At 33.9% G+C, this 1,005,359-nt stretch overlaps 12 protein-coding genes and 5 long non-coding RNA genes across 47 annotated transcripts; 7 read left to right on the forward strand and 10 right to left on the reverse strand.

Annotated features, from left to right (window-relative positions):
- Window positions 1-151,904: 151,904 nt before the first annotated feature.
- On the reverse strand, window positions 151,905-603,221 carry PMCA (plasma membrane calcium-transporting ATPase 3). 22 transcript variants are annotated; one of them, XM_074142746.1, is made up of 29 exons: window positions 602,652-603,221; window positions 531,512-531,542; window positions 450,027-450,046; window positions 344,144-344,196; window positions 299,167-299,345; window positions 292,376-292,596; window positions 288,653-288,757; window positions 285,848-286,030; window positions 283,799-283,990; window positions 281,440-281,663; window positions 279,521-279,656; window positions 278,441-278,575; window positions 277,648-277,683; window positions 276,794-277,018; window positions 275,190-275,392; window positions 274,714-274,820; window positions 273,240-273,375; window positions 266,030-266,271; window positions 265,795-265,957; window positions 265,591-265,692; window positions 264,758-264,937; window positions 264,412-264,606; window positions 263,995-264,201; window positions 262,991-263,189; window positions 262,696-262,907; window positions 261,633-261,784; window positions 259,769-259,904; window positions 216,269-216,337; window positions 151,905-162,880 (listed from the first exon to the last, which is right to left on the reverse strand). In XM_074142746.1, exons 8-29 carry the CDS (start codon window positions 286,002-286,004, stop codon window positions 162,671-162,673), a joined length of 3,618 nt encoding a protein of 1,205 aa, XP_073998847.1. In that variant the 5' UTR covers window positions 286,005-286,030; window positions 288,653-288,757; window positions 292,376-292,596; window positions 299,167-299,345; window positions 344,144-344,196; window positions 450,027-450,046; window positions 531,512-531,542; window positions 602,652-603,221; the 3' UTR covers window positions 151,905-162,670. The 22 variants fall into 22 exon arrangements, with proteins under 22 accessions (XP_073998847.1, XP_073998851.1, XP_073998848.1 ...); XM_074142750.1 differs by lacking the exon at window positions 292,376-292,596; XM_074142747.1 differs by lacking the exon at window positions 288,653-288,757.
- Window positions 266,612-277,418, forward strand: LOC141461611 (uncharacterized). The gene is made up of 3 exons (XR_012462981.1): window positions 266,612-266,913; window positions 277,101-277,170; window positions 277,246-277,418. It is a non-coding gene; the product is annotated as an uncharacterized lncRNA (long non-coding RNA).
- A 7,399-nt stretch (window positions 603,222-610,620) lies between the features above and the next one.
- On the reverse strand, window positions 610,621-619,782 carry LOC141461984 (lysoplasmalogenase TMEM86A). The gene is made up of 7 exons (XM_074143510.1): window positions 619,658-619,782; window positions 619,494-619,548; window positions 617,924-618,090; window positions 615,365-615,558; window positions 612,899-613,014; window positions 611,901-612,011; window positions 610,621-610,877 (listed from the first exon to the last, which is right to left on the reverse strand). The coding sequence occupies exons 2-7, from the start codon at window positions 619,503-619,505 to the stop codon at window positions 610,770-610,772; spliced, it is 708 nt and encodes a 235-aa protein (XP_073999611.1). The 5' UTR covers window positions 619,506-619,548; window positions 619,658-619,782; the 3' UTR covers window positions 610,621-610,769.
- Window positions 619,783-619,860: 78 nt separating this feature from the next.
- On the forward strand, window positions 619,861-632,092 carry Hat1 (histone acetyltransferase 1). Of its 4 annotated transcripts, XR_012463074.1 has the most exons (11): window positions 619,861-620,109; window positions 621,300-621,405; window positions 621,493-621,568; window positions 625,707-625,821; window positions 627,124-627,262; window positions 627,408-627,564; window positions 627,929-628,143; window positions 628,607-628,758; window positions 629,215-629,331; window positions 630,086-630,175; window positions 631,461-632,092. XR_012463074.1 is itself a non-coding variant. In XM_074143508.1 (10 exons), the coding sequence occupies exons 2-10, from the start codon at window positions 621,318-621,320 to the stop codon at window positions 631,638-631,640; spliced, it is 1,239 nt and encodes a 412-aa protein (XP_073999609.1). In that variant the 5' UTR covers window positions 619,861-620,176; window positions 621,300-621,317; the 3' UTR covers window positions 631,641-632,092. The 4 variants fall into 4 exon arrangements, 3 of the variants coding, with proteins under 3 accessions (XP_073999609.1, XP_073999608.1, XP_073999610.1); XM_074143508.1 differs by lacking the exon at window positions 630,086-630,175 and having other exon boundaries at window positions 619,861-620,176; XM_074143507.1 differs by lacking the exon at window positions 630,086-630,175 and having other exon boundaries at window positions 619,864-620,109.
- A 2,189-nt stretch (window positions 632,093-634,281) lies between these two features.
- Window positions 634,282-638,584, reverse strand: SsRbeta (signal sequence receptor beta). Its single transcript, XM_074143512.1, has 5 exons — window positions 638,413-638,584; window positions 638,075-638,207; window positions 636,451-636,681; window positions 635,757-635,840; window positions 634,282-634,471 (listed from the first exon to the last, which is right to left on the reverse strand). The coding sequence occupies exons 1-5, from the start codon at window positions 638,436-638,438 to the stop codon at window positions 634,352-634,354; spliced, it is 594 nt and encodes a 197-aa protein (XP_073999613.1). The 5' UTR covers window positions 638,439-638,584; the 3' UTR covers window positions 634,282-634,351.
- Window positions 638,585-641,376: 2,792 nt separating this feature from the next.
- On the reverse strand, window positions 641,377-659,846 carry LOC141461881 (carboxypeptidase D-like). Its single transcript, XM_074143308.1, has 24 exons — window positions 659,303-659,846; window positions 657,987-658,089; window positions 657,437-657,572; window positions 657,196-657,356; window positions 655,959-656,120; window positions 655,694-655,841; window positions 654,340-654,428; window positions 653,216-653,431; window positions 651,470-651,661; window positions 651,115-651,200; window positions 650,779-650,982; window positions 648,816-649,055; window positions 648,194-648,360; window positions 647,259-647,532; window positions 646,837-647,186; window positions 646,503-646,584; window positions 646,337-646,426; window positions 645,598-645,706; window positions 644,764-644,903; window positions 644,543-644,675; window positions 643,883-643,999; window positions 643,644-643,796; window positions 642,887-643,039; window positions 641,377-642,819 (listed from the first exon to the last, which is right to left on the reverse strand). Exons 1-24 carry the CDS (start codon window positions 659,708-659,710, stop codon window positions 642,695-642,697), a joined length of 4,038 nt encoding a protein of 1,345 aa, XP_073999409.1. The 5' UTR covers window positions 659,711-659,846; the 3' UTR covers window positions 641,377-642,694.
- Window positions 659,847-660,058: 212 nt separating this feature from the next.
- On the forward strand, window positions 660,059-665,443 carry LOC141461883 (sn-1-specific diacylglycerol lipase ABHD11-like). The gene is made up of 6 exons (XM_074143309.1): window positions 660,059-660,263; window positions 660,366-660,513; window positions 662,533-662,706; window positions 663,526-663,699; window positions 663,796-663,986; window positions 664,784-665,443. Exons 1-6 carry the CDS (start codon window positions 660,157-660,159, stop codon window positions 664,923-664,925), a joined length of 936 nt encoding a protein of 311 aa, XP_073999410.1. The 5' UTR covers window positions 660,059-660,156; the 3' UTR covers window positions 664,926-665,443.
- Window positions 665,444-668,943: 3,500 nt separating this feature from the next.
- Sras (Ras converting CAAX endopeptidase Sras) lies at window positions 668,944-672,373 on the reverse strand. Its single transcript, XM_074143310.1, has 6 exons — window positions 672,127-672,373; window positions 671,563-671,668; window positions 671,339-671,483; window positions 670,740-670,907; window positions 670,583-670,651; window positions 668,944-669,846 (listed from the first exon to the last, which is right to left on the reverse strand). The coding sequence occupies exons 1-6, from the start codon at window positions 672,237-672,239 to the stop codon at window positions 669,554-669,556; spliced, it is 894 nt and encodes a 297-aa protein (XP_073999411.1). The 5' UTR covers window positions 672,240-672,373; the 3' UTR covers window positions 668,944-669,553.
- A 2,056-nt stretch (window positions 672,374-674,429) lies between these two features.
- LOC141461837 (uncharacterized) lies at window positions 674,430-680,133 on the reverse strand. The gene is made up of 5 exons (XM_074143220.1): window positions 680,072-680,133; window positions 675,213-677,755; window positions 675,046-675,114; window positions 674,901-674,961; window positions 674,430-674,788 (listed from the first exon to the last, which is right to left on the reverse strand). Coding segments are annotated over exons 1-2 (540 nt in total). The 5' UTR covers window positions 680,074-680,133; the 3' UTR covers window positions 674,430-674,788; window positions 674,901-674,961; window positions 675,046-675,114; window positions 675,213-677,217.
- A 1,877-nt stretch (window positions 680,134-682,010) lies between these two features.
- LOC141461820 (uncharacterized) lies at window positions 682,011-693,263 on the reverse strand. 2 transcript variants are annotated; one of them, XR_012463031.1, is made up of 3 exons: window positions 693,221-693,263; window positions 691,548-691,731; window positions 682,011-682,453 (listed from the first exon to the last, which is right to left on the reverse strand). It is a non-coding gene; the product is annotated as an uncharacterized lncRNA (long non-coding RNA). The 2 variants fall into 2 exon arrangements; XR_012463032.1 differs by lacking the exon at window positions 693,221-693,263 and adding an exon at window positions 693,047-693,184.
- Window positions 691,184-693,053, forward strand: LOC141461821 (uncharacterized). Its single transcript, XR_012463033.1, has 4 exons — window positions 691,184-691,436; window positions 691,559-691,770; window positions 691,867-692,044; window positions 692,120-693,053. It is a non-coding gene; the product is annotated as an uncharacterized lncRNA (long non-coding RNA).
- Window positions 693,264-696,207: 2,944 nt separating the features above from the next.
- On the reverse strand, window positions 696,208-703,534 carry LOC141461833 (nuclear factor NF-kappa-B p105 subunit-like). Of its 3 annotated transcripts, none has more exons than XM_074143209.1 (6): window positions 703,417-703,534; window positions 701,835-701,957; window positions 700,219-700,465; window positions 699,076-699,242; window positions 698,109-698,271; window positions 696,208-696,666 (listed from the first exon to the last, which is right to left on the reverse strand). In XM_074143209.1, exons 3-6 carry the CDS (start codon window positions 700,422-700,424, stop codon window positions 696,360-696,362), a joined length of 843 nt encoding a protein of 280 aa, XP_073999310.1. In that variant the 5' UTR covers window positions 700,425-700,465; window positions 701,835-701,957; window positions 703,417-703,534; the 3' UTR covers window positions 696,208-696,359. The 3 variants fall into 3 exon arrangements, with proteins under 3 accessions (XP_073999310.1, XP_073999311.1, XP_073999308.1); XM_074143210.1 differs by lacking the exon at window positions 703,417-703,534 and adding an exon at window positions 702,027-702,168; XM_074143207.1 differs by lacking the exon at window positions 703,417-703,534 and having other exon boundaries at window positions 701,835-702,180.
- A 1,837-nt stretch (window positions 703,535-705,371) lies between these two features.
- Window positions 705,372-718,312, reverse strand: sstn (stepping stone). The gene is made up of 10 exons (XM_074142771.1): window positions 718,062-718,312; window positions 716,068-716,307; window positions 715,187-715,418; window positions 714,559-714,727; window positions 713,384-713,490; window positions 709,931-710,048; window positions 709,502-709,723; window positions 708,302-708,521; window positions 707,465-707,703; window positions 705,372-705,655 (listed from the first exon to the last, which is right to left on the reverse strand). Exons 2-10 carry the CDS (start codon window positions 716,287-716,289, stop codon window positions 705,535-705,537), a joined length of 1,650 nt encoding a protein of 549 aa, XP_073998872.1. The 5' UTR covers window positions 716,290-716,307; window positions 718,062-718,312; the 3' UTR covers window positions 705,372-705,534.
- Window positions 718,313-720,433: 2,121 nt separating this feature from the next.
- On the forward strand, window positions 720,434-731,725 carry LOC141462074 (uncharacterized). Its single transcript, XR_012463097.1, has 4 exons — window positions 720,434-729,435; window positions 729,715-729,893; window positions 729,999-730,518; window positions 730,614-731,725. It is a non-coding gene; the product is annotated as an uncharacterized lncRNA (long non-coding RNA).
- A 12,058-nt stretch (window positions 731,726-743,783) lies between these two features.
- LOC141462072 (uncharacterized) lies at window positions 743,784-794,430 on the reverse strand. 3 transcript variants are annotated; one of them, XM_074143670.1, is made up of 6 exons: window positions 793,752-794,430; window positions 753,891-754,100; window positions 752,340-752,484; window positions 746,189-746,403; window positions 745,687-745,930; window positions 743,785-745,571 (listed from the first exon to the last, which is right to left on the reverse strand). In XM_074143670.1, exons 3-5 carry the CDS (start codon window positions 752,420-752,422, stop codon window positions 745,914-745,916), a joined length of 315 nt encoding a protein of 104 aa, XP_073999771.1. In that variant the 5' UTR covers window positions 752,423-752,484; window positions 753,891-754,100; window positions 793,752-794,430; the 3' UTR covers window positions 743,785-745,571; window positions 745,687-745,913. The 3 variants fall into 3 exon arrangements, 1 of the variants encoding a protein (XP_073999771.1); XR_012463095.1 differs by having other exon boundaries at window positions 743,789-745,571; window positions 746,189-747,246; window positions 793,752-794,429; XR_012463096.1 differs by lacking the exon at window positions 746,189-746,403 and having other exon boundaries at window positions 743,784-745,571; window positions 793,752-794,429.
- On the forward strand, window positions 753,732-757,791 carry LOC141462075 (uncharacterized). Of its 2 annotated transcripts, none has more exons than XR_012463098.1 (4): window positions 753,732-753,857; window positions 754,364-754,612; window positions 754,765-754,837; window positions 757,584-757,791. It is a non-coding gene; the product is annotated as an uncharacterized lncRNA (long non-coding RNA). The 2 variants fall into 2 exon arrangements; XR_012463099.1 differs by having other exon boundaries at window positions 754,364-754,521.
- Window positions 794,431-850,062: 55,632 nt separating the features above from the next.
- On the forward strand, window positions 850,063-979,766 carry LOC141461742 (uncharacterized). The gene is made up of 6 exons (XM_074143036.1): window positions 850,063-850,187; window positions 877,383-877,765; window positions 975,792-976,031; window positions 977,517-977,789; window positions 978,140-978,348; window positions 979,360-979,766. Exons 2-5 carry the CDS (start codon window positions 877,406-877,408, stop codon window positions 978,170-978,172), a joined length of 906 nt encoding a protein of 301 aa, XP_073999137.1. The 5' UTR covers window positions 850,063-850,187; window positions 877,383-877,405; the 3' UTR covers window positions 978,173-978,348; window positions 979,360-979,766.
- The last annotated feature ends 25,593 nt before the right edge of the window (window positions 979,767-1,005,359 follow it).

The following is a 1,005,359-nucleotide window of genomic DNA, read 5'->3' on the forward strand; positions in this document are numbered from 1 at the left end:
TTTTTTTTTGAATAGCAATTTGAACCTTTGACTTTCTTATTTTAAGACAATCTACTTTAAAAATTGACTACTCGTCCATCTAAAAGAGTTTTCTGAATGAATTAAACAACTTGATAAAAAGACAACAAATTTTCCTGTCGCCACCGATAATTAACTTTTTGATCCAGGTGTTCTTATGATGACTCAACGTAATCCTGGTTAATCCGAATCCCGGTTAACCGAGGGCCGGTTAATCGAGATTTTACTGTAATTAGAATTAAGAATAATTGAACAATTATTTTTTCGCTGGGACTAGTTGTAGCTAACTAATGTAGCTCTAATTCATAATTAGAGCCCTCCTATTTCAAGTTATTTTTCCCCATTTTGCAGAATTTGATGGTGCAAATTTTACTAATGCGTAAAAGCGTAACCAGTACTACTGTCTTGCTAAATCATATTTAGTTGTGCGATTCTGTATATAAGATTATGTGTTAGCAGGGCCAGAGTATGTAATAAAAAAGGGGCAATTTTAGTATCAACCTTTAGTCAAAATATCAAATGGCCTGAACGACAAGTCCAGGCAAAAATGGCTAGGCACGGAACGTTTTAAAAACGTACAAACAATAAAACTATCAGTCAAAATTTGGTTTTCTCAATTTTTATTTTTCATTTCTCGCAGTAAATTTTAATATATCCAGTTCTATCACCCAGACCTCTTGCTTTGCATTCATAGAGAAAAGCGGAAGTGAATTTGGCCATTAATATTGCTGTAATTAAAAGTCATCAAAAGTGTTCATCACAATACTTCCTTTAAGGAAATGAAGTGTGTTTAGGATCATGATTTAGTGCGCCAGTTTTGGGGGCCCAGCTGAAGTAGAACTTAACTCCAATGAGCACAATAAAGTTACCAGTTTGTCAATGTTCCGGCCAAATCCAATGGTCAGAAAAACTTCAGTTGTCTCAGATCGGATCAAACTTATTATTTGTTGTGTACGAATGGACAGATAAGGCCCTAGCATAAGCTTCGGCACGTGGCCCGGCCAACGGAGGAAGCCAAGTCTATCGGTCCAGTTTTATCTCAAGTGCGCTCCAAGTGGAAAGTAGGGTTTGCTAACATATCTGTTGCGGTGGTATAGTGCTGAGATAGCGTTGTATTGAACCCTGGAGACTGACCTCAATAAATTGCTCTCCTCAACCGGCCAATATGTCAGCCACCACCGCAACATCCTCTATAATCTCATAATACCCGGGCGTCCCCCTTTATCTTTTCTAATAAAAATAAATTATCTAGCCCCAAATTAATATTCCCTTTCAAATTGTACGAGGGTCGTTTGAAAAGTCCGTGCAAAAATAAAAACTACTTAATTTTTTGGGGTAAACCTTTTTTATTTTTCAACATAGTCTCCTTTTAGGCTTATACACTTCGTCCAACGCTGCTCTAGTTTGTTGATCCCTTCCGAATAATAGGATTTGTCCAAGTCTGAAAAATAGCCATTCGTTTCTGCAATCACCTCCTCGTTTGAATAAAATCTTTTTCCCGCCAGCCATTTCTTCATATTGGGGAACAAATAGTAGTCCGAGGGAGCCAAGTCTGGAGAATAGGGGGGAAGTGAAACGAGTTGGAACCCTATTTCCATTAATTTTGCGACCACAACTGCTGAGGTGTGAGCTGGTGCGTTGTCGTGATGGAAAAGGACTTTTTTGTGGGCCAATCGTGGGCGTTTTTCTTGCAGCTCGGTTTTCAAACGGTCCAATAACGATGAATAATATGCACCTGTAATAGTTTTACCCTTTTCCAGATAGTCGATGAGGATTATTCCTTGCGAATCCCAAAAGACAGTCGCCATAATCTTTCTGGCCGAAGGAACGGTCTTCGCCTTTTTTGGCGCAGATTCCCCCTTGGTAACCCATTGTTTAGATTGTTCTTTGGTCTCAGGAGTGTAGTGATGTATCCATGTTTCATCCACAGTGACGAAACTACGCTTAAAGTCCTGCGGATTCTTCTGGAACAGCTGCAAACCGTCCTTGCAACACTTCACACGATTTCGTTTTTGGTCAAGCGTGAGCAATCGCGGCACCCATCTTGCGGATAGCTTTGTCATGTCCAAATGTTGATGCAAAATATTATGTACCCGTTCATTCGAGATGCCCACAGCACTAGCAATCTCACGCACCTTCACTCTTCTGTCATCCATCACCATATCATGGATTTTATTAATGATTTCTGGAGTAGTAACCTCAACAGGGCGTCCAGAACGTTCAGCGTCACTTGTGCCCATATGGCCACTCCGAAAATTTTGAAACCACTTATAAACTGTTCTAATCGAAGGTGCAGAGTCACCATAATGTTTATCAAGCTTCTCTTTAGTCTCCTGAGGCGTTTTGCCTATCATAAAGTAGTGTTTAATCAACACACGAAATTCTTTTTCGTCCATTTTTTGAAAATCACTCGACTTCCTCGATTCAAACGAATGCCAAACATAAAGAAATAGACCGATCTGGCTGAAACTTGGTGTGTGTTCTTCCAAGAGATGCTACTAACTAAACATAACCTCGATACGCGCCAGTGGTGCTATCTCTCTGACTTTGCACGGACTTTTCAAACGACCCTCGTATATGTCGCGGACAAAATATATCTCTAAACATGACATTTCTTTCTTTGCTAAGTATACCAACATTATTTTCAAAATGCGGAAATCAGAAAAACATTATCATTAAATGCAGTTGTTTTTTTGTTATAGTTCTTCGATAAAAGTAAAGTAAAATAATCGCCTATTACCTAGACCAAATAGTGTTTCTTGAATAAGAAAGATAGTATATTATTTACTTATTTTATTTTATAGACATAATTTATTTTTAGTTACGTCAATATCTGAGATTATTGGTACCCGCAGCTTTTTTTTCAGTGCGCTGCCGGCCTTCTGACAGTTTTCTCTCGTTGCAGACAACACTGAACATCACCTGTGACAGTGTTGTCTGTAAGAAGCTTCTGGGGAAAGAAAATCTAAGGGTCAGCAGCCGGGATTCGAACCCTGGATCACCGCTTTGAAATCCAGTTTACCTTCTCTTCACAGTAAATTTTTTACCATAGTGTAATGCTATGTTTAGTTGGCACGACTGTAAAAAGTTTATAAACTTATGAGCAAAAAATATTAAATTATGTAATTATATAATATTGAAAAGAGTTATTTACATGTCCCTATATTTACATTCATTGAGCTAATTAATAATTTATACCATGTGTACATATTAATGATAAACAAATTACCTAAACTTATCAAGCAAGTCTGTAAAATTAATACAATTGGAGGCCATTAATTAAAATATAATGAGTATTAAATCAATTTAGGTCGTATTGCGTAGATGACCTGCAGATAAGGTATATATTAGCCGGCGATTAGGCTAGCGTGTCCGGCTTTTGTAATCATAGGAGGACTCCCTAAACATGCGTTACTGAATAAGTGATTAATAATATTATCAAGATAACGGCCATGCAAACTTGGTAATAAAATATATCAATTGAAAATGGGATGTCCCCCAATAGTTTAGACTAAATCAACCTTTAGTAAAATTACCAGAGAAGATTGATTCTTCTACGATAAAAGGTAGCATAATCTCTTTAAACTTTTGAAACTGATTAGTAGATTTCAAATTGGGGGACAAAAAAGAGCCGTTTAAAGGATTCTGAAAATTAATTAAATTTCATAAAAAAGTGGGAAAACTCGGTTGCATTAATTGCATTTACAGTAGCCAGTGATTTAGTGATGACGTGTATTCACGTCAAACCAAATCTCTATTACGGTGCGTTCGACGTGTATACTCGTTGTGAAAAATATAAAATTGCCATTAACTATAAAAACTCGAAATTTTAATAAAATACAATAAGAATATTATTTGGTGGGATGTTTCCTTTATCTGACCAATAGAATTGCCAAGTATTTTATACGGAGGGAGGTGGTAGGAGTCAGCCAAATGATAAGTGGTTGGTACATGTTTGGTCTCCGCATTAGAGATTGGGGAATTAGGCACACACATAGAAGCTCTCAACCCTTGTGCAATGCCCGTTTTTACCTTTTAGATAGAGGTTCAGACTCTCAGTACGAGCATGATTTCATTTTGCACATAATTCAAAGCTCTTTTCTTCCTTGTAAAAGCTCTTGCGTCCTGAGTTAACTAGGAGCAATGCATAAAGTGAAGCGGTGCAAGATTTTGAAAGAGCACAGAATGTTCTGGTAATCTTAAGCCTCTAGACGTTGCAGTGACGTTGTAAACTTTTGGGTTGTTTTGCCCTTTGCGTTCGATGTGTATACACGTCATTGTCTGATTTTAATTCCGCACACTGTTGGGAGGTTTTTTTTAAAACTAAATTCCACGCTTAACTGGTTAAAGCACGTCAACAGCTGAGGTTATTGGCGCCCTGAGCTTTTTTCAGTTCACTGATGGCCTCTTGTTACAGTCAATAATTGCCATCATCGGAGCTGTAAGATGCTCCTAGAAAGAGAAAATCTAAGGGCCAGCAAGCTGGATTCGAATCCGCGATCTCCGCGTGGGAATACAATAGACCAGGGGTGGCCAACTTTTCTGTATATAAGATCTACTTTTTATCTTAAAAAAATTTGTCGCGATCGACTTGTTGTCATAGGCGTAGTCTATGAGGAAAGCAGGGGTGTGAAATGCATACTGTGTTTATAGACTGTTTCAGTATAAGGTGCATCCCAGCGAGGTATGGGTAGATAAGTAAAATATATTATTTTTTAAATCACTTGTTAAGTTTTCCGAGATATAGGCTCATGAAGAAAATAAATTTCCAGACCCAACTTTTGATAGCAGCGTTCCGGTACATGCGGGACCTAAAAAAATTCGATTTTTCGACAATTTTTCAAGATAGATTTTTACTAACTTAAAATGCAATTTAATTTTTTTATCAACTGCAATATATAAGTTGTTGTACTTAGTTGTTCGTAAATATGAAAAAGTTGTTATAAAAATGCACAGTATGGCTGATAATTTGATTTCAATATTTCACTTTCGAGTTTTTTGGGGTGGCTAGGAAAATTTATCATGAAAGAATAATATGAATTACTTTTTGCTAATCTATCAATAGCTCGCTGAGTACACCTCGTACTGAAATATAGATATACGGCTTATCTACCTACGTAAAACAACAACAATAATTATTTAAAGGGCCAAAAAACTCACATCCAGGGGGAATTAAAAGAACATGGATAATTATTAACAATATTTATTAATTCAAAGTAGCTACAGATAAAGACAGATTTAGAATTTACTTTGTTGCCTTAACATTAATGGGAAGACTGATTTTGCATGTCCTCTAACCAAGGAATTGGGTGTATATCCTAACAAAGATAATAATAATGAATCTTCAGTATGGGAATCAGTCAGGACAGAACGTTGTTGTTTAGTCTTCGTTAGTTTCAAGTATGAAAATGCCGATTCGCATAGGTTATGTACGATCCGAAATCAAGAATAGATATATTTGCTACATTTGATGATACTGGGTTATTTTTCTCGGTTGACATATTTCCCAGATATTTAGAATCCTAGAAATTTAAGACATTGGCAAATTCCCAGAATGCATTAAACTATTGCTAGAAAGTTTTGTCTTCTACAATCGCTTCAAAGTCCATGGTACAGCGGAATTCCACCCTAGACATTGCGAGCGTTCGACTATCGACCAAAACTGGCCTCGCGATCGACCAGTCCTTTCTCTAAGTTTTGTTTAATATTTTCTTTTGCTTTTTTTTTTGTTGTATTTGTTAATACTATTTGATCGTTAATTATATTAAGGGAAATATTGTAAAAAAGAGAGAAATATCATCCGACAATATCAATCAGTTATGGAATGCCAGAGTATCATGTTATATTGTAAATGTTTCTTCTTTGGTATCCGTAAAGTGTGTGTTCCGTGAGCTAAGTTCCATGTCGCAGGCCCCCCTGGTTAATATAACCTTTTAATATAAGAGGAGAGGTAAGTGATGTCGCCGACTAGTCATGTCGTGGGTACCAGTCGTTAGTTTATTACTGTTTGACTAAATCAGGAGCTACTGTATGTGTAGTAATATGTGTTGGTGTGTGTAAGTTTCAGACGGCCCGGTGGGAAAGAGGACAGGTTCTCCAGTCCGATATCACGATCTTTGACGACCTTTCATCGGGCCCCGTGTCACATCCGGCCAGGACAGGGTAATACTCCAATGGTTAGGGTAATACTCCGGTTATTAAGAGACGAGAAGTTGATTGCCATGGGGCACGCGACTGTCACCGCCACCCTGCGCGCAGAACGTTGCTCCTCTCAAACCCTTCCACAGTCGCAGATAAGGACCAAAATGGTAATAATAAATAACTTCTTAGCTAGGCCCTTTTCTTCAAACGCTTCTAAAATAAAATAATCGGATGGGAAAGACACAAATCAAATCCTAAGAAATCCTAAATTTTCTAATACCATCATTGGTGGTAGTACAACTAAAGATACAGCCTCTGGAATGAAAGCAGAAAAAGATCTGAACAATTCTGATGTAAATACTCAATCGACAAAGGCGCCACAGTAGCCGAGAGGTTAGAGGCGAGACCTGCAGAGCTAATATGCATTGTGGTACTGGGTTCAATTCCCCGGTCTCTAGGCCTTGGATTTTATTTAATGGTTAATAAAAAGAAATATACAGTAAAGTATGTTTGCTAGTCGCCTCCGTCCACAGCGACACCTAATTTGGTAGTTGGATGTAAAGCCCGCCTGAAAAAATAGGCATTACTTTATTTTACTGAATCGACTATTTTACAATTCCTCAAGCCGTTGACTAATGAAAACTTTTGAAATAATTACAAAATTTATAGGAAATTTAAAAGATCTTTTAGTAAAAAACTTGGAATAAAAGTTTAGATAATGAAAGTCTTTATCAATAAAATAAAAGCAATCACTATTAAACAATGGACAAAAGTCTGCCTTTCGAGAGCTATGTACATACAAGTGATTATATTAATACAATATGTGCTTGTAGTAATAAAATTTCAGTTTATTAAAAAGTTGCACAGAAAATATATTCTGGGGGAAAAATAAACCACAGGTGCCTATTTCCAGTAAGTTTGAAGTATTTAATTCAATAATGAGGGCAAATAGGTTGCTACGGGTGTTGGTCTAGTGGTCAAGACAATGGCTTTGTGTGCAGGAGGTCCCCGGATCGAATCCCGCATATGGCTACTTTTTATTTCTTAGAAATAATTGTTTATAGTAAAATTTAAGTTTCCGCTTCTATCCACGACACCTGGTAGTATGAAGTTATAAGCCCTGCCTGAAAAAAAAAATAGGCGATTACTTTACTTCTTACTTTAGTTTGTTATGGTGCACAGTCGTGGGGTTTCGAAAATCATGAGGAAGTTGAGAAAAATTAAATTTATTTCTTTATTAAAAAGTTATATTTACCCTAACTAACTAGGAATGCCCCTAAAATTATATCATCTATTTGGAGTTCGAAATTTTTTTCTGTTATTGCACTATTTCCTTCATTTAAATTATGTCAGAACTTACCAAATAATCGACTTCCCAAGATTCTGCCAGAAGAAGCAATAAGAAATTTACTTGCATAAAATAAAAACTGCAATTATTTTCAATATGTGGTTCATTCGTTTGTGGGAAAGCTGTGAATGATAAAGAAAAATATCCGTAAGTATTTGGAATCTAATTTTATAAAAACTGTAAATAGTTAGGCTCAAAATTCTAGTTTCTAGTTTAAAGATTTGAAAAGGAATTTAGGAACAAATCATTACATAAAAGACGAAAATAATTTTAACTTCATGAGATTTATATATTTGTTAACAATTTATTTAAATAAATACATATTCATATAAGAAAGTTAGACGTAACTAAACAAATGATAATTAATTCTCCAATAGCGCAATATTTTTTTAGAAACAAACCAAAATAGAACTTAGTTACAACAGAGATCAACTGCTAAATAGAAATGAAATAAAGCAAAATTTTTGCTTAAAATTAAAGACGGCAACAAGGAATTGTTTCATCTTATCTCTCTATAGGTCCAAGACTTCAGAAAGATAAACGCTGTATCCAACTACGTGTTGAGTTCATAGAGTCGTAGATCCTGGTATTTCTAGAATTTTCTTCAAATGTAATGAATGTCAGTAGAGGATACAAACTAAGAAGTGTAATTGAAGTTTCTGCTTATTCTTGTTTCGTAAAGCACCGCTCCACAAGCGTATCTATAATCAAAATCCATATTAAAATATCTCTTTAACAAAAATTTAAAAAGTTTAAAAAGTTAAGTATAACGGTTGATTAAACGCCAAAAGGTACAGAAATCAACACGTACGTAACATTAATAATTCAGCTCATAATTTCATCTACGAGGGTCGTTTGAAAAGTCCGTGCAAAGTCAGAGAGATAGCACCACTGGCGCGTATCGAGTTTATGTTTAGTTAGTAGCATCTCTTGGAAGAACACACACCAAGTTTCAGCCAGATCGGTCTATTTCTTTGTGTTTGGCATTCGTTTGAATCGAGGAAGTCGAGTGATTTTCAAAAAATGGACGAAAAAGAATTTCGTGTGTTGATTAAACACTACTTTATGAAAGGCAAAACGCCTCAGGAGACTAAAGAGAAGCTTGATAAACATTATGGTGACTCTGCACCTCCGATTAGAACAGTTTATTAGTGGTTTCAAAATTTTCGGAGTGGCCATATGGGCACAAGTGACGCTGAACGTTCTGGACGCCCTGTTGAGGTTACTACTCCAGAAATCATTGATAAAATCCATGACATGGTGATGGATGACAGAAGAGTGAAGGTGCGTGAGATTGCTAGTGCTGTGGGCATCTCGAATGAACGGGTACATAATATTTTGCATCAACATTTGGACATGACAAAGCTATCCGCAAGATGGGTGCCGCGATTGCTCACGCTTGACCAAAAACGAAATCGTGTGAAGTGTTGCAAGGACGGTTTGCAGCTGTTCCAGAAGAATCCGCAGGACTTTAAACGTCGTTTCGTCACTGTGGATAAAACATGGATACATCACTACACTCCTGAGACCAAAGAACAATCTAAACAATGGGTTACCAAGGGGGAATCTGCGCCAAAAAAGGCGAAGACCGTTCCTTCGGCCGGAAAGATTATGGCGACTGTCTTTTGGGATTCGCAAGGAATAATCCTCATCGACTATCTGGAAAAGGGTAAAACTATTACAGGTGCATATTATTCATCGTTATTGGACCGTTTGAAAACCGAGCTGCAAGAAAAACGCCCACGATTGGCCCACAAAAAAGTCCTTTTCCATCACGACAACGCACCAGCTCACACCTCAGCAGTTGTGGTCGCAAAATTAATGGAAATAGGGTTCCAACTCGTTTCACATCCCCCCTATTCTCCAGACTTGGCTCCCTCGGACTACTATTTGTTCCCCAATATGAAGAAATGGCTAGCGGGAAAAAGATTTTATTCAAACGAGGAGGTGATTGCAGAAACGAATGGCTTTTTTCAGACTTGGACAAATCCTATTATTCGGAAGGGATCAACAAACTACAGCAGCGTTGGACGAAGTGTATAAGCCTAAAAGGAGACTATGTTGAAAAATAAAAAAGGTTTACCCCAAAAAATTAAGTAGTTTTTATTTTTGCACGGACCTTTCAAACGACCCTCGTATTTGTCTTAAATAAGACTAAGAGAGCGCAAATTACATTTAATAACAAATAAACAACTACTTGCAATAATAATTCATTTTTAAATTATAAGGTGATATAGTTTAATAGGGTTCTAGTAAAGGAGTTTTATAATCAAGTAATTAGTAAACACTTAAACAATAATGCATTCCCTAAAAATATGCATTTCTTTATCTATTTTATATTACATACAGGGTGTACACGGAGGAGAAGTCGAAACTTTGGGAGGTGATTCAGCAGCTCAAATGCAACAAAAAATATTCTCTTCACTTTGGCCCGATTCTCAATAGTGTCCAAGATATTTGCATTTTTAACTTTTCTGTCGATATTCGCGTTTTCCGCCCATAAAAATGGCCATAACTTTTCTATCCTTTAATAAAACGCAGTAGTTGTCTACAAAATTGTTTGTGCAACTTATTTTAATGATATAATGGAGGTTTTTTTTTTTTTTTCATCAAAGTTAATTAATTAATAATAATTGAAAAATAAAATGGTTACATTCTTTTTTGTTCCTTCTCCAAAAATTGATTAGTTTTGAATTATTATTAATTAACTTTGATGGAAAAAAAACTCCATTATATCGTTAAAATATGTTGCACAAACAATTGTAGTCAAGAAACTAAAAATATGCCACAATTCTTTCCCACTTCCTTGTTTGAATAGTTCGAACGATTTTTGTAGCAATTTTAACTAGGCACCTGCCTATTGTACTTTTTCACTTCTGCGTTTTATTGCTACTTTATTTTTTACTTCCGTTTTATTAAATAATAATTGTGAAAAACTAAAATGGTTACTTTTCTTTTTGTTCCTTCTCCAAAAATTGACATTTGAGTAAATTAGTAGTGAAAAGTCGGTTACGCAAAATCCCAGTTTTCTGCATTTACACCCCTCTGTTCGGGCTAGGGTTTTATTTTTAAAAAAAAACAAAAATCCATATGGTCTTGAAGCTCAATAAATGCCCAACTTTTTCTGAAATTACGTGACTCCTTGATTCATTAATCATTGAAAAAAATGCAGTTGAAAATGTTAACAAAAAATCATCGGGAACGAATTTTTTGTAGACATTAAAGTAAACATTTTTATTGTTCATTAGAAACGTTTTGAGGCTCTGTATTAAGCATATTTGTAGGAAATTTAATGCTCTTTCGTTTGGAATAAGCAGATTTGTTGTAGGATAAAGGATAGAAAAGTTACGGCCATTTTTATGGTGAATATCGAAGGATAAAAATACAAATATCTTGGAAACTATTGAGAATCGGGCCAAAGTGAATAGAATATTTTTTGCCGCATTTGAACTGCTGAATCACCTCCAGAAGTTTCAATCCTGTATAGATAACATTGTGGGGAGAACACCTAGGTTAACAATGTAATTGAAGAAAACTACATAAACATTTAATATTAAAAAACTAGATTAATTATTAATTACATATTATTATTAATGCTTAACTGCTGCATAAAGTAAAGTACCAATCAGTTTAATTGAACAATGAACTAAAACCGTTGATTTTTACTTCCTTCTGCTGCGCTAAAATTGCACTTATGTTAAATAATAAAAAATAAAGTATATGCTTTAATTTTGATCGTACGAGTATACGCGCCTATGTGTGTCAATAATTTGTTCACATGCTGCCACATTATCGTGTAGCATCTAATTTAGAACTCCGCCTAGCTATTCTTTTTAACCCAATTAAGTAAATTTAGACATTTACATACCAGCGTAAACCCAAACTAGAAATTGTAAAACATGTACGTGCTATGTTTGTGCAAGTAGGAAACTAGCTGCTGTGATTACAGAGGTGTTTATTGGCCCAGGGATGATGAGTCAACAGCCTAGCTAGTTCTGCCTAACCAGCCCGCCGGCTAATTACAGCTGTAATATATGTGTTGCTAGGGTGGTTTGCTTGGATTTCAGTGTGCTGTTGTAAACATAACATCTATGCTTCAACCATACGCCACACTTACGGGAATTTCGACGTTCCATTTCCTGGTCTACTGTAGTAGCAATTAATATCATTGTGTCTAAATTTTCTAAATTTAGTCAAATTTTTTGTTGACTTCACACTTTAAAAGAACAATTTTCGAATGGAGTCACTCAAAATAGAAATCTATATCGTAAAGTGACACTTTAGCCAGCTAATTTTCTTTGTACTCCAAATTTTGGTTTATAAATTGGCTTGAGTATCGTGTTTTTATGTTATGTGTACACTCCAATTCAAAAACGAAAAAAAACAACCACTACAACCTTGTTACTCCTTAACAAAAACTTACAGTTTTAAAAGTTAAGTATAAGGGTTGATTAAACGCCAAAAGGTACACAAATCAGCAGTACCGAACATTTCATTAATACTTCATTGATATAATTTAAGTAATTTTACTGCATTAACTTTTCCTTCACATTTTTTAGAATTTATTAGATGTCACAGACCCTTATGCTGGCCAGTTCATTCATAATATTATTTTGTTACAATTATGATAAAATGTGTATTATATCTTTATATTTTTTATAACGTTTTCTTTTTAGCCTGTGATTAATAGTTTGATTATTATAGATAAATAGATATTACAGTCAATCTAAGTTAAATGGTGTGCTACTTGAGTAAATATTTTGTAGATGAAAATGGCCAGCATAAGGGTCTGTGACATCTAATAAATTCTAAAAAATGTGAAGGAAAAGCTAATGCAGTAAAATTACTTATATTATATCAATGAAGTATTAATGAAATGTTGGGTACTAGCTGATTTGTGTACCTTTTGGCGTTTAATCAACCCTTATACTTAACTTTTAAAACTGTAAGTTTTTGTTAAGGAGATTTTTGTACCTTTTGGATAGATTTTCCTTTTTGTCTATTTGCAAAGTTACATATCTGCTTTACAGATTTTTTTAAAATTTGGAATAAGCTATTCTATCATTATAACCTGAAAAAGTGTTAAGTCGGAGTTACTACCACTGGAGAGATCTTTTTAATAACGATTATAGTTGCGGTCCCCAAACCATCCTCAATAACAATTTTTTTGAGAAAGCGTTTTGAATAAAATAGGAAGGTATTTGTACGTAAATAGCAAAATTAAACTGCGATTTCAGTACTTCCTTTTAAGAAGAGCAAGAAAAATAAACTGCGATTACAGTACTTCTCCCTAAAAGGCAAAGATTTTGAATCGAACGACAATTCATTGATGTAAATCGGTTCACTCATTGATAATTTTAACGATTGCAGTACTTCCTCTTAGTAGGTGTAAGAGCATGATGGCACCTCACAGCCACGTAGAGGAGCTTTAATCACTTCTTCGTGCTAAATTTTATCAAAATCGGACTAAGCTTTGTTGAAATATTGGTAATAATAGTTTTAGAAAGGGCCTTATTTGGGTGGGGCAAACTCCCCTCCGTATGAGGCACGGCTCGAGACTTTTAAAGTGCAAATCTGTACAAAATTTCGATTCGAATGACACTTCATTCATGAAAATCGGTTCACGTGTCGATAATTTGAAACGATTGCTATACTTCCCCTTAACAAGTGTAAGAGCAGATCGTCGCTTTATTGTTACGTAGGGGAGCCCTAACTCTATCATCCTACAAAATTCTATCAAAATCGGGCCAAGATTTACAGAGTTATTAGTAATAATAATTTTGGATGGGGCCTTACATAAAGGGGGCTAACTCCTCTCCTATTCGATGTACAGCGCCGAGATTCCCAAAAGGCACATCTACATAAAATTCCAAATCGAATGACACCTCATTCATGAAAATCGGTTCACGCGTTTAGGCGCTACGTTGTTTACAAAAAAAGGTAACAACAACAAGAACAACAACAACAACCATTTTTGAAAATGCCGTTTTTGCTCATTTTCGGCAACTTTTTTCTCGAAACCTATTAGATCTGGATGGTTGCAAAAAAATTACAGTTATAAAGGAGGATTTGGAGTAAGATTTAAAGAAAATTTGGGAATTTTATCTTTTATAGAAAAATAGAAAAAAATTGTCAAAGTTGGGTGTTTTTCAACGTTACGCTTTTTCGTGCAGTTTTTGATGGTCAACCCTTATACAACTGTCCTACCGGACAGTTTTAATTTTAAATTAGAATCTAAGGAGTTGTTTTTAGATAAATTACGGCAAAAATCCAATTGGTAAAATGACGCATATGGTCAGCCAAATTTCGAAGTTTTGGTTAAAGAAATACGTTGCCAAGTTTCATCAAAAATTTTGATTTTATAATTTTTTTGTACGACTTTGTATTATTTAAATAGTAAATCAAAATTTTCTTAAATTGAGTTTGTTTATAATGCGGCCCGCAGCTATATGTGGAAATCTTAAAATGGCCCTTGATTTTGGACATGCCTGTTCTAAAGTGGTAAGTGCTAGAACAGGGATTAGCTATGCGGCTAGCGTATTGGATTCCCACGCGGAGGTCCCGGGTTCGAATTCCAGCTGCCAGGTCCTTAGATTTTCTCTTTCTAGGAGCTTCTTACAGCTTACTGTCTCCGGTGAGGGCGCCACGGTAGCCGAGCAGTTAGAGGCGAGACCTGTAAAGCTAATATGTATTGTGGTTCTGGGTTCGATTCCCGTTCTAGAGGCCTTAGTTTTTATTTAATGGTTAATAAAAGAAAATTCCAGTAATAGTTATTTATTTAACAAGTGTGGAAAGTAGTACTTTTCCTCACGCGAGGCAGGGTTTGCGAAGTTTTGGTTAAAGAAATACGTTGCCGAATGTGAGGAAAATACTTTACACTAGAGTTAAATATTATATTTTTTCTGCAACCATTAGATTTATTAACTAAAAAAATTAAAAATTTCATTTTTACAGTCTACAAAAAGTAATTTATTTATTATAAACATTTATTGTTATATTACAATTATTTACATTACTTACGTATTTACATTACTTATTACATTTTCTGCTGTTTCTTTTATTGATGGAGGAGTGTTTTCTAAACAGGAATCACTAGAATCCATTTTAAATTTTTATAAGGTAACACTATAACCTTTTTAACTGTTATAATTAAAAATATCTAATTATTTATTAAAGTATTATTTTTATTTCTATATTCCTTTCAATTTTTATTTTATTTTTTAATATTCGTTTTTTAATTATTTAAATAAAATAAATTTAAATAAGCTTATTAGAGTTTTACAGAAAATATTTATGTTAATAACAAAACTTCTTATATCAAGGAAGCACAATAAAGTTTTTCCACTCACTTGTGCGGAAAGTGAAACTAATGGGAATTTCCCCCCACTAGTGTGGGAAGTTGGGCATTACACAGCTGATTTTAATTGAGTAATGAGAACTTCCCTACATGGTTGCAGAAAAAGTATGTTTGCTAGTCGCCTCCGTCCACGACACCTAATTTGGTAGTTGGACGTTAAGCCCCGCCTGAAAAAAATAGGCGATTATACTTATACTGTCTCTGGTGATGGATAGTGTTATCTGTAACGAGAGAGCACTGATCAGGGGCCCGTGTACTGAAAAAAAAGCTCCGGGCGCCAATAACCTCAGATGTTTGACGCGCCTTAATAAATACAACGAAGTGATAAGAAATATATCACCACATAGTACGTAAAAGAGAACAACACAGTTAACTTTAGGACAGACACATCGAATTTAGCCAACTGCTACAATTTTATCATTAAAAAATAAATAGATATCCAGATTTTGTACATAATTATTGCTGGGTTTTGTTAAATTTACTTCAAATCTTTTGGTCATTTGTTATTTAGTTCATAAGGGTTATTTGGTTTTTCCTGTGTTTTGTTTTTAACAGTTTTTTGTATTAAAATAAATTTCCCAATATCTATTTTATTTACTCTTTTGTTGTAATTAGTCTATTGTATCTGTCCAATTGTCATTACCAAAATTCCCGTGTAAGTCCCGCTATATCTGTACTATATAAATACCTGCTTCTCCAGTTCTGGCTCTTAGTTTGTGTAACTCAACCAACTCGCATAGCCACGTAAGTTTTCAATAATTATAAAGAATTTATTGTATTTTACTGTTTATTTTTGTATTACTGATTTTTACTGATTTTCTATGCTACTGTTTCTGTAAATTGTTTTGTATTTGTAATATCCAGGCCCTGAAGAAGACAATATATTTGTCGAAACGTTGGCAAAAAGACGCGTTTGTTTTTAATTGGACCGATTCCTCGCCAATCTTGAATCCTTAGTTTAATATAAATGTTCGGAATTTTGTAAGTTAGGAGCTAGTAAGAGAAAGTTGTGTGAGTGTGCATTCAAAAATTATGTTTCTGTTCTTGAAACCTAAAAAACCTGAAAATTTGGAGAGTTTGCCACAATTGCAATCCGTGCTTGGAAAGCCTAAATATCTAGTAGGTCTAATTGCATACATTTAATTGTGTGGATATAGATTGTCATGTCTAGAGGGCGGTTATATCTACAGAGGGGACTGAGTGGAGGGCGCACCACAATAGAGGGAGTCTCTCAACCCCTCAACGGCAAACAGCGATAGCAGTATGCTTCAGAAGATTGTGTCACAGAAAGGAGCCCAGCGGTTTCCCCTAGTTTGTAGCTAACCTTTTAAACTACGTGAATGCGTGCGTATGAAGCAGATTCACTTCATTCATCTGGACCTTGTTTCCCAGCTTCCAGTTTCATCTCATCTACCAAACTGGCGTGACGCGCTTACAACACTGTATACTTCTTTAATTGCCCTTACTGTTTTATAGCAAAGAGAACGTACTTGTAATCTAGCGGATTTACCTTTTTGCGTTTTTTACTCGAAATCATTGTTTTAAGAGAACAGTTCTTTAAAATTGATCTCTTTTTGTGTGTATACACATCCAGCGTAGTTAAAAAACTTCTTACATCTCACTGTATCCGGTGATGGACAGTGTTGTCTGCAAAGAGAGTGCATTAAAAAAAGCTCCGGACGCCAATAAACTCAGATGTTGAAGCCTTTTAAATAAATAAAAAATACTATTGTTACGGCCCCACACTTCAATGAGAGGCACCACGGTAGCCGAGCGGTTATGAGGCGAGACTTGCGAAGCTAATATGTATTGTGTGGTACTGGGTTCAATTCCCCGATCTCTAGGCCTTGGATTTTATTTAATGGTTAATAAAAGAAATTTACAGTAAAGTATGTTTGCTAGTCGCCTCCTAACGACACCTAATTGGTAGTTGGACGTTAAGCCCTACCTGAAAAAATAGGCGATTACTTTACTTTACATTTCAATGATACTTTACAAGCCACAGCTCGAACTGAAATCAAACTTTTCTAATTAAGCTTTTATAAAAACCAAAGTGATTCTATTCACTTATATTCAGCTATGACAGTGTAGAAAATAAATGAAATATTGAAGAAGGCAATTATGATCACTCGAAATTCCGTTTAACTAACAATAAAGTTCGAATTTCGGCAACGCTTTGTAAGGTATTTGAACCTTACAATCTACTGAAACTGCGCACTAAGAAATCTAGGCTTTCCCTTCCACGAACAAGTTCCAGTTTAAACAAATGATTGTACTAAAATTATTAAGATAAAGATTTTTTAAAAAATTTAAGTCGCAACTGCTAAATACATAGACGCAACAAGCAAATAAGATGACGTATAAATGCATCATGAATGTGAAATAAAAAATAAAGTAAAAACAAAATCAAATAATAAATAAATAAGTAAATAAAATAAAATCTCAGGAATGGCTTGAATGAAGGCCATCCAACGATGACCATCATAAGTCGGTTAAAGTAAAATACCGAATGGATTGAATACGAAGGATGGCCTTGTTTATCTCTCGACCAGGTGATCGCAAGGCCGCCTCCAGTCTGCGAGCAGGATTTGACGGGAGGTTAGCGCAGGACAAGTTACTGATTAAGGGACTATGGTGTAGGTAAAGTTTGAAGTGGAATTTGATGTAGCGGGAACTGGGCAAGGTCAGAAACAAGATGGGATTCTCAAGTCCGGTGTGGATGGAGTATGGTTGTTCACGTAGAAGGGTGCGTCAGTGATGGTTCGAAGGAGGGTTTGAATCCTTTTTAAGTTGAAGGGAACCTTACATACATGGGGCTAACTCCCCCCCATTTGATATACAGCATCGAGACCCCCAAAAGACAATCTACATAGAATTCCGAATCGAATGACTCCTCATTCATGAAAATCGGTTTGCGCGTTTAGGCGCTACGCAGTTTACAAAAAAGGTAACAACAAGAAGAAGAACAACAACAACAATTCCTGAAAATGTTTCTCAAAATCTATATCATCTATGTTGTTGCAAAAAAAAAAAAAATTACAGTTATAAAGGAGGATTTACCCTATATTTTAAAGAAAATTTGGGAATTTTATCTTTTATAGAAAAAGAGAAAAAAAAATTACCAACGTTGGGTGTTTTTCAACGTTACAGCTTTTTCGTGCAGTTTTTTGACGATCAACCCTTATACGAGGGTCGTTTGAAAAGTGCGTGCAAAGTCAGAGAGATAGCACCACTGGCGCGTATCGAGGTTATGTTTAGTTAGTAGCATCTCTTGGAAGAACACACACCAAGTTTCAGCCAGATCGGTCTATTTCTTTGTGTTTGGCATTCGTTTGAATCGAGGTAGTCGAGTGATTTTCAAAAAATGGACGAAAAAGAATTTCGTGTGTTGATTAAACACTACTTTATGAAAGGCAAAACGCCTCAGGAGACTAAAGAGAAGCTTGATAAACATTATGGTGACTCTGCACCTTCGATTAGAACAGTTTATAAGTGGTTTCAAAATTTTCGGAGTGGCCATATGGGCACAAGTGACGCTGAACGTTCTGGACGCCCTGTTGAGGTTACTACTCCAGAAATCATTGATAAAATCCATGATATGGTGATGGATGGCAGAAGAGAAGGTGCGTGAGATTGCTAGTGCTGTGGGCATCTCGAATGAACGGGTACATAATATTTTGCATCAACATTTGGACATGACAAAGCTATCCGCAAGATGGGTGCCGCGATTGCTCACGCTTGACCAAAAACGAAATCGTGTAAGGACGGTTTGCAGCTGTTCCAGAAGAATCCGCAGGACTTTAAGCGTCGTTTCGTCACTGTGGATGAAACATGGATACATCACTACACTCCTGAGACCAAAGAACAATCTAAACAATGGGTTACCAAGGGGGAATCTGCGCCAAAAAAGGCGAAGACCGTTCCTTCGGCCGGAAAGATTATGGCGACTGTCTTTTGGGATTCGCAAGGAATAATCCTCATCGACTATCTGGAAAAGGGTAAAACTATTACAGGTGCATATTATTCATCGTTATTGGACCGTTTGAAAACCGAGCTGCAAGAAAAACGCCCACGATTGGCCCACAAAAAAGTCCTTTTCCATCACGACAACGCACCAGCTCACACCTCAGCAGTTGTGGTCGCAAAATTAATGGAAATAGGGTTCCAACTCGTTTCATATCCCCCCTATTCTCCAGACTTGGCTCCCTCGGACTACTATTTGTTCCCCAATATGAAGAAATGGCTGGCGGGAAAAAGATTTTATTCAAACGAGGAGGTGATTGCAGAAACGAATGGCTATTTTTCAGACTTTGACAAATCCTATTATTCGGAAGGGATCAACAAACTAGAGCAGCGTTGGACGAAGTGTATAAGCCTAAAAGGAGACTATGTTGAAAAATAAAAAAGGTTTACCCCAAAAAATTAAGTAGTTTTTATTTTTGCACGGACTTTTCAAACGACCCTCGTATATATTTATTTGATTTATATGACTCACGTCCTGTCTCAAATACAGTTGGGTAAAGCATAAATTAATACAATTATACACAAACATAGGCACACAAAAAACTGAAAGAAACACTTTGAATTATGTCATTAAAATAAGTTCAAAGGAATAGCTCATGGTATTTTTTAAGTCCTTGAAAATAAGTAAAAAGATAAATAAAGCCAAAATAATTAAAGAAGTCATAAAATATAAAACATAAATTAATTTTTTAACTTATTAACTGTTCTCTTAAAGTGAAACATTCATACAGATGAACAGAATGCAGTTTTCATTACGACTCTACTGCACTCAGTTAACACAAAAGGTAAACTGAAAGATGCTCTGTCCTTGTACTTTTCTCTGATGCTAAAATATACAGGACAAACCATGAATATACGGTACAAATCCTATTTTAGAACATTGCCGCATAAAAGGCAGTTACAGTTTAAATCTATTTTGTAAGTGGTATTTCTTAATTTTAATGAAAATGTATATTTATTAATAGTCCTAAGTTGAGCAAATAAACGTGTGTATGATATGGGTAATTGAGTGAGGAGATATTGTTGCGGAATCGAGCTATTGTTGTATAGCTGAGGGTAAAGAGTACTACAAGTGGAGCTATGTAATCTATCCAAATCCTGATTCACAAGAAAGTGTCTATATTTTTCCAAAGCAACTCCAAAAGTATTATGTAATAAAAAAATAAAAATAAATATACATATTTGGAGTAGGAATGTTACGTGTAGAATTCTAATTTGTGTTTGCTAGAACCTGCTAGAATCATTGTTCTAGCTAAGGAACGGATTTTTATGTATTTAAAAATGCCAAATATTTAATTAAAATATGTATTTATTTTCGTCAATTATGTGGAAAATATGTGATTTTCTTAAAATATTTTCTGGAATATTTAAGTAAAATGGAAATTTTTTTATGAAAATGGAATTTTTTTGGGGGGGGGCAAGTTATAATTATTTATACAAGAAAAGAACATTTTTACAATTTATAATAATTTATTAGGAACAAAATAATTTGTTTTTACAAGTTATAATGATTTATACAACAAAGAACATTTTTACTATTTATAAAAAGATGTGTTAAATTTTCAATTTTGAAAACTTCACTCTTCGAAATTGTTTGCAACCACATGAAATTTCAAATGTTGGAACGTAAAGTGACGACGATCTGGGCGTAAGATGGACTTGTGACGACTAAAAGATCGTTCAACCTCTACAGTCTCTTTCTTTCTGTTTTTATTCTCTATGTGCGATCCGGTGGCAATATGTTGGGTGACTTGGGAACGTTGAGAGCAAGAAACGCGCTTGTCACAAGCTGTGCAGTACAAAATGTCTCCATCACTTCGAAAAAGTTCTGCTGGAAACTCGCGAAGATATTTAGCAACCAGTTGTTTGTTTGAGGCCGATGTTCGTGGCATTTCACCCAAAAAAGAATACACTAAGTGACCGAACGAAATGAATTGGACACTTCAACGAACGAGCTGAAAGAACAGACAACGTCAGACAACTTCAAAGAACTAACAAGTGCCCGTCACTGTTTAGCACATTTTGTGTAAATTACAATAACCATTGTACCCACTGTGATTCACAGCCCTACAGTCTGTGGTTCACAGTTCCTGTCAACCACCTCCCAATTATGAAAATATGCCCAAAATGAAAAATATGAAAAAATATGTACATATTTTGATTAAATATGTAGAAATATTTATTTATTTTAATCAAATATGTATAAATATGCGATAACATCCAAATATGTGGAAATATGTGAAATAAAAGTAGACTCAAACGGCTTAAAAATAAAAAGTGTCAGTATGAATACTTCTAGTTGAAAAACGTCTGTAAATTGCCTAGAAAAAAATATGTAAATACATACGAATCCGTTCCCTAGTTCTAGCTTTTATAAGTAAATATTTGTCGAAGAAGGTATGTGTGTCGCTTCAGCTTTTAATCAGATGATTTTTAGAGTCGAACTGTGAAAAATTTAATAGCTGTTTCAAAAAAAAAAGAAGCTAAGTTGTACTCTTTTTGTAACAGATAAAAAGCTGTCTGAACTGTGGGTAAAAATGTTGTGCAAAAATTTGCATTTGGTAAGACAAATTGGTTAGGAGAGCAATTTCCTAAGAAGATGTTGTGACAATGGGTGGGCCGGACGTGGAATTGAAGGAAAGCGGAAGGTGTGAGGCAGCTCATTAAAGGCGCTATTGAAGTTTGTTTGAGGTTGTGGCAGAAATAAATGGAGCTACTTATAGGAGCGTCTTAAGACGGCTCGGCCCTCTACGAACACACAAAGCACCACTAAGACCTCGGCTGCTATTATACCACCGCTACTCCTCCGCATAGCCGTCCCTTCTCGCCAAGTCTTGGCGTTCATTCTTAATATCGCTTTCTTTTAATCTTCATCTGGCACCTTGTATTGTGTCTCTATTCACAGCTAAAACATCTTTTGTCTCTTACTGTTTTCCCTCGCATCTCCAAATACTTCTTCTTTTTTTTTTATCTGCAATTGCCCACGTGGGTGAATTTCTGTGGGCTGTTTGAACGCTCAGAATGAACTTCTTGTAGTGAAGTGGGTCCCCAGTTCTGTGTACAATGTGGGGGGGGCTCAATAAAATGCCACTTTTACACCAACTTGTCATCGTATTAATACAATACTGGTGTGACACACTGGCACGACAGTAAGTAAAGTAAAGTAATCGCCTATTTTTTCAGGCGGGGCTTAACGTCCAACTACCATTTACTAGGTGTCGTGAACGGAGGCGAATAGCAAACTTACTTTACTCTTTCTCATTAAACCATTAAATAAAATCCAAGGCCAAGACCGGGAATCGAACCCAGTACCACAATGCATATTAGCTTTACAGGTCTCGCCTCTTAACCTGCTCGGCTACCGTGGCGCCTACACTGGCACGACAGTATAGATAGTAAAATTCTATCTGCTAGTGTAAACCTTAGTTTTTATAAAATGGGTGCCTGCGACAACATTACCGTTAGAAGCAAGCATAAGAATATAGCCTATTCATATTAAAAATATGGACCGTTTATTTTGATAGTGATGTAAGTACATTTTCTCTTATTTCGAGAAAATTAAAGGTTAACATATCTGTTAATTATAAGATTTAGACAAATTATATGAAGTCTGGCAATGTTTCTACTGTTTTATCAATATGTAATTTGGTTATATAAATTTGTTTTAGGCGTATTTTACTAAACTGATGTATACTTACGGGCTGCAAATGGACTTACATCACTTTCAAAATTAGACAATTGTAAAAATCGTTTAGTTTCAATTTTGAAAAATCCAATAATATATATTTTCAAATAATAATATACTAATATATAATAATATTTCATGTTAATAAATAATAATATACTTCATATTAATCCAATTTTGTTTACAAATAATAATGTCACGACATAAAATAGAAGTAATATTTTTAATTTTAGACGCTAATTACATTGTTAAAATTACAAGATATTTATAGTATTTAATATAAAACAAATGTAAAATAACAGGCTACTGATCGGCAACCATCTGCTAAGCCGCCTACCTCTGTCAATTGGACTTACACCACTTTCATAATCAATGATTATGAAATTTCATTTACCGACCAATTTTAAATTCTACAAAACATGGGAATTTTTTAAGAAATTAAACACGGACTAGTTATACATAAAAAATTAACATAAAATTAAGCATGAATTACGTGATATCTCATTTTTTTCAAAAATGGACTTACACCAATTTCAAAATAAACGGTCCATATAACTTAATTTTTCTACACTTTTTTCGTCTTTTTGTTTTTATTAATTTCACAAAAACTTAAAATTATTTAAGAAACATAGGATTCAAGATTGGCGAGGAATCGGTCAAATAAAAAACAAACTCGTCTTCTTGCCAACGTTTCGACAAAATATATTGTCCTCTTCAGGGCCTGGATATTACAAATTTTTTAAATTTACTAATCATTTGATTCTTATGATATTTAAGTTCACAAGGTTTTTTGGTTTTTCCGACTTTTTCTATTAAAAAAAATTTTCCCAATATCTATTTTATTGTCAAAATTGAACATTGTGATTACTCTATTGTATCTGTCCCATTGTCATTACCAAAATTCCCGTGTAAGTCCCGCTATATCTGTACGAGGGTCGTTTGAAAAGTCCGTGCAAAGTCAGAGAGATAGCACTACTGACGTGTATCGAGGTTATGTTTAGTTAGTAGCATCTCTTGGAAGAACACACACCAAGTTTCAGCCAGATCGGTCTATTTCTTTGTGTTTGGCATTCGTTTGAATCGAGGAAGTCGAGTGATTTTCTCACGCTTGACCAAAAACGAAATCGTGTGAAGTGTTGCAAGGACGGTTTGCAGCTGTTCCAGAAGAATCCGCATGACTTTAAGCGTCGTTTCGTCACTGTGGATGAAACATGGATACATCACTACACTCCTGAGACCAAAAAACAATCTAAACAATGGGTTACCAAGGGGGAATCTGCGCCAAAAAAGGCGAAGACCGTTCCTTCGGCCGGAAAGATTATGGCGACTGTCTTTTGGGATTCGCAAGGAATAATCCTCATCGACTATCTGGAAAAGGGTAAAACTATTACAGGTGCATATTATTCATCGTTATTGGACCGTTTGAAAACCGAGCTGCAAGAAAAACGCCCACGATTGGCCCACAAAAAAGTCCTTTTCCATCACGACAACGCACCAGCTCACACCTCAGCAGTTGTGGTCGCAAAATTAATGGAAATAGGATTCCAACTCGTTTCACATCCCCCCTATTCTCCAGACTTGGCTCCCTCGGACTACTATTTGTTCCCCAATATGAAGAAATGGCTGGCGGGAAAAAGATTTTATTCAAACGAGGAGGTGATTGCAGAAACGAATGGCTATTTTTTAGACTTGGACAAATCCTATTATTCGGAAGGGATCAACAAACTAGAGCAGCGTTGGACGAAGTGTATAAGCCTAAAAGGAGACTATGTTGAAAAATAAAAAAGGTTTACCCAAAAAAATTAAGTAGTTTTTATTTTTGCACGGACTTTTCAAACGACCCTCGTATATACGTATATACCTGCTTCTCCATTTCTGGCTCTTAGTTTCTGTAACTCAACCAACCCGCATAGCCACGTAAGTTTCAATAATTATAAAGAATTTATTGTATTTTACTGTTTATTTTTATATTACTGTTTTTTGCCGATTTTCTGTGTTACTGAATTGCCTGTATTTGTGTATTTGTAATATCCAGGCCCTGATGAAGACAATATATTTGTCGAAACGTTGGCAAAAAGACGAGTTTGTTTTTTATTTGACCGATTCCTCGCTAACCTAGAATTCTAAGTTTAACAATTTACGGTCACGAAACCTATATATTCATTATTTAACAAATATTGTACGAACTTGCATTTTATAAACTTACCTTTTTCGCAACACATTTTATAAAATTTGTGCAATTGCATAAGCTTCCTAAATCGGCAAGACCTTAAAAAAAAAGTGAAGTGAATTTCTATGGTTTAATGTAGATTTAAATCTAATATTCATCAAACAAAATGGTAACTCAGTTTGGGTCTTATTTGAAACCTGTTTCCGGTTTTTTTTTTTAAAGTGGAGCTCGCATCTTAGCAGTTTCAATGCAAAATTAATTTATTATTTATTGGTACAACCGGAACTATTATATGCCTGCTTCTGTTTAGTTCAATACTTTTACTACCAACTACCAAAAACTGTAATGGATGCAAAATAAATGTTCGTTTACTGCTAGATGGTGTCTGAACCCAGATGGACACTGGATAGACCATATGCATGCTGAACTAGGACGAAAACGAGAGTTTCTACTTCTGTTTTTAAACGAAAGGTTTAACCCAGCCTTCATCGTACACGGTAATATTGGATTGGCAAGATTTTGAATTACTAAAACTGCCCGGTAGGGCAGTTGTATAAGGGTTGATCGTCAAAAAATGCACGAAAAAGCGTAACGTTGAAAAACACCAAACTTTGACAATTTTTTTTCTTTTTTTCTATAAAAGATAGAATTCCCAAATTTTCTTTATAATATAGGGCGAATCCTCGTTTATTAAAGTAATTTTTGGCAACAACCTAGAGTTAATAGATTTTGAGGAAAACACTGTCGAAAATGGGCAAAAAAGGCATTTTCAGAAAATTTTCTTGTTCTTGTTACCTATTTTTGTAAACAACGTAGCGCCTAAACGCGTGAACCGATTTTCATGAATGAGGTGTCATTCGATTTGGAATTTTATGTAAATGTGCCTTTTGGGAGTCTCAAAGCTGTACATGCAGTAGGAGAGGAGTTAGCCTTATTTAAGTATAATAAATACGCAATGTTGTAAAAGCGTACATGGAGGTCTTTGAATTCGCAAGTTTTGAATGCACTACTGAGTCTTGGGCTGTTAGAGTAGGTGCTGTTAGACTGCGATACCTAAAGTTGGGAATTACTCCAAGATTCACAACCAGTAGTCGGCCCTCAGATTTGTTTCTCTTCTCCTCATAAGAGCTTCTTACAGTTGGATGCCCGGTGATGGTTACTGGTGTCTGTAATCAAGCAGGCAGTGCACTGAAAAAGACTCCCCATAACCTTATCTGAAGAAGAAAGAAATCATACATTTGTTCGTAAGTGGATAGCCAAATTTAATTACCTAGCCCAGCGTTTCCCAACCTTTTTTGGCTCGCTTGGTAGTACCACATCATGCTAAATTCTACCACTTCGTAAAAATGATTGTATTTCGTGAAATTTGTTATTCTGGATGTGTTATTTTACTATTACTACCTCTATTTGTACAGAGATACAATGTATCTGTAACAAAGGAGTTCCAAGTTCATGTTCACTTTATAAACTTTGTAAAGTGTAAGATCTTAGTTTTAAAACTTTTTTTAAATAATTAAAAATTGCGTACATATTTTTCTCTTCAAAATTATTAATTAATTTACAAAGTTCTTCTCTAGGATTATTATATTTGTGCCCAAATCTTCTAAATTCATTTATTTTAAGCTTTCAACTACCTGTAAGTACCAATTAAATTTAATGTTGCTTGGATAGAGCTTACTCATTACAATCCAGTCTCTTTAAGCAGATCTTTACATAGTTCATCATTTAAGTTCTGTCACATGATAATTCTATTAAATTTTCTTTATCTTTTATCGATAATGATGTAGCTTTTCCTAAATTTTCTTAATAGAAGGGGTGTTTGAAATCCAATTATCATTTGTGTATTCGGGTTTTGGAAAATACTCCATGAAAGACAATTTTAATCCTGTTAAATGTGCTGTTATATCTTGAGACAGACTAACCTTATTACTGTACATATTAACAACTTTACTGTATAATATTAGTAATTAAGATAATTTTTATGTATTCTAAGTAAAAACGTTTCTATGATATTTTTATGCTTTAATTTTTTATGTCCGCCATTATTGATTATTTATCGCGTACCACCAACCAGCAACTCGCGTACCACCAGGTTGAGAAACGCTGTCCAAGAATATCCTAAAAATGACTAATTTCTGATGCGGCTGGCTTGTATTAAAATTGTACTGCTGAATGTGTAGACTATATGGGAAGCGAAGTTAAACGAGGGTTGCCTGTTTAAATGGCCGCATTGTACTGATTACAATGACCTCTGTTAGGACTTATTCTAGCGAGAGATATCCTTACTTCCGGGCAGCCAGCTTGTCAATGTCAACCGCACTCCGGCCACGGTCCCCTTGCCTCAATATGATCTGATTGCATCTTCTCAGTAGTGTAAACTAATATGTGATTTCTTTTATCTCTTACTCTTTCTCATCGATTTTACTTTCCCTTAATCCTGGAACAAAAAAGTATTGTAATCGAGTGAGTTGTCGCGGAAATACTCTTCTAAAATGAAATCCTGGTTCTTTTACATGGATCTGAATCCATAGATTGATGCCCAAAAGGCTTGCCTCATCCTTACCGGTCAAATCTCTTTTTTGTACAGCTGTCCACGAAGTATCCTTCCCATACACTGCAAAATTTAACCAGTACCTTTTGCGACAGAAGAACCTTTGTAATACAGAAGCATTGATGGTACAACTCCAGGTGCCACTTCTTATTACATACTCTGGCCCTGCTAACACATAATCTTATATACAGAATCGCACAACTAAATATGATTTAGCAAGACAGTAGTACTGGTTACGCTTTTACGCATTAGTAAAATTTGCACCATCAAATTCTGCAAAATGGGGAAAAATAACCTGTAATAGGAGGGCTCTAATTATGAATTAGAGCTACATTAGTTAGCTACAACTAGTCCCAGCGAAAAAATAATTGTTCAATTATTCTTAATTCTAATTACAGTAAAACCTCGATTAACTGGCCCTCGGTTAACCGGGATTTGGATTAACCAGGATCATGTTGAGTCATCATAAGAACACCTGGATCAAAAATTTAATTTTCGGTGGCAACAAGAAAATTTTTTGTCTTTTTATCAAGTTGTTTAATTCATTGAAAACTCTTTTAGATGGATCAGTAGTCAGTTTTAAAGTAGACTGTCTTAAAATAAGGAAGTCAAAGGTTAGAAATTGCACTTTAAACATTTTTACTTCTGATCTATCTGAAATATTTGAGAAAATGTTAGAAAATATTTTAAACAAATACTACTTTTATAACCGAAGGTTAATTTGCTTAGTTCCAAATATGGTTAATACGTAATTCAGATATAACGATTATCTGTTATTGGATTCAAAGGGTTGTTAAGGCTTATTCACATTTTTTTCTTTTTCAACAGTGTAGTTGTGTGTAAAATTGTAATTTGGAGTAAATACAAACTATATGAATTTTTGTTTATAAAAAAATTGTACTTGTTTAAAATATTTCCTAACATTTGTTCAAATATTTCAGAGAGTTTAGATGATTTTTTTTTTTTAAGTGCAATTTGTAACCTTTGACGTCCTTATTTTAACACAATCTTCTTTAAAAATTGACTACTGGTCCATCTAAAAGAGTTTTCAATGAATTAAACAACTTGATAACTAACACTGTTGAGTGCTCGTGAACACGTTTTCTTGCAAAACAAACGTAATGTCTCATACGAAGATAAAAGGAATCCTGGAAAATGATATACCGTTTGAAAGCCCATTAAACAAGGAAACTTTTACAAAAAGTGCCAGCACCTAGGTCTGATAATGATCACGTAAGGGCCTAATGAGTTTTTTTAAAAATTTCGATTATTTTTTTTTTTCCAGCATTCGGAGGAAGATTGAGGCTGTTTGGAGAATAACTTATGCTTCAAAATGGTATCAGTTTTTAGGAAATTCATCTGTCTTTCTTACCGTGTCATGAATCGAATTCGGACTAAAACTTTCTGAGTAATAACATTTTTATTGGAAAAAAGTAATGATTTTAGAAAAAAAAAATTAAAGTGACGTCACTCAAGAACAATGGAAAATATGAAGTTGGCCAATACGTCATTGAACTCCACTTTAGTTGTACTACACACAGTAGGCCTATGGACAATAATTACTGGTTCACCCTGTATACATAATAAGTAATTATGTAAGTAGATTGCAGTAAGAATCGTTGAAGCGTTCACAACAGATTCATTTTATTATTTATTTGTAAAATAAAATCCATATTTATTGTGGGGGAAGAAGCGATGTGGCTGGCAAGCCGGACAATTTTTGGTGGGATTCCTGCGTGATAAGAATGTCTAGGAGAGAGCGAAGGTCGGCTAACAAGGCAGTCCAGCTAATGGCCCGTGAACAGTGGGGCGGCTAGTTCCCCTCCGTCACGCAGGCTGCGACAATTTCTGTTTATTGGTTTAGATAAGATTCTTGTGTTACTTTGTCCAAGCTACTGGTACATATTTCACCCAGCCGCAATTCCAGGATTCTCATTCTTGCAAGTTTCTGACTGTCCACAGACATTACTGCCTACCACACACAAAACGTGGTCATCCCTCAATGTTTACTGCCCGCCATCCGCCAGCTCAACAAATCACTATGACAAATTGTTACTAATATTACCATTTTTCATTCCAGATATTGCATTGAAATAATTATAATTCCATTTGGAACTGCAATGTAAACAAGATTTATGGACAGGCTCTCGTTTTTATCGGGGATTTCCCCTTTTTTTTTACATTTTTCTCTGATCCTTCGCAAAAGAAAGCAGTGGCATAGCAGGTTGTTTGGGATTACCGCAATAAATGGCGGTAAAGTAAATACACTACCATTTCAATAAACATCGATTGGCCTTATTTAAGAATAAAACTTTGTTTGCTATTATAGTTTTTTAGAGGATTTATACCGACGAGGCATAACGTACAACTACCACTCAGTAATCGTGGTCGGGGGCTGAAGCACATACTTTACTATAAACAATTTTTTCTAACAAATAAAATGTAGTCATACACCACGGGATTCGAACTGGTGATCTTCCACACACAAAGCGACGCTCTTGACCACTAGACCAACACCCGCCCTATACGTTCTTTCATTAAATAAATCACAAAATCTGTTACGATCAATGCATTAAAATTAAAAAAGGATTTCATTCGATTACTTTTTTTGTATTTCTAGTTTTAAATGCGTTTCTTTTTTTTTATATAAACAATGAATCAAATAAATAATAATATAATAGTAAATGAGATTCACGTCAATCTTGGCACACAAATAATGAAATTTTCATGCGTGACATGGAAAGAAGAAATTAGAATCAGATAGAATTATGTAATACAGTACAGAAATGAATAACTAAATTGTAAGCTTAAAACAATATAAATTGTAAGCAAGAAGAAGCATTGAGTATTTGTTGAGTAAATATTAACAAATATGTTATTAAAGATTAACAAACAAAACAAATATAAATTTGAAGTTGCTTAAAACTAACTTATTGTTATTACAATTAAAATATTCTCACTTTCAGCTGATGGGACTGTTTTCATTTCTACATTCACAATATTTTTATCGCTAAGGGCATATTTGCCTTTTGTTTACACAATTATTGTTTATAAAAATGATTAGTTCGAAAATTCTAATTAAAGTATAAAAAGAGATCTATTAGATTAAACAGTACTTTAGTATTTGTTGGTTTAAATATTAGGTGACAAATTTTGTTTTTCATTAGAAGTTTAGTTTATTTTGTTTAAAATGTTTTATTTTTGTTCTACAATTTCTAAATGCGATTATTATACGTCAACTCTGCAAACGGTCAAGTAGTCCATGCAATTTGTGGTTGTAAAAATCTTTACATTGGAATAATAGCGTTTATTATTGTATTCTGCCCTCGCAAAGGGTGCCTATTCCATGCAGGTACTTCGGGAGCAGCGTTATCACGGGTTACCACAGTCGCTTAGTATACCATGTACCTTCTCACCAGAACAGTATACGAGCATTTACCATCGCATACACACCCTAGGTGGCCGGCCCCGAAAGGGGAACAAGTCTGATTACTCCCCAATTGGACGCTGAAGGCCAATCACCCACTTGCCTTTAAACCACCAGATTACGAAATCTCTGGATGAACCAAGAAAAACAGGACTGTCTAAACCAGTGATGGGCAACCTTTTTTTTTTTTAAGAGCAGGCCAAAAACTGAGAGGAAAAATTTTGGCGGGCTATAATAATTTTTGTATTTTAAAAAGTAAAATAAGTAAAGCATTTTTCTAATATAAAAATTAAACTAATGCGATGCAAGCTGCGAGTGTTTTGATCATTGTTCCGCCATAATTTGGTCCAAATTTGGGGACGTAGTTATTCTTAAGAGTGAACTGAGGTGGTTCATTCGTCAATCTATTTCTGGACACAGCTAAGTTTCTGCAAAGCTAATATGTATTTGTGGTACCTGGGTTCGATACCCCGGTCTTAGGCCTTGGATTTTATTTAATGGATGATAAAAGAAATTTACAGTAAAGTATGTTTGCTAGTCGCCTCCGTCCATGACACCTAATTTGGGTAGTTGGACGTAAAGCCTGCCTGAAAAAAATAGGACATTACCTTACTTTCTAAGTGTTATTATTTTAAAAAAAGTTGTTCACAAATATTTGTGATGTAATTGTTATTTCTAATTATTATTGTAAAATATTGGACGTGCCGGATTGAACCTTTCAATGGGCCGGAATTGGCCCACGAATTGGTAAACGTCTACTGGCTAATGATTTTAGAACTGCGAGATGGAATAGTGAAAAAGAGTAAAGTAATTGCCTATTTTTTCAGGCGGGGCTTTACGTCCATCTACCCAAATTAGGTGCCGTGGACGGAGGCGACTAGCAAACATACTTTATTATAAAGTACTCATATTAAACCATTAAATAAAATCCAAGGCCTAAGACCGGGGAATCGAACCCAGCACCACAATACACAATCTCCTCTGGTTAGAGCTATACGAGTATCGGTGACTGATATGTCTGACGATTATCGGGTGTGGTTAAGGGAAAGAATGTATGGTGAGGTGGAAGAGGAGGTGAACCGAGAATGGAGGAATAGATGGCGAGCTTCATCGAAGGGCAGAACCACATTCAGCTTCGTCCCTGACGCTGTCGGAGGTAGAAGACTGGTTCCTACGAATATGCCGTATGCGGTAGGACGACTGGTCACGGGGCATGGCATATTGCGCGCTAAAATGTTTGAAATTGGCATGGAAACAGATCCATATTGCGCGTGCGGAGAGCCGGAGGCGGCGGAGCACGTTATTTTGCGATTTGACCTATACGATGATTTGCGCTCTGTTATGTGGCGAAAGTTGGGGTTACCGTTCACCGTGGACGTTTTCCCCCTGTTATTAGAGAACACTTCTGCGTATTCGGCCTTCCGCGATTTTGCGCGGGCAGCCTTTGATAGGCGGATGGCCTCGGTAGTGGGCGGATGATGTTGATGTTTTTGAAGGATTGTTCTCGTGTGTGTGGGGTGTCTATGAGTGTGTGGTTGTATTTTATTTGTTTATTTATTTATTTATATTTGTTATTGTTAATTGTTGATATTTTATTCTTTTTTATCTTGTTTTTGGCGATTGTTTGGTTTTATTTGTTGTTTTGACGGGATTTGAGTGTTCTGCTGTGGGCCTTTAAATTTTTGAACCTTGTAACGGTTGAAGTGTGAGCGTGGGGCGGGTATGAGCTAGCGCTAGTGCAAAGGTCTCGCCTTTAACCGCTCGGCTATACCGTGGCGCCTGCGATATGAAATATTTTATCACTCTACACACCTAGAGCCCCGGGGATGTGCTCCTCGAGCAAATTAGAAAATATAGGACCGACATTACAGGCTATTCAGGAACGGAAATGGTTACAAACAGGCAAAAGAAGGAAACTTTGTATAACAGCTCCTTGGAGAAACAGCCCTCTTTGGGGGACTGTATCGTGCTAAGTAAGCGGCTAAAGCTAGGAAACATAATTTAAGCGAAGTTTTACGGGAATGATGAAGTTACATTTTGTCTATCGTGCTTTTTCTTACAATATTACGAGCTTTATAGGGTAATAGCAAAGTTTAAAATAATATTGATTGTAAAGTGATTCTAGGCTAGCTGTAATGTCACGCATCTCCCGGCAAAACAACAAATTTTAATATAATGAAGTTGAATTTATAACACTCAATTAACATTTTAGTACAAAATTTTATGTTTCCAATAAAATTTAATTATGTCAACTGAGTAAAAATATGGAAGTAAGTAAGTAAAGTTGAGCAAATTAGAGTTAATGTAGGCATGTGTGAAGCGAGCTACTGTAGGTGTAATTTCGTTACTCACTCCGTTTACAAGCAGATATACATATTTGCCTGCAAGCTCATCTACCAACCAAACATTTGCTATCAAACTAAGCCCACGTATTCCCTTTGACGAAAAGCAAATATTCACGCTTCCTAAACACCCGGCCGGTTCATGCACCCGCCTACAGTTCTTACCATGTTTGAAAAACAAATTTCGTTTTCAATGCAAAAAAAAAAATAAAGAAAAGGGAAATAGCATCAAGAACTCCATCTTTCCATTATTTTCCATAAGTAGCAATTATTACCACCTATCTACTTTTACAAATTGAGTTTATCTAGTACCAGAAATACGCGTATTATAATTCAAAAAGTATGTATAAAGTATATTGAACAAATTGTAGCTTTGTGAGTTGTATTCGTGAAGTGTATGACCCTTCTAACGTAGGATAATCTTTGAAAACTCAAACACTACTTTTACAAACTGAAGATAAAAACTCACAAATTTTCTGCGAACTCCAAATTTTTGATTTATAAAAAGAAGAAAGATTATTGCCAATTTGAGTCAGAAATTTTTGTATTATTATTTTGCCAAGGGACTAGGTCAACTTCAGGGCTGTGAAACAAATTTTACTGAAACAAATAATGTATATTATTTGGATTTAAAAAAAAACACAACAAAGTTTACAAAATACTTAATTATTTATATTTATAACATAAAAAGCGGAGGTCCCGGGTTCGAATCCCCCAACTGCTGGCCCCTTAGATTTTCTCTTCCCAAAGAGCTCCTTACAGCTCACTGTCAAGGTGATGGACAGTGTTGTTTGTAACTAGAGAACACTGTCCGGAGGATGGTATTGCACTGAAAAAAGTTCTGTGCGCCATTAACCTCAGATGTTGACGCGCACTTAAATCATTAAAAAATAAAATAATTATAATTATATACAAGGTAATACAGGAAAAAAGACCAAAATTATTTGGTAATTTCAGAAGATCTAGCAAGGAAGTATAGTACTAGCAAAGTGCCGCACAACTAACATTAAGTATTCCATACGCAAGTCTTTCTCTTTGAGTACAATAGCTCTTAAATTGAGCGATGTTAATGTTTCGGCGAAAAAATTGACTAACTTTAATTTATTTATTTTCTTTTTTTTTTAATGTCAGACAGTTTTTTGGAATGACGGACATATTTTTCTCCGTAACAAAAAATACGATGGGCATTTGAAAAAAGAAATTGGTTATATCAATGCATATTTCCCCAAAAGTGCCCTCAAATAGATTTTTTCCTATAAAATGTTTCAAATTAATAGGGTAAAGTCGGGTGAGATGGCCAATCTGTAGAGATGGCTAAAAGCCGAAATTTAACCGAAATGTCGTCCGACGGCGCTCACTTCTCCAGTGATGAACGTTCATGTCTGACTACAGTGACTTTATTTTGGTCTGCGTCAAAGCGTTATTAATTAACTCAGAGAATAAAAACATTATCGCCTCAACAAAAAATTTTATGATAGTTGCATATTGCGTGCTGCAGCGAATGTATGTGTCGAAATTTTAGTGTTGTTTTCAACATATTAGGAAACTACAGTATACATTAATGAATCCTAACCTCTAAAACTGTTAAAAATTAGGCGTTGTGTTTTGTTTATCATGATGGACAACTCTCCCTAGCATTCGGGACAGATGGCCATCAAACAGTAGGGATAGATGGCCAATTATTTTTACTTTTTTTCTGTTATAGTTTGGCTCAGTTTCCAATTCACTGCAGAAAAATGCCAACTCAGCACAAAAGAACCGTGGAAATTATACTGAAGAAAATTTGTGATCGTATTAACCCCTCACCCAAACTGTCGTCTATGCAAGAAAACGAGCCAAATCTGTTGCACACTTTATTAACTTCACCCGAGCACATTGCTGTTTTGTGAAAAACAGAGTTGCAAAGAAATCCAAACCAACAAGAAATACCATCCCCAAAGAGACAATTCTGAAAGAAAGGATTGTCCAAAAAAAGAAAAAGCTCACCTTTCCCAAGTTCTGATGAAGAGAATGAAACAGGAATCGAATTTGAAGAGGAAAGTGATGCCATTTCAGAAATCGATGAAACTGAATGTACAGGATATGGGGAAAGCTACAACAAGTCCAGAAAAAAAAGATTGCTTGGAATGCATAATATGCCGGAAGTGGTTCCACGAAAAATGCTCTTTTTTTGCGTACGCTTGCCCAAATTGTAGTAAAAGCGCATTTAAAAAGAAGAATAATAAGTAAATATTAAGTGACCATTCATTTTTTTCTGTTATTTTTAAGTTTTACTAGCGCAATTTCATTTACAATATGTGGCCATCTCTCCCAAGTTGCACTGGCCAACTCACCCAACCCAGTGGGGATAGATGGCCAATTGCTATTTTTTTTTTAAGAATAAAAAAATGTTTCTCTTAGCATTTTTTCTTAAATTATTTCCTTATCTTATGTTTGTGAGCATATAAAGTTACAAAAAATAATAATAAAGTAAGCCTAGCCCTAACCAAAATTTTGCAGGCACTCTCCAAATAAAATGGTGGCCATCTCACCCGACTTTACCCTATTAAAATGTTTCAAATTAATATATCTAATGTATGCACATCACTGTTAGCTTGCCAAATTATGTGTGAAAAATCGATTTTAGTAAAGTGAAGTTTGGATGCCCCAGTCTAAAAGCAAATATTCGGATGTCTCATGTTCCATCTAAAATAAATATCAAAGAATAAATTGTCTTTGATTTTTCACTAATCACCGAGTAATAAACCAGTTACTCGTGATTTTTTTCCGATAAAAATAACTTCAATTTTCTGAAATTTGACAGTAACATCTTTATTGCTTTAGCAGCAATGAGGGAACTGTAATAAGGAGCCAGACCTAAAGTTCAACGAATACACCATCACTTGGGTCCCGTAGAGTATAAAACGCTGGCCACAATTCCCTTCTCCATTTGGTCTAATGGTCTGTGTGACGCAGTAAATGCGATTCGGACGGTGACTGTTGCCGGCAGTTGACCGTTTGTCTCCTCGCTTCTCCATACTTATTTTATTTATTTTATTTTTTTTTTCTGTATTCCCATTCCTTTTTCATTCTGTAGCAAATAAAACACTACTAGCCGATCAATAATATAATTTGGCCTCTAAAAGAGATTGGCCACAATTTGTGGGCATATTACTTTCTGGCCCCAATCATGATCTGTAATGCTGGTTGTACAGAAACTTACGGATGTAAGTTTAAACCAATGACTACCTTTTTTTTACACTTGCCAGCTTTTAAAAGTTCACAAGTGCCATTCGATTTACCTAATGCCGATGACGTATTAACTTCCTCATACGAATATATTTCATGTACGAAAGAATTGTTAAACCAAAATCAGCTGTTACTGAACAAAAATCAATTTAAAAACATCAGATGTCAAGACTCAGCACGACTTCTCTTTTTTTAACTCAGTTTACGCAATTAAACTTTTTTGAAACTTACAATTTTTACTAAAAATTAAGTTGAGTTCAACATTATGCAAAGTAAAGTAATAGTGTTCAGTCGAACTCATCTTTTCTTGACGCCTTTTTTTTTTAAATTTCCCGCCATGCTTTTCCCGCATTTGGTTCCCGCCAAACTTCTGTAGCCTCGCATCTTGTAACCTTCATAGTGTTTTCACTTCTCTTCTTTCCAGGCTACAGTGCATCTCGTTCATCGGCAAGAAAAAGGAGCCACAACCGCCTTCCTGTATCCTTTACCATTACACTTCTTTTCAGCATCAGTTTTTCTCCATCTTCAACTGCAGAGTTATCTCGATGTCTTTTGTTTGCCCTCTTTATGGCCCTGGCCCTTCAGGCCTTGACCCCACTTGGTGTCCAACCGTGTCGAGGTGATGGGGCTTACGCACTAAGGGCACTAGAGATTAACCTTCTCTTGCCTACAAATAGCCTATTTTTTCAGGCATGTTTTACGTCCAACTACCAAATTAGGTGTCGTGGACGAAGGCGACTAGCAAACATACTTTACTGTAAATTTCTCATATTAAACCATTAAATAAAATTCAAGGCCTCCAGACAGGGAATTGAACCCAGTACAACAATACATATTAGCTTCGCAGGTTCTCTTCTCTAACCGCTCGGCTATCGTGGCGCCTATATGCAAGTTCACTTTAAAGCTATCATTTTCAAAAAAGTAAAAATATATAATAAATAATTAAAACCATAAAAAAAACACTAAAAACTACAAAAATCTTTTAATTGAAACTGCACTTTAGGCTAGCCATTTTTTTTTTTTTTTTTAATTTGGCAACTTTGGGTTTAATTTCTAGTCCTTATATTTCACTGAAATAAAACGTTAGAGAGTATCTAACCACGCCTTCCTCTCGTTAATTGAATTTTCTGGGCAAAATTTTGTAGATTTATTACTTATGGATCTACAAATATACAATTATTAAGATGCCACGGTAGCCGAGCGGTTAGAAGCGTGGCCCACAAAGCTAGGATTCTAGTTTTAATGGGTTCGCTTCCCGGTCTACAGGGCCTTAAATTTTATCTAATAAGTAAATATTAACAATTTATTTTAAAATATGTTTTGCTAGTCACCTCTGTCTAAGACACCTAATTTGGTAGTTTGACATAAAGCCTGCCTGCAAAAAATTGGTTCATTATTATTATTATTATTTTATGATTTAAGGCGCGTCAACATCTAAGGTTATTGGCGCCCGGAGCTGTTTTTCAGTGCACTGCCGGCCTCCGGACAGTGTTCTGTCCGACAACGCTGTCCATCACCCGGAAAGTGAGCTGTAAGAAGCTCCTAGGAACAGAAAATCTAAGGGTCAGCAGCTGGATTCGAACCCGGGACCTCCGCGTGGGAGTTCAGTACGCTAACCCCATAGCTAATCCCTTCCCTATATTATCATTATTATTATCATCATTTTAACAAATAAAATTTCAAGAAAGTGTATTTATATAAATTACGATAAAAGAAAACCGCCTTTTTCACACCAGGTTTTTGTTTTTCACCAGATTCTTGTAATTTATCTTAGTAAGATTTGGATATTCAGTTATCTAGTGTGTCACTGTCAGGCAGTATAGTATATTGCATGGCGCTGCGGGGGCACAGTCCAGGCTAGTCAATTTGGCCGGCCAAACTGCTGTCCCGAGCAGAGAACGGCTAATGGGCCGTGAACACATGCGGGCCCAGTGCATGGTCCGCCAGTAACACATCTATTAACTCATTCCACGTCGTCTGTAGTATATATAACTCTCTTGTGCGCTGGTCACAGCGCACAGGACACGCCAGTGTTATACAGCTTCGCAATTCCATCCGAGTTCTCTTGAACAAAAACTATGAGTGTATCCAACACTTTTAACACTGCAAACATATCAACCAGTCACAAACACAGTACTTCTCCTTTCTTTTATCAAGTTATGGATTTACAAATGTTCTTAAATTGTACACGTAAATAGTAAAGTAAAGTAATTGCCTATTTTTTCAGGCAGGCATTACGTCCAACTACCAATTTACAATAAAGAATTTTACAGTAAAGTACACGTAAACAGTTGGGCGCCACAGTAGCCGAGTGGTTAGAGGCGAGACCTGTAAAGCGAAGGTGTATTGTGGTACTGGGTTCGATTCCCCGGTCTTAGGTCTTGGATTTTATTTAATGGTTAATAAAAGAAATTTACAGTAAAATATGTTTGCTTGTCGCCTCCGTCCGCGACATCTAATTGGTAGTTGGATATTAAACCCCTCCTGAAAAAATAGGCGATTACTTTACTTTACTTTTCTCCTAAACAATTTTTACGAATATCCTCATCTTGGAGGAACTCCTGGTAAATGTTTTATGGAAGAGAAATCTAAATTTTTTTTTTTTCAATTTCTTCGACAAAAGTACAAAAGAGAGATTTCGTGTAAAACATCTGCTAAATTTTCGTTTTCAAATTAAGCCAAATACTCTGTCACACAAAAATAATTCAATGAAAGCGCCGAGCGATTAGAGGTGAGGTCCGCAAAGCTAAGATGTATTTTGTGGTATTGGGTTCGATTGGACAGGATATTTTTTATTTGGTTCTAAGCTATTTGTGTCTGTTCTACAGCGATTTTGAGGGAAAGGTCTTAGTCTAAAGTAAGTAAATGTACAGTAAGGTAATCGTCTATATGTTTTTTTCCAGCCGGGACTTAACGTCCAACTGCCAATTAGATATCGTGGACTATAAACAGTTTTTTCTAAAAAATAAAAAGTAGCCATATGCGGGATTCGAACTGGGGATCTCTGAGTTACAAAGCCAAGCTTATAACCACTAGACCAACACCCATCCTAGGTCTGTGACAATTTCTTCTTCTTCTTCTTCTTCTTCTTCTTCCCATGGTGCTACTGTCCTAACTACTCGTATAGTAGGAACTGGACCTTATTTAAAAGAGAGTGCCACTCTTCCCTATCTTCGGCTTTTTAGCGCCATTTTCTAGATTAGATTAGATTAGACTAGGGCGGCCTCAAGGCCTACGCCACTGCGACCCCTTTGGATCTATTGTGGCTTCCCTCATTCTAAAGATCCCTCTCCAGACCCGACCTTTTGATCAGACTCTTGGGTAACGCTCACAGGCCTTGGTTTTCACTCCCCGAGAAGTAACATCCTTAGACCAGGACAAGCCCCTCATACACTTTCACAACACGTGCAGTGCCGTTTCCTCCTCCTCTTCCTACCAGAACCTACAAAGGCTATCATCTGCTAGGCCCATGCGATGCATGTGTTTTCTGAGCCTGCTGTGGCCAGTTAATAGTCCTACAATCATCCTTATAGCCCCACGGCCTTGACGGATGCCATCTTCTAACACCCGCCTTTCGCAGATCACTTTCTTGCATCTTCCAACCATCTTATCCTGGAACGACCTCTACGTCTTGCGCCCCCCCGGGTGTCCATATAATACCGCCGGACGTGACAAATTCTTAAACCACAAAACTTTTGTAACGCATAGAAACTTCTGTTTCCTGCAGTTACTTTTCCTTTTATATTTCCAGCGGTGATGTCCACTATTTGCTGTCAGTACAGAGCCAAGGTATTTGAATTTGTCGCATGTGGAGAAGCTGTAATTGAGTATCTGAACTTGCCTTTGAAAATGTGAATATATATTTATTTTTTTAATTTTCTTTGTCCGTAATCCGGTGGTTGTTGGTGTTGGAGTGCTATTACGTCGTTATGGAACAAATTATGGTACAGTGGAGTCTCGGTTATCCGTCATAACCGGGACCGGACACGTGACGGATAGTCGAATAGACGGATAATGGGAAAAAACAGGAAAATTTCCAGATTCTTTTGTTTAACGTGTATAAAACTTTGTATTAACTGGTATACATATTTTATACGTTTATACGCTTAAGTCTTAAAGGTCAGCTATCTTTCATTATTCAATTCATTCTATTGTGTATTAAAATTAATGAATACATTGTCTGCGACATCTAATCGGTTTTGTGGGCGGCTTTGTTTGTGGTTGATCTTTTTAGGAAAAAAACCCACAAACTGTCGAATGATCGACACGAGTATGTACCTAAAAGACAAAGGAAAAAATCTCAAAAGAAAATACTGAGGACAGTGACGGAATTGGAATAGACGGATAAAAGGGTGACGGATAACCGAGACTCCATTGTATTTGATTTTAAATGTGCACTTAATGATTGCAACTAACGATCATATATACAAGGACAAACAACTTAACTAAACTGTACATAACGCATTCTAAATAATTTCATGCTGAATTAATAAAATTCATTTTATGCTTTAGAAAAACTGTGAACAAAATACTTTAGAAGCTAATTTGGACATATGGAATTGAAATATTTATAGAACAGAAAAAAAATTGCATTATGGGTAACCTAAGGGTCTTAGGTTGATATGCAATGATTACAAGTTAGTGAATGAAACTTCTAACCAGAAAAGCGAACTAAATTAGCATTATAAAGGTACAAAGAAGCTATAATTGTCGAGGTGCCATTCTAGTGCTTCTCACAGACTTATAAAGCATTGAAGACCGATTACCACCGCACATAAGGTGGGCAAACAGTACGGTGCTGGTTATTTATTGGAGCCGTTCTAGAAGTTAGTTAGCGCCGAAGTGTGGCAATATGAAGCGGTGCAGTTGGATTTGACATTACACTTATTGCTGGTTTGTGACCAGGAATGTGCGGCCAGTTTGCAACACAATGCACCGTCCTGTCCTGAAGACAATGGCCACTTGCCGGCACTTGGCACCTTCATCAAGCGTGCCGTCCACCTTCTTAACATACAATTAGAGACCGCACACACTAACAACCATAGCTATTGTATTAGCCGTCAAGGCACATTCAAACGCCAAGCGTGTCCTCTTTTCTCGCTAATAATTAGAAAGAAATCAGAGGTCGACACTTTAGAACTCCTAACTGGAGTATAGTCTATACACTCTCTCCTCAATTTATCCTTTCAAATAATACTATAGTTACGTGCATGGAGTTTTTGATTTAAGAAAGAAATCCAGAGTGAACTGGATTCACATAACTTTCTCTTACTGCTATTCTCAAAATTTTCTCCCAAATCCGAACGTTTTGAGTCACATTTAATTAACCAACATTATGCAATTCGTGAACATTGAATGAAATCAAATGTAACCTTACAGTATGGACGGAAGTATAACCTATCCAATACACCTCTTCGAGGTAACTCCTCTAAAAAAAAATCTAGGTGTACGCAAGCTTTATACAAAGTTAAACATCACAGTGCTTCAGATGTTGATGGGTCTTAAGTTAAAAACAAAATAAAAATTACAAACCAACGAAGAAACCCACCGTGTACGTTCAGCCATTCATACCCAAAAAACCTTGGTTCTATAGCTATAGTGAAAATAGAACTTTGTACAATACCATAAGCAGGTTAAGAAGGTTTAGAAACCATATTTCTTATGGTAGGTGAATTCCTTTCATAATGCCGACGCTGCATTCCTATTTCCTATCTTCCTATTTTTTGTGCAATTAATCAGAGATTTCTGCATCAATTTCTAAAATAACCACTATTCATGGTGTACCTTTCGAAAGGTGTTTGTATGTAGATGTTTTTCATGAGATTATATAAGTTTAAAAAGTGCACTACTCATTAAAAAAAGCATTAATTTTTGAGAAAAATAAAGTCAAAGTTTTGGGGAAAAAATTAGAAACTTGCTATTTCTTATGTTTGGGCCAAAAAAGTGAAATACTTGATACTATTATTTTGAAATATAAATTAGGTTAGGGCGCCACGGTACTGGGTGGTACTGGGTTCGATTCCCGGTCTAGAGGCCTTGGATTTTATTAAATGGTTAATTAAAGAAATTTAGCACTAAAGTATGTTTGCTATTCGCCTCTGTCCACGACACCTAATTAGTAGTTGGACGTTAAGCCCCGCCTGAAAAAATAGGCGATTACTTTACTTTACTTTTTTATAAATTAGGTTATTTAAAAGAAAATTTAACCTTCTTTCTAATGAGCTTATTGAAATTGCTTTAGCTTTAGTAGATTGAGAAATATAGACAACTGTTTGCTAAAAAGTGGTAATACGTTGAAAAAACATAAAATTAAAAATATCTATAGCCGAATCAAGCCATAGTTTATACAGATTTTTTTGGAGCAAATGATGACCCAGAATCATCTCCCGAAGTTTCGACCTCTTCTCGTTGTAAACCCTGTATAATGTTACCCCCATCGCTACCCCATAACTTATATAATTAATCGTTTAAATCGACATAATGTTTGGATGTTTGCTAAAGTACATACTTACTTTTACGGTGTTTCCTTCAATGAGTTCGCCTCAAGTCAACTGTTCTTTCCATAATATCGTATTATTCTGATCTCAACCTAGGAAATTTCTGCCCGTCATCTTCTCTTGTCACTGACGCGCAGATCTTCCTCTTTGTTTTCTTTATGGGGGTATCCAACTCGAAGCTTCTCAGGCCACTTGTCTGGGTCCATCCCCGAAGCAGCTCAACTTCCTTTCTGTTACTTTTTTGTTAAGTACATAAAGCCGTCCGTACCAAAGACACGTCAAAAGCCGTTTATAGATTGTTTTATCAATCAGTCCAGGACAAGCACGAGTTTACCTCCACATGGCCCAAGCGGTTCATGAAGATAAACTGGTAGAATGCCATGTTTCACAGAAACCAAACAAGCAAAAGATTAAGCAAGCGTAGTATGTAAGCAAAGCCAGAATATTGCAGCGGAGAAATGCTGCAATATTCTGGGTTAAAAGTGCAAATAATTTAATTAGAAGTAGTTTAGAGTGTGTCACAGTGTGTGATGCAATGGGCCGTGCAACAATATCGCTGTAAACATGCACATAATTTAGAGGCAAAGCAAGGGACCCATGGTGCAAGCTGCCAAACTCCCGCTCTTTCTCACCCGCCAAACTTGCTAGATTTGCCGCTCAGTTAATCTCGGCATATTGTTGCCAGATACGGACTAACCTCTTGGAAAATATCACACCACTTCCTCACCCTCCCGCAAGGCAGTCGGCGAGTAATTCCTTCCAAACCACCTAAACAGCGCGCGTTTAGAAAATCTGTGATTTATTCAAAGCCTCGTCACAATAAATGCTGTACAAGTAGTGGAACAGTAGAGTATTGTTAAAGTGTCTTCTAGACGTGGGCTATCTGGACGGATCGATACCTCTACTAGTCTGCCTTCAGCGCTCAGTAAGTTCATGTACGAGTGACTGCCACAAAACTAACTCCGCCAAACATAACGCTTCGCAAACTTTACATTAAATCAAACATCTAGATAAACTTTCTTTACGAATTTTGACAATAATTCACATAGAACATTCTGAAAAATCAGGGGCATTCCTGATCTGCTAGTTGTATTCAAATTTAGATTTTTTTATAAAAAAATATTTTATTGAAATTTGCGACTGCAACGATTGTTGCAACAAGCAAATGTGATATAATATAATGTCGTGAATGAAGATTGGAGAAGGCACCCAGTGGCGACACTCCATTAACATGAACAGATGCACTATACTGCTCTTATGAGGAGAGTAGATCGCTGTGGCCATCTTCTCTTCAATCTCCTTGGAGGATTATCTAGTAATGTGGAAGAAGATAAAGTGTTCAGTTAAAGGATTAGGATGAGAGCTGCTGTAAAGGAATGAAATTTTAAGAAACGAGTTTTAGTAAGGTCGTTTAATGAAAGGGATTTTGAGGTCATTATGGTTGGTGAGGTTAGACACATAGAACGAAGTTTTCGAAGTATTTTCGACTGTAAAGTCTGGGATGTATTAAGCATTGGAACGGTTTAGTCGATCCCCATACTTTGATGCCGTATGACCAAATAGGTCGCAGTAGCAGAAGCTATAAGAGTCTTTTGTTTTGTAGGCTGAGTTTAGATCGTTTGTCAAGTAGTCTGGCGACCAAGTTTTTGTAGCGTTGATTAGTTTCTTGTCTTTTCTAGTCTAGTATGGGGGATTCCATGTCAACCGTTTGTTTCTAGGTACAGTCCAAGGTAGCGTACTTTGTCCACAGTTGGTATAGAAGTTTAGTTCAAGATGATGGGAGGTAGGATTTTTGAATGTAGTAGAAGTTGTTAAAAGTAAAATATTTTTAGTTACATGAATTTTAAATATGAGCCTGCATTGACCGCTGTTGTAGATTTAGTTATTGATGAGATGACGCCACTCTGAGTGTATAGCCCGGTGTATAGCTTCGCTGAATGTGGTAATTTTGAAGTATGGTATGCACCCAGACTTGCGGCAGATTGATAGTCCAAACGATGGACTAGTTATATACCGGAGGAGGTGAAAGATAATGTTCCGAGTCGTACAGTTTTGCATGAATCTCTGGCCTACGCACTTTCTATGACGACATACTTAAGAAGTACTTAGCTCACCAGCTGACTGCTGGCTGATCTTCTGATGGAAGGCTACAGGAGACTCTTGCTGACCGGTTCGGGGTGCGAGCTAAGCTGTTCTGATATAAGAATACCTGATATAAGAATGCTTCACTTGACAAATCGATTAACTCCACTTTCTGAATTTTATTAAATTTTAATGTCTGAACACTTTATTGACTCCTAACTGTATAATAATCAAAACAAATTTCGTCTGATAATAAGTATTAACACTACTAAATGACAAACATTTTTTAGCCACTGAATAATGAATAATTTATTTCAGAAGCCAATCTGATTACCTCCATACTCTGATGTAAATTGTAATAAAAATTTAGTTAAATCACTTTATACAACGCAATTGGCGACTTCTTAAACATCTGTTAAACATGATTATTATAAACATTTAAGGACAAATCGACATGACGGGAGCTCAAGTACACATAACGAAGAAGACACAATTTATATTGCTGAAGAATCAATTTAAACTAAGTAATAATACTTGTAGTATTGGTAACAGAACAGTTATTATTCATTTTTGCTAAAATCTTTAATAAAAATGTATACAATGAAGTTTTCCTGTATCAAAAATATAAATTTAAGATTGAATTAGAATTAATCATTTTCTTTCACTTGTCATTAACTCCCTTAATCACGTAAATATTGTCGTAATAATAACGATATATTCCATCTTATACTTTTAATTTGTCGTTAGATAAAAGATACATCTGCAGCAATACAGTGTACATCGTTTATTTGAATCTATTGATTCACAGGAATTTTAAAAAGCAGTATATACTAGTTTCTCATTTTTCTCAACTTTTTGTTTTATGGAGTTGATCGATTTGGCAAGTGAAGCATTCATATTATTCATTTTGTTTAATTATTTTTACTTTTATTTGTACTGATAACTGAACAGTATTCAATCATTAATAATGATTTAATGGTGTGAAGTCCAAATATAACATTGAAATAGCACTTTAGAAAGAAATCCAACCAACCTAACTGAAGCGTATCTCTGCTCACAGGACATTGGCAGATCAGTGGGCACATGTAGGCAAGCCGGATCTGGGACTCATGATGGCATCTGCAGATTCTGGTGGAAAGATGGAGAAAATTCCAGTACAACTCTTTGACTGACTTACTACTTCACTATCTTAGACACTTGTGGAAATCCATCAGGTGTTTGGAAGAGAATATATCCTCCCAGGAACCGTCACAGATCCAGAGATCTTCTCTCTTTAACTGGAACTATAAAGAGGGTGGTCTAGGTACTCGAGGACACCTGTGTTCTTAAAGATCGCCGTGCGCTGTCGCAGCCTGAAAAAAAAGAAAAAAGAATTATCAATTTGTTTTGTAAATCGAACTAATGCCTTCGACTGGATTAGGAAGGATGTATCTAGAGCACCCAAAGGAAAAGGAATCAATTCAGGACATATTATAGTGGTCAATACTCATCATCCATTAGATTCGCGAACAATGTCCATTAGATGGCGTAATAATACGTCCCTTCCTCACAGATGAATAAAATAAGATATTGTCTGAAACCTGTTAACAAAAAAATGCATCTTTACTAATGCGACTTTATTAAAGAATGAGACAAAGATAATCTAATCACCAGGAATCCTGTAAAAACTCGACAATTTTATAGTAACCCAACACTTGTTGTTTATGAACAACTACAGAATGTAATCAACTAAACAAGAGTAATTGGCGTGTATTGGAAGCCCTTATAAGGGTCATTACGGATATAGACAGATATGAGGGCTGAACAAACAAAGTCACCCTAACTGACCGCTCGTAACATTTCTTCACAAGTGTAGGCTACCGCATTGCACGGCATCCAACCTGCATCTAGTGTCAGGCAAACACATTCTTATACTACAAGACTCATAGATGCACATTATCTTCAGGATGGTTGTTGACTTTGTACTTCTTCTACTTCTTACTAAAGTAGAGTTCCGCTACCGGTGTATTTCTGGTATCACATTTTTTAATGAAAAGTGGGCCGTGTTTTTTTGTAACAATTCATTAAACAGATTGTCTCTTTTCCAGTTAGTTACCTGACCGACATTTTAATAACCGTTAATGGAGGAGAAAACAAGGTTTGTATGGAAGGAGATGACATCAGGGAGTTGTCTTCCCCAACTACTGACTCCTGAACCTTCCTAGAGGGGAAAACTGCATTTAATTAGCATCCATCCAGTTTAATTTGATTTTTAGAATTGAATAACTTGGAGGAACATGACAGGGAAAGGTTTTGTTGGCCCAGCGAGTGGTGAACCCTGACTGGCACCTGCCTCTTCTCTTTCTAGGACATCCCAAGAGGACCTGGGAGAGTGGTTTCATTACCTAGAGGAACTATAAAAGATGAATGGTCTCATGAGTGGTAGGGTTCCTTAGATCTATTAATGGAGGGAACGCCGAGAAAAAGATGCAATACCACTGTCTTAATCAAATAAAATAGAAGTCCACAATAATAAAAAGAAAAATTGGGAAATGTAGGTACTGGTGTGTGAGATAAAAAATATACAGGGTGATTCATTCAAAATTCGGAAAAACCCATTATATAAACTATGTTTTTTTGTTTTGGTCTAGTTTTCAAATTTTCCACTCCCCGATGCTGTAACTTAATTTTTGGCGAAGTTACGGCCCAAAAAACTAATCTGGGTTTCATGAGGACCACTGGTTTTCACAGTGATTATGAAAACTACATAAAAAATTGTGAAAAATGACGTTGACCCCGTTTCGATATCCCTAATATTAGTTGAGATATTTAAGATCACAAAGTTACAATTTTATCTATTCGTGATCGATTTTCAATATTAATTTCCCACCAGAAATACACGTTTCAGGAGATTCTCTGACTGCAAAAAATATTATTTGTGACGCAAAGAACCAAAATAATAATAATTGAAGATTTTAAAAATGTAGTGTAATATAATGGTTGTGGGTGAATCAGAATAAATTTGTTTTATCATCAAATAAAAGCAATCATCAAATCATGTTGATGTACCCCGTATGCAAGACTTCTTGACTTATGATTACGGTAAGAATATCTTGGCCAGAGTGTTGGTCTAATGGTCAAGAGCGTGGCTTTGTAAGTGGGAGATCCCCAGTTCGAATCCCGAGTTTCCAGTCATTCTTATTACTTAATAAATCATAATCCCTTTTTTAAAAAAATAAATTGTAGTCATACACGGGATTCGAGCTGGTGATCTCCCACTTACAAAGCCACGCTCTTGACCACATAAGTGGTCCTTATGAAACCCCGATCAGTTTTTTTGGTCGTAACTCTGCCAAAAATGGAGATACAGCATCGGGGGTGGAAAATTTGAAAACTAGACCCAAAAAAACATATAGTTTACTTCATTGGTTTTTTCGGAATTTCGCTTTCCTAAAAAGTTATTAGCGATTGGTGCGTTTTGAAATGGATTACCCTGTAGTACATATATTAAGTTGTTGGGAAAGCCAAATAGTAATTTCAGAGGACCTTCACAAAACTATTAAAGAATAACGAGTAATTTCTTGTTAGAGAAGTTCCTACAGAAAATCGATTTTAGCAACACATTTAACCTCTATCCCCTTTAACAGTACACAAGAGTTAGGATCGTACTATAGAGAAGGACATTTAGAGGGATCTACACAATTATCTTCCCCCAGAAGTATCCTTAATCTAATTATCCAGGGAAAAAAAAATGTACCAAATAGAAGTTGAGGATCTACATTTGAACAATAGGTACACCAAGTTGGAGCAAAATCTTAGGCGCCATTTACAAGAAAACCCCAAAATACTGGAAAATCGATTCAATAAGTGGCACATCCAATTAATCGATCGATTATCTTTAAATACGAAAATTTAATCCCCATATTTGCTTATTATTATGCAGGTATTAAGACAAAATATACAGAAAAGCCACTTTAAATAATAAAATATCTACTTCTTTCGTATTGTTACAACAGCATTTTGTATGCTATAACATTGGCAACACTGATATGCCCATATATGAGCATATGCTGAATCCGAGTGGAGAAACTAAGCAATAATACTCCCAATTATTTAACCAAAATTATTTTATTTAAATGCTATTAGCCACGTTCCAAAAATTTACTGAAAATTATTTAAACTTAAAAAAATACTCCTAATTCGCCATTATTTTTTTAATTATTTTTTAAATGGCACCAATTTTTAAATATGACTTTCTATTTGCAATTTCCTCGTCGATTTGGTTGAAATTTGTTGAATGTTGATTGCAACCACACGTTTTTATTGCTTTTTGGTTTTGTAAGAAAGAAGAACAGTAACGTTTGTAAAGTTAAGTATCTCTTTTTCAATATTTCGTGAAAGTACCGACTATAGTTGTTCTCATCTGAAGAAAACTGAAACACAGAGAGAATTACTGTGAGAAAACACCGCAAACAAAACACAAAAATATGGAACGTGAAGAATGAAACACCTCCGCTAAATGGTTTTATATTCAGGTTACGGATAATATGATTAGTGCAAATAGTTAGAGATAAATACCTACCATTGTTCCCGAGGAGCATGTATAAACATGTTTCATCCTGTCTTTCCATTATCCAAAGTCTCAAGTTCAGCTAGACAAAACTCAAAGAAACGTATACGTACAGTGGATCAAAGAAGTATTGGCACTGAACTATCCAAAATTTATATGTTAATATATAGTTTTCGTGACCGCAAATTGTTAAACTTAGGATGAAAGATTTGCGAGAAATCGGTCAAATAAAACAACTCGTCTTTTTGCCCACGTTTCGACAAATATATTGTCCTCTTCAGGGCGTGGCTCTGCGGGTTGGTTGAGTTACAGAAAACTGATGTATTTATATGTTAAATATTTTTATTTCACAAAAGAGTTATAAAAATACATTTTTGACGGGAAAACAAATAAAATTTAGGTAATCTATCAAAAAAGTAAACCAAAAATAACTTTTGGGTTGTCAAAAAAGTATTGGCACACTTTTATTTATAATATATTTGTAAATTTAAAGTTTCAATTTGCTGGGTAACACTAATATTTTGTCATCATACCATTGGCAGCATTGATAGCTTGCAGTCTTCTTGACATCGACAATACAAGACTTTGAGTAATCTCTTGTCCAATTCTACGTCCTTCTTTTAACAAAACTTCTTTCAAATCATTTTTGGAAGAAATTTTATTCTTTCTTACTTGGAAGTCCAACAGACACCATAAGAGCTCTATTGGAGTGATATCCGGAGACTGTGGTGACGTTTTCAGTTGCCTGGGAACGTTGTACAGCAACCATTCTTGTGTTTTATATGCTGAATGCTTGGGGTCATTGTCTTGTTGGAAGATGAAAGTATCTATAATCCCCAGTTTTTCGGCGCAACTTTTTAAAATATGCCGCAAAATATCGACATATGCTTCGGCATTCATAATATTGTCAATGAAAGCTAAGTTTCCTACACCATTCCATGACATACACCCCCTATAAATATAAATTTTGGATTTTTTCAAAATGAAAACCCTGAAAAGTTTAGTGTGCCCAATACTTTTTTGACCCACTGTAAGTGTACGAGGTGTGTTCAAAAAGTAACGGGAATTTTCGTTTTTTGAAAAAAATATTTATTTATTCATCTACATTAATATTGTCGCCTTCAAAGTAGTCCCCTTCGCATACAATACACTTGTGCCAGCGCTTTTTCCAATCCTCGAAACACTTCTGAAACTCGATCTTTGTGATAGCTTTCAGCTCTTTCAGCGATTCGCTTTTAATGTCATCTATGCTTGTAAAACGATGGCCTTTTAATGTTCTCTTTATGTTTGGAAATATAAAAAAGTCACATGGAGCCATGTCTGGCGAATATGGAGGCTGGGGCATCGTTAAAGTTTTGTTTTTGGCCAAAAATTCACGAACAAGCAATGAAGTGTGAGCAGGTGCATTATCGTGGTGCAAAATCCATGAATTGTTTTGCCACAAATCCGGGCGTTTTTTTCGGATTGCTTCACGCAAACGGCGTTGAACTTGTAGGTAGTACTCCTTATTGATTGTTTGACCTTGTGGCAAGAATTCATGATGCACTATGCCATTAAAATCGAAGAACACAGTGAGCATAACCTTCACATTCGACCGCTCTTGTCGAGCCTTTTTCGGTCTTGGCGATCCAGAATGCCTCCACTGGGACGATTGAGCCTTAGTTTCGACATCATATCCGTAAACCCATGTTTCGTCACCTGTTATAACACGTTTCAGTAGATCCGCATCGTTGTCGACTTCATTGAGTGACTCTTGAGCAACTTCCATTCTCCGCTGTTTTTGTTCGAAATTCAACAATTTTGGAACAAATTTTGCTGCCACACGTTTCATACCCAAAACATCCGAAAAAATTTCATGGCATGAGCCAATTGATATGGCAACATCATCAGCGACTTCTCTGATTGTGATTCGGCGATCGTTCATAACCATTTCTTTCACTTTTTTCACGTTTTCATCGGTTGTTGATGTGCTTGGACGTCTAGGTCGTTCGTCATCTTCAACGTTTTCGCGGCCATCTTGGAAACGCTTATACCACTCGTAAATCCTTGTTTTACTCATAGCAGACTCACCATATGCCTTTATTAACATTTCACACACTTTATTTCATTTTTTACGCAAAATTTAATACAAATTCTTTGATCCATTTTTTTTAACAAACAAAAATCGCCAAGCTCGAAAAACACGTCTAACCTTAACGGCTGCCACTTAAGAAGTAAACAATGAATATTACTGAAAATTTTATCGTACTTCAGGGGCATGTGTACCAACATAATAAAAAAAAAAAAATTACAATCAGACTCTCCAAACCCGCGAAATTTAAAAATTCCCGTTACTTTTTGAACACACCTCGTATTAATAAAAGTAATAATATAATAAAAGTGCAATTACAAACAGGGAATGGATCACACAACATTTGGATTTTCAAAACGGATATTTTCAGTATGAACTCAAAATCCAGAATCTACACGATTACAGTAACATAAAAATTTAATAAATAAAAACACTGCGAAATTCTGATAAGCCATTCACTGAAGAGAGATGTAGACTGCAGATGACAAATAAAATCATCGCTGTTTTTAGGCAATTTACAATAATTATTACACCTGTTAATTTTATTTCGTAATACAAGGGCGGAACATAACAGGATGTGTGATCGTTATTCAAGTTTCCTTTACTGTCCCACCTCAACAATCAACTTCCGTTATCGTCCAAGACAGTAAACAGAATCAATTGTCTACAACAATAGCTATGTAACGTACAACACGTACAACATGTGTTTGATAATCTACTTAAACTTTCTGTTGTTGTAATTTACATTGTTATCTTTAAGACATTTCATTAAATTTAACTCCATCTTCGTTATGCATGAAGCTAAACGAATATAACCGATATGTAAGACGATATACTTATTAGCTTTTGTAAATTGTGTAAAATGAAGTGTTGCAATCTTGATAATTCTTTTATTTTTATTTTAAGTGCATTTGGAACTAAAATGCACCCCAAAAAAAGTGGCGCACTTTGAAAAAAGCGTTAATTTTTTGTTTTATCACATTTTGGGGAAAGATTATTAGTTTTAATTATTTTCATAACCTGTCAGGGAACAATTAATGGAATCAAGGTCCAAAGTTTCTTGTAAATAGAGAAGCAATTCTTCATTTAATCCCCTTCGGTCTTTTTGTGTAAACAACAACATGAACTTCACCTCAACAGAAAATAAATTTATTGACCTCTTCAGTTGCGTTTAGACTTTTTTCAAGCTGAAAGCATTGCAAACTCTCAATTACAGCAGAGCAAGTGGCCCGTATTATTGCATTAGTTGAGGATGGACGGAGTCAGCGGTACGCAGCACGAACGTTAGGGTTGCCTGAGACCACCGCCCGTAGAGCCATCCATCGTTACTGGGAGACAGGCCACTGCACTCGCAGGCAAGGTTCGGGTCGACCAAGAGCCACAGAAGCACTTGATGACCGATTTATTAGAATTCACTCTCTAAGAAATCGTACATCAACTGCTTCTGAAACAGCTCAAACACTGCTTACTGTTCGTGGAGTTTCAGTCTCAGTGCCGAAACCGTACGAAGAAGGTTCGCTGAAATGAATTTACGCTCTAGGAAGCAAGCCACAGGACCATTGCTCACCGTAGATCCTCGGAGAGCCCGTCTAGAGTTCGCTAGGAAACACCGCAACTGGTCTGAGGACGATTGGAGAAACGTTCTCTCTTTGGACGAGTCCCGTTTTGCTCTCTATGCATCTTATGAGTTTACCCAGTTTACCCAGACTACCGTTCGGAGGTGGTTCAGAGATGGTGTGGGCTGGGATTTCTATGGGGGCTTAGATTGAGCTCCACGTGTTCAACAGGGCAATCTTGAAGGCAGATTTGTATGTGAGGGAAATTTTGCAGCAATAAGTGATACCCTATCACCATTTATTGGGGAGAATTTTATTTTTATGCAAGATAATGTCCGACCACACACTGCCGCCAGTGTTGTTCAATATCTACAGGATACTAGCATTCGTGTTCTGAGATGACCAGCACGCAGCCCGGATTTAAACCCTATTGAACATCTTTGGGATGAGCTGGGTAGGCGATTAATATGGAGAAATAATCCTCCCAGGAGCTTAGAAGAGTAGCGAGGTGCTCTGGTGGAGATATGGGAGGAATTAACACAAGATTTCGTGAGAAATTTAATAAGGAGTATGCCGAGGAGATTGGATGCAGTAATGCGAGCAATACACGTTACTAAAATTCTTTTTCTCTTTTTTTAATCGGAAGAAATACATTTTTTTTTAAAAAACTCATTTTTTGCTGAGAAGTACTTTTTTGTTAAATTAAAGGTTTTCATTTCTTTTAAATCATTTTTTTATGTTATTTTAGCCCTCCCGTAACTTTATACTTCTTATATTTGCTAACTAAAATGAAATGTAGAATAAAAAAGTTACATTGAAGAAAAAATAACGCATTTTTAAAGTGCGCCACTTTTTTTGTGGAGCAGTGTATTATTCCCTCGCAAATCAAAAACGAAAAATCTCAAAAATATGTTTGATATTGCATTTTGGTACCACCAAATTTTGCTACAAGTAGTTCTAGGTCAAAAATCGTGTCAATAAATTTGCTCAATTCAATTTTACTAAATCGATGCTTCAATTTTGGTTAAATTTTTCAATAGCTTTTTTAAAAATTGATATGTTAATAGATAGTTAATATTCTGTATTTAGTGCATATACAGTCGAACCTCTCAATAACGGACACTGGCTGGGAAAAGCAAAGTGGCCGCTGTTTGGAGGTAGAAGGAGGTAGCCAAGTTTCATAATGAAAAAATATGGGTTTTTTTTCCAAACATCTATCAAGTTTTTCTTAATTATCCAAAATATTTATCAAAAAACTACATATTATTGACTTGATTAATAATTTTTATAATAATCATCACATTAATTCTTAACAATAATAATTTATGGTAAAATTATCATCATACTGTCATCTATTATTAGAAAAAATAGAACAAACCTTTCGGCAAGTTAACGATGGCTCGATTTGGTTTTTGCAAAATCTTCCAACACATTTATTTTCTCTTCTAGAGTTAACCACTTTCGTTTGAGAGACATATCGGAAAAAAAAATATTGTTCGTCCAAAATAATACTGAAAAATGATTAAAATGGTACAAGATGTATGGAGCTTATATAGGAAACTTTAGGAAAAACCCAGAAAAAAAACAAAAACTTGAGAGGGGATAATTATTTTGATCATCGCGTCAAACGAACTTTTATGATAATAAGGTGGTCGTTGATGGAAGGTGAAACATTTAATCCGTTTCCTAAAATCAATGTCCGCGGTCGCTATGTAGAGTGTCCGTTATACAGAGTTTCTTTAATATATAGAAAGTGTATAGGGGCAAAACGGGGAAATCCAAAAACTGTTCGTAAATGGAGGTGGCAGCTAGTGAGAGTGTCCTTTATGGGAGGCTCGACTGTATACGCATTACAGGGGTTCTGTGTTACATAATAGATAATTTACAAAAGCTGAAATGATAAAATAATAATTATAATATAAACGGAAAATGTAAAAATAATAAGAAAAATTTAAAACTGAAAACAACTTAAAAATAAAATTGAATAATAATAATAGCAATAAAAGAAATCCAATTGGTCCAAATGGCCTTTATTTTGAATGTTTAAGAGCCAATGAACGGCTTTATTGGCAGTAAACTCAGATAAATAACGTTTCCTGAATGGGCTATAATTAGGGCATTCTAGTAAACAGTGTTCTAAGGTTTCACATTTATTTAAATTGCAGACAATGCCGACAGACTGAGTGTCAATAGAGTGATAGCCCTCCCAGCTCTTTACCATATTCTTATTGTTCTGTCGCTAGACACTCACTCATACTTTACTACAAAGTACCCATATTAAGTAATAAATAAAATCCAAGGCCTAGACCGGGAATCGAACCCAGTACCATTAGCTTTACAGGCGTCGCTTCTAACCACTCGGCCACTGTGGCGCCTCGATATGCGTAGATCTACAACATTTATTTAAAAAAAAAAAAAATTGCCTGGTAAATTTGATTATGGGTCTTCTGAAAAAAGAATTAGGCTTTCCTCTAAAATAGTCTTTTTATAGTCCATTCTGTCTTGTCACTTGTATTAATCAAGATAGGAATCTAAAGAGAAGAAAGGTTGTAGCCAATCTCAGCTATTATTTTTTACTTATTTGTGACCAAGCTTTCAACCTAGAAACAAGGTCATTTTCAAGACTGTGGAGCTTATTCCACAAGAATAGTTCCATGAGTGGCAATCCAGTTCCTAACAATAGCTGGTTTCTTTCATTATACCAAGCGCGAATATTATGGCTACATTGCATATTCTGTGCATAGAAAGCAATTCGCAAGTTGTTTATGCAAATGTATATATGTAATGTGCAGAAATCATTTCTGTAAAAAAAATATGAAAGATAGAAAGTAATTACAGTCCTGAAGAGGAATTACAGTCCTTGGTCGAAAGCTTGGCACAAAAATATATACACAAAAAATAAATATGATTATTAAAATTGGATATAATATTTCTTACCTTTATTTATTACTGCATCTTGTACAAAAAAAAATAAATATATATAAACATCTTGCAAATGATTCTCTGTACACTGAAGATGCCATCACATTCACTAAGATGTAATGAAAGAAGCAATCCTATGCTTGGGAATAGTGGGCCAACCCATCTCTCACTTCTCTGAAGTTCCTGTGGAGTAAAAACAGAAAAAAAAATAAGTCAAACTATAGTGTGAAAGATATTTTGTTTCAAATGAAATTTTATTATTAATATGGAGCAAGAAAAACAATATTCTTTAAGAAAGACTATTGGTTAGACGTTTCGGTTAGCTCTGGTTATTAAGACTATTATATTAAGAGAGGTGTCCGAAACGTCTAACCAATAGGAACGTCTTCTTCAAGGAAATTGCGTTTTATTAATTAAGTTTTTAAAATGTGTAGTGGAACAGCGGCCAAAAATACAATAAATTCATCAATTATTAAATATTTAATATTTTTATTATTACTATGTAGATTATGTAAATGGTTTACTACTATTGTAATCAGTTAAAGCTGGATAAAACTGGACTGATTGATTGATTGATATTTAGGGAGAAGTATACCTTCATAAATTATACAATATTTTTTAAGAAAAGCATGCTGAATATTAGGTTTTATTTTAACATAATCTTTTAAATTTCTGACGTTTCTAATTATGAAACGTCACGGCGAAACTTCGAATGTAGAATAAAGGCTATGTTTACCTAATGATTACACTAGTTAGTTATGCTTGTAGATAAAGAATATAGATAAATATATGACAGTAAACTGAGAGTTGGCAAGTAGTAAACAAGTTTGCTATCTAATACATACGCCGTGTGAGCGAATGTGATGAATAATGAAGTGACTATAAGTGCATGACACACTAGTCATAAAATCGATGCAAACAGCGGACAAGCTGAGTAGTACAGCCAGCGCTATCTATGCACTTTACGATAGAACTAACATCAACAAAATATTCTTTTAAGATTTTTGTTTTTTTGTTTGTCTCTTTTTATGACAGTACAAATAAAATAATATGGAAGAAATGAACTAAATATCTAGAAAACATTACATTTAAAAGAGTGCTTTTTTATAGAGTCCAATGAGAAAATTAATAAACTCAATTTATGGTGAAATAAAATGAAAATAAAGAAAATAGTGACAAATTTTGTTTATTAACTCTAAAATTAAAAATTTATAAGTAACAAAAGCAAAATTAAATTTGTTAAATGTTAAATCGTTTATAACTTAATTCTCGGCAAAACGAAAAAGATAAAAACAAAAAATAAAAATACTAGATGAAATAAACCAAATTTTAATTTTATAAGCAAATTAACAATCAAGTTACTGTAATAAATATAGAAATTAATAATATCAGTTATATTTTATTTATATTATTTCTCAATTACCCATTAAAAAATAGAGGTAAATATAATATCATTGCCAGGTAAATATAATATAAAGTTCATTCTCTCTATATTTAATGAAAACCAAAAAACTATTTTAATTTTGAACTTGAAGTTGGCAAAAAAAAAGAAGACAAAAAATACAAAAATCTAATCTGAATTTTTAAGTATGTTTAATTCTTACTAATATTATCTAATTTATAAAACACCGAAATGGCACGTTATTGAAAAATCAACATCTATCTCCAAACAGAACTGTCCCAGAACTATTTTAGTAAAAAATATTATTTTAATAAAAGTTATAGAGATAATATATATTTTATATATTAACGATATTTACAGAAAATCAAGCAGTTTCTGACAAAACTCAGATTTAAAGAAATTTCTGTGACCACTGCAAAATCTATTTCATTTATTTTGAGGAATAATTATACAAAAATTCCTTAAATCTCAATAATCATTTTAAACTTTAATTCCTTTATCATTTAAATTCTAAATTCACCTGTGTTGAACAACTTTTAATGCTTTATACATTTTTTTTATGTTCTTGTTTTACAGACCCTAGATCAGATTATCAAGGTGGGCCTATGCCCCATGGCACCGCAACCAAAAGAGGCTTATTGTGCCATCCCCTTTGGATCTAGTAGACGAAAACTGCCCTACTGAAGAGGTTGAGGACTTTCCCTACTAGTTCTTTTTGCGCTACTCTCTTCTTTGGGCTCAAAGATCCAAAGGTTTCATAGCGCAATCGTACAGCCAGTGAGAGGCCGTTTCCTCCTCATCCTGACACAATCTGCACAACGGTTCCCCGAGCTAATAAGCCCTCACCTTGTAAAGATGACTATGCCCTATGGTGTACTGTGTAAATGTATTGGAGGTGTAACAGTATATGTTGCTCATGTTCATGTTGTTCAGGCTGCAGGGACGCCAAGTACCCTGAAGAAGTGGCTAATCCACTTCCCCCTACGGAGTTACAGACCCTAAATTAAAAATACAATACCTCAGGATGAGGAGGAAACGGCCTCTCACTGGCTGTACGATTGCGCTATGAATACAAATCTTGACATTTTTGCCATCTTTCCTGGCACAAACAGTTGTAGAAAATACAAATTAACGAACGAATGATAAAATAACACAAATACCATCATTTTAACCAGTGAAGGTTTCAATTGGTACAGGCTGGCTAGGTAACAATAACGTGACTTCCTATTGGCTCCACAAACCGCCTACATTTCCATCAAGAATTTGCCATTATGATTGGTCCATTTTCTATTGCCAATTATTTCTCATTAAAATACATCTTAAATTTTTTAAACAATTTTCTTCCTCTACCTATTTGGTAAATTATCAGAATATGTACACAAACACAAATAATAATAATAATAATAATTTTTTTTTTTAATGGAGGTTAGTGAAATGCTTTTTACGCACATACGTGCCGGACTCCAGCGAAGGCAGCCTACCGGCTAAAACACCTCCTCCGGCACCAGGCCTAGCCTGGATTCGCTTATGCAGCACTACATCAGGCTAGGCCCCTATTCTATTCCCAATCAAGGGGTCCTCTCGCCAAACTCAACCAGCTCCCTTTGTTTGGCAATCAGCACCTCCCTAATAAAGCGTGCCACACGTGCCCATCGCCGCCTACTAGTGAGCATAGTCGGTATTATCCCCGCAGGGGTAATATGCCCGACATTTTGCTCCAAGTCTCTCCTGAGACAGCCCCACCTCTCACACACAAAAAAGGTGTGGTGGGCATCGTCCAGCGCTCCCGGACAATAGCCGCAGTCACTACTGGTCCTCTTCCCCATCTTCCTTAAAAACTCACAGAAATACCCGTGCCCACTAAGGAATTGGGTAACGAAGTAATCTACTTCGCCAAAGGATCTCCCTATCCATGCACCAACATCTGTGATAAAGCTGGCCGTCCATCTACCTCTTGATTCCTCTTCCCAAGAAGATTGCCACTCCAACACCGTGTATGCACGCTCCTCCCTGGAGACCGCTACTTTATCAATTTCATGCCTTCTTGCGTACACTCTCCTTCTTTCATCGGCCAGGAGCGCAATTGGGATGACTCCCGCTATAACCAGGACCACTGGCTCCGAAACAGTCCGGTATGCCGAGGCTATCCGTAGGGCACCCAGCCTCTGCACCCTTGCCAGTCTCTTTCTATAAGCTTCCTTTCTGAGTGCCTCTGACCATATTTCAGCCCCATACAACAGGATTGAGTGAGCGACACTCATAAGCACCCTGCGCGTACTGGCTCTAGGACCTCCTACATTGCTCATAAGCCTTGTAAGTCTGGCGATATTCTCTCCTGCCTTATCCGCCGCCTCCTGCAAATGTCTCCCGAAGATCAACTTCGCACCAATTGTGATGCGCAAGTATTTCACGGCTTCCACCGAAACAACTTCTTCTTCGCCAACGTTCCACTAATAATAATAATAATAATAATAATAATCTTCATCATCAAAAATACACCATACATCGAGATTGTTCTTACATACATCGGTTGTGGGATAATAATGCAAATTGAAATGGAAAAGTAAGGGGATATTGTTTATTTTATTGTTAGAATCCGCCATTGTCTAAGATTATTTGCATATGGCTGACATTTAACAAAACAGAACTGGTTGTGCGGCATTCGAGTGTTTTCTCCGACTGCATTTCATCTTGTTATGTAGGTGTTTCTTTTAGGGGGTGTAACCTGGTGTGAACCCAAAATTTCTCAAGGTACTTACTGGTCTAACAACTTACCAGTTATGACTGGTGGCCTTTAATAAGAAGGAGAGACTTATATAATACTCCACTGGCTGACCCTGAGTACATTAAATTAGCTTAGAAGGGGCACCTTCTAAAGTAAATAAAAGAGGCGGTGCCTCAGAGAAGTGTCAAATAGAGCACGTCTTGTTGACACTGGTTGTCCCTGTAACTAAAAGCTCGGCTAAAGGGAAACTGGGCCCGGATAAAGGCTATTGTAGGAAAATACGTCAAGGCTAGCTGAATGCGAGTTCATTGTATTAAATAGTTGCTTTTCACACCACCAGCACAATGCAAATCATTCATTTGTTGAATTCATCTCAGAACAATCACCTAGAACACTCAAATAGCGTTCTTAGAACAATACACCGCACTCAAACGATCTTTCAATCTGATTTCATATAAAGTAAAAGGTTACATGCCTTCTTGTTTTTCAAATTTATGTAGTTAAAAACTCTTGAAACTTGTCCTTTGTTTCTATTATAATTATTGATACTAGGCGCCACGGTAGCCGAGCGGTTAGAGGCGAGACCTGTAAAGCTAATACTCGTATGTATTGTGGTACTGGGTTCGATTCCCCTGTCTTAGGGCCTTGGATTTTGTTTAATGGTTAATAAAAGAAATTTACAGTAAAGTATGTTTGCTAGTTGCCTCCGTCCACGACACCCTAATTTGTGGTAGTTGGACGTACAGCTCGCCTGAAAAAATAGGCGATTACTTTACTTTGATAATGGGCGGTTCCTGTTGACCCAAAAGCGTTGTAGCCAATTACTCCTTGAAACCTCCAGTACATTGGTTTCTTAACTGGGTTCAACGATCTAAACAGGAGATTCAGTCTTAAAGAGCGTCGAATCGTCAAAGCCCCTTTCTATGTTAAAAATCCACATAACTTTCATTTCCGAACCTATCCGCATCTTTTGTTACCTTCCACACTAATCTAATTCTAACCTTGTAGCTCAAGCCTTCAATGGTAATAACTGCGTCATTTCCTGATGGGATCAATCCAGATCCTGTTTCCTGAAGTATTCAGGCAATAGCTGGTGGCTGCTCTCGTCTCACCTCAGCGAATGTGAAGGCTGCATTGCAAATTCAGTGTAAGAAAGAAAACAACAAGAACATTTTTTGAAAAAGCCGTCATTTTTGGCAACTTTTTTCTCGAAACCTATTAGATCTGGGTTGTTGCAAAAAAATTACAGTCATAAAGGAGGGTTTGCCCTTTATTTTAAAGAAAATTTGGGAATTTTATCTTTTATAGAAAAAGAGAAAAAAATTGTCAAAGTTGGGTGTTTTTCAACGTTACGCTTTTTCGTGCAGTTTTTGATGATCAACCCTTATACAACTGTCCTACCGGACAGTTTTAATGAAGAATAATTCTATTATCCTGGGACTATTGTCCCCTAAGAATAAAAACATGTACAGTTGGAGGCCCTATTGGTTTGGCCTGTATTTACAATACGAGTATTTATTTACAAAAAATAAGTAAGTATTTACAAAAATAGGAATCAAAATTAAGGAAATAACTGCATTATTTTGGAGGAAGCTGAGTAGAAAGGAGATAATAGAAGGGATTTAAAGATGGAAAGGGTAGGAGCATGGTGGACAGATGAAGGTAAGGAGTTCCAGAGAGAGGTAGCGCCTATTAGGAAGGATTTGTCAAATGATGAAGACGGTATGAGGGAATATAGAGATCAGAGGGGCGAGATCTAGTATTAAGAGAATGGATCGTGCATTTGAGCTTGAAGAGTTGGAAAATATGGTCATTGAGATTGGATAACTTGGAAAAGGAATCAAGTCAAAAAATACTGGCGGCTGTAGATAGGGGAAAAGCCACTTCAACTCGTCGCAGTAGCGCGAAATGCGGGAGTGCGGGAGTCTCTAGGAATGCTGAAAATAAATCTTATGGAGGCGCTTGAGCTTAGCTTCGAGATCACCAGTGCTCTGAGAATAATTTGCAAAGTGTTACCAATTTCGCTCATAATTTACATTTTTTTTTTTAGCCGAGCTTTTGATCTACGAAATAGGTCATCTTCAAAGGTTGCAAAAAAAAAAAAAAAGTTTTACAAAACTATCTCCTGCACATTGCAATACAAACATTGCACATTGTTCTCAATGCACAGAATGTAGCCATTGTTGTAATTAAAGAAGCCCAGCTATTTGCCAGAACTCTCCAGGAGTTAGAATCTGCATTTTTCGTCATTAATAGATGACGCGACTATCTCCACTCACTGAACTGTTTCTTGTAAATATGTTCCAATGCCGTGAAGATGATCTACTAGGCTATAGGTCAAAAGCTTGGCAAACTATAAATAAAATATGTCAGAAATAGGCAATATGGAAATCGCTTTAGATTCTTAACATAATGATGCAAGTGGCAAGACAGTACAGAATATAAAAAGTGCATTTTAGTGTAAACCCTAATTACCCTCTCTTTTCAGGAAAAGCCGAAGCACCCTTTCGCCAAGAAATGCCCTTTATCTAAGAAAAATTTTAAAATAAAAACCCTAGTCCACGACCTCAATACCTTATCTTAGCTTTACTTGCCTAGACCCCTTTAATCGAGCCCCGTACCGCAATACATCTTAGCTTTGCGGGTCTAGCATCCTTTAGTTGAACGCCGTACTGCAATACAACTTAGCTTTGCGGGTCTAGCCTATCAAATAACCGCTCGCTTATGACCAGAAATTAAAAAGAACACTTTATGCCAAGTGTAAAAGATTTTTTTTCTTTATTATTTAATTCACAACTGCTTAATAACATACATAGACGCAACAAGCGAATACGATAACGTCTAAGTACGTAATAAATATGAAATATAAAAAACTATAATAAAGTTATAAGAAAAGTAAAAACAAAATAAAATAATTAATAAATAAGTGAATAAAATAAATCTCTGGAAGGGCTTTAATGAAGGCCATCCAACGATGACCACCATAAGTCGGTTACAGGAAAATACCGGAATGGATTGAATACGAAGGATCGCCTTGTTTATCTCTCGACCAGGTGATCGCAAGGCCGCCTCCAGTCGGCGAGGAGGATTTGACTGGGAGGTTAATGCAGGACAAGTTGCTGATTAAGGTATTATGATGTAGGTAAAGTTTGGAGTGGAATTTGATGTAGTGGGGACTGGACAAGGTCAGAAACAAGATGGGATTCACAGGTCCGGTGTGGATGGTACAGTTGTTCACGTAGAAGGGTGCATCAGTGATGGTTCGAAGAACACGATTAAACAAAATAGCACTTTAGCGATTGATTATTGCAATTGATTGGCTATTGACATTCGCACATTAAGGAAAAAAAAGGGATAGTTAGAGTTGGTCTATTACTGTCGTAATTTGGGATAACAAAGTTGAAGTCTTTAATTCGTCTTACAGCAGAATTCGTTAGCACAAATCACACACAGCTAATAACAAATAAATGATACTTGTAATTAGAATTCATTCGTTTTCAAACTTTAATTTAATGTAGTCCCTTTAATTTTAATGTAACTGATTTCGAGTAAATGGCATTTTCAAAAATATTTACTAACATGACTCGGCCAACTGTCTGCCATAAGTGTTGTGTATTTAAAGAATATGTATTATCTATTATATTGATAAATTAAATAAAGACTATTTCTACTTCTATTATAAAAGTTAAAATCTCAAATTTGGGTACTTATAAGATGTACTGCACTGAAATATTTTGGTGACATCTTAATTATTTAAATTCGGGCTTTTATTTAACTCTAGTTAGCCTACTTTTAATTTTCTATTTATTTATAACAAAATTTTTAACTTTAATTTTTGATATTTATAGTAATAAAAGTATTTATTTTTGGGAAATCTTCAAGAATGGGTATTGTTCTAAAAAATTATTCCTACCTCTACAAATTTTAAACGTAGGACACGACTGTAAAAGATGCACAATGTGACCTGCATGTTGCACGTAATATTGTTCCCCATTAAATAAATATGCATATATCTTCTTTATAACCAAAAATCTATGGTATTGATTTTTTAAACCATTACGTTTTTATGTTTTAAAAAATTCTTATCCTAAATTTTCACTATTACTTTGAGAAAAACTAAAGCGGGATATAAATACAAAATATTTTTGATAATTGAAATGAGGTGGCTCATACTTTTTACTATAACTAAGTCTATAACTATCTATAGTCTAAAACTATCTACAGTGACTCCCATTAATATTGGGACACCTTTTACAAAATGATTTAAAAGGAAAATGAAAACAACATATAAAAGTTTGGAATTTTTTTTTTAAATCGATGAAATTCCAAACTGTTAGGTAGCACTTTTTGAAAAAGTGTAAAATAAGGCTCTCAAAAATATTGGGACACCAGAAGTGCTAGAGTTTAAATGTTCAATATTTAAAATCTCCTACTATTTAATAATTGGTTGGTAATAATTTAATAATTGCTTTTTGACTTTCAATAGCCCTCTAACGATCAGGCATAGGTGAAACAAGTTTTTGGTTAATTCAGGTGGTGTTTTTTTCCTATTCTTCCAGGAAACATCGTTTTAATTCATTTTTGTTAGATATTATTCGTTTTTCTTAAAGCACTGGCTAAATATTGCCATAAATCTTCAATGGGATTAAGACCTGGAGACTGCGGAGAGGTTTGGAATACTTTTGGGCAATTATATAACAGTCACTGGCGTATCACCCAAGCCGTAGGTTTGGGGTCGTTCTCTTGGTAGAATTTAAAAGACCCTAAAATACCCAATTTTTGGGCATTTTTTCCAAATTATTTTTTAATATATTACTATAAACCATTTTGTCCATCACTCCATCAACAAACATTAATTCTCCAAATCCTGATGCGGACATCCAGCCCCAAACCATAACTGACCCACCTCCACCCGGTGTTGCAGCTTTAAAACCCTTTAAAGTTGGCTGTAAATTCTTCTTTTCGAGTTCAGCATTCGCTTTCCTCCAGCCCATATCCCTTCCATCTGGCTAAAAAATATTAAATTAGAGTATATCATTCCAAAAGTCACTATTTACATTGAAATATTTTTCGGCAAATTTCACTCTCTTAACACGATTTATGTTACTGACAAAAGGATTCTTCCAGGCTACTCTACCATGATAGTCGAGTTTTCTTAGCACTCTCCGAACTGTTTCTACTCCTTTTTTGCTCTCTGAACATGTCAAAAATTTCACATAGAAGTTTTGGAGCACTAAGTCGGTGATCTTTTTTAATTCTTTTAATATATAACTCTGCTCTCTCTCAGAGAGCAGTTGAGGACGGCCTTTTTGTGGGGTTGAAACAATTCTTTTTTCTTTTTGGTAACGCTGAATGATGTTCCACGCAGTAGATGTTTTAGGTCCGATCAGTTTTTCTGTCTCTCTAACACTTTTTATTGTCTTTGTGCAAAGAAATTATAATATTTCTTTGTTCAATCGTTGTATTTGTATTTTTGCGCGACATGTTACACCTGGCTTGATTTATATAAACTAATTTAATTATTAATTTCATATTGAATATATGCTTAAGGTATATATTTACAAATTGTATAGATATTCGGGCAAAACCTTGGACAAACTATAAATTATAATAGTGTCCCAATATTTATGAGAGGTAGAATTTGCACTTATTATTATATATATTTTTTTTAATCTACCAAAACATTTTTATGTACTTATTTAAATAGTTTTTATTTAATTAATAGTAATTATAAAATGAAATGAATTTATAAAAATTTGAATAAATGGGTGCCACTTTTAATTTTCGTCAATTTTGAACTTCTGTATGTACTGTCCCAATATTAATGGGAGTCACTGTATGCTTGGTAAAGAACAGGTAAGTTTCTTACCTTGCATACCATAGAATTGGATCCTATTTCTGGGCCATTGGTAGTTTGTTGTAAAATATTGCAAGAGCGCAGTCTCGTATTTTAGTGCATTAAATTGGTGCCCAAATTTTTGCATAGTAAAACAAAACCGAGCTTACCAATTGCTCAACAAAGATCGAATTTAGTACCAAATTAATCCGTCTGATCAACACATCTTTAAATGAGGCCAATGGAGCTACGCTTGATGAAGAATATGCTACAGCTAAGTAATTAAAGTATTCGCAACAGTTTACCGTTGTTATTAAAATTTAAAAAAGAATAAAATCTACTACCTCTTTTTTTTAAAAAAAACGATAGTTTAGCAAAGAAATCTAAATACATTTTTTCAGTATCTTACAAGTAAATCATTTATTTTTTTAAAAGTTTTTTAATAAATGAAAAAAGACGGAGATTCATTGCAAAAATCCAATAAGTTTCCGTCTTCAATTAAAGCCAAGAAATCTGTCATACGTAAACAATATAATTCTCTAAAATTTCGTTTACCAACTGATTCGCATACAATATAATCTAATGAAGCAAGAAAGTTGCGATATCTTTGAAAAATATCTTCATGGCTGTTTTCCTAATATAAGTACAGTACAAACCTCGATTAACCGGGACTGACCTCCGGCTATACCCATCTCGGAAAACTGAAATCCCGGTTAAACCGAATACACAGTATTACATAGTACATTTGTACGTTTAGCACCTAGTTTTCTTGACGGATTCCATTGCGTAAGTGAAATAAAAATTCGACAGAAAGGGGGCAAACGAAAGATGTTTTCTGTAGGACGGAACTGATTAACACTGAAGACTAGCTTGAGATTAGGCTGCTCTCTGGGAAGATTTTTTTTTTTTTTTTTTTTTTTTTTTTTTTTTTTTTTTTTTGCGCATCAACAGCTGAGGTCATTAGCGCCCGGAGCTTTTTCCAGTGCACTGTCGGCCTCCGGACAGTGTTCTCTCGTTACAGACAACACTGTCCATCACCGGACAGTGAGCTGTAAGAAGCTCCTAGGAAGAGAAAATCTAAGGGTCAGCTGCTGGATTCGAACCCGGGACCTCCGCGTGGGAGTCCAGTATGCTAACCTCATAGCTAATCCCTTCCCTTCTGGGAAGATTGAAATAATGCCCGTAATTATCCATAAAAATATTTACATATAACGGTGAAGTTGAAAAATCAACCATTTACGACACGTAAAACCCATGGTCTTTTGTAAGAGCGTGGTAAATCCCAAGAAATTCAGTACTAATTGCACCATATTTCGGGGTTTTTACAAACATAAATACATAATGACCCTTCAAGAAAATCAGGTATAAAAGAGTTGCTACCACGCCTACAATTATGTTACATCGGAAGACAAAAAATTTTCCTGTCGCCTCAGAAAATTAACTTTTATTTCGGCGCCGATCCAGGTGTTCTTATGATGACTCAACATGATCCCGGTTAATCCGAATCCCGATTAACCGAGAGCCGGTTAATCGAGGTTGTACTATATATTACTAATTATAAATTTTAATATTTATAATACATTAGGTATTAAGTAATGTTTCACCTTTTCTTTTTTTAAAAGTAGTAAGCCTTATTTTTATAAGACTATTTTTTAATCGTAATAATATTGCTACCATTTTGTGAATTCACGTATCAAACTCAAAAATCCGCAGAGCTGGATAATATCGTTTATTTTGATCCCTCTACTATGCAGATTAATCAACTTCTGATTGATGAAAAGCCAGAAATATAAAAACCAATACTTCGGCGGCTAAAATTAAAGAATTATTCTTAGATTAGTATTTCTCAGGTATACCAAAAGCTGAAGGAAGTCGCTGTTTTTCAATGTTAAAGTTGAAATGGATTACTTTGGCGAGTTATTTGAAACAGATGCTTATTACTGTTTAATTTTTCAAGATTTTTACCACGTTCTGGCACTATACACGTTGATCCAGAAACTCAAGAGGATTGAATACGCAGGTCTGGGAATTGATGAAGCGCTTTATCTCTCTGATAACTTGTAGTAACAACAACTTAACCGATTTCTCAATACTATCAAGCAATAATTCCAACCGTTGTGTGGAACTGCGCATGTGCTGGAAGCTGCGTAAAGCCGACAGCCTTTGGTTTAATCTTTGAACGTTAAGGCTTCGTTTACGTATACTCTTACGAACAAAAAGGAAACTCTAGAAAGCCCTACTAGCCCCAATCTGGACTTAAGGACTTGAACTGTACGGTACTGCTAAGCGCTCCAATCCTAACTGCACCCAATCCCTCAAATCTAAAATCATACCATCATTAACGCTCCTTTTTACGAAAGCAATCACACTATCCATAATGACCTAAAAATCTCTTTTTTCCTAGACCAGGGGTCGGCAACCTATTTTAAGTAGAGAGCCATTTCTCCTTAAATAATTTTAATAAATCTTACCAAGAGCCGCAAAGTTGATAATGTAAAAAACTCTGTAGATCATTTGTATTCGCAAATTATTATTTTACGATATTCAATAACATTTTAATGTTTTATATATTTATTTTCACATATTGCAAAGTAAATAAACTAATAAATAATAACAACGAATGAAAAGGTTGCAGTCTTACAATATAAATCAAGTACTTTATTTTAATATTGTATAATTCTATTCAATTTCGAACCTATCACATTTGAAATTATTTTTGAAAAAATACCTTTAATAAATGGAATTTTCATTCGTTTCAATAAAATTAAAATATACGATTTATTTTGGGCAGGCTGAAGAGCCACACAATTTGGCTAAAAAAAAAAAGCCGCATGCGGCTCGCGAGCCGCGGGTGGCCGACCCCTGTCCTAGACCTTTACCAAATCCTATTACACCAAATTTCATTCCAAAATTTCCCAACACTTCAATCCGCTCAAATACAACGTCCCAGTCTACTCTACCCTCGAATCCTTGCCGAAGACTTAAGCGTCGATGGCCTCGCGATCACCTGATCGCATGATAAAAAAAGGGTATCCTTCGAATTCACTTCAACGGCATCTTGTGTTTGTCGACTTATCGTTGGATGGCCCTCATTCACATCTTTCTAGCCATTTTTGTTTATGTATTGTACGAAATCATATTTACTTGTTACCAATAGACAATTTTAAATTAAATAATGACAGTTAAAACAAATAAAATATAATACAATAAGTTTTTTGTTAAAGCTATTTGCTAATTACTATGCTGAAATATAGGTAGTTATAAAAGGCTTACAAAAGCAATTGAAATTCCAAAAAAAATAATTTGGGTAGTCTGAGCCTAGGAGGCCATTTTTTATTGATTACTATCAGCTGTAAATCAGCTGGTGTATCTTTACTTGAAGTGGTAGTCCAGTACAATGATTGCAACAAACCTAGAATAGAAAGATATTGAACAAATAGGTAAACTTGAGTAATACATATCCTATCTTACATCTGTAACTATAGCTACTAGAACAGTTTGTAGCAATGTAACAATGCTAGCTGTATTATTTACTTTTGTTGTTAACAGCTGGGCACAATGATAACTTGCAACTAGGCATTAAATCTATTCAATGAAGGAATGTAATCTTGCCCTCAGGTTGTTCTAAACAAAAACTACAAACATACAAAACTATTCACAGTTAGTGGTGCGTTCAAACTAACAAAAGTAATTTTTTTTTTGTTATTTTATTGGAGAACCTTAAGTTTCTATTACTGGGAGCGCTTAGCAGTGATTCAGACCCACGAACAAAAGGCCTGGGGCTGCCTGAAACGCCGTCCTCATTCACCTCATAGACATGTTTTCTCTACTATTTCAACATTCACCAATCGTACAAATGGTATTTTTCAGCGGAAATATATGTTTAGAAATGTCTGTAGTCAGGGTAACTTAGTTTTTATAATAACTGTTATTGGCCATATTTCAACAGTTGCAAAGTAATTTTTACTTTTTTCTAACTAATATTCCAATGAAGTTGTAACACACAAATTTTCTTCAAAACTACGAACATTTCGAGCCATATTTGAGCCGTTAATTGCACAAGTCGATTAACTACATAAAACAAACCAAAAAATGGAGAAATGCTATGAAATTATGTTCATTTACAGTTATCATTCACCTCCTGTTCATGAATTTGAGTTGAATTATTGCAACGATTCATATTAGAGCACGGAGTTAATCAAAATGGCTTCTGAAATAAATTATTTATTATTTTAATGACCCAAAAATTGTTTTATCGTTTACTGGTATTAATCTTTATTATTTGGGGAAACTCAGAGAATAAAATCATTATCACCTCAACAAAACATTTTATGATAGTTGCATATTGCGGCTGCAGTGAATGTATGTGTCGAAATTTTAGTGTTGTTTTCTACATATTAGGAAAGTACAGTATACATTAATGAATCCTAACATCTAAAACTGTCAAAAAGTACGCGTTGAGTTATGTTTATCATGTTGGCCATCTCTCTCTAGCATTCGGGACAGATGGCCATCAAACAGTAGGGATAGATGGCCAATTATTTTTGTTATAGTTTAGGTCAGTTTCCAATTCACTGCAGAAAAATGCCAACACAGTATAAAAGACAGAACACTAACCGCGGAAATTTTACTGAAGAAAATTTGAGATCGAATTAACCCCACACCCAAAACTGTCGTCACTGCAAGAAAACGAACCAAGTATGTTACCACTTTATTAACTTCTCTCGAGCACATTGCTGTTGTGAAAAAACAGTGTTGCAAAGAAATCCAAACCAACAAGAAATACCATCCCCAAAGAGACAATTCTGCAAAGAAAGGATTGTCCAAAAAAGAAAACGCTCACCTTCCCCAAGTTCCGATGAAGAGGATGAAACAGGAATCGATTTTGAAGAGGAAATTGATGCCACTTTTGAAATCGATGAAACTGAATGTACAGGATATGGGGAAAGCTACAACAAGACCAGAAAAAAAGAAGATTGGTTGGGATGCATAATATGCCGGAAGTGATTCCACGAAAATTGCTCTTCTTCTGCATACGCTTGCCAAAATTGTAGTAAAAGCGCATTTAAAAAGAAGAATAATAAGTAAATATTAAGTAACCATTCATTTTTTTCTGTTATTTTTACGTTTTACTAGCGCAATTTCATTTACAATATGTGGCCATCTCTCCCAAGTTACATTGGCCAACTCACCCAACCCAGGGGGGATAGATGGCCAACTGCTATTTTTTTTTTTTTTAAGAATAAAAAAATGTTTCTCTTAGCATTTTTTCTGAAATTTTTACCTTATCTTATGTTTGTGAGCGTATGAGGTTTCCAAAAATACTAATAAAGTAAGCCTAGCCCTAACCAAAATTTTGCAGGCACCCTCCAAATAAAATGGTCGCCATCTAACCCGACTTTACCCTACTTAAAACGCACAAAGATACCATATTTGGTTGAAACAACTTTTTCTTACTAAGTCCTCAAAATGGGGGGGACCCAAAATATTGTAGTAATCCTGCAAATACAATGCATATTTGTTGGGATTGATATTAAACTGTGGCTGGACGTAACGATGACTAAAATTGATTGCCTTGATGGATATTTATCAATGAATTTGTTGTAGTAAAATTATCCAACATCTTTCGTTTTGATGATAAATGTTAATTAAATCATTAATTTCAAATTTCCATAACCAGTATGATCAATTACATTACAACACTTCATTGCGTAGTACAAAGGAAACTTTAGGTTGGGAAGGATAGAGAATACAGGGTAAAAGGTTGGAGAAAAACCTGCAGCTAGAAGAGAAAGTTAGAGAAGGTTGTGTTTAATTCTTTTGTGCCTATAGGGATTAGAAGGATCTGTAGGAGGCTATGTCGCGGCAGAGTCGCGGGATGACAGTCTAGGATGGAAAGGAGTTGCAGCAGACTGATTTTGGATATAGGAGTGTACCGGGGATTTTGTACGCAGACTTATGAAGTGAGTAGATTTTAATGAGTCGAGGAGAGTCTGTCGCTAAGTCTTAAGAAATTTGTTGTCCTGGAGTTTCTTGATGTTACTACTACAGATTAGACTCTAGGCGGAGCAGGGGTTGAGTAAAATCGTCCTGATGACCACTTTGTTAGAGGAGGAGTTAGTTCTGTACAGTCATCTCCGAGTCACGTTAGAGTAAAGGAAATAGTAATCTTGTAGTCCAGTTTGTTGTTCTGTAGGTGGCTACAGGAGGGAACAGATTTTAGTGCGTCGAGGAGAGTCTGTCGCAAGTCTGAGAAATTTGTCCTGTGTTGTCCTGGAGCAGGCGTAGAGTTACATCGGCCTGATGACCACTTTGTAGGGCAGGAGTAGGTCCTGTACAATCATCTTCGAGTCTCGTAAGAGTAAAGGAAATAGTAGTCTTGTAGTCCAGTTTGTTGTTCTGTAGGTGGCTACAGGAGGGCACAGATTTTAGTGCGTCAAGGAGAGTCTGTCGCAAGTCTGAGAAATTTGTCCTGTGTTATCCTGGAGCAGGCGTAGAGTTACATCGTCCTGATGACCACTTTGTAGAGGAGGAGTTGGTCCTGTACAGTCATCTTCGAGTCTCGGGAGAGTAAAGCAAATGGTAGTCTTTTAGTCCAGAGTTCACTTTATCCTGAACGGGAATAGAGAAGATATCGTACATAAGTTTGCTGACCAGAGTTAAGCCTGAGGTACTTGTCGGGATCAGACCACGAGATCAGAATACTGTTGTGTCTAACTTGTCTGCTGATAAAGGGTCTGCGTTTAGTAAAGACTATGGCGATAGTCTTCAAATATTTATTTTGATTTTCCATTTAGTACAGTATTTAGTCAGTTTGTCTATTGCTAAAGTAAGTCTGTTGGTGATAGTATAAAACAGTTTGAAAAAACCTCTACACTTTTATAAATTTCGACGTATACAATGGAAATAATTAAAACTGCTCTGGTGTAAAGCCAAATTGTCAACCTTAAGTTAGTTAATAATTTTGTAATACGCACATATTGTACATTTACATGGTTTACCATAACATACATAATATACACAATAACATACATAATAAATGTGCAAATATAATCTAAATAAACTTTAGCAGAATTAAATATTTATCTGAATATATAGATGCTTGTAATTAACCTATAGCTGGTCTCTTGGTGATAAATATGACTTTTTATTTTCATTATTGTACTAAGTAAAAATTTTCTAACCATCTTCAAATGACCTCTATCCTCGTCAATTAGGGTAATATTTCAGATATTTTAGGCTTTTTACCCAAATCATTTTTTGCTGTTTTACCTACGTATATGGCGTATAAGTTAAGGCCTCTTTATTATGTCAAAAATTGTGCAGATTTTGACACCTTTCGACTTATAGAGAAACCGGCGTCTTAAGCAATTTTTCTATAATTTAGAATTGCTAAGAAACATGATTTATTCCGTCATATACTTTTCAAAAGTAAGAATCTATTATTGCCAATTTCAGTCATTATTTTTAATTTTTTTCTATACAAGACACTACTAAGATCTATCTGGACCTACGGAGCTGTGGGGCTCTGTGAAACCTTCCAACATCCAAAGAATCCAATCCTTTCAATCTAAAGTCCTTCGGCATATCGTCAAACGCTCCTTATTATGTATACAATTTAACCCTCCATACAAGAACTCAATATCCCCTTTTTGTCAATGACCTAACACATTCTCGGCTTCCTTAATCTCCATAATAGCCTAACCATACATCCTAATCCCACAGCACAAGCCTTATCCACAACAACCCAGTCCTCCACAACCTTTTATCTCAATCCTAACCTTCCTTACCTTCAGAGAGTTCCAGCATTGGCTAGCCCCTCTCAACATGCCTCCTCGATTGTGGTGCTGGATCCACCAGGATTCAGTAACCAATCTGTGCTTAACTCGATATAGACCACATTTACATGTTGTAGATATGTAAACGTTGTAAATAAATAATAATATCAATTACTTTTTGCCAAGCTTTCGACCTAGGGATTAGGTCATCTTCAGGGCTTCGACTTGTTAACTTATTATAATTTGTATTACGTTCTTAACATTAAAGTTTTGTGTGATTTCTATCCTGACTGTTAATGTTCTAAGTTTTGCAAAAAGTAATAACAAAAATAAGACTAAGAATCTTTTTTCGTTTTGGATCAATGACTTAGTTTCCAAAATAATTAAAACGCGCTTATATTAAAAGTAACCCAAACAATACAACCACTGCCTCCTAAGTTCATCATCGGACGCAGTGAGTTGTAACAAGCTCCTAGGAAGAGAAAATTTAAGGACCTGAGCAGGTGGATTCCAACCCGGGACCTCCGCGTGGGAATCCAGTACGCTAAACCAAGTAACTAAGCGTTTCCCAACCTTTTTGGGCTAAATTAAGTGAAAATGTTCCCTGTTTTATTATATAAATATTAGGTTTGCAATATAAGCATTCTAATGAGCCCAAATCTTCTAAATTAATTTCTTTTAAGCATTCAACTACCTGTAAGTACCAATTAAATTTAATGTTACGTGGATAGGAGCTTACTCATTACAATCCAGTCTCTTTAAGCAGATTTTTTACACAGTTATCATTTAAGTTCTGTCACATGATAATTCTATTAAATTTTCTTTATCTTTTATCGATAATGATGTAGTTTTTCCTAAATTTTCTTTATACAAGGGGTTTGAAATGTAATTATCATTTGTGTTTTCGGGTTTTGGGAAAATACTCCATGAAAGACCTGTTAAATGTGCTATTGTATTTTCTCGTATATCTTGAGACAGACTAACGTTATTACTTGTACATATTAACAACTTTACTGTATAATATTATTAATTAAAATAATGTTAATGAACTATAGGAAAATACGTTTCTATGATATTTTTATGTCCACCATTACCATTTATTTTGTCCATTCAAAACATTAATTTCTCGGCTAGATTATTTATAACATTTTTTTTTGTAAAAAAATAAACTCTATTTTAATAAGTCTAATCACTTACATAGAATCAGGCAAATTGAATGTATTTACGACTGCAGCAAATAAGAAGTTATTTTTTTTGTTCTGTAAACTTTTGGTTTTGGCGCGTATAAGGTTTGGCGGGGATACGATGGTAAAGTGTTTGAGACTTCTCGCTTCAATTAGATCGCAAATTTGTTATTATAATTTGGAATTTGTTCTAAAATAGCTTGTGTTTTATGAGAATGCAGATAGATAAATTTACATGGTTGTTGTAAATGGATATGGAGCAAGTTGACTTTACAGATAGTAAAGGCAATAAATATATAAGCCGTAGAGTTGAACCCAGCATGTAGAAAGTATGGGGGCTTTTGTGTAGGTGCGAAGAGGATGTGTCATAGGCAGGTTGGGTGTGGAAGCGGACCTGATCAATACAGTTTGACCAGTGCTGGCCTGCATCCATGTCGCCATAGCGATCTCCCGCCGGTAACCATGGAGACCCGCGGAGGAGCAAGCCTCCGCTACCCCTCTCGGAGCATCCTCTCAGCCAACACCGACTGCTACTTAGCGCCACATACACCAACAATCCGTGTGAAGCCTCACACTACCTCACCTCTTCATCACTATACGCCAGCATTACCAGTTATAATTGGCAAGTTTTTTCAAGCTTAGGGTTTGTTCGTAGCGACCATGCAAACACAAAGGTGGCCGTTTACGTGTTCGCCTCTTTTTTTTGGCGGGGGGGGGGGGGGGTATTAGTCTGCATTGTCCTGGCAAAACTCTTCTATTATTATTTCTTTTTTGATGGCAGGAAGGGGCTTTAGAGGGAGAAGTTTCACCTGGATTAATGAATAGGATACGTTCCATGAAATTACTTCGTTACGTGAAACTTCCTTTTCAGAAGTTTCACGCAGCCAAAAGAGGGAGAAGCTGAAAAACTTTTTATTTAATATTCAGTAAACTTACATACAAAATGAAATCAAATTTTAACCAATCAAAGCTGAAACCTTAACGTAACTGTTCTGATCGTTCCAATAGTCTCCCAGCAATGTAGAAAAATACGAGGGTCGTTTGAAAAGTCCGTGCAAAAATAAAAACTACTTAATTTTTTGGGGTAAACCTTTTTTTTTTTTTCAACATAGTCTCCTTTTAGGCTTATACACTTCGTCCAACGCTGCTCTAGTTTGTTGATCCCTTCCGAATAATAGGATTTGTCCAAGTCTGAAAAATAGCCATTCGTTTCTGCAATCACCTCCTCGTTTGAATAAAATCCTTTTCCCGCCAGCCATTTCTTCATATTGGGGAACAAATAGTAGTCCGAGGGAGCCAAGTCTGGAGAATAGGGGGGATGTGAATCGAGTTGGAACCCTATTTCCATTAATTTTGCGACCACAACTGCTGATGGGTGAGCTGGTGCGTTGTCGTGATGGAAAAGAACTTTTTTGTGGGCCAATCGTGGGCGTTTTTCTTGCAGCTCGGTTTTCAAACGGTCCAATAACGATGAATAATATGCACCTGTAATAGTTTTACCCTTTTCCAGATAGTCGATGAGGATTATTCCTTGCGAATCCCAAAAGACAGTCGCCATAATCTTTCTGGCCGAAGGAACGCAGATTCCCCCTTGGTAACCCATTGTTTAGATTGTTTTTTGGTCTCAGGAGTGTAGTGATGTATCCATGTTTCATCCACAGTGACGAAACGACGCTTAAAGTCCTGCGGTTTCTTCTGGAACAGCTGCAAACCGTCCTTGCAACACTTCACACGATTTCGTTTTTGGTCAAGCGTGAGCAATCGCGGCACCCATCTTGCGGATAGCTTTGTCATGTCCAAATGTTGATGCAAAATATTATGTACCCGTTCATTCGAGATGCCCACAGCACTAGCAATCTCACGCACCTTCACTCTTCTGTCATCCATCACCATATCATGGATTTTATCAATGATTTCTGGAGTAGTAACCTCAACAGGGCGTCCAGAACGTTCAGCGTCACTTGTGCCCATATGGCCACTCCGAAAATTTTGAAACCACTTATAAACTGTTCTAATCGAAGGTGCCGAGTCACCATAATGTTTATCAAGCTTCTCTTTAGTCTCCTGAGGCGTTTTGCCTGTCATAAAGTAGTGTTTAATCAACACACGAAATTCTTTTTCGTCCATTTTTTGAAAATCACTCGACTTCCACGATTCAAACGAATGCCAAACACAAAGAAATAGACCGATCTGGCTGAAACTTGGTGTGTGTTCTTCCAAGAGATGCTACTAACTAAACATAACCTCGATACGCGCCAATAGTGCTATCTCTCTGACTTTGCACGGACTTTTCAAACGACCGTCGTACTTGGCTTTGTAATTAGAAGATACCCGGTTCGAATCCCGCGTTAAGCTACTTTTTATTTGTTGAAAAACAAAAAAAAAATGGTTGACAGTAAAGTATGTTTGCCGTATCCGCCTCCGTCCTAGGCAACTAATCCGGTAGTTGGACGTAAAGGACGCCTGAAAAAGAATAGGCAATTACTTTACCAATGTGGGATAGCAAATGTATGCTCAGTTCTGATGGGTAAATAACGCTTTTTGTACGAAAGAAATAGCAAATATGACAGCAGGGTAAAAAAGAGAAGATGCCTGTGTATTTTAGGTATTATACTTGATGAAACAAGGGAGTCTTTAAACTGCTTCCTCGATAAGATTTAACTGAAACGGAAATTCAATATTGCTGACAGTATAATTCGAACAGGAAATAAAAATTAATTTCGTTTTGAAAATATAAAGCTGGGGTTCATAATATAGAACTATGGTACACGTGCTAGGGTATTATTTAATTAGTAATATTATATGAAACGGAAATACATGGCCAGCTATATCTCAAGGGCTAAGCAATCAAAAGCAAGCAGTTCACTAACAACTTCCTGCTGATTGGCACCACCAATTATGTCACGTAATGCCAATTGAAATTGCACTCAGCTAGTTTTGTTCTGTATTTACCGCTAATTTTGAGGGGTAAGAGTGAATTCTCAACAAATATTGTCTCTCTTAATCTTAGTTTTAATTGGGATGGTTGTTTAGAGTTCAAAAAAAGTGGTTTTCAGAAATTGGTCTTTGAGTGATCTGATTGGAACAAAATATCTAGCAAAATAACTAAATTTTGATTGTTTACATCAAGCAGGTATTTTTGAATTAAATTTTGTTATTTAACAAACTTTTCGGGAAGGGATTAGCTAAAGGGTTAGCGTAATGGATTCCCACGCGAAAAACCCGGGTTCGAATCCCAGCTGCTGGGCCCTTAGATTTTTTTCCTCTTCCTAGGAGCTACTTACAGCTCACTGTCTCCTGTGATGGACAGTCCTGTAACTGTCCGGTGGGCGGGCAGTGCTCTGGAAAAAGCTACGGGCGCCAATAACCTCAGATGTTGACGCGCCTTAAATCATTAAAAATAAATAAATAACAAACATTTCTTAATTAGTTCCCCATTTTTACATTTTTTTTTTATCGATGTTTTAGACCAGTGGTTCCCAACCTGTGGTAAGCGAGTTGCTGGTTGGTGGTACGAGAAAAATAATCAATAATGGCGGACATTAAAAAAAAAATTAAATCATAAAAATATCGTAGAAACGTGTTTTCCTATAATAAACATTATTTTAATTAAGAAAATAATTTACAGTAAAATTGTTAATATGTACAAGTAATAACGTTAGTCTGTCTCAATGTACACGAGAAAATATTTAACAGGATTAAAATTGTCTTTCACGGAGTATTTTCCCAAAACCCGAAAACACAAATGATAACTGGATTTCAAACCCCTTGTATAAAGAAAATTTAGGAAAAACTACATCATTATCAATAAAAGATAAAGAAAATTTAATAGAATTATCATGTGACAGTACTTAAATGATAACTATGTACAAAAATCTGCTTAAAGAGACTGATTGTAACGAATAAGCTCTATCCAAGCAACATTAAATTTAATTGGTACTTACAGGTAGTTGAAATGCTTAAAAGAAATTAATTTAGAAGATTTGGGCACAAATATAATAATCCTAAAGAAGAACTTTGTAAATTAATTAATAATTTTGTAAGAGAAAAATATGTACGCAATTTTTAATTATTTAAAAAAAGTTTTAAAACTAAGATCTTACACTTTACGAAGTTTAGAAAGTGAACATGAACTTAGAACTCCTTTGTAACAGATACATTGTATCTCTCTGCAAATAAAGATAATAATAATAACACACTCGGAGGGAAGGGATTAGCTATGCGGTTAGCATACTGGACTCCCACGCGGAGGTCCCGGGTTCGAATCCAGCAGCTGACCCTTAGATTTTCTCTTCCTAGGGGCTTCTTACAGCTCACTGTCCGGTGATGGACAGTGTTGTCTGTAACGAGAGTACACTGTCCGGAGGCCGGCAGTGCACTGGAAAAAGCTCCGGGCGCTAATAACCTCAGCTGTTGATGCGCAAAAAAAAAAAAAAAAAAATAACACACTCGGAATAACAAATATCACGAAACACAATCATTTTTATGAAGTGGTACAATTTAGCATGATGTACTACTAAGTGGTACGTGAGCCAAAAAAAGTTTGGGAAACGCTGTTTTAGACGTTTAAATCTCTATCACCTATCTTCAAGCTTTTATTGCTAACTTTATCGTAATTTTTAGACTAAATTTTGTATTTCAATCATAAACCTCCATTTTTCTTTTTGATAATTTATTAAATAATAATAACTTGGATACCATGAGAAAGAAATATTATTTTTCAATAAATTATAAGAAATAACCAATACGTAAAATGTGGATTGTGGTTAAAATAAAAAAAAAATAGAGTGAAAATGAAAATACTTAAGAGCTGAGGATGGCTGATAGAGACTGAAATGTCCTAAAACAATAACAAATATATCATACATCAAAGTAAATGTATTATATAACAAAATTAATACTAAAAATCCAATTATTTCAGGAGGGAAAAAATGGAGCTGACATATCAAAGTCAGGCAGGCTTGATTTCAGGTAAAATGATTTTAAGAGAAAACACATTTTTTTAATTTTTTAAATACTTTTTGTAATGGAATAATAGATTTTTTCGAGGTTCTCGAAAATTTCCGCAACAGTCCTTTTTGGATTAAAACGATGTGTAGTTTATTTTTTTATTCTTCTAAAAATGATTCAAGTTTTGATAAGTTATTTTTTTAACTTTTCACGTAAATATTATGGCATTTTAGGCCAAAAAAATTGGTCATTCTCCAATAAAAGTTATATTTTCTCAATACATTATATTGCTTCATTTGAGACTAGCTTTATTCACTGGTAATGTAAATCTTGCTACTGGGTTTCCTAAATAAGTACCCTTCTCTCGGCCTTCATTTTGACAATTTCAGATGGTCATTAATTTTCTAATTCAAAATTAATTTGACAAAATGAAGTACTAACTTGGAAATATAAAGTTTAATTAGTATTATTAATAACAACGTTATCATTAGTAAAGTAATTTCCTATTTTTTCAGGCGAGCTTTATCTCCAACTACCAATTAAGTGTCGTGGACGGAGGCGACTAGCAAACATACTTTACTGTAAATTTCTTTTTATTAACCATTAAATAAAATCCAAGGCCTAAGGCCGGGGAATCGAACCCAGTACCACAAATACATATTAGCTTTACAGGTCTCGCCTCTTAACCCGCTCGGCTACCGTGGCGCCTACGTTATCATTATTAATGTTCGTAATGTGTGTACAAAGACTGAAGAGTCATTTTCGAAAACAAAAGAAAGCAAAAACTGAAAAATGTATTTAATTGGCACTTCCAGTCTTCAAATTGAATTTTACTTCTTTTTTTTTTTAATTCCTGTTATTCATATAAAGATAATGAGACCGTACAATACAATGAAATGGTACCCGTTACTGAGAACATAAATTCAGGTATAAAAAGTTTTAGGTAGCGGAGAGGGGCCACATTTGAACAGGGGGCTCCTTTGAACAGTTTTAATTTCTCGCCAAATATTTAAAACACTTATGATTGGTAATTTTCTCCGTATTTTGTGGTAGACCTGTTGTATAATTGACAGAGTTTCCCTTCGTTTTCATTGTTCGGTAAAGTCAGAATTGAGGTATGTTATATTTTGTAAGGTGGAAGTAAAATTTTTGTTGTAGCTATGGAAGTGTATTGTAAAGATTGTAGTGGACAAGGTGTAAGTATTGTTGAGTCCATATTAACATTTGGAATTCGTATTCTTAAATCTAGTATTTACAAAAAGTCTATTTGCTTGCAAAAAGTGTTGGATATTATATTTGCTTTTATGGAAGGAGAGGGGGCACATTTCAACATCACCAGTTAAAATGTGCCGCTCTACCGACCTGCAAGTTTGTGACTTTTTTTCTGTTTAATCGCAAAGATTAAAGATGGAAAGTGGTTCGAACCTACATTAAGAAGCGCAACTAACCGAATATTTTGTTCAAACTTCCTAAACCCATCACTTCGGGTGCAACATCCCGAATTGAGTCACTCTTGATTTTTGAACTAGATTTCAGTGGTTTAAAAGAGAAAGTAATGTAGTAGTGAGAGAAATAATTGATAGAAGGTAGATTCAGAGTAAAGTAATATCATTTCTTTCTATTTTATATTGTGTTCAAAGCTACCCCACCAGTGGGGCAGATATTAACATTTGACACAACATTTTTAAATTAAAAAAATATAGATATGTATGTAAAGTACCAACTGTTTATTGATATAGATCTGTTAAGAAGACTTGAAAGTTGTAGAAAACAAAATAAAAAGGTTCAATAATACGATTCTGGTGCACTCTGTAACAGAAAATGTAAATTCTGTTCAATTGTGCCTCCTCTCCACTACCTAGGGTAGACCGTCATGGGGTTGAATTTCCAAATTGTATAGAATTGGTTTAAATCGTTACGCTGCTTAAATTAGGTATAAAATGGGAAGTTAGTTGCCTTATTAACTCTCGTATTTATGTACGCTCTTTGTAAATGACATTAAAAATGAATTAATTAGAGAAATTAATATTAATGGTACACTAAATATTGGCATTGCACTTATAGTTACCAACTAGAACAGTATTTCAATTACATATTCAAGAAATATTTCCTAATAGTAGAACTTGTGGATTAATTTAGGCAAAAGTGGAAATCATGAAATATTAGCCGTAGAAAATCCATAAAAACCTGATGTGGACACTTACAATTTAAAAGTATCATTTTCAAAAATATAGCTAGAATTCAGAACAAAATTATTGAATGGAACGCACTTCGTGTCAGCTAATTCTTTCCAAATTTGGAAATTATATCACATATTTAATCCTTATTAACATTCAATAGTTTGATACTCGTACATATGTACATTACTCTGAAATGGATCTTCAGATCAATGCAAAACCTTCCTCCTCGAACAAAAACACACTTAATCTATTTATTTCCTTGAAAATGATATGATTAAAGCTTGTAGAATAACTTATGAGCAAAGAATTATATTGTGGTAAAATATAGTAGTAAAATATGACCTCCGTTTCTCTGATTTTGTTCAAAAATTGACAAATATCAAATTTGCACTTCCTGTGAATTACCATTTTTGAATTTTACTGAACACAAACACTATAGACAAACGGACACACACGTACATATAAACAAATTCGAAAAAGGAAAACTCAGAGGATCTAAAGAAAAATAGAAAATCTTAAGAAAAGATTTACTGTGAAAACCTGTATTAGAATTAGCGTAATTTTTGCAGTAAAAACTCCGAAGTTTGGTAAAATTAGCGTAATTGTTACAGTAAAAGCTCCGAAGTTTGGCAAAATTAAGCGTAATTGTTACAGTATAAGCTCCGAAGTTTGGCAAAGTTAAATAAAAAGACTAAAAATCAGGCAATAATTTAAGTATTTTACAGTCATGTTATAGTAAATAATCAGGAGTCTAAAGATAAATAAATGTAATAAATTCTTGAAAAGGATGATTTGTTTTGTCAAAACCCAATTCCCTTTTCTACAAAACCCAAAACAAAAAATTGGGTTTTGTTGAAAAGGGAATGGTATCATTAAGTTATAACTGGACTGAAGCGGAATTGCCAAGTTGCTAGCTTGTTCATGTAGTAGAAGCTTGATATTTTTGTTAATAAAGAATGCTAGCAGTAATTGTTCAGATGCTTGGAGAGATGGGTAGGCCGAAAGTGTATTGTAGATGTATCAGGCCGGGGTAGAGGCTGTGTAAAATGGCCGCGCGCGTGTATGTGAGGTGGCCATGTTGCGGCTGCAAGCTCGCCAGTGTGTATCGATCAGTGACAGCCCCACCACTGCAAGTATCGCACTCTTTACTGCACTCCCCGGCGGTGCACATAAACTATATGTCTCACCATAAGGAAGGACTTACAACTCACACTGATCATCCTATTCCAGACGAGTACCTCAGTGCAGTAGCCAGCAGCCACTATTACACTCAATTACTAACTCGAAACTAGTTTGAAATATGCCATACAACCAGATGGAGAATCTGTTAATCCTTCAACCACCAACCTCGATACACAATAAACTCCCTTTCTTGAAGTAATTTCTGCTTTGACGCTAAGATTTACGAGTCGTATTTCATGAACTTTTAGTCAATTAATTTTAAAGACAAACTTTTCAATATTGGGTCAAACATTAAAAAATACATATTTATTTTTAAGCAACAAAACTTTTTTTACTGAATTCTGTAAATGAAGTTCAATTTGTTCAATCATCAGAACGTTCTTTTAAAACTTTTAATCAACAAATCACCAGCCCTAGGTAAGCGTATCAACAAACATAATGTAGATTTCTATCTGACACAGAGATTAGTCGGAGAACGTACTTAAATAGAATTGACTGTTATAACAAAAAAATAGTAATAATAATAAAATATTTCCCAATTAAAGCTGCACCAATGAAATACGTCTTAAGCGTGCTTAAGATACGAACTCATTACCCTAGGAAAGTATGATTGCAAATTTATACAGATGGCTATGCAAATAGAGTTGGAAAAAATATGATTTGGGGCAAGGTTTGTTTGTGGAGGTATCTTCGAAAGGTAAGTAAGGCTGGAAACATAGTGGAGCGGCGAGCAAAGCGGCGATGATGGTGGCTTCAAATCAAAGAGAGTGACGAGCCAGCGAGCAAAGAGTCGCCAGCACATAGTGACGAGTTTAGTCGCGTTGTTCCTTTTGACGAAACAAGATGGAGGAACTATTTTTATATGAAAATTCTTCTTCGAAACTTTGGTATTTGCAGCAGCTTAGTAGTAGGAGCTGCAGTGTACATGATATAAATAAGTCTAGAAATGAACTTGGTGAACAACTCCCGCTTGTAAACAACTTCGGGAGCATCCTGGCAAGTTTCATGCGTATTTTCGAATGTCTACATTTGATTACATACTAGCCCAGTGTAACCCCATTAATCAAAATCAAATTTTGTTGTTTTTGAGTAATACAACTCACAACAAGAGTTAGGCACAATATAGAAAAATTAACTAAATACAAATCTGTGTAACCCCATTAATTCTAGCAGTTACTTTAAGGTAAGAAAATCAAAATAAATAAAAATAAAATAGAAATATATGCAGATAAAAAGAAATTAGTCAATTAAAAAAACACAATAATTTTATTAAATCACTACACCATGATTTGTCGTAAATTAATGTTGTTCATCTGAAAAACTGGAGTAGTACGACGCTACAGAAGAAGGATTGGAGAATTCGTTCTGATCAGAAGTAGTAGGACGTGAAAATGTAATTTAATTTTGCCTAGTATTTAGATGAAAGTTAGCATTAAGGGATTGAGAACCAAATTAAATGTTGCAAAAATTACCTGAATTCTCCATTAACTACTAATTGTTAATTAATTTTAACTATTAATTATTAATTGTTAAAAACTATTGTAGCTTAGCAAATATTATGTTCCCACAGAGGTTTCTTTAAACAAACTAAACCAATAAATGTATCAATATCCATAACCTTTGAGCAATAACCTTTAAAAATTGAGCGCGATGAGAGCGAAGAAATCAAACATGTCATAATGCTTTGCTCTACTCTCTATAGATAGCGTTGCTCTAAGCTCTATCTTCGCTTTGCGCGGTCCAATATGTTAACTTGTGTTTGATTTCGCCGCTTTGCTCGCCGCTCCACTGTGTTTCCAGCCTAAGACTGTGAGAAGAAGAAATAATAACTTAGACGCGAAGATTGAAGCCATACAGCAAGCTGTCGAGGTCATTGACTACCAACATTTTTGGAACCTTGTTAGGTGTACCTTGAATCCTTTTCTTTGTGATCAAGCCATTTCAGTTCTTGCACATTTGACGTACCTAATAATATAGATCTCCTGATATAATTCTTTTATTTGCCTGTTCAGGACAGATCTTCTAAAATTCCTATGCGAAAGACTAGACCAAAAATCATCCAAAGCACTTGTTATTTTCCACACCAAAAGGACTCTTTCCGTTCATTTGGTGAGGATTTTGTTTCACTTGCATATGGTAACAATCGGACAAGTTAAGGTTCACAAACGGGGCGTGTTTTCCAAGGTCCTTTTTGAAATAAAAGAAAATCAAGTTATATTCTGGACAACTTTATTTTTACATGAAGACCTGTAAATTTAATCTACTTTTCTACTGTTGTTCATTACTTTTGGTGACTGATTCATAGTTTCAATAGGATGAAAAAATAATTACCATTTCAGTCGTGATACATTTATTCTGCCGAGCTTTCTACCTAGGGACAAGGGTCATCTTCAGGGCTGTGGAACATATTTACAGATTGTTAACAATCATTCTATTAAAATGAATATGTATAATGTAACGAAATTTACACAAATTATTTACCTAGTTTACAAAGTAATATTTTTACATTACAGGGTTGGTGTATCTTCTGTGTTGTCTGTTCATGGACTGAGTGAGATCGGTCTGTGTGTGGTATGTGTTAGGTTGTGTGGAAGTCAGTGCTAGAAATGATTCAAAACAGACCCGAACAATTTAAACAACATATACGCCAACTTACTACAAAATACTTTACAATTGGCAACACTGATTCCATACAACCTAACACATATCACACACAGACCGATCACACTCAGTCCATGAACAGACCAGACAGAAGACACACCAACCCTGAAATGTAAAAGTATTACTTTCTAAACTAGGTAAATAATTGTAAATTTCGTTACATTATACATATTCATTTTTATAGAATCAATGTTAACAATCTGTAAATAGATTCCACAGCCCTGAAGATGACGCTAGTCCCTAGGTCGAAAGCTCCGCAGAATAAATAGTATCACGACTGAAATGGCAATTATTTTTTTCATCCTACTTTTCTATATAATAGCCACTAATATTAAGGTACTTATCGTATTTGTACAGCCAGCCTTTGAATCCCATCTTCATAGAAGTCTGTGCCACCTGATTTGACAATCACTGCAATTCGGCCGTTTTGACTATATCATCGTTGTCGTGGCGCATGGCCATCCAGATGCATCTTTAAATGCAGAAACAGGAGTAATAGTCACATAGTTTTCAGATAATTTAAGTGTTCGGTTACAATTTCAAGGAGAATACTTCTTGCGACTTGCGAAGGAAACTCATTCGATAACGATGAAATCGTAAAGAGTCTTTTTTATTTCACTTTTTCGTTAACTCTCTGCACCCCAAATCTTCAGTAATGGCTGAAGTTCGCCCAATTCGTGTTCCTCCACAGCATGAACATTCTTGCGACCATCTTTAAAAGCTCTAACCCCATTTCCATACCAATGTTTTCTTCATAAACTTCACTGAACTCACAATGCATTGATGCATTCTTGAATTTTATGTTGAACTAGGTAAATATAATGCTTTTATTTGAAATTTATATTTTGTGAAATTTGTTTTTTGCGAGTTAGGACAGTTCTAGTCACAAGGGACAAATCATTTTTTAGTCTCAAAGGATATTAAAACGTTTATTTCTAAAAAAAGAACACAATTTGCTAAAATTTGGCACGCTAGCAGTATTACTCTGAGTTTTTTTTTGGGCTAGAGGAAGGGATAACCAGTGACGCTACATATACTACTGAATAATGCTGTGTGTTCGTAGCATCGATAGGAAGCCGGTAGAGTTGGAGATTAAAGAGAACCCCCGAGGATCAAGTGGGGGGGTGACACGGCCGGGTTGATCAAAGAGCTACTACCCTTGGACATTACCTTCTGTCAAGTGCACGCCGCTTCTTGCTAGGCCCTGGCGATGGCCATATTAAACTACTACGAACAGCGGTCCGCTAGCACTTCTATATAACTTCCTGTACCAGTACACTAGCAATTCCCTTTAAATAAAACCTCTTAGTCGGATAGAAAACCCATTCGATCGTTGTCTCCTGAACAACTAATTCACAATCTCCTATCCTAAGTGATAGGATATAATATCGTCGAGCAGAATTATCAATTTTTAGTTTTAGGATTAAATTTATTACCAAAATTCTGTGCACCAAGAAAATCCAGAAGATGGGTGGATTTCCAGATAGGATTTTACTCGGAAATGGATCCCACTTTGGTACTTGCTCCCATTGGGTAAGGAGAGTCATTGAGGTCATGTCAGATTCTAGATTTAGATATTCCAAAATTTACTTCTTCTTTTTTTTGTATACATTTTCACTTTTTTGTGATATTCTCTAACTTTTCGTTAAATTTTGTATACTCTAAACTAATAGGTCGGCAATCTATTTTAGGTAGAGAGCCATTTCTCCTTAAATAATTTTAATAAATCTTACCAAGAGCCGCAAGGATGGTAGTGTAAACAACTCTGTAGATCATTTGTATTCACAAATTATTGTTTTAAGGTATTCAATAACATTTAAATGTTTTATATATTTATTTTCACATATTGCAAAGTAAATAAACAAATAAATAATAACTAAACCTGTGTTTAAATGAAAATGGCGGCAGTCCTATATATTACGTACTGTATTTTAATATAATTCTATTCAATTTCAAATCAAATCTCATTTAAAATTCTTTTTGGAAAAATATCTTTACTTTAATAAAATGAAATTTGCATTTGTTTCAATAAAATTGAAATGTACAATATATTTTGTAAAGGCTGAAGAGCCACAAAATTTGGATAAAAGAGCCGCATGCGGCTCGCGAGCCGCAGGAGTCCTGCTCTACGAGGGTCGTTTGAAAAGTCCGTGCAAAAATAAAAACTACTTAATTTTTTGGGGTAAACCTTTTTTATTTTTCAACATAGTCTCCTTTTAGGCTTATACACTTCGTCCAACGCTGCTCTAGTTTGTTGATCCCATCCGAATAATAGGATTTGTCCAAGTCTGAAAAATAGCCATTCGTTTCTGCAATCACCTTCTCGTTTGAATAAAATCTTTTTCCCGCCAGCCATTTCTTCATATTGGGGAAAAAATAGTAGTCCGAGGGAGCCAAGTCTGGAGAATAGGGGGGATGTGAAACGAGTTGGAACCCTAATTCCATTAATTTTGCGACCACAACTGCTGAGGTGTGAGCTGGTGCGTTGTCGTGATGGAAAAGGACTTTTTTGTGAGCCAATCGTGGGCGTTTTTCTTGCAGCTCGGTTTTCAAACGGTCCAATAACGATGAGTAATATGCACCTGTAATAGTTGTAACCTTTTCCAGATAGACGATGAGGATTATTCCTTGCGAATCTCAAAAGACAGTCGCCATAATCTTTCCGGCCGAAGGAAAGGTCTTCGCCTTTTTTTGGCGCAGATTCCCCCTTGGTAACCCATTGTTTATATTGTTCTTTGGTCTCAGGAGTGTAGTGATGTATCCATGTTTCATCCACAGTGACGAAACGACGCTTAAAGTCCTGCGGATTCTTCTGGAACAACTGCAAACCGTCCTTACACGATTTCGTTTTTGGTCAAGCGTGAGCAATCGCGGCACCCATCTTGCGGATAGCTTTGTCATATCCAAATGTTGATGCAAAATATTATGTACCCGTTCATTCGAGATGCCCACAGCACTAGCAATCTCACGCACCTTCACTATTCTGTCATCCATCACCATATCATGGATTTTATCAATGATTTCTGGAGTAGTAACCTCAACAGGGCGTCCAGAAGAACGTTCAGCGTCACTTGTGCCCATATGGCCACTCCGAAAATTTTGAAACCACTTATAAATTGTTCTAATCGAAGGTGCAGAGTCACCATAATGTTTATCAAGCTTCTCTTTAGTCTCCTGAGGCGTTTGGCCTTTCATAAAGTAGTGTTTAATCAACACACGAAATTCTTTTTTGTCCATTTTTTGAAAATCACTCGACTTCCTCGGTTCAAACGAATGCCAAACACAAAGAAATAGACCGATCTGGCTGAAACTTGGTGTGTGTTCTTCCAAGAGATGCTACTAACTAATCATAACCTCGATACGCGCCAGTAGTGCTATCTCTCTGACTTTGCACGGACTTTTCAAACGCCCCTCGTAAACTAAAGGTGTATAACCACTTTTCCGTCCGGGAAAAAAAGGGGTTGTTACGCTTTCCACTTAAAGAAATCCTTTCTGTACAATGTACGGTTTTACGTCGTAGGTATATGAACTAATCTACATTATAGATAAATATGACATTTAATAAATTCTAAAAAATATTAATGAAAATTAATGCAGCAAAATTACTTAAATGATTTCAATGAAGTATTAATGAAATGTTGGGTACTTTGCTGATTTGTATACTTTTTGGCGTTTAATCAACCCTTATACTTACCATTTTAAAACTGTTAAGTTTTTGTTAAGAAGATTATCAATTATAACTGAATGTATCGCTAAAATTCCGAATATAATTAAAATTCCTAATTGAATTATTCTCATTTTGTTTTTTAAATTTCCTTAACGATGGCTCTGATTTTCTGTAAATCATTATTCTTATTTCACTATACATGGGCTGCAGTAACATTTACTTCAGAACATTGTCTAAGACAATTCGAATGAAAGCAATACTTCAGAGAGATGGGTATAAATGTAGAGGTATACAAATATTGAGATAATGCAAAATTTCATTCAGTTCTAAACTGCAGAAAGCCCAACATTAGGATACAAAATTTAGGAGTTTGTGAAAGAACTAACATGAGAAAATTTCAACTTTATATATCTCCTATACTATAGCACTAGAATCATTGATATTGAGCTCAAATATAGAGACAGATGTTGTCTACAACTGGGCAAAATTTCATGCAGTTCGAGACTGTAGAAAGCCCAATATTAGGATACAAAATTTAGGAGTTTGTGAAAGAACTAACATGAGAAAATTTCAACTTTAAATATCTCCTATACTATAGCACTGGAATCATTGATATTGTGCTCAAATATAGAGACTGATGGTGCCTATAACTGGGCAAAATTTCATGCAGTTCGAGACTGTAGAAAGCCAAACATTAGGATACAAAATTTAGGAGTTTGTGAAAGAACTAACATGAGAAAATTTCAACTTTAAATATCTCCTATACTATAGCACTGGAATCATTGATATTGTGCTCAAATATAGAGACTGATGGTGCCTATAACTGGGCAAAATTTCATGCAGTTCGAGACTGTAGAAAGCCAAACATTAGGATACAAAATTTAGGAGTTTGTGAAAGAACTAACATGAGAAAATTTCAACTTTAAATATCTCCTATACTATAGTACTGGAATCATTGATATTGTGCTCAAATATAGAGACTGATGGTGCCTATAACTGGGCAAAATTTCATGCAGTTCGAGACTGTAGAAAGCCCAACATTAGGATACAAAATTTAGGAGTTTGTGAAAGTACTAACATGAGAAAATTTCAACTTTATATATCTCCTATAACTACTACAGCACTGGAATCATTGATATAGTGCTCAAATATAGAGACAGATAGTGCCTACAACTGTGCAAAATTTCATGCAGTTCGAGACTGTAGAAAGCCCAATATTAGGATACAAAATTTAGGAGTTTGTGAAGCAACTAAGAGGAGAAAAATTCAACATGATACTCGTATATCTCCTAAACAGGGTGGCCAACCCAAATGATCTTATGGATTACAAGCCTGTGGGTCGCTTGTAAAGTTAAATCTATTAGATTGTGCCACTATTTAAATTTTATGTTGAAATTTCAAATCAGAATGAAATATTGTCATTTTTGTTTCAATTATTATTATTATTCTTTCATATAAACATAGATATTATAATGACAATTATGAGATGGTCGAATAATATTTACTGCCCACTTCTAAATATGTATAAAAACAGAAGCAACGTAATGAAACAAAAACAGTATTAGATTTATTTGTTACAGAACACTACACTATAAATCAAAATATTGTTCAAAATTAACTTATTTGGTAAAATTACGATGAATTTGGAGGAGGGCCCTAAAATCATTCAAGCCGGGCTTTCAAAATATCAAAATTTAGAGTTACTACAATTTTTGTCCTCTTCACAGACACCGAGGCGCCGATGGCCTCGCGATCACCTGGTCGAGCAGATAAACAAGGCATCCTTCGTAATCAATCCATTTGGTATTTTACTTTAATCGACTTATGATGGTCAACATTGGATGGCCTTCATTCAAGTCATTTTGTTTCTATTTCATATCTACGAGATGTGGCTATTAAATGACGAGAATATTGCTGTAAAACATTTTATTTTAAATTTATACATATTTAGTTACTATCACCTTCAATATACACCCCTCCCCTATCCCTACAACGCTCCATGCGAATTTACCATTGTTCGAAACAGTGCTGGAAGTCTTTTTCCTGTGAGCTCCTGCATGACGCGTGCCGCTTTTTCTTTCACAGCTTGAACTGGACTGAAATCGTGTTCCTTTTAATGCAGATTTGACTTTTAGGGAACAGATAAAAGTCACATGGAGCCAGGTCTGGCGAATAAGGGCGAATGGCCTAAAACTGGGCGGATGTTGTACTTGGCTAGAAACGACTTGACACGACAATGCAGTGTGAGCTGGCGCCGGTTGTCTTGATGGAGAACTCCCATGTCTTGTTCTTCCACAAATCGGGTCGTTTTTTTCCTTACTCTTTCACGGAGTTGAGCAAGCACATCACGGTAGTAATGTTGATTAATTATAATCGATATTTTTATCCGTTTTGGACGTGGAAGGGCGACCCGGGTGGTCATCATCTCCGACGTCTTCTCGGCCATCTTGGAAACGCTTGAACAACTCAAAAACTCGCGCACGTGATTCATATTCATCACCATAAACTTCTTTTAATAACAGATAAGTTTCAGGTAACGGTTTTACCAAGTTTTATGATGTGAAATTTTCACGACAATTCGTTGCTCTACTACATGTGTAGTATCATGTTTTCGCGCAAAACGAAACTAACACCTCTTACACAAACGGACGGTTCCGGTCAGACAGATTTCTCTACAAATACGTGAGACGCTGCAATCGAAAGAGAAGGTGTTTTACGCTTATACGTTCGTCTTATTTGCTTGTTACGTCTATGTATTACGCAGTTGCGAATTGATCAATAAATAAGAATAAAATTTTAATGTTTAAAATTCTGCTGACGATACATCCTACAGCTCATACAAATATCACACTGGCCATTTTGTAAAAGCCATTTTGAGGGGAGAGTTTAGATATCTCATTTTCAAAACTTTGATACGTTCTTCGCGCTTATTCGTATAGTAAGAGAAATTATAGTAATAAAAAGAATAATAATAATGCGTAAAATAGTATTTGAAAACGAAAGCGCTTCAAGCAGAGTAATTATAAGTTGAATTTCATTCACTAAATTTCATTTTAGTATAATAATAGACCCATTATTTAATGTTTGAATGAAAAAAGTAATATCACTTTTGTGTTGTAATGATTATTATAGAAATATGATGGTGAAGTTGTAAGCGAGTGGAAAGAGGGACACATTACAGCGGTGATGCTTCAGTTGAGGAGACATTACGTCTATTTTGTAAGTAGGTAAGTTACTTAGTGTCTGCTCAACATAATAACATAGCCACTTGTAGTATGGGTCTGCCAGTTGGACTATTCACCGAGCCGGTACTTCAACGCCACTCAGATATCTGCCACATTCAACTAAATTGCTCTCATCATCTACATTTAGTTTCTTCAAGTTACCATTTATTGCTGTCTTCATTGCTGCACTGCTGAAAGCCACTCCTCTATATCAGCCCACTGTATCGCTTATTTTCTAAATACCTTCATTCTACTCTCCTCCGGATGAGTACTTGGGAATTAAATACATTTCCTTTTGGGATATAAATTATTACTGTTCATTATTTTTTGGTGACTGATTTCATTGTTTCAATAGAATGTAAAAAATACTGCCAATTTCAGTCATGGATATATTTTTATTATGCCGAGCTTTCTAATTAAGTGTTAAATTGTTATAAAATGGTGGAAAGATAAGCCACTACATGATAATTATGCCCAAGATCTCTTACAAGGGCCAGATGTTGACAAAGAATTGACGGAAGCCAGGTTAATGATTGGTGAATTTGTTTCGCTAGTTGATCGCTATCCAGAAGCAGGTAATACTATCTTAAAGCTGATTTATAAATAAAGCAATTTTGGAGGATACGTGCAAGAGATGCCATGCAAGGCTGGAAACCATTTACCCATATCATACAGGAAAATGCACGACTTTGTCCTCAACAGAATACCCAGAAACAATTAAATATGATTGTCCATCTGTAATTAACCGATAATTTTTGTATCATTATCAGGATTTCTTTGTTCTCAGGTTTGGAAGTTCAAATATAGGAGCTCTCCTCAAACCTTTGATAAACCAGCGAAGATCCTTAAGTTTCAGAAAGTCAAATAAACACTGCGTAAGCAGGGCAGTCTAAGATTAATGCTTCATAAAGCAGGAACCGGTCAGAAGCAATAGTCGCCACACAATGCTTAGCTTCAATAAGAGACACCCAGTCAATGGACTTGACGTCTTGAAGACGTCATCTACTATAACAGGGTCTAGCTGTGGAACTGCTAAGTAAGAGAAATCACCAGGAGACGATACTCCGTTTCACCTCATGCATTGTGCTTGCAAACGATTTCTCAGGTTTGGTGCTTGCTAGCCGAAGCCGTCTTTTGGGGATAGTGGTCTTCGCTGGCTCGCTTCTATTCTGGCGATGTTTTGAACAGGGGACACAGTACTTACTTCCTGATAGTGGCCCCGGTTACATGTTAGTTTAGAAGCTGTATGTGCGTTTTAAACCAGATTTTTGGATGACGAGAATGAGGACACGTATTCTTCTTTTTCGATAAGTATTTTGCAAATTTAGGACCTAAAACTGTAAGTTTACTAATTTAGCAGCGGGAAAGATGATATGCTTTTGTCCAGTCTTGATCTAGACAGAATGTGTGAGGTTCGATTTCAATGCTATAGGATGATTGAGGGATTACAATGAAGAGACGCTGCTAGTGAGAGAATTTAACAAAGTGCCCCAGCTGTAGGGTAGACCCAGATTGTCCTAAGTAAAGTCCCTAATGGGAATGCATGATCACAGATAGTGGCCCACTCAATTATAGAAGCATTGCGGCTTGTGTAAATCAATATCCCGTATCTTGCAACTGGAGATCATTAAATCTTTAGGAAGATCTGGGATTATTCTAGTATGAAGTAGACGCTAGAGAGCAGTTGACGGTTTTGTAATCAGATGGGGGGATAGTCTGGGAAGGGATGGGCAAGAGATAGAGCCGCTGGACAGCCTGCTACTGACGCACGCTCCCAAAGTTATGGAAGGCCCTGTTTGACACGCTGATTAAATAGAGTTCTACTGGGGTTGTGGAGCAGGGGCTCTCTGTAATGCAAGAGGATGGCGCCAAACTGGCTGGCTGTCGAGGGGTGCGGCGGCAATCCCGCACAGATCTCCATGGCAACCCATGGCCACGTCGGGATTGATTAGGCGGGGTGCGGTGACACTTGCTCTGATACGGCCCTATTGTCTGTCCCCTATACAGCTGCCATCAAAATACACTCTCTCTACAAATATAAATACAAATACAAGGCCATACTCTTTCACGCACACTCGTTCCATATTATTTTAGAAATTGTTACATCAACAGTTCCTAATTTTCATGCTTTTGATACTTCCACTTCCTGATTTTAGCGACTTCCGGTCGCTTCAAAAAGTCTAGTTGCTATTGCGAACAACAAGTGAGAAAGCAAATTGTTTCAAACAACAGTGATGTCTGTTAAGTTGCCTTTAGACAATTGCCACTAGTGGAGGCAGCAATTCAGTCTCTACAATGTGTTTAATATTAAGGACTCAATTAGCGAGGAATCGGTCCAGAACAAAAAACAAAAACAACTCTGTCTTTGGCCATCGTTTCAGCCAATTTATTGTCTTCTTCAGTGTTACGACTTTCGACGTGGATTATCAAGACAGCAGTGCATCGATCAACTTTTTGACTTTTAAAGCCCCATCCTTTGCCACTGTGAAACGCTGGTATAAGAATTCAATCGTGGTCGTCGTTCGTTCACCGACGAAAGTCGTGAAGGTCGTCCAAAATCAGTTGTTGTGTCAGAAAACATTGATGCTGTGCAAAAACTAATAATGCAAGATCGTCATGACATACTGTGAGATTGAGGCAACCTTAGGCATTAGTTCCACCAGCATATATAAATTATTGCATGATCATTTAGCCGTGAAAAAGGTTTGTTCTCGTTGGATCCCACATAATCTGACAAAATCTCAAAAAGATGCTCGTGTCGATTGGTGCAAACCAATGCTTAAGAAATACAATGGCGGTGCTTCAAAAGACGTGTAATAAGATTGACGAATCATGGATATATGCGTATGAGCCGGAAACTAAACAGCAGTCGGCTGTATGGGTGTTTCAAGATGAACCAAATTCAACAAAAGTTGTTCGCGCTCGAAGCACTTCGAAACAAATGGTCGCCTGTTTTTTTTTCGGAAAAACTGGTCATGTGGCAACAGTGCCTTTAGGGGAACGAAGAACGGGTCAATTCTGAATGGTACACAACCATTTGTTTGCCGGAAGTCTTCGATGAAATAAGGAAAACAAACAAGCGCCGTCGGATCATTCTTCATCAAGACAATGCCAGCTGTCACAGATCTCGTCCAACAACCGACTATTTGAGCAGTCAAAAAAATCTAATTAATGGGTCATCCGCCGTACAGTTCTGATTTGGCACCAAATGACTTCTTTTCGTTTCCGAACGTCAAGAATAAATTACGTGGAAAGTCGTAGTTTCGTCGGCAGAAGAAGCCGTTGATGCATTCAAAAACCATGTTTTGGAGGTGTCTCAAGCGGAATGGAAAAAATGCTTTGACAAGTGGTTCGAACGCATGCAGAAATGTATAGATCATAAAGGAGAATATTTTGAAAAACAATAAAGTCATTTTCAATGACAAATTACTGTTTTTTTATTATTAGGCTCAAAATATAAATAGTGCGCCTCTAAAGAGGGGTTAAATACGAGGGTCGTTTGAAAAGTCCGTGCAAAAATAAAAACTACTTAATTTTTTGGGGTAAACCTTTTTTATTTTTCAACATAGTCTCCTTTTAGGCTTATACACTTCGTCCAACGCTGCTCTAGTTTGTTGATCCCTTCCGAATAATAGGATTTGTCCAAGTCTGAAAAGTAGCCATTCGTTTCTGCAATCACCTCCTCGTTTGAATAAAATCTTTTTCCCGCCAGCCATTTCTTCATATTGGGGAACAAATAGTAGTCCGAGGGAGCCAAGTCTGGAGAATTGGGGGGATGTGAAACGAGTTGGAACCCTATTTCCATTAATTTTGCGACCACAACTGCTGAGGTGTGAGCTGGTGCGTTGTCGTGATGGAAAAGGACTTTTTTGTGGGTCAATCGTGGGCATTTTTCTTGCAGCTCGGTTTTCAAACGGTTCAATAACGATGAATAATATGCACCTGTAATAGTTTTACCCTTTGCCAGATAGTCGATGAGGATTATTCCTTGCGAATCCCAAAAGACAGTCGCCATAATCTTTCCGGCCGAAGGAACGGTCTTCGCCTTTTTTGGCGCAGATTCCCCCTTGGTAACCCATTGTTTAGATTGTTCTTTGGTCTCAGGAGTGTAGTGATGTATCCATGTTTCATCCACAGTGACGAAACGACGCTTAAAGTCCTGCGGATTCTTCTGGAACAGCTGCAAACCGTCCTTGCAACACTTCACACGATTTCGTTTTTGGTCAAGCGTGAGCAATCGCGGCACCCATCTTGCGGATAGCTTTGTCATATCCAAATGTTGATGCAAAATATTATGTACCCGTTCATTCGAGATGTCCACAGCACTAGCAATCTCACGCACCTTCACTCTTCTGTCATCCATCACCATATCATGGATTTTATCAATGATTTCTGGAGTAGTAACCTCAACAGGGCGTCCAGAACGTTCAGCGTCACTTGTGCCCATATGGCCACTCCGAAAATTTTGAAACCACTTATAAACTGTTCTAATCGAAGGTGCAGAGTCACCATAATGTTTATCAAGCTTCTCTTTAGTCTCCTGAGGCGTTTTGCTTTTCATAAAGTAGTGTTTAATCAACACACGAAATTCTTTTTCGTCCATTTTTTGAAAATCACTCGACTTCCTCGATTCAAACGAATGCCAAACACAAAGAAATAGACCGATCTGGCTGAAACTTGGTGTGTGTTCTACCAAGAGATGATAATAACTAAACATAACCTCGATACGCGCCAGTAGTGCTATCTCTCTGACTTTGCACGGACTTTTCAAACGACCCTCGTACATTTTTAAAATCGATTTTTTTAAACTTTTTTGTATTCGTATTTTAATACTTATTTCTGTGTCAAAAACACTAAAATTTGAATTTATTACGTAATTAAATCGTACGGATAAAGACTTGTTCAGTCAATATAAGTTGCTCATAAAATTTAACCACGACAAACACCCGAAGGGCGTGTCTGAACTGATGTCTGTGCACTCTTGGAAGCATTAGCATTTGATGGCAAATAACTGAGAATTACTTTGCAGACAAAAACCCTGTATATTAAAACTGTTCGTTCGGGTTGATCAACAAAAAAAAAGTGCAGGAAAAAGTTGTAACTTTGAAAGACATCTAACTTTGATAATTTTTTTTACTCTTTTTCTATAAAAGATTAAATTCCCAAATTTTCTTTGTAATGTAGGGCAAATCCTTCTTTATAACTGTATATTTTTTTGCAACAACCCAGATCTAATTCAACATCAATTGCTCATAAACATTAAACAGTTGAATAAAACAAATTTGAACTAATTTGTCAGCAACTTATTAGTGACCATTTCTCTGTATCAGTGCAATCATCCAAAAAAATATATTATTGCCAGCCAATTGGATAGATCCTTCATCCTATTCAAAGTGTAAACCGAAGAATTGAAACCATTAAGACCCAACTTGCCTTATTTTAGTAGAACAAAAACGTAAACGTCTGTCACAAGAGAATCTTATAGCTGTGAAGTTCCTCTATAAACACACAGGGCATTGTCAATGCACTAGTTAAACCCTTGCATACCTTTACCTTTGTAAAAAAGGTGAGAACTGAAAGTAATAATAGAATGACAGAAACAACTTCTTCTAATTAGTCTTCTAGGTGTTTGGATGGTAGTAATAATTTGTTTTAGAAAAGCATGTGTCTCTTATTTACTCTATTTGTTCAATATCTTGCTATTCTGGGATTGTTGTCAACATTGTCCTGGACTACCACTTCAAGTGAAGATACACCAGCGGGCACCAAACATTTTTAAGGCAGATTTACAACTAATAGTAATCAATAAAAAATGGCCTGCTAGGCTCAGACTACCCAAATTATTTTTTTTGGAATTTCAATTGCTTTTGTAAGCCTTTTATAACTACCTATACTTCAGCATAGTAAATAACAAATAGCTTTAACAAACAAAATACAAAATCATTTTGAACAACGCGCTCTACGGTTATTCTGATATTCGGAGGAATTCGTAAGGAAAAGGTTTACTGATTTAAAATTGAAGGTTCACCTCGGCTGCTGACTACTCAGATGAATCTTCACCTTCTTTTGGCTACAGTTTCGTTAATCCAACAGTAATTGGGTCAAAATTTGGATTTTCCTTTTTGCCAAGCCTTCGACCTAGGGACTAAGGTCACCTTCAGGGCTTTATACTTATTAAAAATTATAATTATATTTACCGATATGTACATAAACCGTTTAAATGATCAAAATTACTCTGTCAAATTCTGCCTTGACTATGTCCACTATGTAATGATGATTTAGATCAGCGATTCCCAACCTGGGTGGTACGCGAGTTGCTGGTTGGTGGTACGTGAAAAATAATCTATAATGGCGGACATTAAAATTATTTTAATTAATAATATTATACAGTAAAGTTGCTAATATGTACAAGTAATAACGTTAGTCTGTCTCAATGTACACGAGAAAATATTTAACAGGATTAAAATTGTCTTTCACGGAGTATTTTCCCAAAACCCGAAAACACAAATAATAACTGGATTTCAAACCCCTTGTATAAAGAAAATTTAGGAAAAACTACATCATTATCAATAAAAGATAAAGAAAATTTAATAGAATTATCATGTGACAGTACTTAAATGATAACTATGTACAAAAATCTGCTTAAAGAGACTGATTGTAACGAATAAGCTCTATCCAAGCAACATTAAATTTAATTGGTACTTACAGGTAGTTGAAATGCTTAAAAGAAATTAATTTAGAAGATTTGGGCACAAATATAATAATCCTGAAGAAGAACTTTGTAAATTAATTAATAATTTTGAAGAGAAAAATATGTAAGTAATTTTTAATTATTTAAAAAAACTTTTAAAACTAACAGATCTTACACTTTACAAAGTTTATAAAGTGAACATGAACTTGGAAACTCCTTTGTAACAGATACATTGTATCTCTGTACAAATGAAGATAATAATAATGAAATAACAGACTCGGAATAACAAATTTCACGAAATAGAAACATTTTTACGAAGTGGTACAATTTTTAGCATGATGTACTACCAAGTGGTATGCGAGCCAAAAAAGGTTGGGAAACGCTGATTTAGATAATAATTTACATCTACTCCTAACGGTGTCCGGAGTTCAGCCATTGCAGAAACAAGTACATCACTAAGTGTATTTCTCTCACCACCCTGTTTAGTGATAATAGTGATAAAATTACCGATCTATTGACTATAGATGATCCAATATCATGAAAAAGTCAATAATATCTTTCTATTTGTCACTAACAGTCTCAAATTTAGAAAAATAGCGCTTCAATGAAACCTCCTTGCTCACCTTATCTCATACCAGTTCTAAACTATATAATGTAGCCATAATAATAATTTAAAAAATAAATAAATAAAAAGAAGCTATTTTAGCAAAAATTCCTATTATTATTAGTTGTTATTTTATTTTAAATATACTGATTGGCAAAATTAGCGCACCACTCAGTTTTTGTTTAGTTAAAATTAAATAAATTATTTTCCGCTTTTGTTTTGGACGTACATCACTTGTCTAAAGCGATTTAGGGAGGCATTCAAGAAGAGATGTACAGCAGAGAGATACGATAGGTACATCCGGCACCTGGCTTTACGAAACAGGAGCATAACGTGAAATGAGATAAAAAGTCACATAAGGCAAGTCCGAAATGTTTCCATCTTCAGTAGGACTGTTAGAAGAAGACTTAATGAAAGTAACCTTAGAGCCAGACATCCTGCTTGTGGCTCTCTCCTTACCACAGTTCACAAAATGACCAGGCTTCAGTTTGCACGTGAACATGTGAATTGGACTTTAGACAACTGGAAGAGAGTTCTCTTTACAGATGAGGTGAGAATAGGCCTAAATTCTCCAGATGGCCGTAGTTACAAATGGCTTATTTTTTCAGCCAACAATATTTTGAAAGTCCAAAATTTGCACAAATTGGAAATCATAAAAAAAATAAGGGTGGTGCGTTAATTTTGTCCATCAGTGTAGATTAATTTCGTTTCTGCAATGAACCATTCAGTTGATTGTCTTTAGTTATAATTATAATTTTTTAGTTATGATTGTTTTTAGTTATCCTTCTACATCTTTTTCTAATTTTGATTTTTACTTATGTTCATAAGATTATTCTTTTTAGTTAATTAAACGATACCCAATACTTTTTCTTTACTTAATTTTAGTAATACAGTCGAAGCTCTCAATAACGGACACTGGCGGGGGAATGCAAAGTGGCCGCTATTTGGAGGTGGCCGTTAGAAGGAGGTAGGCAAGTTTCATAATGGAAAAATATGGGTTTTTTTTCCAAACATCTATCTAAAAATTGTTTATTATTAATAGATTTAAAAACGTACATAATTGCATAATTATTTAGCTATATGATATGCATCAAGTTTTTCTTAATTATCCAAAAAATTTATCAAAAAACTACATATTATTGACTTAATTAATAATTTCATTAATAATCATCACATTTATTCATAACAATAATAATTTATGGTAAAATTATCATCATACTATCATCTATTATTAGAAAAATAGAACAAACCTTTCGGCAAGTTGACGGTGGCTCGATTTGGTTTTTGCAAAATCTTCTAACACATTTATTTAACTCTTTTAGAGTTAACCACTTTCGTTTGAGAGACATATCGGAAAAAATAATATTGTTCGTCCAAAGTAATATTGAAAAATGATTAAAATGGTACAAGATGTATGGAGCTTATATAGAAAACTTTAGGAAAAACCAGAAAAAAACGAACTTTTTATAATTAGGTGGTCGTTGGTGGGAGGTGAAACATATAATCCGTTCCCCAAAATCAATGCCCGCGGTCGCTAGTGAGAGTGTTCGTTAGATGGAAGTTTTTTTATATAGAAAGTGTTTAGGGGTAAAACGGAGAAATCCAAAAACTGTCCGTAAATGGAGGTGGCCGCTAGTGAAAGTGTTTTTTATGGGAGGCTCGACTGTATATTATGCTACTTAATTATTGTTGTAATAGAACTACAATAAATTTTGTATCTATAAATTAGTAAGGTCAACCCTTGCTATGAGATCTGTAATCTCTTATAAGCAATAAAGATTTCATATTGTCTGATATTAATTACAGAAACTAATTACTGGTAATAATTATTAACAATTATAACAAGTATAAGCCCTGATTAGAGCCTCGTCCTTAGGCTGAAAGCTTGGCAAAAGTACTCTACGCTATTGACAACTATACTCTGTCATATAATATTCTGCAAGTCTTTATTATTCAAAAGTGACTAATTAGTTCGATGTGTTAGTTGGCAAGCTGGTAACAATACAATCTTTGGGGACCCGAAAACATGTATTTCAGCTAAGAACTCAATTTTGTCAAAAAAACAAGATGGACACGATTCCAGTACTAGGTGTAAAAGACAAATTGGAAGGGATTAATGAGGATAATGGAGGTAAGTAGGGACTGAAAGCTCATTCTAATAAATAGTAAATAGAAATGAATCTTTAGAAAAATTGCTCGCACAACAATGACCTAGGAAAGATGATGAGACGGAAGGTGTATTTGTATGTAGTTGACAACTAGTCGGCCACACTTGGAGAGCAAGATTATTCCATGTCAATGGAGACTGGTGATGCGTAAGTTGGCCTAATGTAGTGTGAGAGGTCTTACAGTATGAACTGTACAAAAGGACTATCCTATGGGATCTAGCCGAAATGACAAATCGCCATTTAAAGCTATTACTAGACTACTATTTGACATCGTCTCTATTCACCGAACTTAAGCTCCATATTCATACAATTGTTAGTACACCTTTGTTATAACTGACTTCAAATATATTTGTTAAATCTTGAGGATTATCTTGTACGTAGATGGAATCTTTGTTAAAAAACAAACGCCATTGTCTTGCAGTAAATACTTCCAGGAGAATGGACACTTGAAGGATTTAGCACTTGCACTAAGTGGAGAATTAAAATGAACTATGTCAAAACTAACATCTTAAATTCTTACTAAGCGAGGACGTCTCTACCTTTTTGACCAATAAACCACCTTGAAGTCCCTCAGCAGGACAATAAATTGTCCTTCTCTACCCTCATGAATGCCAGGTAAACTGACCACAACATTACTGTTCCTTTTCAAGCATATTAACTGTACATAACAAAACTCCACCTTTTACAAGGGTGGTCATCAGGCAGATTTTATTCTACGCCTGTACCAACTGATCCTGCAGTAAGTAGTAACTTTGGACAACTAAGAATAAATTCCTCAGACTAGCCACAAGAATCTTCTCGACATACTAGAATCTACTCCCTCCTGTAGCCACACCTACAAAACAACAAATTGGACTGCAAGAATACTATTTACTTTCCTGTCGTGAGACTCAAAGATGACAGAAGAAATTCCTCCTCTACAAAGTGGTCATTAGGCCGATGTTGCTCTTAGTCTGCTCCGCCTGGAGTCTGACCTGTAGTAGCAACATCAAGAAACTCCAGGACAACAGAGAACAAATTTCGTCAGACTTGCGACAGACTCTCTTCGACGCTCTAAAATCGACTTCCTCCATCAGATTGCTTCCATAATCCCCGTACACTCCTTTATCCAAAACTAACATCTCCTTTCCATTCTAGATTGTCATCCTAACTCACTCTGCCGTGAAAATAGCTACTTATTATAGTTTCATTCCGTAAAGACAAATATCCTACTTTAAACAATCTCTACTAGCTACAAAATTGTTGTTAATTAGAAAATCTTTACATTTATACTTTTATTTAGATGAAAATAAGTGATTAAACAGTTTATATTCCTGTTGGATCATGTATACTTATTATTTGACATTTAATTTTCAGTATATGAGCTGTTCACAGCACAACTTGATTAACTACGTAAAACAAAAAAGTGGAGAAATGCGACGAAATAATGTACGTTGTTTTTTATAATTCCGTTTATAATATAAATTCAAATAAATTTACCGTTATCATCCAGCGCCTGCTACTTGAATTTGAGTTGAATTATTGCTACGATTTACATTACAGTGAGGAGTTAATCAAAATGGCTTCTGAAATAAATTATTTATTAAACAATGGCCAAAAAATTTTTTGTCTTCTATTGGTGTTAATCTTTATTATTGGGGAAATTTATTATAAATACAAAAAAAAAAGCTATGGACTGAACCAAGTGTTTTGACACTTATTTAAGATATTTTCAAAAAAGTGGAGTTAATCGATTTGTGTAGTGAACGGTTCATATAAACAGTATTTAACCAAGATTTGACTGTACCAGTTGATTTAAAAAAAAAATTCGAGATCTGTTAATGAAATTTCGTAATTCGGGCGATATTATTCATAGCTACAGCTCCAAAAATTTGTAAAAATTGACTTGATTATTGCTTTGTCAAATCTTGATGCACAGAATTTGGTTTGGAGAAGAAGAATTCGGAGTTTTAAAAGCAAGTCAAGTTTGGGGCGTCCTCGGTTTCTAGTCCAAACTGTTTTAAGAGGAGCTGATCCATGAAAAAGCACTAGAAAACTTGCAGGCAGTTTAGAAGTGTCTGACCTTACCGTAAATAGACACTACCATGATGTTAGGAATAATATCTATAAGCTGTAGAAGTAACCCGCACTCGTTGACATCTCAGCTTTATAAGTTACAAGATTGACTTTATACCCATGATCTTAGACATGAATGCAGCTGGGTAACCGATACACCTCTCAAACCCAGCTGTAGTTTTCGTAATTGAATGACAAAACAATTTGTCTACATTTTAAATATTCACTATTATTACTACTTTTTTAAAGGAACACAAAAGGCAGATTAACAAAGCATCATTATTCCCCAGTACATACTCTGGAAACCACTGCTATAGATTACGTATGTCCATCTCTTGCAGAATTTCACTGGATTACTGTCACGATGATTCTATAAGTCGAAATGAATGGTGCACTCCCTTTTTAATCAAAGTAATTTCACAGTATCGGACATTCCTTGGTACAAACTCACAATTATACTTATCTTAATTTATATTAATATATTTAATATTATATTAAATTCTTAATATTTTTTGAAGAGAACTTGTCGGTGGTCTGTCAATTCTTAATTTCTTTTGTATCAGTGTTCTTTTTCTGTCCCTTTCTTCATGTTTTATCTGGACTTACCAGATTCGTGAAGACGTACGAAGTATAACTTATAAAGCTAGAGGTGCGCATAACTTTACTTAAAAATCCAAATTATTTTCGATATATAAAGCGAATTATCACTTTCTATGTTAAGTTGGTTACAGTTTTACAACCTAAACACAGCGGGTTATGCCTACCTTTCCTATGTCCCAAAAAAAGACAAGATTTGCGACCAAGATATTGATGGTGTAAAGAAGAAGTGCTGCATTTCTAGTTGGTCTTCGAACAGTAAGCTATCAATTTTGAACTCTATTCAGAGTATAAGTGGATAGTATTCGCGTATTCTGGCCCAAACAAATTTACTCGTTTTGAATCAACAGAAAACAATTTCAAACTATTGCAATAGGATAATGCTAGGCAAAAACACTTCGCGTAAAATTGCCTTAAAAAATTAATAAGTTAGATTTTTAACTTCTTCTTTACACTGCTCATAGCCCAGAACTCGCTCCTTTGGACTACCTACCAAATTAAGCCGTACACTGCACAAATCCGTTAACGCCATTTTTTGAAATATCTTAAATTTAAGTTCCAAAGCACTTGGTTCCGTCATAGCTTTTTATATTTATAATAAATTTCCCGTAAATAATAAGGATAAACACCATTTTGGCCATTAAATAATAAATAATTTATTTCAGAAGCCATTTTGATTAACTCCGTGCTCTAATATTGCAATAATTCAACTCAAATGCATGTAGCAGCCGCTGTACGATAACGGTAAAATTTATTTGAGTTAATATTGTAAACAGAATGATAAAAAAAAGCAATGTTCATTATTTCATCGCATTTCTCCATTTTCTTTTTTTTTTGTGTGTGTTTTTATGGAGTTAATCGAGTTTTGCAGTGAATCTTTTTTCATCGATAAACATTTTACTACGGAAGAAGAGGTAACAACAGATTGAACAAAGAACGTAGGTGGAATCAAAGAGGAATTGATGGCACACAAATCGGTTAATTGATTAATGAAAACGGAATTCAACTTAAAGAATACGTAAACTAGTAAGCCTTATTTTATGATGCTCATTACAGTAAAACAGTCTAAATTATGTTTATTATACTAGTAAACTATGTTCCCTAAATTTTAAATATAAGAAAAAAAACTTCAAACATCCGTTATGTATTACAGCAAACCGTAAAATAAAGAAGCAGTTTAATGTTGGCAGGAAGATAGTAACCTAACATACGAGTATGATCTGGTAATGTCTACTTACATAAACTAAATATGTAACTAAAACGGATTTTTTTGGATTCCAAAATAAACACACTTTTTAAAAACAAGTAATTATCAGAGTGATGAAATGAAAAATGTTTAGTATTTTCTGTAATTCTGTACTGTGGCACTTTCAGTTAGGTGACTTTGCAAAAAAAACTCTGTTAAGAAGTAAGAACACGATATCAAAAATTTAGACTGGTATATGCAGGGTGAGGATGCAGTAAGTAATGTCCATAGGCCTAGTGTGTGTAGTACATCTCAAGTGGACTTCAATGACTTATAGGCAAACTTCATTGAAAACTCTTTTAGATGGGCCAGTAGTCAATTTTTAAAGTAGGCTTTCTTAAAATAAGGAAGACACTTTAAACATTTACTTCTGAAATATTTGAGAAAATGTTAGAAAATATTTCAAGCAAGTGCTATTTTTATAATCCAAGGTTAATTTGCTTAGTTTCAAATAAGTTACAATTGAAAATTTGTAAAACCAAGTCTAACAGATCAGGAAAGTTTATTTATAAGATACCTAGTTGTATTGGTTAATTCCAGATTCCGATATAAGGATTATCTGTTAATGGGTTCAAAGGGTTGTTAAGGTTTATTCACATTCTTACCCTTTTCAACAGTGAAGTTATGTGTGAAATTGTAATTTGGAGTAAATACAAAACTACATGAATTTCTGTTTAAGTACTTGTTTAAAAATATTCCCTAATATTTTCTCAAATATTTCAGTGAGATCAGAAAGTGCACTTTGTAACCTTTGACTTCCTTATTTTAGGAAAGCCTACTTTAAAATTGACTACTGGTCCATCTAAAAGAGTTTTCAATGAATTAAACAACTTGATTAAACTAAACACTGTTGAGTGCTCGTGAACACGTTTTCTTGCAAAACAAAAACGTAATTTCTCATACAAAGATATAAAGAATCCTGGAAAATGATATACCGTTTGAAAGCTCATTAGACAAGGAAACTTTTTATAAAAAGTGCCAGTACCTAGGTCTGATAATGATCACATAAGGGCCTAATGAGCTTTCTTAAAAAATTTCGATTACTTTTTGTTTTTCCAGTATCCAGGAGGAAGATTGAGGCTGTTTAGAGAATAATTTATGCTTCAAAATGGTGTCAATTTTTAGGAAATTTATCTACCTTTCTAACCGTGTCATCAGAATCGAATTCGGACTAAAATTTTTTGAGTAATAACATTTTTATTGGGAAAAAGTAATGATTTTAGAGAAAAAAATTAAAGTGACGTCACTCAAGAACAGTGGGAAATATGAAGTTGGTCTTTGAACTCCACTTTAGATGTACTACACACAGTAGGCCTATGGACATTACTTACTGGTTCACCCTGTATAGTGCAAATGAAATTTAAAAAAGAAAAAAAAGGACAAACTATATTTACTTTCTATCGCTAGGTAATTAAAAGAATAACTTTAGCCTCTACATCTAATTGAATAATTGTCACATTATTATACTGTAGTGAGGAAAAACAATTTAATTACTAGCAAGTAATAAAGAAGTAGGCAATGATAGAAACAAGATATGATGAAACTTACAGCACTGTCTTCAGCTGGAAAGAATCAGAAGCACTGTGAAGACACTACTACGGAACTATTGGATTTACAAAAAGAAGAATTGTAAGCTGGTATTGAGTTGTAGACGGTATAATGGTGGGTACTTGGGCGAATACAATACAGAGTAGGTACAAAGGGAAGAGTAGCCTGTATAAAGAGGTAATGTTCTAAAAGGAATACAAGAGTCAAAACCTGTCAGTTGCATTACTAAACTACCTTAGTTAGCAAGGCAGCTGCAACCAAACATACCGCTAATCATTGGCAAACTGCGCTCTCAACGGGAGTTCTACAATTCAATGTTTTTGTGGGAAATCATCTATTTATTTGCATCCGCTGTCAGCTTAAATCAGGATGCAACCAAGTGCATTTTCTGTCGATAATACATCTAATACTAGGTACATGTGGGTTACGATAAAACTTCTTTTTTTTAAACAAATATTTCATACCTTTTCAGACCTCAATGGGTTTGCTCCCATTCTCATGTACACGGTTTTAAAGAGTATAAAAAATTATGAAAGAAACCGGAAATCGCAATTCGATATCTTCAAAATGGTGCTAGGCCATTTCAAAATCTGGTATTTAATAATCATATTTCAATTTTTTTAACTTGTTATCAAAGAGAAAGAAGAGCACGCGATAGGTCATTTTTATGTATTTTTTCATCCCCTTTCTACTGAAAATATTGCCAAGGCAGTAAAGCTAGTATTTTTCTTAATATCAGGGAAATAAGTCGTTTGATTTTCTAAGCAATAATCAAACGTTAAGAGCTTTAGATGAGGTGTTCTCAAGCATAGACAAAATGGCTAAAAAATAAGTTTACATCTGTTACAAACAAGAAGGTTGATGTTGAGTTCTCACTCATAGTTGGTCAGTACAAGAGGTTTAGTTTTTAATCTGTCAGGTGTCTGAAGGCGACTAGTTTATATTATGTTGAATAGGATGGTAGGAACTGTTGTGTATAGTGTCGGTGGACGTGGGCTTTTTGAATATTCCGAATTCTAAGTTGTTGTCTCTTACAGTAAGTGTGATTTCCAGAAAGTTAAGAGTTTTGTCGTTCTCATAATCCTGTGTGAAATTTATGTTAGGGCGGTGTCTGTTTGGTTAAGAAAATAATTTACATATGGCTACATCTAGTTTGGGTATGAGTAAAATAGAATTTGGCATGAAGAAGAAATGGCAGGGGAATAATTACAATCGTAAATCAGCCTAATTATTCTAGATATCCTAATATTTATTTATCATTAGATGTATTTAAAGTTCTCCACCGACGGTCTATGACCATGGTGATTGTCTTGTTTATTTGTAAATAAGTTAAATTTGTAATATTCAAGGTATAGTAATTCAATAAAGACTATTACTACTACTATATTTAAAGTTGTTCAAATCAAGAAACAAAAAGAAAAATCTACACAAAAGATTCAAAAATCTCCTCAACAAAAACTTACAGTTTTAAAAGTTAAGTATAAGGGTTGATTAAACGACAAGAGGAACACAAGTCAGCAAGTACTTTATCACTTTGGTAAACAAAGATTTGTCCTGGAACCAATCAACGTTCAATTAGTAAGAATACGGAAATTATAAATTAAGATCCAATAATAATAATACAAAAACAAGATCTAACTATGGTTAGCAAAAATAATTAAAGTTTAGGTTTGCTTTACCACTTTTGTAAACAAAGATTTGTCCTGGAACCAATTAACGTTCAATTAGTAAGAATACGGAAAATATAAATTAAGATCCAATAATAATAATACAGAAACAAGATCTAACTATGGTTAGCAAAAATAATTAAAGTTTAGGTTTGCTTTACCACTTTTGTAAACAAAGATTTGTCCTGGAACCAATTAATGCTCAATTAGTAAGAATACGGAAAATATAAACTAAGATCCAATAACATTTCATTAATACTTCATTGATATTATTTGAGTAATTTTACTGCATTAACTTTTCATTAATACTGTTTAGAATTTATTATGATGTCACAAACTGTAATGATGGCCATTTTCAAATACAAATTATTTGTTCAGAAAAGCGTAAGCTCCCATTTAATTTAGATTGATTGTAATAGAAGTAATCGAACTATTCATGCGTAGGTTTGGGATTATCAAATTACACATTTAATTCCTATTAATATGTCAATTAATTTTAAATAAAAAGTGCGAAAAAATGCACTGTGATATGAACGCCAAATTTCTGTAAAAAGTACTTGTAAGAAAATAAATTGCAGAAACGTTGGCAAACTAGATATTGGTTTGTTTCCCCTTGATCCAAGCGAACAAAATTCTAAAATGAAAAGAACAGAGGCTTTTGTAATAGGAATGCAGATATAGAAAGATGTCGGTATCCTTTGGCCGGGTAAGAGACAAGGCTTCAGCTTCATTGAATTGTTTGTCTGACTAGAGCTTAAACATCCTCGGCAAGCCTCTCCTGGTGGACCGTATTGTCTTCTCTCTGGGAGGCTTGCACAGAGTAGTGATCTCAGTTTCCTTTCATCTCCAAACATGGGGCGGCTACTACAGCACCAGTTCCTGTATCTGATATCTGACTTAGTGACAAAAAAAGACCTATTTCTACAAAAATATTATAGTCAAAGCTTTTATATGCATTATTATAAGAGCAAATCTAACAATTCGTACTTTTATTAATCATGACTTTACATTCATCATTATTATAATTTTAATAACATCTTAATTTATATGTTTTACATATGAATGAATGTTCAAATAGTAAGAATACGGAAAAAATAAACTAAGATCCAATAATAATAATACAGAAACAAGATCTAACTATGGTTAGCAAAAATAATTAAAGTTTAGGTTTGCTTTACCACTTTTGTAAACAAATATTTGTCCTGGAACCAATCAACGTTCAATTAGTAAGAATACGGAAAATATAAATTAAGATCCAATAATAATAATACAGAAACAAGATCTAACTATGGTTAGCAAAAATAATTAAAGTTTAGGTTTGCTTTACCACTTTTGTAAACAAAGATTTGTCCTGGAACCAATCCACGTTCAATTAGTAAGAATACGGAAAATATAAATTAAGATCCAATAATAATAATAAAGAAACAAGATCTAACTATGGTTAGCAAAAATAATTAAAGTTTAGGTTTGCTTTACCACTTTTGTAAACAAAGATTTTAATTTGCAGTTACGATAATATTAAACGATGAAATAATTTTTTGTTATACAAATAAATTGTAGTTTAAGTTAAGTTTCACCATTTTGTCTATAAAGATATGATTTCCACAAAGTCTTTGCAGAGATAGGACTTGTTTTTATTAATTAAACAAATATAATTTTATAAATTCTAAGAACCCGTAACGTCTCAAATCAAAAGAGCGATTGTTATGATGGGCAAGATAATAAGGTAAACGGTAGATTGTAAATGTTATTGAATCATCTCTTAGTAATAATAATCAATTTTTCTCAGAAAGTTTAACGATGAGAATTAGTCTGCCCGCATAAAATAAGAGGTGAAGCGTTCTAATTCTGATCTACGAGGGTCGTTTGAAAAGTCCGTGCAAAAATAAAAACTACTTAATTTTTTTGGGTAAACCTTTTTTATTTTTCAACATAGTCTCCTTTTAGGCTTATACACTTCGTCCAACGCTGCTCTAGTTTGTTGATCCCTTCCGAATAATAGGATTTGTCCAAGTCTGAAAAATAGCCTTTCGTTTCTGCAATCACCTCCTCGTTTGAATAAAATCTTTTTCCCGCCAGCCATTTCTTCATATTGGGTAGTCCGAGGGAGCCAAGTCTGGAGAATAGGGGGGATGTGAAACGAGTTGGAACCCTATTTCCATTAATTTTGCGACCACAACTGCTGAGTTGTGAGCTGGTGCGTTGTCGTGATGGAAAAGGACTTTTTTGTGGGCCAATCGTGGGCGTTTTTCTTGCAGCTCGGTTTTCAAACGGTCCAATAACGATGAATAATATGCACCTGTAATAGTTTTACCCTTTTCCAGATAGTCGATGAGGATTATTCCTTGCGAATCCCAAAAGACAGTCGCCATAATCTTTCCGGCCGAAGGAACGGTCTTCGCCTTTTTTGGCGCAGATTCCCCCTTGGTAACCCATTGTTTAGATTGTTCTTTGGTCTCAGGAGTGTAGTGATGTATCCATGTTTCATCCACAGTGACGAAACGACGCTTAAAGTCCTGCGGATTCTTCTGGAACAGCTGCAAACCGTTCTTGCAACACTTCACACGATTTTGTTTTTGGTCAAGCGTGAGCAATCGCGGCACCCATCTTGCGGATAGCTTTGTCATATCCAAATGTTGATGCAAAATATTATGTACCCGTTCATTCGAGATGCCCACAGCGCTAGCAATCTCACGCACCTTCACTCTTCTGTCATCCATCACCATATCATGGATTTTATCAATGATTTCTGGAGTAGTAACCTCAACAGGGCGTCCAGAACGTTCAGCGTCACTTGTGCCCATATGGCCACTTCGAAAATTTTGAAACCACTTATAAACTGTTCTAATCGAAGGTGCAGAGTCACCATAATGTTTATCAAGCTTCTCTTCAGTCTCCTGAGGCGTTTTGCCATTCATAAAGTAGTGTTTAATCAACACACGAAATTCTTTTTCGTTCATTTTTTGAAAATCACTCGACTTCCTCGATTCAAACGAATGCCAAACACAAAGAAATAGACCGATCTGGCTGAAACTTGGTGTGTGTTCTTCCAAGAGATGCTACTAACTAAACATAACCTCGATACGCGCCAGTAGTGCTATCTCTCTGACTTTGCACGGACTTTTCAAACGACCCTCGTATTAACTTGACGTGTCCTTTCGCTAGGTTGTTATAATATATTATTGAAACTTCTTTTATAAATCTATCAGTTTCTTTTTCCTTCTTTGTTTACGCTAAAATTGACTATTTTGGAGACTTGCAGTAGGAACTATTTAAAAAAAAAAAAATAGATGCATTTGCACCTATATTGGTTTGAAAAAAAAAATGAATAAAAAAAGGAAGTATGGGAAACTGCGGTTCGCTTGAAGGCAATCACAGCACAATGCGCTGGAAAAGCACACTACCGGCAGCGAAAGCGAGCGTTATCTCTCTTTTGTTGGCAAGCTGACTGACAAAGGGAGTGGCGACTCAACATGGCCGCCCACCACTTCCTAATTACTGGCTGCACTTTGTTCATTTCCTCTCCGCAATGTGCCCGGGCATCCTTCTGCTCACTGTATCGCCAGGATATAGCTAGTGTGTTTGTCTTCTCGCTTCACTACTCCTTGAACAAAGCGCCTCTAACATTTCTTCCTTCCACACTAACTACTAGCACCCATTATCTTGCTGCAGCTACTCGCTCATTCAGATAAAACATTCTAATCCTAGGATATACAGATCATTCTCTCACATTACTCAGTTCTTTTCATCTTCTTTTAAGTTGGTCCAGATTTTCGCAAAGATGGTGTCTCTTATGCACCATAATTTAAGTTTTCTTAAACTTCTTTTAGTCACTTATACACCAAAACAATTTCGTTTTTTTTTTTTTTTTAGCTTCGATAGTGTGGTTGCTTTTTAAAGTAAAAGAAGTAAAAATAAAAACCCTTTATTCCTCTCAGAAAATTTAACGATGAGAATTAGTCTGCCCGCATAAAATAGAGGTGAACAAGGATTTGTTCCGGAACCAATTAACACTCAATCAGTAAGAATACGGAAAATATAAGTAAATTAAGTTACTATAAAGATATGATTTCCACAAAGTCTTTGCAGAGATAGGACTTGTTTTTATTAATTAAACAAATATAATTTTATAAATTCTAAGAACCCGTAACGTCTCAAATCAAAAGAGCGATTGTTATGATGGGTAAGATAATAAGGTAAACGGTAGATTATTAATGTTATTGAATCATTTCTTAGTAATAATAATCAATTTTTCTCAGAAAGTTTAACGATGAGAATTAGTCTGGCCGCATAAAATAAGAGGTGAAGCGTTCTAATTCTGATCTATTAACTTGAAGTGTCGTTTCGCTAGGTTGTTATAATACATTAATGAAACTTCTTTTATAAATCTATCAGTTTCTTTTTCTTTCTTTGTTTGACATTTTTTGAGACTTGCAGGAAGAACTAAATAAACATATAAACAAAGATATGTTTATTTGTATATATACAAACTTATTAAACGCGTAATAAAAAACAAAATGGCCTTATGGCTTTCAGAAGACTCTATGCTATAAATTAATATTTCAAGCACAAAAAAAAATTGTACTTCAATTTAATTAATAAAAACATAGCAAAACAAAAAATAATTAACTTTTCTCTTTTTAATTTAACTAAATATTGGTTACTCTTTATTAAAAAAAACATAACATTATTTAAAGATCAATTACACGAAAATTTAATGAAAATGCTTTTATAAAAGAAAATTTATTTATGCCATCCTACAAAAGTTAATGAGGGCATCCCCGAATCTCCATTGATCAGATTAATAATATAAGACATCGCTTTCGGAAGGTAAAATCATCTGCGGAGAATTTGGCCGTACATTGGCAGAAAATGGTACAGATTATCAATTCTTTTTCCGAAGATGTACAGTGCAAAGAACATTATAACTTTTATACTTGAGACCTAAGTAGGTCGCCTCTAATTTTGAAAATCCATCTAATGTTAGATAAGGAGAGTTCATTGTTTACATCAGACACATTAAATCATACTGAAGTTTACTGCTTCAGGGGTATACAGTATAAATTCTTATTTCAGTTGTACATCGTTATAATATTCATTCTTTAAGGCTTCTATACAGTATACAGTATAAATACAGGAGTATACAGTATAAATTCTTATTTCAGTTGTACATCTTATAATATTCATTCTTTAAGGCTTCTATACAATATACAGTATAAATACAGGAGTCTACAGTATAAATTCTTATTTTCAGTTGTACATCGTTATAATATTCATTCTTTAAGGCTTCTATACAGTATACAGTATAAATACAGGAGTATACAGTAATAATAGTGTTTTATTTACATTAAATGATACACAGATTAAATAAAAGTGAAAAAAAATAAAAGAAATAACACTTTTCAGCATGGATAAAAAAATCCGTCTGCCGAGTTGCTACAACGAAAACAACAAAATAATTCATCCTCGGTACTAAGTTACAGCAAAATAATTTATGAAATTAACCAAAAAATAAATTAACCATTCATTGGAATTCCTCCATAATCAGTCTTCTATACAGTAAAGCTGCCTTTAAATATCTATACAAGTTGTCCCAATTTTTCCCATTAAGAAAAAGAATGACGTCTTCCTGTGTTAACTTTTTTCCTCCCAGATATTGCAATCTATAAGGGGCCAGGATGGGGCATATCCCAATAAAGTGGAAAATGTCTTCCATCTCATATAAATTGCACAGGGTACACTCTTGCCCAGACTCTGTACCAAAAGACCTGTAGTTAAGGTACAGCGATTCAGATCTGGCCTGCATGAGAAGTTGTGCCTCAGAAAATGTCCTGTTACGGACATAATCTACCCCGTATAGCAGTCTGGGATACAGTTTATGAAATTGTCCCATTCTAGCACGCGACACCATGTTCTCTTTCTCTTGTTGTTGCACTACCGAAATAAAAGTATCCAACGAGGTTTCCCCAGTTAGCAACTTTTCCATTTGGGAGTACGGTGTCTGCAACTGGGAGCCTATTTTTACACATTCTTCCCACCATAGAACTTTATTGGCAATTACTTGTTTGGCTATTATTTTGGGTAGTCTGTGGTCCGGGAGTTTGAGAACTTTCAAAATATATTTCAGATGTAATTTCAGCGTGAAAGTAAACATTGTATGTAATCCTGACTCTAAGTTAATGATATAATTTGATGTATTACCAGGTAGTCTGAATAACTTTTTTATAAAAAACCTCTGCAACTTCTCCAACGTGTCATATCGTTTATATCCCCAAATCTGAGCAGCATAGCACATTACTGTGCGCGCCGTCGCGTAAAACACTTTTAATTTTGGCTGGAAGGAGATTTTTGGGTTATTAAACAACTTATTCCAGTTGCAATTGATCGCAAATTTCGCCGTACTCAATTTTTCTTTTAAATGCAGATCAAACGTCAGGGATGGTGTTAAGTTGACACCCAGATATTTATAGTTACCAACAATTTCAATATCCACCCCCTCATAATTCCACTTTTCCAACTTGGAATGTCTACCTCCCCTCCCCCTACAAATCATTATTTTGGATTTGTCCAGGTTGACTACCAAACCCCACATTTTGCAGTAGTTGTTTAGTGCGTTGATCATATTCTGTAATACTACAGGGTCATCAGCCAGCAGCACAATATCATCGGCATATTTCAGCACGGGAACATTTATATTGCCAAAATGTATGCCACCTCCGATTTCCTGTCACAAATCATTAAGATAAATAGAGAAAAGGGTCGGAGAAAGTAGACATCCTTGTTTTACCCCTGACGATGAGGGAAAAAACTCGGAGATATTATCTCTACCCCAGACTGCCACCCGATTGCCTTCATACAACCTTCTGATAATATTAATAAACTTATTGGACAAGCCTAACATCGATAATTTATAAAACAACAAGTTTCTTGGCACCAAGTCAAAAGCTGACCTAAAATCCACAAAAAAAAGATAGACTTTTTTCTGCTTATCGATTTTAAGTTTCCACTGTACTATATTGACAAGATTGAAGACATTATCCACTGTGCCATATCCTGCTCTAAATCCTGCCTGAAATTCATTAATTATACTATGATTATCGAGCCAACAACACAATCTGTTCAAGAGTAGCCCAGAAAATAACTTTGCTTCAACATCTATGAAGGAAATAGCTCTATAATTTTTTACATCATTTAAATCACCCTTCTTATGTAATGGAAATGCAATGGCATCTTTAAAATTAGTAGGTACAACTCCAGAATCATAAATTTTATTAAAGAGTGCCAGTAATCTTAAAAGGAAATTTGATGAAGCATTTTTAAAAAATTCATATGGCACCCTATTCAAGCCTGGCGCTTTGCCACATTTAGCCTTATCCAGCACCAAATTCAATTCTTGCAAGGAAAACTTATTATCTAAAGTAACATCACACAAGTACGGTTCGGAGTATACAGTATAAATTCTTATTTCAGTTGTACATCGTTATAATATTCATTCTTTAAGGCTTCTATACAGTATACAGTATAAATACAGGAGTATACAGTATAAATTTTTATTTCAGTTGTACATCGTTATAATATTCATTCTTTAAGGCTTCTATACAATATACAGTATAAATACAGGAGTATACAGTATAAATTCTTATTTTCAGTTGTACATCGTTATAATATTCATTCTTTAAGGCTTCTATACAATATACAGTATAAATACAGGAGTATACAGTATAAATTCTTATTTTCAGTTGTACATCGTTATAATATTCATTCTTTAAGGCTTCTATACAATATACAGTATAAATACAGGAGTATACAGTATAAATTCTTATTTTCAGTTGTACATCGTTATAATATTCATTCTTTAAGGCTTCTATACAATATACAGTATAAATACAGGAGTATACAGTATAAATTCTTATTTTCAGTTGTACATCGTAATAATATTCATTTTTTAAGGTTTCTATAAGAATAACAAAACTACTTCTCTATAACTCACTAATTTTACAATATTCTACATTTAAGTTTGCATTTATATTAAGATTCTGAAAAACAGTTATTAATTTCTTTAAACCAGTACTTATAGTTTAGTTATTACCAACATTTTAGGATAAAACTATTGTGTAGTAATTGCAATACGTTCAATGCAGTTTAAAATTAAACAGAAAATTCAGTGGTAACTTGGTTTCTTAATTAATACATGCAGCGGCTGTATACATAGAGACTCTAAATTAATTTTAATTCAGTTTTTTAGCTTTTTAATAAATGGGACCACTCACACGACTGTCTCTTAATACTATTCTCAAGGTTATAACCAATTTTTTTTCCCTTACCAATACAGTTCGTACACTACGTTGAGAAATAACTTCACAGAGTGACCTACTGCGACGCCTAACCAGAGAAATTAAAAAAAATCTATGTCTATTTATTGTACTTACGAAGTTTACATAAAATCCTAGGATCCATTTTAGAAAAAGTGTAAAATCCATTGAATAAAATGATACTTTTCCGGAGTAGGATTTTTCCTTCAGATTCAATTAATTAATAACACATAGTCTAAACACTAGAAAATGTATTTTATGTTATATTCTAAAAATTTTGAAATTTATTACCACAAGGAAAACGTAATATTATTATGCAAGACAGTGCAATATACAAAAAACGCATTTAAAGAAAAGCCCAAAACATCCACCCCTAAGTGCTCATACTCGAATTTGGCGGGAAAATGTTTAAAAAAACGAAACAAAATCCAAAAAAAGAAGGTTATAGACATTTATCAATACAACTATAGCGCTAATAACCATAGCAAATGATGCGCCAAAAAATAAATAAACAAAAATTGCTATACCCAGTTCAAAGAAAATTGTTGGAGCCATTTTCGGGAAAATCTTTTAAAAAGTAGAGGGAAAAAATGCTTCAGTAAAGTGGTACATCCGGAAAACCTATTTTGACTGAAACTTATTATGGCATCCTTTGTTAGCAGCTAAGCGAAATATCAAAAAGTTGAACTTTAAATGCGATTTATCGTTTTTGAGTAGATGCACATTCATTGCAGGCGCCCTTATAGCCAAGCAGTTATGAGAGGCTAAACCCGCAAAACTCAGATGTATTGCTGGTTAGTGGTTTCGATTCTAGGTCTAGGTTTTGGATTTTATTTATTGATTTTATATGAGAAAATTTAAAGTAAAGTATGTTAGCTAGTCGCCTACGTCCGCGACCATTAATTTGGTGGAAGTAAGCCCCCGTCTGGGGGGGGGGGAATAAGTAAGCATTACTCGCCCCAACACATTTTTTGTGAAAACCACTTTTTCAAATTAGAATTTTATATTTTGAATTGAAATATAAAATTTCCAAAAACTGAATATTTTCTGTAAAAGCTTGATGTTCAAACTACGTCATAATCGAAATGCTTTCCCAGCTTCGTTAAGAAAGAGTTTTAGAAATGATAGTACCATTTCCTAAGTCGAATTAAATTTCAAATTCAAAATTACATATGCCAATTTCTAACTGTTGGGTGAGAATAAGTTTTTATTGTAAAATAATATATACTGGTTTAATGACAGTAAAATATTAAATTAAGTATTCAAATTAGTGAGGAATCGGTCCAAATAAAAACAGTTTTCTGTAACTCAACCAACCCGCATAGCCACGCCCTGAAAAAAGGCAATATATTTTGTCGAAACGTGGGCAAAAAGACGGAGTTGTTTTTATTTGGACCAATTCCTCGCCAATTTGAATCCTTAATTGGTAAAGTAAAGTAATCGCCACATTTTTTGCAGGCTTTCAATTATAAATTAGGAATTAATTATAAACTATGCATCATAGACGGGTGGCGGGTACACATACTTTACTACAAACATTTTTTTTATTACAAAATAAAAGTAGCTTAACGCGGGATTCGAACCGGGGATCTTCCACACATAAAGCCACGCTCTTAACCACTAGACCAACACTAGCCCCTACAAGTTTTCATAGTTAAATACAATAATAACTTATTTAAGAAATCCAATCAGTTCCATAAAAAACAATTATCATATTTCTGTATTTTACAGAAAATTAATCATTTACAATTCTTTAATTGTTACGCCAAAATTAATAAATTTTTAGAAGAACATACTAAAATATTTTTAAAAGTTTAAAGACGGAGTAGAGAAATAAATAAAAAATGATTAATTCCCGTATTGAAATCATATTATTCTGCTACATTCCTAAAGTAAATAATGTATGAAAAATAAAGTACGAGGGTCGTTTGAAAAGTCCGTGCAAAAATAAAAACTACTTAATTTTTTGGGGTAAACCTTTTTTATTTTTCAACATAGTCTCCTTTTAGGCTTATACACTTCGTCCAACGCTGCTCTAGTTTGTTGATCCCTTCCGAATAATAGGATTTGTCCAAGTCCGAAAAATAGCCATTCATTTCTGCAATCACCTCCTCGTTTGAAAAAAATCTTTTTCCCGCCAGCCATTTCTTCATATTGGGTAGTCCGAGGGAGCCAAGTCTGGAGAATAGGGGGGATGTGAAACGAGGTGGAACCCTATTTCCATTAATTTTGCGACCACAACTGCTGAGGTGTGAGCTGGTGCGTTGTCGTGATGGAAAAGGACTTTTTTGTGGGCCAATCGTGGGCGTTTTTCTTGCAGCTCGGTTTTCAAACGGTCCAATAACGATGAATAATATGCACCTGTAATAGTTTTACCCTTTTCCAGATAGCCGATGAGGATTATTCCTTGCGAATCCCAAAAGACAGTCGCCATAATCTTTCCGGCCGAAGGAACGGTCTTCGCCTTTTTTGGCGCAGATTCCCCCTTGGTAACCCATTGTTTATATTGTTCTTTGGTCACAGGAGTGTAGTGATGTATCCTTGTTTCATCCACAGTGACGAAACGACGCTTAAAGTCCTGCGGATTCTTCTGGAACAGCTGCAAACCGTCCTTGCAACACTTCACACGATTTCGTTTTTGGTCAAGCGTGAGCAATCGCGGCACCCATCTTGCGGATAGCTTTGTCATGTCCAAATGTTGATGCAAAATATTATGTACCCGTTCATTCGAGATGCCCACAGCACTAGCAATCTCACGCACCTTCACTCTTCTGTCATCCATCACCATATCATGGATTTTATCAATGATTTCTGGAGTAGTAACGTCAACAGGGCGTCCAGAACGTTCAGAGTCACTTGTGCCCATATGGCCACTCCGAAAATTTTGAAACCACTTATAAACTGTTCTAATCGAAAATACAGAGTCACCATAATGTTTATCAAGTTTCTCTTTAGTCTCCTGAGGCGTTTTGCCTTTCATAAAGTAGTGTTTAATCAACACACGAAATTCTTTTTCGTCCATTTTTTGAAAATCACTCGACTTCCTCGATTCAAACGAATGCCAAACACAAAGAAATAGACCGATCTGGCTGAAACTTGGTGTGTGTTCTTCCAAGAGATGCTACTAAACATAACCTCGATACGCGCAAGTGGTGCTATCTCTCTGACTTTGCACGGACTTTTCAAACGACCCTCGTATTTGTGTCGTCTACTTCGATAAATAATGGTTCCCGAACTGGAGCGGCCCATTATTTATTTAAATCAATGAACCCAGAGCCTTAGCCAAGCTGATTGCGCCCCTGAATACGGTTGATCTTGCTAACATTGAAGTGAAATTACATAATAGTTGCTTTGATAAAGAATTTAATATTAACTATTATCTGGTAAAGACACAGCGGACTGGACTACATAAGTCACAGAATTGTGGATGAGACTTCGTCTGTAGGTTATTTGATTTGTAAGTTTGTACTTTTAGTACTGGCGCTGAGGGTTTAAATAAGGTCTAGTAGACACGACCTTTTTGCTAACATAGGGTTACACCAGATTTTATTCCCTTGTAGACATGACTTGCTGAATTTTTTTCAATGCTCTACGTTTTTTTTTAGGATATTAAAAAATTCTATTATTATAACGTAATTTTTTTCTTAGTTTACTGTTATTTAATTACTTTTCTCGATAGGAAAGAGTTTAACACACTCAGAAATATGGTTAACGTACATGGATTCCCATGAGGAGGTCCTTGGTTCGAATCTGGCTTAGATTTTCTCTTCCTAGGAGTTCAAACGCCCAGTGGTGCACTGTAAAAAGCTTCTGACGCTAGTGACCTCTGCGCTTTAATATAAAAATAAAGTTTCCAAGAGTACTTCTCACTTTTGATAAACCAGGTAAGCTACTGGAAATATCGAGCAGCTAGATTGGAAAAAGACTTCTTCTTACCACAACAAACTAAGTGGAAGAATTGCCAGTCACTTTTGGATATACACGGAAATACACGTTTTTATGGTTTCCGAGTTCAAAACTCTATTCATATTGTTTGCCTACGTTCGTGAGATGAAATTCTTTTATCTGGAATTATCTACTTTACAGAATAAATTATACTTTTATGAGTTGTTCTTGAATATGGTTCCAATAATATTGTGTATGTACTTGTAAATCTAAAGCATTTATTTGATACATTTTTTAAAAAAAAGAATATTCGATTGAGGACACTTTTGAGGAAAAGGAGATAATCGAGTTTACATCGATGTTATGGGCCTTGATATATAAATAACATTATTGCACCTTATATAAGCTGCTAAAATCCGAGATTATCGAAAATGGAGTGATAAAAAAGCGGGAATTTTCTCGATTTAATTTTTATTTATTGAGATTTTCTCATCAACCGATCGAACTGAACTCTGGGTAATCAGTAACCAGTTTTGCTTGAAACTTTTCTCGCGAAAATTGATTAAAACTGGTCCGGTAGGACAAGTTGTATAAAGGGTTGATCGTCAAAAACTGCACGAAAAAGCTGTAACGTGAAAAACACCCAACTTTGACAATTTTTTTTCTCTTTTTCTATAAAAAGAGAAAATTTCCAAATTTTCTTTAAAATATAGGGAAAATCCACGTTTATGTAAGTGTATTTTATTTATTTTTATTTTTTTTGAACAGCGTAGATTAAGTAGATTTCGAGAAAAAAAGTTTCCAAAAAATGAGCAAAAACGGCATTTTCAAAAATTGTCCTTGTTCTGCTTCTTGCCTTTTTTGTAAACAATGTAGCGCCTAAAAGCGAGGACCGATTTTCATGAATGAGGTCTCATTTGATTTGGAATTTCAGGTAAATGAGCTTTTTTGGGGGGTCACAAAGCCTTTTTTTATAATATTAAGAAGTTATTATATTTTTTCTGAAGTTATTACTCTAAATTCCTATATTCTTCAGTTTTACAGCCTGAATATTGTTACCAATTTAAATATCTGTAATCTGAAGTAAATGTTTTTTTTAAAAAAAACAAATTCCTTTGAGGTATTTTTTTTACCACCCTCTGAAACTTCGTGCTCAGGGCGGCTGCCCGATTTGCTTAGCACTGGTCAGGGTACCTCAAAATATTTATATACTATCCAAATTCACTGCAGAATATCTGCCATACCTTTACCGATCAGTCAGAGAAACTACAAACTTACTTTATTCACTTTTTCGGCTCTCTAGATATTGTTCCTGTGACGATCCTTTGTCACTTACAAGTAGCTAACAAGCAACAACAATCCACAGACACTACGATTGGATCTATAACTTGGAATTACTCACAGAGATGTTGCTAACGAAATGTACATTGTTACAATGCTCCCTTCATACTTACGAACATTATATTGTGAAGATTTGTTTTGAAACAAAATTATTGAAGTGTAGCGTGTTTTTGTTTGATGGGGTGAAATGTAGCTTGTATGATGTGAAATGACATGCCAGCCAAGCGAGGCTCATGGAAGCCCCGAAACTCAGCTGTACTTACACATGAACAACGTACTAAGCTATCGCTTCCTTTACACACTACCTGGCCGCCTTCTTGTTACGGCGTATCTCTTTCAGAGGTTTGCCCACATGGAAAAAGAACTTTGATAGATCAAAATTAGTTTTTTTACCTATTTTTAAAAATAGCAGTACGCATGCAATTGTATACTACGCTTAAACCATTACGCGATACTTGGATGGGAATGCAAAATAGTCGCAGTCAAAATATTTTTACAGATAGAACAAATAATAATGCGTTTACTGGTTACAAAAACCACAAATCAACAGTATTCGGAGCTCTATTATTGATTACAATAATTGTTTTAATCATGGTACTATTTCCTGGGGCTTCATCCCAGATCCTGGTCTCATCAAGATGTCTTCTGCCAGTCGTCCATACATTTTACAGCCGCCATCCCAGTTGTGGATTCTAAAAACAATCTTTACATCTTGAATTAGTCTGTCATGCCATCGCAACCTAGACCTTCTAATTCTTTTACTTGTTTCTTTTACATCCATTTTCTCTTGTAGAAACTTCAAGTTCTTGTAGAGTAAATCATAGTTAAATAACTATACTATACAGAAAGCAAATCGCCACTGGCCCCGAAACATTTCGTGTTTTAAATGTTTTCTCATTTACTGATATACTGATATACGTACATCGAATCACTTCATTAAAAGATATGGCGTCTCTATCACAAAAAAAATTAACATTAAATTCCGATAAACGTGTGCAATACATAACCCATGCACATTTTGTTGATGAATAAAACTTCAAATATTAGAAGAAATAATATTTAATACAAGAAATGCGTTTTATTTTGATATTTTTTGGGCAGATTGAATTATTTTCAAACCACTTTTGTTCCAAGCATTTATGATTGTTTTAAGATCAAATTGCAATAAAAATGGCGCCTGCCACACAACACGGTTCAGGAATTGGTCATTTTGATACCTTTTCATTTTTTGCCTGTTCCTTTTAATCATCTGAAAAATCATGAAGCACTCAGTTATTTCCATTTGCTCTTGGTTCGTCGACCAAAGTGTATAGAATACACATTAGTTGTATCTTAAATCGATTTCATCTACTTTTGAAAACAAGTCGTCATCAAAAGGTCGTTGTACAGCCAACCAGAAGAGGCTCTTACAGGCTTCTGTCTCCAGACTTAAATTTTCGGAACCACCACCAGTTAGGACCACTGCTGTAAAGATCAACCATGGTTTCCGAAGATTTCGGATTCGTAAAAAACTAAAATCTATAACAATTTATATGTTAGCTGTAATCAAAAGAAGAGATTTTGCCTTAAATTAATTTTGAGATATTTTATTTTACTTTTCTTTATTCTTAAAATGTGTATTTTTAATATATTTAGAGCTATTTTTATGGTTACTCGTTTATCTTTTACTTATTTGTTTTCAAAAGGAGTGTATTTTTAATTCAGTTATTTATCTATTTATACTCATTTTCATTCTATTTCATTTATTTGTACTAAAAATGTATTAGATGCAAAACAAAAAACGAAAAACATGTACGAAGCTGACTCCCTGAAATATGTCAAATTGCATAAATACAGAATTATTATTAATATTGTTGTCCGTAGCATTCATGCTTTAACATCTTTGGGAACCATACTAACTTTTAGTTGGCTGCTGAAAATTGAAGTTAAAGGTTACTTGAAATATATCATTAACAGTAAAATTTATTTAAACTTTTGTGTGGGCTATAAATAATTTAAAGAAAATAATGCATTACTTTTCGGCCTTCTGTTATTAATTAATAATTTTTTTTATAAACTGCCTTAAAATAAGTTTTAAAAAAAGAATCGAAGGAACCATTTTAGAGAATAGCTCACAAAAATTGGAAAATCCATTGCCTCTTAAAATGGTATTTAGGACGATAATTTTCATGACTAAGTTACTGTCAGGTCTTACAGTGGTATAAAAAAACGTATCCTAAAGTTACAATATTTGTTTGTTACGAGGGGTTTTAGAGTGTAGATAAAAATGGTTGTTGCGTTGTCGAATTTTGGCAGAATTGGGGTAGAATTTTGGCAACTTATCCCCCCTTTTTGGGGGGGGGGGGAATTCTTCTCTTAATGGATTTATTACTGATTTGAAACTAAATATTGCTACAGGGGAAATTATGATGTCCCCATATCAGCTAAATTGGAAGTTTTTAACGCTGTTTCAAGAGCAGATTTTCTAACATTTTCTCAAATATTTCAGAGAAATCAGGATTTTTTTTTTTTTTTTTTTTAATATGCAATTTGTAACCTTTGACTTCCTTATTTTAAGACAGCCTACTTTAAAAATTGACTATTGGTCCATCTAAAAGAGTTTTCAATTATTTAAACAACTTGATAAACTAACACTGTTGAGGTGCTAGTGAACACCGTTTTCTTGCAAAAACAAACGTAATTTCTCATACGAAGATAAAAGGAATCCTGGAAAATGATATACCGTTTGAAAGCCCATTAAGCAAGGAAACTTTTATAAAAAGTGCCAGCACCTAGGTCTGATAATGATCAGATAAGGGCCTAATGAGTTTTCTTAAAAATTTCGATTAATTTTATTTTCTCAGTTTCCGGAGGAAGATTGAGGCTGTTTGGAGAATAATTTATCCTTCAAAATGCAGTCAATTTTTAGAAAATTTATCTGTCTTTCTAACTGTGTCCTCAGAATCGAATTCGGATTAAAACTTTCTGAGTAATAACATTTTTATTGAAAAAAAGCAATGATTTTAGAAAAAAAAATTAAAGTGACGTCACTCAAGAACAGTGGGAAATATGAAGTTGGTCTTTTAAGTCCACTTTAGATGTACTACACACAGTAGGCCTATGGACAATACTTACTGGTTCACCCTGTATATAAGGATTTGTCATTGAATTTACAAAATACGTATATAGCAGATGATAATAATTTTATTTAAATGAAAAATGTATTTAAGGACAGCTCTTAGGGTTGAATTTTAGAGTGTGGGAGAAATGAGCAAGAGCATTTGTGCAGTTTGTGCAGCAGTCTGGGTCAAGGTGGAGGACGTTTATCCACTATATTGCCGTTTGTCTAGTTTTAGGAGAGTTCAGAATTAAAATGTTTTGGGACAAAGCAGTTAAGTGAACCCCAAATTTCTTGAGTATCTGAATGGTAGGGATTGGATTCAGCCTAATATGTTTAGTATATGCTGTTTTATAAAAAGTAAAGTAAAGTAATCGCCTATTTTTTTCAGGCGGGGCTTAACGTCCAACTACCAAATTAGGAGTCGTGGACGGAAGCGACTATCAAACATACTTTACTATAAAGTTCTTTTATTTAACCATGAAATAAAATCCAAGGCCTAAGACCGGGAATCGAACCCAGTACCACAATACATATTAGCTTCACAGGTCTCGCCTCTAACCGCTCGGCTACCGTGGCGCCTAGCTGTTTTATAAATGCTTTTAAGAAGTTTATGGTTGAAGAATTTTAATTATTAGTTTTTTCTTTTAAATTCGTGTATTTTTGTTTTGTTTTATTTTTGGTTTTGTATCAAGTTGGAATTTTAGTCAGGTGCTTCTCTGCTGATGGACCAAGTCCATGCATTTGTGTTCTGTATTGTAATTTATCTTCATTGTATGTTTATTGTAAATGGAAAATATACACCTTATTATTATTATTACTATTATTATTATTATTATTATTATTATTATTATTATTATTATTATTGCTACAGGTGATAGATGTTTCTTGTATTTAATTTGTTTAGGGTGGTACAAAATTTCTCATGTACAATAATTTTTCCAGTTTTGTGTTTTTTTAAAAAAAATCAGTGTTAGAACCACTCACACTCTCACAAGAATTTACAGTGCGATGGTTTAGTGTTGCTCAGCCGATTTTTGATTGAATTAGACTGTGAGATATGCTTTAGGGTCTGCCCCGACGGTGTGATCACAAAGAGAGCATGTTCCTGTAATATGTATTGGTGCTCACACTGCGTGCATTCCTGAAGTATTTATGCACATTAGTTTAGGAGGCCCCAGCTGTCGCCTAGTAGGCATAGCATTTGGTATTTGTAATAGAGTAGTGAAAGAGGGAGATTGAAACAGCTTTTGCCCCCTCTTCAAAAAGATTTAATTTGTTGATGCCGAAGGGCGATCGCTCGGCGTGGATTAATTAAACGACTGTGGAGGGGCAACAAAGCTATTCAAATGGGCTCACAACCCAGGATAGGGGTGTATGCCTCGACCAGGGGTGGCACTGCATAGTGTGGGGTAACTCCTGCCGGATAAGGGTCCATGTCATTCTTTCTATCCCGCTTATACGCTTCCAACCTCTCACTTTTATGCGAGGGGTAGTTCTGATATACCCCCCAGCAATACCATCATGCCTAGGGGAGATTCGGCCATTTTGATTGACGTCATTCACTCTTGGGAGATATATATATATATATATATCTATAATAACTTGGCTGTCGCTCTTATCAGATATGTTTTTCGTAGCAGCCATAGAGAAAAATTAATTAGGAAGAGGGGTGGTGCTTGGTGACGCGGTACTGGGCCCCCTCTCCCAACAAGGGGCCGGCCATGGCCCCCTGAGTCCCTCAAACCGCCCCTTAATTAGTGGCACTCTCCTACACATCTGGCGTGATTCACGTCACTTTTCTCACTAGCACACTCCATACTTCTAACTTGGATTTTCAAATTACAAAAAAAAAAAAAAAAAAAATATTTTGTGACATGACTCCTTCTTGCACAATTAATTATAAGGTTTCTATAATAATCATCGAAGAAAGCTCAAAATTTAGATTGCGTAAGAATTCTTTTGGAAAGCCTATGCCACCGCAATCCTGTAAGGTCAATTGTGGCACCCTTTAAGATCAAATATAGTACAGTAAAAGCTCCTTATTCGCGCTTCCTTCATTCGCGTTTTCACTATTCGCGGATTAAAAAAATGCGACCCAATTCCTATATTCGCGGAAGTACACTATGATAATAAAAGGATTCCAATAGGTATCCAACCCAATATCCTTTGTAAATGCCGTCAAATGGACTAATAAAAAAAGTAAATTAGATCTTATTACAACTTTGCCTAAAGTATGTTGTTAAATGATATCGCCGAGGACTTTGACATAAGCCGCCTTCGCCGCGATCGGTGATTTTGAGAATGTAAATGCACAGAATGAAAGCAATTGTTCGTGATCCAGCAATAGAAGAAATGGAAGTGGCGTTGTCATTATGGATCGAAGACCGCAATCAAAAAAGGGTGCCCCTGAGTGGTCCAATGGTCCGGGAGAAGGCAAAGTATCTTTACGCTCATTTTAAAGGACCTGATGGTAGTTGTAGTGGCAAGTTCAAACTTTTACTGCAAACAAAAGCTTTTAAAAACTGCCAAGCAAGAGGAAATTACAAAATTCTTCAAACCATTGCCTAAGACTTAAGATAATTAATCAAAATGTTCAAAAACTTCAATTAAATTGATTTTTTTATATATTTGTTTTTTTTTATTTTGTCAGCTAGGAACGTATCCCCTATAATCCCATATAAATTACCATTCCGTATTCACGGTTTCTGTATTCGCGGCATATTTATGGAACATATACCCCGCGAATAAAGAGCTTTTACTGTATTTATATATACGAGGTGTGTTCAAAAAATAAGGTGAATTTTCATTTTTCTCAAAAAAGATTTATTTATTCATCGATTTTTATTTTATCTCCTTCAAAGTAGTCCCCCCCCCTCAGATATAATAGATTTGTGCCAGCGTTTTTTCCAATCCTCGAAACAGTTCTGATATGCACTTTTTGGTATGTCCTTGAGCTCTCTCAGCGATTCGGTTTTTATCTCCTCAATCGTCGCAAAACGCCGTCCTTTCATGGGTCTCTTCAATCTTGGGAACAGGAAAAAGTCGCAGGGCGCCAAATCTGGTGAGTACGGTGGCTGAGGCATGATAATGGTGTTGTTTTTTGCCAAATAATTTTTTCACAAGCAATGATGAGTGAGCAGGTGCATTATCGTGATGCAAAAGCCATGAATTGTTTTTCCACAATTCCGGGCGTTTTCTTCGTATTGCTTCACGCAAACGGCACATAACTTATAAGGTAATACTCCTTATTTACCGTACGACCTTGTGGTAAGAACTCCTGATGCACTACGCCACGGTAATCGAAGAAAACAATGAGCAAAACCTTGACATTTGATCGAACTTGGCATGCTTTTTTCGGTCTTGGCTCTCCTGGACTCTTCCATTGGGACGATTGTGCTTTGGTTTCGATGTCATAACCATATACCCATGATTCGTCACCAGTTATGACCCTTTTAAGCAAATCTGGATCGTCGTTGACGTCATTCAACAATTCCTGAGCGATGCTCATGCGACGGTTTTTTTGATCAAAATTCAGCAATTTTGGAACGAACTTCGCTGCCACACGCTTCATGCCCAAAATTTCCGAAAAAATTGCATGACATGTGCCAACCGATATGTCGACATCCTCAGCAACTTCTCTAATTGTGATTCGACGATTCTTCATAACAATTTTCTTTACTTTTTCAACATTTTCATCGGTTGTTGATGTGCTGGGGCGTCCAGGGCGAGCGTCGTCATTCACAGCTTCTCGACCTTCTGTGAAAAGCTTGTACCACTTGTAAACATTTTTTTGACTCAGAGTACTCTCACCGTACGCCACTCTCAACATTTCAAGTGTTTTTGAGCGCTTAATTCCATTTTTTACACAAAATTTGATGCAACTTCGTTGATCCATTTTTTTTGACAGAAGAAAATCGCCGAACTCGCAAAACACTTGTCTTATTTATGCCTCTCACAAACAAACTAAACATGCTATATAGCTACAACTTTGAACATATGTTCGAGACAAGTGTACCAACATAAAAAAAACAAACAATCGAAATTCGAATGTACGTAGCCCGCGAAATTTGAAAATTCACCTTATTTTTTGAACACACCTCGTATATAAAGTCGTCGTTCTTGATCGTATGGATTTAGGCGAAATCCATTTAAACGGATTTGCTATTTTACTCTACTCAATTTTCAAATTTTTACGAATTTCTTTCAAAATATACTCCAGTTACACATTACTTTTATTTGGAACCTAGGAAAAGTATGATCTTGAGCAGGGGTGGGCAACGTGCGGCCCGCGGGCCACTTGCGGCACTTTTAACATTTTCCTGCGGCCCGCGGCACAAAACGGCAAATAATAAAAATTTAAATCATAAAATATTTCAAATTTAATGTTAATAAAGTTTGGTAATTTTCGCTAGTACAATTATTGTCTCAGCGTTCAAATCTTATATTAGTAATCCGCGCTCATTCTTTGTATGATCACTCGACTTTTAGTACGCCATTTTTACACCGACACAAAGCGTGTTGTCGCCGTCGAAGCTACGGATTTTCGCTTCTTTTCTAGTTATTTATTTTATACTTACTTACTTCGATGGCTCTACAACTCGTGGTGGGTCCTGGCCTCCCCTATGAGCGTCCGCCAACCAGCTCTGTCCTGTGCTGCCGCCCTCCACTCAGAGACTCGCAACAGGCTCCCAGCGTCCGCCCTCACACCGTCTCCCCAACTCAGCCTCGGCCTACCAGCTCTCCGAGTTCGGAACAAGATCTCATCCAGAGTTTTCCTAGGTATCTCGGACTCGTCCATTCTTGCTAGGTGGCCCGCCCAGCTAAGACTACTTAATTTAACTATCTTTATCATATCTGCCTCCGCATATAGCTCGCTAGCTCTCTATTTTTTTTCGGATCCTCCAGACCTCTCCATCTTTGACTGGTCCAAATATCCTGCGGAGAATCTTTCTTTCGCAGATTAATAGCTCCCTCTCATCCTGTTTGCTTTATTGTCCAGGTCTGTGATGCATATGTTAATACTGGGCGTATAAGAGTCTTATACAGCCTGGATTTGGTCTGACGAGATAGGAGTTTGCTTCTCATATACTTAGCGAGTCCGAAATAGCACCTATTAGCTGCTGCTATTCCTTTCCGTATTTCAGCGGATGCGCCGTTAGATGAGCTTACTAAGGATCCGAGGTATGTAAACTCCTTCACCCTCGGTAATAAAACAATAACCATTTGCGGCCCTCGGTAATAAACCCTTATGTGGCCCTGTACAGAAAAAAGGTTGCCCACCCCTGTTCTAGAGGTTTCTAAAGTCCTTTCAAACCCATTTGGCACGCAAAATTTCATTTTGAAGGAAATTTATCGATTAAAAGTGCAATATTTTACTAAATCGATTTTCATATTTAACTACTTTTTTTCTTATCTAATTCCAATGATTTTGTATTCATTTGAATTGAAACATTTTCCCTAAAATTTTTATTTAGGTTATTTTTAGCAGGTTACTTATATGGGAGACGGGGGAGATAAATACCCCTTTAAAGTGCCGCTTCCGTATATTATACGGTTCTGAAGCTTGTACAATATTTATAGGTAAGAATTATCTATAATTTGCTAAACAGTCGCAAAAGGCATTCAATTGGACTAGCACTAACCGATCTTAAGCCCATAACATTGGTTTGATGCTTTTTATCATTTATGTCAATGGGGTCCTGACTACAAACTATGACGTCACATTTCCTATAATAAATTCTTTCCGTTATATTTTACACGTACATAAATATTTATTTATTTATAAGGCGTACTCATCAATTTATGCATTTCCATTAATAAACGTAATCGAATTTTTGAAAAATTACCACTATAGTTGATGGCAAAGTTTTGCTAAAAGCTGAAAATGTTAAAGGGGAGGTTGACTCTAATGAACTGAAGTGGGATGTTTCGCTTTAGATCCCTAATGCAGGCTTCCACATGCAGCCACTTGTCCATTTTAAATTAAAAAAGGGAGATTACATCCACTATCTAGCACGGGGAGTTAATTCCTCGGCTATATCAGTGCTGCACTCTCGGGAAATAGCTACAAATTATTGATGAGCATTTTGGCAAGTGATATGAGAGTATAAAGTTCACTTTGTTATTCTCCTGCCGATTTTGCGTACATAAAAACATTTGATGACATGCTTAACAGTTAAAAAAAAATAAAAAAAAATGAAACTTCTTTTTAAAACACTAATATGAAACATCGGATTTTAAAATTAATTTTTCGCTAGGAATAAATATTTTTAGGCCCACTTTGAAGGCAACAAATCTTCTGCGAAGCTTCAAAAAGACTTCTTGCTTCTGTTATTGCAATACTAATATTATCTGTTACAATCAAAAAAACTAAATCAAGTTCTTGGCATTTTCTGCGACTAATCAATTAATTATAAAGCAATTTTTTATTTATAAGTGCGGAAAACTGAACGAAGTTGTAGCATCTAATACGATTAGTAAACAATTGTGCTTGTACGATTGTAAACTATTATTTTTGGCCACATTTTCTGCGACTAATCAATTAATTACAAAGCAATTTTTTATTTATAAGTGCGGAAAACTGAACGAAGTTGTAGCATCTAATACGATTAGTAAACAATTGTGCTTGTACGATTGTAAACTATTATTTTTGGCCACATTTTCTGCGACTAATCAATTAATTATAAAGTAATTTTTTATTTATACTGCGGAAAATTAAACGAAGTTTTAGCATCTAATACGATTAGTAAAGTATTGTGCTTGGACTACGACATACTTGGCCACTAAGTGCCGAAAACAAGATCAAAGCTGATCAACTAAATCCAGGAATGAAATAATCTTGCTTTGTTTCTCTTTTACTTTGATAAGTATTAAAAATTAAGGCATTTATTCTTCAAAGTATAATCCATTGTCCATACTTCAACCCATTTTTATACAGAAATACTATAGAGTACTCTGGCCGAGTCTTTTATACTTGACTATCAGAACCAGTAAAAGCCTTACAATGCGCACAGTTAAAGCGCATACTCGTACATGGATAGCCTAACTGAAAATTTGAAGAAAAAATAATTTTTATTGTAAAATTTCGAATTTGTTATTAACCAGGTTTAATAATTAGGCGAACGATTAGTAGCAATAATTCTAGCTGCACCCTCCTCAAAGACGGCTAATTTAAAAGAGTTCCAATGTCTTTTTTTTTTTCTTTTTTTGAAATGTGCTTGATTGAAGTAGCGTATTTTGAATGCGGCAGTTATGAAATATGACCTGTATGAAAGGTTTTTTTTTTTATATATATTAGAAGAATGGACTAGAGTGGGACCGCCACAATGAGGAAGGTGTTCTGGAAAAGAGAGCCGACACACCTTGCCGGTGAATAGACAATAGGTTCATCGTAACAAAGCAGTCCACCTACAGCAAACGATCTGCCCCTCATAATGCGCACGCCAATCACCTATAATTGACAAGAATTATAGTGCAGTTCTGGTTGTCGAAGAATATGATCCAACTCACTAAGGCAACAAACCCATAATTGCCTCCGACAAGTATTTCCGACTTGAATTAGATTTCTATTATTGTTCCGGGCTAAATTCACAAAGAACTATGAATTCATAATGAATGATAGCCATATTTATAAAGAAAATACCTAGCAATTAGCTTGAAATTATTTTTTACAGAATAGTCATTTTCATTTCCCTCTCCACCCAAGTCGTTTAAAGCCCTTTCTCAAGAATGCATCAGACTCTATCAATGCAAGAAAAGGAAGAGATTAGCAAAGCTTATGGGAAAATTGCAAGAAATTCTGGTAGTAGAGGGAAAATGGGGGTTCTGGCGCACATAAATTGTGCCAGATCCAAACACCTCCAAATCTGACCGGGTAATCATCGAGTTCAACGAAGCTGAAAGCCATACCAATCAGCACCATTCTACCCTCACCTGTCATCGAATTTGACGAGGCTGAAATCCGCACCATCACAAAAAAAAGAGGAATCATTTTAAAAGATATAAAGATTTAAATGATTTAAATCGGTATAGATATACTCAGATCTCAGAACTGTTAAATAATAATTTTGTTCAGAATAATGTTTGAAATAAAAAGGTTTATGACAGAGAAGTTTAAAATAAACAGACTAAAGGGTTTTTTTAAGCGTATGCTTATTTTTTTAGAAAAATGAGTTTAAAAAAGCACTCACACAATACAAATAGGGTGAAGGGACCGGTAATTTAGAGCTTAAGAAAAAATTCGAGTTACGTTTAGAATATCTTCCGTTATTTTGGCTCCATCTGATGGTTGGTACAATTGTGCCGCTCCATTAGATTGTATTATGTATTCAGTAAATTCGATTATTATGTCAACCAAAAATTATTACTTTTTTTAAGTATTTCAATGACCCGGTGATTGACAAGGGGTGGGACCAGTGATTGACAACAAGTATAATCCTGAAACGACCTAAAAAATTCAAAACATTAAAATCACTGTTCCACTTAGATTTTTAACAAAAAAATCAGCCTTATTCATAATTAATAACAATCGGTTTATAAAGTGTAAGTGCACAAAATTTCATACGAATAATTTGTTGTTTACTGTGGGAGTTATAAGGGCCCCAATTCACAGCAAAACCATGACCCAAAAAAATTTCAACGCTCAATATCATCTCAACTAATGTATCTGTACTCAAGATAACTATAGCATAATACTCAGTAAAACCGAGTGTGTAAGTGCACAAAATTTCATACCAATATACTGTTGTTTACTGTGGGAGTTATAAGGGCCCCATTTCACAGCAAAACCATGACCCAAAAAAATTTCAACTCTCAAATCTTCTCAACTAATGTATCTGTACTCAAGATAACTATAGCATACTACTCAGTAAAACCGAGTGTGTAAGTGCACAAAATTTCATACGAATAATCTGTTGTTACTGTGGGAGTTATAAGGGCCCCATTTCACAGCAAAACCATGACCCAAAAAAATTTCAACTCTTAATATCATCTCAACTAATGTATCTGTACTCAAGATAACTATAGCATACTACTCAGTAAAACCGAGTGTGTAAGTGCACAAAATTTCATAGGAATAATCTGTTGTTTACTGTGGGATTTATAAGGGCCCCATTTCACAGCAAAACCATGACCCAAAAAAATTTCAACTCTCAATATCTTCTCAACTAATGTATCTGTACTCAAGATAACTATAGCATACTACTCAGTAAAACTGAGTGTGTAAGTGCACAAAATTTCATACGAATAATCTGTTGTTTACTGTGGGAGTTATAAGGGCCCCATTTCACAGCAAAACCATGACCCAAAAAAATTTCAACTCTCAATATCTTCTCAACTAATGTATCTGTACTCAAGATAACTATAGCATACTACTCAGTAAAACCGAGTGTGTAAGTGCACAAAATTTCATACGAATAATCTGTTATTTACTGTGGGAGTTATAAGGGCCCCATTTCACAGCAAAACCATGACCCAAAAAAATTTCAACTCTGAATATCTTCTCAACTAATGTATCTGTACTCAAGATAACTATAGCATACTACTCAGTAAAACCGAGTGTGTAAGTGCACAAAATTTCATACGAATAATCTGTTGTTTACTGTGGGAGTTATAAGGGTCCCATTTCACAGCAAAACCATGACCCAAAAAAATTTCAACTCTCAATATCCAATCAACTAATGTATCTGTACTCAAGATAACTATAGCATACTACTCAGTAAAACCGAGTGTGTAAGTGCACAAAATTTCATACGAATAATCTGTTGTTTACTGTGGGAGTTATAAGGGCCCCATTTCACAGCAAAACCATGACCCAAAAAAATTTCAACTCTCAATATCTTCTCAACTAATGTATCTGTACTCAAGATAACTATAGCATACTACTCAGTAAAACCGAGTGTGTAAGTGCACAAAATTTCATACGAATAATCTGTTGTTTACTGTGGGAGTTATAAGGGCCCTATTTCACAGCAAAACCATGACCCAAAAAAATTTCAACTCTCAATATCTTCTCAACTAATGTATCTGTACTCAAGATAACTATAGCATACTACTCAGTCAAACCGAGTGTGTAAGTGCACAAAATTTCATACGAATAATCTGTTATTTACTGTGGGAGTTATAAGGGCCCCATTTCACAGCAAAACCATGACCCAAAAAAATTTCAACTCTCAATATCCTATCAACTAATGTATCTGTGCTCAAGATAACTATAGCATACTACTCAGTAAAACCGAGTGTGTAAGTGCACAAAATTTCATACGAATAATCTGTTGTTTACTGTGGGAGTTATAAGGGCCCCATTTCACAGCAAAACCATGACCCAAAAAAATTTCAACTCTCAATATCTTCTCAACTAATGTATCTGTACTCAAGATAACTATAGCATACTACTCAGTAAAACCGAGTGTGTAAGTGCACAAAATTTCATACGAATAATCTGTTGTTTACTGTGGGAGTTATAAGGGCCCCATTTCACAGCAAAACCATGACCCAAAAAAATTTCAACTCTCAATATCTTCTCAACTAATGTATCTGTACTCAAGATAACTATAGCATACTACTCAGTAAAACCGAGTGTGTAAGTGCACAAAATTTCATACGAATAATCTGTTGTTTACTGTGGGAGTTATAAGGGCCCCATTTCACAGCAAAACCATGACCCAAAAAAATTTCAACTCTCAATATCTTCTCAACTAATGTATCTGTACTCAAGATAACTATAGCATACTACTCAGTAAAACCGAGTGTGTAAGTGCACAAAATTTCATACGAATAATTTGTTGTTTACTATGGGAGTTATAAGGGCCCCATTTCACAGCAAAACCATGACCCAAAAAAATTTCAACTCTCAATATCTTCTCAACTAATGTAGCTGTACTCAAGATAACTATAGCATACTACTCAGTAAAACCGAGTGTGTAAGTGCACAAAATTTCATACGAATAATCTGTTGTTACTGTGGGAGTTATAAGGGCCCCATTTCACAGCAAAACCATGACCCAAAAAAATTTCAACTCTCAAAATCTTCTCAACTAATGTATCTGTACTCAAGATAACTATAGCATACTACTCAGTAAAACCGAGTGTGTAAGTGCACAAAATTTCATACGAATAATCTGTTGTTACTGTGGGAGTTATAAGGGCCCCATTTCACAGCAAAACCATGACCCAAAAAAATTTCAACTCTTAATATCATCTCAACTAATGTATCTGTACTCAAGATAACTATAGCATACTACTCAGTAAAACCGTGTGTGTAAGTGCACAAAATTTCATAGGAATAATCTGTTGTTTACTGTGGGATTTATAAGGGCCCCATTTCACAGCAAAACCATGACCCAAAAAAATTTCAACTCTCAATATCTTCTCAACTAATGTATCTGTACTCAAGATAACTATAGCATACTACTCAGTAAAACCGAGTGTGTAAGTGCACAAAATTTCATACGAATAATCTGTTGTTACTGTGGGAGTTATAAGGGCCCCATTTCACAGCAAAACCATGACCCAAAAAAATTTAAACTCTGAATATCTTCTCAACTAATGTATCTGTACTCAAGATAACTATAGCATACTACTCAGTAAAACCGAGTGTGTAAGTGCACAAAATTTCATACGAATAATCTGTTGTTTACTGTGGGAGTTATAAGGGTCCCATTTCACAGCAAAACCATGACCCAAAAAAATTTCAACTCTCAATATCCAATCAACTAATGTATCTGTACTCAAGATAACTATAGCATACTACTCAGTAAAACCGAGTGTGTAAGTGCACAAAATTTCATACGAATAATCTGTTGTTTACTGTGGGAGTTATAAGGGCCCCATTTCACAGCAAAACCATGACCCAAAAAAATTTCAACACTCAATATCTTCTCAACTAATGTATCTGTACTCAAGATAACTATAGCATACTACTCAGTAAAACCGAGTGTGTAAGTGCACAAAATTTCATACGAATAATCTGTTGTTTACTGTGGGAGTTATAAGGGCCCTATTTCACAGCAAAACCATGACCCAAAAAAATTTCAACTCTCAATATCTTCTCAACTAATGTATCTGTACTCAAGATAACTATAGCATACTACTCAGTCAAACCGAGTGTGTAAGTGCACAAAATTTCATACGAATAATCTGTTATTTACTGTGGGAGTTATAAGGGCCCCATTTCACAACAAAACCATGACCCAAAAAAATTTCAACTCTCAATATCCTATCAACTAATGTATCTGTACTCAAGATAACTATAGCATACTACTCAGTAAAACCGAGTGTGTAAGTGCACAAAATTTCATACGAATAATCTGTTGTTTACTGTGGGAGTTATAAGGGCCCCATTTCACAGCAAAACCATGACCCAAAAAAATTTCAACTCTCAATATCTTCTCAACTAATGTATCTGTACTCAAGATAACTATAGCATACTACTCAGTAAAACCGAGTGTGTAAGTGCACAATATTTCATACGAATAATCTGTTGTTTACTGTGGGAGTTATAAGGGCCCCATTTCACAGCAAAACCATGACCCAAAAAAATTTCAACTCTCAATATCTTCTCAACTAATGTATCTGTACTCAAGATAACTATAGCATACTACTCAGTAAAACCGAGTGTGTAAGTGCACAAAATTTCATACGAATAATCTGTTGTTTACTGTGGGAGTTATAAGGGCCCCATTTCACAGCAAAACCATGACCCAAAAAAATTTCAACTCTCAATATCTTCTCAACTAATGTATCTGTACTCAAGATAACTATAGCATACTACTCAGTAAAACCGAGTGTGTAAGTGCACAAAATTTCATACGAATAATTTGTTGTTTACTGTGGGAGTTATAAGGGCCCCATTTCACAGCAAAACCATGACCCAAAAAAATTTCAACTCTCAATATCTTCTCAACTAATGTATCTGTACTCAAGAAAACTATAGCATACTACTCAGTAAAACCGAGTGTGTAAGTGCACAAAATTTCATACGAATAATTTGTTGTTTACTATGGGAGTTATAAGGGCCCCATTTCACAGCAAAACCATGACCCAAAAATATTTCAACTCTCAATATCTTCTCAACTAATATATCTGTACTCAAGATAACTATAGCATACTACTCAGTAAAACCGAGTGTGTAAGTGCACAAAATTTCATACGAATAATTTGTTGTTTACTGTGGGAGTTATAAGGGCCCCATTTCACAGCAAAACCATGACCCAAAAAAATTTCAACTCTCAATATCTTCTCAACTAATGTATCTGTACTCAAGATAACTATAGCATACTACTCAGTAAAACCGAGTGTGTAAGTGCACAAAATTTCATACGAATAATCTGTTATTTACTGTGGGAGTTATAAGGGCCCCATTTCACAGCAAAACCATGCCCCAAAAAAATTTCAACTCTCAATATCTTCTCAACTAATATATCTGTACTCAAGATAACTATAGCATACTACTCAGTAAAACCGAGTGTGTAAGTGCACAAAATTTCATACGAATAATTTGTTGTTTACTGTGGGAGTTATAAGGGCCCCATTTCACAGCAAAACCATGACCCAAAAAAACTTCAACTCTCAATATCTTCTCAACTAATGTATCTGTACTCAAGATAACTATTGCATACTACTCAGTAAAACCGAGTGTGTAAGTGCACAAAATTTCATACGAATAATCTGTTATTTACTGTGGGAGTTATAAGGGCCCCATTTCACAGCAAAACCATGACCCAAAAATATTTCAACTCTCAATATCCTATCAACTAATGTATCTGTACTCAAGATAACTATAGCATACTACTCAGTAAAACCGAGTGTGTAAGTGCACAAAATTTCATACGAATAATCTGTTGTTTACTGTGGGAGTTATAAGGGCCCCATTTCACAGCAAAACCATGACCCAAAAAAATTTCAACTCTCAATATCTTCTCAACTAATGTATCTGTACTCAAGATAACTATAGCATACTACTCAGTAAAACCGAGTGTGTAAGTGCACAAAATTTCATACGAATAATCTGTTATTTACTGTGGGAGTTATAAGGGCCCCATTTCACAGCAAAACCATGACCCAAAAAAATTTCAATTCTCAATATCCTATCAACTAATGTATCTGTACTCAAGATAACTATAGCATACTACTCAGTAAAACCGAGTGTGTAAGTGCACAAAATTTCATACGAATAATCTGTTGTTTACTGTGGGAGTTATAAGGGCCCCATTTCACAGCAAAACCATGACCCAAAAAAATTTCAACTCTCAATATCTTCTCAACTAATGTATCTGTACTCAAGATAACTATAGCATACTACTCAGTAAAACCGAGTGTGTAAGTGCACAAAATTTCATACGAATAATCTGTTGTTTACTGTGGGAGTTATAAGGGCCCCATTTCACAGCAAAACCATGACCCAAAAAAAATTCAACTCTCAATATCTTCTCAACTAATGGATCTATACTCAAGAAAACTATAGCATACTACTCAGTAAAACCGAGTGTGTAAGTGCACAAAATTTCATACGAATAATTTGTTGTTTACTGTGGGAGTTATAAAGGCCCCATTTCACAGCAAAACCATGACCCAAAAAAATTTCAACTCTCAATATCTTCTCAACTAATGTAGCTGTACTCAAGATAACTATAGCATACTACTCAGTAGAACCGAGTGTGTAAGTGCACAAAATTTCATACGAATAATCTGTTGTTTACTGTGGGAGTTATAAGGGCCCCATTTCACAGCAAAACCATGACCCAAAAAAATTTCAACTCTCAATATCTTCTCAACTAATGTATCTGTACTCAAGATAACTTTAGCATACTACTCAGTAAAACCGAGTGTGTAAGTGCACAAAATTTCATACGAATAATCTGTTATTTACTGTGGGAGTTATAAGGGCCCCATTTCACAGCAAAACCATGACCCAAAAATATTTCAACTCTCAATATCTTCTCAACTAATGTATCTGTACTCAAGATAACTATAGCATACTACTCAGTAAAACCGAGTGTGTAAGTGCACAAAATTTCATACGAATAATCTGTTGTTTACTGTGGGAGTTATAAGGGCCCCATTTCACAGCAAAACCATGACCCAAAAAAATTTCAACTCTCAATATCTTCTCAACTAATGTATCTGTACTCAAGATAACTATAGCATACTACTCAGTAAAACCGAGTGTGTAAGTGCACAAAATTTCATACGAATAATTTGTTGTTTACTGTGGGAGTTATAAGGGCCCCATTTCACAGCAAAACCATGACCCAATAAAATTTCAACTCTCAATATCTTCTCAACTAATGTATCTGTACTCAAGATAACTATAGCATACTACTCAGTAAAACCGAGTGTGTAAGTGCACAAAATTTCATACCAATATACTGTTGTTTACTGTGGGAGTTATAAGGGCCCCATTTCACAGCAAAACCATGACCCAAAAAAATTTCAACTCTCAATATCTTCTCAACTAATGTATCTGTACTCAAGATAACTATAGCATACTACTCAGTAAAACCGAGTGTGTAAGTGCACAAAATTTCATACGAATAATCTGTTGTTTACTGTGGGAGTTATAAGGGCCCCATTTCACAGCAAAACCATGACCCAAAAAAAATTCAACTCTCAATATCTTCTCAACTAATGGATCTATACTCAAGAAAACTATAGCATACTACTCAGTAAAACCGAGTGTGTAAGTGCACAAAATTTCATACGAATAATTTGTTGTTTACTGTGGGAGTTATAAAGGCCCCATTTCACAGCAAAACCATGACCCAAAAAAATTTCAACTCTCAATATCTTCTCAACTAATGTAGCTGTACTCAAGATAACTATAGCATACTACTCAGTAGAACCGAGTGTGTAAGTGCACAAAATTTCATACGAATAATCTGTTGTTTACTGTGGGAGTTATAAGGGCCCCATTTCACAGCAAAACCATGACCCAAAAAAATTTCAACTCTCAATATCTTCTCAACTAATGTATCTGTACTCAAGATAACTTTAGCATACTACTCAGTAAAACCGAGTGTGTAAGTGCACAAAATTTCATACGAATAATCTGTTATTTACTGTGGGAGTTATAAGGGCCCCATTTCACAGCAAAACCATGACCCAAAAATATTTCAACTCTCAATATCTTCTCAACTAATGTATCTGTACTCAAGATAACTATAGCATACTACTCAGTAAAACCGAGTGTGTAAGTGCACAAAATTTCATACGAATAATCTGTTGTTTACTGTGGGAGTTATAAGGGCCCCATTTCACAGCAAAACCATGACCCAAAAAAATTTCAACTCTCAATATCTTCTCAACTAATGTATCTGTACTCAAGATAACTATAGCATACTACTCAGTAAAACCGAGTGTGTAAGTGCACAAAATTTCATACGAATAATTTGTTGTTTACTGTGGGAGTTATAAGGGCCCCATTTCACAGCAAAACCATGACCCAATAAAATTTCAACTCTCAATATCTTCTCAACTAATGTATCTGTACTCAAGATAACTATAGCATACTACTCAGTAAAACCGAGTGTGTAAGTGCACAAAATTTCATACCAATATACTGTTGTTTACTGTGGGAGTTATAAGGGCCCCATTTCACAGCAAAACCATGACCCAAAAAAATTTCAACTCTCAATATCTTCTCAACTAATGTATCTGTACTCAAGATAACTATAGCATACTACTCAGTAAAACCGAGTGTGTAAGTGCACAAAATTTCATACGAATAATCTGTTGTTTACTGTGGGAGTTATAAGGGCCCCATTTCACAGCAAAACCATGACCCAAAAAAAATTCAACTCTCAATATCTTCTCAACTAATGGATCTATACTCAAGAAAACTATAGCATACTACTCAGTAAAACCGAGTGTGTAAGTGCACAAAATTTCATACGAATAATTTGTTGTTTACTGTGGGAGTTATAAAGGCCCCATTTCACAGCAAAACCATGACCCAAAAAAATTTCAACTCTCAATATCTTCTCAACTAATGTAGCTGTACTCAAGATAACTATAGCATACTACTCAGTAAAACCGATTGTGTATGAGCACAAAATTTCATACGAATAATCTGTTGTTTACTGTGGGAGTTATAAGGGCCCCATTTCACAGCAAAACCATGACCCAAAAAAATTTCCACTCTCAATATCTTCCCAACTAATGTATCTGTACTCAAGATAACTATAGCATACTACTCAGTAAAACCGTGTGTGTAAGTGCACAAAATTTCATACGAATAATTTGTTGTTTACTGTGGGAGTTATAAGAGCCCCATTTCACAGCAAAACCATGACCCTAAAAAATTTCAACTCTCAATATCTTGTGAACTAATGGATCTGTACTCAAGAAAACTATAGCATACTACTCAGTAAAGCAGAGTGTGTAAGAGCACAAAATTTCATACGAATAATCTGTTGTTTACTGTGGGAGTTATAAGGGCCCCATTTAACAGCAAAACCATGACCCAAAAAAATTTCAACTCTTAATATCATCTCAACTAATGTATCTGTACTCAAGATAACTATAGCATACTACTCAGTAAAACCGATTGTGTATGTGCACAAAATTTCATACGAATAATCTGTTGTTTACTGTGGGAGTTATAAGGGCACCATTTCACAGCAAAACCAGACCCAAAAAAATTTCAACTTTCAATATCTTCTCAACTAATGTATCTGTACTCAAGATAACTATAGCATACTACTCAGTAAAACCGAGTGTGTAAGTGCACAAAATTTCATACGAATAATCTGTTGTTTACTGTGGGAGTTATAAGGGCCCCATTTCACAGCAAAACCATGACCCAAAAAAATTTCAACTCTCAATATCTTCTCAACTAATGTATCTGTACTCAAGATAACTATAGCATACTACTCAGTAAAACCGAGTGTGTAAGTGCACAAAATTTCATACGAATAATCTGTTATTTACTGTGGGAGTTATAAGGGCCCCATTTCACAGCAAAACCATGACCCAAAAATATTTCAACTCTCAATATCCTATCAACTAATGTATCTGTACTCAAGATAACTATAGCATACTACTCAGTAAAACCGAGTGTGTAAGTGCACAATATTTCATACGAATAATCTGTTGTTTACTGTGGGAGTTATAAGGGCCCCATTTCACAGCAAAACCATGACCCAAAAAAATTTCAACTCTCAATATCTTCTCAACTAATGTATCTGTACTCAAGATAACTATAGCATACTACTCAGTAAAACCGAGTGTGTAAGAGCACAAAATTTCATACGAATAATCTGTTGTTTACTGTGGCAGTTATAAGGGCCCCATTTCACAGCAAAACCATGACCCAAAAAAATTTCAACTCTCAATATCATCTCAACTAATGTATCTGTACTCAAGATAACTATAGCATACTACTCAGTAAAACCGATTGTGTATGTGCACAAAATTTCATACGAATAATCTGTTGTTTACTGTGGGAGTTATAAGGGCCCCATTTCACAGCAAAACCATGACCCAAAAAAATTTCCACTCTCAATATCTTCCCAACTAATGTATCTGTACTCAAGATAACTATAGCATACTACTCAGTAAAACCGTGTGTGTAAGTGCACAAAATTTCATACGAATAATCTGTTGTTTACTGTGGGAGTTATAAGGGCCCCATTTCACAGCAAAACCATGACCCAAAAAAAATTCAACTCTCAATATCTTCTCAACTAATGGATCTATACTCAAGAAAACTATAGCATACTACTCAGTAAAACCGAGTGTGTAAGTGCACAAAATTTCATACGAATAATTTGTTGTTTACTGTGGGAGTTATAAAGGCCCCATTTCACAGCAAAACCATGACCCAAAAAAATTTCAACTCTCAATATCTTCTCAACTAATGTAGCTGTACTCAAGATAACTATAGCATACTACTCAGTAAAACCGATTGTGTATGAGCACAAAATTTCATACGAATAATCTGTTGTTTACTGTGGGAGTTATAAGGGCCCCATTTCACAGCAAAACCATGACCCAAAAAAATTTCCACTCTCAATATCTTCCCAACTAATGTATCTGTACTCAAGATAACTATAGCATACTACTCAGTAAAACCGTGTGTGTAAGTGCACAAAATTTCATACGAATAATTTGTTGTTTACTGTGGGAGTTATAAGAGCCCCATTTCACAGCAAAACCATGACCCAAAAAAATTTCAACTCTCAATATCTTGTGAACTAATGGATCTGTACTCAAGAAAACTGTAGCATACTACTCAGTAAAGCAGAGTGTGTAAGAGCACAAAATTTCATACGAATAATCTGTTATTTACTGTGGGAGTTATAAGGGCCCCATTTCACAGCAAAACCATGACCCAAAAATATTTCAACTCTCAATATCCTATCAACTAATGTATCTGTACTCAAGATAACTATAGCATACTACTCAGTAAAACCGAGTGTGTAAGTGCACAATATTTCATACGAATAATCTGTTGTTTACTGTGGGAGTTATAAGGGCCCCATTTCACAGCAAAACCATGACCCAAAAAAATTTCAACTCTCAATATCTTCTCAACTAATGTATCTGTACTCAAGATAACTATAGCATACTACTCAGTAAAACCGAGTGTGTAAGAGCACAAAATTTCATACGAATAATCTGTTGTTTACTGTGGCAGTTATAAGGGCCCCATTTCACAGCAAAACCATGACCCAAAAAAATTTCAACTCTCAATATCATCTCAACTAATGTATCTGTACTCAAGATAACTATAGCATACTACTCAGTAAAACCGATTGTGTATGTGCACAAAATTTCATACGAATAATCTGTTGTTTACTGTGGGAGTTATAAGGGCCCCATTTCACAGCAAAACCATGACCCAAAAAAATTTCCACTCTCAATATCTTCCCAACTAATGTATCTGTACTCAAGATAACTATAGCATACTACTCAGTAAAACCGTGTGTGTAAGTGCACAAAATTTCATACGAATAATCTGTTGTTTACTGTGGGAGTTATAAGGGCCCCATTTCACAGCAAAACCATGACCCAAAAAAAATTCAACTCTCAATATCTTCTCAACTAATGGATCTATACTCAAGAAAACTATAGCATACTACTCAGTAAAACCGAGTGTGTAAGTGCACAAAATTTCATACGAATAATTTGTTGTTTACTGTGGGAGTTATAAAGGCCCCATTTCACAGCAAAACCATGACCCAAAAAAATTTCAACTCTCAATATCTTCTCAACTAATGTAGCTGTACTCAAGATAACTATAGCATACTACTCAGTAAAACCGATTGTGTATGAGCACAAAATTTCATACGAATAATCTGTTGTTTACTGTGGGAGTTATAAGGGCCCCATTTCACAGCAAAACCATGACCCAAAAAAATTTCCACTCTCAATATCTTCCCAACTAATGTATCTGTACTCAAGATAACTATAGCATACTACTCAGTAAAACCGTGTGTGTAAGTGCACAAAATTTCATACGAATAATTTGTTGTTTACTGTGGGAGTTATAAGAGCCCCATTTCACAGCAAAACCATGACCCAAAAAAATTTCAACTCTCAATATCTTGTGAACTAATGGATCTGTACTCAAGAAAACTGTAGCATACTACTCAGTAAAGCAGAGTGTGTAAGAGCACAAAATTTCATACGAATAATCTGTTGTTTACTGTGGGAGTTATAAGGGCCCCATTTAACAGCAAAACCATGACCCAAAAAAATTTCAACTCTTAATATCATCTCAACTAATGTATCTGTACTCAAGATAACTATAGCATACTACTCAGTAAAACCGATTGTGTATGTGCACAAAATTTCATACGAATAATCTGTTGTTTACTGTGGGAGTTATAAGGGCCCCATTTCACAGCAAAACCAGACCCAAAAAAATTTCAACTTTCAATATCTTCTCAACTAATGTATCTGTACTCAAGATAACTATAGCATACTACTCAGTAAAACCGAGTGTGTAAGTGCACAAAATTTCATACGAATAATCTGTTGTTTACTGTGGGAGTTATAAGGGCCCCATTTCACAGCAAAACCATGACCCAAAAAAATTTCAACTCTCAATATCTTCTCAACTAATGTATCTGTACTCAAGATAACTATAGCATACTACTCAGTAAAACCGAGTGTGTAAGTGCACAAAATTTCATACGAATAATCTGTTATTTACTGTGGGAGTTATAAGGGCCCCATTTCACAGCAAAACCATGACCCAAAAATATTTCAACTCTCAATATCCTATCAACTAATGTATCTGTACTCAAGATAACTATAGCATACTACTCAGTAAAACCGAGTGTGTAAGTGCACAATATTTCATACGAATAATCTGTTGTTTACTGTGGGAGTTATAAGGGCCCCATTTCACAGCAAAACCATGACCCAAAAAAATTTCAACTCTCAATATCTTCTCAACTAATGTATCTGTACTCAAGATAACTATAGCATACTACTCAGTAAAACCGAGTGTGTAAGAGCACAAAATTTCATACGAATAATCTGTTGTTTACTGTGGCAGTTATAAGGGCCCCATTTCACAGCAAAACCATGACCCAAAAAAATTTCAACTCTCAATATCATCTCAACTAATGTATCTGTACTCAAGATAACTATAGCATACTACTCAGTAAAACCGATTGTGTATGTGCACAAAATTTCATACGAATAATCTGTTGTTTACTGTGGGAGTTATAAGGGCCCCATTTCACAGCAAAACCATGACTCAAAAAAATTTCAACTCTCAATATCTTCTCAACTAATGTATCTGTACTCAAGATAACTATAGCATACTACTCAGTAAAACCGTGTGTGTAAGTGCACAAAATTTCATACGAATAATTTGTTGTTTACTGTGGGAGTTATAAGGGCCCCATTTCACAGCAAAACCATGACCCAAAAAAATTTCAACTCTCAATATCTTCTCAACTAATGTATCTGTACTCAAGATAACTATAGCATACTAATCAGTAAAACCGAGTGTGTAAGTGCACAAAATTTCATACGAATAATCTGTTGTTTACAGTGGGAATTATAAGGGCCCAATTTCACAGTAAAACCATGACCCAAAAAAATTTCAACTCTCAATATCTTGTGAACTAATGGATCTGTACTCAAGAAAACTATAGCATATTACTCAGTAAAACAGAGTGTGTAAGAGCACAAAATTTCATACGAATAATCTGTTGTTTACAGTGGCAATTATAAGGGCCCCATTTCACAGCAAAACCATGACCCGAAAAAATTTCAACTCTCAATATCTTCTCATGTTATTGATCGGTACCCAAGGAAACTACAGCATATAACTTATAAATCAGTAAAGTGTAGTATGTATGTGAACAATATTTCATGTCAATAATGTGTTAAGTGCGGGAGGTAGTTGTAGGTCAAGGAACATCAATTAGTAAAGCTGCTAAAAAGCACCCAGTCGCTCGAGTTACCCTACTGTACAAAGTGAAAGGTAAATCTACAGTCATCTGACGAATGGAGCCATGTACAGTGCTCTCCTCTGCGAAAGAGGATATTTTTTAGTTTTGTGGATCACGTCCGTTGCCAGAGCTGGGTTTCCCATCACTAAAAGCTTTCTACTGATGCGTGTGTGGCAACTTATTAAAAAACTAGATATACCGAACCCTTTCAATAATAACCTATCAGGTAAATCTTGGTAGAAAGCATTCCGGAACCGTCATCCTATCATTGCAAGAAGGATAAGCGAACTGTTTCTTGAGCCAAAGTAACCAATAGTAGTTTGAACGTTTTGTATAATGAAGTTTCTCCATAATTGAATGACGCAGATGCCCTAGAAGGTTTGAACGAAATTAAAACTCTCCGGTAGGATAGTTGTATAAGGGTTGATCGTCAATAACTGCATGAAAAAGCGTAATGTTGAAAAATATTACATTATTTTGGTAGGCCAATTTAAAAACTGATTGTTATTAATTATGAATAAGACTGATTTTTTTTTGTAAAAAATCTAAGTGGAACAGTGATTTAGATATTTTGAATTTTTTAGGTCGTTTCAGGAAATATACTTGTTGTCAATCACTGGTCCCACCCCATGTCAAACACTGGTACCACCGAAAATTCGGTATGTCAATCACCGGGTCATTGAAATACTTTAAAAAAAGTAATAATTTTTGGTTGACATAAAAATCGAATTTACTGAATACATAATACAATCTAAAGGAGTGGTACAATTGTACCAACCAACACCTGGAGCCAAAATAACGGAAGATATTCTAAACGAAACTCGATTTTTTTCTTAAGCTCTAAATTACCGGTCCCTTCACCCTATTTGTTTTGTGTGAGTGCTTTTTTAAACTGATTTTTCGAAAAAAATAAGCATACGCTTAAAAAAACCCTTTAGTCTGTTGTTTATTTTTAACTTCTCTGTCATAAACCTATTTATTTATTTCAAACATTATTCTGAACAAAATTATTATTTCACAGTTCTGAGATCTGAGTATATCTATACCGATTTAAATCTTTATATCTTTTAAAATGATTCCTCTTTTTTTTTGTGATGGTGCGGATTTCAGCCTCGTCAAATTCGATGATAGGTGGGGGTAGAATGGTGCTGATGGGTATGGCTTAAAGCTTCGTTGAACTCGATGATTATCCGGTCAGATTTGGAGGTTTTTGGATCTGGTACAATTTAGGTGCGCCAGAACCGCCATTTTCTTTCTACTATTCTGGGTAAAAGTCTTGATTTATCAGCTTTTCACCCTAAGAAAAATGAATGGAGAATCATTATGGAATTAATTTGGACCTGGTATTTAATAATATAGATAAGCTCTTATCACATTTACTAACGATTAGTATTTTAATGAAATAATCACTAACCAGTTCTGTAAATTATGCTCAAGAAGTAGGAGTAGACCACTTATAATGCAACGATTCTTTAATTCAATTCTGTATGCCGATGATACAAGTCTCATAGCCTCAGAAAGATTTAAACAACTACCAAAAAGGAGAATAACATCGATAACAGCTTGCAAACGTCTTGGAACTGAGTGGACTAAGTTTTTAATTGATTGATTCTTTTCCAGATTCTTCGACTAAAAGATTTTTTAGGTGGTGTCTTCCAATGATTTGGTGTTTTCTAACGTTTTGATCCAGTATGTACCATATACGTATGTTCAATAATATTCAAGTCTGGCGACTGTGGAGGGGCAGCTGTCTCGGAACCACTCTTTAGTTTTACTAGCAGTGTGCTTAAGATGAACGGATGCTGGATTCCCAAAATTTGCTGCACTTGCTTTAAGGTTACGGAGCAAAATGTTCACCTAACCTTCTGCATTTAAAATTACCCACGATAGGTACATGATTTCCTACCCGCATCATAGGCAACACATCCTCAAACTATTTCATGTTCGCCTCTGTGTTTCACTGTAACTGAAACATTTTGTTTCTTCAGTTCCTTGTCCATTAGAACCAAACAAATTGAACTTGCTTTCGTCAGAGAACACTACATTTTCCCAAAAACAGATGGGCTTCTTTAGGTATTCTTTGGCAAAAGCATGTCGCTTTTTGCAGTTCGTTTAGCTGATGAAAGGTTTCTTTTTTGGCACTCTACCGTGAAGACCGTCAGAATGCAAAGCATTCCTTATTGTCCTTTCGCTTACGCTGATACCAGAAGTTGATTGCACCATATCAGCTAGAGCCTGTGCGCTTATCATTGGAATCTTAAGAGCTTCATGTTTTATTTTACTCTTCATTCTACCATTTAACTTCTTCCTACGGCCATTGCCTTTACTGTTTTCTGTTGTACCTCGTTCCTCATATCCCTTTATAACGTATTTTACAGAAGAGAAATTCAGCCCTGAGAAATCAGCAATTTCCCCGATATGACTTTTGTTCACTCCGTAGTAAAATACGCGGGTAATTTCGCGTGTGCCAACAAGTGTTAAGTAATTCCCATACTTTGATCATTATCACAACAGTTTAGAATATTGAGCGAAAGAAAATTATAACAACTAACTGGTGAAAGATCTTTGAAATTCTATAACAGTGTGTGCAAATACTTTTTTCCATATGTATGTTATTTTTAATTTTTGCTTCATTATGGTAGAAATTTTAGATTATGTTTACTTGGGGGTTTGGTAAGAAATTATACTTTTAATTTGTGAAGTTAACAGAAATGTATCACTTAAATTCAAAAATTTAAAGAAAAAATTGTTATGCAAATACTTTTTACCACCACTGTAGTTTGTTGTGCTATCTGTTGGTATATACCAAAACTGACTGGTGATCATTTTTAGAACTAATGAATCTTCAGCTTAATTGAAGTAAAATTTTTATGAAAATAGAAAAGTCTGGTCTTTGAAGACATCTTCAAATATTCTATATTAAACTAAAAAAAAAACTTTTAACCTGTCTTTCTAACTGTATTTTTTAAAGGAGATATATTGTAATAAAGTTTAGGAGTTTTACATTTCCTTCATATTTCAAACTGCTGTATCTTCTGTCCTATTGTTGCTATCTCTGCAAAAATGTAGGCATTTATAGTGCTCATTCACCTTTACCATTGAGCATAATTTCAGCATTTTAGCTGCATGCTTGATAGAGATGTAAGGTGATAAAGTTTGGGAGTTTTGCATTTCCTTCACATTTCTAATAGCTGTATCTCCTGTCCTAATGGTTCAATCTCTACAAAAACATAGGCAGTTTTAGTACTCATTCACCTTTACAATTGAGCATAGCTGCAGCATTCTAGCAGTATTTTAGAAGAAGATATAATATGATAAAGTTTAGGAGTTTTACATTTCCTTCATATTTCTGATAGCTGTATCTCCTGTCCTAATGGTTTAATCTCGACAAAAACATAGGCAGTTATAGTAGTCATTCACCTTTATTGCCTATATTATAAATAAAATATTTTTCAATATCTAAATAGCTATTATTAAAAATAAATAAGTGAGGTATGGGTTTGGATTGGCAGAAATAAAAACACGTACATTGTTAAACTTGTAATGGCAATTTCATTCTTCATCAATGATCACTACAAAAACAAAAAAATAACAATTAATTTTTTTTTTGTTTTCATGTTTTTAATAAGAAAATGTAATAAATTATTCTAATTTTATTTTATTTTTTTATTTATTTATATTTTTTATTTTGTTTTGAATAGTATAAAGTTGTGCAGTATGAGAACATAACGACTCTAAGTTAGTTGAATATAGGTAGTACAAGTGTTTACAAATTTATATATATATTTTTTTTTTTAGTTTTTTCTTTGTTTTGTTTTTGAACAGAACTAATGAAAAGAAATCAACATAGAGGTGCTTTTCAAATTTAAAACCAAAACATTTTGACTCCTTAAATTATTAAAAAAATAAAAATTATAACCATTTAAGTACATGAAAATTACAAAATAAATTACCTATCTGAACAACAAAAGTAACGTAATAAATTATAACAGGTGGCAGAAATAATACAAAATCTTTAATAACATTGTACCTAAGGCGTTTTTTTTTTGTTTTTTTTTAAATTTTATAATTTTTATTTTAAAATCTGTTGTCCATACTCGCTAAACAAACTAAACTACATCGAAATAAATTAGAGAATATCCCCACCATTGGCAATGGCACATTTTTATGAATTTTCTTTATTAGCTTACTAATATTTTAGGTACATACTAAAGTTTTCCTTTCATTTTGTGACTTCACAAGTTTACAATATATACAGTCATACAGGGCGTCATCTTTGTTACTTATCCCATACATATGTATATTTTGTTTTTGTCAAAAATGTTCAAGATTTACAGGATATATATATATTTTTAAAAAAATGTTAAAAATGGTCCTAGGCTGAGTTCGATTACACCTAAAATCATTTTTAATTTGATTCCAGCGATTTAATTGAACATGTTCAGCTCTTCTTAATGCAGTTTTCATTTATTTCCCAAATGAACTTTAAGCGAAACTCAATTAGGTATGATTATATTAGGAATAATAAAACAAATGTGGGGCGATGGGCCTTTCTCAAAACAAATAAGACAAATGAGGAAAGTAATTGTTCAGTTGTCAGCGCGTTAGGCTAGTTATGCTGGAGGTCTCAAGTTCAGATCCAGTCGCATTATCCTTAGATTTTCTCTTCTTAGGAGCCTCAACAACACACCGTCCGGTGATGGACTGTGTTGTCGGTAGCTGGCCAAAGTTTTACTGAGAAAACGCCCAAGACCGAGTAGACGCGCCTTTTAACAAAAGACATTAGTCATTAGACAAAATAACTGTAGTCATCAGTCAATCGTTAGTCTTGATCAATTATCATAAACAATTAGTAGTTATTAACAGCCATTATCTGAAAGCCATAGCGGGCTCTTGTTTTTATTAGCCTAATAAAATTATTGTTTTTTGTAGTTTGTAATAGTCTTTATTTTACTTTATAAATGTTCAAATTAAATGGAACTTCATCATGGTTTTCAGAGGGGAAAAAATAAAATTACAGTTTAATTGGTAATTTTGTTAAGACTGTTCGTGGTCATCGACTGCCCGAAGTAAGCGTTAAATTTTTTCATCAATTTATGATGGTATTGAGAACAATTTTAATACCGCAAACTAAACTTTCTCAAAACTAATTTTTACTATTAAAAGTCGTAGACCAAAAGTCTCGTTTCACAATGCCGGTAAAGTGTAAAGTCTCCAAGTCAAAAAAGACTATGAAAGATATTTATGACGTGTACTTCTTTCTTTAGGTTCGAAAGAAATGTGGAGAGGAGAGAAAATATGGGACTAAAAAATCTGTAAAAGAAGGTGTAATATTATTATATAAAACTGCGACATCTTACACAAATTATAATGCGAGGATGAATCATAAAGAAATTTCTATCAGACAAACCATTAGATAAAGTACATGATAAAAGGATAGTGTGTCCAAGGATCCCTGGCCCTGGAAAATTAGATTAGCGTAAAATTTAACTGGGTGCCGGGTCACGAAAATACAGGAGGTTGTCAAGCACGCTAAAAAAAGTGTGAAGCCTTTGAAAAAAACATCTGTATAGGATGGGACTAGCTGAAGAATCTCTTTGTAGAAAATATAGCTTGCGGAAAAACACTCCGTTCCACCTCCTTGGGGAATGCTGCATGATTTATTCATTCGAAATAAACGGGCTAAATATTCTTTATAAAAAATATAATTAAAAAAATCAACATAAAAAACAGAAACACAGACATGGAAAATGATAAAAAATAAAAATAATGCTTCAAATGCTTTCTAATAGTACCAAATGGGGCTGGGGTAAATTGCTCTTTACGAGGTCTACAATGAGGCCACTCAAAGTGGGCCTAAGTGCTATTGCCTTCCTACATAAAAAAAAAAAACTTGGTTCAAAATTAGATTAATAAGAAATAAAATAATCCATCTTGGTGCCCATAACTGGATGGTGGTAGTTCTGCATCGAGGCAGTCTAGATGAGATTCATAGAACCGAATTGTAGCGCATCATCAATTATGATGATTAGAGCTAAAGATAAATAAAAAAATAAATTTGAAAGTGCAAAAATGAGAAACTAATTCATGTTTTCGTAGTGATTAGTCTAGAAGTCGATCGCTAACTATAGAAAGGTACACAGAGAGCTGTTTACAGTTTCGACAAAAGCTTAGGAAATAAATGAAGACAAACATTGTAAAAAAACTAAATAAGTTATAGTGACATCCCTGAGATCAATTTAACATTCAAGTTGTACACCAATCCATCCCAAAAATACAATCGTTTATTATTATACAATATCTTAAATAAAACTTTTTTGGGCGATCTTTAAGACCCTTAGTTGTACGCCCTGCATGCGTATTTAGTAGTAATAATAATAAAACAAACAAATTAACAATTGATAAAACTATGAGTAATAGCCCTGGTCAGACGTCTCTGTCTGATCTCGATTTCTCCATTATCTTTCGTACAACATGACCAAGTGATGATAGTATTGCAGACTCTTTTAGTGACATATGCGTAAATGCACAGATTTTTCTTATTATATATATATATAATATATATATGTTTCAAATCTTTTATATAAATATACATATATATATATATATAATATATATTTATAAATATATTAAATATATATACATATAAATATATATATTTCACGTTTTAAACTATTGCATTAAAACATTTTGTTTAACATAGCATCAGGATAATAGCTCGATATTTGATTTAATTTCGTTAGTATAATAAATACCTAGTATTACGCATGGTCAAAACTATGAGTGTGTAATTAAAGAGACAACTACATGGGTTAATAACAGTTTTTTATTTTACTTTTTTAATATATATATTTTTTAAATTATTATTTATTTCTTGTTTTGTCAATGTATGTCGACTGAACACAATTTTTTTTTTTTTCTTGTTTTCCTTCTCTCTTTGTAATATACTTCTAATAGAGTAAAATTGTGTGGCATAACTAATGTATACTGCGGTAATAGTGTATGTACAAAATACATGGTGTGTCTTCGGCTTTGTTTTGTTTTTATTATTAATTTTTTTAACATTCAGGTAGAGGCTGTCGTTAAGAGAGATGCTTTCTTTAAACAATTTTATTAATTCTTAGAACGTTCAGGGTTCGGCCAGGATTCTCCAAGATTCACCAGTTAGTAAGTAATAAAGAAAATTTCAGTTTTTTAGTGTAAATATAATCTGTAAAACAAAATCCTAACAAAACTCTGCGTTCTGAAGTGATTCCGCCCGTTAAATGTAATAGGCACTCTAAATTCATATAAATTAACTACATATTCCAGGGTATTTTAATGAGAAACTTTCTGGCTGAAGCAATAAAGCGATTGGATTTTTTTTTTGAGCAGCTCGAATTGTGAATGATAATGTGAAATCTGTTGAAACATTAAACCGATACATTTTGTACGTTATGTGGATATGAAAATGACCTTTTTTTTCGCTATGCGAAGCAGGATGTAAGAAAGCCAATAGGCTTATTGGAGTAAGCCAATAGGAATAAGAAAGAATTATAATTCCTTATAAGGCTCATTAAAAAAAATTAAACAATTATTTCAAAAGATAATGTTTTATTTTTAAAGTCTACTAAAAGATTTCTCTTTAGTAAAACATTTAATTATTAAAAAACTAAAATTACTAATAAGTACTATTATTAAAGAACGGATGGAGTATGTCTCTAGCGAGTGCTTTTGAAATAACCAGCTGAGTAATAATTTCCCATATAAAACGTTATTACCTATTACCTCGAGTTGGTAGTAGCCTTTCAACGCAAAATTTGAAAGCAAAGTTAAGTGTCCAAATTGGACGTAACTTAAGGGCAATCCAATAATCGGTATGCACGTTCTATAAAAATAAAGAATGAAATTGTAACCACGGTAACAAAATTAAAGCAAAAATAAATAAAAATCGAGTGAGGAATGTGTAGAAAAACTGCTCTCACCCTTTGCAACCAAGTATAATTACATTTCGATTATGAACGTTTGGCAAAAACGAATACCAGTTGGTTTCGAATTAGCAGATAGTTTAACGAAAGAAAAATTCCACAATATCCAGTAGGGAACTGAAAAAAAATGAGCACCGAAGACTTGCTATGGTATCTTGAAACTTCAAAGGATCTAAGCACATCCAAGTGATCCTGCCAGCTATTTACTTAACAATGACGAAATTCTCAAAATGACGCCTCTATTTGATGATACTTGTACTTGGAGTTAGCCGGCCGAATTCAAGACACCAATAAAATAAGAATAACAAGAACTATTACGGTAGTAGTGTTTGCAGTTTTTTGTTTTTTCAACTGCGAGTTGTGAATCCTTCTATCTGATGACTACTGAATCGTCTATGGATCTCAAACCCTGAACTCCCAATTTCTTCGCCTGACCAACATCACAACCTCCTTCTCTATAAAATTAAGTATAATAAAATTAAGGTCCAAAATTCGCTTCTCCACATAACATGCGTAGAGTTATAAAATAAACAAAAATTATGAAAAGAACCCATTCTGTTTGCTTGAATATTTTAACTGCGAAAAAATAAAAATAAGTGAATCAGACACATCGCTCTAGCATCTCCCCCACCATACAGCCGACACCAACAAACGCCGAAGTCTTCACAATACAATAATTTAAAAAATCATACAATTCCCAACAATAAAAGCAAGATACATAAGGCACGTAATTCAGAGTGAACAAACCAACAGTTGTTTTATATATATATATATTTTTTTTATTTTATTTTTATTTTATAGGGACGACCTGCCACTTCAAGGCCAACAAGCATCTACGAGAAATTAAAAAACGCACACCATTACATATCTTTTTTTTTATTATTATTTTTTAAATATAAATTATATATAAGATGGTTCTCTTTCCATCACTTATTTTTTTTTTTAAATCTTTGAAATGCTTGTATTTGTATTTGTTTACTTTTCTTTATTTTGAATATGGCATTATTATATACACACCTGATAAATATACTGAGATTCATAATATAGATGGTGTCCCAATCAGTTGAGTTAAGGCCATACTCTCCTAATTTATGAAAAGTCTGCACACAGTTTGTCAAACAATTTATTGATCAAAAACCTCAAGCTTCAGATTTGAAAAAAAAAAAATTAAAAACTCAAACCTTACTACTATTCTACCATAAAACTTCACCGACTTTGACTTTTGTTTAAATAACTTTTTTACATTCGCTAGCTACATAGGAAAGCTTCTAGAGGTTGTGGGCGATATAGTCAAAGCTTCAAGAGCACGCGGGACACACAGATTTTGCATTCTCTATATAAAACCTAATTTTAAAGTTTTTTGTTCAATTCTGCAATTTTAAATTTTAACAGTACACGGTACAATCAAAAGTAAGAGCCGATTGGTTGTAAGAGCAAACAAAACAAATGAGAATGAAAATTTTATGGTTGAAAATACATACTTTTTTTTTTTTTAAGTTGGGATTTCGTTTAATTTTACTGTCATGAAACAGATTTTATTAACCACTCTGAAAAAAAGAAACGCCAGAGGATCAGCCAGTTCTTAAGTTATAGATTTCTAGTCTCTAGTTACGAGATCAGGACTTCAAGGTAAGTGGTCAAAAATACTTGTAAATTTTTGAATTGTTACCTTTGTCAGGAAATGTATAATCCTGAGGAGACAATGCCTGGCCTCAGCATTCCCTTATAACACATGTGCGGCACTTTAACCACAAGTTCTACTACCTGAAGAGGTGGGTCTCATTCAGTTCCATCTCATAGTTGAACAAACTGTTTCTTAATTATTCTACACAAGACAAAAAATAAAATAAAACAGTTAAGGCTTTCCGGTAACCAATCCTTGATACAGAGGAAAGAACAAGCGCCAGCTATACGAAGCCCGACCTTAGGTACCCGAAGGAAAATAGGAGTAAGACGTCTGATTTGGCCAATCTCCTCATTACCCGAAATTCCCATAAGAACATATTTAAAATAGAAGACAGTTCTTTTAGTCTCATAGAACATTTTAGTCAATTTGGAGCTGAAGATAGCTGGTACAGTTATCTGTACCTGATACACAGCCTGACTGTCCTTACAAGAACAAACCTCCATAAAGCTTGGCTTGAAAAACAGTAAACCATTGTCCAAGAAAACAATTGAAATTGGAATGGTTAAAATAAAATTTAAAGCCAAATGGATGCAGATTTTTTAAACACGTTCAGCATAAAAATGGAATGTTCTAGAAGCTTAGAAGAGCTATCTTCTTCAAACGAAATTTTCTTAGTCTGGATCAAAAGTGATAAATTTAGTGATCCTTTGGCCATTAGGTCACAGTTTCTCAGTTTCATCATGTTAGCAATTCCGATAAACTGATGGAAAAAAAATGGTTTTGAATCACATTCAGGCAATTTGTCATTATACCTTGAACGATATCTCACGGACCCACACGCACACCCTTTCTTAGATTTGCAAGATAGAAAAAGAACATCTACCCATCGATCCAGACGGTACAGATTATGTTCAGGACCAAAGCCTGCCTTTGCAAGCGCTTAGAGACAGCTCCCTTGTAGTAGTTATAGTCCTATTTGTTCAGAGACTAGCGTGAATATTTAAGTCGCGGGTCTTGATTCTTGTTCTAGGTCCCATTTTTGGTGTAGGACTGGACTTGTATATAGAATATATATCTAAGTTTTATGCATTTGTTAAAAACTTTAATTTGCAACTAAATCAAAGGCGTGTATGAACCGTGAATCCGCCCATAAACGTTTTGGAATTGTGGCGACTTTAAAGTTCGTCAATTAAGGGGAAGGAACAAGTTTTTTAGGATAAAGGAGAAGGCAACAGATCAAAAAGTAATTTCTCTCGTGAATCTGTCCGTCAATGTCTCAACACAAATTAGTGGGACAAGCCACTTACGATGGAGGCTAGGTCAAAGAAGGGATATATTAAATTACATCTCTATCTAGACTATCTAGACTCAGACTTCACATCTCCAATAATTGTTCTTAATCTACCAAAATAATATATTTCCACTGCCTAATTACCGATCTTTAAATTTGCATTACATTTCTTTAAATTTGCCCATACAGAAAGGCATTATCACTTATTTATTAATTAGACTACAGATTTGCCTGTCACTTTACAGCTTTTTTAACTTCATACGAACAGGTATATAAGTTGGATCAAATATAAACGAGCCATTTTGAGTTTGACGTCAGTTGAGTGCGCGACGTGTATATAGACTTTTAGGTCTCTTACAAAGGAAGAAGGAGAGCATCGTACAGTTGCATAACGAATCGTTACAAAGTATTCGAGAACAAGATCGTTAATTTAAAAAAAAAAAAATCATTTAAGGCGCGTCAATATCTGGAGTTATTGGCGCCCGGAGTGTTTTCTAGTGCACTGCCAGCCTTCGGACAGTGTTCTTTCGTTACAGACAACAATGTCTATCACCGGACAGTGAGCTGTAAGAAGTTCCCAAGAAGAGAAAATCTAAGGGCCAGCAGCTGGTTTCGAACCTGGGATCTCAGCGTGGAAATCCAATAATACGCTAATTCCTTCCCTGAGCGATCGTTAATGCTGTGGAATTTAGTTGCAGTTTACTCCCACAATACTGGGAAATATTTATTACCCCATTGGTGTGACAAGTTTATTGAAAGGACGAGAGCCTCTCTGCAGTTTTTATAGAAACCGAATTTCATACGAATGATTGCCAGGACAATTCCAAATCTCTCCCGAAGTTCTAAAAATGTTAAGCTCAGTTACGCGCCTATCGTATTTGATCATTGTTTAGTTTTGATGATCTTGCATTTTGATACAGTAGCGATAGATGTGGACATGTTTTTAACCTACTCTAATCTTTAGTTTTTTCAATCGTTACATCAATAACATACACATGAATCTTTTCCTGGAATGTGGGAGTTAAAAGGCGACACGTATAAGTGATATTAATATTTTCGTTCAAGAGAAATTTATTGCGACACGTTGTGAAATGGTGGGAGGGTTGCAGCTCTTTCTTTCGCTCAATAAGTGATGACTATTGAACGCAGCAAGGTGCAAAGTCATGGTTTCTTTTAGACACGCCTTCTCGGTGGACGTTAAAAGCCTCAAATACCTCGTGCACTCAAATGGCACCAAATTTGTAACTTATATGGTTTTATTTTAAATGGTAGAATCAGAGTGTGTTTTAGACTGCAGCACAATGTTAGACATTTTCATTTCAAGATTTTCGATCGAATAAATTGTTATACAACAAGATTTTCATCTTTAAGACAATTGTTATCTACAAGTGAGGAGCCACAGAATTCTACATGTTAGCCACTCATTAAGTCTAAATGGGACATCCTCTGTATATATTAATCTCTCTATATATATTATATATATTTATTTATATATAATTGTATTTTTTTATTTATATTATTTTTTTATTTTTTACTAAAAGCGGTTTTAGTGCATGGGCACAATAACTTTGAAGCACCAAAACAAGTTATGATTCCTTAAATATTTTTTGGGGGGAGGGGGGAGTCATCACCAACAAAAGAAAACAGTGGTTCAACAAGTTACAGTTCAGGTTGTGCCGTCCAACCATAATCAACAAGAAATACCTTTATAAATATTAGATCACAAGCCTCGCCTTTTATTTATTTATTTTTTAATATTTTTTTCAAATTATTAATAATAATATTATTATTTAAATTTAGATAACTAATACGAACAGTGACGAAGACCGTTTATATCATCCATTAATTTAACTTTATATTTAAAAAGGTTCAATTAAATAGAGTTAATTCTTAGTTTTTTTGTGAGTTAATAACCAATTAACGCCTTTTTTATCATTATTCTTATTATTATTTTATTACATGATTACATGCTATTCTTTTGCTTTGTTTTGATGTCTTAATATTTAAAAATGTCTTAAAAAGATCAAAAACAGTCCATAGCACAACAAAATGCTATCCGAATTTGAAGTAACTATAGAATATGAAAACACTTTTTTTTTCTTACTTTTGTTTCTTAAAATAATCTATCTATATATATATATATATATATGTAAATAAATAAATAAGTACATATACATATTAGATATATGTAAATAAATAAATAAGTACATATACATATTAATGTATCAAAGTTTAGGAAATGGGGAATTTCCCTGACATAGAAATTATTTTCTTTTTGGCTCTTAAGAATCTTTCATGAACCATTTTTTATTTTTATTTTACATTAAGTACTAGAATTTTTAAAAAAATGGAACATATTAATCGTGGAGTTAAGGTTCTGTTTCAGAACTTATTGCAATCTCAAAGAAGAATGCACATTGTATACGAGTAAGGAAATCTATGATCATAGATTATGATAGATCATAGATATCACAGGAAATCTATGACTGCAATTGATTTGGCCCATATTCCGTCAAGAACCTTAAGAGTAAGCCTCAAAAAGAGAAATAAAAACAAAGGTGATTAAAATCATACAATAGGAAGATCTAAATTCTTAAAGCTTGCTAATGATTGTGTGGCCAGTAAAGTTAGATTTCGATAAACTACGCTTTTTTTTCAATTTTTTTAATAATAATTTTTTTTTATGCATCTTTTAGAAGCTCTAGTTGAGATGATCGATTATTCATTCTTAAAAAAAAATAAAATAAAATAAAATAAAAACAAATTAACAAATGGTGTACAAATTATCAAACAATGCCAATTGACTAGGGGAAGACGTCATCATTTGAGTCACTTATTAAATACATATATTTTTTTTATTACGTTAAAAAAAAAAAAAATGACTGTGTGGGTTGTCTGCTCGTTTGAAGCGAATGTAACGCTCCGAAGAGTTAATATTATATATAATTTTAAAGGTGAAAAAGGCACGAAAAACATTGAGTCAAATAAAAAGGACAAATACACAACGAAAATATTAATATTAAAACAAATTACATTTTTTCTAAAAATATATATTTATATATTTTAATTGTAAATTTAAATTAGAGGGAGCTTCTCCGTACTTTACTAAGGTGCAGTTTAGTTATTGATTATAACAAAAATTTTAAACAAGTTAGTGAAGTTTGAGGTTTAAAACTCCATTTTCCTTTTTAATAGCGGCTTACAAATTAGTGGGGGAATATCTAAAGAAGATAAGTTGAGAGCCAAAAGTACTCGTACAGTGACATTTCTCATTATCGAGCCATAGAATTCCATATTTCTTTAAAATTTTCTTCTTCTTTTATTTAGTAATTAATTAATTAAAAAAGGGGGGAATCTTTCGAATGATTTCTTTCATCCTGTATATAATATCTATAGAGTGCAAAAACTAAACAGCTGTCTCCGTGTGCGAATGTGAAGATAGCCTTTCGACATCGATTTCTGGTATCATTAATTCATCAGCAACATTGTCTGCATACTCTATGGACGAAGTCTGCGACAGGCGTTTGCTAAGCGATGTCTGTTTTCTTAATACTTCGGCCAGTGACTCGCTGTACCTGGCGTCCAATCCTTGTCGAAATGCATTCACAACACGAATCTGAAAAATTAGATATATAAAAAAAAGAAAAACCATAAGAAAATTTTATAGAAATAAATAATTATTCAATAACCCACAACTGCTTATTTATACATAATACATCGAAAAAAAAACAAAACAAAAAAAACTAAAGAATTGCTGCATATTAAGCGGCCTCCACGTCAAAGCTTGTCCCAAACTTGTGATCCCTTCGCAAAGTACTGGCTGTGCAAACATGAGCCCTATTTGAACTTATATATTAGAGTATAACATGTATGGAGAGAGCAGGATTAGTTCAACACAAAGCATGTCCAGTTCTACTTATAATTAAAGTAAACTAAAATCATCTGCAAGCAACATTCCACAGCAAATTTCAGATGACCACAGTACATTACAGAAATGACTGAAACAATACCCAAGATCAGAACTTCAGCTCAAAATAAGCGAATAAATAATAAAATTAATCACAAAGAATTATAGAATATTTTTGAACAATAAAATCGAAGGAAACAAAATAGATAAAATTCTAATAATAAATATTGAAATAATAAGGAAAAGAAGGAAAGTGATTAGCTGAGTCGTTAGCGAATACTGGATTCCAACGCGGAGATCACGGGTTCAAATCCAGCTGCTGGTCTCTAGATCTTCTCTCCCTAGGAGCTTCTTAAAGCTCACTGTCCGGTGATGGACCAGCAGTGCGCTGAAAAAAGCTCCGGACGCCAAAAACCTCAGATGTTGACGCGCCTTAAACACACAAAAAAATAAATAAGGAAAAGAATTGAGATGAGTGATTCTGCGCAGGAGGAGTTATGTTCAAGTCAAGCCAGACCTGTCCTTAGGTTTCCTCTTTCTAAAAGTCCTCCATTTACACTGGTCATGAGGAGGAATTTCTCTGGTCAAAGTAAAGGATTAGTGGAGTTGGTAGCAGACGAAGCCTGACTGTGGTGTCGGTTTTGAGTCCAGCCAGAGCTATCCTATATGTTATCTAATTAGCATCCTGTTACCATTAGTCATGAAAAGAAGCTAGATGAGTTGGTTACAAGCAGTACTGGAACCCTGGAGATGCTCCGATGTTCCGGTGTGCTCTTAAATTTACTCTATTTAGCAGCCTGAACTGTTCATCGGTTACAGGAAGGGATACGCCAACGATCCACATCCACATGTGAACAATAAATGTTGCTGTGTGAAACACTCACACGACTTTTCATTACTGAAATTAACTATTTATAATTTCTCACCTATTGAATTTTTAATAAATGTTAGTTTGTTTAATTATTAATTAAGTTCTCTTTAATAAAACGATATTTTGAAGCCTCACAACACCATTTAAATTAATGTTTCCAGAGAAAAAGTTTCAAAAAAAAAGAGCAGACCTGCTTATGTTTAATTTAATGTTTTTTAATCGTGAATTTATCAAAAAATAGCATCAAAAATAATAATAAAACATTCAGTTAAATAGCAAATTTTGTAAACTTAAACTGATTTTCTTCAAACTCGATTTGTGATTTCACATTTTATATATATATATATATATATATATATATATATATATATATATATATATTAGTGGCAAATTTATAAAAGTTTAAATGGTCGTAGTAATAACATAAATAACCAGGTCTATAAATAACCATTGCAATAACCAGGACCCACATTCAGTATTGACCAGAGAAGGTTTTACAAAAAAATAAATAAAAAATAAATAAATAAATAATAATCATCATCATCCATAATAATAATAATAATAAGGAAAGGTAGGGAAGGGATTAGCTGTGCGGTTAGCGTACTGGACTCCCACGCGGAGGTCCCGGGTTCGAATCCAGCTGCTGACCCTTAGATTTTCTCTTCCTAGGCGCTACTTACAGCTCACTGTCCGGTAATGGACAGTGTTGTCTGTAACAACAGAACACTATCCGGAAGCCGGCAGTGCACTGAAAAAAGCTCCGGGCGCCAGTAATGTCAGACGTTGATGCGCCTTAAATAATTAAAATAAATAATTAAAATAAATAAATAAAATAAATAATAATAATAACCACCCAAGAATTCTGTCCCACTCAAAATGTGCAACAAATCGCTGCCAGAAAAGAACCCGAACCACCACAGGTGGATGCGGTCCCATTTTTAAGAAAAATCGTTGGGGCCATCTTTAGGAAAAAAAAATCGCGTGTTGAATTCGCAATTTTGGATAATTTGATTGCTTTAAGGGTTTCCACAAAGGTTTATGTCACTTATATCTGAAGCTGATGGAAAAAAAAAAATAGGAAAATCTATTAGAGAGGCCTTAATATGTCTTTCTACTGAAAGCACAATTTAACTCGAATGTTGATCGGGTCGACGGAGATAGGCACTGTTTCTCAACGCACTGAGAACTTAAGCTGTAGTTAAGATGAGAACTATGAATCCAGGAGTGAAAACTATTAAAACCGTCAGCCAGAAGTTAGAACAATGAAAAATGAATCATTTAGATAAATGTGAGCGAACAGAAATTAACAAAGTATATAACTTGTAGAAGATAATGTTAGTGAATTGTTTGCATTTCGGTTGAGGTTTATTTTACAAAATGTTAGCAATTTAGTGTACAGAGCTCTGTCAAATTAAAATTCTTTATATTGTCAAGGTTTCTACAAATATGATGTTTATAACCGCGACATTTGAACACACACATGCCCATTCAAAGAATACATCAGAATCATTAAAAGTAGTTTTTTAAAAACCAATTGTAGGGTAGGTATGACTTTTTGCACGGGTAAATAAATTGAGTTAATCCATCTTTGTACGGATGTTTACTGCATCACTGACCGAGATCATCCAGCATCAGTAATTAGATTAATCAGTTAGGTGTAACTTATGACTTCACTTATGTTTCCGTCTTGCAGTATACTGATTCTGATGAAAGTCGGAAAAAAGTCAGGGATACCATAAACGATGGATAAAATCAAATATATTATCTAGCACTGTGGATCTAACCAGATTTTAAATAAATTGATGTGCCTCCATACCCAACAGATTAGCATTTACTCGATGTTAGATGCCAATTCAGATTACGTGAAATAGATTGGACATCAGAAAGCTAACTTTTAATTCATCATTAATTCTCGGGCGATAATTTTTTGATAACTTTGTCAAACCAATATCTGTTATGTGCAAAAAGTATAACTTTCGAGCTATTGAATAAAAACGTTCTCCTGTAAAATTTTATATGAAGCAGATTTTTTAAAACTAATTTAAATTAAAGTTATATGTGTTATACGTTATTTTATTTGATTTTTAGATATTTAAATTTATTTATTATTACCAAACTGGAGTAATTTGAGCTCATAGAAGATTATAAATGTTCAATTATTGGCACATAGAAGGTAATATTGAACAAACATGTCTAATTTACATTAGTATTTTATTATTGTTGAATGAAAAACTGGCATTAATCAGACTAATACTTTAAACAATCATAAAATGGATGGTAGTCAAGCTCAATAAACGGTTTAAGTTCCTGTAACTGATTGAACTTAGATCGAGTTATTTCCAATGAGCCGTCCTACAATGTTGAAGGTTTAGGGATACTCTGGAGGAAGACGCCTTCGTTGAGGAAGTATTATATAATCATGTGGATGGCGAAGTTTGAAGCACATTTCCACTATTAGTCCTGTATAAAAATCCTCTGATATCATTCACAGTGGGATCACCCTTTTTTATCACTCTGATAGACTGAAAATTGGTGGTTAGATGCTCCGTAACCTTATTTGATTACGTTAGTTTTCTTAATTTTTATTCTGACAATATTCTGGCTGATGCACAGAGCAATCTTTTTATACGAAAATTTGGTTGGTAAATTAGTCAATAATAAACGTTAAACAATAATAAATTTAGAAGTGTCGTTGCCTGAATTTATTCTGTCCAGCCTTATTAACATATTAAGGCCTAGTCCTAGCACAGCTCGCCTGCGGGTTGAAGCGTTGAAGCTACGCTCTTTACTCTTGCCTAGAGGGAGAAGCTTTTTTTTCTTTTTTGTAAGGGCAAACTTCTTACGCTGCTGTTTTGCGTTAATTTCTGCCATTACACGTGGCTACTGAGTGGCGTCTAACACCGAAAAAACTGACGGGCATAGTGAAGTTCATCTATTTTTTTACTTTTTTGTTATTTATTTTATTGCTAAAATTGAAACGCATATCTGCCTGAGTAGAATATGAATGGTTACGTACGGGAAGTATATACTTTTGAGAATTATTTAAAGTGTGTGATGAGATTCATTTTATTTTTAATTTTTAGTATTTTTTTCCCCTTTACTTTCAAGTTCATTCGTAATTTTAGTTGTCTTTTATGCCACTACAAATACATCATATTTGTCGAAATGTAGATAATTAAACTTTGACTTTTAAAACGAAAGTTTTAATTTGGCCGAACCTCAAAATATTTAGAGTTGTCAAGCACCAAATCCTCTATCAGTACTCACAGTTACCCTATTACATTTAAACTACCATTAAACATCCACATTTTCAACGGAAATTCGTTAAACATTTCAAAATAATTATAAACGTAAGATCATGAGAAATATGAAGATAAAAGAAAGGAAGTTTTGTTTTGTTTAAGAGGCTCATTTGCAGACAGCAAGTATGAGACCAAGACACAATCTTTGCAAGATGTCAAGGTCTTTAAAGACGTCATTAATAACTTAATAAATATACAACTAATATTGAGTGAGTGACGCAGAGCCAGCCAGTTACAGCTTGATCTAAGAGTGCGTCGCCTCAGGACTTGCTAAAGCAAGTTGCCACGAGCGACCACTCAAAGCTCCTACAATTTATACAAACTTACGAGATACACTAAAATAAATAATAAATAAATGAAATCAAAATAATTGCATTACAATTAAATAATAAACAAAATAATAATAAATAAATGTAGCACAATTCCGCCATTCATAGCAATATTAACTCAGAATTAGACGCAAAAAAACATGCATTTTTGACAACATACCATTTTCTGCTCCTGGCTGATCCAATTCCAAAATGGTTAAGTACAGATAGGTGCTGCGTTCATTACTAGCATTTCAGTTATCACCTTATTACTTACATTACAGAATATTGCAAATACATCACTAATTTACTCTTACACAAAAAATATCCTATAAAATGTTGAATTACCTCATGTCTGCTCGCTTCCCATTTCACTGATCACAAAACAAAACAAAAAATAAATAAATAAAAAATAAACAAAAAATATAAATCACAAATTATCTGTCCCAAATCAGCTTGTAATCATCTCCCATTCTAGACAAGCTGTGCGCCTTTGAAACGATTGTTGAACAGAATCCAGATGGCGGTGTTAGCTGGCTTTTAACTGTATCTGGATTTTGAATTTTTTGTCATTTGCTTTCAAAAGGCTGAACGCATAAAGATGAAAGTCCGTTATACTCCAATTGAGGCTCTGTGTACTACCAAAAAGAAAAAAAAAATTAAAATAAGATCAAAGGTTAGGAAACTATATTAAATTCACTGAAACGAACTTGACCAATTGAATCTCCCATATAATGTTCTTCTCGTTGATTGGCCAGAATTTTATTTTGTTGAACTCCCATTTTAGTACCTATTTTTGCTCAAAAAAAAAAAAAAAAAAACAAAAGGAAAAAAATATTATATCTCAACTGACAATCCAAGGCACCAGGATAAATTTTTTAAATCTCTCCCCAGCTAAGCACCTGACTCCAGTGTGTGTTGATGAATACTGTGCACCTGATGGGAACAGCAAACCGCTGAACAAGTGCCATTTTGGTAGGCTTTCTAGGTTCTTGAGCTATGTAAGCATCAGTTAATGCATAAAACAATGAAGTCTTGCGCTACATAATGGAGGTTATCATCAATTTCACTCAGCCACATAGCGCATTTTGGACAGAAAAGATTCTAGACAAAAAGGACTATCAAATTATTTCTCACTCACATCCTGACATCCCACGCCAGTGGAATACTATCTAATTTTGTCCTGCAAAATATTCCAAATGGAAACAAATCTGCAAAAAATAAAAAAGACGGAAATTGGCAATAAAGTGGCAGATTTATTGCTTCAGAAAATATTCTTTTACCATTCGTAAAGTATTGTGCAAAGTTCTAGGTTTTCACCCCACCAAAAATTAACAGAAAAGAAATTAACCGAAAGCGCTCTGCCGCGACATAGCATAGAAGTTGCAAGTTCAGTCGGCATGCGGCGATTGCTGAGAACCACCTGTGTCTGAAGCTAACCAATAGGATTGAGAAAAACGATATTTCTGTTTGTTTTTCCTTGTGCTTTTTCGTAAGTCTTAGAAGAAGAAACTATATTTCCTTGGTCTTCAATTATGTGTAGAAATAAATTGTGAATTATTTTGTCTTTGCTCATAAGTTGTTTGTGTGTCTCTCTGCCTTTTATTCTTTAACCGTCTCTTTTACAAAAACGAAGGTTATAAAAATCTTGTACTTAGTAAAAATGTAAGATTAGAGAAAGTAATAATTTTGTTTGATAGAATATTTAATAAAGGGTGTAACGAACGTCTTTGCGTTTCTTAAGCAATTATTTCAAATTGATTATCGTTAGGAAAGCTATCATCTAAGTCATCTAAGGTTTCTATTTCAAGTTTGTCTTAATTAGTTTATATAATTTTAGTGTTCTGAATAGCTTATTTCATTTCGTTAAACCCTTTCCATTGTATAAAACAGCTTATATAAAAACAGTTATCAATAAATAAATAAAATAACTATTCAGCACAATTGGATAGGGCCAGCTGTTCTGGCCGATAAGTATTGCTATTTGATCAACAGATAATAATGCAAGACCACACACTTCGCGTCAGGCAATTTAATAAATTAATGAGATGTAGTTTAATCTTTTTTTGTTTACCCAGCTTATAGTCCAGAACTCACTCCTTCGGACTAACAACTTATTCCGATCAACAGCTCAATTTTTTGCGAGGTTGAAATTTCTAATAGGGGAAAAGGCGATGAATCATTGACACAAAGATGAGTGAAAGAATTATACTTTGAAGAATAAACTGGTAAGTTTAATTTTTGTTTTAATTTTTATTAACTTAAAGCAGCCACAAACGCAGACCTTTGTTACACCCCCAATGTTAGGCCAGATAAAGAAAGTGACTAACAAAAGAAACTGAAGGAGGTCCTTCTCTTCCAGGCGTTCATTTTTATCTACTTGCCACTCTTGGAAGAAATCCTGGTCCATTTTGACTTTACTTGGTAAATTTTACTTTAATACTTGCAACATTTCATGCAGACGAAAGGACGAACACTGAGTGAGGTGGACAAAAGAACACATTACTGTATCATAGTCTTTATACAGTCAATAGTGGGCACATTTATTTACATTAATTTGGTAAAATCAATTTGATTTAACTCGTTAAGTACATAGTTCAACATTCAGTTCGGAACAAGCTATATATTGGAAAATGATTTTGTTTTTTAACTATATATATTATATATATCCTCATTTAAAAAAAATGTATTTTATTTAATTTTTTCCTAACTTGTTTTTTAAAGATTAAAAAAAACGTATATTCTTTACGGTCATATCTTAGGAGATACGAACTTGCAACAACTTTGGGAAATAAGCCAAATTATTTTCTTGAAAACATTCTCAAAAATTCTCGCGAATTAAATCTGGTGGCTGCATCAATTTTAACAGCATTCTTTCCACTCACTAAAAATTAATAATAATACAAAATGCAATGTGCACCTTTTAAAAATAGAATGGGGCGGTAGCTTTTAGTTCGACTGAATTGCAGCTAGATTTTCTAATAATTTGCTGTAAATAAAGCGAATTATCCTTTAGTATTTTGTTACTTTAATTGAGGGAAAGATTTGAGAAATATTCAAAAGTCTACGGCTGCACGTTTACTCCTATGTATTTAGAATGGATGCAATTTCATTTACATGTGCCCGATCTATCCGAAAGGATAGGTTGCCACCAATTTCGAACCTAGGAGTGCTTCTGTTAGACCATAAATGAACAGAGAATTGAAAATAAGAAACAAAACAAAAAAATGATAGGTCACCCAAAGTTTCGGCATGCGTATGTGCTCTTGTTCATCAGAGACTCTGTCGTTATAAAATGGTGTGCAAAGTTATAAACTGTTGAGGTTATAATCAAAGAGCTGATTGTAATCCCAACAGTATTTACCTCCACCAGGAATAGCATGTAGGCAATGTAAGCAGTTTGTTGTTTTCGCTGGAAAACTAGATCAGCAACAATATTTGGCATAATACTCATCTAATTTAACAAAATTATAAAAGATAGTCTAACTATTGTATATAAAATGAATTTTTTTTTTTTTCTATGGGTTTGGTAAGCATTTTCACTTAGTATGCATTCTACTCGTCCATTCCATAGCCTAAACGCCATCCTCTTTACGTGCTTTATAGGCAGAAATGGCTATGCCTCTGGTTTCTAATCTCTTTGGATTTTGGTAGAAATCTAAGCGATTTACTACTGAAGTAGAGAAGAAAAGTTATCTTGCATCAAAACAGGGGCACCATATTTGTGTTTGTTATGATCTTATATTTGAATGGAACAAGAACCCTCCGTAACAATTACTAAGGAACTAACCCTCAACCTATCCTCAACGTATAAAAACCTTCGCATCAGCACAGAACTGCAGAAAAAGGCACTCATTCGTATCCAAACATTTGGCAATTGTAAAATAGAGGAAATAAAATATTGTCAACCCTTCTGGAACGATTTTCTAAAATAAAGGGATCCGTCCGCTAAGTCGAGGTTGGTCTGCACGATGAGAAAACGTTTGTTACCCCTAATCATCTTTCTTTTAAGCCATTTCCTTACTATTCACAACATTCACAAAATTCCCAAGCTCGTTATTTCTACTTTCCAGCCATTACAAAAATATCCGACAAATAGAAGGGTCTCGCTAATGACCACGACTACAGCAATCGATGCGTCGGTCAAAAAAATTGGAAGAAGCCTAACAAAAGAATGACATCATGTCTTGACTAAATTATGCCGTTCAACAGACATAAACAAAAGTCATGACTTTTTATCTGATAGACAGGAAATTCACTAAATTATTTTAAACAAAACCTATTATATTCACTGATGATGGTTAGGCTCACATAACCGAAAGCTCCGTAAAATTAAACAGCCACAACGAAAACTGAGTTACTTTGTTGTATTTTAACCACCCTACATGCAAAAACCATTTAGCGAGGGACGCTGAAACTACAAATTTCTTGAGACATTAACATGAATACTGGGCTTTTTTCTACAAGTGGCATAATATAGGAACTAAGTGGTAAGGTGATCAGAGTGTTGAAAAAATTGTAAAATAGCATTTTTAAATGTAACTTCTTGCTCTACAGACCGCAGGTAGGAAATTCTAAAATATAGTTTCAATCGTAAATAGATTTACATGTACACTCCCAGAACCGCTAGTAAGTGCTTATACTCAGCACTCGGTAGTGCTAGCAACTACCTGTTTTAAGAGGAAATTTAAAAGGAAAAACTAAAGCTGAATATCAGAAAGAGAAAGATTTGCTGTTTTAGTATCAGTTATAGTGATGGTACGGAATATGAAGTTATAATTCCTTAACGGAATATAAAGGTTCGGCTTGTTGTTATTCTTAGTATCAATGTTCATTCACACAGACACAAACGAACAGAGGAAACCTGTATGGACAAATGATGCAGTTAACAGCAAACACCAAGAGTTGGTTACTAGTGTTGGAATGACATCATTCAATCTAAGTGTAGTAAAAAAACAAACAAACAAAAGAAATGAAAAAACAATGAAGCCAACCAAATTGAAAGCTATCTGGCTAAAGATGGAGGAAAATGTTTAAACAATTTAAAAAGACTTTAACCAAAACCACCTTATGGCGCATTCAATCAAGCTCCAGCCGATGTATAATTGGTTAAAACGTTGTGGCTAATTTGTAGTAAACTTTCGCTATTATCAAGAATAATTAGAATAAATTAATTAATAATTAAAATAAATCCATAGCTTTTAAAAATTAATACAACTTGCTCTTTCTGCCATTGTTAGTTGTAAGTAAAAACGTTTTCTTGAGCCTGAATTTTGACACTTCCTAGGAGGAAAAGAACAAATTTTGTTAACTTAGAAGTCTGACATTCACTGTTCTCTGTAGACCAGTGTTGAACACTGTTAGCAGGTCGACTGGGCACTCTAACCACGACTTTTTTTATTTATTAAAATAACCTTAACTCATAGAGGAGTAAAGCTAAAGCACATTTAATTACTAATTAAAAAACATTAAATATCTCAAAAGGTGATGATGTAATTTGGCTTATTATTATTATCTCAAAAGGTGGTATCATTCGAGAGCATAAAATTACATGTATTTCATACTATTCAACATTTGGAATCACATCATCACTCATATTTGTTTTGGTTTTATTTTTAGTTTCCTTTTTTTTGGATTTTCATTAACAAGCCAACATTCATACTTTAAACATTCGCCAAATACTCATAAATCCCTGTGCGATTTTCACATTTATTTATGGCTACTTGAATGTAACTTTACATCATATAACGTGGTGAATACTTGGAAAACAAAGGGGTTGAATGGGTGAAAGATTAGAATTTTATGAAACTTTTTTCTCCCCTCTCCTTAATATAAGGGTTTCTAATATTCTTTTTGTACATTGGTAGACTGCTAATATTTTTTTAGAATTTATTATTTTATATTTGATAGAATAAAAGTTGATTAATCCCTCTAAACTGAGGTGTAACACATTTAAGGCCACACTTTTAAAATGACATCTTATACAACATTTAATGTCCTTTTGGTTGTTATAATTAAATTTGCTATAGCTCTAAGAAATAAGTTTACATCACTTTATTAAAAACAAAATCGTGAAGCATTTAAAAAAAATTATAAATTAATAGGTTTCTCAAAAACAATTAGTTGAACCTTTATTGTCGCAAATGATGTGTAAAATTTCCTTACCAATGGGCCTGTTCAATGAGATACACCCATTGCAGGAGTAGTAAGTTCAATTAAGTAACATAAAACCCAAAGAAGATCGTAAAAAACTGAAAAAATAATTTAAAAAAAAGTTTTGGTTAAGAGATTTGCACTTCAGAGTCACGCCTTTCTTCATGCTGGGAGTATTAGTAAAAAAAAAAAGTAAAGTAAATTACGTGAACAGTTAACAGGTGATAAATCCTTAAATTACGCTGTAATGAAATTTTAGAAGGAAGCAGTTAAAAATTTAAATAAACAAAAAATCTACAAATAAAATAATTATAAAATAATAAACAGTTACAAATAATAAACTGCTTTATAAACATCTCATAGTGAACTCTGTTGCAGGTTTAAAAATTACACAATTATTTATTTCGTTAAAAGCAATTTTTCATTGTGGCCTTTAGAATAGGGGAATCAAAGGCAAGGAACTTAATAAGTGACAAAAACCTATTTTCTAGTGTAACATTTTTTAATACATGGAAAATAAGAATTTAAAAATTAGAGCAGAAGTAAAGATTCATAAAAAAAATTCAAAGACTTAGGTATCATTTCAAGACTTAAAAATGGACTGGGAAAAGCAGCCTACTGTTTACGCAGCGGGCGAAACCTCAAAGAGGTTTCACAACACTTGGTTGGATCTGTTAAGCTCACGAGAAGCCTTCAATCACGATTATTATTAAGAAGTCTTACCGTCTTTTTTTTTTTAAATATTAATAATTCTATTTTTATTCGATTCTAAAGACCTCAATGTAAAGATTTAAAAACCTGTAATAAATTTCAGCTAGCAGTTATATTACATGTTTGATTCATCATCGCAAGTATGCCACTAAAATTGGAAACCTTAATGCTTGGGGTCTGACCGCAGCAACGAATGAGATCTATCATGTCGGCTTTTCACTTAGATTCGCAATGATTCATTAGGTTTGAAAAAAGACTCATTAGAGCTGTCTCAATACTTAAATTGGGCATATAGCAAAGATTTTATAAATCCTGCAAGAGAGGAAAATTAACTCAATTGCCCCTTTGATGTGTTTCAGTGACAGTGGGGTCCTTAATGATGCCCCAGAGCAAGGAATAGTAGGGCGTGATACGAGAACACCTTCGGAATATTACAGGTAGGTTTAGGTCATTCTAAAAACACGTTTAGTCTAGACAAGAGCAAGTTTTAGTTGAAATAGTGCTAAACAAACGATGTTTTAAAATCACAATAAAAACGGCAGAGTTTCCAATACTTTTGAAGATATATATATATATCCTCAATTTCTCTTTAAATCAGAAGTCATCGGTGGTACGTTTGTCAAGCGAGATAAATTTGTTCGCACAGAAGCTACATTAAAAAACAAAAATTATAATAATCATAAAGTAGGAGTTTGAATGGTCACTTAAAAATATAAAGATAACACTTCTTTTTTTTCTCCACTAATCATTAACCAAAATGTCAGATCTAGCATATAAATATCTAAACCAGAAGCTCGTACCTCCCAAGTGCTTAAAAAGTAAGAAATGGTCATCTTAAATAACAATTTTCAACATTTTTAACATACAATTCTTTAACTTTTAAATAAATTGGTTGCACCAATTATAAAACACCCTATCACAAATACAGATCTGATAACACAATTTAATATATCTCTAAAAAATTTAAATAACAAATTCTATATTTATATACTACATATATATATTATCAAAAAATAAAAACAATGAAAAATAAAAAAATAAAATCTTTGGTTTTTTTTTTAATTAGGACTTTTTACAAACTAACAACTAAAATTCTAAATTAAAATTACTTTATACAGAGCAAATAATCAAACTAGAAAATTGCTTACAAATAGAAAAATCATTGAAAATAAATGAAAAATGGTAAATAAATTGGTGTCATGCTCGTGACAGCGTGAACATCCTAGTTCTGACTAAATTTTTCTATTTTAGCAATAAGGCGAATAAGTTAGGCTTAAAAATATTCTGTCTTTACTGTTTTGCATTTTATATTAAATAATTTTTTTGTTTGTTTATGTTTAAATTGTACAACTAATATTCTAGAGCAAAGATTTACTGTTCGACCATAACGTAACAGCAGATATATTAAGCAAATTCAAAACAATGCGATTATGTATATCTTATAAGATCTGGATCGATGCAAAAAATTACTCATACAAACAAGGATATGCCCTTCGCTTTATAGGAAATTTGAGAATTTTTTAAATAAAAAAAGAGGAAAAAATTGTCCAAATTAGATTATTTTCAATGTAACGCTTTTTTGTGCAGTTTTTGACGTTCAACCCTTATACAACTGTCCTACTGGATAGTTTTAATTCTCGAGCAATTAGTTCCGCAATGAATAAAAATTCTTTATTTTTTTTTTGCAGATTTTTTTAATTGACACATATGATAAAAATAAGTTGAATTAAAAAAGAATAACCTTCAGAAAGCTGGACAATTCAATAATAAGTCGAAGATTAGAGCAATGGAAGCTCTAGTCAGAGCCGGCAACAAAATCAAACTAACAACGCCACGCAGGATGACTTTACCCCTCAGTGTAGGCCAGACGATCCACGCAGATATTGCTTCACCCACACCTCCTACTTAATATTAATTGACAACACGACTTAGAAGGTTTGCCATTAAGTGAATATGGGAGATAGACTACTGGTGATGCTGCATTCAAATGACCAGCCAGGCAAGAAAAAATTATAAATGACGATGTAATGAAGGTAAGTCTTAGAATTAAAAGAATCCAATACTACAAATATTACTTAGGAGCTCCTCTTCTCAACTAACTCTGGAAAACAACGGAGCCCAGCCAAGTCTCGCAGATAAGTGGCTATAATATGCTGCCGCGGAGATGTTGTTATCTTTTATAGAGCTGAGCAGCTTATCAAGGGCCTACTTAAATGTGATTCGTTTGCAATGAAAATGGAAATTTTGGTACTCAACAATGATCAATGAGCCAATTATATTTCTGAGTACCGTAAAAGCTTTAATTCTTTATTTTTTAAAACGCCACAATCAAATGGAACCTTCCTGGATTAATAAAGTCAAGTCAAGTAATGCTTATTTTTCCGGCGGACTTTTATGTCTAACTTTCGATCAGAGGCGGTCAGCAAACTTAGAATCAAACCCAGGACCGCAATACAAACCGCTGGCCATACTTTCCTAAATTATGAAAATTTCAAAAGAAATAAAATTAAGATAAAATTAAAGAAGAAGAAAGGTTTCAATACAATTTTTAAGAAGTACTTAATCGCATTGTTGTTGGTTTTCGATCATACCTCACACTGCACGCGCATGGCACTTATCCTAAATTACTGCTCGTCTTAACTACAAGTCTCTTCATTAAAACAGTAATTTTGGCTATTTCAAACTACAACAATTAAAAATCAAAGCGTAAATATATTAAGATTGAAACTAAGTTGACTATTCTTATATTTATTACCAGAAATATTAATCACAAATTATATCTTCATAACTTTTTTATTTCAACTGTTTCATAAGCTTCTGTGAGCACAAAGTCACATATGCAAAACAAAACCATTTAAATATAATCAAAACATGAAAATAGATTATATATGTCTCCCTTATATTTAAATTTATGTATACCTATTACCTTTTCCAACAATTGTCAACAATTATTTATGAAAGATTTAAAAAAAAAGAAAAGAATTAGTTTAAATTGTTTAGTTTTAATCTATTGGTAAATGGTGATACAAAAATGGTCGTGGCAGAAGCTGCATTAAATAACACGTTCACTGGGTTAAAGCTACCTTTGTCCCAATTAGGCAGCAGTACATCTAATTAATAAATGTTTCTCATGAAAAAAAGACTTTAAAAATTTGTCACTTAGTGGGATTCACTCCAAAAGATTTTATCTGTCATAGCATGCAAGCTGACATCTGATCAAATCACCGGAGCAGTTTTCAAAAATAATAATCAAAGTCATGGGCGAAATAAGCAAATGCTGCTACAAAGAATTATGATAAGCGTTTAAAACGTTAACGTTAAATTTTTAAACCATATTAAACAAGTTTAAGTTAAAGAAAAATTATTACCTCTTTACTGTAACTGTTCTGACATATCTGACGCAGTGAACGTGTTGGTATTTTTTACTATTAGAGTTGGAAGGTAGATAAGATATTTGTAAATCAACTAAAATCACTTCCAAGTTGATACTTTGAAGGGAACTCAAGAAAAATTTGGAATACAATATTTTGTGAATATTTAATAAATTTTGGAATTTTATAAAAACGTAAATGCCTTTATTATTTCAAAGTAGGCATAGTTGTTATAATTTGTTTGTTTCAAAAGTGAAATAATATAATAATAATAATAATAGTTTAAACAAAAATTTTAGAGCAATTTTAGTCGAATCTAGTTACACAAATTCAGGTACAGGGATAGATATTAATGAGCTGACTGTGAAGAAGTTGACCAGCTGACTCCCTGCTAATTCTATATACACTTCTCCTGCGAACAAAGTCCATTTAGAGAATTCAAACAAACTGAACACTTATTAATATTTATAAGGAATTGAAATCGTACTATCTTCATTTCTCATTTTGCACATTTCTTTTCTTTAGGACAAGCTAGAAACATAGAATTTACAAGTCCTTTCCTTTCCCTTTTTTTTTTTTTCAAGAATCAGAGAAAAATGTACGCAAGTACAATTCATTTTAACTCCATCATTAATGTATTACTGAGGATAGGTTAATTAAAAATCTTTGTTTACAAAAAAAGAAAAAAGAAAACTCCCTGAAAGTTTCGACGAATATGATGTCTTTATAATTTAATCAGTAATAAAAGAAACAAAAAAAAAAAATTAATAAAAAAAGGTAAAACGCAAAAAAAATAAATAAATATCTACATATGAGAACGATTTTTTTTAAATGAACTACTACACGAGTTTAGCATTGGTTGCAATAAGAAACTTGAAAAAACAATCCACCCTCGTGGACTGTTTTAAAATCAATAACCGAAATATTATAAATAAATGTTGGCTGAAATTAGAAAGACCTAGAAAGTTGGTTCCGAGTTGAAAAGAAATAACCGTTTGAGGTGTTTGAAAGGGCTGCAAAATAAATTAGGGTTGTTAATGAACGATGAAACATGAAACAAATGTATCTATATACATATATAGAGAAGAACGGAAAATTTTTTTTAGATTGAAGTCCATGAGAAATTAAGGCAGTTATCTGCTTCGATTCATCAACGGGTAGCGCTCCCGTAACTAAGAAAATGAAACCTCTATTGAAATTAAAGCCAGACTGGTTTCAGAAATCATTCAAGTAATAGTGCAAAGGTGCATTATTTTATTTATAAAACAAAACAACAAAATTATTAGATCTACGGAAACAAGTGATACTTATTTGAAACAAATTTACTAATAAAAGAAGCAGATTAAATGCTAAATATATGGAAAAAGTAAGGAATCAAAAGGATAGATATTTGGACCTTTCGGTGGAAATGGAAGGATAGAACGTTAAGCTCAGTCAAATGTTTGAATTACTGGATATGGAATAGTTGTAAATAACTGGGGAACGGATGCTGGGAGCAAACCATAATAAAGTAGTGTAATAGCTTTCAGGAGGGGTTTAACGTCCAACTACCAATTAAGTGTCGTGAACGGAGACAGAAGCACAAACTTTACAATTAACTTTTGTTCTAAAAAATATAAAATTCTTCCACTTACAAAGCCACAATGACCAACATCCACCCCAGAAAGCCATAGTTAACGACCCTCTTGTTAAAGATGATTAAGATGGAGATTTTGAGGAGAAGATTGTAGAAGGTTTGGAGGAGACCAAGTCTTTCAAGCTTCCTAGGAGATGTTGGGGGATCATTGATGTAAATGGGGCCACGAAGGCCCGTCAAGGAAAGGAAAAGATCATGGATTGTGACTTATGCTAACAAGGACCGAAGCGCCAAAGATTAGGAAAGAACCTGAGTAAGAAGAAACCTTATTAATAATTTAAGTTTTCTAGATTGCTTACGTATTTTTCGTAGATTAGATAGATAGATAGATTTTAGTCTGTTAACTATGACTGTGGAGAGGAGGGTGCAACAACTTAATAAGACATCAAATTTGTCGAAATTCTAGCAATAGGAAAATATTTAAAAACGGTAGTAGTTTTTATTTGACCACACCTCAATACATTAAAGAAGGTAATACAAAAAAAAAAAAAAATACTTTATAATCACTAACAAATTTATCAAATTTTTACAAATGAACAACGAGAAAATTAACTTAACAAACAAAAATGTGATTTAACAAACTTTGTGCAATTGACAAAACATTGTAACCTTTTTGGCACAGAGTACTGTTTCAAATACTACTTGAGATATTTCAGTACAAATGGGTCTGTTCCATTCATTAAAAAATCATTTCTGGCTCTATTTGTTCAAATTTGTTTTTTGAGGGGGGGACTGAAATTCGTTATCCAAAAGTGCAATTTTATAAATGATATTTTTATTTTGTTTTTCACGATTTTCATTAAACTTTCTTATGCCTTTTTTTTCTTAAATGTAAAAAAACTGACATTTTTGGGAGGATGTTCTCGATGTAAAGCAACTTTAAGCACCCACCTAATGTGCAACTTCAGTGTAATGCACTGCATAGTTTCTCTACTTGCAAAATGTTAAAAGTGTTAAGCATTATGGAATACCAAATTTTATATATATAAAAAAAAATCATTTCTCGTGAATACTACTTTGTTTCTATTATTATTTTATTTAAAAACTTCTTAAAAATGGCCTTAACCACTTTTATTAAATTTAGCATGCTAATTGCTTGTATTATACCAGTTTTACTTAAAATATTAAATTAGGAAATAAGGATTTTTTTGGGCGTTTAACGTGTTTAGGTGCAACAGAATAACTTGAAAATATACTTCTGAAATTGATAATGCAAGTTGGTGGGTTAAATTTTTCTTAAATTCAAGTTTAATTGATCGCAGAGCCAACCAGCTAATTATATGTAGGTAACCACATAAATTTAAGTAAAATTTAATATTAATAAAAACGTTCTCAGTCATAATTTTAGCGCGCAAAAATTGTCTAAACATTTAAACCGATTAAAAAGGTTTCTTTGAAAGTGTAAGGAGCCTTGAAAGGGTATCTCGCGCATTATTTTTTAAAGGAAAACCTTTCTCTTAAATTCTCTGTTTCCAAGTGCAAGTTTAGGAATTACAGCCAGGTAGGAAATAAAAATTAGATTTTAATTAATTTTTTGTATTATTTCTGTATTTAAAAGATCAAGGCCTTAATTAAAATCAAAAATTTAAAAGATATTTTAATAAATTTCATTAAAATAATTATTTCTTTTATTTCAGGTCAGCTTTACGTCCAACTTCCGATCAGGTGTTTTTTACGGAGAAGGAAAAGGTAACACATATTACTTAATTTTCAGTTAAATACGTTAACTGCGGCACGGAAATTTAGTACTTAGTCGTTTTGTGCGTTACAAAAGTTTTCGTCTTTTACAGCGATCTAGTTTTAACATAGGTAACTGACATTCAATAAAGGATCGTTTTGCTGTAACAGTAATACTTGGATTCGGCAGTTCATAAAGCAAAATAGAACAAAATTTCATTTTGATGCAATTAATAAAAAAAAATCAGGATAGAGAAGAAAATGCATTCAAAAATACATTGAATAATAATTGCACAAAATAAAATCATATTAACATAACATAATACAAAACCATTAAAAAAAAAGAGAGAAATAGAAAAAACATTATACTATGATTATTCATGAAATGCATCAAAACAATAGCCCGAGAAGCTGACAGTCTAATCAGTAGCTCGTTTTACGTCTAACTTTCTGATCAGAATTCCCACTACAGGACAGGGTTCTCTTCGATTCATTGTAGCCGCATATAAATAAATGTGCATCAGCTACGTAAAATACAAGTTGCATGAAAAATCGTACCGCAATGAACGCAATAAACATAACCCACTCAAAGGGGCTTGTAAGTAAATAAAGTGTGCCTAAGGTCGCACTTCTAACCGCTCGGTTACCATGGGCCTGAATCTCCCAAAGAATCTCTTTGATAACGTATATTGTGAGGAAAAAGTGAAAATGAAAACCTAAACAAAACTTTATGCCAAAATCTTTATCTTAGAAATTTTGTTGGAATATTGTTATTGATATATGAAAATTAATAATTCATTTACAAAAACAGTACCCTTTCGCTTGTATTTCTACTAGGCAATTTGAAAAATGTTATATGAGATTTTTCTTACAAAAATGTTCTTTGTGATAGCAGTCGGAGAATCACCATAGCTCAACCAGCACCCCCTTCCCCAAAATTACCCGCTACTGTGTAGGATATTGTCAAAAACGCATAGGCATATTTAATACGGAAAAAAAAATACATATATATTTAGTTCACGCTGTGAATAAACAGCAAATTTGAACGAGTGCTGTAATTGTTACTACCTAACAAAACATCATTTTATGTATGAATGGAAACAGTTGTGACTACAGACCCAGCTGTACTTGAACGGTAACTCTGAGCGCAATTACATGTCATTTATTTAATTATTATGAATTGCTTTAATAACATTCGCCAAAAAATAAAAATTAAAAAATAAATAAAAAAAAAATGCGGCCATAATTTAAAAAAAAATGATTTTTAACTCTGAAGCCATTACGATATAGTAAAATGGACAATTTTTTCTTGGACAATATTTCTTAATTTGTTAAGTAAAGGACGGTAGTTAGTATGAAATATGCTGCATCAGTAATAAGTTGCTACCTGTAACGGTCTATGACACAGAATTAGTTTGGAATATCCCTTGAATTTAGACAAGCAACGCAAGGTAGGTTTGCCACATAACTGGACATAAAAAAAAAAGTGAGCAAAGATTGTTGTTTTAGACCACAGATAGAGGAAAAAAACAAACACCCATTTTAAAACGTTCATCGCCTACGCTGAAGCAATCTAAAAAGAAGCCACTTTCACAGGTTATACCAAAGAACAAGATCAGATGCGTTATTTCGCTCCCTTCCCCCCAGAAATCAATATAAAACAAATGGTACTTGAATACATTAAATAGTACAAGAATTGACCTACCTTGGCTGTTGCCAAGTCACCTTCCATCAAGAACAATACTTTGCAGGAGATCAGCAGTAGAACCATGGCTGCTAGTTGATACTGTGGTTCACAAAAACATTGTTGACTTACGCTTTGTACGATTGTCAAAGTTGATACAAGAAAAAAATCAAATCCTTGTATTTGAAAAGAAAAAAAAAATGCATTGATAAACAAGAAAAGCATTAATGTTCTAGACCCTCACTCTTAGGTCCCACCCACTAATAATATGGGAAATCGATGGAGGTTTTTTTTTTTTTGTTTTTAGAAATCTCCAAAACTCATGAAATCTAAACTATTAATTCCATTCGGAGACAAAACTAATTTGATCCATATTCTTAGAAACTCCCAGGGAAATAGATTTTTCAAAAGGTTCTTCAAAATTTTAAGCACCCTTCTATGGTCTCAGTACCAGTAATAGTACCATCGCGCATTTAGCGCGAAAAGTAATATTTCCCTGTTCATCTTATTTCCGTAATTATGAATTGTGCGGTATATTTGATCATTAAATAATATTCATTATAATATTTCTAAACCAGTCTTCCAGCTGTAGGGCAAGTTCTCATAATGATTCTACTGTTTTGTCCCTAGGATCAGTTGCCCAACAAGCATAAATTTGGATCTTTTTCTTATTCTCGTAAGTTTGGCATCAGATTAACTGAAATCCCGAATGATCTTATATTAGATTTGAATCCAGGATGGAACCTGTATCCCAAGGTATAGCACCCAAAGGGACTTATTATATCATTACCCTGAATTTCTAGTAAGGAAAACCACTTTACAAGGTGTAGGGCGCTTACACTATTTACTTTTATTGAACAGACTATACTCTCCTAAAACTTTTATGGATTATTAGATTGGACTAGTACATTATGTGTATAGAGTACAAAGGTGACTCTATATAAACCTGCAATGTGACTGTCAGTGAAATCAGGGGTTGATGATCTACTGATATATTCTACTAAGAACGTAAGATTTCAGAAAATGAAATTGTGTTAATCATAAAAATTATCTGAAAGAAACATGAAAAAAATGGAGTCCACACAAAAAACTGCAGCAATTGATGCACTAACTCGGAGGTGCCACGAAATCAGAAACTAATACAGCAAGCATCTTAGGAAAAAAGAATCAAGAATCAACTGTCGATGTATTTATTTTAACAATAATATACAACTAACTCTTAGAAATTTAAATAATGGCCACATTTTTTTCTAATTTAGTTTTATATACCCACATAATATTAAAGTCCATGCAGATTTTTACAGAGGTATAGCCTCTTCGACATTCATATGTTAACCTTTTGCACTAAAGCCGCAAGACTCTGCGATGATAGCTACTCCAAGTTGTTTTTTATCAGAGATTTATTAATTGTATTTATTTTAATAGCATTTTCTAGTCACATTTAATTTTTTTCCCCCTCCAGTATATCATTTTTCTCTCACATTGAACCTTTCTTGAACCAACTTGTAACCACATATTTGAGCTATTTGAGCCAATTTACCCCAAAAATTTATCATTTCTCAAACACAATTCTTTTTTTTCACTTACTTCTTGACCAATTCTTTTTCTTCTATTTTTTATTACTGGTTGGTGGATATAGGTCTTTTTCTATTTGCTAAAAGTTTTGGGCACAGGTCAGTATCCTTATCAGACGCTAATATGGTATAGAGATACGAGAGAAATATGATCCATATTCTGTTGTTTAGGTTACAATCAGAGTTGCTCCAGCTTTTTGATTGAATTATGCAGCGTGGTTTTTCGTATATTTTGTTAGTAATTTGTTTCTGTTCGGCCTTTAATTAGGATAGGAATTTTGACAATGTTTTTTATTTTTAACAAATCTCTTTTGTTTTATTAATATTTCACCACCGAATGAGGACAAAGAACTGTGCCGAAACATTTTTGAAATAAAAAAGATGAGTTTTCAAGATTTAAACCCAACAAAATAGATTTTAAAAGATAAAAAGTTTGTCAATTGCTTATAACTAGGTACCAAGTTAATTCAAAAAAGATTCAAAGTTAAAATAAAATGGTTTTAAAGTGTAACCACTTTAGCCAAAAACAAATAAATTAATTATTCGGTTGAAAAATATTATAGAAGAAACAGGGCATATCTGGACAGCATATCAGTGCAAAGGGTTAAAATCCCAAAATAGATTAAATAAATATAACATTAATAATAAATTTTGTAACAAAGCGTTCTTGGTCCGAGGCACATTATATTTTAAAAATTACATCAACATTATAGAAGAAACATCCATGTCCATTCTCTTACTACTGTCACATTTTCTTCAAATTTAGATTCTTTTTACTATTGATGTCTATACTTAAACTAAATAAAGGAAATTTATTATCAAATAATAACCAAACCCAAAAGAAAGTGAATCTACTTTTTGGGAAAATACTAGAGTCGCATTTTCGGTTCACAGAAATAGTAAGTCCTGGCTTTTTTAAATAAATAGGAAAACCTTACGGCTATCTTATCTTAAAAGAACAGTCATTTCTAGCCTGGTCGATACAAATAGATAAACCCCTTGCAATTTTCCTCGTAGTTTTAATGTTTCTCCTTGATTTCTTTCATTCTAACCGATTTAGGATCTCTTTCTGCTGCTTAGATTAATTAAACAGTAGCTTGTAATCAGAAATTGGTTGAATTTTTCTAACCGTTTAACACTTTGTCTAGACAGCGCAGTGACAATCAGCTAATCCTTTTCTACAGTTTAAAGATCTCTCATTGATCGGAGTTGGTCTTCTGCCTTAACTCTCGATGAGATAAGCTTTGATTGTGAAGCATTGAGAGCTCAGATTCAGGCACGAAATGCTTACGTAATTCATACTCACATTCCCCACATAAAATGTACTTCCTTTAATAATGAATTACATTTTCCAGCTAAATAGATTATTATTGGAGCGTGGCAACTTAAAGCTTGAGTCTGAAGATAGGTTTTCTACCAAAGTGTTATTGTTATTCCCAAGTTATTTCCCACGTAAAAATAGAGAATTATTGTAATTTTCTCAGTCAAAAACGCTTTATTAGTGACTTAAGTTCGTGCAATGCCATTTCCAAAGTTTATTTCTATTTATTAAAAGATACCCCCAAACATCAACTTCGTTTTAGTATCTAACCTTACGTTTGGAATAAATAATAAAATACTTCTTAAATTCTCAATTTGGCTCCGTCCGACTATCATTTGTTCCGATCAATTAATTCCTGTGGGGCAAATGATCCCTCCCCCAAAATAGATAGTTCCACTTCAAGAATTATTTGCATCTGAATTTAAGGGCTGCTTTTGGCGTGGAATCCAATAGCTCATTGAAAGGTAGATGCCATATAGTGGACTATATCTTGAATATTAGAACTGATTTATTATTTTTATAAAACAATGAAATATGACAACTAATTTTTCTATTTATACTCGTAAATAATAAAAATTCAGCCTCAGAATTTCCGTTTTCTTTTAGCATAATTAATATTATTATAATTTATTTTAAACTATTGTATTACAGCTGTATACAATTACAGCTTATTTTGGCGCTAGCCACACATCAACTCCAAAATTCCACTCAAATTGAATTTTATTATTTAAATAACTCCGAGCTGATAATGATCCAAAATTTTTTAACAGTATGGCAAAACAGGGTCTACGAGATTTTTTGCCTTTTCCTTTTTTAATTGTAAAATTATTTCTGTGTGTGTATGTTAAAACTCACTCAAAGATGTATAAAAACATTGAAGTAATCGCGTTCATTGAATTGCACTAAAAAATAGAATACAGTTTCGTCCTAACTACAGTCTTGTCCATTACTTGATAACTATAGTTGTATCAGTCAATTAAAAACCACCAGTCTAATTCGCATGCGCTCTAAAAAAAATGAGACATTTTACTTTCTCCCTAAGGCTTACTGCATTCACTTCTAGTTGGTTTTTGAGTTAGTTTTCTGTTGTAACTTTTATAATTGTAATTTTTATTTAACTCTGTTTTGTTTACGGACTAATTAATTTCTGTAAAGCGATTTCAGTTTTTTTTTTATATCTTCGACAGATTTGCTAAAAGTATGATGAATTTTTCATATCCAGAAAGAGTAAAATAAGACTTGAAGGCTTTTTTTATACGAAGTAGTATTATTTCAATGAAATGGTGGGAATGACAATAATTAAAGAAGTTTAATAACGCGTAAAGTCGCTAGACATTCTCTAATACGACAGGTGCATGCTTAGAATAAGGACAAGCATTATCTTGTTAAAAGTTGGCGTCAGCATGATGGTTCTAAAAGAATATCAAAACTGGTCGTATTAACTCGTCGAAAAATCAATTCGGATAATGGCTTGAAGTGACCTATACTCAGTGCCTAAGACATTATAGACTATAACACCTGTTTTAACCCTCATGTTCCTCGAACGGCATCACAAAGTTGTGCCTTTCCAAAACCTTCTCGTGGCCAATCATTAATCGCCATAGACAAGACTGCGACTAAAGACAATGTGGTCTCATCAGTTAATTTACAGATGTCTTTCTTGGCCCCCGATTGCGAGCAGCTTAACTGCCGATATGTTCATCTGTTTTCATGATGACCACCAAGGGATGTAGTCCAAAAGATGCCCTTATATGCGCATGAATATCCTTTATATTAGATTAAAAAAGGAACAGGGGACCTATGCCCCACAGCACTGCAGCCAGAAGAGACTTATTGTACCTGTCTTTTAGATTAAGTCGTGTACCTAATGCACGCCAAAAACATCTATGAAGAACGAAACCTCTCCCTCACTCAAACTCATTTATTGGAGGCAATATTCGCGTTGATTACTTTTCCCAAATACGTCCATTGCCAGTACAATGCTTCCCTGAAACCAAGATTTCTATACTCAATTTTGCGGAAAGATAAATCGGTTCACGCAGTCAACCTTCTCTTCTTTCAAAGTTGGTGCTTTTGGTTTTGATAATGTTTGGCATAACAAAATCCAATGCTCTAGTTTCTCATAACATTCTACATAAAGACTCACATTTTATTATTAAACTTTACAAGTAACTAATTTGTTTGTTTACAAATATTAATTTTGTTTCATACTCTTCTTTAATTGTTGTCATCCGCCATAGAAATAATTTACTACTCATGTATATGCAAATGAACTGAGAAACTGAGGCACGTACTTTGAATACTGAAATTCACATACTACTGAAGATAAGTTCTGCCGTTTATATTGCGACTTGACAGCAACAGCTGGCACTATCTTATAGAGGAAGGGAAAAGAACTAACTTGCCTAATTTCCTTTTCAGAATAAGTTATTTAAGTAATCAGAACAGTGCAAAGACATGTGTCTAGGACGAAACTAAGCAATGCTTTGTAGACAAGTAAATATTTGTATTGTGTATCTTGATAGATTGCTTAAAAAATAAATAAATAAATAAAAATAATGTCGCAGAATCGCATTCAGACCTTTTTATTTAAGAATGGCAAGCGTGTTGCTCAAGCAAGCTTCATGTTGGCATGGCTTCATAGAAAGAAATGAAAGCAAGAGAAAGACACAAAGAAGAAAAAGCAAAAAAAAAAAAGGTAAGAAACTAGGAGACACTATCCTGCACTTACGGCTATTTAATCGGCGAAGAAGTAGTGTTTTGGATCGTTCATCAATAACCTTCCATGGACATATTTGTGCCAGAAATATGTGTCCAAAACTAAACCTCATGCTGTGAATAAATAGCTGGACATCACTGCCATAATATTTGCTAGCAGTTTTGATTACAGCGTACTTTTAAAGGTAAAAAAATAAAATATGATCCTATACTTATATTCGCACATAAAATCACAACCCCGGAAGCCTTTAGGAACTGATTCCTACTTCCAAGAGTAAGAGTAATTGCTGGAGAAAATAAAAACCAAATATCTGCTCATCACTCTCACTCTGATGGAAACCTCATAAAGATCAAGACCTATGAAGTAACCAAAAAAAAAACAACAACAAACAAACTAGAAAACCTCAATAAGCAACTTGTCCAACAGCTAATTACTAAGTAGTTTTGAAATAAAATCTACAGACAAAATAAATAGTTCACAATATTCCCAGTGGCGTAGCGCTCTATTTAGATTATAAGGCTTACACTACCCACAAAATACCTCGTAAAAAGATTATCATTGCTTTTATTAGTTTTTACAGCAATCATTCACCAGTGGAAATTGATGCTAGTAAGTGAGTGGCTCTACAAAGCTGGCCATCGACTACATTCAGAAAGAATCTTCGACAAGATAAGCACGAATAATCGATCTTAATCTTCGACAAGATAAGCACGAATAATCGATCTTAATCTTCGACAAGATAAGCACGAATCAATGTTAATCTTCGACAAAATAAGCACGAATCAATGTTAATCTTCGACAAAATAAGCACGAATCGATCTTAATCTTCGACAAGATAAGCACGAATCGATGTTAATCTTTGACAAGATAAACATGAATCGATGTTAATCTTCGACAAGATAAGCACGAATCGATGTTAATCTTCGACAAGATAAGCACGACTCGATGTTAATCTTCGACAAGATAAGCATGAATCGATGTTAATCTTTGACAAGATAAACATGAATCGATGTTAATCTTCGACAAGATAAGCACGAATCGATGTTAATCTTCGACAAGATAAGCACGACTCGATCTTAATCTTCGACAAGATAAGCACGAATCGATGTTAATCTTTGACAAGATAAACATGAATCGATGTTAATCTTCGACAAGATAAGCACGAATCGATCTTAATCTTCGGCAAGATAAGCACGAATCGATGTTAATCTTTGACAAGATAAACATGAATCGATGTTAATCTTCGACAAGATAAGCACGAATCGATGTTAATCTTCGACAAGATAAGCACGACTCGATGTTAATCTTCGACAAGATAAGCATGAATCGATATTTGAATTGAACGCAGTTATTTGGAATTTGATAAAATTTTATTAAATGCTACGCCATCTAGATGAGATTTATTGATGGAAGGATCGCTACATCAATCCTGTACAGTACAATGTACATATATTGATGCTGATTTGCTGCATTTGTGAATTGTGATGGAAATTACAGCTTAATTGAAAAAAGAAAATCAAAATTAAGAGATATTTGCATTGACTATCTTTGTTCACTTACCGGACAATTAAAACTAAAAGATCCACTAATTTTTCTTTAAGCTTGTTGGAAAACTTCACATTCATTTCCAAAAGCATTTTCTCACGTAATTCTTTAATGTAATTGCATGTATATTATTTCGGTGTGGCCATTTTACTTCATAATTATTGAATAGCTACCACGGTTATTGTATCTTTCGCTATCTACCATCAAAGTTCGCGACTGTCTACAAGTTGCCGTTCACTAGCGTGTATACACGAATTTATATTAAAAAGAAACCTGGTAGTTACTCAGTGTGAAGCGGTAATAGATCACGATCAGATTTCTCCATGGCGGCTATAATTAAGGGGAAAAAGATAAATGTTACATTAACTGGGAATAGTGATGTCTACTAGCCCGGACAATATACCGTATAAGAAGAAAGAACTGTAATTTGAGACTTATACAGTAGAATTAATCCATCATTAAGCTTTCCCAAAATCTATAAAATGAAAAATTTTATAAATTCTGTAACAGGAGATATTCATTGGTTTTTTTTCCCCCCTACATAATGAAAGTTGAAATTCCTTACATAACAGTTTCCTCAGCAGCAGCTGGTGTGGTTTAGTCCTTAGATCTTTTCACTATAATGTTACTTCTAAAGAAATAACATAAAAGTTGAGAATAATTGCAGTAGTAGTGGTAGTAATTTTCTATTTTTTGAGGCGGGGATTAAAGTCGTACCACTAATTAGGAATTGTGGACAGGGGCGGAAGATCATACTTTGCTATTATTATTATTTTTTAATTAATAAAAAATAGCTAAACGCGGGATTCGAACTGGAGATCTCCCACTTACAAATCTACACTTCATAACCAATAGACTAACCATCACCCCTGAGAATAATTATATTATTATTTATTTTAATAATGTTATTTATTTATTTTACTTTATAGATAAAAACAACATATATCTTTGAACTTTTGTTGAACTACTTGTACTTAGATCTACCGCTTTAGTTGGGAGATTTTTTTATTTTTAGCATTAATTTTAGAGGGAATTCTAAATAAGCTGACATTTTTGGCTGCTCTTAAAAATAATGTTTCACTACAATAAATCTACAAATATTGAAGCCAACCAACAATAAGTAAAAGAATACCAATTTTGAAGAAAATTTTCAAGTTAGAACCTTTAGCATTGCAAGAAAATCGTGAGAATATTTCACATTCGATTTATTTTATTATAATTTTTTTTTTTTTAAGAAACAAAAAAGAAAGCAATGCATAACGATCGCTGTTCGCAGCAAGGTTCGTGAAACAATATATAATACATAAAATAACATATATGGCAAATACAAAATAATCTTCGTTTAAAAAAACACAAATTACTAAACACAAATATAATACAGCGTAAAAGACCATTAAAGCGAGACTGCATGTGCTTCGCCACAAATCAGGGAGAATCATGCATTTAATTTTTCTTTTTTTCTGCAACCGTATAATAAATATGACTATTATTATTTATTCAGTAGAGGCTAAAGTTGTGTTTTAAATAAGTAGTGTCAGCTGTTACTTTATAGTGAATTTCAGTTAGTTTATTTATTGATTTTAGCTAAAGGGTGGGTCTTATTGGAGACATCTACGTTTAAAAAACAAAACAAAAATTATATAAACTGATTTTAACCTTTTTAAACACATTAAAGTACTTATTTAAGGTACAATATGTACTGTCTACATCATTTAGTATTTGTTGGTTAAATATTTTATTATATCTAATGGAATAAAATCGACTATTAAATGAAATAATTGTGTCAATAAATTCAGTCTACAATTACATAGCAGTAAAGCAAACTGCAAATTACTTTGATTAATAAAGATACCGGCTAAGGGCGCATTAAATCAACCAGCAGTTAATCAATTAAAAAATTATTGAAGTGTAAACATTTTTAAAGACAAAAAAAAGGAAGTATTAAGTAGTTAAACTGTAATTCTGTTAGTCTTTCAAGCAGCAGTCTTCTCCATTTTAATCTATACCCGATATCCAAAAAAAGTTCAAGGCACTACAGGCACAAGAATTGCCTTTTTTGGGGGAGGGGGGCGATCAGGCTACTGTAAAGGCTTTGGAAGGAAACGTCTTTGATCCATGATAGTTAATGTTAGTAAGAAATAGAAGAAAGAAATCTCAAAAACCAAAAAAAAACCTAGAAACTGAAGCAAATGGCAACGAAAAAATTGACAGGTTGGGCAAAATAGTGGACTTGGTGCAGCTTTAGCCCTAAAAAATTGTAAACCCTTGAATAGATTGGCATAGTTAAATAACTTCTTAATAATAATGAATTTTTAGTTTAAATTATCCCGAGTAGTAATCGCACCAATCTATCGTTTTTTAATTTATACTTATTTTAGGTAAGAACCAATTTTAGCGGTTGCAGAAAAAATCTCATATCTAATTTTTGATTAAAATATAAATTTTTACTCACTCGTCAAATAAATATTTTATTAAATTTGAACTTCGAAGTTAATTCTTATAGTTGAGAAGATATTATAAGATAAGATACTTTACATAGTTTTGACTTTTGTTTTGGTGTAACTTTGTAAAACTGCACTTTGCAGTAGAATGTAATACCGCATTTCGATAAACAATAAAAGTGTGCACCATGACTCAAGCAAATCCAGCATGTTTTTAAACAACCAACAGTTAAAAACTAAATAAAAAATAAAATAATATAAAGAAGCAGAGTTCACAGATCATGCGACACGTTGGCACAGAAATGAAGGAGAAGGCTTTCCACTTTTATAAACTGCTTAGCTACTAAATTCTCGCATCATCACAAGTTATCAAAAAATATATATATAAATTATTAAGTATTCCATTTCATTCGATTTTCTAACTCACAAATAAAATTCTAAATTCTTCTTTAATTACTAAAACTTGACTAATGGGCACTGTTGGTATAAGTTGCTTATTCTCCAATCAAAACATCAATTCATAAGAAAATTTTGATTGGTCTTAGGAAACAGTTGATGAATCTGTATTTTATCAATCCTCAAGAGGTTCCGTGAAGTAATCAGAGCTAGAACAGTAACAATTAAAACATTTTTTACTACTGTTTATGTGTTTCATTATTTAATTTCATTTTTGTAGAGGATAGAAGTAACATTTTGGGCACTTAAAAGTATTTGTAAGTGGTGCTAAAAGAGAAACTATTCATACAATGGCCTTGCATTCTTCTTGGAAGTAAAACGTCTGGTTGGGAAAAAAGAAATGCCAAAGTCCGGGTGAGATTCGGCAATACGCAGAACTTGGTAGTAGAAGCCCACAGATTAAAGTAGAAGTGGGCAGGACATGTTGCGCGATAAGAACCAATAGGCAGTTCTGAGTGGATTTCGAGATACTGGAACGGAAAAAAAATGAGGTTGACAGGTAAATCTGATAGGGAGCCGGAAATTACATTGAGAGCGTGTTGTGGGTGGTGCACCGTATCATGAGATGCAGAAAGCTTGGGATAAAGTGATAAAAAAGATTATTTGAGTTGTGTTAAGTAACCTGTGCAAGTATCTTATTAGTAACTTTGAATTGTGGTATCTATCATTTCGTTGCATTTTACATTTTATTTGGTTTTATTTCAATATTGTTTTTCTTTTTTTAGTTATGTTTGGATCAAATATGGGTATTTGGAATTACATAAAAGATAACTGGGATTTGTATCTATCGTACTTAATGGAGAGACTTTAATTCTGCAAAAAGGTATAAATAAAGCTTTTATTATTATTATTTTAAATTTCTTGCTACAATTCATTGAAATTGAATAAACTAGCCTCAAATAAACTTTGGGTACAATCAAATGAAGAGAGTATTCGATAATAACATATATTATTTTTTCAATATTGAAGATGATGCGATAATTTTGTATTTCAGTTTATTTTCATATTTTCAAACAATCTGACAAGGTGATGTAAAAAGGCATTTTAAAACAAATAATGCTACTTCCAAATTATATTATTATTCATTTTAAAATTAAGGACACCTGAAAGAACACATACAGACACTGCTTTGGAGGAGAAAACAAGACCCTGGCTATATAATATTTTCTTGTTTTTTTTTTTTATATATAATAAAGTAAAGAGCACAGAAATATAGAAGCAACAATTTTAAATTCAAATAATATAAAAAGCCTATTTTAGTTAGTCAGTTATGGTACTCACGAAGGGTTTAGGCATTATGACGGAGCGACTTTGCTATCTACAGATACAAGATGGTGAGCTGACGGCCACGTGTCCGCAACAAAGTTCTGCAATACTCAAAAGTTAGCGCTTCAAGCAATCTCAAAAGTAGAAAGTGTGTCATAAAGAAAATATCACAAGACAGATAATTTTAGTTTTACTTTTTTTTTCTAAATTTCTTCTTTATTTATAGTATATATAAATATATATAAATGAGAAAACGTTCATCATGCACAGAACCAACAACCGAATATACATACTACCTGTTTTCAGTCAAATTAAATACCTTTGTTACACTATCAAGGCATCGATTGTCAACAATCAACATAGAAAATTGTTTTTGTTCGTGGGAGATAAAGGTTAGATAATGCACTGGACTGTTATAAGCACGACTAGGTTTCGAGTTGCCTCATGGCACTTATTTTCTTATGGATCAAAGCCTTCACAGTAAGCTCGAGGATAATGTTGTCCGCAGGCCGACAGTAACAAAAAGCTCCTGGCGTCAATCACTATAGATATGGACGCGCCTTAATTAATAAAAGAATTCTAGACAAATCCACAATTTCTCTGATTGTAATTTTTACGCAATTACATTTTCTTGTAACAGTACATAATATGATATTGTAGAAGAAAGCATGATGTCGTAATTTCCATAGAACCCCACTAAAATCAACGTTCTCTGAAAAAAAAGAAGTTACAATTAAGGCCTAATATTCAAGTAAGTTAAAACCCATATTCACCTAGAAAAATAAAATATTAAAGACAATCTACACAAATAATTAATAAAAACCATTCAGTCATTCAGAACAACTGATATTCTAACGCTGTATTCTGACAACACATATGGATACCTACAAAACTTGATCTTGGTTTTAGGACCGAATTATGTGGTACTTTCAAAACACGTTTAACTTCACACGACTTCCTTAGAAACCCTTATTGAATCAAGTAAACGTATCAAGTTTAAAAAAATAATTGTTAGAATCATTTTTGAGGAAAGAAAAATAAATCGATTCAATAAAATGGATTGATCAACGTTGCTTAAAATATTATGGACTTCCTGAAACGTTTTGATGCATAATTAGTATACATAAGTTTGAATACAATTTTAGCAGCCATTTTCAGACAGTAGAACACGCAGAATAACTGAAATAACGTTATTAGGCTATATACTCTTTGGATTGCATGGCTCCTACTGATGTCAATGAATCTTTGAGAAGTATAAGCGATCTTTACATATTGCTTGCCACTAGATTCATCCACAGTCTTTTAGGCAGTAGCCGAAAATAATTCTATAGGAATGAACTTCAGAAGGACGCAATAAGATGTTAAAACAAAAAATAATAATAATCCCAACGTACAACAGTTTCTAGAAAAAGATTACCAAAAGTATAAGAGCATATTTCGATTTTTTGTTTTAGACTTTCATGAAATATTCCGTGTTCACGCGCACGAATTATGCGCCAAATTTTGTTTAAAATAATTTAGAGGACCTCAAATATTTCTGGTAAAATCTGAATTTGGAAAATTTGACGCGATCGCTATACTTCACCTTATTTTAGGGAGAGAGGATTGAATAGTTTGAAAATAGTAATAAATATGGTCGAACAAGGCTTTAAGTTCGTAGAGTAATGTTAGTTGGAATAGATATTATTAATAGGCAGATAATTTAGTTAAATTAGCTAAATGTGAGTTTAAAACGGAGAAAGATGTTCTGGTTGAAAACAGATACAGAATTATAAGACTTAGGTTTAGAGTGGTGTCAAAGAATTAAATGTGATTGAAAACAGGTATAAATTATTTTAAATTAGTTTAAATACGTTATATTAGAAGAAACCAGGTAAAATTGTCGGATAAAGGTTTAAGTTGCTTGAAAAAATGTATAAATTAGTGAACAATATATAGTTTGGTTTATTTTAATTTTTTTCTGCAACCTAGTAACAAATCAAAACTTGAGTGTCGTTAAATATACTTTAAATCATTAAAAAGAAACAAGAAAATTTACATGGAAAGTAATATTATATCCTCACTACCTTCAATAACTAGAATTTAAATTACATATTTAAATAGAATTCATTTGCGTTACGTAGCGTTACAGTTAGAGAAAATTTAACGCAAAGCTGATATAAACACAAATACTTTTCAGCTCAGTGGGGCGGAGATAAAAGTATGCAATTTTAATTCAATTAATTTTCGGTAACCGAAAATAAAAAAAATTTTGCTCTCACTAAGTGAACTGTGAAAATTTCTAGGCACAAACTTTACAAATTCTAGGTGGTCTATTTTTTGCTTGAAATTTATAAAAACAATTTTTTGCAATTGAACGCTTTTCGGATCAATACTCTATTCTTTTAATAACGATACGACCACCATCCATCAATTCTTATTTGAGTAAACTTACCTATCTATTTAATTCTATCTATTTAAATTCATAACAAAAAACCCATGATAAAAAGGTAATTTGGCCCAAATATATTTTCGTTTCAACATAAATAAAAATATTAAAAAAAAAAAAAATTAAAAAATATGCGTTACTCGTAAGTATTGCGAATGAATAAATGAATTTGAACAAGAATAGCCAACGTTATAACAAAACCGCCAGAATGAAAGAACAGTTTAAAACTTCGATCGTAATTAATGCAATCTAAAACTCGTGGTTTCGAAGAAGCGTAACGCAGATGAATGTCTCTTTTTGAAGGCATCCTCAGAAATTTCTTATTAAATCAATTAATTTGAAAATTACTTAAATAGGCAATAAAAATAACACTAATATAATTAAAAAAGATAAACAATAAAGTGCTGCAGAAAACTTTCCAAATTTATTAAAGAAACAGCAAAAGAAATTAATTCTTCGGTAATTCAAATTTTGAAAAACTAATTTGAATCCGGTTGCAGAAAAAAAAGAAGAATAAAAATTAATATTCATTGGATTAATCAAGCATTTTTTAAATATTTTTTTACACTCTAGTTCAGTTGATAGCATCGTTGCGTTCGTAAGAGCATTATGTAAACTGGAGTGTAAAAAAAAGAAGCATTATTTTGTCCACTGTTTGGTAAAAATAACCATTTATTTACTTATTCTTAATTCCCAAATCACTACGTACAAATAAAGAAAAAAAAGAAACTAAAATTAAATAAATTGTTGAATCTTACATGATGAAATCATTTGGAGAATTAACATAGCATGATATTATAGAATGATGCAACTAACAATCAAGGGATAATGACTTTTCCATGTAGATGTACAGTTTGAGAATGCTGGTGACATGGAATGAATTAGCACATGCTCCCATACGATACAATAATGTGTTCTGTATCAGGTCCACAAAAAATAAAGTTAAAAGTTAATTAAACTATTATTGTTTTCTTAAACTGCTTTTTGCTTTGTCCCAGAATATTTTCGCTAGTTTCTTATTTAGAGTTTACCTTCAAAAAAGTACAACCTGTAAATAGTCTCAAACTGGTTTTGCTATAATATTTTTCATGCTGGTGACGTTTTAACCATCAGTCGATCATCTTCTAAATTTATTTTTTATTCTAAAACATGAATTTATGTATTTGCATTTTTTAATAAATTGTAATGTATTTATTTTTTTTAAGCAGTTTTCTTTCCTACTCTATGTGCTATATCTGATTTTGGGGCTTTATATTTTAAAACAAAAATAAATGGCAAATTGAAATTGGTGTCCAAAATTGCTAATTAGGGTTGATGGCACTTACACATTAGGCAAGTTATCTAGACAACATTAAAAAAAAAAAAAAAACAAGGTGGCCCCTCACGATTTCGACTTAATACTTTTTATAAATTTCTTTTTCAAAACACAAAAGCAATACCAGACATATAGCACATGGGGTAGGAATAAAAACTGCTTGTCAAAAAATTATATCACAATGTACTAACAAAAAATAGAACAAACAAACGAAATTACGGTTTAGAATAAAAACTAAAGTTTGATGGACCAGCTGACGATTGAAACGTCACCAATAAGTGAAAACATTAACATTAGGTTGTATTTTTTGAAGGGAATCTCTAAGAAAGGATATATTCTTGTATAATGCACTTCTATCATAAGCTAATATGGTCGTCTAAACTTAAACAATCTCACAGGTGGGGTGCATCTACGTAAGTCGTGCGCTTTTTTTTGTTTTATTTCTCTTAATTCAGAGCCGAGTTTTTTAACTAAACATTTACCTAAAAATTCTTATTAATTTTTTTTTTTTTTTTTGCAGTTCATGCTGAAACTATCTCATGAAAAGATCTATGCACTATTTCTACAAAAGTTGCTCAAGTCCTGGATTGATTGAGTTTAGAAAGGGTAATATTTGCCAGGAAAACAGGTTTTTGCGTGAAGAGTGTACAGTTCTTCTGGCAACAGTTGTAGAAGCGGATCCTTTCAGTAACACCAGAAATTACCATCTGATTTTCCTACTGTAAAAAGCCACTTACGAACAGCTGGGCATGCTGTCCAAAGAAGAAGCTACCAAAGAATTTCAAATCAGCTTTGGTCCAATAAACATAAAAGTGGAAATTTAGTCTGCACATTCCTATGTGATTATCACATAAATAATAATTAACACTACAGATGAAAGGAGGTGGATTTATTTTGACTATCCAAATATAAATGATAGTCCCCTTTTGAAATAAATGTGGAAACCGCACATAGATTTAATGAGCGTCCATAATTTACGAATATTTTTAAAGATTTGACAGCTTATTTAATAGAAAATAAACACGAGATAGTGAAATCCAATTATTTTAAATATTTGACATTAGTTTAAATTTTAATCTCTCAAATATTACTATGATGCAATATTAATTAAGAATAATACAGTATTAATCTTTAAAAAAAAAAAAAAATCAATCTGTTATAGCTGTAACCCTCTAAAGTCCAACCAAATTAGATAAAAAAAAAGTGGTAAATATCGGAATGGAAGATAAGAAGCCATAAACATTGTATAAATCTTTGTTTTGGCATTTTATAAGTTAGCTCAAAAGACTCAATAGAATCTCTTATTCAGTACATAGAACGTTTCATAAAGTTACAAAAATATTATAATTAAGAATCCTTAGTTACTAATTAATGTATCTATATAATTAAAAATGTAAATGTTGGTTTGTTCAAAATCTTAAATCTTCGAAACTTCTTCACCAATTGTTTTGGAATTTGGAAACAACGTTGCATTTGAAAACGGGCGTGTTTTTATTTACCTATCATAAACTTAGTAAGTAAGGATTCTTAATAATTATAATATTTTTGAAACTTCATCAAACGTACAATGTACTGAATTACACAGTTGACCTAACGTTACTATACATACGGCTAAGCACCTCCCACTCTTCGCGCTCTATCTCAAGAACGGTTGATTGTATGGAAAATTGCATAGAACCAAATTTGTAGAGAATTTTATGCTCTACAACTTTGGCAATTTCTTTAAATGTCATTTAGAGCAAAGGAAACTAGATATTTACCAAAAACCGATTTTCGTAACCTTTGACCATTGATTCCAGATTCTATGAGACTTTTGAGCCAACTTATAAAATGCCAGAACAAAGATTTATACAAGTTTATGACTTATTATCTTCCATTCTGAGGTTTAATCCTAATTTGACTGGGCTACTCTCTAGGGGTTAAAACCATTTTAATGGAAACAAAAAGTCGCAAAATATTGTTGTAAAAACACCTCGTTTCCTACATCACGTCAGTTCTACCAAGCACCAAGAAGTCAAATTTCTGAACAAAAACCTCTAAAGATTGCGTGTTTTATTGCAGGGATATAATTATGGAATAATTATATTAATGATTCCAGCGGGAACAAGCACCAAGGTTATTAAATCGATTAGTATTACAGCCTTGAGAAATAGTTTATTATTTTTTAATCATTATTTTAAACAAAACACCAGAAAATACCATGGTGTTCATGGAAATACCACGTAGAGCTTGGGTGATCATCTATTAGATTTACTCGTCCAACATTTTTTTTTGGCCATACTTTTAGTGAAACTAAACCCCATCTTTGAGCGAACACATTCAAAGCCCTTCTGTTACCACATGCTATCATTGAATAACAATGCTTCAGGGTGCCTAGAAATGGGCTGAGCTTATATCAGGCTTATATCTTCAAGCTCTTTATTCTAGGAGGATGAATGTGACTACAGAAACGTTTCTAAGGATGAAACCAAATCTCTAATTTTTTTTTTTTTGCTAAATAATATGAAAGCAACGATTCACAAAAGTTTCACCTGTATAAGAAGATAACCTTCCGATTGAATCAAAACTTCTGTCTTTAAAAGCCTTCAAGGAATTTGATGCATGGCATGATCCTTCGAACTAGTACACACATCTAATGTCAAATTTGTGCGACACTTCGACTACAAAAAGCTCTCAGTGCGAAGAGTTTCTGGCATAATTTACGGTTATTATTACAGTAAAATAATGTTAGGTTCAAAGGAGAATTTTGCAGGATTAGACATGTGTATTTTTCTATTTTTCCTGAATGAAATATTTTTTTTTAATACCGGATAGATCTTACTTTTTTTTATGAAGCCTATTTTTTTATTTTTCTTAACCTTTATCATTTTTCAATTTTTTCAGAATAATCGCAACAAATCGAGGAAGCAATTAGAACGATTATCTCGATTGAGTTCAAACTGCTGAGACTGCTCAAACAAAAAAAAAAATAATAATAATAACGCTGTTCGAGGCAGCACTAGTAAAAAGCACACTGTACGTTAGTTCCGCAAATTTCAATCTGAAGATTTTTTATCTACAGTAACCGGAAAATTTCTTTAAGAACCGTCGTGAAAGCTGACCTGAAATCAAAACGATTCGGTAGATCGCAGGGCAACCACACTGCTGGTATAGATGGTTTAATACGCAATGGGAAATTGAAAACAAACTCGAGGGTAAGAATACGAACGATTGGTAAAGATTGTCATGTCTGAAGATTTGTTGTTTGCTTGTTCTGTTTTTTTTTTTTTTTTTTTTACTTTATTCGCCTAACAAAAACGAGCCATTTTTTGACCGAATCGAAACTTGAAAGACAAGTGGAAGCTATTCGATCATTTAGGACGGTTTAATAAGACGATTTGCCCTATTCCACTTCCTAATAACCAAAACATACACTCTCTTAAAACATGATTACGGTATATTAATCAGCGACTGCTATCAATCCACTATCCATTTTTTGAAAACCGGTGGGTCTATAAATCCATAGAGGTATTGTTAAAAAATCGTCAAAAATGTTCGAAAATTGTGCCAACACTCGGCATTGGTTGACACAAGGAGCACAATCTATTTACATGTTCACGCTCTTCCACGAGTTTAATTAATCACCGGCCAAAATTAAAAGAAAAATCAGTGTATTGTGCAACAAAGTAGGAGATCTGGAAGGTCCTACGACCCTGTTACCTAATAAGTAACGAGCAACTTTTTTTAACCCGAAAACAAAGAGTATTTTCTGACCAGCTTACAACAAACTTTGTAATTACCAAGAGATCTAGGCAGCCATTATTGTATAGCACGCAGAGCTTGTCAACATTAAAGGGATAAAACATCAATTCGGCAGACGGTTGCCAAAGTTCTAAAGAACAATATTTGTTCGGATTTTCTATTTATTGGTACTAATCTTTAAATTATTGGTTAATAAATTATTAATAATAGGTGAATCAATTATTGAGAATTTTTTTTTAATTTAACACCAGTTGAGGCTTCCATGATACGTGAGAAGAATCTGAAAGAAGAACACTTTTGGGATGTCCCGCTCTTGCAGCGTTCAGTGCTTGTCGAAGTGAGTAAAAGAGAAGTGCAGCTTGCAGTTCCATAAAGAAAAGAAAAAGTAATGTAATGCTAATTTTTTTTTCTATTTTCAGGAAGGCTTTATGCCCCCAAAGAACGATTAGGAGACCCAATAGGATGGGTAACACATTTTTTACTATAAATTCCCTGTATTTACACATTAACAAAATCAAATCCAGGACCGGGAATTGAAGCCAGATCCGTGGAGTCCAGGATTTTGCTCGTTAAAGCTGCTAAGATTTGTTGCCGTATTACTTCCCGAAGATATCGGGAAAAGAAATCCCAATGAAGTATTAGTAAGCTGAATTTGGGAAAGGATATGAAGATATTGATGAAAACAAAGCCCATACTAATCTACGTTCAGTATCCTGGAACTCCATTGACCAAAGTTGAAGCTTTACTAAATAACAATATGTAAAATTACTGAACTAAACGCCATAAATGATCTCAAATTTTTTAAATTTCACACTGGTCAATAAATTTTAAATAAGTTCTCCAAAAAAAAATATAATGCTAGCACGATTCTAAGGCGTGTTTTCAATACCCACATTCTTCCTAGTGAAATTATTACACACCAGTCCACGACACCTAATTGGTAGTTGGACGTTAAGCCCCGCCTGAAAAAATAGGCGATTACTTAACTTTACTATTACACACCAAATTCTGCACTCAAGGACAAAACTAATGCTTGCCAATTGAGAACAAAGTCGGCATGATATAAATTTTCCTATTTACGAAAAACTTGCGACTATGGGACTCACCTCTCTATTGATTACGACAGCTACAGAGCGGAGCAAGGTCGAGACATCTTTGCAATTGTCCAGAGACATGCGTCTCTTGCAAGACCAAAAAAAAAAGGAACCCCTAACGCGATCAACAGGAGCAAAATTTAAAAAAACTTTTTTCAATTTTTGTATATTAAATTTCACAAAATGAAAATATATATATATATATATAACCATTGAAATAATTAAACTTTGAATAGCATTTGGATAATAGACCCATCGAAGTAGGTAGGCACACCTGCTAATCAGAGTTCAGTTGTAAAAGTTGTCACTTTAATAGTTCTTATTCTAATGTGGAAAAGAACCCTCTCCCTTCAAAAACAGGAAATCCCTATTTTTTAGATGATTTCTTAGGAACTCTAAAGATAAATATGAAATTTGATTGGAGAAATTACAAAATATCAATTGTATTGGCCAACTTACAATACATGTTCAAAAAAAAAAAAAAATCACATTACCACTGGTAATATAATGTTTTTTAACAATAATGTAGTAAATGTTCAAGTTAAGCTGAAATTTAACCGTAGATGTGGGCTTGATTTGGCGATAGGAGAGCAACACACTTAAAAGTGTAGCTAATTCTGTTTTTCTTTTCTTTTTTTTTAAATCAAAATTAAAATAACAAATGAAATCAAATGAAACCAATGGAAATATTGAAATATCATTTTAAAAAAAATGTATGGCAATAATAAGGTATTCTTAAAACACAATGAGATATATATCAATAAATACACTAATATAAAGAATAAAAATAAATAAGAAACATAATAATATTTAAACAACCAATTCCTGATGTGCGCTTCAATTCGTGCAACTGAGGAAAAAAAGGAATAAATAATAATTAAAGCAATCCATGCAAAATCATTGACACCTACCTTCATCGCTCATTAAAATATAAATATATTTATATATTTAAAAATTTGGGGGAAAAAAAAAATTTTCTTGTGACATAAAAAAAAACAAACAAAAATTTGGGCCATTTCACAGTTATCTGGCGCACTATAACAAACGTCTGTTTTGAAAAAAAAAGATTCAGATCTTAACTTAGCCTAACTCTATAATAATATTAATCTATAATAATACTTATTGTTACAAATTTAAAATTAATTACAAAACTAATTATCTATCACATACTTTATAACAAATAACACGGTGATCAAAAATTGAATTTTACAAGCTGTTGATCAGACAGTCACAGTATGGGTATTGGTCACCATTTGCATTAAGTTTTTAAATGAATGAATAGGCTTTTTTTTCTTTTTTTTTTTTTTTTAATGTGTAAATTAATGATCAATAATTACCAGCTTGGTGTACACGAAGTAAGTGACAATTAACTATATTTCCTAATAATTTTTATTGTATCCAAGAACTTAGGGAAATGGGCTATTAGCACATTTTCATGCACCTGCAAGCAACACTTTCAATAATACAGCACTTTTGGGTATCTGATTTTTTTTTCAGTCTAAAACTGGGAAATTCCCTGAGAATCTTACAAAATAGTTAATTTTCGAAGTTGATCGAAAAGATTAACAAAAAAAATTTGATAAATTAAAATAATTGCGAGAGAAAAAAAAAACAAAAACAAAAAATGACAAGATCCTAGAACTAGATAAATGAAAAAGGGAGAAAAAGAGTGATTTTAAATTGATCAGCTGCCGGAGGGGGTCACCTTCAAAAACATATCCAGTTCGTATTACTTTGAGGTTATGTCTTTCTAAAGTCAATAGAAGAAAAGCTACACTCTCAACAGTAATCTTATCTTAAAGCTGAGCCACCTATCAATTATAAGTTGGGTCAAAAATAAACGTGTAATTTTACTTTCCAGTACACTTGGGAAAAGCAAAAGAATTCAGGATTTTATAGCAAGTAAGAAGGGGAGACTATAAGGGGAAGAGAGGACAACAATACTGCACACAATCAATATTCACGTGATCTAAAATTTAATGCTAATTTCTTTGCCCTGAATCACATGATTTGGGAATAAAGCTAAAACGTACAGTATTTAGGAGAAGTCTTTTAAAAGGGCGCATTCGATATGTCCATGCACAGCGCCACTGTTACAGAAAAATTAAAAAAACAAAAAAATACAGTACTCGTTAAGTCTGGTGGAAAGCTATCGATCAACGATTTGATAGCGATCAAACCTTGGAAAGAGTTGGGAATTACGGAAAATTACAAGAATCTAAGCGCGGGTGGATGGCTCATTTTACCAAATACGCCATGTCCCTTTTTTTCTCATTAATCGTTAAACAAATGCTCATTCGAAATTCCATCCAAGGAATTTACGAGTAAACAGCGACAAACCTCCAGCAGTATTAACGTTTACGGCGCGAGAAAGAGATTAAACAAACTGCAACCCTCCCAATGTACGCACCGTTGAGTTACAAGTAACTATTTCTCTTTTACCTTTCCTCATATTGTTCGAAATCCTATTGCACCCAACGTGCCTCAGTTTTTGTTCTTCTTTTTTTTTTTAAAAAAAAAAAAAAGCTCATAACTTTTTAAGCTATTTTGTGGATGCATGCGAAACCTTGAAAGATGATTGCACTGTGACCAATACCCAGTAAATTAGATAACAGTTGTACAGAGGCTTCTGTCAAAACAATACCAGAAGAAACCATTTGTCACTATGCTCACTATAAGCATACAACCAAAATTTGATGCTAAACTTTCAATCTTCCCCAACACAGAAGACGTGAAAACAGAAACATTTTATTACAAAGATATCTTATACAACTTAAAAGCTAAAAAGATTACAAAGTGACCATTCAAACATTTTGCGTATGCTTCTCTGCTGAAATAGTTAAAATTTGATGAAAAACAAAATAAATAAATAATAATGAAATAAAAAATAAAATATGAAACTGTTATAAAATAATAATAATTTCGTTTTTATAGGGCAACCAGGCTGATACCACAAGTTTTGCTCAAGTTAAGGACAGATTTGATACTAGTAACTGCTACCTTGCAAGAATACTTTAAAATAGCCCTGGCAGTTGTTCACCACTTATTAAAAGAGTTCTTGATCCCTGAACATTTGGTTAATAGTAGAAAGAGAGAGAGATTCTAACGCAATCTTTGCTACTTTAGTTCATTAAAATATCAAATAAATTAAATAAAAAAGTGGCACAATTAAACCTGATAAACTATTTTTAATTGGAAGGGTAAGCGTAGAGTTTTTCTGTCTATGTTCGTATCAGTGACCAATCCACAAAAATCATTCATAATCTTGGAGGTGCTAGGGTTTCTATGTGCAGCTGGCTGCCCATAGATTTATGCTCTTTCTTTCAACATCTACAATTAACTATGCAAAGATGGAACTGTTAAATATAACTAGAGAACACTGTCAGTTGGTCAGCAAAGTTGTCCGCTTTATTAAAATGTATAAATAACAGGGTTTTTTTCTACACACTGAGGTTGTCATCGGCCAGAGGAATGAATTTCTTAAATTAATATAATTGCTCTATATTATAGTAATTATTAATACTAAAAATTAAGCAATTCCAAAAATTGGCTGTAAAAGACCATAACGAGCGAATTGGTTTGTTGTAGCCCACTGTTGTTAGTATTGGTTTCTAATCATGTTTTTATTGATATCAATACTTTTTTTTCAAAACGTACAAAAATGTAACTATTATTTAATCGTAAATAAAAAGTAGAGACAAAAGTTGTACTATTAATAACTTGCGAATGAAAAAGAGTTACTTTATTTAACTAGTGAATCTGTAATTTTATTTAATGGTTTCAAACGTCGTTTTAAAATTTTAAATAATGTGTCAATGAGTGCGTGGCTTTCATAACTAGACTACTCAAATCAATCAAATATTTTTAATTAAACAGAAGATGCATTTTAAAATATATGTATAGTTTAATTCAAAATTGTAACGAGACAGTTGTCAATCGATCAATTATATTTATCGAACTCAAGTCAAATTTTCAAATACTCACAATATAAATATTGTATTTAAAGGATTAAGTGGTTAAACGAGCTCAAACATAAAAGGGTGGACTAAAATGATTTATCTGTGTTGTATGAGGACACAAAGCACAAATAAAGACTTTAGAAGAGTTCAAAAATGGAGGTGATCATCGAGTTAATCACAATATCAATTGAAATGCATTTACTTGTTATCTTTCATTTAAAAAAGTTTGTACAATTCAAGCTAAACTTTCATGCAATGTTTTATTTTGTTGTACTTGTATGGAAGTTTAAGAGTTACAATTAAATGGGAAATGAAAATTATTTCTTTTTTACATTATACTATCTGTGAAAGAAAAAAAAAAAGATAATTAAAAATGAAAATTGAACACATATTTTATCAAAATCTTGTGCCTTTCTTACTATTTTAAATGTTTATGAAAACAAATATAAATTTTAATCAAGAGATCATCTAACCATTCTATATTATAAGAATGCCCAAAGGTAATTCCGAAAAAGAAACAAAAAAAATCGTTCTTATTTCAGTCACTACAATTTACAAATATTATTCAGAGGCGGTGTCATTGAGAACGCAATATTTGTAGACACACTAAAGTAAACGATCGCGAAAAACCTTTGTCACTCAAAATAATGGTAACTAATCGTAGAACTAGTAACTTTTAGCCAATACTTTTTAATTTAATAAATGATAATTGATGTATACAGAGCAATAATCTTCATTACATTCCTCAAGGAGTTGATACCTCACTGTGGGTAGAAATGTCACTGTTACTATCTTAAAATATTTACTTACAAGGAGTCGCTAGTGCTCATTCATTTCTCTCTAATGACATCAAAATAACAAGGAATGGATTTTTTTTTATAGCGCGCTGGATTGGCATTTCAAAGGGTGTCGGATTTCAGTCTGGTCAGTGTTGCTTCTAAATTGTCTAGCATCCTCTAAAGCTCACTATCTAGAGGTTATGGACTGGGATGTCTGTAACTAACGAAGCGATTACTCCCCATTCAACGACTGAGGAGGTACGCTTCGGACATTAAACATCGACTAAAGAAGAAGAAGGAATTAAGTTTTATGCTCACGTTATTACTAAGTTCCGGTTCTTTTTTTTTAAAGACTTTATTCCTAAAAAAAAAAATCGGTTTTTCTAAAAAGTCTTGTCTGTAATATGTTGCTCATGATTTAGTTTGTAAGAACCGGCAATCATGGAACCTCAAACAATCCTAAAACGTGAAGAAATCGAAAAAGCACATAACCAAATTGGTGCTCCAATCGGCCAGCATTTCGAGCTTATAGTGCCTGCAATCATCCCATTAGAAAGAACAACTCTATTTAATTAATGAAACGCTAGCTTTTGTTTAAAATTAAGCCACCTTTCGCCAAAAGTGCCGATTCGAGAATCCTTCACGAATCAAATAATTGATGGGCGCAAGAAATTGGGCCTTTCAATTATTTGTTCACAAAAAAAATAAATGACAGATTTTGCATTGAGGATTGGAAGCTACTGAATTACAAACCCCCCCTCCCCTCAGATTGCCAGTGTACGCTGATTGTTCTTTAGTGCTATTAGAAGTCACCGAGATTCACGTTTTAGATGAATGGTGAGGTTAAACAAAAATGCCGCATTATTATTTAAGGCGCGTCAACATCTGAGGTTATTGGCGCTCGGAGCTATTTTTACGTGAACTGCAGTCCTCCTGAAAGTGTTCTCTCGTTACAGACAACACTGAGCATCACTAAGAAGCTCCTAGGAAGAGAAAATCTAATGGGCCAGCAGCTGATTCGAACCCGTGATCTCCGCGTTGGAATCTAGCATTCGCTAACCACTCAGCTAATCCCTTTCCTAATGCGGCTTTATTTAGGAACGATGCTCGAAACACCCAATCTGTCAGTAAAACTTTCACAATTTCTACACGTTGTGGAACCTTGAATTGTTTGACTACTTGTTACCAACAAACTAAAAACACGTGCAGCATTTGACTACGACAGCTGCATACAATGGCCGCCCTTTGCTGAAAACACAATCTCCATTTAAAACCGACATTTTAGAATATAACCTTTTAAAAACGAGGTATACTCTGTTGAAACATTGGATGAAAAATAAATTGATCTTTATTTTTATTTACAATTACTCACTCAAAAGCTTACAAACTTACTCATAAGGCCACCTTATTATCAAAATTAATGTAAAAAAAAAAAAAAAAATGAATACTCTATTGATTTAAATTAACATATGTTAAACACGATCAAACCGAAATTTAGTGCTTTCGAGGACAATAAAATCTGAAACAGTTTTACAAAAACATGCTCTAATCTGTATTATGAAAATAAATGCGATCTGAGAAGACAAAATAGAATTTCCAAAACAAAAACAAAAAGTAGAGAGCTTTTCTTTCGCAAAAAAAAACTATCTTTTGTTTATGAAAATTTGGCAAAAATATTTAACAAATTCGACAATGATAATGTTATAAATAATTAAACAAGAGAAAACTGTACTCATCTAGACTGGTGCAGCAGAAAGCTCAAAATTCTTAATGAAATTCTGATTAATTAAGATGAAGGACTGACACATCCCAGGGAAAGACAAGCGGCAGTCAATTAATAAATTTTCTGTTAATATTCAACAAAAGTAAAGTCATTCTGAAGTAGCTGTCAACACAAATTATCCTACTCAACCCTAGTGCTTTATGAACAGGGAAATTAAACTCGCCAAAGAACTACGGATGAACCCAGTACTTACTCTACAAAATGAACAACTACTTAGTCAAACAAGCAGAAATGGTAAAGCAACAACCAGCTACCTTACGCGAACAGAATATTTTCATATTAAAGTTGCGTAACAGGAGAATAAAAACGGGAAGACAGCGTCAAAACTTTCTTTTTTTTTTAAGCTTCTGTTTTAAGAAATGCGTAAGTTCTAAACGTGATTTTTTTAGAAAGTGAAGGAGTCTGCTATGTTCTGGAAAAACCAACATCATTTTAAAAGAGAGAAAAAAACATGTAAATTGTATAGAAAATAAATCAGAAAATTTAATAATTTTTTGGGGAATTCTTCTTGCTTAACCGGCAGCAACCAAACAACAAGCATTCGCCTTATCAGGTAGGTATTCGTTCTATTAAATAGTACAATTATTCTACTTAAAATTAACATGGATCTGATGTAAGCTATGTTTCAGAAGTAGTGCACATTAAATTCATAAATTTATCTCGTACATCATGAATAGGAAGCAAATTCGGGAGGAGGTTTTGGCAAATTTTTAGCTACCTTAGAGTGGAAGAAAAAGTAAGCTCCGTGACAATTTATATTATTAAAGGACCTTCAAATAACAAGCCTTTTTTTGGGGCCAGATGGCAATAAAAGGTTTTTCCCTAATAACTTCGGCGCAGTAAATTTAATAGATAAGTTTGTCACTGACTGCGTCATAGATTATCCCTAACCTTGGTCGACGCCTCTTTTGAAAAGACTTCTAAAGAAATTCATCGGATAGTATAATTTCATAGGTTACAGAAGATTTTTAATGGTGAACTCTTGAACAGTCGTCGAGTTTAAAAAGAATGAAGCGATAGCAGTAGATATACTCGTCTGATTCAATTCAAAGGGAAAGGGATTTCAGAGAAGATTACTCAGCTAGAATTGGAATGGGTTCGGCTAGACGGCTGAATAGGTTTCAGAGAGTCCCATTGACAAAATCTTCATAACCTCTAATGGGGGTTAACAAAGTTTGTTTAAAAGACTTCCAGTTTTAAAAGGTCATTTTGCAGCTAGCGTTGCGAGAGAAGGTTTGAATAATTATGTACACATTAACTGGATTGAACATATTACCCTTAAAAGTTCCCTTCATCACCTATAAAAACTATATAATGGATGTAAACTTGTCTTTCTGCATTAAAATCAATTGCAAAATAAAAGCGAGAGAAGATTATCATAGTAAAACATATAAACTAAAGATAAGTTAATAACTTTATAATTAATAGCTTTAAAATTAACTTTAATTAAGATTAAAAATCGCTTGATATGGAGAGAAAGTTCTAGGACGATTTCTTTTAGCTTTCAAATACTGTCTACTAAGATTTGGTAGATGGTGGTTAAAAATCGCCTAGTAAAATAGACGATTACTTGACTATTTCAGATAAACGCCTATTGCATATGCTGTTTCAAATTGTTTTTACTCTAAATCAATTTTAAAAAGACTTTTACCATACTGAACGTATATTGTCTACTAACATTTAGTAGAAATTCCAAGATTAAACACAGAACGTGCTGGTCCTTGGTTGTGCAAGAAAATTTAATCACATTGTCTGCAGTCGTTGTTTAAAAGGATTAGCCTTTATTCTTAGTCAGAAATTTTGGAACGAATGAATAAATAGTTCTGGCACCTATATAATATTTTTGAGTAATATATTTGAAATTTCAGTCTAAAATTCTAAGTTGGAGGAATATCAGTCCACAAGAAGTGCGTCTGTACAGAATGTCTTTTCCCGAGTTTTATGAAATATTTTAAAGAGGGTTCCATTTGGGCATAACGTTTGTGGGACTTATCTCTTTTGAATTTAAAATTCAATGAATATTAACTAAAATCAATGAACCAGATGGAGGAATTGTGACGTTTCAGTTTTTTAATCATGACTACTATCTTATAAGTGAATCAAGTGTTATTAAATTCAAATATCTTTTTAATACGATTTCGTAAATTCCAAAATAATTACATCATGATCAGATGAAAAGACGCGATGCCCTCTCTGCCCCTTTCGGATCCCTTCTGAATCACAAGTCTGTTGAGAGAGAATCGTTGTGGTGGAAGACCAAAATCAAATTTGCTTGGCGCAACAATATGCACAAATTGAGTAATACAATTTTTTTTTTTTGTCCCATTACAAAATTTGCAGACCTCTGAACTACCAATGAGGAGCTTTTCTTTTTTAATAAAATTATCTAATTAAAACTTAGCCTTCAATTTAGTAATGATACACCCTATGCAAGCTAAGAGAATCTCTATTTCTGAATTTTCAAGAAAAAAAGAGATAAAACTCGGCAGAAACGAAATATTTCGTCGTAAAAATTATCTAGCAATCACACAAGGAACCACAGATAGATTCATGTTTTCATTATTTAACAGATTAATATTATTGTTTAATATGGTTGCAAAATAAAAAATAGGAGAAAAATTTAAATATTGCATATGTGAGTGAAGGTTCTGGTTCTGCTATGCGTTCAAAAAATAAAAATAAAAACATTACTCCCTTTATGATATATAACCTATTAATTAGCCTACCCAGAAAAAAGAAATCTGAGATTATAGCTAGCTGGCTAGAAAAAGAGAAAGGATTAATTAATAGTATAATAATAATAATAATAATAAAAAGTACACAGAAATGAACAATATGTGGCTGAAATAAATATATATATAAATATTGATTCATGATTCAATAATAATGATAATCAGTATGAGGATGAGATAGGTGTAAGGTGCTGTCAGAAGGAGTACTGTCAGGCTGTGGTGTGGCACCTTCGCGTCTAGAACATACACTAGGTTTAAATAAATGTTATCACACACCAAAATAGAAACTAGCAAATACAAAAATAAAAAATAAACAAATAGAGAAACAAAACAAAAAACAATATAAATATGACAAGAAAAATCCAAAGTCAACTTATCTGTATATAACTAAAAATAAGATAAAACACTTGAATAAATAAATATATAATATATGAAGTTAGCGAACTGATCTGAGAGCGGCAGCCACTAAGTACTTGCTTGCGCTAAAGCTGGCAAATAAATTATATTCTTGCTAAAAGCACAAACAATGCAGTAGCCCTCATTGCTTCATCTCATTAATTTTGTATTATTATTTTTATATATAAAAAAAGTAAGTCACCCGAGGGTAGCTTGCGCTGAATTTGAATACCTCCACTAAATCACAAGATATTAATAAATAAATTAGGTATTAAATACATACACAATAATACACAACCACGTATTATTATATATGTATATTTATGTATTATCTACTGGCCAGAATATAAAAACATGCTTGATTTTTTGTTTTTGTTTTGAGCTTTCAATACCAGTCTGCTCAACTTCATCCTTTACTTAAAAAAAAAAAAAATATCCTTGAACGTTAAACGACGACCAAATATGGAGATGTTCCAGAATCAGCATATATTCATCTTTATAAAATGAAAAATAATAAGAAGAGATATTTATTAAACGGAACATACTGTAACTTAGACTGAAAAGTGACTGAAACTCAGCGCTGGAAAAATTGAAAATATTTAAATCATGTGACAAGAATATGGTGGTTTCTTTGGTGGCTGTCATCTATGTTTTTGTTCACCTGGCAATGATACTGCTAGCAAAGCAGATTGCTGTGTGTTTAATGAAGTAGTTTTTGATGAATGCTGGTTATAACTGTGAGTTCCCCCTAACATAGTGGTCTAGAACAAAACAAATCAAAATCTACTATTAAAAATATGCAATTTATTCACTCAAGGTTTGCTGTAGACCTCTGCAGACTCCTGACTCCTTCTGTGTCCTTCTTCAGAAACTGTTGAGGATGGTGATATAGGAGTTAATGAACACTCCGTTCATTTATGGAAAGGTTAACATTCCATGGATCATTCTATTCACCTTCGTGTCAATAGATATAGTTTTTGAAAGACACTGAAGAAGTTAAGAAACATTAAGTAAATAAAGTTAATATTTTTAATAAAAGCTTTTGTTTTACTTAAAGCTTGCGCTTTTAGTAATCCTTCAATTTCAACAAAGACAAAACTATAAATGATTTATTCGAAAAATTATTTTTATATTGGTCAGAAATGACTGTAAAACTAACTAATGGAAAATTTAGGCTTTGGAAACACTCACTGAAACAGAATTCACCCTATCTGAAGATATTAACGATCAGAGCCTCTCTACAGCACTGTCTTCCTCAGAAAAAAAAAACAACACAAGCCAATTATAGACTAAAAATCTATTCCCAAACTTCAAATTCACTGCATCCTTGAGTGGAACTGCCTAAGTTCTTAAACCATACACGAGCACTGACCAACTGTACATAATGATTACAACCAAGAGACTTAAAAGTGGTTCGTGAAAGACTAGATAGAATTACACTTTACTTTAGATACATCAGTCCAGTACGGACTCTGTCAACAAGTTTTAGATTGACGAAATTCCACAGAACTTATTCATGAAGTTGGATGTTTTGAAGGCGTTCATTCCTGTAGAGGTAGACAAAATATACACATGACCAGAGTCTTACCAACTTTCAGGTTCAATAAAAGGGAGGTAAGCGTCTAACTTTGGTCAAGTTCCTCGTCTCCATAAATAACCATTACTACCCTTACTAAAACAATAACCTTAGCAGAAGATCATTCATAGAAACTCCTGAAACATTTTACGAACAGTTTGAAAATAAAGTCACAATAATTCAGCGTAATATTACTGTTGGAATTTATGTCTTAGGTAAGGTAGCTTACCTAATGAAAAACTTAAAAATTGTTTGAAGCTAAAGCGCTAAAACAAAGAATTAGTTATTTTGGAACAATTAGAGGCATCGAAAAAAAGTACCACTGATTCTGGATCATCTTTGCCCAGCCTACACAAACAAAATATTAAAAAATAAAAATTCAAAAAAAAAAACGGTGCATCAGACAAGTAAAAAATTAAAACGTTACATTTAAAATACATCATAAATGGATGTAATAATTACAAGAGTAATTTGATTACAGACTAGATGTGCACATGATGTAGCATTATACTATAGTCTTGCAGCTGCAGCAAAGAACCAAACTTACTTGTCTTTCCTCCCAAACTACTTAAAATAAATTAATATAGGGCTGTAGAATCAGTTCTGTGGCGTAAGTGCCTTGGAATGCCAAATGTTTAGGACATGAAGTAAAGTAATGAGATGGGCGACATCTTGACAAGCCAGCAGCAACTCCTTTATAAGACCAGCAAACCCAAATGTAATTATTAAAATAATTCCTACCTTAAATAAATTTATATTGTGGATGTTCAAAAATGTAATATTCATCGCAAAAAGCTACTACATACGAAAAGTAAAATTATGAAAGAAAACAAATTTTTTTACATAACAATCAGTGCTTCATTCTTTTTAAACATTCTTGTATATACTTCGCTTCTTTCTTATTATATACTTCAACATAACTGTAAAATATGAAATACACAAACTACTAAACTTAAGGTCTTGTAGGTTATATGACTGTTAGCCAGCAACAGCAGGATCAAAAAAAGGGAAGGAAAATTTGTTGTATCCCACTCCCACAAACGGCCATCTCGGCCGCCCCAATGCATATAAGCAACTTGGATCTGATGTGACGACTCATGGAGGAACCTTTCCACATCCTGTAGTGTCGCACTTTTTTTTAGATAGGCAGCATCAATTTCACCATTCCCGCAAATAGGATAATAGTCCATTACATCGATCCTGTGCAGATGTTTTTTTATGTAGTCATATCCAATTTCAAACAAGATAGAATGCAAAGGCTCGGCAGGTCAGTTAACAACCAACTGTTGGAGCCCAACGTTCGCCTTCGAAAACTGGGATTTGCTCGGAGAGCCATCCTTGGCCACATCCTTTACCAGCGTGTTGAGGATATCTACTTACCAGGCCTTCAAAAATTCTCTTGAGCCAGCTATTCACAGCTGGCTCATTGCCTGAAATACCAGCAGAACTGTCTTGCTTCATTTCCCCTTCAAGGGTATTGTAGACAGACTGCATCCAAATTTACCATGAAAGAAAATGGTATGTTTAACATCAGATTTTGTTTTAAACATGAAAAAATCTTAGAATTAATATTTTGTGTTAGCAATGATCTAACATTCAGTCAAATAATTATTGCTGGCTATTTTATGTCTGGGGATTGAATTTAAAACAAAGATGTAAAGTTCTGCGAGCAAAATCCTGCCAAGTTAATTCTTTGCTTCAGCTAAAATTAATCAATAAATTTTAATACTGACTACGGCCTAAGGCGCTCATACAGGTTTACAAAAAATATCAAAATTTCTCAAATTTAAACAGACAAGAGTTACTCTCGGTGCTTCCTTTAACTTATACCTAAAAAAATTAGTATACTTCTTGAATACTGTCCACCTCGTCACTCACTCTTAGAATTAATAATAATATTCTTCAATAAATGTACTACTTAATAGAATAAAAATTAATAAAAATTAAATTAAGAAAAAATAAAATTGATTCGATATCAGCCAGATTTCTTTCCTGTGAGGCCAGCACGCTAAGCTGTCACTAGACAATAGAGCAGCATGCATCATCAAAGAAAATAAATTCATGTAATATATATGTAAATATTTATGTTTTTTGTTTTTTTTTGCTTTTTTTTAAATAATTTAAATCAAACACAAACAATCCAGCAACTGGGGAGCACACTAAGTCAAGAGGCTGTTAAGCAACAGTAAGTAAGAAACAGAAAACCAGTAAGTAGCAAACATCACACTTTTTTTGATCGGATTGGAATAGATTTCTTACAGCTTGGTCGGTAGAACTCTTGGAGTACGGGACTGGAATCAAGCGTTCCTGCAATTCTCCGCCTATCACCTTTACAGGGACCAACAGTTCCAGAGAAGGCAACATGGCAGTGTGTGTCAAGGTTGAGAATACATAAAAAACAAGAAGGAAAACAGGGTGCTTTAACTACATGAAACAAAATTTAAAGAATTTTTTTTTTTTCTGTATATAGAAAATAAATAAAATGAAATAAAAATAAAATGAAGAGAAAAGTAGGAGCATGATGCGTGCATGAGCCTGCACAAGCGCAGTGGAGGCCCTGCACGTCACACTCAGTAAAATTCCAATACAAAAATGCTTACACTCCCTACTTTTGTTACTTAACCTTTTGCAATCCAAGCCGATGCTAGTTAACTCCACTTTCCTTAGATTTGTAAATTACAATTTAAAAAAAAAATATTATACAGCACTTTTGAATCAAATTAAACTTTCCTTCCACGTTCTGCTCACACTGAAACCTCATTTCAACTAACTTGGAACCTCATTATGAACCTCTTTACTCGCAGATTGAACTTTATTTTAAATCAACTTGATACCTATTCAAGCAATCAATCAAAACAATTTGGACCAATCTTATATTAAATTATTCAACATACCTTATAACTCTATATATTTTCTAATTTCAACCACTTAAAAGTGATTGCTGTCATTGTTTATGTTGGTTTCTCAATACTACTTATTTTTCAAGGCGCTTCATTATATCAGATGATTGACACTCTGTACCTTCTTATTGCATTGTTGGACAGTGTTCTCCTATGACAGACAACAATGTCTATTACTGTCACTTAGCTGTGGAGACTCATATGCTTAGACCGAGAATTTCACGTGGATTCACCTCTGAGATAAGCTAATCCCTTTTAATTTTCTGAAGATGGTAATGTCTGTCAACAGATAAGTTTACCACACTGTATTTGTTTCTCTATCTAAAATTGATGTTCTTTTGTCTATACGTTAGTCCGCTCGTCTAGTATCTGGTGTGCCTACTTTAAGAAATTGTCTCAATTGCTTATAACGAGGTGCTAAGTTAATTTAAAGAAGGTTCATTAAGTGAAAAAATTAGTTCAAAGTGTAGTAATAACTCGGCTAAAAAAAAAATACATATTTAATTTGGATGGGAAAAGTTATAATTCGATTGAAAATTGCTACACATGTAAGAGCTAATTAACGTGTCAAAGCATTTCATCTGGACATAGGAGTGCAAAGGGTTAAACTATTGTACATTAAAATAATCTACAAAATAAAAACAATACCGCGTCATGCTTAAATAAAAGGCATTGAACTTGTTTATACAGAAAAGATATCCAATAAAAGTCACGATCATTGTGATCTGCTCATCATATAAATCTACTTAAAACTAATACATGGAAAGTTAGAGACAATTTTGGGCGGTGAGCCAGCTTCTGGCCAATCCCAAAGCTTACATGATCATCAGTATTTTTGAGATGAACACCATTTGCTTCATCCTTCTCTTCAACCTTACCTGTTTTCGATTTCTGTCCAAATTTACAGTTTGCTTCAGCATGTTCATTCAGATACTTTGAAAACTACTTTTAAAGTGTGCGTAATACACGGTAACACACTATACCAGACTGATCGTTTCAGTCAGTTTTAATGACACAATCACTCATCGCTTAATTATTCATCAATCACATAATCATTAAGAAATCTAAACGTCTTAAGAAAGATTTTTTTTTTTTTAGTCAACGTTTTCACAGTTTTTCAAGGTTTTATTCTAAAACATCGGTTCTTGAAGAAAGAATGTTGACAAATGGGCCTACTAGTGAAATAATGTAGTCAAGATATGTATTATGAACTCTGTCTAACCCGGGTGGGTCCAAAAAAATTATATTTAACCCGAGAAATGAAACTTTAAAAGAAGAGAGCATTAATGGGAATCCGTTTTGGTTAGAGCAATGTTGGGTTGAGTTTCTTTTAATATGGAGTTCGATTGTAGAATGTCAGCAAAAGAAAGGGCTTTGAAATGAGAAAGAGAGCGCGAGAAGATGAGTAAACACAGTGGCAGTAGAGAAAATAATAAGAAAATTCTGAAAACTATTGATGAAACACTAGGAAATAACAGAATTTGTCCTGCAAGAAAGCTGAAGAATAAATACTGGACAAATGTACAAATCAGAACGGAATGATTGGTGCAATGAAAAGTTGTAAAAAAAAAACCTCTGAAGATTAGAATTGAAGCGAGGTAAAGAACGCTGATTAGGAAGGCTTAAGAAAAGAAGGTAGCAAGAGCTCTCAGACAGAGATTGAAAATAATGAAAGAAAGAAGTTCTGGAATCTTCGAGTTAAGAAGCCTTAAGATAAGCGTGAAAAGATTAAATGACCCAAATAAGGGTCGTGTCAAAAAATTTAGTTTGTGACCCGGAGGATTGTCATCCCTGGAACCTTGCGGCAAGACGATAAACCTGTAGAGTTGGCAATGTAACCATTACCTGATCACTGAACAACGAGAGATCATGAAAGGTTATCATAAAATTAAGTATTTTGATTGTCATGTATCCGTTGCCTTAATATTTACCGTTAATTAACGCAAAGTCTGTTAAATGCCGACTGAAAAGACTGCAGCTGCTTTGAGTAAGAGCGATTGGTATCACAAAAAAATGTGGTATACAAAATTAATACTCAAAAAAGAAGTAAGCAAGGTCAACCAGAAAACAATTTATTTTATATTCAATCATTTCAAGATATGATTTTACTTCAGCAAACATACACGTTTTGAGGTTGCCAAAGCAGAATTGTTTGTTTTTAGAAAAAAAAAAATCGCAGAAAATTCAAATACTGAATTTCTTTTGTGTAACACCATTGGATGCGGCAGTAACTTGGCGATCAAAATCCCGTAACTAGGAGTACCGGCATTAAATGGCAGTGGCGATGGTTAGGATTCTCTCTAATGTATGATTAGACGTAATAATTATTAGTAACGTACGGTTTTTACAACACCTACAATGTTATGAAGAATTAAATAGGATTCGGAAATGCAGAGGATAAACAAAAAAATGTATAATCAGGGAATTGTAGTCAGAGAAAATCCTGTGAAGGAATGAACTGAGAAGAAGGCAGAAAATTAGCCGAAACTTTAGGGTAAGATAAAAAAAAAAATTAAATTAATTTAAACATTCTAGGTACGTATTTTGATTGAAACATAGGAATCGATTCGATCGAGGCTCCTAGAAATTTCACCGTCTGGCGATGTTTAAAAAAAAATTAATAATAATAATAGTGATATTAATAATATATTAAAAATTAAGTATTAAAATTACAACAAACATCTCAAATTTTAACCATTTTTTTGTTTTGTTTCCAGGGAAAAATTAATAATTCTAAGAAATTACACCATGATTGTATGTGCAAAAGCTAATAGCGTATTGGGTTGTCATGCCGAAGGTTAGGGGTTCGAATCCACGCATCGCTACTTTTTTTCTCCCCCTCCCTTAAAAGCCTCTACAACTCACAATCCGCTAATGGACAGTATAGTCGGTGACGAGAGAAAACTGTTCCTAAGCCAGTCCTGGTACCAGGCAACAAATATTCATACGATACATGCTGACGCGCCTTCAATTTAATATTGGTAACTAATAGCGTGTCAAAATACTTTTTACAGCGTACGAAGAATTTAAATATTTATTTATTTTTTGCACAGCTTACAAAAAAAAAAAAAATTAAAATAAAAGTAGAATTAGAAAGAGAAATGTGTAGCAAATGATGAGAGACCTTCACTGCTTGATCTTCTTGCCTATTGCAACTTCAAACAACCTAATCATAGGTTAAATATAAATCATGTATCTAGTGGGAATGCAAACACACTTTTTATTGATTTTTAGGTTTAAAGTTAAAAATTAAAAAATGTTATTTGTAAACCAAATAATACTAACAATATAAATTATAATTATATTTAAAAATTAGTAAACATTTAAACAATTGGAGAGAACAGCCCACAGAAATTGGTGCGCCGGAATGGCACGTCAGAGGCGCCAGATTCGAGACCACAGCTTCTTGATCCTAGAATTAATTCTTTCTCAACAGTTCACTGTCCGATGACAATGTTATCGTAAACGAAAGATCACTGACTACAGGCCGGCAATGTACCATATATTTAAATGTAATCGTATAGATTTCCGTCTGTGTGATATGTGGTAATATCTTGGTTGAGGTTCTTTGAGTCCAAAAAAGTAGTTTTTGTACATATCTAATAGTAACTCAAAAACCAAAAAACCGCAGAAAGTTCAAATTTGATATTTTATATTTAAGTACCAACTGATGAAGATGCTACAGTTACGTTTTCGTTTAAAATCGGTTAAGAAGTAGAACTTTTTTGTATAAATTTTTCAAATTTTCAAGATTTTTTTTCGAAAACGGTTCTTTAGATTTTCTTTAAACTTAGTGTGCTAATTGTATATATGTATATAGATTTATAACTCTGATTTAAAACATTTTTGCTGGAAAATTCTATTAAGGGTACTTTGGGGGTGAAATGGTGGTTAGACTTCTCTCAAAAGTGCTTTGTAATTAATTTAATTTATATTAAAATTAAACGAATTTGGGACTAACTTCCTAAATTTGGAGGAAAATAACGGTAGGCTGAAAATACTACTTTTAATAGGCTTCATATTTTTCATTCATTTTTATTTGTGGGACTTGCTCATCACGTTTTTTATGTTAATCTTTAGCGAAGTAACGAAAATTAGTAACCTTTTACTTCAATAAAATTAACGAAAATTTCCGTAAAAGAAGTATGTGTGTTTAAGCGACCTAAAGTTTAAAATTAAAAGGAAGGTTCCTGTCTGTGAAGATTTTTTTTTTTTTGCAATTTCTGTGCAGCACTAAAAATGTTTAAGGTATTTTGAGCAAAAAAGATGGAGCTTACATTGTTACTATGAAAAATAATTTTAATGAAAATAAAACTTTATTGTGACAAGAGTGAGAGAGGGTCAATTTACAATCTCTTATCAAACAAAAACAACATCGTACATATTAGTATTTGGGAATTTTCCCGCTTTTACTACCGGTGCTGTTGATGAAAAAAAGAATCAATGCAAGGTAGCAGAATTCTCTAGCGAGAAATAGAAGTAATTAGTTAACACTGTGGAAAAATATTTATGGATTTTGCCTACCAAAATTTATGGTTAATATGGTTAAAAAGAAATTAATGATTATGATACAAAAAATTATGTACTAACGGTGGAACCGTCTTTTTTTCCCACCTAGATATACACCAGTGAATAACAATCACGGGTAGAAAAGGCTTGGGAGTTAATTAATTCCAAATTATGCAGATGAGATCCCTAAAAAATAGAAACTAGAATTGAAAAAAAGAAGAAATATAAAAGTGTACAAGATAGTACAATAAAACGCAGCTAGCAACCTTAGAGTGGTTCGCGGGCACGTTTCTTCTATGTTGCTTTGTCTAATCATACAAATAAGAAAGACACCTACCAAAAAAAAACGAAAAATGATAGGGCTCAAAAAAAAAAAAGGCTTCACAGAACATGGGCATACGGTTTAAAAAGTTATTTGTAAGAGGGAAATCAATAAATAAGACAAAAAAGAAAACGAACATCAAAAACAACCATCAGTTTTCAAAATGCAAAAAAAAAAAAAAGCTGGTAAAGACAATGATGCACAATAAGTTTCATAGACACGTGAGACGTTGCATTTCATCATTCTGCCTTTGCAAACATACATCAGCTGGCATAAGGCAAACAAAAAAAAAAAAAAGAAGATTAAGTCACCAGGGGATAATAGCATCAGTACAACAAATAAAGAAATGAAAATACTCATCTATCTGCATAGAAATTAATGAACTAAGTAGTTCAGAATATTGTTAATAATTTTAATAAAAATCCCACCGAATATAAAAAAATTTAAAAACAGAGAGATTATCTAAAAAGTAATAATTGTTTTTATGAGTGTAAAACGGTTCATGATTGTAGTCTAGTCTAATTAATGAGGTTAAAATCAAAGTTTGTAATTTGTCATGCATTTTTATTTTAAATAATAAATGTTCCAATGTACGCTCTCTGTTACTAACTGTGGTCAGTCAACATACGATACAGCATGCTTATACCAGGTTCCTGTAGCGTTTTTTTTTTTTTTTGGCGTAGTTAGAAAAATTAATTAATTATCGTAAGATATGTTCATTTTGAAGCGTGGTTTGATGGTTAAATCTCTTGAAAATTTGTCTTTCTCTATTTGCCACACGTTTTGGCTGAACTAATGTAAGTTGCGTTACTTGGGAGAGCAGTATGGGTCCATGTTAATGTTACACTCTATATTGTTACAATCAGCTGAGAGCAGGCGGTTTTTACCGCTGCCTTCTTGATGCAATTTTATTATGTGGATATATATATGGTTGAAATTATTTGTGTATAAGGATACCTAAGGCCAATAAAGTATTTTTGCAAACTGGTCTCCTTTTCTATCTATCTTACAAACACACGCACTATGAATGAACATTAAGCTTTCCTGAATCCTACAAAGTCAAAGTTCTCTGCAAACAGAAAATCCAAAGACCACCCTTATCTTCGAATTAAATACTTCTAAAAATGATTTGGGGGGGGGGATGTTTCAATAAATTATCTCATAGATCTCCCTCGTGGAATGTGTATGCGAATATTCACCCATTCGCTGCCAAGCCTAAATTGTATAAAGTTATTCGCTTTGCCATTTCTATTTTGAGTGTTATTGTTTATCTAAGTTTTATTATTTCAAGATAAATACACATATTTTGTCATAAACCATAAATAATCATTTACATGTATAAAAATCAAACACGAGTATACTCTGGTTGGCAATGGGAATGCAACAGGACTCGATATCCTTTTTCTTATTTGCGCACGTTTAAGCAAAAAAACAAATGAATCACACAAATTGTAATGCTATTATACCAAATAATACCATTATTCCAAATAATAATACTAAACAAATCTTTATAATATAAAGTATAATATAATATAAAGAATATATTGAAAGTATCACGAGTATATTCGTGCTGGCAATGCGTAACACCCTGCCAACCACGAGTATATTCGTGGTTGGCAGCGAATGGGTTAACGAAAATAGTTGAAAATATTTTCGAGAAAATACCAAAACATTGAAAAGCCAATATTTTGAGCAATATGCTACTAACGACTTCTGGTGGTGCCTAAACCAAATAACAAATTTGAACTTTCTGTTAACTGAGTGTTTTTTGTGTAATCGATTTTGATAGCAACCCGACTTTAAACTACATAATATCAGCCCACTACATAAACCCAACAATTCTGCACACCATCACGTACATATTCTCAAAGCTTTGCTACAGTAGTTTATCCTAGAGTTTCCGACCCCAGGAGAAGGCTTAGACTAAGGGAAAACTGCTGTCTAAGAACAAGTATTCTCCGTGGAACTGGAACCACTAAACGGTTGGCTAATCTCACCGCATGAAGTCCCTAATACATAAAATTAAAAAGAAAAAGAAAAACAGAGATCCTCAACATTTGGCGACCTAACGACATGACACGGAAAGTTACTTAGAAGCTGGAACTTTAAATAGGCTAAAGAAAAAGACCGCTTCTCCCCTAGAAGTGTACTTCTGAAAAGAGATAAATCAATAGGTTTTACAAGAGAATATTACAAATGTAATAAACGGGAATACACTTTTAAAAAAAAAAATGTTTAATTAATGAAAACCGTAAAAGTTATGACCACGAAATTCTTGGCCAAATTCAATAAACAACACTAATGCTCAAATTGAAAATTATCATTAAAACTGTCCGGTAGGACAGTTGTATAAGGGTTGACCATCAAAAACTGCACGAAAAAGCGTAACGTTGAAAAACACCCAACTTTGACAATTTTTTTCTCTTTTTCTATAAAAGATAAAATTCCCAAATTTTCTTTAAATTATAGGGCAAACCCTCCTTTATGACTGTAATTTTTTTGCAACAACCCAGATCTAATAGGTTTCAAGAAAAAAGTTGCCGAAAATGAGCAAAAACGGCTTTTTCAAAAAATGTTCTTGTTCTTGTTCTTCTTGTTGTTCTTCTTCTTGTTACCTTTTTTGTAAACAAGTAGCGCCTAAACGCGTGAACCGATTTTCATGAATGAGGTGTCATTCGATTCGGAATTTTATGTAGATGTGCCTTTTGGTGGTCTCGACGCTGTACATCGAATGGGGGAGGAGTAAGCCCCCTTTATGTAAGGCCCCCTCCAAAATTATTATTACTAATTACTCTGTAAATCTTGGCCCGATTTTGTTAAAATTTGGTAGGATGATAGGGTTAGGGCTCCCCTACGTAACATTAAAGCGGCTATCAGCTCTTACACTTGTTAAGGGGAAGTATAGCAATCGTTGCAAATCGATGCAACACGTGAACCGATTTTCATGAATGAAGTGTCATTCGAATCGAAATTTCGTACAGATTTGCACTTTAAAAGTCTCGAGCCGTGCCTCATAAGGAGGGGAGTTTGCGCCACCCAAATAAGGCCCTTTCTAAAACTATTATTACCAATATTTCTATAACGCTTAGTCCGATTTTGATAAAATTCAGCTCGAATAAGTGGTTAAAGCTCCTCTACGTTGCTGATGCTCTTGCACCTACTAAGAGGAAGTACTGCAATCGTTTAAATTATCAAAGAGTGAACCGATTTAAATCAATGAATTGTCGTTCGATTAAAAAATCTTTGCCTCTTTGCCTTTTAGGGAGAAGTACTGTAATCGCAGTTTATTTTTCTTGCTCCTCTTAAAAGGAAGTATTGAAATCGCAGTTTAATTTTGCTATTTACGTACAAATACCTTCCTATTTTATTCAAAACGCTTTCTAAAAAAAATTGTTATTGAGGATGGTTTGGGGACCGCAACTATAATCATTCTTTAAAAAGATCTCTCCAGTGGTAGTTACGGTTCCGATTTAACACCTTATCAGGTTATAATGATAGAATAGCTTATTCCAAATTTTAAAAAAATCTGTAAAGCAGACGTAACTTTGCAAATAGACAAAAAGGAAAATCTATCCAAAAGGTACAAAAATCTCCTTAACAAAAACTTACAGTTTTAAAAGTTAAGTATAAGGGTTGATTAAACGCCAAAAGGTACACAAATCAGCAGTACCCAACATTTCATTAATACTTCATTGATATTATTTAAGCAATTTTACTGCATTAACTTTTCCTTCACATTTTTTAGAATTTATTAGATGTCACAGACCCTTATGCTGGCCAGTTCATTCATAATATTATTTTGTTACCATTATGATAAAATGTATATTATATCTTCGTAATTAAATAGGTACTTTATTTTAACTTTATTCCAAATTATTCTTCTGATTTATCTTTAATATGCCCTTTATTCTGAAGTTGTACATATACATGCATGTTAAAGTAGAAAAAGACTAAGTTAGAGTCGGCTACTGTTTAAATTTGAATCACGGAGTATTTAAAACAATATTTCAGTCTTGAATTCGTCTTACCGAAATATTCGTGAGCACAAATAACACACAGTTAATAACAAGTAGATTGTTCAACAATATTTACTCATTTCTCAATTGTAATTTAATTTAAAATTGTAAAATACTGGAATAATTAGCTGTCCTAAAAATATGCATATCTTTATTTTATATTACATATATATAACATTGTGGGAAGAACACCTAGATGGAGAATGTAATTGAAGAAAACTATATTATTTGCGATAAAGCCAGATTATTTATTACTTATTATTACAAACGTTTGACTACTACATAAAATAACAATTACTTTAATCGAAGAATGAACTTAAACCAACGATTTTTATTTAAAAATAAAAATAAATAAACAAAGTCATTGATGTATGTTGGTGTAAGCATTTTTTAAAAAACGTTTATGAATTTTTTAGCCTCATATTTTTTTTTTTTTATAACGTTTTCTTTTTAACCTGTGATTAATAGTTTGATTATTATAGATAAATAGATATTACAGTCAATCTAAGTTAAATGGTGTGCTACTTGAGTAAATATTTTGTAGATGAAAATGGCCAGCATAAGGGTCTGTGACATTTAATAAATTCTAAAAAATGTGAAGGAAAAGTTAATGCAGTAAAATTGCTTAAATAATATCAATGAAGTATTAATGAAATGTTGGGTACTGCTGATTTGTGTACCTTTTGGCGTTTAATCAACCCTTATACTTAACTTTTAAAACTGTAAGTTTTTGTTAAGGAGATAAACAAGATAGAACTGACAAATCACAAACACCCACGAACTTAACCTACTACGATCTGAATGTATAACACTTCATTTATTATTATTAATCACGATTAATAAAATATTCAACTGAAAATAATTGACCGTGGTGAATAAAAATTGTGAAAATCTTTAATTATTATCCCTTTTTGTCACTAATCTAGCTTCATTACCTTCCCAATTTCTAATGAAACCTTAATAGCTTTAATTACCTCGTCGAAAACACCAATCAAAATGAGAAAATATTGAACTTAAACAAATTCGAAAATTTAGAATATGAAATATCATACGTTAGGACAAAATGATATGAACTGCTAATACATATTCCAACTGCTTAAGTATTTCGAAAAAAAAAATGTAATCTTTAAAACGGAGAATGGCACTACAAAGAGTTAAGATACCTCAATTTTGCAGCGAAAGCCTCTCTGTGATTTGATTCTTTAAAAAAAAATTAATAAATAAAAAAAATAAAGATGAAAAAGAATAGGTTAGAAGAGATAAAGTAATGAATAGAAAGAAGAAAAAAGGCGACGCTTGAAGACTAACACAGATCTACAGGAGAATTCAAATACAAAAGAAATGTGAGTAATATTTAGCTAGTATGCTCTTTGTGTCTCTCGAAGAAAAAGGTTTGTGAAAAAGTTTGTGTTGTACATGTGGAAGTGGAACCTTGTTGACGTGGGGCAATTCGAGGTGATTCATGTTGAGCGAACTATCACGTCTGATTTTTTTTTTTTTTTTCAGCAGAATTGGAGAGGGTCCATGCTGTTTTTTGGCGTTCAGTCAACAGAGAAAAAAAATCCTCCTGCAGCATGACAATGCAAGCCCACTAACTTCGCGTAAGACTATCTCCAAAATTGATGGGCTGGATACAGAACTTCTTCCTTACAGCCCAGACCTCGCTCCTTCCACTATTCTGATTCAGAGGTGATTTTAGTAGGGAAGAAGAGCTGAATGAAGGTTGGACAGAAATCATTTCTCTAAAGAACATTCGAAATTAAAGAGAAATTGAATTACTTGCACAAGATGTGTTAAATGATTAATAAAAATTGATTATATTTAGAAGAATAAACACTAGGACTTATTCTTTAATACTCAGGAAAGTAAAACATCTCGTAATGAACGACATGTATACCTCAGCATGGGACTGTTATGCCATATAACAGGCAACATTTTTAACGTCGTGTTTTAAGAGGATTCACGTGAGGGAAAGCACATTATACACGGGAATCCACAGAACTTGCAACTAAATGCTTGTTATGGAAGTCTGTGGTTCGTGGGTAGACGCACTGGTGTGATCATAATCACACTAATGGGCTACCCAAAAAAATTAAATCTGTTTTCTCCATGAAATAATCTTACTTAATTCACCGTAACTGATGTCTTGAAAAAGTAGAACATAATAAAAGTGCGATCAACAATTAAATAATTTTTTATTCAACCATATTAACTGACTTCAAACAGTATACAAAGAGTTTTTATTATTCTGTAGAACAGTTTGTAGAGTTAATTTCATAAAATAAGTACATACTGTACTGAAAATTAAGCTGATTAGGAACAAGTAGAAATAAATATAGAGAAATTATGAGTACATGGGAGAATTATTAGTTTAACTAAAATACTGGCCAGAGAACTGGCAAGTGGCGCTTGCTGCGGCAACTCGCGCAAGTGCCACAATTTAAGTCAACAATGCTTATATGTATTAAAACATAATAATAATAATAATATATTTAAAAAACAAACAAACAAAAAATTATACATAACGAACAGAAGACAAACCAATTTCTGGTTAGTGCTTTAAGTATAATTCCAAAATCTTAATTCTTAATATTTCTTATATTTAAGTACAATTGCGTAGAAGTTTGTATAAATGTATTTCTTTGTGAATGACCGCTTGTTTTCCCGAAGAACCAAATAATTATATATTTAAAAAAAAAATGTAGTTAAAAAATTAAAGTATAAATTCCTAAATTCATCTACAAAAAAAGAGTCATCGTATAAAGAAACATTAACCCTCTGCACTGGAAGGGTCGTCGTTTAAATTGGACAAGTCAAAGTTACAAACTCACCTAATATTCATCTTACAAATATTTTTAGTAAATGAAGTGAAATTCGGAGTAGACCAATTGAAACTATGGTTGTGACGAACTAAACCCTAATCAACCCGAATCCAGCTTACTAAAGTTCATCTTCAAAGCAGCTAGAATACGTTTTAGAAATTAAATCAGCCGACGTATGGACCAAGCTTAGCTGTGTAAAAATATACATAAATGTAAAATATAAAAATTACAAAATGAATAAATCAATCAATAACACAAATACCAGAAATTTTGTGAACACATCTAAACGTCTAAAAAAAATTAAAATCAAAGCCCCTTAATTCATTTTAGCATGGTGCTGGACTTCAAAAATTGGGAGCACATGAGCCCATTCCTGCTGGAAAACTGAAAGATCAGATTAATTTAATGTTCTTTGCACAAGCGAAAGCAAAAACATGTCACCAGCAACCTAGCAAAGCAAGGAAATACCTCTCAGTTTAACATTAACGTACAAAACTATACTAGTTAGAACTTACCACTGCCACGAATTCCTATGATACTGACATTTTTCTTTAGTATTTCTATTTGATAGTAGTTGAAGTTTACATCCATACGATACAGCTTAGCTAACCACAGAATAATTTCCTTTCCGCTAGTCTACACCATTCAAATGGACAACATAGCCATACTCAACCCACGGTGAGCCAACAACAGATCTGCTACGCCTAGCTGCATCTGGTTTAATTTCTTTTTTTAATAACTTTGTTGGCATCTTGCGAGCTTAACATTTTATCCATCTAAACGAGAAACGTAGCTTTGGCTCGAAGTCAACAGTGAGTAAATTCTGCTGGCAGAGGACTACCGCCACTACTACTTGCCTGGCTTCTTTATGGAAGTCTTCGGAATGATTCACAAATACTGCATACTGGATTTTATTTTAAGTATATTGTTCAGCAAGCTGCAAATTTCCTTATACCTCAAGCCAGATTTTGCTGTGCAAAGGGTTAATATTTCACAATATATAAACAGAAAGAACTAGAATATAGTTCCTATATTATACCTCGCCAATTCCTTTTTGACTGAATGTATGTGTTGTTATTGAGAATCCTGAAATATCTGAACTTCTATCTCTGATCTTTGTTGTTCTTTATTTATTGTAAGTATAAAAAAAAAGTTTACAAAAAAAAATAATAATATACAATCGTAATACACCAAAAAATTTTAAAAAAACACAAACGAATTTTTCAAAATAGTATTTTGTACATTTAACACAGAATATATATTTTAATTTTGTTTTGAAATACATATTTAATTTGAAAACGGGCAAAAAATATAGTAACTGCAGAATAGACCTCTTTAAGTACTATATAAAATTTACAAATACGGAAATCCAAAACAATTTTTATTAAATTCACTACCTAATAAATACTAACAATTTTTAAAAGATTTCTTTAATTATTTTTGGTCAGTTTTTTAAAGACAGCTGATAGATTTGTGCACTCAGCTGACTAACAAACTTAATTTACCTCTCAGTATTTTAACATAAACAATAAATGGAATATTAATTAAACCCAAGATTCAGCCAGTCTTAACAAGAGGGATTTTAACTTGGGCAAATATTAAAATTATTTGAATTCAAGTTTGGATCCTCAATGCTGCCGAATGTCTCAGCTATTATCCGGTAATCAGATTTCTGTTTGTCATGAACTTACAAAAATGTCATTGTCATCACAACCTGTTGATCTTGTGGTTGAGAAGCTGGGCGCTGAAAAAAATAACTGAAGAACGGATGGGTTCTTCTCAAAAAGCTTCTTTGCTGATGCTGAGTTTAGAAAGATCCTCTTATGAAACAGGTGGAGCTACAAGCCAAAACACTTTCTCCTATGCAAGTGAAAGGGCTATTGGTGTGCCTATTATCGCAAACTACTAGGATAGTCCGCAATCCCCAAGGATAAGATCTGACAACACTTTCACAGCCGCTAAAATGGCAGATATTTCTATAAATCTAGAATCCAGTAGTGCCCACGGTACGCTCAAATAAAAAAACCGCCACAGAAAACCTTGCCCATTTGCGGGGTTAGAGACATGAAGCCAGTTCATCAAAAGAACAAAAATTTTAACCTATTTAATTGAAGCGTGTATTGATTAAGACAATACTTTTAAAAAAAAGAAGAAAAAAAAAAAGCTTTCTGTTAGAAGTTAATTATAAATCCAAGTTGGTAAGACAGGCACTAAACTGAATTCATTCTCAAAAATCTGCAGTTTCTATAAAGTAAAGTTAAACAAAACCATCAAGCCACCAACATAAAAACAAAAACAACAAATCAAACAAAAATAATGCAAATATTAAATAAAACAACAATAAATAATTTAATGAAACTTTCAAAAATGTAATTATTGTAAACAGACTACAAAATTAAATAAAACACAATTGAAATAAAGAGCAACTGTTCAAAACTTCTTCCTTAAAAGTTCAAATCCAAATTAAAAACAAAACAAAACAAAACAACAAAAAAGAGGGAGTTAATGAGGCATTTTAAATCACTAGAATCATAAAATTTTATAATTCAAAAACTAATTAGATCAACTAAGTTTAGTTTTGTTTTTCTTATTTAATCGTAACTTTTTAATTTCCAACGAAGTTTATAATATGTGAGACAAAGTTTACAGTTAATTAATTTGTTATAATTAGAGAATTATGCACAGCGTTTGAGGCATTACACAGGTACCATTGAAAGGTACACAGCACAGTAACCAATGTAGCAGGTAATGTAGCTGTGTGTTCTCATGTACCTAGCGGGTACAATCTTGTTTGCCACAGTAGTCTTAACGCTTCAAGTACATTAATTTCAACTTTAATTTGTTCTATAATTAAAAAATTTAAAAAAGTAGAAGTATTATTATAAATGTTAAATCCTACCTCAACAATGTATTGGTGCATTCAGTTTAATTCGTCAAATCAAGATCTTGCAGGAATTTTCTGTTAGCATTGGGGAAACAAAAAAATAAGATTCATTTTTTTTTCTTTACCCTGCTGCAGGGATCAACAAAGTGATTATATATGATCCCTGGGGGTCGATATAATATAATTAGGGGTCGATGAATATCAATGCTATTCAATTTCAAATTTATTAGCAACGCAGTATATAGGATTTCCGTTTGCAATGCCATTTTTAATTACAATATACATACTAAGTAAAGTTCAGCTGTCGCGACGTCATTTTACGCATAAGCTATGCTCCACCAGTGCCCTTTTGTTTTCCTCTTTCAATTCATCATGGTATTTTTTTGGGGCGGGTGAGAACAACGCGCTATCAGAGCAAAATCTGCACTAGTAATGGAAAGAACATGAAGAGTGCAGATTTTTAAAAAAATGAAGTGAACCATGCGGATTGTAGTGCGTAATAGAAATTTGGGGTCAAAGCAGACGTTTGTCAAAAAGCATACCTCCCAGTAAGCTCAGAAAAATGGAACTGAATATTCTGGCAGTATCTGGATAGCTATGGCAAACTTACTTCCCAGGAGGACAAGACCATTGACTATGATGGTGTTATTACTCTAAATAAAAATTAGCATAAAGCTTGTCAGTAGTTACTTACTAATAAATTGTGATGTAGGATTTAACAAACAATGTGGTGTCACTCATATTAATAAAGATCTTTCGATTCTTCAAACAAAACATATAGTACATAAATGATATACATGAAAAATAAGTGAAAAATTAATTTTAAAAAGTAGCTATTGCTACTTTTATTTAGTTATTTTTTTAGCTATTGCTAAAAGGAAATTACTTTAAGTTTTCCTGAGTGAGTATTCAAAACTAATTTAGCGTAACTTTACAACTTCCATATTCTCTTACAATTACAACCTCATTCACCTTCAAAATCATAATAATTAAATAAACTAATTTATTAGTTATAAACTAAACTGAAATAAATTTAAAATACAGAAATTAGGCCTGAATCCAGGTTGTGAGATAATCTGGTGCCTCTCTTATAAATAACATATTTAGAAACCTAATCCCATGATATTAATTAATGTTTGACTGGTTTTTAATCTTATTTAATATTTTTGAAAAGCAGCAGAAAGGCAAGGAAATGAAACGATAGAGTCAGCTAATCTCCGGGCAAGTTTTAAAACACCCACAATTTACAAATACCTATCCATTCAAATCTAGTTTAATAACGAAAATTTGATAGCCGCATAATTTCTGCCTTACTTCTTATAATTATTATTCTCTACTGCAAGCAGAACTTTTCTTGATTATTGTGTAGACCTCTATTTGAAAGGTTCTGGTGTTGTTTCCCATAAGTTCTAACAACTAGAGAGCTTGAAGAAGATCTGCATTCACCATTCAAATCGGGCATATCATCGAATAAAGGAAAATCCTGGTTTTTCGCCATCACTAAGCTTGATTGCTTAAATTTTGACCTTCTGATTCTTCTGTTCTTCGGATTTCTCCTGAAATTGCTTCGAAAGACTCCAATAACGGTGAGAAAGGCTATATTACAAACTACATAAAATATTATATACAGTTGCTAAAATAATTATTTGCAGAATTCGTAAGTTTACGCTACAAATATGTTACTTGAAAATCCATTTTGACCAAATAAATTCCGGCCGTGCACAGAAAAAGGCTCCGGGCGCCAATTATCTCAACAAAAAAATAAAATAAAATAAAAAATAAACAATGTTTTGTTAAAATGTATGCACACCGAATCGTGATTTAATGCCAAGTGTTGGACACTTGAGACTATTCATTACTTCATTTTTCTAAGAAAGAAAAACTGCGGCCCCGAACCGTTTGGCGACACCTAGCACAAAACTGCTTGCGGAGTCAATGGAATATGGCTCTAATGGAAGCACATTCATGTGGAAAAGTATGGTACTGGAGGGCCCTGAAAAGACCAGCATCTATTTTCAGCAGAACATAAGTTGAGCTAAGGAAGATAACTAGTCAAATGGCACTGCCTGATCTCATTTTGAGAAATGAGAAATAAATACGAACTGTATAGCGCCTGCCATTTACGAGCCAACCAGAAAAGCAAACCCTCCTCGCCTCTATTCAGGAGTTTGTGGATGATGCAGGCCCACTCGTGGCCTTAGTACAATATCTTTTCCCGGTTCAAGATCAGATTAGACTGCTTTAATTATATTATGGATTTCAAGCATTTTCTAGAATCTGCTTAAATATGCTACTTTAATGTAAATCAACTTTGTAACCTGTTAGAGAATCAGAAATATATTCTTGAACTCGATAACATACTATGTAACAAGTGTAACGATAGCTTCTAACAGGAATAGATAATCCCATATTCTCTAAGAAAGTAAGTAATTGTTCTTAAGAGAATTAGGCAAAAATTAATAAATCGCGAAATCAAACGAGCAATAAGTTTTTTTTACTGCTCTACCTCTAAAATAACATAAAACCCTCAATAACCTCGAAAACATGGAGTGGTGTAATTATGATTTGTTATTATATAAGCACTCCGTCCAAGGCAGAACTTATGCAACAATCTATTATTAAACTGGACAAGAATGTATTATTAACTTCCAAAATTCAAATCAAATTTCGCAAATTTTATTGTTCCTGGCAGTTCCATATAAATATAAATGACTAACTTCATATTATAGGGATGAGACAGCCAACCGCAGTAAATGTATTCCTCTGCGAGAAATTGGTTAAAAACTCCTCAGTAAAAATAAATAACTCAATTTAAGTAAAGCCTAATAAGACAATATTTTTTTCTTATTTCGCTGAAGAGATTAATGAATAAATTTTAAATTTCGTTTAAATTGCATAAGTTTTCAATAAACAATTCACAGTCCAGAGCAACAAGAGTATAATCAAACCACTAACAAAATTGAAACTATGAGTTTCTTTTTTTCCTCGGTTTTATTTACAGACATTTTTTGTTCCTTCTTGGTGCGCTTAACTTTAGTAAATTTTCATGTTGACTTTGGTTGTTTTTCAACATTATAATGGAAAGCTCTGCTTATAATAATTAAATATGTTACCATATGTTGTAGAGTACCTACCATTGAATGTTTGGTTCATCCGAGAAATGGAGAGAAATTATTGTCAATTTCATTTTGATATTACCTTACATTTACAACTGTTTTTATTTATATCCCTAACTGAAATAATTTCATTTTGTGGCCTCAATTGAGTGATATAAATATCATATTTAAAAAATACTACTTATAAAAGATAAAATTATGAAGTAGTTTGGTTACTCATTTTACTCAACAAATAATTAGATTTTTATTAATGCTTAATGTAAATTTATAGGTTATACTGCTGCTTGACAGCAGCACTATGATCTAGAGCAGGGGTGTCAAACTGGCGGCCCCTGAGATAATTTTTTTGTAGCCCACGATGTTCTGAAATAAAATGAAAATAGAAAAAATTGTTATGAAGAAAATAGCGTTTAGGGAAAATCCAGGCAATTCCATACCCACAATTTCCTAGTTAATCTTTTAACTATTGAAGACGAGTATACACGTGGACAATTAAAAAGTTGAAAAAGCACAAATTTGATGTTATTTTGGGAGTAGGTACTAGTGTGAACAACTATGAAATTAAATTAAACGGCATACGGATGAAGATAAACATCTTTCTGCCTTAATGAAGATAGTCTGTTCTCCGTATTTGAATCCAGATATTTGAAAACTAGTACGAGGAAAGCGCTGGAATGTTTCGGGGTAAAAAAAAAATAATTTGTTTCATGAATACATTAAATAAAAGAAATTATATAGTGTTTTAATTATCCTAACCATATTCCTGAATCCTCACTTCAGAATATAAATTTAACAAGATTTGTAAATGTGATGTGGTCCGCGTGAATCTTGCCTATTGCCCAAATGGCCCTTGTTTTATGAGTTTGACACCCCCGGTCTAGAATGAGGGAAGTCCTGTCTGGCATCATTTCCTCCTTCAACGTGGTTTTGTTAGTGGTCCAATCTGTAATTACACTTGCGACCTGCTCATTAGACTGTTTCATTTGATATTTCCATTAATTAAAAGAAAGTGGTGACGTTGTCACTGACAACTTTTATATCCTAAGAGATTTCTTCAAAGATTAACTTTTATCAGACTTTATTTAATAAACTAACACGTGATAAGTATCTGAACTACACGTTCTGAAAATAGATTCATTTCTGTCAATTAAATGACTAAAATTTAATAATTATATTTATGTATGTTTCTTTATTTGTATAATTTTAATAAAATTTACCCGTTCTTTAAATTAGTTAACACTATCACAGGTTTATTTTATTAATTAATAACAATTATTTATTCCTCAAAGAAATAACAGTCCGCTAATAGTTCCCTGTTTACAATGCCTAAAAAGTAAGTTTTTAAAAAAATCATGAAGGAAAATAATACCACGTAGGTGATTACAAGCGCCAACAACTTAATTTCCCAAGAACATTTTGAATGTGGTTCTGTCCTTTCCCGACTAAACTTGAGACTTGACTAAGTTTTTTAAAGCTGCTAAGTGGAGAATGAGCGAAAGCTTGGTTGCAGTATAAACTTTCTGCTCTGCAACCTTCCTAGGGTTTATTCAATCATCTTCAGGGCTAACCAATAAAATAAATAATAATAATCCGCTCAAATAATTATAAGAGCAAGAAAAGTATTTTACTTTGATTTTTTAATAGAAATATCCTTTTAATGGTTCCCAGCGCCACAAAAATAGTTTTTAGGAGCTGAATTACAAGGAAACTATTATCACACAAAGAAATTAAATTTTAGATATAAATTATTAAGTCACAGTTGGCAATAAAGTTGCGGGACAATACAGAATGCTCCGCGCTTAAAAGTAAAATCCAGAGGGGGCAAAATGTCGGGCTGATAGACTATTCTGGGGAAGATGGTCACATAATGGAGGGAGACGATAATGAGAAAGAAAAGTTAGCGGCTTTTTAGAGAATGGGTGAGAATAATTGTACCTAATTAAAGAGAACATAATACATAAAAGAAAAGAACTTTGGGCCTGAGAAGAAGGATAAGGATCGGAGAACGAGGTGGTCCTCAGGATCTGGTTTTGAATGATTAGACGTTAGAGATGGAGATGGTCGATTGATCGTCGCTTTTAGAATGAAACTTAGATGGTAAAGGAAGATCAACGGCTTCTTAAAGTCTGGATGAAGAATTATTACCAAAATCACGATCAAGAATGTCAGGAGATTCTACAGATTTTATAGAATCGAAATAATTTCAACGATAATTAATTTTTAATTCACAGGAAGTAGTCTGGCAGAGTAGCAAATGGATAATGTTACGGTAAAGGATTTTATCTGTAGCGCCTTCCAATCGCTAGCGTATCAAGTCACATTAACAATAAGTCAGATAGAAACAATTATTTTAGTAACTTTTTGGTTTAACAAAGTTTACTATTGTTTACTTAAGACAGTAAAAATATGTACAAGATGTGTGCGACCATCATGTCAACATTACTGAGTTACACCATTTCAGTGAACCAGAAGTTAGACCAAAGAGGAGAGTAGTACGGCATCTGCTGTTAGATTGCTTAGCTAGTAAAGTATTATTAAAAAATTCTTAAATTTAAAAATGAATTAGAATTAATTTGTTTTTTTTTAATTTTATTATTTTTCCCAAGGTAGGCTGCGCCAATACCAACCTATGTCACTTAACAAGCTAACAAGGTTAAATCATAATATTTTTAAAAATGGAAAATAAATAACGGAAAAATATTCGTAAGTTTTCGTTCTGGGTTAGACATCTGCGAGAAGTAAATCCATAATGGGTTTAAAGGTAGTTTATTAAGGGCTTCTAGTATTATTAATTAATCAATTATAATTTTTATTGCCAAAAGCAGGCAGAAAGATTTATCAACCGCTCAAGTTACTTCGGAAGTACTTCAATAAGGCCAAGCGGCCACCCAGATGCAAATGCATCATTGCAAGGACACGCAAACATGTAGTCTGTGCCGGTTTTATCAAGAAGAAGAGAAAACAAAGCACTATGACAGTGGTTTCTATGGTTGAGCATGTGCCATTTACAAGAATGAGTTCAAGCTTTACTCAGAGAGAATCTCCTGACATCTGTTTTCAATTAAACAGACTACTTAATCCTATAGGTATGGGATGTTTGCTTGCATCTTAAAAAGTAACTTATCTGGGAGATTCAGTTTAAGGTAAGAGTTATGGTTTTCAAAAGACGGTCTCCACTGAAAAAAGGATACCGCCCCTAAACTGACAGGGCAGAAGACACACGAACTTAAAAATGTGAAAATATTATATTATCAATAAGCCCTGAAAGATGACCTAGTCCCTAGGCCGAAAGCTCGAAAAAAAATGACTGAAAAGAATTAAGTTAAATAGGAAGATAAAATTCTGAATAACTTAACTTTCGCATCTCTCCTGGTCCTTTCTTCCAGTTACGAAAATATATTCTAAAAGTAAGTCGTAAACAGTCTACTTCCTGTATTTCAATTAAAAATATATCCTAAGATACGGACAAAACTTTCGTACGCAAATACTATACATGTACAGATAAACCGGAAGACACAAATATTTAATTAGTTATTTCGAATATAGGTTTGTTCCAACAGGCAGTTTATTATTTAGTTGCTAACTGATAGTGATTAACATTGCAACGCGCTATGGTTTCGGAAATCAGTTACAATACACTCTTTGTAGCAAGTATAATAAATGAAATGACCCGACTACCCTTGGCAAGGAAAGAAAAAAACAAAGGGAGGAGATTACTTTGAAAAAATTTGCCAGGACTGAGCGAGTTAGAGGTTTGCAATGTAAGTGACAACTTAAGAAAGAGTGAAAAACTGTATACTCGAGGGTACCAGAAGAAGCGGGACATACGACGTTAAGGCTTCTGCAGACTATTTGGCTGGTAACTAATTACATGTTGGAGAATGAATATATCCTGCACAGAACATTCAGATCCTAGGATTCCCGTTAAGGTTTGATCTCCATAATGAAATTATTTTTTACCAAGTTATTTGTTATGGCTATCACATACCAATGTTGGAACAAACCCCTGTATTACTTAGTTTAAATAATATTTTATACTTAAGAAAATGTAATTTAGGTTGTGTTAAGAGAAATCCATAATTATGTATTAAGAGTATTGTGCAGTAAGCTGCAGAAAGACCACGTATTCAATTTGCAGCCGAAGCTAATGTTGTATTGTGCAGGGCTGCCTCATCATTTCTTTACTCTCATTAAAAATATTATTCATGTTACAATATTTAGTTGTGACTCATAAGGCAGTAAATATTCCTTGCCTCCGCTGCTGCTGAATATTTCTGTTGTTCTGAGTAAGTGTGGATGGAGTGCTTGTCTGTGGTCCTAGATGCTTGTCTCGTGCGGGGCCCTGCGAAAACCCTCCTCATCTATGTAAGTCATATCCAACAGAGGCCGTGGACCGGCTGGCGTCGTCTGGCCACCCAGCCTTGTACCCGACCTCTGTGAATGCATACTTGCCAATGACCTGCGCTCTTCTAAATCTTCAAGAGTAGACTTGAAAGCACGGATTACCCTCAGCTGGAACAGCCAACACAGATAGTGGCGATACGAAGCGGAATGTTCAATCAAAGAGATTTTTATTTTTTTGTGAAAAGAAGATAGAGAAAAGTTCAACACCAGCACAAAGATAGTGAGTAGGTTAGTTCTGATCCTCAGACACCCAAACACCAATAAAGGAAGAATCAAAAGTGAACACCTTATACCACATCCAAGTGAATAAAGATTTATAATAATATATTTGGGGTGTTGCAAGAAGAGTATTCCATTGTCATCTGCTGTGGAAAGCCGCTATTAGCCAGCTCCAACAGTCTTATGCTTCGAGTGATTTTGTTTAGTGTTGACAAACAGACAATGGAACATAGCACCATTCCAAAACGTGTCAAATTCGGTAAAGTGTAAAACCAAAATGTGCGTTACAATCGCCCAGCATTCTGTGCATGACATAAAATTTATAGTATGTATAAGTTATTCAAGAACAAGTGTCCTTGTGTTCGTGACTGGCTCCACAATTCTGTATAATAATCGTTGATTTAATTCGTCACAGCATGCTTTGTTTTAATTCTGATCGTCAAAAATTGGTTCATGCAGGTTCGTGTAGGATTTTTTATAAAAATAGTTTTAAAGTTTTAGACTGCTGCACCTGCGATGGATAATATGTTGATTGCTGATCTATACGAATAAGAAGGCTGGAACACCGTTCTGTTGCTGAACTTTCACTATTTCTACGAATTAATGAATTGTGTTATGTTCCTTAATTATTACTTGTTACCACTAACTAAAAGCACATGTAACACAACTTCCACAGATGAACAAATATGGCCACCCTCTGCTGATAACACGGCACACTCTTCTTGCAGCTATTCCCTCATTATTTCGCTGACTTTGTCAACTTCAAAAGCCTTTACAATGTACAAAATGAATAAAAGAATGAAATAAGATAAGTACATAGTAGAACATTCAGGGCAAAATACGTTGAACGGGTGATGATAGCACAAGCAAATGAACAACTTCAAACGATCTGGTATGGAGGTGGCCCAACCTGATCCCATTAACCTCATACAAATTTATAGGGTTCTTTTTAAATGTAAGAGGCTCCTTAGAAAAGTGAGTGTGAGTGAGAATGGATAGAGGTCTTTTTCATTTATTGTCAAAAATTTAGGGCATGGATGTGTGTATTTATCAGTGCCTCTGAAATGATATGAAAGTGTGAAGATTATACTGTACATTAGATTATTATAAATAGATGATTGCAATGGCAACTTGTCGCTACTATAATAGTACCATTTTTTTTTTATAATTATTTGCGGCAAAATATTTGACTAAGTGTAAAATCTTTAATAATGAGTTCCCTTGTTTTTATTATGTTCCTTGCCTACATTTGTCAAGGTTGGTAGTGTGTTGGTAGTGTACGTGATTTATATGAGCATCAAGATATGCCAAGGCTATGTCCTGATTCCTGATTTGTATACCCTTCTCGAATTATCATTTTAGTGCAGCGAAATCGCCTAGTACTTGTGGATGTGCAGTTTATAGCAGATGAAGTTTATACATTAAATGGATGTTATGGGGAATCCTGTCTTTGATGTTAGGTTGTATTTTATTTCTTTGGGTAAAATGTGCGGCGAATGTTAAATTCTTGAAGTTTCTAGAAGACTTGACAGATTCCGATGGGTTTGCTACGTGAACCTTTCACGTACAGCCTAGCTTGGCGGTATTGTTTACTTGTTGATACTGGGTTATTGCAGAGATTTTGGTAATGAGACTTTGTGGCTGGCCATTACACCAATATACCTTTATATAACTGTACCACAGATAAAACACACTAATTGGCTGAAAAATCGATGTAAGGTTCACATACATTTGTACCGAAACATTTTGCAATCAAATAAAACGGATTTTTTAAAGATCTGAACCAATCCAACAAACAAATACATTTAAGAACTACTAACAAATTGATATTATCATCTATCTTACCTTACTTGTTAGTGGTTCTTACAACCTTGCTAACTTAAAAATTATACTTCAACCATGGAGAATAGTGAAGCGCAGTAATGAAAATGGGCATTTATCATCAGAGATCATTTGCCCCATTCTGTATCCCCTTAAAGCTTTTTCAGGATTCGTCCCTCTAACATGTTTTTTTTACAGCAATAATATACAAAGTCAGTCAAAATTCTGAACTCCATATGGATCATCACTGTTCAAAGCGGTTTAGCCTATCCTGCTCAAGATACAATCAGTGAATTCACTGTTAATCCAACAATTCTGAGAATAGACGCATATCCGCAAATTAGATGATGACAAAAAATAAAAATAATGAAGGGTATCATGATAAAGTTAAAAAGAACTAGTAAAAACACAACCCAAAATATGTTTGCAAGTAGGGACCATTTGGACCACACTTCTCCCCAGCTTTATTCTATAACAGACTGAATGTTTCACCCTGAATGTTTCACTATTTAAAAAAAAAAATTGTTACAGGTGCGGGAAAAAATATGCTTAATTCTTGATATTGATTTTAGTCTTAATTAGTATAAAACATAAATATAAATGTAGGTAAAATGAGCCGTCCACGACAGATCATCAACTTCTTCCATGAAGGTTTGTCATAGTAAAGGCTAATTTGACGGTAGGACAACTGTGAACGTGTTCCAACACTACCTCAAAGTAACTTCCTTCAGAAGGCTACCGGGTACTCAACAATACACAAGGAAACTAAATAATCACAAACTAAAGAAAATTAAACTTAGAAGGGATTGTGTTACTACAAAGAACCTGATGATCAGATAGGCACTGGGTCTTCAGTATATACTAAATAGAAAATATATTTAAATATCACTTCTTACCAGCTTGTTAGTAAAGTTGTGCATGAGAACAATGGTGAAGCAAATAAATCCTGTTTTTGGTTTCGTAGATTTGAAATAACTTATGTCAATGTTTACTCGGGCTAAATATCTACCGAAACTTCTTCAACAGTTGTTTTGAAAACTTCTCTGAAATACGTCAGCGTTATGGTTTAAACGTTTTTAAAGAAAGAAAATCCTTTAAGAATCGCATATGAGTAAGAATGCATCTCACAAATTTAAACTTACGAATGTCGAGACCAATATGTTATCTTACAAGTAAATGTAGGTAAAATGAGCCGTCCACGACAAACCAACTTCTTCTATGAAGACGTTAGGACAACTGTGAGCGTGTTCCTTCAAGTCCTCAAAGAAACTTTCTTCACTTATAGCGTTATAGCGTGTCAAATCTTGCCCCCAAAATCTTACTCCCCCCAGACGATTGGTGTTCGGAAAAAAATTATTATTTATTATTATAAAATTTATTATAATTATTATTATGATGCGTAGAATATACCACTTTTAAACATTCAAACTAGCCATAAGCAGAGGATAAGCATAACCTCGACCAGAAATAAATCACATATCAGTTCGAGAAAAAAGTCATGCTTTATGTTTGGTTGGAACTGTGAAGATGTTTCTGTTAAACTTAACATGTTTTCAAAGCTGTCCCATTTTTAACTTTGAACAGCTGAACAGAGTTTAATTTAAACATTTAAAGACAAACCTTGTCTTATTTAATTAGACCGAAATAAAGCTGTCTGTAAGGTGTTAATGCTGCCAGCACCCCAACGTTCGCCTTTCACTCATAGCAGTGTTTAATTTAAAGTACGTAAATAAAATTTTACGTTTTATTGAACACAAATTCATTAAAAGATGACCTTTTGAAAATTATGAAGAAAAGCAGTTAAAATGCTAAGAGTTAGTAGCCTCAAAACCAAAGCAGTAGCATGAAATCAAAGTAAAATTGAAATAAATGCAGAAAGTTGGTTGCAAGTGGTAGGAAAATAAAGAAATTAACATTTTTTTTATTTACTTTTAACTTAAATTGTTTTATGCACGCAAACTTCTTTAACAAGCTGGTAGTAAGATGGTCGAATATTTTCTACAAGATGACAGGTAATAGAAATAAGCTAGATCGGGTCACATTCACACATTCATTGTGTGATAATCCGCGACGGTTTATATAATGAAGAAAAGAAAATTGAAATGATTAAGTAAAAACTTGCAAATTTAACCAACCTACAGTTAAGTTTGTTTAACAATTAATGAATAAATAAATATAAATATATATATATTTAAATGTAAACTATCTTACAAAAAAAATCAATATTTAGTTAAAAATAAAGTACTTCCACAGAGCAAAATCAACCGTATTACTGCTTCAATATGCTTCGTGTAAGGGACTTAAACACACAAATATTCCCTTGACCATACCACTTGTGATAACAACCTTTTTCCAAATACTTAAATGTTTTAAGAATTAACAAAGAATGGCCGTTGAACTTTAGTAAACAGGAAAGAAAATGACTCAATAATATAAAAAATAATTTTTGTGATTTTATTAAATGATTCTACTTTAATTTTTGATGTAGAAATATGGATTTCTGCAGTTATCAGTCAAGAAAAACAGTCACTACGAGTAATGCTATTAAATTTTCATATTTAGTTGGTGCACCAAGGTTTTTTTTCCTTCTTTTTCTTCTTCTTCTTCTTCTTCTCCTTGTATGTAAATACATACGGTGCGTTAATGTCTAATATCAATGTCACTCAGAGCATTCCTTTTAAATTTATTATTCCCTTGTTTATTTATCATTTTTCTTTTTTAGCAATTTATCATTTATCTTCCTGTTTCATACACACTGATCATCACCGGACAGTGTAGGAAACTCCAAGAAGGAAAAAATCTAAGAACAGCGCCGACCAGACTTAAGCCTAGGACCTTCGACCACCCAGGTAATCGCTCCATTCTCAGAAATGCCAAGACCAGTACTGTTCTGGTTCTCTCTAACATTAGTAACGGTTGCCAGCACAATCGACAGATCAAAATCAAATTGCTTCACCCTTACATTTGGCTTAAAGATGCACGATGTTACTTTGACATTGACACAGTGCAGAATCCTTTCCTCGGCATGAGGAATTTTTAAGGCATTGTGAAGCTGGGAATGAGAAGGGATTGTCTGCAATAATACTCTAAATGTGTTTGCAAAGTTCTCATGTTTAAATTCTTAATAAATAACACTACTCTCCCATCTAACTGTGCGATCCAAATCCTCATAATGGAATTCACTAATACTTCAACTACTAATAACTACAAACAGGACAGAAGCATGACGTAGGTTCAAAGCGTTTGGTTTCTTAGATTATAGCTGTCCTACCGAGAGATTTTTTGTTTTGTTTTTAGCTGCACTCAAACATAAAATTGTTTTGCGACATGAAATGCAAATGATTAGTTAAAAAAAAAATTAAGAAATAGATTTTGTTTTGAGCTTAATTAAGTTCAGTTTAAACTAGTGTTGTTTCTTTCTTCGCAGATTAATATAAAAATTTTATACTCGAACATACCGATTCGTAAATTAATGTTACAGCTTTTACTTCCGAAGGAGGAGATCTTGCCGATATCAATCGCGTTCCAACTGTTTTTCGGCAACAAGGTATGTATCACCAGCAATAAGTTGAAACACTGATTGAAGGATCACCGTAGGGCCGAGATATTCCACGATATTTCTGGAGGTATAAAAAAGAACATCTTTATTTTTTACATAAAGAAAGGCCTCTGTCCAGGTTTATAGGCATCGACCTTCAAAGAAACATCAACACAAACTTAACTACTTCCTAAGGCTATTAAAGTGAAAGTATTACTAAGAATTTCACCTCTTTGAGGAATGCAAGAACCATTCTCGCAAACGATTCCGAATGTTTGGAGCCAGCAATGTGCCAAGGAAGTCGAAGATCTCACACTCACATCCCCTGTCTTTCTTGGATTATAAAAGACAGAATGAACTGTGCTCAGCAGACGTATTATGGCTTTGGTGATCTGGCTTCCTAAAAAGAAGCCCGATGGTATTAGCCATTTTGAATGGTTCTTATTTAAGAAAGAACTGAGATAATACCGGTAAGCACCCCAACAGTTACATGAACGTCACCATAAATTCTTGCCGTTCAATGGACCAATCGTTGCTAAACAAAAAAAAAATGGAGGACATTTTTTGGAACTGAAATGGCTTTCCCATACATAAACAAGGGAAATATTTCTTCCTAATGAGCAGTAGGACCCAAGCATGCTGTTTAAGCATTTAATATTGAATGTGTTTGTGTGTTTTTAAATTGCTAGTTTGTCCGAAATTACGCAGTCCAATGCAGCTTATCCCCGAACAGCGCAAATTCGACGATTCAATGTCTAGTTTACCCAACACATTAAATGCATGTTAGTACAACAGGCCCCACACACACACTCACATATATATATAAATGTATAATTGTTGTTATTTCTTCAAAATAATATAACAAAAAAATCATCCGAGAAACATGCATACACTAGTAGTTAGTAGCAACGGGTAAGGTTTGTATTATTTGGCAATACCAACTATAAACGGACAAAATACGTTATGAAATTATTTTCAACCTAACAATATTTGAAACATGCACCAGGTAGCATTTTTGATGGATGTGGAAAGCGTCACGGACACATATTACACTCTCTGGCAACGTCAAAACTTTCACACATTAGGTACTAGGTTTGATATGAGATGTAATTGAAAAATTAAGCGCAATCAAATTTCTTATTTAATTGTCTTACAGATTAATTATTATTTATTTTTTTAGTATATTCAATATTAACATTGTGATTAAGTAACAAATATAACGTTTGTACTAACAATTATAATGGTATATAAATATATATGCATGTATTCAGTTTTAATATCATATTTCTGTTAATCACACTTTTCACTTGTAACAAGTGCTTGGTTTTCGGCCACTACATTACACATGACTGACTACATTACAACATACAATACTTCACATTTATTTACTAAATCTTTTTTTAATCCACTCAACCATCTTATTTTTTTAACCGTTAAAAAAAATTCAAAAAGTAATCATCATAAAAGAATAACAGAACTAAAGGAGCAAACGCCGAAGGAATGTTACTTTGGTTAAATTAAGTAAAAAAAACAACAAAATAAACTAACTTGAACAATACATAAAGTAAAACAAAAAACAACAATATTAAAAATGCATATCGAAGGCCGACTTCAAAAATGGCCACTTTTAGGGCGTTTTACGTTTTAGAAGCGCTTTGCAAAGCCTTTTGTCTCAATGTGACAATTCTGCCAAGAAGAGAAAAATTAATACAACCTGTCCGACCCGAACAGTAGGTAAGATAACAATTTTGGATGTGCTACACTGAATTACATTGCTGCTAACATCTGACAGATTCTGATATTCTCCTCTATTGTACACATTTGATAAAGTTCAAGTAAGACTCGGTTTGATTTCTCCTTTCAAAATTTTGTGACATACACTAATCAGTAATCATAGGGCGTCAGAAATTTAGAAAGTGAAAAACAATCTGCAATATGAACTAGAAATCAGAACACTGACGAGAGGAAAGCAATCCAAACTCCATTCGGAAGTAAAGAGAAAAGGCAGGCGTTTGTAGCGTTTGAAATCATGAACATTGTATGCATAAATTATAATTGCATATACTGTCAATGAACTTGACTTGCACTGCACTAATGGATAGGCGGACTAATCTGAGGGGATGGTAATAAGAAATGCAACCTTATTTTAGATAAATCTCCATTAACTGGAAGATGGGTCTAGGTCCTTTTCAAGATGGCTTATAGAGGTTGTAAGGCTTGGAAAGAAGAAAAAAAGTAAAGTAAAGCAATGCTTATTTTTAAGGCGGGCTTTGCGTCCAACAACCAAGTTAGGTGTCGTGGAGGAGGCGTCAAGCAAGCATACTTTACTGTAAATTTCTCATATATACCATTATAAAATTCAAGGCCTAGAACGGGAACCGATCCCAGTATCAAAATACTTATTAGTTTAGTCAGAGAGTTTTGCTAGAGAGAAAGGGCTAGAGAGCTGATGATTTCTGCAACAACTTTTCTCCATCACGCTGGGCAACTAAAGCATCAAGAAGGTAAGAATGAGAGATAGAGAAGTAGCCGCTACACTGACGAGGAAGCGCGCAGAAATGCTATTACGGAACCTCTAGCAACACTTCTGTAAGATAAGCGATCGAAAAGAGTTCCATAAGGAGAAGTGCTAATCCAGTCGTTAAAATTACCTGGAAAAAAATCTGCTGCTGCTGGCAAAAGTCTGAGAATAAACTGGGTAAGCACTTAACAGGTCTCTTACAACACGGAACATTTAGATTCAGGAAAGTGCCTGAAACTAGGTAGTAAGTAGTGGTGGCTCCTGCACATTTCATTGGCAGGCAAATCCCATTTGATGAAGGACTGACAAAATCATTCGAAATAGTTCTAAGTGCCAGGTACTGAAACAAAAGCTATCTTATCTTAACTAGATCCTCGCCAGACTCTAGAGTTATTTGGGGAAAAGGCTAGGGTAAACACATCTATTTCATCAAGGCACTAATAAGGAATTCGAGACCTCATTTAATCACAAGGCACTGGGCCCATCTATTGCACGCTAGTGTGCTTGATGCTACGTGCTTCTAAGCGGTACACGTCCGGCTAAAAGTGATCAAGACTGAAGAAGACCTATTCTCTGATTTATACTAAACGCGCATACATGGAATTTCGCGCGAGTAACATTGCAAATTAGTAAACTAAACCTAAAAGAAAAACTAAAACAAAAAACATGTTAATTAAATGCAAATATTTTCAGATATCTTAGTGAATACAGCATCTATGCCATTTCGAATTAGTATCATTACAAAATGCCTTACTTTTGAGATTTTAAAGATAGAAAATTGGAATCTTTGTGTATTAGCATATCAGAACCACTTGAAAATGTGCGGGGCTCTGCCCAGCATGCTAGGTAGGCCATTTGTTTGGCCACCCTATATATATATTAATTAATAAAAATCTCGTTTATTTCACTGGGATATTCCCTAACTTCATTTGCCGAATCTGTTCGTATTAATTCATAGATTCTACCATAAGTCGTTATTTATTTAATTCAAAAGATTAGGGAAGACACTAAAATTCGCACTAACAGAACTTGGCCTTATAGTATTACTATTCAAATTGGTTTGGAAGATGAAAAAAATAAAATGATGCCAATAGATAAAGGGTAGTTTCTATTAAATCTAATTTGTATTTGTTTTTTTAGGTAATCTTAATTATTAATGTGGTTAAGCTGCTGGATACACCTTACAGGCTTGCTTTTATATTGGATGTGTTTACAGCGCTTTGATTTCCATAATTTCTTTTCTTGCCTTATCCTTCAAATGACACCTGCTTGCTTGGCGTTGAAAGCTCGGATCACTTTCAGCTGGAACATCCAACAGAACAAAGGAAGCAAAGGAACAGAGGAATGAAGCGAACATTAAACATTTTGTTACAACACATACTACTACACAGCGAGTTCAAAGAGACCAATAGACTCAAATCTTTACGCCCAGCTAACTCTTCATACAAAAGTTTAAAAATCCATCAACCTCCAAATAATAAAATGATTAACAATAGTATAGGTGAAAATATACAGGTAGCCAGATTAGGTGGACCGCTGTACAATTTTGATTATTCCTCCGGCCCTGATACTAATCACATGTAAGCTGATCTCAAACATGGATGATCCGTAAAGTTAATATGAAACAAAAAATGGAATCTACACTTTTTAAACTACATAAAATCTTTAGGTAATGCGTCCTTTTACCAACATGCTATACCACTTACTAGAAGTTGGCATCGTCAGAAACGAACCCTAGGATCGCCGGTATTTAAAATTTAAACTTTCAATAGAGAACCGAAAAACTGAAGAATTGAATACGCGTATATTTATGTTGTCTTATGACCGTTGATCTTTGAGGGCCCCGATTTCATGAATATAAATAAAGAAACATTCATCCAGTATAGTAAGAGCCAGTCATTTATCACGATGTCATGACACCTACAAAAGCGAAGTTCCTGATTATTTTCAAGAATATGACTTTTACGCAGATCGTATATCCTTCCAAAATCAGCCTATCCATTACGAGTGAAACAGTTTCAGATTAGGCCAAAGTTCAATTAAAAGCTGCAGAATCAAAGTAATTTCTTTTTTAATTTAAGCCTGGATGTACAGCTAATCAGGATTTCAATAAAGATTTGGGGGGCAACAGTACATATATAAGAAAAGATAGGCAATTATCAGCGCCGTTAAACTAGGCTGAAAGTTTCGGGTTTAAAGCCACGCTACCCTTAGATGTTTTCTTCCTAGGAACCTCAGTAGCTCACTGTTCTGTGGAGGCCGGCAGTATAGTAAGCAAGATCCTAATGTTCCTTAAAGATAACTCACCTTAAATAACTTTAATAGTAAAGACAGAACAGGTAGAGGTCCAAAGTGGATCATCTAATGGAAGTTGCCCACTGTTCTGGGTCACGCGCTCTGGTATGGTAGTGAAATGCCGAAATCTTGCTAATAAAGTTGCAGACAACTCTAATACATTCAGAAGCCAAGAATGCCTCTTTCGTACACTTCTTACAGATAGTAAATGTTAGATATGCCATACTAATTGTAGTATATTGATACAGGGTCTTATAACTATGCATGAATGAGAGCCAGAAGGTATAATCCTGCAGATACAATGGTGCAGTAACGTTTAATTGGACTTTTATTGGGTCAGCAAAGGAGAAAGAATGATTCAACATTGTTATTCATCAAGAAAGATGGTAGGAATCGCGACGTCTAGATTCCCGGGTGATGGTCACGGGATGACGTGCAACACGAGTGATTGAAGAACATCTAGGATTTTCCTGTAAAATATATCAATACTCAACGAGAATGAAGAAGGCTTGTTTTAGGTTAGCTACAGACCAAGATTTGAGATGGTGGTTAGACATACAACTAGAGGCAGGATAATTAGACAGGTTTAGGTTTAGATTTCTAGACGTTCTGTAGCTCTAGAAACTGTGGAAGTACGTAATAACAATTTTTAGTTAATGTAGGAAAATTGATAATTTTTGCTTAATATTATATTATTTGTTTGAGGAAGTCTAAATCCTACGCTAACCAACATTGCTCTGGAACGATGTTGCTGTCTCAGAAAAAACAATAACATAAACCGAGTCAACGACAAAAATCCAGACCTGGATTGAACTATTTAAGATCCACAGCAGTCTAAGAAACTTGAGGATTTCATCGGGCATTAACCTTAAGGAGCCATAATCTAAGAATTTTCTATGTTTTTCTGACCAAATAATACTATATTGAGAACTATATTTCTCTTTAAATTGCAGTGCCCAATAAGAGGTCCAAGTAGGGAGTCTAGAAATGTCCATGAACTCACAGAATCACCTTACTATAAGCTCTGTCTGGACCTCAACCTGCACTTAAAATTGCTGACAGTAATCTATCCATCACATTCATAGCAACTAATAAGACATATAATGGCTGGGACAAATGTAATGGCTGACCGCCAGTAACTTGCTAGAGATCTTGCGCTCTATTTAGAGTACACCTTCCCAAGATGTTTCTTCAATAAACAGTGTTTAGTTTCTAGGTGCATTGCTCTCTAACTTAAAAATTAATTACGTCAATTAACATATGTATTTATGAATACTCGAGAAAACAAGGTGCCTACATTGGATTTTCAGTTATAAAAACTAATAATCAGATGTGGACACTGGACCGGACTAAATACTTAAAACTCGTAACTAATCAAACTTTTTTTATGCACAATACGTGGGAAAAGTATTCAATTTTTCTAGCTGTGATTCAGAATAAACTGATAGTGGGGCAAGACATATGAAACTGTGAGGGGCAGCGAGAGGATTTTAGAGCTCAGGAAGGACAAGTCTAATTCATACTTTATGTGCACTAGCTCAACTTAGTACCTAGTCACAATACAACTTTTAAATACAGCTAATTAAATAATAATAATGAATTATAATGAGAGAAAAATTGTATATATTGCTAGAGTTATGAAGATTATTTTCTTAATCCTATTTAGGATGACAAGGATAGGTACATATTTCTGAGTGGTGATCTTCAGGAAAGACACAGACATCCCAAACTTTGAAAGTTTATTCGAGCTGTAAGTTAAGCGCTTTATAATAAGTTATGTAACCTGAGAGTTGTCTTTTCACTGCATCATATTGAAGGGAAGCGAAAATATTTAAAATTATTCTTAAATATTATTTGTAATTAAAGTTGTAAATTACCCTGCTACACAACTTAATCTTAAGGTAAATAGAAACTTACTAATATCTTTATACATCTTTAATGTTGGAGCTTATTTAGTAGCCAGAAGGAGAGCAATTATTCTAAACATTTTTCCGTAAATTCCAGCTCTTATAACATTAGAGGCGAAGCATAAAAAAGTTAGCATCGTTACAAACTCTTCGCATTCACTGCAACATGATGAAACTGTAATTCTAACGCCGTTTTCAAACATTACTCTCTTTATCCACACTGTTTTCTAATTTTCTAATTTTTTTTTTTTTTTTTTTTTTTTTTTTTTTTTTTTTTATGTTTTCTGCGAAGTTTTAGATTAATTGAATTATAAAATAACTTTTTTAATTACTTTTCAAATGCCTTATCTTCCAAATTTTTATTTAGATAATAATTTTTCTTATACTGGCCAAAGTTTTGCCAACAAACCTCTCTCTTCTTCTTTTAATAAAAATAGTTCACTCAATGCCTTGATCCATAAAATTATCAGTAATGATTAGAAAACGAAGTGGCTAGTGTTGGTGTAGTGATTAAGAAGTGAAAGATCCCCAGTTCGAATCCCGCGTATAGATACTTTTTACTTGTTAGGAAAAACGTTAACAGTAAATGAATTCCACCCCGTCCAAGATTCCTAATAGGTAGACGGACATTAAGCCCCGTTTGAAAAAATAAGCGTTTTCTTCACTTTTTTTACTTACTAAAAAAACGGAATTCGCGAAACTATTTTTGACGTTTTTGTCCCAATTAAAATCCATTCTCGTTCAACTAATTATTTTTGAACATTTTCGGTTAACGGCAAAGTTAAAAAGGATTGGTGTTCTAAAAATACCATCTAAAATTTTCTTTAAACTCAGATTTTAAGAAATATTGTTCATATTAATTCGGATTCTTATCTTTTGGCAGTTGACTACTGACTAAGAAAATGTGTTATAGAATCCAAGATAGATCTCAGAAATTGGTGGAAGGACTATCACACGGTGGCCCCAAAAAGAAGGAAGCTTTGAAGCAGCTTTGCAGAGTTAGGAGAGGTCACGCACGCTTCTCCATATTGAAGGAGGTCCACCTTCAAATATTTATTACTTAATTTTCTTCATTTCTTTGCTGAATTTTCGTCATCCTTTGTTCGTTATTTAATTTGAAAGATGCTTTTCGTTGTTTGCAAAATAAAGCTACTAATATATTCATGTGAAAAAATGGTTCTGAGACCAACCCTCTAAAATGTCAATTCTTCGCGCACAGAAGGCGAAAAAAAATTGTTCCATAAAAAAGTTTAAGAACATGGATTCACATGTCGCTTGTTCACGTTATATTTAGTGAAGCATCTCATCTCTGGAATTTGCATCACATAAAAAAATGTTTCCAGTAATAATGTACTATCCATTAACTTTTAAATAATAATTCGTATTATATCCATAATCAAATAGGAAGCAATTTTTTATTGTTCATTCGCAAGTTAACAAGATAATTTTTTTTTAAAGTCACAATACCTTCTGTTTTTAATCGAAAATTATTTCTTTTTTGTGTGAGGAAATTAATTTCCTACGGCAATTGTTGTAACTTCTCCGGATTACGGTTGTAATTTTATTTAATCATTAATAAGTAGTTACAAAAGTTGATATGCATGAAAAAATGCTAACCTTTAAAGTAACATACAATAAATAAATCATATTTTCGGGTCTTATTTTATGTACGAAACCTTTATTTAGTCATGACCAAAACACCTTTACTTCTCGTTTGCTATTTAAATGTTCTGCAATCAAAGTACAGGAAGAAAAAATTGTGAATGCTGACTTCTGATAGGTTTTTCAACCATAAGGATAATTTGCAAATATAGACAAAGAAAACGCAGCAATTAAAAATGGCCAGTAAGTGAAAAAAATAACGCTATGCAAATTGTACATTTGTCAGAAACAAGTAAATGTAAGCATTGGATGGCAGAGGCTGGACAGCTCTCTCAGAGACTAGAAAAATATAGGTTCGTAAATGAGGTCAAGCTTTTGCTTTCTTACGTTTTATTTAATTTATTTTTTGTTTTGTGTTTTGGTATGGTGGGCAACTGAAAATATTAATTTTGATCTCTTTTCTGGACAGATGGATAGCGTTTTTAAAACCCCTTTTAATTAATCTAATTTAATTAAAATTAACCAAAATAAAGCTACTCTGCAAAATGATAACTATACGATGGCCGTCCTAAAGCTAGCCGGTTAAGTAGAACTAATTCCTGTAGAGCTGGTAGGTAAGAAGTGCAGCCTCTGCACTATTGTGATAGCCCCAATTTTTACTGTTAGATTAGGAACCTTTCTCCCTTCTATTGCACTTTTCCTCAAAGCTAGGCACTTTAAAGATTAAGAAGCCATTCTAAAATTTGTGTAACAAGCTGGTACAATTATTATGTATTGTTTTTCTGTTAATTATTTGAAATTAATATAAAACAATAAAAAGAAATATTAGCCAACATGAACTTTACACTCCCTTTTTTGATCTGAGTTACTCGGAAATACATTATGTAAGTAAATACGCTGAAACACAGTAACACTTTTGCAATCAATCTATTCTTACGCGCGAGATCTTTTTGCAATTTAAAAATTAAAAGTTACCACATTTTAGATTAATTTTGTGAGGAAGAGAATGTAATTGTTGTATTGAGGTCTAGATGTAATGAAGAAATATAAATTGATTAAAAAAAAATAAAATTGTAGCCCTTACACGATATCAATATTGAAGCAATATATTGACATTGTACCCATCAATATAATATATAATATTTACTCAAAATCGTGTGGAAAATTTTATTTAAATAATCTATTACGAATACATCAATAAAATAATAACAAAAAACAACTATATTCTTCTAGCAGAAATTATTTTACTGTCAAGAGACATTGTTAAGAATTCTAAAGGAAAATGCGAGGGCGAGAGAGGTTGTTTCCACCTCTCGCTTAAGGGAGTCAGTTGTAGAAATTAAATTAGAAGGCATATTGATTTTGCACTACTAAGAAGACATTCTAGCTCAACATTTTTAGATCCTGTGTTGGCAACCACGAAACAGTATGCTGGCGCTGATATTGAGAAATAGAAATATACAATGTTGAGAAGCACTGGACGAGCGCGAAAGGATGCGGGGCTGGTCAAAATGTATGGTGAAGAAGGAAATGGTATTTGTATCACTGAGAGAGAGAGAGGATTTGTAATGACCAGTATTACAGCCTAACTGTTAAAATTTGCTTTATAAAATTAAAGTACTTATTTGAGGTTGGTCAATTATCAGTGGAGAAGGATGAAATGTTCAATGACAGGAATCTGATTGCATCAAGACCGGAAATTGATACAAAAAAAAAAGCCTAAATCAAGGCATCATCTTTTGAGAAATTGTCCCCTGTTAACAGTTCCAAAGCAGTTACATGATTTACTTATATGTAATGAGTGGATTCTCCATTCTAACAGAAATTCATTTTAGTCTCAGGATCCCAAAAGCTGATGTAAAGCATGATGGGTGACCAAATTATTTACTTTTACCCAGATGTGCGCACGCATACAGACGTGTGACGTTTAGTGACTTTAGAGTAAAGAAAACTCTTCAACAGATACCTGATACTTGCTAGCCTGCTGATCGATCTTTCTTTTAGGTTCTTCAAATCTTTTATTTCTGATAAAGTGATATTTAAAATCCATCGAGGATGATGTGCTGCCGAATGTACCAGAGAAAATAAGATAAATATGTCTTAAAATAACTTTTTACTTTCTTCTACAATTTTTCTTGAATAAAAATTAACCTGTTAACTGTATTGCACGAAAGTACAGAATGTAAAAACACAAACCTGAAGAGAGTTTACTGAATTTCAGTAAAGAGTCGTTTGATTTTAATTAAATGTCTGACGGTCCTAAACTTTTTAAATTTTTTATTTTTAATTCTTTTCAGACAACTTATCAAATTACTTGAAATGCATACAAGTAGCGTAGAATAAATGGTTACATATCTACATCAATGATTCCAAAATAAAGGTAAAGGAGCGGTTGGGGCAGGTTTTTTTAATCTTTTCGAACAATGATTAGCCTCGAGGAAGAAATAATAATTTTTGATACAAACAAGTTATCAACGTATGACATTCATCACTTCGGAAAAAAGAATAGAAAGAAATCTTTTTATCAGAAAGACTGGTTGAAATTATGCATAAAAAAATCAATAATGGTGAAATAAAAATTAATTGAAAAAAGGGAGACTATTCTCTGCCAATTAAATTCGAGAGACTTGCCACCTACATAAGAAAAAGTATTTGCCACCTTCGAGCTCAAAATTAAGGCTACAAGGGTACCAACTAGAGAAAGCCAAATGTAAGGCTTAGAAACAATTGCTGAGGGAAATGACAATTTATCTTGAAAAGAATTTTTCACCACTTTTAGATCAAGAACTTCCAACATCACTACCTACATCATAAAAGGCTTAGACCTAAAAAATATTCCTATTTGCTCGTGTGTAACATCGTCGCGAGGATTCATACTGCATATTTGAGATGTCTCAAATTTTATAATAAGTTCAAAAATGATTCTTTTATTTAAAAAATGGTACTAATGACATAGATAAAAATGGTTATTATGACAATAGTTATTGCTTCGTGGGTTAGGCTAACAGTATTTAATTTATTTGCGGTTATGTGCATTATTCATCGGTTTTTAAGATTATGCAACATGTTAGGCAGCTTTTTAGACCTGGTATCAAAATTTACGATTTAGTAATTGCTATTAAACGCTAATGGTTACAAAAGTGAATTATTAACTCTTAACGCAGCATATATGAAAATGATTTCTTCTGAACGCAATTCTTTTCAAGATCTTATTCAATTTTATTGATCAAATAAAACAGTTCTGGTCTTTTAGCTACCAAATAGAGCAAAAATATATGCCTATTGGGTCCTTCCGGACAAAATAATATAGGCAAAAGTTATTTTTCGGAAATTACCACCTGCGTAAAAGATCAAATTTACGTTGATAAGTTGAATATTTTGTATTTTTTGTTGTTTTCTTTTTTCATTGTAGTCCATAAAAAGTTACTTTGTTCTATATTTGACTTCATCTCCATCAATTCTAAATTTTTAAGAGGCGCCTAGAACTACATACACATACTAAAAAATTATAAACTAATTTTACAGTTAACAGGTTAAAAGAGAATACTCAGAGCAGAAATATGAAGAGTTTACAATGAAGCGAGTAAGATCATTTGAAAATTTATTATTATTATACAAGTGTCCTACCGAACAGTTTTGATTAGAAGATTAAGAAAATGTTGAATACCAAAGCAGAAAACTAATAAGAATTATTGCTAATGAATATATAGATTATATACTTGTATTATTTTGTTGTCTAAATCAATTTTAACTATCTACCTTTTTTTTTTTTTTCTTTGGATAATGAACGAAAATTTAGGCTCCAGAATAACTACAGTTCCGGTTTAGCTAAAATGTACAGGATTCTAATCGAACAAAGATTGTTGGAAACGTAACACAAAGAACATCAAAATAGAACAGAAAGTAGTAGATTTATGGTAGTAAACGTGTTAAGAAAGAAAAGAAACAATTACGAGTACATATTTTACTATTGCTTTGATTATTTGAACAACGATAAATAATTCCACTTGATATGCTGGACATCAAATACTTTCACCTATCTTAAGATTTAGACAATTCAAAACACTTCTGTATCTCATTCAATAAAACTTACAATCAGGAGTATTTCAAAGAATATATTAAGTAAAGGTGATATAAATAAAATGGGTATTTACTCAATGTCAAATTAATAAGCATGTACTTCCAATTAGTATATTTAAAAAACTTGAAAATGCTTTTGTCTTGTAAGTTCATACTCATAAAATTGAGGGGTTTAATGTGGTAGAATTTTTAATAAAAGTTTAATGGTTCTTTGCATAGCAGCATTTAAGAAGAGCCTAACTTAACATCATACTAAAAGTGATTTAAAACTTGCTAATATACTTCGAAAGTTGAAAGACTGCTTTGACTTAACTTGAATTAAATATGATGAATACATTTTTTTTATAATCGTTTAATTGTCTACTATTCATTCAAAGTACTCAGTAAAAAGTAAAATTATATTTTTTTAAAACATCTGAGTGACACTAAAAACCGGTCATAACATTTTCCCAAAAGTGGCAAGAATGCATTAAAAAAAATTAATCAAAAGTTTGCAAAGAATCATCATTCTAAATACAAAACATAAAGCTACAATTTGGTCACGCCACGTCACCCACCCACTTCCATCTAAACCTGCCATCATTAGCAATAAATCAAATTAAACAGGATTTTTTTAAAATAAAATAATAAACTAGACATTACTGTTGCTTTTGTTTTCAATTCATAAGTGCCTTTTTCCCCTGCAGCTACAATCTACTAATTTCTGTTGCAAAAGCTCAAGTGATAGGGATCATGTTACTTGATATATCGAGCAACTATAGAATGTTTTAAAAAAATCGGTGACCAGTGTTGAAAAAAAGAAATCTATTTTAATAGGATTTTTAATGGAATGACTCGTTGAACTCAATACTGAATTAGAGGGTAGGAAAAAGTTACTCTTTCCTTTAAGAGGTTGTGAGCTACTAAAAATTAGAAAGGCCTACAATAGCTACCCCTCTAATTCTACTTTACATATGAAATTATGTGATTTGTTTAGAAGCGATTATAAGAAAGAGGATATAGCAAAGCCTTCCCCAAGGTAAGTAAGAGCTCACATTTCTGAATGAGTACCTACTCAAGACGCCTGAATTACCTCTTTGACTACCAAATTGAGGTAAAATTTGCGATAAAAAGTATACACCTTCATTCTCATTTATATCACCTGTTTTATTTTAGAAATACTTTGTTGATTCTTGGGCACAATGATGGTAAGTTTTAGTTATAAAACGATGGGAGCGAGTATCTTAAACATAAATGAGATCAAAATAATAGAATCCAACCATCAAATTCCCTGTGCAAAAACAAAAATTAAGAAACTAAATAAATAATAATAATCACAAAATATATTTCTCAAAAAAAAAAAAATAAATAAAATTACAACTGAATAAGATTAGTAAATTCCCATAAAAATCATTAAATTTCCAAAATGATGAACATACCTAACAATACTGCCAGCTACATAACTCTTTAAAATAATAATAATTTAAGTTCGTTAAGTAAGATGCTAACTTGAGAAATTAGTCTGCGTGGATGTGTGTGTGTGTGCGTGTGTGAGAGAGAGAGAGTGTGACAGTGAGTGAGTGAGTGAGTGAGTGAGTGAGTGAGTGAGTGAGTGAGTGTGTGTGTGTGTGTGTGTGCATTCCCATGGTCTAATTGTTTATTTTCTGAGGAGGAAATACTTTCTTTTTTTTTTAATAACGCCTTATTAATATTTTTTCTCTAAAATATGTATTAATATTTCAAGAAAAAAATTGTAAAATTGAAAGAAGTATTTTGTGGTAAAAATATTAGAATTATTCCAACAGTTTTTCTCTTCCAAAAAATAAATAAATAAAAATAAAAATACCTTTTCCTAATTCAACAATTTTGGTAGGGCTTTCTTTCTATAAAAGGTAAAAATAAATGTATACCATGCAGATCAATTTGCTATTAAATAAAATAATGTAAGAATAGATAAAACTACGTTATTACTTAAAAAAAAAAAGTAAAGTAGAAGTTGCCCTAGCCTACATGATCAGTCAAAGTAGAAGCAATTTTCTCCCACATTACAATCATCTATATAACAAGAAATAAAACGACTATAGCCACTCAGAGAATGGTGTTAAATAAGCAGCATTGTAGTTCTTCAAATCTTCAAATTTAAACTACTATTTTTTATTAATTTTTTTTTTTTGTGATTAATAACAAAGCTTGAAGTTGTAGAAAGTGTCTATCCCCTAGATGGCAATGCAAGAATACATTCAACCAAATACCTTAATAAAAATAAATAAATAAACCTTTATACAAAAGAAATTTTTTCAGGTTCAGACTGTTCCAAATAGCATTTAACATGCAGTAAAAAAAGATTATCTTTATCTTTTTTTAATGACCATGCATCAATTTTGAATTTTTTATATATTATAAGATTATAACAAAATAAAAATTGCTTGAACGAGAATTAACACGAGAACGCGCGTTACTACTGCGGAACTCTGCCACGCAACAAGACTAGTCGCTGCCACGTCTAGCGCATAGTCCCAGCATAGAAATTAATCTCCTCACTCCTTATAGTACAAAATTTTAAATAAATCAAACTGACGCGATATTCTTGGCGGTCACGAAATGATTTATAGCTAGAAAGTGAAAAAATAAAAGTTTAAAACCAAAAACCACAATGAGTAAGAATGTAATGAGTGAATGTGTTTTAATGAACAGATCAGAATCTCAAAACTGGAAAAGCAAAATAAAAATTAATTAAAAAATAAATAAAAAATATTTAATAAAGGGTGGAGGAAAACGCAGTTCTACAAATTCTCATAAAGCAGGGGGTGGGAACAAGGTTTACCTGGGTCTGAAGGCGAGTCAAGCCTCTTATCCAGAGGATCTGTCCGGCTCTAGGCTTCTTGTCCGAGTCGGAATCAAACTTCTCCTCTCCAAGGTTAATGGCTTCTGTGTACTCTTCTGGATGCCCTCGGCCCCATCTACATCAAAATAACAAAAATTATGTGGTGAGAAAGAAACACTAATATTGCTACAAAAAAAAAAAAAAAGCACCTAGTGGTGCTACTCTAAACATTTGAGTTGCAAAACACATGCATTCTCATCAATCAAACAGACCATTTTACTTAGTATAACTAAAAAATTATTCATATAGGACTTAGGTTTACTTAAAAATAGGGCATATTTATAACTTTTAATGACCTCTGGTCTATATTTACTAAGACTTAGTTGTGAATTGATATCATTTTAATCCTTTACTTTTGATAAAAGTTTCTTTAAATATAATTCAATTTCTGATTGCTCAGTATTGTTTTTTCTTTCGTTTGTTTAACTATTCGTGGAACATTAAATTTTAGGGATTCAGATACATTATTCAAACTGTCCCGCAGCTGAAACAACCAGGAAAATTTGTGAAGTTCAAGGGGTAACTGAATAAATCATCTTCTCATGTTGGTTTCGAAAATTCAATAGTGGAGACCAGATTGGACTGGAAAGGCGAGTTTTTAGGAAGTCCTTCAGTGGTAAAGGTAGATTACTCTAACCAAAGCTAAGGAGTCTGTAATATTGCTCTTCAATCACGGACGTGCCCTCTAAGTAAAGAAGGTAAGGAGGTGGTGAACAAAAGAGATCAGCAGTCACATTTTTCTTTCTGGGGCAATAATATACATCTAACTTAACAGAGTTATACTCTTCATTATACAAAATTGCAAACGAATTTAATTTTTTTTGTATATTTGATGGGCATGATTTCCCACTGCTTTTCAAACTTAGTAAGCCTAGCACAAAATCAGTATGATTCACGTGCTGCTCACACTGCTTCCTACACGCCGTTCTTTTTGCTATCTGTTGAAGAGAATCTGCCATTGGTTTCTAATAACTCCCATTGTTTTTAAGATCTAAGCTTAAATAGAGAAGAGAAAAACCTTGCTTCACAACGATGTCACCACATTTTTTACAGCGTATTTGATTTACGTATTTTCTTCTATTTGAAGAGAAGACCAAACTTTTATATATATATATATATATATCTTTCTTTCTTTTTTTTATATGCATTATAAGCGAGACCTGCAAAGCTAATATGTATTGTGGCACTGGGTTCGATTTCCGGTCTAGGCCTTGGATTTTATTTAATATGAGAACTTTATAGTAAAGTAGTTGCTAATCGCCTCCGTCCAAGTCACCTAATTGGTAGTTGGACGTAAAGCCCACCTGAAAAAATAGGCATTAATTTTTTGTCTACTTTACATATATAGATATTTACTGCACCCGTCCAAGACAACTAATCGGTAAGTGGATGATAATCGTTAAGTTTCGCCAGAAAAAGTAGGCGATTACTTTGCTTTTATTATATAGGTATATAGTAAATTTTATTAATATGTGTAACGCTCTAATAGACTAAAAAACCTTTAAACAATAAACTCGATGACATAAAATGTTTAGGGTCGGTTTCATTCATACTCATTCCTTTTTTTTTTTTTTTTTTTTAGACAGTGACACCGCTTTTTCAGAATCAGGAGATAATTAGAAAAGATCGCGATCCTTTCTCTTACCAGTAGTAAGAGGAAGTGAAAATAGTTAGCAGAAATACCTATTGGTGAAATTATTATTATAAAATAGTTTTTTATTAATTGTTATCATGAATACAAAAACAATTAAATGGACATACTATTTGTAATATTCTGAAGTTTATACTACTATTTTGTACTTACGAAAGTATCTTTGGTAACTTGCGCGTAGGTATTGTTGTAACAACTTGGCCCCAAAGTAATGTGCCAAATCCGAAAAATAGGCACCACAGCCATTGGTCTAGCGAGAGTTCGTGCGTTGAAAATGCTTGACCGCCGAACTGGATGATCACCACCTGCAGTCAATAACAAATAAATAATAATTAATAAACGAGACACTTGGAAGTTTTGGACGTTTGCTGTATCTTGCTGTCGGGAATTCAAGCGATTCTCCTCTCTCTCACCCCCCCCCCATCCTCTCTGTGCTCTATTTATGGAGCTCTTTCTCTGGACCTCTAAACTAAGATAAAAGTTTTATATTTCTGAACTCCCTAGAGATGCTCACTTACCCAATCATACTATACATAGAGTTGTTTTTTCCTTGAATAGCGTCGCCAATATTTTATTGCAGTCTTGTATTCCACACTTTCAAATCCCAAAATGACCTTAAACCATTTTTACCTATAAGCTCTTGTCCTTTTGACTTTCCCAAAAGACAGCGGCATTCAAAAAACCTTCCTTACGCGTTTAAATTTCCGTGGCACTTCTTTGTCTGGTCCCTTCGCTTTCTGTTTTTAAAATCCAAATGTTCCATCACATCTTCCAACAGCCATGTATTGATAAATTCATTTATCAGAAAAAGTTAAAAAAGCGTTTTAAGACCTCTTTTGAGGCCTATTACTAAATCTATCAGCGCTACAAAAGGAAACTTCATTAGTGAGATACCAGACACCTTCATAAATTAGTACTCCAACTGCTGGGAACTAGAGCGCTGGAGTTTCGCAGCGAGAATTATTATTTCTACAGAGGTTACTTATAGTAATAAAAAATAATGCAGTTAAAGAAGAACTTGTAGTGGAAATTTGTATTAATAAAGTGCCATTAATCAAATCGATTTTTTTAGGGGTAGGGAATCCTACACTTACAAAGTTTCTTTAAAATGGCGGTCTCGAAAATGGTACCAACAGGGGACACAATAAATACACAGCACTCTCCAGAAAAACCACAAATATGATACACTAAATAACAGTGTCTTAATTATTCTCACCTGCGCCGCCATAGTACCAATCCATATTGAATAGAATATTGGATTGGTGAAGAATCCTTCGAAGATATTCCTCTGTCCATGTATCTTTCTCGCGTTGATCTCATTGAACAGCGTCATCATAACAAATGTATTAAAAATTATAGTAAAATGTTCTGTAGGACCCGCACCAAATTCTGCACCGCGTCCAGTAGGAATATCTAACATTATATCACCTGGTCACACAAAATAAAAGTAATATAAGGTGAAAACGAAGGAGATATTCAAAATATACTTCACAAACTGATGTCATACTCACCCACAAATAACAGTGAGAAAATGACGGTTAGTTGATAGATTCCTTGTCCGAGGATATTCTTCATCATAGTTCGCGAAATAAGAGGTTTGGTACGGCCGTAAGGTTTCCTTAAGAGTAGATCTGAAGTAGGCATTTCGGTCGCCAGAGCAAGTGAAGCTAGTGTGTCCATAATCAAGTTTACCCACAGCATTTGCACCGCCTGTCAAACACAATTGATGCACATTCATTCACGCTTAGTATTTGATGAGTAAATGATAAATTAACCCCTACAAAAAAAAAGGAAAGAAAAAAAGAAAAAAAAGACGTACTTCATAAAATGCTTAAATATTTGTTCGCAGTCCGAGGAAGTTTGTTTAGCCTCCAACAATTAAAAAAGTAACATTAGAAATGAGGATAACATAAAAACCAAAATTATTATTATTTGGCCTATTACCTCCATCCTTCCGCCTACTTCCTATAGAAGTGCTTATGAATTCTTGCCTTAATTACCTTAAATCTACGAAATTACTAAGATATTTCAGAAGTTGCTGATTCACGATATCTTAGGTTTTCAATCTCAATGAGCCTGTAAATGCAAAGCTCATCTGTCGATTACGATGATATCAAGTAACCTTAAAGTCTATGCTGCTTATTATGCAAACTACGTCCATCAACTTTTAAAAGAAATAGCTCGGGCCACTTACTTTTCATTACTTGCTTTTTCTTTGAAAACTTTCAGCGCTTTCAACTTAAAAAGATAGAAATACAAATGCTGAGCTCTCTAAGTTCGTATACAATAGTTTACACAACAATATTAAAAATACTTCATAAGATCTCACTAATTGAAATTTTGCACCTCGAATCTGATCGGTGTTCAGAGATAATTTTTAATATTATTTCATAAAAAGTGGTGTCAGTAATTTTAAATTCAAAATGAAAGTGCATTAAACAGTATACTTTAGTAAAATGTGTGGGTAAATCAGTATACTTTTAATAAGTTAAAAATTATAAAAAATTTCCAGAACCTTAAGCGGCGAGTCTTGTACTGCGCAGGCTCCTATAAACGCCACAATGACTGCCACAACGTTGACGGTCAGTTGGAACTGCAGGAACTTAGCGATTGAGTCATAAACATTACGACCCCACATCACAGCCTTGACTATAGAACTAAAGTTGTCATCTGTAAGTATAATGTCTGATGCTTCTTTAGCCACGTCCGTACCGGCAATACCCTTGCAACAAAAAAACAAAACAAAATTACATTCTATTTTGTAATATGGAGTATCGACAGTTTAGTAATATGATTTCAAACGAGAGATTAAGAAGAGCAATGTTAAAAAGGAGCATGACGTTTTAGTTTGAGCTAGATATACTTTCATTTCTGATAGTCACAATTGAAATCAAGTGATAAAAAAGAAACATAACAGCTACAAACTAATTACCATCGCAAAGCCAACGTCGGCTTTCTTCAGCGCGGGTCCGTCATTGGTACCATCGCCAGTAACGGCCACAACTTCCCTACTTTCTGTACACTTGGAATCAATGATTCCTTTAACCAATATGTACTTATCCGTTGGGGACGATCTCGCAAGTACTCGCAACTTTGGCCACACCTTATCCAGCAGATGCTGCTGTACCTGCAAGTAGAGTATACAATAAGAACAAGAACAAAAATAAAAAAGAAGATTGAACAATTTTTATGGATTATTAAGTTATAAAAGTTTTCAAAGATATGAAAATTTTTATGAATTATTAAGTATTCAGAGATAAGACTAATTTGTTACTTACATTTCCACTGGCATCCCGAATTCTCCTATTAAATTCCTTGCCTTCAAGTATTAGGTAATCATCACCTGGCTTCAAAATGCCACATTTTGATGCTATCGACCTTGCGGTATTAATATTGTCTCCAGTTACCATTCTTACTGTGATCCCAGCGCGCTGGCATTTTCTGATAGCATCTGGAACCTGAGAGTTTAAATTGAACGCTAATATCAGATTACACCAGCCATAGATCTTAAAAAACAACCCCAAAAATACAAAGATAAATCCATTTACGTCTTCTTTAATAGATTCTACCTTTCACTTATTGAAATAATCACTCAGATAAAGGAATAAAGCACGTCTTTCATCAATGTAGTGGCACATCAAAGAGTAGATTATATTCTGGATGTTCTTCAACTTGTTTTTTTGGTGAAAAATTTTTTTAATAGGAAGAAATTCGTTTACATTCACGGGTATTCACTAATTTTCACTTTCAAAAGGTCCGTTAGACAAATAAGTTTAAAGACTTCGAAAGCCTTTGGAAACACAAGCCAGCAGACGAAACCAATGAATAAGTGTGAATAAAATAAAAGAAGTGATATGGCTGAAAAAATCAACACACTGCTTCTAGCGTCAGTTTGCATTCTTAGATGCACAGGCAAAATGCTGACCTGCGAGTCAAAGGTTGTGAGTAAACATTTTGACTGGGTTTTCAAGCATAAATTCCTTCAAAACCGAAAGAAAACAGTCCAATTTTGGGAAAAGGTAACCTAGCTGTGAAGCTTAACTAATAACCTATCACCAAGCTAGATAACCCAGGATAATTAAGTGAAACTTTCAATAACTAGTCTTATTACCTCTGGTCTTACAGGATCTTCAATGCCAACCACGCACAAAGCTGTAAGATTATTTACTATATACTCTTCATCGTCCCAATTAGGTTCGCCGTCTATATGAACCTTTATAGAATAAAATGAATTATTAGAATATTTACAAATACAAATACATTCAAGTTACATTACTTACAACAGTATCAGAGCAAGACAAATGAAATCAATTACCTGGTTGATTTCCGCTTTTCCAGGTACAAAATCTCTGTAGGCAATGGAAATGGTCCTAAGTCCATCGCATGCCATTGGTTCTATTACGTTTCTTACAAGTCTATCCTGCATTTCACGGGTGAATTTCTCAAGATGGCCATCCCGCCCATAAATAAAAGCACATCTGTAAAACAAATTTATAAAATAATAAAATAACAAACAAACAAAAACTTGGTAACTAAAACTGTAAACTAACTTCTTGAGCACAATTTCTGAAGCGCCTTTGGTGAAGAGCCGGTAACCACCTCCTTGTCGTGGCACCACCGTAGACATGGACTTGCGGACTGAGTTGAACGTGTACACCCTAGTAAACATCTCCTCAGGCATGTCATCTCTGACAGTTTGATAACTCTTCTCCAAACCTAACACAAAACCTAACAGCGCACATTCGGTTTTGTTCCCTAACTGGGCAGGCAGTTCTGAGGGATCCTGTGCAGGCTGCAACAGAAAAATTTATGTAAGCAATTGCAAGTTTCAGCTTGTGAAATCTTCCACCAACGGGAACCAAGCTAGTATAAAACAGTAACCTTCCGTCAAGCAATTCAAAATATTATGCTGTGGTATGCTTACTTGAATTTTTTTCAACATTATATAATATTACAATATAATAATCATGATAATAACAATACAGACTATAGAACACTGTCCCAAGGTCGGCAGTGCACTGAAAAAAGCCAATGGTCTCAGATGCTGACGCGCCTTAAATTAAAAAAAAAAATCCGCTAGTTGTTTGAAGTAACAGGTGAGAAGGTTAAGTGATACAGAAGGTTACCGAGCATAAAAATAGTAACCGCTGAATGTTCAAGGCGTTTATAACACTTAAAGTGGCTATAAAGGTTTTGAACCAAAACCGTAACGATAAAGTTGTGGTGTTTGAACTGTTTTGTTTAGTAGTTTCATCCTCAAAATTTGAGGCACGTATTGATATTAACGAAATAGTAAGAAGACAAAGACTCATTCGAAGAAAGCTATTTCAGCATTGCGCAAATTAATAATTGAAGAAGACGGTGATCGTGGAAATAGAGAAAAGTCAAGAAATATTCCAGGTTTTCGTTTTAATGGAATTTCGATAAACAAAAGGTAATGTTTGACTATGTTAATAATATTAACTTCAACACATGTGAATTAACTTTAATTTGTGATGCTTTAACGATTGATTTTGTTCTGATAAATACGCATGCGATGGTCATCAATAAGGAAAAAAATATTCTAGAAAAACCGATAAGGAAAGAAAATATTCTAGAAATAAATTGACAAAAATAATCGTATTGATGGTTTAAACTTGGATAATTATGATTCGCACTTACGAAGTTTTTCTAGCCAAAAAATCGTTTTTTATTAACAGTTTTTACTTTTTATTAAAATTTATAATTTATTTAAAAGTTAATTATTTAAAATTATTAATACATATATAGCAGCTCCCCTCTGACCTTAATTATCCAGCTAGCTAATGAAGTTACCGTTTAAATCACCCCTAAAAACTAGTACTGGTTGAGGATTGTTTGACTATAGTTGAATCGGTTATTGCAGAAACAACACATGTTACAAAATCACGATTTTTCATGAAATGAAAAAATTGTACAGGATAAGCAAACATTAGTTCTTTCTGTCCTAAATGAAATATTTACGCGGCCGTTAAGACTGTTTAAACTACTGCAGATGTGTTATTTCTGCACTAAAATGTGCGTTAAGGCTCAAATTATGAAATAATGTAAAAAAACCTAAACTGGCCGAAATGTCACATGTGTTGTTTCTGCAATAACCGATTCAGTTGAATTGTACCTTTGACTATTTTGTGCAGAGGTATTTAACTTATTCTAATGTGTTTTGTTTCTGAAATGGATCTAATTTTTACCTTTCCATTCAATACGTCACTTGAAGAGATATAAAATGTCAAGCACCATTTCCCCAACTCTCAATAAATAACAATTTTTTGTAGATAATTTTCTTTAATGATAATATACAAGGCTACCTGTGAAACGGCAGGGATAGACATCTCCATATGTTAGGTACGTTAATGCACAATTAAACGGTATTCAGGGATTTGGGAAGGACATTGATATCCAAATACATTACAAAATCTGACGTCCCAATTAGCAAATCAAAAACCTTTTTAACAGAACCTCAACCTCATTGTTCCAAGTAAACCTATTCTGTGCTCCGTAACATACAATAGCCCTGCTGACAGCGTTGAACATCTTCAATTTTTTGTGAAAGGTACCTCTTGCTTTTTTTAGTATTCAACTATTAAATGAATACAGAGCATATTTTACTCTCGAAACCCTTTCCTTGAAATGTTAAACAGTCTCGATGTTAACGTCAGATTCTTAACAGAATACATTCTTTTTGTTTTAAAAATAATTATTATTTTAATTCTGACGATTTTTTTTTTTTTTTTGTATACAGAATGGTTAGGTGACTATTCACAAAACGTGACTCACGTATGCTCTCCGACCATTTCTCCTCACTCTTACTGCAAGTTTTTACAAATGATGGTCCCATTTCAGAATAATGTTAATAAGGGTAGAGTAGGGATTAGCTAAGTGGTTTGCGAATACTGGATTCCAACGCGGAGATCCCCGGTTCGAATCCAGCTGCTGGCCCTTAGATTTTCTGTTCTTAAGATCTTCTAATAGTTCACTGTTCGGCGTTGGAAGTGTTGTCTGTAACGAGAAAACACTGTCGGAGGCCGGTATTGCACTGAAAAAAGCTCTGGGCGCCAATAACCTCAGATGAAAGACACGCCTTAAAACAATTTGTTTTTTATAATTTTAAAATTTCAAGATATTTTAAAAGCTTAATATTTAATTCTTAATAGATAAATATTTCTTTCCTTACGAGTCTTCTAGCGATTGAGGATTGTCAACGGCGTTTCACATGCCATTTTCTGCAGTGCATGTCAAGCTCTGAATTTATTGGAGAACGACCGATACTGGGGTGTATGCATTAATGACGCGTGCAATACGTCACATCCAAGTTAAATTCGTACATTGTATGCAATCTTATTGAGCGCCTGCTCTCTTTCATCTCCAACAGAGTTATGGGAGAAATATAAATCGCACATGGCTGAAGATATGGTTCGTCGAATACGCAAGGAAAATTCAAATATACATGGATTTTACAGCAGAAATCTAAAACGAAGCATTGATAATGATTGAAGATTTGTGTTTGTTAGAAATCACGAACAAAGTTCTCAATTAATTGGGATGGGAATACCATCACCGAATCGTTGCGCTGCTGCTTCGCTGCGGACTGAGCCACAGCAACGCGTGGCCGGGTACAGTTAGTTTATATATGTATAATTTCATATTAAAAAAAAAATAATCACAAGTTAGATGTTTTACAATATTGCGCTTGTTCGTGCAGTTATTGACATATAAACTTTCGGATAGTCCTATCGAAGAACTGTCGGGTTCTTATTTTTCAATTTTTACCTTATCCAATCTTGTTCCCATCAACAACAATACGATCTGATCCAAATTGCAGCTCTCTCAGACAGCTGTCAGACAATAATAAAGTTTTGAAATTTCGCCCGGATGGTTATTTTACACCAATTTATTTATTTATGTTTTAGTTATTTAATTGGTGATACATGTGGCCACTACAATGGAAATTCAAGCTAGTTTTCATTAATTTAATTAGCATGCGCCCTTTCCCAATAGCAAATGATTTGATTTTGCTAAGTTAATCTACCAAATGTTGGCCATTTGATTAGTGTTATGCGATTTTTCATTAATATTGTTTGATAAACTTAAGTTTTATTATGTTTATTTTTTTAATTTAAATACGTCAAAATCTGAGGTTATTGGCCCGGATCTTTTTTCCAGCACACTTCAGGCCTCCAGAAAGCGTTTCACGCGTTACAGACAACACTGTCCACATCGGACAATGAGCCCGTAAGAATCTCCTAGGAAAAAAAAATTTAAGAGCCTATAGCTGGATTCGAACCCGCGTTCTTCACTGGTCGGAATCCAGTATACGCTAAACACTAAGCTAATCCCTTCCTTTCTTATACTATTTCTATTTTTACTGTCATATAAAAACTTTTTTGGAGAAACGAGGCATTCAAGACCAGCACAAATTCAACGTAAACGAGTATCTCTGAAAAAAGGTTGATAGAATGGCAATAATAGTAACTTTGTAAGAAAATGCAATTTATGCATTCAATCGTCAGATCAACCCTTACACAACTGCCCTGCCGGATAGTTTTGATACCTGTTTCAAGATCGGCTTTATTTATCCGACAGGAACAAAAACTCTTCAAGAAGAATATGCCGATTTTTGCAACAGTTTACATCAAGTTCATCAGAAGCAATTAAAGCACTATCATGATTTCCTATTCATGCGTCAACCGATAAATTGTTAGGATCCAGAAAGCGGTAAGGCTGCTGCGAAAAATTGTTTTAACCAAATCTGGTACTTAGTTTTCAAAACTGCGGATATATCTTTATTTAATGACAATTTTTCATAGCTGTTAAGGTAAACATCGCTTAAGTTATGCTGGAAGTAGACCAAAGAAAAAAAAAGAATGGCATACTTTTTCTTACAAATATACATACATTATTTACATATATTTTAAACACCCATGGAAGGTCGATGCTGATTACAAAAGTGGATGTGAAGAATTTGAGGAGACAGAAAGACTTTGGAGAAAAGGTTACAAACTCATTCAAGAATTCAATAATACTTGAACAAATATTATACTTTTTATTACTATTATTGAGATTTTTAAAACTGCACAGAAATAAATGCAAGTAAAACAGATGACATGTAATAGTCCATAAGTGCACATCCTGACATGACTGATATGAACGACGCCCATCCAGCGATGGTAGAATAATATGCCATTAGAAACAGTAGGCTCACGACTATCACACTACGTAGTGGACGTCTACATTCGTAGTTTATCGCGGGCACCAACGCTTCAGGCTTCGGAGAACGTGGAGGATGAGAGGACTTGAAGACTATTGAAGAACTGAAGGCATTGTGAAAGCAGAGAATGGTTGGGAGTAAAATTTTAAATATCGGGATTTAGTGATGACAGAGACGAAGAGAAATTTTAAGTAATTGTTATTAGTGTGGTAAGAGAGGTAAAAGAGAGCTTTGACTAAAGTACTTAGGATTTTGTATTGAAGGGATTGATGCGATAATGTTTCGAGTGTGAGCTGACCCGTATAGTTCTATTTCGTAAGTACATATTTTACGAGGGTCGTTTGAAAAGTCCGTGCAAAGTCAGAGAGATAGCACCACTGGCGCGTATCGAGGTTATGTTTAGTTAGTAGCAACTCTTGGAAAAACACACACCAAGTTTCAGCCAGATCGGTCTATTTCTTTGTGTTTGGCATTCGTTTGAATCGAGGAAGTCGAGTGATTTTCAAAAAATGGACGAAAAAGAATTTCGTGTGTTGATTAAACACTACTTTATGAAAGGCAAAACGCCTCAGGAGACTAAAGAGAAGCTTGATAAACATTATGGTGACTCTGCACCTTCGATTAGAACAGTTTATAAGTGGTTTCAAAATTTTCGGAGTGGCCATATGGGCACAAGTGACGCTGAACGTTCTGGACGCCCTGTTGAGGTTACTACTCCAGAAATCATTGATAAAATCCATGATATGGTGATGGATGACAGAAGAGTGAAGGTGCGTGAGATTGCTAGTGCTGTGGGCATCTCGAATGAACGGGTACATAATATTTTGCATCAACATTTGGACATGACAAAGCTATCCGCAAGGTGGGTGCCGCGATTGCTCACGCTTGACCAAAAATGAAATCGTGTAAGGACGGTTTGCAGCTGTTCCAGAAGAATCCGCAGGACTTTAAGCGTCGTTTCGACACTGTGGATGAAACATGGATACATCACTACACTCATGAGACCAAAGAACAATCTAAACAATGGGTTACCAAGGGGGAATCTGAGCCAAAAAAGGCGAAGACCGTTCCTTCGGCCGGAAAGATTATGGCGACTGTCTTTTGGGATTCGCAAGGAATAATCCTCATCGACTATCTGGAAAAGGGTAAAACTATTACAGGTTCATATTATTCATCGTTATTGGACCGTTTGAAAACCGAGCTGCAAGAAAAACGCCCACGATTGGCCCACAAAAAAGTCCTTTTCCATCACGACAACGCACCAGCTCACACCTCAGCAGTTGTGGTCGCAAAATTAATGGAAATAGGGTTCCAACTCGTTTCACATCCCCCTATTCTCCAGACTTGGCTCCCTCGGACTACTATTTGTTCCCCAATATGAAGAAATGGCTGGCGGGAAAAAGATTTTATTCAAACGAGGAGGTGATTGCAGAAACGAATGGCTATTTTTCAGACTTGGACAAATCCTATTATTCGGAAGGGATCAACAAACTAGAGCAGCGTTGGACGAAGTGTATAAGCCTAAAAGGAGACTATGTTGAAAAATAAAAAAGGTTTACCCCATAAAATTAAGTAGTTTTTATTTTTGCACGGACTTTTCAAACGATCCTCGTACAAGTTTATATTAAATTTGTTATACAACTCAGTTCGTTTTAGTACAGAATGGGGGTTCCAGGTTGGTCGTTTGACGAGGTGAAGTCCAGGGTTACAAGTAATTATAGAAAGGATGCTACTGTTGAAAAGGAGAGTTTTTCGGTAAACGTGAAGACTATGTGTTCTTATTTCTGATGATTAACACACACACACACACAAAACAGAAATAATTTGTTTTACATATCGTTGAATGTTCGTCGCTAACATTGTTTTGATTCTATAAAAATTACGTCCTAAATAAATACGTTTCAAAACGTGTGCGTTACCAAAATTACCCTATTTCTTAAAATTTATTTCTGCATAAATTTCTCTAAGAAAATGGTCGGGATAGGGAAGAGTAGTGTTCCACTTGTGAACGAAATTACTGTTGCGTGTACTACGTTTTAACTTTAAAGCGTTTGAGGGTCTACTTGCAATTGTAGGATTGAGCTGAAGTTTTGCACAGCTTGTTTAATTGTTTGTTGGACTAGGATGAGAGGCGGGAGCAGAAAAATGTTAACTTTCGAAAACATTAACTACGGTAAGTAACATCCTTAGTGCTAAGTAACATCTTAATGTACAGAATCTGGTTTAGTTTTCTGTTTAATTTCTTTCAAGTTGTTTCAATTTTTTTTCGACATTCACGAAGTCTGACCAGTCCAGTGTTGCAATCGCTTCAGCTAACATCTTTTATTGTGTGTGGTTCTGCCTCTGATTTGGTCTGATAAAGTTTTGTAAACAGCTTCCGAAAAGAAAGGAGTAGACGAATATACTTTCAAGTCCAGAAAAGCCTTTTAAATTTTGTACTGTGCATTGAAACTTGTAGCAACGCTTATTCAAGACCTACAACAAACTGCTAAACTTTCTCTTTTGTCACACAATTCAAACAAACTAGATCATACCATTATTCTGGTAGTGTAGGCTGAGTTGATGGAGATCGCATTCACTATCAGATTGCCAACATTTGCAGGAATTGAAGAGAATTTAGGAGTGGTTTTACTCAACACTTCACAGATGTAAGACTGAACCACTGTCATTCTGTAAAAATAATTAATGTTTAGAACTGTGATAGGTTAAAAGAAATTAAATAAATTACCAATTAGATAAATGTAAATCATGTACTATTTATACATTAATAAATACTCAGAAGGAAAAAACTTCGGAGGTTTGTACGTCTTGTACATACTACCTGCTGTAAGAGTTAAGCTTTATTAGAACTTTAGATTTACTGACAATTACTCTCTTCACTTTGGGCTTCCAAAAACTGAATGACTCAAATTTCAAATTTTTGAATTATTGTGGACTAGCAATGGAAGGCAATTTTGACTTACTTCAACAGTAATAAAAGCAACTATGACATGGAGGGTTTGATTGAAATTTAACGAATTAAGTAATGGAACATGATTTATGTAAACGTTTCATTTGTGATCATAGATCGACGGCAAATGCTGGAGTTTTGTGGAAAAAGGGTTATTGGAGTCCGCAGGATTTTCTAGTAATAAGTGTACTCAGAGCAGCGAATTAGGAAGTGTGCGTTTTGACCCTAAGTACAGCAGTTCAACAAGATTTTTGGATGAAAAAGATAAAAGGATTGTAACAAGAAAATATGGATTAGATTAAATTGAATGGTAACCTATTCTCTCTATCAACCAACATATCTCTAAAAATGATGAAAAAAAATGATGAAGAGATATTGCAGCGTATTATTCGCAAGCATGAGGGGAAAAGAGTTAAAACCTCTTATTCTGTAGAATGATTGCATGAAAAAGAAAGGAGAGATGTAGTTAGTTTAGATCAGGGAATGGGATTAAAAAGGCCAAAGAAGAGATTGCCTTAAAAAACTCATACTTGCATCTTACGGGACATTAACGTTTGGGTGTAATTCAACGAAAACTAAAGGCGTCTACAGGACAGGGGAAAACATACTCGTAAAATTACAAGGTCACGTTAAAAATGACCTAATGAGAGTGGAGCAACTCCCATGCTTGGGTTAGTAAGCAGAAGTATAAATTATTTTTAAAGAATAAGTATTTTAAATTTGAAATATTGAAAGTAAATTTTTGATAATCTTATTTTGTGTACAATTATGCGCATCTCTTTGTTTTTCCCTATATCAAAAGAATTTTATAAGCTTTAGATAATTCAGATACCTTCAAATAGTTAATTTTATTAGGGGAGTTAATTGAATAGTAAAATTAATGCATTCAATGTATTCATGGTTTAATGAGATGTTTATTGGCTCAACATTTATCTTCTAAATAATAATGCTAAAACATTAATGAACTAATTGTCATTTATTGTTTACACTAGAAATAAAAGTCCACTACGAATAGAAAACATTGGATCACAAATATATCAGTAAAACGGATATTTTACCGATTGGTAGTGAGTGTTCCAGTCTTGTCCGAACAGATGGCTGTAGCATTACCCATGGTTTCGCAAGCGTCCAGATGTCTTACCAGGTTATTATCTTTCATCATTTTCTGAAACACACGTTATTCAAACTACTTCCACAAATCTTATTTTCAATATCAAGAATTCTGCAATGTAACTAACACTCATGTGAAGCTTGTACTACATAAATGGGTTAGATCATTCAAGTCTATTATTTTTTGAAGCATAACAATAGAACGTAATACGTATGTTATGCGGTTTAACCTACAGTAATTTTGAATTATACCAGATTGTTTCGCTTGGTGGAACTTCAAAATATGTAATATTACACAATTGGAATTACGCCGCCCCCACGACGTCCGCTATACATTTCAAATAGTAAAAGAAAGAATTAACATTTGGGAAGCAGCAGCCTTTCCACTTACTAATTGACTTACAAGAGGTGATTATAGACATACCTTGACAGAATATGCAAGCGAGAGAGTGACAGCGAGAGGAAGACCCTCGGGCACGGCGACCACGAGTACTGTCACACCGATAATGAAGTGTTTAACGAACTCATTGATGTATGTATTGCTCCATGGTTTCTCATTAATGACGAAGGTCTTGAGACAGAATTGGATAACGAGAATAATAACTGTCAGCACGGCTATAGTTGAACCTGTTAACACATAATAATACTAATAATTATAAAAATTATGTAGGGAAGGGATTAACTCAATTGCCCACGAGATGAACTTGTAAGCCAGAGGTTCGGGGCGCAAGTCCAAGCATGCTGCTTTTAGATTTACTCCTCCAATGAGCTTCTTTGGCTCATTGTCCGTTGATAGACAATATTTTCAGTAACAAGAGAACAGTGTTTGGTGGCCGGACGTTCACAAAGAACTTCCCGGACGCAAAGACCTTAGATGTAGAAACGTCTTAAAAAATAAAATTATTGTACTTGTTTCGAATTACATGATTAAATAAGGAAGCAAAGCTTAATGTGCTGTAGTTTCAAACTATTACTACATTTTTTTAAACAATATCGGGGTTACCCAAAACTGGAGTAAAAACTTTCTTTGTATTTATTTATTCCATTATTTGACATAGAATTCAGAAAAAGGGCACATTCCTTTTCCATGAAAACTTCTCAAACAAAAATCGTCAGAGCACTATGCAAAAAATGGTGTAAGAAATGGAATCGCTTAGAATTAGAATCGATTTCTTAGTGTGCTTCCATCTGCTTAGCACATGTATCGTCTTTTTTATTAGGATAGTGGTAATAATTTGATTATTACTATTACATGTTTACTTATATATTACATTACTGTTATATATTGCTGTTGTTACTGTTATTATGATCGGGTTTATTTCAGTAACCTTGAACAAAATCTAAAATTTTTAATAAAATGTCAGAAACTATACTAAAATGCATAGTAATAAAACATATCTACCTTAATGATTTATGCTTAGTCTACAGTTACTATAATACTATGCAGACTCAATCGTCACCGGAATAGAAATGACAAGTGGCAACAATGAATTGTACAAACCAAAATATCTGCTGAGATTTACCATAAACAGTTATTAGATCTAAGCAGTTCGTCTAGTGCAAACACATAGCTACAATTTTTTGTTACATATTTAACTATCTTTATGATGGTCATAGATAAAACTGTAATAGGGAGGAGATCCCTCGACTAGCTATCACTTCTAGCCCTCTACTTTTAAAATATCATTCAACACATTTCAGAAATAAACTTCACTGAAAGAATGTTTATAATCAGCTACATTATCTTAGTGAATCATCAAATTCATTGATAAACCTCGTATTATGCATGATATCTAGTTTGTCTGTTTGAATTTCCCAGTTCGTGCGAGGACCTAATGGCAAATAATTGTATCTTATCCGGATGCAAAGACCATGACTTATACTTGTATTATTCTAATTGAAAGTACGCCTTTACAGTTGTGTAAATGACTTGAAAAGTAGAATAATCCTGAGATCGTTTAAACTAATAGTAAAGTTTATTTTTAAGAAATAAGAAATTATTTGTATTAGGTAGTAAAATACACTCACCGGCATAACCTATTTGAATGGCTAACTTTGTGAGTTTGGCTTGCAGAACAGACTTTTCTTTCTTGTGGCTATGATCATGTTCCGTAGACTCGGTTGCAGATTTCTTGGTGGCGCTATCAACCTGGGCACTCTCTAGTCGCGCGCCCCCACCTTGCGGCGCCACGCCAACTCCCACCACTCCGCCCATATGGCTGTTGCCGGTCACGCCGCCATCATCTTCAGTGCCTTAACAATTAAACACTTTGACATATCCAAAAGAAGCAATAAGGAGAACCACTTAAATACCATGCTAATTGATGTGTTTTAGCGATCTACCGGGAAGAAAAACTCCTAGAAAGGAGTCAGGATGAACCAAGCACAAGTAACATTATATATTTGTAAGTAACAGAGCACAATAAACATTGATTTGTAGACAATAAACTACTGTTAGAGAATCGCTTTAATTTTCACAGGAATTCGGAAAACTAGACTATTGTCTCCGTTACCACAACAGATTCGGCAAAATTGCTGTTACTTGGTCGTGAATTTGGCTGTGTAAACTAGTTCCAACAACTAGATAACCAAATGTATCCTGGTGGTTCACTTAAGCGTGCAGAAGACCAAATTATACAAAATAATAATAATTAATAAAGTAAAATGATCAACTTTCTCTCCATGCAATTTTTGTCTCTTGTTAAAAATGAATTTAAACTTCGTTCTCTTTCAGATTTCCTCATTATTCATAATCGCTGATTTAATCATCCTACAATTCCTAACGCTTGAAACTCCTTACCGAGAAATTTCAACCACAGCTTATTAGGGGATAGCTCTAAAACTTACTAACACGATTAAAATAAATAAATAAAAATCTTTACCTGTCAGACTTTTCTTTTTCCTGTTTTTCTTGGCTTCTGCGAAGGGCGTTACATGTAACAGAAAGTAGATTTATAACTAATTCATGAAAGTATTAATTTGGGAGGTGAGAACACCACCGTTCCCGTGTCCGGATTGTTTAGAAATATCTCAAAGCCCTGAAAAAGACTATAGATTCTATATTCGGGATCATTTGTTATTTATGGACCTAACCGTTTTATGACTCCATTAGAGGAGCTTGCAAACCAAGTACTAGAAGCAGGTTGGGTGTTTTATTAAGCAAATAGTTCTGAAATAACTATTCACTCTCAAAAAAAAAAAAAAAAAAAAAAATCACGAATTCTGCTTCCTTACAACCAGTCCAAAAATTAATTACAAAAACCAAATATCTCCATAATGAATTGGATAGTAAGCTATCATGTCAGTCACACTAACGAAGAAGTGAAAAGTCGCCTCCACTTGTTTAAACGTTTAAGCTGAACTAGTTGGAGAGCAATACAAGAGGTACTAACACCTATTGGACATACATAAGCCCCGTTGTAAAATACGGATGTGAAGCTTTTATACGCAGGAAACTTGATGTGGCCCAAAACAATACTCACTGTTTAGCCAAAAATAGCCGAGAAAATTCCTTCTACAAGGTTTAATTGCACTTAGTGCAGCAAGTTGAAAAAAAAAAAAATTATTAGTGTGTTTTCACGACTAAAATGCGACGAAATAAAAACACAAGACACAAATTTATAGCAAAACATTTGAAAATAGTGTGTTGCAATATAAATTTAATTTCACACATACCTTTTCGTTTTTTCTTGATCTCCTGCTCTTGTTCGTCGACCGCCGCCCCAAGAAGGGTAAAAATGATTCCTGCCTGCGAGTTCACTCCCACAGCAGTCACTACTATTTTTCCGCTACCTTCCATCACATGTGTGCCTGGAACAAACAATAAAGTTGTATCCATTTTTCTATGTAGCAGATACTTAAGAACATGTCCCACGAGCAGGATAGAGACAGTTCTCGACTTCAAACCAGCACGTTTTGAGATCGAGAGGTTGGCAAGGAAACCTCCTCAAAATAGAACCAAGCTAGGATTTATAACTCCACTCTCCTATTATATATCCATGCCCCCCTCCCGGAAAATGCTGCAGGTTTGTATTAACCTAAGGCAAGACAAGTTCACGGCTAATTCTCCACCCCTTTTACACGGATGTTTACGAGCTTAAAGATGTGTAACTCAAGAGATTAAAATAATCTTACTAACAGGCAGCCTGACAGGCAATAATAAGCTCACTAGTCATTAACTTTGAAATGGTATAGAAATAGCTCAGCAATTTTTACGGCCTGGGCGAAATTAATAAAACAGTCCTGCTTTGCGAGGTGATTTGACGTCTAACATACTTAGGTGGCCGATTTTCCAAGGCAAGGAAATGCGCCAGCAACTTCTTTGAAAGGAAGTTTAAGCGGTAAGAGCTAAGGCATCAGTCTTGATCAAAACAGACTGCGGATACATAGCTGATAGAGTGTCGTGCAGTGAAGGTTTAGCAGCCCATACGGAAGGAGTAGGGTGTACATGCCTTTCCCTGTTACAAGGATTTTTTTAGAGGTAAACTTCGAAGTTTATCCTATATTGAGACCACATCCTGGCACCTTAAGAGACAATAAAATAAAAAAAGAGACAACAAAATTCTTTTGGCCGCAAGCCATAAGGTTGCTGCCTAAATATAGAGATTATGCTTTTAGATGTCAATAACAAAGAAATTTAAGTTATAAATCTGTTTAAATTTTGCCCTAAATACTATTACCGTTCACTTTTATGCTGAAAACTGTAATAATTAAAGATATATGATTAACTAATGGTACAACGCATAACAATCGTACCTGAAAGCAGTATAGGATCAAATCCTTCGCCCTTCTTTATGTGATCAGATTCCCCTGTTAATGAAGATTCGTCCAATTTGAGGTCGTTACTCTGGATTAGAACACCATCGGCTGGCAGTAAATCTCCATATTTTACCTGGAATTCATTTCTAATTACAAACTGTTAAAAAGTATATTTTAATAATTTTCGTTATTGACAGCTAAAAATTAGAATTCGTTGTTTACAAAATTTTGTGTAGCAGAAACCACTTTGATTTAAAAGTAAAAAAGAAACACGCTGACTTTGAAACTTATTCTTCAAAACTAAAACCTTAAATTTCAGTCACTTTCACCCACGTTGCTGCAATCATTTCAATTCGGCCATTGTCAGAGTTCTTTAGTTTTGAAATGGCGAATTCCTCGCTTCTTAATCGTACAGCTTCATAATCTACCATGGCTTAAATTAATTTGATGAATAGTTCGTTATAGAATACAGCCAAGGGCATATTAGCATCATATTAATATTGTATTTATACAATAACATATTGTCATACTCATTAGTCAAATTTGTCAAAACTAGGTTACTATATGCCGCAGTGGTAGTGACCCGGATTTTTACTCAAAGGACACATTTTGATATCAACTTTTGAAGGTAGTATATTTCACGTCTTATTTAGCAATAACGGAGGAATAGGCATGGAGCCTCCAAACTAAAACAATGTGAAGGTCTTGCACCGTTTATGCATCCCAAAAATAATATTAAAAATAAATTAAACCAACCTTTAAAACAACGTAACATAATTGCTTGTTTATTAGCATCTTTCATTTAACACACACGCAACTTCTTATCTACAATTTTAAGGGCGAACGATAAGTGTAGGTGAAAATTTTAATCAACCTATACAAGAAGGATAGATATTAATTAGCAGGATTCTGAGAGAGGCCAAAATTTTAAGTAAGAAAAATCTATGAGAGTATCATAAACTTTTACTAAATCTTCTTACTATGACTCATAAGCCCTAAGATGACACTCTGGCTCTATAAAAGGGTAATTAGACCCTTGGTGTCGCACGGGGCAGTGGCATAATGGGCGAAAACCTTGCAGGAAGGTGGAGTCTGGACACTCAGCGGCATTCAAAGGCTGGCTTGCCTGAGTGCAACGGGTGCTATGAGGACATCTCCTACTGCGGCCTCGGAGGTTTTGTGAAATATTTGCCCCCATTGCACATATACATTCAAGGTGTTGCGAGGGCCGTTGTCTCTAGGCTTATGAGGGGACAAAATCCTATCAGCAATAGGCATGAAGGAGCGTATCCATGAACTATATGAGGAACTAGAGCTGGACCCTATTTTGTGTCTGCCTTCAGATGTTTGACCCCCAAATATAGCTTTGTCAAGCTTTTTAAAGCCCCCAGTTGTGGGGGGACTCAATCTGGTACACGGATGGCTCCAAGACAGAGGAGGGTGTAGGAGCAGGAGTGTACAGCGCTAAACTGAAATGTAGCTTTTCGGTTAGCCTAGGCTAACTAGCTACAGTCTTTCAGGTGGAGCTAGCTGCAATTAAGTTTCGTGCTAAGGATGTTACTTCTCGGGGAAGAAAAACCAAGGCATGAGAGCTTTACCCAGGAGCCGCTCTCCAGAATTAAGAGTCTGATTAAACGGACGGGTCTGGAGATTGAGCTTTAGAGTAGTGGGAGCCACTAGATCCACGGGATCGCGGTGGCATAGGCCTTCAAGGCCGCCCTGCTAGAATCTATACATCTACTATGACTCAACAAAATGAAGGATTACTTCAAGTAAATAAAAATATAAATTATACAAAACAAAAAATACATTATCTCTAACTTCATCAATCCAGCAATATTTCCATGCGCAGCAACTTGTTTATCAACTTTTACAATGAAATCAGGCTAGATATTTCAATAAAAATGGTAACATACCTGACAAATATCGCCCACTACTATGTCCGTAACAGATATTTGTTTAACTTCGCCTTGACGTATAACAGAAAACTTGTGTTCGCCCTCAATTCTATTCTGTAAACCTCGAAATTGGCGTTCTTTCGAATAGTCATTAAATGCCGTGACGATGACTACAACTATGACAGATAAGAGTATGGCCAGGCCTTCAATCCAGCCGTGCTTCGCCTCGTCGTCTTCTACAACTGGATCAATGATTACAGCAGTTAGTATTCAACAACTCATTAGGAATATCAAATTTTGTTAATACAATTCACCACACCAGTTTGTTAAATAAACATGAAATGTCCACTTCATTTACCGTAGATAAATAAAAGAATAAAATTTGTAAATGTGAAATGATAATAGAACAATCTTTAATTAATAGCAGAATGCTTACCTGGTGCTTCAGCTAGGAATTGCATAACAAACAAAATTCAATTTACTTTATGCTTTCACTTGAATTTTTAAATACTTACTTAAATATATTCAAAGATAAACAAAAATTATTCGTTCATCGTACTAACAGTAAGATGTTAACTACATTTGTAAAGGATAACAGATCGATCAAGGAAAACAAAATGACAATATATGTAGTTTGGTCCACAATGCTGGACAATATTGTTAATTTGATCCCTCACAGCAACCATCATTACAATTCTGTTACAGATTTTCATCGATCATCCGAGATGGAATCTTCAGTTGGCTGTTGAGAATTCAATTTCACTTATAATGGTTCTGTTATACATTAGACTTGCTGACTGTACGATTGAGATTAACATTTTTTATTTTAACATTTTTGTACAAATAGTAAATAGTGTGCATTACAGTGTTCTGTATAGGTAATATTAAAAAATAATAAAGTTGGAGTTGTATTTTTGCTCGAGGGGGTGTAGAATTTGAACTGGTACCACTTAAAAGCCTCGTTCATTAATTCAAAGAAATAAATCATTATTTCTACTATAATTCAGAACAATCCCAAATATAAATTTACTTAATGATTATTTTATCAACATTGAGCTTTTTTGCTACCGACACTACAAAATGTAGTTTTTCTACGATAAAATTGGTCAACGATGTACTGAGAAAGATCTAATAGTAATAAAAGAAAAATCGTTTGAATAACTATACTTAAATCATTTAACCAGTTGGCTGAGAAAAAAGTAACAAAAGTAAAGTTTAAAAATTTTGGATATATATGGTTTATGTGGATTTCTACATTATACGAACAAGAATATTAACATCTTAAGTATTACCATTAATTTTTTTTTTTTTTAAATTCCAAAAACCCCTTATAAAAAAACTAAAATGAGAAAATTAAGGAAAAAAAGTGAGAAAAATAATGTATTGTGAGTCTCGCATTTTAGTTTTTCCCAGACTTCAATTAAGCGAGAGGCGACCTAGACATTCATAACACAGGCCAACAATAAAAATTAATCAACAAGTTGCAGTAGAAATAAATTTTTTTTTTTTCCCTAAAGTGCTGACTTGAAAAAAGAGATTCGTTTTATTATAATCTTTTCGACTTACAAAACACTCAAACCGGATTAAGGGTAGAAAAAACAAATACATCAAAATTTGTTCGATGTAATAGTTAGCGGGATATTAGGATTGGTTAAGAAAATGAAAGAATTGTGAAAGAAATAAAGCCATTGGCTTTAAACGTGAGTACTGCATAAAACATACTTTTAAAAAAAGTATCTCCGTTTTGAATTTCAGGTATGAGCAGCCCTGGGAAGATTCGCATCAGACATCATATACAATGTATACTTTTGCACTACGCAAAATATGTATCATATGCTCAGTGAGAAAGTGGTATCCTACCAATTTCAAAAAGAAAAGGGTAATATGGTACAAGGATTCACAATCTTTGCAATCATGTAATGAACGAGTTCACAAAAAAGTCAAGGCCATAGAGTAGAAAGATGTTAAGAGGGCTTCGTAATTCACATGATGGCAGATTACTTTTGGTGTCAAATGTAGGACCTTCCCAGAGCTATTCATATTCTTTGCCCCATCTTTTGTGTGTTTTGGCTTTGGAGATCTGGCCTCTTTAGCGATGTTTTAAACATAAAATATTAAAGATGTTATACAAAAATTAAAATCATGTAAGAAACGAAAGTGTGGCTGAAGCTTTGTGAGATTATACATGCAAGGCTAATAATACAAAATTAATTCTAATTATTAATTTTATTAAATCGGCTAAGATTTTACTGGTTAACAAGAAATTTCGAAAAAGCAACTAACGCAAGTATCCAATGTTCGAACTGAAGGAAATAAACTGAGCCATATCAAAGTAATTTTAGTAAAAATTAAATTACAAAAATCTTTTGAGACTAACCCTTATCGTCAACTGGCCGGTAAAAGGAAAGCACTAATGATACTAGGGCAGCAATTTGAAGAATTATTAGTGTTACGTCTTGAAGAGCAGCCCACATGAGCTGAAGGAACGTTTTAGGAGGTTTAGGTGGTATTGTGTTGGAGCCAAAGGTTTCTCTCCTATGTTCAAGATCTGCTGCAGACCCACTCAAACCTTCAACAAGAAACAGATAATTGTTCTCTCTGAAACATGGCCACCTGGGTAATTTCATACAATGTACATTCACGGACGAACATATCGAACACTAATACTTTGCATTAAATTTAAACCTGAAACAGTACTATTATTCTTATATACATTAATAATGTTCTTTTAAAATTAGTTCCTTCGACGAATTGTGAGATTTGTGTTGTTAAGAAAATTTGTTAAATCAAAATGGTTTGAAAGTACCCTCAAATAGGTGCATCCTAGTGCCTCTAAGCAGGCCGCAGTCATTAATTATTAATTGCTTTGTTTGGCTGGGATGAAGGAGTGGCTAGCCCATACCTCCCTACTGGAAAAGGGGGTCATATAGCAGCAACAGTACCGCCTGATTTGAAACAGGGCTAAATTTCTTTTCTAATACAGCAGTAACACGCTTAGTCTTCTTAAACAGCGGAATTGAAGAAACCAAAATCATATTTACTGCCTGTAAAGTTCGTACGGACAATGTCGTGTAAGTAATGATTGCAGGCCGTGCACTACACCGCACTGCCAAGCATAATTTCTGATAATAAAAGAAAGGGCAAACTGTACCAAACTAATCTACAAAAAAAAACAACTTGTGCATAATCATAATAATCCTAACATTGTGGTTAGATTAGGCGATTATGTTCCAGAAGAAAAATGTAGTTGCCGATCTGTTCTGTTCAGGATTGGCCTTCTAACTTAGAGAGCATCTCCTAATCCTAAGTAAGAGAAAATCAGCATCCGGATTTCTTCTCGCCAAAAAGAACTCCATTGTCTACGAGCTCAGTAACAGTATGTTTTACGTCAGTTGAAGAGGCCTACCATACTTAACACGCCTCCCAGTCAGATCCCAAGACTGTTCTGTAGAGTTCATGTAAATATAATAGACTGGTATATTGCTAATAATAGAAGAAAAAAGGATCAAAATTTTTCTTTTTCAATGCACCAAATTGAACGCTGAATAAAGCTTGGTTTTATGTAATGTCAGTTTGGTACCCGGGCATGACAATGTTTCCTTCTCACACGTAACTGACTGCAATTGAAAATTTTTTAAAAAGCTTTTCGCCTGGGGAGACCATCCTACTTAGGTTGTGACCATCTTGTGACATAAAGTCTATCATGCTAGCAAATCGTCACATTCTATCGGTCGAGGTACTGGCCGCGGGTCAGAACACATACTAGGTCGAGTACTCCATCCATGCTTATTTAATCTGACCTTATCCACGTTTATAGCACATGACGATACGCGTAGAAAACAACTCTAATGAGCGCCCACAACGGTTCGGTCCTCATCTGCAAAAACTACGATAGGGGAAGAAAAAACAGATTTTTCCAGTCTGATTGCATTGCAATCGCTAGTTTGTGACATGACACCTCTGGCACTTTGAGAGAACAGAGGAGAAAATAAGCATATATGACTGGTGGGAAATCCAGTACGTTTAAAAAAAAGAGAGATTTCTCCTATAGGCACTACAAGAGATCGGTACATCCATCCAAGCCTCTTTTGGTTGGAGTACCTAGAACCCTCTCAGTTCTAATTTAATCTACTCTACTATAACTGTTATCTAGGACTAGTGATCAAGGTCCATTCTTTACTTTACTTTTCAATTAATTTACTTTTATTTCTCTTTTTTTCCCCCCTTGGCATCAGTTTGCACTATTAGCCAGAATCTTTTCTTAATTAGTTCTTAATTTCAATTAATTTACTTTTCAAAATATATAAATTAATAGGTGTCCGGTTTTTCCAACATGAGTTTATTAATCTGATCACTCTTCATAGATATGTGATTCATTAATAAAAGTAAATACATAAATAAAAGAACAGCAGTGGCACTTACTAACCTTCACTAGGCGACGTATAAAGTTTTTTACATAATTCTTGCACTCCACCCATTTCGTTAAGTCTAGCCACGCCTTCAAGGCCGCGATGCTCCATGAGCTCGCGGAGTTGCTTGAGCGTGACACCATACTGTGCCGGCCGGCCGTCTATTGTAGCCATCTCTCACCGCCCGACAGCTCCTCCTCCTGCAGTCAGAAAACATAATATTACATAATTAATTGAAACCGGTAAATTACCAAATGAAAAAATGGAAGTAAACCAATAATAAACATCTTAATACATGAAAAACTACAATATTGCCTCGAATTCATGTTTTAAAAAATATTTAGTTTAAAGTTGCTACAACTGCTACGCGAATTTCTCAGGAAATGCCGATGTTAGATCTAGACACACTTAGTAAGATGTACCAGATGTAACTTCCAGAAAGATAAGAAAATATAAGAGCATAATTTGACAGCCTCTTACAGTAAAATGTAATGGTCATATTCTCATTTCAAGTTTCAGAAGATATGACAGACCTTAATCTCCAGTAACTTGAATTAGAAGGTAATCGCCTTCCTTATAACAACCCATGTTAGTCCTACTTCTTACATCAATGGTTAGCTCGCTACTCCAGCGATCCAATATTAAATTAACTTTCCGTTCAGGTAGAATTTCTGGTAAATTATGACAACATAAAATAGCTAAATAACTTACTTTCGTTACTTACGTACTTACTTACTTAGGGTACTATTTAAAACTTTTTTTTGAACATATAAGAATATAGTTCAATGTTCGATTGCGTTTTGCTAAGAAAATTAATGAAAATTCACTTTAATTCTGTTTAGGAAGAAAAAATAATAAAATCTCACTATAATTCTGTTTGAGAAGAAATATTCCTTTTATCTGAAATGTAGTTTTTGCTTTTTCTCTATGTATGTAATTTTTTTTATTTGGTCCTTAAAAAAATGAGTTTTTTATACCCTAGCCAAACGTTTCAATACAGTGGGTTTCATTCTTCTTCGTAGTTATCAGCAGTTATACTCAGTTATCCACAATAGCGTTTCGTTGTGCGGTTCTCTTGATTTTGTCGTAGTATATTTATTTCTAAGTTATTCTTGCCTGTTCTGTAATTTATTGAATCAGACATCACTGTAATAATTATGAGTACAATAATGATTATGAGTCTTAAATACGTAATAAATTACGTTTATATTATATTTACTTGTAAGTCAATAGACTCCTTATGTTTTTAAACGCTCTAATTATAATTCTAGGAGAAGAGACTGCTTGCTTGAGTGTTGTCTCATTACGTCCAAAAGCTGTTGTTGTGTTTGGTTCAGAAAATGTGAGAGTTAAATATATATTAATCAGTTTGTTGAAAGGGTTCTTATCTTTGATTTGAGTTTGCATTCTCATTCTTTGCGTACGGCGAATATTCTGATATTACATACAGTTGCTTATTAGGGTTTTAACAACAATAGTCTGTTATAAGTTTTTTGTTTGTGTTTTTTTTTTTTATTGACCTCTGTACGCTATTTACTTAGCTGAGAGTGATATTTATCTTAATTCTGTACCTTGAACACAATATTATTTAAACATTTTTCAAATTCTGATCGTAAGGTCTCTTTAATGTTTGTTCAATAAGGCTACGAAATAATGAATTTATTGATATTAAGGCATTATTGCAAAAAGAGAAGTTCTGCAGCAGAAGCAAAAATGAACTGAAGAAGTAATGCTGAATAAAAAGTTTTCTCAACGTTAGTTTCAAAAATACAAGACAGGCTTCATCAGCTTGGAAAGAAAGACAGGTCCACGTACTTTATTAAAGATTTGAATACTCTAATCGAAACAGGAAGATTGCACAATGCAAAAGTACCAGACAATTATAATTTTTACTCAGGTATCCTAGCTGCTGTAGAGAAGCGTTTCACATCGATAAAAAAAAAGAAAATGTACACAAGTTCTTCATGAGCTGACTCAGCACAACAAGCTCAGCGTCGTTTAGAAACTGTGAAGGCTATTTCAAAATCCCTGAGTGGTTGTCTCATCAATCGAATTCTTATCGGCTGTGGCCGGGAATTAGGACATCGCCAATCTGTTCAGCCCATTGAAAGCATTATTGATACAGGAATGCTCAACTGATTTAGCAAAAAATTCTTTGACACATTTGAGCTGCTATCTCCTCCTGCGCTTTCGGACCCGATTTGGCACTATCAGTTTCATCGCTTGTTCCGATCAATGGTTCATTTTCTCCGGAGCCAAAGATTCAGTTATTAAGAGAAAGTCCCAGCAGCAGTTTAAGAATGTTTTGTAACCACAAAATGTTATCGGCATAGAATTCAATAGCTCGACAAAAGATTATGGTTAATTACTATAGAACATGATGGGCGGACATTTGTTTTTCTTTTTTTCTGACCCCAATAGTTTATTTGTAGGTTTGATAGACTTTTCAGTTAAGAAAACAATGCACTTGAAAATTGCAAGCATTATTTGCAAAGTTACGATTTATTACTTTATTTTAAACAGAAATATAAACACTCGCATTTTTTGAGTAATTAAAACTGAGCAATTGAGAATTGCAAATGATGTTGTCTAAGATGTTTTTTTAGCCAGCGATGATATAGAATGATCATACAATCCTTTTACCAATAACCAAATTTAAATGAATTAAAAATAAATTGAAATAATTCAGAGAGTAGTGTTAGGAAATGGGTCACGTTACTTTGGAACGTGATTTTTTAAATTTCTTAACCTTTTTATTTCCATTGTCTAATCGGACTTCAGTATTTTTGTATTATTTAGATTCAATAAATTCAGTAGCATACCTTACTTTACATGGGTAGGCTAAGGTTGTGGTAACTCTCAAATAGTTATTCAGTAAAACGTCTAATATGACATCTTTGACGCTCAGGCTCGCCCAGCCTTGGAACCTGTAGGAGGAAGAATTAAATTTAAGAACCTTAACTACATTTAGATGAATTCCTACTATAGTAACTAAACAAAAAAAAATGCAAATATCTTTCAGCTCCCTCTGCGATAAGATTTTTTTATGGCCACAATTATTTCAAATCATTCTCCTTTCATAATAGTTTTATGTTGAGGGGGAAAAGAAAGACTAAAAGGCCTACGGGAATTATTCAAGTGGTATTACATACACCATTCATGTACAGTGGTGCTCCTGCTTCAAGCGTGGGAGTGAATCAGTTTATAAAGATGAACGTTTAGAAAGACCTTCTTTATCAACTAACAATACCTATGTTGAAACAAGTTGATTTCCGCAAGTGAAAATCATCATCTAACGGACAGAGAGAGAACTTACAGAAGAAAATGCATTTAAATAGGTTCCCGCCAAAAATCTGACGAGGTTGCTTCGTCGTAGCAACTAACCATTTCTTTCCATGTTGTTAAACTGCATATTTTTTGTTTATTTATTTATTTTTTGTAAAAACCAAACGACTTTATTTTCACTCAGATTTGGCCCCTTCTGAATTTCGTTCACATGAAAACTCAAAACATCCACGAAAGGAAAATTATTTCAACCAATAGAAACTATTTTTTAGAAAAAAAAATCGCAACATAGAGAACAGAAAGCGATTCCAAGAAAGGACTGCTTTCTTCAGCAATGGAAACTGTACCTAATTCGCTATTCCCCAAATTACTCAGGAAGTTTATATATATATATATATATATATATATATAATAAAATAATAAACCGTAAACTAATTTTTCCCCTCATTTTCAAGTGCATTACTTCTAATGGGATGGAAGTTATAATTTTTTGTTGTCAAATTATGTATTACATATATGTATTGTACATATAAAAAAATAGTATAATTGCAAAATATTTCAATAAATACTAGGATTCTTTTAATAAAAATAAAAATACAATTCACATAGATGCAACATACATTTCTCCTTCTTTTTACCTACTATAAACTTACTTCTTCCTTCTCACTTTGTACATAGCAAGTGCCACGTTTATAAAATTTATATTATATTCTAACACTGACTCTCAATTGCTGAGTATGACACAGTTGATGAGATGTCAAATTTAGTTTCTTCCTCAACTCAAAAAATCTTGTGAAAGCCAGAGACTTGGTAAAAATATTTGCCGTCTGTTCTTCTGAATCAAAATGCACAAGTTCGATAGACCCGTGTTAGTCCGACTTACGTTTTCACTGTTTGTTGCTATGCTGATACATCTGCTACATTTATTATATTTATCATCACGAAACTTCACCTTTTCAACATTAGTATTAATTTCTTCTACTAGGCCCTTAATCCATACCAGGTCTTTGGTGGCTTCATATAAGGCTATGTTACTCTACCACAGCCGATGAAAATGCCACTGTCGTCTGTTTTTCTGAAAAGCTGTGTAATTCTAATATATTTTCAGATTTTAATTTCAAACCATGAAGATGCTTTCATAAAGATGTCTTCGTTCTTTAAGCCTTTCAAAAAGGCAGTATTTACGTCCATACAGTGTACTTTGAATTCTTTTTTTACAGCTAATGCCAAATTAATTCGGAAAGTTTCTAACTTATTTCTAATTTATTAGCCACTAGAGCATATGCTTCTTCAGATCATTAAACTTCTGAAAAAAGCTCAAGCCGCCAATGACCTCAGATATTCCCGCGCCTTAAATTAAACAAAAAACTAATAGTATTTAAGAAAATGTTGCCAAAATAAAAGTTACAACTGAAATACAATTCTGTAATATAGTATCAAATTCAATAAATAAATTTACAAATATGAGAAAGTAACGAAATAGCAAATAATTCGCAGAGTATTGAAATAAAAGCAATCCTATAATAAAACATGTTACTTGACTTTAAGACTATTCTGAGGTCCTTAAAATCGAAAAATCAAAACTGCTAGTAAAAGTCTTCTAAAAAGTAGCATCTTTAAAAAATGGAAAATATTCATTCATTCTCAATAATCGGGATTAAAAGCTTTTCCAGAGTGCTCATTTTATCTGCAATGTTTCACCGTCTTGAAAACGATTCAACCACTGGTAACAAAAAAAAAAAAAAGTTTTAATTCAAAAATTCCTATTTTCCCACTTTTAATCACTGTAACATTATTAACAGATATAAATTTGACTATTTGCAAGACAGTGACTATTTCCTCAAAATAATCAGTAAATGAGCAAATAGTTATAATAAGAATAATAATAAACAATAGAAGTTACTTTACTTTTTCTTTTTTTTTTTAGTACAGGTTTTAAACTGACTAGAATCGTCTTAGACGCCGAGTCATTCTCTAGGCTAACACAAAATAGTCTAACTGTTATGGATATCTGGACACCTAAAGTTTAAGATATAAAGTTTAAAACATTTATTCTAAAAATGGTTTGCTACTGACACCTTTCATTATTTATTTTTGTAAAATTATATCAGTTCAGTTTTTATTTATCAGAACAAAACAAGATTAAAGTGGTTGGTATTTGGAATATTAAAGCTGAGATAGTACTCAGCGTGACAAGTTTAAATGAAGTGGGAAGTTAGCTGGATGGACAGCGCTCTACACAATAGTACATATCATTAAGGATGAAGGTATATACTCAAAAGCACACTAGAATTCAGAAATTAATTCATTTAGAAACTATTCGCCCTTGTGCTGATTTGCAAATAATTTTTTTTTTTGGTCACTGATTAAAAAGCCTTTAGGTGGGTACAGTTTGCCTACCTAGACAACACCTATTTTGTTACACTGCTTACACCATAAATTCCCACCGTTCAACTTTCAATCACTATATTAGATGGGTACACTTTATTAGTATGTTTCCATAAAAAAAAAAAAAAAGAAAAAAGAAACGAATAAAATACTGTAAGAAATTTAACAGTGTTATATTAAAATTATAAATTAGCAATACCTGTTAATATGTTCTTTCTTAAATAAGAAAAACTCTTAATTTTTTAAATTATCTTGTAATTTTTCGTTCATAAATTGTGTCATGAACGTATAACATTTATAACTTTAAAAACGTATCTGTAGAAACATAAATGCAAATCATATGAAAATATATCAATACTGTAAGTTTACATTTTCATAAGAATTCCATTGCTTGAATTTCATTAAACATACTGTGTAATTCTCAAAACGTTTTGAAAAGTAGAAATAATCCTCTTATTTTATTAAGAGACTAAGGTTCTTGTTTGTTTAAGAAACAATATACTACAATAAATTAAATATGAATTAGATTAAATTAAGAAAATTTATTTATTAGCAATAACCTTAAAATATTTTTATTGGAGGTGCATCGATTTTTGTACACTAACACCCTAAAAATATTATTTTGGATCACGTGAAAGCTACGATGGATAGCGATAGTGATGAATATTTTTCTGAAAATACTTCTCTTAAATCAAAATTAGAACTAAAACTATCCGGTAGAACAGTTGTGAAGCAGTTGATGTAACAATGTAATAGCGGTAACCCTACAATTCTTATTAAAGTTACCTACTTTCGTTATGGAAATAATTACAAAGAAAATGAATATAAATCAATAAAAATACTTAATAAATAAATAAATAAAATAAATATACCTCTATAACCTGTAATTTGATTCTTATTTTGTTCACTTTTCTAAACTTCACAGTTCTTCAGCATTCTACAACTCAGCCTAACCATCAGCAAGTATCCTTTACGCCTTAGATTAAGAGTATTTAACTTCAAAAGTATTGAAACGATTGCAGAAAAATATTAATAATAAACACTTCTTCAAGAGTTTTCACATCCTCGTTCAGACGGTAAGAGTGGGCAACACCTGAAAGAGGGCCACACGTGAACAATAAATAACTATTATTATACTTCACTTCAATATTTTATAGATGGATGAACATCCGACACAAGTCAGAGTATGAAAATACAAAAGCATGCTATTGACAGGGAAGACAAAAGATTCAATCTCTTCATTTTAGATTCAAGAAGACGTTCTGGATTTTTGATTCGAAAACAGTGTTTTCTATTGCTCAAGTTATGACTTCTAAGTGAAATCAGTAAGAACTGCAGGATATATGCAAAAATCGTCATTCCAATTTAAATTTTAACATGGCCATGTCATGTTTATAGATATAAAATTCAGTCCAGGTGTTCAAGACAAGACGGGCATTCTTCGTGCACACAATTTCAGTCTTCCTGACATATAAAATTCCAGAACCAAAATTCTCGTTCAATATTTGAATGAATACGCCAAATGAATAAATAAAATTCAATTGCTGAAAGATCAGCAGACAATTTTTTTTGTTTTTTTTAAATGATTTAATCTGAGGTTATTGGCACCTGGAGCTTTTTTCAGTGCACTACCGGCCTCCAGAAAGTGTTCTGTCATTACAGACAACACTGTCCATCACCGGACAGTGGAGCTGTAAAAAGCTCCCAAAAAGAGAAAATCTAAGGGCCAGCAGCTGGATTCGAACCCGGGACATCCGCGTGGGAATCCAACACGCTAGCCGCATAGCTAATCCCTTCCTTAAGCAGACAGTTGAAGTGAGACTTAAGGTTGTGAAGGAAAGCCATTCTCTCTCTCTCTCGCTCAGTCATTTGTGATTTCAAGGAAATATGAAGTAAACATTCATAATGTACTAATTAATAACAAATCTGTTCAACTTATTTACAGTAAGCGAGCGTATGAATTTATATAAAGCATGATTTTCAAATATTAAATTAAAGTGTTAGGGATAGTGTGTAAATTGCTGAGCTGGTTGTCTGCTTGTTGTGGCAACCAAGTGTAAGTTAAGAGTAACCTTAACATATAAACGGCGGCATGAATGAGCCAAGTGGTTACTTACAGACATAGGGAACCGTTTAAAGGCTAAGTGTAATGAAGATTAATATTTTTTAAATTAGAATCTAACATGCTCGCACACTGACTTTTAATACAAATTGGCATTTAAAAAAATAATTTTTCCAAAAAAAAACTTTTTTGGTAATAATTTAATAAAAGACAAGGGTGATTTTATGCATAACCATGTGCTATACAAAATCAAATAAAAGAATTTTTATTTTCGTAGTTAATTGCGCCATTAAAAAGATGAAAATCTGTTCCCTTTATATTTTATTATATAGTATGCTACAAATTGGAAATCAATAATATTGACATTCGTTAGGTTTCCACTCGCTAGAGTTCTAAAAACTAATTCGAAAAGGGGTATTTTAGACTACGAAAAAATTGAAGTCATTTTGTATTCTCGCTAAAAGGTGAAAAAATTCACAAAAAAAGACCAGATTGGTGGCGAGACAACTCACGGTTCTCGCACCATGACGAGGCGTCCACACAATCAGATTTGTCAATTTATCAGTTTTGTGCCAAGAATCAGATGATTGTCATTCCGCAGCCTCCTTACTCTCCAGGCCTGGCTCTATATGACTATTTCATATTTCTGAAATTACATGCAGTGCTGGGAAGACTGCTTTGCGAAGTGGAAACCCTGCGGGGAAAAATGTATGAATAGAGGGAGTAATCGAAGGGCACGACGACCAATAATCTATAAAATTATTAATAAAATTTTAAAAAAGTTCAATTATTTCCTGAACAGACCTTGTAATTTTATGTCATCATTAAATGTGCAATTACTGTACATAAGCCAATAAAGTGTGTTTAAACGGAAAATGTAAAGCGATTTTATAGACATCCCGCTATACACAACAGAAGACTAATTAGGGTGTTTACGTCGTATTTACCGTCAAGTCATTCTTGAACTCAAAATCCATCTCATTCACATTCAGACATTCCCAATACTCTATTAAAAAAAAAAAACAAACAAACAAAAACAAAAAAAAAGCATGTTTATGTTATACCAAAGACTGATAGAGCAGATGCATTTAATTTATTAATTTTTTTCTTTCGGATTTATGCTAACATGATTTACACCTTACCATCAGAAGAGAGCAGTTCACTTTATTTTCTTTTTTTTATTTTGTATTTTTTTTTTATAATTAGTCACAGTTTTGCAAGTTTCATCGAAGTAACTAGACATGGTGGTGATTTAGTTATAATAAAGTAAGCTGATGATTCCACTTTAGGCTCTGCAATACAAATGCCTGAGTAATATAGCCAGCTGCCTTCGTCAAAACAAAAACAAAGTATAATGAAATAAAGTGGCTGCACCAATAAATTAATCGTTTCAACATTTGAACATAATTGAAACAATCTTGAAAAATTCCAAACAGAAAGATTCAATTCGGAATTACGATGCCGTAGGAATAAGAAGATCCGTGTAACGGAAGCGAGTAAGAGATTCCTATTCTTTCCCCCAACAAAAAAGTTAGGCACATTGGCGCTCTGTGATTAAGCAGATACAGACGAGATTCTCGTTTTAGTAATAAAATAATTGCCAAGACTTCCAGTCTTAATTTCAAGAAATATATCTTTGCCGGTAATTCACAATAACAAGAAATTTAAAGTTTCTCTAATTAGAACTTGATAAGTAGAGATTATGAGACCTCTGACGTTGGTAAAATCCGCCCTCTCAGCAAACCTTCTACTTGGTGGTTACATATTTTATTGTTTACTCTTATTGTATATTTGGATTTGGAAATTAAACAGTAATCAATTTAAGAGGAAGTTCTGAAGCTAGAGACCAAAGAGAAAATGAGATACTGAGTAATGTGGTTAAAAAGCTCAACAAAACTTTCTGTAACTTTTTTTTCTTCGGCTTAACAATTTATAAATTGTTCACATATTGTTCAATTGTATAAAAGGTTCATAGTCAAGAATTTTTCAACCAATAACCTGTTTTTTCAGTTGCCACCTTACAAAGCTAAACCTACCATTCCCTCTTCAAAATCTTCTGTCCTAACCACATAAAAGCCTGATATTTGAAGATGTTTAAGATTATTTAAATCTCACACAAAAGCCTGATAATAAACCTTTAAGTTGGTTCGAAACTTCCCACTCAAGTAAAAAAATATATACATGTACATATATCCGTGTGTTATACCACTTGACACTGAACTTTGGCTTTTGTTACTGGTATCATTCAAAATGACTTTTGGATCGCAATGGATTTGATTTAATAGCCACTACAGTTACAAATCTAAATTAACTCTAATAATTCTATACAATGTAGAAAATTACATTATAAAAGACTAACCTGACAAGCTAAAGTTAGCTGTTTGAGGTTGACGTCATTTAGCTCCACCCATGAGGTCTAAAACTATCTTGTTGAGCTATATAGTCTTACTTTTCTTAGTATATTTCTTGATTTTTATAATTTTTATTGTCTTTTACACAGATTTCAAATTTTTTGTTATAAGAAACCTAAATGTAAAGTAATTCATTTGGTAACTAACTATCACGAGTGGGAAACTGCTTTTATGAAAAACAAGTCATATTCTTGGCATTCTCTTAAGTTTATTCATTTTTTTTTTTTTTTTCACGGTAGTATTATTTCTATCAACGTTATTAGCCAGCACCTACAATGAGCCTTTCAGGTTTAAATGTACATAAAGAAATAAATTATTTCTTCTAATATTAATTTTAACATTTCCAATATTAAATTTAAGTGCTGCTGAACTAAACTTAGATTCGTTGAGTTGCTGAAATCGATTGAAATAAAACGCCTTATATGGTCATATAAAATATTTTACTTATCTCAAGCAAGACCTTCTTTTCATAACTTTAAAAATCAGCACATATAAAAGCCATAATAGTACCAATTAAATGAGGCATAATTGTTAAAGCAAAAAAAGACAATCTGTTTCTTTCCTTAATTTGTCTTTCGCCCACTAAACTCTCAATTTATCTCTTATGCTGGTAAAATAGCAAACTCGATAAATCGTAGAAATTGCAAATAGGTAGAATAACACTACAATAAATACGGTTAGAGTGTAGAGATCAAAGGCTAGGAGATACGATATCCTAGCTAAAGACAGGGTTTAATCGGACAGAAATATTACCTACTGCTATATAAGAGTGTAGGTAGCGGCAGCGAGATCTTTTCTGGGGCAAGAGAATTCTATACCACAAAAATGTTTCCTAGGTTTACGCCCTAAATGAAATGGATGTTATTGTAAAATAAGTCAAAAGTGTAGAAGTGTAAATAAGTCAGTATGACATCATTAATTATTTCAGCTGCAACAAATTAGGTAAAAAAAAAATAAAAATAAATAAAAAGTCTCCTAACCAAAAATTCAAAAGAAAGTCACTCCCACCTACATAATATACGTATACTAGGCGCCACGGTAGCCGAGCGGTTATAGGCGAGACCTGCAAAGCTAATATGCATTGTGGTACTGGGTTCGATTCCCGAACTTTACAGTAAAGTATGTTTGCTAGTCGCCTCCGTCCACGACACCTAATTGGTAGTTGGACGTTAAGCCCCGCCTGAAAAAATAGGCGATTACTTTACTTTTTTACTACTAATATACATATACTGTCGGCCAAAAGTTTAGGAGCTCCTAGAAAAAAATAATTGATAGACGTATTGTTTCAAAATGCCACGGCTGAAATAAAAAGTAATATTTCACACATTTTAAAGATGTAACCAGTACAATTTCTTATTTATTATTACTTTTCTTAAAGGCGCGTAACAATTAAGTTAAAATTTAAAAATCAGCAATAATTGTAAGTTTACTTTTTAAAATAGCAAAGCAACTATTGTATTAAACGGTTTAACATTCTAAGCAACCAATCCCTGAATAATTTCTTCGGAATAATCTTTTTTTTACACTTTTAACTTTAACTGCGAATGCGTTGTGAGTGTAGTTTTTTCATTTGATTACCGTCTATAAAATCTTTGTCCTGCTCTCAAGCAACACAAACGTAGAACTCATCAGATGAAAGCCGTTCTATTTAAAATAAGCATTCAGCATAGTAATCGTTACAATATGGACAAGCCAATAGTACAAACCGTATTATCACTATTGTGACAGACATCCACCCGCTGCATTGAGAAAATCAGATCAACAAAATTTTCCATGTGCCATGTTTTTTCCTTATTCTGAACAGTTTTTGGACAATTCTCTCTAATGACAAGTAGAAGTGGTTCAAGTAGAAGACGTAAACAGCTCACATATTTCAAAGAAATGCACGATATGTCTAGAGGTATCAAAATAAATAGGTAAAATTTGTGCTGACAATTGCTTGAGAACTTGAAAACCCTAGAGTCACATAAAAGTGTTTAAACTTTGGCAATTTTGCATCTTGGACCTAATGTGGCTCCCCTTTAAGCTCACAAGTAAAACATAAGACTTAATAAAGTTCTTTAAAATGTAGAATAACCAATAACAGAATCTCTTAAGCATTCTCTTGTGAATGTACGTCTCATAAACATGCTGGAATTAGTATTCCGAAATGAGCACTACCATGTAAGTAAGATAAACAATTTCCTTTAATTCAAGAATTTCTGACACTCAGCAATAATATGACCTGTTTTTTTAAATGATTTAAGGCACGTCAACATCTGAAGCTATTGGCGCCCGGAGCTTTTTTAGGATAATTTCTTCTACAATTTTTATTTTTTTTTCATTCATATACTGATTTATTGATCATTCAGGTATAGTAGCCAACTCGTCTGCCCACTCGTAATCTTTTGCTGGACGAGATGAACGAAAAAGACTCCATAATTGTGACGAGGATGTTAGGGGCACTTTTGTGTTTCTACCGAGGTCGGTTTTTGAAAGTATAAAAAGTAAAGTAATGCCAATTTTTTTCAGGCGGGCTTTACGTCTACCGGCGGGATGCACGGAGGCGATTATCAAACATACTTTACGACAAAATTCTCATATTAAACATTAAATAAAATCCAAGGCTTAGATAGGGAATCGAACCCAATACCACAATACATACTAGCTTTACAGGTCTCGTCTCTAACCGCTCGGCTACCGTGGCGCCAAGTTTTTGAAGGTATTGGAGCTCAAGAATATCTAAACGATATTATAACAAACCGGTGGGTTGTTCTAGAAGAGGATCTTATTATTTGTTACCAGGAAAGATGCAAGGAACCAAAATAAAGCTCATATCCTAAACACCCTTAATATTAACAATCTCTGCCCGGAGAATGAGGCCAAACCTCCTCCTAGAGCACAAAACTTCGCTTTCAAGAACTAAAATCCTTTTCTGTTAGGGATTATAAAAAGAAGGTTATGACGGAAAACCAAGCAATCCAAATAAAAATACGAAAGAAGCCCGAATTAAAAATAACATTGAAAAACAAAAATAAAACAAACCATACTTTGATAAATTTTGATTCTTTATTTTTCTTTTTAATAAATACCCGAAATCGTCGACCATTATTAATCCTTCTTTTAGGGAGGAAAAAACAACTATAATTTCAACTAGATAAGCTAGCGAGTCTTTAATAATGGTAATAGTCTTATTTAAAATAATAGTTACCTTTCAGAACCAATTGAAGTTTCTCTAGCATCAACTGATACGCGACAAATGATTAACGTTTTTTGATGTCATTCTCAATGTTTGAATGGAATGAATCCTCTCTTAAATTGTATTACACACGAAACCCAAATGCGATGTGTTATTTCTGAGGAGATTTCGGCAAGCAATTTTGTGGGTACCTGAAAAACAAAATGGGTAAAAAATGTTGCTTAAAGACCAAGTTATGTAAATAAGGAGTTTATTCTCTACACACCCCAATCAATATAATTGGAAACTGTTTGCTATAAATCGAAAAACAGAAAACCATTCACTTCAAGAACAAAAGCTCGTTTCTAATCCAAGTTTAGTCTAGTATTTAGTGTACTAAAATAAATTAAAATTAAAGATTTTTCCAACAATCTGACAAAACAATTTTAAGGTCAATTTAATAATTAATGAAGTACTTTTAAAAAAATAAAAATAAATAATAATTTTATAGAAGTATGAAATTCTGATAAAGTAAAATGAAGCTTTTTTTAGCTATTTCAAACAAACCTACTTTTTAAAATTGGAATTGTAGTAAAGTTGTTAAAACAAACATAAAATCGATGCAATGTTAGTTAGCTACAACATTTGCCAATAAACTGTTGTTTTGCTAAAAGAAGAGGTAAATATAGTTTACTTCTAAACTCAAATACACTATTTTGGAACTAATGGAATGACGTTAGTTCGCTATCAATTCTTTGTTCTAGACATTAATTTTATAAGGTAAATGGAATAACACTGGCAAAGTGCGGAGACAAAAAAAAAGAAACATTTTACTTAAAAGTTATATAAAACTAACTATTGACACGAATAAATTACACATTAATAATTACAAGGAAATCGATTACAAGGTTGGATAAATTATTAAATATAAGGAAAAATTCGTTTATGAATAGCTCAAAAAACAGATAAGGTTCTGTGAATGAACCGAGTGATAGAAAAATAAGACTTGGAAGTATGGAGTACTATCTAAATATTTACGAAATTAAGAATGGATTATAACACTTGCTACATCATAAAGAGTAGGTTTTTTGTACTAAACACCGCTGCAAAACTGCCAAGGTAAAGTGTAAGAATTGAATTTAAATCACACAGTACTTACTTACCATTAAATACAACCAAGATTAATAACAAATATGGAAACTTTAAAAGAATGTTGAATTCATGATGAAATAATACAGCTTGTGTTTGCTCACCTAATTAATGTGCATTTGTTTACTCTGTTATAGACGTTAGTATACGATAAAAACAGCACTCAAGTATTGTAACTATCAAAACATTTAACTGTCCTAATTTTTGTTTTAATTTCTCACAAAAAATACACTGACATCTCTAAACAAAATATGTGTACCTTTTTTAAAAGAAATAAACTGAAAGATTATCCGACTTCAATGTAATACTGTTAATTTTGGTTCGGTAAAATATTTTTCACTTCCAACAGTCATAACTAGAAAAGTAACCAATAATCTGTATCGTCTTCTGTGAATAACATTGTGAACTATAATACAAAAAACTGAAGTATAATAACGTACATAAGCAACGAGAAGCTGAACTATACTAGTGAACATTGGAGAAGTCTTGACTGCTTGACTGGCGAGGATATCGTTATAACCTTCCGCGCAGGTAACAGCATGAGTCAAAGCGTTCGTACGCGCCTCGCAGAGTTCTGTGTCATTCAGCACTGAGTAAAGCCACAAATTATTTATATTTCTACTTTTCAAAATCAAAAACTGTGATATATCTTAAATGAAGATTACTTCAGCTATACATGCTAACATAACAGTCCTAATGTACATTAGATATTCATGGGCGTATTCTCATGACCTTCCTTCTTTACCACTACTTATTTCAGGGTCATCTAAAAATGCTGCCTTTAAGAAAGTTGCAGAATGAATGCATGACTACACAGTATGACTGTGTCACAGCCTGTAAAAATCTGGTATGCAATAAACTCACAAGACTTTCTGTAACTACAAATTCCAAGCCTGAACTTAGAAATTTTCTTTCAATTACAAATTTTTACGAAATAGTTCGCTTTAATACAGGTTCATATTTATATAAAATGGTGATATTAATAGTCACAACTTCTTAGGGCCCCCTTAAGATTTATTTCCTTGAAAAGAATATCAAAAGAAAGCGAAGGTCTTTATCCAAATGGAAGTAACTGAAATCTGGTGTAAACATACTCTTATTTTGCTACTATTCTCATAGCTCAAAATTTCAAATTCTTTAAACTAGGAATATTTGGGTCATTCTTAATTCTAACCAACATTATATACTTCGTAAAACAATACATTACACTGAAGCTTCCCAGCAGGAAAGCCTACATTAAATCCTCCCTGAATACCGGTAAAGATTTTTTTTTACAAGAAATATTGTAAAAATGTTACACATTATATGTATGTAATGTACAAATAGATTTACAGAAAATTCTGGCAGCCATTTTCGAGAAACTTTCAAAAAAGTGAAAAAAAGTACTTTCAGTTGAGAAATTTTCTTAAAATTCAGAATTTACGGTGGATACATAAGCATAAGTACACATTAGTAACTTTTTTCTTTTTTTTTTGCACTTAATGGACCTTAAAACAATTTTAGAAAGAGAAAGTATGTTTTGAAAGGCGATTGTTACCATTTTGGGGGGGCACATCTTACTAATTGGATCATTACATTTAATTTCTTGAAATATTACGTATTATTATTTTTAATAAAAATAAAATGAATAAACTATTATGAACTAAGGAAAGCTTAATCAAGACAGTGATAGAGATAATGTACTAGCAATTGAAAATCGTGATTGTCACGAATAAAATCGAATCTGGTTACCTTAAAAATATTACAATCATATTTACATTTTCATGACTTTGGGAATACACTGAAAATATATGTATTGAGATGTTAAGCAAATGACCTTAGTAAATATTTATGTTAGAAGATTAGAAAGGAAATTTGAAATAAAATCTGTCGAAAATAAGAAATAAAATCTCACGAAAATAAGCAAAATCTCATACCGCACATTAACTTATTAAATTTTTATTTTAACTTGATATTTGTATTAAAAAGATAGTTACCACATACATTATACTTAATAACTATAGTAAAGTAATACAATATAACGTACTGAAAACGAAGAAAATAATTTTGATTTAATTTTTTATTATTTTTTAACGCATCATTTGAGTTCATTGGTTCCCGCAGCTTTTTCTTCTAGTACACTGCTGGCCTCCGGACCGTTACTATTCAAAATAAAACTGTAAGAAGTGCCAAGGAAGAGAAAATTTAGGTGCGGCCAAGTACCTTCAATTAATTCGGCATCTCTGTGTGGAGATATAGTAGGCTAACCACCAAGCCCGTCTCTTTTTTACGCTTATTAATTTTGCGATGGTACTGAATATTACACTTCTTTTTTTTTAGGAGGAAGTGTGCCACTTTCTTTACCTCCAAAAGTGCCCTTAAATGAATTTTCTTGGCATGTTTGGCGAACAGCCATACACCGGTTGAATTCTTTATTTATTTTTTTATCTGGCTGTAATTTAGGGCAACCTACACTATTATTAGACACGAAGAAATACTGTCAGCATAAATTCAATGTTCAGTGGAAGTTTGACAATTATTTGACAAAGAGAAAAGTCATGTGAGTAGTTTTGAAGCAGTTTATATTGTATTTATCAGGAATCTTATCAGAGCCGGATGCCCGCTTATCTTACAAGCAGTAGTCTATGAGTTACACATTTCTAAAAAAAAAAATAATAGTAAATAAAAAAAAAGCACTTAACGAGTGTAATTAAATACAAATTAATTTTATCATTTTATTATATTTTTTTACAACATTTTTACAATCACAAACAAACTTCATGAGAATACAAATTTTAAATAAAGAGAAAAAATGGCAAAGCGTTAAATATGGTTATAAGTAATTTTCTTATTGAATACACTATATACAAAAGAATATTTGGTTGAACCACACAGTTCGAGTCCGTAATATCCACATAGTTTAGAGAACTGAAGTGCATATTGTTGTTTCGTTTACTAGCGATACTTGCCATCTGTAGTCTTTAGTAAGCTTTCGAAAAGTTTGTATCGTTCGTTCTTCTCTTGTCTTTTGTGTAGAATAACGTGGTTTCCATGTGAAGCTGTTGCCAATGTAGAGACATGATACGTAGCAAACGACATCAACAGTAGTGAGATTTGTTGTTCTGATGAAGTTTAATTTTATTTATTTGGATTTTACTACTTTTTTTCTTTTTTACCAAGATTCTATTTCTGTTAAATGGCTCAGTAGAACGTTTATGGGAGAACCCAGCTATCAGGATGAAAGGAAACTGCCGCAAAATCAACTGCGAAGGAGTGAGAAGGGTGACTAATTGGAGTGGAAATGTTTTAGGTAAGGATGGATGACCCAAGAAAATTTGTAATTTGGATTTCTAGACTGGAAAGGAGATAGAACGAAGAAGTAAGGGAGGTAATGAAGGTGAGAAGTAACGTATTGATGCGTATAGAGGAGACGAGTTTGAGATGGTTTGGACATACGGTGAGGATAGAGAGGGGACAGATAGCGAGGAGAATGCTGGAATGGCAGAAGGAAAAGAGGGAGACCCAAGCTAACATGCTAAACAAGAGCCTACAAGGAAATGGTTTGCGAGAGGAGATTCAGATGGTTTGAACATATGGTGAGGATGGAGAGGAAACAGATAGCGAGGAGAATGCTGGAATGGCAGGTGGAGGGCAGAAGGAATAGAGGGAGACCCAAGCTAACATAGAGAGACTTGGTAAACAAGAGCCTACAAGGAAATGGTTTGCGAGGGGAGATTGAGATGGTTGGATATGTGGTGAGGATGGAAAGCATAGCGAGGATAATGCTGGAACGGCAGGTGGAGGGCAGAAGGAAAAGAGGGAGACCTAAGCTAACATGGAGGAAATTGCTAAACAAGAGCCTACAAGGAAATGGTTTGGGAGAGAAGATTCAGATGGTTTGGACATGTGGTGAGGATGGAGAGGAAACAGATAGCGAGGAGAATGCTGGAATGGCAGGTGGAGGGCAGAAGGAATAGAGGGAGACCCAAGCTAACATAGAGAGACTTGGTAAACAAGAGCCTACAAGGAAATGGTTTGCGAGGGGAGATTGAGATGGTTGGATATGTGGTGAGGATGGAAAGCATAGCGAGGATAATGCTGGAACGGCAGGTGGAGGGCAGAAGGAAAAGAGGGAGACCTAAGCTAACATGGAGGAAATTGCTAAACAAGAGCCTACAAGGAAATGGTTTGGGAGAGAAGATTCAGATGGTTTGGACATGTGGTGAGGATGGAGAGGGAACAGATATCGAGGAGAATGCTGGAATGGCAGGTGGAGGGCAGAAGGAAAAGAGAGAGACCCAAGCAAACATCGAGGGACTTGCTAAACAAGAGCCTACAAGGAAATGGTTTGCAAGAGGAGATTCAGATGGTTTGGACATGTGGTGAGGATGGAGAGGGAACAGATAGCGGGGAGAATGCTGGAATGGCAGGTGGAGGGCAGAAGGAAAAGAGAGAGACCCTAGCAAACATCGAGGGACTTGCTAAACAAGAGCCTACAAGGAAATGATTTGTGAGAATGATGGAAGGAATGTCTTAGTGAAAGTTCCGATTGAGGAAATCATCAGCTTTGAGGAAACTCCTTAACGAAGAAGTCAATAAAATGAAATTAGCATGTGTATTCCACCCGAGAATGACTGACTCTAGCTGTGGATATTTCAAGTTTACACGGCTAGGCTAGAGTGATCGATATATTAAGATTTATTAAAGGATTTGTAGGTTACTCTTAAGTACAACGATCAGTAAGTAGAGCAAACTCCTAAACTGGACCAAACAGTGTTAGAATTGATCCCTCTGTTAGGGTGATTGTCAAAAACTGACCCTGAGCCGCTTTCTCTAATTAGGTGCTCTCCATCACTCTTACAAACTGGATTTAGTTAGTGACAATTCCAGCCGACCTCGCCTCGTTATAGCAACAAAATTAAACATTTAATTCAAAATTATGCTTAGATACCATTAAAATTGACAAGCACAACGGATCTAATTTGTGGTGGAGGGGGCTAGAATTTGAATATATTGTTTAGTCGTCAAGAATCACTTTTTTTTCGAAATTTTTTAAAAGCCACAAGTTGTCTTGCCTATCGTTTTACTATCTTTCATTTTTTAATAAGAGCAAATATTATGACTTTTTTAAATCGTAAAATCTCCAATTAAATATCTCTGATTTACGTTCTCATATTTATATGATAAAATGTATGAATTTAATTGACCTTAACGTATGTATGTGGTTATAAAGGAGGATTTGCCCTCTATTATAAAGAAAATTTACGAATTTTATCTTCAATAGAAGAAGATTGTTAAAGTTGGGTGTTTTTCAGCGTAACGCTTTTTCGAGCACTTTTTGACCATCTCAACCCTTATGACAACTGCCCTAACCGACAGTTTTAATTACTTCAATAAAAACAAAACCAGTAATTTTTAAAACTAATTTTATTACATTTATAATAATAATAATAATAATAATAATAATAATAATAATAATAATACTTTATTTGAAAAGAAATTATAATACAAACATAAAAAATGAAGAAAAAGAAAAGTATTCTACGGCAATGGAAAACCGTCTGCCGGAGGTTGATATACATATATAAAATAACAATTACAAATTGCTTTATAAATTGACTAAATATTTAAAAACAAAAACTGCTAAAAGAGAATACAAAAGATGAGAAAAATAAATAAATAATAATACAAATAAAATAGAATAATAAGCAGAAAAAAGAAAAGAAAGATTCTCTTAAAATAAATTACCATTTTCTATAACAATAATATACTAAATATATGAACTTCTATGAATTACTAAACGAAGTACACTTAGTTAAAGCAAAAAGAACCTGTAAAGTGTAATACAAAGAAAGCTTAATCAAAATTAAATTCCATGATTAAATTGTGTCTATATTGCCAGGCGTGTCTCGCAAAATTTTATTACATTTAATTATACTTATATCAAAAATAATAAACGTAAGAAATAATGGGTTGGCAAATAAGTTCGTTCGGTTTTTATTTTGGTACAGATTCATTCCGATTTTCTTTTTTTATTCTCGGCGCAAGCGCACAACTCGACTGTTCATTTGAAAGGTTATGTTAGGCGTAACCTTTCTATGAATTTCGGTTTAACAAACATTACTACTGTGTTGGCTGCGTAGCTGTAAAGATGGAAGAAAATAAAGTGCATTTTCGTCATATTTTGCTCTATTACTTGAGAAAAGGGCAAACGAGCTGCAGAGGCTCATAAAAAGATATGTTGTGTATAGGGTGATAATGCCTTAACAGAACGCGTATGCCAAAAGTGGTTTGCCAAATTTCGTTCTGGAGATTTTGACATTAATGATGCGCCCCCCCGTTCCGGTCGCCCGACCGAGATAATTTCAGATGATGACAAGAGCGTAATCGATAAAGATCCACGACAATCGGTGAGAGAGATAGCAAGTGCACTTAATATATCCCATACTAGCGCCAAAAACCATTTGCGCCGGCTGGGATACGTTTCTCGGTTCAATGTTTGGGTACCGCATGAAGTAACCAAGGCCAACTTAGCCACTTGCATATCCATTTGCGATTCGCTGCGGAAACGTCAAGAAAATGACCCATTTTTAAGGCAGATGGTAACGGGGGATGAAAAATGGATCGTCTACGATAATGTAGTGCGTAAAAGATCATGAAAGCACTGCAGTGAGCGGCCGCAAACAAGCTCGAAGGCGGGATTACATCCGAAGAAGATTATGCTCTCTGTATGGGTGGGATTATAAAGGTATAATCAATTACGTGCTGTTACCGTCAGGCAAAACAATTGATTCAACCCTATACTGTTTGCAGTTAACTGAATTGGACCATGCAATCCGCACAAAACGTCCAGAATTGGCAAATCGCAAAGGTGTCGTCTCCTACCACGACAACGCCAAACCGCATGCGTCATTGACCACTCGGAATAAACTGCTGGGATGTTTTTTCTCATCCTCCGTATTCACCGAACCTGGCACCTTCTGATTATCATTTATTCTGATAGTTACTGAACTCCATGAACAGAAAAACTTTCGATAATGAGAAGACTGTCAAAAAACATTTTGATTGGTTTTTCGACATAAGCCAGACTTTCTACGAACGCTGTATAATGAAGTTGGTGGAAAGATGGCATGTAGTCATCAATAAGAATGGTCAATATACAATTGATTGAATTAACGTTAAAAAAAGAATTATTTATTCCATCCTCAAAAACCGAACCAACTTATTTGCCAACCCATTACTTTGCTTCAAAATATTTATTCAAGTTTTTTAACGTTACACTTTTTGACCAGAGAGATTAAATGATAAAAACATGTAACAAGTTTGATTCAAGAAGATTATTTTATTTGGTTTCTAGTTTTTGTTTTGTATTTAAAGCCCATTTGTTTTGTAATCTTGTCCATTATTTAGTCATAATATTATGCGAATAAACTGTTAAGCAAAGTATTGGCCAATTACATGTAAATTTCTTTGTGTTTGTTATTGGAAATGTCTTTTTTTATTATACAGTGTTTGTAATTCATTTTAAACTCATAACTTCTTTGCCTGTAATTTGGTTTTGTAAACAATGATTTTTTTTTCTAAGTTAATGTTAATGGTAGCGAATTACAAAGTTATGTTTCGATGTAACCATTTCTTTTAAAATTGATGATAAATTTTATTTTGTGAATTTTTATAGTACAAGTTTAAAATACGTTTAGCAAATTAACCTGATAAGCCTGAAATGTTGAAAATGTGGTTAGATTCGCATTGCTTGATAATATCTTCCATTTTATCCGTCGTAGAATGCATGTTTATTGTATCCCTGATCGGTTTCGGATTTCAGAGGTAGAATAATTTTTATATGGTCTCGATATTTCGACATTATTTATATTTCCGTCTCACATTACACCAGCAGACTGATTGAGGGAGGTTACATGGTATGTTTTATGTATTATTCAAAATGTTAATGAATAATAATTTTGCAAAAAAACTAATGTAATAAAAATTAATGAAATCTAGTATTTGTTTAATTGTTCTGTACGTTTAGCGTATATATAATGTTTTAGAATTGTAAAATTATGGTTGTATTTTACACGGAGGGGACACCCAAATTTAAGCAGAAAAACTAGAAATTGTACTCACTCCATTTGTATTGGGAAATAATAATTATTTTAACAAAAATATTATTCTAATCATTAAAAAAGCTTAAATAAGTACAATTGTACTTAATGAACTGTACGTAGCTCATCTTATTCAGTTCATGTGTTTTAAACTGCTCAGCAGCAAATAGAGGCTAGAAAAAAGCCTTGGTGCTTAGTTTTCCATTGTTCCCTATTGCGCTTTGACCGTCTAATTACCTTTAGCGCCGCTTTCTAATGTCAACAAACTCATTATTTGAAGTACCAATAAATATGGTTAGAATATTCCAAAATAAATTATTTTTAATTCTTGTTTATCCGAAAAATTTGAATGTTTTCTGAATTGGAACAAAATTCTATCCAGTTATCGGCACACTATCGACATGTTACCTTCGTTAAGAGCTAACTGTGTCCTGCTGTTTTACTAAGAAATGAAGAACATTTTTTATAAATATATTGACCTTCAAATAGTCGACTGGGAGTTTTCTTTCTGTAAAAACTTTGAATAGGTACGACAAATTTGTTCCTCATGAGCTTAGAAAGGAATTTGATGGTACTTTACTATCAGGTGCTTTATTGAACAATATACGAGTATGTAACAGGACACTTTTTCAGTAGATTATTCAAAATTTTGAAATATTTTTGGGGTGTTTTATCTTGTCAAACGTATTCTATTAAAAGCTAAAAGAACACAATGTTCCATTTATTTTTAAAGAATCTCTACTTTTCTACTCATTTAATTCGTAATTTTATTGTTTACTCAGTTTATTATTTTCATTTAATAATTATTAGGCCCACTTCAAATTCGAGACGGTTAACGAGTTTGGCTATCTAGGGTCCCTAGTTAGTAGTGAAAATCAAGAGAGCCTAGAAATTAAAGGAAGAGTTATGACCGCAAATAGGTGCTATTTTGGCCTAGTTAAGTACATAAAAGCTTATCTCCCGCAGCACGAAAATTCAAATGTACAAGACGTTGATCCGGCCAGTGCTTATATACGGCTCCGAAGCATGGACCATGTCAAAAGTAGATGAGCGGTCCTTGGCGGTATTCGAGCGGAAGGTTCTCCGTAGAATAGCCCTGTACGTGATCAGGAAAAACCGGGGAGGTATATGCTTTGTTCAAGGAGCCGGATATCGCCAAAATTATAAAACTCGGAAGACTGCGATGGGCAGGGCACGTGGCAAGGATAGGGGGATGAAGAAATACCAAAAAAAATTATGGATGGTAGCGAACAAGGTCCCCCCAGGAGGGTAGGCATATCAAGAACTCGATGGCAGGACTGTGTGGCAAGAGATGCTTTGGCAATGCTAGGATTCCGAAACTGGAGGGCGGCTGCGCAGCAAAGAGACGCCTGGAGGGCACGTCTTGAGGAGGCCAAGATTCTTCATGAGTTGTAGCGCCATTTAAGAAGAATTATTAGGCCATTAATCTTTAATCATTTATAAACTCAAGTTTTGGTGCAATTACTTATAAATTATTATTATATTAAGAATATTTATTTTCATATTATGCATTAATCACCTATTTCATACTTATCTATTATTTTTCTTGTATGTATATTTGTATTTTTTGTCAGCTCTTTGCTGGAGCACTTTGTATTCTCTAAGTAATAAATAAAAAAATACAAGAATTACTAACAAATGTCACACTTCCATAAAATTTACTCAATTTACTACAGAAAAAGAATCAAACAAGCAAATGCTCTTAGCTTAACTGTTAAATTTTTCGTGAGAAATGTTACAGAAAAAGTAGTGCCACATTATTTCATTATAATTAGTAAATTTTCTTGATGTCCACTTTACACGAGAACAGACAATCAAACTAACTTGAAACATTGCCCAATACCAACATACTCAGGTCGGCTACGTAATTATTTCTTCAATCAACCTCTAAGCCATAAAACAACAAATGTGCCAACAAAAATTTCATTTAATGAAACCTGAAACTCATATCTACCCAAAAGAATAACCACAAAATCTTAGACACTTAAAAACGAAAAATCAAACATTTAACAATTAACGCCTTCCACCCAAACTCATCAACTACGCCTTTAAAGCAAACAACTTCACCCCACAAGAACAACAAACTAATATAAACAATCGTACGACACTAATTTTTAATTATTAGGTTGGCAACAAGTTCCCCGTTTTTTAAAATTTTAAATTTAAACATTCCGCATGTCATTAAATGTTTTTTGGCATAATGTTTTAAATAATTCAAAAAGGGATGTTTTGTTCTACTAGAATCTATTTTTATTTTTATTTTTTGTTTGTTCGAGTTTAATTTATGTTAATTTTTAGATTATTAAAATGGAAGTTGAGAAAAAGGAACATTTTCGAGAACTCCTTCTTTTTGCTTGCTCATTATCGCTCAACTCATGGACGCAAGCAACGATTTCTTTATGGAATCGTTACTGGCGCGGAAAAATGGTGCCTGTACAGCGCAAGGAATGATTTAGCCCCTCCGGTAAAGAAGCGATACTGCGCGTGAAACAAGATGCTTAAAACGATGTTGTGCGTATATGGCGGGACTGGAAAGAGATTATCCACTACGAATTGCTTGAACGGAACCAAACAGTCAACGCGGAACTCATATGTTCAACAGAAGGAACGACTCCATCAAGAGAAAAGACCAAAATCGGCAGCATGGAGTTCTTTTGCTGCAAGACAATGTCTGCCCTCATATCGCTAATATGACCAAGGAAGCCATGGCTGGGAAGGGATGCCACAGACGCCGTATTCTCCCGATTTGGAACCAACGGATTTCCACCTCTTTCAAATGCTATGCACGGAGTTTCGTTCAATACTGATGCAGAATTGTGAACTTGGTTGGACGATTTTTTCGAGTCGAAACCGAGTGATTTCTACCTACAAGTTATTGAAAATCTTGTTGTACGTTAAGAAGAAGTGGTAATCAACAAGGAAGAACACATTATTGATTAATTAGTAGTTAATTTTTATAGCAAATTAAAATTTTAATTAATTTTTTAAAAAAACGCCGTGAACTTAGTTGCCAACCCATTACAAACCATCCCCAAAATTGTGCCTTACAAAACAAATTAAAAACATTAATACAAAAACTAGCAAATAATCTGGTGCAAACAAGACATTGTTCAGAAATTCTGAAGTACAACTAACCTTGGTGAGGTACATTTTTCTGAAAATATTCATAATAACAAGATTAAGACTAGTAATAGCACAGTCACGGGTATTCAATAAAAATAAATGCTCAATATATTTAGATAAGATGAAGCATGAATTCAATGAATCTGGTGAATTATGTTCACTTAGGGAATCAGATGATTTGATTCATTCTGTTGTGAAATGACCTGGATTTTTCTTTCAGTATTGTATTAATTTTGGTTTGATAAGTTTTTCTTCTATTCAATTTTTATTTTATTTTATGATTTAAGGCGTGTCACAACATCTGAGGTTATTGGCGTTGGAAGCTTTTTTTCAGTACACTGCCGGCCTCTGGACAGTGTTATACGAGGGTCGTTTGAAAAGTCCGTGCAAAAATAAAAACTACTTAATTTTTTGGGGTAAACCTTTTTTATTTTTCAACATAGTCTCCTTTTAGGCTTATACACTTCGTCCAACGCTGCTCTAGTTTGTTGATCCCTTCCGAATAATAGGATTTGTCCAAGTCTGAAAAATAGCCATTCGTTTCTGCAATCACCTCCTCGTTTGAATAAAATCTTTTTCCCGCCAGCCATTTCTTCATATTGGGGAACAAATAGTAGTCCGAGGGAGCCAAGTCTGGAGAATAGGGGAGATGTGAAACGAGTTGGAACCCTATTTCCATTAATTTTGCGACCACAACTGCTGAGGTGTGAGCTGGTGCGTTGTCGTGATGGAAAAGGACTTTTTTGTGGGCCAATCGAGGGCGTTTTTTTTGCAGCTCGGTTTTCAAACGGTCCAATAACGATGAATAATATGCACCTGTAATAGTTTTACCCTTTTCCAGATAGTCGATGAGGATTATTCCTTGCGAATCCCAAAAGACAGTCGCCATAATCTTTCCGGCCGAAGGAACGGTCTTCGCCTTTTTTAGCGCAGATTCCCCCTTGGTAACCCATTGTTTAGATTGTTCTTTGGTCTCAGGAGTGTAGTGATGTATCCATGTTTCATCCACAGTGACGAAACGACGCTTAAAGTCCTGCGGATTCTTCTGGAACAGCTGCAAACCGTCCTTGCAACACTTCACACGATTTCGTTTTTGGTCAAGCGTGAGCAATCGCGGCACCCATCTTGCGGATAGCTTTGTCATGTCCCAATGTTGATGCAAAATATTATGTACCCGTTCATTCGAGATGCCCACAGCACTAGCAATCTCACGCACCTTCACACTTCTGTCATCCATCACCATATCATGGATTTTATCAATGATTTCTGGAGTAGTAACCTCAACAGGGCGTCCAGAACGTTCAGCGTCACTTGTGCCCATATGGCCACTCCGAAAATTTTGAAACCACTAATAAACTGTTCTAATCGAAGGTGCAGAGTCACCATAATGTTTATCAAGCTTCTCTTTAGTCTCCTGAGGCGTTTTGCCTTTCATAAAGTAGTGTTTAATCAACACATGAAATTCTTTTTCGTCCATTTTTTGAAAATCACTCGACTTCCTCGATTCAAACGAATGCCAAACACAAAGAAATAGACAGATCTGGCTGAAACTTGGTGTGTGTTCTTCCAAGAGATGCTACTAACTAAACATAACCTCGATACGCGCCAGTAGTGCTATCTCTCTGACTTTGCACGGACTTTTCAAACGACCCTCGTATGTTTTGCAAATGGAAGTGTAGTAATCCAAAACGCTGTTTGGCAAGACGAGGGATGTTCTACTTGCAGTAATTATTTGCATTTACCGATGCCTATTGAATGTAAAATATCTAATAGCTTGTTTTTCTTAATTACATGAAATTCGGAATCGAATGACACCACATTTACTAACTAATATCATTTTGTTAATTTTTTATCGACAGTCTCCGGCGAAGAACCTATTGCAAGAATTCCGTTTTGAGAACCTGCTGCTCTGCCGATCTCCTAGTTCCCTTGAGATGCTTCAAGATTCTCTCAATAGATAACATTTCCCCAGTAATTACCATCAATAATTGGATAGATTAAGCTATAATTGAATTAAAACTATTGATATAAAGGGAACAGACTGTAATAGCTAATCCCTTCCCTAATTTTTATTATTTTAATTTTTTAAAGGTTATTATTATAATTATTATTTTCTAATTTCATTTCTATGTGAAACCATTTCTTATAATCAGTTTTATTTTGGGAATTCACCTTTGGTAAACTTCCTCTGGGTATCTGACAGTCAATGCAGTGTGAGCCGGCGCGCTGTCTTGATGGAGAACCCAGGACTTTTTCTTCCACAAATCGGGTCGTTTTTTCCTTTACTCTTTCACGGAGTTGAGCAAGCACCTCACGTTAGTAATGTTGATTAATTATAATCGATATTTTTATCCGTTTTGGACGTGGAAGGGCGACCCGGGTGGTCATCATCTCCGACGTCTTCTCGGGCCATCTTGGAAACGCTTGAACCACTCAAAAACTTGAGCACGTGATTAACATTCAACCGCCATTAATTTCTTTTAATAAAAGATAAGTTTCAGTAGCGGTTTTACCCAGTTTTGATGTGAAATTTCATGACAATTTGTTGCTCTACTACATGTGTAGTACATATCATGTTTTCGGCAAAACGAAACTAACACCTCTTACACAAACGGACGGTTCCGGTCAGACAGATTTCTCTTACAAACACGTGAGACATTGCAATCGAAAGAGAAGGCTTTACGCTGCACAGCTGTTGGTCGGTAGGATTTGGCTCACATGCATAGTTCTTCTGTAGCAGCATCAGTCTCGTTATTTAATAACCACACCTCGTGTATCAGATAAATTACGTTTTTTCACTTTTTTTTTGTGTGTGTGTTAGAGGATTATAAAACTGATATTTTCAGTGAAATCTTGGAATCAAAAATTTGAGACAATTTTTAATAATATTTCCTGCTAAGAGAAAATAAACATTTAAAGAGTGTGCCAACACTGTTATTACAAGAAAACACTAAACCGCCATGCACACACACACAAAAAAAAGAAAATATTATAACTCATTTACACAACAAAAACTGGAAATAATTTAAATTTAGATACAGATAATAACCATAAACCATAAAATAATTCTCCTCCTTACTAAGAAACAAGTAAAAACATGTATGGACAATTAGCATCACTGACAAGAAACAACTTAAATTAGAAGATTATTAAAAACTAAATGTTTTCAAAAAGTGACAATGACAGAAACATTCTGTGAGACTAATACATAGTTTCATACTAGTTACCAAAATTATCATTTAGATTCTAATATAGATATGTTAGCGATAATTTTACAATAGATAATATTAGTTGGATTATCAAGCTAAGAGGGGATCTAATTAATTTAAATTCAAAAGATATAGATTACTGTAAAAGATATAGAAGTAGAAAATGGAATATATTTCAAGGTAGGTTGTTCAGCAAACAAAGAAATTAAATTAAAATGTTAAAAGAAACAACAAAAATGGCCTTTGGGAAGAAGATTTTATAATATACGTAAATGGAAAATGCTGGGATGTTTGGTTAAAACATTATAAAGAAGTTTTAAAAAGTTTACGAATTAAATTAAGTAAATTAAAATTTACTAAATTTTAAAATGGTTATATTTATGATTTTCCTTTTCACTGAATGATTCTTAAAAATATAAAAATATGAGAATTGGAAATAGGACAGTTAGGTCCATTTTTATTTAATTTTTGAAAAGTCTCCTCTATGAAGCAACAGGTATTTATTATAAATAATAATAATAAGAATAATAATGCCTATTTATTCAGACGGGCTTTTACGTCCAAACTACCAAATTAGGTGTCGTGGACAGATTAGCTAACATACTTAACAACAAAAGTTTTCATATTAAACAGTAAATAAAATTCAACGGCCTAGACCGGGAATCGAACCCATTACCACAATATATATTAGCTTTGAAAGTCACGTCTCTTAACCCGCTCGGCTACCGTGGCCGTGGGTACCGTGTAATCTTATTTATTCCCTTTATACATATAAGATTTGTTGATTATAAAAGTGGAGATGCTACTCTTTTGGTATAAATATGAATAAAGATTGTGCATTGTACGCGTGTATAAGTTATAGCAACAACCTCCGCTGATGGTCTTTTACCTGGCGTCTCTTATTTATTATTTTTTTAAATTTATGATGCAAATTTTTATATAAGATATGTATCTTTAGTTTATTTTTTAAATATTTATTTGTACAGCAGTACTTTGTTTATTTTATATTTAAATTTTTTATGTTTGAATTTAAATGAAAAACTGTACCTACCAACTAGTTTTTATGATTTAAAGCACGTTAACATTTGAGGTGGTTAACCGGAGCTTTTTCCAGTGCACTGCCGGCATCCGGACAGTGTTCTCTCGTTACAGACAACACTGTCCATCACCGGACAGTGAGCTGTAAGAAGCTCCTAGGAAGAGAAAATCTAAGGGTCAGCTGCTGGATTCGAACCCGGGACCTCCGCGTGGGATTCCAGTATGCTAACCTCATAGCTAATCCCTTCCCTCCTTATAATTATTATTATTGTTAATATTACCATTATTACTGTTATTATTAAATACTTTTAATGTTAAAATGAACGTTTTGCAGTGGTTGTCAATTCAGGCGGTAGACATCCATGAGGATTGGATTCAAAAGCTGATTGTAGGATACGATAAGTGCCTTTATATTAGAGGCAATCACATAGAAAAGTAGACTATAGTCCAGGCTTTCATGTAAAAATAAAATTGTTAAGAAAAGTTTACTTGTTTTTCTTTCATTTCAAAACGGTACCTACTTATAAAACACCCCTCGTAAGTATAAGGCCCTGAAAGCTTAGCAAAAAATTGTAACAGACATTGGTAACATTTTTTCTTCTTTTTGGATTAATAATATTATTAAAGACAAGAGGCGGGTCCTGTTTCCCAAGACACCGCTATCAAGAGTATAATTGGACTAATCTAAAAAGTAAATCCATTCCTTCTAACTAGATTCAGGAGTTTTGCTCTGATATGATTCAAATATCTTACATACCGCAACCTTGCTGATAGCTACGCTGTCCAAACGGAATATATGGGTAGCTCCTTTTCCTCACATAGTGTGCGTAGAGGTTCCTTACTCTAGCCCACCTTGAAAAGGAGTTTTCTGAACCTGCCATGCCCTAAAATGAGGCCAGTTACTAGAATAATCTGATTCCTATAAAGCTTTAGAGTCTTCTAAGTTCTGATTTTTACACAGATCGGGGCATTATACTCATACTATGTTTAATAACTAGAACAACATTCAAGGATGTTTCGTGTTCAATCCAAAGCCATTGCTTAAGAGCTGTTCTCTCCGTAAGTACCAAGAGTAAAAGCTAGATAATTAAAAAAAAAGCAAAAAAAAACTTAAAGTCGCTATAATTTCTATTCATTTTTTAGATGAATCATTCACCTAAATGAATAAATATTGATCAATAATTCTAAATCTTTTTACCGACAAAGAGGGGTACATTCAAGGTCACTAAATTTAAATAGTTCCTTTTGCCTAATGAAGCAAGAGAAAGTTATATATGTATATATAATTCAGCTGCGCAAGGTCATATCCTACTTTAAATATCAACCTTAATGAATGTAAACTTTGATCATCATTTAAATCAGTCAACATGCGGATCCTGATGTTAAGTTAATCATCCATGATTAGTTAAACTTGTGTAGAACTATGAGGCTAGTAACCTCAAGCAATGAGATAGCAATAGCTTTCTTAGAATGCTTAGTTATAACCAAGCAAATAGTTCGCTGAAGATTTATGAATAATAAATGCCTATTTCTGTAGATAGATTATTTTCAATTCAATACTCCGAAGCCGTTGTATGCGGCGGTGTAAGTCCATCGATCTGGGACTCGTCACTAGGCCGGGCGGGTCACCGACATGCCAACCTGACGTTCCTCAATTAACTATTACTATATCTATTATTACTATCATAGTACTAAGAATTGAAAACATTTTTTTTTATCTGGAATGTTGAGGTAATACATTATTTTTTTATGGTTACATAAAACGATGGCCATGAATAATTTAATAAAAAATACAGAATTAGCAGTCAACGCCACATACAACTCATACCATAACGCTGACGATAATGGACGAAAAAATTAAAATTAATACAGATTCTGCATCAATTAATTACAAATCAGAAACCAATAACTTTATATAATCACACACAATTAAAGCAAAATGCAGAAAGCAATGACATCTGTATAATAACTATAACCACAACATAGTATAAAACCTATTTCAAAAACTTTAATTTCCACTGTAGCCAAACTCATCCACTAATGAGGGCCAACATGCCTAAACATTTAGCCAACAGAGAAAAGATGTCGTTTTTCAAGATCTACACCTATTTTTTCAATACATATAAGAATTAATGATATGATATTGATCGTTTGGTAACTTTTTGGTATACAGAATACGGAGTTTATTACTGTTTATATAAATATAATAATAATTCTGATATTAGGCCTCTAACCAATAATATATTTCCTGACTTTAACCTTGGTAGCCAATGCCTAGAAAATAATAATAATTATGATTATTTGATATTGATGTTTATTGTACGATAAATTGTTTCCATAATTGGCAGCAATGGATTATCTTGCTGTTGATTAGCTGCTATTATTGTCACTAGCCAGTTATAAACTAACTTATCTACATTTTATTTCAGTTTTAGTTATTTTCAACGGTAGTTTATACAAGCGATGATAATTTTACCGTTAATTTTAAGTATTATTAAACTATTGCCTTTTCACCCATGATAATTGCACGATTACGCGAAGTGCAAGGAAACCAGGCAAATTAATTATCTATTAAAAGTAAAAAATTAATCTACTTAAAATTTTCATTTTTATATTAGTCAGAGCAAGAAAGATGACTATAGTATTTTAGTCATCCTGATTTTGGTAAATTATGAGAACCTAAGAAAATTTCTTTCATTACTGGTCAATTATCACGAAGCTGTGACTCATTTTACGCGATAGTAATTATTATTTTTACTGATAATTTCATTTACAAAGCCAACAGCCAATCAGTTTGCCCTATCTCAGATGATTTCAACCAATCAGGCGCTTAATGCAACGACAATACAGTGTTGTCATAGTAATTCCATTAATCAGTTAATATACTAATGTTAGGTTATTCCTATTATGTCAGCTGTATTTTATAAGAAGTAATTTACTAAACATTTAATTTTATTTACTCAAAACAAAAAAAAAATAACTATAATGTAAGAAATACTTTATATTTTGAATACTATAGGTTACGTAACCATTATCAATTTAATAGGTACTTTACCTTTGTTCCAATATTTACTTACATTTAAGTGTTCCAAAAATTATCCAATTAAATACCATTCGTCTAATAATTTTTCTCCTATTATTTTAACAAGATTATAAATATTTGTCTTGTTTACCATGATGAAACGCACTCCTGCAATTCATCATGGTAAACAAGGCAGTTATCAACTCAAAATTACCAAAGAAAATGTATTACACGAATTGAAAAACTTGCTAATGCAGTACAGAAAACAAATAGTCACTAGCGATTGAAATTGGAACTTTTTTCAATAAATTAGTATAATAATGGGCGCCATTATTTAACGATTGCTGATAATTTTTATCATCTCTAATAAATGTAAAAATGGAAATACAATGTTTACGATTTGCAAAAGAATATGAAATTATGGATTATATAAACAAGATTCAAGAACAGTAAATTGGAGATATAAAATATGGCATTTCCAAGTATCAAAGTTCAAAATCAACAAAAAGAGAAACAAATTTACGAAGTAGAATTTTACATTAATATTTTTTGGGTTTGGGTAATTCGATAAAGGCTACCCAAATTTCATAATTAGATCAAAGACAGAGACAGTTAGTTTGTTAACAAACTAACAAATTCTCAAAATGTATCAAGATTTCACAGTTTAAGCAAACCAACCAAAAAAAAGTTGGAAAGTATTGAAAATAAACCAGAACTAGCCGATTTCAAAAATTACTAACGGAATCTAGTTTTAAGTAATTCAGATTTTAGATCAGCTTCAAATTTTTTCTGCCATAATTATATAATATACTAGAGCTGAACTAAAGATTTTGGGCTATAGAAAGACAGGATGGTACATGTTTGTTCATGCTCAGACCTGCAGGTAAATTATCTTTGATTGAGTTAGATACCATCAGTAACCCCGGAAAAATCTACATAGGTGGTATTTTCCATAAACACCCTTCATGTACCACATTTTTGTTTTAATGCGATGTTTTTCTACACGGTAAAACGCACGATTTGCCAGTATTTTGTTTTTGTCAATGAGAAAGGGCGAACAAGATGAGAGACGCATTTTTGGCTAATTTTTCAAAATATACTGTCCTTCATTCTTACAAACGCAAGAAGGAAAAACCAATATTAAAACTGTCCGGTAGGACAGTTGTATAAGGGTTGATCGTCAAAAAGTGCACGAAAAAGCGTAACGTTAAAAAACACCCAACTTTGACAATTTTTTTCTCTTTTTCTATAAAAGATAAAATTCCCAAATTTTCTTTAAAATATAGGGCAAACCCTCCTTTATAACTGTAATTTTTTTGCAACCCCCCAGACCTAATAGATTTCGAGAAAAAAGTTGCCGAAAATGAGCAAAAACGGCATTTTCAGAAATTGTTCTTCTTCTTCTTCTTCTTCTTCTTGTTACCTTTTTTGTAAACTACGTAGCGCCTAAACGCGAGAACCGATTTTCATGAATGAGGTGACATTCGATTCGGAATTTTATGTAGATGTGCCTTTTGGGGGTCTCGACGCTGTACACCGAATGGGAGAGGAGTTAGCCCCTTTTATGTAAGGCCCCCTTCAAAATTATTATTACTAATTACTCTGTAAATCTTAGCCCGATTTTGATAAAATTTGGTAGGATGATAGAGTTAGGGCTCCCCTACGTAACATTAAAGCGGCAATCTGCTCTTACACTAGTTAAGGGGAAGTATAGCAATCGTTTCAAATTATCGACAAGTGAACTGATTTTCATGAATGAAGTGTCATTCGAATCGAAATTTTGTACAGATTTGCACTTTAAAAGTCTCGTCGCTATGCCTCATATGGAGGGGAGTTTGCCCCACCCAAGTAAGGCCGTTTCTAAAACTATTATTACCAATATTTCTATAACGCTTTGTCCGATTTTGATAAAATTTAGCACGAAGAAGTGATTAAAGCTCCTCTATATGGCTGTGAAGTGCCATCATGCTCTTACACCTACTAAAAGGAAGTACTGCAATCGTTAAAATTATCAATGGGTGAAACTATTTACATTAATGAATTGTCGTTCGATTCAAAATCTTTGCCTCTTTGCCTTTTAGGGAGAAGTACTGTAATCGCCCGTTTATTTTTCTTACTTCTCTTAAAAGGAAGGTCTGAAATCGCAGTTTAAATTTGCTTTTTACGTACAAATACCTTCCTATTTTATATAAAAAGGCTTTCTCAAAAAAATTGTTATTGAGGATGGTTTGGGAACCGCAACTATAATCATTCTTTAAAAAGATCTCTCCAGTGGTAGTTACGGTTCCTACTTAACACCTTATCAGGTTATAATGATAGAATTGCTTATTCCAAATTTAAAAAAAAACAGTAAAGCAGATATGTAACTTAGCAAAATAGACAAAAATGAAAATCTATCCAAAAGGTACAAAAATCTCCTTAACAAAAACTTACAGTTTAAAAAGTTAAGTATAAGGGTTGGTTAAACGCCAAAAGGTACACAAATCAGCAAGTACCCAACATTTCATTCAAGCTTAGTTGATATAATTTAAGTAATTTTGCTGCATTAACTTTTCCTTCACATTTTTTAGAATTTATTAGATGTCACAGACCCTTATGCTGGCCATTTTCATCTACAAAATATTTGTTCAAGTAGCACTGTAGATTGACTTTAATATCTATTAATCTATAATAATCAAACTATTAATTACAGGTTAAAAAGAAAACGTTATAAAAAATAAAAAAAATTACGAGGCTACAAAATTTAAAAACTTTTTTAAAAAAATGCTTACACCAACATACATCAATGATTTCGATTATTTTATTTTTAATAAAAATCATCTGTTTAAGTTTATTCTTCGATTAAAGTAATTGTTATTTTATGAAGTAGTCAAACGTTTATAATAATAGGTAATAATTATCTGGCTCTATCGCAAATAATATAGTTTTCTTCAATCACACTCTCAATGTAGCTGTTCTTCTCACAATGTTGTATATATGTAATATAAAATAAATAAGATATGCATATTTTTAGGACAGCTAATTATTCCAGTATTTTACTGTAAGTAAAATTAAATTACAATTGAGAAATGAATAATTGTTGTTGAATAATCTACTTGTTATTAACTGTGTGTTATTTGTGCTCACGAATATTTCGGTAAGACGAATTCAAGTCTGAAATATTGTTTTAAATCCTACGTGATTCAAATTTAAACAGTAGCCGACTCTAACTTTGTCTTTTTCTACTTTAACATGCATGTATAAGATGTGACAACTTCAGAATAAAGGGCATATTAAAGATAAATCAGAAGAATAATTTGGAATAGAGTTAAAATAAAGTACCTATTTAAAAACGAAGATATAATATACATTTTATCATGATTATAACCAAATAATATTATGAACGAACTGGCCAGCATCTGTGGCATCTAATAAATTCTAAAAAATGTGAAGGAAAAGTTAATGCAGCAAAATTACTTAAATTATATCAACTAAGCTTGAATGAAATGTTGGGTACTTGCTGATTTGTGTACCTTTTGGCGTTTAATCAACCCTTATACTTAACTTTTTAAACTGTAAGTTTTTGTTAAGGAGTAATATTGTACAATAACAACGAATTCCATAAGGAAATTGTATAAATTATACTTATAAATAATATCTAGCGAGTATAGATTATATCTAGTATAATTTTAAAATGTGGCAATTTGAATTTAAATTGGTTCATTTATTTTTAAGTAAAATTAAATGCAGCCTAAACTACGAATTCTATATTACTAATAGTGGAAATAAGAAGACAGAATGGAAATCACTCAAGTGAGAGAAATGCTCAAGGGACACCAGTTGGGCTACAAAAGGATGCGACACATCTTCACGGCTAAACCCACAAACAAAAATGAAAATCTGTTCATAATCTACTTTTGCTTTATCACATTGAATTATTTTACGCGATAAAATCCATAACTTTAATGTGGATTTTTGGCAATGGCAGACATGTTCTTTCAGGTTTTTTTTTTTCGCCTGACTTCTGCTTCCATTCGTGAGTACTTGATCTACAAAAAAATACGTAATCTAAACCGAGATATAAGTAACAACTTTTCTATCAGACAAGCCGTTTGAGAATATTAATAAGATAAGGTCAATCTACTTGCTTTATCAAATTGAATTATTTTATGCGATAAAATCCATAACTTTAATGTAGATTAAAGCCAGATTTGCGAGTATTTACGCAGGATATTTATTTACAAAACATTAATGATACACTGGGCAACAATTCCCCCCCCCCCCATTATCTGTTGCACGAGGTTTTTGAACTTTTTCTATAAATTTCTGCATCGCTAATACCAAATCTGAAATCCGCTTTCTTTGGTGCATGCTCTAGTTTTAATGCAATTTTGATTTCTTTTTGTTTACAAGTTAATGGTTATGCATTGGTTTTTTAAATTGCGAGTTAATGGGCAACTACTATTGGGTTTAAAATAACCACAAGGCAATTTATGTTTTACAAACATCTCTTTTACATAATTGTGGTTGTTTTTAAATGCAAAAAAAAAAAAAATTGTTATCAGTTCAAAACACCCTCTTGTTTGGTTTTTACATTGAATCCTGGCTTATTCGGGTAACCGTCAATGTAAGCTTAGTCCCCTGACATACTCGAATTAAGTAGGCACAACTGTTTTGTAGTGGATACGACAAAGGTTTTGTTCCCCAGTGTAATTTACTATTCTTATTTCATTTCCTATAGCTAGAGAATTTTTTTTTGCATATTTACGTGTATGTTTGGCCACGTATCAAGCGGTACTTATCAGAGGTGATAATACTGGAAATTACCTTCCGCAACATTAGATATAACATGAGCGTTAAGATTCACTTTCTGAACAGTCATCTTGATAAGTTTCTAGCCAATTTTGGAGTTATTAGTGATGGAACAGGGAGAACGCTTTCATAAAGATCTGAAGACGATGAAAGAGCGTTATCAGGGGCGATGGGACAGAAATATGATGGTAGACTGTAGACTACTGCTGGGAGTATCAAACGAGATTTAACAACTATTTTGGTCTGAATAGAATTTAAATTAGTTTAGAGCAAATTTTATGATTAAAATAAGTGTTTTAATTTGTTCTATGTCCAAATTGTAGACAAATTCTGATGCAATCATATCTTGAGCAGGCATGTCCAAAATCAAGGGCCATTTTAAGATTTCCCCACATATAGCTGCGGGCCGCATTATAAACAAACTCAATTTAAGAAAATTTTGATTTACTATTTAAATAATACAAAGTCGTACAAAAAATATATAAAATCAAAATTTTTGATGAAACTTGGCAACGTATTCTTTAACCAAAACTTCGAAATTTGGTTTGAATTTCATTGGAAGTTCTGATTTTTTAAAATAGATTGAACATGTTGATCTGTTAATATTGATCTTTCATGCGTTTTATTATTTTTAAAACAATTGTTTACACAAAAATGTGCTTCCAAATATGGCTAAAACATGCTTAGTTAAAAATAAAATATTGGGAAATGGTTGATTGATAAATACGTTAGTTATAACTAAAATTTTGGTACTCCAACTTCGGTGAATTTTTGTTTTAAAACAGAATCGCACTGAATTTCGATGAGTTCTAATTGTAAAATTTCATGAACATTTTCAACATCAACTGAAAGAGTAGAAGTAAATATTTGAAATTGATTTTCACATTTATTAAAATCCAAAAATCTTCTTTAAAAATTCGGTAATTTTTGTAGTAATGATTGGCAGCATTCAGAACTTGTTTTACCCAAAGTAATAATTTGTATTTGACACACTGGCCAGTACTGGCCGCAGAGAGTAAGAAGCGAGTTAAGTCCACATCGAGTCATAAACCCGCAATGCTAGCTACTGCCCATTTTGTTGGACACTGCTGCCACTCTTTCGACAACGGCTGCAATGTGGACTACATGTAATTGTAAACATTAAGTTGTAACAATTAAATTTTATAATTTCCAAACATCATGAAGGGCCGCAGGTCTTAGACTAAACCATGCCTGTTTTAGAGTACTAGTTTATTTACTGCATTATAATAATTTATTATATTTCACAAAGATGATGCTCAACTAAATGTTGAAAATTTTACCATAAGATGGTAAACCTTAAAACTTGAATAGCAAAAAGAAAATGTTGTTTAAAGAGAAAAACTGTCAAATTTGAGATCAGCACACTCGAATTAAGTAAGAAAAAGTACATATTTTTGTGGATGCAACCAAAATTTTGTTCCCCAGGATGTTTCCACTGGAAAATCAATTTCGAAAATTTGAGACCAGCCACTTCCTAAAGGATCCTCTAGGTTTTCTTTCTCTTTCTCTAGGTTTAAAACCAGGGTGAAGAAATGCGGAAAATAGTTAAAGACTTTCTAGAAGGGTTAGAGAGATTTGAATGTAGATCAGGGTGGGTCTCCCACTTGGAAGTTAGTGGAGCGAAAGTTCGGCTTGATCACTCGACTGGAACACAGCACACCTCCCACAGTCCAGAAGCAACTCTTAACTTTACAGCAATGTGGAGCATGGAGGCGTCAGGGTCAAGTGACAAGTTTGATCAGCAAAGCTATCCATTCTGTTAAATAATATTGACCTTTTCTTAACCTTCTTCAATCATTATACTATTGCTGGAACATTGCTTTAATGTTTTTACCAAATGTGAACTAGCCATTTTTGTTCTGGAATTATGCTAATTACAAATTAAGGCACATTGAAGTAGAGAATCTCTTACAAAAATAAAAATAAAAAAATGGCCAAAATTTAGTTGGAAAAAACTTTCTTTTAACATTGGAAAACGCTGCAATAAATTGGTTAGAATAATGATGTTTTGTATAGGCGCCACGGTAGCCGAGTGGTTAAGATACTAGACCCGCAAAGCTGCAGATGTATTGTTGGTTTAGTGGGTTCGATTCCCCGGTGTCTAGGCCTTGGATTTTTATTTAATGGTTAATAAAAGGAATTTAACAGTAAAGTATGTTTGCTAGTCGCCTACATGCACGACACCTATTAGTTGAAAAACCTGCCTGAAAAAAAAATAGGCAATTGCTTCACTGATGATGTTACATTATGGATTCATCGCACGTTGGATCGGTTCTTACCAGGTCAATACAGGACTGTCTGAGTGCCCTGAAGGAAATTAGTGACCAAAATAAGGTCTTTCTGGTTGGGTACCTGGTCATTCAGGACATAAGGGGAAACGAAGCGGCAGATTTATTGGCCAGGGAAGGCTCTACGGGACACTTAGTTGGCCTGGAACCCTATTTTGAGGGCCTTCAAGTGTCTTAAGACTGCGGCCATTAAATTCTGGGTGCAAAGGTCTCAGAAGTGGTGGTTGGCCACCACTGGGCAGAGACAGGCGATGGAGTTCATCACGGGCCATTCGCCAATCTGACTGCAGAATTAATCCGTCAAGGCCGCGTGGGGCTATAAGGATAATTGTAGGACACGAAACACTTTATTAATTAGATATTTTCTGAGATTATGTTTTAAAAAAATTATTCAGACAGCATGATCGCTTTAAACTAAATATTATCTCTATAAATAAACATCAATAATGGGCTGTCATTTATAGTAAAGCAATTACTTAAAGCATATGATGACTCTATGAGGTTCTTGGACTGTTACAAGACAGGACAAACTAGTAGAAGCCGGAATCTTCAGCGCTAATCCGAAGTAAAATGTTTTAAGATAGAATAAGTTGCTATAAATCTGTGTAGCAATCAATATCAGTCAAGGTAGTGGTGCGATTGATAAGTATTGTCTAGATACAATGCCCTGAAGAAAAAAAAAAGAAGATGAGTAATGACACGTCAACCTGCCTGAATCGGATAGGTTAGTACAATGGGCGAATTCAGGAGGCCAGATTGAGGGGGGCAGCTGTAGCCCCCTAGCCCTAAACAAAATTTTACGATAAAAAAATAAAACAAAAGTAGCATGGAGAACTTACGAAAGAAATACATTTAAAAAAATGTACAACTAAAAATCTTTTTTTTTAAGGAAGTAAACAGAAAATTGATTCGTGTTATTTTCCATCGAATTCACCCCTGGGAAATTCACCCCCCCCCCAACAATAACACCCTGCACTGACTTATCTTCAGTGGGAGAGTGGCACAACTGTGACGTTACAGGCTTAAAACTTTCGCAGTTTATTTACATCAATCTAAAGAGTAAAATTAATTGAAACTGCACATAGATGTCACTAACACCATTCATCGTTGGATCGTTGGATTGCCGATGTAATGTTGTTTAGATAATTCTTTAATGTCGCTGTTTAACTTATTGAAGTTGATAAAAATAGAAATGAACTATTAACTTTTTGCTTTTAACAGAGAGAGAATCCAGAATATTTTCAATTAAATCGGTCAACTTATAATTTTATTTTAAAAAAGTAAACATTAAAGTAATGCCAATTTTTACAGGCAAGCTTTACGTCCGACTACCAAATTAGCCAACCGATTAATTGTAGTAAATTTATAAATAATTTATAAGATAGCCTTCGTGTAAGAACTATTCTTGAGCTATCGGTTCTTACCAGGTCAATACAGGGCTGGTATGGGAGACTGTCTGGGTGCCCTAAAAGAAATTAGTGACCAAAATAAGGTCTTTCTAGTCTGGGTATCTGGTCATTCAGGACATAAGGGGAAACGAAGCGGCAGATTTATTGGCCAGGGAAGGCTCTACGGGACACTTCGTTGGCCTGGAACCTTATTTTGAGGGCCTTCAAGTGCCTTAAGAGTGCGGCCATTAAACTATGGGTGCAGAGGAGGTCTCAGAATTGATGGTTGGCCACCACTGGGCAGAGGCAGGCAAACGAGTTCATTAGAGGCTATTCGCCAAGGCTGACTGCAGAATTAATCCGCCAAGGCCGCGTGGGGCTATAAGGATAATTGTAGGCCTATTAACTGGGCCACTGTAGGCTCAGGAAGAGGAGGAGGAAACGGCACTGCACTGTGTTGTATCAGTGTGAGGGGCTTGTCCTGGCTAAGGATGTTACTTATCGGGGAGGAAAAACCAAGGCCTGAGGAGCTTTACCCAAGAGTCGCTCTCCAGAATTAAGAGTCTAATTAATAGGACGGGTCTGAAGGGCGAGTTCTAGAGTGGGGGAGTCTCAATAAATCCAAAGGGGTCGCAATGGCGTAGGCTTTGGGCCGCCCTATTAGAATCTGTAGAACAATTCATTCTTACAGTTTGCATGGCCAAGTTATATCATGACAAAATAGTTTTCTATACGTATATTAAAATCAGTAACAAAGATATTATTAAATACTTAAACCCATGAAACACAATCAGTTACCATGAAGTTGTTTACAAGGTAGAATTGAATTTAGTGAAAGTCGTGGAGGCAGAAAAAGAGGCGTTGGAGGCGGCTAATAGACAATAGTTGAAGGTGACTAACGTTGAAAAAGAATGTGAATATTTTAGTTTGCCACTATAGGCTATTGAAGGCATTAGAAGCCAAAAAGAGTTGTTTTTATTTTTCTTTCAGCCATCAAACAATTTGGTTAATGTGCAAAAAATGAAAGCAATAAATTGTAAAATTAAAAAGTTTTAGAATAATATTTATTTTTAATTTTTTAATAAAAGAACTAAGAAAGAAATATGAAAGAATAATCTACTGTTGAAACTCAGTAATTTAATACGGACTCTTGGGACTCTAGAGCGGGCAAGGCGCATTGGTCTTTTATTTTTTATCGTTACTTTCAATAAAAATTACATTTCTCTGAGTTACGTATGCTAAAAAGCATTCGTTTTTTTTAATTAGCGCATTTTATGCTCTTATCAAGTATTTTTATTTTAAACTACACGGAAATAGCGTTAGTAAATTCGTATATTCGGTTGAAATATTGTAGCCAAAATTTTATTATTTGAAGCAACAATAGTGTCACAATGGAATAGCAAATTTGAGCTTTCTACCACATTTTGTATTTGATATATTTTGTTTTCAATAAATTTTTGAAAAATTGTAATACCTATTTTTTCTCTCTCTACAATTCTTGAAAGTATTTTATTTATTTACCCCCAAGTAAACCCCCCAAAAAATTTTGCAGATAGAAAAGAAAAATAACTAAAGCTAGCTTATGAAATGAAATAACTGCACATCCAACAAACCTAACCCTCTATAAGACTTTTCTTAAATCCATTTGGACTTACGGATCACAGCGGTGAGGCTCAACTAAATCCTTCAATATCTCCCGCTAGCCAATCCTTTCAATCAAAAATGCTCCTTCGTATTGTTAATGCTCCCAGTTAGGTCACTAACCTCATGGTTCATAAAGATCTGAGTTATCCCTCTTTGTCGCCGAATCTATCCATTCATCTTTCTTCAATTCCCCCCCCCCCAAATAAAAACAGCCTATCTATCCTGCCATCCAAATTCAACGGCTGGAAATCTTCCCTCAATAATCTCTCCTGATAACCCACCACGATGTCTATAACACCGTTCACCTTGTGACCTCTTACCCTAGATCTTTACCAGTCACTAAAATTCCCGAGAGTATCAGCACAGGCTCTGTGCCTCTACGGTTGCGTAGGTTGCAATCAATGGTCTTTTCTTCATTGTGTTGCTGTAATCTAGAACTGGACAGGCTGGATGTTAAAAGAGGTCTAAGGAGCCGTCTTGTACAGCAGTACATTGCAGTTAGAGCGGTGTGCTACTGTTAATTAAATGTTTCAGTCGAGTTCATGATAGTTGAAGTTTTCAGTTGAAGTGCAGTAACCAGGTGCATTAAGGATTACGCAAAGCAGCGCTATCCTTGATCCATTTGATTCCAGCAAATTCCCTGGTTGTTGAATTAAAACTGTCCGGTAACTCGCAAGTTAGTGTTTCTGGCGAGTGTTTTAGTCTAAATCCGATTGGATGCAGTAGTATTGTATTTTCAATTTTATTGTCGTATTATACTGACTGGCCGATAGCCATCAGAATTCAAATATTAGTCCATCATCAGGAGAAGATAAACCAGTTGTAGTAGAGTATTTGACATCAATTATTACGTTTACGTCTCGCACTACACTAGCTAGGAAGGTTTATAAGGTGATAAAGTTTTACGGTTTTACATTTCCTTCATATTACAGATAGCAGTATCTCCAGCCCTATTGGTGCAATCACTACAAAAACATAGGCAGTTATAGTACCCATTTACCTTTATAATTGAGCATAATTGCAGCTTTCTAGCTGTATGTTTGAAGGAGATATATGGTGATAAAGTTTTAGGGTTTTACATTTCCTTCATATTTCTGATAGCTGTATCTACTGTCCTAATGGTGCAATCGCTACAAAAACATAGGCAGTTAGAGTGCTCATTTACCTTTACAATTGAGGATAATTGCAGCTTTCTAGCTGTATGTTTGAAGGAGATATAAGGTGATAAACTTTTAGGGTTTTACATTTGCTTCATATTTCTTTCTGATAGCTCTATCTTCTGTCCTATTGCTGCAATCGCTACAAAAATATAGGCAGTTATAGTACCCATTCACCTTTATAGTTGAGCATAATTGTAGCTTTCTTGCTGTATGTTTGAAGGAGATATAAGGTGATAAAGTTTTACGGTTTTACATTTCCTTCATATTTCTGATAGCTGTATCTCCTGTGCTAATAGTGCAATCGCTACAAAAACATAGGCAGTTATAGTAATCATTTACCTTTACAATTGAGCATAATTGCAGCTTTCTAGCTATATGTTTGAAGGAGATATAAGGTGATAATGATTTAGGGTTTTACATTTCCTTCATATTTCTGATAGCTGTATCTCCTGTCCTATTGGTGCAATCGCTACAAAAACATAGGCATTTATAGTGCTCATTTACCTTTACAATTGAGCATAATTGCAGCTTTCTAGCTGTTGGCTCAACTGTTGACTGACAGTTCCATTTTCGTAATTCACTTTTATATTAGGCGAACTTGAAAGGATATTGTTAGAAATTTTGACATGATCGCAATACCTAGCGTAGTGAGAGAAAAACTCATTAATTTTAGGGAACACCCATTTTCCCAAAATCTGGCACATGCTAGGGAATATTGTTAATATTAAATACATATATATTTCTGTCTAAATAAATAATTGGGAAAAATTAAAAAAAAAAAAATTCTTCCCGGGTGATGGTTTAATTTGAAATGAACCAAACAGGCAAGAATGACTGGCGGCGAGGCTAGAGTCGTGAGTAAATATTTGCGGCGCTGAGCTGAAGTGGCTCTTGTTTGCCCTGCAGAGCACTTCACGGCATGTCTACTAAACTTGACTATCCTTCTCTTTCCTCGCGACCAGGGCTAAAGAGGTATATCTGAAAATGGCTGCTTCCTCTACTTTGCCCATGTGGACGGACATACGACCTCCATATAACGGGTTTCTAATTGAGTTCTCTTACATAGCAAACACTCCTTGGCGAGAACAGGCACACGGACTATTTCTTTGCGACAATTATGGTGAGCAAAATTTGCTCCATATTACACAGTAGGTTCAGCACATGTTAGAATATAGTCAAGTTCGTTCCCGAAAATGGCTATTGCTCGTCAGAAAATCTGGTTTAAATCTCACGACTCTTAACATAAATTTCTCTCAAACTCAGACCATTTGAGACACTTTAATACTTACTGGAGGATCAGGTAACCAAGGAGGATCTCCAACTCTTAGCAGATAGGAAAGCATTAAATATTTGGGTTCTATATGCTATAAGGATAGCTTTTCAAATAAAGATAAGGAATCCCGTGCCCAATGTGGAAGAAAAGCCATAGAACTGCTGAATTTTATACTATCCATCATGGACAGTGAAACCAGGACTCTTAACAAAATAGAAACAGATCCGAAAACTTAGAGCTGCCGAAATGAACTTCTGTTGAAGATCAGCGTGATGCTCAAAAGCACAACGGGTAAGGTCCGAAAGAATTGTTTTTCTTTGCCATATGCGGTCGTTTGTTTGCAATGTCGGCCTTCAAACGCTCCAATAACGCTATATAATATTCACTGTTGATGGTATTTCCCTTCTCAAGATAGTCGATGAATATTACACCATGCACATCCCAAAATACCGAGGCCATAACCTTTCCAGCCGATTGTTGTGCTTTCGGCCGCTTTGGACGAGCTTCACCAGTTACAGTCCACTCAGATGACGATCGTTTTGATTCCGGAGTGAAGTGATGGATCCATGTTTCATCCATTCTCACATATCGACGCAAAAATTCCGGTTTGTTACGTTTAAACATGGCCAAACACTGTTCAGAATCATTAACACGTTCTTGTTTTTGGTCAACAGTGAGCAAACGCGGCACCCACTTTGAACAGAGCTTTCTCATAGTCAAATACTCATGCAATATAAATCCAACACGTTCTTTTGATATCTTTACGATGTCAGCTAACCACGCAATTTCATTTTTCGATCATTCAAAACGATTTTGTGGATTTTTTTTATGTTTTCTGGTGTTATCGCCTCATTTGGACGTCCTGCATCATCGGTGTCTCTAAGACCACGTTTGAAGTCAGCAAACCAACGTTTTATTGCTGTTTCTGATGGAGCAGAGTCCCCATAACACTTTTCAAGCCATTGCTTCGCTTGAACGGTATTTTTTCCCATCAAGAAGCAGTGTAAAATTAAAACACGAAATTGTTTTTGATCCATTGTCTTGAAAATAACAAAAGTAGCGTCACTCTTAGCGCAATAGCTCACAAACTAATGAATAGAATATCATGAAATTTTAACAGCTGTCTTTTGAAGGTTAGTACTAACTGAAAAAGAGATGAATGCAATACAACTATGTGTTAGGCCCGGGACTTTTCAGCCCATGTGTTAAAATACGGTTCTTGGAAGTACAGTACGACATAATAGCTCGTATCTACCAAAGAACCTGGACCTTGGGACCGGACATACACTAAGAATGAAATGGATGTAGATAGATGGCCCAGAAGATGTGGAGGAGTTTCTCATCTCTAAATAGAATCAAAAGCAGACCTAGGAGGGACTGGCAGCAGTCTAGAAGGATAAGATCCAAGTAGGCAACCTTCGGACGAAGCCTGAGTAAAAGTGAAAAAAATATAAGTAACTCTTACTGACAGTATACAATTTTTAAACGTACAATATAATGAAATGTAACCTAATACGGAAGCCTACCTCGGATCAATACAAGTAAAGTAATCGCCTATTTTTTTTCAGGCGGGGCTTAACGTTTAACTACCAATTAGGTGCCGTGAACGGAGATGGGAGCTCATACTTTACAACTTTACTATAAACAATTTTTTTTCTATCAAATTAAAAAATAGCCACACGCGGGATTCGAACTGGGAATCTCTCACACACAAAGCCACGCTGAATTTTCAAAAAAAGAAATCAATTAAGAAATGTCGTACTCAAAGTCAAATTTCTTTCGAACTCAAAATTTTGGCAGTCCAGATAGATAAATAGATCAAAAAAGTCTTTATTATTGAAGCATTATTTACTTAAGGAGATGCAGTTTTCACATTGATTCTTAAAGACAAGCTATTTGTGATATCTCATCTGGGTGAGTTGTTCATGTATTTATTTTTAAAAAATGTTACCATTTAAAATGTTCTTTCTGGCTGAGAAAAAATTTAAAGAAAACATAAAAATAAAAACACAATAAAATGAAATTTAAACTTTAATGCAATCCAATAAAAATTGAAAAAAAGGTGCCTCCTCTGGCTCGCAAGCCAGGTTAGTCAGGAGGTTATCAACTGCTCTCTGTATCTGAGGAGGCACCTTTGAAGGCACAGTACATGCTTCTCAAGTTGAGTAAAGTGTATTATTTGATAAATTAAGGAATAAGTTTGATCCTTTACATGAAAGATATTGATCACTTAAATATGTGGCAGGAGGTTTCCAATGTTTTTGGTAATTAAACGCAACTCTCCCAAAATTATCAAATAATTATTAAACCTTCTCGTTTGTAACAGATGTAAAATTAATTTTTAGCCATTTTGTGTATGCTTGAGAACATCTAAAGCTCTTTAACATTTGATTTTTCTTAGAAAAATCACTCGAAAAACTACTTATTTCCCGATATTAAGAAAAATACTATCTTTACGGCCTTGGCAATATTTTTAGTAGAAATGGGATGAAAAAATACATAAAAATGACCTATCGCGTGCTCTTCTTTCTCTTTGATAACAAGTTAAAAAATTGAAATATGATTAATAAATACCGGATTTTGAAATGGCTTAATACCTCTTTAAAACTGTGTATACGAAAATGGGGGTCAACTACGAACCCTCACTTTTGGTCGCGCGTCAGCCGCGTATGCGGGCAGGAATCTAAAATCAAGTCAATATTCTGAAACTAGAGGTGACGGGCAACAAATTTTTCCTCTACCATTTGTTTGCTCAGATCAACCGTTTAAGCATGAAATGCATTTGAGCCGTCTTAAAATGAACACCGTGTATATTTTTTAAATATAATTTTAAGGCGCGTCAATATCTGAGGTTTTTAGCGCTGGCAGCTTTTTTTTTAGTGCACTGCCGGCCACTGGACAATGTTCTTTCGTTACAGTCAACACTGTCCATTACCGGAAAGTGAGCTGTAAGAAGCCCCTAGGAAGAGAAAATTTAAGGGGCCAGCAGCTGGATTCGAACCAGGGAGCTCCACGTGGGATACGCTAACCGCATAGCTAATCCTTTCCCTTATTATTATTATTATAAATGTTATCTATTGTTACAAAAGTACAACGGATTCTTATTTGTTTTTAATATCTTCTGTAAGGATGCGTGAAGACACTGTTCACAGGGGAATGTTCTCAGAAAACCTAATAGTAAGAGAAATCTGTACATAAAAATGGGGAAAAATTAGAAGCAAATTTAAATAAAACATAAGTTTTTTCAAAACGTTTCTAAATTACTGAAATTATTACAAACTATAGTATGAATGAAATGTTACGATACTTGCTGATTTGTGTACCTTTGGTCGTTTAATCAACCCTTATACTTAACTTTTTAAACTGTAAGTTTTTGATAAAGAGATTTATTATTATTATTATTACTATTATTATTATTATATAGGCGCCACGGTAGCCGAGCGGTTAGAGGCGAGACCTGCAAAGCTAATATGCATTGTGGTACTGGGTTCGATTCCCCGGTCTAGAGGCCTTGGATTTTATTTAATGGTTAATAAAAGAAATTTACAGTAAAGTATGTTTGCTATTCGCCTCCGTCCACGACACAATGCCAATGTAATAGTTCGAAAATGAAGTACATAGTTTTCCCGGATTTTTTAAATTTTTAATTTTTGTGGTTGAATGCTTTTTAATCACTCTTACTTCACTATTAAAAGGGTGTTTCTTTTTAATCGAAGATTTTTTTTCCATTTTTGAGTTATACACTGTCCATTTTAAAACAAGTAATTCATTTTGCATCGTACCAAAAAAAAATGAAAACGAAAATTAATTATATAGAGTGCAATTAGTAACTCAGTGCAATTTGTAACAACGATTTCTTCGTGTTCGAAACAGAGGAAGAGATCAACTCAAAATCAAAGACCTGGAAGAATTTCGCACTTACGAAAAATTAGAGAAAGTCAAAATTACAAGTTTAAGCACCCAGCTAATTTGAAACTGAGTGTGCCACGGTTTTGTGCTCATATTATTCGAACCAATTATAGCAGTAAACTGAGCTATAATAGAACGTAATTGCTGGTTTAGTAAAGTTAAAAGTAATTTATAATTAGTGTAATTGTGTAAAGTACACGAGAGCTATCGTGGAATCGAACTTATTATCTTGATTATATTTGGTAATGTAGGGGCGTGACCAGATGTAGGTCGGGGTCAGCATAGTTCGCCTTATGCTGGCACCAATCTGCTCACAATACTGACTCCGTTTCTAGCAAGACAATAGCGGACACTATGCTATACCGGCTTACCCTTACGCTGCAGTAAGTATCTATTGTAAGTGCACCCATAAATTGCCAACCATTTTTTAGTCGAAGCACTATTCTTAGGCAATATTTTCTTGTAGGCTTTTGTTCTGAGAAACCTTAGGCATCCCCTAAATCAGTGGTCGGCAAAGTGCGGCTCCAGAGCTGCATGTGGCTCTTTGGCTCCTTAAGTGCGGCTCTGGCACAAATATACACATCCACGGAAGGCGCAATAATATTTTTATTTTTAAAAAAACTTGGTAAGAAAAAAATTACATCTTATTTTGATAAATTAAAATTCTTCTATAAATCGAGAACATGTATAATTTTTTGTTTAAGTTAAAAGATAGATAGGTAATTAAAATTTTATATTGTTGTAAAAATACGTAACGAACATCGAGTTTAATTTTATTAGTTTTCGTAAACGTAAACACAAACCATGTACAAGCTACCGGCTGAAATTGTTCGTATGGTATAGCAGGTTTCAGGAATTTAAAAACAGCAGAGCAACTTTAGCATTTGTCAAAAATCCTCTTAATGCTACGGTAACCGAGTTGAAATTTTCTCCTTTTGAAATTGGTAGCTTTGAAATACAATTGCTGGATTTAAAAAACAAGGAGATATGGCGCTCTAAATTCGAACGTCTTTGTGCTGAATTGGAAATATTGGAGAAGAAAAAATATGATCTTAGTTTACAACAAAAGTGGTCTGCTTTGAATGACCTGGAGAAGGAAGACATGTTCATTTTCAACGTTTGGAATAGTATTCCTGACTCTTACGATCAGCTGAAAAAGCTCGCGTTTGCTGTTCTTTCCCTTTTCGGTTCTACATATATATGCGAACAATCTTTTTCAAGCATGAACATTATCAAGAGTAAACTGAGAAGTCGTCTTATTGATGAGAACTTGGAATCATGCCTTAAATTAAAAACAACAACATACAAACCTGACTTACTCAAACTTTCCAAGGAGATGCAAGCACATTGTTCGCATTAATAAATATTTATTAAGTATGAAATTTAGTATTATTTAGTGTACTACTTATTTAGTGTAATAAAAGTTTACTAAACAAGCAGATTTGGCTCCCAATTTTTTTTTAAATTGTTGTAATGTTCATATTTGGCTCTTTGGCTAATAAGTTTGCCGACCACTGCCTTAAATCAATACAATTGCACTCGTTATTGGGCATAGTGTGGAAGCAAGGTACATTGCACATAATCTGATGCATTATCACTTTAAAAAAATGTCTTACTTATTAAAACAGATTTTGCAATGTGTATATTTCTATCCATTTTGCAAAATTCCTACTATAAGTTTATAAAAAGCAAATCGTGCACATTTTTGGTTAACCATTTTTGTTTTGTTTTCAAATATCAAATAAAACGAGATATACTCGTAAGTCTCACACTCAAAATCAAAATTAAATTAAATAATTTAAAAAAAAAAAAACATAATCTATGTGCTTAATATTTTGTTTTCATTTAATGTCTTAAAAATAAAAGAAAATAATGCAAATCATTTTGTGTTTATTCATCCATTTATTTCTCTGCTTTTGATTTTTGCTGTGTATTTGAGAGGATCCAAAAAATTCAAACGCTGTATTCCAAAATGTTTCAGAAAATCACTAAGTAAAGTAGTGGCGATGTTTTTCAGGCGGGCTTTACGTCCAACTACCAAATTAGGTGTCGTGGACGGAGGCCACTAGCAAACATACTTAACTGTAAATTTCTTTTATTAACCATTAAATAAAATGCAAGGCCTAAAGACCGGGGAATCGAACCCAGTACCAACAATACATATTAGCTTTACAGGTCTCGCCTCTAACCGCTCGGCTATCGCGGCACCTCAAAGTGAATAGTCACTTTTAGAATAGAATAGTCTACTTTCTAATAATTTTATGAGAAACTTACGCATAACATATAAAATCTAACTGATAACCCTCTTTATGATTAAATTTAAAGGAATAATAGATATTGTAACCAGCATTTTAGGATATTTGTTGCATTTTTTAAAGTAACTAGGCATTAGATAAAATGGCAGGATTTCATACTATGCCGGTAAAGTATAGGTACAATTAATCCATATAACGAATGGTGTACGAGATGTACATGTTGTTGAACAATGTCGTAAAATTGTAATAATAATAACAAACCACAGATTTGATCAGGGTTATCATTTTAACAAATGTCGCTTTCTAGCAAGACTGCATAATGTGTTTACCACATTAGTTTCCAAGTTAAATGGCAAGAATATGAAAATATAAATCACGTTTCTTAGCATTTTTGTACTAATTAAAAATTGAATTAAAATGCTCTTCTTCTAGAAAGCAAAAGAAGAATTAACACCGCATTCTTTGGCTCGTATTAGAGTATTTGCAGGGTAAGATTGTCGGCCTAAGGCCCAACCCCAGGAACTATGGAGGACCTTGGATTTTGGAGGGTTTTTGAGGCGACCCCCTTGGGTTAGTGTATGTATGTGCCTTGGTTGTGCAAAAATATAGCATAAGTGCCCTTAATGTAAAGTGAAAGTGCATGGTGTACTGTGCTTTCAACTGCATGCAACAGCGACCCCCTGCGGGATTTCTGACGAAATGGGAAATGCAGTCATTCATAACACTTAATATATCACCAATACTTTTTTAAATAAAATGTAGTCATACGCGGGATCCGAACTGGGGATCTCCCACTTACAAAGCCACGCTCTTGACCACTAGACCAACATCCTGACAGAATATTCTTACCGTAATCATAGGTCAAGAAGTCTTGCATCAACATGAGGGGATTGATGATAAAACAAATTTATCCTGATTCACCCACAACATTACACTACATTTTTTTAAATCTTCAATTATCATTATTTTTTGGTCTTTGCGTCACAAATGAATAGATACAATGGTAACTTTGATCTTAAATATCTCGACAAGTATTAGGAATATCGAAACAGGGTCAACGTCATTTTTTACAATGTTTTATGTAGTTTTCATAATCATTGTCAAAACCAGTGGTGCTTATGTAACCGTGATCAGGTTTTTGGCCGTAACTCTGCCAAAAATGAAGATACAGCATTGTGGGCGGAAAATTTGAAAACTAGACCCAAAAAACATATAGTTTACTTCGTGGGTTTTTTCGAAATTCCGCTTTCCTAAACCGTTATTAGCGATTGATGCGTTCTAAATGGATCACCCTGTATATGAATACTTTTTACTCAGTTTTTTTATTCAAGAAAATATAAAATAAGTAACATTAATGGCATTGCCGTTTAGTTGCACAAATATTGCAGTAATTTGTGAATAACAGTAATTGCAGTTTTCACAACGTTTTTTTGTTTTAACCGATAAAAAATTGAAGATGCACTCTGGCTGTAGCCAGATTAAATAATCACGTTAAATTACTTAGCGTAATAATATGTTAATTAACTGAAATTATTATATACGAGGGTCGTTTGAAAAGTCCGTGCAAAAATAAAAACTACTTAATTTTTTGGGGTAAACCTTTTTTATTTTTCAATATAGTCTCCTTTTAGGCTTATACACTTCGTCCAACGCTGCTCTAGTTTGTTGATCCCTTCCGAATAATAGGATTTGTCTAAGTCTGAAAAATAGCCATTCGTTTCTGCAATCACCTCCTCGTTTGAATAAAATCTTTTTCCCGCCAGCCATTTCTTCATATTGGGGAACAAATAGTAGTCCGAGGGAGCCAAGTCTGGAGAATAGGGGGGATGTGAAACGAGTTGGAACCCTATTTCCATTAATTTTGCGACCACAACTGCTGAGGTGTGAGCTAGTGCGTTGTCGTGATGGAAAAGGACTTTTTTGTGGGCCAATCGTGGGCGTTTTTCTTGCAGCTCGGTTTTCAAACGGTCCAATAACGATGAATAATATGCACCTGTAATAGTTTTACCCTATGAAGATACAGCATCGGGAGTGGAAAATTTGAAAACTAGACCAAAAAAACATTTAAGGAGTTTAATTTTACGGATAAATATAATTATTGAACAGTAGTATTAGTCATTTTGCTGGCGTTGAAGGTTAAAAGACGTAACTAAAGGCCTAGTTGTCAAAATTCCAAACGTCCTTAGTACAGTAGTATATCTTACTTTGTTCGGGAGCAATTTATTGAACACATTACAAAAGTAGCTTTTTAAAAATATCAAGAATACAAGAGCCATTACGAAATCGATATTAAGTTGTGACCTACATCTGGCCGGTGGCGGGCCCAACAGCAGGCGATATATATCTCAACTGGGTCTGGCCTAGATCTGTCACCGTGTTAGAATGTCAGATGATTCAGTGTCGAGGACATTGCAAGCTCCCCAAAGTCGGCTACAATTAAATCCATTAGCTATTTTATCCGTATTTCTATAAAGTAACACATATTTTGTGTACAAAACTAGTAATTGTTATTATTAGTTTGTCTACTTAACCATACTTTTTTATTTTTTTACTTTATTTAGAATAGAAAATAAATTTATTATTCTGGGACAATTGTCCCCTAAGAATAAATACAGGTACAAATAGAGACCTTAACAGTTTGGCCTGTGATTAAACAGAAAATAAATAAATAAATAAGTATTTACAAAAAGTGAAAATAAAAATAACAGCAGAAATTAAGGAAATAAATTAAAACAATTAGAATGTCGGAGGAAGCTGAATAGAAAGGAGATAACTGAATAGACGGGATTTAAAGATAGAAAGGGTAGGAGCACGGCGGACAGATGAAGGCAAGGAGTTCCGGAGAGAGGTAGCGCGTATTAGGAAGGATTTGTCAAAGGATGAGGTACGGTGAGAGGGAATATAGAGATCAGATGAGCGAGATCTAGTGTTACGGGAATGGATGGAGGATTTAAACTTAAGGAGTTGGAAAAATATAGGATGGGCTTTGAGACTGGATGACTTGAAAAAGGAATGAAGCCAAAAAATACTGGCGACGAAAGACAGGAAAAAGCCACTTCAACTCATCGTAGCAGTGGCGAAATGCGGGAGTCTTTGGAAATGCTGAAAATAAATCTTATAAAGCAGTTCATGGAGGCGCTTGAGCTTAGCTTCGAGATCACCAGAAAGGCCGGCCATACACTAAGCAACCATAGTCGAAATGGGGGGAAATAAGAGAGGAAACTAGGAGTTGCTGGGTCCTTAATTGGTGACGGGAAACTATTAAACTGCTTCAGGATGTGGATGGAGCGGCGAGAGATTTGAGGGAAACATGGTTTTTCCAGGATAGGTTTTGGTCAAAAGTGATAACAAGGTTTTTCACAGTGGAACAATATTTTATTGGGATATTATGGAGGAAAAGATTAGGAAGAGGAGCCAATGATTTAAGGATTTATTTACACAAGTGCAATACATTTCTGCAATAAAGCTGATACAACATGATACATAGAATAAATACATGAATAGCATGAGGGGAGAATTCACCCATTGGTGAAACTCCTAAATAGTTCAACTATTGTGTACTGACACTTCTATTTTATTAAGAAGATCATGTGGCAACCGTCGTGGAGGATTTGCAATGCAGTAAGTTTAACTAAAGGGTTAGAATGTGAAGAAATTGAAGCTTGGAATTTAACTTAACGGGCATCTTGCAGCTTCAGAAACATAGAGAACAAGAAGATCTCGGTGCAAGGTAGAGTTTAATACAAAGTAAAGGAGCATTAGCGAATTGGACGGAGTGTTTTTTGATTGAATAGATTGGATTCTTGTAGATATTGGAAGCTTTGGCTGAGCCCCAAAGTTCCGTTCTGTAGGTCCAGGTTTGAGTATCATGGTATCCGACATTAGGCTCAGATATTTTGACCAACTGCAACTCTCTAGTGAGGAAGCATTGGCCAGCATGAATGGTCGTAACTGTTCTCATCTTTTAGTTACATCAAAGCAGCGTATGTTCATGCTCTAAACTACTTATAGTGTTTATTGTACGATTTGATCTCAATTTATGTAAGAATTTAGAACTATACAGTAGGTATTTTTATTTTATTAGTTCACCTCTCTTAATTCCGTAATACTTAATTAAATAATTTATTTTTATTTTCTGTTTCTTAAAGTATTATTGTGTTATCACATTTGTATTAATACTGTAGTAAAAAGTAGTAAAGTAATCGCCTATTTTTTCAGGCAGGCTTTATGTCCAACTACCAAATTAGGTGTCGTGGACGGAGGCCACTAGCAAACATACTTTACGGTAAATTTCTTTTATTAACCATTAAATAAAATCCAAGGCCTAAAGACCGGGAATCGAACCCAGTACCGCAATACATATTAGCTTTGTAAGCTTCGCCTATAACCGCTCGGCTACCGTGGCGTCTGACTACATCATAAAACATGTTTCCACATATTTTTAATCACATAATATTTATTTGATTCAGTTCTACTACAAATAAGCTCAAATTGTGGATATTCAAAAATTTAGAAATTTAATGTATTTAAAAAAAAAAAAACTAGCACATAAATATGAGATGAAATTGTGCAGAATTTTTGTTAGAAAATATAAAAAATAAAATCAATTGAAGATTTAATGGAAACATTAAATTTTCAAAAACAGTTTCTATGGAAACCAGTTAGTAATATTATTATGTTTATGTCAGCGAAGGTTTTGATATCTTTACCACCCAAAAATGTTGGTTAAATTTTTTAGTATGGGGTGTTGCTCACCCTCCCAAATATGCACAGCACACGGCCTCCGTCGAGTTGGTGGTATATAAGAGACAAAGAACTTCATAGAATATTTCAGCAAGCTTGCGCAAGTAAACGTAAAATCTTTATGTTCCCATTCGTAAGTACGTTGTAGTTATTCTACTTCGAACTTCGTCATTCTTGTCATAAGGCATAGATGAAATTAAATAATTATCAAAGGGTTGTTCATCAATGCTTTACTAACTGTATAATGGAGCATGCTAAGGATATTAGCATGAGTGCAAGCATCTACTTGCTAAGAGTAACTTATAGACAAAGAGATAGTGGAACTAGGACACAATCTGGAAGCACAAGGCGAAATATTTGCTCATTCCCTTCACCCAATTCCAGTAAAGAACTAAAAAAAAAAAAAAAATCCATTGGGATTCATTAATGTTCAAAATGTACGGATTTCAATTTGGAAGTTCAAAAGACAGTTACAATAGGTCTACACCCTAAAAGGCTCTCTTTACTTGAATGAACACGAAGTAGCCACACTCTACATTCTACAAAATTGAGCAGGTTATACTACCTCTTGACAAGAACAGCTGATGCTGTGATCTAGAAGGCAGGGTAGGACTGCCGTGTGATAATCCCCCTCAAGAGGGAATTTTTTTTATTTTTAGTGGTCAGACTATGTCTTTATTAGCAGAGAAATGCGAATTAAGGGGGTAGTTCGTCTATGATGCACATAAGAATCACATTCTAATCTACAGGGTGAACCAGTAAGTATTGTCCTAGTGTGTGTAGTACATCTAAAGTGGAGTTCAATGACGTATTGGCCAACTTCACTGCTCTTATTTGACGTCACTGTTACAAATTGCACTAAAAATAAAAAAAAAATTCTCTGAAATATTTGAGAAAATGTTAGGAAATATTTTAAACAAGTACTGTTTTTATAATCGAAGGTTAATTTGCTTTAGTTTCAAATATGGTACAATAGAAAATTTTGAAACCAATCCAACAGATAAGGGAAGACACCTAGTTGTACTGGTTAATACCTAATTCAGATATAAGGATTATATGTTAGTGGGTTCAAAGGGTTGTTAAGACTTATTCACATTTTTTTCTTTTTTAACAGTGTAGTTGTGTGTGAAATTGTAATTTGGAGTAAGTACAAATGAATTTTTGTTTATAAAAATAGTACTTGTTTAAAATATTTCCTAACATTTTCTCAAATATTTCAGAGAGATCAGAAGTAACTTTTTTTTAAAAAAAGAAGTGCAGTTTATAACCTTTGACTTCCTTATTTTAAGACAATCTACTTTAAAAATTGATTATTGGTCCATCTAAAAGAGTTTTCAATGAATTAAACAACTTGATAAACTAACACTGTTGGGTGCTGGTGAACACGTTTTCTTGCAAAACAAACGTAATTTCTCATACGAAGATAAAAGGAATCCTGGAAAATGATATACCGTTTGAAAGCCCATTAAACAAGGAAACTTTTACAAAAAAAGTGCCAGCACCTAGGTCTAATAATGATCACATAAGGGCGTAATGAGTTTTCTTAAAAATTTCGATTACTTTTTGTTTTTCCAGTATCCAAGAGGAAGATTGAGGCTGTTTGGAGAATAACTTATGCTTCGAAATGGTATCAATTTTTAGAAAATTTATCTGCCTTTCTAACCGTGTCATCAGAATCGAATTCGGACTAAAACTTTCTGAGTAATAACGTTTTTATTGCAAAAAAGTAATGTTTTTAGAAAAAAAATTAAGTGACGTCACTCAAGAACAGTGGAAAATATGAAGTTGGCCAATACGTCATTGAACTCCACTTTAGATGTAATACACACAGTAGGCCTATCGATGAAGTGCCGTTTTGGATGAGTTAGCTTTTAAAGTGAAAAACGGGTACTTACTTGTGTCCTTTAAGCCTTCTATCATCGGGTCATAGGAGCTTGCTCGGTCATTCCTGCAACAAGACAATGAATCTCATGAAGCTTTAGCTGTAGATAGATTGCACGCACCACTCTGTCCTTCAAAATTATTTAAAATTTAATTTTAGTAGTTTATTGTAGAAAAACAAGAAATTAGAATTTCAAGTTAGATAAAAACCAAAAAATTAACGCTTTACAAAGACATTTTCCAGAAAAATCGGATTTATTTTTTCCCCCAAAATTGAAATTTTTGAGTTGAAAATATTTCTGAGGAAAATAGAACACCTTCATCGATTATTATGTTTTAAATATACGAGGTGTGGCTATTAAATAACGAGACTATTGCTATAAAACATTTTATTTTAAATTTATACATATTTAGTTATTATCTCCTTCAATATACACCCCTCCCCTATCCCTACAACGCTCCATGCGAATTTACCATTGTTCGAAACAGTGCTGGAAGTCTTTTTCTATCAGCTCCTGCATGACGCGTGCCGCTTTTACTTTCACAGCTTCAACGGACTGAAATCGTGTTCCTTTTAATGCAGATTTGACTTTTATGGATCAAATAAAAGTTCAATGCAGCGTGAGCCGGCTAGTTGTTTTGATGGAGAACCCATGACTTGTTCTTCCATAAATCGGGTCGGTTTTTTCCTTACTCTTCCACGGAGTTAAACAAGCACCTCACGGTAGTAATGTTGATTAATTATAATCGATATTTTCAAGCCGTTTTAGACGTGGAAAGGCGACCCGGGCGGTCTTCATTACCGACGTCTTCTAGGCCATCTTGGTAACGCTTGAACCACTCAAAATCTTACGCACGTGATTAACATTCATCGCCATAAACTTCTTTTAATAAAAGATAAGTTTTAGTAGCGGTTTTATCAAGTTTTGATGTGAAATTTCACAATTCGTTGCTCTACTATATGTGTAGTAGTTTCATGTTTTCGGCAAAACGAAACTAACACCTCTTACACAAACGGACGGTTCCGGTCAGACAGATTTTTCTACAAACACGTGAGACGATGCAATCGAACGAGAAGGCTTTACGCTGCACAGCTGTACGGTCGTTAGGATTTGGTTCTTCTGCAGCAGCATCAGTCTCATTATTTAACGTTATTATTTTGAAAACATAGCACATTTCTCTGATTTGAGTCCAATAGCAGTAAGCCACTAGTTCTTCTTCGTCAGGATTGTAGTTTTGTCGAGAAAAATGTCTTTATATTTTGGTTTCACCTCATCCAGAATTAGAATTAACTATAAAGGCATCAACCCAACCAGTATTTTATAAAATAAAATTAAAAAAATAAAATAAAAGCTACAAATTATCTTCAAAATATTATTAACTGCACACCCTAAAGACACTAATTCACTCTCGTAAAACACAGAAATATACGAGTTTTTACTCTCGTAATTAAACAGGCACTTTGGATCACAAATGTACGCCATATCAGTAAAAACAAAAAAAAACGGTTTGCGTACAAAGCCTGAAATGACTGAAATCTTGTTAGGCTAATTTAGGAAGGTTGAAGGCATTTACTGTAACTTAGTACAGTAGTGAAAATGAATTGTCGCTGTGATCATATTCACCTCAAGCAACCAATTAAGTGTTAAAACAATCACTTATTTTACCAATAAATAACTTATCTATTAGTTAGAACCTAATATTTTTAATAAAAACCACCGTCACTCTTCACGCGTATGTCATGCAGGTTAACTTAAGTGGTAATCTTCTTAGAATTGCGGAACGTTGAAAATGCAGGGGAAAGTAACATGCAAATACAGTGGTACCTCGGTTTCTCGACCACAATTCGTTCCAGAAGTGCGGTCGAGAACCGAAACAATTTATCTCATGAGAAATAATGTAAACTATGTAGTTTATTTTGTTTCTTCAAACCCGATCTCTCCCTCCAAAGGAGTGCTTCAGGGCGAAACTTTAAGCCCTTTACTGTTCACTCTTTTTATCAGCGGGATAATGGAGCAGAAGGGATACGCATTAACAGCAGAATAGACCTGTTACTCCTCATGTATGCCGATGACATTGTCATTGCGGCATACTCATGGAAAGATGCCCAATCTAAACTTAAGTTGTTAGAAAAATACTGCCAATTAAATGACCTAACCGTAAACACCTCAAAAACCGTTATTGTTCCCTTTCAAAAATCGCCCCGTATAAAAGTAAAGACTCTGACATATTGCAACGTGCAACTCCAAGGCGCAAAATCATTTGTTTATTTAGGTGTCCCCGTTTCCAGTTCGGGCAAATTTAAAGTAGCGTCGGATCATTTTACCGTGAAAGGCCTTATTGCGATACCCAGGGTAATGCAGATGCTTTCTTACTATAAATCAGATGAATGGGGACCCAAGATACTTCTTTACAAATCGATTGTTTCTACTATACTGCTTTACTGTTCTGAGGTCTGGGCCCCTCATTATGTGGAAATTGTGGAGAGAGTACAGTTGAGGTTTTTTAAAACTTTACTGCGTCTCCCACAAAATACTCCGAATCATTTTGTGCGACTGGAGGCGGGCTGCATTAATTTAAGATCTCTTGTGTTCGACAGAATGCTGAATTACTGGTATAAGATTCTCACTATGTCGGATGACTGTTTACAGAGGGCGTGTTATTTAGAGCTCTTCAGACTGATTGATAACAGAGTTATACCTTTTAATTGGGTACGCTCGCTTAGAGACCAGCTAGTTACCATTGGAGCTCAGGATGTCTGGTTCTCACAAACCAGTTTTACTCTATAAGAAAATATGCTCAACTTAAAAGAACAGTTTAAAAACCATTGTTTAAGCAAAGATGTGAATGCCGCTATTCATTCTAATTTTAACAGTTATTTTAGAAATATTAGCACTTTTAATATCGGTGAAAATTACCTACTTTTTAAAGTTCACATCAATAAATTAAGACTGATTGCTCAAATTCGCCTGGCTAGCTGCAAGTTCCCTACATTGTCTATTAAAGGAAACAAATGTAAATTTTATCCTGAAAAGTGTTGTAATACCTGTTTCACTAACAGCTCAGATAGTCTATCACATTTTATTGTCAATTGTCCGTTTTTTAACTCAATTCGGGAAAAACTTATTAGTAAATATTTGAATGATACCAGTCCCCTGGAATCTCTATTAACTATCAAAACTATTGAACAAATTAACGATATCTACCATTTTTCGCTAAAGGCTATTGAGAAAAAAACCAAAGCAATTCAGATAGTTTTAGGTCAAGCTGACTGAACATTTGATCTAATAAACATTAACTGAACAGTGTTTGTAAGACGTTTCATAAATGTGTTATTTTTTGATACCACTACTAGCGAATTTTAAATTGCTCTTAGTCACTCATTACCATTAGTCCAACCGTTCAACTTTTACTCTACATCTCCACAATATTATTAAACTAGTATCGTCGTTTCATTATTTCGTGAATAGTCTCCTATTCTTGTTTATAAAGATCTTGTATTTTAAGTGACTTATTACTTTATTTTTCTTTTTCTATTTTATTATTATTTCTGTAATTTCACAAGGATAATCATTTATTTTGTACAACTATGTGTATATTGTCAGACTCCTCTGCAAAGAAGATGTATCTTCAAAAGCAAATAAAAATTAATTAATAAAAATAGTTTATTTTGTTTCTAAGCCCCAGAAATATGCCTAACTTTTACTGGCCTAATTTTTTATATTTTATATAAACAAGAAATAAGATCTAAAGGTGTAAATATAAAAACAACTCGGCTCATCTCGGGTGTTCGAGTTCCAAATGTTTGTTCGCATTTCAGGACAATATTTTCTCTAATTTCTTGGTCGAATACCTAATTTGTTCGAAAGTCAAGTCGTTCGAAAACCGAGGTATCACTGTATGTAAAATATTATGCAACTGGAATATTAGCGAGTAATTAGATAGACAATAAAACAAATACAAGTTGCATTTTTTGCAGTTACATGAAATATATTACTTTTTTCTGCAACCATGTGGGGAAGTTCTCATTACTCAATTAAAATCAGCTGTGTAATGCCCAACTTCCCACACTAGTGGGGAAAAATTCCCATTAGTGTCACTTTCCTCACTAGTGAGTGGAAAAACTTTATTGTGCTTCCTTGATATAAGAAGTTTTGTTATTAACATAAATATTTTCTGTAAAACTCTAATAAGCTTATTTAAATTTATTTTATTTAAATAATTAAAAAACGAATATTAAAAAATAAAATAAAAATTGAAAGGAATATAGAAATAAAAATAATATTTTAATAAATAATTAGATATTTTTAATTATAACAGTTAAAAAGGTTATAGTGTTACCTTATAGAAATTTAAAATGGATTCTAGTGATTCCTGTTTAGAAAACACTCCTCCATCAATAAAAGAAACAGCAGAAAATGTAATAAGTAATGTAAATACGTAAGTAATGTAAATAATTGTAATATAACAATAAATGTTTTTAATAAATAAATTACTTTTTGTAGACTGTAAAAATGAAATTTTTAATTTTTTTAGTTAATAAATCTAATGGTTGCAGAAAAAATATAATATTTAACTCGAGTGTCAAGTATTTTCCTCACACTCGGCAATTTGCACTTGCACTCGCCTCGCTTCGCTCACTCGTGCGTGCAAACCCTGCCTCGCGTGAGGAAAAGTACTACTTTCCACACTTGTTAAATAAATAACTATTATTGAATTACTATAATATATTTAAGGATCCACTGAAAACAAATTAATACTTGCAATTAAACAAAATAATAAATTTAAAGAAAAACATGGTGCTTGATGTCTCTCGCAAATTTTTGGAATATTTGGTCCAACGAACGAAAATGCATTTCTAGCTCTGAGTTTTTCGATTTCTTCGCGTTTCAATTATTTTTTATTTAGATCGATAAAACCTGATTCTAAAGCACAACCATAATTTTTTTTATTAACCGCAGAGTTAGCGGTATTTTCTTAATATTTTAATGGTTACCTACGATTTGAAGAATGAGTTATTAATTCGTCTTTCGATTTGCAGACAATTATCACCTTATGCTATTTTCTAAATGGTTTAGAAATGCTATAAGAAACCTGATTTATTTTATCTTATTTTTTCGTTTAACTTGAAGTAATTATGATAAAACTTATTGTGCAGTCCAGCTAGACAGCGATATTTGTTCCTAATCGTAAAAATGGAGTCAGACAGGTGACTAATACTTCTCTCAACTAGCGTATAAGCTATAAACATCTACTAACAAGCAAGCAAAGCGAATACCAATTGAATGGCTGAAAAAAATGTATAAAAAAAACTGTTAACGTGACGGCATAACGTCACCGACAGACGCATATGATCTATGATAACTGCGGTAGATTGCGTACTGTATGCTAGAAACTTAACCTTGTAAAAATTAGTCACCTATCCTGCCGTACCGATTTCGACGAAACATTACGCATGAATTCATCAGGACATAAGTAAAAATTCTGTAAAAGTGGTAACACACAAATCCATATAAACCTAACGATAGAGAGAGTTGAAAACTTTTTGGTGACAAGCAATTTTAAGGTTTTTTTTTAACAATAGGCCGTTTGTCTCAAAAAAACAATACCTTTACAATCTGTTAGATTATTAAAATATCCACTATATTCTAAGTTACGTCTTAAATTGTTAGGTTCTAGTTGAAAAACTTCGATAAGTGAAAATAAAAACTGAATATGCAAGTCGTTAGTAAAAGGTTTATATCTAAAAATGGTCAGCACCAAAATATTGTCAGTCCTGCTCTGTGCTGCCACTCTCCAGTAGGCGATATTCAATGACGACCCAGCATCACCTGCAACACCGTCCGCCCAGCGCAGCTTCGGCCTTACAACTCTCCTAACTCCATAGAGGTGCTCATCCGTCACCTTCTTCGGGATGTCCTCGTCCCTCATTCACTGAAGCCCAGCCCACTGAAGTCTAGCCAATTTCATGAATTTAACCACATCTATTTCTTTAAACATTACATTAAGCTCCTGATTCTTTCGAGACCTCCATTCCTGAAAATTCGCCGCAGTATTTTCCTTTCGAAGGTCCAAGTTTCAGAGCTGTATGTCAAGACTGGGCCGGATCAGGGTCTTGTACAATCACAGCTTCGCCTGCCTTGATTACAGGTGACTTCCCAGATGCTACCGAAGCCCAAAGTAGCTTCTGTTAGCCGCTACAATCCCTTCGCCTTATTTCAGCTGGCACGTCATTATCTTCGTTTCACATTTTCGAATGTGTAGCAGCCAATTATCACCTAACTTGTGGTTGGTGTACTCCGACCTGTTACAAGTACTTGGTCTTCTTCTCAAAGAGGGCGAGTCCCATCCTTCTAGCTGGGCCTGCCAAAGCTAGAAACGCTTCCTCCACGGTTCTGAATGATCTTCCTATTATGTCAATGTCTTCGGCATAGGCAAGTAGTTGAACAGATTTGTTAGATATGATGCCATCTGTTTGAATGCACGATTACACACGAAATTACGTTTGTTTTACAAGAAAACGTGTTCACGAGCACTCAACAGTGTTAGTTTATCAAGTTGTTTAATTCATTGAAAACTCTTTTAGATGGACCAGTAGTTAATTTTTAAAAGTAGTCTGTCTTAAAATAAGAAGGCAAAGGTTACAAATTACACTTTAAACATTAACTTCTGGTCTCTCTGAGTTATATTATTTCATCTGTTCCTCTTCAAATTGCTCTTAATTGCATTATTTATCTTTAAGTTCTTAGACGTTGCTGTAGAGACAAAAAAAGAGACACATTTCAACTCTAATTGTACCAAATTGGATTGGTGATAATGTTTTTGGGGGCTCATTTACATCATAATTAGGCTACTTCACTAATTCGCGGATTTATGCTGGGTGTTGCATTTTAAAAGAAATTGAGACAAAACAGCTTCATTAGGTCTGTCACAAATTATATTCCTGTAAATGCATGCAAATTATAACTAGATATTTTGGGGCATCAATGAATGGTTAACCTTAAGCAATTGTTTCGTACCATTTGCAATTTCTTTAAATCAGTCTAGCAAGTGGCTCACTAACATTTGAACTAAACTTCCATTACTTCAGCGATCGCTGTTAAAGTGTATTTCACATGAAACTTGGTGAAACCGCTAATGAAACTTATCTTTTATTAAAAGAAGTTTATGGCGATGAATGTTTATCACGTGCGCGAGTTTTTGAGTGGTTCAAGCGTTTCCAAGATGACCGGGAAGACGTCGGAGATGATGACTGCTCATCCACGTCCAAAACGGATGAAAATATCGATTAATCAACATTACTACCGTGAGGTGCTTGCTCAACTCCGTGAAAGAGTAAGGAAAAAAACGACCCGATTTGTGGAAGAACAAGTCACGGGGTTCTCCATCAAGACAACGCGCCAGCTCACACTGCATTGTCTGTCAAGACGTTTCTAGCCAAGTACAACATCCCAGTTTTAGGCCATCCACCCTTATTCGCCTGACCTGGCCCCATGTGACTTTTATCTGTTCCATAAAGTCAAATCTGCATTAAAAGGAACACGATTTGCCAGTCCGTTGAAGCTGTGACAGAAAAAGCGGCACACTTCATGCAGGAGCTCACAGAAAAAAGACTTCCAGCACTGTTTCGAACAATGGTAAATTCGCATGGAGCGTTTTAGGGATAGGGGAGGGGTGTATATTGAAGGTGATAATAACTAAATATGTTTAAATTTAAAATAAAATGTTTTACAGCAATAGTCTCGTTATTTAATAGCCACGCCTCGTACAACTACCTTATTACTGGAGGCCGCCCAAAAAATCCATAGCATCACGCATTCCTTTCACAAAGTTTACCAGGGGAATCATCTAGTTTGACAAATCTAAGTACTGTCAGATCCAAATAACCTTCTTTTTCAAAATTTTCTTTCGAACCAAAACAGCTTTAGCGAATACAAAAGCAGCAATGTGGAAAAGAACTCAAACCCAAGGTTTCATGCAGCAATATCACTTAAAAATATCGTTTCTAACAAAAATACTTAAGCTGCTATTTAACAGAATTATTTTTTCCAAGCAAACTTCTGCCTTACTGTTACACTTCAAATTTATACTACAGATTTTAAATAAAATTTAATGAGAATACATTAATGGAATTGTGCGTTGCTTTATCAGAACTTAATAGAATTCGAAACCTTACTTTGCTGTTTGCAACATTGCTTTGAAACACTTTTTGAAATTGATTTCTCTTCTTTATTCATTTATTGTGAGATAAGGGTGATAAGCCAAGCAACTAATCAGCTAAGAAAACCTTGCATTTAATAATAAAATCGTCGCATTTCTTAAAAAAACAAGATTAATATTCTAATCATGATAATACAAAAAACACTTAAATTAATAATTTTACACGTTTTAATCCGACTCATAACTGAAAAGATATCTAGATTAAGTGGTTTCGAAGCACCATTGAGTCCTTACAGAATTAGGATCCTTTGAATTTCCTACATGTAGTAAACCAACACAGAAATTTATTGATTGCTAGTTATTTGAAGTAAATATACAGGGTGACCAGAGTTATATGCTCCACCCACTTTTTTTTTTAACGGCGCGAAATTTCAAAAAAATAAAAAACACGTATTTAATCATTTTTAGTCTAGTTTATTTTCAGTGATTGACCCATTTTTTTAAACCCCTGTATCTCGAGATACAGCATCCAACTTTGTTTTTTCAAATGGAACGTTATAGTTTTCTTTGCATATTTTTTGTAGTATTTGAGCTCCTAAAAAAAACAAAAAAACATTTTTTGAAATCGGTTAGGTTTTTCAATAGTTATGGTAATTTAAAATATGAAAAATAAATTTCAGTTTATTGTCAAAATTACGTTATTTTTTTTAAAGAATCTATTCAAACTGGGCACAACCAACGGATAGGCAAGCCAAAACTCTGGACTCCCACGCTTTGCTTGTAGCAGCACTTATGGTGGCGAAGTCAAGATCTAGGCAGGCTAGAAGTATTCGACGTTTCAGATCATCAAATGAAGCCGCGGGATTAAGGTTACTGTACACTTTATTTTTTAGATATCCCCACAAAAAATAGTCCATTGGGGTTAAGTCAAGAGATCGAGGTGGCCATTGGATGGGATAATGAGTCCCTAAGCACTTTTCATGGAAATTTCTGTCCAGTTAACCTCGAACCACTCTCGCATTATGTGCCGGGCAACCATCTTGTTGAAAATACATATCTAGCCGACGTTGTAGAGGAACATCTGCAAGCAGAACTGGCAAAATATCTCTTTAAAAAAAAGTTAGATACCTTGCACCCAGTTAAGTTCTTTCTGTAGAAGTATGGGCCGATTAGTTGATTTCCTAAAACTCCACACCAAACGTTTGTAGAAAAAACAACCTGAACGTCGAATAACTGTAGCCTGCCTAGATCTTGACTTTGCCACCATAAGTGCTACTACAAGCAAAGCGTGGAAGTCCAGAGTTTTAGCTTGCCTATCCGTTGGTTGTGCCCAGTTTGAACAGATTCTTTTAAAAAAAATAACCTAATTTTGACAATAAACTGAAATTTGTTTTTAATATTTTAAATTACCATAACTTTTGAAAAACCTAACCGATTTCAAAAACTTTTTTGTGTTTTTTTTTAGGAGCTCAAATACTACAAAAATATGCACAAAAAAATATAACGTTCCATTTGAAAAACAAAAGTTGGATGCTGTATCTCGAGATACAAGGGTTTAAAAAAATGGGTCAATCACTGAAAATAAACTAGACTAAAAATGATTAAATACGTGTTTTTTATTTTTTCGAAATTTCCCGCCGTTTAAAAAAAAAGTGGATGGAGCATATAACTCTGGTCACTCTGTATGCTAGCTTTTTTTGAAAAAACTTTTGCTTCAATTCTTTCCAAGTGATTTTTTATACTTTTATAAGCCATTCACCAAACATTGTAGGGTACACTACGTATTAGAATTACTATTGAATAAAATAAGAATGGTTGGTGACTGCTGCATTTCGGGAGGAAAGGTCAAGTTCACCACAAGAAAATGCACTTTTTCTTTCATTCCATATAAATGAAGGTTTGTTTTTGGTCAGGAATCTGTTTTTACAGACTGAAAGTGTACACTCTCCTGAATAAGCGAATTAAATGATTTAATAATAAAACCGAAATAATAATAAACGAGTAAGTTCAGTTCGCTGGTAATGACTTCACTCTAAACAACTCCTATAAAAATACATAAGATCTTCATTAACAGAGAATAATATATGTGCTATAAAGAGATTAGAAGGAAAAATGGCCGTGGATAACACGGTTACATTGCTTAAACTTCTCTGTTAAAATCCACGGCCATAATAATAATAATCCTCCCACGCGGAGGTCCCAGGTTCGAATCCAGCTGCTGACCTCTTAGATTTTCTCTTCCTAGGAGCTTCTTACAGCTCACTGTCTCCGGTGATGGACAGTGTTGTCTGTAACGAGAGAACACTGTCCGGAGGCCGACAGTGCACTGGAAAAAGCTCCGGGCGCCAATAACCTCAGCTGTTGATGCGCCAAAAAAAAAAAAGAAAAAAAATAATAATAATACTAATAATAATGTGCTTTAATCATTAATTTTTTTAAAAATAAATTTATAAGTCACAATTTAATCAGAAACTTAAGCAACTAGTGCATGAATTTATCAACGGCAATATAAAGTAATGTAATCGCCTATTTAGGCGCCACAGTAGCCGAGCGGTTAGAGGTGAGACCTGTAAAGCTAATAAGTATTGTGGTACTGGGTTCGATTCCCGGTCTTAGGCCTTGGATTTTATTTAATGATTAATAAAAGAAATTTAGAGTAAAGTATGTTTGCTAGTGGCCTCCGTCCACGACACCTAATTTGGTAGTTGGACATAAAGCCTGCCTGAAAAAATAGGCAATTACTTTTTTTTTATCGCCTATTTTTTCAGGCGGGGCTTAAAGTCCAACTATCAATTAGGTATCGTGGACAGCGGCGGAAGCTCATACATTACTGTAAACAATTTTTTCTATCAAATAAAAAAGTAGCCATAGGCGGGATTCGAACTGGTGATCTCCTACACACAAAGCCACGCTCTTGACCACTAGACCAACATCCGCCCCACTACGACAATATGTATGTATACTACAGCAATCTATCTAAATGTATATAGTATACATGAAACCAAGTTAAATATAATATGTAGACAATCTTATGCTAGAGAGCCATCGTTTCTAACAAAGACGCTGAAGAGAACGTTGAATCAAGTTACAAGATTGAAGGAGGTGTAGATTATAGAACCAAGAGGATGACATAAGTTAGGCCATGTAAAAAGGAAGAATAATGGAAAAGCTGACAAGCTAGCTAGCAAAAGAAGGTCATCCAGGTGGGTAGTAGCACACAAGGAAAGTCACATTGTAAGATGGTAAGTCTAACAGTAATGCTTGACCTGACAGTATTGCTGGTGGCAAGGCGTTGACACTAAAAAGCGAAAGGAAAGAATGATGGTCCAAGATTGTTGAGAAAGCTCTAGTAGGTCTTTCTAGGGTCATAGTGCTAGAAAAAGAAGAAAAAGAAGTTGTTGCCATCCGTCGAGTGTATGGATTTTTTTGGTTGTCCAGCCATATGGCGTCTCAGGTTTTGCAATCCAGTTGTGGTATGGATTTTAGAGTACTCACATATCATCAGAAAAATATTCTTTCATTGAAACTGGTCAGGTAGGACATTTGTGTAAGGGTTGATCGTCAAAAAAGTGCACGAAAAAGCGTATCGTTGAAAAACACCCAACTTTGACAATTTTTTTCTCTTTTTCTATAAAAGATAAAATTCCCAAATTTTCTTTATAATGTAGGATGAATCCTCGTTTATAAGTGTAATTTTTTAAAAGTGCATCTTTACAACCCCTTAAATTCTTTGCACTGATGCTTAACCAAATCCTAATGAAATAAGTGTCCACTATAGAGACTTATATTTGTGAATATTTTAAGATTGTATCTCTGGTTTAAAAAAAAATAAATATAAATAATCATTCTCATAATCACTGCACATAAAGGAGCCACAATAGATCTTTTATGTCGCAGTGAATTTGGCTTGTAGTCACTCCTTTCATAATTTACAAGCCTCTATAATTAAATCCGTGTGCCAAATTTGGTAGGTTGCCGATCACTGGTCTAGATCTTAAACCTTGTACAGGTGCTAGAACCGTACAAAATGCTGAAACGACATTTTAAAATGGAACTAAATTTCAGTTGTCACTTAAAAATCTAGTGTCTTTTTTTGGTGAAGCAATTGAACATTTTTTATTCACTGAATAAATAGATGTGTTATTGTTATGTGAGTGTACTGAATATAAATCAAAGTTTAATATAGAAGAACTGGAACCATTTTTTGGGAAAACAAAAATGGCTAAAAAATGATGTCTAGTCAGTATAGTGACAGTTCAAGTCGAACGATGTTTTCTTTTTTTTCAAATTTGGAGAAAAAAATGCTTAGAAAATTTTCTCGTAATGTTATACGGAAATCGACGCACTACAATAAGCTGAAAGGTTACTTTGGTGAAACGATGGCCAAAATCCTATCCCCAAAAAGGGCCAATATAAATATAAAATATCGAGATGAAAATGTGGTTAGGTTGGCAGTGCTGGGTAATATCTTTAATTTTATCCGTCTTAGCATGCGTGTTTATTGCATCCCTGTACTGTTTAAGACTTCCATCCATTGTCAGAGGTAGATAATTGAGTTTGATGTAAAGATTTCGACTTCAATTTTATGTTTCCGTTTCGCACTACATTCATCGACTTAGTCCACGATCCCTTATGAAGGGGAAAAGTATAGCTCTTCTCTAAGAAATCATTTTATTCTCTGGAAAAGGTAACCTAATTTAAAACTAGAGGAGGTAACGTGTTAGATAAGATTATCGGGGTGGGACCTATGCCCCACAACACCACAGCCACTAGAGGCTTCTTGTGTCTTCCCCTTTTTTTGAGTCTAATAGTTGGAACCTCCCCTAATAAAAAGGTTGAGGACTTTCCCTACTAGTTCTTTTTGCGCTATCTCCTTTGGTCTTAAAGAACCAAAGGTTTCATAGCGCAATTGTACAGACAGTGAGAGGCCGTTTCCTCCTCATCCTGGACAACCAATCTGCACAACGGTTTTGAGCTAATAAACCCCTCTCCTTGTACAGATGACTAATGCCCTACTGTGTAAAATGTTCTGGAGGTGTAACAGTATATGTTGCTCATGTCCACTTTGTTAGGCTGGGATACCCGAAGGGATGCCAAATACCCTGAAGAAGTGGCTAATCCACTTTCCCCTAAGGGGAAGGTAACGTGTTAATTGCCAATGAGTTGCAGACATAATACTAATTTTTGCATTTTATTTTTAATGATAATTAGGTGCGTCAATATCTGAAGTTATTAGCGCCCGGGAGAGCTTTTTTTTTCAGTGCACTGCCGGCCTCCGGACAGTGTTTTCTCGTTTCTGTCCATTACCGAACAGTGGAGCTGTAAAAAGCTCCTGGAAAGAGAAAAATCTAAGAGGCCAGTAGCTGGACATAAGATTAATATTGTGCTGTTCTTTAATACCAAACCTACCGACAGTTATGCATAACTTTGACCAGTCAAATGACCGGACTTTAAAATTACTTAAATTTCTCATTATAGAATGAAGATACTAATTATTTAACAATGAAAAAGCGCAGTTTCTTTTGTTTAAAAATAAATCTCGTAGATTTTACTCTTGATTGTATCATTTTTTATAATTATAGGCTTCTCGATTGCACATTTCTCGCATACGTATTTTTTACATTTTAGACAGCATTTTTTAGACTTATTGCCTTTGCAGTATCTTATTTGGCTATTTTCCGACCACTTTTTCGTGTACTAATATTTGTCATGCTTTTACAATGGTAACACAAATTTTGCCTTTAAATTTCACTTCCGGTAATTTTGTTAAACAAAATGTGCATTCTTCGGTTTTGCGAACGTTTTAAAGCCAACAAATATTTTAAGTACAAATTTAAAGTAAATAAAGAATGAGTTATTTATAGTACAAGTGAGGATAGCTTACTTTTTATAACCTAGTTCAAATAATGCCTTACACGAGGATAGTTGGGTGTGAAATACATATCCTTAAATATTCAATGTTCTCTTTTTTCTGAAATCAAATCAATATTTCTGATGAAAAACCTCAAAGATAAAAGAGAAGACTACCCGCTTAAGGTTAGATATGATACTGAATTTAGAATATTGAACTTGATCTTTAGAACTGTAAACAATTAAAAACAGTACAATAAAGTAAAATTGCTAAGATATATTTTAAATTAATTTTTTACTAATAGTTACTTTATAAAAAAATTATTTCCTTGAGAACTACAATAAAAGGTAAGCTATCGCTTGTTGTGATGTGCAGCCGAATCGGATCATGGCCGCACGGATGTATGATTTAACTGGAACAGTATCATGCGGTGGGAAGTTGAACTTGTCAGATGTCAGGTGCTGAGATCTAGTGACCAATTTAATTACCACAGAGGTCAGCATAGTGATGCCTGTTGCAGGCAGTTAGGTGACATGAGTCCGAACTGAATCTCAAGCTACAAGGAGAAACAAGTGCTCTGAAAACAAAGCTGTATTTAATTAGTGTTGCATTAAACGAGTCCCTCTTTTTTGAATTCATTAAATTTGAATAAAATCGATGATTGGAACTGATTCGTAATTCTTCGATCACCGATCCATTCCAAGATCCATTCAAATATGTGATCTGCAACTTAATTAATGGATTTTTTGTTTTTGTTTAAATAGTTGTACGAAGTTCTGATTGGAGACTTGGAACAATAAATAAAATGTTTCAATTTCTAGACAGAAGACTCCAAGACGGAGGAGGGTGTGGGAGCAGGAGTGTACGGGATGAAGCCGAAATGTAGCTTTTCGGTTAGCCTAGGAAAACTAGCTACAGTTTTTCAGGCTGAGCTAGCTGCAATTAGGTTCTGTGTTGCCGAGATTAGTGGGCGAGGAATTATTGATTCTAAGGTCGTGATTTTCTAGGACAGCCAGGCGGCTCTACGAGCTATCAGTTCCTACCAGGTCAATTCAAGGCTGGTTTGGGACTGTCTGGGTGCTCTGAAAGAGATTAGTGACCAAAATAAGGTCTTTCTGGTTTGGGTACCTGGTCATTCAGGACATAAGGGAAACGAAGTGGCAGATTTATTGGCCCGGTAACGCTCTGCGGGACACTTCTTTGGCCCGGAGCCCTTTTTTGGGAGTTCCGAAGTGTGTTAAGTCTGCGGCCATTACCTTATTGGGTGCAGAGTAGGTCTCAGAATTGGTGGTGGGCCACCACTGGGCAGAGACAGGCGAAGGAGGTCATAACGGGCTATTCGCCAAAGCTGACTGCAGGTTTAATCCGTCAAGGCCGCGTGGGGCTATAAGGATAATTGTAGGCCTATTAACCGGCCACTGCAGGCTCAGGAAACACATGCATCGCATGGGCCTGGCAGATGGCTAGCCACTGTAGGTTCTGTCAGGAACAGGAGGAAACGGCACTGTACGTGTTGTGTCAATGTGAGGGGCTTGTCTGGCTAAGGATGTTACTTCTCGGGGAGGAAAAACCAAGGCCTGTGAGCTTTACCCAGAAGTCGCACTCAAGAATTAAGAGTCTGCTTAAACGGATGGGTCTGGAGGGCGAGCTATAGAGTGGGGTGAGTCATAATAGATCCAAAGGGGTCGCAGTGGCGTAGGCCTTGAGGCCGCCCTAGTTTAATTTATCTATCTATACAGAAATACTGAACATTTTTTTGTAAATACGAAACATTTTTGAAAATGATGTGTTTTCAAGATTTCTTAAAGAGAGATATTTTTTTAAATTAATTTTTGTGGTGAATGACGAAAGATGAAGATTCTATTAACCGCTAAATTATTATTTTAAATTAAAGGCAAGATCTTTTTCATCTGCAGAAAATGTTTACTTCTTTCAAAAAATTAAAAATATTTTGGTGAAGACTTAGCCTTAAATCCAAAAAAAGAGAAGCTACTACGTCACCAGTTTTTAAATCACGAATCAAGGTTGCAAGAATGCGTTGAAGTAAATCAATTTAAGCAAACTAATTGAAATGTTACTAAACTATCAGATCCATCTGTACAACTTCAGCGTCTGAGAGTTTAAAAATAAAGTGGCGATAAGGTAATCGGCATTTACTCGGTACAGACTCAAGTTATCGATTTCAAAAATAAAAATTTTATGGGAGAACACTGACTTTGTCAGTGTTATTATTATTATTATAATATTATAATTATTGTTACTATTTTATTATTATTATTGTTATTATTATAGATCTTAGCCTATTCCTTAGCGGGGACCTAGCCTCTAACCACTCTACAGGGTGATCTATTTAAAACGCACCAATCGCTAATAACTTTTTAGGAAAGCGGAAATCCGGAAAAGCCCACAAAGTAAACTATATGTTTTTTTTGGTATGGTTTTCAAATTTTCCACCCTCGCTGCTGTATCTTCATTTTTGGCGGAGTTACGGCTAAAAAACTGATCGGGTTTTCATCAGGACCACTGTTTTTGACAATGACTATAAAAACTACATAAAAAATTGTGAAAAATGACGTTCACCCCGTTTCGATATCCCTAATATTAGTTGAAATTTTTAAGATCAAAGTTACAATTTTATCTTATTCCTGATCGGTTTTCAATATTAATTTTCCACCAGAAATACACGTTTCGGGAGGTCCTCTGAGACTGGGTACGTGGCTTTGTAAGTCGGAGATCCCCAGTTCGAATCCCACTTATGCAGTCATTCATAATACTTAAAAAATCATAATACTTGTTTTAATAAAATGTTGACATACGCGGGATTCGAACTAGGGATCTTCCACTTACAAAGCCACGCTCTTGATCACTAGACCAGCACTCTGGCAAGATATTCTTACTGCAATCATAAGTGAAGAAGTCTTACGTACTGGGTACATTAACATGATGTGATGATTGCTTTTATTTGATGATAAAACAAATTTGTGAATCAGGATTCACCCACAACCATTACATTACACTACATTTTTTTAAAATCTTCAATTATTATTATTTTTGTTCTTTGCGTCACAAATAACATTTTTTGCAGTCAGAGGACCTCCTAAAACGTGTATTTCTGGTGGAAAATTAATATTGAAAACCGTTTTCGAATAGATAAAATTGTAACTTGGATCTTAACCCTCAAACCACAAGATGCGAGTCGGATCCGACCCGAGGCGAAAACAAATTTCCATTGTTCCCCCCACAATTAACTCTTAGCGATTAGACTCGGTATACCCTTTCTGTGAGTCCATAGGAAGAGGCCACACTGTTTCCGCCGATTCGGTAAGGGACTCTCCGCTCTCTAGGTTTGTATTTCTTTCAGTAAGTCAGATTCTGGGTCGGATCCAACCCGACCTTGGTATTAACGTTATACGTTTTGTCCTGCACAAGTGGAACAAAAATGAAGAAAGTTACTCTGGAGATGCACGTTCGACATTTCTCAAGAATCTTGCGTTTGCCTTGACGCTTCCTCTAGAAGAAAAAAGACTGAAAAACGAGCGTTTTCCAAAGGAATTACTCCTTACGATTGGAAAATATGTCCTACTTGTTCCCACTGATAATGGCGAACAATCAAATGATTTTTTCCTCAACAATGTCATAATTTTGTTACCACACCACTATTTTACTTTAATTTTCATTCCAGCTTTTTGTAAACTGTTTTGTTTTTATTGAGACAAAGTTCCTTTTTCGAGTTCATTTCTTCACTTATTAGTCCATTCTAAATAGACTAATGCCATAAAATTATACAATTTATTAAAAAAATTATACATTTTATATAGAAATAAATGTGTTATTTTGAGTTATATTTGAGTTTTTCACTGTAAGCAAGAAAATATAGTATCGGGTCGGATCCGACCCTACCTTAGTGTTCGTGTCAAGAAAATTCATCTTGTGGTTTAAGGGTTAAATATCTCGACTAATATTAGGGATATCGGCCACGGTAGCCGAGCGGTTAGGAAGCGAGACCTGCAAAGCTAATATGCATTGTGGTACATGGGTTCGATTCCCGGTCTAGAGGCCTTGGATTTTATTTAAATATTAATAAAAGAAATTTACAGTAAAGTATGTTTGCTAGTCGCCTCCGTCCTAAGATACCTAATTGGTAATTGGACGTAAAGCACGCCTGAAAAAATAGGCAATTACTTACTTTCTTACTAATGATAACTAAATGAACCAACTATTCCAAATTTTTTGATATTTGAGCCTAAAAATGGTTAAAAATACTCGCACTTAAAACAAACCAATTTGTAAAAACTCCAAATAGAAACTTTGCACGATTGCAATACTTTCTTTTTATATCAAGAAGAGAAACTAAAAAAAAAATGCTCTTTACTCGGAAATTGATGACAACCTCTCCTGAAATTTGAAAAGATATTTTACAGAATACTTTTTTTGGTAACTGAAAATTTAAAAATTAAGATACTAATTGCTAATATACGTATATTTACATCAAATATTTTTCAAATTATTTACTGTTTATTAGGTGCAACGTGTAGCCGAGTGTTTAAGTGACTAGACTTGCAATGGTAAGTTGTATTACATTGGTTAGTGGGTTCGATTTCCTGGTTTTATAGACCTTGGATTTTATTTTTATGGATAATATGAGTAATTTATAGCAAAGATATGTTAGCTAGTCGCCTACGTCCATGATACCTAATTAGTTGGGCGTAATGTCTGTCAGAAATAGTAGGCCTTACTTTTATTTTTATTTTTTACCATATCGAGTTTGTTGACCTAACAATTACTTCCTTAATTACAGTGATAACTTTTCTGTTGATAGCCATTATTTGAACCATTATCTGTTAGTTTTCTGAATTCTATTTCATTCCATGAAGAGTATTTTGGGGATAAATTCTTATAATTATTCTCACTATTAAATACCCCAATAAAATATTGTTCCTCTGTGAAAAACCTTGGTATCACTTTCGATCAAAACCTATCCTGGAAAAACCATGTTTCCCAAATCTCTCGTCATTCCATCCATATCCTTAAGCAGTTTAATAGTTCCCGTCACCTTTTTCCAATTAAGACCCGGCAACTCCTAGTTTCCTCTCTTATATTCCCCCATTTCGACTATGGTTGTTTAGTGTATGGCGGTCTTTCTGGTGATATTGAAGCTAAGCTTAAGCGCCTCATGAACTGCTTCATAAGATTTATTTTTAGCATTTCCAGAGACTCTCGCATTTCGCACTGCTACGATGAGTTGAAGTGGCTTTTTCCTGTCTATCGCCGCCAATATTTTTTGGCTTCTTTCCTTTTTCAAGTCATCCAGTCTCAAAGGCCTTCCTATATTTTTCAACTCCTTAAGTTTAAATCCTCCATCCATTCCCGTAACACTAGATCTCGCTCATCTGATCTCTATATTCCCTCTCACCGTACCTCATCCTTTGACAAGTCCTTCCTGATACGTGCTACCTCTCTCTGGAACTCCTTGCCTTCATCTGTCCGCCATGCTCCTACCCTATCCATCTTTAAATCCCGTCTATTCAGTTATCTCCTTTCTATTCAGCTTCCTCCGAAATTCTAATTGTTTTAATTTATTTCCTTAATTTCTGCTGTTTTATTATTTTATTTTTACTTTCATTTTCACTTATTATATTTTCACTTTTGTAAATACTTATTTATTTATTTATTTTCTGTTTAATCACAGGCCAAACTGTTAAGGCCTCTATTTGTTCCTGTATTTATTCTTAGGGGACAATTGTCCCAGAATAATAAATTTCTTTTCTATTCTATTCTATTTCTATTTCTATTATTATTATTGTCAACTATTGTCAACCTATAATTGAAAATATACTTTTTTTTGCATTGGCTTTCGCCGTACAGCCAGCATCGTCTAGGTGCTTATCACTAGAATACTCTCCATTCTTACTTATAAATACATTCGCTTCACACATTCATCCCTCTACTATAAACAACTATTTACATAAACTACAACTAATGGATGGATCAGTACACTATATTCCTGCCATCCTTATAGCTTAACCGAAATTAAAATCACCGTAATCCTTCTCTAATCATTTTCTTCCATTTATTCTAACCAGCTATAACTTTTAAATACACTCATACGCAAAGAAGTATTTCTTTGCTAGCTCTGCTACAGATTTAAGCACATACGTATATGTTGGTGGAGAATATTATGCCTTCGTAGCGAAATGGTGCTTCTGAATACTTGTATAAGTCGTCAAACATTCGTTTCCTTTCTACTACATAACGTGGGACATATCATTATTATATGTTTTCAAAATTCTCCTCCTCATTGCAATCTACGCAAAGAGGATAGAGGACCTTTTTGTTGATCCTGTGTAGATACGATCCGCACACCGCGTGGTTCGCTCTCAGCCTGCTTATTGTCGTAACAACCCATTTATTAGTGACAGTTCCCCTTAAACCATGGTTGTCTTGGTAACTGATTTGCCATAGTTTTATAGAATCTCCCTTTATTAGCATTACTGTAATCTGTCTGCCATTTTTGTAGTGCTGCTTTTGCAATATTGTACACTTGATATCGGTGTGTGGTAATTTATAATTAGCCATTTCCCCACTATTGGTGGCTTCCTTTGCAAGTTTATCAACAATTTCATTTCCTTTTATTGAAAATATTCAATTGTATTTAAATAAGAAATTAACCATGTACGATAAAATAATACGATAGTCGTATTAATACATAATAACAATAGTTTTAATATGACCTTACATACATCCTCTCCCATTACGTATACAGCTTTGAGACTCCCAAATGGCACATCTACATGAAATTCCGCATCGAATGACACGTCATTCATGAAAATCGGTCAGCGCGTTTAGGCGCTATGTTGTTTACAAAAAAGGTAACAAGAAGAAGACGAAGAAGATTTTCTGAAAATACCGCTTTTGCCCATTTTCAGCAACGTATTTCTCGAAATCTATTAGATCTGGGTTGTTGCAAAAAAATTACAGTTATAAAGGAGGATTTTCCCTATATTTTAAAGAAAATTTGGGAATTTTATTTTTTATAGAAAAAAGAGAAAACAAATTGCCAAAGCTGGGGTGTTTTTCAACGTTACAGCTTTTTCGTTCACTTTTTGACGATCAACCCTTATACAACTGTCCTACCAGACCAGTTTTAATTTGTGTGTATGATAATTGTAAAAATAAAAAAACTTACTGATTGAGTGCATCAAATAGTGATGCAGAAAGTTGTACTTTCTTTAATAATTTAAGCTAATTATTTAATGAATGCAGAAAATTAAAACTGTCCGGTAGGGCAGTTGCATAAGGGTTGACCGTTCAAAACTACACGAAAAAGAGTAATGTTGAAAAAACATCCAACTTTGATGATTTTTCTCTCGTTTCCAATAAAGATACATGCCTTCAGTAAACTTACTATTTCTTGATAAGGAATTTTGATTGCTAAGTTAAATTGGTGTCATCTGATACAATCCAAACGAAATTTGAAACTTCCATTAATATTTCTGCCTCACTTAAAGAAGCACAAAGCTCAAAATACTTCAGTTTTGGATCTACGGTAACTTCCTGGCCAAAAATTAGGCCAAAAAAAAAAACCCGAAGACCAAAGATGTGATATGTCTTAAAGTTCGTAAATTGTGGTTTAACACTAAACCTACCACGACCGGTCAATTGACCGTTTTTTTAAATTTTGTTTAAATTTTCTAATTACAGCGTCATCATACCACCATTAAACTTCACGACTTTTCCTAAAATATGTTTTTTAATATTCACGTCTTTTCCAAATATTTGATTTTTGAGAAAAATATGTAGTCCGTCTTAACTACCGCTATCGGTCATTTGACCGGCTGAATATTTTCATTTTATTTACTTATTTTAATACTTTATTTCATTCTTATTTTCTTTTTGTAACAGAATTCTCTCGAAAACTCAATTCGATAATGCATTTATCGAATTATTGTTTGCATGTGGTGCATATGAGGCCAAAAAATTGTACGATATTGCCCTTTTCTATGGAACAAAAATAGGGACGAGCATTCTTCTCAAACACTGTGAGCAGAAATGTATAGACGGAAATTGTGAGGTTTATTCGATTGGATCAAAGAAATAATCGCTTACAAACCGATAAATTTGCTTTGATTTCTAAATTTTGGAACAAATTCGTAGAGAACTGTCAAAACTGTTCTAACCAAGAGCATATATCTCTTCCAAGGACATTTGTTCCCAACAAAGTCAAGATGCAGATTTCCACAGTACATGCCCAAATAAACTGGACAAATATTTGGTATCAAATCTTGGCTAGCGTTCGATGCACTAAAAGGTTTTCCATTTTTGGGAAAAACTTGAAAGCAGAGAACCTTCAGTTCCGTTTGGGGAGTTGGTCGCTCTGAAATTAGTAGAAATGTACACAGCTCGTGGGAAGAAATATAACCGTGGAAAATCTCGGAGATGGCCTCAACAAATAGTTTTCAATATCCTAGACTTAGCCCCGGGATAAATGCATGGATTTTGTATAAAAAAAAAAACTACCGGAAGTGAAATTTCAAGGCAAAATTTGTGTTACCATTGCAAAAGCATGACAAATATTAGTACACGAACAAGTGGTCGGAAAATAGCCAAATAAGATACTGCAAAGGCAATAAGACTAAAAAATGCTGTCTAAACTGTAAAAAATACGTATGCGAGAAATGTGCAATCGAGAAGCCTATAATTATAAAAAATGATGCAATAAAGAGTAAAATCTACGAGATTTATTTTTAAACAAAAGAAACTGCGCTTTTTCATAGTTAAATAATTATTATCTTCATTCTAAAATAAGAAATTTAAGTGATTTTAAAGTGCGGTCATTTGACCGGTGACGGTAGCAATAGTTATGCATAAATGTCGGTAGGTTTAGTGTTAACATATAAGGTTTTTACCATTTTTATTTATAATTTTTTTCTCAGTAAAAATATTATTTTTGTGACGAGTTCTCAGTGTATATCAAATTTAGCCTTTAAGGTACTACGTCACAACAATTTTCGGTTTTACCAAATAGATAAATAGTTTTTTAATGTCATAACACAAAATTACAATGAAATTACACGAAATATAAATTAAGATACCTTTTTATGTAAATAAAGGAAATATATAATTTTTTAAAAGGAACGATAGTAAATGTCACGTTAGACTTCATTTGTCTGAATTCTTAACACGCAATTAATTTAATTACTATTATTAGTAAAATGTGGTAAAGTTTACGAGACAGGAAGAAAAGTTTACATATTACAACACCAAATTGTAACATCCTATTAAACACTAAAGTAACTTATTTATTATTGATGAAGAGTTTCACACACATTTTATTTACATGATGTTGCCTTTAGCTCTAGCGCCTAGAGATATTTATGTAAAGCGGACCAAAACTCGTTTACCATTTAGGTAATCTCCACGCTATTTCCAAACACAATTTCAGTGTATGGCTCTCTTAAACACTGTGGAACCAGTATGCGGTACACACCAATAGAATTTACTACATCCTTGCTTCGCTTTTTAGTTAGCAGGCAAGAGTACTAGTGCTGCACGAGAAACGAGACAAATCTCGGTCTCGGTCTCGGTCTCGGTACCAAGACTTGATACCACGAGACCGAGACGAGACTTGAGCAACCGAGACCGAGACCGAGATCGAGACATGATATATATCTCGTCGAGAAATCTCGGTCTCGTCTCGGTTTTTCAAATATTAATTTTTAGCTACAAAAATATAAAATTGTGTTCTTTATTAATAAATAATCATTACGGGTATTGAATTAATTATTAAAAGATACGATTTTATTATATATGTTCAATATTACTACATCTATTTGACTTCGAATTACATAAGTAAAGTAAGCAAAGTATTGCCCAAGCATTGATACATAAAAGAGCTTTTACTGAGTCAGAAGTTAGAGAAGATCTTCTATTGGTCATTATCATCGCAGCTTGCGAAAATAATCTTTCCGATGGCACTGAAGTTGCACAGATACTAAAAATATCTTTTGCCATTCTAGACAAATTTTTGAAGGAATTCTCAAGTGTTTTCCACCATTCTAAAATGTCAACGTCTACTGGTGCTTGGTCTAATTTGGTGTAATTAATTATTTCTGTCTTCCATGCTTCGGTGATATTTGCTGATTTTTGAGCAAGTGGTGCAAAAATATTGAATCGTCAAAAGGTGACATCAGATTCTTTATCTTCTCCAACAGCCATAACTAATGGAGCGGGAAGTTTCTTGGGAGGTGTATTTTTTATTTCACGAATCGACTTGTTATAGGAGGCAGATATGTTATTTGGGTCTTTCATTTGGCGCGTTTTTAACATCTTTTTGAAATTATATAAAGATATATAACATTAATAATAATATATGATGCATTGAAGTGTAAGTAGTTGTCTTCTTTTACACACATTTTCATTACCAATATATAAATTAAAATAATTATTAGAAAATAATAACATTTTTTGAAAAGATTATTAATAGCAAACCGCTTTTAATACTTAAACAAAAATTCAAAAAACCGAGACCGAGATATCTCGACGAGACCGAGACCGAGACCGAGACTTGAGCGACCGAGACCGAGACCGAGACTTGAGCGACCGAGACCGAGACCGAGACTGCATAAAGTCTCGCCTCGTCTCGGCCTCGTGCAGCACTAAAGAGTACAAATGTTATCTCCATTCTACCGGTCCAGAGGAGGTTTTGTGGTTAAGCGGCAATTCCCAATTCTGTTGGCTCCTGTAAGGAAACTATACCTCCAACTTTATAAGTCTAAATACGCGTAAATTAGGTGAACTTTTAAATTATTACTCAAGTAGTAAAAAGTTTTATTTCTACTGTGACTGATATCATCACTATTTTGCCATGAAATTGTCAAATTTTCTTTATTGAACTCTTAATTGATTAGAAGAAATAATCGATTTTAAATAACTATAAGCCCCCACACTAGACTTAAAAGACTGAACAGACGCTATCGACTACTTAAAATACTCTTAGACGACAGATCAAAACTCTCTCTGGACAACAAAAGACTAATTTATACTTCTATTTTGAAAAACCCATCTGGGCGTATGGAATAAAGCTGTAGGGTTCAACCAAACACTCGAATCTCCAAAGGATTCAATCTCTACAATCTAAAATACTTCGAACTATTGTACACGCTCCTTTTTATGTCTCCCAACCTGGACTATACACACTGACCTTCAACATTCCTTTTGTCACACAAGTTGCTAGTAAAACAAGATACAGAAAACTCCACTTCAACCTGCAATCTCATATAAATCCTCTAGCTAAAAATCTTTCTTCTAGAACTCTTCCTGATAACCTGGACAAGACGCCTTAAAAAGACAGTCTGGCCTCGTGAACTTCTCTCCAGCGAAGAGAGTGGCTAACCATCTAACAAATTTGGGAGTGTTACCACACTGGGTAACTTCTCCACTCCTATACTTCTGTTATTCAATGTTACTCTGTTATCACTGTTACTTATCGTATAATTACGCAGACATAATTACTCATGTATCGCCAGACTGATAGAACCGACTGGTTAATAAAGACAAACACATTCGCACAAATAACTACGAATTCAAACAACTTTCGTTTAGCATAAAAAAGATAAATTATTCAATACATACAAGAATAAATTATACACGTTAAATAAAAGATATGGTAAGCGAGCACGGTAGCGCGAGCGGTTATAGGCTAGACCCGCAAAGCAAAGATGTATTGTTGGTTTAGTAGGTTCGATTCCCCCGGTGTCTAGACCTTGAATTTTGTATTTAATGTTTAATGAGAGAACTTTATAGTAAATTATGTTTGCTAGTCGCCTCAGTCCACCGACATCTAATTGGTAGTTGGACGGTAAAGCCTGCCTGCCTGAAGAAATTACAACATTACTTTACTTAGAAGAAGTGGGATGGTCTAATTCGATATTCTAACCATACCATGCACACCCTAAACCTAATTCAACTTGAAACACAAGAATATTTGTTTGGTCATTTCTATCAGCTCGGCCAATACCCAAGGATCATTAGAAAATATTAAATCTTAAAAAGGGAAATAGGGACTCCAAATATTTGTACACTGTACGTATCTCTTTTTTGTTAGTGTTACGGGCAATCCATTAAAATGTGTCTAAAGTCTACTTCAGTATTGCACGCACCGACATTTGAATGAATGAAAATAAATCTATTATCCTGGGGCTATTGTCCCTTTAGAATAAAAACACGTAGAATTGGAGGCCCTACTGGTTTGGCCTGTATTTATATACAAAAAATAAGTAAGTATTTACAAAAATAAGAATTAAAATTAAGGAAATAAATGAATTCATTTCGGAGAAAGCTGAGTGGAAAGGAGATAATAGAAGGGATTTAAAGATGGATAGGGCAGGAGCATGGCGGACAGATGATGGTAAGGAGTTCCAGAGAGAGGTAGAGTATTAGGAAGGATTTGTCCTAGAAGAAGTACGGTGTGAGGGAATATAGAGATCAGAGATCTAGTATTGCGAGAATGGATCGAGGATTTGAACTTGAAGGGTTGGAAAATATGGTCTTTGAGACCGGATAACTTGGAAAAGGAATGAAGCCAAAAAAAATACTGGCGACGATAGACAGGGGAAAAGCCACTTCAATTCATCGTAGTAGTGCGAAAAATGCGAGTTTCTCTGAAAATGCTGAAAATAAATCTTATGAAGCAGTTCATGAGAGGCACTTTGAAGCTTAGCTTCAAGATCGCCAGAAAGACCAGGCCATACACTAAGCAACCATAGTCCGAAATGAGGGGGGGGGGGGAAACAAGAGAGGAAACTAGGAGTTGCTGGGTCCTTAATAAGGTGACGGGAACTATTAAACTGCTTCAGGATGTGGATGTAGCGGTGACAGATTTGGGGAAACATGGTTTTTCTAGGATAGGTTTTGGTCAAAAGTGATTCCAAGGGATATCATATCGTAGAGGAAAAGATTAGGAAGAGGAGCCAATGATTTAAGGAATGAGTAAATTTTGGAGTTGTTCTCGATTTCAATCAATCGACATTGACGGTATGATTCGATCTCAGTGTGCTTATTGTCTTAATTATACACTTACTCAGCTCCCCACCTCAAACCTTTGAACCATGGTTTGTTGTCTAGGTAAACTGTTAACCATCATTTTATAAAATTCATTTTTTTTTTTTGAGGAGGCTTTTTTTTTTTCAAAACTGAGACCAAACTTTTTTTAAACGTAGAATACTATTTGTTTATGACGTAAAGAATCGCCTTTACTTCAAAATAATTTTTTGCGGAAAAATTGGTACAAGGTCAGTGCTAGGGGAAACTGATAGCTCTAAAATTAAACCATATTTTCCTGGTATGCACTGGCGCAGCTAATGGCAATTTAACCAATCATATTTCCCTTATCCTGAACTATATTTTACAGTATATCGCACTATTTCTGTAGTTCTTCAATTGAGAAGAAATGAACATCTATAATAATCGTATACAAAAAATGGTGGCAAAAAATTGTAATGAAGTAAACAGAAATTCGTGTGAGTAGTCAAAGCATATAAGATTTTTTATTAGAGCAAAAGCACAATTAATGTACTCCTGTTTTAAGCAAAATTCTAACTTTTTTTAAAAAATTTTCTTCTTATTAATCATTGCGATCGTGTGAAATTTTCAAAATCTGGTTTTTAGAAAATTTTGTGTGTCTGTCTGTGTGTAAAATATATAAAGGGTGTAACTTGTGAAGCATGTAGTGTGCCTTCAAAGGTGCCTCCTCTGGCTCGCAAGCCAGGTTAGCCAGGAGGTTATCAACTGATCTCTATATCTGAGGAGACACCTTTGAAGGCACAGTACATGCTTTACAAGCTGCATAAAGTGCATTATTTGATAAATTAAGGAATAAGTTTGATCCTTTACATGAAAAGATATTGATCACTTAAATATGTGGCTAGAGGTTTCCAATGTATTTGGTAATTAAACGCAACTCTCCCAAAATTACCAAATAATTATTAAACCTTCTTGTTTTTTCATTCCCTTCAATACCCACATGACCCGGCACCCATTCCAACCGAACTTTGTTGTGCCGCGCCAGTAGTTCTAGGGCCTTCCTGCATTCCCAGACCAGGGAAGAGGTGATTCTGAAGGATACGAGAGCCTTCAGTGCAGCCTGGCTGTCCGAAAAGATGCGAATCTCCCTATTTCTAGGTTCCATCCGCAGGTTTTCCTCAGCACATATTTTAATAGCAAAAACCTCGGCCTGGAAGACTGTGGCGTATCTCCCAAGAGATCTCTCAATGAGTACCTCGGGTTTAACCCCATACACTCCAGACCCAGTCCCACAGTCCATCTTGGAGCCATCGGTAAACCAAATGCCTCCCTTCCGGTACTGATCCGTCCAGTTTACCCTCCATTCAGTCCTCGGTTTAATACACACCTGAAAAGGAGTCTCGAAACTGTATTTAGGACAGATACTGTCCCCTGCCATGTCAATAACCGGCCCAGGGTCGACCTTATCTGAAATAATCATATGGCCAATGCAGGAACTTATACGCCTCCATTGCCCATTGCTCGCCATTCTGTACGCACTGGCCCTTGCCTCCGCCTGAATAACATATTGAAGCGGAGCCAACCCCAGAAGTAGATCACCAGGGGTTCGGTTCGCGCGGCTCTCAGAGATTGGATCTGGAGGGAGCACGAAAAGAACTGGGTGATGTGTCCTGGGGTTAAACACAGCAAGACTTTGATGCCTTGGCTGTGTAAGCAAAGATCCAAAGAGACCCTGTGTTTGGGCAGAAATCAGATTACTCTGATTACAGGCCTATTCACGGGGCACGGTAGGTTCAAGAAGCATCTGCGCAAGGTGGGGCTTATCAGCTCGGAGCCGTTGTGCAGATTATGTCAGGAAGAGGAGGAAACGGCCTCTCACCTGTTGTTCGATTGCGTTGCAATCGAAAGTTTGCGCTATGAAACCTTTGGAACGTTGAGGCCGAAGGAGATAGTAGCGCAAAAACAACTAGTAGGGAAAGTCCTTGACCTCTTTAGGAGGGGAGGGTTCGCCTACTAGAACTAAGAAGGGACTGGCACAATAAGTCTTCTGTGGCTGCGGTGCCTTGGGGTATAGGTCCCGTCCCATCTACCATCTAATCTAATCTAAACCTTCTTGTTTGTATCAGATGTAAAATTAATTTTTAGCCATTTTGTTGTGTGCTTGAGAACATTTAAAGCTCTTAATATTTGATTTTTCTTAGAAAAAACACTCGGAAAAGCCACTTATTTCCCGATATTAAGAAAAATGCTAGCTTTACTGCCTTGGCAATATTTTCAGTAGAAAGGGGATGAAAAAATACATAAAAATGACCTATCGCGTGCTCTTCTTTCTCTTTGATAACAAGTTAAAAAATTGAAATATGATTAATAAATACCAGATTTTGAAATGGCCTAGCACCTTTAATTTTGGAAGATATCGAATTACGGTTTCCGGTTTCTTTCATAACTTTTTACACTCTTTAAAACTGTGTATATGAAAATGGGGGGTCAACCGCGAACCCTCACTTTTGGTCACGCGTCAGCCGCGTATGCAGGCAGGAATCTAAAATCAAGTCAAATATTCTGAAACTAGAGGTGACGGGCAACAAAATTTTTCCTCTACCATTTTTTCGCTCAGATCAACCATTTAAGCATGAAATGCATTTGAGCCGTCTTAAAATGAACACCCTGTAACTATATATTTGAAATTGAAAAATCACAAGTTAATAATTTTTTTTTTTTAATGTGGTTAGGTTGGCAGTGCTGGATAATAAAAATCTTTGATTTTGTCCGTCGTAGCACACATTTTCGGATTTTTATCCACTATCATAGGTCAATTAATGAGTTTAGTAAAGAAATTTTGACCACACTTACGTTACGATGTCGCGCATTACTCTTGCTCAAGTGTAGAATTTTGCCTTCAACTACATTTTCGTCTGAGACAACACTTGCTGGCTTGAATGATTAATAAACTTTTAATGACTTTTGATATCCAATGTTGATGTTATTTGTTATCATTATTGTTTTTAAAAGAAATAAATAGTTTAAATCAATAAAACTCATTAAAACAAACTCCAGGCTAACAAACAATTAGATTGAATTTAAATTTCTGTTTTATAAGAAAATATAGGAAACTCCCTTCCAAAAAAAAGAAACTGTTTTTAAATTTTGTCAACATAAAAACAAATAATGATAGGTGTCCTCCAGATTTCTGTTCAACTTGAAAACGCTGCGAATTGCGCGGGTGGCAAAAGTGATAATAAGCTGCACCTACTCGCGGCAGCCCACGAGTCTGTCATGTTCTAAAAACGGTGCAACAGATTACTCATTGTTGCTGAACTGACATCGTCATATTCAAAACACGTAACACTACCTAAATCATTGCTTTAAAAGGTGTTCCTAAAGTCATTACAATTACTATTGGCTACAGGAAATACTCTTGATTGTGTTAGATTTAATTTAAAAAAAAAATTCACTGAATACCTTCGATAGTTTGTGCGTGAGTAAATAAAATATTAAACAAAAACTAACCGTAGAATTCAGGTTTTTATTTTACAGTCGAACATTTTTAACCAAATCCTTATTTTAGACATTTTTGTGGGAATAAACGGACAGATATTCTGGCGAAATCTGCGACAATAAATACTACTCGTGAAGAAAGAATACAGCAAATATCTTTACAAGAAATCAGAAGAGCTCACCTTACGATTGAACATCGGAGAACTTCACTGATAGGAAGCTATCAGACAGAAGTTCTTTCCAAGTGGGTCAGATTGGCTTGAAAGTTGAAAGGCTGAAGACCAGATTATAAAGTAACCCAATTTATTGACTGGCCATTGGAAGTTAGGAGAGTATTTGACCCATTTTCGTCGCTTGGACTCGTCTAGTTGTCTCAATTGGACAGCAGACGGTCCGAACCTCTCTTGTTCTACTGCCCCGTTTCTGGTGTCAGCTAGATCTTCTAACTTTGTGTATAATAAGTCAACAATACGAGGGTCGTTTGAAAAGTCCGTGCAAAAATAAAAACTACTTAATTTTTTGGGGTAAACCTTTTTTATTTTTCAACATAGTCTCCTTTTATGCTTATACACTTCGTCCAACGCTGCTCTAGTTTGTTGATCCCTTCCGAATAATAGGATTTGTCCAAGTCTGAAAAATAGCCATTCGTTTCTGCAATCACCTCCTCGTTTGAATAAAATCTTTTTCCCGCCAGCCATTTCTTCATATTAGGGAACAAATAGTAGTCCGAGGGAGCCAAGACTGGAGAATAGGGGGGATGTGAAACGTGTTGGAACCCTATTTCCATTAATTTTGCGACCACAACTGCTGAGGTGTGAGCTGGTGCGTTGTCGTGATGGAAAAGGACTTTTTTCTGGGCCAATCGTGGGCGTTTTTCTTGCAGCTCGGTTTTCAAACGGTCCAATAACGATGAATAATATGCACCTGTAATAGTTTTACCCTTTTCCAGATAGTCGATGAGGATTATTCCTTGCGAATCCCAAAAGACAGTCGCCATAATCTTTCCGGCCGAAGGAACGGTCTTCGCCTTTTTTGGCGCAGATCTTTATGTTATTGATTTTTTTTAAATTTGTATTTCTGTTTTATTAAAGTATAAATAAATGTTTTGTCTTCGATTTCTATTTCCTATAACATGATATTAGTTAGCTTTTCCTTTTTATTTAATAGTTTTTAATGCTGGGTCAATATGACCCGAGGTGACGGCTTATGGCACTTCACATAAGGTGACGGCTCAAGGGTTAATAGAAGACTAGATTGGTTCCAACCAGTTATGATTTGAAAAGAATTGTAACCGATCTGTCCGTCCAGAATGAATCGTGCCACAAATCCGGTGAATTTTCCTGAGACAGTTTATCACGTATTTCCTCGATGGCCAGTTCTTGTCCAGCAAGATTATCAAAGAAGGTGGAAGAGTGACGTGATAATTGTGAAAAAAGCTGAGACTTAAAGATAAACGGCCATATAAATATTATAAGTACTCTCCTGTCCTAGTGTTGGGTGACAACCGAAGGAGATTGGTCCTTATGGGAAATTGGGATCTCATTGTCTCCATCGGCAGATATTCCTATGGCGCAACAAAACATGCAGCTTAGTTTACATCGTGGATATTGCAATGCTCGACACTTCTAATCTGACAACTATATACACTAAGAAGTGCTAAAATTACAGGGAATTCATCCATCGAATTGCCATTAAAAGGTAACAAGTAGAAAGAGTGGATGGTTATAGTGCTCGGAGCTCTCTCGAAGAAGATTTTGCACGAACTAAAGTTAGTCAGAGTACTCAGTATGCAGATGTAGTAAGCGACTATTTTGCGCATCTGCCACGTCATTCGATTAGACCTAGGAGTCTGTTACAAACCACTTTCAATACTTTAGGTCCACTATCATTAGCTGCAGGTCTTGGGAAATTGGAAAGTAAAGAATATTTTCGATAAAACAATAATAATGAGGTGATTCACAAAAATTGATAAGGTCAAAGAATGGCCGTGATTGTAAGGATGAATAAGGTCAAAGTATGGAAGAGATTGGCTATTCACTGTTAAGTATTCAATCATCTGGAACAGAGATAGGTCAACAAACAAGCGTGATTGAGATTTGGAATAGCTCTTGCTGGAATTTGATGTTTCATCAAAGCAATTCAAGATGGAACAAAGTATAGTACAACCTCGATTAATCGGCCCTCGATTAACCGGGATTCGGATTAACCGGGATCATGTTGAGCCAACATAAGAACACCTGGATCGGCGCCGAAAGAAAAGTTAATTTTCGGTGGCGACAGGAAAATTTTTTGTCTTCCTATGTAACATAATTGTAGGCGTGGCAGCAACTCTTTTATAACTGATTTTCTTGAAGGGTCATTATGTATGTATGTAAAAACCCAAAATATGGTGCAATTAGTACTGAACAAAGGATTGCCGTCTAAGATAGGAGTTGATCTCTGGGACGAAACAGTAATGTATTACTATGGGTATTCGGTTTAACCGGTATTTCAGTTTTCCGGGTTGGGTATAGCCGCAGGTCAGCCCGGTTAATCGAGGTTCTACTGTATTACATGAAGCATATAACTAAACAAAATCGTAATGACGGAGTTGCCAGGTTATTCCAAATTCTATTCAGCATATTTAATAAACGAGTCAGCTCGTAGGGTTTTGTCTCATCGGAAAGATATGTGTATTGCCACAATTATCAGGCAGCAAAAATTGCCCACCAATGTTTGGCTATTAAACTGAAATTAATTCAGTTCAGTACGCCTTGTAGCATCTACTTATCATCTATTATTGATATAGATAGATGCATGCTGAATTATGACGAACACGTCCATCTTTACTAACATAAATGATACAGTATTGTGTAATAAACAACCGTGCCTCGTTGTGGGTGAGCAAAACAAAAAACTACAGTTGCATAGAAAGAAATATTTATTGTGCAAAGAGAAATAAATGTAAAAGAGAAAATAAAACTTCCTTTTAAAAATTTGCTACGCGAGAATACAATTACAACAAGAGATAAGACTCTGCCAAGGCAAAGAAATAATACTGAACATTTGCTTGGTTCATGTTGGCAGTTTCGACATGGTACAAAAATATTAAGAACAATGGAATGCAAGACTTTTTAGAATAAAGTTTAAGGTCATTGAAGTCCTGTGCAGAAGCAAAAATGGCTGAAACAAAAAGTGGATAAAGGTTTTATGACAATATTATTTTATATTATAAACAGAAAGAAACTATTTTACCATCAAAATTCTAATTTGAATTCGACACATGGAATCCTAAGGTAAGACTTGAAACAGAAAGATTGTGGCCCTCCAGATGTAGACAAGTAAAGTAAATTAATGCCTATTTAGGACAGGCTGAGCCGGATTTAGATGAAAAGAGACCCTAGGCTATTCCACTTATGAGGCCCTTTCACCCCCATATTTTTAAGTTTGTAAATTACATAAGAGATAATAAAATACATCACTACTGTGATATAATATCAATAAGTTAAATGAAACATGTGTGTTATTGGTACTGTTTTTAGAATAGCGTAATTTTAATTTTGCTAACAATTTGAATGTAGGCCTCTCTTGATTGATCTTTAGGCCCTAGGCTGAAGCCTAGTTGACCTATAGGAAAATCCGGCCCTGAGGACAGGCTTTACGTCCAACAACCGATTAGTTGTCGTAGACGGAGGGCGATTAGCAAACATACTTTAAAGTTCTAATATTAAACATTAAAAAAAATCCAAGGCCTCTAGACCGGGAATAGAACCCATGTACCACACAATACATATTAGCTTTACAGGGTCTCGCCTCTAACCGCTCGGCTACCGTGGCACCTGGCACTCCAGATGTATATAATTGATAATTTTCCTCCAAAATGAAGAATGAATATTTAATTTTGTACTTATTTTTCAACCTAAGAACTAGGTCACATTCAGGGCTTATACTTATTAACAAATTTAATATTTTTTTACATTGCTAGCATCAAAATGTTAGCATTTCTTCTGTCTTGTCTTCTGTATAAGTACTCCATACTGTAGAGTAGCTATGCCCAACGTTAAAAGCTAGGCCAAAAATGAATGACTGAAATTGGTAATATTTCTATCATTAATAATTTTTGAAGAAATTTACTACACAATTTTTGTGGTACTGGGTTCGATTCCCGGTCTCCAGGTCTTGCATTTTATTTAATGGTTAATATGAGCAATTTACAGTAAAGTATGTTTGCTCCGTCCACGACACCTAATCGGTAGTTGGACGTTAAGCTCCGCCTGAAAAAATAGGCAATTACTTACTGAACATTTAACTCAAAGACAAAAACTTATCTATAATGGACAAAATAAATACTTACTTATTTTGAAAACTGTAGGTTGTTATGTAACCATTATTAATTTGAAATTGTGTTTTCAACTATATTTCACTCCCAAACATGTTACTAAGATTATTTTAGTTAACTTTATTATAAAAACAACGCGTTAATGCGTATTTCTGAGCGAAATATATACACATTAACGCGAGCAAATAAATATAGTTGGAGAACTACCCAGCATCAAATTGGTACAAAGGATTTTGTTTTTGGGTAGAATAGATGGAATTCGTTGGAATTTTGAGGTGAACCTTAAAGTTTTTTCTGTTCCATTTAAGACCCAGTGTTTTTTATTATTATTTTAAATTAACTTGAATTATTAAACTAATCGTTTGTTTTATAAATGTTAGTAGAACGCTATAAAAAATCTTATGTGAACACGATATTCTTTGACTATAATTCTCATGGTTACTATACCCACAAATATTCTTTAAACTCTAAATATTCTGTGATATAATTAATTCTTATTACTTTACAAAAAATCTGTCCACCCTTCTCCTAAAAGTTACACTAATTTTTAGGGAAAAACAATTAAGTAAAAGTTTTACATCTCTATACAAAAAATTTAGTATACTAATTTAAAAGAAAATTATAAGATCCGGTTTAGTCAAAATTAATTTAAAAACTGAAAATTTAAATGAATTATCAAATTTGATTGTGGTTTACAATATACAGGGTGATCCATTTAAAACGCTCCAATCGCAAATAACTTTTTAGGAAAGCGGAATTTCGAAAAAACGTACGAAGTAAACTATATGTTTTTTTTTTGGTCTAGTTTTCAAATTTTTCACCCCCGATGCTGTATCTTTATTTTTCACGGAGTTACGGCCAAAAACCCGATTAAGGTTTCATAAGGGAATGATTATGAAAACTAGATGAAAAACTGTGAAAAAGGACGTTGACCCCGTTTCGATATCCCAAATATTAGTTGAGATATTTAAGATCAAAGTTACAATTTTATCTATTCGTGATCGGTTTTCAATATTAATTTTCCACCAGAAATACACGTTTTAGGAGGTCCTCTGATTACAAAAAATGTTATTTGTGACGCAAAGAACAAAAATAATAAGAATTGGAGATTTTAAAACATGTAGTGTAATGTAATGGTTGTGGGTGAATCAGGGATAAATTGGTTTTATCATCAAATAAAAGCAATCTTCACATCATTTTAATGCATCCAGTAGGCAAGACTTCTTGACCTATGATTACGGTAAGAATCTCTTGCCAGGGTGTTGGTCTAGTGGTCAAGAGCGTGACTTTGTAAGTGGGAGATCCCCAGTTCGAATCTCGCGTATGCAGTCATTCTTATTACTTAAAGAATCATAATACTTTTTTTAATAAAGTGTAGTCATACGCGGGATTCGAATTGGGGATCTCCCACTTACAAAGCTACGCTCTTGACCACTAGACCAACACCCTGGCAAGATATTCTTACCGTAATCATAGGTCAAGAAGTCTTGCCTACTGGATATATTAAAATGATGTGAAGATTGCTTTTATTTGATGATAAAACAAATTTATCCTGATTCACCCACAACCATTACATTTCACTACATGTTTTAAAACCTTAAAATTATTATTTTTTCACTTTGTAACACCAATAACATTTTTTGCAGTCAGATGATCTCCCAAAACGTGTATTTCTGGTGGAAAATTAATATCGAAAACCGATCAGGAATAAGATAAAATTGTAACTTTGATCTTAAATATCTCCACTAATCTTAGGGATATCGAAACGGGGTCAACGTCATTTTTCACAGTTTTTTATGTAGTTTTCATAATCATTGTCTAAACCAATGGTCCTTAGGAAATCCCAAACGGTTTTTTGGCCGTAACTCCGCCAAAAATGAAGGTACACCATCGGGGATAAAAAATTTGGATACTAGACCCAAAAAAATATATAGTTTACTTGGTACGTTTTTTCGAAATTCCACTTTCCTAAAAAGTTATTAGCGATTGGTGCGTTTTAAATGGATCACCCTGTATAGATTTCAATTTGATCATTTATTTATTTTTTTTTAAGAACCATCTTTACAGACTTCGTGAACTACATAATGGATATTTTATTTTAACTTTATAAAAATCGCGAAAATTTTTACGATTAAAAGCACAGAACAAATAAATGAAAAGAAAACGTTCCTTTGCTTTGAAAAAAGCATAAAAGAAATAAGAATCAATGAAATTAATTAATGTGCAACAAATTATGCAACTAACTATTCTTATACTTTTTATAGTAAAACGGATAGTGAATTAAACTATCTATAGGTAAAAATAATGAAACTATGGAATATGAGAATAGTAATGACTAAACAAACAGTACTGTTTTTCTAAATGTGTTGTAAATTTTGTGTCACAGTGACCAGACCTACTATAAGTAATTATAGTTACTAATATCAATATTCGCCCTCTTTAAACTGGCTTAAAAAGAAAAAAGTAAACCAATAATTGGTTACAGAAAAATAGAATACGAAAACAGTATTATTAATTGAATCGTTCACTGCACAAATCGATTAACTCCACTTTTTAAAATATCTTAAATTTAAGTGTCAAAGCACTTTTGATTCAGTCATAACTTTTTATATTCATAATAAATTTCCCCAAATAATAAAGATGTAACACCATTACACGATAAAACATTTTTTGATCATTAAATAATGAACTTGTGTAAACTACTCCTCAGATACAGACAGCAGTTGATAACCTCCTGGCTAACCTGGCTTGCGAGCCAGAGGAGGCATCTTTGAAGGCACAGTACATGGCTTCACAAGTTGAGTAAAGTGCATTATTTGATAAATTAAGGAATAAGTTTGATCCTTTACATGAAAGATATTGATCACTTAAATATGTGGCAGGAGGTTTCCATTTTTTTTGGTAATTAAACGCAACTCTCCCAAAATTACCAAATAATTATTAAACCTTCTCGTTTGTAACAGATGTAAAATTATTTTTTAGCCATTTTTTTCTATGCTTGAGAACATCTTAAAGATCTTAACATTTGATTTTTCTCAGAAAAACACACGGAAAACGACTTATTTCCCGATATTAAGAAAAATACTAGCTTTACTGCCTTGGCAATATTTTCAGTAGAAAGGGGATTAAAAAATACATAAAAATGACCTATCGCGTGCTCTTCTTTCTCTTTGATAACAAGTTAAAAAATTGAAATATGATTAATAAATACCAGATTTTGAAATAGCCTAGCACCTTTAATTTTGAAGATATCGAATAGTTTACGGTTTCTTTCATAACTTTTTATATTCTTTATTACTGTGTATATGAAAATGGGGGGTCAACTGCAAACCCTCACTTTTGGTCGCGCGTCTGCCGCGTATGCGGGCAGGAATCTAAAATCAAGTCACATATTCTGAAACTAGAGGTGACGGGCAACAAATTTTTCCTCTACCATTTTTTGCTCAGATCAACCGTTTAAGCATGAAATGCATTTGAGCCGTCTTAAAATGAACACCCTGTATAATTGGAACTAAAAACTGTTGAACATGCCAGAAAATAGTTATCCGAAGATTTGTTTTAATAAACTCATGCAGTTGGGCTCTTTAACAGTCAAATATTGCCAAATTTAACTGGATCACACAACTGAAAACCATTTTTGCATAATTTAAGGTTTTTACTCAAACTTGGTTGGAACAGGATCCTACTATTTTAAAGAAGGCCATGGGTTAATTAATAGAGAAAATTGTCGTTATTTCAGGCTGATTATAAAAGAATGCAAAATTCTAGTTACTCAACACTATAAAATGAATTAATAGGCGACTTCCATACTTCATCGCCTTCAAACCTGTCATTAAATGTGCCCTTCAATAAAAGCAGATTAATTAGTGAGCTGAGAGTTAGTTCCTCATTTTTGCTAACATTTTATGTAAATAAGAATAAACACGTCATAGAGAGGAAGAGAGTGTGTCCTGTGTTACAAGGAAAAAGAAATCTTAAAGCACATTTTCTTAAACTGCCCTTTTTATAAATTCTACAGAGAAAAATATTTGAGTTTATATAAAGATTTACATGTGGCCTCTTTATTGAATATAAATAAAAATGATCACTTAGAACGCATATTTCAGTTTTTCAATAATTCATTTCAAAATTGAGGAATATATTATTAAATTTCCCCTTAATAGGTGTAAGAGCAGACCGTCGCTTTACGGTTACATAGGGGAGCCCTAAACCTTTCATCCTACCCAAATTTTCTCAAAATCGGGCCAAGATTTACAGAGTTATTACTTAGTAATTATAATTATGGAGGGGGCCTTACATACATGGGGCTAACTCCTCTCCCATTCGATGTTCAGCGTCGAAACCCCCCAAAAGGCGCAACTACATAAAATTACGAACCGAATGACACCCTTATTCATGAAAATCGGTTTGCGCGTTTAGGCGCTACCTAGTAGAGAAAAAAGGTAACAAGAAGAAGAAGAACAACAAGAAACTTCTTTTTTCTCAAAATCTATCAGATCTGGGTTGTTGCAAAAAAATTACAGTCATAAAGGAGGGTTTGCCCTATAATTTAAAGAAAATTTGGGAATTTTATCTTTTATAGAAAAAGAGAAAAAAATTGTCAAAGTTGGGTATTTTTCAGCGTTACGCTTTTTCGTGCAGTTTTTGACGATCAACCCTTATACAACTGTCCTACCGGACAGTTTTAATGATTAGTTTTGTTACTTTTAGTTAAAAGATGTTTGTCTCATCGGAGAGTTTGTTTTATTTTTTCTCTTCTATTGAACTGTAAATTTACATTTATGTATAGTAGTATTGAACTTTAACCTACTTAAATATTAAATCTGTCATGCTGAACTCAGCTATTATGTACATGCACTCAACAATTTCAATAATAAACTATTATTATACTTATTATAATTATATAATTGGAGCTACATTTAAAAAATGTCAAAAGAAATTTCATGTTACTAAAATACGTTTTCTGATTTTATGTTGAAAATAATGCTTTCCCTGGTATTTATTTCTGAAACGGATTATTGTCATTTGGAAAGAAATTTCTTAATACTAAAATATAAAACCACCCTCAAAATTGTTTGAAAAATAATTAGATGTATAAGTGACAAACTAGGTCTATACCACCTTAGTTTTTTTGATTTTTTATTAATAATATTGGCACATTATCATTTTTTATACAATGTCAGATTTAAGTAAAGTAGAATAGAAATAGAAAAGAAATTTATTATTCTGGGACAATTGTCCCCTAAGAATAAACACAGATACAAATAGAGGCCTTAATAGTTTGGCCTGTGATTATGCAGAAAATAAATAAATAAATATTTACAAAAAGTGAAAATATAATAAGTGAAAATGAAAGTAAAAATAAAATAATAAAACAGCAGAAATTAAGGAAATAAATTTAATCAATTAGAATTTCGGAGGAAGCTGGATAGAAAGTAGATAACTGAATAGACGGGATTTAAAGATGGATAGGGTAGGAGCATGGCGGACAGATGAAGGCAAGGAGTTCAAGAGAGAGGTAGCACGTATTAGGAAGGACTTGTCAAAGGATGAGGTACGGTGAGAGGGAATATAGAGATCAGATGAGCGAGATCTAGTGTTACGGGAATGGATGGAGGATTTAAACTTAAGGAGTTGAAAAATATAGGAAGGCCTTTGAGACTGGATGACTTGAAAAAGGAAAGAAGCCAAAAAATATTGGCGGCGATAGACAGGAAAAAGACACTTCAACTCATCGTAGCAGTGCGAAATGCGAGAGTCTCTGGAAATGCTGAAAATAAATCTTATGAAGCAGTTCATGAGGCGCTTAAGCTTAGCTTCGAGATCACCAGAAAGGCCGCCATACACTAAACAACCATAGTCGAAATGGGGGAATATAAGAGAGGAAACTAGGAGTTGCCGGGTCTTAATTGGAAAAAGGTGACGGGAACTATTAAACTGCTTAAGGATATGGATGGAACGACGAGAGATTTGGGAAACATGGTTTTTCCAGGATAGGTTTTGATCTAAAGTGATACCAAGGTTTTTCACAGAGGAACAATATTTTATTGGGGTATTGTAAAGGAAAAGATTAGGAAGAGGAGCCAATGATTTAAGGAGTGGGTTGGAGCCAATAACTATAGCTTTGGTCTTTTCTACATTCAGGGTAAGCTTATTGTTCGTGGCCCATGCTGAGATATTATTGAGGTCTTCTTGAAGTTTAAATACAGCTTCAAACAAATCCGACGGGGAAAAGGATAGGTAAATCTGAAAATCATCAGCATAGAGGTGATCCTGGGAATGAGAGATGGAAAGAGGAAGGTCATTGATGCAAATTGAGAAGAGGGTGGGAGATAGGGAAGAACCTTGAGGTACACCGCGTGACAAAGGAAAAGTGAAGAAGGATTACTATCCGGAGTGACAACGAATTGGGAACGATTAGACAGGAAGGATTGGAACCAAGTAAGTAAGTAAAGTAATCGCCTATTTTTTCAGGCGGGGCTTAACGTCCAACTACCAATTAGGTGCCGTGGACGGAGGCGACTAGCAAACATACTTTACTGTAAATTTCTTTTATTAACCATTAAATAAAATCTAAGGTCTATGGCCGCGGAATCGAACCCAGTACCACAATGCATATTAGCTTCGCAAGTCTCGCCTCTAACCGCTCGGCTACCGGTCTCGGCCTCAATGTCAGATTTATATATATTTTTGAATTGCATTATTGCACATGTATTGTTGATGCACTATAAAGTAAAAACTGATAACATAGCAATCACATACGTACAATTGATAAGTACTCGCGCAGGTGTACATTACAAGAGGAGAAACTACTCACTTCGAAAGCAAAATTCCGAGGCTACTGTCGTTTTGATTGCCTAGGAGGATTGTTGGGGATGGTCCGAAAGAGAGGTGGCGTACTCAAAGGATAAGAGTGAGATTACTAGGTTTTTTAAAAATTCTTTCTTATAGTCGGATCGGGCGACAAGGTTCAGAATGTAAACCGGGTAGTTAACGCCACGTTAGCCGAGCGGTTAGAGGCGTGACCTGCGAAGTTAATATGTATTATGGTACTGGATTCGATTCCCGGTCTCTAGGCCTTGGATTTTATTTAATGGTTAATACAAAGAAATTTACAGTAAAGTATGTTTGCTAGTCCACGTCACCAAATTGGTAGTTGGACGTTAAGCCCCGCCTGAAAAAATAGGCGATTACTTTACTTTACTTTTAGTAGCGTTTGAGGGTTAAAATTCAGTAGTTTCGGTGTACCACTTTTGGTCTCCATAATATGTTGTTGAACCATCATCTTCCTACTTGTTTCCAGTCCCGTAAAGTAAGGGAAAAATTGGAAACTGAAGACTTAAGTGGTGATGAAATGAGAAGATATATTCACTCGTTTGGTTATAAATGCAGCTTTAGATGATTTTATGCAAAAGAATTTGTTCAATGATTACTTATTCACTTCGCAGAAACCATTAACAATGAACAAATCAGTAAGAAAATACTTTATAAGTTAATAATATTTAAGAATCTTAGCAATAAAATTTGTTAAATACTAAGAATAGTTTGAATCATTGATGAAAAAATGATTCATTATTTCAATGATTCAATATGTGATTAGATATTTACAAATAAAGATTTTTAGTACATAGTCATTTATAGTAAAGACTATGAAATCATTTATTTAATACAATCAACAATAGTTGCAATCAAATACTTCGATTAAAACAAATTTTAACTCAATGCTCATTTTAAATTAATTATTTAAATGCACTTTTTAAACTTTGTTTCTTATTTAAAGTTTAAAATTAGGTTGAAAATTGTGGTAACCACATTAAAGAAATAAACATTTGTCTTGCATTAATCGAATATTTGATAAATCTTATGGTTTACTGCAGCTTTTGAGATATGCAACATGTATTTTTTATTTTTTTTAGCTTGTAGTGCAGCCGTAGAAGAGGTCGAACAAGAAGAACTCCAAACGTTCATACGAGAGAACCTCATCACGTAATTCGGGCTCATTCAATCAAATGTTTAATAACTAATAAGACATGAAATCCTTTCTACCATTTAATTCACTAAAAAAACATATCATTTAGATGAAGTAGTTGACAGTTTCACTTATAATGTAAGTACTCGTATTTGGCTAATTCTGTCGGAGGAGATGATTTACACTCCCTTTACAAACAGTTATTCCGGGATCAATTTACGATTTTTTGAAAATAGACATTGAAAATACAAAACAAAAATATATAGAAAATGAAAAAAGTCTGGTTACCTGGTAAAACCAAATAAAAATGTCTAGTTTAAGCGATTATTTAATGTTGATTTAATGGGTTCTAAGTAAAGTTGTTACGTCGCGTCTCTTTTTTAACAGAATCATCTTATTATATTTGAAGTGATGATGTAGGCTCTACAATATTTCTAAGCAAATTATCATATTTGTCTTACGAATCATTTTTAAAGCGTAAACTACTAGAATAAAGTTCTGATGAAATTATTTGAAGGTGTTGAAAAGAAAACAGAAATGGTGACAAAACAAAAGTTATAAAAATAATAACAATTATAATAGATCGGAGGGAAGGGATTAGCTATGCGGTTAGCATACTGGACTCCCACGCGGAGGTCCCGGGTTCGAATCCAGCAGCTGACCCTTAGATTTTCTCTTCCTAGGAGCTTCTTACAGCTCACTGTCCGGTGATGGACAGTGTTGTCTGTAACGAGAGAATACTGTCCGGAGGCCGGCAGTGCACTGGAAAAAGCTCCGGGCGCTAATAACCTCAGCTGTTGATGCGCAAAAAAAAAAAAAATAAAAAAATAAAAAAAAAATAATAATAATAATAATAATAATATAGTAATATCAATTGTACAAAAAAGTGAGAAATTTTATGATATGCTTAGATACCAACAGAAGATGCCACAATCAGTTTTTGTGTCAGAATCGATCAAGCGATAGTACCACCTTTACTAAATAGATTTTTCAGTTACTTTTAAAAATTTTCTCACAAACGGCTTCTACAAATTTTCTTTAACTTTACAAATAATTACAAATACGTAAACCTACCACTTATAGTATACTAGAAACACGTTTCCCATAAATACTGTAAAGGTTTCTTTTGTTAGCAAGGGGAGGATATACTTAGATTCCTTTTAAAGCATTAAGAATTAAATGTGAATCAAATTAATGCTTTAGAAAACCTGTAACGATGGAAATTATGTAATAGAAATGAGGTAAAAGACAGGTAAAATGTCCTGTTTATGATAGTATCAGAATAATTAGCTTTGTGAAACAAGAACTTGAATGAAAGAATGATTTTAGGCGCGTCAACAGCTGAGGTTAATGGCGCCCGGAGCTTTTTTCCAGTGCACTGCCGGCCTCCGGACAGTTTTCTCTTGTTAAAGACAACAAAGCTCCTAGGAAGAAAAAATCTAAGAGGCAGCAACTGCATTCAAACCCGAAATCTCCTCGTGGGAATCCAATACGCTAACCGCATAGCCCCTCCCTACTGTTTGATGATATTAGTTTTTAAAGTGGTGTTGAAAAATGGAGCCTTTTATGGGGTTCTGCAAAGATTGCTGGTATTGAGCCAGAGGATTTAAATTTAAAAGTTCTAATATATAAGAAGTTGCTTCAATGTTGATTTGTTTTTGTTGGTACACAGCACTAAACAACAACCCTGCTGATGGTATAAGAGGTTTCTGTACGTCTTTGTTTACTATTTACATTCTCATTCTATAAAGTTTGATCTATTTTAGATTGGTAATTTTATTTAAATAAAAACATTATCTATGCGCACACAAGGTTGTACAACATTTATTTCAAATATTTTGTCAGTATAAAATCTATTATTATTGGCACTTGTGGAATAAAGTTGGTAAAGCTTGCCTCTAATGTGTTCATTAAGTAAGATCATACTAATTTACCGGTACTACTGTAAGAACTGCGGTAAGCGAACCTCACATGAGAGTATTCACTTTTGATTTTTTTTTTAAAGGCGCGTCCACATCTGAGGTCATTAGCGCCCAGAGCTTTTTTTTCCACTAATCGCACTATACTATTCTATTCTTTCACTTCAAATATTTTCAGCCGATTCCTTTTCCAATTTTTGCATTTTTGTTATACAGGGTGAACCAGTAAGTATTGTCAATAGGCCTACTGCATGTAGTACATCTAAAGTGGAGTTCAATGACGTATTGGCCAAGTTCATATTTTCCTCTGTTCTTGAGTGACGTCACTTTAAAGTTTTTTTCTAAAATCATTACTTTTTTCCAATAAAAATGTTATTACTCAGAAAGTTTTAGTCCGAATCCGATTCTGATGACACGGTTAGAAAGACAGATAAATTTCCTAAAAATTGACACCATTTTGAAGCATAAATTATTCTCCAAACTGCCTTAATCTTCCACCGGAACATAGGAAAATAAAAGTAATCGAAAATAAAGTGTAAAGTATCCTTAATCCCGTGGCTTCAGTCGATGATCTGAAACGTCGAATAACTCTAGCCTGCCTAGATCTTGACTTCGCCACCATAAGTGCTGCTGCAAGCAAAGCGTGCGAGTCCAGAGTTTTGGCTTGCCTATCCGTTGGTTGTGCCCAGTTTGAATAGATTCTTTAAAAAAAATAACGTAATTTTGACAGTAAACTGAAATTTGTTTTTCATATTTTAAATACCCATAAATTTTGAAAAACCAAATCGATTTCAAAAAAAATTTTTTTGTTGTTTTTAGGAGCTCAAATACTACAAAAATATGCAACAAAAAAATATAACGTTCCATTTGAAAAACAAAAGTTGGATGCTGTATCTCGAGATACAGGGGTCTAAAAAAATGGGTCAATCACTGAAAATAAACTAGACTAAAAATGATTAAATACGTGTTTTTTATTTTTTCGAAATTTCCCGTCGTTTAAAAAAAAAGTGGGTGGAGCATATAACTCTGGTCACCCTGTATATCTGGAGTCCTATCCTTTCCTATCCGATGCTGATGTCTCTGAATTTTTTTTTTTTTTAAACATCGTTCCCAACGTTTAGGAGACATCCCCAGTATTTTTAATCGAAAACACCTTCAAAACAATGATATTCCACGTTAAAACTCCTGAATCCAGTCCTACTACTTAAAATTGTCTTTTGTATACATACAATATATACACATTTTTAAAAAATTGCATTTATTTTTTTACCAGAGATTAATAAAATTGAGCGTTGTCCAAAAAATGGTACCACACCGTACCAGCTGGTTAAACTTATTTTTTTTTTTGCTGATACAGCGGTTGATCCATAATGGCCCAATCCGAATTAAGCGCTAAATTAAAAAAAAAGTTTTCAAATTGTTGACCATCCTGATCCGAAAATCGCCAGCATCGTGAAACTGTGAATTCGCTTTCATTAAAAAAAAAAAAAGAAGCATTTCATTCTGAAGTTTACCAGATTTCCATCCAACCTTCAACTTATGAAAGGTGGCAGGTTTAACATCATTTTTTTTCTTACTCTCAAGAAAATCCCTACAAGAAAAACTCTTAATGGTATTAGGAAAACTGGGAATTAGAAAGCTCTACGTTTAAAATAAATCAGGTTGATTCTCATTAAGATAGACTCTGGACATCACGACGGCAATGTAATGGAGTTCTATTTAGTTTCTCATCACCAAAATCTTCAAGAATACGTGTAGATTCCTGCCATAAATTATAATAACTAGCATCGCTGACTGTATCTTAAAATAAATAATAATAAATGGGCTAATCAATTCTTGAGCGGTTCATGACCGCTCAAGACCGTCTCTCTGGTAAATCCACACATGTTCCTCTTAAAGTAATGGATTTACACACGCCCAGTAAGTTCAAGAGAACTTACCAAGTAATAATAATACATAATACAGACTTGTGACTTGAATCTCTTGTAGAAATTAAAATTATTAAAATAAGTAGAAAATAAAATAATTAGAGAGAAACATTTTAATGCAAATATTTGCAAAACAAAGGGTGCTGCCCAAATAGATCGGGTTGCTAGACACACAGCGTACCAATCAGTCAATCAAGATATACAGACAAAGTGGAAAAAAAAGAAAGAAGTCAACACCAATACTACACCATTGAGAGATCTTCAATTCGTCAGGCAAAAAAAGAAAAACGAAAATCGTTCCTAACACTAATACAATATGTCAACAAAATAATATAAAATAAAATAAACCAAACCAGCAATAGAAACATCCAAATCAGAATAACAACATATCATAATCATACAATACCAACAAATAAGCGGGCAGAACAATCAAACTCATGCCCCGTAGATGTGGTGGTGGATAATGCCAATCGAGTCCACAATGATAGACTCCGCCAAGGCCTCCAACTCCCTCAGATCAATCCCTAGCTCCTGAAGGAAGCTGAAAGTCAGCTTAGGGATGACACCTCGGGCACCGAACCAGAGACCCCGAACCCGAAACTCTCGGTCACCGAAGTCATGGAACCTCTCTTTCAAGAAGGGGACACAACTCTCATATATACCTTTTTTTTTCCAAGTCCACCTTCTCCGCCTGGTCCGGGTCATTGCTCTCGAATCTCACGGTCGGGTCGAGGACTAGGGCCGATCTGTCGCGGTCATGAAGGGCGACTATATCAGCATACCTCGTCGATCCCGCTGAGTCGATGCAATAAACTTCCTCAAAGCATGTGTATCCTTTTTCCCTCAGGAGCCGAATTAGCTCGTGCTTGACCTTATGGTGGCGCCGAGTGATAAGGAGGGAGTTAAAAGGGCATTTTCCCAGCACATGAGCTGGAGTTTCCGTCTCCCTGCCACACTTGCGGCAGAGGGTCCCAACTTCTCCCACCATTTGTCCACCGGCACCAGGAACACCACGAAGTGGTGCGTAGTTAGAATTCAATTTTATGGCGTTTATCCACTCCGAACCTGTCAATATTCGTTTATCGAAGAGGAATTTATTCAGTTTAGGCGCATCCCTAAAGTGTTGAGCCCCGATACCCTGCCACTTGCACCGAGTCCATTCCTCGAACGCATTCTCCCGCAATGTCTGCCTCAATTTTTTGACGCTCGTGTGGTGCTCCTGACTCATGTCCAACCTCTCAGCGCACTGACTCACCTCCGCCTCAAAGTCAAACACTGACTGGAATTGTGCATCCTGGACCGAGGACAACCGCTGAGCGATGGACCAATGTTGGAGTGGTGCCTCCCATTGACATCAATTATAATTATGCCAAATAATAATAATAATGTGAGACCTAAACTAACCATAGTCTAATCTAACCAATCGTTCTTGAATAATAAAGGTTTTTGACTAGAGAAAAAATTGACTTTCAGAAATATTTAGTACTACTGATAATATGATTTAATATTCAAAAATATATTTACATATATATTAATTTGTTTAATTTAAACAAAATAGTCGAATTTAGAGTAGATTCACACTAAAAGTTATAGTTAAACCTTGAAATCCAAGTCAAACTGTAACAAAAGAATTTTGTTTTTACTTGGTCTTGTGTAAATGTCCTGTGTTTGTTTTAAATTAATTCAATAACAAAAAGCACACATTTTTTTGGGCTTAAATTAAATGAAAGTACCCTTCAAAGCTGATAAGTAGTAAGTTAAAAGATAAGGTTTTGTGGTCTTGTTGGACATTGTCTAACTTATGAGTTACTTTAAACGACTCTAGATAGCACCACTGTCCACGGAGGCCCCTATAAAATAGCAAGTAGCATGCAAGGAAGACTTAGTTAATTTATAATTAACAATTTATTTTTTTTTTTAATTTCAGCGTTACAAGGTTTTGCAGGTCGATATATCCAGTAACTATCAAATTCAAACAATAATCATGAAACTAAAATTTAATGGATCTTCTGAGCCGAAAATGATGGCATTATTTTTCTATTAGAAATCAACTGAAATCCGTACTTTGTTTTTAAGGCATTTACTGCAGTAAATCAGTTTTCTTGAAAGTAAGCTGTTGTAAATAGCGAAGTTCGCGAAATATTCTTGTCTTCAATAGGGAAAATTCGTCGTGAAAAGCGGCCAAAAAAATTCAGCCTATTCAGTTTTGATATCATTCCCTAAATTATTTTATTACTACAATAAAACCTCCAGGAGCCTTTTCAATGCACTTCTGGCCTTTGTAAAGTGTTCTCTCACTATAGACGTCACATAATCAATGGACAGAAAACTGTAGAGGCTTTTACAAAAAGAAAATATAAGGATATCGAGGCTGGATTTGATCTTTTTCAGAGTGTTACGATATACGTATTCAAGTAATCCACACGTAAGATAAATTACTCGTATGTTACAAATAGACGGATTCAGATTAGAGTTAATTTCTTCAAGTCTTCTATATGCCAAGTCACTTCTAGCCCAATTTATGCTCGCAGAAACATTAATTTCGAGAATTCAGGAGTTTTTCCGAGTACTCTCTATCGGTAGACCACTTTTTTAGTTATGAGTGACTTCTAAAAATAGTCGAACGTAGACAACATAAAATCATCACCATTAAGACAGTGAAAATGTAAATTAATGTCATATTTTCACTTACTGCAAATCTTGAAAGTTTTAACTCACAAATTTTCTAACAAATTCCGGCAATTTGAGTCATATTTTAATCATTACCAACATTATACAGTTGGTAAAACTATACTTTACATTAAATTCAAACTCTACAAGAAAGCCTCAAATTAAAACTGTTCGGTAGGACAGTTCTATAAAAGTTGATCGTCAAAAACTGCACGAAAAAGCTGTTACGTTGAAAAACACCCCAACTTTGACAATTTTTTTCTCTTTTTCTATAAAAGATAAAATTCCCAAATTTTCTTTATAATATAGGGCAAATCCTCCTTTATAACTGTAATTTTTTTTGCAACCCCCCAGACCTAATAGATTTCGAGAAAAAAGAAGTTTCTTGTTGTTGTTGTTGGAAATATTCTTGTTACCTTTTTTCTCTACTAGGTAGCGCCTAAACGCTAGAACCGATTTTCATGAATAAGGTGTTATTCGATTCGAAATTTTATGTAGTTTTGCCTTTAGAGGGTCTCGACGCTGAACATTGAATGGGAGAGGAGTTAGCCCCCATGTATGTAAGGCCCCCTCCAAAATTATTATTACTAATAATTACTCTGTAAATGTTGGCCCGATTTTGATAAAATTTAGGATGAAAGGGTTACGGCTCCCCTACCTAACATTTAAGCGACCTTCTCCTCATACGCCTGATAAGTTTAAAAAAATATATATCACAACATTTTTAGAGAAAAAATTCGAATGCTATGAATTAGATCATTTTTGAAAAATTAGTGTTCACCTCTGCGTTTGAACAATTGGAAAGTAAATTGGAGTAAAGGTATGCGGAAAGAAGTTGGAAGACCTTCTAAACTGAAAGAAGATCGTAAAAGTGCAGCTACTGAACTATAGAAGTAGAGGAAATATTCTTTGTCGCCACGGTAGCCGAGCGGGTTAAGAGGCGAGACCTGCAAAGCTAATATGCATTGTGGTACTGGGTTCGATTACCGGTCTTAGGCATTGGATTTTATTTAATGGTTAAATGAGAAATAGTAAAGTACGTTTGCTAGTCGCCTCTGTCCGCGACAACTAGTAAATGGTAGTTGGACGTTAAGCCCCGCCTGAAAAAATAGGCGATTACTTTACTTACTTTACTGTATTCTTTGTCGAAACGTAAAATCATGCACAGATTTCTGAGATCCACACCATATCAAAACAAATAGGTTTTATTCTCTGAGCCCATCTGGTAATTCCAATACATGCAACGCTCTGAGTAAGAAGCATGACCCCTAGATAGGATAGAAATCAATCACCTTGGTCTGGATTACAACACGATCCGATTCACCCACAAACAATAAGTAGTTATTGCTACATTAGCAGCATCAAAAAAGAATGCAAAACTGTAAGAAGAGTAGGTCAGGACGAACTCTGTTCGCCGCAGGTACAAGTGAAGAGGAACATGGCCCACACGAAAGGAGTGTGTGGTGTATTGTCCACCGACTGGCTGACAAATCGCTGTAACTTCTAGATGAGTGGACTTCCTCTCTGTCAAACTCCTGCGGCTCCGATTTCTCTTACTGACAAATGAACGCCATTGTTCCAGCCTACAATGCCGAACACAGATAGTATAAATTTTATTTATTTATTTGCAACTTGTCTTGATGAAAAATTAAACAGAAAAAGAAGTAATAGTTTCTCAGCAGCCAAAACAGGGTTATGGATGTGATTGTAACAGTAGTTAGTCCCGTGGAACATAGCTTTTCCCTAAATTCGCCTCTATAGTGAGCAATTTGTAATTAGTAGTACAAAAAAACAATTGTAGTACAGAAGTACAATCGTTATACCATTCAAAGACGCCAAAAGCATAAACTACAGAGAAGTTGAGGAAAGAATTGGACATCTATCTGGCTCTTCGATCTGGAGAATCATTTGGACAAATATCGCTTTCTAGCAGGACTGCATATTATGTCTTTCAAGTTGAATGAAAACAATAGTAGACTCCAAATCATATTTCTTAGCATTTTTTTTTTTATTATAATTAAATATTGAATAAAGTGCTGTTCGTCTATAAAGCAAATGACAAATTAATACCGCATTCTTCAGATACAGGACTACATTTTTGAAAAAGAACTCGAAGGTTTTCTGAAAAGAAAAAGAAAAACAAGGTATGATTGTTCTGGAATTTGGTTTGTCAATATGAAATAATGTTGAAAACACATAAAACTTAGAGCAGAAAATGCAATTAGCATTGCAGTCCATTTTTCAAAAACATCAAGAAAATATTTCATCTTAAATTTCATAATTTATTTGATAATGGGAAAAAAATCTAATATATTTCATGTAACTGTAACAATGCAACTTGCGATTTGTTTTATTTTCTGTCTAATTACTCGCCAATATTGCAATACATAAAGGCGGCCACGGTAGCCGAGCGGTTAAGAGACGAGACTTGTGAAGCTAATATGTTTTGTGGTACTGGGTTCGATTCCCGGTCTAGGGGCCTTGGATTTTATTTAATGGTTAATAAAAGAAATTTACAGTAAAGTATGTTTGCTAGTCGCCTCCGTCCACGACACCTAATTGGTAGTTGGACGTTAAGACCCGTCTGAAAAAATAGGCAATTACTTTACTTTATTATCTTTAAATGTAGAATTTGATTTAAAAAGTTTGGATGTGTTATCAGGGAGGGGCTAAATCTGATCTCATTCATCCCTTTTTTTTGCAGGATAATAGTTACACAGGATTTTTTGCCACGACCAGAAATGAGGTAATTGTCAGTGGTTCGGAGGTTGGTAAAAGAAAAAAAGATATATCCTTCAATAATTTTTCCACATTTGGAGATTTCTAAAATATTCTCTTAATTCGTACAAATTTTACTACACCGAGAAAATAATGCTTTTCAACTAGTAAAGAAAACGGGACGAACATTCGATGAAATTTATGGATGAAAATGACATTTAACGCTTTGTCAGTGTAATCAAATAGAAATATTAAGAAATTTCCCATACTAAATATAAATTAGCCTATTTATAAAATAAATGAATTAACACTAAACCTACCACGACCGGTCAATTGACCGTTTTTTAAATTTTCTAATTACAGCGTCATCATACCGCCATTAAACTTCACGACTTTTCCTAAAATATGTATACTATTGTTTTTTTAATATTCACTTCTTTTCCTTATATTTGATTTTTGAGAAAAATTTGTAGTCCGTCTTAACTACCGCGACCGGTCATCTGACCGGCTGAATATTTTCATTTTATTTACTTTCTATTTAATATTTTATTTTATTTATTTATTTATTTTTGTAACAGAATTCTCTCGAAAACTCAATTTGATAATGCATTTATCGGATTATTGTTCGCATGTGGTGCATATGAGGCCAAAAATGTACGATATTGCCCTTTTCCATGGAACAAAAAATGGGGACGAGCATTCTTCTCAAACACTATCAGCAAAAATGTATAGACGGAAATTTTGAGGTTTATTCGATTGGATCAAAGAAATCATCGTTTACAAACCGATTTTGCTTTGATTTCTAAATTTTGGAACAAATTCGTAGAGAACAGTCAAAACTGTTCTAACCAAGAGCTTATATCTCTTCCAAGGACATTTGTTCCCAACTAAGTCAAGATGCAGATTTACTCAGTACATGCCAAATAAACCGGACAAATATTTGGTATCAAATCTTGGCTAGGGTTCGATGCAATAAAAGGCTTTCCATATTTGGAAAAACGTGAAAGCAGAGAACCTATAGTTTCGCTTGGGGAGTTTGTCGCTCTGAAATTAGCAGAAATGTATACAGCTCGTGGGAAGAAATATAACCGTGGAAAATCTCGGAGATGGTCTCAACCAATAGTTTTCAATATCCTAGACTTAAAATGAATGGATTTTGTACAAAAAAAAACTACCGGAAGTGAAATTTCAAGGCAAAATTTGTGTTACTATTGCAAAAGTATGACAAATATTAGTACACGAACAAGTGGTCGGAAAATAGCCAAATAAGATACTGCAAAGGCAATAAGACTAAAAAATGCTGTCTAAACTGTAAAAAAAATACGTATGCGAGAAATTTGCAATTGAGAAGCCTATAATTATAAAAAATGATACAATAAAGAGTAAAATCTACGAGATTTATTTTTAAACAAAAGAAACTACGCTTTTTCATTGTTAAATAATTATTATCTTCATTCTAAAATAAGAAACTTAAGTAATTTTAAAGTCCGGTCATTTTACCGGTCACGGTAGGAATAGTTATGCTTAAATGTCGGTAGGTTTAGTGATAAATAAGAACTTAAACTGAAAAAGAAAAAAACAATAAAATTTGTAAAACACACATTAGAAAGCAGAGGAACCAGAGCTTGTAAAGAGATCGACGACGGCGTAATGTAAGCAGCCCATGATGTAAGCATATTACTGTGCGAAGCATACGCTCTGAGGTGAAAGGCTTGGGCAAATTACGCTGCAACTCCATGCTTCATAACCACTATACCAACACCCTTCCACCATGAAGTAAAAACAAAAATTTAATTTTTTTACCTGAATAAGTTATTCTATGCGATTTCTGGATACTTCAAATGAATAAATAAACGAGGACTTTGAATTTATGTCATTTAAGGGGATATAGAGGTAATGCAGTCTTGGAGCATTTAATACCTGTGATGGAGCAGCTTCTGTATGTAGCCCCAGTCCAAATAATTTAGTAACAAAAATTAATCATTTAAAGAAAATGAATCGATAATTGTAATAATCGCCATAATCGAAAAACTTATCAGTTCTGGATAGAACATCGAGTATGTCTTCTACTGGAAAAAGCTGTTAGGATTTGTCGCGCTCAATTCAAAGGGATTGCCTAAGACGAGTTGTACACATACGAGGCGTGGCTATTAAATAACGAGACTATTGCTGTAAAACATTTTATTTTAAATTTAAACATATTTCGTTATTTATCACCTTCAATATACACCCCTCCCCTATCCCTACAACGCTCCATGCGAATTTACCATTGTTCGAAACAGTGCTAGAAGTCTTTTCCTTCTCTGAGCTCCTGCATGCCGCGTGCCGCTTTTTCTTTCACACCTTCAACGGACTGAAATCGTGTTCCTTTTAATGCAGATTTGACTTTGGGAGAACAGATAAAAGTCATATGGGGGATCAGGTCAGGCGAATAAGGGCGGATGGCCTAAAACTGGGATGTTGTGCTTTGGCTAGAAACGTCTTGACAGACAATGCAATTGTCTTGATGGAGAACCCGTGACTTGTTCTTCCACAAATCGGGTCGTTCTTTCCTTACTCTTTCTCCGGAGTTGAGCAAGCACCTCACGGTAGTAATGTTGATTAATTATAATCGATATTTTCAACCGTTTTGGACGTGGAAGGGCGATCCGGGCGGTCATCATCTCCGACGTCTTCTCGGCCCATCTTGGAAACGCTTGAACCACTCAAAAACTTGCGCACGTGATAAACATTCATCGCCATAAACTTCTTTTAATAAAAGATAAGTTTCAGTAGCGGTTTTACCAAGTTGTTTTGATGTGAAATTTCATGACAATTCGTTGTTCTACTACAACACTTATCATGTTTTCGGTAAAACGAAACTAAAACACCTCTTACACAAACGACGGTCCCGGTCAGACAGATTTTCTCTACAAAACACGTGAGACGCTGCAATCGAAAGAGAAGGCTTTACGCTGCACAGCTGTCCGGTCGTTAGGAATTTGCGCATGCCTAGTTCTTCTGTAGCAGCATCAGTCTCGTTATTTAATAGCCAAACCTCGTATTACCAAGGATAGGTTCTAGACCAGTAAATGAAGTGAGTGCTCCATTACTGGCCAGTTGATTAATAACTTTACTTCTTCTGATGCAGCCACCCCATTCAAGGAAGACCTTTCCATCTGCGGACAATGAAGAAGAAGCTGCTGAGGAACAGGAAAACTAAGGACCAGCAGCTGGATTCGAACAACGGATCTACGTTTTGGAATCCAGTAATCCCTTAGCTAATCCTATTAAAAGCTCTACTCTTACGTGTCATTTCAGTGTTTTTTACGCTTTTAACATATGTGAGCAAGAAATATCTAAGCAAAAAAAAAATGGACAATTTTTCTGAGATATTTTTTGGCAGTGAAAAAGTTTCATTTAAATCTAACCAAAAATTAGGTCAATCACTTTGGTTAGAAACAACTTTACATTAATTTTTTTTATTTTAAGCTGTGACATCACGCTCCGTTCAACAGTAATAGAATAATTTTGGGTTTAAAGGTAATTTTAATACTTAAATTTAATAAAGGAATTTTAAAGTACATGAAATTGAAGATATCTCTAAAGATCTTTAAAAAACTGTTAGTTTGTTTTGAGTTTAAATTGCCCAACATCAGTTTAAGTTCAATACAATATGAGAAGATATAAGACATAAAAATTTAAACCACTTATGGAATTCTTTTAATGAGACCAAAATGTTTGCAAATTTATCTTGTCTCATTTTTTGATGACTTAAGGCGCGTCAACATGTGAGGTTATTGGGGCTCGAAGTTTTTTGACGTGAATACGTCTTTAAATTTGCTATCATATGGAAGCAATCCAAAAAACCTAATGATAACAAAATCGGGGGACACAGTTTGGCATTATAGTTTCGAATCTATCGTCTACATCCAAAATTAAATTAGACCACTGGATAGCTAAAGGATCAAAGAATTCATTACGAAAAGCGAGGACTGTGACGCATCGCGCACGGTGGAGGGAGAAGCGCGGCCATTTTGAGATCATTTTGCTGTATATCGAGATTTGCAATTAGTATAACTTTTGACTCGGAGAAGCTACAAAGTTCGTTTAAGTTTTAATCGTCTCATTATATATAAAACATTAGTGTAAAATAGTGACAGTGAATATAATAAGGTGTTAGAATAAAAAAATATTATCAAAAATATATAATGTCGGCCTGTACGCGTCGAAAAGCCTAAACCAAATACTGAGATCGCATACGGTTGGAGATGGGTTCTCAAGAACAATCGAATGTTAATAATAAAACACCATATGACCGAGTCAAGCTGTGCCGGGAACGTAAAAGAATGAATGCGGCCGAGCGGATCAACGAGTGTCAGTACATTTGCAGCTGGGGCGGTTGAAATTATGCAAGTGGATGATGAAATCGTTTCTACATCGACAACGGACTGTATAGGCATAGATTGTGTTCGATCGTCGATTTGTTTCCTTGATTTCATCCTAAATACATAAATAAAAATATTTATATAAAAAATATAACCCGTTACGTAAACGTATTCACGTACTACACACGGCCGTGCCCATGACACAGCCACAGTCTTTTTCAGTGCACTGCCGGCCGCCGGACCGTGTTCTCTAGTTACTAACAACATTGTCCATCACCAGGACAGTGAGCTGTAAGAAGATCCTAGGAAGAAAAAAAATCTAAGGGGCCAGCAGCTGGATTTGAACCCGGGATCTCCGCGTGGGAATCCAATACGCTAACCGCATCCATTCCCGTCAAGAATTAAAATTGTTACAATTGCAGTATTGTGTCTCAGTCTAGACTTCATACAATTGAAAAACGATTTACATAATTATACTTGTAAACAAAGGACTTTTGTAATCAATTCTATAACAAATCTTTCTAGAATCACAAAACAGTTCAAATTGATCGTAGTTATTTATCTATGAAGTTAACTATGAAAAACTAATAGCGAGTTAACTACTAATAAATAACCAAATAAAATAATAAATTAATTTATAAGCAGTTTGAACAATAAAATAAAATAAAGCACCCACAAACTAAAGTAAAATACTTCTGCTATCCAATTTCTGGCTCAAGCTAGTATATCCAGAATTCAGCTGGGATTAGAGCAAATTTCCAGCCGTAAAGCAGATTTTTGAATTAAAAACTCAAAAACTTAATCTAGCTAGTATTTATTTCGGATCTAGTTATCGTCATATTACAAATTAAATCATCTTGTCGTGTAAACACACACTGCAATTGTAACAATTAAATTTTTTTCTTTCTACGTAGAGTTATTATCAAATGCTTACATTTAACCTAAGAAAATTTGATGGTGACGCTTGAATGAGAAAATGAACTAATTGGGTCAAAGTTAGCCTCAAAAAAAAAGTATTCTAACAGCAGTCTAGAGAGCACTGGCTGACAGAAGATCAGTCTAGTTTGGCACCAAGAGATTTTGTCGCTGAAGTTTTTTTTAACAAAAAGTCTAGCCTAAAATGAATTCTTCGCGAACCTCTGTGTAGTAAACTATTTGTAGAAGGCGAAAAAGGCTTATTTTGCTAGCTTATTTTTGCCAATCACGAGGTTGTAGTATAAGATATATTTGGCTTTCTTGCGGCCAGAGTAGGTCTTATCATCATAAAGATCCTTGACCTAGTAAAGGGAGGAGAATTTAGAACCTTTTAGACCATCTTGGGGGGATGATGATACAATAAGCTACACTGGCATTAAGCCTTAAGGAACAAAATCCAATTCTTGTAACTACAATGATATAATAATAATATTAATACGATAAGTTACGATATTACACCACACCAAAAGTAGGTAATTTATCGTGAGTATTTTTAGGGAATGGATTAGCTATGCGTTTAGCGTACTGGATTCCCACGCGGAAGTCTCGGGTTCGAATCCAGCTGCCTGGCCCTTAGATTTTTATCTTCCTAGGAGCTTCTTACAGCTGTTGTCAGTGTTGTCTGTAACTAGAGGTATGCCGGACAGTGCACTGAAAAAAAGCTCCAGGCGCCAGTAGCCTCAGATTGTTGACGCGCCTTAAATCATAAAATAAAATTTAAAAAAAAAAACTGCATTAGGAATAATTAGCTAGAAAAAGGTTCCTCACTAATAATAGTTCTTTACTAAATTGTTGATCACACTCTGCAATTGGTCTGGATAAGCCAAAACCTAGAGTAGATTTAGTTGAAATAAAATTTAAAAAAATATGTAAGGAGTCTACGAAAACTGTGTAATTGAAAATTATAGCATGCCAATTAAAAGTGGCACGCTTGTAATTCTTGGTTGCAATCCGATGCACTAGATAGGTTCTTTCCATTTCACTTACATGTATACTTGAACTAACAATCTGACGATCGATACGTCCTGTTATGAACACAAAGCGAAAGTAAAACTATAGGTTTAAACTACCTTGGCAGGTGTATTGTCGCTTAGTTCTTGTTGGAAAAGTTTAATGTAATTTGTGGTTAACGGTTAAACTGTGTGACAGCGAGCCGTCTGCAGTTGAACCTAACTAACTTGGCTCTACATGCCCAACTATATATACCACGTTCCGAGAGTAGAGGTGTTCTTCCTCAGTCTGGGATGGCCACTTTCAACTACCGAGAATTCATCTATTCATTCTACCATAACAATTTCTTTAAACACTTTTCAAATATTCATTGTTGATTTATTTTATATTATGCTTTTTAATATTATTTTCAATTCAGGCACCACGGTAGCCGAGTGGTTAGAAGCAAGGTCTGCAGAGTTAATATGTATTGTAGTAATAGGTTCGATTTCAGGTCTAAGACTTGGATTTTATTTAATGTTAAATATGAGAACATTATACATAGTCCGCATGAAATAATAGCCATTACTTCACTTTACTTTTAATATTGTTTTATTTAGTTTACCATTAGTTTTAAGGCGCGTCAACTTCTGCGATAATTTTCTGCACTCATTAAATATTTAGCTTAAATTATTAAAGAAAGTACAACTTTCTGCATCACTATTTGAGTGCACTCAATCAGTAGGTTTTTCATTTTTACAATTATCATACACACAAATTATTAAAACTGTCCGGTAGGACAATTGTATAAGGGTTGAACGTCAAAAAGTGCACGAAAAAGCTGTAACGTTCAAAAACACCCAACTTTGACAATTTTTTTCTCTTTTTCTATAAAAGATAAAATTCCCAAATTTTCTGTATAATATAGGGAAAATCCTCCTTTATAACTGTAATTTTTTTGCAACAACCCAGATCTAATAGATTTTTAGAAAAAGGTTGCCAAAAATGGGTTAAACTATAATGAAACTAAATTTTCAGCCTAGGAAATGCTTTCAAAACGCTCACTGTCTTTTCTCGTTATAATAAAAATTTTGAAAATAAATCTCTTTTAATGATTTTGAATCTCAATTCACGTGGAACCCGATACCAGCGACACGAACTTAACCTACTGAATGTGATCAAAAGACTACCTCGGCAAAACTATCCAAATTGACTACAGACGAACCAAAAGAATGTTACCACAATTTTGGCATATTGGAACTGTACGCGATATAGCTAAGATTAGATTAGATTAGACTAGGGCGGCCTCAAGGCCTACGCCACTGTGACCCCTTTGGATCTATTGTGACTCCCCTCACTCTAAAGCTCACCCTCCAGACCTGTCCTTTTGATCAAACTCTTAATTCTGGGAGAGCGACTCTTGAGTAAAGCTCACCGGCCTTGGTTTTTCCTCCCCGAGAAGTAACATCCTTAGCCACACGAGCCCCTCACACTGACACAACAAGTGCAGTGCCGTTTCCTCTTTTTCCTGACAGAACCTACAAAAGGCTAGCCATCCGCCAGGTCCATGCGATGCATGTGTTTTCTGAGCCTGTAGTGGCCAAGTTAATAGGCCTACAATTATCTTTATAGCCCCACGCGGCCTTGACGGATTAATTCTGCAGTCAGCCTAGGCGAATAGCCTTTAATAAACTCCTTCGCCTGTACGATATAGCTAAGCGCACCAATCTTAACCGCATCCAATTCCCCACAATCGAAAAACTGTTAATACGCACCATTCTATGTTAACTGACCTAAAAATCCCTTTTTGTCCTTGATCTAGAGCCAAATCCTGTTTACACCACATTTCATTCATATTATTTATAATTTTCAACTCCAGATTTTACTTCGAAGCGAAGTTGCCACTTAGAATCAAAACTTTTTTTCTAAAAATTTATTTTGAATTTAAATAAAATAAGTGTAGCTATCAATAAAACTGAAGGAAAACATTTATACACAGCACTATCACTTTAATTGCCATTGAAACAACTCCTGGCAACAATTCTATTGTAGAGTAGCAGTAACATCAAACTGATTTCCAGAAAATTCGACCGACAAGTTGTAGCAGTTCATCCCAGATCAGAGCAGAAATCCAAATTTTGTTTTCCACATTTTGTCTTTCAAAGATTTTAAAAAATTAAAAAGTAAAAAATTAAAAACTAGTGTGGTCAAATGGCCGTCGTTTAGTGCAGTGTTATCCAATAGTGAAATAAATGTTTGTCCTTTAATATTTCATCGTAAAGTTGTTTTTTAAATATCTTACCTATGATATTTGAATGTACAGGTAAACTTTAATGCTCAGTTCCATGTTATTTGTTTTTATTATGTCTAGTTGTTGCGAAATTAGAATCGGCAGCCTGGCTTTTTCCATCACCTTATGCTTAAATGGTAAGTTTCAATGGAATAAACTTATTTTCAGAAACATTTCTTTGAGAACTTGAAGGAAATGAGTTCTGATAATTCAGGCACCAAATTGCCTGAAGATGGGGAGGCTGCCAGTGAAACTAAAGTTGAGCCTGAGGACTCTCATCCAAGTGAAACTGTTCCCAAAGTGAGTCGTCTTCATTTGAGTGATGAGCAGCTAACGGAAATATCACTTGAAGAACTTCGTTCACATTGGCGGCAACAAGATAGTTACATCAATTTATTAGAATCTCGAAGCAGCACCTACGAAGGTAGATCACCTTGTGCACTACGTTATTTCATTGTGCTATATATTTTAAACAGGTTTTCTAAGCCATCTTTAATACAAGTGGGTACTCTTCTTTCTAACATATTTATAATTACAGTGATACATTTCATTCATAAACTTCTCTAACACTGCAATAACCTGTACCAAACTACTTTTCCCTCGAATTGCTCCCCGAAGACTGATGCATCGATGGGCTAGCGATCAGCTGTATAGTAGGGCTGTCCCACATTTTGTTTTTTGTTCTTGTATTTTTTTTTTCTTTTTTTTTTTGATACTGATTACCTCATAATAAATATTATTTTGCTTCAAATACATTATTTAAATACCCATCAACAGTACTTTCGGAAGAAGTAGATATGGGAGTTTAACAGTTTTAAAAAATTATGGGATTTTAATTATTCAATTGAAAATTATTATTAAACTAATAACCTGCAAATCAAATTCATTTAAAAATCATTTATTTAGTTAAAAAATACTATTATTTTAACTTCAACTCACTGTAATAAATAAGAAGTAATGTTGCAATGATGCCAGATTTTCAATATCGATAATTTTCTATATCGATTCTTTACTGAAAGTATCAATTTTTGTTTAGGTCTCCAGATAATGTAGTTAAATTATTACCCGCGTAATGTATGGATTTATCACCTAGTAAATATTAAAAAAGGGTTTTAATTTTCATTTTTAAGGAAATCGAAAGACCAAAAGTGTCCTTCTGTACTGTTTTTTGTTTTCAATATTTTTTTCAAAAATGTTTTTTTTAAAGTGATCATGTTTAATGATGAAGTAAACTATATACAGTAGAACCTCTCAATAACGGGCACTGGCGGGGGAAAGCGAAGTAGCCGCTGTTTGGAGGTGGTCGTTAGAAGGAGGTAGGCAAGTTTCATAATGAAAAAATATGTTGTTTTTTTTCCAAACATCTATTTAAAAATTGTTTATTATTAATAGATTTAAAAACGTACATAATTGCATAATTATTGCAGCTATATGATATGCATCAAGTTTTTCTTAATTATCCAAAAAATTTATCAAAAAAACTACATATTATTGACTTAATTAATAATTTTTATAATAATCATCACATTTATTCATAACAATAATAATTTATGGTAAAATTATCATCATACTATCATCTATTATTAGAAAAATAGAACAAACCTTTCGGCAAGTTGACGATGGCTCGATTTGGTTTTTGCAAAATCTTCCAAACACATTTATTTTCTCTACTATAGTTAACCACTTTCGTTTGAGAGACATATCGGAAAAAATAATATTGTTCGTCCAAAGTAATATTGAAAAATGATTAAAATGGGTACAAGATGTATGGAGCTTATATAGGAAACTTTAGGAAAAACCAGGAAAACAAAAACTTGAGAGGGGATAATTCTTTTGATCAGCTCGTCAAAACGAACTTTTAATAATAAGGTGGTCGTTGGTGGGTGGTGAAACATTTAATCCGTTCCCCAAAATCAATGTCCGCGGTCGCTATGTAGAGTGTCCGTTAGATGGAGGTTCTTTTATATAGAAAGTGTATAGGGGTAAAACAGGGAAATCCAAAAACTGTCCGTAAATGGAGGTGGTCGCTAGTAAGAGTGTCCTTTATGGGAGGCTCGACTGTATATTGTAGATTGTAGATTATATCAGACGGGCGGTTCCACCAAAAAAAGGGGGAAGGAACGCAGGCAATCCAAAATGGTTCCCATTGTTCCCCGCCCACCCCTCATCTCATGAGAGATACCGGGGCTTCAAAACCAACAAATCCGGCTAAAGATTGCCAGATGGCAATACAATAAACTAATAAAGTAGTAACAGGACACTAGGGACTCAATCGCCCAGTATACTGAATACACATAGAGAGTTCTGGTAAAGATTTACACAATCTCCTTAGGAAGGAATCTGTTTTCAGAATAAACGGGACACACCTTTACAAAGTGTCGCACAGTCTCATTGGACTCACCACAGCCAAAGCACATATTGGCGACTGGGTAAGGCCGCATTTAAAAAGATGATACGCTAAATTCGCATGTCCACTGAACACCTGAACCAACTGGCGGATCCGAGACCTTCTGAAGCCAACAACAGCCGTTTTAGACAGGCCAAGAATCTCAGACTGACGGCAGTCAGCTCGGGATCTCCACCGTTTCCGATGTTCCTTCAAAAATCCACTGCTCCACCTCTTTTCTAAAACGTCGATAGGATGCAGGGGATAATGGGCTGAGGAGTCATTGTAATCAATGTAGCTCCTTCCTTTGCTGTTTCTTCAGCAAGTTCGTTACCCGGAATGACCAGAGGACCAAACAGACCGAAACAGCATTCAAAGCTCCCAACAAATTGAGAGCAGCATGGCCAAGAATTGACCAAAATTTGGTTCTTAGAGAGGCCAAAGCATTAATTGCAGCATCGCTATCCGTGAAGAACCTAATATCAGTATCGGCAATCTCTACTGTTTTTTGTTAATTAATAGTTTTTTCAAAAAAGTTTTCTTTAAAGAGAAATTTTTTTTAGTGCACATAGTAAAATTAATTCCAAAAAAATTTAATTATCTCACCTTTATAAGTACGACAAGAGGAATTCCCGAAAGTATACCAAATTTACCTTCACCCCAATCATTTTACAAGAAAACCTGTATTTCCTGTATTTGGAATACTCAATTTTGGATATTTGACGAGATTGGTAATACTTAAGCTTCTAAGTGAAAGCTTTGACTAGAAAAAAAAAAGTGACAAAGTGGCTCAATTTCATATTGGAGGCGGTAGATGGAACGAAGGCTAGTCGTCATATAACCTCTGTGACAAGTGGTAATCCGATCATGCAGGAAATTAAAGCACTGATTATTAGATCACGTTTAATATGGGTAATTCATCTCAGTTTTGAAATTGACCATTTCTCACTAGAAATGTCACCGGCTGACAAGAATATTTAAAAAAAAATAATAATTTTCTCTTGCACCGCAGTTCACTTACCGAGGTGTGGCTATTAAATAACGAGACTATTGCTGTAAAACATTTTATTTTAAATTTATACAAATTTAGTTATTATCACCTTCAATATACACCCCTACCCTATCCCTACAACGCTCCATGCGAATTTAACATTGTTCGAAACAGTGCTGGAAGTCTTTTTCTGTGAGCTCCTGCATGACGCGTGCCGCTTTTTCTATCACAGCTCCAACGGACTGAAATCCGTGTTCCTTTTATTGCAGATTTGACTTTGGGGAACAGATAAAAGTCACATGGAGCCAGGTCAGGCGAATACGGCGGATGACCTAAAACAGGTTAGAAACTTCTTGACAGATAATGCAGTGGTGAGCCGGCGCGCTGTCTTGATGGAGAACCCATGACTTGTTCTTCCACAAATCGGGGCGTTTTTTCCTTACTCTTTCACGTAGTTGAGCAAGCAACTCACGATAGTAATGTTGGATTAATTATAATCGATATTTTCATCCGTTTTAGACGTGGAAGGGCGACCCGGGCGGTCATCATCTCCGACGTCTTCTCGGCCATCTTGTAAACGCTAGAACCACTCAAAAAACTCGCGCACATGATTAACATTCATCGCCATAAACTTCTTTTAATAAAAGATAAGTTTCAAGTAGCGGTTTTACCAAGTTTTGATGTGAAATTTCACGACAATTCGTTGCTCTACTACATGTGTAGTATCATGTTTTCGCGCTAAACGAAACTAACACCTCTTACACAAACGGACGGTTCCGGTCAGACAAATTTCTCTACAAAACACGTGAGATGCTGCAATCGAATGAGAAGGCTTTACACTGCACAGATGTCGGACGTTAGGATTTGACGCATGCATAGTTCTTCTGTAGCAGCATCAGTCTCGTTATTGAATAGCCACACCTCTTAATTAAATTATTTAAAAGGATCATTGACGTCACTATTATAGTTAAAACTATTAATTATAATTGTAGTGAAAAGAGGAACGGATTAGCTATGCGGTTAGCGTATTGGATTCCCCTTTCTTCTGTAATCCCTACAGTGTCAACTATCTGGTACTCCTTTAATCACCAATATCGTATTGTTCACTAGCTAGATGCTGTCATCTGTGATTGCAGTTTTAAACCGTCCTATATACGGATCATTAGTAAGAGTTATACAACCACGTTTAAATTCAGCCGCACTGTTACAAATGAAAGTGCATTCCTCTCTTATAAACCTTTACCAACTTTAGATCAATTACTGTAAGAGATTTACCATCGGATAACGGCACAAATTTTCAGTTAAATTATTTCAACGAAATACGTACATGAAATCGTGTCTACTTTAAAAAGCCATACACAGAAAACTATTCGAACACATCAAGTTGTCCAATCATGATCGTTAATTAATATAGTAAGTGCACTAACATAATAAGAACAAAATTTCATTAATTATAACGTCATTTCTGTTGATGTGTCAAAACTTTTTCATCTTTTTAACCTAAATTTAGAAGAAAACAAACTTTTTAAAAAGAGAAAATGAAAAAAAAACTGTAAAACCAATTCAGCAAACTTTTACTTCCGGTAGATCGATTACGATCATCGATTGTCGGTTCATATGGTGCCAGCTGAACCAAACATCAAATTTATTGTTGTCGAAAAAAATCGCTTTGAAGATTTGGGGCAGTGTTTTTTGTTTTTATAACTAATCAGGTATAATGTGTGTCAATAAATAGAGATAAATATTCATATATCTTACAGGACTTTGGCGGAGCTTATCTGCAAGAATTGTTAATTCCAGAACGCCTCAGAGATAATCACTGGGCCTCCCTGATGAATGTGGCATGAACAAAATGAATGTGCCAAAACTTAAAAGAAAATTACAACAAAATAGCACTGCTTGACTGAAATGATTGCAATGATTTCTAGACAAGCTCCTGGCCAAAAAAATACACTAGCAGGCATTTTGTCAAAGCAATAACTGGGGTTCTTCCAAAAAAAAGAGTAGAATTTAACTAAATTGGAAGCTATTGTTTAAGATTTGTAAGGAAAATTTGTAAAGTTGCAAGGCTTGGGTGGTAATTCAGGACACCACACTGAGTGGTTTGTTGACCAATAGCACACTAGGCTAGCTTATTGAGAGTAGTTTTATTTTTAATAAAATATGGGTTGTCTTATTAACCAGGTTAGCTTCATAAATGATTAGGTTACTCAATCAATCAATAGCCTGTGTTTACATAATTTCGTTTTTCGAAGAGCATCAATATAAGTCCATTTAAATATTCAACGGTAACAGTACAGTCAATAATTTGCACCATATCCAACAGCTCAAATCAATCTCATGCTTTTTTTTTTGTAATTAGTCCTATGGACAATAGCTATTATAAAAAGACTATAGTCATGATCTTTGACATGTCTAGTATCAGATTAGGAACAACTATGTCTTTGTCAATGCTCACCTTGGCATGAAACTGATCTGTCAGTACCCACTGTCTAGCACACGGCTCTTCTCTTCTAACCCATTGAATCAAAATTCCCCTCTTACCACAAAAAATCCTCCAAAAAAAAAAAAAGGTTTTCGTTCACCTAAACTAATGGAGGTTACATGATGCATGAGCCGTTCGCTGCACAACTCGATTAACTCCATAAAAACAAAAAAAGTGGAGAGATGCGATGATTGTTTCTTAAAATTCCTGCTTATATATTATTTATTTATTTATTTACAGCCTGTACATATACATATACATCAAGTAAATGTGATCTTCATTTAGTTATGCACAGATTGTAGGCTGAATCCTGGAGGATCCAGCGCCACAATCGGGAAGGCATGCTGAGAGGGGCCAGCCAATGCTGGAACTCTCTAGAGGTTGGGAAGTTTAGGAAATTGGTAAAAGGTCTCGGGGCCAACGTTGTGGAGGACTGTAGGGATGGGTAGTTGCGGATAAGGCTTGTGCTGTGGGGATTAGGATGTATGTTTAGGCTATTATGGAAATTAAGGAAGCCGAGAATGTGTTAGGTCATTGACAAAAAGGGATATTGAGGTCTTGTATGGAGGGTTAAATTGGATACATAATAAGGAGCGTTGAGGATATGCCGAAGGACTTTAGATTGAAAGGATTGGATTCTTTGGATGTTGGAAGGTTTCGCAGAGCCTGCACAGTTCAGCTCCGTAGGTCCAGATGGGTCTTAGTAATGTCTAGGGTCAGTCTATTCCGTACATTCATGGCTGATCTCCGCCCTAGCAGTCTTCGTAGTTGTCCGTATCGTCTATTGAGTTATTGTCTTTTCAGTCTACTGAGTGGGTTCCAGGTTAGTCTAGATACAGTCCCAGGTAGCGTACTTGTGTGGAGGTCGGTATTTCTTTGTTGTGTTTGAGTAGTGGGGAGACAAGCTTGTCTACGTAAGGTGAATGCAATCTGTTGGCATTTAGTCTTCGTTTAGTCTAATTTTCCATTTTTTGCACCAAGAGGAAATGAGATCAAGGTGTTCCTGGACAAATGAGGAGGCTTCAGAAGGATTTGGATTTGAGGATAATATTGCGGTATCGTCTACATAAGTTGTTATTAAGGTATGTGGGTGCGTGGGGATGTCCAGCAGTGTACACTACGTAGATATAGGACTGGGCCAAGGATGCTTCCTTGCGGGACGCCGGCTTGGATTCGCTAAGGATCAGAGAATTCAATGCCACATCTAACCTTGAAGTAGCGATCTATCAAATAGGATTGAAGGTTTTGGTAATAATGAGTGGGAAGGAATTGCTTCAGCTTGTATAACAGTCCTGGATGCCACACCCTGTCAAAAGCGTTTATAATATAAATTCAAATCAATTTAATGCTATCATTCAAGTGCTGATACATGAATTTGAGTTGAATTATTGCAACGATTCACATTAGAGCACTGGAGTTAATCAAAATGGCTTCTGAAATAAATTATTTATTATTTAATGGCCAAAAAAAGTTTTATCGTTTAATGTGATGTTAATCTTCATTATTAGGGGAAATTTATTATAAATATAAAAAGCTGACTGAACCAAGTGCTTTCATACTTAAATTTAAGATACTTAAAAAAAAAAATGGAGTTAATCGATTTGTGCAGTTAATGGCTCCACAAATGGGTACTATCCAAAATGGTAATGAATCATTAAAAACATTATGTCTGAAACCGGTATGGAGTCCCAAAAAAACGCGATTAACGTCGGATCAAATCAGCGTGATTATCCAGAACTCCGGACTTCAACACATTTCCCAAATTTTAAGTAGTTTCTTAAGCAACGGAGACAGAATTAGACGAAGATTCATATTCAAATTGAGTTTTATGCTTTTTATTAATAGCAAAAGCAAGGGAGAGCAACCTTTATTAATGAATTCATTTCGTAATGTGCTGTAATAAATTCTAGAACTTTTTAAGTAATTAAATAGAAGGGTCGGTCAAGCTTTAGGTCAGTCTGTTATGTCCTGAACAAGGATAATGAGGTCTCCCCTAGGAGAAGGAATTCGTGTGAAAAATAGGGACCGCTAGAACGGCACGCGATCAGAATACTGTGTGTTTGCAGATCAATACCGGGTGAACTGGGGGTTCATTCGCCCTTCGTCTCTCTTTGTCCTTATCAAATTCTGAACAAGAAGTAGGCCCAGAACTCGTCAAACATACTGTGTTTTACTATTGCTCAAGTTCGCTGATACAGGAAGGGTTAGGTTAGTTGTCGCGCTATGTGTCTGGCAAATTGCTGCACTGACATTGTGATAGGCTCAATAACATAGGCTTAGCTTCTATACTATCAGCTACACAACATTTTTAGGCTTAGCTTCTATACTATCAGCCACACCTCATCAGTGTTGAGTGGACATGCGAATTTAGCATATCATCTTTTTAAATGTGGCCTAATCCAGTCGCCAAATTGTGCTGGCTGTGGTGAGTCCGATGAAACTGTGAGGCACTTTGTTGAGGTGTGCCCAGTTTATTCTAAAACTAGATTCCTCGTCTTCGGAAGGTCAAATGTTTCCCTACCGGAGATTGTGGCATCTGGTAATCTTAATGAACTTTCAAGGTTTATTCAGTGCACTGGGCGATTGAGTCGTCAAGCTCCCTAGTGTCCTGTTGCTACTCTGTTAGGTTATTATATTAGCATCTGGTAATTTTTAGCCGGATTTGTTTTTAAACCCCGGTATCTCTTATGAGATGAGGGGTGGGCGGGGAACAATGGGCATCAGGATTGCCTGCGTTCCTTCCCCTTTTTCGGTGGAACCGCTCGTCTTAAACAATCTAATCTAATCAGCCACACAACATTTTTAGGCTTAGCTTCTATACTATCAGTCACACAACATTTTTAGGCTTAGCTTCTATACTATCAGTCACACAACATTTTTAGGCTTAGCTTCTATACTATCAGCCACACAACATTTTTAGGCTTAGCTTCTATACTATCAGCCACACAACATTTTTAGGCTTAGCTTCTATACTATCAGCCACACAACATTTTTAGGTTTAGCTTCTATACTATCAGATACACTTTTTTTCTATTCTACTTTCTTTTATTTTTCCTAAAGAATTGTAATCTTTCCGTTAGCAAAGAATTATTCATCAGGAACCGTCTTCAAAGTTCCCCTGAAACTTAAAAAGTAATTTTTGTTCAAATATGATATTTTGCTTGGGTGCTCTGTCTCAAAATTTTTCAACCAAAATTATTACTTTCCTGTTTGAATTTTTCATTTATATATTTTTTTTAAATATTTTCTCAAAAACGGATCAGCCTATTTTCTTTAAATTTAGCTTGCTAATTCTATGGATTTAGATCCAAAACTCTTATTTGGAACATTTTTCTTAGAAATTTATATTATAGACACTTTTGAGCCAAGTTGTGAATAGAAATCGTCTAACGTGCCATTTTGGTCGTTTTGTCAATAGTTTAAAAAACAATACTGAGCCCCAAATTCTGGAAGAAGGACTCGATGACTGCGGCCCATTGTTGGAAACCCGAGTGATCTGTATTTTTTATTGATATGCTAACTAGGGTGGTCTCCTTGTGGGTAGCAGTAGTGAGTTATCGTCCGTTTATTACGTACACTCACCACCCCCTCTCCACCATCCTGACGACATTTCAGCCGCCATTTTCATATCTACAGATTTATCGTTCTACCGTCCGTCCAGCTCTTCAGCTTTCCACCTTTTGTTTTAGCGCTTTTATTGCAAACTTTAGGCGCGTAAAACAAAACAAAAAGTTGGGTATATGGTAACAGAGTTATAAGAGATATGTCGACTGGTAAGGGGGTCAATCCACTGGTTTTAGCAGTGACCCTGGGGGACTGCCATATGGTCCTGAATCTTTCCTGCAACCACAATCTTCTTTCCAAATCAAATTAGAATTTAGAATTAGAAATTTTGTTTTGTTACAAAGAAAGTACTTCATAAAAATTAGACGCGACGATAGCCGAGCGGTTGGAGGCTAGGCCTGCAAAGCTAAGCAGTAAGGTAAACTGGGATTCATTCCCGGTGATCAGAAATGAAGGAATAATTAGTGAAGTGTGTTTGCTAGTCGCTACGACACCAAATTCGGCTGTCAGACAATACAAGCTCGCCTGAAAACTTTGGTTTTTACCTCGTAGAAATGAGTTCAGAAAATGATACAAGCGTCCGTGAATGATACAAACATAATATTGGCGAGACAAATTAATCAAGATTAGTGGTACAAGTCGGTAATGAGTGACGTCAAATTAATCAACTTGGTGAATCAATTAAAATAAAAGAGAATATTATTATTTATTTACTGTAATCTGTATAAAAACATATATACACCAGGCAAAGTGTGGATAGAGAGTAAAACTACAATAACATGATGCAAACGCTTCAAGACAAAGAAGATGCATAATGCAACTGTAACGGACATTAGAGAGAAATCAGCCAATGCTGACTGAACTGAAATTTTTTAAGTTTTAACCTAAAACAAAATAGAATCAGTCCCATAATTTTTTTTAAAAAAACTGAACTAATGAAACTGCAATAAATTAAATCTAGTTTAGATAATTAATGAATAGAAAACTGGGACAGACTCTGGTCGCTGAAAAACTAAATATGATGCCGAAGTACCTTTATGAGTTAGAAAGAGATAGTCATGTGAATTGCAAGGAGTTCACTCTGTACTCCTTGCTCTCCCACATAGTTTGGCGAGAGCTAATTTATAATTAGCAAGTGAGAGTTTTATCATCAGTAATTGGTGGGGATGTCGGACTTAAGGTCCAACTCCCCGTTACAAAAATTGGCCATAGTGCCTATCAAACATATATAACCCGAGATATTTGCTTCCGATTATTTAAGGACTGGACATACAATTGAAAATGTCGGGAAGCAACAAGATTTCATTTGAAAAGTTGGTTGAATATTACGCTTTTTTTCTTCAAAATAGATGTAAACATAGATTACTGATTGTATACTATTTAGAAAATTCAGTGTTTTCATTATTTAAAGCGTGAATATTTGTAATAATAGTAATATGTTTGAATGAAACAATCAACAACTCTAGAAGTTTCATTAGTTGGCCACCTGAATGCGCTAATGTAGTTCCTACAGTGCAGACCTTTATCAAACAATATTAAAACTATTATTTCCTGTATTTTTACAATACTTTTTCAAGAAATAGCAATATTTTATTTTGGTGTTCTCTTACAGCGAGTAAAATGTGGTATTGTAATAGTGTCAAAGTTTTTGAAAGAAATTTTTAACCGTAAATGCCCATTTTAAGTTTCAAAATGTGTGATAACAGGTAGCTCATTAGGCTGATATCGGTCGATAACTATTGCGGTCACCTTTAACGATAATCATATGTAAATCTAATCTCTTAATTAACATTTCTCTATTTGAGATTGCCTTTTTTATAATAACCAATTGCCTAATTTCCTATTTAATTTAATTTGAAATTTTCAACATTACGTTGTCGTCGTCTGCATCAGTTTAAGTGGGTATAATTTATATGTTTATCTATATTTAGATGTTAGACGGAATATGGTCGAAAGTTTGCCAGAATTTTTTTTTTTTTTTTTGCTATTATTAGAAGATATAATGTTCGTTGTTAGTGTCATCTTCAGGTGTCTTGATCTTTCGGGTCACCTAGAGAGAAAATACTTTTCTTGGTTAGTTTTAATTTTCTCGCATTTTTCCTAGCCACTTATTTTTGTTATGTTTACTACTTATAAACCGAGAATCAGAGTTTTATGGTAGAGTAGTCGTTTTGTTTCTCTCCTGAGACTAAAGTCTCAATAAATAAAACAATAACACTTGTATTTATGATATCGTTTGGAGGGGAATAACTTTGTTTTTTATATACTTATACTTATATCTCACACAAACTATAACAAAGAAATTTTTATCTTTTACCTTTTATTTAAAATGAATTGTTATTTTTAGTAATGTTATCTCTTTAGTTAATGAATTATTAGTAGTTAATGAATTATCTCTTATACTGTTTAAACTATTAGGGTTTAAATAGGTTGCCGAAATTAAATTTAAAAAATATATATACAGGGTGACCAGAGTTATATGCTCCACCCACTTTTTTTTTTTGAAACGGCGGGAAATTTCGAAAAAATAAAAAACACGTATTTAATCATTTTTAGTCTAGTTTATTTTCAGTGATTGACCCATTTTTTTAGACCCCTGTATCTCGAGATACAGCATCCAACTTTTGTTTTTCAAATGAAACGTTATATTTTTTGTTGCATATTTTTGTAGTATTTGAGCTCCTAAAAACAACAAAAAAAAAGTTTTTTGAAATCGGTTAGGTTTTTCTAAAGTTATGGTAATTTAAAATATGAAAAACAAACAGTTTACTGTCAAAATTACACTTATAGTGGCGAAGTCAAGATCTAGGCAGCCTAGAGTTATTCGACGTTTCAGATCATCTACTGAAGCCACGGGATTAAGGTTACTGTACACTTTATTTTTTGGATATCCCCACAAAAAATAGTCCATTTGGGTTAAGTCCGGAGATCGAGGTGGCCATTGGATGGGACAATGAGTCGCTAAGCACTTTTCATGGAAATTTCTGTCCAGGTAACCTCGAACAACTCTCGTCAACATCTGAGGTTATTGGCCGTCACATATTCCACAGAACTTCAAAAAAAATCAATATCATCTGGGAAATTTTAGTTTCAAGCCAAAGTGATAAATTTTAAGCACGTAAAGTTGAAGTTAAAATAAGATTCCAAAAACTGCACTTACAAAAAAAAAAAAATTAAAGTAAAAACAAACTTATTTGCATAAATAATGAGCTGGTTCCAAAATATGTTTATAAACGATAATAACTAGAATCGCCCACATATTTATCTTTAAATAACATAAATATTTAAGGTACACCACTGCCGGCTAAGATTGGGCATCTGGATTCATTCTGAAACAAATTTTTAAACAGAGTCTTTTCTTATAACCATTGTTTAAAGGTTACAGTCAGATTTTTTTTCTGGTGGTACTAAATCCAAATATAAAATTGCAGCATTCCTCGATTTTTTCAATTTTGATATATTTTATTTTAAAAAATAAAAGTAAAATCTACAGATATGGATCATTTTTTAAAAATAAATACTTTTCCGAACTCTGGGGTCCACAAATACGTCCAGTGAAAAATTTGGTTTTAAAAATTTATAATAAAAGAAAACTTTTTTTAAACTCTTTAAAAAAAAGTAAAAAAAAAGCTTTAGAAATGAAAAAAATTATTAGAAACAAAATAATTTCAATAAATTCCTAGACTATGACAATTTCAAACCTGTCTAGTGAGAAAAACATTTTAACTAATTCATTAGCAAAGAAACTAGTTGGTCTAGTGGTCAAGAGCTTAGCTTCGTAAGTGGGAGATCTCTGGTTCGAATCTCGTGTATGACTAATTTTTATTTGTTAGAAAAAAATTGATTATAGTAGAGTATGCGCTTTCGCTTCCATGCACGATACCTAATTGGGAGTTGGATGTTAAGGCTCGCCTGAGAAAATTACTTAAGAAATAGAATTAGCCTGAACATGCTCCATGATAAGCCCATTTTATTTGTAGAAAATTTCCTTCTTCAATCCCTTAATTACCATCATTAATAAATTTGCTAAACAAGATTCGGGGGAGTTAAGATTAAGATAGTAGATGGGACGGGACCTATGCCCCAAGGCACCGCAGCCACAGAAGACTTATTGTGCCAGTTCTGAACCCTCCCCTCCTAAAGAGGTCAAGGACTTTCCCTACTAGTTCTTTTTGCGGTACTATCTCCTTCGGCCTCAACGTTCCAAAGGTTTCATAGCGCAAACGTTCGATTGCAACGCAATCGAACAACAGGTGAGAGGCCGTTTCCTCCTCTTCCTGACATAATCTGCACAACGGCTCCGAGCTGATAAGCCCCACCCTGCGCAGATGCTTCTTGAACCTACCGTGCCCCGTGAATAGGCCTGTAATCAGAGTAATCTGATTTCTGCCCAAACACTGGGTCTCTTTGGATCTTTGCTTACACAGCCAAGGCATCAAGGTCTTGTTGTGTTTAACCCCAGGACACATCACCCAGTTCTTTTCGTGCTCCCTCCAGATCCAATCTCTGAGAGCCGCGCGAACCGAACCCCTGGTGATCCCCAGGACAGGCTCTGGACCGATGAAAGGAGTGTTAGCCCCATTCCTGGCCAGATAATCAGCTTTTTCATTCCCTTCAATACCCACATGACCCGGCACTCATTCCAACCGAACTTTGTTGTGCCGCGCCAGTAGTTCTAGGGCCTTCCTGCATTCCCAGACCAGGGAAGAGGTGATTCTGAAGGATACGAGAGCCTTCAGTGCAGCCTGGCTGTCCGAAAAGATGCGAATCTCCCTATTTCTAGGTTCCATCCGCAGGTTTTCCTCAGCGCATTTCGGGGGAGTTAATAGTTATTTATTTAACAAGTGTGGAAAGTAGTACTTTTCCTCACACGAGGCAGGGTTTGCACGCACGAGCGAGCGAAGCGATACTTTACACTCGAGTTAAATATTATATTTTTTCTGCAACCATTAGGGTTATTAACTAAAAAAAAAAACTAAACAGGAATCACTAGAATCCATTTTAAATTTCTATAAGGTAACACTATAACCATTTTAACTGTTATAATTAAAAATATCTAATTATTTATTAAAATATTATTTTTATTTCTATATTCCTTTCAATTTTTATTTTATTTTTTTAATATTCGTTTTTTAATTATTTAGATAAAATAAATTTAAATAAGCTTATTAAAGTTTTACAGAAAATGTTTAATAACAAAACTTCTTATATCAAGGAAGCACAATAAAGTTTTTGAAAGCGACACTAATGGGAATTTTTCCCCACTAGTGAGGTAAAGTTGGCCATTACACAGCTGATTTTAATTGAGTAATGAGAACATTCCTACATGGTTGCAGAAAAAAAGAATTTTTTGTTTGTGAAATAAATGAAAAAGTATCGCCTAGCAATGGGAGAGACGAGTTAAATGATTCTGGGAATCATTGAGGGAATAGATTAGCTCAGTTCTTAGCGTATTGGATTCCCACGCGGAGGTCCCGGGTTCGAATCCAACTGTTTAGCCATTAGATTTTTCTCTTCATAGGAGCTTCTTACAGGCTCCACTGTCCTGGTGATGGACAGTGTTGCTTATAACTAGAGATCTCTGTACGGAGGTAGGCAACCTTACAAGTTGACGCCATTAAAAATAAAAAAAATGTTTCCATTTATTTTTATTACTTAAGAATAATTGTTTTTACTCTAAACTTTGGGAATTTTGGAATTCGACTAGATTATTTCCTCTTACAGTGGTACAACCAAATAGAAATCTTTATTTTTTTCAATTATTTGAAGTTACGGAAAGAAGTAAAGAAGATATCTGAATGCGCTTGTAGGTGATACCCAGTTTGGCATTCGTCCAACTCCTGGGATGTATAGGTCGTGTTGAGGTGGCTAAATATAGCCAGTTTACAAGCAGTTCTAGGCAACTAGGCAGCCGTGGCTAGTCGCTGTTCCCCACCCTTTGCCATTCCTACAAAGAGATGTCTATCGCACACCCTAACTAAATGTAAAGAAAAAAAAAAAAAAGAAAAAAAAAAGAGTTAGATATAAATCAGTCACTAAATTCTTTCAAGTAGCCAGTTTTAGTAATCAGCGAATTAATGTTAGTTAAATAGGAATCTAATGTTTCCATTGATCTTTAGATAGCGGAACTATCGCATAACTGTATCAGATAAAAAGGTAGTTAGCCTTCTGTAAGGAATCCAAGGCACAAACCTCTATCTAGCACGAACAAAGAGAATCGACTACTTAGTATAATTTGAAAAGCGAAAACAAATTTAGTATAATACTCAAGACGATATTCTCTAGCCATAATTTAGATAATCAAATTTGCTTGAAACATAAAATTGGTTCTAAAAATTAGTTAACTTTAATATTTGTTGTTTTAAAAGAATCTTTTTTCCAAAGAAAACAATAAAAAAATGCTACAAACCACAAAAAGAAATGTATTTATTACACTTTAAAAATTTGAAGAAAGTTCAAAATTGAAGAGTTGGGTGCAAAAAGTAGTTATCTACATTTTTTTTCAGTAAATGTGTTTAGTGGCGCCCCCTATTGTATGTTCAATTCTACATCTTTTGGTGCATAAACGAGTCTGCATAAAGACTCGTTTATCATTACTTATTCTCTAACCTAGGTTAGATTTGGAGCAAAAATGAGTTTTCTACTGCAGATAACTTTCTTTTGCTCCAAACAGAAAAGATGACGCAATCAATCAAACAAATATTTTTATATTAGGTTTATTTAATGTTTATATTAGGTAGATATTATTATTTTTCTTTTTTTGATAGGCATAATAATATATCTTAACATTAGCTTCGACTAGACACAAAATGCCACTTAAAAGCTCAAAAACAAGAAATCTGTTGACTAAAGTACTTAATATGTACTCAAGTTTTACTGAAAATTATGATTTTTGGTGCAAAGAAGAGTTTTAGCTGCAAAATAACTTTTGCTTATAGCAAGCTTAAAAAATACCCTAGAAAGTTCAAATTGAGCCCCAAATGACCCCCATCACAATATATTAACTAATCCTTACAGCAGACACAACATAAGGAATACATCTTAAAGCATATTTAGTTTTTTGTCCCTACTAAAAATTTTAAAAAACTGTAGATAACTCCTTTTTGCACCAAGCTCTTCAATTCTGAAATATCAATTTTGTAAAGTGATATTTCTAGTTAGCTGATGTGCAAAAACTTCTTGTCCAGTTCGATGGCCTCATCAAAACCAAACATTTTGATCTATCCATGATTTTTCGCCTTTTTAAGTCATGCTGTCCATGTACTCCACACACAAAAACACCAATCAATTAATAAGGTCCAAATTTTGAGAAAATTTGACACCATTTCAAAATACTTTCTCTTATTTTTGGCGTATTAATGGTCATTAGCGCCCCTAAGCGAATTAAGGTTTCCCCTTCTTGTGTGACCACAAGCAAACTGGGTCGGCACGCGTAAAATCAACTTGGCTTTTACATCCACAAATTTCATCACTTACAGAACAGATTAGGACACAGGCAATTCTCGGCGCAAATAACACAATCAAACAACAATGGATAAAAAGCACACGTCGAGTCTTTAGGCAATGAACTGGCTGACACTCTGGCTATAGAAGCGACAACGCAAAATGGACTACGAGTACAAGACTTACTACCACAAAGCACCTAAAGTATATCTGTTAAACAAATTGAAAACGCTAGGGTGTCGAGAAATGGGGAAGAAGACTGAGGCCAAGTAGACCCAGAAGTTCATACAGACGGTACAAGACACGAAAACTAGGATATTTTAAAAATCAACTGACAAACTGACGCAAGAACTGAGAGGACATGGAAAGAACTAGACACTACTTGCACTGATTTCATATACTTATAATTGACGACAACAGCTGCCCTTGCTACAACACTACAGAGAACAGACTTGGAACCACCTAATATATGACTGTCCACTTCTAGACCGATACAGACTACATTTAATACAGCACGTTATGACAACAGGACACAACTGGTCCATCGCAACATCTTTACTTCTTACGAGAGACTATTTACCATCGTTAGACGAATTCATACACTCAATACCAATAGACATTTTTTGACTAGACTGAATGAAATTTTTGATGAACATTGTATTGTATATATTATGTATTAATATATTGTATAATATGTTAGTATTAGATATTGTATATATAATTCTGAATCATCATGTATTTTTAGTATATTTTTTAATTAATGATTGCAATTCATGGTTGGGGACAGCGTCTGTCCTAGATACAGTTTCGAGGCTCCGTTTCAGGTGATCCTCAGATCGAGGACTGAGTGGAGGGAAAACTGGACAGAACAGTGCCAGAAGGGAGCCATGTGGTTTACGAATGGCTCCAAGATGGCCTGTGGGACCGGAGCTGGAGTGTATGGGGCTAAAACCTAAGGTACTCATTGAGAGTGCTCTTGGGAGATATGCCACCTCTTGTCAGGCCGAGGTTTTTGCCATTAAAACTTGCGCTGGGGAAAATCTGCGAATGAATCTTAGCAATAGGGAGATTTGCATTTTTTCCGGACAGTCAAGCGGCACTGAAGGCCCTTACTTCCTTCAGAACTACCTCTTCCCTGGTCTGGGAATGTAGAAAGGTCCTAGTACTACTGGCTCGGCACAATAAAGTTCGGTTAGAATGGGTGCCAGGTCATGTGGGAATCAAGTGGGAATGAAACAGTCGATCAACTGGCCAGGAACGGAGCTAATACTCCATTCATTGGCCCGGGACCAGTCCTGGGGATCACCAAGGGTGCAGTTCGTGAGGCTCTCAGAGATTGGGATCTGGAGAGAACATGAAACGTACTGGGTGATGCTTCCTAGGGTCAATAGAATAGAATAGAATAATAGATATGACGGGACCTATGCCCCACGGTACCGCAGCCACAAAAATGCTACCAATTGTCAAGTATTTTGTAGTAAGCTGGCGTATATGTTGTTTAAATTGTTGGTGTCAGTTTTGAAATTTAGACTGTTTTCTGCCTTAGATATGTACATCATTTATAGCACTTTCCTTTTTTGTGTGTTGGTTTCTGATTTAAGTATCTTTGTGTTTGGGAAAATCGAAAGTGTGATGATTTTCTGTGCTGTGTAATCCATAGGTCGAAAACTCGGCATAATAAAGTTTATAATGAATGAAACTGGCATTAATTTTTCATCTAATTGAAAAATTATAATAGTGAGGGAAGGGATTAGCTATGCGGTTAGCGTATTGGATTCCCACGCTGAGATCCCGGTTTTGAATCCCCAGCTGCTGGCCCCTTAGATTTTTCTCTTCCTAGGAGCTTCTTACAGCTTACTGATCGGTGTTGATGGACAGTGTTGTCTGTAACGAGAGAATACTGTCCGGAGGCCGGCTAGTGCACTGAAAAAAAAAAGCTCCGGGCGCCAAAAACCACAGATGTTGATGCGCCTTAAATCATTTTAAAAAATAATAACAAATAGGGTGAGACCGCTTTGAATCATTACAATTTTGAAACAACAAATATAATTGGCCAGATTGCTTCAACATTTTTAATAAAAGCACTAAAGGTAAAGGTGCCATTTTGTAGCGTTCTGAAAAACTCCCAAAATGATAAAAGTTATTGCTTATTGCGTAAAAAGTTAACTATAATTTGAAATATTTTTGCGGGAAAAAAATTTCAATTAAGGCCATATTTCAACGGCAGAAATGATATCTAAAAGGCATTTTTATTTTAATGGAAGGACTTATCCATTAATTAAAAATTAATAAGGAAAAAATGTAACAAAAATTTAAAATTTGAATAACATCGGCTGAACGAAAGCGCCACTTTGCTGAAATACATTTGTATTTTTAAAATTCACGAAAGCATTAAAATCAACCACTGAACATAATATTTAAATGGAAAAACAATTTTTATAATGCAAAAAAAAAAAAAAAATCTTGTACAGAACCACTAATAATGTAACGTCGAAATGTTTGCGATTTCATAAAATATTAAAATGCTAAAATGAAGGTAAATCAATTAAATGTTTTTAAAACCATATTCAAATTTATTAGAGGCAAATTTCCTTACAGTTTAAATTATAAGCTTCAATAAAATTTAATAATAAATAGGAGTCTTTTTTTTTAAATTGTTGTTACATTTTGGTCCCAATTTATACTAAATTCAACAAGACACACATACGAGGGTCGTTTGAAAAGTCCGTGCAAAAATAAAAACTACTTAATTTTTTGGGGTAAACCTTTTTTATTTTTCAACATAGTCTCCTTTTAGGCTTATACACTTCGTCCAACGCTGCTCTAGTTTGTTGATCCCTTCCGAATAATAGGATTTGTCCAAGTCTGAAAAATAGCCATTCGTTTCTGCAATCACCTTCTCGTTTGAATAAAATCTTTTTCCCGCCAGCCATTTCTTCATATTGGGGAACAAATAGTAGTCCGAGGGAGCCAAGTCTGGAGAATAGGGGGGATGTGAAACGAGTTGGAACCCTATTTCCATTAATTTTGCGACCACAACTGCTGAGGTGTGAGCTGGTGCGTTGTCGTGATGGAAAAGGACTTTTTTGTGGGCCAATCGTGGGCGTTTTTCTTGCAGCTCGGTTTTCAAACGGTCCAATAACGATGAATAATATGCACCTGTAATAGTTTTACCCTTTTCCAGATAGTCGATGAGGATTACTCCTTGCGAATCCTAAAAGACGAAATTCCTTCTTTCCGGCCGAAGGAACGGTCTTCGCCTTTTTTGGCGCAGATTCCCCCTTGGTAACCCATTATTTAGATTGTTCTTTGGTCTCAGGAGTGTAGTGATGTATCCATGTTTCATCCACAGTGACGAAACGACGCTTAAAGTCCTGCAGATTCTTCTGGAACAGCTGCAAACCGTCCTTGCAACACTTCACACGATTTCGTTTTTGGGTCAAGCGTGAGCAATCGCGGCACCCATCTTGCGGATAGCTTTGTCATGTCCAAATGTTGATGCAAAATATTATGTACCCGTTCATTCGAGATGCCCACAGCACTAGCAATCTCACGCACCTTCACTCTTCTGTCATCCATCACCATATCATGGATTTTATCAATGATTTCTGGAGTAGTAACCTCAACAGGGCGTCCAGAACGTTCAGCGTCACTTGTGCCCATATGGCCACTCCGAAAATTTTGAAACCACTTATAAACTGTTCTAATCGAAGGTGCAGAGTCACCATAATGTTTATCAAGCTTCTCTTTAGTCTCCTCAGGCGTTTTGCCTTTCATAAAGTAGTGTTTAATCAACACACGAAATTCTTTTTCGTCCATTTTTTGAAAATCACTCGACTTCCTCGATTCAAACGAATGCCAAACACAAAGAAATAGACCGATCTGGCTGAAACTTGGTGTGTGTTCTTCCAAGAGATGCTACTAACTAAACATAACCTCGATACGCGCCAGTGGTGCTATCTCTCTGACTTTGCACGGACTTTTCAAACGACCCTCGTATACTCGTATATACCTGTTCTCCAGTTCTGGCTCTTAGTTTCTGTAACTCAACCAACCCGCATAGCCACGTAAGTTTCAATAATTATAAAGAATTTATTGTATTTTACTGTTTATTTTTATATTACTCTTTTTTTGCCGATTTTCTGTGTTACTGAATTGTTTGTATTTTGTATTTGTAATATCCAGGCCCTGATGAAGACAATATATTTGTCGAAACGTTGGCAAGAAGACGATTTGTTTTTTATTTGACCGATTCCTCGCAAATCTTGAATCCTAAGATTAATAATAGAAAAGTTTTTTAAACAATTTTTTTAAAAAAAAATACCTCATTATACCGGGAAGAGACAAATGGAGAAAATAATTAAAATAACAGTTATTTTCACAAAAATTAAATATTGAATTAATAAAAATTAATATAAAAATAGTGTTAATTAACATCAGAGGTTTTAAAAATATATGAAGCAAGCACGGTAATATTTGTTTACATATACAGGGTGTTCATTTTAAGACGGCTCAAATGCATTTCATGCTTAAACGTTTAATCTGAGCGAAAAAATGGTAGAGGAAAAATTTGTTGCCTGTCAGCTCTAGTTTCAGAATATGTGACTTGATGACAATGGTGCTTCCTCAGATACAGAGAGCAGTTGATAACCTCCTGGCTAACCTGGCTTGCGAGCCAGAGGAGGCACCTTTGAAGGCATAGTACATGCTTCACAAGTTGAGTAAAGTGCATTATTTGATAAATTAAGGATTAAGTTTGATCCTTTACATGAAAGATATTGATCACTAAAATATGTGGTAAGAGGTTTCCAATTTTTTTTGGTAATTAAACGCAACTCTCCCAAAATTACCAAATAATTATTAAACCTTCTTGTTTGTAACAGATGTAAAATTAATTTTTAGCCATTTTGTGTATGCTTGAGAACATCTAAAGCTTTAAATATTTGATTTTTCTTAGAAAAATCACTCGGAAAACGACTTATTTCCCGATATTAAGAAAAATTACTGCCTTGGCAATATTTTTAGTAGAAAGGGGATGAAAAATACATAAAAATAACCTATCATGTGCTCTCCTTTCTCTTTGATAACAAGTTCAAAAATTGAAATATGATTAATAAATACCAGATTTTGAAATAGCCTAGCACCTTTTAATTTTGAAGATATCGAATTGCGGTTTCCGGTTTCTTTCATAACTTTTTAAACTCTTTAAAAGTGTGTATAAGAAAATGGGGGTCAACTGCGAACCCTCACTTTTGGTCGCGCGTCAGCCGCGTATACGGGCAGGAATCTGAAATCAAGTCACATATTCTGAAACTAGAGATGACGGGCAACAAATTTTTCCTCTACCATTTTTTGCTCAGATTAACCGTTTAAGCATGAAATGCATTTGTGCCGTCTTAAAATGAACACCCTGTACGTATATCTCATTAGTTGACATTATTGCAATAGTTGCGCTTGCAATTAATACTGCAATACGGAAAGGACGACAAATATTTAAATGGCAGCAATAAAGCAGGTAAATAGTGTGCATTATTACTATCGAAAAGGTTATTGGGCTACGCTATTGCAACGTGAGGTGATTACTGGACAGAAACGACAAACTGCAATACTAGTGAAGGTAGATTAATACCTTGGTGATGCACTATGCGGCTTTGGTTTAATAGATTATGCAGTCAGCTAGGATAGTTTACCCAATACAAAGTAATATAACCGGGACTAGATAAATACATCTACAATTTACTTTAGCTCATATGACCTGTGAGTAAACAGTAAACCCGTCAATTGCTGGACTGTAATTAATGTTAGATACTCTATGCGTGTTGCTCTCAAATACCCACATTAAATCTGCTTTTTTTTATCGCAATTATTTAGAAAAAATATTTATATTACCTAAATTTTGGAAAGTTAATTCAATTTCAGATCATTGTTTTACTGAGTATTGATTGCTATTCAACACTTGATTAGTCAGCGCCTTCATTTTACACACTAAGTCAAATAATATCGTTGAAAATGTGATTATGTCAGCAGTGCTTTATTTTTTTTTACCGCTTTTGGAATTTCATGCGTCCACATACCCGAAACTAATAACCCTTACAACTACAGCGATATTTACGAACTAGTTTGTCCAGACTGATGCTGTTACAGAAGAACTATGCATGCCCCAAATCTTAACGACCGACAGCTGTGCAGCGTAAAGCCTTCTCTTTTGATTGCAGCGTGTCTCACGTGTTTGTAGAGAAATCTGTCTGAACCGGAACCGTCCGTTTGTGTAAGAGGAGTTAGTTTCGTAAAACATGAAACTACTACATATGTAGTAGAGCAACGAATAGTCGTGAAATTTCACGTCAAAACTTGATAAAACCGCTACTGAAACTTATCTTTTATTAAAAGAAGTTTAAGGCGATGAATTTTAATCACTTGCGTGAGTTTTTGAGTGGTTCAAACGTTACCAAGATGGCCCGAGAAGACGTCGGAGATGATGACCGCCCTGGTCGCCCATCCACGTCCAAAACGGATTAAAATATCGATTATAATTAATCAACATTACTACCGTGTGGTGCTTGCTCAACTCCGGAGAAAGAGTAAGGAAAAAACGACCCGATTTGTGGAAGAACAAGTCATGGGTTCTTCCATCAAGACAACGCGCCGGCTCACACTGCATTGTCTGTCAAGACGTTTCTAAACCAAGTACAACATCCCCTGTTTTAGGCCATCCACCCTTATTCGCCTGACCTGATCACCCATATGACTTTAGATCTGTTCCCCTAAAGTCAAATCTGCATTAAAAGGAACACGATTTTTCAGTCCGTTGAAGCTGTGAAAGAAAAAGCGGCACGCGTCATGCAAGGAGCTCACAGAAAAAGACTTCCAGCACTGTTTCGAACAGTGGTAAATTCCAATAGTCTCGTTATTTATTAGCCACACACAGAGTTGCATGCTTTTTACTGTTTAAAACTTTTCGTTCTAAGATTTCCCTTATTTAATTTGTTAAATGATTAGAATTACATATTCTTCAATATTTAACTTAAAAATAATTATTTTCCATTCATTACAAATGTAATAAAGATAATTCCGTGTTTTCTGTAAAATTCGAGCGCCCCACCCTGTATAAAGTACAATTCCAAATTTACAATTACTAAATTTTACATTTACGAGGGTCGTTTGAAAAGTCCGTGCAAAGTCAGAGAGATAGCACCACTGGCGCGTATCGAGGTTATGTTTAGTTAGTAGCATCTCTTGGAAGAACACACACCAAGTTTCAGCCAGATCGGTCTATTTCTTTGTGTTTGGCATTCGTTTGAATCGAGGAAGTCGAGTGATTTTCAAAAAATGGACGAAAAAGAATTTCGTGTGTTGATTAAACACTACTTTATGAAAGGCAAAACGCCTGAGGAGACTAAAGAGAAGCTTGATAAACATTATGGTGACTCTGCACCTTCGATTAGAACAGTTTATAAGTGGTTTCAAAATTTTCGGAGTGGCCATATGGGCACAAGTGACGCTGAACGTTCTGGACGCCCTGTTGAGGTTACTACTCCAGAAATCATTGATAAAATCCATGATATGGTGATGGATGACAGAAGAGTGAAGGTGCGTGAGATTGCTAGTGCTGTGGGCATCTCGAATGAACGGGTACATAATATTTTGCATCAACATTTGGACATGACAAAGCTATCCGCAAGATGGGTGCCGCGATTGCTCACGCTTGACCCAAAAACGAAATCGTGTAAGGACGGTTTGCAGCTGTTCCAGAAGAATCCACAGGACTTTAAGCGTCGTTTCGTCGCTGTGGATGAAACATGGATACATCACTACACTCCTGAGACCAAAGAACAATCTAAACAATGGGTTACCAAGGGGGAATCTGCGCCAAAAAAGGCGGAAAGATTATGGCGACTGTCTTTTGGGATTCGCAAGGAATAATCCTTATTGACTATCTGGAAAAGGGTAAAACTATTACAGGTGCATATTATTCATCGTTATTGGACCGTTTGAAAACCGAGCTGCAAGAAAAACGCCCACGATTGGCCCACAAAAAAGTCCTTTTCCATCACGACAACGCACCAGCTCACACCACAGCAGTTGTGGTCGCAAAATTAATGGAAATAGGGTTCCAACTCGTTTCACATCCCCCCTATTCTCCAGACTTGGCTCCCTCGGACTACTATTTGTTCCCCAATATGAAGAAATGGCTGGCGGGAAAAAGATTTTATTCAAACGAGGAGGTGATTGCAGAAACGAATGGCTATTTTTCAGACTTGGACAAATCCTATTATTCGGAAGGGATCAACAAACTAGAGCAGCGTTGGACGAAGTGTATAAGCCTAAAAGGAGACTATGTTGAAAAATAAAAAAGGTTTACCCCAAAAAATTAAGTAGTTTTTATTTTTGCACGGACTTTTCAAACGACCCTCGTATACTAAACTTACAGAAAATATAGAACAAAACTCGACTTATATTTGGACCAAATATGGTAATTACTTCCGACTGTGATTGGCTACATCCCAATTTACTCTTCTGGGAGACAAGTTCAAGAGTATGTATTTCTTCAGCACAGTACACGAGTTACTTTAGAATAATGGATCCTCTAAAGAGGATTTAGATCAGTTGACCTTGGAAGCTAAGCGGTTAGCTCTCTCTACGACCCATTTTTTCAGTGCCAATGCCTACTTAACCAAGAACCTGCCATAGACCATGTATTTCCAACAGCATCTAAGTTCTTTACTTATATTCTTCGAATGTTTCGCGAAGCCCTACGTTTTTGGCTTCATAAGACTCGATCAATCTAAGAAAGTTATAAATAAATTAATTGATGAACATAAAATTAGATAGTTTTATTTGTTATTTACAAACTAGTTATTTGTAGTCGTAAATGTTATTTACTTGTTAGTTGTTACAAGTACTGAGTACTTATTCCAAGGTTATGTTGTTAAATTTACATTTATTTGTAATGAGAACTAAATTTAACTTGTCGTTTAATTTGTCTTATTTTATTTAAAAAAACTGTTGAACTAATAATAACAATCTATTATTTTTGAATACTAGCCGAATGGTTAGAGATGTGGCCCGCCAAGTTATGATGTATTGTGGTACTGGGTTCGAGCCCCGGTTTCTAGGTCTTGGATTTTATTTGAAGATGGTTAATAAAAGATTTCATTGCAAAGTATATTAGCTAGTCGCTTTAGTCCACGATACCTAATCGGTAAGTTGCTGAAAAAATAGGCATTACTTCACTTTAAAAAAATAAATAAATAAATTATAAACTTACTTGTCCGCAGTAGACATTCAATAAAAGGTGAAGAACTATAAACAATTGCCTGAATCGGTAAGAAATTTTATAAAGAAACTAGGCAATAGATGAAATGCAACGCGTGCAAATACTACCACTTTCTTAGATTTCTTTTTAAAACAAAAAATGCATCTTGAAAATGAATTAATGTCAGTAAACTGCATACTAACATGAAGTCTTTGACTCAGTAAGTAACGCTAGTTATTTTGCGCAGAGGGAGTTTAAAAAAAAAAAATTAATTGTTGAATAAATGTGAACCATTTTGTACGTAATCAATTTAAGGTTTTTGACCGGAAATCGATCAAACGGAAGGACTCCGCTTTACGGAATCAATTCTCAGTTTTTTTTTGTAAAGACTTTTCGAAAAACTACTTCAACGTTTTTTTTCTCGGAACTAGAAGTACCAATTGAATATATGTAGAACTATAACTTTTATTTAAAACATTGGTAAGCCTGGAAAAGAAGCTAGGTTGGTAGCATGTAAAATGTTATTTTCCTGAACACTCAAAAGTTCCATCTCTTGTGTTAAGGCGAGTTAAAATATCAGGCTAAAATCGAATTAGATTTGTGCATTTGTACGTTTCAGGCATATAGTTTAAAAGAAAGAAGGCAAAGGCCTTATTCAAGTGGATAGAAGTCGCTGATAATTGAACAAAACTTGATTAACTAAGGAATTAATGAATCAAAAACAAAAAAACTTTGAATCTTAACTTAATTTAATTGCAATTATATGTTTCGAATTAAATTTAATTATGAAGTTTATTAAATCATTCTACGTCAAAGGGTTTTTTGACCTCGTGGAGGGGCTGTGATTACAGATCACGTAGAATCAGCGATTGGACAACAACAGAGATGAATATTTTTCAGGGATTGTTGCTGAAATCGAATTAATTGCAGAAAAATGTAGACAATTTTCTAAAAATATTTAACAGGTAAATATCAAAACGTTTCATGAGTGCTATAAAACAAAAAACAAAAAAATATAATTGAAAACTTACTAAATAGTTTTTCCAATAACTGAATAATGTCAACAGTGTGAGCTATGTTTCAATATTAAAAATTTAACTCGCTTTAAGTGCGTCAAAGTGTAGTGTAGGCAAATTTTATTAAATCAAAACTTTTATTCAAAGGTATGGAGAAGGGTACAAATTGTAGAAATATGTCAATAGATACTAATTCTGTCTTGAATCCAAGATATAACTTAAATATAAAGATATGTCAATAGATACTATTTCTGCCTTGAATCCAAGATATAACTTAAATATAAAGATACGTCAATAGATACTATTTCTGCCTTGAATCCAAGATATAACTTAAATATAAAGATATGTCAATAGATACTATTTCTGTCTTGAATCCAAGATATAACTTAAATATAAAGATACGTCAATAGATACTATTTCTGTCTTGAATCCAAGATATAACTTAAATATAAAGATACGTCAATAGATACTAATTCTGTCTTGAATCCAAGATATAACTTAAATTATAGAGATATGTCAATAGATACTATTTCTGTCTTGAATTCAAGATATAACTTAAATTATAGAGATATGTCAATAGATACTATTTCTGTCTTGAATTCAAGATTTAAATTATAGAGATATGTCAATAGATACTATTTCTGTCTTGAATTCAAGATATAACTTAAATTATAGAGATATGTCAATAGATACTATTTCTGTCTTGAATCCAAGATATAACTTAAATTATAGAGATATGTCAATAGATACTATTTCTGTCTTGAATCCAAGATATAACTTAAATATAAAGATACGTCAATAGATACTAATTATGTCTTGAATCCAAGATATAACTTAAATATAAAGATATGTCAATAGATATTATTTCTTTCTTAAATGCAAGCTATAACTTAAATTATAGAGATATGTCAATAGATACTATTTCTGTCTTGAATCCAAGATATAACTTAAATTATAGAGATATGTCAATAGATACTATTTCTGTCTTGAATCCAAGATATAACTTAAATTATAGAGATATGTCAATAGATACTATTTCTGTCTTGAATCCAAGATATAACTTAAATATAAAGATACGTCAATAGATACTAATTATGTCTTGAATCCAAGATATAACTTAAATATAAAGATATGTCAATAGATATTATTTCTTTCTTAAATGCAAGCTATAACTTAAATTATAGAGATATGTCAATAGATACTATTTCTGTCTTGAATCCAAGATATAACTTAAATTATAGAGATATGTCAATAGATATTATTTCTTTCTTAAATGCAAGCTATAACTTAAATTATAGAGATATGTCAATAGATACTATTTCTGTCTTGAATCCAAGATATAACTTAAATTATAGAGATATGTCAATAGATACTATTTCTGTCTTGAATTCAAGATATAACTTAAATTATAGAAATATTGTTGTATTTTGCTAAGAAGAATATTATGCTAAATTTCATATGTAATTCATAAAATTTAGAGTTAAGGTTATTTAACAAAAATGTTTTTAACTATTGCTCAAGGCTTTATGATAGTCAATCAATAGAATTAATATGCACCATATGTAACAAAAATAAGTTTAAAAATTTGCATTATTTATGTAATTCTCATGTTCTAGCTTTTGGCAATCTTAGAAGACAATGCACAGTTAATTTTTTAACTAATAAAAAGGTGGGTTTGGTTAAACTTTTTGCTAACTATATTCAGGTAGTTATTGTAATCACACATATTTAGGATTTTGAGTTACGTCCGTTTTGATATCCTCTTAGTCCGAAAAGTGTTTTTTTTTGTTTTTTTAAAATTGGTCTGTAAAGTGTGTTTGTCCACCTTAACTCAAATTTGATATTTAGTTTAGTTACTTACAGAGGATGCCACATTTTTTATTAAACACATTATGTAAATGTGAGTGTTGGAGGTATATTTGAAGGCGTGAAGAGCAAGAGGAAAGAAACTGCCCAGTGGTAGCACTCTCTACAGGATATGGATGATCTTCAGTTCTGAAAGAAGTCTCAGGAGCCACTAGAGATTCAGTAGAGGCGAAAGACTGTACAAATGGATTAAAGCAAGTAAAGAGAGAAGTATAAACTTGCGATACTTCATCTTGGCAGCTTGTTGTACGAATGGGATGTTGACGTCGTTATGAAGAGTAAGATTTGCCACGTAGAAAGAAGCGTCAACTATCTGCCGGAGTAGTTTTGATTTGAATGTCTATGCAGTCCCGTACGTTCGTAGGTTTAGCTGAACCCCACAGCTCTAATTAGACCCGTAAGTTCACAAAAGATTTGACGATAAAATACATAAATTTCAATTAAGGCGCCACGGTACCCGAGCGGTTAAAAGGCGAGACCTGTAAAGCTAATATGTATTGTGGGACTGGGTTCAATTCCCCGGTCTTAGGCCTTGGATTTTATATAATGGTTAATAAAAGAAATTTACAGTAAAGTATGTTTGCTAGTCGCCTCCGTTCACGATACTTAATTTGGTAGTTGGACGTAAAGCCTGCATGAAAAAATAGGCAATTACTTTACTTTATATAAATAAATAAGCTATTTATGGAGCTAAACAACAAAGTGCATACATTTAACAAACAATACAGTAGTAGAATCAATAAGCTAAAATCATCCGATAAGACTGAGCATTCTTCTTAAGAAGTAAAACGGGTTTACACTTTGTAAACTAAATTTAGCAAATTTATCCAAAAAAATGTAAAAGATACACAAGTTTTGAATCTCCGAAATGACAGCAAACTTCCAAAATAGCAAAAGCAGCAAACTCTTGCAGGCTACTCCACATTTTTACTTAAAAACTTTTACAAAATATAACCATTTTTACATTAAATTAACACCTTAACAAAAACTTACAATATAATTGGGTTGATTAAACTCCAAAAAGGTACACAATCAGCGGAGTACCAAATATTTAATTCGTGCTTCAGCCCGTAATTTCAGCTGTAATGGGTTCAGATGTGAGAGAGAGAGAGAGATGTTGGTTGTGGATGTTGATGGATAAATAACACTTTTAGTATCGGTATAAGACTTTATGTATTTATATGACTGACTGCCAAGGACTCTATACTTTACACTACAAGAACAAAACAGACTGACTGACGTGGCTAAACGATGTGTACAACTCAAGTGTAAGACTTTGAACAGAATTACAGAATCTCCGAATCACAGATCTCGAACTGAATATATAACTGAATATCAATGAATTGAATCTCTAACTGAATCTGTATTTGAATATGATTTGACTTTCCTCTTGTTCTTATATACCTTCGCCGAGCCTCCCTCAGTTGTAATGGGTTCAGATGTAAGAGAGAGAGAGAGATGTTGGTTGTGGATGTTGATGGATAAATAACACTTTTAGTATCGGTATAAGACTTTATGTATTTATATGACTGACTGCCAAGGACTCTATACTTTACACTACAAGAACAGAACAGACTGACTGACGTGGCTAAACGATGTGTACAACTCAAGTGTAAGACTTTGAACAGAATTACAGAATCTCCGAATCACAGATCTCGAACTGAATATATAACTGAATATCAATGAATTGAATCTCTAACTGAATCTGTATTTGAATATGATTTGACTTTCCTCTTGTTCTTATATACCTTCGCCGAGCCTCCCTTCTCTGTGTCCAAGGGGGCTGTCCCTTTCTCTCTGGCTAGAGTGGGTGAGTGGTGGGGTTTCACTACCCCTACGCTAGAGTGGATGAGTTGTGGGGGTTCACTACCCCTACACAGCCATTTAGCTTGTGTTTTTTATACAAATTTTATAACAATTGGTATCGCTTTTAGTAATTTTATTGCATGGCATTTTCATTCATAATAAATTTTTTACTTAAATTAACGATAAAATGATAAAAGTATGAGTTTCCGCCCCCCCCCCGTTCAAGACACCTAATTGGGTAGTTGGACGTTAAGCCCCGCCTTAAAAAAAAAATAGGCGATTACTTTATTTTATGAGGCACTTTCAGTCCAGGAATTTTACTTCTAATTAGATTTTAGCAACACATTTAACTTCCCCAAATAGTAAACCAAAGATAGGGACTGTAGATTTCAGAAAAATGGTGTATAAAAGAGGTGTTCTGCATACCAGCTTTCCCTGGCAAAAAAAATGTTATAAATAAAAAGTACAGATCTAAAAATGTGCAATAAGCACACCAAGTTGAAACGAAATGGTAGGAATCGTTCTCATAATCGCAAAATACTGAAAAAAAAATTATTTATTAAGTGGCATTTCTCCAGTCAGTCGATTTTATTATGAATTTGGAAATTTAATTCCAAATTTGATTCTAATTATTACTAATATTGTGGATGGTGAATCATAATAAGAGACAGAATTGTATGGGAATAAAGCGATAAAAAAAATAAATAATTTTGAGTCGTAAAAGTAAGAAATAAAATATTTATTAATCTATAAAAAGTATAATGTATTAGTTATTTCTGTTGTGAATTATGTAGATTTTCTATTGTTCCATATCGTACATTTTATGTTCTTTAATGTATTCTTCTAGTTTAATTGGTTTATTTATATTAATAGTTATTGAATCTATTCTTAAATTCTGTAACATTGTAATTCGAATTGTATAATTCGAATTTGTAAACCTCCAAAAAGGGAGGCTTTATTCCCCGTAAAAGGGTTAACATGAAATTTTACTATTATTACCGTTCATTATTTTTGGTGACTGAATCATAGTTTCAATAGGATGAAAAAAATAACTGCCAGTTTCAGTCATGATAAACTTTATTACGCCGATACTTTCGACCTAGAACAGACAAGACAGAAGACACAGCAACCCTCTAATGATGTAAAACAGTATATTGTAAATTAGCCCTGAAGATGGACCTCGGCATAATAAAGTTTGTTATGACTGAAACTGGCATTAAATTTTTCATCCTATTTATTATTATTATTATATTTATTTAGTCACACAAGTACGCTACCTAGGACTGTATTTAGACAGTCGACTAACCTGGAAACTACTCAGTAGACTGAAAAGGCAAGAACTAAATGGGCAATACGGACCATTACGAAGACTGCTATACAAGAGACAACTAAGACCCATCTGGACCTAGGAAGCTGAGCTGTAGGGCTCTGCGAAACCTTCCAACATCCAAAGAATCCTTTCAATCTAAAGTCCTTCGGCATATCGTCAACGCTCCTTATTATGTACCCAATTTAACCCTCCACATAGACCTCAATATCCCCTTTTTGTCAATGACCAAACACATTCTCGGCTTCCTTAATATCCATAATAGCCTAACCATACATCCTAATCCCAACAGCACAAGCCTTATCCACAACAACCCATCCTGACAGTAGTCCACGACGCCTGAAAAGACGTTGGCCCCGCGACCTTTTACCTATTTCCTAAACTTCCTTCCAACCTCTAGAGAGTTCCAGCATTGGCTGGCCCCTCTCAGCATGCTTTCCCGATTGTGGCGCTGGATCCTCCAGGATTCAGCCTACAATCTGTGCATAACTCAATTAAGCACACATTTATACTTGATGTATGGCTCAAATTCTGAGGTAATTGGCGCCCATAGCTTTTGCCAATGCACCGTCGGCCTCTAGATAGTGTTCGCTAGTTACAGACAACACTGAGTATCACTTGGACCTAGCTGGGGTTCAAACCCATGATCTCCGCGTTGGAATCTAGTATAACACTGAGCTAATCTCCACCTAATTATTATTAAAATTGTAAAAGTAGCAAGATAGTACCATAGACAAAAAGGTTTTTAGTAAAAACCCTACTACGAGGGTCGTTTGAAAAGTCCGTGCAAAGTCAGAGAGATAGCACCACTGGCGCGTATCGAGGTTATGTTTAGTTAGTAGCATCTCTTGGAAGAACACACACCAAGTTTCAGCCAGATCGGTCTATTTCTTTGTGTTTGGCATTCGTTTGAATCGAGGAAGTCGAGTGATTTTCAAAAAATGGACGAAAAAGAATTTCGTGTGTTGATTAAACACTACTTTATGAAAGGCAAAACGCCTCAGGAGACTAAAGAGAAGCTTGATAAACATTACAGTGACTCTGCACCTTCGATTAGAACAGTTTATAAGTGGTTTCAAAATTTTCGGAGTGGCCATATGGGCGCAAGTGACGCTGAACGTTCTGGACGCCCTGTTGAGGTTACTACTCCAGAAATCATTGATAAAATCCATGATATGGTGATGAATGACAGAAGAGTGAAGGTGCGTGAGATTGCTAGTGCTGTGGGCATCTCGAATGAACGGGTACATAATATTTTGCATCAACATTTTGGACATGACAAAGCTATCCGCAAGATGGGTGCCGCGATTGCTCACGCTTGACCAAAAACGAAATCGTGTAAGGACGGTTTGCAGCTGTTCCAGAAGAATCCACAGGACTTTAAGCGTCGTTTCGTCGCTGTGGATGAAACATGGATACATCACTACACTCCTGAGACCAAAGAACAATCTAAACAATGGGTTACCAAGGGGGAATCTGCGCCAAAAAAGGCGAAGACCGTTCCTTCGGCCGGAAAGATTATGGCGACTGTCTTTTGGGATTCGCAAGGAATAATCCTCATCGACTATCTGGAAAAGGGTAAAACTATTACAGGTGCATATTATTCATCGTTATTGGACCGTTTGAAAACCGAGCTGCAAGAAAAACGCCCACGATTGGCCCACAAAAAAGTCCTTTTCCATCACGACAACGCACCAGCTCACACCTCAGCAGTTGTGGTCGCAAAATTAATGGAAATAGGGTTCCAACTCGTTTCACATCCCCCCTATTCTCCAGACTTGGTCCCTCGGACTACTATTTGTTCCCCAATATGAAGAAATGGCTGGCGGGAAAAAGATTTTATTCAAACGAGAAGGTGATTGCAGAAACGAATGGCTATTTTTCAGACTTGGACAAATCCTATTATTCGGAAGGGATCAACAAACTAGAGCAGCGTTGGACGAAGTGTATAAGCCTAAAAGGAGACTATGTTGAAAAATAAAAAAGGTTTACCCCAAAAAATTAAGTAGTTTTTATTTTTGCACGGACTTTTCAAACGACCCTCGTATGTTGGTGACAATATGACTCTAAATCTAATATTAAAACAAAACAAAGAAGTATCCATTATTGTAATGAATATTGTTGAATAATGCATCAACATCTATCCTGATTTAAGCCTCAAAGATATTTTACGATGGCAGAAATGTTTGATTGAAAAAAAAAACGAAAATAATAAAAAAATTGAGAGCAGAGATTAAGTGGTTATGCCCGATAAAATATAGACGAACCTTTGGTCTAAAAACAAGAAATAAATAATAATAAAATACAGTGGAACCTCGCATAACGAGCACCTCTCTTAACGAGTAATTCGTATAACGAGTAAAACAAATTGATTCTTATAGCGAGCGATGTTTCGCATAACGATAGTTTTCTAATGACATTTCGCTGACTGCGCAGTTTTCACTGACTCATCGAAAACTGCGCATTCTTCGATTAGTCATTCCTGTTTACGCATATGCGTTTCATATTCTCCACGTATCTAATGCATTGATACAGTCGAAACCGAACTTCACCGAATGAGTGGTGTATAGGGGAAGTCCATATAGTGACATTTGTGTTTAAATATTATTGTGTTTATTTTGTTATCCCTCTAACAAAATGGCTTCGAAAAGAATTAAAATAACGTTAGAATTGAAACGTAAAATCATTGAGAAACGAGAAGATGGTGTAAGTGTGGCTGATCTAGCACGCACCTACAATCGATCAACATCAACGATTTGCACTATTCTCTAGAATAAAGACAAAATCAGACAGACAGATGCATCAAAGGGCGTTACAAGAATGTCTACGCAGCAGTTACGTATCCTTGATGATTTGGAAAGATTACTTCTCATTTGGATAAATGAAAAACAATTGCAAGGTGACACTATAACCGAACAAATAATCTGTGAGAAGGCAAAACGAATTTTCACTGATCTCCGTACGAAAACTCCAGGATCGTCAACAGACGAAGAAGAATTTAAAGCAAGCCGTGGGTGGTTTGAAAAATTCAAAAAAAGAAACGGCATTCACAGCGTTATGAGGCACGGTGAAGCAGCAAGTTCCGATAAGAAGGCAGCTGAGAACTACGTCAGCGACTTCAAAAAACTTTTGGTTTCCGAGGGTTACTTGCCACAACAAATTTTTAACTGTGACGAGACAGGTCTCTTTTGGAAGAAAATGCCCAAGCGAAGCTACATAACAGAAGAAGAAAAAGCATTACCCGGCCACAAGCCCATGAAAGATCGCCTCACGTTGCTGTTTTGTGCTAATGCAAGCGGTGACTTGAAAATTAAACCATTGCTGGTGTATCATTCGGAAACTCCACGAGCCTTTAAGAAATGCAACATCCACAAGAACAAACTAAATGTAATGTGGAAAGCCAATAACAAGGCTTGGGTGACACGTGACATTTTTGTTGAATGGATAAATGAAGTGTTTGGTCCTTCTGTGAAAAAATATTTATTGGAGATGAATCTGCCACTCCCATGCGTTGCTTGTACTGGACAATGCTCCCGCTCATCCTCCAAGTCTACAAAATGATCTTCTTGACGAATTTCAATTTATCAAAATTCAATATCTGCCTCCTAATACTAAACCGTTACTTCAGCCTATGGATCAACAAGTAATTTCCAACTTTAAGAAACTGTTCACCAAAGGTCTCTTCGAACATTGTTTTGAGGTGACTGAAGAGACAAACCTTACTTTGCGAGAATTTTGGAAATACCACTTCCATATTGTTACATCCCTCAAGATAATCGACAAGGCGTGGGACGGGGTTACCAAAAAAACTCTAATTTCTGCATGGAAGAAGCTCTGGCCTGAAATCCTCGTCGAATCTGGTTTTGAGGCGATTGAATCCGAACCTGTGGAATCTCTAGATAATGAAATTGTGTCTTTGGCCACGGATATGGGATTGTGACAGTTGATAAAGATGATATTGATGAGCTTGTAGCAAATCATAGTCAAGAGCTATCCACAGAGGAACTTGTTGAGTTGCAACACATTTCACAACAAGAATTGGTGGAAGAGAATTTATTAGACAAAGAGGAGAAAATATCAGAGGAACAACAATCTTCCAGCGCAATAAGAGAAATGTTGAAAGCATGGGAAACTGTTGCAACACACGTAGAAAACTATCACCCGAATAAGGCTGTGTCTATGCGATTTATAAATTTATTTAATGATAATGCTGTGTCACATTTTGAAGACATTTTAAAGCGACGGCAGAAACAAGGAACATTGGACAAATTTATAATTAAAAAGGATTAATTATAAATGTATTTATCTCAATTAATATACGAGGGTCGTTTGAAAAGTCCGTGCAAAAATAAAAACTACTTAATTTTTTGGGGTAAACCTTTTATATTTTTCAACATAGTCTCCTTTTAGGCTTATACACTTCGTCCAACGCTGCTCTAGTTTGTTGATCCCTTCCGAATAATAGGATTTGTCCAAGTCTGAAAAATAGCCATTCGTTTCTGCAATCACCTCCTCGATTGAATAAAATCTTTTTCCCGCCAGCCATTTCTTCATATTGGGGAACAAATAGTAGTCCGAGGGAGCCAAGTCTGGAGAATAGGGGGGGATGTGAAACGAGTTGGAACCCTATTTCCATTAATTTTGCGTCCACAACTGCTGAGGTGTGAGCTGTTGCGTTGTCGTGATGGAAAAGGACTTTTTTGTGGGCGTTTTTCTTGCAGCTCGGTTTTCAAACGGTCCAATAACGATGAATAATATGCACCTGTAATAGTTTTACCCTTTTCCAGATAGTCGATGAGGATTATTCCTTGCGAATCCCAAAAGACAGTCGCCATAATCTTTCCGGCCGAAGGACCGGTCTTCGCCTTTTTTGGCGCAGATTCCCCCTTGGTAACCCATTGTTTAGATTGTTCTTTGGCCTCAGGAGTATAGTGATGTGTCCATGTTTCATTCACAGTGACGAAACGACGCTTAAAGTCCTGCGGATTCTTCTGGAACAGCTGCAAACCGTCCTTGCAACACTTCACACGATTTCGTTTTTGGTCAAGCGTGAGCAATCGCGGCACCCATCTTGCGGATAGCTTTGTCATGTCCAAATGTTGATGCAAAATATTATGTACCCGTTCATTCGAGATGCCCACAGCACTAGCAATCTCACGCACTTTCACACTTCTGTCATCCATCACCATATCATGGATTTTATCAATGATTTCTGGAGTAGTAACCTCAACAGGGCGTCCAGAACGTTCAGCGTCACTTGTACCCATATGGCCACTCCGAAAATTTTGAAACCACTTATAAACTGTTCTAATCGAAGGTGCAGAGTCACCATAATGTTTATCAAGCTTCTCTTTAGTCTCCTGAGGCGTTTTGCTTTTCATAAAGTAGTGTTTAATCAACACACGAAATTCTTTTTCGTCCATTTTTTGAAAATCACTCGACTTCCTCGATTCAAACGAATGCCAAACACAAAGAAATAGACCGATCTGGCTGAAACTTGGTGTGTGTTCTTCCAAGAGATGCTACTAACTAAACATAACCTCGATACGCGCCAGTGGTGCTATCTCTCTGACTTTGCACGGACTTTTCAAACGACCCTCGTATGTAATTTATATTATATTACATCATATGTATATAATTTTTTCGAAATAAATGTTATAAAAAAAGTTTTATCAATATTTTTTTTGCATGGAACCAATTATCCCCTTTTATTTTAATTTACATATATGAAAAAAATTGTTTTGCTTAACGAGTATTTCGCGTAACGAGTAAGGTTCTGGAACGAATTATGCTCGTTAAGCGAGGTTCGACTGTATTCACAAATAAAGGATAGCTTGTATTAGAATTAAAAATTAATACGAACAAATACCTAATATACAAACTGGGAAAAAAAGTCTGGGATGAATAAAATATGGGAACAAAACTGAAACCTAAACAAACAACATTTTTATTTAAAAAAAAAACAAAAAACTAATGTTCGATTGGACAATCGAGCTTTTCACGCATCGATATCACAAGTAATGCGTACCACGAGCGCAGCAAGGTTGTGACAACTAATTCATCAAGTTTTCAATATTTATTTTTTCATATTTTGCTGGAGGACATTTGCTGTAATGTAAGGGTTACCTTAAGTTGTGTAGTGTGGTGACGATAATTATTCAAAAAAGTGACAGTTTATGATAATTATTATATTTATTTATTTGTTTTTTAAGATAAAACAGTGACGATTATCTGTTGGTGTTAGTAAATCATCCGAATATGATTTAAATTAGTGATTTCTTGTAAAAGAAATTGTGCTATAGAGCTGCCATTTTTTGGAGGGAACTTAAAAAGCTCTTAATGTTATTGTTACCACTAATTTGGAGCTTATTTTCACTTACATCAGGAAAAAAATTTACAGGCTGCATTGAAGACACAGCAATGGCTATTTCTGTGCTTTTTTTTCAAGACTGGAGGCTTAAATCATGTGGATATTTCCGGGATATGTGAGAATGTGGAGAAGAGGTTGGCCAAATTAGGCGCCTATCTTCCTTCTTCTAATCCCGAATCTGCTGTTGGCGAATACCTGAACTCAGCTCAGCATTCATAGTTATTGATGTTTTGCTGCATGGGTGGTTGGAAGTCTTTTTTCTAATCTTTCTGGACAACGTCTAAGTTGACGAGATAAGGAAGAACCGTATTCAAGAAAGAAACATACTGATCAAAAGAGTACAGAAAGTAAATAATAATCGAAGACTTGGAAGATTAAGAAATTTGAGAACGTGGTGTTTAAGGGACAAGTTCTATTGGAATTGGGAAGTAACTAACTCTTTTCGCAGTGGCGTTTTATAACATAGAACTTTTATAATATATTGAAGTTGACTAAACATTTTATGCAAATTCTTAATTAATAAGAAAAATCTAACGTCCTTAATTGTTGTAAGAGAAAGTTAAGTCTATCCGCAGAGTAAATTAAGCAGAAGCGAAAGAAGTGCAATCATTAGCGGCTACATCTGATTATTGGGCCGAATTAAGAAGGATCTCCCTATACATATGGTATTCTAAAAGGTTAATTTATGGATATTTGTTCTACTAAGTAGGTTTGGCCTTTTTTGGACTCCAGCCTTGTGTTTTAATATTTTTTCTAATAGACTAGCATTTTTTGTTCCTCGTTTTTTACGGAATCAAGTGTTGAAATAGTAACAATGTTAATAATGACGTGGCATCATTTTAGACTAAAAGTTTACGTTAGACACGTTTTATTGATACCAGCACCAATGGAAATGAGGTTTTTAGAAAGAGTTATTGAGAGCTATAATGCGAATATACCTTCACAATGATGCAAAAGCTTGCTAGTTGCATTGCAGTATATTCATCAATTTTGCCACTGTTAGGTGAATATGGATACTGCTATATGGATAAATACATCAACAGAGATGGAGCAGTTATGGATATGTATACAATAATAAAGACGTAGAATGAGATTGAATCATCAAATTTGAGTAGAAATCTTTGACATCAGATTATAAATTGCTTGGCTGATAAGTCGCAAACGATCGAGGACAAGATGTTGGAACGAGTTAGAAGAAGTTTGTTAGAATCCTTTTGCTGAAATCTGCGAAGGACAGGCATGATGGGGAAGATTGGAAGAGACCTTTGTCCTAGATATTGGCTTAGTGTGTTTATTATAATGTTATTTTTTTATTTATATAAACAACTTAAGTTTTTAATTTATTATAAATTAAAATAAATTATCATATTTTGCTGCAATCGTATCAAATAATTCAGATCACAAAACCCTGAACTTTTTTTTTTTTTTTTTTTTTTTTTGGCGCATCAACAGCTGAGGTCATTAGCGCCCGGAGCTTTTTCCAGTGCACTGCCGGCCTCCGGACAGTGTTCTCTCGTTACAGACAACACTGTCCATCACCGGACAGTGAGCTGTAAGAAGCTCCTAGGAAGAGAAAATCTAAGGGTCAGCTGCTGGATTCGAACCCGGGACCTCCGCGTGGGAGTCCAGTATGCTAACCTCATAGCTAATCCCTTCCCTAACCCTGAACTTGCAAAAGCCTATAAAGGCTGAAGTTTTAGTCAATTATAAATTTAGAATACTGATTTAATATGAGCTTATAAAGTGTATTAAATTTAAGTAATAAAATGAAAATTGTTGAAATATTAATTTGTAATTATATTTTAGTGACCGTAAACTATTAATATATAAGATTAAAGCTAGCGAGGATTCGGTCAAAATAGAAAAACAACAACTCAGTACTAACCATACCATCCTTGTTCGGCCCACTGACTTACAAATATATATGAAAAATATTATAAATAGAAAGTGGCAAAGTCAGTGGGATAATATTGACGAAAAACTTAAAGAATTTAAGCCATGTGTGCGAAATGCTAAAGTCGAGAACTACCCGCGGCATGAATCGGTAATTTTAACGAGGCTAAGGATTGGGCATACACGTGTGACACATGGGTACCTCCTTATTGCCGAAAGAAGGCCGAGGTGCCCTCGATGCCGAGAAAGGCTGACAGTGTCGCACGTGTTGGAAGGGTGTCAGGCACTGCGTAGCCAAAGAGAAAGAGCAGGCCTGCCACATGACCAGCGCGCAATTCTCCAAGAGGGTTCTCCTTATGTAAGGAGGCTATTTGATTTCTTAAAAAATATAAATTATTATGATAAAATTTAGGTATAGATTAGGTTAGTTTGTAGTTTAGTTCTTTTAAAGGGGAAAGGAATATCGAGTACTTTCCCCTTGTGTGAATGAGTAGTATATTGTTTTTAATAGCGTGAGTGTATTTATTGGCGTGAAAGTACAATATTTATTTGCGATATTGCTATTGATGTAAATGTATTTATAGGCGTGAATGTATTTATTAGCGTGAACGTATTTATTAGCATGAATGATTTTATCAGTGTACGTGTATTTATTGCGAGAATGTTGGTATGACTGTCAGATTTAGGCTTTTAATTCGGGGTTGAAAGAAATTTATAAAAGTATTTCAACCCCCCTTAGGTTTAAATTCATTTAGGATTAGGTCACTTTTAGAGTGTGCAGGAACATTTGTTAAAAGTACTGCACACTTGAGTTAGATTCTACGAAATAGCCTCCTTAGGATAGACTATATACATGAACTAGATTAAGTCGTTGTTACATATGTCATATACATATAAGTCTTACACACATGTTTATAATTGTTAAAGCAAAACCCAAAGTACTTTTAATTGCATGAATTTTAGAAAATGTCAACTTGTGAACATAAGGAATGGTACCATCGGCGAAACCGCATTCCCCCTCGTCGGCTAGACCGATGATGTAAGAGGGGAGCGCGGTCTGTTTCCGTTTGCCTAGGCTCCACCCTGCCTTGCTGAGCAAGATATGTGTGTGGCAGCCTGATAGGACAATAGGGTACCTTCCCAGCTCTAGTGGCCTTTGAATAAGAAAAGAAAATGTGTAGCAGGCGCTAATGGCCACAGACGTCGATGCGCCAGGAAAAAAAAAAACAACTCAGTCTTTACGCTAAAGTTTTCTCTGTAACTCACAATTAACTCACATAATAACGCCCTGAGGAAGACAATAATAAATTTGTGGAAACGTTGGCGTAAAGACCGAGTTACTGCTTCTTATATTGACCGAATCATCGCTAGCTTTTATAATTACGGTTGTTTTTATAACTAGAAAGATAGGAAATCTTACTGTTGATTAGTTCCTACTAATTACATTAGTAAGTTTTACGTAAGTTATCTATTGGTTTCCTACAATTGTTTTAATTTTAGGGGGACATTTTCAGATAAAAGTATTCATCATTACCACAATCATTAGGCTCTAGATGAAGTAAAAGCAGGACAGCTGAATTTAAGAAAAAATGGAACAGGCTATTCCAGTGTTTCCCAACCTTTTTTGTGTCATGCCCCACCTTAACCTTTATAAAATTTTCATGCCCCCCCATGTAACATATATAATTTTTAACATTAACAAATTGATTCGTTCACTTAAGAAACATAAATGATAGATTCTAGGAAGAAATCACTCTGAAATTGTTAACAAAACACAGTAAGTAAAGTTTCAATACATATAATGAAAAACTGAAATTCAAATTCCAAATAATTTTAATACAGATTTTTCTATATTAATTTATTATTTTAATTTAGTGAGATCCTTGCGCTTGATGCTTGCTGCACAGAGATTTTATATTAGGTTCCAATTTGGTTAGCTGCAGTCTCAAGTCTCCACGTTGTGTTATATCCAGCCGATTTCTTTTTTTTTACCAGTAAATCATTTACAGCACTAAATCCACATTCAGCTAAAAATGAAGATGGAAACGGTAGCAATAGTTTTCTTGCACATTTGGTTGAATTTAGGTATTTGATTTCTGTTTCCTCACAAAGCCATGCCATCGCTCCTTTTATATTAAATAAAGTTTTAACTGACTCATCATTTTGCAATTCTGCGAGTTCTTCTTGATACTGCATATTTGATATGCAGCGATGGGCCAATTAAGTGCCAACAACTGCGCTGTTTAGCGAGTTTTTAAAACGTCCGGGGTTCCCCGCGGCAGACTGCACGCTCCGCGGTGAACCCCGGACGAAGTTTACTTGACGACGCCAATCACCCAGTTGATATTTTGGTCTCGTCAAACGGAATTATACCTAATAATTATTTACCGCAATTATTTAAGAATTTGCTTTTTTTGTTAAATTTGGCACCGATATCTAGCATTGCATTTAAATGGCCCGGAGCGAAAGGGTTAAAGTCGTGTCGAGTCCATTTTCGAATTGCCCCCCTGGGGGGCGTGGGCCCCACGTTGGGAAACACCGGGCTATTCGATATACTTAGACGCCAAAATGCTCGACGTCGAAATTACTAAAACATATTGCACACATTTTTTACACACACTTAGACTGCATTTTAAATATATTAGGAAAATAGTAACAATGGGAAACCGTAGATATCCCCAAAATGCTGTCGAATGAATTGATTAAAAGAAACTTGTCTTGGGTTAAAAATTTGAAAATACTTCTCCAGAAATATGATCCCAATTTCAATTTAGCTAATTTTGATTTAGAATGTATAATTAATTTGAATTGTAGATTTAATAAAATTTGTGATAAATTGCAATATAATTTTAAAAACAGAATTTAGTTATTAATGCTAGAAACTCCTCTTCTGGAAGACTGTACAAGGAGCTGAGCTATGATTTATGGAGAAAATAAGTTTATGAACAATGAGTCCTCTCTAGATCCAGATCTCCTGGATTATAAAAGCGAGAGGCGAACTTATGTATCTTAATTATAGATTTTCTTAGAGATGATGATGAAGGTTCCCTCTGTTCTTTGCGCGATATGTCCTTGCCAGAGAATACTTTCTCGCAGAATGTCCTGCACTTAAAGAGTTTCGCAGTCGCTTTTTTGAAAAGGAGAGTCTCACAAAATAGCAGCCAATAACATATCTAAATGGTTATCTTAAATGGAAGCCAATTATAAATTTTTGTAAATACGCTTGGAATTTCCGTCACAATTACTTAATTCAATCAAATCCTAATAAATAATGGTAAAATACAATATATTCTGTAATATTTTTGTGATTTTAAATTATAATCAAAGTTTAAAGCTATTTTTTGTAATGTTTAAGTATATTATTGTAGACAACAATCCCACGGATGGTCTTTTGGACCCAGTGTATGTCTTTTATTTATTATGTTCAAGAATGAAATTACTTTTGTATTTATTGTTTTTTTCTAAAAATAAATGGCTTTATTATTATTATCGCACACATTTTTTCTTTATTTTTTAATTCGAAAAACGCTGTACAATTATTCTTAGATAACTTATGTTCGCATTTACTTTAAATTGAGGTTCATTTTTAGATTATAAGTGCTGAATTTGCGATAAGTAAGTTTATATCTTCTGTTTAGCTATAACATCGACGCTTTTAAATCATTTCTAAAACACAAATTACTGGTAATTGCCCTTAAACTAACTTGATGACTAGAGTTCGCCATATATTATCAAATCCACAGCGAGAACGATAATTTTTTGGGGTCCTTTATTTTTAAAATATGACACAATTTAGAAAGGTTATCGTCAGACGTTTCTAGAAAGAAAACTAACATCTTTCTGAATTTTTCCAAGAAATATTGGTAAATTTTCGATTGATTTTTACAAAGTAAGCCTTTTTTTGAGATTGTAAGCATAGATCGTTGGTTGAGTAGCCTTTAATAGCAGGCAAAATCGTTAGTTAGCCTCCATTAATTTCGGTCTAGCGTAAGGATTCCAAGTTAGTCGTTTATACGAGGGTCGTTTGAAAAGTCCGTGCAAAGTCAGAGAGATAGCACTACTGGCGCGTATCGAGGTTATGTTTAGTTAGTAGCATCTCTTGGAAGAACACACACCAAGTTTCAGCCAGATCGGTCTATTTCTTTGTGTTTGGCATTCGTTTGAATCGAGGAAGTCGAGTGATTTTCAAAAAATGGACGAAAAAGAATTTCGTGTGTTGATTAAACACTACTTTATGAAAGGCAAAACGCCTCAGGAGACTAAAGAGAAGCTTGATAAACATTATGGTGACTCTGCACCTTCGATTAGAACAGTTTATAAGTGGTTTCAAAATTTTCGGAGTGGCCATATGGGCACAAGTGACGCTGAACGTTCTGGACGCCCTGTTGAGGTTACTATTCCAGAAATCATTGATAAAATCCATGATATGGTGATGGATGACAGAACCAAAAAAGGATGGTTCTTTGACTAGTACCTGAAGATCCACGAGAAAATGGTTCCTGGAGAGAGTGGGAAATATAAAGGGTCATGATGATGAGAAATTTGTAAATCTAAGGCAAGCGATAGAGGCATATGTAGACGATTTACGAGAGATGAACACCTGGGAAGTATCAGGTGTTTTAGTAAGTTATGGAGTTCACTAAGGCTTTAGATAGCAGCCCCTGTTTTTTTTGAACGCTCTAAAAAACAAAAACAAAAAAAACTCAAGTTCAAAGAAAAAAAAAAGTGAACAACTCAAGTAATTTAGTGTAAGCCCCCCCCAAAAAAAAATTGTGAGTAATTTCCCTTGTAATTTGCTAATAAATTATGTGCATAGAAAAACAGAACATCAATTACCTTATAGAAGTGAAGTAACTTAAAATCCAGAGATGGGCAACTTACCAACTAGGCGCATAATTGATCTGCAACAGAAAAAAAGAAAAAAGTGTCACTAAAAATACAGAATTGCATAAACACTAGAAATTTAGAAATTGCATTTAGAGCAATAACAATATCACAAAGTCTTGTATGAAAATTTTTACAGCTTTTCACAACATTCTGCAACAATTACCATTCTAAATTTACCAATTTACTGATTATTGCCAATTTCAGTCATTATTTTATAGTTTTTGGCAAGCTTTCGACCTTGGCAGTAGGTCATCTTCAGGGCTTGTAGTAGAAAACAATTATAATAATGAGTTGGCAAATAAGTTCGTTCGGTTTTTATTTTGGCACAGATTCATTCCGATTTTCTTTTGTTATTTTCGGCGCAAGCGCATAGCTCGATTGTTCATTTGAAAGATTATGTTAAGCGTAACCTTACCATGAATTTCGGTTTAACAAACATTACTATTGTGCTTACTGAGTAGCTGTAAAGATGGAAGAAAATAAAGTACATTTTCGTCATATTTAGCTCTATCATTTTAGAAAAGGGCAAACGAGCTGCAGAGGCTCATAAAAAGATATGGTGATGATGCCCTAATAGAACGCGTATTCTAAAAGTGGTTTGCCAAATTCTGTTCTAGACATTTTGACATTAATGATGCGCCCCGCTCCGAGATTAATTCAGATGATGTCAAGAGCGTAATCGATAAAGATCGATGCGAATCGGTGAGAGAGATAGCAATAGCAGTTAACATATCCTATACGAGCTCCAAAAATCATTTGCGCCGGCTGGGATACGTTTCTCAGCTCAATGTATGGGTGCCGCATGAATTAACCGAGGCCAACTTAGCCAATCGCATATCCATTTGCGATTCGCTGCGGAAACGTCAAGAAAACGACCCATTTTTAAAGCGGATGGTAACGGGAGATGAAAAATGGATCGTCTACGATAATGTAGTGCGTAAAAGATCATGGAAGCACTGCTGTGAGCCGCCGCAAACAAGCTCGAAGGCGGAATTGCATCCGAAGAAGATCATGCTCTCCGTATAGTATGATTATAAAGGTGTCATCTATTACCGTCAGCTGTTACCGTCAGGCAAAACAATTGATTCAACCGCATACTGCTTGCAGTTAACCAAATTGGACCATGCAATCCGCACAAACCGTCCAGAATTGGCAAATCGCAAAGGTGTCGTCTCCCACCACGACAACGCCAAACCGCATGCGTCATTGACCACTCGGAATAAACTGCTGGGATGTTTTGCCTCATCCTCCGTATTCACCGAACCTGGCACCTTCTGATTATCATTTATTCTGATAGTTGCAGAACTCCATGAACGGAAAAATTTTCGATAAAGAGAAGACTGTGAAAAAACATTTTGATTGGTTTTTCGACGATAAGCCACAGACTTTCTACGAACGTGGTATAATGAAGTTGGTGGAAAGATGGCATGAGGTCCTCAATAAGAATGGTCAATATATAATTGATTAAAATTTATTCTGTGTATCAAAAAAATAGTTATTTATTCCCCGCTCGAAAACCGAACGAACTTATTTGCCAACCCATTATATTTTAGATTGTTACATCTAAGATAATTAAAAAAATGCAAAGCTTTTTACAACAGTCTGTAACAATTACGTTACAATTGCAGACATAATGTAGGCCAAGAATATTAAAAAAAAAAAGTCAATGTATTTTTTCGAATTTGAAAATGTTATACAGGTAGCAAGGCAGTGCAATTCACTGAAACTGCACTTTTGGGGAAGCCCTAATCAGTCCTCATTACCAAAAAAGTGTCATTAGTACAATTTTGCTTGATTAACGTTCCAAATAAGTTATAGATTTTCAGATATTCTATTAGCAAAGAATTATCTCAAAAAACGATTCCTAATATTTCTTTTCTGTTTTGTACAAAGGTAGGCCTATTACTTTTAAGTAAATCATTTTTACCCGGAAAAGTCTATTAGAGAAACATCTGTCTGTGAATAGTGAGGATAGGTAGATTCTCTCTAAAGTTCCATTTGTCTGTAATGTACGATCCTGTCTCTTGTGTACTACAAGTTAAGAAATGTAAAAATGTGTCGCTGAATTCGAGTATGAAGTTCACATTCTCGAAAATACATCTCCCACGAGATGGTACGATCACCGTGCGCCCTTACCGTACGGTAAGACCAAATCAAGCACTGAGAAGTTTGTCCCCTGGTACTCAGCGGGGCCGATCAGTGGTGCCCATAACTCTGTCCACAAATCTGCCCAGCTTGGGATCTAACACCAGGGGGCGAGGATTTAGGGAGGGTGTTCTGTAAAGTGTGTTTTTATTTTTGTATTGGTATTGGAGCTAGGGTTCCGGTGGAGTATGCTAGATCCATGCGGCTATACTCGTACACTAGCCGCCTCCGTGTAGTCCATTAGTCGCCTCTTACGACATCCTGGACGGGAGAAGGCCTATTCTGTGCCCCGGGCCTGCAGGGGCTATGTTCGTAAATTGACAAGAAATTTGTGAGTTAGGTAGGTGTGTCAGAATTTTGAGTATAGTTGAAAGAGAAACAAAGTCTGAGTGTGCACACGTTTTATTTTTGTATTCAGAGGAACTTAGAACTTAGTAAAAACATATACAGTCGGAGCCTCCCATAAAGGACACTCTCACTAGCGGCCACCTCTATTTACGGACAGTTTTTGGATTTCCCCGTTTTACCCCTATACACTTTCTGTATAAAAGAACCTCCGTCTAACGGACACTCTATATAGCGACCGCGGACATTGATTTTTGGGGAACGGATTAAATGTTTCACCTCCCACCAACGACCACCTTATTATTAAAAGTTCGTTTGACGCGGTGATCAAAATAATTATCCCCTCTCAAGTTTTTGTTTTTTCCTGGTTTTTCCTAAAGTTTCCTATATGAGCTCCATACGTCTTGTACCATTTTAATCATTTTTCAATATTACTTTGGACGAACAATATTATTTTTTCCGATATCTCTCTCAAACGAAAGTGGTTAACTCTAGAAGAGAAAATAAATGTGTTGGGAAGATTTTGCAAAAACCAAATCAAGCCATCGTCAACTTGCCCGAAAGGTTTGTTCTATTTTTCAAACCCGACACTGTGCGTAAATGTTTTTTTGACAACAGGATTTTCGTCTGACTTTGAAGAGCATTCATCAGGTGAAGATTCTGCTGAAACAAGAACTGCTGGATTTGCTGAACGCAAATTCACCTGTGATATAAGTGTTCAGGAATATTAGGATAAAATTCCAATTTGCAATTCCTCGACAGATGTGCAGGATTACATAGCTGAAAAATTAGCCGACGCTGAAGAAACCATTTCAGATGACGAAGCAGAAAGTGAATGTTAAGGAAATGATGATATAGACGAAAACATCCCAAAAAATTATAATCAAACTCTTGAAATGATCAGTTCGCTGAAAAAATTTATAAAACAAGAAAACTATATCACTTTTACTATACAGGGTGTTCAGCATAAGACTACGGTAACTTCGGGAGGCGATTCTGGGCAGCATCATTTGCAACAAAAAATTCCATATAAACTATGGCTCGATTCGGCTCCGTTTTATAGATATTTTTAATTTTATGTTTTTTCAAGGTGTTACTACTTTTTAGCAAAAAGTTGTCTATATTTCTCAAACTATTAAAGCTACAGCTATTTTAATAAGCTCATTAGAAAGAAGGTTAAATTTCCTTTTAAATAAGCTAATTTGTATTTCAAAATAATAATATTAAGTATTTTCCTTTGTGGCCCAAACATAAGAAATAGCAAGTTTCTAATTTTTTCCAAAAACTTTGACTTCATTTTTCTCAAAAACATTTTATATGAAAAAACCGTGCACTATTCAGGAAAAACATCTACATACGATCACCTTTCGAACGGTATACAATAATTGGGGTTATGTTAAAAATTGACGCAGAAATCTGTTATTAATTGCAAAAAAAGTAGCCTCAAAACAGCGTCGGCATTAAGAAAGCAATTCACCTGCCATAAGAATATAACTGATCAGAATCATCAAATCCAGTACGATTTTTTGCAAACGTGTAATTTAATAATTAATTAATTTAAGAACTATATTCAAAAATATAAAACTTACATTACAAATAATAAAATAAAATAAAAAGAAGAAAAATGAATATGATGTTAAATGAGCGTTAGGTGCCAATTTCAAAAGAAAGGATTTTCGTTTAACGAGTTTAGATCTGTGTGTTATTCTGTAGTTAATTAAAGAAATATACCAAATAATGAGAATAAATCATCATTTTGAACTACTCAATAATCTTTTGGAATTAACAGGTTGCGAAGAGCTAATGAATAAGCCGAACACAGGAGATTGTCGAGAGCTAATGAATAAGCCAAGAACTTATTACTCGCTCTGATCCCCAAATTAAATAATAGTGGATGGAATACTTCACCGGACCGCCAGTACACCTCCACGATCGTCTTAGCGTTCGGAACACCCTATCAGGAAAACATCTATAATATTCCCTCCACTATTCCAATCTACGAAATCGTAGTTGTATAACATATCGCGATATTCAATATTCGAATACGCTGGCATAATGATAGCAAAATGACAACTAAATATCTAATGAAAATGTAGACTTTAAACTATCTTTTCTTCTTGTGTATTTATTTGTTTTTATAAGCCGTATTAGGATAAAACATGTCAGTTTTTAACTTGGAGATTAGAGCGATAAGTAAGTTCTCGGCTTATTCATTAGCTCTTCACAACCTGTTAATTCCAAAAGTTTATTTGTAAATAAATAAATTATTAAATTACACATTTGCAAAAAATCGTACTGGATTTGATGATTCTGATCAGTTATATTCTTATGGTAGGTGAATTTCTTTCTTAATGCCGACGCTGTTTTGAGGCTATTTTTTTGCAATTAATAACAGATTTCTGCGTCAATTTTTAACATAACCCCGATTATTGTATACCGTTCGAAAGGTGATTGTATGTAGATGTTTTTCATGAATAGTGCACGGTTTTTTCATATAAAATGTTTTTGAGAAAAATGAAGTCAAAGTTTTTGGAAAAAATTAGAAACTTGCTATTTCTTATGTTTGGGCCACAAAGTAAAATACTTAATATAATTATTTTCGAATATAAATTAGTTTATTTAAAAGGAAATTTAACCTTCTTTCTAATGAGCTTATTAAAATAGCTGTAGCTTTAATAGTTTGAGAAATATAGACAACCTTTTGCTAAAAAGAAGTAACACCTTGAAAAAACATAAAATTAAAAATATCTATAAAACGGAGCCGAATCGACCCATAGTTTATATGGAATTTTTTGTTGCAAATGATGCCCAAAATCGCCTCCCGAAGTTACCGTAGTCTTATGCTGAACACCCTGTATAGTAAAAGTGCGTCTGTCCATTAAGTTTAGCAAAAATTTACCGTTCTTAAAGTAATAAAAAAAAGTTAAATCTGGATGTAAATTTATATTGCTATTTGTATTTATGATTTTTTGATGATAATTATCAGAGAAATGTTTTAAGTAAAATATTATTTTTAGTATGATGATAATTTTACCATAAATTATTATTGTTATAAATAAATGTGATGATTATTATAAAAATTATTAAATAAGTGAATAATAATGTAGTTTTTTGATAAATATTTTGGATAATTAAGAAACTTGCCTACTTCCTTTTAACCACCACCTCCAAATAGCGGCCACTTTGCTTTCCCCCGCCAGTGTCCGTTAGTGAGAGGTTCGACTATTGAGAGGTATTAAGGAATCTGATTCAATAAAACACTTTTTCTTGCTAGAATAAGAGAAATTGGACTTTCTCTTAATTCCAGAAAGAGCAAAACTCCTAGGAGTATTTTAAACTTTTTGTTATTGTTTCTATTTGATCAGAACTACTGGGACATGGTGTAAAAGCTCGTGGTGGATCTTACTAACTGATAGATAGATCATATGTGGCCATTGTAGCCACGTGCACTCTTATCTGGCCGCTGTCAAGCGAGTATTATTTTTTTTTGGGGGGGCCCCCGCATAGATATGAAATGTCAACGCCAGTTTCACCTTTCTATCTCCAACATCTCTGCCCTACTTAGGGTGTTTTTTGGTTTCTAACAAAGCGCTAATTTCTAGTTATTGTATACGTCCAGGTAATTACTGCCCAAATAAGTTGAACCCAATGACAATTTGCAAACAAAATTAATTAGTAGTCGATTAAGCTACAAAAATTTGGTGAAGATAGATCAAATTTCAATTTCAGTGTTTTGTGCACTACTGTTATATGTGATAAGTTCTCATTTTCAGAATAATGTTTACCATTTTTGGGTTACCGATTCATTAAACCACAAAGAGGAAAGATTATTGCCAATTTCAGTCATAATTTTGGATTAATTTTTGCCAAGCTTTCTAATCAGAGACTAGGTCATCTTTCTAAACACCTAAAACAGTCAGGACAGAAGACACACCAACCTTTGAAGTTAACAATTAAAAAAAAAATATGGAACAACCCTGAAGATGACCTAGTCCAGTGATGGGCCAACTACGACCCAGTGAAAGGTTCCATCCGGCCCGTAACGTATTTTATAATAATAATTAAAAATAGCAATTACACTCCCAATGTAAACATTCCAAGTTTTTAATACGAGTTGAAAAAATTGGGGTAATAAGAATGTAAGGGTAGTGAAACCCCACCACTCACCCACTCTAGCCAGAGAGAGAGAGACAGCCCCCTCGGCACACAGAGAAGGGAGGCTCGGTGAATTTATATAAGAACGAGAGGAAAGTCAAAAGGGATTCTGTTCAAAGTCTTGCACTTTAATTGTACACATCGTTTTAGCCACGTCAGTCAGTCTGTTCTGTTCTTGTAGTGTAAAGTATACAGTCCTTGGCAGTCAGTCAAATACATATATATGATGTAAGGGTAGTGAAACCCCACCACTCACCCACTCTAGCCAGAGAGAGAGAGAGACAGCCCCCTCGGCACACAGAGAAGGGAGGCTCGGTGAATGTATATAAGAACGAGAGGAAAGTCAAAAGGGATTCTGTTCAAAGTCTTGCACTTTAATTGTACACATCGTTTTAGCCACGTCAGTCAGTCTGTTCTGTTCTTGTAGTGTAAAGTATACAGTCCTTGGCAGTCAGTCAAATACATAAATAATATCTTATACCAATACAAGGTGTTATTTATCTACAACCAACATCTCCTCAAACACCATTACAAGAATTTGTGCAATGCTTGCATCTTCATATTATTTGTGAGCAGCTTTTTCCCAATAATGATACTTAGAAGAAGCTGTGCCAGAAATAGATTGACGAATGAACCACCTCAGTTCACTCTTATGAATGCCCCCATTGCACATATGCAGGGCGTTGCAAGTGCCGATGTCATTCGGCTTATGAAAGGACAAGCTCCTTTTACCACCAGGCATGGAGGAGCGTATCAAGAGTTATACGAGGAGCTGGTGGCCGATCCTATTTTGGGCCTGCCTTCGGATTTTATGACACCCAAATATCACTTCAGCAAGCCTTTCAAAGTCTGTATTGGAGACCGGGAGGCTTGGAGATGTGGACCCCCAGTGGTGGGAGATTCGATGTGGTACACGGATGGCTCCAAGACGGAGGAGGGTATGGGAGCAGGAGTGTACGAGCTGAAGCCGAAACGTAGCATTTTCGGTTAGCCTAGGAAAACTAGCTACAGTTTTTCAGGCTGAGCTAGCTGCAATTAGGTTCTGTGCTACCGAGATTAGTGGGCGAGGAATTATTGATTCTAAGGTCGTAATTTTCTCAGATAGTCAGGCTGCTCTACGAGCTATTAGTTCCTACCAGGTCAATTCAAGGCTGGTTTGGGACTGTCTGGGTGCCCTGAAGGAAATTAGTGACCAAAATAAAGTCTTTCTGGTTTGGGTACCTGGTCATTCAGGACATAAGGGAAACGAAACGGCAGATTTATTGGCCAGGGAAGGCATTGCGAGACACTTCGTTCGCTTCGGAGCCCTGTTTTGGGGTTTCGAAATGTGTTAAGTCTGCGGCCATTAACTTATGGGTGCAGAGTAGGGCTCAGGAGTGGTGGCTTGCCACCACTCGGCAGAGACAGGCGAAGGAGTTTATTAAAGGCTATTCGCCGAGGCTGACTGCAGAATTAATCCGCCAAGGCTGTGAGGCTAAAAGGATAATTGTGGGCCTATTAACTTGGCCACTGCAGGCTCAAAAAACACATGCATCGCATGGGCCTGGCAGATGGCTAGCCTTTTGTAGGTTCTGTCAGGAAGAGTAGGAAACGGCAGTGCACGTGTTGTGTCAGTGTGAGGGGCTTGTCCTGGCTAAGGATGTTACTTCTCGGGGAGGAAAAACCAAGGCCTGTGAGCTTTACTCAGGAGTCGCTCTCCAGAATTAAGAGTCTGATCAAACGGACAGGTCTGGAGGGCCAGCTCTAAAGTTGGGGAGCCACAATAGATCCAAAGGGGTCGCAGTGGCGTAGGCCTTGAGGCCGCCCTAATCTATTAACTCTTAAGAATAACCCCCAATGTGGACCAAATTATAACGGAACTATTATCAAAACACTAGCAGCTTCATATATCGCATTAGTTTAATTTTGAAATTATAAAAACTACTCAGTTACTGTATTTTTTTTTTAAATAAAAAAAATTATTATAGCCCGTAAAAATGTTTCCTAAATTCACCATTAGCTAGCTGAAACCGTATGATTAAATCGTACAGAAAACAAAAAAATAATTCAAACAAACGCAACGCTAATTCGCCCTTTTTTTACCCTTTACGGTTACCGAAACCTGTATAACTGAGCCTCACCATCATAAATCATTTGCTTTAACAAAAAATTAATAAAAAAATAAAAATACATCAGCTCACATGTGAAGGGAAGCACACATTAAAGAGATGATTGCAATTGAATAAAAACGAGACTATTTCAAAAACAAAGAACAATTACCAATCGTCCGCACAATTTACAATGGGCTACACAAAATGATACATCATTTGTGCAACCTGTTTCTGCCAGTTAAGCGTAAAAAGGTATACCAAGTTTCTAAGTTGCAGCAATACAAGTATACAGGGTGATCCATTTAAAACGCACCAATTGCTAATAACTTTTTAGAAAAGCGGAATTTCGAAAAAAAACCCACGAAGTAAACTATATGTTTTTTTGGTCTAGTTTTCAAATTTTCCACCCCCCGATGCTGTATCATCATTTTTGGCGGAGTTATGGCCCAAAAACCTGATCGGGGTTTCATTAAGGACCACTGGTTTTGACAATGATTATGAAAACTACGCAAAAAAAATTGTGAAAAATGACGTTGACCCCCATTTCGATATCCCTAATATTTGTCGAGATATTTAAAATCACAAAGTTACAATTTTATCTTATTGGTGGTCGGTTTTAAATATTAATTTTCCACCACAAATACACGTTTTTGGGAGGCCCTCTGACCGCCAAAAAATATTATTTTTGTGACGCAAAGAACAAAAATAATAATAATAATTGAAGATTTTAAAAAATGTATTGTAATGTAATGGTTGTGGGTGAATCAGGGATAAATTTGTTTTATCATCAAATAAAAGCAATCATCACATCATTTTAATGCACACAGTATGCAAGACTTCTTGACCCTATGATTACAGTAAGAATATCTTGCCAGGTCTAGTGATCAAGAGCGTAGCTTTGTAAGTGGGAGATCCCTAGTTCGAATCCCGCGTATGACTACATTTTATTTAAAAAAGTACAGTACAACCTGGATTAACCGGGCTGAATACCGGCTATACCCGCCCCGGAAAACTGAAATCCCGGTTAAACCGAATACACAGCATTACATAGTACATTTGTAAGTATGTATGTATTATACGGGAGCATAGGTAGACGACTCATCAGTAAGATGCCTATCTGAAAATATGTAAATTAAAAAGCCGTTTCGTCCCAGAGATCAACTCCAATCCCAAGAAATTCAGTACTAATTGCACCATATTTTGGGTTTTTACATACATACATACATAATGACCCTTCAAGAAAATCAGTTATAAAAGAGATGCTGCCACGCCTACAATTATGTTACATCGGAAGACAAAAAAAAATTTCCTGTCGCCATCGAAAATTAACTTTTGTTTCGGCGCCGATCCAGGTGTTCTTATGATGACTCAACATGATCCCGGTTAATCCGAGGGACGGTTAATCGAGGTTCTACTGTATTAGGATGTATTAAGTATTGTGAGTGACTGCATAGTAATTTATGACTCGAAGTATTTTAATAATCTGTACAAAAAATAGTTCCTGTATTTTTGTTCATTCTTTTTGGTGACTGATTCATAGTTTCAATAGGATGAAAAAATAATTGCCATTTCAGTCGAGTAAAATTTATTTTGCCGAGCTTTCGACCTAGAGACACCCAAACACAAAGAACTTAAATCAGAAACCAACACACAAAAAAGGAAAGTGCTAGAAATGATATACATATCTAAGCCAGAAAACAGTTTAAATTTCAAAACAGACACGAACAATTAATTACTAATAGTCTGTATTGACTAATAATTACACTGACTACGTAAAGTTCAGTCTTAGCTTAATATGTCCATAAGCAGCGCTGAAAATGAACATTTGTGAATCTAACTAACCTCAAATAATACAATAAAATGTCAGGTTATTTATTCTGTTAAGTGAAACTAGTAATTACCTCCCTATTTATTCAGCCTGATATGAAAACATTCTTTGTATTTGAGGCAAAGAATTATGTCACTAATTTTTAGGCTTACAATTGACCTTATTATGAACACGCACAGTAACTTTGGCTTTTAAACGTTGGCAAGGCCGGAGCGAAGACTCCAAGAGGCCTAATTAGTGTGAATGATTATTTAATTCTTATTTAAATATTTACAATTGCCGTACATTTTTTTTTTTTTTTTTAGCAGAGTTTTACAATAGGCTGTCTTTACTTTGTGATTAGAATCGCACGTCACGCGCCATAAACAATGCTCTCTTTCGGTTATGAGTATTTAAATTTAGTTGGCCAAGTTACGTAAACCACTTCTTATATTACTTATTGTGCACACTCCAAGTTAGGCTCTATTCGCCGCAATTATGAAGATGACAGTTTGTCAATAGCAATGTGGTAGCCAACTTAAAAATAAAAAAAAGAAACAATACTGAGTAAATACGAGTAATAGCTGCACCAGTCTACGAGATGGCCTTTCAGCCTCTATAAACGTAACGAGCAGTCCAAGATACACGCTTTCAGGAAACACAATTGCCAAAGCAGCGATTTAACCATCAAACTAATTCTTTAAAACATTCTATCTACTCTGATGGGCAACAAAACAAGTAACCACTCCCCAAACTACGTATTTGTATTCGTTCCCAATAATAATAATATTGTAGTCTTGATTAGAGAAGAGATTAGTACTGTGGTTAGCGAATACTGGATTCGAATGCGGAGATCATTGGTTCAAATCCAGCCTGCTGACCCTTAGATTTCCTCTTCCTCGAAGCTCCTACAATGTCCGGTTATAGATAATGTTGTCTGTAACTTTTGAGAACACTATCCCGAGGCCGACAGTGCACTGAAAATAAGCTCTCGAGCGCCATGATGCATAAGGTTGGAAGAATAGTTGGGGCTAGGACTCCAAGAATTGTCCAGGTTCTTTGTACTAAGAGACCACCCTACCAGTTATTATCCTAAGGTGCTGTTAAATTAGACAGACACTCGAGCACTTATACTAGAGTAAAACAGAAATCAATATCTTCATTACTAACTCATATCTTTAGAGTGTTCTAATTCTGTTGCAAGTTAGTTCGCAATAGCAGCAACAAACCCCTACTACAAACTTAACATTGTCTTCCAATTTTGTTAGTCCATAGACTCTGGAAGACACTAAAAGGTAAAGTGCATTAGGCTACGTTAATTGCAATAACTGGTGCACTTAACTTCTAATAAAGTGGGAATTTTATTATGTTTAACACATACAGCGCATATTATTTGTGAGTAGATTATGTTTAAGGTAACTGAAGAAAATGATAACGTAGCATACTGGGTTTCCATTAGGGTACCAAATTTACGCGCGCTTCAAAGGTCTTTGCGCTGGAACTAAATTTCTTTTTAACTTAGCTCTAAACAGGTCGGCCATATTACACTAATTTTTGGTTGATTTCATTTTTGTTCAATATTTCTTTATAAAATAGAATTAAAATCAATTTATGCCACACTTATCTCACTTACTGTACCTCCTTGGAACTTGCACCCAACCCAAATACCTCTTTGTTCTGGGTAGAGAAAAGTTTCTTGATTGCCTTTAATGAAATACCAATTAGGTCCACAAAAAACAAATGTGACCCGTTTTATTTTTATTAAAAAATTATTCACCAATTTCAGCCATTATTCAGCACAATGGCTGAAAACGGTATACAGTCGAGCCTCCCATAAAGGACTAGTGGCCACCTCTATTTACGGACAGTTTTTGGATTTACAAGTTTTACCCCTATACACTTTCTATATAAAAGAACCTCCGTCTAACGGTCACTCTACATAGCGACCGCGGACATTGATTTTGGGAAACAGATTATGTTTCACCTCCCACCAACGACCACCTTATTATTTAAAGTTCGTTTGACGCGGTGATCAAAATAATTATCCCCTCTCGAGTTTTTGTTTTTTTTTTTCCTGGTTTTTCCTAAAGTTTCCTATATAAGCTCCATACATCTTGTACCATTTTAATCATTTTTCAATATTACTTTGGACGAACAATATTATTTTTTTCCGATATGTCTCTCAAAAGAAAGTGGTTAACTCTAGAAGAGAAAATAAATGTTTTGGAAGATTTAGCAAAAATCAAATCGAGCCATCGTTAACTTGCCGAAAGGTTTGTTCTATTTTTCTAATAATAGATGATAGTATGATGATAATTTTACCATAAATTATTATTGTTATGAATAAATGTGATGATTATTATAAAAATTATTAATTAAGTCAATAATATGTAGTTTTTTGATAAATTTTTTGGATAATTAAGAAAACTTTGATGCATATCATATAGCTGCAATAATTATGCAATTATGTACGTTTTTAAATCTATTAATAATAAACAATTTTTAAATAGATGTTTGGAAAAAAAACAACATATTTTTTCATTATGAAACTTGCCAACCTCCTTCTAACGGCCACCTCCAAATAGCGGCCACTTTGCTTTCCCCAGCCAGTGTCCGTTATTGAGAGGTTCGACTATATATATATATATTTTTAATAGGATGAAAAAATAATTGCCATTTCAGTCGAGTAAAATTTATTTTGCCGAGCTTTCGACCTAGGGACTAGGTCATCTTCTGGGCTAGTTTAGAAAGTAATACTTTTACATTTCAGGGTTGGTGTGTCTTCTGTCTTGTCGGTTCATGGACTGAGTGTGTGGTTATATTTTTTAATTTAAGTCACCGGCGCCAAGAGCTGTTTTCAATTTTCACTGCCGGTCTCCGGACACTGTTCACCCGTTGCAGAGAATATGATCCATCACCAGAGAGTGAGATGTAAGAAGCTCTCTTGCGAGATAATCTAAAGGAAACGTTGTAATGTTCGGAAGAATTAAATATAGCTCTAATCCATGGATTTTGAAGAATATTTATAAGTTAGAATCTCGTGTTAGTAACGACTAGGGAACGGATTCGTATGTATTTACATATTTTTTTCTAGGCAATTTACAGACGTATTTCAACTAGAAGTATACATACTGACACTTTTTAAGCCGTTTGAGTCTACTTTTATTTCACATATTTCCACATATTTGGATGTTATCGCATATTTATACATATTTGATTAAAATAAATAAATATTTCTACATATTTAATCAAAATATGTACATATTTTTTCATATTTTTCATTTTGGGCATATTTTCATAATTGGGAGGTGGTTGACAGGAACTGTGAACCACAGACTGTAGGGCTGTGAATCACAGTGGGTACAATGGTTATTGTAATTTACACAGAATGCTGCTAAACAGTGACGGGCACTTGTTAGTTCTTTGAAGTTGTCTGACGTTGTCTGTTCTTTCAGCTCGTTCGTTGAAGTGTCCAATTCATTTCGTTCGGTCACTTAGTGTATTCTTTTTTGGGTGAAATGCCACGAACATCGGCCTCAAACAAACAACTGGTTGCTAAATATCTTCGCGAGTTTCCAGCAGAACTTTTTCGAAGTGATGGAGACATTTTGTACTGCACAGCTTGTGACAAGGGCGTTTCTTGCTCTCAACGTTCCCAAGTCACCCAACATATTGCCACCAGATCGCACATAGAGAATAAAAACAGAAATAAAGAGAGGACGTCCTATCAAGCCTTCCTTACATCTCCATCATCAAGTAAGTCTACTCTGAGTACAGATCTGTGTCGGGCTTTGGTTAGAGCAGATATCCCTTTCCACAAACTTAAAAATCCTCATTTCAAAGGATTCTTAGAGACCTATATTGGGAAAAAAATGCCTGACGAGAGCACTCTGCGGAAAAACTACCTGGAAGATATCTATAAAGATACACTAACCAAAATTCGAGAACATATCAAAGATGGACCGATTTGGGTGTCAATTGATGAAACCACTGACGTTGAGGGCAGGTATATTGCCAATGCAGTTATTGGAAAACTTGACAGTGATGCTGATGTTCTTTGTTGTATAAACCATTATAACTTGTAAAAACAAATTATTTTGTTCCTAATAAATTATTATAAATTGTAAAAATGTTCTTTTCTTGTATAAATAATTATAACTTGCCCCCCCCAAAAAAAATTCCATTTTCATAAAAAAAAATGTCCATTTTACTTAAATATTCCAGAAAATATTTTAAGAAAATCACATATTTTCCACATAATTGACGAAAATAAATGCATATTTTAATTAAATATTTGGCATTTTTAAATACATAAAAATCCGTTCCTTATTAATGACTAATGAGAGTTTAGACAGCAGACATTTTTGCTATCTTTAATTTCACATCACATAAAATGAATTTAAAATATTGTATTTTTGTTATTTTGATTTTTTCCAATTTATTGATTTTACACAAATGATTCTAATTCTTCCTTTATTATTTATTAACAAATGAAAAAATTCATTACAAAGCTTTTAAATTAAAACCATCCCCCAGGAGAGCTGTATAAGGGTTGATTAAAAAAAATTTAATTCCTCGGACAGAGCGATATTGTAAATTTGACGTCAAAATAATAAACAAAAGGAATGTTATGAAAATCATATTAAATTTTTCAAAAAAGAATGTTTTATTGAATTTTATTAAAACACTAATATTATTTATTAAATTCAATTTTATATATATTTTTTTAAATTAATTAAGTTTGCAATAAATCAAAGGTTTATCAGAATCTACTTCGCGCCCTGCCTACTTTATCATTTGCAGACAGGCGGATCGATCTAGAGCAGTGGTTCCCAAACTTTTTTGTTCCATGGACCCCTTTTAATAGTCAAAACTTGCCCATGGACCCCCAAGTGAAAAAGCTACATAAATGCATAGTATAAAAATAACAAATTTAAAAAAACATTTTGTGATGATGTTCATAATGGCTCTGAATCCAGGTTCTACCAAACAGGAGGACGGGAAAGCAGTCAACAACTTCTGTACAATAACCCATAATTTGTGGTATCCTTGTTCAAACATTGGTTCAAGTTCCTCATTTGTGGATATTTCAATAAGCTGCTCCTGTATTAGTATGGATTCATCTGTGTTTGGGATCTGAGTTTGTCCACGCGCAAAAGGGTTCAACACCCAATCGGGAATATCTAAGTGAAGAATACTCGTATCTTCAAATCTTTGGTTCAGGTCTGCCGTTAAGTGTTCGACAGTGAACAAGCAAATCTTCATCTCTATTTTGCAATTTCGAAAGATCTGGAAACTGAGAACATTCCCCTCTTCCCAAGTTTTGTTTTTACAGAAAACGTTTCGCAACAAACGCAGATATTACGCTTTTAGTTTTGATTAAATTTAATTGGTCACCTTGTTAGTTTCTAATTTCCATAATAATAAAAATGGATCACAGTTTTATTATTTTATATTGAACCTTGCGCGGACCCCCTGACGTTGTTCAGGGACCCCCAAATCAATTTGAATTTTCCACGGACCCCCTGAGTGATACCGGGGGACCCCTGGGGGTCCGTAGGGACCACTTTGGGAACCACTGATCTAGAGGGAAAATGATCCACGTTTATTTATTACTGGGATTTCATTTTTTTGTTCTCTCATTATTAATGGATAATAACAAGATTTTATTATTAAGCTGGATTCAATTCATTTAAAAGAATTGAATCAGGAAATGACATTTCGAATTCTTTTTTTTGACTAATAGTAGCTCCTTTTTTTATGCAGCATATTTTAAAAGCGCCCTTAATATAGTTGTTGCATATCAACCTTGCACTGTACGCAGATGACGTGGTTTTATACCAGTCATGAAGATTTCGACATTATACGAGGTGTGGCTATTAAATAACGAGACTGATGGCTACAGAAGAACTATGCATGTGCTAAATCTTAACGACCGGACAGCTGTGCAGCGTAAAACCTTCTCTTTCGATTGCAGCGTCTCGCGTGTGTGTAGAGAAATCTGTATGACCGGAACCGTCGTTTGTGTAAGAGGTGTTAGTTTCGTTTTGCCGAAAACATGATACTACAAATGTAGTAGAGCAACGAATTGTCGTGAAATTTCACATGATACTTGGTAAAACCGCTACTGAAACTTATCTTTTATTAAAAGAAGTTTATGGTGATGAATGTTAGTCACGTGCGCAAGTTTTTGAGTGGTTCAAGCGTTTCCAAGATGGCTTGAGAAGACGTCGGAGATGATGACCGCCCGGGTCGCCCTTCCACGTCCAAAACGGATGAAAATATCGATTAATTAATCAAAATTACTACCGTGAGGTGCTTGCTTAACTCTGTGAAAAGAGTAAAAAAAAAAAAAGACCCGATTTGTGGAAGAACAAGTCATGGGTTCTCCATCAAGATTAACTCGTATACTAACAGAATTACTTTAGCAATAGACGTAACTGACTAAATATTGCCACAAAGTGGACAATTAAAGCCATGACCAAACAAACGTCTTAATTCTGACTAAACGTTGACTCTTTATTCACAGACAAATTAGACACAAAAATATTTCGATCCTGTGGCCCAACCAAGTCAAGAAATTTGGCTTAACTCTGGACAACAAATTGATATTCTCTACTTAACTTCAGGACAAAGTCAATTCTGGAAAATTGACTATAAGACTATTTTTTCTCTTTACTATCAAGATACTCGAAGATGACTGTACAGGGCGAACTTCTCCTCTACTAAGGGCTCATCAGGACGTTGTTATTCAGCCTTGATTCCATGACTTGAAGAAATAACATTAAGCAATTCCAGGACAACACAGAACAAATTCTTCAAACTTGCGACTGATTCAAATAACCAAGCCTGAATGTTCGACAATTAAACCAAAGGCTGCTACTTCTTTCAGTCTCCTGCACATCCGCAGTTGTTCACTCCAGTTTTGTTTACTTATAGATAGTGTTGAGAATTTGAGGTAGGCCACCATCTCCGCTGAGAGATGTTAGAAGTATAAGAAGCGCTTAATCAACTGTAATTTTTGAAGGAAATTAAATGAAATTTAAATTCCCAATTAATGTTCAGCAAGTAAATTCGTTGATCAATTCCGGAAAAGCACATCACTCATTGATTTCTTGAAATTCTAAGCAATTTACTCATAATTTTAATCATGTAAAAGCATAAAAATTGGATAGCATTATGGTTTACATTTGAATTAAGTTATAAAACCAAATTATGCATGTTTTATCATGAATATTTGTATTATTGCAGTAACAAATCAGTATTTGACTGATAAGTGTTGTAATCATGAGCCTTTTACTGTTTTGTGCTAGTTGGATGTATTTATTTCCAGCCCGTTTAGATAATTTTTGTTTTATTTTCTATCTGTTTCAGTTATTTATTAAGTTCTTACGTGAATGTAAGACTGCGATCTATTTTCTTTGGGGTTATCCCACAAACAAAATAAACTTGTATTCTAGTATTAATTTTTGTGAGTTATAGTAATGTGAAAAATTAAAATTAATTCTTGCTGAATTATTACATTATTTTTGAGAACGAGGCTTTAATTGAAAATTTTTATAGAATCTCCATCTTTTCACTCGAACTAAATACAATGGTATTCACTTATCTACGTAAAATAAAAGCGATAATAGTAATACTAAATCTTAAATTACAAACAGAGTTGTCTGTAACCTCTGATGTTGTAGCGTTTGTATTAAAATAATAAATAATACTAATAAAATCGTTAAATAATTTTTTGAAAGAATAACTACTAACTGAATAACCATTTAGTAAAATGACCCGGTTGATTGAATTATGTTCAAATCAGGGTTCAAATTGTCGAGATAATTAAATTTTGAACCATTTTTGATAGCCGATTCTGTACAGTGCTAACCATATACAGTCGTACCTCTCAATAACGGACACTGGCGGGGGAAAGCAAAGTGGCCGCTGTTTGGAGGTGGCCGTTAGAAGGAGTTTGGCAAGTTTCATAATGAAAAATATGGGTTTTTTTTCCAAACATCTATTTAAAAATTGTTTATTATTAATAGATTTAAAAACGTACATAATTGCATAATTATTTAGCTATATGATATGCATCAAGTTTTTCTTAATTATCCAAAAAATTTATCAAAAAACTACATATTATTGACTTAATTAATAATTTTTATAATAATCATCACATTTATTCATAACAATAATAATTTATGGTAAAATTATCATCATACTATCATCTATTATTAGAAAAATAGAACAAACCTTTCGGCAAGTTAACGATGGCTCGATTTGATTTTTGCAAAATCTTCCAACACATTTATTTTCTCTTCTAGAGTTAACCACTTTCGTTTGAGAGAGACATATCGGAAAAAATAATATTGTTCGTCCAAAGTAATATTGAAAAATGATTAAAATGGTACAAGATGTATGGAGCTTATATAGGAAACTTTAGGAAAAACCCAGAAAAAAAACAAAAACTTGAGAGGGGATAATTATTTTGATCACCGCGTCAAAACGAACTTTTAATAATAAGATGGTCGTTGGTGGGAGGTGAGACATTTAATCCGTTCCCCAAAATCAATATCCGCGGTCGCTATGTAGAGTGACCTTTAGACGGAGGTTCTTTTATATAGAAAATGAATAGGGGTAAAACGGCGAAATCCAAAAACTGTCCGTAAATGGAGGTGGCCGCTAGTCCTTTATGGGAGGCTCGACTGTACTAATTTGTTGAAAAAAAAGACTTATTCGTGGTTAGAAGACCTTTAATTTTTTAATGCTTCTTTACCATTTAGATTTAAGTAGGATAAGGTAATCAAGGTGAAGCAAATTTTGGCTCAGCGGTGAATTTATATTTAATAAATGAGCGAAATTAATGTAAAGCATGATAGAGAAAGAACCACAATAATGTGGTGTCTGGCGGCAGGCCCGGAAGACGTGGCAAGTTGGATTATCTTGTCGCCGCAATATCCACGCTGAAGTACAGTTCCTCTTGGGGAAACACCTAAACTAAGTTACCAGCGGTACCACCTTTGTGTCCACTAATCTAGTTACACAAGATACAAACACCTGTAAATCAATTAGCAAGGAAAAGAAAGTTTCATCCACATAGTTACAAAGTCTATTACTATATATATATATATATACTATTGTAGATCGTACAACATACACGATCTCCTCAACGCTACTGTCAAACTCATCATAAATTACAAATGATCTGCGAAGGTTTAGTTTACATCCATTAAAAGATGCAACGTGATATGTTCTCCTCTCATCTAGTTAGATTTGTAGCAAGAATGTGAAAAGAACAATCTTATTTTTTCAGGCAAGGCTTTACGCCCAACTTAGGTATCATTGATGGATGGCCAAAAGTATGTTCTTTATTATTAATCATTTTCTTACAAATAAACATGGGGATGTAACACTTAATAGTCTGTACTCATAACCACTAAACATTCCCCATTGATCACCCTTTGTCCTCCAGTCTAGTATAGCACAATCAATCTGGACGTAATAGATTACCAAAATCCAAAAATGGAATAATTTGCGAGTAAAATTTCAAAACAAAACTAAAAATTAATTTTTTTCCTTTATTCTTAAATTCGCAACTGTGTAATACCTAAACGCAACGAGCAAATATGATAACTATAGTATAGTACAGCTTTTCCCAAAGTGTGGATCGCGACTGGGTCGTGGCAAAAATTGTAAAAACACAAAATATCTATAAAATTTTGCTCTAAATTTAATATTTTTCGAAACTTTTTCAAGTACTGCAAGGTGGCAACCCTTTACCACCGTTTCCTACCGGACCGTTTAAATTCGGATGCTCTGATTGGCTGATTTCGATTCGTCATTCAGTGCCTTCTGTCGATATTGAAAAGGAAGAAATGCTTAATCTTAGTGAACAAGAAGTTGATAATTTAGTTGAAATTTCATGCGACACCGATCTTAGAAAAGTGTTTGAAACTGTACCACTAATTAATTTTTGGTTGCGCTGTCAAAAGGAATATCCAAGCGTAAGCGAAAAAGCGATACCATTTTTAATGCCTTTTGCCACCACTTATACGTGTGAAACTGCGTTCTCAGCCTTGGTGTGCTTAAAAAATAAGTATCGAAACAGATTGGATGTCGAACCTAATTTGAGAATAAAATTAACATCATTAAGTCCTAATTTGAAATTACTATGTGATGAAAAACAACATCATCCTTCGCACTAAGGTCAAAATATGTAAAACAAAATGAAGATAATGGATTGTCTTTAATTACTTATGTTTTTGTTATATAATTATTTTGCAATTTTTGAGTACGAAATAAACAAACAAATAACTTGAATTTTGATTTTTATTAAAAAATAAAATTTGTTTTGTAAATAAATGTTTTTTATAAGGCGGGTCGCGAAAAAATTTAAAATCTCGTACCGGGCCGCGGTCTAAAAAGTTTGGGAAACGCTGGTATAGCACATCATAAATGTGAAATGGAAAACTGAAATAAAATAAAGTAATATATAAAGTAAAAACAAAATAATAAATAAGTAAATAAAATAAATCACTGGAATAGCGTGAATGAAGGCCATCCAATGATGACCATCATAAGTCGGTTAATGTAGAATACCGAATGGATTGAATACGAAGGATGGCCTTGTTTATCTCTCGACCAGATGATCGCGAGGCTCAGTCTGTGAGGAAGATTTGACGAGAAGTTAGTGCAGGACAGGTTACTGATAAAGGGATTATGGTGTAGGCAAAGTTTGGAGTGGAATTTGATGTAGCGGGGACTGGGCAAGGTCAGAAACAAGATGGGACTCTCAGGTCCGGTGTGGATGGTATGGTTGCTCACGTAGAAAGGTGCGTCAGTGATGGTTCGAAGGATTTTTGACTGGAGGAATATTTACACGTATATAATGTGAGCTCAAAGTAATAATGTTTTTATTTTTTTAATGATTTGAGGCGCGTCAACATCTAAGGTTATTGGCGCTTGGAGCTTTTTTCAGTGCAGTGCCGGCCTCTCGTTACAGACAACACTGTCCATCACCGGACAGTGAGCTGTAAGAAGCTCCTAGGAAGAGAAATCTAAGGGTCGGCAGCTGGATTCGAACCCGGGACCTCCGCGCGGGAGTCCAGTACGCTAACCGCATAGCTAATCCCTTCCCAAAAGTAATAATCGATTTTAAGATATTATTTTATTTATTAAACTATAATATAAGAATGTATATCAAATAAATAATGGCATTTCTAAAAAAAATGGACAGAATAATGGAATAATGTGGTTAAATCATTTGGCATTTGAAGAACCTTTAAAATACCTCTTATTTGGATCGTGCATCCATAAAAATAAAATAAGAGTAAGTTTTTATTACTTTATTAAACTTTAAAAATTATTAAAGGCATTGTTAGGGAAGGGATTAGCTCAGGGCATAGCGTATTGGATTCCCACGCGGAGATCCCGAGTTCGAATCCCAGCTGCTGGTCCCTTAGATTTTTCTCTTCCTAGGAGCTTCTTACAGCTCACAGTCCTGGTGATGGACAATGTCGTTTATAACGAGAGAAAACTGTCCAGAGACCGGCAGTATACTGAAAAAAGCTCCGGGCACCAATAACCTAAGTTGTTGATGCGCCTTAAATCATTTATTAAATAATAAAAAATTAAAGGCATTTTTACTACATCAAGATCACCGACTTAGCCCACTCTAAGAATTACAACACGACGCTCGTTTGTAATTATTCTTACAAGTTTTTGTGGTAAAATTGTAATCACTGCGACATTGTTGATTCTAAATAGAAAAAGTTTTCTGTACATTAAAAATGAAGCTAATAAAATACTGGAATTCATTTTTAAATTTGGAAATACACAAATAAAAACAAATGGAAACAGAGATCACTAAATTGAATCAATAGGCTACTATCGGCCACAGTGATTTGAAGACTGCGATGCAGTGGGGCTATGTAACATTATCTTGCTGCATAATTCTACACTATTAATTGTCAGGTAAAATTGAAACCAATAGAAATTGACGTGTACATGTTTAATTAGAGGTATATTGAACGCAATGTCAACAACCATCTGTTTTAGATCCATTTGCCACGAATTCTGTAAATTTGTTCTAAATACTGTCTGGACATGCTCTATTTAATCGGTTTTACAAAACAAATAAAAACAATCCCTCTACAGCATTTTGTAGTGTAAACTCTTAGCAAAGCAAGTATGGATCATTTGCCATTCTAATGTCCACATGTTGAGAACCAGATAGATCTTGGATTTAAATTGTGTACTGGCAACCCTTTGCTGTCATCACAGCCGACAGTAGTGGCGAACAGTGATATGTTTTAATAGTTTGTGCCAACTTCAGACTATGGACTTCGACCAAATATATTGTATACAAAATCATTGTATAATAATGATTGTAGACAGAATAAAGTTTATAGAATAAGAATTATTAGCATATATAAATTAAATTATTTATTTATTTATTTTTTTAAATGATTTAAGGCGCGTCAACATCTGAGGTTCTTGACGCTCGGAGCTTTTTTTCAGTGCACTGTCCGACCGCCGGACAGTGTTACACTGTCCACCACCGGGCAGTGAACTGTAAGAAGCTTCTAGAAAGAGAAAAATCTAAGGGCCAGGCAGCTGGATTTGAACCCGGGATCTTCGCATGGGAATACAATACGCTAACCGCATAGCTAATCCGTTCCCTTTTATAGAATAATAATATTGTAATAATAATAATTGATAGTAGTATTATTTTATTTATTTAAAAACACAAATATATTTTTTTAAAAATTACAAAATCTACGTGAAAAAAAATATATTTCTTCTAACAAAAGGTGCAAACCAGAAATAAAAATAAAAAGCAACTGTGAGCTAATAAACTGACTGAAATTTTTTTAAAAATAAATAGGGTAAAGTGCCCAAATTTCGTCCCTGCGCCTAATTTCGTCCCCCTATTTAAAACAATCGCCAAGAGTATTGCACACTAATGGCAATTTTAAGAAAGCTACATTGAGGCAGCAACGTCAACTCGGGGTACGGTTCATGTCCATCCGAGTTTTGAAGTGTTATATTTTTATTCATAAAAAGTTGTTATATTTGGTAGTGTTTCAAAACGTATTCCAGTCTTTTAAAGGTTCGTTAAAATGTTGATGTTGCTTAGGGCATGTCACTTATTGTCTTTATTTTGCCAGTTCAATCATGTGTTGTTTCTATAGTGGTAGCCATCTTTAAAAATGTAATTGTTCTTAATTCCGTCCCCTTAAATAGTCTAAATTTCATCCCCGGGACGAAATTTAGAACATTATTTTTATTTCATATTTGAAAAAGTTATAGAAAAAAGTTGATTATTAGCTTTCGATTTATATGGCAAATTTAAGCTTGACGGTGAATTGAAATATAGGATTTTCATTGATGTGGATGTAAAAATTATTTAATACTGCACGATTTCCAGATTAACAATAGTTATCGCATTACAAGGAATAGTTGTAGCGATTGTTGACTAAAAAAACGTTCAATTACATGTATTAAATGAAACAGTAAATGTAAATACAGAGCCTTGCCATAAATATATTGTGTTGGCAAGCATTAATAGGAGTTAAAGTTGATCTAGGTGGCCGTCCAACAGTGATATCAACAACAAATTAAGTAAAACAGTGTGACACAAAGTGTAATATCTAAGAGCAGGCTGGTCTCCGTTTTTGGGTCCCATGCTACAGCATTTTTTTTCCTTTTTTAAAGATACATAGATGTTTATTAATAGAACCAAAGGCTGGGGAAAGGAAATGACAAGCACCCAGACAATGGAGGAACATCTGTCTGCCAAGTCTGTGTTAAAACAAGAAAAGATCCCTGGCTCTTAGAAAACAAGGAAACATTTTCAGTTCTAAGTGCGTTCAGCAGAAAATAACGCAGTTCCATAAATTCGTATTAAGTTTTATTATTTGTTACCAGCTTTATGAGAGGAAATATGTAAGACAACGCTCTTGAAGATTGAAGATTAGATTATCGGGGTGGGACCTATGCCTCACGGCACCGCAGTCAAAAGTGGCTTATTGTGCCAAGGATCTAGTAGACGAAAACTCCCCTACTAAAGAGGTTGAGGACTTTCCCTACTAGTTCTTTTTGCGCTACTATCTCCTTTGGTCTCAAAGATCCAAAATGTTTCATAGCGCAACAGCCAGTCGAGAGGCCGTTACCTCCTCATCCTGACAACCAATCTGCACAACGGTTCCGAGCTAATAAGCCCCCACCTTGTACAGATAACTATGCCTGTAAATCGTTGCGTCCATGGTGCCTATTTATCTACAGGGTGACCAGAGTTATATGCTCCACCCACTTTTTTTTTAAACGGCGGGAAATTTCGAAAAAATAAAAAACACGTATTCAATCATTTTTAGTCCAGTTTATTTTCAGTGATTGACCCATTTTTTTAAACCCCTGTATCTCGAGATACAGCATTCAACTTTTGTTTTTCAAATGGAACGTTATATTTTTTGTTGCATATTTTTATAGTATTTGAGCTCCTAAAAAAATTTTGTTTTAAATCGGTTAGGTTTTTCAAAAGTTTGTTGAAACAAAATTTCAGTTTAATGTCAAAATTACCTTATTTTTTTTTTTTTTTAAAGAATCTGTTCAAACTGGGCACCATCAAGCCAAAACTCTGGACTCCTACGCTCTATTTGTAGCAGCACTTACGGTGGCAAAGACAAGATCTAGGCAGGCTAGAGTTATTCGACGTTCAGGTTGTTTTTTCTACAAACGTTTGGTGTGGAGTTTTAGGAAATCGAACTAATCGGCCCATACTTCTACAGAGAGAACTTAACTGGTGCAAGGTTTCTAACTTTTTTTTTTAAGAGACATTTTGCCAGTTCTGCTTGAAGATGTTCCTCTACAATGTCGGCTAGATATGTATTTTCAACAAGATGGTTGCCCGGCGAGAGTGGTTCGAGGTTAGCTGGGCAGAAATTTCCATGAAAAGTGCTTAGGAACTCATTGTCCCATCCAATCGCCACCTCGATCTCCGGACTTAACCCCAATGGACTATTTTTTTGTGGGGATATCTAAAAAAAATGAAGTGTACAGTAACCTTAATCCCGTGGCTTCAGTCAAAGATCTAGATCATCAAATAACTCTAGCCTGCCTTGATATTGACTTTGTCACCAAAAGTGCTGCTACAAACAGAGCTTGCGAGTCCAGATCTTTGGCTTGCCTATCCGTTGATTGTGCCCAGTATGAACAAATTCTTTAAAAAAAAAAATAACTTAATTTTGACAATAAACTGAAATTTGTTTTTCATATTTTAAATTACTATAACTTTTGAAAAACCTTACCGATGAAAAAATATAACGTTCCATTTGAAAAAACAAAGTTGGATGCTGTATCTCGAGATACAGGGGTTTAAAAAAATGGGTCAATCACTGAAAATAAACTAGACTAAAAATGATTAAATACGTGTTTTCTCGAAATTTCCCGCCGTTTAAAAAAAAAAGTGGGTGGAGCATATAACTCTGGTCACTCTGTATTTCCATTATCATGATTACTTATTATAGTAAGAGTAAATAGAGGCAGTGTTAAGGGTTTTTATAATCAAATAATGCTGTTTAGAATATTGAATAATGTTTGGTTCGTTTAAAGATGTGCATATGAGCCACACATCTCTAGCCTACAGCCAAAAGGAAAAGAATTTGTTATAATCAAAAGCAGCCAAGCAGATTGCCTTTGGGGGTGACGAAGAAGCTAAGAGCCGATAATGGTGCTCCGGACATCAATCAATAGGCTTTCCCTTCCGCATCATTTCAGCCTTCATTGCTTGATTCTATCTTCGAGTTTATTTCCAATCGAATAGTTCTTCCCCTTAACAAGAATTCACCTCTCTTTTTTTCCTTCCACTATTTGCGCATAAGTATTTCTGACCGTGTGACACAGATTTTCAGGTGTTTAATATAAATACAAATTTTGAGATACTGTGATTTTTATTATATTATTTATTGATGTGGCTATTGTTCCTCAGGTATTGCCAGACAAGTCCTACTTCCGTTCCAACGCATAAAAAAAACACCCATCCTTTCTGAGGAACTCCTGAGGAAGAAAAGGAAGCCACCTTAGTTGTGGGGATATCATTTTTTAAAGCCTTAACACCCCTCCTTATCCAAAGTAGGATATATTCTTCATCAAGGATCAATATTTAAGTTCGTTCGGTTTTTATTTTGGTACAGATTCATTCCGATTTTCTTTTTTTTATTTTCGGCGCAAGCGCACAACTCGATTGTTCATTTGAAAGGTTATGTTAAGCTGAACCTTTCTATGAATTTTGGTTTAACAAATATTACTATTTGTGCTTGCTGTGAAGCTGTAAAGTTGGAAGAAAATAAAGTGCATTTTCGTCATATTTTGCTCTATTATTTTAAAAAGGGCAAACGAGCTGCAGAGCCTCATAAAAAGATATGTTGTGTTTTCGGTGATGATGCCCTAACAGAACGCGTGTGCCAAAAGTGGTTTGTCAATTTCTGTTCTGGAGATTTTGACATTAATGATACGCCCCGCTCCGCTCACCCGACCGAGATTAATTCAGATGATGACAAGAGCGTAATCGATAAAGATCCACGACAATCGGTGAGAGAGATAGCAAGTGCACTTAACATATCCAATACGAGCTCCAAAAATCATTTGCGCCGGCTGGGGTACGTTTCTCGGCTCAATGTTTGGATACCGCATGAATTAACCGAGGCCAACTTAGCCACTCGCATATCCATTTGCGATTCGCTGCAGAAACATCAAGAAAACGGCCAATTTTTAATTCGGATGATAACGGGAGATGAAAAATGGATCGTCTACGATAATGTAGTGCGTAAAAGATCATGGAAGCACTGCAGTGAGCCGCCGCAAACAAGCTCGAAGGCGGAATTGCATCCGAAGATGATCATGCTCTCCGTATGGTGGGATTGTAAAGGTATCATCTATTACGAGCTGTTATCGTTAGGCAAAACAATTGATTCAACCCCATACTGTTTGCAGTTAACCAAATTGGACCATGCAATCCGCACAAAATGTCCAGAATTGGCAAATCGCAAAGGTCCCACCACAACAACGCCAGACCGCATAATGTCATTGTCCACTCGGAATAAACTGCTGGGATGTTCTGCCTCATCCTTCGTATTCACTGGACCTGGCACCTTCTGATTATCATTTTTTTCTGGTAGTTGCAGAACTCCATGAACGGAAAAACTTTCGATAATGAGAAGACTGTCAAAAAACATTTTGATTGGTTTTTCGACGATAAGCCGCAGACGTTCTACGAACGTGGTATAATGAAGTTGATGGAAAGATGGCAAGAAGTTATCAATAAGAATGGTCAATATATAATTGATTAAAATGTATTCTGTGTATTAAAAAAAAATTATTTTTTCCACCCTCAAAAACCGAATTTATTTGCCAACCCATCATTAAGGCTTTCTAGAAAGAGCGCCCTTGTTAAATAGGGAAGGCTACTCACTCCTCTGCAGTCCTCGAGAGTTTCGTTTTCCACTTGGTGCCACAAAAAAAAACTCTTCGTCAAGAATGGTTTAACGCCTCGGAGTAAGAAGTGGAAGCGCTGGGAAGATAAGGGAGTAGCACTCAGGAAGGAAGAATTATTTAAGAGTAACCGATTTCTTTGTTGACTCGAACGGAAAGAAAGAGTGTAGTTGGTTACGAGGAGATTTCCTTTGGAACTAACTGGAGCCGCTATATTTCCCTCAGAGAATTCTGATCATAAGAAAAGCGACAAATTTTAAAAAAGTTAAACCAACTTTTAATTGCATATATTCTAAGCAACTAGTAGAAAGAGCAGAAGCAGACTTGTTTTTAATTGTTTGCTCAAAGGGCATTAAGGTGTATAAGTTGCCAACCAGGTGTTTAATTGCCGACCAGCAACCTCCACACTGATTCTACATCCAGAACTAGAAAAAATAAATAAAATGGTGACTAATTAGAACGAAGAAAGAAACTGTTAACGAATTTTGCCAGCTGTAAAGAACACTTTTAGGAGATTGGATGGCAGATTGGCTTTACTCTAAACCAACATTCGAGAATACAATAAGTTTTAGCATAAATATACAGGGTATTCATCTTAAGACGGCTCAAATGCATTTCATGCTTAAACGGTTGATCTGAGCGAAAAATGGTAGAGGAAAAATTTGTTGCCCGTCGCCTCTAGTTTCAGAATATGTGACTTGATTTTAGATTCCTGATCGCGTTCGCGACAGACGCGCGTCCAAATGTAAAGGTTCGCCCCATTGACCCCCATTTTCAAATAACATATACCCAGTTTTAAAGAGTATAAAAAGTTATAAAAGAAACCGGAAACCGCAATTCGATATCTTAAAAATTAAAGGTGCTAGGCCATTTCCAAAATCTGGAATTTATTAATCATATTTCAGTTTTTTAACATGTCAACTGATCAACGTGCTGAATATCAACAGTGATCCGCACATTGGTAACATTTTAACCAGTAGTTACCACTGTTTGGCTAAATTCTTTGTAGATATTGTATTTCTTTTACATACCCCCAATTCAATGCTCAAATAGGGCAAAACCTGTTTAAATTGTTAAACCATGTTAAATGAGATAGTAAATGAGATTATATTTACAGCTCACTGTCTCCGATGATGGACAATGTTGTCTGTAACGAGAGAACACTGTCCGGAGGCCGGCAGTTCACTGAAAAAAAGCTCCGGGAGCCCAATAACCTCAGATATTTGACGCGCCTTAAATCATTAAGTTCAAAAAAATAATAAGATTTTATTTTGGTAAAAATATTTATTGTATTACAATTTTGCATATATTTATATTTATTATTTTTCACTTTTAAAAAAAAGGGTGTAAAATATCTTAGTGAAATATGGAATTAATGGGAAATCCCAAAACTGGGAGCACAACTTTTCCGGATGGATTTTTCATATTGCAAATTTTTCTACCCGAAAATGTGGAAATTAGTTTTCATTTAAATAACTTTTTTTTATGAAAATTCTTTTCAGGCAATTTTGAGGAGAAAAATTAAAATTTTCTCAAAAGTCAGTAGCTCAATTAGTTCAACGAAGATCTTTGATTTTATCCATTGTTGTAGCACGCATGTGTATTGTATCCCAGACTGGTTTTGGATTTTCATCCATTACACAGGTCTACAGTGATTTTGCTGTTTTGAGTTTTTGAGTCATTTTGAAGTAATATGCATGTCCTGATACCAAGTATTATACCCGTTTACTTGTATCACATTCCATTTTTTTTTTTTTAGTCATAGTCTTAATTTTTTAGTCTTAGTAGCGTTACGAGGGTCGTTTGAAAAGTCCGTGCAAAAATAAAAACTACTTAATTTTTTGGGGTAAGCCTTTTTTATTTTTCAACATAGTCTCCTTCTAAGCTTATACACTTCGTCCAACGCTGCTCTAGTTTGTTGATCCCTTCCGAATAATAGGATTTGTCCAAGTCTGAAAAATAGCCATTCGTTTCTGCAATCACCTCCTCGTTTGAATAAAATCTTTTTCCCGCCAGCCATTACTTCATATTGGGGAACAAATAGTAGTCCGAGGGAGCCAAGTCTGGAGAATAGGGGGGATGTGAAACGAGTTGGAACCCTATTTCCATTAATTTTGCGACCACAACTGCTGAGGTGTGAGCTGGTGCGTTGTCGTGATGGAAAAGGACTTTTTTGTGGGCCAATCGTGGGCGTTTTTCTTGCAGCTCGGTTTTCAAACGGTCCAATAACGATGAATAATATGCACCTGTAATAGTTTTACCCTTTTCCAGATAGTCGATGAGGATTATTCCTTGCGAATCCCAAAAGACAGTCGCCATAATCTTTCCTGCCGAAGGAACGGTCTTCGCCTATTTTGGCGCAGATTCTCCCTTGGTAACTCATTGTTTAGATTGTTCTTTGGTCTCAGGAGTGTAGTGATGTATCCATGTTTCATCCACAGTGACGAAACGACGCTTAAAGTCCTGCGGATTCTTCTGGAACAGCTGCAAACCGTCCTTGCAACACTTCACACGATTTCGTTTTTGGTCAAGCGTGAGCAATCGCGGCACCCATCTTGCGGATAGCTTTGTCATGTCCAAATGTTGATGCAAAATATTATGTACCCGTTCATTCGAGATGCCCACAGCACTAGCAATCTTACGCACCTTCACTCTTCTGTCATCCATTATCTTATCATGGATTTTATCAATGATTTCTGGAGTAGTAACCTCAACAGGGCGTCCAGAACGTTCAGCGTCACTTGTGCCCATATGGCCACTCCGAAAATTTTGAAACCACTTATAAACTGTTCTAATCGAAGGTGCAGAGTCACCATAATGTTTATCAAGCTTCTCTTTAGTCTCCTGAGGCGTTTTGCCTTTCATAAAGTAGTATTTAATCAACACACGAAATTCTTTTTCGTCCATTTTTTGAAAATCACTCGACTTCCTCGATTCAAACGAATGCCAAACACAAAGAAATAGACCGATCTGGCTGAAACTTGGTGTGTGTTCTTCCAAGAGATGCTACTAACTAAACATAACCTCGATACGCACCAGTAGTGCTATCTCTCTGACTTTGCACGGACTTTTCAAACGACCCTCGTATTGCATACTTCACACTATCTTTTATTTTGAATATTGTAACGAAGTTGACCTGAGGAGCCTGGCAAGCCTTTATTGATGTAACCAAGAAGGTTTTAGGAAACACCAAAGATCCTAACTACGCAAAATTAGTAGCCAGAATGCTTGAGAAATTCAGAATTCTCGGATGCAACATTAGCCTTAAGGTGCACTTTCTATTTTCGCATTTGGATGTATTTCCTGAGAATCTGGGGGCGGTGAGCGAGGAACAAGGCGAACGCTTCCATCAGGACATCCGGGAGATGGAACAACGGTACCAAGGACGATGGAGTATATCAATGATAGTGGATTACTGCTGGACGCTTCAAAGAGAAGACTCTGCAGCAGGTCATAAGAAAAGATCACTGGAAGGCAAACGAAAACGTTATTATTGATTAAATAACATTCTAGTGAATCAACATTGCGCATTTCCAAGTAATACAACCAGCATTTTAATCAAAACTATTAACATTTGAAAAGAAATGAGTATTTTTTGCAATTAACATTGAATTTTTCATTCTCGATTTGTAAAAAAACCTGATGTGATAGGGGAAAAGGGGGGCTATTTTTGAAAATGGCTGTACTCAATTGTATATAATCACTTTTCAGAAGTAAAACAGCTCTCAAAAAGTTTCATTTTGTAGACCTGTGTTATCAGAGTAAGATTAAACAGTTTGGTAGGAAGATTTCAACTTTACTAATGTTAACTTCTTTCTTTAGTCAGCAAGTGGCTTCTCAGTAGCTGTAGGATACAAATAAACATACTCGTACATGGCTACAATGGTTAAACTCAAAAGATGGTATCCAGCAGTGGAAACCTAAGCCCATTTTCAATTATAGTTACAGATTACCTTGTGAGCGTTCAAACTATTTTTTTTTGGCGTGTTACATAACAAAGTTTTCTACATTTTTTATGAAAAATTTAAGAACAGAAGAAAACAAATGATTAAGGAAGTAATATTTAAAAGTATGCACATTCCCACACGATCATTATAATCTATATCAAAATAAAATGTGTGTTTTAAGTAATAACCAAGTGCGTGAAATAGCCGGCCAGATCAGAAGTTAAGTTAGCTACGATGTGCGGAGGCGGCAGACTTGGCACTCCACCTCTTAATAAAATATGAGCCAACCGGTTGTATTCGGCTCACGGCCTCTGGGGGCAGCTTTTTTTTTTCTAACCTAAATAATCATTTCTGTGGCCAGTGTATTAATAAAATACACACGTGCATTTTTTTTTTATTTTTTTTTTTTGCTATTCTAACACGTGTACATGGAAATTCCTTTTGGTAATAAAGGAGGGTTAGGACTTACTGTAAAATTAAGAAATCTTTGTAGATAATTTTGAAATTATTTAGAATTTTAGATATATATCAACTATGTTTGGAAAGCATTAAATTCATAACCTTGTCTTAAAAAAGCGCTTAGCTGAGTATGCGATAAACAGAAATATAATTTGGTTTAAAGAGATGTCAGAATTATGTAATAAATATAAGTGTAACGCCAATAACATATACCAAATTAGTGACTCTGTACATAAATTGTTAGATTTAATGAAAATAGATTTTCAAAATGGATTATTATGTAAAAGCGCTGAATGAAGATTTTACAAAGATGTAAGTTTACTAGAAGCAAGTATAAAAGGGTATGTCTGTGATGAGAATAAGCTAAGGTTCATGTCGCTTATAATGAAGATTAAGTGTGGAGGTGTTACCATTAAAATACTCTTTGTCCCGGGACAGCTGATCGGCATAAGTGTTCGCTGTGTAATACAGGATGCGTTCCAAAAGTAATGCAATTGAATTTCCCGCGTCGCTCCTATCGGTCGGAAGAGGGAACGAAGCACCTGAAGTAGGTCGGTGGGGACGCTAAACTTTGCCGTGAAACTGGTCTTAGTGCTCTCCAAGCTGTGGAAGCGGCAGGACGTCAGTTATTTTAAAACCTCTGCGCGGCCAACGGTGTCACGAAAAACCAACCTAACGGAAGTTCAAGTGAACTTTTGCAACGTACAGAAATTGAATCTGATTATTTGGGGACAACGTCATCACTTTAGTGATGAAACCTGGGTTTTTGAATACGACCCAGAAATAAAACGCCAAAAAGCTCTGAGTGGCACACCGACCAAAGCCCCCACGCCCAAAAAGGCAAGAATGAGCAAATCAAAAGTAAAAACAATGTTCGTTGTCTTTTTTGACGGTAAAGGAGTGGTGCATAAGGAGTTTGTTCCAAAAAGAATAGAATAGAATAAATATTTATTATAATAGATATATACATAGAATAAATGTAGAAGTATAAATGTATAATACATTTCAACCTTCTTAACTGAGTGAAGTAAGAGAAAAGTTAGGTGAGGAGGATTGGAATGCAGGGAAAAAAGGAGAGGAAAAACTTGCAGCTAGTGTAGAGAGTTAGAGTAGGATATGTTTTAGTCTTCTGTGACTGTATGTTGTAGAAGGATCTGTAGGAGGCTATGTCGTGGCAGAGTGGATTGGGATGGCAGTCTAGGATGGAAAGGAGTTTGAGCAGACGATTTTGGATAAAGGAGTGTACGGGAGTAATGGACGCAGTCTCCGTGGAGTGAGTCAATTCTAGTACGTCGTGGAGAGTCTGTTGCGAGTCTGAGAAATCTGTTTTGGGTTATCTGAAGTTTCTTGATATTGCTACTACAAGTCAGGGGCTCCAGGCGGAGCAGGCGTAGAGCAACATTGGCCTAATGACTACTTTGTAGAGGAGGAATTTGTTGGTCCACAGTCATTTTGGAGTCACGTGAGAGTAGAGGAAATAGCAGTCGTGTAGTCCAAATTGCCTGCGTTTACTTTGTCCGGAATGTGCGTACTGAAAGTCAGTTTGTTGTCTAAAGTTAGGCCTAAGTACTTAACGTGGGTAGACCACGGAACGAGAATGTTATTACATCTGATTTGTCGGTTAAGAGTGGGTCTGCGTTTGGTGAAGAGTATAGCGTTTTGTCTTGTCGTGGTTAATTTTAATTTTCCATTTACTGCAGAATTTTGTAAGTCTGTCTATTGCAAGAGCAAAAGTCTGTTGGTGATGGTGTCCATTCTCCAAGATGACGTGTAAAAGGCCACTTCATCAGCGTACAAGGCTAGGTTGACAGGAGTTTGTCCCTCAAGCACAGACAGTTAACGCTGCCTACTACGTGGATGTGCTGGAAAGACTCTGAAAAAGGGTCATCCAGGACGAGAAAAGACATCTCCGCTACCTGGCAACTCTATCATGAAAACGCGCTACGAGTTCCTGGCCAAAAACCAAGGTGCCAACGCTGTTCCCCCCTTTGTCCTGACGTCGCCCCAGCAGACTTCTTTTAGCTCCCTCAGATTAAGGCAGCCCTGAAAAGGAACCCGTTTTTCGTCCATAGAAGAGATCCAACCAGCCGAGAGGTACCTGAAGACGCCTTCCAGGGCGCGTACCGGTCATGGCAGAGTCGCTGGAAAAAATGTGTAGAGGCCCTAGGATAGTACTAGGGTAAAATTTTAAGTGTTTGTGGAATTGGTTTGGGATGGACTCAGTTTCTATTCTGTCTGAATGGTAATGACTGGCATGCTTCATTCAGTTATACTTTATTAGCACTAAAGTATAGGTGGGAATTTGTTTTGGAGTTTAATTATTGAAGTAAGGTCAAGTTCTTATTTAGAGAATAAGTGGGGAAAAAAATAACTCGTATTATTTTATTATTTGTCATTTATTTTTTATGTTCAAAGAGACTTCTGTTTTTGTATTAGCAACATATCGGCAGACGGACTGATGACCTAGCCTGCGTTCTTTGTAATTATATTATATTTTTCTATTTACGTATACGTAAATTCATTAATAAACATTATTATTAATCAAATCCAAATTTCTTTCTCTAATTATCATTCCTGAATCTGATTATTTCATTTGTACTCGACATAGCAGCGTTGCATTAAATAATTATACAGAAAAAAACGCTGAAAATTATGGTTAAATCCACAGTTCACAAATGAAATAAAGTATAATTCCATGTTTTTCAGCATAAACTACAACCCCATCTTTACAATTCTAAAACATTACACGGGCTAAAGTGAGATATTTATTATGCATCTATTGAGAAAACCCTATTCAATAATTAACTTTACAATCGCAGAATTGAACAATTTATCCTAGTCAACATTAATAGTCAAAAGCCGTAATAGGTCTTTTAAATACTTAAACCAAAATATATTTTCTACTAACTGTATCTTTTGCTATTGTTTTGGGATATTTATCACGAGAAAAACCATAATATTCGTTCCCAATTCGTTGTCACACCCGATAGTAATCCTTCTTCACTCCTTCCTTTGTCACGTGGTGTACTCTAAAGGTTCTTCCCTATCTCCCACCCTCTTCTCAATTTACATCAATGACCTTCCTCTTTCCATCTCTCATTCCCAGTATCACCTCTATGCTGATGATTTTCAGATTTACCTATCCTTTTCCCCGTCGGATTTGTTTGAAGCTGTATTTAAACTTCAAGAAGACATCAATAATATCTCAGCATGGGCCACGAACAATAAGCTTACCCTGAATGTAGAAAAGACCAAAGCTATTGTTATTGGCTCCAACCCACTCCTTAAATCATTGGCTCTTCTTCCTTAATCTTTTCCTTTACAGTATCCCTATAAAATATTGTTCCTCTGTGAAAAACCTCGGTATCACTTTTGATCAAAACCTATCCTAGAAAAACCATGTTTCCCAAATCTCTCGTCGTTCCATCCACATCCTGAAGCAGTTTAATAGTTCCCGTCACCTTTAAGACCCGGCAACTCCTAGTTTCCTCTCTTATATTCCCCCATTTCGACTATAGTTGTTTATTGTATGGCGGTCTTTCTGGTGATATTGAAGCTAAGCTCAAGCGCCTCATGAACTGCTTTATAAGATTTATTTTCAGCATTTCCAGAGACTCTCGCATTTCGCACCTCTACGATGAGTTGAAGTGGCTTTTTCCTGTCTATCGCCGCCAATATCTTTTGGCTACTTTCCTTTTTCAAGTCATCCAATCTCAAAAGCCTTCCTATGTTTTCCAACTCCCTAAGTTTAAATCCTCCATCCATTTCCGTAATACCAGATCTCGCTCATCTGATCTCTATATTCCCTCTCACCGTACCTCATCCTTCGACAGATCCTTCCTAATACGTGCTACCTCTCTCTGGAACCATGCTCCTACCCTATCTATCTTTAAATCCCGTCTATTCAGTTATCTCCTTTCTATCCAGCTTCCTCCGAAATTCTAATTGTTTTAATTTATTTCCTTAATTTCTGCTGTTATTTTTATTTTCACTTTTTGTAAATATTTATTTAAAGTAAAGTAAAGTAAAGTAAAGTAATCGCCTATTTTTTCAGGCGGGGCTTAACGTCCAACTACCATTTACTAGGTGTCGTGGACGGAGGCGACTAGCAAACGTACTTTACTATTTTTCATTTAACCATTAAATAAAATCCAAGGCCTAAGTCCGGGAATCGAACCCAGTACCACAATGCATATTAGCTTTGCAGGTCTCACCTCTTAACCCGCTCGGCTACCGTGGCGCCTTACTTATTTATTTATTTTCTGTTTAATCACAGGCCAAACTATTAAGGCCTCTAATTGTACCTGTATTTATTCTTAGGGGACAATTGTCCCAGAATAATAAATTTCTATTTCTATTTCAATATATCTTATAAATATATCTTAAATGTATTTTTAAAGTGTACAGGAAGAGAGGATAGTTTCCAAACTATCTGCCAGTGAGACAGAAACTATAATAAACGTACAGGATCTGAGAGATCCTGCTAAAGATTTGCGCTAAGACACGCATGACAGATATAACGGGCAGCTCATGATCGCACGTTACGACATTGATTTTTTTTTTTTTTTTGGCTAAGTGATTACAGCTTGGAATACAGAAGATAGATGGATTTATCTAGGCTATACTTTATCTATATAAATTTATCTAAGGATATTTACCAATGGGATCAGGTGATCTGTATAAGGGCTAACTGCAGGGTTCATTCTAAGCCAAAATAACGTAGAAAACTGAAGCGTAACATTGCCTAAATTGTACACTTGACGATGAGAGCAAAGTTGGCCTCATTATTACAGCTATAAATGACACAAATTATTACAAATAAACCGTACAGAGATATATTGGGACTTCTCCCAAATAATCACGTATAGAGGAGAAAGATACATCCAATAACAAGTCGTATATATATATATTGATGTCAGCTTTAGATGGTAAAGCCGATCAGATCATCGACATCGTGATTCCCCTTATTTGAGAATCTGTCGGCTCAGCGCGGAGAAAAGATTAGAAAGTAGTAACCAGCTTTGCTTTGAATAGAAAGAAACAAATGTTACTAGCCTGGAGGTTTACCTAGACGTTGTCTTGGTAACAACTTCGTGCCTAAAACTACTTTGTAGCCTTCCAAAAAGGCTTTAAGACTGTCTGTACAGGTATTGCAGGTAAATGGTATTAGGGCAGCAAAGTTGCCCCAATCTTCAGCATTCAGATTCATCAGCTGATGCGTGATGAACAATTATATCAATAAAAGGCGGAGAGAGAGCTTAAATCCAGAGTTTTAGGGAGGTAACAACAGATCTCTGTGGCTGTGATGACGTTCTTGGTTGAACAGATCCAGAAAGAAAAAAAGGCGTTTCAAGTAGTTGGAATAGAATGGAAGGATTCCGGAAATTTACTGAATAATCCAAAGTGAGAACTTACTTTTTAATGGCAGTTCCACGACTTCCAGTCATTTGAAACTCTAGAGTAGTTCCTGTTTTTTGTAAATAGCCTTAGTCCAAAGTTAGACGAAACGAAGAACCAACAAGTGAAACGTCTATTGTTATACAGCAAAATTTCTGACGTACACGCATTCGTAATATACGTACTCGTATAACAGAGTCACTTTTAAACGCACAATTTAGTGACGGAAATAAAAACTTCTAATCACCAACTATGTCACTATGTTTTGAGCACAGATTTGCATGTTTTAGGTATAAAACTTGTTTTTATTTTCTCTTTATCTGCAAGACGTTTTGGCTAAACTGTTTACTCACATAGTGGTTGATAATTGGGTGTGACAAAAGTCTTTTCAATACAATAGTTAAACGAATTGTTTATAAAAACATGGCTATTAACATTTGATATTTTGGGTATTTTGTACTTATTGCATGACATTCACATTTTAGGATTCATTATTCAGTTAAATTTTTCAACAGCGTAAGTTGATTTAAAAATAAAATTTTAATGAATTAAATTTTTTAAATTCGAACAATATTAAAACATGATTTTAAAGAAGCAAATGGAGAATCGACATTATCACTAATAGACTTACGAGGTGTGGCTATTAAATAACGAGACTGATGCTGCTACAGAAGAACTATGCATGCGCCAAATTTTAACGACCGACAGCTGTGCAGCGTAAAGCCTTCTCTTTCGATTGCAGCGTCTCACGTGTTTGTAGAGAAATCTGTCTGACCGGAACCGTCGTTTGCCGAAAACATGATAGTACACATGTAGTAGAGCAACGAATTGTCGGTGAAATTTCACATGAAACTTAGTAAAACTGCTACTGAAACTTATCTTTTATTAAAAGAAGTTTATGGCGATGAATATTAATCACGTGCGCGAGTTTTTGAGTGGTTCAAGCGTTTCTAAGATGGCCGAGAAGACATCGGAGATGATGACCGCCCGGGTCGCCCTTCCACGTCCAAAACGGATGAAAATGTCGATTATAATTAATCAACATTACTATCGTGAGGTGCTTGCTCAACTCCGTGAAAGAGTAAGGAAAACAACGACCCGATTTGTGGAAGAACAATTCACGGGGTTCTCCATCAAGACAACGCGCCGGCTCACACTTCATTGTCTGTCAAGAACAGTTTCTAGCCAAGTACAACATTCCAGTTTTAGGCCATCCGCCTTATTCGCCTGACCTGATCCCCCATATGACTTTTATCTGTTCCCCAAAGTCAAATCTGCATTAAAAGGAACACGATTTCAGTCCGTTGAAGCTGTGAAAGAAAAAGCGGCACGCGTCATGCAGGAGCTGACAGAAAAAGACTTCCAGCACTGTTTCGAACAATGGTAAATTCGCATGGAGCGTGGTAGGGATAGGGGTGGGGTGTACATTGAAGGAGATAGTAACTAAATATGTTTAAATTTAAAATAAAATGTTTTACAGCCACACCTCGTACTTTAGCAATAGACAAATTGACTAAATACTGCACTAAATGGAATATCAAATCGAACTATGAGAAGACAAACGCCATACTCTTTACTAAACGCGGACCCTTTCTCAGCAGACAAATTGGACACAACAATACTCTGATCCCTGATGGTCTAATCCTGTCAAGTCTTAATTTTGGTCGACAAATTCGCCTTCAATACGCACAATCAGGACACAGTGAACTCCGGCAACCCGACTACAAGACTACCATTTCCTTTACTCTCACGAAACTCGAAGATGACAGGCCGATGTTACTCTATCTCCTGGAGCCTGACCTGTTATATTAACATTAAGATACTCCAGGACAACACAGAACAAATTTCGTCAGACTCGCGACAGACTCTACTCGACGCACTAAAATCTGTTCCCTCCTGTAGCCACTTACAGAACAATAAACTGGACTACAAGACTACTATTTCCTTCGAAGATGACTGGGCCCAACAAATTCCTCTACAAAGTGGTCATCAGGATGATGTTACTCAACACCTGCTCCTCTCCTGGAGCCTGATCTGTAGTAGTAACATTGAGAAACTCCAGGACAACACAGAACAAATTTCTCAGACTCGCGACAGACTCTTCTCGACGAACTAATATCGACTCCCTATTTAATCTAATAGTTGAAGTAGTTAATCTGTTAATATTCTGTAAAAACTAGACTCTCGTAGGTTCCCTTTAATTCTAAAGTTAGGGACATTTTCTTCTAAATTAGTGAAACGATTGCAGGAAAAAGTAAAAATAAAATAAAATTCTCTCAATTATATAATAAACTTTCCTATTTCCTGACATGTTTAGTGAAAATACTTTTCATTTTTTTTGGAAAAGCCGTTTAAGTATTGGTTAAATTTGTATATTCTGTACTGATATGGGCACACATCAGTGTCAAAGCGTTTGACAGCTAGATAACCACAAAACGTTTGTCAATGGAAATTTTTTTTAAAAGACCTGCATTAACTGAAATTCTAAATAATCATTCTAAAGAATAACATTTTGCTATTCATTATGTTCTGTATACATTATCCAGTAGAATTGTACACCTTTTTTAACACAATAGATTTATCACTTAATATAATAGAATATTAAGGTATTTTTAAACGTACTAAGCAGACAGCAAAACGTGTTTTTGTGGTTGAAAATATATGTTCGACACGACCGCAAATCCTGACACTTTCTAGCTAGAAAGAGAAAGAAAAATAATGTAACAACTCCAGGTGAGATATTAATCATGAGAAACATAATATGCTGTGGCACATCACGCCACAATACTCAAGCATGCTGTTAACTCCGGACCAATTCTAGTATTTATAAACAAAGAGAAAAATTATAAGAGGAATAGAAGTATTTACAATTATTATAATACATTACCGGTACAGTATGAAAGCTTGGCAATTTATCTAATGCTTAGTTTACGTTATAAAATTCAACTAATTGCCTGAAATGCTAGTCACTACATTTATTATTCTCTTAAAATTTAAATATGAATTTGCAATTATCTTTTAGTGACCCGTAAACTATTAATAGTTATACAGGATTTAAATGGCGTCAAAATTTATTGTCAGGGCATGGTTACAGAAAAAAAATTAACTGAGAATACGTCGGCGTAAAGACGGAGTTGTTACCAATGAAACAGCGAGGTTCAATCCTAAATATTTAAATTTGAAACTAAAGTGAATTATTATTTAGGACTTTTATGCAATGCCCGTTTCTCGTACAATACCAGAAAGTAATAATAATAATAATTCCATCATCCCATCATTGGCATACGCTTTTGGGGTTCTCAAATGGTCAACTACGAAACTTCAGGAACTCGATATATACGTCAGAACTAGTATGACGTCCGCTAGGATGCACCATCCCAACGCATCCACTGTCAGGCTTTATCTACCGCGAAAGGAAGGAGGGAGGGGATTACTCAGTGTTGAACAGCTCTGCAAAAGAGCAGAGAACTCTCTTAAAGAGTATTTCCAACAACAAGAAGTCCCCCTCTTTGCAAAGATGAAGACTCTAGATAAGGGCTTCACAGCCTTGAATTTGGGAGAGCAAAGGAAATAACGTTGTGCGGTTAGAAAGGGATATGAAGAATGAATGGGGCCAAAAGCAGCTACATGGCAGCGGTATTATGCCCTTCTTACTGCAGAAGGAACTGATAGCTTAGCCTCGTGCCAATGGCTCACAAAAGGTCATCTATTCCCTGAGACGGAAGGGTTCGTAATGGCGATGCAGGACCAGGTGATAGCTACGAAGGCGTACCGAAGATGGTTTCTAGGGGAAAGTCTATTGCACGATAAATGCAGAATGTGCAACTCCACTTCGGAAAGTATACAGCACATAGTTTAAGGATGTCCAGTACTTGCGCCGAAGGAGTATCTTTTCAGGCACAATAATGTGGCTAAAATTATCCATAAAGCACTTTGCTCAAAGTTTGGGCTGCTGAAGACAGAAGTGCCATATTATAAATATAACCCGCCGACGCTGCTGCAGAATGCGCACACAAAAGTATATTGGGACACTCAGATAGTAACGGATAGGAGTGTTGTTGCTAACAACAAGCCGGACATACTATAGTTATGGATAGGAAGGGTAGAGTGGCACATATCGTCGATATCGCCATACCCAATGATGATAACATGTAGAAAAGCAGGGGAGAAAAGATCCGGAAGTACCAGGACCTTAGTTTCCCACTAAGAGAAATGTACAACCTGGACAAAACGACGATTGCGCCTATAATACTTTCCACGAGTGGCCTCGTGCCCAGAACAACGGTGACTGCTATCAATGAGTTGGGCCTATCCACTGATCTGGTTGTAGAGGCGCAGAAGGCAGTCCTCCTAGATACGGTCCGTATCGTCCGAAAGTTCCTGTGTGCTGCCCATTAAGCAGATCAATACAGCCAATCGCCGCGTGCAGCCCGTTATTATTTGGATTTAGTATTTAACTCCGAGAGATAGATTATGTAATTTAGATAAGGGGTTGTGGCAAAGTCCACCCCCTGAGTGATTTCCCTAATAAGGAGTCAGAAATAATAATAATAATAACCAGGGAAGGGATTAGCTATGAGGTTAGCATACTAGACTCCCACGCGGAGGTCCCGGGTTCGAATCCAGCTGTTGACCCTTAGATTTTCTCTTCCTAGGAGCTTCTTACAGCTCACAGTCCGGTGATGGACAGTGTTGTCTGTAACGAGAGAACACTGTCTGGAGGCCGGCAGTGCACTGAAAAAAGCTCCGGGCGCCAATAACCTTAGATGTTGACGCGCCTTAAATCATAAAAAAAAAATAATAATAATGATTTAAATTACACAAAATAGAATACAAATTAATAAAAGACAGTACTATCTGGTGTTAAGCACCATCAGAGGAGTTGAAAAAATAGATTAATAAAAAAATAATAGAAAAAATAAATTAATAGAAATAAAAAGGAGCCTTTGCACTAAAAACAATATAAATGCTCAATAAAAAACAGTATAAAATTAAAAATTGAATTCTAAAATTAAATTATATCTGTATGGCCAAGCCAATTTACAATATTGTATTAACAAATAAAATTTAGCGCCATTTAAGTACTTTATAAGATGTTCTTTAGAAAGGTTTTGTTAAAAAAATTTGAACCTTATTTCACTGAGGATGGGACAGATCGCCAGAAAGTGCAGTGTACAATAGAATGAAAAATTGAATGCCAGTTTCAGTCAAGACAAACTTTATTATGCTGAGCTTTGAAGATGATCTAGTCCATAGGTCGAAAGCTCGGCACAATAAAGTTTGTCATGACTGAAAATGGTATTAAATTTTTCATCCTATCAAAGTTTAAGTTTTTATAAATCACAGAAGTGTTGACAATAGTAGCAGAGAGTATATATTCATACCTAAATTTTACCTAATAATGCATTTCTTACAATACCAGAAAATAGAATAAACAATTTGTTAATATTTTGACACGTAGTGTTGTTATTAGTATTTTATAGCATTAACTTGGGAGCTACTATAAGGAGCGTAGACAATATACCGAAGGACCTAGGACTAGAAGGATTATACTCTCTGAATGTTGAAAGGCTTTGCGGAGCTCTATAGTAGTTTGATCTCAGAAATTACATTAATGAACATAAAATTGTTTAGATTGTTTTAGTTGTTATTTACAGGTTAGTAAGCTAATTTTTACTACCGTTAAGTACTCGCAATAAGGTAATGTTGTTTAAATTACGTTTATTTGTAATAAGATTTGTATAAAGTAAAGTAAAAGTAAAGTAATCGCCTATTTTTTCAGGCGGGGCTTAATGTCCAACTACCGAATTAGGTGTCGTGGACGGAGGGAATAGCAAACATACTTTACTGTAAATTTCTTTTATTAACCATTAAATAAAATCTAAGGCCTAAGACCGGGAATCGAACCCAGTACCACAATACATATTAACTTCGCAGGTCTCGCCTCTAACCGCTCGGCTACCGTGGCGCCCTAAGATTTGTATATTTAAAATGCCGTATTATTGGTCATTATTATACTTTTTTAAAAAAAATTCTCTTAGTTTGTCTCATTTTTAATTAATATTATAATAATTTGAAAACGTATTAATTATCTCTTGCGGGAGCAGAACCTCGAAACTCTGATGTAGAAGTTCTAGCAATTTTTTTATTTTCGAGCTGATTGGCACTGGTTATCCGAATTTGATGAAGATTATCAAAAAAATGAATGTTTAAACAATTTAATACCCAAATTGGGTGACTTTTTTTTCGCGCTATCAATTTAAATACAAGCGGCCGCCACCGCTGCTGAAATTCCTACTTTTATGGACAAGTCGAAAGTCCTAATCGTAGAATAGTAGTCTTAATGGTATCCGGGAAAATGAAAGTTTGTAAAGGAATGTGCATTCTAGTGCGTTTCTGCACGCAGCACTGCTTAGATTAGTCCAAATAAAATAACAAAAGAGGCCGATACGTAGCCACCTTGTGAACGAGGCTTTCTTAAGGATGTGATAATTGTACTCTATGTGAAAAACATATTTCATTCAAAGTAGTATAATCAACAAAAGACAAAATTCAAAATTTAATAATAACTATCGATTTAGGATTAGGTCAAGAGCATATGTTAAATTATTATTATGTCTAAATCAACCTGCTGTTATCGATTGCACACAACTATGTAATGAGAAGTAGTTAATATAAACGAAACATATATTTTCTCACATAATTATGCGAGAAAGAAAATATGAAAATTTAACCCTTTTATTTGAAATTTTCAGCAGAAAAAAAAAACTAGATTTTTTCAAAGGGTCTTTAAGGGGAAGTACAGTCGTAGGAAGAAATCCCCCTCAAAATTGACAAGAAACGATTTTGACATTGAAAGCATTGATCGATTACCAAGTTTTGGATGAAATTAGGCTAGAACTAACCAGTTAGAAGAACCTCTTCCAGTCCTGCCTGATTAATTATAAAGAATCTTTCGGGGGAGCTCCAGGACGAAGAATACAGACATATTTCTTTACCAGAGTGGCTTAACTCTGTGTACCCCCAAAGCCTTTTGGACTGGCACAAATTCCATTGTGCAGAAGTGCACATTCCTTTTCTACCAATCAAAACCTTAGGAATCCAGGCTAGTGCATCCTTATTTCTCATTGGTTCGCCTAGAGATCTACAATCATTCGAATGGCAGTCCGGCCTTGTCCAGAATAGGCAGTTAATTTAGATGAATAGCTAATTAATCTATTTTTTACATCAGCTTCTGTTCTAGGTTTCCAAAAATCACACGGAACAGAAAAACCCTACCTTTCGTCCATCTTTTACATCCTTACACAACTGGTTTACGCTTAAACCAACCCGTCTTGTTGCAGTACCTCCTCATATTCGTCAGAAAGAGGTTTATAAACTAGTTCCTCTGAATTACCTCCACTGCTAATATCCCTCATTGTACAAAGCGCACGCATCTCCCCAATTGAAGTGCACCACCGGACTTTGCATAAACTTTTAGTTCCACACTGTTAACCTGAAGCCCGTCCAATTACCTTCACCTGGTGCATGTCCGATTTATTAATGTTTCTTAGATCTTAATTGCTTCATTTAAAGAACTTAAGAAAATCCTTAGGCTTAACGTTCTTTACCAATATCTTCGATTGGCCACAAGATTAAGTAGGCGCCCACCGTCTTACGTACACTTCTTGCAGTTACTTGATGCCCAGGAACCCCTCCCAACCACCAAAAAAAGAAGTACACTGCTTTTTTTTTTTGGATATAATTCACTGTCTTCAGCTACAAACCTTCCCAAACTTTGTTTGAACATTCTACCAACCTAACTATCCAAGAAAAAAAATCTTACTTCACTAACTTTGGTGTACTCTTCTTAAGATTGATGGATATGCAAAATCCTCTGGAATCCTCCAGTTACTAAATCTATCAACTATCGCAGTAACTTACACTAAAGAAGTAACTTTTTTTTATCTCTCAAAGAAAGATCACTCCTATAATCAGAGTACATCTGCGTGTACAATCCATTCTCATTCAATAGATTTAGCAACCCATCCAGAAATAAGCACTATAGCTGCAGTAATGAGCTTCCATACACAGGGAAAGCCTTGACTTATTCACATCTCAAGCTCAGCTTGAGTAAGCAATAATAGTTTTCAAGTCAATTTCCTCCAAATGTGATCTACAACAATATTTCTGCAACAATAACTCATTGCTTCCATACAAAACACCAATCAAATGCTTGTAAATCAGTGAAATATCCGAAGTATTCTTTTTTTCTCATACAAAAAAAAATGCAATTGTCGATTAACCTTGCATACATGCATGTTAATCCTTATGTAACTTATTATCTAGGAAACAATCCTTCATTAGAAACTGGTCAACAATCTTTTTTTAGTCCCTTAAATACAAAAGAAGAAGTAAGGGCGCCACGGTAGCCGAGCGGTTAGAGGCGAGACCTGCAGAGCTAATATGTATTGTGATACTGGGATCGATTCCCGGACTCTAGGCCTTGGATTTTTATTTAATGGTTAATAAAAGAAATTTACAGTACAGTAAGTTTGCTAGTCGCCTCCGTCCACTACATCTAATTGGTAGTTGGACGTTAAGCCCCGCCTGAAAAAATAGGCAATTACTATACTTTACTTAACTTTACAAAAGAAGTAATTCTGAAAACTTTGAAACCTTTTAAGCGCAGGTTATAATCAGTCCTAAACGGGGCTTAAAGATAAATGCAACTCTCGCAAATTCTTCAAGTTCGTGGCGCTTATAACTTATACTTTTCCCGTTAATTGACAAACTTTCGTTGATTTCATCATGATAGCATCAAAAAGTGCCATTTCACTGAATTTTTTATAGTTTTTAGCGATTATTTTGAAAACGATACCTTTAAAGTGAACTTGCATCATGTTGAAGACAACTTCTTAGCACAAATTGTAAGTATGAAGTAAATTTTGGTTAGAGAAAAATTATTTACGCAGGAATTTTAACCGCCGGCAGAGTTGTGTGCTATACAAGGTGTGGCTATTAAATAACGAGACTATTGCTGTAAAACATTTTATTTTAAATTTATACATATTTAGTTATTATCACCTTCAATATACACCCCTCCCCTATCCCTACAACGCTCCATGCGAATTTATCATTGTTCGAAACAGTGCTGGAAGTCTTTTTCTGTCAGCTCTTGCATGACACGTGCCGCTATTTCTTTCACAGCTTCAAAGGACTAAAATCGTGTTCCTTTTAATGCAGATTTGACTTTAGGGAACAGATAAAAGTCACATGGGGCCACAGGTCAGGCGAAAACTGGGATGTTATACTTGGCTAGAAACTGGTCTTGACAGACAAAGCAGTGTGAGCCGGGCGCTTTGTCTTGATGGAGAACCCGCGTGAATTGTTCTTCCACAAATCGGGTCGGTTTTTTTTCCTTACTCTTTCACGGAGTTGAGCAAGCAACTCACGGTAGTAATGTTGATTAATTAAAATCGATATTTTTCATCCGTTTTGGATGTGGAAGGGCGACCCGGGGTGGTCATCATCTCTGACATCTTCTCGGCTATCTTAGAAACGCTTGAATCACTCTAAAACTCGCGCACGTGATAAACATTCATCGCCATAAACTTATTTTAATAAAAGATAAGTTTCAGTAACGGTTTCACCAAGTTTCATGTGAAATTTCACCGACAATTCGTTGCTCTACTACAATGTGTAGTATCATGTTTTCGGCAAAACGAAACTAACACCTCTTACACAAACGATGGTACCGGTCAGACAGATTTCTCTACAAACACGTGAGACGCTGCAATCGAAAGAGAAGGCTTTACGCTGCACAGCTGTCGGTCGTTAGGATTTGTGCGAATGCATAATTCTTCTGTAGCAGCATCAGTCTCGTTATTTAATAACCACACCTCGTAACTATAAACTCAACTTATAGATATTAAATTATTAATATTGAAAGAAAGCTAAACTAATGAAAAATTCTACTTTTGCCATGAATAAAACGATAAAAACGAAATAATGAACAAACTTAATGTGCTTAGAAGTATTAAAAATAAAAAGGAAGTGAGATAAAAAATCAAGACGAATAGATTACAATATTAATTATTAAATTCTCTTGTTAAGAGAGTTCTAGAATATAAGGCGCCTCTCAAATAATTACAAAAATGTTTCCAATTTTTCCCCTTTTAATAAGCCAACTTAGTTCATACTCTGTAAGTTTATATTTAATAAAATATTTTAATCTATGAGGCAGTTGGCATCAATATGATTATTTCTTTCCTAAAACAAAAATGAACAAAGCTAACATGAATCTGGGTTGAAGGGGCTTTAATTTAAATTAATTAACTCGCACCAGCATTTTAAAATTATTGTAATTTAACAGGACTTTTTGAAATTATCATTTTTGACAATTTAGTTTTTTAGTAAACTAATTAAGTGACTTTGTTTTGACAGTTCCGAAGGACAATGCAGCTTTCTTGGGAATTGCGAGAGGAACTTTCAAAACCACTTCTATCGCCTACACCGAAGTTTTACGAGCTAAGAACCTTTTTTAGCTGATAATAAAATCGCTACAAATTCAGTTTCAAATATTTTGCTAAATATTTGTTCCAGGTATCTTGTTAAGTACAGCATTCTCAAACTGGGTGACAATAAATATAACTGATTTCTGCACGTTTAAGGCGCTATTAAAATGCATTTCTTTGAATGATTTAGACCCTATTCAAAACTGACTATATTCAAAGCTGCACAAGTTGAGTAAAGTGCATTATTTGATAAATTAAGGAATAAGTTTGATCCTTTACATGAAAGATATTGATCACTTAAATATGTGGCAGGAGGTTTCCAATTTTTTTGTAATTAAACGCAACTCTCCCCAAAATTACCAAACCTTCTTGTTTGTAACAGATGTAAAATTAATTTTTACCCATTTTATGTTTGCTTGAGAACATCAACTAAAGCTCTTAACATTTGATTTTTCTTAGAAAAATCACTCGGAAAACGACTTATTTCCCGATATTAAGAAAAATACTAGCTTTACTGCCTTGGCAATATTTTTAGTAGAAAGGGGATGAAAAAATACATAAAAATGACCTATCGCGTGCTCTTCTTTCTCTTTGATAACAAGTTAAAAAAATTGAAATATGGTTAATAAATACCAGATTTTGAAATAGCCTAGCACCTTTAATTTTGAAGATATCGAATTGCGGTTTCCGGTTTCTTTCATAACTTTTTAAACTCTTTAAAAGTGTGTATATGAAAATGGGGGTCAACTGCAAATCCTCACTTTTGGTCGCGCGTCAGCCGCGTCTGCGAGCAGGAATCTAAAATCAAGTCACATATTCTGAAACTAGAGGTGACGGGCAACAAATTTTTCCTCTACCGTTTTTCGCTCAGATTAACCGTTTAAGCTTGAAATGCATTTGAGCCGTCTTAAAATGAACACCCTCTATAATTATTTCAGCTTCAATATTGTATTTCCTAGCGCTAGAGGAGCCCCTATTAAAATCATTAGTTGGTTGCTTCTTTTGTCAATTACGAGTAAAAAAAAGAAAAAATGTAAAGTAATCGCCTATTTTTTTAGGCAGGCTTTAAGGCCAACTACCAATTAGGTGTCGTGGACGGAGGCCACTAGCAAACATACTTTACTGTAAATTTCTCATATTAACCATTAAATAAAATCCAAAAACCTAGACCAGCGAAATCGAACCCACTAAACCAACAATACATATTAGCTTTGCAAGGCCACACTACCGTGTCAATTACGAGTATATCTGGACCTATACTAACGTCTGTAATAATTGGCTCGCCTCTATATGGGAGAACTTACAACTAGAAGCTTTAACTAGGAACAAAGAGCTTGATGACGTATTACAGGAACATAATTATGCCCAGTATAATAGGTATTCTGTGCCCGTCATCACTTCACAGCCATTTGAATAGTGCTTATATGGATTCGAACGGATTATTAGATGAAAGGAATCATGTCAATATATAAGCATCAGGATTACTTCTGGATTCATAGAGATTATAAAAAAATGACTGAATATCCACCCGTTAAATTGTAATTCAAAAGTCAACAAATAAAAGAAATTAATTTTACTATCTCTTTAAAAACAATTTACACTTTAAAAAGTTAAGTATAGGGTAGATTAAACGTTAAAAAGTACACAAATCAGCAAGTATCTAACACTTCATTAATACTTCATTGAAATCATTTAAGTAATTTTACCGCAATAACTTTTCATTAATATTTTTTAGAATTTATTAGATGTCACAGACCTTAATGCTGGCTATTTTCATCTACAAAAGATTTATTCAAGTAGCCCACTATTTAACTTAGATTGTAATAATTATTAATCTATAATAATCAAACTATTAATCCAAGTTAACAAAAATGACGAGCAAAGAAATCAAAACCTTATAGTTCTAAATTATTTGAAGGTGAAATTAAAACTATTTTGAAGGTCTGATCAGTACCTTTCAAATTGAATAGTGAACAGTAGGTCATCTTCAGGGCTATGAAACATATTTTACATTTAAAGATTATTATATACATATAACTTTTTTCTCAAAATCTACTAAATGTGGGTTCTTGCTAAAAAATTACAGTTATAAAGGAGGATTTGACCTATATTTTAAAGGAAATTTGGGAATTTTATCTTTTATAGAAAAAGAGAAAAAAATTGCCAAAGTTGGGTCTTTTTTTCAACGTTACAGCTTTTTCGTGCAGTTTTTTTGACGATCAACCCTTTATAAAACTTGTCCTGCCGGACAGTTTTAATATTGTGTCCTTAACAACAACTTATCAGTTTAAAAAGTTAAGTATAAAAGGTTGATTAAACGCCAAAAGGTACACAAATCAGCGAGTACCAAATATTTCATTCATACGTACTTCAGCCCGTAATTTCAGCCATTTAGAAACGTACGAAGAAGCTTACGTTTCAAATTTTGCAACAATTGGTATCATTTAAGTAATTTTACTGCATTAAATTTTTATTAATATTTTTTAGAATTTATTAGATGTCACAGACACTTATGCTGGCCATTTTCATGCATAAAATACGAGGGTCGTTTGAAAAGTCCGTGCAAAAATAAAAACTACTTAATTTTTTTGGGTAAACCTTTTTTATTTTTCAACATAGTCTCCTTTTAGGCTTATACACTTCGTCCAACGCTGCTCTAGTTTGTTGATCCCTTCCGAATAATAGGATTTGTCCAAGTCTGAAAAATAGCCATTCGTTTCTGCAATCACCTCCTCGTTTGAATAAAATCTTTTTCCCGCCAGCCATTTCTTCATATTGGGGAACAAATAGTAGTCCGAGGGAGCCAAGTCTGGAGAATAGGGGGGATGTGAAACGAGTTGGAACCCTATTTCCATTAATTTTGCGACCACAACTGCTGAGGTGAGAGCTGGTGCGTTGTCGTGATGGAAAAGGACTTTTTTGTGGGCCAATCGTGAGCGTTTTTCTTGCAGCTCGGTTTTCAAACGGTCCAATAACGATGAATAATATGCACCTGTAATAGTTTTACCCTTTTCCAGATAGTCGATGAGGATTATTCCTTGCGAATCCCAAAAGACAGTCGCCATAATCTTTCCGGCCGAAGGAACGGTCTTCGCCTTTTTTGGCGCAGATTCCCCCTTGGTAACCCATTGTTTACTCGTAGATTGTTCTTTGGTCTCAGGAGTGTAGTGATGTATCCATGTTTCATCCACAGTGACGAAACGACGCTTAAAGTCCTGCGGATTCTTCTGGAACAGCTGCAAACCGTCCTTGCAACACTTCACACGATTTCGTTTTTGGTCAAGCGTGAGCAATCGCGGCACCCATCTTGCGGATAGCTTTGTCATGTCCAAATGTTGATGCAAAATATTATGTACCCGTTCATTCGAGATGCCCACAGCACTAGCAATCTCACGCACCTTCACTCTTCTGTCATCCATTATCTTATCATGGATTTTATCAATGATTTCTGGAGTAGTAACCTCAACAGGGTGTCCAGAACGTTCAGCGTCACTTGTGCCCATATGGCCACTCCGAAAATTTTGAAACCACTTATAAACTGTTCTAATCGAAGGTGCAGAGTCACCATAATGTTTATCAAGCTTCTCTTTAGTCTCCTGAGGCGTTTTGCCTTTCATAAAGTAGTATTTAATCAACACACGAAATTCTTTTTCGTCCATTTTTTGAAAATCACTCGACTTCCTCGATTCAAACGAATGCCAAACACAAAGAAATAGACCGATCTGGCTGAAACTTGGTGTGTGTTCTTCCAAGAGATGCTACTAACTAAACATAACCTCGATACGCGCCAGTGGTGCTATCTCTCTGACTTTGCACGGACTTTTCAAACGACCCTCGTATGTAATAAAAAGTAGATAAAGATATGCACATTTTTAGGACAGCCAATAATTATTAAAGTATTTTACTACAAGTACTTAATTAAAGGGAGTACAGTATACAATGTAGATTATAATTGTTTGTAATTGTAATTGTAGATTATAAGAAAATAATTATTGTTGCATAATTTACTTTTTATTAACTGTGTATTATTTGTGCTCTCAAATACTTCTATTAGACGAATTAAAGATTCAAATTTTGTTTTAACACTGTGATTCAAATTTAAACAGTAACCAACATTAACTTTTTATTTTCCTGTTTTAATGTGAATGTTTATGTGATTACAAAGAATAAAAGGCATAATGGAGATCAATAATAAAAATAAATAGGAACAGGGTTAAAATAAAGTGCCTATTTATTTATGAAAATGTAATGTACATTTCATTACTAGTACTCGTATAACAAAAAAAATTATTATGAATGAATTAGCCAGCATAAGGGTCTGCGACATTTAACATAATAAATACTGAACAATATTAACGAAAACTTTTCTCTACAATTCGGTTAAGGATTCATTAAAATCTACACAATAGAAACAGAGAAACAAAGGTTTGAAATGTTAACTACTTGCAACACCTCCAAAGTTTAACCTTCCATATCTCATAAACTATTGCCACTAAAACAATGCAATTAATATCAGTTATAGAGCAAAGTTTTCTCTACAATTCGGTTAAGGATTCATTAAAATCTACACAATAGAAACAGAGAAACAAAGGTTTGAAATGTTAACTACTTGCAACACATCCAAAGTTTAACCTTCCATATCTCATAAACTATTGCCACTAAAACAATGCAATTAATATCAATTATAGAGCAAAGTTTTCTCTACAATTCGGTTAAGGATTCATTAAAATCTACACAATAGAAACAGAGAAACAAAGGTTTGAAATGTTAACTACTTGCAACACCTCCAAAGTTTAACCTTCCATATCTCATAAACTATTGCCACTAAAACAATGCAATTAATATCAATTATAGAGCAAAGTTTTCTCTACAATTCGGTTAAGGATTCATTAAAATCTACACAATAGAAACAGAGAAACAAAGGTTTGAAATGTTAACTACTTGCAACACATCCAAAGTTTAACCTTCCATATCTCATAAACTATTGCTACTAAAACAATGCAATTAATATCAGTTATAGAGCAAAGTTTTCTCTGCAATTTGGTAAAGAATTCATTAAAACCTAAACGATAGAAACCGAGAAACAAAGGTTTGAAATTTCAACTATTCGCAAGACCTCCAAACTTTAACCTTCCATATCTCATTAACTATTGCCACTAAAACAATGCAATTTATATCAGTAATAGAGCATAGTTTTCTCTACAATACTGTAAAGAATTCATTAAAATCTACACAATAGAAACAGAGAAACAAAGGTTTGAAATTTTAACTACTTGCAACACCTCCAAAGTTTAACCTTCTATATCTCTTAAACTATTGCCACTAAAAAAATGCAATTTATATCAGTTATAGAGCATAGTTTTCTCTACAATACTGTAAAGAATTCATTAAAATCTACACAATAGAAACAGAGAAACAAAGGTTTGAAATTTCAACTACTTGTAACACATCCAAAGTTTAACCTTCCATATCTTATAATCTATTGCCACTAAAACAATGCAATTTATATCAATTATAGAGCAAAGTTTTCTCTACAATTTGGTAAAGAATTCATTAAAACCTAAACGATAGAAACCGAGAAACAAAGGTTCTATATCTCATTAACTCATATCACTAAAACATTGCTGTTTTTACCATCTATAGCACTAACTTTTCTGTACGATTCGGTATATAATTCATTTCAATCAGAACAATACAAAAAGAGATATGACGATTTGAAATTTGAAGGAATTCGACAACTATCAAAATTGAACCTTCTATATCTAAATAACTACGAGGGTCGTTTGATAAGTCCGTGCAAAGTCAGAGAGATAGCACTACTGGCGCGTATCAAGGTTATGTTTAGTTAGTAGCATCTCTTGGAAGAACACACACCAAGTTTCAGCCAGATCGGTCTATTTCTTTGTGTTTGGCATTCGTTTGAATCGAGGAAGTCGAGTGATTTTCAAATAATGGACGAAAAAGAATTTCGTGTGTTGATTAAACACTACTTTATGAAAGGCAAAACGCCTCAGGAGACTAAAGAGAAGCTTGATAAACATTATGGTGACTCTGCGCCTTCGATTAGAACAGTTTATAAGTGGTTTCAAAATTTTCGGAGTGGCCATATGGGCACAAGTGACGCTGAACGTTCTGGACGCCCTGTTGAGGTTACTACTCCAGAAATCATTGATAAAATCCATGATATGGTGATGGATGACAGAAGAGTGAAGGTGCGTGAGATTGCTAGTGCTGTGGGCATCTCGAATGAACGGGAACATAATATTTTGCATCAACATTTGGACATGACAAAGCTATCCGCAAGATGGGTGCCGCGATTGCTCACGCTTGACCAAAAACGAAATCGTGTGAAGTGTTGCAAGGACGGTTTGCAGCTGTTCCAGAAGAATCCGCAGGACTTTAAGCATCGTTTCGTCACTGTGGATGAAACATGGATACATCACTACACTCCTGAGACCAAAGAACAATCTAAACAATGGGTTACCAAGGGGGAATCTGCGCCAAAAAAGGCAAAGACCGTTCCTTCGGCCGGAAAGATTATGGCGACTGTCTTTTGGGATTCGCAAGGAATAATCCTCATCGACTATCTGGAAAAGGGTAAAACTATTACAGGTGCATATTATTCATCGTTATTGGACCGTTTGAAAACCGAGCTGCAAGAAAAACGCCCACGATTGGCCCACAAAAAAGTCCTTTTCCATCACGACAACGCACCAGCTCTCACCTCAGCAGTTGTGGTCGCAAAATTAATGGAAATAGGGTTCCAACTCGTTTCACATCCCCCCTATTTTCCAGACTTGGCTCCCTCGGACTACTATTTGTTCCCCAATATGAAGAAATGGCTGGCGGGAAAAAGATTTTATTCAAACGAGGAGGTGATTGCAGAAACGAATGGCTATTTTTCAGACTAGGAGAAATCCTATTATTCGGAAGGGATCAACAAACTAGAGCAGCGTTGGACGAAGTGTATAAGCCTAAAAGGAGACTATGTTGAAAAATAAAAAAGGTTTACCCCAAAAAATTAAGTAGTTTTTATTTTTGCACGGACTTTTCAAACGACCCTCGTATATCCTTAAAAAAAACTGGCAGTTTTAAAAGCTTAAAAAAGATTTGCGTTGATTAACCCTTATATCTTGACTGGATTCTTTCTTTCTAATTCTTCCTGGATTGATTCTTCTAATTCTTTTTCAAGGTTTTCTTTTTGCGGTAATTAAAGAATCTTCAAAAACAATTTTCTTGAGAAAACGTTTTGAATTAAATAGAAAGTTATTTTTACATAAATAGCAAAATTACGAGCTCGATTACAGCACTTTTGCTTAAGAGAAATTAGACGGCGATTACAGTATTTCTCCCTAAAAGGCAAGGAGTAATTAAATTTTAAATACGCACGATTGCAGTACTTTCTCTTTGTAGATGTAAGAGTATGATGGCACTTTATAGTCACGTAGTGGAATCTTTAACCATTTCTTCGTTCAAAATTTTATCAAAATCAGACTAAGCGCTGCAGAAATATTAGTAATAACAGTTTCAGAAGAAGAAAGACAAGAACAATTTTTGAAATTGCTGTTTTTGCCCATTTTAGGCAACTTTTTTCTGAAAATCTATCAGATCTAGGTTGCTGCAAAAAAAAAAAATACAGTTGTGAAGGAGGATTTGCCCTATATTATAAAGAAAATTTGGGAATTTTATCTTATTTAGAAAAAGAGAAAAAATTGTCAAAGTTGGGTGTTTTACAATGTAACGCTTTTTCGTGCAGTTTTTGGACGATCAATTCGTTGTAGAAGAGTTATAGACAGTTTTAATAAAGAAGGCAGAAAATTTGTCAGTTAACGTTAGTAAATGTTTTGTTTTATTCAATGGCCATTATTTAATATTAAAAAAAAAATTCATTCAGTCGATAATACGAGTATAACCATCGAACAGTAAATAGTAGAGGTTTAAGACGCTTTCAGTCTTAATTCTTTTGTCTGTATACTACTTCTTTTTTAATAATTTTGTATTTTTGTACATTAACTACTTAGTTCTCTAACTTGTATAGACTTTTTTTTTCTTTTTTATTTGTCACGCCAGAAAATTTCATCATTTGTTAGCCAAGAATAGAGAGGATCTTATTTAAACAATTTTATGTTATGAGAACAAAATATGTATCTCCTAAAAGCAATAAAAAAAACAAAATCTATTTAGCAGCAACTCTATTTGTAGCGAAGGAGTTATACGAGCTGGGATGGGGTAAGCATCCATCTTAGCTTTGTGACTCAGGGGACAGACGTCTGAGTTAAGAATACCCATACGGCAAACAACTCCAACAGATCTGGAGAGAATCGCGGGAGTGGCAACACCAAATTACACGCTTTACCAGAAATATGACTGTCTATTGGCTTCCCAGATACCCGAGCCAAAACCTTAAAATTCATCACGGCCCTATCCAAAGAGTATTTTTACAATCGCCAAGAGTGTTTCCTTACAAGAATAACTAATACTAAATCCAAATCTACCAATGGGTTAGGAGCAAAGAGCTACAGCATGGCCACTTCTGAGTCACTCTACTCTCAAGAAGAAGCCTAGTGAGCGGTACGCCTGGGGTGAGAAGAGGGGGAGGTCCAGGGTGCCCTGAGATCGCCAGTGTGGAGTGCCAGATAAGAAGCCTCTGAATGAAAGAACGATGTGGGTTAGTGGTCCGCGACCGATCAATACACGGGACAACACCGCGCAAGCGTGCCCCTACTATGTGGCCATCACTACTTACTCGTTTACTCTATTTTTTATTTTCTACCGTCAAATAGTAATTTTAATCATTACTACATGCTATACAAAAAATTAAAATATATTCCAGAATTCTTTTCGTTTCTTACAATTGGTGACTCTGTGTGTGGATTTATGTAAAAAAGGAATGTCTCGAGTTTTTCCACTTTTCCAAAAAAGTTTGAACAGAAATGGTTTCTTATCGCATTAAAAGCAAAACTTCTTTAAAAGAAAATCTAAAAGAACACTTAAAGTGTATAAAAGTAAGGCACCACGGTAGCCAAGCGGTTAGAGGCGACACCTGTAAAGCTAATATGTATTGTGGTACTGGGGTTCGATTCCCGGACTCTAGGCCTTGGATTTTTATTTAATGGTTAATAAAAGAAATTTACAGTAAAGTATGTTTGCTAGTCGCCTCCGTCTACGACAACTACTTTATTAGTTGGACGTAAAGCCCCGCCTGAAAGTAATAGGCAATTACTTTACTTTACTTTAAAGTGTCTAAAAATAAAGTAAATCTTCCACTTTTGCAAACGGGCTTTACGTCCAACTACCACTTAGGTGTCGGTGGACGGAGGTGACTAGCAAACATACTTTACTGTAAAGTTCTTTTATTAAACATTAAATAAAATCCAAGGCCTAAGACCGGGGAATCGAACTCAGTACCACAATACATAGTAGCTTTACAGGCCTCGCCTGTAACCGCTCGGCTACCGTGGCGCCTAGATGTAACAATGTAAAAAATATGATAATTGGCAATAGCTCTGGTCTAGTTACTAGGTCGAAAGCTTTCTTCTTTTTAGATTAATGAATCAGACACTAAAAAAGATGAGCAATACTCTAAAACTAAAAATTAAGTCAAACTGCAACCTTAAACTTCTAGCAAGGGGTACAGATCTACCACCTATGGTAATATTATGGGAAAGGGTTTACGTGATAGGCAGGAATTAGAGATTTAGAGCAAGTTTCTAAGTCTGGGATATCCCATACACTACTAAGTTTTCGCTAGCGTGGGAGGCGATCTCTATAGACTACAGATTGTAAACAGGGTGTTTACAAAAAATCTTACTTACAACTCACTCTTATATTTATCCTTTGAAATCTGGTTTGTTAGATGTACTTTGGTAAATTCGTGAGTTTGCCAAGTTTCGGCCCGGAATATGTGCCCTTATCATGACTGATACGAAATACAGATGTGCCGAGCCACACAGTGTGGTCCATATACTCTTGTGATTACCATCAGGTTACATCAACAATCGCAGCCTTCTTGATTGAGTTTTAAATATGTAGTTATATATTTGGCTTATTATTAATGTCTGCGCCAATAGAAAGGAGCAAAGAGCTACAGCATGGCCACTCCTGAGTCATACTTCTCACAAGAAGAAGCCTAGTAGCGGTACGCCTTGGAGGCGGAAGGTCCTGGGTGCCCTGAGATCGCCAGTGTGGAGTCCCTGATAAGAAGCCTGAAGGCCGGAATTTTTTTGAAAATTTTTGTCAAAAAAGGTCAGTAGGATGAAAAAATAACTGCCAATTTAAGTCATATTTTGTGTTTATTTTTTATTATGCCGAGCTTTCGACCTAGGGACTAGGTCATCTTCAGGGTTACTTGACATTTTTAATCGCAGTCCATGAGCAGAAAAGACAGAAGATACACCAACCTTTAATGATATACAATATTACATTGTCAATTAGCCCTGAAGATGACCTAGACCCTAGGTCGAAAGCTCGGCATAATAAAAAAAAATACAAAATATGACTGAAATTGGCATTTATATTTTTCAACCTATTGAAACAATGAAATCAGTCACCAAAAATAGTGGACAGTAAAAAAGGTCAGGTTATGCCGAGCGGTTAGAGGGGAGACCTGCAAAGCTAATATGTATTGTGGTACTGGGTTCGATTCCCGGTCTCTAGACCTTGGATTTTATTTAATGGCTAATAAAAGAAGTGTACAGTAAAGTATGTTTGCTAGTCGCCTCCGTCCACGACCAACTAACTTGGTAGTTGGACGTAAAACTTGCCTGAAAAAGATAGGCAATTACTTTACTTTTACTTTTGTGCTAGCCTAGCCATGACGATCGTTTGGCCGACACCATATTTCGTACTTAATTTCAACATGTCTAATTATTCGACTAATTCGAGGTAACCGATATACTATCTCCTGTATCCTCAATTATCCTATAGTTCCATGCTCGTACAAAGTTTCACAAAGTAATAGCCTATTTTTTTTAGGCGAGGCTTTTAACGTCCAACTACCAAATTAGTAAGTCTATGACGACAACGGAAGCCAAAACTTTGCTATTAACAATTTTTTTTTTTTTCTAACAAATAAAAAGTAGCTTCCTGCTAGCAGGATTCGATCTGGCGATCTCCCACTTCCAAAGCCACGCTTCATAACCACTAGACCAACAACCGTGTTCCACTCACTGAACACTACATGTCATTAACAATCTAATATAATTGGTACACCAGGTACACAAACATTATTACAAACATACTAAATTTAATGAGTTTTATCAGTTTGTTATAAACTAATACTCCAATTAATAAGTTTGCTTGTAATTAATTATATTACAAACAATGTGTGCTTTTGAGTACTTCAAACACCTTAAAGGATTGCATTAATGAATAAAATGTATGATAATAATTTGAGATTATTATAATTAGCATATTTCTTTTTTTAATATTTTGAAGTAATAAATTATACTCTATATTAATTATTATTTAGTTATTATTATTGTTATTATTGTAGAGTATTGTTCATCGTTTATGGTGACTGATTCATCGATCCAAAACGAGGAAAGAATGTTGCCGATTTCAGTCATTATTTATTGCCAATCTTTCGAACCAGGGACTAGGTCATCTTCAGGACTTATGCTGTTGACCATTATAATATTTATATATATTTAACATAAAATATTAGTATTTCTTTTGTCCGGTTCTGTTTAGGTGCTTAGAAATATTATTTTACTTCTTCTTCGATCAAAGATTCACTCATCAAGAACGATGAATGATTATTTATGAATTATCTATTTACATCTATGTACAAAGTACATCTATGTTTTATTTATATCATTTTTCTAGGAGAAGAAGGATTCGTTTTACGGCGGTTATAGGGATAGACTTAGCTCTACTTTTAAATCGTAACAATGTAAGGTTTTTACAACAACAAAAATCAATTAATTTTATTTCCGAGTTTAAAGCAGAAGTATAGGCTAAGATTAAGATTCTAATAAGGCGGCCCTCCACTGCGACCCCTTTGGATCTACTGTGGCTCCCCAACTTTAGAGCTCACCCTCCAGACCCGTCCGTTTAATCAGACTCTTAATTCTGGAGAGCGACTCCTGGGTAAAGCTCACAGGCCTTGGTTTTTTTCCTCCCCGAGAAGTAACATCCTTAGCCAGGACAAGCCCCTCACACTGACACAACACGTGCAGTGCCGTTTCCTCCTCCTCTTCCTGACAGAACCTACAAAGGCTAGCCATCTGCCAGGCCCATGCGATGCTTGTGTTTTCTGAGTCTGCAGTGGCCAAGTTAATAGGCCCACAATTATCGGTATAGCCCCACGGCCTTGACGGATTAATACTGCAGTCAGCGAATAGCCTACCTCTGTCCAATGGTGGCAAACCACCACTCCTGAGACCTTCTCTGCACCCATAGTTTAATGGCCGCAGTCTTAAGGGCACTTGGAAACCCCAAAATAGGGCTCCGAAGCCAACGAAGTGTCCTGCAGAGCCTTCCCTGGCCAATATATCTGCCGCTTCGTTTCCCCTATGTCTTGAATGACTAGAAAGACATTATTTTGGTCACTAATCTCCTTCAGAGCACCCAGACAGTCACCCATACCAGCCTTGAATTGACCTGGTATGAACCGATAGCTCGCAGAGCCGCCTGGCTGTACGAGAAAATCACGACCTTAGAATCAATAATTCCTCGCCCACTAATCTCGGCAGCACAGAACCTAATTGCAGCTAGCTCAGCCTGAAAAACTGTAGCTAGTTTGCCTAGGCTAACCGAAAAGCTACATTTCGGCTTCGCCCCGTACACTCCTGCTCCCACACCCTCCGTCTTGGAGCCATCCGTGTACCACCACAACTGGGGGACCGCGGCAAGTATAGGCTAGAATTTCAGTAATTATATTAGGATTAACTCGTGTAAGTTGCACCATATTTTTCTGTTCTCAATTATAATAAATATAGAACTTGGTTTTGCAATCCATTAAATTAATAGTAACACGCCACGATAGCCGAGCGGTTAGAGGCGAGACCTGCAAAGCTAATATGCATTGTGGTACTGGGTTCGATTCCCGGTCTTAAGCCTTGGATTTTATTTAATGGTTAATATAGTAAAGTATGTTTTCTAGTCGCCTCCGTCTACGACACCTAATTTGGTAGTTGGACGTTAAGCCCGCCTGAAAAAATAGGCGATTACTTTACTTTACTTTACTTACTTACTTAGAACTTGGTTTTGCAATCCATTAAATTAATAGTAACACGAGAATAGTCAATTATTATTAAATTAAACTGCGTTAAAATGCAGAAGGCGTGACAGTTTATTCTGAACATTGAGGAGAACAGGCGACAAGGCCGACAAAATTTTGGAAACCACTAATGTACCTTCATTGAAATCATCCATCTTTTTTTTAGTGAAAAATACAAATTTTTGAAGAAAAAATTGATTATAATAATTGTAGTAACAAGTCATTAGAAATTCCAACCGGTTGTTAGTGGGAAAAGAGTATTTTATACAATGTGTATAGTATGCGGTCACCTGATAACATTGCATACCTTTTGCTATCATGTTCTATATTTAAAAAAAAAACATTTCTAGAAATAACTTGTTACGCGCATTAAAAGGCAAGCTAAAAGATAAAACTAGCACAATTTACAAATTTTCGAGGAGCTTTCAAAAATGAATAACATCAATTATCATATAATATCAGCGATATAAGTTAATATTTGATTTGTAATTGAGAAATAAAATAAAAATTAGGCGCCAAAACCGCGGAGAGTTAAGAGGCGAGACCTGTAAAGCTAAGGTGTATTGTGTGGTAATGGGTTCGATTCCCGGTCTACGTCTTGCATTTTATTTAATGGTTAATATGAGAATTTTACAGTAAAGTATGTTTGCTAGTTCCTGGATCCGCCAGTTGGTTCAGGTGTTGAGTGGACATGCGCATTTAGCGTATAATCTTTTTAAATGTGGCCTTACCCAGTCTCGCCAATCTGCGCTGGCTGTGGTGAGTCCAATGAGACTGTGCAGGCACTTTGTAGAGGTGTGTCCAGTTTATTCTAAAACTAGATTCCTCGTCTTCGGTAGGGTAAATGTTTCCCTACCGGAGATTGTGGCATCTGTTAATCTTTACCAGAACTTTCTAGGGCGATTGAGTCGTCATGCTCCCTAGTGTTCTGTTGCTACTTTATTAGTTTATTATACGAGGGTCGTTTGAAAAGTCCGTGCAAAGTCAGAGAGATAGCACTACTGGCGCGTATCGAGGTTATGTTTAGTTAGTAGCATCTCTTGGAAGAACACACACCAAGTTTCAGCCAGATCGGTCTATTTCTTTGTGTTTGGCATTCGTTTGAATCGAGGAAGTCGAGTGATTTTCAAAAAATGGACGAAAAAGAATTTCGTGTGTTGATTAAACACTACTTTATGAAAGGCAAAACGCCTCAGGAGACTAAAGAGAAGCTTGATAAACATTATGGTGACTCTGCACCTTCGATTAGAACAGTTTATAAGTGGTTTCAAAATTTTCAGAGTGGCCATATGGGCACAAGTGACGCTGAACGTTCTGGACGCCCTGTTGAGGTTACTACTCCAGAAATCATTGATAAAATCCATGATATGGTGATGGATGACAGAAGGGTGAAGGTGCGTGAGATTGCTAGTGCTGTGGGCATCTCGAATGAACGGGTACATAATATTTTGCATCAACATTTGGACATGACAAAGCTATCCGCAAGATAGGTGCCGCGATTGCTCACGCTTGACCAAAAACGAAATCGTGTGAAGTGTTGCAAGGACGGTTTGCAGCTGTTCCAGAAGAATCCGCAGGACTTTAAGCGTCGTTTCGTCACTGTGGATGAAACATGGATACATCACTACACTCCTGAGACCAAAGAACAATCTAAACAATGGGTTACCAAGGGGGAATGAATCTGCACCAAAAAAGGCGAAGACCGTTCCTTCGGCCGGAAAGATTATGGCGACTGTCTTTTGGGATTCGCAAGGAATAATCCTCATCGACTATCTGGAAAAGGGTAAAACTATTACAGGTTCATATTATTCATCGTTATTGGACCGTTTGAAAACCGAGCTGCAAGAAAAACGCCCACGATTGGCCCACAAAAAAGTCCTTTTCCATCACGACAACGCACCAGCTCACACCTCAGCAGTTGTGGTCGCAAAATTAATGGAAATAGGGTTCCAACTCGTTTCACATCCCCCTATTCTCCAGACTTGGCTCCCTCGGACTACTATTTGTTCCCCAATATGAAGAAATGGCTGGCGGGAAAAAGATTTTATTCAAACGAGGAGGTGATTGCAGAAACGAATGGCTATTTTTCAGACTTGGACAAATCCTATTATTCGGAAGGGATCAACAAACTAGAGCAGCGTTGGACGAAGTGTATAAGCCTAAAAGGAGACTATGTTGAAAAATAAAAAAGGTTTACCCCAAAAAATTAAGTAGTTTTTATTTTTGCACGGACTTTTCAAACGACCCTCGTATTAGCATCTGGCAACCTTTAGCCGGATTTGTTTTGAAGCCCCGGTATCTCTCATGAGATGAGGGTTGGCGGGGAACAATGGGCATTAGGATTGCCTGCGTTCCTTCCCCTTTTTGGTGGAACCGCCCGTCTTAAGCAATCTTAATCTTAATGTTTGCTAGTCGCCTTCGTCCACGACACCTAATTGGGTAGTTCGACGTTAAGCTCGGCCTGAAAAAATAGGCAATTACTTTACTTTTCCTTTTTTTTTAAATAAAAATTGGTGCGAACAGTCCATACCACTTGTCCTCACCGCATTTTATAAAATTTAATCTTCTTGAATCTTACAAATATTTCTAAAAAGATATTTTAATTTTAATTCTGAATCTTATTTAGAAGAATATTGTGCTTAAAAGTAGTCCAAAGCTTAGTTAAAAGCATGAGAATTGTGGTTAAAATATTTACTGGTCTTGTGGTAACTTGAGGTCAAAACAATTAAACCAAATTTTACTTTAAACGTTCTTTCCGTAGTTTCTATTTATATTGAATATTTTCCAATTTAAAGAAACGAAATCATAAATTTTTGAACGTTTATTGAATTATCTGTGTGTAAATTGTTCAGCTGATTTGACTTATTGGAAACAAAATACCGTTCGTAAGCACTGCTGAATATCAACAGTGATCCGCACATTGGTAACATTTTAACCAGTAGTTACCACTGTTAGGCTAAATTCTTTGTAGATATTGTATTTCTTTAAAATACCTCCCATTCAATGCTCAAATAGGGCAAAACCTGTTTAAATTGTTGAACCAGATTAACTGAGATAGTAATAAGATTATATTCTAACGAGAGAACACTATCCGGAGGCCGGCTGAAAAAAAAAACTCCAGAGTTCTCGGTTCAAATCTAGTTGACCGCCCTTAGATTTTCTTTTTTCAAGAACCCCTTAAAACCCACTGTCTGCCTTTGTCTTAGTAAAATAGTAAATTTAAGAGCCGGTAACTGGATTCGAACCCCTTTTGGGAGATCTCTGGAAAAGATAGTAAACCAGATGAATGGCGACTATTTTCTTTAAATCAATGCAAATTATCTAGTTTCTAATTATTTGAATTTCAATTAATAATTTAGGAGCGTTTTTAATTAAACAGAAACATCTATTATTAAAGAAAAAAAAATTATAAGAAAATTCGCATCAAAATATAGGTTTGTATCAAAGGAACATAATGTCATAAAATCCCAGCCAAAAACCTGGTTGGAAATTAAATAAAATTGGATACAGCTTTAGCCATTATTTCTGAAATATTTTTAAATTTCTTACAAATGCATATGTAAAGAAACACATAAAAACAATTAACTATATTTTTTGCTTCAATTTTAGATTTAAAAAAAACAAACAAATGTTTTACAATTAGATTTAAGGTGCGGATCAAAGTATTATCGATAAGGTGGGTCTCCAACGAGTTGATAAATCTGGTATCTGTGGTTAAGAGATTTCGCTGGATAAGTTACGGCCGAATTCTATAAAGCTAACTAATATAAAACCTTATAAACTAAAAATAAGGTTTAGTATTGTGTAATTATTTGTTTTTGAGTTTGTTTGGGGTCACACAATTACACACATACATTCAAACAAATATAAGCGTGTCTCAAAACGATGACCACTCAGTCACAAGTCCAAACTAACAACCCTACTAGTCTACAAGTGCATTGTGGTATTTTGATAAACATTCTGATATATTGCACTCTGCAAAAGACAAAATTAGTTTGCACTGTCTGTCTGGTTACATTACTATTGACAGTACTGGTACATTATTATCTCATTTTGTGCAGAGTCTGATGTTAAGGCCGCTTATCGAGACGTTCTCGGACATTGTCTGGTGGACATTTCTAGGAGAATATCTCTCTGTGATCTGTAGACATACTGTGCGATTCAATCATCCTGGCTAACTTAGAATAGAATAGAAAAGCGGGACGGGGGCTACGCTCCACGGCACCGCAGCCACTAGAGGAATATAGTGCTCTCCCCCTTTGGATCTAGCAGGCGAAACCTCCCCTACTAAGGAAGTTGAGGACTTTCCTTACTAGTTCTTTTTGCGCTCCTATCTCCTTTGGCCTCAAAGTTCCAAAGGTTTCATAGCGCAACCATTTAACAAGTGAGAGGCTGTTTCCTCCTCTTCCTGACACAATCTGCACAACGGTTCCGAGCTAATAAGCCCCCACCTTGTACAGGTGCTTCCTGAACCTACCATGCCCCGTAAATAGGCCTGTAATCAGAGTAATCTGATTTCTACCCAAGCACAGAATCTCTTCGGCACTTTGTTTACACCGCCAAGGCATCATACTCTTACTGTGTTTAACCCCAGGACACATCACCCAGTTCTTTTCATGCTCTCTCCAGATCCAATCTCTGAGAGCCGCAAGAACTGCACCCTTGATGATCCCAAAACAGGTTCCGGGCCAATGAAAGGAGTACTAACAAAGCTCCGTTTCTGGCTAATTGGTCGACTGTTTCATTCCTCTTAATTCCCCACATGACCCGGCACCCATTCCAGCCGAACTATATTGTACCAAGCCACTTGTTCTAGGGCCTTTTTACAATCCCAAACCAGGGAAGAGGTATTAAGGGCCTTCAGTGCAGTTTGGCTGTCCTAAAACATGAAAATCTCCCTATTTCTAAGGATCCATTCGCAGCTTTTCCTCAGCATAGGTTTTATTAATTGCAAAGACCTCGCGGCCTGGAAGACGGTGGCGTATCTTCAAAGAGATCTCTCAATGAGTACCTCAGGTTTTAAGGCAATATTTCAATGTAATGAACTGGTTTTACAAACTATAATGTAAAGTAAGTAAAGTAATTGCCTATTTTTTCTGGCGTCCTTTACGTCCAACAACCGAATTAGGCGTCGTGGACAGAGGCGACTAGCAAACATATGTTACTTTACTGTAAATTTCTCATATTTAACCATTAAATAAAATCCAAGGCCTAAGACTGGGAATCGAACCCAGTACCACAATACATATTAGCTTTACAGGTCTCGCCTCTAACCGCTCGGCTACTGTAACGACTACTATAGCATTATTATGAGATTGGTGAGTATTATTGAGTTAGAACCTTGAATATAGTTGTAAGAGAAGGTGTTCACAGCAGAGATTTGTTATAGTTTTTAGTACTTTTGCCAAAAATGGTTCTACTAGTTATTACAAATTTTGCAAACCCACTTACTTATATGAAGGCCTATTTTTTATTCTTTTTTTAATGATTTAAGGCGCAACAACATCTTAGGTTATTGGCGCTCGGAGCTTTTTTCAGTGCACTGCCGGCCTCCGGACAGTGTTCTCTCGTTATAGACAACACTGTCCATCACCGGAAAGTGAGCTGTAAGAAGCTCCTAGGAAGAGAAAATCTAAGGGTCAGCAGCTGGATTCGAATCCGGGACCTCAGCGTGGGAGTCCAGTACGCTAATGAAGGCCTATTATTTTTAGTACACTTTTTTTCCCCCCAGATAACTTTATTTTCACGAGACCCAAAATGAATGCGTGGAGTTTTAAGCTCGCCTCTACTATTTCCGCATGTTGCGCGGTTCTAACACTCGTTATACTATTTATGAATATGTAATATCCAACCAAAATACCGAGCGGGAAGAATATCAGCTGTGCGGAAGCCATTCCTGTCTAATCCGGGGTAGGAAGGGCATAGTTACCAGCTGGAAAAGCAGAATTTACCCGCTCATAGGATTGGTATGGGGGGGGGAAATCCCCCTAGGGAGTGGTTACGGTCGCTGTGCTGAATACCCAGGTTAACAACAATAACAAAAAAAAAAAATAGAGGAAAAGATTTTTCCATTTTATTTTCTCAAATTGTAATTTTAAATAATTTGTTAGGGAAGGGATTAGCCTAGTGGTTAGCGCACTGTATTCCTACCCAGAGATCCAGAGTATTTGAATTTAGCTGCCGGCTATGATTTTTTTCCTCTTTCTAGGGAGCTTATTAAAATGCAATATCCAGCAATAGACTTGAGTTAAATGCAACGAGAGAACAGAGTTTAAAGGCTGGCAGTGCTATGGAAGAGGCTGCAGGTGCCAATGATTACAGACGTTGACGTGCCTTACATTTTTTTTTTTAATGATTTAAGGCGCGTCAAATATCTGAGGTTATTGGCGCCTGGAGCTTTTTTTTTCAGTGCACTGCCGGCCTCTGGACAGTCTTCTCTCGTAACAGACAACACTGTAATAAGCTATGAGAAGCTCCTAGGAAGATGAAAATCTAAAGGGCCAGCAGCTGGATTTGAACCCAGAACCTCCGCATGGGAAACCAATACGTTAACCGCATAGCTAATCCATTCTACCCAACTTACATTGTTTTGTCCAGTTAATATAATATTCTTCCAACTCGGAATGGTTGGCCTATAATAATTATAACCAACATTACGGTTTGTCAAACCGTACAATACCGTGAAATGTAACTTTACAGAGGAGCCCAGTCCAACCTTAAGACAAAAGGCTTCTCTCTCTTCTTGATGGCTAATCAAGTTATTTTACAACGTTTTTATGATTGAAAAAAAGGCTTATAAATTCAAAAAAACTGCTTTGTCGTATAAGTAAAGTAATTGCCTATTTTTTCAGGCGGACTTTACGTCCAACTACCAAATTAGGTGTAGTGGACTGAGGCGACTAGCAAACAAACTTTACTGTAAAATTTCTCATATTAACCATTAAATAAAATCCAAGTCCTCTAGACCGGGAATCGAACCCAGTACCACAATACATATTAGCTCTACAGGTCTCGCCTCTAACCGCTCGGCTACCGTAGCTTTGTCGTATATAGCCGGCTGTTACGACTTCATTATTGCTTGCAGCATATGTTAAGTTTATATTTACCACTTTCTTATGTGTCTGACTGGTTCGAATGCTAGCATATGCGCTACCAATTGTGCAGTCTAACTTCCGTCTGTAGAAAGATGGTGTAAGTTAAATATTGCTTAGTAAATTGTAAGCAATTTGAAATTTGTGAAATGTTATTCCAAGAGCGTAAACTTCAATTTTCTATTACAAATACGATTATGTTTTGTATTAAATATTGTTTCAAATTATATTCTTATTTATTAAGTACGCTTTTTTAATCATTTAACCATTTACCAATGAAGTTATAACCAGTCCTCACGAGAGGCGTTTGAAGAAAAATTTAGTAATGCAAATAATTACTGAAAAAAGATTGATTATTTTAAAATTGTAAGGCATGTACTGCTCAAAATATAAATTAATTTTATGTTCATTTTAATGGAAAAAAATTCGTTTTTGCGACGTTTTCAAGTGGAATTGGTGTAAGGTTCCCTGATTGGTTATATTTCACTGTATTTTTAAGGTTTTACCAACTTAATAAGGGATAAGGCCCTCTTTTCCTTCAGAAATACCTCTTCCCTGGTCTGGGAGTGTAAAAAGGCTCTAGATTAACTTGCTCGGCACAATAAAGTCTGACTTGAGTGGGTGCCGGGCCATGAGGGGAATGAAATAGCTGATCAGTTGGTTAGGAATGGAGCTAGTACTCCCTACATTGGCCCAGAACCAGTCCTGGGAATCACTAGGGGTGCAGTTTGTGAGGCTCTCAGAGATTGGATCTGGAGAGAACATGAAAAATACCGGTTGATGCTTCCTGGGATCAAACACAGTAAGAGGGTTATGCCCTTGGCTGTGCAAACAAAGAACCAAAGGGACTCTGGGCTTGGGCAGGAATCAGATTACTCTGATCACAGGCCTATTCACAGGGCACGGCAGGTTCAGAAAGCACCTGCACATGATAGGGCTTATTAGCTCGGAACCGTTGTGCAGATTGTGGTCAGGAAGAGGAAGAAACGGCCTCTCACCTGTTATTCGATTGCGTTGCAATCAAGCGGCTGCGCTACCGATATCTTTGGTACCTTGAGACCAAAGGAGATTATAGCGCAGAAGGAACTGGTAGGGAAAGTCCTCAACCTTCTTAGAAGGGGAGGTTTCACCTACTTGACTTAAAGGGGAAGGCACAATAAGCCTCTTTGTGACTGCAGTGCCGTGGGGCATGGGTCCCGTCCCGCCGTGTAAATCTAAATCTAATAAGGGATTAAATATGGCTTAAATATTAGGAATACGAAGGCGCCACAGTAGCCGAGCGGTTAGAGGCGAGACCTGCGAAGTTAATATGTATTGTTGGTAGTGGCTTCGATTCCCGGTCTTATGTATTGGATTTTAATGGTTAATAAAAAGAAATTTACAATAAAAAGTATGTTTGCTAGTCGCCTCCGTCCACCGACACCTAAGTGGTAGTTGGACGTTAAGCTGCGCCTAAGAAAATAGGCGATTACTTTACCTTACTTTACTTTACTTATTTGGAATACGAAGAAAAGTTTGTATGTAAATGCAATATTAGTAAAATGAAGCCATGAGAGTGTTTGTAATGGAGTCTTTGTTTAGTAGGACTTCAAAACTGAACGTTTCTAGGAAAAAATAGTAAGTTGAAAAGCTATAGAAAATGAATTTCCTAAAGAGATTTACGAAGGACCGCCACTATAAATAAATAGTATACAGAGACTTATAAGCACCTCTTTGAGAGGTATGTAATAAATTTAGTGGTAAGTTGGCTGGGCAATGTCACTATTGTAAAGCGAAGTGGGGCTGCGAAAGAACATTTTTAGCAAACAGTTGCATACAAACAAGAAGTTTATCGCTGCATGCAACTACAAACGTCGTATGTAATGTATTCTTTTGTCCCCTTTTTATATTATGAACCCAGTATTATTTAGTTACATTCTTTATTTAGTTAAAATTTCGTTTTTTAAACGTTATTTATCTTTTAACAAATTTTGGTGATGAAGTTATATTTAAGTTTGAATGAATGAATGGATTTCATAGGCGGTTTTAGAGCTGTATCAAGCGCGGTTAGTAATTTCACGCAATAGTGATTAATATTTAAAATACTACTCCTTAAATTAAATCAATTGCAGAAAATTTTTTTAAATCAGTTACAATATTAGTATCTAATCAACAGCAAGATTACCTACTAATGCCTGTTTTATAAGTTCTGAATTTGTATTCTGTATTAATGAAACGATTGACGAAAAAAGAAATTAACTTAGCATAGTTGAAAGAAAATCTATATTCTGTGAGTAAAAACTGCAACTTTACATACTTGTATAAATAAATAATTATAATATCCTTGATTTTATATGGCAGTGGTTGATTAATCTTCTTCTTTTTAGAGGAAAACTATTGTAAGACTTCATTTATGTTTCCGTTTCGCGCTATACTCGTACTAGCTGACGCTGAGTCGTTTATATTGTACATCCTCTTTGGAGAACAGATACAATTGCCCGTAAGAGTAATCAAATAGTATTGGTATGTAAGACGGTTTTCAGAAACAGATTTTATTATTCTGTAAAGAATAATTAAATTAATAGTTATATTTCATCGTCGTTAAACACTATGAAAAACTGTAACGTAAACACTCTAAAATGACGCTAAACCTTCCTAGACTATAACCTAACCTTCAGGCTGTGTGCCGTTGTCGGCAGCCCCCTCTGATGGCACTTTTACATCTCATAGTCTAGGAAGGTTTAGCGTCATTTTAAAGTGTTTACGTTACAGTTTTTCATAGTGTTTAACGACGGTGAAATATAACTAGTAATTTAATTATTCTTTACAGAATAATAAAATCTGTTTTTGAAAACCGTCTTACAAATTAAATTACTAGTGGTAATATTTTGACGAAGAAGAAAATGGACAGAGTAGAAGATAAACTTTTTGTGCACCTTGTTAAAGAAGGAGAGGATGATTTCAAGTTAGCAGGAATTTCGGAAGACAAGTCTTTATGGTTCAGACTTCCAAGTGAGTTCCAGAATTTAAAAATGCATAAGATACTATCCGCAAAATCAACAATAAAGTGTGCAATAACAGCGATAAAACCATGGTTATCGTAAAGTGGGTGTTAGAATTGATGAATTACTAAAAAAAAGAGTATTTCGTTGAAGATGGTAACCTCTGTTTTAAAAATGACGCTAAACCTTCCTAGACTATAACCTAACCTTCAGGCTGTGTGCCGTTGTCGGCAGCCCCCTCTGATGGCACTTTTACAGGTATAATAATCGATGTCCACAATGAATGGTAAATAAAAATATAACTTTTGTTAAGATAGAAGTGGAGACTCTCATGGTTCGATCGCGTAAAAAAAATATAGTTAAAAATAACACTTTAGTAATCATGCAAAAGACCGAGTGGACTCAGCAGGGGTACTCAAAATTAACGACAAAAAATAAGTTTCTAAAATGAAATTAAAAAAAAAAAAATAATGGTCAGATCAAAGCTTCCCACGCGGAGGTCCCGGGTTCGAGAATCCAGGTGCAGACCCTTAGATTTTCTCTTCCTAGGAGCTTCTTACAGCTCACTTTCCGACAGCGTTGTCTGAGAGAACACTGTCCGGAGGCCGGCAGTGAACTGAAAAGAACCTCCGGGCGCCAATAACCTTAGATGTTGACGCGCCTTAAATCATTAAAAAAAAGATCAAAGCTTCTCTTTGTCCTTCTCTTCCCAATGAATCACATGTTACTGTAGTAACATAAAAGCTTTACAGATTACATAAAATACATTCTTACAACTCTCCACAAACTTTGTTCGCTGCATTCAGATCTCGAAGAACTACAGACCACAACTGCATAGGACAGTTATGCAAATAGAATTAGTAAAATATATTTTTATAATTTTGGCAATGTCTCAGAAACATTTATGTCGAGACTGTAAATAATGCAGGATTAAAAGATTAACCGGATGTAATATATTATGTACACAATATTGTTTGTATATTATGTTTGTACATTGTGCGTAAGTAACTAATTTTACTAAATTGTTACTATATTGTAACTAAATTTTGTAAATAATTTAGATAATTTTACTCGCAAAGCCTACAGCCAATCAATTTGCCCTATCTCAATGTTTCAACCAATCAGGTGCCTAATACAATGTCATCATAGTAATTCCACCAATCAGCTGATACTAATTTATATTTCTATAATTTATGAAATAATTTACTGAACATTTAATTGTAAAATATTGAAATTACTCGCAAAAAATAAAATAAATCTTTTTACACTGAAAAGTATTCATTTTTTTAAATAATATCAATTTAATAAATACAATTTCGTGACATTAACCATTTCATTGTTCGTGAATTTATTTAAAATTAGTTACCATTGGTGCAATATTTTTTCTTCGGTATTTCGAATAGATTACTGACTCTTGTCTTGTTTACACTAGAGAATGCACTCTACATGCACATGAGTATGAGAATGCACACTACTACCGTATTACCGTATTAACTCAGGTCAAAACAGGTTATATTGTATTAGAATAACTAAGACAGTTTAGAATTTTTTTGTTTGATGTTTCTCATAATTAGAAAACAGACTTTAAACAAAAGTTGAACTGAATTTGTATGAAAGCTGTACTGCAATATAAATGCGTATTTATATACTGTTGCTTATTCTCCTTTCTGACTAGATAAAAATAAAAAAAAATTAAATATAATAATGCACTTTTTTAATTGAATAACAAATGGCAAGACAATTGAATGAAGCAAGACTGCGTGATAGAAAAGTGGACTTGTCAGAGAGCCCAACATCTTTTAAGGCAAACATTGTTGATAGTCTGCCAGATCGGCTCATACTTTGTACCCTGTCTACGGTAGCTAATACACAACATGCATTCTTATAATGCGCTAACTAGATCGCATAAAGCATAAATTAACTAACTTAGCTCAACCTACAAGAAGTTTAATTACGTCATCTTGGTATTTACTACCTCTCTCATTCTAAATTGAAAAACAAACTGACAAAAATCTGATGTATTTTCTAATACGATATTTTCTTGCCATTATTCTCTGTGTTCTAAATTTCAAATATTCCTTTAAATTCCGAACATTTTAGTTATTTATCAACACTATTAACTGGCTCGGCACAATAAAGTCCGATTGGAATGGGTGCCGGGCCATGTGGGGATTAAGAGGAATGAAATAGCTGATCAGTTGGCCAGGAATGGAGCTAGTACACCTTTCATTGGCCCGAAACCAGTCCTGGGGATCATTAGGGGTGAAGTTCGTGAGGCTCTCAGAGATTGGGATCTGGAGAGAACATGAAAAGTACTGGGTGACGCTTCCTGGGGTCAAACACAGCAAGAGTGTCCATGCCCTTGGCTGTGCAAACAAAGAATCAAAGTGACTCTGGGCTTGGGCAGAAAATAGATTACTCTAATCACAGGCCTATTCACATGGCACGGCAGGTTCAGAAAGCACCTGCACAAGATAGGGCCTTATTAGCTCGGAACTGTTGTGCAGATTGTGGTCAGGAGGAGGAAGAAACGGCCTTTCACCTGTTATTCGATTGCGTTGCAATCGAGCGGCTGCGCTACCCATCTTGTTAAGAAAATGCAAAAGCTCAAAAAGAACATTAATATAACTGAAAAAATAATCACAATGTTAATTGAAGTTTACTTTTTAAAATCTAAAAGTAGTTTATTGTGTTATTGAACCTTGTGGTCTCTGCTAACGACAAAAATATTAAAATGGTCCCTGGTCGTTAGAGGTTGAAACTACCAAGTTAGTAGATTTTGAGAGACTACCAGCTCCAATTTAAGCGAATGGTTTGAGATAGTAGAGCCAGTGCAGAAGCGTGGACAGTGCGTCTGTCCTGTGGGTAACTCGGATCAGTAAATCACTCGCCTGGGCAATATAAAGAAATTTACTACCAATCCCAATAAAAATAATCGCGCTTCTTATTAAGGCTTATCTATTCCAGTTAATCTGCAAACTATTACTCTTTATGCGATTATATTGGTTTTCCAGTTACATCCCAAATTTTATTTATTTTCCTTACACATGAATTGATTTATTTTCACAGGTTAACCAGATTGAAATGACCTATAGTGAATCTAATCTTCATTTACGACAAACCATGATTCTCCATCGTTTTGGCGAAGCAGCAATTTTATAATATTTTTAATGCATCACTGCTTTTATTTAACATAAAAAAATGGCCTTAATTCCAACCAGTTTATAGCTATAACAATTTAATTACACTAATCGAAAAGGCAATAAACTGTCCATAAGATGATGATGTAATTCTGCCATTTATTATAAGAGAGCGAATCAATTAAGAGTTTTCAATCAAACAAATACATCATAAATTTCAAAAGTTTAAATTACTTGATCGCACAGTCAATAAATATCTGTTACTCGACTTTTTTTCAGTACAGAAAATCACAATTACATTTATGATTACTAAAGTTTAAATAGCCCTGAATCCATCGGCTGAAACGTTAAATGCTTACTTCATGTTATGTCAAATTGACACTGCTGTACTCGGAAGTGTCTATGTATTACATATGGAATGCGAGTAGAAAATCAGTTGAACGACACAAACGATGCTGCTACAGAAGAACTATGCATGCGCCAAATCCTAACGACCGACAGCTGTGTAGCGTAAAGCCTTCTCTTTCGATTGTAGCGTCTCACGTGTTCTTGTAGAGAAATCTGTCTGACCGGAACCGTCCGTTTGTGTAATAGAGGTGTTAGTTTCGTTTTGCCGAAAACATGATACTACACATGTAGTAGAGCAACGAATTGTAGTGAAATTTCACATGAAACTGGGTAAATCCGCTACTGAAACTTATCTTTTATTTAAAGAAGTTTATGACAATGAATTTTAATCACGTGCTCGAGTTTTTGAGTGGTTCAAGCGTTTCCAAAATGGCCGAGAAGACGTCGGAGATGATGACCGCCCAGGTTGCCCTTCCACATCCAAAACGGATGAAAATATCGATTATCAACATTACTACCGTGAGGTGCTTGCTCAACTCCGTGAAAGAGTAAGGAAAAAAACGACCCGATTTGTGGAAGAACAAGTCATGGGTTCTCTATCAAGACAACTAGCCGGCTCACACTGCATTGTCTATCAAGACGTTTCTAGCCAAGTACAACATCTCAGTTTTAGGCCATCCGCCTTATTCACTTGACCTGGCCCCATGTGACTTTTATCTGTTCCCCAAAATCAAATCTGCATTAAAAAGGAACACGATTTCAGTCCTTTGAAGCTGTGAAAGAAAAAGCGGCACGCGTCATGCAGGAGCTCACAGAAAAAGACTTCCCAGCACTGTTTCGAACAATGGTAAATTCGCATGGAGCGTTGTAGGGATAGTGGAGGGGTGTATATTGAAGGTGATAATACCTAAATATGTATAAAATTAAAATAAAATGTTTTACAGCAATAGTCTCGTTATTTATTAGCCACACCTCGTACTATTTAAACAAACTACGATAGGCAGACTGTACACCGGTGTATCCCTATCAAGATGAATGCTTCTTTCTTCGCTTGAAAGATGCTATTCGCAAATGTGCGCAGGTCCAACGTCTTCCAGCAATTGAGAATTGTCAACGGCCATTTCCACATGCCACTTCCCGCAGTGCCAATGTCAAGCTCTGAATTTATTGGAGAATACATATTGACCGCCTTCTCTCCTTCATCTCCAACAGAGTTATGGGAGAAATATAAATCGCACATGGCTGAAGATATTTTTCTTTGAATTCGAAAGGAAAATTCAAATATGAGCTTGAATTACACAGCAGAAATCTACAACGAAGTGTCGATAATGATTGAAGATTTGTGCTCAGAAATCGCGAACAAAGTTCTCAATCAATCGGGGGAATGCCATCAACGAATCGATTTGCTGTTGCTTCGCTGCAGACTGAGCCACAGCAACGCATGACCGGCTACAGCTAGTTATTGATAAAACTAATTTAATTTAGTCCAAAATTAAATCAGTAAGAGAAAATATAATTACACCAGATTTTTTTTAATTGCATATTTTAATTAAGGCGCATCAAGATCAGAGATCAATGGCGGCCGGAGTTAGTTTTTTTTCCAATGCACTGCCGGCCCCTAGGCGTGTTCTCTCGTTACCAGCTACAATACCCATCATCACCTAAGATGATTATTCACATCAGTTTCTATTTAATTTCAAAGCAATGCTTGGCGTAATGCTTTGCTGTTTCTAGACAGATGTGCAATTCAATGAACTCTAGTCCGTTGTCTACAGATCGATTTGCTGACACAAATAGATGGAACGAATGACCGACCCATTGTGATTCGCATGCCTATTGCCGCTTTATATTTCTAATTTTTTGTTCTTTTATTAGATTTTCGAAAATAGAGAAATACAAATTTTGAAGTCTCCTTATTCTGAAAAATTGTTTTTTTTTTTTTTTCAGAAAATAAAACTTTTATAAATTATAAAGCGTCTAGTAAAAATTAGTATAAAATTTTCTCGACAGATAGTGTAAGCTTCCTCATTTTCAAAATCGGCAAATCGAGTAGTACAAATGGGACTTCAGAGGAAGGGGCGAAATCCTATCTATAGAACGTCGAGGTTCTACCCAGACAACTGCTTCTACGAGTATTAGGAGACAGAATCATTAATGTCTTTGTGGTGAAGTGGTAGGCAAAGAGAGATATACTCAAAGGATGTTCCCCAAATAATGAAAGCATTTGGTGCTTGAGTATGGTTTTGAATAAATGATAACTAAGGATTCAAAATTGGCGAGGAATCGGTCAAATAAAAACAAATCGTCTTTTTTGCCAACGTTTCGACAAATATATTGTCTTCTTCAGGGCCTGGATATTACAAATACAAAAATACTAACAATTTAGAGAATCAGTAACATAGAAAATCAGTAATACTACAAAAATAAACAGTAAAATACAATAAATTCTTTATAATTATTGAAAACTTACGTGGCTATGCGAGTTGGTTGAGTTACAGAAAACTGAGAGCCAGAAATGGAGAAGCAGGTATATACTCGTATATACAGATATAGCGGGACTTACACGGGAATTTTGGTACTGACAATGGGACAGATACAATAGACTAATTACAACAAAAGAGTAAATAAAATAGATATTGGGAAATTTATTTTAATACAAAAACCTTAAAGACACTTGGAGGAAAAACCAAAAAACCACTTATGAACTAAATACCATAAGAACCAAATGATTACCTGTTCCAAATTACCTGACCAAATGATATATACCTGCTTCTCCAGTTCTGGCTCTTAGTTTTCTGTAACTCCACCAACCCGCATAGCCACGTAAGTTTTCAATAATTATAAAGAATTTATTGTATTTTACTGTTTATTTTTATATTACTCTTTTTTTGCCGATTTTCTGTGTTACTGAATTGTTTGTATTTGTGTATTTGTAATATCCAGGCCCTGAAGAGGACAATATATTTGTCGAAACGTTGGCAAAAAGACGAATTGTTTTTTATTTGACCGATTCCTTGCCAATCCTTAGTTTAATAATTTACGGTCACGAAACCTATATATTCATAAATGATAACTTAACTTTGTTCTGGCAAGCAGGTTCGTTCAGAATTGAAAATAATAATAATAATGGCCTAACTGTCCCATGAATTAATAAAAGCGAATAAAAACCTTACTATTAATTAAATATAAATGCAAATAAAGTATTAAAGGTTAAATATTATAACGAAATATAGTATGAAGGAATGAAGCTTATAAAATCTCAACAAGAATCAGAAATGTCAAGTTGGAGTTGGTTGTGGCGATGATACAGGCGAATTTAAAAAACAGTGAGTGATGTAGACAGGTAAAGACGAAGGAGGATTCACTATAGGATGCGGTCCTTGGCGAAGAAATGTACTGTAGGACAAAAAAAAAGACAAATGCGGGGTATACCCCAGGAGTACGTTGAAAATTAGAATTGAGAGAAATTGAAGATTTTTAGGATACAAGGACATATTGACGAAGTAATTTAGAGAAGAGCCAGGTTTAATGATGCGTATTTCTAGGCCATGTCAGCATCACTAGGGGGGTATCGAAGAAGTATACAGCAGTTATGAAGCGCTATTGTTGTTTTGCTTTTGAAAGCCTCCACTAAAGCCAAAGTTGGGGTAAATATAAGAGGAGACGAACGGTAGGAAGGTATTTTGGGGAAGTATTTTCATTTTTCGAGAAAAGATGTTGATTAAAATACAAAAAACTTCGAAAATTATTGAGCGAAGGTAAAATTTAGAAGTAATCAAGACTTGGTCTCCCTCACTTCGAAAGTCTGTAGAGTAACTCTAGGTATTAGATGTGAATAAATCCACCCCAAAGTAGCATTGATGGGAGGATACTGGCACCAGTAACTAGTAAACTTGATGGCCGTCCTATCCTAAACTTGGCATAGAGTAGAAAGACCGGTTTGCCAGACTTACAATTCTAACTAGGCAAGCCAGATTTCAAAACTTAAAAGTGGAGGATCTATAACCCGCTTTGATATCCTTCAAGATCTAACATTGGTGAAAAAAACTCGAGAAGAAAAACCAAAAAGCTCTAGGAAGCAGTGGCGAAGCAAAAAAATGGGGACGAGCATCGATCATGGTGCCTCGAAGACTGCTAACTCTTTCATTTATTTCAAGCCAGAGAAAAACTGAAATTCCATTATTATTATTTTTTTTTAATTAATTATACAATATTATTTACTTGAACTCACAAACTTAAATATATTCAAGCAAAACAAGCTTATACAGAAATTGTCAACAATATCTTCAAACTTAAGGGGTGCTTGTCCTAATTTGTGTACAAAAACATGTTTATTTGAACGTAAATTCTAATTTAAATCTATAAAAACTATTCTAAACTGATCCATGAATTCCTAAATGAATTAACTGAATTTTATTTTGTATAATTAGTTAAAGCATTAAATGTCTTTTAATTACTATAGATGCAGCCAACAAAGTACCTGTCGCAAAAATGCGCTTTTTGGTCGTATCCCAAGTTAAACTAGAAGTGATTGTTTTAGAAAAATGCGAGGCGTGGTGATTGTAGCAAAGAGGAGCGGATCCCTGTGATTTGCTGTAGCATTGGTTTGCTGTGGAAAATTGAGGAAGCGGAGATGAAGCGAATCATTTAGATTGGGAATATTAAGGTCATTGTGTAGGATTGCATATTAATATGGCTTATAATGGAATACACTAGCCGAATGTCCAGATTGATTTTAGTAGTTTATCAGAAGTTACTTTGTCCAGCAAATTTTTTTTTTGATTTGGATCCCAATAGATGACGTAGTTTTGCGTATCTTTTGCTTTAGTTTTTTAGTATAGAGAGAGACGATTCCAAGTTGGTTGGCTATCCAAGATAGGTAGCAGATTGGATGTGGCGATTGCATTATTGTTTAGAAACAGATTTGCGCAAATTCGTCGTCTAAGCATAAACATAGTTTACACACCTTTACCGCCGTTGATTTCAGGATTTTGTGGAGTTCAGTTCATTATTTGAGGAATTAAGACTCATAAAAGGAATCTGTCTTTGTAGAAAGTATTGGAGGATACATTTGGGTAGATGTACTGCTCTACAAATACTGCTCTTCTATCTAGCACAGATCTAGGGAACATTATTAATAATGAGGAGGATAAGGACCCAGATTTGTGCTTAATTAGCCAGCATCAAGGAAACTTGATATACAGTGACAGGTTCAAGACGGGAAGGAGTCTTAGAGTAGCCGGAGAGTGGATTTTAGAGGTCATTTAAATTTGTGTTTTTTTTAAAGCAAAGGTCAAGTGGATGCTAGGGTGTAGTTCGATGAACAAGAAATGGACAAGACAGAACAGAGAGGAATTTTCTCGGATAATCTGACTTCTTTCAAAGAATTGGAAAATACCATAGTGTTTACTAGAGCTGATAAAAGAGTGTAGAAGAAAGCTCAGAAGTGAGCCTTTTCTGGGTTGCAGGACATTAAGAAATCTAAGGTTACAAAAAGGCTGAGGAATTGGGAGAATATAGATTCTTCTCTAGTAGGCCGTGCTACCGTGTCTGGTCTGCTAGAATCAAAACTACAAGTGAAACTACAAAAAAAAAACTGGACATGAGATGGCACCAACTGAACTTCTGCGCCAAAATCAAAGAGATTAATAGAGGGAATTGATAAGCCTAACCATATCGTTAAGATTATCCAATGGATTAAGAAGGATCTAAAGAAGATGGTAGCCCGCCACTTGTTTAGCATGAAGGTAAGTTAGCCGACTCAGGGTGGAATTGAAGAGTGTGTAGAGCCGGTGGCCACATTACCTTGGGGAATGTCCATGCTTTTGAACAATGCAGACTGAGGGTATTTGGAGCGGAGACGATGCAGTGGAACAAGTTTATAAACCTGAAGAGGTACTGTAACGAGACTGGAAGGTTTAAGATGAATCAGTGTGAAGAATGAACGTGGGAGTTAGGGTTTTCTGTTGGGCTAAGGACCCACTCGTGGCTCAGGTCCTTCTAAAGGTACCCGTTTAAAATAGTAATAAGGGTATTCTGCCGAGTTAGGTGCGACTAGAAATAATCGAAAACCAAATCCTACTATAAAATAGCGAACAAGTGAGATGAGATTTGAGAATTGGGTAATTTGGCAAAACTTATTTTTTTAGTAACATTCCTAGTCTAAGGGCTGCACCATATCCAGAAAGACACCTGAACAGTACTCTAATTTGAACTCAAAATACGAGGAATTGATCGCCTAAAAAACCAGAACACTGGTTCGTTAATCAAATTGGAACGCTGCCAAATTTTGCCATTGAACTAAATAAGATTTTCTAATTCTTTAGTTTCTAATGAGGTAATCGCTCCATAAACTGAACCAATTAAATCTGTACTCACCACGATCTGCAGAGACTGCAATTATTCCAATCTGAAACAATTAAACAGAAGAAAAAAGATTAACTTTTAAAAAAATCTGGTAATATATCTTTACAAGACAACTACTACTACTACTATAAAATCATCCTTAATTCTTATCGCTTTGGTAGGTACCTACCCATTCAGGAGAACCTTTAATCGAATTTTAGGAAAGCAATTTATCCAGTAAAAATTGTAGATTCGTGTCAGTATAAAAAGCTTAAATAAAATCTTAAAATACGGAAAATTTTATTCGGTTAAGTGGCACTACCAAGTGAGCCGATTTTTCCCAAATTTTGGAGATTTATTTTTTACTTTAAAAAGTCACAAATTTGGTATTTTTTAGCATTATACGGGGGGGGGGACCAGTACAATAAAACCATAATGTTACTTTAGGCGTAAGCCTAATCTACTCCTAACACGGAAATGCATTTAATTTTTTTGTTTTATTTAATTTAAGGGCGCGTCAACATCAGCGGTTATTGGCGCCAGGAGCTTTTTTCAGAGCACTACCGACTGCCTGTCTCTTGTTACAGACAGCACTGTCCATCACCGGACAGTGAGCTGTAAGAAGCTCCTAGGAAGAAAAAAAATCTAAGGGTCAGCAGCTGGGATTTGAACCCGGGACCTACGCCGTGGGAATCCAATACGATAACCTCATAGCTAATCCCTTCCCTTCTTGATTACCCTGAAAAATGATTCAATTAAACGTTACAGATTAGAAGAATCTGTAAGAATATTAGCATACTAAATTTAAAAAAACAAAAAATCAAAGTAAAAGAAAAATGAATAGAAAATTCTTAAAACTGATAACTGTTTTTTCAAAATAGACCATACTCAATTCATAAGCAGTCAGGACAGAAGAGGCACACCAACCTTACATATAACAATGTAAAAATAAAAAAATATTAGAATTGTTAATAAGCATAAGCCCTGAAGATGACCTAGTTCCTAGGTCTAAAGCTCGGGCAAAAATAAACAACCACGATGGCCGATCGGTTAGAGGCAAGACCTGCAAAGGTAATATGTACGGTGGTTCAGGGTTCAATTCCCGGTCTCTAGGCCTTGGATTTTATTTAATGATTAATATGAGAAATTTATAGTAAAGAACGATAGCCTAGCGGTTAGAGGCGAGATCTGCGAAGATAATATGTATTGTGATACTGGGTTCGATTCCCCGGTCTTAGGGCTTGGATTTTTATTTAATGGTTAAATATCAGAAATTTACACTTAAGTATGTTTGCTATTCGCCTCCGTCCACGACACCTAATTGGGCTGTTGGACGTAAAGATCGCCTGAAAAAATAGGCTATTACTTTACTTTTACTTTAGTTACTTTACATTATAGTTTGTAAAACCAGTTCATTACATTGAAATATTGCCTGAAAAAACCTGAGGTACTCATTGAGAGATCTCTTGGAAGATACGCAACCGTCTTACGCCGCGAGGTCTTTGCAATCAAAACTTGATTTCCCGGTCTTAGATCTTAGGCCTTGGATTTTATTTTATGTTTAATACTCGTATGAGAACTTTGTAGTAAAATATGTTTGCTAGTCGCCTCCGTCCCACGACATCTAATTGGTAGTTGGACGTAAAGCCCCGCCTGAAAAAATAGGCTATTACTATAGTAAAGAACGATTGCTAAAAGCGCCTCGCCGTACACGAAGCTTAATTTGGTAGTTAACAAATATAGCTCGCTAGAAAAAAAATATGCATTACTTGACATCACTTTTTGTTGTAGAGAGGGAAAAAAAAGTATCGAATCAGAAACTGATTAAGAAAAACACGAGATAACAGCCAATAAACATAGAGCAGGCGTTACAATACACGCAGAATAACATTATTTGTCCGGCATACTATAGTTCTGATGTCTTGGTGCCTATCAGACGAGGCGGTTCGGCAGGCTAACTTCACAAACAATCTCATAAAACATTTACTTTTCTTTGTTCTTCTGGCAATTTGTGAACACGCATCACTGTAAATGTAGGTCTTAAAACTTATTCCAAGTTTTGATTACACAGTATTGTCATATATTTATTGTTTAATGTAAATGGGATATTGAAATTTTATTGATTCTTAAGTTATTATTTGGAATAACAATGGATGTTCTACAGCTGAATGAACCAGATATTTTGAGGAATTTAAAATAAAATAGAGCTCAACGATCAATCAATGCTCTACGAGGGTCGTTTGAAAAGTCCGTGCAAAAATAAAAACTACTTAATTTTTTGGGGTAAACCTTTTTTATTTATCAACACAGTCTCCTTTTAGGCTTATACACTTCGTCCAACGCTGCTCTAGTTTGTTGATCCCTTCCGAATAATAGGATTTGTCCAAGTCTGAAAAATAGCCATTCGTTTCTGCAATCACCTCCTCGTTTGAATAAAATCTTTTTCCCGCCAGCCATTTCTTCATATTGGAGAACAAATAGTAGTCCGAGGGAGCCAAGTCTGGAGAATAGAGGGGATGTGAAACGAGTTGGAACCCTATTTCCATTAATTTTGCGACCACAACTGCTGAGGTGTGAGCTGGTGCGTTGTCGTGATGGAAAAGGACTGAAAAACGACGCTTAAAGTCCTGCGGATTCTTCTGGAACAGCTGCAAACCGTCCTTGCAACACTTCACACGATTTTGTTTTTGGTCAAGCGTGAGCAATCGCGGCACCCATCTTGCGGATAGCTTTGTCATGTCCAAATGTTGATGCAAAATATTATGTACCCGTTCATTCGAGATGCCCACAGCACTAGCAATCTCACGCACCTTCACTCTTCTGTCATCCATCACCATATCATGGATTTTATCAATGATTTCTGGAGTAGTAACCTCAACAGGGCGTCCAGAACGTTCAGCGTCACTTGTGCCCATATGGCCACTCCGAAAATTTTGAAACCACTTATAAACTGTTCTAATCGAAGGTGCAGAGTCACCATAATGTTTATCAAGCTTCTCTTTAGTCTCCTGAGGCGTTTTGCCTTTCATAAAGTAGTGTTTAATCAACACACGAAATTCTTTTTCGTCCATTTTTTGAAAATCACTCGACTTCCTCGATTCAAACGAATGCCAAACACAAAGAAATAGACCGATCTGGATGAAACTTGGTGAGTGTTCTTCCAAGAGATGCTACTAACTAAACATAACCTCGATACGCGCCAGTGGTGCTATCTCTCTGACTTTGCACGGACTTTTCAAACGACCCTCGTACGTTAGTTACAAAACTTCAAGAATCATACGGATCTTCGTTAGTTGAAAACTCCGACTGAAATCGAATTTTCATCATAATCGAATTAAAGTTATAAAACTATTTATACGCTTATAAGTCGTATAACTGGTTTTTCCGCCTGGAGTCTGGACTTGTAGTAAGCAACACCAAGAAACTCCAGGACAACGCAACAGATTCTCCTCGGATGCACTAGAATTCACTCACTCCACGAGACTACGTCCATTATCTTCGTACACTCCTACATCCAAAATCGTCTGCTCAAACTCCTTTCCATCCTAGACTGCCATCCTAATCCACTATGCCGCGGACATAACCTCCTACAGATCCTTCTATACTCTACAGACACAAAAGAATAAAATAGATACTTCTACACTAGCTGCAGGTTTTTCCTCTCCTTTTTTCCCTGCATTCGTATCCTGCTCATCTTAACCTCTCTCGTGCCTCACTTGGTAAGAAGGTTGAAAAGTATTATACATTATACTTCTGTATTTATTTTATGTACATATATTTATAAAAATAATTTTTTTTTCTTCTTTTTTTTTAAATGATTTAAGGCGCGTCAACATCTCAGGTTATTTCCCGGAGCTTATTTCAATGCACTGCCGGCCTCCGGACAGTGTTCTCTCATTACAGACAATACTGTTCATCACCGGACAGTAAGCTATAAGAAGCTCCTAGGAATAGAAAAATCTAAGAGTCAGCAGCTAGATCCCGGGACTTCCGCGTGGGAGTCCAGTATGCTAACCGCATAGCTAATCCCTTCCCAAATAAATATTTGTTCATTCACTATAACTGATTTAAGGAAAAACAAAGAAGCCATTTTCGAGAAAAACTATAACTTAATATCAGTACCTCAGAGGTGTTCAACACTTTGTCACACAGTTATTTTGCTTAAATCTTTGGTGGATAATAAGTAACATAGATGCACGTTAACAGATGGTTGTGTAATAAAAAACAATAATTTGGTATTATAAACATTAAAAAAAGAAATTTTGAAAAAATGGACTTAGTGCTATATACCTCCGAGGGTACTGATAGTTATGCCTGTGCACACACTTCCGCAGACAAATAGTCTTATATGCATACAAATTTGGAAAAACCAGGTTTCTGGACTATTTGGACAGTATTTAGGGTCCAAAGGATAGCCTTTCGACTGAATTCGGGTCTTGTCGGAGAGATGAGACGCTTCTTAATGATAATGTCGTTTTTAACTAAAAAAAATGAAGTACTACATTAAAATGTTCATTATTGTTAAGTGTCTAACCAGAAAAGTCGTTAGAAAACTCCTGACAAGAGTGTCACTGCTTTCTAGATCTACAATTTTAACATGATCTTAAATTTTCCACCACAGTCAAATTCAAAATTACTTTGTGCGTATACAGTATGCAAAGTTTATAGAAAATTGATGATATTTTTTGAACTTCTATAAGGTTTCTCATGATCTGTATTTTATGTCCATGATATTACAGATAAGTTCGATATTCAAAGGAATTTTGTTAGAAGTTTGTCGGGCCATAAAGTTGAAGATTAACCCAGGCTACATCCAGATAAAGTAACCATAAGCTACTGATTATCAATTCAATTGTGTGTGTAGAATAGATTATTTACTAGAAAGAAGCAGTATGACGTTGGATGTCAGCACGTTGATGGCTATGTGGCACAAATGTTGGGTAAAGAAATAGCCTAATTATAATAAACGTTTTCTTTTTGGTGAACATGATACTCAGATATTAATTAACAGGCCTAAAGGCAGAAGTACGCGCAAGGTGCCAAATTACTGTATAGTCAAGAACTCTTTGAGACAAAGTGAAATCAAATACACAAGACATTGTTTAGACCTAAATTTACTTGCTTTGCTATCTTCAATAGCGTGAAACGATCGAATCTCAGCTCTACCTTTGAAATTATGCGTATGGAGGAAAGAGGTAGGTATATGGAGAACCTCTAATAAGTAATGATTTTCTCAACAATAACTCTCAGATCGTTTATATGAGAGACAATGAACCTAGTCTTTCTCACAGCAATTATATTACACAATTCTGCACAGATTCTCCACAGATACAGAGAGCAGTTGATAACCTCCTGGCTAACCTGGCTTGCGAGCAAGAGGAGGCACCTTTGAAGGCACAGTACATGCTTCACAAGTTGAGTAAAGTGCATTATTTGATAAATTAAGGAATAAGTTTGGTCCTTTACATGAAAGATCACTTAAATATGTGGCAGGAGGTTTCCAATTCTTTTTTGGTAATTAAACGCAACTCTCCCAAAATTACCAAACCTTCTTGTTTGTAACAGATGTAAAATTAATTTTTAGCCATTTTATGTATGCTTGAGAATATCTAAAGCTATTAACATTTGATTTTTCTTAGAAAAATCACTCGGAAAACTACTTATTTCCCGATATAAAGAAAAATACTAGCTTTACTGCCTTGGCAATATTTTCAGTAGAAAGGGGATGAAAAAATACATAAAAATGACCAATCGCGTGCTCTTCTTTCTCTTTGATAACAAGTTAAAAAATTGATATCAGATTTTGAAATGACCTAGCACCTTTAATTTTGAAGATATCGAATTGCGGTTTCCAGTTTCTTTCATAACTTTTTATAATCTTTAAAACTGTGTACATGAAAATGAGGGTCAACTGAAAACCCTCACTTTTAGTCGCGCGTCAGCCGCGTATGCGGGCAGGAATCTAAAATCAAGTCACATATTCTGAAACTAGAGGTGACGGGCAACAAATTTTTTCTCTACCATTTCTTTGCTCAGATTAACCGTTTAAGTATGAAATGCATTTGAGCCGTCTTAAAATGAACACCCTGTATATCATTCTACTGAGATGCTTCTCAAAATTAATGTATTTTGTATTCAAGTTAAGAACATAAAATAAATAACAATAATACAATAAACAATTATTTGCAAAAGTATTATGTTGAATGTAGTAACAAATTCTTATTTGTTTATAACTATGTCGATGATAAGTAGCGCATTATTTCATACGTAAATGTGCAAAAGCTGTAATTATAGTACTTAAAATTCATAATAGCTCTCCAACCAACCGATTTGGTTTAGTAAAAGTGAATAAATACAACAACTAATCACAAACTGGCACTTGTCTACTTAAAAAAATATACTACGTTCTGATTGGCAGTCATTTACTTTTCACAGTCCACACGTCACATTACTGTCACTAGCTCAGCTCCTACTGTATTATGTTCTTCTGATGTAAATAGATAGATAATGTACTGTATTTAAGAAGAAGAAAATAAATTTATTATCCTGGGACGATTGTCCCCTAAAATAAATGCATGTACACTTGGAGGCCCTATTGGTTTGGCCTAACTTTTAAATATTTATAAATAAAAATAAGTATTTACAAAAATGACAAATTAAAAAGAATACAATTATAGTTTTGGAGGAAGCTGGGTAGAAAGGAGATAATTGAACAGGAGGGATTTAAAGATAGATAGGGTAGGAGCATGGCGGACAGATGATGGCAAGTAGTTCCAGAGAGAGGTAGCGCGTATTAGGAAGGATCTGTCAAAGGATGAGGTACGGTGTGAGGGAATATAGAGATCAGAGATCTAGTATTACGAGAACGGACCGAGGATTTGAACTTAAAGAGTTGGAAAATATGGTCTTTCAGATTGGATAACTTGGAAAGGAATGAAGCCCACAAAAATACTGGCGGCGATAGACAGGAGAAAAGCCACTTCAACTCATCGTAGTAGTGCGAAAAATCCGAGTGTCTCTGGGAATGCTAAAAATAAATCGAATGAAGCAGTTCAAGTTCATGAGAGGCGCTTTGAAGCTTAGCTTCAAGATCACCAGAAAGACCGGCCATATACTAAGCAACCATAGTCCGAAATGGGGGTCCTTATGTAACCCCAACCGGGTTTTTGGCCGTAACTCCGCCAAAAATAAAGATACAGCATCGGGAGTGGAAAATTTGAAAACTAGACCAAAAAAAACATATAGTGTACTTCGTAGGTTTTTTCGAAATTCCGCTTTCCTAAAAAGTTATTAGCGATTGATGCGTTTTAAATGGATCACCCTGTATATTTTAAGTATACATATACTATACAGTATACGAGTATACATGCATTTGGTAACTTTTAGTAGCTCCAAAAAATGAAAATTATCAAAATTAAAATGGAAACAATACGAGGGTCGTTTGAAAAGTCCGTGCAAAGTCAGAGAGGTAGCACCACTGGCGCGTATCGAGGTTATGTTTAGTTAGTAGCATCTCTTGGAAGAACACACACCAAGTTTCAGCCAGATCGGTCTATTTCTTTGTGTTTGGCATTCGTTTGAATCGAGGAAGTCGAGTGATTTTCAAAAAATGGACGAAAAAGAATTTCGTGTGTTGATTAAACACTACTTTATGAAAGGCAAAACGCCTCAGGAGACTAAAGAGAAGCTTGATAAACATTATGGTGACTCTGCACCTTCGATTAGAACAGTTTATAAGTGGTTTCAAAATTTTCGGAGTGGCCATATGGGCACAAGTGACACTGAACGTTCTGGACGCCCTGTTGAGGTTACTACTCCAGAAATCATTGATAAAATCCATGATATGGTGATGGATGACAGAAGAGTGAAGGTGCGTGAGATTGCTAGTGCTGTGGGCATCTCGAATGAACGGGTACATAATATTTTGCATCAACATTTGGGCATGACAAAGCTATCCGCAAGATGGGTGCCGCGATTGCTCACGCTTGACCAAAAACTCGTGTGAAGTGTTGCAAGGACGGTTTGCAGCAGTTCCAGAAGAATCGCAGGACTTTAAGCGTCGTTTCGTCACTGTGGATGAAACATGGATACATCACTACACTCCTGAGACCAAAGAACAATCTAAACAATGGGTTACCAAGGGGGAATCTGCGCCAAAAAAGGCGAAGACCGTTCCTTCGGCCGGAAAGATTATGGCGACTGTCTTTTGGGATTCGCAAGGAATAATCCTCATCGACTATCTGGAAAAGGGTAAAACTATTACAGGTGCATATTATTCATCGTTATTGGACCGTTTGAAAAACGAGCTGCAAGAAAAACGCCCACGATTGGCCCACAAAAAAGTCTTTTTCCATCACGACAACGCACCAGCTCTCACCTCAGCAGTTGTGGTCGCAAAATTAATGGAAATAGGGTTCCAACTCGTTTCACATCCCCCCTATTCTCCAGACTTGGCTCCCTCGGACTACTATTTGTTCCCCAATATGAAGAAATGGCTGGCGGGAAAAAGATTTTATTCTAACGAGGAGGTGATTGCATAAACGAATGGCTATTTTTCAGACTTGGACAAATCCTATTATTCGGAAGGGATCAACAAACTAGAGCAGCGTTGGACGAAGTGTATAAGCCTAAAAGGAGACTATGTTGAAAAATAAAAAAGGTTTACCCAAAAAAATTAAGTAGTTTTTATTTTTGCACGGACTTTTCAAACGACCCTCGTACAAAGCAGAAAAAAGTTACTAATTAAGCATAAACCAAAAAGTTTATTTGTCGAAATAGTATAGCAAGAAGTTAAGCAAATTTAAGGAATTTTGAAAAAATTCTTGTTGATCGCACACATAAACTAAGACAGCAATTTCTAAAAGTTATTTTCGCAGATTTATCTTTAAAAAAAAAGTGAATTAAATTGGAAAAACAGAATTTAGAAAATTAACAGGTAAAGAGTTCTTTTTGTTTTGTAAGGAAGAAGTGGAAAGTAGAGCATTTGCAAGTACGAAGATATAACTTGTGTTTATAAGCTCGTTAAAAACAAAAGTTCCAGAATTTGCAATACAAAGGTCGGTGTTATCGCAAGACTGACGTCACTCGCCTCAAGAATGTGGGCGTCAATGTGGCGATAACACTCGCAAGTTGGAACGCCACTGTCTCTACTTACTAACCAATTTTATTTCTTATCGTAACTTGTGAGAAAGGTAGCTTTCACCATTGGGATGACCAAACTTCTAGACAATGTACTAGTCTAGCAATCTCGAAATTCAATCGAGAACTTGCAAAATATTTACTGGTTAGAAAGGTAGCATTCTTTACACCTTTTTATTTAATTTATTTATTACCTTCCAGGTAGGCTGGTTACAATAAGTGCCACAAGGAGCGCTACTGTTATATATTACCAGAAATATTGGTACAATCTCTAACCTTTGTAGCTTTTTAAAACTCATTTTTACTTTCTCCTAAACTCAATGAATGTTAAGAAAAATTGTTTTTTTTTAGCCATAGTACGGAGCATTAGTTATTCGGCGAAGAATTTTAGGTTGAAATGAATGGAAGCGGTAGATATTACAATGCTTGGCCTAACCCTCATGCTTCAAGTCCACCATTATGGTTTCATTAGTGTGTTTTATATCCGTATTTTGTAGTAAGTGGTAAATTTTTTTTTCCAAATTCTTGTCGTTTAAATCTTGAATGCAAATCCCACGTCATTTTTTCGTAAATTTTGAGTCCTTTGACAGTGTCAGCGCAAGGAAATGAAATCTGATTTTGATAGAAACAGCAGGACAAGTTGTACGAATACAAATGTCACTTATATTCTACCATTTTTGTGTATTAAATTGAATTTCCATTTTCTAAATGACTTTTTTTTATTTTTAATGGCTTTCTCCAGTGTCCATTATCGGACAGTGAGCTGTATAAGACGCTCCTAAGAAGTGAAAATCTAAGAGAACCAGCAGCTGGATTCGAACCCACGATCTCCGCGTTGGAATCCAGTATTCGCTAAATATTGCCGCATGATGCGGGATGATTTTATTGCGACAGAATAAGAAGTGAGAGAATGGTTATATCGTTTGTTTAAAGTGTAAGTTGTGGTTAATTATGGTATGGTTCACAATTCAATACGATTTAATGTACTAACTATATATTTAATATTAGTTCAATAAAGAATGTTTCAACTAGCAATAATTAGGCGCTACACGGTAGCCGAGCGGTTAAGAGGCGAGGCCTGCAAAGCTAATTTGTATTGTGGTACTGGGTTCGATTCCCAGTGTATAGGCCTTGGATTTTATTTAATGGTTAATAAAAGAAATTTACAGTAAAGTATGTTTGCTAGTCGTCTCCGTCCACAACACCTAATTGGTAGTTGGACGTTAAGCCCCGCCTGAAAAAATAGGCGATTACTTTTTACTTTAATTAATAAAAAATTGTCAAAAATTGTTCACGCAAGATTCAGGGTATGTTGAATACTCAAAATTAAAAATGTACAAATATAATAAGAGAAAATGAAAAAGTAAGTATACTGAAATATAATTAGTTACAGAAAATTAGTCAATTTAAATTGTACAAGAAATTCGTAGATGTTGGCCGTATTTTAGGGTAAACAATGTTCCAAGCAGTTCATTCATTGAAATACACCATTGTGCCACCACTTGCGAAGTCAATTGTAGTTACCTTTACAAATAAATGTAAACAAATAATAGCTTAGTTTTGTAATGGTAAAGAGTTGCACACAGTTGGAATCGATCGTCTGTATTATACTGTTTGAAGTCGACTTACTGACGCTGTACGACTGTTATTTTTATCAATATCGAAGTCCAAAGGGCATGTTACAACCTGTTTAATTCTTAATTGAACCGTTTACTATTTCCTTGAGGTGGTAAGTTTGACTAGGAGCGACCAAATTTTCTTATTTTGCCCCTTCGCAGGGGTTAGGGGCATTTTCTTAAAATAATAGCAGTTTACTTTCTTAACAATAATAGTTTAAAAAGTTCAGTATAAAGCTTCAATTAAACGCCAAAATGTACACAAATCAGCGAGTACCTAACATTTCATACGTACTTCAGCCCGTAATTTCAGCCATTTAGAAACGTACGAAGAAGCTTACGTTTCAAATTTTGCAACAATTGGTATCATTTAAGTTACTTTACTGCATTAAATTTTCATATTATTTTTAACGCGTAACTATTAGATAAAATAAAGTATTACCTATTTTTTTCAGGCGGTCTTTACGTCCAACTATCTACCAATTAGGCATCGTGAACGTGAAGCAGCAATCAACTTAATCGAATAATGAACTTAAACCGAACAATGTTTATTTCCCGTTGCTGCACTAAACTTGCACTTAAATCAGATGTCAAAAACAGAAAAATCTGCAATGTATTTTGGTAAATGCATTTTTTTGAAAAGCCAGTGCATGAATAGTTTGATATCTTTTATTACAATCAATCTAAGTTAAATGGTGTGCTACACTTTACGGAACAAATACGAGGGTCGTTTGAAAAGTCCGTGCAAAGTCAGAGAGATAGCACCACTGGCGCGTATCGAGGTTATGTTTAGTTAGTAGCATCTCTTGGAAGAACACACACCAAGTTTCAGCCAGATCGGTCTATTTCTTTGTGTTTGGCATTCGTTCGAATCGAGGAAGTCGAGTGATTTTCAAAAAATGGACGAAAAAGAATTTCGTGTGTTGATTAAACACTACTTTATGAAAGGCAAAACGCCTCAGGAGACTAAAGAGAAGCTTGATAAACATTATGGTGACTCTGCACCTTCGATTAGAACAGTTTATAAGTGGTTTCAAAATTTTCGGAGTGACCATATGGGCACAAGTGACGCTGAACGTTCTGGACGCCCTGTTGAGGTTACTACTGCAGAAATCATTGATAAAATCCATGATATGGTGATGGATGACAGAAGAGTGAAGGTGCGTGAGATTGCTAGTGCTGTGGGCATCTCGAATGAACGGGTACATAATATTTTGCATCAACATTTGGACATGACAAAGCTATCCGCAAGATGGGTACCGCGATTGCTCACGCTTGACCAAAAACGAAATCGTGTGAAGTGTTGCAAGGACGGTTTGAAGCTGTTCCAGAAGAATCCGCAGGACTTTAAGCGTCGTTTCGTCACTGTGGATGAAACATGGATACATCACTACACTCCTGAGACCAAAGAACAATCTAAACAATGGGTTACCAAGGGGGAATGAATCTGCGCCAAAAAAGGCGAAGACCGTTCCTTCGGCCGGAAAGATTATGGCGACAGTCTTTTGGGATTCGCAAGGAATAATCCTCATCGACTATCTGGAAAAGGGTAAAACTATTACAGGTGCATATTATTCATCGTTATTGGACCGTTTGAAAACCGAGCTGCAAGAAAAACGCCCACGATTGGCCCACATAAAAGTCCTTTTCCATCACGACAACGCACCAGCTCTCACCTCAGCAGTTGTGGTCGCAAAATTAATGGAAATAGGGTTCCAACTCGTTTCACATCCCCCCTATTCTCCAGACTTGGCTCCCTCGGACTACTATTTGTTCCCCAATATGAAGAAATGGCTGGCGGGAAAAAGATTTTATTCAAACGAGGAGGTGATTGCAGAAACGAATGGCTATTTTTCAGACTTGGACAAATCCTATTATTCGGAAGGGATCAACAAACTAGAGCAGCGTTGGACGAAGTGTATAAGCCTAAAAGGAGACTATGTTGAAAAATAAAAAAGGGTTTACCCAAAAAAATTAAGTAGTTTTTATTTTTGCACGGACTTTTCAAACGACCCTCGTATTTTATGCATGAAAATGGCCAGCATAAGTGTCTGTGACATCTAATAAATTCTAAAAAATATTAATAAAAATTTAATGCAGTAAAATTACTTAAATGATACCAATTGTTGCAAAATTTGAAACGTAAGCTTCTTCGTACGTTTCTAAATGGCTGAAATTACGGGCTGAAGTACGTATGAATGAAATATTTGGTACTCGCTGATTTGTGTACCTTTTGGCGTTTAATCAACCTTTTATACTTAACTTTTTAAACTGATAAGTTGTTGTTAAGGACACAACATTAAAACTGTCCGGCAGGACAAGTTTTATAAAGGGTTGATCGTCTAAAAAAACTGCACGAAAAAGCTGTAACGTTGAAAAAAACACCCAACTTTGACAATTTTTTTCTCTTTTTCTATAAAAGATAAAATTCCCAAATTTCCTTTAAAATATAGGTCAAATCCTCCTTTATAACTGTAATTTTTTAGCAAGAACCCACATTTAGTAGATTTTGAGAAAAAAGTTATATGTATATAATAATCTTTAAATGTAAAATATGTTTCATAGCCCTGAAGATGACCTACTGTTCACTATTCAATTTGAAAGGTACTGATCAGACCTTCAAAATAGTTTTAATTTCACCTTCAAATAATTTAGAACTATAAGGTTTTGATTTCTTTGCTCGTCACGAGTGGCAGTACCGCTATTTTCTTGTAAAGTAGTTTAACTATTAACAACCTACTGGTCAACAACACTCAACTTAGTTGTCTCTTTAATATTTTATCCATTTGACGTTTTTTAGGACAGTTTATATTTTGCTTGTTTAAGCATTAGTTTGGAGTTTTATTCTTTTTTTATGAATATTCTTTCACTTATCTACTTCTTTTTATTTGATTTGTAAACACAGGTTAATCTCCATGTCGCAGGGCATCAAAATGTACTTAAAATATTGACGTTTAAGAAAATTTGTAATTTAAACTGATTCAGTTTTTCCGGGATTCCCAAGTTTTCTATTATACAAATTTGGAATCTTTGAAGCGATCTTAATATAAATTACTAGAGAAACTAAGCATATTTCCGATCTCAATACTCTTGTACCAAGAGTAAAGTAGTTTAACGTACTCCGTAGACGTGAAACATTTATTTCTGATCTAAGACTTGCTCTTTCAACAGATGGAGAATGTAAAATAATAATAAATAACTCGTAAGACATTAGAGGCATGTGTAAATCAGTGATAGAGCGGTTGCCTAGACGTACTAAAAGAGACGATAGGCCTTGGGGCGTTGCCAACAGGGGCACATGCAGCCACTTAAGCTGCTAAAGTGTATCTGGGCTGGTTCTGCAGTTAAAAACACCTTAAACGAGACACTACTAAATGCTAGGGGAGTTTCTCATAGTAACCAAGTACACCATTATAAAATGGCAATGATAAAGGTAAGTGTACTGCTACGGCCGTCTATGTTTTATGAACAAAATTGCTAGGGTAACAAGTTAAGTAATTAAATATAAAAAAAGATAAAATAAACCAGTTGATGACTTAGTGTACTGAGCGTAATACGTAAGTTATTTTTGTGGTTAAAACTGTTCATAAATGATCTAGTATCCACAATAAGCGAAGTTCCTGGCTTAAATCGCCCTCTTTGTGCTACAACTAGCACGTAACAAAGTTAGAACTAAATTATGAACCACGGTCTTGCCGATGATGAACGAGGGCCCCCATAATCATTATGTACAATATTTGCAAGCCAGAAAGAAAGCTCTGAGAAGAAGATGAAAAACCAAGTTCAGCATTCCGTGTTAATCATGGGACGTGAGAAAAAGACGAGAAACCAAGTTCAGCATTCCGCGTTAATCATGGGGCGTGAGAAAAAGATGAGAAACCAAGTTCAGCATTCCGTGTTAATCATGGGGCGTGAGAAAAAGACGAGAAACCAAGTTCAGCATTCCGTGTTAATCATGGGACGTGAGAAAAAGACGAGAAAACAAGTTCAGCATTCCGTGTTAATCATGGGACGTGAGAAAAAGACGAGCAACCAAGTTCAGCATTCCGTGTTAATCATGGGGCGTGAGAAAAAGACGAGAAACCAAGTTCAGCATTCCGTGTTAATCATGGGGCGTGAGAAAAAGACGAGAAACCAAGTTCAGCATTCCGTGTTAATCATGGGACGTGAGAAAAAGACGAGAAACCAAGTTCAGCATTCCGTGTTAATCATAGGGCGTGAGAAAAAGACGAGAAACCAAGTTCAGCATTCCGTGTTAATCATGGGGCGTGAGAAAAAGACGAGAAACCAAGTTCAGCATTCATTGTTAATCATGGGCAAGTGGCATGCAATGTACTAAAATACATAAGAACAACCAACATATTTATTTACTAAAAAAGTTATCAAAGAAGGCAAGGTTAGCAAAACAAAATCTATTCAGTTAAGTGATGCTTCGAGTTCACTGATTTTGACCAAACTCTTATTGTGGCATCCCTCTGTTGGACAATCTGAACTGTAATACCAAATTTGAACTTACTGCAACTTTTCGTTTTTGGAATTACGATCGACGTTAAAAAAAAACACATCGAAGAATTTGTAAATTCTTTTAGCGGACCATAAAACAGATTTTATTACTGGTTGAAAACTGAGAATCAAAAATTTGGTTGATAATGTACCTTTTACTTGATTGTGAAAGCAAAAATTATGTTCAGTAAAGGGTCAATGTCGTGTAAATTGATTTAACTTGGGTCATCTGGTAGCACATTAATATAATATCAACTTGGAAACTTTCTTGGTCTTACTATACTGACTGAGTAATGATGTAGACCACATAATATAGACTGGTCAGATTCTAAAAAAACGCAGGAGGGGACATTGAAACTGTTTGGGTGCTGTGAAAGAGAGTTTGTTGGACGCTGATTGCAACTTAGTTAATGTAAACATAGGTAATTTCTTGCGTAGAACTAGCCAGTAGGCTGTTGAATAGAGCAACAACAAACTAAACCCTCAAAGCTATGCCAAGTAGATTTAATGAACTAAGATATGTTCTTTTAAATTTTTGGCTCTTCTAAAGTGTCATTAACACCACTAAATAATGGTTGTCTAAATTAGCCACCCCTTGCTAACAGATAGTCTACCACTCTTGCAAGCCCTTTAAATTTATTTGATCAGATTTAGAACAATGCACTGCTATTGTTCCTACTTTCTTTCTATTTAAAGCAGACCTATTTCTGAGCCGTCGAGCACCCGTTTTGGAGACTTGCCTGAGACTGATCTTCACCTTAAGCTAAACTCCTACTTTTCCTACCAACTTTTATTTCAATTCTAATTAAAGATTTTCTTAGAATTGAAAGTTAAATTGGTGAGAGGGAAAAGTGGATGGTCTACACGTGCCTTCAAGCTATTGAAAGGGTTTCACAAAGAGGTAGCCAAGAACTTGATTTTAACATAGAGTTTTAGCTTTCAGTCTCGGCTGCCTTCAATCTCAACTTGGATGAGCTCGCAGAAAATACAGGGCAGTCTCTGAAAATACCCGGCAGCCATTCTCGGGGACTCCTTGAGTTTGGGAAAAAAGTTAGAGGTGTTTTTTTTTCTTTTATAAATTCTGTACAGCAACCCAAATATACATCTACTGGGCTCTCCTCACTCTACAACTCACCCGAGTAACCTCCCATCTAGGCTTATGATAGGACAAGCTCCCATTACCCTTCAGGCATGGAGGAGCGTATCAAGAGTTATACAAGGAGCAGGAGGCCGACCCAATTCTGGGCCTGCCTTCGCACTTCCCAAATATAACTTTAACAAGCCTTGCAAAGTCTGTATTGGGGACCGGGAGGCTTGGAGACGTGGACCCCCAGTTGTGGGAGATTCGATGTGGTACACGGATGGCTCCAAGACAGAGGAGGGTGTGGGAGCGGGAGTGTACGGGGCGATACCGAAATGTAGCATTTTTGGTTAGCCTAGGGAAACTAGCTACAGTTTTTTTTCACGCTGAGCTAGCTGCAATTAGGTTCTGCGCTACCGAGATTAATGGGGCGAGGAATTATTAATTCTAAGGTCGCAATTTTCTCGGATAGCCAGGCTGCTCTACGGGCAATTAGTTCTTACCAGGTCAACTCAAGGCTGGTTTGGGACTGTCTGGGTGCCCTGAAGGAAATTAGTGACCAGAATAAGGTCTTTCTAGTTTGGGTACCTGGTCATTCAGGACACAAGAGGCAGATTTATTGGGCCGTGAAGGCTCTGCGGGACACTTCGTTGGCCCGGAGCCCTGTTTTGGGGCTTCGAAATGTGTTAAGTCTGCGGCCATTATTAACTTATGGGTGCAGAGTAGGGCTCAGGAGTGATGGCTTGCCCACCACAGAGCAGAGACAGGCGAAGGAGTTCATCAGAGGCTATTCGCCAAGGCTAACTGCAGAATTAATCCGTCAAGGCCGTGAGGGCTATAAGGATGATTGTCGGCCTATTAACTTGGCCACTGCAGGCTCAGAAAAACACATGCATCGCATGGGCCTGACAGATGGCTAGCCTTTGTAGGTTCTGTCAGGAAGAGGAGGAAACAACAGTGCACGAGTTGTGTCAGTGTGAGGGGCTCATGTGGCTAAGGATGTTACTTCTCGGGGAGGAAAAACCAAGGCCTGTGAGCTTTACCTAAGAGTCGCTCTCCAGAATTAAGAGTCTGATTAAACAGACGGGTGTGGAGGGTAAGCTCTAAAGTCGGGGAGCCACAATAGATCCATAGGGATCGCGGTGGCGTAGGCCTTGAGGTCGCCCTAATTTAATCTATTCTATTCTATTCTAACCTCCCATCTGATCACTGAAGCAGTAGTTCGTTCTCGAAAGTGTGTAACCACGGAACACAGCTGTTCCGTAAATTCGTCCCCAAAAAAGAAATGGAAATAAATAATAATAAATATGTCTACATTATGCAGAAACAGAGGCTAACATGCCAACATAAGATGCTCAATTTTAGATTTTGTACATTTTATTAAGTTTGAGAGGGCAGAGTACGGAAATAACTGTATTGTTGAAGAAAGAATAATAATAATGGCATTAATAGAAAAAAACATTCAAATTATCATTAAATAACTTATTACAATAATATTAGTTGACATATTTTTAAAGCTTCTAATGCAAAATAATAAATATCATTTAATTTTTCTTTGGAATTAACTGTTAATATGTTATGCAGATTTGTGAGATTAGAGACATTTTTATTAATATACTTATACAGATATCTGCGCCTAGGGTCATTATACATAGCGCATTCCATTAAAAAAATGCAATAAGTTCTCGGGATTACATGAATTGCAAATCGGGCATATTTCCGAACTGTTTAATTTGAAATGTTCATTGTTAAGATAAAAAGAGGGCGAATCAAAATTTGATAGGCGAATTTGAGAAACTAATCTATGCTTTTTAATGGAACATCTAACTTCAAAGTACTCTTCACCACCCTTTAGAGAGCTAAAATGTCTAAAGTCCTTATTATACTTTGAATGGATGACCCTATCGATATCAGAGGACAACAAATGGTTATAGAATCGCTCATCAATATTGTTTATTTCAATACTAGAAAGGCTGGAGTTTAATTCTAAAATATGTTGAGAACCAATAGGCAATAATTTATTCTTAAATTGGGTGTACCAGTTATAATTTACGTTATTATACTTGCAACTATCGATTGCTTTTAAAGCATTAAATACAATTTTTGGTAACCGCTGGTCAGTCATATTTTGTATTTTATTGTACCAAGAGACCATTCTTTTCACTATTTCAGTCTCTGGATGAGGGAGACCAGTTTCCAATCTAATGAAATGACTGGGAGTTAGACGAGGTAAATGATAAATATTTTTAACGAAATTGTTTAGAACTTTATCAAGATCACGACTGTACATGGGAGCCCAGACTTCAGCACAATAAAGTAGAGAACCGTTTACTATACTTTTATAGAGTCGCTCCTTAGTAGCCCATGAATCAGACTTAGACTTAATCAGAATATTTTTAACGATGGAGGATGCATATTTAGCTTTTTTAATGAACATCTGACTGGCCTGCCTAAACTTCCCAGAAGAACTAAATTGGACTCCTAAATATGTGTAGGAATTTAAAACCTCAATAACGTGATTATTGTAAACAAGCGGCTTAAATGTTTTCTTTCTTCCAGCTTTATGGAAGATTACAATTTTGGTTTTGTCAGTGTTGACAGTAAGTGAATTATTACTACAGTATTCATTCAATAAATTCAGTTTTTTTTGGCATTCATGCCACGAATCAGACAGAAAAACCATGTCGTCCGCATATAATAGAATGGATAGATCGTAGTTGCTGGAGATTGGAATACCAAATGAATTTTTAGATTTATAAAAATCAGCAATGTCGGAAATAAATAGATTAAACAAAAGAGGGCTAGCTGTTTCTCCTTGGAGAACACCTCTGGTAATATTAATCGGATCTGAAAGCGAATAATTATAATCTAATAGCATATTAGCTTTGTCATAAATATTTTTTAATAAAATTATTATTTTTTGGGAAATTCCAAACGAGTGAAGTTTGCGCCACAAGTTAGCATGATCGATTGAATCAAGTGCTTTCTGCATATCAACAAATATGGCAAAGACATATTTATTTTTCTTAATAATATTCAAGTTTATGGCAGAACTCAATGTGAAAATGCTATCAATACAACCCCTGGACTCACGAAATCCGTTCTCTTCCTCGGGGATAATGTTATTTCGTTCAGACCAATTAGAAAGTCGTTGGGTTATGATAGAAGTAAAAAGCTTCATCATAGAGTTAACGAGGGCAATACTTCTATAATTGTTAGGATCCGACTTATCTCCCTTTTTTTAAATAGGTTTAATTTTAATTTCTGACCATTTGTCGGGTGCTCTACCTGAGTGGAAGATAATATTAAATAAATTTACTAAATAATGCTCAAAATTTGGTGGTAGTAACTTAGCCGGCAAAATATTCCAGAAATTAGCGAGAAATACATCGAACACATTTTCCCTATTAACTTAAACACTATTGTTTATTATAAATAATAATTTTTTATAATTGTTATCCTTAATTGTAACCTACATAATAATAGTATCTTCTTGACAAAGACTTAGAGTTTTGAAAGTCAAGTATAAGGGTTGATTAAACGACAAAAGTTACACAAAGAGCTTTAATTTTAGAAGGGAGATAGAATATTGCAGATTTCAGTCATTGTATATTTCTATTCTTTCTAAGATAGCCGTCTAATTTATTTTTTAATTATTAAATATTTTTGTGATAAGCCTTCCATTCCTTCCTGAATGTAACAGCGTCATTGCGTCTTTGATACTACCCGGTTGGTGATTATCTTTGATAAAAAGGTTTGCGTAAGTTGAGTCTGTTTTATTTGTACGAACGGATGTTTTCTTGGTATCAGCCTCTGGCTTTTCTCCCACTTTAACCAATATAATCACAACCACATATTGGGCAGACTAGTTTTAAACGCAGTTTTGAGGCCCAGATATTGGATACCTAACGATCGACGCAGAATGACAGTAACATTACTATCACACGTTGAAGAAGTATCCGCAAGGACACTTAGCGACTCACATTATCTAAAAATATCCCAGGAAGGAATGTACTTCGAAGTTGGCTGTGTGGTGAAAAGCCAATGCCGAGAAAAAACCCTTTCTGGGTAAGATTCAATAATATTTACAGTACTCGACGACGATTCTCGCGAGCAAGCCTCAGAGAGCAATAAGTATTATACTCTTATATTCTACTCTACGGACAAACCTAACGATGTTAGCTACTTACAACACAGTGTCATTAACAAAAGACGACAACACAGACATTAACAAAACCATCACTGACTCACAGACATCAACTAATCTTATAACAAACTAGTTCAAAAAGAAAACTAAATGGAAATTGACTTTAAACCTATCGAAAACGTAAACAAAAATCTCCCCTTTAAGAAGGTTTCGAAATGAAGATCTAAGATCTCTATAAACGACAGAGAAATCTCTTAGAATCAGAAAGATCTAGGAGTTTGCTAGCTCGACGTAACTCTGGACGTCGGACATATCAACACAAAACTGCAACAATCATAAGGCAACTGTGACTGTTAAAATAAAAACACTGACAATAACGTACAAGACACTGCCTAAAACCTACTCTGGCATACCCTTCTCAAATTGGGTTAACAGGTAGTTAACGACTGACCAAACCACTAAACACATTACAAAAAAATAACTCACTGAACATCTCTTCGTTCACCAGAATCACAGAAATTTATACAATGAATTTAGTATTGTATTAAATAAAAACACAATCTTCTAACAATATACTTGTACTTTTACAACCATTACACTTTAAACAAATGATATAATTTGGTAATACGGTTAGCAGTAATTGACTTGTTAGTAGTTACTTCTTGTAAAGTTTGAGGTGATTCACTTCGACTTGTTACTTATGACTTTAATGCATCAAAAAGGTTTAGATATCAAATCCGAAAAACGAATTGGGGACACCAAGAATGCTAATTTTGAACTTATAGTTGATTAAAAAGAAAAGATTAAAGAATACAACTAAATTGTTTAGAAATGAATTTTAAAACATTTTGGGAAAACATAAAATGTTAATTTTTAACCAATAGCCAATTAAATAGAAAAAATTGATGAATACATTATTTTAAATTAACAGCTGACTACATAGAAAAGATCAAAGAATACATGAAATAGACTAATAAAAAATAATTATATGATAACATGCTATTTTCATGCAAAAATAATAAAAATACAATTGAAACTTAGAAGTCTTACCTTGTTTAAAGTAAATCCAAGTCCATCAGCATCTCAGTAGATCACCAGTCCAATAGCACTTGACACTTGACACTATTTAAAATAATTCACAACACTGATCGCACTAAAACTGTATATCACGCACTAAGTATAACTTAAACACAATTTATTAAATAGAACTTCACTTTAAAACGCACTAATATTCACTTAAAAAGACACGTTAATAAAGAGATACGACTAACGAGTTAAAGATGGCCGCCGGTAACTGGCCAGGCAGATCAGCCGGTAAAGGAAGGTTATCTAAACAGTGTGACCAACTTAACTTTTTGTTTTAAATTTATTTTCATTCATAATATACAAAAATAAAATATAATTAATGAATCAAGGATCTTATTTCATCGATTTATTTTTAAAATAACGAAGAAGATTACATCAATGCAAATCTGGTTTGATGAATTAAATTTTCTTTGAACTTAAACTTTTGTAATAAAAAGTCACTTAATAAACACAATTTATGTTTTTAGATTATGAACAAACTAATCCCTGCGCACTTCTTGGTCTAATTTCACCAATTTTGTTGGGGATCTTATTCACCAGTCTACAATTATAACATCTGCAATTTCATCATCAAGTATTCTTATAGAACAATTAAATTGCTTTTATAAAAAATTTTATAACAGAGAAAGAAAAATGTGAATTTATTTGTTTATGTGCATCATAACTTTAGATACGATTACTGTTTAAAAAACAAAATCTAAATAAAACCAGACAATTTTATTTTATTATTTTGTTAACAGTTGTAAAAGGAGAAGCCTTGTAAATAAAGTATACGCTCCAATTTTCTGAAAACCAGCACAATACCTTGGTTTTATTTTATTATAAAATTAACGGCCGATGGTGTGAAGACATTCAGTAACGGTTGGCAATACGCCGGACAGAACCTGCTGGACACTACATACACTCAAGTTTGGATGGCCTAGTATACTTCTAGCCCCTTAATTGTCATCTCTGAGCTACACCAGAGATATTGGACAATGGTTTCCATCCTTTTTTTTTGTATCGTCGCAATTTTCTTCTTGTTCGTAATTACTTGTGGCACACCCTTGCATTTTTTTTTAGCAGTTTTTATTTTATAAATACTATTGTAGAGTGCGCTAGTAGACAGTAGGTTGAGATACTGTAGGTTACGGAGTAAAAACGCAGTAAGCCGTTTTGAGAGAGCGTTTTTGTATGACGTAAAGGGATACAAGGCGTGTTTTATAGGTAAGTATCGTTTAGAAATAAAAGAACAACTAGAATACTTTATGTAACAGTTTATTTTTACATGAAAACCTGTACCTTAATCTACTTTTCTACAAAATTGCCACTAATATTAAGGTACTTCTCACTTCGCAAAAGCAGCATTCCAATCCCATCTTCATAGAAGTCTGCCACCTGATTTGACAACCACTGCCAAACGGTTGTTTTGACCTTATCATTGTCGTCGTGGCGCTGACCATCCAGACGTATCTTCAAATGCAAAAACAGTTCGTGGTCGTCACTCACATTCACTTTCTCGACAACTTACAGCACCACATCACATGAACATTCGTGCGCGGCCATCTTTCTTCACTAATCTCCCGATGAATTCCAGCCGCTTTCACACAAGAAAATGAATCACAGCGAGTACTCGTATTTTACAGTCGGCGGAGGCATTTTAAATACGCACAAACAGACGTAAAACCTGGGTAGAATGTTCCCCTTAAATAGCGTCTACTTTCTTCTTGACAGATGTAAGTACACAGTACGCATGCACCAAAATGCTGACCGCAGCATTGGAGCGGTCGAATAACAAAACGGTACTTACTTAAAAAAAAAATACAGCCTCTTATTTAGATTGAATTTAGATTGATTGTCAAGTGTTGAAGAGTTTTTGGGTTTCTTTATAAATTGTGTTTTTATATTAATAGTTTTATATACTACAAAATTGGGGACACGTTCCAAGATCTGACTTAAGCAAAGTAAAGTAATGTGCCTATTTTTTCAGGCGGGCTTGACTTCCAACTACCAATTAGGTGTTGTGGACGGAGACGACTCCATACTTTACGACAAAGTTTTCATATTAAACATTAAATAAAATCCAAGGCCTAGACCTGGAATCGAACCAAGTAACCAACAATATATTATAGCTTTGCGAGTCTCGACTCCTAACCGCTCGGCTATCATGGCGCTTAGATCTGACTTTAAAGTTGAAGACAAAAATGACGTGTTGTTCAATGTTTTTGGTGAGTTGATTAATTAATTCAAAGGGAAGAAAGAATATTGCACAATTACAGTCATTTGTTTTTTGCTAAGCTTTCGACCTTATTTTTAGTATATTGATCACCACTTAGTTCATATCAAAATGAGAATAAGTTGCCCTATTTTGGGGAGATCGATTGTTCTTAATTTGGGAGAGTCTTTTATAAGCAATACCTTTCTTTTTATTTTTTATATTTCTTGGTCATCAGATCAAGCCAAGAAGAAGCAATGTTTAGACCACATGAAGGCTGCTTACAAGCTGTGAAGAAGAAAGACATGTTATTTTTGTTTTTATTAAGCAGTTCGGATTTATAATAGACTACGTTAGAACGATATGTGAAAAGCCGTCAACTCTTAAATGATACCTTGAAAAAACACTCAAAATTAGCAGAAAACCAGCGTTTACCTTCCCAATCAAGGAAAATGTTAGTTTATCCAAACACTGTAAAAAAAAAAAAACAATTATGCCCACTAGTAGATTCTTGTAATTTTCTTTTAGAGTTTCCCATTGATGAAGAATTGTATTGTTTTGAAAAGGGAAAAATTAGCTGGCAAGAGCTTTGGTGCATATGATGGGTGAAAAGCAGAGGACTTCTAGTCTGTAACTCATTCAATTTTTGGACAGTGATTCGTGAAATGTGTAGGCGACAGTTGTCATGCAATATAGGGTCCGGACTCCCTCTGTTTCACCAATGTCGGCTATTGTAGGCTTAATTTCCTGAACAATTCATTAATTTCTTGTCAATCACTTTATTGATAGTTGCACCGGTTTTCAAAAATATATAATGGATGATAAACAGTCGCCGAACAATGTTCAATAGCTATGGATTTTGTTTAATAGGTTTTCGGTCTTTGATAAGTGTTTAGGGGACTCAGATTTGTCTAACTATAGTCCAGAACGCCGGCGGAATATCCATATTTCATCCTAAAACCAAATCCAAAAACGGGTCTCTTATTTTTTTGAGTAAATAAAGGTTGAGAACAAACTTCCAAATGTAACAATTTAAATCACGAAAGACCCAGTTTATTTTTACACCTTTGCGCACCATCCACAGTAGTGTGGTTAATTTCAAGTTACTCCATTATCCATCAAACTGATTAAGATGGAACAGCACAACACAATGATATCTTAAAACAGCGTTTCCCAACCTGTGATACGCGAGTTGCTGGTTGGTGGTACGCGAAAAATAATCAATAATGGCGGACATAAAAAATTAAATCATAAAAATATCATAGAAACGATTTTTCCCTATAATACATACAAATTATTTTAATTAATAATATTATACAGTAAAGTTGTTAGTATGTACTGTAATAAGGTTAGTCTGTCTCAAGATATACCAGAAAATACAATAGCACATTTAACAGGATTATAATTGTCTTTCTTGGATTATTTTCCAAAACCCGAAAACACGAATGATAATTGGATTTCAAACCCCTTCTATAAAGAAAATTTAGGAAAAGCTACATCATTATCGATAAAAGATAAAGAAAATTCAATAGAATTATCATGTGACAGAGCTTGAAAATGATAACTGTGTAAAGATCTGCTTAAAGAGGCTGGATTGTAATGAGTAAGTTCTATCCAAGCAATATTAAATTTGATTGGTACTTACAGGTAGTTGAATGCTTAAAATAAATTAATGTACAAGATTTGGGCACAAATATAATAATCCTAAAGAAGAACTTTGTAAATTAATTAATAATTTTGAAGAGAAAAATATTTAACCAATTTTACATTATTTAAAAAAAGTTTTAAAACTAAGATCTTACACTTTACATAGTTTATGAAGTGAACATGAACTTGGAACTCCTTTGTAACAGATACATTGTATTACTCTATACAAATAAAGATAATAATAATAAAATAACACACTCGGAATAACAAATTTCCCGAAATACATTTTTACGAAGTGGTACAATTTAGCATGATGTACAACCAAGTGGTACGCGAGCCAAAAATGGTTGGGAAACGCTGTCTTAAAACATCAGTTCCTGAAGATATCAACATTACTTATTTCCCAATCTAGTATCTCCAAACCAAAATTACTAAATTCACCACTTCACAAGAATTGTCTCACCAGTGCTTTGACTTACTTTGAACTTATCAATTCGTCAGGAAATCGCTTCCCGACATATTGCAGTAGTCCTGGGAAAAAAAAGGTAAAATCCCTAAAAATTAGGTACAAATTAAAGACGAGTTTCTAAAAAAAAAAAAAAAAAAAAAAACAGTAAGAGACAGTCTAATCATTGATTTTAATAGTCTAAGTTGGTCATCACTGCATCTGAACTTGAAATAAACATTGTAGAGATGAGTGCACATTACTAAAAAACGAGATAATTTCAAACTAAGAAAAGATTAAAGCCGTTAAACAATTTTAAATCGTTCACTCAATTTTTAAATAGGCTAAAAAAGAATGATACCTATTTCTTTTACAAGTAAAAGGGAAGCCAAATTTCTAAGACATTTCCGTAATAGTATTCATATTTGTAAAATAATAGTAATTTATGACTCAGTATTTTAATAATCTGTACAGAAAACAGTTCCTGTATTAATTACTAATAGTCTGTATTGACTAATAATTACACTGACTACGTAAAGTTCAGTCTTAGCTTAGTCTGTCCGTAAGCAGCGCTGAAAAGGAACATTTGTGAATCTAACTATCCTCAAATAACACAATAAATGTTCAGGTTATTTATTCTGTTAAGTGAAACTATTACGAGGTGTGGCTATTAAATAACGAGACTATGGCTATAAAACATTTTATTTTAAATTTATACATATTTAGTTATTATCACCTTTAATATATACCCCTCCCCTATCCCTAAAACGCTCCATGCGAATTTACCATTGTTCGAAACAGTGCTGGAAGTCTTTTTCCTGTGAGCTCCTGCATGGCACGTGCCGCTTTTTCTTTCACAGCTTCAACGCACTGAAATAGTGTTTCTTTTAATGCAGATTTGACTTTGGGGAATAGATAAAAGTCATATGGGGCCAGGTCAGGCGAATAAGGCGGATGGCCTAAAACAGGCTAGAAACGTCTTGACAGACAATGCAGGGTGTTGTCCACAAATCGGGTCGTTTTTTCCCTTACTCTTTCACGGAGTTGAGAAAGCACCTCACGGTAGTAATGTTGATTAATTATAATCGATATTTCCACCCGATTTGGACTTGGAAGGGCGACCCTAGCGGTCATCATCTCCGACGTCTTCTCGGCCATCTTGGAAACGCTTGAACCACTCAAAAACTCGTGCGCACGTGATTAACATTCATCGCCATAAACTTCTTTTAATAAAAGATAAGTTTCAGTAGCGGTTTTACCAAGTTTTGATGTGAAATTTCACGACAATTCGTTGCTTTACTACAATGTGTAGTATCATGTTTTCGGCAAAACGAAACTAACACCTCTTACACAAACGACGGTTCCGGTCAGACAGATTTCTCCTACAAACACGTGAGACGCTGCAATCGAAAGAGAAGGCTTTACGCCTCTCAGCTGTCGGTCGTTGGCGCATGCATAGTTCTTCTGTAGCAGCATCAGTCTCGTTATTTAATAGCCACACCTCGTAATTACCTCCCTAATCATTCAGCCACTGATATTAAAACATTCTTTGTATTTGAGGCAGAGAATTAATATAACTACTGTATAATTTTTACACTCATGCTCGACCTTATTACGACCATATATTAACACAGATTAGCTTCATCAAATTTGGTGTAATACTGAATTAAGTATTAATATTTCTGAAATAACCTACGATGTTGTCAAACGATACCAGATATGCGCGGATCCGTTTATGTTCTGAATAGAAAAAATGGGTACTTACTACTGAAATAATATAATATATGTATAAAATAATAAAATAAAAAATATAATCTCTCTTAGATCAGTAAGAGTATACATGAGAACGATAAGAAATATAAGAAAGAGGTCAGCGAATGATTAGAGGTATATAATTGGCAGAGAATGGGATACAGAAGAGAGACATGTACGCCCACACATGGCGTGCAGCAGAGTATGTGCGGTAGTCGATACCCTAGCATGTGTGGTGGGCAGTGCCAGGCAGAGCGGTCCTGTTCGCTAACTTTCCATGTCCACCCACATACTCATATCTAGTGGGTTAAGGGCACATTGTGGAAATGAAGTGAAATAACGTGCAGGTACAATTTGGCGAAGGAGGCTGTTCTTAACTGCACCATACCTTATGGTCTAGGCTTCATTGACACTGAGCCAGAGTTAACAATATAAGGAAGCGCAACTTTTTTTACATGTCCTAGATCGCCAGCAGGATCCTTTTCAGTGGTCATGAAAAGGAATCGATCAGGTAGTCGAGCGGTTAGAGGCGAGGTCCGCAAAGGTAACATTTATTGTGGTACTGGGTTCGATTCCCGGTCTTAGACCTTGGATTTTATTTAATGGTTAATATAAGAAATTTACAGCAAAGTATGATTGCTAGTCGGCCTCTATCGACGACCACCTAATTGCTGGTTGGACCAAAGTTGGGCATTACTTTGCTTAAAAGAATCGATCCTAGTTCCACAAATCTGGGCTGATCGACAGCGCGTTCTATTCCTGAGTATTGAATCGCATCATTCTCAGCAGGCTCCATAAGCTGCATGATGAAGGGTACGATGAACAGTATCTAAATAATAAATCCTTTTAAGACAGTATTTCTTTACTAAGTTCGGGTACTAGCCAGACACATAGTACCTCTTAACGATAACAACGCCCTATTTAACGAAATGTTTGGTTTTCTAATTGAACTCCCACTCATTAGAAAACTAGACAACGTTATATTCTTCTAGATCTTGCACGTTAAAAGGAGTGTTGAATTGGATACATAATAAGAAGCGTTTGACGATATCCCGAAGGGCTTTAGATTGAAAGGATTGGACTCTTTGGATGCTGGATGGTTTCGCAGAGTTCCCCACAGCTCAGCTCCGTAGGTCTAGATGGGTCTTAGAAGGGTCTTGTATATAGAGCCAGTTTATTCCCTACATTCATGGCTGATCTCCGCCCTAGTAGTCTTCGTAATTGTCCACATCCGTCTATTTAGTTCTTGAAAAAAAAAATTCGTTGAATCAGTTAACCAAGAATTAGTAAAACATTTAATTTATTAAACGAGAAAGGAATAAAAATAATACGAGAAATGGGAATTAAGACGGGCGGAGCATAAGCCAAATCAAGTTGCGCAATTTACCAGTAAAATTACTTCTTCAGTAATTAAACAATAAAAGTAATTTATTGTACACTCAGGTTGCCCCCCCAAAAAACTGGTCTGCATCGAGTAACATTAAACTGCAAGTACACTACATAAATCTGCCGATAAGACATCTACTCATCTTCGGAGCTTGGAAATCAATCCGGAAGCTAGCTTAGGCTGAAGAGTTTTGGGAGTACTATCCTGTTGGATGGATTTAAAGAGCTATTCGCGGGGCTTTAAAACAAATCTTTCCTGTGTAAAGCTAACTTTCAAATTAATTCGCAATTTTTCTTGTTCAAAAATGTTTCGTTAAAGTTGAGAATCTTAACAGAGTAGATCAGATAAGTGTAGGAAAGCAGGAGCCATAACATCGAAGCTATTTACTGAATGATAAATAGAATATAAAAACCTGCAATGACTAGCAACAACCAGGAGTACGACTCCTGCCGTAGTGCACGTATAGTACGGACAGTTAGCAGCACGTTTCCGGCACGTAGACCGAGTTCAAATACCTGCACTCACCTAGATGATTCTTTCTTTTTTTGTCTTGCACTTCCGGTAAAGCCAAATTTTTGTTTGTTCTTAAGGGACAACATGGAGAAGTTCTCGATAGAGTATTATAATCAAGAATTTAGACATTTTAGCTCTCTAGAGGATGGTGAAGAGTACCTTGAATGTTGATGTTCCATTAAAAAGCACAGATTGGTTTGTCAAATCCGTCATCTAAGTTTGCCTTAATAATGATCATTTTAAGTTAAATAGCTCCAAAATATGTCCGATTTGTAACTCATGTAGTCCCCAGAATTTATTGCATTTTTTAATGGAATGTGCCATGTATAACGACCCTAGGAGCCGATATCTATACAGGGTGTTCATTTTAAGACGGCTCAAATACATTTCATACTTGAACAGTTAATCTAGGCAAAAAATGGTAGAGGAAAAATTTGTTGCCCGTCACCTCTAGTTTCAGAATATGTGACTTGATTTTAGATTCCTGCCCGCATACGCGGCAGACGCGCGACTAAAAGTGAGGGTTTGCAGTTGACCCTCATTTTCATGTACACAGTTTTAAAGAGTATAAAAAGTTATGAAAGAAACTGGAAACCGCAATTCGATATCTTCAAAATTAAAGGTGCTAGGTCATTTCAAAATCTGATATCAATTTTTTAACTTGTTATCAAAGAGAAAGAAGAGCACGCGATTGGTCATTTTATGTATTTTTTCATCCCCTTTCTACTGAAAATATGGCCAAGGCAGTAAAGCTAGTATTTTTCTTAATATCGGGAAATAAGTCGTTTTCCGAGTGATTTTTCTAAGAAAAATCAAATGTTAAGAGCTTTAGTTGTTCTCAAGCATAAACAAAATGGCTAAAAATTAATTTTACATCTGTTACAAACAAGAAGGTTTAATAATTATTTGGTAATTTTGGGAGAGTGGCGTTTAATTACCAAGAAAATTGGAAACCTCCTGCCACATATTTAAGTGATCAATACCTTTCATGTAAAGGATCAAACTTATTCCTTAATTTGTCAAATAATGCACTTTACAAACTTCTGTGCCTTTAAAGGTGCATCCTCAGATACAGAGACCCGTTGAAACCTCCTGGCTAAACTGGCTAGCGAGCACTTCTATCAACTCTATTCTTGTTCTCTAATATGTTTAAACTTTAACAGTGTAATTTGTAGTTCTTTCATGCCATGTGTAACTCTGAAAGACATATTGTTCTGCAGCATATAGTAACTGGTTTTTGCAGTTAAAGAAACCCTAATGCTTTCTAATTCCTAGCTCTTTTCATTTGATTACCTTTAATGAGTTTTTTATATAAGCAAAGCATAGCTTCCATTCCCAAGGTAGCCTCCAACATTGTTACAATAATCGAACAGTTCGGTTAACCACTTTTGGGTGTTCCACAATATTTGTTGCAGCTAGTATCCGTCGTCTTCCATCTTTTCCTTCTTTCATACATTCTGCAGAATTTCTCCATTTCCTTCTTATCTCCGTATCTTCCTTCGTATTCTATTTACCATTTACTTCGCCGAATTCTTCCTCCTTGCTCACCAATCGTTACTGCATTTTTATTATCTGTATTCGCTTTCACTTCGCTATTCTCATCCAGGTAAATTCCGTTTAAGATTTTCTAAAACAGCTTAAACAATTACCTCTTCTTCAGGAGACCACAACCTTTGCCAAACCAATCCTAAATACTTCCTTCAAAGTGGAAAAGAAATAAGAACTATAACCTAATTGTGGATGAGAACGCACCTCAGAGTACATTATGCAACCATCAATGTAAGTGAATGTTACGAAATATGAGCTAATCTGTTCCGCTAGAAGTGTGTGGAGGGTATGACTCAGAATCAGCATATGTCTTGGCTGTGACTCACCTATATCTTCGTTAGGAGCCCAATATTCAGTTTCATTTAAATAAATATTTGGCAGCTTCTAAACATTTCTATTTTCTCTTAAAAATGTTAATGTTTATAGCTTAGTAAACATTTATTGTATTTCATATTTATGTCTTTACTCTAATTTAGTACCAAGTTTTTAATTTTTTTTATTCTATTTATTCATTTGGATTTGTTTTAATATTATTTTTTTGCATTTTCTCTGTTTAATAAATTGTATCTATTTTAAAAACAAACAAAAAATGGTTGTGTGCTGTACATCAGAGTGCTGTGGCATGCCGGACTATCTAAAAATGTCTACTAAATTCCGAATAATTGCAAAATTAGAAGGTGCAATTAGAATTGCAACAATTTGAATGACAGAAATTCGTTTGTATTTCAACTAGGTATAAAAACTTATTTTATTATGATCAGACTCTTTTATTGCTAATATTTTGTTCAAATTGGCTCCGACGATGTTCTAAGGAGCTCTAAAACTGAAATCATATTTCCCGACTTGATGGTGGCGCGGTTAGTGGCAGTATATATTATCACAGCGTACACTTACCCCTACTTAAAGAACGATTTATGGCAGTTTTACAAAATGATCTAGTAATGAAAAGACAACAAACTTATCAGCCCAAAAAAAAAATTCTGTACTAAAAGCAAGTTAGCAAATTAGATCCAAACGATTGCAGATACCTAACAAAATCTGTAGTTTAAATAAAACAATCCGGGCATGATTGATGTATAACGACCGGGGCTACAGAGTTTACTTATGTTTGATTAAAGCCACGATCAAATCGGCCATTATTTATATCGGCTCACGGACGAAGCAAAACTGTTTACTAATATTGGCACTTATGCCGAGTACCTGCGTCATCAACATTCGTATACGTCACATTCAACTAGCCCTGATGGAGACTGTTCACATTTTTCTAACCTGACCTTCTTGCATTCTTAAAATAATATCAGTTACATCATTCTATTATTTTTTCATCTTCTTCTTCTTAAATTTCTCAGACGTCACAGAATACACACGTTCATGTGGCACTTTATCAGTTGATCGGCTCGTTCGACAGTCATAAGTTCCAATACTACTGATACAATGATATCAAGTTTCATAGTTACGTAGAATGTTCCCATAGCCAATTCTTTTACAGGAGAATATTTGAAATTAAAATGGTAGTTTCAGAGCAGAGTTTTGCGTCTGGTACACCATTTCTTGGTGAAAGATATGCTAAAGACTACCTACTTGATTACCAATTGGTGGAAGAGGATCAATCCTTTCTGGTATGTTGGCTACAGAGAGTGGTCATCAATAATTACCGGCTCCCCTTCCTATCTAGGGCTTACTGGATTTGAATTAGCCTCCATCCGTTTCATTGAATTTAGAGAAGGCTTTGTTGGCTCAGAAAAGTGGTGTACCCTAATTCTTCCTATTACCCAGGTTAGTGGTTCCATCATTTCGGCGTACTTTAGGATGTTTTATTTCATGATTATTAGGGATTTATAAAGAGTAACTTGATAGTGCAAGCTATACTTCAGCTTGTTCGCAGCTACGATGTACTCCAATTTAGAAGAAATTTAAAATTTACTTATTATTAAAAAAGGTGCTTCGAAATTAATCCTTCTTTTGGTGCTACAAATTAGATGGAAACAAAAAATATTTCTCAATTAACAAAAATCAACCCTGTGATTGCGATTTTCGAGACATACTTCGTACATAAGTGCATCAAAGATAATTGTAAGAATCTACATTATTATTGTAAAATCCATGAACAGAGAGACAGTAATGTTTGTTCTATTTGGGTAAAAAAAAAGACGAAACTAATGATTCTTAGTATTTTGTTTCGATAATCTAACGATTGCGGCAATACAGTGGAACAGAATCATGATATTTGCGTACTGATAGACCTAACATTGTTGATACATTCCACAACATGTATCAAATATAACAAGCTAGGAATGCATGTATGGTTACACATGCAGTCTGTTTTCTGTAGCTGTAAAATGCTGTTTTCCCTTCGAATCGTTTGATGTAAATATTTATCAGTTAGGATTAAGATGTATTGATTACTTGCAGGTACAACTTTAGGTCTGACGTCACCAAAACCCAATAAAAGTAATTTAGTTTTCTTTTTAAAGATACAATTTATAATTAAAAGGGAAAAAAAAGATAGACAACTTCAATATTATATAATTTCACTTTAAAAAGGCAAAATGCTGAAAACATCTAAAGGAAGCGTAGCTGTATGGTTAGCGAATACTGGATTCCAACGCCGAGATCACGGGTTCAAATCCAGCTGCTTTGGACATTCTTCCCGTCATACCCGTTCCTCTCCAGTACTAGGGGTTCCTAAAGATCCGTTTCTATCCATTCGGATATACCAGACCCCCTGTCGGTTTACAAGAGGAGGATGTCACCACCACGAGGAGGCTGAAGTGCTAGGCCTCTCCATGGCAGAAGTGCCACCCAGGCACTCCCCCGCTTGGCCCCCCAAGGGGGCGAGTTGAGATCACGCTCAACCAGCGCATGGCACCAACTTTAGTGTGGTCACCACTCCCAGATCGTAGAGAAGGCAGACACTACTTTAGCTCTGGTCAGCCGCGCCCTCTAGCGAAAAGCACTTCCATCCTACGATGGTAGTATGTACCATGGTTTCTACAGCGGTGTACCTCCGCTCAGCTCATGTCCTAGGACAGTGGAGCTAATGGTTAACCAACGGGCCACTACCAATCCTACCGTAATTGCAAGCAATTAGGCTTGATAGTCTGGTACAGCTTGCACCCGTAGTTCAGTACTTCGCTATTTGAACTATAGCAGCGTGACTGATAGCACGCTCGATGGTCTTACACGTTGCCTGAGGGGTCGGGGAACAGTCGCCCAGGGACCAAGTCCATGCCCACAGGCACCATGTCCTCTCCAGGCACAGGCAGGAGAGGGAAAAGGAATGGAACAGGAAGAATTAGGAAAGACGCCACTGTCTCACACTCAATACAACCTATAATAATAATAATATAGTGTGTTTTATTGATTTCATATTTACAAAATTCACATAAACAAGACATTACACAACATAGGCATGGACCAAGGTCCGTCCGCCAAGTTGACCATCGATAAACAAAACTTATGCTCTGTACTAAATTAAAATAAACACTTCTAAATTAGGAATATACAATAAAAATAATCTAAACAAGAACAAAATACATAGAGAAATCAATACTTTTTCTTCATTTAATAATAACTGATTATAATATATGATTTTAAGGGCAGATTCATAAATCACCAGCCTAATAATTAAACTCATTAATTAAAAATGACCTGTATTTCAAAGCAGAGACAGTATATTTATAAAGTTTTTCCCATCCATAAAGACCATTTAAATTCCTGGATGAAACATGGATACATCACTACACTCCTGAGACCAAAGAACAATCTAAACAATGGGTTACCAAGGGGGAATCTGCGCCAAAAAAGGCGAAGACCGTTCCTTCGGCCGGAAAGATTATGGCGACTGTCTTTTGGGATTCGCAAGGAATAATCCTCATTGACTATCTGGAAAAGGGTAAAACTATTACAGGTGCATATTATTCATCGTTATTGGACCGTTTGAAAACCGAGCTGCAAGAAAAACGCCCACGATTGGCCCACAAAAAAGTCCTTTTCCATCACGACAACGCACCAGCTCACACCTCAGCAGTTGTGGTCGCAAAATTAATGGAAATAGGGTTCCAACTCGTTTCACATCCCCCCTATTCTCCAGACTTGGCTCCCTCGGACTACTATTTGTTCCACAATATGAAGAAATGGCTGGCGGGAAAAAAATTTTATTCAAACGAGGAGGTGATTGCAGAAACGAATGGCTATTTTTCAGACTTGGACAAATCCTATTATTCGGAAGGGATCAACAAACTAGAGCAGCGTTGGACGAAGTGTATAAGCCTAAAAGGAGACTATGTTGAAAAATAAAAAAGGTTTATCCCAAAAAATTAAGTAGTTTTTATTTTTGCACGGACTTTTCAAACGACCCTCGTACATGTTAGCCGTAGAGACTGAGTTGCCTCCTTTTGAATCCCATACCCTTCATTTGCACATAAAATATTTAATTAAAGTTCTTTCCTTACCTGATCACCGCCTATCTAAAATTGTTGCCCTCCAGATTATTAATAATAAGGTCTATTGGTTTAAACATTGGCTCACTCTCTCCAGCTGTTACCAATATGATTTTCATTTCTCTTTGGTTGACCCTTCTGATTGTCCTAAACAACTTCTGCAACTTCCAGATACTATTAATAAGTCTCGTCTGGTGGAGTCTGTAAATCGTGCAGTGGCATCCGACCGGTTTTTATTGTATAGAGTCTTGATTTCGGACCATCGGGAAAAGGTTACGGTCTCCTTCTCCGAGAATCTAAACCACTCTGAACTTCGCTGGCTATTTAAGCTGAGGGGAGAGTTACTATATTTAAATGGTAGACCTTGGCTTGAGAGAGATTCCGACCTTGAAATGTGTTCTCTTTGTAACTTCAATACCCGCGAAGAGATATATCATTTTCTGGGTGTGTGTCCTCTATTGGCGGAATTTCGAGTTCTTTATTTCAATAAGCGAACTCTTGCAAGGGATGAAATTATTGCTTATTTATCCGGCCAAGTAAATCCTCGCCCTTTGATCCGCTATGCTCGTCATGCTTGGAGAGTTCGGTATATCCGGATTGTGGATTCTTCTTAGAATTTCTTTTCATGTACATTTCATTTATTTTTTGTATTATTTATTTTGAACTTTTTTTCGTTTTTGTACTTTCTTATTTAATTTGTTATAAAAGTTGGTCTCTTCTTTTTGTTCTGTAGCAGTTCACTATTATTATTTTATGTTTATACTTTTTATTTATTTATTTATTTTATTCATTTTTATTTCATATCTTTTTAGGTCTAGCTTTCTTTGTTTTATTGAGAAAGAGTATTTTCATTTAGACATTAGTAAACTCTGGCAGACGGCTGCATGTAGCCATGCCTATTATACTTTTGTACTAAAAATTTAATGTACTTATATACTTTTTAAAAATAAAGTATTATTATTATTATTATTATTATTGATACTTGCCCAAAATTATAGCTTTGATTTGAGACAAAAATTGAGAAAGAAAACAGAATATCTTTAAACCCAAAAAAAAAATGAAAAGTCGAAGGGAAAAACTTAGTATTCCAAATTTTTTTTTGTAGATTTTGAAAACATGGAATGCAGACAGAAAAAAAAAAATATTTTTATGCAAAGAGAGAGAACAGTATTGAAGGAACGGTAGAGCGACATCAGAAAGAAGCGGAAAAAAGTGAAAACTGGGTAGAGGAAGACCTCGTGAGATTTTTTTAAAAAGTTTTTCCAGAAAATCGGCTTTTTTTTCTAAAGCTGATAAATAAAATTCAAGTATTTCTTTTTTACAACTTGTTATGTTGGCTGCTGTTTCTGCGTAAACAGGAAGACTAAAATAGTCAATTTGCAAATAATTTCTGTTACGGATGATATAAAAAGCGTAGACACTCCACCGGAATTAAGTAAGGAAGGTCAGGTAAGAAATACGTATAAGGAATCAAAGAGAAGTCACAAACATAGAGCTACATTATTGGAAAGTAACAAGAGCTTTGAAAGCTTCAATCCATTCATAATGAGATATATTCACCTGCTGGCAAAGTCAATTTAGAAAAAAAAAAAAAAAAAAAAAATAAGCTCATTTGAGAGCGCCTTCTGAATAGACGGTAAGATGATTTCACATCTATTGAGGGTACAAAAAAGTAGGTTATACGAAAAGAAAAAGAAATAAAATATATCTTGGATCTATGAAATGGAGGATATACTCAATACAAACAACATGAACGACTGCACCATACACAGACATCTCTGATATTAAAGTCAAGTATATTGATCAAGTATTTCTGACCAAATAGTTATTTTCTCTTGAAACCGGCTGTACAACGTCAGAGTCCGCGTGGAGCAATCAATTATCCATATACAGTCGAGCCTCCCATAAAGGACACTCTCACTAGCGGCCACCTTCATTTACGGACAGTTTTTGGATTTCGCCGTTTTACCCCCTATACACTTTCTATATAAAAGAACCTCCGTCTAACGGACACTCTACATAGCGGACATTGATTTTGGGGGAACGGATTATATGTTTCACCTCTCACCAACGACCACCTTATTATTAAAAGTTCGTTTGACGCGGTGAACAAAAGAATTATCCCCTCTCAAGTTTTTGTCTTTTTTTTCTGGTTTTTCCTAAAGTTTTTCCTATATAAGCTCCATACATCTTGTACCATTTTAATCATTTTTCTATATTACTTTGGACGAACAATATTATTTTTTCCGATATGTCTCTCAAACAAAAGTGGTTAACTCTAGAAGAGAAAATAAATGTGTTGGATTTTACAAAAACCAAATCGAGCCATCATCAACTTGCCGAAAGGTTTGTTCTATTTTTCTAATAATAGATGATAGTATGATGATAATTTTACCATAAATTATTATTGTTAATTATTATTATAATGTGATGATTATTATAAAGATTATTAATTAAGTCAATAATATGTAGTTTTTTGATAAATTTTTTGGATAATTAAGAAAAATTTGATGCATATCATATAGCTAAATAATTATGCAATTATGCACGTTTTTAAATCTATTAATGGTAAACAATTTTTAAATAGATGTTTGAAAAAAAAACCATATTTTTTCATTATGAAACTTGCCTACCTCCTTCTAACGACCACCTCCAAACAGCGGCCACTTTGCTTTCCCCCGCCAGTGTCCGTTATGGAGAGGTTCGACTATATATATATTTTTTATTTCAAACCATTTTGCCTTCAACCACCAAAAAATGTTCTGCTTGTGGGCCACAAGAATCTGTTTCTCTTACCACAATTCTTCATAAGGAAAAGTGTTGGTTTAGTGGTCAAGAGCTTGGCTTCGTAAGTGGGAGATACCAAGTTCGAATCCCATGTACGACTACTTTTTGTTAGAAAAAAATTGTTTACAGTCAAGTATTGTGCTGCCATTGGACGTTAAGTCCAACGCCTGAAAGAAAAAATAGGCGATTACTTTTATATTCTTCGAAACTACCAATATTTTACTTCCTTTTCCTGCAATACTTAGTCTTCTATCTTATAATTATTATTAATAATAATAATAAAGCCTTTTATTTTTAGAAAAAAACAATAAATACAAAAGTAATTTCATTCTTGAACATGATAAATAAAAGCCATACACTGGGTCCAAAAGACCATCCGTGGGATTGTTGTCTACAATAATATACTTAAACATTACAAAAAATAGCTTTAAACTTTGGTTATAATTTAAAATCACAAAAATATTACAGAATATATTGTATTTTACCATTATTTATTAGAATTTGTTTGAATTAGGTAATTATGACGGAAATTCCAAGCGTATTTACGAAAATTTATAATTGGTTTCCATTTAAGATAACCATTTAGATATGTTATTAGCTGCTCTTTTGTGAGACTCTCCTTTTCGAAAAAGCGAATGCGAAACTCTTTAAGTGTCGGGACACTCAGCGAGAAAATGATAAGTAATTCTCTGGCAAGGACATATCGTACAAAGAACAGAGGGAACCTTCACCATCTCTAAAAAAAAAACTCTATAATTAAAATACATAAGTTCGCCTCTCGCTTTTATAATCCAGGAGATCTGATCTAGAGAGTACTCAGTGTTCATAAACTTATTTTCTCCTAAATCATAGCTCAGTTCCTTGTACAGTCTTCCTTATAATTATTATTATTTATAATAATTATCTTATAATTATTGTTCTAAATTAATTTTTTTGTGAGTTTTCAACTTACTATAACTTATTAAAATTCTTTAAAAGTAACAAAATTTTGTCTAGTTCATAATTTTTCAGGCGTTAAATTACAAGAGGAAGGAAGTTACGTAATTGCTAGATAAAAGTATACAGCTGTTCAACTGCCAGTTGAAGGTGTTGAATGGTATCCGAAATGTAGAGCACTAATTAAAAAAATATTGATTAAACATTAAAGTTTTCTCTTGCTAATGCGGAATATAGTTTTTCATGAAAAAATTTTACTTTTTCTCAAAATACCATTCTTTTTATTCTTTGTTCAAGAACAAGCAAATGTGAACCTAGTAAAAAATTATATGACTAGCATTCCCAAATGGTATCATTTCATGGCATTGGAATTAGCGAAGATGATCAAGAAGCTGCTGGCGATACAGTTTTGGGTAAGGTTAGATTTGAAAGCTGTTGTACAAGATGATTTGTGATGATAGGATAATATGTGGAATCTTTGATGGCTAAATTGTATCAGAATGCAGTAAAATTCTGTAACTTCGAACTTAATACCCTTCAAAACAACTCTTACTTCTAACAATGGCAAGTAACGTGATCAAGTCATATTTTAAAGTTGAGCTCTCACTAGAATTGAGTTGTTTTAAGATACTCTACTGAAAATCTGGGTGAGAACACACATTCTACTTTCGTTTACAAGGATCTAAGCTATACAATTTTTGTCAAACATTGAATCTTTATTAAATATAAATGTCCCCGCAAAGCTAAGATGTATTGTTGGTTTAGTGGGTTCGATTCCAGTGTTCTAGGCCTTAGATTTTATTTAAATGGTTAAGATGAGAACTTAGTAGTAAATTTTACTCAACTAAATAGCTTCAAAGTAAGATATTTTAATCATCAATCTTTCTTAAGATGGTGGAAGCCAAACTGGCCAAACTGTTCACACTCGAGATAATTCGAGCGGCGTTGCACTTTATGCTACTATAATTTTTCACTCTCGAATATAATCGAGAATTGAAAATAATGTGAAAGCAAAGAAAAGCAATCGTTTTATAGATATTTATCATTTACATGGGATTGTAAGCTGTAACACTTACTTATTCAAATATAAAATATAGCGGTTTTTTAAAAAAAAAAAACTGCATTAAGGGGTTAAGGTACCTTCAATAAAATTTTTGTGGGAAAATGATTCAATAAAAAAGTTATAGAACAGCATTACGATAACCCAGCCTAGTTGACAAGAAAATCGTAGCCGAAATTTTCAAATCAAAAATAAACTCTTAAAAAACTAAATTTTAAAAAAAAAGAACTGAAAAATGATTATATCTTTTCACGCCAAATTTTTATATTCGCTGTAAATTTTAAAACTGTTCTTAAATACCCATCATTTGTGTTTAACCGACCAAATTTAGGATTTCTCGCGTGCAAATTATTAGTTCTTAGAGAATAATTGTTTTTATTACTAGACTAGTTACTAGGACGATATGTTTATAGCGTTGCCAAGGTAATAATTGTACATTTATATAGCTAGTTCTCGTAAAAATCTGTATGAGTATTGTAATAAAAAAATAATAATATAAAAATATACTTATATATTATATTTTTATAGTTTACTACAGATCATTTTGTATATGAAATAATTTCTCAAGTATGAAATTAGCAAATTTCCACATTACAATAAGTTCAACCATTTAAACTTTAAATAAATTATATTAAAGGATCCTTAGAACTAGAATTTCATGGCAAGAATGAATTTAAAAGAAACTATATTTTAGAACACAATAATTATTTATTTTTGTTTTATGATAAAAATAAGGCGCGTCAACATCTGAGGTTATTGGCGCCCGGAGCCAATTTTTCAGTGCACTGTCGGCCTCCGGACAGTGTTCTCTCGTTACAGAACTGTCCATCACCTAGAAGCTCCTAGGAAGAGAAAATCTAAGGGCCAGCCGCTGGGATTCGAACCCGGGACCTCCGCGTGGGAAACAAGTACGCTGAACCGCATAGATAATCCCTTCCCAATAATTATTTAATATTATAAAATCATTAGAAGAATGCAATACAGTGTTTGTTAGGTTGAACTGGTAATGTTTAGTTAAGATCATAGTTCTACATCGCAATAGTCATTTTATTTTTGAAACGGGTGTCGAGATTTTTTTTAAAAAATAGGTAATTTAGAATTAATGGTCTTATGAATATAAGGCTCAATAGATTAGCATTTCCCAAAATTACCAGAGCAAGTATGAACCTACTTTCCTTAACTATGGGAATCCCGAAGCCTCCTCATAAACCGCAACACCTTCCTTTTACCTTTCAACCAATTAGCCTCCTACTTAGTAAACTTTTAGTACAGCTCTTTTTACAAAACAGTTAAACCCTCATTTCGAAACCTGTCACTTTTTTTCCCCCTGAACATCAGTTCGGCTTTAGGGGGACAACAGTCCATTGTACATCCACGCTTAACACGTTGCCGAGACAGTCGCTTTCTTTCTGAAAGTGGAGAGACTGTTGCTCAGGTGTTTAGCTAGAGTGAAGCAAACTTTCAATAGGGTATGGCTCCTTGGGATGCTGTTTAAGATGAAGTTAGTCCAGATCCTATCTTTCTGACGGTAACTTTCAAGAAAGGGTTGAATAATTTCTTTCACCTTTTTGTAGTGCCGAAGCTGGTATTCTTCAAGGAGTATCCTATTCACAGTGTACCTCCAAAATCATCCTCTCTACCTATGCAGAAGACACTGCTGTACTCTTCTCAGATCCCGATCTAATTATTTCCAACAGAAATATTAGAAACCATCTCTACCTTTTGGAAAAATTTTTATAATACAAATTGAAAATTCAACTAAAATTTCAGCCCTTAATTTTTACCCTTAAAAGAATTACGTACTTTCCTCATTAGTTCAACCGAATTCCTTTGATGTACATCGACAATAGACTCACTTAGAAACCACTTCAATCAAAAATCAGGAAATGTACATTTTCTACTGACAATACAAAACGGCTCCTAGACAACCGATCTGAACTAAACAAAAAATAAACCAACCTGCCCTGACGTTTCTGTCCTAACCGTAATCCAAACCCTACAGTTCAATATCCATTGGGATGATGTATCCCATTAAACCATCAATAATGATCTGATTATTTCCTTCCTACCATAGCAGTAAAGAACAGACTGAGATACCATAGATTCTATGGTACCTTATCCTCACATTCCAATCCTCTAGTTCAGCGTTTCCCAACCTGTGGTACACGAGTTGCTGGTTGGTGGTACGCGAAAAATAATCAATAATGGCGGACATAAAAAATAAATAAATAAATAATAGAAATATCATAAAAACTTTTTTCCTATAACGTCTCAAGATATTCGAGAAAATATTTCTTTTTTTTTAAATCTTTTATTGAAATTTGGAACGGTTGTTGCAAAAAGCAAATGCGATGTAATATAGTGTCTTGATTGAAGATTGGAGAAGGCACCCAGTGGCGACACTCCATTATCGTGAACAGATCACTATACTGTTATGAGAAAATATAATAGCATATTTAACAGGATTAAAATTGTCTTTCATGGAGTATTTTCCAAAACCCGAAAACACAAATGATAACTGCATTTCAAAAGCCCTACTATAAAGAAAATTTAGGAAAAGCTACATCATTATCAATAAAAGATAAAGAAAATTTAATAGAATTATCATTTGACAGAACTTAAATGATAACTATATAAAAATCTGTTGAAGAGACTGATTGTAATGAGTAAGCTCTATCTAAGTAACATTAAATTTAATTGGTACTTACAGGTAGTTGAATGCTTAAAAGAAATTAATGTACAAGATTTGGGCACAAATATAATAATCCTAAAGAATAACTTTGTAAATTAATTAATAATTTTGAAGAGAAAAATATTTACGTAATTTTTAATTATTTAAAAAAAGTCTTAAAACTAAGATCTTACACTTTACAAAGTTTATAAAGTGAACATGAACTTGGGACTCCTTTGTAACAGATACATTGTATCTCTGTACAAATAAAGATAATAATAATAAAATAGCAGACTTGGAATAACAAATTTCACGAAATACAATCATTTTTACGAAGTGGTACAATTTAGCATGATGTACTATTAAGTGGTAAGCGAGCCAAAAAAGGTTGGGAAACGCTGCTCTAGTTCATCGTCTGTTATCCCTCACAACACTTCTAGACAGCTTTTACAATGGTTGAGTTATATTAAGCTGAGGAATCGCTCACATTTTTTAAAAAAATGAACATTTAATTCATTTTAGCACTTTCTCTTTCAATGATTACTATCTTCAACTTATCAAAGGTGGCAGGTTTTACATCATATTTTCTTGCTCTCAAGAAAACCACTACAAGAAAAACTCTTAATGGTGTAGGCAAAATGGAAATTAGAAACCTTTGCGTATAGAATAAATTCAGGTTGATTCTCATTAAGATAGAACTCCATTACATTACGACGGCAATGTAATGGAGTTCTATCTTGACTCATAAATTATGATAAATGGCAAGGCTAACGGTATATTTAAAAGAATTAAACCAAAAAAATGGGCTAATCAATTCTTGAGCGGTCATAAGCTGCTCCAGACCGTCTCTCTGGTAAATCCACACATGTTCCTCATAAAATAATGGATTTACACAAGCCCAGTAAGTTCAATTGTGGTGGTAAATTGTACCATTTAATTTAAATGTGGTAACATGGATTCAAATTAATTGTCTTGCGATTCTATGGCATTTTCGCTTTCCCGATAGAAATTGTATCTTCAAAACTTAATTTACATTCGGCTATTATGGATCAATCTTAAAATCCGCAACAAAAATAAAATTTCGCATTTTACTAGCTAATATTTTTCAACATAGTGAAGTAATATTTCTATGCGATATCTTTATGTGTATAGTTTGGGTTCCATAATTTTTGTAACCGCGTGAAAGGATATCTCGACTGAACATTTTTTTTGGGGGGGCAATCTTTGAGCTAGACAGTTTTTTCTATTTTTTTTTTTTTTTATTCAGTATCTCAAACTCAATTACGTAAATTTGACCCGATTTCCATTGTCATCCTCTGGTCTAGAACGAATAGAAAGAATAACTTGCCCATCTGAGTAGGCCAACGGGAAGGCCTTATGTAATTAGTGCATATTACAGACTGATTGTGTATTTTAAATAACACGAATGTGTGATGCTGTGCGGGCGGGTATATTTGGCGCGCAGCGGCTATATATAGGGACAGCGCACCTGAACATGCCACAATATCTCTGCCAATATATTATACACCACATTAAATATTACTTTCCAACTATTTCTATTTCTATTGAAATAGGTTTGAGTAGGCAATCATTGTTAATTCTATTATGCGATAGCACGCCTCTTATTTCCCAGCTGCAGAATTAATTACAATATTCTTCTTCTATTAGTTAAGTATTACAAGTTAATAATGACAAATTAATTTAATTAGATGTTAAATTTAATATTCAAATCAAGTTTAACTGGTTTTCACAGTTTAAACAAAACTAACTGCTTTAGAAGCTACTGAGTAATTACATCTTGCCGACATTAGTACACTGAAAGAAGAAGTAGTTAATAGGGCGCCACGGTAGCCGAGTGGTTAAAGGCGAGGCCTGCAAAGCTAAAATGGATTGTGGTACTGGGTTCGATTCCCGGCCTCTAGGCCTTGCATTTTATTTGATGGTTAAATAAAGAGAATTTTACAATAAAATATGTTTGCTAGTCGCCTCCATCCACTACTCCTAATTTGGTAGTTGGACGTAAAGCCTGCCTGGAAAAATAATAAATTCAAACTTCAATAAAATTTATTGAGTTATAAATAAGTTATAAGAATCTTATCTAGAAATAAAGACAAACATAAATAAACAAAGAATTAAGATTTTGTCGTCAACTCTATTTTAGAATTATTTATAAAAGGAAATAATTTCAATTCGATAATAAAACTAACAATCGCAGTTTATTATATAATTTAAATGCCCCCAGATAATCGTATTTCATTTTATGATACGCTGTCCATTGTTTTCTTTATACAGAAATCAATAATATATCTATTTATATTTCGCCCAATATAAATTTAATAGAAAATATGAAAAATTTATTTTGAGAAAGAGGTGCCACGATAGCCGAGGGGTTAGAGACGTAGCCTGCCAGCTAAGATGTATTGAGGTAGTGGGTTCGATTCCCGGTCTAGGCATTGTATTTTATTTAATGTTTAATATGAGAACTTTGTAGTAAAGTACGAGGGTCGTTTGAAAAGTCCGTGCAAAAATAAAAACTACTTAATTTTTTGGGGTAAACCTTTTTTATTTTTCAACATAGTCTCCTTTTAGGCTTATACACTTCGTCCAACGCTGTTCTAGTTTGTTGATCCCTTCCGAATAATAGGATTTGTCCAAGTCTGAAAAATAGCCATTCGTTTCTGCAATCACCTCCACGTTTGAATAAAATCTTTTTCCCGCCAGCCATTTCTTCATATTGGGGAACAAATAGTAGTCCGAGGGAGCCAAGTCTGGAGAATAGGGGGGATGTGAAACGAGTTGGAACCCTATTTCCATTAATTTTGCGACCACAACTGCTGAGGTGTGAGCTGGTGCGTTGTCGTGAAGGAAAAGGACTTTTCTGTGGGCCAATCGTGGGCGTTTTTCTTGCAGCTCGGTTTTCAAACGGTCCAATAACGATGAATAATATGCACCTGAAATAGTTTTACCCTTTTCCAGATAGTCGATGAGGATTATTCCTTGCGAATCCCAAAAGACAGTCGCCATAATCTTTCCGGCCGAAGGAACAGTCTTCGCCTTTTTTGGCACAGATTCCCCCTTGGTAACCCATTGTTTAGATTGTTCTTTGGTCTCAGGAGTGTAGTGATGTATCCATGTTTCATCCACAGTGACGAAACGATGCTTAAAGTCCTGCGGATTCTTCTGGAACAGCTGCAAACCGTTCTTGCAACACTTCACACGATTTCGTTTTTGGTCAAGCGTGAGCAATCGCGGCACCCATCTTGCGGATAGCTTTGTCATGTCCAAATGTTGATGCAAAATATTATGTACCCGTTCATTCGAGATGCCCACAGCACTAGCAATCTCACGCACCTTCACTCTTCTGTCATCCATCACCATATCATGGATTTTATCAATGATTTCTGGAGTAGTAACCTCAACAGGGCGTCCAGAACGTTCAGCGTCACTTGTGCCCATATGGCCACTCCGAAAATTTTGAAACCACTTATAAACTGTTCTAATCGAAGGTGCAGAGTCACCATAATGTTTATCAAGCTTCTCTTTAGTCTCCTGAGGCGTTTTGCTTTTCATAAAGTAGTGTTTAATCAACACACGAAATTCTTTTTCGTCCATTTTTTGAAAATCACTCGACTTCCTCGATTCAAACGAATGCCAAACAAATTTGTTAATCGTACTCTGTATAAACGACACCTATACTTTGTTTTTCTGCAGATAATGAAAGCAAATTTGACAACTTATATTTCTATGTAGTGTACTATTCTTAGAACTGTAAATCTTTTATCAGTAACTTAGAATAGGGGAATGAAAATAATATTTATAACTTATGTTTGCAAAGTTAGTTTTACTTTTTATTTGTGTCACGTGTAAAGTTTATGTTTGTAATTTTCTAATATAGTAACAGCTTTGTTTTTCTTTACTATGTTGACCTGAACTCCATTGTATTGGGGGGTGAGTCAGAAACAAATAAAATAAATACATAAATAAATAAAATAGACTTCAACTGTTCCAACAACTTCACTGAAGAAGTAGTTTTAGTATTCATTCAAAGATATTTTTGGCACTTTTTGGGGCTGTCTTAAAGTTAAAAAACCATGAATTCTATTGATTTTGAGAAATATTCTATAGACTGATTAGTGGGCAAGATGGGTTTAATCTGAAGTGGTGTTATCAGTCGTTAAGAGCCACTTATACTCGAATAGGTGATATAGTATTCACTAATTAATGGCAGTTTAAGTAAAGCTTTTTAATTTTTCTACTTCTTCTAAAATCCATTAATTATATTTACTTGGCCGGTAAATAAACGCAACAAAACACTGATAAATTAGTCGCCCAAAACTCATTTAATATCTTTGATTTTATCCATCTTAGCTACGCATGTTTGTTGGATCCCTGATCAGTTTCGAACTTACATATCATGAGAGGTAGAATAATCAGTTCGGTGTAGAGATTACGACTTCACTTATGTTCCCGTCTCTGTACTGTACTTACTGATGAAAATCCAAAACCGGATTTTCCCATCATATTTTTTAAAAAATCACATTCAACTCAATTTTTGTTTTATGAGAAATCCCACAGGACAATTACTTGTAGCATCTCCCAAAAGATACCGCCAGTACAATGTACATACATAACACCAATAAACAGTAAACAAAGTACAAATAAAGTAATCGCCTATTTTTACAGGCGGCGCTTAACGCCAAAGTACCAATTAGGTATCGTGGACAGAAGCATAAGTACATACTTCACTGTAAACAATTTATTCTAACAAATAAAAAGTAGCGGTACGCTGGATTCGAACCGGTGAACTCCTGCTCACAAAGCCACGCTTCTAACCACTAGACCAACAGCCGCCCCTATCACTATTATTAAGGTAACAAGTACTTGCATTGCAGCTGCTTCTTCTCACACCAGATTTTATTGTCCCAATTAATAATTAATACTAATTAGGCGCATTAAATCATTAAGGCAAGCAATAAAAGCTGGTAAGTCTTAACTTGTATTTGATAGAGTGGACGCTAATTGAACTGAGGTCGGCAATTTAAAGATAAACAGAGCTGAATACTAATCGATGCAACTGGCAAACACTGTCTATTTTATGACCTCCATAGGCTTAACTTCGCATCTCTTTGAAGTACCGACACATACTTTTCTGTGGTTATTATTTAGGTAATTAAGCTGAGCAGATTAATTAGTCACTGGTTTGGTAAATTTGTCGTCACCGCTCATCATTTAGGGCTTTTTCATGCTTTCTTTTCTTAACAAAACTGGTTTTTAACACTCGCATGACTTTGTCTGGCTGCATTTCTAATGTAAAAACAAAACAAAAAAATAAAACTGCTACCTCTGATTTTGTGAAGAATGAATTTATAAATAAAAATGTATGAAACATTTAGAAACATATTTAGATTACGTGACCTTTTAGAATGATATTTGTGAATAAAGTTGACATTAAGAAAATTGTATTGAATTCTTCACCAACTTTTTAATGAAATGAATGAGTTAACGTTCTCCTTTATTTTTCGTTACTATTTTTTCTGCTTCTTTTTAAGGAAAAAATATTAAAAAACTGTGCTGAAATAGTGATTATAATTAAGGATGTAACGAGCGATCGCTAGCGTTTCAATTTTAACGATAAATTATTAAGTTGGTATTAGTTTCATTTAGAAATATTAAGTTTACTTAGTATTTCGTTATTTTTAACAAATTTTGGGAGAAATTTAAGTTATAACATACCATACTGAAATAATTGTATTAAATGAATTTTCCTTCTCATGATCCTCGTTTTATCTTTCAGATAATTCTCCAAAATATTAATGAAACAGGAGCGTTTTAGTGATTACCTGATTCACAAAAGTATACCTATCCCGCTTGATGTTCGATTTATTTGGTTAAAAGTAGTCAGATACGTATAATCTCCAACGGGTTAAAAATTCTCCATTAAAAAAAGCACTACAGGTGGAGCCAGCAAATATAATAATCAGACATAAACACAGTTGAATCCAAACTGATAAAACAAACTTTAATGGTGGATTAAACCGGCCAGAAATTGAAAAAAAAATAATACCAAGTTTTAAGACGATTCAAAGTTAAATAGAATTAATGATCAGGACCAAATTGACTTCGTAGCTAGTTTATTTCAGTACAGAGCAAAACCAAGTGAGTAGGCATCGAAAAAACATTTAAATTGTAGTAAAGTAAAGAAATGCCTATTTTTCCAGGCAAGCTTTACATCCAACTATCAAACTAGGTGTCGTAGACGAAGGCGACTAGCAAACATACTTTACTGTAAATTACTTTTATTAACCATTAAATAAAATCCAATGCGTAGACCGGGGGAATCGAACCCACAAACAATAATACAACTTTGCGGGCCTTGCCTTTAACCGCTCGGCTACCGTGGCACCTTATAATCGCAATAAAATGAAATTATATGGAAAAATTAAAATAAAATACATCTTAACAATAGAAAAATAATAACGTTATTAAAAAAGTACAAAAAAAAAAGCCTGTAATTTCTCAGTAACTCAAAATAGGGTTACTTTGTTTCCAAAATTTTAAATAAAAAATTGTGAGTAAGAATGCTTTTTGATCATGAGCATTTATTATGGCCAGATAATAATAATTACTAATTAATAAAAAAAAAACTGACTAAAAGGTTCGGATTTGCGAAGTGACTCTAAGACAGGACAAGTCATCATTTAATGAAACAAAGTTTCAAGTTAATTCGGGTAATGAATTCCAACAATTGTGATGGTAATGCTGTGGAGTTTAATTTACAATATATATCAAATATTTCTGAAAGCCTAGTTTGAGCAATAAGTTTTTTAAATTAAAAAGTAAAGTAATTGCCAATTTTTTCAGGCCAAATACCAATTAAGTGTTGTAGACGGAGGCGACTAGCAAACATACTTTACTGTAAATTTCTTTTTATTAACCATTAAATAAAATACAAGGCCTAGAAACCGGGAATCGGACCCACTAAACCAACAATACATCTTAGCTTTACAGGTCTCACCTAACAAACGCTCGGCTACCGTGGCGCCTTTTGCTTCTCAGCTTTTTGGCTATGATTAAACGGTGTATTTTATTTAATGTCATAGCTTACACAATTTAAATTTGTCGAACACAATGTAAAGAAAATAAAGTTTACAATGTTACTTTATTTAAATAATTTAATATTCGTCTATTTAAATCTTTAAAATAAAATTCCTTAATTGGATAAACCAATTATATTTTAATCTCATATTACAGCAATAGTCTAATACTTTTAACACACAAATTTTTCGATATTAGTAAAGATTCATGCGAGTAACCCTATTTAATCACTTCAATGAATGTTTAAATAAAAACATTTAACACAGAACACAGGCCAAGATTTACCTAATTGTTTTATATATATATATATAACAACCACGATCGTTGCGAGGTATATTGTAAAAGTAATTATTATAATAATTAACCTGAATCTTCTCTAATTGGTCTGCATTGGACAGGCATCTAAAGAATCAAAATAGAGAAGAAACTGAATTGTTTCTGGTTAACCACGAGTTGGTTGAGAAGATAGTGAAATGAAAAATTTGCATAGACAGTAAAATAATATATGCTAAGTCGTTCGCCCTTTTCGACCAAACAGCCAATTTGAAATGGTAGGCTTTAAAAGCTTAGTAATATTCGATTAGAATACGAATAGAATATATGCTGAGAATCTTGATTAGAAGAATACGCGAGTAGAATGTGCCATTGCGAGCTGCCAACGTGTTGTTGCGAGAGTTGCCAGGGGAACTGTATGCTCACACCAGACGTCCTGTCCAATCGATCCACCTCTAGTGTATATAGCCAGCCATTCACAGCCACTTCAATAACTATTAACACTTCTTATTTCTCCCAAGGGTTGTGACAGGGTGTCCATATATAGTACTTTCTGTAGAATTCTTTTACACCGAAAAGATGCCTCTTTAAAGAATCATTTTTAATTTCTTACTCTTGTAGTAAAAGCAAGTTTTTAGCACATTGTCTATTTTGTGAATGTATAAAAGGTTTTCAGAATTGAAACTATTATCGCTTTCAACACGAAAGTTCCTGCCCAAATCTGTCAAGCAGTAGAGCGAGTTTATGGTCGTGTTTTTTTTTAAATATTGCACGATTTTCTTTCAAAATAACATTGCTACCACCTGGAAACTGCTGGTAAAACAATACGAATACAATGCAGACTTGCACCATGTCTCTAAACAAACCTCTGACGACGTTGATAGAGGACAAGCTAGTGAAACATTTTGTGCGCACTTGGTACAATAGAAAAATATTGCACCTCCCATTAATAAGATCACATGGCTAATACCAGGGTTAAGATGTAAAATTTATAGAAGAATTTTAAGTTTTAAATGGGATGTGCAACATGAGAGAAGTATGATTAATATGGAGAGAAGTATAATCCATAGAGAAGTATGATCCATATAGAGAGAAGCATGATCCATATATAGAGAAGTATGATCTATATAGAGAGAAGTATGATCCGTATAGAGAGAAGTATGATCCATGTAGAGAGAAGTATGATCCATGTAGAGAGAAGTATGATCCATGCAGAGAGAAGTAGATCTATTTTCAACCAAGGTATGCAAGCAATCATATACTTTACAAAAAAATGTCTACCGATGTATTAGCTGAAATAATTATTTGGATATATATACATATTTCATATCCAACATTTACAATACATCATAAATGAACAATACTGCAAAATAAAGCACCAACAACAGCCCTATATGCGTATCCTTAACGCACTCAACTTCAAACGAGTTCAGAGAAAATGTAAACAAAAAAGATTTAGCAACAAATTATAAACTTTAAAATTACGCCTTTCTAAAGAAAAATAATAATGACTACATAACTCTTTGAATTATTTAGTTTGTTTTATAGACAACAGAATTCTCACGCATGTGCTGCTATCTTGAGAGCAGTTACTGCTCAACTTGGAAACATTGCAATTTTTTAAATCGTATACATTCAGGTTATTTTCCCGGACACATAGTATTTGTTCATTGCATAGATCCTGATCAGTTGACGTCAGTACCATTCTTGAGTATACAGTGGGTTCTTAACCTCAAGCCATTTATAAACGTTGAACTCTAAGAAAGTTAAAGATATTTTAATTGAAAACTAGAAGTATTTTCAAATGATGGATTTTTTATGAAATGAATTCGGACAGAAAATCGGATACCCAAATAATTTTACCAAAAATTAATAAAATAAAATAGAATTCAAAGTCATGACATTCTTGGGGAACACGTCCCTGTTTTGGAGGTTATATACTTTGTTGCTGTATCAAACAGATGACCCAAATGACGATTTGCGCCACTGCCTTCTTGATTGATTATGTGGTTATAACTATGTTTGGTTTGAGTCACTTATGTTCGTTCTGTAGTTAATTGAGATAGAAGGAATCTTATCTTTGATTATGTGTAGCACATTTTTGTTTAAAACAAATAGTTTTTTTGTTTGATATTTTCTCAAAGTCTGGTTTTGAATGTATGGTTAAGTTTTGAGAAAAAGTCAGTATTATATATTCGCCACTAATGAGAGCACAGATTCATGCTGAAACGCTTAGCAAATAGTGCTAGACGAGTTTTCCGTGATATATAAAACAGATTTCAAAATCTAAAAAAGATAAAGAAATGATCAGAGAGCAACATACTCGTACATTAAATATAAAAATTATTTTAATTTTGTTGTTCTTGTTTTGTGATACCAGTACATCAGCCATAATTAAATTATTTTTGTGTAAATATTTATAACTTTCTTTTAATTTATAATTTATTTAGTTTATTTAATGCATTTCGCGTGCGCTAGTGGCCATAATTACTCTGTATAGATGAGTAAAAACACACATGTTGAAAATAAAGAAATGGGTTTTGCCATGCTCCATTATACTAATTAGAGACGTTTATTAATTTCTTTAATAAATGTATGTTTGCGATAGTATATACATATATATATATATATATGTATGAGTATTGTATTCTTTAAATTAACTGACATGTAGCCGGCTAAAGCACATGTATGGCTTGATCATCTAGAGCACTATATGGTGTTTTGAAGAACATAATCCATAATATATTTAAATATGGATGAATTCTCAATTAATTAAATTAACTGAGCCTGCCCGTAAGTATGATTTACCCGAACTGCCCTAAAATCTGGATTAAACAAACCAAAACAATAGCCTTCGCGTTATTCCATGCGGTTCAGTGTTTCATAAAAAAAAACACGATTGCGAACAAGCCAAGCGTTTTGCGAAGTAGAGAGAGATTACTAGAAAATGTCAGTGACCAATTAAAAACGGTACTTTGCGCTCATTTGATGACGCATACAGGTTACATCACTTCAATTAAAATAACAGTTTAACATACTTTAATTCTAAGTGGTGCTTATTGCTGCAGTGACAATTCGCGGGGATAGTCCGATACTTTTAAGGCACTATTCCAATGTCACGCAAGTGAGGAAGATCCCAACCGGGCTCAATGTTTTCTAGTACTTTTTCGAGGATTAGATTCCCTTAAAAAATAAAAAAAGTTGGGTCACGGCCACCCTTTAAAAACAATGGCTCCCTGAACTTTACTATTTCTTGAGCAACTATCGTAAAACCTTTTTTTAAGCAAAATAATGTCGTCCAAATTTAAAAATTTAATATGTACATACAAAAGTTACGATCAAAACTGCCAGGGAAGGCTCTGCGGGACACTTCCTTGGCCAGGAGCCCTATTTTGGGGTCTCCAAGTGTCTTACGACTGCGGCCATTAAATTATGACTGTGCAGACTATGGCTTGCCACCACAGGGCAGAGATAGGCGAAGGAGTTCATAACGGGCTATTCGCCAAGGCTGAATGCAGAATTAATCCGTCAAGGCCGCGTGGAGCTATAAGGATAATTTGTAGGCTTATTAACTGGCCACTGCAGGCTCAAAAAACACATGCATCACATGGGCTTGGCGGATGGCTAGCCTTTGTAGGTTCTGTCAGGAAAAGGAGGAGGAAACGGCACTGCACGTGTTGTGTCAGTGTGTGAGGGGCTTGTCCTTGTCTAAGGATGTTACTTCTCGGGGAGAAAAAACCAAGGCCTGTGAGCTTTACCTCCAGAATTAAGACTCTGATTAAACGGAAGGATCTGGAGGGCAAGCTCTAGAGTAGGGGAGCCACAATAGTCCCAAAGGGATCGCAGTGGCGTAGGCCATCAAGGGCCGCCCTATGAGAATCTAATCTACGATCAAAACTTGACTAAATACTGTTTAAAATGTGGTTAAATCCGCCTTGCTGGATAACCACGCTGACATTATCCGTCTTAAGACGCATGTTTATTTTATCCCTGAACGATTTTGAGCTTTTATGCATCATCAAAAGTAGATTAATCAGCTTAGTGAAGAGAATTTAACTTCAATTAAAGGTAAAGACGTCTCTTACTAAAGAAAGAAATATTCCAACTCAATAGCCGACCACAAAAATAAAATGAACGACCAATTTATAGCTAGTACATGGATACGCTCTTTAAACTCATTCCAACACAGACAGCTGAGCAAACCTTACTAATACAAAAAACACAAGCAAACAACGTTGCATGTTCTTTAAAGTATAAAGTTTTCGTTTTTAGATTTTACTTATTTACACTTTTTCTTTTAATGATTCACAAGTTCATCAATATTTAATTTAAAATAATATTTTCCAAATGAATTAAGTAAAAGATAGTGTTTTATGTTTTAAAACCTTACCTATGCCCAAAAAGTACAGAACCCTTAAACACTGTGTGGATGGTCTAGTGGTTAGAAGCATGGTTTTGTGAGCGAGAGATCACCAGATCGAATCCCGCGAGTTGCTACTTTTTAATTGTTAGAACAAAAAAATTGTTAATAGTAAAGTATGTGCTTCCGCCTCCGTCCACAACATCTAATTGGTAGTTGGACGTTAAGCCCCACCTGAAATAATAGGTGATTATGTTTATAATAGTAGGTGGATGTTGGTCTAGTGGTTAAGAGCGTGGCTTTGTGGGTGGGAGATCCCCAGTTCGAATCCCCGTGTATGACTACCTTTTATTTCTTAGAAAAAATTATTTATATTACAGTATGAGCTTCCGCCCCTGTCCATGACACCTAATTAGTAGTTGGACGTTAAGCTTTGCCTGAAAAATTAGGCAATTACTTTTTTCTAAAGAAAAATATCAAGACTTTTTTTATAACCTATTGCAAAACACATATGTAGAGCAAACCAAGCAATACCTACAGAATACTCCAGTGCAACTAATACACCTACTGGCCACTCCCTATAACATCGAGAGAAACCAGGAACTAGGAATATCGATTCTATAAAAAAAAAAACACCAATTCGATCTTTTAGTTTCGAAATAGTTTTTAGCACAGCTTGGTCTTAAATAGTTAACATCAAACTTAGTGCCGTCCCTTACGCCCCTTTTGGCTTCGAAACTCCAAATGTGTTCTTTGATCCAACCGTGTCTCTCTCTCTCTCTCTCTCTCTCTCTCTAGATTTGCAGATCTTTTCAATCAACCAACACAGATCTAAATTTAAGAAATCCCTAACACAACTGTCCCTCCTTACGTTCAGAAATGATTAAAAAATTGGAATTTATTAAAGTGTGACCGTTTAGGGGTCACACGAACACAGAGACATATTCCCTAAATTGCGAGCAAACTTAAAAGAATTCTTTTTTTAAAAACAAACTAAATAAAAAAATAAAAAACTGTGTATCTGAACTTAGAATTTCAAATGACTTACAAATGTTTGCCCGACCGGAATGTGAGTCTATCAGAAATCGTAGTTTGTCCTCAAAGTACCAAGCTACTTTGCATTTTAAAATGTTAAAATAAATGTTGAATTAGATTGCTCTTTATCTAAATTAAGCCATAATGAGCGAACTAACGCAGCCAACTCAATCTTAATTTTAATATAAATTCTGAATGTTTTAAATTTAACCCCCTTTTTGGCGTTAAAAAATTTTTTAAAGTAAAACAAATAACTAGAATATAATACGTACAAACATATATTAGTGAACATACGAGGGTCGTTTGAAAAGTCCGTGCAAAAATAAAAACTACTTAATTTTTTGGGGTAAACCTTTTTTATTTTTCAACATAGTCTCCTTTTCGGCTTATACACTTCGTCCAACGCTGCTCTAGTTTGTTGATCCCTTCCGAATAATAGGATTTGTCCAAGTCTGAAAAATAGCCATTCGTTTCTGCAATCACCTCCTCGTTTGAATAAAATCTTTTTCCCGCCAGCCATTTCTTCATATTGGGGAACAAATAGTAGTCCGAGGGAGCCAAGTCAGGAGAATAGGGGGGATGTGAAACGAGTTGGAACCCTATTTCCATTAATTTTGCGACCACAACTGCTGAGGTGAGAGCTGGTGCGTTGTCGTGATGGAAAAGGACTTTTCTGTGGGCCAATCGTGGGCGTTTTTCTTGCAGCTCGGTTTTCAAACGGTCCAATAACGATGAATAATATGCACCTGTAATAGTTTTACCCTTTTCCAGATAGTCGATGAGGATTATTCCTTGCAAATCCCAAAAGACAGTCGCCATAATCTTTCCGGCCGAAGGAACGGTCTTCGCCTTTTTTGGCGCAGATTCCCCCTTGGTAACCTATTGTTTAGATTGTTCTTTGGTCTCAGGAGTGTAGTGATGTATCCATGTTTCATCCACAGTGATGAAACGACGCTTAAAGTCCTGCGGATTCTTCTGGAACAGCTGCAAACCGTTCTTGCAACACTTCACACGATTTCGTTTTTGGTCAAGCGTGAGCAATCGCGGCACCCATCTTGCGGATAGCTTTGTCATGTCCAAATTTTGATGCAAAATATTATGTACCCGTTCATTCGAGATGCCCACAGCACTAGCAATCTCACGCACCTTCACTCTTCTGTCATCCATCACCATATTCTTGGATTTTATCAATGATTTCTGGAGTAGTAGCCTCAACAGGGCGTCCAGAACGTTCAGCGTCACTTGTGCCCATATGGCCACTCCGAAAATTTTGAAACCACTTATAAACTGTTCTAATCGAAGGTGCAGAGTCACCATAATGTTTATCAAGCTTCTCTTTAGTCTCCTGAGGCGTTTTGCCTTTCATAAAGTAGTGTTTAATCAACACACGAAATTCTTTTTCGTCCATTTTTTGAAAATCACTCGACTTCCTCGATTCAAACGAATGCCAAACAAAAAGAAATAGACCGATCTGGCTGAAACTTGGTGTGTGTTCTTCTAAGAGATGCTACTAACTAAACATAACCTCGATACGCGCCAGAGGTGCTATCTCTCAGACTTTGCACGGACTTTTCAAACGACCCTCGAACGTGTTCCATTTGTTTATATGCCCACCGTTATTACTTGACGTTTCATATGAACTTACATAGTACATTCTCTTGAATGTAGGGTGCCGAAGATACCAAAATTGTAGTCACTGCCGTGAGCAAAACAACAAAAAATATTTGATTAGAATAAACTTAACAATATGGCCGATTACAGATTGCCGAGAATTTATTTATAGAGATCGCGGACATTAGAGAAATGGCCGAATAATAAAGTGTATTTTAATTGGTTTACCCAGTTAAATGTAAAAGGAATGCAAGAATTTATTTGCAAAAAATAATAGTTGCTTACCAAAGAGGATACTGAGAAATCTTATAGCAAAATAGGACTATAGAAAATCATATAGGACTATAAATACACTAGGTTTGGAAGAACATCTTTGAATACTAAATAATCCAAGTAAACGTAGAATATACAGCCAACTTAGAGTACTTAAATTAAAATTATTTTAATATTGTATTGTAATGGCAATTTACATAAATTCGAAGGGAAACAAAATTTGTACATTATGTAACCGGCGAACTTACTAGATTTTTTCATTCATTGTCCTATTTATAGCGGTTTACGTAAAAAGCTTTTTTTAACAATATTTGAATACCTATTTAAGTGATGAGAAGAATATTATAAATACACAAGATTACTAGCAAAGAACTAATTCTCACACTGTAGCAGCATCATCAAAATTAAGAGCATTCGTATTAAACGAATAACATAAACGAAATAAAAAGGTAAATAATCAACACAAATTGAATAATCAAGCAGAATAAATAATAAAATATATTATTATAATTTTTTTTGTTTTGTATTTTTTCTGTAAATAGTAAAAATGAACACAAGCGGTAAAAAAACGTTTTATTTATAAAACAATAATAAGGCCGGTAGTAATGTACGGTAGCGAGACTTGGGCAATTACCCAAGAATGTGAGAATATGCTTAGGATATGGGAGCGAAAAGTATTGCGAAAAATCTACGGCCACCTGTGTACATTGTCGGTGAATGGAGGCTCCGAAAGTACGAAGAACTCAAGAAACTATACGGAGAACCCGGACATAGTTTCTTGTATCACAAAAAAGGCAGGCTGAAGAGTGGCTCGGCCATGTTGAACGGATGCTCCATCACCGAGTTCCTAAAAAAAAACTATATAGACACCCGGGGGAGCGCAAGACGTAGAGGTCGTCCCAGGATAAGATGGTTGGATGACGTAGAAAGAGATCTGCGAAAGGTGGGTGTTAGAAGATGGCGCCTAAAAGCCGAGGACAGGAAAGAATGGCACTCTCTCTTGAATGAGGTCCAGGTCCTACATGGTAACACCATGGGAAGAAGAAGAAGTAATAATGAACTTTTATTATACTGTTGCTGTAAGGCACCACGATAGCCGAGTGGTTAAAGGCGAGGCCCGCAAAGCTAATAAGATGTATTGTTGTACTGGGTTCGATTCCCCGGTCTATAGGCTAAAGTTTTTATTTAATGTTTAATATAAGAACTTTGAAGTAAAGTATGTTTGCTGGTCGGGCTCTGAGCATGTCACCAAATTTGGTAGTTGGACGTAAAGTCTGCCTGAAAAAAATTAGGCATTACTTTACTATTGCTCTTATACAATTATAGTAATAATGATATTGAATTAAGTTTATTCTAGAAATGGTTATTTTACTGAGTGTTACTTTGTTTTCGGTTCTAATATTTTATAACTATCAAATAGCCAGCAGTAAATGTACTCAAAAGGCTAAAATATATTCTATTCTATACGCAAAGTAGAGCTACTATTCTCACTTTATTTTAAGAGACTTTTGTCTTTTAGAATGGTTGTTAGTTGATGAGGCAGTAAATTTTAATAACTGCATTTAGGGTAAAAAATAATTTGTGAGTACGTCACTGCAGAGCCTTAGAACTCACAATTACTAGAGAGACCAAAGCAAGTGTACAGAATATCTGGTGTGTTTAGAACTGTTTGTAGAGTGATAATGATGTTAAATAGACGCACAGATTATACTCTCCTTATCTTATATTTGAGTTTCCTAATAGTGGACACACTCGGCACCACTACCTGTCACTTTGTTTCAATTTATACATCATACAAGTAAATTATTTTAAGACGCAATTAAAAAAAATATATATCAAATGTATTTAGAATATTTAAAATAAATACGCATCTCATTCAGTCTACTCTAATATTTGCGATAAACTTCGTATTCAATTTTAAAGCACATAATTCTAAAAACTTTAATTTTGAATAATTTCTAAGGGAAATTTCGTTTTGGGCCAGTTTTTGGGGGGATGAATAGAGGGGTAAGCTTTGCAAAACAATAAAGTGATACAAAATTGTCACACTTAACGACCGTTTGAGTGTAGTTCCACAGCAACAAAAAATAATTAGATTCTTTAAAAAAATACAATAAACTTAAAAAAAAATAAGCGACAACAAAAGCGCATTCCAGAAAAGTAAAATAATTTTCTAAGATTGAATAATTCATTAAGAACCTCTTTGCAAAAGAGCTCTGTAACGAAATTAGTTAATTTATTCGTGGTAAAGCTTTATAAAAATCACCAGCATTTAAAAACAATTTTTTTGAAAAAAAAAAGAAACTAGAATGTAATTTAATTACATTAATGTATGATAATTCCTTATCATAAAAACATAAGATGCCTTAGTCTTGCAAAAGGTTGCAAATCATTTGATTGCATGATGTGTTAGGTGAAATTGTTTACTTCTTAAACGAATTATGTTAATTGTAAGATGAACGTGATTGAAAACTATTTATTTTATTTTCTCTCAGTCAACTATTGCTGTTTGCATTTTTCCCCCTAATTATTAATAAATTCTTAACTGTGAATTACAAGAATACAGTTAATTAAAAGTAGAGAATTTATTGAATTCTAAAATGAATTTTCTAATTCTCAAACAAGTGGTAGCGGAGGCCACCTAGTGTTTTAGCTTACGAGAAGGTTTCGATTAGAATAGTGGTATGGAACAAATAATTGATTAGGTGATTAAAGATTCAGAAAAAAGTGTGATGAGTAATTTACTTTTGTTGTACTTCGATAAGGTTAGAAACAATTAGGATACGCAGCAGGTCTATGTGGATGGTGGGATATTGCTCACAATATTGTGAGGTCTATCAGCCGGTTGAAGGATTCTTGACTGGAGGTTTGGGATCCTATTTAGGTTGAGAATACTTTGCAGTTTCTTACTAGGCACCATAAGTCTCACATAGAAGTCTTTCTTGTTTGTTGTAAGAGTCAGTTTTGAGCGTTTGTCAAGGAGTGTTTTGAGCACTCGATATCTGATATCTCTGGTTGAGTTTGAGTCTAGACCTATGGATTCCTCGTAAGTCAAGATACAGCACAAGAAATCGTACGTATCTGGTACAAGTATAGGTATATGATTCAGGTACTGCTAGAGGGAGTATTTTTCGATCTAGTATGAAGGATTTTTGCCGTGAGGTTTCTTAAAATGGACCTTTATTCACCATTTAAGGAACCAGTGTTCAAGGATAACAAGATGGCCCGAAGAGATTAGTATTGTGGAAGAGAATTGCAGTATCGTCTGCGAAGTTGTAGATACTTTAGTTGAAGGAAAAGGACAGCTGTATGACAGTGTGTTATAAATAAGGAAGCAAGTATAATTCTTTGCAAGATTATAAACAGTTAAATTCAATCAAGGATTTATAAACAACGAACTATGCTACCTAATTGAAGGCGCACTCCGTTAAAATGAAATCTATCTTAATGAGGAAAAGTTTTTTAATATACTGCGACAACACATTCGATGTAATTATACATTATGTTATATAATTGACGATCTAAAATTAGTATTAATGATAATCAAAAGAGGGAGCCAAAAGTGGGAGGAATCAAAGGATCGCCTGTCAAAAATATTTGGCAACCCCTGCCATATAGAAGAGTTACTACAGCTACAGCTACCAACATAAAATAACCACGCTACTGCTTTCACTTACTAGAGCAGCAGGCTTCTATTCGTTACCGGTATCGTGATCTCAATCAGCCGATTTTCATATAACCAAATCATGTTTTTTAGTTAAGAACTTTGAACACGGGCCTTTAGCTAAGGAAAAAAGTAAAAGTTCAATGTATTGGAAACTAGTGGTCGGAGGACCATCTTTATATTGTAAACAAATTAATTGGCAACACTGACAGTTAATCAATGTGTTAGCTAACGGCCTCGTTCAACCTGTTTACTATTTCAACTGGCTAGTTGCAAACTGTGCTAAGGTGCCTGCATGGAGTTCTTTAATTAAATCCCTTAATTAATAATGAAACGGATATTTGGTGCCGGGGGGCGTGTTTACAAAGTAAACAGCAACAGTCACACCGCTCGAGTCAACACACTCACGATAGTTGCAATTGTTGTATCACTTTAACTGACAAAATTAACTAACGTCTAGTCTCCCACAATTTGATGGTGGTTTAAGTTCTTTCACAGGGCCAAGAAACACTTTAAGCTTCTATTTCTACCCTTTATACAGAAAAGCTACTAGTTGGAGAAGAATATATCAATAATTTGGAGTTGGAGGGGATGATAACCAACCATATGCAACGTTTTCTTCTTTTTTTAAAATAAAATGAACAATTTTCCGTAACTTTTCCATTTTCACTTGCATTAGTAACAATAACAGAAAAAATTACATAAAAAATATCTAGATTTTTGATAATTTTTTTAATGGCAAATTCTGATAATTCATCAAATAAATACTTACAAGTGAAATCCTAGAACTACAGGCTCGGCACAATAAAGTTCGACTGGAATGGGTGCCAGGTCATGTGGGGATCAAGGGGGAATGAGACAGCTGATCAACTGGCCAGGAATGGAGCTAACAATCCTTTCATTGGCCAGGAGCCTGTCCTGGGGATCACCAAGGGTTCGGCTCGTGCGGCTCTTAGAGATTGAATCTGAAGGGAGCACGAGAAGAACTGGGTGATGTGTCCTGGGGTTAAACACAGCAAGGCTTTGATACCTTGGCTGAGCAAATTAAGAACCAAAGAGACCCTATGATTGGGCAGAAATCAGATCACTCTGATCACAGGCCTATTCACAGGGCATGGTTGGTTCAGGAAGCATCTGCACAAGGTGGGGCTTATTAGCTCGGGAGCGCTGTGCAGACTGTGTCAGGAAGAGGAGGAAACGGCCTCTCACCTGTTGTTCGATTGATACGCGCTAAGAACGTCGACACCAAAGGAGATTGTAGCGCAAAAAGTACTAGTAGGGAAAGTCCTCAACCTTTTTAGAAGGGGAGGTTTCAACTACTAGACTCAAAAGGGGAAGGCACAATAAGCCTCTAATGGCTGCGGTGCCGAGGGGCGTAGGTCCCGTCCCGTTTTCTAATCTAATCTAATCTCTACAAGTAAAATACTTAAAAAAAAAAATCAAGGATGTGTTTTAATAAAAAATAATTGGCAAAAAAAATATTGACCAACTAGAATAAAGAATCAAAGATGAGAAATGTAGGCGGATTATAAAGCCAATAGGAAGCACGCTATTGTTACCTCGCCACGCCCAAATCAAACAGACTACACCTTGACTAATGAAATATTCATTGGATTATCTTATTTAATGTTAGTCACAATGAATTTTAATTGGATTACCTGTATTTTATAGCCACAATTCCCGATAATGACCGATCCTTGAAGGAATTCGTTACGGGAAATTTTTTTGTAGCATAAAATTAAAGTTTCACTCCTACCACAGTCTACCCAGATAAAGAATCATGCTACGCTACTGGTTCCAACATGATTGCGGCAATGGAAAGTGGTGTGAGTGGCGGCGATATAGCATGATTGATATTTCATGTACGCTATAAAGTGATCGTCTGACAACCTGAATAACGCTCTCTGTTGCACAGTGTTACGCTCAATAAACAAATTGTTGGAATTAACACAGATATTACAAGCAAATCTGTATTATGTTTTAGGAGTAGGATAGTTTTAAAACTCAGTAACTCATAAAAATAGATTTTTTGAAATTAGGCCAAGGAAGTGAAATCTACATTGAGAAGAGCGCGCTGGTAATAATAGTCTAACAACAAGCCATAGCAGCTCCTACTCCTAGAACTGAACCCTCTACCTGACCCACAAGATCCCAGTTTTTCTAATTTCCTACTTCTTTATAAGTTTTCTACAGAACTATGTCTCCCATTATGTACAACTTGCTTTTAATGTAAATTATCGTTGGTTTTACTCAAATAGAACGCATGTTTTCCTTATTTCGAACCGGTTTAAGATTTCCATCTATCATCAAAGGTACATAAGCTTCAAGTAATAAACTACATTCACTCAAACATTCAAAACAATAGTCTGTAAAACCGTGCACCTTATAACAAAGCCCAACTCTCAAAATGAACGATAGCCGAGCGGTTAAATGCGAGACCTGCAAAGCTAATATGTATGGCGATATAGTGTGTTCGATTCCCGGTCTCTAGGCATTGGATTTTTATTTTAATGTTAAATATGAGAACTTTGTAGTAAAGTATGTTTACTAGTCGCCTCCGGCCACGACACCTAATTTGGTAGTTGGGACGTAAAAGGCGCCACGGTAGCCGAGCGGTTAAATGCGAGACCTGCAAAGCTAATATGCATTGAGGTACTGGGTTCGATTCCCCGGTCTAGAGGCGTTTGATTTTATTTAATGGTTAATAAAAGAATTTTACAGTAAAGTATGTTTGCTAGTCGCCTCCGTCCACGGAGTTGGACGTAAAGCACGCTGAAAAAAAATAGGCAATTACTTTACTTTATACAAAACTGGTAATTTCAAAAGAATTTATTCAGCCTTAGCCTAGAAGTGCCAGCAAATCAAATTTGAGGGAAAATGTTTTTAAATATAAATTGGTAGATATATGTTTGTACTCGTAATCACTGAACAAAATTAAAATAAAAATGGTAGAAGCAGTTGGCGAAGAATTCAAGAAAATAATTAATAACAAATCTTTGCAGTTTGTCAGCTGATTTACTTCGAATTTGGAAATTCGGAACTGAATTAGATTCTTAATTATATTATTCACAACTGGTGTAGAGAAGTACAAAGTGCAGTAGGTTGCAAAAAAAAGAGTGCCAACCAGCCTTTAATATAATTATTTTATTCTATAAATGACAAATCGATGAAATGTTCTCCTTTTTCTCGACAAATATTTTGGGTAGACTCTGGCTTGAAGCATAATGGTAAAGAGCTATGTCCACTGCTTATATTCTGTCTTTATTGAATCGCTAGTTAGCGATACAAAACCTGTGATCCTTAGAAATCAGACAAGATGTTACACAAAAGCGAATAGTGGTAAAATTATGAAGAGGTTTCATTTACGTAGACAATAATAAGCCACTTTTGATTGCAGTGCCATCTAGAGGAACAGAACCCCCAGCATAGTGTATGCTAATCTAAATTCTCCCTTAAATCCATTGTACATAAATTGGTTTAGTTATTTAATGAAACATTATATATGCACTAATAGCATGTTCCTCTCGCAAAATTCTGACTTAATTCCATGGGTGATTAGCGATGAAGACAAAGCTTGCATTAAGGGGCAACAAGAGATATTTTGAATAATTTAGTTTCAACGATTCTAGAGAATTAAATCAGACACTCCAAAATTGTGTATGAACGAAAGGTGATTGCGACAATAGACAGCGTTCAATGACCTGATTCTTGCTAAAAAAGATTTTTTTTTTTTTTAAAAGTAAGAAAAAATATTCTCCTCCAATAATATTGCATATTTAAGCTTCTTAGCCTAGGCAGAGCACACTATATCAAAGCAAGGCTTAAAGTAGAAATTGATTGAGAAGGCAAGTAAACAATGTGTTAGTAGTGAAGGCTTCCCAGTGTTACCTGTCCCACACAGATCGGAGATCCTTTTGAAGAATTATTCTGGTCCACAGATGATAGGCAAATACTGTCTCCCACCTAACATTATTATATTTTTCAAAATCTTAGCTATACACTCAAACGACTTACTCTTAATTCTTCTTTTCTTCAAAACTTTCCATTTTTATAAAACAAAAATGTTAATCTTCTTAAGTACTAAATTTTGGACCGCCAAACTTTTTTGACTTTCGATTCCTTTCGAAGAAAAAAGAGGAAAAAAAAATGCATCTTTTATAGACCCGTCTCTTTTTACTATAATCACTAATATCAATTTAAAGTAACCTATATTTTATTGTAGATAACCTACATTTTTTGCGTAAGAGATATGGTCAGGTGGGATAACGATGTATCCCTTGAAATAAAAAGAAGGAGTATGTTGGCCAATAGGTGTTATTATGGATTGAATAAGCATATGAGAAGCAACTTAATATCAAAAAATACAAAAGTGCTTCTCTATAAGACCCTGATCCGTCCTGTGTTAACATATGGCTCCGAAGCTTGGGTGATTTCAAAAAAAGATGGGGGGATGCTGCAAGTTTTCGAGAGAAAAGTTCTTCGACGAATTTTTGGCCCTATTAAAGAGGGCGCGATTTGGAGAAGAAGGAAGAATCGGGAACTGCAGCATATATTCCAGGAAGCAGACATCGAAAAGGTAATCAGGCTTGGCAGGCTCAGATGGGCAGGCCATGTGGCAAGGATGTCTGATTTGGAAACACCCAAACGGCTTCTGCAAGAAGAAGTACATAGGATCAGGAGAGTGGGCAGGCCCAAATTGAGATGGAATGATGGGGTATGCGTGGATGCCAGAGACCTGCTTGGAGTGAGGAATTGGAAGGTTGCTGCAATGGATAGGAGTGACTGGCGGAAGCGGATTGAGGAGGCCAAGGCTCAGTAATGGGCTGTAGCGCCAGTAGTAGTAGTACTATATTTTATTGTAGATAACCTACATTTTTTGCGTAAGAGATATGGTCAGGTGGGAATTAAAATGTATTCCTTACAAAAATATACGTCCTTTTTGCAAGACAGAGATCTTGACTTCAATTGTAAAAATGCATCTTACATTTCTCCGCTAATTTTTAAAATTTTATCGGAAGATTTTTTTTTTTTTTTTACAATTTTACTATGAGCCAGCATATTCTCAAGGCCTGAGTATTTTAATGACCATGTTTAAGTCCAGATATATTTGGTCAAAATTTTGCTAGAAGTTTTATTGTAATAAAATTGAAGTTACCGCCAGCTAGAGTTTACAGATCAAATAACATGTAAACATTGAAATTTTTTTTTTGTCTGTCATTGTAGATTACGGTTGCCAACTCTATAAAGTTCCAAAAAAGGACACCTTAAAAAAAAAAAAAAATAGGTACATACTGGGCCGTCAACAGGATTTTTGGGGCCCGGGAATAAACAGGGTGTTCAGAATTAAGACTACCGGGTTACTTCGGGAGCCGATTCTGGGTATCATTTACGACAAAAAATTCTGTATAACATAAACTATGGCTCGATTCGGCTCCATTTTATAAAAATATTTTTAATTTTATATATTTTCAAGGTATTACCCACTTTTTAGCAAAATGTTGCCAATATTTCTCAAACTATTAAAGCTACAGCAATTTCAATAAGCTCATTAGAAAGAAGGTTAAATTTCCTTTTAAATAAGCTAATTTATATTTCAAAATAATAATATCAAGTGTTTCACTTTGTGGCCCAAACATAAGAAATAGCAAGTTTCTAATTTTTTCCCAAAAACTTTGACTTCATTTTTATCAAAAGTATTATACAAGTTTAAAAGGTGCACTGCTCATGAAAAACATCTACATACAAAGCACCTTTTGAAAGGTGTACCATGAATAGTGGTTATTTTAAAAATTGATGCAGAAATTTATTATTAACCCCTTAATGCACAGTATTTTTGAAAAAAAAAACGCTATATTTTATACGATTAAGTAAGTGTTATAGCTTGCAATCCCATGTAAATGATAAATATCAATAAAACGATTGTTTTTCTTTGCTTTCACATTATTTTCAATTCTCGATTATATTCGAATGTGAAAAATTATAGCAGCATAAAGTACAACGCCGCTCGAATTATCTCGAGTGTGCACAGTTTGGCCAGTTTAGCGCGCTCGAGTTAACTCGAGCGTGCACGTTAAGGGGTTAATTGCAAAAAAATAGGCGTCGGCATTATGAAAGGAATTTCACCTACCATAAGAATATAATTAATCAGAATCATTAAATCCAGTACGATTTTTTTGCATTTTGTTCATCGTTACATCCAATAACCTGTTGACCTATTCAGTTCAGTTAGAACAGAAAAACAACACGCCAAATGAAGAAGTCTCAGAAATCAGAACTTAAATCAAAAATACAATAAAATAAATTAGATTTGTGTGAATAATATCTGAAAAAAAAGGACAAAAGGCGTCCTTTCCTAATTTAAGAAAGGACAAGGACAACCAGGTGTTAAAAAAAAGGACTGTCCTTTCCAAAAAAAAAAAGGGCAGTTGGCAACCCTATTGTCGATTCAATATTAAGTTATTGTTCAGGCCAGCCGAATCCAGCTTCATTTTTTAATCATATTAGAAATGTTTTAAATAAACTTTATACAACTAATGCTAGGTAAAAATATATTCATATATAAGTATATCAAGATCATTTTTAAGGCATTCTGGGACAGATAGCTAACCGTTTAACCTCATTACCAGCTTCTCAATAAAACTCCATTTCATTGCAATGCACGGCCTCATTACCTGCATGTTACTGTTTGGGAAATTCCAAACTTGAATAAAATTGATCCACCTGAAGTGCCACTTTCCTTTTGTATAAATTCTAAGTTTCTAAAAAAATTACGAATCGTGTGAATGGTCTCATCATTTTTTTAATTTTAATTTTTTTATTCACCAGTCCTCAAAAAATGTATCTCCGGTGAATGTTAAATTTCCAAAAAATTTAACACGATTGCAAAACCACCTCTCTAAGGAGTAAGAAATCAATCGATCTTTAATGAATTCGCTAATTTTTGTATAGTATTTTTTTTTATTTTTAAAAATTTTGTAAACTATTAAAAAATGAGTGATTTTTTTTAATATTCGATATCGTTGCACTAGCTGCAATTCTTTAAGAAACTTGTTATGTCAGTAGAATCAATTTATGCTGCACAGAATTGGTTTAAAAATTTTAGGTAAATGATATTTAAGCCTTCAAGGAAAGTGCCTAAGGCAAAGTGTTTTATGAGAAGCTGATCTTCGAAAAAGTTAAAAAAAAAAAACCTTGCAGGCGATCACCTCGCTTTACCATAAATAGCCTTTTATATACCATTGGAATGATGCCTAAAAGCTGTATAGGTTTATCTCCACACGAAGTGTCTACATCAGTTAAAGAGACATTTTGCCTAAAACTCTTAGTGAAAATCCAAATTATTCTGGAATTTATAAACTGAATTGTCATTTGCAAATAAAAAAAAAAATAGGTATTTATTATATTATTTTAGCAACCTAAACACCTCAAATAGAGCTCATTCTGCTCGCCCTTGAGATACGAAGTAAGAAGATTTGCGACCAAGATAATTTGTACTGCGTGATTTGGAACCATGAAGGGATAGGGCGACATGGTTCCCATGTCCAAGTGTGCCAACACAAACCTGAATTATATTCAACACTATTGAACCACCATTGAATTGCTGATGATATTACAGTAAGTTAAGCCCATCTTTTTGTCAACAGAAATCAAGTCCTTCAACAGCATGATCATGGAAACCCCTCACGCTGAGTGAGTCAAGATTGCCTCAAAAAAATAAGGTGAATTTTGAACTCCTTGTTCACCTATTCTCCTTCAAAATTGTATGGGTCCGTAGCTAATTTTATTTTGCAGGAAGAGGAGTTAAAAGTTGGTTGTATGGTATTCTTTGCGTCCAAAGAAACCTGCCCGGTACCAAGCAAGAATTAACTTTATATTGATAAGTTGAAGCGATTAGTAACAATCGATTATTTTTTTTTTTGAATAGTACAATAAAACGACCAATCTTTTTATTTTTCAATACCTCATTAAAGTAAAACAGTGAAAGTTTCAAAGGACTTTTGTTACATCCCAGATAGGTAGATATGATCCTAACACCTTGACAATTAAGTATAAAAAGCAATATTTATTTATTACAATATAAGTTTATAATTTATTAGGCAAGTATAGCCTTCTCAGGGTGTGATGTAGGCGTGCTGGCTTTGCGAAATCGATCGACCCGGCGGCAAACTAGGCATTTCGATCGAACGCTCTACCGACCGCCGGGCAGAGGAATTTCGCTGGCGCCCATAGTGGGGGGCACCATCTTCTGGCGCCTAAATGTTTTTTCGTTAATATATATATATATATATATATATATATATATATATATATATATATATTATTTTCATATCAGCCCTACTTTTTATAATAAAATATAATTCCCAAAATTATAAACCAAACAAGAGTGTAACAATTATATTTTAATACATTGTACCCAGTTCCACCTTACTTAAGCAAATAGTTTTAGCAAGCAATTCGATTTAGGATTTCTTAAATTTTGTCTCAATAACAAAATGATTGATTTAGAAAACAATAATTCCCCCCCCCCCCAAAAAAAAAAACAATGAAGATTTGGGCAACAAACATCTTATTTACCTTTCTGATCAGTTCTTTAAGAAAAAATGTATATTTTTGCAAAAATAAACCCCTCCTCACTGAATGATAATTAAACACTGATATAACAGCATTTTACAACGTTCTCCTAAAATTATATATAAAAAAAAAAAGTTTATCTCTCAGTTCGTTGTTTCTTTAGGTAAATAGTTGAGAGCCAGATAACAACCTAATTATTCCAGTAGCTCCACAAACTTCTCAAAAATCAAATTTAAAATTGAAAAAAAAATTTTAGCATCAATTTATAGAAATTTAAAAGATTCTTGTTTTTTAAACCTAGCAAAGTAAAATCTAAATATAGATTCTTTCATTGAAAAATCTAAACAAAAGATTCTATAAAAATTAGACCAAAAAAAGGGCGTGTATGCCCTAGTTGTTACAATAAACTGTTTAATTGATTCATTCTGAAGTCTTATTTTTTCTTACCCTAAATAAGATCTTAAACGAAATAAAAATAGAATAAATCCCTTTATACGATCTAGAAAGCCAAGTTAAGTGTTTGTAATTTACAAAAATGATTATTATCGTACTAAATACCTTTTTTTTTAGTGATAAAGGTTTGTTTTAGAATTAATTCTTAAGAAAAAAAAAATGTATAAATGTGGCCAAATTTTGAAATAAAAAAAAAGGTTGTCTGCTTTTTTGAATTTCTTATTTTCGCAGCTAAAATAGGGCACATTTAGAAATTGAATAAATAATTAAGTTGTACAATTTTAGAGATTCTCTTCCCGTTTCTAACGTTATTTTTTGGAATTTTGGTTGTTTTCTTTTAAATAGCAGAATGCATGATGACTCATGTAAGATTTCCCCTCTTTACATGATTTTTCTTTTAGTTTTCCATTTTTTTTTAACATTAGGTGGTGTCCTTGCAAAAAATAAAAATAAAATGCAAAAGTTTGTGTGTATGTAGGTTTTTTTTGGGGGGGCCAGATCGATTTCTTAAAGTGTCTTGATTTGTTGAATATCGATCGGGCGCTCTGGCAGTGAGCATGAGAGAAGGGTGGGTTACAAAACACACACAGAGGGCAGAAGGATAAGGGGGTAGTTTTTTTGACGGAGCTCGAGATACGGGATTGTAGAAAACTGGCAGACACATGTTCATCTTTTAACTTCATATTATATTATATTGTTTTTTTTTTAAAAAAAAAGGAAGTTTATTAAGGATTAAGGGTAGTCCAAAGAAAATCTTGCTGCATTTAAAAGTGACAAAGGTGAAAATAACAAATAATAACCTGATTAGTAGGAATTTCTCTTTCAATGTAAAGAAAAAAGAATCTTCTGACTAAACTTATAGCTATAAGCAAATAGAAGTTTTACCTGGACAAGCGAACGCAAAGTGGACCAGCTTATTCCTTGGCGAAGCAACAAGACTACTGACGAGCACAACTTATCCGCGCACTCTGCCAAATCACTAATTTTTTTTTCTTTTTTTTTTATATAAATAATAGCTTTATGACTAAAACAAGTTTTCAAAAAATAAAAATAAAAAAGAGTGGTCCTTTTATATATTTAATAATTGTTATTCTGCGATTTACTTAAGTTTCGAGGCTTAAACTCTACGAATTTCTCTTGTGTTAATTGTTAATAGCGCGCTAGTTGGTGAACCTCACGTCGGCAGTTACTGGTTACTTTTTAATCTCTTTATTTTTTAATTAATTATTTTATTATTAAATATACATATATATACGTTAAGTATGACGTCAATGTAATGTAGGTTTGTGTATGTGTGTGTGTGTGTGTAGGTGTGCAGGAAGGGGGGACTTGTAGTACGGTAGAACTCGAGTCTGGGCTCAGGTGCTGTGTCTATGTACTGTCCAGAACTATCACCGAGGCGCAGCGGACCTATCTAAGGCTCACACTTGTCTAGGGCAGTGGCTGCTCGCGGCCAGCTCCCCTCCCGTGCCGCAGGGCCACAAGAGTGGGCCAGTCTGCCACTTAGCCACCCACTAAATTATCGTACTATATGAACACATAATATCGTACACTTTACTCGCCCCTTCCTATATAAAAAAAAATAATAATAATTTCACAAAATAAATTTAGCAAGTAAAACACTTAAAAGAATTCCCCCTTATTGCATTTACTACAAACACGAAATTATACTAATCATTAGACTGACCCTCGGTCAGACATTGTCAATATAAAATTAAAAAACATTATTACAATAACAATATTAATATAAATAATAGCCTCTGTAATCGACGACGTAAGGCACTGAAATCGTATTCATCCTTGACAATGTCGATCATAGCCGCCATGCAGGGTAATTGTACGGATCAATTTACTGAGGCCCCGCACTTAAAACATGTTATGTCCGCGATTATATTCGAAAAAATATTATTTAGTATTTAGTCCCAGTGTTCTAGAGCAAAACTAAAAGGTAGACGATGAAATTAAACAAAATGCATTTAGATCAGGCACTGAAAATGCAATAAAAGTGATCTTAAATAGTATTTTCTTGCATTAAGAAATGCAAATGTGCGTTGCAAGATGTTATTAAAGCTACATAGCGTGTATCGCCTGCTATATGTAATATTTCTTGGTCATTTGAAATGTTTTGTCTAGTCTTAGTTGTTGCGACACGGGCAGTACGCAGTTTTTCAAATTAAAATTAATTCAAAACTACCTATGAGCAACGATGTTGGAAGAAATATATTTTCTCATTTAACATGAATGAATAACCCAATGAATGGTGCTTTCCATGTTCCACTAGTCACTCAACAAGATCTCCTTAGAGCGTGGAGATGCACTAACGTCTAAATTGCTCATTCGTTATAAGTCAATCCATCAAGGATGTCCTTATTACCAGAGCATCCTTTCCATTCACAGCGAAATTTTTCAAGTATATCCTTCGTGACTAAAGAACCCTGGATAAACAGATGTCGAAGATTTTCAGGTCTATTGGGAATTTCACACTTCAGAACCTGCTAAAAGACATTTTAACTATAATCGCGCAACTAAATATTATTTACATAAACAAAAAGACTAGTTAATATTATACATGCCAGAAAAATCTATACGGTCAATGCAGTCCTGTTAAGACAAAGAAACGGAAAAAAAAATCCTAAATTAGAACGGTACGATTTTATGAATGAACCAAATGAAACAGATAGAATATGTAAATTCCATTATCTCCCTATGCACGTCACCTAATCTGGTAGGTGTTATAAGCCTCTCCTAAAAATGTTTATCATTTTTTGAACTGATTGTTGCTTAATCAATACGTTTATTAGAATTAGCATGTCACACTATAGGTTAATTCAAAGAAGAAAGAGTGATCATGTGCATAATATTAATAAAAAATCTTTAATCTCGCTATTAATTGGATCATTTATGAAAAAAACGTTTTTCTCGATATTATAAATTGTGCTCTGTACGATCAAACTTACTGTCAGTATTATTAGATTTCCTACGCGGTAGTATAACTATACTAAACTACTGATTTACATCTCATTTATCTTCAACATTATTGTCACTATCACAGGTTATGGTCAAAAATATTTAATGTATATAGCTTACCATATCCCGGACTTCTCCTATCCGTAGATAAGCGTCCCCCTTTCCAAAGCAAGACATATTTTACTTTTTCAACATTTTCATTGTAGTTGCGTCGCACCATTCGTTTTTTTTTTTCGGAACAGAAATTTTATAATGGAAAGCCTGTTACACAATGATATGAAGGGAAATTTCAGAAGCATTTGGATGCTGTAGGGAAGGTAATAGCGACCGAAAATTATCTTTCAAGTACCTGCTACCGAAAGTGGTTAAAAGTAGTAGCGGCAGAAAGAAAGACCCGTTCAAACATCAACCTAATTGGACCGAAAGTTTAAAATCGGTCTCAGTGGCTTTCTTTTTTATTTAACTTCAAAAGACTTCACATTGTTAAAAATAAAGGAATACTTCAATATAAAGAATAAAAAGAGATACAGCGCTTTCCGCTGAGGGACATTGATTGAGTTTAAAAAAACTCTGATGGCTAAAAATCAGAACTCGTAAGAATTTCTTGCATGCTAAAGGAAAATCAGAGTAAGAAAAATAAAGTCCTACACACCCTAAACGAAGACCTATCGATTTCTGCCTTCATGTATGTCCAAGCCAGATGATAAAGAATGGTAGCAAAAGCATTGCAAGAATCATTAAGCGGCACTCTACCATCGGTACGTCCTAAAACTAGCTGCCTGTTCAACATGTGGTCGCACTTAAGAAAGGAATCAGTGCCCGTTTGGTGCATATCAGAGCTTAGTGGCCTGCCTAATCGCATTGAGCAGACCCTGAGTCCTAATACCACCAGAGAAAAAAAAGAAGAAACTGCATGTCGACCTATACATTTGTTTCCATTCGAAACATAACTTCCATTACTTCTTTTTCCGTACTTCGAGAGGACTAATTATCTATTTCTGGTGACAAAATATCGGATTTGTTATGAGAACAGTGCTATCCACGATCATTTGGAGTCCAAGCAGAGCTTTACACGGTTTATCGGTCATCATACCATCTTGTGACGTATCCCGCCGATTTCCTCATTTTCTTACATTAAAAGGAACCTTGGTTACGCTTATCGATCCTGAATTGCCTGCACAAATAACTCAGTCTCCAAAAAAAAAGAAAAAAGGAAATCAGAAATTAATTTTTAGGCCTTTATCCTTACTATATCCGCCTTCGGTTGAAGAATGAAATGCTGCATCCTTTCATTAAAACATAAAATTATTGGTCTAAGGCTAACACAAGATCATACAAGGCTTTTTCGTGAGTCTGTTAACGCCAAACTTTAAATAATCATGTTTTTGCCGCAGAACTAGCAGTTGTATAAAGACTTTTTAGCTGGCATCTCCGTATGAGATACATAAAAATAGCTGATGGATATCGAATTATCCGTAAACACTCATACAATACCATTAGACTTCCATGTAATTTTAGATTTCAGGTTGTCTGCGTTCGCATAAAATGCTTTTTAGTTTTCTTCTAAAACTCACCAAATTATTCATTCAAACTGATTTTTTGGAAAAATTCCTAAAAAATATTATTATATAAGGCGCGTCAACATCCGAGGCTTTTGGCGCCCGCAGTTTTTTTCAGGCTAGCAGTTGGATTCGAACCCATGATCTCCGCGTTGGTATTTACTAACCATTTAGCTAATCCCTTCCCTCCTAAAAAATACATTATTATTTTTCTACAACTTTATTAGTGTACACTAGATTAGTGAAGGTGGTGGATTTGAGTTTCTAGCTTAGATTTAGGATCGCAATCTACATTTTCAGGTAGCGTAAAATCGGTAGGTTGAATCACCCAATTGTAGTCTCCTCTCACAAAATAAAAAAAAATAGTATCGAGCAATTATTTTCAGCGAACCGCGTTGTTTAAACTTCAATGTTTACGTCTTCAGAAAAAGGTGGTACACAAAATACCTTAAAGGAACAATTCTAAAACTTATATTTACGATGAAAACTTAAAATCGAGTATAATACTTCCTATTAGTTAGAGTATTAATTTTTAATCCTATTTACATTATAAGAAACCTAAAATATGTTTATTTAAGAATTGTTGTTTATTTAAAATTTAATTAAGACCTAGTAAGTCTAATTTATACAAGGTTTTGCCCAATTTCGTTGTTCTAATTACCACATCCACCAAATATAGAGCTGCAAAAACCGTTAATGCGGAGTTTTAAGAAAGTGCAGCACCATACGGACTCCAAGAAAAACGAATTAAAAAAACCAAGTACATAGCGACTACAATATGTCACTATGCTACAATAAAGGAGAAAATCTTTATTAAACTGCAAACGGACGTTTTGATGACTTGAAATCTCTTAAATATTTATAGCCCATCCTCAGACTTTTGGCCGGAAACAGATGTTTTTGGGCATTAAAAAAGATTTTTAGAAACAAGAAGAATTCTTCTTGTTCACTTAATTAAGTGAAGCAGGTCCTAAAAAGCATCTTTGACTCAATCTTGTTTTCTCAAGCAAACGCCAACGTCCTCACAGAACTTTTCGAAACTATTCATCCTTCCCGATCTCTTTGTTGTAAGAAATTTTTTTTATAGTTTTGCATATATTCGGAGCACTTTGTTCAATTAAAAAGCCCGCCCACTTAGGATAAATTAATTGATTACGAATTTAATAATTTTGGCTAATTTTGATAAATCTTTTTTACGCCAGAGGGCACCCCAACAATGATTGTCTTTACTAGGCAGCTATCTTTAAACGCATCTTCGATGGTCTCATTTTCTTTTTTAACTGCTGCTTTAACCACAGCTTTTCTTGCCGCTAATACAATTGAGGGCAAATCTTAGAGTAGTACTAAATTAAACCTCCTTTGTTTTTTCTGTTTCTTCTAATCTCTGAACACAGTAAGCTTATGGTCATTCAGAGAGGACTTTTCAGTTCCGGATAAATTACTCTATGTTCGGACTACCGAGCATAGAAGTGGGCAACGCTCTTATATTAAAAACATCTTGGTCAAGAAATAATTCTTAAAGTACAAACTCTTCTTGTCATCACTCTTATTTCCCCACACAATGTTGTGGGCTTGGTATTGCACTTGGAGACCGAACTAGAGCTGAAATAACTGGAAATGTTACGCTAGCTAGGACAACTCCGATAAGAAAGAAGCTCCTAAGAAGAAAGAAATGTTTGATGTCCTATTAGATGTCAATAGAAAAAAAAAAAAAAAAAAGATGCTTAAAACTCAATTAACATATAATCTCCGTCATTCTACTTTCATTTAGGTTCTGAGTAAAACGTGAACATTAAAACTAAAAGATCTTCAGGTAACAAATTGTCAAAGAAGCTTGATGAGAAACTGACGCATCCAAAAACAGTTTCCCAGGAATTTCTGCCAGGAAATTGGAAAATGCTGTTCAAATGTACCCGCTGTTCAGAGATGTCTGTTAGAACAGGTAGAACTTCATTACACATTGGAAAGACACCAAAGCTCAACCCTAGCAAGATTAATTTATCAAGCTACACTTGTGAATCGCGTAACTAAAAATAGAAAATTTCGGAAAGTATGAACTTGTCAAGTTGCAAGAGATCTCGGCAATAAGGTTTAGCCAAAATCGACAAACCCGATGTGCCACTTTACTGAATCAATTTTTCTGTTTTTTAATTTATTTGTTTGCGATTTCTCAAATCCGTATTTTTTTAAATTCATTTTTATATGCACTGCATGTTGATCTATAACTAGTATTTGTCATTTTTTTTTTTTTTTTTAAGAAAATTAATTTTAGCGAGGGTTTTGAGGTACTGAAATGCGACCTTACACGACACGCTTACACCAAGTGCCATTTTTGTTGTAGAAAACTTTTAACATATGGAACCCAATTAACACTTAGTTAATATCCATCACTTAGTTGAATAAAGGACTTAAACTTATCAGTTTGAAATGAAACAATACTTCTATTTGAAAGTAAGGTTGTCAACATCATATTCATGTCCACCTCTAGACATACAGCACGCTTTAAGAACATATTTTACTATTGAGGTCATCAGCAAACAGGAGGATAGATACATCCAGAATAATCATAGAAATACTTAGTTACTTAGGCCCCGTCTCATATACCTTGCGTTATAGAGATGTTACTTCTAATAGAATAATTTTGGAGATGTAGGGATTTGCCCACAGTCCCGTGGTGTAATGGAGAGATTGCCTCCTTTAGACCTCTAGACTAGACTTGTCCTGAGTACTTCAGAGTTTTTTACGCGAGTAAAAACTCCTACTTCCTGAGACGGTCTGATAAACTGGACCCATTGAGGTTGGTACATTGTTGTTCGTTTAGATTACGCAGGGGGCACCACGAGCATGCGATCAACTTCACCCCCCATCATAGAAATAGCGTTTATATAAATAAATAAAGTAGGAATCAATCTTATTTCTCGATGGAAATCTAAGAGTTTCCCAGTTTATAAATTTCTAAATTCAGCAGTTTAACTTTCTCAGTTATTTTAGAGTTGTAAGTACTCTTTTTTTATGACTACTGATACTTTGCCATTTTCTTTTCTTAAAACTGTTGACTACCAAATGATATCAAGTAATTTAAATATTTTCCCTTACTTACTGTAGCCATTTTTGCACATACGATATATATAATAGTATATTGAAAATTATGTTTGAAACATATTTGAAATATAAATATTTCGTTGGTAAATTTCATGTTTTTCTTTCTCCGCTTGCTTGAGGTATCCGTTACCATTTGTTGGGTCCGAAGTTCGCTGCCGTCCAATAAAGAGGTTTTAAAACTTTTAAATCCCTAGATTGCACTCAGATGATAAAATTCTCTTTTGAAACCAACAAGAGCGTAGGTCTCCCGCCAGGATTCTTGCACAGATTTCCTATTGTAATATTTTTGGCTATGACGATTGGCTCCAGATTCCTAGATGGGCTGCAATGATATTTCATCAAACAAGAGTGGTGGCTCTAGCAGTAATTTTGCGTCTCTTTTTTTTACATAATGCCTGTTGGCATTATCTAAAGAAAAATAGCTTCAGTATTTTTATTACTGCTTCCCATAATTTCTTAGTTTAGTTGTGCAGCTTAACAGGCATTTAACATTACATTCGTTAGTACCTCTAACTGCTCCTTCAATCGTGACTCATCAATTAACTTTATTAATAAACAATGAGAGCACTCTGTTCAAGATACCGGGCACTTTAAGGCGCAAAAAATGACTATTGAAACAAATTACGTTTTAAAGTCAAATGAACGTAATTTTTTTCGAGTATTTAAAACTCACGCTAAACAAAACATTTAATTGGACAAATTTGTTGGTTGTTCAGGAGTGGTCATAAAATTAAAAAAATTCATCTATTAACGTTTCAAACTTAAAATCGAATTAAGAGGACATAATCGTATTTGTTAACGGCAAATAAGTGCATTATATCCATAAAGGTTATTCTAAACTTTTGCCCTGAAGATAATAGTCCAATTTACAAGGAGCTTCTGCCAAGTAAACCGCCGTTCCAGATCTAATATTAATTCTGGAACCATCCGTATAACTAATGAGATGGTTGCGAGTCCTTCTCAGAAGGCAACCTATAACACGGATTCTATAAAAGCATTATGGTTCCGGGTCTGATGTTCATTTTCTTAAATTAGGCATTTTAAAAACTATGAAGCAGTGCAATTTAAATCATAAGATAAAAATCAGGTCAGCCGTTTTTTACTTTTCAATCAAATTTTTTGTATACATGCAATCAGTGTTTTCATGGACAAGATCTGATCAATTTCTAAACAAAAAAATAATAAATTTTTATTAAATTAAATCAAAACCAGTAAGAGAGGGATGATATTTTTAGAAAATATTACTTTATTTTTTTAATAGTACAACTAATATAACGAACATACAAAAATAATTTACTTAATAAACTTTTTATTTCTAACGATTAATAACTTTTCCTAAAGGAAGCCATGTAACTGCGGTAACAAAACAGTTGGTTCACTTTGACTTCTTGGCACCCATAAGGCCGTCATACTTCCTCCAACATATTAAGGAGCTGAGAGTAATGCCTAGTTGTCCAAGGTAGTAGGAAACCATTATCAGCGCCTAAAATGCAAAAATAAAGAATAAAAGCTTGGACTTAACAATTTTGAAAAATCGGTTTGAAACTCTCGCGACTTTTACAGTTCTTCAGTTATTACAATTGTGACAAATTGTTATTTTAGCTGCGTTTCGCAATAATAAATGTATGGTAAGGATTATTTTATAAATATATCATTTACTTATAAAAAATTTGCGACGGGTGACAAATGCTTAACTACCAGGCAATGTTTTTAGATTACAATTGCGTAACTAAACTAACTGGGATATTGAGGAGATCTTTCTTCGATTGCTACCATGCATTTTTCCACGTAGAGGACCAGATTACAAGGTTCGAGGAGATAATATTCGGCTCTCTTTTTCAAACGGTACGTTGAACTTGACAAAGCGAGGAGCATGCGTATAAGACTCTTTATGAAATAAGAACTTAAGCGCTTCTAAAGTGTATTTAGAAGTTTCTGTGTAGGCGATTTCAAACTGCTGCTCCACCTCCAACTTCACATATATCCATTATGAGGCGTTAATATCTGAGGTCACTGGCACCTGAAGCCTTTTTCGGTGCACTGCTGCTCTTTGGAAATCAGTCACTCCGGACTGAGATGTTTGCGATTAAGGCGGCTGAAGCAAGCCTGACAATTTTTTTTTTTTTGCACTTGAAAAGAGCTTCAAACATTAGGATAACTTTGTATTCAAAATATGTCATTTAATGAAAATTCTGACCCTTCTACGATAAATAACAAACAGGCATTTAGAGAAAGTTATACCGATATTTGAAAGAATCAAGTAACCCTTTTCTTTTCACCTGAATGCAGTATAAATTAAATTTAAAATGTAATTACACACATAAAACATATTAATTACATGAGTATAATCAAAAGTTTGATTTTATGGGTACGAAACACTATATTTATGAAGCGCTTTTTTCAGAAACCACTATTTTTTTTTTTTTTAGCAATAATAAAAGAGTCTACCAATAAAAGAAAGAGTAATTTACTTAAGTATTAATTATAATTTATCAAGCAGGCTTACATCTTGGTAAGGAACTTCATCAACAAACTTGTTATAAGCGAGCACAGCGTCTGAAGTCATCCAGAGAAGTCCACCAATGCCAGTAATTCGAGATAACCACCACGACTCGATCTGTCAGCAATAACAAAAGGTAATAAATTTCACTTACATGCATAGTAAAAAAGCTATTTCTGACCATAGATGAAATCCTGAGATGTAATAGAGTCTGCCCAGAGGGATTTTTATGTACACAATATAAATGGTATAAGAATTATTTCTTATAAAACTGCTGGTTTGGTGTGTTAGGAAAATTTTATATTTGAACTTTGTTAAATCATTTTACGTTTCTACAATAAGAGACCTAGGTTCTTGATAATAACATTAATTTTTATGAAAATTACTTCTTAGAGTTCAAGTTAGGTTGGCTATCTGTTATTCAAGGAGCTATTAAGAGGTGTTGTATGGAAAGAATCTTAATAGATATAAAATCTTGCTTCTTTCTAAAATCCAACATTGCTTGAAATACCCGTCCACTGGAATCTTCGTAAAAGGGATGACAGTTTTTATTGATGTGAAATGGCCAGTATTTTTATTCTTTTTTAAAGCTACAATAATAATAATTTTATTTTTTAACTTTTTTGTTAACTGGTTGATTAATATCGAAATGGGAGAAAGATAATTGCCAATTTCAGTAATAATTTATTAATTTTTTTTTTTTTGCCAAGCTTTCGACCTAAGGGGACTAGATCACCTTCAGAGCTGAGGAACACATGGTTGACTAGACGATAGGTCGAAAGCTTGGCAAAAAAATATTTTAAAAAAATTACGACTGAAACTGGCAAAAACTCTATCTCCCGTTTCGGATAACAATTATACTTAATTAATTAATTTACTTATCTTTATGCTGATATCAATATAGGACAGTTGAAAATAATTTAAGACCTCTTATTTCGTAACTCGTGTATGTATAAATATATTTCTTTAACACCAATTATTTAAAATAACTGGATCTCACACACCTTGTATGTGTTCATGGCAGCCAGGGATCGCCAGGTCATGGTGGCCAATATGAAACCATAGATTGGTACAGCGTAAATCAGCGGTCCAGTTAAACCAGGCATCAGTATGTACAACACTTTAACAATGAAATATATATTTCTTCAGTTATTAACAGTAAATTAGATAAAAAAATAATTAAATAATTTTGCTGTGGGGATAGAACTATGTAAAATATCTAATTTTATAAAGATGAATGCACTTCTGAGGGGGGAACGAAAAACAATCGGGGTCTTCAGGCAAGTACTTCAGCATCTTACCAGGAGAGAGAGATTAGACAGGGGCTTTTAAAACTCGGTCACACCATTCACTTAGGGCCTGCAGAGATAGCAGATGTGCACGACTATTTGGGATTAACGCACTCACAGGTTAAATCGAGCTCATCTCCCACTTACACGTTAAATTGTTAACAGACGTCTACATTTATAGACTAACACTGTGTTACATTAGGGAGCAATAGTAGATCTTTTCAAATGCAATAGATTTGACTTATAGTCACTCCATCTATAATCGAGCTATGTGCCAACATCATTCTTCTTTTAATTCTAATCGTCTCAATGTTTGGGCAAGAAAAGGCCAGAAATCCACTCGTAGCGTAAGCAACCTTCTCAGAAACGAGGATGAAAAAATCGGTCTCATGCATCAGTCAGTAAAAATAATCTGTAAATGCTGACAGACTTTTTAAGTAACTACTGGACTATCTTCTTTTTACGGGAAAGTAACAGAAATCTAGATACAAAAGATTATACAATTTTTTTTAGCGCACCTCAGTTAAGCAATACTCATAAATCTGATTAACTATCAATGTAGCAAGTAGAATAATAAGCGTAAGCATTTAATTTAAGTGATATAAAAATTTTATAAATATAAAAAGAGAGGGAAGGTGTATAAATAAACAAAACTCTTCTGACCAAACACCACATGTCTCTTTCCTAATTTGGTAATTAAACGAGCATTAAACGGAGAAAATGTGAAACAAAATAATTTGATCAGTCGAATCAAAAATTAATGAAGCTAGGCAGTGAAAATTAAGCAGTGAAAGCGAGCCCTCTATGACCTGGGCAATTATCCCGATAAGATAAATTGCAGTTCTGAGGCAGTATGACTGCCAACAGGGTTGGGTTGCTTCAGAGAGCAGGATTATGTCAACATTGTAACCCACGTTTGTTCGGATACATAATTACAATAATAAAACAATGTACAAAAATAAAACATTATTTTGTAAATTTGTTTGTTAAAATCTATCATGAAAACCAATGCTTTGTCTATATTTGAAAAAAAAAGAGGATTTAATTCTGGATTCTGCCTCCCAGTAAAGTAATACATAATTCATAATGCAAATTTTGAAGAGGTGTGAACGAATTTGTGAGTCACAACATATGTCTAAGTACAGATATGTATAAACATAAAATGTACGTGCGAAATAAGTGTTTCAATAACTGAACACACTAAACTACTAGAAGCTGGATCAAGCAGATTAACTCAAATGCTCCAATAATCTGTCATGTACTTTCCGATTGCACCTCTTATATAAAACGAAAAAGTTGCTATTCTTTCAACTGAAAGCATAAAAATATGATTTTATTAAAATAATAAAATAACCGAAATTACTTACTAAGTGGTTTTTTTTTTATAGGTACTGCAGTGAGGATAATAATAACTGCCATTTTGTTGGAGAAATTACACGAATTGTGGACTACATTCTCTAGATACATTCTACTTTATACATTCTCGTACTATTGTCACATTATTACTGAATTTTAATTTGCCGCTTATTAATACACACATATTTTCCATGTATTTCCCTCAGCTCTTGGCTTAATATATAACTTATACGCCAATCAATATTTGACATAATTTTTTAATTAAATTTTATATTTGACTGGGTGCGTAAAATAGACTTAATCTAATTGTATTCACTTGTTTAGAGTGGATATTGAGGCTTAAATAAAATCATGAAGCTATTAAAAAAAAAATAGCAAAATATAGAAAAAAAAAAAAATAGCGCATGATATAAGTCTGTGTGTATAAATGAACATATATTAAAACTCATAAACGTCGCAGAAAGCTCAAAAATGGTGTTTTGTTTATTTGGTATCGTTGTGGCTTGCGTTACAAAGGTTTTGGCTAAAATTTCAACCGATTTCCAAGAAATCGGCTCAAACTAGTTTTCTCAAACTTCATACACTATTTACCTACCTAAGTAAACACACATACATATGTTACTTTTGCCCGGGAAAATATGTTTCTTCAGAAGATTCTCGTACAACTGTAATGTTAAGCTTTTTCTCTCTAAAATATCACCACAACAATTTACTTGTTTGCCATCTACATAATAACAGTATTATTTTTACTTCTGATTATTACAAATCACATCCTAAATGTAATTTATACAAGTTCTAATTTAATCGTAAACAAATATTACTTACTTACGATGCATATTCCATAAAGTAAACAACCACACTTTAACTCCACTAAGTGAAAACCAAGTGCTAGAATATACATAAAATGTGCTAATGCGAACGCTAGCATGCCAGGAATGAACAAATTTTTTTGTATAAGGAATGCATCTCCAATGCAAGATAATGCTAAGCCACTTAAAATTAACTTTCTACATTTGTACCTGAAACACAAATTATGGAAATTAGAACAAGCTCAGTGGAAAGTGCGAGTATGAGCAATAACTGTCGTGGAGAATTGTGACAACTGCAAAGTGTGCAATTATTTGATTGGATTTGATTCGTCTCATCAATGTCGAAAGCGACCGCTCTAAAGCTGTCTTTTTTTAACTATTGTAACACCACACTTACATATTTTAAACCCACTCTTCGCAATCAATTCTATCTCATAAAGAGATGTGTGGTTTCAACCGATAACCCCTTTTTACAGTAGAGTTTTAAAATTTCTAATATAGCGTAAAATAACAGTCATGGTTTTCTAAAAAGAACATAGTATAAATATATATATATAGTGTAGAAAGTTCCTATACATACTCGTATATAATGACCAGAAGATATACGTATATGTATATAACATATACATATATAGGAACTCTCTACACAATCTAAAGATTGATGAACTATCGTAATTTTAAACAGCAAACGTATGTGGTTAAGAGGTCTCGTTCGGAGGTTCAGCAGATATCTGTTTACAATCTTACCTACTAATCTTCTGTTTACGAATCTTCAGACCATATATAGAGATATAACTACAGCCTCCACCAAGAAATTGGTAGGAGTGGATCTCATGACCTCTAGGAAAAGTTGTATAACTTTACATTGAACAGACGAAGTTGTTTGACAATCATCACCATGAATATCAGAAGCACAATCTATTTTGGGCCAAACCCTTCGATGGAATTTGTCTGACGGCTTCTCCAGCTGAGCTCAGAAAGAGGAGAAGGCCTACAGAGCTAATCTTTGCATTGACTTTCCAAAACTGAGACTAGCGAACATCTTTCTGGGCAAATATAACCGACAGAGATCAAAGGATACCTTGGTCTAAGTAAAAATAGGCTGCGCACGCTGAACAGTTTCCTCACGAGGCACATTCTACTCGGTGAAACCTGAAGAAGCTGGGCCTAGAACAAAAAGCAGATACTGTAGGGGAAGATGAAGAAGTTTCCAAATATATCTCCTAAAGTACTGCGATGCGACCAACAAAGAAGATTTGTAAACCATGGTTTACTACAGGATTTGGAGGAGGATATACCCAGATTCCGATATTTCTCAATTTGATACTGTAAGGGGACTGTTTTGTTGGTCGCAGAGCAATTGACCCCGAAAAATTATAGTAGATCAGGACTATTTTATTTCAGAGTTACGAACATTTTTACATCTTTGGGTGGAATTTTTAATTTTGAATATAGAGTCCTAAGATCTTATAAGCATGCACGTTGGTCTTTCTGTTAAATATTGTCATATTATTTTTAATTGCTTTTTTTTGGAGCTGCAATGTAGGACACCACGCTTTGAGTGGTAACATTGCTTTCCTCACTACCTCAATAGTGTTTTAAATTTATTTTATCATTATGTTATTTTTTTTAATTTAAGGTACATCAAGATCTGAGGTCATTGGCGCCCGGAGCTTTCTTTATCTCCGGACGTGTACTCTCGTTACAGACAATATCCATTACCGGACAATGAGCTGTAAGAAGCTTTCTGGAAGAGAAAATCTAAAGCTAGATTGGACTAATCCACTGAAAACCTTCAAATAATGATGAGCGGATTGTTGGGCTTCCCTTTACTCGTAAGTTCGAACTGAATATGTTCAACAGAATCGGACTAAACAGAGTTTCTTAGCAACCCAAGTCTTCTGGGATCCAAAATCTTACCATCCCACGAACCACCAAAAGCTTCGCTTGTATAAATTTGTTACACTAATCTAAATTTGTTACCACCAATCTACCCAAAAAACCTATTCGCAACACCGTATCTTTTAAAGTAGTTATAATTATGTTAAGGGCGCATGGTCAAGTAATGTCTGTTTATTTTCCGCTATGATTAGGTCAATGTTGACAAATTAGGCTACAAAATTTAAAGTGCTGCGATGATTTTAGAAAACCTGTAAGGATAGCTTATTGTGATCTTCAATTCAGTGCTTTATCACTCCCTCTTCTACATTACACACACATGAACTAAGAAATTTAATGCTGGAGTCTTTCACCGGCTTTAGGAGCGAGATTAAAGGAATGACTATTGTCTATCATCTTTCCAAAATCGCTTTTCAAAATTCACTTCGTCTTAAAGTGGGAATGTTTTTGTACTTTCACTAACTAAATATAAAAGTATTGCAATCGTCCTCTCACACAAAACGAAAAATCGCAGAGTTTACATTTCACTTAAGTACCCCTAATGGAGGGCGACAGTGATTTAGCAATGAAAATCTCTCAACTGACAGCGACACTGAACAAATTTTTTTTTCTCTGTTTTGTGACTTCTACAGAACACTTTCTTTTCATACAATTTATAAAAAATGTTATAACTTACTCATCAGAATTTTTTGTTTTGCGAAGATACAAGAATCCCATTAAAGCTAAAATAGGGAAGCACTTGATGCTAGCTCTCTGCAGAAATGGCAACTGCTTGGGAGGGAAGTAAAAGTAAATGAAAACTCCCACAAAAAACGGTATCAACTTTATGAAGGATTCTAGAAACTGAAAATAAAACAAAATTAAAATACAAGAGCTTAGTAATACTTATGCTACATGTAATAAATGGCGAGTTCCCTCCCTAACATAAGGCTTCTATTTTAGAATAAACGAATTAATATATGAGAACAACAAGAAGCCGAAAGAGAAACTTATAAATATCAAGAGTTTTAGGGTGGGTCGCACCAAAGAGTATCTCTATCTGCAGACTCCACGCTATAACTGGACTTGCCTTGAGAGTCTGGGCAGCACCAGTTGTAGGAGGAAAATATTCCCTACCTTAGAACCCTTTGTCTTTAATTTGGTGGAGCCTTTTTCAGTAAACCTAGGACGGGCATCAGAGAGAAGGTAGTTGGGATTTGAGAACGGTTACTGGTTATTTGGCAGTGCATACAGCCGAATCTGAATCATTTGCTCTGTCTATAACTTCCTTAGCAGAGCTGTGTGATTTCATCACCAGTAGGTACTGTAAATGAGTGGTCTCACGGGGCAACAGCAGTAATGGCCAATAAATATGTTTGGTCCTAAAAAGGAAATCCAGTTAGCAATTAAAAATAATAGTAATAATGGCTTGATAACTATTCTGAAGACCGTTATTACTAATGTTAATTATAAATACGCTAGCAATAATTCTTTAGATAATAACAATAATAGGACACTACCGAAATAGGGAATAAGACTGCTAGCTCGATTTGAGCTTAGAGACAACAAAACTAGGTGTAACTTACTTATCCCTTAAGTGGTGCTTGGCTTAGTAAACAATGACAACACTGATCTCCTCGAGATACATGCGGAGCGACCTGGTGTGATAAATAAACCAACTGACAGAGGCCCATACATCATAAATGTTGAAGGCAGGAAAGGCAAGGCAAATGTTCTTAAGAGTATTAAAGGCAAATGGGCTTACACTTAATACCACAGCTATGCACAAATATAGTAAAAAGAGCTGGGAGCCGATACCGAATGAAAATTATAATAACAAAAATACTAGTTTCGTTTATTTTATTTAACCGTAAGCGTTTTAAAAGAGAACTTTGAATGGCTATAATACGGGCCACTAAAATTTTCCAGAACCTTCAAAGTGAGGTTTTATGAGTTGAAAATAGTTAATAATCTATACAATTTGAAAAAAAGAAGAGTGCCTTTAGAAACCAGTATCTTGAAATTTGATACACAGATCTAATTTTAGCAAGAATTTACAGGAATCCTTCTATCCATTACACGCCGCATAGCCATACAAGCGTTCAGAGTAACGAACAGACAAGTTGAGTAAATGCACTGGTCCATTCCATCCAGACGTTTGTTATACCCTAGTAATTATATAAGACTAAGACTACCGAGGCTTTTTATAATTTATTCAAAACTTTAATTTGTTTTAGCTGAAATCTCCAAAAATAAAATCAACTTACGTTTGATGACATGATGTTAAAATACAAGTTAACCAATTTAATATTCTTGAAACTCCTTGGAACACATAAAACAGAAATCACTGTTTTTGCAAGATTTATAATGTTATATACTCAACATTTAAAGGAGTAGTTATAGTATAAACTCGTCCAGAAAATATATGTACCTTATGTACTTTAATTTTTGAACAAGGAGTAGAATGATAAGCTGGATTTCAATGTCATTACGTCCGCTATGATAACAATCGCAGATATACTTAGTATAACCTGACTGTCTCCTTCCGACTTTTAGTAAGGTTAGTCAAACTGGTGGGTTATAAGATTATATGTAGAATTGTAGGCTAATTCACAAGATTCGACAATAACGCTTAAGCATGTACTCAAACTTTATTTATATCTTCAGTAAAGGATAATTAACTTTCAACAGACTCCCTAGAAAAACATTCCCAGTACGCAGTGAACTTAATTTCTCTATTCATTATCCAATTAAAAAATATATATATAACCCGTAAATTGGCAGGCTGTGCAGCAGGTTTCCCTCTTTTTCTGACAGTAAACTAAACAAGACCCTTAAGTGGTGCTTGGCGTGGTAAGCGGTCATGTACAGTTAAAAAGGCGGGTAAGTTGTTACCAGAACGCGATGATACAAATAATTTAATAAATATAAGAAAATTTTAAAAAATGGGGTGAGTAAAAAAAATAGTCTTTTTTCAAGTGTCCTTATCTTTAGTTATTTCTAGACGCGATTATTAAGCTAAAACTTAGCTGTAAATGATATAATCTTAATCCCTTACTTTTGGTAAAAAAATTCATTTTTTCAATTTGTCATTACAAAGTGATATTACTGAACTACTGATAAAGGATGTTAGGAAGCCGAAGTAACCAAAAATAAATTGTGAATTTGAAGGGGAAGGGTTAGTAAGTGAACTGTAAGCTCAACGTTAACTTCAAGATGCAAGAGAGAACATTATTATAGTTCAGGTGAAGAACGTCGTCATTAGTAAATGTGGATACTCTGAAGTGTGTTATGCAGAAGTACCTGTATCAAATCACTACATCTGCACTAGCGGGCTGCAAACCAACATCTACTGGTCTTACTGGAAAACCCACTGGTTTTCATCAAAGCAGGCCTTATTTAGTGATTAAAATAAATATGCTGGTGTAACTTCAATACTGTGAGTCACTAGAGAACGTGATTTATTTTATTTTTTTAAGAAAGGTGTTTCTACATCAAATAATTACCCGTTATGAATTTATCCCAACAGGCCAAACTGTTGATTCATCCACCTCCACTTGAATAGCTAGAACTTTGCCTTTGTAACACCTGTGTCGCCTAACCGAAAAAAGAGAACTTTTTTAACAGGATAGTGCTTCGTTTTTTTATTTTCTTTATTTAAAATAATCCCAGCACAAAATTTAAGATCGACGAAACCCGACCCTGCATACAGAGCTTATTAGGGGCATCATTAAATTGTCAATCTTCTCAATCAGTTGCCTTCGGTTCCGTCGATTCTTCAAGTGGTCGCAGCTGGAGTTCAAGAATTATTTGCTTCTAAACCTCACAAATGGATGAGCTTAGAATTCAGCAATTTGCCAAAAAGTGGTAACGACACTAGAACATGGTGGACAATATTTACATTTACTTATTTTGAAGATTTACAATTTCAGTTTAAAACCGATTTTTTTTTTTTTTTTTTACTCTCCTCAATGAAAAAAATGTAAATTTTAAAGTTTACATAGAAAGCGGTAAATTTTATAATAAAATAATTTTTGTTCATAAACTTACTGTTGCTATTGAAATTTTTTCAGCATATCTCGCAAACGTAAATGGAGTCATTAGGAATTCTAAATGTGACAGATAACAAAAAAAATGTATACTGCATTGATGGAAATGACGCACTTGAAATTAAACTGGGTAAAGCTAGCAATATTTCTGAGGCTGTCCACCTTCAGAAACATGAATTCTGTAATAGTAAAATTTCTAAAAGTTATTGTTTTTTAGTTCGAAATCCAGAAGATTTGCAGTCACCAAGATTTTCTTTTAAACCAGATATGTGCCATCAAGTGTTCGGAGAAAGGTAACTTAGCTTTTCTTGGTCTGTATACTACGATAATACATGTAGATAAAGTGTGTTCAAAGGTCTAGTATGTGCATGGTAAACATCGAGCTGTATCGTTTTTACTTTTAGTATATTTCTGTTGAAATCAATTTATTTGCCAACTGATTTGCCCATTATTATTATTTTTTTTTTTTTGGTGATATTCTTAAACTGAACTATTTTTCATTTGTTACGCATAATATATTCTGTACAAACCGTCTCCTGACAGTGTATATTATTTAAAAATTTTAGTAGTTTGTGTATCATTTTCAGTGTGCCACTGTAAATCCAGTTTAATGTTGGAATTTGATTACTGAGCTCTTTAATTAGTAATTCTAAAAAGATAGTAAAAAAAGTATATTTTAAATTGTAATGTTAAAATAATTATGAGTGTATTTTTGTTTATTTAGTTTATTATTTATTTGTTTGTTTGTTTATTGATCATTTACTTTTATATTTCATGGTAATGAGTTAGGCTTAAAAGCACATTTTCAACTGATGGTCGTGTCACTTGGTTACTTTCTCTTGAGAAAGCCTTTGTAAATATTCTGTTTATGTACATTTATTACTTGATTATAATAATAAAGGCATTATCTATATCTGTCTATAAGCTGTCAGTGTTGAAAAATAACTAAAAGAGCAAGTGGTCTCCCGGGACTTTTTACATATACATTTGTTTTCTAATTTAAATAAGGAGATTAGACTGGTGTCCGTGTTGAGCCCAAGAAGTTCAGAATAAGTCTTGTTTTTACTTGCTAGGAAGGTGGTCTAAAACTTGAGAGATTATTCTCTTTTTCGGACTTCCTTTCGGAGGATTCGTTGAAACTTTTGCAGTTACCCTAAGACATTTGGCTGGGTTTCACCCTTGTGTAAAAAACGTTTTTGCCAGATCAATTCATTACATAACTTTTACAACAAAGTCGGTCCTCTCAATGAAATGACTTATGCGACAAAAAACAATACTGGTAAATGCTCCTTTTGCGCTGTACATACATACGTCTTAACATTAATCAAGCGCACAATCCAGAATCACATCTTTTTCTATCACTAGGTGTAACATGTATAACAAACCTGCCACTATTCCCATTGGCATGGTTCCAACATACATTCTGCTCACAGCTTGCCACTACTATGTTGCCTTACCATCTTAGTATTTTTCTTTCTCAGGTAACTGAAATCTTGGCCGAATACTTTCATAGGGTACTAGCAATCTTATGGATAAAATGATTTGTAGAGAGAGAAAGCTCAAATTACAGAGTTCTTCACTCAGTTACGGTGAGTCTTCCAGTTAGGTTTCTCCAATACTTTATTTCTTTGTCTAAAAACTACTCGTTTATTTCTGAGTCATGGCTCATGACTCGCTGCTATAGGTCACGATGAGAACCACGAATGTTTCATACGCGACCAAAACATTTGGATGGAGGCAAGCGCCCTACCATCAGGTGACGATGATTGTTTCAAATAAATCGGGATAAGGGCTTTTTTGATTATTCAGAGGGCAGAGAACAAATAGTACGGAAAATTTACAACTGAAAGCTTTAGCTGAGATAAAAAATTTGAAGTCATATGTTAGAAACATTAATGTACCTGAATAGGTATTGTGCCATTATTAATATTGTCATCAATTTTGCATCGCATTACAAAGAATGGTAGGGTAGTCATCGGACTAGGAAAAAAAATCTGCCTCGCCAAAATAATACTATTATTATTTTATGTACGTACACGGCCCGCCACTGAAGATTAGGGACCTCTTTTATAAACTAACCTCCAACTACAAACTTGGTTCAAATATTTCTGCGAAATTCATTAAATTTTGGAGATAGTCTATGAAGACACACTGAATACGATATTGGACTGAGAGAGTGTATCACCAAGCTTTAAAACTCTAAGCAAGGTCTAAAACAGGAATGCCTTCTGATCATATTTTGCTTAATTGCCAGTCTATTGATAGCGAATCAGTAGTGACGAAATTAGTATCCGAAACCCATTATACTAGGCTAAATTGTGCTCCTCAGTTTTAATCCCAAAACGCTCCTGAAAATTATAAGATTAGTGAATATTTTGCGATTAGGAAAAAATCAATTTGTAAGCCTAAAATCTTGGTGATAAGGAATGGGGGTAAGATAGCATGATGGAAGCTCTGAAAATGGGAGTGAACACCCATTGAAGTGATTAACTTTACAAGTTGAAGATTAACTACTACAATAGAAGGAATTAGCTGAATGGTTAGTGCACTGGACCTAAGATCCCATATTAGAATTGGGTTATCCTAAACCGAGTAACTTACAAAAAAATTCATTCACTATGCTTCGTCTGAATTTTACTTTTAGTCGATAGAAAAAGATACTTTTTGACGCTTTACGATAATACAATTTTTATATTACAAAATAAATATATTACCAATCGTAGTAGATTTTTTTTTTCTCGAAATCCGGCTAGATACACAAAAGACTAGTGCATCAGTTTTCTTATCATTGAATAATAATCCGGTGAACAATTTAGAAACGGTAACTGCGAACAATATACATGGACAATTTTTTTGTTTTTACTTCTTCAATACCCCCACTTTTTAAACACAAGGAAAGTGATTGACGTTTTTACTTTGTTTTTAATTTTTTTGAGCCTGTAAGTATATTACTACACAGAATCAGAATTATTTTTAATAAATTTATTAAGTAATTTAGGAGAGGGATAAGTTTGCAAACTACTTTCATATGTTCACTTTGTCTATCATTAAACTTCTCAATGGAGATTTTAGTCAATGTGGTGAAAACTCGAAATATCGTCATGACTAGCCGTTATTGCAAGTTATTACCCCGATACTGCTTGGACGCTATAGCGGGTTTATTTCATATTTGAGAAACTCGGTACTAAAATGTAGTCATGATGCATTATAGGATCACTTAATATTTGGAAACACTCTGAGTGATCGATCGACCTTGATTGTTTTTTTTTAAGAACAGAATTAGAGCAGTTAAAAAAATCAGAAGCACTGCTGACCAGAGGATTTCAGAGAAGTCGTCCATCTATTCACGAAATAAACAGATTGGCAACAGTGAAACGCGGTAATTTGGCAAAAATGGCTCCAAAATATCGAAAAATTATATCCTCACATGAAGCTTCGCCTTCTGTCTACAATTAATAATAATTAATTTACGAAATAAAATAGGATTTTTATCTTCGAAGTGTTTAAATTTGAGTAATTTATATTAAAGTGAACTTTTTTTTTTGTCCAATTGCATAATTCACAGATACATTATAATCAGTTATTTCAGCAAACTGTTGTAGTTTTTTTTATTGTAAAAGACATACACCTGTTACAAGAAATAATTTATATTATTTTATTTTATTTTTAATATTATATCAGTAGTCAGGTTGCAGTCAATTTTTATTGTTAATTGTGATATTAAAGGAAAAATAATCGAGAAGGAAGAAATATTGCAAGTAAATCAAGTCTTATAATTTATCACAAAAATCAAGAAAACACTGGATCTTAAGAGGAATTACAAAGGAGAATTGCATTAATATTAAGTGGCAGATAACAGGTAAAGGGTAAAGACATATACTATGATCCAACGTAGGCAAAAGAGTTATTTATGTGCTTACCCTGTACTTATCGTGTAATAAAATATGAATAGTGTTAAGTGGCCATGTTAATTTTGGAGTAAATTGAGCTCGACAGAAAAACAAAAAAGTGGATTAGTTCAAAGTACGGAATAGAGGATATAGATAAAATTATGGGATTGGAACTGAGCGGGCCACTTAATGAGAAACAAGGCAGATGAAATTTTTAATTTAGTAAAGCGTGTGGAGGAGTGGTTTTGGAAATGATATACATGGGAAAGAAAAGAGTGGGGAAAAAAATGTACGAACAGATAAAAGACGAAGTCTATGTAAAAGTTGAATTGGGGGCTGAATGACAAACAAGAAATAAGGGTTAATTGTGTTCAGTTATTGACAAACATTAAATTAGTGTATTTATTATTTGTATCTAAGACAATTATGTACATATTTAATGAGGAATAGCTTCATTGAAATTAGGAAGGGAATGAAAATTCTAGATTTCATTTAAACATTTACCTCTATTGCATACTTGTAAGATAATAATTTGTTTCAGTGAACAGATTTTTGGTTACAAAGGCCTGAAAATCAAACTGTACTATGCGGCTGGGAACCTTACTACTTACATTGGCATCGAGTATGAGGAGAAGATCAGTACTCCTGGAATTGAGGTGAGAACATCCTTTTTCTTTAATATAAACTTCATTTATTATTGCGCATTGTCTTTTTGGGGGGTATGGCTTGTGAACGCTCACAGCCAAGCTCGCAACCTGGCCAGCATTTTATTAATTTGTTTTGTCTTTGTAAGAGAGAAATTGTAGAGAATAGGATATTTTTTTTTGCTTGCAAAGTAAATATGCCTGACTAACTATGGTGCTTCATATGTGTAGGCATTGGCGTCATGCCATCATAAACCGAAAATTGTATTGTAATTTTGTATTATCCTTTTCTTTATATTAATTTTATAAACCCCGTAAGCAAAGAATTTAGCGATTTCCGCATGCTTGTTTTGTACATTCTGAAGATTTACATTCGTTTAAGAGATGGTTGCAACAATTTTGGTTGAGGATTTGATAGTTTTAAAAGTTGGGATCACACTTTAATGAAGCTGTTTACGAAGAAGAGAGGAAATAGAAAAATGATCAGGATATAAAAAGAAAAAAAAAGATGTTCAGCATTGCTGATCCGACAAAATAATCAAATTAGTAAAAGAAGGGAATAATACCTTACCCTAGTTTTTTTGTTTCAGACGTTGAAAATAATTTCAGCAGAGTCAGAATTTCCTATGTAGCTTTCATTAAATGAAATGAAACAGATGTTCTTATGTATAAAGATATATTATTTCTAAGATACAGTATTACGCCATAGTTGAATAAAATAAAACTAGTGTATTGACATTTTCACCTCATGTTTAGGGTAAATTTTGAAACGTACCTCCTATTTTTTAAATTAGGTTCTGGAAGCTACGAACTTTATGTAGCTTTGACTTTAACACCAATGGATATATTGAATCACAGCCTCCACCTATTCAACATTTTAACTTGCAGTAATATTAATTGGTACAATACAATCTAACACAGGTTTAGCAATTATGATTTTTTGTTTTATTTGTACATTAAACATTTTATGTTACTATGGCGTATAGCATGTTACTTACTATAAGTACTAGGAGCCACAATTTCTTATAAATAAATTTTCTTCCGGTAGCTCTGTAAAAATTAGCCAGTTTAAAGAATGCACTTGTATTCTCATTGTAGGCATTGTTAATCAGATCTGGGAATCCGCAAATCCAGTACAGTATAGGTACTACTAAATGTGTAGGATGTATGTCAGATAGTATCTATCTATATTTATTTTCATTTTCTCTATCATATAATTCTTGCTGAAGTGTCTACAACTCTCTTCCTTTGTCAGAGTATTTAAAAATCTCCTGTACTGTGTGTTTTATCTTTTTTTTCTCTTCTTCTTTCCAGCCAGATAATGTAATGGAAATGTTACGCAATGCGATTCAGTCACGATTCGAAACCAACATTACAGTTTTTGAAAGATTACTGCAAGAAGACGACACATTCCATCCCCACGGGAACCTTACCAATGCATTCTCGATAGGAGGTAAGTAGTGATCAACCCACCTATGATTATAATAATGTAGTTTGCTTACAATGTCAGAACTGGCATTAGCGGTAATATTCTATTAAATTTATCACATCAAGTCGGATTATTTTTAACATTCTGGATGTGGAAATATTATTTCCAGATGGTTTGGAATCGAAGACATTTGAAGTGTACGTGAATGACACATCAGATGCAAATTTCTTGGAGTATCACACAAAAGTTCAAACATTTGTTATTCTGTACATTGATGCAGCCAATTATGTAGACCCAGATGAGGGCAACTGGAAATTTTTTCTACTGTAAGTGTTTCTTGACTTTTTTTTTTAAATTTGTACTGATTATTGTACTTAAATCGCAAACTACCCTTGACAGAAAAGAGGCATGGCAGTTCTTACCCCTTCCTACTACTTTTTAGTTTTTTATTTTCTGCATTGGCTTTCACTATACAGTTGGCGCCTGCAATTCTAACCCGAGAGCTGATCTTTTGTACGTTATGAATTTCAAAACTAGTGATTAGATAATTGAATATACTTCTTCCAAAGAAATGATGGATCAGAAATGATATTACTTAACGTGAATAAGCTTCTAGAGTTTCTTAGAAGGTCATCATAGGCTTCATTCCAGAATATTCGTAAACGCAGCCTCTTTTCATGTTTTTTGCAGGTATGAGAAGTATTTATCCAGTAATATGGTCACGAAGTACGGTGTAGTGGGGTACGCCTCCGTGTACGAATACTACGCTTACCCATCCCACATCAGACCAAGAGTAAGTCAGGTTGTTATTTTGCCGCCTTTCCGCTGTATTGGTCTCTGTTCCAAACTCTTGAACTCAGTATACAGCTACTATCAAACCAATCGGAAAGTTGTTGATATCACAGGTGAGTTTGCTTTTAAGTTGAATCTTCTCTCTTATGGACATGTGTTTTTGGGAAATTTGTTTGTATATATATCTGTCTGTTGCATGACGCCAAAATGGAAAATTGCAGAAAGACATTTGGTTTATGCGCTACCCGAGAAGCTAACAATAAGTTTTAGGTCAACGATCAACTGATTTTTCATTTGTTTGCTCATATACGAATAATCTGTAACTGAAGTAAAGTAAATGCCTACGTTTTCATTTGGTCTTTACGAATGTGTTCATAGGACCTCAAAAATCTCAATTCGAAAAATTTGAAATGATTACACTCTTACCGGTAGTAAGAGAAATAAAAAAAAAACATTAATTATTTCATTTATTTATGTTTTATTAACTTGAAGAGATATCTCGGGTTAACTTTTTTTTCTACAAAACTTTTATTTTTTAAAAAAACTATTGTTTATACATGAATAATTCTGTTTCAGTTGAATCTCCTTCACCCGACTTTCAAAGAGTTAGAGATTTTGTAGATTGTAAAAATTGTATTAACTTAGATGCATTTTCTCCTGCAAAACTTAAACATGGATTCAGTGAAGAACAAATTCGACAATGTAAAGAACGTTTCAAAATTAATAAGGTGCGCTTAATTATTTCTAATTAAGATATTAATTTATTGTAGTCACACTGTTAGTCTCAATTTAAGTTTTTTTCGTCTTATATTCTCAAATAAAAAGTCAACGGTTTTTCTAAACTTCACACAGTTACTTGAGACACCGGCAGACGGAATTTCCATGCCGTAATATGTTTTTTTTTTATTTTGAAGAAAATGTATTTACTTCTTTTTTCTAATAAAACATTATTATTATACTTCTGACTACATAACAGAGGAGGGCATAATTTTTGAAAGCCTAAATTTGGAAACTTTTAACAGATATTGCGAGGCAAGTGTGTGTTTTTTTGTTTAAATTTTGTGTGGACAGAATGAAAATTTCATCTCTAAGCTCAACTTCTGTTATTAAAAGTAGCAGTAGGAATTCTGCTCGAAAATATTTAGTTTCTCATCAAAATGTTATTTTATATTATACATTTTCAGAAGCAGGCAAGGCGAATTTATGAGATATTGCGTCTGAAGTACACAAATATACACAATGATGAGGAATACAATGCTTACTTGGCCGAAATTAAAGACAGACTATGCAGGCCAAATAAGGTAGCTTTTTATTCTCTGTAAGATATTCAGATCAATCAATATTTGGTTTTTCATAGTGTATAGAAGTAGAATGTGTAATCAGTCTTACAGCTGGAGTGGTGGATCAACTATTGTAGCTGCTGTTTTCGTTTCTTAATTTATTGCTCAAGATTTAGCTTCGAAAACAAACAATCATTCCTTTATTTGTTGTACATTTTTGAAGCAATATTTTTAGGCGTAATTTTAATTACTTAACCTAAACACTACATGATTTAGGCTGAGTGATTAAGAATTGAATTCAGTTTTTTGTGACACTTATTTTTAAATTGGCTTAAATGCCACTTTGAACTAGATTATACAAGTTTTGTAGGCTAAGTGAAAATATTTTTTTACTCCACTTTAAAAAGACCAGGATACATCCTAATGTCTGTGAGATCTATTCCTCTTAAGGTTTTATTTGTCTCGCTTAGGAAAAGAGCGGAAGCTGAATTTTCCTTATCTTTAACTGTATCCTTAAAAAGGTACCTCAAATTTCAGAATTGAATGGTTTATCGAGTAACTTTAAAAGTGTTTAAACTAACGTCTGAAGGGAGTGATGAGATCAGTTATTTTGGAAAGTGTGAAAATCATTTTAGATTATAGTGTGAAGGTCTTACTGATTGTTGTAAACTCGCGCAATATAAAGTAAAACTATTACTATAAATGCGAACTATAGATATCATTTATAAGTTGTTGTACCACTATACGAAATGTAAGTTCATCTTTCGCACAACAGAATTGAGAAGAGAACTTTAAGCTCTAATGAAAGTGAAGAGTTCACGCAAACTCCTCCAAGTTACAGACAAGTACTTAGTTCCTGATTTTGGTGAGTACAGGGTTTACTTATTCTTATTTTAATTTTATTAAATACAAGCTGGAGATTTCAGCCTCATCAGGGTGGATTACCTGTATCAGACAATGTATAATTATTTATATTTGATTAAGTTATTATTATTAAGTTAAATATGATTACGCACTTCTGTATTGTGGCAGACAAATGAATCCAAAAGATTACACGTGTCCTTCTATACGCTATGGTATAATTTTAATTTGGCTAAGAAAACTAGTCTACAATTACAATTGTTCCCTTTGCTGTCGAAAGCCCTCCTGAGCTAATATGGCTGCCCCTAAGAAAATCCTCCTGTGGGGTTTAAGAAGTTTTTTGTTACAGCGGACATAATATGACTCAGCTGGTTCCTTCCCAAATCTAGTCCTCAGAATTCATACAGACTATCAAAGGTAATTGCTTACTCCGTCTTATCAAGTTTCCTCAAATTTTAACTACTCTGCTAAGATTTCTAAATCAGCCTTTTTAGATTACTATGTATAAACGAAACTGTTTCTATTTTATACGAATGTCTGTGAAGTGACAAGGCATAGAAGCTCAAAAAATATATGCCTTCGTCAATATAAGGCTAGGGACTAATCAAGGAGTGAGATTCGCCTAATTTACGAGCCTATTCATCCCCTCATTCTCTGAATGATCTAACTCTGCGAATAGAAAATCTTTGGCGGAAAAAAGATAGTTCTTTCCGTCTTAGAAAATCCAATCTCAGTATGTGAATCTGTTAAAAAGACTAATAATAAAATTAAATGTTACGTACTGGTAAACTTGTGATTTACTGGTTTGCCCTAGTCTTGAGCCACCATATTTAAACTGTCCGGTAGGACAGTTGTATAAGGGTTGTTAGTAAGTGCAATAAGCGCTTGTAGTCACTTCATCAGGCAGGAGAATATTGGAGGTTAGGCAGTAGTCTTCCTTGGCCTCTCTCCTTCGCCTGAGAAAGAGGCGAACTAAATTAAGTCAGCATTATCATTAGGGTAACGGATAAACGGTCAAATTAAAAAAGAGCTAGCTTCCTTTTTAAAGACTTTAATATACTCCATCCAGCTGCCCACTATAAATGACGAATAGTGACCAGTCCTGACCCACTCTGTGAAAGTTCAACCAAACAAAGCATTATCTTGTCTCGGAGCCGATAGTTGGCCAGTCTCTGGTTGTACTACATAATGTTGAGCTTCACTTCTTAGGATTTTGCCGAAAATATCCAACTATGATGATAGCAAACAGAATTTGCTTGAAATTAATTTAAGGACCTGTTTATTTACAGAAACGGATTATGAAACGAAGATTTTGGTCCTACTTTGCCAGTGACCCAGATGAATTTTATGTACCTGCACTTCCAGATAATGGTACACTTCAAGATTGTGATGAAGACATTGAAGATGAGGTTTTAGAATTAAAAGAACAATACGATCTAGTAATAAGTCGGCTCAATAGAAACCATTGAGAGACAAATGCATCTGTTGTTATAATGTTTTAAATTATTGTTATTATTTTACTAATTTTTTCTGTATTTAAAAAACTTCTTTTACAATTATCTAGAAAGGCTATAATTAAGTGGATTTAAAGCCCAACTTTTGCAATTTTTAAAAATGTATTTGTGATGAAATTGTTTCTGACATCATTGATAAATGAAGAAATTAAATTCCTTTTATTTATTTTTAAAAAAATCAAGACTTAAACTTCTTAAGATTCGAACCTTCGAAGAAATTGTGTGAGGAGAGGTGATTTTAATCGAGCAAAAGATTGTTTTTACGGTACTTCCTTGTCCTATCAGCTACAATACATGAATTAGCCAGATGTAAAATTTCTGATATCTTTATATCAGTTATGAAATGCAACTATCTCCAATGTAATGAAATGCTTATATAAATAAAAATTTGATGTTTTATGTACATACACACGACATTATATTCTTACCTCAATTTCACGACTATAGGTGACATATTTTTTACATTATTCTGATTTTTTTTAAATGTTAAGCCAAATTTGTATCTGTTCCAATACCACCTTTATGTAGGCATCCACCTTTGAAAAATCAATATACAGTGACGCTCATATTATACAATTAAAATTTTATTATTTTAATTACAATTAAGTGAAATTAAATTAATTACAGTTGGTCGCTATGAATTACTCCATTTCCTAAACACTAATATAAGCGATTTATTTCTCTTAATAAAAGTGAGAACAACCTTATGTTCTTGAAACAGGGAGAACGACGTGTCAAAAAGCAGGGAGATACGGTTGTAGCCCATACCGTATTTTCATCCTGCACACAATAAATTCAATGAAATTTAATTTGAGTACATTATTTGTATAAGTTTATAAAACTAATTTAGTTCAAACCCTGAACCCTGTTCCAGGATTAAATATTAAATTGAGGCCTTGTGAGTGCAGTAAGTGAAATTTATTTAGTTTTGTAATATGTAATATTTTTACGCTTAATTAAATGTAATTTTCATGATATTCTGATTTCTTTTATAAAAGCAAGGTCATCGAATTTTTGGAGAGTTCCAGATGTACTTTGTACTGTAGACATTTGATTCCTTAGATGAGGCTTAACATTTCCCTGATTTCTAAACGTCATTTTATTATTGCATTTACATCAAGCTAAGAAGCGATAATGTGCTAGAATTATTTTAAAAAATAATATAAGTGAAATATTGCTGTAATAAAGATAAAACCTGGTATTTGCCATGATGTAGATAAATTGGATGCCATTTTTGCACCACAAAAAAAGATGAGTGTAACTAATATTGAGGTTGATGTAGCGTCCACTTGTAAGTGAAGGATCCGTATTTCGAAAACTGCGTGTAGCTAAAAATGTATGATCAGATCTACCAAGACATAATGTAAAGTAATGCGTTCAGGCGGCTTTACGGCCAACAATCGATTAGGTGTCGTGGACTGAGGCGACTAGTAAACATACTTTACTGTAAATTTCTATAATTAACCATTAAATAAAATCCAAGGCCTGGACCGGGAATCGAACCCAGTACAAAATACATATTAGCGCTGCGGGCCTCGCCTCTATCTGTTCGTCTACCGTGGTGCCTACATATTATTGTATAACTCGCAGACGCAAATCAGTGGGGATTGTCTTAAAAGTTGTAAAATTCCTAGTTTTGTAAAGGTGTTTTTTGCTATTTGAATTTATTCACACTTTCATTAGTATACGATAAATCACATCTAATATAGCATTATATTACAACACCACTCTCTTCAAAAGCACCCTTAGACCGCTGGTTACCTAGGAGTAACTGACCACAATCTCCTAAGGTAATATGTATAAAATAAAGATATATTTCTATGGGAATCCATTGCACTAACCACTATTTTATTTTTAACTTAAGGCCTCAGGCCCCATTTGCGCTGGTAGCTTTTTCAGAGCAATGCCGGTCTCCTGACTAACCAGTATTATTATTACTTATATGTTTATTTGGGCGCAACCAACTATGATGGTTATTGGCCTTTTTTTTATTAAGTTTACGCGCCCGAAGCTTTTTTTCTGCATTATTTATTTGTTGGCGCATCGACTGCCAAGGTCATTAGCGCCCTCCATCACATTTCTCTACTTAAATTATAATTTAACTCTATTTTTACTCTATAAACTCGTAATTCTAACTCTAATTTTACTCTATTAAATTATAATTTGTAAAACGACGCTATTTTGTTTTAATAATTAGCAACCATAAAAAATCTACTTTTGAACAATTTAATATTCTTTCGTGGGTGTAGTTAACTATGAGTTCATTCTTAATTTTCAGGAATTATGGACAACTTTATGTAAATAAAAGTAATTATAAAATAAAAATGTTGAAGTATTAAAGAATCGTGAAAAGTAAAATGTCTCGCAAACTGTTAGGAATCAAATCAAGTTTAAATTTATTTTGTAAACCTTAATGTGGTAGAACTACCTCCTTTTAAACTTTTTCACAGACCATTCTATGAAGAACTCTTCCGTTTGCAGTGTGTAACTCTTACAGAACAAGAGAACTATAAATTGAACATTTGGGAACTTAAACCTTTGATACATCCTGATTACATCGGATTTTTAGAATCTACACAAGAAGAAAAGACATAAATTAAAAAACAACCGTCAGGAAATTTATTTAGAAAAGAGGCAAGATATTCACAGAATATCCAAGTTTTAATTTAATCTTTGTTTTTTTTTTGCTTAGACATAGATTCATATTTAGACTTGCTAGACCACCACAGAAGGAAAGGAATAGCCAGCGAGGGGAATGTCATGACGGCAAATGCTGCCCAATCCAGCTGCAACATACAACAAACATGTTTGTTAAATAATAATAACAATAAAAGCTTAGTTGTTAAGCAATGGACATATGCCACTTTGATAAAAGAATAAAATCGAAAAACTGTACTCTAGTAACTTCGCAAAAGGGTGGAAATTACACTTCCATGAGTAACTGTGCTTTGGTAGCTGTGCTGTTAGTGTCGTGCTCGAAAACCTCATTTTATATAGTTACAAGTTGAAGTAATGGACATTGAATTTTATTATTTTTTTTTTTTTTTATGATTTAGCGTTACAAGGATATTCGGATAAACAGAACGGTTCAGTTGGAGACATTGACTAAATAAATATATTAATCCCTCTCCTATACCTCAGGGAGAATATGTGGCTATGGAGACTATTGTACAACATTGATATTAGCAAAATTAATGACATATATTTATATCTTTTAAAGGGATTAGAAGTTAGAGCTATGAACCGTCTTAATAATTGAATTTGCCATTCTCAAAATTTGAATTGTAATTAACAAAAATATTTACACTATTAAATGTAAAAGATTCTTTTTTTATTTGTTATGGAGTCTAATTATGACTAGATTTTCTGATAAGGAAAGTTGATATTTCAATTTTATTTATAAATTCTGTTTAAGAATTTGGATATTTCTTCGGTTCAATCTTTTATGTTTTTGTTTTTATGTTCTGTAATGTTTATAGTACTCGACACCAACCCTTTGTATAAGATAAATCTTAAAACAAATAAATATATTATTATTATTTAGTTGAACACAGTTTAACTATTTGTATGCCACACTATCTGGCTAATACCGTTTTTAACTGGCATCGAATGAACCAACTGGTTTAGTAAAATCAGTGTTACTTTTCTTTCATTCTTCTTTTACCGCTGTTATCAAAAGTTCCTTTAGGCTCGCATATTATATCAAGAAAATTAGCAATTTATTTGCACTAAAAGCACTGAAGAAACTATTAATAACGAGCGCTACGCTTTTTTTAGCATTTTAAAATAAAACAAAATTAAATTTTAAAGATGGGTTACCAGTTGTTTAACCTTCAATCATTCTTTAGTTCTTTAGAATATTTCCGTCCACTCCTACCCTGCCTCTAGAGAAGATGCAAGGGTACAATAAAGATAGATACAGTCTCTAGCAGCGGAGGAAGAAATATCCCACATTCTTACCACGAGCTAAATTAAATTTTGTTGAAAAGGAGAGGCGTAGGATAGATAGCCATTTTAGTAACTCAAATATCAATATTTTGTTAAAAATAAACAAGAAAAAAAACCACTTACTAAATGAGGAGAAAATTTTTTATCATAATCTCTAAACGCAACGATATATCCTTCTCCAGGTTCGCTGCTGATAGCAACTTGTACCTGGAAAAAATGTCATCATAAGTAAATTTAGTAGCAAATAAAACAATCTAATAAATTCAAATGTACTTCAGCTATGTCGATGGTAATTAAAGCGAATATCAACTTTGAGCTTTCTAAAATATTTAGTTTTTTGAGATTTTAAATCTTTCAAATATAACACACACAAAGAAAATTAACATCAAAAAAGGATAATACATAACCAAGAGTAGTTATGATTGAGACAGAGGGACATTTTCATAACGCATATTTGAATGTAAGCATCCCAACTTCAAACATTTCAGAACCTAGTTTCTTGGCTAAATTTAAAAATAATATTTTAACCTACATAAAACAGAATTTAAGTAATGAAGATAAGAATTATGAATAACTCATGATACATCTCCCTATCATATTTAGCAGTAAATTAGAAAAATTTTATTAACTGTATTTGTTCAATGAAAATTATTCCGTACCGAAAACAATATCCTAATTGACCCAGAAATGGTATATTTTTTATTCATAAAATGTTTATGATACGTCTCTTCGTAAAATTGTATAGGTAAAATTTTGTACTGATATATATAGGTGAAATAAATAAACAAAGCCATTACAAAAATGTCGGTCTACTTACTTGTGTGGATTCATCTGAATTCCTATAGGTAACTTCAGCAGCGCTGAAATTATAAAAACCAACCCTAATTGGGCGTAACACTACTGTGTGTGTAAGGTTGGATACAGGCGGGACTCGAGGTATCTTAACGTTGAGTTGCCCTCCCGCAGGCAGAAACACTTCAGGCTTGAAACTTGAGTCAGTAAGGACGACGTTCACAGCTGCTGAGTTCCCAATGTTATAGATTGTGTACTGGTAAAAGCAAGGATATTAAATATTTTAAAATATTTAGCAAGAGATTCTTGGTTATAATCAGATATTAAGATCTGAAACAATAAATAATATTTAGATGAACCAGGAAAAAACAATTCTTAAAGAAGTCCATTACATTGCCTGCATTTAGTGAGACTAAATGTGCAGATTCCCGCATGTCATCCAATTCCAGTGAGTCTTGCCCCTTGACTACCAAACATCTCTGAATAGACAAGAGGGTTATGTATGTCCCCTTCAATGAGTCGGTTCAATGGGACATTTTTATAAAACTATCACTAAACTATAATAATTTCATAGTACGAGTATATTATATTAGTATAACTCGGGCTAATAACCTCAGCTGTTGATGCGCCAAAAAAAAAAAAAAATATTAGTATGTATGCTATCGCAATAAAACACTATGCAATGTTAAGTGTTTTATGTGAAATCGAAAAGGAAGGTATACGATGTGATTGATCAGCGCTCTCCTCCGCGTTGGTTTCAAAACTTTATGTTAGTGATCTGAATTAAAAAGTAAGGAAAGTTCAAAGTGCATTTGATGAGGGTGCGCAGTAGTCAAATCCAACTTAAGCATTTATGCTCGCTGCTAAATTGGACATGTGTAAAAGACCTTAGGCCTAAACAGTGGTACGCGAAAGGGTGATGCAGAATAATGCCGCATGACCTTTTAATTTATCAGGCTGCTGTGAGTATGGTCGATAATTGTCACTTAAAAATTCGCCTTGCAGGTGCTGACACTGAGGATAACCCAGATCAGATTAAAAAAATATCCGATTAGGAAGGGCCTTTAAGAAAAAGCAGTGCAATTTATGAAATTATGATGGAATAGGTTATCACAAATGCGCCTCGACAGACTCTATAAGGATTTAAACATAAAATTGCCAAAAATTAGATATAATATAATCTAAACGGCTCAGTGTTGCCACGTCTTTGGTAATCATGAATAATTTTCACTCTAGCTAAATATCGCTCTTCCACACATCTCCCCCAAACTGCATAAAAAGTTTAAGAACTTGATGTTTTTTCACAGCTTCTACTGTCAAACTAATCCACCTATTGCCTTTTGTTTTGGCCCGTGATAGACTTTCTTTGTGAGAGAAAATTTAATAACTTTTAACCAAGGACGGGCGTGTTCATCCATCTTTTTGTTTTCTTCCAATTCCAATAACTGACAGTATACACATTATACAACAGTATACCAAGTGTACACATTGCAACTCATCCAACTGCAACTGTATAAATCGATACAACTAATCACATTTTGTAGAATATTGGGAACAGGTTACATTCTATTAAATTAACTGCTGTTTTTGTACTCTACCTTAACAAAAATAAAATAAAATGCCCAGCAAAACAAAAATAAGTCACCTACCTTTACAACAAGATCCATATTTTCTACTATGTATTTGTTTAAGATTTGTTTTGAGATAAGCAACCTCGCTCCCGACTCATTTTCGTCAGCTTCTAAAGTATAAATGTTTGCTAACTGTAACAGTATTGTACATCTGAAAAAAATGAATTTGGCAACTTTATGGAGTTAATGTTGAAGTGGAAAACAATAATAAAAAAATAATCTGAATAACAGTATTATAAAGAAGTGACAATCTTTTTACTGCTTAAGTTTTACTTATTTAAATAATATTAACTAGGCACAAATGAAATTCACAGCAGGGAAATTTCAAATTTAGTAAAGCAAAGTAAAATACTTACAAAAATAGTGCTCTCTTGAAGAACATTTTAAAAGTTCAACTAGTTATGTGGCCAGATACATAGAATACAGAACTCACTGTTGTGATCAAGGCATACACATGCTCAGTACACACGTCACCATTAACACCAATTCTCCACAGTGAACAGGCAATGAACACATGTAAGCAGGTTAAAACGTATTTTCAAACATCATCGATATCAGCCTGAATCGAACATAAGGAAATGATTAAAGTAAATCGAATATAAGATGAAAAATTTCTCGATATATTTACGTAAAATTTGACGTTTTTTTTCATATCAGGTTTATAAAGTTAATTATTATTATTGGCGTGCCTCGAGGCCGCAGCCCTGAGCTGCTGCCTGAGGATTTCATCCCAACCAAAATCCACGCCTACGAGCTACCCCTTCCTGAACGTACAAATCTTAGTATTTTTTTAGTAGTCTCTTTATCCACTTCATTGCCGAAAAACTTCGATCACAAGCAGCTTAACTTACAAGTAATGGTGTCGTGCAACAACCCTTAGGATTTTATAGTTATTTTTGCCAAAAATACAAAGTGCATCTGCACCATTGGCTAGCATTAGCTTGCAAGTTTGCATTACAGCGACAGTTACAATTGGTATTGGCGGAATGTCCTTAGAATATGTTAATATTAGTTATTCTGTTTCGGGGTTAAGCTCGATATTCCATAAGCGGAAGTAGAAAGCCCCTTTTTCAAGAATCATTGCTCTCTTCGGGTAGGTTCGCCTAAATATACGTACTATACGTATTTATACTGACCCATCGGATCTGTAGAGACTGATGATTTGGCCAATTACTTGAGTTTAGAAAAATAACTGGCGAATACGAGCTCATCTCACACAAATTCTTCCACACTCACAAATTTAACTTCTTATGGGCACTTACACTTTTGCACAAACACTGATACATTTGGGAGTCACAATAGATCTTTCAGGTTGCATTGGGTTTGCCTTAAAGTCACTTCCTTCATAATCTAGTCTCTACTAGCTTGAAGTAACAAATGAGACCTTAATACTTCATGAATATTTTGTAAATTTTTGTTAAAGATTTCATTTTTTTAAAAAACCACACACTTTCTCTTTCTTGATAGCATGTAATTGTTACGAACGCACTTTTCACTAAAAGACACTTTAGAGGGAAACCATTTTAAAAATCATCCATCTTTTTTAACAACCAATTTTTAGTTTTAACAACCATGTCAGTGTTTCACACCACATTATTTTATAATAACATATTAAAAGCCCGGCATGTCAACTTCACACCACGCGCCCACTTTTAGGGTTGATTTTATCTTAAGATTTGGAATTTTTTAATTTCCTAGGCGTGAAATTAATTCTCTTGCCTACTTACTCAAAACGCTTTTAGAAAAGTAAAGTAGAACTAGCTAATTACGTCTAGGGTTGGATAAGATGGATAATTGATTTCCCTGGGTTCCGCTCTTAAAAAGTTTTGATGTCCAGTAATTTATTTTAAAAAATATTAGCTTACTTATTTTTAGACGAAAATAATTATCTCTAAAGAGAAATAATTCAGGGAAAATTTCATTTCGAAAACCACGCAAAAAATATTGATATATGACAAGTATTTTCTTGTAATATAATCCTCCAGTACAATGTTTTTTTTTTATTATTAGTGGCTCATTCCTTAATCCAAAAGGAAGTAAGATCATGGCCAATTTCAGTCATTATTTTTAATTTTTCCAAGCTTTTGACCTAGGGCCTAGGACATCTATCTTTAAGCATTTAAAATATTGACAATTATATTTTGTTTACATTATCCTCAATCCTCAATAACGTATCACTATTTTGTCGAAATCATCCAACAAACCTAAGTTCAAAATTTTGTTTAATTTTCATATCTTTCAATGAACAAGAAAGAGAAAAATATAAATTAAGTTGCTTGGGAGCTCCACATAATAGTTTTTCCCAAGATAATTTCGCTGTGGATGTTGGAAAACTTAAATTCAAGTTTGGTTACTTCCAAAAATAAATAGATAAATAAAATAAAAATGAACGCAAGTTAATTTGTTGTTATTTTTTAATTAACAAAACGAAATTCAACAATTTTGAAAATATATTAAAAAATAAAAATAAATAACAGTGAACAAGAATTACTCACTTAGTTTTATGTTACTTGATGTATATTTTTATCAACAGTCTTTGTAGACGAATTGTTCGTATGAATTCGCAGATCTTACATACCTGCTGAGAATGCCCTATTTAAATACATAACCATATATCTTGTAACAATGAATACGAACAGAATTTATTTTTAACAAAGCAGCACTGTTATTTTTCTTTGAAAAAGTTCATGTTTTTCTCTGATTTTATCCGTCGAACACGCAAGTTTTTACTATTGCTGACCGAGTTCGGATGCTGAAAATCCGAAATTGGGCAGCACTAGGAAAAAAAACTAGCGTGTTACATCGGAAAAACCGGAGATATCCAGAACTTCGGCCGTAACATTTTTAACATTTTTTTTAGTTTATACAGATCTTAGACATCTAATAAAGATAACGATTATTAGAAAAATAATTTAGTAAAAAATAGAAACAAATTTGCAGAATATTTTATTATTAAGAACGAAAAATAAGCAAAAACTGCTTCGAAGATAAAGCTGCTATGTTAATTTGATGAACTCGAATAGACAAATTAGTAAATGCATACTTGTGACATTACAACATTGTGTGGTGCTTTATTTTGAATTACGCCTCCTACGACAATCAAATCCCGAACCATTACGACTGCGGTCCCAATTAGTCGCAGTCACCTTTTCTTCTGTCTCTGCACCTATTAAATGAATTGCGTGGGCGTCTTGCCACATGGGGCAATGAAGTACTAAGATGACTTCAGAAGGGAAAGGCGCTCCGGTATGCACATGAAAAATTTAAACAGAATGGTTGAATCCGCAAGGCTGGATAATATCAGTGATTTCATCCGTCCATAGCATGAATGTGTTTTGTAATTCAATAATTTATTATTTACGCTCTTTCATCTATCCAGTCAGAAAATCCCCTCGTGAGTTTCGAACTTCTGTGTAGTTGTTTTTTTGCTGTTACAGTAAAGTAAGTACTGCGGTTAAGTGGGGTGGGTAGAGTGTAGGATTACAAAACAGATACAAAATTTTCGAAGATGTATTTGATTAACCTTCGAATGTGCGCTACAGTTTGCACTAATCAGATTGTGATCGCTTTCAATATGAGCGATGTACACTTCATCGCAGATATATATGGATTATCATGAGTGGGGAGGGGGCTAGAGATTAAAAAACTCGAAGAGATTGGGGTGTTGGGGGCTGATTCAATCCCTCAAAGCAAGATCGTAAAATCTTCGTAAGCTGTTGGCCATATTTTCATTCACTCTACTTCATTTTAAAGTACGTCATATTCCTAGCTATAACATTATTTGTGTAGCATTGACAAACTTGTAAAAGAGCGTAATGCTTGGTGTTCATTCTATGATTTTGCGATTGATTGCGTATCCTCAGGATCCAGTTTTAAAGATTTGTCGTTTAATCAACCCTTATACTTAACTTTTAAAACTGTAAGTTTTTGTTAAGGCTTAAAGATTAGTAATGAGTCGGATAACTTGAAAAATTTCCTCACTTCCCCTGGCTCAGTCTACAGTATTTTTTTTTTATTTGTCTTTAGTACGCGCAGATTAACCAACAGTAGGTTCTTACAACATAATATTTTATATTTTAAAACTGAAATTTGATATCACTATTCAACCCAACTGCAGCTAGTCTCTAATCATTGTTTTCTTTTCCATACAAGTTTTGTATTTTGCTAGTTTTTTTTTAACATGGCTACTAACCTCACAACTAAATCACAAGGTGGTTAGCTCCAATTGTTATCGAAATTATAAACATATTTATCTATGTACTTCAAAATATAAATTTCCACTAAGTCATTCCAAGACTGATGGAATTACAAAAGCGTGTCCTAGATTCGACTACCTGGGTTTTAAGATATTCTCTGATGGAGTAAATTATATCAAGACTCAAGACGTAAAATAATTCAAACACATTTGTTAGGAATCTGAATTCAACCCTTAGAATAAAGAAAAAGAAGAGCCTAAGCAACAAGAAAAAAAATTTGATCACTCTATTGCAATACTTTCTTACAAAATAAAAAATCGAATAGATTTTAAACTAAAAATGCAATATTCTATGAAATGAAATAAATATTTATTCGTGGTAGAATCATGGGAGCGTACTGCATACCAACAAAAAAAGCCATATATTGCCTCTCTTAGATTTATTACTGCTGTAGAATAGCTGCTTGTTTTTGCAGTTTGTGGACATCGATAACCTCTTCATCTGAAAGGCTGCTCTCTTCGTCTATATCGCTCTCGTCGTAGTAAGCTGTTGTTTTTAATCCGTCCTCTGCAAACATAAAAATGTGATAATGAACGCATTATTGATTCAGTTCTAACAAACTAATCAGACGTACCTTGAACTGGTAATTGCATGTGATTTCCTTTACTGTAACTAAAAAATGATGACTTCTCTCGGAGTAGAGCAAAGCCTTTTGTGCTCTTGTTGTCGTTACAGCACAACATACAGCCTAGAAGACCACCTCCTAGGACGAGCATAATCGCCAGAGCTAAAACCATTCGGAGTAAATTAAAGCAAACAAAGTAATAATAGGGTCTGTAGAAAAATTACTCCATTTCCTAACCAAAAAAGTTACATGATGTTAAACTCATCTCACACTACACATGTGTCTATCAGAGTTTGGCACTTTTTGTGTAATTTAATCAGGGGTGAAATTTCGAGTAAAAAAAATAATTATCATTGTTTAAGATAAAATGGCTCATTGCTTATTGACTACAAAAATGAGTATTACTTATTAAACATTAACAATTTTAGGTGAGTAGCATATCTACGTCAGGGAACACATAATAATAAATTGGTGAGAACACTTTCGTGGTTTTCTCTTAATGAAGCACCATAATGGCTTGTAGATTTTCAATAAACTTCTAATTTTTTTAAAAAAGTTACCTGCCACTAACCACTAGAGGGTAGACGTTTGGTCACGATGTAGTTAATTATGATTAAGCACGATTTAAAAAAAGTCACTTTTAAATTCATTAAAATGCAGAACAAAATAGCTCAAAAGTAGCGTACATATTGGACAAGCTACGACGAATAAAATCAATGATAATGAATAATTCTTATTATTTCTGACTTAAAATAGTAGCACTGACAGATCAGAAAGATGAAGCCCATCCGAGGAAGTCCAATCACATCTTGATCTTTCATTATAGTGAATAATACTTGAGTGGGCTCCATGTGTACAACTTTTACCAATTTTGTGGATGGTGCGTAACCTTTGGCCGTAGCAACCATAACAAAATCCCCTGAGAAATAATTAGCATGAATAAGTAAACATGACCGATCATTGAAAAACTCAATTCTAAATTTTTCATGGTTAATAAGTGTTGACCTTCTTGAAGAGGTACCCAAAATGCGCCTTGGTCATTTACTTTTTGTGATATATTAGTTCCTTCAACTAAAATAATTGCATTGTCCACTGGATGGTGATTAAAGTCCACTACATAACCTGCAAACACAAACAAGAGGCTAAATTTTATATTGTATACATACTGTAATATTAACTATTCAGAGTTCACGAATATTTCTATAAAAAAAAAATTATTTCTCCTAGGAATTACGATGGAATCAATCTCAGAGACAGATAGTTATCAATTAACTTCCAGGAATGCATTAATTTAGGATAATTCTAAAATGTAGATGTAGCCTCTAGAAACCAAAGAAGAAATTAATAACCAGCTTTATCGCCTATGATTGGTTTGATGGAATATGGTTGATAAAGTAATAGCTCTGCGAATTGGGTGTTCCTGATCTCGTGATGTTCATTAAAAAAGGGAAGCTCGTTTGCTGTGGTTGAGTCATATCAAAAGGACGCCGGGCAGTATAAGTTTCTAAAAGTGAATGTGAACACGTGAATGTTGAACCTGAACCCAGGATGGAAAAGAGGAGAAAAGCTAGTCGAAGTCAAAAATAATTAATTTGAAGTCAAAAGGGGAGATTACGACACATCAATGTTTCATGCTAACACATAAAGCTCTAAGTAATGCAATACCTGCTATTCCGTTTCCTGCATGCGCTAACGAAGCACCGATAGTTGTCTCCCTCAATATCACCTTCATATCCAAAAGTTGTCCCTCTTCAATAGATACAGGTAACAGCTGTGGTTCGTGATATTTACAGGATATCTGTAATTCAGTAATAAAACAATAATACAGAGCATGAACAAAGCCTATCAATTACAAAAAAATTATTCTAAAAAGAATGTGTACGCACCTTTGCCACATATGAACCAGGAGGGAGCATTATTTTCGCTATAGCTTGATTAGGCGACACGGAATACGTAGTACCATTTACTGACACTACGGCCATCCTTAAAGGAGTGTGTACACTATTCAAAACCGTAAGCCTAATACCTACAATCAATCAAATTTAAATGATAAGTAAACTATCACCGATCACTGCAATAAAGTAGTAAATCTCTTGAAAAAAAAAAAAAAAAATTAAAATAAATAAATAAACCGTTTTTAGGAAAAATTTTAGTACTTCTTCCAACAAATTTAAAATACCAAATTAAAGTTTAATGCAATTATATACGTTTACTCAGGTAGTCAAGTTTACACCAGATTTTTTGAATATTCTAAATTTGATCGCACTATAATTAACCATATTTATTTACCTAGAACACCTTGAAAATAAATATGATAATGGAGGACCATTTATACTAGGAGAAAATGTAGTCGGTAAATGGAGTGGCTTTAAACGAAATCCACTGAGACATAAGTAATAGCACTACCGTAACTGTCTAAAGGGTCAGTATTTTATACAAAATGCGGAAATCTCTATTGTTAAACGTTTTGATATTGTGCTAGAGTTGTTTGCCCATGTGTTCGCTAAATCAAAATATGTAGCTTTCTGCAGACCCTATGTTAGTGAGTGTTCAGACAGTCAGTGTAACTATGGTCCGTGTTGTTAGATTCGGATACTTGCAGGAATGCCAAGATCCCTGGCAGATTAAATTTTACCGAAGTTTTAGTCACTCCTAATTTAATATTGTACAATTAGAATTGTATTAAACAAAGTTATGTAGGTACAGTTTAACTAGATTACCTTGCACAGATGAAGAAATCACCTCCATCAAAGGTCTCAAAAAGTGTCGCCACATTCTTGGGATCTTGTTAGGCTCCACGTAATTGCAACAACTGGTAGGAACGGAAACCTAAACAAAAATCAAATTGCCAATCATAAAGTGGTGACGTGATTGTACTGAAGTAATTGTTTATTTCTAGGCAGCATTTCCCTTTCTAGGTAAAGGAGGAATAACTAACAAACTACTAACTCCAATAACACACGGGTCTCAAACTGGGGACCTTCCAAATCAAGTCCATGCTCGTAACTGCTAATACAAGCTGAGAAGTTTTGCCCTTAATTATATTTTCAATTTGAGATAAAACAACAATCACACACAAGACAATGTTTAAATTTGTTAGAAATACAGAATAATTTTCCATCCTCAATATACAGAGTTCCGATCAGAATAAAAACTGGTATTTAAAAAAGAAAAAATTGTAGTGCGTATGTTTAACAAGACTCGGCATTTTTTATGCCCGTTCACATTAGAAAAAACAGAAGTGAGTTGTTTTAGTTGGAATAGTTCAGATAGACATGTAGGTAACTTCCTTGCAAGGCTTATTACTCTCACTAGGAAACTCACACACGTGCGCGCGCGCGTGAGAGCAAATTTATTATAAAAACAGTTTTTTCGTACTCGAGGACCTAAAACGTATATGTTTTATGAATAAGAAGAAAAATTAAAAATGAAAACTATCAAACCTTAACAAAAAATTACCATTAAAATGTTGTGTCTTGCTGAAATAGTTTCTACCACTCCTTCCTTCAATGCAAATATTGAATTTTTATTATCACCGCATTTGGAAATCTGAAAAATACCTCACTTTATTATTAAAAACAAAACTTTATTACAATTAGGATATTCAGAATTTAGTATTAACCACCTCTGTTGGCTTGTTGGACTCGTACACATGCGTGAACAAATCATATATTAGAGACTGAATAACATTCTTTCCCTTAGAATGCCTGCGAAAATTATATTATTATTATCAACAGTTAACAGAAAAGTTCGACACGAAATAATGACAATGGTTTTTCTCTCCAAATTCTTTTTATTGAAAATGTGATATACTAAAAACATGCGAGTTAGAACGGATAAAATTAGCGATATTCAATGGCCAAACCATTTAAAGGGGATGTTTTTGCTATCTAAAAACTTCCGTTAAAAGGTCTTTCAGTATAAATAAGATACTTGTAAAATATGCTATAAAGTAATACCTGAGATGAAGTCCTCCAGTTTCTACGCTTACAATGAGATCAAAATGTTGTTCATGCAAAAACTGCTCAAACCGTTTGCCGATAGTATTGCCGTTATTGATAATCTCGAGAGCGAGAGGATTGTTACGAACATCGGTAACTTGACAAGGTGCTTCAATGTAAGTATCAACAACTGGCAATAGTGTCACTACTGAACGTTGTAGGAGTGTACGAATGTTGGGGTCACGAAGGTGATGTCCGGCTGAGAGATGTCGGGAGAGCCGCAAAACTAGCTCTCGCCCTGATGGCTCTGAGCCATACAGACCTCCTATGACCAGGATGTGAAACTTGTGCTCTATTCCTAATGAAACCTACACCAAGAAATAATTACAAGAAGAAAAAATATGCTGCAGCTACTAAGTAGCAATTATTATTGCACTAACCTCGTGAGAGATAGCCAGATAATGATAACCATATTTCTCATAATATCTGACAATACTAGGAGAAGCTGCGTCCAAACTTTTTAGTATCTCCGCGATCTGATCGTCATTCAGGTATTGATGTAGTTGCTCTACACTGTCTTTCTGGCTGAAATCGTTTTCTATGGACCATGACTTCAGCCCGTCTCTTTGCAACGTGAAATTTACCCAATAAGCATTTTGCATAGGACCATCCTGTTGATGCGTTAAATCTACGTTCACAGTCTGGCGATCGTATCTGTGGAACCATTCAGTAAAATTACCAGGAACAGTTGCATAAGAATCCAATGATCACATTCTCCTATAGCCACTTTAAAGTTGACAACACCCCTAACCAAGCATTCCGATAAAATAAATTTTCCGGCACGTGTTTCAAATCAAATTGTTGGCCCTACATAAGGTAACGTGAATGTGAGTTGAAGAATACCATTGAGAAAATCTCGACCGAATTAAATAATAATAACAATAATAGTTAAGAGGAGAATTTAAAGTCACTTATCCCCAGAAAACACCCAAAATAAATATTATTGAAAAAAAATTGAAATAAAAGGTATTGACTTACATGTATATTAGTGAGTATGTTAAGTTTAAAGAAAGTAAATGGCAAACATCCGAGTCGAAAAGTTTGGTAAGTCGAGAAAAACTAGTTTTATAGACTTACATCCTACAAACTAGATTTCAAAGTATATCTTATTGAGTGTTCATAAGAACCGAACTTAAAAACCGCAAAAATATTGAAAAATTGCCTCATTAAGATGGCACTTTCCTTTGTCCGATTTTGACCAACACCTTGTCGAGTCAATATCAAACATCAATTTTTAATTTCAAATGTTTCTTTTATGAGTGTTTGAGCTTTTTGAGATTTGTTAAAAAATAAAAAAAATAAATGAAAGCTTTACCCTTCTGCATAAGCGCTGATGACATATTTTCCAGGCGGCAGTAACCTCCAGAAGTCTCCATCCTTATAGGTCTTCACACTCTTCAATATTCCATCGACTTCGACTACTGCATTTTTAATTGGATTACCAGAAGAGCTCCAAACGAACCCTTTAATTCCTCTGTGTACCTGAGAAGTTTAAAGAAAATGTGTAATTTGTGTGTGTGCGTGTTTACAAATATTTACCTTATACACTTATAGTTATCAACGATGTTTATATAGCTGTTTAGGTACTAAGAGGTAGGTTTTAAAATGTACTTGTTTTTGACAAGTCAATGTTGCCAATTGTCAAAAATATTTTTTTTATTTGTTCTCTAATAACTTGATCGTTAGTTAAAACAATATTAAGTAAGTTAAACAACATAAGTATATGCCAACTTTTTGTAAATATGTTTCACCTCCCTGACAGTGACATCCCTAAGGCGAAATCTTGGAAATAATGTAAATACAAAATTATGACTGAAATTGGGAATAACCTTTTTTTCGCTTGGAAAATCTGTAAGTTAGAATTTTAAGAATAGTAATAAGAGTGAGTAATTCATACCAGTTTTTATAATACAAAAAAAATTAATTAGTAGGATTACCTGTTCTAGATAAGTAAGTAAAGCCTCTCGATTATCCTTCCAGTAGATAGGAAGCCGTGAGGCTGGAGGAAACTTGTAACAGCCAAGTTCAAGAGTTAACTCCATACAATTAGCATGAATGTAGTTGTAGTCCTGCATGCCTCCGGGCACGACATACCAGGCAGCTCCGTTTGTTATGCCATCTTTAAATAGATCTGTACTATTTATACACCGAACCGACCTGTGCATATTTGGATGGGCCTGGAAATTAAAAGACACTGTAAATAAGAGATAATATACTATTTAGTTAAATCCTTACAGTCGAATATGGTTAATAAACAAACAGTTTGTTCGAAAAAAGATTCACCATTCCAATCAGTATTATTAACTGCAGTAGTTAGAATTACAACTTATACGTTTAATACTGAGGACAAAAACGTACTGAGTGTTGGGTTCAGTAGATTAAAAAAATAAATATTTAAAGAAAAAAAAATCGGTAATTAATTAATATAATTTCAAAATAGATAAATAATTAAATAAAACGTTCAGAATGTCATTTTTGGAAGTTTATTTCTATTTAGATAAAATTAATAGGCTAATAAATAAATATTTTCTAAATAAAATTACACATAAACACTTAAAATGTGCGAAGTCCAGGGCAATTTCCCCGCTCACCCATACTGAGCAAAACAATAACTACTAAAACTTATTACTTGACTTACCTGAACCAAAGTACCGAAGGATCACGTCAGTGAGTGCTATTGAAATAGTAAGTGATTAAAACAATTAGTACTTCCAATTAATTTGTTCATAAAATACTAAGTCATACAGAGAGTAAACTTCTTCGTTTTAAACAGCTACTTCACTATTGTTTCATTCAACAAGCTGCCACTGCGCAAAGGAATATGGTTTATTCAAAGAATTCCTAATTTCGGAGTTGGCTAAAACGACTCTGGATTTACATCAAATGCTAAGCGATACAGAGTAATTTGCATCAATTGTGAAAACTTTTTTACAAGTGAGTTGATCAGCTTAAAACTGGCCGAACAAGTGAGTCAGATTTATTGTTTCTGCAATATCGAGAAAAACAATAGACATTAAACAATTTGTATACAGTAGTCACAAGCGAAAAGGGCACTACTAAAAAAACTTGAATATTCAACTAAAACTTAAATACTTAATTACGTTTTATTCTGTGCCATCAATAAATCTTTCGCGAGGTGGCACACATTACCTAGATAGCTGGTCGCTGAATGTAGAGAAAATCTAGAATGAGATTTGATATAATAAAATGTGAAGGAGTCTTAGAACTGACAAATGAAAGGTTATGATTTGACATAACACTGATGCAATGAAAGAAGCCATTCCAGATGACAGTAACAGAGTGACAGAAAGAGCTAGTTTGCTAAAGCACGAATATTATTAATACATCCAAGAGTAAGGAAATATATTTTGAGAGAAATGGGGAACTACCACTTCACATTATATAGAATTGAGAAGCACTTCAGACTGCCACTTCAAAAATGTATGACCTGATATTAATTCAGATTCTTTTAGTGCAGCACATAATTTTTTTTTTAACTTTATTTATTTTCACAACTGCCAGTACATTTCTGCAACAAGTGAAGCTGATACATCATGATACATAGTATAAATATGAGTTGCATGAGGGGAGTATTCCCCCAATTGTAAAACTCCTAAAGAACATTTCACTATTGTGCATTAGTTCATACTTCATTAAGATCATGGGCCACCGGGACTTCAACCTTTTTGGAGATTCCCTGGTAATGCAGTAAGTTCGGAAACTAGAGGTTAGGATGTGAGGAAATTGAAACGTGGAATTTACCGTAACGGGATCTTTCAACTTCAAAAACACAGGGAACAGCACATTCAAACGTAACAATCTCTCTACTACCTTGAATGACCTTATCAACACTATTTAAACACAACAGAGGCACCCACAACTGAATAAACTTAAACTTACGTGAGAATATGTTCTTGCCAAAAGAAGAAACATAGCCGAATCTGGTGAAATATTTTCTTTTTGGGGTGACCAGTGAGGGGGTACATTATCGTAGGGATAGTTAGCCACTAGTGCTCCTCCGTGTAAATTTGCTGAAAGCACGAAAGGGTATTGCTCTAACCAGTTCATTATTGCCTCGGTCTCCGGCTGCTGTATTCGATTGTCCTGCAAACAAAATAGAATTCGGATGAAAATTAAACTTTCCAACTTGCTAAAAGTATACAAAAGAAACCATTGATACTAAAGTGTGGGTAAAACCCAACGCGAGCAACTTTTATACAATCATTTAAAACCTACCTTGCTCACTCCGTATTGGTCAGGGAAATTTCTATTCAAATCAATATTATTTGCATTATTTCTTCCATCTAATCCATTATAATCGCCTGTAATATCGATTTTAAAAAAATTACTGATTTGAACTGCACTCTACAAATTATTAGGACGATTAGAAAGTAATGTGCAATTTTCTTAATTCTTTATTAAAATATTTTTAGACGTACTCACAATGCTAGTGTGTCTGTACAAGTATTACATGTAATATGAAGAGAAAAATCCACCAAAGTACAATCATTCCCTAGTTACAGAACGGGAACTATTTGACATTGCTTTCTGATCAACCTTGCATCTACTTAACTTATACGAAACAAAATACCTTCATGTGACACCTCGTATCCATCTGGATTTAGAGATGGTAACAGATGTGTTCTCATCGACTTGACGATATGTGTAACTCTTTCATCAGATCCGTAGTTTTCGCAGAGGTATCTTGCAAGAATCAGCAACATCTCCCTTCCCACAACTTCATTTCCATGCATATTGGCAACATATTTTACCTCTGGTTTGCCTAGAATTTTATTGATCTTGTAAGATTTAACTAGCACCTTAGAAACTGGAGTGACATACGCCATTTTTAAACTTCTATTATTAGGAAGTAAAAAAAGCTTTGAATTAATGATTTAATGAACAGAGTTCTCGGAATTAAAAAAAAATAATCAAATTGAATATAGAAATACGACGAGTTGGCATCTACTCATATACAATGCGCACCCTGTTTAGTTTGAATAATATCTCTCCTTCCTTAATCGAAAAAGGAGTACACGGTAATGAAAACACGAGTTGATAACATATGGCATCGGTGCACCTTAACAATAATAATAATAATAATAATAATAATAATAATAATAATAATAATAATAATAATAATAATAATAATAATAATTGTTTTTCTATGTAAAGCAGCGAAAAAATGACTATCTGTGTTGAATTATTAGTTATTTTGGCCAGTTTCAAAATTGTGCATCTAATAATACTATAAATTACTTGTTACGAAAACCCAAGAATCTCAATACCATCGACTTACAAACTGGTTTCAAATGACGCGGATTGGGTAAATGACTGATAAAAAAAAATGATTTCAGTTTACTCTTTGAAGGGTGTGGTGGTTTAAGGTCTTGGAGTTCCAGAAAACAGAACCGGGTAACCTCGTTCAGTACTGAGTCCGAATACTTAGCATTAGTTGAGCACTTACTTTGTGAAATGTTATTTATTAGAAAAATTTTCTGTGAAGTAGGTGTAAAATTTCCAGAGCCAACAATAATATTTGAAGGCATTAAATATATAATTGAATCTAAATTGCTTAACCAGTAAACAGTGTAAGCATATTTCGATCAAGTACGATTTTATAAATAATGAAATTGTTAGCGTCAACCTAGTATGCAATAAACAGACACAAATACCAATTAGCAGACATTCTTACCAAGTCACTGTATTATTAGATCAATTATTAAAAAGTTTGAACATACAGAAAAGTGCTGCTTAGACTGTAGTCATTTTTATTTGAGATTTTGAAAGGTACTAGTAGAAGGCGTCAAGATTGAAGAGGGGTGTTGACATCATAAGGTTTTATGTGCGTCTTAATAATAGATAATCATAATTATTTTTTTATAGAAGGCTAACAAAAAAAAAAATGCCTTGCCTGTTTTAAATTATTAAAAATATAAGATACTTGTATTGTTAAAAAGTTTTTTTTTATTAATAAATTTTTGGCATTTTCACATGTCCTCAGTAACCTTGATTTGCATTTTGAGCTTGTCCTGAGAGACAAGGGTGAGCTAGTGTCTACAACTACCACCCTCAGATTACTTACCACCTCTTTTGTCCCATGGCTCCCTTTACATAGTAAAGTATAAAAACACTAAGAAGATGAAAACGGGCGTTGGGATTTTGGCCCACTAATAAATTAGAGCTAAAGCCTACAGGTGAGGAAACAATCCTTTTTTAATTTGATGGTCAACAACTTTATACTTTTGGTACACTAGTATATCAAATGAATTTCGCAATTAAAAAAAAAAAAGAAAAAATAGTTAATAACTTATTGTTGTGAATAATTAAAACGAACCTGGTATGTGAACACCAGGTTTTTCTGCAATCTCCAAAACGAACAGATCCCTGCCCCGTACTGATTTTCCAATTGTGTATAACCTGGTGATGTTTGGATATTCTTTAGAAATGTCTTGTAATTCCTTCGTCATCTGGACATAATTGTGATGCCTGAATTTGACTACGTGGTGAAACCCATATTCATTTTTTATATCTTCTTCCAACACTGGTTCAACTACAACAGGGCACAGTGATACTGGAGAAGATGGGTAAAAACAGATTTCAGAATTATTCTATAAAACCATGTTGAAAATAACAACGAACTTAAAGATTATACGAGGTTCATTCAAACATAAATGTATGGATGTAGGAACAAATCTATAGTGATGGGAATACAAGTGAGAGTGGTGAGTAGCTTGAAGGACTTACTTGGATAAGTGCGAAGAGGAGCGACCTGTGACGTTTCTATATTGCGCAATATTCGAACAGACACCACTGTCCTTTGTGCAACAAATATGATCTGACTTGCCAATGAAGATATCATTCATACGAATAATTTCTAGACTTCGGAAACGGTGTATGAATACTGTTAAAAACAGAAGTTTTGTCTCGACCAAACATTTTTAAGTCACTAACGTCTGCCCGGTTTACCATCACTGATGACAATATTTGGGTAGTTTACAAACTGTAACCAATGGTGGTTGATTACAAGACCGTAAATAAAGCGAACTGCTCGGGTTGTTGGTTGAAGGGAGGGCAGCTTATCGAAAAAAAAACGAAGCCGCCAACTCATTTGTTTAAGCATTATGCTTTTCCATGACAAGCACGGAAGCAAACAGCAGCTTAAACTCGCATTAAGCCCGCTTAATTTAGTGAAAATCTCTGGAACACTCTCCTTACAGTCCTGACTCAACCCTCTTGTGTTAATTGGTTGGTTCACTTATGGAAGCGTAGGGGGTGAAAAAAATTAGCGATGATACTGCGTTGGAACGGTTTGTTGGTTGTTTTAATTTTTTTTAGAAGATGTTACGAAAGAATAAGTAAAACAATTCCGTTAATGTTTGAATGATCCTCGCATATTGTAACATACAAGCCATTTTATTTAAATTCTGTAGTAACTCTAAATTTTACTTGTGAATCTACCTTTAACTTTGTCTGCCTTAGCCAAGGTGAAATTCAGCACGGACGTTTGGCCATCTTTCACGAGTAGCTGCTTGGTCTGTGATAAAAACCTAAAAATAAAGCTTCTTTCTGTTACGAGATTTTGCTGTTTCTGATTCCCCCCCCCAAAAAAAATTCACACTTTTATCAACTAATGCAACACTAGTTCATGCAAACATAATATTCGTTAGAAAAGTCAAACTAAACTGCTCTAAAATTAAATTACATAGTTTTGTGGGCACATTACAAAAATATCGCTTGAATGGATACCCACTAGTTGTTGGTAGCTTTCAGTTAAACAGTTTTATTCGTTTAGGGTGGGGTTTGCAGTCCTATTTATAAGCTTTATTTGTGTAAAGCTTGTTGTTTGTACCTTAATAAAATGCTTATTTTTCCTTTTTTAATATTCCAACTCTTAATTTCTCTAAAGACATCAGTTATTGTCAATTGTATATAACAGGAGACATTTTTTGGCTACAGTCAAAACACAGGAGATGAGAAAAGTGTCTACTATCTCCTCTTCTGTACAATGCAAGGTTACATTGGGCTTGATTACTGATCATCCATTGGAAGGTCTACAATATCTTTTCTAATAAACAAAACTTTAGATAATATTTTAGTTTAGTTTAATACTGCTGTTTGACTAATCGTTTCTGGGCAACATATTGCAATATCGAAAAATTTTTATTTTAGAAGCGTTCAAAAGTGTTTATGAAAATAATTAATATGATATTTAATTTTATTTCTCTCTGGATTCCCACGCGGAGATCCCAGGTTCTAATCCAGCTACCGACCCTTAGATTTGCTATTCCTAGGATCTTACCACAGTTCTGTGTTCAGTGATAAGTGCTTGACTCTAAAAAATAGGTTTCTTAATTGTGAATCTAGAACACTGTAAATTTTTTTTTTTTTAAATAGAAAAAATTATTTGCGATATCAATTGTGTCAGACAAGGAGAAAGTCTCCATTAATTCAAGGTCAAAAGTAGCTATACTCGCTTCAGCAATAAATAAATTTAAAGAGCAATCAGAGCTAATTAAATATGGAAGATGGTGATTTAATAAAGGTACAAATTATAAAAGTATAAAAACAAAATCAGGTCACGTTGTTTATTTACCAATATAGGGTCTAATGCCCTTTCAGATCTTCTGGCCGTCCCCCCGCAAACGATTTCATATACTCTTGAACTCATACTTCAAAATTCTTTTCAATTTTTTTTCATACTTTTTGCTCACTATAGCTCTCGTGATTGTATTAATTTTAGATCCCCTGGGTACGAAGAAGTGTTTTTCAAAAGGTATTAGAATTGGCTTTTTTAAAAGAAGGGTTAACGTACCCAGGTGCATGTACTTTAATAGTATAGGCTCCCGGAAGAAGCAGTCGCCAGTATTCTCCTAACTTGTTTGTCGTAATGTTATGATTCACACCTTGTACCTGGATAATACTTCCAGCAATTCGATCGCCAGTAACCGATGAGACGACCCCTGTTAATGAAAGAGTTACATTTAACAAAAATTAACAAACATAGTTAACAAAATAAATTTCAAAAAAGCAAAGAACCAAGAGCAACAATTAATTAGTCCATAATAAAGAGTACACACCTTTAACTCCCCAGTGTGAAGATTCAACGTATTTAAGTATGCTTTCAATATTATTTTCCCATTCTCCGGATAAAGTTTCCCTCAACGGATACTTGCAACAACTCAACTCAAAAGTTACTTCGAAGCAGTTTGAGTAAAGGTAATTAAAATCTTGCATTCCACCTGTATCGAATACATAATTAAAATATAAAAATTACATGAATTACTTATAATAGAAAAAAATAAGCGTTATGGTGCCACTTTGACGCAGTAAACATCTGGGTTATGTTCACTGTTTAATCTGATTTTTTCTATAGGCAACTTCATTTATTTCGTTAAAATTGGAAATCTTATAAATTAAGGTGTGATGTTAGTACGATGTGATCTTTTCACTTCTCTTTTATTCAAGCTTCAAAGGTTATATTTTTTTGTTTTTTTATTACTGTAAACATTTGTGAAATTTAAGTCGTTAAGCGTCACTGAAGCCGAGCGGTTAGAGGCGAGGCCCGCGTAGCTAATATGTATAGAGGTACTGCGTTCGATTACCGGTCTAGGCATTGGATTTTATTTAATGGTTATTAAAAGAATTTATTGTAAAGAATGATTGCTGGTCGCCTCCGTCCCCAATACCTAATTTGGTAGCTTGACGTAAAGCCTGCCTGAAAAAAATAGGCGTTACTTTACTTCAGTCGTTATAAGTAAGCTTAATTGAAGCGTACACTCGAAATTACGTACTGGTTTATGTGAGTGGGGTCTATTTCAAGGTCACCCTGCATACGTTTATGGTTTCGAAGGAAGTTTCCATCATGAATTTATTTTAGCTAATAAAATAATTAACTATCCTTAGTTGGTACAGCTATAAAGTGAGTATGCAATTTCGGCTTAGAAATGACATTGACAAATTGACAAAAATTGAGCCAGCTGAAAATTCAATAATTTGATAGAATTGAGCAGTTACCTCAATTTCATACAGCCTATTTGATTAACGACTCACTTCCTTCGGTGCCGGTGATTCCACACAATTTAAAGGAAGTTACATCTGCAATTAGAAAATTCTTAGCTACTGAGCCTAAGGAATGGTTTGGCAAAGAATCAAACAGCTCGCTAAAAAATTGGTAACAACTGCAGAACGAGAGGGGCTGAATTTTTATTATTAGCATTTTTATTTCATAAAACGCCATTTTTTAATTTAGTTATTTTTACTGCCCCATTAGTACATTAATTAATTACATATTCAAACAGATAACGTAAAAACTACCTTTCACTGTGTACCAGTTGTTACCATTTGTAATGCCATTACGGAAGTTGTCGTCAGGGCAGTTATTGCCTAAGGGCATAGTCAGATGTGCTTGCGAGTACGTGGCTGCAAGCTGGACGAAAACATCATCATCTGGACTTTTACTGTATTCATTCCCCTTACTATAAAACAATGCAGTCCTCATCATTTTCACTTATATTTATATCAGTTAGAAAAAGCAAAAATTGGAATTAATGATTACCCCGAATCATATGGATAACTCGCTACAACTGAACCACCATGAAAACTGGCGGAGAGTACGAAGTCACTCATGGATATCCATCTCATAATCACTTGTGTCTCCTTCTGTCTTCCTATCAGCAAATCCTCTATGTTATCTAAAAGCAACAACAAAATTAATTTAATTTAAAAAAAAAATTGTTTTTCAGAATTTATTTGCACAACGGAGAGATTAATTGAATTTTTTTTTTTGATTTAACGCCTTTAAAGATAATTTGACCAGTCATTTCTTCAAAACTTTTGCGTACTTACAATGACCTCGCCTAAAAATATATTGACACACTAACATACATTCATTTTTTGTCAATTTTGATGTACAAGATATCAGATTCTAACATGATAAAATCGCTAAACTCTAATGATTATATAGTAAATGCAGCAATATATATATATTATTATATATATAATGACATTAAAATAATATTGAGGCTTAAGGCTTTTGCAACTGATATCAAAAAACGCAAACACTATTATATAATTACTATATAGGAACAATAATAGCCATTACGTACCTTTTCTTCCTTCTTCGAGCCTTTCAGGGAAATCTCGATTAAGATCCACGCCATTAGCGTTAGTTCGGCCGACGAAATTTTTCAAAGATTCACAATGGCCCTCCTATTTTAAGAAATATATAAAAACTAAAATTATAAAATAAATGTTTTTCCCTAGAAAAACTTATTTATAAGTATTATAAGTCTCTCCAATGTTTCTGAAAAAGTCAAATAACAATTCGAATTCACTGAAACCTGTATTAATCTCATTTTGAAGATGACCAATAAGAAGGGAGAAATACAACTACGACATCTAGGAGTCCAACAAACACGGAATGAGGAATGTTATACAGCCTCATCTTACCTCAATTCTCCTGCGGTTAAGAAGTTGGCAAAGGGAGCCATCCTCCAAACAAGAAGGATGATCGTGGGGTAGTAGGGTGTATTGGCTCCAGGGAGTAGTTATCCTGGCTGTCGGGTCCTCTCTCTTACAAGAGCTTTTTTAGAGAGCCAGGATCCCTTAATTTGGGGCCGCCATTAGCAGAACAACTATAGAGTGGTTGGAAAGAGATGGGAGACATCAAGATGTGGAGACATCCCTAACTGCCGGACCCCTACTCTTCCAGAGACCCGAACCCTAATGAGGGATTGCAAAATGCCGCCCAAGAGTAACTATCTAAGAATGATAAGCACATGCCTCAGAAATGAAAGATAAAAAAAACGATGGCACATTTAGAACACACATTTTAAAAAGAAGCTCAAAAGGTTCTACTGAACAATATTTTATATAAGAAATTTTTTATCATTTTAAATTTATTTATAATTATTGTAATTAGTTATTTCACAGCTGTTTGTTTTTTGACGTCCGTGCACTAACAAATGTTTATAAGAATAATCAGTTATTTGCTAAATATTGGGGCCTCAAGAGACTCTAAGTCAGAGTGATGCCTCCATTTGACCAAGTCTTAACGAAATCTAATGTACATAAAAGGACACTATCAAAGATTTTATAAAACGGGTGATTAATTATTTGAGAAAGTTAGATTGGGAACGGTAAGCTGGTGGAAAAATCATAGAAGGAACTTTGACATCGTGAGGTGCAAGAGGATACGACCAAGGAGGAGAAGCAGAACAAACTATTGGCTCTATCCTCTTTAAAACAATAAAGCAAAAACCAAAACTAAAATTAAAGTTTGGAATATAAACAAAATAGTAAATACAGGTAAAAATAAAAAGAGACGTTTCGGGAATGTAATTACGTGAACTATATCTCAAATCACCAATATTTTCCAATGCTTTTGTATCCAAGAGAATTTATCCCAAAAAATAAAACGAACCTGTGAAGCAGAAAATCCATCTGGATTCAGTGAAGGTACTATAAAAATCCTCGTACTGTGTAATAGTTTTGTAATTCTATTATCAGATCCATAATTGTTCACTAAATGCCTTGTCAAATTCGCTAACAATTCCCTACCAACTGTTTCATCTCCATGAAGATTTGCAACCAATTTAACCGAAGGCTTCAAATCTTGAGGTCCTGTAATATTTTCTGTCAATTGTATTCCCCAAATGGAAAGCCCACTTGTAGATTTGCCAACTTCAAAAACACTGGCCAAATTTGGGTAACTTTTAGAAACATATTTTAAACAATCACCAAGAACATCATTAGGTAGATAACTATCCCAACATTCTTCACCATAACAAAAATTCAAAGAATACAATAAAACTATAAGAAGTTTAAACATATTAGGTTAGAAAGAAAAAAAATTAAATCTTGCATAAACTAAACATAACAACAATTAAAAATTAACTTATAAACAATTTGATCAGATAACAAAAACAAAAATAACAGCCATTACTACCTCCCTTTGAGCCTGACATCACCGCAGGATAACATCGTACCAACCTAATTATAAATATAATAGAGTTTTAAGATTATTACCAAAAATTCAGTATAAAAAGAACAAATTTGAATTAAATATTAATCACTAAATACTATTTATTATTTTGATTTGTTAGTAGGAGTGAGATAATTTCTTCTATACATTATAATTTGGCACCTTTTGACCAGTCTTAAAGATAACAGTAAGCATTAAGCAATTCATAACCTTTGATATGGAGGTTAAATTTAACTCCTCTCTCACCCACTACAGAGCTCATGACATTAAGTAGAGTGTAATTTGTCGAAATAATGTTGGGGAACAACTTTAGACACATTTACGTGTCTCATTTCAAAGATGCTACCGCGCCACTTATACAATTGAAGACATCACTCTCCTCTGTAGCTTCTTTGCCAACGTAATTCACTATTTCACAATTTGATCCTCTGCCTCACAATAACGAACCCAATTATTGGGTTCATGTCACTAATTGTTTTACTGTATTTTTCTTTTATTGTAGGTCCAGTGCAATTCAAATGTCTTTCACAAAGTACGAAACGGATACAGGAGACGAGAAAGTTCCACTACTTATTATGCACGGATTGTTTGGTTCAAAAAGTAATTGGAACTCTATGTCAAAAGCATTTTTGAAACAACTCAACAGAAATGTATTTTATCCAAGTATTTATTTTTTTCTTTTTAAATTAAGAGTTTCAGTTTGCTGTAGCCAATATCTGGTGTGCACACGCTAGCTTCGATTGCGTTTCATAATATATTTATTGGTTAACGTTTTGACAATTGTCTCTTTAAACTTAAGACTTTATAATTAGTTAGGTGGTTTCAATGGTATGAAGCCATGATTAGATTTGCCAAGCTTCCGAATTAATCTTTTTTTACTATATGGTCAATTGTCTCAAGGATCAAACTTAAATATCTGTTTAATATAATATTAAAATAATATATTTTTTTTTTCTTTTACTGGTTCAAATCGTAATGACGAAAGTGAAACAAAAGACGTCCAATCAGCGGATTTCGCCCATAACTTTTGTATGGGAAGTTATAATAGCATCAAAAATGGATACAAAAATTTGTTTTCCACGATTTTTAGTTTTTGGAAAATCCTCTTCACACATACCCACGCACCTTGCGCTAAAAACACCCATTTCGTGTTAAGGTCTCCTGAACCAAATCGAAATTTGACACGATTGCCATTCACAAAAAAAAAAATATTTACCTTGAGATACTTTGCGAAACTTAGTGCATGATGTCCCTTGAAATTCAGTCACTTTAGTTTTCCTCCATTTGCTCTTGAATGTATTTTTCGGAAATACACACTCTAACGAAGACGTCAAAGTGAAGAAGTGAAGATACATATTTATCACTTAACAAATCCACAAGCCGTTTTATAAAAAACAATACATCTTTTATAACTTATCACTCTCATCTGTGACCTAGGACCTACTGATCGCTTGCGTCAAATTTAATCGTCCTGCACACATTCACTGTTTAGTCAACTGACTAAACATATTTACAAAAGATGTGTATTATTTATTTACATTTAAAATTTGCTCCTATCTAGCAATAACATAGTTAACACAATTCAGAATTACGAAAACAAAGATTTTTTTTTACTAATATAACTTTATTTATATTTCTCTTAAAGTTAAATTTAAATCTTATAGTCCAGTGACAGGTTTTAATAAATTAAAAAAATGGCATAAAAATAATGAATAAATAACAAAACACGAAAAATCTGGTAGGAGCAATCACAGAACTTTCTCTTACAATTTATTAGAAAGAGATGAAAATTGCAATTATAAGAACTACAACTAATATTTCTTCTATAAAGTTTTTTAATAATTTTCATCTTATTTTCAAAAATCCTGGCAAAACCCGAAGTATCTGGCAAAAAAGAAGTAGAAAAATGTAATTAGAATGAGGGCCGCTATTCAGATATGTCGCATAACAAACTTAACCTTCTCAAATAAAATAACTACGCCCAGTAGTGAACCCAGGGTTCACGAGATATTTTGATTGATGTCTTTCAAACCTCAGCAACCAGCTCCCTAAATTCAATGAATTCTGAAAAAGATACAAATCCACTGTACTAATAGATGTGGTTAGTGTTCAAGTTTGAGAGTTTATTTTTATTTGATTTTATTATTTTTTAAACAGTAAATTTATTTTTTATAAATATTATTAAAATTGACTTCTTAGAAGAAAACTAAACTAATTAAAACCAAATTCTTCTGGAAAAATGTTTCAAATAAAAGAGATACACCTACAAGTGAATAGTGTATGTTTAAAGTTTTAAAAAAGTCGATGGAGCTGTTTTTAAGAAGATGGGAAGATGGGGAAACAACAAACAATTAGCTGAAAAAGTCGATATATTGCAATTACATTCCCCTTTTGAGTAGCACTGTCCTCAGCTAAACTGGCAAACTCACAGACCATTTTGTATAAACCACTTTTACGTGTTCAGAACACCAAGAAACATGTATTTTTAGTAAAAACTCAAAATTAGTAGGTAATCTGCACGAATACAACGTTTTCTCTGATGTAAATAAAATCAAATTTAAATTTTCCGCGTTTTTTCTTTTTTGAATTTTGCCGATCCCACTTGGTGACCCATTTATTACAGTAACAAAAAAAATAAACTTGAAAATAATTTTTCATGTTTTTTTTAGATAATAGCAATGGATGCTCGCAATCATGGCGAAAGTAGACACACTAATGAATTTTCTTACCATCATCTGGTGGTGGATATAAATAGGTTTTTCGAGGACTACAAGTTGCGCCAGGCCAGTTTGTTGGGGCACAGCATGGGCGGCCGAGCCATGATGTTGTTTGCACTGAACTATGTAGGTAAATTAAATGAATTCTGTCCTTGTAAGTGAATCGAACTGTTTCTCTAACTAAACAAGTCCAATGACTTAAAACTTATTAGTAACTTATTTCATTATAAGCACGATTAATATTTCACTGGAAATAGCGTTAATATTGAAATCGAAAGGGATGTTCCCCTTAATCAGCGAACTGCAAAGTGTTGATTTTTTAGAGTAATAATAGTAGTGTAGAAGGAATGACATGTTCAGGTCGCCGATCATATGAATATTGGTCGTGGGAAGTTGTCAAAACATCCAAGTAATTGTGCACTTGCTGCAAAACTGGCGGTGTCTAATAACGCCGTAAGCCGCCATCTCTCAAAAAACGGAGATGCTGAATGATGCTAGATGCACTTATACCACAATAGTCCGCCCGGATAATGGAAACTTGCTAGCTTCAAAATAAATAAATAATATATATATATATATCAAATATTTGTGAATATATCACATACGATACAAGTGTATATATCATATACATATAAATATATATGGAATGAGAAGTTGATTTACTGGCAAAATCCAGAGACATGTGATCAAAGGTGTTTCCAATTGGTGCTAGAGCGGAAAAATCTGCGTTTTCCGTTCATGCTCACAATTCAGCTTGCTGAAGATGTGTTGTGCGCATGAGTTTCGCATTATTGTTTTTTGTTTTAGCTCCCATTTTAATTTTATTATACTGGAAAGCTTTTTTTTTTTTTTGGCATTGGTGCTACTGTTTACTCAGGAAAAATTATGTACTAAGTACAAGCTTCTTCAGAAGGAAAAGTTGAAATCTTGCTAATTTTGTTTTAGCCTGAAAAAGTAGAGAAACTGATTATAGTAGACATTTCACCATATCCTTCAAGTAAAAGAATGCACGGCATGAAGGTTTATTTCGATGCATTAAAGGGAGTAAAGTTACCTAACGATTTAACGATGCCCGAGGCTAGAAAACAAGCTGACCAACAGCTTAGTCAGTCGATTGCAGTAAGTCCCAATGTTTTTGTTACTAAGTAGAATTCATTACTTAAAAAAAAAAAAAAAAAAAAAAATTGTGCATAAACGAATGTGTAAGTTTTCTAGGATGGCGATATAAGGCAGTTTCTACTAACAAATCTAATTAAAAAGAATAATGGCGATTATGGATGGAGGGTAAATCTAGATACCTTGTCGGTCAAATTTGACAGCGCGATCGTAGATTTTCCTCAGAATATAAATTTGATCTGTACTAAGCCAACGCTTTTTATTGGAGGAACTAAGTCAGACTATTTAAGGTCAGATTTTTTTTTATTTTCGAAAAATGTTGAATGCTTTAACTTAAAAAAGTGCATCCCTGTAGCTATTTGATTAGTTTACTGCCCACAAACCGTAACATAACTTTAATAGTATTCAGTTTTCAATTCTCTTACTTCCTGCTAGATACAGCTGTGTGTATATAACCTTTTGTCAGTTAAATTTTTTCTTTAACGTGGAGTTGTAAAATGCAGCTAATTTGTGTAGTATAATTTAAATAAATTTGTATAGATAGTAATATAAATTCGGCCAAGTAGCCGAACAAGTCCCATAGGTTGCTTTTTATATATAAGTATTTTGATTATAAAGCAGATACATATTTAGATATTACGTCGTAAAGCACGTTTGCTGCATCCACTGATTATTCGCCAATTGTAACAAGTAGGTTTATGGCGTAAGAGGGTTTCTTCTGATGTTCTCTGCCACAGCTCATAGTGGCGTTTCCGTACGATTGAAGAAGTTTCTGGTATTTGCTAATGGTATTACTAACGTACAGTTAATTGCCAGAATGTTGTGATCGAGAACGTAAGCAGCTGATTTGGCTTCCTTATAAAAAAAAAATATTGCAGTAACACAATTTTATAAACCTCCTCAGCTCAATTCATACTAGTTAGCATTTAAGTTTGCAGTGCTTGCTTAAAGGTGCGAATTAAGTAACGATAAATTCAATCAAATCTTGTAATCCCTAACTGAACCTTTGTTTCCACATTTATAATAGCACTAGATATTTCAGCTATTTTCTTTTTCATTTATGTATAATATTGATTTTTATTTCTAGACCTTCAGATGAAAGCGGTATCATCAACCTGTTCCCTGCAGCGAAATTTATTTACCTGGATAGTGGACATTGGGTTCATGCTGAAAAACCACAAGAATTTATATCAGTGGTCTCTGACTTTATTAACAGTCCTAGGAGTTAAAAAAAAAAAAAAAATGAAGTCTTTATAAAACCTTAAAGACCATTTTTAGTGTGAAAGGAATGCTTCTGAGAGAGCGTTAGTGTTAGTAACTGATCTAAACAATGTAATTTATATTTCATATTTTCTGTAAAAAAAATAAATGTCCTTATGATGACAAAATTGTACTATTTAAAATTAGACCAAAAAGTAATTGTTTCTTTACCCTTATATTCAAATTTCAACCGAATAATTCTTTGGAAGAACCCTTAGGCTTTGGTTTTATATAAGTATATAAAGCGTCACTATACGCAAAATTTGATAGAATATATTTTAAATTATAAAATACATTAACAGCCTAGGATAAATCGGACACGGTTGAAAAAAATTTCTTAATAATGAATAAGATATGGTCTAATGTATGCAGTAGATTATCAGAATCAGCAGTAAAAGCTTTTGCTGCAAATTCAACTAATTAAAAAAAGTTGCATGCAATAGATAAACAAAAACCATTTGTTAATATAATACTTTTAGATCCAGAAGTTTTTTTTTTTTAAAACCAGTAAAATACCTTTAATTTTGCAGATAATTGTATCAAAACAAAATAATATGTATAGCAACACTATTAAATACACACGGTAACACTACTACACTATTGAGTGTAAACTTAACATTATCTAAATTATGTTTAGAAAATACAAAAGATACGGTTGTGATCTATCGGTGATTAATAAAAGGAATAGTTCAATCCCTAGGTATTAAGTTACCTAAATGTGTATTTAATTTTGGAAATACCCTTAAAAAATAATTAAAAATGTGATAGGTCTACAGTGGTGGATAATATCGTTGATTTTATTCGTCTTAACATGCATGTTAATTGTAAACAGCAAAAGTGTGAGGCGGAAACAAAAGTGGAAACCTAATCCAACTGATTAATCCACCTCTGATGTTGGATGAAAATCCAACACCGATCAGGTATACAATTAACACGCGTGCTACGAAGGATTAAACCATCGATATTAAGGAGTAAGATTATTTTTGTATTCCAGGTAATTAAGATAGTAATTATAATAGGCACGTAAAAATGCATTTTTAAAGAGCCATGCATTTTATTCCCCCCAAAAAGGTAGTAAAGCCTTATAAACATTCCGAGTTAAAAAGACGTAAAAATACTGCATCCAAAAAATCATTAATGCGTAATTCCGTATATCTAAATTGATTTTTTTTTAAAAAGTTTATAACCACTGGAATTAAGGAGATCAATAGGATTACTTTTATGCAACTCAATTTATACCATGGAATTAATAAACTGTACAAAAATTATGACTTCTTTTAATTACAAAACTAGTTTACATGAAAGAAGGTTTATAAACCTACATAAATAACAATGTAAATTTTTGTTTGTTCAATTATTATAAATATTAAAAATACAATGAATTAAACTGATTAGTAAACTTGCTAAATTAATAATAAAATCATATTAAGAATTAAGAACCAAGTTTAGCCAGTAATGCCTGAGTAGTATTATCACAACTATTAAAAAAAAAAAAAAAAACTAAGTGATAAAACTAATAAATATAAATATATTTACATCTGTAATATATAATCTGTAACATGATGCAGATGCATAACATTTAATATTTCGAGTAACAACCTCTGTATGTTGGAAGTTTACTTTTGAATTAGAATATGATTCTGACGCTAAGTTTAACATTCAACGTTTAGAATTAATTGGCAATAAAATGCATGTTTTATGTGGCCATCTTTTAATCTGTTACTTCACAGTTATTTGTGAAAAGCATTTCTTTACTTTGAGCGTGAAAAAAAATGATTTGAAGGTGTCAATTAATAATAAACATGGGTGTTTTTTAAAGCGCGTCAACAGCAAAAGCCATTGGCGCCAATTGGAAACTATGATTTGGCTTGAAATTCACTGATTAAATTGGGGTTAATTATTCTGGCCGATAATTGATGAAATAACGAGAGAGCTAGAGAGTCTAATAAATTCCAAAGAACAAATCCAAACAAAACCATTAATTTAATTAAAGCAGAAAATACAAAGTTTTTCTAAATGTATCATCAATTTCGCACTAATGGTTTAAAAAAGAAAATTGTTTAAAGATTTCTGTAATAATTAAAATCATAAAATTCATTTACTACTACTTCTTTCATAACACTGCAGGAAATTTTTATGTTTTTCTGTGGGTGTTTCATACCTACAACGTGACTTAGGTATATCAAAAAATAACCCGTAGGAAAAAATATAAATTGTCATTTTTAAAAAAATAAATTATACATCGAAAATGAAATAATAAAATTTTTTCCTTTAAAATAAAAAAAAATTGCATGGAAGTTTGATTTGCGATATCAGACGCAATAAGTAATTTTTATTCTCACCAATACTTTCAACTCAATTTACCTTAATACCTAATACAATACCCTGTGGTAAGCTAGCAGTGGGCTCGCGCGAGCCTATTGTTAAATTTTAAAGTTGATATATAGTTTTGAGACAGTTTTGTTAAAGGCTACCTGAGAGAGAGTAAATTTTGGTATTATTTTGTATAAGACTTTCAACTGAAACGAGTTCGCTTTCTGTATTTTTTTTTTTTAACAGCAGTTAAATCAGCACTTCTTTCGGACAAAAAAAGTTCAGTCAAGTCGAGCCCGAAGTTGAGAGCTGGAAAAGTGTGTTCCTCGATTATTTTTTTATTTTTTTTAATAGCTCCACTCCACAAGGTCATTCAAACAAAAGATGATGGAATTCATTCCCGGAAGTTTATCAAGGAGAAGCAATTTGTCAGCTCGAACGTAGGACTCAACTCAGTGAGGACTAAGGTTAAGAGTGTAATCGTGACGAAGATACAACTCAACCAGATTGCTGGTGTTTGATCACATTCAACCACTTAGAACTATGAAACTTTTTTTTTTTTTACATTCACATAATTAAATCTTAAAGTTTAATTTTATTTCATTTTGTTTGGATTCTTCATTTTTTTTTAAATCTAGTTAAGCTTGGGCTAATATTAATCATTATTTGTACTTCTTCACCTTGATATTATTTTTTTATACGATTTAAATTGTAAAGGAGCTACTATTTAAGAACAGCCTCATTACTTCAGAATGCAATGGTTGCTAAGGAGCTTGAGTAGTGGACTCAGATTTTATAAATCATGTTCAATCCCAGCTGTGTATTTTTTAAATTTTTAAAAAATATAGTAAAATAATTTTTAATATCTAATACCGTTATTTTCTAATTTCGTAAGCGCTTTCTCTTAATTCCTTTTGTTCCTACTTTCAGTTAAATCATTTCAGTTAAATTTTCTCTTTTTTCTTTAATCCACTCCCTTCTCCAATGAACGCTGGCGAACACTATTATGCATTGATTGTAGAGAGCGTAACAGAAGGGAGACTGTTGTAACTCATGTACAGCAGAAATGACTCATATGTTACAGACACACTCTACTTATGACTGATGATAGATGACATGTGAATTACTTGGGATAACTACCGCTGTTCAATATGAGCGAACCCACTGATGAAATTTTCGTACCTCACCACCTCTGTTTGAACCTCCACTTAAACAAATTAGGTATAATATGAGTATGTGTATGAACCCTCACACAACTTTCACTTATACAGTTGATTACTATTAATATTATTCAAGAATAATATCCATTTTTACTAATATAGAACTCTAGTCAGAAGTCTAATTTTCCCTCTAACAGAAGATTTTAATGGAAAAACTTTACACATAAAAGTATCGGGCTCATATAAATTATTTAATGTAGAGGAAATCCAAGTAATTTCAAGAAAAAAAATTATATATTACAGAGGCAACTACCAATAAGCTGATTTTGAGCAAAGTATACACGTTCTGTAGTGTTTTTTTAGTAATATTGAGCTCACAAACAGATAAATACCCACATGTTGTAGGCCAATTTATGTTCGTTATCAAGACCTTCTATTGTGGAATCTGATTAGCATACCTCTCTAGTCCTATTGGTTTACAGGGGTAAGTTTCTATTCTCAGAAGAGTGGCCGGTTTTGTTAGTACACCAATAGGAGTAAAGTCGCGCGAGTAGCTAACAAGATACATGGTTGGATTGCAATACTGGACACTATCTTAAGATTTTATTCGTTATAGACTGCTGTATTTATTATACTGACTAGTTCCGGATTTTCATCCATATTCAGTTTTATGTAGAGAATTTAGACAGATTTAAAACGTTTCTAATAATATTTTTCATTTGTCTCTGGTCTAGCGTCTCCATTCACTATTTCTGCGACATGTCTCTAATAAGAGAAAGTAATACAGAAGAGAAATAAGATTTGTACATTAGTGGTCTGCTTGGAGAAGTAGGTTAATTAGAGCGTTGTTTAATAGACCACTGCCAGTCTACAATTAACTAATTGAACTAAATCACTAACTGAATGAGCCTGGTATTTAAGTAAAAATGCCAGGTATCTCGTTTTTTATTTTTATTTATTTATAAAATTAATACTTTAAACCAATCCGAAACACCTAACTTTTTCTAAACTTTTGTTAGAGTAAATTTCTTATTCTTAAGTTAGTCGAAATTGCGAAACAACAAACGGGGTAACCAATTACAGACTCGCAGAAATAAATCCAAAAAATTCATATAAGTTGAATGCTAACTGTAACAGAACATTAATGTTGGTTCAGTCTTCCAATAGATATTGTTACTATACCAGGATGGGTTGGTGAGTGGAGTCAGCAACAGGCACCAGCTAATCAATCCAACCACGCAGATGCCTAAGGTTAGGGTTCGTTTCGGTTCGTTGTATTTAATCACTTCAGAAAAATCTGGAAAGCCCATGTGATTGCAGAAGGCGTGCACTATAAACGGTGCTACGAAGTGTCCAGTGCGCAGAAACAGATAAGCAGAATAGGCTCCAAATATTGTCGTGTACAGCACCTGAAAACCTGAATAATTCATGTAAATATAATAGGGTGATGTTATTGTCATTATTATTATTATTATTGTTTTAAATTGTTTCAATTTATTACAACTGAATAATATTCTTCAAACTCTAGAAGCCGAACCTCGAAACTAAAAGCTGCAATTTATCTACTAGTTTTGGCCATTAATGGTGCATATTTTTTCTGGTTACAAAGTGTACTTGTAAACACTTAAATTCATGCTTTATTTGTATTTAATCTTAATTTAAGAAGTCGTATTATCTAAAGTCAAAGTGAAACTAATTTTACTTTCACTTTACTCCGAACAAGCTTCAGAAAACTGAATGAGTTTCCAATTCTTCATGAATGCACTACATGTCTTTACACCCTATGAATTAATTTTGGACGAAATGAATAAATTCATTTCAATTCGTTTTCTTCATACAATTCTTTTTGCAACGTCACAATTCTAAAATATCCTCCTAAACCTTAAGTTATAATTTAGACAATTTAATCTACAGTTCGTCAATGAATATGAAAATTGAAAGAATTCAGCAAGCGTTCGAACGGAACCCACAAAAGTTTACACTATCCACAAGTCAAAAGTACATTTTTGTTAGGCCCAGCTATTAGAGAAGGTTAGAAAAACATACAGAACCTTGCGCTAAGGGAGTGGGGGTCCGTCTTTTAAATTTTACCATGAACTGGGAATTAATGAAATAGTCCCTCTACAGTTTAATTAATAGTTTTTACTAAGTACCTGATAATAGTAGTGCTGACTTCAAATCAAATCCAGACTTAAGACGTTCATATATATGATGAATGTGAGCTGGAAAAATATGTTAAAATTTTATGTCAATTAATGATGTAACTTATCATTTAATTTCAATTTTTACCAAAGATTAACATAAACTCACCAACTCCAAAGAAGACTGGACAAATAAATACAGCGTTGTGGGGTCGGAAGCAAGATACTAGAAGTGGGATCATACATGCTCTGAACGTTAGTTCTTCAGACAGTGGAGCCACAATGTGATCTCTTAACCAATGTATATTTTTCAAATTATTTATCCAATACATAGGCTCTGATAATTAAAAATAGCAATAAATACATGTTCTTGTATCAAAACATGTAGTAAGTAGTCTTAAGTGATTGAGGATGTGGAGAGAGATAATCTTACGATTTACTCCGCAAACAGGGCTGTTAGGGCGGGGCAAAGTCTGGGCCCGCGCAAGAGCATATGTTTTGCTGCTGAATTATAAAGTATTATAATTCAACAGCAAAACTAAATTTTAGAACTGTTATAAATTTAAAATTTTGCAAAAATACAACGAAAGTAAGGGCTAGTATCAATCATGATGGAAAATCAACAAAATAAAATAAAAAAGACCTGCCCGCACTGCTGCCACTGTTCGTTTTGTCTCTGAATGGAGTAAGTCCTCCTAATGGTTGAACATTAAGTACTTACTTATTTTTTATTATTATCAGTAGAGTCCTGTATCAAAAAAAAGTTACCTGAATAAAGCATCCACGTCCCACTCTGTTTCTGAATGGCAAGAGGACCAAGGAACAGAATCATCGTGAGCATTAATGGTACGGTACAGGCCATCAGCAAGCCAGCTGTTCGTAGGCCAAGTAACTCCCACAGGTTGTACTGAGACTAAAAAATGTTTTCATGTGTACAGTTTTAACAGTGTATTAATAAAAGAATCAACTTCAATAATTAGAAAATGACATACTTCATTACCGTAACGGCTACATGAGAATGACAACACAAATAACGGTGATACCAACGCCACCAACAATACACTGAGAAATCTTCTTTTCACCGTTGAGGGATGATCTCTACGGAATACCAAAATGTGGAAATCAATCAAATGAACTATTCACTTTGTCAAACATGTAAGCATCCTTTATAAAATGCAGACCTTGGCCCGCCCACTAACTGCAGAAAAGTGGTAAGTTGAATACCATAGCCACCTCTCCTACAATAACATTACCAGTGCCCAAAGAATTCACAATTACAAATGATCAAAAAATACAAATTCTCCTGAACTGTAAAATATTCTTAAAAAGAACCTTTCCTTTTCTACCTAAGATTCCTTTTTAACATGATTGTTAAATCCCTCATCCTAAGAAAAGTTCCCTACTTTATAGAAAATGTTTTAATAATTGTTTGAATTTGAATAAGTAAGATGTATCTAGTTTCCAGAATTATTTCTCTATTCAAAATAAAAAGACAAGCACTAGCGCCAATAATAAATTCCGGACAGTTGAAAACCAAATTAAAATAATTGTATTACCTGTGATATCTACTGGTGGTCTTCCACACATAGAGACTGGAGACATACGTTAATGACAGTGCGCCGCAACCAAGTATCGAGTAGGCACAATTACTGAGATACGGATTATTCATACTAACAAAATGTATTCAATAACACTAAATATCTAATAAACGAAGTTCCATTCGTACATAAAACAGGTGCACTGTCTTCTTCCATTCTCATTCTCAATTACTCATTCGTAGATCACAACTACGTATCGATTCTGAAAACATCTGTCAAACAGTCAGATCCACTTTAATAACCATCGATTTTAAAAAAATCACACTATTATAAAAACTATTTTGATTCCAATAAATATCATTGTGGAAAATTTCACTGAGTAATTAGGTATAAAATTACTTTTTCTTTTAACGACAAAGAAAAGTTAAGTCTAACAGTATTCCCCCCCCAAAAAACCTAGCAATTTTAGGAGCCGGGGCCAATTGTAGAATATTATATCAATTTCAGGGCAAGTGGGTTAGTTCTTCTCCAAAGATCATTGCGTCTCTGAGGGTATCCCAACTTAATAACTCACACACTACTTAAACAGAAGCCTTCAACTTTCATATAATATATTTAGGATCTGCAGAGGTATATGTGCAACTTCGCGGACACTCAAGCAATGTCCAAGTCTAAATCATCCCGCTAACAAATTATGTGCTTCATAGTTGCCTAAAATTAATGATCGCTAATAATGAAGAGAACCAAGTAGATTTTTTTTTTGCAGTATATTTGCTTTATAATCACTTCTAATCTAATCACTGCTGAAAAATTGGTTATGGTCGGGGCCGATGAACATACTTAAACAACATCTGAGGTCATTGGCAACCAGAGCATTTTTTAGTTCATTGCTGGCCTCTAGATAGTGTTTTCATTACAGACAACTGTCCATCACCGGACAGGGAGCTGTAAAAAGCTCTTAGAAAGAAAAAATCTGAGAGCCAGTAGACGGATTTGAACGCGTAGCGAATCCATATACGCTATCCACTGAGCTAATCCCTTCCCTGTTTCGATTTTTTTTTTTTAGACCACTGATCCAATGAAATCCGCTCCTTTCGCACCCCTCTGTCTTTTATTGAACCTGCTTCTGAGATGCAAATGAACTAAAAGCGATTTACCTCACTCAACTGTTATATTTCTCGCAGGATTTGATTAGATTATGACTCTGCAGCTTGTCACACTGCAGAAAGTAGAGCGAGAGAAGAGTAGTTGTTCACTTACCAACCAACTCCTTCATCATCCAACACGAAGCGTTATCTCTGCACTAACTGCCGGACTAACTGGATGATTAGAGGTGGAATATTTGCCTGGTTACTAATGTAAATTTATTTTCATCAATGTTTTTTTTTCATAAATTTTCATTTTCATAAATGTTCATTGAATCAACTCAAGCAAAAGAAATGTAAAAAGATTATTTTAATATTAACAAAAATGGCCACTCTTTTTTAAATAGCTTTAGAGGATAAATCTCACCAAAACTTCCGCATTTAAAAATATTAATAGCGGTTTTTAGGAAGTTGTAAAATGTCCACCCGATGAGAAAATGACCGCGGAAAATGGAAAAAACAATGATTCAAGCTTATGAATTCAGAACAATGGTAGACTGTGAAATTTCGAACATTGTTGCATTAAGATGATGAGATAAAAAACGTAAATGAATTATATGCGATTATTGAATAAAATTGTGTTTTAAATAAAAGACGAATCAATGAGCCACTATAAAAAAAATTAAACAATGAAATAGATTTTTTTAACTAGAATAAATTTTTATAAGATAAAATTATGTAGTAAAATAAAATCATAACACAAATAATAAGATAGGCTATTTTAACTTTATTTAAAATTTTGGAATAACCATATTAAACAAATATAAGTACGAGCACACCCGAAGATTAGGTAAGTAGAAATCAAAACTATATTGCATTGTAGGGAGCAGAATGAGAAGGAATATAAAGTGATTAGAGAAATAATGTAAGGGCTATGTTTGAGAATGGAGAGGAAAGAGAGATCCTAATAAATTCTCCTTTAATGAACATGTTTTATGTTTGGTTATAATTATTAATTATTTTCAATTTCAACTTTTATAATTATTAATTTTGTTATCTCTTCTCAATGAGCGTGGTATAGAATCAAAGTTTTGTAGACTTTAATTTGTTAGTTAAACTTAATTTTTGTAAGTATAATTTAAATTCAAGGAAAAGAATTGGTATATGTTATTCACTATAAATTTTATTTTGATCAATTAAATTTATATTACTTAAATGAAATTTAAAAATTCCGTTTATATGCAGTAAATCTAGCAAAATTAAATAACAGTGTTCCCTTACAATAACGCAAAACTTAGCTTTAGATAAGTAAAAAATAAAAGAAATGTTAAAATATTTCATGTTTAAACAGCTCATAATAAACAAATAGAAGTTATAGTTTTATTTTTGCAAAATTACAGGAACGTCTTAGCATATAAGAATAAAATGTACAACTAATGCTGGATAAATAACAAAAAATGTTAACAAAAAAAACAAAAACTAAACACAATAAATACTCAAATGATACACTTCTCTTCAAACTGCCCGTTCCACCATCCACATCTAGCTGCTGCAGCCATCTTTAATTGGTACATTCAGAACCAAGGTAGCAGAAGCTGAAAGATAACATAGATCAAATGAGTGTGGCATGCTATTTATTGAAAAAGAAAGTTGTGAAATTATCTTAAGTATCGGAATATTAATTAATAATTAGAAAATATCCTGTGCCTTAATTTTCCCTCCTTATCAGGCTTCAAAACTGCGAACTCTTCTGGTACTTGTCAAATCCCTAAGACAAAACAATAATAAAATCAGCTAGCAAACTAATAATTAGAGCTAAAAGTTACTTGTGCAATCTGTAGTAAACACTAACATGTCTAAATCTGTCAGTAGTCTCTTCTTGCTCCAAACTACGTCTTCCAGTTTAGCACCAAATACTTTCCTGAAACATTTTCTCTTCCAGATTTACAACATATTACTATCGTTCCAGCTTACTATGTCTAAGATTCATACATCACAAATGGAATGAATAATACTTACATAAATATCGTAGTTTATGTTTTCACAAAATGGAATTGGATTTCATTACCCGGCTCAGTGTAAAGAAGCATTGTCCACCTTCATTGGCATCACTTCGCTTTTAGACTCTCGCTGCTTTGTTAATATGGCTTCTGAGTGATTCCCATTTTCAAATTTGTTCCCAATTAATGTTAACATAATTTGACCAACATATTGTGTAGTCAAACCTTGAAACTAGCATATACTTAGTTTTAGTATATAACTTTAAAACCAAGAACTTTGCTTCTTGTTTTTCAATTGCTCGTTGCAAAAGATGGAAAGTTGGAAGACCAACGTTCTAAAAGACTTTGCAACTAGTATGACATCATCAGCATAGGCCATTCGTGTTTACCTTGGATTCCTTCTGATTACCTTCTCTAAACTTTGATTAAACAATATGGTTGACAGAACATCACCTGGCCGTAGATTTCTGTTAATGTTGAAATGTTTTTGAGCAACCTCTTTTTGAGTCTTTTGAAAATAGGGCATATAACTGCTACCAATCTTCTGGCATCCTTTTTTTCTTCCAGACAACCACTTATTAACTTGTGAATCCTTACCCAGAATATTAAGCCATTAATTTTACTTTTTCAGAGACTATACCGTCAATTCCTGGTTCAGCTCTATTATAATCTCTTCAACTTCTTCTTTTTTTCGGAATATTTTACAAACTCCTCTTCATCAGAGTTCGCTCCTTGCATTTACCACTTTATCATCATCTCCATCACCTATCTTGCATATTGAGGACTGTTTCAAAATACTCCGCACATCCCTGATTTCCTTTTCGCCTCCAAATCAAGCTGCCATCTTTACCTCGGCAGAACCAAATATTCGGTTGAAATCCTTTTTTATTTTATTAGTTGTATAGAATTCTTTGATCCTTTTATTTTCTCCATCATCCCCCATTCTTCGCAACTTTCTGTTCTCAAATTCTCTCTTCTTTCCTCTACATATTTTGCTTGTCATTCGTCGCTTTTTCTTAAATACTTCCATGTTTGCTCTAGTGGTTCTATTTAACAATTTTATTCTCTCTCTATTCCTTACTTCTATCTTCATTCAGTATTCTTCATCAAATCTTCATTTTTTACTTTTTTTTCCCCAGCGGTATTTTTCACTGCTTCAATTACAGCTTCTTTGATATCTTTCTTTTGATATTCTTGTCATTTTCTAAGGTTTTTTAGCTTCTTAATTTTGTCTCTCTTCTTCTACATACTGTTTCTTATAGTCTGCATTATTCTTCAATTTAACCACATTCAATTTATCTATATTAAATCCCTCTTACAGATTAAAATTAAAGATTCATTGTTTATATATTATACGCACTGAATTGTGGCCAATATTACCATCAGGAGGGCAACTCGGCAACTTCTCACATTTTTAATGTCCGAAGCGTGCATGGCGACGAGTAAACATATAAATAATAACGTTTCTATATATTTGATATATATATTACTGCGCCTTATATGTATATATATAATCAATTGGAATAAAATAGATTACTTAAAAATATATAACAGATATTTTAGGTGACTCAAATGAGAGGATTATCTAAAATATAAACATAAACCAACATGCGTGCTGGCAACATTAAAGAGAGCATCTGCGAATGTGTGTATTGAGGTAACATAGTTAACGGGACTTTTTTGGAGTTGAACAAACACTGAGTTGAATAAAATAAAGTAATAAATAAATAAAAGATTAGTCAAACGGCTACTCGGCCCACTTAAATAGATAGCTTTATACCATATTTAATAGAAAACGAAGCTACAAGCACTGTATTCACTTTATTGATGTAAGTATACAGTGTCGTGATAAAAGACGACGCACTTTTGCAACAGCTTGAATTAACCCAGTAGAAAACTGTTATCCTACCCATTCATACAAAATCCTTTCTACATTCGTTCCTTATTCTGACACTTACAGTCAAATAGTGGTTATTATGATCAGAAGTAAACAAATCTAGTTTTCGAAATATTTACAGATCTAATTAAAATCCGTTTTGTAAATCTAACATTTCTTGTTCATCAACTGCTTCCACTTCAACTGCAGGTGCATTGTGAGCTACTGCTTCGTCTGCTTCGCCTTCGTTCGGTGCCTGTGGTGGCGGTGATTCTGGAGCATGGTCGTTATCTATTTCACCATGAGGATTTTGATTTTGTTGTGGCCCATGGTTGACCTGGTTCTGTGCGCGAACTATTAAGGCATTTGGTAAGAAACGGGGTCGTTGGGGTAGATGACCGCGCGGTACACCACGCATACGATGTAAATGATTGCGAGGTATAAATGGCATTATTGGTTCATTCATTCTCCAACGCAATCCAAGAGCGAATAGGAGAGGAGGAACAGGTGGGCGGTGATGCGGTGGACGCTGATAGGGGTGATAGTGTAGCGGATGCGGATGTCGGTGACGAGGCGGCTGTACGACTGGTGGTCGCTGTGCTTGTCCTGGCAGTTGAGGAAGGTTGTTATTTTGCGGTGCAGGCAATCGTTGCCCGTTTCCACATAAGCCTTGGTTATTATTACTCCTAAAACGATTAAAGAATTTTAAATATAAGAAATTTCAAGAATGTAGATCGGAAACAGAATAAAAAAATAAAAATAAAAGTTTTCCAATAAAATAAAATAATGGGTAGAGAGGTCCGAGCATATTTTCGCGCTACCCTGTGAGTAAGGTAAGTAGAGAGTCTACAGCCTGGGCCAGGCGTTGTATATCTTATATTGAGAGATGCAGGGGATAATTGGGCAGCAACATTATTTGGATTTACGAATGGCTATGGAGCTCCATAGGAGATTTTTATTGGCCACCTCCAAGATCAAATGGTGAACTGAATCAGATCGTGAAGTGGCTACCATCCTAAGGCTCCATTCTGAGCCTGAAAGCTTTATACTGCCCAGTCCATATAATTCAATCTAAAGCTTATTCAGGAGTAACTATTATAAAAGATCTTAGTGTGCCTTGGTTGCGAAAACTCTTCATTCCAATCTGCACATTTCAAATGGGTATGAGGAGTTATCGAGCAACTTACTTAGCACATTACACAGGTGATGGGAAAACGGTGCAGAGGTTATGGCTCAGGTTATGGTGCCGCCTATTTGTTTACAAAAAAAAAAAAAAAAGATAAAAATTATTCAGTCATGAGTCGTGTTCCAAGAGTACAATTAAACTTTATATTCTTGAGTGAAAAATAAACGCAGCAATTCCCTTTAGTTGCTAAGACAATTTTAATTATTTTTCAACTTAAATGTAAACTGCATAATTGAAAGGTTATTCCTAAATTAGTAGTTTTAGAAGAGCAAAAGGAGGTAGTTGTTTCAAGGATTTAAAGACAGATTTTTAATCTAAAACTGACTAGATAAGAAATGCAGTGCATTGCCATTACTTGCACATTTCCATCAGTTCTATTTTCAAGCAAAGATGAATGTTGTAGATGAAATTAACTCGTTACTTGATGCAGTTTCAAATAACTAATATTTCGCTTTGTTGTCCAATAAATACACCGTACACCATCACTCATGAAAACACAATAAATAGTGAATCACATTCAGTTAGCATTGCGTAATTTCTAGAAAGAATGAATCTACTTTAAGCGCGCTAGATTAGAGTCGGATTGAGGGAGATGTAAGCGAGGCTCTTGCAATATGATGTCATCAGTAAAAAGGAACGACAAAGCGATTGAAAAACAATAAAATGGATGAGAAAATAACGGAACAATTATAACCGTATTGTTTTTTATTTTCATTTCAATGACACTATAGGTTATATTATTTAAACGCGAAAACTTAAAATGTCGAATGTCGATTTGAAAACAGATAAGCTTAGCGATCCGACTGCCTAGGATTAGAATTTGTTGAGCTGCTCGAATTATACTGCGGTAACTTCCTAACTTTTTTAGTGATAATAAAATATTTATTTAGCAGATCATAAACACAATTTCACTTGAGGCAGAAGTGTAAATAAGCATTCTTAATACATACAATGTGTTACCTTGAAAGATCCAAATTGGAGAATGTCAAGATTCACTCGGTGAATGTTAAGATTCACATAGTCGCTTGGTGTATGTCCTAAATATTTGCTATATTTCCTTATTTCTGACTTACACCAGCAAATGTCGATATTCACTGATAGTGAGTGTTGAATAAAAATGTTTTTGTTACATTTTTAAATCATACTTTGTTATTAAGTATGATATATGTAAAAGTAGGAGAAAGCTTAAGTAACAGCACTTGTACTTAAATTCAACTTAAAACGAACAATACATTTAGCAATAATAAACTTAATTATGTGATTGACGTCATATAATCTTATTGCAACAACTCAACATTCAACAATCTTAACAATTTCAACAATCACCAAACGAATCTTGACATTCTTCAATTACGGTCTTTTACGGTAACCTATACATATGTGGCTCTATTGTGCCACAGGTAAAAATTGTGTTTAATTTTGGCTCTGCTAAGGTGACCCTTATTTCGTGATAATCACAAAGTAAAAAGTTGGAAGTGGATGTATGTAAAGTGACAATTTACTCAAAATATGTATAATCATTTAAAAAGCTTGCCAACAGTAGCAATAAAATCTATTATGTAGCGAATTTTACACAACCAAAAAATTATAAATGGTTAACGAGCAAACACGACACAACTAAATAAAATAAAAAGTATAAACTACAGGATTCAAAATGGCTAGAGTGACAAAAGCGGCGAACTGAATACTTCTACTGTAAGCCGGTTTAATTTTATCTAAACACAGACAGTGCAATATTTTAATAACAAATTAAGATGGCTAATTAGTTTTAAAACTCTACATCTAATTAAAAATCTATGTATTTAATAGTACTCACATATTTTCCAACACGATTCTATAACAGGTTACCAAAAAAAAAGAAAGCTGTCTGCAATGAGAGGTTACTGGTTCAGGTTAGTTTACAAAATGACATTTCATTACTACATCCCTTGTCTGCTATACTAATAAGTTTTAAGATGTAGTAAATAATGCATAAATTTAATTGCTTCTTTAAGGTGTAAAAAAAATAATAAAATCCATTTTTAGGAATTTATTTGAGGCTCCTTTACATTAACAGAAAACTAATTTCCATGGAGTCCGCGAGATTTAAATTCAAATTTTGGAGTATTGGACTGTACGCAATAAATGTATGACTGTCTAAATTCATGAAATTAACGTTTAATTTAAATCTATACAGGGTACTTAAGGGCATTTGGTTTGTAGCTAGTTAGGTTGTCTCCATAAAAATATCTACTTTTTACTCCCATTATTGGTGAGATACATTGGAATAGTTTGTGCGGATTTATTGCTAGATGGTCACATAACTTACTGTTTAGATAATCGCAGAACGTTTTCAAAACTTTTGATTATACCTGCAGGTATCTCAGCCTAATTATACAACACATACATTCATAAATTACTTATTTAATCACATGTGGAGAGCATGTTCTATCCAAAAAAATCCCACAAGCGAATTCTCTACCACAGGTCTGCATGGACGGACCGGGAAGAGACCTCGGATCATCCAACTCCTTCAAGCACTTGGTTAGCTTAACCTACCTCCACTTAATGCTTAGTTTCAATGCCCTTTTTCTGCAAATTCGCCAAAACCAACATGTAGTGTTTTATTTTCTAGTGAATGTTGAAAGATGTTAGTCATTTACCTTAATCGAAGTGCAGAAGGGAAAAGTTATGTTAAAAATAGCATCCAAAATGATATGCGAGGAGATTTCATTGACCAAAAAACAACAACCAACATTCATGTAAACCCTGTTTATTAGACAGTGGTCTGTTACTAACCGAACATACAAAAACACTTGTAATTCTACTCTCTTTCCAGCTGTAACCACATTTAAAAATAAAAATGTGGTTCTTTCAACCTTAATCCATTTTATTCTGGATAGATAACAAAAAATCTTTTATTAAAAACACATTTTAGTGAACACAAATACTAACTAGGTAAAGAGATACCGGTATGCCAAGAGTTCTAGTTTTACGTGTAACTCACTCAAAACATAACACAAATAATTGAAACATTACAAAAACTATGATAATAATAGAACTGACAAAAAAATTTACGTCTCAAAAACAAAGACAAAATTATATATATTCCACTTTTGTGAATGTAAATCTATCATTCCAGTACCTGTCTATAATTTGTCACTTTTCTGGCCAATTTGGAAAATTTAAACGAATCTAAGTACTGTTTTAGTTCGTCACAATCTAGTTTGGTTTTCGTAGAACAATCTGTAATCTGCTATTTTTTAGAAGAATGCCAAGACCCTCTTCTACTTCATCTAGATTGCAACTAATTTTAATCCCATCTTTATTAAAATTTATCCCAGCCTAAAGAGTAATTCTTCTACCACCATAGCATATATTTTTGCTTCAAAAAAACATGGAGACAGTATATCTTCCGCTATATCACCCAGCCAATTACGTCCTTTGATGGTCGTGAAAGGATTTGGAGAAGATGTTGCGAGTGATAATGAGAGCAGCAACATTTTTCTAGAAGAAGTTCTTTCTTCTTAAAGAACGCTCTATTGCTTAACTTTGTTCTCGGTTTGTATTGGGGTGTTGTAAATACCCAAACACTCTTAAATAAGAGTATTATCTACTTTTATAGGTTGTTCTTTATCTATAAGTTTCAGACCTATTGATAACTATTTTTATTAAAAATATTTTCGCTGTATGAATTGTCAGCAAATTATGTGTACAATGGAAAATCTGTGATCGTTACAGTAATATTGGGAACAGTTGCTAAGTTAAAATAGATATATCAGAAATGCATTTTATTCAGAAATCTTACAAAAAATTACTAGTTAGAGCATTTAGTAACGAATTATTGCATTAACAATAATAGTTTCATAATTATTGTAACAGTTACAAGCAGTCTACTTAACTTTAAACCTTATCAAAATTACGCTGTTTACCAATGCGTTTTAGGTTTAAATATTTAGAAAATTCTGTTGACATTGTTATCATAGTTTGGATGACCCTAAATAGATTAAGTTTGTTTCTTTGAAATCAATGAATGACTCCAACTGCCTGTTTCGCAGTAAGTATTATAATTAGCCTGTCAGAACAGTCCGTTTTTCCTGTAATAGCCTGTTTCAATCTTCGTTCCTATTAATCAAACATTAGCCTTAAACTAATATTAGGGAATTCGTATCATTAGGCACTAAAATCTTCGTAACTTCTTTCTGATATCCATATAAGTCTGTAAAAAAAAAAAAATTATTTATTTCATTAAAGTAAAGAACAATAGTTACTAAAGTGTAGCATTTAGTGATACAAATTTGTTAACAAAAGAACATTTAGTGTTTCAAAAATCTCGCCAATAGAATTTGGGGTAACTCGAGGGGTTAGAATTTAGATTTGTCGTAGTGGTCAATGAATTGTACAATCTACAATGCAGTTTCAAAAACAATTAAGAGCTGAAATTTGTCTCCTATTTGGCCAGCAGTGTCTAGAACAGTGGTTCTTAACCGGTGTTCCGCGAATATGGTCCAGTGTTCCGCGAAATTTCAATTATAAAAGTATTGAAATTTATAAACTTAGGAAAGATACGAAAACAAAAAATTGTTCTTTTTTTTTTTAATTTGAATTTAATTTTAAGTTCTTGCTAAATACCGAATTTCAAAATATTTAATGATAGTGTTCCGCTGGAAAAATAAATACATACAATATAATTGAGTTCCACGTCTATGAAAACGTTAAGAACCACTGATGTAAAGGGTTAAAAATTTTTTTGGTCATGAAATTCTGTAAAATTATGGCCGTTCTATATCTCCCACTATGAACCACATATTGATATGGAATTTTGTTCTCTTATAAACTATATATTAACTATTATTAATATATTTCTCTTATAAACTAACCTCAATTATAAACTATAGTTATTTTGTGCGAAGATCTAAAAAGGTAGATGATATAAAGAGTTGAAAAATTTTTGGGTCATGAAATACTATACAATTATGGCCGTTCTATATCTTCCACTGCGAAGCACGTATTGATATGGAATTTTGTTCTCTAATACACTTCGTTTTTCTCAATTATAAACTATAGTTATTTTGTGCACAGATCTATAAATGTAGAAGATATAAAGGATTGAAAATTTTTTGGGTCATGAAATTCTGTAAAATTATGGCCGTTCTATATCTCCCACTGTGAACCACGTATTGGTATGGAATTTTGTTCTCTTGTACACTTTGTTTTCCTCAATTATAAACTATAGTTATTTTGTGCACAGATCTAAAAAGGTAGAAGGTATAAAGGGTTGAAAATTTTTTGGGTCATGAAATTCTGTAAAATTATTGCTGTTCTATATCTCCCACTGTGAACCACATATTGATATGGAATTTTGTTCTCTTGCAAACTTTGTTTTCCTCAATTATAAACTATAGTTATTTTGTGCACAGATCTAAAAAGGTAGAAGATATAAATGGTTGAAAATTTTTTGGGTCATGAAATACTGTACAATTATGACTGTTCTATATCTTCCACTGCGAAGCACGTATTGATATGGAATTTTCTTCTCTTATACACTTTGTTTTTCTCAATTATAAACTATAGTTATTTTGTGCACAGATCTATAAATGTAGAAGATATAAAGGGTTGAAAAATTTTTGGGTCATGAAATTCTGTAAAATTATGGCCGTTCTATATCTCCCACTGTGAACCACGTATTGGTATGGAATTTTGTTCTCTTGTACACTTTGTTTTTCTCAATTATAAACTATAGCTATTTTGTGCAAAGATCTGAAAAGGTAGAAGATATAAAGGGTTGAAATTTTTTTGGGTCATGAAATTCTGTAAAATTATGGCCGTTCTATATCTCCCACTGTGAACCACTTATTGGTATGGAATTTTGTTCTCTTGTACACTTTGTTTTTCTCAATTATAAACTATAGTTATTTTGTGCGAAGATCTAAAAAGGTAGAAGATATAAAGGATTGAAAATTTTTTGGGTCATGAAATTCTGTAAAATTATGGCTGTTCTATATCTCCCACTGTGAACCACGTATTGGTATGGAATTTTGTTCTCATATACCCTTTGTTTTCCTCAATTATAAACTATAGTTATTTTGTGCACAGATCTATAAATGTAGAAGATATAAAGGGTTGAAAATATTTTGGGTCATGAAATTCTGTAAAATTATGGCCGTTCTATATCTCCCACTGTGAACCACGTATTGGTATGGAATTTTGTTCTCTTGTACACTTTGTTTTTCTCAATTATAAACTATAGTTATTTTGTGCACAGATCTATAAATGTAGAAGATATAAAGGGTTGAAAAATTTTTGGGTCATGAAACTCTGTAAAATTATGGCCGTTCTATATCTCCCACTGTGAACCACGTATTGGTATGGAATTTTGTTCTCTTGTACACTTTGTTTTTCTCAATTATAAACTATAGCTATTTTGTGCAAAGATCTGAAAAGGTAGAAGATATAAAGGGTTGAAATTTTTTTGGGTCATGAAATTCTGTAAAATTATGGCCGTTCTATATCTCCCACTGTGAACCACTTATTGGTATGGAATTTTGTTCTCTTGTACACTTTGTTTTTCTCAATTATAAACTATAGTTATTTTGTGCGAAGATCTAAAAAGGTAGAAGATATAAAGGATTGAAAATTTTTTGGGTCATGAAATTCTGTAAAATTATGGCTGTTCTATATCTCCCACTGTGAACCACGTATTGGTATGGAATTTTGTTCTCTTATACCCTTTGTTTTCCTCAATTATAAACTATAGTTATTTTGTGCACAGATCTATAAATGTAGAAGATATAAAGGGTTGAAAATATTTTGGGTCATGAAATTCTGTAAAATTATGGCCGTTCTATATCTCCCACTGTGAACCACGTATTGGTATGGAATTTTGTTCTCTTGTACACTTTGTTTTTCTCAATTATAAACTATAGTTATTTTGTGCACAGATCTAAAAAGGTAGAAGATATAAATGGTTGAAAATTTTTTGGGTCATGAAATGCTGTACAATTATGACTGTTCTATATCTTCCACTGCGAAGCACGTATTGATATGGAAATTTCTTCTCTTATACACTTTGTTTTTCTCAATTATAAACTATAGTTATTTTGTGCACAGATCTATAAATGTAGAAGATATAAAGGGTTGAAAAATTTTTGGGTCATGAAATTCTGTAAAATTATGGCCGTTCTATATCTCCCACTGTGAACCACGTATTGGTATGGAATTTTGTTCTCTTGTACACATTGTTTTTCTCAATTATAAACTATAGCTATTTTGTGCAAAGATCTGAAAAGGTAGAAGATATAAAGGGTTGAAATTTTTTTGGGTCATGAAATTCTGTAAAATTATGGCCGTTCTATATCTCCCACTGTGAACCACGTATTGGTATGGAATTTTGTTCTCTTGTACACTTTGTTTTTCTCAATTATAAACTATAGTTATTTTGTGCGAAGATCTAAAAAGGTAGAAGATATAAAGGATTGAAAATTTTTTGGGTCATGAAATTCTGTAAAATTATGGCTGTTCTATATCTCCCACTGTGAACCACGTATTGGTATGGAATTTTGTTCTCTTATACACTTTGTTTTTCTCAATTATAAACTATAGTTATTTTGTGCACAGATCTAAAAAGGTAGAAGGTATAAATGGTTGAAAATTTTTTGGGTCATGAAATTCTGTAAAATTATGGCCGTTCTATATCTCCCATTGTGAACCACGTATTGGTATGGAATTTTGTTCTCTTGTACACTTTGTATTTCTCAATTATAAACTATAGTTATTTTGTGCACAGATCTAAAAAGGTAGAAGGTATAAAGGGTTGAAAATTTTTTGGGTCATGAAATTCTGTAAAATTATGGCTGTTCTATATCTCCCACTGTGAACCACATATTGATATAGAATTTTGTTCTCTTGCAAACTTTGTTTTCTTCAATTATAAACTATAGTTATTTTGTGCACAGATCTAAAAAGGTAGAAGATATAAATGGTTGAAAATTTTTTGGGTCATGAAATACTGTACAATTATGACTGTTCTATATCTTCCACTGCGAAGCACGTATTGATATGGAATTTTCTTCTCTTATACACTTTGTTTTTCTCAATTATAAACTATAGTTATTTTGTGCACAGATCTATAAATGTAGAAGATATAAAGGGTTGAAAAATTTTTGGGTCATGAAATTCTGTAAAATTATGGCCGTTCTATATCTCCCACTGTGAACCACGTATTGGTATGGAATTTTGTTCTCTTGTACACTTTGTTTTTCTCAATTATAAAGTATAGTTATTTTGTGCGAAGATCTAAAATGGTAGAAGATATAAAGGATTGAAAATTTTTTGGGTCATGAAATTCTGTAAAATTATGGCCGTTCTATATCTCCCACTGTGAACCACGTATTGGTATGGAATTTTGTTCTCTTGTACACTTTGTTTTTCTCAATTATAAACTATAGTTATTTTGTGCACAGATCTAAAAAGGTAGAAGGTATAAAGGGTTGAAAATTTTTTGGGTCATGAAATTCTGTAAAATTATGGCCGTTCTATATCTCCCACTGTGAACCACATATTGATATAGAATTTTGTTCTCTTGCAAACTTTGTTTTCCTCAATTATAAACTATAGTTATTTTGTGCGAAGATCTAAAAAGGTAGAAGATATAAATGGTTGAAAATTTTTTGGGTCATGAAATTCTGTAAAATTATGGCTGTTCTATATCTCCCACTGTGAACCACGTATTGGTATGGAATTTTGTTCTCTTGTACACTTTGTTTTTCTCAATTATAAACTATAGTTATTTTGTGCGAAGATCTAAAAAGGTAGAAGATATAAAGGATTGAAAATTTTTTGGGTCATGAAATTCTGTAAAATTATGGCTGTTCTATATCTCCCACTGTGAACCACGTATTGGTATGGAATTTTGTTCTCTTATACACTTTGTTTTTCTCAATTATAAACTATAGTTATTTTGTGCACAGATCTAAAAAGGTAGAAGGTATAAATGGTTGAAAATTTTTTGGGTCATGAAATTCTGTAAAATTATGGCCGTTCTATATCTCCCATTGTGAACCACGTATTGGTATGGAATTTTGTTCTCTTGTACACTTTGTTTTTCTCAATTATAAACTATAGTTATTTTGTGCACAGATCTAAAAAGGTAGAAGGTATAAAGGGTTGAAAATTTTTTGGGTCATGAAATTCTGTAAAATTATGGCTGTTCTATATCTCCCACTGTGAACCACATATTGATATAGAATTTTGTTCTCTTGCAAACTTTGTTTTCTTCAATTATAAACTATAGTTATTTTGTGCACAGATCTAAAAAGGTAGAAGATATAAATGGTTGAAAATTTTTTGGGTCATGAAATACTGTACAATTATGACTGTTCTATATCTTCCACTGCGAAGCACGTATTGATATGGAATTTTCTTCTCTTATACACTTTGTTTTTCTCAATTATAAACTATAGTTATTTTGTGCACAGATCTATAAATGTAGAAGATATAAAGGGTTGAAAAATTTTTGGGTCATGAAATTCTGTAAAATTATGGCCGTTCTATATCTCCCACTGTGAACCACGTATTGGTATGGAATTTTGTTCTCTTGTACACTTTGTTTTTCTCAATTATAAAGTATAGTTATTTTGTGCGAAGATCTAAAATGGTAGAAGATATAAAGGATTGAAAATTTTTTGGGTCATGAAATTCTGTAAAATTATGGCCGTTCTATATCTCCCACTGTGAACCACGTATTGGTATGGAATTTTGTTCTCTTGTACACTTTGTTTTTCTCAATTATAAACTATAGTTATTTTGTGCACAGATCTAAAAAGGTAGAAGGTATAAAGGGTTGAAAATTTTTTGGGTCATGAAATTCTGTAAAATTATGGCCGTTCTATATCTCCCACTGTGAACCACATATTGATATAGAATTTTGTTCTCTTGCAAACTTTGTTTTCCTCAATTATAAACTATAGTTATTTTGTGCGAAGATCTAAAAAGGTAGAAGATATAAATGGTTGAAAATTTTTTGGGTCATGAAATTCTGTAAAATTATGGCTGTTCTATATCTCCCACTGTGAACCACGTATTGGTATGGAATTTTGTTCTCTTATACACTTTGTTTTCCTCAATTATAAACTATAGTTATTTTGTGCACCGATCTATAAATGTAGAAGATATAAAGGGTTGAAAATATTTTGGGTCATGAAATTCTGTAAAATTATGGCCGTTCTATATCTCCCACTGTGAACCACGTATTGGTATGGAATTTTGTTCTCTTATACACTTTGTTTTCCTCAATTATAAACTATAGTTATTTTGTGCACAGATCTATAAATGTAGAAGATATAAAGGGTTGAAAACTTTTTGGGTCATGAAATTCTGTAAAATTATGGCCGTTCTATATCTCCCACTGTGAACCACGTATTGGTATGGAATTTTGTTCTCTTGTACACTTTGTTTTTCTCAATTATAAACTATAGTTATTTTGTGCACAGATCTAAAAAGGTAGAAGGTATAAAGGGTTGAAAATTTTTTGGGTCATGAAATTCTGTAAAATTATGGCTGTTCTATATCTCCCACTGTGAACCACATATTGATATGGAATTTTGTTCTCTTGCAAACTTTGTTTTCCTCAATTATAAACTATAGTTATTTTGTGCACAGATCTAAAAAGGTAGAAGATATAAATGGTTGAAAATTTTTTGGGTCATGAAATACTGTACAATTATGACTGTTCTATATCTTCCACTGCGAAGCACGTATTGATATGGAATTTTCTTCTCTTATACACTTTGTTTTTCTCAATTATAAACTATAGTTATTTTGTGCACAGATCTATAAATGTAGAAGATATAAAGGGTTGAAAAATTTTTGGGTCATGAAATTCTGTAAAATTATGGCCGTTCTATATCTCCCACTGTGAACCACGTATTGGTATGGAATTTTGTTCTCTTGTACACTTTGTTTTTCTCAATTATAAACTATAGCTATTTTGTGCAAAGATCTGAAAAGGTAGAAGATATAAAGGGTTGAAATTTTTTTGGGTCATGAAATTCTGTAAAATTATGGCCGTTCTATATCTCTCACTGTGAACCACGTATTGGTATGGAATTTTGTTCTCTTATACACTTTGTTTTCCTCAATTATAAACTATAGTTATTTTGTGCACAGATCTATAAATGTAGAAGATATAAAGGTTTGAAAATATTTTGGGTCATGAAATTCTGTAAAATTATGGCCGTTCTATATCTTCCACTGTGAACCACGTATTGGTATGGAATTTTGTTCTCTTGTACACTTTGTTTTTCTCAATTATAAACTATAGTTATTTTGTGCTAAGATCTATAAATGTAGAAGATATAAAGGGTTGAAAAGTTTTTGGGTCATGAAATACTGTACAATTATGGCCATTCTATATCTTCCACTGTGAACCACGTATTGGTATGGAATTTTGTTCTCTTGCAAACTTTGTTTTTCTCAATTATAAACTATAGTTATTTTGTGCCCAGATCTAAAAAGGTAGAAGATATAAAGGGTTGAAAAGTTTTTGGGTCATGAAATACTGTACAATTATGGCCGTTCTATATCTTCCACTGTGAACCACATATTGGTATGGAATTTTGTTCTCTTATACACTTTGTTTTCCTCAATTATAAACTATATTTATTTTGTGCACAGATCTATAATTTTAGAAGATATAAAGCAGTGGTTCTTAACCGGTGTTACGCGAATATGGTCTAAGTGTTCCGCGAAATTTCAATTTTAAATGTTGAAATTTAGAAACTTGCGCATGATATGAAAACAAAAAATTGTTCCTTTTTTTTAATTTGAATTTAATTTTAAGTTCTTGCTAAATACCGAATTTTAAATTATTTAATGTTAGTGTTCCGCGAGAAAAATATATACATATAATTGTGTTCCGCGTCTATGAAAAGGTTAAGAACCACTGGTCTAGAACTTAAAGGTAAAGATAATTAAGGTAAAAAATTAATGAGGAACAGATGAAATAATATGCTACTTTTGCAAGCAACATGTATGTATTACATATAAATACTTTTTGTCGTTTAATAAATTTTAGTAATATTATTTTTTATTAATCTGCGATGTAAAGGAGAGGGGCACATTTGAACAGTTTTAATTTCTCGCCAAATATTTAAAAACATTTATGATTGGTAATTTTCATCGTATTTTGTGTTAGTCCTGTTGTATAATTGACAGAGTTTCCCTTCGTTTTCATTGTTTGTAATTTGTAAAGTCAGAATTGAGGTATGTTATATTTTGTAAGGTGGAAGTAAAATTTTTGTTGTAGCTATGGAAGTGTATAAAGATTTTAGTAGACAAGGTGTAAGTATTGTTAGTCCATATTACCATTTGGAATTCGTATTCTTAAATCTAGTATTTACAAAAATCTATTTACTTGCAAAAAGTGTTGGATATTATATTTTCTTGTATGGAAGGAGAGGGGGCACATTTCAACATCCTCAGTTAAAATGTACCGCCCTACCGACCTGCAAGTTTGTGACTTTTTTTTTTTTGTTTAATCGCAGAGAAGGGGAAAGTGGTTCGAACCTACATTAAGAAGCGCAACAAACCGAATATTTTGTTCAAACTTCCTAAACCCATCACACTTGGGGTATAACATCCCGAACTGAGTCATTCTTGATTTTTGAACTAGATTTCAGTGGTTTAAAAGAGAAAGTAATGTGTAGTAGTGAGAGAAATAACTTATAGAAGTAAGTAAGTAGCATTGGCCTTGTAGAATGTCTACATTCTACAAAGGGTTTTAGGTTGGAATCCCTTAAATATATATGAATATGATATTAATACATTACCGTTTTCTAATAAAATGGTATTTTAAATTGTAAAGGAGACAATATTCTTGGTATAGAAAATACCATTCCTATGACCAAGCTAAGGGGTGAAATCATCGATAATGCTCTAAGTTAGTTGAGGTTATGATATATTTACACGCATGCGCGTTACTCCTACATCTAGTAGGTTACACTTTGTCATGGTTATCAATCTAGTAATGTTAGATTATGAAAAAATCAAAATTGTTCACTACATTTGCTGTACTTTTGGTTTATTAGTTTTATATTATAATTTTCTTTAAAATAATAATTGAGAAATCGGACAGTGTGCAAAGTAATGGTTTCTAGATAGTTATTTTAACAAAAAATTCAAAAGTGAAATAGAATCTACATGAAGTAAGCACAAAAGCGATTTAATTATAGTGAAAGAAATTTCTTGAGTACAATCGGTTAATGCAATTTTATATTTTTACCTAGCATTATTGCTAAAGAGTATCTTATTCTTACTTTTTTTTTAGGCACCTTCAAATCACCAGTTCTTATCACAATTTTGCCTTACAGAAGGAATTCCATGTTACTGGAGACATAATTTCATAATTGCTTGGTGCTCAGCCTTTCAACAAGATTAAACAGGTTTGAGTTGCTGGTCAGTTTCTGTCAAGGTATCTATCTGCATGATGGTTATAAGGTTCTAAAAATAGAAAAGAAATACACACGGTAAATGTAAATGGTATGTATGATTATAACGGTTCCAGGACTGTACTTTGTACTAATGATGACAGTTAAGCTCACATTATTTTATATCTAGGTAATAAACTTTTTTCAGAATCCAGAAACTACTTGAAAACAGATTTGGGAAGAGCATTTTTTTAAATTAAAGATACCATTGTAACATCAACTTCTTTATGAGTCGAAACCAACAATGTAATACGAAATGCAGTTTCATGGATTGCGTCAACTTGAAACAAACGCAATTTAAGTCGAATTTGAATTAATGCTCGATGGTATAGAAATAGATTTATTTAAATTCATAAATAATAATAAAACCTCTGATTTAAATTTTTTTTTTTTTTTTACAGTTTCAAAGCAACGATAGAATATCGAAATTAATGAAATTCAATCAACTGGGAAGTGCAATGCCAAGTCGAGGAAGCAATTTCAGACCAATTTTTTGATCCTGTCTTGTAGTGAAAAATGGATTATTTTCTGTAATAACGTTCTGGAGATTGGTTAAACAATGAGCTCCTAAATATTACCCAAAGGCAGCGTAAACGATTTATAAAAGATTGGAAAAACCTGTTGATTCATTAGTTAAAAGAGGTATTGTCAAGAAATGGATGAAATGAACTTATCATTACGCCATTGTCATCTGTCATTGGTCAACAGAAGGTTTACTAGAAACTTCGTCTCCTTTGTCTGAGTAAGTTTAAATTAATACTCTTTTTTTTTCACACGGTGGTCCCCGGGTTCGAATCCAGCTGCTGAACCCTAGATTTTTCTCTTCCTAGGAGCTACTTACAGCTCACTGTTCGGTGATGGGACACTTAGAACACTGTCCGGAGAGCGGCAGTGCACTTAAAAAAGCTCCGGGCGCTAATAACCTCAGCTGTTAACGCGCCTTAAATCATTAAAAAAAAAAATACTCTTTTTAGAACTTCGAGTGTTTAAATTTGAGTTGTGCATTGTAGTGGCGGCTTTACGTGGTCCATTAATTTTTTGCTAAAATTGAGGATTGTAAGGATTCATTTTGGGTCTATCGTGTTAAGGAATTTATTGTCTAATTCTGTACAAAAATCTGGTTAATAATTCTGGTTCACCGTAAAAATTGGGTATTATATCCAAGAATTCTTTTTATTTTAATTTTGGTATTGCCATTCTGTGTTTTTTGTGTATAAAATTTAGTTTTAATTGTGAGAGATAGAATTGGTTTATTATACAAAATAGAGTTTGTACGCTTAAAATTAGAATTCGCCAGAAATAGTTAATCGTACAGCAATTTTACTTACAGAATGTTTCATTAATTTAGGCTTTTTTATTAATTGTAAATAAAAATAAATGTGCACTTTATCATAGAATGCGCAACCGACTGCGCTAGTTATGTTTTGATTTAATAAACTAATTTACTTTTAATTTTACAAGAAATTACAGAATCTAAATTTACTGATTACACAAATACGTACCGAATTTAGCACTTAAAGGTACCAAGAGAGACTAAAAGAATCGTTATAAAGTGACCGAGTTATTGTTTATAGGCATTGCTGTCTTCAGCAAAATCTTTTATGTATTAGTTGTCAGCAGGTTTGCAAGCATGTAACATATCTTGAGATTAACTATTGTATATTACACCATATTTTCTTATTTATATTTATATTATTAGAAAAGTCTCAACATTCTTTATTTCATCAATTAAAAACAATTGGATCTAACTGTAGAAAGTGACGGTTATTTATAAGGTAATCATAATTTATACTTTTGTAAATTGAAATTATAACGTTAGGCGCGTGGATAATAGATGGAAATGCACACTTTTTCAATTTGAGAGAGGTGGAACACTCTTGGGACAACATTAATGTGTGTCACACGAATTTAGAATTAAATATCTGGGCTAATTTGCTAGAGCTCAGTCGGCACAAACGTTTTTCACTTAAAAATGGTATTCTGTGTTCAATCTGTTAAAAAGAAGTCCTGATAAATTTTATTTAAAAGATAGAAGTGTAATATTATAATTTTCATGTTTTACTTTGTTTAAAAAAAAAGTTATCATGCTGTTAACATTTGTATTTAATTTTAATGTTCATTTTTGTTTACAGCCCTCTTGATCGTATTGTGTATTTCTTAAATCTCTACTTTTAAAGTAATTTATTAATTTTTTCAGTCTGAATTTTCAATTTAACCAGTTAAGCGTGTTTGACTTGTATACACGGTCGAACCAAATCTCTATTACGGTGCGTTCGACGTGTATACTCGTTGTGAAAAATATAAAATTGCCATTAACTATAAAAACTCGAAATTTTAATAAAATGTAATAAGAATATTATTTGATGGGATGTTTCCTTTATCTTACCAATAGTACTGCCAAGTATTTTATACGGAGGGAGGTGGTGGAAGTCAGCCAAATGATAAGTGGTTGGTACATGTTTGGTCTCCACATTAGAGATTGGGGAATTATGCACACAAATAGAAGCTGTCAACCCTTGTGCAATGCCCGTTTTTACCTTAGAGTTTCAGACCTCTGTACAAGCATGATTTCATTTTGCACAGAATTCAAAGCTCTTTTCTCTTCCTTGTAAAAGCTCTTGCGTCCCTAGTTAATTATAGCAATGCATACGTGAAGCGGTGCAAGATTTTGAAAGAGCACAGAATGCTCTGTAATCTCAAGCCCCCAGAGATTGTAGAAAAAGTCGCTTGCAGTGACTATTTTGACGTTGTAAACTTTTAGGTTGTTTTGCCCAGCGTTCGACGTGTATACACGTTATTGTCTGATTTTAATTCCGCACACCTTGGGTGGGTTTTAAACTAAATTCCACGCTTAACTGGTTAATGGTACTAATTATTTTATGTATAAGTTTGAATATTGAAACCGGTCAGAAATATAAGCTTACGTGAAAGAATATTTTAAGTGTAATTTCAACGAATTTGTTGCATTTCGCAGAGTGTGAATAGAATTTAATGGCCAATTATTTGGAAAAAAAATCAAATTTCCTAATGAATGAATTAAATACAAAAATTGCATTTGTAAAAATGATTTCTTTCTATTTTTGTAGTTACTTAATATCTATTTTCTTTGTAAGAATGAATAATGTCTTATGAATTTACCGAATCTATTTCGTCTATTTATTTGTCTAAAAATAGAATAATTAGTAGAATCATGTTTCAATGGATTTCAATTCCTCTGGAATAATTTATTGTTTTTTCTTTGTATCAATATGTAGTATTTTTTTAATAATAAAGAAGTTCTAAATGAATAAATATGTTTACTTCATTTTATTACTTCTAGTATGAGAATTATTATACATTATATTTTAATGTATAGGCACCCTGCCCATTGTGCAAGGTGGACAAGGACATTATGCACGTCTTAATTGCATATCCAGTTTTTTATGTTTTAAGATATAAGATCCTAGTTGAACATATTAATGTCCCTCCAACTAAAACAGTTATAGAAAATCTATTATGTTTCAAGAGTCGGCAACAGGTTTGCTTTTATGTTAATACGAGGTGTGGCTATTAAGTAACGAGACTGATGCTGCTACAGAAGAACTACGCATGCGCCAAATCCTAACGACCGACAGCTGTGCAGCGTAAAGCCTTCTCTTTCGATTGCAGCGTCTCACGTGTTTGTAGAGAAATCTGTCTGAAACCGTCCGTTTGTGTAAGAGGTGTTTAGTTTCGTTACATGTAGTAGAGCAACGAATTGTCGTGAAACTTCACATCAAAACTAGGTAAAACCGTTACTGAATCTTATCTTTTATTAAAAGAAGTTTATGGCGACGAATGTTTATCACGTGCGCGAGTTTTTGAGTGATTCAAGCGTTTCCAAGATGGCCGAGAAGACGTCGGAAATGATGACCACCTGGGTCGCCCTTTCACGTCCAAAAAACGGATGAAAATATCGATTATAATTAATCAACATTACTACCGTGAGGTGCTTGCACAACTCCCGTGAAAGAGTAAGGAAAAAAATGACCCGATTTGTGGAAGAACAAGTCACGGGGTTCTCCATCAAGACAACGCGCCGGCTCACCCTGCATTGTCTGTCAAGACGTTTTTAGCCAAGTACAACATCCTAGTTTTAGGCCATCCACCCTTATTCGCCTGACCTGACTGATGTGACTTTTATCTGTTCCCCAAAGTCAAATCTGCATTAAAAGGAACACGATTTCAGTTTCCAAATAGCCTCCATTGATTACCTTTCATATTTTTTAAAAACTGTTTTACACAATCAGTTTACTGTCATCTACAATTATTTCTGTATTGTCAAACTCCATCCTTTGGGAGTTATCCTAAAAACATTGTGTAAAATAAAATCAAATAAGTTGCCTATTTTTTTCAGATGGATTTCTATTGTACACTGCATTGACTGTCAACTCTCATTATATAATCCTTTTTAATCCATGATTGTACTATTTAGTGTAAATAAAAGTATAAAAATCAACAAGCAATACAATTTTTGATTGTAAAAACTACATAAAACAACATGGTTTATTTATTTAGAAATATACAAGGATAAAGGAAACAAAAATAATTGTAATGAGATAGAATTAGTTTACAGAATTGCACTTGTCCCACAAATATGTTAATTAAGTATTTTGTTCATAATTATACTTTTGACTTTGTTGGTTCATTGCACATTGCCGAAATTTGGTGCAACCAGAAGCTGTTGAGTGCATTCCTTTCAAGAATTTGTGTGAATCCTAATCCCCAACAGGTGCGTATTATATAGTTCGCATTATACAACAATTTCTCACGATCAAAACGGTATTCAATTCCTAGCTCTTTCCATTCTCGGTTATTGTTTAACAAGAATTGTCCATAGCCGACCTTTTTTTGCATAAAGAGTGGGATTAAGTACTTTAAGCCAACTGCTCCGATAATCTTGATCACTTCATCTTGAAATCCTTTGTATCTGTAAAATATTTAGAGAAATAACTATTAATTGAGAATCAACTTTCGTTCTAGGAGGCTCCAATTAAGGCGCTATGAAATGACCAAAAATATTACTTGAAAAAAATGAGTTTAATGTTAATTGTCTCCCTTACCGTTTCGGAAGTTCATCCATCATTAGAGGTAAACACTCTCTCAAACTAATACTAATAATGTGTACCTAACCCCGATTTCGATAAAATTTGGCAGAATAAAGAGGTTACTAATTTCCAACATCAGTCACTTTCACTGCTATTCAGAAAAAAAGATACAATAATGCTGGTATTCGTAGTTTAATTTCTCTTAAGGTAAAATAATGTTATGACAGCTTAATTTTTCTGACCTCTCTTAACACTGTATTGCCAATGCTCGAACTTAGTTCAGTTATTGCCAATGTGGAGTCATATTGACTCCATAATTTATTTTTATCTTTTTTTTTATATTGATTTCAATTTTAATAATAAAATTTGCATTAAAGGATGAGAAAGAATAGGAATTGAGAACGAAAAAACAAATTTTTGTGGCTTTAACATTTCACGCAGAAGGAATTAACTTCAACTTCGCAGTAATTGCGGTATTTTCTAGAACCCTGATTGGCTGCCTTCTGATAAGCGACATTTTCATTTTTTTTAATTACATTCACTATTTTTTCAATAACTGAGCGCTGTTGATACGGATCGGAAATTACCCAATTCGCTGCAAGTTTTTGCTGCAATTCGGACAGCAAATCAATTCTAGAAAGAGGCATTTTTTTTGTGCTTTGATACTTTCTATGAAAATTATGTAAATCTATCAAATAAGCATTTAGGCAATAATCTGGAGTCAAGATTAGTAACAGAAAATCTACTTATATTACCAATCAGGAGTGGAATTGTGATATATTCCGCGGTAACTTGGACCCTTTGTGTGGTGGCTGTGAATCAGTTAAGAATATTTGAAAGGAAGATTTTAAGAAAGATATACGGTGATGGGAGAGTGGAAAATAAGAACGAACAATGAGCTTTATGAGATGTATCAGGAAAATGACATATTACAATTCATAAAGGCGAGAAGAATTGAATGGTTGGGCCATGTGGTGCGAATGCCGGACAATCGGATGCCAAAAAAAATACTACTTTTCTCCAAAATGGAGGGTACGAGAGGTAGAGGACGGCCAAGAAGGCGTTGGATGCAGGATGTGGAGGCTGATTTGCGGAAGCTGGGTGCGACTGATTGGAAGAGGAAGGCGCTGGACAGAGAGAGGTGGTTCGAGGTTGTCAGGGAGTCCAAGGCTAGATCAGAGCTGTAGAGCTATTTAGTAAAGTAAAGTAAAAAAAAATTGTCTTCCAGTTGAGACAAAGACTGACACCCTAGAAGAGCTAGGAGCTTGGACAGAGTGCTGCAAGTTCTCTCCTTAAATAAAGTAATAACTCATGTCACACTTACACTGTTTCCGGCATCGGTACTTTTATTAAATTCTTATTGTTTATAGCGATACTGGCTAAGTTGTAGTAGTTGTCAGTACCATCAAGTATATTGGCCAAACAGCTTCCTCGAGCGACATCCACAGCGCAAAGACCAAATCTATCCTTCAAGTCCCATCGGCAACCTGTAAAGTAAATATATCGAATGCATAATGCACTTACCATTACGTCAGTAGATAGCGAGTAAGGCGTTTGTGCAGCAGGTTGAAGCTCAATAAATGCACAACTTTTTCTGTAATTGGGTGATTCCTTGATTCATTAATCATTGAAAAAATACAGTTGAAAATTTTAACAGAAATCATCGAGAACGAGTTTTTTTTAGGCATTGAAGTAAAAAATTTCATTGTTTTTAAAAAACATTTTGAGGCTCTGAGTTAAGCAAATTAATAAGAAATTTAATGCTCTTTCGTTAAGAATAAGCAGATTTGTTGTAGGATAAAGGATAGAAAAGTTACGACCGTTTTTATGGTGAAAAACGTGAATAACCCAACTGAGACAGTTATAGCCACTTATTAACACTAAATAATAACGTACAAGACACTACTAAAACCTATTCTGGCATACCCCTATCAAATTGGGTTAACATCTAGTAAACCACTGATAAAACAACTAAAGACATTACCAAAAATAATTCACTGAACGTTTCTTCGTTCACCAGAAACCACAAATTCATGCAAAAGCTAATTAAAAGTAGTCGATTAAAAAGTAAAGATTAAGAATACATTAAAAAAATTACTTTTTTAAACGAAGAGTTACTCTATATTTTAAAGAAAATTTGGGAATTTTATCTTTTATAGAAAAAGAGAAAAAAATTGTCAAAGTTGGGTGTTTTTCAACGTTACGCTTTTTCGTGCACTTTTTGACAATCAACCCTTACACAACTGCCCTACCGGAAAATTTTAATACTACAGTAATCAGAAAATAGAAACCTGCGCGTTTCAGTACTCGGACCACTTGTGGCTCACCAGAACATACTGCATAGAACATGGCATTCCATCCATTGGCAGATATAGCGTTAACATCCGCTCCATGAGTTAGCAAGCAGGTCAATAGGTGTGATTGATGGTATTTTGCAGCTAACATTAAAGGCGTTCGCCTGTAATAAACAAAAAAAAAAAAAATTAAATCCATATTATATTATTGTTATTATTTTCTTTAATGGTAACTTGAATTTTTGTCTTAACCATTAAGAAAGTTGTCTAGTACTGTCACCATTAGTGAGCAGGTCGTTTAAAACATGACTGAAATAGTAAGAATTAATACCTAACAAAGTAAACCGTCGGCCTATGGAACTGTTACTTTTTGTTTTCAACTGATAGAAACTCAGTGTACTAACTCATATCAGTAAATTTGGATTCGTGATATTTTTGTTTTTTAACCGTGGATGGCACATCTAGCAACTCCAGCATTCATTTTAAATCGTATGAATGGGTACAGGATCAATAGGAAAAATAAATAAAATAAAATAAACTCATTAAAAGTAAGAATTACAGGCTGACCTGTTAAATCTTGATTTTTGCTGCACCGTACGTATGTGCTCGTCTAAATTAAGAGTGCAATAACTGCACAAAAAGTTAGAATTATTATATAACTCATCTAAAATCGTAACCTAACTTTGTCCGGTGTATAATACAGAGCATAAAAACAATGGGAAAGTATGAGAACTGGCCCGAAAGGTTTATACAAACCTTCAATGAGTTTAACAGCTTTTTGCAGCATGCTTAGGGATGTATTAAATGGTTCTGGTTTAAAATACACCTGAGGAATGGTGACAACAGTTAACATAGGTAGCTATGTTTAAAGCTAAAGGCAGACTTGTTTTCCAAAGATCTAAGGAGCGTTTCCCAACCTGTGGTACGTGAATTGCTGGTTGGTGGTACCCGAAAAATATTCAATGATTATCTAATTTGGTAATTGGTCGTAAAGCCCGCCTGAAAAAATAAGCTCCATTTTACTTTTTTAAAAATTAGCATTTAAATTTTAAGGTGACTGAAAAGACAACAGGTTTTTACCATCCATTAAAAAAACAAAAAATACTCTCTTAACTAAAATAAAGACATAAATAATATTACTCTTTATGGTCTCGCGCGTTAATTTCAGCACCAGCATTTACCAACAGGTAAAAGCATTGAATTAACTGGATATCATCAAAACACATAGCTTGACATAGGCACATAAGAGGCGTGTATTCTCCTGAATGATAATTTGGATCGGCTCCGTGAGCTAACAAACTGGACACAATCTCCGTGACTGCTGTAGTAGCAGCGCACATCAACATCGTCCATGCGCTTTCGTCCAACACTAGGTTAACGTTTGCACCTATTAAGAAGCAAAAATAAAAATGATGCCAACATTTGTATTTTTTATCCTAAAAATATTTAATTTAAAATGTTTTTTCGAGCTAACATAAAAGTATACACAAATAGTATACTAAGACCGGATGGTGCGCTCTGACAGAACAGCCAAACAGTCAACCTGGTGTTCTATTGCATGAGCCAGAGGACGGTTATGATTGTTAGAAATTGCTGCCCCCAAACATTAACAACCTCCTTCAAGATTCAGAAGAGGAAAAACAAAAGTATGCGGAATTAGGGTATGAAATACAGTAGAGCCATTCGGGGTAGAGCTAATAGTACCGTTTTTGGCAACTAGAGTTCCATTAGTACTACACACCATTGCAGTAAACCCAGGGACTGGACCGAGACTGAGATACTGTCCCTGTCAGAAACGAGAACTCAGTGCACTGAGAAAGTGACCTCAAATATTGATGCGCCTTATTAAATAAATAATTTAAGTTATGATACTTTTATAAACTTTATTGTAAGGCAAGGATATAATATAATGGAAACATAAAACATTGTACTTTGCAGCATGGAATTCTGATAGTTGGATATTAATCTAAAAGGAATTCAACGATTAACATTATGAATGTTTAAACATAAAATAAAATAATAATAATTGCTGTAAGATTTTGGGAATATCATTAAAATTTAGAATCAAACAAAATAATAGTAATAAGTTTTATGATGTAGAGAAAGATTGACCCACATATTAGAAGAGTGTCAGGCACTCAAAGGGAAAAGACAAAGAACAGGGCGAGCAATATTAAAAGAGACTTCCCCTTATTTAGGAAGGCTATTTATCTTTTTGAAGAATAGTGATTTATATAGTAAAATTTAGATAAGTTGGGTTAGGCTAGGTTAGGATACATTAAGCGTGGAGTGGAATATCGAGTACACTCCTCCAGAGAGAATGTAGAAAGCGTGTATTTATTAATAAGAATGTATTTTCTGGTATGAATGTATTTATTTGCGAAATAGTTAGTGCTCATTTTGTTCAGTTTAGGTAAAATGATTACTTAAGTAATCACCTATTACTAGTCAAAGAATGGTGCAAAATTCTATGCTGACTTCTGCCTGTCATTGAATACGATGGTAAAGAGTGTAAGTCAGGAACATAACACCATAGCTCCCTCCGCCTTTGAGCATTCAAAGACATTGTTTTGAATGCCGGGTATCTTTTTGGGCTAGCGCCATTCTAGACTTTGAGGAATAAGTTCGAGTGGAAAGAGTGTGAGGTGCTAATAACCCAGTAGTTGATGCGCCAAAAAATTAAAAAAAATGTATACCCTACAACCTTTCAAGGCAAACTACTACAGGTTTTCTTAGTGTTGTACAAAAATTCTCACCTTTTTTTATACATCTTTTTACACGATTCGAATTTTTCTGTAGAATTGCAAATAATAATCTATCATCAACTGTCGATCCGAATGCTTTTTCCAGTATTTCTTCCGTTTCACTATCATCCAATTCTACAATAGAACCCATTATTATTACATAAATTTTAATATGTGCCACAGAAAAATAGAAAATAAAACTACATATAAAGGTTTAAAACTTTGAAAGTATTGTTAAAATAAACTTTTAAAACTATACGTTTAATTTCAGAATTTTACTGGTTACTAATAAAATTTTTTGTTAATTTTTGTGAATAAAAGCCGAGAACGATAAGCACTGTGGCCAACCTACTATTCATAAGATTCTCTCCTATAGTTAAAATAACAAAATCAAGAGTAAAATCATCCCAAAGTCTTCTTGATTGCAATTCTCCTTTTTTTTCATTTTTTAAAATGCGAATGTTTACCAAATTAAGTTGGCTTCAACATTCGTTCAAACTTAATTGTGTGAAACATTTGAGCATAAAGGTGCAAAAATGTATTTAAATGTAGCAAGGATAATGTAATCATTTCTAAACAAAATCAAGTTTTTTTGCACAAACAATTGTAAGCATTTAGCTTTTCCTAGCAGTGATATATGTTATTTCAATTACAGGCGCTAAGGTTCCCAAATTTTATTTCATTGACTTGACCACTAGACCAACACCCGCCCCTAGAAGTTTTAGAAGAGCAAATGGAGGAAGCTGTTTTAAGGATTTAAAGACAGATTATTAATTTGAAAATGACTTGACAACAAATGCAGTTCATTGCTATTACTTGCATTTTTCCATCAGTTCTATTTTCAAGCAAAGATCAATGCTGTCGATGAAATTAACTCGTGACTCGTTGCAGTTTCAAATAACTAATATTTCGCTCTGTTGTCCATCACTCATGAAAACACAATAAGTAGTGAATCACATTCAGTTAACATTGCATAATTTCCAGAAAGAATTGAATCTACTTTAAGCGCGCTTGATTAGAGTCGGATTGAGGGAGATGTAAGCGAGCTCTTGCAATAATGTCATCAGTAAAAAGAAACGACAAAGCGATTGAAAAGCAATAATATGGATGAGAAAATAACAGAACCTCAACAATTATAACAATATTTTTTTTATTTTCATTTCAATGACTATGTAGCTTACATTATTTAAACGTTTATAGCACATCTGAACTACATATTATGTAGAATTACCAAAAGATGTCCATTTGTTTACAAATCTAAAGGCAAATTAAATCCACGTTTTTTTGATCGCGGACAACTTATAATTTGAAAAAAGACGAAGGATTTCTGTCTAAAAATAATATCGAGAAATTAGGCTAAAAAAAAAAAAAAGTGCCAAGCATTAAATATTTTTTTATGGATCATGGTACAATAAAAAAAATGAAACTTTAAGAAATAATAGTACTTTTATAGGTTTAATTCCTTTTTAGGATCAAAGGCTGAGGCTGTACAAAATATTTTTCGAAAAATATAGTTATTATGTTATTCTTATATAGTATAACTATATAGTAAAGTTACGCCTAATTTTTCAGACAGTCTTTACGTATAACTTACCGATTAGGTGTCGCGCGGACGGAGGCTGATAGTAAATATACTTTACTGTAAATTTCTTTTATTAATCATTAAATGAAATCCAAGGCCTAGGAACCAGAAATTGAATCCAGTACCAACAATACTTAGTGGCATTGCGGAGCCTCGCTTTACAGCTTTGAGTACCCAAAAGCATTACTCGGCTATTTTCGGTAGTTGTCGGAGCAATGAGGTGCGCTTTAATCAGCCTCAATTTAATGTCAAAAACTTTAAATTAAAATGCTCTGTTACCACCGTGCTCTGACCGGTCAGAAAATTTGTCAGTTAATTTCGGTCAAGCGAAATCACTGCTTTCTCACTGTGTTGTTAAGCAAAATTGAAATTAATTCCTATAAAATTATTTTTTAATGATAGGTATTAACTCTAATTGAAAACGTAAATTTAACGGAATTTAATCTCTATTTTAAGATCAACAATGAGTCTAATACTATCTAACTAATTGACTTCATTACGGTCAGTTTTTCGCAACTGAAACTAATGATATGTTTGTTCAGAAGCTGCGCATGTTTCTGGAAAGATGTTTTGAAGGCGTCACGGTAGCCGAGCGGTTATAGAGGCGAGACCTGTAAAGCTAATATGTATTGTGGTACTGGGTTCGATTCCCGGTCTAGGCCTTGGATTTTATTAATTGATTAATATGAGAAATTTACAGTAAAGTATGTTTGCTAGTCACCTCCGTCCGTGACACCTAATTGGTAGTTGGACGTAAAACCCGCCTGAAAAAATAGATTTTTTGATTTTCAAAGGCGTATCTTGAATTTTGGTCTAAAGTATGCGATCAAAATCAATGCTTGACAAAAATTTTGCTACTTATGTTTTAGCTATTCTACATAATTTTAAAATGGAATAATTGGGATTTTATAGTGCATTCTGTATTATTTTTTATGCACTTTTGATCTTAGTAAAACTGACAATTTTTCCAATCGTATGATGTGAGGAGTGTATTCAAATTATAAAAGTTCTGAAATGCATTCTGCAAACTATCCGTTGAAAAAAAGCCCACCTGTTAGCACAACACCTCTTAAAACTTCGTGAACCTCGAAAACCTCGAACCTCGAAGTACCATTACGTCTATCGCTTCCAGTTTTAGGTGTTTACCTTTTACTCCTTAAGAAGTCAAGCAACTCATTCGCAACCTCTCCCCCCAAAAAAGTCCCGAATGCGACCTCATTACCTTCAATATCCTTCTTCTACGCCTAAAAACCATAATTTTTATCACCTATCATTAAAACGCAGTGCTCAGAACTACTTATTTCTTCTTCCTTTAGAAATTTCCCTCAGTAAAAATCCTTAATCGTAATAAACCAACAATATCTCCAGCCACTATCAGCTTCTTAACTTAAGAAGTAAAATATTTGAAAAACTCTTTTGAAATAGAATTTAAACTAAAATCCTGTCCCAAAATAACACCCCTCATGAACAATTCGTTTTCGGAGTTTCGGTGGACTATTCAGCAAGCGCATCGTTTTGTAGACTCCATCGCCTCCTTCCTTGAGCTGAAACATTCTTCTGTCCTGTAATATTCTTGGGCATTTCGCAAGCTTTTGACCGGGTATGACAACCGGCAATATAAGCTCAAGGGTATCCTTCCTTTCACCAATTACCTTATTCTCCGAACGTTACTTCCATGCATTCCATAATCCTCTTCGTCTCCTGTATTTCCTGTCTATTAAGGCGCTCGTTAAGGAATTATACTTATTCCCTTTACAATGTTTATACGGCTTAAAATCGCAATCCTGTTCAAACCAGCCTTTGCCTTAGCCGTATTAAATGTTGGCAAAAGCATCTACAGAATAATTGACAAGTGTGGCTATGATAAATACACTTGTGGTTTTATGAAGGTTGGCGTCAGCTTGTAATTTTTAATGCCGTACTAAGACAAAAAGCAGTTTTAGGGGTAACATTAACAATATATAGTATCATCGTAATAAAATAAGTTTTTAATAAATTTATGTTGTATATACATATATTAAAAATATAAAAATTAGTTAAATATATAAATAACAAAAAAAAAAACTGCTTTAAACTTACATCTGTTCAAAAAGAAATTAATGCATACATAAAAAAAAATTCATCATAATATCAAACAAGCGTAGAAGGCCTCGGCTTGGACTGCACATTGGTTTCATGATACCAAGTTGAGTATGAGTTGTATGGCAGTACACAGTTGGACTGAAGAATATTCTTATTGCTCCTATTTTCGCTGAAACACATTTTAAATTTTAACGAGAAAAATTTATAGTAAATAAATTTACTTTACGGAACCTCTCCTTCCACAAAACCTGGTGGATGTAAAGCTAGTTGGAAAAAATATGCATTACTTTACTTCATTTTTTGAATATCTAGAGGTAAATACTAGTGCAAAAGTCAGTTTTGCTACAATTATATACTTCCGCTAGTATTAAAATATGTAACTACAGTGAAATTTATTTTAGTATCTTTTTATTCAATTCAAGCAGATTTGCTTTTTAATTTTGAGCTTTTCGTTTTGAGGAATTTATCCGTTTCTTTTTTCTTTTGCCCCTCATAGCAGTTTTTCGTTTATTTGGTGTATTTAACTCATACAATAAAAAATTCAATAGATTCGAGTATTTCCCCAAATTAAGATAAGTTTACAAAACAACAACGAATCTACAAATCTACAACGAAGCGTTGATAATGATTGAAAGTTTGTGCTTAGAAATCGCGAATAAAGTTTTCAATCAATTGTGAATGCCATCACCGAATCGTTTGATGTAGAATTGCGTCCAGAACAAAATTAAAACACGGGTAATTTTTTGTCATATGTGCAATTAAATAATCTTAAGCAAAAAGGCATTTACGATCAAATAATGTAAACTGTCAATAACGGGGTTGGAGAAATCTTCTACTTAGATGCGCCAGGAGGAACTGGTAAAACGTTCCTAATTAGATTGATTCTGGCAGCAATACGATCCCAAAATTACATACCCCTTGCTTCGTCTAGCTGTGACGTTGCCACCAGGTAGAAGAACTGCTAATTCCGCTATGACATTGCCATTGAACATGCTATTCATTGAAACTCACTTGCAACATTTCCAAAACATCCGGCGTGGGAAAAGTATCGTAGAAATGCAAACTTATTGTTTGGGATGAATGCATAATGACGCACAAAAAATCGCTAGTGGCTCACGATCCATCATTGCAAGATTTGCGAGGAAACATCAGGGCTTTAGGGAACGCATTAACACTACTTGCAGGAGATTTCAGGAAAACAATACCTATAATTTCTACGATCAATACCAGCGCACGAATAAATGCTTGCCTGAAAAATTATATTTTGTGGCGACACGTAAAGACGTGTTAAATGAACTACCAATATGCGTGTCCAGCTGCAAAACGATCGTTCAGATGAGATATTCTCACATCAATTGCTGGGAAATTGGGAACGGAAAGGTAAAGTTACATACAGTCTAACATGCAATCACATACAAGTCCGCCTACACTGTTGTGGAAGCAGATGAAGCGGTTTATTATCCAACAGAATTCATTAGATCTGCCAGGGATGCCACCGCACGTACTGCAATTGAAAATTGGCCTGCCAATTATCATGTTGTGAAATATAAACCAGCCAAAGCTTAGCAACGGCACGCAGCTTGCAGTAAAAAAATTAATGAGCAACGTCATTCCTCGCATTCCTATGATTCCAATGGATATGCCATTTCTAAGAGACTGCAATCCCCAATTCAGTTGGCGTTTGCAATCACCATCAACAAAGCTCAGAGCCAATATTTATAATTGTGCGGTTTAGATCTAGACACGGATTGCTTCTCATATGAACAATTATATGGCGTGTTATAGACGCAGAAAACCAGATAATCTCTTTATCTGCCCAGAAAATTTAAAAAAAAAAAAACTTTATACCCACAAGCGTGAAATAAACATAAGTACTCGTACCGTGCGCTTTCTCTTTTACGCTTTTTTTACCATTTAACCAGACTTAGCTACAGCAGCGCATGGCCGGCTATAGCTAGTTCTAAATAAAAATATATACCAATTTGTCATTAAAGGTCTGCATTCAAGTGGCTGTAAAGGTTTGTAGATAGCTTTCTGCTGGACTGTCGGTTGCTCGCTAACTTTAGGATCGGCTTGCACTTGGATCTTAAATTGTCGAAATTTGGTACTGTATTTATAAAAATCGGACATTTCAAAAGGCTTCGTCACTTCCCTGTAAGGTTGCCATTTTCCAGCTTGTACTACAGTGTGATTTTTAGGAGATTCATAGGGCACCACCTAAATAACAAATTTTACGCTCTAATATAATTTTAAATAATGAGGGGTAAACTGAATCATATTATTAGAGTGCAACAAACGTCAGCGTTCTTCACCTTATAACTAAAAAACTGCTTATTTGTCTATTAAGCTTATTACTCGAAATGGAGACCATTTAACCATTGGAACCAATAATTCCAATCCCATCTTTTCTAGAAGCTAACATCTACTATGGATTTTTTTAAAAATAAAAAAACCTTTATTATTTAATTAATATTGTGCGCTACATCAAGCGACACTTTTAACTACTGGGACAAGGATTCATATATTTGGAATACAGTACACAAAGAAATGATTACCGATGGTATAGAAAAGCCTGAGTCTCTTTCCATTGCAAAACCTAATGCTGAGTCCATTATCATTGCAACTTTCATGTATACCATGCTGACCAAAATAGGGTTTTACAGTATTCAATTTTACTCTAGTTTACTGGAGTTTAAGATAGTGGGGAAGTTTCGATAGCATAACGGAACCGTACTGGCGCACATACTTTTGTTACACTCTAGAAAGTAACATAAAATTCTAAAGCTAAAATAAAATTGAAGGGAAAAATACACACAGTATCAAATTGTATATTATTGATGGACGCCTGATTGGTCTTTGCAGATTCGTGTTCATGTTCATATATTGTGGAAGTACTAGAAGATGATTTCATAATTTCATCGCTCTTTAAACTTGCAGAATCTGATTTGTTAGATCCCAATATATTTTTCCCACCATTTGGTGACATTGGTGTGGAATCTAAACTACTCTCGTACCATTCTTTTTCCCTGCTTTTTCTGTAATCAAGTTAATTTAAATTCATTAGTTTAATAATTATTTATTCATTTCTTTTCTACAATGACATTTTACAAATTGAAATATTGCACACTCAAATAAAGAGCGCAGAAAATTTATTTGAATAAAAAAATGTGATAAATTGCGTAAAATTTAAATAATATAAGGTAATATGTTCCCGAGAAGAAAAAAAAAAAAACTTTTCGCTTAAGCGACTGCGTCTCAATGTTTTAAACATTCTGATTACCCCAAAAATATTATCTTACGCCTGGGATAGCCTATCTTAAACGTAAACGAGCTGCGTCAGAAAATTCATAACTAAGCTTTGGGTCCAAGCCGCTATACCACTGGCTTAAAGAATGCAAAGACATCATAAGCTCTCTTTCCTACCTATTCCAGTATTATGCAATACTACGAAAAAGACGATCACAATTGTTGTTGGTTAATCAATTGCGGAAAGTGATTCTTTTCTTACGACAGTGGAAATATTGCGGCACGAACCGAAGGCAGGTAAGAAACAGCAATAGTTACATACAATATTTTGCCCAAGGTAAATAAAGAATATATATAAATTATTGGGAACTCAAAAAACCTGAAATAATTTAAATGGTTGCGTAAAACTGCTGAACAAACGCAATAACAAATCGACACTTAGATATTAAATCTAAATTAACTTAACGGGTCAGAAACAGTACAACTGCTTAAATGATAACATTATAATTTTCTCAAACAGTAAATGTGAAACAATCCGAAATGAATGGTAAAACAAAATTTTCTGCACGACCGCAAAAACATTACTAGATGAAGTAATTAATTAAAAAACGGATTTCAAAGTATTTGTCTGATAAAGAGTGGAATTGAGAACGGCGGTTCATGGTCCAGTACTATAATATAAAAATTTTACAAGTTGTAAAAAGTAGCCATCACTAATAAGTCATAATTATGACACACTCATTTCTTACTACAATCACATAACTGTTACCTGTCTAATGGTATCACTAGAGGTTTGTTGGATGATTCCACACTGCCTAATGACTGCGTTCTCATAAGGCTGTTTTCTGGATAAGTCTGGCCAGGCAGAAGAACAGTTGAATTTGTTTGGCCAACTACTCCCACTATATTCCTAGGCAGCGTCGCTGATAATCTGCTGTCAGTCACAGAATCGATCATCATAGACTGACTATTTCTGTCCAAACTGCCAAACCTAGGAGAAGATAAGGCCATTACTTATCAGATGTCTTGATCTTAAAATAATACATTCATGTTAATCAATTCATTTCCTTATAAATTATAAGCAATTTTTTAAAATTAAAAATTAGGCTGCAGCCACAACTTCAACATTATAGATAAGTTTAGATAAAATGAAGTATACGGTAATAACGCTATAATCGTGACAAATATTTTATTTTACCTGTCATAATTATGTCCTGCATCAATGTAAAAGTGATCTGGCGAAGATCTGTTGTAGTGAACATTATTGTTCATTTGATGATGCCACACTTCTCTTCCTTTCGGCCACCATGCTGCGTCTAAAATATATTGGCTCATGTTTTATGTAATATTTCTAACCACAGTGCTATTCAGCAATTGGGAAGTACAAATTGAAGTTACACTGAGATTCTAATATGATAAGGAAACCGTAACTATAAAATTAAATTTACTACGATTTAAACATCTATTGCGACTTTCTTAGGTGTAGTTGCACGCAGAACTGGGGTAGTTGAACCTCATATTGAATTCAGGTTTTTCTATGGTTATATTATACATAGGTAAGTAGGTGCAGGTTAAGTTCCTGTACATTATACATCTCTTGTACAAACATACGTGTTCAAGGAACATAATCTATGAACATTATGAACATTTAAAAATATAACCTACAGGAGTTTAGTCCATGAAGACTATTACTGCGGGACTTACAATAATTTACGTATGTTCTTGAAGACAGACAAAATCATAGTCACTAGAAACTACACTCCTCACATTCAGGACTATATTTGGTAAAGCAGAGAAACGAAAAATATTAACAGTCTGTTCAGAATAACAAGGCAGATGGGTCATTCCATGTCAAATCAACACAAAAAAGACCATTTTTGACCTCACCATCTCGGATTTTCTTAAAATTTGGCACATGTCTACTATTGGTATAGACTTGGAAAAATATGAAATTTTACTGTGATATGTCAACTGGTTTACGAGTTACAGGGCTGTAAAGTTGCCAAAAATGAGCTGAAAAACAGGGAACCCCGTGTTTTTGAATTACTGTAGAAGCTTTCCTAATTGAGCTACAGACTTGGGATTGGTGTCATTTTATAACATATATAATGCCATTTCCTGTGATATCAACACCATATGGGTTAGGATAAATAAAGTTTGTTAAATTTAAATTTTAAATTTTTTAAAAAGTACATATTTTAAAATTTTAAAATTAATACCATGAATAGCTAGTAGTGTTATGAATCACTGGGCAAAATATTAATTTGGGATGACAATGGCTTCATTGTTTAAAAAATTTAAGACTACAGCTCCTTTTCATGGAAAATAAATTTTAATAAAATTAAAGTAATAAATAAATTGAAAATAGTAATAATGAATCAATGAATCATAATTAATAATTATTAAGATTTAAAATATTGATTTTGAAATCACTTTTAGAATTAATAATTATGATTACAGTAACTAATCATATTAATTATAATATATTATTTTAATGAAATTATGCAGTTAATCAAATCATACAAAAATAATTCAATTTAATATGTTTGTTTAAGAACAGTCTTCTTTGGCTGAGATAACAGCCTCTTTAAGTTGGTTTAAGTCGGCAAAGGGCCTTGTGATGGCGTATGGGGTTCGGTAAAGAGACTGGCAGCTCGTGCCAGTTTGCAACGACTCTATGAAAATCAAATCCAAACTTCACTACAACTTCTTGAGTGGGCAGTAGAAAACATCACCAACATAGACTTTGCATATTCAACCCAGGAAGACTATGTTGAATCTGAGTGTTTTTTAAAAAATCGGTTTAGTCAAGCATTGGCTATTAAAGGAACACAGCAATACCATGCTTTCATTCCCAGAAGTAAATCCAAAATATTGGTTAAAAACTTTTCTATGAACTCAGAAGCTTGCGAAATGAAAGTTTCAAAATTCCCTGATAAACTAAAATTAGCCGACATATCAGGTTATATCAGTGTAGTCTACAAAGAAACTAGTGGCTTGGATATGTTTTAGAGAAAAATGAAGAACTTGATGAAGTAAAAGTAACTTTTCTTCATCCAGCTGGACCCTCTAAATCATCTCGCATCCAAGAAATGCCGATATTCTTTGGGTCTCAGTAGTGGATGTTTTGATAAAAATTGATCCTGTGACTCTGACTGGAAGAACTTACATATGTCCTACTAGAAAGTGATGCATGTCAAACAAATGAAGCCTTTTCAAGCTTAAAATAATAAAGAGATCCTATTACTTAACAGTATGTTTTACTTTGGACTTATTAGTGGAATTATTATTAGCATTATTGTATTAACATGAATTCAGAGTTGAATTAATCGGATTGGAGCTTGTCTTCAATTTTTTTAACAATGAAGCCATTGTCGTCCCAAATTAATATTTTGCCCAGTGATTCATAACACTACTAGCTATTCATGGAATTAATTTTAAAATTTTAAAATATGTACTTTTTAAAAAATTTAAAATTTAAATTTAACAAACTTTATTTATCCTAACCCATATGGTGTCGCATATCACAGGAAAGGGCATTATATATGCTATAAAATGACACCAATCCCAAGTCTGTGGCTCAATTACGAAAGCTTCCACAGTGATTCAAAAACACGGGGTTCCTTGTTTTTCAGCCCATTTTTGGCAACTTTACAGCCCTGTAACTCGTAAACCAGTTGACATATCACAGTAAAATTTCATATTTTTCCTAGTCTATACCAATAGTAGACATGTGCCAAATTTCAAGAAAATCCGAGATGTGAGGTTCAGACTCCGTGTTGATTTGACATGGAATGACTCAGATGTGAAAAATTGCTACTGACAGAATGAGTTCGCATATTTAATTGCTACAAAACAGGAGACAAAAAGTTATTTATTAAATCAGGGTACAGATGGTATCCAAGATCTAAAAGGAAGACAAAGCAGGAGCACACGTTCGATTTTCATCTAGAAATCTAGAACAAATACGTTATTTCTTTACTAAACTAAGTTGTTTCTGTTAATAAGTTTATTAAATTCGCTAAACAAGCTTTAAAAATTTGTTAACTGTTAAAATAAACTATTTTAAAGTCAGAGTAAATATCCTAAAAATAAGCAGTTTGGCTTTCGTAAAGGGGACTCCACCTCAGCCCAGCTATTAAGTTGTCGATCATGTTTTGGTGAACTGTAAAAAGGAATCCATACCGGCATGTTTATTGTAGATGCCGATGGGTCCAAGTTGTCAACATTCAATACCCACATAAATCTGTTGGTTAACGATTCTTTAAAAGGCCATAAGAATATCGTTTCCACTTGAAGTGTTTTTGTGTTAAAATAAAAAAAGGATGAAAATTAGTTTTATTTGTTAATTTTTGTTAATCAAATAACTAAAATATATCGGTATTTGTCCCACTGAATGTAGGAAGTAAATACACAATGTAAGTATATTGTTAGATAGAGTGTTGGTAAACTAGAATTGGTCTGTGGCTAAAGTTAAACTTAAATCCAAGAATCTGCCCACATTAACTCTATGAGTGAGTCCGTGGGTGTGTATGTGTTTGAGAAGATTTGGGGCTTACAATCTTAATGTTAGGATACGGTGCCCACGCAAGATCCCAAAATCTTTTTACCAAGAGACATTTCCACAAATAACTAGTCAATTATTACTCACTTTCAATAGGTGATGGATTGTTTGATCTCACTCCGTGACTGAGCTCAGAAATTAACATGCTGTGGCGATTATCTATGCCTGGAAGTGTCATATGGCTATGTACTATCCTGAAAAAATATAAAATGAATAGTATCAGACAGAAATAATCATACTTAAAGCAAATGTAGGATTTTTTTAATGAGATCAAAAGAGTGTATTGATCATTAGTGCAACGATTTTAAGGAAAAACAGAAATGATTCCAGTGAAATAATTTAGAACATACAGAATTTCAAATTTTATGAAATTAAAGAACAGCTTCAACAGTCTATTGAGAATTACATTACCCCAGGCATACCGTGACGTGAACTGTGCTGATTACCTACTTCAATTCAAAAACCGACAAATACTGGGAATTACCTAATCAACAATTACAACAAAATTACAATTTCAGAAATCGGTCAGACATGGTGTTGAAACAAATCCCTGACTTGATTTTTTGTTAGATATTGTAGACCTTCTCAGTCTTAATTGAACGTTGGTTTTCACGCTGAAATTGAAAGTGGATCGACATTAAGAGATCATTTCTAAGAAAAATGTTGCTCAATTTTCTTTCCGATTCTAGTCCGTCAGGATGACAACTGGAAGAATCCCCTCTACCAAAATAGTTTTCACGATCATTAGTATCATTAATCCCATCTTCTGTCCATTTTCCGCCAATAGTTCTGCAATATCTATCATATATAATAAGTTCTCCTTTCCAGGCAGTATGCAATAACTTGACTACCTTTGCTCTAGGATGGAAAACGTGTTTCTATTCATAAATTTATCCTCTAGTAAGATTTAAATTCAGTACCATAGTAACCAACGGAGAGTGCCAAAAGATGAGCTAATAAATATGCGCGTGCAACAGAAATAATTACCGCATAAAAAATCTGATGTGCAAACTCACACTCTTTCTCTAGATCTCTAAGGTCGTAAGGAATTTAGCTATTTAATTATTTTCTCAACAATTTCACCTGGAACTTATCCACATAAGCAAATATTTATAATTTTTAATTCATTATTGTTTTAATTTTAATGTACGATTGCTTGTAGTTTATGATTGCCACATATTTATGATCTGATATACAGGCGAGGTTAGGGAAAGAAAAGTGATTTCCCATATATAAATATATAAAACTAAGAAAAAAAATACCTTTGATGATAAGGTAATGAGTGCTGATCAAGTCTGGGATAGCCGCAATATGTTTGGGAATGTCTCATTGGCGGGTGGGCTGCCCTTTCTGGGAGAGATGAGTGAAGTCCTCCAGGGTGGGACAAATTATCTCCAGCCTCTTCGCCATCATCCCTTTCTACACAGTCATCTAAAATTATTAAATTTAACACAAATTGTGAACACCATAGTTAAGAAAAAAAAATCCTAATAATTAAAATAATTCTCTAAGTTTGTTGAAATAACTGAAACCTTTATTCAAGGAAATCCCGTGTTTTTTTTTTGTTTTTTTTATCAACTTTAAATCAGTATCAATTTTAACTAACATCTCATTATTGCAGTTCGCAAATGAACTCTTAATTCATTGAGATTCAAATATTTCATTACATAATTGAATTTATAATAATTATACAATTTCATAAATTATTGTACTGGGTTTACATGTTACAAAATTTGATTTGCTTATCATTAATTTAATATTATAATTTTAATTTATTTTTATTTTTTCTTGAGATACACCTTTATTGGGGGAAAAGAGAGCTTTAGTTGTCTTTTACAATATATTTAACCAAACATATTTTTTTTAAATAATTAAATTAATTATATCAACCTATTTCAGTTTGAGGCCTTGGTTTCTTTTTTAATTTTGGCTGTGATTGTTGTTTCAAAGAGCTCAAACGATTTTGCAATTCATGTAATCGATTCTGGGTTTCTTCATAGAGTACGCGATGCTTCCTTCTTACAGATTTACTAGCAGTTCCATCACTAGCTAGGCCCAAAGCAGCTTCTGCTATACCAGTTTGTATTTTGCATTCTAATTCTAATGCAGCTAGAGTTTCATCCTGTAAATAAATAAATGCCATTTAAAAAAGTTGTTGTTAATCCTCAACCCAACTCAGTTTCTCAGTACAAAACTACAGTAATACTAAATATGCTAATTTGAACTATGCGAGAGTAGGAGCAAAAGGATAGCCTTAAGGTCACTTTGACGGGAATTACTTGTTTTTATACACAGGTTACAAAAATCAACTTATTGTCTAGATTATAAATTATTATGAGTTACTCAACAGGAATCAAATAGACGCCTATTTCTTCCTGGTGTAATGAGAACCTTTGTTTTAGATAGTATTCAGCAAAATAGCACCCCTTGTTCTTTTAAGGATTTTTCTTTACTTGGTTGAATACATTCAACACCGAAGTTTTTTTTAATTTTGTTTTATTTTTCATTATTGGGCAAGAGACTCTTTGAATATTCAGTCAGGGTGAGTCACAAGCTCTATAAGAAAAAGTTTATCTACATTAATCACTAATCTGTAAAGAGAGTTATGCGTTGTGTGGCAAAATCTTTTATTAAGTAGATGTAATTTTAAACAAGTTATGAATCTAAATCTTGAACTGACTCAGCGTAGGATGTGACAAGTTACTTTTAATTACAATTTCTAATTAATAATAATTTACAATTATGTCTAATTTTAAATAATAACTACCTACCTCTTTTGACTTTAACTTATTAATAAGATTTTCTGGAAATGTATAGGCAGTAGCTATACGTCTTCTAAATTGGGGTGGACTTTCTCCAGGTTCAAGAGGTGTTTCTGGTGGTAGAACACCTGTTAATTCAGCTTCTTCTAAACATAGCTTACGCAGTTCACTTGTCTTATCTTTAAGTTTGGTCTCTAGAACTTCTTTTTTACTTTGTAAACTTGCAACCATTGTCAAAAAAGAAAGAACCTTAAAAACAATAAACAAATTGTATCAAATGTAATCAATAAACAATAAATAAATAGATTCAAGCAATAAATAAGTTTGGAGATTGCTATCCTAGTTTTAGAAGTTGGCACTATAAAATAAGTCTCCCTTAATCCTGATATGCCGTTTGGTTGTGGGTTAGATCCTTGATGGTTTACTTCGTACTAAGCAAACGTACACTAACTTCTAGTTCTTAATCGCTACTAGTTATACAATAACTGCATCAGATAATAATATCTCCAAATCTTTTTTCCTAGCGCTGCGCTTCTGTTTCTAATGTAAAACATTTTGATTATGTTCATAAATTAATGAACGATTGGCTTTTAGGTATCCTAAATGAGTTACAAATTTGTGCGAGCGGTCCAAAAGTTTACTAATAAACACCTCCATAAAACGAAACCGCAGAGGAGGGAACATGTAAACCGGAGGATAGACGAGCAGTACTAGTAACATGTACTGGAACTTTTTTAGAAGAAGGATTTTTGTAGCGTTTTAACGAGGTAATGTTCAAGCATTAAGGATTCTTGTTTTTCTTTGGAGGAGGTAGGTTATAGTGTGTTGTTGAGAGTTTAATATTTATATTTCTTTTGTGTTGCTTTAACTTTTTCTACGTTACTACTCATACAAGAGTATTTCCGTCAATCGGAACAAGTGAAGTTATAAGAGTCATCTTTTTTTTAATACATACTTTTTAAAGAGGAATTTTGTTTTATTTAAACAGTTCAAATAATTATAGCCACATGTAGAAAAGGATGAATCTTCCACGGATGATATAGTGTGAATTATGGATGTAAATAAAGTAACAATGTGGAAGTATTTTTGAATAGAATTTTTTTTATAGAATTTGAACTAGTAATCTGGAGCAGAAACTTATTGCCTTAGAGTTTGATCGTCTCAAAAAAACTTGCACTTTTATTTTGGAAGAGACACTTGGGAGTACAAATTGTCTTTTTGGGGAAATCCGTACTCGAGGCAAGAGAGAAATTCGAGGAAGAGAATAGGAAAATAACTTCCTGGTATCGAAAGAGCTTCTAGCGCCTATAGACAAGTGAAAAAGTTGTGCCCAGGATTGCTAAATTAATCACCAAGGTGGACAAAGCTAGATCTAGTGAAGGAGATTATGACAGAATATAGGCTAAATAATGAATAGGCCATGAAATCCTACTATTCGGAGAGGATTATAGTTTTACATGCCTAAAAAACAAAATGGTAAAAATCCAGAGAGAGAGCATTACTTTGTTAATAAAAAACTTTTGAACCATGCGAGAAAAGCAGATAAAATATAGTTTTAAGGTCACTTGGTTTTATACATAGGTCACAAAAATCAATTTATTGTCCAGTTTATTAATTATTATGAGTCACTCAAAAGGAATCAAAATATTGAAATGACTAATTTGTATGTTGATGGTGTCTTCTTTTAGGAAAACAGCACGGCCTTTGTTTTTTCATTAATTGCCAGCGATTGTCAACATGTGTAATCCTGCTGTAATGCCCATAACATTACATATGTAAGACATCGTGAACAGGAAAAAAGCAAATCTAGTGGTATGTAAAAATGTTCGTCACATCTGACCCTAGTTTAGAGGGGTTACGACACAGCTAAAGACTTTACATTTCAATTACTCAATTACGAAACCTTACATAGTTTAAAGATACTTTAAGGTTTATGAATGATGTCTGAGTCAAAGGGTGAATGATTAGTAACAAAAAACAAAAAAAAAAAAAGACAAACTCACCTTTAAAACTAACTTAATCAAATACTTGAATAATCTGCTTCCTTGTATTTCTCATATACAAACAATGGAATCAATACAACGACAGAATCGTTGTAAAACGTAAAAATAACTGTCGAAATTGCCCAAAAACATGTTCGTTGATTTTATTTAAACTATATACTCAAAATATAATAAGAAATAACTATGTTACGAACAAAATAATTTTACCAAATAAACATAACCAATGAACCTAATTAAACAATGGTCAGTGTGAAACGTTATCTTATGTTATCAGAGCACAAATATATCGTATTAATTCCTTTTATTTTTTAAAATCAAAACGTTACTAACAATTCTTATAAAAAAAAAAAAAATTATAGAATTAAAAAAAAATAAACGCAGAAGAATGTAAATACATATATTCACAGTTGATGAAATCTAAAATTAATGAAAACGCCGCCCTGAACATTCTTGTACAATAGACATAAGTAATCTCCTAAATAAAACTATTTTTCATTGCTCACTTATTTTTTGTATGGTTTATTTAAAAGAAATTAAGCAACTAAAAAAAATCTGCACTTGAGGATATCTCTAATCCAAAAACTTTGATAGATTATAATAAAGGAGCAAAACAAAAAAAAATTAAATACTTGCATCTGTAACCAAATAAACCACACGACTCCTCCTCACATCTTTGACGTTACAGACTCTAACCACCCAATATTTATAAAATTCCTTTACTTTTTAATTTCATAAATTCATGTATTCTTTATATGTAAATATTTCTAAAGTTATTATTATGCATCAGTATAAAAGCAGCTTCAATTTTTACAGTAGGAAGAATAGAATAATGCAATTTTCAGTCTGCTTCTAGATCGAAAGCTCGGAAAAATAAAAATCATAATAGAAATTAACATTTTTCTTTTCTTCCTACTGTATTAATGACTCACCAAAAACAATGAAATACTCTTCAATTATTACCTTATATTGAGTGACTGGTTACTTATTCATTATATTACTATTTTAACGTAAAAGTTCTTTATAATCTTATAGACTTTATGGTTTTATAGACTTTTTTTTAGTCTTATCATGTAAACTTACTATTGATTCCAAAACAAATCTTATGTGTGGGAACTTTCAGTCAGCTTTGTATAAAATGTTCTGTTAATATTCATATCACTATTTTGTAAACCATTAAATTATTATATTGTATGAATAATATACTACTGTCTATATACTTCTATTATTTATGTATTATTCAAAATACAGTAAACGTGAACTCATTGAAACAGCTTTTATTGGGATACAACTTCTGAAAACCCTTTTACATTAGAGCACCTTTAATTTTTCTTTTAATTTAAATAGGTTCTATTTATTTAATTACATACAAACAATTTTTTTAAACGTATTGTCCAGCGTATTTAGGTTAGCTTCTTGTAATTTCTTATCAACAATTAACTTTTTTTAATGGTGACAAACACAGAACATTAATTATTGATTTAACTAATTCTGTTATGTTATTGGGGGGGCCATCTACCCTTTTCATTAAATTGCTTTATTTTTGTATATTCAGTTAATTTAGTTCAAAATTTGCTGTTGATAATATTACCTAAAAATAGTAAAAGGATAATCCAGCATTCCGACAATTACCTGATTTTTTTATATTTCTTAAAAAAAAGCTACATTAGATTTGATCAAGTAATATAAATTCTGGCTATTGTTAAAAATTCAAGTGCCTTGCGATCCAAATTATATTGGACGACTAAGGCCTAAAATCAATTTTATTAATGTGAAAAAAGAAAATAAAAAATTCTTATAAAACAAAACAAAAAAAAATTAAAAAAACATGGAAGAAAGCAAAGGATAAATTTATTACTGACATATTCTTTTTTATTTATTTATTTTCATTTTTTGTGTATGGAAAATTAGAATTAGACTATATGTGGGATTAGGGCAGGTAAACTCATAGAAATTAATTTGGTTTATGACCGCTACCTAAAATTGTCACTAATTTCCTTAGCTGTATATAATATATAACAATTCGAAAATCAATTTCGTAATTACATAGCCCTTAAAAAAAGAAGGAAAATAATTAGGAAAAAATTCTTGTAAAAAGATTTTAAATATATGGTATTTTAAAAAGTCATAAAAGGAAGAAATACAAAATTATACCAATATATTAAGAAGCGATAAAATAGATATTACATGAAAAAATAATTTTATTTTATGCACAAATGTTTTAAATAATAAAATCAAATTTATTTGATGAAAATTTTAATGATTTTGGTTAATAATTGAATAAAATTTTATGACTACGTGTCAGATTTTAGGGTTGCGCGCGCATAGTTATCTAGTTTTTTTTGTAGAACATTCCACGCTTCACGCATCACGTTCATTCCAGGTTAGGTTGTGGGTAATTGCACATCTCTACCTTACGTACCGACTGGAACTTTTTTTTTTCTTTGTGTTTTTGTGTTTGTGTTGTGTGTTTGTGTGTGTCATGAATTATGGGAATGTTGTTTGGAATTTATTTATGGAATATTTATTGGAAAAAGTATAATGTATACATCATTCTGGGTGTGACAATTGTATTTGGGTAAAAATCTGTATGACGCCATATTAGTTGCGTCCTTTTGATGGAGCTTGTAAAAGTGCTACTTATATATTTATGGGTTTTCAGCACTGATGGAAATTGGATATTATACAGGGTTAATATACAAAAAATGAGGGCAAGAATAAATTAATGGCAATGAAATGGGTTTTTTTGTGGTAATTATTGGGAAATGTGAATTTATGGAAAATTTGACTGAAGAAAATGGGAATGTTTTTGGAGTATTTATTCATTTTAATTGAATATGGGACACGAAAATGAAACAAGAATATATATCAGGGGCAGATGATTGTATTTTATTGAAGTTTTAACGTTATTTGGTTGAGCATCTTTTGCTGGAAATGAAAGTAATGAAAATTAAAGGAATTATTATACTTGAATTAAATTAAACGAAATTAAAGGTGACTGGCGAAGTCAAGTGTTAATTGGTTAATGTTAAATTGGGTTTTGTGATACAAGTGAACTAAAAATGAACTAAATGATAAAACTGGATTATATTGGTAATGGAATTACTTATTGGAAGTTATTTACTGACCATTGCTCAGTAATTAACTTCCAGAACTGGTTCACTAACAATGAATTACTGTGGTACAAAATTGAAATATATATTTGGGATATTCATTTTATTTTTTGCTACTTAATGTAGATGTGAAATATGATAAAAGTTGTAATGTTGAAGCTAATGAAATGGGAAGAACTCCGTATACAATATATTAAAAATATGATGAAAATTGGACTTTATTTCAAGAATAAATGTTTATTGAAAGTGGGTTTGTTTGGGGCAATTAATGGTTGACAAGTGTCTTAAGATATTCTACTTAACTATAACTATCACTTTATTAATGATTAAATACAGCACAGCTTGTAGTTTAACTACAGCTAGCTGAATTCTTAACTATTTTTCATTCTTTAATTAAACGCGTCTAATAAAAGTACGTGAGAATTGTATTTGTGAAGTGGAACGCGATTTTTTTTTTTAAATCGAATTAAAAGAAATTTAAGCTAACTAGAACGTAATTTGTGGCGGCCATATTTAAAATGGAGGGACGATTTAATTTTTGGGTACGCAAATTCTTTTTTAAGCTGTCCCCTGGCGTGACGTAAACAATGTGCTTTTTAAAAAAGGTTATAAAATTGGAAATGAGCATTACCTTTTTATTTCACGCGCGGGAATTCGTGACGTAATAGCAGTAAATGGCTGATGGGGCGAAGAGAAGTTCATGTTTGCTTATTTGGGATTTTCTGTTTGGCTCTGTACACAAAAATATAGATATCTCATGAAACGGAGTTGTGGGAGATCATTCGTTATTTATTTGCGGAGCAATAACTTTTGTAATTTAAATAATTGAATGTTAAAGTTTCCCGTAATAATATAATTATGGTTCCCTTATTATGAGGCGGGAGAAAATACTTAGCTCAGAGTATCTGCTCTTGTTATTGCTTTTTAAGAAATTTTGATTAGCTAACCTTTAAAATCAAGTGTTGCTAAATCAAATATTTCTTTTTGATCTTAAATGCAAGATGGTTTGACAAAATATTTCTATTATAAATTGATTCCCAACTATTTGCTTATTTTTGTTACTTTGTATTTGTCTTCATATTTTTTGAAGCAAATAATTTATAGGTAACATGTCATATAAGCATGTTGATGGAACTTATGGTAGATTTATTTTATTTCAGCCATCATTGCCTACGGAGTATAGGTTAACATTAACAGATCCAAAGCAAAACATAACGTTACTATCGTAGACCACAAAAGGGGAAAAGTGGCGGAACTTAATAATTATTATTTTTAAATATAAAATTTAAATTTAACTAGCAAAATTTGTAAATTTTTAAAAACTTTCATAGCTTGAATGCATTTACAAAATTTTTTACTGAAATTCTCGTGAGTGTTATCCGAGAAATGGGTTGAAAAGATTTTTTTGGAAACTGATATTGTTTTAACATGATCTAGTAAATTTGCGAATATTTACGCAGCATAATTTAACTGAGAAAACATTTCAGGTAGAGGGGGATAGAATATTTTTATACAAAGGGCTACATAAAGACCTGTTCTATCTTTCCAAATATTTTAGAAAACACATTTGATTAAAATCATAAAATACTTGAATTAATGATAAAATGGGAACTACGTTTTGTGTTGCTTTAACAGATAAATTTTTACTGTTAAATCCAATCATTTCGAGAGCATTACCGGAGTATGTGGGCTTGTTGCAAATTTCAATGATTTGTTGTAATACAATCTTGGAAAACTTGCACAGCCTTCAGCAGCAAATAATGTACAGAGCCAATTAAAAGACAATTTCCAAAAATTTAACCCATGCGCTAAAGTTCGCTTAGGAATTTAAGCTATATGAACTTCTCTAAAAATAACTATGTGGGATTGCAACTTGTTAAACAACCTGTTTCTAAACGGTTTTAGAAAAGAAATGCTACTTTTCGAAAATTGAAGCAGAAGTTATACCACAAAACTTAAGTGTTTATTGGAATAATGCTGTTTCAACATTCGTTGAGCAGGTTATAAATAAGTCCCAGGGTTTTTCTAGTAGATTACCAAATAATAATTAGTGTAAATTTATTTCTAAAGGCATAAGATATTTCCCATTTTGTATATGGAAGTTATTCATGGATATATTTTGTATTTATTTGGTGAATACGCAACCATCTGGGGTACCCCCCCACAGCCTAATTTACTGCTTTCCTTATTATTGAATCTCACAAAATAGTTTGGGTAAATCAAATTGGATTCCTGTAAGATTTTTATTATTTTGCAGTAATAAATGTTATAAACCAATTTATCTGGTTCCTGGGAGAAGTTATGGGCAGTTTTAATAAGATTATTTAGCCTTTATTAGGCATGAAATTTTTACAAGATTAACCGATGAATTGGGTGTTCGTGAATTAATAAAGATAATTAACTGAACCTTTGGGATACAAGAATTATGCGTGCTAAGATGGATAATAGATATCCAGCACTGCGGGCCCTAATTGCATTTTTATAAATATTTTGTCTTTCTTTATATTTTACATTTTTTAATGGTATGCTTTCAAACAGCGCCTAATCCTAAAAAATTCTATCATAGTTTTTTTTGGTATTTCTAGAGTTTGAAATGAATAAACAAGGGATAATTGAAAGATTTTCTTTATAGAAGCTGTCAGTGCTTTAAATACCCAACTCCAGGGATATTTTGTCCGTTTTTCCAGTTTACGAAATAAGAATATTTTGTTAACGGCTGTGTACTTAACAAAAATATTACCTATTTTGTCTTAGTATTTAGATAATACGTAAGACCAGTTGTCCCATTTAGTTATCAAACCTGGGTGCCTTACCCAAACAATTGAGCAATTGCTCAATGGTTGGGTTGATAAATATACTCATATTGTCATGTCTATTAAAAATAAGTTGGGAGAATAAGGAAAAACTAAGAACTCAGCGAACTATTCCAAGAACTAGTTCTTATTTCTTTCATTAAGAATAACCAGTTAATAAAGTGAATGGGACACGTTTTGGGAATGCTTGATCAGCAAATCCCTCTCCCCCTTATTACTCTTCAAAGGTCAAACCGAAAGGTAGGCCTTGAGAGGAAGCCTAAACTAAAAGGTGTGGGATAGATGGGATTAAAAGGACATTGTAAAGGAAATGGGAATCAAAAATTGGAGGAGGAAATCCCGCGATTGGTCGGATTAGCAATGTCGTGTCTCCGGGACTTAGTAGGACTGTAGTGCCATTTGAGATAAATGATATAAATAATGGTATTTAATACATTACTCCAATCATTGCAAAATGTATATGCAAACTACGGGCATTAGGCTTTCTATGCTTCCTGATGTGGTGGGAACAGACTTGGGCCCCTGCGACCTACCGATCAGTAACAAAATTAAGAGTTGCCAAATAAGCATGAGTGCATATTTATGGTTTATTAAGAATTGTTGGGAAGGCTTAGTACCTTCGGGCTATTTATTTCTTACATTGGTAATATTTGAATCTTTTAATAATGTTAATACTATCTTTGGGCAATCCCCTAATTTGAGTTTCTTTAGTAGTGTACTTCACTCATATTTCTAGATGATCTTTAACGGATACACAAGTATTTAATATTCAATGGTTCATCGGTGGTTCTTGGCACCAGATCTCACCTATTTAATTTTATGTGATGGATTTTTTTCCCAATGAAATGGGTTTTATAACAGTTTTATTGGCGTTGAGCTTCTTATACTAATCCGATCATATTGGAATCCGATAATACTATAAATCTCTCATGCTCTAAAATGGAATAGTTTAATACCCATGGCCATTTTTCTTGAATTTCTATTCACTGGGATTTACAGAAAATGCAGCCGATTTCAGTAACTATTTGAGGCAATTATTTTGGAGTTCTTAATGTGCAAAACGCCATACAAGATTCTCCCAAAATTTGGTACTATCAGCTATTCTGGAATTCCTTATATTCAGATCCATACAGTATATGTGTCTTAAGAAAATCCATTTAAGGTGAATGGGACACGTCTTGAGTATGCCTGCTCAGTAAATCTCTCTCCCCCCAATGACTCTTCAAAGATCAATCCGAAAGGTAGGCCTTGAGAGGAGAAGCCTAACTAAAAGGTGTGGGATAGATGGGATTAAGAGGACATTGTATAGGAAATGGGAATCCTGCGATAGGTCGGACTGGCAAAGAATATTGTCTCCGGGACATTGCAGGACCGTAGCGCCATTTGGTAGTTATGCATTTGGGATAAATGATAAAAATAATGGTATTTAATACATTTACTCCAATCATTGCAAAATGTATAAGGAAACTACGGGTATTAGGCTTATTATGGTTCCTGATGTGGTGGGAACAGACTTGGGCCCCTGCGACCTACCGATCAGTAACAAAATTAAGAGTTGCCAAATAAGCATGAATGCATATTTATGGTTTATTGAGAATTGTTAGGAAGGCTTAGTACCTTCGGGCTATTTATTTCTTACATTGATAATATTTGAATCTTTTAGTAATGTTAATACTATCTTTGGGCAATCCCCTAATTTGAGTTTCTTTAGAAGTGTACTTGACTCATATTTCTAGATGATCTTTAACGGATACACAAGTATTTAATATATATTCAATAGTTCATCGGTGGTTCTTGGCACCAGATCTAACCTATTTAATTTTATATGATGGTTTTTTTCCAATGAAATGGGTTTTATAACAGTTTTATTGACGTCGAGCTTCTTATGCTAATTCGATCATATTGGAATCCGATAATATAAATCTCTCATGCTCTAAAATGGAATAGTTTAATACCCATGGCCATTTTTCTTGAATTTCCATTCACTGGGATTTACAGAAAACGCAGCCGATTTCTGTAACTATTTGAGGCAATTATTTTGGAGTTCTTAATGTGCAAAACGCCATACAAGATTCTCCCAAAATTTGGCACTATCAGCTATTCTGGAATTCCTTATATTCAGATCCATACAGTAGATGTGTCTTATAAAAAAACAGATAAGGTGAATGGGTCACCACTTGAGTATACCTGTTCAGTAATTCTCTCTCCCCCCAATGACTTCAAAGGTCAAACCGAAAGGTAGGCCTTGAGAGGAGAAGCCTAACTAATAGGTGTGGGATAGATGGGATTAAGAGGACATTGTAAAGGAAATGGGAATCCTGCGATAGGTCGGACTGGCAAAGAATATTGTCTCCGGGACATTGCAGGACCGTAGCGCCATTTGGTAGTTTTGCATTTGGGATAAATGATAAAAATAATGGTATTTAATACATTTACTCCAATCATTGCAAAATGTATAAGGAAACTACGGGTATTAGGCTTATTATGGTTCCTGATGTGGTGGGAACAGACTTGGGCCCCTGCGACCTGCCGATCAGTAACAAAATTAAGAGTTGCCAAATAAGCATGAATGCATATTTATGGTTTATTGAGAATTGTTAGGAAGGCTTAGTACCTTCGGGCTATTTATTTCTTACATTGATAATATTTGAATCTTTTAATCATGTTAATACTATATTTGGGCAATCCCCTAATTTGAGTTTCTTTAAAAGTGTACTTCACTCATATTTCTAAATGAGCTTTAACGGATACACAAGTATTTAATATTTGATATATATTCAATAGTTCATCGGTGGTTCTTGGCACCAGATCTAACCTATTTAATTTTATATGATGGTTTTTTTCCAATGAAATGGGTTTTATAACAGTTTTATTGGCGTTGAGCTTCTTATGCTAATTCGATCATATTAGAATCCGATAATATAAATCTCTCATGCTCTAAAATGGAATAGTTTAATAACCATGGCCATTTGTCTTGAATTTCCATTCACTGGGATTTACAGAAAACGCAGCCGATTTCTGTAACTATTTGAGGCAATTATTTTGGAGTTCTTAATGTGCAAAACGCCATACAAGATTCTCCCAAAATTTGGTACTATCAGCTATTCTGGAATTCCTTATATTCAGATCCATACAGTAGATGTGTCTTATAAAAAAACAGATAAGGTGAATGGGTCACCTCTTGAGTATACCTGTTTAGTAATTCTCTCTCCCCCCAATGACTCTTCAAAGGTCAAACCGAAAGGTAGGCCTTGAGAGGAGAAGCCTAACTAAAAGGTGTGGGATAGATGGGATTAAGAGGACATTGTATAGGAAATGGGAATCCTGCGATAGGTCGGACTGGCAAAGAATATTGTCTCCGGGACATTGCAGGACCGTAGCGCCATTTGGTAGTTATGCATTTGGGATAAATGATAAAAATAATGGTATTTAATACATTTACTCCAATCATTGCAAAATGTATAAGGAAACTACGGGTATTAGGCTTATTATGGTTCCTGATGTGGTGGGAACAGACTTGGGCCCCTGCGACCTGCCGATCAGTAACAAAATTAAGAGTTGCCAAATAAGCATGAATGCATATTTATGGTTTATTGAGAATTGTTAGGAAGGCTTAGTACCTTCGGGCTATTTATTTCTTACATTGATAATATTTGAATCTTTTAATCATGTTAATACTATCTTTGGGCAATCCCCTAATTTGAGTTTCTTTAGAAGTGTACTTCACTCATATTTCTAAATGAGCTTTAACGGATACACAAGTATTTAATATTAGATATATATTCAATAGTTCATCGGTGGTTCTTGGCACCAGATCTAACCTATTTAATTTTATATGATGGTTTTTTTCCAATGAAATGGGTTTTATAACAGTTTTATTGGCGTTGAGCTTCTTATGCTAATTCGATCATATTAGAATCCGATAATATAAATCTCTCATGCTCTAAAATGGAATAGTTTAATACCCATGGCCATTTGTCTTGAATTTCCATTCACTGGGATTTACAGAAAACGCAGCCGATTTCTGTAACTATTTGAGGCAATTATTTTGGAGTTCTTAATGTGCAAAACGCCATACAAGATTCTCCCAAAATTTGGTACTATCAGCTATTCTGGAATTCCTTATATTCAGATCCATACAGTAGATGTGTCTTATAAAAAAACAGATAAGGTGAATGGGTCACCACTTGAGTATACCTGTTCAGTAATTCTCTCTCCCCCCAATGACTTCAAAGGTCAAACCGAAAGGTAGGCCTTGAGAGGAGAAGCCTAACTAAAAGGTGTGGGATAGATGGGATTAAGAGGACATTGTATAGGAAATGGGAATCCTGCGATAGGTCGGACTGGCAAAGAATATTGTCTCCGGGACATTGCAGGACCGTAGCGCCATTTGGTAGTTATGCATTTGGGATAAATGATAAAAATAATGGTATTTAATACATTTACTCCAATCATTGCAAAATGTATAAGGAAACTACGGGTATTAGGCTTATTATGGTTCCTGATGTGGTGGGAACAGACTTGGGCCCCTGCGACCTGCCGATCAGTAACAAAATTAAGAGTTGCCAAATAAGCATGAATGCATATTTATGGTTTATTGAGAATTGTTAGGAAGGCTTAGTACCTTCGGGCTATTTATTTCTTACATTGATAATATTTGAATCTTTTAATCATGTTAATACTATCTTTGGGCAATCCCCTAATTTGAGTTTCTTTAGAAGTGTACTTGACTCATATTTCTAGATGATCTTTAACGGATACACAAGTATTTAATATATATTCAATAGTTCATCGGTGGTTCTTGGCACCAGATCTAACCTATTTAATTTTATATGATGGTTTTTTTTCCAATGAAATGGGTTTTATAACAGTTTTATTGACGTCGAGCTTCTTATGCTAATCCGACCATATCGGGATCCGGTTATCAAACGTCACATGCAATAAAATGGAATGTAGTTTAGTACTCATGGCCATTTTTTCTGGAGTTTCCTTTTTCTGGAATTCGTAGAAAATGCAGCCAATTTGAGTAACCAATCCAATTATTTTGGAGTTCTTAATGTGCAAAACTTGGTAATATGCTTTTGTGGTACTGGGTTCGATTCCCTGTCTAGGCCTTCCACGATACCTAGTTGGGCAGTTGTACGTAAAAGTTAAATTCCTTCGGTTTTCGTAACGCACTTTTGCTTTTTTTGAGCTTTTGCTCGATAAGCGAAAGAGCAGTTAAGAGCCTGTTCTGTTGGCTTTTGTGTTGATTATTTTAATTAACTTATTTGTTATTTTAGTAATATTACATAGGCTGTTGTTGCGTTGCCGTCACTGTCCACAGAATGGATAGTTGGGAAATTTCTAAAAAAATTCTCTAGGAGCCGTTGGAAGATGGCTGGTTGGGCGAGGTGGTACTTTCCTAGCAACAGATTCCTGGGAACGAAAAAGCTGATCCCTCTAGCTAAAGTAGGTGCCAATTTTTGTATATATGAACTTTGTTCCTAGCAATACTTTTTGTTTTTTTAACTAGCCACAGATGTGCGGTTATTATGATTATTGCTAAGTTATAGTATGAATAAAGTAACTTGGCATTATACAGAATGCCCATTTCCATGCCCATTCTGCCGGTATAGATACTTAATAGCTTAATATATGTAATTAGTACAATAATTAATCAGAGAGGTTTAACATACAAAATATTTTAATATATTTTATTTCATTACTCTTATAATTTGTTGTTGGCAGGAGATGTTGGCTTGGACAAGAATTAGGTGATTGCGACCCTGGAGAAGCGAAGTGCCTAATAAACCCTTTTCTGCTTTTTCATACGCCGAAAACGTGATGGCTTCTTCCTAGAAGAGTTGAAGAGAGAATGAATAGCTTCTTCCTAGAAGAGTTTAAGAGAGAACAACTTCCTAGAAAAAGTAATTTATTTGATCGTTTTTGTAATATTATTTGCTTGTGTTCTCAGATATATTGATTGATTCTTTAAAGTTGCTTAACTTTAGCCATATGTTTGTTGTTGGCAGGACATGTTGGCTTGGAGGAGACTAAGGTGATTTCCTCCCTGGCGAAGCGAAGTGCCTAAAAAACCCTTTTGTGTTGTTTTATCCGCCGAAGGCGCGATGGCTCCTTCCTAGAATAATTAAAGAGAGAACAGCTTCTTCCTAGAATAGTTGAAGAGAGAACAACTTCTTCCTAGAAGCGTTGAAGAGAGAACAGCTTCTTCCTAGAATAGTCGAAGAGAGAACAGCTTCTTCCTAGAATAGTCGAAGAGAGAACAGCTTCTTCCTAGAATAGTCGAAGAGAGAACAGCTTCTTCCTAGAAGAGTTGAAAAAATAACAGCTTCTTCCTAGAAGCGTTGAAAAGAGAACAGCTTCTTCCTAGAAGCGTTGAAGAGAGAACAGCTTCTTCCTAGAATAGTTGAAGAGAGAACAGCTTCTTCCTAGAATAGTCGAAGAGAGAACAGCTTCTTCCTAGAAGCGTTGAAGAGAGAACAGCTTCTTTCTAGAAGAGTTGAAAAGAGAACGGCTTCTTTCTAGAATAAAGTAATTTATTTTTTCGTTTTTGTAATGTTATTTGCTTGGGTTCTCAGATATATTGATTCTTTAAAGTTACTCAACTTTATGTTTGTTGTTGGCAGGACATGTTGGCTTGGAGGAGACTAAGGTGCTTGCCACCCTGGTGAAGCGAAGTGCCTGAACTTTTTTCTGCTGTTTCGTACGCCGAAGGCGTGATAGCTTCTTCCTAGACGAGTTGAAGAGAGAACAGCTTCAAAAACAGTAAAAAAAAACCACTGTTTTCAGTTTTATGAATTAAGAAATGTAATTAATTGTAAAATATTTTCCATAATTTTTGGTGACTTATTCATTTATTCTAAAGGAAGAAAGAAGTATCACCAATTTCAGTAATAATTTATTTTTGCCATTTTTGGCAAAAACGGACTAAATTATTAATTTCAGTGATGTGGAACATACTTTAAAGTGAAATATTTGTAATTAATTTCAAATTTGAAAATTATTTGAATTACTTAAGGTTAATAAAGGAATATTTTTATATAATTACTTTTGTACCAAACAAATGTATGGACATAAAATAAATAATCTATTCTGTCCTAAATAGTCTATTCTGTTTTGAGTCAATTCTATACAAAATCCAATACCGTTATTTAATATTTCCATTAAAGAAGGACGTTGTGATCTGCCAATAAAATATTCCAAGTATTTGTGCTAAATTGTCTGTTCTTAGTAATACCCCAAAATATTTTCTTTAAACAGTTTTTGGCCGTAAAATTGACAGTAAAGAATCACGGCGTTGAACCACTTCTTTTTACAAATAAAATATATAATAGAAAGTGTACTGAAATGGCTGTTAGCAAATGGATTGGTAAAAAATAGTTCCAATTCAGATTTCGGTCTAGTTAACCATTCCGCCTTCTGCTGGTAAACTGTTCCTTGGAATATATTATTATTTTTTTATTTTGCAATTGTACATTTGAGTGAAATAATTAGCACAGTTATTAATTAGCTAGTTGATTACCCAACTTCATGTGAAGAGGAACGAAGTTTTAATGTCGCTAGAACATAAATCATCAGAAAGTAATCAAAAATATTAACACAATTCAGAAATTATAGTATTTAACAGAATAAAATTATTATTATTATATGATGGCAATTATAGAATTTATAAATTCTTTGTGCTGATTTTGTTACATTATTTTATTCTGTCCTTTTCCTGTAATGGTCGAATAAAATAGTTTTCTATTTGTGTTTTTTCTATTTAATATTATTAGTTCGTTTTTTTATATAATGTTTTGTGAATATGTAAATGAAGTCTTAAACTTAAATAAACTACTTTATAGATTTATAATTCGCAAATGTATTACTTCCTCAATAAAATTGAAAATTATCCATGCACAAAGTGACTTAATATTAAGTAAGCTTTCGTTCAAATATTTTCTTTAAAAAGTTTTTAAACTTAATAATGAAGACAAGACAAGAGAAGGGATTATCAGCTGAGTGGTTAGCAAATACTGGATTCCAACGTGGATATTCCGGGTTCGAATCCAGCTGCTGACCCTTAGATTTTACTCTTCATTGGAGTTTCTTACAACTGACTGTCCGGTAATGAACAGTCTTTATATTTATGAAACTATTCCCAACACAACAAATTATAGATTGTATATTCTATTATGTGAAACTACTAATTACCACTTCTAATATTCAGCTACTGACAAACATTCTTTATATTTGAGTCAAAGAATGATATATTTTTATTGTTAAGAGTATGCGCTCTTTTTTGTATAGCTCAATAAAAAATGGCTTATTCATTGATTTATATTACAAAGTATAGACAACAATCTGTAACATCCAGACCACCAGTAGCAAATAGTTATTTAAGATTAAAAATTACTTATTACAGTGAACCAAGTCTGGAAATCCGACTTTTTCCACTGTTTTTTGATCTTGTATTATGAAATAAGGACGAGCCAGTCTGTAACATCCAGCCCTGTTCATGTAAATGGCTACTTGAAATTAAAAATTACTTATTACAGTGAACCAAGTCTGGAAATCCGACTTTTTCCACTGTTTTTTAATCTTGTATTATGAAATAAGGACGAGCCAGTCTGTAACATCCAGCCCTGTTCATGTAAATGGCTACTTGAGATTAAAAATTACTTATTACAGTGAACCAAGTCTGGAAATCCGACTTTTTCCACTGTTTTTTAATCTTGTATTATGAAATAAGGACGAGCCAGTCTGTAACATCCAGCCCTGTTCATGTAAATGGCTGCTTGAGATTAAAAATTGCTTTTTACAGTTATGAATTATTCATTTTGTGATTTGTCTTTAATTAAGAAAGTGTAATCAAACAATAACACTTCAATTTTTATTGCTCCAACAAGCAATACATTCTCAATAATTTTTAAAATTAAAAAAAACTCTTAAATGAAACTCATATAACCTTAATATAAGGATATTAGTATACTAAAATCAGCAAAAATATCTGAATTACTAAAATAATGCTCGGCCAATGGCGCATTCAGCGACCAACCAGCATTTTTTGCATTTCGTCTTCTAAACATCGAACATTCTCTATATTTATTGGCCCTTTTTTTTGTCAATCTCCCAGATAATGTGGAGACCAATTGTTCATTCAGGATCAAACAGTAGCTTCTAGATGCCGCAGACGGTTTGGATACAAAAATTCCACAGCTGAGGGGGGCGCCTATTATTCAATTTTCTTTGCTGGCAAAGATCCTTCATTAGCAGCTTCCATGAAATTAACGCGTTCTTTATGCCAATATGTGAGCATTCGTAAGATGGACTGTGAAAATTTAGATCGCCACATAATTAAGAAAGGTGTACTGACAGAATTTATGTAGAGGCTACAGAATTAAATTTCTGGACTACATTAAACTGGTTTTCTATGTTATTCCACAACACTGAATCTTTTCACAGTCAAATCTTATTGGGTACCTTATTTTAAATTTTACATGATTACTAGTGGTACACACAAGCCTTTGTATCCGCCCTGATTGATTTCTTTGCTCTAAAGAAAATACATAGAAGAGAAATAGATTAACATTTAAGTCAACCTAAAAGAAAAACAATAATACTGTTTGAACATGTTGAAATAAAAATGCTGATAAAATGAAATAAGACTTAAAACCCACATTCTAGAACAAGATCTGTTTGTAAAGAAAACAGAAAAAGACAACTTGCTGAACAATTTAGGAAAAAAAAACCTCTTTTGTAGTTGTTTATTAACTTAGAATGCTCGATTAGCATGACGTGACAGTAGATGACGCAATACTCTTATAACAATCTAACATACAGTAAACAAAGTTCAATCTTTCTTCTGCAGCATCCATTAAGAAATACTGCACTTTGATTCCAGCCAAAAGAATGAACAGCTACACTTAGAAGTAAAAGATACAGTTAGTTCAATTTAATTTTATAAACAATAACAATTATAGCAGCAAAAGGTTCATAACAACTTACAGTTAGATATTTTTGAAGTCATTTTTGCCCTATTATTCATTCTAAATACTTGCACATTTTAGAAGCAAGAGAAGCACATTGTCTATGAAAAGTTAAAGAAAGTTGCATAACTATGATTCGATTTTTTTCTTTAATTTCTAGAATATATTTCTCTGTTTGTATAATATTAATAATATCATTAAATATATTCCGATAATTATGTTTAAAGGCAAGATCTTTTTAAATAGAATTCACATCGCTATGTTATTTTGTCCAGCTGTGCAATAATAATATTAAGTACATAATGCATTTTGTGTACAACTATCTATCGCCATCTCTTCACTAGTTATGCTTGTATGCATGTCTATGCTATGAGCCCAAGTTAAATTGTAATTTCTTGCTTCAACTCACCATGATTTGAACTATGTGACCCTCAACACAGCTGGAACATTGAAAGTAATAAACTACACCTTTTTTTTTTTTTTTTTTACTTCAAAAGGACAATAATCGAAAAAAATAATTCATAATATAAAAAACATCGCATTCAGATGATTCAATCACCTTTACTTTTTCAATTAAAACGAGCACAAAAATGCAGTAAAAATGAAGAAAAATATTCGGAGTTATAAAAACAATTCTACAAACTACAGACGCTCAAAGCCAACTGGCAAGCATAGAAATTAATATGATGGGTTTAAAACACCAACAAAATAATCTACTTATCATCTATAAAAGTCAAATACCGGAATAACCGCTCATGCATCATGGGATGAAATTATGTATTTTGTATCCAATTCAATAAACTATAAAGTGAACTCAACATAAATAAATTATAGGCGATATATTTTTTGAAAAAATATAAATCGCCACCACATTTAAAATCTCTAATTAAATCTGTTAAAAAAAAATTCCTGGACAGTTTGTACTACGCGGCGAGTAGAGTAGTGCTTTTATTATCCGCTAGATGCCTCTGGAAAGCTCAAAAACTCTGGAATAATGATGTCTCATTGTCGATTTGTTGATTTATTTTTTACATGTCCATTAATTTTTAGAGAAAATGTTTTTCCTTCAAACTTTTTCCCTATTTTCCAAAAACATAAGCGAACGTTAAATAAGAAAAAGCATTTTTGCTACCATTATAGAGAACATGATAGTAAGTTCGATGCAGGAGTATATTTATCAATTACAAAACTTGCTATTTAAAAAATGTTTTTTGTTGTAGAAATAACGTTCAGACAAATGTTTACAAGAAGGAGAAGTACTTCAAAGGGGAGTATCTAACTTGAGAATTATTTTAAGCGTAGATAGATAATTTTTCTCAATTGAATGCACATCAACAACTGAGGTCATTTGCATCCAAAGCCGTTTGCAAAAATGCATGGCTAGCTTCCGATCGGCTATGAGTTCTATGGTTATAGATAACATTGAACATCACCAGCTTCTATGAAAAGAAAAATCTACGGGGACCCAGTAGTTAGATTGGAATCCAAGGGATCTCTGCATTAGAATGCAGTGCGCAAACCGGCTGAAGCCAAGCCGTTTCAAGTTTGTAAAATAAATACTTATAGCATTTTTTATGCAGAACCTTGTACACAAAGAAAAACTAGAATAGAATAGAATTATTTACAAGCATTTAGGCTATAAAGAGCCATTGCTGGGAGCCCGACAATTGGAACTATAAATTAATTTAACAAAATGAAATCAACTTATTAAAGTAAAACGAAAACATTGAGCATCAGCTCATATTTGAACTCTGTTCATAACAAAATTATAGAGACTGTTTAGTTTATTATCTATGCCTAGAGAATAGAGGCAACTTGATAGGTTATTTCATCTTTCATATTTACATATTTGTTTCAAAACATATTTCTGCAGCTCTTAATGTGAAGGCAATGTAGCAGAAAATGGAATAACGTATCCTTATTTTGGTTACAATATTTACAAACATTCTCTACATCAAAACTAAGTCGCTATCCCTTTATAAACAACCTAGTCTGAACTTTGGAATGATACACTTAATTGGCAGGTCAGGCTAAGTTTGTCTATGTGAACATTGCAATATATGTAAGTAATTATGCATCAGCGTTGAATTGACATATTAGTCTATAAAATAAATTTTAACTGGAATTTAGAATTTTATTAATGTCTTTTGAGATTAAAAGCCATAATTAAACTATCAAATTGTTTCTCAGCTGATGCAATATTCTGAGAAAGCCCAGAGGTCTTCAGCTCCGATCATGCTTAAATAATTTTTCATAAAAAAGGTGTACGCAAGTATTGATTACTCAGCGGTTGACTAAAATAATGGCCTTAGTTTGAGAGAGGACATTGTAAGCATGTTTGGTAACTAAGTAATAGTACCAAAAGTGGAGACTTAAAATACATCTGAACGCTTAGCCTAATCTGAAGGCGGGCCAGTTGTAAATAGATGTTCAAATTAGAACATTGAATTGCAGGTGAGATAATGGCACCTTGTGTTAATGACACATTTTCCAAAATTGGACAAACTAAAAGTCATGCTCTACTCAAAGCTGCGGAAAACTATATTTTCCAAGTACCAAGAACATTTTTACGAAAAAAATCATCGAAGGTATTGCAGTCTATCGAGCATAGTAATTCAGTAGCATTCTAATTGGATCTTTGGAATAAGAAACGCCTTGGATATGAAGAAACTGCAGAGTTTTGGCCAGTTTTATAAAATGAATGTCAAACGGAAGAATGCCAGAAGACCAATATACTTGGGAAATGTGATGGTACAGAAATAGGGGAACTTCCACACATGGACACTCAGAAGAATAAAAAACGTGTTTATTTTTTAAAATTTGTATTTGACACTTCTAACCATTATTTTAACGTTTACAATGAATTTGCAACCTTAACTTCCATAGTATATTATTTCTACAAAATTACCAACAACTAATTGCATATTTGTACTGAATTTATTGCTGAATTTATTTATAATATAGAAATATTGGAATTTAATAAGGGAGAGTGTTGGTCTAGTGGTCAAGAGCGTGGCTTTGTGTGTAGGAGATCGCCAGTTCAAATCCCGCACGTATGACTACTTTTTATTTGTTAGAAAAAATTGTTTATAGTAAAGTATGAGCTTCCGCCCCCCGTACACGTCACCTAATTGTGATACTTGGACGTTAAGCCCAGCCTAAAAAAAAAATAGGCGATTACTTTACTTTTATTGAAATTTAATAGGAAAAAATGTGAAAAAGCAGCTGAAATTCTAACATATTAATTGAAGGAACATAATGAAATCGTTTCAGCCATCTTATTGCGTGGTATTTTGTTGTATTAATAAGATTCCTTTTGAGATATTGCGTACATATTTCCCCTTCTAGTTACGCTTAAAATTACCCAATTCGTTGCCAGTACTGGTTGGCCATTCGAGCGTATGGGGGACTATTGGAACGCATTGATTCAAATAAAAAGTGCTTCTGCCTACAAATTAAGGCAAATAAAACTAAAATTTCCTAGCTGTAACTTTAAAATTCAATATAAAACTAACTTGAAGCCATCATATAGAAGGCTCTGGCACATTCTAAAACGTAACTTCAATCCATCCCCGCAATAAAAAAAAAAAGAAACTAGCAGGTGGTTGGATTTATTAGGGAATAATCCCTAGTTTTAGCAGGTTGTCAATAATTCCAAAAAAAAATAATTAAATGATAATATATTTATTTATTTAATTATTCTGTTTGTACCTTAACACTTTGTGCAAAATTCTATGTGACTGCACTGTGTGCTAATTTGTGTGCATGAAATAATAAAGTAAATAATATTTCCAATGGATGGAAGCGTTAATTATTAAAAAAAAAGAGAAAATAATCGCCATAATGATTGCATATAATAAAGAACAATTAGTTTAATACGTACTCAACAGAGTTCAATGTAGGCAGCACAGAGTTTTGAACGATTTGTCAACACTGGTTCCAAAAACTGATTCAACTTTCATTGGTTTAAAATTTGCTGGAGGTAGTCGAGTTGAAACAGGAATGTTAAAGGCAGAGCCAATCATTTAATTAGCTTACTGTTTCTAGCCAATAGAAATGCACGCTATCAAACATTGGTTTCAACATTTATAGTACCTAGAACGCTTTGCATTTTAATGTTTAATTTTTTTTTTTATGATAGTGACAAAAACAGATTTTTAAAATTAATACTGTCGTATTAAAGTGTTAACTTGTATTTTAATAAAACTATTATTTTGATTAATATTTCAAAACGACAAATGTCTTTCAAGTGGGTAATAAGAGAGAGGGGAAAGAAGCAGCAAGATGTCAGCCTTGCTTTGACCATCTTGAGTCACTGTTGAACTTGCACTCAGCCAGCAGTCAAGAGGTGACAGCTGCAACTGGTGAGTAAAAAAATTGTATGTCCAGCTTCTTCCTTTTTTAGAATTTTAAGCTAAAATCAAATGATCATAATCATTTAATTCTCTATTTGATAATGATTTCTTTATTTACGAAAAATTTACTATTTTATCTTTGTTCTCAACTATCAAGCATGAATTCTCCTCATATTCCTGCCACTCCTTCTTTGGCAGGTTAATTTTATCCTCATTGACTCCGGATTGTAGAAACAATCTTTGCCTTTAAAATCCTGTATTTTTATAGTATCTTATATTAGGCTATTATAAGCGAATATTTATTTTTTTTAAAGCGTTAACCAAATACTATTTAGTACAAATTTTCAAGAACAATTGGATTAGTAATCTGCGGAACGAGGAAGTCGAATAATCATTCCAAATTCTCTTTTCTTGAATGAATTTAAGAATTTTAATAGTCGTTTTTAGTTTTTTTGTAATCTGCGATGACCTTATTAGTTCAATTAGAAAATCATCAAAAGATTCAATCATCCCTAGGACATAAATCAGTTCAATAAATGTTGGTAATACTGAAATGTAAATTTTGTAATGGTGTCCATAAACATTGATTATTTTTTGAGTTATGTAATTTTATTTTTTTTTTATATTTTTTTTCCGTTAAATAGTTAATCGATGTTTCTGTTAATTTTGCCAGTATCATCATTTTGTAATTATTGTCTATTTATTAAGAAACAGTACAATTTTTAAAACAATATCAAGACACATCTGACGTTACACGACTTAGCGAATATGTTCCGTAAAAACGAGTTAGGTGCTGGAGGATATATGACTCCGTTATTGTCTGATAGTTTTGGGAGTCTGCTGCGTAAGACTACGCAAGAACATCAGGTATCAGCTTACTCTTAGTTTATTAGAAGGTGATTTTCCCCCAAATTAAGATTTGAAAGAGATGCATTCTAGTATTTTGTCCCTAAGAAATAAGTGGAATTGGTGTTCTATTGATAGTACTCCAATAGCTGAGTTGGTTACTTATTCGCCTGTTGATAGCCTCGTAAGGAGGCTTTCATTTTTCCGGCCGGCATTTATGCCTAAATTTAGGAATGAAGGAAACAGTATTAAACTTGCAGATTAACTACTCTGTACACGTCCAACTGCTTGAGTTCAAATAAACCTGTACCTTGGTCACAGAATGACAGCAACGTTTTGCTTCAATATCTTGCATCTTTATTTTATTTCTTTTAGAGCTTAAGCCTGGATGATTAGAGCTGGATGGCCTTTAGTGCATAATTAGTCGTAATGACCACACTGGTGAAAAACCACTAAGTCATCTTGCTTTAACCAAAACAGACGAACAGAACCTTGGTAGTTCTTTTCACAAACTATGATTCTTTGCTTGCTTGACTTTCGGCATTGATTTTCAGTGAAATTGAGAGTCAGTTTTACTTGGGAGTTGTCCAGTCAAAGTTATCTCAAAGCCGGTTAGTCTAAGGCTCCTAGCATTGCTTTTAATATCGTTGTTTATACCTGGACTGATGATGAGAGCTTATTTCTTTGCAAAGCCCTTTTTTCTTGTAACATCTTGGGCCTTGGCTTGTAACCTTATTTAGGTGGGTTCAGGCTAACATACAGTTGCGTGTTACTGAACTACTAAAGCACTACTACAGTTACTGAATTATAGAAACCTTATAAATTCTAGGTCTTTAATTTGTTCTGCCAATATGTTCGCACTCTCGAACTGTTGTTGCCCAAATTTTTGAATTTGTTCAATATTTTCCCAGAGTCATCGTTTATGTAGAGCAATTTGTCAAGTTGGGTGTACCTTTGAAAATACCCTTTTATCTTTTATTATAACTTATGCACATTATAGCTTAAAAAAAGAAGTTCTTACTCAAAATATTCATTTGTAACTTCATATTAAACGGAAATGTTACTTTAATATGGGATGTGCATAACATCAATCCTTCCTCGTGAAATGCCCTAAAACAACAACCTGGACAAAGTTGTAAATCTATGGGTAATATGGATTGCTAACTATAGTTACAGATCTACTAGATCACTGTAATTGGCACTTCAAGTTATAAAGAAAAATCGGTGAAAGCCGATTTTTGAGAAAATTTTAAAAAATTGAAGTGAAGATTTAGTAAAGTTTTCCGGTTGCCCATTTTATTTTTATTTTTTTAAAAAAACCACAAAGTGGTGCGTGGCAACCGTGTAGCGTACGTAACTATGCGTAATTTGAAATAGGTATTGGTCTAGTGGTTATAAGCGTGGCTTTGTAACTCAGAGATCCCCAGTTCGAATCCCGTGTATAGCTACTTTTTATTTGTTTGAAATAAATTGTTTTTAGTGAAGTATGAGCCTCGTCCACGACACCTAATTGGTAGTAGGACGTTTATTATAATTCTGAATTTCATATAAGTGATAAAACCGTAGCTATTCAAAAATTACACATTAGAAGTAAACCTTTTACTTACTTTGGCAAGGTGAAGAGTCGAACTTTACGCTTTTCCCGTAATGAATTGTAATTTTGGTTCAAATACGGTTTTATAAAATGTTATGTTTTTAAGAATAAATTATGTTTTAAATTTTTTGAGTAAGTAGAAAGTTTGTGAGAAAAACCAGTACAGGAAAAAGTCGTATGAGTGTTCCCTCAAGATTTTTTGTTTTTGTTTTTAAGAGTCCAGGAACTTAATATTGGCCTGCAACCTTAATACTGTAATATATTGACAGTATTAATATTAACGCCACGGTAGCCGAGCGGTTAGAGGCGGTGGCCTGCTGCAAAGCTAATGTGTATTGTTGGTAGTGGGTTCGATTCCCCGGCCTTAGGCCGTTAGATTTTTATTTAATGGTTAACATGAGAATCTAACTGTTAAGTATGCATACTAGTTCGCCTTCGTGCACGACACCTAAATTGGTAGTTGGACCTTAAAATTAGAACTACAAAAAAAATGTAGTAAACATAATATTAAAGGGAATTGTACCTTAAATAACTGTTTGTAGTGTATGCACAAATTTTAATTACTTAAAATGCAATCTTAAAATTTTCATCGAGGGGCCATGTGCAATTATAAAGAAAATGTAAACTATTACCCCTTCACACAAGTACCCCTACCGATGGAAACCCCCACTCTTTTTAAAGCCTTTTTTTTGGGGGGGGGGGGGCTTTTAATACCAGAGACTTGGATGTTTGTCTGTCATTGGTGGAATGTCAGCAGTTAAGTGCTTTCAGCTCGTGAGTATAATAATTCTTACTCAATAATATAGATTTTATTTATTTAGAATATCATTTTGTTTTTCAGTATAAAGATCCTTTTATCTAGTGAATTTGCCTAATATGTAGAATTGATAATATTTCAATTACATGGAAAATAATTTAGCAGTTCTAGTTACTGTCTTGTGAAAATTTATTTTTTAAGTATATACTCATAACCAGTACTTTTACGTTAACAATGAATTTACGGATTTAACCTGCACAGTCTGGTTATTTCTACAAAATTTGTAATATTTAATTGCATACACATTTACTGAATTTATTGTTAAAACATAGATTTTGGAATTTAATAGGAAAAACTGTGAAAAAGCAGTTGAAATTCTAAGATATTAATTGAAGAAAGATAATGAAATCGTTTCAGCTATCTTATTGTGGTATTTTGTTGTATTATCTGGATTTTTTTGGAACGACTAGCCAACTCGTGATTCCAAATCCAGACTCTTTCTTTAGGTTAAATCTCTTGAAGGCAGTGGAGTTAAAAAAAAATCCAGATTTCCGGTATCTCTCAAAGAGACTTGATTTGATACCTGCATTTGGAATGACCGTAGCAGAATTGCGGATTAACTCCTAATAATATTCAAATAGCTTCTGCTACAAAGGCCGGTCATCTACCAGAGTTTCGAACTCTACCTTGGTTGTAGTCTGACAGCAATTTGGTTTGCCCTAATACCTTAATCTTTGATGATAATAATCTGTTAAGAGCTAACTATTATTGTTTGGAAGATTAAGTACAGTAAAGTAATTGCCTGTTTTTACAAGCAGGCTTAACGTCCAACTACCAATTAGGTGGAGGACGGAGGCGACTAACAAACATACTTTACTGTAAATTTCTTTTATTAACCATTAAATAAAATCCAAGGCCTAAGACCGGGGAATCGAACCCAGTACCACAATACATATTAGCTTTACTCTAACCGCTCGGCTACCGTGGCGCCTTTGTTTGGAAGATTAGTGATGGATATCCCTTCCACCCAGTGGCTTCTCCCTACAAACCTGAACTTTGGCTTGCTTCAGTGATTCGAGGATCAATTTTATTTGGGAGCTGTTCTGTCTGTCAGAGGTATCCCCAAATAGCATTAGCCTTTGGGCTCCACGCATTGCTTTACATATCTCATGCAGTAATGCCTCGGCTACAAGGCTGGTTTGGGACTGTTTTAGTGCCCTGAAGGAAATTAGTGACCAAAATAAGGTCTTTCTGGTTTGGGTACCTGGTCATTCAGGACATAAGGGAAACGAAGCGGCAGATTTATTGGCCTGGGAAGGCTCTGCGGGACACTTCGTTGGTCCGGAGCCCTGTTTTGGGGTTCCGAAGTGTGTTAAGACTTATGGGTGCAGAATAGGTCTCAGGAGTGGTGGCTTGCCACCACTGGGCAGAAACAGGCGAAGGACTTTATTAAAGGCTATTCGCTGAGGCTAACTGCAGAATTAATCCGTCAAGGCCGTGGGGCTATAAGGATAATTGTAGGACTATTAACTGGACCCATGCAGGCTCAGAAAACACATGCATCGCATGGGCCTGGCAGATGATAGGTTCTGTTAGGAAGAGGAGGAAACGGCACTGCACGTGTTGTGTCAGTGTGAGGGGCTTGTCTGTCTAAGGATATTACTTCTCGGGAAGGAAAAACCAAGGCCTGGTGAACTTTACTTAAGAGCCGCTCTCCAGCATTAAGAGTCTGATTTAAAGGACAGGTCTGAAGGGTGAGCTTTAGAGTGAGGGGAGCCACAATAGATCCAAAGGGGTCGAAGTGGCGTAGGCCCTGAGGCCGCCCTAGTCTAATCTAATCTAATCTAATGCCTCGGCTAATCAGAGCTTTCTCCTTTAAAGAGCTCTCTTTTTTTAACAGCTTAGGCCTCAGCTCATGACCGTATTTAGGAGGTGGATTCAGGCTGAGTTCACTCGCTGTTGCGTGCTGTTCAGTATAACTTTATGATTACAGAATCAACACAACAATTGTTTTTCTAAATTACTAGAACAGCAATTCTTATAAAATACAAACTACTTTAACATTGTGTTAGCTTAAATATGTTTATAAAACAAAAAGCCTCGAAATAAGTAAATAAAGACAACACTGAATTGCTTGCCTGGGCACTTAAAAAAATCGAATGACTAACCACTGTAAACAACCATTATAAACATCCAATCTTTGAAATTTTTGCATCTAATATTAATTATAATTTATTTTTTAATTATATTATAATTATATAATGATTGTATTATTTAAAATGATATAATTCAGGCTTTTTGTTAATCATACATTTAGCAAGGATATTGATTTCGTATATAATTCTTCGTTTGGTCTCTTTTTTCGAGAAGTATTTGTTCTTTCAGTTCAATAGAGAATTACCTTTTATTTAACTCCAACATTGAAAATATTAGGCTGGTAGCACAAATGCGTTTAATGGGTCGAAAGTTTTGTAGAAACATTAATTTAATCCGGATGATATTTGTTCATTGTGCTGTTTTAATTAAAGTGATGATCTTCACCATTTTATTTTTCGATGTTTAAAACTTTCATTGTACAGAGATAGGTATTTAATTCAGTACATTTTAAAATACAATGCCAACAGTGACTATTTAGTTAATCTATTAAATATTAAGAATGAATCCATACTGAACAATATATTTTTGTATATTATTAAGTGTTTAAAAAAAAAAAATATTCTTAAGTTATTGGTTATTACAAGGAAGCTTCTAATATGGATTATCTTCCGAAATGTTATTATCTCAACAAGGTGAATAGCTAGTATTGTTCCAATTCTTTGTTTGTTTCTTCTCTTATTGTTTATAAAATTAGAAGCTTAATATTCATTTGTTTATGGGGTGCCCGGCCCTAGGTAAATGTCGAATACTGATCCCAGTAACAGAAGCGGTAAAACTGTATGAAGGCGGGATCTGGGTGGATGCTCTCAGGAAGGATAAATACAGAAAGATATTAGCTACAGTGCAAAGGTGTCCTAAGAATTATTAGGGCGTGCCGGACGGTGTCGGAGCCAGCTGCCTTAGTTCTGGCAGCTATGATAACCAATAGAAATGGCCTCCGCAAAGAAGAAGGCGTGAATGCGTGGACAGCTAAAGAATTAGCCAAAGCACACGTAAAACCAGGAGTGGAATGTCCCGATGGGCCAACCAGAGCCGGGAAAGATGGACGGCCAGATTGGCAGCAGAACCACTAGTATGGGCCACAAGGAAGTTCGTTCAGGTTGACTTTTACATGACCCAAATCCTGGACAGGGTATGGCTGTTTTATGGAATACTTAGCCCCCCGCATGGGGAAACGCCCCTGATGGTGCCTTGTATTTATGGAGACTCATCTAGAGACGACGCTGAACATACACTCTTTGACTTTGCGTGAGGTGGCCCGTGGAAAGGAAGAACATTATGGACGTTACAGAAGTTATTGTCCCTAAAACGTTGATGAAGGTAATGCTGAGGTGTAAAGAAAATTGATATGTCATCGCTTTGAATGTTAAGAAGATGAAGAGGAAGGATCTGGAGAGGATCGACAGATAAGAAGTATCCGTTTACAAGAATGTGACGATTAATATACGAGGTGCCTTCCCGAAGAAATACCGTGGAGGAAACTCTCCTGAAAAAAGAGGGGTTTTTTAGTGGGTGAAGCCCCACACACCCGCCTCGGCGGACGGTGCCTGACGGCATTTACCCCCTCTTAAAAAAAATATATAAATTTATTTAGTTTTTCATTTTATGTGATAATTGAAAAGATGTATTTATTTTCATTTTTTCTTTAAACAGATCTTGCTTATAAGACACAATGTTCTTCAAAGCAACTAATATAAAAGTTGATGAGTTTAATAGACAATTTTTTTGAATTGACTTTATGAACAAATTGCTTTTTGAACAACTTGAGCAAGTTAATTTCAAATAAATTTAATTTAATCACATTTCGTAATCTATCAAAGTAGAGATGTGTTTGGACCATTCGGTCTTTTGATGGCTCCTTCTTAGGCTGCACTGATTGTACGGTTCACCATTCACTTGATTGTACCCTTAAGACAGAGAAAGCTATTTTATTCTCGTCAAATTTTGTTTAAAATTGACAAATGAAAAGCTTCAGAAAATTTTGTGTAGTTGATAAACAAATTTAACATCAGTATAGCTAACCAGAACATATTAAGACAGAGTAGGGTACGGTGTAGCTATGTGGTCAGCGTATTAGATTCCCACACGGAAGTCCCGGGTTCGAATCCAGCTGCTGGCCCTTAATTTTCTGCTCCTAGGAGCATCTTACAGCTCCACTGTCCCCGGTGGTTCGACAGTGTTGTCTGTAACGAGAGAACACTGTCCGGTGACCGGGAGTGCACTAAAAAAAGCTGTTGGTGCCAGTAACCTCAGATGTTTGAAGCGCCTTAAATCATTAATAAAATAAAAAATTAAAACACTAGTATAGGTTATATTATAAACGGTTACTAACAGTGTTAGTTATGTCTTAATATGGATTAAAGGTCAGTTTGCGATTAATCTAATCTATATGAAAATAATAGTATTGTCTGCTTATAAAAATTATGTCAAACATAAGTATCGTTGGACAAATTCATTTCAAAATTAGTAATATAAACGCAAAAATTAGCAAAGAATTGTTTTCATCGAAACTTTTAAAACTTACGAGTTAGATTGCCTGGATTACTACTTCCATTCCAAACATTATATTCCAGTGGGATTATTGGTGATGTCGTCGCGGATTTAGATGACAATAAAATATTATCAGAAATGGTATCTTCCAACAGGCCCACAAGTGGGAGGCGACTCGCTAGAAAGATAAAACATCTGCAGGACGGTGATCCCCAGTGGTTATCATTTCTTTTGACGGCCAAAATCCACCTGGATTACAGTGACAATATATGGAGCTAAGTGTTCGCTATTTCTGTTTCAACTCTTCAATTATACAATTTCAAAGCTGTTGTTAACAGTTTTAGATTACTGAGAGTAATTGCCGGAGTTACACACCCGCCACAAGATGCAAACATTGCAGTTAGTAACCATCGTGTAAATTGTAGAAATGTAAATTGATGCCATTTTACCTTCATGGTGTGAATTGCTTTGGCGAATATAATGAATAAATACAGGGCGCAGGTGTTGGTGTAGTGGTCATGAATGTGGATTTGTAAGTGGTAGATCCCAAGTTCAAATAGCGCTTGTAGCTACTTTACTTTGCTTTATAAATCATCACCAACCCCAATAGAAGTCAAATGAGTCTAACAATTCATTTCATCCTTCACCAAGAATAGGTTCGATTGGTGAAGCTTGGATTGGATAGGAAGGATTGGTTAAGCTTAGAAAAAGCTATGCCTTAAATAAACGAAACCATGCCTTTTTTCATGTACCAAAATCAAAATAGAACAAAAATCAGAGCACTAGCTATAAACAGACAGAAAATAGAAAAATAAATAAATATAAATAAGTCTATGATTAAAACAAAGACTCTCAATAAAAGTAATCAAAAAATGCTAGTATTTGTTAAAACAGGGAAGAGATTAGCTATGCGGTTGAGCGCATTGGACTCCCACGCAGAAGTCCCGGGTTCGAATCCCAGCTGCTGGCCCTCAGATTTTTTTCTCATCCTAGGAGCTTCTTACAGCCCACTGTCCCGGTGATGGACAGTGTTGTTTAAAACAAGAGAACACTGTCAGAAGGCCGGCAGTGCATTGAAAAAAGCTGACGCGCCTAAAATCATTAAAAAAAAACAATTAAACAATTTATAAAAACACGGTAACTTGTGAGAAAAATATTAACAATAATAGTACGACAGACAAACAATCAATTTGGAAATAACTAGTTCTAAGTATACCTAATCTCCTTAACAAAAACTTACAGTTTAAAAAGTTAAGTATAAGGGTTGATTAAACGCCAAAAGGTACGATACACAAATCAGCGAGTACCCAACATTTCATTAATACTTCATTGATATTATTTAAGTAATTTTACCGCATTAATTTTCATTAATATTTTTTAAGAATTTATTAGATGTCACATACCCTTATGCTGGCCATTTTCATCTACAAAATATTTGTTCAAGTAGCACACCATTTAACTTAGATTGACTGTAATATCTATTTATCTATAATAATCAAACTATTAATCACTGGTGAAAAAGAAAACGTTATAAAAAATAAAAAAATATGAGGCTAAAAAATTCATAAACTTTTTTAAAAATTGCTTACACCAACTTACATCAATGATTTTATTTATTTTTATTTTTAAATAAAAATCGTCGGTTTAAGTTCATTCTTCGATAAAGTAATTGTTATTTTATGAAGTAGTCAATCTGGCTTTATCGTAAATAATATAGTTTTCTTCAATTACATTCTCCATCTAGGTGTTCTTCCCACAATGTTGTGTATATGTAATATAAAATAAATAAGATATGCATATTTTTAGGACAGCTAATTATTCCAGTATTTTACCATAAGTAAAATTAGGGGAACTAAATTAAATTACAATTGAGAAATGAATAAATAATGTTGAATAATCTACTTGTTATTAACTGTGTGTTATTTGTCCTCACGAATATTTCGGTAAGACGAATTCAAGACTGAAAAAATGCTTTAAATCCTCCGTGATTCAAATTTAAACAGTAGCCGGCTCTAAATTTGTCTTTTTCTAATTTAACATGCATGTATATGTGACAACTTCAGAATCAGAAGAATAATTTGGAATAGAGTTAAAATAAAGTACCTATTTATACGAAGATATAATATACATTTTATCACAATTATAACTATTATGAATGAACTGGCCAGCATAAGGGTATGTGACATCTAATAAATTCTTAAAAAATATTAATGAAAATTAATGCGGTAAAATTACTTAAATAATATCAATGAAGTATTAATGAAATGTTGGGTACTTGCTGATTTGTGTACCTTTTGGCGTTTAATCAACCCTTATACTTAACTTTTTAAACTGTAAGTTTTTGTTAAGGAGATTTTTGTACCTTTTGGACAGATTTTCCTTTTTGTCTATTAGCAAAGTTACATATCTGCTTTACAGATTGGATTTTTTTAAAATTTGGAATAAGCTATTCTATCATTATAACCTGATAAGGTGTTAAATCGGAACCGTAACTACCACTGGAGAGATCTTTTTAAAGAATGGTTATAGTTGCGGTTCCCAAACCATCCTCAATAACATTTTTTTTGAGAAAGCCTTTTTATATAAAATAGGAAGGTATTTGTACGTAAATAGCAAAATTAAACTGCGATTTCAGTACTTCCTTTTAAGAGGAGCAAGAAAAATAAACTGCGATTACAGTACTTCTTTCTAAAAGGCAAAGATTTTGAATCGAACGACAATTCATTGATGTAAATCGGTTCACTCATTGATAATTTTAACGATTGCAGTACTTCCTCTTAGTAGGTGTAAGAGCATGATGGCACTTCACAGCCACGTAGAGGAGCTTTAATCACTTCTTCGTGCTAAATTTTATCAAAATCGGGTTAAGCTTTGTAGAAATATTGGTAATAATAGTTTTAGAAAGGGCCTTATTTGGGTGGGGCAAACTCCCCTCCTTATGAGGCATAGCGTCGAGACTTTTAAAGTACAAATCTGTACAAAATTTCGATTCATTCATGAAAATCGGTTCACGTGTCGATAATTTGAAACGATTGCTATACTTCCCCTTAATAAGTGTAAGAGCAGATCGTCGCTTTATTGTTAGGTAGGGGAGCCCTAACCCTATCATCCTACCAAATTTTATCAAAATAGGGCCAAGATTTACAGAGTAATTAGTAATAATAATTTTGGAGGGGGCCTTACATAAAGGGGGCTAACTCCTCTCCCATTCGATGTACAGGGCCGAGACCCCCAAAAGGCACATCTACATAAAGTTCCGAATCGAATGACACCTCATTCATGAAAATCGGTTCACGCGTTTAGGCGCTACGTTGTTTACAAAAAAGGTAACAAGAACAACAACAAGAACAACAAGAAGAAGAAGAACAAGAACAAGAACATTTTTTGAAAAAGCCGTTTTTGCTCATTTTCGGCAACTTTTTTCTCGAAACCTATTAGATCTGGGTGGTTGCAAAAAAATTATAGTTATAAAGGAGAATTTGGAGTAAGATTTAAAGAAAATTTGGGAATTTTATCTTTTATAGAAAAATAAAAAAAATTGTCAAAGTTGGGTGTTTTTCAACGTTACACTTTTTCGTGCAGTTTTTGATGGTCAACCCTTATACAACTGTCCTACCGGACAGTTTTAATGAGCTTCACAAAATGGTTTTCATTATTATTCATATGAATTCATAAAATTAGCAATTCAATAAACCCTAATATTTCATAATAATGTTTGTAGAAAACAAAGTTCTATAGTTAAATCACAACTTCTCTGGTATACACACTAGCTATTACAAATAAATAATAACTTTAAATTTCTAATTTTATGAATATTTTACAAACAATCTTATGCTAATTAATAAAGTCACATTTATGTAACAATTTCGAAATATGTAAACAAATTAGCTAATTTAATGAAAATTACTTAGAACGTGATATTAAATTAAATAACGAAACATGTGACTGATTTAGCTGAAACAAAGCCGTACTTTTCATGATTAATAAATATATTTATTTAAATTGCTTATCGGAACTTTCACTAGCTAGGATTTGACGTCATATCAATTAAATGAAATAGTAACTTAAGAATAGACTCTATCATTGTTTAGAATTTGATCCTTAACGTCATAAATACCTTTTCTAAATAAACTTTAGAAATATTATTTTGAAATTAATTTATTTATTTGATTATTTTCAAGTATAAACAAGTATTTAGAGTTGTGACCAATTGTTTACAGCTTTATGTTACAAAATGTTTATTGTTAAGTATGACGCATATTGTTTTAAACTACAACACATTCTTGTTGTAGACGTCGCTAATTTTGGAATGGTTGTCCGTAGTAAAGTAGATCGTAATAATTAAAATAAAAATTTGAAAATATTTGCTTTCGTAGCAGAATCTGAATAAATGGTTCAAATCTTCATTTTCCATGTAAATCACAAATTTTGCACATACTTATTTTGTAGCAACCAGACCAGTGGTCGGCAACCTATGACCCCGCGGGTCACCTAGTGATCGACCCCACTGGGAAAATTTTAGTGTCCCTTAATCTTAATTACGACAGTCAGTAGGTATTCTTCCCAACGAATTAAAGGGTGCTTATAAAAAGTACAAAAATCTCCTTAACAAAAACTTACAGTTTAAAAAGTTAAGTATAAGGGTTGATTAATCGCCAAAAGGTACACAAATCAGCTGATTACTAGCTAGTACTCAACATTTCATTCATGCTTAGTTGATATAATTAAAGTAATTTTGCTGCATTAACTTTTCCTTCACATTTTTTAGAATTTATTAGATGTCACAGCTGGCCAGTTCGTTCATAATATTTTTTTGTTATAATTATGATAAAATGTATATCATATCTTCGTTATTAAATAGGTACTTTATTTTAACACTATTCCAAATTATTCTTCTGATTTATCTTAAATATGCCCTTTATTCTGAAGTTGTCACATGTTAAAATAGAAAAAGACAAATTTAGAGTCGGCTACTGTTTAAATTTGAATCACGGATTTAAAAGAATATTTCAGTCTTGAATTCGTCTTACCGAAATATTCGTGAGCACAAATAACTCACAGTTAATAACAAGTAGATTATGCAACAATAATTATTCATTTCTCAATTGTAATTTAATTTAGTCCCCCTAATTTTACTTATAGTAAAATACTGGAATAATTAGCTGTCCTAAAAATATGCATATCTCATTTATTTTATATTACATATATACAACATTGTGGGAAGAACACCTAGATGGAGAATGTAATTGAAGAAAACTATATTATTTGCGATAAAGCCAGATAATTATTACCTATTGTTATAAACGTTTGACTTCTGCATCTTTATGTAGTAACAATTACATTCTCCCAGTTGTTTATTAATCGAAGAATGAACTTAAACCGACAATTTTCATTTAAAAATAAAATAAATAAATAAAATAAACAAAATCATTGATGTATGTTGGTGTAAGCATTTTTTAAAAAAGTTTTTGAATTTTTTAGCCTCATAATTTTTTTTATTTTTTTATAACGTTTTCTTTTTAACCTGTAATTAATAGTTTGATTATTATAGATTAATAGATATTAAAGTCAATCTACAGTGTTACTTAAACAAATATTTTGTAGATGAAAATGGCCAGTATAAGGGTCTGTGACATCTAATAAATTCTAAAAAATGTGAAGGAAAAGTTAATGCAGCAAAATTACTTAAATTATATCAACTAAGCATGAATGAAATGTTGGGTACTAGCTAGTAATCAGCTGATTTGTGTACCTTTTGGCGTTTAATCAACCCTTATACTGTAAGTTATTTAAAATTTTAAACTGTAAGTTATAACTGTAATGTAACTGTAAGAGATATTGAAATGTGTTACAAAATGTGATGAAATTCTATTAATACGTAACGAGGACATGTTTCAACATGTACTTTTCTACTAAAATTTATGATGAACTTTCAAGTTGTAATTATGGATTTGATGATAATAAATTTGTAATTATCTATTTAAGATATTATTTGGTTTATCCTATCTGCAATTTTGTTTATTTTTTATTTTCTGTGATCTGAGATAATGTGTAATGTAATAAAATAGAAGTGATGTGACCCACCAGCAAAAGTTTTTGGGCAAAAAATTAAAAAAATGACCCACTTGTAAGAAACTTGTAAGGAATTTTATTTTAGACTGAATCAAAACACAATACCGCCTTACCAGTTCGTAAGTAGTCCAAAACTTCTGAGGACAACAGAATATTCACGGTAGTAGCTATTATTTCCTGATATACATTCCATCATGGACACAGTTTTTGGCGCTCTTAGAAATGCTCGTCGCGTTAAGAATATCCTTCCAGCGATTCCTGGAATAATTATAATTTATATATAATTTCAAATTTTGTGTTCAGAGTAAAATATTTACCATATTTCTTTAGTTTATCTCATAACCGGGACGACAAAATGATTGCCAAGACGCTGTGTCCTTATTTTCAAAACGATACTTATTGTATCCTTCACTTGAGTTGGATTTAAGTTTTATTTTTTGTACAAAGTTGTGTTTTGTATCCAGCAACTTGATTTTTGATTATTTGATGGGCAGTTTAGTTTAATAGTAAAATTATCGGCAATAAAATGCGAATAATAGTTAAATTTGTGAGATGACGTGCCTAAAATTCCAAAATTTATGCTGTTCAAATAATTATTAGAAGTACTATTATAATTATGTTCTAATTTATTTGTTAGTACTACTTATTTCAATTTCTCGAAACCTATTAGATCTGGGTTGTTGCAAAAAAATTACAGTTATAAAGGAGGGTTTGCCCTTTATTTTAAAGAAAATTTGGGAATTTTATCTTTTATAGAAAAAGAGAAAAAAATTGTCAAAGTTGGGTGTTTTTCAACGTTACGCTTTTTCGTGCAGTTTTTGACGATCAACCCTTATACAACTGTCCTACCGGACAGTTTTAATATAACAAATACCACTCCAGTAACAGCGATAATTCATTTTGCTAGAATCTTCCTTAAAATAATAATAGTCCAATTTTTTCATGTAGGCTTCACGTCCAACTACCCAAATTAGGCGTCTTGGACGGAGCCGACTCTCTAACGTACTTTATACTATACACATTCCTCAAATTAAACCTTAAATAATAACCAAGGCCTAGACCGGGAATCAAACCTTGTATTGCAATAAGTTTTTAGTTTTTTGTGGGCCTCGGCCCCATAACCTAATAGAAATTTCGAGATGCCATTTTGGTTCTTAATTAAAGGCGAACTCTTTGTATGTTAAAAAAAAACAAAAGTTCTGTAAATTAAAGTACAATACAAATGAGTCTTAACATAATATTTGAGATTTGAAATGTTAGAATTCTTTAAAAAGTCAAAATCTCTTTTATCTAAAACAAAGAGATATACGTATGTGAATTAGCTTGCAAACCTGTTATAATACCAACCAATATATGACACAAATCTACTAGTATTTCTAGGCATTTTTTAAAAAAAATTATAAAATAAAATTACAGAACCAAAAAATAACGATTCTTGTGTTTTTTCCCCAATATAGCTCACAGGAACAAAACAAAAATTCCCGAAAAACGAATAAGTTCAGTTATTTTCACTTTAAAAAAAAAATTGATTGGCAGCATTGATCTCATAACAAAAAAAAAAGTTACCACTTCTTTTTCGCATTACAATCTTTCAAAATGGCAGTCAGTCACTGAAGCTCACCATAGTTAAGGTAAGTTGAGATAAATTATAATGAATTACTTACAATAAATGATCACCATTATTCCAAAAAAATTTCCTTATTTCTTTTACATTTCTTGTTTCACAATTTTTGAGAAGCTTTCAAAAGAAATAATTATATTTACGCAGATTTCTGGGTTAACTTGTCTGTTTATACCATGTACTGTTCAAAGAGCAGGTTTGTCTCGACAGCATTTTGCTTATTCACTATTAGTACTATTTCAATTATAGTGTCCTGCAACAAACAAAAGCAAGAAAAAGATCAAAATTTTGGTTACGTAAATGGAATGATGTTTGGCAAAATCACAAGACTTTACCCTTTATTATAGTTTACGTAATGAAGGTATCTTTAAAATTAAATAAAAGAATTTTCACTTTATAAAAATTGCAAGTGAACACAAAATTTTCATACAATAAAAATAGCTGTAAGTTTTCTTAACTCTTTTAAAGTCTTTTTTTTTTTTAAATTTTCTTTATATTTGTAATGTAACTTTACAGATTTAATCTCTACAGAATGACTCATTGTTGAGATAAGTAAGTCGCCAAAGTATGACTCAGTGCTTAAGATAAGTTGGAGACCCTGTTCTTTCTGTGACTTTACCTGTATTTCAACAGATTGCTTCTTTTATTGAACACGGGCACAACAATTGATGAAGGTATTTTCCCGTATTTTGTTAAAATATGAATAAAACACTGAATCATTCAAAAAATTTTTAATTCTAGATACAAGTCACTTTTATACTTATGGTAAGTTCGAATTTTTACAGATTCCATTTCTATAATTTTATTTTTGCATCATTAAAAATTCTTTTAATTAAATTTCACATATTATGATTAAATTGTTCGCATTTATTTGGAAAAAAATTTAAGATAGAAGTTACAACTTCTTTTTTCTTTAGGTCGATTTGAGATCGTTTCAACAATCTTGATGATCGTATACAGTCGCTGTTTGGAGGTGGCCGTTAGGAGGAGGTAGGCAAGTTTTTTAATGAAAAAATATGGGTTTTTTCCAAACATCTATTTAAAAATTGTTTATTATTAATTGATTTAAAAACTTGCATACAGTCGAACCTCGCTTAACGAGCATAATTCGTTCCAGAACCTTACTCGTTAAGCGAAATACTCGTTAAGCGAAACAATTTTTTTCATTTAAATTAAAATAAAAGAGGATAATTGGTTCCATGCAAAAAAAATATTGATAAAATTTTTTTTTATAACATTTATTTCGAAAAAATTATATACATATGTACATATGATGTAATATAATATAAATTACATATATTAATTGAGATAAATATGTACATTCATAATTAATCCTTTTTAATTATAAATTTGTCCAATGTTCCTTGTTTCTGCCGTCGCTTCAAAATGTCTTCAAAATGTGACACAGCATTATCATTAAATAAATTTATAGATCGCATAGCCACAGCCTTATTCGGGTGATAGTTTTCTACGTGTGTTGCAACAGTTTCCCATGCTTTCAACATTTCTCTTATTGCGCTGGAAGATTGTTGTTTCTCTGATATTTTCTCCTCTTTGTCTAATAAATTCTCTTCCACCAATTCTTGTTGTGAAATGTGTTGCAACTCAACAAGTTCCTCTGTGGATAGCTCTTGACTATGATCTGCTACAAGCTCATCAATATCATCTTTATCAACTGTCAATCCCATATCCGTGGCCAAAGACACAATTTCATTATCTAGAGATTCCACAGGTTCGGATTCAATCGCCTCAAAACCAGATTCGACTAGGATTTCAGGCCAGAGCTTCTTCCATGCAGAAATTAGAGTTTTTTTGGTAACCCCGTCCCACGCCTTGTCGATTATCTTGAGGGATGTAACAATATGGAAGTGGTATTTCCAAAATTCTCGCAAAGTAAGGTTTGTCTCTTCAGTCACCTCAAAACAATGTTCAAAGAGACCTTTAGTGTACAGTTTCTTAAAGTTGGAAATTACTTGTTGATCCATAGGCTGAAGTAACGGTGTAGTATTAGGAGGCAGATATTGAATTTTGATAAATTGAAATTCGTCAAGAAGATCATTTTGTAGACTTGGAGGATGAGCGGGAGCATTGTCCAGTACAAGCAACGCATGGAGCGGCAGATTCATCTCCAATAAATATTTTTTCACAGAAGGACCAAACACTTCATTTATCCATTCAACAAAAATGTCACGTGTCACCCAAGCCTTGTTATTGGCTTTCCACATTACATTTAGTTTGTTCTTGTGGATGTTGCATTTCTTAAAGGCTCGTGGAGTTTCCGAATGATACACCAGCAATGGTTTAATTTTCAAGTCACCGCTTGCATTAGCACAAAACAGCAACGTGAGGCGATCTTTCATGGGCTTGTGGCCGGGTAATGCTTTTTCTTCTTCTGTTATGTAGGTTCGCTTGGGCATTTTCTTCCAAAAGAGACCTGTCTCGTCACAGTTAAAAATTTGTTGGGGCAAGTAACCCTCGGAAATCAAAAGTTTTTTGAAGTCGCTGACGTAGTTCTCAGCTGCCTTCTTATCGGAACTTGCTGCTTCACCGTGCCTCATAACGCTGTGAATGCCGGTTCTTTTTTTGAATTTTTCAAACCACCCACGGCTTGCTTTAAATTCTTTTTCGTCTGTTGACGATCCTGGAGTTTTCGTACGAAACACAAATGTCACTATATGGACTTTCCCTATACACCACTCATTCGGTGAAGTTCGGTTTCGACTGTATCAGTGCATTAGATACGTGGAGAATATGAAACGCATATGCGTAAACAGGAATGACTAATCGAAGAATGCGCAGTTTTCGATGAGTCAGCGAAAACTGCGCAGTCAGCGAAATGTCATTAGAAAACTATCGTTATGCGAAACATCGCTCGCTATAAGAATCAATTTGTTTTACTCGTTATGCGAATTACTCGTTAAGCGAGGTGCTCGTTATGCGAGGTTCCACTGTAATTGCATTATTATTTAGCTGTATGATATGCATCAAATTTTTCTTAATACATATTATTGACTTATTTAATAATTTTTATAACAATTTTTATGTTAATCATCACATTTATTCGTAACAATAATAATTTATGGTAAAATTTTCATCATACTATCATCTATTATTAGAAAAATAGAACAAACCTTTCGGCAAGTTCGGCTCGATTTGGTTTTTGCAAAATGTTCCCAACACATTTATTTTCTCTTCTAGAGTTAACCACTTTCGTTTGAGAGACTTATCGGTAAAAATAATGTCGTTTGTCTAAAGTTATATTGAAAAATAATTAAAATGGGTACAAGATGTATGGAGCTTATATAGGAAACTTTAGGAAAAACCAGAAAAAAAAAAAAAAAACTTGAGAGGGGATAATTATTTTGATCACCGCGTCAAATAGAACTTTTAATAATAAGGTGGTCGTTGGTGGGAGGTGAAACATATAATCCGCGTTCCCCAAAATCCATGTCCGCGGTATAGTGTAAAGTGTATAGGGGTAAAACGGGGAAATCCAAAAAACTGTCCGTAAATGGAGGTGGTCGCTAGTGAGAGTGTCCTTTTGTAGGAGGTTCGACTGTATTTGCTATTGTAATGTCTCTTTGTGGTGTTCATTAATTCTTAATTCTAATTAAGATTTAGTGAAATTAATTTTCTCAAGGACTTGTTATAAAATTTAAATTTTTTATGAAAACAATTAATTTAAAAGATGTCGCTTAAATTTTTTTTTTTTTTTTCAAAATTTGTATGTGTCCAGTTAAAGAGGAAAGGAGACGACAGATTTCTAAATAACCAAGCGCTACCGCTACGCTACTTCTTCCACCATATTGATCTACGTACTTCGTAACATGATATCCTGTTTGTTCCTGTGCAAGTAAAAATGTGTGCAACTGGACATGAGGAAAATTTGATACGTAAGTAAGTTGAAATACAACATATTTTTATTGTTAGCCATTTTAGTAAAACCTCGGTTATAATTATGATATTTCACCTATTTCTTTCCTTGATCACTTTTTAAAGGGCCAAAAGCACACTCACATGTCCTTTTTCTTTAGCTATTTTCAAGGTTCTAATTTCACAAATTTACACCAAACTTCGAATCTTTGCGCCACTTAGAATTCTCACCAACATTAATGATAAATATATCTATAAATTTGCAATTGGGATACGCGAAGTTTATGTAAAATCCATGGAGTAAAGATGGATTTCCAGTTATTAGAATTTCAGAATTAAGAGGCAAATTTAACTACTGCCTCACACATTTTACAAATACAAGATATGGATCTTCATCAATGAAATGTGGATACCAAGTTGGGAATTTTTTTCCCATAAAATCTAAGATAACTTAGTTGAGTTATTTTAATCGCTAACTAAGTCAGGGTCCGATGGTAGCATCAAAACGAAATATTAAGTTCGCTGCATATTTTGATTTTGATTTTTTGAATAAATGAATGAATAAATATTTATTTCAATAAATATATACAAAACATAAATAATAAATAATGAAGTACAATGCACAATACATTTTAACCTTCTTATCTAGTGAAGTAAGAGAAAAGTTAGGTGAGGAGGATTGGAATGCAGGAAAAAAGGAGAGGAAAAACCTGCAGCTAGTGTAGAGAGTTAGAGTAGGATATGTTTTAGTCTTCTGTGTCTGTATGTTGTAGAAGGATCTATAGGAGGCTATGTCGTGGCATAGTGGATTGGGATGGCAGTCTAGGGTAGAAAGGAGTTTGAGTAGACGATTTTGGATATTGGAGTGTACCGGTGGATAATGGACGCAGTCTCCGTGGAGTGAGTCAATTCCAGTGCGCCGTGGAGAGTCTGTCGCAGAAATACGTTCTGTATTGTCCTGAAGTTTCTTGATCTTGCTACTACAAGTCCAGGCTCCAGGCGGAGCAGGCGTAGAGTAACATCGGGCCTAATGACCCACTTTGTAGAGGAGGAGTTTGTTGGGCACAGTCATCTCCGAGCCTCTGGAGAGTAAAGGAAATAGTAGTCTTGTAGTTCAGTTAGTTGTTCTGTAGGTGGCTACAGGATGGAGTAGATTTTAGTGCGTCGAGAAGTGTCTGTCGCAAGTCTGAGGAATTAGTTCTGTGTTGGCTGGAGTTTCTTGATGTTACTACTACAAGTCCAGGCTCCAGGCGTAGAGTAAGATCGGTCTGATGACCACTTTGTAGAGGAGGAGTTTGGTGGTTACAGTCTTTTTGGAGTCCCGCGAGAGTAGAGGAAATAATAGCCTTGCAGTCCAGTTTGCCTGAGTTTACTTTGTCCTGAACGTGTGCTGTGAAAGTCAGTTTGTTGTCTAAAGTTAGCCCTAAGTACTTAACGTGGGTAGGACCTCGGAATGAGAGTGTTATTATGTCTGATATGCCGGTTAAGAGAGGGTCTGCGTTTGGTGAAGAGTATAGCGTTTTGTCTTGTGGTTAATTTTAATTTTCCATTTACTGCAGAATTTTGTTAGTCTGTCTATTGCAAGAGTAAGTCTCTTGGTGATGTTGTCCATTCACCAAGATGACGTGTAAAAGGCCACATCATCAGCGTACAAGGCTAGGTTGACATGAGGAGGTTTGGGGAAGAGGATTTATATTATTTTTTTTTTGTTTTTAAGCTAAGAGTGTGTACCCTAACACATTAATGCTACCTAACACCAAATGAACAATGGTCAAAACAAAGCAAACTACTGTTTTATAATTCGTGTCCATTTGGTATAAACAAATATTCCTTGCAGTTAGTTGTTCTTTAGAACGTTTTACACACTATGCATGTTCTTTCGAACGTGATGTTTACAACTAGAAGAACATTTTTCGTGAACAGTCTTAAGTCACACCCTGCTAACATAATCTCCAATAAAATCAATTGTTACAGAATTAATATTCAAAATCAAAGCTATAGATTTTTTTTTTGTTAGTGAAGAAAAATATCTGCCATTTAAAAATAAAAATAGATTTCTAGACATAACCAGTGCTACCTAATTTTTTTTTCGGGGCATAGGGGAGATTCGATTTGTGAAGTTAAACTAATTTAAGCACTTATACACTTTAAAACTATTCTCCAATTTTGAATACAACAGTCATTTTAAACACTTTCAGATTGTTCTGAAAAATAGTTAACAATTAACTCGTATAAATTGTTATTTCTTATTGAAACATTTAGTTATTAGTTCTGAGGATTTTTAGGGTTTTCTTATTTTTAAGTAATATAAAATAGATTTGAAGGATTATCAATGATTGAAATATTTTTCAATATGTCGGAAGCACCCAAATTGTCAACTTGAAACTCACCGTTTTGTTTTGCTTTCGTATAATTCAGCACTAAAACAGTAACCAGTTTCAGTACAGCATCTGGCCCTTTGCTTTCAACCAAATCGTATTGGTTTCCCCACTTATAAACTGATTCAAAAAATTGATGACCGTAATATCGCACCATCTGTTCATCCTTGATTGTGTCTGGTTTCATAAAAGAGGACGCTGTAGAAAAATTACAGGAATGAGGTTCTAATCTCTCTGAGACATCCTTTGGTTTAGGAATGATCTAATTCATTTTCATCAATATCTTCAACATCAGAAACAATATCTAGTCCAAGTCCAGAGGCAGTTTCAACAACATCTATTGTTGAATCAGTATCAGACTCACAAGTCAAACTGCTCTAAAAAATGGAGGGTCCTTTACTGCTTCTTCTAGTTCACTGAATGTGTAAAATTCTTTGGCTCCCATTTCTGTAAATAAATACTAAAAGTATTCTATAACTCGAAAAGTTGTTCACCCCACTTGGGGATCGTTATTAAAAATCCATTTTCTCTCTAATTCTTTAAAATATTTATGGAAGATAATATTGTTTCCTACAACCAGAATCTTTAAATTAACTGTGTTGAAAGGCTTAGTATAATTATTAGAAAAATAATTGATAAAAAACAAATTTAAAAAAATAAAATGGCTGCTATAAACGAATTACATAGAAAATTTCACTTTGTTTTCTTATTAACAAAAAGCTAGACAAGAAAATGTAAATGTTTACAATCAACGCGATATAAAAACAGTTCTACAAATTAAACTAAATATATATATCTGTATCTCGGAGGGAAAAGGCACCATGACACAAAAAGTGAATTTTACAGGGGAGCCAAATGAAGATATTTTTCCAAATTCATTTTTTGTTCCACTTTTCCGGTTGTACTCTTTCCTGTACTTCTCACCATAATTATTACAGTTGGTATGGCCACTTAACCTCCCATATTTTAAAATATTTTATTTTGATCTCCATTGTGAAAAACATTTATGCCCATGTAGTGCCTTTTACCCTTAAGTAATGAAGTATCATAGCGCTTTTTAAATATACATAAATCGCTTAATAGTAAACATAGGTCATAGTGCTTTACACCTGTTGAAAGAGCAACAAAAAATTTGTAAAATGATGCCAAAATCTGAAAATCGAAAAAAATGGACATGGTGCCTTTTCCCTCCGAGGTACAGATATATATATATAAAATATCCCCAATTTGGGATCATGGCAGTTAATGGGTTCATTAGTTAGTCATAAAAGCAGTGCGTTGTGTTGGAAGATTCCTGGTACAGAAGAAGGGAAAGCAGTGATGCCTTCGGAGCCAATTACAGGTGCGGTAAGTCTAGGAAAAACTAGCTTTTCAGGTAGAGCTAGTCGAATTAAATTTGTGCTTCTTAATAATGATAGATCTTAAATGTTTTTGGGAGAGGTTTTATAGGAAATAATGGATAGCGACAGACAAAGGCTCACGGTCAACGATGGTCTGTGAAGAGTTTTCTACAAAACCAAATTAAAACTACAAAGAAAAAGGAATATATTAAAAGTAAAAATAAAGTAAGATAATAACAAAATAAGAAATAACAAAAACGATGATACAAATTATTTGATTTTATAAAATAAAATACAAAAAATGAAACTAAGTTAATACCGTATTTCTAAATAAATTTTGAACTTAAAACACGATAAAAGAAAACGAATTAAACAAAATTTGTAAACATGGAATTGTTTTTGCACCAAATTATATATTTAAATAACTGTTTGTATTTATAATTATTTTTAGTATAACGGGTCCAGCTAAATTTAATGTAAGTGTTTCATAAGAGAAGGGGAGATGTTTAAAGTTTAATTCCTACAAAATACCACTCAAAAGAAAAACGCGCTGGTCAAATTTGACCCCGACGAAGACCCAGTTGAGGGTTAAAATGCTTTTTAACCTTGAAAGAGAGAACCCTTTTCTGACGGTAAAATAGAGTACGCAGGTGTCATTATGGTAGATAAGTCGACAAAGAAAGCAGAAGGACCTGTAATCCTCTTCCTTAATCAACCTAATTTTAATTATGCTAAAAACCCGGCTTGATTATTGTTCAATTACATTATTCTGAACTGGTCGATTTGTGGATCTGTTCAAAAGAAGAGGTTAGTAAACAATTTCCCTATTGTCTACCTGAAAGAGATTCCTCTGTTATTGTTCACTTTACTTTAACTGCCTTTCTTGTTTAACGGAAAGATAATGGACTTCTTTATATCGTTTGAGACAATACCACGATCACAAATCTTATTAAAAGCAGTAAGAATTTTACTTAATTAGAATTCAGAAATATATTTAAAATATTTGTAATTAATCTGGACTAGACTCTGGAATGTTTTATTGTTCTTGCCGTTTTGATCAACCAAAAACAATGAGTTGCTTTGAAGATTTATTATCAGATTAAAAAGACGTAATGTTCTCGACCGCATTTGTGTAAAAGAGAGGCATAATTTTCCTGGCCTGGCAAGAGGACCTCCCCATTCTCGAAAGTACGAGGTGTGGCTATTAAATAACGAGACTGATGCTACTACAGAAGAACTATGCATGCGCCAAATCCTAACGACCGACAACTGTGCAGCGTAAAGCCTTCTCTTTCGATTGCAGCGTCTGTAACGTGTCTGTACAGAAATCTGTCTGACCGGAACCGTCGTTTGTGTAAGAGATTTTTAGTTTCGTTTTGCCGAAAATATGATACTACACATGTAGTAGAGCAACTAATTGTCGTCAAAATTTCACATGAAACTTGGTAAAACCGCTACTGAAACTTATCTTTTATTAAAAGAAGTTTATGGTGATGAATGTTAATCACGTGCGCGAGTTTTTGAGAGGTTCAAGCGTTACCAAGATGGCCTAGAAGACGTCGGAGTTGATGACCGCCCGGGTCGCCCTTCCACGTCCAAAACAGATGAAAATATCGATTATAATTAATCAACATTACTACCGTGAGGTGCTTGCTCAACTCCGTGAAAGAGTAAGGAAAAAAACCACCCGATTTGTGGAAGAACAAGTCACGGGGTTCTCCATCAAGACAACTAGCCGGCTCATACTGTATTGTCTGTCGCAAGACGTTTCTAGCCAAGTACAACATCCCAGTTTTAGGCCAACCGCACTTATTCACCTAAACTGGCCCCATGTGACTTTTATCTGTTCCCTAAAGTCAAATCTGCATTAAAAGGAGCACGATTTCAGTCCGTTGAAGCTGTGAAAGGAAAAGCGGCACGCGTCATGCAGGAGCTCACAGAAAAAAGACTTCCAGCACAGTTTCGAACAATGGTGAATTCGCGTGGAGCGTTGTAGGGATAGGGGAGGGGTGTGTATTGAAGGTGATAATAACTAAATATGTTTAAATTTAAAATAACATGTTTTTACAGCAATAGTCTCGTTATTTAATGGCCACACCTCGTATTCTAAAAGCTTTAATTACTAGCTAGTTTATCCAAACGAAGTATTACGTTTGAACTTTGATTTTTTGTTTTTGAGCTAGCGTTAACACCAAAATCCATGCACACGCTAACCCATTTTCAAAAAAAAACTACTTTTTCCAAATTAATAAGACTTCCAAACGGTTTTTTTCCGGTGAGTTTACGATTTCAGAAAGCTGACATTAGCGTATGCCATTCCTTTACTTAAACTAAGCAAATTGTTTAGTAAAAATATAAAACAATTACTTAAATCAAGAAAAAGATAAATTTAATTCATTTACCAAGTAAAAAAAGGATCTTTGAAATTAGGTTGGAACAGTTAGCGAGGAGTAGATTTAATATTAATAACAGTTGGCGGGCGAATACATTCGAATGTTGTTCATAGAACACTACTTTTTGCTTATTAAATTCTTTTACAAACATTTTCATGAATGCTTTGAATACAGGAAAAAATTATGAGCTTCGGCTAGTGTTTTTTTTTTTGCGATTAGAACATATTTTCTTTGTGTAAACGCAACTTGAAAGCTATATCTTTCTTAATTATTCCTTCTTTCTTAATTAAAGTTTATTAAAAAGCTTCTAGAAAAGCAAAACAGCATTATTAAGTTGTTTTTTATCCTGTAATTCTTATATCCTCTTTATCACTGTCCGTAAAGCTTCTTAATTTGCTTTTTCTAAATAGATGGAGTTCCCTAGAAAGAAGTTCACTGCTTTTTGATGGTAAAAAACTATGTTGTAAATTAATTTAAAAACTCTTAATTGATGGATTATTATTAACAAAAATCTTCAATAGGATGAAAAAATTAATGCTAGTTTTTCAGTCAATGTGTATTCAGTCCATGAACAGACAAGACAGAAGACACACCAACTCTCTAATGATGTAAAACAGTATACCTATTGTAAATTAGCCCTGAAGATGACTCTAGTCCCTATGTAGAAAGCTCGGCATAATAAAGTTTATAATGGCTGAAACTGGCATCAATTTTTCATCCTACTGAAACTATGATTCAGTCACCAAAAATAATGAACAGTAACAAAAATCTTTTTTATCTTCATGTTAAATTGCGCTACATAACGTAATTTGGAAACTGAAATTATCGTGAAATATTTTTAATAAATGCATTCAGATTTGTACGTATGCTGATGATATCTGTATGATGGCAAGGAGTATAAAGGAACTGGAGGAAGCATTTAAAGTATTAAATGTCGAAGGAAAGCAAATTGGTTTAGGAATTAATGGAGAACAAGACTAAGAACATGAGTGTTGTTGGGTTCAGATTAAAATGTGGAGAGTCCCCTTGGAAATAGAAGTGTACTCATTTGAAAGTGAGTCATCGTTAGAGGCTGAGCTGAATAATGAAAACCAAAAATTGAGCAGGAGATAAAGAACAGAGAATTATGGACATACACTGTAAAAACATGGACCCTATGTTTCTAGCGCAGTCAACACGTTGAAGGTAATTTGACCGATAAAATATTAAGAAGAATATTTGGCACCTGTGCTAGAGGATGGTGCACGGAGAAGAAGGAATAACAAAGAGCTGTATGAGTTACACGCAGAGGACCTGTGATACTCTACAGTTCATCAAAGTGTAGAAGGATAAGGACAAGTTGCGAAAATACCTCGAAAGATGTTATTTACAGACGTGTTCGGTACCAGAAGACATTGGCTCCAACCTCCTCCAAGGTGCTGAATGTGAAGAACTGGAGGAGAATGGCCATGGTGGTAGAGAATACTTGTGGCACATTGTTGGGGAAGGCAAGGCCCACTCTGGGGCTGTAGATCTGCTTAGTAAATAAGTAGTTAGTAAAATTGTAGGTAATCAGAGATACACGGCTAAAAATGTCATAGTTTAAATGACTTTTGAATTATTTGAAAAAAGCATAAGCTTACGAGAATTTTTATGAAAAAATTAAGTCGATAAGTAAAAATATTCGGCTGTACATATTAATTGCATGTTAAGTACACACCAAAATATTTTGAACAGAATTTTTTTTTAATTTTACAAGTTATATGTACGAGTATTATTAGTACATTGTATTAATTTTCATACTATAACCTGTTTTGTTAGTCAGTAACCATCTATTTTGGATTGTAACCTCTTTTTAGCAGAGATTTGTAACTTGCAAGGCATTATGGGTAATTTCTTCACTTCAGCAGTCAAATTTTAGTTATACTTTGTCCTTTATTAGATGATGGTGTTAGATTTGGAAAAGTGATAACGAAAACCGAAGTACGTAGTTTTGAAAGAAGATTTTGGACTCAATCTTTTATAAATAATATGGTTTGTGGTAAGTTTGTTTTTTGTTGCAATTGATGTTTAGTTGTTTTAGGTTATTCAATTGAAGTTTTGAAACAGTAAAAAATGCTCAGACCTCAAACTTCATTTCATTTTTCATAAACATTTTATGTCCACTCGTATGGGCACCATTAGCAATGAGATAAACTTGTAATTCTATAATGAAAAAAAAGCAGATCATTTATTATGTTCTAATAAATCTTTAATTTCTCGTGAGAACTAACTGTAAAATTACTTTTATTTGGTTATTGAACGGTAAGCCTCGCCATAAAAACAGGCGATTAACTTTATTGCTTTTAAAGTGAGAACAATATTGTCGTAAGTTGTTGTTGGTTTGGATAATTTATAACATGAAGTGTTCTTTGTTTGTTCTACGTATTTTGTACTTAACGTTTTTTTTTCACTTAAAACTCGTCACAATTTTAGCTCTGTATTTCAGATTTTTTTTTTGCTTTTCACATTCAGAGCCCTTTCAGATAATCTAAATAAACATTGCTGGAGTTTTATTGGCTATAATGGATTTTGAAGGTCATCAGGGCCTTCAAAATTTATAAAATGAATTCATTATCGTAATTTACCGTTTCCAACTAACTATAGTTATGGAGATTTATTTTATTTTCACTTTCCTTAATACTAATAATTATTATTTTGTAATAGAACATCTGGTTGAATATTTGCAGATCTTCAATTAATTACGAGAGGAAAGGATTGTTGGACGATTGCTAGAGAATGTCTACCACTTCAATGTAACCTTTTTTTTTTGTAGGTGCTCCTCGTTTTGGTTACCTTTATCTGGAGTAAACTACCAAAGATCCAGGTACATTCAAAGAGTAAATACAGTGGGTCAAAAAAGTATTGGCACACTTTTATTTATAATATATTTGTAAATTTAAAGTTTCAATTTGCTGGGTAACATTAATATTTTGTCATCATACCATTGGCAGCATTGATAGCTTGCAGTCTTCTTGACATCGACAATACAAGACTTTGAGTAATCTCTTGTCCAATTCTACGTCCTTCTTTTAACAAAACTTCTTTCAAATCATTTTTGGGAGAAATTTTATTCTTTCTTACTTGGAGGTCCAACAGATACCATAAGTGCTCTATTGGATTTATATCCGGAGACAGTGGTGGCGTTTTCAATTGCCTGGGAACGTTGTACAGCAACCATTCTTTTGTTTTATATGCCGTTATGTTTGGGGTCATTGTCTTGTTGAAAGATGAAAGTTTCTCGTATAATCTCCAGTTTTTCGGCGCTACTTTTTAAATTATGCAGCAAAATAACGACATATGCTACGGCATTCATAATATTGTCAATGAAGGCTAAGTTTCCTACACCATTCCATGACATACACCCCCCAAACTAAGGACACTACCACCTCCATGTTTTATAGGACGGCCTTACATGTCTAGCTTGAAACGTAGTGTTTGGTTTTAGCCATACGTACCTACGCCCATTAGAGCCGAAAATGTTAAATTTACTTTCATCTGAACAAATGACATTCTTCCAGAATTCTAGGTCCTTATATACACTCAGTAAAAAAAGTCTCTGCACAGCAGTGTATAAGTTATTTCATGAACAAATATAAATATTAGGATTTTGTTTTTAAAAATAAAGGAAATGTATTTTTAAAGAGTTGATTATGAAGTTTATTTTCCATTTACAAGAAACAATTAATTTTAATAAGTTAGTGACAAATTCAGTGATGGCCTCAAAATTGAGAGCAAAAAAGTCTCTGCACACAAAGTTTTTTATCTGATATTGTTCAAATTTATTTATTTCAATAACTGGTGGGAGGCCACCTTTGTTTCGAATTACTTCTCTCAAACGATTCTGCATTGAGCTGACTAACCTTTTCCTCAATTCGGGGGTTAGTTTCAGCCATTCTTCTTTTAAAAGGGATTTCAGCTCTTCTCTGTTTTTTATCTTGACTTTTCTGATCTGACGTCCCAATTCATCCCAAAGGTGCTCAATCGGGTTCAAGTCTGGAGATTGAGGAGGGGTTCTGAGCAGACGGGGGGCATGATATAATAGCCATTCTTGAACTTTTTTAGCTTTATGCTTGGGGTCGTTGTCGGACTTTTCCTCTCCCATCTGACCCACGAACATTAAATTTACTTTCGTCTGAGAAAATTACGCGTTCCCAAAATGAAAATGGCTTATTGATATGCTCTTTAGCAAATTCCAGTCGAAGGCGCTGATTTTTTTTACTAATATAGGGCTTCTTCCTTGGAACTCGCCCATGATATCCCCATTTTTTTAGACAGTTCCTAATGGTCTGGGGGGTAACATTAACATTGTAGCCACTATGGATCATTCCTGCAAGTTCAACGGCACTGGTTTGGGGTTCTAGTTCAACAGACCTCACTAGTGCCCGTACATGATTTGATTCAAGTTTAGAAGGACGACCAGAACGGCACCGATTTCTCACAGAACCCAGCTCTTGAAATCTTTTGACAATATGTCTTACACTGGAGAACCCTAAGTTGACCATTTCTCCTATTCTTCTATAAGTATGTCCCTTTTTTCTCAAATTTACAATAAGTTCGCGGATTTCATTAGAAACTTCCATTTTATAAGAGTTAAGTTTCAAAATAGCGCACACAATAACTGGGAACGTTTCATACAAAATACTAACACTAAAAAAAATAGATAAATCTGAGACAAAAGTGACCTTTCATCTTTATTTTGATTTTATTCAACTGTGTGCAGAGCCTTTTTTGTTTATGTATTCTGGTTTATTTTTGTTATTTATGAATTATTTTTTTCAGTTATATTCTATTGATATTTCACTTATATATCAACAAACTAGATTAATTTCTGTTTTAAACAACATATACTTTATTCTCGTTATCCCATCATTAACACTATTTTAAGTACTGCGAAAAATTCTCTTATGGATGTGCAGAGACTTTTTTTACTGAGTGTAAGTTTTCGCAAACTCAACTCTTTTTTCTGCGGTTTATTTCCGTGATGAAAGGTTTTTTCTTCTTTGAACCCTCCCATAGTAATTATATTTATGAATCACATTTCGCTGGGTCTGTAAGCAGAAGGTGGCATTGGAAGTTGATGCGACCTCTTCTGCTATCATAGCGGCTGATGAAGTGGGGATGTTGCTCAACAATTCGGTGGATAATCCTTTGTTCTCTCTCACAAAATTTCGATGGTCGTCCCGAGCGCGGTTTGTTTAAAACCGAACCTGTACTAAAACTAATATCCAATCTAGTCGCAATTTGTCAGTAGCTAAATCCTTTCGAATGGTTAAAGTATCAAAATAAAAACGATCAATATGTTTTGACTGAATCTAATAGTAAAGAATTAAAACTGTGCCAATACTTTTTTGACCTTTGGATTTTACATATTTTTATATACTTTGAATCAGCTTTTAAATTTACATCTCTAATTGCTACCACGATATTTCACTCAAACTCTAGTTTAATAAAATTTGTAAATTTAAATATCCTTCAGTATGCATTATTGACAAAAGAAAAATATAGTAGTGTGCCAATACTTCTTTGACCCATTATATATTTTTTAATTTTCTTACACCATTTTTCTAGTTTGGTTACTCTTTATCATTTAGATCAGGGGTAGCCAAACAAGTCGATCGACGATCGCTCGCGATGTCTGGGGTGGAATTCCGTGTACCATGGACATAAATACGAAAATGAAATTATAATTTTACAAACTGACTTAATCTTACAAGCCAAAAAATTTGAAGATTTTTAGAAATATGTCAACTGAGAAAAAAATATCCCAGTATCACCAAATGTAGCGAATATTTATCTATTCTTGATTTCGGATCTACATAACCTATGCGAATCGCCATTTTCATACTTGAAACTAACGTTCTGTCCTGACTGATTCCCATACTGAAGACTCATTATTATTATCTCTGTCAGGATATACACCTACGAGGGTCGTTTGAAAAGTCCGTACAAAGTCAGAGAGATAGCACCACTGGCGCGTATCGAGGTTATGTTTAGTTAGTAGCATCTCTTGGAAGAACACACCCCAAGTTTCAGCCAGATCGGTCTATTTCTTTGTGTTTGGCATTCGTTTGAATCGAGGAAGTCGAGTGATTTTCAAAAAATGGACGAAAAAGAATTTCGTGTGTTGATTAAACACTACGCCTCAGGAGACTAAAGAGAAGCTTGATAAACATTATGGTGACTCTGCACCTTCGATTAGAACAGTTTATAAGTGGTTTCAAAATTTTCGGAGTGGCCATATGGGCACAAGTGACGCTGAACGTTCTGGACGCTCTGTTGAGGTTACTACTCCAAAAATCATTGATAAAATCCATGATATGGTGATGGATGACAGAAGAGTGAAGGTGCGTGAGATTGCTAGTGCTGTGGGCATCTCGAATGAACGGGTACATAATATTTTGCATCAACATTTGGTCATGACAAAGCTATCCGCAAGATGGGTGCCGCGATTGCTCACGCTTGACGAAAAACGAAATCGTGTGAAGTGTTGCAAGGACGGTTTGCAGCTGTTCCAGAAGAATCCGCGGGACTTTAAGCGTCGTTTCGTCACTGTGGATGAAACATGGATACATCACTACACTCCTGAGACCAAAGAACAATCTAAACAATGGGTTACCAAGGGGGAATCTGCGCCAAAAAAGGCGAAGACCGTTCCTTCGGGCGGAAAGATTATGGCGACTGTCTTTTGGGATTCGCAAGGAATAATCGACTATCTGGAAAAGGGTAAAACTATTACAGGTGCATATTATTCATCGTTATTGGACCGTTTGAAAACCGAGCTGCAAGAAAAACGCCCACGATTGGCCCACAAAAAAGTCCTTTACCATCACGACAACGCACCAGCTCACACCTCAGCAGTTGTGGTCGCAAAATTAATGGAAATAGGGTTCCAACTCGTTTCACATCCCCCCTATTCTCCAGACTTGGCTCCCTCGGACTACTATTTGTTCCCCAATATGAAGAAATGGCTGGCGGGAAAAAGATTTTATTGAAACGAGGAGGTGATTGCAGAAACGAATGGCTATTTTTCAGTCTTGGACAAATCCTATTATTCGGAAGGGATCAACAAACTAGAGCAGCGTTGGACGAATTGTTTAAGCCTAAAAGGGGAGACTATGTTGAAAAATAAAAAATGTTTACCCCAAAAAATTAAGTAGTTTTTATTTTTGCACGGACTTTTCAAACGACCCTCTTACTTGAATGAGAGCAGTGACCAATTAAGTGACAAAAATTTGTTTAAAAACCCTAATCATCAAGACCCATTGATAGTGTGTAAATTTCTTATCTTCGGATGTCTTTACTCCAGTGTCGGTGCTATAGTTCCCAAGATTTCTTACCTAGCTGGTCATTACTTTGTCTGGATTGCTAGCAACTTTTCTGTTAAGATGATGTTCATCTTCTTTTGTGTCCAGTGCAACTGGCAAGAACTGTACAAGTTTAGCTATTGCGTGTAACGCGGAGATTCAGTTTTTTTTTGGCGTAAATACAAAAATCATTTTGAATAATTTAGAATCGAATTCGTGTGTAGCATATGATGTTCTTTCCAATAAGGGCAAACTTATAGCTGCATCAGTTTTACGGCTCCTCTGGTTTGTTCACTGGCTGATAATTTAGATTTCCTGTAAAGGAACTCAGTGTTTTTTCAGCTAACAAGTATTGTGGTACTGGGTTCGATTTGCTGCACGCAAAGCTAAGGTGTATTGTTTGGTTAGTGGACTCGCTTTTCGGTCTAGGTCTTGGAATTTATTTAATGGTTAATAAAATTAATTTACAGTAAAGAGTATGTTTGCTAGTTGCATCCGTCCATGACACCTAACTTGGCAGTTGGACATTAAGCCCGGCTAAAAAAAAAGGCAAAAGGCATAGATTTCAGAGTACTGTTCAGAGTAATCTATAGGCTACAATTGATGGAACTCTTTCGGCTTCTTTTTGATTTATATCTGTTCATTCGGGCTTAACAAGTTCCATATCCAACAATAACTCATATTTATTTTTTGTGACAATGTTGAACTTTTTATAGTTTTATCTATATGTTCCAATTTTTGTTCTTTTGCTTCCTTCCTCTATTCTTGAAGCATTTTCATCAGTTTTCCAAGGAATCGTCCTTGTTTAATGTAAATAATAAAAATAAAAAGAATGTACAACCGCCTTGGCAGATGAAACCTCAACGCTGGTTTGTACTTCATTCTAATAAAGCTAGAAGCCCACTGAAGTAGATTATCTGTGAGACTTCATTAACAAAACAGTTTACAGTCACTACTCCGGAAATTATTTCTAATCTGACAGTGCCTCTTTGATAGGTAAAAGTCAGTCAGCCAATGTCTAATTTTAAATAAACTTATTATTCATGTCCAGGAGTTTTTAATTAATCCAGTCTAATGGTACTGGTAAACATTTTTAATTGACGATTGTTTCCATTCAGATCGTGCAATCTGGGGCCAACTCTAGGTAACCCCGAGCACCGATTTCAGAAATCTTTGCTGGGGCATTTATAAACTCTGTTACTCAGCAGCTCGTAAACTAATAGAGTTTTGTAATAATAATAATAAGGGAAGGGATTAGCTTCTGCGGTTAGAGTATTGGATTCCCACGCGGAGGTCCCGAGTTCGAATCCAGCTGCTGACCCTTAGATTTTCTCTTCCTAGGAGCTTCTTACAGCTTACTACCCGGTGATGGACAATGTTTCTGTAACGAGAGCTCCCTAATTTTGGAGGTGCACATTTATGAATGAATGTGGTGAGATGGTTTATTAGCATTATCCATTGACGCATTGATGTCCGCCTATGTTCAGAAGAGCGAAAGAATGGCCATGAACCATCTCCTGTCGACGTTGTCACCAACTATACCACGCAAACGCCATAAAATATGGCTCCCTCGTCTAACACTAGAAGTAGGTTTACTTATCCGACAATTTGGTTACTTTATCCTGTACATAAGCACTCAAAATCATCCACATCTTGATCTAAAAATTTAAAAAAGCTTGCTTAGTGTTCGAATCCCCTTCTCTTTCTATTCAATATTATTCAACAAAAGACACTCGTTGCAAAAATAGTCAATGAGTAGAAAACTGTCTTTTAAATGATAATATGGTACTTTGTAACAGTTTTTGATAAGAAAACTTGAAAAATTTCAATATCCAAAGAATAAGACCATCGGGCGCAACTAATCTGAGACAGATCTACGCGGACGCTAAGTAACACGCACATAACTCACGAGTAAAAAACCGACAGGTCTTCCGGTTAGAAGAAGGTAAAAGAGGAAGCTACTGAGGGCCATGGCTCATTCTAAGGAATACCTGAGTTGCTATCAACAAGAAAATGCCCTCTTCATCTCACAGACTAAATGCGCTCGATGGAGGGTTTTAAATGCATTTTTTTTCCATGAAAAATATACAGTGAAATTTCTCGATAAGAATTTGAAATAAAAATAAATAAGCATTTAAGTTTAAAATATTAACATTTATTTAAAGAGAATTTCACTGAAATGTTCATTAATTTGACTTTATATGTGTTTACAGGTAGTGCGGAAGATTTAATGTTCCGGAAGTGATTGAACGGAGAAAGTGTGTTGTTATCATTCACTTATAGTCAAAAGAAATTGTAGTTTTTTCGGAAGTGCGCATAGAAAAAGTTCGAGTTGCGTGTTTTTTTTTGAAATTACGAATTCAAAAATGAGAAATAGTTCCTTTAATTACAGTTTGTTAGCTTTACACAAGATATAATTTAAACTGTGTCAAGTGTTGTGAGGAGAGATTTACTAAGGGCTGCAACAGATCGGTGCATATCCCATCTTTCAGCCAACACCAGGTAGGCTTTAAGGAATGTAGTGGTCATATTTAAGTAGAATTTAATTTGGTCCGCCATTGGATTAGTTCATTAATTGTAAAAAGGGACAAAAAGAAATTATAATTCCATCTTAGGCATTTTGTAAAAATTTTAAATTCACTAGTATCCTACCCTTACACTAGACTAAAAAGAACAGTACTAAAACAGACGCTATCGACTACTTAAAAGACTTTTAGACGAAAGATCAAAACTCTCTCTGGACAACAAAAGACTGATTTATACTTCTATTTTGAAACCCATCTGGGCGTATGGAATAGAGCTGTGGGGGTTCAACCAAACGCTCCAATCTCTTCAATCTAAAATATTTCGAACTATTGTAAACGCTCCATTTTATGTCTCCCAACCTGGACCATACACACAGACCTTAACATTCCTTTTATCACCGAAGTTGCTGAAAACACGATACCAGAAAACTCCACTTCAGCCTGCAATCTCATATAAATCCTCTAGCTCAAAATCTTGCTTCAAGAACACTTCCTGGCAACCCGGACAAGACGTCTTAAAAAGACAGTCTGGCCTCGTGATCTCCTTTCTAGTGAAGAGATGTGACTAACAGTCTAATGTTTTGGGAGTGTTTACCATTGGGTAACTTCTCCACTCGTTTGCTTCATTTGTTATTCTGTTATCACTTTTACTTATAGCGCTAACGCGCTGATTGTAGCACAAATAAACGCAAAAAAAGCTAGTATCTTACTGGGCTTCGCAAAACACTGAATTTTAGCTATGGACACGTCTTAACATACAACGGATAATTTAGTGGACGCGCATCGTAGTTGATTGGCGATGTTTTCATCGAGCAACTTTGCTGTGACACTTTGTTTCTACCAGGTTTAATTTGGAAAAATAATTATTCGCAGCGATAAGTACACTGCTTCACAAAAAAAGTGGCGCACTTTAAAAATGCGTTATTTAATAAAAAATGATCTAAAAGAAATAAAAACCTTTAATTTAACAAAAAAGTACTTCTCGGCAAAAAATGAGTTTGAAAAAAAAGTATTTCTTCCGATTAAAAAAAGAGAAAAAGAATTTTAGTAACGTGTATTGCTCGCATTACTGCATCCAATCTCCTCGGCATACTCCTTATTAAATTTCTCACGAAATCTTGTGTTAATTCCTCCCATAACTCCACCAGAGCACCTCGCAACTCTTCTAAGCTCCTGGGAGGATTATTTCTCCATCTTAATCGCCTACCCAGCTCATCCCAAAGATGTTCAATTGGATTTAAATCCGGGCTGCGTGCTGGTCATCTCAGAATACGAATGCTAGTATCCTGTAGATATTGAACAACACAGGCGGCAGTGTGTGGTCTGGCATTATCTTGCATAAAAATAAAATTTTCCCCAATAAATGGTGCATAGGGTATCACATATTGCTGCAAAATTTCCCTCACATACAAATCTGCATTCAAGATTGCCCTGTTGAACACGTGAAGCTCAGTTTAAGCCCCCATAGAAATCCCAGCCCACACCATCACAGAACCACCTCCGAATGGTAGTCTACCAGAAATATTGCACGGAGCGTAGCGCTCCCCAGGCCTTCGGTAAACTCGTCGCCTCCCATCAGGTGCGTAGAGAGCAAAACGGGACTCGTCTGAAAAGGGAACGTTTCTACAATCGTTCTCAGACCAGTTGCGGTGTTCCCTAGCAAACTCTAGACGGGCTCTCCGATGGTCTACGGTGAGCAATGGTCCTATGGCTTGCTTCCTAGGGCGTAAATTCATTTCAGCGAGCCTTCTTCGTACAGTTTCGGCACTGACTGAAACTCCACGAACAGTAAACAGTGTTTGAGCAGTTTCAGAAGGAGTTGATGTACCGATTTCTCAGAGTGTGAATTCTAATAAATCGGTCATCAAGTGCTTCTGTGGTTCTTGGTCGACCCGAACCTTGTCTGCGAGTGCAGAGGCCTGTCTCCCGGTAACGATGGATGGCTCTACGGACGGCGGTCTCAGGCAACCCTAACGTTAGTGCTGCGTACCGCTGACTCCGTCCATCCTCAACTATTGCAATAATACGGGCCACTTGCTCTGAAGTAATCACCATTTTCTGAGAATTTGCAATGCTTTCAGCTTGAAAAAAGTCGAAACGCAACTGTAGAGGTCAATAAATTTATTTACTGTTGAGGTAAAGTTCACGTTGTTGTTTACACAAAGACCGAAGGGGATTAAACGAGGAATTGCTTCTCTATTTACAAGAAACTTTGGACCTTGATTCGATTAATTGTTCCCTGATACGTTATGAAAATAATTAAAACTAATAATCTTTCCCCAAAATGTGATAAAACAAAAAATAAACGCTTTTTTCATAGTGCGCCACTTTTTTTGGGGAGCAGTTTAGTTCCAAATGCACTTGTTTTGACCAATATAGCAATTGTCAGAATGTCAGATTGATGTCAGACAGCGAGTCCAACGTATCCAACAATCTCTGCCGCCTCTAAGAGTAAAATACTTTTAAGTTGCGCGCGATTTTCAAAAGTCAAATAATTATTTTTTTATTATGTTTTCAGTAAAAATTAAAAGTCTTATGAGGGAAGGGATTAGCTATGAGGTTAGCATACTGGACTCCCACGCGGAGGTCCCGGGTTCGAATCCAGCTGCTGACCCTTAGATTTTCTCTTCCTAGGAGCTTCTTACAGCTCACTGTCCGGTGATGGATAGTGTTGTCTGTAACGAGAGAACACTGTCCGGAGGCCGGCAGTGCACTGGAAAAAGCTTCGGGCGCTAATAACCTCAGCCGTTGATGCGCCAAAAAAAAAAAAGAAAAAAAGTCTTATGTTACAACCGTCTATAGTCTAAATGTCTAAAGTAATATAGACAGCTGAAAACTTTAATTGGGCCGCAAATAGGTCTTCAAATGGGCCGCGGGTTGGGGCATGCCTGCCTTAGACCATTAGTAAGGGTCTCTTCAGAAATGATTTTCTTATAATGAGAATAGACGTCGTTAATTGTTTGTTTTATTACGTTTTATTAATTTTTTATTGTTTATAGGAATTCAAAAAGCAGAAAGAAAAATGGGAAAAATCATAAAAATGCACAAAATAAACCATTAAGTCCACACTTTTGGCCTCTATATGTTAATAATCATTTATAAGTGAACTGACTTTACGGGACATACAGCGGGTTCATCATATGTATTTCTCCTCAAATTTTATTACCTATAATCCATGGAATTATAATTATTTTTAATAAACTTTAATATGGCCACTAGAATATCCTTCTTCGGAACATCAAGTCCATGTAGTGCAGAATCGGTAAGTCCATTTTGTTGCTAAGCATGTAAATAGATAATCATAATTTCATTTATTTATTTTTCAGGCTATTAATATATTTGTGTTTTTTAATTATTTATTATTAAATTCGGAACTTTTACGGTCCTCGAACATACATATTCAGAGCAAACGGTGCCGTGACTTTTCATAGTTGTTAGTGTTAATAGTGCAGAAAGTGCTTCTTGCGAATTTGAAATATTGCGTCACAAATCCAAGTACTGTTGCCAAAAAAAAAGTATTAATTGAAAAGTGTTGAGTATTAAAAAATAAAAACACATCCTAAAATAAGGTTAACAACGGTTGGAAAGTAAATGCATGGACGCAAAGAAGTACATTTTCCGTTGTATTAAAAAAACGATTTCCTGCTCCGGACAGGAAGTAAAAATAATTTATTAAGCGGGGAAAAAAATAAATCTTTTCAGCGCTAAAATTGTGATCTACAGAATTTGAATGAATGAATAATCTTTATTTCACATTTAAGTATATACATACTTATGTATGTACATAAGGAGTTCCAGTATAATACTATAACCTCCAAAATATCTATTGTTACAAAATAAAATACAAAATAAAAGTACAAGTAAATAATGAGGGGAAAAACGATGATAAACCCTTAGCCTCCAAGAAATGTTTTATTTCAGGGAGTCCCTAACTCTTCTGTGCACCGTGTTCAAACTATAGTCCTCTATTAGTCTGCATAGGTGGTTGTGACTGGATTCACACTTGCTGAAAAAAACCAGTAGCGAGGTACTTGATGTAGTGCTCTACATAGTCCAAGTTGGTGTTAGAGTGTAAAGTCTATAATACGCGTGTAGCGGGGAGAAGTTGTCACAAGCCTGAGTTTATTTTGTATGATTTGCAGCGAGGCGATATTGGATCGACATGCCAAACTCCAAGAGGGACAAGCATAAAGTAACATGGGCCTGACCCATGTACAGCAGGAGTTTATTCTCTGGGGACAGTTTAGAGTTCCTGCAGAACAGCGGGAATAGTACTCGAATGGCTGACTTACCCTTTATTGACTCTGTCCTTTATGTGGGGGGTAAAGGTCAGCCCACGATCCATTATTACTCCAAGGTACCTGATATTGGCAGCCCACGGCACAGACCGTCCCTCGAAGTGGACATGTCGATAAACAGAATTTGGAATGATATCTAATTGCTTTGTTTCTTTTCGAGTTGATCATGCTAATTGTCTTGAGGAATACATTGCTCATGGGATGTTATCCCAAACTGTCGACTCCCTGTCCTTAAGGATTAGGGATTAAGGATTAAAATAGCGGGGCCCGGGACCTGTGCCCCACGGCACCGCAGCCAAAAATAGGTTTTTTGTGCCTTCCCACTTTGGATGTAGTAAGCTCTCCCCTACTAAAGAGGTTGAGGAACATTCCCTACTAGCTCTTTTTGCGCTACTATCTCCTTTGGCAACGCAATCGAACAAGTGAGAGGCCGTTTCCTCTTCTTCCTGACACAATCTGCACAACAGTTACGAGCTAATAAGTCCCCACCTTGCACAGATCCTTCCTGAACCTACCATGCCCTGTGAATAGGCTTGTGATTAGAGTAATCTGATTTTTGCCGAAGCACAGAAGAGTCTCTTTGGCTCGTTTGTTTACACAAGCCAAGGCATCATCGTGTACTAGCGTCCTACAAGTTTCTTTTGATTTAGAAGAAAAGTTTTCTTCAGTGTATTTAGAAGTATAATTATTATTTATAATTATAATTATATAATTAATGCCCAAATGGTATAAGTCCAAAAGTTTTTTTTTAAGATGCTGCCATTGTCCCAACAAATACTTCCGTTTTATTTACATATCCTGTACAATATCTTGTTCTGTTACAGAGACTACATATTTTGAAAAAAGACATTACACACTTTTCTGATCAAATTAATAAACCAAAAATTTTTTAAAAATGAATGTATTTAAATAACATTAATAAGTAGCCAAGCGGTAAGAGGCGAGTCCTGTAAAGCTAAATATGTATTGTGGTAACTGGGTTCGATTCCCCCGTCTTAGGCCTTGGATTTTATTTAATGATTAATAAAAGAAATTTTACAGTAAAGTATGTTTGCTAGTCGCCTAATTTGGTAGTTGGACGTAAGGCTGCCTGAAAAAAATAGGCCAATTACTTTACTTTTTACAATTATCTTTATATTCAAGTTATACGAGGGTCGTTTGAAAAGTCCGTGCAAAGTCAGAGAGATAGCACTACTGGCGCGTATCGAGGTTATGTTTAGTTAGTAGCATCTCTTGGAAGAACACACACTAAGTTTCAGCCAGATCGGTCTATTTCTTTGTGTTTGGCATTCGTTAGAATCGAGGAAGTCGAGTGATTTTCAAAAAATGGACGAAAAAGAATTTCGTGTGTTGATTAAACACTACTTTATGAAAGGCAAAACGCCTCAGGAGACTAAAGAGAAGCTTGATAAACATTATAATAACTCTGCACCTTCGATTAGAACAGTTTATAAGTGGTTTCAAAATTTTCGGAGTGGCCAAATGGGCACAAGTGACGCTGAACGTTCTGGACGCCCTGTTGAGGTTACTACTCCAAAAATCATTGATAAAATCCATGATATGGTGATGGATGACAGAAGAGTGAAGGTGCGTGAGATTGCTAGTGCTGTGGGCATCTCGAATGAACGGGTACATAATATTTTGCATCAACATTTGGACATGACAAAGCTATCCGCAAGATGGGTGCCGCGATTGCTCACGCTTGACGAAAAACGAAATCGTGTGAAGTGTTGCAAGGACGGTTTGCAGCTGTTCCAGAAGAATCCGCAGGACTTTAAGCGTCGTTTCGTCACTGTGGATGAAACATGGATACATCACTACACTCCTGAGACCAAAGAACAATCTAAACAATGGGTTACCAAGGGGGAATCTGCGCCAAAAAAGGCGAAGACCGTTCCTTCGGCCGGAAAGATTATGGCGACTGTCTTTTGGGATTCGCAAGGAATAATCCTCATCGACTATCTGGAAAAGGGTAAAACTATTACAGGTGCATATTATTCATCGTTATTGGACCGTTTGAAAACCGAGCTGCAAGAAAAACGCCCACAATTGGCGTCCTTTTCCATCACGACAACGCACCAGCTCACACCTCAGCAGTTGTGGTCGCAAAATTAATGGAGATAGGGTTCCAACTCGTTTCACATCCCCCCTATTCTCCAGGCTTGGCTCCCTCGGACTACTATTTGTTCCCCAATATGAAGAAATGGCTGGCGGGAAAAAGATTTTATTGAAACGAGGAGGTGATTGCAGAAACGAATGGCTATTTTTCAGTCTTGGACAAATCCTATTATTCGGAAGGGATCAACAAACTAGAGCAGCGTTGGACGAAGTGTATAAGCCTAAAAGGAGACTATGCTGAAAAATAAAAAAGGTTTACCCCAAAAAATTAAGTAGTTTTTATTTTTGCACCGACTTTTCAAACGACCCTCGTATTTATGCATACAATTTTCATTTGCAAGTTTCTCGAGCTCATATATTCGATTTACTTATTTATTTTTTTGTGTTTGTCGAGGACCATCTCCAACTTTTAGACCTTTATAGGTTAAAGCAGTTGTATAAATAAATAACATTAATTTTCTTACATTAAAAAATAACTCCGCCTTTTGACCTTTTAGCAGCTGAAAAAGATAAGAAATTTATTCATCGTAACAGACGTATTCTTTCGAGTTATCTAAATCCATATTTTTTTTATCTCCACGTTTCGTCCTTGATGTCCTTGTAAAAGTCATGTTTTATTGGTATCTACTTTAACAAATCTATCATGTCCTTTTTCTGTTCTACTATTAGGGATACAATGATGAATGATTTATATTTTTTTTTAATTTTTGTTTTCTGAACTTAATTGCATTGACTTCTGAGCGCCGAAATTAATAAGTAATGGTACACTTAAGCGAAATTTTAAATTAAAACCCAAAATTTGTGAGTTGCCAGACTTTTCTTATTTAGTAACAGAAAATCAAATCTTTTTTTCCAAAAAAAACGTGTTTTTACTAAATTATTTACTTGAGTCCCCGTCCAAGACCAAGTAAAGTACAACCTCGGTTAACCGGCCCTCGGTTAACCGGGATTCCGGATTAACCAGGATCATGATGAGTCATCATAAGTACACCCTGGATTGGCGCCGAAACAAAAAAGTTAATTTTCGGTAGCGACAGGAAAATTTTTTGTCTTTCGATGTAACATACAGTAAAAGCTCCTTATTCGCGCTTCCTTCATTCGCGTTTTCACTATTCGCGGATTAAAAAAATGCGACCCAATTCCTATATTCCCGGAAGTACACTATGATAATAAAAGGATTCCAATAGGTATCCAACCCAATATCCTTTGTAAATGCCGTCAAATGGACTAATAAAAAAAGTAAAATAGATCTTATTACAACTTTGCCTAAAGTATGTTGTTAAATGATATCGCCGAGGACTTTGACATAAGCCGCCTTCGCCGCGATCGGTGATTTTGAGAATGTAAACGCACAGAATGAAAGCAATTGTTCGTGATCCAGCAATAGAAAAAATGGAAGTGGCGTTGTCATTATGGATCGAAGACCGCAATCAAAAAAGGGTGCCCCTGAGTGGTCCAATGGTCCGGGAGAAGGCAAAGTATCTTTACGCTCATTTTAAAGAACCTGATGGTAGTTGTAGTGGCAAGTTCAAACTTTGACTGTAAACAAAAGCTTTTAAAAACTGCCAAGCAAGAGAAAATTACAAAATTCTTCAAACCATTGCCTAAGCCTTAAGATAATTAATCAAAATGTTCAAAAACTTCAATTAAATTGATTTTTTTATATATTTGTTTTTTTTTTTTATTTTGTCAGCTAGGAACGTATCCCCTATAATCCCATATAAATTACCATTCCGTATTCACGGTTTCTGTATTCGCGGCATATTTATGGAACATATATCCCGCGAATAAAGAGCTTTTACTGTATAATTGGTAGGCGTGGCAGCAACTCTTTTATACCTGATTTTCTTGTAGGGTCATTATGTATGTTATGTATGTAAAAACCCTGAAGAAATCGTCCAGAACATCCGAGAAGGACGAACCGGAAGAAGGAAATGAAATCGACTGTAGAAGAGGAATGGTCACCCAGGAATATTCCCTGGATGCAGCATCGAATTCAGTTGCTGAATTGATAGAATTTTTTGCACTATAAGAACATTCCAACCAGTGACCAAAGTCGTGCTTTTTAAATTGCGTACACTCATCAGAGAGTGGTCGTTTTTTGATAAAAAAAAAAAAAGTAAACAACACTTGAAAAGTATTTTTCAAAAAGTTGAACGGCAAAAAAGTAATACTGTGTATTCGGTTTAACCGGGATTTCAGTTTTCCGGGATGGGTATAGCAGGAGGTCAGCCCCGGTTAATCGAGTTGGAAGTTGGACGTTAAATCCTGTCCGAAAAAATAGACGATTAATTTGCTTTTTATTATTATTAATTTTATTAAGAGTGGAGGATAGGTAACAGAATTCATAAAAATGTACAAATATCATAAAAATTTGTCGTGTCCAAAACACCCAGACTACTGAAATAATGTTCACAAGCGCGATGCGTGGGCGAAGATTTACGCCAACCTGTCCTATGCAGGAATAGCTTTTAGCAATGTTGTTCTCCTTTACTTTTTTTTTTTATTACGCTCCAATAAATATTCTAAATCATTCAGATGCTGTGTCATTTTCTTGTACAGATCACTGTCAGATCGAGGTTTTAAATTTTAGCTCTTAAATAAAAAGTGTCTTAAGGAATAATGAATTAAGGAGCAGCTGATGTAAGAGAATGCACATGACTGAAAATTGCTGATATACGAGGGGGTACCCAAAAAAAACCGGAATTATTTTTTAAAAGCTATTTATTTACAAATTTTTTACAGAACAACCTTATCCCCTTCAAAATACTCTCCATTACAACTAATACATTTGTCCCACCGGTGCTTCCACTGTTCGAAACATGTTTTGTAGTCATCTTTAGAAATGGCTGACAGCTCCTTCTTCGTTTTTTTCTTGACCTCTTCAATGTTGTCAAATCGGTGACCTTTCATGCCCTTTTTCATGCGTGGAAATAAGAAAAAGTCGCACGGAGCCAGGTCAGGCGAGTAAGGTGCGTGGGGCAGCGGAACCATGCCATTTTTAGCCAAAAACTGTGTAACAGAGATGGCTGTGTGTGCAGGTGCATTGTCGTGGTGGAAGAACCAGTCTCCTGTTTGCCACAAATCGGGTCTTTTTTGGCGAACACTATTGCGCAATCTTTTCAAAACTTCCAAATACAAGGTTTGATTGACGGTCTGACCTGGGGGGGACAAACTCTGAATGGACTACGCCTTTGGCATCAAAAAAGCAAATCAGCATTGTTTTGATGTTTGACTTGACGACGACATTTTTTTGGTCGGGGTGAAGATGACGTCTTCCATTGGCTCGACTGTTGCTTTGTTTCTGGATCATAACCATAGCACCATGACTCATCACCAGTAATGACCTTTGACAGAAAGTCTGGATCAGTTTCAAGCTGTTGTTTCAAAGCACGACATGTTTCAACTCGATGTTCTTTTTGATTGTCAGTCAGAACTCGAGGAACAAACTTGGCAGCAACCCTTTTCATCCCCAAATCTTCCGTTAAAATTCGCTGAACCGAGCTCCAAGATAACCCACTACTCTCTTACAGTTGATCAATTGTCTGTCGACGGTCTGTGAACACCAGCTCTCGAATTTTTTCAACATTTTCGTCGATTCGGGCAGTTGATGGACGTCCAGAACGAGGTTTGTCATCAATCGACATGTCGCCATTTTTAAACCGAGTAAACCACTCGTATACTTGAGTTTTTCCCATAGCGTCATCTTTGTAAGCTGTTTTCAACATTAAAACACTTTCAGCAGCATTTTTGCCGAGTAGAAAACAAAATTTCAGAGCTGCACGTTGTTCACTTAAACTTGCCATCATAAAAAACGAAAAAAGAACAAAACAGCGCTGGAAAAACAATCACTGCAGATGAACAGAACAAGCCAGGCAGACAACACAGGCAGGACTGAACTGGCAAGGAATTGCGCTATACACGTCTAGCGGCAGAAATGCGTACTACATAAGCTCCATGCGCGGCAACGCAATTCCGGTTATTTTTGGGTACCCCATCGTACAGTGCCGAACAAAAGTCTGCATATACCCTGAAAATTTGTCTTTTATCTCGGTCGGAAAGGATATCTCGCGTGGCTTCTTTGAATAATGTTTGCAATGTTACGATATGAAAATCCTTGATTATTTAATTGTAACTATTAATCTGCGTTCTGACACAGGAATTTCCTTTCTTTGGTGAGCCATTTTAAACAATAATAAATTCTTAACTCAGATCCGCCTATATTCACGTTTCAACTATAACTAATAAATTTGTAAATATTAAGATTTACCCTAACTAGTAAGTATTATTATAATATTGAATATATCAATTGTGTATGTGGACTTCTGTTCAGGGAACTCCGATCTTTTTATTTATATGCAATGGGAGATGGCAGAGGTCTTTTCATCTCTCAGATATATATTTAGTAACAATAGTTACCAATGTTTAAATCATATTTTTACACTAATAATTCTTTATTTTGAAAATTCCCGAAATATTGAGGTGTATGTAGACTTTTGTTCGGAACTGTACGTAATGCTTGCCAGGCGTTACGTCACGATAGCCAAGCCGGTTCAAGGCGAGGACTATCAAAGCTAAGTGTGGTTAATCCCCGGTCTAAGGCTTTTCTAATTAATGGTTAATATCGCCTCCGTCGTCCCGCAATACCTAATTTGGTAAAGCCCACCTGCAAAAAAATTGGCATCACTTTTTTTTGCATTATACTAGCAAAAAAAAAAAAAAACCTGTATAATATAGGACATCTTAGGAAGGGGATTTTAGCTGAGTGATTAGCGAATGCTGGATTCCTCAGATCCAGAGAGCTGTTGATAACCTCCTGGTTAAATCTGGCTTGCAAGCCAGAGGAAGCACCTTTGAAGGCACAGTATATGCCTGAAAAGCTGCGTAAAGTGTATTATTACATTGGTCACTTAAATATGTGGCAGGAGGTTTCCAATTTTTTGGGGTAATTAAACGTAACTCTCCCAAAATTACCAAATAATTATTAAACCTTCTTGTTTGTAACAGAAGTAAAATTAGTTTTTAGCCATTTTGTGTATGCTTGAGCACATCTAAAGCTCTTAACATTTGACTATTCAATATATAATTTCAATCATATCCTTGTTTTAAATAAGTCAGTAAGAAGGGGACACATGGATACATCGGATCCACTTTTTATCTTGTATTATTTGTTTATAAAAGGATTTGTGTATGCAACTCCTTCTGTACAACTTTTTGGGAAAAACAGAATAAAAAAAATCACTTGCTTAGAAAAATCACTCGGAAAACGACTTATTTCCCGATATTAAGAAAAATACTAGCTTTACCGCCTTGGCAATATTTTTAGTAGAAAGGGTATGAAAAAATACATAAAAAATGACCAATCGCGTGCACTTCTTTCTCTTTGATAACAAGTTAAAAAATTGAAATATGATTAATAAATATCCAGATTTTTGAAATGGCCTAGCACCTTTAATTTTAAAAACATCAAATTGCGGTTTCCGGTTTCTTTCATAACTTTTTATACTCCTTAAAAATGTGTACATGAAAATTGGGGTCATCAGCGAACCCCTTACTTTTGGACGCGCGTCAGCCGCGTACACGGGCAGAAAACGAAAATCAAGTCACATATTCTGAAACTAGAGGTGACGGGCAACAAATCTTTTCTCTACCATTTTTTTTTTTTAGCTCAGATCGACCGTTTAAGCATGAAATGCATTTGAGCCGTCTTAAAATGAAAACACCCTGTATAATAAATTCCCAATTATAGGTTAACTATAATTTGAGATTAACTACTCATAAATGTTCCAATTTCTATTTTCTGTAATTTTTCATTGAAAAATTCATTTTTAGAGGCATTTTTGGGGAATTAGGTGGGGTGTAAAAGGCTTCCTCGTCTAATGTGTTAGTTTAGGATAATGGTATGTTTTACACACTATTATAATGCTTAGCAAAAAATATTGATTGATTGATTTAAAATATAAACATCAATGGTTAGCTGGTGGCAAAAAGAAATAATAATATTCTTGAATTAATCGTCCGATTTGGACATCCCAGACAATCATTTAAGTTTGTCAAATTTGAACATTATAACAATGTTTTAGTTAATTGAATCCTTGAAAATGGTTATAGTAAGACAAAAAAGTCCTAGTAAATTTTAACACCAGATTTTTTGCAGTAATATTACCAGAAGAATTCGTGATTAAGATATCGGTCTATAACCCTTCATCGGGCGCAGCTAATCTGTGAGATTAATGACCAAATATCAGTTAATTTCATCAAAAATGTTTTGGAAACGTATGATAAAATGTCAGTTTACTTCAATTTTTCTTAAAAAAAAAAAAAAAAAATTGTCAAGCAGAATAGAACATTAACGTGAATAGAAAAAATCACAGAAATCCCTAATTTGGAGGTGCACATATTTTGTGAATATGTTATAGTTTATTAGCATCATTATCCAATAAATTTTGGTGTCCACTTTGTTCAGAAGAGCGCAAAAAATGACCATGAACCATCTCCGAACGTTTCTGTACACTCTGTACATTCCTGTTGTCACCAACTACCACCTGGCAAACACAATAAAATATTGTGGTTTCCTCGTCTAACTCTTGAAGTAGGTTTACTTAACCGACAATTTGGTTACTTTATCCTGTACCATACCCACTCTAATTCATCCGCATCATGTTCGTCTAAAAATAAAAAAGCTTCATGTTCAGAGTCTGAATCTCCTTCTCTTTCTTCTATTCAATGTTATTCTTCAGAAAACACTCATTGCAGAAATAAAATCAATGAATGGGAAACTGTCTCATAAATGATAGTACTTACTTTGCAAAAGTGGAGAGTGTGGAACTGGCCCTGAACTTCTACCCCCCAAATCCCTTTTTGACCAGCAGAAATGCGTTGAAGGAGGATAATTTCGACTTTTTTTTTATTATATTTATCCTAGCCTTGCTTCCTTATCGCTTATCCGTCAGTATTTGGGGGAGATATTCCTCTCATCTTGATTTCTTGCTCAGTTCAATGAATTGGTCCCAGACTGATCTATTCTTGTCCAAGATATCTGGTCGCTGCTTGGAATTTTAGAAAAATAATACTCAATCAAATCAACTATCTCTGAATCTCCAATGTAATTTAATATTTATATTTGATTTTAATTTTATTTTTTTAGCCTTAAAATTACTCAGTCCAAACCAAACCGTGGCAGACGGTTCTCCTGGCTAAGCTTATTTATTTTTATTTTTTGTATTTTTTTCCAAAGGATGTGTATTTTGAATTATTATTATTATTATTATTTTAATTAATTTTATTATTATTACCGTAACAAGAATACGGCCATTATTATTATCGTAACAAGAATTACGGCCATTAATATTATTGTTACAAGAATTACGGCCATTAATATTATTGTTACAAGAATTACGTCCATTATTACCTTAGTAACAAAAATTACGACCATTATTATTATTATTATCGTAACAAGAATTATGGCCATTATTATTATTATTGTTACAAGAATCACGTCCATTATTATTATCGTAAGAAGAATTACGTCCATTATTATTATCGTAACAAGAATTATGGCCATTATTATGATCGTATCAAGAATTACCGCCATTATAATTATTATCGTAACAAGATTTATGGCCATTATTATTATTGTTACAAGAATTACGTCCATTATTATTATCGTAACAAGAATTATGGCCATTATTATGATCGTATCAAGAATTACCGCCATTATAATTATTATCGTAACAAGAATTATGGCCATTATTATTATTGTTACAAGAATTATGGCCATTATTATTATCGTAACAAGAATTACGGCCATTGCCCTTCAGGTAAAGCTTGTAATATGGCAACATTTAAGTATCTTATTTTCTTTACAGGCTTTTTGGGCTTATTACACAGAAATATAAACAACCTTTTTCTGTCTTTTTTCTATCTATTTGGCTGTTTTGGGTATTTGGAAGCATGGGTTCTTTCTACTGTACTTAGAGAAGCTTACGTTAAAGTAATAAAGTGGAAACTTGGCTCACTATAATAAGTTCTAGTACCGCCTACACACCTAGTTCTTTACGAGTTTGAATTAACCATATTTTTTGCACCGGCTGTATCAAATATCTTGCCTTTTAATATTGGCAGAAAATAAAATAACAGAATATCTCTTACTATATTACATTTCTCAAAGTATATTACTAACTCCTTACATTTTCTTCTAATTCTTAATTTTTATGAAACACATACTTAATTCTTATCAATATTATTCAAGTTACTAAATTCAGGAATTATATTGAAATGACAATTTACAATCATCAAGTCTTATAAAAACTATTAATAACTTTTACATAAAAAATTTAAATTTAGGTATCTTGCTGTAAAGTAACATTATAGTTCAGAATTAAAGGTTTTCAAGTGCTCATTTAGAAACACAAAAAATTATAAATTTAAATTTAAAACCATTGTTTCTTACCGTAGTTTAATTGCCAGTTTATCTCTGAAAGCTAAAAAAAAAATAGAACATTCAATAATTGGCAATTACGGTCAGCCGTTTCTTTAAATCTGGAATTTTAATTAAATATTTAATCCTTACTAAATTTATTAATTTATATTTCCTAATTAACATTTCTTAATTAATTAATGTTTGTTGGCTAAAAGTTAAATGAAAATCGTAGTAAGAGGGAAAAAGTTTAGAAAACAATCATAACCCCTCTGGCCAGTAAACAATTGTGGGGCGCGATGTTAATAACGCTTAAATCGTCCATGTAATCGTTACTTTACTTCATTCTTTCGAGAACTATGCCGTATATTGTTGGAAGTGGCACATTTACACTTTATTTACTTTTAACAGCAGTTTCGCATTCTTGTTTAAGAAAACAAGGTTGCGCCAGTATCCACCCATCTGTGCTAATACTACACTTAACGTTAGAAATGAAGCGAACATAAAATTTTTATTCTCTTTGGCGTTTAAATAACATTTTTTACTTTAAAATGCATTTTTTTTATTAAGCTATTAGTTCCATTTAAAAAAAACCTGGAACATGCAGTTTATGAGATGTTTATTCTTATAATAATTATTATAATTCCCCCGAAATTGATGATTGATTTGTCCTTTTTTGTATTTTATAATTTGGCCGCTAGAGTGTGCCAAAATTACATCCTAACTAATGGCAAGAACTTTTTTTTTAAAACCAATTTATGATTCTGTTGGAGAAGAATCATTTTAATGTATGTGAGGCAAATCCTTGGAAAGATTTAAAGTTGATTGATTCTTTGAACGGAATCAATATTAAATTGATGATCTTTAATCGCTTAATTCGTTACTCCATATATTATAATCCTTGATTACAGGCTTTTGAATGTTTTTGGCCTTCCAACTCATGTTTAAGACATCTTTTTTTGTTTCATAATTTGAGAAACCATGCATTTAAAGTATCGTAAAATGGAAACTATTCGACTAAAAATTCGTGTGAATATGTTTGTTATGTTTATTTCAGACATTTTTAAATATTATTTTCTCATTGTATAAAAACTGATACCATTTTTTGATTCCAAATTTATCTGTTCAGAATGAAAACGCTTTAAAAAATATTTATTCATATGCTGTATATAAATAAGCAGAATAATACAAATTTTTTGTTTCGGTTTGCCCAGGCCACGTGTGTGCAAAATCTTAAAATAAATAAAGTGAAATAGATTAAATAACACGTGCGTTTTTATTTACTTTTTTTCTTTATTTAATAAAAATAAAGTTCTATTTTATTAAATAAAGTTTTAATGAGCTATGAAAAGAAAAATGCGTATTAAATAAAAAAGTGAATACAACTTTACTCAGCATTAATATTTTAGTTTTAACCGAACATTGTGCAACACAAAGCGATTTTATTGTGTTGTTGAAGGGACGAGTTTGTTTACTGACTACTTCTAATCTTGTTCAGCTTTTATAAAACTGTTTTATTTTTAAGATTTTTTTAAATTTTCCGTTCTGTCCTGTACGGATGTATTTTGTTTGCTACACGTGTATTTATTACTGTTTATTACTAAAAAGGGGAAATTACTGATATTGAGCAAAGTATTCGATGTACAGTATTTTGCCCCCCAAAAAAAGAAAAAGATACCCAGAATTTTGTGGTATCTTGAGTTCCAAATTAGACGGAAATTGGACTAATTATTACCGTCGTGCGGGTGTGGCAGGTAGGTGAATTTTTGTTCACCTCGTCGCTAACGTTGGTTTCTTTGATGGAAGTTTAGCAAAAATACTTTCGCTGCTATTGCGATAACTTTCCACTTGTCGGAGTCAATTGAATTTAATTCCCATTGCAGATATTTTAAATAGTAAAATCATTTTAATTCAAACTGGTTGTATGTTATGTTAGTCTGTTGAAACTAAGTTCATCGCTGGCATCATCGTCAATTTTTTTAGAAAAATGTCTTTAATTATTTAAATTAATACCCGGCTAGTTTGTTGTCCGCATTTATCGCAGAAAAGGATTGCGATAAAATTTTCTAATTTTGAAATTCGACTAATGTTAAAAATCTATGGGATTTTTGACGGTGAAGTGGAAAGAGTTCACGGAATCCAGATAGCGTGACCGAATCGAAAGAGAATGGAATTCCTGATTGCCAAATTATGATGATGACGATCGAAATAAAAGATTTAATCTATTTCCGATCTATTGAAGCTCAGCACCGAATGTTTGTTGATATTCATCAAGCTTATTACGATACAAAATGGTTTTTTTAGTAACCTATTGGGTTGGTGCAAAAATAATGCAGGTTTTTATATGCCCAAAAAAAAAAATTTATTATAATTTGTATAAAACTAAGATTATTTATTCAAAATATGTTCCATCATTATCAACACATAGTTGCCAACGTGTCAGAAGCATTCTTATTCCAGTTTCTAAAAAATCTTTATTTAAACTCTCAATAAACTCGCGGAAGGCATTTTCGGTTTCACTTCGGTCGCTAAAATTTTTTCCTCTTAAGTAGTTGTCCAAATGTCTAAATAAGTGGAAGTCCGTCGGCGAGAGATCGGGGGAGTATGGAGGGTGCGGAAGTGTTTCATATTTCAATTCCTGAAGTTTCCTGAGAGTTGGCATTGCGATATGTGGCCTGGCGTTATCGTGAAGAAGAATTGGTCCTTTCCGATTCACCAATGCTGGACAAAGATTTTGCAATTTCCTATGCGTTTTGTCAATTTCTTGACAATATGTTTCAGCCGTGATTGTTTCGCCAGTATTTAGGAAGCTGTAATGAATAACACCTGCAGTAGACCACCACACTGTCACCATTACTTTTTTCGGGTGCAGGCTTGGTTTCGCGAAATGTTTTGGTGCTTCATCCTTGTCCAGCCACTGGCCTGACCGTCTCCTGTTGTCGTATTGGATCCATTTTTCATCACATGTCACGATTCGATTAAGAAATGGTTCATTTTGGTAGCGCAACAGAAGAGAATTGCAAATTTCAAAACGCCGATGTTTTTGGCTCTGGGTCAATTCGTGAGGTACCCACGTGTCGAGCTTTTTAACTTTACCAATTTGTTAGAGATGGCGAACGACTGTTGAGTGGTCAACACTAACTTCTCTCGCAAAGTCCCGAGTGGTTTTGCGAGGGTTATCTTCCACCAATGCCCTAAGATGGTCGTGATCAACAACAGAGGGCCTACCGCGACCTTCCTTGTCTTCGAGATCAAAATCTCCAACACGAAATTTTTGGAACCATCGCTGCACTGTACATTCACTGATGCTTCCTTCACCCCAAACAACATTGATGTTACGCGCAGTTTGAGCCGCACTTCGACCAAGTTTGAACTCGTAAAAATAAATTTGACGAAAATCTTGTTTTGACATGGTGAATATCGGAGGTCTTATCTCATACAAAATGGAACACAAACTAAACTGATATTTGAGGAAAAACAACATTAATAAACATTGTTTATAATCCATTACCTAGACTGGAGGATTATCTTTGTTTACTTGGCAAGCAGAAGTAAACAAAAGATGAAAGTTCAAAAACCTGCATTATTTTTGCACCAACCCAATAGTTTATGCATACACGAAAAATAATCATTGTAATTTAGAAGAGATTGTTACAAACCGCTGTGCGGTTAGCGTATTGAATTCCCACGCAGAAGTCCCGGGTTCAAATCCCAGCTGCTGGTCCTTAGATTTTTTTTTCTCTTCCTGAAAGCTTTTTACAGCTCACTGTCCCGGTGATGGACAGTGTTGTCTTTAACGAGAGAATACTGCGTGAAGGCTTGCCGTGTATAAAATTATTATAGTATTACCTAAGCGCCACGGTAGCCGAGCGGTTAGAGGCGAGACCGGTGAAGCTAATATGTATTGTGGTACTGGGTTCGATTCCCGGTCTAGAGGCCTTGGATTTTATTTAATGGTTAATGAAAGAAATTTACAGTAAAGTATGTTTGCTAGTCGCCTCCGTCCAGGACACCTAATTGGTAGTTGGACGTTAAGCCCCGCCTGAACAAATTGGCGATTACTTTACTTTACTTTATCTATCCTCCTTGCAATTAAGTAAATTTGGAGCCACCATCTTTTAAAGAATTGTAGGGAAATGAGTGTTCAAAACCATAAAAAGCGTGTTTTGAAATTGCCAAAAGTTTATTAGCGTGAAGCTTAATTGCAGGTGCGATGATGATTGTTTTGAAGTTCCAATGCCCAGACAAAGTTGACAGGTTGATAACAGCCCTTTTCGATTTTAAGAATAGATATATACGATTCAGTTGATAAAAGGGCAGCTGTTGGTATAATGGTTATAAAAGTGGCTGGTCTAGTGGTAATAAACATGGCTTTATAAGTCAGAGATCACCAGATCGAATCCCGCGAGTTGCTACTTTTTAATTGTTAGGAAAAAATTGTTAATAGTAAAGTATGTGCTTCCGCCACCGTCCACGACACCTAATAGATAGTTGGATCCCGCCTGTAAAAAATAGATATTACTTTTAGGATTCAGTTTTTGGTTTTTGGTTTTGGCTTTGACTCTAATCTATCGCTAAGTGATGCACTTGTGGGTCCCACTTCTTCGGAGTATTTCGGAGATGTGATCTTAAAATTAATAATGATGCTTTTACTTAATTTTTCTTTTTTGGTTAAAAAGAAAAATTTAGGTTATATAATATACATATATTATTAGTATCATTCAAAAACTGGTTATTTAAACGTGACTACTTTTCAAAATGAACAGTATTTGTATGCTCTCTTACTCAACTAGGAACAGAACCTATCGCAATTGCACTGATTTTTTTATTTTGAAGTTTCAGGAAGATATCCGTTTTGAGATTGGAATTTTGTGAGTAGGAAATCGCCAGTTCGAATCCCGCGTTGACTACTTTTTGTTGGAAAATTTTTTTTTATAGCGAAGTACGAGCTTCCGCCTCCGTCCTCGACACCTAATTGGTACTTAGACGTAAAGCCTCGAGTTGTGGCGTGGCAGAGCTCTTTGTGGGGCTTCCCTATTTCCTCATCATGAAAGGGAGAAGTATGCCCTATGGGGATAAGAGACTGAAATTACCACTTAATCATAATATTAAATGAAACAAAGAATAATGCAGTTAATTAGAGAGAAATATTAAACAGAATTTTTGACAGGAACGTTTTATAAGTGTTAGAAATAATTATTGCTAAATAAGAAATCTAATAAAAAGTATAAATACCTGATTACTGGTCAGCGAGGCCCGAACCTCTGACGCACAGGTAACAAGGTATATACAGTCGCTTACGCTGTCAATCGGCTAGGCCGTTCGCTGTATGGTGGGTGTTTCTTGTCTACCTCTAGACATATAGATGCACCTGCTGGGCACCGGAAATGCGCACATACATGTACGAAGCGTGTGCTAATGACGGAAATGTTCACGATTACTTCACTATCGCATTTAATTCACTTTTTTATTCTCGTTTGTGCACTTGGTGCGAAAAGTATAATATTGGTCTCAAATAAAATGTTATATATTATATAATGGTACTTGTTACGAATGCTAGACTAACTCACTGATGATGTACATGGTACAACGACTGATTGCAAACTAACTGATGTACAAAATACAGAAACTAATTGCAAAATTAAATGGTGTACCTGGTACAAAACCTGAGCACTGGCTAGACGATGTAGATAGTACAACGACTGAGCCCTGACTAAGCTTGTTGCTTACGCATAGCACAGCAAGGTACAAAGTTTAATATTTTTGCTTGCTATTTAGCTGCAAACAACACTAATTCTAAATTTTGCTGTATTTATTCAAAATATATTTTATAACTTATTTATTTTAGTACAGCCAATGCCATAAAACCTCAAATATGGCCTTAACACCAGTGTTGCCTCTAATGTTTTGTGACCTGTGTGCGCACTTTTTTAAGTGTGTGCGGTTTTTTCCAAAATAAACAAATTTTGTGCGGCAATTTAAAGAAGTGCATATAATAATAATAATAAAAAAGACAATACAATAATTGTATTAATATTCAGCCAAATATTGTACCTACTTATACGCATTGACTCTATCTTACCAGCATATCACACATTACAGCGGAACACAATGGAAAAACTACCCTAAAATCAAGTCAAATCATTAGATCGTGAAGACAGAATTTAGCTGATTACTGTGGCTTCCCTTTTCCATTCAAATGAAAAATAAGAAAATTTAAATACTTACAATGTAATAACGTTGTCTACTTCTAATTTTTTCAATTAAAACATTTGTCAAAACAAACAAACAAGAACAACAATTCACAATTATACTTATTATTGAACAACTTTAGAATTAAGGATTACATTTTTTTATTAATGGCATTTGTTTTATAACTTCTCTCTCCTGTTTTTTGGTTTTAACCAATCTGTATAATAGGATGATGAAAAATAAATGCCAGTTTCAGTCATTATAAACTTTATTATGCCGAGCTATCGATCTAGGGACTAGGTTATCTTAATGGGTCCATGAATAGACAAGACAGAAGACACACCAACCCTCTAATGACGTAAAACAGTGTATTGTAAATTAGCCCTAAAGATGACCTAGTCCCTAGGTCGAAAGCTTGGCGTAAGAAAGTTTATAATGACTAAAACTGGCATTTATTTTTCATCCTATTGAAACTATGATTCAGTAACAAAAAATAATGAACAGTATTAATCATTATGCATAAATTTACTTAAATTTAAAAAAATTTTGTGCGCGCGAATATTTTTCATGTGCGCCATGTTTAAAATTTATGTATGCGCGCACACGCGCACAGCTTAGAGGGAACACTGCTTAACACCCCGCCTGAAAAAAAAAATAGGCGATTACTTTACCTAATAATCCAGAAAGATTACTAAAGGTATTAATTTTACGGATTAATTGCAGTATTAAATCCATTGATTGACTCTTCTCTATAAATAATTGCTCATATTACACAGTGCTCTTGTATAAATACAATTCTGTCACTATGGCTAAATTTTTAAATTTAATAGGTCGTGAAAATAGTTTTTATTTTACTTACGATTATTTTCACCGTTAATATAATATTTACCAGCACTGAGATCAAGTTGTACTTTCCCGTTTTGAAACCTAAAGCGACCAGATTCATTTTAATAAACTACTTTAATGATTATTTTTTAATAAAAATATTTTTTGTCCAATGTTGAAACTTTTACTTTCATTTTCAAAATCCGAATTACAAATTATATTTCTTTATTAACGTAAAAGTGATTAGCATTTAAAATGGGGAAGTGGTGTACGACATTTTTTTAAGAACATCGAATAAAGAATGATTTTGTTTATAATTACTTTTATAATAATAAACAAAATCGCTAAAAAACCGTGCATCCAAGTGTCACTTCTGCCTTAGGTAGGATCATTTCCCCTTTATTGGTTTAACTGGGAATCATAAAAAAGCAGTATCTACTTCGGATGAATGATTATTAATCAAAAATTTCTTAAAAATGAAGCTGTTAAACGAACCGCTTCCTCCCTTTATAGAGTATTACAGGAAATATTATTAGTTTTTAAATATAAATATAGTTAATGCATTTTTTCTTTTATATTTATTTTTTTTTAAACCTAAAATACGGAACAAATTAAAACGGGGCAAGTGGAGTCCAGAACCGCAGGCCGCAGCCTTTATATCCGCCCACATTTTCCTTTCAAATTTCCAATACGTTTCTGGGTCTTCCATCATGTGCGCGTGAAAAATTTGGTTTTATCCTCATTATTTTTTAACCTCGTTAAAAACTTCTATATATCATAGTAATTTAAAAAAAAAAAAGCTGTATTTTATTATTTTTAAAGTTGTCACTAATTTTTATAAATAACAATTGAAAAAAATATCTCCCAAAAGAAATGAGATAGAAAGCTGGAATTGTGCACAGTTCTAGGGGTAAATGAGTGCTATGATTGTGTGTATTTTCTTAGTGATTACACCAATAGATGAGAAGATACAGCCGTTTGAAATATGAAGGAAATGCAACACAACGAAACATTATCACCTTATATCTCCTATAGGAAATGTGATAGAAAGCTGGAATTGTGCACAGTTCTAGAGGTAGATGAGTGCTATGATTGTGTGTATTTTCTTAGTGATTACACCCATACATGAGAAGATACAGCCATTTGAATTATGAAGGAAATGCAACACTACGAAACTTTATCACCTTATATCTCCTATGGGAAATGTGATAGAAAGCTGGAATTGTGCACAGTTCTAGAGGTAAATGAGTGCTATGATTGTGTGTATTTTCTTAGTGATTACACCAATAGATGAGAAGATACAGCCGTTTGAAATATGAAGGAAATGCAACACTACGAAACTTTATCACCTTATATCTCCTATAGGAAATGTGATAGAAAGCTAGAATTGTGCACAGTTCTAGAGGTAAATGAATACTATGATTGTGTGTATTTCCTTAGTGATTACACCAATAGAAGAGAAGATACAGCAATTTGAAATATGAAGGCAATGCAACACTACAAAACTTTATCACCTTATATCTCCTATAGGAAATGTGATAGAAAGCTAGAATTGTGCACAGTTCTAGAGGTAAATGAATACTATGATTGTGTGTATTTCCTTAGTGATTACACCAATAGAAGAGAAGATAAAGCAATTTGAAATATGAAGGCAATGCAACACTACGAAACTTTATCACCTTATATCTCCTATAGGAAATGTGATAGAAAGCTAGAATTGTGCACAGTTCTAGAGGTAAATGAGTACTATGATTGTGTGTATTTCCTTAGTGATTACACCAATAGAAGAGAAGATACAGCCATTTGAAATATGAAGAAAATGCAACACTACGAAACATTATCACCTTATATCTCCTATAGGAAATGTGATAGAAAGCTGGAATTGTGCACAGTTCTAGAGGTAAATGAGTACTATGATTGTGTGTATTTCCTTAGAGATTACACCAATAGAAGAGAAGATACAGCAATTTGAAATATGAAAGCAATGCAACACTACGAAACTTTATCACCTTATATCTCCTACAGGAAATGTGATAGAAAACTAGAATTGTGCACAGTTCTAGAGGTAAATGAATACTATGATTGTGTGTATTTCCTTAGTGATAACACCAATAGAAGAGAAGATAAAGCAATTTGAAATATGAAGAAAATGCAACACTACGAAACATTATCACCTTATATCTCCTATAAGAAATGTGATAGAAAGCTAGAATTGTGCACAGTTCTAGAGGTAAATGAGTACTATGATTGTGTGTATTTCCTTAGTGATTACACACATACATGAGAAGATAAAGCAATTTGAAATATGAAGAAAATGCAACACTACGATATATCTCCTATAGGAAATGTGATAGAAAGCTAGAATTGTGCACAGTTCTAGAGGTAAATGAATACTATGATTGTGTGTATTTCCTTAGTGATTACACCAATAGAAGAGAAGATAAAGCAATTTGAAATATGAAGGCAATGCAACACTACGAAACTTTATCACCTTATATCTCCTATAGGAAATCTGATAGAAAGCTAGAATTGTGCACAGTTCTAGAGGTAAATGAGTACTATGATTGTGTGTATTTCCGTAGTGATTACACCAATAGAAGAGAAGATACAGCCATTTGAAATATGAAGAAAATGCAACACTACGAAACATTATCACCTTATATCTCCTATAAGAAATGTGATAGAAAGCTAGAATTGTGCACAGTTCTAGAGGTAAATGAGTACTATGATTGTGTGTATTTCCTTAGTGATTACACCAATAGATGAGAAGATACAGCCATTTGAAATATGAAGAAAATGCAACACTACGAAACATTATCACCTTATATCTCCTATTAGAAATGTGATAGAAAGCTGGAATTGTGCACAGTTCTAGAGGTAAATGAGTACTATGATTGTGTGTATTTCCTTAGTGATTACACCAATAGAAGAGAAGATAAAGCAATTTGAAATATGAAGGAAATGCAACACAACGAAACATTATCACCTTATATCTCCTATAGGAAATGTGATAGAAAGCTGGAATTGTGCACAGTTCTAGAGGTAGATGAGTGCTATGATTGTGTGTATTTTCTTAGTGATTACACCCATACATGAGAAGATACAGCCATTTGAATTATGAAGGAAATGCAACACTACGAAACTTTATCACCTTATATCTCCTATGGGAAATGTGATAGAAAGCTGGAATTGTGCACAGTTCTAGAGGTAAATGAGTGCTATGATTGTGTGTATTTTCTTAGTGATTACACCAATAGATGAGAAGATACAGCCGTTTGAAATATGAAGGAAATGCAACACTACGAAACTTTATCACCTTATATCTCCTATAGGAAATGTCATAGAAAGCTAGAATTGTGCACAGTTCTAGAGGTAAATGAATACTATGATTGTGTGTATTTCCTTAGTGATTACACCAATAGAAGAGAAGATACAGCAATTTGAAATATGAAGGCAATGCAACACTACGAAACTTTATCACCTTATATCTCCTATAGGAAATGTGATAGAAAGCTAGAATTGTGCACAGTTCTAGAGGTAAATGAATACTATGATTGTGTGTATTTCCTTAGTGATTACACCAATAGAAGAGAAGATAAAGCAATTTGAAATATGAAGGCAATGCAACACTACGAAACTTTATCACCTTATATCTCCTATAGGAAATGTGATAGAAAGCTAGAATTGTGCACAGTTCTAGAGGTAAATGAGTACTATGATTGTGTGTATTTCCTTAGTGATTACACCAATAGAAGAGAAGATACAGCCATTTGAAATATGAAGAAAATGCAACACTACGAAACATTATCACCTTATATCTCCTATAGGAAATGTGATAGAAAGCTGGAATTGTGCACAGTTCTAGAGGTAAATGAGTACTATGATTGTGTGTATTTCCTTAGAGATTACACCAATAGAAGAGAAGATACAGCAATTTGAAATATGAAAGCAATGCAACACTACGAAACTTTATCACCTTATATCTCCTACAGGAAATGTGATAGAAAGCTAGAATTGTGCACAGTTCTAGAGGTAAATGAATACTATGATTGTGTGTATTTCCTTAGTGATAACACCAATAGAAGAGAAGATAAAGCAATTTGAAATATGAAGAAAATGCAACACTACGAAACATTATCACCTTATATCTCCTATAAGAAATGTGATAGAAAGCTAGAATTGTGCACAGTTCTAGAGGTAAATGAGTACTATGATTGTGTGTATTTCCTTAGTGATTACACACATACATGAGAAGATAAAGCAATTTGAAATATGAAGAAAATGCAACACTACGATATATCTCCTATAGGAAATGTGATAGAAAGCTAGAATTGTGCACAGTTCTAGAGGTAAATGAATACTATGATTGTGTGTATTTCCTTAGTGATTACACCAATAGAAGAGAAGATAAAGCAATTTGAAATATGAAGGCAATGCAACACTACGAAACTTTATCACCTTATATCTCCTATAGGAAATCTGATAGAAAGCTAGAATTGTGCACAGTTCTAGAGGTAAATGAGTACTATGATTGTGTGTATTTCCTTAGTGATTACACCAATAGAAGAGAAGATACAGCCATTTGAAATATGAAGAAAATGCAATACTACGAAACATTATCACCTTATATCTCCTATAGGAAATGTGCACTAAGAAATGAGTACTATGATTGTGTGTATTTCCTTAGAGATTACACCAATAGAAGAGAAGATACAGCAATTTGAAATATGAAAGCAATGCAACACTACGAAACTTTATCACCTTATATCTCCTACAGGAAATGTGATAGAAAGCTAGAATTGTGCACAGTTCTAGAGGTAAATGAATACTATGATTGTGTGTATTTCCTTAGTGATAACACCAATAGAGGAGAAGATAAAGCAATTTGAAATATGAAGAAAATGCAACACTACGAAACATTATCACCTTATATCTCCTATAAGAAATGTGATAGAAAGCTAGAATTGTGCACAGTTCTAGAGGTAAATGAGTACTATGATTGTGTGTATTTCCTTAGTGATTACACACATACATGAGAAGATACAGCCATTTAAAATATGAATGAAATGCAACACTACGATATATCTCCTATAGGAAATGTGATAGAAAGCTAGAATTGTGCACAGTTCTAGAGGTAAATGAATACTATGATTGTGTGTATTTCCTTAGTGATTACACCAATAGAAGAGAAGATACAGCAATTTGAAATATGAAGGCAATGCAACACTACGAAACTTTATCACCTTATATCTCCTATAGGAAATGTGATAGAAAGCGAGAATTGTGCACAGTTCTAGAGGTAAATGAATACTATGATTGTGTGTATTTCCTTAGTGATTACACCAATAGAAGAGAAGATAAAGCAATTTGAAATATGAAGGCAATGCAACACTACGAAAGTTTATCACCTTATATCTCCTATAGGAAATGTGATAGAAGGCTAGAATTGTGCACAGTTCTAGAGGTAAATGAGTACTATGATTGTGTGTATTTCCGTAGTGATTACACCAATAGAAGAGAAGATACAGCCATTTGAAATATGAAGAAAATGCAACACTACGAAACATTATCACCTTATATCTCCTATAAGAAATGTGATAGAAAGCTAGAATTGTGCACAGTTCTAGAGGTAAATGAGTACTATGATTGTGTGTATTTCCTTAGTGATTACACCAATAGATGAGAAGATACAGCTATTTGAAATATGAAGAAAATGCAACACTACGAAACATTATCACCTTATATCTCCTATTAGAAATGTGATAGAAAGCTGGAATTGTGCACAGTTCTAGAGGTAAATGAGTACTATGATTGTGTGTATTTCCTTAGTGATTACACCAATAGAAGAGAAGATAAAGCAATTTGAAATATGAAGGAAATGCAACACAACGAAACATTATCACCTTATATCTCCTATAGGAAATGTGATAGAAAGCTGGAATTGTGCACAGTTCTAGAGGTAGATGAGTGCTATGATTGTGTGTATTTTCTTAGTGATTACACCCATACATGAGAAGATACAGCCATTTGAATTATGAAGGAAATGCAACACTACGAAACTTTATCACCTTATATCTCCTATGGGAAATGTGATAGAAAGCTGGAATTGTGCACAGTTCTAGAGGTAAATGAGTGCTATGATTGTGTGTATTTTCTTAGTGATTACACCAATAGATGAGAAGATACAGCCGTTTGAAATATGAAGGAAATGCAACACTACGAAAATTTATCACCTTATATCTCCTATAGGAAATGTCATAGAAAGCTAGAATTGTGCACAGTTCTAGAGGTAAATGAATACTATGATTGTGTGTATTTCCTTAGTGATTACACCAATAGAAGAGAAGATACAGCAATTTGAAATATGAAGGCAATGCAACACTACGAAACTTTATCACCTTATATCTCCTATAGGAAATGTGATAGAAAGCTAGAATTGTGCACAGTTCTAGAGGTAAATGAATACTATGATTGTGTGTATTTCCTTAGTGATTACACCAATAGAAGAGAAGATAAAGCAATTTGAAATATGAAGGCAATGCAACACTACGAAACTTTATCACCTTATATCTCCTATAGGAAATGTGATAGAAAGCTAGAATTGTGCACAGTTCTAGAGGTAAATGAGTACTATGATTGTGTGTATTTCCTTAGTGATTACACCAATAGAAGAGAAGATACAGCCATTTGAAATATGAAGAAAATGCAACACTACGAAACATTATCACCTTATATCTCCTATAGGAAATGTGATAGAAAGCTGGAATTGTGCACAGTTCTAGAGGTAAATGAGTACTATGATTGTGTGTATTTCCTTAGAGATTACACCAATAGAAGAGAAGATACAGCAATTTGAAATATGAAAGCAATGCAACACTACGAAACTTTATCACCTTATATCTCCTACAGGAAATGTGATAGAAAGCTAGAATTGTGCACAGTTCTAGAGGTAAATGAATACTATGATTGTGTGTATTTCCTTAGTGATAACACCAATAGAAGAGAAGATAAAGCAATTTGAAATATGAAGAAAATGTAACACTACGAAACATTATCACCTTATATCTCCTATAAGAAATGTGATAGAAAGCTAGAATTGTGCACAGTTCTAGAGGTAAATGAGTACTATGATTGTGTGTATTTCCTTAGTGATTACACACATACATGAGAAGATAAAGCAATTTGAAATATGAAGAAAATGCAACACTACGATATATCTCCTATAGGAAATGTGATAGAAAGCTAGAATTGTGCACAGTTCTAGAGGTAAATGAATACTATGATTGTGTGTATTTCCTTAGTGATTACACCAATAGAAGAGAAGATAAAGCAATTTGAAATATGAAGGCAATGCAACACTACGAAACTTTATCACCTTATATCTCCTATAGGAAATCTGATAGAAAGCTAGAATTGTGCACAGTTCTAGAGGTAAATGAGTACTATGATTGTGTGTATTTCCTTAGTGATTACACCAATAGAAGAGAAGATACAGCCATTTGAAATATGAAGAAAATGCAATACTACGAAACATTATCACCTTATATTAAAACTGTCCGGTAGGACAGTTGTATAAGGGTTGATCGTCAAAAACTGCACGAAAAAGCGTAACGTTGAAAAACACCCAACTTTGACAATTTTTTTCTCTTTTTCTATAAAAGATAAAATTCCCAAATTTTCTTTAAAATATAGGGCAAACCCTCCTTTATAGCTGTAATTTTTTTGCAACCACCCAGATCTAATAGGTTTCGAGAAAAAAGTTGCTGAAAATGAGCAAAAACGGCTTTTTCAAAAAATGTTCTTGTTCTTGTTCTTGTTGTTGTTGTTGTTGTTGTTCTTCTTCTTCTTGTTACCTTTTTTGTAAACAACGTAGCGCCTAAACGCGTGAACCGATTTTCATGAATGAGGTGTCATTCGATTCGGAATTTTATGTAGATGTGCCTTTTGAGGGTCTCGATCCTGTACATCGAATGGGAGAGGAGTTAGCCCCCTTTATGTAAGGCCCCCTCCAAAATTATTATTACTAATTACTCTGTAAATCTTAGCCCGATTTTGATAAAATTTGGTAGGATGATAGGGTTAGGGCTCCCCTACGTAACATTAAAGCGGCAATCAGCTCTTACACTTGTTAAGGGGAAGTATAGGAATCGTTTCAAATTATCGACACGTGAACCGATTTTCATGAATGAAATGTCATTCGAATCGAAATTTTGTACAGATTTGCACTATAAAGGTCTCGACGCCGTGCCTCATAAGGAGGGGAGTTTGCCCCACCCAAATAAGGCCCTTTCTAAAACTATTATTACCAATATTTCTATAACGCTTAGTCCGATTTTGATAAAATTCAGCTCGAATAAGTGGTTAAAGCTCCTCTACATTGCTGATGCTCTTGCACCTACTAAGAGGAAGTACTGCAATCGTTTAAATTATCAATGAGTGAACCGATTTAAATCAATGAATTGTCGTTCGATTAAAAAATCTTTGCCTCTTTGCCTAGAAGTACTGCAATCGCAGTTTATTTTTCTTACTCCTCTTAAAAGGAAGTAATGAAATCGCAGTTTAATTTTGCTATTTACGCACAAATACCTTCCTATTTTATTCAAAACGCTTTTTCAAAAAAAGTTGTTACTGAGGATGGTTTGGGGGACCTTAACGATAATCATTCTTTAAAAAGATCTCTCTAGTGGTAGTTACGGTTCCGACTTACCATCTTATCAGGTTATAATGATAGAATTGCTTATTCCAAATTTAAAAAATTCTGTAAAGCAGATATGTAACTTTGTAAAATAGACAAAAAGGAAAATCTATCCAAAAGGTACAAAAATCTCTTTAACAAAAACTTACAGTTTAAAATGTTAAGTATAAGGGTTGATTAAACGCCAAAAGGTACACAAATCAGCAAGCACCCAACATTTCATTAATTCTTCATTAATATTTAAGTAATTTTACTGCATTAATTTTCATTAATATTTTTTAGAATTTATTAGATGTCACAGACCCTTATGCTGGCCACTTCATTTATATTTTTTTGTTATAATTATGATAAATCACACATATGTACATGCATGTTAAAGTAGAAAAAGACAAAGTTAGAGTAGGCTACTGTCTTGAATTCGTCTTACCGAAATATTCGTGAGCACAAATAACACACAGTTAATAACAAGTAGATTATTCAACAACAATTATTGATTTCTCAATTGTAATTTAATTTAGTCCCCCTAATTTTACTTATAGTAAAATACTGGAATAATTAGCTGTCCTAAAAATATACATATCTTATTTACTTTATATTACATATTACATTTTTTTTTATAAAAAAAAGTTTTGAATTTTTTAGCCTCATAATTTTTTTTTATTTTTTATAACGTTTTTCTTTTTAACCTGTATTTAATAGTTTGATTATTATAAATAACTAGATATTACAGTCAATCTACAGTGCTACTTGAACAAATATTTTGTAGACGAAAATGGCCAGCATAAGGGTCTGTGACATCTAATAAATTCTAAAAAATATTAATGAAAATTAATGCAGTAAAATTACTTAAATATTAATGAAGAATTAATGAAATGTTGGGTGCTTGCTGATTTGTGTACCTTTTGGCGTTTAATCAACCCTTATACTTAACATTTTAAACTGTAAGTTTTTGTTAAAGAGTCTCCTATAGGAAATGTGCACTAAGAAATGAGTACTATGATTGTGTGTATTTCCTTAGAGATTACACCAATAGAAGAGAAGATACAGCAATTTGAAATATGAAAGCAATGCAACACTACGAAACTTTATCACCTTATATCTCCTACAGGAAATGTGATAGAAAGCTAGAATTGTGCACAGTTCTAGAGGTAAATGAATACTATGATTGTGTGTATTTCCTTAGTGATAACACCAATAGAGGAGAAGATAAAGCAATTTGAAATATGAAGAAAATGCAACACTACGAAACATTATCACCTTATATCTCCTATAAGAAATGTGATAGAAAGCTAGAATTGTGCACAGTTCTAGAGGTAAATGAGTACTATGATTGTGTGTATTTCCTTAGTGATTACACACATACATGAGAAGATACAGCCATTTAAAATATGAATGAAATGCAACACTACGATATATCTCCTATAGGAAATGTGATAGAAAGCTAGAATTGTGCACAGTTCTAGAGGTAAATGAATACTATGATTGTGTGTATTTCCTTAGTGATTACACCAATAGAAGAGAAGATACAGCAATTTGAAATATGAAGGCAATGCAACACTACGAAACTTTATCACCTTATATCTCCTATAGGAAATGTGATAGAAAGCGAGAATTGTGCACAGTTCTAGAGGTAAATGAATACTATGATTGTGTGTATTTCCTTAGTGATTACACCAATAGAAGAGAAGATAAAGCAATTTGAAATATGAAGGCAATGCAACACTACGAAAGTTTATCACCTTATATCTCCTATAGGAAATGTGATAGAAGGCTAGAATTGTGCACAGTTCTAGAGGTAAATGAGTACTATGATTGTGTGTATTTCCGTAGTGATTACACCAATAGAAGAGAAGATACAGCCATTTGAAATATGAAGAAAATGCAACACTACGAAACATTATCACCTTATATCTCCTATAAGAAATGTGATAGAAAGCTAGAATTGTGCACAGTTCTAGAGGTAAATGAGTACTATGATTGTGTGTATTTCCTTAGTGATTACACCAATAGATGAGAAGATACAGCCATTTGAAATATGAAGAAAATGCAACACTACGAAACATTATCACCTTATATCTCCTATTAGAAATGTGATAGAAAGCTGGAATTGTGCACAGTTCTAGAGGTAAATGAGTACTATGATTGTGTGTATTTCCTTAGTGATTACACCAATAGAAGAGAAGATAAAGCAATTTGAAATATGAAGGAAATGCAACACAACGAAACATTATCACCTTATATCTCCTATAGGAAATGTGATAGAAAGCTGGAATTGTGCACAGTTCTAGAGGTAGATGAGTGCTATGATTGTGTGTATTTTCTTAGTGATTACACCCATACATGAGAAGATACAGCCATTTGAATTATGAAGGAAATGCAACACTACGAAACTTTATCACCTTATATCTCCTATGGGAAATGTGATAGAAAGCTGGAATTGTGCACAGTTCTAGAGGTAAATGAGTGCTATGATTGTGTGTATTTTCTTAGTGATTACACCAATAGATGAGAAGATACAGCCGTTTGAAATATGAAGGAAATGCAACACTACGAAACTTTATCACCTTATATCTCCTATAGGAAATGTCATAGAAAGCTAGAATTGTGCACAGTTCTAGAGGTAAATGAATACTATGATTGTGTGTATTTCCTTAGTGATTACACCAATAGAAGAGAAGATACAGCAATTTGAAATATGAAGGCAATGCAACACTACGAAACTTTATCACCTTATATCTCCTATAGGAAATGTGATAGAAAGCTAGAATTGTGCACAGTTCTAGAGGTAAATGAATACTATGATTGTGTGTATTTCCTTAGTGATTACACCAATAGAAGAGAAGATAAAGCAATTTGAAATATGAAGGCAATGCAACACTACGAAACTTTATCACCTTATATCTCCTATAGGAAATGTGATAGAAAGCTAGAATTGTGCACAGTTCTAGAGGTAAATGAGTACTATGATTGTGTGTATTTCCTTAGTGATTACACCAATAGAAGAGAAGATACAGCCATTTGAAATATGAAGAAAATGCAACACTACGAAACATTATCACCTTATATCTCCTATAGGAAATGTGATAGAAAGCTGGAATTGTGCACAGTTCTAGAGGTAAATGAGTACTATGATTGTGTGTATTTCCTTAGAGATTACACCAATAGAAGAGAAGATACAGCAATTTGAAATATGAAAGCAATGCAACACTACGAAACTTTATCACCTTATATCTCCTACAGGAAATGTGATAGAAAGCTAGAATTGTGCACAGTTCTAGAGGTAAATGAATACTATGATTGTGTGTATTTCCTTAGTGATAACACCAATAGAAGAGAAGATAAAGCAATTTGAAATATGAAGAAAATGCAACACTACGAAACATTATCACCTTATATCTCCTATAAGAAATGTGATAGAAAGCTAGAATTGTGCACAGTTCTAGAGGTAAATGAGTACTATGATTGTGTGTATTTCCTTAGTGATTACACACATACATGAGAAGATACAGCCATTTGAAATATGAAGAAAATGCAACACTACGATATATCTCCTATAGGAAATGTGATAGAAAGCTAGAATTGTGCACAGTTCTAGAGGTAAATGAATACTATGATTGTGTGTATTTCCTTAGTGATTACACCAATAGAAGAGAAGATAAAGCAATTTGAAATATGAAGGCAATGCAACACTACGAAACTTTATCACCTTATATCTCCTATAGGAAATCTGATAGAAAGCTAGAATTGTGCACAGTTCTAGAGGTAAATGAGTACTATGATTGTGTGTATTTCCTTAGTGATTACACCAATAGAAGAGAAGATACAGCCATTTGAAATATGAAGAAAATGCAATACTACGAAACATTATCACCTTATATCTCCTATAGGAAATGTGCACTAAGAAATGAGTACTATGATTGTGTGTATTTTCTTAGAGATTACACCAATAGAAGAGAAGATACAGCAATTTGAAATATGAAAGCAATGCAACACTACGAAACTTTATCACCTTATATCTCCTACAGGAAATGTGATAGAAAGCTAGAATTGTGCACAGTTCTAGAGGTAAATGAATACTATGATTGTGTGTATTTCCTTAGTGATAACACCAATAGAGGAGAAGATAAAGCAATTTGAAATATGAAGAAAATGCAACACTACGAAACATTATCACCTTATATCTCCTATAAGAAATGTGATAGAAAGCTAGAATTGTGCACAGTTCTAGAGGTAAATGAGTACTATGATTGTGTGTATTTCCTTAGTGATTACACACATACATGAGAAGATACAGCCATTTAAAATATGAATGAAATGCAACACTACGATATATCTCCTATAGGAAATGTGATAGAAAGCTAGAATTGTGCACAGTTCTAGAGGTAAATGAATACTATGATTGTGTGTATTTCCTTAGTGATTACACCAATAGAAGAGAAGATACAGCAATTTGAAATATGAAGGCAATGCAACACTACGAAACTTTATCACCTTATATCTCCTATAGGAAATGTGATAGAAAGCGAGAATTGTGCACAGTTCTAGAGGTAAATGAATACTATGATTGTGTGTATTTCCTTAGTGATTACACCAATAGAAGAGAAGATAAAGCAATTTGAAATATGAAGGCAATGCAACACTACGAAAGTTTATCACCTTATATCTCCTATAGGAAATGTGATAGAAAGCTAGAATTGTGCACAGTTCTAGAGGTAAATGAGTACTATGATTGTGTGTATTTCCGTAGTGATTACACCAATAGAAGAGAAGATACAGCCATTTGAAATATGAAGAAAATGCAACACTACGAAACATTATCACCTTATATCTCCTATAAGAAATGTGATAGAAAGCTAGAATTGTGCACAGTTCTAGAGGTAAATGGGTACTATGATTGTGTGTATTTCCTTAGTGATTACACCAATAGATGAGAAGATACAGCCATTTGAAATATGAAGAAAATGCAACACTACGAAACATTATCACCTTATATCTCCTATAAGAAATGTGATAGAAAGCTGGAATTGTGCACAGTTCTAGAGGTAAATGAGTGCTATGATTGTGTGTATTTCCTTAGTAATTACACCAATAGATGAGAAGATAAAGCAATTTGAAATATGAAGTCAATGCAACACTACGAAACTTTATCACCTTATATCTCCTATAGGAAATGTAATAGAAAGCTAGAATTGTGCACAGTTCTAGAGGTAAATGAGTACTATGATTGTGTGTATTTCCTTAGTGATTACACCAATAGAAGAGAAGATACAGCCATTTGAATTATGAAGGAAATGCAACGCTACGAAACTTTATCACCTTATATCTCCTATAAGAAATGTGATAGAAAGCTGGAATTGTGCACAATTCTAGAGGTAAATGAATGCTATGATTGTGTGTATTTCCTTAGTGATTACACCAATAGATGAGAAGATACAGCCATTTGAAATATGAAGAAAATGCAACACTACGAAACATTATCACCTTATATCTCCTATAAGAAATGTGATAGAAAGCTAGAATGGTGCACAGTTCTAGAGGTAAATGAGTACTATGATTGTGTGTATTTCCTTAGTGATTACACCCATACATGAGAAGATACAGCCATTTAAAATATGAAGGAAATGCAACACTACGAAACGTTATCACCTTATATCACCTATAGGAAATGTGATAGAAAGCTGGAATTGTGCACAGTTCTAGAGGTAAATGTGTACTATGATTGTGTGTATTTCCTTAGTGATTACACCAATAGATGGGAAGATACAGCCATTTGAATTATGAAGCAAATGCAACACTACGAAACTTTATGACCTTATATCTCCTATAAGAAATGTGATAGAAAGCTGGAATTGTGCACAGTTCTAGAGGTAAATGAGTACTATGATTGTGTGTATTTCCTTAGTGATTACACCCATTCATGAGAAGATACAGCCATTTGAATTATGAAGGAAATGCAACACTACGAAACTTTATCACCTTATATCTCCTATAAGAAATGTGATAGAAAGCTGGAATTGTGCACAGTTCTAGAGGTAAATGAATGCTATGATTGTGTGTATTTCCTTAGTGATTACACCAATAGATGAGAAGATAAAGCAATTTGAAATATGAAGGCAATGCAACACTACGAAACTTTATCACCTTATATCTCCTATAGGAAATTGTGATAGAAAGCTGGAATTGTGCACAGTTCTAGAGGTAAATGAGTACTATGATTGTGTGTATTTCCTTAGTGATTACACCAATAGATGAGAAGATACATCCATTTGAAATATGAAGAAAATGCAAGACTACGAAACATTATCACCTTATATCTCCTATAAGAAATGTGATAGAAAGCTGGAATTGTGCACAGTTCTAGAGGTAAATGAGTGCTATGATTGTGTGTATTTCCTTAGTGATTACACCAATAGATGAGAAGATACAGCCATTTGAATTATGAAGGAAATGCAACACTACGAAACTTTATCACCTTATATCTCCTATAGGAAATGTGATAGAAAGCTGGAATTGTGCACAGATCTAGAGGTAAATGAGTGCTATGATTGTGTGTATTTCCTTAGTGATTACACCAATAGATGAGAAGATACAGCCATTTGAATTATGAAGGAAATGCAACACTACGAAACTTTATCACCTTATATCTCCTATAAGAAATGTGATAGAAAGCTGGAATTTTGCACAGTTCTAGAGGTAAATGAGTACTATGATTGTGTGTATTTCCTTAGTGATTACACCAATAGACGGGAAAATACAGCCATTTAAATTATGAAGGAAATGCAACACTACGAAACTTTATCACCTTATATCTCCTATAGAAAATGTGATAGAAAGCTGGAATTGTGCACAGTTCTAGAGGTAAATGAGTACTATGATTGTGTGTATTTCCTTAGTGATTACACCCATACATGAGAAGATACAGCCATTTGAAATATGAAGAAAATGCAACACTACGAAACATTATCACCTTATATCTCCTATAAGAAATGTGATAGAAAGCTGGAATTGTGCACAGTTCTAGAGGTAAATGAGTGCTATGATTGTGTGTATTTCCTTAGTGATTACACCAATAGATGAGAAGATACAGCCATTTGAAATATGAAGAAAATGCAACACTACGAAAAGTTATCACCTTATATCTACTATAAGAAATGTGATAGAAAGCTAGAATTGTGCACAGTTCTAGAGGTAAATGAGTACTATGATTGTGTGTATTTCCTTAGTGATTACACCCATACATGAGAAGATACAGCCATTTAAAATATGAAGGAAATGCAACACTACGAAACTTTATCACCTTATATCACCTATAGGAAATGTGATAGAAAGCTGGAATTGTGCACAGTTCTAGAGGTAAATGTGTACTATGATTGTGTGTCACTACGAAACTTTATCACCTTATATCTCCTATAAGAAATGTGATAGAAAGCTGGAATTGTGCACAGTTCTAGAGGTAAATGAGTACTATGATTGTGTGTATTTGCTTAGTGATTACACCCATACATGAGAAGATACAGCGATTTGAACTATGAAGGAAATGCATTACTACGAAAATTTATCACCTTATATCTTCTATAAGAAATGTGATAGAAAGCTGGAATTGTGCACAGTTCTAGAGGTAAATGAGTGCTATGATTGTGTGTATTTCCTTAGTGATTACACCAATAGATGACAAAGATACCCCCGTTTGAAATATGAAAGAAATGCAACACAACGAAACTTTATCACCTTATATCTCCTATAAGAAATGTGATAGAAAGCTGGAATTGTGCACAGTTCTAGAGGTAAATGTGTACTATGATTGTTTGTATTTCCTTAGTGATTACACCCATACATGAGAAGATACAGCCATTTGAATTATGAAGGAAAGGCATTACTACGAAACTTTAATGAGTGCTATGATTGTGTGTATTTCCTTAGTGATTACACCAATAGATGAGAAGATACAGCCGTTTGAAATATGAAGAAAATGCAACACAACGAAACTTTATCACCTTATAACTCCTATAGGAAATGTGATAGAAAGCTGGAATTGTGCACAGTTCTAGAGGTAAATGAGTACTATGATTGTGTGTATTTCCTTAGTGATTACACCCATACAAGAGAAGATACAGCCATTTGAATTATGAAGGAAAGGTATTACTACGAAACTTTATCACCTTATATCTTCTATAAGAAATGTGATAGAAAGCTGGAATTGTGCACAGTTCTAGAGGTAAATGAGTACTATGATTGTGTGTATTTCCTTAGTGATTACACCCATACATGAGAAGATACAGCCATTTAAAATATGAAGGAAATGCAACACTACGAAACTTTATCACCTTATATCACCTATAGGAAATGTGATAGAAAGCTGGAATTGTGCACAGTTCTAGAGGTAAATGTGTTTTATGATTGTGTGTCACTACGAAACTTTATCACCTTATATCTCCTATAAGAAATGTGATAGAAAGCTGGAATTGTGCACAGTTCTAGAGGTAAATGAGTACTATGATTGTGTGTATTTCCTTAGTGATTACACCCATACATGAGAAGATACAGCGATTTGAACTATGAAGGAAATGCATTACTACGAAAATTTATCACCTTATATCTTCTATAAGAAATGTGATAGAAAGCTGGAATTGTGCACAGTTCTAGAGGTAAATGAGTGCTATGATTGTGTGTATTTCCTTAGTGATTACACCAATAGATGAGAAGATACAGCCGTTTGAAATATGAAAGAAATGCAACACAACGAAACTTTATCACCTTATATCTCCTATAAGAAATGTGATAGAAAGCTGGAATTGTGCACAGTTCTAGAGGTAAATGTGTACTATGATTGTGTGTATTTCCTTAGTGATTACACCCATACATGAGAAGATACAGCCATTTGAATTATGAAGGAAAGGCATTACTACGAAACTTTAATGAGTGCATGATTGTGTGTATTTCCTTAGTGATTACACCAATAGATGAGAAGATACAGCCATTTGAATTATGAAGGAAATGCAACACTACGAAACTTTATCACCTTATATCTCCTATAAGAAATGTGATAGAAAGCTGGAATTGTGCACAGTTCTAGAGGTAAATGAATGCTATGATTGTGTGTATTTCCTTAGTGATTACACCAATAGATGAAAAGATAAAGCAATTTGAAATATGAAGGCAATGCAACACTACGAAACTTTATCACCTTATATCTCCTATAGGAAATTGTGATAGAAAGCTAGAATTGTGCACAGTTCTAGAGGTAAATGAGTACTATGATTGTGTGTATTTCCTTAGTGATTACACCAATAGAAGAGAAGATACAGCAATTTGAAATATGAAGGGAATGCAACACTACGAAACTTTATCACCTTATATCTCCTATAGGAAATGTGATAGAAAGCTAGAATTGTGCACACTTCTAGAGGTAAATGAATACTATGATTGTGTGTATTTCCTTAGTGATTACACCAATAGAAGAGAAGATACAGCAATTTGAAATATGAAGGCAATGCAACACTACGAAACTTTATCACCTTATATCTCCTATAGGAAATGTGATAGAAAGCTAGAATTGTTGCACAGTTCTAGAGGTAAATGAATACTATGATTGTGTGTATTTCCTTAGTGATTACACCAATAGAAGAGAAGATAAAGAAATTTGAAATATGAAGGCAATGCAACACTACGAAACTTTATCACCTTATATCTCCTATAGGAAATTTGATAGAAAGCTGGAATTGTGCACAGTTCTAGAGTTAAATGAGTACTATGATTGTGTGTATTTCCTTAGTGATTACACCAAGAGATGGGAAGATAAAGCCATTTGAATTATGAAGGAAATGCAACACTACCAAACTTTATCACCTTATATCTCCTATAAGAAATGTGATAGATAGCTGGAATTGTGCACAGTTCTAGAGGTAAATGAATGCTATGATTGTGTGTATTTCCTTAGTGATTACACCAATAGATGAGAAGATAAAGCCATTTGAAATATGAAGAAAATGCAACACTACGAAACATTATCACCTTATATCTCCTATAAGAAATGTGATAGAAAGCTGGAATTGTGCACAGTTCTAGAGGTAAATGAGTGCTATGATTGTGTGTATTTCCTTAGTGATTACACCAATAGATGAGAAGATACAGCCATTTGAATTATGAAGGAAATGCAACACTACGAAACTTTATCACCTTATATCTCCTATAGGAAATGTGATAGAAAGCTGGAATTGTGCACAGATCTAGAGGTAAATGAGTGCTATGATTGTGTGTATTTCCTTAGTGATTACACCAATAGATGAGAAGATACAGCCATTTGAATTATGAAGCAAATGCAACACTCCGAAACTTTATCACCTTATATCTCCTATAAGAAATGTGATAGAAAGCTGGAATTGTGCACAGTTCTAGAGGTAAATGAGTACTATGATTGTGTGTATTTCCTTAGTGTTTACACCAATAGACGGGAAAATACAGCCATTTGAATTATGAAGGAAATGCAACACTACGAAACTTTATCACCTTATATCTCCTATAGAAAATGTGATAGAAAACTGGAATTGTGCACAGTTCTAGAGGTAAATGTGTACTATGATTGTGTGTATTTCCTTAGTGATTACACCCATACATGAGAAGATACAGCCATTTGAAATATGAAGAAAATGCAACACTACGAAACATTATCACCTTATATCTCCTATAAGAAATGTGATAGAAAGCTGGAATTGTGCACAGTTCTAGAGGTAAATGAGTGCTATGATTGTGTGTATTTCCTTAGTGATTACACCAATAGATGAGAAGATACAGCCATTTGAAATATGAAGAAAATGCAACACTACGAAAAGTTATCACCTTATATCTACTATAAGAAATGTGATAGAAAGCTAGAATTGTGCACAGTTCTAGAGGTAAATGAGTACTATGATTGTGTGTATTTCCTTAGTGATTACACCCATACATGAGAAGATACAGCCATTTAAAATATGAAGGAAATGCAACACTACGAAACTTTATCACCTTATATCACCTATAGGAAATGTGATAGAAAGCTGGAATTGTGCACAGTTCTAGAGGTAAATGTGTACTATGATTGTGTGTATTTCCTTAGTGATTACACCAAGAGATGGGAAGATACAGCCATTTGAATTATGAAGGAAATGCAACACTACCAAACTTTATCACCTTATATCTCCTATAAGAAATGTGATAGATAGCTGGAATTGTGCACAGTTCTAGAGGTAAATGAATGCTATGATTGTGTGTATTTCCTTAGTGATTACACCAATAGATGAGAAGATAAAGCCATTTGAAATATGAAGAAAATGCAACACTACGAAACATTATCACCTTATATCTCCTATAAGAAATGTGATAGAAAGCTGGAATTGTGCACAGTTCTAGAGGTAAATGAGTGCTATGATTGTGTGTATTTCCTTAGTGATTACACCAATAGATGAGAAGATACAGCCATTTGAATTATGAAGGAAATGCAACACTACGAAACTTTATCACCTTATATCTCCTATAGGAAATGTGATAGAAAGCTGGAATTGTGCACAGATCTAGAGGTAAATGAGTGCTATGATTGTGTGTATTTCCTTAGTGATTACACCAATAGATGAGAAGATACAGCCATTTGAATTATGAAGCAAATGCAACACTCCGAAACTTTATCACCTTATATCTCCTATAAGAAATGTGATAGAAAGCTGGAATTGTGCACAGTTCTAGAGGTAAATGAGTACTATGATTGTGTGTATTTCCTTAGTGTTTACACCAATAGACGGGAAAATACAGCCATTTGAATTATGAAGGAAATGCAACACTACGAAACTTTATCACCTTATATCTCCTATAGAAAATGTGATAGAAAGCTGGAATTGTGCACAGTTCTAGAGGTAAATGTGTACTATGATTGTGTGTATTTCCTTAGTGATTACACCCATACATGAGAAGATACAGCCATTTGAAATATGAAGAAAATGCAACACTACGAAACATTATCACCTTATATCTCCTATAAGAAATGTGATAGAAAGCTGGAATTGTGCACAGTTCTAGAGGTAAATGAGTGCTATGATTGTGTGTATTTCCTTAGTGATTACACCAATAGATGAGAAGATACAGCCATTTGAAATATGAAGAAAATGCAACACTACGAAAAGTTATCACCTAATATCTACTATAAGAAATGTGATAGAAAGCTAGAATTGTGCACAGTTCTATAGGTAAATGAGTACTATGATTGTGTGTATTTCCTTAGTGATTACACCCATACATGAGAAGATACAGCCATTTAAAATATGAAGGAAATGCAACACTACGAAACTTTATCACCCTATATCACCTATAGGAAATGTGATAGAAAGCTGGAATTGTGCACAGTTCTAGAGGTAAATGTGTACTATGATTGTGTGTCACTACGAAACTTTATCACCTAATATCTCCTATAAGAAATGTGATAGAAAGCTGGAATTGTGCACTGTTCTAGAGGTAAATGAGTACTATGATTGTGTGTATTTCCTTAGTGATTACACCCATACATGAGAAGATACAGCGATTTGAACTATGAAGGAAATGCATTACTACGAAAATTTATCACCTTATATCTTCTATAAGAAATGTGATAGAAAGCTGGAATTGTGCACAGTTCTAGAGGTAAATGAGTGCTATGATTGTGTGTATTTCCTTAGTGATTACACCAATAGATGACAAAGATACAGCCGTTTGAAATATGAAAGAAATGCAACACAACGAAACTATATCACCTTATATCTCCTATAAGAAATGTGATAGAAAGCTGGAATTGTGCACAGTTCTAGAGGTAAATGTGTACTATGATTGTTTGTATTTCCTTAGTGATTACACCCATACATGAGAAGATACAGCCATTTAAAATATGAAGGAAATGCAACACTACGAAACTTTATCACCTTATATCACCTATAGGAAATGTGATAGAAAGCTGGAATTGTGCACAGTTCTAGAGGTAAATGTGTACTATGATTGTGTGTCACTACGAAACTTTATCACCTTATATCTCCTATAAGAAATGTGATAGAAAGCTGGAATTGTGCACAGTTCTAGAGGTAAATGAGTACTATGATTGTGTGTATTTCCTTAGTGATTACACCCATACATGAGAAGATACAGCGATTTGAACTATGAAGGGAATGGATTACTAGGAAAATTTATCACCTTATATCTTCTATAAGAAATGTGATAGAAAGCTGGAATTGTGCACAGTTCTAGAGGTAAATGAGTGCTGTGATTGTGTGTATTTCCTTAGTGATTACACCAATAGATGACAAAGATACAGCCGTTTGAAATATGAAAGAAATGCAACACAACGAAACTTTATCACCTTATATCTCCTATAAGAAATGTGATAGAAAGCTGGAATTGTGCACAGTTCTAGAGGTAAATGTGTACTATGATTGTTTGTATTTCCTTAGTGATTACACCCATACATGAGAAGATACAGCCATTTGAATTATGAAGGAAAGGCATTACTACGAAACTTTAATGAGTGCTATGATTGTGTGTATTTCTTTAGTGATTACACCAATAGATGAGAAGATACAGCCGTTTGAAATATGAAGAAAATGCAACACAACGAAACTTTATCACCTTATAACTCCTATAGGAAATGTGATAGAAAGCTGGAATTGTGCACAGTTCTAGAGGTAAATGAGTACTATGATTGTGTGTATTTCCTTAGTGATTACACCCATACAAGAGAAGATACAGCCATTTGAATTATGAAGGAAAGGTATTACTACGAAACTTTATCACCTTATATCTTCTATAAGAAATGTGATAGAAAGCTGGAATTGTGCACAGTTCTAGAGGTAAATGAGTACTATGATTGTGTGTATTTCCTTAGTGATTACACCCATACATGAGAAGATACAGCCATTTAAAATATGAAGGAAATGCAACACTACGAAACTTTATCACCTTATATCACCTATAGGAAATGTGATAGAAAGCTGGAATTGTGCACAGTTCTAGAGGTAAATGTGTTTTATGATTGTGTGTCACTACGAAACTTTATCACCTTATATCTCCTATAAGAAATGTGATAGAAAGCTGGAATTGTGCACAGTTCTAGAGGTAAATGAGTACTATGATTGTGTGTATTTCCTTAGTGATTACACCCATACATGAGAAGATACAGCGATTTGAACTATGAAGGAAATGCATTACTACGAAAATTTATCACCTTATATCTTCTATAAGAAATGTGATAGAAAGCTGGAATTGTGCACAGTTCTAGAGGTAAATGAGTGCTATGATTGTGTGTATTTCCTTAGTGATTACACCAATAGATGAGAAGATACAGCCGTTTGAAATATGAAAGAAATGCAACACAACGAAACTTTATCACCTTATATCTCCTATAAGAAATGTGATAGAAAGCTGGAATTGTGCACAGTTCTAGAGGTAAATGTGTACTATGATTGTGTGTATTTCCTTAGTGATTACACCCATACATGAGAAGATACAGCCATTTGAATTATGAAGGAAAGGCATTACTACGAAACTTTAATGAGTGCATGATTGTGTGTATTTCCTTAGTGATTACACCAATAGATGAGAAGATACAGCCATTTGAATTATGAAGGAAATGCAACACTACGAAACTTTATCACCTTATATCTCCTATAAGAAATGTGATAGAAAGCTGGAATTGTGCACAGTTCTAGAGGTAAATGAATGCTATGATTGTGTGTATTTCCTTAGTGATTACACCAATAGATGAAAAGATAAAGCAATTTGAAATATGAAGGCAATGCAACACTACGAAACTTTATCACCTTATATCTCCTATAAGAAATGTGATAGAAAGCTGGAATTGTGCACAGTTCTAGAGGTAAATGAGTACTATGATTGTGTGTATTTCCTTAGTGATTACACCAATAGAAGAGAAGATACAGCAATTTGAAATATGAAGGGAATGCAACACTACGAAACTTTATCACCTTATATCTCCTATAGGAAATGTGATAGAAAGCTAGAATTGTGCACACTTCTAGAGGTAAATGAATACTATGATTGTGTGTATTTCCTTAGTGATTACACCAATAGAAGAGAAGATACAGCAATTTGAAATATGAAGGCAATGCAACACTACGAAACTTTATCACCTTATATCTCCTATAGGAAATGTGATAGAAAGCTAGAATTGTTGCACAGTTCTAGAGGTAAATGAATACTATGATTGTGTGTATTTCCTTAGTAATTACACCAATAGAAGAGAAGATAAAGAAATTTGAAATATGAAGGCAATGCAACACTACGAAACTTTATCACCTTATATCTCCTATAGGAAATTTGATAGAAAGCTGGAATTGTGCACAGTTCTAGAGTTAAATGAGTACTATGATTGTGTGTATTTCCTTAGTGATTACACCAATAGATGGGAAGATACAGCCATTTGAATTATGAAGGAAATGCAACACTACCAAACTTTATCACCTTATATTTCCTATAAGAAATGTGATAGATAGCTGGAATTGTGCACAGTTCTAGAGGTAAATGAATGCTATGATTGTGTGTATTTCCTTAGTGATTACACCAATAGATGAGAAGATAAAGCCATTTGAAATATGAAGAAAATGCAACACTACGAAACATTATCACCTTATATCTCCTATAAGAAATGTGATAGAAAGCTGGAATTGTGCACAGTTCTAGAGGTAAATGAGTGCTATGATTGTGTGTATTTCCTTAGTGATTACACCAATAGATGAGAAGATACAGCCATTTGAATTATGAAGGAAATGCAACACTACGAAACTTTATCACCTTATATCTCCTATAGGAAATGTGATAGAAAGCTGGAATTGTGCACAGATCTAGAGGTAAATGAGTGCTATGATTGTGTGTATTTCCTTAGTGATTACACCAATAGATGAGAAGATACAGCCATTTGAATTATGAAGCAAATGCAACACTCCGAAACTTTATCACCTTATATCTCCTATAAGAAATGTGATAGAAAGCTGGAATTGTGCACAGTTCTAGAGGTAAATGAGTACTATGATTGTGTGTATTTCCTTAGTGTTTACACCAATAGACGGGAAAATACAGCCATTTGAATTATGAAGGAAATGCAACACTACGAAACTTTATCACCTTATATCTCCTATAGAAAATGTGATAGAAAGCTGGAATTGTGCACAGTTCTAGAGGTAAATGAATGCTATGATTGTGTGTATTTCCTTAGTGATTACACCCATACATGAGAAGATACAGCCATTTGAAATATGAAGGAAATGCAACACTACGAAACATTATCACCTTATATCTCCTATAAGAAATGTGATAGAAAGCTGGAATTGTGCACAGTTCTAGAGGTAAATGAGTGCTATGATTGTGTGTATTTCCTTAGTGATTACACCAATAGATGAGAAGATACAGCCATTTGAAATATGAAGAAAATGCAACACTACGAAAAGTTATCACCTTATATCTACTATAAGAAATGTGATAGAAAGCTAGAATTGTGCACAGTTCTAGAGGTAAATGAGTACTATGATTGTGTGTATTTCCTTAGTGATTACACCCATACATGAGAAGATACAGCCATTTAAAATATGAAGGAAATGCAACACTACGAAACTTTATCACCTTATATCACCTATAGGAAATGTGATAGAAAGCTGGAATTGTGCACAGTTCTAGAGGTAAATGTGTACTATGATTGTGTGTCACTACGAAACTTTATCACCTTATATCTCCTATAAGAAATGTGATAGAAAGCTGGAATTGTGCACTGTTCTAGAGGTAAATGAGTACTATGATTGTGTGTATTTCCTTAGTGATTACACCCATACATGAGAAGATACAGCGATTTGAACTATGAAGGAAATGCATTACTACGAAAATTTATCACCTTATATCTTCTGTAAGAAATGTGATAGAAAGCTGGAATTGTGCACAGTTCTAGAGGTAAATGAGTGCTATGATTGTGTGTATTTCCTTAGTGATTACACCAATAGATGACAAAGATACAGCCGTTTGAAATATGAAAGAAATGCAACACAACGAAACTTTATCACCTTATATCTCCTATAAGAAATGTGATAGAAAGCTGGAATTGTGCACAGTTCTAGAGGTAAATGTGTACTATGATTGTTTGTATTTCCTTAGTGATTACACCCATACATGAGAAGATACAGCCATTTAAAATATGAAGGAAATGCAACACTACGAAACTTTATCACCTTATATCACCTATAGGAAATGTGATAGAAAGCTGGAATTGTGCACAGTTCTAGAGGTAAATGTGTACTATGATTGTGTGTCACTACGAAACTTTATCACCTTATATCTCCTATAAGAAATGTGATAGAAAGCTGGAATTGTGCACAGTTCTAGAGGTAAATGAGTACTATGATTGTGTGTATTTCCTTAGTGATTACACCCATACATGAGAAGATACAGCGATTTGAACTATGAAGGAAATGCATTACTATGAAAATTTATCACCTTATATCTTCTATAAGAAATGTGATAGAAAGCTGGAATTGTGCACAGTTCTAGAGGTAAATGAGTACTATGATTGTGTGTATTTCCTTAGTGATTACACCCATACATGAGAAGATACAGCCATTTGAATTATGAGGGAAAGGCATTACTACGAAACTTTAATGAGTGCTATGATTGTGTGTATTTCCTTAGTGATTACACCAATAGATGAGATTATACAGCCGTTTGAAATATGAAGAAAATGCAACACAACGAAACTTTATCACCTTATAACTCCTATAGGAAATGTGATAGAAAGCTGGAATTGTGCACAGTTCTAGAGGTAAATGAGTACTATGATTGTGTGTATTTCCTTAGTGATTACACCCATACATGAGAAGATACAGCCATTTGAATTATGAAGGAATGGTATTACTACGAAACTTTATCACCTTATATCTTCTATAAGAAATGTGATAGAAAGCTGGAATTGTGCACAGTTCTAGAGGTAAATGAGTACTATGATTGTGTGTATTTCCTTAGTGATTACACCCATACATGAGAAGATACAGCCATTTAAAATATGAAGGAAATGCATTACTACGAAAATTTATCACATTATATCTTCTATAAGAAATGTGATAGAAAGCTGGAATTGTGCACAGTTCTAGAGGTAAATGAGTGCTATGATTGTGTGTATTTCCTTAGTGATTACACCAATAGATGAGAAGATACAGCCGTTTGAAATATGAAAGAAATGCAACACAACGAAATTTTATCACCTTATATCTCCTATAAGAAATGTGATAGAAAGCTGGAATTGTGCACAGTTCTAGAGGTAAATGTGTACTATGATTGTGTGTATTTCCTTAGTGATTACACCCATACATGAGAAGATACAGCCATTTGAATTATGAAGGAAAGGCATTACTACGAAACTTTAATGAGTGCATGATTGTGTGTATTTCCTTAGTGATTACACCAATAGATGAGAAGATACAGCCGTTTGAAATATGAAGAAAATGCAACACAACGAAACTTTATCACCTTATAACTCCTATAGGAAATGTGATAGAAAGGTGGAATTGTGCACAGTTCTAGAGGTAAATGAGTACTATGATTGTGTGTATTTCCTTAGTGATTACACCCATACATGAGAAGATACAGCCATTTGAATTATGAAGGAAAGGCATTACTACGAAACATTATCACCTTATATCTTCTATAAGAAATGTGATAGAAAGCTGGAATTGTGCACAGTTCTAGAGGTAAATAAATACTATGATTGTGTGTATTTCCTTAGTGATTACACCCATACATGAGAAGATACAGCCATTTGAATTATGAAGGAAATGCATTACTACGAAATTTTATCACCTTATATCTCCTATAGAAAATGTGATAGAAAGCTGGAATTGTGCACAGTTCTAGAGGTAAATGAGTACTATGATTGTGTGTATTTCCTTAGTGATTACACCAATAGATGAGAAGATACAGACATTTGAAATATGAAGAAAAAGCAACACTACGAAATTTTATCACCTTATTTCACCTATAGGAAATGTGATAGAAAGCTGGAATTGTGCACAGTTCTAGAGGTAAATGAGTACTATGATTGTGTGTATTTCCTTAGTGATTACACCAATAGATGGGATGATACAGCCATTTGAATTATGAAGGAAATGCAACACTACGAAACTTTATCACCTTATATCTCCTATAAGAAATGTGATAGAAAGCTGGAATTGTGCACAGTTCTAGAGGTAGATGAGTGCTATGATTGTGTGTATTTCCTTAGTGATTACACCAATAGATGAGAAGATACAGCCATTTGAAATATGAAGATAATGCAACACTACGAAAAGTTATCACCTTATATCTACTATAAGAAATGTGATAGAAAGCTAGAATTGTGCACAGTTCTAGAGGTAAATGAGTACTATGATTGTGTGTATTTTCTTAGTGATTACACCCATACATGAGAAGATACAGCCATTTAAAATATGAAGGAAATGCAACACTACGAAACTTTATCACCTTATATCACCTATAGGAAATGTGATAGAAAGTTGGAATTGTGCACAGGTCTAGAGGTAAATGTGTACTATGATTGTGTGTATTTCCTTAGTGATTACACCAATAGATGGGAAGATACAGCCATTTGAATTATGAAGCAAATGCAACACTACGAAACTTTATCACCTTATATCTTCTATAAGAAATGTGATAGAAAGCTGGAATTGTGCACAGTTCGAGAGGTAAATGAGTGCTATGATTGTATGTATTTCCTTAGTGATTACACCCATACATGAGAAGATACAGCCATTTGAATTATGAAGGAAAGGCATTACTACGAAACTTTATCACCTTATATCTTCTATAAGAAATGTGATAGAAAGCTGGAATTGTGCACAGTTCTAGAGGTAAATGAGTACTATATGATTGTGTGTATTTCCTTAGTGATTACACCAATAGATGAGAAGATACAGCCATTTGAAATATGAAGAAAAAGCAACACTACGAAACTTTATCACCTTATTTCACCTATAGGAAATGTGATAGAAAGCTGGAATTGTGCACAGTTCTAGAGGTAAATGAGTACTATGATTGTGTGTATTTCCTTAGTGATTACACCAATAGATGGGAAGATACAGCCATTTGAATTATGAAGGAAATGCAACACTACGAAACTTTATCACCTTATATCTCCTATAAGAAATGTGATAGAAAGCTGGAATTGTGCACAGTTCTAGAGGTAAATGAGTGCTATGATTGTGTGTATTTCCTTAGTGATTACACCAATAGATGAGAAGATACAGCCATTTGAAATATGAAGAAAATGCAACACTACGAAACTTTATCACCTTATATCTCCTATAAGAAATGTGATAGAAAGCTGGAATTGTGCACAGTTCTAGAGGTAAATGTGTACTATGATTGTGTGTATTTCCTTAGTGATTACACCCATACATGAGAAGATACAGCCATTTAAAATATGAAGGAAATGCAACACTACGAAACTTTATCACCTTATATCACCTATAGGAAATGTGATAGAAAGCTGGAATTGTGCACAGTTCTAGAGGTAAATGAGTACTATGATTGTGTGTATTTCCTTAGTGATTACACCCATACATGAGAAGATACAGCCATTTAAAATATGGAGGAAATGCAACACTACGAAACTTTATCACCTTATATCTCCTATAAGAAATGTGATAGAAAGCTGGAATTGTGCACAGTTCTAGAGGTAAATGAGTGCTATGATTGTGTGTATTTCCTTAGTGATTACACCAATAGATGAGAAGATACAGCCATTTGAATTATGAAGGAAAGGCATTACTACGAAACTTTAATGAGTGCTATGATTGTGTGTATTTCTTTAGTGATTACACCAATAGATGAGAAGATACAGCCGTTTGAAATATGAAGAAAATGCAACACAACGAAACTTTATCACCTTATAACTCCTATAGGAAATGTGATAGAAAGCTGGAATTGTGCACAGTTCTAGAGGTAAATGAGTACTATGATTGTGTGTATTTCCTTAGTGATTACACCCATACAAGAGAAGATACAGCCATTTGAATTATGAAGGAAAGGTATTACTACGAAACTTTATCACCTTATATCTTCTATAAGAAATGTGATAGAAAGCTGGAATTGTGCACAGTTCTAGAGGTAAATGAGTACTATGATTGTGTGTATTTCCTTAGTGATTACACCCATACATGAGAAGATACAGCCATTTAAAATATGAAGGAAATGCAACACTACGAAACTTTATCACCTTATATCACCTATAGGAAATGTGATAGAAAGCTGGAATTGTGCACAGTTCTAGAGGTAAATGTGTTTTATGATTGTGTGTCACTACGAAACTTTATCACCTTATATCTCCTATAAGAAATGTGATAGAAAGCTGGAATTGTGCACAGTTCTAGAGGTAAATGAGTACTATGATTGTGTGTATTTCCTTAGTGATTACACCCATACATGAGAAGATACAGCGATTTGAACTATGAAGGAAATGCATTACTACGAAAATTTATCACCTTATATCTTCTATAAGAAATGTGATAGAAAGCTGGAATTGTGCACAGTTCTAGAGGTAAATGAGTGCTATGATTGTGTGTATTTCCTTAGTGATTACACCAATAGATGAGAAGATACAGCCGTTTGAAATATGAAAGAAATGCAACACAACGAAACTTTATCACCTTATATCTCCTATAAGAAATGTGATAGAAAGCTGGAATTGTGCACAGTTCTAGAGGTAAATGTGTACTATGATTGTGTGTATTTCCTTAGTGATTACACCCATACATGAGAAGATACAGCCATTTGAATTATGAAGGAAAGGCATTACTACGAAACTTTAATGAGTGCATGATTGTGTGTATTTCCTTAGTGATTACACCAATAGATGAGAAGATACAGCCATTTGAATTATGAAGGAAATGCAACACTACGAAACTTTATCACCTTATATCTCCTATAAGAAATGTGATAGAAAGCTGGAATTGTGCACAGTTCTAGAGGTAAATGAATGCTATGATTGTGTGTATTTCCTTAGTGATTACACCAGTAGATGAAAAGATAAAGCAATTTGAAATATGAAGGCAATGCAACACTACGAAACTTTATCACCTTATATCTCCTATAGGAAATTGTGATAGAAAGCTAGAATTGTGCACAGTTCTAGAGGTAAATGAGTACTATGATTGTGTGTATTTCCTTAGTGATTACACCAATAGAAGAGAAGATACAGCAATTTGAAATATGAAGGGAATGCAACACTACGAAACTTTATCACCTTATATCTCCTATAGGAAATGTGATAGAAAGCTAGAATTGTGCACACTTCTAGAGGTAAATGAATACTATGATTGTGTGTATTTCCTTAGTGATTACACCAATAGAAGAGAAGATACAGCAATTTGAAATATGAAGGCAATGCAACACTACGAAACTTTATCACCTTATATCTCCTATAGGAAATGTGATAGAAAGCTAGAATTGTTGCACAGTTCTAGAGGTAAATGAATACTATGATTGTGTGTATTTCCTTAGTGATTACACCAATAGAAGAGAAGATAAAGAAATTTGAAATATGAAGGCAATGCAACACTACGAAACTTTATCACCTTATATCTCCTATAGGAAATTTGATAGAAAGCTGGAATTGTGCACAGTTCTAGAGTTAAATGAGTACTATGATTGTGTGTATTTCCTTAGTGATTACACCAATAGATGGGAAGATACAGCCATTTGAATTATGAAGGAAATGCAACACTACCAAACTTTATCACCTTATATTTCCTATAAGAAATGTGATAGATAGCTGGAATTGTGCACAGTTCTAGAGGTAAATGAATGCTATGATTGTGTGTATTTCCTTAGTGATTACACCAATAGATGAGAAGATAAAGCCATTTGAAATATGAAGAAAATGCAACACTACGAAACATTATCACCTTATATCTCCTATAAGAAATGTGATAGAAAGCTGGAATTGTGCACAGTTCTAGAGGTAAATGAGTGCTATGATTGTGTGTATTTCCTTAGTGATTACACCAATAGATGAGAAGATACAGCCATTTGAATTATGAAGGAAATGCAACACTACGAAACTTTATCACCTTATATCTCCTATAGGAAATGTGATAGAAAGCTGGAATTGTGCACAGATCTAGAGGTAAATGAGTGCTATGATTGTGTGTATTTCCTTAGTGATTACACCAATAGATGAGAAGATACAGCCATTTGAATTATGAAGCAAATGCAACACTCCGAAACTTTATCACCTTATATCTCCTATAAGAAATGTGATAGAAAGCTGGAATTGTGCACAGTTCTAGAGGTAAATGAGTACTATGATTGTGTGTATTTCCTTAGTGTTTACACCAATAGACGGGAAAATACAGCCATTTGAATTATGAAGGAAATGCAACACTACGAAACTTTATCACCTTATATCTCCTATAGAAAATGTGATAGAAAGCTGGAATTGTGCACAGTTCTAGAGGTAAATGAATGCTATGATTGTGTGTATTTCCTTAGTGATTACACCCATACATGAGAAGATACAGCCATTTGAAATATGAAGAAAATGCAACACTACGAAACATTATCACCTTATATCTCCTATAAGAAATGTGATAGAAAGCTGGAATTGTGCACAGTTCTAGAGGTAAATGAGTGCTATGATTGTGTGTATTTCCTTAGTGATTACACCAATAGATGAGAAGATACAGCCATTTGAAATATGAAGAAAATGCAACACTACGAAAAGTTATCACCTTATATCTACTATAAGAAATGTGATAGAAAGCTAGAATTGTGCACAGTTCTAGAGGTAAATGAGTACTATGATTGTGTGTATTTCCTTAGTGATTACACCCATACATGAGAAGATACAGCCATTTAAAATATGAAGGAAATGCAACACTACGAAACTTTATCACCTTATATCACCTATAGGAAATGTGATAGAAAGCTGGAATTGTGCACAGTTCTAGAGGTAAATGTGTACTATGATTGTGTGTCACTACGAAACTTTATCACCTTATATCTCCTATAAGAAATGTGATAGAAAGCTGGAATTGTGCACTGTTCTAGAGGTAAATGAGTACTATGATTGTGTGTATTTCCTTAGTGATTACACCCATACATGAGAAGATACAGCGATTTGAACTATGAAGGAAATGCATTACTACGAAAATTTATCACCTTATATCTTCTGTAAGAAATGTGATAGAAAGCTGGAATTGTGCACAGTTCTAGAGGTAAATGAGTGCTATGATTGTGTGTATTTCCTTAGTGATTACACCAATAGATGACAAAGATACAGCCGTTTGAAATATGAAAGAAATGCAACACAACGAAACTTTATCACCTTATATCTCCTATAAGAAATGTGATAGAAAGCTGGAATTGTGCACAGTTCTAGAGGTAAATGTGTACTATGATTGTTTGTATTTCCTTAGTGATTACACCCATACATGAGAAGATACAGCCATTTAAAATATGAAGGAAATGCAACACTACGAAACTTTATCACCTTATATCACCTATAGGAAATGTGATAGAAAGCTGGAATTGTGCACAGTTCTAGAGGTAAATGTGTACTATGATTGTGTGTCACTACGAAACTTTATCACCTTATATCTCCTATAAGAAATGTGATAGAAAGCTGGAATTGTGCACAGTTCTAGAGGTAAATGAGTACTATGATTGTGTGTATTTCCTTAGTGATTACACCCATACATGAGAAGATACAGCGATTTGAACTATGAAGGAAATGCATTACTATGAAAATTTATCACCTTATATCTTCTATAAGAAATGTGATAGAAAGCTGGAATTGTGCACAGTTCTAGAGGTAAATGAGTGCTATGATTGTGTGTATTTCCTTAGTGATTACACCAATAGATGACAAAGATACAGCCGTTTGAAATATGAAAGAAATGCAACACAACGAAACTTTATCACCATATATCTCCTATAAGAAATGTGATAGAAAGCTGGAATTGTGCACAGTTCTAGAGGTAAATGAGTACTATGATTGTGTGTATTTCCTTAGTGATTACACCCATACATGAGAAGATACAGCCATTTGAATTATGAAGGAAAGGCATTACTACGAAACTTTAATGAGTGCTATGATTGTGTGTATTTCCTTAGTGATTACACCAATAGATGAGATTATACAGCCGTTTGAAATATGAAGAAAATGCAACACAACGAAACTTTATCACCTTATAACTCCTATAGGAAATGTGATAGAAAGCTGGAATTGTGCACAGTTCTAGAGGTAAATGAGTACTATGATTGTGTGTATTTCCTTAGTGATTACACCCATACATGAGAAGATACAGCCATTTGAATTATGAAGGAATGGTATTACTACGAAACTTTATCACCTTATATCTTCTATAAGAAATGTGATAGAAAGCTGGAATTGTGCACAGTTCTAGAGGTAAATGAGTACTATGATTGTGTGTATTTCCTTAGTGATTACACCCATACATGAGAAGATACAGCCATTTAAAATATGAAGGAAATGCATTACTACGAAAATTTATCACATTATATCTTCTATAAGAAATGTGATAGAAAGCTGGAATTGTGCACAGTTCTAGAGGTAAATGAGTGCTATGATTGTGTGTATTTCCTTAGTGATTACACCAATAGATGAGAAGATACAGCCGTTTGAAATATGAAAGAAATGCAACACAACGAAATTTTATCACCTTATATCTCCTATAAGAAATGTGATAGAAAGCTGGAATTGTGCACAGTTCTAGAGGTAAATGTGTACTATGATTGTGTGTATTTCCTTAGTGATTACACCCATACATGAGAAGATACAGCCATTTGAATTATGAAGGAAAGGCATTACTACGAAACTTTAATGAGTGCATGATTGTGTGTATTTCCTTAGTGATTACACCAATAGATGAGAAGATACAGCCGTTTGAAATATGAAGAAAATGCAACACAACGAAACTTTATCACCTTATAACTCCTATAGGAAATGTGATAGAAAGGTGGAATTGTGCACAGTTCTAGAGGTAAATGAGTACTATGATTGTGTGTATTTCCTTAGTGATTACACCCATACATGAGAAGATACAGCCATTTGAATTATGAAGGAAAGGCATTACTACGAAACATTATCACCTTATATCTTCTATAAGAAATGTGATAGAAAGCTGGAATTGTGCACAGTTCTAGAGGTAAATAAATACTATGATTGTGTGTATTTCCTTAGTGATTACACCCATACATGAGAAGATACAGCCATTTGAATTATGAAGGAAATGCATTACTACGAAATTTTATCACCTTATATCTCCTATAGAAAATGTGATAGAAAGCTGGAATTGTGCACAGTTCTAGAGGTAAATGAGTACTATGATTGTGTGTATTTCCTTAGTGATTACACCAATAGATGAGAAGATACAGACATTTGAAATATGAAGAAAAAGCAACACTACGAAACTTTATCACCTTATTTCACCTATAGGAAATGTGATAGAAAGCTGGAATTGTGCACAGTTCTAGAGGTAAATGAGTACTATGATTGTGTGTATTTCCTTAGTGATTACACCAATAGATGGGATGATACAGCCATTTGAATTATGAAGGAAATGCAACACTACGAAACTTTATCACCTTATATCTCCTATAAGAAATGTGATAGAAAGCTGGAATTGTGCACAGTTCTAGAGGTAGATGAGTGCTATGATTGTGTGTATTTCCTTAGTGATTACACCAATAGATGAGAAGATACAGCCATTTGAAATATGAAGATAATGCAACACTACGAAAAGTTATCACCTTATATCTACTATAAGAAATGTGATAGAAAGCTAGAATTGTGCACAGTTCTAGAGGTAAATGAGTACTATGATTGTGTGTATTTTCTTAGTGATTACACCCATACATGAGAAGATACAGCCATTTAAAATATGAAGGAAATGCAACACTACGAAACTTTATCACCTTATATCACCTATAGGAAATGTGATAGAAAGCTGGAATTGTGCACAGGTCTAGAGGTAAATGTGTACTATGATTGTGTGTATTTCCTTAGTGATTACACCAATAGATGGGAAGATACAGCCATTTGAATTATGAAGCAAATGCAACACTACGAAACTTTATCACCTTATATCTTCTATAAGAAATGTGATAGAAAGCTGGAATTGTGCACAGTTCGAGAGGTAAATGAGTGCTATGATTGTATGTATTTCCTTAGTGATTACACCCATACATGAGAAGATACAGCCATTTGAATTATGAAGGAAAGGCATTACTACGAAACTTTATCACCTTATATCTTCTATAAGAAATGTGATAGAAAGCTGGAATTGTGCACAGTTCTAGAGGTAAATGAGTACTATATGATTGTGTGTATTTCCTTAGTGATTACACCAATAGATGAGAAGATACAGCCATTTGAAATATGAAGAAAAAGCAACACTACGAAACTTTATCACCTTATTTCACCTATAGGAAATGTGATAGAAAGCTGGAATTGTGCACAGTTCTAGAGGTAAATGAGTACTATGATTGTGTGTATTTCCTTAGTGATTACACCAATAGATGGGAAGATACAGCCATTTGAATTATGAAGGAAATGCAACACTACGAAACTTTATCACCTTATATCTCCTATAAGAAATGTGATAGAAAGCTGGAATTGTGCACAGTTCTAGAGGTAAATGAGTGCTATGATTGTGTGTATTTCCTTAGTGATTACACCAATAGATGAGAAGATACAGCCATTTGAAATATGAAGAAAATGCAACACTACGAAACTTTATCACCTTATATCTCCTATAAGAAATGTGATAGAAAGCTGGAATTGTGCACAGTTCTAGAGGTAAATGTGTACTATGATTGTGTGTATTTCCTTAGTGATTACACCCATACATGAGAAGATACAGCCATTTAAAATATGAAGGAAATGCAACACTACGAAACTTTATCACCTTATATCACCTATAGGAAATGTGATAGAAAGCTGGAATTGTGCACAGTTCTAGAGGTAAATGAGTACTATGATTGTGTGTATTTCCTTAGTGATTACACCCATACATGAGAAGATACAGCCATTTAAAATATGGAGGAAATGCAACACTACGAAACTTTATCACCTTATATCTCCTATAAGAAATGTGATAGAAAGCTGGAATTGTGCACAGTTCTAGAGGTAAATGAGTGCTATGATTGTGTGTATTTCCTTAGTGATTACACCAATAGATGAGAAGATACAGCCATTTGAAATATGAAGAAAATGCAACACTACGAAACTTTATCACCTTATATCTCCTATAAGAAATGTGATAGAAAGCTGGAATTGTGCACAGTTCTAGAGGTAAATGTGTACTATGATTGTGTGTATTTCCTTAGTGATTACACCCATACATGAGAAGATACAGCCATTTGAATTATGAAGGAAAGGCTACTACGAAACTTTATCACCTTATATCTTCTATAAGAAATGTGATAGAAAGCTGGAATTGTGCACAGTTCTAGAGGTAAATGAGTGCTATGATTGTGTGTATTTCCTTAGTGATTACACCAATAGATGAGAAGATACAGCCATTTGAATTATGAAGGAAATGCAACACTTCGAAACTTTATCACCTTATATCTTTTATAAGAAATGTGATAGAAAGCTGGAATTGTGCACAGTTTTAGAGGTAATTGTGTGTGTAAATATGTTTGTATTCCCTTAGTGATTACTCTAATAGAAGTGAAGATAAAAATTTTCTAATGTACGAAATAATAAGGTGTATGGTATCTTAATTTTTATTTTTGATCTAGCTCTTATGTTTTATTTAATGGTATAGAGAAATAAATGAATAGTATTTGCTATCCGTCTCCGCCTACAAATTTAGATCGGTATATAGTGTGACTATTAGGGCTAAAGCAGTTTTATAATAATGTAATAGTATTTCCTGTATGATAATGAACCGTAATTCTTTTATTGTTTACTTCAATCATAATAATCGTAATACTGAGGCTGATCCGCCATTGTTGGGATAGTAAAAGAGAGGCTTGTATCTTGGTGCAATCTAAAAAACAAGAGTTCTTCTTAACTTTATTGGTTCGTTTACATTTCTAGGAGCCATTTTTGACCATGTTTTTGGCAATTGAAATATTTACTTTGCTTTACAGATTAGATTGGTTGTTTTAGAACAACCAATCTCTGTAGCTTTGGCTAACCTCTTGGTAGGAGTCCATTTCCATAAATTCAGAAATGGAACCTCAATTATACTAGCGTAGCCTTGTTTCTTCATCATTGTTGCCGTTAAATACGTGTTTTAATGTGTACTTCATACTCAAAAGTTTCTCTCCCAGCTCATCCATTATCCTGATGTTGAAAGCCTCTAGATTGCGCTTTAGGAACAAAAGTTAATCTTGTCCTATCTCGGTTGTTATCGTATATTGGCTCATGAAATCTTTAACTTTCATATGAACATTTATGTGCTAAAAATGGTTTTGTTGTATGTACTACTTTTATTTACTGTAAAAAATTATTTTTATTGGTTTTGTTCGGTGCGTCAACATTTTAGGTCACATTGGCGCTTGGAGCTTATTTTAGTGCACTGCCGGACATCGGTCATTGTTCTCTCATTACATACAACACTGTCCATAACTGTATAGGTGAGCTGGAAGTAGATCCTAGTAGGAGAATATCTAATGTATAATAACTAATGTGTTGGCAACTAAGTAATTTCGGTTTTCACTCATAGAGAGCGGACCTTCATTTTTCTAATTAGTCGTGTTGGAGGCGTACTTTACCTTATTATATTTAGGAAAAGTAATATTGAGGTTACTTTAGAGGCAAGTTGTGCGTGCTTTTTCCAAAACCTTATTTCTGGGTCCATTTCAAATGGAGCGCAGAAACGAACATTTTCGGCATATTTTAAGGGAAAAAAATCTGCTGAAGCTCACAAAGAGATATGCGAAGTTTATGGCATTGACTGCTTAACAGAGCGCACTTGTCCAGAATTGGTTTAAAAAAATTCGTTCTGGAGATTTTTTCCCTCAAAGATGAGCAACGCTCTGGTCGACCTTCTTGAAGTTGATGATGACCAAATAAAAGTCATAATTGAAGAGGATCGTCATATACCTGTGTTCGTGGGATTGCAGAGAAGTTAAATGTATCCCATACAATAATTGAAAAAACACTTAAAGTGTCTTGGATTCGTTAAGAAGCTGGATATGTGGGTATCGCATGAACTGAAAGAGATTCACTTAACAGAACGAATCAACATTTGCGATATGCATCTTAAGCGCAATGAAACCGACCCCTTTCTTGAAAAGAATTATAACTGGTGATGAAAAAAATGGGTCCTTTACAGTAACATATTGCCGAAAACGATCATGGTGCAAGCAAGATGAATCAGCACCACCACATCGAAAGCAGAATTGCCCCCCAAAAAAGAAGATCATGTTGTCTATTTGGCGGGATTACAAAGGTGTTCGTGTATTTTGAATTGCTTTGAAAGAGGTTTACTGTCAACAATTTATGAAACTCGAAGAAACAATCAAAGAAAAACGGCCCTGAATTGGCAAAAACGAAAAGGAAAATTGTGATCCATCATGATAATGCAAGGCCGCACCACATCTTTGGCAACTCGCGGGAAATTATTGGATGAGCTTGGTTTGGGAAGTGATGGCACATCCTCCAGATACAGCCCTCATCTGGCTCCATCTGATTTATCACTTATTTCGGAGTTTACATAATTATTTGTGCGGAAAAAAAAATTTTGACAGATGAAAATGACCTTAAATCGCACTTGTGAAAAAGTTCTTTGCTGATAAGGACCAAAAGTTCTATGAGCGCATGAATAATGAAGCTTCAAGAAAGATGTGGCAAAATGTCATCGAGCAAAATGGGAAATACGTCATTGATTAAAAATTATTTTTTTTGTAATAAGAAGAATGAGTTTTATATCGTAATTCAAAATCGAAATTACTTAGTTGCCAACCTATTTGATTCGAGCGCAGGATTCATAGCTTTGGAATTTTAGTGAACGTAATTTTTCATTTTTCTGCAATACATGCGCAAATTATCGATTTGATTAGTTCTGTAGTATAAATTTATTGTTAGGATTGGTAGTATGAGTACAAATGTGTCCTAAACCATAAAATCAATTAATAACAAAATGATAATCGATACGATATAACTTGTGTTCAATTAAACAGATTTTGTCAAGCTTAAAATTAAATAGTAAGAATTCACAACGGGATTGGTGGTTTAGTTGGGCCGAACATCAACCTGTTGCTGCCATCCCCCCCCCCTTCGAGCCCCCCAAATACACCCACTAGATCGCCATTCATCCATCATAGCCCTTTATGAATGGGTTGATTCACAATGCTCCCACTTGTAAACGCCCCACTAACAATTCCACACATTCTCATTTTCCACTTCTACACACTTTTAACTACAATCTACAAATTGTAATCTATTCTATTTTTTGTGAGTTTCTTTCATACATTTTTGCAACCTCAGACCTTGTTACAACAAGAAAGTGCTCAGTAATTTGATACATTTTTTTTTCTATTTCAAGGTTCCATGAGAAAAAACAAAATTTTAAACATTCTTATGACTTGTTCTTATCGCAATTAATGTAATAAAATTTACATGAATATTAATAATGTGTGTCCCTAAAAGGTGAACTCAAAATAATTTTTTGTTTTCACAGCACTTCAGTGTATCGTGAACCATTATTTTAAAGGGTACACAGTCGAGCCTCTCAATAACGGACACTGGCTGGGGAAAGCAAAGTGGCCGCTGTTTGGAGGTGGCCGTTAGAAGGAGGTAGGCAAGTTTCATAATGAAAAAATATGGGTTTTTTCCAAACATCTATTTAAAAATTGTTTATTATTAATAGATTTAAAAACGTACATAATTGCATAATTATTTAGCTATATGATATGCATCAAGTTTTTCTTAATTATCCAAAAAATTTATCAAAAAACTACATATTATTGACCTAATTAATAATTTTTATAATAATCATCACATTTATTCGTAACAATAATAATTTATGGTAAAATTATCATCATACTATCATCTATTATTAGAAAAATAGAACAAACCTTTCGGCAAGTTGACGATGGCTCGATTTGGTTTTTGCAAAATCTTCTTAACACATTTATTTTCTCTTCTAGAGTTGAACCACTTTCGTTTGAGAGTCATATCGGAAAAAATAATGCTGTTCGTCCAAAGTAATATTGAAAAATGAGATTAAAATGGTACCAAGATGTATGGAGCTTATATAGGAAACTTTAGGAAAAACCCAGAAAAGAAAACACAAAAACTTGAGAGGGGATAATTATTTTGATCACCGCGTCAAACAACGAACTTTTAATAATAAGGTGGTCGTTGGTCGGAGGTGAAACATTTAATTTCGTTCCCCAAAATCAATGTCCGCGGTCGTTATGTAGAGTGTCCGTTAGACGGAGGTTCTTTTATATAGAAAGTGTATAGGGGTAAAACGGCGAAATCCAAAAACTGGCCCGTAAATGGAGGTGTCGCTAGTGAGAGTGTCCTTTATGGGAGGCTCGACTGTACATAACTTTTAATAATGACTCTCGACAGTAGTATATTGACTTGACTTTCATTTGATTCAGTGCTGTAGCATTTCACAAGATAAGATTGTTGTTACGAAGATGGCTTTTATTCGCTTATATTTGAATGCTTAAAAAGGTTTTTAAGGAAGTCTGTGCTGTGATCAGTTTTATGTATAATAAGTTCATAACTATTTCTGTGTTTCTTCATTTAAAAAGTTGGTTCATTCACTTATTATAAAAGGTTATCACTAATGTTGTAGTTAACAATATTAGAGGTATTTACTTATATTATTATAAAAAAGTAATCACTTTTGTTTAAATATTCTTTTATTTTTATATTATGATTTCAGTTTACAGTTCTGTGTAGTAAAATTTAGCATCTTTAAATTGATGCTATTGTCAAATGTGTGCCTAACTCTATTTTATGATATAAAATCAAAATAATGGTTATGATCGTAATTTGCGCACGCAAAAAAGAGCTTAAATAGAGTAGAATGTAGGTGCCCACGGTAGCCGAGTGGTTAAAGGCGAGACCCTGTAAAGCTAATGATGTATTGTGGTACTAGGTTCGATTCCCGGTCTCTAGGCCTTAGATTTTATTTTAATGGTTAAAAAGAGAAATTTACAGTAAAGTATTGTTTGCTATTCGCCTCCGTACACGACACCTAATTGGGTAGTTGGACGTTAAGCCTGTCTGAATAAATAGGCAATTACTTTAGAGTAGAATGTGTTTTATTAAAATACAAATAAAAAGTTAAACTTACTAATTTCTAAATGTAAACGTTGTTAGGGTAATGGAAAATTAGTCCATCTGTCTAGTTACCTTTTAATCTTTATTCTGTACTCTAAATGTAATTTAAAATTCCTTGAACTTAGAGGATCTATTGGTATTCAGTGGTCACTGAAAATTTTTCTGTATATTAATGCCCTGGTCACGTACTGAACTATAGAAATAGATGATACCAGTTTTTACCATTTTAATGCTGAATAATTTCCTCTCTTGTCAATTAGGTTTTCCACCTGCAGCGATACTCATTGAACACGATTCATACTGCTAAAAACAGAAAAGAAGTGATATCCCTTCTCTTTTTCACAACAATTGCACATGATGCAAAGTCCATACCAGTTCGAGGAAAACGTGTTTGTAATTTAGATTGCAATTTAGATGGCATCTCCATCGGTACTCTTATATACTGCAATTTATGTTTCTTATTGTAAAGTAAGTCTAAGGACTAACAACGATTCACTTCGGGAAGCCATTGTTAACCATTGTTGTGAAAAAGAATTAACAATTCGGCAGGCTAACTACTCGAAACCATCTTTCAGCAATCTTCATCTATTTCTTTAATATTACACTCATATTTCCTGAGACATATTACGCCATTAAGTGGTACAGCTTCTTATGAATGATCTTTCTGGCTATTAATAGGGCCGACAAACTTTGAATATAATTTAAAATCACAAAAATATTACAGAATATATTGTATTTTACCATTATTTATTAGAATTTGTTTGAATTAGGTAATTATGACGGAAATTCCAAGCGTATTTACAAAAATTTATAATTGGCTTCCATTTGCGATAACCATTTAGATATGTTATTAACTGCTCTTTTGTGAGACTCTCCTTTTCAAAAAAAGCGAATGCGAAACTCTTTAAGTGTCGAGACACTCAGCGAGAAAATGATAAGTAATTCTCTGGCAAGGACATATCGCACAAAGAACAGAGGGAACCTTTATCATCTCTAAAAAAATCTATAATTTAGGTACATAAGTTCGCCTCTCGCATTTATAATCCAGGAGATCTGATCTAGAGAGTACTTATTGTTCATAAACTTATTTTCTCCTAAATCATAGCTTAGCTCCTTGTACAGTCTACCCAGAAGAGGAGTTTCTAGCATTAATAACTAAATTCTGCTTAAAGTTATGTTGTAATTTATCACAAATTTTATTAAATCTACAATTCAAATTAATTATACATTCTAAATAAAAATTAGCTAAATTGAAATTGGGATCATATTTCTGGGAAAGTATTTTCAAATTTTTAACCCAAGACACATTATATTATGATTGCTGATTATTTTACAGCGCTTTAATAAAACGTTTTAGCACTTTTTTTTTTTAATAAAACCTCTAATTGTGCTGAATAAAGTAGATCGTATATGTTGACATAGTAAACGCATCGGAATCCGAACCAATTAGAAATGCACTAATACTCTTCAGATATAACAACGCCTGTGTACAAACCGCTCTTTGATGCCTTTATCAGAAATCTAGTATTTTTTTACCCCCAAAAATGGTTAACACTCTTTTTGAGTTTAAAGTCAAATCATTTTACCTCCCAAAAACACAAAAATTTTCGTTTTAATACCTATAAATGTGTAATGTTCATGATAAATTAGCTGAACTTCAGTAATTTTGCCATCCAAATTCTTACTCATCTTTTAAGCTCATCAGGAAAGAAGTTCTTTCTTCCGAAAATAGATAATCGGTTGCTTCCTTTATAGAAAACGAAATTCAAATTCATTTTTTCGTGCTATTCGCTTGATGAAAGAATTCTTAAAATTAAGTTTCTCAATTTGAGAATTTAAAATAACTGGTAAGAAAAACCCTAAAACTGATGATTATCAACACAATTTTTTACATCGTACATGATGTGAGAACAAACTTCAATCGAACATATGCAAACAGTTTAGCAACAAAATCTAAATGCAGGATTATACTAGTATGCAAATATTTGATCAGCTACAGAGTAAATATGGAATTAGTGAAAATTATAAGCTAAAACCAGTAACACCTGGAACAATATTACGAGTCTATAAACCCATTTATATTTTATGGATTAAATTTTGCAGTGTTGTCCATTAATCTTGTGCTAAAAAGACATATTATTGATTGAAACTGTCCAAAAGTTTCCCTTTCCTCGGACGCTGGTACCTAAATGGGTTAACGAAACGTCAAAAAAACAGAAAAGCTATCCAAAAAAAACGCTGTCTTTTGTTCATCCTAATATTATTATTAAGATTTTAAAGAAATTCGGTTGGCCAGAAATTTAATCGTTTGAAAGGACCTTTTTAGTTATCTCCATTTATTTTTCAGGTAAAGGCTACTTTTATTTAAAATATTATTTTAAGGAGCAATTTTAAGGATCCTCTCCTGCTTAGACCAAAAATCTGTACATGAATCTATTCTGAAGTGATCAAAAATATGCAATAAAATTTTTTGAAGATTATAGAAAAACCTTGATAATTGTCTTTAGAGAATGGGGCATGGTTATGAGCGTGGCTTTGAGAGTGAGGGATTTCCAGTTCAAATTCTGCGTGTGACTTCTTTTTAATTGTTAGAACAAAAAATGTTTATAATTTAAGTGCTTCTGCCCCTGTCCATGATACCTAAATGATAGTTGAACGGTTCTTATCTCTACATATAATTAACTTTACTAATTATTTCGTTTTTAACAATAACTTTTCCATCAATATTTTATTTAGGACTAAATATGTTTTATTTACAACTCATCAGACGAAAAATAGAAGTCCTGCGCAAAGAGTGTTTTGCTTTTCAATTTTTTGTATAATTATTCTTATTACTGTTCTCAAGTTTACTATCCCCAAATTTTTGTTTTAAACTCAAAATATTTGTGGCATATTAATTTATAATTCTTAAGAAGAGTGATATATAGTTACTCTTGGCTGAGAATTTTTTTTTTTTTCAAAATTGGCAACACTGTTATCACTTCCTTAAAAAAAAAAGTAAATAGGTAAGGACACCGTACAATACGAGGTGTGGCTATTAGATAACGAGACTGATGCTGCTACAGAAGAACTATGCATGCGCCAAATCCTAACGACAGCTGTGCAGCGTAAAGCCTTCTCTTTCGATCGCAGCTTCTCACGTGTTTGCTCAGAAATCTGTCTGACCGGAACCGTGGTTAGAGGTGTTAGTTTCGTTTTACCGAAAACATGATACTACACATGTAATAGAGCAACGAATTGTCGTGAAATTTCACATGAGACTGGGTAAAACCGCTACTGAAACTTATCTTTTATTAAAAGAAGTTTATGGCGATGAATCACGTGCGCAAGTTTTTGAGTGATTCAAGCGTTTCCAAGATGGCCAAAAAATAAATAGCACCTTTCGGTTGACTTTTGGCCAAAACATTAGTATAGCATTTTTAAACGAAATATAAAATATGGTAATTAGATGCCACACGATAGCCGAGCGGGTTAGATAAGCAAGACCTGTGAAGCTATAAGATGTTAAATGTTGGAGGTGCTGGGTTCGATTCCCGGTCTCCTTAGTCTTGGATTTTATTTAGTGGTTGGTTAACATTGAGAATTTATTTAGTTATCGCTGCAATTTTACGTCTTTATAAAAGACCAGCCGCCGCCTATAGATGTAGTCCAATTTTCGTGGATCCCAAAACGGGTATGGGAAACCCCAAATAGGAAAAAAAAAATTAAGAGTTTTCTTTGCGGGCAAAATTTGTAATAATAATAATAAAAAAAAAGGTGGTGTGATTTTCAAATAGTAATTATACTTTTTTGTCTTAATTATTTTCAGTGAATGCGAGAGAAAAATGTGGCTAAAAATAGCCACTACGCACACATTTCTATGGCCCCGGACACTAAATTTCCCCCTTCTTATCATTTACTGCCCTCGCAGTTTCCCCTCCTCTTGCCCTAGACCCTTAAATCTTCCTCTATTTTTTTTTTTTACTCCATAAAATACTCGCAGCGAGCGTTGTGCTGTTGCTTGTGGACGGCATTAGCCGGGCCAAGAGCGTGGGGTTGGTTTGTGCGTGGCCAGCGGTGGCTTGGTGGTCCCGGGACAGTCCCTGATCAATGATTTGTTTTCTCCTTTCACCAGCTCTTGCCAGGCCCTACTGCTCCTCTTCTTGTGCCCACTTGTTTGCCATTTAGATTTTTTCCTTTTTTTTTTATCGCCCGAGCTAAAAAAGAGAAACAAAGGGCTTTAATTAACTAAAGAAATTGTAGAGCTTCTTCCTTTTTTTTTAAATCTTTAATTATAAATTATGTTTGTAGGGTGCGAGGTTTAAAGTAAAAATATCTTTTTGTTCAGTAAATTATTATCATTTTTTTTCTTTTTTCAATCTCATTATTATTTTACACGTGAATAAATTCATTAAGATTCGTTAAACTCAAAATCATGACTTAAATTAAATTCTCACCAACATTATAGTTTTGTAAAACCATACTTTACACCAAAATATAGCCTTACAGAATAGCCTAACCCAGTGGTCGGCAAACTTATTAGCCAAAGAGCCAAATATGAACATTACAATTTTAAAAAAGATTGGGAGCCAAATCTGCTTGTTTAGTAAACTTTTATTACACTAAATAAGTAGTACACTAAATAATACTAAATTTCATACTTAATAAATATTTATTAATGCGAACAATGTGCTTGCATCTCCTTGGAAAGTTTGAGTAAGTCAGGTTTGTATGTTGTTGTTTTTAATTTTAGGCAAGATTCCAAGTTCTCATCAATAAGACGACTTCTCAGTTTACTCTTGATAATGTTCGTGCTTGAAAAAGATTCTTCGCATATATATGTAGAACCGAAAAGGGAAAGAACAGCAAACGCGATCTTTTTCAGCTGATCGTAAGAGTCAGGAATACTATTCCAAACGTTGAAAATGATCATGTCTTCCTTCTCCAGCTCATTCAAAGCAGACCACTTGTGTTGTGAACTAAGATCACATTTTTTCTTCTCCAATATTTCCAATTCAACACAAAGACGTTCGAATTTAGAGCGCCATATCTCCTTGTTTTTTAAATCCAGCAATTGTATTTCAAAGCTACCAATGTCAATTTCAAAAGGAGAAAATTTCAATTCGGTTACCGTAGCATTAAGAGGATTTTTGACAAATGCTAAAGTTGCTCTGCTGTTTTTGAATTCCTGAAACCTGCTATAACATACGAACAATCTCAGCCGGTAGCTTGTACATGGTTTGTGTTTACGTTTACGAAAACTAGTAAAATTAAACTCGATGTTCGTTACGTATTTTTACAACAATATTAAATTTTAATTACCTATCTATCTTTTAACTTAAACAAAAAATTATACATGTTCTCGATTTATAGAAGAATTTTAATTTATCAAAATAAGATGTAATTTTTTTCTTACCAAGTTTTTTTTTAAATGAAAATATTATTGCGCCTTCCGTGGATGTGTATATTTGTGCCAGAGCCGCATTTAAGGAGCCAAAGAGCCACAGGCGGCTCTGGAGCCGCACTTTGCCGACCACTGGCCTAACCAAATACAAAGTTTACAGAATTGCCTAGAAGTACATACTTTTACAAAAAGTGAAGCGTCTAAAGATGTACGAGTACTTTAAACTAAATTTTAACAAGTACAAAAGTGATAGGATTTATCTTATAAGAAAACTGGTATTTCAGAGGGGGAATCTATCCACCCAAAATTTTAGAAATACAAATGAAGTATTGTATAATACCACTATGCAACTAATGCTTTATATGATGTTCATTCAAATACAACGTTTTACCAAAACAAAGCGGAACTTTGCAGATAGTACAGCACTGTCCTTCAGCGCACTGTTCCTTGAAATGTTTAAGTTCCATGTTTTGACCCAATTGTTTATAAATAATATATGAATTAACAACAGCTGCATCCAAATAATAGAACAGTATGCGGTGCCACCATTTTTTACTATCGGTCAAGAAATATAAAAATTATTTCCCTTATTTACGCATTTACCATTGGTGCATAGCACTGCCAACTGAATGAAAAACTGTAAATAACGTATTAAGCTGTATGTACGAATAACTTCAACTTTTTGAGGTGGGTTAAAATGTATCCCACCATGCAGCAAAAGCTAAACAAAAGGTGGGACAGTTTTGAACCCACCTAGCCGCGAAAAGTTAATGAAATTTTAAGAGCTTTTACTTTTGTGGAAATCTCAAATGCAAAAAAATTTATTGCAGTAGAGTAGTCCTTTTTTTTTTTGGATGACTTATTTCGGACCAAAAATTATTTTGGGGGCCTTCCGTTTGTTAGCACTTTTTAGCAAAAATAAACGAAAATCTGCATGCACATTTGCTGTACTTTTTCTACAAAATTAAAAGAGAAAAATATATTTCTAAAAACAAAATATGAATATAAATACTTTGTTTAATAGGTACAAAACCTGTATCAAAAGGAGTTGGTTTTATCTCTATAACATCAATACAATAATTAATAGAACCGTGCATACCGTTTTATAGGTACAAAACCTGTATCAAAAGGAGTTGGTTTTATCTTTATAACATCAATACAATAATTAATAGAACCGTACATACAGTTTTATAGGTACAAAACCTGTATCAAAAGGAGTTGGTTTTATCTTTATAACATCAACACAACAATTAATAGAACCGTGCATACAGTTTTATAGGTACAAAACCTGTATCAAAAGGAGTTGGTTTTATCTTTATAACATCAATACAATAATTAATAGAACCGTACATACAGTTTTATAGGTACAAAACCTGTATCAAAAGGAGTTGGTTTTATCTTTATAACATCAACACAACAATTAATAGAACCGTACATACAGTTTTATAGGTACAAAACCTGTATCAAAAGGAGTTGGAGTTATCATTATTATTATCTTTATAGCATCAATACTATAGAGCCGTACATACCCAGCAACAACACAAGACAACTTGGTGCAAATGAATACAATTGAAAAAAGAGAAATGATAACGATCTACTGTTATCATTAAACAGAAAGGACCGCCATGTCATTAAATATACAATCTTCTTAATAGACAATCTTCATTAAGGCCGGTAGATGTTTATCAGTCAATCTTGATCTGTAGGCCGTTTTATTTAATTTCATTGACGGAAATAGTTGCTCAGACAAGGACGTACTCCAAAAATAACACAAAATTTGTGCGGTAAACATTTTTTGGAAATTTTCTCACCTAAATAAGGATATATTTTGGGGATTTCTACTACCTTCTTTTAAAAACTGAATCATTCTGGAATTCCACTGAGAGTTGCAGGCCATATGGCTTCCCAAACGTCGCTGGAACTATGTTAGCGCGTTTATACAAGCCCACAGGCCCCTAGGAAAGGACCCCTGGGCTACGTGTATACTCGTCTTCAGTAGTTAAACGGAAACTGGGAATTGTGTGTACGATATTGCCTCGATCCTCCTCTGAGCGCTATTTCCTTCATAAAAACTTGATCTATTTTCATTTCATTTCATTACATCGGTGGGCCACAAGAAATTACCTCGGGGGCCACCAGTTGGACACCCCTGTTTTAATGTATCTAAACTCACAAGTGCCTCACAGTAAAGATAAAGTAAAAATGCAATAAGTTGTAAAAATGTAGAATGTTTAACCTTGGAGTGGAACTGTTTAATTTAAATTTTAGCTCTAAAGGTCTCTTTAAAGTATAGTAAACATTCTTTGCCCTTTGACAGCTGTGCCAACCCTAAACACAAAGCCTTTTTAAAGTACAAGGTTAAACATGTGGTACCGGTCATAAAACTGTTGCCCCACTTACACAAGTGCTTAAACCTAATGAGTTTACACACACTCAAATGCAGCTATTATAAATTCTCCACTCACAAAGTAAATGCTGGGAATTGTAATTAGCGCAGAGTGTGTCAATTTCAATGGTTCGTTGGTTCCCTGGTAGCTTCGGACTCCGTTTTCATAGATTTTATGCTTTAATAAAGATGCCTAATCGCCTGAATAATCTTCGATAACCTTTATTTTAAATAATAAAAATTAACAAAGATTTAATGATTATTAATAACTTTATAGACTAATTTCCATGGGCAAGTAATCTGCAGAAGCTGAATAATCTTCGATAACCTTTATTTTAAATAATAAAAATTAACAAAGATTTAATGATTATTAATAACTTTATAGACTAATTTCCATGGGCAAGTAATCTGCAGAAGCTGAATAATCTTCGATAACCTTTATTTTAAATAATAAAAATTAACAAAGATTTAATGATTATTAATAAACTTTATAGACTAATTTCCATGGGCAAGTAATCTGCAGAAGCTGAATAATCTTCGATAACCTTTATTTTAAATAATAAAAATTAACAAAGATTTAATGATTATTAATAACTTTATAGACTAATTTCCATGGGCAAGTAATCTGCAGAAGCTGAATAATCTTCGATAACCTTTATTTTAAATAATAAAAATTAACAAAGATTTAATGATTATTAATAACTTTATAGACTAATTTCCATGGGCAAGTAATCTGCAGAAGCTGAATAATCTTCGATAACCTTTATTTTAAATAATAAAAATTAACAAAGATTTAATGATTATTAATAAACTTTATAGACTAATTTCCATGGGCAAGTAATCTGCAGAAGCTGAATAATCTTCGATAACCTTTATTTTAAATAATAAAAATTAACAAAGATTTAATGATTATTAATAACTTTATAGACTAATTTCCATGGGCAAGTAATCTGCAGAAGCTGAATAATCTTCGATAACCTTTATTTTAAATAATAAAAATTAACAAAGATTTAATGATTATTAATAAACTTTATAGACTAATTTCCATGGGCAAGTAATCTGCAGAAGCTGAATAATCTTCGATAACCTTTATTTTAAATAATAAAAATTAACAAAGATTTAATGATTATTAATAAACTTTATAGACTAATTTCCATGGGCAAGTAATCTGCAGAAGCTGAATAATCTTCGATAACCTTTATTTTAAATAATAAAAATTAACAAAGATTTAATGATTATTAATAACTTTATAGACTAATTTCCATGGGCAAGTAATCTGCAGAAGCTGAATAATCTTCGATAACCTTTATTTTAAATAATAAAAATTAACAAAGATTTAATGATTATTAATAACTTTATAGACTAATTTCCATGGGCAAGTAATCTGCAGAAGCTGAATAATCTTCGATAACCTTTATTTTAAATAATAAAAATTAACAAAGATTTAATGATTATTAATAAACTTTATAGACTAATTTCCATGGGCAAGTAATCTGCAGAAGCTGAATAATCTTCGATAACCTTTATTTTAAATAATAAAAATTAACAAAGATTTAATGATTATTAATAACTTTATAGACTAATTTCCATGGGCAAGTAATCTGCAGAAGCTGAATAATCTTCGATAACCTTTATTTTAAATAATAAAAATTAACAAAGATTTAATGATTATTAATAACTTTATAGACTAATTTCCATGGGCAAGTAATCTGCAGAAGCTGAATAATCTTCGATAACCTTTATTTTAAATAATAAAAATTAACAAAGATTTAATGATTATTAATAAACTTTATAGACTAATTTCCATGGGCAAGTAATCTGCAGAAGCTGAATAATCTTCGATAACCTTTATTTTAAATAATAAAAATTAACAAAGATTTAATGATTATTAATAAACTTTATAGACTAATTTCCATGGGCAAGTAATCTGCAGAAGCTGAATAATCTTCGATAACCTTTATTTTAAATAATAAAAATTAACAAAGATTTAATGATTATTAATAAACTTTATAGACTAATTTCCATGGGCAAGTAATCTGCAGAAGCTGAATAATCTTCGATAACCTTTATTTTAAATAATAAAAATTAACAAAGATTTAATGATTATTAATAACTTTATAGACTAATTTCCATGGGCAAGTAATCTGCAGAAGCTGAATAATCTTCGATAACCTTTATTTTAAATAATAAAAATTAACAAAGATTTAATGATTATTAATAAACTTTATAGACTAATTTCCATGGGCAAGTAATCTGCAGAAGCTGAATAATCTTCGATAACCTTTATTTTAAATAATAAAAATTAACAAAGATTTAATGATTATTAATAAAATTTATAGACTAATTTCCATGGGCAAGTAATCTGCAGAAGCTGAATAATCTTCGATAACCTTTATTTTAAATAATAAAAATTAACAAAGATTTAATGATTATTAATAAACTTTATAGACTAATTTCCATGGGCAAGTAATCTGCAGAAGCTGAATAATCTTCGATAACCTTTATTTTAAATAATAAAAATTAACAAAGATTTAATGATTATTAATAAACTTTATAGACTAATTTCCATGGGCAAGTAATCTGCAGAAGCCTTGTCGGTGCGTTACTTAGAATTAATATAAGATAATAGGATAAATATAGACACAGTGGGATGTTAGTCAAACAATGACCGTCTTAGTTGATTTCATTGGTTGGAAAATTTAGAAAGATTAAATTTTTTAGTTACACAAGTTTAATATGTTGCTCTTTTAATCCACTAAAGGTTTTTTTTGGTACCATCAATGGAGTCTTCTGGATTTAGGCTTTTGGAAAGCTTAAAAAGATTCGCTTCATTAAACTGTTTAAAAAGACGACGATCTTTTACTGAAGACTATTTTTTTTAAAGGAACCTTAATAAAAGATCTAACTGCGTCAAGTCGGTAATACTTGGCTAGTCCAAAGAACTGGTCCTCCACTTCCAATCCACCTTCCACGGATTGTACGATTCAGGAGCTGTTTATGGAAAAGCCATTTTTCCAATATTCCTATTCGTTCTACAGACAATTCAACTAAAAATCTCTTTCCTTATATTGCACACATAAAAATAGTGATCAACATACCTAACCAGCCAAGTCGCACCACTTACTTTAACTGAATAAATATCCTTTGATGACACCGCTTCAGATAGTCTGCTTAAAGATTACCTTCTGACCAGACGAAGATATTCCACCGGTTGATTATTTATTCCATTATTAGTAAAAAATGTACATTTATCAGTCCGTAAAAATTGGAAGATAAAATAGCTGGCCTTTTTTATAATAACTGTTCGAGATTTGCCCAAAAAAATTAAGCCTTCTTAAATTGTTATTCTGTCGCACTCTTATAACAAAAATTATTAAGCTTAAACTTTCCAAAAATTTTTCAAATTTTGATTTAGTGTTCCAAAACACTTTATCGGACTCAAGGTACCTGAAAACGGGGAAAAATTCTGTTTCGAAAAATCAGATACATTTTTAATAAATTTCTTTTCCCCATTTTTTTTTCTGTGCAATTTGCCAGGCTCCGAACAGTGTTCTCTCGTTACAGACAACACTTTCCATCACCGGTGAAAGTGAGCTTTAAAGAAGCTTCTAGAGAAGTCGTTTCTCAAAAAAAGAAGCTAACATAATTTTTATTTAATTTATTTTTCGATTTAAAGCGCGTCAATATCTAAGTCCATGAAGAATTTTTTTCTGGGCACTTGCCAGGCTCCGGACAGTGTTCTCTCGTTACAGACAACACTTTCCATCACCGGTGAAAGTGAGCTATAAAGAAGTTCCTAGCAAAGAGAAAAAAAAAAATTTGAAGGGTCTAGCCAGTCAGCAAGCTGATCACGAATATGACAATTTTTAAATTTAGTAAATGCTGTTGAGAAAAATAGCCACAAAATTTGAAATAACTGTTAACAAACAGTTCTAAGAACATATAGGAACATAAATGAGGCGCCGGGCTTTCACAAATTAACGTTCTAAGAACATATGGTTTTTTATTTTTATCAATCACATGCGTTTACATCAACTCAGCTAGCCACAATATTAGGAATTGGGAAAGAACTAGGAGGCTTAGAGCTTTCGTAGAATGGCTTAAAATATGTGTTCGCTCGCTCGTTCGCTTTAAAACAAACCTTTAAGAAAGTAGTTAGTTTAAATTCCTGAGCGCTTCTTCGTATTTGACTAGCTATTCTGAATAGAAGTGACAAGGTGAATACTCCAGAACATGTTTGCCACTACTGAATATTTTAACGTTTCCATGAAATAAGTTGCTAATTGTTTCGCATGAATTTTTGGGTGGGTGGTTGTTTCTTAATTCTTTAACAAAAAAAAAAATTAATAAATAAATAAAAAATATAATACCATGCTCACTGTACTTGAGCAGGCAATGAATTGGGCCATTAAATACTTTATCAATATTTCGTATTTGGCCAAGAGTAGCTCTTGCGCAGGCTCCAAGCCCCCGGTGTAGTTTTCAGAATCAATGTGCGCGGGGTACCCTGGGCTAGCCAGCATTCAAGCCAATTCTGCCAGCCGTTGTGGTCCACTTGTTAGCTCCTTGCCATTCTGGTAACATCTCCTATCAAACATATTCTCATTCTGAAAGAATAACAAAAAAAAAAATCTTATACGTATTTTTTTTTAAATTTTTATTTTTAATTAATATTTTTAGTTTTTTCGTAAAATTAAATTTTAATTAAATTAATTTTAATTATTAATTTTATTATTCATCCAAATTTTTAAAGGGAAATTAAAAACTAAAAAAAAAAACAAGAAACCAAAAAAAATATATATATAAAGTAGAGTTAAAAAAAAATTAAATTAATTCTTACCAAGCCAAAATCAACAAGTCTCCCTTTTATTAATCAGGTACGTTTATTAATTTTTTGTTGATTTATCATCATTAATTTAAAAATGGTTTTGTAATTGTTCTATATTAAGTATTTAAAAGATTAATTGCAATTTAAATTTAGTTGCTTGTTTATTTATTAATTATATCTTCTGAACAATCATAAATTAATTTTTGTTTTATTAAAAGTAACATTGCTTTTATGTAATTTTCTATTTTTTGTTTATTTATTTTTATAAAATAAAGCAAATCTACTTTAAACATTAAATGAATTCATTAAAACTCTCAATTATATTGTGCATGCTTGTTTAATATTATTTATTTCATTTGTTTTAAAGTTTAAATTGTTAAAAGTAATTGAATTGTGTTTTGAATTTAGATGCTGTGTGATGCTTTATGTTTTTTTGGTCGAAAATACATATTTTGAGTTAATTTTTTGTATCTTAAAAAAGGTTTTTGATCGTGAATTATGCCGACATGTATTGTGTGAACGTATTTCTCTGTCTCTCTCTAAAAAAAAAAAATAAAGAGAAATTAATAAATAAATAAAAAAAAATGCTAGAAAAGATTTGAATGCATGGTATTTTTGGTTTTCTTTTTAACTATTGTCTTTTAGGGATAGTTCGTTGTTTAGGCCGAAAATACGTACGACTGGAACGGTTAGACTATTCTTTGAATTATAATTATTATTTATTTCATTTTTGTCAAAGACTCTGAAAGAAATGAATTTTTCGACTAATTTTTTCTGTTAGCCTATAGTATTATTTTAGCCTAAGATCAATTTTATTTAAAACATATTTACCCATGTTTATTTTAAAGCTTCTCATTTTAGAACGTTAGCTCTAATTCAAACAATTGATAAAAAAAAGAAAACAGTCTAGATTTTTTAGTGTGTAGCACGGTACAAATTTTCGAACTCCGAGATTTTCTGCGATTCCTTTGTAATTCCATTACAGGGATGAATGAATAATGTATAATTGCCAATTTTTTTTTTCAAAACTCGAAGAGTTCCCCAAAACGGGTATTTAAAAACAAAAACCAATCGCTAGTATTGCATTTCCGGACAGAAGCATTTCCCCCCCCCCCCGTTATTAGGGGTTTTTAAAGCACACTGACAGATAATACTTTACGAAATCATTTCCTCTGCAGTCTGGAAAAAAAAAAAGGCCACTACTAAGCGGATTATTTCCGTATTTAAGTCCTTGTAAATCATTTTCCTCTTTACATACAAAAAAATAATATCTAAAAATTAAATTTTTCTCAAATATGTTTTATGGATCCCAAAGATTTACTTTATTACTTTGGGCTAGCCTCTTCTATTCAGGGATTTTTGCGTGTTTAGACGAGTTATCCTAGACAATATACAGTTAGCTGACTATATGAACAAATAAAATTTAAAAAAAAAGGGGATCCACAACAGTATTTTTTATATTTTATGGATCAACTGTGGATTTCGTTGTGAAAGCCACCCTATGTAAATACACTGAATAATTACGTAGGTAATAGAAATACGAACACTGCGTGCTTAAAATATTTTACAAATTGGCTATTTCTTCTTCCTATACTTTTTGTAAGAAATCTGGACTTTATATATTATATTAAAATGTATTATTTTCAACTTTAAAGCAATTAATTCCAAAATCGCCATTCTAGGCAAATTTTGTTGAATTTTGTAAACTATGTTAGGCTTTACATAAAAATTACGTATTCTCCTAAGTAACCTTTGCAAAAAAAAACCGAACTGATAAAAGATGAATATTTGAAGTTATTAACGTTTTTAGAGATAAATAGTTCAAAACCGAAAAAGAAAAATTTAACGCGAATCGCTCATATTTATTTACTTTATTTTAATAGGAAATTTTGTCAAATAAATGCCGTAGTCATGTTACGAATTAACATGTATGCTACAATATTTAGAAAATCTATTTTAAAAAAATAACAAAATGTCGAAATTTAAAATAGAAAATTCGAATTTTCTACGATTTTATCTGTTTAAATTGAGACCAATTTCTAAAAATTAAAATATTTTTTTTGTGCTCTTAAAAAAGCGTTTTTCCAAAAATTTGATATAATTTATGAATACTTTTACCACTTACGTGTATGGTAAAAGAGAGTTTAAGATTGGCTCTTATGAACATTGTAATCTTAAATTTTTGTATTTTTAATATTTAAATTTAGACTATTTTATTTATTTTAAATATATTTTTTGCTCATTAAAAAATTGATAGAAATAAAATTAGGGAAGATTATATAGTTACGCTTGGATCTCTAATTTTATTGATACAAAGAGTATATTTGTTAAAATAATAAATACTAATTTTAAATATTGAAGATTTTGAATTTTTTTTCCTAATTGTAAGAGGAATTTATTAAATTGTATCAAATTTTTACGGGAAGTACGTCTTCTTAAATTCCAAAAGTGGTGTTCAAAATATTTGGTATTAACTAACTCACCACATTCCTTTAACAAATTTTGCACTTTCTATCGTTTTCTTTTGTTTTTTTAGAAGTCTTGAATTTGGAAAATATATTTAATATTTATCCACAGTTTAAAATTGTGACATTACACCAAAAAATGTTCTTACCTTCAGTAAAATGAAGTAAAAATTAAAGTAACGTCGTGCCTATTTTTTCAGGCCGGCTTTACGTCCAATTACCAAATTAGGTGTCGCGGACGGAGGCGACTATCAGCAATATAATTTACTATAAAGTTCTCATATTAAATATTAAATAAAAACCAAGGCTTCTAAGGCCGGGAATCGAACCCAGTACCACAATACATATTAGCTTTGCAGGTCTCGTCAGGCTCGGCTTCTTAATAAAATATTTCTAGAAAAAAAATGTTACTAATAATAATTATTCAATATTTAATATCAAAATGTGTAAACGCGATTTAATGCGTAGTTATTTTATAAAAATTTCTCAATCGAATGCGATGTTTTGTAATTTCTCCAACTTCTATTAGATGTCAATCGCCAAAAAGTTTAAAGTTTATAATTAAACATACGAATAAAATTAAGAAGAATTCAATATATTTTAAATATAAATCTTATTACAAATGAAATAACAATCTTTTTAAGGGATTAATTACCCGTAATACTTGTAACAATTTATAACTTGAAACCCATCTGGACTTATGGAGCCGAACTGTGATAATCCAAGGAGAAACTCTCCCAAAACTTTCAAAAAAAATCCATTCATTCTAATTTTTCAATGTTCTTCGTCAAATATTTTAACCAAAATGCGTCGTGCCAAAATGTAACAAATAGAGCCTTTTTGTTTTGATACCTTGTATCAATAACTTAGTAACTGAGTCTAAATGTTAACCGCTTTATGTTTAATTTTAAAAGAATAATAGTAGTGATAGTACTATAGTAACTATAATAACAGTTATAGTAGTAAGCAATTAGTTGAATTTCATAAAGTAACTAAACATGGAATTTTCTTCAAATTCCAAACACATTTAAAACCTTCCTTTGTAAATAATAGGATCATTTAGAATACAAAGGATCGTACATAATTCTAAAATTGTACCTTAGAGAGAAGCTTCGCATTGATTTTTGCCAATTTTGAAGCAAATCCTAGTTTTAGTAACTCATCGCGGACGACATTAAGCCATTAGTTACTTACTACACGGGTAACTAAATGTTGTACAGTTCATTATTTATAAAATTCTCGTTGTTCTTATGAATGCTTTTATCTTCGCATTTTTGGGACCATTATAATCCTACTAAAATTGTAGTTTCTGTTTTGATGCTTGTGGTTACTCGGCTTTAGTTTTAGGGATATTGAGTACCAAGATCTTTGTCCCACATTTTGTATTTGGTTTACGTATAGCTGCCATAAATCGTTTCTAGTTCTACTTAGCTCTTTGCTTGTCCATCGTTTCCATAAAGAGTACCGTGGAAATAATTTCTTCCTATAATTTTGTGTCCAAAATCGTATAGCACTTCTTGCATTTGCTATATTTTACATTGTTAATGCCTACAATCAATTTGATTGCTAATGCGTACATTCAGTTTGTTTGTCAATGGCTACTACTATCAGTTTGATTGCTAATGCCTAATACAATCAGTTTGATTGCTAATGCCTACAATCAGTTTGTTTGCTAATGCGTACAATCAGTTTGTTTGTTAATGCCTACTACTATCAGTTTGATTGCTAATGCCTAATACAATCAGTTTGATTGCTAATGCGTACTATCAGTTTGATTGCTAATGCGTACAATCAGTTTGTTTGTTAATGCCTACAATCAGTAAATTACTGATTGTAGGCATTGCTTTAAATTACTGATTAAATTACTTTAATTTCAGAAATTAATGCTAGGGCAAAGAAACCACTTATTTAAACCTCTTATCCAACTTATTTAAACATTACGTGTTCCTTTAAATATTTCTTCTACTTCTAAGTATTGGTAGTTTCGTCGAACCGAATACCCACAATTATTGGAAGGAGCTTTGACCCATAGCTGTTATAAATATCAGTTATCGTAATCACTTGGTTAAGATTTAATAGAAAATGGCTCCTACGATTTCTGATATTAATTGGAAATAAGTAATATAATTTTTAAACTGTGATTTATTTTTATGGCAGTTCTTGGGAAACAGGAAAACAAAAAGACGCATTATCAAAATAACAAGGAAAAACATCTTAGCTCTATGTTTCATTAGTAGATAATATGCCACCTCCTCTTCTCCTGATTCTTTGCTAATTAGGAGTTCGTTGTTTTGTATTATAACTTCAACTATAAGATTTTTTTTAGCCCAATATATAACAGTATCATTTCTAACATTGACCTTACAATGTCCTTAATGTTTTTTGTTTTTTTTTTGCAACCTGAAATGAATCGAGGGGGGAGAATCATTGTCAATTATTTAGCTAATTGGAAGGGCCAATTTACTGGAAGTACTTTTGGAGTTCGTTAATTGGCTTAAATCTTTTTTCTCCTTTTTCTTTTTCAAGAATTAGTACGCCCATTAAATACAATAGAAGATTATTTTAACTTTAATTTGAAATATTTTTCTCAGAAAATTTTTGAAAGGAAAAAAGTTTTAAAAACAGGAAACATTGCTGTTTATATCAGGAAAATATTAGCTCCATGGCTGCTTCTCAATTAGTAGAATCAGTGCCTCTTAGTTCTCTCTCTTAATTTTACTTAATTATTATTATTTTTTTTAATTATAGCTTTGGCCACTTAAATACTTATTTATAGCCCCATTTCATAATGCCATTTTTCTATCACTGACCTTTAAATGTCATTGATTTTTTTTTTTTCTTTTTGCAACTTGAAAGGAATCGAAGGGGAATCATTGAGAATTTAGCCAATTGGAAGGGCGGGCCATTTTGCTGAAAGTATTTTTCAGTTTATGTTAATTGGCTTCGACTATAGAATTGGAGTCACTCAAAAAATAATAATTCTTCACCATATTACCTGTGTACTATCAAGAAAAGAGGTAATAAATGTGAAGAATTTATAAATTGAAATTGTGTGCATTGGCGTGCGAAGGGTAAAGCTTTAGACAAGGACAGAAAGTGGCCAATCATAATGCTGTCTGCCTCTTTCTAGGAACTTCATATAGTACAATATTCTCGCTGCTTTTACGTGGAATCATGATATGAAATTCTAGTTGAAGCATTCATTATTTTTAACAACTATTACACTGTCAGTCAAAACCGTCACTCCTACATCTTTCTTATTGTCTACGCTTAGCATTTATAATTGTATATTATATACTTGGATTAACTCCAGAAATAAGCCATAAACATTAATTAATTCTTTATACAGAAAATTAAAACATCTGACGATGCATAAGCAGTTTCATACTTTAAGAATATCATTTATCATATAGACTGTGGTGGACAGGAGCTCCATTCGTTTTTCATATTAGAATTCTTCCGTTCCTGATCGATTATGTTGAATTTCTTCGCTGTTCGAGCTGCAATTTATATAATTTGTTGAAGCGATGATTTAAACAGATGGAATTTATAAGAGAATTCTAACTAATGTGTTTAGTGGCATCTCCTCTCTTTCTTTGTAACCATGAGACTGTCCCTTAGTACTTGGTGGCCTAAGTGGTAATGAGGGACGCGGAGGTCGAGGAGGCTGTGGAGGTAGATCTAGACTTCACTTTTAACTTCGACTTCTATAGCTTCATTTTATTTTATTTCAATAAATCGACTGCAATTTTCTCTTTGTAAATAATGACTTATTCTATATTTCTACTTGTTTTGCTTCGTGTTTTTGAACTATAAACAGGTCACTGTAATTCAAAAGATCTTCGTTTTTTTTCAAGAAGTGCTAATTCGTTAAGCAATCACTGTTTAAACGATCATCAACACAAACCCCCCAAAAAACATAACAGATGTAACCATAAAATTTTATGGAAAAACCAAAAATACAGTTTTACAAATTACGTTGTTCTTGTTATTCATGTGCGTCAGCCATATTTTTAAAAGGTTGATGAGTGTTATTAACGGAGTTTAAAAGACAAAAATAATGAAGTGTTAATTAAACTTATTTCAAGTTTTAATTTGTTTTTTAAAGGCAAACTTTATTGATTCAGATTAGACTAGTGATTAGATCTGTGGTTAGTAAATGTACAGGACTTTTTCGAAAAAATTGCAGGCTTTTTAAGATTTGATTCTTTGCCTTTATGCACTATTGCAAAGATATTCCGTAATGCCAATGCTTTTTTAACGGACGGGACCCATGCCCTACGGCACCGCAGCCACCAAGAGCTTAATTGTGCCTTCTCCCCTTTGGATCTAGTAGGCGGAACCTCACCTTCTAAAAAGAAATAGTAAAGTACGTTTGCTAGTCGCCTCCGTCCACGAAACCTAGTACGAGTAGATGTAGTACTTCGTAAATGGTAGTTTTAAATGAGAAATAGTAAAGTACGTTTGCTAGTTGCGTCCGTCCACGAAACCTAGTACGAGTAGATGTAGTACCTCGTAAATGGTAGTTTTAAATAAGAAATAGTAAAGTAAAGTACGTTTGCTAGTCGCCTCCGTCCACGAAACCTAGTACGAGTAGATGTAGTACTTCGTAAATGGTAGTTTTAAATGAGAAATAGTAAAGTACGTTTGCTAGTCGCCTCCGTCCACGAAACCTAGTACGAGTAGATGTAGTACTTCGTAAATGGTAGTTTTAAATGAGAAATAGTAAAGTACGTTTGCTAGTCGCCTCCGTCCACGAAACCTAGTACGAGTAGATGTAGTACCTCGTAAATGGTAGTTGGACGTTAAGCCCCGCCTGAAAAAATAGGCGATTACTTTAATTAATAAATATTTGGAATGACTTGCATTATAAAAAAGTCTGTAAAGTTTAATGTAGAGCTATATCATCATAACTGTTAAGGATTCACGGAAAAGCGGGTTTATATTGAGGTAAGGGTGGGGTGAAAAACAATAGGGCTGGAAAAACCTAAGGTATGTGGCGAGTAATTTGTTAAGTTACTGTTTGAAGAATGCTGTTGTAGAAATTTGAAAGATTGTTCGTGTCTGTCCTAAAGTTGATGGATTTTTGTTGTTTTTTTTAATGTGGATCATTTCTAATATGTTCCGTTTGTTTCTGTTGGTGTTAGTCGCAAGTATGGAAGTGTTGTCAAAGTCAAATTCGTGTTGTAAGTCTAGAAAGTGTTTAGTTAGAGCAGATAAGGTATCATTAGGTTTTTTTTAGTTTTGCAGTCGTATTGGTGTTGGTATAGTCTCTTGTTCAAGATATTGGTGATGTTTGTCCAACGTATGTGGGGCATCACAATTTTTGCAATTGATTTTATAAATTACATCTGAACGTAACAATTTCAGTGTAGGGTCTTTTAGTTTTGTGAATAAGATATGTAAGGTGTTAGTATTCTTAAACAATTCATTCCTTACAATTTAACGGGACAGTTGAGATGGATTAGATCGGCGTTTGGTTGTAGAGGATATTGTGCCTTAGCATGAATGCCGTTTTTTTAAAAGACAACTCTATTTTTGTATTGTGAATTTTTAATGAATCCCACAAACGTTGTTAGGATAGTAAAAGACTATGGACTTCTTGTTAGTTCTACAAGAATTTGTCGCCTTGTTAGTTTGCTACTTTGTTATTAACAATTACCCAGCAAATTTATGACTCTGATTGCAAGTTTTACGCCTGGATTATCGGTACAGTATAAAAAACGTTAAACGTACAGATTCAAAGTAAAGTAATGTTTTTTATTGATTTTAGTAGGGTTTGTTTGCCATTGAAGTTTGAAAATATTACCAAATTTAATACCTTAAAACCTGAATAATCTTTTCATTTTTATTTTTGGGTGCTCGGGGCGGCTCTATTATATTCGCTCAGCTGAGCTCTCTCCCACCATTTTGGGAAGCTAAAAAAAAAATATGCCGAAGAGTTTTTACATTTAGAATTGTACCCACTGAAAATGACCACATTTCTTTTTTGAATAACTGTGGTGATAACACTGCTACAGGGACGAACGCGCGCTCTATGGTTAGTAGAGACCTGGGAGATTCCTGTTATCAACATTTTAGTAATCATAGAACGTTACACTGCAAAATAACGAGCATTTTGTGTAGAAGCGTATTTTCGAGATAAATCGGTTGTGAAAGTTCATAGAGCGTTTCGTAAACAGTTCAAAGTTAAAAGTAATGAATCTGTTCCTACGCGAAAATCGATCCTCAGCTGGGTTGAAAACTTCCGTGAAAGTGGCAAGACGACTGATAAGATTCATCCAGTTGCCAAAAGAACAGTTCGTACACCGGAAAACATCGGAAAAGTTTGCCAAGCAATAAAAATTATCCAACTCGTTCCACTCGCCGTCACGCAGCTTCTTTAAAGTTATCAAAGGAATCTGTGCGTCGAATTCTAACCTCAGACTTGAACCACCATCCATATAAGTTGATGATCACTCAAGAGTTGAAAGAAACTGATTACCGACAGAGATTACTTTTCGCCGAAAACATGTTAAAGAAATTGGACGATGGTGAGATTGATTTAAATAATCTTTTAATGAGCGATGAAGCTCATTTCGAACTCTCTGGATCGGTAAATAAACAAAACTTTCGGTACTGGGCAAGTGGTAATCCCCAATTCATTCAAGAAAAACCGTTACATAGCCAACGAGTTACGGTATGGGCCGGTGTAGCGTCGTGGGGAATTATCGGACCGTATTTTTTCGACGGAACCGTCAATGGAGAGAGGTACAGGGAGATGTTAAACTTGTTCCTCATCCCCTAACTCCGCCGCAAACGTCGTTTGAATCGAACCTGGTTCCAGCAAGACGGGGCAACTTGTTACACACCGCCGCTCTTACACTTGCGTTGTTGAAAGAAACGTTTGGAATTCGTTTATTGTCACGTTCTTCAGATTTCGCTTGGCCGCCTCGCTCCTCGCCAGATTTGACGGTTCCAGATTTTTTTCTGTGGGGGTATTTGAAAAGTCGTGTTTATGAAACCAAGCCCCGTGATCTAGAGGATTTAAAATCGAGGATTAGAGCCGAATTCGCAAAAATTTTGGCTTCCATGCTGAAGAAAGTATTCAGAAACTTCGTTAAACGATTGGAAGAATGTAAAGCCCAGAACGGTCATCATTTGAAGGATGTAATATTCCACAAATAATCTCCCATGTTTCTACTTTTCAAAGATTTTTTTGTTACTTTTATATCTATAATACTTTTGTTGTTATTAAAGAAATAAATGCGGTCATTTTCATTGGGTCACCCTTTAGTAGGATAAAGTTACGAGTTTAATTTAATAATAACAAAATTTCACTTTCTATCTAAACTTGTGTGTAGACAGGATCATCTGTCAAAATATTCCTACTGACCTAAAGGAATTTTTAAGCACAACTTTAAAGGAATCTTTTAGATTAAAAGCATCTTTGACCTATATCTAACTATAATTATAAAAGTTTTTTAATAATCCTGCATTTTTACTCGGAATTTCCCTTGTCTAAAAATTTTCTTGTCTTTCGAGTATTCTCAGTTACCTAATTTTTCTTCAGTTATCAGTATTAATCTTCTTTTATTAAGGATGTAAAGGGATTTTTTGCAATAAAGATTTAACAGAAAACAAAAGCAAAAAAAATCAACAATTGCTTATGTTTTTCTTTCATTCATTCGTAGAATTACAGGCCCATGAGCCTCCTCAATTTTTCCAATTTAGATTTCCAGACGTATTTCACTGGTTGGGTTGTCGGCCTTGGATTTAAAGGGTAAAGAAATTTACAGTAAAGTATGTTTGCTAGTCGCCTCCGTCCACGACACTTAATTGAAACATATCTTCAAGAGAGTGTTTGCCCTTGGGTGTGTAATGTATATGTGCCTTGCTTGGTTGTGCATGTTGTAAGTTTCATTGGCACAGATTATGGTCTACTGCCATGCATACCCTCACAGACAGGGCTTTTATTCCAAACAAAATCCAACCACCAAAACCTGTCTTTACATCGTATTCGGAAATGCTCGGATAACGTATTTCTTTTTTCTTTTTGGGTAAAGATTCGTGATTATCCTACCTATCATTTTCACCAGTTCTAAAGTATTTGCAAGCAAAGACAACAGATGAAGCCTGGTTTCAAAATATAAAATTTTACTGATCGATTTGTACCGGAGTTAATACGAAATTTCTGGTTTTAGGTGAAACGATTCGCAGGATACCTCCAATAATATCAAGTTATTTAGACTCTGTGTTGAATTAAAAATGGGTCAAAGAAAATTATGGATTCAAGATTGGCGAGGAATCGGTCCAAATAAAAAACAACAACTCCTCTTTTTGCCAACGTTTCGACAAATATATTGTCTTCTTCAGGGCCTGGATATTACAAATGCAAAACAATTTACAGAGTCAGTAACATAGAGAATCGGTAAAAATCAGTAATACAAAAATAAACAGTAAAATACAATAAATTCTTTATAATTATTGAAACTTACGTGGCTACGCGGGTTGGTTGAGTTTCAGAAACTAAGAGCCAGAACTGGAGAACAGGTATATATACAGATATAGCGGGACTTACACGGGAATTTTGGTAATGACAATGGGACAGATACAATAGACTAATTACAACAAAAGAGTGAATAAAATAGATATTGGGAAATTTCTTTTAATACAAAAAACTGTTAAAAACAAAACACAGGAAAAACCAAATAACCCTTATGAACTAAATAACAAATAACCAAAAGATTAGAAGTAAATTTTAAAAAACCCAGCAATAATTGCGTACAAAATTTTGGATATCTATTTATTTTTTAATGATAAAATTTGTAGCAGTTAGCCAAATTCGATGTGTCTGTCCTAAAGTTAACTGTGTTGTTCTGTTTTACTATGTGGCACATTTCTAGAAAATTACGCTTATACTGTTTTTTTTCCCCCCTATCGAGTACTATCACATTCTGAAAGTCAAAATTGTGTTTGTAATATCCAGGCCCTGGAAGAAGACAATATATTTGTCAAAACGTTGGCAAAAAGACGAGTTGTTTTATTTGACCGATTCCTCGCAAATCTTGAATCCTTAGTTTAACAATTCACGGTCACGAAACCTATATATTCATAAAGAAAATTATATTTTAAAAACAATATTTTACCCATTGTTTTTTAATGACATGTTCAATGGTAGCATGCAGAAACGTGGTATTTAAGAATGAAAACATTAAACAATTACGATACAAGTAATTATAACTTCTTCTTTGTTGCACAATAACTGCGTGAAATATTGGGATCTAGTAAGAATTATATTCGCTATTTTAGGTAATGGCCAATAACCTTGTCCGCCTCATTTTATGTCTTAAAACCTGAGGACCGTTAAGACCAAGAGCCTCTTAAAATGGAGGTTAGCTCTTCCCTCTATATAAGCAAACCCCAGTATAAATACATAAGACCTGTAAAACTTTAAAATTAAGCAAAACAATAAGCTATTAAAATTATTTAAAAAACAATAACTAAAAGTCTATATTTTTATAGTGTTTTTGAGGTCTTGTTTGCACCATAACTAGTGCTGCACGAGACCGAGACGAGGCGAGACTTTATGCAGTCTCGGTCTCGGTCTCGGTCGCTCAAGTCTCGGTCTCGGTCTCGTCGAGATATCTCGGTCTCGGTTTTTTTGAATTTTTGTTTAAGTATTAAAAGCGGTTTGCTATTAATAATCTTTTCAAAAAATGTTATTATTTTCTAATAATTATTTTAATTTATATATTGGTAATGAAAATGTGTGTAAAAGAAGACAACTACTTACACTTCAATGCATCATATGTTACTATTACTGTTATATATCTTTATATAATTTCAAAAAGATGTTAAAAACGCGCCAAATGAAAGACCCAAATAACATATCTGCCTGCTATAACAAGTCGATTCGTGAAATAAAAAATACACCTCCCAACAAACTTCCCGCTCCATTAGTTATGGCTGTTGGTGAAGATAAAGAATCTGATGATTCACCTTTTGACGACGACGTCGACTGCATCAATATTTTTGCACCATTTGCTCAAAAATCAGCAAATATCACCGAAGCATGGAAGACAGAAATAATTAATTACACCAAATTAGACCAAGCACCAGTTGACGTTGACATTTTAGAATGGTGGAAAACACTTGAGAATTCCTTCAAAAATTTGTCTAGAATGGCGAAAGATATTTTTAGTATCTGTGCAACTTCAGTGCCATCGGAAAGATTATTTTCGCAAGCTGCGATGATAATGACCAATAGAAGATCTTCTCTAACTTCTGACTCAGTAAAAGCTCTTTTATGTATCAATGCTTGGGCAAAGTGTATCTTAAAAACGAAAATTTGTGGCAATATTTTTTAGGTGCATAGATAGTCTTTTTTTTCAAATTCACTAATTCCAAAATTCTAAAATATAATTCAAATAATATCAAAGTTCAAAGTATTAGATTATTAATAGTGAAATTTATGAAATTGAATGAATGAATGATATGAATAGTGAAATTTAGTGAATTTATGTAAAAATTAGGTAATTCGAAGGAGGCCGCCACGGTAGCCGAGCGGTGCGAGACCTGCGAAGCTAATGTGTATTGTGGTACTGGGTTCGATTCCCGGTCTTAGGCCTTGGATTTTATTTAATGGTTAATATGAGAAATTTACAGTAAAGTATGTTTGCTAGTCGCCTCCGTCCACGACACCTAATTGGTAGTTGGACGTAAAGCCCCGCCTGAAAAAATAGGCGATTACTTTACTTTGCTTACTTTACTTATGTAATTCGAAGTCAAATAGATGTAGTAATATTGAACATATATAATAAAATCGTATCTTTTAATAATTAATTCAATACCCGTAATGATTATTTATTAATAAAGAACACAATTTTATAATTTTGTAGCTAAAAATTAATATTTGAAAAACCGAGACGAGACCGAGATTTCTCGACGAGATATATATCATGTCTCGATCTCGGTTGTTCAAGTCTCGTCTCGGTCTCGGTACCGAGACCGAGACCGAGACCGAGATTTGTCTCGTTTCTCGTGCAGCACTAACCATAACCATTATTGTTTGCGAGGACAGGAGAAGTCCAACAAATTCACAGCTACTGTTGGCTTCTGATGCCTCAATTTACCAAATATATTGGTGCACGAAGAAACCAGCCCTATCATTTCCAACGTTCATTGGCTACTAAATAATAGTTTTTCCGTAGCCTCTTTTCACTTCTGTCTTCTCCGTGACTTCCACGAGGTTATACAAGTGACTTCCACCTGCTACTCTCTTCTTCGTGGCGTCCATGAGATAAGGATAACTTGAGCGCTGCGTACAGGCTTATTAACTAGGTAACAAAGACAATGGTAACTTGATTGTGACTTCGCTAAGTGCTTAGAGTGGTGTTATTTAGTTGTGTAGCGATGATAGGGTTTGTGTGAATAAATAAGAAACTAATGTAGAAACTAGGGTGTCTCTCTGCATCCTTTTTTGATCTCTTTAATGAATGTACAAATTACTTCGTAGCGCTTCAGGATTCATTATTGCTAAAATAATTTTAGCGCTACAGGGAAATCGTAAATGTGCTACCAGTTCGTCTAGAAACTTGTCTCTATTTCTATTAAATCTACTGCATCTAAAGAGGATATGATTGATGTCTCCATCTACTCCGCTACCGCAATCACATATAAGACTATCTAATAACTTAATTTTTATGCAGGTGTGGATTCGTGAGATTTTATAGTTGAACCTCAGTCGCATTATTGTTGTGTAAAAATGCCTTTTTCTTTCCAGTACTTCTGCAAACCGGCTTTTTTCGCTAGCACGCCGATTTTCTTCAATTTTACCTGGCATGCTCTTTGAGAAAAACAAAAATCGATATTATTCTTGTTTATCGATAATTTCCTATTTCTAATACCTTACTTTCTGTTTTAAATTTTTCAAATATTCTTTACGAAGTTTTTCGTGTGCTGTGAGCAACTAATGTATAACAAATTAACATCATCCTTCCTTCCTCTTCGGCGCTACAGTCCTAAAAGGACCAGGACCTCCTCAATCAAGGCTCTCCACTGAGCTCTATCAAGAGCCTTCAGTCTCCACCTTCCTCAAATCCCCCTCGACGTCATCAAGCCATCTCATTCTTGGCTCTACCTCTTATTCTGACGCCTCCGGGCCTTCCATATAAAAGCTGTTTAGGGATTCTGTTATCCACCATCCTCTCCACCATGTCCCAACCAACTTAATCTTCCTTTTTAAATGCATGCAACGATGTCTGTTTCTCCATAAAGAGTTAGCAGTCCTAAGTTGGTGCGGATTCTCCATCTTCCTCCCTCGTTCACAGGACCATGTATCTTCCTCAATACTTTCCTTTGCCATACTCTCAAGGCTGTATGGCTCTCTTGGGTCAAAACCCAGCATTCGCTTCCGTAAAGCACTAACCGGTCTTCTCAGGGTTTTATATATGAGAAGCTTCGCTTTTCTAGAAAGGGATCTGAAACATAATATTTTCTTTAATGCGAACAGGCACCTGCTCCCTGCCGCAATTCTCTCTTTTATGTCTACAAATGTTTCATTTCTTTCTGTGACCAGAGACCCTAAATATTTAAACGACTCGCACGATATAAATTCGCCTTTTCCCCAAGTCGAACATTTTCGGGTCTTCTTCCTTGTTGCCGCGAGCTTCTCATTTATCTTGTCTTATGTTATCAGCATTTATCCTGAGGCCTAGCTTTGCGGCTGCTTCTTCAAATTCTTGAAGCGCTCCTGCGAGAGCCGAGGTAGTACGCGCCGGTTATCAAAACATCGTCAGCATAAGCCATATGCTGAGTCAGTCTATTAAAAATATGACCCCTTGGATTTGTTTTTATGCATCGCACGGCATGTTCGAGAGCCAAGTTGAAAAGTATGGGTGAGAGAGGATCACCTTTGTCGAAGCCCATTGTTTATTTCAAACTCTTCCGACAGCAATTTGACCTTACACTTAACATTATAGCAAACAAATAAAAATCTATATTGTTTCTTAGATCAAGTATTTCTTTTACAAGGAGATGATTTAATATCAACGTTGCATAATTCCCAATGCTTTCATTTTGTGTTTTCAATTGAAGTGAGCTACAAAATACTTCATTGTAATGAATGCATATAAATGTTTCTCTACCTAAATGTGTGGAGGTAGTTCGGTAAAGTTTGAATAGATCAATGTTTTTTCTGTCACAAAAATGCAATAGTTGCATTTTAACCTTACACAGAAGTATTATTTGGTACCTTGTTTCACTAAATAGTATATTAAATTAATATATCACCCGAGCTGTGATTGCGTTCAGACTAAGGACATTCTTGGCCTGTCTAAGAACAGCTATGGTTTGGCTGTAGTAGGTCCCAGATCCGCCAGTTTGGTTCAGGTTGGGTGAGTGGACATGCGATTTTAGCGTACCATCTTTTTCAAATGTGGCCTTACCCAGTCGCCAATCTGTGCTTTGGCTGTGGTGAGTCCAATGAGACTGTGCGGCACTGTCCCGTTTATTCTGAAAACTAGATTACATCTTTATTTTTGGCGGAGATACGGTCAAAAAACTGATCAGGGATAAGGACCACTGGTTTTGATAATGATTAATAAAAACTACATAAAAAATTGGGAAAAATGGCGTTGACCACGTTTCCTCAACAAAACGTACCTCGATTAACCGGGCTGACCTCCGGCTATACCCATCCCGGAAAACTGAAATCCCGGTTAAACCGAATACACAGTAGTACATAGTACATTTAGCACCTAGTTTTCTTAACGGATTCCATTGCGTAAGTGAAATAAAAATTCGACCGATAGGGCAAACGAAAGATGTTTTCTGTAGGACGGAACTGATTAACACTGAAGACTAGCTTGAGATTAGGCTGCTCTCTGGGAAGATTGAAATAATGCCCGTAATTATCCATAAAAATATTTTCATATAACGGTGAAGTTGAAAATCAACCATTTACGACACGTAAAACCCATGGTCTTTTTTAAGACCGTGGTAAATCCCAAGAAATTCAGTACTAATTGCACCATATTTCGGGGTTTTACATACATAACATACATAATGAACCTTCAAGAAAATCAGGTATAAAAGAGTTGCTGCCACGCCTACCATTATATTACATCGGAAGACAAAAAATTTTCCTGTCGCCACCGAAAATTAACTTTTGTTTCGGCGCCGATCCAGGTGTTCTTATGATGACTCAACATGATCCCGGTTAATCCGGAATCCCGAGGTTAATCGAGGTTGTACTGCACATGTATAAGAACTAGAGTATTCAATAAAGCCCGCAGGTGGTAGCTGATGCATGCAGCTTCCTTGGGTGTCGCAATCCCACGGGATCCTAGCGCAGTACACCATGCACATACACAAAACAATGGGCACACTACAACACTAAAGACACCACATAACACTGAGGATATTGCACACTACACACCCAAGGGCTACCACCTTCTCTTGGAGATCGCATCAACAAAGGAGTAAACCTTTTTTCTTTAATGTAGGATCCTCCTTTGTTGTTTAGTTGGATGTAGGGCCGACAACCCTATCCTGGAAATATTTAAAGTCACCGTAACAAAAAAAAAGAGGAAGATGTCATTTACTTTGGTTGAATGTCGTTGAAGAAGAGACAGTAGGTCCAGGACAGAGGAGGAATGTGGTGGCGAAGACCAAGGCTTTTCAGGAGCTGCAGTGACTGCCAAGAAAGAAGACCTTGCAGACCGAAAGAGCTCTCTATTTCTATCCACTAAAAACTTCTTTCTCGCATTCACTGTGTTTTCAAAACATTTATTTTAAACGAAAGCTGAAAATCGCATATTTTGACACATTCGCAATACTTTTTACTCGCTTACTAGTGTAAAGTAATCGCCTATTTCATTCAGGCGAGGCTTAACGTGTAACTATAACCAATTAGGTATCGTGGACGGGGACGGAAGCTCATACTTAACTATAAACAAATTTTTTTCTAACAGAAAAAAAGTAGTCATACGCGGGATTCGAACTCAGGATTTCCCACTTACAAAGCCACGTTTCTTGACCATTAGACCAACACCCGCTCTATGCTAGTAAAGGGTGGAGAAATCAAGTAAATGACTTGGGCGGAAATTGTCTTAGAAATGAAGTTGTCTCACGTTTCAGTCCCGAATAAATGTCCCGTTTCATTGAATTAGACTTAGGCTTAACACCTGAATGAAATGAAACAAGAGGACCGATATTTTGAGTAAAAAATTTAATTCTTTAATTTACTTTAAGATTTACTTTTAAATCACGTTTTTGTTTTCGTTTTCTGAGTATTTGAAACGTCAATTTTGTAGCTTATGCGCATAGTCAGCGAGGTCCTCACTAATTTACAGTTTAATATACAGGGTGACCAAAGTTATATGCTCCACCCACTTTTTTTTTAAACGGCGGGAAATTTCGAAAAAATAAAAAACACGTATTTAATCATTTTTAGTCTAGTTTATTTTCAGTGATTGACCCATTTTTTTAAACCCCTGTATCTCGAGATACAGCATCCAACTTTTGTTTTTCAAATGGAACGTTACATTTTTTGTTGCATATTTTTGTAGTATTTGAGCTCCTAAAAACAACAAAAAAATTGTTTTTGAAATCGGTTAGGTTTTTCAAAAGTTATGGTAATTTAAAATATGAAAAACAAATTTCAGTTTACTATCAAAATTACGTTATTTTTTTTAAAGAATCTGTTCAAACTGGGCACAATCAACGGATAGGCAAGCCAAAACTCTGGACTCCCACGCTTTGCTTGTAGCAGCACTTATGGTAGCGAAGTCAAGATCTAGGCAGGCTAGAGTAATTCGACGTTTCAGATCATCGACTGAAGCCACGGGATTAAGGATACTTTACACTTTATTTTTTAGGTATCCCCACAAAATATAGTCCACTTGGGTCAAGTCCGGAGATCGAGATGGCCATTGGATGGGGCAATGATTCCTTACGCACTTTTAAGGAAATTTCTGCCCAGCTAACCTCGAACCACTCTCGCCGGGCAACCATCTATCCGACGTTGTAGATGAACATCTTCAAGCGGAACTGGCAAAATGTCTCTTAAAAAAAGTTAGATACCTTGCACCAGTTAAGTTCTCCCTGTAGAAGTATGGGCCGATTGGTTGATTTCCTAAAACTCCACACCAAACGTTTGTAGAAAAATCAACCTGAACGTCAAATAACTCTAGCCTGCCTAGATCTTGACTTCGCCACCATAAGTGCTGCTACAAGCAAAGCATGGGAGTCCAGAGTTTTGGCTTGCCTATCCGTTGATTGTGCCCAGTTTGAATAGATTCTTTAAAAAAAAATAACGTAATTTTGACAGTAAACTGAAATTTGTTTTTCATATTTTAAATACCCATAACTTTTGAAAAACCTAACCGATTTCAAAAAATTTTTTTTTGTTGTTTTTAGGAGATCAAATAATACAAAAATATGCAACAAAAAATATAACGTTCCATTTGAAAAACAAAAGTTGGATGCTGTATCTCGAGATACAGGGGTTTAAAAAAATGGGCCAATCACTGAAAATAAACTAGACTAAAAATGATTAAATACGTGTTTTTTATTTTTTCGAAATTTCCCGCCGTTAAAAAAAAAAGTGGGTGGAGCATATAACTTGGGTCACCCTGTATATTAAATATACAATATTTTAATATACTCTAAACTCTTTTTTACACGTTCCTTAGAAAACCGTGCAAAAAAAGTAATAACAAATCGTGTAAAAGAATACAAGCGACATATGGTAAATTTGGGAATATGTTCCACAACTTTAAAAAAATCGTGTAAAATGAAAAAACTCTAGTTGTTTCCCCAAAAAACCGTAAAAAAAAAGTAATAATTAAATCCATATTACATATAATTATAAAACAAAAACAATTCAATTTAAAATAAAATTAGTGAAAATTCAGTCCATAAGTAAATTTAAATTGAAATTAGGAATAAAAATCAATTTCGGGACTATTCATCGCTACTTGATAACAAGCGTGCACGTTTATTACGAATTGGATCATAAATGCTATCATCATCAGTAGTTACGTCAGTATATGTGATGTACTAAACACTTTAACAGTTACTTAATAACGAAATGATGTGTTCCAAGTTGTAGTACAACGAGATAAAGAAAAAAGTGATAATACAATTCGGGTATTCCCCCGTTAGCTCCGGAATACAAAGTAAACAGAGCCAAGAAGTCCATGTGAAGTCAAGATCAAGTCACTAACACACATTTGTCAAATTAGGATTAACACATTTTTGGCCCGGGATTCGTGCTAGAACCAAAAATCCGTGTAAAAAAGTGTATTTTTTCTTATTGGTGAACCGTGTTATTAGAAAATCGTGTTAAACAAGAGTTGGGTGTACTTTTTCAATTTGATTTTAAAATTTGACGTTTATATTTGTGGTACTGGGTTAGATTCCCGGTGTCTAGGCCTTGTATTTTATTTCATTGTTAATATGAGCAAATTAAAGCTAAGTGTGTTTGCTAGTCGCCTTCGTCCACGACACCTAATTTGGTAAGTTGGACTGGACATAAAGCCTACCTAAAAAAAATAGGCATTACTTTACTTGAAATTGTTTACTTTCTTTTTTTTTTTGTATTTATTTGCAATTGTACAAAAATATACATTTAGCAAAAGTGAAATACTAATAAACATTCGATTGTGCCACTGAGCTGGCTCAGTACCACAACCAGGATGACAGGATGAGAGAAACCAGCCAGCGCTGAGAAGTCTCTAGGAACTTATTGGGGTTTAGGAGGCAATGAGATCACATGGCCAACGCCGTTTTTAAGCGACGTGGAGGATTGTAAGGATGGAACGATGTGGATAGTGATTGAATCTGAGGATTTGGGGTGATCACAGAGAATTTGCTGTGGAAATTTCAGGAATCGGGGTGTGGATTAACTTCATTTACATACAGGAATATTGAGATCATGATGGAGGGTGCGGTTGGAGACACATAGAATGGTGTGTTAACGATTCGGCGGAGGGGCTTTAGACTGGAAAGATTGGATAGGTTGGATGTTGGACGGTTTTAGCGGAGCCCCACAATTCTGCTCCATATGTCCCCATATTGGTCGTAATTGTGTTTTGTAAAGTGTAAGTTTGTTTTGTACGTTCATGGAGGATTTCGGTCCAAGGAGTCTCCTTTAGTAGTCCGTAATGTCTGTTCAGTTCTTGTCCTTTTAAGTCTTGTATGAGGGTTCCCAGGTTAGACGGCTGTCTAGGTAGAGCCCTAGATAACGAACCTGTGTGGAAGTTGGTAGGTCAGTATTGTTTAATAGTTAGTGGAGGGCAGGTCTGTCTTCGTAATGTAAATGTCACCTGTATGCATGGTTTACTATTTTAGCTACAATTTTGCAATTTCAGTACTTCATTTTGCTAGCAATGGAAGAGAAATGTTTAATTTAATAATTTTAATAGTTTAGAGAACGAATTAACTGACTTGGTTAGCGAATTCTGCATTTCAATGCGGAAATCCCGAGTTCGAAACCAGCTGCTGGTTTTTGAATTTTCCTTTTATCATTTCTCAGCAGCTTCTATACAAGCTCATTATTTAGTGATATACAGAGAAAATCCTTGTCAAAGGAAGATTTACTTTTCCTAGCACTAGAGTGGTATTTTTGGATTTCTGTGAAACTTGATATCCTTTTTACCCCTTAACACTAAGGCTATAAATAGGGTGCAATGGCAGACGGGACGACCATCATAAATTCATTGTATACTTTCCTCTTTGGTGGGATTACAAATGGGCGGATATTAAATATCACACAGTGTAAAAGTATATTATTCAAGTTTTTAGAATTAGGTATTTATGGAATGTCAACCCCCGCATTTTCTGGTTGTATTATGTCGTCGCCATTATTATGGCTATCGTATTCATTCATTCGTTATAGACTAGCTTTTGGTAGTTTTTAATATGAAATTAAAGTTGGATTAAAACCTTTATTATATATTTTTCAATATGGCGTAGGCGTCGCTCATTTTTTATAAATATTGTAGGCGGAAGTTCGTTGTATAATTAATCCGAAAAGATCTGTTGATATCAATTTAATGTTCTGGGCCTTTTGTTAAAAACAAAATGGTTGACACCCACCATTTTTGTATTCTAAAGATTTTAACCTATTTTCATCACATTCTATCTATTATACAGTAGTAATAATAAGAACAATTGGAGTCGCTACGGTAGCCGAGCGGTTAGAGGCGAGACCTGCGAAGCTAATATGTATTGTGGTACTGGGTTCGATTCCCTGTCTTTAGGCCTTGGATTTTATTTAATGGTTAATAAAAAGAAATTTACAGTTAAGTATGTTTACTAGTCGCCTCCATCCACGACACCTAATTTGATAGTTGGACGTTAAGCCCTGCCTGAAAAAATAGGCGATTACTTTACTAATAAGAACAATTAAGTTAATTTAAGGATCTTTTTATGAGTAGAACTCAAAATAAACTTAATACGGGCATGAAAAATCGTATGCCGCTGGGGTTTGGTTTGTATTAAATGAGATGTTTTAAGGACAAAAAGTTATAATATAATAAAATAAATAAAAAGCAGTTGGGAGTTTTAGTGACTAGATTGAGGGAGAAATCAAATGTGTGGAATCTATCCCCAAAAACTGATTTTCGACACTATCGGGCAAGAATAGGACACTAAAATGGATGGGTAGTTTGTTCCTTAACTTTGTAATTGCTTAGAGACAAAAGCATTACTACATTCCTTGAGTCTCGGTGGCGAAATTACACAATTTCCATGTGAAAACTATTCAAAATATGCTCTGCCTTAAGGCCTTTGGAACGATATATGTATATCAGTGAAGATTCTCAGTCTAACATTGCTGGAGGTAGTGAAGAGAAATATCTTGGTGGTAATACAATATCTTTGTATGTTTTAGAGCGGCCATTTTTATTAATTAGACGAAACTGAGCGAAAATCTTTACGAATCCAAATTTGAAATTTAGCCTTAAAGTAATTGTTATTACCACTGATATTATTGACAAATCTTATGAAACTTATATAAGTTACAGTTATAGACTTTACTAATATAAACATTCAATAAGAGTAATTTATAGTCCTTAAGTACATTATATATTTTTATTTACGTCATTATAATTACTGGCTTTCCACAAATTAATTGAACCAATTTTTTTCAAAGATGCTAAAAAGTACAACATATTCCATAATTCAACTTTAACCAGTTAAGCGTAAAATTTAGTTTTAAAAACCCACCCACAGTGTGCGAAATTAAAATCAGACAGTGACGTGTATACACGTTGAACGCAGGGCAAAACAACCAAAAGTTTACAACGTTGTAATAGTCACTGCAATCTCTGGAGGCTTCGAGATTACCAGAGCATTCTGTGCTCTTTCAAAAAATCTTGCACCGCTTCACGTTATGCATTGCTCCTAGTTAACTCAGGACGCAAGAGCTTTTACAAGGTAGAAAAGAACTTTGAATTCTCTGTGCAAAATGAAATCATGCTCGTACTGAGGTCCTGAACCTCTATCTAAGGTAAAAACGGGCATTGCACAAGGGTTGAGAGCTTCTATTTGTGTGCCTAATTCCTGAATCTCTAATGCGGAGACCAAACATGTACCAACCACTTATCATTTGGCTGACTCCCTCCACCCTTCTCCGTATAAATACTTGGCAGTTCTATTGGTAAGATAAAGGAAACATCCCACCAAATAAAGATTCTCAGTCTAACATTGCTGGAGGTAGTGAAGAGAAATAATATTCTTATTGTATTTTATTGAAATTTAGAGTTTTTATAGTTAATGGCAATTTTATATTTTTCACAAGTCACAACGAGTATACATGTCCGAACGCACCGCACCGTAACAGAGATTTGGTTTGACGTGTATACACGACAAACACGCGTAACTGGTTAAGCGAGCCGTGATGCATACCAAGCCACTACACTTCCTTTACATTTTGTAGCTGAGAAATTTTGGAACACCTTTGACTTCCTCCAGATATTGTTGAATTCGCCATCCCAATGCTCCTAAATTTTGATCATCGATATAAAATGGTTATCTGATGATAGGGCCAGCCAGATGTTGCTGTTTGCCAGGCGTGGTAATCTCAGTGCGACCACCAAGTTTTCTTTATATTTTTCTTCTAGATAGATTTTCCTGTAAATGAGAGTTTGTATTATTTTCCTCTGAAGAAAAGTATTCTCAGAAAAGGAAGAAAAAGTCGTTGCTTTCAAAAAAGAAAAACGTAATATTTTTAGGGAACCCGTTCGAGTACCCAATATTCCATTGGATAAACTCTTTCATCCATTTTACTGAATGTTTTTTGCTTTTTCTTTTAATTTTTTACGATTTTGAAAAAAAAATTGACTTGCTTATTTCTTTCATGTAGAATTTGTACAGAACAGAGAGTAATTTTATACGTTTTCCATTACTTTTAATAATATTTGCATGATTATTTATTATAGCTTGAGATTAATGCTTAAATTTCAAATAGAGCATAAAATTATATTTTTACTTTTTGAACGTGTATTCTCCCTCATTATTAAATTAGGAGGGTAGTCAATTTATGTAAAAATATACTTTTCATACTTCAAAAAAGAACCTGTCACGGAAATGTCTGTCAAAGTCTTAATATTTTTCACAAGGCATTATTACAATCGCGTCAATAATATTTATTGCAAAATTTGTTAATGTAAAGTTTGTAATATCATTAAAATTGTCCTGTAGGGGGAAAAAATGGACAAAAAAGCAAAATATTTTAAAAAAATATCAGTTTTTTTTAAATCAAGAGATGTTTTTAAAGAATTTTAAAGACTGGGCCTGCAATTTAAAAATGATTGCAAACAAGAATCTAGTTTGATTTAATTTTTATTATTATTATTTTTATTTATTAATTTTATGATTTAAGGCGCGTCAAATATCGTGAGGTTATTGGCGCCAGGAGCTTTTACCAGTGCAATGGCCAGCCTCCGGACAGTGTTCTCTCTTTACAGACAACACTGTCTATCACCGCGATAGTTAGCTGTAAGAAGCACCTAGAAAGAGAAAATCTAAGGGGTCAGCAGCTGGATTCGAACCCGGTATCTCCGCGTGGGAATCCAATACTTTAAACGCAGCGTTTCCCAACCTGTGGTGGTACGCGAAAAATAATCTATAATGGCGGACATTAAAAATTAAAAAAAAATTTAATCATATAAATACCGTAGAAACGTATTATTATACAGTAAAGTTGTTAATATGTACAAGTAATAAGGTTGGTCTGTCTCAAGATATACGAGAAAATATAATATCACACTTAACAGGATTAAAATTGTCTTTCATGGAGTATTTTCCAAAACCCGAAAACACAAATGATAACTGCATTTCAAAAGCCCTACTATAAAGAAAATTTAGGAAAAGCTACATCATTATCGATAAAAGATAAAGAAAATTTAATAGAATTATCATGTGACAGAACTTAAATGATAACTATGTTCAAAAATCTGCTTAAAGAGACTGGATTGTAATAGAGTAAGCTCTATCCAAGCAACATTAAATTTAATTGGTACTTACAGGTAGTTGAATGCTTAAAAGAAATTAATTTAGAAGATTTGGGCACAAATATAATAATCCTAAAGAAGAACTTTGTAAATTAATTAATAATTTTGAAGAGAGAAAAATATGTACGCAATTTTTAATTATTTAAAAAAGTTTTAAAACTAAGATCTTACACTTTACGAAGTTTATAAAGTGAACATGAACTTGAACTCCTTTGTAACAGATAGATTGTATCTCTATACAAATAAAGATAATAATAATAAAATAATGTACTCGGAATAACAAATTTCATGAAATATAATCATTTTTACGAAGTGGTACAATTTAGCATGATGTATTACCAAGTGGTACGCGAGCCAAAAAAGGTTGTAATTGTAATTTTCCTTACTTTTACTATTCTCAAATAATAACGTTGATTTGGATACTTCTTCTTCGTCAAATTTGGACTAATGTTGGCATGAGAATTAGCCAAAACGTTTTGAAATGATGAATTAACTATAGAGAGATAATAAAAAATAAGAAATCTGTTATCTCAGGCTGATTTAAATTATAGTTTGGATAAAATGTAACAGAGATTATGATTGGAAAACAAAGAATTTATTGCATTATTTGCAAGATTTGATTAAATTATCTAGATATAGTGAAATATCTGGTGTATATTTCTGTTAAAAAAACTTTGACAACACAAAGACATTGTTGTATCACAGCTAAAGTGTGCTCCTCCAAGTGTCTGCAGGAACCGTACCGCAAACCTATTGATCCAAATTATATATGTCAATGCCATTCTTATATCTTCATAACATTGGCACAATTGAAGTATATATATATGTGTTCTCCTCGCTTGTTTCTTACCTTAACACAGTCGTAATAGTTTTATGAAACAGTGTACCAACATTACTAATTTTTTGTTAACGATAAATGTAATTTATGTTGCATAATGGATAGTCTGCGAGAAATAAGAATTATTTCTTGTGTCCAAGTTCTAACTTTCATTAGTTTTAATTTTTTATTTTTTAATTTCAAACTTCTCGTCACAAAATGTTGCCTGTAAATAATTTGTTCCAAACTGCTCGTTGGCCACCCTTTTTGTTCTGCCATATTTTATGAAGTAGTGTACCAACATTTTTAATTTCTGTAAATGACTTAGTTTTGTCACCTTTTGATCAAGACTATTTTTAAATTGCAATTAATTATTTTTTAATTTCAAACTTCTCGTCATAAAATGTTGCCTGTAAATAATTTGTTCCAAACTGCTCGTTGGCCACCCTTTTTGTTCTGCCATATTTTATGAAGTAGTGTACCAACATTTTTAATTTCTGTAAATGACTTAGTTTTGTCACCTTTTGATCAAGACTATTTTTAAATTGCAATTAATTATTTTTTAATTTCAAACTTCTCGTCACAAAATGTTGCCTGTAAATAATTTGTTCCAAACTGCTCGTTGGCCACCCTTTTTGTTCTGCCATATTTTATGAAGTAGTGTACCAACATTTTTAATTTCTGTAAATGACTTAGTTTTGTCACCTTTTGATCAAGACTATTTTTAAATTGCAATTAATTATTTTTTAATTTCAAACTTCTCGTCACAAAATGTTGCCTGTAAATAATTTGTTCCAAACTGCTCGTTGGCCACCCTTTTTGTTCTGCCATATTTTATGAAGTAGTGTACCAACATTTTTAATTTCTGTAAATGACTTAGTTTTCTCACCTTTTGATCAAGACTATTTTTAAATTGCAATTAATTATTTTTTAATTTCAAACTTCTCGTCACAAAATGTTGCCTGTAAATAATTTGTTCCAAACTGCTCGTTGGCCACCCTTTTTGTTCTGCCATATTTTATGAAGTAGTGTACCAACATTTTTAATTTCTGTAAATGACTTAGTTTTCTCACCTTTTGATCAAGACTATTTTTAAATTGCAATTAATTATTTTTTAATTTCAAACTTCTCGTCACAAAATGTTGCCTGTAAATAATTTGTTCCAAACTGCTCGTTGGCCACCCTTTTTGTTCTGCCATATTTTATGAAGTAGTGTACCAACATTTTTAATTTCTGTAAATGACTTAGTTTTGTCACCTTTTGATCAAGACTATTTTTAAATTGCAATTAATTATTTTTTAATTACAATAAATTATTTTTTTAATGGCAATTATTTCTTTAATTGCAAACTTGGTTAAATACCAACTTATTGTGTTAACTTGATGTTATTGTGTTAAACTTGATGTGTAAAGATTTAAACTTCTTTTCTTTTTTTTTTCTTTTGGTGGTTTATTTTTTAGAAAACAAAAAAAAACAAAAAAACATGAGGTCCCGGCCTTTAAACACGTGCCTAATATGTATGTGCTTCCTTATCTATTCATCCGCTTTACCTCGAGCGAAGGACTATCGGCCGAAGAGCTCTGAATATGTATCGGGCCCAGGTAATGTTGCTAACGCGGCCAGTACACAAAGTATTGGCACCTATTCAAAAGAACCATCCTGCGAAGAATTAAGAGCAATGTGGCGTTTTTCAAAACGCCAATCGCGAGCTGCCGAGGTAACAAACGAAATACCAACCTATCGTGATCCGTTCGCATTTAATGTTTGGGAAGAATATGGCGCAAGGCCGAGGTCTGCTGGCAGAGGTTTCGGCCGTTACAGAAAACCACCAGTCTACGGCAAGGTATGTAATTTTTTATATATTATTTATTTTTTATATTTGTATCAGATTTATATGTTTTTTACACTTTTTTTTTGTACATAGTTGATAAATTAACGTAACGATTCAGTGATTTCATCATACTTGAGTACAATCCAAAGTAACTAAACATTTGATTTCACTGCATTTTGTCCATCAAAACGTTTTGCTTAATCATAAATTCATAATTCCCAATCGTTGCCCATGTTTTATCGTCATAAGTTTTGAATCAATTTAGTTTGTATAAAAATATGTGACGTTTTAAGCTGCATTTCTGCGAACGGATCCAATTCTTTGATTCATTTTTTGGCAGAATAATAAAAAAAATTAGGTAGGTCAGTCCGAAAACCGTAAAAAACAAACCAACCTTAGAGCTCTACCGGAACTTAGATAGAAACCTGAACTATCGGAACCCAACAAAGCCCACGAAGTGCCTGGAACAAAACAATTCTGTGATACAATCTAAAAACATCATAACATTTTTAAGCAATTTTAGAAATAAAAAACCTGGATGAATTTAAACTTAAGACTATTTTACTCATGAAAATAGGTCTTCCTTTGGAAGCAGAAAACCAAATAGATCATTAATTTTGGGTACTCCGCCACCATCGTCGCCAAATTTCAAACCACTAGGATAAGCCCAATCAAATTTATTATCACGGTCTGCCAAAAACAGTAACTTCCAGCTTACTATTAATCCTCAGGAGTTCTAACAAATAGTAATTAAGAACGGCGTAAAGTTACATTTGCAGGAAGATCTGAATAAATAGGAAACCTGTAACCTGTAATTTTTAATTTTCTTATTTATCCTATAACAGGTATCTTGTCACAATAGAAAGTGAATAGTTACTTAAATTCCCTAAAATTAAAAACCAAAATTCTATTTTATAGATCAGTTCCTGAAGAATAGTTTAGACCTTTTAGAATTTAAAAATTTAGACGAGGAGAGCCCGCATCCAAACGTATCAAATCCGAATTGTTTAGTTCGCATAACTCTGCTCCTCTTAGTGCTTTCAGTTTCATTTTGAAGCTTATAGTTGTCTTCTTTTAAAACTATAACGTGGTCTTCTTTCAACGATTTGAAATCGCCAATTGCCAGGGATAATAAATCATGAATCTCATTAAATTCGGTCATTAACAGACGGCCAACACAGAACTACGAGGTGTGTCTATTAAATAACGAGACTGATGCTGCTACAGAAGAACTATGCAGCGCCAAATCCTAACGACCGGACAGCTGTGCAGCGTAAAGCCTTCTCTTTCGATTGCAGCGTCTCACGTGTTTGTAGTAAGAGGTGTTAGTTTCGTTTTGCCGAAAACATGATACTACACATGTAGTAGAGCAATGAATTGTCGTGAAATTTCACGTGAAACTTGGTGAAACCGCTACTGAAACTTATCTTTTATGAAAAGAAGTTTATGGCGATGAATGTTTATCTAGTGCGCAAGTTTTTGAGTGATTCAAGCGTTTCCAAGATGGCCGAGAAGATGTCGGAGATATGACCGCCTGGGTCGCCCTTCCACGTCCTACCGGTGAGGTGCTTGCTCAACTCCGGAGAAAGAGTAAGAAAAAAAAAAACGACCCGATTTGTTGGAAGAACAAGTCACGGGTTCTCCATCAAGACAAACGCGCCGGCTCACACTGCATTGTCTAATCAAGACGTTTCTAGCCAAGTACATCATCCCAGTTTTAGGCCATCCGCTTTATTCGCCTGACCTGATCCCCCATATGACTTTTATCTGTTCCCCAAAAGTCAAATCTGCATTAAAAGGAACGCGATTTCAGTCGGTTGAAGCTGTGAAAGAAAGAGCGGCACCCGTCATGCAGGAGCTGACAGAAAAAGACTTCCAGCACTGTTTCGAACAATGGTAAATTCGCATGGAGCGTTGTAGGGATAGGGGAGTGGTGTATATTGAAGGTGATAATAACTAAATACGTTTAAATTTAAAGTAAAATATTTTACTGCAACAGACTCGTTATTTAATAGCCACACCTCGTAATAGTCATGGTCTTTTATTGTTAGCTAGTGAAATTATATTGGGAATACTTTTTCTGTTTTACTACATATAAACTGAAGGACATAAATTAAAAAAAGCGAGTTATCGAAAAAAAAATGTATTTGAACTAGTAAACTAGTTTTTTTTTTTTATTTCTATAAAACAGTTGGTAGCAGTGTTACACAACTACTTACAGAGGAGCTCTGCGGGAATGCCTGAAATGAGTGATGAGATAGATACCCCTACCACTTACTGCACGGCCATGTAAAAGGAGTAACAAGCCAATCATAGTTCAAAGCACGAAATATTGAATAAGATCCAAAATATAGACCGAATCCCCCACAAAATAACTTATTCAATCGTGTAAAGATAGTGAATCATTAAAATTAATGACTTGAAAACACAATTTTTTCCTAATGTACCAATAAGTAAACATTTGATGATGTAAGAAAGAAAATTTGGAATTAATATAAAAATTACTTTTAAAAAAATTTCACTTAAAACCGTCAGAAATTGTGCACAAAAAAAGTAATTGATATCTGATTATAATTACATAAATAGAACTAACTCCTTTTCCGTATTATGTACAAAATCAAGTCCCTTAAAATGCACATCTACATGAAAATCCGAATCGAACGACACCTCATTCATTGAAATCGGTACACGCGTTTAGGCGCTACGTTGTTTCCAAAAAAAAAATGATAATTTTTGAAAATGCCATTTTTGGCATCGTTTTTCTCAAAAACTAATCTCTAAAAAAAAATGATGCTATAAATGATGGTATGCCCTTAATTTTCAAGATAATTTGGGAATTATAACTTTTATAGAAAACAAAAACAAAAAAAAATTGTTAAAATTGCCCTGAGGGAATTTAATGTTTGTTTTTATTAATTTTTGCTTTAATTTTGATTAGTTTTAAAGGTTTCTGCTTTTTAATGTTTTATTAATTACTAGCTTCTATTTAACTTTAAAAATCATAAATTAATTAAGTAACCCAATAAACAAAAGCTTAAATACAAAAAAGTAAACAATTAATAATTAAATAAATGATACTGGGCGACTGAAAACTCGCAGAAATTAATTCTCTCTTGCCGTAATCTCTTTTAATTAATTTAGACAAAAATAGAATTGAATTTTCTATTATTAAAAGAAATTTGCAAGAACAGGAAATTTATCTAATTCTGAGCAATTCCAGTGTTTCTTAGAAATGTTTATTTGCCTGGAAATGATTTATTTCCTTTATAGACATTCTGTTCTTGAAATGAATGGATTCGCGGAAGGGATTTTACAAAACAAACCCTGAGGGAATTTAATGTTTGTTTTTGTTTTTGTCTTCCTTTTAGTTTGTAAAATATAAAATCCAGAGATCTTTTTTTTTCATTAATTTTTGCTTTAATTTTGAATAGTTTTAGAAGGTTTTCTGCTTGCAAAAGTTTTTTTTGTATTTCAGAAATTCATATTATCTTGAAACAATTATTTGCACATTCGCCCTTCACGTAGGTGAAGTTATAAAATTCAAACAATCGATTCTCTTTAAATTTCTTGAACTGTTTACACCATATAAATTTAGAAAACGTTTATTTAAAACTATATTTCTTAAAAAATTAGTGTGATAAATAGGGGGGGATTAAAAAATTATTTACAAACAATATAAATTTTACGATTGAAAATAAATTCTTCATAAAACATAAAGACTATTAACAAAATCAGTTCGACAGTTCGAAAAACAAAAAAATTACACTGTGTCTCATGATTTCTTAATTTCGACCCAAATTAGGAATTAAGTTATAAAATAATCGACATCCTCTATCTCTTTTTCAAGTATATCTTCTGTGACCTGACTAACCACATTTAAAATTCAAATTGAATAAAGCCCCCACCACTTTATCTCGTTTAAAATTCAAATTTAATAAAGAACCTCATTTAAAGTATCAACTTCGTAAACTGTCAGTTATTTACATCATTTAATAGTCTGTTTCTGACATATTGAAATTTAATTATAAAGTAGTGGAATCTACTTAGTAATGTAACAATATGGTGGACAAATTTCCGGCTCTGAGAATCACATTGGATCGAGTTCGGCTCACTCACATTCGAGATTCATTCATTTTACCAGAACTTGTTTTACTGAATCTTGATAAATTAATAATTTGCTGTACAGATTTCGTATTGTGGTTATTTTGTAACAATATTTTATATAGTATTTAATGATTTTTTTCTAATATCTAGGTTAAATATTTGGCGGTTTATTTTTAAATAAATCGGCACGAATTTATTGATGGCGCCATCATTGGTCTATTAACAATACTAGACCTGCGCTGAAAGTGAGCAGAATTATTATTAATTGAATTCTTTGCAAATTTATGGGTCTATTCTGCAAAATTTGAAGTCTGCATTTGCATATTTTGTGAACTCATTTATTTGTAAATATTATTATTTAAGATGAATTTCCCAATTTCTGAATGTAATTTTAGCAGAAAAAAGCGGTTGGGGAGTTGAGAGTTATTAGGGTACAAGTTGTGAATCTTGGTATTTCTACAATGAAGTTCGTAAAGATAAAATAATGTTCTTAATTGACCAATCACACATCATCTCAGAGAATCATTTCAGAACTTGATATCGTATTACGACGAATCACCATTTCTGAGAATGACTTCAGAACTTGATAATTCGACGAATCACCACATTTCTGAGAATTACTTCGAACTTTATAATTCGACCAATCACATTTCTGAGAATTATTTCGAATTTTATAATTTGACCAATCACAATTCTGGGAATAACTTCGAACTTTATAATTTGACCAATCACATTTCTGAGAATTACTTCGAACTTTATAATTTGACCAATCACATTTCTGAGAATTACTTCGAACAGCTTTTAACTAATTATACAACTTGTTTCCAACATTTGACATGCAATAACCTTAAATATTACTTCATTTTTTTTTTTTTGTTATTTTATTTATATTATTTGAATTTGTAAATAATTAGATTGCATTTGCTTTACCTTAAACATATTTTATAAGTGTACTTTGTAAGATATACGTATAAAAACAAGTGTGGCTCTCTCCGATCTCATGCGTTATCCCTGGTATATAATTACGTCTGCTTATACTCTAGAATAAATCAGGGATGTCCCATCTCTTCTAAAACGTTTAATAATTTCTTAAGTAATCTTTACCAACAAGTTAGAAAACGAAATTGGTTAGGGCGAAATAGTGATACGTAAATGCGGCTGATATGGGAAGGGATAATGAACAATTAATTTGCAAGGTTTTTTTTTTTTTTTTTTTTTTTTGAAAAGCTTGCCCTTTAAAAATAATAAAATACAATTCTGGTGACTTCATATTTTTAATTTGATAGTGTTTACATACATTTACAAAGTGCAAGGAATGGTCACAACGGCCAGGAGTTACCATCTCTAGCTTAGCAACTAAATAAAAAGTAAAGTAATACCTATTTTTTCAGGCTTTGCGTCCAACTACCAAATTAGGTGTCATGGACGGAGGCGACTAGCAAAACATACTTTACTGTAAATTTCTCGTTTAAACATTAAATAGAATCCAAGGTCTAATTCTATAAAGGAACTTTTACCGCATCGTACTTTGGGTATTCTCTAATTATAATGCTCTAAGCTTCCATTTGCTCCGCAGTAAGTACAGCTTACTGAATTCTCCAAATCTATTTTAGTTAAGTATTCTTTTAATATATTACGTAATAATTAAAAATTAGTTAATTAATCCCCTAGTTTTTCAGGCAGGGCCTTAACGTATATTAACAAATTTTTTTTCTAACAAATATTAAGTAGCTTGTACACGGGGATTCGAACTGGGGATCTCTTACTCACAAAGCCACGCTTATAACCACTACACCAACACCATTCTTGGTAGATTATAGTATTGTAATCGTGCAGTTTTTTTCATTTTTGAATTTTCTCATCTGCTTTGAATTCACCGGAGTCAGGAGTGGTTTTTACAAGAAAAAAACTATATGTTTTTCTGTCAGTGAGTTGTGTTTGTCTGTATCCATCGTAACTCAAAAACGGAAAATCGTAGGTAGTTTTTTCCCCCTGTTCTTTTATCCTTGGCATCAGTTTACACTACTAGCCAGAAAATTATCTTCATAGATCCTAATTTTTGCTTAGGGTAGCCTTAAGACTGCTAACGAAGTGGACCAGTTCATCGAAAGCTTTTCTATTCTTTAGAATGCTAAGGTATGTTATATTAGCCGACAATTTGATTTCTTAAATTTTTAAAAAGGAGGTCTCTTGTTGGGTGCGAATTTGGAGCACGTCATGACATGTCTTCTGTGCTGTCAAAAGTTGTACAAAGTGGGGATGCCTCTTCACCTATTTTATGCAGATATCTCTTACATAAGATTACTGCGCAGTCTATTGACAATGGAGACATACTGTTTGGAACACGATCCATCGCGAAATCAAGGTTTTTTGATCTAGTACTTTAGGGGCTAACAATTTATAAAATTGCCCCTTAGGTGATTCTGAATAAGTCCTGCTTCGTCCTGGAGATTGGACATGATAGTCGACAGGCTTACTAGGGCCATGTCCATGTATGGACCGATTTTTTACCAAGTGGAAAAAATAAAAATTAACCCCTTTAAAACAGAGGCTATCCTTATCACCAAGCGCAGGGCCGATCTTGTATCGACATGTCCCACTTCGGGGGACGGATTGTGCCATGGGCTGCCACTATCAAGTACCTTGGAGTATTACTGGATCGTGGGCTGACCTTTACCCCCCACATAAAGGACAGAGTCAATAAAGGGTAAGGCAGCCATTCGAGTACTATTCCCACTGTTCTACAGGGACTCCAAACTCCTCCTGTACAAGGTAGTGGTCAGGCCCATGTTACCTTGTGCTAGTCCCTTCTGGAGTTTGACATGTCGATCCAATATCTCCTCGCTGCAGATCATCCAAAATAAATTTCTCAGACTTGTCACAACTTCCCCCCCCCCCGCTACACGCGTATTATATAGACTTTACACTCCAACATGGACTATGTAGAACACTACATCAAGTACCCTCGCTGCTGGTTTCTTCAGTAAGTGTAAATCAAGACACAGCCACCTATGCAGACTAATAGGGGACTATAGTTTGGACACGGTGCACAGGCACAGAAGAGTTAAGGACTCCCTGAAGTAAAACCTTCCTTAAAGGCTGAGGGTTTTTCATTGTTTTCCCCCATATTACCTACTTTTATACTTTTGTATTCTGTAACAATTTATGTAATTAGCTGCAGGTTATAGTATTTATACTGGCACTTCTATGTACATACGTATGTATATGTACACTCGTATGTATATACTTTCAATTATTAAATAAATTGTTATCTATCTGTCTATCTACTGAATAAGTCCTTTGCCACTGGTAGGTAGTTTTAACTTTCGATATTTCGTTTATTGGAATATATATTAAGAACAACAGAAAGTATTACTTTACTCAAAATGAATTTTTCAGTATTTTGGATTTTCATAAAAAAAAAAAAATGGCTATAAAGAAATTTGTTTAATTAAACTGTTTTCTGGGTCATCAATATTATAATTTTTAAAAAATCACAAGTGGAACCAATTTACAAATTTGGGGAAACAAAAATTCAGATGTTCAACCGAAAGTACCTTTATATTAATAAAAGATTTTACAGCATTTTTAAGATTTCCACAAAAACTTTTCTTAAATTTTCAGCTAAAGAAAATCAAATGAATTCACAATATTATATTTAAAAATAATTTTACCAGATAATAATTCAATTAAGGTTAATTCTTAAAACGTGAGGGGATGGTTTGATTCCTCAGCTCTCTTTAATTCACTTTCTGAAACATGGCTCCTACGGGTATTCTGTAAAATTCGGGGATTGATTGGGGTAAGGCTACATTTTAGCGTAATGTACGGTTTTACAAACTATTTAGGTTTAGAATTAATAGAATAGAATATTTATAATTTACCTAAACATATGATTTTTTACATACAATAGGCTCGTCAATATGTGGCTGCGATATAATATAAACAGATAAACTTCGTTCTTTAGTAAATATTATCTATTTAACAGTACAAGTATGGTAAACAATATTAGATCAGTCAATGTTGAAGTGGGTTACATTTCATTTATTATCTAAGTAATCTTCTATTTTATAAAATTTGTTTTCTAATAAAAAGTTTTTAAATGTTTTTCTGAAATAACTTTTTTTTTCTTCTAAATTTCTCATAGATTCTGGAATTTTTATTAAATATTTTGGCTGTCAATAAGCTCGGTGCTTTATCGGACTTAAACAATCTCTTTTTAGCTATATGTTAGTTATTTTTTGCTCCTTACATTATAGTGAACGCTTAACACTTTTAAAGACGTTATTCTCGCTGTTTGTTATATGCATTATATTCGCATAAATAATATAAATAATAAAACTATAACTACATATAAATCTACATAAATAATATAAATAATAAAACTATAACTACATATAAATCTACATAAATAATATAAATAATAAAACTATAACTACATATAAATCTACATAAATAATATAAATAATGAAACTATTACTACATATAAAACTACATAAATAATATAAATAATAAAACTATAACTACATATAAATCTACATAAATAATATAAATAATAAAACTATAACTACATATAAATCTACATAAATAATATAAATAATAAAACTATAACTACATATAAATCTACATAAATAATATAAATAATAAAACTATTACTACATATAAAACTACATAAATAATATAAATAATAAAACTATAACTGCATAAATAATGTAAATAATAAAATGGCCGTCGATGTATTTTAAAATAAAAAAAAAAGATAAAAACTATTTTAATTCAAGGTTTCAACAAAATTTAATAACTAATAAGAAACAGCCATGCGAATGTTTTCACTTGATATTTGTATCTATTCTCTTCAACAAAATATGATGAAACAAATATGATGAAATCTCATTGAGAGATTTAGTAAGGCTAAATTAAAGAGATGGATAGAGTTACAAACAAACAAAATGTATGTCAGTGAATGGAGCTAGAAAATCAATTGGCCCCGTTGCTTGCTTCTGGGATAGAGGGGGGTACTTTAGGACAAAGATGTGTAGGGGGGAGCAAAACTACCCTACTTCTTGACGTAACCAGCCGACACCGGCTGAATCAGCACCCCTGCTAGTGAGTGTGTTCATTCACATCCTTAAAGCGAGACCTTACCAGTGTGTGGACTATACTATTATTAGACTTGTTGAGTTTAGCTTATAAATGCCAAATATAATTCAGAGCCAAGTATACTCTGTCGCTACTTTTTAGTCTCTCTAATTTCAGTACTAAAAGATTTTTTTCTTTTTTTTTTTATGAAGCTTACGAATTTTTATTGTTGTCAACCAAATTATTTATTACAAATTAATGCACCAAACACTCATACGAAAGACTATAATTTTTTTTTTTGTTAGAACCATTTACTGTGAAAAATTCGTTTTGGAATAGAAAATTAATAATCATGAGTTTCGCAACTAAGTACCAAAGTGACGTACCAAAAAAATACAATGCAAGCCGAAATTACATCTGCTAGCTACAAAAATGCTTCTTTGCATTAGCGAAGGCTGTTCGCTTTACGGTTTTTCACGTGACGCCAAGATAATCATACGTATAGAACTATAATTAGACCAGTTATGCCAGTGAGACAATGGAAGCTTATGGACGAGACTCCGGGTACTTCAATACTGTTGTACCATGGATAGGATAGTAGTTTTCGCGAATGAGTAAAGGACCTTTTTGGGTGCACATAATGTAAAATAAGAAATAAGACCGTACATTGCAAAAAAAAAAAAAAAAATCAAAAACTAATTTAGGGGTCTCTTTTTTTGTTAAAGAAAAATCAAAAATTGGTCTTCGGTCATCTGATTCTCTTCAATTATGTTAATTTGGTTACCACTTGTGATTTTTAATAAAAGTATATACGTGGCCATTGTCTATATGATTCAGTCACCACAGTCGAAAATACAGCCGATTCTAAGCCTTACTACAACCACCAAGATCATCTACTACACTAGGCGGGGCCCTCTTTCTCATCAAGAAATAATGATGAAATAAAAGTAAAACTATAGTCATGACTGCAACATTAATTATCACATAGCTTATTAAAAAATTTCTTTGCTATTGACGGCAGAGAATAGGGCACGACGTTACAGTACCATCTATATTTTCTTCTGGGCTAATTGCATGCTAGTTCAATCAATGGCACTTCGTCTTACCTCTTAACCTCTTACATTTCTTAAAAGTGCTTTTAATTCAATAAAACTAATAGAGATATACCAAATGCAACTAGAACACCAAATGGAAAGCAATAGAGAAAATCCTTAAATAAGATTATACATGATAGATCATATATAATTATATATGATTGATCATATATAATTATATATGATTGATCATATATAATTATATGATTGATCATATATAATTATATGATTGGTCATATATAATTATATGATTGATCATATATAATTATATGATTGATCATATATAATTATATGATTGATCATATATAATTATATGATTGATTATATATAATTATATGATTGATCATATATAATTATATGATTGATCATATATAATTATATGATTGATTATATATACAGTCGAACCTCTCAATAACGGACACTGGCGGGGGAAAGCAAAGTGGCCGCTGTTTGGAGGTGGCCGTTAGAAGGAGGTAGGCAAGTTTCATAATGAACAAATATGTTGTTTTTTTTCCAAACATCTATTTAAAAATTGTTTACTATTAATAGATTTAAAAACGTGCATAATTGCATAATTATTTAGCTATATGATATTCATCAAGTTTTTCTTAATTATCCAAAAAATGTATCAAAAAACTACATATTGACTTAATTAATAATTTTTATAATAATCATCACATTTATTCATAACAATAATAATTTATGGTAAAATTATCATCATACTATCATCTATTATTAGAAAAATAGAACAAACCTTTCGGCAAGTTGACGATGGCTCGATTTGGTTTTTGCAAAATCTTCTAACACATTTATTTTCTCTTCTAGAGTTAACCACTTTCGTTTGAGAGACATATCGGAAAAAATAATATTGTTCGTCCAAAGTAATATTGAAAATGATTAAAATGGTACAAGATGTATGGAGCTTATATAGGAAACTTTAGGAAAAACCAGAAAAAAACAAAAAATTGAGAGGGGATAATTATTTTGATCACCGCGTCAAACGAACTTTTAATAAAAAGGTGGTTGTTGGTGGGAGGTGAAACATATAATCCGTTCCCCAAAAATCAATGTCCGTGGTCGCTAGTGAGAGTGTCCTTTATGGGAGGTTCGACTGTATACATATGATTCAGTAAAGTGGACCGGGACCAATTTTACCCCCAAATCTTAATTCTTGAATTTAAAAAAAATGTTCAATTTTTTGGACTTACATTGAAGCCCCGCAAGGGGTGTCTGTTGCATGCAGGCACTTGGGGAGTTACGACCCCACGGGGATACCACAGTACAGTACACCATGCACACTCACCAGAACCTAACACGCGCACACATCCATACAAATTACACACATAACACAATAGACCGGCTTGAACTGTACCGATTACAATTAATTTCTCATTGACTTTATCCGATTTTTTTTGTATACCCCTGACCGGTTGCCAGACTTAAAAATCTATCATCAGACATTGATTAATTAGTTTGGTGTAAATAATTTAACTTTCACTATGACTTAAACTAATTTTTCAAAAATACTTTGTCGTACTGTAAGGTAAGAGATTGTAAATACCTATGCAATCCGTTCCATAATTTTGGTCCACATTTAAAAAGCCAATAAAATTTTAATAAATTTATAGAAATTTCATTTTAGTATAAATAAACGCATAATTTTGCCACCACTAAATTCAAAATCACATTTATGGTTACAATAACTAACGTTATTTCACCAGTGATCCGTTTCTATTATTCAGATAAATAACAATAAGATTGTTTTAAAGACAATTTATACTTATCTGAAGTGTATTTCAAAGGAATATCTAAAAAGTTTATCCGGATTTTAGATGCGGAAGTTCCCCATATGTTACGATTCAATTTTACGGTCTAACCGGATATCTGTACTCCTTAGCCACTGGACTTGTCTCGTATACTTGTGATAGGACGAGATTTACAGTATAACCTTAATCTAATACTATAGTCTCACGATTATAGTATTAAATTAAAACAAAACAACAAGTATAAGAATCCCCATAAGGACAAAAACAAATTTTTAAGGGTAATATCTTTAAAAGAATACTTTACTAATGCAACATATTTATCACTCTACCTAAACCTTTTTATTCATTCAAACATATACATCAATTATTGTTACCGAGATACCAAAAATAAAAAATGATCAAATCAAATATTTATCTTAACAATATTTAATTACAATAAAATTTTTGCTTGTTCTATACCAATGGTTAAACTTATACTAGAGCCTTAAGGCTAAATTCAGGGGGGCCACGGAATAATGTTTTTCAATTTTGGTTTATTATTATTTTTTTTTTGAACAGACAAAAAGATCAAATTAATGGGCACCCCATATAGCTCCAGTCGAAGTTTCATTTAAATTTTTAGTTGTAGTTAATATATTTTAAAAGTAATATTTAAGTATAAATTTGGGAATTGATTTGCAAAAAAAGAAAGTTTTTTTTGTATTTTTAGTACTTCATTCCATTTAATTTGATTCCTTTTGCTAAGTGAATCAATTTATAACTGTAATCAGAACCATATTAGCTCATTTCTAGGATTTTTTTTTTTTCTATTCTATAATAATTTAATGAAGGAATCCTAAAACGTGCTGTTTAATTGATTTTGGATTATTTTTTAACCTGAAATATGCGATTAGAAGGTACGCTGTTTTCGAAAAAGTGGTTTTTGCCAATTTACGTATGTACGTTTTTGGGTAAATGTTCATTCACTGTAACTAAAAACGATACGAAAAATTGTAGCTAGTTCAAATTTGATATTTGGCATAAGTGTTTTTTTAAACAGTGATGGCATCAATTTGATTTTAGTTATTATTGATGCGCTGAAAGTATAATTTTATTAAAAAAAATTTTTCATTTTTTTAACATTTTCTCGAGAATGGCTCTATTGATTTTTAATAATCTCTTTATTTTGAATGCATGTATTTTAGAAGCTAATGCTCATTTTGTTAGAAACATATTCTCGCGAAGATTCATTTTTAAAGGCATAAAAAAAAAACTATGCGCCTGGTAGACAATGGTTTTTTTGGCATTCCTGTACAATAAATTGTTAACGTTGTTTATTGTACTGGTTTTGGTTGTCTCATTAGTATAATTAAGAAATCAAATGTCAGACTGAATTCCCAAATTTAAAGAAAATCACCGACCAAAAGTGCTGAATTATAGAATTTTAAATTTTCAGTATTTTGAGATTTTGTAAAAAAAGATGAAAATCCCTACAATTTTATTTGAGAAACATCGCAAAGCCATTTACGGAACATTCACAAAATTGGGACGACTTTTAATTAAAATATTTAAATCTGTTGTAACATCAGCTTTGTGGTTGAAGAAGGGGTAGATTTCCTTTAAACGGCCATCATTGTGTAATGTATGGCCCCTTTCTCTTGGTTTACTATTAAATTTGGTAGCAAATTTTGTAAAATTTTCTGTATTTTAAAGGGGGAATTACGCAGTTTTTTTTTTTTTTGGATTTCTGATAGGTTTAGGACCCCTCACCCATTATGAGAAGTTAATCAAAAATTTGGCCACATCTAAACCCCTTCCCATGGCTGTTACTAAAATTGTTGATACAAAATCTAAGCCACCGAAGTAACAAGAATAAAATTTTTGAAGTTTGACGTGAAAACGATCCAGATTTCTTGCTGATTAAACATAATTTTCTATTTAAAAAAAACCACAGGTTCTACATGAAGATTAGGAATGAAAATGGGTGAATTGGATTAAAATAATAATACTAAATGAATCTAAAAATTTGTAACTAATAGAGCCATAATAATTATAATAATAATAATAAGTTGAAATTTTGCTCACAGAACAGTAATTTTGATTTTATACAAAGCCATGTGCAGTCAGAGATCAACTCTTCGCGTCGCATGAGATCAAAGAAGCCGCACAACAATTAAATTGTATAATAAAAGTATTATACTTTAATAAAAAGTATTAAATAGAAATTGTACAAGTTTTATTTAAATTTATATAGTTGCATATTTTTTTACACAAATGCTACGTAAAATATAAAAGAAAATTATGATTATAGTAAATCTTATAAGCTTCTAATTTTATAAATTAGTTGATTTGCAGTGATTCTCTTAGATGGTGATTGGTCAAATTGTATCCAATTCATGGATTAGTGGAACACGTAAGATTCAGTTTTGCCAACTAAAACAACCAGTATGGAGAAGTTAAAATTACAACCTCACACTTTGAACACAACTCTTAACCGTCACTAATATCAGGTAATTAAATGTTAAAATATTAGCCAATGAGATCATACGTGTAGCTGCGTTGAGCCACACAACAATTAAATGTTAAAATATCAGCCAATGAGATCATAAATTAGTATGAAATAGCTGCGTTGAGCCACACAACAATTAAACGTTAAAATATTAGCCAATGAGATCATAAATTAGTATGAAATAGCTGCGTTGAGCCACACAACAATTAAACGTTAAAATATTAGCCAATGAGATCATAAATTAGTATGAAATAGCTGCGTTGAGCCACACAACAATTAAATGTTAAAATATCAGCCAATGAGATCATAAATTAGCATGAAAGAGCTGCACGTTTAGCTACACAACAATTAAATGTTAAAATATTCGCCAATGTTTAATGTTAGCCATTATTATATTATATCATTAGTTTTGTAAGATTAGTGGATCTGTTACCAAAAAATAATATCGATATCCTTTGCATACTACATACAATCTTTCCATTTATTTTTTTTCTTTTATTAGACCATTTATGGTTTATTCCACCGCCTAAACATTCACTTTATGTCGTTCAAGATCAAAGAGAACAAGTTGATAACAGAAGTCTGTAAAACAGCTCAACTTTACCCCAATTTTTATTTTGAAATCTTTGAAATTACACCGCCAAATGTGCTTCACGCCGAAGATTCATTTTTTAAATAGAGGTTTTTTGTAAAATATTACTAAATTTTATTTAAATTGCTTAGAGTTCAAAAATTTTACTACAAAACGCGTGTGACTATCTTGGACAGTCGTACGCTAACTTAAAATCAATACATACACACACACACACACACAGAGAGAGAAAAGGGTAACTTCAAAAAAAAAAATTTTGTTTCAAAACACTCGCACGACTTTGTTTTAAATTCTAATTCTCACCATTTCAATTCACATAATTTCACTCCGAACGTTTGCGTCGTATATTCAGATTCGCTTATCATTGTAAAAACAGATCCTTCTGCTCTGTCTCAGAAATATACCCATTATCGGATAGATATGAAAAATTTTATTATTGTATGTATTTTTAATCACTAAAATGTAAATAAATCATTAAAAATAAGGGTGCAAAAAAAATATCCTTTACGGTGAAATGGTTACCATCTTCAGTTAAGAACAAGACAAAATTCCACTTTATTTTGATTGTTTTCATCAAAAAATTTCAAAAATTCACGCGCCATTTTTTTTTAATCCTAATCTGAACGTCAACGAATCCATGGGCATTTTTTTTTTTTTTTTTTGGCATTGACTTTCGCCAAACAGCCAGCATCGTCTAGGTGCTTATCACTAGAATATCACTCACTCTCCATTCTTACCTACAAATACATTCGCTTCACACATTCATCATTCTACTATATACTTCTATTTACATAAACTACTGCTAATGGATGGAGCAGCACTCTGTGCTCCTGCCATCCTTATAGCTTAACCAAAATTAAAATCACCGTAATCCTTCTCTAAGCATTTTCTTCCATTCATTCTAATTCGGCTATAGCTTTTAAATACATTCATATTTCATTGCTAGCTCTGCTATCGACTTAAGCACATAAATGTTGGTGGAGAATATAATGTCTTCGTAGCGAAATGGTGCATCTAAATACCTTGTATATATCGTCAAACATTCGTTTCCTTTCTACCACATAACGTGGACATATCCATTATTACATGTTTGAAATCCTCCTCCTCATTGCAATCTACAGCAAAGAGGAGAGAGGACCTTTTTTGTTGATCCTGTGTAGATACGATCCGCACACCGCGTGGTTCGCTCTCAGCCTGCTTATTGTCGTAACAAACCCATTTATTAGTGGCAGTTCCCCTTAAACCATGGTGGAAAATTAAGGTTTTTATCAGCAGGATATCGGAATACTGAATTCACTCGCCAAATTTCTATAGAATTCTAACCATTATAATACAACTCAATTGGGGTAGCATCTGACAAAACGTGTAAAGAGTCAAAAAAATTTCTATACATACTAAAAAATGATTCCAAATTAATTTCTGATGATGGATGAAGACCAGGCCAGTAAATCCCCCCCCCCCCAAAAAAGGGGGTGGTAAAAAGCATGCGTGCTATATGACAGTATAAATTAAGCGGTAATTTTTTCTTTAAACACGAAAATTTAATCCAAAATTTTGTTAACTAACCCAATGTTAGTAGTAATAAGCAAGAGAGAGGGCAATATATTGCACAATGGTGGCCGTTTAGATGAAATCTACCCCTCGTCAATCACAGAGCTGCTATGAAACAAATTTAAATTATTTAAATTTAAAGTTATACAATTATATTTTTCGTGATCATTTCGTGATTTTGCTTTCTATAAAATTAGGGATTTTTTTTTTCAATTTAAGAATTCTGAAAAATTAATTCTAAAAATTGTATTTTTGGGGATCCGATTTTCTTTAAATTTGGAAATTCATTCTCACGTTTGATTCTTACTTATCCTATTGAGACACCAAAACCATTATAATAAACATTGGAGCAATTTAAATGGGCTTGCCAAATCTATTTCTACCACACTTCTCATAGTTGTGCTTTTTAAAACGAATTTCCACGAGAATAAGTTTCTAATAAAATGAGCTTAGTATCTATGTACATGCATCCCCCCCCCCCCCAAAGAAAAGAGATTATTAAAAATCAGTGGAGTTATTTTCGAGAAAATAGTTAAAAAAAATGAAAAATTTATTTAATAAAATTATACTTCCAGCGGATCTATAATGACTAAAAACTTATTGATGTCATTTACTGTTTACACTTATGCTAAATATCAAATTTGAATTTTTCTACAATTTTTCGTTTTTTAGTCTCAGTGAATGAACACGCACCCACAAACGTACAAGCGTCAATTTGTAAAAACCACTTCTTCTAACTCCGCGTACATTCTAACGTATATATCGGGTTAAAGTTCAAAATTAATTAAAAATCATCTATATTTCTATTCCCTTTATTACCTTATTTTGTGTAAGAAATTAAATATTTGAAGGTGAGCTGTTTTTTTTTATTACTGTAATAAATCAATTAAACAAAAAGAATCAAATCGGATTGTATAAAACATTAAAAAAATTCCAAAATACCTTTTTCAATCAATTTACAAAAATTACAGCTAAATATTACAAACACAAAATTTTTTGTTACAACTAAAAATTTAAATGAATCCTTGGCTGGAGCTATATGGCGCTACCCGTTTTCTAAATCTTACGTTTTCTAAAAAAAAAAAAAAGAAAAACAAAAATTTTGAACAATTCTTCTGTGTCCCCCCTGAGTCTAGCCCTAAGGCTCCAGAATAAGTATTAACCACTGGTATAGAACAAGCAAAAATTTTACTGCAATTACATATTGTGAAAATTACAATATTTGTACTCGTTCACATTTTTATATCTCCCGACCAATTGTGAGATTTGTTTGAAATCAAAATAGGTTATGTAGAGTGATAATTATGTTGCTTTAGTAAAGTTATTCTTTTTAAAGATATTTCTCAAAGATATTTTTTGTTTTTAAGGGCCCCTTTTACTTATATTTTTTTTTGTTCAAAAACTAATAATTTAATCTTATGATTATAATAAATGATTAGATTGTTCTGTAACTATTTTCCTATCAACACTATGCAAGACAATGCAATGGCCAATGAGTTAGAGAGTAATCATGCTATCCTGTGAAATGGAACCCAAAACATATATGAGAACTTTCTGCATCAGAACTCCACATAACTTATAGATCAATCCTGTAAATTCGCTCCTTATAAGTATACATTTATTTTTGAAAAAACCTTAATTTCTATTCATCGGAAGATTAGAAGGGGAATCAGTGGGAAAACATTGTTGCTATCCTAAACAGTAATAAGATTATGATGCAAGGAGTTGGCTGATTTAGGGTTATTTATACCTCAATCAAAAAAATACTATATATTTATTAAAATTTATAGGACTCTTAATTGTAGTTATTAATTATGGAATTGATTGCATAGGTGTTTACTTTTTCTTACTTTATAGTATGACAAAGTATTTTTGAAAATTTGGTTAGGTCATAGTTGAAGTCAAATTATTAACACCAAACTAATTAATCAATGTCTGATGATAGGTTTTTAAGTCTGATAACCGGTCAGGGGTATACAAAAAAAAAAAAAATAAATAAATAAAACTTGCAGATAAAAACAGCGAGAAAATAATTGTAATTTTGCAGATGCTACTTTTTTAGTTTTATTTTCAATTTTCGCAGATAATAATTCAGAAAAAAGAGTTGCCACTTTTTTGCCAAATACGAAATTACGGACTTTTTATGGGAAAAGTGATAAGGCAAGTTTAAAAAAAAAAATATATATAATCAGTAAAAAATCTGTACAGCAAAATTTTAGTGAAAAAATGTCTCTGAAGTAATTAGTGAAACAAAAATAATTTTTAATGCTCTCTTATCTCGCGAAGAGGCGGAGTCACTAAGTAATTTAAATGATAGAATTACCTAAAACTAAATAAATGGCTATCAAGGGCGAAAAAGGTAACCGCAATTCCACGCCCATAAATATGACATGATAGAATTACCTAAAACTAAATAAATGGCTATCAAGGGCGAAAAAGGTAACCGCAATTCCACGCCCATAAATATGACATGATAGAATTACCTAAAACTAAATAAATGGCTATCAAGGGCGAAAAAGGTAACCGCAATTCCACGCCCATAAATATGACATGATAGAATTACCTAAAACTAAATAAATGGCTATCAAGGGCGAAAAAGGTAACCGCAATTCTACGCCCATAAATATGACATGATAGAATTACCTAAAACTAAATAAATGGCTATCAAGGGCGAAAAAGGTAACCGCAATTCTACGCCCATAAATATGACATGATAGAATTACCTAAAACTAAATAAATGGCTGTCAAGGGCGAAAAAGGTAACCGCAATTCCACGCCCATAAATATGACAATTGTATTTTATTTATTTTTTTTTTTCTGTTCAACGCAAGTTTTTATGTCTTAGATGATTTTATTTGGAAGGTACGCATGAAATGGAAGCCGTAGGCCTCCTGTATTACACTAATTTTACGAGCCGATTTATTTATTTATTGTTGACGTTGTTACATTGTTATTTACAATATAGTTGGAGAGTATTATTTGTAGTATGAGATTGAACATTGTTTGTTTACATTGTGCGTACTAGCAGAAAAATATTAGTTATTGTTGATAGTAAATAAACAGAAAGAGAATTCTTAACTGATAATTCAACTAACCTTGTTTGTGTGAATACAAATACTTAAGACTCTTAACAGAAATACAAACAGATGTTGATTTGCTGTTTAGAAGTTGTGAATTTAAAAGGAAGATAAAGAATTAACTTAACTGACAATAAATTCTGTTACTAAATACGCAGAAATCAAATAAAAACTAAGAAATAATGCACAAATTATTAGGCGCGTTACAGTGAAATTAATATGTAATAAAATGTTTTCTTAATTTCAGACAATTATAAAGTTGTAAATATCGAACAAATGTTTATTTATCTTTGATTTCGGCCAAAATATTTGTTAGACTATACTTATCATTTCCATAATTACATAGCTAATATTGATTTTTTTTTTTTTTAATTTCGTGACGAGTTCCCATGATAATGTATATGTATTCTCCTGTATAGCCAGGGACTATCTGATCATAATCTTATTAATAACCCTTCTGCACCTAAAATGGTAGTTGGAATTTAAGCCCTGCCTGAAAATGTGGATTACTTTACTACTAATCTGATAATAATAAATTATTAGTATAACTTATTAGATCATACTAATAAATAAAATCTAAAAATAACAATCAAAAAGTGTCTTTTTTTATTTGAAAGACTACATTAGTCAAAACATCAGCCTCATTTTGTTTTTCTGTAACTCAGTGATCTGTTTTCTGTGGTATTTCTGCCTTGGTGTGCCTTTGTACTTGTTGCAGGTGCATAATTATTATGTTCTACACTGTCGTCTACCCTGGCATGCAGTTTTTAGTCTGCACCATCTAGATTCTAGTAGTACAAATTCTTTGTTTGTCCATCCATGTCATGGTCGTCCCCTAAGTCGAAAAAAAAAAGGATATTGACAATAATATACTGTGATCGTTATATATTTTTTTAAATTAGGGTTTGTGCGAAAAAAGTAAAACTTGAAAAATTCCCAAAACATTGTGTGATGGCTGATTTAAAAAAAAAAATATTAATCAACAAGTAAGTTAATAAATGTCAAAATGTATTATTAAATAATGTAGAACAATAATAAAACAACAAAAGGAACAATAGAAATAAACTTTATTAAAAAAAAAAATTAAAACCCTTATAACTTGCAAAAAAGTAAACAAATACCCCTTCCATGCTTCATAGAACATTCTAGAACTTTTTTTGACCGCCAAAATGTATAATTTTTTTTTTTTTAGCGCCAATTTCTCTACATAAAATTTCCCTCTTTTTTTTTTGCAACTTTTATTCTTTTCTGTTATATTTTATTTTTAAATGTGATTACTCATGTTTTAACGGCCATTTTTTGTTTTGTAATCATTTTAGCTTCTTTTGTTTTTATTAAATCACAAGTACAACATTAGTCGAATTCATGAAATAAATAATCTTATTTAATTCGAGTACAACATTAGTCAAATTCATAAGAGAAATAATCTTATTTAATTACGAGTACAACATTAATCAAATTCATGATAAAATCTCTTATTTAATTCGAGTACAACATTAGTCAAATTCATGATAAAATCTCTTATTTAATTCGAGTACAACATTAGTCAAATTCATAAGAGAAATAATCTTATTTAATTACGAGTACAACATTAATCAAATTCATGATAAAATCTCTTATTTAATTCGAGTACAACATTAGTCAAATTCATAAGAGAAATAATCTTATTTAATTTCTAGTACAACATTAGTCAAATTTTAAAAGAACATTCCCAAAAGTAAGCAATGCTATTGGTTTAGAGTGGGGTAAAAAAAGTGGTAGGACAATATCTTCCTTCCGAATTTGACTTCATTAGTTATCAGGCAGCCGTTTGAGCCAGTTTACACTCGTTTAGTGACTTTTAACTTTTCATTTTTATTGGGAATTTTTTTTTGTCCAAGTGTTCCACTTTTGTTGAAGTGTTTTAATTCAAATTTCTTTTCTTTTTTTAAGTTTTAGTTGTTTTAGTGCTGGTTTATACAATTTATTAATTAGAAATTCACTCGCGAAACTACAGCGTTATTCTGGTCGCCATTACAACTGCAGTGCAGCAGTCACAGTAGACTTCTCCATCCAAATTACCACCTCCAGCTAAGATTTTTTTTTTTATATAACCAATTTTTGCATGTCATTTTTTTGATTTTTGTTTAATTAATCTTACCTATTTTAGCATAAGATATAATATTTATCTAATTTGAAAATTTATTTATATTTATTTGTTTCAATACGGAAGTATTTTTTGTTTTTATTTGCTTCGTAAATCTATTTATTTTTTCTTCTGTTTATATAATGATTCTGTCTAGTACCCTGGTTAATAGGCGTTTGTTTCATTGTAATTTTTGCATTTTTTTTTTACTGTTTTTGTAATAATTTTGTTTATATTTTTACGATACGTGTATTATTTCGGTAAAAGATTAAAGAAGTACCGCTTTTATAAAAAAATTATTCAATTTTTATCCTCTTTTCTGGGTTCTTTATTTCATTTATATTTAATAACTTTAGAGCACGTTTTGGTGGTTTATTATCCATTTTATGATAGGATGATGGGTTTTATCTTGTGGATTTTTTTTTTTTTTTTTTTTTTTTTTTTTTTTTTTTTAAATTTTGGTGGTAGGTATCTTTCAAGTTATTCGCGTCAAATTTGCATTTTGCGCCTCTTCAGGAATTACGTCATTTCTTAACTTGCAGCTTATTTTTTTTTTTTTTTAGAATGAGCGGTTTTATTAGAAAAGATATTTAACAAGAAATTGTTGTATTCTCTGTTCTCCAACTTGCCAAATATTTCACCACGAAATCTAATTATGAGCAGTTTAAAATCCTTTTCTCTGTTAAAATTTGTTGTTTTATTTTACAAATACACAAGTAGCCATTATAGTCCTCAAATGATAGATGTCAAAAAAAATAATTTTTAATTTTTTTTTTAAATTTTCTTAAAACATGATTCACTCTCAGGCATATTTAGAGATTCCAAATTACCATTTATTAGCCTTTTATAGCCTCTTTAATTTTTCATAAAAAATTACTCTTTTTTTGCAAGCTAGCTCCGTATCTTTATTATTTTTTGTTGAAATTGCTTTTAAGTGTTTTTTACTATGCGATAACAGCTAGATTAATTATTTAATAAATGTCGAAAGACCTACCTAAACCTCTTAAGCCATACTTGTAAAGGGGCCAAAATTCTATTTTTGCAGTTCTTTTGGAGTAAAAATTTTACTCTTCAATATTTTATTTATATATTTATATAATTTTACGCACATGTTAATCAAAAAAGTGTAGAAGATTTTTTTTTTTAAATATTTTTTGGAATCTAAATATTATTGAACATACAACTAGCCTTATGCAACCCAGAGGAGACTACTCTGCTTCAGTGAACACATTTGTTCATTTTCTACCAAAAACTACGCCATCTTGGTTTCTTTCAGATCTTGGTATTGAATCTTATGGTTTTTACTCCCAGGTCGCTCTTCAGAATATGCTAACTATTCAATCTAATTTTCTCGAACGGTTCAACAACTAAGGGAAAAGAATTACATAAAAATGATCTGTAATTGGCCAGTGAAATATTGTTTTATTTAAAATAGTGTTTCTCTTAATACTAATGTCACTTTTTACCATCCCTAAGCTGTTAAATCATCTCTTGGCAAAATAATCATCTTGATAAAAGTCATTAGATCGAATGCTGTCTTCTTGTTTTATTTTAACATGATGATTCGATAATTTTTGATTGCTTCTATTTTATAAATTATATTTTTGCAGTTCTTTTGGAGTAAATGAGTTGTTTTAATTTTTCCTTTTAAATAATTTTAATTGTTAATCTTATATCTGAAATAAGGTTTCAGTTACAGCGATTGGGGTGAATTTTTGGTTTAAACACTCAATGAATGGCTTTCTCTTTCTGCAATTTTGTAAATGTAATTAAAATATTTATGAATTTTAGATCATCTTCGAATAATACAGTTGTACTGCAATCAATATTATTATACTTTGTTACTTAGAATCATGTCCTTGCCTTGTTCAGCAAGGTGTTCAAGTGGAAGCCAGAAAGAAGGTTTCAGGTGCAGCGCGGCCCAGCCCACAAAATGGTAACGGGCGCTAATGACCTCAGTGGTTGATGCGCCGTAAAACAAAGATTTTTTTTTTTTTTACTTACACCACCGTAACCACATAAAGTGAAAGAACTCATTATAATAGGTACTGATGTTTCCCAGATTGCTACAAGATTCTAGTGGAAGTCATATTACTTACGGTGTGGGTTTTCTTAGGGTTATTAATCTGTATTATAAAATTTGATTGGCCTGATAACTTCTAGAATTTTGTCTAGTCAGAGGGGTTTACCATTTTATTAAATCGAGAACTTTTAAAATAGATTATTACCAAATGTTAAATATTTTTTAAAAGTAAAATATATGCAAGCGTGCGCATATATAGATAATGCTATAAATAGCTATTAATTTCAAAACCTAGTATTTTATATCTCGAATGAAATAATGGGTTGGGGAATCCATTATTTTTGCTTGAAATTCAAAACTTTATTTAAGATGTTTCGGATTGTCCGATTTGGGTTAAATATGCACCGTTTTGTTGTATAATTTGTTGCCATTTTAAAGGTAGCTTTATAATGCCTCTCTCATAGAAGTCTTGGTCCTTATTGGCGAAAAACTCTAGTAATCGATTTTCACAATCTTCTCTTGATCCCAATTTCTCACCACTCAGGAAGTTTTGCAATGCGAGAAAAAGGTGGTAATCGCTTGGTGCCAGGTCCGGACTATATGGTGGATGCATTAAAACTTCCCAACCAAGCACCCGGAGTTTCTGGCGAATCACTACAGACGTGTGTGGCCTTGCGTTGTCCTGATGGAACACGACACCTCTTCTGTTGGCCGTTTCTGGTCAATCGCTAGCTTCAAACGGTCCAGTTGTTGACAGTAGAGATCTGAATTTAGTGTTTGGCCATACGGAAGCAACTCATAATAAATGATTCCTTTCAAGTCCCACCAAATACCCAGTAGAACCTTCCTGGTCATTAGTCCTGGTTTGGCCACCGTTTGAGCTACTTCACCACGCTTTGACCACGATCGTTTTCGCACAATATTGTCGTATGTGACCCATTTCTCATCACCAGTCACCATCCGTTTAAGAAATGGGTCGATTTCATTCCGTTTGGCCAAGGCTTCGCAGATGGAAATTCGATCCATCATGTTTTTTTTTGGTGTTAATTGGTGTGGCACCCAAACATCGAGCTTCTTTTCGAATCCAGCTTTGCGCAAATGGTTTAAAACTGTTTTATGGTCGATCTTTAGCTCCTGGGCGATGCTACGACTACTAACATGCCGGTCAACTTCGATTATTTCTGTGATTTTACATTTCTGTGACTGAACGGAATCGACGAAACCAAAATTGCACGCAATTAGTTGTTACAGTATCGGCACCATAAACACCATTCTTGCCATTGTTTCCAATAAATCGTAGGGAATCATTCAATTGAATTCCATGTAAATTTTGTATAATCCATTCGTTAGTGATGGTATTTGATTCCTTCATTTTATTTGGAACTTTAAAAATCCATGATTTGGTTATTTGGAAAGATTTTATAGCTAATTCTCTCGACTAAGAATTTGTCGTTAAATAAATTGGAATTTACTTGATATCACTGTACATCCAACATAGCAGTTGTTGACGGTGTGCACATAGTTGCATGTGTTGTTGCATAGCCAAATCAAACTTAAAACTAATAACTATCACTAAAAAGGCTAAAAGCTAACTAAAGCTAGAAATATTGATGGCGATATTAATTTTTCCTCTTTACTATTATCTTTTTTCTTCTATTATTGCGCTTCAAATTATTATTATAATAATAAACAAACTACATTTTTATCAAATGCAACTTAGAGGTTACAAAATCAGAAAAGATTTCCTAACAAATGTATTTTATCAAATAGAAAAGTTGAACAAAATAATACCACAACGAGAAGTTGAAATGTTGAAAAAATGGTAAATTTTTTCTCTTTTAAATTATATTTAAAATTAAATAAAAGAGATATTCAGTTCAAGTCACTGAAAGAGTTAACAAGTTGGGTAAGGAGTATCATATAATTGAGTTACGCTTGATTGATTTGTACTTGAGTTTCTAGGTACCCCCCCTCACAACCCCCAAAATAAATGGAAGTTTATTTATAGAGGGAAAAACGTCTTACAAAATTCTAATGCTACCAAATTTTGTAATCACTAAACGTTTATTCTGTTCTCTAAAAACAAGGTCACAGATCTTGATCACTCTTTCATTTCATATTCGTTTTAATTTATCCAATAATAAGTAGCGCCACCACGATAGCCGAGCGGTTAGAGACGTGGACCTTTCAAAGCTTAAGTATCTAAATTGTGTGTGAGGTGCTAGGTTCGATTCCTGGTCTCCAGGCCCTTGGATTTTTTAATTAATGTTTTAATATTATTACGACTTTGTAAAATAAAGTATGTTTGGCCTAGTTGCCTTCCGTTCACGCCTCCTAATTTGGTAATTGGACAGTAAAGCCTGCCTATAAAAATAGGCATTACTCCTGCACATTCGAATTCCTCCAGGCTTGCTCGACTGAATTTTCGATTTGCAACTGCTGCTAATTACTTAGTTCTCCCACCGTATTTGCAACTTATATTTTGACAAAATATAAGTAAATGCTGGCCTCTGTAGGGATGCATATTGCAGTCTTCGTCTACCTACTTCAAGGTGTAAAAAAAGAAGGAGGGGTATACACACCTGTTTGTGTTTGGGAAGGGGTAGAGGTATACCCCCACTTTACGCGGCTATGTCTTGGTACTGGCCACGGCGTCAATCTCCGCCATTTTATTTTATCATTTTTTTTTTATAAAAGTGTATCATTACTTGTACCATTGGCCCATTACCCTTTCTGTGTATGTTTCACTGTAATTCTCGCATTTCGTCATCTCTCCTGTTTGTAATTACAGCAGTACAGTAGATGAGGTCACGGCATATCCCTAACGATTTGTTTTATATGTTAGTCGCAGGTTTGAAATGTCGCGATTATGAATATCAGAACTAGTTTTTTGATGACAGTTTTGTTCATTACTTTGCTTGATAATGTTTGCCTTCTTACAAATGTCCACTGTAATTCCTAGCGATTTTCTATTTAAATTTGTTAAATGGTTTTTGTTTTATATCATACATTTTTTCTACCATTTTTAGGTTGTTTGATCAATTGCTTGTAGAGAATTTTGACTTCAATTTTTTAGTGCTTTTATCGTATGCTACTTGACTGTATTTTGAATACTACAACTATGTTGTGTTTAACGCATCTTATTCAAAATGAATACCAAGTATAAAGTACTATAATAAGGAGTAACCAAATTATTGAAATCTTTTAATTGTCGTAAATATACATAACACTAAAACTCATTTCCACAATTATGTATACAGGGTGTATACGGAGGAATGGTCGAAACTTTGGGAGGTAATTCAGCAGCTCAAATGCAACAAAAAATATTCTATTCACTATGGCCCGATTCTCAATAGTGTCCAAGATATTTGCATTTTTAACTTTTCCGTCGATATTCGCGTTTTTCTCCATAAAAACGGCCGTAACTTTTCTGTCCTTTATCCTACAACAAATCTGCTTATTCTAAACGAAAGAGCATTAAATTTCCTATAAATCTGCTTAAACCAGAGCCTCAAAACGTTTCTTATAAACCATGAAATTTTTACTTTAATGTCTAAAAAATTCGTTCTCGATGATTTCTGTTAAAATTTTCAACTGCATTTTTTCAATGGTTAATGAGTCAAGGAGTCACATAATTTCAGAAAAAGTTGGGCATTTATTAAGCTTCAAGACCGTATGGATGTTTTTGGTTTTTAATAAAACCCTACCCCGAACAGAGGGGTGTAAATGCAGATTTTGCGTAACCTATCTTTTCACTACTAATTTACTCAAATGTCAATTTTTGGAGAAGGAACAAAAAGAAAAGTAACCATTTTAGTTTTTCACAATTATTATTTTATAAAACGGAAGTAAAAAATAAAGTAGCATTAAAACATTTAACAAAATTTGACGAAAACTTCACTTACACTTAAAATATGTTACATAATTTTTCACCTAGAGTCGTCACAATGTTGATATCCGGAATTGAATGAGTCCATTGCAGGAATCACTTTAAGTAATTATTTTTTTAAAGATTCAATTTGGATTAAAAGTTTTTAATTTTTTGCACAGAACCTTTTATTTTACTTCCGTGTATGTAACAAGAGTTAGCGGACATTGTTTCAAGTAGCTGAATATTATTAGTAAATTAAAGAAAATCGTGAAGTCCTTAAGGAGCTCCTAGTCATGCAGAAATCGTTCTCAAGCAAAATTGAAAGTTATTTTTCTTTTTTAAATGGATTTCTCTTAGCCATTGCCTAACATCCTGGTACTGTAATTTAAAAGCCAGACAAATCAAGAATCAGGATCAAACAGTAGAAAAAATTGGGATCTTCTGGCACTGGCCCCTCCCTTGACGCCATCATCTCCAGCTTCTTTTATACCTCTTCCCACTTCACCGCCATCCAACTTCATCTAATCTTCACCCACCATCCAACCATGTTTCACCCAACTTTCCGTGCGTCATCATCATCATCTTTCTTATCCTATTCACCTTGACTTTCCCATGCCTAGCACTCAACTTCTTCTTTCCACCTCTCCTTCACTAATCTTCAATACCTTTTTGCCTCTATTCTTTGTGTCTCAGCATCTATCGGTTCACCACATCACCGCTATAAATTTCTACTACTTCATTTCATCTCCGTTCCATTACTACCACTTCTTGTCATCTCACTAACCTTCATCCTTTTCTTCCCACACCAGTCATTCCTCTTCTTTAAAACCTCATTCCTCTTTCATCTACTCATCCTCTCTCGCATTCACTTCTTTTTTCTCGCCTGTTTTACACTTTATCCCCAATGTAAATTACGATCCTTTAAAACTCTTACCGCTTTGCTGCCAATGAGTTTATACACTTCGTATCTTCTTCATCAGCCATTATTTCCACATTTCGTTCTTAACATTCACACTTCTCATCTTCTTATCTCTTTTATCTCTCGTCTTCTCTGTTTCCATCTTCTTTATATCCCTTTCTCGCCTGTCCGTACAAAGTTCATCTGTATCTAGCAACTCCTCCTCCACCTACACCTCCTCTTTACTATTTCTTCCAGTCCATTATTCACCCCAAATTTATTTTAAATCTCAACCTGACCATTCAATCAACATTCATACGTTCAGCTAGCCCCATCATTAGTCCTAGTTAATCCAGATATGGGTGGCCTAAGTAGCTAGCTGAAACTTAAACCACATCCAAAAAAATACTATTTGAGGTAATTGAAACAAAGTAAAAGTTATTCTTGGTAATTCCATTGATTACTTCTAATCAGGTCACCACACTAACCCAGCCAATAATATACGAGTACATAATTAAGCTTCTGTGTGCAATCTCAAAGTGAAAATTGATCAAAATGACTTCCAATGAATTATTCACACAACTTGATTTTAGCCTGTCAATTTGAAACTATAAGAAATTCGACGAGACTTTAAAAACTTCTACTTAAATCGTTTTGTAAAAAACCCAAAAGTTATGCAAAACCTTGATGAGTAATCTGCGTAAACGTTTAAGATAAAGCACAAAGATTTAAAGTTTAATATATCGATTTAATTATTAACTTAGTTTACCATCGATTAATATGGAGTTGAATGAAATTGATAAATTGTTTCTTCACGAAAAAACAAGATCGTATGAAAATAATAATAATAATAAAACAAATAAAGCGAACCATTCCATTAATTTATTATATTATGTTTTAGAATCATTTTCTGAGGCTGTCTCGCTAACCAACCGTCTGATCAATTCTTGCTATTTTAGTAGCGTGTTCGATCTTTTACTATTTTTTACAACTCTTCTTAATATCACAATATACTTGGTGGTGCAAATTATTAAAAATGCCCGCAGATTCTCTACCAAAGATATGCTATATGAGAATGTGTGAATTTTTGGATGATTTAAGGCTGCCATTTAATTGGGTTAAATTTTTAAGAGGGCTGTTAATAGAAATAGGAGCAAATGATATTTGGCAGTTTCAAAGTTTTGAGGCATTGCAGAATAATTTTGTAAATCTCTTGGAAAAATTTAAGAATAATTGTCAAAGTTTGGAAATTAACAAGACTTTAGAATCCAGAAATAATCTGCATTACCGTAATATTGTATCTGAGCTGCACTTAAATAGTCTTTATGTTAACTTTAAATTGTACATAAATAAAATATCGTTAATTGCCCAGATTCGCGTGGCGTCTAAAAAACTTCCAGCATTGTACGTGAATGGTAATAAATACAAATTTAATCCAGATAAAAATTGTATACATAATTTGTAAATCAGATGGTGATAGTCTTGAGCATTTCTATCTGAACTGCCTCCCGCTAGAATCTTTACGCGAGAGGTTTATCTCTAAATATTTCACTCATACCGACAAATATGAAAACTTTTTGGTCATAAGCTGTAGAGAAAAAATAAATAATATCTTTTTGTACACCATCCAAGCGCTCCAGCTAAGGCTAGAATAGTGGGTGAAAACGTGTGCTCTTTGCCAGTACTGTGTTAATTTTAGGTATTAGAAAATTTATAGTTTATTTTTATCAGAGTAGCAGTATCTAAGTTCATAGTTGTCCTCTATAGTTTAAATTTTAAGTATCTGTTCTTTTTTATCATTATTTTATATTTTAATTATTTTCAAATAATTCAGGATGTATTGGATTTAATTTAAGATTACTTAATTTTTGTAAAAAATTGTACATGTGCAGGACAGTCTCCTTGCCACAAGATGTATTTTTCTTTAGGCAAATAAATATATTATTATTATTATTATTAATATACTTGAACCTAACAATCTGTTTTCTCGGTCACAATTTGGAAATACATACATACATACATAATGGATCCAATTATTTTACATGAACAAGTAAATATATATTATAAAAGAAATAAAAGAAACCAAAGTATAGAACTGTTAAGAATGTAATTAATCCAAATTATTACTAATTAATTTTATTATTTCTAAACAGCCATACAGTTTTACAATATTTTAACATTCTATCCCAACACTCTCCATCCAAATATAAGATAGATTAACTCTTCATTAGAGATAGTATCTCATAGATACTATCATAGATTCATTAGTAGAAATATTTATTCTCATTTTTATTTAAAACAGCTTAATTTAAAAAAAATGTCTCGTAAGACTGCCATTTGTTTAAGAGTCCTCAAATCATGAATTCTTTCATTTAATGTAAAAAATGTTGGATTATATTTGACAAATAATTAAAATCTAAACTAGTTCAATGTATGTTATAAATATAAAACAAATACGCAAAAAATATCATTTAATAATAAGCAAACTTTTACAAAAGACAAGCAAACAAATTTGAAAAAAAGTTAATCCCATCAAGTCACCATCAAATTTGAATTACCTTTAATTCATATTAATTGTGAATGCTCTGACATTAATCTAATTATTGTCCCTCTAAAAACTTCACTGAAACAAGAATATCGTCGTCCTGCCTGCTATTACGAGCATCATTTCTGTTAAATTATCGGTGAATGCCAGCGAGAACACTTATTTTTAATTATTTATTTAATGCTGAGTGCAGGCGTTCAAATACTTAATAAATTTGATTCAAGTACCGCAAATGTTTCAAAATATTATTGAAGGCATATTTTTTTACTGCTTATTTTAGCTTGGTCTGGTTTGTTAAATCATCAAATTCTCTGTCGAAATCCTTTAGTCATATAGCACAAATTTTAGTGACATAATTACGTTTCTAGTTTAACCATTTTGGGAAAAGATTACTGGTATAAAACATTTTACTTGCGTTTTAGAGATTAGTGGTTTTCTCTCAGGCAGTTTCTGTATGTCGCGAATCATTTACACTCTTAGATTCAAAAATATTTTGTTGTAACATTGCGTTTGTGCATTACGATATATCTTATCTTTCTCGCAAAATCTTCACTACTATAGATGCAAGGTAGGTTCCATACATATTCAAAGCCTAAAATATTCCGCGTTTAATTGCATATATCTTAGAGAAGGCAGTAACTGGGAATGATCGCTCTTGGCTTGCACCAAAACATTGGCCAATGAAACTTAGGGACAATCATCTCAGTCTACTGTCTTTATTTAATATATAAATGCGCGATAAACGGGAAATTATGCGACAATTATTAAAATTATGTGAACTTTACATCTTACATATTTCACTGGAAGGTTTAGAGAAATGCATAAACGCAGTGTCACTTTAGTTTCGTTTACTTGAAGTTTAGATTAGATTAGTTTAATCTAATCTACCACCTTGTAAGATGATGTAACCTTACTGGATCACTGCCTTTATATCTGAACATCCACACTGCTGAAGTTTAACATACATAGATACAGTACTAGGATGTTAAGCGCAGTTGCTTTGGCCGCCGCTTCATAGAGTATCTCTGAACCACTCATCTTCTTAGCCATTGGTTTCTATGTATGCCGCAAACTGAACATTCATGTGAGGATACGTACAGAAACTTGTATAAGCAGTGGTGTAAAGATATTATGGGCCATCTTTTAATATCGGAGATTGTGTCCCAGGCTTGCAATAAAATATATAATCGATATGTCGCGAAGGGTCGCGTGTAGAACAAAATAAAAAGTAAAAAGAAGTCAACTTAATATCATATTTAGGACATTAAGAACAGACTAAAAATTGCTAATTTCAATTGCGCTAATACTGTTTTGACTACTTAGTATGCCACAAATCTTCTGAAATAACACGTCTAGTATTTTTTTCGGTGATGATTTATCATCAAATTGTGGTTTCTTTTTTTCATAAATAGTTACGACACAGTCTAGTCGCCACGGTAGCCGAGTGGTTAAGAGGCGAGACCTGCAAACCTAATATGCATTGTGGTACTGGGTTCGATTTCCCGGTCTTAGGCCTTGGATTTTATTTAATTGTTAATAAAAGAAATTTACAGTAAAATATGTTTGCTAGACACCTCCTTCTACGACACCCCTAATTTGGTAGTTGGACGTAAAAGCCCGCCTGAAAAAAAATAGGCAATTACTAGTAAAGTCTAGGTTTCTGCGTTAAAAATTTTCCGGAATGTAGAAATATGTTTCATTTGGATTTGTTATAATTTATACTGTTTATTTAGTGACCTAGTGAAACCTAGGGAATTAAAGCGCAAAAAAAATATGACAATAATAATTGTCATTCAAATACTTGAATCCAGACTTTATAGGACACGAAATGGTCTTTGGAATATGCATTAGTGGTTTCGTATCCTAGTTAATTTAAACTTGAATTTGGCTAGTTATGTGTGGAATTTTTTGCAGTAGAATTTTGGGGTTCGGGTAAAGAAAATCTTAATTTTTTAGCTTTTTCTCCTTCACTGCCATGGATTAAAGGCAAAATTAAACTTTAAAACTATATAATTAATTTAAATTTAAATTTCAATTTGATTTTTTCCTATGAAAAATTGAATCAAAGGCAAAAGTTCTTAATTAATTTTTGAAATTAATTTAATTAATTTTTGAAAGTAATTTAATTAATTTTTGAAATTAATTTAATTAATTTTTGAAATTAATAATTTTCGTATTTGTTTTTAGAATTTATATTAGTTTAGATTTAATTTATAATTAAATATAATGGGTTTTCGTTACAATTAGTTTCTCCATAAGTTGATGAACCTTAATAGGAGAAATATTTTAATTTAAAAGTGAAAAAAAAACCTTATTTCTAAATTTATAACAGAGTTTGCATATCTGTCAGTTTAAGGTACTAACATTACGACATTATCAAAGAATTAGTGAATGGGATTTGTGCAAGAAATGTTCAAAGTTAAAAAATAATAAAGAGTTAAATATAATAAATAGTAATTCAACCAATGACATTCATCGTAGCTAATTGCATTTCGGGCCGGTTTCGGGTATATGGTTTGAGATTTCGACTTCACTTACATTACCGTCTCACACTTCACTTCAAGTGTAGTGTAAAAGTTGTTCTAAAGTGTTGTGTAGTGCAGTGTTCTAAGTATTGACGTAAAGTGCGAGACGGGAAACGTAAATGAAGTCGAAATCTCTACATAAAGCTGATTATTTTACCTCTGATGGTGGATGCAAGTCTGAAACCGGTCAAGGATACCGATAAACATGGCGTGCTACGACAGATAAATTAAGATATTATCCAGCATCATCGTGACGTAACCACATTTTCAACAATTAATCGGTGGTTAGTTTTAGTTATTAATACCTAATTCTACATACATTAAACGTTGGTCTTTGTGCTTCATTAGTGAGGTTTGTGCAGATTACTTAGCAATTACAAATTGACAATCTAAGATTTTGCTTAAACTTAGGCTGTTAATACTTAGTATTACAGCGCTTGGGCGGTAGATTTCGAAGAATAAATTCCATAGTTCCCAATAGATTTGCGGAATAATATTACAAATGCTATGATGAGGTTATTCGAATAATCAAATTACATAATGGAATCTGAGCATTAAACTATTAAATCCCCTTACTAGCTGGTTAGATTGGAATAAGTGTAATCGCTGAAACTATGGATCTTATTTGTGTCATGCATGCACCACTGTACATAAAATTTTTAGCAGAATTTAAGGTGTATCCTGATATTTTGTAATTTTAATGCAGTTTTATATAAACAAAAATTAAGGTCACAGATTGACTAGTGCAGTAAGAAAAAAAGCTAAACATTCAAACTGTGGTTGACAATCTGCTCTACCATTCAAGTTACAAAGATTTAACTTGACGGATATAACATCTCTTCTTTTTTCCCTTCTTAAAATAATTATATAATTATAGTCAATTAACTACTACAGGGAGTAGTGTAAAGAAATTACGGGTGGCAGAGTCAGAGTAGTGAGTAGTTGTGTATTGTAGTCGCTTATGTAGAATCGAGACTCTTGGATTGGTTTAACGGTAGATGGTTTGCGGCTAAAAAAAGTCATTTCTTAGGTGATTGGTTTAAGTGCCAGCTTCTTGGTCAAGAAAAAGGGGCCTGAGAGTGTCTAGCTGAACGTGCTAATGTTGGATCGAGCTAAAGCGGTGGATAATGGTTGGTGAAATAGGAAGGAATGGTTAGAGGGTGTGAGGTCAAAAGGAAATGGAGAAAAGAGATGTGTGCTGGGTATGGTGAACTCTTGTGTGGACAGGCGAAAAAGTGGTTAGAAGGAAGGAATGAGTTAAGAGGTGGGAAATGTATGGAGGAAAGAATATGATGAACATAAAACAAATTGTGAATGCTAGGGACGAAAAATGGAAATAGTTGAAAAAAAGAGTAAGAATATATAAACTCATTAGTGGACGCAGGAGATAACAGTTTGAAAGAATCATTTCTACGTTAAGATGAGATGTAACACAGGCGGAAATGAAGGTGAATGAAAGTGAATGGGTAGATGAATGAAATAGGACAAAGAGGTTCCGGGAATGGGGAAATCTAGATGGATGGACATTGAGGAAGAAATAAGGTTCCCGCGGTAAGAGGTGGTAGGTAAATGGTGTAGGAAAACAGTGGCTGAAAGTGAGGAAAGAAGATATGATATATAGGATTGGACAGTTTGTAATGGGATGGATATGTTGCAGAACAGACGTTGTGACTGATTGAATGAGAGGTCTAGGGTCAAGTAAGATTGGTGTTGGTCGACGAGAATTGAGAAGTGTATAGCTGGTGTGGGATTTAGTCAAGGTGTCCAGGATGAGAAAGAGAAGATGATGATGGGGCCTGGTTAGATGGTTGGGATAAGATTGGGAAAGTGGTCTGTGTTTATTATTAAGTGCCTGGTTTGTGGTGAAGAGTGGTAAAGATTTGTCGTAGTTGGGGTGAATGGCAAGAAGGAGGGGCGAATGATGTGAGGAGGGGATCTGTGAATGAATAGCGGAGGTGATAAGTGGTGAGGTCCGTGGATGGGGGAGGGATCTCTGAATGTGGTCATGCGCTCTATTGTGTGCCAGAAACCTCATTTTCTTTCTAGCAGTCATTAACTAGATAGCATCATCATCGCAACGTTACTGGGAAGGAAAAAAAAAGAATGGGCAACTTAGAAAGCTTAAAATATTCAAACTCAAAAGCCCTTCGTTATTTAATTCAGTGATTTCTGGCTTAAATTCGCGTTCCCTGTTTAATAAAACACATCTTCAACTTTACAATTCTAAAAAAAACTACCTACAAACAAAATCCGTATAATCCCTTTAAATAACACATACTAGGTTTAATTAATTCTTTATTTTTTCACAAACGTTTTACTGTCCAATAACATTTTAAATTATTCACGTACACACCATGCTATATCTCTTTAATATGTAGTGAAGTCAAATTTTCTACGTTTAAGCTGATTTGATTAATAATACTTTTCGAAAGACCGAAACCCCGGCTAGGGATGATCCTACAAAAAATTCAAGCGTTCTGCAACAAACAAAAATCGATTTTTAAACATAATTTGAAAATTCAATATTTTTTCCCCAATGTTCGTTCATGATGAGATTAAATTTTATCCAAGCTTTATAATTTAATTAGTGGTGATGATTTGAATGCAGCATCATCTACGTACTTGTGCACTCCAGTCCATTGTTGCTGAATTATTTCCCTTACGTCCGTTTTATAATTCTTCGAATTGTAACGATATAGTTGTTGCTGAATTATTTCCCTTGCATCTGTTTTATAATTCTTAAAATTGTAACTAAATACTTGGATTAAAATAAAAAAACTAAATCTCTTTGAATTCTGCTTTTACAACAGGAAACAAGGCGGATTTCTACTTCCAGCCTGCTGGGTAAAAGCTAAAGATGTTTCTCGTTCCCTAGGTCTGACTTTAAACTGAACAGTTTTTTCCGAGTAATTTGAGATTTTCTCAAAAACTGTTATCACGGTTTTATTTTAAAAAATTATAATTATTTTTCGCTGAAGTTCATGAGTATTCTTTCTAGAATGAAAAGATATAAACAATGATATCTTCGTAATATTTATAATTCTTCAAATTGTAATGGTTTTAGTTGTTGCTGAATTATTTCCATCACATCCATTTTATAATTCTTCGAATTGTAACAATATGGATAGTTGTTGCTGAATTATTTCCATTACATCCGTTTTATAATTCTTCGAATTGTAACAATATAGTTGTTGTTGCTGAATTATTTCCCTCACATCCGTTTTATAATTCTTTGAATTTTAACTATATCGCTGTTACTGAATTATTTTCCTTATATCCGTTTTTCAATTACTGAAATTTTAGCAATAAATGTGGTTAATTCTTAGTAAAGTACTAATTTATTTCTATTATTCCTAAAATTTAATCAATACAAAGATACTGACCTGTTCTTAATAAAATTCTTTGACCATTTTAAGACTGGCCATTTTTAGTTCTTTCGCGATTTTAAATGTCCAGTCCCCTTAAAAATGTTTAAAGAGAAGTGTAAAATAAAGGAAGTAAAATAAAGCCTATTTTTTTAAGGAGAACTTTACGTCAATTCATTCAAGGAGTAAGTTCAACAAATACAAAATAAGTAGTCGCGCACGGTTCTGCAGTTTTTCGGTTAAGGCCCATTGATGATGATCAGGTTCTGGATAGGTCCAACAATGATGGTTTTTTCTTTTGCAGTATTTTTGCAGCTAGTGATGCGCTTCTTCCACATCCTATAAACGGTGATATGAGTTGTAAGAACTACGTACTCTCCGAATGGAGCTGAAAATCCTCTGTTTTCATCCTATCCCAATTATAGATATCCATGTGTAACGTATTTGGTAGTAACGTCAGATGAAAAATTAATTGTTGTCTAGTTAATTTGTAATATACAAACAAAATACTCGTATATGCGCAATCTAATGCAACATATTCTCGATATAGGGACTCTAGGTTCTATTCAACCTCGAAACCATGATTTTAGAGAATTTTCTATTATAATGGATCTTATTTCTTTGGGAGCAACCGATCCGCTTAATCGCTAATTCTATTTGGAACGTTTGTATCGAACTCGGGTTCAACGAACAACAAATAGGTTCTTGGAGCATATAATATTATTTTGATTCAAACTTACATGAAAAAATAGGGAAAATGCCAAACCAATACAAATACGTATTTTTCATTTGAATACTACGGATCAAATGACCCGTTGCGGTAGATAAGCCAAATTACATATATTTCTCGGTAAAAACAAAATCTATGGAGGGGTGAATATTGGAAAATACATTAGATATATTTTTTAAAACAAAAGTAGTAAATTCAAATGGCAAAATGATAATTTTATTTCCAAGAACTTTTAACAAAAATGTTCAAAAAAGGGTTATTTTCTTTTTACTAAGTGGGATTAATTTTAAACGAAATAATAGTAACAAGAAATGTGTTAACAGAAGCCTTTTTTAAAAAGTTCTCTGCGCTGTGCTAACTATACTGAGTCTCTTTGAATTCTGCTTTGAATTTTGAATACAGGAAACAAGGCGGAATTCGACTTCCAGCCTGCTGGATAAAAGCTAAAGATGTTTCTCTTTCGCTAGGCCTGACTTTAAACTGAACAGATTTTTCCGAGTAATTTGAGATTTTCTTAAAAAAACTGTTATCACGGTTTTATTTTAAAAAATTATAATTATTTTTCGCTGAAGTCCATGAGTATTCTTTCTAGAATGAAAAGATATAAACAATGATATCTTCGTAATATTTATAATTCTTCAAATTTTAATGGTTTTAGTTGTTGCTGAATTATTTCCCTTACATCCGTTTTATAATTCTTCGAATTTTAACTATATCGCTGTTACTGAATTATTTTCCTTATATCCGTTTATAGTTCTTCGAATTGTAACAATATAGTTGTTGTTGCTGAATTATTTCCCTTACATCCGTTTTATAATTCTTCGAATTTTAACTATATCGCTGTTACTGAATTATTTCCCTTATATCCGTTTATAGTTCTTCGAATTGTAACAATATAGTTGTTGTTGCTGAATTATTTCCCTTACATCCGTTTTATAATTCTTCGAATTTTAACTATATCGCTGTTACTGAATTATTTCCCTTATATCCGTTTATAGTTCTTCGAATTGTAACAATATAGTTGTTGTTGCTGAATTATTTCCCTTACATCCGTTTTATAATTCTTCGAATTTTAACTATATCGCTGTTACTGAATTATTTCCCTTATATCCGTTTATAGTTCTTCGAATTGTGACAATATAGTTGTTGTTGCTGAATTATTTCCCTTACATCCGTTTTATAATTCTTCGAATTTTAACTATATCGCTGTTACTGAATTATTTCCCTTATATCCGTTTATAGTTCTTCGAATTGTAACAATATAGTTGTTGTTGCTGAATTATTTCCCTTACATCCGTTTTATAATTCTTCGAATTTTAACTATATCGCTGTTACTGAATTATTTTCCTTATATCCGTTTATAGTTCTTCGAATTGTAACAATATAGTTGTTGTTGCTGAATTATTTCCCTTACATCCGTTTTATAATTCTTCGAATTGTAACAATATAGTTGTTGCTGAATTATTTTCCCTCTTTTTGAATCCTTTTTGGAGCCCATTTTTGAATTATTGTCCTTACCTCTTGTTTAATTGTTGAGAATGGTTAACTTCGAAGATAATTCAACGAATGGGAAGTAGTAACCATCTTTCTTTGTTTAATAAAAGCTGAAAGTCATGTCACCTTTCATTTAATTTTATTTTCTTCTTCGATGTTATTAACAGAATACCTCCGTAGTCAGTTCCTCAGTTATGTTATTTCAATTTCGTTCCTATTATTTATTTTGTACGTAGTTCATTCTGAACAACTGATGCCTTTTTTTTTGGTTGCCATATTGGAAAACACTGCGGGCAAAAAGCTAATGTGGGTTGAATTGACATTTATAGTCCAAGTTATTGCCATTTTTTCCACCCACTATTTTTTTTTTTTTATTTGTTTTAGGAAATTTTTATGCATACACACGAGTCACGTGTGTTTACACACCTAACACAGAGATACTTTTTCCATCGTCGTATTTTAGCTACCCTGTACGTAAATTACTAGTGACTTGTTCTTTTTTTCATTTGATTTATTTATTTCACACTTTGAACCTGTCGCTGAATATTTGTCATTGCTGAATAACTGCTGCCTGAAGCAATGGTAGTTTTTATCTTTGCCACTCTTATTCATTATATGTGGATACAAATATATATATATATTTTCATTTTGTTTCATATTACTAATAAAAGTAGTAGCTTAAATTTTTCCAACTTCCCTCTTGTGTCAGCATAACTAAACATCAATAAAAAGAAAAAATCAAATCTAGATTGCTCAAATTTTATTATTTCAGTTCATCTAGACTAGGGTGGAATTCAAAAGACTGAAATAAAAGCTGAAAGTCATGTCACCTTTCATTTTCAGTTATTTCAATTTTGTTCTTATTATCTATTTTGTAGTTCATCCTGAACAATTGACGCATTTTATATCGGGCTCTTCTAAATGGACCCTCTGGTGGAAGCCTAAACGATCTTTTCTATGTATAAAAATAAATATAATGGAAGAGCTTGGTGCAAAAAGGAGTTATCTACATTTTTTTCAGAAAATGTGTTTAGTGGCGTCCCCCTATTGTATGTTCAATTCTACATCTTCTGGTGCATAAACGAGTCTTTATTCAGACTCGTTTATTATTACTTATTCTCTAACCTAGGTTAGATATTGTACCAGAAATGAGTTTTCTACAGCAGATAACTTTCTTTTGCTCCAAACAGAAAAGATGACGCGATCAATTTTTATATTAGGTTTATTTAATGTTTATATTAGGTAGATATTATTATTTTTCTTTTTGACAGGCATAATAATATATCTAACATTCGCTTCGACAAGACACAAAATGCCACTTAAAAGCTCAAAAACAAGAAATCTGTTGACTAAGGTACCTTAATATGTACTCAAGTTTTACTGAAAATTATGATTTTTGGTGCGCAAAAAAGAGTTTTAGCTGCGAATTAACTTTTTTTTATAGCAAGCTTAAAAAGTGCCCTAGAAAGTTCAAATTGAACCCCAAATGACCCCCATCACAATATATTAACTAATCCTTACAGCAGACACAACATAAGGAATACATCTTAAAGCATATTTAGTTTTTTGTCCCTACTAAAAATTAAAAAAAAAAACTGTAGATAACTCCTTTTTGCACCAAGCTTTTCAATTGGTTTCTATTGGTAGCTGGGATCTGTCCTTCAAGAAATCCTGATACTCTATCGTTGATGCTGTTTTATTTTATATATTTAAATTTTTTCAAGTGATTCGAAAGCAAACAATCGACTTCATAATTTACTTTTTTTTTCTAGAACCCGAGGTTACTTTATCTTTCGTGGTTAACCTGCTATAAAAACTACCTGGAGTTCTTCCAGAATTTTGATCTAGATCATTTATACTATCACTCCTTGAAAGGCTGTTCCATTCAAACATACTACATACCTCTCCCTCAACCTTTTTAATTTCATTGAAAGACTATGGCGAATTGTGGCTATAGCTGTGCGATCGTGCGAGGTAAATTCATGACTAAATAATTTATTGTCAGTCTTGAGAAGTTCTTTTTAATGATTACTTCTAGAATTGCAGAAAAAGAGAAAGTTATTTACAAATGTTCAACTTTATTTTTAGTGGCGTTTGAAGTTTCTTTATTTTTAATTCTATTTACTGGGCAAATTTGTAATTCAATAATTTATTAATTGTATTAAACACGAATAGTTTTAAGAAGTCGTTAAATGATTACTACTAGAATTGCAGAAAAAGAGAAAGTTATTTACAAATGTTCAACTTTATTTTTAGTGGTGTTTGAAGTTTCTTTATTTTTAATTCTATTTACTGGGCCAATTTGTAATTCAATAATTTATTAATTGTAATAAACACGAATAGTTTTAAGAAGTCGTTAAATGATTACTACTAGAATTGCAAAAAAAGAGAAAGTTATTTGTTTACTAAAGATCATACATTGAGTGTTTCTAACCAGATTCACAATGGCGTTTTTAGCTTCGTTATTTTCAGTTCTTGTTTTATGAAAAAACAATGTCAATAATTTGTCATCAAGGTGTAGGAAATTTTGTGAGGACGGGGTAAAAGTTAGTGCGTGAACACTGGTATACAAATTTCTGAGGACTCAAAATGTCGAAAGGTTGTTCACGCCTTAGAATAGATGTCGGTTTAGATGTATGGTAAACGGGTTATGGGAGATGTAGTTTTTCTTCTTAAAGAGCTGATAATTACTAGTTGATGGCATCCATATTCTGTTCATTGTAATATCAGACTGGAACAATTATAAAATAGGCTCCCCACAAAACCTGCTCCTGGAGAACCTGAACTGATTGTCTGTCTGAAGGTGCCGGACAAGATTCTTTTTATTTTTATCACTATCTAAATTATTGTCACTGTAAAATTCGTTTAAACCGAGAGTGTGTTCCCCAGCTTCAATATGGATCCTCTTTTTTCCCAACTCACTCATTCATTATTACAGCTAATCCGAAATATTAAATGCATTCCAAAATCGAATGGTTGAGTTGTTTATTTTATCTTTGTAAATTGTCCCAGAGGTCTTCATTCGCTCCAAATATTTGTGCCATGATTCTAATATACCAATTTGTAAAATAGTTTAAGACACGACAGGCAGTCTTTAAAAACTATCGCTTGATTTCTAATGTTTCCTACGTTTGATGATTGAATTCTTGGAAGGCAACGTCATCAATTATTGTTTAGTAACAATAATAAGTGAGAAAAGAACTGGGAACACATACAAACATTAGCTTGCTGCTACTACGTCATCACCCTTGCTGCTACTACGTCTTAATTGTCATAAACATTTGATCGAACATAGTGGTCTTCGGGAAAGACAAAAAAAATTGGCACCAAAGGGGGTAAAAGACATGGCCACCAATTGATGACCGCTGTTGTCCTCAAAACGATCGATATCTAAACCGCTAGGTCCGAGGCGCGGTCATGTTCTTTTCACTCACTACCGCTACAAATAAAAAATAAAATAAAAAAATTAAAAAATGCTGGTATCTATTACTTTTTGACATGCGCAATGTCTGGTTTTCACCCTGAAAAAATTAGCAAATATTTTCCTTTGGCGTCTTAACATGTTTAAAGTTACCAAATTTTCAATTACTGTTTGAAACTGTACCATTTTGGTGTGTAGAAAAACGTTTTAAAATTAATGATTAAGTTTTACTTTAAAATGCAATTGTGTGGCCCTTTAAAAGATGAAAGTTCCTGCGAACAATTTGATTTGTTATCAATTAATTGATCTCGATAAACTTGAAAGTTAGTTGATTGTCTTACAGTTTACTTTCAAAGTGTTTCAACAATTTGATTAACTGTATGGTAGAGAATTATGTAGTTTCTGAAAAGTACATTATTAACTTATTTCGTCCATTTAAAAAATATATATAGTTGTTCTTGAATATCTTAGGCTCATGTAAGGTGTACGTGAACATATGGGACCCTATATTGATTAGCAATAATAGTAGTCAGAATATTGTGTTTGTATTCAGCCTCAAAAAGACTATTAACTTAATGCAAGTTTTTTGTCCATTTATTAGGAGCTTAATAATTTATCGATAGAGCTCTTTATCTCCTAATAAAATTAAAAGGCGATACATAATTTTTATATTGTTACCACAGACTTGAAAGAAAGCCAGTCTAACTCCATAAAATATTCTTTTTCAATTGAATCTTCTTACCATAGCTCTTTTGTCTGAAAAAGCAAAATACTACGAATTATTTGAGGGGTTTAATTTGTTTCTCACTATTCATTCATCAAGCTCTAAATAATCAAATTGCCAATAGGATCGGCCCTCTGATCCAGTATGCGTGTTTGAAAATTTTAAAAAAAACGTAACGTTTCTGTCGATAATTTTTTTATTTACAATCCCTTTGAACTTACTTAGAAGCACTTCATTTTTCTGGTAATCTCCATGTCCGTAAAAACAATCTTAATTCAAGTAGCGCCCAACTTACTAAAATGGGTAAAAAATATCGATATTTTCAAAAATCCTTGTTCTCGATCCCTTTAAACTATACATCGAATTGGAGAGAAGTTATTAGCCCCTGTGTATGTAATGCCTCCTCTAAAAACTTATTGTTTACTAATTAATCCAAAAATCTTTTGGCAGAATCAAAAGAGAAAGGTTTGGCTTCTTTCCCATACCTAACATTACAGCATCTTCCTGCTTATTATTACACCTACTAAGGTGTAAGTACAGCAATCGATTCAAATTATCGACGATTGAATCCGATTCTCATGAATGCAATGTCATTTAATTCAAAATTTTAATGTAGCTATGGCTTTTTGGGGGGTCTCGATGCATACATACTTAAAGGAGTTTGCGTTCCACTCTTAAAAAAACTGTTATTAACATGTAACCCTAAATCTTCGCCATATTTTGGTAAAATTTTGTCGAGAAGTTTGTCGCAGTTTCGATTATTATTTGCCCTTTTAGGGAGAAGTACTGTAAACGCAACTCTGTACTGTATTCGCGGTTTGATTTCTAATAAGAAAACTGTTATTTACCTAAAAATAAGTACCTTACTTTTTTATTCGAAACAGTTTTTACCAAGAACTTTTTGTTTTGTGAAGTTCTTTGGAGACAGAAACTCTTAAGCATTCTTTTGAAACATCTCACTCAAGTGATTGAAGTTCCGTCATAACTAAATATGAAGTTATAATGTTTAGAAGATCTGTAAATAAGATATGCAACTTTACAGATAGAATAGACTTTTAAAGGTTTCGGAATTTTCTGCAGAACTACATTTCGAATTATTTTATAAGTCGTAGTTGTCCGAAACCTGGGCGAAATTCCTTGAATCTATAGTATAAAAAGCACTTACTTTTAAGATTCCATTTAAATACGCCATCGATTATGGTTGAACTTGTAATAGAATATTAAATTAAGGAAGAAATACAATAAGTGAATGGTTTATTGGGCTGTATTAGTGATCAGCATGGGAGTGTGCTTGAATGAACAAATTTGCATAATAGAAGTGGAAAATGGTGATAAGTCCCAATGTTTTAAGGTAGTAATTTTATTAAAAAAGATACTTTTTTTAGTCATTACCTGAGTTTTAACTATTTATAACCTTGTTTTATATAATTTTACCCATAAAAACCATAATAGGATTTATTTTAATGAATATCATCTAAATTGATGAAACTTAATAAATATTGTGAAAGATTGCCGGAGTAAAAACCGTTCAGTTATGTATGTCGTCTCCCCACGGAATGTAACACGTTCCGTTCCATGTTAAACTCGATCTTCAGGCTACCTGTCATACTTATTTAATGCGTTAAAAACCATATATTTTATGACAAATGTAATACTGTAAAATATATTTATAAGTTTTATTTGATTGTTATATATACAATAATTGATAAATTACATTTAATACTCGTAATAGATTTTGTTAAAGCAAGGGAGGTAATAAAGGCGGCTTTTTCAGGGGCCATCGCTGTAAAACGTCATTACTCTTATAGTTTTCTCTCATGCTACTTCAGTACCGAATTTTAGGTTACATTTTGTTTTGTAGCAAGAAATGCAACGTTGTCTTGCTGTCCTCGTTTTGCCCTCTTTCTTTTTAATTTCATGGCGTCTTCTAGAGTTTTGTCGCAGTTTCTGAAGACGAGTTGTTATTTACATACCACAAGTGGTACACGATGGATAGTTACTCTAAAACAAGAGAACTAATTATCGATTAAAGATATAATGAAAGATTGTGTGATAATATATCAACCTTTAGTCCATTGGTTCCCAACCTTTTTATGACCAGGGACCATTTTAATATTTTTGTCGTTAGCAGAGACCACAAGGTTCAATATCACAGTCAACTACTTTTAGATTTTAAAAAGTAAACTTCAATTAACATTGTGGTTATGTTTTCAGTTACATTAAAGGGCTTTTTGAGCTTGCATTTTCTTAACAAGATGGGTAATCCTGGGATTGATGAGATTGCTCAAAGCGATACGCATATCATTTGCTTTTTAGTCGACTTCTGGACTTGTTTTTAGGCGCTCTACGTCCCACTTACGGCGCCGTCGCCGCACACGCGGCCGCATGTCAAATAAATATATTTTTATTTTAAAAATGTAAAGTGTTTCGCGGGCCATTATTTTTAGTTCTTGCGGACCACAGGTTGGGAACCACTTTAGTCAAAATATCAAATGGTCTTGGAACGATAAGTCAGGCAAAAAATGGCTTGGCTAGGAACGTTTTAAAAACGTAGGAAATATTGAAATTGATGATCCCAAAAACTGATTTGATGTTGTTTTTAAGAATATATACAAAGTTTTCTCCAATTTTCGAGGCCCATGACCCTAGGATATATTAATATATACGTTTCGTTTTTAGGAGCGCAACATAGCCCCCTCAAAAAGACCATTTTGTTATTTTGAAAACTGGATCCCACATTGTCCATTGACGACTAGAAACTTTAGCGTTCCACTATTTGAGCTGTTACTTTTTTTGATGGTTTGTTTTTTATTTTCTCTTGGCTATAACGTCATCCACTTGCATCTAACCCAGAATGTATGCACTGTTTTCTGTCGACACTTTTCTTTTTTTTGCATCAAGTGCAGCAGCTTTTTGTCTGCATTTCCATATCATTTTAGAGATCAATAAATGTTCAAGTTGCACTGTTTCAGTTGCATTTTCCAGCAAAGAGGCTGTAGAAATCTAATTTATTGTATTTTAATTTGAAAAACTATTTTTCGAAAGCCGATTCTATTATCAATTTTCATATACGCCCCGACGTAATTTCCAAACGCAACCGTCATGCCCGAACTCCTGCGAACGTGCATGAGAAAGCTTGCGTCTTCTTATGTCTCTGTTTTACTGTTTCTCCTTAGACTTGTGCTGCTATTGTGTAAATTCACGCGTCTTGTGCCGCGGTGCATTTTTGCGGCTAAATAAAAAATAACCAAGTAAGGGACCTCAAGTGGACCGCGAGCCTGCAGTCTGCGCATCACTGGTTTAAGTGAATCGAGTTCATTTTTATGAATGTACGTCTACTAAAAGCAAGCAACAGGTTTCCACTCTCACCCCATACATAGCCTAATGTTGAATGAATGGATTCCGCTGTGGAGGGGCTACCGTTTTGGTAACATTCAATGGACCTGGTTACAGTGCGCTTTTATTCACTAATCTGCTCGCCTTTGTTCCATTAAACAAAACAGCGCGTAAGCTGAGTAAATAGTAGATTCTCAAACTGTAATATTATTGTTTTTTTACTTTTCAAAATATAAATACTCACCGCGGCCCTTTGCTAATACATTGTGCAAACAAGAAAGGCAAAGCAAAAAGTATTTTATAACTCGAAAACCTGAAAAATATTGTTGCAAAAAATAAAATAATTGCAGATAACATCAAAAAGTTTGTTTATAATGCTGCACTGAGCTTTATTCTGCGAATGTCCGGCTTTCTTTTGGACACCAGTTTTATATCAAGAAAGGCAAAGCAAAAAGTATTTTATAACTCGAAAACCTGAAAAATATTGTTGCAAAAAATAAAATAATTGCAGATATCATCAAAAAGTTTGTTTATAATGCTGCACTGAGCTTTATTCTACGAATGTCCGGCTTTCTTTTGGACACCAGTTTTATATCAAGAAAGGCAAAGCAAAAAGTATTTTATAACTCGAAAACCTGAAAAATATTGTTGCAAAAAATAAAATAATTGCAGATATCATCAAAAAGTTTGTTTATAATGCTGCACTGAGCTTTATTCTGCGAATGTTCGACTTTCTTTTGGACACCAGTTTTACATCACCGCTTTCTGACACTCCCAGTTTAGTATTGGTGATGGTTGATTGGCTCGATTGATTGGTAAATGAATGTTCATTGGCTAAAACTTAAATATCCCTCCCACTGCTTATCAGTATTATCCAATAATCTTACTCTCTCACTGAGCTTTATTCTGCGAATGTTCGACTTTCTTTTGGACACCAGTTTTACATCACCGCTTTCTGACACTCCCAGTTTAGTATTGGTGATGGTTGATTGGCTCGATTGATTGGTAAATGAATGTTCATTGGCTAAAACTTAAATATCCCTCCCACTGCTTATCAGTATTATCCAATAATCTTACTCTCTCATTACTGGAAGATAGTTTCATATCGGAACTTATTGCAAGGTAAGAAGTATCGTAGTATAATTAGGACTGTAACCTTTGTCAATTTTTCTGTAGCTACCTCAGCCCTGTTATAAATTCTAGAAACAGAATTCTAGTACAGAGCAATAGGAATCATGATAATCCGCAACAATCAATTCCCCTGGCCTTTTGGTTCCCATCATATCACTATTCATTTTTAATTTAGTAATCCTCTGAACACAACTTCCTCCACCAGTCAGTTGTCAGAGGGACAGCGAATCACTGTGGGTCACAGCCAATAGTTTTCACTTAGTTTAAGGCTTGGTCTAAACACAGAGAGAGAATTTTTTTTTTTTAAAAAAGAATTTTAGACTTTTAGTAAGGAAATATGCTGGCCAAAATAATTGCATTGCGTGCTGCCTAAGGGAGAAATTAAAACAAAGCATTACGTGACGTTAGAACTCTGTGGTCCATCTGAAAAGTTTGGTAATAATAATTATTGAAAATGATAACAATGGTCTAAAAACAAAGTGCAAACTATGAAGATAAGAGAGAATTTATGTTAATACAAATGAAGAATCAAGAACCATAATCACAGATCAAGAGTTTCTTCAAAATGCGGTAATCGCGAAGGTGGAGGAATTATACAAGATATGGTGTTTTTGACGTGACATCTATTTCATATGCGCGGCTTCAGAATGTCATCGATGTAACATGTGAATGCGCTCAATCTTCAGACAAGATGATATGTGTGGGAAGTCAATATTGTTTTGTAACCTTGCTCCATTTTATAGAAGTCCCCCACCCCCTCAATATTGTGTGTTTCGTTCATTCGTCAAAACAGATTGTTGGCAAGTGATACATTTTGATAAAGCTATGCATAAACTCTTTTGTGTTTCTGCTATTTTACGATATACCTGTCATTTTAATAAGCTCCTTGAATTTCTGAAATTCTCTACTTCGGATGACATAATTCTGACAACCAAAAGACCACAAGTATGCCAAACTATCTTTTAGTCATCCGGAATTTCGTCTGCTACACTCAAATTCTATTCCAATAGTCAAACCTGTGCTGATTTTCAAATAAAATCTTAAATGTGAAAATAGGTTTACGACAATGTTATCTACTGCAGGTCAGGCTCTTAGTAGAAGCCTGCGTAGAGTAACATCGGCCTGATATCATATTTCTAGTATTCTGCTCTTGCTATCTTAAACAAGCCGAATATTAGCATTTTTCTCTTGATTCAATACAACCTTGTGATTGTACAGTACATGTGATTGCTCAATAAATGTTTTTTTCAGAATTACGTAGAGAGTGCACCTGTTACTCAACAGCCGTGATTAACTGAATAAGGTTAATGACTGAATTTCGCCCACAGTTTCATCATATTTCTAGTATTCAGCTCTTCCCATTTTAAACAAGCGAAATGTTAGCATTTTACTCTCGATTCAATACATCCTTGTGATTGTACAGTACATGTGATTGCTCTATAAAAGGTTTTTTCAGAATTACGTAGTGAGTGCACCTGTTACTCAACAACCGTGATAAACTGATTAAGGTTAATGACTGAATTTCGCTCACAGTTTCCTCATATTTCTTGTATTCAGCTCCCTCCCATTTTAAACAAGCTAAATGTTAGCATTTTACTCTCGATTCAATACATCCTTGTGATTGTACAGTACATGTGATTGCTCTATAAAAGGTTTTTTCAGAATTACGTAGTGAGTGCACCTGTTACTCAACAACCGTGATAAACTGATTAAGGTTAATGACTGAATTTCGCCCACAGTTTCCTCATATTTCTAGTATTCTGCTCTTGCTATCTTAAACAAGCTAAATGTTAGCATTTTACTCTCGATTCAATACATCCTTGTGATTGTACAGTACATGTGATTGCTCTATAAAAGGTTTTTTCAGAATTACGTAGTGAGTGCACCTGTTACTCAACAACCGTGATAAACTGATTAAGGTTAATGACTGAATTTCGCCCACAGTTTCCTCATATTTCTAGTATTCTGCTCTTGCTATCTTAAACAAGCTAAATGTTAGCATTTTACTCTCGATTCAATACATCCTTGTGATTGTACAGTACATGTGATTGCTCTATAAAAGGTTTTTTCAGAATTACGTAGTGAGTGCACCTGTTACTCAACAACCGTGATAAACTGATTAAGGTTAATGACTGAATTTCGCTCACAGTTTCCTCATATTTCTTGTATTCAGCTCCCTCCCATTTTAAACAAGCGAAATGTTAGCATTTTACTCTCGATTCAATACATCCTTGTGATTGTACAGTACATGTGATTGCTCTATAAAAGGTTTTTTCAGAATTACGTAGTGAGTGCACCTGTTACTCAACAACCGTGATAAACTGATTAAGGTTAATGACTGAATTTCGCCCACAGTTTCCTCATATTTCTAGTATTCTGCTCTTGCTATCTTAAACAAGCTAAATGTTAGCATTTTACTCTCGATTCAATACATCCTTGTGATTGTACAGTACATGTGATTGCTCTATAAAAGGTTTTTTCAGAATTACGTAGTGAGTGCACCTGTTACTCAACAACCGTGATAAACTGATTAAGGTTAATGACTGAATTTCGCCCACAGTTTCCTCATATTTCTAGTATTCTGCTCTTGCTATCTTAAACAAGCTAAATGTTAGCATTTTACTCTCGATTCAATACATCCTTGTGATTGTACAGTACATGTGATTGCTCTATAAAAGGTTTTTTCAGAATTACGTAGTGAGTGCACCTGTTACTCAACAACCGTGATAAACTGATTAAGGTTAATGACTGAATTTCGCCCACAGTTTCCTCATATTTCTAGTATTCTGCTCTTGCTATTTTAAACAAGCTAAATGTTAGCATTTTACTCTCGATTCAATACATCCTTGTGATTGTACAGTACATGTGATTGTTCAATGAAAGGTTTTTTCAGAATTACGTAGTGAGTGCACCTGTTACTCAACAACCGTGATAAACTGATTAAGGTTAATGACTGAATTTCGCCCACAGTTTCCTCATATTTCTTGTATTCAGCTCCCTCCCATTTTAAACAAGCGAAATGTTAGCATTTTACTCTCGATTCAATACATCCTTGTGATTGTACAGTACATGTGATTGTTGTTCAATAAATGTTTCGGGATACTTACGTAGAGAGTGCACCTGCTACTCAACAACCGTGATTAACTGATTAAAGTTAATGACTGAATTTCGCCCACAGTTTCATCATATTTCTAGTATTCAGCTCCCTCCCATTTTAAACAAGCTAAATGTTAGCATTTTACTCTCGATTCAATACATCCTTGTGATTGTACAGAACATGTGATTGCTCTATAAAAGGTTTTTTCAGAATTACGTAGTGAGTGCACCTGTTACTCAACAACCGTGATTAACTGATTAAGGTTAATTACTGAATTTCGCCATCAGTTTCATCATATTTCTAGTATTCAGCTCTTCCCATTTTAAACAAGCTAAATGTTAGCATTTTACTCTCGATTCAATACATCCTTGTGATTGTACAGTACATGTAATTGTTGTTCAATAAATGTTTCGGGATACTTACGTAGAGAGTGCACCTGCTACTCAACAACCGTGATTAACTGATTAAAGTTAATGACTGAATTTCGCCCACAGTTTCATCATATTTCTAGTATTCAGCTCCCTCCCATTTTAAACAAGCTAAATGTTAGCATTTTACTCTCGATTCAATACATCCTTGTGATTGTACAGTACATGTGATTGCTCTATAAAAGGTTTTTTCAGAATTACGTAGTGAGTGCACCTGCTACTCAACAACCGTGATTAACTGATTAAGGTTAATTACTGAGTTTCGCCAACAGTTTCATCATATTTCTAGTATTCAGCTCTTCCCATTTTAAACAAGCTAAATGTTAGCATTTTACTCTCGATTCAATACATCCTTGTGATTGTACAGTACATGTAATTGTTGTTCAATAAATGTTTCGGGATACTTACGTAGAGAGTGCATCTGCTACTCAACAACCGTGATTAACTGATTAAAGTTAATGACTGAATTTCGCCCACAGTTTCATCATATTTCTAGTATTCAGCTCCCTCCCATTTTAAACAAGCTAAATGTTAGCATTTTACTCTCGATTCAATACATCCTTGTGATTGTACAGTACATGTAATTGTTGTTCAATAAATGTTTCGGGATACTTACGTAGAGAGTGCACCTGCTACTCAACAACCGTGATTAACTGATTAAAGTTAATGACTGAATTTCGCCCACAGTTTCATCATATTTCTAGTATTCAGCTCCCTCCTATTTTAAACAAGCGAAATGTTAGCATTTTACTCTCGATTCAATACATCCTTGTGATTGTACAGTACATGTGATTGCTCTATAAAAGGTTTTTTCAGAATTACGTAGTGAGTGCACCTGTTACTCAACAACCGTGATAAACTGATTAAGGTTAATGACTGAATTTCGCCCACAGTTTCATCATATTTCTAGTATTCAGCTCCCTCCCATTTTAAACAAGCTAAATGTTAGCATTTTACTCTCGATTCAATACATCCTTGTGATTGTACAGTACATGTGATTGCTCTATAAAAGGTTTTTTCAGAATTACGTAGTGAGTGCACCTGTTACTCAACAACCGTGATAAACTGATTAAGGTTAATGACTGAATTTCGCTCACAGTTTCCTCATATTTCTAGTATTCAGCTCCCTCCCATTTTAAACAAGCTAAATGTTAGCATTTTACTCTCGATTCAATACATCCTTGTGATTGTACAGTACATGTGATTGCTCTATAAAAGGTTTTTTCAGAATTACGTAGTGAGTGCACCTGTTACTCAACAACCGTGATAAACTGATTAAGGTTAATGACTGAATTTCGCCCACAGTTTCATCATATTTCTAGTATTCAGCTCCCTCTCATTTTAAACAAGCTAAATGTTAGCATTTTACTCTCGATTCAATACATCCTTGTGATTGTACAGTACATGTGATTGCTCTATAAAAGGTTTTTTCAGAATTACGTAGTGAGTGCACCTGTTACTCAACAACCGTTATTAACTGAATAAGGTGACTCAATTCAATACCCTTTTTGGATTTTACCATAGCTGTAATTGTTGTTTTCATATTAACTTTTTTTATTAAGTTGTTACATTACATGGAATTAAAGGTCTTCATTGCAATTCCAAAAGCATCGTTCTTTTTTGGCTTTTAGCGTTTTCAATAAATTTATGCCCGAAAGACTTTCATCAATCTATTCATGCGCGCTACTAGTTAAATGCGGAAGCTTACATCTTTAAAGAATTTGGCATTCTATTCTGATTCAATATACTTTTGGGATTTTACAATAGCTGTAATTGTTGTTTTCATATTAACTTGTTTTATTAAGTTATTACATTACATGTAATTACAGGTCTTCATTGCAATTCCAAAAGCATCGTTCTTTTTTGGCTTTTAGCGTTTTCAATAAGTTTATGCCCGAAAGACTTTCATCAATCTATTCATGCGTGCTACTAGTTAAATGCGGAAGCTTTCATTTTTAAAAAATTTGGCATTCTACTCTGATTGAATACACTTTTGGGATTTTACAATAGCTGTAATTGTTGTTCTCATATTAACTAGTTTTATTAAGTTATTACATTACATGTAATTAAAGGTCTTCATTGCAATTCCAAAAGCATCGTTCGTTTTTGGCTTTTAGCGTTTTCAATAAATTTATGCCCGAAAGACTTTCATCAATCTATTCATGCGCGCTATTAGTTAAATGCGGAAGCTTACATCTTTAAAGAATTTGGCATTCTATTCTGATTCAATATACTTTTGGGATTTTACAATAGCTGTAATTGTTGTTTTCATATTAACTTTTTTTATTAAGTTGTTACATTACATGGAATTAAAGGTCTTCATTGCAATTCCAAAAGCATCGTTCTTTTTTGGCTTTTAGCGTTTTCAATAAGTTTATGCCCGAAAGACTTTCATCAATCTATTCATGCGCGCTACTAGTTAAATGCGGAAGCTTTCATTTTTAAAAAATTTGGCATTCTACTCTGATTGAATACACTTTTGGGATTTTACAATAGCTGTAATTGTTGTTCTCATATTAACTTGTTTTATTAAGTTATTACATTACATGTAATTAAAGGTCTTCATTGCAATTCCAAAAGCATCGTTCTTTTTTGGCTTTTAGCGTTTTCAATAAATTTATGCCCGAAAGACTTTCATCAATCTATTCATGCGCGCTATTAGTTAAATGCGGAAGCTTACATCTTTAAAGAATTTGGCATTCTATTCTGATTCAATATACTTTTGGGATTTTACAATAGCTGTAATTGTTGTTTTCATATTAACTTGTTTTATTAAGTTATTACATTACATGTAATTAAAGGTCTTCATTGCAATTCCAAAAGCATCGTTCTTTTTTGGCTTTTAGCGTTTTCAATAAATTTATGCCCGAAAGACTTTCATCAATCTATTCATGCGCGCTACTAGTTAAATGCGGAAGCTTACATCTTTAAAGAATTTGGCATTCTATTCTGATTCAATATACTTTTGGGATTTTACAATAGCTGTAATTGTTGTTTTCATATTAACTTGTTTTATTAAGTTATTACATTACATGTAATTACAGGTCTTCATTGCAATTCCAAAAGCATCGTTCTTTTTTGGCTTTTAGCGTTTTCAATAAGTTTATGCCCGAAAGACTTTCATCAATCTATTCATGCGTGCTACTAGTTAAATGCGGAAGCTTTCATTTTTAAAAAATTTGGCATTCTACTCTGATTGAATACACTTTTGGGATTTTACAATAGCTGTAATTGTTGTTCTCATATTAACTTGTTTTATTAAGTTATTACATTACATGTAATTAAAGGTCTTCATTGCAATTCCAAAAGCATCGTTCTTTTTTGGCTTTTAGCGTTTTCAATAAATTTATGCCCGAAAGACTTTCATCAATCTATTCATGCGCGCTATTAGTTAAATGCGGAAGCTTACATCTTTAAAGAATTTGGCATTCTATTCTGATTCAATATACTTTTGGGATTTTACAATAGCTGTAATTGTTGTTTTCATATTAACTTGTTTTATTAAGTTATTACATTACATGTAATTAAAGGTCTTCATTGCAATTCCAAAAGCATCGTTCTTTTTTGGCTTTTAGCGTTTTCAATAAGTTTATGCCCGAAAGACTTTCATCAATCTATTCATGCGCGCTACTAGTTAAATGCGGAAGCTTTCATTTTTAAAAAATTTGGCATTCTACTCTGATTGAATACACTTTTGGGATTTTACAATAGCTGTAATTGTTGTTCTCATATTAACTTGTTTTATTAAGTTATTACATTACATGTAATTAAAGGTCTTCATTGCAATTCCAAAAGCATCGTTCTTTTTTGGCTTTTAGCGTTTTCAATAAATTTATGCCCGAAAGACTTTCATCAATCTATTCATGCGCGCTATTAGTTAAATGCGGAAGCTTACATCTTTAAAGAATTTGGCATTCTATTCTGATTCAATATACTTTTGGGATTTTACAATAGCTGTAATTGTTGTTCTCATATTAACTTGTTTTATTAAGTTATTACATTACATGTAATTAAAGGTCTTCATTGCAATTCCAAAAGCATCGTTCTTTTTTGGCTTTTAGCGTTTTCAATAAATTTATGCCCGAAAGACTTTCATCAATCTATTCATGCGCGCTACTAGTTAAATGCGGAAGCTTACATCTTTAAAGAATTTGGCATTCTATTCTGATTCAATATACTTTTGGGATTTTACAATAGCTGTAATTGTTGTTTTCATATTAACTTGTTTTATTAAGTTATTACATTACATGTAATTACAGGTCTTCATTGCAATTCCAAAAGCATCGTTCTTTTTTGGCTTTTAGCGTTTTCAATAAGTTTATGCCCGAAAGACTTTCATCAATCTATTCATGCGTGCTACTAGTTAAATGCGGAAGCTTTCATTTTTAAAGAATTTGGCATTCTATTCTGATTCAATATACTTTTGGGATTTTACAATAGCTGTAATTGTTGTTCTCATATTAACTTGTTTTATTAAGTTATTACATTACATGTAATTAAAGGTCTTCATTGCAATTCCAAAAGCATCGTTCTTTTTTGGCTTTTAGCGTTTTCAATAAATTTATGCCCGAAAGACTTTCATCAATCTATTCATGCGCGCTATTAGTTAAATGCGGAAGCTTACATCTTTAAAGAATTTGGCATTCTATTCTGATTCAATATACTTTTGGGATTTTACAATAGCTGTAATTGTTGTTTTCATATTAACTTGTTTTATTAAGTTATTACATTACATGTAATTAAAGGTCTTCATTGCAATTCCAAAAGCATCGTTCTTTTTTGGCTTTTAGCGTTTTCAATAAATTTATGCCCGAAAGACTTTCATCAATCTATTCATGCGTGCTACTAGTTAAATGCGGAAGCTTACATTTTTAAAAAATTTGGCATTCTACTCTGATTGAATACACTTTTGGGATTTTACAATTGCTGTAATTGTTGTTCTCATATTAACTTGTTTAATTAACTTATTACAATACATGTAATTAAAGGTTTTCGTTGCAATTGTAAATGCAAAGTTCTTTTTGTCTTGAGGCGTTTTCTAAGAGTTTTCTGTAAAGTTATGTCCGAAAGTTCCTCGTTCGTCCCTGGGAGTCTTTATCTAATAGGATAACTTTATCTAATATCTTTATCTAATGCTATCTCAAAATTGTCAATAACTTCAAATCCTGTTATCGAACCATCACAGATGAAGCCGAAGGAATCGTCCGAATACCGGCTGAAACTTCAAATCCACAAATACTTTCATGACTCTGAATTTGGGTTTTTATAAACTAATAAGTTGCTTGACAGGCAATTGATGCGAAAGTGCATCTTCCTTTCTTACATGCAGAAAATCCATTTGTAAAATAAATCCACTATAAAAGGTTCTATGAAAAAGTTCTAAGGCTACAAGCTTCTACTAGTTCTTTTTTGTTTCTTCTTTGTTCTTCTTTGTTTTATTAAGTTATTACATTACATGTAATTACAGGTCTTCATTGCAATTCCAAAAGCATCGTTCTTTTTTGGCTTTTAGCGTTTTCAATAAGTTTATGCCCGAAAGACTTTCATCAATCTATTCATGCGTGCTACTAGTTAAATGCGGAAGCTTTCATTTTTAAAGAATTTGGCATTCTATTCTGATTCAATATACTTTTGGGATTTTACAATAGCTGTAATTGTTGTTCTCATATTAACTTGTTTTATTAAGTTATTACATTACATGTAATTAAAGGTCTTCATTGCAATTCCAAAAGCATCGTTCTTTTTTGGCTTTTAGCGTTTTCAATAAATTTATGCCCGAAAGACTTTCATCAATCTATTCATGCGCGCTATTAGTTAAATGCGGAAGCTTACATCTTTAAAGAATTTGGCATTCTATTCTGATTCAATATACTTTTGGGATTTTACAATAGCTGTAATTGTTGTTTTCATATTAACTTGTTTTATTAAGTTATTACATTACATGTAATTAAAGGTCTTCATTGCAATTCCAAAAGCATCGTTCTTTTTTGGCTTTTAGCGTTTTCAATAAATTTATGCCCGAAAGACTTTCATCAATCTATTCATGCGTGCTACTAGTTAAATGCGGAAGCTTACATTTTTAAAAAATTTGGCATTCTACTCTGATTGAATACACTTTTGGGATTTTACAATTGCTGTAATTGTTGTTCTCATATTAACTTGTTTAATTAACTTATTACAATACATGTAATTAAAGGTTTTCGTTGCAATTGTAAATGCAAAGTTCTTTTTGTCTTGAGGCGTTTTCTAAGAGTTTTCTGTAAAGTTATGTCCGAAAGTTCCTCGTTCGTCCCTGGGAGTCTTTATCTAATAGGATAACTTTATCTAATATCTTTATCTAATGCTATCTCAAAATTGTCAATAACTTCAAATCCTGTTATCGAACCATCACAGATGAAGCCGAAGGAATCGTCCGAATACCGGCTGAAACTTCAAATCCACAAATACTTTCATGACTCTGAATTTGGGTTTTTATAAACTAATAAGTTGCTTGACAGGCAATTGATGCGAAAGTGCATCTTCCTTTCTTACATGCAGAAAATCCATTTGTAAAATAAATCCACTATAAAAGGTTCTATGAAAAAGTTCTAAGGCTACAAGCTTCTACTAGTTCTTTTAATTTTTAAGGAATCTATAGTGAAACCAATATAACTTTTCTTCTTGCGTCGTGAACTTAACATTCATTAATATTAGAAGTTGGAAGAATTATTAGAGAAGCATGTTGCATAGATCCACCTGCCCGGATACCGCAGCTTTTTAAAAGCTCCTTTCGCCCAAGCAAGCTTGTGCTTTTACGTACTTAAGAGCGCACGCGGTTGCGCCTACGTTGGAGCGTTCTCAGAAGATTTAAACCTGGATCTGCTCAGGATCCCCTCTTCCGGCCTCTTTGCCTCTGGACGTAGAAGCAGGAGAAATAGCCGCCGAATGCTATATTTATTTTTTATATTTAATTACATGCGCTACTGGGTAGCACCACCGAATTGGCCAGCAGTAAAACGAAATACAAGCTTAACCAAAACACTGATAACTCCTAAGTGTCTGACTATAGTGACCGCCCACTCTCAGCAGATGTGGAATTGCTGACCAATGAACATTCATTTATAAGGACCTACTTCTTGGAAAAGAAATATGTCAGTTTAAAATCATAAAATGAAGGTACGAAGTATCCCGTATATTAATGTAAAAGGTTTTATTATCTATTTTGTAGGGATTTTATGTATCAACGTACAATGTTTTATCTATTTTGGGATTTTAAGTATCAAGTTGAAGGGTAAATGTGCATTTAAACAGTACTTAAAGTTCGTAGTGCTTACCACATCCACTATTCATGTGTAATTAATTCTAGATGTATAGTGGTTTTTGCTCTCAGCACGTGGGTGGATACATATCCACTACATTCTGTGGGCGTGGCACTTGAATCGAGTATAATGTTTCGTTTATTGAACTAACGTTTGCTGCTACAATGTCAGTTGAATATTTAAAAAAGAATTGCTTAGAATATTACACAGAAAATTAATTTTATCGCTGCCTCATTCATTTTGTTATTTAAACAATTTTTTTTAAATATTCTCAAAATTTGTGAGGTACCCCTAACTCTCTGAGATAGCCTTTATAAGGATCCTTCCTTCGGGTTCCCTGTCCCTTCTTTTGCTGTTGGCACTTTTATTTTGTTGATGAAGTGCTGTTAATGCCTCTCAGGTCGTCCAATTATATTTGGTTTGATAATCCAACTGATAACTTCGTCAATCGAGTGAATTAACGGTCATTCAGATACGGATCTGGGCCTAACTCACACCATTTGCCACACCCCCATTGCTGAGGTGTCTTCAAACAAGAAGAAGAAGGACAACGATAAAAGTTGAGAACAAACAACTATCTACTCCAGACATTAATATGTGTTTTTTATTGAAGGTAGTCTTACCCCCCAGTAAGCATCTTAAATCTTCCGCCTAGCCCCACTGTCGTCAACTCTCAATCCAACATCTGCGAGTCTAGTTCAGGGACCTTAGTTACATCCATACTTCCTTTCAAAGAGAGACCACAAATATAAGCTCCTGCAAGCAAGTTAAAGAATTGAGTCTGTTTAAAAGGACCGGGGTCTGGAGTGGTGAGCTCTATAGAGCAGTGGGAGCCACAATAGATCCATGGGGGTCACGGTGGTGTAGGCCTTCAAGGCCGCTGTGCTAGAATCTATCTTAAAGAATTAACCGAATCTGCTTTAACTTCATTGGCTATTTATTTTTCTTTCATTCCGATCAGTTTCGTATTTACAGTCATCTTCATACGTTATCTAATTGGAGTCTGCCCAATTTTTTGCGGCAATGACAATGCCGATTAAATGAAATAGTTCCATAGAAAACGATCTGGATAGTCAGAGCATCGTTAAGTTTTGCATAACTATCATTAAAACTCCTTTAATGATTCTCCTTAACAAAAAACATTTAGTTTAAAAATTAAAGTATGAGGCTTGATTAAACTCTGCCTGCTAAGTTCTATTGGGAACTTGTGAACGGTTACGTAAATATTTAAATAATTGTGCCAAGTTTCAGTCGAAATATTTCCTTGCATTCCTCATAATTTTTCCATTTTTGCCAAGAATTCATTTTTTATAGCGCTTACATGCATAAAAAAATCTAAATACTTTTTGCAATATTAAAAAAAAACGCGTTTAATGAACAATAAAGGTTGAATGCTACAGAAGAGATTGGATTTGGAAGCCATTGAGGCCACGAAAACCCAGCTTACTGAGTACGTCAGTTGATAAAATTTAAAGAGTTTTTGGTTAATCCCATTTTTATGGAGGATATATTGTGGGATTGATGAGATCTTGTTGACCATAAACTTATTTTATTGCACTGTTCGTTATTTATGTTGGACACTGCATACAGGTTGTGAAAACTTTTTCTAATAATATGGTAATGACTTGACTTCACGTCACAAATTTTGCTTTTATTTCATTCTGATCAATTTCGGATTTACTTCCATCTTCAGCGGTATTCTGGTTTAGCCTTTCTAAAATATTTTGCGTAAAAATTTGCTGAGTAGAGGTGGTGCTAGAGAGAGATAATGGACAGCGTGCTTATCACACATCGAGTGGCTAAGATGGAATATACTTTTCAATGGCTGAGTTTCCTTATACTTGAAAACATACTTTTTCTATCGGATTTACTTCCATCTTCAGCGGTTATCTGATTGAGCTTTTCTAAAATATTTAGCGAAAAATTAGGTTGTGATAGAACGATGCTAGAGAGTGAATGGAGAGCCGTGCCATTGCAACTCGAGTGGCTAAGATGGAATATACTTTCCAGTGGCTCAGTTACTTCTTAAAACATTTTTTTTTCTATTTCTCTCCGTAGATTTAAAAGTTTCATCGCTCGCTTTAAGCTGGGTTCAACTATAATTGCTCTGAGCGACATATTCATTAGTTTGTGTTAATGTTTTACGAATATTATTCAACATTTTGAACTGCTTTTATTTGTATTTGTTGATTTCCACTGTTTTATTATTTGTAATAACTAATAATAATTTGTTTGCGTTAGAAGATTTTATTCCAAAGAATGTTCTGCAGTGTGAACTGGATTTTTGCTATCTATCAGGGTTTTTTTTAACTTTCAATTTACTCAATTCACATTTAAAATAACTCCGATCATTTTTACCCCTTCGCTTTTCTAGTCGTGATATTCTGCCCCTCTTTACCTCAACAAGATGTCTTAATTTTAATTCTCACTTCTGTGATAGTGAATAATTAATTTAAATAGTAGATTCGGTATTTTATTAACTTGGTTGTGATCGAAGGAATCATTTTGCTACGGGGGTTCCCTGATGATTTGTCAGCGTCATTATTGGTTGGACAAGTGAAATCCCATGAAGGAGCAATATATTCTTAGTAGCTGGCCTTACTACCACCAAATCTATATACAGTACAACCTCGATTAACCGGCCCCTCGGTTAACCGGGATTCCGGATTAACCGGGATCATGTTGAGTCATCATAAGAACACCTGGATCGGCGCTGAAACAAAAAAGTTAATTTTCGGTGGCGACAGGAAAATTTTTTTGTCTTCCGATGTAACATAATTGTAGGCGTGGCAGCAACTCTTTTATACCTGATTTTCTTGAAGGGTCATTATGTATGTATGTAAAAACCCAAAATATAGTGCAATTAGTACTGAATTTTTTGGGATTTACCACGGTCTTACAAAAGACCATGGGATTTACGTGTCGTAAGTGGTTGATTTTCAACTTCACGGTTCGTATGTAATATTTTTATGGATAATTACCGGCATTATTTTAATCTTCCCAGAGAGCAGCCTAATCTCAAGCTAGTCTTCAGTGTTTCATCCTACAAAAAACATCTTTCGTTTGCCCCCTTTCGGTCGAATTTTTATTTCACTTACGCAATGGAATCCGTTAAGAAAACTAGGTGCTAAATGTACAAATGTACTATGTAATACTGTGTATTCGGTTTAACCGGGATTTCAGTTTTCCAGGGTGGTTATAGCCCGAAGGTCAGCCCGGTTAATCGAGGATGTACTGTGTATACTTATATAAAATGCAAGAATCCCAGAGTGCAACTTTTACTGGACATTGATGGTGGGTGGGCGAGTTGTTGGGGAATTTAACCATGTAAAATATTTGCAAATGAAGGCTTTTTTTTTACAGTTAACCCTCGTAGTCTCTCTAACCATGATGAGATATGTAAATTTGTTAAATATATATGCCGTCTGCGAAATGCGTTTTTTGAAAAAAAATCCCCCAAATCATTTATGAAAATAAAAAATAATAATTTTGGCGAAATTACCGAAAGCTTAAAAGTTAACGCCGGTCCGGTAGTTACCATTCTTTCTAAGTTTGTGTTTAAGTAACTGACCAATGAATGGACGCGCAGAGTTAAGTCAATATTGATTCATTCGATGATTAAGTCGCATCGCCATTAACAATGATTGTAGATTTTAAAAATCACTCTTATTTACAGTTTTTTTTTGGATATTCCAGAGTTAAGAGAGATAATTATAATCGAAAACTATAAAACTATATGGTACAAATACGATTAATCAAAAATAGTTCTTAAAATGTTTGTTATAATCGCTACAATGGTGTTCGCATTGGTTACTAGAATTTGTTATTTAGTTAGCCGATGTGTGTGCATGATTTATGGAGGGTGCTGATTATACCCGTTTAAATATAAAGATAAAGATCCGTTTAAAGATAAAAGCTTTGACTTATCATCTGCCTATTAATCATAATAATAAAAAATAAAGTTGTTTAGTAGTGGCTGAAAAAATATGAGGAGCAGCCTAACCATGCTTCTAGATTTAATTGGATGAAAAAGGATTGAGTAATGTCTAATCAACTATACTATACTATAATATATAATATAATATAGTTGATGTATATATTATATAAATCCAAAATCTCATCCAGTACCGCCGGGTCCAGATCTCCTTGATCTTCAAAAATCACGCACCCTCCAAAATATGCCTTTTTTTCAACATATTAATTTTTTTTCAAATAATTTCGTTTGAAACAAAATCTTAAATTATTGGTTTTTTTCTCTCTCTGTCATGGTGAAATTAATTATATAAACAAAAAATTAATTATAAAATAATAAATATTTAAAAAAAGTAAAGTTACAAAAAATAATTAAAATATAAATAAAAAATAAAAAAAGGAAAATTAAAAAAAATAAATAAAAAAAGGAAAGTTAAAAAAAATTATAAAAAAAATAAATAAAAAAAGGAAAATTAAAAAAAGTTATAAAAAAAATAAATAAATAAAAAAGGAAAGTTAAAAAACAAAAAAAAATTAATAAAAAAAGGAAAGTTAAAAAAAAAATCAAAAAATAATACAAGAAAAAAGTTACATTAATTAAAAAAAAAATAAAGTAATCAATGATACAATTATCAGTGACCAGTACATTTATTTAGGGCGCATATTATCATTTACATTTGCTTGTTCAATGTAGAATGTAGTTAATACTTTTTTTGTTGGAATTGTTTTGTAAATGTATGTAGATACAATAGCTTTTTGGTTTTATACATTGTTTTTCATTTGCTTCTGTTCAGTTTTGTTTCTTTTATTTATTTGTTTCATGTTTGTTCAAAATGTTAAAATAAATACCGTTAAGAATTTTATGATTAAAGAATACTGAGTGTTGTTTACTTTTTCTTAAGGAGCCATTATAGTTCACTTGTCGCGTTTATAATTGGCATTAGCGTGTAACTGTAAAGGTGGTGAACATTAACAAACAATAGACCCAGTCTTTATACAAGAACAAACACTCACTATATTTTGTTGATCATAATTTTCTTATCGGATAGTTTAAATAATGTAGGTTCTTGATTTAGAAAGGCATATTTTAGAAGTAAATAGGCCTAGACTACTTTTCCTTTTTTTCTTTTTTATCTGTATTTTCCTTTAGAGCTCTAGGATCAATCATCTCATCATCACAAAATAGTAAATTCATCATCAATCCAAGCAGGACGATCGGCCGTATCTTCTATTCTGTGCGCTATCCTATAACAATGAATAAAATCACTTACTATCAATAAATTAAAATGCCAATTCAATTACTTGTTTAAAATGAAACAAAAATAAGTAAAAATTTAGTTTAGTGCAACGTTTGCGATTGTGTTTAATCGCTTAGTAAACCTGGGCACGAATCTCAAGATCACACCTAGCAAAAAACGCCTACCAAAAAAACCAGCATACGGATACACAATGGATGGACGGACCAGGACAATTGGATGCCAGCTTAGCCCAGCTCGCCAAGTCTTTCACACGGGTGTACCAAATTAGTACACACTGTTCACTTGTTAGGTCAAGAAACTTTCCAAGAAACTACTGGAAAGATATTTCTAGCCCAAGTGAAGAAGATAAGATGGAGGAGCTCAACCAGCAGAGGAAACTCTCCCCCAAGAAGAGCTCTTGACAACACATTACATTATCAGGATTTCTTAGCATCCAGGAAGTTGAAATCCTCAAATCTTAAACGTCCAGCGAAGAATCCTAAAGTTGCAGTACAATCAAATAAAACCTCCCTCCGTTATAGTAGGCAGGGTTAGTCAGTGATTGATAAACCAGAAACCTGACGGAAGCAAATAGTCTATACCTAAACTGTGTTTCAAGAGGAAGAACTGGGAAGGAGCCAAGTCTGTCCTAAAAGTTGGTTTAAGGTTTTAATTTACTGTCTGAAATGGTAAATATCGTAGGGAGGCGATGGTCACCTTGAGATTTAAAATTCATCGGCATGAATTTCAAATGAAGATAAAAAAGTGTATAAAGTTCTTTTAAAATGTATCATTTTACGTTTTAAAGAATTTATTGAATCATTCTTCATTCAAGGAAAGCTCTCCCTCAGGACCGAATCAGTCTTCAGTCAAGGAAAGCTATCAGGACCGAATCTGTCTTCAGTCAAGGAAAGCTATGAGGACCGAATCTGTCTTCAGTCAAGAGAAGCTCTCCCTCAGAACCGAATCTGTTTTCAGTCAAGAGAAGCTTTCCCTCAGGACCGAATCTTCTTCAGTCAAGGCAAACTCTCTCTCAGAACCGAATCTGTCTTCAGTCAAGCCAAGCTCACCCTCAGGGCCGAATCTGTCTTCAATCAAGACAAGCTCTCCCTCAGGACCGAATCTGTCTTCAGCCAAGGCAAACTCTCTCTCAGAACCGAATCTGTCTTCAGTCAAGACAAGTTCTCCCTCATGACCGAATCTGTCTTCAGTCAAGCCAAGCTCTCCCTCAGAACCGAATCTGTCTTCAGTCAAGAGAAGCTTTCCCTCAAGACCGAATCTGTCTTCAGTCAAGGCAAACTCTCTCTCAGAACCGAATCTGTCTTCAGTCAAGACAAGCTCCCCCTCAGGACCGGATTATTGGGTTTTTAAATATTTCTCGCAAAGGTGGAGAGTCTCTTTTCAGCTGAGGAAATATTCAGTTCTAAAGAACTTACAAACATTCGTCTATTAAATCAGTTAACCAAATTCCATAATTCTTGTTCACTGCAAAATTTGAGGATTCTTTGTTGCTGGTTTCATTGTTATATTGAAGGTAGCGCACAGTTCTCTTTGTTGTTTACGAATCCTATTTTTTTTGGAGGAATCGATCCTTGAACCAGCTGAACTCCCTTGGGGACTTCTTCACACAGATTTCACCGTCAACTAGTTACTTCATAATTTCATCTTTCTACCTGTTCATTTTCATTGTATTATTTACATTTAATTTTTGTGGTTAAGTAGTTTGGGCCAAATTTTTATAGTTTAAATGCGTTCATTTTGTAAGTTATTTGTATTCAAAATTTAAGTATTTACTTTGAATTTTATTTTGTTTTTGTTCAGTAATAGATTAAAGGCTTGAGTAGTTAGTAGCTAGTTTCAAGATCTTTCGTTTATTATAATTTTTTGTTTTATTCCTTCAGTTTTTTGTAATTCTGGACTTAAAATAAATTAATAAAAAAATAAATATTTTAAAAATAAAGAATAAAAAAATAAATGTTTTTAAAATAAAAAAAGTGCAAATAAAGTAAAAAAAAAAATATAAAAGAAAAAAAAATGAAAAAGCAAAAAAAAAAATGAAAAAATGAAAGCAAAAAATATTAATAAAAGCAAGTAAAAAATATTTCAAAAAAAGAATATATACCTATAAAAATCAAAAAATTGAGTCCAGATTGATTAGTAGATTCCGCATAAAAATATTTAGCATGATGCATTTTTCCCATACTTTGTGGATATATTTTTTTTAATTTATTAAAACACCATTCTAGCGTTTTTTAATAAAAAATGAAGAATTTTTTTTAAATGTTGCTTTAAAAAAGTACATTATTATTTGCTCTACCAGATTTAGTTATAGATTATAATTTCTCTCAGTTTTTTGGATTTACATAGTCTCTTTTAATTTTCAATTAAAAAATGTGAACATATTTACATATTAGAAAAGTTATTTTTGTTTTAAATTGTATTCTGAGCTTATTAGAAAGCATTGCCTAGGCACAATTATTGCCTTATAAGTATCGGTAAACTATTTTGCCTTAATTTTCATAGCTCTTTCAACCACAACTCCATGCCCAGCCACTATTTGCTGCATTCGTTCGGCAATGATGATAACCAATCGAGTTCCCATCAATGTTGGGGCCACTCTGAGGATGAGGGATGCCCTTAAGACTAGGGACGGCCCTTTTGTAGGTTTTTCTTGTTTTAATATTTCTTTTGGAAAGGTGGTAGTAAGGCAATGAGATATTCTTGTAAGTCAAGATGTTTATTAACACAGGTCAAAATTACGCTGATATAATCAGCAGAACTAAAACGGATTTCATTTCTTCGAATGTCCTTTGCAAAGTTGAAACGGAATTAGAATTAGTCAATGGAGGTGCTCCGAGCACCAGGATTGACGATAAACAGGGCAGAAACTAACTATATTGATTAAGATGGGTTTTCGAACTATATTTTTAAAACTCGTACTACCATAAAAAGTAGTTTGTTAGTTGCGAGATTTCAACAAACTGGCCAAGTAAAGTTGAAAGTCCAAAGATCACAGCAGTCCAACACGAAATCTATCTGAATAGCGCCACAAGCGCTGACTCCTCGCTTCTCTCGGTATATCTTGGTCCCCGACTCCGTTACACTAGGTGCCTGTATTCAAACAGCCACGGGCCCCACTCTACTGCGCGTCACCTACTTACATTACCTTTACAGATATTATTAACCAGTTTGGAAGGAAAGGTGTCCTTCAAGAATGGCGGTTATGATGGATTACCAGACAAGGAAATTCCTTAAAGAGGCTCCGAGCTGTTGTAAAGCCGAGAATGGATGAGATCTTTTTTTTTTTTGTTCAATGTTTCCTATAGCTTTTGCTATAAATCCTAGCTTAGCATCATCACTCTTCTATTCCAAATATACTATTAATAAGTAGGAGTAAGTTCTATTATTATTTAAAACATCGTGAAAGGAAGATTGAGTTTTGTACACAGTACAGAAGCAATTTCTTTGTGCCTAGTTCATTAAAAAAAAAATTTACAAAAATAGTTTAATAATAACATTTACTGAACTCACAATTCCCGTCATTATTTCCCCTCCTACGCGTTGGTACTAAGCTACAATAGCCAGCTAACCTATGGGGCTTTCGTTTCTTTAACCTCTTCTCACAGAACTTGTCCTATTTCAGCTAGTGTGTAAATTAATTCTATCATGCGAGGTTCAACAAGCCATTGTACGTTTTTTGTATAATATATTGCACCCGGCCATATTCTAAGCAGGGCAACAAGCTTAACGGGTGGGTAGTTTAACAAAGAAGTTATTTTTTTTATTATCTATTCAGCGATCGTCCAGACTCTCAAGCAAATAGTAAAAACAGCACTCCATTCGACACAAAATTAATCTAATTACTTCTCTGCTAACATCGAAAGAAACGGGTAAGCTTTCGTTCGAGAACTATCATGAGGCAAAGATTTTTTTTTAAATCAATAATCGCTGAAAATCTCACAATAATATAAGAAAACTTGTTTATAAAATGTTGTTAGTTGTCCCGTGAGTTCCTGGTAGCTCTCACGAGCAAAGGTGATTTTTAAAATCAATGATCGCTGAAAATCTCACAATAATATAAGAAAACTTGTTCATAAAATGTTGTTAGCTGTCCCGTGAGTTCCTGGTAGCTCTCACGAGCAAAGGTGATTTTTTTAAATCAATAATCGCTGAAAATCTCATAATAATATAAGAAAACTTGTTTATAAAATGTTGCTAGTTGTCCCGTAAGTTTCTGGTAGCTCCCATGAGTTCATTGTATTTAGAAAATTGTTCCTGAAAGATTTGATTTATTCAGTGGATGTCCTGGTGGAATCTGTGGCAGATCATCTTTAACGCGTTTCATATTTGGTTGAAGTTAACAGAACTTACCAGCGAAAAGAAGAGGTCTAGCCAGGGAACTTTCCTAAGAGTCGAAATGAAGAAGAACAATAAAGCTTGAGTAGAGGGTACAATTTTTGGTCATCAAGGTTACCACAACATTGAGGCTATTGTTTAATGTTTATTGCTTAATGTAAAAGTTACTTGACGAACTTCGTCTATAAAGCTGTGCGCCGTTCCCCAGTGGTTTCCAAATCTTTTTTGTATCGACGTTCGTCGTTTATATCGATCAGAAAACAATTGTTCTTTTAATAATTTTTAATAATTATCTCGCGATGAGGGGATACAATAAACATGCTTGCTGCGATGGATAAATCAATACATCTTTTACTTATATTATAAATAATTTATCGATCAGAAAACAATTGTTCTTTTAATAATTTTTAAGAATTATCTCGCGATGAGGGGATACAATAAACATGCTTGCTGCGATGGATAAATCAATACATCTTTTACTTATATTATAAATAATTTATCGATCAGAAAACAATTGTTCTTTTAATAATTTTTAAGAATTATCTCGCGATGAGGGGGATACAATAAACATGCTTGCTGCGATGGATAAATCAATACATCTTTTACTTATATTATAAATAATTTATCGATCAGAAAATAATTGTTCTTTTAACAATTTTTAAGAATTATCTCGCGATGTGGGGATACAATAATATAATGCTTGCTACGATGGATTTCAGTAAATCAATTTAATTGGGATAATAATTAATATTAATTATTCAGGGTATCCCTGAAGTGGCAGGCACCTATTTTACCTCTACTTGCCTTTGGGTGGGGGGAGTCCTTCATTCATCGAAGAACTCCTCTTGGAACCTAAAACAAGAAGTGCAACTGTTGCGTTGTAGATAACTTAGTGGATTAATGTGCATTGTAAGAGATTAAATTTGAAATTTTACTGGTTTTACTGTGGAACAGTATTAATTAAGAGAAGCTATTTAACTCGCCGAATGCGGGTTATCCCTTCCTAGTCAATGCACAACGGGTTAAGTGCTTCTGACAGGCAACCCGCCTTAGTAATTTAATTGAAATAACGCTCGTTATCCCTTGAAAGCACCAGATGTTTGTGAATTTTGCCTAGCAAGATAACAAGGCTTTATCTTCTACATCGGTCTATATAGTCCCATGTTCGCCCACCATCTTGCCTCTATCCAAATGACTTTAAATGTTGCGACTGCATTATGCATTCTGATTTTGTAGGTCACACATATGCATATACACTAATGTATGAGGATTATTCTGGTGTTGAATTTGCGTGAAATATTTCTTTTCTTGCAGACGATAAATTTTCTTCAACTGGATTCGAATCGCTTTTATTGAAGTAGTTTCTAAATTTATCATCGCTCCACTTTTATTTACATCAGGAGACTGTTATGCACATATAGCAGAAGTTTTACAGCTCAACTGACAGTTGTAGTGGTAGACCTATTTTCGAGAATGGAGACTGAAAATAGAATAAACGGCATTTTTTCCTTACACAAATTTCAATTATTTCCATAGGTTTCATACTAATTTTGATTCATCCATTGTATAATTCGATCTCGAAACAGAATAAATCAATATTTACAAGCAATATTTACAAAGTAACTTTATTTAAAATACCAGGAATGAATGTTAAATGCAGTTATATGTATACTAAGATTTCTAATGTAAAATAGTATCTTTATAGACTGTCCTTGATCTGCAGAAGAAGCAGGTAGATGAAAGTATTCTAGCTTAACCCCCCACTCCTGCCACGCCTACAATCCCCGCTGATGGCTAAGTTAATTTTATTATAATTAATCTTCCCACTTATATTCCTCATGTTCGATATATTTTTCTAAGCATTGTAGCTTAACCCCACTCCTGCTAGCCTACAATCCCCGCTGGTGGCTAAGTTAATTTTATTATAATTAAATATTCTCACTTAAATTCCTCAATAATGGTTCAATAGTTTTTTCCAAGTATTGTAGCTTAACCCCACTCCTGCTACGCCTACAATCCCCGCTGATTGCTCAAGTTAATTTTATTATAATTAAACCACCTTCTCACTTATATTCCTCAATAATTGTTCGATAATTTTTTTTCTCGAACTTCGCCAAATTAAACTTACAATTTAGCCCTGAAAGCACACTTAATTTTGTTCTGATAAACCAACAGTAAGATAAGATAAGATAAGATTATAGATGGGACGGGACCTATGTCCCACGGCACCGCAGCCACAAAAAAACTTATTGTGTCAAACCCTTCTTAGTTCTAGTAGACGAACCCTCCCCTCCTAAAGAGGTTGAGGAACTTTCCCTACTAGTTCTTTTTGCGCTACTATCTCCTTCGGCCTCAGCGTTCCAAAGGTTTCATAGCGCAAATTCTCGATTGCAACGCAATCGAACAACAGGTGAGAGGCCGTTTCCTCCTCTTCCTTACATAATCTGCACAATGGCTCCGAGCTAATAAGACAGGTGTTGTGCAGGTGCTTCCTGAACCTGCCGTGCCCTGTGAATAGGCCTGTGATTTAAGTAATCTGATTTCTGCCCAAGCACAGGGTCTCTTTGGTTCTTTGTTTACACAGCCAAGGCATCATGGTCTTGCTGTGTTTAACCCCAAGGACACATCACCCAGTTCTTTTCGTGCTCCCTCCAGATCTAATCTCTGAGAGCCGCACGAACCGAACCCCTGGTGATCCCCAGGACAGGCTCCGGACCGATGAAAGGTATGTTAGATCCATTCCTGGCCAGTTGGTAAGCTTTTTCATTCCCTTCAATACCCACATTAAGAAGACTTTTTCTTAATTTTTAAACTTAGATGTTCACTCCAAGAGCTATTTCACTTGCTTTTGCAGCCTTAGCCTGCAGAATGCTTGAATAGTGTAGAGAAAATTATTTATTTTCTATTTTAAAGAATTTACATCCTCTCTGAAAATAGAAAAATTACCTTCACCAGTATACAAATCTGACGGTCCTCTTTTTTTGCTTTTTAAATTGTCGAAGGAACAATTCAATTAGTGATTTTGGGGGATGAAATTATCAATTGAAGCGAGCGTTCTAGGAAGTTTATGACAGGTTGCTTTTTGTTATGGGCAAAGTTTTAGAGTTGCAACCTAGTTGGCTGTTTTGTACCCTGCTCGTAAATTTCTATAGAACTTTCCCATCATGATATTACTGCATTTTGTCTTTTTAAACAATGGTACGTGGATGTACGTGCTAAACGAGGGGGAATTCCGTCGCCATGCTTGCTTAAAAGAGAGATTTTATTTTTTCCTTTGCATGGGTACAAAACTTATTGATTCACTGCAATTTTTACGCTTCAGGCGTTTAAAATTAAAAACAATTTGGGTAGGACTGCCTGATTTAAAAAAAAGCAACTTTTAATCGATTTTCCCCCACCCTTCTGCAGTCGAGGCAAAAAAATGAAATAAAATGTACAATATTAAGCTTCTTAAAACTAGCTACAGAGGTGTGTCGCTGACCAAATTATTAATATGGTCCCTTTTAGTTTATGGCTATATAATCCAAATCGTCTTACTAATATTGTAAATATAAATCCAATCACTTACGAATTAGACAAGTTAAATGAAACAAATATTTGGTAGAGTCTACACTAAACGTTACTACTACTACGTAGCTCTACAGCCCGGGGTGTGCCTTGGCTTCCTTAACAATTCGACTCCAGACATCTCCTATTGGCTGTTTTTGTTTTCCATCCCGATACTCGCAAGGACTCTCAAGTCCTTCCTCAACATCATCAAGCCAACGTCTTCTTCATGCCTATGACGGGTACCACGCAGCAGTCTGCTCGGCATCCCTGTCTTCTGGCAATGTGGCCCCTAACCATTCCAATCGTCAGTGCCTTGATGAAACGGACCACATTCTCATTCCCACACAAGAGTATAAAGCTCACGGTTTTTTTCTGAGTCTCCATGTGCGAGAAGTGTTTATTATATTGAAACATTTTAAATTCGATCAACACTTTTTTTTGTCCATGCGTGCACACGTATGGGCACCGGCCTAGGTATCAATCCTGTGCTTTTCATACTAACCATAACGTTAGTTATGTAACAATACGTTCGATTCTTTTCAAGTGTCGATTGTAACAGAAGTTATTCACTTTTCATTTTATTCTTTATACACCAATTGGTACCAGAATTGTGTCAAGTTTTATTCAGTTTCGTCCATAGAATAATTTAGTTTCGCGCTAATAATTTCCTTTGAAGTCCAGATTTGAACTTATGTTTATGGAAATAAGTGCGCAGGTGAAGCTAAGATTCAGGCAAAAACTCCTCTTATACTGTAGGACTAAATAATAAGTCGTGAGAGATTGCATGAAAATGCCTCTTTGAAAAAAATCAACAAGAATGTAAAGTTTAAGGGGTCGTTGATTTTCCTTTTCTGAAGCAAAATTGTTGACTGTTTATTGAATCGAATTGATCTAAATAAAGGTCTCATTATTTTTTTCAACGAATTTTTCAATTACCTTTGCCGAAATTGGAACAATTGAAATAGGGGAGAAATAGGGGAAATGCCCAGTGGCATTTCCTCTCCGATATCACCCTCACTATATCCACCATCCCAGTCTGATTTCTGATCCACCTGTTACTTTTCCTCTCTTTTCTAGTAATTTTTAGCATACTTCTCTCCATGCTTCTGACAGTTCTTCTCAGTTTGTTCATGTCTTTTCTTGACAGGCTCCAAGTTTCACTAGCCTATACCAAAGTAGGCCTCACAACGCTGTTCCATAGTTTCTTTTTAGTTTCTATATTCACATTTGACCTGAACAGTTTTCTAAATGTATTATATATTCCCCAGCTGATTCCCACTCTTCTTGCTATTTCTTTTTCATACTTATCCTCTTTATCTATTAGCTGTCCTAAGTAAATAAACTCCTCCACTTCATCAGTTGTTTCTTCATTTATTCTTATTGACATAACATCACTACTGTTTATCCTCATTAATTTCGTTTTTTTCGGGTTTATTTTCAAGCCTAATTCTTTTGAATGCCTGACCAAGTCATTCAACATATTTGATAATTCATTTTTAGTTTTTCCTATTAGAACCAGGTCATCTGCGAATTTCATCGTATTTAACCATTCGCCATTAACGTTTATACCATATTTCTCCCAATGGCAGTTTTTAAATATTTCTTCCAGAACAGTTCCAAAACAGCAGAGGGAACATCTCCCTGTCTTAGGCCTCTTCTAATCTTAACGAATCTCTTCTTGTTTCCCAGATTTATCTGCATCTCAGCTTTCCTATAAACGTACTCAAATATGTTGATGTATTCTTCTGGAATCCCATTTTTTCTTAAGGTCTTCATTATTACTCCAGTATAAACGCTGTCGAAAGCTTTTTCGAAATCAACAAATAGTAAAAGAAGCGTACTCTGATACTCCTGTGCTTTTCGTATTAAACTCCGAATTACTAAAATTGCATCACAAGTGGAGAAATTGCGTTTAAATCCTACTTGGTCCACAGGAGAATCCATATTCAGTTGGGCCTCTATCCTTCTCGTTATAATAGCCATAAATATTTTATAGATCACTGACAGGAGGTTAATAGGCCTATAGTTTTTAATATCATTTTTATCACCCTTCTTGAACAATATTATAAGTTTTGACTTAAGCCAAGAAAGTTGCAAACAGACATTAAATAGATGGCATAACTCTTTCTTCAATTTCTCGCCACCCATTTTTACTTGTTCATTAACTATACCATCTAAGCCACCTGCCTTTCCACTTTTCAGTTTATTTATAGCGAATTCAATTTCCTGCGGGAGTATCTGCGGCAGTTCGTGAGTATCATAGCTACCATTGTATCCTACTTCTTCTTTCTCTTCTTCTGGAGCACTATATAAACAGCTATAGAAATCATGAATAATATCGAGTATCTCATCTTGATCCGTTTGAACAAAACCATTCTTGAGACATTTTATTATTGCGGAATTTAAATTATAAATATCAGAAGGCATGTTTGTCTCCTTCATTAGGCGCAATATTTTTGTAACACGCAACTAATCTGTGACATTAATGACCAAATATCTCTTAATTTCATCAATATTGTTTTGAAGCCGTATGAAAAATCTCAGTTTATTTTTATTTAAAAATAAAAAAAAACTTGTAAAGTAGAATGGTTTGCTTCAATCTATAATTTCAATCATATCCTTGTTTTAAATAAGTCAGTAAGGAGGGGGCACATGGATACATCGGATCCTCTTGTGAGACGGGCAACAAATTTTTCCTCTACCATTTTTTCGCTCAGATCAACCGTTTTAAGCATGAAATGCATTTGAGCCGTCTTAAAATGAAAACACCCTGTATAATAAATTCCTAATTATAGGTTAACTATAATTTGAGATTAACTACGCATAAATGTTCAAATTTCTATTTTCTGTAATTTTTCATTGAAAAATTTATTTTTAGAGGCATTTTTGGGGAATTAGGTGGGATGTAAAAGGCTTCCTCGTCTAATGTGTTAGTTTAGGATAATGGTATGTTTTACACACTATTATAATGCTTAGCAAAAAATATTGATTGATTGATTTAAAATATAAACATCAATGGTTAGCTGGTGGCAAAAAGAAATAATAATATTCTTGAATTAATCGTCCGATTTGGGTACCCCAGACAACCATTTAAGTTTGTCAAATTTGAACATTATAACAATGTTTTAGTTAGTTGAATCCTTGAAAATGGTTATAGTAAGACAAAAAAGTCCTAGTAAATTTTAACACCAGATTTTTTGCAGTAATATTACCAGAAGAATTCGTGATTAAGATATCGGTCTATAATCCTTCATCGGGCGCAGCTAATCTGTGAGATTAATGACCAAATATCTGTTAATTTCATCAAAAATGTTTTGGAAACGTATGATAAAATGTCAGTTTATTTCTATTTAGAAAAATCACAGAAATCCCTAATTTAGAGGTGCACAATTTTTGTAAATATGCGACAGTTTATTAGCGTCATTATCCAAGAAATTTTGGTGTCCTCTTTGTTCAGAAGAGCGAAAAAATGACCATGAGCTATTTCCGAACGTTTCTGTACATTCCTATTGTCACCAACTACCACCTGGCAAACACAATAAAATATTGTGGTTTCCTCGTCTTAACTCTAGGAAGTAGGTTTACATGTACACATTTTACATTTGTCAGAAATCCATTTTCAGGTGCGTCTAAACCTGTTTTTCTAAATAATTTTTTTGTTGTCCATTATTAGAGCCCCCCTATTCTCGTACGTTTTGCCTTCTTATAGCTTAAATCTAGGTTCCCAGATTTCATAAAGTAGTATTTATTCTTTATTATTGCTTTTAGATGTGTCTCTTGGTATTCATCTGGAATAATTTGCTTTAATATACTATAAGAGTTTACATCGAACGTTTCAATCAACAAGCTCTTTTATCTTTGCAATTTTCAACCGTTATGTTTGGCTTTCATTTCAAAACTGTCAACGACAGATTGGTCTAGAGGGCATAGTTTTTCATATCACTGCTAAGTTTGGGTATATTGTCGCTATATTGTTTCCCCAAGGTCACATTAATGTTGGCGTCGTTCTACAAAGGCTCTTTCAAGATTGTGGTGCCTTTCAGCATCCAATATTAAACAAATAATACAATTACCAATAGGGAAATCATTAAATTCAGGGTGTTGTACCCCAATTCTAATGTCTCCATTTAAATAATGTATATTTCTAGTACGGAATTTATAAGAAGAATACCTGTGAGGATCACCTATTTGATAACGTGCTTAGTAGATTGCTAAATCAATCAATTCTTTGCAATTACAATCACTTAATGAATGTCTATTTAGTAAAGCAGATAGTTTCCTATTTAAAAAAGCCATTCGTCCTTTTGCCAGGAGGTTCTATCCTTTGCCCTCTTCTCTGGCAGGTCCCCGATGGTCGGAACTTCATTTTCTGTTTTATCCAGGATGTTTATAAAACAAGAATGAATTTATTAAATTTTTATGTTTTAAGTATGTTTTTTAAACCCAAAATCAATTCAAATTATGTCCAAATTAAGTTATCTTCGCTTCTTACAATCAAAATCAGAAAAAGTGAATATTTAATAAAAACAAATTTAAAATTGGGGGAAAAAAAGATACCTAAGCTCCTTTCTACGAACTAAAAGCGTTTGATTTTTGAAAGGTACTTTTTTTTCAATAATCAAATGAGCTGACATTTGCATCGCATAATGAAAACCGCATTCCACTTCTTGTATATATGTGTGAGATACTTTGTATGAATGCAACCAATATTTCACCACCTTCACTGCGTATTTTTTTCCCTTTCTTTGACAACAGTTGGCCCATCAACTAATTATTATTTAAGCTGCTCTAACTAAAACTTCGATGTATAATCTAAAAATGATAAAGCATCATAATTAAGTCCAAGGAACAGTTTACAAAACAGTTTGCGGTGTAATCGTTAACCGTTCTAAAATCCGAATTAAAACTATTTTTTACTGGTAAGAAAATAAGTATTTATTTAAAAATGTTTTAAATTGTTTTAACTCCACTTTTTGAAATATCTAAAATTGAAGTGTCAAAACACTTGGGTTCAAAAACACTTTTTTATATTTATAATAAATTTCCCAAATAATGATGATAAACGACCAAAAATTTGTTTGGCCATTGAATAAATAAATAATTTATTTCAGAAGCCATTTTTTATTTAATTCCGTGTAAATGGTTGGTAATAATTCAACTCAAATTCTAGTAGCTGGCGCTGAATGATAACGGTAAATCTATTTTAATTTATATTATAAACAGGAATTTTAAAAAAAATAACGTACCAATTATTTCATCGCATTTCTCCATTTTCTTTTGTTTTTATGCAGTTAATCGAGTTGTGCAGTGAACGGCCCTATTATTGCACTTTCAAATCTATTAATTTTAATTATTACCCATTAATTTTCTATTTTTAATGGTTCTTGATTGGCAGTCAACACGATAATTCGTTACTATAAAAGTCTAGTTTATGTAGTTCAACTATACAAAAATATAAATATATGGCCATCACAAATTTGGTAAATTAATCGTTGAAGTCATGTAGTGTACGAGTAGTGTGCTGTAATGAAAACCAAAAATTAGTTTTTTTACAACTTTTGGTCTTGTAGAATACAAAATTTTTTTTGTCAGGATGAATTTGCATTTATTTAGGTCTACCACCAGGTAAACCCTTAAAAATCCTTCTTTTTCTGTACAAATCATAAGCCTTATATAAAATTAACTTAATGATAATGTTCAAAAAATTCTTTTTCCTAATCAAATTGCAACCTACTCCCAAATTCGGGGCAATTTTGGAGGAAACAACTTGGAAATTGAATAGAGCTTATTTATAATATTTATTGAATAAGTTTAGTTCTTGGCCAATATTTAACCTTCGATTGAGATGAAGTATTCATTCGTAGTTGGCAAACTAAACATGAGTTTGTTTACTTACTCCTCGAATGTTACTAAACTCTTCATGTTCACAGAGTAAGTTTAAACCCCGTTTGATCAAATCCAGGTGTGCGCACAACTTTATTAAGTTTTTGAGTAACTGAATTTGTGCTCAAAAAGTTTATTCTGTCCCTTTATTAAATTAATAAATTTAAACCTTTTTTCTAGTGAGATCAATTAAGGGTGTTTTACATCGTTTTTACTGTAGCAATAAATATACGTGCAGTTATTACAAACTAATAATGGCATAACCACAGAAATAAAGGCGAGAATAGCGGTAGGAAACAGAAGCCTTTTCGCTGTTCATCAAGGTTTTGGCGGTTTAAGGATTTGTCTCGCAAGGTTAAGATAATAGCCTATAAAACAATAATTAGACCCATTAAAAACCTGGATGCTCAGCAAAGAAAGTGAAAAGCTACTCAGGGGTGATTAATGTGATTTATTGATCTGGTTCTCGACAGTCCTTAAAGTAGGGGATCTGGACCTCCTCAACAAGTTTTTCCAATTTATCCCGGTCTACGGCCTGAAGGCGTCATCTTCTTACGCCAACCTGACGAAGGTCTTCAGCCATCTAAATCGAGGGCGCCATTTGAATTCTTCTGCCTCCTGGGTTTTCGAGGCACCCGCAGGCATCCTTTCCACATGTCCCCAAACCATCTCAATCTCCCCTTCTTTATTTGGGCGACTAGGTCTGGTTCTCCAAAAACAATTCTATCAGTTCAAGGTTCTCTTTCTTATTTTCTAGTCACCATTCTCGCACTTAGGACCAAATATCTTTCCTAAATATTTTTCATTTCCCAAACCCCTGAGTAGCTTTTCACTTTCTTTGCTGAGCATCCAGGTTTTTAATGGGTCTAATTATTGTTTTATAGACTATTATCTTAACCTTGCGAGGCAAATCCTTAAACCGCCAAAACCTTGATGAACAGCGAAAAGGCATCTGTTTCCTACCGCTATTCTCGCCTTTATTTCTGTGGTTATGCCATTATTATTTTGTAATAACTGCACGTATATTTATTGCTACAGTAAAAACGATGTAAAACACCCTTATAAGAAGTTTTAAATCTTAAAAGTAACTTCCTCATTCATTCAATGTTCGGATTTACAGATAACTTCTCATATAATAAGTAATTCTGTTATACGATTATTCTTTACGCTAAAAATAGTAATTTGGTGATTTGTATTTTCGAATTTTCTAGCTAAGATTTATAAAGAGGTTCCTGATATTGTTCACGTACATGAGCATTTTATTATTTATGCACTTTTTGACGTTTCATCTCTTATTAAAACTGTTCTACCGGATGGTTTTAATTATTATTCGATATAAATACGCCCTGAATGGATGGAATATCAGATTTGAGTTTAATTTTGTTTTTCGTATTTTAGATATAGATATTTTAGCCCTTCTTTCTTTCGACCTACTCTAAAAATCGTAGGTTTTTAGTAAAACGATTTTAGTAATAATAATCGTTTAAGTTACGAGAAAAAAAAAGCGTATTTACAGTTTTCACAGCTATTCTCGAATAAAACAATTTTTTTGATTAGCTCAGGATTCCAACATTGCTTGGAGGATAACCTTAGAAGTTTACAACAAGAAAATAGTGTGTTTTTTTAATATATTTTATAAACATCAAATTTCAAATGAGCGTGTGGACAAACAGACAAATCATAATCGTCTTAAAATTACTTAGTAAAAAGTAATCACCAATTTTTTCAGCAGTTGCTTAAATGGTGCCAGGTTTTGGATGATAGTGATAGCGCTTTTTCGTACATCTATTAAATAAATAGTAACTAAATTTTTCGTGGGATTCGAACTGACAATACTATTTGCTCAGGCGAAGAATATCTTTTGTTTTCAAATTAATGCTTTAATACCTCTCATTTGAATTTGATTTTTTTTACCTACTTTGAGCAGCGCACATGGTTTTAAATGAAGTTTGATGTGAAAGATTTCGATCTTACTTTACACTTACTGAACTGACCCCCATAATTTTAGCCACATTCAATGTTTTTAAATCAATATTTCTAATAACATCCCAAGAATTCAATCAGCAAGTATATATAATTTTTTCCTGAATCCTGCTTGTCCACTGTCTTGTAAGAAACACAAGTATAATACTGAATCTAAATTTGACTAGCTTGTTTTTAAACACGATTTGAGGAGGGAAACCTCGAACGCCAAACCACTGTGGAAAATTTGTGCATAGATATTCAAATGACTTTTCTTATATGCTTTCGATCAGTTATACACTTTGTAAAAGTTAACGATATAGATTTTCAAACAAAGGCTGGTCTGTCATAAAAAAGGTTGAACTTCTTTTTTTCACTGCAGCGATGTCTGCATTCTCCTTGTGCACTCCAGAAGGGATGCAACTTATTTCCTTCTACATGTTTTTTGGTATTTGCAATGGCAGCTCTTTTAAATTGGATCTACATCTCCTGTATATCGTATTTATGAGAGCTTATCGACCGGAGAGGAAGGCCATGGTCGATTGTTTTTAATAAATTATGTTTTAGAAGTAAAAAAAAAAATATCCGGTTTTATACAATTGTGTTTTTTTGGGGGGGAGTAAATATGTATCTGCGATCAAGTAGACAGAGAGAGCAAATCATGCTTTAGGTCTTTCAGACTTAGGATTAAAAGCTGTTCTTCAACGCCAAGAGTGAAACGAAATGAAAAATTTCAGGCTGAATTTGTTCCCCGTTCGATTGTGTTGTGTTACCCCCAAAAATACCTGCAAGTGAACGATTCTGCAACAATATTTCCAAATAATTAAGCCTCTTTTTTGCTTACATGAGGTTATTTGAAGTAGTTTTATTTTCCTGGAGTGATTGGGTTAGATCAAAAACACCTGTTTTGCATCTTCTTAACACAGAAAGAACGTAATGAAGTCGAAAAGTGAATTAAAGCCACCCAAAAACACTCGATAAAAGATGCGTTAGTTAACTGTGTTAAGTTAAGAAATAACATCTACTAACTAAAGAAAGCTTTATGTTTAATAAAAGTATTAGCAATTAAAATAATAATATACGAATAACAACATTACTGTTGTTGATATTATTGTACCATGGTTTGATTGAATATTAGGTGCCTACTTTGCTAATATACAACTACTGTATTTTACAATTTCAAAGAGAGAGAAATTTTTTTTTGTAAAATTTTGATTGGTATTTGTCAAAAAATACTTAATTATTAAATACAAAAATAAGACAATTAAATTATTGTGTGAAAATTTGCTTTTATTTTTCACTAAGCGCTTTAGAACCGTGTGGTATCTTCAATTTTACATCAGTAAAAAATGTCTTGTAAGAGAATCCACCGAATTTAAAGATTTTCCAATCTAAAATTATACAATTCAATTTATAAGAAAAATCTAAAAACTTTTTCAATTCCCTGATAGAAAAAACATAAAAGAGAGGATTACTCTATTTTATCAATTATAATCAATCAAATTGTGGTTGGTTGATTATTTGCTGAATTGTCTGTAAACTTACGCCCGAACGAATTTCGTTAACCAATTCATGCGCGCTTATAGTTAAATGAAGAAGTTTTTTACATTTTCAAAAATATATTTGGTTAATTTTTAAAAATATTAGATTTCATACTTTTGTGATTTTTACAGCTTTAAAAACTCGTTAACTTGTTCATTGCTAATTATGTAACCGCAGAGACCAAATTTGAGCCCGAAATTTGTAACTAAGCACACTTCTCAATCTAGAACGGTGTGCTTCAGGCTCAGTTACCCTAATCAATAAAATAACCTTTCATTACCTCCCGGCTACCACCATCGTTGCAATTGCTTCCTTAGCAAAATAAGATGGTATCGTGCAGCTTCAGCATTTTTACAGAGTCCGACTTGTCTACGTAATTACTTCTTCTAATTCAATATAGACCAGATTTACCAGAACTGCTACAACAAACTGAGTGTAAATAAGCAGACCAATATTCATAGTTATAATTTACAAATAATTTGCTTTAATTCCATAAAAGTAATCGCTTAATTCTACATTCAGGAAGGATATATTTTTACGTCCAACTACCGATTAGGTGTCGTGCACGGTGCCGGATAAAACAAAAAATACTTTTTTAAAGAAGTACAACAATGTCTGTTTTTCAAGTAATATTTTGTCCTTATTACAGGCATCATTAGGTACATCAAGAAAAAGTCACGCTTGGTTTAGAGTCTCATCTTTGCCTAAGTATAATCCCTTTATACTTAAAAGTAATCACTATCACTAGACTTTTGAAGTGGGTATTTACAGTATTATCGCAACGCACTAAGTGGCACCAACTGCCTTCACAGTCAGAAAGTTACTGTTAAGAAAGTAAAGGTTATTTGCATCATCCTTTTATGTCCAACTACCGATTAGGTGTCGAGCACGGTGGCGGATAAAACAGAAAATACTTTTTTATTGAAGTACAACAATGTCTTTTTGTCAAGTAATATTTTGTCCTTATTACAGGCATCATTACGTACATCAAGAAAAAGTCGTGCTTTGTTTAGAATCTGAATTTGACCTAAGTATAATCCCCTTATACTTAAAAGTAATCACTATCACTAGACTTTTGAAGTGGGTAATTACAGTATTATCGCAACGCAGTAAGCGGCACCAACTGTCGTAACAGTCTGAAAGTTACTGTTAATAATGTAAAGGTTATTTGCATCATTCTTTTATGTCCAACTACCGATTAGGTGTCGTGCACGGTGCCGGATAAAACAGAATATACTTTTTTAATGAATTACAACAATGTCTGTTTGTCAAGTAATATTTTGTCCTTATTACAGGCATCATTTGGTACATGAAGAAAAAGTCATGCTTGGATTAGAATCTGAATTTTACCTAAGTATAATCCCCTTGTACTTAAAAGTAATCACTATCACTAGACTTTTGAAGTGGGTAATTACTGTATTATCGCAAAGCAGTAAGCGGCACCAACTGCCGTCACAGTCTAAAAGTTACTGTTAATAAAGTAAAGGTTATTTGCATCATCCTTTTATGTCCAACTACTGATTAGGTGTCGCGCACGGTGCCGGATAAAGTAAAAAATACTTTTTTAATGAAGTACAACAATGTCTGTTTGTCAAGTAATATTTTGTCTTTATTAGAGGCATCATTACGTACATCAAGAAAAAGTCATGCTTGGTTTAGAATCTGAATTTTACCTAAGTATAATCCCCTTACACTTAAAAGTAATCACTATCACTAGACTTTTGAAGTGGGTAATTACAGTATTATCGCAACGCAGTAAGCGACACCAACTGCCGTCACAGTCAAAAAGTTACTGTTAATAAAGTAAAGGTTATTTGCATCATCCGTTTATGTCCAACTACCGATTAGGTGTCGCGCACGGTGCCGGATAAAACAGAATATATTCTTTAAATGAAGTACAACAATGTCTGTTTGTCAAGTAATATTTTGTCTTTATTACAGGCATCATTAGGTACATGAAGACAAAGTCATGCTTGGTTTAGAATCTGAATTTTACCTAAGTATAATCCCCTTGTACTTAAAAGTAATCACTATCACTAGACTTTTGAAGTGGGTAATTACAGTATTATCGCAACGCAATAAGCGGCACCAACTGCCGTAACAGTCTGAAAGTTACTGTTAATAATGTAAAGGTTATTTGCATCATCCTTTTATGTCTAACTACCGATTAGGTGTCGCGCACGGTGCCGGATAAAACAGAACATATTCTTTTAATGAAGTACAACAATGTCTGTTTGTCAAGTAATATTTTGTCCTTATTACAGGCATCATTACGTACATGAAGAAAAAGTCATGCTTGGTTTAGAATCTGAATTTTGCATAAGTATAATCCCCTTGTACTTAAAAGTAATCACTATCACTAGACATTTGAAGTGGGTAATTACAGTATTATCGCAAAGTAGTAAGCGGCACCAACTGCCGTCACAGTCTAAAAGTTACTGTTAATAAAGTAAAGGTTATTTGCATCATCCTTTTATGTCCAACTACAGATTAGGTGTCGCGCACGGTGCCGGATAAAACAGAATATACTCTTTTAATGAAGTACAACAATGTCTGTTTGTCAAGTAATATTTTGTCTTTATTACAGGCATCATTAGGTACATGAAGAAAAAGTCATGCTTGGTTTAGAATCTGAATTTTACCTAAGTATAATCCCCTTGTACTTAAAAGTAATCACTATCACTAGACTTTTGAAGTGGGTAATTACAGTATTATCGCAAAGCAGTAAGCGGCACCAACTGCCGTCACAGTCTGAAAGTTACTATTAATAAAGTTAAGGTTAATTGCATCATCCTTTTATGTCCAACTACCGATTAGGTGTCGTGCACGGTGCCGGATAAAACAGAATATACTTTTTTAATGAAGTACAACAATGTCTGTTTGTCAAGTAATATTTTGTCCTTATTACAGGCATCATTAAGTACATGAAGAAAAAGTCATGCTTGGTTTAGAATCTGAATTTTGCATAAGTATAATCCCCTTATACTTAAAAGTAATCACTAACACTAGACTTTTGAAGTGGGTATTTACAGTATTATCGTACAACAGTAAGCGGCACCAACTGCCGTCACAGTCTGAACGTTACTGTTAATAAAGTTAAGGTTAATTGCATCATCCTTTTATGTCCAACTACCGATTAGGTGTCGTGCACGGTGCCGGATAAAACAGAATATACTTTTTTAATGAAGTACAACAATGTCTGTTTGTCAAGTACTTTTTTGTCTTTATTAGAGGCATCATTAGGTACATGAAGAAAAAGTCATACTTGGTTTAGAATCTGAATTTTACCTAAGTATAATTCCCTTGTACTTAAAAGTAATCACTATCACTAGACTTTTGAAGTGTGTAATTACAGTATTATCGCAGAGCAGTAAGCGGCACCATCTGCTGTCACAGTCTAAAAGTTACTGTTAATAAAGTAAAGGTTATTTGCATCATCCTTTTATGTCCAACTACCGATTAGGTATCGCGCACGGTGCCGGATAAAACAGAATATACTTTTTTAATGAAGTACAACAATGTCTGTTTGTCAAGCAATATTTTGTCCTTATTACAGGCATCATTACGTACATGAAGAAAAAGTCATGCTTTGTTTAGAATCTGAATTTTACCTAAGTATAATCCCCTTGTACTTAAAAGTAATCACTATTACTAGACTTTTGAAGTGGGTAATTACAGTATTATCGGAAAACAGTAAGCGGCACCAACTGCCGTCACAGTCTGAAAGTTACTATTAATAAAGTTAAGGTTAATTGCATCATCCTTTTATGTCCAACTACCGATTAGGTGTCGTGCACGGTGCCGGATAAAACAGAATATACTTTTTTAATGAAGTACAACAATGTCTGTTTGTCAAGTAATATTTTGTCCTTATTACAGGCATCATTAAGTACATGAAGAAAAAGTCATGCTTGGTTTAGAATCTGAATTTTGCATAAGTATAATCCCCTTATACTTAAAAGTAATCACTAACACTAGACTTTTGAAGTGGGTATTTACAGTATTATCGTACAACAGTAAGCGGCACCAACTGCCGTCACAGTCTGAACGTTACTGTTAATAAAGTTAAGGTTAATTGCATCATCCTTTTATGTCCAACTACCGATTAGGTGTCGTGCACGGTGCCGGATAAAACAGAATATACTTTTTTAATGAAGTACAACAATGTCTGTTTGTCAAGTACTTTTTTGTCTTTATTAGAGGCACCATTAGGTACATGAAGAAAAAGTCATACTTGGTTTAGAATCTGAATTTTACCTAAGTATAATCCCCTTGTACTTAAAAGTAATCACTATTACTAGACTTTTGAAGTGGGTAATTACAGTATTATCGCAACACAGTAAGCGGCACCAACTGCCGTCACAGTCTAAAAGTTACTGTTAATAAAGTAAAGGTTATTTGCATCATCCTTTTATGTCCAACTACTGATTAGGTGTCGCGCACGGTGCCGGATAAAACAGAATATACTTTTTTAATGAAGTACAACAATGTCTGTTGGTCAAGTAATATTTTGTCTTTATTAGAGGCATCATTACGTACATCAAGAAAAAGTCATGCTTGGTTTAGAATCTGAATTTTACCTAAGTATAATTCCCTTGTACTTAAAAGTAATCACTATCACTAGACTTTTGAAGTGGGTAATTACAGTATTATCGCAAAGCAGTAAGCGGCACCATCTGCTGTCACAGTCTAAAAGTTACTGTTAATAAAGTAAAGGTTATTTGCATCATCCTTTTATGTCCAACTACCGATTAGGTATCGCGCACGGTGCCGGATAAAACAGAATATACTTTTTTAATGAAGTACAACAATGTCTGTTTGTCAAGTAATATTTTGTCCTTATTACAGGCATCATTAGGTACATGAAGAAAAAGTCATGCTTGGTTTAGAATCTGAATTTTACCTAAGTATAATCCCCTTGTACTTAAAAGTAATCACTATTACTAGACTTTTGAAGTGGGTAATTACAGTATTATCGCAGAGCAGTAAGCGGCACCAAATGCCGTCACAGTCTAAAAGTTACTGTTAATAAAGTAAAGGTTATTTGCATCATCCTTTTATGTCCAACTACCGATTAGGTGTCGCGCACGGTGCCGGATAAAACAGAATATACTTTTTTAATGAAGTACAACAATGTCTGTTTGTCAAGTAATATTTTGTCCTTATTACAGGCATCATTAAGTACATGAAGAAAAAGTCATGCTTGGTTTAGAATCTGAATTTTACCTAAGTATAATCCCCTTGTACTTAAAAGTAATCACTATTACTAGACTTTTGAAGTGGGTAATTACAGTATTATCGCAACACAGTAAGCGGCACCAACTGCCGTCACAGTCTAAAAGTTACTGTTAATAAAGTAAAGGTTATTTGCATCATCCTTTTATGTCCAACTACTGATTAGGTGTCGCGCACGGTGCCGGATAAAACAGAATATACTTTTTTAATGAAGTACAACAATGTCTGTTTGTCAAGTAATATTTTGTCCTTATTACTGGCATCATTAGGTACATGAAGAAAAAGTCATGCTTGGTTTAGAATCTTAATTTTACCTAAGTATAATCCCCTTGTACTTAAAAGTAATCACTATTACTAGACTTTTGAAGTGGGTAATTACAGTATTATCGCAAAACAGTAAGCGGCACCAACTGCCGTCACAGTCTAAAAGTTACTGTTAATAAAGTAAAGGTTATTTGCATCATCCTTTTATGTCCAACTACCGATTAGGTGTCGCGCACGGTGCCGGATAAAACAGAATATACTTTTTTAATGAAGTACAACAATGTCTGTTTGTCAAGTAATATTTTGTCCTTATTACAGGCATCATTAAGTACATGAAGAAAAAGTCATGCTTGGTTTAGAATCTGAATTTTACCTAAGTATAATCCCCTTGTATTTAAAAGTAATCACTATTACTAGACTTTTGAAGTGGGTAATTACAGTATTATCGCAACACAGTAAGCGGCACCAACTGCCGTCACAGTCTAAAAGTTACTGTTAATAAAGTAAAGGTTATTTGCATCATCCTTTTATGTCCAACTACTGATTAGGTGTCGCGCACGGTGCCGGATAAAACAGAATATACTTTTTTAATGAAGTACAACAATGTCTATTGGTCAAGTAATATTTTGTCTTTATTAGAGGCATCATTACGTACATCAAGAAAAAGTCATGCTTGGTTTAGAATCTGAATTTTACCTAAGTATAATTCCCTTGTACTTAAAAGTAATCACTATCACTAGACTTTTGAAGTGGGTAATTACAGTATTATCGCAGAGCAGTAAGCGGCACCATCTGCTGTCACAGTCTAAAAGTTACTGTTAATAAAGTAAAGGTTATTTGCATCATCCTTTTATGTCCAACTACCGATTAGGTATCGCGCACGGTGCCGGATAAAACAGAATATACTTTTTTAATGAAGTACAACAATGTCTGTTTGTCAAGTAATATTTTGTCCTTATTACAGGCATCATTAGGTACATGAAGAAAAAGTCATGCTTGGTTTAGAATCTGAATTTTACCTAAGTATAATCCCCTTGTACTTAAAAGTAATCACTATTACTAGACTTTTGAAGTGGGTAATTACAGTATTATCGCAGAGCAGTAAGCGGCACCAAATGCCGTCACAGTCTAAAAGTTACTGTTAATAAAGTAAAGGTTATTTGCATCATCCTTTTATGTCCAACTACCGATTAGGTGTCGCGCACGGTGCCGGATAAAACAGAATATACTTTTTTAATGAAGTACAACAATGTCTGTTTGTCAAGTAATATTTTGTCCTTATTACAGGCATCATTAAGTACATGAAGAAAAAGTCATGCTTGGTTTAGAATCTGAATTTTACCTAAGTATAATCCCCTTGTACTTAAAAGTAATCACTATTACTAGACTTTTGAAGTGGGTATTTACAGTATTATCGTACAACAGTAAGCGGCACCAACTGCCGTCACAGTCTGAACGTTACTGTTAATAAAGTTAAGGTTAATTGCATCATCCTTTTATGTCCAACTACCGATTAGGTGTCGTGCACGGTGCCGGATAAAACAGAATATACTTTTTTAATGAAGTACAACAATGTCTGTTTGTCAAGTACTTTTTTGTCTTTATTAGAGGCATCATTAGGTACATGAAGAAAAAGTCATACTTGGTTTAGAATCTGAATTTTACCTAAGTATAATCCCCTTGTACTTAAAAGTAATCACTATTACTAGACTTTTGAAGTGGGTAATTACAGTATTATCGCAACACAGTAAGCGGCACCAACTGCCGTCACAGTCTAAAAGTTACTGTTAATAAAGTAAAGGTTATTTGCATCATCCTTTTATGTCCAACTACTGATTAGGTGTCGCGCACGGTGCCGGATAAAACAGAATATACTTTTTTAATGAAGTACAACAATGTCTGTTGGTCAAGTAATATTTTGTCTTTATTAGAGGCATCATTAAGTACATGAAGAAAAAGTCATGCTTGGTCTAGAATCTGAATTTTACCTAAGTATAATCCCCTTGTACTTAAAAGTAATCACTATTACTAGACTTTTGAAGTGGGTAATTACAGTATTATCGCAACACAGTAAGCGGCACCAACTGCCGTCACAGTCTAAAAGTTACTGTTAATAAAGTAAAGGTTATTTGCATCATCCTTTTATGTCCAACTACTGATTAGGTGTCGCGCACGGTGCCGGATAAAACAGAATATACTTTTTTAATGAAGTACAACAATGTCTATTGGTCAAGTAATATTTTGTCTTTATTAGAGGCATCATTACGTACATCAAGAAAAAGTCATGCTTGGTTTAGAATCTGAATTTTACCTAAGTATAATTCCCTTGTACTTAAAAGTAATCACTATCACTAGACTTTTGAAGTGGGTAATTACAGTATTATCGCAGAGCAGTAAGCGGCACCATCTGCTGTCACAGTCTAAAAGTTACTGTTAATAAAGTAAAGGTTATTTGCATCATCCTTTTATGTCCAACTACCGATTAGGTATCGCGCACGGTGCCGGATAAAACAGAATATACTTTTTTAATGAAGTACAACAATGTCTGTTTGTCAAGTAATATTTTGTCCTTATTACAGGCATCATTACGTACATGAAGAAAAAGTCATGCTTTGTTTAGAATCTGAATTTTACCTAAGTATAATCCCCTTGTACTTAAAAGTAATCACTATTACTAGACTTTTGAAGTGGGTAATTACAGTATTATCGGAAAACAGTAAGCGGCACCAACTGCCGTCACAGTCTAAAAGTTACTGTTAATAAAGTAAAGGTTATTTGCATCATCCTTTTATGTCCAACTACCGATTAGGTTTCGCGCACGGTGCCGGATAAAACAGAATATACTTTTTTAATGAAGTACAACAATGTCTGTTGGTCAAGTAATATTTTGTCTTTATTAGAGGCATCATTACGTACATCAAGAAAAAGTCATGCTTGGTTTAGAATCTGAATTTTACCTAAGTATAATCCCCTTGTACTTAAAAGTAATCACTATTACTAGACTTTTGAAGTGGGTAATTACAGTATTATCGCAACACAGTAAGCGGCACCAACTGCCGTCACAGTCTAAAAGTTACTGTTAATAAAGTAAAGGTTATTTGCATCATCCTTTTATGTCCAACTACTGATTAGGTGTCGCGCACGGTGCCGGATAAAGTAAAAAATACTTTTTTAAAGAATTACAACGTTGATTTTGGTATTTACCCGCTATTTATGTCAATTCTTTCAAAGTAATGGTCTATAAATTATGAAAATACCTATCTACAAAGGTTACAGTCGTTGCAAACGTTTATGTAATACCTTTATTAATCTATATTTATGATTTTGTGGTGTAGTAGAGAGCCTGAATGGGAGATTTTATTTTCACCTCGTGTGAATCAAGTGGTGCCTTTAAAGTCTATTGAAAATAGCTAAAGTTTTTGACGTTTTTTAATTGTATGTAATTTAAACATGTGAAATAAATTAAGGATGTTATCCCATTGTTAAATTTTTGAATATTGGTCCGAATCCAAGACTGAACTTCGTTAAATTTATATTATTCTTCTCCTTTACCATGTAAAGCAATAACAGCAGACCCGAAAACAATTTGGCGTAGCAGCCCAGAGAATGATTTTCATCCCTCAATAATTCAATAATAATTTACTTAATAATTTACTTTTCATCTCCTGTTTAGAATAGTGGGAAAAATTAATTGATTTGGCCAAACTATCTCGTATTATCGGAACGATCGTTAAAAATGGTGAAGTAGTGTAAAAGTTTTCTAGCAAACTGTCTTGGCAATTCGTATGGGATTCGTACGGAAGTATCCAGGCCGCTTTCCAGAGTTTAGCTTACACTTTTTCTTATTCATTAAGGTGAAACACTTCATGTTTAACTAAGTAGATGAACTCGATTACTTTTATTCAATATCTCGGCAGCTAATATATATACTTTTTTTTTGCAATTAATTGCTAAAAACCTTAAGAATCAGTTTTCATTTATATTTTAATGGAATTCTTTTTTATTTTTATTTTGTCTTTATTCTTTACATTGAGGGTCAAAACCATCCAACTTTGCTTTAAATGTTTCAAATATGCTGTTGTACTTTTAACAAATTGCATTTTGGGGGTTATGGTGAAATGGATAACAAGTAACACCCAACTTTTTGTATCATATAAACAAATATAATGTTATAAAACGGTAGGCTTTAACGTAAAATATGAATTTTATTCGCTTGAACAACTAAAAATGGTCAACTCCACTTCTGTCTTTTCTACCTTGATCTCCTCTTCAGGGTATTCGCCAAACACTCTGGGGCTGGCAAAGGGCAGTAAAGATTTTTCCAAATTTTGGAAACGGCGATCTGGTGTACACCGTTAGATTTGTGGATCACCACACTCTATTGTTTATTTACAATATGTTTCACAGCATTTCTTTCAAATTCATTTATCGCTCTATTACACTCTCAACTCCATTCTCAAGTCAATCTCCATCGGAACGGAAATTCAACCGAAATCAAAGGAGGGTAGGCGCTTACCTTAACAGAATGCGGGATTCTCTGTTGAAGATAATATTTGTACCAAATCATTTTCAGCAACCACAACAACTGAAGACCGACCATTCAACCGAAATCAAAGGAGGGTAGGCGCTTACCTCAACAGAATGCGAGATTCTCTGTTGAAGATAATATTTGTACCGAATCATTTTCAGCAACCACAACAGGAACAGAAGTGAAGTCAGAAGACAAAGAAGGAGAATGAGAATGAATATACAGGGTGAACCAGTAAGTATTGTCTATAGGCCTACTGTGTGTAGTACATCTAAAGTGGACTTCAAAGACCAACTTCATATTTCCCACTGTTGGGTGCTCGTGAACACGTTTTCTTGTAAAACAAACGTAATTTCTCATACGAAGATAAAAGGAATCCTGGAAAATGATATACCGTTTGAAAGCCCATTAAACAAGGAAACTTTTATAAAAAGTGCCACCACCTAGGTCTGATAATGTTCACGTAAGAGCCTAATGAGTTTTCTTAAAAATTTCGATTACTTTTATTTTTCCAGCATTCGGAGGAAGATTGAGGCTGTTTGGAGAATAACTTATGCTTCGAAATGGTATCAGTTTTTAGAAAATTTATCTGTCTTTCTAACCGTGTCATCAGAATCGAATTCAGATTAAAACTTTTTGAGTAATAACATTTTTATTGAAAAAAAATAATGATTTTAGAAAAAAAAATTAAAGTGACGTCACTCAAGAACAGTGGAAAATATGAAGTTGGCCAATACGTCATTGAACTCCACTTTAGATGTACTACACACAGTAGACCTGTGGACAATACTTACTGGTTCACCCTGTTGGATAAGTAAGAAACCAAACCCGAAAATGCATCATTACCATCATCTTTTCCATTCAAGGTTGAACATTAGAAAATTCCCTTCTCACCGGGTACCGTTTCTCATTTTATTTATTAGCCATTATTGTTTAAAAATATTTACAAGCATCGTTTTCCTATTTAATATTCAGTAATTTTTCTCATAGCTTCCATTAAAAAAGAATGTAAACAAACCGAAAGAAGTTTTAAGCAATAAAAGCAAAGCCAGGTAGATGAGTAATCAAACTAACCCAGTTGATTAATTAACTAGATTATAGAGTACCGTTGAATGGATAGGGTTTTTAGGACATTGATTCGGAAACCTGGCGAAATGATCAAATGAAGTGAAAGAAGCTTTATTTGATGAATTTACCAGTAGCGCAGCGCGCTTGCTGGATGAAACAATGCTGCTTTTAATTATTTCCTACAACGCCATCAGCAAAAACTAAACAGTAGAAACTCTCCGCCTTCAACTTAACTAAGAGGATGTCGACCAGAATTGCCTACAAAAGCGATGGCAACAGAACCCCCTGTAGGCAATCTCTAACCACCCTGACCGCCACTGAGTAGTTGGTCTAATTCGGTCTGATAAATTAGATGATCCACTGACAGAAATGCCCGGCAGGCACTTCGCTTGGCCTTCCTTATTTCCTAAATATAACTGCGTCAGTACTCGCTCATTGGATACCCGGTCATGGTTAATTTTGGCCTTACTTTAATTAGCCTGCTCACCTCTTTCCTCTGACTGTTTTCGACCTTGGGGGGTCTGATCATATCTGGGCAGTTTTCCTGATAGGCCTCCCAATATCGCCTCATTAATTTGGACTACTGCCTGCTAACAACAATCTTAAAGCTTGATAGGGACTCAGTAAGTGATTGCGTAAACCCCCGCCCAATGGGTTATCTTAAGGCTTCGCAGCCTCTTGGTAACGAGAGGCGGAACGTACTCGTATATATCGAACCGAATATGCTTATGCTAATATACTAAACAAGACGCTCGATACATGCCAATTAACTAACTACCCTACTTGACATGCACCGCGTAGCAAGGGTTTTATATTGTAACACCTCACGGCTGGTTGCAGTCACAAAATTTGGGTCTAATCCTATATTAGACACATGCAACCCTTCCTTTGAAATACCCCCTGCCAATAGGCAGCTCGGACAGAGAGGTCTGGTGGGTCTCTAAAGCCACTCCGTCCCACTAGCGAAGTAGCTTTGGCAGGGCCTGTGGCTTCCGACATCAGCTTCTCCTTAAGCTAGGTCTGTTTAATATTTTAATCGCTCCGAGTTATGCCAACAAAACTTAAATCATTAACATATAAAAAACAAGCTACTTTTAGTCATAATATATTTTTTAGGAAATCCTTTTCTGATTTTGTAACCTCTGAGTTGTATTTGATAAAAATGTATTTTGTTTATTATTATGATTTTAAAAAAGATGGCAGTAAAGAGGAAAAATTAATAAATCACCAAAATATCATATTTCAGGTTTTTATTAGCTTTTAGCCTTTAGTGTGATAGTTTTTAGTTTTAAGTTTTGTTTGGCAATACACCACATCAACTATGTGCATCCCGTAACAACTGCTGTTTTGGATATACAGTGTTATCAAGTAAATTCTAATTTATTTAACAACAAATTCTTAGAGAATTAATTCTAAAATCTTCCCACATAGCCGAAGCATTTTTAAAGAATTCGGAGAAATTTATGAAGGAATCAAATACCATCACTAACGAATTGGTTATACGAAATTTACATGGAATTCAACTGAAAGATGAAGACATTCCCTACGATTTAATTGGAAATGTGTTAGTAGAGGGAAAATGGCGGTTCTGGCGCACCTAAATTGTGCAAGATCCAAACTCCTCCCAATATGACCGAGTAATCATCGAGTTCAACGAAGCTGTAAGCCATACCGATCAGAACCATTCTATCACCCCCTATCATAGAATTTGACGAGGCTGAAATCCGCACCACCACAACAAAAAGAGGAATCGTATTAAAAGATAATAACGGCATTATTTATTAAATCTCATAAAAGAAAAATAACGTTACCGCTAAAATTTGGATTTTGAAGTAAATTACCCATTTTCGAAGTGTACAAGACACCGAAATGTCACAGTAAATTTGATGTAGAAAGTTAAATGATCGATGTTTTCGATCTTAGTTTTGAAATTTGTACCAAATACAAACGTTTATATCACTCTTCCTTCTTTTCGACTTTTAATAAAATCTTTACCGAATCGTAAAGAATAGATAACTCTATAAACGGTATCAATAGCATTGCTAAAGTCTTAATAGTTAATTGTTATGGAAGGTTATATTTTGAAAGTTTCCGTATTCGTTCAAAATTTCCAACTCTTATATCTCTACGTTATCTATTAAAGTTATCTTTTCTCTATAATTTGGTAAATAATTCATTAAAATCCGAAAAGAAGGGAAAGAGATATAAACGTTTCAATTTGGGATGAATTTCAAAACAGAGATCGAAAACATTGAAAATTTAACCTTCTATATCTCATTTACTATAACAGGTAGAAAAATGCGATTTATTCCAGCTTTACAGAAAACTTTTCTCTAAATTTCGGTGAAGAATTCAAGAAAATCTGATAAACGAGTTGGAAATTTTGAACGAATAGGGAAACCTTCAAACTATAACCTTCCATATCATATTAACTATTGAGACTTGGGCAATGCTATTAATACCATTTATAGAGCTATCTATTCTCTACAATTCGGTAAAGATTTCATTAAAATCCGAAGAGAAGGAATAGAGATATAAACTTTTGAATTTGGGATGAATTTCAAAACTGAGATCGAAAACATTCAAAATTTAACCTTCTATATCTCATTTACTATTACAGGTAGAAAAATGTGATTTATACCAGCTTTACAGAAATTTTTTCTCTACATTTCGGTGAAGAATTCATGGAAATCTTGTAAATACGAAAAGAGATACTTATATCTCTTAAGTTGGAAATTTTGAACGAATATGGAAACCTTCAAAATATAACCTTCCATATCACATTAACTATTGAGACTTGAGCAATGCTATTGATACCATTTATAGAGTTATCTATTCTCTAAGATTCGGTAAAGATTTCATTAAAATCCGAAAAGAAGGAAGAGAGATATAAACGTTTGAATTTGGGATGAATTTCAAAACAGAGATCGAAGACATTGAAAATTTAACTTTCTACAAGAAATTTACTGTGACATTTCGGTGTCTTGTACACTTCGAAAATATGTAATTTACTTTAAAATCCAAATTTTAGCGGTAACGTTATTTTTCTTTTATGTTATTTAATAAATAAGGTCGTTATAAGTTTCATTACATTGGAAGTAGTCTATGAATTGAAACGATTGAATAACCATCTCTTCAGAAATTCATACTGAAAACTAAAGAAACTGAATGTAGAATTACCTGTTTTAAATAATGATTCTAAAGAAGAATAACATTTAATCCACAGTCCTTTACAGTATAAGGTGTGAAATTTGCGGACCAAGCAATTGTGAGATAACAAATTTATTATTGATCTTGCTTCTTCATAAAAATGTGTACTACGTTTAAAACATTTATACATTTATAGTAAGTCATTGGAACAAACAAAATATAAATAATAAAATAAAATAATGGGTCATGTTCCTCAAGATTGGTAATTATAAGTAATTAATCTCCAAGAAGCAAAACTTAACTCAATAATTATATTTGATGACTGTGGTTTAGATAATCAAAGCGTAATGCAGGATTTCTTTACTAGTGGAAGCCATACAAAAATTGTATTTTTTCCTAATCACTATTAAACTACCACATTTTAACTTGTCAGATAAGGTAAAATTATTTATTTACCAAATAATTGAAAGTGCCAGATCTTTAGAATTGCATGAATATCCGACCAACAACGAATAATATGCCATAAAAACATCAAATCAACTTAAAAATATGTAATTTTTAGCCTTTCAAACTGACAGAAAAGATATTATTAGACAAAATCGATCAATTTTCGACTCCATCAATCTTCGCAATGTTATAAATTATTTTTAAATGATTATCATCAGTTTCCATATCATTATATGTAAATTAAACTTTGAGGATGGTAAGAATTTCACAACTATTTGAGGAATATTTAAGATTTCGACAAGATTATTATAGCTTATTAATATATAGAACTTATTTTTGTATGATAAAAATATTTTTTTTTTTAAAGTTAATTGTTTTATTGTACATAACCTATTCATTACCTCACCTGCTTGAATGTAATAAATGTTTATAATTTTAAAATAAAAAATACATTACTCTGACCACTGATTGATTAATCTAATCTTTACTCTATCCTTCAAAAAATTAAAGGAAAAGGCTGTCCTCAACCCGCAGTCGCCCCTGCCTGCGCCCTAAGAAAATCCTAACCTAAACCAAAAAAAAAAAAAATCCTCAATCCGTACCTGCCCTCCTTTAAAAATCTTAACACATTAACCCCTTCACCATAAAAAGGCGCAACCCCAGCCGCCGATGAAAAAACTAGTTCACACACTTGCACTTTAAAGAACATCTATAGATGAGATAGAGAGAACGCAAGATGTAACCGACTCTCTCCTCGCACTGGGGTGAATCAGCGCACATTGATTGGATACATCTCAACAAGACAATGCAAAGAGAGAACCAAGAGGGGGGACGCTACCGTATGACGTCGTGAATATCTTACAGGTTCAATTCCATCTAGTGATTTTTTTTATTATTCAAGGTCAACCTCCCACACCCAAGTTATAGTGGGGAAGGGGTAAACATTATGGAGGGAGAATGTGGGAAAATTAAATTTTAGGGAGAAGTGATGGGGAGACAGCCCCAAGGGTGAGATTTTAAGACACCCGCACCCCATCATAAACTACTTCACTACAACCTCTATACAACATATATTTCCCCCAGACTATACACTTGCCCATTTTGCTCACAAAACACTGACTGAACCGACCTTTTCATACTACTTCCATCCATGTTTGAAATCTGTTTAAAGGACCCCATAATCTTCCGTGGTCTAGGGTTGATACCTTGTAGGAAAGGTTAGGGTAACATGTGCTTTTTTATGCGTCCCAGTACTGTCGGGAAGTACAGTTCAGCAAAAAGGATAGCCATAGCTTACTTATTCATTCCTCCATATGCGCAGTAGATGCAGAAAAATTTAACAAGCTTAGTTAATATATAATTTAGACTTCGATGACCGCCTTTTTAAAGGTTTTAAGGCTAGGCAAACTTTTGTGATCTTATCAATCTACTTAAAAGTAAACACTATCCAACCTATCTTCTTCCCAATGCTCATCGGGAGAATGAGCGTTCTCTCTATCTCATCGGCCCTTGGCCTCGGCCATTCGGCGCCGTGCGTCCCGGAGGATTACTGTTTATTTGGTTCTCGTTGCACTAGTTGCTGGCGCAAGTGATAGTCTAACTAACCATGCCATCCAACCTGTTCTGTAAGTTCTATCCTGCTCTGTACCGAAGTATAAAGCAGGCAGTGGACAAGCTAACGTGTCTTTAGGGCCAAGCCAGTGCCTACAACTAGTGCTGCGAGAGTATTGAATGCTACAGCTGCCCATTCGCTGTCCTCACACAAGTGATAATCATCACTATGATTAACAGATGTGGCAGACATAATTTTGGCTTCCTAAATATTTTATATTTTTTGTATATTTTTAGCTTAATTAATTAATGAGCCTCTACTTTTAGAACTAGATTTAAAGCTACTAAACCAGATGCCGTTAACATTTCAATCTTCTATGACCCTTCACTGGCAAAATTTTAATCAAGAAGAGGTAAAATTTACGCAGTAACCAATTTTTTAAAATTTTATTCTGTTTTTACTCCATATTAATGTGAGAATAATTTGTCATTTTTATGAAATTACTATTTATTGTCATTATCATTTCCCAGGTGGTGCACAGTACTTACTTGAGAACACCAGAGATCTTCCCAGAACGAGTTCGAGCATTTGAGGAAGTTGCTCGACTGTTCGGTACGGCCGCACATCCAGCGGTGCCAAGGAGGAAAACGTCCTTTAGATTTGGCGGAGGAGGTACTCCATTAACGAATTTACAAATTCATCCTTCGCAGGCTGGAAGTTTTCAACATCTAAAAGAGCTAATCAGAAGCGAACGTGCCAGAGAATTGCAGGTCATTATTATTACTATTACTATTTATTATTATTATTATTATTATTATTTCTGCTTAGAATCATGTGAAATCTTCGAAGTTTGGTTTTGACCAGAATACACAGTTCTGGTGAGGGCTTCTAGGTATGAACATGAATTTTCTTTCATGTTCCTCCTTTTCGCTTCCTACTGTAACATACTACATCCATTCATGGATGGTTTCTCTTATGGGACATTTAAATACCTAAAGGAGAAAAATTATTTTTTAAAATCTAAACTATATTTTTCTATAAAGTAACTAGAATTAAATAATTATCAGAATGCATAGGTAGAGGTTCAAAGATTAGCTAGTCAAAAGCTGGAACTCTGGAACTTGTGAGGAGGCATGCATGCCACATATTGCAGTGGCTGCAAGTTGAATGTTCTTACTCTGTAGCTCCCTCATAATTTTTTTGTTTTCGAAAATAGCATCGATTATGTACACTAAAATTCCATACTTAATTCGAAATAAAAGAAAAATCAACAAAATTTGTCCGATTTAAATGTTCTTTTTTTTTTTTTTTTTTTTTTTTTCTTTTTTTTTTTTTTTTTTTTTTTTTTTTTTTTTTTTTTGGCGCATCAACAGCTGGGGTCATTAGCGCCCGGAGCTTTTTCCAGTGCGCTGCCGGCCTCCGGACAGTGTTCTCTCGTTACAGACAACACTGTCCATCACCGGACAGTGAGCTGTAAGAAGCTCCTAGGAAGAGAAAATCTAAGGGTCAGCTGCTGGATTCGAACCCGGGACCTCCGCGTGGGAGTCCAGTATGCTAACCTCATAGCTAATCCCTTCCCTTTTAAATGTTCTTGCTAGTGTGTAAGAATGGAAGCTGTAAAAAAAAAAAAAAAAAACTCATTGGATACAATAAAATAAATAAATCACTTATTTTAAACAGAAAATAATTGGCCAGAAGAAATTTAAAAAATACCTTAAATATGAATTCTCCTAGTCTAATTTCTATGACAGACTATGTAGAAATTACTTTTTAATTTCGCAATTTAAATATGAAAAACATGTGCAAAATAGTACATAAAATGGTAGTAATAGTTTCTTGAGTTACACTTGTCGGTAGGAGGTAGTAGAAATTTTACTTAGAGCAGATGCACGGACTGTGCAGACCACTAGTTACTGGTACAGCCCACGCCATCTAGCGAAATTTTGCAGTTACTAACTGGACAAGTTACAAACTGTCTTCTGTTGTTTTGATTTTAGTGGAATGTAGGATTGGTTAGAACGAACACATGGTTGAACAGATTTCGTTTGGCACAAATTTGGAACATTTGTTCTGATTTATAAATCTTCCAATTTGTTTAAATTAAGAGTCTTTTGAAATCGAGCATGATAGTGTGGTATGGGTATGTAGCCCAGCCTGAAACATTGTTATGTAACATTGTTATTGAATAGCTTATACTTTTCCCAAGATAATTGACACAGTGTGATTAGTGATTAAATATTTTTTTTTTTTTTTAGGAACAACGGCTGTCTGAGCAAGCAGACAGAGGAGACATGAAGGACATGGACAAGGTGCAGTATGGGAGGATGAATGACAAGCCGGCGGTCCCTGCCGAGTCCAATTTACATAGCGAAAGATCTATACAATCACTTGGTGTGCAAAATAAAGGAATCGTTGCTTTTCCAGACATTTTGGTACCAGCTACTTATAAATACATGGACGATTATATCTATCCAGCATCTCAATTAACAACGCATAAATATAAACAAAGATATCCTGACACAAATTCGGTAAGTTTTAAGTACGAAAATAAATTTTGTTTCATCAGAAAGTTGTTTTTGATTGCAAGAGTAGGAGGGGATACATCTTTGTTATGAATGAAATACTGTTTTGGAAACTAAAGGAATTAATTATATGTGCGTTGAGCATTAACATAAATTTTGGGAGATCTAAAAATTCAATAAAACAATGTTGATATTATGAATTATATGAAGTGCAAGATTTTTTTTATCCATCAAAGCATACCTTTATTTTATACACCCTAAGCGGTTTTTTTTTTCATCCATCTTCAGAAAGTGAAAGGGTGTGGCATAGCTTCTCTTTATGCTTCTCTATTATACTCATTTATATCCTGTTGCAGATTATGGAAGGACAAAGTCAGTGGGCATGGTGACGTGAAGAAGATGCACCGTTCAATGAGATCACATGTGGAAATGCAAGGCTGCGTACTGAGAACAATTTGAATTCTGTATATTGTTTATTGCCGCTCAACACATGGTCTAGGTATATCGACTTAAATCAGACTGATAAATAGGCATTTTCCCTGTCTATATCTCAACCTGAAATGAGGTAAATGAATGTTTAAAGTTTATTGTATTTGTCTGCAAAAAATTACTTTAAATGTATTCGTTTGTAGCAACCAAAATGCGTTTGACTTTTTCCCGTTAAATCTTTTGAAAAAAAGATACGTTTTTTCCCCCCGAAGTGCCGAACTCTCAGGCTTATCCTATGAGCTAGCCCTTTGAGTCAATTCACCAACTAGTCCGATACGGCGAAAATGTGGCCAAATGTCCTCGTGGTTTTCTCTAAAGTTAGCCAGCCACACCTTATCGCGGAAAATTCTGCAGCATTCTCAAGAGCTTGCAAACCCTAAATGGCAAAGTAGTCGATCGTTAAAAAGGTAAATGAGGATTCTTTTTGCTGAATGACGAGGTATAAATTAAATATAAGCTATTCATTATTTTTGGTGACTGATTCATAGTTTGAATAGGATGAAAAAATAAATGCGGCGTTTCAATCGTGATACATTTATTCTGCCAAGCTTTCGACCTAGGGACTAGGTCATCTTCAGGGCTACTTTACAAAGTAATATTTTACATCGGACACACAGACCGATCACACTCAGTCCATGAACAGACAAGAAGAAGACACACCAACCCTGTAATGTAAAATATTACTTTGTAAACTAGCCCTAGGTCGAAAGCTCGGCAGAATAAATGTATCACGACTGAAACGCCGCATTTATTTTTTCATCTTATTAAATATTAGCGTTTTAGGGAAATAAGGTCACTACTGCCAGAAATTGGAGAAGCAGCTGAAATTAGATAGATACCGTGTTACTGACCCTTTACTTTCCGGTAATATTTTATAGATTCTTGGTATTAAAGAAGAAACAGGTAAATATAAGTTTCAATGCCATAAAATCTCTGCAACATGTTTGTTAAATTTAAAACCAAAAAAGCTTGGCACTTTGTGAGCAATAAGTACACCATTTATACAAGCAAACGCTTAGATACAAATTCATTTTTACTAGTATTAATTTTTCATTTCCTTATTAATTAATTTTAACTTCGTTTTCAGGAGATTATTTCCAAGATCATTTGGATCTGAGCAGGCCTTTTGAGGACTTTACCACTGCTCCCCCTTCAATTCACTGATTATTCGTGCTATTCTATTTTATTTAAGGAGAAAAGTTGAATACTAGCTATATATATAAAATTAAATATTTAATAAAACTAATAATTATGGCTAGACACAATTTTCAAAATTTTAAAATAACACGTAAATGTACAACAAAAATTGAACCTTCATTGTTTAAATATCTGTGAATATTTACGTATATGCAGATATATGTATAAATATTTAATAAAATGCTTGGACTAACTAGATTTTCCTGTCAATTATGCAAAGGGTATATGTTCAAAAAATTATTGTAGTAAACATTTTAAAAGAAAATAAAAAATGTAAATAAATATAATTGGAAAGAATTTTAAAAATATTTGGATGCCCCCCATTCTCTGTTGTCATTTTATTAAGTATTTTAATGTAATTCAATGTACTTGCAAATTTATTATAGATAATAAAGTTAATAATGCGTTTAAAAAATAAAGGAATGCATAATTCTAATACTATACTCTGGTGGATGAGGTAAATAAATGGAACATCTTTGTTATTTAATAATTATCTCTTTGTTTATTGCTTGCTTTGAACTGAAGTTTGTGATACCCCAAAATTGTGAATAGTTACGGTATAAATTATAGGGCCACAAGGGAAACAAGTGAGTCTAAAATCCGTTTTATTTTGCTAGAGGCGCTTCAAGATACTGCTGCAAGATCATCCCACCTTTGTGTTTAGGACGAACCATATGTAAAAGGTTTAAAAGAAAGTTGGGTTACCGAGACCTGCTAGTGATGTGAAAAAAAAAAAATACGTTGTCAATAAAAAATATTGACTCTTGAATTCCCCCCTTAAATTTTGACAGAACAATAATGCAAAAAAATTTGCTATTCTCTAGAGTCTCTCTTCAAAGCATAGTAAATAATGTCACAAATGAGATAGATGTTCCATTGTTTCAATTACATCCGAGTGGAGCTTTTCTGGTTTAAATAAAAAATAAAACAAATTTGATAGGACACTCTCAATCATACGAACTTAAAAAATTAGATTACTGGTTCTTCTTGATAAAAGATACATATCACAAATAAAAAAGATAGACGTACATATCTTTAAATAAATTAAAAAAGAGAAAAATATCACCTTCATAAAATAATTAGTCTAGATATATTTAATTTTAGTTTAAAATAATATATATTAATAATAATAATGTCATAAAAACAAATTATTGCAATTATTATTAATGTAACAATTAATGTAATTAAAACAAATGAAAGTGTATAAATGTTTAAACATGGGCGTCCACAGAAGTTCCAATTTTTTTTTTTAATTCGGGGATTTTTATTTAAAACAAACTAAAATAAAAGTGGAACTTGCGATATTTCTTGTATATAATGTAAAGCAAAAACAAAAAATACAAATACAACATATAAATTTAATGTCAGTCCTTTGTAGAAAATACAAAAATCTGGAGTAAAATTCACTCACTTGATTTTCTGTTACTGCAATTAGTAAAATTGTTTAAAATTTTCAATTTTGAGAAAAGTACGAAACCAGCTCATGAATTCTCCTTCTCTTTAATACCTTTTTTCCCTGATTTAATAGGATTGCCAATAACTTAATGTTTACACAACCTAGAAACATGTTTGTAGTTACACACTTCTGAAAATTAACAAAAATGGATTTGTAGTATTTCAGTGAATATTTTTGGTTTGCCCGATTTTTGACTTACCTTATTTCTGTCCTTAAATTTGAATTGTTTGTGAGTTTTATGACTACTCATAACTCAGATAATTTTTGTTAGACACTTTTTCTTAATAAGCTGTAAGAAAGAGAAAGTAAACAAAAAATACTTCAGAAATCTTTCAATAACAATTTTCAAATTCCTCCAAGTTAATGGTATTTAAAAATACAAAAAATATATATGTTTTTTTTGGTTTTTCAAAACAAAGTATGTAAGTGCTCAAAAATATAAAGTTTAGAAGAAGAAATAAAAATTGTTTTATGACAATACTTCGTCAGAAATAATTTCTTAAAATATGTAGCTAGCAAGCAAACAGCGGTTTGAAACTAATTAAAAGAATGTAAGGTGTAAATATTGTATATTTTCATTACTGCACTCAAAACATTAAGAAAAAAACATAGTCATTCAATTTTGAGAATGTTATTTGTGTGTCACGCACATATTATTTCTTTAATTTCTTTAGTTATTATTTTGATGTATTTTTTGTAATAACAGAATGTATTTATTATATTCTCAAACAGAAGGTATTTATTGTATTCTCAAACTTATTATCTCTTAATGCATAAATAGTTATAGTAAATTCAAGCATGCTTTTAAAAGAAATCCTAAGTAATAGGTTGAGTGAGTTCCTCCTATCTGTAAAGGGCTTTTTTTCGTATCGAGTGAAATGAGAAGTTAATACACTAAAAAGCTAAGATTTTTCTCGTGGAATGTGCTATGCTGGTTAAAATCTCTGAAGAAGATCTAGTAACCAGATATGCGTTTGCAGTTTTACCAGTGGTCCTGTCCCTATTTGCGTACTATTTCCAATCATTGCGGAAAAGCAAGACTCAGCCCATTAAAATACATTTGGTTTATCAGTTCTTTTCAGATAGTATATTAGTTAACATAAGTGACGGGAATGGAACTCCCCCAAGATCTGAGTTGTGACATGTTTTACTAACTGAAATTGGACTGGCCGAAGGCCCCGAGAACGATCTTAGTACAGTGTCATCCTATATCTCTCGAGGTTTGACAAATTAAAGAAAATATGTGTTTAAGATTTCATCCATTTTTTGTTATTTCGGTTAATGAAATAAGCTCGTGATGGATTTTTGATTAGCCAAATTGAGGAAATTTCGGAAAACGATAAAGAGGACTCTGGAGAGAGCTAAAGCAGAAGTACTTCACAGCCTGTTGTATCTCCTAATCACTAAGCTCAATTTTAACAACCGACAGAGAAAGTACCTTTCTTATCGGAATCTCCTACTTATATGTCTGCACTGACGGTAGATGGATGCTACTTCTACCTAGTTAATACACGCGCTGTTACTGAGTCAGCAGCAGCTGAGCACTCCAAACAGTAGTCTCCCGTAATCTGCAACGCTCTGTGCGGAATGACCTTCCCGAGGGTGTTCGTTCATTAGTTAAAAAAAAAAAAAATCTGATAGAGTATCCTTCTAGAGGGAAACGGCATTGAATGTGTTGTGTCAGTGCGAGGGTCTTGTCTGAGGAGCTAAGGATGTTACTCCTCAGGGAGAAAAAACCAAGGCTTTGAGAGCTTTACCTAGGAGCCGCTCTCCATAATTAAGAGTCTCATTAAACGTAGGGTTTAAAGGGCGAACTCTAGAGGGGTGGGAGCCACAATACATCCATTGGATCGCGGTGGCGTAGGCCTTTAAGGCCACTAATCTAATACCTCTTGAGTATATTTGAAGTATGTTCTTCCATTCTAGGTACTGGGATATCAGAAAATAAGATTTGTCGGTTACCTAATTAGGGGATTCTCGCTCTCTCCCCTTTTATTAGCCGCGAAGTTGGTGGATACTGTCTAACGTCCTGGGGGCCCGGACAAGGCTAAGTAAGTTGTTGATTCGTCTTTTCGTAGAATTTTAAGCAGTAAAGGAAATCCATATGATAGACAGTTGAATTGTCGGGTGATTAGGTTCCAGATCGAGCCAGTTGAAGAGCTTGAAATTTACTGTCCACTAGATTTGTTGAGATTGCTGGGTAGCTTCAGGTTTTTTTTTCTGGACCAACTATATGAAAGAGCTTTGTATGTATAGCGTAGGGAAATTAGGTCGTTGCCCAAGTTCTTGTTAAACTAAGGTCTATTACCCCGAAGAAATGATGAACGCAAGTTTCAAAATGTACAAAGTCAACAAGTCAAACAAAAATGGCTTCTTCAGTATTTACCAGCAGTACTAAAATAACAATCCATAATTTCTCAAACTCAAATTAGAGATCTATACAAAGCCTCAGAGACTCACTCTCTCTAAAGAGTTGTATTCACATTTAAAAAATTAACAAATCTCCTTAGGTGTTGGTTGTATTAACAAATAACTTTCTGACATAATGCTAGGTTCTGGGGACGTCCATGTAAAATCTGAAAAATTAAAGAAATATAACCTTAGAACATTTATGCAATAACTTTCCATTTCACATATTTTACAGAACATATCAATATTAATAAAGATAAAAAGGAAACAAATTGGAAATAGTATACGGTTTATTTTTTCAAACTTCAATTTCTAAATAATTACATCAACAATACAAAGACAAAGCAACAAAAAAACAAAAATGAGTAACAACATTATTGTAAATTAAAGAAAAAACAAAAATTGTATCATGGCATTATGACAATAAATTTGAAATGATATAATTTTGTAAAGTGGTAAAAAGAAATAAATAATAAAATTCCCATATTTGTAAAAAATTAATGTGTCACATGATTTATATTCCAAAATAAAAGTCACACGACTTTCTCTTTCTGCAATTTTCATAGTTGTGACAAATTTTCATTCAGACTGATTAGATGAAGATAATTCTGAACTAAAACGAAATTTATGTATATCATAGCACTTTAACCTCAATTACATTTGACGATTATTTTTTTTTACTATTTAAATTTTTCGCTGGCGATCAAAGTTGAGATTGAGCGATATTTTCCCGCTAATTTCTAATTCAGTCTCATAGTTAGACCTAAAAGTATTACAGAAGTTTGACTTCCCTGCTTTTTTTTTTAAATATATTTTTGTTACCGCAAACAACACCCAGACCGTTTTCCTTAAAGTATATACATTTTTTTTTTATCTCAGGGGACCTCAAAACGAGTTTTTCCGATGGAAACTCTTGTAAAAAATTGACACGATCGCATCGCATTAAGAGAAAGTAGAAATTATTATTTTTTTGAATTTACTTTTGTTTTTATTTGAACCAATATAATTGTTCTAATGTTTTAATTATAATAAAGAAATACACATTTTATATGTAATAATTAATACTAATGAGTCGGATACCTGAGATTTGTAGAATTAAATAAACAAATGTTAATTTGATGTGATTCAAGGAATAATCAATATAGTAACACCTCTGGGCTTTTTATTTGTGATATATTTGGGCAATTGTAATTTGTGTTAGAAGTTATTAACAAAAAAAAAATCGTAATTCAGTAAATGAATATTTATTGTAAAAATACCGGAATGTATTACTTATATTGTGTACTTCATCTGTGCTAAAGGTGTAACTTGATTGTAAAGGATATCAATTTAAAGGCTTCAGTAATATAAAAGACTGTTTGGCAGTTTTAATTTAATGAATAAATCAATATTCAGCGCAAATGTTTTACGCGGAACACTGGTGTGTTATCCTTAATTTTGGCCCAAAACAGGAAAATTATTTAATAAGCGTTGTTTTCTTGATGATCCAAAGATAAGTGCGGCGCTCCTAAACTACATGCTTCTATTATTCAGCGGCTTGTGCCTAAAAATGTTAAAGATCAATCAAGCTGTAAGGTAAAAGGTTATAGTAAATCTATTACAGATTTGAAATTTCTCAATTTAAGGCAATATTATCTTAGGTGTAATTTTAAATTTGTTACACTTCGATGAAAAAGCCATTTGAGATGAATTTTCAGCTACTTTCTAAGTAAAATTCAAAATTTCCCATGATTTCTTTTTAGCAAAATGCATTACCAAAGTAGTATTTAAAATTATATTTTACTTTGCAGATGTTTTGATTGTTTATTCAGTTTTCTTTAGGGCTACAAAAATGAATACATTTTATTAGCAAATCGGTTGAAATATGTTGCTGCATAAGTAGTAATAAGAAAATAAAGGTGATAGTAATTACTATATTTACTACTCAACATAAAGCAACATAGTTTATAGTTGATCTTATCCAGCATTACGGACCTAACCACATTTTTTAATCTGTATCGTATCTAATTATTATTAAAATTTATTTTTGTTTGTAACCATGAAGATGATTGAATAAACAATACCGTCGGCATAATAGAAATAATTTTTATTTTCTACCGACCAATCCTCCAAAACTAAAAAAAATCTACTGTTACTTGGTTTATGAATCTAAAATTTTACTAAATTTAATTTTATTCCTTCTTATCAGGCTAAGCCAGGTCAACAAATGTATTAAAAGTATATAATTTATCTTCCAACAAAAATCAATTAACAAAGTTGCAAAAACAAAAACAAAAAATAGAAAAAAATCGCAAAACATATTCAGTATCACATTTATTTAAGGCTTGAAACAAATTAGTATATTTCAATTCCTTAACACAATAAACTACTCAGCAGAATATATTCCGTTACCAAGCCTTAATCTCCAATGTTGCAAATATCACATCCAACCCAATTGAACAAATGAACCCAACTGATATTATAATCCGATATTATTTATTAAAAATGTACAGTAAAGATTATATTTATTAACCCTTAGAAAAATTAAGCTAATACAAAATTAACAGCACAAATTTTTAACACAGTCCATGCCAGAATAACAACTTAATGATTGAGAATTGCTTTAAAACAATTACTATATATGGTTTATCACACATTACACATTTAATAATTGATGAAATATAATGTTTTGCGTGTACGAACTAATTATTGGGATTTATCACCAATACAACCCTTGCAATCTTCACCATTCAACCATTAACATTCAGACTCAGTAAAGATTCCCGATAATACTTTATTGAAGAATATTCCTTAATATCTTCAACATTTAATAAAGTCACAACTTTTTTCAGATTGGGGAGGTAACTACATATGTCATTCTTCTTAAAAATTTCAACATAAAACTAATCAATAAAATTCAAATCGAATTTTGCGGCACTTCAATAAATTCGATCAAAATATCTTCAGCTGCATTCTAAGTATTTAGTTTGCACGACAGGCAATAAATAACTGCCTTTTAGTTTCCGCAATGTGCATGCTTACAAGCCCATTTACTCGCTTCTGATAGGTTTCTCTCAATTACCAATGGATAGGTCTGTTACTTTGTTTATTAATCATTGTCCCTATACATAATTTTTTATAGCTACTGCATCCATCTTCTGTTTTCTTCTTTATTCTCAACGGAGATAAGTGAATCTGCGGGCACAGTGATCTTCCTTGTCTTGAAGATTGTTTTTAAATTTACTTTTTCCATGATATATGGAAATACATGTTCTGGAATAAACTTCCCTCCATTCTTTTTCCCTTTAACATCTCAAACAAACCAAAGCTCTTCTGGGGGTAACTTACATTTTATGACAAAGTAAATATTTTGCCTTTCTTTTATTTTTCGGCATCAGTTATAAGTGAATTCATTCAATATCTTGCAATTTATTTATCAAAAGTATTTAAAAACCAAAGTAGAGCTAAAAATTGCATTCAACTATGAGCCAAAATACTGGATACGCCATTGATTTATTGGATGAGCTGTCAAACACTTACTAGATTTTAAACATGTTCATTTTTTTTTTTTTTTTTTTACATGAAGTTATAACCAGTTTAAATAAACACTTTTTCAATATGCGCAAAACACAGGTTGCATAAAATCTATTGAAGATATCAATTTTACAAATGAAAACCATCTTCACGATAATTTGAAAACAAACAAAAATTAAATTGTTAGGCCAAAGTTCGAGCCTTTTCGGGACTGACTCTTTGGTTTAGCTTAAAAAAAGGGAAAAAAATTTTACTACCTCCAGTTCTAAGTTATCCTTAATGTTGGAAGTAACTCTTACAAAATGCCAAAACAAAATATTATTCATATTTTAATCAAGTAGATGTTCTGTGTCTGTATATTTTATTAATTGTTTAATGTGACAATTATAGATGTTTAATAATAAAATTATGTGGCTAATGAACTTATAATTTAACAAAAAAAAGAGGAAATTTTGCTAAATTCAATTATAAGCAGGAGAGAATTTGAGCTTTTTTCCTTTAAAAAACAAAATTAAAATAAACATTTGACAAGTGGAAAATAAAGTCACAAAATTCACGAAATAAGTAAGAAAAAGGAGTAATAAAGTCGCTGTAACTAAAATAATGTGTATTCCTGATTTGGAATATATGTATGTTATAATTATTTATTTTATTCATTTAGGGGTGCGTAGTAGAATAATAAATTGATGAAATTTTAAAAATAAATATTTAATTAAATTCGGTAAAATTTTTGTTATGAATAAAAACAAAAAAATCTAAAAAAATTGAAGATAGCTATATTGGAGACTGAAAAAAGTATATTAATGAAAAAAGAGAAAATTAAAAAAAAAAATAGGTGTCCGTAACATAGTAGAGAAGTCGATTCTCTTGATTTTCAAAATGAACCGAAACGTTAAGAAACCAAATTTTAGTCCCCTAACCATTTCGACGATGTTGATTAAGGTAATGCTCATTTACACCAGTAATTTGGTGATATTCAAAATTCATTGCCATTATATGGCCAACACTTTGCAGATTGCCTTTTTATTCCAAAAACCAACTTGGATATGAACAGTTCTGATATTGAAAGTGCAAGTTTCGGTATAATTTTTTAGCTCTCAGAATCATTTTCTTGATACAGTTCTTCCTATCAATGTCTTGAGTAACATTCATCTCTATGGCGAGTATTATCGCATTAATGTCAAATGAGAATTCAAGTTGAGCTGACTTAGTCTTTAGTCTAGTTAAACAGATTTGGGGCTTAAAACGCTCAGAGACTGCAACTGTACCCAGTGGCGTGTGATTAACTGATGCTATTCAGTGCAACTCCCTTATCTATTTTCAATATCATCACTGCGTTTCATAAGAAATTAAAAATTATGTGGGTTAAGTGGATAAAAGGTTTTGTTCAAACATCCAACAATAGTTACGGAAGCCCTTCTCCCATTACTACTGTACATTTCGTTAATATTGTATAACGGAATTATCAGTTGCTTAAGTGTACTAGTTTTTGTTGCAATAGAGATCTTGTTTGTTCGAGTTTTGATCAGCCACAGTAAATAATCTTAACTCATCCTACAGGATGTGCAGTTTATTTCGGGCCCTTGGCCCTTCTGTATAATCCGGCAGTCACCCTGCCTTTGATCTGCAATTTTCATAGATTATCCTCTATATCTCTAAACATTTATTTCTATTTAATTTCTAAGACCTCCAGGGACGCAATACAAAAGGTTTGGTGTAGATAGCTCTTCTTCTGTCATCCGCTCGTCATCTAAACTACCACAGCCTTCCGTTCTTGTTATCTTGTTAAATGTGATCATTCCTGGGCTTCCCATATTCCCAGCATATCTGGCCGTATGTTCTGTGGAAATCGTTCCTTCCCGAGGTCATTTGATACTTAACGCTGATACTTCTTTTTTTTTTGTCTTCCCCATGCTTTATTGATATGTGCAACCACCGTGCGTAAAACTGTTTTGTAAAGTATTATAATACAGTACAACACAGCATATCTGGACAAATTCCTTAATCTAAATACCCTTTCCAGGGCAAACATATTCTTGTTGCCTGCAAATTATTTTCATTCAGGATTTCACTACGGTTGGTAATTATTGCATTTAAGTGTTTAAACTAGCTTACTTCCTGAAATCTTTTAGGTAGCCTATCTTCTCCTACTTTTTGCCACTTTTCCTACCCGTTCTTTTTGTCTCAATTTCTATTTTTCGTACGTCTTGCTAAAGGATAAAAGCTAAAGAACTCCAACAAGAACTGTTGTTATGAGCTGAATCTGAGCTCTAAAATCTTACTGTTGTGATTCACTCACATAATATATTAGCTAGCTAAATAGTGATAAGAGGGCTTTGTATTAACAAAATTATCTTTTATTTCTCGTATAATGTACCAAAATTCATTCCTTTAACAGGCACCTTTTTTCTATTAACAATCTTTTTTTTTTATATATTTTTTTTAATAAAATTGGGAATCGTGCTTTAATTTCTATGGTTTAAGAATAACTTTTTAGTATATTCACATTTACTATTTGCTGTAACAACATATTCTAAATTAAAGAAAAGTGTATTTACATTTGTGTAAACAGTAAGGAGTTACTGGAGCCTGGATACAGTAAAGAGCCCACTATACACTTAAAAGATCGCAGTGTACATCATACCCTGGAAAAAAAAAGTAATTACTATAGTGAATCAGACGTTTTCTAATTCGGAATATGATCTAATATTTAAAATTGCAGTCGGATGATTTATAATAAAACGAGGATTTATCAACGTGAAATTTTTCTTCTCTTGCCTAATTCTCTGGTACCCAATGTTCTTTTTGGTCTTACCGTTTTCTTCGGCTACAGATCGGCCAAATATACATGGTATCTGTAAAAAAAACTACGAGAGATCGCGTTTTGAGAAAACCCATTAACAGTCTCCTAAGCCTCCAAATTTATTTGAATACATTAATTAAAAGGTCCTTTTTCAAGTAAACCGTTTCTACAAAAATAATATTCATGTGCATTAATTTTTATAAATATAGAATTTTTCTGACCCTAAAAAGAAAATGGAAAACTTTCCAATATTTAACATCTATTTCGTGGAAAAAAAAAACAAAAAATCTAATAAAAAAAGGAATTTACCAAGCTAATTCAAATTTTAATAATTCACTTTAAAGAAGTTTAATCCATTAATAAAAAACAAAGTCTTAGCATTCAAGAAGTTCCTTGATTTATTTTACTAGAACTAAGAGAATAATCTTTGACAATGTGATTTAAATTATGTACTTATTGAAATTTAATCCAAAGGGGTAATAAGTTTTAGAGAAATGTATAAATGAAAAACAATATATTTTGTAACAAAGAAAAACTAAAAATTATATTTTTTCATTTATTTTGCCATTACATTGTATAATTTTTTTTTTCTAATCATTGATGTATCTAAATTATTTGATTACTACGATTTTGTTGGTGAGATAGTAATTTAATTTTTTTTATTTTATTAGTTATTAAATTATTTATAAATGTGTAAACCTGCGGAGGGGTTGCTTGTTACCTGATATCACATGTCAAGAAATGACAATAATGTTATTAATTATGACAATAAGAATTTGCCTAATGCTCACAAAATGTTAACTTGAACATAATAAAATTACAAGAATATTTTAAAAAGGACTCTGTATAGATACAAGTGATTATTTGCTTGTAAATCAATTATTTGCAAATATAGCTGTAGTTATTAAATTTATGGTTATTTCATTTTTAGCAGTATATTATATTATATTTTACCTACCCTCTTAATTTATATTTTTTATGAAATACTTAGCATTTTTGTGAATTGCTCGCATCTGTAGTTTATGAAATCATTTCTAAATTCATATGTTTTCTGGTGCACATAAGAAAGGTAAGTAAATTTATTGTGTACATATTTAATATATTAACAAACAATGGTGTCTATAAGCGTTCAAGACTAAGTAACATTCTAAGTTTGTTTTTTAAGTATAAATTATAAAAATGTACATTTACAGTTACCCCCCAAAAAAAGTCTGTAAAATTAAGTTGGTATTGTACGTTTTAGTTCATTCCATATTTTCCTATCCATGGAATTTTAGAAGAAGAGGACTAGAGAGAGCTTCAAGAATTGATTTTGACAAGAAATACGCCTTTAACGGGAACAGATGCACGGTAACGTGAATTTCCAAGATTGCTGAAAGTATACAATTCCGAAATAAGGCGAAAAGTCTCAATTGAGTTTGAATACCCATTTTTTTTTTTGAAACTAGGTTAATTAATGCTTCTTTTCTTCTGTCACAAACTCCTGTTCTTAGATAATGATAAGACATTAGTATCAAAGGATAGCTTAGTTTAACTCCAAAACCCCTTTAAAAGAAACACTTGTATTAGGTTCTATAATTTGCATTTAACTATTTATTTTTATTGCTTGAGCAATTGTTTATCTAGACATTTTGAAGGTTACACCCCCAAAATGTAAACTTAATGCGTGTGCATCCCTGTTTCTGCCCTAACATAATCCGAAATGGTTAAGATAAAATTTGAATGTAGCAACATTCAACATTTGCTGACTGGGAACCCCAGATTGCAGGCATACTATCGAGAAGAAATTTCACTTAAAATCGCCACCCATAATCAAATTACAATTTTCATTTTTATAAACAAAATTATGTGATTCATTGGAAAAGTATGAAATCATAATTTAAACAAGCCAAACAACACCGAAACATTAATTATTGCTACTAATTTTTAATTGCAAAGAAGAAGTATTTATTAGAAACTAAAGTTTTAATCTTTTATGAGGCAAAACATTAAACTTAAACAACTACTCCCCTCGACAGAAGCCTTGCAGCGTTCTCAAAGTATCAAAAAGTGAAGTTAATGCTCCAAAAATGGCCTAAATGAGAAAAAAGTCAAATATCAAAAAGTACTAATATATTCAGTTTCACTACACTTATTTTTTTGAGAATTGAGGTATTGTACGATGATTAAATCTGAAATTATTTTAGAAACTCATTTTACCTCATATTTTTTCTATCTATGCTCGTGATTTAAATTTCCTGTTTTTTACTGGACTATAAAAAAAGATTACAATACTTTATAAAAGTGACAAAAAAGGAATAGATTTCAAATCAATTTTCCGACCTCATATTTTTTTCCGGAAAGGGTACTTACTATATATGTTCAGGTACCTCACAGATAAAAAATATTTCCTAAATGGATTCAGATTTGGTAGAGTTGAAAGTGAACGTCGTATTTTATGGGGTTTGCTTTGCTATCGAAAATGTAGTTTTTTTATGAAGAGATAAATAATTCATTCATATTATATTTATTCTTTTGTTTGTAACAAGTGTTAATTGGTAAATGAGTTTTAAATATAGTCATACTAAGCAGTAAAATATAAGTAATCATGCAACAATGCTACTTACAACTATTTTTATGGTTTTTCTGATTCCTTTTATTATCTACTACTTACTTCAAATTTTGGATATCAGCGTTCCAAAAGAAAAATATAGAGTGAAACGTGTTCCTCAAATCCAAAAATATTTATAATAAATGCCCTTTACCGTGAAAGACCTGGGCTCTTTAGCTGCAGTACCTTGTGGAATAGGAACCGCTCCGTGTTCCAATAAATACATCCTTGATAGGGTATCACCGAGAACTCAAGATAAGAAAAGTATGATAGATTTATAGAACGTTTTAGATTTTTGCATTCTATAACTATTTTTCGGTATTCCATCTTTCTCTTCATTTGCATTAAATCATTTCTTGCTTCGACCCTAAAAAATAATTCAGAGTACTCCAGTTTTTTTTTTTCATTCCAATCACTGATTTAGCATTTATTGCTCTTAATTAAATAAAAAAATAAGAATGTAAAAATTCAGGTGATGGGGCACCTGTTTTAGAATATTTAATACAGTATTTCTTGCTAAGACTGAAATCTGCAGTTGAACTTTTTTATTTTTTCAATATTTATTTTTTTAATAGAATACAAGGGCTCTCATAATTGGAAAAGAAAAAGAAATATTCCATAATTTTCAATGTAGTGTCACTTTATTATTATTTTTCTTTAATTTTTTATTCTTATCTTTAAAAATCTACACTTTGATGGATTAAATTAAAAAATAATAATAATATATTATTAAATTGCACATTATTATTTTTAACGGAAAGTTAAAAATGATTTTCAATTGGAATTTACAAATTTACATTAAATTATCAATAATTTTATTGTTATCATTACCTAAAGAATTATTATAAAATAATCATTATCATTTTAATATAGCTATAAACAACCATTTTCCTATTTTTTTTTTATTCAACAATTTGTCTGTTGATGTTCATATTTACAATTAAAAAAAATATAAATAAAGGAAAAAAAATAGAAAAAGAAATACTTTAATTTCTTTAATACATCGTTTCAACGTATTATGTTCATGGGCAAAGCCCTTTAAAATTTTTTAGTCATTTTTTTAATGAAATTTGGCACCCAAAGTCCTTGTAAAATTCTAGGGCTATATCACTTTTGGGACTTTAGTCGGCATCAATTTATTAAATTTAAATAAAGTTAGAATATAAATTATTGAATATGGACATTTTAGTCTCTATTCTTTAAGAAATGTATTTTCTTTTTTTTCTTTTTTAATAACACTAGAAATTCTCTTGTGCTTTCTAGGATCATCCTAAGCTCCTTCTGTTAATATTAATCTTTCTATACTTGAAACTTAAAACTCTAAAAAAAACAGAACTAACTATGGTTGAATATTTGTTACTTTCTATGCTGCTGGTAAAAAAGGGTTCATCGCTTTAGAGCTGATTTTTTATTTTAATCACTAGATAACATGTTTTTGAGGTCCCCTTAGTCCTGAAAAAAATCTGGTTTTAACATAACTTTCTCAAACTGTAATTTTTACAATTAAGTTCTATTTGGATTTTTATTTTGTCATAACTAAATGTAATGGCTCGACCACACGTTTAATTACTAGGTTTTGGCTATGGACACAGCCGGTATTATATTGCCAGCTAACAACCTCACTATGTCTTCTTCCCTCGAATGTATGGCATTCGATATCAAATTCATGCTATTAGTATTTATGTTTTATAAATTTTGAAAACAACTCAATAAATATATTCTTTAAAATCGTATTTCTGGTTAATAATTATTTATCAAACTTGGTATTCTAAAGCTTGTAAAATTACTAATTTGGAGTTCTAGGAGTTAAAGTTTGATCAATGGAATCAGTAAAAATTAATGGAATAGCTTTTAGAAAATTGCGAAAAATTTTAAAATTCATTCTATAAAACACTCTAATTTTCATCCTTAGCTAATAAACATTTTTTTAAAAAGTTTATCAGGAAAAGTAATTTTTAATATCAAAACCTAAGAGTTAAACCAAAATATAAAAAAAGGAAATAATTAAATCTCTCGAAAAACCATTCATATAGCATATTTTGTTGGGAAAAGCCCTTAAACATTTTAATCAACTTTTTTATGAAATTCCCCAACCCGAATTTCCGTTTAAAACTAGGACAATTTTGTCTGTGGGATGTGATGGATGCTTCAGTCCTAAGTAATTTTTATAATAATTGAATTAATAATAACAATTTTATTTAAATAATAATTTAATTCTTATAATAAAGAAATGCCTATTTTTTTTCAGATGGACTTACTGTCCCATTACTATCCTGGACAGGTGCGGAAGCTAGCACATAGTTTACAATTCATATTTTTCCAACATATATACTCGCTGGTCTTGAACTGAGGACCTATCAGGGTTCTGAATTACTAAATCAAACCCATCCATAGTTTTATCACAGTAAACCTATTTACTATTGTAACCAACTTACATTGGTATAATTTCGAATTTAGAAGGCAAAATTGTAAATTAGAAATTTGAGAACACAGTAAAAGAAGGTTGATTCGCACAATTTTTTTTTTTTTTTTTATGCACATACCTTTGGATTTAGTTCAGTAAGTTAAGTTTAGCTTATAAAAGGGCTATATTTAGTAATTTTTGCAATACGCAGTGTATTTGATCATAAACAAATTATGTGGGATTGTCTTTGGAAGTTGTAAGGAAGGCATCAATCTTTGAGGAATTTAACTGCATGCCTTGTTGACAATTTTGAATATTTAAAATCAGATGTCAACACTGAGCCTGGGAAGTTAAAAATTACGGTTTTATTGTGAAGAAATTTATGTAAATAATGCACTGCCATTGTTTCTTATTGTTATGCTAATAATTTCTTTTATTGAAAAACTTCATAACTTTGGTACTCAATACATAAAAAATATAAAATGAATTGAAGAAAAATTAATGAATGTACAAGGGGAATACACAATGGAGGGCTGCATTATAATTTTTAATAATGAAAGGAAACTATTTTCAATAGGCAAAATCAACTGCTAAGGTTTTTTGTAGTTAATATCATTATTGTTATATAATTTTTTTCTTAAACTGAATAAATTTAAATATTTTATAAAACGAGTATACAGTGGAACCTCGCATAACGAGCACCTCTCTTAACGAGTAATTCGCATAACGAGTAAAACAAATTGATTCTTATAGCGAGCGATGTTTCGCATAACGATAGTTTTCTAATGAAATTTCGCTGACTGCGCAGTTTTCGCTGACTCATCGAAAACTGCGCATTCTTCGATTAGTCATTCCTGTTTACGCATATGCGTTTCATATTCTCCACGTATCTAATGCATTGATACAGTCGAAACCGAACTTCACCGAATGAGTGGTGTATAGGGGAAGTCCTTATAGTGACATTTGTGTTTAAATATTATTGTGTTTATTTTGTTATCCCTCTAACAAAATGGCTTCGAAAAGAATTAAAATAACGTTAGAATTGAAACGTAAAATCATTGAGAAACGAGAAAATGGTGTAAGTCTGGCTGATCCCCTTTTATTTTAATTTATATAAAAAAATTGTTTCGCTTAACGAGTATTTCGCGTAACGAGTAAGGTTCTGGAACGAATTATGCTCGTTAAGCGAGGTTCGACTGTACTTATAATTTTCAGCGGAGAGCCAGTATAGACGGAACATTTGAAAGATACAATTTTTAACTGCATACACAAAGAATAAAATTGATGCTTTCCTGAATCAATGCTACGTTAAGAAAATTAAAATACAAAGAAATTTAATGTGAAACAGTTGAACTACTATCTCTTACTGCAATGTTATATTGCCTCAATTTTTCTTCAATGTTTAAGGCCCCGACATAAAAGAAGGAGAGGGGACAAGATTTGAAGTGTATTGAACTAAAATCTAATGAAAATACGTTCTTCCAATTTTTTTTTTGCATGTCGCAAGGATTTGAGGGTTAGAATAGAATAAAACTTTATATCCGGGACTAAAAAAACTTATTTTGGCAGATGTTTAAGTGCAATTGAAGTCTGTAAACAATTTTCTGACTGTTCATCAGATAATTAAGCAAGTATAATTTAATTAAGGAATTAAATTTTTTACTGTGCTAATCCGCAATGTAATGTACCTACCAACCTGACAAATAAAAAGAAATAAAGTAGGTGCGGAGATGTCTAGGATTCATCTAGACAACATTGAGTCTGTCTTTTAGCTAACTTCTTTTTAATTAACTGCTTTCTTCTTCATTCATTTTCATGTAATTCATTTTTGCATTAGACATTCTACAAATTTTTTTCAACCACATTTTTATATTATTTGGAAGTTTCTCTTAAATACATTTAATTGTACATTCTTTCATTTTTTAAAATATTTGTATTTTATTCCTTTAGCGATTTTCACAGCATTGATCGTGACAAGTTTACATTTTGGTTTAACTGGATCGCTACGACGGGTCTGTGATACATGACGGATAAATGCAATATTGCTTCATTCAACTGGATCGCAGTCAAAACTAAATCTGGTTGGTGATGCGAGCTCTTATCCATGTTTATAAGTTTTTATGCCATGTTTTTGGCAATCCTGTGTTATATTCTGTGATTGTATTACTGCATACCAATTGTTTTTAATGTAATCAAATGCGAAGAAGGAGTTAATAACGCGGTCGACATCTAATGTGCCGTTAAAAAAAAGAAGATTTTCTGGGGAGTTAACCCCAATTTAAGCAGTACTGCCTGAAGGTGACCACGCCTTCTCGTTAATGTTGGAAAGTGATTTTTGCAATTAACTGGATAAGGTAACATCACAATGTTTAGGCTACTTCTTATCTACATCTTGCTAGTTCATCTAGTTCTTTCATCAACTTTGAGTCTGTCTTTTAGACAGAACTTCTTTATAATTAACTGCTTTCTTCTTCAGCTAACAAGTCAGTTCTCTTCTTGCCCTCTGACCTATAGTGGCTTAGTGTACCAATAGAGAACCCATTCAAGCAATCTTGTATTCTTTTTCTGGGGTTTCTCGTTTGGTAATCTTTATTTTTAATCTCTTTTGCTATTTTTAGTAGTTAAACCTAGCAATTCCTGTAATTTCTCAATTATTTCCTTGTTTTCAAATACTTTTTGCTGCTATTAAAGGGTCATGTTGATCGCCTCCAGGAGATTACCCTGGAAATTCCGCATGTTTTTATCTTTTTTTCCAAAACTGAACTATCATGCGTTAGACATGTAAATTGTGATGATCTACTCCTTAATCTCTTTCTCTATTGTGTTGTTTATGATGTAGTAACCCATGGATTATTGTACGCTGAAATGAAAAAAGGAGTTAGAACTGAAAGCTTTCAGCTTAAAGAAGCGGAATACATTAAAGAGGAGGTGGTTCAAGACAGACTGTGGTGCAGCTAACGCTTAAGAGATTACTTTCAAGATCCTAAGCCGAGGTTCACGGATCTTAGAAAGCAAATGGGCCTAGAAAGAAAGAAGCTAGATTGAATGAAGCTGGTTTGAGCTCTCGGAGACCAGTCATTAAGCAATACAATACCAATGTTTTTGAAGTTGATAAAAAAAAATCACTCAAAAAACAACATCACCGACTTATAATATTTAACTTCGGATCCTAACTGTAGTACTAATAAACATTTATTTTGATTAAACACTAGACGTTTACGTTCAAAAGAAGGCAATAATTTATTTATAACAATTAAATTTGTTCTAATGGTTTTCTAAATATTTTTCAGATATATTGTACCTAATAAAACTGGACCACACTTAGTACACAAACAGTCTAGGTCTGAAACCAACACACCAACCTTAGATATAAAAATATTGTAATTGTTAACAGCATTAGCCTAGTAGGAGACCTAGTTTAGCAAAAAATAAAGATTAAATTGGCCATAATATTCTTTTTTTCTTTATATGTAATAAGTTATGATACTTGAACATTTATCTTTCCTTTTGTAATTTTTTTATTTTATTTTAAACTGTAAAGATGAACTAAAAATAAGTTCGAAACGGATCACATGTAATTTAAAATAAATAAATAAAAAAATAGACCGTGATTTTGGTTTCTTTTTAATGTACCGCATTAACATCAGCACTCTAAAATGTAGATTAGAACTTAGGGCTTTTGTAAAACAATTATCTCTCTGTCTCTGGAAATCAGTTAGATAGAATTTTGCAATACACTAAGAGATAGTCATGCGAGTGTTTCACATCAAAATTTTGCATACTTTTCTAGACGTCACTACAGGTGTAAAAAAGAATTAATTGCCTAATGAAGTTTTTGTTTTGGATAAATTCTAAAAAATTCTGTCTATTATTGCCTGTTTTGTTGTTTATAATAATGAGAACTGAGTTTTAATGTTGAAATAAACAAAGAAATTGATTTATAAATCGATAATATTAATTATTTTTTATCTTTCAAAGTACGGTAAGATTTTTTTATTTATTGTGATATATTTTAGTGTATTCTATCTGCCTTCAAAGAGATTAGTACATAAGGTGTGTAGATGATTTAAAGTATTTATTTACGTTTCTGCCTTCATATTACTTTTTGCCATGTGAGCGTGACTATTATTATTAAGTTTGACTATACACACAACTACCTCCAAGTAGAAACTTTAAATATTTGAAGCTAATGTTGAAACTAGAGAGCAATTTTTTTTTTAAAAAATTATTATTACTGCAAACCTACGGAATGGTTTTTAAGGATCCCAAAACTGACAAGAAGGCTTTCAATAGTCGAGCCCCAGTGATTTATATTTCGAACTTTAATTAAAAAAAAAAAAATCCACCAAAATTTAAACAAAGAAATTGATTTATAAATCGATAATATTAATTATTTTTTATCTTTCAAAGTACGGTAAGATTTTTTTATTTATTGTGATATATTTTAGTGTATTCTATATGCGACTGAAGCATTTCTTCATATTGGTGGCCAAAAAAAATACAAATTCTCTGCACTAATCTCATAAATCAATACTTAATCACATTGAACATAGCTGAAACTCTAAAAAAAACGGTCAAAATTAAAAGAAAATCTGGCTTCCACACTGAGATAGAACGAACAAAAAAAAAAAAAAAAAATCATTGCGAATCCCACCATGTTCTATAATTTTTATAAATGGATTTTTTTTCTGTAAAAAATGTACTAAGAGAGCCCTTGTACTTTTTTATAGATATAATATTTTTTTATAGATATATTTTTTTTAATAAGGTTGTTTATTATAGAGATTATTAAATATAAATGCTTATATTACATAATTATAATTTTGTCCATTTTGTTGTTTTCTTTACATATTACAATAATTATATAATGCAAGCATATATTGAAGAGAATTTTTAATGATTTTGTGTGTGTTTTAAATCTTTTAATAATTATTAACTTTATTTTCATTTGGGAATGATATAAAATATCCAATAAAAACTGAAAAAAATAAAGAACGGTTATTTCTTTCTCTTACTTTGTTATTTATTTGTAATTAAGTCGAAATAGATGTATAATCATAAATTTCTTTTTTCTTTTTTGTCCTTTAATATCTCGTTTATTCATTTTATACAATATTTAATATTTAAATTGTTTAAATTCATCACATTTTCCTACATTTCTCAAAAAATTAAAAAAATTAATAAATAATAATAATAAATAAAAATAAAAAACAAAACAGTTTTTTTGTTTTTGTGTTTTTTTTCTTTTTTTTACAATGTGAGGTATATTGTGTGATATGAATTTCCACATTATAAAAAAATGTGTTTTAAATATATTTATATATATTTATATATATATGTATATTTTTTAAGTATTATTTTTTTATATATATATAATTATTTTAAAATATTTTACATGGTATTTTTACCTTTTTAAAATTAATTCAATTATTTTTTTAAAAAATTCATTAGACCAACTGAATTTTTTTTCAAGTAGTGGATATAATTTTGTATTTTAAGTCAATTTTAAGCTTGTTTATTGTTGATTGATACTGGTAGAAAAAACATACAACACTCACGAATATAGTACATAGAAAATTGTTTTTTTTTGTTTTTTTTTAAATTAAGGGAACCTAATTTGTTTTTAATTTTAATATATTAATATATTTAATCTTTGTTTTCGATATTATATTTATTGAACCTTGTTTTTATTCTTTGTACAGAAATGTATTTTTATTTATTTATTTCTTGTTATATATTCATTTTTCAACTATTTTTATAAATTAGTACAAGCTACAATTATTTTTTATTATTATTATTTATTTATTTCTGGATAATGTGCAATATTTTTTTTAAATTTTTATAGACACTTTAAAGTTTGTCTCAATTTTGGGGTGGGACTGGGGACAAAGTTTTGTTTTAATCTTAGCTTAAACTTTTTTTTTTTCTTTTAAAAGAATATGAATAATAAATCACACATTCCCAAAAAAATAAATAATAACTACTGTTTATTTATTAAAACGAAGAAAAAAAAAAATAAGAAAAAGAAACTTGTGTATCACAATAAAGAACAGGCTTCACTATGTTTAATTAAATTAATACATTTGCAGCATAATATATTCTCTCTTTCACCAACACTTTATAAGATTAAGTATTAAAATCGTGAAGAATTTTGATTTAGAGTTTCAACATAAATACATGAAATGTCCCCTGAGTATGAAGATAAAGCGGTATCTATAAATTGGTCAATGTATGAGAATGTATATTTTTGTCTGTGTGGATTCACCGTAACTCATTCTTGTGAAACAAGAAGTATGTATCTATTACGTGGTCATTTTAAATTGATAGAATAATATGTTATATATTTGTGGTTGAAATTTAACAGTTGTAGGAAGCTGGGAAAGGAGTATTAAATTATTGCTTTAATTGAACAATTTTCAACTGGTATTAATTTGGAATCTTATATTTTTTTTTCATTCACTTAGTTGTGAGGAGAAAGTGATTTATTTGAAAGTTACATCTGCAAGAACAGATTTTCAGCAACAAGTAAAATAGTTTGATCATGAGTGAGTTACTGGGTGACTCTCCAGATACAATATTTATTTCCTGAACTCCTTAGCCAAGGGCATCGCGTGGACAGCGCTGTTGCAGTCATTTTATTGGAAATAGTAATGAATATCAGTTATCCAGGGGAGGATCAAAGATTTAAAGCGATATGCATTGAATATTTTGTCTTGACCACCCACCATAAGCCCAGATCAGATTTAAAAGTGTAAACAACTTCAGAAACAGCAAAAATCATTTTCAATGGTAACAAAATAATTTTTTTAGAAAAAGTTAATAAAATATGAAACATCAGAAGCTGCAAATGTGACACTGAGAACTCTTTAATAACTTTGATAACACTTTTCATAGAAACAAAAACCTACCTTAGTATTTGCTTTTTAACTTTTTAATTAATAACATTTTTTTTTTCTTTATACTTTTTTTAAACCAGTCTTATTTTCATCTTTGATTATTTTTTTAATTTTTTATCTCAACAAATTCAACTTAAAAAATGTGTATTATATTTTTTTTTCACAACCGTTACTTAATGCGACAACTTGGGTGGTTGTTCACCGACAACCTAAAGGGGGATTTTTTTTTAAAAAGAAATTAATAATAGATTGAAAAAATTAAAGAATACATGAAACAGAAAAACAAGAATAAAAAATAAAAAGACTCATTCACAATTTCTCTCTATTCACTCACTATTTCTCTCTCTCTGGCCTAAAAGTTATACAACTATTTACAAAAATATAATAACGTACAAACAAACAAAAATAATCATTTAATAAAAAAAATGCCCCTTGTCTTACAAGAAAGACAACAAAAATTATTTTATAATTACAATAAAAACTACCTGATAATAATTTTTAAGCCTTAATTTATTATAGTACATTCTTGGATAATACACTCCGATGCAAAAATGAAAAAATATGTGTAAAAAAAAAAAGAGAAAAAAAAGAAAAAGGAACACCTTGGTTATTTAAGATATCAGTTCTTATAACTTCTCAAGTTATATGTAAAACGATTTTTCTGATCTTTCGCTGTTTTATTGTTTTCTTTGGATAAAAAATAATGCCCTCAGTCATGTTTTTATTTAAACTTTGCTAGAGATTAAAATACCTAACAGCGTGCCCCAAAACGATACTATCTGTTAAGAATAAGGAAGTTAAAAAGCGCGTTTGTCGCAGGGAGGAGCAACAGAAGCTCCAATTCTCGGACTAGGTAGAGGAAGAGTTACAGGGACACGTCGAGAATACTTTTTTAAAACTGCTGTTAGATCGTCCCAATTCCTTTTGCTAGAATCTTCTGGTGTAGTATGAAGGAGCCACAAAATCCCATCAATTATTCAGTCACTCGAGCGAGCTGATTGCTCCATCTAGAACTACAAGTGGTGCCTTCTTAAAATTAATTTAACAGCTAGCATTTGACATTTAACTTAACTCTAGAATTTATTTTGTCTTTATTTAGTCCCTCTACCGCGCTTAACGCTATCTATAGCGACGAAACCTTGGTAGTTAAATAACTCATTTCCCAGATTGCTGTTCTAGATTATACTACTCAGTGCGTGTTATTTAGGTATTGAGTTAGTGTAGTTTTCATTTTATTTTACCATCCCAACAACACCACTGCGATGAAGGATGTAGGAAGGGAAAGGTTTAAAGCTCATGTAGACCAGTCATTAGAGCTCATTTTAGATCAGTGGAGAAATGCTGCTTTCTTCAGAGACTCTATTCAGTTGTTAGATTAAGCCAAAGGTTCCGAGATCAGCAGTTAGAATTACCTGCTGCACTACTTTTTCCCCGTCCAAGGTGGTTATAATATTTTAACTAAGAAGAGTGCTCCTTTTATTTTGCACCCGAGTGTATAATCCTTCTTTTTTTATGTATATATATATTTTAAAGAATTTTTTAAATTTTTTAAAATTTTTTTGTTTATTTCGTTGATTGCACTTGTTTATAAATTAAAGTTACTTTTTTTTTTTGCCATAATTGTGGCTTAAATAGTTTTTCAATGTCGATTCACTTATAATATTTAGTTTTAATTTTTTACTTTATTTCACCCCTTCATTTTAATTTTAAGATTTTGTTTTTTCTTTACATCCAAAATAACACTGCACTTTTGAGATCATAAAAACACTGGTATTTTCACACACCAATTTCAATTGTCTCTTTTTTTTTTCTTTTAAATGTTTTCAAGTATTTTCGATTATATTTTGTGTATATAATTGTACTTAACTTAATAATATTATTTTATATACTTATAAATATATAAACAATTTTTCTTTTAATTTTATTTTGTTTAAATAATTAAGAAAACACACCCGTTTAGATTCTTTTTTAATTTCTTTTCCGTGACATCTTATTTTTTCCACTTTTTTTTCATATTCATTTGAACATAGTTTTTTGAGAAATTTTGCGATAGAAATAAAAATTTTAAATACATTTTTCTTTTTTCCAAAAGAAATAAAATAGGAAAAGAAACTACCTTATAGATTTAAAATATGAAATTAATAAACGCAAATGAGAGCGTTTAAATATAATTGACAAAACAATTTGGGCCCGGTTAAATGCCTTACTTTTTTTTTTTTCTATCATTTACTGCATGTATCACTTACAAAAAATAGGAAGTATTGAATTTGAGTGGATTTTGAAACGGAATTTTTTTGGAGGCAGGGTAGAGAACAAAAAAAAAGATTGAAGAATTCAAACTTTCTGCTCTGGATTTCTCTCAGCTTACTTTCTTATATTTTAACTGTTTCTGGCATATATTGTACATACACACGCACACACACAACACACACACACACAGAGCAATCCAACGGGATAAAAAAAAAAATTCAATAACTTCTTTATTCTGAGAAGTGTGCAAACATTAAATTTGAAAATGAGGCTAACCACCGAGCGATGGAGGCTGATTATCTAGCTTACAATTAATTAGAAGATAATAATTTTTTTTTTTTAGCTTTTAGAAATTTTTTTAATAATTATAAAATTTATTTTGTACAAAGAAAATTATCCTGTTACTCAATTTTTTTTTTTTCATTTCGCGAAAAATAAATGTAACAGGACATTAAACAGAACGTGGTGAAAAGAAGTAAGTATCAGGCAATCCTTTTGAACAAGGATCGTCATCTGATAGAATAGAAAGTATTCAAAATCTAAACAAAGATCAATTTTAAACACATAAATGGCGTATTTGAAATATGCATTCACTTTGCTCATATCAAATTGATTTATATTTTGCAGACTACGAGTGTTCAACTCTCCTCATCTGTCATCTTTACTGGTTGCTTATTTGTCCAACTAATGATATTTCTATTATAAATAACGGCAAATAAATAAGACTACTACTACTTCGATATGTAGAAGGAAAGGTCGTGAATATAGGCAATGTTCATCGAATCACATTAGACATGTGATAACAGTCACTAAACTGACAAAGTTGAAATCATACAATTTATCTGCTAACAGATTTCAATATAATATACTTAATACAACAGCTTAATAAAAAAAAAAAAAAAAAGTCTACTTACAGGAACACTCGTTTGATTCAAAAAGTGAGAAGAGAAAATTTTGAGATGACCTTTAAAAAGTGAAAGAAGTTTCAGAGTGCTTTAAAATAATAATAATAATAATGAAAATTTCCTTTTTTGAATATTTTCTTGAGTTTTGATAGTCTCGAGACTTCCAGGAGTACCTTTACTTTGTACGATATGAGATTCAGAGTGCAACCATACATCCCTCGTAGGAAGGCCTTTTTTTAATTGTCGTATGATATGGACGTACATTACAAAGCAAGCATCCAATTTAGTGGGCAGATGCAGTTAATTCTCTGTCATGCTTAATTTAGATCAACATTAATATGGTTAATATGGTATTTAACTTCCATGGGGAACAACATACTATGGATGTCAAATGCTTAAAGAGAACGCTTTTCTTAGCTAATAAATAAATTATATAAAGCGACCACAAATATCTGAGGTTACTAAAATTAAAGGGTTTGAGGTTTTCCTGTGAGGAAATTTACTTTATACCAGTCAGACCTTTGGATGTTTTACCTTTTTACTACAGAATTTTCAAAAGAGAAAACAAAAATCAACAAATTTAAAACCATTGGTAATGCTTAAAAAAAAATTAATCAGAATTAAACAGAAAATTATTATTAGCAAAAATTAAAATTTTAACTAA

Source organism: Rhodnius prolixus, unplaced genomic scaffold (genome assembly GCF_049639745.1).
Source record: "Rhodnius prolixus isolate KJV_2025 unplaced genomic scaffold, Rpr scaffold_12, whole genome shotgun sequence".
Lineage (NCBI taxonomy): Eukaryota > Metazoa > Arthropoda > Insecta > Hemiptera > Reduviidae > Rhodnius > Rhodnius prolixus.

Bases quoted from the DNA above. Each gene is read 5' to 3' on its own strand.
- PMCA (XM_074142761.1), bottom strand. From the start codon at position 286,004: ATGGCTACAATAGACGGCCGGCCGGCACAGTATGGTGTCACGCTCAAG. The intron at 265,958-266,029 runs GTTAGTTTACAG...TTTGTTTTACAG, and splicing joins TCAGAAATTGTGCTCAAGAA to ATGTGCTTTTATTTATGGGC. The intron at 263,190-263,994 runs GTTCTGGAAATT...TGTGTTTGACAG, and splicing joins TACAAGACTCGCCGCTTAAG to GCGGTGCAAATGCTGTGGGT.
- LOC141461984 (XM_074143510.1), bottom strand. The intron at 615,559-617,923 runs GTAAGTTATAAC...TTTGTGTTTCAG, and splicing joins AAAACAAAAAATTCTGATGA to GTACAAATGTAGAAAGTTAA. The intron at 610,878-611,900 runs GTAAGCCTGCTT...TTTGCATTTTAG, and splicing joins ATGAAGTTCCTTACCAAGAT to GCGCTGATAATGGTTTCCTA.
- Hat1 (XM_074143508.1), top strand. From the start codon at position 621,318: ATGGAGTCATTAGGAATTCTAAATGTGACAGATAACAAAAAAAATGTA. The intron at 628,759-629,214 runs GTGCGCTTAATT...ATACATTTTCAG, and splicing joins AACGTTTCAAAATTAATAAG to AAGCAGGCAAGGCGAATTTA. The intron at 629,332-631,460 runs GTAGCTTTTTAT...GTTTATTTACAG, and splicing joins GACTATGCAGGCCAAATAAG to AAACGGATTATGAAACGAAG.
- SsRbeta (XM_074143512.1), bottom strand. From the start codon at position 638,438: ATGTTCTTCAAGAGAGCACTATTTTT. The intron at 638,208-638,412 runs GTAAGTATTTTA...CATTTTTTTCAG, and splicing joins TTCAAGAGAGCACTATTTTT to ATGTACAATACTGTTACAGT. The intron at 636,682-638,074 runs GTAGGTGACTTA...TGCTTTTACCAG, and splicing joins ATATGGATCTTGTTGTAAAG to TACACAATCTATAACATTGG.
- LOC141461881 (XM_074143308.1), bottom strand. From the start codon at position 659,710: ATGTTTAAACTTCTTATAGTTTTATTGTATTCTTTGAATTTTTGTTAT. The intron at 656,121-657,195 runs GTAGTTTTTACG...TATTCGATACAG, and splicing joins CAACTGGTACACAGTGAAAG to GTGGAATGCAAGATTTTAAT. The intron at 644,904-645,597 runs GTAATCTAGTTA...GATTGATTGTAG, and splicing joins GATTTCTTCATCTGTGCAAG to GTATTAGGCTTACGGTTTTG.
- LOC141461883 (XM_074143309.1), top strand. From the start codon at position 660,157: ATGTTGGGGAACAACTTTAGACACATTTACGTGTCTCATTTCAAAGAT. The intron at 660,514-662,532 runs GTATTTTATCCA...TGTTTTTTTTAG, and splicing joins TGAAACAACTCAACAGAAAT to ATAATAGCAATGGATGCTCG. The intron at 663,700-663,795 runs GTAAGTCCCAAT...TAAGTTTTCTAG, and splicing joins AGCTTAGTCAGTCGATTGCA to GATGGCGATATAAGGCAGTT.
- Sras (XM_074143310.1), bottom strand. From the start codon at position 672,239: ATGAATAATCCGTATCTCAGTAATTGTGCCTACTCGATACTTGGTTGC. The intron at 671,484-671,562 runs GTATGTCATTTT...AACATTTTTTAG, and splicing joins GTAGCCGTTACGGTAATGAA to TCTCAGTACAACCTGTGGGA. The intron at 670,652-670,739 runs GTGAGTTTATGT...ATATTTTTCCAG, and splicing joins TCCAGTCTTCTTTGGAGTTG to CTCACATTCATCATATATAT.
- LOC141461833 (XM_074143207.1), bottom strand. From the start codon at position 701,973: ATGGGTTCTATTGTAGAATTGGATGATAGTGAAACGGAAGAAATACTG. The intron at 700,466-701,834 runs GTGAGAATTTTT...GCTTCTTAATAG, and splicing joins AAAAAGATGTATAAAAAAAG to GTGCAAACGTTAACCTAGTG. The intron at 698,272-699,075 runs GTTTCTATTTTC...TTTACTTTACAG, and splicing joins CCGAGTACTGAAACGCGCAG to GTTGCCGATGGGACTTGAAG.
- sstn (XM_074142771.1), bottom strand. From the start codon at position 716,289: ATGGTTGCAAGTTTACAAAGTAAAAAAGAAGTTCTAGAGACCAAACTT. The intron at 710,049-713,383 runs GTGAGTAATAAT...AATATATTTTAG, and splicing joins CAATCCATCACCTATTGAAA to ACGCAGCATGGTGGCCGAAA. The intron at 709,724-709,930 runs GTAAAATAAAAT...ATCTTCTCCTAG, and splicing joins GCAGGACATAATTATGACAG to GTTTGGCAGTTTGGACAGAA.
- LOC141462072 (XM_074143670.1), bottom strand. From the start codon at position 752,422: ATGATGGAATGTATATCAGGAAATAATAGCTACTACCGTGAATATTCT. The intron at 746,404-752,339 runs GTAAGGCGGTAT...ACTGTAATCCAG, and splicing joins TTTGGACTACTTACGAACTG to GTGGATTTTGGCCGTCAAAA.
- LOC141461742 (XM_074143036.1), top strand. From the start codon at position 877,406: ATGAGGTCCCGGCCTTTAAACACGTGCCTAATATGTATGTGCTTCCTT. The intron at 877,766-975,791 runs GTATGTAATTTT...ATCATTTCCCAG, and splicing joins AACCACCAGTCTACGGCAAG to GTGGTGCACAGTACTTACTT. The intron at 976,032-977,516 runs GTCATTATTATT...TTTTTTTTTTAG, and splicing joins AACGTGCCAGAGAATTGCAG to GAACAACGGCTGTCTGAGCA.